This window comes from Rana temporaria, chromosome 11 (assembly GCF_905171775.1).
Source record: "Rana temporaria chromosome 11, aRanTem1.1, whole genome shotgun sequence".
Lineage (NCBI taxonomy): Eukaryota > Metazoa > Chordata > Amphibia > Anura > Ranidae > Rana > Rana temporaria.
Window position 1 is genome coordinate 137,543,067 of NC_053499.1, and position 1,153,433 is coordinate 138,696,499.

Sequence of the window (1,153,433 nt, forward strand, 5' to 3'; positions counted from 1 at the left end):
GTATCGCCATCAAACATACCGCATATTCCTTGACTAAAATTCATGATATTGGAGCTGGCTGCTTAGTTTAAATACAACAGTCTATTTAGCTTGTACAGTAAATGCTACTTACTTTATCTAAAATCTGGTATATTTCGTTTTTTTTTTTAGAAAACTAAAATCAAACTGGTTATGGAATGTGCTTAACATAGCATCCTTTATAATGCTCTTGCTCAATTTAACAATCTTTGGACACTCCAAGTGGTGATATTAGGTACTGCATGAAAAAAATCTGAAAACTATGGTGTGTAAATCGGTGAATACAGTAGGTAAATTTAAATTGCAAATCCAGCAAATAGTTTTTTTCTTTTTAGTGCATAGAGTAGGGAAAGGTTAAAACTTTTGTCAAGTTTTAATATCTGTCCTTGCCTCAGCAGTGGATTTTTCCTCTTATTACCTGTCTGTGTGAGAGTAGAACAAGAAATTAGAGCAAAAAAAGTGTCATTAGAACAGGAAGGAACAGACAGCAATAAATCCTGAGATCCCAAGTCTTGTTTAAAGTATTGTGGCCTGAACTTCTACTTTTGCTCCTTCTGCAACATACTTACAGCTTATTTGCAGGAGCTGTCAGTGATGAAATATAACAGTCCCATGCTAAAAAGTAATAGTGTTTATATCCCAACACTGAGAGCTGATGATCTGATAGGGGTATAGGAGATGTGGTGTAAAAAACAGATGAAATTTGGATCAATTTTATATCAGTTTTTTTTTTTTTTTTTTACATTTTAAGCTCTTGCTTTATATCAATTTTTTTTTCACAGTCTACATATAATCTTTGTTTTACATATAAACATATTAAATTGATTTTAAAGGCTAAAGATTTTGTTACCTTCTTGCATTCAATGCATGAAGGTAAAAAACCTTTTGCGTGCAGCAGTCCCCCCCCCAGCCCTTGTAATACTTACCTGTGCTCCCTTATAATCCAGCTATGTGCACAGGAGTGTCAGCTCTCTAGAGGTTCTCCCTCCCTCTTCATTGGCTGAGACAGCAACAGGAGCCATTGACTCCCACTGTTGTCAATTACAGCCAGAAAGACAATTAGGAGAGAGAAGGGATTGGGCTGAGCCATGGCTCCATGTCTGAATGGACATGCAGAGCAGCAGCTCGGGAGTGCGCCTACTTGGGTGCTCCCATTGCAAGCTGCTTACCCTGGGGGCACTTGACAGGAGGGAGGAACCAGGAGCACTGGCGGGGACCCAAGAAGATGAGGATCAGGGCTGCTCTGTACAAATCCGCTGCACAGAGCAGGTAAGTAAAACATGAGAAAAAAAAAAGGTTTGTTGTCCCCAGTAGTCCACCTTCATCCCTAAAATATAGCGAAAACAGGACAATAGCCCTGGGACTTTAAATGAAGTGGGTACTGTTCCACCAGTGAGCATGACAATGGAAAATACAATATGATTTTAGTAAAATAAAATGATTTTGTACAGAATTAACACCAACAGTGGCCAATTAAAAAAAAGAATACATCAATTAATAGTACATGGTTATAATAACAAAAATAACAATCAAAGATACTCAATTGCCATAGGAGAATATAAAAGAGGTAAGTAACATGGTTGTGGTCACAATCATTATGCAGCGGCATCAAAAATAGCTGACGCGTTTCGCGAGGTTAACTCGCTGATCAGGGGTGGATGCACGTGAAAATATCCCTAGAATAAAAATGATAAAGAATGTATAAATTGGCAATACAACATGGTGTTGGTTTATAGAAGTAACAGGGTGAGAGGGGTCTCAAATGAAGGACCCCATACTTACCACTGAACTTGGCCATGGCAGTGAATGTAGAAAGTATGGGGTCCTTCATTTGAGACCCCTTTCACCCTGTTACATCTATAAACCAACACCATGTTGTATTGCCAATTTATACATTCTTTATCATTTTTACTCTAGGGGTATTGTCACGTGCATCCACCCCTGATGAGTAAGTACATGTTTTTTTTTTTAATCTTTGCCTTTAACCACTTAAGCCCCGGACCATATTGCTGCCTAAAGACACAAGGGGTTTTTACAGTTCGGGACTGCGTCGCTTTAACAGACAATTGCGCGGTCGTGCGACGTGGCTCCCAAACAAAATTGGCGTCCTTTTTTCCCCACAAATAGAGCTTTCTTTTGGTGGTATTTGATCACCTCTGCGGTTTTAATTTTTTGCGCTATAAACAAAAATAGAGCGACAATTTTGAAAAAAAATCAATATTTTTTACTTTTTGCTGTAATAAATATCCCCAAAAACATATATAATTTTTTTTTTCCTCAGTTTAGGCCGATACGTATTCTTCTACCTATTTTTGGTAAAAAAAAAACGCAATCATCGTTTATCGGTTGGTTTGCGCAAAATTTATAGCGTTTACAAAATAGGGGATAGTTTTTTTGCATTTTTATTTTTTTGATTTTTTTTTACTACTAATGGCGGCGATCAGCGATTTTTTTCGTGACTGCGACATTATGGTGGACACTTCGGACAATTTTGACACATTTTTGGGACCATTGTCATTTTCACAGCAAAAAATGCATTTAAATTGCATTCTTTATTGTGAAAATGACAGTTGCAGTTTGGGAGTTAAACACAGGGGGCGCTGTAACATTTAGGGATCACTGTGTGTGTGTTTACTAGTGTAGGGGGGTGTGGCTGTAGGAATGACATCATCGATCGGATCTCCCCTATAAAGGGGTTCACCCGATCGATGCGCCGCCACAGTGAAGCACGGGGAAGCCGTGTTTACACACGGCTCTCCCCGTTCTTCAGCTCCGGGGAGCGATCGTGACGGAGCGGCTAAAAACAAATAGCCGCGCCGTCGTCCCGGATCGCTCCCCGAGCGGACCCGACCTCCGCATGTACCGGGGGGGGGGGTCCCGATCGGACCCCCCACCCACGTCTAGCAGAGGACGTACAGGTACATACATGTGCCTGTCCGTGCCATTCTGCTGACGTATATGTACATGAGGAGGTCGGGAAGTGGTTAATATCACCTTAATACATGAAAGTGTATCCCCAGAACAACTTGCTTTGCAGCTTCCTATCTCTGATTGAAACCCCTGCTCGTCTGTTTGATAAGGGAAAAACCACAAGCTTCTTTGCAGCACAGATGAAAAGTAATCATGCTAACAATGTGAAAAGAAAACTAGAGCTCCACCTGCAGGCTAAATAGTAGTCTGTACAAAAATATTATGCAACATTGATCTCTAAAATGCAACATTTTTAAACAGTGATTTTTTTTTTGACCTACGAATAGTAAACAGAAAAGGTTATATATACAAAACCACTATAGAGTACATTCTATTTATATACCTTTAAATTAAGGAAATGTGTCACCAGTTGTACATTCTCCACATTTTTAGAAAATCTTTTTTTGCAAAGAGTGATTGAAACTGTAAATAACCAAGTATTGCAGCAAAATGAACAATAAACACTGCAAGCTGAATTTTCGAAGTTCATTTTTTTCCCTTTTCATATAAAATGTTCTAAATGGAAACACCTCGTCTTTCTGTAGCTATAGCCTTTAAGAGGTCATTTTCAGACATATACAGCTATAAGAGTTTGAAGGTCAAACAGCCTAAAACATGTAGCAGCTACAGGACATTATGATTAAGTATAACACTTGAGCAAAATAGTTCTCTTTTAAAAAATATGCTGTTTAATGGAAACACATGATAAGAAATCTTCTGTTAGGAGTACACTTTCGTGCAGTTGATGTAATAACTGAACGGAGGAAAAACTGACATTATAAGTGTAGTATACTGGTCAAGAAACACTTGTAAATATTTGGTCTGGATGACTTTATAGACCAAGAAAAAAACATTAAAATTGTACGTATTATTCTGAGTGTATAGATAAGAAAAATGTCTTTTATACAAAAAAAATAACCACTTAATCTCTGGACAATTTGGCTGGCCAAAGACCAGGCCACTTTTTGTGATTTGGCACTGTGTCGCTTAAACTGAAAATTGCGCGGTTTGTGCGATGTGGCTCCCAATAAAAATTGACGTCCTTTTTTTCACACAAATAGAGCTTTCTTTTGGTGGTATTTGATCATCTCTGCGTTTTTTTTTTTTTTTTGCGTTATAAACAATAAATAGAGTGACAGTTTTGAAAAAAATCAATATTTTGTACTTTTTGCTATAATAAATATCCCCAATTATGCCAATTTTTTTAAAAAAAAGCTATTTTAGGCCAATATGTATCCTTCTACATATTTTTGGTAACAACAATCACAATAAGCGTATATTGATTGGTTTGCGCAAAAGGTATAGGGCCAGATTCACATAGAATTGCGGCGGCGTAACGTATCACATTTACGTTACACCGCCGTAAGTTTTACTGGCAAGTGCCTGATTCACAAAGCACTTGCCTGTAAACTTGCGGCGGCGTATCGTAAATCCGTCCGGCGCAAGCCCGCCTAATTCAAATGGGGCTTGTATCATTTAAATTAGGCGCGTTCCCGCGCCGAACGTACTGCGCATGCTCCGTTTTGAAATTTCCCGCCGTGCTTTGCGCGAAATGACGTCGCACCGACGTAACTTTTTGAACGGTGACGTGCGTTACGTCCTTTCCTATTCACGGACGACTTACGCAAAATAAATAAATAAAAATTTGTAGCGGGGACGACGGCCATACTTTAACTCCGGCGTATTTCTTCTGTGAATCTGGCCCATAGAGTCTACAAAATAGGTGATAGTTTTATGGCATTTTTATTATTATTATTTTTTACTAGTAATGGCAGCGATCTGCAATTTTTATTGTGACTGCAACTATATGGCGGACACTTTTGACACATTTTTGGGACCATTGTCATTTTTACAGCGATCAGTGCTATAAAAATTCACTGATTACTGTGAAAATGACACTGGCAGTGAATGGGTTAACCACTAGGTGGCGGTGAAGGGGTTACGTGTGTCCTAGGGAGTGATTCTAACTGTTAGGGGGAGGAGCTACCAGTGACATGTCACTTATCACTGTTCCCGATCACAATGAACATTCGATCAGTGACATGTCACTAGGCAGAACAGGGGGATGCCTTGTTTACAAAGGCATCCCCCTGTTCTGCCTTTGCCGACCACAGCTCCTTTCTCTATCTGCAATGTAGCGAGCGTCCTGACTCTCCTGTAGTCCAAGGGAGGGGGCGAGCACGATACTCCACACCAGGGAGAAAGCCTTGCATTACGGTGTGGAGTTACAGACAGAAGAACATGAAGTGAGGATTTCTCAGAAGAAATAAGGACATTTAACCACTTCCTTTTTTCCCCACAAATAGAGCTTTCTTTTGGTGGTATTTGATCACCTCTGCGGTTTTTATTTTTTGCGCTATAAACAAAAATAGAGCGTCAATTTTGAAAAAAATGCAATATTTTTTACTTTTTGCTATAATAAATATCCCCCAAAAACATATATAACATTTTTTTTCCTCAGTTTAGGCCGATACGTATTCTTCTACCTATTTTTGGTAAAAAATCGCAATAATCGTTTATCGATTGGTTTGCACAAAATGTATAGCGTTTACAAAATAGGGATAGTTTTATTGCATTTTTATTATTATTATTTTTTTTACTACTAATGGCGGTGATCAGCGATTTTTTTCATGACTGCGACATTATGGCGGACACTTCGGACAATTTTGACAAATTTTTGGGACCATTGTCATTTTCACACCAAAAAATGCATTTAAATAGCATTGTTTATTGTGAAAATGACAGTTGCAGTTTGGGAGTTAACCACAGGGGGCGCTGAAGGAGTTATGTTTCACCTAGTGTGTGTTTACAACTGTAGGGGGGTGTGGCTGTAGGTGTGACGTCATCGATCGTGTCTCCCTATAAAAGGGATCACACGATCGATGCAGCCGCCACAGTGAAGCACGGGGAAGCCGTGTTTACATACGGCTCTCCCCGTTCTTCAGCTCCAGAGAGCAATCGCGAGGGGCGGCTAGAAACGAATAGCCGCGCCCTCATCCCAGATCGCTCCCTGAGGCTTACCGACCGCCGCAAGTACCGGGGGGGGTCCCGATCGGACCCCCGATCCGCGGAAAAGCAGCAACGTGCAGGCACGTCGTTCTGCCTGTCCGTGCCATTTTGCCGACGTATATGTACATGCGGTGGTCGTTAAGCCTTTAAAAGCAAAATCGAAGGATGATGTAAGTGAAGGAGGACTGCACTAATGTAAAGAAAGCTATTTAGGAAAAAAAAAATTGTACCTTTACGAACCCTTTAAGCCCCATACCAGGACAAAACACACAGGGCGGAGTCTGTGTCCTTTGGGATGTTGATGCTCTTAAAGTGTTACGGAAGAAAGTAAGTAAAAGAAGTGCTGCCTCAAAGTTTAGTCTTCGGTGTCCCACACCCTTTTACCCCTCTCCAGCATTGAACCCCCCCCCCCCTTATTTAACTTATAAAAACAAGTTAAACATGCCTGTTTTCGGTCTGGTCACATTACAACAGGGGTCCTTCCATGGTGGACAGATCGTAAAGTCCACGGTGGGCGGTGTAGCATTGCCACCCTGGGCTCGCAGAAGGTGGATTCAATGAGGATGAGCACTATTTCATCTGTTTGAGGACCAGCGCTGAATCAATGGGTGAGTCTCGGGGGTAAGTATTGCAGCTAGTTATTATGTTTTATTTTGACCTGCTGGGGATACCATTATTTATTTTTGTTCAAGATGGATTTGGGCTTTGAATACTGGCTGATTACCACTGAATTATTTTGACTTTCCACTGGCTGTGAATTATTGTCTATATAGGAGAACATTCTATAACTCAATGAGGATGTCTTTTTAACATAACTGAAACGTGTTGTTTATTTATTTTATAATACATATTTAGATATTTAAGAAGCACAGTGGAACATTCTCAAAACAGTAATGCCTCCTTTCCACTGAGCGGATCGGTTCGGCTCGGTACAGTTTGGGGCGCTTCCGTTGTTGTCGGCGTAGAATATGCTAATTTCCTAGATACGCCGATTCACAAACGTACGTGCGGCCGTCGTTCGTTTTTTACGTCGTTTGCGTAAAGGCTTTTTCTGCGTAAGACTGCTCCTGCTATTAGGAGGCGCAGCCAATGTTAAGTATGGACGTCGTTCCCGCTTCGAAATTTGAATTATTTACGTTGTTTGCGTAAGTCGTTCGCGAATAGGGCTGGACGTAATTTACGTTTACGTCGAAACCAATATGTTGTTACGCCGTACTTGGAAGCAATGCACACTGGGATATGTACACGGACGGCGCACGCACCGTTCGTAAATCACGTCAATCACGTCAGGTCATCACATATTACCATAAAAAAAAGCCCCCCTTCCCCATTTGTATTCCACGTGCTTACGCCGGCCCCATTTATGCTACGCAGCCGCGACTTACGGAGCAAGTGCTTTGTGAATACTGCACTTGCTCCTGTAAGTTGCGGAGGCGTAGCGTGAATACACTACGCTGCGCCGCCGTAAATTATAGCGTAGCTACCTGAATCTACCCCAGTGTTGCATTACCATGCAATTGTCATTCAAAGTGGGACAGCGCTAAAAGCTGAAAATTGTCCTGTGCAGGAAGGGGCCTTAGTGGCCAGTATTGAAGTGGTTAAAGTCTCAAATCCTATGGGGGTTTTTGTCTTGTTTACAATATTATGGGATATTGGCAACTGGTACCTGACTGTGCAATAGGGGAATTGATGTCAGATACAATTACATAAGAAAAAGTAAGGTTTTTCAAATATTGCAATACGATCAAATACTCATTTACATTAAGCTAATCATGTTCTGATATATATTTAAACTGTAAAAATGATTTTATCTGCATTTTTAAGATGGTGACAGAGTCTCTTTAGTCAGTTTGGGTAGTCTTTATTAGCATTCTCATTTGCAGTGGCAGTTCACTAAATTCATTTTTTTTTTATTAGCTTTTTTTTCATTGAACATGTACCATGAAAACAATTTAATTTGCTAGCTGTTTCCTTAAATGTAGGACTCTACAGCACAATCTCCTCTTTAAACATATTTTAATTTCCATTCATTGCACAATTATTGCTTCTTACTCCTTTGTAAGGTAAAGCATATTCTCATAACCACACAACAGTTTCTTATTAACACATACAGTCTCTCTGCGAGCTCCATAATTGTTTTGTTCGTTAATGCTGTGCATGGCTCTCATGGCAATCGCCTGCCGAGAACCTGTGTCAAATATTCCGGTAGATTTCCCTGTGGCCTCTGCACTTTTTGACAGTTTCAACCTATAGCGCCAGTATCAAGGAAATTTCCCAAACACTTTCAGCCCCTGAAGCAGTCAGAATTCATTCCTGCATTACAATGTGCTAATCTGCCAGAGGTGACACAGTGCTACTGCAAATTTAAGCATGATATCTGAAAACAATACAAGATTATTTTTTTATTGTACGCTGCTAAAAATATATGTACAGTGAAAAAAAAAAAAAAAAAAAAAAAATATATATATATATATATATATATATATATATATATATATATATATATACACACACAGTATATATATAGAGTGATCTGAGGTAGCTCGGGAATGACAGACAGTTGGTCTAGTAAAAGCAACCAGTTTGTTTATAAAAAAAAAAGAAAGAAAAGATAAACAAAAATTGCTTTCTTTCAGTGACCGCTGGTGCTAAACTCTTTAAACTCTTTAAGGGGGCAGCAAACAACCCCCCCCCAAGTTCACACTCACCCTTCCATAGTCCCCCCGCACTCACTCCTCTACAGCACAGTCCTCCCGCACTCACCTCTCCATGGTACGGTCCTTCTGTACTCACCCCTCCATGGCACAGTCTTCCTGCGCTCACCCCTACACAACACGGTCCTCCCGCACTCACCCCTTTACTGCATGGTCCTCCCGCACTCACTTCTCCATGGTACGGTCCTCCTGTACTCACCCCTCCATGGCACAGTCTTCCTGCGCTCACCCCTACACAACACGGTCCTCCCGCACTCACCCCTTTACTGCATGGTCCTCCCGCACTCACTTCTCCATGGTACGGTCCTCCTGTACTCACCCCTCCATGGCACAGTCTTCCTGCGCTCACCCCTACACAGCACGGTCCTCCCCCACTCACCCCTCCACGGCATGGTCCTCCCGCACTCACCCCTCCATGGTACGGTCCTCCTGTACTCATCCCTCCCTGGCACAGTCTTCCTGCACTCACCCCTCCATGGCACAGTCTTCCTGCACTCACCCCTACATCGCATGGTCCTTCCGCACTCACCCCTCCATGGCATGGTCCTCCTACACTCACCCCTTCATGGCCTGGTGCCCCCGCACTCACCCCTCCTCGGCACAGTCCTTCAGGACTCACCCCTCCATGGCACATTCTTCCTAAAATCACCCCTCCATGGCACAGTCTTCCTACACTCACCCCTCCATGGCAAGGTCCCCTGCACTCACCCCTCTTCGGCACAGTCCTCCGGCACTCACCCCTCCATGGCACGGTCTTCCTACACTCACCTCTCCACGGCACAGTCCCCCCCTGCACTCACCCCTCCATGGCACGGTCTCCCTGCACTTAACGTTCCATCACACTGCTCCCCCCCCTGTACTCAGCCCCTTCATTGCTCTGCCCGATTCACCTCCTGTTCTGACTGGCCGGGAGGAGAAGCCGGAAGACAATAGCGAAAGTTGATTCACTATTCTCACAAGTGGGTGATCTGTGCCCCAGGCCCAACTTTTTTCAAAAAAAAGTCTGGAGCCCTACATGTATCCCAGCATGCAAACTAGGCTGCTCCTGCTTTTTTTTAGAAACAAGTTAAAAGTCAATGTCCTGGTTCAACAAAACTATATAACAGGCTCATTGCCAATCTTTTGGTCCCACAATGGGATTGGGGCTTCTCTGTGGTAAGGGTGCCAGATAGGCCACAGGGGGGTTAGCAGACCATATATATATATATATATATCAATTTATGCAATTGAGTATTTGGTTTTTACAGACCTCTGCAAACAGCCTGTAATGTAATGTAATATTTTGCATCTTAGTAGTCTTTGGATTAGGGGTGCATTTGTTTTTAGTATTTCTTTACACTGTAAACTGTATCTATGGCCATGGTTTCTACCCTAGCTGACTATCATCTCTGCCTTTATTCATCTATATTTCATGTGAGATAGGAAGATTAGTAGCTTACAAAAGAAAGATAAGGTTGTTTGAGCTTTCTATTCAGCCCACAGGAAGTGTCAAGGACACCACATTTTTTGGCAAAATGGAATTTCTGTACTTGACAAAAATGTTTTAGCGTGAAAAAAGAAAATAAATGCAGCCACCACATCCAAGGACTAGCACGCTGCAATATATTGATATTTGTTTTTTTGGGTTTAGATTTGCTTTAGGGTAGATATCTATGCATCCCCAGAACTGTACTTGCCCTTTACCTTTGGATGATGGGAAGGCTTTGTTTCCTACCTTCCTTTCCCCCAAGTAATTCCATCTCATGCCCCGTACACACAGCCAGGATTTCCGACGGGAAAAAGTCAGTCGGTAATCCCGATGAGAAAAAAGAGACCCAGTTCTCTTTTTTTTTGCTGCCCATTTTTGGCAGTTTTCCTATTGGAAAAACTCAGATGGTCAGGATTTCTGGCCAAAAGCTCTCATCGCAGTTTTCCAGTCGGAAATCCCAGGCATCAGACTATGTCATGTGACTTTCCATGTATGTCCACCTGCTAGGTAGTGTTGCTCACGAATATTCGCATTGCGAATATTCGTTACGAATATGGCATATTCGAATATTCGCGAATAACTCGAATTTCGCGGCCAATATTCGCTATTCCGAATATTCGTATTTTTTCAATGTTATTTTTAAAACAGATCACATCCTAGTTATCTCCATCGACGTCTAAAAGCATTGCTGGTATGATTAGAGACCCTGGGCCGAGTAGCTAAGCTGAGGCGATCCTTTTATGTTGCCGAATATTCGCAATCGCGAATATTCGATTTCCGAATATTCGCGAATACTTTCTCCGTCCTTCTTTTGCATCAGAGCCAATCAGAGTTCTCCTACCACAGTTGTCATAGGAGAGAGTGGAGTGTTTATGTGCTTTTTTCCAGTGTATCACATCTTCAAAGAATTTTCCATCTTTTGTCCCGTGTCATCATCATTTGCATTTCACCTCTTTAATGAGAATAATAACTGTTTAACATAAAGACATTTAAGAGATGTCAACGTAAACGGTTTACTTGTATTTTCCAAATCTATGGTTATTCAATATTTATTAAACTAATCAATATACAAATTGGTCAAAGTAAACCCTCAAATCTATATAATAATGTATTTATTTTATTAATACCTTGTTAGTTGCAGGGTCCATTACGTAAAACCACACTTTTTCCAAAGGGCAGGTGAAATTGAATGTTTCAAAATTTCGCAATCAATTTCGCATTCGCAAATTTTCGCAATCAGTTTCGCATTCGCATTAGCGAAATTTTGCAAAAAATTTTTTTTGATAAAATATCACGAATATTCGATTTTAGCGAATATTTCACGAATATTCGGCTATATATTCGTGATATATCGCGAAATCGAATATGGCGTATTCCGCTCAACACTACTGCTAGGTACACACTATTATTTTTTTACATACAACCCAGTGGGATGAATGGGAAAAAAAACTGAGGAGCTTGCAGTACCAACTATCTGATGTTAGTACAATGATCTCCTTGCTGAGCTATTGTGTTCTGACAGGGGGAATGCTCCCCCGTCAGAAACTATCGCTCAGCGCTTTCAGCCATTGGCTGAGAGCGCTAATCGGATGCCGATTGGCAGATCTTTTTTTGGTAACAGCCCTTCAACAGAAGCCGTCTTCTGTTGTGTAGGCTGCCATACACATGAGACAAATATCGTCCAGTTTTTGTTGTACGGGGCTTTAGGCCATGACATGGTACAAATCACATTTTCACACATTGCCCTACACTTTATAGTAGTCTTATTATTTTCTCATACAGAATCATAAATTGAATATTTATGCCAAGGCTTGTGTTCTGGCAAAAATGAAAGGATATCTTAGGATAAATTTGCAAGGCAAAATCCTGGATCGTATAAATAATTGACAATTTCTTATCACAGATAAAAAAAGTCCTACGGAGCCTGTTAACATCCAGTAGAAACGGTTAAAAACATAATGTGGACACTTTCTTCTTACTTATAAAACGTCAGCAAGTTTTCAGCTGTAAGTATTTGACTTTCAAATGATACGTAAAATTGTAGTACAAGTCCAGGATACATAAAAAATGATTAAAGATTGCACTCCAGGAATATTTAATAACTGCATATTTTATAATTTGATTTACGCAACACAATTTATTACACAAATCTAATTTATATTGTATTATATCTTACAAAAAAAAATCAGGCCGCTTATATTTATGAGTGGCAGAAAGAATATTATTTTCTTTATTTAATTTAAAAAATGCAGCAATAGGCCTAAGAATATAGCACACTAGTTTAGCATTTTTACCATATGCATGGAGTGACTTTTTTTCTATAGAACTTTTTCTTAAGTTTAAGCAGAAGTTATACATAACAACACATTTGTGGTATTGTCAGATGCCGGCAGTTGCCTATACACACCTTTAGGCAGATTCATAAACACTTACGACGGCGTATAGATACGCCGTCGTAAGTCCGAATCCGCGCCGTCGTATCTTTAAGTGTATTCTCAAATTGAGATACGCTTCTCTGTTGCTAAGATACGACCGGCATAAGTGTACGAGGCCTAACAGGTCATGTTTTCAGGCTTTCCGTTATTTTGAACAGGTGATTTGATTAGTTTCACGGCCTTACTAACTACCACAGCCGGTTCATCTTAGGGAAATCTTGAAAACATGACTGTTGGGGGTACTTAAAGGGGTTGTAAAGGTACAATTTTTTTTCCTAAATAGCTTCCTTTACCTTAGTGCAGTCCTCCTTCACTTACCTCATCCTTCCATTTTGTTTTTAAATGTCCTTCTTTCTTCTGAGAAATCCTCACTTCCTGTTCTTCTGTCTGTAACTCCACACAGTAAAGCAAGGCTTTCTCTCTGGTGTGGAGTGTCGTGCTCGCCCCCTCCCTTGGACTACAGGAGAGTCAGGAAACCCACTAACACACAGCTCCTTTCTCTATCTGCAATGTAGAGAGTGTCCTGACTCTCCTATAGTCCAAGGGAGGGGGCGAGCACAACACTCCACACCAGGGAGAAAGCCTTGCATTACTGTGTGGAGTTACAGACAGAAGAACAGGAAGTGAGGATTTCTCAGAAGAAATAAGGACATTTAAAAGCAAAATGGAAGGATGAGGTAAGTGAAGAAGGACTGCACTAAGGTAAAGGAAGCTATTTAGGAAAAAAAATGTACCTTTACAACCCCTTTAAGGACTGGAGCTGAGAAACATTGGTCTATATCACATATGTTATTTTATAGTTTGACCATGGTTTTTCCTTGAGGGCTCTGCTACTAAGTCAATTACTTGTGAGTCAGTGCTTTGCAGGTCTTCTCCCATCCCATCATCTTATGAGTGACCATGGTTCTACTTTAAGGGCTCCATTACTGGGTTAATTCCTTTGAGGTGAGTGCTTTCCAGGTCTTCTACCATTCCATAATCTTGTGACGATAGATTCTACTTCAAGAGCTTCACTACTGGGTCAATTCCTTTGGAGCCAGGGCTTTGCAAGTCTTGTCCCTATTGTTCTATTTTAAAACTGTAGCAAACTGCCAGGCTTTTTTTTTTTTTAAAGCTGCAAGGAAAAAGTTATAATGTGCTAGTATACTTTTTTAACTGAACTTAAAACAAAGCCCTCCAGTCACCACTGACAGGGCTTTCATCTTCACCCTGTCTTCCTTCCAGGTTGGCAGGCTCCAGTCATTTGATTGCAGGAGCCACTGTTCATGGCACAGGGTTCTGAAGGAACAGCATTGCTGTGAGGTCACTGGTGGCTTCACAAATAAATATCTCCTAAATGGTGCACGTTTAGTAGATATTTACTGTACCTATAGACAGGGCTTTTTTTTCAGAGGGAACGTGGGGGAACGCAGTTCCAGCACCTCTCCCACTGAATGTATGTAATGTCAAGTGGTGCTTGGGTGTGTTGCAGGGTCTGTTGATCTTAGCTGTTGGGGGATCTATTGTCGGAGGTACACCTACTACTGAAGATGATCTATTTTTTGCAGGTGGGTATATTATTGCTGGGAAAGTCTGTTGTTGCTGGTGGGGAATCTATTGTTGCTTGGGGTGGATATTATGTTGCTGGTGGTCCATTTAATGCTGGGGGAGATCTAGTGTTTCTGGGGGGGGGATCTATTGTTGCTGGCTGCCGGGGATCTATTTTACTGCTTATCTTGTTATTATTAACAAATTCCATACAAATTACTTAGCACCACAAATGATATTTGGTTATGTATTCCCCTAAAAAGGGTAGTACTGGGAGGTGGGTAGGTGGTGGAAGTAAGGAAAGGTGCACACAGCTCAGTAGAGGCAAAGACAAGGGGTGACTTGGGGAGGGGGGGTTCCTGTACCTATTCTCTGAGAAAAAAAGCCCTGCCTATAGGTAAGCCTTACTATAGGCTTACTATAGGTAAAAATTGTTCATGGGAGTTTATTCCCACTTTTAGGCCTTCAGAACCAGTGCTTTGCATCATCCCATCATCTTGAGAAGTTTAGTGAATGCAACAAATTGCATTTTTTCTAAAGCCTCGTACACACGATCGGATATCTGATGGAATCTAGTCCGATGGATTTTTTCATCGGATATCCGATGAAGCGGACTTTCATCAGTCTTGCCTACACACCATCAGTCAAAAATCCAGCCGTGCCAAAACACAGTGACGTAAAACACTACGACGTGCTGAAAAAAATGAAGTTCAATGCTTCCGAGCATGCGTCAACTTAATTCTGAGCATGCATGGATTTTTGACCGATGGAGTTCCACACAGACGATCAGTTTTTTATATCGTTTTTTTTATCTATAGGAAAAATGTTAAACATGTTCTATTTTTTTTCACTAAAGGAAAACAAACAGATGGGGCCCACACACAATCGGTTTGTCCGATGAAAACAGTCTATCGGTCTGTTTTCACCGGAAAAACCGATTGTGTGTACAGGGCTTAATATTTTCTACCCTATATATCCTGCATCAACCAAAACAGTAAATTTGTGGATTGCCAACACAGAACAGTCCAAACTGAATCTTTTTTTAGGTGATAGAGTACAAATATGCCACAAAGTAAAGCAGGTCAATCTAAAATAAAGGTTAGAACAAATCTTCTTGCAAGTTTCAATAAAAAAACACTTTTATACGTCAATGGTTTACATGTACGGTGAAAACAAAATGCAAAAATAAAATAAAAAGCAATTAAATTCTTTATCTTTTTGTAGGTGATAAAAAGATCAAGCAAAATCTTTCAAGGCCTGATATATACTTAAAAAAAGTAATAAATATGAAATATAAATTGTAAAATGTGTTCTTTAAAAAAAAACATTAATGACAAAAGGTATATATAACTCTTAGTTCACACAAGTTGACAGATCAAATATAATTGAGCTACTAGCAAGTGTGAAAAAATAAAAAAAAAACTCTATGGATTGTATAGAGAGGCTGCAAAAGTCATATAGTAATTGTGACAGAAGCACCGGGAAACTCAGTATGGATACCAAAGGATGCTGTCTGTACCTGAGAAAATAGATTAATTAAGGGCAATTATGCCATTTTTGTATAAGCTCTCGACAAAGGTGTTTTCCTGACTGACTCCATGGCAGCCTACGTGTGGGTTAATCCCGCCTCCTCTCCAATGTGATAGGACCCCATACCCATAAAAGTTAACTCACCAATAGACTCAGTGTTCCTTTTTTTTCCTCCTCCATGGATCAAAATCGTTTTCTTCAAGGAATGGAAAAGAGCACACTTTAAGCGGTGCAGCTCGGATCCCAGCCATGGGCGGGTGGTGAGCTTCCCAGCACACTTGGTTGTGGCTGTGGCATGTGCTGAAGACTTCTAGGATCGGCTGGCAAGGTCCCTTTCTATATATATTTCCTCCATGGCAGTCGCTTATTTGTGCCTCTGTGTTGTTTGTTTTGTGTGTGTATGGCGGCTGGAGCGCCTCTGCGTTCCAGCACGCCTGTGACTTCCTGATTCCCCATCGTTAGTGCCCCGCGCATGCGCCGTATCCATCCTCAGAGCGAGGCTTGGTCGCGCATGCGCAGTCCGTCGATTCCCGCGGCGGCCGCGCAGGCGCCGTGGGATTGCGTTCCACTGCGCAGGCGCGTTCGTGGAGGACGCGTGACGTCACCGGCGGGTGATTTAAAATCAGCTGCTCGCCTATGATCATTGGGTCTCCCTTCAGGCGAGCAGCTGAGTGTCTGGGTGTTTCCCTTCTGGTTGCCAGGTCAGTGAGTGTTGCTTCTGGCTTTATTGATTTTACCATGCTCCTATTTTTTTTTGCTTATGTTTATCTGCATGTATTTAATTATTTAATTATTTAAATCACTATGTAAACTTAATTGATTTGTCTTAATGAATTTTATTTAGTTGTTTATATATTTATTTATTTATTTAAAAAAAAAAAAAAAAAAAAAACAGCAGCAGAGAATTTCTTCTTAAAGGGACAGCACACTTTTATTTAATGTATTTTTATTCAGCACCATAGGTTTCTTGTTGATCCTGAATTGCCATCCACTGTACGCAGGTCCAGACTAATTATGGACCAGTCACCGTCCACAGGCGGCCAGCCCTCACGCACAAGGTATGTGCGGGAAAGGGTTCGGGTTTGGGGCTGCTAGTCACATTTTCATGTGTATTGACAGTTTCCTCCCTAAATGTTTTTTATTTAGCCCTTCCAATCCAGAACCGGAAGACCTTGCCAGTCCGCAACGCACTTCTTCTTCCTCAAAGTCGAGGTCCAAGCGTAGATCTCCATCTACTTCTTCCCACCGGAGGAGAAGATCACATTCCTCCTCAAGACACCGCTCCCACCGCCATGAAAGTCGCTCTGATCGCAGAGCCTGCTGGGGATGTGACACTCGTGTCCCTGAGGGCAAATCATTATGCGACCGATGCTACGCCCATGCGGTTAGGGAAAAAGAGACTGAAGGTCATCGCATCGAGTCTCTGGTGGAACGTGTGGTTCAACGAACTCTAAGAGAGAACATGCCCCACACGCAGATTCAGACCAACACTGACGGGTCTGCTTCTCCAAACTTGGAGATCCTAGAGGATCCAGGTCCTTCCCGGCCTCAAGCCTCCACTCCGGCTTTTCCTGAGGGTGACCTAGAGAGTGATGAAGAAGGCTTAGAATTTGACTTCGCGCAGGTGACGCCACTCGTCAAAGCGATTAAGGAGGCTCTCTTATGGGAGGAACAACCTGCTTCTCCAGCCAAGCAGAAAAAATACTTTAAGCGCTTGGGAAAAGAACGCCCTACGTTCCCGTTTCTATCCGAACTGAAGGGTATCTTTGAAGAGGAATGGAGCAAGGTGGACAAAAAATCTTCCATGGCTAACAAAGCCTCAAGGCTCTATCCCTTCAAGCAGGAGGAGGTCAAACATTTGGAAAATGTTCCTCTGGTAGATGCGGCAGTAACGAGACTGGCTAAACATGTCACTTTACCTATTGCTGACTCCGTCTCTTTCAAAGATGGCCTGGACAGAAGAATGGACCAGGACCTCAGAAGAATTTATGGCCTTGCGGGCACAGCGTGCAAACCGGCTCTAGCTTTAGCGGCATTATCAAAGGCCATGGAAGCCTGGACGGAAAATGTCGATTCTTTCCTCAAAGGCGTCTCTGAAGAACTAGCCAAGAACTCAGCCACGGCAGAGTTAAAACTGGCGGTCGCATTCCTGGGCGAAGCCTCCGTTGACTTAATCCGCCTGTTAGCCAGGATTATGCTTTCTTCTGTGACCGCGAAACGGGCCCTCTGGCTACGCCCCTGGGTTGCTGACCCATCTTCGAAGCAGAACTGGTGCAAGATTCCCTTTGAAGGATCAACCCTGTTTGGCAACAAGCTAGATGATGCCATTTCCAAAGTCACGGGGGGCAAGTCTGGTTTCCTTCCTCAGGACAAGCGCCAGACAGGAAGAAAAACACCCCAATTTCGGCGATACAGCCCGGATCGCGCTAGGGAAGCTCGCGCTTACAGACCTGGCGGAAACTACAGAAGGAATTGGAGCAGAGGTAGAGGCTCCTACCGCAAACCTACTCCAACTACTCAAGCGTCAACTGGACGCGACAAAGGGAAATCTTTTTGAGACAACGCCCGCCCAAGCGGATCGTGTTGGAGCTCGTCTACTCCTTTATCGGCACGTCTGGGCGGCCTCAATCAAGGACTTTTGGGTCATCAAGACCGTGACCTCAGGACACACATGGTCCTTTTCCAGTCCTCCCTGTCCAAAGTTCATCTCCACCCTTCTTCCAGGGTCACTGGAACAGAGACAGGTCCTTCTAGATTACATTCACCTCCTGAAAATTCAAGGGGCAGTGGTACACGTCCCAAAAGACGAACAGTTTCTTGGGGTGTACTCCCCTCTCTTCTTAGTACAGAAGAAGAACGGTACCTGGCGTCCAGTCATAGACTTAACATACCTGAACAAATTTATAACACACAAAAAGTTCAAGATGGAAACTTTATCAACCATCCAACAAGCAATACAACCGGGCGACTGGATGATTTCTGTGGACCTAAAAGATGCCTATTTCCACGTCCCAGTAGCAGCAGAGCTGCACAAGTTCCTCAGGTTCTATGTCAACCAGGAACATCTTCAGTTCATATGTTTACCCTTTGGCCTAACAACATCCCCACGGGTCTTCACCAAAGTTCTTTTGGCACTGGTAGCCCTCATCAGGCTGAAGAAGATTCGTTTGTACCATTATCTGGACGATCTCCTGGTCTTGTCCCAAGACAAAACCCTTCTCCTGGCACAGAGAGATCAGGTCATCTCGACCTTGTCCGAATTCGGGTGGCTCCTGAACCTGGCAAAAAGCCACCTAGAGCCAACTCAATGTCTAACCTATCTGGGAGCTCAATTCGACACGGTAAGGAAGACCATCTCCCTACCAGTAGAGAAGATTCCGGTAATTCAGGGGAGGATTTCCCGGGCCTTGAGTACTCGCCACCTAAGAGCTCATCAATGCTTGAAGATCATTGGGACAATGGTATCCACAACACCAATGGTGAAATGGGCGCTTTGGAGGCTACGTCCCTTCCAATCCGGCTTTCTCAGGCAGTGGAAATCAGGGAGCATGAGTCAACGGATCCACATTTCAACGTCAATGAGGGGCAGCCTCTTCTGGTGGCTTCAACCGAAGAATCTGCTGAATTGTCACTCCATCGCTCCAGTTTCGTGGGTCACAGTGACAACAGATGCCAGTGGCTCCGGTTGGGGGGCCTTATGCGGCACAAGCATGGCGCAAGGCAGGTGGGACGCTCGCCTCCACAATCCAGGCTCGAACACCCTGGAGCTTCGAGCGGCCTGGTGTGCCCTACAGTCCTTTTCACAACTGCTGAAGGGAAAGTCAGTAATTCTAAGGATGGACAACACCACAGCAGTATCATATGTCAAGAGACAAGGCGGGACTCGGAGCTCATCCCTTCTCCAGGAAGTAGAGCCCATTATGAAATGGGCCCAAGTGAACCTGGTCAACCTGACGGCTGTTTTCATTCCAGGCATTCAGAACTCCCAGGCGGATTTCCTGTCACGAACTCAGGTGGACGTCAACGAATGGTCTCTCCACGATCAGTCCTTCCGTTGGATATTATCCCTGGGAGTCAATCCCCAAGTGGATCTCTTTGCTTCCCCGAACAATGCCAAATTGAAGAAATTCTACACGAGGGGTTACTACAGCCAGGCAATCGGGACAGATGCCCTAACGGATTGGTGGCGGTTTCAGAGGGCGTATGCCTTTCCCCCGATCCCAATAATTCTAAAATTCCTGAAGAGACTTCTAGCGGAAGAAGTGGAAATCACAATGGTGGCTCCATACTGGCCGAACAGGCCATGGTTCCCTCTTCTGGTTCAGCTGAGTCTTCAGGACCCAATTCCAATACCATGCAGACCAGACCTTCTCTCCCAGGGGACACTCCTCCATCCCTGTCCGGCTCAAATGAAACTAGCGGTCTGGTTCTTGAAAGGGAAAGGCTAGAATCCCTTGGCTGCGCCTCTCGGGTGATCTCTACCCTTATGAGCTCAAGGAAAGGAAGCACAAATAAAGTGTACGGTAGAATATGGTCTAAGTTTGTGGAATTTTCTTTAACCGCGGGCAGTTCCTTCAAGAACCCAGAAATCCAAAACATCCTAAGCTTTCTTCAATCAGGGCTAGACCTACCCCTGTCTGTAAGCTCACTAAGAGTTCAAATCTCAGCACTTTCAGCCTTTTCTGGAATTCCTTGGGCAACCCATCCACTAATCAAACAGTTTTTTCGTGGAGCTTCAAGATTGAGACCTCTGAGGAAGCCAAGATTCCCCAAATGGGATCTCCCGTTAGTTCTTGACTTTTTGAATGGACTTAGTATGTCGGGGCCCTCCCCGTCCTCGTTGAAGAACTTTTCAGCCAAAGTAGCCTTTTTGGTAGCCATCACCTCGGCCAAGAGAGTGTCCGAGATCGGTTTTCTGGGTCACAAAGAGCCATTTCTCACCTTTTTTCCAGACAGAGTGGTTCTGATACCTATGCTGGGCTCCAAACCAAAGGTCTCGTCGGTTTTCCATGAGAATCAGGAAGTAGTTCTCCCTACCTTTAAAAACCCAGATTCTGATGAGACTCACCCTCTGGATATGGGCAAGATACTCACTGAATATCTTCAAGTTACATCTACATTCAGACGTTCTGATCACCTGTTCATCCTGCATTCAGGCAAGAACAAAGGGAAAAAGGCATCTTCAAGAACAATCGCATCCTGGATCGTCCAAACAATACAACAGGCTTATTGTGCAAAGGGCTTGGCTCCTCCGCAGGCGGTAACAGCTCACTCCACGAGAGGGATGGCAGCTTCCTGGGCAGCAGCCCGTCATGTGGCGCCAGATGTTATTTGTAGAGCGGCCTCTTGGTCTTCTATAAACACCTTTATGTCCCATTACTGTATTGAACCTGCAGCACTGTCTTCTGTAAATTTTGGTTTATCAGTCTTGTCGGCTGACGGGACAAATTAAATATATTTCTGTTCAGCATACCCACCCGTGTGTTTGGCTAGTTATTTCCCACACGTAGGCTGCCATGGAGTCAGTCAGGAAAAAGGAAAATTTATTATCATACTTACCGTAATTTTCCTTTCCTGATGGACTCCATGGCAGACGGAGTTCCCACCCTGAAATTATGGAGTCGGGATAGTTACGGAACACTGAGTCTATTGGTGAGTTAACTTTTATGGGTATGGGGTCCTATCACATTGGAGAGGAGGCGGGATTAACCCACACGTAGGCTGCCATGGAGTCCATCAGGAAAGGAAAATTACGGTAAGTATGATAATAAATTTTCCTTTATCTACCTTCAGGGGTTCCACACTAGACTGGCCATGTTACTGAAACCAACAAATAGAACTTCTGAGTTGTGCTTTTTATATATATATCCAAGTTGGGAAAAAACTTTCTGTAAAGCCGCATACACACGATCAGTCCATCCAATGAGAACGGTCTGATGGACCGTTTTCATCGGTTAACCGATGACAGTGACTGATGGTTTGTCGCGCCTACACACCATCGGTTAAAAAAACGATTGTGTCAGAACGCGGTGAAGTAAAATACAACGACGTGCTGAAAAAAAATAAGTTCAATGCTTCCAAGCATGCGTCGACTTGATTCTGAGCATGTGTGGATTTTTAACCTATGGTTGTGCCTACTAACGATCGGTTTTGACCTATCGGTTAGGAATCCATTGGTTAAATTTAAAGCAAGTTGGCTTTTTTTTAACCGATGGTTAAATAACCTATGGGGCCTACACACGATCGGTTTTGACCGATGAAAACGGTCCATCAGACCGCTGTTCTCTGTTTAACCACTTAAGCCCCGGACCTTTAGGCAGCTAAATGCCCAGGCCAGGTTTTGCGATTCGACACTGCATCGCTTTAACAGACAATTGCGCGGTCGTGCGACGTGGCTCCCAAACAAAATTGGCGTCCTTTTTTCCCCACAAATAGAGCTTTCTTTTGGTGGTATTTGATCACCTCTGCGGTTTTTATTTTTTGCGCTATAAACAAAAATAGAGCGACAATTTTGAAAAAAATTCAATATTTTTTACTTTTTGCTATAATAAATATCCCCCAAAAACATATATAAACAATTTGTTTTCCCTCAGTTTAGGCCGATACGTATTCTTCTACCTATTTTTGGTAAAAAAAATCGCAATAAGCGTTTATCGATTGGTTTGCACAAAATTTATAGCATTTACAAAATAGGGGATAGTTTTATTGCATTTTTATTAATTATTTTTTTCATTCTTCAGCTCCGGGGAGCGATCGCGACGGAGCGGCTATAAACGAATACGATAATAAAAATTGCGCTTATCCAGCTAAATGATTAATGTAAATAAGTTAATATATCACAAAAAAAATTCAAAATTGGGAAGGCAGCAGTTCTGGTGCCGAAGCACAAATATAAAGAACAAGGGAAAAAAGTAATGGAAAAAGGGAAAAAACGTAATGACGTCACCGCACGTGCGGTGACGTCATTACGTTTGGAGGAAGGGCTCCGCTCTGTATACATGCCGGCCGGCAATTTTAAATGCTCGTTTGACTTTCATATCATGTGAGTAACCCCTTTATATTGTTTTTAATAAACTTCTTAACCCACGGAGTTACGCTATGTCTGCCGTTTTCTTTTTTGTACGGTGACGTCTTTGGTAACTATCGAGGGTGCAAGTGGTGATTCCCACCAGGGAGTGGAATCTCCCCAAAGGCCGCGGCTGGGTCACAGCCGACTGCTGTTTGAGATTGGTGTTCTGGTAATCTGCTTCTAATACCGGTGGTGGGATCTCACTCATAGTGTGCTGTGAATCACGGTGGACCTTCTCTTGCATATTCTGCGGTTCTGTGGTAATCCCTGGGGAGTGAGTGTCATATCCAGTTATCCCCCCCCTCTCCTTAAAGGCCGCGGCTGGGTCACAGTCGACTGTCGTTTTAAATCAATTATCTGGTAAGCTGCTCATGACTCTGGCAGTTGAGTTTCACATGTAATAGAGTGTGGACCATCACGGTGGAATCCATCATTCCGTATATTAGGATCGTGGAACTCCTGGATAATATATTGACTTTTCTTCCATTTAACCCTTTGAGGTTTATTCTATTAAATTGACTTTATAACACACAAAGTCTGGGTGCCATGGCGCAGTTCTAACCCCCCTTTTTTCCCTGGCTATAAACGAATAGCCGCGCCGTTGTCCCGGATCGCTCCCCGAGGGAACCCGACCGCCGCATGTAGCAGGGGGGGTCCCGATCGGACCCCCGACCCGCGGAAAGGCAAGGACGTACATGTACGCCCATTTGCCTGTACGTGCCATTCTGTGGACGTACATATACATACGGCGGTCGGGAAGTGGTTAACCTGTCGTGTGTACGCGGCCTAAGTCTAGATTCACACCTCTGCCTTTTTGACGATGTGGTTTCCCTTGAAATCAATTAACACGGTTGCTGTGCATTTCTACATGTTTTGCAATACACTTTATATTGTACATTAATATATTGTAATATAACGTGTTGCCATGCCATTCATTTTACATTTCACCCTAACACACTGTTACAGTAGGGAGCAGTGCACCTAGACTGCAGCCCGGTGTGCTGTATTGCTATAAAGGATCATGCTTGATTTTCTGTGTGTTAAAGGGGTTGTAAACTCTCATACCGCGTACACACAATCATTTTTCGGCATTTAAAAAACCATGTTTAAAAAAAATGTAATTTAAAACGATCGTGTGTGTCACATAATTTTTCGGGTTCTGAAAAGCGTCAAAATAAATTTCGAACATGCTGTGTTTTTCGGGTTTTAAAAAATGATCGCGTGTGGGCTCAAACAACGTGAAGAAACAAGTTATGAGACGGGAGCGCTCGTTCTGGTAAAACTACCGTTCGTAATGGAGTAAGCACATTCATCACGCTGTAACAGACAGAAAAGCGCAAATCGTCCTTTACTAACAGGAAATCAGCTAAAGCAGCCCAAAGGGTGACACCACTTGAATGGAACTTCCCCTTTATAGTGCCGTCGTACATGTTGTACGTCACCGCGCTTTGCTAGAGCATTTTTTTTAACGATCGTGTTTGGGCAACGTCGTTTTAATGATGAAGTTGGAATTTTTTTTTTCTAGAGGCTGAAAAACTCAGTTTTTTACAAGCCGAAAAATTATTGTGTGTACGCGGCATCAGGGTTTATCACCTTCATGCATTCTATGCATGAAGCTGAAAAACCTCCAGAGCTGTTTTACTTACAGTACCTGAACCTGGTCTTGACAAAGCTTGACAAAGGAGCGCCCAGGTGTGCCCTCTCATTAAGACAGCCCTGCCTCAGCCCTTGGGAGTAAGGCTTGTAACTGTCAGCCTTGCAATGCCTCAAGGGTCTTGGATATCTGTAACAGCTGGAGGCCCACAGATTGAGCGCCCATGCCTTAGACCTTGCACCAATTTGGTTGACCATCTATCACGTATCAGATAAGACCAGAACTGTGTGGACTGCAACAGAGGAAACCCAGACGTGTGTAAGTGAAATATAATGATTTATAAGGATAAGTGAAATAATATAAATACAACCACCTCCAATACCACACAGTACACAACAACCAATACCAAACAAAACCCACAGTAACAGACAAATATATACAAGTAATGGGGAAAACCAGATTAATAAACAGGGCCAGGCCAGGGTCGTCAACAGGAGGTGAGCAGCTGGGGAAAGGGAGAACAAACAGGACAAGGAGAGGATGGATGAATCACAGGAGGGACGGGTACAGGAACAAGGTTCAGGGTTCAGGTAACAGACAGGAACAGGTACAGATACAGAGCTTCTCAGGTTCAGGGCATAAGGAAAGATACCAAAGCCAAGTATGAGTGTGTCTGCCGGGTATTTATACACATCTCCTGCAATCAGACTTAGGTGATACCTGACTGCAGGAGATTATGATGGCCCCACACTGCCAGGAACCACCCGTTGGTGTACGCCAGTACTGCGGCCCAAAAATCACATAATACCACCACCAGGGGAAAGCTCTCCTGGCAATTCCAGACTGCCAGGAGACACCTGCTGGTGGACCACAGTACTGCATGCCAAATATCAGGCAGTGTCATCAGCAGATGGAACCTTCTCTGGAATCTCTTTATCTTGTCAATGTAAGTACGTTTTTATTTTTATAACATAAATAATTGTGTTTTATCTTTGATTTTCAAAATGGAGCCCCGACGTAGATTATTGGCAAATATGGACTAGCCTGGGATCAGAATCTAAATGCTTCCTTCCTACTTCAAGGTTCTTGAGCGCATCATGCCACTTCCTGTTGTTGCTTTATAAAAATAAGGCTGGAAGACAGTGTGATAGAACAACGTTGAAGTTATCTGAGCATGCTGGCTCTGAAGTTCACCAGCAAGCAGTTCCGGCCATTCATCATTAAATGTGTTTAGCATACATGAGATGTATGGGATAAATGATAAACCGTAATTTAGACAAATACATTGTGGGACTTTGGTAATATCATAAACCAAGTGTCGCCCGAGAAAGTCATTAGATTTATCTCGGTGTCATCTTCAGCTCATCTGTTATGCTACGTGTCTCTGAACTGTTAAGAGGCAATACATCGGTAATTGTGTTTTCTATCAGAAGCTTTCAAAAGCCTTGCAGATTACTTAGGAAATCAGCATCAATCATATTCCCTAGCAGAATTAGTTATTTTCATTCTTGTGTTTGCTTACGTCTAAACCCAGTGCCATAAAATGTAATAACGCGGAGGTGTGTAAATTAAAGAAAGTAATGGGATATCATTTGACCTTTGCATATTTCTGAATATAATGATGTTCAACAGAAGGAAATGATAAAGGTCTGTCAACAACCACAGCATAGAAATGATCAGCCATATTCAAAAACAATTTGCAAAGTGGTAAATCAGTCTTAAGTGTACGTCAAATCAAAAACATAATGTTTTTTAGTTTGGAATAGCATAGGAAAGGATTAGAACTTCTATTGGATCTATTCTATTGGATTCAAACAGGATTCGCTGACCACTCAAGAAAATTAACCTAAGCAGATGTGTTCATACCTAAAGCTTGGTTAACACCTATGCATTTATTAGTGCATTTTCAGTTTTTCAGAAACACACTATAGTCCATTTAACCTGGTTTCCTATGGATGTAGTTCACATCTGTGAATTTTATGGTAAGGGCCACATTTTTTTTCTTCTGGTTTTTTGTTCCATAGACTTCAAAGATTTAAAGATTTGTATTGAAAAAAGCTAAATTCACCTGTAATATGCAAATTGCAGCCTGCACAAGTGTAAATCGGGCCTATTAGCTAATAACTTCATCACTTCTCACAAAATATAAACCAAGCAAAGTTAGAATCTAGACCAGGGGTGGCCAACCAGCCCGAAACCTCCTGCTCTGGAATGGCGGGTTGGCAAGCCCAGATCGCAGGTTGCCGACCCGCCATACCACAGCATCAGTGTTGTGAATGAAGCTGGTGGTAGGAAGAAAGCAGAGCCCCATAAGCCAATGCTTCCTCTACAGCGCTGGATTTTGCCACAGCCGGAGTCTATGGCAAAGTTCAGCTAACCCACAGGATAGACACAGGTGCACTACGCTGCAGTGTGGGTAAACCGCAGCACATCAGTGTGAAATCATTCCTAGGCCCTTTTCACATGACCAGCCCGACCAAATGGGACCCTTAATTCACCTCTAAAGAACGACTGATGTTTGTTTACGCCCACCTATCTCCAATCCGAAATACAGAAGGGAATTCGTCCCCTTCCATCAGGGTGGATCAGAGGGCCGTGACCAGTCACTCTTCCCGCTCTGCGCATTGTGTCCCACGACTGGTTACCAAGTTGCTTAAGTGGCCCTCACTCTTCAGAAGGTTGGGCACCCCTGATCTAGACGGTGGTAATGTGTGGAAATTTTGTTTTGGGGGGCGGCAAACAGTATGCTACACCCCCTTCCCTGGTCGGTCGGTCAGTAGCACTTAACCAATCACTGAAGCATTCTCCTGCTCGGCGGTGGCAGCTTCCCGTTCTACTCTCCACGGGTCATCATGGCGACAGCGGTGGTGGTTTCCATTTCCTCCCTCCTCCTTGGTGTCCAATTGGGAGTCTTCTGTTTTTGTCTGATTGCAAAAAGGGTCTCACACCCGCTTCTGATTGGCTGGATTGAGGATCAGTGTTTAAACAGAGAATATTCATTCACTGTTGTAACACACCTGGGTGGACCCCATTTTCATTCTCTGTGACCCGAGCCCACCCTATTTTGAAGCCTATTAGAGCCCCTGGCTCTTATTAGGTGCTTAAAAAAAACTGGCCTCTGTAATTCATGCGCCCGGTGCCCTGATAGGGCGCATGAATCTATTCATTGCATATAGAGGGTGGCCTGGAGAGAGCGGGTGGTGCCCTGGCGCCCCTAATGGACAGGCTGCCACTGCATGTACAAATGGGTTTGTGATTATTTACTCTATACTGATGTCAAGGCTCAATTCACAGAAGCATAACCCTGGCAGTATTTTCATTCTTTTGTGCTATTTCCTTTTTTATGAACTGATAATTGCCGTATTTATCGCCATATAACACAAACTTTTTCCCCTCTGAAAATAGAGGGCAAATCGTGTGTGCGTGTCATACACCCATGTTGTACCTGGCTGCCTCGAGGGAAAGGGGTGGGCAAGCGTCGCCAAATTACACAAAGCCGGGATCTCCTGTTTACTTGCTGCTCGCAGTCACACACAGTCCCGCCTCCTCGTCTGCCTCTTAGGATAGACGTCACATGTCCCGGAATTTGAACCAGTGTTCTGTCTATCATAAAAAACAGCCAAAAAGACGGGACTGTGTGTAACTGCAAGAGCCTAGTATACAGGAGATCCCTCTGTGTAATCAGGCACAGATCAGCGGTAGCCGTCCCCACCGGGAGAAGACAGTGATTATCGCTAGTGGCTATAGCAGCCGATAGCGCTAATTGTCAGAAAAACTGGCAGTCTGGTTGTTCCCAGGTTGATTGATCGATCAACTTGATACATTTAGCCTGCCTAATAACGGCTCAAATCTCACCCGGGTTCTGCTGCCTAAAATGGGATTTGCTCACATTTGGGAGATTTCCTCTTTTTTGTTTTTTTCTGAACAGAAAATGTATTGAAATTTTCCTACTTAATCCAAAACTAACATAAAAAGTTTGGGCTTTAACTGCTTAAAATAAAAACACACATTTTAAGGCACGTTATAACTGAGTTTTAATACAGATTAAGAGAAGGAGCCATTTCAACAGCTGTTAAGATAACGCTTTTTATCTTTTTACAAGAAAAAAAATAGTGGTTTATGAGACAATAAGGTTTAACAGTTAGTTGTTCCTTTAATAAGGGGTAATAATGATTTCACACCTAACAGATACCTATGTTTAGAGAAAATTGTCATGAGATAAAATAATGAGCAGTATTAACATAACTCATCCATCTTGCTGAACTAAACCTTATGTGCAATAGGTCCTTTTGACCTAAACTTATGGCTGTCTTAATTTGAACAATTTTCAGCCTCTCTAGGGATGATATGCAGTAATCTAGGCATGTAGGGGTTAACACACAAATTAAGAATGTGCTGGTTAACACTTGTGGAGGTTATCTGATACATTATGAAAACCTTGAGATCATTGATGGATTGGATTTTGTCACAAAAGAAAGGGAAGATATCAGCAGACTTAGCAGTGTATCAACTATAACAATGAATGGTACTGTATATGTCTAATTTTCGTTTGTTGCTGGGGAGAGACCTGGTCACCTTTGGTAAGGGACTCTATCACAAAGCCCTATGCCTGCTTGGGAAGCCGAAGATGGAAACTACCTTATACCACCTTTCAGTTGGAAAACTAATATTGGGGTAACCACATGATTTGTAATGCAACTATTTGGGTTCAGTTTCAGTTCCTTGGAACAGAGAATACAAACTTCAGTCTGAGGTTTCTTGCTTGGGTGTGATAGATTCCTTTTAAAGAGACACCTCAATATAGAGCAGGGGTGTCAAACTCATTTCATCGTGGGCCTGATACGCCATCGTAAGTCCGAATGTGAGGCGTCGCATCTATGCGCCTGATTCATTATAATCACATACTCCTCACTGTTGCCAAGATACGACTGATGTAAGTCTCTTACGCCATCGTATCTTTGGGTGCATATTTATTTATTTCTTCCGTATATTCCCGCGTTGAATATGCAAATGAGCTAGATACGCCGATTCACGAACGTACTTGCGCCCGGCGTATTAAAATACGCTGTTTACGTAAGGCGTACATAAAGCAGGGGTAAGTCATGTTAAGGTATGGACGTCGGAAACTTTGGAACAGCGTCGTATTTTACTTTGTTTGCGTAAGTCATCCGTGAATGGGGATGGGCGTAGGTTACATTTACGTCAACTAAACATTGAGCCGGCGTAAGTTAGGGATAAAATTTGACGTGATACTGAGCATGCGCACGCATGCGTCGTTCGTAAGGTGCGTCATTTACGTGGGGTCACGATTAATTTCCATACAACACGCCCCCTACCAGCCAACTTTGAATTACGCGGGCTTACGCTGGCCCATTTACGTTACGCCGCCGCAACTTACGGAGCTAGTACTTTGTGAATACTGCACTTGCCTGTCTAAGTTGTGGCGGCGTAGTGTAAATAGGATACGCTACGCCCGCACAAAGATACACCCTCCTACGTGAATCTGGCCCTAGATGTCCAGCGCATCCCCTCCCCTTACAGTAGATGTCAAGGGAGCCATCCCACCATCAGAAGTTGAGTCCCCCGCCCTCACTTACATTACAGTGCACCCCCTTACCTTATGCTGGTGCTGGGAAGAAGATGGATGCATTGCTTGAAAGCAGAAATTACAGGGTCTAGATAAGGACCAGAGGAGGGATGGAGCTCCAGGAGCTGCATTAGAGATGCAAGGGCCACATGAAATGGGCTGGAGGGAGAAATTTGGCCCGCGGGCCTTGTGTTTGATACCTGTGATATAGAGGATCACAGCCTGACTACCTACTGTATAATTTTAGCTTTGCTAAAATAGACAAAACCAGACCTTCTAAAATTTCCTGGTTAACAACAACCTGTTGTTTTACAGACAATAAATTCTGTAATTATCCAGGCCAGGGATTAATTACTCTGCAGTAAGCCAAGTGAAATCTCATACCGTTGTACCATGTTGTCTCCTTATATTCCTGTACCATCACATGCTATGGTCTTTATTTGGAAATGCCTTCAAATACATTTCTCAGTAAAATGTTGCTTCCTGCCTTTTTGTTCCAGTGCTCTGTGCTTGCATAGCTGAGTAACAGCCACACCCCCATCCTAAGTGTTCTAACACAGACTTGCATTGCAGAAGAAGTGAGGGGATGTGTCGGACCAGGTCTGTTAGGGTTCTTTCACAAGAGTGGCCAGTAAAAACAGAGGGTTGAACTGTGGTTTTCCCGCCCCCCCCCTCCTCCCGGGATTCTCCCCTTGATTGTACATTCCAGCCAAACAGGGCTGTACACATCTGCAGTGGCCACAAAATGAAGCATTGTGTACAGCATTTTTAACTCAGCTTGCAAAGTTTAAAAGACTTGCCCATTGAAGTCAAAGGGGGTGACCAGAATTTGAAAGTTTTTTTAGTAAAATAAATCTCCCTTGGGATTAAAAAAAAAATACCGACATTCAGAAATTGTCAGGATAACCTCCTGAATGCCTGGCAGGCCTTGCTATACCACCCTATAAAAAGCTATCCACCATGGACAGTAGGCAGTGTCACCCATGTGAAAGAGCCTTTACTGAGTTCTAATTACTGATGGCACTACTAGGCTTAACTATGTTGACTATTGAACTGCACACTTATATTTTAAAAAACCCCATAAAACTGTTATAACGAAAAAGTGAAGGCGATGCTATGAAAATAGAATCCATGTGACTGCATATCTCTTCTTTGACCTCAATTTGTATGATGAGTCATGAGTGGAGGTCATCCACGAAACGCGTTGAGCTATGCTGATGCCACTATTATGTTTACAGTTAGGGTCATTCAACCATTTTAATTTTTTTTATTGCAATATGTTTTAACAATCATGCAATTTTATATATGTATTGTGTGATACATACCATATTTTCCGGCGTATAAGACAACCTTTTGGATGCAAAAAAATGCATCCAAAGTCGGGAGTTGTCTTATACGCCGATGACACTCTCCGTCAGGCTGCGGGAATCCTTGATTTAAAAGCCGCGCCTCTTCCTCCGACTGTTCCGTGATAGGCGGAACACAAATTTTCCCAGCAGGGCCTCTGTTTAGTGTTCCGCCTATCACGGATGCCTTCTCATCCTCGGACGAGAGGACATCCGTGATAGGCGGAACACTGAACAGTCTGAGGAGGAGGCGCGGCTTTTAAATCATGGTTGCCCGCAGCCTGGAAGCTAGAATATTCCAGGCCCGTCTTGGCCGGCACAGTGGGGGCAAGTGATGGCACAGTGGGGGCAAGTGTAGGCACAGTGGGGGCAAGTGATGGCACAGTGGGGGCAAGTGATGGCACAGTGGAGGCAAGTGATGGCACAGTGGAGGCATGTAATGTAATGTAATGGTACAGTGAGGCCTGTAATGTAATGTAATGTAATGGCACAGTGAGGCATGTAATGGCACAGTGAGATTTGAAAAAAGCCTGTTTCTGTCAGCGGTTGTTCCTGTCAGCGGTTGTTCTCGGCTACCCCTCAGCTTCCAGAAAGACTATTAGGAAGAGGGTAGTCTTATATGGCGAGTATATCCCAAAACCAAAAAAATTTCTGGAAAAATAGGGGGTCGTCTTATACGCCCAGTCGTCTTATACGCCGGCAAATACGTTAGGTTATTTGTCTGATGTTATTATTATTATTGTGGATTATTATGCTATATTACTATGATGTTTTGGTTGTACACATCATATATGGAATACACTTTTATTCTATTATTCTCTTTTGTGCATTGTATTGAAATTTTGTAATTACAGTTATATAACGAACTAGTGAGACTCAATTTTTCTCATGGTACCCCGCCCAGCTGTATGCTTCATACAAAGTCCCAAACCTCCTTCTTCAATGAATTCAATTAGTCTACATCATTTTTAGGGTATGGCAATCATGAACCACATCCAAAAAAAAATATTATTACCTCTGAGCAAGCCATGCAAATGTAAAGTCCATGAAGATTGGGGGCTCTGTAGGGATTAAGTTGTTTGCAGACATTGAAAAACTTATGTGTGATCCAGCTATTTATGGTTGGAATGGGAATAGCCCTTCCCTATAGCTCTTGATCATGCCTAATAAGGGGAAGAATCAATTGGATAAAAGGGATTAAGCACCAGAATGCTCCCATTTTGTAGCCCAAAAGCCACAAATATACATCCTCAAAAGATGTCTTTCTGCATGTTTGTGCAAAGGCCATTTATAAGATCAATCGATTGCTGGCCACATTATGCATACATGACCATTTGCTATCTACTGCTTGTAATCACCTTTAGCATTCACTGTTTACAGTATGATTGAGTTACCTATACAATGCATAGAAAATAAATGTCTCCCCAGAGACACTGTAGCTTTAACCCCTCTTGATCCCTACACAGCAATTACATGTATACCCAGGGGGCAGCAGGTAGCAACAAGACTTACATTCGGATATAATTATCCTTCTTTAGTCCCATTTGATACATGAAGGGCATTGTGTCGACATGAATGCAGTTCTAGCTTTTCAAGCCATCTTTTCTATTAATCTGCGCAAAAGGCCAAGAGCCAGACATGAGTACGCTCCCTTACATAACCCAATCTGCATATTTATAAGCTCAAAAAGTAAGCACTAAAATAAAAATGTTATTAAGTGCATTCAAACACCAGCAGTCAGGATGTGCATTTTGGTAATGCAGGTAAATTAGCAAAAATTGCCCGCGCAACACATTTAGATGTTGAGCGGCTAAGCATGAGATCAAGTGGTTCCAGGAAGAACACAAACACAGCGTTCCGATACAACATAAACAATAAAAGCTTCAACTTTCCATGATGACAACTGTCACTTAGGAAATGCTATTCAGATGGCAAAGTGCTTGTCAAGATTAAAATGGTAATCATTCTTAGCTTAAAAAAAAGCACACCCCCCTTCCACCTCGTTTTCAACTGCAGCAGTAATGACGGAATGCACTAAGTAGCAGCTGTGCCATGTTATTGCTCTTCTGCAGCCGTATAAGTGTTTTTAATCAGTTTTTTTTTTTTTTTTCAGGACAAATTTATAGACCATGCAACAATATTTCCCATAACGCGAGGAAACTGTAAATGGCCGACAATAGGTCGTTTATATCTAAATTAGTAGACATCTCGTTCCTGCTGGTAACTGCCAAATGTCTTCTTTGGGATACTCCTTATTTATTTTTCCAATCAAACATTGGCTTGTCTCGTGTATGACACATAAAGATGATGAAACATAATTTGCTTGCAGTGGTTGGTTGAATAAGGGAGCGTTGTATTAGATATTCCACATCATATTCTTTCAGCGTGATTAAATCATCCGTTCGAAGATGTGATTAGATATCAGCAAAGTAAATGTTTCATGTAATTCACACCGTGTATAAATGAAGTGAAAGAAACATGACAGCGTATAGCAGATGCATATTTCCTGCTATGTCAGGAAGGCTAACAGGCATTAATTATACATCGCATTATTAGGTGGGTTACTGAACAGACAAAGTGGATATAGATGTCCCATATGTATTTAAAAATACACTGCAGCTGAACATTAAACTTTTTTTTTTTTTAAGAAATTAACAGTCTTCATGTGCACCTGGCTTAGCTTGCTAAGATCCTTTTGCTCCCAGTGTCTTTATCTTCTAAAGCCTCGTACACACGATCAGTTGATCCGATGAAAACGGTCTGAAGGACAGTTGTCTTAGGTTAACCGATGAAGCTGACTGATGGTCCATCGCACCTACACACCATCAGTTAAAAAAACGATCATGTCAGAACGCGGTGACGTGAAACACAACGACGTTCTGAAAAAAAACGAAGTTCAATGCTTCCAAGCATGCGTCGACTTGATTCTGAGCATGCGCATGTTTTTAACTGATGGTTTTGCATACTAACGATCGGTTTTGACCTATCGGTTAGCAATCCATTGGTTAAATTTTAAAGCAAGTTTGCTTTTTTTTAACCAAAGGTTAAATAACCTATGGGGCCCACACACGATCGGTTTGGACCGATGAAAACGGTCCATCAGACCGTTTTCATCGGTTTAACCTATCGTGTGTACGAGCCTGAAATGGTGCTGAGCCTGTAAAATTCAGGTCAGTGTGTGTGCTCCATGATTCAGGCATTGCCTTCAATGGATACCCAGTGCACCCCAGCCCACGCACTGGTGAGGGTGGTTGCCAGTGGCGGTGCGTCCATAAGGATGCACGTGCGCCGCCCCCTCTCTCCAGCCACCCCCTTTATCACCAATAGGAAGATTCATGCAGTGCGCCAATCTATCTATGGCCGCCGTTGCCACCCCCTATTCAGGCGCCTGGCCCCTTTTTGGGCACCGGGCGCCTGAATACAGCGACGGGGGGTGTTTTGGAAGTTCCTTATTAGAGCCTTAGAGCCTAACACTGAACTGCCTCTCAGCCAATTAGGTGTTCCTGTCTGTTACCCATGACCTGATAATTTTTTTGTTGTGCACATATCTACTGTCCAACACTTTGAAATTTCATAAAACAGTGCTGGAGAATGTATAGCATCACGGTCCACATTGGCCACTTGACCTCCCTGACTAGTGGGAATCTCTGCTTTGTTTGGGGTCGTCAATCCAGAAAAATGGAGACAAATGGAGCCTCATTCGTCAGTGCAGCCATGTGGCCAGCGCTGACCAATGAACTTTCACCAATGCATACCCAACATAGCCTCTAGTGCTGTGTAGTGATGTTATTAAGTACTGTACTGTTATACCAGATAGAGAGGGTGGCATAATATGGGGAACTTATGAGATACATGCAGCAGTGACCAGAGAGGTTGGGATATTGTTGTGAAATTTTTAACTTTTTTATTCAAAGGTAAACCAATCTTTTAAACCATATCTAAATTTCCTGTATCTCTCTGGGACTTTTTTGGTAAAATATCTGTATTCGAGAGAAATCCTGGGTCTTCGTTTTTGTCTGTGGCCATTATGAGGGGTTGCCAATCTCTGTGCTGGATTTTATTTTATGTTATGGAAAAATCAACAGTTGGGCAGGAACACCCAAACCCCCTAATGTTGACAGGACCAGAGTCAGGAATTATAGAAGAGAGATATGGCTTTTTAGCACAACCTACAAATATCAGAAGCTAGAGGGTAACTCATTTCACCAGGCTGCAACTATATCTTAAATTTCACTTTTTGGGTGGACTGACCCAAACACAAACAAAAACATACAAAATGTTCATAACATTACATAAACATCCGCTATCTCATTTTCTACGCAGCTATAGATAAATGCAGACGTTGTATCAATAGATCTTTATTCGTGACATAAAAAATGGAACAACATTAATCCATGGAATCTACATTACTCCATATGTAGATTTTCAAAGGGCAGCCATGTTGGTTTAAAATGACTAAAACTGGCTCCCAACAGGAGAACCCAAACCTGTTATGTAAGAAAGAATATCTCTAAGAGCCGGTTCACACTGCGGCGGCACAACTTCGGGGGCGACTCTGCAAGTCGTCCTGAAGATGACTTCAGAGGCTATTAGCAAAATGACTTCTGTATAGAAGTCAATGCAAATCGCCCCGAGCCGCCCCCGAAGTCGTACAATAACCTTTTTTTTAGGTCGGAGCGACTTGCGTCGCTCCTATTAGAACGGTTCTATTGCATAGAATGGGACGCGACACGTCAGGCGGCTGAGCCGCCTGACGAGTCGCCCCAGTGTGAACCGGCTCTTAGGGCATCAGCATGTATTCACTTGTCACTTACTCTTTAAATATTGCTTTAAAAAGGTCTCCTGATAAATTTTATTAGAAAGTAGACAGGTCATAGCTGTGATCCAAGGATCAAGCAATAATAAATTCATAGAGGCCCTCAGGCCTCTGCAGTAAAAAGAGTCACCTTTCCACACTCGATAATGAAGGAGAGACAAAGAAAATAAGGTCGATGGCAATTACTGTAGCTGCAATAAATAGTCATCCTTAATTAAGACATTTTTTGAAATCTCATTGACTTTGAAAAAGCCTCAATTTATCAAAAGGGAATCATACATTGCAGCAGCCATATTGGATTGGTGATTACTAGTTCTCTTCGCCTCAAAGCCATTGCCACAAATTTCACACTGAAGCAATCAGCAGCGGCAATGTGATTTCCCTTCTCATTGTCTATCCTAATCATATATTCGTTATTTATGACACATCGCGGTGAGCGTGTTGTTATGCATGCATAGAGAAACGGTGGCAGTTACCTGCAAAGGTTTAGAATAAATTAGATTCAGCGGTGCATGACAAAGAAAACCAAACTGTCAATCTTTTCAAAATAATTACATATATACAATATCTATTGATGCAGAGCTATGTAATCTGGCCACCTTTCTGGTCATTGTGATATTGGAAAACGGGTCAGTGAAAAAAAATTAAATCTCTAAATAGTTTGTATTACCTTAGCTTGGCTTATTTACTAGTAACTAATGCAGCAGTTTTTGTTTTTCTGAGTTTTTCCATATTGGTCCTCACCCACTGGTCTGTTTAATTCCACTTCCTCTAACAGGGTGACTAAACTGTTTACGAGTGGCGTTGCTATGGCGGTATGGACCGCACCTGGGTAACACCCACCAGAGGGGTGACACTATCAAGTAGAAAGTGATATCATACCACAATGGTGTCACCCCCATCTGTGACAGTGCACGGATTGGCGTGCCGGCACCGACGCGTCATTTACAGAAGCCAGTTTGGGATGCACACCATGACCATGTGCTGCCATCCCCAAACTAGCCTACCCAGTGCCCAGCAGGCTAGACAGGAGAGAGGCCGATGCACTAGCCTGCCCAGTGTCTACTAGACATGTGCACACTGAAATGTTTTTGTTTCGGAATTTCGTTTTCGTTTAGTTACTCCCGAAATTCGTTTTTATTTATTTTATTTAGTTAAAAAATGCATTAGTCTGAAAACCAAATTAATTCAGGTTGAATCTGTCATTGAAGGCTTATGGTGTCCATCAAATGTTCTAAGAATATTCGACGGAGCAGCTAAACTGTACGACGCCGCAATCGTACATTTCCGGTCGAATGTTCCGCCTACAAGCTATAGAAGAATTCTAATGTTGTATGACTATACATTATATTATATAATTATAAATTATTATTACTAGTCAACCAACATTCAAATTCTTCTAAAGCCTATGGGCCGAGCATTTAACCGGAAATGTACGATTGCGGCATCGTTCAGTTTAGCTGCTCCTTCGAATCTTCTTAGAACTTTCGACAGACACCATAAGCCTTCAATGACAGATTCGAAATGTGTATGTTTTTTCGCTGCTTCATCGAATCTTCATCGTTCATATCGAATGGTTTACCCCAACACTGTCTCTATAATGTTGAATCTTTTCTCTCTATGTCGAATCTTTCCTCTCTATGTAGAGTTATCTTGGACTAATAATTAAGGTTAGGCACATTCGACCGCAGATTCGATAGACACAGATTGCTATTGTCAGCGTCATGTCGAATCTCCTATCTATATCGAACTGTTGTAGCAACGAAAATGAAAATAAAGCATTTTTTTATGTGGGATCTTTCGGATATTGGATTCTGCGTGTTTGTTTTTGTTTGTTAAAACGATAATGAAAATACCCAAAATTCGGACGAAAATGCATTCGGATGAAAATGAATGCACATATCTAGTGTTTACTGCTCTGTCCTGCTCCTGCTGTCACTTCACAGCGGCAGGACAAAGCACTGAGGAAGGCTGGGGGGGGGGGGGGGAGAGCTGCGCCCGGGGGGTGACACCATGTTTTACCGCACCAGGAAATAATAACCCTAGTGATGCTACTGCTGTTGATTTTTCAAACAAATCAGCCAGTGATGTTGTCACACTGTGAGCAGTGCTGAAATTATTATATTGTGTATTTAATTGATAGGGTTTTTTTTGGTTTTCTGAGTCACCACTGTAACAATTATTATCTACTGTTCCTGCCAGTAGATCTGTTATTTTCTATTTATTTAAACATACAGCCAACACTATTCATTAGGGAGTAAAATCTCAGTAAAATTAAAGTGTATTTCTAGTTTGGAAGTCAAAGAGAACCCCACTATGTGTTTGTTATATACTACCATTCACATGGCATACTGTACCTATACCTTACCTTTTAGATGTTTTTGATGAGTATCATGGCTAACTACAAGATTTCTCAACTAGCTCATCATGATCTGTCACAATAGCTGGGCTAAAGATTGGCTATGAGCGGTTCTCATTAACCTACAATGGAGAGGCCAAGCTCCTAAACCTTTAATCCCTTGTTTAAAACAGACATGGTCACATTAAGTTTAAGTTATGTAAATGTAATTAATATAAAGTAGGTATTATCCTAATGTGGCTGATAAAATCAAAGTACACTTTAACCACTTGCCTACTGGGCACTTTCGCCCCCTTCCTGACGACCGGGCCAATTTTCAGCTTTTAGCGCTTTCACACTTTGAATGACAACGCTGTACCCAAACTAGATCTCTCAGTTTATCATTCCAGTTTCTCATCTAAACACTTACCAGCATTATTAGACCTTGTGAAGGGGGGACATGTTTTACCACTGAAATATACTGATGTTTTAATGTTGATTGGACCCTGGGCAAAACATTTCTTGGGGCCCCCCCATGAAATGTTGCTCTTCACCTGCTTTGAGACATACAATAAATATCAGCTAGACTTAAAAGGAGTACTGTATCAGATCAGGCAGTGATTGTGATTGCAGTGATTGTGATTGGTTGCCAGAGGTTACAGCATATCATTACCACTTACTAACTGGTTGCTAGAGGTTACAGCTCACTGATTAGTTGCTAGAGGTTACAGCACATGATTTCTTCTTGTTGATTGGTTGCTAGAGGTTACAGCACATCATCTCTTCACTGCAGACGGGCATGATATACATATGAATGCCAGCTTTATTTACATATGAATGCCACCGCCTCAGCGATTTACATATAAATGCTGCCACTATTTACATATGAATGCTCCCATGATTTACATATGAATGATGGTTATTTACATGTAAACACAGGGGGGCAGATCCACATACATTTGCGTGGGTGCAGCGTATGTGAGATACGCTACACCGCTGTAACTTACTTTGCAAATCTTTGAATCCTGAAAGAATTTGCGCCGTAAGTTACGGCGGCGTAGTGTATCTCTCGCGGCGAGTAGGGGGCGTGTTTCATTTAAATGAAGCACGTCCCCGCGCCGAACGAACTGCGCATGCCCCATCTGTCAAAACTCCCATGGTGCATTGCTCCAAATGACGTCGCAAGGACGTCGTTGTTTTCGACGTGAACGTAAATGGAGTCCAGCCCCATTCACGGACGACTTACGCAAACAACGTAAAATTTTCCAAATTATACGCGGGAACGACGGCCATACTTAACATTGAGTACGCCACCAGATAGCAGCTTTAACTATACGCTGGAAAAAGCAGAACGGAAATGACGTAAAAGAATGCGACGGCCGCTCGTACGTTCGTGGATCGTCATAAAAAGCTAATTTGCATACTCGACGTGGATTACGACGTGAACGCTACCACCCAGTGGCCACCGTAAAATTGCATCTTAGATCCGACGGCGTACTAAGGCGTACGCCTGTCGGATCTAACACAGATGGCGTCGTATCTTGTTTGGTGGATACCAAAACAAAGATACGACGCGCAAAATTTGAAATTACGCGGCGTATCAACAGATAAGCCGGCAAAATTTCTTTGAGGATCTGCCCCAGGGTCTGCAGGTGGGTCATCTGTACACAACAATAGGGCAGAGCTGGGCAGCATTAGTAGCAGCACTTTACACTGAGATATCAGGACACAGCAAAGGACTAAAACTTCAAGGGACAAGGGAATTTAAACTGGGATAGTTGGCAAGTATGAGGCAGCTGCTTTGGGCCCCACAAAAATGACAGGGACCAGGGCAGCTTACCCTTTTGCTCTGCCTTAAAGATGGCCCTGGTTTTGTGAATCATTAAAGCTGTTTTTGGACAACTTTATACATTTGGTCTGGTATTCCTTCTGCTGGGTTAAGTTCTGTGTACCCATTGTAGAGTTGACCTAAATTGCATGGAGCCGGTGAGCGTTTTCAATTCCAGTCTATTTTTCTTTACTACTCTGGATTGCTAAGCATTGAAATCCCAGTGCCTCGTGGATGTATCCCATAATGAACCTTTGTGCAATGCGTGATGCCTTTAAACTTCACTGGAAGAGTTTGACAAGGCACAGTTGATAGACAAGGGCAGAACATTTTCACCCATAACAGTTGCTTTGACAAGCACATGTCAGGATCACCAGACATTATTCTATTGAAATCTAAAAATCAAAACATGTTGAAAATTACTTTTTTAAAGTGGACCTTTAATGATAATTAAAGATCCACTTCGATGACAGCCCTACACAGACTGTGTCAACAAATACAGTTGCATTAAAATAGCGTTTTAAGAAAAAAAACGAGAATCCAGCTCCCAGGTCTTTCTGGAGGTGTGGGTGACATTTCCATGCCTCACTACTTTATTCTGGGAAAGCTGGGTGTTCAAAATCTTGCAAGAATGCTCTTTTCACTGTGCTGTAGTGTACAGGGTCCTCTTTCTCTTTTTCATTACTCCAGTGGTAAGGGGTCCTAAATTCTGCTGAAAGCAGTGCTAGTGTAGTGTAGCATTTGCTATTGAGCCCAGGCTGGCAGGATTAGGGGCCCCAATGCACCATGCCCATGTTACCCTGAACTCACAATAGGTGGGTTGAATGAGACTGGTGGTACAGGACAACGTGGGGGCAATGCTGGAGCATTGAGAGAGTGAGTAATACTTGGCAAACTTTTTTAGTTATTTAAAAAAAAATAGCTGGAAATGGGCATTTTAAGGGTATGCACACTAAAAATTTCACTTGCCCCTTTTAACTCCTTAAGTAGGGCACAGGGTGAACTTTTCGATTAACTTGGTCTTTAGGTTTAAGTAAGTAGTGATTATTCATTACATTTAACCCCAATGACAGGCAGCAAAAAATGAACTCTGAAAATAGCTAAAAAAGATATATTCTGAAAATAGACTTATTCCATCCTGAGGCGAAAAACCATAATGATTAACCCCTGTTTGACATACAAGTCTACTGAATTGTTCCAGGAGAAATGATTTCTGACACTATATGGATAATTTCGACTTTTTCACACTTCTTGCCTTAATAAGTACATACACGTATCGCTCCTTCAATGTTTGTGACTGCTGCTGCATTTTTTTTCTGTTCGTCCCTCACCATGTCTATGCTAGCCATTAGAGTGAGGTAGCAGTGATATGCTGGATGGATGGATAAGGACAAGGCTCAGTGTGTTTCTCCCAAATGCAAGTTAGGCCTCGTACACACGACCGAACATGTCTGCTGAAACTTGCTAGCGGACCAGTTTCCGCGGACATGTTCGGTCGTGTGTAGGGCCGACCGGACCGGATTCCCGGCCTAGTGGACAGGTTTCCAGCGGACAAATGTTTCTTAGCATGCTAAGAAACATGTCCGCTGGAACCATGTCTGTCGGACATGTCCGATGGTCAGTACGACTCATCGGACATGTCCGCTCGGCCGAAATCCCTTGCATGCGTCGAAGTGATTCGACGCATGCGTCGAAGCATTGAACTTCCGGGGTCGCGTACGTCGGCGCGTCATCGTCGCCGCCACGTCACCGCGTATCCTGTCCGCCGGGAATTTGGTCTGATGGTGTGTAGAGCCATCAGACCAAATGATCCCAGCGGAAATTTCCGATGAAAACGGTCCGCGGACCGTTTTCATCGGACAGGTCCGGTCGTCTGTACGAGGCCTAAACAGTCCCCGTGACAATGGTATTCATTGTCACGGGAACCCTTGGAGAACAGTTCTGGTGCAAGTGTACCCTGTGTACATTAATCGCTAAAAGAGGCATGCCTTAAGGTCAAGTATTCCTCCAAGGCACCCTCAGCCTTATCCCAGGGCATGATGGAAACGGCACAGTAAAGGTACCCCAAGTTTAGTAAAGTGATCCAATTACAGGTGCCTAGCATAGCCCAGAACAACCTACCTCGGGGTAGGCCTCTCATGTTACCCTTGCTTGACCCCCCATGAAGAGGGAAACATAAAGGATGTGATGACCACCACAGCTACCTACCCAACACCCCCTTCCTACACATTTGCCTGTACCCCTTTTCTCTAGTACATTTTGTCCATTCCCCCTTCATTAAAAATAGCCTGCTGCTGCTGTATCATCTCTGGTCTCAAAATTACAAATGTGATTTAGATTGAGGTGCTACTGCTGTATGTAGACTAAGCTAATATTAAAATAAAAATAAACAAAGTATATGCTGTCACGTGAAACTAGATGACCAATCAATTTACTTGACAACACTTTTGACTCTATTTGTATGTTGTAGATGGTTTGGGCTTACAGTAAGACTCCTATGGGAACAAGTCCTGCTTCAGAAAGTATTTATAAAAAGCCAAATCAAGTCCTAGAGGAATAAAAACAATAACAGACTATACAGGTATACTGATTATTAGGAAAGGTGATAACATGGAATCTGCAACAAAAGATCATGATCAGAAAATGATAATACACAAATGGGACACATTATAGTATTTATATATTCAATGTAGTGATGTTATGTGGAATAGGATGATTTTGTTGTAAGTTCCATCAGCAAAGAGGGAGATTTATTGTCATATAACTTTAATTTTGCTTCAAACATTTTTTTTGGAAGCATTTCTAGCTGGGAAGAGATTTGGCTACCAGATGGCTAAGCCTTTAATTAGCATTGACTTGTGCTTCCCTGCTTTGTCTTGGTCTTTAAATTTGCTTTACTTATTGTTGCTAAGGTCTGCGGATATTAATTTCGGATCTAATGGTTATTTCTCCATCAAGCTGTTCGCTAATATTTTCTAACCTCTCTGACTTTATACAAATGTGAAAAGTCTTGAATACTAATGGACAAGCAGAAGGAAGGTTCCTGCTCAATGACTCTGAAAAACCATTATGTCTTATACGTTTTCAGACTGTGCCTGGCAACTGCCAGCAAACGTAAAAAAAAAAATAATAGTAAAAAGATTTAAATTGCAGAGTAGGTTGCAAAAAATTGCTTTATTGGTTTTTAAAGACATACTGTCATGATTGGCGTTGCAGGGCAAAGTGACAAAGGGTTCCCCTCCCGATCCTCTTATACTCACCTTGCCTGCACTTTCAGTGGTGTTGGTGAGAAAAGAGAGCAGTGACATTACTACACTGAGTTATGTGACAGTGCTTATGCAGAACTTACTTCTAGAACATTGTCACATATTCCCCTATACCCAGAAGTACCAAGTAGTGTCTCTGACTGCAACGGAGGAATAAATTGTAAGGTAGCTCTAGTAAAGTGAGTATAAGGCTCCATGTACACTAGCAGCTCCTAAACTTGAGTTGTATTGCCAAAGCAGCTAAACTCAGTTCCAAAAAAGCCTATGTATCCATGAACACATATAGCCAGATTCAGAGAGGTTTACGCCGGCGTATCAGTAGATATGCCGTCGTAACTCTGAATCTGCTCCGTCGTAAATTTAAGTGTATTCTCAAATTGAGATACACTTAAATCTAGCTAAGATACAACAGCGGGCGCCGTCGTATCTTAGCTGTCTATATAGACCGGCCACTAGGGGTGTGTACGCTGATTTACGTCTAGAATGCGTAAATCAGCGAGATATGCATATTCACAAACGTACGCTTGCCCGTCGCAGTAAAGATACGCCGTTTATGTAAGGTGTTTTCAGGCGTAAAGTTAGTCCACCAAAAAGCTGGCCCAGCCAATGTTAAGTATGGACGTCGGTCCCGCATCAAATTTTTAAATTTTTACGTTGTTTGCGTAAGTCGTCCATGAATGGGGCTGGGCGTAATTTACGTTCACGTCGAAACCAATGAGTCTTTGCGGCGTAATTTGGAGCATGCGCACTATGATACCTCCACGGACGGCGCATGCGCCGTTCGATTAAAACTTAATTTACGTGGGGTCATGCTTTATTTACATAAAACATGCCCACCTCTTCACAATTTGAATTCATTTAATCTACGCTGCCGTAACTTAGGACGCAAGTGCTTTGTGAATACAGCACTTGCCTCTCTAACTTACGGCGGCGTAGCGTATATGAGATATGCTACGCCTGCCTAACGTTAGGCGCGTCTTTTTGAATCCAGCTAATAGACTTTTAGGATCGCTAAGGAGCTGCTGCAGTTAGGGGACGTTTAACCTCCCCTAACCTCCCTCTCCTGAGCACGGAAGAATCGCATTCAGGATAGGAACTATTTGACCGCCACCGCAAAACCTACCTTTTCATTTTCCTGTGGCCATGGTCAAAGTACTTCAAGTGTACATAAAGCATAAGGGGGTCATGAGCACCCTTTTCAGTGACACTGTGGGGGTTATTTACAGAAGGCAAATCCACTTTGCACTACAAGTGAAAACTACAAGTGCAAATTGTAGTATAAATCAAAATAGGAGACTCCTACAGTTATGAAGGTTGATATATTCTGCTAACTTGGTTAAGATGGAGTTCTTGCTTGGTCAGGGAGCACAGACATGGCTGTTTTGTCTTACAGCTCTTTCAGGCCTTTTCATACACATATGGTTGTATGATATCACTTCCTGTCTCCCTATAGTTCATGCCAACATCACTTCCACTTTACCAAAAGTAGCTAAGCAAGTTAGTTAGCTTTAAAATTGAGTAAGCCCAGGAACTAAATAAAACTCATTGGAAACTGAATAGTCTCCCTTAAAAGGTAGCTAAAAATGATATTCCATAATGTATATATATAAAAAAAAAATCACGATAATGGTAATAGCAACATTTATAGCACATTATATGCATGCATTACACTGCTTTAAAAGCTATATGCTTTTTTCAGGGTTGTGCCTTCTATACTTGCAATTCAATACAATAACTCTATAACCCACTTGCCTGTATTTTTTTTTACATCCACTTTTTAGGAACATAAAGGGCTTTATTGAGAATACTGTTTTAATTGGTACCCCGTTTATGTTCTTTATTATAGTCTTCCAAAGGGACAAAAACAGCAAAAAATTGTGCTGGTCTACCAACGCCATGTTTGGGGATGGCCAAACATGATTGTAGGAAGAAGGGACAAGAAGCGCCAATCTAAGTGCAATAAGCCCAAATTTAATGAAGGATATAAATAAAATAAGTATACATATAAAATGCCTACTCGCAAACAGAAGTAGACAGTAGGCATAAGACCGGAATGGAGGGATGCAGATAATCGGTGGTCAGATGCGTGCCTGGAGTCATTCGGTGGTCTCAACTAGCGGGTGTCCAAATTGCGGGCAGCAGCAGACTAATGATGTTCAATGTCCGGGGATAGGAACACCAGAAAGGCCACGGAGATTCGGTGTGCGCTTCACCGTGGAGCGCAGCGTCCCGCCGTCGCACCGGAAGTGACGTGGGAGTCCAGGCCAAGTTTGCTCTATTGGATCATGCGCCACATATCCTCTCCAAACATGATTGTACACCAGTGCACAAAACAAGATCCATAAAGACATGGATAAGCGCTTTTGGAGTGGAGGAACTTGACTGGCCTGCACAGAGTCCTCACCTTTGGGTTAAATTAGAGTGGAAACTGTGAGCCAGGCCTTTTTACTAAACATCAGTGCCTGACCTCACAAATGCACTTCTGGAAGAATGGTCAAACATTACCATAGACACACTCCTAAACCTTGTGGACGGCCTTCCCAGAAGAGTTGAAGCTGTTATAGCTGCAAAGGGTGGGCCAACTCAATATTGAACCCTACTGGCTAAGACTGGGGTGCCAAAAAACTTTATGTGCGTGTAAAGGTAGGTGCCCCAATACTTTTGGTAATATAGGGCCATATCCTCAAAAGGGATACGCCGGCGTAAGCCGTCGTATCCCTGGTTCTAACTTTGGAACTGATCCACAGAATCAGTTTTCCAAAGTTAGGCAGAAGATCCGACATGTGTAAGGGACTTACACTGTCAGATCTTAGGATGCAGTACCGCATCCGCCGCTGGGGGCATTTCGAGTCGAAATGCCGCTTCGGGTATGCAAATTAGCACTTAGGGCGATCCACAAAGCTTTTCAGCTTCGTTTTTTCGCCGTAAGTTTTAGTTTGCAAGTGTAAAATTAGGGCTGCTTTTACAAAGTGTAAAGTTAGTAACACCATGTAAAAGCACATTCAAGCGACGGCATTTGGTATGCATTCCTGAGGGAGAACTCCACGGCAATTTGTAAAATCAAAACCGGCATGGGTTCCCCCCCAGGAGCATACCAGGCCCTTAGGTCTGGTATGGGTTGTAAGGAGACCCCCCCTACGCCGAAAAATCGATGTAGGGGGTCCCCCTACAATCCATACCAGACCCGTATCCAAAGCACGCTACCCGGCCGGCCAGGAATGGGAGTGGGGACGAGCGAGCGCCCCCCCCCCCTCCTGAGCCGTACCAGGCCGCATGCCCTCAACATGGGGGGGTTGGGTGCTCTGGGGCAGGGGGGCGCACTGCGGGCCCCCCCACCCCAGAGCACCCTGTCCCCATGTTGATGAGGACAGGACCTCTTCCCGACAACCCTGGCCGTTGGTTGTCTGGGTCTGCGGGCGGGGGCTTATCGGAATCTGGGAGTCCCCTCAAATAAGGGGGCCCCCAGATACCGGCCCCCCACCCTAAGTGAATGGATATGGGGTACATCGTACCCCTACCCATTCACCTGGAGGCAAAGTGATAGTTATTAAACACACAACACAAGGGTTTTTAAAATCATGTATTAGTCTGCTCCGGAGGCCCCCCTGTCTTCTTTAGCTCTAATACCAGGGGGGGCTTCTTCTTCCGCTCTCCGGGGGTCTTCTCCGCTCTCCGGGGGGGGGGGTTCTTCTTCCGCTCTCCGGGGGGGTCTTCTCCGCTCTCCGGGGGGGTCTTCTCCGCTCTCCGGGGGTCTTCTATCTTCGCCGCTCTCCGCTGTTGACTCGGCGCACCCCGGTTCTTCTCCAGCTGTCCGGTGCCTTCTCCTTCAGCGCTGGCTGCCTGCTATCTTCGTGTGTTAGCTTAATTACTAGCAGGCAGCCAGCGCGGTCTTCTGTGACGTCATCTTCTTCTCTTCTCTTCTTCTCCCTTCTTCCGATGTTGACCCGACGCCTCTTCTCGCTGCAATGATGGAAGCGCGCCTTGCATCCCATTTATATAGGCCTCACCGTCCCATCATGCTCCGGTAGGTACCCACGTGGTGGGTGCCTACCCACGTGGGTACCTACCGGAGCATGATGGGACGGTGAGGCCTATATAAATGGGATGCAAGGCGCGCTTCCATCATTGCAGCGAGAAGAGGCGTCGGGTCAACATCGGAAGAAGGGAGGAGAAGAGAAGAAGATGACGTCACAGAAGACTGCGCTGGCTGCCTGCTAGTAATTGAGCTAACACACGAAGATAGCAGGCAGCCAGCGCTGAAGGAGAAGGCACCGGACAGCTGGAGAAGAACCGGGGTGCGCTGAGTCAACAGCGGAGAGCGGCGAAGATAGAAGACCCCCGGAGAGCAGAGAAGACCCCCCCAGAGAGCGGAGAAGACCCCCCCGAGAGCGGAAGAAAACCCCCCCCCTGGAGAGCGGAGAAGACCCCCGGAGAGCGGAAGAAGAAGCCCCCCTGGTATTAGAGCTAAAGAAGACAGGGGGGCCTCCGGAGCAGACTAATAAATGATTTTAAAAACCCTTGTGTTGTGTGTTTAATAACTATCACTTTGCCTCCAGGTGAATGGGTAGGGGTACGATGTACCCCATATCCATTCACTTAGGGTGGGGGCCGGTATCTGGGGGCCCCCTTATTTGAGGGGACTCCCAGATTCCGATAAGCCCCCGCCCGCAGACCCCGACAACCAACGGCCAGGGTTGTCGGGAAGAGGTCCTGTCCTCATCGACATGGGGACAGGGTGCTCTGGGGTGGGGGGGCCCGCAGTGCGCCCCCCTGCCCCAGAGCACCCAACCCCCCCATGTTGAGGGCATGCGGCCTGGTACGGCTCAGAAGGGGGGGGGGCGCTCGCTCGTCACCACTCCCATTCCTGGCCGGCCGGGTAGCGTGCTTTGGATACGGGTCTGGTATGGATTGTAGGGGGACCCCCTACGTCGATTTTTCGGCGTAGGGGGGCTCTCCTTACAACCCATACCAGACCTAAGGGCCTGGTATGCTCCTGGTGGGGGAACCCATGCCGGTTTTTTATTTGAAAATTGGCATGGAGTTCTCCCTCTCAGGAATGCATGCCGAGCGACGCTGTCAAATTTTTTTTAAATTATTTTTTTCCCGACGCAACTTTTTTTACCCGGCGCGATCCACAAAACTCGGCGTAACGTAACTTCGCGCATGCGCAGTACGGCCGGCGCGGGAGCGCGCCTCATTTAAATGGGACTCGCCCCATTTGAATAGGAACGCCTTGCGCCGGCCGGATTTAAGTTACACAGCCTGAAATTTCTAGGTAAGTGCTTTGTGGATCGGGCACTTAGGTAGAAATTTTAAGGCAGTGTAACTTAAATGGGATTTTTTAAGTTGCGCCAGGTTTTTGTGGATATGCCATATAGTGTATATTAAACAAAAACAAAAAGTGACTTTCATTGTGTTAGTTCAAATTACAAATATTTGTTACGTTTGATTCAGTGGTCACGTGACTCCTTAATTATTATCTTTAGGTATACAGGACCAAGGCCGTGAACAGGGGGAAACCCTTACTGGCTTGGGAGCAACGTGTGGAAGCCACATTGTCAGGATGTTAGGAAGTCTCCGGCTCTCTTATATGTTCCAAAATAGAAAATATTTCAGCCCACAAGAGCCTTAATCACAGTTAAGCCCTGTACACATGACCGGGAATCCCACCGGAAAAAAAAATGTCGGTATTCCAGACGGGATTCCTGGTAAGCTTGACTTGAAAAGCTGTGTATACACACGGCCACACAAAATCCCAGCCTTCTTTTGAATGGCAAGAACGTGGTGACGTCATTGACTATGACGAGCCGGTGTCTCGTCACATTCAATGCCGTCGCCGCCATCTTGCTACACCCCACACTAACCTTGTATGCTTCTGCGCATGCGTCGAAGTGTTATCGAGCAAGTGCGTTTTTTCACCCGTACAGACGACTGGTTTTCTCGGCAGGAAACACTCTGCCGGGAAACCCGACGAGAAAATAGAGAGCAGAGGGCCAGATTCACAGAAAAAGTATGCCGGAGTATCTGCTGATACTCCGGCGTACTTTCAAATTTGCCGCGTCGTATCTTTATTTGTTATTCACAAACAAAGATACGACGGCTTTTGGTTAAGATCCGACAGGCGTACGGCTTCGTACGCCTTCGGATCTTAGGTGTAATTTTCCGGCGGCCGCTGGGTGGAGTCGCGTCGTTTTCCAGCGTCGGGTATGCAAATTAGCTGATTACGGCGATCCACGAAGATACGCGCGTTCGTCGCAAATCTCTTACGTCGTCGCTAGTCGGTTTTTCCCGTCGCAAACATAAGCCTGCTTTTTCATGGCTTATATTTAGAACAGCCATGTTAAAGTATGGCCGTCGTTCCCGCGTCGAATTTAATTTTTTATTTTTTTTTGCGTAAGACGTCCGGGAATACGAAACGACGTAACGCACGTCGCCGTTCAAAAAATACGTCAGGGCGTCGTAATTTCACGCAGAGCACGTTGGGAAATTTTCACACGGAGCATGCGCAGAACGTTCGGCGCGGGAACGCGCCTAATTTAAATGGTACACGCCCCATTTGAATTAGGCAGGCTTGCGCCGGACGGCTTTACGTTACACCGCCGTAAGTTTACACGCAAGTGCTTGGTGAATCAGGCACTTGCGCTGAAAACTTGCGGCGGTGTAACGTAAAGACGATACGTTACGCCGCCGCAGATATCTGTGAATCTGGCCCAGGGTTCTCTATTTTCCCGTCTGGATTCTCGTCTGTTTTCCTCACGGCAAAACTGCTAGGGAGCATACACACGGCCTGGGATTCCCAGCCAAAAGCTCTCCTGGCAGTTTTCCTGCCACGAAAACTGGTCGTGTGTACGAGGCTTTAGCCTGACATACCTTACAAGTAAAATATATAGCCAGCCCATCTCCCAGCTGCAGCAATAACCTAACATTTTAAAACCACCAGCAGTTATTGAGCACAAAATATATTTATTACTATTACAATTATTATATATTTTTTTCTTTTATTTAGTTTTTTATTGACATTATTTAACTGACACCTGCAGAAAATGTGGCAGACAACACATTGCAAACCGTAATTTTCTTCTGTAACCAACCACCGCCATCACTCTAAGAAAAGTAAACATACTTTATTCCTTCTACTTGTGTGTATATTATTATTGACTAACAGAACAGTGAAAGGCTGAAACTGAATCTACATAAATTACATACTGATGTCGGGCACAGTCAGATTTAACCCCCTTCACTACAGGCCGACAGCCTTCCTTCATTGTTACAATTGGTAAAAATAGATCAGAATAACATGCAATTGTATGTCTTGTTATGGTTAATCTGTTTCTTCCACCATACTACAAAAAGAAGCCTATAATTGGGACTGATCAGCTCCGGGGAGCACTGCAAATATAATTATACATTTTATTATGGAAAATGTAATAAGCAAATATACCGTCAAACCAATAACATTGTGTGACTCAAGCTTTTGCATAATTGTATGTTGGACAGGGATTAAAATGTATGTATCAACAATAATGACAATTTTAGTGGAGGTTCACCCTAAAAGAATTATATACCATCCCGTCCAGCATACTTGCGTCAGCAACAGTATGCTTTTTTTTTGCGCTGTATTTACTCCCTCAGTTTAATCCCTCAGTTTCTTTTCAGACTCCCGCGGGAAGTAGGCGTTCCTATGAAGAGGGGGACATGATTGACGTCCGGCTATGGCGCGTCACACGTTCCGAAAATAGCCGAAATAGGACTCGGCTGTATACGGCTCCTGCGCAGTCAGCTCCTAGTTTGTGCGCAGGCGCCGTATAGAGCTGTGAAGAGCCGAGACCTAGTCCGGCTATTTTCGGAACGCGTGACGCGCCATAGCCGGACGTCAATCATGTTCCCCTCTTCATAGGAACGCCTACTAGTCTGAAACGAAACTGAAGGATTAAACGGTAAGTACAGCGCAAAAAAAACTGTAGCTGACGCAAGTATGCTGGATGAGATGGTACATAGATGTTTTTTAGGGTGAACCCCCGCTTTAATGATTACTGAGGAGTTTTGGCTATACAACTGTTATGGCAAAAGAAGCTCCTTGGTTCTAGTTAGGGGATACACTTTAACAGCTTCCCGACTGCCACACGTCGATATACGTTCGACACAATGGCACGGGCTGGCAAATGGGCGTACCTGTACGTCCCTTTGAATTTTTCGCCTAGCGGGCACGCACCTCGGAAGTGTGCCCACAGGTCCCGCAAACTCAATTGCGGTGAGGAGAGGCAGAACAGGGAAATGCCTAGTGACAAGACAGGGATCTTACTGCTCCCTGTCATCGGAAGCAATGATCGCTGTCATGTCATTGGTAGCACCCCCCCCCCACACACAGTTAGAATCACTCCCTAGGACACACTTAACCCTTTGATCGCCCACTAGTGTTTAACCCCTTCCCTGCCAGTGTTTACACAGTAATCAGTGCATTTTTTTTTAGCACTGATCGCTGTATAAATGACAATGGTCACCAAATAGTGTCAAAAGTGTCCGATGTGTCCACCATAATGTCGCAGTCATGATAAAAATCGCAGATCACCACCATTACTTGAATAAAAATATGAACAAAAATGCCATAAATCTATCCCCTATTTTATAGATGCTATAACTTTTGCGCAAACCAATCAATATACGCTTATTGGGATTTTTTTTTTTTTTAATTCAATAGTGTTTATTGAAGTTTTTTTTTTTTAGCATAAGTACAGAAAGAAGAAACGTTGTTAACGGTACAATGCAAACTCAATTGCGTACATACAATTCACATATATTTCCGTGACAGCCCATCAAAACAGGCAAACTTTTCAAGTTTAGTTACATTCTGCATAAAAGTGCTATACTGAACTGAGATAAAATTAAAACGCTTAGCATGTTTTTAGATCCAAGGGTATAATCTACATGACATACTGTTAGTTACGGACTGATTACAGATAAGCCTCTGCCCTGAACCTATGTGTCCAGGGTTCCCATATTTCCTGCGTCCGTTGAATGCGGCCTTCGCTGGATGCCAACATGAGCTCGTAATTGTGGTGCGTGTTGACCATGTCTATTGTTTGAGCGATGGACGGAACTTGTGGGGATTTCCATAATCTCGTAATGGACAATCTGGCCGCCAAAAGTATGTTAGTCACTACCACTCTATGTGAGTAATGGACTGCGTCTATCGTCAGATTTAGTACTGCCAAAGCAGGTGTGGGAGGTATCCGAGTTTTAGTTATGTCTGAAAGGATACTGAAAATCGTCGCCCAGTATTGCTGGATGAGAGGGCATTTCCAGAGGATGTGCAGGAGGTCACCTCTCTCTTTTTCGCATCTCCAGCAGGTGTCTGGCGACGAGGAACTAAATTTCGCTATTCTCGTCGGGGTAAGGTACCATCTAAGTGAAATTTTTTGTGTTAATTCCCAGAAGGCTGAATTTTTGGTGGATTTGTATATGGAGCGGAGAGCTGACTGCCACTGAGGTACGGAAAAGGTTTGCCCTAGATCCGCGTCCCAGTGGAAGTGAGGTTTGACTTTGGTGAAGGTTCTCTTCTGTTGGAAGATGTTGTAAAACAGGGAAATTCCTTTCACCTGTGGTTTAGGATTGGTCAGGAATAACCACACTTCCGAAGGAAGAGTGTAGAGCCAGTTTGACATCTGAGCAAAACAGTGTTTTATCCTAAGGTAATTGAATAGTTCTGTGCATTTGAGGTTGAACTTCTCTTGCAGCTGCTGAAACGATAGCAAAGACCCATCTTGAAGAATGTCTCCTAGGAGCTTTATTCCCTGAGAGTGCCAATTAATGAGAGAGAGATCTGAAGTAAAGTGTTGCAGCACCTCTATCGGAATAGGTGGAGAAATCATGAAGTTGTAAGTGTGGCCCAGGTTTGCTAATTTTTGCCACGCTGTGGCAGCCGTCTTCAATGTAGGGGGCAGCGATTTGGAGACTGGGACACCAATGGGGATCCCCAGTATCCAGCTCTTCAGGTCATGATGTTGGATTTTGGATGCCTCCAACTCCCCCCAAAGGGAGTCTAGGGGGATCCGAAACCAGCCCTGAAGCTGAGCCAGTATAGACGCCCAATAATAGTCTACGAACTCGATTGAGCCTACTCCTCCCGCCAATTTATGTTTGATGAGCATGTGTTTGGCGCAACGGGGCGTCTTGCCTTGCCACAGAAGTCTATTGAGTAGCGTTTGGAGGGATCTAAAATACGAAGTGGGTATAGTAATGGGAATTGTGTGAAAGAGATAAAGTATTTGGGGTAAGTACATCATCTTGAAAGCCGCTAATCTCCCTGTCCAGGATAATTCGTGTTTAGCTATGTTTTGCACTTCGCCTTGTAGCTTGGCGAGGAGGGGTTTAAAGTTGCTAGCATATAGGGTGTTTGTTGATCTTGTCAATTTGATGCCTAAATATGATAGTTCGTAGTCTGCCCAGGTGAAGGGACACTGATTCTGGAGAAGATTTTTGGATGTGGCATCCAGTACCAAGTCTAATACATAAGACTTGCTGGTATTTACTTTGTAGTAGGAGACTTGACTAAACCATTGAAGAGTCTCGTGCGCTGCTATTAGGGAGGATGTGGGATTCGTTAGCATGAGGATGACATCGTCTGCAAACAGACTAATTTTGTGAGTGTGGGGACCTATCTTAAAGCCTGAAATTTTAGGGTTCTGTCGAATGTGTTCTGCTAAGGGTTCGATCAATAAGTTGAAGATTAGTGGGGAGAGCGGGCAACCCTGCCTCGTTCCGTTAGTTATTTTAAATGGGCAGGAGAGCATTTCCGCCGAGTACACTCTGGCGGAGGGGGTAGAGTAAAGGGCTAGCAAAGCATTCAATATTCGTCCCTGAAAACCAAATTTCTCCAGCACCTTTCTAAGGTATCCCCAGTGTACTCTATCGAACGCCTTCTCTGCGTCCAGTGATAGGAGCAGAGAAGGCGTTCCCGTAGATTCAGCATGGTGAATGATGTCAATAAGTCTCCTGGTGGCGTCTGATGTTTGTCTACCTGATGTGAATCCAGATTGATCCCTATGTATCAAAGTAGGCATGACGTCAATCAGACGAGTGGCGAGTGTTTTGGCATAGATTTTTAAATCTAAATTTAAGAGCGAAATGGGGCGAAAATTTTGAGGGCAATTCGGGTCTTTCCCTGGTTTAGGGAGGGTAATAATTACTGCTTGTAGGATTTCACTCGGGAAAGAGGAGGAAGAAACAATAGAGTTGAAGAGGGAAGTCATGTGCGGGGCTAGCTGGTGGCCAAATTGTTTATAATACTCACCCGTCAGTCCATCGGGACCCGGTGATTTACCCAGTGGAAGTGAAGTTATGGTCGCTAAGACTTCGTCGGTTGTGAAGGGGTCGTTTAAACGGGACAACTGTTCATGCGTCAATTCCGGTAGTGCAACCTGTTTAAGAAAGTCATTGATTCCGTCAGGAGTAGGTTGATATGTGTCTGGGTCCTGCTGTAAGTTGTAAAGGTCGCTGTAATAGTCACTGAAGGCGTCTGCTATTTTTTGAGGGTCCCTAAGCTCTGCCTTAGTGTGTGGGTGGTATAGTCTCTCTATCTTGTTTTTTATCCTGCGTCCCTTGATTCGATGGGCAAGAGCCTTGCCCGCTTTGTTCGATGTAGAGTATGAGACTGCCTTAAGCTTCCTCTGTGTCTGTTCAAATGAGTGCAGGAGGAGTAACCTCAGTTCTTGCCTCAGGGATAAGATTTGCGCCGAGCGTAGTGGCAATGTGTGTTGTTTATTTTGTCTTTCTAGATCGTCAATCTGTGAGATAAGTGTGTCCATACGTTTTAGTCTGTTTTTTTTATGTTGGGAACTAATCTTAATCAGTACACCCCTAACAAAAGCTTTGTGAGCGGTCCACACCACGCCCGGGTCAGACACCGAGCCAACATTGTTAACAAAGTATTCCGTCAAGCTATTCTTAATTTCTGGCGTGTAAGAAGGGTGTTGTAGGACAAAATTGTTCGCTCTCCACAAGTGAGAGGGCTTCGGTTTAGGGAGCTCCCTTAGGGAGATCATGACAGGGGCATGGTCCGACCAGGATGCGGTGTGGATTTCTGCTGCACTTACTTCCTGGAGTAACCACTTGTCAGCCAGAAATAAATCAATACGTGAGTACGTTCCATGGACGGGAGAGAAATAGGAATAGTCCCTCTCCGATCCATGCAAGCATCTCCAAATATCCAACAAATCGTGTCTGCTCATGAATGGTCTCAGAGGGGATTCTCTTCTTTTCGCAGCTGAGGTAGAGTCAAGATGTACCTCCGGCACAAGATTGAAGTCGCCACATAAAAGTAGGCGACCTTGCCTCAAAGGCTTTATAATTTTCATCAGTTTGTTGAAAAATCCCATCTGTTTCACATTCGGAGCATACACGTTGACCAGGGTAAATACTACATTGTTAATGGTACAGATAAGAATTATATATCGACCCTCCGGGTCCAGTATCTCCTGCTTCAGTTGAAACGGGAGCGAGTCCTTAATAGCGATCAAAACACCTCTTTTTTTTGAGGTGAAAGGTGCAGAGAAGACCTGGTTGAAGTGTCTATGCCCGCATGTAGGAGCCGCTGTAGAGATAAAGTGGGTCTCCTGTACACACAGGATGTCGCATTTTAGGTCCATGGCCGTCTTCCATAGCGAGTGTCTCTTAGCTGGGTGGTTGAGCCCATTCGCATTTATAGAAAGTACGTTAAGTGGCATCGTGGTGTAAGTGTATCCTTAGCGAGCTATGCACTTACGTTTGTATGAAGTTCTGTATGCGTGCGTTTCGGGATTCGGAAGACGCTGGCGTGTGGCGCTTCTGGCAGATCCTGAGCGATAACAGGTAGTTGGCGCTTGCGAGGAGGTATCTGTGAAAAGCCAAGATTATACTATAGAATAAATTTGAGCTGCAGCAAGTCTTAGTACGCAGCTTAAACGAACTAGGTGGAGTACCCACCAACAGGAGCTACCGGTGGGATAGAGGGCCAACAGAACCCTACTAAACCACTGTGGGGGAAACAAAGTCAAGTTAAGTGAAACAGTGGCAACTTGCGTCAAAAAAAGGCAAAAACAGAAACAAAAATCGGTAAAGAAATCAGTGAAGGTGAATGGCTAACAGCCGAGGAGGACAACTGTCCTGTCGCTTTGCAGGCCCGGTGCTTGAAAGATCTGAGCATTCGGTCAGATGGGCTTCTTATGCTGGGAGCTCCTCGGTGGGCGAGGGCCCCTTTGTGCCAGAGGGGCTTCTGGATGGTGTGGCGGGTCCGGGATGATCCCCCAGGAATGCAGAAGTTGGAGTCCCTTGTCTAGAGTATGTATCACATGTGAAGCACCATTTTTAGTGATAAGCAAGGATGCCGGGTATCTCCATTTGAATTGGATGTTGTGGTTATGCAGCCCCTTGGTAACCGGATTAAGCTGCCTCCTCATTTGCAGGGTGTATTTAGACAGATCTGCATACAGTGATACCCCTACGTAGGGCTCAGGGAATGCTGGGTTATTTCTGGCGGACATGAGAAGTCTTTCCTTTACATGGAAAAAATGGATCCTCATCAGGACGTCTCTGGGGACTGAGGCAGCAAGGTGCGAGGGCTTAGCGATTCTGTGGATGCGGTCCACAATCAGGTCCCTGGGAGACGCGTCAGGGATAAGTGCATGCAGTAGCTCCTTAGCGTATCTGGGGAGGTCGATAGGGAGGATAGATTCAGGAATTCCTCTCACTTTCACGTTATTTCTCCTGGACCTATCCTCCAAATCTGCTAACTTACTCCTCATCCATGCTTGGTCGTCTTTCACCTCATGAAGTGAATCAATAAGATCATTTACAGTCGATGTGCATTCTTCCATACTGTCTTCTAGGTGTGTCACTCTATTATCAATAGCTTTCATGTCAGCCGACATTTTGGTGAATAAAGAGGACAAGTCAGTCATCAGGGATCCCTGCAGTGAAAGAAGCATGTCTTTTAACGTTGTGTCCAGGACCGGCTGTCCTGATGTGGGGAATGATGCCATGGATGATTGTAGGGCCTGGTTGGATTTTAGTGCACTGAAGGCCTGGGGCTCGATTAGATCCTGGGACGCCTGGGGAGGTTCCAGCCGTATGCGGGCTTTAGCCGGACTGCCTGTAATGGGGTTTTCCCTTATCCTGGCTGTGGGTGATAGCGGCGGGCATTGAGGCACAGATTCGTCCTGGATCTCATCAGGGAGATCCGTGTAAGCCTCCGGAGCTGCCGCCGCGCCGGCGCCATCTTGTGCCTGACTGACCTTGTGCTGCGGTGCTGTGAAGAAAGCCGTCAGCTTTTGCGGCTTGAATTCGGTCATCCTCTTCCGCGACATGGTCCTCCACGATGTCGGGGCTGTGAGGAGAGAGGATGGCGGTCGATTTCAGTGTGCAACGGGCCTGATGTTGCTCTTTTGTCCTCCTCGAGCTAGCGAGCACTCGGTCTAGGCGTCCATCTTCGGCGCTGGCAGACCACGCCCCCCCTATTGGGATTTTTTTTACCAAAAATATGTAGAACAATACATATCGGCCTAAACTGAGGAAAATATTTTTTTTTTATATATATTTTTTGAGATATTTATTATAGCAAAAAGTAAAAAAATAATTATTTTTTTCAAAATTGTACTATTTTTTTGTTTATAGGGCAAAAAATAAATACCACAGAGGTTATCAAATACCTCCAAAAGAAAGCTCTATTTGTGGGAAAAAAAGGTCGTCAATTTTGTTAGGGTGCCAAGTCGCACGAAGACGCAATTATCAATTAAAACAGCGCAGTGCCGTATAGCAAATAGTGCTCTGGTCAGGAAGGGGGTAAATTCTTCCGGGGGTGAAGTTGTTAATTATAATTTTATTTTTTTATTATTTATTCTGGATCACTAATATAAACAAAACAATTTTGCATCTGGCATCCTGAAAATGTTGTTTAGCCGTGCATAGAAAGTGAATGGGGTTTTGTTAATCTATCTGTAAATTCTATCCATCAATTGTTCCATCAAATGCATAGCATTCCTCAGAGCCATCGTAAATTAACATTTTCAATTTCCAATAGACGTACTCCTGTACCTTTGTTTCAGTTCTTATATATTGTTATAATTAGTCTTTTATTGAGATAGAATATGTGGTGAAGACCTTGGTTAATAAAATCATTGTTCATCTATAAATGGGTATTTAGTGGTGCAGATAACGTGAAGGAGTCTTACTGCTGAACCTCCGCATTGCACAAGCTATGCATTAAAAGCCTATTCATTTCCCATCTCAGAGGTACAGATACTGTATGTATCCCTATATATAAAGATTTCCACTAGGCAAATCCCCTCTGTAGCTTCCAATTTCCTCTAGAAGGGAACTCAAAATATTCCATTTATCATATAAATCCTTCAAATGATGTTGCTTCTTTTTGAATGTCAGTAATTTTTTTTTTAAATGGATAGCCTGCACCTACGTTTCTATACTCATCATAAAATGGGAATCCAAACCCCACTAACATCCTATGTGGCACTTTATAGTTTTTTGTAATGCTGAAAATATTACCTTGTATTTTTGATTGGTTTAACCACTTAACCCCCGGACCATATTGCTGGTCAAAGACCAGAGCACTTTTTGCGATTCGGCACTGCGTCGCTTTAACTGAAAATTGCGCCGCCATGCGACGTGGCTCCCAAACAAAATTGGCGTCCTTTTTCCCCACAAATAGAGCTTTCTTTTGGTGGTATTTGATCACCTCTGCGGTCTTTAGTTTTTGCGCTATAAACAAAAATAGAGCAACAATTTTGAAAAAAAATTATATTTTTTACTTTTTGCTATAATACCGTATTTATCGGCGTATACCGGACACTTTTTTGCCCTGAAGATCAGGGCAAAATCGTGGGTGCGCGGTATACGCCGATACCCGCTTTCCCGTGCTGAGTTTTGAATACTGCGCCGACATATACCGAGCGCAGTACACTCGGGTATAGTCGGGCAGTCTCGGCTCCTTCCGCGCTCACGTCCTGGACGTACAGGACGTCAGCTCGAGAGTTGCCGAGCATTGCCGACAATACACGAGTGTACTGCGCTCTGTATATGTCGGCGCAGTATTCAAACTCGGCGCGGGAAACGAGCGGGGAGGACGCGAGGACGCCGCAGAAGGACGCCGGAACCGACTAAGAGGACACCCGAAGCCGCAGACGAACGCCGGACCCGACGAGGCCGCCGATGGACGCCGCGCAAGACACCAAAACTGTAAGTACAAAAAAAACTTTTTTTCCACAGGATTGGGGGCAACTTTAGGGGTGCGTGGTATACGCGGGAGCACTTTATACCGCGATAAATACGGTAAATATCCCCAAACAATATATATATATAAAAAATTTTGTTCCTCAGTTTAGGCCGATATGTATTCTTCTACATATTTTTCGCCCCAAAAAAAATCGCAACAAGCATTTATTGATTGGTTTGCGCAAAAGTTATAGCGTTAACAAAATAGGGGGTATTTTTATGGCATTTTTATTAGTATTTTTTTTTACTAGTAATGGCGGCGATCAGCGATTTTTTTTCGGTACTGCGACATTATGGCGGACACTTCGGACAATTTTGACACATTTTTGGAACCATTGTCATTTTTATAGCGATCAGTGCTATAAACATGCATTGGATTACTATAGAAATGCCACTGGCAGTGAATGGGGCTAACACTAGGGGGCGGGGAAGGGGTTAAGTATGTTCCCTGGGTGTGTTCTAACTGTATGGGAGGGGGTGGACTCACATGGGGAAATGACTGATCTTCTGTTCATACATTGTATGAACAGAAGATCAGCATTTCTCTCCCTGACAGGATCGGGAGCTGTGTGTTTACACACACAGCTCCCGGTCCTCGCTCTGTAACGAGCGATCGCGTGTGCCCGACGGCGATCGCGCCTGCCAGGCATGTGCACGGAAGTCGGGGGCGAGCTGGGGAGCGCATGTGCCCCTAGTGGCCTGCGCGAGAGCCGACGTATAGCTATGGGCTCTCGCGCAGGGGAGCCGACCTGCCGCCGTAAAACGACGGCAGCTGGTCGGCAACCAGTTAAGGATCTGAGATTGCTAAAAAAAAAAAAATAACATTAGATTGATGCTAATTGTGGGAAGCAGAATCGGGTGTTTTTTTTTTTAAATAAATGCAGTACTTACCGTTTTAGAGATAGATGTTCTCCGCCGCTTCCGGGTATGGTCTTCGGGACTGGGCGTTCCTATTTGATTGACAGCCTTCCGACCGTCGCATACAGCGCATCACGAGTTGCCGAAAGAAGCGGAACGTCGGTGCGGCTCTATACAGCGCCTGCGCACCGACGTTCCTGCCTGGGCCAATTTTCAGCTTGCAGCGCTGTCACATTTTGAATGACAACACTGTACTTTTATGACATTTTTATAATTTTTTTTTACAGAAATCAAGCTTTCTTTTGCTGGTATTTATTAACCACTGGGTTTTTTTTGCAAGAAGAAAAATGGTTTAAAAAATGTGAAATAAAAATATGTTTTTCTTAGTTTCTGGAAGAAATTTTTGTAAATAAGCAATTTTTCTCCTTTGCTAATGTGGGCTGATGAGGCTACACTGATGAGGCTACACTGATGGGCACTGATGAGCCGGCACTGGTGACAGGGCACTGATGAGCACTGATGAAGAGGGAGTAATATGCAGCACTGATGGGCAGTGATATGTGACACTGATTGGCACTCATAGGTGGCACTGATGGGCACTGATAGGTGGCACTGATGGGCAACGATAGGCAGCATGGATAGGTGGCACTGATAGACAGCACTGATGAGCAAGCACTGATGGGCAATGAAAGGCAGCACTGACTGGCATTACTGATGGGCACAGATTTACCCCACGGATGGGCACAAATAGGCATCACTGATGGTCACAGATTGGCATCACTGATGGGCACTGGCTGGTATCCCTGTTGGGCACTGTTGGGGCTGCACTGATAAGAGTATGACACCTGATTATATGTGCAGCTCTCCCCTGTGAGGAGATGACGCTGATCGGCTCTCCTCAGCTCATACTCTGTCAGTATGAGGCGAGGAGAGCCGATAAACAGCATTTTCATGTTTACAGCTGTGATTGGAGCCTCGTTTATCGAGATCGGTATTGCTCGGTGTCCTGGCCATCTGTGCGGTCGTGCAAGGGTGGTGAGTAGTGTTGCTCACGAATATTCGCATTGCGAATATTCGACTCGAATATAGCATATTCGAGAAATCGCGCTATATTTCGAATTTCGCGGTGAATATTCGCAATTCCGAATATTCGCATTTTTTCAATTTGATTTTTAAAACAGATCACATCCTATCGACGTCTAAAAGCATTGCTGGTATGATTAGAGACCCTGGGCCGAGTAGCTAAGCTGAGGCGATCCTATTATGTTGCCAAATTGAAAAAAAAAAAAAATTGCGATTTTTCGCTATTGCGAATGCGAAAATGATTGCGAATTTTCGATAACTGTGGTAGGAGAACTCTGATTGTCTCTGATGCAAAAGGGGGGGGCTTTGTGTATGTGTATGTTATGAATATTTGTATGTTTGATATTATTATTTTTTGTAAGAAGGAAAAAATTGCGCATACCTTAAAAAAGGGGAGAATACAGCAACAACTCAAAAATGTTATACAACATAAATTAATACAAGACAGAAAATGGAGTCGCTCTACAAGAATAAAAAATATGTCTAGTGACAAGACATGTGGGCAAATTATAAAATAAGCAAGCGCAAATAACTTGTGAAATACACAGTGAAACAAATATATAAAGAAATATAGTCCCAATAATAGAAAAATAATCTTTCATAAAAATGTCTTTGATATGTGAAGTGAAAAAAAGTCCAAAGCATGCAGCATGAACGTGTTCAATCTTCAAGGTGTTTGATTGACAAACGGCTGTGACAGATGGATAGAGTAAAGAATCACCACCAATGCAAAACACTTTTTATTTTCTATTGTAAAATATCAAGAATATTCTGAGCCAATCAGAGTGCTCCTTCTGCATTTGCCGAATATTCGCAATTATTTTGTATTGTAAAATATCAAGAATATTCTGAGCCAATCAGAGTGCTCCTTCTGCATTTGCCGAATATTCGCAATTATTTTGTATTGTAAAATATCAAGAATATTCTGAGCCAATCAGAGTGCTCCTTCCGCATTTGCCGAATATTCGCAATTATTTTGTATTGTAAAATATCACGAATATTCTGAGCCAATCAGAGTGCTCCTACAGCATTTCTCGAAATTGCGCAATAAATATCGCATTCGCATGTTGCGATATTTCGATAAAATATCACAAATATTCTGAGCCAATCAGAGCGCTCCTCCAGCATTTCTCGAAATTGCGCAATAAATATCGCATTCGCATGTTGCGATATTTCGATAAAATATCACGAATATTCTGAGCCAATCAGAGTGCTCCTACCGCAGTTATCAAAAAATCGCAATTATTTTCGCATTCGCAATAGCGAAAAATCGCAATCATTTACTTTCGATAAAATATCACGAATATTCGAATTTAGCGAATATATCTCGAATATTCGAATATATATTCGAGATATATCGCGAAATCGAATATGGCATATTCTGCTCAACACTAGTGGTGAGAATAGGGCGACGTCATATGATGTCATCCCAGAACGAGAGGATCCCGCCTGTCGTGATTTGTCTATACTCCGGGCAGGAAGTAGTTAATATAAATAAATAAATAAATAATGCCTTTATTCATTTGTGAATAACATTACCATTTGAGATGAGAAAGAAATGAATGGAAGATTGCAGATTGCAATCCATTTCTTGTTCTGCCAGGCCAATATTTAATTAATCTACCATATTAGAAAATTGGCATTATAAAGAATAATGCTCAGACTACTGAATAAGCAGAATTGTGATTGGTTCTCTTTAAAGCATGTATGGCTACTTCCAGCTTCACAAAAGTCAGACAAATACTTTCCACATTTTCTTTAACTTTTCTTTTCATCTAAATTTGTCTTGTTCACTCAAAACCTTTATTTCAAGTCAATCCAGCAAAGCTTTGACATTGCTTTGTGTTTCAAGCTATTTCAAGCTAAAATGTAACTTCCACAGTACAAGACAAAAGAGTCTAAAGAAGAGTTACCGTTAAAGTTACCAACTTGTAGTAATGCCATCACTAAGCCATAAATTGACTCAATTCCAGCCAGGAACTACTACAGACTTAGGGCCAGATACACCGCGTAATTTCTAAGATCCCCCGTCGTATCTTTGTTTTGTATCTACAAAACAAGATACGACTGAATCAGGGCTCGATCCCACTCGCGTACGTCTTAGTACGCCGTCGGATCTTAGGTGCATATTTACACTGGCCGCTAGGTGGACGCTTCCGTTGATTTCCGCGTAGAAAATATGCAAATGAGCTAGATACGGCAATCCACAAACGTATGTCTGGCTGGCGCATTTTTTTTTTACGTCGTCTCCGTAAGGCTTTTTTCGGTGTAATGTTACTCCTGCTATATGAGGTGTAGCCAATGTTAAGTATGGACGTCGGGCCAGCGTCAAATTTTCCGTCATGTACGTCATTTGCGTTAAAACGTTCGCAAATAGGGCTTTGCGTAGAATGACGTTCATGTCGAAGGCATTGGCTTGTTGTGGGTTAATATGGAGCATGCACACTGGGATACCCCCACGGACGGCGCATGCGCCATTCAGAAAAAAAATCATTTACGTCGGGTCAAGACGTATTAACATAAAGCACGCCCACAACTTAGCCATTTGAATTGCGCGCCCTTACGCCGACACAGTTACACTACGCCGCCGTAACTTTCGGCACAAATTCTTTCAGGATACGGAAAATACGCTGAAAGTTATGGCGGCGTAGTGTATCTGAGATACGCTACGCCGGACGGAAAATTGCACAGAGGTACGTGGATCTGGCCCTTAGGCTTCATTTCCATGGACGTTTTTGGACGTTTTTACAGCCACTTTTATGAGCTTTTTTTGCAGCTTAAAAACGGCTCTCTATGTTAGTCTATGGCCTCATGCCCACCATGACGTTTTTGAGCTGTAGATGGCTGAGCCGTTTTTAAGCTGCAAAAAAAAAAACAGGAACAGTGCGTTCTGAAGCTCCAGCCTTAGAGCTGTAAAACGCCAGACGTTAAAAAAACGCTCAAAAATGCGTAAAAACGCTAAAAAACGCTAAAAAACTATACCGCTGCGTTTTTGAGCTCCGGCTAAAAAAAAAAACAAAAAAAAAACATGGACAAGCGTTTTTAAGCTGTAAAAAAGGCTAAAAAAAGTGGCTGTAAAAACGTCCATGGAAATGAAGCCTAATTGTTAAATCTGAGCTCTTACCTGAAGTTGAAGGCTTCATGTACACGGGACATTTTTACAACTGCTCTTGAATGATTAAACTTGACACATAGTAACCCACATTTAAAACGTCTGTTTTGCCGCGTTTAAATTGCGCGTTTTAAATTTTTTTAAATAGCCAAAAACTAAAAACGCCTATAAACGAAACGCTGCTAAACGGGGGTTGTGAGGTGGAACTCACAACGCCCAAATCAAGTTCCCCACCAGATCCCGCTGAACTGCCTGAAGTCAGAAGATCCACTCGGACTACAAAGTGGACACCACCCCGCAAGCTGTCATACACTGTCAAAACACACAGAATACTTGAACCAACATCATGGGAAGACAGAGAAAAACTGCCGAAATGTGAAGCCAATAAATGGAGAAAGACAGCAGAAGAAGAATTAAAGTCACTTCAAGAAAATAAAACCTGGACACTCACAGAGCTCCCTTTAACCGTAAAACTAAAGGAGGTAAGTGGAATTTCAAAGTAAAGTCAGATGCATAAGGGAATATCCACAGATACAAAGCCTGACTAGTTGCCATGGGTTACTCCCAGAAATTCGTTAAAGATTACTATGAAACATTCGCTCCCATCATAAAACACTCCACCATTAGAGCGCTTCTTAGGCCTCGTACACACGGCCGAGTTTCTCGGCAAAAACCAGCAAGAAGCTTGCTGGTTTTTTTTTTTTTTGCCGAGGAAACCGGTCGTGTGTACACTTTTCGACGAGGAAATCGACTAGGATCTCGTCGGGCCAAAAAGAAAGCATGTCTTCTTTTTCCCCGACGGGAATGGGAAACTCGACAAGCAAAACGATGTGTTTTGCCCGTCGAGTTTCTCGGCCGTGTGTACGAGGCATTAGAGTTGCAGCTGGCAAGGTCATGCAAGTGAAACCCCTATATGTTAAAACTGCTTTCCTATATGGAGCCTATATGGAGCCTCTACATCAGGGATCCTCAAACTATGGCCCTCCAGCTGTTGCGGAACTACACATCCCATGAGGCATTGTAAAACTCTGACATTCACAGACATGACTAGGCATGATGGGAATTGTAGTTCCTGAACAACTGGAGGGCCATAGTTTGAAGACCCATGCTCTACATGGAGCAACCACCAGGGTTTAAGCAAGGAGACAACCTTGTGTGCAAACTTCAGAAGAGCATCTACCGTCTTAAGCAATCTGCAAGGATGTGGAATGAGAAAGTGAACAAAGTACCGTATTTATCGGCGTATACCGCGCACTTTTTTCCCTTTAAAATCAGGGGAAAATCATGGGTGCGCGTTATACGCCGATACCCGCTTCCCGAACTGTGTTTGAACGCCGCCTCCGACATATACCGAGCGCAGTACACTCGGGTACACTCGGCCAGGCTCGGCTCCGCTCGCGGTCACGCCCTGTGCCGCCTCCTAGCCTTTATGCGAGAGGAGCCGAGCGTGGCCGAGCGTGCCTTAGTGTACTGCGCTGGGTATATGTCGGCGGTGGCGTTCAAACACAGTGCGGGAAGCGGGGATCGGCTCATAAACAGCGCGGGAGAATCGGGGAGGACACCACCAAGGCCGCAGACGTACGACAAGGCCGCCGATGGTCGCCGATGGACGCCGGGCAAGACACCGACGAGGGGCATTCAAACCGTAAGTATTTTCTTTTTTTCCTGAAATTTTCCTTCTAGGTTGTGGTGCGCGATTTACCCCGATAAATACGGTACTTCCCAGAAAGGGATTCTCAAGAAGTAAAGCAGAACCCGGTCTCTACTCCTGAAATCAAGGAGACCGATGGATATACATCCTCATCTATGTTGATGACATTATAGCCTGTTTTGAACAAAAAGGGAATACAATCAGGTAGTTCACAAGCTGAAAGAAAACTTTGAAATCAAAGAGCTTGGGAACATTAGCTACTATCTAGGAATCCAAATAAAGAGAGAGAGAGAGAGAGAGAGAGAGAGAAGAAGATGGAAGTTATCTTCTCAACCAATCTCAGAAAATCTCAGAAATCTTGGAACAATTCCATATGCAAGATGCAAAGGAAGTGAAAACTCCTATGAAACCTAAAGAGCAATGAAGCAGAAAACTTGCTTCCCAACAGTGACATGTATCTCAGAGCAATTGGTAAGCTTCTATATGTTGCCACTGTGACAAAACCAGACATAACTGCAGCAGTGGGCATACTATGCAGGAGATTTCCAGCTCCCTGCCAGCGTGACTGGAACGCAGTGATACAATACCTCAAAGGAACAATGCAGATGAAGCTACAGTTACATCTTCATGGCTGCAAAAAGTCTGTGTTATACTATGTGAGTGTTTTTTTTTTATGGGGATATGATTGCTGGTTTCCTGTATCGCCTGGCGCATTGAGTCCTATCCAGTCTGGTTTCTGTCCACCGCTGTGAGTTGGAGTTCGCTGCAGTCCTGGAGTTAGATCATTATACAGGCGTTACATAGCTTGCCTTCCTGTAAGCAGGAAATCTGGCGTTGGCACATGCATTATTGTGGTGTTATCCTTGAGGTTCACTCTTCTATCTGCTACTCTGCTTAGTGGTTGACCACATCCAGCTTCTATATTCAATCTATGGACTCTGAGATCATCTTATACAATTGTGTTTGAATTAATTTTTAATTATCACTGTCACTGTTTTATTGAGCACAGCTCTCTTTCTTTTCTGTTCTTACAGTTACCAGTAACATCATATCCATCACTGGTCGAATATGTAGATGCTGATTGGACTGGTGACTGCAGAGATCGCAAATCTACAAGTATATTAATCTTCCAGTATGGGGAAGGGACCATAAGTTGGTCTAGTCGAAAGCAAGTAACTGTCACTCTATCTTCAACTGAAGCAGAGTACATTGCAACAGCACACGCATGTCAAGGGTCAATCCTAAGATTAAACACATTGATGTCAAATCTCACCTACTGAGGGACAATTAAGAGCATGGTGTTATTGACATTTAATACTGCCCATCAGAGAAGATGACTGCTGATGCATTCACCAAGCCTTTATTGAAGGAACATCATAGTTATTTCCAGAAGAAGCTGAATATAATTTGACAAAGCTCATGCTGTTGAGAAGGGGTGTTGGTCGGAAAAGAACGACAGCATGTAATGTAAAGTTGTTAATAAACTGACAATTCTGTGTAAAGAAAAACAAAAAACTGCGCTACAACACAATAAACCCCAAGGCAGCAGCTATCGTGCGAAGTACACAAATAGACATAAAAAAACTGGCGCAGCTTTTTGTTTTTTTATGACAATTCTGTGTGCATTATACCTATCTATGCAGCAGGTCTCACTGTAGTATTATAGTGTACAGTTCATGTTTTCTATGATATAACAGGATGTATTGTCTCAGTGCATGTACTTGTATATTCATGCTTCCTGTTCATATTTCTCCATGCATATTTCTCCACGCAAGACATACAATATATTTTTCCATGAAAGTAAAGCCATATTATTGCATCCAAGAAGCTTCCAGCGCTTATTGCAATAGTCTGCACAATAGTTAGGTCTGCTCAGTGTGTTCATCTGCTGCCAGTCTGGCCTGCTCCCTCTGTATCTAAGAAACTTGAGAAGCTTTGGGATAGTAGGTGTGAGCTACAGTATGCAGGTGGCAGAATGAATATTGATACAGACATGGCCTATCCCAGAAAAGCAGGCTCTGAAAGCAGGCTGGGAAGACTGTATTTATTCAGTGAGCACACTGAGCTCTGGGTCCAGTCCCAGAGGGAAGCAGTCCAGCCTTAAGGGCCATGCTGCCATATGGAGGCCTCAGGTGGGCCACCAGAGAGATGAAAGAAGAGAGAGGGATGAACGAAGAGACTTAGGTGCTTAGAAGAAGCTGACCGAAGGGTGCTGTCGGCCACAGATCTGTCTAGTATTACTGGAGGGCATTGCTGGGAGGATTAATAGGTGGCATCTGTCTGTCCTTGGGCCTTGTGAATACAGACATTACTGGATCTTGGAGACCTTCTGCTCTAGCTACCCTTCTGGTGCCCAGTTACTGTATAGTCAGCTGCAGGTCTGTTAAATGGGACATGGGCTTGTGTCCTGAAGAGCTCTGTCCAGATATTGTCCACTAAAGGGAAGGGACTTTGCTCTACTTGTTCTACTACTACTGGAAGGAAGACTAAGTGCTCAATGAACATAGTTCTTATTCTTAGGCCTCGTACAGACGATCGGATCTATCCGCTGGGATTGATCCGCGGATCAGTTCCAGTGGACAAATCCGGTCGTCTGCACGGCCTAGCGGATATTTATCCGCGGAGATTCGTCGGGCCGATCGATTTCAAGCGGATAGAAATTTCTTAGCATGCTAAGAAATCTATCCGCTTGAATCGTTTCCAGCGGATTGATCCGGTCGTCTGTACAGACTCACCGGATCAATCTGTCCGCTCCCCTCCCTCGCATGCGTCGTAATGATTCGATGCATGCGTGGAAGTACTTACCTTCCAGCGTCGCGCACGTCGCCGTGCCATCGTCGCGGCGACAGCGCGACACGTCACGGCGGATGTATTCCGCGCGGATTTTGATCCGATGGTGTGTACAAGCCATCGGATCAAAATCCGGAGGAGTAAAATCCGCTGGAAACGGTCCGGCGGACCGTTTCCAGCGGAGATCCCCTCATCTGTACGAGGCCTTAGAGTATCCTACCTTATCCCTCATCCCTATCCAAGTTCTCCAAACAGAAAAACAACATCCTCCAGACTTTTTGGAGAAAGAATGAATGAGCCTGCTGTGTGCCCGGCTGTGGGGCTGAAGTTGGGAAGACCTGGACAAGTAATTCCAGCGGCTCCTATGGGAGTAGCGCTACAGAAGGATATGCTGTGTTAATTTTTCATTTCAGAAATTTACAAACACTTTAACTATCCAAACTACTGTATTTGTATCCAGTCAAGCAGGCCTTTGTAGCACACAGTTCTTTGTAGAACTAAATTGTAGAGTCAGATAGTAACCTATGCTGAGCTTAAAGGGGGGCGTAAAAAGATTGTATATTCAGATTGTAACATGTATGGCCAGGATTAAAAGAAACTCTGTAATGGCAGCCACCATATTTTTGTTGAGTACAGGTTCCCTTTAAAAATTAAATTCCAAACTTCTGATAATGAACAACTGATTTTTGCTTAACTCTAGACCAGTGCGGAGAGTATATTTCCAGCAGCAGAGAGGAAAAGATTGCTGTGTATTCCTGCTCTTATTAGACGGCCATCTGTGTACTTTACTTACATGTGGCCTTCTTGCCGCATCAAAAGTCCCTTTCCTCTATTTCATCCAGACCACTTTAATTAGACAGAAACATGTGTTCGATTGCAAAGCAACTACCGGTCTCCAAAGAATTCCGGTGGAATTTTGTGATACCTCTAATCATTTGTGTTCCCTTTTGGTCTTTTTATTTAAGAAAAATCATTCATGTAGCAGATTGCACATGCCAGTCTATGAAAGCCTCAGGAGTTCTCAGCCCGTTCCAGACTCTCGTCCAGCACTCGCCCCAACACTCCTCAGCACTTTGTCTGCAAAACTGTTACAAGCTAAAGGGTTTAAAGGAACATTTCAGTCAAAACGAAGAGAAAGATCTGTTCTCCAGACAAACAACTAAATATATAGATTCAGTTTGTATAAGTTTATTGTTTCACCTGCAAAAAGGTTTGAATTTCTGTCAATGCTGTATGGAGCAAAAACCCCAAATTGTATAAAAATAAATAATATCTGTGCTAGGTCAAAATACTATTAAAGAAAAAAGCAGCCACTTTCAGCCGTCACATCAGTCAACTAAAAAGTGTACATAAAAAGCAGCGCCAAGTCAAGCATAATACTTAACATGTGATAAGTGTCTAGGTGTGTGAACCATTGGGAAATGGGCCAAAAATGTATTAATTAATTCAAAATAGGGTGGGCTTGGGGCGCAGAGAGGGTGGCAGGGGGACAGGTGCTGCAGGCCGCTCAAGGGGGGTAGTTGTTTCCCACTCCCCCAAAAAAAAAACAGCTGCCATTGTCTTGCTCACATGGGTGATAATGTGGAGCCCGTTGAAGTCTGTTAGGATGCAGGGGCTTCATGGATGCAGCTGCTGGTCTTAATATAACACAAATACAAACTAAAGCTATGAGGTCCAGATACAACTTTATTCCAAAAACAATAAGGCAGACAATCCAAAAAGATAGAATGCGTGCTGGAGGTCCAAGAATGCCGCCTTCACCAGGGCTTGATTGAACGCATTGTGAATAGACTAAAAGTGAATTGAACCCCTGAAACAGGCTGAAAACCTCTTGGATTGTGATGTGGCACCTCAATGTCTATTTTTGTTACTCTACGCCACAAGCCATAGAGATCCTCTGGGGTGTAGAAGCCGCCTGCCGGGAACCAGATTATTTACATCAACATCAAGATAGCAATACCAGTGAGATAACATTTTTCCACTTTTCTCAGCTGGTCCGAATGTGAAAGGTGTGCAAGGGTGGGTGAGGGGTCCTGAGTGCACGTATAGGACCAGTGGCTATGTTCATGCAGCCTCCGAATCCTAAACGACTTCAATGGGCTGCCTGCACATAGGGCCAGATCCACAACCAGCGGGCGCAACATAACTTTTGTGATTTAAGTTACACCGCCGCAAATTGCCCAAGTTAGTGCCCGATCCACAAAGCACTTACCTGGAATTTTTTTGCGGCGGTGTATCCTAAATCAGTCCGGCGCAAGGCGGGCCAATTCAAATGGGGCGAGTCCCATTTAAATTAGGCGCGCTCCCGCGCCGGACGTACTGCGCATGCTCCCGACGCTATTTTCCCGACGTGCTTTGCGTTACGTTACGTTGCGCCGAGTTTTGTGAATCGCGACGTGTAAAAAAGAGATGCGGCGGGAAAAAAAAAATGTAAAAAAAAATTTGACAGCGACGCGGGAAAGACGGGTATACTTTTACATGGTGTACTAACTTTACACTTTGTAAAAGTAGCCCTATCTTTGCGACGGCAAACTAACACTTACGGCGACTTAACGAAGGGAAAAAGCTTTGTGGATCTCCGTAAGTGCTAATTTGCATACCCGACGCTGGATTACGACGAGAAATGCCCCCAGCGGCGGCCGCGGTACTGCATCCTAAGATCCGACAGTGTAAGTCCATTACACCTGTCGGATCTTAGGACTAGCTATGCGTAACTGATTCTATGAATCAGCCGCATAGTTAGAAACAGGGATACGACGGCGTATCAGTAGATACGCCGTCGTATCCCTTTTGTGGATCTGGCCCATAGTACCTGGAAGTTAGGATGCTGCAAAAAAAGTCATATTCATGTCATATGGGCATCAGTGCCCATGTGAACATGGCCATCTACTTCAATCATTTATTAATGAATACAAAGCTTTATTACTTTCACATCTGCCCTTAGTTTAGCTTTAAGCAGTGAGATTTATAGAGGGAGCAGCTCAGTTTTTCATCCATGATTTGCTGTAATGTGCAAGTCCATCCTACACTGCGACTCCACCACAGGGCACTGCCCATTCGACAAAATATCATGGCATTGCTACACATAATCCCAAAACTCATGATAATTAAAGTGAAAAGAAATGAAAGACAAATGATTTATGTAAGTTTCCTGGCATTTTTCACCCTAATTGGCATTGTTCTTTGATACATTACAGTAAGAAGGATTTTCATAATAAAGGAACATTACCGAATGCTCTCATTTCAGCAGAGACTTAATAATACATGTGCTTCTATTTTACCTGAGATAGTAATATTATTGATCTCACACCATTAAGGTATTTTTTTCAGATCCATTATTTTCCTCTTGTACATCTCCCTGAAAATGTATCTCACTTTCCACGTTAGATTTTGGCAGCCGTCAATGGACAGCAAGATATATTCTAACTATTGTAGTCACCCAGACTCCTCCGTAATGTCAATCAATAGGCAAACCGTTTCCCTTTTGAGCTAGCTGGATGCATGGTTTGAGCACCTGAGTGAAACTTGCTACATATCATCATTTATGACATTTAGATGCCTAAGATCCAGATGAATTATTTACTAAATTTGCATTGGTAGCCTATAGAAGAATAATTTTCATTAGCCATTAGGACCCAGTCCTCTTAAACCATTAGGATATATAATGACTTCTATGCAGAGGAGAGAATACTGATTGTGATATAAGCCATCTCTATTGGGAAAACATTATGTCCATTACTAGTAATATACTGAGCCAATATGTGGGATGGGAAATAGAGATGTATTATGAGTAGAGTGGATGTTGAGGTCATTTCAAGGCTATTGGATAAACACACAAAGGATGTTACATACTGTGAAGGGTTAATCACCAAGGCTGCGCAAAAAAGCTTGGCATGCATTTGCAATATGCATTTTGCCATTGTCAATAACAGACCCTTTAAACCCAGCAATTTTTTTAAAATATTCCTCAGGCAGTGTTTAAAAAAAAACAGCTCAGAATGTAATACATATCTTCATTCGGTCCCCTGCAGTACCTCTTCTCCACAACTAGATGTCCTCATTCTCCTGGATTGAACAATGCCTAGCATCACTCAACTGGAAATATTGAGGCCATACTGTAAGTGCAGGGACTCATTGAACCTTCCACTTTTAGGGGCCATAATAATGGCACCCTATATTCACTCTATAATAGTGCAGAGCACATCACATCAGTGCCAATGTGCATCAGTGAAGACTGCCCAGTCTGGAGAAGATCAACAGAGATCCCTTCTCCACCCATCACATGACCAGTTAGAAGACAGCTGAAAACGGTAAGTATAAAAAAAGATTTTTTTTTTAAAAAACTACAGCTGGGTGGGCTGTACTGTCACAATTTGAATGACAATTGCGCGGTCATGCTACACTGTAACCATGTGAATTTCAGCTTTCTTTTGATGGTATTTAATCACTGCTGGGATTTTTATTTTTTTCATAAAAAAAAATGAAAAAAAAAATGTTTTCTTAGTTTCTGTCAGTAAATTTTGTAAATAAGTATTTTTTCTCTTTTCACTGATATGCGCTGATGAATCAGCACTGATGGGCACTAATAGGCTGCACTCATGATGTGGTACTTTTGGGCACTGATTAGGTGGCACTGATTAGGTGGCACTGATGAGGAGGCACTAATATTCTGCCCTTATGGGCACTGATATGTGGCACTGATGAGCACTGATAGGCGGCACTGATGGGCCCTGATACATCTGATACCTCTAATGTAATCAAGGCACTGATTATCAGTGCCCTGATTACATCTCTCACTGTACCCTGTGAGGAGATCCTGCTGATTGGCTCTCCTCGTCATACACTCTGTCAGTGCAAGACGAGGAGCGGCGATTTCCAGCACTTCCTTGTTTACATGTGACCGGCTGTAAATTGGACACAGCTGATCACATGATAATACAGAGATTTTACAGTGATCAGGGTCGCTCCGTGTCCCAGCAACATGGCGTGACTGCGATCGCCATGCTGCACGCCCCTGCGGGTGAACGTCCATCCAGAACGAGAGCGGCACCATCCTGCTGTCTTTTGACGGTGGGCGGACAGCAAGTGGTTAAGGAATATTTGTTATATTTTTGTTATTATTTTAATAAAGGGCCGAGACGGACAATTTCTACTCCAACAATTGTGTCGTGGTTTTTGCAATTTTAATTGGGGTAAAAGGATGGGGGTTGGTTAGCAGTTAATGGTACAAGGGGTTACAATTACGTCTGAGGTACCTTAGGCAAGCATTTGAAGTCTGTTGTATGTTTCTAATATGACAGGTTTTATAAAGATGAGTTGCCAATGATACATATACAGTACTGCAGAACGTTTTAAAAATAAGTTTGCATTTAACCTCTGCTTGAGGCTGTTCTTACAGCAATTTCAAGGCATATCAAATTCTTTCAAAGTAACAGAACTTTTTTACATCTATTTCTGTATATGTTTGTTAACAGCTTGTTATGTAGGTCAGTGCGTGTTTTAGGTTTTAGTACAGTCTTAAAGGGAAAATATCCTATTTTTCAGCAAGTAGACGTGAGCTTTTCTTGTAAAAATAATCCAGATGTGTTTCCGAATGCAAGTAACATACATAATGTTGATCCAGGGAGTATCAGGTTGTCTTTGGGGGTCAGGAAATATTTTTCTTATGAATTGGAACACCTATGCAATATAACATGCTAATGCTTTTAATGGTGCTAGCTCCCTAATATGCCGTGAATTCGCCAAATAAGGTCATGTCCATTTTTTTTATCTGTTAATACTCTTATAAGAGCTAGGGATAGCAATGTATATTAACACATAATTAGGTATATAAAAAAAATCTTCCCCCAAAAAAGCAGAAACGCAGGAGCTCATGTGTGAATCCAGCCTAAGGGCTCATTCACACCAGCAGCGGTGGAATACCATGGCCTCTAATGTATGCTGTGAAGGGAGCAGTGCCAATGCATCAATGATCATTGTTTACTTTTTCTTTTTTTTTCAACTTTATTAAAATGTCAAAACATGTCATTCTTCTTTAATGGCCACAGCTGGTTGTGGTGCATCACACTTCACTGAGCTGTGAAATATAGGCATGCTAGAAAAAAATCAACGCAGAACTGAATTTATAGGGTTCGAGGTACATTGGGACTGAGTTGGGCAAAGAACAAGGGCCCAGATTCACTAAAGAGATACGACGGAGTATCTCAGATACTCCGTCGTATCTCTCAGAGTATCTATGCGACTGATTCATAGAATCAGTTACGCATAGATAGCCCCTAGATCCGACAGGTGTAATTGTTTTACACTGTCGGATCTTAGGATGCAATACCGCGGCCGCCGCTGGGGGGAGTTTGCGTTGTAAACCAGCGTCGGGTATGCAAATTAGGAGTTACGGCGATCCACGACGGTTTTTCGCGTTCGCTACGTCGCTGCTAGTCTAGTTTCCCGTCGCAAAGTTAGTCGTCGTTTTTGGTGCCTTAACTTTACACAGCACACGTATGTGCTGTATAAAGTATGGCCGTCATTCCCGCGTCGAAATTTTAAAATTTTTGCTTCTTGTGTAAGACGTCCGGGAATACGGAAGTACGCTACGCACGTCGCGTTAGAAAAAATGACGTCACTTCGCGCAAAGCACGGCGGGAAATTCAAAAGGGAGCATGCGCAGTAGGTCCGGCGTGGGAGCGCGCCTAATTTAAATGGCACACGCCCCTTTGAATTACGCGGGCTTACACCGGAGGCCACCGGCGGAAGTTTTCTCGCAAGTGCTTTGTGAATCAGGCACTATCTACGATACGTTACGCCGCCGCACTTCTACGTGAATCTGGGCCAAGGTTTTTTGCCTTCCTCTGGATCAACTGAAAGTTCAGGACTCGGTCTGAAGGACCGTTGTCATCGATTAACCGATGAAGCTGACTAATGGTCCGTCGAGCCCACATACCATCAGTTAAAAAAACGATCGTGTCAGAACGCGGTGACGTAAAACACAACAACGTGCTGAACAAAATGAAGTTCAATGCTTCCAAGCATGCGTCGACTTGGTTCTGAGCATGCGTGGATTTTTAACAGATGGTCGTGCCTACTAACGATTGGTTTTGACCTATCGGTTAGGAATCCATCTGTTAAATTTAAAGCAAGTTGGCTTTTTTTTAACCGATGGTTAAATAACCTATGGGGCCCACACACGATCGGTTTTGACCGATGAAACCGGTCCATCAGACCGTTGTCCTCTGGTTAACCTATCGTGTGTACGAGGCCTAATAGGCATGGGCTCCTGGTTCAGTTCAGTTTTTTTACTGCTGCTATATATGACAGATTTCTTCTTCCCCTATCAATGGTTAAGGAAACACTTGATTCTGGCAGCCCTAAGGTTCTCATATAGAAGATTCAGAATTGCAGGCAGAATTACAGCAATTCTGCCGGCAACTCTAAATTACTGCAAAATGCATAAGTCACGTTTAGTTGCCACTGCCATTTATCTTGAATGGCACCCCAAATATGGTGCAATTTTGCCATGATTGTCGCTCTACAAAATTTGGTTCCTGAGCTTCTTTGGAGTGACAATCGCTCATAGATCAGCCATTCAATGAAATGGGCTGCCCTATGCGCAACGCACATTTCTAGTTGAGAATTGAGATAACAAAATCACGAGAAGGACTGCAAGCTCCTGCTACTCATAGAGATTCCCCACGCCCTTTTTTTCAATAAAATATGAAGCCCACTGTGAAATCAACTATAACAATTTAAATGTTTTTTTTTTTTTTCCAAATGTACATTTTAATGCAGTACCTCATACATATTGTACAGATTTGCCCTTAAGCATAGGCAGGTTTACTGCACCAAAAGGCATGTTATTTAAAGGAATTGTGAAGTTTTAATGTTGTTCTGTAAGCATTATTGTAAACACTGCACCCCATTGAACTGCATTTAAAAAAGAGTGTTGGTTCATGTTCCTGAGTAGTTGCCAGCTACCCATGCACTTTATTGACAATCCTTTGCCCATTAGCCCTTAAATTTTAACTATTTGACACCCATTGACTTTAATGGGGTTCTGATTTAGCATTCGAACTTCAACTATATTCGACTAACCTCCCCTAAAACAAATCCAGGATGTTTAGATCATCGCTAGCTCTAAAGGTTGAAAGACAAAAATGTGCCTAAGCCCTATTTAAATTTAAATTTTCTTGGTTGAGCCTGATGGGCATCTATCATTTTTTTTAACTACTATATAAGTATTACTATACTACTAAACAGAGCTTTTTTTCTCAGAAAATAGGTGCAGGAACTCAACCACGGCTTTGTTCAGATTTCACAGTAGAAGGGTCTTAAAGGGGCATTAAATACTAGGATTGCATTACATACAGAATGCAGAGTTCAGGGGGTTACACACAGAGGGCAGAGCTGTGACTTGTAAACACAGAGACCAGACTTCTGTGTTTACAAGTGATTGTGGTGAGCAGGCACCAAAGGGTCTGAGCCAGAGGTGGTGGAACTGAGTTCCCCCAAGTTCCCCCTGAAAAAAAGCCCTGCTACTAAATACTACTGAACTACTGTATAATTAATTTACTGTTATATAAAATTTGCAGTGATAACTGATAAAGGTTAGCTAGAAATACTTCTAGTTAATACTGTAAAATCATAACTGTGCAAGCTGAAGTTAGAAGCCGATTGGCTCTCATGCACAGCTGCACCAGATTAGGCACTCTCCAGTTTTAATAAATCTCAGCACTATCTTATTTTTATGGCTCTTATGGTTGAGAACCCTTAGGCCTCGTACACACGACTGAGTTTCTCGGCAAAAACCAGCAAGAAACTTGCTGGGAGATATTTTTTTGCAGAGGAAACCGGTCGTGTGTACATTTTCGTCGAGGAAACTGTCGAGAAACTCGACGAGTCAAAAAGAGAGCATGTTCTCTATTTCCTCGACGGGAATGGAGAAAATTGGCTTGTCGAGTTTCTCGACAGCCTGACAAGGAACTCGACGAGGAAAACGATGTGTTTCGCCCGTCGAGTTTCTCGGTCGTATGTAGGAGGCCTGACCCTATGCAGAGGTTAACATTTTTTTTCCTCAGTCGTAAAGGGGGCCAGTGTGTCCTGTTTTTGATGACCTTAAAGAGGACATTTGTCCTTTGAGTTGGCTATAAGGGCCACTTATGTATTTATACATGGTGATCATATCTCTTTAATTGCATTTTTGCAAGGGTGAGTACATTTATTTAGCTAATCTTCCTTAGCTAAGGTCTTCCTTGCTCCTTATTCATTTATTTGTCCTTATCTTCTCGCCTTCCAATTCTCATGTGCTATTTGGAATTTTACTTCTCCTCTGTTGCATTTTCTTAAATATGTGATTTATATGCTCTCCCTGTAATGTTTGCCTGATGCTAGACATTCATTATTGGCTATATGAGAGCTGTGAGAAAGGTGTAGATAGCTGACACCATAATACAGTAAAGGCCTGAGTGATATCTAAGTAATTAGTGACCCTTTAGCTCTCAGCATAGCCCTCATGAGATACAATTAAAAAAATCACAGTGCAACATCCTGAAGTGGTATTGAGTCAACAGACAACAAGGCTAGGTTGCAAAACCATGTGCATTGCTACACTGGAGGAAAAAACAAGTATTCCTCCTGCAGGCACACGGCGGTGCCACTAATTCATAAAGGCACCTCAATGCACCTTGCTAATACACAAACAAAATCATATGACTAAAGGCATGGTAACCATAGGTGTGTACAGTCAATTGCATTAGGGTGTGCACCCCAAGGCTTAAACACACACCCCCCCCCCCGTCGCTCCAGCCCGCTACCACACACCATACCCACGAACACCCCCGTGTACCCGTCCAATGGGGTCTCAGGACCCTCTTCCTGATTGGCCAAGAAGAGAAACAGGAAGACATTAGCAAATATTAATTCGCTATTGTGACACAACAAGGTGGGCTCAGGGCACAGTGCTCTGCGCCTGAGCCCACCCTTTTTTGAAGCAAATTAGAGCCTTTAGCTCTAATCATGTACTTAAAAAAAATTGGGGGAGCGGAGCCCCTGCACCCCTAATGAGTGGCCGCCACTGATATATACCTTTATAAATAAATGTTATTAAACAGTCTTAACTGTAAAAATGTATTTAAACATGAATGGTGTCAATAGAGCAGTGGATGGTGTCGGTAGGGCAGTTGGACAGTGGATGGTGTGAGTTAGTAGAGTGGAGTGTGTCAGTAGGGCAGTGGAAGGTGTAAGTAGTTTTTACTTGTATTACTTTATTTTTTGATATTTTCTACAATATTTAAAACATTTTTTTTAGGTGCTCCGTTTCGGGGCTTTGGTGAAATAGCAGTGGCCTAAACAGACCCCCGATGTCTCACTTTTGAGATAGAGAAAGGGACAGAGGACAGAGATTCCCCAATCACTTTCTCTGCTCTGTGCTAAGCGGCTGCTTGTTCATTCACAAATTGAAGGATAGTTAAACACAGTTAATAAGGAGCACAGTGAGTGGTCAGCACTGATCACTTACTATGCTTGTTTAGAAAAAGAAGGGGCAGTAAATGACACCCAGCCCCTTCCCCTGCTCTCTCCATCTTGAAACACCCCCCCCCCCTATGTGCCTGCAGCAATAGCTGGCAGAAGGAAAAAGGAAGGAAGCCAGAAGCACTGCAGGGAGGGGGACAAAGAGTGGGAATCTGTCCTGCACAGGATGATTAGGGTGTGCCCAGGCACACCCAGCACGCCCTGTACGCATCTCTATGATGGTAACAAAACAAAGGTGCTTGATTTTTTTTGTGCTAGCACTTTACCGTGTAGGGTAGCCCATTAAAATTAGTGGGAAGCCCAAAACAGGACGTGCCAAACCACACAAAAACACGCCTTGTGAACTGTAGCCAAACATTTTCAGTTTGCTTGGAATAGCATGGGAAAGGTTAACACTTCAGTCAGATTTTTATTGGTAACTGCAACTACACTAGGGAGATTTCCCATGTGTACCCTTATCACAGGAAATAAGGTAGAAATTCTTCAAAAGACACTTAAAAAAAAAAAAAAATAAGGGAAAGGCAGTAATTTACCACCACTTTTTGTCCTGGCAACTAACTGTACATATGGGGCATCACTAGGACATAAAGGTTGGAGGACATGCACAGCAGTAAAAAAAAAAAATCATTAGGGCTGGATAGATCAATGGAATCTCAACACAAGGGCAATGCGTTTACCCCAAAAATGTCTGGAGCAGCATGCATTTTTTACACAGCTCAACACACTGTGCCAAATGTCAACATACCGCTGTGTGCCACATTGTGCAATTATGCAAATGAAATTGAATAATGTTATTTTGTGATGTTTCAATAAAGTTAAAAAAATTAAAAAAAGTAAGTGCAATGTGTTGCAGCAATGCATCACATCACCCTTCACAACCAGTCAGGATAGTGTGAATGAACCCCCAAGGGAAAAATACAAATTGTCTGTTTTTTGGGGAAATGTATTGTCACTTCCTGTCCTGGTAACGCCCTGTATTTTAGGGCATTGTTGGGACAGGAAGTGAGAGGAAAACTCCCCAGGGGACATGCACACATAAAAAAACAAACAAACACAAGGTCCACTCTATCCAAAACTAAGGGCCAGATTCTCATAGTTTGGCGTAACTTTGTGTGTGCGTAACGTATCCTATTTACGTTACGCCTCCGCAACTTAGACGGGCAAGTGCTGTATTCTCAAAGCACTTGCTCCGTAAATTGCGGCGGCGTAGCGTAAATAGGCTGGCGTAAGCCCGCCTAATTCAAATTTGAAACAGGGGGCGTGTTTTATGTAAATATTCTGTGACCCGACGTGATTGCCGTTTTTCACGAACGGCGCATGCGCCGTCCGTGGAAATCTCCCAGTGTGCATTGCTCCTAATACGCATTGGTTTTGACGCAAACGTAAATTACGTCCAGCCCCATTCACGGACGAGTTATGCAAACATAAAGTTTTCAAATTTTGTCGCGGGAACGATGGCCATACTTAACATTGGTACGCCGCACTTACGCCACCATATAGCAGGGGTAACTTTACGCTGGGAAAAGCCTAACGTAAATGGCGTATCTGTACTGCGTCGGCCGGGTGTACATTCGTGAATTTGCGTATCTAGCTGATTTACATATTTCGACGCCTAAATCAGCGTACACGCCCCTAGCGGCCAGCGTAAATATGCAGTTACGATCCGACGGCGTAAGAGACTTACGCCGGTCGGATCTAATAGAAATCTATGCGTACTGTAACTGATTCTCAGAGATACGACGGCGTATCTGGAGATACGCCGTCGTATCTCTTTTGAGAATCTGCTGCTGAAAAAAAAGTGAGGGGAAAATCCCAAATTGTAGAGTTGTCCCCAGAATAAGGGGAACGGGAAAATCTTCCTATAGGGACACATTTTCTATGGAATTCCCCTCAACTTTGGATATTTCCTGTAACTTTATTTTGTGTCTCTGTAATAGGAAATGAAGAGAAATTTCCCCACTGGTACACACACCACAAAACACAAACAGACAACGATTTAAACCCTTCCCTACTGTATACAAAAAATTGGCTATAAATACACGTTTATGCAAAAAAAAGGATAATGAAAAGTAACCAGTAACAACCATTAATATAGTGAGTAATGCCCTGTACACACGATCGGTCCTTTGTCCGACCAAATTCACATCGAAATTCCGACGGAATTCCATCGGAGGAAAAAAGAACATGTAAACTCTGATGGAATTCATCAGAATTTCCGATGGGGCATACACACGGTCGGAATTTTCGATGGAAAGAGTCAGTCGGACTTTTTCCATCAGAAATTCCGATCGTGTGTAAGGGGCATAATAATTACTAAAACCATAGCACTTTATACCTTTTATTTTTTTTATAAATCTCTTTATTAATTTATTTTTTATTTTTTCCATACAAAAAGTAAAATCATACATATACATTACATTCATATTCCAATTACATTCCAATAACATTCCCCTGCTTCTTCGAAGCACCCATACAATATCCTTCCACCCAATACAATACATTCCTCTTTCCCCTTTTCCAAGCACTTTATACCTTTTGTGGTATTAAAAGTAAAAGTGAGTTAATATCACAGCAATTTTATCATTTTATCATGTTATCATTTCATCAGTAGTAGACACATACCAGCTACTGAATAGTTTACTCAATACAGAGTCTACTGTAGCAATTTTGTAACAATATCAATTGATTCTTTATATTTTAAAGTATATGTCAACCCTCGCCTTGTTAAACAACTCATTCGGTTTAACTGGTTCTGGACCAAGCCTATTTCTGACACTGACACTATTTTTTGCTAGAAAATTACTTAGAACCCACAAACTTATATAAACAGTTGAACCTCGGATAACTCGCATAATCCATTCCAGGCGTATGCTCGTAATCCAAAGTACTCGCATATCAAAGCAAGTTTTCCCATTGAAGTCAATAGAAATGAAAATAATTTGTTCTTTAACCTCCTTGGCGGTATACCCGAGCATGACTCGGGGTGGTTTTTCCATGCTATTATCGGTATCTCCGAGTCACGCTCGGGTAGATGTGCAGAGCATGCAGCGGCGCGGCTTACCTTCTCGCTGAATCCACAGGCTTGGTTTACTTACCTTGTCCCTGAATCCAGCGATGCCACCGCGCTGTGTGAGCGAGCGGGTCCTCGCTCGATTCACAGTGTCCCCATGTGCCGCCGATCTCCGTTCCCTGCGACGTTACGATGCATGGGGGCGGAGAACTGCGCCAAATCAAAGTAAACAAACACATTACATACAGTATACTGTAATCTTATAGATTACAGTACTGTATGTAAAAAATACACACCCCCTTTGTCCCTAGTGATCTGCCCAGTGTCCTGCATGTACTTTTATATAATAAAAACTGTTCTTTCTGCCTGCAAACTGGAGATTGTCCATAGCAACCAAAAGTGTCCCTTTATGTCAAAAGTGATTTTAGATCAGCTAGAAAACAGCGATAATAAATTATAATCACTTGCAGAATTGTGCGATAGCGATTTGTGGGGAAATTCGTCATAAAAAAAATAAAAGTAATGACAGCGACAATTCTGCAACTGAGCAAATTTCAGTGATTTTGATTACATTATTGAATAATTTTTATCATAATTATATTATTATTTGTTATAATTATTTATAATTATTTATTATATTATAATTTATAATTTTTTTTTAAAAAAAAATTCATACCTGGGATGCCTACTAGACTTGTTTGGTCAGATTTAAATGAGTTATTTCTAAGAATTGCAGGCCTACAGTATAAAACCCCAAATTTCCTTGCAAATAATTGTAACGCTTTTGGTACGTAATTCCAGACAGAATCATACCGCCAGGGAGGTTAATGGGATGCAATACCGAATGCGGCCAGAGAGCGCTGAAAACGTCCGAAAAGGCCAGAGGGCACTTCAGCTTGTTTCCTGCGCCCCCCTACTAAGGTACTGCGGGCCAATGTTCGGCTTTTCTTGGCTCCTGCGCCCCCGTACCTCAGGCCAAATGAGGTACTGCAGGCCCGGGTCACATTTCTTTTTTTTTTTTTAAAGTTGTTTGCAAATCAAAACACTCTCAAACCAAGTTACTCTTAAACTGAGGTTCCACTGTGTGTATAAATAAATATATATATATATATATATATATATATATATATATATATATATATATATATATTAGCAAAGACTCTGGAGAACATTACCTGTTGCCTGTTGTTGCAATATTTTATTTTACGCTGTATTTGCGCAGTGGTCTTTCAAACAAATTTTTTTGGGGAATTTTTTTTTTTTTTAATTAAAACATAAGAAGACAGTAAAGATAGCCCAATTTTTTGTATATTGTGGAAGATGATGTTACATCAAGTAAATAGATACCTAACATCTTACGGTTTAAGGACAGCATAGGCCTGCACACTTAAATTAATCATGTAATCATTGTAAAATTAAATCTTTTAAAAATGGCATCTGCTCAATATCCACAGAACAGAATTAGGTAAGTATATCCCAAAAAAAATATTATAATTGTTGCAATGTACCGAATTAAACCTAAAAAGCATTTTTTTCAGCAAAACTTTCATAATAACTAAGCTAAAACTTGTTATCTGCAGTGATTACATTTAGATTTGCATATGCATAGACACATTCATCCTCTTATATTATTTATTGTGTCATTGTTTATAAAAAATAAATCCTCTCTCCATGACATCTCACGTGTTTATCTACACAAAAAGGGTTTAATTATGCGCTAATTCAATGCATTAATATGGCCGTCTCTTAGAAATCTGTGCTGTTAGCGTGCGGATACATTAAAGCGCATTGTAATTGGAGGAGTGCATAGAGCGAGAGTGTAAGATTATTTCAATGCACAGCATTTCCTGTTTGCAAACAGTGAACCAACTGTGGCTATTATTATTTATTCATAAAGACCCAATACATCCTGTAGCATTGCATGAAGGTAATTGTCTGAGGCTGCTTTTTAACACCAAGGTATAGAACAGTGTGAGTGTTTACTTTGTCAGAGAAATGCTAACACTATAATTTGTCTAGGTGTTTAAATGTGTCTTAGGTGATTTAACTTAATACTTTGAAAAAAAAATGTGCTGAGGTTTTTTTTTTTTTTTTTTTTTAAGGAAACACATTAACATTAAAATATACGATGTCTTTCTGCAAATGAAAAATAAGTGCAGGTGCAATTCAAAGACAGACATAAATGTATCTTTCCGTTAATGGACAGCCTCAATCTTGGAAGCACTGGATCCAACTCAATTTAAGTTGGTGATCTGGCCAGTAGTGCATGAGTATTGAAGTACCTTCTTCATCTTTTAAAAAAGAAGAGGCATGGAACACCCATAGTACAAAGACCAAAGAAAACCCATAGTACAATGACCAAGGAACACCCATATTACAAAGACCAAGGCACACCCATAGTACGAAGACCAAGGAACACCCATAGTACGAAGACCAAGGAACACCCATAGTATGAAGACCAAGGAACACCCATAGTACGAAGACCAAGGAACACCCATAGTATGAAGACCAAGGAACACCCATAGTACAAAGAGCAAGTAACACCCATAGTACAAAGACCAAGGAACACCCATAGTACAAAGAACAAGGAGCACCCATAGTACAAAGACCAAGGAACACCTGTAGTACAAAGACCAAGGAACACCCATAATACAAAGACCAAGGGACACCCATAGTACAAAGACCAAGAACACCAATAGTACAAAGACCAAGGAACACCCATAGTACAAAGACCAAGGAACGCCCATAGCACAAAGCCCAAGGAACACCCATAGTACAAAGACCAAGGATCACCCATAGTACAAAGACCAAGGAACACCCATAGTACAAAGACCAAGGAACACCTGTAGTACAAAGACCAAGGAACACCTGTAGTACAAAGACCAAGGAACACCCATAGTACAAAGACCAAGGAACACCTGTAGTACAAAGACCAAGGAACACCTGTAGTACAAAGACCAAGGAACACCCATAGTACAAAGACCAAGTAACACCGATAGTACAAAGACCAAGGAACACCCATAGCACAAAGACCAAGGAACACCCATAATACAAAGACCAAGGAACACCCAAAGTACAAAGACCAAGGAACACCCATAGTACAAAGTCAAAGGAACACCCATAGTACGAAGACCAAGGAACACCCATAGTACAAAGACCGGCACACAAATTGGAAAAAATCTTTGTGTGTGACAACATGAAAATGTAACTAGCACCTTTGAAAAAGTCACATGTCCAGTAATGTAACACGTAAGGAGAAGCCATCAGCCTCAGTGCTGTGTGAGCACGGACAGCTAAGTGAGGAGCTCTGTTAGCGCAACTGACCTTCCCTAAATGCGATCATATTGCGGGGCATGTGTGAGTGCAACTGTGTTTCTATTACACATATGTTGTTCCCAGTTCATTTATTTGTGCAATGAGTTTTGTCACTCTTTTCTTTTTGAGCAACACGGGTCTATGAAGGATTTTTATTTTGTATACATATGTGTGACACATGGATATGCGATATTATGGCATAAAGAATTTTTGAAATAAATGCCTTAAAAATGATGGTGGTATGCGTTCCCTTATATAAGTGCACGCGCAGTGCTTGTAAATATATGTGTAAGGTTCACAAGTGCATAAATAAATATAATTCAAAAACTTGACATTATAGAATTATAGATAAAAAAAAAATAGATACAAAAAAATGTAAATAATTAGTCCATGTAAATTAGATTTGAATACTTCATGCTGCAATCCAAAAAAGTGCTGTATGTTCCATGCAAGGTGCTACGTGCCACTCCTAATGCTCTTATTAGTGTGATCCACTCAGTGACCCCGTCCTCTGTGCTCTGATGTAGCCCGCACTCACCAGAACATGGCCCCCTCCTGGGGTAGAAAAAGACTCCACAGTGTATGCCCTGTGTTGCACTCTGGCAAGAGTTTCTGTCCCCCTGTATGCCTCTATCCAGTTATTAGGCTCGAAGAGAAGAGAAATGCCCAAAATAGTGTGATACCGTAATAAAATAGCGTTTTTTTTATTGATTTATAAAATCAGGGTACTCACATTTTTCAATGTCAAAACCAAGCATGTAATATAATCCACGGAAGTGGGTGTTGACAGTGTGCGTCCGCTCGACCGGTTTCGTCGTGATGACGTCGTCTGGACTATATATGACTTTACATGCACATGTACTTTAATGGCATCCCAGTGTTAGTCCGTAGGGTTCATAGACACACTCCTAAACCTTGTGGACAGCCTTCCCAGCAGAGTTGAAGCTGTTATTGCTGCAAAGGGTGGGCCAACTCAATATTAAACCCTACGGACTAAGACTGGGATGCCATTAAAGTTCATGTGCGTGTTAAGGCAGACGTCCCAATACTTTTGGTAATATAGTGTATATACACTGTTACAGAAATACTAAGGGCTGATTGTCAGAGAGAATTTAGAAACCAGTCCAGCAAAATACCGCTGCAGAATACCGCTGGAGCATTGTCAGATAGAAGAAAAATGTCAAGTCTGTTGATAATAAGGCATCTGAAAAATACATTTATATTTTAAGCCAAAAGTGATCTTTTGCAAAGAGAAATGTTTGCTTTACGTTAAAGTTTTTTTTCAGCAAGTTATCAGCCTTTCTGCAAACAAACTGTTTTCCTGGATAAAGTTTGTTGTTGTATTGCTAAACTGAGCTTAAATTTGACACCCTTTAGATTTAAGGAGTGAAATAAAAACCGTTCCGCAATTGACAAGCTAAGAGCTGCTAATAAAGTCAACTAAGGATGATGGTCTCCTGGTTAGTGCTGTTTCTGCTTCTTACAAGCTTCAATCTTATATTGATTTTTGGAGATATAACTGTCTGGCAGCATGATTCCTGCTTCTCCACCACTGTGTAGTCTGCTTCACTTCTCGGTGTTATAGAGTGTAGTGCAGCTTCTGGATACCTGAAGTTCCCTGATAGTGTAATAGAGAGGGAGGCTGAATTCACACATTATATTGGGAAGGATATAAGTGAGCCTTCTTAACCACTTCAGCCCCGGAAGATTTGGTTGCTCAATGACCAGGCCATTTTTTGCGATGCGGCACTGTGTCGCTTTTACTGACAATTGCGCGGTCGCGCGTTGTTGTACCCAAACATAATTGACGTCCTTTTCCCACACATAGCGCTTTCTTTTGGTGTTATTTGATCATCTCTGCAGTTTTTATTTTTTGTGCTATAAACAAAAAAAGAGTGACTATTTTGAAAAAAACACAATATTTTGTACTTTTTGCTGTAATAAATATCCCCAATGTTTTTTTAACCACTTAAGGACTGAGCCTGTTTATCAGACTCAGTGTTTACAAGTTTAAAACAGGTTTTTTTTTGCTAGAAAATTACCGTATTTATCGGCGTATATCGCGCACTTTTTTCCCCTTAAAATAAGGGGGAAATCGTGGGTGCGCGATATACGCCAATAGCTGCTTCCCGCGCTCAGTTTGAATTCCTGCGCCGACATATACCGAGTGCAGTACACTCGGGTACATTCGGCTAGGCTCGGCTTCGCTCGTGCTCACGCATAAACGTCACAGAGCGTGAGCGTGAGCGAAGCCAAGCCTTGTCGAATGTACCCGAGTGTACTGCACTCGGTATATGTCGGCGGAGGCGTTCGAACTGAGCGTGGGAAGCGGGGACTCGACTTGAGGCACGCGCTGGAGAAGCCGGGAGGACACCACCGAGGCCGCAGACGGACGCCGGACCGGACGATGGACGCTGGGAAGACACCAAAACTGTAAGTAATAAAATCATATAACATTTTTTTTTACAGGAATTTCGGGGGCAACTTTAGGGGTGCGCGGTATACGCGGGAGCGCGCTATATCGCGATAAATACGGTACTTAGAACCCCCAAACATTATACATTTTTTTCTAACACCCTAGAGAATAAAATGGCGGTCATTGCAATACTTTTTGTCACACTGTATTTGCGCAGCGGCCTTACAAGCGCACTTTTTTGGGAAAAAATATCACTTTTTTTAATTAAAACATAAGACAACAGTTAAGTTAGCCCAATTTTTTTATATTGTGAATAATGTTATGCAGAGTAAAATGATACCCAACATGTCACGCTTCAAAATTGCGCCCGCTCGTGGAATGGCGTCAAACTTTTACCCTTAAAAATCTCCATAGGCGACATTTAAAAAATTCTATAGGTTGCATCTTTTGCGTTACAGAGGTGGTCTGGGGGCTAGAATTATTGCTCTCGCTCTAACGATTTCAGTGATACATTACTTGTGCGGTTTGAACACCATTTTCATATGCGGGCGCTACTCACGTATGCGTTCGCTTCTGCACGCAAGCTCGTCGGGACGGGGCACTTCACATTTTTTTGGGGGTTTTCTTATTTTTTTTATTGATTTTATTTATTTTTACACTGTTTAAAAAAAAAAATGGGTCACTTTTATTCCTAATACAAGGGATGCAGGGCTCAAGTCCTGCGGGAACGCGTGGGAACGGAGTTCCTGCACTTTTTTCACAGCAGGAATTTAGTTCCCTTTGCAGGACTAGAGCAGCCGAGAGCAGCCGAGCCGCCCGAGCCAATCCTTCACTAAGCGGTGATGCCCAGCTCGAGTCACTGTCAGGGGCAGGCGAACCTTAGTAATCCTTTATGTTACTGGCCGCTTCCTGTATATGGATTCATTGGGAAGTGTGCGGGTATTCCGTCACTTCCTCGATGCCGCAATGTCTCCTGGGAGCTTTTGTCATTGTTCCCAGGAGACATTGCGGTCTGCCGCGAGTTATCGCGGGATTTAGTAAGAATTTACTTACAGTGGTACAGTGGATCGGAAAAAAAAAACATGCGGTTTAGTAATTATGCATATGAGCGTATAATTTTTTTTTGGTGGGGGAGTGGATCTTGAGTGGGAGTTCCCACACTTTTTTCCCCAGGACTTGACCCCTGAAGGGATGTAATAGAAAAAAGCATGACAGGTCCTCTTAAATATGAGATCTGGGGTCAAAAAGACCTCAGATCTCATATTTAGACTAAAATGCAATAAAAAATAAATAAAAAAATGTAATTTGAAAAAATTACAACAAAAAAATGTGCCTTTAGACGCATGGACTGAAGTCGTCTTAAGGTCGCCTTGCCGAGTCGCCCCCCAAAGTCGTGCCGCCCCTGTGTAAATGGGCTCTTATCCTGGTGTTTTGGCTTTGCGAATTGAGCCTATTGAGTGAAAACAAGGAGGTATATTTTTCACGTTCCTCTTGATTCAAATGGGTTGGTTTAATAAAGACAAATAGGCTTTTTCATTTGCAATGGAACTTTCACATAGCATAGTGAAGAAGATGAAGCTCTGCTGACTTCCATTACCCAATCATGTGCAAGAAAATACTGTACTGGTACATTTGGTATTTTTTGTAATGTGAATTTTTATCACATTTACTAAGATAAGGGAGCATCCCCTTGCAAAGGAAAGGATAACTTCAATAACTAGTAAACATAAATGTAAATTTCCATCCTGCAGTGCATTCATGTAATCAGTGAAGATCACAACTGCTAGAAGCAGTCAGTCTCTGCATGAGTTTACTTAGGTCATGTCCATCAATAGCCAATTGATTGAGGAAAACAGAATGCACATCTAGAGGGATCATTAACCACTTAACGACCACCGCATGTATATGTACTTCCACAGAATGGCACGTACAGGCAGATGGGCGTACATGTACGTCCCCGCCTTTCCGCGGGTCGGGGGTCCTATCGGGACCCCGCGCCCGGTACATGCGGCGGTCGAAAATCATTGTTTTGTTTGGGAGCCACGTTGCACGACCGCGCAATTGTCTGTTAAAGCGACGCAGTGCCGAATCGCAAAACCTGGCCTGGGCCTTTAGCTGCATTTTGGTCCGGGGCTTAAGTGGTTAATGCAGTTTTGTTCTTAGTCTTCTTCTGAAAACATATGTTCGATACACTGTAACTAATTTCCATCAAGGTTTTTTTTTCTTCTGGTAGCTTGTGATTTCTAATGACTGATGCTAATATGCAGATGCAGACAAGTTGACTGTCAACTGAAAAACATCTGCATAGACTTGAGCTAGGGATAACAAGGTACAATCCAAAGGGGAAAAGGCAGCGGTAAGAGAATACATCTGCAAATTGCTTGGTATCTTTTGATATATTGAAAGAGCTAATTTTTATCAAAGTTCACTAATTCTTTACAACACTTTTGATACTTAAGGCCCTTTTTGAGTTGTTACAGAACTTCAACAATTAACACATAGTTTCAGTGTTTGGAACGTATATTCAATTACCATCATAGTAAGAAAAGCTACAAGTACAGTTTGCCATGCTTTTTTGGTTCCTACATTGTATAATTAGAGTAATCTCTTAAGCTCCTAACCAAGACAGTGAATTACAGCTTTGCTAATTGTGTCTCCGACAAATATAAAAGATCTCTTTCCTCCAGATTATAAATATATTCCCATTAGACTGAAGGAGTAACCCATATTATTAACGGGAAGCTGACAGGATGCTTTAAATTAATGAAACACATGGCAGTTAATTTCTGTGACAATTGTAGTCTTTTGCGGTTTTCAATTATCTCCTTGTTTGCTGCCTATATGGATAATTAATGAGGATTTGTCTTTTATAAACAATTTATTTTATTTAGGACAAGTTTAGATGTAAGAATGGACAAAACTCTTGAGCTTCATATAAATGTATCAATATTAGTTGAGTTACACTACAAATTGTACCCGTTATTGTCAATTTATGCAGTACCTAGATAAAGGTCTACTATCCCGGGGTCATGTGAGATGACTCCTGTGACAGACTTAACCGGGAAAGGGGCTTTTGGAGGGGACTGCATGGTAGCCTCTTGCCAACTGACTATGGGCCCTGGCATTTGAGGGAGCTACGAGCATGAAAGGATTTCCTGTTATATAATGCAAGGTGACATGTTATTACCACATTTAACAGTCAAGGAAGCCATTTTGGTCTCTGCCAACATGAGAAGCTAAATGTGGAAAAAAAGCTGTTTAATGAGATCTGTTGTCGGACTCTCTGGGGTGATCACTCTGACTAATCAAGGCTTATCAAGGGGTCTATCTGTTAATTAGCTTACTTAGTAATTTAGCTGTTTATTGGAATGCCTTTTTCGATTAGATCACTGTTAGCTGCTAGCTGTTCATTAGATGTACTGTTAGATGTACTGATGATATTACTGTTTACATTTTGCATTGTTTAGGCTCATGTGATCAAGCTCTTAGCTGATTCTGTGTGGTATAAATTCTGTGTGAATTTTCAATAACGAGTTCCAGTTTGCACCCAAGCTAGTGTTGTCTTGTTCTTGGGTGTAATTCACATCTATAATACCTGGTTCCTGGGTCCAGAGTGGAGGAAGCTGTGTATTGGCGGTCACCCCCAAGTGACCTAATAGGTGTAAATGTTTCTACAGTCCACCCCAAGATGGGTAAAACACAAGATCAGCACCAGTCTGTTTAGTAGAATATTAAGGCCCTCAGCATAGAGTAGGTAAAGAAAAAGGATACCTCAAACAGCTATAAATTCTTATAAAGAACTTCTGTGCTTTGAGGCAGTGTAGCAATGTTTTTTTTTTTCTAGGGCTCTATGCACAGTTGCACACCTAACGTGGCTGGGCAGGTCAGGATCTCCAAAACCAAAGTTATTGTCTTTTCTTGATCACTCTGTCTACAGCTGTAGGTCATACAGAATGTTTCTAGTGTATTCTCCCTCCTGTCTGGCAGATTATTCTATGTGGGAAAGTGCAGGTGCTTCCCTCTTTAGCTGCAGTGTATCTCAATGTTCAAATCACAATGCTTTGTGACAGCTCCTTCAACTGGTGAGGTTCCCAGGCAGAACATCTCTAATTTGCACCAGAAGAGGAAAAAATGTTAACAGTGCCCAGAGAAGACCCAAGTTCTTTAAAACATTCAGATATCAAAACAACATCGCTTACTCCAGCTCTCACCACTAGATTGGCTGACTAGGATAAATATAAAAAAACTCAATGTATGACCCTTCTCATGAAGACTTCTGGAACCTACTCAACAGTAGTTGGCAGAATGAATCGATAACCTGAACTTGGGAAATTCAGAAATGTAAACAAAGCTGAGGCTGGCAACAACCTAGCTGATGCAAACAGACATGGCACTAAACAAGGAGCACTACTGCTTAAAGGGATTGTAAAGGTACATTCTTTTTCCTAAATATCTTCCTTTACCTCAGTCCAGTCCTCCTTCAGTTACCTCATCCTTCGATTTTGCTTTTAAATGTTCTTATTTCTTCTGAGAAATCCTCACTTCCTGTTCTTCTGTCTGTAACTCCACGCAGTAATGCAAGACTTTCTCCCTGGTGTGGAGTGATGTGCTCGCCCCCTCCCTTGGACTACAGGAGAGTCAGGATGCCCAGTAACACACAGCTCCTTTCTCTATCTGCATCGTAGAGAGCGTCCTGACTTTCCAGTAGTCCAAGGAAGGGGGCGAGCACGGCACTCCACACCAGGGAGAAAGCCTTGCATTACTGTGTGGAGTTACAGACAGAAGAACAGGAAGTGAGTATTTCTCAGAAGAAATAAGGACATTTAAAAGCAAAATGGAAAGATGAGGTAAGTGAAGGAGGACTGCACTAAGGGAAAGGAAGCTATTTAGGAAAGAAAAATTGTACCTTTACAACCCCTTTAAGGCAGGGTAACCTACAAATGATTAGAAGTTCTAAACATTTGTTTAAATTATTTATATATGGTTCTTTAGGGTCCTTCTTTGATGCATTAAGATTCATGAACAGTGTAAATGGTGGTCAAAAATTCTTACAGCTGATAATTCCCTGATGGAATCAGTAGACCAGTGACTAAGTACGGTAAGTGGGTTTGGGCAGCAGCACCAAGCTTCAAAAAGAACCAATTATTTCTAAACATGGCCCTGAGAATGTTGTCATTACCAATCCCGAGTAAGGTTGATATCCTGCAATAGTAACATATTAGAACAAGACACACATGACAAAATGTGGCTATCTAGCTTTAGTCATTTCAGCAGTAACTTGTGGCTTCAGTTCTCAGGGGAGGTTTTTAATCAGGTCTCTTTCTTTCCAGCTATGTCCTGGAAAGGGGCCAAGGTCATGCCACCGCACCTGACAGGAGAACTCTGAGGAGCTTCATTAATAGCAAACTTATATGCCAAAGTTTCTCGGGCATGTGTGTTATGGCTCAGATCATCCAAAGCTAATATATCACTTTTTTAACGGATGCTTGAGAGGTAAACTACTTGATGTTTATTCGAATATAACTCAGAACCTATATTAGTTAGATTACTGTGGTTTAGTTCTTGGATTTACACAACTGCTGTGGCCATTGTTAGGGAATTCCTCTTTCCTTACTGAATTAAATTATTGAATTACCATATTATATATTTTTGTGAAGGCAACAGAAAGTGCCGAAACATGCAAATGTATGTGGAAACATTCAAATCTCCAGGATAGTCAATGGCAGAGCTGGGAAGTATGGTAGGGAGATCTTCCTGTCGGAGTATCCAACATAGATATGGACTCAGGGGCAAACTCAATTCCACCTATAACTAAAATGTATTTTTTTAATGGACTGATGTCACAGAAGACCTGTGTTGACCCCTCAGCAATGCCGGAAACAAGACATAATGGGCCAGATCCACAAAGAAGTTACGCTGGCGTATCTATTGATACGCCGCGTAACTTCTAGGATGCTCCGGCGTATCTTTTTTCTGTATTCAGAAAACAAGATACGCCGGAATTTTGCTAAGATCCGACTGGCGTAAGCCTCTTACGCCGTCGTATCTTAGTTGCATATTTACGCTGGCCGCTAGGTGGCGCTTCCGTAGATTTATGCGAGTAATATGCAAATTAGGTAGATACGCCGATTCACAAACGTACGTCCGCCTGGCGCATTTTTTTACGTTGTTTAAGTAAGGCTTTTTACGGCGTAAAGTTACCCCTGCTATATGAATCGGACGCAATGTTAAGTATGGACTTCGGGCCACCGTCAAATTTTTTACGTTTTACGTCATTTGCGTAAGTCGTTCGCGAATAGGGCTGTGCGTAAGTTACGTTCACGTCTAAAGCATTGACGATTTGCAGCGTAATTTGGAGCATGCGCACTGGGATTCTTTCACGGCCGGTGCATGCGCCGTTCGTAAAAAAAGTCAAATACGTGGGGTCTCGATTAGTTCGCATAGAACACGCCCCCAACCAGCCTCTTTTGAATTAGGCGGGCTTACGCCGCCCGATATACGCTACGCCGCCGTAACTAAAGGCGTAACTTCTTTGTGAATACAGTACTTGCCTTTCTAAGTTACGGCGGCATAACGTTTCTGAGATACGCTACGCCCGCCTAAAGATAGGTGCATGTACGTGGATCTGGCCCAATGAAACTACATTTCCATTCCGACATGCAGCCAAAGCTTAAAACTGGACATACATGGTTATATTTTTGTTTGAACCTTTGTATGGAAATTCAGGAAAGTCATTCCTCAGGATATTTTTTCTTGCCATCACTGAGTCAACAAATTTTAATCCAAAACCCTTTAAATCTCATTCAGACCTGCTATTTGAATGGAATTACAAACATATTAAACCAATTTCATTACAATATGTTTGATTTCTCCCAAAGAAAAATGACATTAGCGGGCAGAACATTTTCAAAAATAAATTTCCATCCTGCTCTTTCAAACTTTTTTGTTCACTATGGTTGTAGACAAAAGTCAGTTTGATCCCACTAACTATTATAAAAATAAATGAACTTTCCAAAACTAACATTTTTAACTTGAGTATGGCCAGCTAAATAGGTCACAGTCACAAAGAAAAATAAATACTAAACAGACTAAATGTGTTTCTAAGCATAATTAAATTTAAGGCTGTATTTCAGAGCAATTGTTAAAGTGAAAACAACCCTCATCTTCCTCTTTACACAATTTATGGGAAAATACAGCTCATATCAGTAATCCAAAATTGACAGTGATTGGTGATTGGAAGCATGATTTGGGCATTCACTATTGCTCTATATTTGAAGAATGGCCTTTATTGGAGCACTGATATCACATGATGGACACTTTATATGTTGCAACTAGATTTAGTTTTAAAAAGTTATACAATTCATTATACAACATAAACAAACTGGATATTGTAGGCTGAGGCCTCGTACACACGACCGAGAAACTCGATGGGCGAAACACATCGTTTTGCTCGTCGAGTTCCTTGTGAAGCCGTCGAGAAACTCGACAAGGCAATTTTCTCCATTCCCGTCAAGGAAATAGAGAACTTGCTTTCTTTTTGGCTCGTCAACTTTCTCGACAGTTTCCTCGACGAAAATGTACACACGACCGGTTTCCTCGGCAAAAAAATATCTCCCAGCAAACTCGTGTGTACGAGGCCTCAGAATGTTACAGTTTTGCCTCAGGAATTTTTACAGGTCTGTGAGAGAGCTCAGACCTGAAACTAGACAAAACAATATAAGGATAACTGGTGTATGTAATATGCCAAGGTTAAAGTGATACTAAAGTCTTGTTTTTTTTTATTAAAAATAACAAACATGTCATACTTACGTGCCCTGTGTGGTGGTTTTGCACAGAGCAGCCCAGATAGTGCTTTTCTCGGGTCCCTCTTTGATGCTCCTTGCCCCTCCATCCTTTTGAGTTCCCCCACAGCAAGAAGCTTGCTATGGGGTCACTCGACCCAAGGCAAGTCTTCTTGTGTCTGACTGACTTTGATTGACAGCAGTGAGAGCCAATGGTACCACACTGCTTTCTCAGCCAATGAGGAGGTGAGTCCCAGGCAGCCAAGACATTCCTATAACAACGCTGGATCTAGATGGACCTCAGGTAACTATTGGGGGGGGGGGCTGAGGGGGACTGCTGCACACAGAAAGCTTTTTATCTTAAAGTATAGTTCCACCCAACAATGGAACTTCCGCCTTTCGGAACCCTACCCCCTCCGGTGTCACATTTGGCACGTTTCAGGGGGGAGGGGGGAGCAGATACCTGTGGAATACAGGTATTTTGCTCCCACTTCAAGGCATAGATACCCAAGTCATCTGTGGGTATCTACGCCACTTCCAGCACCTTCTCCATCCTCCCACTGTCTTCTGGAAGACACACAGAAGACAGCAGGGACCAGGGGATCAGGGCGCAAGGCTTCACTTCCTAATTCCCTTACCGAAGATGGCGGCGACTCCATGGTTTGAACATTATTCTGTACTATATGGGTGACCATATGAAAAACAAAAATAAAAAAGTTGTGCTAAAGGCACCTCTTAATGATGACCACAAGGTCAACTGAATACAAAGTCCCAATATGTGTACACATGTAACAAGGTTAAAACAAATGTGTATTAATCCAAAAAGAATAAATGAGTTCAATTCTGTGGAAAATGACTGTGCTGACGTCACCGCGTACTGAGGACGTGCCTCGTTTGTTTGCCGGCCGGCTATTATATACTTGCTGTTTTAACACGTCTTAATTGTAAGTGTTCTACTTACTTTATTTTATTAAAAATCCTGGCGGTACTTCACTATGAGAGTCTGTATATTTTTTATGTGACCTGGCTACCCGATCCCTGGATTTAAAGGACCTTTTGAGAACGCTTCCCTGCTGATTACCGTTAACATACTACTATGCAATATTGATCCCTAGAGGGTCGCCTAGTTCCGGTAAGGGTCAGTGTGTTCTCTCTGGTGGTGGTGCTCCCTCTTCCCTTCACAGTGTCTGTTAATATTAGTCACTGGGAGTTAGCCAGAGTGTCTGTTCACCATACGTTTTTGTACTATTGTTTTCTTTGTTTTTCTTTTTTACTGGGTCGAGTCCTTTGAAGTTGGAGTTTCTGCACCAATCTAGATTGGATCTTTCATTGGTTACATCGTGGATGGCTTATTTTGATCCTTGGGATCTATACTTCTGGTAAGGGTCAGCTTGAATGTGTTTACCCGGATACAGATCCAGCATTATCCACAAGAATTGATCCAGCATTATCCACAGAATTGAACTCATTTATTCTTTTTGGATTAATACACATTTGTTTCACCCTTGTTACATGTGTACACATATTGGGACTTTGTATTCAGTTGACCTTGTGGTCATCATTAAGAGGTGCCTTTAGCACAACTTTTTTATTTTTGTTTTTCATTTGGTCACCCATATATTCCTTTTTTTAGCGCAACTCCCATTCATTATTATCCGTTTTTATGTTGTATAACATTTTTGAGTTTGCTGCTGTTCTAGAACCTGTTTTTTTTGGTATGCGCATTTTTTCACTTTCTATTATTCTGTACTGCCTGTCTTTCTTTGTAACTTTTATATATTTTTTTTCAATAAAATAACATTCTGTTCATGTTAAAAAGAAGATGGCGGCGACAGCACCCAAGAGCCAAAAGATAGTTCCGCTTCGGGTGCCCACATCGCGGGCGCCCTGGACAGGTAAGTGTCCTTATTTTAAAAGTCAGCAGCTGCAGTATTTGTAGCTGCTGACTTAAAAGAAAAAAAAAGTGGTACTCCATTATAATTTATAAAATGCATTAAGATAAAAATCCTTCTGCCTTTACAATTACTTTAATTTAATCTCGCACCACTAAAGTTAACTAAAAAAGATATTCAGGTTGAAATAAAGCAGCAATACTGTATCTCCTTACCTGCTAACTACCAAGTAGGAAGTAAAGTAGAAATGCCTCTATCTATAAGCAATCTCCTGAGGTAGTTCCTATGTTGTGTCTTTACAATTTCCACTCCTTTGATCGTTTAGATTGTATCATATGTGTTTCCACTACAAGTGAAATTGTCAAATTTTATACTACAGAAGCCAGTGACTTTTCTGACCCTTTTTAGAGCAAGTCTATTTAAGGATCTATGTTGAAACAAATTGAGAATATCAAAATTACCAAGTGTATAAGAACATGTACAGTATCTGATTTAAATGTACTTTCTATTGCCAGAAGACATGAAATACATTGCAGTCTTCACCACTGAAAAAGATTCATATATCAAATTCACATTTTTGTGATTTCTTTTTTTATTAATTTAATTTTGCCAGCTGAAAGTTAAATTAGTTTCTGGTTCTGAATCCTGACGGACAGTTCCTACTTTTATTTTGAAAAATTGTCTAAAATCATGCTGGCAATTTTGGAGACTGGGAGGAATGAAAATTATATTTTACAAATGCTGATGCACTTTCATATTTCAAATAAAATTAAGAACCGTTCTGAGATAAAACAGAAAATTATATTAGTAGTTTTGAATATGATCAACTTGTACTAACTTTTCTTTTGTGATACCTATGTTCAGGAACAATATGTCCATTCTTCCCTTAAGTCATTTATGTTTATAGCTTAAAGTAGATATAAACCCAACCACTAAAATCTCATATACGCTTAACCATGGTAATGTAATTTCATAAGTTGGTTTCTACCTTTTTTTATTTGGTTGCTTTCTTTAAAGGGGTTGTTAATGTATTTTTTTCCCCCTAAATAGCTTCCTTTACCTTAGTGCAGTCCTCCTTCACTTACCTCATCCTTCCATTTTGCTTTTAAATGTCCTTATTTCTTCTGAGAAATCCTCACTTCCTGTTCTTCTGTCTCTAATTCCACACAGTAATGCGAGCAGGCAAGGGGCAAGCAGGCGAGCAGGCAAGTCAGGACACTCTCTACTTTGCAGATAGAGAAAAGAGATGTGTGTCCTGACACTCCTGCTCGCCCCAGTCAAGAGGCTTTCTCCACACCAGGAAGAAAGTCTTGCATTACGGTGTTGAGTTACAGACAGAAGAACAGGAAGTGAGGATTTCTCAGAAGAAATAAGGACATTTAAAAGCAAAATGGAAGGATGAGGTAAGTGAATGAGGACTGCACTAAGGTAAAGGAAGCTATCCAGGGAATTTTTTTTTTACCTTTACAACCCCTTTAACCACTTCAATACCAGGCACTTTGACTACCTTCCTGCCCAAGCCATTTTTCAGTTTTGAGTGCTGTCACACTTTGAATGACAATTGAGCAGTCATGCAACACTGTACCCAAATGAAATTGTAATAATTCCCCCCCCACAAATAGAGCTTTCTTTTGGTGGTATTTGATCACCTCTGCGCTATAAACAAAAGAAGAGCAACAATTTTGAAAAAAAAAGCAATATTTTTTACTATAATAAATATCCCCCAAAAATATATATATAAAAAAAAAAATTCCTCCGTTTTGGCTGATACGCATTCTTCTACATATTTTTGGTAAAAAAAAATCGCAATAAGTGTAAATTCATTGGTTTATGCAAAAGTTATAGGGGCTACAAAATAGGGGATAGTTTTATAGCATTTTTATTTTTTTTACTAGTAATGGCGGCGATCTGCGATTTTTATCGTGACTGCAACATTATGGCCGACGCATCGGACACTTTATTAAATAATACAAAATAATTAAAATTAAAATAATAAAATATTTTCTTTCCCCAGATTATGCCCCAGGTCCCAATGATGATTCTCTGGATGACATTTGCATTCACTGCACATGCTTCATGCTCACGTAAGTGAACGCAAGGTCATTCAAATTTTTAGCGATTGCAAACCGATTGCAAAATAAGTCACTGTCGTGCTAATTTGTGCCCACGTCAACCCAACCTAATCTCATCTTAATGTTATGCTAACAATTTATGCAAATGTATGCAAACTATTTTTTTGTCACAATGTAGCAGCACCAAGTAAGACACGTATATTCAGTTCAGGCTTTACTGTTCTGGTAAATCATGTAAAATTTGACCAAATGTGATATAATTTTAATCAGCATACTTATTATATTTTGTGGTAAATATATAGGGCTGTGCAAATTGCTTAAACATTGCATTAGAAAAAATCACAGAAACATGCATTTCTTTTTCCTTTTTTTTATATATATTCCTAGTAAAAGCCAAGAAAATAATAATATATGTGTACAAATTTGCTACAAAATAAAAGGGATAGTAAAGTCTTGATTTTTTTTTCTTTAAAATAACAAACATGTTATACTTACCTGCTCTGTGCAGTGATTTTGCATAGAGCAGCCTGTATCCTCCTCTTTTAGGGTCCCACACTGGCGCTCCAGACCCCTCCCTCCTGCCAGGTGCCCCCACAGCAAGCAGCTGATTGGCTTACTGGTTGCGATTGACAGCCAATGGCTTCCTCTGTTGCCAAAAGCCAATCAGGTGTGTGAGTCCCCGGAGAGCCGAGGCTCCATGCACACCACTGGATCGAGAGGGGGCTCAGCTAAGTATGGGGGGGGGGCTGCTGTACACAGAAGGTTTTTCACCTTTGTGCATAGAATGCATGATGATAAAAAAAAAAACCTTGTGACTTTACAACCACTTTAAAGCCCTCTCTCCCAAAAAAATGCTGTATAATACATTTTGGTAGACTACAAAATCTAAAGTGCATAATGTGTGGAACTGACAAATCACCAAAAACAATCACTTATTGTACAATTGTACTTAGTCTTTTGTACCTAATAAAGTTGGCCAAGTTTAACGATTTGTATTTTTTTTTTGCCAACGGTGGCGTTAACCTTTACGATAGAAAACAGAGAACAGTAAGACGCATTTTTGAGCTACTTTTGCAGCTTTTGCAGCTTGGGGGGTGGTTGGAGGACAGTAGAAACATGGCTTATTTGCCTGTTGCTACCTCCCTTCAAGCTAAAGTCAAAACAAAGCCTTGTTTTGTACAAGCATTCCCGTTCGGGAAAGGGGAAGCAGATTTTTTTTGTTTGTACCGTGAACTTGTTGAAAATATTCTGGTTCTCTGGGTACATGCCAGCCATGGATTCAGAATTTTTTACCATGTAGTTTTTCTATAAGTTGCACAGCAAGATGCTGCTACTCAAACCATGGACATGTTTAGCGCTTACTCCTGAAGGAGCCGCTGATGTTTGGGTCCCCTGATTCCAGGTACTGCCACACCCTCTAACGCACCACGGCTGAAACCACTTTAATGCCGGGCACTTTCATCCCTTCCTGACCAGGCCAATTTTCAGCTTTCAGCGTTGTCACACTTTGAATGACAATTGCGCGGTCATGCAACGTTGTACCCAAATTTAATGTTTGCTATTTTTTTAAAGACAGATAGAGCTTTCTTTTGGTTGTATTTAATCACCACTGTTTTTTTTTTTTTGCTAAACACATGAAAATAGACTGAACATTTTGAAAGAAAAAAGTTTCTTTGTTTCTGTTATAAAATGTTGTAATTAAGTATGTTTTCTCCTTCACTGAGTGGCACTAATGAGATGGCACTGATAAGACAGCACTGATGAGGTGATACTGATGAGGTGGTGCTAATATGCAGTACTAATGTGCACTGATATGCAGGAATCACTGATGTGCACTGATAGGTTGCACTGATTGGCAGCGATAGGTGGAACTGATGGGCGGCCTTTATGAGCACTGATAGGCGGCAATGATGTGCACTGATAGGCACTGATGAGGAGGCAATGACAGGCATCACCGATGGACACTGAAAAGCATCACTGATGGGTACTGATTGCCATTACTGGTGGGCATCACGGGTGGGCATCGCTGATGGGGCTGCACTGATAATCACTAAACTGTCTATCTGTGCCGGTCCCCCCTGTCAGGAGAGACCTTTATCGGCTCTCCTCTACTCTACTATATCAGAGTGAAAAGAGGAATGCCGGAAGGTCTCTTCTCTGGCTTACAACAGCTACAGTACAGTCCTACAAAGTTTCCTGTGCCAACTCTCTCTCTCTTCCTCTGCTCTCAGGCTGTCACATTACTTGTAGCTGAGCCTGATGTGCAGAAAAAGACCTCTCATACAGCCCCAGCTCGGGGACCACTGATGTTGTGACAGTGGTTGCAAGAGCGCAGCAAGGTATGGGTGCTTGTGTATTCTTCCGCTGTATGTCATGATGCTTAGCAAGTGCATCACCAGAGTCTGCCGGATAGCTAGAACAGTAGACGACAGCGGGAACAGCAGACCTTGGGCTAGCAAACAGCAAGCATCTGTAGGCAGCGGCTGGTAGCTGATGCAGGCAAGGTAGATAAACAACTGGATGCAAGGTCAGACAAGCCAGGTCGGCAATAGATGGTCATATGCAGGCATAGACGGCAGGCAAGGAATCGTCAGGGGACAGGCAGATCAGATACATAAGCTGAAGGCAGAGCAAAGTCCAGAGACAGGCCAAAGTCAGAGCAGGTAACATTCAAGCAAAGTCAGGAGCAAATTAGTTCAAACACAGAAGTCATCAGAATCAGATACAGGAACACAGGTACAGCTGCAGATCAGACAGCAATGGACTAGTGCAGCTGCTACACTTATATAGGTCACTTGGCACCAGTGTCAATGGTAATGCTCTTGCGCGTGCCCATATTAAGTCACCTAAGCACAGTAAGACGGGCACCAATAGGCCAAAGCTTGCGCATTTGCATGCGCCTCAGAGCTTCAGCTGCGCTATGGCCGGAACATTCCTGACACTGGCAGCCAAGAAGGGAAAACAGCTACACCACTGGTTGTGTGAAAGCAGCTGTGGCATTTGTGATGCCGACTGCCCAGTCCATGCAATGGCGGGCGGAAACTCAGAGAACCAGGCTACAGGTTTATTTGATCATTTGTTTTATCTGGCTGTATTGGAATTTATACTGCTTTGGTCAAAAGAAATTACATGTATTAGCTTCTGCCTTTAGTGCAGTTTAAGGGGTTGATTTACTAAAGGCAAATAGAATGTGCATTTTGCAAAGTGCAATTTCTCCAGAGCTTAGTAAATGAGGTAAAGCTTCACTTTACAAAAAATACCCAATCATGTACAAGAAAAAAAAAAAAACAGCATTTTTGCTTGCACATGATTGGACGATGGAAGTCAGCAGAGCTTCTGCCCTTTTAATAAGATCTGGAGCAACTGCACTTGCAGAGGGTAATTTTTCAAAGTGCACAGTCTATTTGCCTTTAGTAAATCAACCCCTAAGGCCTCGTACACACGGTCGAGAATCTCGTCGTAAAAGAAACGTTGTTTTCCTTGACGAGGTTCTTGTCAAGCTTTCTTTGCATACACACTGTCAAGACAAAATCTCATCGTTCTCAAACGCGGTGACGTACAACACGTACGACGACACTATAAAGGGGAAGTTCGATTTCACTGGCACAACCCTTGGGGCTGCTTTTTCTAATCTCATGTTACCGCGTGTTAGTAAAAGTTTGGTGAGAGACGATTTGTGCTTCTCAATCTGTTACAGCGTGACAAATGTGCTATCTCCATTACGAAAACTACTTTTACCAAAGGTGCGCTCCCGTCTCATACTTTATTCTGAGCATGCGCGGGTTTCTAAGCATACACACGAACGTGTTTCTCGTTGTAAACCAGCCCGACGAGAAACACGACAAGGAAATTGAGACTCGCAACGAGAAAAAAAGAGAACAGTTTTCTCGACGAAAAACATACACACGACCGTTTTCCTCGGCAAAAATGCTCTGCCAGCATTTTTCTTGATGGATTTTGTCGAGGAAAACGGTCGTGTGTACGAGGCCTGAGTGGTTCCTAGTTGAGCATTTATAATGCAAGCACTAAGTGATAACTCTAAAACAAGCAACTTATCTCATCTCTCAGTCCTTTACTCGCGGCATGCTTTTTTCCTGATCTATCCGGATCTTCGCCGTGAGGCTCTGCTGTCAATTCCCATAATGCGTGCAAACATGTTGCAAACTGTCTTGATGATCACAGGTGTGTGGGCTGCGTCACTCGGTGCTGGAGGAAGTGACAGCTCAGCCATTGTCTGAATGAGAGATAAGTGAGGGTAATTACTCTATTGTCTGCAGAGTCTTCATATTCTTGACTTTAAATCTTTTCACATTATGTGGGGCCAGGAAACTGTTTAGAAGAAAGTATGGACATGCATCATCCTAATGTAGGTAGATATCTATGTGAAACTTGTTCACCCACCAGGCTGCAAATTGCATATATGATCATAATAGGTTTAAGATGAAGAAATTTTTATTATTATGATCAACACACAGCTTTGAAATTACAGCAGCTGCAGTATACTTTCCATGTGCACCCTTGTCTATTTTAAAGTAAACCTAAAAAATATCCAGATAGTTTTCCAAAGCACCATTTGTCTCAGGTTGTAGCCAGACCGCTATTCAAAATCTTCATGGACAGCATACTGATAGGATTGGTACCAATTGATTGGCAAAAAGCCAACGTGGTACCAATATTGAAAAGAGCACTGGGAACTATAGGCTTGTCAGTCTAACGTTGGTAGTTTGTAAACTATTTGAGGGGATGAAAAGGGACCATATCCAAGAATTTGCTGATGAAAACAGTGGGGTAGATTCACATAGACTTACGACGGGCGTATCAGTAGATACGCCGTCCTAAGTTCGAATCCCCGCCGTCGCAACTTTAGGCATATGCTCAAACTGAGATACGCTTAAATGTTGCTAAGATATGACCGGCGTAAGTCTCCTATGCCGTCATATCTTAAACTGCATATTTACGCTGGCCGCTAGGGGCGTGTATGCTGATTTACGCCTAGAACACGTAAATCAGCTAGATACGCCGATTCACGAACGTACGCCCGGCCGTCGCAGTAAAGATACGCCGTTTACGTAAGAGGTTTTCAGCCGTAAAGTTATTCCACCAAATACATGGCGCAGCCAATGTTAAGTATGACCGTCGTTCCCGCATCGAAATTTGAAAATTTTACGTCGTTTGCGTAACTCGTCTGTGAATGGGGCTGGCCGTAATTTACGTTCACGTCGAAAGCATGACGATTTGCCGACGTCATTTGGAGCATGCGCACTGGGATAGCCCATCCCTTTAAGATGCTCGTGACCGGCGGTCGCGATGACCACCGGCCATAAGCGATCGTGGGCATGAGAGGCAGAACAGTGACGTGTGTGTGTAAACACACAAATCCCTGTTCTGTTCTGTGAGCTATGACTAAGCGCTGATACCCGGGTGCGAAACGTGTCAGCTATCCACCCCACTGTCTGCTGTGACTTGTAGTGCTGTTTCCATTTTTTTCTATTAAAAACAACATTTTAAGAATTTTGTGGAAGTGCGGCTGTCCAGTCTTTTTCTCCAGTCTTCCCTTGGGAAATTAGCCTTTGGAACCTTAAAGCTCAACCGATTTGTAAGTATGGTGTTCCTTTATAAAAGGTCCCCTACCTTTTGTCAAACCATATCTACTATTGTGATATATAATCTAAATTGAAATTTATTTTTTAGATACACTGCATATACATCTAGGGGCAGATCCACATACCTTCGCGTAATCTTCCGCCGGGCGCAGCGTATCTAAAATACACTAGGCCGCCGTAACTTTTTTTTCCGAATCCTCAAAGAATTTGCGCCGTAAGTTACGGCGGCGTAGTGTATCTTTGGCGGCGTAATGGCGCACCATTCAAATCTCTGTGATGGGGGCGTGTTTTATGTAAATACGTTGTGACCCGACGTAAACAATGTTTTTTTGCATGCGCCGTCCGTGGGGGTATCCCAGTGCGCATGCTCGAAATTAACCCGGAACAAGCTAATGTTTCCGACGGTGATGTCATTCTATGCAAAGCCCTATTCGCGAACGACTTCCGCAAACAACGTAGACATTTCAAATTTCTTACGCGGGAACAACGGCCATACTTAACATTGAGTACGCCTCATAACATCAGCTTTAACTATACGCCGGAAAAAGCCGAACGCAAACAACGTAAAAAAATGCGCCGGCCGGACGTACGTTCGTGGAAATGCGTTGAGTTTCAAGATATTTGTGTATTTTTTCATATTCCTCATTGTTACATACAGTATGTGAATGGTTTTAAGCATTTTCGTATTGTGTTGATACCAAATCGTTTTTTATATATGATGATTGTGATACATCTTCTTTAAATCCAGAAACAAAGTTTACTCTATATATTTGTTTGGCCTTTTGTGCTCACCTCATTTAAAGTCCCATGGGCAATATTTTGTTCTGTTGTATACATGAATATATATATAGCTAAATATTTTTTAATGTAAGCAGTATTTTTTAATATGATAAAATAAATTGATACAGTTTTTTTTATTAAGTAGATTATATTTTTAAAACAATAAATACAAACAATAATAAAAAAAACACTTATATTATGCTCCAGCAATAAAGGAATTGATGAGTAACTCAGTAAAAAAAAAAAAACACAAAAGCCGACAGTCCTAGTAACGGCACTTTACATTAAGTTTCTATTTTTGAATATATTAAAAAGTTCAGACTCTTCTGTTAGGATTAATTATATTGGTGGTCCACGGATGTGCACTTGAGAGAAAAATAGAAAATATTAAATGTCGTACCACTGTGCCTTGTTGGTGGTAATCGTGAAATCTATTTCCAGCACGGCATTGAAATAATATTACGCCATTACTCTTCCTGAATGACATTAAAAATATGGCATTTCCATTAGTGCATTAATACTACATGAATCCATTATGTTTCCACCTAATTACTAACCTAATTGGGGATGGTATGGAAATATTCAATGAATTTAAAATCCATAAAGATATCATGTCATGGCTTCTGGAAATATTTTGCACAATAACCTAACAAATTATCATTCCAGTGTCGGTAAATCTATTTTATGAAGGATGTACATTTACATGTGCTGCTAGGAAACAGGCTATCTGCTAAGAAAATATGGGTTTATTTAAAGTGAACTAATACTTTGACTAAGAAAGGCACAGCAACAGGTTCACTCAACCTTCACCCTTCCCAGCAGCACATACCTTCTACGGTCAATGCTTGCTGTTCAGCCATTTTTTTATTTGAAGTATATTATTAAAACATATTCATTATCGTCACCAATTGTGTTTGTCTAATCCAGGGGTCTCCAAACTGAGCCCCAAGGGCCAGATGTGACCTTTTGCATGCCTTTATCTGGCCCTTTGGTCAACGCTGTTTCCAGGCCTAGGCCAACAAGGCCCAGGCCTAGGGCAGGACTTTGCAGGGGGGCAGCACGGAAAGAGTTCCCGCCGGCTTTCGCCAGTCTTATGGGGCGGACTGGGCTGAGAGGCAATTTAGTCTCGCGCTGCTTCTAATTTTGACTGTCTTGTCATCCTGGACTACAAACCTTCCTCACTGTGCTATACGTTTTCTGCTGTACCATTGGCATCTTCTTATGCCGCGTACACACGATCATTTTTCGGCATGAAAAAAACATCATTTAAAATGATCGTGTGTGGGCTACACATAATTTTTCAGGTTCTGAAAAACGACCAATTTTTTTTTCGAACATGCTGCATTTTTTAACGGCGTTTTGAACAATGTCGTTTTTCGGGTTGTAAAAAATGATCGTGTGTGGGCTAAAATGACGTTAAAAACCTGCACATGCTCAGAAGCAAGTTATGAGACGGGAGCGCTCGTCCTGGTAAAACTACCATTCGTAATGGAGTAAGCACATTCATCACGCTGTAACAGACAGAAAAGCGCGAATCGTCTTTTACTAACACGGAATCAGCTAAAGAAGCCCCAAGGGTGGCGTCATCCGCATGGAACGTCCCCTTTATAGTGCCGTCGTACGTGTTGTACGTCACCACGCTTTGCTAGAGCATTTTTTAAAAACGATGGTGTGTGGGCAACGTCGTTTTAATGATGAAGTTGGAAAAACTTCGTTTTTTTTCATGCCGAAAAATTATCGTGTGTACGCGGCATAAGTCCTCTCCAAAAAATTATCAGAACTTTTTGCTTAGAGTAGAACTATAGGCAACACTTTTTTTTTTCATTTTGGACAGAGTAAGACAGGGTTATAGCCCCTGTCAGTTTATTTTTTACCATCCCCGTCCCATTGCAGAGATTTCCCTTCACTTCCTGCCCCATAGCCAAATAACAAGGGAGAGGAAATCTATACAAATTAAGGGAATACATTGCCCTCCCTCCCCCAGGCCCTCAAAACTAGTGTCCCCAACCTTACATTTAAGGGCGGATCTTAAACAGAAAGGGGTGTGACCTATTTAAATTAGGGCATGTACAAGTTTAGTCAGGCCTAGGGCAGCACAAAACCTAAATACACCACTGCCTTTGGTCACTATTCCTTGATTGATACAAGGCAATATTCCTCCCACTGACACCAATGATGCAGCACTATCTGTAGATCTTTTATTGAAAAGAATCAAGCAACCAATTTCATACAAAAGTAAAAAAAAAAAACATAGACTGATGCGGCACTATTCCACTGACACCAATAACGAGGAACTATTCCTCCCACTGACACCAATAATGGTGCACTACTCCTCCAACTGACACCAATATTCGGTCACTAATCCTCCCACTGACACCAATAATGGGACACTATTCCTTCCATTGACACCAATGATGGGGCACTAATTCCTTCATTGACACCTGTTATGGGGCACTATCCCCCCCACTGATACCAATGATGTATTTATTTATTTTTATAACCACTGACCACCAAACCTATGGCATTGTTTACGCCCACCAATGTCAATGCATTTTCTACTATCACTGGCCACAGTCCGGTGCACTATTTCTCTCATTGACACCAATAATGGTGCACTGCTCCTCCCACTGACACCAATGATGGGGCACTATTTCTCCCACTGACAGCAAAGATGGGGCAATATTCCTCCCACTGACACCAATGACATGACACTAATTCTTTCATTGACACCTGTTATGGAGCACTATTCCCCCCACTGATACCAATGATGTATTTTTTTTTTACGACCACTGACCACCAAACCTATGGCATTGTTTACACCCACCAATGTCAATGCATTTTCTACTACCACTGGCCGCAGTCCGGTGCACTACTCCACTCACTGACACAAATAATGGTGCACTACTCCTCCCTCTGACACCAATATCGGGCCACTACTCCTCCCACTGACACCAATATCGGGCCACTATTCCTCCCACTGACACCAATATCGGGCCACTATTCCTCCCACTGACACCAATATCGGGCCACTATTCCTCCTACTGACACCAATAATGGTGCACTACTCTTCCCACTGACACCACTGATAGGGCCACTACTCCTCCCACTGACACCAATATCGGGCCACTATTCCTCCTACTGACACCAATAATGGTGCACTACTCTTCCCACTGACACCACTGACAGGGCACTATTCCTCCCACTGACACCACTATTGGGGCACTATTCCCTCTATTGACACCAATGATGGGACACTAATTCTTCCATTGACACCTGTTATGGGGCACTATTCACTTCCACTGATACCAATGATGTATTTTCTTATTTTTTTTACGACCACTGACCACCAAACCTATGGCATAGTTTACGCCCACCAATGACCACCAATGGCCACCGCCGTAAAGCGATTTCTCCTGCGCATGCGCCGGAGTTAGAAAGGGCACGCTGTGCCATTTCCATTTCGGGTCTTGACGTTAAAGGTGGCTCCCACGCACATGCGCAGAAGTGATGTCACGCGACTCCGGACAGTCACAGTGCCGAAGTGGCCCCGGAAGCAAGAGGGGTGAAGAATGGCCGCTAGCTACTAGCGAGGAAGACGGGGACATCGCAGGCTTCTCCTGCAGGTAGCCCATTATGCTTTACCTTCATAGGGAAACAAAGAGGAAGTAACACCCATCAGGGTTTAAACTACATGTCATTTAGTTGGTAGCTGTGTAGAACTGTGTATTCTGTGAACACTACATAAAAATGGGAACTGATAAAATAGGTAAGATAAGATTTTCATTTTAATGTTATTCCAATCACACCCTCAAATTTGCTTTATGCATTAGAAATAATAAGACCGTCTTGTAGATCTGCTTCCCTGAGCTTCGTTTGCATTGGCATTTAGCGTTTGATCTTTTTACAAGTTATTTACAAATATTTTCCGCCAGCAACTGAGATGTTTGCTTCATTGTCAGATGTAAAGTAATTGTTTGCCTTTTTCATCATTAATTGGATTAGATGGCACATCTTGAGCAAAACACAAGATCCATATTTTACTTTAATGAGACGACATGCTTGAAATAGGTCATGCCATTTAGTAAAAGATGGAGATTGTGTGTCCTGTTGACCAGTTTGTCTTCAGTAAATTATGGGAGAAATTAAAATGCGGCATACTACCAGTAGAACACCCAAGATGGTGACTGTTTTTGTTTTTTATAAACAGAGCTTTATCACGTTACAAAGAGAGGTAGCGGGTGGTCTTTAATACCTGCGTGATCTTTTTCCAGTAATCTGTACACTGGAGTGATCCACAGTGGAAAGTTGTTGGGAGTGGAGATGGCATTGGCAGGAGACACACAGATTACCTACAGTCTGGGCAATACCTGCATAACTTACTAACTGACATATCAGCATGGATGTCATACCACTTTCTTAACCACTTAAGACCCCGGACCTTTAGGCAGCTAAAGGACCAGGCCACTTTTTGGGATTCGGCACTGCGTTGCTTTAACTGACAATTGCGCGGTCGTGCGACGTGGCTCCCAAACAAAATTGGCATCCTTTTTCCCCACAAATAGAGCTTTCTTTTGGTGGTATTTGATCACCTCTGCAGTTTTTATTTTTTGCGCTATAAACAAAAATAGAGCGACAATTTTGAAAGAAATGCAATATTTTTTACTTGTTGCTATAATAAATATCCCCCAAAAATATATATAAAAACATTTTTTTCCTCAGTTTAGGCCGATACGTATTCTTCTACCTATTTTTGGTAAAAAAAATCGCAATAAGCGTTTATCGATTGGTTTACGCAAAATGTATAGCTTTTTCAAAAATAGGGGATAGTTTTATTGCATTTTTATAAATATTATTTTTTTTTTTACTACTAATGGCGGCGATCAGCATACCCGACGCGGAAAACGAGGCAAACTCCACCCAGCGGGCGCCGAAGTATGTCGTACGCCTGTCGGATCGAAGCCAGAAGCCGTTGTATCTTGGTTTGAGGATTCAAACTAAAGATACGACGCCTCAAATTTTAAAGTACGCCAGAGTATCAGCAGATACTCCGGCGTACTTCTTCTGTGAATCTGGCCCTGTGATGCTACATTTGTATTAACCCCCTTAGCGGTAAACCCGAGCGTGACTCTGAGTGGGTTTTCAATGTTAGGATCGGTATCCCCGAGTCACGCTCGGGGTGGACGTGCAGAGTGTGCAGCGGCGCAGCTTACCTTCTCGCTGAATCCACAGGCATGTTACTTACCTTGTCCCTGGATCCAGCGATGCCACCCCGCTGTGTGAGCGAGCGGGACCTCCTCGCTCGATTCACAGTGTCCCCGTGTGCCGCCGATCTCCGTTCCCTGCGACGTTACGACGCACGGGGGCGGAGAACGGCTCCAAATTCAAAAAAGTAAACAAACACCTTACATACAGTATACTGTAATCTTATAGATTACAGTATTGTATGTAAAAAATACACACCCCCCTTGTCCCTAGTGGTCTGTCCAGTGCCCTACATGTACTTTTATATAATAAAAACTGTTCTTTCTGCCTGCAAACTGTAGATTGTCCAAAAGTGTCCCTTTATGTCAAAAATGGTTTTAGATCAGCTAGAAAACAGTGATAATAAATTATAATCACTTGCAGAATTGAGCGATATCGATTTGTGGGGAAATTCGTCATAAAAAAAAAAAAAAAATGACAGCAACAATTCTGCAACTGAGAAAATTTCAGTGATTTTGAGTTGATTACATTATTGAATAATTTTTATTATAATTATATTATTATTTGTTATAATTATTTATAATTATTTATTATTTTATAATTTATAATTTTGTTTTTTAAAAAAATGCCATACCCGGGATCCCTACAAGACTCTTGTTTGGACAGATGTAAGTGAGTTATTCCTAAGAATTACAGGCCTACAGTATAAAACGCCAAATTTCCATGCAAAATAATTGTACCGCTTTTGGTACGTAATTCCAGACAGAATCATACCGCCAGGGAGGTTAATCAAGGCATTTGTATTTTATTTCACAATGGTATTAGGCATACTATATGGAACCCAATTCTGTAAATATTTTTTTTTTTTTTTTTTATAAAATTAATCTGATGTATTGATATCAATATTTAAAAAAAATAAAAATAAATATATATATATATATATATATATATATATATATATATATATAATGTGTGTGTTGTCCCATCCGGTACTGTTATGCCGTGTACACACGATCGGTTCGTCTGATGAAAACGGTCCGATGGACCGTTTTCATCGGACGAACCGATCGTGTGTGGGCCCCATAGTTTTTTTTCCCATCGGTGAAAAAACTTAGAACCTGTTTTAAAATAATCTAATGGTTAGAAAAAACTATTGGAAAAAAAAACGATCGTCTGTGGGCAAGTCCATTGGTTAAAAATAGACGCATGCTCAGAATCAAGTCGACGCATGCTCGGAAGCATTGAACTTAATTTTTCTCAGCACGTCGTAGTGTTTTACACCACTGCGTTCTGACACAAACAGATTTTTAACTGATGGTGTGTAGGCACGACTGATGAAAGTCAGCTTCATCGGATATCTGATGAAAAAATCCATCGGTCCGTTTTCATCGGATGAACCGATCGTGTGTGTACGTGGCATTAAAGTCACTTTCAGTTGTATCTTGGATGTGGTACTATATGGATCATTATTTGGTATGAATTAAATAAGCACTTTGGGGTAGATTCAGATAGATTAGCGGATCTTTAGATCTGCGTAATCTATCTGATTTACGATCCGCCGGCGCAAGTTTTTGAGGCTAGTGCTTAATTCAGAAAGCACTTACCTCAAAACTTGTGGCAGCGTATCGTAAATCCCCCGGCGGAATTCAAATTCCGTGGCTAGGGGGCGTCTACAATTTAAATCAGGCGCGTCCCCGCGCCGATCCAACAGCGCATGCGCCTTCCGCGATTTTTCCCAGCGTGCATTGCTCCAAATGACGTCGATAGGACGTCATTGGTTTCGGCGTGAGTGTAACTTGCGTCCGGCCGTATTCTGAATCGACTTACGCAAACAACGTAAAAATTCAAAACTCGGCGCGGGAACGACGGCCATACTTAACATAGGATACCCCTCACATAGCAGGGGTAACTATATGCCGGAAAAAGCCGAATGCAAGCGACATAAAAAAAAAGCGACGGGCGGGCGTTCGTTTCTGAATCGGCGGAACTCCTCATTTGCATATTCGTCGCGTACAAAAAATGAAACGCCACCTAGCGGCCAGCGGGAGATTGCAGCCTAAGATCCGACAGTGTAAGTCACTTACACCTGTCGGATCTTAGGGAGATCTATGCGGAACCTGATTCTATAAATCAGCCGCATAGATCCGACCCTCGGAACTCAGGAGATACGCCGTCGCATCTCTATCTGAATCCGGGCCTTTATCTTTAAATAGACTTATCTTGTAAGACAGTTTAACTCTTTTAAATTTGGTGATAATATCGATCTCATTAGCTGGTAGTATGGAAAACGATGATAAAGGATTTATAGCTCTTTTTAACTACAGCAATGAATATACATTTTCTGGAAAAGGATAGAAATATATATTTCTGTAGGCATTCACCCGGAATCAGATTAATGGAGATGTGACAACATACCTGCGTTTGTTATCTCAATTCATCACTTAGTGTTTTTAAGTCATTGTGTGTTAAAAGTTCCCACTGGCTTGACATTTTCAAAATCTGTATTCTAGAAGGAAACTGCTCAGGGCTTGATTTCCAGTGTGATTGAAGAGCAAAAAAGGCATTTATTTTCTGGCCTGTTATTACTTATTATAATGCGTGCTAACTTGATAAATTAACCAGCCTTAGATGAGCAACAAGGCCATGTTTTTGTTTTAAATCTGTTTCAGAATAAATTAAATTAAAATGTATTTATACGGTTCAGCATCGTGTCTTTATTCTCAGTTTACCTTCTAACCAGTATTTAAATAATGTTTAAAGGAAAACTGTATCATTCATTAACCAGAACTTTCAGAAGTTACAACAAAACCTTAAAGTGGATGTAAACCCAGTTATTTACATATCTCGTGCACTAGCTTGCAGACATGCACAGCTTCTGTTAAGTGCACAATTCACATCCCCCTCCCCTCTCCTCTCCCGTCCAGCTCTCCCAGGATTGTCTGTCTTTCCTGTGTTTTGATTAAATGTTTTCAAAATATGGGGTGATCCACAGTTCAGTGTAAACAGCCATCAGAATATACATAGACAAGAAGCTGTGCATGTCTGCAAGCTAGTGCGCGAGATATGTAAATAACCTGTCACTCAAGCAAGGACTTTTTTTATCTCACTGAACAATAAAAAGAGGATTGCTCAGCGCTGGATTAACTCTGTGTGGCAAGACTGGGCACAGATGATAGGAAATCGTATTCTCTACATTGTGACATAAAAAAAATTGGGTTTACATCCACTTTAAAGGGGTTGTAAAGATAAAAAAAAATCCTAAATATCTTCCTTTACCTTAGTGCAGTCCTCCTTCACTTACCTCATCCTTCCATTTTGCTTTTAAATGTCCTTATTTCTTCTGAGAAATCCTCACTTCCTGTTCTTCTGTCTGTAACTACACACAGTAATGCAAGGCTTCTCCCTGGTGTGGAGTGTCGTGCTCGCCCCCTCCCTTGGACTACAGGAGAGTCAGGACGCCCACTAACACACAGCTCCTTTCTCTATCTGCAACGTAGAGAGCGTCCTGACTCTCCTGTAGTCCAAGGGAGGCGGCAAGCACGACACGGGTATTTACGCTGACCGTTAGGGGGCGCTTCCCTAGACTTCCGCGTCGAATATGCAAATTAGGTAGATACGCCGATTCAGAAACGTACGTCCGTCCGGCGCATTTTTTTACGTCTTTTGCGTAACGCTTTTTCCGGCGTAAAGTTACCCCTCATAAAGCAGGGGTAAGTCATGTTAAGTATGGACGTCGGAAACGACCGAACAGCGTCGTATTTTACGTTGTTTATTTAAGTCGTTCGCGAATACGGCTGTACGTAAGTTACGTTCACATCGAAAGCATTGACAGTTTGCGGTGTAATTTGGAGCATGCGCACTTGGAAACGTTCAAGCGCCGTTCGTAAAAAACTTCAAATACGTGGGGTCACAATAAATTTATATAAAACACGCCCACATCATCCACATTTAAATTAGGCGGGCTTACGCTGGACCACATACGTTATGCCGCCGTAACTTAGGGCGCAAGTTCTTTATGAATACGGAACTTGCGCCCTAAGTTACGGCGGCGTAACGTAACTAAGATACGTTACGCCCGCGGATAGATACACAATTGTATCTGAATCCGGGCCTCTGTCTTCTATCAGAAACACTGGAGAGTTCCACCTACGTATGTTTCCTGAGTAAATGGAACTGGAATCTGTTGTTTTTCATTCCTATCTACTTCATTATGCAGAAAACTAAAAACAACACACTATCTTCTATGCAGTTAAGTGGTAATTCAGTTTGTACTATTACGCGTATGTAGTGTTGTAAAAAAAATAGAAAAAAAAAAAAGAAAGAACAAAAAAAAAATCACAAGTACTGGAAAAATAAACATAAATAAAATGAAAAATGAAAGAAGATAGGTATTGTCTTTAACATTTTATTTCATGATTTCATGACGGTGCCAGAGCATTAATAATTGCTCATCATGTCTTTAATATTCATTTTCTATACATGAAATATATATGCATATGCCAAGCATTGGGGAGGTGGAATGTTCCATTGACAGGTCGGTATTCTGAATACATTTTATTTAATAAGGCAATTACATCCTGTGACTGCACCACATGATCTCTTTCAAGTATAAAGATTTGAACGAACCTCTATTGTTCCCCTTTGGTTTGAGAGCGAATGTTGCTAATTATTGATTAGGTGATCCTTGTAAGGAAGACTGTTCAGCTACAGAGTGCGGAATATCATTTATAGGAAAACTGCAAAAGAAAAAGGTAAAAAAAGAATATTGTGATGTGATATGTTTGTATTTCAATGTATTTATGTACAAGTATAACATTATATACCAGGGGCGGACGACAACTCATGGGGCCCCCGGGCAATAGGAGATTATGGGGCCCCCGGGCAATAGGAGATTATGGGGCCTCCAGGCAATAGTTTATGTGGCCACACAGTATACACACACACACATCCACACAGTATACACACACACAGTATACACACACACATACAGTATACATACACAGTATACACACACACATAAAGTAGACATAATGGGCCAGATCCACACAGAAATGCATAGGCGCAGCGTATCAGAGATACGCTACGCCGCCGTACCTTACCTGGCGGAATTTCGAATTCTCAACCATTTTGCGCCGTAAGTTGCGGCGGCGTAGTGTATTTCTGGCGGCGGAATTCAAATTGGTGATTAGGGGGCGGGTTTCATTTAAATGAAGCGCGTCCCCGCGCCGAATGAATTGCGCATGCGTCGTCCCGAAATTTCCCGACGTGAATTGCGCTAAATGACGTCGCTAGGGTGTAATTTATTTAACTTAGATGTGAGTTACGTCCATCCCGATTCACGGACGACTTACACAAAAAATAAAAAAAAATCAAATTTCGACGCGGGAACAACGGCCATACTTAACATGGCAAATCTAACTATACGCCGCAAAATAGCAGCTTTAACTATACGCCAGAAAAAGCAGACTAGAGACGATGTAAGAGAATGCGACGGCCGCGCGTACGTTCGTGGATCGTCGGAAATAGCTCATTTGCATACCCGACGCGGAAAACGACGCGAACTCCACCCACCATTGCATCTACAACCTGAAGGCATACAAAGCCGTACGCCTGTCGGATCTAACCCAGATGCTGTCGTATCTTGGTTTGAGGATTCAGATACGCCGGCGTACTCTCACTGTGGATCTGGCCCAAACAGTGTACACACATACAGTATACATACACAGTATACACACACAGACACACAATATACAGTAGGTACCTCCGATTTTGTATATCCAGCATGATAGGATCGCGCTGGATATCGGCGCTGGAGGCTGTGCTTCTCGCGCTCGTTGCCCCCACGAGATGCCGCACATCCATAGGAATCCATTGGGGGCGGCAAGCGGGAGGATCGACATAGCTTGGCGCTGGCTCCTGCGACGGGGATCGCGGGTGGTCAATCTCGCCGCTAGCAGAGGGGAGATTGACGCAAAATCGACGGCACCTACAGTACACACACAATATACACACACAGTATACATGCACACAGAATACACATACACACACTGAAAGGGTACTGGAGAGGCGGGGCAGCTATAATCTTGAGATTTAAAAAAATATATTTTTTTACATACTGTTCCTGGTTTTACTGAGGCTGGCAACTCTGATTGGGCCCCTAGTAGCATGGGGCCCACGGGCCGTGCCCCGAGTGCCAGAATGGTCAGTCCGCCCCTGTTAGGCCTAGTACACACGAGAGGATTTATCCGCGGATACGGTCCAACGGACCGTATCCGCTGATAAATCCTCTCAAGGATTTCCACGGATTTGGATCCGATGGAGTGTACTCACCATCGGATCGAAATCCGCGCCGAAATCCCCTCGTGATGACGTGTCGCGCCGTCGCCGCGATGATGACGCGGCGACGTGCGCGACGCTGTCATAAAAGGAATTCCACGCATGCGTCGAATCATTACGACGCATGCGGGGGATCCCTTCGGACGGATCAATCCGGTGAGTCTGTACAGACCACCGGATCGATCCGCTGGTTCCGATTCCTGCGGATAGATTTGTAGACATGTCTACAAATTTTTATCTGCTGGAATTCGGAAATATCCGCAGGTAAATATCCGCTGGAATGTACACACCATAGAATGTATCCGCTGAAACCGATCCGCTGAGATTTTTCAGCGGATGGATTCTATCGTGTGTACGGGGCCTGATATACAGAAGTATCTTTTTGACATAGCTGAGTAGGTTTCAGAAAAGTTCTTTCAGCCAGTTGTGTTGTGCAACTGCAGAGAGAACTAAAGCCTCATACACACGGTACGATTCTTAGCCAACCAAACGTCTGATTTTTGTCAAAAGGGCGTGTGCCAGGATCTTGTCTTGCATACTAAGGTTACACAATTGTCGTGCCACAAACACGAACGTAGCGACGTACTACAAGGAATTTCAGCTCTTGATCGCCACCTTTTGGGCCCCTCCTGCTAATTTCGTGTTTGGTGAGCATTGATTCCGAGCATGCGTGTTTGTATTTTTGACTTTTGTGTGATGGATTTGTGTACTGACCATCAGCAAATCTGACAACAAATGCTGCATACAGACGATCGGACATTCCGACAACAAAACTGTGGATTTTTTTCTGACGGATGTTGGCTCAAACTTGTCTTGCATACACATGGTCACAGAAATGTTGTTGGAAATACCAAACGTCAAGAACGCGGTGATGTACAACACATACAACGGCACTATTAAAGCGAAGTTCAATACCAGTCTTGTTAGTAAAAGTTTGGTGAGAGACGATTCGCGCTTTTCAGCCTTGTGCTTTTCAGTCCGTTACAGCGTGACGAATGTGCTATCTCCATTACGAACGCTAGTTTTACCAGACCGAGTGCTTCCGTCTCATACTTGATTCAGAGCTTGCGTGGAATTTTGTACGTACGAATTGTCTATACGCGATTGGAATTTATGTTGGCTTGTGTAAAACTAGCATAACTCTAAGGCCCCGTACACACGAGGAGACATGTCCGATGAAAACGGTCCACGGACTGTTTTCATCGGACATGTCTGCTGGGAGCTTTTGGTCTGATGTGTGTACACACTCCCCGCAGACAGAGAACGCGGTGACGTAGAAGATACCGACGTTCTCTAACACGGAAGTTCAAGTTCACTGCTTCCACGCATGCGTCAAATCAATTTGACGCATGCGCGGGATTTCGGGCCGCTGGTTAGGAGTCATACTAACCATCGGACATGTCCAACAGACATGTTTCCAGCGGACAAGTTTCTTAGCTTGCTAAGAAACTTTTGTCCGCTGGAAACCTGTCCCCTAGGCCGTACACACGGTCGGACATGTCTGCGGAAACGGGTCCGCGGACCCGTTTCAGCGGACATGTTCGGTCGTGTGTACGAGGCCAAAGAGAAAAGAATTTAAAGGGGTTGTAAACCCTCCTGTTTTTTCAACTTAATGCATAGGATGCAAAAACATCTGACTATTTCCAGCCCCCCAGTCCCCTCGTTTTACATACCTGAGCCCTGGAAAGTCTCACATCAAGAACGCGCTGGATCTTTGCCCAGGGTTCTTGGCTCTTCATTGGATAGATTCAAAGCAGCGCAGCCATTGGCTCCCGCTGCTGTCAATAAAATCCAATGACGCAGGCACCAGGGGGCAGGGCCGAGTCCTGCATTCGGCAGCTATGGACTCAGAACCGCGCCCGCAAGGTACCACCCTTGGAAGAGTGCTTCCCAGAGGGGGTTATCTGATGCGGAGAGGAGCCGAGAGAGCCGCTGGGGGACCCCAGAAGTGGAGGATCGGGGCCACATTATGCAAAACAAGCTACACAGTGGAGGTAAGTATGACATGTTTGTTATTAAAAAATATATATATATCAAACATATAGTGTCATTTTAAAGCATATTGCAACAACACAGCTACAATGGTAAACGTTATCACTGGTGGGTTTGTAGCTGGCAGTTTTATATATTGTTTTACCAGTTAGGGGTTACAAAGTATTGAGAAACAGAGAATAAATTATAGGGTCACCTCTAAAAGCAAGGATCACATATATGAAAAAAAGAAGAAAAAAAAAAGTCATAAGGCACCGACCTTTTCTCGGATCGATTATGACAACAGGGCAGATCATTACTACTGGTGTGAAAATATGAGTTTCCAAAGCCCTTGATGTCAGGTGTTTTTGGAGACTCTAGAGAGCAATGCTGAAATAATCAGGGACCTTACAAAATGAATGTGAAGGTTTAAGTCAAAGTGACAGGTGATATGGAGGCATGTGTGTCTCACAGTCCATCATCGTTGGGCCGCATAAGAAGGCGCATTTCTCAAAAGCATGTCCAAAAATCTCATACAGTACTGGTTCATCTCGAAAAACACAACTTCATTTAAAGGAATTCTGTGTTTTTTTTAAACTATGTTTTATTTGATATGACTGGACTAAAGATTTATTCATTCAGGTTTTATATACGTTTTTCATATTTACCACATGCAGCCAGCAAGGGGAGCCCTAGAATCTACTGATATGTTTTCTGTAGTTCATTATTTCTAAGCTGAAAAGATAACATAATTGGATTCTCTGTTTTTCGGATCTATTCAGAGCACACATTCTACCCCCATTTTTTTGATTTTTTTTTAAGTTGGTTGGAGATGCATTTTAATAGTTTTCTTAATCTGATGTTTTAAAATGTTAACTGCTTGACCTCCTGAAGATTTAAGCCCCTTCATGACCAGGCCATCTTCTGCGAAAACGACACTGTGTTACGGGGTCCCGGCTCTTGATTGGATAGATTGATAGCAGCACAGCCATTGGCTCCTGCTGCTGTCAATCAAATCCAATGACGCGGGTGCCTGGGGGCGGGACCGAGTCCGGCATTCGTGTCTATGGATGCAAATGCTGGACTCGCGAGCGCACCCGCAAGGTGCGCCCCTGGTGCCACCTCATCAGTGTCACCTCATTGGTGCCACCTCATCGGTGCCGCCTTATCAGTGCCCGTCAGTGCAGCCATATCAGTGCCCGTCATTGAAGAAGAAAACTTTATAGAAACAAAGAAAAACATTTTTTTCTAAATTTCTGTCTTTTTTATTTGTTGCGCAAAAAAAAAATTGCAGAGGTGATCAAATACCACAAAAAGAAAGCTCTATTTGTGGGAACAAAATGATAAAAAAATAATTTGAGTTCAGTGTAGTATGACCGCGCAATTGTCATTCAAATTGCGACAGCGCTGAAAGATTGAAAATTGGCTTGGGCAGGAAGGTGTATAAGCAGGCCCGTCGCTACAGGACAGGCAAAGCAAACAATTGCTTGGGGCCCCCGAGCTGGCCTGGGGTCCCCAACTTCCCCTTTCCAGGCTGTAGCGTGGCCGAGCTCCTCTTCTTTCCTCCTGTCAGTCCGTCCAAGTACCGCGCGGTACAGGAGATTCAGTGTCCTGTTCCTGGGTGGACTGACAGGAAGGGCACACTGAGTGCTCACTCAGTGTGCAGCAGCAGCAGCAGCAGAGAGAGCAGCACTCACCGCTGACTCTGAGTCCTCCCTCCGACCTCCAGTCCAGTCAGTGACCTTTCGGCGGAGTCAGCGCGGTGGGCGGCGGAATTCTGCCATGCCAGACCAGTGCCTTAGATCCACGGCTCAACTCAGCCAGCTGTTCCCTTCCTGAGGACCTCCGCTGCATCCCAGGGCCGCAAATCTCTGACGCAACCTTCTCCAGGCTCCTCATCCTCCCGCCCGAGCGGCCCGGCCGTCTGCCTGCCTGGACCAGGGAACCAGGAAGAGAAGACCGGTGCTGAAGTTTGCCCCAACAGACCAGACTGAGTGACAGAGAGTCCAGATAAAAAGGTGAGCAAAGCAAATGAAAAACAGTAGCGGCAATTGATGGGCACACTGGCAGCATTTGATGGGGCACAGTAGCGACAATTGATGGGCACACTAGCAGCATTTGATGGGGCACAGTACCGAGAATTGATTGGCACACTGGTAGCATCTGATGGGGCACAGTAGCGACAATTGATGGGCACACTGGCAGCATTTGATGGGGCACAGTAGCGAGAATTGATTGGCACACTGGTAGCATCTGATGGGGCACAGTAGCGACAATTGATGGGCACACTGGCAGCATTTGATGGGGCACAGTAGCGAGAAATGATTGGCACACTGGCAGCATCTGATGGGGCACAGTAGCAAGAATTGATGGGCACACTGGCAGCATTTGATGGGGCACAGTAGCGACAATTAATGGGCACACTGGCAGCATCTGATGGGACACAGTAGTGGCAATTGATGGGCACACTGGCAGCATCTGATGGGGCACCGAAGCGACAACTGATGGGCACACTTGCAGCATCTGATGGGGCACAATAGTGACAATTGATGGGCACACTGACAGTATTTGATGGGGCACAGTAGCGACAATTGATGGGCACACTGGCACACTAGGGGGGGGGCTCCATGTTCATTTTGCTTGGGGCCCCCTAATTCCTTCAAACGGCCCTGTGTATAAGTGCCCGGTATTGAAGTGGTTAAGCAGGTTTGTATCTACCTTAATTTTCACATGTGGAATCCTTAAATTGCAGTTAAATTCCACATTACAACATGTGAAAGAATCCATTTTGCTACGATAACATCCTATTTCCCTCAGATTTATTAAGTGCAGTTAGATATGTTTATATCCCTGATAAGCTGAGCTATGGAGTGGCAACATAATGAATCTCTTGTAGCTGAATCAAGAATAGCTGTATATTTATCGAGTACATCAATTATTCCGTGCTCTGGTGCTAAAATCTAGATGTTTTCAGCAGAAATATCTCCCCTTGCCATGTTTTTCTATTTGCAATGTAAAAATATCATATTGAGAGATAGAAGCTGCTCTGCTCCGGCGGTAGATGATCTCAGAAAAGAAATGGAATCTCATGGTTTTATAAAGGCCTAATCATCCATAACACCAGGCCTGTCTGTAACTGACGGTTATAAAAAAAAAAAAAAATAAAGTTGAAAGGGAGATCTCGTTGGTAACACTGAGCCGCATTAAGCTACCAATGAGTCCCTATGGGGTTAATTAGGTTTGAAAGTGTAATAATCTAATATAATGTAACAGCCTTTTTCTCTCACCAGGCAGTACTCTTCAGTGCTTGGATTCTGGGAAATAGGGATATTCAGTGTCAATAATCAATTGACCTAGATAAGGGATTATTTTACTGAAAAAAAAGGCTGAGCGAGGTTTCAAGAATTCAGATAACATTTGATCAAAGACTCTTCAAGCTGATACTTTTCACATCACTGTATGAATTTATTGAGCCTTGATTACTTCCCAGGGCATTTTCTTTCCTTTGCTAAATCATACTTTTTTTATTTTTTTTAAGGAAGTGTAAGCACAAAAGGACAGCTTTTTAGCTTTTTATGGTGTTTACATAAATTAGATATTCCATAAATTCAAATATATGGAACTAGGGATAAAGTTTTTGTACTAATGTGGCCTAAAACAAAGCTTTTGTGAAACTTAGAGTAAAAAGATTGCAACACATAAAGGGCCAGATTCACATAGAATTACGTTACGCTGCGGCAGCGTAACGTATCCCATTTACGTTACACCGCCGCAGGTTTACAGCGTAAGTGCCTGATTCACAAAGCACTTACCTGTAAACTTGCGGCGGCATAGCGTAAATCCGCTTGGCGCAAGCCCGCCTAATTCAAATGGGGCAGGCACCATTTAAATTAGGCGCGTTTCCACGCCGAGCGTACTGCGCATGCTCCGTCCGTAAAATTACCCAACGTGCATTGCGCTAAATTACGTCGCAAGGACGTCATTGGTTTCGACGTTAACGTAAATGGCGTCCAGCGCCATTCACGGATGACTTACGCAAACGACGTGAAATTAAAAATTTTGACGCGGGAATGACGCCCATACTTAACATGGGTTAGGCCACCTAGAGGGCATGCTTAGTTTTACGCGATGCATCTCTACGGAAACAACGTAAATTTAGATCGACGGGCAAAGCGGACGTTCGTGAATCGCCGTAACTAGTCATTTGCATATTCTACGCCGACCGCAATGGAATCGCCACCTAGCGGCCGGCCTAGAATTGCAGCCTAAGATCCGACGGTGTAACACAGTTACACCTGTCGGATCTTAGGGCTATCTATGCGTAACTGATTCTATGAATCAGCCGCATAGATACGACAAGCGAATCTCAGAGATACGACCGCGTATCAGGAGATACGCCGTCGTATCTCTTTTGTGAATCTGGCCCTATATATATATATATTTATATATATACATAAGGTAATATGGCATGTTGTAATTCGATAGTATTAAAAATTACCTTTCCATTTTAATCATCAGCCGGTGTAATTTTCTGTAAAATAATTGCAGTTTGGCAACCTGGAAGTGCTATGTGGATCGTCGGTATACAGAATGCCCCCAGAAATGTCCCTTGCATACAGTCTGCGTCCATTCGTAGGCAGAGGCGGCTCTTTAATTAGGCAAATTAGATGGTCGCCTTAGGCCTTGCCCTCAGAAGGGCCTCGCGCGCCCGTCTAATTTGCCTTTCAGGTCAGTGTGTGGGACTCGGGAGTGGACTGTGGAACTAGGAAATTTCCCCGGTCAGTGTGTGTGCCTAAGCAAGCCGGCTGGGTGAGCGGGTGGTGGACACTGCACACAGCAGACTCGTAGGTAATCGCTGCATGAGAAACTGCATTTGGTCGGCTGCAAAATGCTTTCAATGGGGCTTTCCACAGCAAATCGCAAAAGGACACATTCACAAGAATGAGCGGGGAATTAATGTTTATCATAAATAATCAGGCTGGCAGATCTTGCTATCAGTTGCAAATTCGATTTGAACACTGTCTGCCCTAACAAAAGGTTAAAGATCTTGAACCTGGGTTTCTGCATTATTTATTATTAAAGCAAAGGCAAGAGGAATGCACAGGCTTGAGCTAACTTAAATTCACTCAAGTTCAGGACACAAGGTGGTAATTGCCCAGAGTACTTGTTGCTGTACAAGAACAGGGAGAAGGAGATTTAAATATTGAATAAAGTTATTTTTACAATGTTTTAATCAAATGTTCATTTGGGATTTTTTCCTAATTACTGTAATATTTTTTTTTTACGGTTTACAAATGTGCCATTGCACTTGGTTAAAAAAAAAAAAAAGTAAATATCTGCATTTCATATTTTCTTTTAATTACCCATGTTCTTGCTCTACTTGTACACCAATTAACTATAGTTTTAGAATTTTTGAAATGTTGTTTATGATGATCAAAATGTGGTGTATATGTGGTTAAATACACTTGAAGATCGGCTCTGAAAAATATACGGGTTCAATATACAGTATTTAAAGAGATTGTAAAGGCAAAGTAAAAAAAAAAAAAAAGCTATACTTACTCTGCTCTTACCTTCCTCTTCTCGATATCTATTTATCTATCTATCTATCTATCTATCTATCTATCTATCTATCTATCTATCTATCTATCTATCTATCTATCTATCTATCTATCTATACATATATATATATATATATATATATATATATATATATATATATATATATATATATACTGTATATATATATATAGTTAGATATGTATATATGTTTTTATATATATATATATATATATATATATATATATATATATATATATATATATATATGTGTGTGTGTATATATTGCAGTTAGAACTAAAGTAGTAGTTTAGACGCTACAGAATTTTTTTTTTGTTTAGCTCAGAGTTTTTTTTAATGCTCCACAATGCCAGGCTTACTAGCATATATATATATATATATATATATATACCGTATTTTCCGGCGTATAAGACGACTTTCTAACCCCTTAAAATCTTCTTAAAAGTCAGGGGTCGTCTTATACGCCGGTAACCTAACCTTAAGACATGCAGAATCGCAGCCGTACGTTTTTTTCAAAAGCCGCGCCTCCTACGTCTTCTGTTCCGAGATAGGCGGAACACTCAGCTTCCCAGGAGGCACTGTGTTTAGTGTCCGCCTATCACGGAGGCCCTCTCGTCCTGTGTTTAGTGTCCGCCTATCACGGAGTCCCTCTCGTCCTGTGTTTAGTGTCCGCCTATCCTCGGACGAGAGGGCCTCCGTGATAGGCGAACACTGAACACAGTGCCTCCTGGGAAGCTGCGTGTTCCGCCTATCACGGAACAGAAGACGTAGGAGGCGCGGCTTTTGAAAAAACGTATGGCCGCAATTCTGCATGTCTGCATGTCTTAGGATAAGGTAAGGGCTTTAGATATACTTTACCGAACAGTGGAATAACTGATTTCCAAGGGCAGAAAACCCCCCAGGTCTGCTCAGCGAGTCTGGCATGTAATGGGGCACAGTCTGGCATGTAATGGGGCACAGTCTTCCATGTAATGGGGCACAGTCTGGCATGTAATGGGGCATGGTCTGGCATGTAATGGGGCACAGTCTGGCATGTAGTGGCACAGCCTGGCATGTAATGGTGGCACCGTGAGGCGAGGCATGACTAGTAGGAAGGGGGTAGTCTTATACGGCAAGTATATCCCAAAACCAACATTTTGGCTGGAAAATTAGGGGGTCGTCTTATACGCCGGCAAATACGGGATATATATATCTTTATACTGTATTTGAAGAACTGGTAGAACAAGGTGATGTGCATAACATAAAATATTAATTACATAAAGGATGTTTCTTTCTGTTATATTCTAGTGGGTTATGAAAACTTTGTCAAAACTCTGACAAGGTACAGAACACTTTGCAAAATGTGCAAGCTACTGATTTTCCTCCCTGTCTTTTTTTTCTGCTAAGAGTTCTTTGGTCTTGCCGTAACCTGCTATAAATTACACTGGCAGAAAGAAAAGCAGGTGATTGAAAGTGGAAACAAGGCGCCTTCATAAATTTCAGATGAGGTCCATAGGTTTCTTGCTGGGCTGGATCAATTGTGAAAATATGGGTGCATAAGGAATCCTTAGGAAGGCACTTCGCCAGGTGGGTAATGGAGAGAAATAAAGGCATTCAGGTGATGTATATACAGTTGAAGTCTTAAAGAAGAACTCGGGCTTGCTAGAAAAAGGATAATGGTTTAAAATGTGTTTATTTATACAAATTTGCACACAAGATTCCCATTTTACTTGTTATGCTTTGCCACCAGATTTAAACATTTTTTTTAAATTGAATTCTTGGTGAAAATTGCATGAATTGTGGGTGAAAAAAATTGATCCCCACCCACTATGACAAATTATAATTTTACTTACTTGCTTTAAATTTGTGGAATTCATTAATCGAGGATGTCATGTTCTTGCATCCTCTAGTGCAGTGGTTCTCAACCTGGGGTTGGGACCCCCTCGGGGGTCTAATGACGATTTGCCAGGGGTCACCGAATCCTGGGCTGTTTCTGGTGCCCGCGGCCGCCCACTCAGCCCCTTTGGAATCGCACTTTTAGTTCACTGGGGGGCAGAGACTAGAGGTCAGCTGACTGGTGAGGAATGTGAAGGGGGAGGGGCCATAAGAGACACTATCTTCTGATTTTGGCAAAGGTGTTGAGACACCACAAAGGAAAAACATTGAAGCCGGAGACAAAGTGAGTAACACTTCATGTGATTATAGTTGCCATTACAGTTCTAAGATCAGCAGATGGCCTTGATCAAGAGCACCTAAGTTGGCTGATCAGAACTCCCCCCACCACTGCCACTCATTCCATTTCCCCCCACAAAGAAGTAAGAGGAGTAAAAATAGAGAATACATGGAAGGAAGAGGAAAGATAGGGAGAAACAAATGAGAGAAAGAATAAGCACAAGAACAAGAAATACGGCTAGAGAAAGGGATGGGGGGGGGAAAAACAATAAATTAGGATAGAGAGAGATAAAAGAAGAACAAAGAGAAAGAGTGGTACATCCTAAAATGTACCAGAAGGGGTTTTAATACTGTTCGAGTGGAAGGGACTCAGGAAGCGCTAAATGTCCATGGGTTAGGGGCGCAAATTACTTGCCATTTAGGAACACATCTCGATGGAGTGGAATGGTCGTCATGCCCGTATTTGATCAAAGACGTCACCCAGGATCCAGCCCCTTTATTTACATTCAACTATCAGGCCAAAAAAATGTAATTTAACTTGAGGGTATATTAGGCATGCATCATGTCGATTGTAAGCCTGTCTTGTTTTGACAAGCATCATTCATCTTGATTCACATGGATCTACAGCGTTGGATAATGTGATTGACGATGCATTTACATCACATGACTTTTTTTTAAATAAAGAGCTTTGTGTTTATTTACTACTCTTTTTTTTTTTTTTATATATAATAAGTAACCTCATATCTTTTTTTTTTAAAGGGGACTTCCAGATTCCCCAAGGTATCTTAAAAAGGGGGGAAAACAATAAGTGACCTTTATTTAATTAGTAAAATGTGATACTCAGTTAAAAATGTTTTTGTCTGTTTTCTAAACTTAGTGTCAGGACCTGGATTTGAACCAGGAACCACTGAATGCTGGACAGTTTCCTAGACAATTTCTTGATCACGTTTTGAACCTTGTTTGTACTGAACCCTGAACTATTTGCTCTACACTTCCTGTTTGCCAGATTATTGTGCTCTCTCAGCCAGTATCTCACTCTTGTCTTCCCTGCTGCTGTCCATATTTTGCTTCCACTCATTAACGACCCTTGGCTTGTTCCTCGACTATGCTTCTGCCTGATCCCAACCTGCAACTACTCATTACTGACATTTGGTTTGTGTACTGACTATGCTTCTGTTTGATCCTTACCTGCTTACATTTCTACTGGATCCCGGCCTGCTCACCTCCTGGTGGGGTGATCCTGAGGACCGTGACCTGGTGCTAACATGCAGCAAAATCCATCTCCACCAATACTTAGACTCCGCACCTCATGTTAGCCCACATTGTCCGCCAGGGTGACCTGACTATGTACCTATCCTGATGGTTTCTGTGTGAGATTCCCACTGCTATAGCAACTGGTCTTTGAGCCTGACCCCTGATTGTACCACTTAGCTTACGGGATATGTGTTTCTATGTATTATTATTATACAGGATTTATATAATTCCAACAATTTGTACAGTGCTTTACAAAATGAGGGCAGACATTACAGTTACAATTAAATTCAAAACAAGAAGAATCAGAAGACCTTGCTTGTCAGAGATTACAATCTAAAAGGACGAAACAAGTAATACAAAGGTATTAACTGTGGGGGATAAGTACATTTGTTAGATCGAGGCAGGATAGGCTTTTCTGAAAAGAAGGGATCCCAAAATAGTGGACAGATTAGGAGATACCCGGACAGATTGGGATGGGGAGTTCCCGAGGATAAGGGAGGCTGGGTAGAAATCTTGGAGGAGAGCTTGGGAGGAGGTGACAGGGGAGCTAGAGAGCAGGAGGCTTTGGGATGGACTAGAGATTGTTTTGGTTGGTATTTTGAGACTAGGTTAGTAATGTAGATGGGGGCCGAGTTGTGGATGGCTTTGTAAGTTATCATTAGCATTTTGAATTGAATTCATTGGGTGAGCTGAAGCCAGTGGAGGGAATGGCAGAGAGGGGTAACAGATATTGAACAGTTGTTGAGGTGGATGAGTTTGGAATCAGCATTCATTCATGATGGACTAAACTGAAGGGCCTATTTAAAGGTAATCCAATGAGGAGGGAGTTGCAATAGTCGAGGCAAGAGATGAGTGTGTTAGAAGTTTTGTGCTGTCAATGGTTAGGAAGTGGCGTATTTATGAGATTCTGTAGAGGTTGAGGTGGCAGTGATTGGATGTGGGATCCAAAAGACAGTTCAGAGTCCAAAATTATGCCTAGCACCCTGGCATGCGGGCAGGGGTTTACAGTTGTTCCATTAATCTTGACAAAGAAGTTAAGGGAAAAGGCATGTTGGAGGAGGAAATATTATGAGCTTAGTTTTGGATAGATTGAGTTTGAGGAAGTGGTGTCATGTTCAGGCTGATATGTCTGTTAGTAGATTAGTGATATGTGAGGAGACTGAGAGAGTGATCCCTCCAATGGTATTGCATGTATGTACAAATGGATTGCATATATGTGAGTCCTATTCTATTTACCTGTCTCTATCTATCTATCTATCTATCTATCTATCTATCTATCTATCTATCTATCTATCTATCTATCTATCTATCTATCTATCTATATATCTATCTATCTATCTATCTATCTATCTATCTATCTATCTATCTATCTATCTATCTCCGTGTTTCTTAACTCCAGTCCTCAAGGCGCCCCAACAGGTCATGTTTTCAGGTTTTCCATTATTTTGCACAGGGGATTTGATCCATTTCTCTGCCTTGGTAATTACCACAGCAGTTTCATCTGAGGGAAATCCTGAAACCATGACCTGTTGGGGCGCCTTGAGGACTGGAGTTGAGAAACACTGATCTATCTACATATCATTCACATTTTTTCTGTCTCTCTTTGTTAAAAATGTTTCCAATTCCTCCAACTTATGCTTTTATTAGATTTAAAATGCCCCCTTTTTCCACTTCAAGTAGTGTCAGGGAACAGACAATAGCCTTTGTTTTATGGATATGATCCGTCATAAATCTGTAAAATTCATTTTCTCTATCACTGTCTCAAATTATTTCTGCTAGATCAATCACACCAATGTGAGAACATAAAAAGGCATACATTTTATTACTGGAAATACTCTAATTATTCAATGTTTGATAAATGAACAAAAGTGGACATCACCCAGGGATTGAAATCTGAATGTGTTTAATGTAGAATGGAAGACTTGTTCCATCAAATGAGATTCTGCTGGCCATGATAATGATCCACCTCAATATAGTATTCCTGCTCACTGCTCTACTGGTGACTGTATAATGGGATATGATTTACAGAAGGATTGACCCCAGTCCTTTGGGGTGGCCATCAGTCAATGAGAGTATATAAAAATCCTCTGTGTTTATATTTTATAGATTTTTGAAATTCTTCAAATGATTGTTTTTAGAGGAAACCTTTTTTTGTGCCCTATGGAGCGGACGCCCATGCAAATAGGCATTGTTGACCCTCTTTTCCACTTACAGTAGCTGCAGCATTTCTCACCCTAGGCTTATACTCGAGTCAATACATTTTCCCATTTTTTTGTGGTAAAATTAGGTGCCTCGACTTATATTCGGGTCGGCTTATACTCGAGTATATACAGTAATACAATTTTAATGCTAGTGTCCTGCTCTTTCCCCAATATTCATTGCATTTTCTGCGTATGAGAGTATTCTGGAGCTGCTATAGTTAAGTAACTTAAGAATACAACGGCATTATTCTGGTTTCATTATTCTAATTGATCCCTCCAACGTCTTATAAGGGCTCGTACAGACGACCGAACATGTCTGCTGAAACTGGTCTGCGGACCAGTTTCAGCAGACATGTTCAGTCGTCTGTACGGCCGAGCGGACAGGTTTCCAGCGGACATTTGTCCAGCCGACCGTTTTGCGGTGGACAAATGTTTCTTAGCATGCTAAGAAACATGTCCGCTGGAATCCTGTCCGTCGGACATGTTCGGTCGTCTGTACAGACTCACCGTACATGTCCGAGCAGCCGCCATCCCTCGCATGTGTCGAATCACTTCGACGCATGCGTGGAAGCATTGAACTTCCAGGGCCGCGCACGTCACCGCGTCATCGTCGCGACGATGGCGCGGCCACGTCACCGCGGATGGTGTACACGCGGATTTCTCCGGGCGGACATGTCCGCTGAAAACGGTCCGGCGGACTGTTTTCAGCGAACAGTCCGCCCGTCTGTACGAGGCCTAAGATTTAAAGGGGTTTTATTTTTTAAATAGGTTCCTTTAAGCTAATACATTGTTGGTTCACTTACCTTTTCCTTCGATTTCCCTTCTAAATGTTTTTTTTCTTTGTTTTCTTTGTCTGAATTTCTCACTTCCTGTTCCTCCTCAGTAAGCTGTTCAGTAAGCTGTTCTGGCTGACTAACCACCGCTCAGATGATAGTGTCAAGTTTACTGAGGAGAAACAGGAAAAGAAAAAAAAAATTAGAAGGGAAATTGAAGGAAAAGGTAAGTGAACCAACAATGCACTAGCTTAAAGAAACATATTTAGAAAATAAAAAACAAACCTTTACAACCCCTTTAAACTGAATAGCTAAATCAACCAACATAGGTTGGTTTGGCCAAGTCAGGGTTACTAGAAGTTAAGTGTAGAGGAATGTAGAGGGTTTTTCTTGCATATAGATTCAAAGTTGGGTCAAGGGAGTGTCTATATTTGTAAAAGGTGTAAAACTGTTTTTATTCGAGGTACCTGAATAGTTCTGAGTTTGGTATGTCATATTTCTCACAGAGAGTTGGGAAGGGAAGAATGGACTGTGGAGTGTCAAATTCATGAAGCCTCAGTATTTCCGAGGATGTCCAAACCTTAAATGATTTGGGGGAGATCCATGAAAGAAAAAAAGCAGGGTTTTTTAAGGAAGGAAAGGAGAGGGTTGTGTGGTGACTGTAAGGCCTCGCACACACGACCAAGTTTCTCGGCAAAAACCAGCAAAAACCTTGCTGGGAGATATTTTTTTGTCGAGGAAACCGATCGTGTGTACATTTTCGTCGAGGAAACTGTCGAGAATCTCGTCGAGCCAAAAAGAGAGCATGTTCTCTATTTCCTCGACGGGAGTCTGATTTGGCTCGTCAAGATCCTCGACGGGCTGGTTTTCGACGAGAAACTCGAACGTCTGAATGCTAAGAAACCCGCGCTTGCTCAGATTAAAGTATGAGACGGGAGTAAAAGTAGCATTTGTAATGGAGATAACACATTTTTAAAGCTGTAACAGACTGAAAAGTGCAAATCGTCTCTCACCAAACTTTTATTTAACACACAAACACATGAAATTAGCAAAAGCAGCCCCAAGAGTTTAGCCAGTGGAATCGAACTTCCCCTGCCGTTGTATGTGTTGTATGTCACCGCGTTTGAGAACGAGGAGATTTTGGCTTGACTGTGTGTACGCAAAGCAAGCTTGTCGAGTTCCTCGACAAGCATAACAAGGAACTCGACGAGGAAACCGATGTGTTTCGCCCGTCGAGTTTCTCGGTCGTGTGTACAAGGCCTTAGTGATATTTAAATTTAAGTTTGTTCCAAAGGGATTTAAAATGCTTAGTGATGGGGTTACGTAAACCCCGTTGGTCTTTGGGTTGAAGCCATAGTAAGTTAGAAATCGATAGAGGGTCACATTCTGCTGCTTCTATGATTACTCATAAAGGGATTTTCTGTGTTGCGTGGTACTTGGAAAGACTAGCAATATGTTTTATAGTAAATAGCGAAATTGGGAAAACCGAGGCCTCCGTTTTAGGGAGATGTAACATGTGTAAAGGTATGCGTAGTTTGGAGGAACCCCAAACAAATGTTGTGGCTCTTTTTTGCACTAGTCTAAGGCCCCGTACACACGTCCGAGAAACTCAACGGGCAAAACACATCGTTTTGCTCATCGAGTTCCTTGTGAAGCCGCCGAGGATCTCGGCGAGCCAAATTTTCCCATTGCCCAACGAGGAAATAGAGAACATGTTCTCTTTTTGGCACAACGAGATCCTCGTCGGTTTCCTCTGCGAAAATTGTACACAAGACCGTTTTTCTCGGCAGAATACGTCTCCCATCGAGTTTCTTGCTGAATTCTGCCGAGAAAACCGGTCATGTGTACGGGGCCTCATATAATAGGAAGGAATTGGGATCGGTAGGACTCTGAACAAATATAATCATTTGGGCAGAATTGTCATTTTTATTGCATTAATCTTGCCTATCCAAGATAATGGGAGGTATGATCATTGTTTTAACAGGTTTGTAATCTGTTTTAATAGTGGAGGATAATTGGCTGCGTAAAGGTCAGCAATAGAGGCTGTCAGGTGTATACCTAAATATGGAATTGATTTTTCCACGAAGGTAAATGGGAGATCAACTTTAGAAGAATCTAGTTCCATATTAGAGAGTTTTTTTTTATTTTTTTGTTTTTTTCAAGCATATTGCTAAAGGAGCTCCATTTGGGGTTTTCAGCATTTACTTGTCCTTATAATGGACAACAAAGGATTACCGGATGTAGAAAGTGCTCTGTGTTCTTTTAAATATATTCTCAGACAAGAGTTCATCCGAACTAGTTCACAAAAACCAATCTTTAGATTAACAAATCAATGGTGCATGCAAGCTATTAAATTAAATCACTTAAGTCTTTTAAATCAGTGATGTAGAGTATTTCTAAATGGTGAAGTGTATCTTAAAAAGAGCTGCTAAGCCTTTTATGATGTGCGGCTCGGCTTTGCATGTTTTATGGCAAATGAAATAGTGATATTTGAAAGATCGGAACGCCATTCTATGCAAGGATGTGACGTTAACCTGAACCCCCCATAAAGAGGTGCTCATGAAAAATGGGCTTTATCTTTTCATTTGCACATAAGGACCGGTAATGATGTTGTCAGAAAGAAATGAGAACGCTTGATCTTAATTCATTTTTATCTCTTAAAAATGTATAGTTTAGCCAATGGTTTTTAGCAACGAAAGAGAGATAAAACAGTGGCTTGGTCGGGCATATTAAAGGATCCTTTTTTTAAATGGATGCCATATATTTCCTTTTTTATCTGAGTAAACCATATAGTGTAAACTCCTGTAGAGGTTTTCCCTCCGGGGACACTATGTTGACTTTTATTGTATGGTATATGCTGTAGTATAGTTTCACAAGACTGAAAAAAATAATAATTCAAACCATTCAAAATGCACCAAGCTAATGTACCTGTGCTGCGATGTTCTACAACAATGGGATGCCACTCATAATGGCCCAAAGCGCTAAGGCAATGCACCTTCACTGCAGTGTGCCACAATGCATGGCAATGGGTTACCAAGAATTGCATTCCTGAAAAGGGGTCAGGTGAAATTTTTTCCATAATTAGGTGGATTGCAAATTAATTCAAATTTAATAGGCTGCCTTAAAGTGGAGGTTCACCCGGAAATAAAAAATGTTAACCTTAGATTCCTGCTCATTTTGTCTAGGGGAATCGGCTAGTTTTTTTTTTAAATCGAAGCAGTACTTACCGTTTTAGAGATGCATCTTCTCCGCCACTTCCGGGTATGGGCTGCGGGACTGGGCGTTCCTATTTTGATTGACAGTCTTCCGAAAGGCTTCCGATGGTCGCATCCATCCCGTCACGATTTTCCGAAAGTAGCCGAACGTCGGTGCGCAGGCGCCATATAGAGCCGCACCGATGTTCGGCTTCTTTCGGCTACTCGTGACGCGATGGAATGTGACCGTCGGAAGCCTTTCGGAAGACTGTCAATCAAAATAGGAACGCCCAGTCCCGAAGACCATACCCGGAAGCGGCGGAGAAGATCGCTCTTTAAAACTGTAAGTACAGGTTCGATTTTAAAAAAAAATTGCCGATTCCCCTAGACAAAATGAGCATCCATCTAAGGTTAAAAAATGTTTTATGGTGAACTCCTGCTTTAACACAATGCGTTACAGTGTGACATAACGCATGTTACCATTACATAACAGTGCATTACAGCACTACTGTTAGCCTGGTCTCAGACAGGGGCGGACTGACCATTGGGGCTCTCGGGCACTGCCCGAGGGCCCCATGCCACTAGGGGGCCCCATCAGGGTTGCCAGGCTCAATAAAACCAGGGACAGTATGTAAAACTCTGTGTTTTTTTTACATCTGTCCCTGATATGTCTGAAACCAACATGCTTTTGATGTGAAAATCCAGAGATTTTAACTGCCCTGCCTCTGCACTGCCTCCTGGCATGGTGGCCATCTGTAAGCCCGGGGGCCCCATAGTCTTCTATTGCCCGGGGGCCCCATGAGTTGTCAGTCTGCCCTGGTCTCAGACTGTCTCTCCCTAACTGAAACACCATGGGGTAGATTTACTAAGACGGAATCTGGTGCAGATGTGCATGGTAGCCAATCAGCTCCTAACCCCAGCTGGTTCAGTTAGGGTTTGGCAATAAAACCTGGAAGCTGATTGGTTTCTATGAAGAAGTGAGCTTGATTTTACACCAACAAAAAAGACCAATAACACGCACTGGAAAACTGCCTCTCATTGATTGACGATTGGATGACGGAGAGCTCCTTCAAACTTAATGGATACAAAACAGAACTTCTCTTTCTCCAAGCAAACAGAAAGAAAAACCCTAGCACAACATGCACACCACCCACCATCCTTGGACAAACCATCACCCCCAGCACCAAAGTCAAAAGCCTCGGAGTCATCTTTGACTAAGACATGACTATGGAAGCACAAATAGGATCAGTAGTCAGTGAATCTCACCACCTTCTTCGCCTGTTGTGTAGACTCATCCCCTTCATCCCGGAAGGAGACACAGTAGTAGTAGTTGGGACAATCATCAATTCATGACTCGACTACGCAAATTCCCTTTACCTCTGACTTTCCAAATACCAAATTTAACATCTACAAGTCATCCAGAACACAGCAGCCAGACTGGTAATGGGAAAAAAAAACCTGGGAATCAATCACCCCGTCCCTGAGGACCATCCATTGGCTAGCCGTGAAGGATTAGGTTACATTCAAGACCCTCTGCCTCACTCACAAATGCATACAAGGGAACGCTCCGCAATACCTATGTGAGAAAATAAAGCACTACACCCCTAGTCGCCCCCTCCGGTCAACTAACCAAAACCTCCTCCACATCCCCAAGACCCGCTACAAATCAAAAGTAGAACAAAGATTCGCAGTCCAAGGACCCCCGGCTATGGAACGCTCTACCCACGGACATCCGCATGGAAGAAAATCATCTTCCTTCAGGAAGAAGCTTAAGATCCACCTCTTCTGAAGACACAGATGGACACTGGCTGCAAAAAGCGCCTTGAAGCGATTTAGTTCACATTTGTAGCGCTATACAAGTTACTCACTCACTCACTCTCCAGCTTTAGTAAATAAACCCCTTGTGGCTTATGGACAGAGCAAACAAAAAAGGTGAGCATGGTTTACTCATCTAACTTATTTGACAGTGTGTGTAAATCTTAGCTTGAGCTATTGAGCCCTGCATCAAGCAGCCTTTTTCAACAAAGAAGTTAGGGGAAAGATATTTAGAGCTCTGTTTGGTGGCTCTAAATGCAAACATGAGTTACTCATATGCAATATATCCAAGAAACATATTAGAAATGTATACAGTGTGTGTGTGTGTGTATATATATATATATATATATATATACACATACACACACACACACAGTAGTACCTAAGATTACGAGCATAATTCATTCCAGAAGCATGCTTGAAATCCAAAGCACTGGTATATAAAAGCGAGTTTCCCCATAAGGATCAAAGGATACTCAGATAATCTGTTCCAGTGTTACTGCTGGTGTATGCAGTACCACATCTGGCCAGAGGTGGGGGGTGCTGGAAACACTCGGAGATGCTAAGAGACCACTCAGAGACACTCGGAGACACTTGGAGACACATGAAGACACTCGGGAACCAAGTGTCTCCGAGTGCCTCTGAGCCTCTCAGAGTGTCTCCAAGCGTCTCCTAGTGTCTCTGGCGCCCCCACCACCTCTAGCTACATGTGGTACTGCACACCGCGGAGGCTTGAATTCTGCTTGTCTTGCGAGACAACACTCGCAAATCAAGTCAGGATTTTTTTTTAAAACAGCTCGTATTGCAAAATGCTCGTAAACCTATCAGTGCCCTTCAGTGCCCATCTGTGCCACCCTTCAGAGCCACTTATCAGAGCCCATCAGTGCCGCCTTACCTGTGCATATCAGTGCAGCCCAGCAGTTTATCCTATCGGTGCCCATCAGTGCCCATCAGTGTAGCCTCATCAACGCATATCAATGAAGGAGAACATTTACCTTTTTGCTAAATTTTATAACAAATTATGAAACATGTTATTTTTTCACAATTGTTTTTCTTTTTTTGTTTGTTTAGCAAAAAAAAAAAAAAAACAGTGGTGATCAAATCCCACCAAAAGAAAGCTCTATTTGTGTGAAATTCTTTACCTGGGCAGGCTTTGGTGAACTATTAGGCCGCGTACACACGGTCGATCCATCCGATGAGAATGGTCCGACGGACCGTTTTCATCGGTTCACCCCTGAAGCAGACCGATGGTCTGATGTGCTTACACACCATCAGTTCAAAACCCGATCGGGTCAGAACGCGTTGACGTAAAACACACGACGTGCTGAAAAAAACGAAGTTCAATGCTTCCAAGCATGCGTCGACTTGATTCTGAGCATGCGCAGGTTTTGAACCAATGCTTTTGTGTACTAACCATCGGTTTTGACCGATGGTCAGCTGTCTATCGGTTCGATTTTAAAGCAAGTTCTATCATTTTTGTCCGAAGGACAACAGACCGATGGGCCGTACACACGGTCGGTTTGGACCGATGAAACTGGACTTCAGGCCGTTTTCATCGGTTTGGATCGACTGTGTGTACGCAGCCTCAGGGGTCTTAACAGGTGGAATCTGCGCCGCACAGGATGATTAGGGTGTGCCCAGTCACATCTGGCATACCTTATGGTCACGCCTATGTCTACTACAGTGATTTCCAGCTTCCACAAGGATCCCACCGGTATGGCACATACATATATACATTGATCCAAGCTGGATAAGTGCTACAATGTAAAAAAACTGCCGTACCTGGGATTAATTTGTCATTTTTTGCTAAACTGTATTGCACTGTAGTTTGCTTTGACCATTTTTTTTCAAACTATTTCTGAACTCTGCGCACATTAGTTACTGCATGTGTGCCGTTCAATCATCTCATGTGAAGTCTGAGAAATGTTATTTTAAAGTTACTTCCACAAATGTCCTTTCAGCACACATCCTTCCATACTGACTCGCATTTGTCTCCAGTGGCAGTTTTCTACACAATGAAAACAGATTGCATAGTCCTTTGGATTCAAAGAACAACAAATCCCACACCAAATATGTTGTTTTTCTGCTCAAACTGCTTCGCCCCGATGCAGATGGGAATTCACATTTATTCCTTTCTCTTATTGCTGCCGACTTCTTTCAAATCTGTTCCCAATATATTTTTCATCATACATTTCACTTTGCTATAGTGCAACTTTTTTTGTAATAGATTGAAATGTCTTTTTGCCTTTGAATTTGATTGAAGCTATCATAATCCTTTTATTGTGAATGTAAATGGATGTGGTTCTTTAACCCCTTATTGACCAAATATATTCTAGAGATTTTTTATACTTAAAACCCTCAGAACATTGAGGAGAAAGTTATTTGTTTTTAAATTTTTGTCAATTAAATTTTTTTTTTTAATGAACTATAACTTAACCACTTCCCGACGGCCGTACAACTATATACGGCCGCAGGGTGGTTCTACTTCTCTGGGGCGCCGTCATTTGACGTCCGCCCCTTTCCGCGTTCCCCGCGCGTGCTCCCGAGCGCGCAGCGGAGAACTTCTGTGCTGGCCGTGTCCCTTGGACACAGCCAATCACAGATCGCCGTGAACGGCCAATCGGAGTGGCCGTTTCCTAGGCGATCTGTGCGGCCAATGAGAGATGATCTCATATGTTTACATATGAGATCATTTCTCATTGCCGGCTCTCACAGACAGCGGTGCTGTCAGGGAGAGAGGAGACCGATCTGTGTCTCTTGTACATAGGGTCACAGATCGGTCACCTCCCCCAGTCACCCCCCTTCCCCCACACAGTTAGAACACTATATAGGGAATACATTTAACCCCTTCCTCACCCCCTAGTGTTAACCCCTTCCCTGCCAGTCACATTTATACAGTAATCAGTGCATATTTATAGCACTGTTTGCAGTATAAATGTGAATGGTGCCAAAAATGTGTCAAAAGTGTCCGATGTGTCCGCCATAATGTCGCAGTCGCAATAAAAATCGCATATCGCCGCCATTACTAGTGTAAAAAAAAATAATAATTCTGTCCCTTATTTTGTAGGCGCTATAACTTTTGCGCAAACCAGTTGCTTATTGCGATTTTTTTTTTTTTTTTTTTTACTAAAAATATGTAGAATACGTATCGGCCTAGACTGAGGATAAAAAAAAAATTGAGCTATTTATTATAGCAACAAGTAAAACATTTTTATTTTTTTTCAAAATTGTCGCTCTATTTTTGTTTATAGCGCAAAAAATAAAAACCGCAGAGGTGATCAAATACCACCAAAAGAAAGCTCTATTTGTGGGGAAAAAAGGACGTCAATTTTGTTTGGGAGCCACGTCGCACGACCGCGCAATTGTCAGTTAAAGTGACGGGGGGGGGGGTAAGTCATTAGTGGTTTTATGGCCTTTTAGAGGCCTCAGATTTCAAACGCTTGGTAAAAGTGTTTTTAGGGGATGGGTTAACAAGGAATAATAAGGAATAATGAGCGATAAGTTATAGAATGGCTTTTTAGAAGCCTCATATCTAAGGAGTCACAATTTTATTTTATTTTTTTGTGTTTGGAGGGGGGGGGGGAGAGAGAGCCGCTGGGAATAAGTGAGGGTGGGGGGGGGATAATTTTTCTCCCTTTTTTTCCTTTTTTTTTTTTTTTCTCTCTTTATTTCCCGGGGGAGGGGGGGTACGGGATATAGATAAAGATGTTTATTGTATAATGGTGTGATATAATGTAACATATTGTTAAATGTAAATGTTGAAAAATTTATAAAAATTTTGATAATAAAAAAAGAAAGCGACGCAGTGCCGAATCGCAAAAAGTCCTCTGGGCAGGAAGGGGGTTTAAGTGCCCAGTAAGGAAGTGGTTAAAGACCTTGGGCCAGATTCACGTATCCTGGCATACCTTTGTGCGGGCGTAGCATATCCTATTTACGCTACGCCTCCGCAACTTAGACGGGCAAGTGCAGTATTCACAAAGCACTTTCTCCGTAAGTTGCCGCGGCGTAGCGTAAATGGGCCGGCGTAAGCCCGCCTAATTCAAATGTGTTTTATGGAAATGAATCGTGACCCCACGTAAATGACGCGCTTAACGAATGGTGCATGCACGCGCATGCTCAGTATCACGTCGAATTTACTCCGTTATTTACGCTGGCTCAATGCTTAGTCATCGTGAACGTAACCTACGCCCATCCCCATTCACGTATGACTTACGTAAACTACGTAAAAAGATACGCTTGCCGATGTCCATACTTTGCATTGGCTGTGCCTCATAATAGCAGGGGTAACTTTACGCCGGACGTAAGCCTAACATAAACGGCGTAGTGGGCGCAAGTACGTTCGTGAATCAGCGTATCTACCTAATTTACATATTCGACGTGTAAATCTACGGAAGCGCCCCTAGCGGCCAGCGTAAATATGCACCCCAAGATACGACGGCGTAGGAGACTTACGCCGCTCGTATCTAGGCAACAGTGAGGCGTATCTGATTCTATGAATCAGGCGCAGAGATGCGACGCCTCACATTCGGACTTACAACGACGTATCAGGAGATATGTGAATCTGGCCCATATAGTTTGCTAAAGCAATGTGTGTTACTAACAATTGCAAATTTTGTATTACATTTTTTTCTTCATACAGGTACTTGCATTTCAGAAAGGCACGGAGCAATGCCACAGGCGTCAGTGGAGGGCCGGCATGACAGGGGTTAACGGGACGGAGCCTCAGGGACATGTGGTCAGCGTGGGGTTGGGAGAGAAAAGGGGGAGGAGGAGGCTTAGCTGTGTTAGAGGAAAGGGAAGGGGAGGGGACAGTCACCACGAGGAGCACAGGGTAAGAAGCTTCCCACCCTCCTGCCCTGTTTGTAGGGATCTTTATTTACAGGTATGGGAGTTTTAGAGGGCCGCGAGCGGTGGACGTGGTGGCGGGGTGCAAGGTCCTTACTAGGTCAGATGGGCACCTAGAAGGCATCGTTACGGACCCGTCTAAGGTACATTCTCCCAGTTAGTATATGGGTACCTGCTAGTTGTCTCCGAGTCTGAGGTTTTTAGCGACTGGAGGCCTAGAAGTGACTAACAGGTACAGTGATGGGTTATGCTAATTGGACCTTGTGCCCCAGGGTGGTGAAAATACTGGAAGTTGATAAATACAAGATTAATGTGTTATTATGTTTATTATTGATATATATATATTTTGGTTAATAAAATGGCTGTTTTTGCAAATTTACTCCATCCAAGTCTTCTGTGGTTTTTAGGGGAAGGGATGGGGTTATGGTTTACTGCTTAAGCCGTAGTTAATACTATAGTCAAGTGCTACTGATCTCCTGCAGACTCTTCCTGCCTACATGTTCTCCAGCAATGGCATGCTATATTTCTCAGAGCACCAGTCACAAGTCACATGTCCCCTTAAAGGCAAATTCACCCCGAGCCACACTCGGGAATACCGCTAAGGAGGTTAAAAGGACACTCAGTAGTGTATTTAGGTTTTGTGCTGCCCTATTCCTGACTTAACTCGTACACCCCCTAATTTAAATATGACCCACCCCTTCCTGTCAAGGCCACACTCCTTTCTGCTTAAGACCTGCCCTGAAATTGGGGACACTAGTTCTTAGGGCCTGGGGCATTAGATTCCTTTAATTTGCATTGATTTTCTCGCATTTCCTGTTTGGCTATGGGGCAGGAAGTGAAGGGAAATCTCTGCAATGGGACAGGGATGGTAAAAAAATAAACTGACAGGGGCTATAACCCTCCCTTACTCTATCCAAAATGAAAAAAAAAATGTTGCCTATAGTTCTACTTTAAGCACAAATTTCTGATAATTTTATGAAGAGAACTAAGAAGATATAACATGCCAATGGTGAAGCAGAAAACATAGAGCACAGTGAGGAAGGTTTGTGGTCCAGGATGATAGGACAGTCAAAATTAGAAGCAGCTTGCGTTACACTAACAGTGTAGCGCAAGATGGCGGGGACTCTTTCCGTGCTGCCCCCCTGCAAAGTGCTGCCCTAGACCTGGGCCTTGTTGACCTAGGCCAGGATACAGCGTTGGGGACACTGGACATCTAGCACAGAGCACAGAGCAAAGGAGTCCAGTGCGTCCCCTCACCAATATTACATCAGTAACAAACAACTGGCCACTACCCCCACCTATAACTGGCCTTTACAGCAAGAAGCACATGGAAGAGCAACTCATGAAAAACAAAACCAAATAAAGCCCCCAGCTTAATGCCATAAAGACATGAATGACCGAGTTTGGGGTGGAGGAACTTGACTTGCACAGAGTCCTGACCTCAACTTGATAGAACACCTTTGGGATGAGTTAGACTGTGAGCCAGGCCTTCTCCTCCAACATCAGTGCCTGACCTCACAAATGCGCTTCTGGAAGAATGATCAAACATTCCCATAGACACACTCCTAAACCTTGTGGACAGCCTTCCCAGAGGTGTTGAAGCTGTTATAGCTGCAAAGGGTGGGCCAACTCAATATTAAACCCTACAGGCTAAGACTGGGATGCTGTTAAAGTTCATGTGCGTGTAAAGGCAGGCGTCCCAATACTTTTGGTAATATAGTGTATGTATGTATGTACTGTATGTGTTTTTACGTCTGTATGCAGGTACATTACTTTTAATCATGACCCCTAATCCTGTATGACCAGAACTTCTTTTTAGGGCTCATTTATAATGCCTGCAATGATTGCACGGCATCCTTGTGTACAACATCCTGGTGGCTCCCACAGGCCATGATCTGCTTACATGGCATAGGACAGCATAGAGACACAGTGATGACAACACTGCATGTAAATCAAGGTATGTAAAGAAAATGGAAAGGTATTGTAATACTATTTTATTCTGTAATAATGTCATTAGCATGTTGATGAGCAGGGAAAGAGAAACCAGGGAAGGCAAAATATAAGCAGATTAAACTTCAGCTTTAAACCAAAAAATCAAGAGTAAGAGAGAAAGTACATCTTAATAAAAGCACTTCCTTTATATAGACGACACATACTTGGTGTGCATGTACTCAGGAGAATCAGACAAATAATTGTTGGAGTCATTTCCTCAGGCTGTTCTCATTAGGATAGAATAGCTACAGGAAATATGGAAAAAAACACATTTTTATTCCTGATTTAAACTGTCTTTTGCATTTAAAATAAAAAGATATTGACTTTATCATTCTACCAAATAAAAGTCCTACCCGTCCTGAAAAAAATACATTGATACACAAGTCTATTAAAAATTATTGTCTATTAAATAGCTTAAGGGGAAAATTCTAAACAAGTTTTTGTTAGGAATGTATAAATTACCCCCCGAATAAAAGGAATTAAAGGATACGTGCACTTCCAGATAAAGGTAACTTATTATTACCCCCCAGAATGCTAATCATACCCCCCAGCTGCTCTCTGCCCCCCCCCCCCCCCACAAGCCTTGATGCACACTTATCTCATATTAAAGTGGTTGTAAACCCACTTTTTTTACTTTTACCTACAGGTAAGCCTATAATAAGGCTTACCTGTAGGTAAGGAGAATATCTCCTAAACCTGCACGGTTTAGGAGATATTCCCCTCGCAATGCGCCGCAGCGCATGCGCAGGGGGGATCTACGGCGAAAGGACCGGCAGCCGCCGGACCTTGCCGAATTTAAATCTACCGCACGCACGCGCGAGAGTGACGTCATCGCCGCTCCAGACAATCACAGCGCTGGAGCGGCGATACCCGGAAGACACGCCAGGCAAGAGGACATCGCGCTCGGTGTGGGCCAGGTAAGTTCTACACACCTCGGTCCGAGGCAAGTATTTCATAATGAGCTAATATGCGGTGCATATTAGCTCATTATGACTTTTGCCTTGCAGGAGAAAAAAAAAAAAATTTTGATGCGGGTTTACAACCGCTTTAATGTCCTGTATCTCCCCTGGGAGAGCTCCACTGCACTGTCCAACATTGCTCAGTAGCTTCTCATAAGGTTCTATAGAGCTGTCTGCCAAGTATATCCCACCTTTCTTTAAAGACAATTTTTGAGTATAGCCTCAAAATACCAAAGCATAGACCTAGACGTAAAATAGTACCATCATCCAAAAATGATATAGGAGAAAAGGGAGAGGGGTAAGAGCGTGAGGACAATTGCTGAGACTGGCCAAACATGTACCCTAACCCACAGTGTTTGTGGAGGACTGATAAACAGTACGGAGATAGTCCACCACAAACACTGTGTGTGAGGCCGCGTACACACGACCGGTCCATCCGATGAGAATGGTCCGACGGACCATTTTCATTGGTTCACCGCTGAAGCAGACTGATGATCTGATGTCCGTACACACCATCAGTTCAAAAACCGATCGGGTCAGAACGCGGTGGCGTAAAACACACGCTGAAAAAAACGAAGTTCAATGCTTCCAAGCATGCGTCGACTTGATTCTGAGCATGCGCGGGTATTGAACTGATGCTTTTGTGTACTAACCATCAGTTTTGACTGATGGTCCGCCGTCCATCGGTTCAAATTTAAAGCAAGTTCTCTCATTTTTGTTCAAAGGACAACAGACCGATGGGCCGTACACACGGTCAGTTTGGACCGATGAAACTGAACTTCAGTCCGTTTCCATTGGTTTGGACCAGTCGTGTGTACGCGGCCTTACAGTACATGTCTGGCCAGTCTCAGCAATTGTCCTCATGCTCTTACCCCTTCCCCTTTTCACCCCCTTTGAAGGTGAACATATTCTTTAACCGTTTTCCATCTGACCCAGCATCTTATTCACGTTTCTGAATGCCTGCAGGGGCTGGCAGGATTGGAGATCATGTGACCACCGTGATTGGCTATCACAGTGGTCTCATGATTGGGACCTGGTCCTGCTAGCTATCAATCATACATTTTTTTTCATTTATAAATACTGTAAAGAATTGTAAATACATTAAAATCGGAAAAAAAATTAGGTTGGGAAATACCTTATTTATCTTCTTTAGTATATCTTCACTCCGGGTATTGGCTGCACCGTTATCTCTGTTGTTTCTTGAATCTCTTATGGACGTCATTTCCGCCCTTACTATGTTTCCCTTTGCAAATATCGCGCATGCGCCGTAGCACCGAAAACCAAGCCTCTAGATAACAGAGATAAACCATAGCTGAAGCTAAATCACTTGCAAGGCAGCATCGCGAGATTTCCCTCTGTGCCGTTCTGAGAGGAAGTTGGTGAATACTAATGTCCCGGCATGCAGGGGAGATAGAAACGGCACACATAATGAATATACCTAGTGCGCAATTGCGCCTGACGTCACCTAAGATTGCAAGACGATTGCTATGGAAACGAACACAGTGAGTATACTTTCACAGGCAGTGATTAGCTGCCTGTGCTATCTAGATTTCAATGATCTAAAGTTGTATTGGAAGGTTTACAACCACTTTAAAGCCCACCTTTTGCTGCCACTCATACTATATGTGTTCTGCAAGCATCAACAGGTTAAATGACCACAAAAAATATGTAATCCTATAAACAGACACCGTGGAACCCCAGGACAGGAGGATAGGGGCAAAATGAAGTGCACAGTGGGGGTAAGTATGATATGTTTGTTATTTTCTTTTTAATCAAACCCATACAGCCCCTTTAAGTATTATGCTTCGAGGAGGCCCTAATCCTACACGTATAATGTAGCACCTGTAGCACTTGCACTTAGTGACACCACTTGGGATGTCCACCCTTTTCTGGGCAGCCAGAAGCTTTACTTAGTAATGACTATTCATGTGTATTGGTTGCAGCAGCCGGAGTTTGGGCACATCGGTGAAGTGGCCAAAAAAGATTAATTTAGCTGGACAGTTTGCAGAAATTCAAACAGCTTGGGTTCAGGTCTGATTTATGGTGGACCCAAACCTGAAGCTCACCCCAATTGGAATGGGTTAAAAAAAGCGTTCTGCTGGTTGCCCTGTAGGATCAAATAAGGTTATGACAGCAGAAATAACAAACCCACCAAACCCAAGTAATGAGCCATTAAAATTGATCTCTAGAGAAGAGCAAATTACCAAAAGGGAACTTATTTAATATTTTAAGGTGTTAAATTATATAAATGTAGATATTTAAAACTTGCTTATGTCCCTAACTGACAAACAGACTGTTCAGTTTTAAATAAGCATAAATGCCTAATGCATTTGAAAATTGAATGCTGTCAATTTTGTTAGGGCTAATTGCACTGTTTTACTAAATCTCAAATGGAACAAATTCTTGAAACATTAGTGCATCGTTTAAAAAAATCTTTAAAATGTCACTAGCCACAAAATATTTTTCATCAGAGAAAAATGAATTAGCATCTGTTTAATATTTTTTGGGTAAGCAGTTATTAAGCATTAACAAGTTTTTGGAATGAAATAAAAACTTTTCTTGTATGAATAAAGTCAGAAGTAAGAGTGTTTAAATTATATACAAAAGAGATGAGAAAATCAATTAACTGAGAATAAAACCTGTGGTTGAGCGGGCCTGTTTGCCCCCAGGGAGTATTTGTGAATATGACCAAATTCACCAGCCAATCCTCAATATATGTTTAAATTTATTTTTGTGTATATGTTTTTTAAATCATTTAAAGAAAATCATATTAAAATGAATAAAATTGTGTGTCAAATCATTATCAGTCCAACATGCTAGGTGTATAAGGTGGTGATGGTACACAATAATTACCCCTTTGCTGTACTGATACCAGTCCATCAACCATTCAGCATCAGTAAAGGTGAACCTTTCACTGTATATTAGGGATGAGCTGAACACCTTCCACCCCCCCCCCGTTCGGTTCGCACCAGAACCTTTGAACGAACCGAACGTTCGCCCAAACATTTAGAACCCCATTGACGTCTATGGGACTCTAACTTTCAAATTCAAAAGTGCTAATTTTAAAGCCTAATATGCAAGTTATTGTCGTAAAACGTCTTTGAGAACTCGGGTCTTGCCCCAGGGAACATGTATCAATAGAAAAAAAAGTTTTAAAAACTGTAGTTTTTTCAGGAGCAGTGGTTTTAATGATGCTTAAATTAAAAAAAAAAAGAAAAATAAAAATTCCTTTAAATATTGTACCTGCTGGGTGTCTATAGTATGCCTGTGAAAACGTCTTTGAGAACCCGGGTCATGCCCCAGGGAACATGAATCAATGGAAAAAAAGGTTTTAAAAACGGTCGTTTTTTTCAGGACTCTCACAGAGATCATGGCACTCCCTATGACAACGTTTTTATTTGCTTTTATTTCCAGAAGGATGGTGACATCTTTGTCGAGACACAATCCAGGTTTTGTATTGAAGTCCTATGGTGTCCGTCGAATGTTCTAAGAAGATTCACCAAAGCAGCTAAACTGTACAACGCCGCAATCATACATTTCCAGTTGAATGATCCGCCCACAAGCTATAGTAGAATTCCAATGTTGTATGACTAGTATTAATTATATTTATTAATTATTATTACTAGTCAACCAACATTAGAATTATTCTATAGCCTATGCTATGGGCCGAGCATTTGAACATAAATGTCCATTTGTGGCGATCGTATGTTTTTAGCTGCTTCGTCGAATCTTCATGTCTCTATAATGTCGAATCTTTTCTTTCTATGTTGAATAATCTTGGACTAATAGTATTAGGTTAGGCACATTCAGCCGCAGGTTTAATAGACACAGATCACTATTGTCACTGTCATGTCGAATCTTCTATCTATATCGAACTGTTGTCGCAACTAAACGAAAATAAAGCTATTTTTATGTTGGATCTTTCTGATTTTGGATTCATGCACGTTCGTTATCGTTTGCTAAAACAAATGCAAAAATCCCAGAAGTTCGTACAAAAACGAATGCACATGTCTAGTACTTCTTGGACTGAAATGCAGGCTCCAATATCCAATAATATGAATCCTGGTACCTGTGCAGTTCTTGGTTATGTTCAGAAATAGGGAGTAGTTTGGTCCGGATCCAAGTTCAGCTGAACCCAGGAGGAAGCTGTCAGTGCTGGCCCAATTAGCTATGTTTGAGGCATTCTCTGCCCTGCAGTTGAATGCATACAAATGGGCAGGGATGCTTATGGCATCATTGACCCAATATGATCACATGGCCATATATATGGCCATATTAGGTCAATGATGTCACAAGCAACCATGCCCCTGTGTGTACGTGCAGCTCTGGGACTGGGAATGCTTAAGCCATATCTGATTAGACCAGCACTGATAGCTTCCTCCTGGGTTCAGGATCTCAACCCAAGCCCAACCCAAGCTCATCCCTATTTACAAATATATGATGCAGGCAGGTAACCCTCGTGAATGCAGCCTCTTATCTTGTGACTACCTACAAAGTAAAATTTTTTAAATCTGATCACTGGAGGGAGTGAGACCGAGTAAATGCTTTCTCCTGCCTGCAATAGACTGATGGCATCATCTTTGCCTAGGCAAAATCCATCTTTTTTGACACACTATTTTACATTTTGGCAAATCAGGAACTGATCCATGCAGACTTGTTACTAAAATTATGACTGTAAGCTTGAAATCTCATTTTTTATATTGGTCAATAATATGGCACCATAAATGGGTCAAGAAGTTATTTGATATATTATGTACTATTCTGGATGAATTTTTTAGCAATTATATAGTTCCAGGGTGACCTTACCCAATCCCAAAAATAATTCAGGGCCAAACCAAAGAAAAGCCTATTATTGCTTTTTAAATATTATGGATACTACTCAAAAGTATTGCCCACCCTCATTGGCACTAGGAATGAGCCGAACACTCCCCCCGGTTCGGTTTGCAGCAGAACATGCAAACAGGCAAAACATTTAGTGTCATAAAAAGTGTTTGGGGACCTGGGTCCTGCCCCATGGGGACATGTATGAAGGGTCTGGTATGGATTTTGAGGGGGACCCCTATGCCATTTTGTTTTTAAAATTTGGTGCAGGGCTCCCTTTAATATCCATACCAGACCTAAAAGACCGATGTGTGTTCCCAGTACAGATGTGTGTTCCCTTGTGAGTCCCCTCCTCCTACAGTTAGAATCACTCCCTAGGAAACAGATTTAACCCCTTCAGCACCCCTTAGTGTTAACCCCTTCCCTTCCAGTCACATTTGCACAGTAATCAGTGCATTTATATCGCTGTATAAATGTGAATGGTCCCAAAAATGTGTCAAAAGTGTCCAATATGTCCGTCGCAATGTCACGGTCACAATAAAAATCGCAGATCGCCGCCATTACTAGTAAAAAAATAAAGAAAAAAGAAAAATGCAATAAATCTATCCCCTATTTTGTAGATGCTATAACTTTTGCGCAAACCAATCAACATACACTTATTGTGATTTTTGTTACCAAAAACATGTAGAAGAATACATATCGGCCTAAACTGAGGAAAAAATATGTTTTTTTTTTTTTAAAAAAAATTGGATATTTATTAAATCAAAAAGTAAAAAATATTGTGTTTTTTTCTTCAAAATTGTCGCTCTTCTTTTGTTTATAGCGCAAAAAATAAAAACCACAGAGGCGATTAAATACCACCAAACGTAAGCTCTATTTGTGGGAAAAAATGGACGTCAATTTTGTTTGGGAGCCAAGTCGCATGACCGCTCAATTGTCATTCAAGGTGTGACAGCGCTGAAAACTAAAAATTGTTCTGGACAGCAAGGGGGTATTGTATTGAAGTGGTTAAATACAAGATGCCTGTATATTCTTACTTGAATTGTGGTGTGCTTTGTCTATTTCTATAAGATCTGTGCAGTAATCCAGTGTGAAATGTTGCCTCTGTGCAGGAGCTCCCTGTAATAAAAACTGGTCACTGCTGCTCTCGCTCCATGTGCATGGTGGCTGGTCTTGTCTCCGCCCTTGCTGTAGTTTTCTACAGGTATTTTGTAGTGGGTGGTGCTACTAGGTCCCTCCCACAGCTCTGCTTTCTGCACAGGATATGTGCAACACAGTGATGATGCAGCTGCTACTTCTATACGGTAAAAATGTACTTTGCAAAGGCATTTGGTGCACACAAAGGGGTTGATTTACTAGGCAAATATGCTGTGCACTTTTAAAATGCAGTTACACTCTGCAAGAGCATTTGCTCCAGTCCAGAGCTTAGTACATGAGCAGAAGCTCTGCTGACTTCCATTATGCAATCATGTGCAAAAAAAAACGCAGTTTTTGTTTTAATTTTCCTTGCACGTGATTGGGTATTCTTTTCAAAGAGACACTTTCCTCATTTGCTAAGCTCTGGAGCAACTGCACCTGCAGAGTGCCATTGAAATTGCACTTTGCAAAGTGCACAGTCTATTTGACTTTAGTAAATCAACCCCATATTGTATTTATATTCTTTGTGGTGATTGGGAAATAGATTTAAATTAATGCTTTTGTGACTAGAGTTCAGCTCTAACACATTTAGGACTATTTGATGAACAGTTCAAAAAGTCAGACTTTACTGGAGAGAAGGGGAAACTGTAACTATTTCGGATTAGAACTCCCACTAAGAAAGAAATAAGAGGAAATGTTTCTTCAGAGCTCCAAACTTGGAAGGCTGCCCAGAACTGCTGCCTTAATGATTATCTCTATGTAAGCTTGCTTTCAAATTGCCAGGTAAAGGTAGAACAGAATACAAGTTCAGAACATATACAGTAGGTGGCTGGTATGTGGCATCCTTAAGATCCTGGAGAGGAGTTGTAGAGGAGCTTACCCTTCACATTCTGAAGCTGAGAAAGTAAGGTGCTCATAGTAAAGATACAGCAAGAGGTACACAAAAAAAACCAGGAGCACCAAACCAAATGCTAAAAAAAAACTTGAAGAGTTTATTTTATCATAAATTGTCAAAAGGGACAAGCCAACATATTTTGAGGGTTTTAAAAGGCCTCTTTTATCAGTATTAGGCAGAGGCTCCAGCTAAAGCTTACTTTAATTCCGTGAATGTAATATTTATAATTTAACCCATTTAGGTTTATGGCCATATAGATACTTTCAGCTTCTAAAACCTGATACAAGGGCTCATTATAAGCACCAAAAGCATTATCTTGCCTTTCTGATGTTTTATGAAAAAAAAACTCTTTATAGTGTTTCTACCAGTGGTGGCCCATCCATACTAAATGCAGGGCGCCAAACGCATGGATTTCAACCGGGTTATTTTTTTTAAGCACATGATTAGACCCCGAGGCTCTAATTGGCTAAAAAAAAAGGGTGGGCTCAGGGGAGCAGAGCACTGCACCCCGAGCCTACCCACTTGTGTGACAATAGGTAAATAATAGTCACTACTTTCTTCCTGATTCTCCCCCCGGCCAATCAGGAAGCGGGTCCACTCAGGTCTTCTCAGGACACACTTCCTGTTTAGGAGGGGAAGTAACAGCCCAACTCTTCCTTTCCCTTGCCTCCTAACTTAAGGTCAGTCTTCATTGTCCGTCTACCACCGGGGGGGGGGGGTGCTTGTGGTGATTGCTACCTTCCCGTCTGCTGTACGTCTCCCAGGGGGGGAAGGGGGTGCTTGCGGCGGCCTTCCTGTCTGTCTCCCCAGGGGGTTAGTTTGCCGCCTGCCCCCCAAAAAAATTAGCACCAGCCACCTCTGGTCTCTACATTTGATCTGGTGCTCCTGTTTTTTCTGTACTTCTCATCTTTACCCAGGAGTGCCCCTAGAAAACTGTTTATGGACATGAGATGCTAACCAGAGCCCCTGTATCCTTCAATATGTTTTATATTTTGCCTGTGAGATCAATCTATATTTAGATTCAATGGGTTGGATTTACTAAAAACAAATAGATTGTTCAATTTGCAAGGGAAGTTGTATAGGATTTTTCCCTAAAGCTTTGTGAATTAGGTGAAGCTCCATTGACTTCCATCATCCAATCATGTTTAAACACAAATGCTGTTTATTTTCTTTAAACATGATTGGGTATTTTTTGCAGAGTATATTTCAGAGAAGATAAACATCACAGTAAGTGCCGGTTCACACTACAGCGACATGAAAGTCGTCACGACTTTGCGAGGCAACTTGAGGCAACTTTGAGGCAACTTCAATGCATTTTTGAGGCAACTTCAAGTGGCCTCCAGGACAGGCAACTTTGCCAGTGGCCAATCAAACAATTATCAGCTCTGTGGGAGGCAGGGGTTTGCCTGAGAAAACTATTTTCTCTTCCTATAAAGTTGCTTCAGTTAAGACACTGATCCAACTTTGGAGGCGACTTCCATTGAAATCAATGGGTACAAGTTGCCTAGAAGTCTCCTTGAAGTAGTACAGGAATCTTTTCTGAAGTCGGAGCGACTTCAGTAGTGTGCATTAAGACGGCTCTCATTCACTTTAATGTAATTTCTCATGTCGCACGACTTTGCGATGACTTGGGGCGGCACAAGTCAGATCCCAAGTCGTGGTAGTGTGAACGGGCACTCAAGATGAAGCAGGCAGTAGTAGATAAAAACAAACAAATGCACTGAGCATCATATATTAATACTCATTGGTAGCCATTGTCCAATGACAATGGGGGGGGGCACTTATCTGTTTCTGACTTCAGAGATGGGACAGCTTGTACCACCCCCAATTCCCCCAGAAGATCCTGTATGTACTTTGTCACTTAAGCGACAATGAGCAACAAATTGAAATTCTAGCTCTCAGCCGCATCAAAACAAATTCCAATTTTGTTTTATTAAACTGACAAGTGTATATGTATCAGCAATCAAACCTAGCCTTACCAATCAGTGATAAGAAAATAAACTTTGTTTGAACAATCGCAAATTTAACATTCTCTGCTGCACACTCAGAAAAACACTCGTCCCATTCTAATGATTTTTGTAGATGAGATAGCGATAATGGTTCATTAAAGGAGATGGTGATAGGAGATGACAACTAAATATGATTAGACTGTGAAGAAGAGTATTGATTGTATACAAACTTTGGTAATAGGGTGTGATAGTGTATGCCGCCTCAGAATATGCAGAATCATTTAGAATTAAATATTTGGAAAGTCGTATTATGTGAAGAATGAAACACTTCATAATACTCTTTGCCTTAATAAAGAGTTCCATTTAAAGCAAAACAAATGTTTCTATAGTGTCTAATGGCACAGTTCTTAAGATTTGTAGGTATAACCCATTAACACTTTTTTTCATTTTCTGAAACTAGGGGGGCTGGTAGTATGAAATTCCGACTAAGTACTTATCTCTGCACTCTACTTTAAAGAGACCCCCCCCCTTTGTCCATACAGGGAAAATTGACAAAATCTCCTACTAGTTCATCACTTTACATACTTGTATTTCCCTTACCAGTAATTCCCGCCAATCAATTTCTAGGGGAGTTAAAGCAACCATGTCACCAGGAGATCACATTTACAAAAAAATAGTGTACCTGTAAAATAAGTGTTTAGTTATTGTACAGTATTCCAAGGGTGGGTTGTGGATGGGTGCCATGTCATGCCGATATTTGTGTTGTGGCTCCTTTAGGTGGGATAGGTTGGTGTGCTCAGGGGTCTCACTTGTGTAGGGTGGGTAGTCCACCCACCAACACAAGGAGTTTCCTGTGTTGAGAGGAGACCTGGCTCTGTGTTGCATGTGTGCTACAGAACGTCTGAAAATAGACGCTGCTAACCCTGGAGTAAAGCCAGTGGTGGCGGCCCCTCTAATCCATGCACCTGGCCCCTAATCTCCATCTTTTTTATGCATGTAGTTAGAGCCTAAGGCTCGAATTGACTTAAAAAAGGGTGGCCCCAAGCTCACCCAATTGTGTGACATTAGCGAATTAATATTCGCTAATGTCTTCCTGCTTCTCCTCCTGGCAAATTAGGAAGTGGTCCTGAGACTCGATTGCCTGGAAGTCCTAAGACCTGATTGGCCAGGAGGAGAAGCGACCACCGAAACTTGGGAGGAGATGCAGGGGGGAAGCAGCCAAAGCCGCGACCTAAATGGGGTAAGTGCAGGTCTGGTGGGCGGGAAAAAATTGTCTGTGCGACAGGGGGAGTGAGAGAGCCAGGTTTTTGCTTGCACATGATTGGATGATGGAAGTCAGCAGACTTTCTGCTCATTTACTAAGTTCTTTGCGAAGGGCACAGCCTTTTTTCATTTAGTAAATCAACTCCACTGTGCCTGTGCTCAATGAAGCTGAGTTTGCACTGTTAATTAGCTCCTCCAGCTGACTGAAGAAACTTGACTGCTGGGCCTTCCTGTGCGACACATAGTAGTTGAGCAGGGTGCTCGGTAATGCTGAACCTGTGATTTTTTTCAGGATCATCGTTAATGAGCTGCACTGCCTATGAGTATCCAGCATGGATACTCTGGCCTCAGTGCCACCTCTACTGCCTCTATGAATGCTGTCTTAGATGGCACCTCAATTGGCTTCATTGGTGGTATGGCCCTGTAGAAGGGTAGCAATAGTTGTTCTGCCCCAAGCCTCTTGCCTACACAGCTAGCATTATCAGAAGGAGAAAAGCAATGCTTCTCTCAAGACTGATGTACTTTAATACCACTTACAGATTACACTGCTATAGTCAATGAATCATTCAGCTCAGGGACCATCCTGCTGTGCCTTATTTGTGACTGCGAGTTGGTGTAGATGAACTGCCTACGTAGGTATGTGCCTTCGATCATCCTTTATGTTTCTATGTGTTTCATCTATTAGTTGTTATTGTTTTCTTTGTAGCTGAATGATCAGACAAACAACTTCCATCCTTTGCTTATACTGCCATCATTAAGTCTGTGCAAAAACTGTTGATGATATTTTAGATCCCAGTTGTATGTTTACCCTGACACATAGGCATCTCAATCCTTTTCAGCCTTCCTAATTGCCAATAAATCCCAGTTCAAGCGCCCCGTGAATGTATATGTTAAAGTATCCATTTGAATATGATATGGATGCTTCTGGTATGGTTTGAGCAACACAAATAAAGCATCTGTTTTCGCAATAACATAATTATATTCTTCATTAGTATTCTTCCATATAGGTTATCATGTAGCATGTATAGGTATCAGAATGAGCTTTCCAGTGTTCCTTAAAGGCAGTTGTGACATTTATGACATTTAGAAAGATCTGCATTTGCATGCCTTTAGGGCCAATTTTCTCATCAAGATATCTGCCAAAATATACCACATTCCACCACCGGCAGGACTTACATGCCATCAAATGCATTTTCTTAATTAATTCATGTTCTATTTGTTTAGTTTCTATTTTGTTCTTGTTCTCATTGGTATTGATTTACTAAAGGGGCAGATACTATTATGCTGTTCACATAAATAAATAAAGTAAAACTGCGTTCTCTTCAATCATTCAGTCAAACAATGTTTTTTTTCTAAAATTTCTTTTGCACATTATCATTCAGTTTGCTAAGTCAACAGACTCTAACAACTAGTGCTCCACTGCTCTTTATTTTATTACTAAAGTGACTATTGCTTTGATTTAAAACAGGGGGCAGAGGACCAGTGTGACCCACTATTGCTTAGCCAAAGTGTAACCAGTTAACAGAGTTCTATAATATAATGGCAGAAGCTCAACCGTTCCTGTGAGCCAGATAAGAAGGCCCTGAAATGAAGGGCAAATTGGTTGATGAAGCCATCAAGGTAGACATTTGTGGAATGAGCAAAGTGCAGTATCCCTAAACATCACTGAAGAACCTTGACTACATTGTAGACACTGGGTCAGATTCACAGCAGAGATACGACGGAGTATCTCAGATACTCTGTCGTATCTCTCAGAGTATCTATGCGACTGATTCATAGAATCAGTTACGCATAGATAGCCCTAAGATCCGACAGGTGTAATTGTTTTACACTGTCGGATCTTAGGATGCAATACCGCGGCCGCCGCTGGGTGGAGTTTGCGTCGTATTCCAGCGTCGGGTATGCAAATGAGGTTTTACGGCGATCCACAACGGTTTTTCGCGTTCGGTACGTCGTCGCTAGTCTAGTTTCCCGTCGCAATTTTAGTCGTCGTTTTACCTGCCCTAACTTTACACAGCCCATGTATGTGCTTTTTTTCTTGCGTAAGACGTCCGGGAATACGAAAGTACGCTACGCACGTCGCCGTTCGAAAAAAATACGTCACTTCGCGCAAAGCACGGCGGGAATTTCAAAACGGAGCATGCGCAGTAGGTCCGGCGCGGGAGCGCGCCTAATTTAAACGGCACATGCCCCTTTGAATTACGCGGGCTTACGCCGGAGGCCGCCGGCGTAAGTTTTCATGCAAGTGCTTGGTGAATCAGGCACTTGCGATGAAAACTTGCGGCGGTGTAACGTATCTACGATACGTTACGCCGCCACAGTTCTATGTGAATCTGGCCCATGATTCACAATGTACTTGCCTGCTAAGTTACGGCGGCGTAGCCTAAAGCGGGCGGGCGTAAGGGCGCCTAATTCAAATTTGTCTAAGGGGGCGTGTTTTATGCTAATGAGGCTTGACCCGACTTGATTGACATTTTTTTTCAACTGCGCATGCGCCGTGCGCCTACATTTCCCAGTGTGCATTGCGGCTACGTCCGCCGCACGGGCCTATTAATTTCGACGTGGACGTAAACTACGTAAATCCCTATTCACGGACGACTTACGCAAACGACGTAAAAATTTTGAATTTCGACGTGGGAACGGTGGCCATACTTAACATTACTATTCCATCTATTTGATGGAATAACTTTAGGCCTGTAATGCATTACGTAAACGGCGTAAATGTACTGTGGCAGCCGGGCGTACGTTTGTGAATAGGCGTATCTACTGATTTACATATTCTACGCCGACCGCAATGGAAGCACCACCTAGCGGCCAGCCTCAATATTGCAACCTAAGATAGGACGGCGCAAGCCGTCGTATCTTAGACATGTTTAAGCGTATCTCTGTTTGAGAATACACTTAAACATAGGTCGGCGCAGATTCTGAGTTAGGTCGGCGTATCTACTGATACGCCGACCTAACTCTTACTGAATCTAGCTAACTGAGTTCAGCAGTTAGGGTTAAGGATTCTGAGAGATTGGTTGCTGCAAGTGACAATCCTGCCGAGATCTCTGTGGCCTGCTGGTGGGGTTTGTGGCGGCCATGATTGTTGAAAGGTTAAAGGCCAACCAGTTTGGGGGAGGCACTGGATCCATTTCCAGAGAGTAGAAAAAATCTGGTAGCTCAGATGGATAGATGGATGTCATAAAGAGTAGGAGCGATTACCCTTACTGGCTTCATGCAGCATCACATCTTAAGGGTCCTCCAAGAAACATCCGTCAGGAGAAGGATCTGGGCTCTATCAAATTCTATTGAACTCCCATTGCCAGGCTCTTTGGAGGATGTCTTTTTTAACCACTTGCCAACCGGCTAACACTGATATACATCAGCAGAATGGCACGGGTAGGCAAAGCAACGTACCTGTACATTGCTTTGAAGCTGCTGCCTAGCGCGCACATGCCCGCCACACGCCTCGGCACTGTGTCCGCGGGTCCCGCAAACTTGATGTTCGCTGGAGACCCGCGATTGCCATGTGGAGAGGCAGAACGAGGAGATGCTTATGTAAACAAAGCATTTCTCTGTTCTGCCTAGTGACAGGACAGTGATCTACTGCTCCTTGTCATCGGGAGCAGTGATCACTGTCGTGTCACTTGTAGCCCAGCTCCCCACAGTTAGAATCAATCCCTAGGACACACTTAACCCCATTCATGACCCCCTAGTGTTTAATCCCTTCCCTGCCAGTGTCATTTACACAGTACAGTAATCAGTGCATTTTTATAGCACTAATTGCTGTATAAATTACAATGGTCCCAAAATAGTGTCAAAAGTGTCTGATGTGTCTGCCACAATATCGCAGTCAGGATAAAAATCGCAGATCGCTGCCATTACTAGTAAAAAAAATAACAATAATAAAAATGCCATAAATGTATCCCCTATTTTGTGGATGTTATAACTTTTGCACAAACCAATAAATATACACTTATTGCAATTTTTTTTTACCAAAAATATGTAGAGGAATACATATAGGCCTAAACTGAGGGAAAAAAACAAGTTTTTTTTAAAATGTGGGATATTTATTATAGCAAAAAATAAAAGATATTGGGGGTTATTAACGAAAGGACAGTCCACTTTGCACTACAAGTGCGTTGCAAGTGGACTATAAAGTGCAATTGCAGTGCACTTGGAAGTGCAGTCGCTGTAAATCTGAGAGGGACAAGCAAGGATAATAAAAAACTGAATTTTAGCTTGCAGATGATGGGATAATAAAATCAGCAGAGCTTCCCAAATTTCAGATCTTCCCCTCAGATCTACAGCAACTGTGTTTACAAGTGCACTTTCATTGCACTGACAAGTGCACTTGCAGTGCAAAGTGGATTTGCCTTTCGTAAATAACCCTAATTGTGTTTTTTTCAAAATTGACGCTCTTTTTTTGTTTATAGCGCAAAAAATAAAAACCGCAGGTGATCAAATACCACCAAAAGAAAGCTCTATTTGTGGGGAAAAAAAGGACGTCAATTTAGTTTGAATACAGCAATTGTCAGTTAAAGCGATGCTGTACCGAATCGCAAAAAAAAGTCCCAGTTATTGGGCAGTCAATTCTTCTGGGGCTGAAGTGGTTAAGAGAGTAGTTGCATAGACAGCAGAGAACATCCCTAGGACAGTTTCCGCATAATTTCTGGGACCCAAGGTCCTGGTTTACGTTAAATATGGCAAACACTGTAGCTTTAAGATCTGCCATCAGTGTGGCTTCTGGAAGACCCCTTATTCTGATGTTGTGTCTGCGATTACAGTTCTCCAAATCTTCCAGATGCAGGAGTAACTGTCAGATTTCAAAAAACACATAGACACATACAAACAATAAATAAACAATAAACATAAAATGGCACGGAAGCCTAAATAGTGAAACATGCAGGATTGTCCGGCAGTAATTACTCCGCTAGTATCATTTAAACAATTTTACACTGAATATGGGAAATCTATGCATTTATTGTTTGTATTTGTTTGTGTTTTTTGTTAGTGGACCTTATGTTCATTTTGTTTTAACGGTGCCACACTGATTGATAATAAGCAAGACTAGCTTTTCATAGCTCTTTCAACGAGAGCAATACTTTTATCATGTAACATTACTTTTTGATATAACAATCAAATTAATATTTGTATATATGATCCATTATTGTCCGTTATAGCCAACAGTAGCCCCCTATTTTTTCTTTGAGGACTCCTGTTCTTTCAGGTTCTCCCAAGAAAATAATCCTTTTTCATATACAGTATATTAGCTACGGCAGAAACCTCCATACAGGGGAGTGGCAGTGGATCGGAGGTCTGTTTTACAGTAGCAGTTATACAGGGAAGGTTTGGTCTTCCGTTTAGTTTTTTTACTCACCTACTAGGTACCCGATCCTATGCAGGAGAGCCGCCTTGCCAGGTATATATGCAATATATGGTTGGCAAGCAATTAAACCTTAGATTGTAAGCCTGAGGGCAGGAACTGCTGTGAATGTACAATATGTAAAGCACTGCTCAAATTGTCTATGCAAAATAAATACCTGTAATAAATGAAATTAAATAACATAAAATAAACACTGGCATACCTCTGTCAGGTAAACAATAAAAATGATTTTTCATAGTTAATAATTTATTTGTAAGAAAATAACTTAGCGATAGCAAATACGAGTCATAATGGTCAACTTACCAATGTTGTTACCCAAGAATCATTCACCATTTACAAATGAGCCACACATTTTTTGAATAAATGTATTTAATTAAAAAAAAATTAATCTTTGTTGAGAATATTGATAAATAGACCTCATAATGTGAAAACTAATTTGAAAATGCAAGGAGAAGCAGATAAAACAGAAATATAAGATAAAAACTAGAAGTAATGCTAAGGGCAATTTCTTCTCATCTGCAGCTACTGTAGTGAACAGACAAAGGTGACAATGCTGCATTGATCCAAATACAACTGTAGAAATCCATGGACCTTAAAAAATATATATATATATATATGATTATCAGGAAGACATTTAGCTCTTTGCAATATGTATGTATTACAGAGAAAGTATAGTACAATTCTATTCTATGTCCTTTATTTGCAGGTTTTTCCTTAAAAGAAATATAGGGGTTGATTTACCAAAGGCAAAAAGACTCTGCACTCTGCAAATGAGCTTAGTAAATGAGTAGAAGCTCTGCTGATTTCCATCTACCAATCGTGTACAAGCAAAACATTTTTTTTTATTTATTTTTTTATTTCCCTTGAACGTGATTGGCTGCTCTTAGCAAAGCGAAGCCTTACCTCATTTACTAAATTCTAAAGCAACTGCACTCGCCAAGTCCATTTGTCTTTAGTAAATTAACCCCATAGTATCGCATTTTAATTGCTTGTTCTTCCATATTTTGTATATTAAACTGTTACTAAACCCAGGACCCTGCATTCGCTATATCTGATCTCCCACAGTACACCGAACATGGAAATGCAATTATTTTAGTAAATATAAACTGCTAAATACCCTTTTTCATCAGCAGTTAGAGCCATCTTGTGACTTCTATCAGTGTCTGGTTAAAACTTAGAAGACATTTTCATTCTGCTCTGACTGTCTTATAAGGCTGCAGGACCCCTGACCTTCTGTCTGGACAGTGCTGATTGGCCCTGTGCTGATCACATGCACTCTACCAAGAAAAAAAAGCAATAGCAATAAACACCAAACTGAGCATGTGCAGCTTGTCCCCTAGCCTCTGTTCTATCGGGCTTCCTCCATCGTCGTCTTCTTTCCTCTTCTCTTCTTCCGATGTTGCCACGACGCTCCCTCCCACTGTAATGCCAGGTGTGCAGTGCGCAACGATTTATATAGGCCTCTTATGATGCCACAGTCCCAGCATGCTCCGGGTGGTGATGACATAATTACCTTGCCCCTTATGTCGTCACCACCAGGAGAATGCTGGGACTGTGACGTCATAAGAGGCCTATATAAATTGTTGCGCACAGCGGGAGGGAGCGTTTTGGCAACATCGGAAGAGGGAAGAAGACGACGGAGGAAGCCCGGGCCGCCGCTAGTAAAAGAGCTGCAAGTTGATAGCGGAGCAGCCCAGCAGAAGGAAGAAGGCACCGGAGTGCGGGAGAAGAACCAGGGAGCGCAGAGACGACAATGGAGAGCAGAAGAAGAGAGCGGAGAAGACGAAAGAAGACCCCCGAAGTCCTAAGAAGACCCTTTAGCTCTTTAGCATGGGGATGCCACTAATTCCTTATGGCACCCCCAATGCACGCCAAACCACAATGTGCCACAGCACTATGCAATTCATTGAGGCATGCTTTTACAAAAGGGTCAGGGATTTATTTCCCTGCTTTTCCCTTGTGGGCAGGTCAGGCCATTGAAATGTATTGGCTGCCCTACACGCAGCACACAGCACACATGGATGCAAATTAAGGCTTATACTGCTTGCATTCAAAAAATACATTTAATGATGTATTAAAGAGGAAGTAAACCCACTTTTTTGGAAAACACCACCTGCAAGACAAAGGCATAATGAGCTTGTATGCATAGCATACTAGCACATTATGTAATACTCACCTCTGATCGAAGCCCCCGCAGCCGTACTTGTACTCCGCTCGGGTGTCCGACATCTCTCCTGGGGGCTACTTCTGGGTATGCACGTGGGAGCCGCCAGTCACAGCACGATCGCTGTTGCTAAAGTGCGCCTGCGCCATAGACATCGGCGCCCGTCATTTCTGTAAATATCTCCTAAACCATGAAGGTTTAGGAGATATTTCGAGCACCTACAGGTAAGCCTTAATCTAGGCTTACTTGTAGGTAAAAGTGGTTGTAAAGGGTTTACAACCACTTTAATGAATACAGAACTGCATTTATGTACAGGTATGTCTTTGCTGCCTGGAGATGAACTTTAAGTTGGGCTTATGAAATGTATTTACTTATTTTTTAATATACAATTATCCTTTAAATACAGGATTTTATATATCATTATATTCAAAGTGAAAAAATACAGTGAGAATACTGTAGAAATCACAAATTTAGACAAAAAATAAAGTTTTTTTTATATTAACTGTAAAGGAGCAATCAGTCCTATCATACAGCATTTAAAAAAAAAATATATATTTTATTTGCATTTGCAACGCTGGGTACAAATGAATAAATAAAAGCCATGTTTCTATTTATGGAATTCATAATGTGAGTAAAAATAATTAGGCTTAAAAGCATTCATTAAATCTGTTCTGGAGACTGAGACATAGCTGCACAGGGACTACAAGTGCTTTAAAAACATACAACATGCGTTCCAATAATTGATGCTGCATACATAACACAATATTCCAGTTACTGTATATAAAGGGAAATGATGGTGTATTTATAGCAAAGAAACATTTCGGTTATAATTGTACAGAGCATATGAAACTATATTTTGATACGCCTCACGTTTAAACTTGTTTGCAGTGCGGTTATTATAGTTATATTTTGTGTAAACTTTTTCTAATTTCCCAGTGACTATTTGAATGTCAGGCAATGTAGCCAGCCTCATTACAAAGTGGCTTTTGAAGATTAGAGGATCTGGCCCATAGAGCTTAGGGATGAGAGAAAATTTGAATTTTATTTTGTAAACATTTCTGCAAAAACTGGGAGTTTTTGGGGGAAAAAAAAACATACTTAGAAGTCAGCAAGTTTTTATGGGAGCATTGTAGGCCCATTTCAACTACTACAAATACTTTTGTATGCTTTCTTTGTCACAGAAATAAAAAAAGTGCTTGGCTAAGAGTGAGAATAAGGTAAACACTGGCTGCAGCTGCTCTCTGTAGCTGCTGTCCTGCAGTGCTGAACTGGTTACCAGTTATTTCAGCAAAATAGAGGGGGCTGCTGAGTTCAATAGACTGAGCCAGACAGCACTGCACTGTGGGAACTGTAGTCTTGAGGGAACTTGCCAGGTAGAGCGTAAAGAGATGCATTTTCCCAGGGTGCGCATGATACAACTTCCTTTTGCCATGAGGGAGACTGGAGAGTGCACATTGCTGTCCAGTGTGCACTATCACTATGCTGCATATCAGTGGTCTGAGTGGAATCTGAAGTGCTGAGTTAAAGGGTGCCAACAGCCAGAGTCACTTGGGTGCAGAGCAGAGAGTGGACCAGATGGGGAGCTGCAAAATCACTTGGACTGGTGGGCTGCTGCTGTGGGGATTTACTATCTGCTGCTAGAAAAAGAGACTGAACCCTTTAGGAACTGACCATACAGAAATCTAGTAGATGTATTGCTGCCTGCAGGCTTGACTGGGATTATTCTCATGTGCGCAAATGGTACAACTGGACCCCAGTACTAACCGGCTAAAGAGTTAGGACTAAATACTGATGTTCAGCAGCTACATTGCTTATGCTAATAGCTACCTCTCAGAGGATGGTTAGCTATATTCTATTCATTCTCCTAGAGTGAACTCTAGACTAGTTATTTTGGCATAGTGATTATACTGTTCTGTGTCTGAACCTATCATCTGTAAACTCATTTATGCTCAAACCACCATACTGGTGTTCTTATGTTAAGTGCTTGAAGCAGTTTTTCATTCATCCAGGTGTGTCAGAGGGGCTGAGGTTGTTCTTGGAGTCAAGTTGCAGAACAGAGAACCCAAATTACCAAACGGCTTCTTCAGGGGTAGTTCTACACAGGCAGTGTAAACAAAAGTAAAATAATAAATTGACAGCACACAGTTAATGATCAATTACACAAAAAAGTAAAACAAACACTAAATTAATCAAATTTCACCTAAGCTGCTCAGTGAGTTAAAATCTCATCAATAGCAAAATTGTTAATTTTGTGACAAAATTCATTTTAGCAGTTCTTCATTCCTACTGCGAAGCTGTTTTTAGTCAGTCTGGTAATACCTACATAAAGTGTTTCACAGATTAAGACACTTTAAAATAGATACCTTGCACCTGTTGGGTAACTGAGTATAGGACTATTATGGCTTGTAAATGAGATCGCTAATTGGGTGACATACAACTTTTCCCAAGACAGTCTCACTTATTACTTTTAAATCCTGATTAGTGGCAACCCAGTCCTTGGACGTCTTTTTTTATATTATACCAGAAAATTTTAAGAAAGGGGGGGTAGAATACCTAAAGTATTAGATGCTTAGACCTCCTACACGTCTTCACCCAGAGCAAGCTAAATTTCCAGGAACAAAAGATCAGTGAAAATGTAAAGTGATATTAAAAACTGAGATTTTTTTTCTTTTAAAATAAAATAATTAAAATAACAAACATGTGTAGCGCTACCCCCGAAGGAGCCGCTGATTTGTTATTGGGATCGGCATATTGAGTTACCTTAGTGTGGCGTATGGGTGCAGTTGGAGAACAAAGCAGTGAGCGAAGGTCCAGACAGTGAATAAAGGGTTTTCCAATGCTTTATTCCAGGCCAAACACGGCCAACATCAACATTAAATGGGAAGAGCAGGTTGATGAAGAAAAGGGAGAACCTTGCACTGTCAGGCACGGATATTAATTGAGCAGTCCTAGCTCAATAGAGTACCAAATTATTATTCGTCGCCACTCTAGTTGGAGTGGGTAAAGTGCCTCCGGATAGACCCCTCTCACAAGCCTGGCAGCTGAAGTGTCACTTAGGATTTGCTGGGAGGAACAGATCTCTCTCACAGACCTGGCTATAGGGGCTCTGCCACAGGCCAATTACTTTAGGTGAGCTCGATGGATAAATGGAGCGAATCCTCCCAGTAGATTTTAGCATAGGTCACTAGATGACAGCAAAACGTACATGTCAACATTCCGGTCACCAGATCCCTGATTGGTTTGTTCAAGCCCTGTTGGACAACCTGCCTCCGGGTTCCCCTCAAGCTGACCCCCCAATCGAACGGCACTTCTGGCCTGGTGGGCCGCGCTGGCGGGGTCCATGGATGCGCGCACCCTGAAGGTGGATGCCGCACCTGGAACCGGGACCCGGCGAAAACTTGCCTAGCACATGACACCTGTCACAGATATACCATCCCCCAGCATGCCCCGTGAGGGAGAAGCTCCTCTAATTGACTGCTGGGGAAAGTTGCTCTGCCAGAACCCCTCTGGTGCCAACTGCTGGCCAGGGACGTTTCTGAAGTGACAGAAGTCCCAATTTTAGCAAATTGTGAATGGGAGCAAAGTAACTCTCCCATTCCCCACTAACTTTAGCGTAGTGCCCATAGTAGTGCCCATACTGAAAGTAAGGGGGCGCTACACATGTTATACTTACCGGCTCTGTGCAGTGGTTTTGCCCGATCCTCCTCTTCACAGGTCCCCTGCCGGTGTTCTTGGCCCCTCCCTCCTTTTCACCATAGCAAGCAGCTTGCAGACTCGCTCCTGAGCTGCTCCTCTATCTGTCCATTCAGACACAGAGCATGGCTCAGCCCTGCACTCACTCACTCCTCATTGGCTCAATGGCTGTGATTGACAGTAGCAGGAGCCAATGGCTCCTCCTGCTTTCGCGGACAATGAGGAGGCAGGGACCCCAGAGAGCTGCTGCACATCACTGGCTCAAGATGAGGCTCAGGTATGTATTGGGTAAGCATTTTTTCTCTAAAGTATTGAGGAGGGCTGGGGGTTTTCTGCACACAGAAGTTTTTTTTTACCTTCATGCAATCTATAGAATGCATTAAGGTGATAAAACTTGAGCCTTTACAGCCACTTTAAGTGTTATTATATTGTCCCTTATTATAGTGTTCTTATTTCCACAACCGATGAACCACTGGCCTTGATAGCAGCAATATCTTTAGTAGTTCTCTACCCATTTATGAGGGCAGAGCTAACAAGTCCTTAGAACCAGAATGGGCTCCCAATAGGGACACCAAAACTTCAACTATCTGCCCAGAAGTTTGTTCCAGATATTTAACAGTTTTTCCAACCCAACCAACTGGGCATAAATACCTCTAATCATACTTCTGGCACAACACTCTTGATAACTCAACAACTGACATTTTAAAGTAAACCTGTCACCCTTAATAGCTCACCCTTCTCCCACTGAAACCTTCATTGCACTCCACTGCCACCCCGTTTCCCTATTGGAGCTCTTGGTAATAGTTTGTCCTTCCAGGTATGGAGGAGCATGTGATCTTCTCTTTCCTTCCACTTTGCAGTGGTCAATAACTTAGATGCAGTATAATGCAGACCAACATGGAGCTTGCACTGGGATTTTTACTCATAACTCCAGCAGGTAAACAGGGTGATAGAGGAGATTGGGGGAGAAGGCTGCTTGATAACCGGCAGCTTGAAAACCAGCACCAATCACTTTTCCAGGACAAGAGGTGGCAAGAGGAATGCAGAAGAAAAGAGGGCTGGCATGCCCCTCCTTCCTTTGCATTTCTCTTGCTGCCACTTCTCATGGAGAATAGGGACATTGGTTAACCCCTGACTGTTACAATTGGTGGCAGCAGTGGGATCACCAATTGTAACGATCAGGGGTTAACACTGTTTACGATATTCCATTCCACCAACCCACGACAGCTTATCGACACTCCACAATCCGGCGACACGACCCATACAGATTTCCCCCAGAGAAACGAGACACGGCTCTGTTCTCTGGTTTCAAGCGGATAGATACTTTAATGGTAAACTCAGGCTTTTATACAGTAGAAAGCATGCTGCAGTAATCAAAGGGACAATGACACACTTCACCCACAACATCATACAATGGTACTAACGAGCCTCCAATACACATTATCTTGGGTAGACTTCCTGGCACCGGATCTGACACAATCCACATGAGCTAATTAGCTACAGCTGGCAAATCAGACATCAAGACTCCAGCTTTTCTCACCTTCTATACAATCCACATTCCTTTAGTAAACATAAGTCAGACATCTGACCTTTTAGATTGTGCTAACTCACAACACACATTATCATCAATAGAACTTTCACACAATACAGTGTTAATTAGCATCACACAATGAAAAGGTCTTTGGAAGCCAGGCTAAGGCTTGTTTACATGACAGTAGCATACTTAATTACCCCCTTAACAGTCTGTGTTCCCACATGAATGAGACACTCTCCTATTGTCCTGTTGGGTTCAGAATTAACCACCTGTAATATTTCAAGATATCCTGCAATACATTGTGAATTATCATTACTGTCCCATTTCATGTAATCCAAGATATCATTTCTCAGTCATCCTATGCCCCTAGTGTACATAGGATGACCCTAGACAACAAGAGTCATTGGTGAAGCTGAAACAGGAGTACCCCACACCCTTCAGGAGCCTCTGGGTCCCACGGGCTATACCGTTACAAGGGGGACAGAGATAAAAGTGAGAGTTCTTCTTTAACCCTCGCTGTGCTGGGGGGACAGCTACTGTACGTGAATTTTTTTTCTTGCTGACTGGAGTTTTTCGCTATATTTTAAAATTAAAAAATATGCTTTTATTTAATGACATTTGCATCTATTGTATATCTGGTAAAGTTATCAATAGCTTCATTTTGCAAGTTGATTTCAGTTTTACCTTTTAAGTCCCTTAAAGGCACATTCATTTTATGGAAGTTTTTCTTTACACTCCACTTACACATGAAAAGAGTTTCGGGAGATTTTTCTGATTTTAACCATTATCATAAAACAACACATCCCTTAAAAAATATGCATATATATGTATATATAGCCAGGGGCTACTTAACAATCAGTGTCTTTGGCAAGGGCTGGCAGATAATTAAATTGACTGTTTTTGCTTTATTATCATGTAACATTGTTTTCCTTGGACAGCATGACTTGTCTGCTAATTAGAATCCTGACCCCAAAGGTTACATTAGTGTATGGTTGATTGTTTGCTCAAGGCTATCATCTGCATTATAAATCTAAGTTGGGTGACAGTTGACATGCAAGAAACATTTTTCTCCAACTATTTTCCTGTCATTAGTATAACATATCTCAGAGGATTACATCTCAAGCAGTTGAGACCTTAAATCTACTGACATCACAAGTGCTACATGGAGTTTCAGTCATTTCTCGGGTGCAAAAAGCTGGTAAAGACTGAGAATTATATTAAAGCATTGTGGTAACTTTTGCGTTATTGCGTATGTTACAGCGACATGCAGTACCATTTGTAACATGCATTACTGTCACACTTAGAAGTGGTTTAGGGTGATTTGTGTGCTGCCAGAGAAGCCTGTTTATTTTTGTGCCTTTGTAATGTTCCCCTGTCAGTGGTGGCTCTAGACTTTGTGAGGCCTTAGGCAAAACTGAAGCCTTGTACACACGACCGAGGAACTCGACGGGCGAAACACATTGTTTTCCTCGTCGAGTTCCTTGTTAGGCTGTCGAGGAACTCGACAAGGCAAGTTTCTCCATTCCCGTCGAGGAAATAGAGAACTTGCTCTCTTTTTGGCTCGTCGAGTTTCTCGACAGTTTCCTCGACGAAAATGTACACACGACCAGTTTCCTCGGCAAAAAAATATCTCCCAGCAAGTTTCTTGCTGGTTTTTGCCGAAAAACTTGGTCGTGTGTACGAGGCCTTAGACATGAGACCCCACTCATGTCCATAATGGAAAAAATAATTCTCATTCCACCTCTATAATCTGTCTGCATGTGGCGCTACCTGGAGGACACAGAGGGGCACTGGAGAGAGCCAAGAGTGGCAGAGGGAAGACTCTTCAGGTCGGCGCGGCGCTGATGATATAGCAGCGCCGCAGCTGCATATTAGGAAATACCCTCACTCATCCATCTGGATCACTCAGTGGGGACACTGGCAGGGTCACCAGGGGACATTCCCACCCACTCCTACACACACTTCAGGCGTGCGAGGCCTAAGGCGACCACCTAATTTGCCTAATTAAAGAGCCGCCTCTGTCCCCCGTTTCCTCTCCTGTTTGGTGCTAGAGGGTACAGTATTTGACTAGACATTCCCTGCCTCATTCTACTCTACCCTCACATATTTGAAAATATTTTATTATATCTTTTCATGTGACAACACTGAAGAAATGACACTTTGCTACAATGTAAAGTAGTGAGTGTACAGCTTGTATAAACGTGTCAATTTGCTGTCCCCTCAAAATAACTCAAAACACAGCCATTGTGACACCATGCTTGACTGTAGGCAAGACACACTTGTCTTTGTACTCCTCACCTGGTTGCCGCCACACATGCTTGACACCATCTGAACCAAATAAGTTTATCTTGAACTCATCAGAACACAGGACATGATTCCAGTAATCCATGTTTTTAGTCTGTCTGTCTTCAGCAATGAGAGGTTCTGTTGAAACCAAACCACGGTCAGGTAGACCAACTAAAATTTCAGCCACAACTGCCAGGAAAATTGTTTGGAATGAAAAGAAAAACCCACAAATAACTTGAGGTGAAATATAGGACTCTCTGAAAACATGTGGTGTGGCTGTTTCAAGATGTACAATAAGGAGGCACTTGAAAAAATATGGGCTGCACGGTCGAGTCGCCAGAAAAAAGCCATTACTACACAAACCACAAAGTATCTCGCTTACAATACGCCAAATAGCACAAAGACAAGCCTCAAACCTTTTGTCACAAAGTCATTTGCAGTGATGAGACCAACATTTTGATTTTTGGCCACAACCATAAACACTACATTTGGAGAGGAGTCAACATGGCCTATGATGAAAGGTACACCATTCCTACTGTGAAACATGGAGGTGGATCGCTGATGTTTTGGGTGTGTGAGCTACAAAGGCACAGGAAATTAGTTCAAAATTTATGGCAAGATGAATGCAGTATATTATCAAAAAATACTGGAGGAACATTTGCATTCATCAGTCAGGAAGCTGCGCATGGGACGTACTTGGACATTACAACATGGCAATGATCCAAAACACTAGGCCAAGTTGAACTGTCATTGGCTACAGCAGAATAAAGTGACGGTTCTGGAGTGGCCATCTCAGTCTCCTGACCGCAGCTCCCAATTCTACACAGTGGGTCCCACGGACCTGATGTCCGCCGGAACCTGTTGATCGTTCGATACACTGACATAATGGCAGTTTGCCTATGTAAACAAGGCAGATTGCCATTCTGTCAGTACAAAAGGCATGGATCATGGATATTAGTGTCACTGATCTCCAAAAAAGTGTCAAAAGTGTCATGTTAGGTGACTGATTTGTGATATCGCAGCCACACTATAAGTCACTGATCGTCGCTATTACTAGTAAAACATAATAAACAGGTAAATAGATCTGGGAAATGCACTCTGTGTGGAGGCGCACTGAGGCTGGAGTATCCATATGTGAATGGCAGCAGTCAGTGGGTTGATCCTTAGCCAATTTGGTGGTATTTGATCACCTCTGCGGTTTTTATTTTTCGCACTATAAACAAAAGAAGAGCAACAATTGTGAAAAAAAACAATATTTTTTTACTTTTTGCTATAATAAATATCCCCCAAAAAACATAAAAAAAAAAGTTTTCCTCAGTTTAGGCCGATATGTATTCTTCTACATATTTTTGGTAAAAAGAAAATCACAATCAGCATTTATTGATTGGTTTGCGCAAAAGTTATAGCATCTACGAAATAGGGGATAATTTTATGGAATTTTTATTAATATTTTTTTTTTACTAGTACTGGCGATGATCAGCGATTTTTTACTGTGACATTATGGTGGACACATCGGACACTTTGGGCGCTATTTTGGGACCATTGTCATTTATACAGCGATCAGTGCTATAAATATGCACTTATTACTGTGTAAATGTGACTGGCACTGAAGGGGTTAAAGGGGTTGTAAAGGTACACATTTTTTTCCCTAAATAGCTTCCTTTACCTTAGTACAGTCCTCCTTCACTTACCTCATCCTTCCATTTTGCTTTTAAATGTCCTTATTTCTTCTGAGAATTCCTCACTTCCTGTTCTTCTGTCTGTAACTCCACACAGTAATGCAAGGCTTTCTCCCTGGTGTGGAGTTTCGTGCTCGCCCCCTCCCTTGGACTACAGGAGAGTCAGGACACTATCTACATTGCAGATGGAGAAAGGAGCTGTGTGTTAGTGGGCGTCCTGACTCTCCTGTATGGGGATAGTGCAGGAAAGTGACCAAGGAGAGAAATTGATAATGAAACATGGGGAAACAAGTTAAAGCGGAGGTTCACCCTCAAAATGAACTTTCCAGCATCCTTAAAGCGGAAGTAAACCCATCAATTTAACAGTTTGAAAAAGCTGGTACATTCCTGGCATGCCGGGAATGCTAACTGTCACATTGGTTGTGCTCTCAACCAAACTGTCAAACCATCCAATGGCTGGTGTCATAACTGATCACATGTGCAGCATCATGGCAGTTGAAGATTAAACAAAAGCCAAGACGCGCCTTAGCAGCCGTCAATCAACTCCTCTTCGCTTAGAAACGCCCATTCCCCGCAGGATTCCCCGCTCGGAGCCGGAAAACAGGGGCTCATATAACGATAAGTACAAGTAAAAAAAAAAAAAAACAGCATACTGCAGATGTTAGCAGTATGCTACAGCTAATGTCAAAAAGTGGATTTTTGGGTGAAGCTCCGCTTTAAGTGAATAAAGATGAGTGTGAAGCAAATGGAAGACATGCCTCGAATAAGGTATGTAAAGTGAAGAAAGACAGTCGTGAAGGCTGCAAAGGAGTGGTGGAATAAGCGCAGGGGTAAGGGTAAGGGAAAGAAAGGGGGGGGGGGAGAGGAAAGGAAAAAAAAGAGAGGGTATGGAAAAGGAGGGGTAAGGAAAAGAGAGAAAGGAGAAACAGAAAGTGCGAAGGCCAGAAAGAGGGGGAAGGACAGGTGAATAGGAGACGAAACAGAGGGAGAAACAAAGGGGGGGTGGGAAGAAGGAAGGAAGGACAAAACGAGAAGGAGGAGAGATAAGAAGGAAACAATGAAGAAAGGGAACGTGCAAACAGGGGTTAAGAAAGGGAAGTGATGGGTTAGTGAAAAAAGGAAGAAGAGGAAGGAAACAGGAGTGAAGATAATGGAATTACATGGGGGAAAGGGAAAGGAAGTAGGGAGTGGGAGGAGGAGGGGGGAGGGGAAGAGGGGGTTGGGAAGGAGGGAAAGGGGAAGGTGAAGTGAATAGGGAAGCCTGAGGGATGGTGGGGGAAAGAGGAAAAGGGGGGGGGAGAGAAAGAGAGCAGGGGAGGGGGGTTGTTTTGTGAATTGGGAAAAATTAACAATACAAACGTGTTATACCTGCAGTGTGCATGATCGGACCCAGGGAAAGATACCAATAATAAATAAATAGAAAGCATAATTACAAGGGCACTGTGGAATAAACAGCGAGTTGCAGAGCATGGGTAATGCACTGCAATTGATCCCAGCGAGGTGGGGACCAACGTTCAGATGTCTCTATACTAAATTCTCTGGATGATGGTACGACCAACTTTATCATAAATTATTTATTTATCTCTTAAAGGGACACTAAAGGCAGATTTTTTTTTTGTTTAAATAACAAACATGTTATACTTACCTCCGCTGTGCAGCTCGTTTTGCACAGAGTGACCCGGATCCATGTCTTCTGGGTTCCCTTGGCGGCTGTCTCGGCTCCTCCTCGCAAAAGCTTTCCACGTTCATGCGAGCTCCCTCGCATAGTGGAAAGCTTTTGCGAGCGCGCTACCGTGATACATCGGCGGCCATAGCCGCCGACTGTATCACTCAGCCCCGCCCCCTGGCGCGCCGAATCATCCGCTGTGATTGACAGCAGCGCCAGCCAATGGCTGCGCTGCTATCAATCCACCAAGCCTAGCCAATTATCGGCCAGGCCGGTGCTGTCAGATGTTTTTTTACCTTAATGCATAGGATGCATTAAGGTAAAAATAACTTTTACCTTTACAACCCCTTTAAGAGGCTTCCTTTTGACAATATAGTGTATGCGATTTTCAGTAGTTAAATTGCATCACACAAAATATGATATGATTGATATTTTTGTTTGTATCACATTATTTTTTTTTAATGTGAGCTTCTGCATAAAAGAATATTCAGTAGTGTGATTGAGGGATTTATCTCTTACAACGGCACAATGCTGCAATTTAATCTTGTATAACAAATTATTAATGATTAATCTCCCCTTTTCTATTCCATGGACCTGAATGGGAGCAGGAGATTAATCACACCAAATCATTTATTAGAGAGATTTAGGTTTGTCATTTAGTATATATTCGGGAGATTAATCTCATGAGACTAATCTCCTAACAATCCCCAACAATCTTCTGCAGGAGCACTAAATATCGGAGCATTACTTATGGAAAACACCAGGGATTCCGGATCAATAAATCCATCAATGTATTACAATGTGGACAAGACCGGCATCAATACATTCATATCATTTTTTTCGATTTACAGTAAAAGTATTTTTTTTTTGTATTATTAATTTTCAATTAAGGGCAAGATATGGGGAAATAAACAGAGATTAAACAAATACATTTCTTCATTGTAATAGGTTCATTGATTGCAAATGTCTTTAACCACTTGCTTACTGGGCACTTTCACCCCCCTCCTGCCCAGGGCAATTTTCAGCTTTTAACGCTGTGGCACTTTAAATGACAATTGCGCGGTCATGCAACACTGTACCCAAATTACATTTGTATCATTCTTTCCCCACAAATAGAGAAAGGGGGTGTGTCAGAGATGACATCTTACATTAAAGTGAGAAGCGGGGGGTGCTGACTTCTTAGTCATTTGGGGGGCCCTCCGCAACTTTGCGGGGCCCTAAGCGGCTTGCATGGTGAGCCTATAGGGTGGATCGGCCCTGCTTGTGGGCATTGATAGGTGGCACTGTGGGCATTGATAGGTGGCACTGCGGGCATTGATGAGTGGCACTGCAGGCATTGATAAGTGAGGTATGGGCACAGTGAGCTATGCAATGGGCACAGTGAGGCATGCAATGAGCATAGAGAGGTATGCCATTAACACAGTGAGGTATGCAATGGGCACAGCGAGGTATGCACTGAGCACAGTGATGTATGCAATGGGCACAGTGAGGTATGCAATGAGCACAGTGAGGTATGCAATGAGCACACTGAGGTATGCAATGGGCACAGTATGGTATGCAATGAGCACAATGAGGTATACAATGGGCACAGTGAGGTATGCAATGAGCACAGTGAGGTATGCAATAGGCACAGTGAGGTATGCAATGAGCACAGTGCCGTATGCAATGAGCACAGTGAGGTATGCAATAGGCACAGTGAGGTATGCAATGAGCACAGAGAGGTATGCAATGGGCACAGCGAGGTATGCAATGAGCACAGTGCGGTATGCAATGAGCACAGTGAGGTATGCAATAGGCACAGTGAGGTATGCAATGAGCACAGAGAGGTATGCAATGGGCACAGCGAGGTATGCAATGAGCACAGTGAGGTATGCAGTGAGCACAGGGAGGTATGCAATGAGCACAGCGAGGTATGCAATGAGCACAGTGAGGTATGCAGTGAGCACGGGGAGGTATGCAATGAGCACAGTGAGGTATGCAATGGGCACAGTGAGGTATGCAATGGGCACAGTGAGATATGCAATGGGCACAGTGAGGTATGCAATGAGCACAGTGAGGTGAGTTGGAAGGGGGTCATCTTATACTGCGAGTGTATGCCAAAACCAAATTTTTAGCTGGAAAATTAGGGGGTCGTCTTATACGCCGGCAAATACGGTATGTATTTGTAAAAAAAAAATGAAAGCACTTATAATTTTTCTTCCACTTCATAATTATGTGTCACTTCGTGTTGGTCTATAACATAACATCCAGTTTTTGGTTGTAACATGACAAAATGTGAAAAGTTTCCATGGGTATGAATACTTTTTCAAGGCACTGTGTATGTAAATATTGTCAGTTGCAATCCGTTCTCTGAATGTACTAATCCTTCACAGTCAATCCAAACAATCCGAACATAAATCCAAACTCCTCATATATATAAATGCCCCTTTGCGCTTACATAAATTTACATAAACCCCCAAGCCATCCGACTTTTTTCTTTTGCCAGCTATAAAGATAACTAAACAATGTAACTGCATTGTGCTATTTGCACTGTAAAGCACAGCGAGCACCTGAAGTGTATCCAAATTAATCAGAAATCACGCCGCAATGCCCCGAACCGACTGGAGTCCCGTGCCAAGTGCAAGAGGCTCCGAATGAATTATGTATGTTTCAAAATTTTCTGAGACAAAATGTGTTTCTATCTGCAGAAGATCAATATTATATCAATTTCACAGTGTTATGCAGAAGGCGGCTAAATAATTTAGAGGTAATGTGAGCGTTTCATTGGTGAGGATATTATAAATAAGCCACAGTGTGAAATATAGAACATATTCAACACCTGAGGTCTGTTTATAATATAAAGGAGGGAATTACCATATTGGCTTTGAAAAGCATTACCCCATGCACAGATTCTAGTTGCTGGTTACCATCGGGGTTCTAATGTTTGAGAAAAATTGAAGTTTATCAGTTTCATCCATTCCCTTTGTGAACAAATAATTGTAACAACGCTCAGAAAGCAAGGCGCACTAGCTAATAGTTATTCTTATCTTCTAAAATGCAGGCAACGAAAAAGGCACTAGTGGCAAGAGGGAGAAAAATGCATAAAAACAATCGATACCATCCGATATAACCCAAACACGGCTCTTCTGTGACGACTTGCCCGGAAAATATGTTTACCATTTGACCACAGTGGGGAAAGTGATAGAAACGAAAAGGTTTGAAACAAAAGATTTTTTTTGTTAAGCTGTTTTTATTATTTTTTTAGTACAGGCGCATAGGCTGTTGTAGCGGCAATTATAATGGAACATTTGAGAATATAACATTTGTATAAATCTGATATTGTGCAGAAAAAGGAAAAAAAATAAAACATTCAGGGGTATAGAGTCAAGCCCGTTGCTACAGGACAGGCAAAACAAACAATTGCTTGGGGCCCCGAGCTGGCATGGGGCCCCCAACTTCCCCTTCCTAGGCTGTAGCGTGGCCGAGCGCCTCTTCCTTCCTCCTGGAGTCCTGTCAGTCCGGTAGGGTACCGCGCGTGGTACAGGAGATTCAGTTTCCTGTTCCCGGCCGGACTGACACACTGAGTGCTCACTTCCTTTCAGTCCGGCCGAGAACACAGGAAACTGAATCTCCTGTACCGCGCGGTACCCAGCCCAGCCCGGGCACTATCTGTTAGGGGACCCATAATGATAGAACACCGGACTGACAGAAGGAAGAGGAGCTCGGCCACGCTACAGTGGCAGCCTACAGGGAAGAAGGGGAGGTGAGAATAGAAAAACATAGGGACTAGGGAGGAGGGGTGTAAAAAATTAGTGTAGCACTAACGTAGGCTTTGGGTGCGGGGGGAGGGGGTGCTTGGGGGCCCCCATGAAAATTCCTTTAAACGGCCCTGTATAGAGTCAATGTAGGATTGGATACACTTATTTAGCAAAGTAAAAAAAAAAACAAGCAAATACATTATATTGTCAAAAGTATTGAGACACTTGCCATTACATGCACATGAACTTTAACGTGGTTGTAAACCCTTAAGCCTCGTACACACGACCGAGGAACTCGACGGGCGAAACACATCGTTTTCCTCGTCGAGTTCCTTGTTAGGCTTGTTAGGAACTCGACAAGCTTGCTTTGCGTACACACTGTCAAGACAAAATCTCCTTGTTCTCAAACGCGGTGACATACAACACATACAACGGCAGGGGAAGTTCGATTCCACTGGCTAAACTCTTGGGGCTGGTTTTACTAATCTCATGTGTTTGCGTGTTAAGTAAAAGTTTGTTAAGAGATGATTTGCACTTTTCAGTCTGTTACAGCTTGAAAAATGTGTTATCTCCATTACAAATGCTACTTTTACTCCCGTCTCATACTTTATTCTGAGCAAGCGCGGGTTTCTTAGCATACACACGCTCGAGTTTCTCGTCCGAAACCAGCCCGACCAGGAACTCGATGTACACACGACCAGTTTCCTCGGCAAAAAAATATCTCCCAGCAAGTTTCTTGCTGGTTTTTGCCGAGAAACTCGGTCGTGTGTACGAGGCTTTACAGACCACTTTTACCTACAGGTAAGCCTAGATTAAAGTGGATGCAAACCCGAAAAAAATAAATATTCTTTGCTTTCACAATGTACAGTATAAGATTTCCTATACACACAGTGGACTGGCAGCAGTCGAATACAGGATCGGATCAAATCAGGCCACTCCGGAAACTGTGTATGCGCAGTTCCTAGCCGACCCAGTCACAGCAATTTTTTACTGGTGCTTTTGCCCTATTACGAGCATTTACGGGCAGGTAGAAAAGTGCCTTGTTTTTACGGGCTGCCCGTAAAAATACGGGTGGTTGGCAACGCTGATTTGTAGACACATCTATTTTGTTTTTTCTACAGAGTTGGCTAGAACTAGCTCCTGTGGAAGTCTATTCCATTTTTTTTTAGCTCTTATGCCGCGTACACACGACCGTTTTTCATGACAAGAAAAATGAATTTTTTTTTAATTAGTCGTGAAAAACGGTTGTGTGTAGGCTCCAGAGAATTTTTCTCGACGGTAAAAATGGGCGTTAAACATTTAGAACTCTCTGGAGCAGGCTGAAGCATTTAGCGTGGAGGAATCCAGCAGCGGAGCAGTGGAAACTAATCAGATAGAGAGACACATGCGATTTCGATCTGTTTGTCTGTGTGGAGGAATCCAGCAGCGGAGCAGTGGAGACTAATCTGATAGAGAGATGCATGCGATTTTGATCTGTTTATCTGGTAAGCAGATTATTTACCTGAGGTGGAGGTGCAGCTATCTTGACACCATTATCTTGGATTTTTTCAACACAAATACGGGTGCTTCTGTGAAGATTTTAGAATTATCTATAGAAATCACAGCTGATTGCGGCTATATGGACTATCATTTCTTCTGTGCACTTGTTTTTAGTTTGTAATAATTGCACGTTGAGCACTTTATTATTGTTTGTGTCTATATATGCATATTATGGTATTTGGTGGGTGCCATTTAGACATGTTGACACTGATATAGACACATATATCTACTAGCAGCGCAGCTTTCACATTTATTGTTAAACATTTAGAACCTGCTCTATTTTTTCTGCACGTCGTTCTATTTCACGGCGTGAAAAACGATTGTGTGTACGCTTTAACGAGGGGGGGAAAAGCGCGCATGCTCAGAAGTGAGTTATGAGACGGGAGCGCTCGTTCTGGTAAAACTAGCGGTCGTGATGGAGATAGCACATTCGTCACGCTGTAACAGACTGAAAAGCATGAAGACTGAAAAGCGCGAATCGTCTCTCATCAAACTTTTTACTAACACGCGGTAACACAAAATCAGCAAAAGCAGCTCAAAGGGTGGTGCCATTCGAATGGAACTTCCCCTTTATAGTGCCGTCGTACACGCTGTACGTCACCGCGCTTTGCTCGACTTCTTTTTTTTTTCATGATCGTGTGTATGCAAGGCTGGCTTGAGAGGAATCACGTCGAGAAAACGCATTTTTTTTCAATGACATGAATAACGGTTGTGTGTGCGCGGTATCACTATAAATACAACTTTTGTGCAGATGCAGAGAATAAAACATTGTACATGACCACATACATGGGTTTATGTTTGTATTGAAGCTATTTTCCTTCACATACAGTATAAGTCAATGCAAACATAACTTAAAGCAGTTTGAAGCAACTCAAAAGAAGTTCAGAGTAACTCCTTGAGCAACTTAAAAGCAAATCCAAGTGACCCAGGAACACGTCAAAGCAATTCAGAAGCACCGGAAAGCAAACTACAACTGACTTCCGAGTCTGTTCCTTATACATGAGCCCCAAGTAAGGTTTTATTTCAAATAGAAACCAATGTAGGAGAATTCGGAAGGCAAAAGTGCTTCATTTGATGTATTTCTTAGCTGCTTTCCAAGGAAATGCTTGACAGTAAAAATACATTTGATAGTTGCAGAATGCATTCGCAGGTACTTAGAGCTGATCAGGTTTTTCAAGAATGGACAGAGAGTGACATGAAATACAAAGAGAGAAGGTCCAACCACTTACAAATCATTGAGATTTTACCGATCAGAAACGAACAATGGCCCAGATTCACGTACGACTTACGCCGACGTATCTTCTGATACGCCGCGTAAGTTCTCGGATGCACCGTCGTATCTATGCGACTAATTCTTGAAAGAAGATACGCCTGAATTTTGGCTAGATACGACCGACGTAAGTCTCCTACGCCGTCGTATCTTGGGCGCATATTTACGCTGGCCGCAAGGGGCGCTTCCATTGATTTACACGTCGAATATGTAAATGACCTCGATACGCCGATTCACAAACGTACTTGCACCCGTCGCAGTAAGCTACGCCGTTTACGTAAGGCGTATGTCCGGCGTAAAGTTATCCCACCTAAAGCAGGGGTAAGTCATGTTAGGGTATGGACGTCGGAACAGCCGTGGTATTTTACGTTGTTTACGTAAGTCGTACGTGAATGGGGCAGGGCGTATCTTAGGGAGTATATGCGACGTGATTGTTAGCATGCGCGCGCATGCGCCGTTCATTCGGCCATTCATTTACATGGGGTCACAGTTAATTTTAATACAACACGCCCACTACCTTCCAAATTTGAATTAGGCGGGCTTACGCTGGCCCATTTACACTACGCCGCCGTAACTTAGGGAGCAAGTGCTTTGTGAATACTGGTCTTGCCTCTCTATGTTACGTCGGTGTAGCGCATATGAGATGCGCTACGCCCGCTCAAAGATACGCCGCTGTCTGTGAATTTGGCCCAATGTTTGCAAATTTTAAAAACCGAAACCCCAAAAAAAGTACATTGTTGGGAAAAAAAACATTCACTGTGTCAAGACTATAATGCCCTGTACACACGATCGGTTCGTCTGATGAAAACGGACCAATGGATTGTTTTCATCGGACGAACCGATCGTGTGTGGGCCCCAACAGTTTTTTTCCCATCGGTGAAAATAAAATAGAACCTGTTTTACAATTTTCGAATGGTTAAAAAACCGATAGAAAAAAACGATCGTCTGTGGGGAAATCCATCGGTCAAAAATCCATGCATGCTCAGAATCAAGTCGACGCATGCTCGGAAGCATTGAACTTCATTTTTCTCTGCACGTCGTTGTGTTTTACGTTACCGCGTTGGACACGATCGGATTTTTAACCGATGGTGTGTAGGCAAGACTGATGAAAGTCAGCTTCATCGGATATCTGATGAAAAAATCCATCGGTTCGTTTTCATCAGACGAACCGATCGTGTGTACAGGGCATAAGGCTGTTTTCACTGGGCAGAACATAATTAGTAATGTGTCTGATTGGCACACAAAATGTGATTGAAAACCGATGGGTCACTCTGAGTGGCTCTGCACTGCAGATTCATTTTCCTAAATAGAACATGTGTAAATCTAAAATGCCTCCAGTTCTACGGGAAGATAGGTCACCTTTTGTGACCAAAGATAATTGAATCTCAGAGTCCCAGGCCATATTACTCACTTTCAGTATGCCTTAGTTAGAGTGTACTGTATAAATAGGAAGAAATAGCCTGACCGCCGCACAACTCATCGGCCCGAGTGGTTAGCAGGTAAAAGCACTGTCACGTACCTGGTGGAGATCGAGCTGTAGAGGGGGCTTCTCTGTACCTCCTGTCCATTACCCCTGGTAGTGGTGACAGGAAGTGGAGGACACAGAGTGGCACGAGGGCCGCTGTAGCAGATGGCTCTGGCTGGGTCTTGACAGAAACCAGGTGACTGGAGAGTGCTGGGCTGGAACTGAGAACAGGAGCCCCGCGTTGCTGGATCAGCAGCTGGAAGTGTAGCCAGGACGTGAGCCAGGGGGTCATCAACAGCCGGACAGAGCAGGTACCTAGACGTGAGGCAGAGACAAAGACTGGACACAGGCCAGGTTCGGTAGACAGTCGGGAAAGGAGGCACAGGAACATCAGGCAGAAGCAGAGTCAAGCACAAGCCGGGGTCACAAGTAGGCAAGTAGAGGTCAACAGGAAGGTTCAGGCAAGCTGGGTCAAGATACAGGAAACAGATTAAGTAAACAGGAACTAGCTGAAAAGACCACTCAGCAAAGTATGCATGTCACTGGCAGGTTTAAATAGGCGGACTGGCGCCCGCGCACGCTCACGCATGCACCAGTACATGTCTTTTATTGTGTATCTCTGAAAATGTCCACGCCTGCGCACCACTGCGCGCTTGTTACCCGGGGTTCTCTTACAAGCACCCTCAGCTCGATTCATCAAGATCACGACTCCAACCTGTTTCGTCCAGCCCTCAGGGCTTAATCATGGAAGGTAGAGTGGAACATGTTGTAGTTGGTGCCTATCCAGTGCCACCTATCAGTGCCCATCAATGCCACCTATCAGTTTTTTCAAAATTGTCGCTCTTTTTTTATTTAGAGTGCAAAAATTAAAGACCGCAGAGGTGATCAAATACCACCAAGAGAAAGCTCTATTTGTGGGAAGAAAATTATAAAAAAAAATCATCTGGGTACAGTGTAGCACGACCGCAGAATTGTCATTCAAAGTGTGAAAGCGCTGAAAGATAAAAATTGTCTTGGGCAGGAAGGGGGGAAAGTGTAAGTGGTTAGTGTCCCAGCTGTGGCATAGCTGGAGGGCCAACTTCTAAAATCCTTCTTTGAAACTAATCAAGGTAATTCCACCTAGGGACCTGGTCTGGAGAGCTCACAGAAGTGTGCCTGGTGGAAGTTGGAAAGGGTCTGACTGCCCTGTGGAATTGTTAGCATTAACCTAAACCTCTCTGAAGAGTGTCTGGTGGATACTGCAAGGAAGCATTCGGTCATCCTGTGACATTGTGAGTGCTGACCTGATCTCAGGGTCCTAGGTGGTAGTTCTCTCTAGAGTAGTTTCTAAAAAGGGACTGGCGTAGAGGTCATTCAGAGAGGCTAAGGCTGCATTCACACCTAGGCGTATTGTCGCCTGTAGCGCGACGCTATTGCAGCCTGCAATACGCTGGAGGGGTGATTTTACATTGTCGGCTATGGAGATGGTTCACATCTCCACGCCGAACGCCGAAACGCCTGAAGCTCAAAACAAGTCCCAGACCTTTTTTTCAGGCGGCTTTCGGCGTTCGGCCATAGCCGACAATGTTGATCACCCCTCCTGTGTATGTAACCGTGGCGTATTTTACCGTGTTTTGTCGCGGCAAATCGCGGGACAAAATGCCGCAATTTGACGCGACAAATCGCGGTAAAATATGCCGCGTTCAGGTGTGAATGCAGCCTTAGCAAAGTGAAGTGACCTCCTGAAAATATTCAGTAAATCTGGAGTATCCCATATCTCCCTACACCCCATCCAAGTTCTTCAGCAATAAAAAAAACAAAACTACAAAGACATCCCCTGCATTGATTACTGAGGCAGAGTGAGTGAACTGTTGCTGTGTGCCTCTACACTAATCTTGGGAAAGAACCGGTTAAATTACAGCCGCTCATTTGGGGCATCGCTACAACTAAAAACCTGATCGTTTCTTGCTATTCCCAACTGTTTCTAAACCTAAAATGAAATTGCTGCTCAGCCTAATCATATTATGCGGAGTCATACATGAAGTAGTGATTATTTAAAATAATAGTAATACTAAAATATAAATTTAAACATTTTCTTATATTGAGTCTTGCCAGCTCTGCGTCCATGTGAAAAACACTGCTTGCAAGTAGAATTTGCATAAACTGCAATAATAATGATCACTATCATTTAAACATATATTCATGTTTGGGTAATAAAACACCAATATATGGGATCATTTTCCAGCCAAACATATTTAAACATAACATGGTGCAAGAAGCCAGGAAAGTCTAAATGGATTTTATTTTTATCTTCTCTAAAACACAGCATCAGAAAAAAAGAAAGCTTTAAACTCTAAACTGACTTTAATATGGTATCAAGGTTAAAAAGTGGAAAAATAAACCGAGGCAGATCTGTATATTATTTTTCTTAAATAGAAACAAAATATTATACAAAAAAGGGAAAAGGAAGAAAAAAACATACAACATAAAGCATAGTAGCAGTAGTGATAATAATAGTAATAAAAATAATTTTAAATACAAATTCAATTAAATGAATGTGACTATTGGAGTCTTTAATATGCTCTGAGAGGAAAAAAACAATAACAACACTAATTTTAATTTTAATTTTCCCTTGTACTGATGCTGGCTGTCCAAAAGTTAAAATCTGCAGTCCTCTGCCCCACTTTACCCCATACCCTGCAGTAGTAATCTTCCAGTGTTGTGAGGCTTAAATAAGAAGTATGGTGTTGGGGACAAAAAAATTATACTCACCTAGGTACAGGGCCAGTGCTACCACAAGGCGAAAAAGGCAGCTGCCTAGGGCACAGGCAGGATTAGTTGTTGCTGGGTCCAGCCCCCCCCCCCCGATCATCCTCTCAAAATACCCAGTCAGTGTCCCTGCTGCCACAGCCATGCCACTCAGGAACAGCACAGGCTGTGCAGCAATCAGAGCTATTCCGGAATGTACAGTGGCTGGTGGCTTCCACCGCTGCCGCCTGCTCTCCACAGCACTAGGGTTTGGTGGCTAGGACCGCCCATGTCCTAGAAACCAATCACATGCTTGCTCCTCCCCCAGTCCCCGGAATTCAGAGGAGGGGCAGAAAGTTCCTCCTCCAAACCTATACAGCCTATCCATTTCAGTGCCAGATACCCAGCCTGACATCCCAGTGCCAGATACCCAGCCTGACGTCCCAGTGCCAGCTACCCAGCCAATCCCTGGAGATAGTTGCTCAGAAAGTGGCTGGAGAGCCTATAAATTCCTGGCAGCAGGATGCAGAGTTCCATTGTCCGGCCTCCTCAAGGAGGCCCCTGGGCTGGGGGCTGTGCTCCTGTGGCAGAGATACAGAGAGGAGAAGTGCCAGCTACCCAGCCAATCCCTGGAGATGGTTGCTCAGAAAGTGGCTGGAGAGCCTATAAATTCCTGGCAGCAGGATGCAGAGTTCCATTGTCCGGCCTCCTCAAGGAGGCCCCTGGGCTGGGGGCTGTGCTCCTGTGGCAGAGATACAGAGAGGAGAAGTCTGCAGATGATTCCTTTTGGGGACCTAAAGAGAGCCTGGATGGGAGTCTGGATAGAGCCAGGAAAACAGGTGTGAGAAAGCACCACTCTTCTGGGACTGACAAAGTACTTGATCCTGCTACACAATGTAGAAATGACTGTGGGGTGCTTTAAGCCACGTACACACGATCAGTCCATCCGATGAGAACGGACCGATGGACCGTTTTCATCGGTTAGCTGATGAAACTGACTGATGGTCCGTCGCGCCTACACACCATTGGTTAAAAAAACGATCGTGTCAGAACGCGGTGACGTAAAACACAACGACGTGCTGAAAAAAACGAAGTTCAATGCTTCCAAGCATGCGTCAACTTGATTCTGAGCATGCGTGGATTTTTAACTGATGGTTGTGCCTACTAACGATCGTTTTTTTTTCCATCGGTTAGGAATCCATAGGTTAAATTTAAAGCAAGTTGGCTTTTTTTTAACCGATGGTTAAATAACCCATGGGGCCCACACACGATCGGTTTTGACCGATGAAAACGGTCCATCAGACCGTTGTCCTCTGTTTAACCTATCGTGTGTACGAGGCCTTACCTTACAACTTAATGCAGTGAAGCAAGAGACGTTCAAGACAGCCAGGAGTTGTACAAGTACAGCCAAGAGACAGTACAGCACAGTCAAAGGTTGTGCAATACAACCAGTATTATGTATAGAGCAGTTAGAAGCCTAGCAGTCCTCAAGTTCTACAGTTCCATAGTTCAGATTATCCCATGCTCCCCATCCCTATCCAAGTTCCTGTTCTATAGAAACCCTAAAAAGAAACCCCTAGACCAAGGGTGTCAAACTCAATTTCATTGTGGGCCGCATCAGCATTATGATTGCCCTCAAAAGAGCCGGTTGTATCTGTAAGATTAGATGTCCAGCACACCCCCTCCCCCCCCCCTTTACATTAGATGTCAAGAGCCACCCCACCATCAGAAGTTGAGTCCCCCACTCTCCCTTACATCACAGTGCACCCCCCTTTCCTTATGCTGCTGCTGGGAAGAAGCTGGATGCATTGCTTGAAAGCAGAAAGTAAGGGTCTGGAGGTGGGCCAGAGGAGGGCTGGAGCTCTCCAGCAGCTGCAGGAGAGGTGCGAGGGGCCAGGAGGGCCATATTCGGCCCGCGGGTCTTGTGTTTGACACCTGTGCCCTAGACTGATTCTTAACCCAGTGGAAGAATCCTGAAAATGCCATGTGCCTGGCTGTGCATGCTTTCAGTGGGGGAAATAGTCCCGAATATCAGCAGCTCCTGCTGGGATATCGCTACACTACTTTATAGTAATAAGGCACATTTGTAGTTCTTTTCTTTATTTTGAGATTATACATTCCCGGAAATAAAGATTTGCTTTTGAAACAAAACTCCAAGGGCTGTCATTGGCACTGTGACTGCCAAGTGTGTTGGAATGACAATTTCACTGACTTCATATTCCCACTATATTAATTAAGTCATATGCAACATTAGTTGTGGAGAACGCTCAAAAACAAACAACAGTTATGAGAGTTTTAACGCTCATCGATGACTGTGGTTTCAGCACAAAGCAGTCTAATTTCCATCAGCTATGTTGGTTTGATATCTGCAGTTTACTGATTGTATCTGATACTTTATTGTCAGTAGGAATGCCATGGTCCAGAAGAGGAGAAATGCCATGGTTGTTAACTACACAACATTGCTAAAGATTTTATACCACTGCTGGGTTTGACTGTTGGATTTCTAATGCTCTGTTGTCATGAGAAAGATAGAATCCACTTAAGGAACACTCAGACAGTCTGTAGAAAAAGTATTTTGCAGCATTCGTATACCGTATTTCTATACTATGGGTTATTTTCCCATCATTGTAATGTTTTTTATATTATTCATCTACTAGGACTCTTCTTTTTACCGATATGAATGCAGCCCACTGCTGTGTGTAAGTATCCTTAAAAATCGGAAAATTAGCGCAGTAAAAATTTGTAAAAAATACTAAAATCTGCCTAATTGTTTAGTATTTTACTAGGGCTGTGCAAATTAACTTTTAATTAATCGATTAATCTTTAATTTTTTTGATCGATCAAAATCTTTTTGATCGATTAAAATTCTTTTGATTGGTACTCACCTCTCCGCCAGCTTCTGGGCCTTCAGGGAGTTCCGTCGGAGATCCAGTAACGTCACGGACACCGGCGGGGCATGCCGTGTCCATCTGAAGGGCTCCTTTGCTGTGCCTTCATATCTGTATGCCGGCGGGACCTTACTATCTGCCACACGCAAGGGCTGTTACACTTCCCTCTATCACTTCCCTCTATCAACCTGGGATTCTACAACCATCCACTGGGAGTTGTTATGGTTGCCTTCATGGGACATCTACATGCCGACGGACTGATGTTAACCACTCCTCATCTGGATTCAGCAGTGGTATCATTGTACACATTTTTATACCAGTATCATACTTAGCTACATGTTTTTATGACTGCTTTTGGTACCGTTTGGTATTACTCGCACCATTTTTACAGTTTATGTAGCTACATCGATTTTATCTCCAAGGAGATCAGCTAAAAGTAGTTGGATCTGTATGTGCGTTATAATTAATTGAAATTAGTCGATTAATCGATAAAAAAAAAAAAAAACGATTAATCAAACAGAAAATTTTTGATCAGTAACAGCCCTATATTTTACGTATCTACATGCAAATACTCTCATATGTGAGCAAATACTCATGTAGCGCTACCCCCGCAGGATTTGTTATTGGAATCGCCATATTGAGTTACCTTAATGTGGCGTATGGGTGCAGTTGGAGAACGAAGGTCCATACAGTGAATAAAGGGTTTCCAATGCTTTATTTCCAGGCCAAACACAGCCAACATCAACATCAAATGGGAAGAGCAGGTTGATGAAGAAAAGGGGAGAACCTTGCAGTGTCAGGCAGGGATATTAATTGAGCAGTCCTTGCTCAACAGAGTACCAAATTATCATTCGTCGACACTCCAGTTGGAGTGGGTAAAGTGCCTCCGGAAAGACCCCTCTCACAAGCCTGGCTTTAGGGCCTCTGCAACAGGCCAATTACTTTAGATGAGCTAGATGAATAAATGGAGCGAATCCTCCCAGTAGGATTTAGCATAGGTCACCGGATGACAGCAAGATGTACCTGTCAACATTCCGGTCACCAGATCCCTGATTGGTTCGTTCAAGCCCTGTTGGACAACCTGCCTCCGGGTTCCCCTCAAGCCGACCCCCCAATCGAACGGCACCCAGCCTGGGATCCTCTCAATAGAACTGGGGACCCAGTAAGTCACTGGAGTCCCCTTTTACCTCCGGATGAGGGTTTGTGTTTGTTGCAATATTATTTATGACATATCTGCTCTTTTGACAGGAATACTATTTTTGTAGCTGGTCCTTTCATGCCTCCTATGATTGCCTGCAGTCCAGTGTTTGGTTTGATGGTGTCTGTTTGACCCCACCTGAACCATTATCAATTGCAATATAATTTGGGAAGGCTCTGATATTCATTAGGACAGTGACCCCTGAGGAAGTTTCATTTTAGGGGGAAACATGTTAGGAACCACACCATTGTGCTGTACCTTTAAGGACTGTATTGCATGAGTCTTTTTCAATGCAACTGCGTTGTATTTATGTGTTAATAAAATGTATAATTTTAAATATTTATTTTTTCCCATTGATTTAATATGCATCCAAAAAATCCCACAAATCTCCAATATACAAATTGCACTGACACCCACTGAGGATTGTACAGGCAGTGCGTTTGAAATAGGTAAATAGGCACAGGTTGTGAGTTTCCTGTACCACATTCTAGTGTGAACCAGGGCTCAGGGTCTGTTTATTCCAGAACGTGGGGTAGAAAACCTGCGTTCTGTGCGCATTTCCAGCACCATGTTCAAAACACACTGCACTTGCGATCTGCAGTGTTAACTTAACGACACCCCAAATGCAGGTTGCAAACACAGTGGAGAGCAATATTCTCATTCTTGTATCTTCCCTTAACCCTTCTAGGATCGTTTGCCTGCAATGGATTGCATGATAAAGAAGTATCATGCGATCTGGTTGCTGTGCATTTCTTTAAGTAGTGCATGCACTGCGTTTTGGTGCAGTCCGAAGCAATTTCAGCCCATTCATTTGAACGCACTGCTCCCGGATAGCATGAAGAAAAATTAACCTTTTGTATTACTTTATGGAAAGCAGTCATTCGATCCTAGAAGGGTTAAGGGAAGATACAAGAATGAGAATCTTTCTCTCCACTGCATTATCTTCTTTCACGAGGTCCAATTCAAGACATCTGGAGGAGTTCACAGCATATTTTCCATTTAATAACAGCCCAGAGATTGATTTTGTTCCCTGCTATTTGAAAACAAAATGACGGGCGATGAATGGTGCAGTTGATATTGCTTTCCAGAGCTATGTATGGCATGTATGATATTTCCAGGCACATTACCATATAGAAAAGATGTATGTGAAAGGTCTTCACCTGAAGCATTATAAAATTTAATGTATCAGTGTCATTATAAGTAAGAGCCTTCTACTGATCTGATCTGACCGCCCTGGTGGCAGGCAGGAGATTTGACATTGCAGCTTTCTAGATTTCCATCATTACTATAGTGCCCAGAGGTGACGGATTACAACCTAAATATCCAACAATATGATGTTACAGTGGATGTGAACCCAAATTGAACCCTATCTGTATGACATTTGGTATGATAAAATATTGTGTATCATGAACAATCAGCATTTTTTATATAAATAAAATACATTTTTATAATTTTTTTATCCTTTGTTGTATCTTAGTGCAGCTAATCACCCGCAGCCTCTTTTTGTCAACTTGTTCTCTTGCAATAGCTGCTTGGTATTTCTCAATGGCAAAAACAGTGGCCCCCAGGTATTTCCTAACTCTTTGCAGCCTGTAGAAGGGTGCAGTCTGCTTCCTCCACTGTAGGTGGTGCCTGACCGGGGAGGCATTACAGCCTGGAGAGGAAGTCAGAGGAAACTTAGTTGTGGTTTCCGGTTTCCTGGAGGCAGCATTTTGGTTGGCTGTTTTGCATTTAGGTGACTATTGGTGGCCATTTTGGGTCAGCAAAGTTCCTGTCCGAAGGTTTTGGCATGCATTTGTGAGTGGGCAGTGTAGGAACAGGTTACCCGTCTGTCAGGGACAGTACTAGTGGTAGGGAAAGGTTCCAGATGAGGAGGGAAAAAGCTTGGTTCGCAAACTTCTCTGAACATCTTCCTATTTGGGCATGAGACAGCCAGGCCACATTTTGCCTCTCCTTACAGGCACTGTCAGTTCTGCTGAAACTTGCTTTTCTACGTGCTGTTGGAATTCAAGAGTGCTCCATGTTGGACCTTTGTTTACTTTTTATTGAATTTCCTTTCATTGCACTCAGACTGTATGTGTTATTGTGGCCACACCATGCTGCACCTCACTTACAAGCCAGTGAGAGCTCGCTCTTTAATAGTTTGTTGGGCCACAAACATCATGAAATGGCTCCATGGGATTGCAAGCCCTGGCACCCCTCGTGAAAGCTAAATTAAAGCTTGTTTAGTTGCTAGGGTCTTTTGGTAACAGTCAGTTTCTTGGCTCTTTTTTGTCTGTTTCAGGTTCCCCCTTTACTGTACCAAGGAAGATTCCCAGCTTTCTGCTGTTGCTAAGCAGACCAGCTAGTTGCTCATCACTCTCAGATTGACTAGGGAGTGTTGGAGGGAAAACCTGCACCCAACTGGGACTCTCATCCACCTTTAAATATCTTTCTAGGGAGGTGACTTTCAGCAGTTAGATCTTCATTCAAGACCAGCTGTATCGTACCATTTCCTTAGTCACGGCTATTCTTTGGTGGTGGTATTGTCGCCCATTAATGTGGGTGAACAGTGTGATTCAGGACTTTGATGCACTATGAAGTTCAGTTTGAGTCTTGGTGACTGAGCTTTGGTGTTTATTATTTATTTAAAATATTCTTAGTTTGTTTATGGCTATAAAAATGTTGAGGGGAAGTTTATTTAAAAAAGAAAAAAAAAATTCACGTGCTTTTAGCCCCAATAAAAGGCTGTGGACTAATATTTTCCAAAGATGGCTTTGTGTTTGTTATTTCATTTAATTAACCTTTTTATTTCAGGAGGTTTTATTATCTGATGAAAAGAGTGCTAATGGGCTTCAATAATCCTATGTAACACCTTAGGCCGAGTACACACGGTTAATCCATCCGATGAGAATGGTCCGACGGACCGTTTTCATCGGTTCACTGCTGAAGTAGACTGATGGTCTGATGTCCATTGTTCCAAAAACCGATCGGGTCAGAACGTGGTGACGTAAAACACACAACGTGCTGAAAAAAACGAAGTTCAATGCTTCCAAGCATGCGTCGACTTGATTCTGAGCATGCGCGGGTTTTGAACCAATGCTTTTGTGTACTAACCATCGGTTTGGACCTATCGGTCAGTGGTCCATCGGTTCGATTTTAAAGCAAGTTCTCTAACTTTTGCTTGAAGGACAAAAGACCGATGGGGTGTACACACGGACCGTTTGGACCGATGAAACTGAACTTCGGTCCGTTTTCATCGGTTTGGACCGATGGTGTGTACGCGGCCTAAGGCTTTCCATCCATGTGAACATGGTGTCACAATAATCACATGAAACAGTTGGTGGAGGCCCCTGGGACATACGAGGCAACTCTTGTGGGTACCATATTAGGGCCGAAACAACTAATTGATTAATCGACAACTAATCGATTATGAAAATAGTTGTCAACTATTTTCATAATCGATTAATCGGCCAGTTGATTAGTTGGCCTGCATATAGTATGCATTATTTGTTTACATATCAGGAAATACAGTGCAGCACACATACAGCTCAGTACACCATCCATACATGTCACCAAGTGCCTGAGAATTTGTGAATGTGAAAGTGTGAGAAGCAATGCCTCATGGGACATGTAGTCCTGGGCAGGAAGTGAGTGGTTCTAAAGGCAGAAGTATTTTTACCTTGCTATAGCGGGCGCTCTATACTATACTTTGTAGCTTGCTATTGAGGCACTCTGAAGGCAGGAGGAGCCAGAAGCATCGGTGAGGGACCCCAGAAGTGGAGGATCTGGGCTGCTTTGTGCAAAACCATTACACAAAGCAGGTAAGTATAACAAGTATGTTTAAAAAAAAAATCACTTTAAAGGCTCTGTGCAGGGAAGATCAGCAGAGAAAGTGGAGGTAATAAAAGGCATTACAATTACTGTAGTTGGTTATTTATATTTACCACTGCGTATGGATATTTAAGAATAAATTGCCTTTTTTTTAATTTACATATTAACTAAATTGTACACCACACTTTTTTTTAAGATTATCCGATTAGTCGATTAATCAAAACAATAATCAGCTAACTAATCGATTATGAAAATAATCGTTAGTTGCAGCCCTATACCATATACCAATGTAATAATGCTTTGTAATTTGTTTTTATAATATAAGCATTTTTAAAAGACTTTGAGGCTTAGAGAGCTAATTTATGACATTCAGCAAGATTCAGATCCTCGGTGAAGTCCCCGTTCCCATTTACACATATAGACATTAACATTTTCAAGCTTATATGAGATTTTAGCAATTGAGTGCATATAATGCAAAACACCCCAGTCAAACCCATGCCAATATTACTTTCATCATACTTTTTTGCAAGAGTCCCCAAAAATGACTTGATACCTTCAGTAAATGGCTATCTTTTCAATTCTTAAACGGCATAGCACTAGTTAATAGCGACTTCAAGAAGGATTATGAATTTTAATATAGAGATTACAATATACTCAACTCAATATATTAAATTTATTCTGGATGTCCAGCCACGTAAAGCTTACAATCTAATTTGTCAGCCCGAAGCAACAAAACAAATAAGTTGACAAAGTTTGCGAGTAATTTTACATCAAGGCCCTAAAGCTAAGTTCTATCTCATCAAACTCATATGCGTGTTGTGTATTACAGGAAGGTTTCCTCTTGCAGCATGTGGCAGCTTACAGATTTAAACAGCATCTCAGGAATAGAGCGGCCTCTCTATAGCTTTTATTGAAACAATATATCTGAGTAGTGATTTACTAGTTAATAAACATTTGGCTTATTTTCATCACAGATAAGTGTTTTTTTGTTTTTTTTTTACTTTTTCGCAAAAGCAGGCAAGGTAAAGGCAGTGTTTCCCCTGGTTAAGTGAATTAACAGAAACACAAAGCAACATTTCGTCTTTGCAAATTAAATTAAACCAACTTCTCATTACTTAGAGCTTAGATGTGTATTTAAAGATTTAGATGTTCTTGGGCCTTAATAACAGGAGAGCATTGCCAATTAAGGAGAAAAAAAAGAATGAATAATTATATGTGACCTTATGATTGTCAACAGAAGGGGGTTAACTAATTACAGGAGGTCAATATTTGGCTGGAGTAGATAGGTGGCTATAACCTCCAGATTTGGCAAAATGTTGCGGCACACAAAAACAATCTTAATAGACCACTCATCAGCAGCTTGGTGCACCATTACTGGGTTATTTGTAAAGATAAGAGCAATCTGCTTACCTGGCATTTTATTCAATTTAAATTGAGTTTAATAAAGTTATAAGTATCTTTCTTGTACTGTTTAAAGTACCCTTCAACTTCCAGCCAGGAGAGCATAATGTTTTTGTAAAGCCTCACAATGATTTCTGTAATTTGCTCTTTTTGGTCTGTTAAAAATACCACCTAAGCGTTTTGTTATAGTTTCAGTTATCATTGTTCCCAGCAATCTCTGTGGACTGCAGATCACCTGCCCACATTCTGTCAATTAGCAGAGGAAGAGGTTGTGGGCAAGGCCTACTAGCCCTGTAGATGGGGACCATGCCAGGTTGCATAACTAGGGCCAAACTGCCCTGCTAATGATGAACACTCTGTGGACGCGGTCACTAGTGCCTCAGGCCAGATGGGGGGCGCGGTCGTGCGAAGATCAGCATTAAGGCGGCACCCCGTACTTAAAAGTGAGCTGTTCACCTTGCACAGTTACCACATTAAACTTGAGGCTCTTCACTGTGAGACACTCTTTCTATGACACTGTACACCATCTCTTTCAAATGTAGCATTTTAATGGGGACACCAAGGAGTCGGTGTCCCACTTCACCAGCTAAGCTACTCTGCCAACTCACCCCTACACGTGCACAAGTTAACTCCTTCACCCTCCATGGGGTCTCCATGCTGCAGGTTAGGTCCCAAATGCTTAGGAGCACCTACCACTAGGGAGGGAGTAAGAGCAATGACCCCCTTGCTTACCAGGGGACCTGTCACACATGCCCTGTACCACCTTTCCACTTGACAGCTATAGCATTCCAAACAGTCCTAGTTACCCATAGCGACTGCATGTTAGGCATGACTTCCCTCCAACACCTTCATATAGTTAACCCTTCCTAGGTGAAACTCTTGCTTATCCTCTTCATCTCCAATAATGTTACAGGCCCTGTTCTATTGATGTGCCGTGTACCCTAATGCATCCTTTTTAACCACTTGCCGTCGCCGCACCGTCGAAATACGTCCACAAGGTGGCTCTCCTAGGCGAGATCACGTTATATGACGTCCTGCCTATTAGCCACCACTAGGGGCGCACGCGCGCCGCCGGAGGCGCGCGCGCGCGCCCCCCGCTCGCCCCCGACTCCCGTGCGTGTGCCCGGCGGGCGCGATCGCCGCCGGGCACACGCGATCGCTCGGTACAGAGCGGGGAACGGGAGCTGTGTGTGTAAACACACAGCTCTCGTTCCTGTCAGCAGGGGAAATGCTGATTTTCTGTTCATACAATGTATGAACAGAAGATCAGTGTTTCCCCTAGTGAGGCCACCCCCCCCCCCACAGTAAGAACACACCCAGGCATACTTAACCCCTTCCCCGCCCCCTAGTGTTAACCCCTTCACTGCCAGTGGCATTTTTATAGTAATCTAATGCATTTTTATAGCACTGATCGCTATAAAAATGCCAATGGTCCCAAAAATGTGTCAAAAATGTCCGAAGTGTCCGCCATAATGTCGCAATACCGAAAAAAAAATCGCTGATCGCCGCCATTACTAGTAAAAAAAAATATTAATAAAAATGCCGTAAAAATACCCCCTATTTTGTAAACGCTATAACTTTTGCGCAAACCAATCAATAAACGCTTATTGCGATTTTTTTTTTACGAAAAATATGTAGAAGAATACGTATCGGCCTAAACTGAGGAAAAAAAATGTTTTTTTATATATTTTTGGGGGATATTTATTACAGCAAAAAGTAAAAAATATTCATTTTTTTCAAAATTGTCGTTCTATTTTTGTTTATAGCGCAAAAAATAAAAAACGCAGAGGTGATCAAATACCACCAAGAGAAAGCTCTATTTGTGGGAAAAAAAGGACGCCAATTTTGTTTGGGAGCCACGTCGCACGACCGCGCAATTGTCTGTTAAAGCGACGCAGTCCCGAATCGCAAAAAGTACTCTGGTCTTTGGGCAGCAATATGGTCCGGGGGGTAAGTGGTTAATGACTTCAGACCAGGCACTCAACTTTACTAAACATTACAGTAGAACAGTCTATCGCACATCACATATTAGACACAGTTCATCCATCACTACCTAATTAGGCCACCCAGTTCATACCTTGCCCAAAGATAGCAAGTCATTCAGTGTAAGTCCAATTACTGGTGGTTTCCTGGCTTCAGGTGAGATCCCAAGTGGATGACCCGATAGCGGGGACCCTGGACTCTGATGGGACTATATTGCTCAGCAGACCCTTCTCAGCACTATGTTGACCTCTCCCTTCCCTAGTCCTCCCCTCCTTGTAAATATATTGACCTACTCCAAGGGGCAGGTCCCAAGAAAACCCAGGAAAGAGTCCAAATATTGTTAACCCATTCCCATCCTGGACAGCCCAGATGAACCTCAAAGCTACATAGTGAAATTAATTCAACAGCAAAAATACATTCAATGGTACCCCTTAAGCACCTGCTTACAATGTGCTCTTTAGTCCTGCCCTAGAGTGACAACTCTGCTGCTTCATAGTTACATAGTATGTTAAATAAAAGTTGTCACCCTAGTACAGGAATTTATTTTTTCTTTGCCATCTCCCTCTCACTGCCATACTGCTCTAGTCCAGAATGTAATGTATCTGGCTTTGCAACCTCTTAGGATATATTTAAATATGACTTTAAAGATTTGTAACTTACAATATATTATGTTCTTGCTCTTGGTTTTAGACGCACTACAGATTTTACTAGTCCCTTTAAAAAAAAGCTTTTAGCGAGATTCAACAGGCATTAGCACTTATATAAAATATACATTTAGAAGCAGTGTAGTTTCTTTGGCATTATTTTATTTAGAATGTTGAAATACTGTCACATTTGCAACACTATTAGTATTGGTGAAAATATATATTTTTTCATCATAATGCAGAGGCTCTACACTTGTTTTGTGTCCCCACATCTGCACAGTTCCTGCCAATTCGAACCCACACATCCTTCATATAAACGTGTATGGTCCCTGAAGGCCAGACCTTTCACATACATCTTTTCTATATGCTAATGAGCCGGAAATTTCATACATGCCATACACAACACTGGAAAGCAATATCATTCATCGCCCATCATTTTGTTTTCAAATAGCAGGGAACAAAATCAATCTCTGGGCTGTTATTAAATGGAAAATATGCTGTGAACTCTTCCAAATGTCTTGAATTGGACCTCGTGAAAGACAATATTGCTGTGGAGAGCAAGATGCTCATTGCTGTATCTTCCCTTAATCTTTCTTAGACTAAATTACTGTTTGCTCTTTAAAAGGACCAGTAAATCTAAAAAAAATATAAGAACAGCAGTTTAAAACTTTGCAGATGGGGATTGTCAATTCTGCCAGAAAAATTGTAAGGAGGTGCCTTATGGAGGGAGCCCTACTTTATTGTACTTTGTTGTATAAATATACTGACATTGGTGTCAGTGGTTGAAGAGGTACTTTGGTCGGAGCACACATGCTCTTTTTATACAGGTACAGGGTCGATTGACATGATGCAGTAATGTCATCAGCACTTCTGTTCGTAATGAAGGTTTGCATGAAACAGCATCATTTGCCCTGCACAGAGTGGAGAGAGATGAGCTCTGGGAGCAGTGGTTGTTGATTAATAAGTGGTATGTGGGGCAGCTCTTGGAACAACACTGAGAAGCCTTGTTAGATTCTCAATATAGGTAGAGTGGGGTTAAAGCCTTTTATGTGGAGCACTTAGTGGTAACATACAGATAGAGAGTGCTCAACTGTGGACTTTTCCAAGTCACCTGTAAGTTCTGAGGCCTCATGCCGCATACACACGATAATTTTTCGGCATGAAAATAACGTAGTTTTTAAAAAATCTCATTTAAAATGATTGTGTGTGGGCTTCACATCATTTTACGGGTTCTGAAAAACGACAATTTTTTTTTCGAACATGCTGCATTTTTTTACGACATTTTAAACACTATAGTTTTTCGGGCTGTAATAAATTATCGCGTGTGGGCTAAAATGACGTTAAAAACCAGCGCGTGCCCAGAAGCAAGTTATGAGACAGGAGCGCTCGTTCTGGTAAAACTACCGTTCATAATGGAGTAAGCACATTCATCACGCTGTAACAGACAGAAAAGCGTGAATCGTCTTTTACTAACACAGAATTAGCTAAAGCAGCCCAAAGGGTGGCGTCATCCGCATGGAACTTCCCCTTTATAGTGCCATCGTACGTGTTGTACGTCACCACGCTTTGCTAGAGCATTTTTTTTAAACGATGGTGTGTGGGCAACGTCGTTTTAATGATGAAGTTGGAAAAACGTTGTTTTTTCTAAATGCCGAAAAACGTTGTTTGTTTTCATGCCGAAACATGATCGTGTGTACGCGGCATCAGTCTTGTGCAAGAGTCCCTGTTACCTCAGGTTCCTTGCAGTGAATTATGGGCCGTGACACGCCACTCGAATTTGGCGCGAACGGCCCATAACGTTCGTAATTCGACCAACGGTCGAACATACGATGTTCGAGTGGAACATGAGTTGACTCGAACACGAATTTCATGCCTATTGGAAAGTTCCTCTCACTTCCAGTTTACTGAAATAATTGTCAGCAGGATAGGAAGTGAGGCGAGATATCTCTATTAAAGCCCTTGATAACTGTAAAAACCCAAAGGGGGTCATACGCTTTACCCAGTGTTTCCAAAATGAAACATTTTATCTTGATATACACTTTATAAAAACAGAACAACTCATAGCAGGATACACATACAGACTCGCATTTGCGAGATTTGGTTACTTTAGCAAGACTCACACAGTCATGTACTTCTATACAGCATGAAGCAAATTCTGACACTTGCTTGATTTACTCACAAATTTTTATGCTAAATATTCCTGTGTACTGAATGTATTAAACGTTCTTATAAGCACTAATTACATTTATTGAAATTTAAAGTTCTCATAGCTGAACTCTACGATGGAGATTTGTTTTTTTTTCAATTAAAAAGGCAAAAAGTCCAGTGCATTTACTGCGCAGTGGCTGCATAAGTTTTGCAGTTGCAATTACATTCAATTTCTTCCATGTCAAAGAAAGCTCACACACATTCAAGCAATGTGTAAAGTGTATGCACAACCTATTTTTCAACCTTTGTTTGCCATCATGCTTCTCTGTATACAGACAGTCTTATCAGGAAGATCGTGTTTTGTGAATCAATTGCAACGTTTCTTAGTTGGAAATTCTGCCAGTAACAGCCCTTTCTGTTGTAGGCTCGACAGTGTTAAGCCACTGTCTCACAGTTAGGATCAACATTATCAGCTTGCTATGGACGCTGCTATAAGGTCTGCAGGAATCATATAGTCTTCTGGCAAAGCTTTTGACCATTTCCTGCTCCATCAGGACATAGGTTTAAAAGCCTGTTCCATTGTATTTAGTACATAGTGTATACATTTTTAAAATAATGAAATTGTTCTAAAAAAAAAGAAATTCTATGCTTTTGTAGGTTGCCTGATAGATGGGTGGTTCACAATAAGGATGGAGTTACAAACATGAAGACCAAAAACGACTCTGGACCCAATGGCAGGAATTCCCGGTGGATATGTAAAACTGAGAGATGATACCGCTCTAAAAACTGCTGATCCCTTGGCTTTGCTTCCGTCCCACTAAACCAAAAGGGTGATGGCTATGCACAGGTGCATTGGATAGAAAAAGATCCTGGACTGCCGCACTATGTAAGACTATAATTAAAGTCTTGGTCAAGGCTGTGAGGAATCAAGTTCTTGGTTCTGTACCCTAAGCCAGATCTCAAAGTTAACCGAGAGCTTATCAAGTGCAACTAGTGCTTTGAGACCTGCAGACAGGATTTCCCTAAGAAGTATGGTTCACAGTGACCTCGGGATTACAAATATTAAATTAAAGGGGTTGTAAAGGTTTGTTTTTTATTTTCTAAATAGGTTCCTTTAAGCTAGTGCATTGTTGGTTGACTTACCTTTTCCTTTCGATTTCCCTTCTAAATGTTTTTTTTTCTGTGTCTGAATTTATCACTTCCTGTTTCTCCTCAGTAAGCTTGCCCCCATCATCAGGCTGGGGGTTAGTCAGCCAGAACAGCTTACTGAGGAGGAACGATGTCTGCAGCCGAAGCCAATCAGTCCCTCGGCTCTCGGCTGCCCCCACCACCATCCTCGGTGAGGGAATCAGGAAGTGAAGCTTTTCGACTTCACTTCCTGGTTCTCTACTGCGCATGCACGAGTCATGCTGTGCATCCTCACTGGTCCCTGCTGTCTTCTGGGAGCTGTGTGTCTCTCAGAAGACAGTGGGGGAGCAAAATGTAGGCACAAGAAGTGGCGTAGGTCACCTCGATCACCGCAGTGGTCTATGCCAGGAACTGGGAGCAAATACCTGTATTACACAGGTATCTGCTCCCTCCTCCCCCCTGAAATGTGACACCGGAGGGGGGAGGATTCCAAAAAGTGGAAGTTACATTTTTGGGTGGAGCTCCACTTTAAGTATCTGAATATTCTTCAGTAACATTACATTTGCATTTGCTTTTTCCTTTTTGTATAGCACCTTTAAAACTGAACTTCTGGCAAACAGTTGAACACACAGTTGAAATATATACAGTACTGTATATGGAATGATTTTGTCTGAAAAAAAGCATTTGTAATTCTATATTTCTAGTTGTGTAATCTAGGCACCCTGCAAGGCAGCACAGCCAGATCTAGGACCTGCTACATCAGAAGCACAGTTTGGTCAACAACAACATAGAAACTCAGCCAGCTGATTGAACAATGAAAGAGTAAAAGATCACTCATAAGTCATCTCTCAAATGAATCTGGTTTCTCTTTCTGTTAGCATGTCACTGTCAGCAAATGCACATCCATCAAAGCCTGGTTGGTTCCTAGTACTACCCCTCACTCTTTCAGTCTGAGGCCTCGCACACACGACCATTTTCCTTGGCAAAATCCATCAAGAAAAATGCTGGCAGGGCATTTTTTCAGAGAAAAACGGTCTTGTGTATGTTTTTCGTCGAGAAAACTGTCGTGGATCTCGATGAGAAAAAAAGAGAACATTTCTCGTCGGGCTGGTTTACGACGAGAAACACATTCGTGTGTATGCTTAGAAACCCACACAGGATCAGAATAAAGTATGAGACGGGAGCGCACCTTCGGTAAAAGTAGCATTCGTAATGGAGATAGCACATTCGTCACGCTGTAACCGACTGAAAAGCGCGAATCGTCTCTCACCAAACTTTTACTAACACGCGGTAACACGAGATTAGCAAAAGCAGCCCCAAGGGTGGAGCCAATGGAATGGAACTTCCCCTTTATAGTGCCGTCGTACGTGTTGTACGTCACCGGGTTTGAGAACGACGAGATTTTGTCTTGACAGTGTGTATGCAAACGATTCTCGACAAGCCTGACAAGAAACTCGTTGAGGAAAACGTTTCATTTACGACGACATTCTCGGTCGTGTGTGCGAGGCCTGAGTGATGTTGTCTGAAAAAGACAAATTCAGGTATTTACATTACTGAACCTAAAATATAATAATATGTATAATATATAATATAATATTTTTAATTAAAACTTATTTCTATTCATAATTTTTTCATATACTCTTGAAGTTCCACTTTAACCATACTGCTCCTGAGATTATTGTAACTCAGCTATCACAGTTGTCCCTATTTCCTTCTCCCTTCTACCTCTCTATCATCTTCACCTCCTCTAAATCTTGCTGTCAGGTTTGCTCAGCGCTCCTCTGTGAACTGCACCGTCAGCCTCCCTGAATACGGAGACGAGTGCTCTAATCTCTTCTCCCTGGCAGTTTTTCTCAGCAGTTGGGAAGTCTGTACTGCGTCGCTAAACTGCATGCTAGTATGATTCCACAAGGTGAACACAAGCAGAACTTCTGCAGAATAAAGAAATAAACACACATTCAAAGCTGAGCAGGATATCATCTGTTACGATAAACCTGAAGGGTTTTGCACAATATGTTAATTAATTTAGTTTAAACTGGATGCAGTAAACTGATCATACGGCCAACTTCAAACCTCGTAGTATCCTCTTTACAAAACATATTGACTGCAAACTCCCTTTTTAATAATCTCCCACCCCCCATCAGCGTGCCACTCTTCTACATTAATAACTGTTGAAGGCCGTCGGTGAAAGCCAGCTAAACATTTGTGAAATAAGATCAATCCTGTCCGCCATTTTTATTGAATTTTTTTCCCTTTCTACACGCGAAGATGACATGAAATATATTGGGCACTTTAAATGTTATATTTTTTTGAAGCTCTGACAGCCGGCTGTGTTGAGTACATAGCGTTAGGGTATTAAAATGCATTATAGATCGTGTCCAGTCTGAACTCGAACAGACACGTTTTTTAGGGTCGTAGATGTTCAGTGATATTCAGATAGTGTTGTTTAAAAAAAAAAATTGCATAATGTCCTTTGGCTAATGTAGATCAAGGGGATTTTCACAAGCCTAGTTATAGTCATGAAAGCATTCAAATAATATGGCATATGTGAACAATATAGAGTATTTCCTATGCCTCGTACACAGGGTTTGGACTTTTGACCGTGCAAAAGTCTGCCGTGACCCCGTCGGAAGTCTGATGGACAAAAAGAGAACAGGTTCTCTATCTAAGGTCCGTCGGACTTCGGCAAAAAAAGTCAGATGGAGGCTACACACGACCGATTTTTTTTCTTGTAAAGTCCGGCCATATGTATGAGGCATTTGAGTTATTTTAGTTCTCAGAATTCATTAGCTTTCTCAGTTTAGGTAGTTCAAGAATAGTTTTACTTTTAACCTATCAGGTATATTCATGGAAGATTAATTGCTTTACTTAATAACCCTGGAACAGGGCCGCATTTAGAGATCATTGTGCTTTAGGTAGCAATAATTGATGATGCCATTATATAAAGGCTTCATCCCATTTTTTATATGATTATTGTCATAAAACCAGAATGTGCTGTTGGAGGTACTGAAGGTTCTGGCTTATATGCCAAACTTCCTGCAGAATGTTGTAGTCCACCATTTCAAAGCTTATGGAAAGAGAAGAGAATGCTGAGCTACAGAGAGTCTGATATATCTGCGATCCTCCTCACTAGTCCTTAAAGCTGGATGTACTAGTAGATTCTCAAAAGTGTCCACGGTAGGCAAATATAAATGAAAAAGGGGTAATGCAAGGAAGCTTATATGAGGCCTGTCATGTTACCGTCATGCAGTGGCAGTAAACACACATAGCTAGATTCAGGTAGAGTTAGGTCGGCGTATCAGTAGATACGCCGACCTAACTCAGAATCTGCGCCGACCTATGTTTAAGTGTATTCTCAAACAGAGATACGCTTAAACATATCTAAGATACGATGGCTTGCGCCGTCCTATCTTAGGATGCAAAATTTCTGTTGGCCGCTAGGTGGCGCTTCCATTGCGGTCAGCGTACAATATGCAAATCAGTAGATACGCCTATTCACGAACGTACGCCCGGCCGCCGCAGTACATTTACGCCGTTTACGTAAGAGATAGGCCGCCTAAAGTTATCCCATAAAATAGATGGAATAGTAATGTTAAGTATGGCCGCCGTTCCTAGCGTCGAAATTCGAAAATGTTACGTCGTTTGCGTAAGTCCTCTGTGAATAGGGATTTACGTTGTTTACGTCCACGTTGAAATCAATAGGCCCGTGTGGTGGACATAGCCGCAATGCACACTGGGAAATGTAGGCGCACGGCGCATGCGCAGTTAAAAAAAAACGTCAAAAACGTCAGGTCAAGCTCCATTAACATAAAACACGCCCCCTTAGCTAAATTTGAATTAGGCGCCATTACGCCCGCCCGCTTTAGGCTACGCCGCCGTAACTTAGCAGGCAAGTACATTGTGAATCATGTACTTGCCTCGCTAACTTATGGCGGCGTAGCTTAAATGCCTTAAGCTACGCCGCCTTAAAGTTGCGGCTAACAGACTCTGGTTGCAGAACCCAAAATTAGTATCAATGTAGAATTCAGTCATATACAACAAACCTGGCGGGAAGGCATCCAACCAGGAACACCCACGGCATATAACACCAATGTATAGTGGAGCAGGCCTCAGCTGAGCTTACAGCATCTGTCTTGAGGGGCAGAATGTGGCCTGGCTGGTCCAAACCCAACTGGGGAGGTCTCCAGAAGGACGGCGTGCCTCTATCCTTTCGCTACTCATGTGCAACCTCTCTCTGCTGCAAATCATTGTCCCTGTCAGAGAGGTGATTTTTCCCTACCCACACACAAAATGTGCATTAAGCCTGGGAGCCAGGCCCTTAAAGGGGTTGTAAAGGTAACATTTTTTAAATGTCCTTATTTCTTCTGAGAAATCCTCACTTCCTGTTCTTCTGTCTGTAACTCCACACAGTAATGCAAGGCTTTCTCCCTGGTGTGGAGAAAGCCTCTTGAGGGGGGAGGGGGAGAGCAGGAGGGTCAGGACGCCCACTAACACACAGCTCATTTTTCCATCTGCCTCCCCCCTCACAAGGCTTTCTCCACACCAGGGAGAAAGCCTTGCTTTACTGTGTGGAGTTACAGACAGAAGAACAGGAAGTGAGGATTTCTCAGAAGAAATAGGGATTATTTAAAAGCAAAATCGAAGGATGAGGTAAGTGAAGGAGGACTGCACTAAGGTAAAGGAAGCTATTTAGGGAAACTTTTTTTTTACCTTTACAACCTCTTTAAATAGGCTTTGCTTGACCCACGATGGCTGCTAGAGTCACATGGGGTGGCAGCAACCAAATTGAATAGCTTCCTTATTGACCCTGAAAACCATAGAGAAACCAATGTTACGTACCTGGTATAAAGAGCCCAATAGTATAAAGAGACCTCTCTTACAGCCCTGGCTCGGTGACCACTGGGGTTGCAACAGTGGTTACGAGAGCCCAGTGAGGTAGGAGTACCTGTAAGATCCATAGTAGCTGACACCAATGAGTAGAGATGATCCACCAAAAGAACTGGACTGTAGAAGCAGTTGGAGGCGGTGGTTCCAGGTGTGGGTCAGCGACCCCTGGATACTGGCAGGGACAGGATCAGGAACAGGCTGGAGCAGAGTGAGACAAGCTGGGTCAGCACGGGTAGCAGGGTAGTTAATAAAGCAGGCAGAGAGTAGTCAGCAGACAGGCAGAGGTTTGGCAACAGGAGGTCAACATGTGCAAGTATAGCAGGGTCAAGGCAAGCCGAGTCAGAATAGGAGAAAGCAGCAGTAGTCAAACAGAGCTGGGATGGTAATTGCAAGCAGGTACAGGATCAGACTCAGGTAAAGCTGCAGATCAGACAGCACTGCACTAGAGCAGCTGCTGTCCTTTTAAAGGGTCACTTAACCACTTACCCCCCGGACCATATTGCTGCCCAAAGACCAGAGTACTTTTTGCGATTCGGGACTGCGTCGCTTTAACAGACAATTGCGCGGTCGTGCGACGTGGCTCCCAAACAAAATTGGCGTCCTTTTTTTCCCACAAATAGAGCTTTCTTTTGGTGGTATTTGATCACCTCTGCGTTTTTTATTTTTTGCGCTATAAACAAAAATAGAACGACAATTTTGAAAAAAATGAATATTGTTTACTTTTTGCTGTAATAAATATCCCCCAAAAATATATAAAAAAACATTTTTTTTCCTCAGTTTAGGCCGATACGTATTCTTCTACATATTTTTCGTAAAAAAAAATCGCAATAAGCGTTTATTGATTGGTTTGCGCAAAAGTTATAGCGTTTACAAAATAGGGGGTATTTTTATGGCATTTTTATTAATATTTTTTTTTACTAGTAATGGCGGCGATCAGCGATTTTTTTTTTCGGTATTGCGACATTATGGCGGACACTTCGGACATTTTTGACACATTTTTGGCACCATTGGCATTTTTATAGCGATCAGTGCTATAAAAATGCATTAGATTACTATAAAAATGCCACTGGCAGTGAAGGGGTTAACACTAGGGGGCGGGGAAGGGGTTAAGTATGCCTGGGTGTGTTCTTACTGTGGGGGGGGGGGTGGCCTCACTAGGGGAAACACTGATCTTCTGTTCATACATTGTATGAACAGAAAATCAGCATTTCCCCCGCTGACAGGACCGGGAGCTGTGTGTTTACACACACAGCTCCCGTTCCCCGCTCTGTACCGAGCGATCGCGTGTGCCCGGCGGCGATCGCGCCCGCCGGGCACACGCACGGGAGTCGGGGGCGAGCGGGGGGCGCGCGCGCGCGCCTCCGGCGGCGCACGTGCGCCCCTAGTGGCGGCTAAAAGGCAGGACGTCCATTTACGTGGTCTCGCCTAGGAGAGCCACCTTGTGGACGTATAATGACGGTGCGGCGACGGCAAGTGGTTAAGTTAGCGCACCCAGACACGCGCCTGCCACATGTTTCTGTGTGCGTACACGCACCGCTGCTCGGTCCGGTGTGTCCTCGTAGGAACATATGTGCGCACGCCTGAGCATATTACTTGCCACAGGGCATCCCTGACAACCATGTTCCTCTTGACTTCCTCTCCCCCTGCAATGCTGCAGAAAGTTGACAGCATCTGCCTACAAGTGAGATGAACTTTTGTAACAGGTACTCTTCCATACACATCCAAGAATGTTGAGTTGTCACCTCAGCCACTTTAGTTACATAGTTACATAATTACTCTGGTTAAAAAAAGACACAGGTCCACCCAGTTAAACCAATGAACTTTAGTAGGGGAGCACTGCCTGTTTCACCTTTTTACATGAAAAGGATGCTCTTGGAGCATTGTGTTTTTTCTATGATGTTTTGATCTAACGTGAATGGCTAGATCAGTGTTGCCAACCAACCAGATTGAAATTTACTGACACAACACCCAAAACTTACTGGCACAGCCAAGTTTTTACTGGCATTTCCAAAAGTTACAAAATTACAGTTTTATGAGTAAATAAGAGTATTTTGGCTACAGACAAATACAATATGCAATTAGCAATATGATTTAAGGGAGATAAGGCAAAAAACATATTTCTTATTTTATTTTTGATATAGTAAGTAAGTAGTTCAGGGACTGGCCTCAGGAGGGCAATAAATTAGAATGGGTGACACACAAACATAAAATTTACTCTCACAGTGACACTGACAGCAGTGTGCAGCAGCACAGATGATGAGACCTCACAGACACGACACGTCTCCTCCTAAGTCACAGTGACAGTCGCTCCCAAGCCAAGTGGTCTCTCCAGTCTAAACAGCACTGACGGTCCTGGTCCCAGCCTGCCTTGCTCCCATACCGTCGACCTGCACACAAGGCTCTGGCCGCTATGCTTGGCTCCATTACACTTTGACATCACAAGACCTGCTCAGGCACCGCCTCTGCCAGAGCTGCCCGATCACATTGTAGCAAGAACTCGGCTGGTCCCAGCCGGCTTCGGACCAAGCCGAGCGTCACAGCCATATTTTTTACCGGCAACCTTTTAGTTTCAAGCCCTGTACACACAGGCGAGAATCCCGTCAGGAAAAAAACGTTGGTTTTCCTGACGGGATTCTTGGCAAGCTTGGCTTGGCAAGCCGTGCATACAGATGACCATTCAAAAGAACCACCGTTCTTTTGAATGGCAAGAACTCAGTGACATCATCGACTATGACGAGCCGGCGCTCTTCACATTCGATGCCGTCGCCGCCATCTTGCTTCACCCCACACTATCGTTGTATGTTACCGCGCATGTGTCGAAGTCGTATTCAGCATGTGCAGGTTTATCATGGACAGGTAAACATACAGATGGCCGTTTTTCTTGGCAGGAAACACTCTGCTGGGAATCCCAACGAGAAAATAGAGAGCCAGGTTCTCTTTTTTCCCGTCGGAATTCCCGGCTGTTTTCCTGACGGGAAAACTGCTAGGGAGCAAACATATGGCCGGGATTCCCGGCCAAATGCTCTCCTGGCAGTTTTCCTGCTGGGAAAACTGATCGTGTGTACGAGGCTTCACTGGCATTTACTGGCAGGAGAAAATTTCCTGTTTTTTACTGGCTGCCGGTAGAAATACTGGCGGTTGGCAACACTGGGCTAGATCCAGATTTTAGAAAATAACAAAAGATATGCAAATATTGTTTTTCCCAGGAAGAGATGAATATAAAAGAAGGGCAATTTTTTTTCTAAATCAAACATTTATCCTGATAAAATATTTCAGTTTCCATTATAAATGTCAGATGCATCAGTCTCCGACTATTGATGCCCACCTTTATTTTTTACCTCGCCGTGTTATAAAAGTCTGCCTTTTTGTTTTTCAAAATGTTTGGACAATGCAACCTGACAAAAATTGTAATCAGAAATCAGATATTGTTCAAAGAACAATGTGTGTCTCATACTTGTAATGCATTCAAGAAAAATGTTTTTACTTGATGTAAGGCAAAAGTGAAAACTGAAATACCTGCCGTTTGACAGGAGCTGTCATATGCTAACAGACATGTGATTTAAATGTAAAACTCACGCATGGTTTAACTTGGGAGGCCCCCTGTCTGAGTGTCATTCTTTTCATCCTTCGTTCCCTGGGGGGAAAGGCTTGATAGGATTAAACATAGGTTGTGTGCAAGGTACAAGGGATCACGGGTAAAACCAGATAGAGCATGGTAGCTAAGTGGATAAAATGGAAGACGTAATGGAAGAAGAGTGTTCTTGTCATAACCTAAAACTGACATTTCATGGAAAATATTAGGCAAACCAAGTTACAATATTTATGAATTATAAAGAGCACTTAACATTCAATCCACCTTACATTTTTTAGGCTATCCAAGTTTGAAAATATAACCTTCCACCTTTTTTCTTCCTTCTTCTGTCCCCTGGGAGCTTATCTGGGATCCTCTGAGCTTAATAGCTACATAAGCCATCTGAAATATTCTGGGGATATTTTGTTATAAAAAAGGCATGAGTTTATGTTCACATCGTCAGAGCCGTCTTTAAGACAGGGCAAAAGGGACAGCTGCCCTGGGCCCTGTCATTGTTGTGGGGCCCAAAGCAGCTGCCTCACACTTGCCAACTATGCCAGTTTAAATTAATTTGTCTCTTGAAGTTTTAGTCCTGTGCTGTGACCTGATATCTCAGTGTGAAGTGCTGCTACTAATGCTTGCCAGCTCTGCCCTATTGTTGTGTATAGATGACTCACCTGCAGACCCTGGCCCGGATTCACAAAGCACTTACGCCGACGTATCTCGTAAGTGTAACTATGCGCCGTCGTATCTGTGCGCCGTGCCCACAATCTGAGATACACCTAAAATAGGCTTCCTACGACCGACATAACTTGCCTACGCCGTCGTATCGTGGGCGCATATTTACGCTGGGCGCATTTTCCGCTCCCATTGATTTTCTATGCACCTATGCAAATGAGGGAGATATGCCGATTCACGAATGTAGTTGCGCCGGCGCATAATATACGCGGTTTGCGTAAGTCGTACGTCCGGCGTAAAGTTATTCCCCATATAGGAGGCGAAACTCATGCAAAGGTATGGACCAGGGAACACAAGCCGTCATATCTTTTGTCATTTACGTTGTACGTGAATATGACTAGGCGTAGGTTACGTTCACGTCGTAGGCAGTGATTCGACGTATCTTAGGCAGTTGTTTCGACCTGATTCTGAGCATGCGCACTGGGATTCATCCACGGGACGGCGCATGCGCCGTTCATTTTAAGTACTTCTATGGCGCTTGGCCCATCATTTGCATGGGGTCACGCCTCATTAGCATGGCTCACGCCCACTTCCACCTACGCTGGCTTATGCCGAGGAAACCCAGAGTATCTTTAAGAGCGAGTGGAAGCAAGTGCTTTGTGAATCCAGTGCTTGCCTCTGTGCGCTGCGCCAGCGTAGCGTAAAAGAGATACGCTACGGCGGCATAAATATGCGCCGATGTATGTGAATTCGTTTACATACATCTGTTTACATGTAAATAACCGTCATTCATATGTAAATAGCTAAGGCTGGCAGCATTCATATGTAAATAACGGCAGCATTCATATGTAAATAAAGGCGGCAGTCATATGTATATCATGCCCCTCTGAAGTGGAGAGATGATGTGTTGTAACCTCTAGCAACTAATCAGTAAGTGGTAATGATATGCTGTAACCTCTAGCAACCAATCACTGACTGATCTGATACAGTAAACTGATTTTAAGTCTAGCTGATATTTAGTGTATGTGTCAGAGCAGGTTCAGAGCAAAATTGCATGGGAGGGGGCCCCAATACATTTTTTTTGCCCAAGGTCCAGTCAGCATTAAAGACGGCCCTGAACATTGTAGTCCAGTAATCTATAGTAATAAGAATGTGCAGCTACAGGTATACTTTTTAGATGTAATTTGCATAGAACAGAAAAGCCTCACATCCATGCTTCCCCTCAGGATCTCATTTGCTTAAAGTGAAATTCCACCCAAAAATGGAACTTCCGCTTTTTGGAACCCCCCTCCGGTGTCACATTTGGCACATTTCAGGGGGGTGCAGATATCTGTCTAATACAGGTATTTTTCTCCCACTTCAGGGCATAGATACCCGAGACACCCACGGGTATCTACGCAATTTCCGGCGACGCCCCACCCCCCGCTGTTTTCTGTGAGACACACAGGTCCCAGAAGACAGCAGGGACCAGTCAGAACGCGCAACGAGAGTCACGCATGCCACTTTCTGACCACTGAACATAATATATATATATATATTTATACAGTTTCATATATACACTATATTTCCAAAAGTATTGGGACACCTGCCTTTACACACACATGAACTTTAATGGCATCCCAGTCTTAGTCTGTAGGTTCAATTGAGTTGGCAAACCCTTTGCAGGTGGCCTCCCTCTAATATTTTTTTACTTTTTGCTATAATAAATATCCCATTTTTTTTTTTTTTAAAGCTATTATTTTCCTCATTTAAGGCCGATACGTATTCTTCTACATATTTTTGGTAAAACAAAAAAAAAACAATAAGCGACTGGTTTGCGCAAAAGCTATAGCGCTTAAAAAATAGGGGACTGAATTATAATTTATTTTTTATTTTTATTTTTTTACTAGTAATGGCGGTGATCTTTTTATTGGGACTGCGACATCATGGCGGACACATCGGACACTTTTGACACATTTTTGGGACCATTCACATTTATACAGCGATCAGTGCTATAAATATTCACTAATTACTGTATATATGTGACTGGGAGGGAAGGGGTTAACACTAGGGGGCGAGGAAGGGGTTAAATGTGTTCCCTGCATAGTGTTTCTAACTGTGGGGGAAGGGGACTGACTGGGGGAGGTGACTATGTACACAGGGACACAGCATCGGTCTCCTCTCCCTGACAGGACGTGGATCTGTGTGTTTACACACACAGATCCACGTCCCTGTCTGTGTAACGGCCGATTGCGGGTGCCTGGCGGACATCGCGGCCGCCAGGCACGCGCATCGGCACTGCCACCCAGTGGCCGGAGGAGCCGAGGACGTCTATAGAGCCACCTTGTGGCCGTCTTTTGCCTATAGGCAGGATACCAAGTGGTTAAAGCGCAAGTTCCGCTTTAATTACAAAATATGTGTATAGTTTATACCATAAAAAGATTGCTAAAGTGTTCGGGTTTGACTTGAAGAAAAGGTGGCAACCCTAAGGCCTCGTACACACGACGGGATGTCCGATGAAAACGGTCCGCGGAACGTTTTCATCGGAACATGTCCGCTGGCGGATTTTGGTCTGATGGCTGTACACACCATCAGACGAAATTTCCCGCGGACAGCGAACGCGGTGACGTGGCCGCGCCGTCACCGCGCCATTGTGCGCGACCCTGGAAGGTCAATGCCTCCACACATGCGTCAAATCACTTTGACGCATGCGAGGGCTTTCGGCCAAGCAGACATGTCCGTTGAGTCATAAAGACGACCGAACATGTCCGACCGACAGGCTTCCAGCGGACATGTTTCTTAGCATGCTAAGAAACATTTGTCCGCTGGAAACCTGTCCGATCCGCCGGAAAATTGTCCGGTCGGACGTACAGACGACCGAACATGTCCGCGGAAACTGGTCCGACGGACCAGTTTCAGCAGACATCTTCGGTCGTGTGTACGAGGCCTAAGATGCACCCATGCTTTTGGTCATTTCATTAGTTGCCAGGCACCCATAGTAGACCCACTTTTTTCTACCTACAGTATATTTTACGATTGTGAAATGACTTGGACAAGTCGTCTCTATCATGCAACAACATCGGTTCCTGTATGGTCTTTAACAGGTCACCTGCCATGACGTTATCTCTTTCCATCCGGCTCTGAACCCTGATCCTTGGAACAGAGCTAATTAACAAGCTGCACAGGTTTCGAGTGATGAAATGACATTTACCCCGAAGCCAGGTTATCTCATCCACACACCACTGGGCAGCGAAATAACAGCTGAATAGGGATTGTTTAAGGATGAATCTGTCTCTTTCTGTGTGGCAAACAGCAACATTTCATTCTGAACGCGATATTAAGGGTCGCTCGGGTCACGTTTCCCTTCTTCTTATATACCTTAAATGAAAAAAACTGGGGATCCACTTTCCATCAGCCTCTCCTTTATTGTGATTATTTTTTTTTTGTGTGTGTTTAAAAGCTCCATAAATGCACAATTTAGAATGACACTGGCTTGTAGTGGTTACCTTATCCTTTTGACTAACAATGATGGGATTCCTGTCATGCTTTGCCTCCCCTACAGAGCCACTGATGGGATTTTTTGAAATCCTATTATTGGTTGCACTGTCGTGGTCTCAGATGGGACTTTCAATCAAAAAGGCAATCAGAAGGTTATGCATCTGTAAGCTCAACTGCAAAAAGAATGTGTACAGCTTCAAGACACCTGAAATTACTCATAGTAACACCTGCTGGACCGAGGAAAAATGTGCAGCTTTAATTTATTCCGTTGGATTAAATGATAATATAATAAGATTGATAAGAGCTTGGAAACAAATGCCAAGCACGTCTATTTAAAGCTGACCTGTTACATAATTTTACCATTCAAACTGATACTAGAACTGTAACCCCAGAAATAAGTTATTAAGTGATCAGATTGATCTTGTAACTTACAGGGGCATTCTTCATCTTTTCAAAATCCTGGGCTTTGCTTCTATATTGGTATTGTTATTTATTCCGCTGGTGATGTTCTTCTGCACTGCTGCTTTCAATAACAGCATTTTCTGAGATGCTGCATTGAGGATTTGGGTATGCTTGTTATGTAGGGTATTAAGAGGTTAGCCTTCTGCAGAAGTTAACACATGGCACACCGCACACCCGTACTCTTCAATTCAGAACTGTCTTATGCCTCGTACACAGTGGCGGCTGGTGCTCAAAATTTTTGGGGGGCGCAAACAAATGAAAAAAAAAACAAACAATTGCAGCCTCACTGTGCCCATCAAACACAGCTACTGTGTCCATCAATTGCCGCCACTGTGCCCATCAATTGCAGCTACTGTACCCATCAAACGCAGCTACTGTGTCCATCAATTGCCGCCACTGTGCCCATCAATTGCAGCCACTGTACCCATCAAACGCAGCTATTGTGTCCATCAATTGCCGCCACTGTGCCCATCAATTGCAGCCCATTGTGCCCATAAAACGCAGCCACTGTTCCCATAAATTGTCACCACTGTGCCATCAAATGCAGCCACTGTGCCCATCAATTGTCACTACTGTGCCATGCCATCAATTGTCGCCACTGTGCCATCAATTGTCGCCACTGTGCCATGCCATCAAATGCAGCCACTGTGCCATGCCTTCAAACGCAGCCACTGTGCCATCATTTATCGCCTCTGTGCCCATCAATTGTCACCACTGTGCCATGCCATCAAACGCAGCCACTGTGCCATCAATTGTCCCATTGTGCCCATCAATTGTCACCACTGTGCCATGCCATCAAACGCAGCCACTGTGTCATCAATTGTCACCACTGTGCCATCAATTGTCGCCACTGTGCCATGCCATCAAACGCAGCCACTGTGCCATGCCATCAACCACAGCCACTGTGCCATGCCATCAAACGCAGCCACTGTGCTATCAATTGTCACCACTGTCCCCATCAATTGTCACCACTGTGCCCATTAATTGTCACCACTGTGCCATGCCAAACGCAGCCACTGTACCCATCAATTGTCGCCACTGTGCCATGCCATCAATTGTCGCCACTGTGCCATCAATTGTCACCACTGTGCCATCATTTGTCGCCACTGTGCCATGCCATTAAACGCAGGCACTGTGCCATCAATTGTGGCCACTTTGCCCATCAATTGACGCCACTGTGCCCATCAATTGTCGCTACTGTGCCATCCCGTCAATTGTCGCCACTGTGCCCTGTAAAATGCTGCTGATGGACTTTTTTGATCAGAAATTCCGATTGTGTGTGGGCCCTATCAGACTTTTTTCCATCTGTGTTTAGAAATAGAACCATGCATTCCCTGTACCCTTGTCAGTACGTTGTATATTGTTGTACTTAGTAAGTAGTTTAGTTATTTAACTATTTTTTTAATGGGTTTTGGTTCTGATCGCTGGGGTTGTATATGTTCACTGTTTGCTGTGTTTGCCTATTGCTGTGTTCACTGTTAATAAATCTCACTTTTAAGGATATATACATTGTTTGGTCACAGTTTCTATGTGTAGCTACATGTCTGGTGTCCTTGCTGCAGAAACCTGATACTGCCTTGCTAAAGAATCTGAGGGTAAAGGTGATGGACTGGCCAAGCATGTCTCCAGACCTAAACCCTATTGAGCATTTGTGGGGCATGCTTACATGGAAGGTGGAGGAGCACAAGGTCTCTAACATCCGCCAGCTCTGTGATGTCATCATGGAGGAGTGGAAGAGGACTCCAGTGGCAACCTGTGAATCTATGGTGACCTCCATACCCATGTGGGTTAAGGCAGTGCTGGAAACTAATGGCGGCCACGCAAAATATTGACACTTTGGGCCCAATTTGAACATTTTCACTTAGGGGTGTATTCACTTTTGTTGCCAGCGGTTTAGACATTAATGGCTGTGTGTTGAATTATTTTTTGAGGGGACAGAAAATGTACACTGTAATACAAGCTGTATACTCACTACTTTACATCGTAGCAAAGTGTAATTTCTTCAGTGTTGTCACATGAAAAGGTATAATAAAATATTTACTAAAATGTAAGGGGTGTACTCACTTTTGTGTGTGTGTGTATAAATAAATGAATATATATATATATATATATATATATATATATATATATATATATATATATACATAAATGTTTTGATGTGCATTTCTATTTTAAACTGGACATGTTGTTTTACAAGGTCAGGTTTACATATGGTATACTTTAATTGGGAAAAATGTATTTCAAGTATAAAGCCATTAAATTAATTAGAAATAAATACATTTCCCAACATAAATAAGCATTAGAAATATAAATATAACTCTATTAGGTTGGTTACAGATCAGCTATAAATTGCTCGAAAAGCATCCTCAGTGCAACATAGAATCCCTTAAAGCCCAACTCCGACAACATTTTAAATGATCTCTTGCTTTCTTGTCTTGTAGCTTGTTTTGTACTTGGAAGATGGCGCTCCCGTACTTTCCGGCAGTGGATTTTGTCTCCATGACTCAAGCCTCGTACACACGACCGAGGAACTCGACGGGCGAAACAAATCGTTTTCCTCATCGAGTTCCTTGTTAGGCTGTCGAGGAACTCGACAAGGCAAGTTTCTCCATTCCCGTCGAGGAAAAAGAAGACATGCTCTCTTTTTGGCTCGACGGGATCCTCGACAGTTTCCTCGTCGAAAAATGTACACACGACCGGTTTCCTCGGCAAAAAAAAAATCACAGCAAGTTTCTTGCTGGTTTTTGCCGAGAAACTCGGTCGTGTGTACGAGGCCTAACCCTGCTTTGGTCTTGATGATGTCAGGACCATAGACTGCTGGAACATAGAGGAGAAGTAAATGCAGGAAAGTGCTATTTTACCTGCCGATTCTCGCGACGTAAAATCTTTCACATTATACCAAAAAAAATTGGGCTAACTTTACTGTTTTTTTTTTTTTCATTTGAAAGACCACTGAGCAAATACAGTGTGACATAAATAATTGCAACAACCACCATTTTATTCTCTAGGGGCTCTACTAATATATATATATATATATATATATATATATATATATATATATATATATATATATATATATATAATGTTTGGGGGTTCTAAGTAATTTTCTAGGAAAAAAAAATATATATTTTAACTTGAAAACAACAAATGTCAGAAAAAGGTTTAGGCCCCTTTCACACGGGGTGGATCAGTAATGATCCCCGCTGAGCCAGCGGATGACAGGGTGGTCCCCGCACACTGTGCAGGGACCGCCCTGTCTTTTCTCCACTCTCCCCTATAGGGAGATCGGATGAACACGGTTCGTCTATCCATGTTCATCTGATCCGATCCGCAGACGGAAGGAAAAATAGGGTTTTTCTCCGTCTGCAGAATCGGAGGAATGCAGAAGCGGGACAAGATCGGGTGTCAGCGGATGTTCATCCGCTGACACCCGCAATCTCATAGGATCTCATAGGAACCAATGTATGTCCCTTTTTCATCCGTAGACGGATGAATGAAAAAGCGGACATACGGTCCGCCCGTGTGAAAGGGGCCTCAGGCCTCGTACACAAGGACGGATTGTCTGATGAAAACGGTCCGTCCGTTGAGGTTTTGAAAGGATTGGAACGCCACACCAGCTTATACTGATTTTTTTTAAAGATTTTTACTTTGTAACAAAAAATTCTGCATATGCTGGTGTGCCATTCTCATGCTTTCAAAACCTTCAGGTTCAGTGCTCCTACATACCAACAGGGCTGGACTGGGACAGAAATTTGCCCCTGGACTTCATCCAGACTGGCCCACTTTGACAGGTCTCTCCCATGGCACCCGGACAACTCCCGCACCCCCCTCCTCCCGGCCACTCAAGCCCCCTCTCCCCCTTCACTAGCCACTAGCCGTTCTACTTTATTAGAGTAGAACGGCTGGTACTGGTACTCTTATAGGCAGTACCAGTGGGGAAGCTAAACATTATTTCTCCCGGGGCAAAGAATCAGTTTGGTGCCCCCCCCTTATGGGACAAGATTAGGCAGAAGGGAGAAACTCCCAGGCCATAGCTGTTGAGTCAGCTGTCTGTCCCCTCCCCCATGCTCCTCTGTCGTCGTCCCTGCTCCTCCCCCTGCATCTTTGTTCCCCCCCAGGTAAGCACTGCGGGAAGGGAGAGTCAGAGGAGCAGAGGGGGGGCGGCGGTCCACTGTCACTGAAGCCGGCTCACTGAGCCATTGGCCCACCGGGAAACTCCCTGTAGTCCAAATGGCCAGTCCATCCCTGGATACCAATGATCACCCATCTGACAGCCTTTACTTAACCACTTAAGGACCGCCTCATGTACATATACGTCAGCAGAATGGCACAGGCAGGCACATCAACGTATATATACGTGCCCTGCTTGACGTGGGTCGGGGGTCCGATCGGGACCCCCCCCCGGTACATGCGGCGGTCCCCGTGGCTTCAGGAGCGATCCGGGACGACGGTGCGGCTATTCGTTTATAGCCGCTCCGTCGCGATCGCTCCCCGGAGCTGAAGAACGGGGAGAGCCGTGTGTAAACACGGCTTCCCCGTGCTTCACTGTGTCGGCGCATCGATCGCGTCATCCCATTTATAGGGAAGACACGATCGATGACGTCATTCCTACAGCCACACCCCCCTACACTAGTAAACACATACACAGTGATCCCTAAATGTTACAGCGCCCCCTGTGTTTAACTCCCAAACTGCAACTGTCATTTTCACAATAAAGAATGCAATTTAAATGCATTTTTTGCTGTGAAAATGACAATTGTCCCAAAAATGTGTCAAAATTGTCCGAAGTGTCCGCCATAATGTCGCAGTCACGAAAAAAATCGCTGATCGCCGCCATTAGTAGTAAAAAAAAAAAAAAAATGCAAAAAAACTATCCCCTATTTTGTAAACACTATACATTTTGCGCAAACCAACCGATAAACGATTATTGCGATTTTTTTTACCAAAAATAGGTAGAAGAATACGTATCGGCCTAAACTGAGGAAAAAAAAAATGTTATATATGTTTTTGGGGGATATTTATTACAGCAAAAAGTAAAAAATATTGCATTTTTTTCAAAATTGTCGCTCTATTTTTGTTTATAGCGCAAAAAATAAAAACCGCAGAGGTGATCAAATACCACCAAAAGAAAGCTCTATTTGTGGGGAAAAAAAGACGCAAATTTTGTTTGGGAGCCACGTCGCACGACCGCGCAATTGTCTGTTAAAGCGACACAGTCCCGAACTGTAAAAACCCCTTGGGTCTTTAGGCAGCATTTTGGTCCGGGGCTTAAGTGGTTAAAGGGGTTGTAAAGCTTCACGTTTTTCACCTTAATGTATCCTATGCGATGCTTACAGGCCCTTTGTGCCCCCCCGTTTACTTACCTAAGCCTCTGAAAGTTGTGAATGAGCCAACTTCTCGGCCCAGGCTTCTCGGCTCTTCATTGGATGATTGATAGCAGCACAGCCATTGGCTCCCGCTGCTGTCACTCAAATCAATGATGCGGCGCACAGAAGGACGGGGCCAAGTGATACAGTCAGTGGCTATGGCCGCCGACTGTATCATGGGAGCGTGCCTGAAAGCTAACCCCCTTGGGAGAGCGCTTCCCAGAGGGCGGTTAGCTCTTGCGGGAAGGAGCCGAGACAGCGGCCGAGGGACCCCAGAAGATAAGGATCGGGGCCACTCTGTGCAAAACGAGCTGCACAGTGGAGGTAAGTAAAACATGTTTGTTATTTTAATTTTTTTTAATAAACCTTTACAACCCCTTTAATCTGAAGCAGAATTTCTGGGAATTTCGACTCAAACCAATAATAAAGAGGAACACCAAATATATAAAGTATATATATATATATAAAATATATATATATATATATATATATATATATATATATATATATATATACACACATACACACACACATCATTGATTGCAAAGCATAACTGAAGACTTGGAAAACAGCCAAAGAATTTGACCTCCTGTCCTGGTAACATCCGATTCTTCCAGTCACTATGGAAGCATTGGAAGGTTAAACTAGTCAGCAGGATATATTACTTTCATTCATTTTGTCAATGTACTGATTGATGTATGTGCCCTTCTGAAGGGCACACTGGTTGGAAATAACATGGGAATGTAGGGTCAACATATAAGTTCCAAAACTTTTCTGAAACTGTATTCTTTACAATACTACACACATCTAAAGCCGTCATAATTATAGTTTGTCATCTAAGCCAATGCACTCCCCCAGCCATTGTTCATTTGGAATTTCTCTTTCTTAAAACTCATTGTGGTGTATGACCATTGCATTGGGCTTATTTTTAAACAAACACAGCACAGGCCTAGGCAGGGCACAGACATATATAGCTAGATTCAGGATGGCGAGCGCATAGTTGCGACGGCGTAGCGTATGGCATTACACTACACCGCCGTAAGTTAGCGAGGCAAGTACATGATTCAAATAGTACTTGCCTGCTAAGTTACGGTGGCATATCGTAAATGCGGCGGGCGCAAGCGCGCCTAATTCAAAATAGGCTGAGGGGGCGTGTTTTATGTTAATTTGGGTTGACCTGACGTGATTTACGTTTTTTTGGAACGGCGCATGCGCCGTCCGTGTACATATCCCAGTGTGCATTGCGGCTAAGTACGCCGCACGATCCTATTGGTTTCGACGTGGACGTAAATGACGTAAATCCCTATTCACGGACGACTTACGCAAACGACGTAAAATTTTCGAATTTCGGCGCCGGAACGACGGCCATACTTAACATTACTATTCCATCTATTTGATGGAATAACTTTAGGCCTGATAATGTGTTACGTAAATGGCGTATCTGTACTGCGTCGGCCGGGCGTACGTTCGTGAATAGGCGTATCTAGTGATTTACATATTCTACGCCGACCGCAATGGAAGCGCCACCTAGCGGTCAGCCTAAAAATTACACTTTAGGATACGACGGTGTAAGACACTTACGCCGCTCGTATCTGAGCCTAATTTAAGCGTATCTGGTTACCAGAATACGCTTAAATTTGCATTGGCGTAGATTCCGAGTTAGGTCGGCGTATCTACTGATACGCCGGCCTAACTCTCTGTGAATCACCCCCATAATTCCCATTGTATTAATCTTTCTACATTGAAAGATTGATTTACTAAAGGCAAATAGGCTGTGCACTTTGTAAATGCAGTTGCACTTATTTTCTCCAGAGCTTTGTAAATGTGGTGATGCATTACTTTGTAAAGAATACTCAATCTTGTGCAAGGGGGAAACAAATGGTTGCATATTATTTGATGATGGATATCAGCAGAGCTTAAAAGCAGAGTTCCGGACACATTTTTTTTTTAAATTGATCAGCATTTTTGCGATTCGTCACTGCGACGTTTTAACTGACAATTGTGCGGTCGTGCGACGTGGCTCCCAAACAAAATTGACGTCCTTTTTTTCCCACATATAGAGCTTTCTTTTGGTGGTATTTGATCACCTCTGTGGTTTTTATTTTTTTACGCTATAAACAAAAATAGAGCGACAATTTTGAAAAAAAAACAATATTTTTTACTTTTTGCTATAATAAATATCCCCCAAAAATATATAAAAAAAATATTTTTTCCTCAGATTAGGCCGATACGTATTTTTCTACATATTTTTGGTAAAAAATAAATCGCAATAAGCGTTTATTGATTGGTTTGTGCAAAAGTTATAGCGTCTACAAAATAGGGGATCGTTTTATGGCATTTTTATGATTTTTTTTTACTAGTAATGGCGGCGATCAGCCATTTTTATCGTGACTGCGACATTATGGCGGACACATCGGACACTTTTGACACCATTTTGGGACAACTGTCATTTTTACAACGATCAGTGCTATAAAAATGCACTGATTACTGTAAAAATGACACTGGCAGTGAAGGGGTTAACCACTAGGGGGCGCTGAAGGGGTTAAGTGTGCTCTAGAAAGTGATTCTTACTGTTAGGGGTCGTGGCTTGCCGTGACACGTCACTGATCGCTGTTCCCGATGAGAGGGAACAGACGATCAGTGTCAGGGGAAGGACAGGGAGATGTTGTGTTTACACTGACATCTCCCCATTCTTCAGGTCTGTGATCCGATAGTGGGACACCGGAGGCGATCGGGTCCGTGGGTACCGCAGGCGCAGTCACGGACAGACAGGGTCCCTCCTGTTGTGGCCGTTTCCATCATGATTGTGGGCATGTGAAGCCCAGTCGATAACTCTTCCGGGATAAGCGTTGGAGAGGTGCATGCTGGGTTATCAGTATGCACCTCTTGATCTCTTGCATGCTCGATTCGCCAACGGCCATATCGCCAATTGTTTCTAAAGTAGGCAAAAACAACGGGCGGCGACGGAAGAAGGTCCCGCCCCGTATACAGTATATATATATGTCATGGACCTTGGAATGCAGAAGTGTTCCTCCTTGAAAGCTGTTACACAGTGGGGGGTCTTCTTCCCTGTTTTAAAGCTCCAGACGGCTCCATTGTTCTGTGTCTGGCTATTGTGTATTAACCTTGTTGGGGCTTCTGTCTCATTACTCATAACAGTCCCTCCATTCAAGCTATCGGACCAATCCCTGCTGACTCATTTTCAAGTCCTCATTTGCATGGCTAAGGAGGACCTGAAGGAGGACTACGTGTACTTTACAATTGACCAATAGGAAAGCGATTGTTGGGGGTGGGATGTTCCAAATTCTGTATAAAAGTGTGTTGTGTACTTCCAATAAAGGTTTTCCTGTTTGAACTTACATACAGCCTGCCTGGTGTTTGTTCTAATGGATCCCGAACGACACATAGCTGTAGTTCGGATCCCGGAGCCTTGGATGACCGAACCATCAGACGTTGTGATCTGCAAGCTGACTCAATAGTAGCAGAGGAGTGTCGGGAGAGCGGAAGCGAGCGGGCAAGGGTCTTGTTACAATATATATATATATATATATATATATATATATATATATATATAAATACATACTATACTACTGTATACTCTTCAATGCCAGGATCCTGCAGACTCGTAGTACTGTACCTCCAATATGGACAAGCAGTTACTGAATGGCAGGAAGAATCAATGGACTATGAGAGTACTCACCAGCATCTTAAGCCTCGTACACACCACCGAGAATCTCGTCAGGAAAAAGCTGTTGTTTTCCCTGACAAGATTCTTGGCAAGAAACTCTTGCCGCCCGAGTGTACAGACTTTTGTTTCAAAAGAACCGCAGTTCTCTTGAAAGAAAAGAACGCGGTGACATCATCACGTACGACAAGCATGCGCTCGTCACATTCGATGCAGTCGCCGCCATCTTGCTTCACCCTTCCTATGCCGTGGAAGCTACCGCCCATGTGTCAAAGTCATTTCGAGCATGCGCGGGTTTCTACGGCGACAGGTAAGTATATACACTCTCGGGTTTCTCGTCGGGAAACAGGCCGACAGAATCTCGACGAGAAAAAAGAGAGCAGGTTCTCTTTTTTTCTCATCGAGATTCTGGCCAGATTTCCAGACGAGTAACCTAAAATCCTCGTACACACTAACGGGAATCTCGGCAAGAAGCAGTTTTCTTGCTGGTTTTTGCTGAGAAAACCGGTCGCGTGTACGAGGCTTCAGAAGTTAATTGAGAACTACAAGCCGTCAGCCGCGACGACCAAAAGGCAGGAGCTAGAATGCGTTTCATGTGCCACGGTAATTAAGGGTGGAAACATGTAACATGTTCCAAAGGTAAAGTTATCCTTTAAGGATTTGTGGTTTATTCCACCAGGACATCAACTATTTCTTTTGATGGACTTTGTTTCTGATGGACATTTCTTACTTTCCACAAGTTCTTTTATTATACAGGTGGTTCTCAAAAAATTAGCATATTGTGATAAAGTTCATTATTTTCTGTAATGTACTGATAAACATTAGACTTTTATATATTTTAGATTCATTACACACAACTGAAGTAGTTCAAGCCTTTTTATTGTTTTAATATTGATGATTTTGGCATACAGCTCATGAAAACCCAAAATTCCTATCTCAAAAAATTAGCATATTTCATCCGACCAATAAAAGATAAGTGTTTTTAATAAAAAAAAAGTCAACCTTCAAATAATTCTGTTCAGTTATGCACTCAATACTTGGTCGGGAATCCTTTTGCAGAAATGACTGCTTCAATGCGGCATGGCATGGAGGCAATCAGCCTGTGGCACTGTTGAGGTGTTATGGAGGCCCAGGATGCTTCGGTAGCGGCCTTAAGCTCATCCAGAGTGCATCTCTCAACTTTCTCTTCCCAATATCCCACAGATTCTCTATGGGGTTCAGGTCAGGAGAGTTGGCAGGCCAATTGAGCACAGTAATACCATGGTCAGTAAACCATTTATCAGTGGTTTTGGCACTGTGAGCAGGTGCCAGGTCGTGCTGAAAAATGAAATCTTCATCTCCATAAAGCTTTTCAGCAGATGGAAGCATGAAGTGCTCCAAAATCTCCTGATAGCTAGCTGTATTCACCCTGCCCTTGATAAAACACAGTGGACCAACACCAGCAGCTGACATGGCACCCCAGACCATCACTGACTGTGGGTACTTGACACTGGACTTCAGGCATTTCCCTCTCCCCAGTCTTCCTCCAGACTCTGGCACCTTGATTACCGAATAATATGCAAAATTAGCTTTCATCCGAAAAAAGTACTTTGGACCACTGAGCAACAGTCCAGTGTTGCTTCTCTGTAGCCCAGGTCAGGCGCTTCTGCCGCTGTTTCTGGTTCAAAAGTGGCTTGACCTGGGGAATGCGGCACCTGTAGCCCATTTCCTGCACACGCCTGTACACGGTGGCTCTGGATGTTTCTACTCCAGACTCAGTCCACTGCTTCCGCAGGTCCCCCAAGGTCTGGAATCGGTCCTTCTCCACAATCTTCCTCAGGGTCCAGTCACCTCTTCTCGTTGTGCAGCGTTTTCTGCCACACTTTTTCCTTCCCACAGACTTCCCACTGAGGTGCCTTGATACAGCACTCTGGGAACAGCCTATTCGTTCAGAACTTTATTTCTGTGTCTTACCCTCTTGCTTGAGGGTGTCAATGATGGCCTTCTGGACAGCAGTCAGGTCGGCAGTCTTACCCATGATTGCGGTTTGGAGTAATGAACCAGGCTGGGAGTTTTTAAACGCCTCAGGAATCTTTTGCAGGTGTTTAGAGTTAATTAGTTGATTCAGATGATTAGGTTAAGAGCTTGTTTAGAGAACCTTTTTATGATATGCTATTTTTTTGAGATAGGAATTTTGGGTTTTCATGAGCTGTATGCCAAAATCATCAATATTAAAACAATAAAAAGGCTTGAACTACTTCAGTTGTGTGTAATGCATCTAAAATATATGAAAGTCTAATGTTTATCAGTACATTACAGAAAATAATGAACTTTATCACAATATGCTAATTTTTTGAGAACCACCTGTATATATTTCTATAGTCACAAGTATCTTGGGAGAGCATTAAAACATTTTTTTTTTTCTCTCTCAGTCTAATCTCTGCTATATAGGGGACTACAAGAGAACATTTCCAGATAAGATGTAGGTACTTACACTGTTTGTATTAAAAATACACCTATTTAATGATTTATTAATGATAGCAGAGCTAAATTCATTTGTGTCTACATTATGTTCATCTGGAGTTCAGCTATTAATGGCTTTCATTTTTAATTTCAGCATTTTATTAAACACATTTTAATTAAGCCTAAATGACACACAATTAAACAGATGTAGAATATTCTCCCACCATCCATAACATTACATGTACTATTAAAGTGTATAAAAGTGGCTTTGTCATATCCAAGGCCTCATGCACACTGGATGTTTTTTTCTGCTGATTCTGGGGGCATTCTTCGTTATGGCACTCTATACCTACGGAGACAATCTTCAAATTAACACTATATTATCAAAAGTATTGGGACACCTGCCTTTACACGCACATGACTTTGAATTAGCGTCCCAGTCTTAGTCCATAGGGTTCAATGTTGAGTTGGCCCACTCTTTGCAGCTATAACAGCTTCAACTCTTCTGTGAAGGCCGTCCACAAGGTTTAGGAGTGTGTCTATGGGAATGTTTGACCATTCTTCCAGAAGTGCATTTGTGAGGTCAGGCACTGATGTTGGACGAGAGGGCCTGGCTCGCAGTCTCTGCTCTAATTCATTCCAAATCCTTTTATTTTATTGTTCTTATGTAATATTCTAATTTTCGGAGATACTGAATTTTGGGTTTTCACTGGCTGTAAGCCATATTTATCCAAATTAAAAAAAAAATAATAGCTTGAAATATATCACTCTGTGTGTAACAAATCTACAAGGTGGGCCATTTATATGGATACACCTTAATAAAATGGGAATGGTTGGTGATATTAACTTCCTGTTTGTGGCACATTAGTATATGTGAGGGGGGAAGCTTTTCAAGATGGATGGTGACCATGGCGGCCATTTTGAAGTCGGCCATTTTGAATCCAACTTTTGTTTTTTCAATAGGAAGAGGGTCATGTGACACATCAAACTTATTGGGAATTTCAGAAGAAAGACAGGGGTGTGCTTGGTTTTAACATAACTTTATTCTTTCATGAGTTATTTACAAGTTTCTAACCACTTATAAAATGTGTTCAATGTGCTCTCCAGTGACATGTGGTGAGTGCTACGCTGTGGGCTCTTGCTGAATGAAGCTAGGACAGCCACTGATGTTTCTTCATTAGACCCCTTTCACACTGGATACGCCTATAGCGGAGCCTTTAAATCGCGGTAAAATTGCGGTGTTTTTCCGCGATTTTAACGCTCCGCTATTGAACACATTTTATAAGTGGTCAGAAACTTGTAAATAACTCATGAAAGAATAAAGTTACGTTAAAACCAAGTACACCATTGTTTTTCTTCTGAAATTCCCAATAAGTTTGATATGTCACATGACCCTCTTCCTATTGAAAAAACAAAAGTTGGATTCAAAATGGCCGACTTCAAAATGGCCACCATGGTCACCACCCATCTTGAAAAGTTTCCCCCCTCACATATACTAATGTGCCACAAACAGGAAGTTAATATCACCAACCATTCCCATTTTATTAAGGTGTATCCATATAAATGGCCCACCCTGTATATAAAATATATTTGAATTGAATTACTAAAATAAATTAACTTTTTTTATGATTTTCCAATGTTTTAAGATGCACCTGTATTTCAAAGGGGTTCAAGGGGGAGCAAAACTGTTAACAAACTTTACTCAGGCAGATTCACTCATTCTTGTTAAAAACCAAAGATGGAAGATAGTAAAGTCAACCAACAGCAATGCCTTGAGTGTCACTGAGTACAAAGTGGGGGGAAATGTTCCCATCATGTATACCAGGGATAAGCAATTAGAGGACCTCCAGCTGTTGCAAAACTACAAGTCCCATCATGCCTCTGGATGTCATGCTTGTGGCTGTCAGGCCCCGTACACACGACCGAGTTTCTCGGCAGAATTCAGCCAGAAACTCGATCGGAGCTGAATTCTGCCGAGAAACCCGGCTGTGTGTACACTTTCGGCCGAGGAAGCCGACGATTTCCTCGTCGAGCCAAATAGAGAACATGTTCTCTATTTCCTTGTTGTTCAATGAGGAAAGTTGGCTCGCCGAGATCCTCGGCGGCTTCACACAGAACTTGACGAGCAAAACGATGAGTTTTGCCCGTCGAGTTCCTCGGACATGTGTACGGGGCCTCAGAGTCTTGCTATGCCTCATGGGACCTGAAGTTCTGCAACAGATGGAGGTCTACTAATTGCATATCCCTGATGTATTCAACATTAAAAACCCAACAGAAGACCCAACACAATTTAGCACTTTACCTATAACTAAAAGAAAATGAATCTATCTCATTTGATACATAATTGTTTTATTTATGCAAACCCTTATATAATAAGTGTAAATGTTAATTCCCCAAGGAAGAGACCAACAACATATTTATAAAAATATATTTCAACAAGTAGTAAACAATACAGGAATTTTTCAATACATGAAGTAAATAAACAAATGATCATATAGCTTCAGAGCAAAGTAGAAAATTAAAATGATCTGCATGTGATACTTCAATTTATTATACAATCTCTACTTATAATTGCAAATTTAATATGAGAGCAGCGGATGGAGCTGCCAATTTTTCATGTGGTCGTGTCCCTGTGCATAACTAGAGAATATCATAAAAAGGAAATGCTGACTTAAGCACTGAAATTATACATACACTGATTTTCGCTCTAGAACACTGGATCACTACAAGCGTGTGTCTGTCACTGTACAGTGTAATGTGTAAAACTCTAAAGTTCTAAATGTCTGAAATATTCACATGAACCTGCTTTTTTCCAGATGTTTGTGCTTGTAATAAAAAACACCATTGATCATTTTCATAATGCTTGACAAAATATAAAAACTCACAAAGTCTTTCAGAAAAAAAGTTTTTGCTCCTATTGATCTTTTCTTCGAAGTTCAACTACCGCAAATATACATTGCCCCATTTTATTAAATAACCTTTTGCGGAATTAAAAAAAAAAAATCCGCATCAGTTTTTAAAATGTATATGATTTTGTTTTTAAACTTTTAATATGTGCATACAAAAAATAAATGGCCCATTAATGGATAGAAGTTATTTATATAATATATATTTTAAACATATATTTTATGCAAATAATTTAAGACACAAAATAAAGGCAATAAAATAACAATATGAGAAAATAGCAAATAAATTATATTTAGAACAACATGAAACAATAAAATCTCTTTGAAAATATTCAAATTTATTTTTGACCTTTTGCGGAGGCTTGCGCATTCTTGGCATGAAAAGCTCAGGAAATGCATGTCTCCTTTCGAGGGGCGATGTCTATTGATCAACGCACAACGTTTTTAGAGTTAAATTTGTAATAGGACATGTGAATATTTTAAGGCTCAAAAACATGTAATCATGATGAAGTGGTGGTTTTGATGGCCACCAAGTATGTACAATGTAAAGTCATTACACAGTGGAAGCCAGCTGGGTATTGATAAGTTATCAAAATTCATCAGAAGACCAAATATTGCTTTAGTAAAAAGTGGTTGATTCCTTGTTTTCAAAACTTTGCAGTAGACTTTACTGGTAGAAGACATTACCACAGAGCAACCATTCACTTGTCCAAAGTTCCAATGTCTTTTGCCTTATTTGCTCTGTTAGCTGGACATCTCAGATGCCAAATTTCCATATTCCAAGGTGGTGCAAGTGAATACTGAACATCCAATGACTTCTAGATACTTCACAAACTTTACTCCACAAGACTGACCCCCTAACGTACACAATTTTTGGTTCAACATTACAATGTAGTTGATTTGTTTTCTTATTGATGACTGACTGGTGCTAATCTGTCTCTAGAACAAGTTGGCCACTTTTAGTCTTTTACTAACAATGACCCTAAAATATTACAGAGTTGTCAAGTTCAGAATGCAAAAAAAGGGGTTGGTTTATTGTCAAGTTTCTCTGTCACTTTCTCCAACTGAGTAAAGTTCTCCCAGTCTTTTAAAGCGAGGACCCCAATCACTGAGGTAGTCAAAATTTTGATCGGAGTCCGAAGTTGAGGATTCTAAGGAGCTCAGGGAACCAGCCACTGATCCTCGTCCTTCATAACCATAAATCTGGATTGAGTCATATGGTGGAGCAGTAGGATCATTGTCAGCTTCGTGGAGCCTTACGTTAATAAATTCATCAACGTCAACGCCATTGGGAGTAGAGGTATGACCTTGTCTGGGCATGAACTGAAAATCAGGCTTGATGTCCTTGCGTGGTAAATATCCATTTATACCATCTGGATTTTGCAAGGTAGCAATATCAAAGGCCTCTGTGTCTTCTTCTCCCCCACCTTCATCATCATAGCGGATGATATTTTCACGGACATCTTCATCATCCTTAATTATGAGAGGCTCGTTTTTGTGTCTTCGGAGGGTGACAAAGAGCACAACAATGACTGGAAAAGAACAAGATGGAAAACAAATGAATATTGATATTGAAATATAGTATGTGACTTTTAAAAGCTGAATTTTTAAATACACTATTTACATTTTAAAAACACATTTCTAGCTAGTCACAGTGGCATTGTGTTTTTTTAACCCCTTCCCACCCAGCCCAGGCATCCTGTTAACAGGGTCTTAATGCCACCTTCACATCACCACTGTGATTGGCTGTCACAGTGGTCACATGATCAGGAAACGGTCCCAGCAGCTCTTGATTATTACTACAGAAAGGGGGCTTGGTCACTGTGTGATCACCCCCCACAGCTACTACCCTTGTTCCACTTGACCATCCCTTCTAGATTGTACGCTCTAATGAGCAGGGCCCTCTGATCCCTCCTGTATTGAATTGTATTGTGACTGTACTGTCTTCCCTGATGTAAAGCACTACCCAAACTGTTGACGCTATATAAATCCTGTATAATAATAATAATGAAGGTGCTCTGAGCACAGAAACCTTCTCAGCACAGAAACCTTGGCTTCCCCTGGATGCATATATGCCCTCTTTGCTATTGCACAAATGTAGAGGCAACGAGTTAACAGAATTAAACTGTTTTTCAGACCGATTTATCATTCAGTAAGTCACGGCACAATGTGTAGAGTACAGTATCCCACATAAACAAACATTTTCTTTGCTCTTACTTTTCTACACTTACAGTATATTATATCTACAGAATAAACTTTTTTGAGATAGGAGAGATTGTGGGAAAGCTAAAAATCACAGCAGGGATGTCAGTCTTTGTTTTACAAATACATGAAAAAAAGGATTTATAAAGCACCACAAATTATCAAAAGCACTGTAAAGAAACTTGTTTTGCAGCTACCTTCAGGGGCATAACTAGAAATCACAGGGCCCCATAGCAAAATGTTGTATGGGGCCCCCCAGAGCCGCCCTAGTGTCAATGCAGCGTGACCTGTGCCCCATACAGAGTGACCGGTTCCCCATACAGCGTGACCTGTGCCCCATACAGCGTGACCTGTGCACCATACAGCGTGACCTGTGCCCCATACAACGTGACCTGTGCCCTATACAGCATGACCTGTGCCCCATGCAGCGTGACCTGCGCCCAATGCAGCATGACCTGTGCCCCATACAGCGTGACCTGTGCACCATACAGCGTGACCTGTGCCCCATACAGCGTGACCTGTGCCCTATACAGCATGACCTGTGCCCTATACAGCATGACCTGTGCCCCATGCAGCATGACCTGTGCCCAATGCAGCGTGACCTGTGCCCCATACAGCGTTGCCCGTGCCCAATACAGCCTGGCCTGCCTGTGCCCAATACAGCCTGGCCTGCCTGTGCCCAATACAGCCTGGCCTGCCTGTGCCCAATACAGCCTGGCCTGTGCCCAATACAGCATTGCCTGTGCCCAATGCAGCATGACCTGTGCCCAATATAGTGTTGCCTGTGCCCAATACAGCCTGGCCTGCCTGTGCCCAATACAGTCTAAACTGCCTGTGCCCCATACAGTGTGACCTGTGCCCAATACAGCATTGCTTGTGCCAAATACAGCCTGGCCTGCCTGTGCCCAATACAGCCTCACCTGTGCAGAGGAAGAGGCAAGCCGGCCAGATCAGCAGAGAGCGGGATTGCCCGCTGTAATAGCTTTCATTTGAATTTCCCGTCTTCCCGGGGCTCATCGTCACATAGCCCCACCTCTTAGCCTAGTGCCTTTGATGACATCACATGTCCGACACTGGACCGGCGTTCTGTCGATCAAAGGTGCCGGACCAAGAGGTGGAGCTGTGTAACATGAGCCCCGGGAACACTGGAAGTTCTAATGAAAGCTATTACAGCGGGCAATTCCGCTCTCTGCTGATACGGACAGCTCGCCTCTTCCTCTCCTCTCTCTTCCCCTGGCTGGGAGACCATGCCGGCGATGCTCTTATCCTCACCGGGCCCCCCTGATCATCACTCAGCTGCGGGCCCCATAGCGCCCGCGTGGGTCGCTATGGCGGTAGTTCCGCCACTGGCTACCTTTGTCTGATAGTAAACTCATACTGAGCAGAAAATACATTTACTTTATTAGACCTGTTTAGGGAAAACATAGCAAATGCCTCTTAAAGAATTGGAGTAACTTAGTAGCACATTGGTCATCAAATTGGTCATCAAGTCTAGGGACACATACAGTATCTTGCTTGCTTTAATGGCCAAATCTGACAGTCCCTTTTCTGTTTTCTAAAAATGCTGCTTATATTCTGTCTGCATTCTGTACTTACGCTTCAAGACAATTTTAAGACACAACTGAGGCCCAATCTGAAAAACTGTCAGATCGGTTCGTCTGATGAAAACGAACCAATGGATTTTTTCATCAGATATCCGATGAAGCTGACTTTCATCAGTCTTGCCTACACACCATCGGTTAAAGATCCGATCGTGTCCAACGCGGTGACGTAAAACACAACGACGTGCAGAGAAAAATTAATTTTAATGCTTCCGAGCATGCGTCGACTTGATTCTGAGCATGCGTGGATTTTTCACCGATGGATTTCCCCACAGACGATTGTTTTTTTCTATCAGTTTTTTTAACCATATGAAAATTTTATTGCATAATCTGCTCTCATTCCTGCCCGAAGACACAACAGGAAGTGAGAGGAAATCTCTCTAAAGGAAAAAATAAACCTCTTTTCATTTTCTCATTGGCAGATTTCCCTCTGGTGAGAACTCAAAATGCAGGATTTCCCCTCACATTCCGAAAAGAGCAAGTTGCACCAGCAGGGACATATATGGCAATAAAAATATGACATGAGTTCTAATCTCTCACAGCTCTATCCAAAACAAAACAGAAATAAGATATTAGATGGCTTTAGATACACATTTATTTCCTCTCTCTCTCTTTATATTTTTATTTCTGTACAAATAAATTTAGAATCCATTGTCTATTGGCCAACCTTCATTCTCATACAAGGACTTTCCAGCAAGTTGTATTAGTGATCTTAGCAGTTCTCCTAAATCTCTCTTGAGAGTCTACAAGTCTATGTAGATCTTCTGCCTCTTGGAAGATTGACAGTAGAGACATCAGACATCACCACTGTTAACAGCAGCTACTTCGCTTCATGAAAAATACATTTATGGAGAAATCTAGCTGTCGCTGCCTCTCTGGCTTCACAGTTCAAAATCACAATACATTTCCAGCCTAGCACTTAATCTAACAAAACTCTACCACTACCCATACTCTGAAAAAAAAGACAGAAGTCCATAATTACAAAAGAACCGATTCTGGTCTCCTAAAACTCTGAACATTTAGAAGTTAAGTTAATCTACTTATCAATCCAATCTGACCGATATGTTTAAAGGAGTTGTAAAGAAAAAAAATGTTTTGCCTAAAATTAATGTCTGCAAGGTAGACAGACAGAATAGTGTAATGATTCTGTTAAAAAACGAGTAAATACCTATTAAATTCCTTCATCTATATCACCTCCGACGTTCTAGTTTCTGTTCCCTCATTCACTTCCTGAATATACTCCACTGCTTTATTACAGAAACCCTGTCATAAGACTATTAGTTTCAACAAAAATCTTTGTATAAGATTATATGTGCATTTAATTTGATTGTTAAGGGTATTTTTTTTTTTTTTAATAAACACGTTTTACTTACTTGCTCTGTCCAATGCACTTACATCACTGTATAGATTTACCTTTTGTACACATTTTACATTTATTTATTATTAAAGGGGTTGTAAAGGTAAAAAACCCCAGTGCAGTCCTCCTTCACTTACCTCATCCTTCGATTTTGCTTTTAAATGTCCTTATTTCTTCTGAGAAATCCTCACTTCCTGTTCTTCTGTTTGTAACTCCACACAGTAATGCAAGGCTTTCTCCCTGGTGTGGAGTGTCGTGCACACCCCCCCTTAACTACAGGAGAGTCAGGACGTTCTCTACGTTGCTAGAGAAAGGAGCTGTGTGTTAGTGGGCGCCCTGACTCTCCTGCTTGCCCCCTCCCCCCTCAAGGGAGGGGGCAAGCACGACACTCCACACCAGGGAGAAAGCCTCACATTACGGTGTGGAGTTACAGACAGAAGAACAGGAAGTAAGGATTTCTCAGAAGTAATAAGGACATTTAAAAGCAAAATGGAAGCATGAGGAAAGTGAAGGAGGACTGCACTAAGGTAAAGGAAGCTATTTAGGGATTATTTTTTTTTTTACCTTTACAACCCCTTTAATGTTTGCATTGTAATCAATATCTTAACAGGAAGCACACTATAGGATGTATATATAATTATGAATTTCTGATTGGAAATGCCCCAGTTTAAATTCTACCCTTGCTGGAACCTGCCCTCATTGTTACATTCTTCCCTTCAATACTGATTCCTACTTATAAACACAAACAAACCAGGCCACAGTGGAGAAATATCTTGATATAGGGTACCACTCCATCCAGAGCATGGTCCCTATTACTACTGTTACTACTGGGAGATAAAGGGTCCAGTTATTTCAGCCTGGGTCCACTGGGACAGATCCCCGATCAAAGCATGTTGCTGCACCCCTAGCGATTATCAATAGTAACTCTTTTCCATTAAACATTCATTTTCACAGTTTAGTAAACACTCCATAGTATGCAGATGGCGTTTGAATAATGGCTTTCAAATGCTACATTAACATGATGTTAAAAACATTTAATTGTTATTTTCTTCCCAAGGCCGTTTTTGTTTTGTTATTGTGTATATCAACACTTCAGCATGCTTCAATGGTTATGCTTACCTAAAAGCAGAACAATACATGCCAAGATTGCTATTAGTGCTCCCATGCTGAGACCAATTGGCAGAACATAAGCTTCGGCATTGCACGACTGGACCACGCCATCGCTGCTACAACCACAGACCCGTATTGTCAGGGTGCTGGTACTGCTCATCGGAGGATTACCACTGTCACTTATTACGATCGGTAGAAGGTACACTTCCTGCTTCAAGCGGTTAAATCCATTATGTCTTGCCAAGATACTGAGAGAATTATCTGAAACAGTAGAGCAATAATGCAATCATTAAATACAGCCATGTACATGTTATCTACGTACTTTGTAGAAAAAAGTTGAGTGTTTCAATAAACAGAGTTATAAATGTACTTGGAGATATGAGAAAAGCCTATAGTACCTTCTTTTCTCCTACCAATGACTATAGCATAATTGATTTAACCTTGGGTGGATAAATGAAGCAAATACAAGGGAGAACATTAACTCAAGTGCCATTATTGTGAAAATAACAGATCTGTAAATTACATACATTTGCTATATATAAAACTACAGCCCATCAGGTAAAATTGTCAACCATTTAAAACTAACAGAAACGTAATATTATGCTATTATTTACAATAATACAAATACTATGCCAGTATTTGAAACCTTGGTGAAACAGATGTCTCCAAAGAAATGTAGAAAATGGAGCATGTTGACTTTTTCTTTTAGAAGTTCTGTCAAGTGCTCATTTTTCTTGCCTGTTGACCCATCGATGGTCCATATCTGGTAATGCTGAATCAATGGCTTTGTTGTGGATAGACAAGCCTTAAAGTAACTCATGGCCTGTTTCTATCCTATCTAGTCCAATGCATAGAAACTGTTTGAAAACGTTTTATTGCTCCCTATCTCATGTCATGGTGCTCTAGCAGTTCCTAAATTGCAGCTGTGAACCTCTGTCTAAAAACTCACCCAGTCATATCTTGGGTAAAAAATTAACCACATCCCAAAAACAATCAATACAAATAAGGATGTGAACCAGACAGAGATACACAGTATAATTAAAAGAGAAGCATCAGTGGATGGAACATCAGACCAATTCTCTGTCTGTCCTATGCTGAAACCGAGCCACTGACCATCGCCAATGGCTCGGTTCTCACAGATCCCCGAGAGGAAAGCTGCTGACTGTAAGTCAGCAGCTTTCCTCTCTGCTTCTCCACGCTCATTGGAGCGCTGAGCCGTGGAGGGTTGGGGAGAGGCTGTCTCAGTGGCTCACTGAGATGTTGAGACTGTCATCAATCAGGGTAGCTGGCGGATCCAGGCTTGGAAGTTGTGATGATGCGCTGCCCCGACTAATGGCAGTGGCGTCAGTGGAGAGTGGACTTCAGACCGCTCTCCACTGAAAACGGGTCACAGGAGTGCAAAATTAATTGCACTCCTGTGACCCTTGTAAAAAGCACAGCCTTAAAAGCTCAGGCTGGACTTTAATCCTCATAGTGGCACCACCCCATTCAAATACATGTCAGACCACACCATAACCCATGTAAGAGGGAGGACCACATCCTAAAAAGGAGAGGAGGGCCTCACCAACCACAGGGGAAGGGACTTTGAATGTGCCAACAAATTAGGAAAGACAAAAACATCAATTATATAAAATCATTGTTTTAATTATATCACATTAAAATATGAAGTGCCCTAAACTTCTCAGCATATTTAACAATGTGGTACCAAGCATCACACCTCCCCTTGAAAGTTTCTAAGTGCCTATCACACTGAGAAACAGCACAAAAACGACTCCACCAATGGTGCCAAACACCGGCTAAACTAGCCCGTTTTTCACCATCCCAATCACCTGTTTGCTGGAAGAAATGCGGCAATATCGGATCGCATATCCACATCTGGTGGTCCTGCCCCAAACTCTCCCCTTTATGGCACTTTGTTTAAACCCTCTTCACCTACCTTACTGGCAACTCCACAACTATCATACCCCAACTGGCTTTCCTAGGCCTGGGGCTGGAAGCTTGGGACATTCAATTCCATGTCATCCTCATCCACATTCTAATCGCAGCTAAACTTTCGATATTGAAAAACTGGAACAGCGACTCTTTACCCTCTCATCAACTCATTCTTCAGACCCTTCATCAACACCTACAATTTTGCCAAAGCAAACCTTAAAATAACTAGATTCCAAAAGGGCTGACCTCGCTGGCTCAAGTACATTCAACTGGATATTACCTCCTTACTCTATTAACTTCATACCATCTTACTAACACAGATTACTCCACACTCCTATGCTCATTCTGTATATCTTCCTCACCTGTACCAACGTGACCCACTTTCATCTCATAGTACCATTAACTCCTCCCCACCTAGAACGGACTTACAATTGGCTACACGTAGATCTATGTAACTTTTCTTTTATTCAATAAGGCATATTTGACTTCATGTCATCATTGTTCTTTTTCTTATGTAACACAATCATACAGTTCTACAACTATACTGTATGTATACTTTGATTTTCTTAAATAATAAAAATTCTAAGTTTAAAAAAATAAATAAAAAAAAATATAAAGTGCCATCCATATTAAACTATATCATATAAAACAACACAGTGTTGGACAGTCAATATTGAATGTTATAAGCGTGTGGAATCAACGGGTTTGACTATAATAGTTTCTTCAGGTTTCCCGCTTAGTGATGGACATCACAAAGATCAGACGGTTACAGACTTTCAAAGAGGTCCGAACGGGGCTAACATAGAACCCACGCTGTTAGACTTGAGCTTAGGTTAGACTTACGCTTCCAAAATATCGGATAAAGGTAGTATAAATACCACTAATAAAATTATATCAATTATAATTTTATTAATAAAACACAATCAAAGTGACAAACTCTGATAGAAAGGGGGGTTCCTCAAGTCAAATGCAGAGGGATATAAAAGATGAGTGAGTCCATGGTATGCGGTGACTCCACACCTTATACTCAGTTCTCAATGCATCCACCAGCACATTTGTCTGTCTCACCAAATATTGGCACATTCAATGTCCCTGTGGATTGTGAGGCCCCCTTTTCCTTTTTAGAATGTGGTCCTCCCTCTTACAAGAGTTATGGTGTGGTCTCACATTCCAAAAACAGCTATCCAAAACACACATTGAAACTAACCAGTTCCACCAATGAGGGACTTTAAAGGCTCTGTACGAAAGGCAAAAAATAGCACAATTAAAAAATATAAAAGTATAAAAAAAATTGATCCCAGTCTATTAATAAAATCATAACCAGTTATAATAATATATTTACACATCTTCACCACTATCATAAAAATAGTGCAGCATTCAGTGCTAAAAAGACCTATAGATAGGCCATATAATAATTTTGGTGCATTCTTCAAGTTCCAAGTCCAACAATTTTAAAGCTTGGACCGTTGCTTCTTCAGGGACCAAATGCAACATGTTACACCTTTCAACAGCAAGAGGACATCAGGTATGATTGATGCCCCATACCACCATCAGGCAACCAATGGCAGGGACAACCCAACCTTTCCCCCAGCCAAAAGAGGCAGGGGATGGGTTCAAAGCACTGGACCACATAGAGAAGAAACTGAGGCCGCAACAAATTAGACATCAACCAGAAACATAAACATTCTCTATCAATGTTTTTTTTTCTTACAGAGCTCCATAGATTAAAGTGTATACTTTTTTTCTCTTACTAGTTTTGCACAGAGTGAGAAACGGTTATAATATGCATTGGGTTTTATGGTTATCCGAGGCTATGTTAGAGTATTCTCATTTTCTGTCCTAAAACTCTTCAGCAGCAACTTAGACAGAAATAAAAACATGTTTTAGTAGAGGGGGAAGGCTAGAACCCTTGTTAAATTTGTAATACAAATTGTATCCCTGTTTAATAAAACAATTGCAAGTGGGATAGAAAGTGAGAGAAAGTCTCCCACAGGAAATAAAACTGAAAGAGGTTCTAATCCTTGCCCACCGTGTCAAAAACACGGGTAGGCTTGGTATACAATTCAAATTGAAATAAAGCACAGCAGAAACTCGTCTTCTTCTCCTCCTTCCCTTTTCACGAATGGGAAGGGAGGGATATCTGACTGGATGTGACACCACTTCCTCAATCTATTAAAAACCTAGCTCATTATTTTTCCTCCCCCACATGCCTCTTCTATAGATTTCTCTGTCAAGATTTATAGCGCTAATATCAGCCCCTCCCTACATGCTAAGGTGTAATCCTGGACTCTGAACTATCCTTTCGGCCCCACGTCCAATCCCTCATAAAATATTGCTACCTCAACCTCTGAAACATCTCCAGAATACGCCCCTTCCTAACCAATGAAACGACAACCCTCCTAGTTCCCTTCCTGATCATTTCCTGCCTCGACTATTGGCAACTCCCTCCTTACAGGATTAACTTTACATTGGCTATCCCCCCTTCAGTCCATCCATCATAAATGCTGTTGCCAGGCTCATCCACCTAACCAATCAATGTCTGCTACTCCTCTCTGTCAGACCCTCCACTGGCTTCCACTCACCCAGCAAATGAAATTCAAAATCCTAACAACAACTTACAAAGCCATCAACAACTCTGCCCGCGGCTACATGTCTAACCCAGTCTCAAAGTACCAACCTACTCTTCAATCATCTCAAGACCTCCTGCTCTCTAGCTTTCTTGTCACCTTCTCCCATCCTCCAGGACTTTTGCTGAGCCTCTGACTGACTATCTCCTACTCTGTTTGCTTTTAGACGATCCCTGAAATCCCATCTCTTCAGAGAAGCCTATTCTGCCCTTACCTAACAACTGTACTTTTATTTTTCTCCATCAGATCATCCCCCACAGCTATTACCTTTTTTGTTACTTTCTTCCTTTTTGATACCTACCTTTTGTAACACCCTCCCTCCTAGATTGTAAGCTATAATGAGCAGAGCCCTCTGATTCCTTCTGTATTGAATTGTATTATATCTGTACTGTCTGCCCTCTTGTTGTAAAACGCTGCAAACTGTTGGCTCTATATAAATCCTGTATAATAATAATAATAATAATATTTAAAACAAAATATGAATTCTTAAGTTTTTCTTTAATATCTGAGTCCAGGTTAGCTTTAGATTATTTTTCAACTAACATAATGTTTTTTATCATACATAAGGTAGATAAGCAAAAGCCATATTGAAACTGTTAAAGAGCAGGTAAAATATGTATTTTTTTTAACATGTTCTTAAGACACTCAGCTGTAGCCTCGGTAATGTCATTCAGCTATGGAACTATCAGCCCCAGACATAAAGAATTATGATTCAGCCTGGAGCTTTTTAATGAGAGAGTAAAAACATTTCTAATAAAATTTCAAATTGAGATAGTTCATGCTAATGCAGCAAAGGTTATGTTGCCAGCTTCTCGACAATACACAAGGAGAATGTAATATCATTAAATTGATATACACTAGCCTGGTTTTAATATTAAGTACAGTTTAAACATATCACTGTACTGTCTATGGCTGCTCACTGAACATTCCGTATGTTCTGTCAGTATGTTTAGCATCAGTACTCAAAGCTTCAGTTAAGCTTAAAAAAGACACTTGAAGATCTCTCTTATAAATCTTTGACTTTGCAGCTTAACATAATACTAGAGGACTTAAGTTCCAGTATTTGGAGACTTTTATGGGGATTTTTGCTAACTCTACCTTAAATAACTACTGAGCGCTTTTTTTTTTGTGTGTGATAAGTATCAAATGGATTCAATGTTTTTTTTTTTTTTTTTCGTATGCTGTACATTTTTCTCTCTTTTTTTCTTTTTATAGTTCTTTAATTAATGGGTGTGCATCACAACAGACACATACATGAAGATTCCCTGTAATGAGGAATCCATAGTCATTATTAACAGTGTCATCCAACATCCAAACAATCATAAGTTGACAAACATCATACATATATAAAGTGCCTGAATAGGTAAGCCATACAACCAAACGTAAAATTATAATAATATACTATCTGTATTATTATGATACAAACCAGCTTTTCAGATTTTTAACCATAGGGGTGTTTAATGCCGCACACACACGATCGGAATAAAAAAAAAATTTCCATCGGAAATTCCGATCGTGTGTGGGCCCCATCAGACTTTTTTCCATCAGTGTTTAGAAATAGAACATGTTTTATTTTTTTTCCGATGGAAAAAAAAACGATAGGAAATTCCTATCGCCTGTGTGCAACTCCGACGGAGAAAAAACCCACGCATGCTCAGAATTAAGTTGAGCTATGATTAAGCACTGTAGGACAGTGTGAAACGCGTCAGTTGTTTTTCCTAATTTCTGCTGTGACATGTCAGTTTTGTGACAAATTTTTATTAAAAAAAGAACGTTTTTCTGGAGTGCGGCTGTCCTAGTCTTCCTCATCAATTTTTGCATGCTCAGAATTAAGTCGACGCATGCTTGGAAGCATTGAACTTTATTTTTCTCGTCTCGTCGTAGTGTTTTACGTCAACGCGTTTTGCACGGTCAGAATTTGGTCAAGACAGCTTGAAACGGAATTCCGACAAAAATTCCATCGGATTTTAGGCCATCGGAAATTCCGATCGTGTGTACGGGGCATAAGGGGCTACTTTGAAGAAAAGAAAGATAGGACCAAAAAAGCAACATGGCTTTTTGCCCAAGGAAAATCTGCAGAGATTGTAGGAGGTGATAAAAAAAGGGGGAGGGAAATAGGGTTAAACCACAGATTTCCTGTGTCTGTAACAAACCCCAGGTTACCAAGGCAGCCCAATCCTGGCTTTTTACTAGACAAAGGATGAGGCTAGCAAACTGCTGTCTACCACCAGGCTTAGCCAAGCAATTGTTGGTATCTAAGGAAGAATTTAAAATAGTTCCAATAGTACTATTTTTTGTTGTCTTTAATTGCTGCTGTAAGTTCCTCTATCTCTTGAATATTGTTCACTCTGGCAAACCATTGTTTCAGCCAAGACATACCTCATGACTTGGCGGATGACTTCAAAAACTGGATGCCAAAAAGATTGGACACTCCCAGAACACATGCAAGAGAGTTCCTCTGTGAGCACCACAATACCAGAAAATGTCTCTCCTTTGTAGAAAGATATTTCTTAGTATTTGCAACTGATTGAGGCATTTTACGTGAAACTGAGGATTCTAGCCCATTGCCACTCTGAGAGGGGGCCCAGGTCTGAGAGGGTGGGAGAGGGTGCCCAGGTCTTTGGCTGTGGAACTGCAACCTAGTACAGCTCTTAGGGGTGCCTCGTTGGTGACAACAGCACAAACAGGAAATAAATTAATGTATGCATGTGAAGAGGAACAGAAAGGGGTGGAAAATAGAGTTCTGTAGTCCAGCAGGCAGGACTGACAACACTGGGTGGAATTTCTAGGCAATAAAGGCAATGTGTTATTAGCCCAAACAGTGAGGCTGGGTTTACACCTATGCAAATTGAATACACTTTTCTCAGCATTCGATTCGCATAGCAGGAGAATGTGACTGGCTCTCTATGGAGACGGTTCACATATCTCCGCAGCGGGTCCGGTGCTGTGTGCCTTTTTTGGAGCGTTTCAGGTTTGATTTCAGCCTAAAATTCGGGCTGAAATCAGACCTGAACCGGTGAACCAGCACGCACCAGACCCCCGCTGTGCGCCACATGCGGCGGCAGTGTGAACCCAGCCTCAGGCACATACTGTATTTCTGGCAGATTATCAGGCAATTTTCTGTATTTTTAAAGGGATAACACTTAGGCCGGGTTCACATACTGTATGTGCGTCCACAGTTCCCAGCATGGGGTCTGGTGCATCCCTGTTTACTGGATTAGGTGCGAATCAGGTCTGAATTTTTGCCTGCAATTCGCACCTGAACCAAACCCAAGGACGCACAGGACCCTTTTGGAATGCGGACCATGGCCGCCCCGGACCTGTGTGAACTGGCTCCATTGCGAGCCGGGCACACTCGCATGTCATGTGAATTGGATGCTGGGAAACCCACATCCAATTCGTACATATGTGAACTCAGCCGCAGGGAAATGTGCATGTACTGTAGAGACATACTAAATTTGTTTTATCATGAAATAAACCTTAAGCAATCTACATCTGTTAATATATTGTCAGTATATTTTCTGATAATAGCAATGCAGCAGATTTAAGCCATACTAGGAACAATTGGTTAATGCAGATGTTAGGAAACAAACAGTAATGAGTGCGAGCAACAGAAGATTGCAGCAGCTCTTGCAAATATTCAATAATATACTGTGGAGCTTTTAAAGAACATTTACTTTTGCCCATGGGACCCGCACATTCTACTCCATAGGTGCACACGGTGTCCCCTTAGTACAATCTAATGGACCCTCAATAAATTAATATTATCATTATTACCCCATCAGACTTTTACCTACTTTTGTTCCCCCTTGTTCGGTACGGTGGACCTTGGTCAGTGAAACTTGCACTGCGGTCCCTGACTCCGGGTAAGCGGCCCTGTGGTTTAATGTGTCACTTTTTGATTTCCCTAATGTTTTAACTGTTCCGATGTTTTATGTGTTGCTAGTTTTGACAAATGTATTGTTTATTGCACAGACTATACCTCCTGAAGAAGCGGTTCGCCGCGAAACCGGTAGAGGTTCTTCTAGGACTCCCCTACACAACTGCTGATACCTCACGGCTTCTTCCGTTTGAAAAAACATCTTTGTATCTCTATGTGGGGTTGTTAGTCCTAGCCTTGTTTTATATATGGAACATTGTATGTTTTTATGTATAATAAATGTAATTTTTTACTATACCGACTCATGTTATCAGTACCGAGAAAGTCCATTGATACACATCCTTACTAGGTAATAGTTTGTGTGAGTCTGTGGTACTAGCAGCCACTACCCCTCTATTTCTGGTGTCCCTTTATTTCCTAATTAATTTACGGATGATGGTACATTTTAATTTTTCCCATTAAATCAATCTGAGGCTATACTCAAACTGTTTGCAAGGTCCATAAAGACATGGATAAGCGAGTTTTGGGTGGAGGAACTTGACTGGCCTTCACAGAGTCCTGACCTCAACCAGATAGAATGCCTTTGGGATGATTTAGAGCAGAGACTGCAAGCCAGGCTTTTTTGTCCACATCAGTGTCTGACCTCACAAAATGCGCTTCTGGAAGAATGGTCAAATATTCCCATAGACACACTGCTAAACCTTGTGGACAGCCTTCCCATTAGGCCTCGTACACACGACCAAGTTTCTCGGCAAAAAACAGCAAGAAACTTGCTGGGATTTTTTTTTGCAGAGGAAACCGGTCGTGTGTACATTTTTCGGCGAGGAAACTGTCGAGGATCCCATCAAGCCAAAAAGAGAGCATGTCTTCTTTTTCCTCGATGGGAATGGAGAAACTTGCCTTGTCGAGTTCCTTGACAGCCTAACAAGGAACTCTACGAGGAAAACGATGTGTTTCGCCCATCAAGTTCCTCGGTCGTGTGTACGAGGCTTTAGAGTTGAAGCTGTTATAGCTGCAAAGGGTGGGCCAACTCAACATTGAACCCTACAGACTAAGACTGGGATAACATTAAAGTTTGTGTACGTGTAAAGGCAGGTGTCCCAATACTTTTGGTAATTTAGTGTATTTTATTTTGCTTCTCAAGGGGAGAAAAAAAGAGAATTAGGTGGACATCTCTTCAAATGTCATTGGCATTCTTCAGATTTAATTAGCTCATTTGTATGTGAAAGTGTGTCAGTTAGTGAAAATGTGTTTGTTTTATGTGTTATTTTGATGGTCTACGCTATAGCTGGAATGCGGATTTAACTGCATTTTCTATTGATTTAACCCAGTCATTTGTCAAATCCGAACCCTGATGAAGAGGACATTTCAAGTCACATAAAGCTGTCAGAATGATAACCTATATTCAAAATATTGTTCAAGTAACTTACTGGCTTGTATTACTATCAATGAAAAGAGCCTGAGGGAAATTTTCTAGGAAAAATATATATTCAGCATAATAAAAATAACACATACACACTCACATGTCACTGTATATATCACATTTGCAGTAAAAGATTGTTCAATTCAAATCTATGCAGTCCAATCACATCACAAAATACGACTTAATAGAATTTACTACTTATTCAATTATAAATATTTTGTAAAGGAATTTTCTTTACTGAATGTTCTAAAAGTCAACCCACGTAGTTGTACTTATACATAGCATTACCGGAAATTGAAGAGAGTGTTTTTTACAACAGCCAGTAACAGATCTGAGCACTACAGTATTAAAAGTAATAAAGTGTTATAGCTAAAGCATCCCTCTTATGCCTATGTATGAGCAGGTTTGGAAATAGAGTAACATTTTCATATTAGTGGCAAGTTTCAGATTAACCACTGAAGAAACGTAAGGATTTGCCCCATTTTTTGCGATACGGCTCTGCACCGCTTTAACTGACAATTGCAAGGTCGTGCGACTTTGTACCCAAACAAAATGTATGGGCTAGATTCACGTACCTGGGCGCATCTTTTGGCCGGCGTAGCGCATCCCATTTGCACTACGCCGACGTAACATAGTGAGGCAAGGCCAGTATTCACAAAGCACTTTCTCCATAAGTTACGTCGGCGTAGCGAAAATGGGCCGACGTAAGCCCGCCTAATTCAAATTAGGCAGGTAGTGGGCGTACTACATGTAAATTAACCATGACCCCATGTAAATGAAGGGCCGTTGGTATGGCGCATGTGCGCGCATGCTCAGAATCACGTTGCAAATACTCCCTACGATACGAGGGCTCAATGCGTACGGCGTGAACCTAACTTACGCCCAGCCCCATTCACGTACGACTTACGTAAATAACGTAAAAGCCAACGGCAGTTCCGATGTCCATACCTTGCATGGGCTGCGCCACCTATAGAGGTGTTTTATATTTACGCCAGCGTATGTCTTATGTAAACGGCGTGGCTTACTGCGACGGGCGTACGTACGTTCGTGAATCGGCGTATCTAGCTCATTTACATATTCAACGCGTAAATCAACGGAAGCGTCCCTAGCGGCCAGCGTAAATATGCACCCAATATACGACGGCGTAGGAGAGAGACTTACGTCGGTCGTATCTTGGCAACATTCAGGCATAGCTCATTTTAAGAATGAGCGCATAGATACGACGGCACATTTTCAGACTTACGATGGCGTATCTACTGGTAAGTAAGTGTAAGTAAGCGTAAGTCTCTGTGAATCTGGGCCAATGTCTTTTCCCCCCCACAAATAGAGCTTTTTTTTGTGGTATTTGATCACCTCTGTGGTTTTTATATTTTATGCTATGAACAAAAAAAGAGCGACAATCTTGAAATAAAAAAAACAATATTTTTTACATTTTGCTATAATAATCCACAAAAAAATTAAAATAAACATTTCTTCCTCAGTCTAGGCCTATACATATTCTTCTACATATTCTTGGTAAAAGAAAAACGCAATAATCGTAAAAATTACAAAAAAAGGGATGGATTTATGGAATTTTTATAATTTATAATTTATATATTTTTTTTTACTAGTAATGACAGCGATCTGCGGTTTTTAGCGGGACTGCGACATTGCGGCAGACAGTTCGGACACTTTTGACACTTTTTTGGACTAGTGACATTTATACAGCGATTAGAGCTAACAATAGCCACTGATTACTGTATAAATGTCACTGGCAGGGAAGAGGTTAACACTAGGGGACAATCAAGGGGTTAAGTGTTCCTAATGGAGGGATTTCTAACTGTGGGGGGAGTGTACTGATTGGAGGAGGAGATAGATCGCTGTTCCTAATCACTAGGAACAGCAGATCTCTCTCCACTCCCCTGTCAGAACGGAGATCTGTTTGTGTACATACACAGATCTCCGTTCTGGCTCTCTGTGGAGCGATCGTGGGTGGCCATCAGACATCACATGCATTGGCTCTGGCATCCCCCTATTGCTCTTAAAGTGGGCAACGTACACCTACAGCGATTTGCGCAGCCGTACCAACCTGCCACCAGTAAATCAGAACTGTTGGGAATTCTGGTGGCAGAGAGGATGTGACATTTCCCCAGAATGGATAAAGTTAGACATTTTCTTCATGGAACTTACCAATGGCAAAATTTGATTTCAAAACATCAGCCACCGTAAAACAATGTAAGCTCACCTTCAGCAATGTTTTCCCCAAATTCCCTAATTCAGTTCCATATTGTCTCAATAGTACATACTAGGGCTCTCAGCAAAAACTGCTGGCCCCTCAATCCCCCTACATGTTTTGCTAGCGGCAACTTCAGGCCATTCAAATTGCACATATGTGCAGTGTGGTCTTACCCTCTCTATCTGAGCTCAGTCACTAAAGCTAGAGAAGCATCCCGGGGTGGCATCTAGGGGGCACACAATTGCAGTGTCCGTAGGGTTGCCACTTTTTCTTCAAGCCAAACCCAAACACTTTAGCGGCACACAGCAATTTTATTTTATTTTTTCCTATACATTATAGGATTGTAATAGACCTAGAAGATCTTAAATCACTCCAAAGAGAATAGTAATGTGGCACGGATAGTGCCCCCTCACCATCCTGTCAGGTCCTGTTCTGAGCCACATTCCTGTCTGAATTTTGTGTCTGGTTTTCAGGCGGACTGAAATCCGGACAAGATTCAAAACCCGAACTGTCTGGGTTAATCCCTGACATGTGGCAACCCTAAGTGTCCAGCCTGTATTGGAAATGACAGAATGGAAGAGGATCGAGGGGCAGCAGTGTTTGCAGAGAAGGCCCTGTCACAGCTGTATGTGCAATGGGAGGAGGTGCATCGTTTCAAAAAGGAGAAGTGTTGGTATGTAATATCCAGGAATTTTTCTGACAATCTTTGCTTACAAGTAAAAATCTGGATTTTTTACTATATTTAGCAGAGGCCCTAGAGCAGCATTTCTCAACCTTTTCAACACAGAGGAACCCTTGAAATAACTTTACATGCTCAGGGAACCCCTGCTGAAAATTACTATATCTACAACTCATGGTATATTGGTATGATGGTTACTTGGAAGAATGCTCCTTACATTTGTGGTTTTCAAGAATTTTTGAGTATAGCCTCACATAGAAACAATATATAATAAACCATAATAAAGTACCATCATCCAGATTAATATAGGAGAACAAAGAAGGGTGGGAGTGTGAGGGCAGTTGCTGAAGCTGACCATATACACATACCCACCCAATGGGTTATAATGGACTATCTTGGTACTGATACACAAAAACATAATTTTAAACTATTTAATACATATAAAATAACATACAAAATTCATTAACATATCAACCACAGACAAGTACTAATGGGTTCCCCTGAGAGATATATGTTGATGTAGTATATAGACTGGTCTTTCCTCAACTGGTTTTGTGGTATATGACGGCTTCTTCAGGAGGAGAGAAAAATAACCCCCTTACAAATAGCTAAAAGGTTCAATGGTGTCAGTGGGAACTTATCTAATACACACAACCGTTATTCATGTCATGAAAAAAAACAAAGTTTTTCTCAACGTGATTCCTCTCAAGCCTGCCTTGCATACACACGTTGTAAAAAAAAATGCTCGAGCAAAGCTCAGTGACGTACAACACGTATGACGGCACTATAAAGCGGAAGTTCCATTCAAATGGCACCACCCTTTGGGCTGCTTGTGCTAATTTCCCCGTCTCATAACTTTCTTCTGAGCATGCAAATTTTTTTCCCCCTCGTTAAAGCGTACACACGACCGTTTTTCCAGACGTGAAAAACCACGAGAAAAATTAGAACAGGTTCCAAATTTTTAATGGCCATTTTTATCATCAAGAAAAATGCTCTGGAGCCTACACACGACCAATTTAAAAATGGCATTTTTTTTATCATGAAAAGCGGTCGTGTATACGCGGCAAAAGAGGCAGAAATTTCTCATTCCTCAAGGAACCCCAAGCAACCTTTGGAGGAACCCTAGGTTTTCATGGAACCCTGGTTGAGAAACCCTGCCCTAGAGAATAAGATGACTGTTGTTCCAATTTTCTATGTCACACGGTTTTTGCGCAGCGGTTTTTCAAATGTAATTCTTTTGATAAAAAAACATATGGCATTGCATTTAGGTAAGTATATCATGGAGGAGTACTTTAGAAAAATACAGCTCCAAGAGGTCTGTTAGTTTGCACTGGTTGTCTTAATGGGCCCAAGAATTATTCTTTCCTGTATAATTTATGAGAACATATTAAAAGCCGCATGAGAAAATGTAGCAGACTAAGCAATATCATGAAATATGACAAAACGATTCAGTTTCCAGTAGCAGTGAATAAGGCATAGAACATGTGCTCTCAGTGTACAGACATCAACACCAAAGTGTCCTTTGTTACCTTCAATTACCTTCAAAATCTAGAACACCTCTATTGACCGTGGAGCACGGAAGCAACAGAGCTGCTCAGGTATTAGTCTCACGTCTGAAAAAAATGAATAAGCTCTAAGTTGACATTCACCCACTGTGCAATTGACTGACCCTCTCGCATTAATGCCAGCTTGGCTTTGTTCCTATGTGAAGGTAAATGAACGCACAAAATGTCAGGCTATGAGACATGAGAAATCCTTCTCTTCTGCATCTCGTTTACCTTGGGGAGCCGCCAACAGAACAACTGGCATGTGAGCCTGCTGCTAAACTGTATTACATAACTTCTGCATGTGTCTGGTGTCATTCTAAGCCCTACGCGACGCACGCAACTAGATCAGAGATATGTGAATCTACTGATCTCTATTATCTTGGCATGTGATATATTACTATTATTATTAGTAGTGGTGCCACTACCACATATACTGTAAAAAACTGTATTTAATATTTTATAGCTAGATTCATATAGATTTACGCCGGCGTATCAGTAGATACGCCAACGTAACTCGGAATCTGCGCCGTCGTAAGTTTAAGTGTATTCTCAAACTGAGATACACTTAAACCTATCTAAGATACGACGGCCTGCGCCGTCGTATCTTAGGGTGCAATATTTAGGCTGGCCGCTAGGTGGCGCTTCCGTTGAGTTCGGCGTAGAATATGTAAATGCACGTACGTGCGCCCGTTGCAGTAAAGATACGCCGTTTCCGTAAGAGATACGCCGCGTAAAGATAAAGCTGCCCCCTAGGAGGCGTAGCCAATGTTAAGTATCGCCGTCGTTCCCGTGTCGAAATTTGAGAATTTTACGTAAGTCGTCCGTGAATGGGGCTGGACGTAATTTACGTTCACGTCGAAACCAATACGTCCTTGCGGCGTACTTTGGAGCAATGCACACTGAGATATGTACACCGACGGCTCATGCGCCATTCATAAAAAAAAAGTCAATCACGTCTGGTCACAGTTAATATACATAAAACACGCCCCCCACATCCTCATTTGAATTAGGTGCGCTTACGCCGGCCAATTTACGCTACGGTGCCGTAACTTAGGAGGCAAGTGCTTTGTGAATACAGTACTTGCCTATCTAACTTACGGCGGCATAGTGTAAATGCCATACGCTACGTCTGCCTAACGTTGCGCGCCCCTACCTGAATCTAGCTATCAGTCTCTTCACGATAAGGAGTCATTTATACCATCAAATAGGAATGTTTATTATCAGAACACTTTAAAGTGAACCTGTGCTTTAGTCAGACTTAAAGAGAAGGTCCGGGAAAAAAAATATATTAAAAGCCAGCAGCTACACATACTGCAGCTGCTGGCTTTTAATAAATGGACACTTACCTGTCCTGCTGTCCCTCGATGTCGGCATTAGGGTTCCCGGCGTGAAGCCGAAAGGCTACACTGCCGCCGCCATTGCGGGTAAGGGAATCCGGCATGCGCGAGGCCCAGCTCCTCTCTCCTATTAGCCCGGCGGCCAGGGGAGGAGGAGGAGGGAGCCATGCAGTGATGTCACTGCTGCGTCATGGCCGCTGCTGGACTCCCGGAAGTGGGAAAGGATACCTGTCAAAGATAGGTATCCTGTCCCCCCTCCCAAAAGGTGCCAATTGTGGCACCAGAGGGGGGGAAATCCGATGAGCGGAAGTTCCACTTTAGGGTGGAGCTCTGCTTTAAAAACACATAGGAGTTGAAGAAGAACAGGTAATACGACCACCCAGGTAATGCAGGAAGGCCTTCAGTGACCCACGGATCCGTGAGAGACCAAATGAGACACGGAAAACAGGCTTGAGTGTGTTTATAAGATCTCTGAGTTTTACTGAGTACAACAGTGGCTTATATGCAGAAGAAAGAAGGGAGGGGCAGTGTTTTAATGCATATGTTTCTAAAAGTTATACAAACTCAGCACTTCCTTATCATGATTTAAACTTGCTGACTTAGTTAACAAGAACTAGCTGATGACTTTGCTGATACAACAGGCTGCTCCGGGAATCTGCTTATCCACAGTGACTCACAGGGTGTGTTTCTATGCAAACTGTTAGTTAAGCTAGTTATGTCAAAACACATACATTCAAAAGTTATTTTATACTCAGAAGAAAATAGAGAGGAATCTAAAATGGAGTCAGTTATTTACACATTCTATTACTGGAGTGCGCACAGGATGTGCCAGGTGTGCCATGAGGTCATTGGTGTGTGCAGCCTATTGCATTAAGGTGTGCACCCCAGAGCACAAACACATATGCAGATATCAGCAGTAAGGATGAGCCGAACACCCCCCTGTTCGGTTCGCATCAAAACTTGCGAACACACCAAATGTTCGTGTAAACTTTAGAACCCCATTAAAGTCTATGGGACTCGAACATATGAAATCTAAAGTGTTAATTTTAAAGGCTAATATGCAAGTTATTGTCCTAAAAAGTGTTTGGGGACCTGGGTCCTGTCCCAGGGGACATGTATCAATGCAAAAAAAAGTTTTAAAAACGGCTGTTTTTTCAGGAGCAGTGAATTTAATAATGTTAAAATGAAACAATAAAAGTGTAATATTACTTAAAATTTCGTAGAGCCACAAAGCCGGTTTTAAATGCCTTTTTTTCTTTCAGAAATGACACTTTGTGCAGAGACAGTTCTATGTACGGGAAACATGCGCTTTTTCACATGCTGACTTTACACCCCCCCCCTAGGTACGAAATTTAAAGTAATATTACACTTTTATTGTTTCACTTTTAGCATTATTAAATTCACTGCTCCTGAAAAAACTTCAGTTTTTAAAACTTTTTTTTGCATTGATACATGTCCCCTGGGACAGGACCCAGGTCCCCAAACACTTTTTAGGACAATAACTTGCATATTAGCCTTTAAAATTAACACTTTAGATTTCTCCCATAGACTTTAACAGGGTGTTCCGCAGCTTTTCGAATTTGCCGCGAACACCCCTAATTGTTCGTTGTTCGCCGGACAGGCGAACAGGAAATGTTCGAGTCGAACTTGAGTTCGACTCGAACTCGAAGCTCATCCCTAATCAGCAGAGCAGTGTCAGTAGAGCAGAGATTGGTGTCAGTAGGGCAGTGGATGGTGTCAGTAGTTTTTATTTTTATATATTTTTTTTTCAATCTTTTTTATTTATTATTTTTTACAGTATTATTATTATGTTTTTTACAATCTTTTTAGGGGTGCCGTTGGGGTGGCTTTTTTGAAATATCAAGGATCTAAACACAGAGCTTCTCCAGTCCCATTCTCTGCAGCCTCAGCTGCACTGGACAGTGAATGAATGGAAAGTGCACTGTGCTGAGTGGCTTCCTGTTCATTCACAAACTGAAGCATAGTGAAAATATGAAGCATAGTAAGCACTCACATGTACTATGCTTCACTTAAGAATGAATACAGGAGCGATCAGTACAGATCACTCGCTGTGCTCATTCATTCATCCATCCTGAAACATTCCCTGCAACAGCTGGTGCGAGAGGAGAAGAGAGGAGCTGGCAGAACTGCAAGGGGGAGACAGGGGGCAAAAGGAAGCAGGGGGAATCGGCACCAAACAGGATGATTAGGGTGTGCCCATGAACAACCGGCACACCCTGGTTGCACACCTAAACATGAAGTGCATATTCCCCCTGTTTAGACCCCTGATGTTTTACCAAATAAATAAAAACTTCTTTTTTATTTTTTGTCAAAAAAAAATGTCAAAAAAATAATAAAAAAAATTATTGTAAATAATACCCCGCTGACACCAATCTCTGCCCTAATGACACCATCCACTGCTGTGCTGACACCATCAGTATATATACACACATGCATACACACATACAGTGCCAAGCTTGGGCTCCTCGTATGTGGATGTAAACAGGGGGAGGCGGCTTCGGTCCTCTCTGCTGAGATACACAGCCAAGAGGCACAGATCATCAGAGCAGCGGTCGGTGCTAGTGGTGCCGCTACCCATGGGTGTTACCCCTCTTGCAGGTGTCATTTGGGTGTAGTCCGCCCACCCCCATGGCGATACCACTGAGCTAGCCAATCAGGAGAGAGATGGGGGGTACGGCTTTGTGACTAAATGAACACAGGAAGCCGTGAATAGGCTCAAGTGCCCCATAACAAGCTGCTTGCTGTGGGGACACTCGACAGGAGGGAGGGGCCTGGAGCACAGAAGAGGGACCCAAGAAGAGGAGGATCTGGGCTACTCTGTGCAAATCCACTGCAACAAAGGAGTTAAGTATAACATGTTTGTTTTTTTTATAGAAAAAAAAAGAGACTTTACAATCACATTAAGGTAAAAAAGCTTTAGCCTTAGAGCCACTTTAATTCAAACCTATTGTGCTTGTTGTAAAAAGCAGATATATACATTTTGTAATGAATCCTATTAGGCCCCGTACACACGACCAGTTTCCTCGGCAGAATTCAGCTTTCGACCGAGTTTCTGGCTGAATTCTGCCGAGAAACCCGGCCGTGTGTACACTTTCGGCCGAGGAAGCCGACGAGGACCTCGGCGAGGAAATAGAGAACATGTTCTCTATTTCCTCGTTGTTCTATGGGAGAACTCGGCCCGCCAAGGTCCTCGGCGGCTCCAGGACTGAACTGGCCGAGGAACTCGATGTGTTTGGCACGTCGAGTTCCTCGGCCGTGTGTACGGGGCCTGACACGTGCCTTTTTAAAAAATTTTTTTTTTTTTATTCGATAATCTGAAATGATAACATAAATGAGAAAAACATGAAAGGTTGAACAGAGAAAGCACTGAATGTCAGCTTTGCAAATGGAGCAAAAAAAAGCAGGAAACTTAGAATAAGTAGATATAACAAAAGATCTTGCAGCAGGACGCCGGCAAACAGCAGGTGAGCCATTGTAATGTACAATTCAACTTTTGCATTTCTGAAATGCTGCATATCGGGTCTTTGTATTTTAAAAAAAGTACTAAAGTTCAGAAAATGTGTCCATTGTAACAAACACTAAGTGGGGCTGAAACGATAAAAACAATTATACACTGTGTACACGCAAAGCGTCTTTCAAGGTCTTTGCCGTCAATAGCTCGACGCGCTTTAGAAAAAGCAGTCACTTGACGTGGGGCTGAAGTGGAGGACGCTTGGCTGATCTGACCACCCACCAAAGGGACAAATCCTTTTCACTGAAGTCCCTGCCCCGGATTCCACTTTTCAGATCTCAGTGCGGACGGACTACCGGGTGACAATTACATTGACATGTCACAGAGAGCAGCCCCCCTTTTATCTCCCCTCCAGTGCCATCCTTTATGGCCGGTAATAGAGAAAGTAGGGCAGATAGCGATCTTGCTGTTTTTATCCGGCTCCTTACAATATTAGTGTTTCCAGATGGTATTTTATGCTACTTTCTTCTTTTTATTCAACTGTAGTTAAAGATTTAATTAGGTAATCTTCCCAAATATTAACCACTTCAATACTTTCACCCCCTTCCTTCCCAGGCCAATTTTCAGCTTTCAGCGCTCTCGCACTTTCAATGATAATTGTCATGCAATGCTGTACCCAAATTACATTTTTATCATTTTGTTCGCACACATAGAGCTTTCTTTTGGTGGCATTTATTCACGAGTCCGTTTTTTTTTTTTTTGCGATATAAGCGAAAAAAAGTTCGGAAATTTGAAAAAAAAACAACAATGGGCCAGATTCACGTAGAATCGCCCTACGCTGCGACGGCGTAACGTATTACATTTACGTTACACCACCGCAAGTTTTCAGCGTAAGTGCTTGATTCACAAAGCACTTGCCTGTAAACTTGCGGAGGCAAGCCTGCCTAATTCAAATGGGGCGGGGACCATTTAAATTAGGCGCGTTCCCGCGCCGAACGTACTGCGCATGCTCCGTCCCTAAAATTTTCCAACGTGCATTGCGCTAAATGATGTCGCAAGGACGTCATTGGTTTCGACGTTAACATAAATGGCGTCCAGCGCCATTCACGGACGACTTACGCAAACGACGTGAAATTTCAAATTTCGACGCGGGAACGACGGCCATACTTAACATTGGCTAGACCACCTAGAGGGCAGCTTTAGTTTTACGCGGCGTATCTCTACGGAAACGTAAATTTACAGCGACGGGCAAAGCGGACGTTCGTGAATCGGCGTAACTAGTCATTTGCATATTCTACGCTGACCGCAATGGAATCGCCACCTAGCGGCCGGCCTAGAATTGCAGCCTAAGATCCGACGGTGTAAATCACTTACACCTGTCGGATCTTAGGGCTATCTATGCGTAACCTGAATCAGGCGCATAGATACGACAATCGTATCTCAGAGATACAACGACGTATCAGGGGATACGCCGTTGTATCTCTTTTGTGAATCTGGCCCAATATTTTCTTCTTTCTGTTTTAAAAGAAATCCAATAAAATCAAATGTTGTCATAAATTTAAGCCAAAATGTATTCTGCTACATGTGTTTGGTAAAAAAATCCCATCAATGCCCCGTACACATGATCGGATTTCCCGTCAGAATAAACTCAGACTGGTTTTTCCCACGGAATTCCGCTCAAGCTATCTTGCATACACACGGACACACCAAATTACGACCGTCGAAAACGCGATGATGTACAACACAACACTACAACGAGCCTAGAATAATGAAGTTCAATGCTTCCGAGCATGCATCAAATTATTTCCGAGCATGCATGTTTTTTTCTCCGTCGGAATTCCATACAGACGAACGGAATTTCAGAAAAAAGAGAACATGTTCTCTTTCTAAGTTCATCAGAATTTCTGCAAAGTCCGAAAGTCCGATGGGGCATACACACGGTCGGGATATCCGATGAAAACATTCCGTTTGACTTTTTCCATCGGAAATGCCGACCGTGTGTACGGGGCGTAAGTGTATAATAATTGGTTTGTGTGATCACGGATAGATGTACGCAGATGATCATTGGGACATATGATTTTACTGTTACATATGTGGGGGACAGGTGTTTTTACTGTATGGGGACATGTGTGGGGACATGTGTGTGGGGACAGTGTTTTGGGGACACTATTTTGGGGACTTTGTGTGTTTACATTGTGTTGGGACATGTGTGGGGACACTGGGCCCCATCCTTAATGACTAAGGCTGAGCTCCGGCGTGTTCGCATAGAACACGTGCAGAGCCCGCCAGGAAGTCGGCACCCGCGCTGCGCTAATCACAGCCAGGCAGACATTTCCCGATCTCTTCAGCTGAGTATCGGACAATGTCTCCCTGACTGTGATTAGAGCAGCGTCGGTGCCGACTTCCTGGCGGGCTCTGCACGTGTTCTATGCGAACACGCCGGAGCTCATCCTTATTCATGACCAGGACATTTTTTGCAATATGGCACAACTGACAATTGCACGGTCGTGCGACGTTGCACCCAAATAAAGTTGATGCACTTTTTTTACTACAATTAGATCTTTCTTTTGGGGGTATTTGATCACCTCTGCAGTTTTTATTTAAGACTGTACATTTTGAATAAAAAACCCCAATATTTTTAACTTTTTTGCTTTAAAACATATTCAATAAAAAATTTAAAATATCAAATTTTTTCATCATTTTAGGCCGATATGTATTCTGCTAAATTTTTTGTGTAAAAAAATCCCAATAAGCGTACAGGCATACCCCACTTTTAAGTACACAATAAGACCAGAGCATGTATGTAAAACGAAAATGTACTTAAAGTGAAGCAATACTTTTTTCACTTTTGGGGGGTCAGGGGCTGTACTGGGGATGTCAGGGGCTGTAGAGGGGGGATCAGGGCCTATAGTGGAAGGTCATGGGCTTTAGTGTGGGGGGGGGGGGTCAGTGAGTGAAGTTTATAGTACTGTCCAGTAATCCACTTACAATTAGGCAGCAACTCTGGGCTGACTGGTGGGCAACTGTGGGCTGGCTGGAGGGCATGGCTGGTGGGCAACTCTGGGCTGGCTGGAGGGCATGACTGGTGGGGAACTCTGGGCTGACTGGTGGGCAACTGTGGGCTGGCTGGAGGGCATGACTGGTGGGGAACTCTGGGCTGACTGGTGGGAACTTTGCCTCTTCACTTTTGGCCATTTCACTGGTGACAACTCCGGGCTGCAGCTCCGCCTCTTCCACGCCATACTGAGGCTGCATGGTGAGGGATGTCTGTGCTGGCGAGGTACTTTACTTACTCGTAAGTGTATGTAAAGTGAGTGTACTTAAAGTGGGCTATTCCTCTATATTGATTGGTTTGCACAAAAGTTATAGCATCTACAAACTATAGGATAGATTTATGGACATTTTTTTTTATTAATAATAATGCCGGTGGTCAGTGATTTTTAGCAGTGATTAGCAAGGTAGTGTGAATCCGCGCTACGGAATATAGTTTAGAAAATATATGGTGCAAGAAGTAGATGCTGGAAGTATAAAACGATATTCAAACAGTGGCTGCCCCTACATATGTACCCCACCTGGATGGAGTGTGAAAATACATAAGAAATGGTAGTAAGTGGTGCCGCCTACTGGTGGAGTATGAGAATATATGTGCAAAATGTTAGATGTATGTGAATATTGTGCTATACTTTCCCTACTGACTGCCGTTCTGCCTCTCTCGGGAATGATCGCGGGGTGCCGATGAACATCAGCACTAGAAATCATATAAAGGTACGTGATTTCGCGCAAGAGGGCCACCCTGTCGCAGTGTATATTCGTGGGGTGGTTCAGAAGAGGTTAAAGAAAAAAAAGAGATGTATAAAATATCCAACATTGGGAATAAAGAGATAAAATCTAATTATAGTGTTGCCCAGCATTGCAAACAAATAACGCCTTTGACAATTTACTCCCCTGGACACTTATTTGTAAGACCCTGTTATTTGTAAAGATACAGGTAAGCATTTATTTTCTCATATGGCGTGCAAAAGGTCACAGCATTGCCCCGCTAGAAATGTTCATATCAGATATTTTTCCTCATTGTGTGGCACTTCAGTAACTGTCAGTTTTTTGCCCCCTCAGTGACAGTTAGCAGACAAGACTGACTGTATGAAAGTATGGGTGCTGCAGGAGGAAGCTAAGAAAAATTGGAGCAGCAGAAGGCGCATGTTTTCAATATTTTACAAATACAAAAGCTATTGGTGGAAAATATACCTTGTAGTTTATCTAAAGTGTTTGTAAAGCTTTGATTTAAATATGTTATACTTACCCTCTCTGTGCAATAGTTTTTTTTTGCACAGAGCATCCTAGAGCCTCTTCTTCTGGGTACCACCGCTGGTGCTTCAGGCTCCTCCTCTTCATCACGTACCCCCAAGGAAAGCCGCTTACCATTGGGGCACCTGTGCAGGCTCGCTCCTGAGTCCCGCTGCTTTGTCCATTGACACAGGTTGCCCCATCCCCCACTCCCATGTCACAGCCTTTTAGTTGACAGCAGCGGGAGCCAATGATCTCAGTGTCAGCGAAACACATTTTGCATATGGTTGCCATTCTTTCCTACCCCTTGTACATTCAGAACCTTTTAAGAATAACATGGAAAAATGTAATTATTCTCATATTGGAAGAATGACGCAGTTCAAAAGGGGGGAGCAGATCCCTGTTGAAGTTAATGGGAATTGCATGTTAACAGACCATACACTACAGTCTATTCTTGTTCTGCCATGCAGTAAAAAAAGGCAGCAAAGGGCTGATTAGATACAGTTCTGCAACACTGTGATACAACACTTCAAAGGAGCAGGAGATATTTCTAAATTTTATAGTTACATACTTTGACTACTGTTAAAAGCAATTTTCCATTTTTGCAAATGAAAAAAAAAAAACAGTGCCTTGTCATACACACTCCCCTTAGTTAGATGTTACTGACCTATATCCATAACCATTTAAAGGCAAAACCCAGTCCAAACGGATCAACTGATTTTAGTTTACCACGGGGCTAAGCATGCGTCATAACGCTGTTTATGCAAAGCAGTTTCTTTGGGTGATCATATATCAGGGGCAAAATATTTTAGAAGAATAGCAGTTAAAGCAGTACTGTAGTGGCAAACTGATCTGCCGTTGTTCCCTTCCCCAGTGATGAGCATTGTCACTTCCTGCTTTGTCCACCGATGCTGTCCACCGATGCTGTCCACCGGTGCGGTCATCTTTCCTTCTTCTTTCAGGTTCCCAGGTCTCTATGGCCATTTGGCAATTTTTTGAAACAAAAAGGGCTGGCAACTCGGAAGCTCTTGAATAAAAGTACTTTATTGGTTACATAGGTACAGGCTATACATTGACGCGTTTCAGCTAAGAAGCCTTCATTTTGCCATGTTTTGGCTCTTATGAAAAGGGGTTGTTCTGCTCCATATCAACAAAGCAAAAGTGGTTATCCAATAATTGAACAAATCACCTAGTTAATTGGCAATGAAAACAAATAAGTGTAGGCTCATAAAGATCCATGTGTCTGTGTTTGCTAAACTTGACCATTATGAGAAAAATCCTTTATCTGCTATGAGCAAGTAAGATCAGCAGATGCATTAACTATCAGGCCTTAAAGCGGAGTACCACCCATATAAAAGTCAGCAGCTACAAAAAGTGTAGCTGCCGACTTATACTAATCGGACACTCCACTGTCCCAGGTTCCAGCGATGCGGGCGTACGAAGCCCTGCTTGTCTTCCCCTCCTCTCTGCGGGAGCCAGCATTGTCAGCGTGGGCTGCCCAGCTGTGGCTTCTCAGCCGGGCACGCACTGGGCATGCGCTAGCCACGGTGCGCACCGTTACTGGCCGGGCGATCATCTGGGACTTGTGACATGTCCCAGAAAATTGCAGGGAGGGAAGGGGGGTGAACTTCTTTCCGGCTCCGCTGTGCCCCGGGAGGAAGTGGGAGCTGCAACCCTCTAAAATAGGGTATCTGCTCCCCCCCCAAAAAAATTACATGCTAAATGTGGCATGTCAGGGGGTCACCTACATTTAAGCGGAAGTTCCATTTTTGGGTGGAACTCTGCTTTAAAGTGGTTCTAAAGGCAGAAGTTTTTTTTTTATCTTAAAGCGGAGTTCCACCCAAAAATGGAACTTCCACTTTTCGGATTCCTCTCCCCCTCTGGTGTCACATTTGGCACCTTTCAGAGGGGAGGGGGGAACAGATACCTGTGTAATCCAGGTATTTGCTCCCATTTCCGGGCATAGATAGCCGCAGTATCCGTGGATATCTACGCCATTTCCGGCCCTTCCTTAGTCCCCCCCGCTGTTTTCTGGGAGACACACAGGTCCCAGAAGATAGCAAGGACCAGTGAGATCACGCAGAGCGACTCGTGCATGCATAGAAGGAACCAGGAAGTGAAGCCGCAAGGGTTCACTTCCTGATTCCCTTAACGAAGATGGCCGCGCCTCCACCCGAGAGCTGAGGGACAGATTGGCTTCGGGTGAGGACATCATTAGGTGTCCATATTTTAAAAGTCAGCAGCTGCAGACTGAAAAAAAAAATTCGAGCAGGACACAGCTTTAATGCAGTCTGTGCATTAAGATAAAAAAAAACTGTGTGCAGCAGCCCGCCCCCCAGCCTCCCCATTGACTATAATTTTTAACAGTTTTTTGGGAAAAATGGCCTTGAGCACAATGTAAGACACAGTCTTAGTCTTTTCATGTGATTGATATATATATATATATATATATATATATATATATATATATATATATATATATATATATATATATATATATATTTGTACAGATTAATGCTCTTTTGTTCAGTAAAATAAAAGTCCCCAACTCTCCTAGACTCATTGAAAACAGTATTATACTTATCTTTTAGACCAGTGGTTCTCAACCTGGGGGTCAAATGATGGTTTGCCAGGGGTCACCAAATCCTGGGCTGTTCCTGGCTCTCCCTTGCCCACTCGGCCTCTACAAAGTCACCCATTGAGTTCATGGCAAGGCTGGGGGGGGGGGGGATTTGAGGTCAGCTGACTGGTGAGGAATGTGAAGTGGGAGGGGCTGGAGGAAACTCTATCTTCCACATAGGTGTCACCACTACGAGACACCTCAAAGTCAGAGACACAGTGAAGCTGGAGACACAGTGAACAACACTACCTGTGATTATAGTTGCCAATAAAAGTCCCCACTACAGTTCTCAGATCAGCAGATCACCCTAATCAAGAGCACCTAAGTTGGCTGATCAGAACTCCCATCAGCATTGCCACTCATTCCAACTCCCCACCCCTTCACCAAGGAGTAAGAGATGGAAAAAATAGAGAATACATGGAAAGGAGCGGAAAAGAGGGGGAGGAACAAAGATAAAGGTAGAGAAAAAATAAGAGAAAGAACAAGAAACACGGCTAGAGAGAGGGATGAGGGGAAACAAAAAATGAACATAGAGAGAGAGATAAAAGGGAAAGAAAGAAGAACAAAGAGAAAGAGTGGTTTTAATATTGTACAAGTGGAAAGGGACACAGGAAGCTCTAAATACCTATGGGTTAGGGGCGCAAATTACTTGTCTTGCCTTGGGTGCTGACAACCCACGCTACAAAAATAATTTTACTGTTAGGGGTCCCCACAACTTGGGAAATTCTATCAAGGGGTCACAGCACTAGCAAGGTTGAGAACCACTGTTTTAGACTGAAGTCTAGTTAGTAAAATACTCTAGTTCCCCTAGGGCATTATTGTATTTAAAGTACATTATATCAAAAGCTAAAAGCATTTTGGGTAGAGTAAGAGAGGGTTTAAATTGCCTCAATAGAGAGATTGCCCTTGACTTCCTGTCCTGTTATATCAACAGGAAGTGAGAGGATAACTTTTCAATGTGAGGAAAATCTCCTTTCAGACAATTTTCATGGGAACCAGTGTCACCATTGGTGGACTTCTCCTCTATTCCTTATCTGGTAACAACTCAAAATGCTGGATTTATTTTCACTTTGGTGATTATGTCATTTAGAGCAGTGATTCTCAACCCTGTCTCCAAGTACCCCCAACAGGCCATGTTTTGAGAATTTCCCTTAGATGAAATAGCTGTCCAAAATACTAACCATTGACTCTTATTTAAAGCACCTGTGCTAGATAAGGGAAAACCTGCAAACATGGCCTGTTGGGGGGTACTTGAGGGTTGAAAACCACTGAATTAGAGAAAATTAATCTTCTAAACAATACACATTGTTAACCCCTCACCACTTCATCCAAATCTAACAAAAAATTGGTTTTGCTTATACTTTAATAATGATGTCACAGTAACACCAGATAGTGGAGTGGGGACCACTCTATGATTGATAGTGGTTAAATTTTTATTTTCCGATTAAAATCCCCCTTAACAGATTTTGTACAGTGTTTTGCGAAAGGAACAATTTATAGCCCTGACTATCCTGTAGGAAGATACCTCAGACAAACTACCATCATGCATTCCTTCCTGCAATCCCTGCGCCTTTAATAATACTGGTGTATCATAAACAGAGTCACTTTGACAAAACTGATTTCCTTGTAAAATTATAAATTTTACTGTGGCGAAACTTTACCCAAGCAGAATCTGTCGAAAAACAATCTACTATTTTTGTCTTATGTAGAGGGTGTGTTTTTATTTTATTTTTTTACAGTTGGGTGTATATACAGTATATAGTTTATCTAATTTAGCGCTATTTGTATTTTGTTTTTTTCTTCCTATTGTTTTGTATTTTTTATTGTTATTTTATGATTTTTTTAGCTTCTCCTTTTAAATTCGAAAACACATCCAGGATAACTAGATTTTCTGAAACCTCAAAAACCATTTAATGTCCATGGCACAACCTTTAATACCTTAATTTTCGGCTCTGTATTTTGTGCAATGCATTTTATCAAAAGGGCAAAATTTCTTCCAATTTCCGCTGATATTTCCATGACGTGAAAACTCTCAATTTTGCTACTCTTCAAATCATAAAACTTCCCATTTAGATTACAATAGAATACTGATTAGAACACTGTTTTCAATGTTTAAATTCTTGTCCTACTAGGTGAGAATCAAAAAAGCTGAAAAGCTAAAGACTATTTGTAAGAGACAATAAACCTACAAGAAAAGTACACTGAAAAAATCTATTTAAAAGCAAATGTATATAACCCATGATATAGAAGATACAAGGTGAATGTATTTTGATAAAACAGCACTATATCAACCATGAAGATGAAATGCGGGAATGGTCTATATACAGTAGCAATATTACTGAGACGATAGAGATGTAACTTTCCTTTATGACCTTGCTCTTGTCCTTTCCCTTGATCTTTTCAGTATAATTAAAGGTCCAAAGATGAGCAGCTACTCTTTCTATTTTATTGAAAGATCAGATCAAATGGGTAAGAGAACACTGGCTGTAAAATCTTAACACTGGAGAAACTAAAAAAATTGGAAACCCTTTAAATAGTCTATAAATATAGAGGAAAACATTGCAAATCCGATATGGAATTGCTATAGAAATTAACAATATATTGAAACAATCTGGATGTGGTAGATCTTGAATTAGGACGAGAAGCTTTCATTAATGTTGAAACAGGACCCCCAGTCCCTCTGGCATTCAGTAAAGGTATGTACTGTACAGGCCTGCAGCGATCATTTACCTTCTTGGTAAGTTTTGTTCATGTTGAGGAGCAGGGTCTATTGCCATGGTTAGGATTATGAGGTTAAGTTTTAGATAAAGGATTAATTTAATGATTAACCATAAGTGTTTATATAAAAGCCAAACCCATAGATTTTGTAAACTACTGCTCAGGACTTTTTATAAAAAAAAAGGGCGGGGGTGGGGACTGTTCCTATTGTAAAACTCACGTTCTCTATGGTTATCCAGCAACTACTCCAGATTGATTGACACCCAGTAACATTCAACTAGTGATTGGTAAATCTGCTCAGCCAAGATTTTCAGCACATTTTTTGGTGCTGAAAATGCCCCCCTCTGCTTATACTCGAGTCACCTATTTGTGCCTAATTTCCCAGGCTGTGGGGACCCGGTACGGGCCGGCCGTAGGTTCCCTGGACCCCAAACTTGGCACGCATGTAGCCCCAGTTCTCTCTACAAGTGTGCAAAGTTTGTTGTCTGGGGAGCCTACGGCTGGGAGCACCGATTTTTCAAAGGCTGGCACCCCTTCTATATACTCCCATGTCAAACGTAAGTCTAGTCATGGACACAGTGAGGCATGGGCACAGTGAGGCATGGGCACAGTGAGGCATGGGCACAGTGAGGCATGGACACAGTGAGGCATGCATATAGACACAGTGAGGCAAAGTGAGGCACAGTGAGGCATGCTGATGGACACCCTAGGCTTATACTCGAGTCAATACCTTTTCCCAGTTTTTGTGGTAAAATAAGGTGCCTCTGCGTAAATTTGGGTTGGCTTATACTCAAGTATATACTGTAAATATTGTATATATATATATATATATATATATATATATATATATATATAAAGATTACGATATCCAGACATAAATAAGAACATCATATTGGATGTTCAAGACATGAAAATATAAAAATACAAGGGTGTCTGTACAAATGTATTGCTGATACCTAGTGTGCTCCAGGAGTGCAGACAAAGATATGGTAGGTCCTCATGGGACATTTGGTTCTCTACATGTTTTATCCTGATGCAGCATGTGCATATATAGACACTTTTACCCATTCCTTCTACTCCCTCCTGCCCCAAGATTGACAGTAGTCAGAATCAATGGCTCCAGCTACTATCAGTGCGGCCTGTGAAAGACTAAAAACTAATACAAGCCTCCATTAGTTGCCAAGTCCATGAATTAGTACCCTGTACCTGGTGATGGGCATCAAAACAAGGAATCATGGCCAAAAAGAATCACAAAACTGAATTACAACTCATTTTCTAGATAAGCCAGCCCCCCTATACAGTATGTACTTCAACTGTGTATTTGCTGTAGCTGTTTGCTTGGAGCTCAGCTTAACCACCTGCCGACCAGATAACATATGAGTACACCAGCAGAGTGGCTCTCCTGTGCCAGATCATGTACCTAGTATGTGATCCAGCACTTCTGGAAGCTTGGGGCCTGCACACACCACCAGTCCCACCCGCTGTGCTGTGATTAGAGCACAAGCCGATCAGCAGTTGCCAGCCAATGGATGACCACGACACCCGTTGATCGGTGAGGAGCAAGACAGAGCAGAGCTCTGTCAGTGTAAACAATACAGAGCTCTGTCCTGTTAGCAGTAAAAGCACCTCACAGTAAGCACAGCAAGCACTGATAGGCATGCAATTTAACATTTTGATCGCCCTAGATGTTAATCTCTTCCCAGCCAGTGTCATTAGTACAGTGACAGTGCATATTTTTAGCACTGATCACTGTATTAGTGTCACTGGTTCCCACAAAGTGTTTTTTACTGAAAATATGTAGCAGAATACATATTGGCTTAAATTTATGAAGAATTCGATTTTTGATTTATTTTTATTGGATATGTTTTATAGAAGAAAGTAAAAAATATATTATTTTCTTTAAAATTGTCAGTCTTTTTTCATTTATAGCACAAAAAAAGAAAACACCCAAAAGTCTGATGAAGCCACGTGATGGGGCGTAACTAGTAAGGGCCTGATGCACCAGGAAACACTAGAAGAACTGATCAATTTAATTTGTTTACACTGTTGCATGCAATTGTCAGTTATAGTAAAGCAGTGCCAAAAGGCAAAAAATGGCCTTGTTATTAAGGGGGGAAAAATCTTCTGGAGGGCAAGTGGTTAAACAAAAGGATATGTTTTTGGATATTAAATTTGATGTGTTAATATGTTTTTACTAATAGACTTTTGCACATTTATTTAGGTTATTTAGATTTTATACTTTAGGGTCAGTTTAGAAGCATGCATTGACCCAGGTTCTCACTCGACTGACATTCCCCGACTTGTTCATTCCCTTTGACCTCTGGGAACCCGCCTTCTGACCTTTGACCTTTGACCTATGGAGGAGGTCCCTGTTCTAATTTCTGAGTCCTAGCCTTATCCTTCAATGGGAAACCCTAACCCTGACCCTGACCCTGACCCTAACCCTAACCCCTAACCCATTTTTTTTTTCAATGTAAGCTTAAAACAAAAAAAAAATTAAAATAAGCAAAGCAAAACTAAAATTGAAATATATATATATATATATATATATATTAAAAAGAAAAGTCAAAAATAAAGCCTCACTTTTCTTAGGTAGATTTTCATCTCAGCATCTCTAGTGTTTGCTGCAGAAATGTAGAAATGTAACAAAATTGATTCATCATTTTTAAATATCCTGCTGTCTCTTCTTTCCTAAACAAAGCCAACTGAAATAATAATAAACAAAATCTTGCGTTTTCCATAGTGATGCTCTCATTTTATTGTAAAAACAAAAGGTCATCTCTCCATTGAATTACTTCTTGACCTTTTGGAGGATACTGAACCTTTCACACTTCTGTCTTATATTGGGATATACAATTGTAAGCTCTAGTTGGACATGAACGAATGCAATTTTTTTAACCACTTAAGCCCCGGACCATTATGCAGCTAAAGGACCAGGCCCCTTTTTGCAATTCGGCACTGCGTCGCTTTAACTGACAATTGCGCGGTCGTACGACGTGGCTCCCAAACAAAATTGACGTCCCTTTTTCCCCCACAAAAAGTATTCTTTTGGTGGTATTTTATTTTTTGCGTTATATACAAAAATAGAGTGACAATTTTGAAAAAAATTCAATATTTTTTACTTTTTGCTATAATAAATATCCCCCAAAAATATATATATATAAAAAAACGTTTTTTTCCCCCTCAGTTTAGGCCGATATGTATTCTTCTACATATTTTGCGGCTGGGCTTCTTAAAGAGGACGTATCTGCATATCCATATGGCCAGCCGTGCCATTCTGCCAACGTATTTAGTTGTGTGGTGGTCCTTAACTGGTTAAAGAGAAGCAGTTGCCAATGGACAACTTATATGAATTCCCATTCTATTTTACCACTTGTTTTATCATTATTTGATTTTTCATTTTTTACAGTTATTCTCTCCCTGTCAATATAGAAGTGTCAGGATAAGTGTCAGTCTTTAAGGCTGTCCTATCTCCTGTTGGGCTCAATGTGAAAACAAACACTCAAAAACTATTAGAGAACAAAGGGGCTGTCAGAAATGCATACAAGAAAATTCAAGACTTTGTTAATGGACAGTTTTACCTTCCTCTAGACACATTGACAAAGCATACATTGTCAGTCCTAAGCTCAGTCTGTGCCAATGAGATCTTAAAATGTTTTTTGCTCTCTCACTACTTTTATGAACTCACATCAAAGTCCTAGCACCTCTTCGATGCTTTTCTCTTCAAGTTTTTTTACCTTAATGCATTCTATGCACAGACAGATGGAAATGTGGTGATTCACCCCCACCCTGCGGGAGACGGAGGGGAATGCATCATCAATCAGAGGCCTCCCTACCTTAGGAAGGAGGCATATCAGGCAGACGCTGATCTGGCTGCAGCTTCTCGCTCCCGGGCCACTGATTCTCCTCCAGGCCAAGCAGGAATTGGGTCCTGACTGAGACCTGATTTGGCTGGGAGTTCTAAAACTCCCTGGCCAATCAGGTCTCAGGAACTGCTTCCTGATTGGCTGGGAGGAGAATCAGGAAGACAATAGCGAATAATTATTTGCGATTTCACACAAGTGGGTGGGCTCGGGGCGTAGAGCCCACCCTTTTTTGAAGCCAATTAGAGCCCCAGGCTCTAAACATGTGCTTCAAAATAAAATCCCCAAAAAATCCATGCATCCAGCGCCCCACATGTAGATTAGGAAGCATGGATGGGGGGCGCCACTGGGTAAAAACCTTCTGGATGTAGTTTCCGCCCCCTTACTTGAGCCACATCTTGTTTTAGTGATGTGCATGGCAGGAACGGCTCTCCCGGATCTCCGGGATCTCTCTCTCCTCATTGGCTCACACAGCAGCAGAAGCCATTGTCAATCACAGACAGTGAGCAAATCAGGACAGAATGGAGGGCGGGAACAAGCCCCTAAATGTGTGTGAATGGACACATAGAGCGTGGCTCAGGGGCAAGCAGGCTTGCTATTGGGGGCACTTGGCAGAGGGGGAACAGCCAGGGCTGCCAGTAGGGGACCCAAAAAGAAGAGCATTAAAAAGGAAGTATAATATTGCAATGGGTAACAGCGCTCAGGGTTTCTGCATAGGAAATCACTAGGAGGGTATATATAAAGATAACAGCAAACACAAAAATTGTGTATACAGCAAGTAGTCAGTCCAAAAGACAAAGGCCCGGATTCACATACATCGGCGCATAGTTATGCCGGCGTAGCGTATCTAATATACGCTACGCCGACGTAGCGCAGAGAGGCAAGCAATGGATTCACAAAGCCAGTGCTGCCAAATCTGCGCTGGGTTTCCTAGGCATAAGCTGGCGTATGTGGAAGTGGGCGTGAGCCATGCAAATGTGGCGTGACCCCATGCAAATGATGGGCTGAGTCTCAGACAGATACGTATAATGAACGGCGCATGCGCCGTCCCGTGGACGCATCCCAGTGCGCATGCTCAGAATCAGGTCGGAACTACTCCCTAAGAAACGCCGGATCACTGCCTACGGCGTGAACGTAACCTACGCCTAGTCATATTGACGTCCTATGTAAACTACGTAAAATAAGTTGGCTGGTGCAGCCATTTGCATTCATGCTGCTGACTTACACCTGCTTTATGGGGCATAACTTTACGCCGGATGTAGGACTTTACGCGCACTGCGTCGGACGGACGGACATTCGTGAATCGGCGTATCTCCCTCATTTGCATATATCAATAGAAAATCAACGGGTGCACCAAATACGTCCAGCGTAAATATGCGCCCACTCTACCCCGGTGTAGGAAAGTTACATCGGTCGGATGAAGCCTATTTTCAGGCGTATCTTGGTTTCAGAGTCCGGCGCATAGATACGACGGCGCATATTTACACTTACGCGGCGTATCTCGAGATACGTCGGCGTAAGTGCTTTGTGAATCCGGGCCAAAGAGTCCAAAGACAAATTTTCCAGTCCATAAATAGTACTATAATGTTAGTTTGAATGGCTCTTCAAAGCCAGTAGGGATAGCTGACAGGTACTCAGGGCAGCTCTTCTCAGAATCAAAGCCAGCTCAGGATACACATGAAGAGAAAACAAACAGAAAAAGCGCCTCTGAGTGATCTGTTTAATGTAGTAACAACAAAAGTATATACAACAGTTACATAGATGTAAATGAAGCGATGCTCAGGACGGGACAGTAGCAATGTCCTAGCTGGTATAGGGTCCAGAGCCAAAAGGTGCATCCAGAAGTGCCCTCAAATCCAGGCTGCGATAGCCGCATGGGGTCGGGGGTCGGACTCAGCCGTCTTTTCCTCTGCCCCATGCAGTCTTTTCTGCAAATATCTCCTTAACCGTGTAGGTTAAGGAGATATTTCTTGCACCCAAATCTAGGCTTACCTGTAGGGCCAAGTGGTCTGTAAGGGTTTACAACAACCACTTTAAGGCTTCTCTGTGCAAAACCATTGCACAGAGCAAGTAAGTATAGCATGTTTGTTATGTAAAGGTTTTATTTTAGGTTGATTTGCTAAAACTGGAGAATGCAAATTCTAAAGCAGCTGTACGTGGTAACCAATCAGCTTCTAACTTCAGCGTGTTCAATTAAGCCTTGACAGAGAAACCTGGAAGCTGATTGCACTAGATTTTGCACTCTTCAGTTTTATTTTAGTCAATCAACCCCATTGTGTGGCATCACATATTTAGACCTATATGTTTTATAAAAACAGGCCTGCGGATATGGTAAAACAATGTTTAAACTATGTATAATTCACAGATTTTATTTGGATAATAGCATCTTTTTAATCTAGGCTAAGCCACTTGGGAACCATTTCCAATAACCGAGCTGGTACTTAGGGTCCAATTACTACAAGTAAAAATGTGCTTTCTCCAAAACAACACAAAATAAAAAATAAAACCAGAGGAGTTTCTGTCATCAGACCATCATTTGAATGCATTGCCGATTTAGGGAATGTTTTACGCCATAAATTTCTGCTGCATCTCACTCTGTAGATTTACTGCTGCTGTTTTGCTTCACTTCTCTCTAGCAGTTTTACTGTCCGTTGATTGCTGAGGATACAGCGATCCTGTGAGACAAATCACTGTTTCATAAACAGGCTGATTATAGTATCCTTACGATGCAATGGTTTAAGAGGAAAAAAATGTTTATATATTTAATGGCCTAGTGGAATATATTAATTTATGTTTTTTGGCTGACTGGAGCCTTTGCTGTTGGACGCGACCTTCACTTTTGGTAGAGTCCTATTTTACAGCAGTTTCCGAGTGGTATCTAGTTAGATCAAAAGAGATTCAACAGGCCCAGTATTTTTTTAAAGCCCCCGGAGGATTCAGCCTAGGGTAGGAAAGGTTGAGAATGAGCAGCCAGCTGCTGCTGTCTATTTAACGATTCAGCGCTAGACAACACATAAAAATGTACTCAACGAATTGCTATTAGTATCTGGAAAAAATACAACCAGGGCTGTCACTAGGCCTCTGGGCTCTAGGCACAAGGAGATGATGACCATTTTGCAACTGTTCGCCTTCAATTGCAGACAGTGTCACCTGGTTTGTCCCTTCCTGTGAGCCACAATGGTTAGTATCCACCTGCATTATTCTGTGCCTTGCTCAGCATGTGCCATAGTGGCATTACATTGTGCTGCTCCTGCCCCAGCACTGTGCGTAGGGACAATATTCAAATGACACTAATCTCTGGTTTAGAAAGAAAGAACTCTATTCAAGTATAACAAAAAAAAATATTAAAACACTCATGGAAACATATATAAAAAACATTTGGATAAAAAAAAAATACTTACCAGAAACGCCCTGTTGCTATGCAGTCATCCTAATCTGCCACTTTCTATACCGCGGAGCTCCTAGGTTAATTCCTCCCTCACCTGTGTCTTCTGGAACCTGTGTGTGTCCCAGGAGATAAGCTGGCCATTCACAAAGCGCAGTGTGACATACGCATGCATAGTAGGAAACGGGCAGTAAAGCTGAAAGTCTCCACTGCCGGTTTCCCTTAGTTAAAAATGGTGGCGTCACACCCGATCCGATGGACAGATGGGCCTCGGGGGCTGACATCGCGGGCACCCTGGACAGGTAAGTGTCCTTATTAAAAGTCAGCAGCTACAGTATTTGTAGCTGCTGACTTTTAAAAAAAAAATGTGTGAGTGGAACTCCGCTTTAATTCAAAAAAGCTCCTTCTATTGCTCTCAGCCTCCTCCAAATACTGTAATTTCTTTGTTTTTGCTGCTGTGATCTGATTTCCTGTTTGAGGGTGGCTACATCAGTTCTCCATGGTTCCACTGTATGTAGGAATGTAGACACCCTCTCTTGCTTGTTTCTGAAATTAGATTTGTAGTGTGCATAGAGCAGTGCACGGTATTATTATTATTATTATACAGGATTTCTAAAGTGTCAGTTTGCTTAGCGCTTTACAAAATGGAAAGACATTACAAATACACTACGATTTAGTAAAAGAGGAATCAGAGGGATTCTGCTCATTAGAGCTTACAATCTAAGAGGGAGGGTCAAGTGATACAAAGATAATAACTGTGTATTAGTTAAAAGTAGATAGGCTTCTTTAAAAAAGTGTTTTCTGGGAACATCTAAAGATGGATAGATTAGGAGATAGTCAGACAGATGGGGAATGGAGTTCCAAAGGATGGGAGAGGCTCATAAGAAGTCCTGGAGGCGAGCATGGGAGAAGATGACAAGGGGACCAGAGGAGCACAGAGGACATGGGGGGGACCAGAGGAGCGTGGAGGACATGGAGGGGGACTAAAGGAGCACAGAGGACTTGGAGGGGGTCTGGAGGAGCATGGAGGACACAGAGAGGGACTGGAGGAGCACACAGAGGAGGACACGGAGAAGGACACAGGGGACAGCCAGGGGTGATCGGTGCGGTGGTGGGGGTGTTAAAAGCACTAATTTCCTTGTATAGATTTCAATAAAGCAGCTGAAAGCCGCAGGGGGGGGGAGCAGATGTCAGATGCTTTATTGAAATCTATACAGGAAGATTGCTGCTTGTAACTCCCCTCACCGCTGCACCGATCACCCCTGACTGTCCAGTATCAGGTCAAGCATCGGAGCATTTGCACGAATACAAGTACTGCCTGCTTTAGGCTTAAACAAAGGTAAAATGACAAGCACAAACTTGACACTGTTTCATAGTTCATCTGCCTGGCAATTCAAGGACATCCAGAATCCATATTTCGAAATTCACTGATAAGTAAATTGCTTACAGTGTAAGTTGCAAGTTCTAACATTTGTGTTCTATTATGAAAAGCATATTAAGTGCTGTAATGCAGTTTTAAGACCATTAAGTTTTAACAAGAATAACTCTGGTAGAGAAAGAAAGTAATCAGATGTAAAGTACTTTTCAGCCTCTTCCTATGTAAATGTTAATATGTCGAATGTAAATTATATATATACAGCAGATGGATTTTTATTTCATATGCTTTAATCCCATTCACAGAAATACTGGCATTGTGCTAACGTTGCTATTAAGGCAATTAGCATGGCAGTGCATTATTAAAGCTAATTGTTTAAAGCTTAATGTTAGGGGGAAAGCCACTCTTTGACTTTTTGTCTTTAAATATCTGAACTTTAGATAATTGTCTATATAATTACCAACCTATTTCTTTTGAAGAATCAAGAATTAAATGAACTTTTAGACAATACTTCGAGCCCTCTAAAACTTTGAAATGACCTTTCAGAATATACAGTAGCTACCCAAGCTTTTCTGGCAGATCTGATCACTAAACTTCTAGAAATTCAATTGTGGATTTGCAAATCAAAGAAAAGTTGTGATGTGGAAAGATATTTTTTGAGGAGCTAATGGATTCTATTTCATAACTTATTATAATGTTTTTGCATCCATTTTCTTTTTTAATGTATACCTTTTTGAAAAGTGTTGAACTAATATGAGTACAATATACACTATATTGTCAAAAGTATTGAGATACTTGCCTTTACACGCACATGAACTTTAATGGCATCCCAGTCTTAGTCCATAGCCCGTAGGGTTCCATATTGGGTTGGCCCACCCTTTGCAGCTATAACATCTTGAACTCTTCAGAGAAGGCTGTCCACAAGGTTTAGGAGTGCGTCTATGGGAATGTTTGACCATTCTTCCAAAAGCACATTTGTGAGTTCAGGCACTGATTTTAGAAGAGAAATCCTGGCTCGCAGCCTCTGCTCTAATTCATTCCAAAGGTTGAGGTCAGAACTCTGTGCAGGACAGTCAAGTTCCTTCACCTCAAACTCGCTCATCTATGTCTTCATGGACCTTGCTTTGTGCACTGGTTCAAATCATTTGGTGGAGTGGGGAAATGGTGTGGGGTTGTTTTTCAGGGGTTGGGCTTGGCCCCTTAAGTTTCAGTGAATGGAACTCTTAAGGCGTCAGCATACCAAGACATTTTGGACAATTTCATACTCCCAACTTTGTAGGAACAGTTTGGGGATGGTCCCTTCCTGTTCCAACATGACTGTGCACCAGTACACAAAACAAGGTCCACGAAGACATGGATGAGCAAGTTTGGGGTAGAGGAAGTTGACTGGCCTGCACAATTCTGACCTCAACCTGACACCTTTGAGATGAATTAACGCAAAGCTGTTATAGCTGCAAAGGGTGGTCCAACTCAATATTGAACCCTACGGACAGAAGACTGGGATGCCATTAAAGTTCATGTGCATGTAAGGGCAGGCATCCCAATACTTTTGACAATATAGTGTATATATTCCTTAAATCTTCATCTGACAAAAAATAATGAATACAGGATTTACCTAGACATAGGATTTGAAAAGAATTGTGGATTTCCAAAAACAGAGCACAGCAGTAGATGTTTTGATTCAGACTGTCTCTCTAAGTCTAGCTAGAAATGGTAAATGTTACATTCTAGGCTATTCTAGTGCTAGTGTTCACAAAACACCCTAAATCCCAGGTCCAGTTTTTTATTTTCTTTATCAGCACAGGGAAGGGATGCATAAAGTTTCAGAACTAAAGAAAAAGTAATACATTTCACATATCTGGTGCATTAAACATACTTTATTAAAGTTTAGAAGCACAGTAGTATTGTATTCACTTGACATTACAGGAAGGAGCACTGGTAAGAGGACAGTATACAGGGAAGGAAAAGCAATCACTGCTGCCAGCAGATTATGCAAGATGTCACAGTCCTCTCCTCTGACCAACTATTAGACCAAAAACAGAAGGATGATACACACCAACATCTGTGCTGCATTCCAAACCAGGGCTCACCACAAACAGCGGTAAGAGCCTGGCTTAGAGTAATTTCTGCTTTCTTCCTGTGCAATGTGTTATCTACAGTATGAATGAAAAGCAATCCATGAATGGAGGACAGTGGACATCTGCCACCTCCATTCATAGATCACCTTTCATTTATGAAAGCTATAGTACAGTTTCTATGAATGGAGGAGTGGAGGAGTGGGGTAGAAAGGACAAAAATAATTTTCACCCTTGATGAGTTCTTGCCACCGGTCCAGCGCTGGTATTAACCTCTGCAGCACTCGAAGAATACTACGACAGGGTATGGGAGGAAGGCAGAAGACCTTCAAAACCTTCAAATTTCTACAGTGACAATTATCACCAGTTGAAGTCAGGAAGTGACGAAACGCATCAGTGGAGTCGGCCGCCACATACACTAGCGCTCCCCGCGAAGTGATTGCGGTGTCTGCAAGGAGCGATTCCTCTCGGACGGCTGATACTAGTGATAGCGCCCTCTTGGGTCACAATTTTATGCTTGTTGTTATTCATCAAATGTAAGCAGTTATTTTTAAGGGGTCTTCTGTTGTATGGGGAGTTTTGACATATTAAACAGGATTACTTTGTGTGCAACCCATTCTTGTGTTTTATGACTCACATTAGAGACCCTGTACCAATGGATCTTAGTTGATGGTGAGGACCCAGTGCAAAGTGGCTGACGATCACATTACTTAAGGCTTCCTCATTAGAGGTTTCTGGTGAGTTTGACCCCCTGTGGGAGTGTGCTTCACGAGGTGGAATACAGATACTGTTTTTTGGTGGAAGGTGCACCCCTGGACAAATTGTTTACTAACGCCTATTGACGCTCTAAACTGTTCTCATATCATATGCTGCACAAAAACATTTATCAGTGGTGCTGACCACGAGTTTTATTATTACCAGAATTATCCTAATTTTTAGCGTTGTTTTAGTATTTCCATAATCCAGGGACTGGACTGTTTTATTTTTATGCTACTGTTTTGATGTTCTATATTTTTTAACAGCTGCTTAGTACTTTTAAATATTCTTCTCATTTTATTTAAAGTATTTGTATCTCTGTATGCACTGCTAAGAGAGCTGTGGGATAGATTTGGAGCTGAGCAAGTGTATTGTAGACCTGTTATGCACTTTTTCTCCAGTAAAATCAATCTATATATGCAGTAAAGCATTCTTGTTATACTCACTATGGAACCTAAGGGGTTAATACTCTGCACTGTGTAAAAAGGCTGTCTGCTCTGATCCTCCCCTACTTCCAGAGTCCCCAACTCATCTCCAGATAGTACAGAGGCTAGGGGACAAGCTGCGCATGCTCAGTTTGGTGTGTATTGCTAGAGAGTCTTTTTTTTTCTTGGGATAGTGCATGTGATCAGCACAGGGCCAATCAGCACTGTCCAGACAAAGGGTTACGGGCCCTGCAGCCTCATAGGACAGTAAGAGGAGAATGAAACTCCTCCCACAAGCTTTAACCAGACACTGATATAAGTCATAAGACTACTCTAACTGCTGATGAGAAAAGATATTTAGCAGTTTCTATTTACTAAAATGATTGCATATCACTAAATTAACATTTATAGGTGATGACGCTGAAAACTCATATAGCAACAATAACAAGTCAAAATGATATGATTTCTTCCTGATACAACCTCTCTAACAAAATGTCAAACAGAATTGAAACTCTGTATCAACAGTCGTCATCATATAAATATACTGTATGTATAATAAATATAGAAACAGTGGCATTTACACCTCTCAAAAACTCTTGACAGCAGCTTATCCAAGGTTAAAAAGTTTTCTAGCACATTGCGGAAACACACACATGAAATATATAAGTGACAAACTGTATTGTCTGGTGTTATCTATAGTAACCTTCAATGTTTTCTTGGTAGAGGGTGAACACTTGCACCTGCTAAAGCCAAAGAACCACACAACTTTGGAAATATTCAATATCAAATTTTTTTATACATTTTTTGCAATCTCTGCTTATACACTTAAGGCCGGGTTCACACTATTGCAAAATGGATGCCGGTTCACCGCATCCAATTCGCAATAGCAGGAGATTTTAACTGGCTCTCTATGGGGCCGATTTACATATCTCCACTGTAGCGTCTTTTGGTTTGTTTCAGGTTTTAATTCAGACAAGAATTCTGTCTGAAATTGGACCTAAAACGGTGAACGGGGACGCACCAGACCCCTGCTGTGAGCCAAAGATTGTGTGAACCCAGCCTTACACACTTAAAAAGAAACATTAGCATCATATGCATTACACATTTCTTATATTTCTCTTTACACAAGGAAATTACCTTCATTGTTTTTGATGGTAAAATTTGGGTTATTGGCCATTTCTGGGAGAAGGCTGTAGAAAAAGTAGTGTCCATTTCTTGGATCATCCTTGTCTATAGCACTGACCGTTTGAATAATCTGCAAGAAAACATGACAACCATAAGTTCAGCAAGTGGATTTTGAAAACACATCACAAATTTCCTTAGTAAATAAAGGTTTATAATTTTGTTTAGTACATACCCATTCACAAAATTACCTGTTCACCATGTGCTTTTGATATGCATCATGAAATCTCAGATATCTCTTTTATATAACTCTATTTTTGGTCAGTGTATATATGATTTCTAAAAAAAATCCCTTATCTTTTAAATGAAACAAAAATATAATTAAAAAATACTAGGGCTGTGCATGCACTTTTGTATAATAAAAACATTTTTTTCTGCCTGGAAACTGGAGATTGTCCATAGCAACCAAAAAGTGTCCCTTTACGTCAAAAGTGGTTTTGGATCAGATAGAAAACATCGATAATAAATTAGAATCACTTGCCGAATTGAGCGATAACGATTTGTGGGGAAATTCGTCATCAAACACTGAAAGTAATAATTTTTTTTATTATTATATTATTATTTGTTATAATTATTTATAGTTATTTATTATAATTTATGATTTTGTGTTTCAAACTTTATCATACCCGGATGTCTACTCTAGACTCTTGTTTGGACAGATTTAAGTGAGTTATTCCTAAGAATTACAGGCCTACAATATAATACAATTTCCATGCAAAACAATTGTACCGTTTTCAGCATCAAAAATCTGACAGAATCATACCGCCAGGGAGGTTAAGAGGTTGTGGCAGGGGGCGTGTCATATGCCAACATACATTTGCAAGTAGGTGTCCCTCATTCCCATCTCAAAATGTTGGGAGGTGTGCACAGGACACCACCAGGACCGGGAATGAAAAGAAATCTCCCCAATGGTGGCGAAGATAGCTAAAATTGACATGGGTTCCAAACCTATCTCTTTCAATTACTAAAAATAATACGCTGAGCTGATTTTTAAAATAAACAGTTGTTCAGGGATAAAAATGTAGACTTTATAAATTTTCTTCTATTTGCTGAGAGGTACACTTTAAATTTTTACTTTGCACAATAAGATGAGTAGATGCATTCAAGCACCAGCTGTTACCTACCAGACTGATGTGTATAAACTTCTAGGATAGCAAGATTTTTAAGAGCACATATAGCATTTCCATGTGGATCCTTGCAGCGGTCAAGCACGTACCTCTTAACGGATGTGCATTAGCCCTCTGTCAGTGAATTACAACCCTTTCAAACTCCCATAGGTTCACTCTTTTGTGTTCTAGGTAGACCACATGCAGTAGAAGCCTAGGGGTATTTTGAAAGCTCCGTAACTCAACAATAAAACACCATTACATCAGTATACTAAAAGGCACTACAACCAACATTATTCATAAAAAATGTATCATCTCTCAAAATTAGTTCACTGATGGAGGATTTTGCCATCTTCAATTTTAAAGGATGTTAACCACAGGGAGCAGAAAAGTGAATGGAAGCATAAGCCAGATAAAAAAAAAATATATGAAAAACATGGTATAATAAATTGTTATTTTTCTCTCTGCTTGTGATGTCTTCTGATAATTGGCTAATAATTATTACAGTCACATAGAGTGTGTTCCCAGGACGCCCACTGTTGATGATGTATGAAAGGAATGTAAATGGACAGAACAAGACGTATGGATCTGTTAAATAAAAATGCATGAGCTGAATCAAGGCTGTACCAATTATTGGCGGGGTAATTGATACTCTGCCTTTTTTGCTGCAATATGCCACCCATGCACAGATATGATGTTATGACTGACCTGAGAGAAGCAGACAGCTTTGGCCAGATCAGGACTATGATTGACCATGATTGAGGAAACAGACAAATGTTTAAATGTAACTCGCTTACTGTATTTTGACAGAATAGCAGAATGGTGTCACTCAGATATTATAAAATATCTTAAATTATAAAAGTATGATGTCAGTCCTTAGCTTTGGTGACGCCATTTAATTTTTGTGTTTAGGCTTTTGTACTTTTTATTTTAACCTGGTGATCCTGCCAGTAAAACACTTCCTGTGTGAAGGTGACAATGATAGCTCACTCTACTGTATCCATGAAGGAGCAGTGTTGTCATATTTGAATGGAAGTTGTTAAAATTACAGAACACCCCAGATATTACACTGACAGGGGTTAGCCTGTCAGTTCTCAGACCATACACCGCACACTGTTTCAAATTGGTCTGCATGGCTGTTGTCCCAGAAGGAAGAGTCTTCTAAAGACGATGCACAAGAAAGCCCGCAAATAGTTTGCTGAAGACAAGCAGACTAAGGACATGGATTACTGAAACCATGCCCTGTGGTTTGATGAGACCAGTGTGTGTGGCGACAACCAGGTGAGGAGTACGAATACAAGTGTGTCTTGCCTACAGTCAAGTATGTTGGTGGGAGTGTCATGGTCTGGGGCTGCATTAATGTTGCCGACACTGGGGAGCTACAGTTCATTGAGGGAACCACGAATGCCAACATGTATTGTGACATACTGAAGCAGAGCATGATCCCCTCCCTTCAGAGACTGGGCCGCAGCATGATAATGACTCCAAACACACCTCCCTGATGACCACTGCTTGCTAAAGAAGCTGAGGGTAAAGGTGATGGACTGGCCAAACATGTCTCCAGACCTAAACCCTATTGAGCATCTGTGAATCATCCTCAAATGGAAGATGGAGGAGTGCAATGTCTCTAACATCCACCAGCTCCGTAATGTTATCATGGAGGAGTGGAAGAGGACTCCAGTACTAGCCTGTGAAGCTCTGGTGAACTCCATGCCCAAGAGGGTTAAAGTGGTTGTAAACCCTTACAGACCACTTTGACCTACAGGTAAGCCTAGATTAAGGCTTACCTGTAGGTCCAAGATATATCTCCTTAACCTACACGGTTAAGGAGATATTTCCAAGAAAGACAGCACTGATGTCTACGGCGCATGCTACTAAAGGCATCATGCCGTTAGTGGCGGCTCCTGCGTGCATGTGTGAGAGTGACATCATCGCTGCTCCAGCCAGTCACAGCGCCCGCAGCAGCGATACCTGGAAGTCACTCTGGGTATCATGGACGGCGACGGAGGACGTGTCCGAGAACCAGTGCGGGGGCTTCGTAAACAGGTAAGTATGCTATGCATACTAGCTCATTATGCCTTTGTCTTGCAGGTTTTTTTTTTTTTTAAGAGAGGGTTTACTTCCTATTTAACCACTTACGGACCATTATGCAGGTAAAGGACCTGGCCAGTTTTTGCGATTCGGCACTGCATCGCTTTAACTGACAATTGCGCGGTCGTGCGATGTGGCTTCCAAACAAAATTGGCGTCCTTTTTTTCCCACAAATAGAGCTTTCTTTTGGTGGTATTTGATCACCTCTGCGGTTTTTATTTTTTTGCGCTATAAACAAAAATAGAGCGAAAATTTGGAAAAAAAATCTATATTTTTTACTTTTTTCTATAATAAATACCCCCCCCCAAAAAAAAAAAAATATATATATATATATATATATATATATATATAAAAAATGTTCTCAGTTTAGGCCGATACATATTCTTCTACCTATTTTTGGTAAAACAAATTGCAATAAGTGTTTATCGATTGGTTTGCGCAAAATGTATAGCGTTTACAAAATAGGGGATAGTTTTAGGGCATTTTTATTAATATTTTTTTTTTTTACTACTAATGGTGGCGATCAGCGATTTTTTTCATGACTGCGGCATTATGGCGGACACATCAGACAATTTTGATACATTTTTGGGACCATTGTCATTTTCACAGCAAAAAGTGCTATAAAAATGCATTGTTTACTGTGAAAATGACAATTGCAGTTTAGGAGTTAACCACTAGGGGGCGCTGTAGGGGTTATGTGTGACCTCATATGTGTTTCTAATTGTAAGGGGGCCGGGCTGGACGTGTGACGTCACTAATCACCTTTCCCTATATCAGGGAACAGACGATCAGTGACATTGCCACTATGCAGATTTTGAAAGGTATATTTAACACACCAGTGGGTGTAAAAACACTTTAAACCTCACCACATACAAACGTTACCTCTATGCAAAATATGGCAAGGTCTAAATAAAATACAGCAAAATGGGACCTCACTTTTAGATCACCTTTTCCCATCAATAAAGTGACATAAATCATCACCCAAGGACTTCTGCCTAGTTCTTACATATGAATTATATGCTCCATAGCTGCAAACAACTCAAATATCACAGTACATGAATGGGGAATAATAGTCCGCAGTAGAGTACCATTAAATTAATCACAATAGACTTCAGTATCTTTGTAGGTCATATGACCTCCCAATTTACTAAATTAGTCACCTGGCAGTCAAAGCAAAGGGTCTTATCACAGCAAGTCTTTGATTCCCCCGTCTCACATTAACTAACTGCCGTAACTAGAAACAAGTACTGCAAGGAACCTTTCACATAGATACCACTTTAGCTTTTAGCAACACAAAGAAATTGCATACATCACTGAAATAATGTACCTATTTTTTATCTTGACTGGTTTTATCCCTTTAAGGGAAGAAATTACCTTATCCAGAACTAAAAATAAACATATAGGGAGGGGGAATCACTTAGGCCCCTTTCACATTGAGGCGTTTTTCATGCGGTACAGCGCTAAAAATAGCGCTGCTATACCGCATGAAAAAAAATCATGCCCTGCAGGCTTCAATGTGAAAGCCTGAAGGCTTTCACACTGAAGCAGTGCGCTAGCAGGGCCGCTCCAAAAGTCCTGCTAGCCGCATCTTTGGAGCGGTATAGAAGGGGGGTGTTTACCGCTCCTATACCGCGCCTTCCCATTGAAATCAATGGGAAACTGCGGTAATACCGCCCACAATGCGCCTCTGCAGAGGCGCATTGCGGGCGGTATTAACCCTTTTTCGGCCGCTAGTGGAGGTTAAAACTGCACCACTAGCGCCCGAATATCTCGGTAAATACGACGGTATAGCGGCGCTAAAAAAAAGCGCTGCTATACCGCCACCGCACCTCCACTACCCAATGTGAAAGGGGCCTAAAACTCGAGCACACAGAATTTGGTGCAGCTGTGCATAGTAACCAATCAGCTTTCAGTTTTTATTGTCAACGCTTAATTTAATTTAGTTTAATTTAGAAGCTGATTGGTTACTATGTGCAGCTGCACCAGATTCCATGTGCAGTTTTAGTAAATCTCTGCCATACTGTGTATCAGCCAGGTATCATATTTAAAGTGGTTGTAAAGTCACTACTAAGAAATCCTGTAATCTCCTCTCTTACAGCAAGATATAATGTGCAGGTCTCTAGGTGGCGCAGCCCATGCAAGGTATGGACGTCGGAAAAAGCAAATCTTTTTACGTCATTTACGTAAGTCGTACGTGAATAGGGCTGTGCGTAGGTTACGTTCACGTCACAGGCATTGAGCCGGCGTATCTTTGGGCGCAAATACGACGTGATACTGAGCATGCGCGCGCATGTGCCGTTCGTTCGGCCATGCATCTACATGGGGTCACACTTAATTTAACCACTTACCCCCCGGACCATATTGCTGCCCAAAGACCAGAGACCTTTTTGCGATTCGGGACTGCGTCGCTTTAACAGACAATTGCGCGGTCGTGCGACGTGGCTCCCAAACAAAATTGGCGTCCTTTTTTTCCCACAAATAGAGCTTTCTTTTGGTGGTATTTGATCACCTCTGCGGTTTTTATTTTTTGCGCTATAAACAAAAATATAGCGACAATTTTGAAAAAAATTAATATTTTTTACTTTTTGCCATAATAAATATCCCCCAAAAATATATAAAAAAACATTTTTTTTCCTCAGTTTAGGCCGATACGTATTCTTCTATATATTTTTCGTAAAAAAAAAACGCAATAAGCGTTAATTGATTGGTTTGCGCAAAAGTTATAGCGTTTACAAAATAGGGGGTATTTTTATGGCATGTTTATTAATATTTTTTTTTACTAGTAATGGCGGCGATCAGCGATTTTTTTTCGGTACTGCGACATTATGGCGGACACTTCGGACACTTTTGACACATTTTTGGGACCATTGGCATTTTTATAGCGATCAGTGCTATAAAAATGCATTGGATTACTATAAAAATGCCACTGGCAGTGAAGGGGTTAACACTAGGGGGTGGGGAAGGGGTTAAGTATGCCTGGGTGTGTTCTTACTGTGGGGGGGGGAGGTGTGGCCTCACTAGGGGAAACACTGATCCTCTGTTCATACATTGTATGAACAGAAGATCAGCATTTCCCCCGCTGACAGGACCCGAGAGCTGTGTGTTTACACACACAGCTCCCGGTCCCCGCTCTGTAACGAGAGATCGCACGGGAGTCGGGGGCGAGCGGAGGGCGCGCGCGCGCCCCTAGTGGCGGCTCGAAGAGCCGCCGTATAGCTACGGGCTCTCGCCTAGCAGAGCCGACCTGCCGCCGTAGAATGACGGCGGCTGGTCGGCAAGAAGTTAAAAACAACACGCCCACGACCTGCCTACTTTGAATTTTGCGCGCTTACGCCGGCCGATTTACGCTACGCCGCCATAACTTAGGGCGCGAGTGCTTTGTGAATACAGCACTTGCCTCTCTAAGTAGCGGCGTTGTAGCGTAAATAAGATACGCTACGCCCGCACAACGTAATGCCGCCCTACGTGAATCTAGGCCATACTCTCCTATAGTAGCATTTTGTAATTGGTTTCTGTGGATGTACAAAGCAGCTATGGCTCCCGGGAAGACTGTACGGAGGCTCTATACACTCTTCCATACTGTACGGCCTCCTTATAGTCCTAAAAGTTACAAAAAATAGATAACAGTGGAAAGATACAGCCGTTTCCCTTTAAATTATTTATGATAGATCACTATGAGTTACTGCCTTTTGCACATAACCATTCCTCTTTGTGCTCTTTTCTCGAATAAACCTAATGGATAAACACTTTTAATGTGACTGTCAGTGAACAGGTTAAATAAGCTATTAGGAGCACTTGTGTGCTCTATGTGGTGCAGGTAAACTGAAAGCTCATATATGAAACATTCTATGGCCTTTAAAAGCATCATCTTTACCTAAGAATACATTGATTTTTCTCTGGGCAAATTCTATGCGATACTAGTTAACATGGAATGTTTCTCTCCTGAGTTGAATTTCAATGAGGACCTCTGAATGGAGGAAATAAATGGCAGAAGCCATTCATGGCTCCCTAAATGTCATTTGTAGCTTAGCTAGATATGTAAAAGAAGAAGTCAAGAGACTCTCTAGGATGCCTGAACGCATTTGTCTGTGTCTGCAGTGCAGCGTCTCTTGGTTATGTTTTTAAAAGTTTAATGAATTTTGTGATACAGCTAAAAAGGTCAAGTCTGAAATCATATGTCATCCAACCATTTATTTATATCTATGGCCAAGAGCAGTAATGTATTTAGGTTTCGTGCTGCCTTAGGCCTGACTAATTTCGTGCACCCCCTAATTTATATATGCCCCACCCCTTCTTGTCAAGACCACACCCCTTTCTGTTTAAGACCCGCCCTGAAACTTTTGAGTGGACACTAGTTCTGAAGGCCTGGGGGATGGCAATGGATTCCCTTAAAGCAGAGGTTCCGCCAATTATTTTTTTTTAAAAAGACAGTAGCTACAAATACTGCAGCTGCTGACTTTTAAAATATGGACACTTACCTGTCCAGTGCGCCCACGATGTTGGCAGCCGAGGTCGAGCAATCCTTCGTCCCGTGGCTGCACCCGCCGCTTCACTGCCCGGTTCCCTACTGCGGAAGCGCGAATAGCGCGGCATGCCGTCACTGGTTCCCGCTCTCTCCTGGGAACAGTGCGTTTCCCAGAAGACAGCGGGGGGTGCGGGTAGGGGCGGGACTTCTGCACAAGAGTATTCCCATAAGTGAGTGTAAATACCTGTCTTAGAAGGGTATCTGCACCCCCCTCCCCCTGAAATGTGCCAAATGTGACACCAGAGGGGGGAGGGTTCTGAAAAGCGGAAGTTTCATTTTTGGGTGAAACTCTGCTTTAATTTGCATAGATTTCCTCTCACTTCCTGTTTGGCTATGGGGCAGGAAGTGAAGGGAAATCTCTGCAATGGGACAGGGATGGTAAAAAATAAACGGACAGGGGCTATACCCCTACCTTACTCTATCCAAAATTAAAACAAAAGTATCTCCTATAGTTCTACTTCAAGCATACATTTCTGATAATTTTATGGAGAGGACTAGGAAAATATAACCAAGCCAATGGTGCAGCAGAAAACATATAGCACAGTGAGGAAGGCTTGTGGTCCAGGATGATAGGAAAGTCAAAATTAGAAGCGGTGCCCCCTCCCCCCCCCCCACAGTTGTGGAATGCCGACCGACCACATACCAGAAGCAGTGAGACCGCTTTATGGGGGCTGATTTGACTCTCAGCCCAGTCTAACAGTGTATCGCAAGCCAGCAGGGACTCTTTATGTGCTGCCCCCCTGCAAAATGCTGCCCTAGGCCTGGGCCTTGTCGGCCTAGGCCAGAATACAGCGTTGGCCAAGAGTACAGTATGTGAACACCCCAAAACTGAACTCAAGAACTTCCAGTTCCTCTAATTCTGCAACATATGAAGACATTTTGTGTTAGTCAGTGTTATCTATCTATCTATCTATCTATCTATCTATCTATCTATCTATCTATCTATCTATCTATCTATCTATCTATCTATCTATCTATCTATCTATCTATCTATATATCTGTATATACCCCTGGTTGATTAGTATTATGCACAACAACACACCTAAATCTGGACTAGTACAATTTTGAAATGCACCACACCACAATGTATAGATGACATCTGTGTTCCATAGTGCACTGTAACAAATGTGCCCTGGCGTGCCATTCACAATTATCATGAATTACCATGTGGATCAGTTGTGCATGTTAAGTTGTGTTACCACAATGCAAAGATGGGAGGCTAGCCTAAAGGCTGAAGAATTTCACGAGTATTGTCTATATTATGTTTACGTTTTATATGTATGGCTTCCATTACAGCCTGTGTCTCTGTAAAGTCACTACAGCATGCACGCTGCCTCCCTGGGACTATATTCTTGCATACACACTGATGTACTACACTCTAGACATGTGCATTCGTTTTCGTCCAAATTTCAGGTATTTTCGCTATCGTTTTAACAAAACAGAAAACGTTGCGGTCGAATGTGCCTAACCTTAACTCTATTGGTCCAATATTATTCTACATAAAGAGAAAAGATTTGACATAGAGAGAAAAGATTCGACATTATAGAGACATGAAGAAGAGTCGACATAGAGAGAGAAGATTCAACATAGAGAGACATTAAGATTCGATAAAGAGACATGAAGAGTCTAACTTTTTTATTTTTTTTAAAGATTCTGTCGAATCTTCTTTTTTTTTTCTTCTTAGAACATTCGACAGACACCATAAGCCTTCAATGACAGATTCGACCTTAATTTCGATTTTCAGACGAATGCATTTTTTTTACGAAAAACAAAATAAATAAAAACGAATTTCGGGAGTAACTAAATACATTTATTTTTTGGACGAAAACGAAATTACGTGTCTACTACACTCTAGTTTGGGAGAAAACTCATGTATGCACATTAAAATATCTTGCACATTACAACATGGGGCAAGTATTCCTGGTATTGCAAATGGGGAGATAGTCTATGAGCACATCCTGAATAGAGACGAAGAGGACAGCACAAGTCCTGAGGGGATAGTAGTGCCTACCAAAGATAACTTGAATAATGGCTTCCAAAATGTATATTTTAAAACTCAAGTGTGTAATAATTCTATATATGATATTCAGATAAGGTACATAGGTTGTTTTTGCAACATACTGTATTATTGACATTGCTCTCAGCAAATTTTTCTTCTGTGTACATAAACAAGACTGTCCAGTATTCTACTCTACCTCACGTAACATATGGCAATCCACTCTTTTTTCCTATATTTCTACATAGAAAATTGGACTGTTTAACTACTTTAAAAACGTCAAAACTACATATGCACAGTCATACAAAAACAAACAGCTAATTTTAATATACTGTTCACAAAAATTAAAGCTAAACTGCAAGCATAGATAAAAGACAAAATATCAAAAATAATCCTTGACTCCTGAATCCTTGACGCCTGAATTTTTCATTTCACCCTCTGGCTGCAGTTACCATGCTCCAGGCTCTTTTGAAACCACCAGATTTCTTAATCTTAACTGTGCCTTTATCAGTTTCTCTAATGCCCATCAGAAAATACACCTACTGGGACTAATAGAGGGGTCAAATGATGCAATCTGAACTACTGTACCTCTGTATTGGCCACAGCTGTCCAGTGAGTAAATTGCCTGATAACAGTGAAAAAGTAAAAAATTGCGAGCAGACAGGATCTTTATTGCAGAAGAGACATGCTATGCCTCTTCTGCAATAAATCAAATTATTGTATCTGCTTATTTCAAGAACATACGCAGACACATGACTCAGCTCCCGACTTGCTTGTTTCATCACGCATGGACATCTCGGTTGCTGGCCATCACAGCCCATCTCCACTTTCAGTCAAAAGTATAAGAAATATCAAATTCTGGAACTAAGTTCTCCTTTCTGTATTTAATTTATCAAAAAAACCAATTACAACCTTCCTTTGATGAACTTCATCACTGCTGGCTTGCTGAATAAGGGGTACAATAAGGGGTATAATAAACACTCTATTAAATTACAGAATGGAGAGCTAAATTCTGGAGTGTGGATTATATTTTTTATACTTTTTTTCTGATTATTTGCAACTTTTTAACCTCCCTGGCGGTATGATTCCTTCTGGTTTTAGGTGCTGAAAGCGGTATAATTATTTTGCATGGAAATTTGGCGTTTTATTATGTAGGCCTGTAATTTTTAGGAATAAATCACTTAAATCTGTCCAAACAAAAGTCTTGTAATCATAAATTATAATATAATAAATAACTATAAATAATTATAACAAATAATAATGTAATTATAATAAAAATGATTCAATAATGTAATCAAGTCAAAAACACTGAAATTTGTCAGTTGCAGAAATGTCGCTGTCATTATTTTTATTGTTTGATGACGAATTTCCCCACAAATCGCTATCGCTCAATTCTGCAAGTGATTCTAATTTATTATCATTGTTTTCTAGCTGGTCTAAGTCCTGGTTCACACTGGGCTGCGGGAGTGAAGCCGTGCGAGTTCAGCTGAACTTGCACGATTTTACTCCCGCTGGCAGTCTCGATTTCGGCTGCAATTTAAGAGACATCTGTGCAGGTTTCTGCACAGATGTCAATGTAAATCGTGGCCCGAAATCGCAAAAAGTAGTACAGGAACTACTTTTTGAAATCGGTGCAGCGCCGCAGATGCGGCGTCGCACCGATTAGGACAGTGTCATTGCCACCAATTGCCGGCAAATGCCGCCAATTTGAGATGCGATTTCACATGTGAAATCGCATCTCAAATCGAAGCAAATCGTACCCAGTGTGAACCTGGGCTCAAAGCACTTTTGACGGACACTTTTTGGTTGCTATGGACAATCTACAGTTTCCAGGCAGAAAGAACAGTTTTTATTATATAAAAGTGCATGTAGGACACTGGACAGACCACTAGGGACAAGGGGGGTGTGTATTTTTTTGATACAGTACTGTATGTGTATTGTGTGTTTCACTTTTTGAATTTGGCGCTGAACTCCGTCCCTGTGCGTCGTAACGGCGCAGGGAACGGAGCTTGGCACTCGGCACTGTGAATCGAGCGAGGAGACACAGAGGAGGAGCCCTCACACACAGCGGGGACACATCGCAGGATCCAGGGACATGGTAAGTAACTTCCCCCTATATCCTGCAATGCGATCCCGCTTGAGGATACCGCTTTTGGTATGAAAAATTCACCCCGAGCCAGACTCGGGAATACCGCTAAGGAGGTTAATAGAATGTACACTTAAGCCTAGTACACAGGGGCTGAATGTCAGCTGGCATTGGCCGGTTCAATAGAAACCGGCCGACATTTGGCCCATATGTATGGCAGCCAGTCCAACAGAAGTCAACCATATGGCCAGCTACTGTCGAAACTCCATGATCGTAAGCAGTCGCCTGACTAAATTGGTCAGCTAATGGCTCAGAGGGTTGACAGGAGTATTCTGGTGGGGGGCCCTCCCCCTGTCAGAACACAATAGAACAGCAGGGGAAATCGCTGTACTAAGATCGGATTGTTAGCACAGTGACTCTGACCTGAGGTGTCACTTTTTTTTTCATTCAAACCCACTGGGTTGAAAGAAAAAAAAATAGTGGTGTGTACTAGACTTTAGCTGAGGAAGAGGGCTTATCCCTTTGGAACACTGCCCTTTGTTGTGGTGATCTGAACCTTTTCTACTAATCATCCAGGTCACAGAAGTGAGAAGAGACCCTGTTTAAGTTTTTGATACATTGCTAATGACTTTAACATTTTTGTGAGTTATGCCTTTCTTTTTCGATTATACAACATGTCTTGTGTTGCAATTTTTTATGCTATATCATTTTTTTTTTTAAAGAATATGAAATTCTCTTTAAAAACTGTTTATCTGGATTTCAGGTTTATAACTTTTACAAAAGGGAAGAAGCCTTACCAAAAGGCCCAATCATTCACACGTACATTATGAAGAAATGCTCCATACTTTATTGAAAGAAACAGAGTGGACTCTGCAGAGCTCCTGTCAATCTTACCTGTCCAGGTTTTCCATTCTCACAAAGAAATGCTTCGTAGTCTGTTGCAAACTCCGGGGCATTGTCGTTAACATCAAGAACCTTAATTGAAACGGGCACTCTGGAGATCTGACTGTGGTTTCCTAAAGTCAAAAGAAGACCAGAAGAAAAAGTTAAGCCATTTGCTCGGCGCCGGCACTGCATACATTTGAATAAAACAAGGCCTGTTTTATCCCTTTTAACTTGCTAATAGAATTGTATTAGCCGCTAAGTATCTAGAGTTAAACCGAAGGGAAAAAAAGAGCCAACATTTCACATCTTCTGCATAAATCTTCAGAGCGAGCGGCATTCATTTGGGATGGAGCTGATAAAGACCTTCGAGGAATAAATAAGACCATTTTGTAGCGATAATATTTAGGCTTTTTTTATTGACACAATTCATTATGCATCCATGATTGTTTTTTTAACGAAGTGTGTATTTTATTTGTTTTTGGCACTAAGCGCAAAATTTGGTTTGATTAGTTGTTTTGGCTTAAGATCTATTATATTAGCATAGCAAATGTCATTACGGGTTGCTATTTACAAAATATATCATTGATTCCTGACATATGCTTATTTTTATTTAAAATGCGATAATGTAATACAAAGTGAAGACTCGGCTGCCAGTTTAAAGACATTTTTCCTTCAAACAGTCCTCAAGATAGTCATATATAGAATAGCTTAGATGTATAATTCATAGGATCATGATTTTTTTTTTCATGTACACATCAGCTACCAAATATCAAGAAGCACTCTTTGTCTGCTGAATTACAGAAATTAGATTAAACATTACTTTGTTGGGTGATCATTGCTCACTGACAGTGATTACTGGTGGTTAATATTAATAGATGTGCTCAGCTTCTATAGCTTAAAGTGACACCAATCTATTTCCTTATTTTCCAATAATAGTCCATACACATCTACTATTTAATGGCCTTGTAATCTTTTTTTTTAGGAAATTGTTTCTCAGGCTTCATGTACAGAGTTCAGGAGAGGGAGGTCGAAGCTTACCTAACCGCAGCAGCTCCTAAACTTTGTTAAAAGCCTTTGTGTACATCGACACATAGACTTTTATTGAATTGAGTTCAGGAACTTTGGCAAAAAATGACAAAAGCTCCTAAACTCAAGTTTAGAAACTGCTAGTGCACATGAAGCCTGATGCCTAGTACACACTATCGGTTTTCCCGACGGTCAAAAGACTGCCGGGAAAACCGAAAGGAAAACCGGGAACCGGCTTGGTCCCTTTTCCCTTGTACACACGGCCGGTTTTCCCGACAGGAAAACTGCCAGGAGAACTTTGGTTGGGAAAACCGGTCGTGTGTATGCTCCCTCGCAGTATTTCCTATAGGAAAACTGCGGGAAAAAAACTGCCGCAATACACAGTGAGAAAAAAGAGAACTGCTAAGGAGCATACACACGTCTGGTTTTCCCGGCCAAAGGAAAACACAGCAGTTTTCCAGACGGGAAAAAAAACGATCGCGTGTACTAGGCATTACTGAGTTTTTCTGCCTCTTTGTAATATCCTCCGCGAGCTTCCAAACCTCTCCTCCCCACATCCATTTGATGGTATCAAACTATAAAGCTTTGATTTAAATTTGATTGTAGCCACACTCCCTTACTCACTCCCAAGATGCACTACATACTAAGGGATTTGTAGTGTGCATAGAGCAGTGCACATTAGTTATTACTGTTATACAGGATTTATATAGTGCCAACTTAACAAAATGAAGGCAGACATTACATTAATATTACAATTTGGTACGAGAGGAATCAGAGGGCCCTGCTTATCAATTGATACAAAGGGTAATAGCTGTGGTGGATGAGCTGATGAAGAAAGCAACATGGTATATTAGAACCAGGATAGGCTTCTTTAAAGAGAAGGGTTTTTTAGGGATCGTCTAAAGATGGATAGATTAGAGGACAGTCGGACAGATTGGGGTAGGGAGTTCCAAAGGATGGGTTAAGCTGTGGAGAAATCCTGGAGGTGAGCATGTGAGGAGGTGAAAAGGAAGCAGGAGGCCTTAGGAGGACCAAAGACAGCGGATTGGTTTGTATTTTGAGACTAGGTTAGCGATGTAGCTGGGGCAGAGTTATTGATGGCTTTGTAAATTATTGTTAGTAATTTGCATTTTATTTGTTGGGTGAGTGGAAGCCAGTGGAGGGATTTGCAGAGAGGGGTGGAGGACATTGAATGGTTGGTAGGGTGAATGAGTCTTGCATTCATTATGGACTGAAGGGGGGATAGTCTATGTAAAGGTAATACAATGAGGAGGGAGTAGCAGTAGTTGAGGTGAGAGATAACCAGGAAGTGAATTAGAAGCTTGGTGGTGTCATTAGTTGAAAAGGGGCATATTCCAAGGAAAGGTCCAAGAGTAAGAGTAAAGCCTCGTACACACGACCGGGTTTCTCGGTAAAAAACAGCAAGAAACTTGCTGTTTTTGCTTGTTGTTTTCTGTGAAGTGCTGTGGGCAAAATCCAGACTGAAGGGGATCAAGAATGTTATTCACAATGAGGTGGTCGCTCATCTGTTGTAGGAGTTCAAGGAGTTTGGAGGCAAAGGGAAGAAATTAGGGTCTAGTGAGGCCTTTTTTGGTATGGGAGTGACTAGCACATGTTTTAGAGGGTTGGGAAGATGCCAGTAGAGAGGGAGAGGTTGCAGATATAAGTTAAAGAATGTAGTATAGAGCCAGAGGATGACTGTAGTATTTGAGAAGGAATAAGGTTCAGGGGGCAGGATGTTAGGTGGGCATTAGAAAAAAGTTTAGTAACTTCCTCTATAGTAGCTAGGTTAAAAGAGGGAAGTATTATTTGTGCAGGAGGACAAGAAGTGTAAAGTGAGGGAGATATCTGTAGAGTGGAGATCTCGAGATAAACTGCCTTATTTTTGAAGTTATAGGCAATCTCCTGGGCAGTTGTGGTCATGTTCACTGCACTATGCACACTACAAATCCTATAGCCCCCAGTGCATCTTGGGAGTGAGCAAGACAGGGTGGCTACATTTCCACATAGAGTGGGACTATGGAAAAAGATTGTAGAGTCAGATCACAACAGCAAAAATAAAGGAATTTAGAGTTATGGAGGAGGCTTGAGATCAATAGAAGGGACTTTTACATACTTGAATAAAGTGATCAACCAGAATTTAGTGCCACTTTTATTATTATTGAAAGTAGTGGTCTAGCACTATCCTTTATTTAGCACAATTATAAGGTAAAAGAGAGCATTTGGGAAGATCTCTGCACTCAAGTTGTAGATTGCGGCAGTGCCAAAACATTTATCACCTGGCAATCAAGGGAAAGATGCCAATGTAACCACTCCTAGGTTTGCCATATTGTAGTCCATGGAAACTAAATCGTATGGGGGTGGTGGTGTTGGGGTAGGCTGCTCCAAAACAGCCTTAACATTTGTAACATTTGCAAACCAACAAAAATGTAACATATTTAAAAAAAATTGCTAAAGTGTAGTACAAATATCTGAACCAGTCGCAAGCTAGTTTAAATGCTCTTGCGTAGGAATTGCAAGAGGCTAATACCAAGTCAAATTCAAGTACTTACACTGCTTACATGAAATAAATACATTTACATGAATACATAAATAAATTACATAAATAAATCCAATTAATTTATGTATTTTACATCTTCCTGGAGTCCAGCTTTAAATTCATCACAAGTATATAAGATGCTCCTTGCCATTTTTAATATTTAGCCTCAGAAGCAAACAGCATGGTATCCTGGCTGAGATTAATTCCCCAAAGTCTATTTTATCAATCAAATTCATCCGCTGAATGCAATTTCCTCTGACAACCGCTACGAAAATAGAGAAGAGTGACTGGGATCATTTTTGATCTGCTCGTGATTCATTCAATGATTAGATCCAAGGTCTGCTCTTTAAATGAATAGTGTCTAGGCACAAAATATGTTAGAGACTTTCCTCTCCATAATAAAAGACACAGGATGTCAATAGTACCGGCAAAAAACATATTTCACCTTTGATTTATGGAGTGTAAACTAAGTTTGATTAATGTGCCCTCCTAATTCTGTCTATTATGCTATCAGATTTTCCCCTAGGCATTTACGGCGCTCCTCAGTCTCGCTTTATTGATAAGTTAGTTGTCTCTGAGCATTGTTTTGAACATGACACGCCAATCTTTCTACAGATCTACAAACATATACTTTTGTTAAAAACATTTTTTTTTAAATTGGTCAGTCCCCAAAATACTGTAGCTACTGCGTTCTTTTTCAAAAAAAAAATAAAGATAAAAAAAGATTTTAAAATTGGTCCAATTCTTGGGTAAGGACTTCTTAAAGAGTCAGATTCACATAGACGCCAAAGTTGAATCATCCAACATCATTTTTTTCTAGTTGTTAAATCTCTCAAATCTCTTGAATTAGTTCCCAAGACCATACACCTGCTGAGGCCATTCTATATACCTTATTTATCTTGCTATAACGCGCCCCGGCGTATAGCGCGCACCCCCGAACTTGAAGGAAAATTCCTGGAAAAAAAAAATTCTTACAGTTTGGATGCCCCTCGTCGGTGTCTTGCCCGTCGTCCATCGCATCCTGCCCGTCGTCCATTGGCGGCCTCGTCCGGTCCAGCGTCCTTCTGCGGCCATCGTGGTGTCCTCCCCGATTGATCCCCGCTTCTCACGCTGTGTTTGAACCACTGCGCCGACATATACCGAGCTCAGTACACTCGGGTATAGTCGGGCAGGCTCGGCTCCTCTCGCGTAAAGTACGTACAGGACGCACAGGACGTGACCGAGAGAGGAGCTGAGTGTACTGCGCTCGGTATATGTTGGCGCAGTGGTTCAAACACAGCGCGGAAAGCGGGTATCGGCGTATATCACGCACGCACGATTTTGCCCTGATTTTCAGGGCAAAAAGTGCGCGGTATACGCCGATAAATACGATATATACGTTGCTTTGAACCTGCCCCCCCAGTTGGCGCGCGCGCTGCTGCGGTCTCTCTCTCTCTCTCTCTATATATATATATATATATATATATATATATATATATATATATAGATGCACATTTTGGATATTTTCATTTAATCTCTATTCAGTGTCTGAAAGGCCCCAGAAACTCAATCGGAGCCGTATTCTACCAAGAAACCTGGTCGTGTGTACACTTTTGGCCGAGGAAGCCGACGAGGATCTCGTCGGGCCAAATAGAGAACATGTTCTCTATTTCCTCGTTGTTCAATGGGAAATTTCGGCTCGCCGAGATCCTCGTTGGCTTCACAAGGAACTCGACGAGCAAAACGATGTGTTTTGCCCGTCGAGTTTCTCGACGTGTGTACGGGGCCATAGGGTTCTTTCACCACATATTTGCATCTTTTATTAGGTGGCTTATTAACCAATCAACCAAGGCAATTTTTATTCGGAGTGCGGCTGTCCAGAAGAATCCGTTTTGTTTTGCTTGCATACACACTGTCAGACTAAATTCTGACCATCCAAAACGCAGTGACGTAAAACACTACGACGAGCCGAGAAAAATGAAGTTCAAAGCTTCCGAGCATGCGTCGACTTGATTCTGAGCATGCATGGATTTTTCTTCGATAGAAATCGGAATTTCCCATCGGATTTTTTTTCCTTCGAAATAATTTAAAACATGTTCCATTTTTTTACTCCGATGGAAAAAAGTCCGATGGGGCCCACACACGATCAGAATTTCCGATGAAAGAAGTCCATTGGAAAATCCGATCGTGTGTGCGCGGCATTACAGTGAATTTCCCTATCTGTTGTCTCCCCCCGTTTGTAAGTAGGAGTCATTTGTAAGTCAGATGTTTGTAACCCAGGGACCGCTGTACAGAGTTCCTCCTCTAAAATAAATCTTGTATTGCAATAAGCCGGCTTAAACTCTTGACACCGACTGTTTCAATAGCCGGTAGCTAGCCACTAGAGAACAAAAAACAAAGTAACTAGCAACCAGAGTATTCCAAGGTCATGAGTTCTCGTTCATGATAACATCCACCAATCATGGAGACCTTCATAGGTCAATAAAACCATCCCCAGGCTTCTGTTATTGCAACTATTTTTATTAATTATATGCTTATCTGAAAGCAACACCTATGATAACTTCTCAGCTGTGATATTGTGCATTTTATCATGGTTGTATTACTGCTCTGGCATCAAAATGATGAACTTGGCAAGGCTGACTTTCATATAATGCAAAAAATAAAGATGCTATTGGAATAATATTATGGCTTAAACAAATGTCTTACAGCACAATGGCTTGTGCTGTAGGACGCATACGATCTAATATGAATCATTTTGACTGCTCTGTTAAGGGCTGCACAATTCAGCTGGTTGTTACAATTTCAGTGACTGTTTAACCTTCGAAAAGACAAAAGATGAGTCAAAACTTTCGTAGAGCAAGGAAATTTTAAGTCCATGAAAGATTATGTTGAGCATTCAAATAAAGGCTTTCGTGTGGTGAAAATGGCTTTATAGAATTGTTATGGATTACTGTACTGCCCGGACAAGGGGTCTTATTTCTCAATAAAAGATAAATACAGTTTGACATCTGCTTATGGTAGGTCCATAATAATCCAGTCCATCAGAGTCAAGTGCAGTTCCAGGCTTATTCCCAGCCTTTAAAAAGAGCTTGTCATCAACCTAAATAATTATAAGTAAAGGCCCATAAAAAAACAAGTACCGAATATACTTGAGTATTAGCCGACGTTTTCAGCAAATTTTTTATGTTGAAAAAGCCCCCCTCGGCTTATACTCGAGTGAGGGTCTCCCGCTGTGTCATGCAGTCTTAACTGTTCATCGGCTGTCCACTGTAACAAAGCCCCACCTCCTCCTCGTCTGTGATAGACGGAACACTGAACACTGATAACAATGCTGGGAAACTGAATCAGTGTTCCGTCTATCACGGACGAAGAGGAAGCGGGGCTTTCTTACAGTGGACGGCTGCTGACTGCAGTTCATTGACACAGTGGGAGATCAAAGGTACATGAGGCTGCAAATGGGAAAAGTGAGGCTGCAGATGGGCACAGTGAGGCTGCAAATGGGCACAGCTGCAGATGGGCACAGTGGGGCTAAAAATGGGTGCATCAAGGCTGCAGATGGGCACATTGAGGCTGCATATGGGCACAGTGAGGCTGCAAAAGGGCACAGTGAGGCTACAGATGGGCACAGTGAGGCTACAGATGGGCACAGTGAGGCTGAGATGGGCATCGTTGACCCTTTTTCTCACTTACCGTAGCTGCTTCATTTCTCACTCTAGACTTATACTCGAGTCAATAAGTTTACCCAGTTTTTGTGGTAAAATTAGGTGCCTCGGCTTATATTCGGTTGGCTTATACTCGAGTATATACAGTAATACCCATGATTAAGTCACGTGAAGAGTGACGATAATCATGGGGGAGGAGCCTACAGTGACGGACCATCGGATGTCTATCCCGAGTGAGGAGTCCACTTAAACTGAGCGGCAACATACCCTGTCTATAATATAAGCGAGGATACATGAGTGCACTAAGCCTTTATCTACATCTATATGGTACAATATTGCGCTATGTTTCCTTTCCTCCTCTTTTGCATGTGACTGAATGAAACTGGAAACATCTCATCGCTGCTGGAGGTTGTTGTTACCTGATCATATTGAAGTGAGAGCTTGGCAATTAGGGAAGGATCACTGCAGACTGACTGATTCAATCATCGGGACTTTTTCATGATCTACTCACATATATTAAGAGTTTCTTCACCAGGTTTTTTTGCTTGATTGTATATGTACGATTCACATTGCACATGAGTTAATACGAGCGCATCAGTATTTATTAATTTATCATTTGGTTTAGTTCACCGTTTTTTGATTGCTGCTGTATTATTTAATTATTTTTTGTGTGGTTTCTTTGAAATTATTTGTTAGTAGCGCTGTAGTCCTTTTCACTATACAGTATTTTAAACATTTACCTACCACCTATAATATTTTTTGTTCACTTGCAAAGCACTTTTGAACTTGCTAGAACATTTGACTTTTCCAGAAGTAACATTTGCGTGACACATTCTCCTTGAATGCCATAGGCCTTACCCCTTTTAATGACTTCAATTATGTGCTGCTCCAGCTCCTCCACCCCCCAACTCTGTACATAACCTTTTATGTAGCTTCCAGTGGGGAATAAATGGGGATGCCATCGAGCAGCCCTTCTCAACCAGTGTTGTGTGGATATCTAAGGTTCCACCAGAGGTTGCTCGGGATTCCTTGAACAGTGGCTCCCACCTACAATGACCACCAAATTAAGGTAATTTAACACTGACAATTAATGTAAAGGGTTATTCTCCACTGACAGCAAATGTGAGGGGTCACTTCTTCACTGAATGCAAGTATATCTCTCTACTGACCACCATATAGGGTAACACTATTCAGTTGGGGTTGCTTTTCTAAAACTAGAGTGCGAAATCTGGTGCGAAATGGAAGCTGCAGATTTTTCACTCTCCGGTTTTAGTAAATCAACCTCTACGTGTCTTTTATGGCCATCATCATTATTATTTTTCATTTTAAGATTAGAATTATATTATATAGCAGGATAATGATGTAAAATTATCCAGTCTATTTCTTTCTATCTACAACTTACTAATCATGTTCATGTACCGTGAGTTGTAGATATAATAATTTGTTAGCAAGAGTGATATATAAAGATTATTAAAAGGGTTCCTCTAGAGTAAAAAGGTTGCGACAGGCTGCTATAGAATGTCACTCGAGTGAAAACTCTGAGCTTGATGGGGCTGATTACATTATATCCAAGATGGTGGCATCCAGCAGCAGTCAAAAGCCTTTTGGATGCTTATCCAAGGGAAACGTTTACAGGTAAATAATGAGCATAAAATACATTACATGCACACATATAGCTAGATTCAGAAAGACTTAGGCTGGCGTATCAGTAGATACACCCGCCTAAGTCTGAATCTGCGCCGACGCTAATTTAAGAGTATTCTGGTAACCAGATACGCTTAAATTAGGCTCAGATACGAGCGGCGTAAGTGTCTTACACCGTCGTATCCTAAAGTGTAATTTTTAGGCTGACCGCTAGGTGGCGCTTCCATTGCGGTCGGCGTAGAATATGTAAATCACTAGATACGCCTATTCACGAACGTACGCCCGGCCGACGCAGTACAGATGCGCCGTTTACGTAACGCATTATCAGGCCTAAAGCTATTCCATCAAATAGCTGGAATAGTAATGTTAAGTATGGCCGTCGTTCCCGCATCGAAATTCGAAAATTTTACGTCGTTTGCGTAAGTCGTCCGTGAATAGGGATTTACGTCATTTACGTCCACGTCGAAACCAATAGGACCGTGAGGCGTACTTTGCCGCAATGCACACTGGGATATGTAGGCGGACGGCGCATGCGCCGTTCCAAAAAAACGTCAATCACATCAGGCCAACCCAAATTAACATAAAACACGCCCCCTCAGCCTATTTTGAATTAGGCGCACTTGCGCCCGCCGCATTTACGCTACGCCACCGTAACTTAGCAGGCAAGTACTTTGTGAATCATGTACTTGCCTCGCTAACTTACGGCGGCGTAGTGTAAACACGATACACTACGCCGCCGCAAAGTTAGGGCGGGCTTTCTGAATCCATCTAATAATCTTGGGTAAGATAATTTTTTTAATAAATGGTCCCTTTAACAACATCCATATTATTTCTCAATATGGCTGAGAAAATATCTGCCTTAACCACTTGACCTGCGGAAGATTTTCACCCTTCATGACCAGGCCATTTTTTGTGATACGGCACTGTGATAATTTAAATGACAATTGCCCGGTCATGCAACACTGTACCTAAATACAATTTGTGTCCTTTTTTTCCTAGAAACAGAGCTTTCTTTTGATGGAATTTGGCTTTATAAATGCAATTATTGCTGCAGCAGCGTACAGAGTACAGATGTGCCACTTTACAGGTAGACTAAGGGGACCCCTCATGCACTATATTGAAAGGAATTTTTCATTTTTATGTTTTTACTTTAATCACTTCAGCCCAGAAGAATTTACCCCCTTAATGAACAGGCCATTTACCCCCTTAATGAACAGGCCATTTTTTGCAATACGAAACTGACAATTGCGCAGTCGTGCGATTCTGTACCCCAAAAAAATGTATGTCCTTTTTTCCCCACAAATCAAGCTTTCTTTTGGTGGTATTTGATCACCTTTGCATTTTTTTTTTGCGCTATAAACAAAAAAAGGCTGTCAATATTTTTTAATTTCTGCTATAAAACACACCCCCCCAAAAATGTAAAAAATCTAATTTCTTAATCAATTTAGGCCAATATGTATTCTGCTACATATATTTTGTAAAAAAAAATCCCAATAAGCATATATTGATTGGTTGGCGTGAAAGTTATAGCTTCTACATACATTTTTTTTTTACTAGTAATGGCATCAATAAGCAACTTATAGCAGCATGGCAATATTGCCGCAGACAAATCTGACACTGGTTTCTGTGAAAGTAGGGTCTACAAACTATGATATATACACTGGAATTTATACTAGTAATATCAGCAATCAGTGACTAATGACTAGTAATGTCGGCAAGCGGGACTGTGATAATATAGCTGTCAGTCTGACACTTTTTACACTTTTTGGGGACCAGTGACACTAATAAAGTAATCAATGCTAAAAAATATGCATTGTCACTGTACTTGGAAGGGTCCTTGAAGGCGGTTAAAATTAGAGGTGATCAAAGGGTTAACTATGCGCCTAGGTTGTGCTTACTCACTGTGTGGGAGGTGCTTTGACTAGGGGAAGGCATTGATCCTGGTTCCATGCTTTGCAGGAATACAGGATCAATACCTTCCCTTCTGACAGAACGGCAATTTGCCTTGTATACATAGGCAGATTGCCGTTCTGCCTGTGTGCTGTCTACTTGGTGGGTACTGGTGGATAACGTGTCTGCAGTACCTACCGCTCGGCTCCTGCTGTGTGTGATCACAATGGGAGTGGGTCGACGGCATCGCGCATGCATGTGCCCCAGACCCAGAAGATCAGATCACGTACTAGGTTATGTGATCTGGCACAGAGCGAACGCCCTGCCACAGTATTTGTACGGTGTTTCTACAAGTGGTTAAAGTATAACTAAAGGCAAAATGTTCTTTCTTTTTTTGTTTTAGTAGAGAGGGATTTTAAACACCTGTTATGTTTTTATTGCTGTATGTGCCCCCTTTAGGGAGATTGAGGCTCTCTAATTATAAAATTAGAGAGTGAAAATGAAAGAAAACCCAAATGTTTGGTTGTCACCATAAAAAAAGAGGGATAATCTTTCTATGGGGACACTAGTTTTAGTGATCCTGGTAATTGCTTTGAAGGCATTTCCTCTCACTTACTGTGTTGGCTATGGGACCGAAAGTGAAGGGAAATCTCTTCAATGGGACACAGATGCCAAACCGACCACAACTAGCCCTCCCTTACTCTATTCATAATTTAAAAAGTTTTGCCTTTAGTGCAACTTTAGAGTGTAACTATGGGCCAATTTAAAACAGACACATACAATATAGTCTTCCTCTAGAACAGCAGTATTGTTTTTCTGAGTCCCCTTGTAACACAGATTTATTATCTGTTGATCCTACCAGTAGACTCATTATTTTTCCACATCAGTTCCCTGAAAGAAGGAAAACTGCAATAAAGTTTGCTAAAACATTTGTAATAAATATAGATCACCTAAAGGGGATTGCCTTTTCCTAACATTCGCTTCAAATTACACTAAATTGGCCGTGTATGTTTGTCTTTGTCAGCATGGCAGCGGGAGCTGTATTTACTGCAGGCTTTATGTCAGGCAAGGCACATCGGCAGCATTACATTCACTAAACACGCTATTTTAATGCATGAAACATCGGCCATAAGCTCTTATTTATGTTGATCCAGTCTTGCAATCAGGGAACCCCTCCATGGCCAGTATGACCAAGTCCCCGATCTACAGCACAGTAAAGCAGCGGGGCTTAGTCACAGACACACCTCTATCTTTCTGACTTGGCAACGGGACTGCGACAGCATGTAAACCCTGTCGCGCCTAAAGCATCGTACACACGCTCGGTTTTCTCGGCAAGAACCAGCAAGAAAACTGCTGGCAGAGCTTTCTTGCCGAGTAAACCGAGCGTGTGTACGAGGCTTTCAGGTTTCTCGTCAAGAAAACTGCCCAAAATCTCAATGAGAAAAATAGAGAACCTGCTCTCTATTTTTCTCGTTGGGATTCTCGGCAGTGTGAAACCCGTGAGTGTGTATACTTATGCCTTGTACATACGACCGAGAAACTCGACGGGCGAAACACATAGATTTTCCTCGTCGAGTTCCTTGTTAGGCTTGTCGAGGAAATAGAGAACTTGCTTTCTTTTTGGCTCGACGAGGTTCTCGACAGTTTCCTCAATGAAAATGTACACATGAAAAAATATCTCCCAGCAAGGTTCTTGCTGGTTTTTGCCGAGAAACTCGGTCGTGTGTACGAGGCCTTACCTGTCGCCGTGAAAACCCGCGCATGCTCGAAATGACTTTGATGCATGCGCGGTAGCTTCCTAGGCATAGGTAGGGTGTAGCATGATGGTGGCGACGGCATTGAATGTGACGAGTGCATGCTCGTCGTAGTCGATGACGTCACCGCTCTCCCTCCATTCAAAAGAATGGCGGTTCTTTTGAATGGAGTGTCTGTACACTCGGCCAGCAAGAGATTCTTGCCAAGAATCTCGTCAGGAAAAACGTTTTTTTCCTGACGAGATTCTGGCCCGTGTGTACAGGGCTTTAGGGTAAAATAAATCTTAAAGCCTGAGCACACTTTTGCAACTTTGACATGTGTTAATAAAACTGTACATGTTATCACTACTATTTTGTGCATTCGGGGTGCATTATACCTTGTTTTTTTTAAGGACAGATTGGGCTTTAATTTGGTTGCAAAAGGTAATAAATACCTCTTGATTTTTTTATTATCTGAAGAAAATGGGCCCAAAATTGTTAAAAAAAAGTTTTTTTAAATGTACAGTAAAACCTTGGTTTGAGAGCGTTTTACAAGACAAGCAAAATGTTTTTATAAATATTGACTTGATATACAAGCGATGTCTTGATATACATATATAAGTAGCGTCATGTCACAACTGAGTATAAAACAGAAGAGAGGCATCCTCCACACCACCATCAATGTCATCCCTTCCACGCTGTGCTTCCTCGCTTTCAGATCTCTCTACTGCAGGGAATTCTTCCTGGTCACGATTGCAGACTGACAGCGGTGAGAGCTGGCGATGCAGAGGGCGGTCTATGTGGACAGCTTTACCCCCGAATGTCTGCATACTTAGATGTGCCTCTTTTAATCATAAACCATGTGAGTTGCTAAATGTTGTACCTTCATTTACCGCTTGCCGACCGCCGCACGTAGATGTACATCGACAGAATGGCACGGGCAGGCAGATTGACGTATAGGTACGTCCCTTTAAATTTGCCGCCCAGCTGGCACACCCGCCGCATGCCTCGTGAGCGTGTTCACAGGTTCTGGGAGCTTGATGTTCCTGGGTGGTCCGCGATTGTGCTCAGCAAAGGCAGAACAGGGGGATGCCTTTGTAAACAAGGCATTCCCCCTATGTTGCCTAGTGACACTGTCACTGATGGCTGTTCCCCGTGATCGATCATCAGTGATGTGTCACGTGTAACCACGCACCCTAACAGTAAGAGTTACTCCCTAGGGAACACTTAACCCCTTCAGCGTCACCTAGCACTGATCACTCTAAAAATCACAATGGTCCCAAAAATGTGTCAAAAGAGTTCGATGTGTCTGCCATAATGTCGCAGTCACGATAAAAATTGCAGATCACCTCCATTACCAGTAAAAAAAAATATTAATAAAAATGCCATAAAACTATCTCCTATTTTGTAGAGGTTATAACTTTTGCGCAAACCGATCAATAAATGTTAATTTTTTGTTTTTTTTTACCAAAAAAATTTAGAAGAATACATATCGGCCTAAACTGAAAAAAAAAATGTATAGCTTTTTTGGGGATATTTATTATAGCAAAAAGTTAAAAATATTGAATTTCTTTCAAAATTGTCGCTCTATTTTTGTTTATAACGCAAACAAATTAAATCGCAGGGGTGATCAAATACCACCAAAAGAAAACTCTATTTGTGGGAAAAAGGGACGTCAATTTTGTTTGGGAGCCACGTCGCACGACCGTGTCGACTCTCCCTCCTGATTGGTTGAGACACAGTAGCGGCGCCATTGACTCCCGCTGCTGTCAATCAAAGTCAGTTTACCAATCAGGAGACAATTGGGGGAGGGCCAAACCATGGCTTCATGTCGGAATGGACATAGGGAACTGCGGCTCGGGTGCCCCCACAGCAGGCTGCTCTGTGCCAAACCATTACAAAGAGCAAGTATAATTTAGGATGGAAAAGGACCTAAGGATCCTAGTAGATGGTAAGCTCAGCAATGGCATGCAATGCCAAGCTGCTGCTAACAAAGCAAACAGAATATTGGCATGCATTAAAAAGGGGATTAACTCCAGAGATAAAATGATAATGCTCTACAAGACTCTGGTCCGGCGGCACATGGAGTATGCTGTCCAGTTCTGGGCACCAGTCCTCAGGGAGGATGTACTAGAAATGGAGTGAGTAAAAAGAAGGGCAACACAGCTAATAAAGGGTCTGGAGGATGTTAGTTATAATGAAAGGTTGCGAGCACTGAACGTATTCTCTCTGGAGAAGAGACGCTTGAGAGGGGATATGATTTCAATTTACAAATACCGTACTGGTGACCCCACAATAGGGATAAAACCTTTTTCGGAAGGGAGTTTAATAAGACACGTGGCCACTCATAAAAATTTGAAGAAAAGAAGTTTAACCTTAAACTGCGTATAGGGGTTCTTTACTGTAAAGTGGCAATGATGTGGAATTCCCTTCCACAGGCGGTGGTCTCAGCAGGAAGCATCAATGGTTTAAAAAAACTATTAGATAAGCACCTGAACGATCGCAACATACACGGATATACAGTGTAATACTGACATATAATCACACACATAGGTTGTGACTATGTTGGACTGTTAATTTTGTCTACTAAAATGATTAAACATTTTAGTCGACTAAATGAATACTGTTTTAGTCTACTAAAATACGACTAAAACTAAAACAATTGAGATGACTAAAATATGACTGAAACTAAAATGGCATTTTAGTCAAAAGACTAAAATGGGATTAAACTAAAATGCAATTTTAGTCAAAAGACTATGACTAAAACAAAATTGAAATTTGACTTCAAAATCTGTAGTGCATGTTTATACCTCAATACCATAAATAATAACATATTAGATTTTTCACCCCAGCAGTATATAATGAGTTTGGAAATTGTAGAGAAAAGTTACAATTTAATTACACCCATTCGATTTCAGATGACTAAAATTAGTTTTAGTCGACTAAAATGTACTTGAGATTTAGTTGACTAAATACGACTAAAACTAAAACAATTGCAGAAGACTAAAATGAGACTAACTAAAATGGCATTTTAGTCCTAAGACTAATGCCGCGTACACATGACCGTTTTTTGGGTTGTAAAAAATTACGTTTTTTTTATGTCATTAAAAACTATGGTGTGTGGGCTCCAGAGCATTTTTCAAAATGTAAAAAATGTCCATTAAAAACTTCGAACATGCTCTAATTTTTCACAACTTTTTTAACGTTGTCTTTTTTAACGTCGTAAAAAAATGATCGTGTGTGGGCTTAAACGAAGTGAAAAAAACGTGCATGCTCAGAAGCAAGTTATGAGACAGGAGCGCTCATTCTGGTAAAACTACCATTCATAATGGAGTAAGCACATTCATCATGTAACAGACAGAAAAGTGCGAATCGTCTATCACCAAACTTTTACTAACACAAAATCAGCAAAAGCAGCCCCAAGGGTGGCGCCATCCGAATGGAACTTCCCCTTTATAGTGCCGTCGTACGTGTTGTACGTCACCGCGCTTTGCTAGAGCATTTTTTTTTCATGATCGTGTGTAGGCAAGGCCGTTTTAATGATCAGGTTGAAAAAAACGTTGTTTTTTCTAGACCATTAAAAACTTCATTTATTACATCCCGAAAAACGGTCGTGTGTACGCGACATCAGACTAAAACTAAATCAAAATTTGCTGCCAAAATTATCACTGGTTGGACTTGAAGGACTTGTGTCTTTTTTCAACCTCACCTACTATGTAACCATGTTTGTTATTGTTAACCTCCTTGGCGGTATCCCCGAGCGTGACTCGGGGTGGTTTTCCCATGCCAGGATATAATTTTTATTATAATTATATTATTATTTGTTATAATTATTTATAATTATGTATTATATTATAATTTATAATTTAGTTTTTTTAAAAATGTCATACACGGGATGCCTACTAGACTCTTGTTTGGTCAGATTTAAATGAGTTATTCCTAAGAATTGCAGGCCTACAGTATAAAACGCCAAATTTCCTTGCAAATAATTGTACCGCTTTTGGTACGTAATTCCAGACAGAATCATATCGCCAGGGAGGTTAAAGAAAAAAAACTTTAATATCACTTTAATGTTTTATAATTAATCAATCAGTGTATTAAAGGGTCACTAAAGGAAAAAATTTTTTTTGCTGAAATGACTGTTTACAGGGCATAGAGACATAATAGTTAACTGATTCCTTTTAAAAATGATTAAAAATAGATAAAAAAACAATCATATAATGTGCCTGCAGTGTAGTTTCGTTTTTGCTGTTGTTTCCTGGTTCTCTGATGTACAGAGAGCCACTAGAGGGCAGTCAGCCAATAGAGAGCAGTGATACTTTGTCTAAAACTCCTCAGCACCAATCCAGTTTCGTTTTACTCACACCTCCTTGATTAGTGACCACCGTGAGAAATCTCCCAGCACTGTGGTCATCAGGAAACAGGCAGCCAGGAAGTGTCCAGAACAGAGAGGATTTACAGCAACATGAAAGCAAAAACGAACAATGAGGACATGAAACCAGGACTGCAGCAAGGTAAAGGAAGCTATTTAGCTAAAAAAAAAAATTCCTTTAGTGACCCTTTAAATTATATTTTTGTTAATGTAATTATACATTCATATTTTCCTGTTTATTTAAAAACTGTAAAAAAAAAAAAAAAAACGCATACAGTTTTTAATCTAGACAGAATTTAATTGGGTACTTTGTGGAATAAACTCATTAATATACTATATATAAATATATATATCATGAAATCAAAGCCAGCCTTTCACAGCACTATCAATCTGCTTCTTATCCATACATTTGTGCGCAGTCAATATGTGCAGTAGTTATTAAGTGTTTTTTGAGGATGTGGAAACGTATTTAACTCTATACTCGCCAGGACAGCGCTTGCCTAAACCCTCCAGCGACAAATGGATTGCCTCCAGTCTAGATCTTTTCAGATGAGTCAGTGGAGCGTGGAAGGCTGCAGCCCTCTTCCCTACTATGGGCAAGTTGATGAGTCCCTAAGAAGGATCAGGCTGAAGGTTTATTATAAATGACTACAATCCTCTGGTTTTGAATGCATTCGCTTTATGTGTCAGCAGTGCAGTCAGGCAGCAAATAGCTCTTCAGATTGAAAGTACAGAAAGTTGATGTGTTACTTAGTGTATTCTCAGAGACTGCTGGCTTTCCAACGTGAAGAGGCTGTGGTCTGGAAGCTTGTCGTACCTATCAATTTTGAACCATGTCTCAAGGGCAAATTGATCGTCCAGATAGAAGAACAGAGTGAACAGCATGTAAAGCCTTATATAACACATTAACTATGTGTGCAGTGAAAGATGCAGACGATGCCTTTACCATTTATAATTGCATTGTACTGACAAATATGTTTGGTGCTTTGCCATGTCTCCCTTTTTTGTTTTTTGCTTGTAGAGTCTGGTAGAAAAATTTATAATCTGTATCATTTCAGCCTACTATAGCAGGAAAGGCCTGAATAAACGATAAGCATACTTGTATACAATTCCTTTGGGCAGAAATGAGCCTTTAAATTTATATATAGCAATACAACTGTTTTTTTTTGGTATATTGATTTATTTATATTATATTATTATATATCATACAGTTGCTATGGCTGCTGCTTGTGTATATTTATAATTTTAGTCGTTGTGTATTTATACCCGGTGTGGTTAGCGCATCAGTAACTCCCATTACAAAATATTATTATATATCATACAGTTTATTATTTAATATAGTTTATTTATTTCTTGCTTTTATTTATGGCCAAGAAATTATGCAGCACTTTTCATAGAACCATTCAATTCCTTAACCCCCTGGCGGTATTCCCGAGTCTGGCTCAGGGTGGAATTTCAAAAGCGGTAAACCCGAGCCAGACTCGGGATCACCTCGCAGCATCCACAGGCAGGGTTTACTTATCTTGTCCCTGGATCCTGCGATGCCTCCCCGCTGTGTGATCGAGCAGTGTCCTTGCTCGATTCACACAGTGCCTGTGTGCCGCCAAACTTTGTTCCCTGCTACGTTACGACGCACGGGCGCGGAGAACAGCGCTAAATTCAAAAAAGTAAATAAACACAATACATACAGTATACTGTAATTTTATAGATTACAGTACTGTATGTAATAAATACACACCCCCCTTGTCCCTAGTGGTCTGCCCAGTGTCCTGCATGCACTTTTATTTAATAAATACTGTTCTTTCTGCCTGGAAAAGGTAGATTGTCCATAGCAACCAAAAAGTGTCCCTTTATGTCAAAAGTGGTTTTAGACCAGCTAGAAAACAGCCATAATAAATTATAATCACTTGCAGAATTAAGCGATAGCGATTTGTGGGGAAATTCGTCATAAAAAAGTAAAAGTAATGACAGCGACAATTCTGCAACTGAGCAAATGTCAGTGTTTTTGATTTGATTACATTATTGAATATTTTTTATTATAATTATATTATTATTTGTTATAATTATTTATAGTTATTTATTATATTATAATTTATGATTTTGTTTTTCAAACTTTATCATACCCGAGATGTCTACTAGACTCTTGTTTGGACAGATTTAAGTGAATTATTCTTAAGAATTACAGGCCTACAATGTAAAACGCCAACTCCTTGCAAAATAATGGTACCGCTTTCAGCACCTAAAATCTGAAATATTCATACCGCTAGGGAGGTTAAAAGATAGGATATGTACAGTACTGCACAGGTGCATCTCTTAAAATTAAAATATTATCAAAAAGTTAATTTATTCCAGTAATTCAATTAAAAAATTTCAAGCATTTCTTTTTCTTTTTATTTCAATGATTGTGGCTTACCGCTAGTGAAAACCCACATTCTATCTCAGAAAATTAGAATATTACAAAAAATAAAATAAGTATTTTTAACTTCCTTATCGGTAATCCCGAGTGTGGCTCGGGGTGAATTTTCAGTAGCAAAAGTGATAATCCCGAGCCACACTCGGGATCGCATTGCAGGATCCATGTACAGCTCTTACTTACCTTGTCCCCAGGATCCTGTGATGTCTCCCCGCTGTGTGTCCCAGCAGTGTCCTCCATTCGATTCACAGTCTCGAGCTCCGTTCCCTGCGAGCGTTGCAATGCAAGGGGATGAAGGTCGGCGCCAAATTCAAAAAGTGAAAAACACAGTATGGGTACAGTACACTGTAATCTTACAGATTACAGTACTGTATTAAATAATTACACACACCCTTTTGTCCCTAGTGGTCTGTCCAGTGTCCTGCATGTAGTTTTTTATTATAAATACTGTTCTTTATGTCTGTAAACTGGAGATTGTCCATAGCAACCAAAAAGTGTCCCTTTACATCAAAAGTGGTTTTAGACTAGCTAGAAAACAGCAATAATAAATCAGAATCACTTGCAGAATTTTGCGATAGCGATTTGTGGGGAAATTCATCAACAAACACTGAAAGTAATGACAGCGACAATACTGAGCAAATTTCTGTGTTTTTGATTTGATTACATTATGGAAATTGTATTATTATTATTAATATTATTATTTGTTATAATTATAGTTATTTATTATATTATAATTAATGAGTTGTATATCAAACTTTATCATACCCGGGATGTCTTGTTTGGACAGATTTAAGTGAGTTATTCCTAAGAATTACAGGCCTACAATATAAAATGTCAAATTTCCATGCAAAACATTTAATACAGAGATGTTGGCTTACTGAAAAGTATGTCCATGTACAGTATAGTATGCACTCAATACTTGGTTGAGGCTTCTTTTGCATGAATTACTGCATCAATGTGGTGTGTCATGGAGGTGATCAGCCTGTGGTAATGCTGAGGTGTTATGGAAGCCATGGTTGCTTTGATAGCGGCCTTTAGCTCATCTGCATTGTTGGGTCTGGTGTCTCTCATCTTCCTCTTGACAACACCACACAGATTCTCAATGGGGTTTAGGTCAGGCGAGTTTGCTGGCCAATCAAGCACAGTGATACCATAATCAATAAACTAGGTATTGGTACTTTTGGCAGTGTTGGCAGGTGCCAAGTCCTGCCGGACAATTAAATCGGCATCTCCATACAACTGGTCAGCAGAGGGAAGCATAAAGTGCTCTAGAATTTCCTGGCAGAGGTCTGGGCTGACTTTGGACTTGATAAAACACAGTGTATCAACATCAGCAGGTGACATGGCTCCTCAAATCATCACTGACTGTGGAAAATTTACACTGGACCTCATACAACTTGGATTCTGTGCCTCTCCACTCTTCCTCCAGACTCAGGGACCTTGCTTTCCAGATTCCAAATTAAATGCAACATTTTCCACAGTCTGTGATGATTTTGTTATCTGCTGGACAATTTTTTTTCCCTTTGGCCTGCACCAAAATTAAATAAATCTACCATATGACTCCATTCACACTAAACAGAAGTGCAAGTGCTATTCAGCAGACAATTTTCCATATATTAGCAACTGGCTTAACTTTGGTCAATATATGACCAACTTTAGCCTAATCGGTGCTCTCCTTTAAAGTTGACCTCTGTGGGTCACAGTAGAGTGAAGGTGATTTTAAAGAGATACTTTCTCTGCAACTCTATCTTTACTTAGACTGCCCTCTCCCAGCACCCTGGCAAGAAACCCAACTACTTTTGAACCTTATTTTGCCACATTGCTTCCTGGAGAATGCCAACCATCTTTCCTGCGGAAATAATGGCTTTCTGAAAGCTGGAATTTGCAAAGCTCTAGGCACATTCACCAAAAGAGACCAGACCTGCCAATTGGTTGCATAGTGTCTTGCCTTGTGGGAAGTGGACACACACATTTTAACCTACACCCATAATTTGGGGTTTTGTGAATCTTATGCCCCGTACACACCATCACTTTATGTGATGAAAAAAAACAACGTTTTTAAAAACGTCACTTTAATTGACCGTGTGTGGGGGGAAAACGTCATTTTATGTCTTGTAAAAAACGACCAAAAAAAATTGAAGCATGCTTCAATTTTATGTGTCGTTTTTCAAAACGTCATTTTTTACTTCACAGAAATTGACCGTGTGTAGTAAAAAATGTTGTTTAAAACGATGTTTTTTCACCCGCGCATGCCCAGAAGCTACTTATGAAGCAAGCTTCAATGGAAAAAGTGGTGAGAACGTAACCTCGCTTTGCTAGAACATTGTGAGAAAACGATGGTGTGTAGGCAACTTCATCTTTGAAAACTAAAGTTTCAAAAACGTAATTTTTTACTTCACAGAAAATGTCGTTTTTTTTCATCACATAAAGTGATGGTGTGTACGGGGCATTAGACGATATACTGCAAAAGGGCAACGCAAATCATGCCTTCAACACTATGGTTAATTTGTATTTTCTATGTCCATTACAAATGTGCTAAAATGAATACCAGCAATATGTTCTGGTAGTGGACATGACTTTCAGTATTTGTTCCCATTTCACGTACCTCTCTAGGAATGTTATTATTGCTTTCCCCAACCAACACATGCAAACAATATTCTTTGTTTTTTCATGCTTATTTTTCTATTGAACCATATAGTCTGTCATGCATAACATATTATTTATGTGAAGTGTTTTCTTTCAAGTGTCAAAAGCCAGCACTTATTTGAAATTATGTTAATGTCACCAATGCTTGACAACTAAAGAAAAGAATACATTATAAACGACTTGGCTGCTCGAAAAAAATATATATATATTTTTTTACTTGTTGATGTTATGTTTACTGTTTATTTGCAAAGGCCTACATACATCATATGATACATGTTCTGCTACTGGAGTGTATAAAATTAAATAATTTGATTTTTATAGAGCAATTTAAAGTGGTTGTAAACCTGGATATCTCCTAAACCTGCACGGTTTAGGAGATATCCCCCTGTATCTGCATGTGCCAAAGTCATTGGCACATGTGCACTGAAGCAATGGCACATCGTGATGTCATGCGGCTTCGGCCAATCACAGAGTCGGAGTCCGCAAAAGGAAGAGGGGCGAGAAGATGTCAATATTGCACAATTGCTTTTATTCATAGCCATTCATTGTGTACAATTGAGATTTCTCTGATGGCTCACAGTGATCACACCATACAGGGGCCAATCACAGCTATCACAATTGTACACAACATGATTGAATGTCATTCAAAAAATTATTGCCTATAACAGTGATCAGATCTTCACTGTAATAAGCAATAACAAAAAAATCCTTCCATGTTTAGTGGGAATGTCCAAAACTAAGAGGGTTCTGGAGCAGGATCTTTGCAATCATCAGAAAGACGACGGGTTTGTCCATCCCTATGTCCCCCCACATAGCACTGCTGAACTTCTCAATAGAAAAGGCCTCTAAAAGTAAAAGGAGTCTTGTTCACTTTATCCTTCTAGGAGCTAAAATTACAATAGCGAAAGCATGGAAGCAGCCCATGGTTTCCAGTGACCAGGCCAAGCGAAAAATATCTTGGATCATGGCTCAGGAAAAAATGATTAGTATCCTACAAGATACTGTTCAAAAATTTGAGGTCACTTGGGAACCTTGGGCAGATTACATGCACATACCCTTGACATCCTCGTAGGAATTGGATGAAACGATTTTGGTATAACATTCCGGAAGGACATCTTATTCTTCTTTTTATACTTCTTCTTTCTTTTCTATCCTTTTCTTTCTTTCTTTTTCACTTTCTCTTTATTCTTACTCCTTACTACCACCTTTGCCAAAATATTACCTGGTTAGGTGGGTAGCAGACTTTAAAAGGACACATCCCCGCCAGTTCCAATAGCATTTGATCTGTGGGTTGGATGTGCCGCTCTCCTTCCCATGACACAGCTTGTACCCATTTGGGGTGTCCGGAGAGGAGCGGCTCTTCCCCTCCTTCTATTTGATTGCTGTACCTGCACCCACTATCCAAAGTTGTTTTTATATATATCTATTTGAAACTTGTTCTCTTATACGTTATATTACTATGGATTTATTGTTCCACTATGTAAAAGAATGTATCAATGACTCTATTTTGTCTGAAAAAAAATAAATAAAAACTATTGAAAGAAAAAAAAATCCTGATCACCTTCCTAGAGTAGTACAATGTCACTATGGTTATACTGTACTGATCTGGTCACAGTATGTAAAATAAATTAATAGTTAAAAAAAAGAAAATAAACTGCTTACTTTTTTTTTTTAATTATTAAAACGTTTTGTGTTTCTAATCAAAGCACATGTTTATATGGTGCTGATGCTGTGCTGCACTGGTGACAGTATATCAAAAATTGAGAATTTTTTTTTACCTAATTTCTTAATTTTCCAAAAAATTGTGACAAAAAATTACAACTTAAAAAAAAAAAAACACCATGCCTCTTAATAAATACATTGGACTGTCTACTTTCCAAAAATAGGTTATATTTGTACTTTCCTGGCATTTTAGGGCCTTAAGAAATTAGATAGGCCATTAGTACATCAGGATTGATTAATTTTAAACTATATGTACCATACAGACTTAATAATATACATTAATTTCGGTTATTTTTACTAAAGAAATATAGCAAAATACATATTGGTCTAAATTTATGAAGACAGGATTATTTAGTTGCAAATTTTTGTAACATAAATTACGTTTTTTCTTTTCAAAATTTTCTGTATTTTTTTATTTACATAGCAAACATGAGTACAAAACCCAGTAGTTATTCAATAACCCCCCAAAAAATCTTGAACTGTCTAAAAAATTAAAAATTTTAAATTTGGGTAACATGTTGCATGACTGAGTACTTGCCATTCATAAGGCCAGTACACACGATCGGATTTTCCGACGGTATTGTGTGATGGCAGGCTGTTGACGGAAAATCCGGCCATTTGTATGCTCCATTGAACAATTGTTGTCAGAATTTCCGCCAACAAATGTAGGATAGCATGCTTTAAAATTTTCCGACAACAAATGTGTGTCGTCGGATTATCCAATCGAAAAAAAAATCCAAAATACAAACACGCATGCTCAGAAGCAATGCTAACCATAACACAACATTAGCAAAAGTTGCCGAAAGGGTGGCGCTAAATTGATGAAAAACTATGTAGTTTTGTGTTTGTTCGCCAACAATTCTTTGCCGTTTGTATGCAATACAAGTTCCTGGCCAATGCCCTTCGGGCAAAAATCCGAGGCTTTGTCCATGGAAAATCCGATCCTGTGTGACAGCTCTGAAAGCTGAAAATGTGTCTGAACAGGCAGGGGGTGAAAGCATCTGGTATTGAAGTGGTTACGTAAAAAAGTAAAAATTTCAGAGCACTGCACACGAACAATCAGCATTGCCAGATGATTTCTATCTTTTTTTGGAGTTCAGGTCCACTTTAAATTCAGCACAAATAGATTTTTATAAAATGCTAGTCAGTCAGTTGATCAGACACACCCTTAAGTGCTCTGAGCTTAAAAGTGTTTTTCAGATCTATCATAGTAGTATTTGGATTTAGACCCGTACTCTTCCCAGGAAGGTAATGGAGTTCAGTGGAGTGTAATCAGGGACTACGAATAAAAGCTAGTTCAAGGATACATCATGGTTTGTTCTTTATACCAAGGAAATGATACATAAATATTCTAGGAGAATTTCAAGATCTGGATCTGAGTAGTAACTGAATATAGTTATTTTTGTTCTGTCTTTTTGTGATGTCTTATTTATTTGATAAGAAAATTATCTTGTCTGCTCCTTGTCTATGGATGTATACAAGTAGCAACCCCTAGGAAGTAATAAAATCCCAAGTCATTATATTGTACATTATGGAGTAAAAAAAGGAAGAAGATAGATTTCATCATCTGGTCTTGTATTGGCCTGGGAAGGATATTTCACTAGTTGATTCCCCCAAAATATTGAGCATCCATTTTCAGCAAATGCAATTCTATGCTTGTTACACAGACACTTTTTCCAAATTTATTCAGGTCCGTTGGTTCAAACTTGATTCAGGTCTGTTCCTCAACAGAGAAATGCTTTGCAATGATTTTTTTTTTAAGATTATATGCTGTTCTTTGAGTGTGCTGACCTGCAGTTTTCCAATCAAGTCGATAAAATTAGGAGATTTGTAATGCACCTGGTAGGATAGGGTCACAAACTAATAAAAGGGATAGTAAAACGGACCCCATTGTACTGTTGCTCACAGCTTGCCTCATTTATTCTTTAACCACTTCAGCCCCAGACCATTTTGCTGGTCAAAGACCAGGCCACTTTTTGCGATTCGGCACTGAGTCGCTTTAACTGACAATTGCATGGTCGTGCGACGTGGCTCCCAAACAATATTGACGTCCTTTTTTTCCCACAAATAGAGCTTTCTTTTGGTGGTATTTGATTACCTCTGTGGTTTTTATTGTTTACGTTATTATCAAAAATAGAGCGACAATTTTGAAAAAAAAACAATATTTTTTACTTTTTGCTATAATAAATATCCCACAAAAATATATATATAAAAAAACATAATTTTTTCCTCAGTTTAGGCCCATACGCATTCTTCTACATATTATTGGTAAACAAATCTCAATAAGCGTTTATTGATCGGTTTGCGCAAAAGTTGGACAAGAAGACCTGACTTGCAGTCTCCGCTCTAATTCGTCCCAAAGGTGTTCTATCGGGTTGAGGTCAGGACTCTGTGTAGGCCAGTCGATTTCCTCCAGCCCAAACTCGCTCATCCATGTCTTTATGGACCTTGCTTTGTGCACTATGTGGAGCATTCTTTGTCTTTGAGCCTAACATCAAGGATCCCCCAGCGGGATGATTCCTTCTATGGCCCTCTGAGACCTCGTACACACGACTGAGGAACTCGACGGGCGAAACACATTGTTTTCCTCGTCGAGTTCCTTGTTAGGCTGTCGAGGAACTCGACAAGGCAAGTTTCTCCGTCAAGGAAAAAGAAGACATGCTCTCTTTTTGGCTCCTCAACAGTTTCCTCGTCTAAAAATGTACACACGACCGGTTTCCTCGGCAAAAAAAAAATCCCAGCAAGTTTCTTGCTGTTTTTTGCAGAGAATCTCGGTCGTGTGTATGAGGCCTGAGGCCCCGTACATACGACCGAGTTTCTCGGCAGAATTCACCCAGAAACTCGGTTCAGAGCTGAATTCTGCCGAGAAACCCGGCTGTGTGTACACTTTCGGCCGAGGAAGCCGACGAGGTTGTTCTATGGGAGAACTCGGCCCGCCAAGCTCCTCGGCGGCTCCAGGACTGAACACGCCGAGGAACTCGATGTGTTTGGCACGTCGAGTTCCTCGGCCGTGTGTACGGGGCCTGAGAGTCTGCAGGATCACTGGTTAAAGGTCCTGGCAGGGTAATCAGCCAAAAACATCACTGGTCTTTTATAAAAAGAGGTCCAATACTGCTGGTAAGCAAGCATTTGTGTCATATAAGGTAGCGGTGTCTTTGGTGGTCAGCTGCACATGGAACTATACTTTGACTGTGTGTTACTCTGACTGGGATTCACATGTAAATTAGTGTCTGCGAGCTCAACTGACAACTTTTTTGGTATCACCTATTGGGAATTCTCCTTCTATGTTGGACTAGCCATTACTAGTAAAAAAAAATAATATGCCATAAATCTATTTCCTATTTTTTTTACCAAAAATATGTAGAAGAATACATATTAGCCTAAACTGATGAAGATTTTTTTTTTACATTTTTTGTGGGATATTAATTATAGCAAAAATAAAAAAATATACTGTATTTTTTGGCGTATAACACTCACTTTTTTACCCTGAAAATAGAGGGTAAACTGTTCCTGCGTGTTATGCCCAGTGGGCCGTGGAAAGTTTTTTTCCTGAAACTTCTCTCTTAAAGTAAGGATGCTTGTTATACTCCTGTGCATGTTATACGCCAATAAATACGGTAGTTGTTTTTTTTTTAAATTGTCGCTCTTTTTTATTTATAGTGCAAAAAATAGAAACTACAGAGGTGATCAAATACCACCAAAAGAAAGCTCTATTTGTGGGAAAAAAAATGTCAATTTTGTTTGGGTACAACTTCACACGACCGCGCAATTGTCAGTTAAAGTGACCCAGTGCCGAATCGCAAATGATGGCCTGGTCATTAAGGGGGGAAATCTTCTGGTCCTTAAGTGGTTAATAACTCATAAACCATAATTATTGAACTGTATGTCAAGCCAAAAGCTTTTTTTTCTAATAGCACGAAAATGAGTATATAAGTTGTATAAAATAATCAAATTATTATTATTATTATATATCTTAAAACCACTTTGTAACAAAATCATTAAAAGCATTAACAAAACTAGTTGAATGGTGCAAAGAGATCAGTCCTTCTGTTATTACATAAAGTCAGGGGCGGACTGACCATTGAGTCACTCGGGCACTGCCCAAGGGCCCCATGGCACTAGGGGACCCCATCAGGGTTGCCAAGCTCAGCAAAACCAGGGACAGTATGTAAAAATCTATGTTTTTTTTTTTACATCTGTCCCTGATATGTCCGAAACCGACATGCTTTTGGTGTGAAAATCCCAAGATTTTAGCTGCACTGCCTCCTGGCGTGGTGGCCATCTGTAAGTCCAGGGGCCCCATAATCTTCTATTGCCCAGGGGCCCCATGAGTTGTCAGTCCGCCCCTGCATAAAGTCAAATATGACTAATATCCTTGCTCCATGCAACTGGGTTGTTGTTTAAATGCTTTTAACGATTTTGTTGAGTAAAATAATAAAAAAAATGATTTTATGAACTAATAACTGATTGGATTTTTTGTACAAATTAGATGGCATAAAATGTCCAACTCCCAATCTACGAGAAAAATACATTTTTACAAATTGTCAATTTAGGGATGTGAGTATCGTACTTATAAACACATGGAGCCAGATTCACAACCAGCGGGCGCAACTTAACTTTTCCGATTTAAGTTACACCGCCTAAGTGCCCGATCCACAAAGCACTTACCTGGAAATTTGCAGCGGTGTAACTTAAATCCGTCCGGCGCAAGGCGGGCCCAATCGAATGGGGCGAGTCCCATTTAGATTAGGCGCGCTCCCGCGCCGGACGTACTGGGCATGCTCCGTCGGGTAAATTACCCGACGTGCATTGCGCTAATTGACGTCGCACCGACGTCATTTGCTTAGACGTTAACGTAAATGGCGTCCAGCGCCATTCACGGACGTCTTACGCAAACGACGTTGATGTTTAAATTTTGACGCGGGAACAACGGCCATACTTGCCATGGCTTAAGAGAACTAGGGCTCAGCCCTAGTTTTACGCGGCGTAACTCAATGGAAACTACGTAGATTTAGATCGACGGGCCGTTCGGGACGTTCGGGGATCGCCGTAAGTCTTCATTTGCATATTCTACGCCGGCCGCAATGGCCTCTCCACCTAGCGGCCGGCCTAGAATTGCATCCTTAAGATCCGACAGTGTAATTCAATTACACCTGTCGGATCTTAGGGCTAGCTATGCGTAACTGATTCTATGAATCAGTCGCATAGTTAGAAACAGAGATACGACGGCGTATCAGTAGATACGCCGTCGTATCTCGTTTGTGAATCTGGCCCATGGTGACCATTTTTTTTTATATATATCTCAATTTAATAGGAAGCCAGTATAAATTTCAACTTTCAGTATCCTTAAAAAATTAAATCTCAATTTCACTGAAGTATTTTTGAGCATTCATGCCAAAATCTCTGTAACTGCTCAATGATTAATTTTTTTTTTTTTTCTATAGAAAAGGGAAAAAGTAATTTCCACAGTCAAACTTTACCTAGTAGAGCAAAAAGTTACTAGACACACAGCGAGTCAGCACTTGTGTCATTTTCCACTTCTAAGGAAACCTTGACAATATTGGTCAGGACTTTTCTTATTATGTTCCATTTAATTTTCTATTATAAAAAAAAAAAGGAATTCAGAATTGGTTTCACTAGGGCTGCCTCGCTCCCTTTGGAGGACTGTCATAAACACGTCTGCCAATTCATTTCCCCTGCTACAACATTAAAAACATTACAAATCCTAGAGCATGTCAGAAATCCTTCAAAATTATTAGAAATGGTAATCGTCTGAAAATAATACATAATTGTTGGAACACTTTAGTTAATTGATACGCTTCCCAGGCCAGGAAAATGGGATAGTGGGACTATTTTTCTACATCACTGAAACCTGTCCTAGAAGCACTAGAGTGCCCAAAATAATTAAGTATTTTAGCTAGAAGATTAACTTAATGCATAGCTTGGTACATGAGCTCTGGAAAGCACTGACGGATATACTGAGAGAAAATCTCTACTCCCCTGGTGATTTCCATTATAGTCTGTCTTGGGTAACCCCACTTTCATCTGTTTTTGCTTTCACTAAAACCTGAGTGATTTAGAGAATGGTTATGAGTTTTAAAAGGTTTTGTGACAACAGAAATTTCATAATACCTTGATGGTGTCGATCTTTACATTATACAACAGTTGCATTTATAGATGAGATGATTGTGAAGAAACTGGTATTAAAAGCAGAACACCAAGCAAACAACTACCGTATATACTCGAGTATAAGCCGACCCGAATATAAGCCGAGGCACCTCATTTTACCATAAAAAAATGGGAAAACGTATTGACTTGAGTATAAACCTAGGGTGTCCGTCTGCATGCCTCACTGTGCCTCACTTTGCCTCACTGTGTCCATGTGCATGCCTCACTGTGCCCATGCCTCACTGTGCCCATGTCTAGACTGATGTTTAGCATGGGAGTCTATGGAAGGGGCGCCCGGCTTTGAAAAATCGGTGCTCCCCAGCTGTAGGTTCCCCAGACAACAAACTTTGCACACTTGTAGAGGAAGAGTGGGGCTACATGTGTGCCAAAATAGAGTCCAGGGGACCTACGGCCGGCCAGTACCGGGTCCCCAAAGTCCGGGAGATCAGGCACAAAAAGGTGACTCGAGTATAAGCCGAGGGGGGCATTTTCAGCACAAAAAAATGTGCTGAAAAACTCGGCCTATACTCGAGTATATACGGTAAGTACTTGATTGAAATATGTACAGGCATACCCCACTTTTAAGTACACAATGGGGTTTATTTACTATCGCTGGAGAGTGCAAAATCAGGCTCACTTCTGCATAGAAACCAATGAGCTTGCAGGTTTTATTATTGGGCTGAAGAAGTTGGGGTTAGACGCTCATTGGTTTCAATGCAGAAATGAGCCTGATTTTGCACTTTCCAGCGATAGTAAATAGACCCCATTGTGTGCTTAAAAGTGGGGTATGCCTGTACAAGTTATAATACAGATATACCCAAAACCTTTTTTTTAAGAATTTTAGATGGAGCTAAAGAGTAAGAAAAACGCTGGTGGGTTTTACTTCCTCTTTATTCCCCTGCAAAGTAAAAGCATAATGGGCTAGTATCAGTGGTGTATTTAGGTTTTGTGCTGCCCTAGGCCTGACTAAACTCATGCACCCTCTCATTTAAATATGACACACCCCTTCCTGTCAAGGTCACACCCCTTCCTGTTTAACCACTTTAGCCCCGGAAGAATTTACCCCTTTCCTGACCAGAGCACTTTTTGCAATTCGGCACTGCATCACTTTAACTGACAATTGCGTGGTCGTGCGACATTGTACCCAAACAAAATTGATGTCCTTTTTTCCCCTCAAATATAGCTTTCTTTTGGTGGTATTTGATGACCTCTGTTTTTTCTATTTTTTGCACTATAAACAAAAAAATAAGTTGGCAATTTTGAAAAGAAAAAGCAATTATTTTTACTTTTTGCTATAATAAATATCCCCCGAAAATATATATAAAAAATAAATAAAAAATTATTTCTCAGGTTAGGCCGATATGTATTCTTCTACATATTTTTGGTAAAACAATCACAATGAATCAGTAACAGCCCTAATATAAATATATCTCATACAGTAAGTTCTGCCCATTGTAAAGAAAAGAGAAAACCATTACACATGCAGATGACATTGGAAGCTATGACCTTGATGCTCTAATAGTAAGTGTCCATTTTGTGGAGTCATCCCAAGCTTTACTGATATACTAGTATGAACCTTATTACTGTTTACAGAAAGTCAATTTAAACTGAAAAACATTCCAGTACACGTAGAATTGGCTTCTATTATCAAAAATGCACCAAGGCAGAGCTCCAGACATAAAACAACTGAAGACTTCTAAATTGCATCTTTGTTGCACAAAACACCAAGGGTAAATCGGACTCCCCAGTGGTACTCCTGGAGCAATCATACCACTACTGCCATCTATGGTTTTATTAATGGGCACATTCCTGTCTTCTCAACCACTGCGCTAAACATCTAAGAGCTCTCTGGTTGGTTTGTGGTGGAGTGTTCTCCGTTATCAGAAAAGGTAAATGGGTTTTAGCCAAAATGGGAATTAACAATTAATGGATTCTCATATTTTCACACCTCTCTATCTCTCTTATATTGCACAAGCCTGACTGTAAAATTGAAATTGGTTTCCCAGGGACTATTTTCATGCTGAATCCTATTTTTCAAATGTCAGAAAGGTAAGTAGATAGCAGGGATTTCAGCACAGCATCACCTATCATAGAAAACCCTGGAATAAAGTTTCAATTACATTTGGCCTGTGTGGATGGATAGAGTGTGAAGTCCATTTTACAGAGAAGTATTACACTATATTTAGAGGTTGAATCTCTTTGTTACCCTCCAGCTTGTCTTTTATTTTCATTAAACAGAATAAAGATATCATACAGCAGGTTCAGCAGCATGCAGTCTGTCGATCCATTTAATACCAGGGGATAAAAAATGAAATATGAAAGCTGAAATTTCACTTGTTGAGCTAATTACTGAGGAAATTAAGATTACCTTCAAGGTATAACATATGACACCTTTTAAGTAAGGTCATGTTTAACATTTTGATGCCCAGCTATGTTGTGTATCACATTAAATATCTGTGAGTTCCAAGGCTTTGCATTTGAAAATACTTGTAGTTTACTCTATTGACAGCCCATGCCGGTCCATAGAGTTTACTTTATTGACAGCCCATGCCGGTCCATAGAGTTTACTCTATTGACAGCCCATGCCAGTCCATAGGCCCCATACACACGAGAGAATTTATCCACGAATACGGTCCAGCGGACCGTTTCCACGGATAAATCCTCTCGAGGATTTCCACGGATTTCTATGCGATAGAGTGTACACACCATCGCATTGAAATCCGCTCCGAAATCCTCTGGTGATGACGTGTCGCGCCGTCGCCGCGATTATGACGCGGCGACGTGCGCGACGCTGTCATATAAGGAATTCCACGCATGCGTCGAATCATTACAACGCATGCGGGGGATCCCTTCGGACGGATGGATCCGGTGAGTCTATACAGACCAGCGGATCCATCCGTTGGGATGGATTCCAGCAGATGAATATGTTTGGCATGTCAGCAAATATTCGATCTGCTGGAATCCATCCCAGGGGAGATATATCCGCGGAAACAGATCCGCTGGCGTGTACACACCATAGGATCTATCCGCTGAAACCCATCTGCTGGGATTTTTCAGCGGATGGATTCTATGGTGTGTACGGGGCCATAGAGTTTACTCTATTGACAGCCCATGCCGGTCCATAGAGTTTACTCTATTGACAGCCCATGCTGGCCCATAGAGTTTACTCTATTGACAGCCCATGCCTGTCTGTGACTACTCATTGCATAAACCCTGTGAGATAGAAGAGTGTAGTCACTCCCCACTCTCCAGCAGCATTTACTTGCACACCTCCCAACTTTTTGAGATGGGAATGAGGAACGCCTATCAGGAAAAGTATGCAGGGATAGGACACACCCCCTTAAAGGAGACTTGTACAAAAAACAAGATTAGTTAAGCCCACAAGTGCCCTTTTTACCACTACTATTTCTTTATATTAGCTTTTGGAATTTACAAATGCAGCAATTTAGAAATCAGATGAAAGGTTTAGCTCTGAGAAACACTTTTTGATAGATAAAATATGCATGTTATACACATCTATATAGATCAGGCCAAAATGAGGGACACATGAAGAGAAATGAGGGACAGATGGACATTTCTCCAAATCAGGGACAGTCCCTCGAAATCAGGGACAGTTGGTAGCTATGTTTACGTGCTTTCCGTTTGCTCCTGCACATCCCTGTTTGACCGCTAAGAGTGAAGAGAAGAAGTCCTAATAAGCATGTTTGGTAAATTGGAACTTGAATTGAGTTAAAGTGGGAGTGAACTCCCATGTATGATGTTTACCTATAGGCAGGCCTATAATAAGGCTTACCTATAGATACAGTGCATATCTCCTGTGCATCGTTCAGGAGATATTTACTTTAGATACAGCCGCTGACATCACCGGCGCACGCACTCTGGAGGAACGGCATACCTGTGTCGTTCCTTCAGACCTGTGACAAAATAGCGACTATGCTTTAGAGTGACGTCATCGCCGACTCTGCCATTCATATCGCCGAAGCCCACAAACCCAGAAAGAAGGCCAGGTGAAGATGGAAGTGCCTTCAGCAGCAACAGCACGTCACTGGAGAGCTTTGTTTTCAGGTAAGTCTGTCATAATGTGCTAGTTATGCAATAGATGACTTAAACTGCCCGTAGCACTTTTTTTTTATGCGGTTTTCCAGTCCCCATGTGACATAACTGAGCCAATCACCAACACTATTGCTGCCACATGGGAAGAAGGAGTGAGTCACATGCTACCCAAGCACAGAGAATTTCTCTTCAATTCCAGCAACTAAGGCCTCGTACACACGACCGTTTTCCTCGACAGACTCCATCAAGAAACTTGGTGGGAGAGCTTTTTTTGCCGAGGAAAACGGTCGTGTGTATGTTTTTCATCGAGGAAACTGTCGAGGAACTTGACGAGAAAAAAAGAGAACAAGTTCTCTTTCTCCTCAACGGAAGTCTCAATTTCCTCATCGTGTTCCTCGTTGGGCTGGTTTTCGACGAGAAACACATTTTTGTGTATGCTAAGAAACCCGCGCATGCTCAGAATAAAGTATGAGACGGGAGCGCACCTTCGGTAAAAGTAGCGTTTGTAATGGAGATAGCACATTTGTCACACTGTAACAGTCTGAAAAGTGCAAATTGTCTCTTACGAAACTTTTACTTAACACGCAGTAACATGGGATTAGCAAAAGCAGCCCCAAGGGTTGTGCCAGTGGAATCGAACTTCCCCTGCTGTTGTATGTGTTCTACGTCACCGCGTTTGAGAACGAGGAGATTTGATCTTGACAGTGTGTACGAAAAGAAAGCTTGTCAAGTTTCTCCACAAGCCTGACAAGGAACTCGTCAAGGAAAACAATGTTTAATTTACGACAAGTTCCTCGGTCGTGTGTACAAGGCCTTATCATAGCAGCAGAAAAGACATTGGGGTTGATTTACTAAAACTGGAGAGTGCAAAATCTGGCGCAGCTGTGCATTAGAGCCAATCAGCTTCTAACTTCAGCTTGTTCAATTAGGCTTTGACAAAAAAAAAGTCAGCTGATTGCTTTCTCTGGAGAGCTGCACCAGATTTTGCGCTCTCCAGTTTTAGTAAATCAAACCCCATATAATATTAGTGGGTAATAGTGAGGTTAAAGCCAGTACTTTTGTTTCTAGTTTTAGGATGTGTAAAGTTTAGAACCTCATCTGCTTTTTTTTTTCTTAATTATTGTTGTCTGTCTTTTTTTTCTGGGGAATTTGCCCTCTCTATTTTTCCTTGTGGCCATTTTTAACAGAACAGAAAGGGATGGAAAACCCTCAATTGCACAGTTATTATCATAGAAGGTTACAAGGAGTTTTTCAGCTAGGAAATTTCTTCTGATTTCCAATGTCACTTTGAATTTCATGAGACTAAGCACTCATTCACATCTATGCATTGTTCTGCTTGTTCAACATACTTAACCACATTCCTTCTGATTGTCTCTGTTCACATTTGTAAGCGCATTTACCTAACACTCTATGCCTGATGCTCAAAAAAGTACATCAACTTTTTTTGAGTGTATTCAGGTGTTCTGCGTTGCATAGACATCAAAGGGAGTGCATTTTAACGCGGGATATGTGCTTTTTGCACCCATTTTTATGCCTGGAGAAATACTCTTGTCTTATAGAGCTGTTCTCTTGCCCAGCCAAGGAAGCAAATGGCTGAAGCTTGATACACATATGCAAAATTGTCCGGAAAAAAAAAGATTACAACTCATAAAAAAGATTAACTTAAATTCGTGAACAATATAGAGGATGGTATAAGCAGCTCAATTTCAATATTTGCGGATGATACAAAGCTAAGCAGGGCAATAACGTCTGTGCAGGATGCAAAAACCTTACAAGAAGACCTAAATAAAATAATGGGTTGGGCAACTATATGGCAAATGAGGTTTAATGTTGAAAAATGTAAGGTAATGCATTCAGGGGCTAAACAATCCGAATACATGCTACTCACTAGGGGGGAACCTCTGGGGCAATCCAGGATGGAAAGGGATCTGGGGGTCTAAGTAGATGACAGGTTCAGCAATAGCATGCAATGCCAAGCTGCTGCAAGCAAAGCCAGCAAAATATTAGCATGCATTAAAAAGGGAATTTGCTCCAGAGACAAAACAATAATTCTCCCACTCTTTAAGACTCTGGTCAGGCCACATCTTGAGTATTCCATCCAGTTCTGGGCACCAGTCCTCAAAAAGGATGTGCTGGAACTGGAGGGGACTAGGGGATCTCAGCAATAGGGAACTGAGGCTACAAGCTTTGAACATATTCTCTTTGGAGAAGAGATGCTTGAGAGGGGATATGATAGCAATATACAAATACCTCAATGGTGACTCTAGCATTGGGAAAAATACTTTTTAGTGAAAAGGGAGTTTAAAAAGACAGATGGCCATTCACAGAAATTGAAATATAAGCAGTTTAACTGGAATCTAAGTATAGAGGGTTCTTTACTGTCAGAGTGCTTCCACAAGTACAAGCTGTGGTATCAGCAGGGAGTGCCGATCATTAAAAAAAAAAAAAAAAAAAACATTAGATGGGCATCTTAATGATCACAACATACAGGGATATAGAATGTACTATTGACATAAACACATACACACACACACCACAGGCTGAACTGAATGGACTGGTGTTTTTTTTCAATCTTTTTTCAACCTTGCCGACTATGTAACTAAGTACTCTAAATCATTTAACACTGTATATATGCAGGTTGAAGCCCCAGGAGTACCTAGGCACAGGAACTGCAATTCTATTTTTCAGGATGAACTAAAGAAAAAAAAAAAGGAATATTTTTTTGGGTAATGCTTAGGCACAATTAAAGCTGAACTAAACTCCCCAATATACTCCCCTCTGCATTCCAGTGATGCAACTGTGCCAGGTTTTCGGCATCTTAATTATCTGGTGGGGGAATGCATGCTGAGCTGGGCATGTGCGGCTCAGTGTACATTCAATAGAAAACTTCAAGCAGACAAGTTAGGTTCGTATTGCATAGCATGTCTCTTCTGCAATAAAGAGTTGCCAACTCAAAAAGTTACCTTCAGTTGTATTTACCATTTCTAACTTGATGTTCCCTATAAGATAAAAACTGTTCACTTGTTGACCATATACTGTATGTTAATGCAATATACAGTAGTTACATGGTTGATAATATTATACAAGGCACATCTAGTTTAAACCACATGTGTATGTATGCATTTAAGTCTCTTTTTCGCGAAACCCCTGTATATTATGGTACCTTAGTTTAGTGTTTTTTTTTTAGTTTATTTTCATTTTAGTTTAAATTACCCTTTACATACCGTATTTATCCGCGTATAACACACACAGGCATATAACACACGCCCTAACTTTAAGATTGAAGTATCAGGAAAAAAAACTTTCCACAGCCCCCTGCGTATATCACGCAGGCACAGTTTACCCTCTATTTTCAGGGTAAAAAAGTGAGTGTTATAAGAAATACAGTAATTTAAAATTAAACCTTGTTTCATTCAATACCAAATTGAGGTTGTGGGGTTGGTTTTCTAAAGGCAAATAGATGGTGCACTTTGTAAAGCAAGGGCAGTTGCTCCAGAGCTTAGTAAATGAGCAAAGGCTACACAATCATGTGCAAGGAACATAAAAAAAAAGCATTTTTGCTTGCACATGATTGGATGATGGAAGTCAGCAGAGTTTCTTCTCATTTACTAAGCTCTGGAGCAACTGGCACAGTCATTTTTCTTTTAGTAAATCAACCCCTGTGTGTCATCGGCAGGAACCTTAGAGTAAATAGTTTATTACAGTTACTATAGGCCCATTTGCACATTTGATCATATCCCCTCTTAAAGTGGAGGTTCACCCGGAAATAACATTTTTTACCCTTAGATTCCTGCTCATTTTGTCTAGGGGAATCGGCTAGTTGTTTTAAAATCGAAGCTGTACTTACCGTTGTAGAGAGCGATCTTCTCCGCCGCTTCCGGGTATGGGTCTTCGGGAGCGGGCGTTCCTTTTTTGATTGACAGTCTTCCGACAGGCTTCCGACGGTCGCATCCATCGCGTCGCGATTTTCCGAAAGTAGCCGAATGTCGGTGCCGCATAGAGCCGCACCGACGTTCGGCTTCTTTCAGCTACTCGTGACGCGATGGATGCGACCGTCGGAAGCCTGTCGGAAGACTGTCAATCAAGAAGGAACGCCCGCTCCCGAAGACCCATACCCGGAAGCGGCGGAGAAGATCGCTCTCTACAACGGTAAGTACTGCTCGGATTTTAAAACAACTAGCCGATTCCCCTAGACGAAATGAGCATCAATCTACGGGTAAAAAAATTTTTATGGGTGAACTCCCGCTTTAAGTGCCTCTTCTCCAGTGTGAATAAATAAAAATTTTGTAACTGCCCCTCCCCCCCTCCTCCTTATTAATTGTGTTACCCTTCTCTAAACTCTTTCTAATTCAATGACATCCTTTCTGTAGGTCGGTGTCCAAAAATAATCTAGATATTGAAGATGAGGCCAAACCAGTGCTTTATCTCTTGAATATATGCTTTTTTTTTTTTAATACATGAGAGCAATATGCTATTTTTTGGGGATGCATCTTGGCATTGCATGCTCTTGTGTTGACTGTGACCTACAAGGACCCCCAAATATTTTCCCATGACTGATTTTCCTACAGTATTCCCGCCTAATTAATATTTTGCATGTGTATTTTTAGCACCCAAGTGCATAACTTTACATTTTCAGTGCTGAACCGCATCTGCCATGTAGCTGTCTATCCCCCTATTCTATCAGGGCCCTTGTATAACGCTGCTTTATCCAGGACAACATTTATTTATTTATATAAGTTGGTATAATTAGCAAAAACTGAAATTTAACTCATAATTACAACTTCAGTTTCAATAATAAACACATTCAACAACAAGACATAGCCCTGTAGCACACCACTCACAACTAGGGGTGCAACGGATCGTCATTGATCCGTGATCCGCACGGATCAATGACTTCGGATCGGCACACACGTGATCCGTGGCGTGCCGCGGGACTGCAGAGCAAAGTGGTAAAAAAACACATTGAAATTGTCTCCGCTGTTTGCACACAGCCCCGCCTGCTCCTAACCACGCTGTGATAGACAGAATGCGTGTCCAATGCGCTGATGTGTTTTGTCTATTACAACGTGGGCTTAGGAGGAGGTGGGGCTGTGTACGAGCAGGAGTGGAGACGTTTAAACATACGGGCGGTGAGTTCAGTTAGTTCCTAGCAGAGACAATGTGCTGCTGCTGTCCATCCGTTCCCCCCACACTTCTCCCTGCTGGCTCTGATAACCCCCCCCCCTCCCGTCCGTCCGTTCCCCCCCCTCCAGCTGCAGTCCGTTCCCCCCCTCCCTCCCCCCAGCTGCCATCCGTCCGTCCGTTCCCCCCCCCCCCTCCAGCTGCCTTCCATCCGTTCGTTCCTCCTCCCCCAGCTGACGAGTCTCCTGTCCTTGCTGCAAATAGCACACAGTGAGATGGGTAAGCTATGCTCTTCCCATCTCAACTGTGAGGACTGTTTTTGGAGCTGACAGGGTTAACAAAGAGAACCTGTCACCTTCAATTGCTATGACACAGGGAATTGTTTTCTCTTGTGTAATAGCAATAAAGTTAAATGTAAAAAAAAAAAGAAATAATTCAATTAATAAAAAAATAAGTAATTAAAAAGTAAAGAAGAAGAAAAATATTAAAAATAAGAAACGACAAGCTACAAAAAAAAAAAAAAAAAGTGATAATGTAATAAAAAAAAAAGAAGAAACAAAAAATATTTGAACTAACCGTGCCGCCCCTGCCATCCAACTGCTATTCTCCGGGGGGTGGTTCGGTTGGTGGGGAGGGGGTGCATTGCAAAACCTGGCCTTGGGGTGGCAGGGAAAGGAAATCCAGCCCTGCTGGCTGCCCTCTCACTTCTTCCACCCTGGCGAGGCGGCAATTTGGGGCACAGGGAGGCGGCAATTTGGGGCACAGGGAGGCGGCAATTTGGGGCACAGGGAGGCGGCAATTTGAGGCACAGGGAGGCGGCAATTTGAGGCACAGGGAGGCTGCAAATTTTTTTTTTGCTGAAAAATGATCCGATCCGTGACTCCTGATCCGAGGAACGATCCGAACCGTGAGTTTTTTGATCCGTTGCACCCCTACTCACAACCTTGGACCATTAGGAGAATGAGTCATTTATCATTGTTCTCTGGTCCCGTTTATGTAACCAGTTTCCTATCCATGTACATACAATTTCTTTCACACCGATAGACCTTAATTTGCAAATTAAACATTCATGAGATACAGTATTGAACGCTTTAGCAAAATCCAGATATACTATATCCACTGGTCTTCCTGTCTAAATGTCTACTTGCTTCCTAATATAATGATACCAGGTTGGTCTGATGAGAACGGTCTTTCATGAATCCATGCTGGTTGTAACTTATGATACCTCTTTTGCAGACAAATTCTTGTATATATTCTCTTACCATTCCCTCTATTACTTTAAATACTATTGACCCTGGGCTGACTTGTTTGTAGTTTATGGGTATACATCTCAAACCTTTTTTAAATATTGATACCACATTTGATTTTTACCAATCAATTGGGACCATTCCAGTCAGTAAAATGCTTGATAGCCTTATTCTTTTAATGTTAGCTCTTAGGCCGCGTATACACGGTCGTTCCAAACCTCTGAGAATGGACCGAAGTTCAGTTTCATCAGTCCAAACCGACCGTGTGTATGGCCCATCGGTCTGTTGTCCTTCGGTCCAAAATTTTAAAACATGCTTTAAAATCTAACCGATGGACCGCTGACCGATCGGTCCAAACCGATGGTTAGTACAGAAAAGCATCGGTTTAAAACCCGCGCATGCTCAGAATCAAGTCGACACATGCTCGTAAGCATTGAACTTCGTTTTTTTCAGCACGTCGTGTGTTTTACGTCACCGCGTTCTGACCCGATCGGTTTTTGGAATGATGGTGTGTACACACATCAGACCGTCAGGCCACTTCAGCGGTGAACCGATGGAAATGGCCCGTCGGACCATTCTCATCGGTTTGGATCGACCGTGTGTACGTGGCCTTATGTTTTAACCTCCCTGGCGGTAAACCCGAGCGTGACTCGGGGTTGGTTTTCAATGATAGGATCGGTATCCCCGAGTCACGCTCGGGGTGGACGTGCAGAGTGTGCAGCGGCGCGGCTTACCTTCTCGCTGGATCCACAGGCAAGTTGCTTACCTTGTCCCTGGATCCAGCGATGCCACCCCGCTGTGTGAGCGAGCGGGACCTCGCTCGATTCACAGTCTCCCTGTGTGCCGCCGATCTCCGTTCCCTGCGACGTTACGACGCACGGGAGCGGAGAACGGCGCCAAATTCAAAAAAGTAAACAAACACTTTACATACAGTATACTGTAATCTTATAGATTACAGTACTGTATGTAAAAAATACACACACCCCTTGTCCCTAGTGGTCTGCCCAGTACCCTACATGTACTTTTATATAATAAAAAATGTTCTTTCTGCCTAAAAACTGTAGATTGTCCAAAAGTGTCCCTTTATGTCAAAAATGGTTTTAGATCAGCTAGAAAGAAGCGATAATAAATTACAATCACTTGCAGAAATGTGCGATAGCGATTTGTGGGGAAATTCGTCATAAAAATAAATAAATAATGACAGCGACAATTCTGCAACTGAGCAAATTTCAGTGATTTTGAGTTGATTACATTATTGAATAATTTTTATTATAATTATATTATTATTTGTTATAATTATTTATAATTATTTATTATATTATAATTTTTAATTTTGTTTAAAAAAAAAAAATCATACCCGGGATGCCTACAAGACTCTTGCTTGGTCAGATTTAAGTGAGTTATTTCTAAAAATTACAGGCCTACAGTATAAAACGCCAAATTTCCTTGCAAAATAATTGTACCACTTTTGGTACATAATTCCAGACAGAATCATACCACCAGGGAGGTTAAAGTCAGTTGGGACTGAATCCCAATCAGCTGCAGCCGTGGAATTCCCTGCCCATGGCCATGTGGCCAAATTAGATCAATGATGTCACCAACATCCCCGTTCTTTTGTTACACAAAGATGTGTGGTGAGGAATTCCACTGCCGCAGTTGATTGGGATGGTAGACTGCTGCCACAGTTTCAAGCCAAGCACAGAACCTTAGCTTATTTTATGGGGTTAATTTACTAGTGCAGTTGCCCTCTGCAAGTGCAATTGCTCCAGAGCTTAGTAAAGGAGGTAAAACTTCACTTTGCAAAGAATAGCCAATCACATGCAAAAAAAAAACATTTTTAATTGCACATGATTGGATGATGTAAGTCAAAAGAGCTTCTGCTTGTTTACTAAGCTGTAGAGAAACTGCTCTTGCAAAGTGCACAGTTAATTTTCCTTTAAATCAACCCCTTAGTACTAAAAAAAAAGTAATGGCTGTGTGGGGTGATCTGGTTGAGGTGGCTCAGGTATAGTTCTTAGGTGGAGGTGGGGTAGGCTTCTCTGAATAAATTAGTTTTCTGGGATCACCTGAAAGTGCACAGAGTAAGGGCTGACCAGACATACTAGGGTAGTGAGCATGGGAGGAGGTAACAAGGGAGGTAGAGAGCAGGAGGTCCTGGGAGGAGCGAAGAGGATGACTTGGGTGACTGATAACTGCAGATGAGGTTGGTGATGTAGCTGGGGACGATGTTGTGGATGGTCTTGTATGTTGTGGATATTATTTTGAGTTTTATATGATGGGGTAGTAAAATCCAGTGAAGGAATTGGCAGAGAGGAGAAGCAGTCACAGATCGTTAGAAGGTGTATGAGTCTAGCATATAAAGAACAAAAAGGGGCAAGCTTAACACTAGTTATTGGCCAGATACATTAAATGGCCAGCCATGGATCATTCCCTGTACGTTGTTGTGTAATGTTATATGTTGTGTCATGTTTGTGTGTTCTTGTATGTGGTATTTAATCCATTGCTAAAATTGACACTAGTCACTTTTTAGTGTAACTGCACTTTTCTATTCATGGTTCCCTGACTTTGTTCAGAAATCTTTTGGATTTATTAATAAAACTTTGATATTTTTAATAAGATTCGATTGATCTATTTACTGTTGCCACTGGTAACCCTTTCCTTGTGTTCTATGCTCATTGTTCTTTCTGTATGAGTCTAGCAGCAGCAGTCATAATAGACCACCAGGAGACATGTTGTGCTAGCAGGACCAGCGTGGAATGCAGGACCCGTGAGTGATGTCAACAAAAAGCAGGCCAGCAAACACCGCAGGTATCCGTAAACGAAGAAAAAGGGGACGCATTTCGGAGCATGCAATTGGTTTCTTGTTCGTGCCAATTGGCGAATGACAAAAAAAGGGGTGAGACACATTTCAGAGCATGCAATTGGCTCCTTCTTTATGCCATGAAGAAGGAGCCAATTCCATGCTTTGAAACGCATCCTGTCCCTTTTTGGCAATAAGAAATCTTGGGATTTCTGTACTTAGAAGCACCTTCTGCTTGTTTTTTATTTGCCAGAGAATTTCTTCACATCCTTGGAGTGCTGCACAAGTGTTATCCAAGCCATCTGTTTGCCTGATCTACACTACCACATGCAGACTATTATCTCTGCTTAGTCCTGTTATCCAGACTGCCCTTCTACCCATCCATTTAGCCATAATAGACTGAAAGGGGGATAGCCCGTTTAAAGGAAGGTCAGTAAGGAGGGAGTTGCAGTAGTCCAGATGGGAAATGAACAAGGAGGGAATACGTTGCTTTGTGGTGTCGTTAAGAAGGGGCGAATTCTGGAAATGTTGCGGAGGTTGACAGAGCAATACGTGGCCAGTGATTGGATGTGGGAGCTAAAGGAGAGGTCAGAGTCTAGAATTACACCCAGAACCTTGGCATGTGTGGAGGGACCAATGGTTGAGCCATTGATCCTAATGGTAAAGTCATAGGGAGGGGATCGGGGAGGAGGAAATATTAAAGCTCCGTTTTGTAAAGATTGAGTTTGAATTGAATTGATTGAGTTAGTATTAGAATTACAATGCTGACTATCAATTCTTTTTTTTTTTGTATAAACTGCAAAAAAAATGTCTTCATTACATTTGCTTGTATACTGTATAATCACAACTGATGCATCGTTGATATATTTTTTTGCCCCAGGGATAAAGTAATACCGTTGCTGGCATTCCGTAAAGCAGACTTTCTCTATTGCACATCCAGTGGTTGAAGGTAATTTAGGCAAGCAGCATTACCCTTTAAACAAAACATTCCCTTTAGTATCTTTAACGAAGGCGCATATCTTTGATGTATAGACTGAATGCTTGTACATTATAGGTTTGTTCCAGGCAGTCTACAGCTACTGTACCTCATTACAGTCAAGTTTTACATTTCAGCATTATCAAATTTTTACTCTTCCCAATCACCTCGATTTTTTATTCTTCCAGAGTTCACAAAAAGACTGCTGAGCAAAATAACAATTTTTTTTTTTTTGCTACTTGAGGACAGTGTAATGAGTGTAATCTCCTCTTACTTTACATCTATCCTGGCAGAATTTCAAGTAGGCTCTCCTGTTATTATCATAATATATTTTTTTTCCTTCCTCTGTCTCTCTTTTTTTTTTACTTTCCGTGCTATCATCGTGTAGTTGTAATTCCTAGATGATGGCATTGCGTCCCTTGACTAATTGGCTTGCGGGGAAATTTAAACGTACGGAGCAAGCAAAGAAATGCACACAAACATAGCCGGAGAATAAAAAGAGCACCAAAAACAGCCTTCTATTTATTGCGTGCAATCTTTTTTTTTTTCATACCTTAACAACAGATAGGCAGCACAGATTGCGGCGTGTGAGAAAGCAGACATTACGAATGAATGATCAGCCTAGGCTAGAAAATGATGTGCTTAGTGAGTAGAGAATTTAACAGAAGGTGCGATTATCAATTTGTGCTTTAAACCTAGCAAAGCTATAGGGAAAGATGAGGCATTCCACTGTATGTTGGCACTTTCAGGATTGCATTGGTTAAGACGTAAAAAGAAGTTGGGAGTTGAAAAAAAAAAAGAACAGTCTAATTAGGTGGGCACCCCGGTATCTATACTAAACCATACTTTAAAATAAGCTTCAGGTGCGGGATGCCGCGTTCATTGTCCTATACAGGCAACAAGAATTAGCAGTGCCCAGCATGATATTAAGTTGATAGATAGGGCTGGAGAGGAACTATACATTTTCAAGGCAATTTACAATAATTATATAGCTTGAGAGAGTGTAATTCATTTTAAAGATTACCACTGCGTTTGAGAAAAGAAAAGCACTTTCGGAATGTGTATTCTCTCACACGGATAGCAGAAGGTCTAACTGACATTTTAGGGGAGAGATGTGAGGAGTAGCATTTTCTGACATTTTCCATGAAGAGAAAGGAAAGAGCGGCTTTTTTTTTTTTCTTTCATTCGGCAGATGGATGAAGCAACGAGAGATCAGAAAACAAAGTTTGTTGGGGATTTTTTAATTACATTTTTGTTATTTTTTTTCTAATCTGGTAAAACTTTAAAGAGATTCTTTGATAAGATTTAATAATGTTCCTGCTAGTGGTTATTTAGTTTCATATAACTGGAATTTTTGAATTACATGGAGGAAGCTACTTGAATGAGTGGAGTAACGTGACAAATTACTACTAGGTCATCCAACTGCTTGTTACAGTAAGTAACTGTTATAAGCAGGATATTGGCTAAAAAGGTTAAAGTGGTTGTAAAGTCATATTTTTGTTTATCTTAAAGTGGTTGTAAACCCCATTCATGAAATTTGATCTAGGTACATATATCTGTGTTTACTTATTTCTCTTCAAAGCTCTAAGTGACATTTCTTGCTAGTGCTCCATTCCTCTGTTATCAGCAGATTCACTTCTAACAATTTCTCTGACACATGAGACAGCAGCTGAAAATTTGTTTTGGGAGGGAGCTTAGACGGAGATTCAGACTAAAGCTCTACATGTTCCACTGTTCCTCTGCCTATGTGAAGGGGGGGGGGTGTACCTTTTCTCCCACACAGTGTAAGCCTAGACTCCCCTCCCACTGCTGAAAGAGTGTATTGCACTTTTCAAAGAGTGTAGAAAAGAGAAGACAGCATATAAAAAGTAACATTTATGTAGGGAGATTTTTTTTATCTCTATCATCTGAGGCAATTTAATTCACTGGGTATAGGAGAAGTTTTACAACCACTTTAACGCATTCTATGCATTAAGATAAAAAACATTCTGTGTGCAGCAGCCTCCCTCAGCCCCCCTAATACTTACCTGAGTCCCATCTCTGTCCAGCGATGTCCATGAGTGCCTCGGCTGTCCGGGACACTCCTTCTGATTGGCTGAGACATAGCAGCGGCGCCATTGGCTCCCGCTGCTGTCAATTAAAGTCAGTTAGCCTATCAGGAGACAGAGAGTGTGGGACACAGGGAGTTGTGACTTGGCTCCGGTGCCCCCATAGCAAGCTGCTTACTGTAGGGGGACTCAACAGGAGGGAGGGGCCAGGAGAGGGACCCGAGAAGAGGAGAATCTGGGCTGCTCCGTGTAAAACCACTGCATCAGAGCAGGTAAGTATAACATATTTGCTATTTTTAGAGATAAAAAAACAAGACTTTACAACCACTTTAAGCCCCATACACACTAGCGGTTTTCTTTATTTTCTTTCAACCCAGCAGGGCTGAATGAAAAAAAAAAGGACTGATCCGGAGTAGCCACTATACTAGCTACGCAATGTTAGTACAGTTTATGTATTCTGACAGGGGGAAGCAACCCCCCCTGCCAGAACACTCCGTTTAGCGCTCTCAGCCATTGGCTAAGTGTGGTAATCTGGAGCCAATCGGCAGTCCTTTTTTAGTCATGACCCTTCGACAGAAGTCGGCCGAATGGACCGACTTCAGTACACACGTGCTGAATGTCGAACAGTTTATATTGAACCAGCCAATGCCACCCGACATTCAGCCGTGTGTACTAGGCTTTAGTCCTATTGTCTTAAAGAAAGTCAAAGAAGTTGATATACTGAAGGCAAGGGATGCTGCACCTTGGAAGTGAAGATGTCTCAGAACTTTGTGAATGAGGAGAAGAGTGGCTGAATTTCATCATCCAATCATGTTTTAGCAAAATGTTACTTATTTAAAAAATAGGGACACACATGGGGGACTAGGGAGGCTGTAATCGTACCTCTCCCAAACACCCTACATATGGTTCCTTGCAAGCCATGTATGTTGAGTCCTGTCATGTGCATGGTTAGAATGTTTTTAGAATGATTTTGGTTATCATTGAATTCTCTGGTTTCAAAACTCTGTCTCCCTTTCATTGGAGGTAATTATACATTGTGTGGGTCCATATTGACCATACCCCTGTGATAACATTTATGTATTTGTTTCTAATCATTTGTTTTTGAATGTAGACAACACAGTCCCCCTGAAGAAGACCATGGCTATTTTGGTTGAAAGGAGTTGGGGCAGCTTCCATGGCAGGATCAATACTTTGAAGAGGAATACTATTGTTATGGTAGCAGGGTAGCAGCTAGCTACCATAACCCTGGTACCCTGGAAAGAGCAGGAGGTCCTCTTTCAGATAAAAGTGGTCTCTGTGGCGGGTGCGCCGCAAGATCACTTTTATCGGCGGCGGGAGAAAAATAGATAGATAGATAGATAGATAGATGTCACTTATCACTTATCACGTATCATTGGATGGATACTAAACCTTGGTAAACATTGCCCTGTCCCAACTTTTATGAGATGTGTTGCTGCCATCATTTTTTAAATTACCTTATTTTTTCTTAAAATGGGATTTTTTTCAGTTAAACCAGTCAATCCTTTTGGGTGGATGTTATATGACTTCCACCTAGTCACATGGCACGTGTGCATCCCTCACAGACAGCGCATCACGATCAGGCTAAAGAGCCAATTGCATTGGCTCTTTACCATGTGATCAGCTGCGTCCAATCACAGCTGATCACATGTAAACAAATGCCGGTTATCGGCAGATCCACAAAAGAATTACGCCGGTGCATCTATTGATACTCCGCATAATTTTCAATTTCCTGCGTCGTATCTACAAAACAAGATACGACTGCATCTCGGATCGATCCGACGGGCGTACATCTTAGTACGCCGTCGGATCGTAGATGCATTTTTTCCGCTGGCCGCTAGGTGTCATTTCCGTCGAATTCCGCGTCGAGTATGCAAATTAGCTAGTTACAGCGATCCACGAATGTACGTCCGGCCGGCGATTTTTTTTTTTTACGTCGTTTGCGTTTGGCTGTTTCTGGCGTATAGTTACCCCTGCTATTACGAGGCGTACTCAATGTTAAGTATGGCTGTCGTTCCCGCGTCGAATTTTGAATTTGTTACGTCGTTTGCGTAATTCGTTCGCGAATAGGGATTTGCGTAGAATGGCGTCACCGTCGGAAAGCATTGGCTTGTTCCGATTTATTTTCGAGCATGCGCATTGGGATACCCCCACGGACGGCGCATGCGCCGTTAAAAAAAAAACGTTGTTTACGTCGGGTCACAACGTATTTACATAAAACACTCCCCCATCACATCCATTTGAATTCCTTACGCCGCCAAAGATACACTACGCCGCCGTAACTTACGGCGCAAATTCTTTGAGGATTCGAAAAAAAAAAAAGTTACGGCGGCGTAGTGTATCTTAGATACGGTACGCCCGGCGGATTAATGCGTCGATCTATGTGGATCTGCCCCTTTGTTTTGATATGTGATACAGTGCAGTGCATGTCCTTTAAATGCCCTGACACATTTTGTGAAGCCTACAATACCGGCAGTACAGATTTATTCTGCAATCCGGTTATTCTTTGACATGATGTGAATCTGAAAAGTTTGTTCTATAAAACTTTAAAATAAGAACCATTAGATTGCGACAATGTATTTTCCTGCTCTCCATTTCTCCTAACCTGATGTGAGTTTCCACTTTACATAAACGAAGTATCTCCATCGCACTTCTTCAAAGCAGCGTTACTTGTACAAATGTGCATGATACCGAAATTAAAATTCAAAGCATTCTGCTCCTTCCACTAAATAAAACAGCCTTTTTTTTTAAACCGTTGTATTGACATGCAGAGTTGTTCTCCATTACACTGTAAGGTGAACTGAATTGTAAATCAAGCATGCTCAATCATGAATCGTGATTCATCTATATAGCCTACTGCGCTGGATCTTCTCTACATACAGGCTCACTCGCTGATAAAGTTTTATTTCCTTTTTCCTCTTTCAAATTTGAGTCAAACTTTGAAGCATACTTTTGACCCTACTAATTAATCATGACTTACATCAACCCTCTAATGCAGAACAAACGATGAAAATATTCCTTACCCAGTCCGCAGAACATCCTAAAATACTCTACGTACAGATAACTAGCCTCGGGCACCCCCCTGGTAACTGTCCGCTTAAACACTAAGAGCATTTCAAATTGTATGCTACAGATAAGATTTTAACCTTTTAGACGGAAAGAGATTATTGCAGTGTCTGTGTGTATGTGATACATACTGTATTACATAACTGTTGTTAAAACTCATACTGAATAACTGTAATGTTGAATACGTTTAAACCGCTACTCTAGACAGACATTTAAAATTAAATGATGCTTAACCACTTCAGCCCCCGGAAAGATTTACCCCCTTAATGACCAGGCCATTTTTTGTGTCTCTTTAACTGACAATTTGTGAGAAAAATAGTATGCGCTGAAAATTAACTCAAGTGGTGTGAAACTTTAAGCAACAGTACAAATGGTAGTGCAATTGTGTTTAAACAAAACCATAACATTAGTCCCAATTAGTGGCTGGGTGTGTGCTCATTCACTACACTCCCTGTGTAGGAAAAAAGGCACAATACTGTTGTAATGACTTGAACAGTGTTGGGTGGGATCAGCCTCCCTGGTTTCAGTTAGCTGCCTCACATCCAGGTGTAAAATCTTCCACACTAGCACAGCTCATGCAAGACAAGGAGAGAAAGAAATCCTCATAGCGCAATCACGTGAAACACCAATAGGAGACAAATGACAGTCTTGTGACAAAGGCACACTCACGGATCCCCTTGACACAACAGGCACCAACAATCCTCCTTTAGCCGCTCAGGTTAGATGTTCTCCTCATTCGGATGTACGATCCGTCATTCCCGTTCGCAGCTCCTCCCCCACGCGTTACATCACTAGACACGTGACTTGAGTTACCCATGACTAAGTCACGTGTCTAGTGACGTAACAAGTGGGGGAGGAGTTACAAACGGCAATGACGGATCGTACATCCGAATGAGGAGAACATCTAACCTGAGCAGCTAAAGGAGGATTGTTGGTGCCTGTTGTGTCCAGGGGATCCGTGAGTGCGCCTTTGTCACAAGCCTGTCATTTGTCTCCTATTGGTGTTACACGTGATTGCGCTATGAGGATTTCTTTCTCTCCTTGTCTTGCATGAGCTGTGCTAGTGTGGAAGATCTTACACCTGGATGTGAGGCAGCTAACTGAAACCAGGGAGGCTGATCCCACCTAAAACTGTTCAAGTCATTATAACAGGATTGTGCCTTTTTTCCTACACAGGGAGTGTAGTGAATAAGCACACACCCAGCCACTAATTGGGACTATTGTTATGGTTTTGTTTAAACACAATTGCACTACCATTCGTACTGTTGCTTAAAGTTTCACACCACTTGAGTTAATTTTCAGCGCATACTATTTTTCTCACATATATTTTTTTGGTTGGTTACCTTTATTATATGCAATCTGAGCATTAAGGTGAAAAAACATCTGATACTGCCGGCCCCCCCAAGCCCCCTTTTACTTACCTGACCCCTCAAAAGTTCCGCGATCCTCTTCCCTGCTCAGCCTGGCCGCTGATTGGCTAGAGCAGATGGATTGAGAGCAGTGCAGCCATTGGCTGGCGCTGCTGTCAATCACATCCAGTGACGTGGTGCGCCGAGGGCCGGGGCCGAGTGATACAGTGAGCGGCTATGGCCGCTCCCTGTATCACGGGAGCGCGCCCGCAATTAGTGACAACCATGCGAGCTCTCGCATGACTGTGGTGACTAATTGCGGGGAGGACCAGAGACAGCCGCCCGAGGGACCCCAGAAGACGTGGATCGGGGCCACTCTGTGCAAATCGAACTGCACAGTGGAGGTAAGTATAACATGTTTGTTATTTAAAAAAAAAAAAACTTTAGTAACGCTTTAAAGCGGCTTCTCTACATCTACGGCGATTCACGCAGGGGAGTCAAACTGCTGCCATATAACTACGACAGCTGGTAAGCAAGTAGTTAAAGGAAAGTTAAAAACCCTATAGACAATTAAAATATTTAACAAAATCCACAAATCAAACCACAACCAAAAATTCTGTCAATCTTAAGAAAATTCAACATAAAACTTGGTTGCATTTCCCTGCCAGGGAGCAACAGATGCTATGTACAGCCACGTATAAAAAACAATGTCTGCACATAGGTATATGATGGTATGTGCGTAAACACATGCATGTGTACCAAATTATGCCCGTGTACACAGACAATCTGCTTCCAGGTTTAAATAACCTTACAAAAGAATGTACTTACACAAGTACCAGAATATACCCACGTGCAGCCATGAATTTCAATGGTTGGCTGTATGCACCACATGTGGCTCCTGGGTGAGGAAATACATCTAAAGTTTGCATTGTAAAAGGCTCCCATGTGCATGAGGCCCTAAACAGCCAAATGTAATCTACATCGGAAGCCCATGTAGTAGGGTGAAAACACAGATTCACAACTGGGATACAGGGGCAGAGCATTGTTTTCCCATAACAGGATGCTCCTTAACCACTTCAGCCCCAGTAGGATTTCCCCATATAATGACCAGGCCATTATTTGTGATATTGCACTGCGTTACTTCAGCTGACAATTGCGTGGCCGTGCGACACTTTACCCTAAAAATCCTTCTTCCTGGCTACCGATCTCGCTCATGTGCAGTGCGGTGCAATCTTGGTCAGCTTGCCATGACAAGCTGACCAAGATTTTCCATAGACGCCAATGTTAAATGTTACAAGAGCAGTGCCATGCCAAGCTGACCACAATTTCTATAGATGCCAATGTTTAATGTTACGGGAGCAATGCCATGCCATGCTGACTAAGAATTTCCATAGACACCAATGTTAAATGTTATGGGAGCAGTGTCATGCCAAGCTGACCAAGATCTCCCAGGAGCCAATGCAAAACCGGAAATGACGTACAACGCCGTGCCCGCTAAAGGGCAAGGTGGAATTAGATATAGACATAAATCAGGCAAGTGAACAGAAATAATAAATAAATAAATAAATTGCCGATTCATTTTAAGGATGCACATTTTTTTTCCTCCACTTCAGACTCCACCAAAAAGGACAACGAGACTTGCTCACGGTTCATTTGCCCATAACGTCTCTTCTATGGTTTCGCATCATATGTGTTTTTTCCCTCTTTTTTTTTTCTCTTTCTCTTTCCTTATTGTTTCTTATTTCTTTTCATTTTATTTCTTCCTCTTTTTTTTTTTTTACTTCAAAACAGGGGTTATTAATATATCTGTGTCTCCGTGAAGATTAATTCTCTTCCCCCCTCCCCATCTCCCCTTCCCATCCCCTCCCCTTCCGACCTCTCTCACTTGGCTCTTCCCCGCTAACACCTGCTTTCCAGCTTCTCTATCCCGCCACAATGTTACCTCATACCATTAAATTGTATAGCTTTAGGCTTTAGGCGCCCATCGCTTCTGCGTATCCCATTGTGTGCTTAAACCCTTTCCAGATCTCCCACTTCTCTTCGAACTCCTCCCATTTCTCTTCATCTCTAAATCTTAGATATTCCAAATGATACATTTCCTAAACTCTGTTACACCACACTCTCAATGATGGACTCTCCAGTTCTTGCCATTTATGGGCTTTTTGGTTCTTTGCCGTGTTCAGAAGTTGTGGAGTTAGTGTCTTCAGGTACTGTTTAGTTGGGATTCGGGACCCGTGTAATACACATACCCAAGGGTCATCCGGGAGTTCTTGGTTTGATATTTCTCTAATTTAAGGATGCACTATTAGTACTGAATGGTGAGGAGTGGAAAATGTGGATGGAATTCCGCTTTAATGTGGACCATCATGGCAGGAATAAACACTTATTATTTTAATCAAAACTGAAGATCTACAGAGATTGAAAATTAATTAACATGTTAAAACCCATATGAAGTTTTAGTGATTGGGTTTGCTAATACTTTAATTTCAAACTCCAGTTATAAATATTGTTTTGATCTTAACAGGCAACAAAATCAATGAAAAAGCAGCTGTTCCTTATAAACACGAATACAAACATGGGCTAATTTATCCGACCATCGCCAGAGGTGACTCTCCTAATGACTTCAATAGTCCTTTACATAATTGGATTGTATTGATTTTTTTAAGTTGAATTACAGAATTGAAGGAATCACCAGCTTGTCTTAATTTTCGATGAAAAGCAAATGCATAGGACATTGTAAATACAATGCAAAAATGTAAACACACAAATGCAGAATGCTGTTTTTCGTTACAAATCTGACATGAATAAAATTTCCCACCTTTACAGAATGAAATGTAGATTATTTGTAACTACATGATCCTCCATAATTAGGGTTTTAATTGGACACCTTCTAATTGAAAAGTAAAGGAAAGTGTATAAACAACCTGCTTGGCACACATTTTTTAAATGATCATATATGTATGCAGGAAGTTTTCTTTTGGTGCCAATTAAAATCATATGGTAGAACGTGATCTGGAGCTTAATTAACTCATCTTTTTTTCACCTTCAACAACGGCATGCCAACAGAAAAGGAATTTAACTCAACCATCACCCATATGTTTTGGCAAAGTTGGGCAGTTTTACAAAGTGAGAACACACACATTATGTTCTGCTGTTCCTTACCAAATGGTCCCGTAAAATAAACAATGAACAATAATAAAAACATGTATTTGTATTTTTTAATAGAGTGGGGAAGAGTTGGAGCCAATATCAGGCTTTGATCGCTATCTGTGTCTGCACAGATACAGATTTATTTGTCCAGAGGACCATAGTCACCAAGACAGAGAGTGATGGGAAATCCAGGATGTTACAGTTGTCACCAGTACAAAAGGTATGGGGGAACTTTTTAATGGGACCTCCTGTTCCTGTTAAGTGACAACCGTCAGAGAATCCCCCACCAGAAGTGGCGTAGATACCCGCAGATGGCTCGGGTATCTATGCTCGGAAGTGGGAGCAAAATACCTGTATTACACAGGTATCTGCTCCCCCCTAAAAGGTGCCAAAGTGACACCGGAGGGGGGGAGGGTTTCCAAAAAGCGGAAGTTCATATTTTGGTTTGAACTCCTCTTTAAAAGGCTGTTCAAAGTTACAGACCCTCTAAGAAGTTATTTCCAGATGATACAATGACCACCAAAGATCTTCTGCAGAGGTGCTAAAAAGATACCTTTTTTATGGAGACCTGCAAAAACCTCTTTACCACTTAAGGACCGCCTCCTGCCCATATACACTGTACGTCGGCAGAATGGCACGGCTGGGCGCAAGCACGTACAGGTACGTCCTCTTTAAGTTACCAGCCGCTGGAGTCCCGCGATCGGTCCCCGGAGCTGAAGAACGGGGAAAGCTGTGTGTAAACACACCTTCCCCTTTCTTCACTGTGGCGCCGTCATTGATCGTGTGTTCCCTTTTATAGGGAAACACAATAAATAATGTCACACCTACAGCCACGCCCCCCCTACAATTAGAAACACAAATGAGGTCACACTTAACCCCTTCAGTGCCCCCTTGTGGTTAGCTCCCAAACTGCAATTGTAATTTTCACAGTAAACAATGCATTTTAATGCATTTTTTGCTGTGAAAATGACAATGGTCCCAAAAATGTGTCAAAATTGTCCGAAGTGTCTGCCATAATGTTGCAGTTATGAAAAAAATCGCTGATCGCCACCATTAGTAGTAAAAAAAAAATTTATAAAAATGCAATAAAACTATCCCCTATTTTGTAAATGCTATGAATTTTGCGCAAACCAATCGAAAAACGCTTATTGTGATTTTTTTACCAAAAATAGGTAGAAGAATACGTCCTAAACTGAGGAAAAAAAATAATTTATTATATATTTTTGGGGGATATTTATTATAGCAAGAAGTAAAAAATATAGAATTTTTTTCAAAATTGTCGCTCTATTTTTGTTTATAGCGCAAAAAATAAAAACTGCAGAGGTGATCAAATACCACCAAAAGAAATCTCTATTTGTGGGGAAAAAAGGACGCCAATTTTGTTTGGGAACCACGTCGCATGACCGCGCAATTGTCAGTTAAAGTGCCGAATCGCAAAAACTGGCCAGGTCCTTTAGCTGCCTAAAGGTCCGGGTCTATAGTGGTTAAAGGGTAACTTCACCCTTTGAAAAACATAGCAAATAAAAAATATATATAGCGTATACAATTGTGACACATTGTAATGGAATGTTAGTAAAAATTCCCTTTCCCTTTCAATCTGTAGCTGTGTCATTTTCTGTACAATGCAATATGGCTACCTGGAGGTGTTCTGTACACAGATGGAGTACTGAACCCCCCCCCCCCCAGAAATGTAATTTCCTGCTTGTGTGATTGGCTGACTGATTTTCCCAGAAGTCTGCACTAAGATACAAATCAGGTTTTCCCCTTCCCCTGCAACAAAAAAGTATTTGGGATGCAGACCTTGCCAATTCCCTCATTAGAGCCCTGCAGGTGAAGCAGCTCACTGATAATCATTAAATTCCTTAAACCACTCTCATACAGGTTCACACACAGCTATATCTTAAGATTAACAAAAGGAATCATCAACATAGTTTGTTAAAATCACTGCAATGTACATAGATCACCCAGAGGGGAATGTTTTTTTATTTTCAACAAAAGTGGAGTCACTCTTTAATGCAAATGCAATCTATGATTTAATGTTCCACTGCACAAAAAAAAAAAAAACATGCTGAGAGAGTATATTGTGGACTGAGAGGTGATTTAACACTAGCGATTAAAAGCCATTCTGATTGGCCATCAATGTGATTTGCACAAGACAATTGAGGGGGGGGGGGATTACATTTTCTATGGCGGATAGTCAAACCTATGCTGCAAACGTTGATATGGACATCAAGGCTTCAATGACGTCTGGTCATCAAAGTAATCAGAAAAGTTTTGAGAAACCAAGTCCTAGGGGGTCAATGCACACATTGAAAAAGGCATGTTTAGACTGGTCTGGATCAGTGGCGGATGGTGCTTAACTTTTTAGGGGGGTGGTAAACAAACCCCGCCCAGGTCCCCTCTATGATCCACCCCGTACTTACCCCTCCAAGGACCCCCCCACACTCAGCCCCTCCCTGGCTTCCTCAGCTTCATCTACCGGCCAACCCCTGCCCTGGTTGGCCGGGAAGAGAAGCCGGAAGACAATAGCGAATATTGATTAGCTAATGTCACAAGCCCAACCTTTTTCAAGCCAATTGGAGCCTCCGGTTCTAATCATGTGGCTTGAAAAAAAAAAGTAACTCATATAAACCTATAAATTCGGAACCCCGTATGCATCCCCACATGCAAACTAGAGGGGCGGCGCCCCTGCACCTCTTATGGACCGGCTGCTCCTGGTCTGGATACGTTGGGGCAGATTCAGAAAGAGATACGACGGCGTATCTCCTGATACGCCGTCGTATCTCTGAGTTCCGTCGGTCGTATCTATACGCCTGATTCATAGAATCAGGTTCCGCATAGATATCCCTAAGATCCGACAGGTGTAAGTGACTTACACCATCGGATCCTAGGCTGCAATTGCAGGCCGTCCGCTAGGTGGCGTTTTTTGTTTTTTTTACGCAACAAATATGCAAATGAGGATTTAAGCCAATTCAGAAACGAACGACCGCCCGGCGCATTTTTTTTACGTCGTTTGCGTTCGGCTTTTTCCGGCGTATAGTTACCCCTGCTATGTGAGGGGTATCCTATGTTAAGTATGGCCGTCGTTCCCGCGCTGAGTTTTGAAATTTTACGCCGTTTGCGTAAGTCGATTCAGAAAAGAGCTGGACGTAAGTTACGCTCACGTCGAAATCCTTGCGACGTCATTTGGAGTAATGCACGCTGGGAAAGTTTACGAACGGCGCATGCACAGTTCGTTCGGCACGGGGGACACGCCTGATTTAAATTTTAAATTCCCCCTACCCGGCAAATTTGAATTCCCCTGGGGGATTTACGATATGCCACCGCAACTTTACAGGCAAGTGCTTTTTGAATAAAGCACTTGCCTGAAAAACTTGCGGCGGTGTAACGTAAATCAGATAGGTTACGCGGATCTAAAGATCTGCTGACCTATCTGAATCTGCCCCAGTGTCTTTATCTTTAGAAGTGGTATTAACTTTTTAATTCAATAAGTTTGGGATTTATACAACCAAGCTAGTTCAATATTGTAGTCATTTGGTTACTTACTGGTTTCTGTAGCTACCACGGTGATGTTATGCCACATGCTTATCTCCCGATCCAGTGCAGTGGCCAGTGTTATCTTGCCATCATCTGCATTGATGTTGAATTGTCGATCAAGATCCGTATGGCGATCAATAGAAAACCTGCAACATATATATTTTTTTCTCCATCAGTAACATGAAAATTTCAGAAATAGCATAATCTATTTACCCAGTAGTACCATATGTTACTCAGTAGTAAATCAACTGCAATGTGATAAATAGATGTACTCAGTAAGGAAATTATGATCTTACTTCAAGTTCAGCTGATGACATGTTTAAAACCCACTATTAATCACGCTATAAATATGCAATCTCCGACATTTATCGTGATATAATATATCAAGTCAGCACCATGCCATGCAAACAAATTACACTTATGTCTCCATGGTATTGTATTTAAAGCCATGATTTATTTGTAGATTTAGATTAATTCATATTATAATGCAGACAAACATCTTAGTGTGCTTGCATCTAAAGCCAAGGATTCTGATTACAGGGACTCATTATTTTGGATATGAGTCCAACTAAATAAAAAAAAAAAAGGAAAAGGTTCAGAGAGCTCACCAAGTTTAAAGGGACTTTAAAACTCTAAAACAGGGCTATCCAACCTTTTGACCTTTCTGGGCCACATTGGAAGAAGAGGAATTGTCTTGGGCCACATTTTCTCGGGCACGGGAGCCCATTCAGTTGAATGGGCTGCTGTGCCTCTGTTTCATGCAGGAAAAAGTTTCCTGCACCATTTTTGAACCACAGTGGCCGGAAAATCGCATGGGGGTTATATTAAGAATGACTGGCACAGTCACACAGTAATGCGAGGCTTTCTCCCTGGTGTGGAGTGTTGTTCTCGCCCCCTCCCTTGGACTACGGGAGAGTCAGGACGCTCTCTACATTGCAGATAGAGAAAGGAGCTGTGTGTTAGTGGGTGTCCTGACTCTCCTGTAGTCCAAGGGATGGGGCGAGCATGACACTCCACACCAGGGAGAAAGCATTGCATTACTGTGTGGAGTTACAGACAGAAGAACAGGAAGTGAGGATTTCTCAGAAGAAATAAGGACATTTAAAAGCAAAATGGAAGGATGAGCTAAGTGAAGGAGGACTGCACTAAGGTAAAGGAAGCTATTTAGGAAAAAAAATTGTACCTTTACAACCCCTTTAACTTTTTTCACAGAAAGAAAAGACAGCCAGTAAAAAAAGTTAAAAATTTAAAGTAACAGTACACAAATAAAAATTAAAAACACGCACACCCACCATAAATACAAAAGAATATTTAAACAAACCCTGTCATAGATTAAATCAAACTCTGTAAGCGTTTTATTCTTTACAGAAAAATATTTTCAGTACCCAAGCAATAAACATCCACAAACTCCCACACAAAAGCAAAATGTAGAGAACACCAAGCAGTAAGACTAATCTGCGCCTAGATACCACTCGTAGCTGAGCAGTCTTCACAGATGTCCTTCACTCTCAGTTGTGTGTAGCCAACAATCAAAGTGAGATCAAACACCTTTTTGAGGACCAGGTCAGTGCTCTAGTTTTCCTTGATTAAGACACTTGAGAAGGCACCAACAGCCTCGGGTGTAGATTTAACAAGGCAGACCAATGGGACTAGCTGAAAACTACCTAGGACACAATTCATTGAACTGGAAACTCACCGTTGTAAGGCGAGCCCTAATACTTTAATGAATTCCACTATATCATTCAATAGCTTTATGCTCTTGCGGGATAAAAATAATAATAATAAAGAAAAGGAATTTCTAAGAAGCCGGATGAGTGAACTGTCTTTCTTTGAAACATTCACTCTAGATAAAATAATTAAAAATATATAGATAGATAGATATATCTATCTATATATGTATATCTATATAGATATAGAAATAGATATATATACAGTGGAACCTCGGATGTTAGTAATGCGGTTGAGGAGCGTTTTGCAATATGAGCACTGTATTTTTAAAAATCCTAACTCGGTTTGCGAGTGTTGTCTCGCAAAACTTGCAGGATTTAGGCCAAAGCAGTGTGCAGTACCGTGTTTGGCCTGAGGTGGGGGGTGCCGGAGCCGAGTGGCGCCTATCACTGCCGATCGGTGCCATTCAGAGCCGTTCGGAAATGCTTGTAAAGACAGGGAAATACTCAGTTCCGGAGCCTTTCCGAGGTTTGCCGAGGTCAGCCGAGCTGGTCGCGGGCCTTTCTGGCTGTTTCCGAGGCTCTCCGGTGCCCCCCACCTCTGGCCTCATATGGTATTGCATGCCACTGAAGTCAATGCGAAACAAATTATTTTAGTTTCCATTGACTTCAATGGGGAAACTTGCTTTGATAGGCGAGGACTTTGAATTACGAGCATTCTCCTGGAATGGATTATGCTCGTAATCCGAGGATTCACTGTATATGTATATCTGCTGCCTACTCTGAGGCCTCGTACACACGACCGAACATGTCTGCTGAAACTGGTCCGCGGACCAGTTTCCGCGGACATGTTCGACCGTGTGTAGGGCCTAGCGGACCGTATTCCTGGCCGAGCGGACAGGTTTCCAGCGGACAAAAGTTTCTTAGCATGCTAAGAAACATGTCCGCTGGAAAGCTGTCCGTCGGACATGTCCGATGGTCAGTACGACTCATCGGACATGTCCGCTGGCCCGAAATCCCGTGCATGCGTCAAGGTGATTCGACGCATGCGTGGAAGCATTGAACTTCCGGGTTCGCGCACGTCGCCGCATCATCGTCGCTGCTACGTCGCCGCCACGTCACCGCGTTTTCTGTCCGCGGGGAATTTGGTCTGATGGTGTGTACACACATCAGACCAAATTCTACCAGCAGACATGTCCGATGAAAACGGTCCACGGATGTGTTAAAAGCCATATGGCAGAAAAAGCTGCAAAACTAAAAATGGAATAGGATCCCCTCCTGGTAATGCAGAACATTAGAGGTGTATAAATCAGACTGGCTAAACAGCATTACAAATATTTTTGTCAAATCTAATAATTCACATATACACATTGAAAGTATACCCCTGGCCATGCTATGGGCTTTTACATATTTACAAATTTTTAACAAGCAAATAATCTCTCTAGCTGCAAGCACAGTAAAGTAATTCATCCTCACAGTTCACAGAACAGAAAATCAAGTCTATAAAGTGCCCCTGCTCTGCTCTTACACAAAACATTAAACAAGTCTGTAAGACTGCTGAATGCAGTGGCAGGTGGTGTTCATTTTTTTTAGGGGGTCAGCAAACAACCACCCCCCCCCAGTCAGCCGCACCAAATCATCTCCCATGTTGTCGGTTGGGTCACCCACACCCCCCTTGCGGGCAGGCGGTTGGTCATCCAGCCCCACACTTACCCCATCTAGGTCGCGGGTGGGCAGCACTCCTAATGGCGGCGGCTTGCATTGCATCCCCTCCTCCTCTGCATTATGGCGGCTTTCACTGTGCATCTCCTCCCTCCTCCTCCAATAGTTTTGCCTGTCCTTTCAGCCAATTGGGTGGCCGGGAGGAGGATCAGTGTGACAATAGCAAATATTTATTCTCTATTGTGACACAACTGGGTAGGGTTAGGGCGCAGTGCTCTGTGTCCCAAGCCCACCCTTTTTTAAGCCTATTAGAGCCATTTGGCGCCCTGCATGTAGATTAGGGGGCTGGACGCATTGATGGGGGTTGGTGCCCGTGCGCCCCCTAATGCATGGGCTGAATTACTTGAATAACTCCTTCTGTAAACATTGAGGATGGGTTTCACAGGGTCTTCAGATCTGAGGGTTTGTTTTTAGACCTCAATTACTGTTTGATGAGAAAATATAAATGATTGAATATGCAACCTTTGGCCACGGGTTGACTTTTAGCTTTATTTAGGTTTTTGCCTTGAGTTCTGCTGAAATAAATACTGTCCTCTAATGTTACTCAGGTGTTCCTGTGGTCACATCTCAGCTTGTGGTGACGGTGAGGGACTTCATGATGAGAATAAGTAGACCTGGAAATTCAGGTCCTGTGAGATAAAAGACACTGCCAAGTTATTCAACCCATTGGCGGTCACTCAAACTAAAATATCAGATTTTATTAAACTATTGTTTAGTTCTCTAAATAGTCAGTAACTAAGAGACCTACGTTTCCATCCCAAAACTTGAAAAGAGGTGCTTGACAGACGTGTTTAGTGTCTGCTAAATCCTTTTTACATGTTGGGTAGAAAAGGCCATCCTATTTTTAATGCTTCATTATGTGCTGCCACATTGGTGGGGCATTATGTCACAGTGCACCAATTTAAACATCAGAGAATTCACCTCAATTACCCCACCAGGGGTGCCATAGTAATAGGACCTGAATGCTGGTTGAAATGTCATAAGTTGCTGAATGATATTTATTAACATAGCTTAAATGTCAACTTCAATGGTAGTGGTGAATTAAATAACTGCAGATCCTAAAGCTCCCAGGGGCTTTACTTCTGTCACTTCATGGCCTGTGTCACTTCTAATAAGGCCATACGAAAGGTAAAGTTATAGATAGATTCACAATTTCTTGGTATATGCTACATTCCTCTACAGTCCTCCGCTCTACCAGCTGAGCTATCGAATGAGCTAATGGTCATAATCTGTGAATTCTGGAAAGGAAACTTACAATATGACATCTCTCTGGAAGTACCCTGACTTTAAAAATAAATTTGCCATAGACACCTGTTCCTGGTGGCAAATCCACTACCGACGCCCCCCCCCTGCGTTTCGCCAGGTGACGAGGCTCTTTTCCCCTATTCTCTGTTGCACTCTGGCCATGCAGGGCTCTTCCCACCTGCTGATTGCAAATGCAATGCTTTCCAGCCTACCAATAAAATATATTTAATGCACATTTTTTTTTACCTGTACAAAGATGCATTTATTTATTACTATATAATTGATTATAATTGTTATTATTTTAACCTCTTGGTGCTGAGAGCATGCACATATATGACCTCCCTGAGGCCAGGCCTTGGTGCCAATCTGCCACATATTTGCGTGCAAGAGCGCCGACAGTGATGTGCTGAGAGCATGCTCCTTGCATTCTGGCACAGTGACCGGCGGCTCATGGAAAGTACCCGATCGCTGTTTGCGATCAGGACTTTTCCAATCATGCAACCGCCATGACAGCCATATACGGCAGTCACTTGGCCATAAGCATCCCGGCATAGCAAACCCCTAAAGGGCAAGCAGCACCCGCTGTCATGGGGATAAAAAAAGGTGGACTTACTGTATCCTTTCAACTTGAATGGCTTTTAGAATAGGGCTTAGAATGAACATAGACTGCAGAAAAAGTTGAATTCTTTTTTTTGGGGATGCTCTATAAGGCTCCATTCACACCTAGGCATGTTGGGATCCTGGCAGAATCACAGAGATTCTGCCCACAATCTCGAAATGCACTACACTCACAAAACAAGGGTTCAGGTGCCATTATTTTCAATGGCACCTAAAACACTTCGCATTTTTGCACGACTGTTGTGTGATTTATCACACAGTAATTGCAGCAAATAACATTGCATGAAGTTTGTCATACCAAAGGGAGCTGGGGCTTCTTTTGGGCGAAAAGCTTCACGTGCAATTGCAGCCGGTGGTCTTTTTTTGGGGGGGAGGGACCACAAACAAACATCCCCCCTCTGAGCGGCCCACAGCACCTTTCTCCCCAGTATTTGCCGGTCGATTCGGCACTTACACTATCTAGGCGGGTATCGTGCAGTAGCTCTGTGTCCTCTCCTTCATCGATGGCTTCCAGCGTGCAGCTCCTCCCCTCCTCCTATGTGTCCAATAGGATCACCTGTCTGTTTAACAAATCAGGTGACAGGACACTTCCTGATTGGCCCGGGAGTAGGATCAGTGCTAGTATAGCCAATATTTATTCTCTGTTATATCACACCTGGGTGGGCTGTGAGTGCCCCCCGAGCCCACTCTAGTTTGAAGCCTATTGGAGTCTCTGGCTCTAATCAGTGCTTCAAAAAAGCAGCCCCTCTGCATTGGAATCCATGCACCCAGCATGCTGAAAGGGGCCGGATGCATGGATAGGGGGTGGCGGTGATGGATAGGGTGGGCGGCGCCCATGCACCCTTAATGGACGGGCCACCACCTGTTCGCACAATGTGTTTTTATGCATTTCTGCATGACAATTGTGGCAAAACCACACTCCATTTTAGGTGCCATTGAAAACAATGTCACCTGAACCTGCGTTTTGCGATTGAAGTGCATTCCATAGGTGTGAATGGAGCCTAACCTGCTCGGTTTCTCGCAGATTCCTGCACATCATTGTGCTATTATGTTGTTACTGAACAAAGGTCAAAATAACAGTTGAATAAATATAATATGACCTCCACCAAGGGCAAGTTTTGATGATGATGAGAAGTAGTTACTGAGTGTGCACATTAGGGGTGATTTACTACTGCTAATAGGTTGTTCATTTTGCAAGGAATGTTGCACTTAACAAGGGAATTTGCCCCAAAGCTTAGGGAATGTGGTAAGGTTTTCAAAGAATACCCAATCGTGTTCAGGGAAATAATAAAAAAAACAGAAAACAGCAATTTTGTTTGCACTTGATTGGATAATAGAAGTCAGCAGAGTTTTATTAAACTCTTGAATAGTGCCTATTTGCCTTTTGTAAATCAACCCCATGATCTAAAGCTTGTTTACTACAGTGTGTCCATTCTGTGAAAACATCTATAAAAATCTAAATGATAATATGAAAGGAGAAACAAGCATACGTGCATGTCAGATCCATGCTGATTATATATACTCAATCATTGGGACTATCAAGTGAAATATATTAAGCATATGCCGTGTTTCACACTCTCTAATGCAGATTAACTGATAGCATATGTTTTGGGAAAGTACTGTGAAAAATCACCAGTTTTTCAGCTTTAATATTAAACCAATGAGTATATGTTTAGCCATCAACATGCATGCCTTCAAAACAAGCATAAGGTTTCTATTTTGATGCTGTCTGTGTTTTGGACCAAAAGTTAGTACAGCTTTTTTGATGAGCCAAAATCTAGAAAAATGCTTATGCGTGCAAACAACCTTGTGCACCTGTAATTCAAAAAAATTTATATTATTTGGAGTATTACAATTGGGCATTAGTCTTGTTCTTGAAAGTCCTAGTCTAAAGCCTAGTACACACGCTCCAATGCTGGCAGGGCATTGTCTGTTGACAGACTGTTGTCCTAAAATCTCTTCTGGCAATTGTTGTTTAATTTTCGGCCAACAAATGTTGGATGACATGATAGTAAATTTTTGGTGGACAATGGTCTGTTTGATTTTCGTATTGTCAGTACACACATCGTCACACAAAAGTCAAAAGTACAAACACGCACGCTCAAAATCAATGGTCACCAAACACAAAATTAGCTGAAGGGGCCCAAAGGGTGGTGCACAAGAGCTGAAATTCCTCGTAGTACGTTACTACATTTGTGTTTGCTAGTAAACAAATTGTGTACCGTTAGTATGCTAGACAACATCCAGGCACACGCCCTGAAGACAAAAATCAGACGATTGGTTGGCCAACAATCGGATCGTGTGTACGATGTTGTAGGGTTGCTCTTGCAAGCTTGAATGAGTTTCCTTTGGACTTAGCTTGTCTATGATCATAGCTTCACTTACAATGTAAAGTATATCTAAAGTCAAAACGTGTTGTATAGTTTTGGATAGAATGAGGAAAGAGTTAAAACCCCTGAAGCTTTTTATTGCTTAATAATTCTTCAATGATGAGATTAAAGGAGTTCTCTGACCTAAAACTTTTAACCCGCGCTGTGCCCGGGCTGTAAAAAAATTGAAAATAAACTGTCACTTACCTGCCTACGATCCCCCGTTGTTCCGATATCGCCGTCCCGTTCTCCGGTCCCGGTCTCTTCCGCTTCCTGTGTGTCGGTGACTCATAGTGCGCTCAGCCTATCAGTGGCCGCGACGGGACATTGCTGCGGCCGCTGATAGGCTGAGCGCACTATGAGTCACCGACACACAGGAAGCGGAAGGGGCCCGGGACCGGAGAACGGGACAGCGATATCGGAACAACGGGGGATCGTAGGCAGGTAAGTGACAGTTTATTTTCTATTTTTTTACAGCCCGGGCACAGCGCGGGTTAAAAGTTTTAGGTCAGAGAACTCCTTTAGAGATTTCCAAAATACGCCCTTTTCTAACCATTGACACCGATAAGCAACTCATTCACTCCCGTGTTATCTCTCGCCTTCAAAACACTAACAATAACATACAAAGCCATTTTGCCCCGAGCTACATCACCAAACTTATTTCCAAATATCACTCAAACCGTCCTCTCCGCTCCTCCCAAGACCTTCTGCTCTCTAGCTCCCTTGTCTTCTCCTCCCATGCTCATCTCTAGGACTTCTCCAGAGCCTTTCCCATCCTCTGGAACTCACTTCCCCAATCTGTCCGGCTATCTACTACTCTGTCCACTTTTAGGCGATCCTAGAAAACTCATCTCTTCAAGGAGGCCTATCCTCCAGCTGACAATCAAATCTTCCACTACCCTCATCAATTCATTCCTCACAGTCCCTACCTTGTGTTTCACTAACCCCTCCACCTTACATTGTAAGTTCGCAGGAGCAGGGCTCCTCTAACCCTTTTGTTTTGAATTGTACTGTTGGTGTTGTTTCTGCCTATACATTGTAAAGCGATAAACAAACTGTTGGCACTATATAAATGCTGTATAATAATAATAATAGTAATAATAATAATAATAGTAGTAAAAATAATATGATTTACACACTGTATATAAATACATAATTGGTCCATATTGTGAACTTGGTCATATTTACTTTAAGGTCATCACAGAGGATACTCTTTATGTCTGGTTTCAGGAAATAAATTTGCACGGTATATAGTCGGCCTTAGTCCCCAGAAAAATGGGGTAAGACAAAAAACACTGCATGTAGAAAATTCAGGACATGGAAGGATTACTACATCCAAACACCTTCAGGATTCATAGTTTTCATTATGATAAACTAAAAACATCTGGCAATAAGGAGTTGTCTGTTACAATATTTATCCTCCCACACATACACTCTGCATGTGTCATTATCTCAATGTTCTAAGTTTGTTCAAGTTTGTGAATATTCTTTTGCATTATTATGCTTTTAACACAATTTTTTACTTGATGATTTTTTCTGTCCTCTCCTGCAGTGGGCTATATTTGTCTTGGTCCTGCCTTGCTTTAGGGACCTTTTGTGCAATCCTGCCAACTTCCGACAGCAGCAGTGTAGTATTATATTTCCACATTCATTTACACCAATCCATTTACAACTACTTTGGGGCGACTTGCATTGACTTCAATACAGAAGTAATTTTGCAAGTCGCCTCTGAAGTCGTGGACAGATTGCCTTGCCGAGTCGCTCAGCAAGTCGTGCTGCCCCAGTATGAACCGGCTCTCATATATATTATGCAGGCATCTCCTGTGTCCTGTTTACGTGGTAGCTTACTTGTAGTAGCTTACCCTATGTTACTGGAGACACACTACCTGTGATTATAGTTGCCATTTAGAGTCCCCACTACAGTTCTCAGATCAGCGGATGATCTTGATCAAGAACACCCAAGTTGGCTGATCAGAACTCCCCCCCCCCCACAGCACTGCCCCTCACTCCCCCAAAAGGAGTAAGAGAATAAATAAAAATAGAGAATACATGGAAGGGAGAGGAAGAGAAAGAACAGGAAAAATGGCTAAAGAGAGGGATGTTGGGGAAAAAAAACAAGAAATTAAGATAGAGAGATAAAAGGGAAAGAAAGGAAAACATAGAGGTGAACATAGGGAGAGGGGAACATCCTAAAAGGTACCAGAAGGGGTTTTAATACTGTCCGTGGGTTAGGGGCAAATTACTTATCTTGCCTTGGGTGCTGACAACCTACGCTACGAAAATTCTACTGTTAGGGGTCCCCACAACTTGGGAAATTTTATCAAGGGGTCACGACACTATCAAGGTTGAGAACCACTGACCTAAAGCCAGAGATCCATACCTCTTGGTGCACCTAGAAGAAAAATGCTATACATAACATTAATACCTGTTAAAAGGTCCACAATCTCATTAGACACCATACCTTATAGCACTTGCTGATGAATCAGGGTCTCTTGCTGTCACTTGGCCAATGACACCATTTATGGCCGCGTTCTCATGTACCTCCAGCAGATAACTAGGCGATGAGAAGACAGGGGGCTCATCGGAATCCTCCACCGTTATTTTTAGCGTTGCAGTGTCTTTGAAGGGTACCCCGCTGATGAAATGCGGATCAATATTAACATTGACTGCCTCTACCTTCAGCGTATAGGATTTTTTGCTCTCGAAGTCCAGAGGCTGTTAAGAATGACAAAGACGAATGCTTTTCACTAATGACCACAGAAGCAAGAACAAATGAATTTAATGCTGATGGATGAAAGTTATGTTCATTTAAGCACATTGACTGAGCTTTAATGCAACCACAGTGTAAGCCATCCACTCGCTCAGACCGAGCCTGTAAATTGTGTGGGCATTTATTGATATCTGTTTATTATGTTACCCCAGTGAAGTCAATCTTTTTGTTCCCTGTCCTTTTTACCTTTCTCTTTTAATTCGACAGTCACAAAATGTTCTTTTTCTGAGGCTTGATCACCAGGATTTCACATGAGATACATCATAAAGCCTGCTCAGTGATTACAATACTGCAGCAAAGTCGAGCATTGCTTCCTTGAAATAGAATCCAGAGTGTATTTTTCACTAGCATGCATTTTGAGATATTATTTGAAAGTTTTCTTGAAAGTAAGTTTTCATATGGCTCTCACATTTTACTTTCTTGCTGTAACATATTTCAAGGTGGCATTTCATATACCGTTTTTTAGAGTCTCTGTCTCTAGTGACCATCTATCAAATATTGCAATCAGCATCCTTATAGAACTTTTTTAGATAAAACTGTCCACAAGACAAGCCATCTGGAGATTGTATTTATGGTCAATGAACCATTATGGGTCTGTGCTGACCCACAGACTTATATGGAGCTATGAAGAGCAGTAAAGTGCAATCACTATTTAACCACTTAAGGACCGGGACAATTTTTTACACTGCGGGCCAGATTCACAGAAGAAGTACGCCGGAGTATCTACTGATACTCCGGCGTACTTTCAAATTTGCCACGTCGTATCTTTAGTTTGAATCCTCAAACCAAGATACAACGGCTTTTGGCTTCGATCCGACAGGCGTGCGGCTTCGTACGCCTTCGGATCGTAGGTGTAATACTTCGGCGCCCGCTGGGTGGAGTTTGCGTCGTTTTCCGCGTCGGGTATGCTAATTAGCTTTTTCCGGCGATTCACAAAGGTACGCGCGGCCGTCGCATTCTCGCTAGTTGGCTTTTCCCGGCGTATAGTTAAAGCTGCTGTTTGGTGGCGTATAGATAGACGTGCCATGTAAAAGTATGGCCATCGTTCCCACTTCGAATTTTGATTTTTTTTTTGTGTAAGTCGTCCGTGAATAGGAAAGGACGTAACTCACGTCGACGTTCAAAAAATTATGTCGGTGCGACGTCATTTCGCGCAAAGCACGGTGGGAAATTTCAAAACGGAGTATGCGCAGTACATTCGGCGCGGGAACGTGCCTAATTTAAATGATCTACGCCCCCTACCCGGATCATTTGAATTAAGCGGGCTTGCGCTGGAGGGATTTACGCTACGCCGCCGCAACTTTACAGGCAAGTGCTTTGTGAATCAAGCACTTGCCCGTAAAACTTGCAGTGGTGTAACGTAAATGCGATACGTTACGCCGCTGTAAATGTACCAGAATCTGGCCCTTGGTGTTTATAAGTTAAAATCATTTTTTTTGCTAGAAAATTACTTAGAACCCCCAAACATTATATATAATTTTCAGAAACCCCAGAGAATAAAATGGCAGTCGTTGCAATATTTTATGTCACACCGTATTTGCGCAGCGCTCTTACAAACGCAATTGTTTGGCAATTATTATTTTTTTAATTGAAAAATAAGAAATCAGTAAAGTTAGCTCAATTTTTTTCTATATTGTAAAAGATAACATGATGCCAAGTAGATTGATACCCAACATGTCACGCTTCAAAATTGCGCCTGCTTGTGGAATGGCGACAAACTTTGACCCTTAAAAATCTTCATAGGCGATGTTTAAACATTTCTACAGGTAACCAGTTTTGAGCTAAAGAGTAGGTCCAGGGCTAGAATTATTGCTCTTGCTCTAATGATCGGGGCGATACCTCACATGTGTGGTTTGAACACTGTTTACATATGTGGGCGCAAATTACATATGCATTTGCTTTTGCACGCGTGCACAGAGGGACGGGGCTCTTTGAAAAAAAAAACTCTGATTTTCTTTAATTTATTGTTTATTTTTATACTGTCCCTTTTCTAAAAAAAATGTTGTCACTTTTATTCCTATTACAAGCAATGTAAACATCCCTTGTAATAGAAAAAATACATGACATGACCTCTTTAATGGGGTCAAAAAGACTACAGATCTCGCAAAAAAAAGTCGGGTGGGGGCCATTGATCCCTCATTCGACTTCCTATCCATCAGGGAAAAGCATTGGATCATCTCCGCCATTACCAGCAGCTCCGGTAAGCAGCAGAGACGACTAGGACACGTCATGGTGGCGGCGAGGTCACCACTTCTGTTGCTGATAAAAGTGATTTTGTGGTGAATCTGACACAGAGACCACTTTTATCTTAAAGCGGACCGCCGGCCGTTGAAAAAAAATTCAGGGTTTTTTACTCATTTAAAAATGACTTTGAGGTATGAATTTTATTACATAGTTACACTGGACCAATGGGATTGCTTTACTAAAACTGGAGAGTGCATATTCTGGTGCAGCTCTGCATAGAAACCAATCAGCGTTCAGTTTTTTTTTGTCAAAGCTTAATTGTACCAGCTGAAGTTAGAAGCTGATTGGCTATCATGCACAGCTTCACCAGACTTTGTACTCTTCAGTTTTGGTAAATCAACCCCAATGTGTTTTACATAAATGTGAGATGCTGGAAATCACTTTATGAGTCGCTGCCACTACAGTGATCACTGCTGTATTCCGGATCCCATGCTGCATAGGTAGCACCCACTCTACATGGGCACCATTCACATAATACCTTGCATTTTTCTCCATGAACACAAGTTCTCTGATTGGAAGAGGTTCAGGGCCTTGGAGGTGGCACCTTGCATTCATTGAGAAATATGCAAGGCATTCTGTATATGGCACCCATGCCAAGTGATCAACCCCCTGCGGTAGCAGGGCAGTTACTTGGCACAAGACCTGGAAGACAGTGGTGATCACAATAGTAACGGTGACTACTACAGTGATTTCCAGCTTCCACAAGGATCCTTCAGGTATGGATTATCCAAATGGTCTATGCTAGACCAACGTAATTATGCAATAAAATCTATACCTATAGATTTAAAAATCATAAATTAATTAATATAAAGAAATAGTACCCAATCTTGATATTAGTCACCTATACAGAAGCAATACGCAGGCAGAAAAGGGAAATGTAAGCCCTCTGAACCAGTGAAAGCCCAGTTGCTCATCACGATCAGCCCTACAGTACGGTGATGGCAACATATGTGTTCTTCTTTGGGGGATACAAAGACTAGCAAGATAACTAGGGTAGAAGTGAGGCAGCACAATTCTTGGGTTGATAAGAAGTGTATTTCTGACTCTGCTTATGCCCCCATTGACAGACTATGAGTCCAGACTGCAGAAATACTGGCTTCTTGCAACTTGCAAGGATAAATCCTAGCTCTCCATACAAACATACTGCAATCAACAGGTTCAGCTCCATTACAGAAGGCAGATCAGAAGCTGCCTACCCATAATTCAAAAGCTACCTAACAATGAGATGTGCCTGAGGCATGCACTATAGTGAATCACTTCTATGAATGTGGTCAATTAGGGTTAACACCTGTGGTCACAGGAGACATCAATATATTCTAGCCATGACTCAAAGGCAGTCCTCAATCAGATGAGTAAAACAAAGCCCCCCGACAGACATAAATATGTCTACTGCAAATGGTCCGTATTTACTATTAATTAATTGATTTACCAATTATTTATTGTCTTGCATATGGTTATTGTACACTTGTTACTATCAGTGCAAAACAAAGGGGAATATGGCTTCTACAGCTCAAAGCACAATGGACACAGGGTCATAAAAGAATATTCTTCATGTTTCCGTTTACAATTTTGGGAGTATTCTTTACCTTGCTAAGAAGTAATGAGACATAAATACATTTTATAATATTTTAAAGTAGATCTAAACCCTCCTTAAATTATTGAATATACAACTAGGTCTAAAGAAGTCCCCTTGCTAGGTCTTTTTGTTTCCCTTGTTTGTTAGCTAGAAACGAATGTGCCTCCCTGAAATGCTGCAGTGAATTTGTGGTTAGGTGAAGCGTGGGGTGGTGGGCAAAAAACACTATGAGTCCAGGTGCAAAAACAGGAATATATTGTAACAGAAGTCTAGCAATGCACAACAAACCTGGCAGAAAGGAAGCCCAACCAGGAACAGCCACAGGACATAACAGCAAAGTGTCAGTAGCTAGAAGTCTCACGGAAGTTGGCAGTGCCTGTCTCGAGGAGCGGAATGTGGCCTGGCCAGTTCATACCCAAATGGGGAGGTTTCCAGGAAGGGTGGCATGTCCCTGCACATTCCCTACACCTCCAGAACATTTCCCTGGTGCTAATCACTGTCCCTGACAGGTGGGTATCCTGTCCCTACACTGGCCACCTGCAAAATGCACGCCAAACCTCGAAGGCAGGATCTAAAATAGGCTCTGAGGAAGAGGTTTGAAACATGTTAGCTTATTGGGTCTTCACCTCCTGCCCGAGATGTTGATGCACTATAGACTGATTGATGTCATACCATGCAATCAACTTTGATGCTGTACCATGTGATGAGCTTTAACTCAGTTGTAATATTGTGTGTATAATACTTACCACTTTTTTACAATACAAATATGGATTGCCTTTGCAACTGGGGGGGGGGGTGTTGAGGGGTGCTAAAATGTGTCTAAACCTTGTGTTTTTAACACTCTACAACCACAAGTCTAAAGAGCCCTTAAAGTAGCACTTTTCATTTTTGCAAATACATACTCTTTGGTGTCTATTATTTAGTCTTCACCCAAGATTTACACAACTCACGTCCAAGATTTACATATTTTTTTCAAATTCTATGTGGAAATGTGTGAATTTCGAGTGAAAGTTGTGTGTCTCTTGGGTGAAAACGTTGACTAATGGACCCCCTTAAGATGACAGCACTCTTTTTCACAGTTCATGGGTTTCTTGGTTCCATTGTCCCACCTCACTATAACCTTAATGGCTGTTTCTTCCTACCTTAGGTGTGCACACAGGGTGTGCTGGATGTGCAAGGGCACACTCTAATCCAGTGTTTCCCAACTCCAGTCCTCAAGGCACACCAACAGGTCATGTTTTCAGGATTTCCCTCAGATGAAACGGCTGTGGTAATTACTAAGGCATTGAAACTGATCAAATCACCTGTGCAAAATAATGGAAAGCCTGAAAACATGACCTGTTGGTGTGCCTTGAGGACTGGAGTTGGGAAACACTGCTCTAATCAACCAGTGCTACCCATATTTCTCCTACTGTGTTTCCTATGCATCAGTTTGTGAATAAACAGGAAGCCGCTCAGCACAGAGCACTTCCCATTCATTCACTGTCCAGTGCAGCTGAGGCTGCAGAGAAAGGGATTGGAGAATCTCTGTCCTCTGTCCCTTTCTCTGACTCAAAAGTAAGACAGGTGTGCGTTTAGGCTGGGTTTACACTTATGCAAATTGGATGTGGGTTTCCTCACATTCAATTTGCATGACAGGAGAATCTTGGGCTCTGTTTCAGGTCTGAATTCAGGCAAAGATTAGGACTTGATTCGCCCCTGAAAGGTGAACAGGGATGCACTGGCCCCCCATGCTGTGAGCCGCTTCGCAAACAGTGTAGACTTCTGATAGTTCACCAAAGCCCCCCAATGGAACACTAAAAAAAGAAATAAAAGATATTGTAAATGTAGCTGCTGGTTTAGATTTGGGTTTTGTACGTTACCTATAAGTTCGTTGTCCAGGGAAGAAAATCTGTAGAAATTGCAATGTCCACACAATATGTAAAACTTTCAACTGTTAGGTTTTATTTTTGCTGCAGTAAAACTTGTGAAGAAAGTGAAGAGTATAGAGAGAAGGGCAAGGTTCAGGTACGCGGTAGAGAATGCACGAAACGTGTCTAAATTTCAATATTCACTACTCACTCCTGAGTGGGTATTGCTCACCCGGATAGACCCCTCTCACATGGCCTAGCAGCCGGAATGATGCACGGAACAGTATGAGAACAGTCTCTGCCACAGACCGTCTGAGAACAATACATGGATAGTCAGGGATCCTTTGCCACAGGATTAAAGCAGGAGTTCACCCATTTAAAAAAAAAAAAAAAATCTCCCCTTAGCTTCCTGCTCGTTCGGTCTAGGGGAATCGGCTATTTATATTAAAATATGTGCAGTACTTACCCGTTTTCGAGCTGCATCTTCTTCCGTTGCTTCCGGGTATGGGTCTTCGGGAGCGGGCGTTCCTTCTTGATTGACATTCTTCCGAGAGGCTTCCGACGGTCGCATCCATCGCGTCACTCGTAGCCGAAAGAAGCCAAACGTCGGTGCGGCTCTATACTGCGCCTGCGCACCGACGTTCGGCTTCTTTCGGAAAATCGTGACGCGATGGATGCGACCGTCGGAAGCCTCTCGGAAACCTGTCAATCAAGAAGGAACGCCCATTCCCGAAGCCCATACCCGGAAGCGACGGAGAGGATGCGTCTCGTAAACGGGTAAGTACTGCACATATTTTAAAATAAATAGCCGATTCCCCTAGTAATAACGAGCAGGAATCTAAGGGAGAAAAGTGCCCTCTAAGGGTGAACCCCCGCTTTAAGTCCCAAACTTCCTGCCTTACAGCAAAAGAGCCTTTAAGCCAAACCGGTGGACTGTAAGACAAATTGAATAGTGGATCCCTTTCAACGAAGTGACCAGGCCTTTCCCGAGACATCAGCTTGCCTTGCTTGGTCTCCTCCTGGGCAGGTCCTCCCCAGGTTCCCTTCATTAAGCAGCTTCCTCCACTTGGATGGACAGCTTGGGATCCCTTTTAGAATCATAGGTCCCAGCCAGCATAGCTGGGCCTAATTCATAGAGATGCAACCTCGGACCAACATGGTCCCGGGGCTGGAATCTCACACGCTTGTGCCTCGCGCCAGGAGGGCCACGAGGCGAAGGAACACGAAAAACGGCATCTATCCTTAAGTACCCCCTCCCAGCATGCACAACGGGGCACTACTCTCACTGGGCTGCTACAGAGAAGGGTCACTTAACACACCATGGTTCGCTTAAGTTCCAACATGGGCCTGAGGTGGTAATGCCACCTACAGGCAACAGGGGAAAACTTCTATCAAGCACAACCATAGCTAGAACAGAGGCTAATTTCAATAGAATTAGTAAAGTCTGAGCCCAACTATTGGCTCAGACACCCCCTAAATTTATGATAGCGCCCCAGTCATTGAAAGCAGGGCGCTACATAAAAAAAATAATAGTACAACATTATATTGTAAAAGATAAAAAAATAATAATAACACTGCCCTATTGACACCATTTTCTTCCCTACAGACACCGGCCACTGCTTTACAGACACTGTCCATGTTTTAATACATTTTAAAATGTTTGTAGTATATACTGTATATATATATATATATATATATATATATATATATATATATATATATATATATATATATATATATATAGTTTTGGGATGCACGCCTATGCTTCCTACTATAAACACACATTTTAACATCTAATCAGTATGTTGCAGATAAAAGAAAAAGAAAAGGTGATTTCCAATATAGCCTCCAGGTATGATAAATAATTTAGCATTTCTTCGACAAGGCATAAAATACAAGGGGATATGTGCTGCTAAGTTAGTATTACGCATAACAATAAAATTGTATTTATTAGCACTTTAGTTTTTAATGGCATAGTACTTTCTTTTTTGTTTCTTGAGGATTTAAAACAAATTCTAATGATGACCTTTCTTAAGATTTTATTGCCTCTACAGTTTTACAGGCCATTTTAGAAACATATCTTGTTAGTATATCATAAACAGATAATGTAACATACTCCCACACAATTTAGTTTTAGCATGCTAAGAATATTTGTATTTTAAATCTTTGTTTTATTTATTTTTTTATTTTTATGTTAATGTAACAAGAATCTATTTTTTTTAACCTCTTGTATTTCCATATTTTGTTGTGCTCATTTTACTTGTTGTTATTTTAATTACTTTTTTTTTTTAAATGTAGGAATTTAATGTTGGTCTTAGTAGATTAAATTTACTCTAAGCCGGAAAAAGACGGAAGACAGAAAAAGTGCACATATTTGACACATTTATACGGCTGCCAGGAAAGGCTTTTTTGGACAAACAGTTTAAATTGCAGATAATCAGCGGATATCAGGAGATCATTTGGCCCAGCTGAATGTTGGTTAATGTCCCATGATCTTTTTCCTGTGCATGGTTTCTGGGGAGAAGAGAATGAAAAATGGTTGGAAAAAATATATTTTTTTTTTCTGAAGGAACATTGTAATCTGGCATAAGCAATCATTTGCACAGGCATCAGCAAGTGAGCAATTTGTGAAATTTGCAATGGGATGTTTGTAAGTATTATAATTGTTCCAGATGGAAACAACATTTTACTCATAAGCCAATCAATACAGTCCAATGATTGTCAGGGTGCCATGTGCGGACTGACCATTCGGGCTCTCGGACACTGCCTGAGGGCCCCATGCCACTAGGGGGCCCCATCAGGGTTGCCAGCCTCAGTAAAAGCAGGGACAGTATGTAAAAATCTGTGTTTTTTTTACATCTGTTCCTGAAATGTCCCTTACCAACATCCTTTTGGTCTAAAATTCCCAAGATTATAGCTGCCCTGTCTCTCCAGTACCTTTTCAGTTTGTGTATGTGTATTCTGTGTGTATGTATACTGTGTATGCATACTGTATGTGTGTGTGTGTATACTGTGTGGCCCCATAATCTCCTATTGCCCGGGGGCCCCATGAGTTGTCAGTCCGCCCCTGCAGGGTGCCATAACCCTAAATGTTTATACTCAAGAAATTATAAAATATGGACCAGTATTTTATTAGGTACAGTACTAATAACATACTAGTTAAAGTTGTATACATATTTTATTGAAATATAATTTAAATCTATAATGTTTAACTATTATTTATTTGTGTATTAGATAATTTAATACATTTTTTTATCAAGTTTTTTTTTATTAATTTTCAATGATTTTTTATTAAATTTTTTACTTAAAGTTTGATTGTGAATTCTACAGAACACGAACGAAGGAACTGTGAAACAATAACCTTGCAGTTACAAATCAATGTAAGCAATATCATAAACATCAAGAACATCAAGAACATCAAGAAAGTATACGTTAATCTTGATAATAATTCCACTTGTGGCAGTCCGGGTATCTAGTGATGGGGGGATTTACCATAATCCAAGATAACTTGGACTGTAGTAGGTTGAAGGTAACCATATAGGATTTCTAAGACCTGGTAATGGAAATTCTGGCTGCTACAAATATAAAAGTTATGAGCCACTTTGTGTGCCTCGATGTCCCCTCCACCGGGCATCCCAACAGTGCCTGCAGTGTCGATTCAATTAGGTTCACTTGAGTGAGTGAGTAAATGAAATTGTAAGTACGAATCCAGAACCTCCTCACTTTTTTCGGCAAGTCCACCAAACCTGGAACATAGATTTTAATCATGTTTCAATTACAGCGACAACTTTATCTCTTAGTTATGTAGATAGCACAGGCAGCTAATCACTGCCTGTGAAACTTTACTCACTGTTTTCATGGAAATGGTCCTGCAATCAAAAGTGACGTAATGCGCAATTGCGCAGTAGGTATTTTCATTAACAGCACATAAAGTGTGCCTTTTCTATGTCCCCTGCATGCTAAGACATTTGTATGACAAGCTTCCCCTCAGAACGGCACAGAGGGAAGTCTCGCCATGCTGCTCTGATCATCTCCTTCCTGCTACTCCCCCTTGTGACAGAATAAGACGTCACACAGGGGAGTGAATAAGAGCAGCATAAAGAATTTTCCGCAGTAACGGCAATCGAGGTAGAGGCTTGGTTACGGCGCTATGGCACATGCGCGAGATTTCCAAAGGGAAACAGACTAAGGGCGGAAGTGACGTCCAGAAAGGATTCACAAAACAGTAGAAGCAATGGCGTGGCCAATACCCGGAAATTGAGATATTATAAAGACAATAAATAATTTGTTTCCATGCCTCATTTGATGCCGATTTTAACGTATTATCCTTTGTAATTAGCTATGGTTTTTGGAAATTGAAAAAAAAGAAAAAATTGTCTGGGTTTACTTCCTCTTTAAAGGGGTTGTAAAGGTTTATTTTTTTATTTTCTAAATGGGTTACTTTAGGCTAGTGCAGGGATATGCAATTAGCGGACCTCCAGCTGTTGCCAAACTACAAGTCCCATGAGGCATAGCGAGACTCTGACAGCATCAAGTATGACACCCAGAGGCAGAGGCATGATGGGACTTGTAGTTTGGAAACAGCTGGAGGTCCGCTAATTGCTTATCCCTGGGCTAGTGCATTGTTGGTTCACTTAACTTTTCCTTCAATTTCCCTTCTAAATGTTTTCTTTGTCTGAATTTCTCACTTCCTGTTCCACCTCAGTAAGCTATTCAGTAAGCTGTTCTAAATGACTTTCCACGGCTCGGATGATGGTGGAAAGCTTACTGAGGAGAAACAGGAAGTGAGAAATTCAAACAAAGAAAAAAAAACATTTAGAAGGGAAATTGAAGGAAAAGGTAGGTGAACCAACAATGCACAAGCTTAAAGGAACCAATTTAAAAAATAAAAGACGAACCTTTACAACCCCTTTAAATATGTATATATATATATATATATATATATATATATATATATATATATATATATATATTCTTTTTTTATGTTGTCGGTGCCTAAAATACTCTGGTCCATCGTTTATCATTTCTTGAGTATACTTATAAGCCAAGTCGTGGATGTCAAGGCCATTTTTTTTCTAAAGATTCTTGGAGAGTGGGTCTAACCCATGCCAATCCCTGCCTTAGGCCTTGTACACACGATCAGTCTAAACAGATGAAAATGGACTGAAGGACCATTTCATCGGTCCAAACCGACCGTGTGTGGGCCCCATCGGTCATTTATCCTTCGGTCCAAAAATGTAGAACTTGCTTTAAAATTCAACTGATGGACGCCTAACCGATAGGTCAAAACCGATGGTTAGTATGCAAAGCATCGGTTAAAAACCCGCGCATGCTCAGAAGAATCAAGTCAACGCATGCTTGGAAGCATTGAACTTAATTTTTCTCTGCACGTCGTTGTGTTTTACGTCACCGCGTTGGACTCGATCGTTTTTTTAACTGATGGTGTGTAGGCACATCAGACCATCAGTCAGCTTCATCGGTTAACCGATGAGAACGGTCCTTTGGACCGTTCTCATCGGAAGGACTGATCGTGTGTACAGGGCTAAACACTTCAAGTTTTGGGGTCTTAAAAATTGAACGGAAGCACACAGCTCAGCACACATGACCATGGTTTGTTGAGGGTAACTCTGCATATTAAATGCTATATGCATTGCCTATGTGACCCATGATCACTAATTTAGGTTACTTCTTTCAGTGAAAGAGTATTTGCAGAACCACTGAATACGGAGTTCAGACCTGAATTCTCTTCTGTAAGACCCATTACACTATAAAACATTTTTTGCATCTGATCACAAAAGAATCATGCATGCATTATGGAGACTGGAAAAACCCAACACAAATCCCGTCTTTGAACACTCTGTAAATAGTATATGATTAATTTTTTTGATCATTTTAGAAAAATGCATCAGATCCATTTTTTTGAAAGCTGTTTTATATTCACATTTTTATACTCACAACAATTTGCTAATCTGCAAGGAACAGATGACACGAGAAACAAGGGGAATTAAATGGAATTTAATAGCATGTGCATATTTTAATGAGAAATGTCAATCACCCATCACCTGTCAAAAAATTCTTCAAATTGTCTAATATAGGAGGACGTCTCTGGCTGTCAAGAAACTTTATTTCATATATTGAAACATAGTTGTTATATTTGACAAAGACATAGAGGACATCTTATCAATCACCGTTCCCTACAGTGTGGCGCCACTAATATTGCTTCTGAATGGCTTGTAAAATATGACATCAAACATTCAGTAAGTGAAATTTAATGTGGACTGAAAGAACATTTCATGGTAATGATGAGGTTGCGTCAGTTTTTAAAAATATGATTAAAGGACACTTGGAGTTTTTTTTTATTTTTTTAGCTGAATGCAACAACGTTCATGATGTGAAGGCTGATGAAGGAAAGGTACTCCCATTGATGAAGGGTAACAAGGGCCCAGTTGAGCAAATCAGGGAGGCTGTCAACTCGGATGCTCTTATGTAAATAAAAGTACTTTATTTGTTACATGGGTACACAGGTACAGGCTATATACTGACACATTTTGGCTATGGAACCTTCATCAAAGACAAGTAAAGGCTCCAAAGCCGAAAAGTGTTAGGATATAGCCTGTACCTGTGTACCCATGTGACAAATAAAATACTTTAACTTAAGAGCATCCAAGTTGCCAGCCTTCCTGATTCAATAATATTAGCTATGGGACCTGAATGCCCTGGTTAGAGCACCGGATCGCAGTTCATGGACTTCCACATTAGCAGTAGAGCTGAGGTAATTTATTTTTTCTTACTACAATGTGTGGCAATGCCTGCAATGGTGCTTTTTTTTTAAGGGGCACCTCAAGTACTAAACAACCCACAATGCACGTATGCTGCAGCGCTGGGCTGCCTTTAAGCAGCCCCTGTGCATAAAAATCAAGGTACACTTTTTAAATGTGGCCTCCCCCTTCTCCTTGCTGGGTCTCTAATTAAAACAAAAACAAAATAGAATACAAAAATGTGGCGTTACGGCAAGATCTCTTGGGAGTGGGGACAGATACCTGTCAAAAAACAGGTACCAGCTCCTCCCCATGGAAAGGTGACACATGTGGCATCGGAGGGGGGAGGAGGCAGATAAGTGGAACTTCCAGTTTTCTGTTGAACTCCGCTTTAACTTTACATTTTCTCCTCTCTCTCCTTAAATAACTATACATTTCTAGGTAATAACACCAGGAGTAGTTGATACAGGGAATATCTGATTGCCTTCTGGGGGATCATGAAGGATTGTTTCCCCCCCACCTGAGCAAATTGGACCATCCTTTATTATTTGTTTTTTTTATCCCTCTGGATCAACTATGGGTATAGGATTGTGTATATTGAGGTTTTCTTCTTGTTTTTTTTTTATTGGTTGAACTAGATGGACTTGTGTCTTATTTCAGCCTAATAAACTAGGTAACTATGTACTAATGTCTGCTTATTTATAACACCCTCCTACGCACAGCTCCAGGATTTTTCTCAGGCAGCCCTCATTCCTCAATAAATATCTTCATCTGCCCACCATTATCCTGGATAAACAGATCTTCATAAATTACTACTTCAAAATAGACTATCCGTCCTTCTTACCCGACTTATTCATTACCAAGTAACCTACACCCATCACTTGCAGACGTTGCTTGTTCCCTCATCCTACTGTAGCTAATATTCCCCTTCCTCGGAATCTAATAAGGATAGAATCTGTATATAATTGTGACATGTCAGTAATTAAAGGGTTGGGGCGGAATCCATGCTGAGCCTTAGCAGCAGGGAAAGTCCTGCTATCCAAACCCTTCGATGGATCTTGTTATTTAAAGTGAACCTGTGGGTAAAATAACATTAGAAAACGAACAACAGCATCAGTTATCTGATGGCATAGCACTTCCAGCAGAATCCCTCGTTCCAGCACCACCGCAAACAGGCAGACCCCCCCACAGCCACAAAACATTATGCGGGGCTGTGGAGTCGTCATCATACTGTTGTGTAGGGGTGAAGGGCATGCCTGATCTCCGCTATGTGGAAGTGAAGAATCAGTGGGGAGCTCTGGGTGGTGCTAGACTGAGATATCCTGCAGACAAAAAGCACATGCTGATATCTCATGCTACCAGCTGCTGTTATAAGCTGAGAAATTTTACTTTACCCATAGGCTGCTTAAAGGAGTTAGTTATCTCAATAGCGCTATGTAAGGTTTTGGTAGATTAAAGTGAGTTGGATTTTGCATTGTTGTCTTAGGCCTCGTACACACGGCCAAGTTTCTCGGCAAAAACCAGCAAGAAACTTGCTGGGATTTTTTTTTTGCCAAGGAAACCGGTCGTGTGTACATTTTTTGATGAGGAAACTGTCGAGAAACTCGACGAGCCAAAAAGAGAGCAAGGTCACTATTTTCTCGACGGGAATGGAGAAACGTGCCTTGTCGAGTTCCTCGACAGCCTAACAAGGAACTCGACGAGGAAAACTATGTGTTTCGCCCGTGGAGTTCCTCGGTCGTGTGTATGAGGCTTGACAGTTTTCTAAAATTGAGTGGTAACCATTTCTTGTCTGCAGTCAGAAAAAAAAGGAGACCATTTCTTTTTAAATGTGGAACATTTTGCAGCAAGAGTGAAACCACATCATGACCTTTCTGGATTTTGCGAAAAAATAGGGAACCAAGATGCAGGGACCTTTGTCTTGGAGTATTAATCCGACTTTAATTCAAAATACTAACAACTACTTACAAAGCCATCCACAACTTAGCCCCCAGCTACATCACTAGCCTAGTCTCTAATAGGGATGAGCCGAACTTTAGAACCCCATTAAAGTCTATGGGACTCAAACATTTGAAATCTAAAGTGTTTTTGCATTGATAAATGTCCCCTGGGGCAGGACCCAGGTCCCCAAACACTTTTTAGGACAATAACTTGCATATTAGCCTTTAAAATTAGCACTTTAGATTTCTCCCATAGACTTTTCCAGGGTGTTCTGCGGCTTTTCGAATTTGCCACGAACACCTCAAATTGGTATGCCCCAGTTGAAGTGTTATCACACAAAACCGGTCGGGCACATACATTGGCCTCAGCCATTCCACACTGTGCTATTTTTGTTATTTACAGGAATTTATAAATTGTATACATTTTTTGCTTTTTCCTTTTTTGTGGTGATTTTACACATTTTTACTGTGTGTGTTCATGTTGGTTTGCACCTTTTGAACAATACATTTTGTATCAACATTTTTTACACTATGAGGAGGCGTGCTCTTTTGTTTTTTCCTTTTCTATGGTGAGTCCATCCCAAGCCTTTAAGGAACTAGTGATTTATCACTTCCGACGTCCAGAGTCAGTTCGGATTACAACTCTGTGGAGAACTACAGTCCTGAGCTACTGAGAGGAGCTGATCCCCATTCATTGGGTTGACCAAGCGCACTTGACCAACCACTGTACGGTGTTCCCGGGTCCATCAGATCCAGTAAGAGTATTCAATCTATTCTTGCCTTGTGAATTGGGAATACTTTGGATTTTGTTTCCAGATACAGTGATTTTGGGAAGATAACAGTCATCATCTCTCTTATATGCTCTGACGGCTTGATTACATATGGATGGACACTATATAAATATATGCACTCTCACATGCACTTTTTATGGTGTTCTCACGATTTTTATTATTTGACTACACAGTGGACTTTATTATATTTATTATTAATATCAGTTTTTGCAATCATACATGTTTAATGCATGTTTATGTTTCCTGCATTAACCTTCCTATTTTATTCCTAATTTTTCAAAATTGTCTGTGTTTTTCTGTTTCTAGCACAAAAAATTAAAACCGCAGAGGTGGCCAAATACCGCCAAAAGAAAGCTCTATTTGTGGGAAAAAAGGATACAACTTCGCAACAATCGCGCAAATGTCATGCCGCGTACACACGATCGTTTTTCGGGTTGTAAAAAATTATGTTTAAAAACTATCGTGTGTGGGCTTCAGAGCATTTTTCGGGTTCTAATAAATGGCAATTTTTTTTTTCGAACATCCTCTTTTTTTTCACTACGTTTTTAACGTTGTCATTTTTAAGGTTGTAAAAAATGGTTGTGTGTGGGCTTTAACGACATGAAAGACCCACGCATGCTCAGAAGCAAATTATGAGACGGGTAAAACTAGCGTTCGTAATAGAGTAAGCATATTCATCACGCAGTAACAGACTGAAAAGCGCAAATCGTCTTTTACTAACACAATATCAACAAAAGCAGCCCCAAGGGTGGCGCCATCTGCATGGAACATCTCCTTTATAGTGCCGTCATACGTGTTGTACATCACCGCGCTTTGCTAGAGCATTTTTTTTCACGATCGTGTGTAGGCAAGGCCGTTTTAATGATCGGGTTGAAAAAACTTTGTTTTTTCTAGAGCCTGAAAAACTTAATTTTTTACAACCCGAAAAACGAACGTGTGTACGCGGCATGTGTTAAGGTAATGCACAAAAAATTGCCAGGTCATGAAGGGGGTGAAACCTTCCGGAGGTCAAGTGATTTAGAGGATAAGCCAATGCACAGATCTTGGGAGCAGCATAAAGTCTGGGACTGAATGAGTGCACAAAATTGTCCCCTAAAGGGTATGAGAAGCTAAATTGTATTCTCATTTGAAATGACTGATTGGGCATTCATATAAAAAATGCATTAGAGAAATAAATCGTTCAATTAGTATTACGGCTTAAAAGTGGAGAAAATTGCAGCTTGATGGACATCCCCATAGGAGAACTAGGTTCCTTCAAATATTTTCGAAAATCGTCTTTTGTGTTTTATTGTTCTCTCAAGTTAAAAGTCACCGGTCATGCCATTACATTTTAAAAACAACAACGGTTTTATTTCCTAGAGATGGTACGGCGGTTGCTTATTTTTTATCTCCAGCCTCTTGGCACTAATGATGACCTAGAGTAGTGTCAAGTCATTAAAATCTCACTACTCCGAGGGACACTTATTCTCTCATAGGAGGCAAGTGTGCCAAAGCCATTATTTTGGTAATATTTTGTTATAATTTTGTTGTCTTTAAGAGCTGCCTGGATGATTCAAAGCACGTTTGTGTTCCACTAAACACATTCCATTCTGTGCCAGCAACTGACAAATGAAATGAGAGAAAAAACTGGCAGGAGTCCCCACGTCTCTATAAAGAGTATTATTTCCTATTTACCATTACAATTGATTAAAAATGTCAAGAGTCAGTGCCTTCCTGGCTTCCTTGTAGGGCCTCGGGCATACACTACTCATCTCTGTTCAGGATTATAGAATGCCCTTTTCAGTCCGAGAAATTGCCTTTCCAATCAGAGACTACTGTAGTCACATATACTACTATAATAGGTTCTTATTCATTTTTTTTGAATGAGGGCGGAGTTATGCAAATTGCTTGTTATATATTATTGTAGAACAACTTTAAATCTAGGATGATTGATTTATAGAATGGTTCTATAAACTAGGGAGCAGTAATCAGTGTTCTGTCACAAGGCAGAACAGGGAAATGCTTTACACAGGCATCTCCCTGTTCTGCAGCTACGTGACATGATTGTGGGACACCGGCGGACATAGAGTCCGCGGGTCCCACAGGCACGGTCACGGAGCTTACAGCAGGGGTGCGCTGACGGCAGCAGCAAATTCAAAGCAACGTACCTATATGTTGCTTTGCGCAGCTGTGCCATTCTGCCAACGTATATATACAAGAGGCAGTTGGTAAGCGGTTGAAGTGTTACTAAACCCACAACAGTAAAATCAGTGTGTATATGCAGTAAAGCATGCTTGTTATACTCACTGTGGAGCCTAAGGGGTTAATCCTCTGCATTGTGTAAAAAGACTTCTTGATCCTGTATGTACAGATCTTCCTCTCCCTGCACTGTCCCCCTGGACAAGTCTGGATAAGACAGTGCATTTAAAATGCCATCAATAAAATGCACCTGTGTTAAAGAAGAAACAATATCAAGCAAGTGGACATTGATGGTCAGACTTTAAGGCCAAGGAAGTATAGTTTTGTAAAAATATATAATTTAATAGCGTATAAATAAATTGAACAGGATATACATAAAATAAATAAGTTCAAGAAAAATTATCACAAATTCATCAACAGTAAATGACCACTGTACATTCCTCCGAAGTCGCCAACGCACGTTTCGCCGTGGGGCTTCTTCAGGGCGAAGATGAGGAATATATAGTTAGCAGAGAGATAGAAACTTATATGGCTGGTGGTCCCTCGATGGGTGCGTCCACGGGGCATATAAGATGGAAATATACCAAGTCGGAAGGTAAGCTTTAGGCACAAGTTTCCATATATCGAAAATCTTAGGTGAGTCGAAAGAGTCAAGACTGCAAGTCCAAAAGGTGGAAGATATGTACCACAGGAAGAGTTAATACTCGGACTATTTTTATGAAGTCCTGAGCACACTGGGACAACAGATGGCAGTATAACAGCAATGTGGAGGGGCTTACATAGAGAAACCCTTTCTGTAGCAGCCTTTGTATGGGGCTTTTGTACAGGCCCTATAACTGATTGCAGCAGCAATGCGTCTGTGTCCCAGGGTGTACACCCTGGGACACAGACGCATTGCTGCTGCAATCAGTTATAGGGCCTGTACAAAAGCCCCATACAAAGGCTGCTACAGAAAGGGTTTCTCTATGTAAGCCCCTCCACATTGCTGTTATACTGCCATCTGTTGTCCCAGTGTGCTCAGGACTTCATAAAAATAGTCCGAGTATTAACTCTTCCTGTGGTACATATCTTCCACCTTTTGGACTTGCAGTCTTGACTCTTTCGACTCACCTAAGATTTTCGATATATGGAAACTTGTGCCTAAAGCTTACCTTCCGACTTGGTATATTTCCATCTTATATGCCCCGTGGACGCACCCATCGAGGGACCACCAGCCATATAAGTTTCTATCTCTCTGCTAACTATATATTCCTCATCTTCGCCCTGAAGAAGCCCCACGGCGAAACGTGCGTTGGCGACTTCGGAGGAATGTACAGTGGTCATTTACTGTTGATGAATTTGTGATAATTTTTCTTGAACTTATTTATTTTATGTATATCCTGTTCAATTTATTTATACGCTATTAAATTATATATTTTTACAAAACTATACTTCCTTGGCCTTAAAGTCTGACCATCAATGTCCACTTGCTTGATATTGTTTCTTCTTTAATATTATTACAGATGTGGCCCATGTGAGTGCTATCCTTGTGTTTCCAACTTAATTTTCTCTTTTCTCTCCCTACGCCCTTTTCTCTCCTCCTCTCCCCTTCTTTTCTTCTTTCTTATTTCTCTTTTCTTCCCCCCCCTTTTTTTTCTCTTCTCTCAACTTTTTCCCCAGGTTCTTTAACCAACCCCTCTCCTCCTTCAATCATTAAAAATGCACCTGTGTTCGTTGCCCAGAGCATACGTCTGTCCATACCATAACCCCACCGCCACCATGGGCCACTCGATCCACAACGTTGACATCAGCAAACCGCTCACCCACTCAATGCCATGCACGTTGTCTGCCATCTGCCCTGTATTGTGAAAAACAGGATTCATCCGTGAAGAGAACACCTCGACAAAGTGCCAGATGCCATTGAATGTGAGCATTTGTCCACTCAAGTTGGTTACAACGATGAAGTGCAGTCAGGTCGAGACCCCGATGAGGATGACGAGCATGCAGATGAGCTTCCCTGAGACGGTTTCTGACAGTTTGTGCAGAAATCCTTTGGTTATGCAAAGCGATTGTTGCAGCAGTTGTCCGGGTGGTTGGTCTCCGACGATCTTGAAGGTGAAGATGCTGGATGCGGAAGTCCTGGACTGGTGTGGTTACACGTGGTCTGCGGTTGTGAGGCCGGTTGGATGTACTGTCAAATTTTCTGAAACGTATTTGGAGACGGCTTATGGTAGAAAAATTAACATTCAATTCAAGGGCAACAGCTCTGGTGGACATTCCTGCAGTCAGCATGCCAATTGCACACTCCCTCAAAACTTGCAACATCTGTGGCATTGTGCTGTGTGATAAAACTGCCCATTTTGGAGTGGCCTTTTATTGTGGCCAGCCTAAGGCACACCTGTGCAACATTCATGCTGTCTAATCAGCATCTTGATATGCCGCACATGTGAGGTGGATGGATTATCTTGGCAAAGGAGAAGTGCTCACTAACACAGATTTAGACCAATTTGTGAGCAATATTTTAGAGAAATAGGCCTTTCGTGTACATAGAAAAATTTGTAGATCTTATGCTGCGTACACACGATCATTTTTCGGCATGAAAAAAACAAAGTTTTTCAGCATGTAGAAAAAACAAAGTTTTTCCAACTTCATCATTAAAACGACGTTGCCCACACACCATCGTTTTAAAAAAATGCTCTAGCAAAGCGCAGTGACGTACAACGCACTATAAAGGGGAAGTTCCATGCGGATGACGCCACCCTTGGGGCTGCTCTAGCTGATTCCGTGTTAGTAAAAGACGATTCACGCTTTTCTGTCTGTTACAGCGTGATGAATGTGCTTACTCCTTTATGAACGGTAGTTTTACCAGAACGAGCGCTCCCGTCTCATAACTTGCTTCTGAGCATGTGCAGGTTTTTAACGTTGTTTTAGCCCACACACGATCATTTTTTACAACCCGAAAAACGACATTGTTTAAAACGTCGTTAAAAAATGCAGCATGTTCGAAAAAAAATAATTGCCGTTTTTCAGAACCCGACAGAAGCTCACACACGATCATTTTAAATGAATTTTTTTAAAACAATGTTTTTTAATGCCGAAAAATGATCATGTGTACGCGGCATTAGAGTCCAGCTCATGATAAATTGGGGTAAACACAAAAGTGTTGCGTCTATAATTTTACTCAGTATATATATATATATATATATATATATATATATATATATGTTTTTTTTTTTTTTACAACATTCTTAAATACCTTTTTACGATATAGCTCCCTTATACTTTTTAATGGAGCTTAGACTGCACTTTATATGCAAATACTTTACACAGCCTAGGTCTGAGGCTTTTGCAGTATTGTATGTATGTTCATATGGATATAGCATTGATAGGTCTTGAATTTGAATAGGAATAAGGGCACTGGTTTTATACTGTTTTAACCATTGTTTACAGATTTTATAATAAGGAATGGCTTGTGCCGGGAACATGGCTTGTGTACAATGTTCATATTATGTGCAGCAGGTGGGTAAGCCGCACGTGTGTTGGTTTCAATCCTTGGCATTCAGAAGGCAGGCAGGCTCAACCTTCATCCACCATCAAAAATCTTTGAGATGCAGCACATAGCAGAACAGTTGAGAGACTCTGACCTCTTGAAGCTGCATGGGTATCATTTATTGGTGGAGTGACTCAGCAATATAAACAGAGGGGTTGATCATGCAGAAACAAAACATTTTGTTCCTCATATAACCCTAATTTCCAGTCCTGCTGACTCTTTATATTACTAGGATAATTACTTGAATAATAACAAAAAAACTAATTGGCATCTATGTTTAAAGCTTTAAAATGTTCAATACACAGTTGAGTAAATATAATGGAACTGTTTTACCCACCAAAGAATTTCTGTTTCTATTTATCCAGTCCTTAAATGTGGCAGCAAGAAAGGTGGGTTTTAAATGCCCAGCTGTCATACATATGTGTCTACAGGGACATGAGTTTGTGATCAGGAGCCAGCCAGATGGGATCTAGATCATGTGACCATTGCGGGAGCCAGCCGCAGCGATCACATAATAGAAAAGCCTTGCAGCATCTATTGATACACAGCGTAAGTTAGAAGATGCGCCGTCGTATCTATGTGTGCTATTCACGGAGCTAGATACGCCTGATTTTCAGCTTGCTCCGACCGACGTAAGTGTTAGTACACCGTCGTATCTAGGGTGCATATTTACGCTGGCCGCTAGGGGCGCTCCTGTAGATTTACGCGTAGAATATGTAAATGACCTAGATACGCCGATTCACAAACGTACTTGCGCCCGCTACTCTCCTGTAGTCCAAAGGAGGGGGCGAGCATGACACTCCACACCAGGAAGAAAGCCTCGCATTACTGTGTGGAGTTACAGACAGAACAGGAAGTGAGGATTTCTCAGAAGAAATAAGGACATTTAAAAGCAAAATGGAAGGATGAGGTAAGTGAAGGAGGACTGCACTAAGGTAAGGGAAGCTATTTAGGAAAAACAAATTGTACCTTTACAACCCTTTTAACATAAATTTTCCAAGCCCTGAAAAAGGGGCAGGATTTTTTCTTGAAGCACGTTGACTGTATTTGATGCTCTTAAAAATTAAATGTTTCAAAGTGTCCTTCAATTGAGATGAGCTTTTAAACCAGGCACTTATTGGTACATAGTCAAGAATTTACAGTCTGGCAAACACTTCTTTTGCCACTGTCATGATTTTATTTACATTGACTTTTCAAGCCCTGAACAAGGTTGAGGCTTATTCCATTGAAACTCATTGACTGTATTTGATGACCTTTACAACCCCTTCAAGCTTGGTACACACTAGGTCAGAGCCATTGTACTAACGATCTGACATTAGTACAGAAATCTTCCCTGTTGTTCTTTTGTGTTTTGACAGGGAGGTGGCCCCCACGCCAGAACACTCTGGTCAGCGCTCTCACCCATTGGCTGAGAGCGCTGATCGGGAGCCGGACAGCTGCTGTTTTTCCAGCATGCTCGTCTGACAGAAGCCAGACATTCGGCCCATGTGTACTAGGCTAAAGGCTTGAGGAAGACTAGGGTCTCCTGATGGCGCTAAAGGCAGCCTACCTCCTCTAGCGCCTTTGTACAACAGAATGCAGGAGGTTTCTATATAGGCAAATTCAGTTACTTACATTAGTTTAATTAATATTGTATTCTTCATGAACAAAACTTCATTATTTGGTGTTTTTTTTTCAATATGCCTGGAGATCACCTTTAAAATATGTTTAAATGCTCTAACATATTGTAAGACATCATTGATCATCCCGAGAAATGAGGGAAATGGTTCTTTCCTGCATGAAGGGGCACAGACGATGTGTATCAAGGTTCTAAGAAAACGGGAGCAGAAAAATACAACCATATAAATCCCTGTTGGGACTCACATAAGAGAGTAAGTTAATGTGCTTTAATCCACCAAATTTTCGGGATATTGCAGACTAGAGACAATGAGCTGTAAAAATGCCAGAACTAATGAATATGCAAATATCGGGCTTACATGGAACATATTGCAGAATATTAAGATATTAACTGTCTTGCATGTCTGTTTACTGGAAACGTCTACACCTGCTATATAATGAGGTAATGCAATTCCCATTTCTTTTCTTTTCCTTCCTTTCTTCCTTTGGCGCTAGCACTTTTTCGCACAGATAAAACTCCACTTCTTAAAAAAAATAAAAAAAATAACAATAATAATAATAATAACAATAATCATAATAATATAATGTTTATAACTAGCTTTCCATTTCAATCTGCAGTCAGGTAACATTTTCTAAAACTGGCAAAAAATAGAATCGTTGCATCCTGGTAACCACGGCAACAGATTTTAATTTGTATAAAGTATGCCCCAAGAATTATTTTCTGCTCATAAATATTATTTTCTGCTCATAAAAGATCACTCTTCCTAAACGTGCACAAAGCTTGACATAAAATCCCAGGCATCCCTGGCTCGAGAGAACCTTTCATCTTTGGTGATAACTTAGCTATACGTGTTCTCTTCTTGTTACTGAAAATAAAAATAGGTGTGAATGGGAACACATACCATACATATAGTGGGGTTTTCTCAAAATTCGCAACAGTGGAAATACACTTTAAAGTGGATGTAAACCCACTCTCATCCTTTCTAAACTACTGCCATAGTGCTGATCTATAAGGATATATATGCCTCCTGCATGTATCCTTACCTGTCATATGTCTCCCCTCTGTCTGTTATAAAAACTGAAAAACCGCAGATTCTGTGGGTGGGTCTATTGTCTGGAGCTCGGTGGGTAGAGTCGTAATGTCAGTAGACTACCCGCCCTCCTCTACACTCCCCTTGTCAACATGCACTAAACACAACACTAAATTCTGCTATAATCACTAACTTCCAGTCAAAATACAGAAAAGTAACCACATGACGTCAGAAAAGGAGTGGGGGTGGGAATTAAAAAAATAATGCCTGTCTCCAGGCTAGTGCATGAGATATGTAAATAACCTGTCACTCACAGCAAGGGGGTGGAACGGACTAAGGTTTTTCTCTGTAAGTCCGTTTTATTTCACTGAACAATAAAAGAGGATTGCTCAGAGCTGGATTAACTGTGTGGCAAGACCGGGCACAGATGATAGGAAATCTTATACTGTACATTGGGACATCAAAAATAAATAAATAATAATTTCGGGTTTACATCCACTTTAAGGAGGTTATTAAAGTGACCTGTCTCTCCAGAAAATGAAATATGTAAGAACCTGAAAAGAAGTTTGCTAAACTACTTGCAATACAAACAGCTAAGAAAAAAAAAAACCTAAGTAAAAGAGCATCTAACCACAAACTAGTATAAATAGTCCAATCTTTATTACAAAAAATAAAATCCCAGCTACAAATCACAAATCTCAGTAGGGTTTACAGTTTGGAAAAGAAAAACCAGCACCACAGGTACTAATTGGGAAATAGAACGTAATGTATCACAATGAGGAAACAGACAGCAGCCACTAAAGATTTTGGTGGACCAAAAAAATTATAGGAGAGAAAAGCAGCAGCGGCCCAAAATCCCTGTAAATTAAACCCCCAATTCAGACTACTAAGGCCCCGTACACACGGTCGGACCAAACCGATGAGAATGGTCCGACGGACCGTTTTCATCGGTTCACCGAAGAAGTGGCCTGATGGTCTGATGTGCGTACACACCATCAGTTCAAAATCCAATCGAGTCAAATTGTGAGTATATATATATATATATATATATATATATATATATATATATATATATATATATATATATATATGAACACAGCAAACAATAGGATAACTTTTTTGGAAGCTAGTGTTCCGGAAAGTTATCGTCTAGCCTAGTGTCTACTCTTCAGACTACTAAGGCCCCGTACACACGGTCGGACCAAACCGATGAGAATGGTCCGACGGACCGTTTTCATCGGTTCACCGAAGAAGTGGCCTGATGGTCTGATGTGCGTACACACCATCAGTTCAAAATCCGATCGGGTCAGAACGTGGTGATGTAAAACACACGACGTGCTAAAAAAAACGAAGTTCAATGCTTCCAAGCATGAGTCGACTTGATTCTGAGCATGCACGGGTTTTGAACCGATGCTTTTCTGTACTAACCATCGGTTTGGTCCGATCGGGCAGCGGTCCATCGGTTCGGTTTTGAAGCATGTTTTAAAATTTTGAACCGAAGGAAAACAGACCGATGGCCTATACACACGGTCGGTTTGGTCCGATGAAACTGAACTTCGGTTCATTCTCATCGGTTCGGTCCGACCGTGTGTACGGGGCCTAAGAAACATTTACACCATGGTGATGACCTTGGTGACCCCTCTCCCTCCAGTAAATCCAGCTAGTGGTCTCCCTCTCTATCCCATCAGTTTACAAAGCAGGCATCCCAGGTACAAACCTGCTACAGGTATCTGCATGTAGCACCTCAGTTTTTATTGATCTCTAAAAATAATGTTAATCACTTCTTCATTTGTGTTCCAGATTTAGAGTTTTTTTTTTAGAGATACCCGTATTTATCGGCATATAACATGCACAGGTGTATAACACACACACTCTAACTTTAAGAGGAACGTTTCAGGAAAAAAACTTTCCACAGCCCCCTGTGTATAACACGCAGGCACAGTTTATCCTCTATTTTCAGGGTAAAAAAGTGAGTGTTATACCTCAATAAATACAGTAATTGGTATGGAATAGCATAAGATGATGTAGGTACTGCTCAGCAGTTTGCCAACGGTACATGTGTCATGTTGCTCTGTGTATTGATCACTTGTTATGATTTCTGTTAGCAAACATTGTGTGAAGTGTATGAGCCACATCCTTGGTGAATATTTACTTCTCACATACAAAAAAACAAACATAAACCCAACAACAATGAAGCGTAGGACAAAAAAAAAAGTTGTTTCTGCATGGTAAATGTATAATTGTATTCTATTTCTTACATTAGTGCAATTAAAAATAATGGAATAGGGGCTCTTGAAAATATGGAAATGCTGGACGTGGGGGATGTATGGGGTTTTACAATTGGTAGGGTGTTGGAAGAAGGGGTGCTGGGGAAGCCCGAGGACCCCTATTGCATTTCTTGCACTAACATTCAGAACCTTCAGATTACACATATTCTTGATTATATGGCACTAGCAGGATTTTTGTAGCTGAGAGAGGTCTAACTAGGGAAGATTAATTCCAGATTGATTACATAAAACTCCAGATTTCAATAATACTGTATTCTGTATTCTAACAGCCTGAAAATAAAATGAACTGGAGAAGGTCATTGTTAATGAGGTTCATTTCATTATACATCTCATGTCAAGATGCATAAATTAATGGTGTTTTCTTCCTTTATTGGTGTGTATTTCTCAGTTACACTACAAAGTCGCAATCTCAGGAAAATATCTGCTTCCTGGCTAAACATCTATGCTTACAGTATGTCTTGTATTACAACACAGTCTGGTGAAAATAAGGGCTGGGACAAAGTTGAGAGATTCAAATAGTTTTGTTTTTGCTGTTGTTAAAGTCCCTTGGTTGTTTTTTACCTACAGATAAGCCTATAATAAGGCTTACCTATAGGTACAGTAAATAACTCCCAAACATGCACTGTTTAGGCAATACTTACTTGAGAAGTCACCGTTGACTTTACTGACGCCTGCGCTCCGGAAACAGGAACAGCATACCCGTGTAGCCTCTTCAATACATTGATTTTAGTTCAGACAGTTTTAAACAAGGTGTTAAATCTCATGTTAACAGGAAATACAAGACATTGTGCCATAAAACACATACGGTATCATCTCGGTGGTTGAAGGAGTAAGCAAAAAGGGCCCTTAGGTAATTCGATTAGCAGAGGCGCTCAATGTGGTTTTTCTAAGGATAGCACAAATCATCTGTTTTAGTAAAACCTCCAATTACTAAATTTCACTAAATTAAACACAATTTGGGGCTTTAAATTCCCACTTCCTCAGTTTAAGGTGATACAATTGGCGTCTAGTATCAGTTGGTAGTGAGCTCCACTTGGGGAAATATTGTTTATTGGCCACTAGGTGGAATGTAGTTTGTGGCAGTGATGTCATCTAGGTGGATCACATGTACATCTACTTGTAACCTACCTAGGTGACATCACTTCCACCATCTCTACTATTCCATCTAAGTGGAGATTCTGAATAAATAAAATAATTTCATCAATGTGGAAGATCTCAATTGCCCAGTTAACCCCCCAACTGGATCCCTAGGAGCATCAGCTTACTTAAAGAGATTGGAGCTCCAAGCCATAGGGATTGGTTCATATATCATTTTTTGTTTTTTTAAATAGTTGTCAGTTAACATGTTTACAGGGGGCTTAAATGCACCATCATGATGGCTTCGATTTTTCACAAGAGGAATTAGGGTGGTTGGTTAATCCTGAGTTTTAATTCTTCTAATTACAAACTCACCCTGTTTTGTTTGTCTGGCCCCAGACAATGTTCATAATAGTCTATATGGTTTGATATAAAATAGTAAGGCTGACCATTTCTTGACATCCATAGCTATGCCTTTTACAAAACGTACTGAATGTAGATATCATTTCCTCTTGGTGGAAAAATATAAAGGCTGAACAGGATCTAGGATTTTACAGCGAAATAGTAATTATTTATTCACCTAATTATAGAAGAACCTCTGTTAAACCTTTGTGAAGCGAGCAAAAACACAAGAAATAATTTATTGAGCTTGATAGATTGCAGGCTACCCAGGATTCCGACTGAATATCAACCACTGGAGTTTCTTTCTTATTTATTTATATCCTTTTTTTTTCTTAGCTGTGTAATGATCCTTCGGAAGTGATTTAAGGAATGTCTATGCTTACTAACCTTCTGTAGCCTACAGCTCCATTCTTGGAATTGTAGATTTATTTTGTTGCTTTTAATTCTCCCCAGCTATATACTGCCATGTATCTGTGATAACTTTATACTTTTAAAAATTGCAAGATTATGTTTTAAAAAAATCAATGGCTGATACTGATAATAAAGGGACTATAATATCAATACATGAGTTTTATTATATTAAATAAAACTGGAATATGGATTTCATGAAATATTACAGGTTTATGTTTTTTTATATGCGTAAATATTTTATGTACCTTTATTTTATTTTAGTTGTTGTTTACTGCAGCTTGACTTTGGAGTTTTAACATTTGTTAAGCCATAAAATTTAAAGGGTATGTATAATGATTTTTAAACACTTTATTTTGTGAAAGTTGTGACTAAAGAAAAAGAACATTTAAAAATACTTTCTTTTTTCAGTCTGGTAATTATAAGGCCTCGTACACACGATAGGTTAACCAGAGGACAACGGTCTGATGGACCGTTTTCATCGGTCAAAACCGATCGTGTGTGGGCCCCATAGGTTATTTAACCATCGGTTAAAAAAAAGCCAACTTGCTTTAAATTTAACCGATGGATTCCTAACCGATATGTCAAAACCGATCGTTAGTAGGCACAACCATCAGTTAAAAATCCACGCATGCTCAGAATCAAGTCGACGCATGCTTGGAAGCATTGAACTTAGTTTTTTTCAGCACCTTGTTGTGTTTTACGTCACCGTATTCTGACACGATCGTTTTTTTAACCGATGGTGTGTGGGTGCGACGGACCATCAGTCAGTTTCATCGGTTAACCGATGAGAACGGTCCTTCAGACCGTTCTCATCGGATGGACTGATCGTGTGTACGAGGCTTTAAAGTCTATCTATACCCAAAAACCAAAAGTGTATATGTTACAGCTGAACAATCCTTATTTTTCTGTTATTTTTCTTTATTTTCACTTGATCCTACTTCCTTTGAAATACTTTGATTTAACATGATCCTCCTATCAACACCCTTCCTTCCTAGGGTGACAATGCTCAATTTAACTAAGATCAAAATTGTTACCCTAAGACAGAAAATTTGTTAAGAATAAGCTATAGAGCATTTCTCCTCCTTGTCTCAATAACATGGAGGGGCTTTCTGTAGCCCACCAAGAGAGCGTTAGGAAGAATGCAAATTAATACGAGTGTAGCACTGGCAAAAAGCACAGGAAGTTACAAGTTCAAAATATTTAACTAACAGATATAACAAAACATTGTCAGCTATATATTTAGAAGACCAGAAGGAGGCAAATAGGAAAAGTTCATTGTAATGCCTTGTACACACGTTTGGAATTTCTGTTGGGATAAACTCCGATGGATTTTTCAGACGGAATTTCATTCAAGCTGTCTTGCATACAACCGGTCACACCAAATTCCGACGTCAAAACTATGACGAGCCGAGAAAAATAAAGTTCAAGGCTTCCGAGCATGTGTCAACTTGATTCTGAGCATGCGTGTTTTTTTCTGAGTTCCATACAGACCAACGGGATTTCCGATAGAATTTGTTTCATCGGAAAAAAAGAGAACATGTTCTCTTTCTAAGTCTGTAGGGATTTCTGAAGGAAAAACTCAGATGGAGCACACACACGATCAGAATATTAGATGAAAAAATTCCGTCAGACTTTTTTCATCGGAAATTCCGATCATGTGTACAAGACATTAGGGTTTACATAGACTTTAAATTTATCATATGATTATTTTAGGGCAGGAGGAGCTTTAGGATTTTTTTCACATTTCAAGTATATTCTAAACATGCGTTGCTAAAAAATTGTTTACAGAACTCAAAAGCTCAAGCCAATCTAAAATTGGCACACTAAGTAAATGGTTCAGGGGAGTGACTCCTCTCTTCTCCTTTTTTTTTTAGAGGTGCTGCTTAGAGCACAGGAAGATTTTACAGCTTGCTGCTAAATGTGGTCCCAATCTCTTTATGGGGAAGAGAAATCATGTTCTTCCTGACCAATGTTGTCACTGTTAGTTGAGAGTAGTAAAGGCCCCAGCAACTCACTGGAGGGAGGTACAGTATTTCCTTTCTATCTAAAAAATTGATGTTGGTACAGTATAAGCATTCTAGTCCCCAGGCAAGTGGCTTATACACCTCGGAGGATTTCCACAGCCTTTCGGCTTGTGGTATAGTATAAAAAATGTCAACTGAAGCAACACACCACTGCTAAAAGGTCCAGATAGGACTTTCTTCGAATAAAAGTCAGCAAAACAATCCAAAGAGTATCCAACGCATTTCTGGGGTCCGAATATGCCCCTTCATTAGGGCTTGATTGAAAAACAATGTGAATGAACTAAAAGTTAACTAGATCTTTATTGGTATTTCTTCCAGTGACATTGCAAGCAGAGGTCTTGTAAGCAGCTACTCTTTGGATTGTCAACCTGAATTTTATTGGAATAATGTCATATGTGGACCTTTTAGTAGTGGTGTGGGGTTTCACTTCACCATCCTATTGTCCTGGTGACCAATGGAATTGAGAATAAAATTGAGGAGAAATACAACATTTGTTGCATTATACTTATATAGGTGAGGAAAATCGTCTAATAAAAAAACTATAATGTTTTAGACAGTTTTCTAAAAGTGGAATTTGGGGGAGATTTGGAAAGGGAAATCTCCTTGGACACCAGACAGTAAAAAATAAACTGGCAGGGATTTAAAGCCCCATAGACACTGGTTGAATGTCAGGAGACATAGGCCGCTTCAATAAAAAAAACGTCCGACATTCGGCTCGTCGTGTATGTCCACTGGGGGAATCTAGGATGGAAAAGGACCTGGGGTCTTACTAGATGACAGGCTCAGCAATGACATGCAATGACAAGCTGTGGCAAGCAAAGCCAACATAATATTGGCATGCATTAAAAAGGGTATTCACTCCAGAGATAAAATGATAATTCTCCCACTCTGGTCCGGCCGCACCTGGAGTATGCTGTCCAGTTCTGGGAACTAGTCCTCAGAAGGGATGTGCTGGAGCTGGAGAGGGTCCAGAGAAGGGCAGCAAAGCTAATAAAGGGACTGGAGGATCTCAGCAACTGGAAAAAACTGCAAGCACTGAACTTATTCTCTCTGGAGAAGAGACGCTTGAGAGGGGATATGATTTCAATGTACAAATACCTTACTTGTGGTGACCCCACAATAAGCATATAACTTTTCCATGCAAAGGGATTTAAAAAGACACACGGCCATTCACAAAAATTAGAAGAGAAGTGGTTTAATCTTAAACTGTGTAGAGGGTTCTTTACTGTAAGAGCGGTAATGATGTGGAATTCTCTTCCACAGGCAGTGGTTTCTGCGGGGAGCATCAATAATTTCAAAAAATGATCAAATAGGCACCTTAACGACCACAACATACAGGGGAATACAATGTAATATAAACATAAAGCACACACACAGGTTGGACTTGATGGACTATGGAACTATGTGAGTCGGTCTGACGGAAGCTGGCAGTTTGGCCGGCTTCTTTTGGATGAGCATGCTGGAAAACCAGCAGCCAACCGACTCCCGATCAGCGCTCTCAATCAATGGCTGAGAGTGTTGATTGGAGTGTTTTGGAGGAAGGCTGTCCCCCTGTCAGAACACAACAGCTCAGCGGAGGAGATTGCTGTACTAATGTTGGATCGTTAGTACAGCAGCTCCAATCAGAGCTGTCAGTTTTTTTTGTTCAACCCGCTCGGTTTATATTTAAAAAGCTGTGGCTATACACACCTTGTAACCTATTAATGAAAACCTTCAATATGCAGCTACATTTATCCACTGCTCCTGACTACCAAAGACAAGAATATTGCCTTATCCCAATCCAGTGGTTATTGCTTATAAGTAGTTATAGATTTTACCAAAAACGTTGTACTTATATAACACACCACTCTCATTCTCACTTATTCTATGATAAATACAGTTTAGCATAACATTTGAGGCTTTAATGGCACCCATCTATAATTTCAAGAGGTATAAAGAGAAGATGATGAAGGACCGTGTACACAGCCAACAGTGTACAAAGTCGTGCTCACAAATCACAAATGAGACAGCCTATAGTGCAGATTAATGGAATGTATGTACTGTTTAAGAACTTGGCAGCTTATTTAATGTGAGCAGTTACCTTTCTTAGTCGAATGACTCCATCCTGTGTCTGGGAATCTGTAACAATTTCAAACATGTCCTTCCCATCACCGTCAATGATATCGAAGGATGATTTAGCGTTTTCTCCGATGTCGCGGTCATTCGCCTTCACTCGTCCAACTGAGTCACCAATAGCGATGTCCTCTGGCACTACAAACTGATACTGACCTTACAAATAAGGGAGAGAAATATTACAACTAAAGTTAATGCAGTTACCACCAAATCTGACTTAATTCTACCAAGAATTTTCCACAGTTTTCAAAGTAATCTAAAATTTACTTTTTGTCATATACAAGTATTATGTTAAAATATAATACTACCAATCTCATACCATACAAAAATATTTATATTGACAGTGAAGATTCACCACAACTTTCTCAACCAGGGCAATTTGCAGATACTAATGGGTCAATGGCAAACATCTCATGTGGACCTCATGCAACATTTCCTTTCTCTCAAAACAAAAACAATTGTTCCAATAGCAAATACTACAGGTTTATTTCAGAAAGCATAATAAAGGTTAATCTTAAAAAAATAAATAAAGGTTATTTTCATTTAAAGTGTAAGTAAAACCCCCTATCATTTTCAGCCAAGGAAGCTGCCATCCTTTCCTCTGTTTACTCTACAACTGTCATGATGCTGCACATGTGATCAGTTATGACCTCAGCCATTGGATGGTTTGACAGTTTGGTTGAGAGCACAACCAATGGAAGTGTAATGCCCCGTACACACGATCTGAATTTTCTATGGAAAAAGTCAGACGGACTGTTTCCATCGGAAATTCCGACCGTGTGTATGCCCCATCGGATTATTTTCATTGGAAATTTCGAGGAATTCCGTCAGAGTTTAGATAGAGAAAATGTCTCTTTTACTTAATTCCTATGTGATTTTGGTCCGACCATGTGTACGGTCCTTTACATTTCCTGCACGTATCGGAAATTAAACTGTTTTTATGGATGGGTTTACTTCCCGTTTAAGTCAAGTTAATTAAAAATTACAGTCACATGACTAAAATAAAGTAATGTATTCTCATGTGAAAGTGGCTCTAAAGTAAAAAAACATCTCTGATTCTTACTTGAGCCCAATTTACTCTCGCCACTGTCTCCCTTCTCACTTTCAATGTTTTTTTTTTTTTTTTTTAACCTTGTAATTAGAACCTCTGATAGGCTTTCAAAAAAGGGTGGGCTCAGATCACTGCTCCCCTGAGGCCACCCAGTTGTGTGACAATAGGGAATTAATGTTCGCTATTGTCACACTGATTATCCCTCCAGCCAATCAGAAATACGCGATCCTAATGGCTTAAGAGAAGGCAGGAGGAGACGCAGGGGAAGCCCGACAGACCGACCCACCAGCCACTACTGTCTCCACAGATGGCTCATCCGCAGAGGCCCAGCCACATCCAGCACTCCCCAGCTCAGACAGGGGAGGGAGGGGAAGGGGAGATCAGAATGTCATCCCAGGCTGGACATCTGCCTCCTAAAATAAGAAGCCCTTTCGTCCATCTCCCAAGCAGGGGAGGGGGGTGGTAGCATTGGTTTGCCCCCACCCCCACCAAATTATTGCTCACCAGCCGCCACTGATTTTGTCAATATAGTAATAATAATGCTGCTCCATACCAAAATGTTGAGGTATTTGCTAACAGTCCAGGCACCGTCTTTTGATTATGAAACACGTTGGATGGAGTCATAGCATGTGAAATCACCACGCAACAGAGTGCAGCGGAGCACGGCCATCTTTTTGGTTGGTAACATATGCATTCTCATTACCACACTATATGAACTTGGAAACCATGTGAGTAGATTATTTTAACTACAATAAATAATTTTTTTAATGACATACTACACCATAAGAGCGTTCTTTCTCTAGAGCTGTGTATATGTGAAGACTTGGTGAGACCAATCTTGCTGGGAGGAGGTCTGGCCGAGCCTGATAATCGACCAATAAAAGTCCCTTGTTACCTGGGCTATTATCTGCATTTTTTAACCACCTGTAATAGGGGTCAACCCTATCCGGTAAGAGGCTGTGTGTGTCACTGTGGGTGCTGGAGGAGGTCTATCCGAGCCTGTCATTGGACCAATCTAAGTCCTTTCTTACCTGGGCTATCATTGGCATTGTTTGATCACCTGTAATAGGGGTCAACCATATCTGGTAAGAGGCTCTTCGTGTCACTGTGGGTGTTGGAAGAGGTCTATCTGAGCCTGTCATTTGACCAGACTTAGTCCTTTCTTACCTTGGCTATCATCTGTGTTGTTTGATCACCTATAACATGGGTCAACCATATCTGGTTAGAGGCTGTGTGTGTCACTGGGGGTGGCAGGGGGATCTCTCTCTTGGTCACAGCTGTCAAATTGGTGGCAATTGCCGGAAATGGCACCGCCCTAATTGGTTTGACGCCGCGTCTGTGGTGCTGCACCGATTTCAAAAAGCAATTTTGTACTACTTGTTGCGATTTTGCACAGATGTCTCTATAATCGAGGCCGAAACCGGGACTGAACTCGGAACTCTGAGCTGAACTTGCATGGCTTCGTTCCCGCAGCCCAGTGTGAACCTGGGCTTACACTCACTTGGGTGCAATTTGCATATATCAAGTGGTACACTTACTTGTTCTTTTGTATTTGTGTTTGCAGCCAGCAAAATTGTGTTAGCAGCTATTTTCTTTTGGGCTGTTTCTTTAGTACGGGTTATTCTATAATTTTTATCTATTTGCAATGTTTTCAATAGAACAGCGAAAGATTGCCATGTATATAAATATAAGTGGGTAAAGGAGGTGGGCTGGTAAGAGACAAAATGACAGATTCTCTTTAATTGATCTGGCTTCAGCATATTGGCTGCTATGGATTAATACACTTTGCACATCAGCACTACTGCCTGCATTGTCTTACTGAAAAATCCCAACTAATACATAAAACATTATTTTTTTTCATCTTGCTCTAAATAAAGCCTGCAGTACCACTTCTCCAGCCATCTAAATCATGAATTAAGCTATACTACAATTGATAACGCACGTACCACTCGTCAGATGATACAGATGTATTCTGACCCAGCCCAGCTTCCCCGGAGCCTGATGCCAGCTAGAACAGCAGCATGTTAATTAAGCAGCTGCTGACTACAAGCCACTTGCAGCTGGCATCCTCGGCATGAACATAACGATAGCTATATGTTGTATTCTATACAATAAAAACAAGCAATAAGGCATAAAGTATTTTCTAAACAGTCGCAGATTTTACCAGACCTCATTATGTAATTACCGCATTACGTCTTTTAGTTGTATTAAATGGAAATTGCACCACTCTTACTTCTTAGCTTATTTCTTCCTTTTTTCACAGTCTACAATCACTCTGACTTATTTAATAGAATATCTGTCATTCTGCGTTGGATAATGTGCCATAAAAGAGAAGGTATTGGTTGTCAGCACTGCCTTTACCTTCCCAGCTAAAGGTTTTAGCGCAGGTTTACACTAGGTGCGTTGGAACAGCCCTGGGCCTTGCCTTGCCCAGTGCAGTCTTAACACGAGACGAGGCAAAGAAGCCTTACCTATCATGCCAGTTCATGCCAAAGCACAGTGGTGGTGTGCACTGAAAATAAATATGGCATGCAGTCCCTTTTTCAGCACAGAATGGTATGGCTCAATCTACCCCATCGCACTGCTCTTCGATGAAAGTGAAACAAAATCTCCATAAGAGTACACAGACTCCAAAAATAACCCGATGGAGGTCTTAACCCTTTCCCACTCGGTGGAAAACTGAAAAAAAAATGGGTATGCATACAACTTAACCAGTTGCCGACCAGCCCCCGTCATTATACTGCGGCAGGCCGGATTGTTTCCGCAAATCGCGGTAGGTGTACGTCGGCACCTTTAAGGCCAATAGCACACGCACTTTTCCCGCCAGAGGCATGTGCGTGTCGGCTGCACAACGGGGGAAATGATGCGCATGCCCTGCGGCCACGATGTCCGCCAGCCACCTGTGATCATGGGCACAAGAGCAAGAACGGGGGTCTGCATATGTAAACAGACAGATCCCTGTTCTGACAGGGGAGGAGAGACAGATGTGCTGTTCCTAGTGATTAGGAACAGCGATATGTGTCCTCCTCCACTCCAGTTACTACACCCCCCACAGTTAGAAACACTGATGATGGAACATTTAACCCCTTGATCGCCCCCTAGTGCTAACCCCTTCCCTGTCAGTGACATTTAGACAGTAATCAGTGCATTTTTATAGCTCTGATCACTGTGTAAATGTCAATGGTCCCAAAAAAGTGTCAAAAGTGTACGATCTGTCCGCTGCAAAGTCGCAGTCCCCCTAAAAATCACAGATTTGGGATATTTATTATAGCAAATATAGTAAATAGTTTCAAAATCGTCACTCTTTTTTGTTTATAGCGCAAAAATAAAAAACGCAGAGGTGATTAAATACCACCAAAAGAAAGCTCTATTTGTGGGAAAAATAGGACGTCAATTTTGTTTGGGTACAACGTCACACGACCGCACAATTGTCAGTTAAAGCGACGCAGTGCCATTTCGCAAAAAATGGCCTGGTCATTAAGGGGGGAAATCTTCCGGTCTGTAAGTGGTTAAAGTGTTACTAAACCCACAACAATAAAATCCGTCTGTATATGCAGTAAATCATGCAGGTTAATCCTCTGCATTATGTAGAAAGGATGTTTGATCCTGTCTTCTCTGATACTCCCCTTCTTTTACTGTCCCCAACCCACCTACTGGTAGAACAGAGCCTTGGGGACAAGCTGCACATGTTTAGTTTGGTGTATATTGCTAATGAGTTTTTATTGTCTTAGGAGGGTGCATGCGATCAGAACAGAGCCAATCAGCACTATCCAGACAGAGGGTCAGGGGTCCTGCAGCCTCATAGGACAGTCAGCGTAGAATGAAAGCTCCTCCTACAAGCTTTAACCAGACACTGATAGAAGTCACACGACTGCTCTAACTGCTGATGAAAAAAGATATTTAGCAGTTTATATTTACTAAAATAATTGCATGTACTGTGAGAGGCCAGATATAGTGAATGCAGGCTCCTGGGTTTAGTAACACTTTAAGATGTAAGTAGATGACTCAGAATATCCGATTCCCACCTGTATGTGAGATGTCAAGTTTTGGAGGATGTAAATGAGTTACAGGGGTTCTTCTAATAAATAAAAAACAATGATGGCAAGTTGCTTACCAAACCTAATTTTAAGTTTCATAAAAACAATAAAAAATCCTTGTTGATTTCTGCTATTAGTAAAAAAGCCTGGAGATCATTTCTCAATACTTTGCATTTCAGATATTTTCTTTTTTTGTTTCTCTTCTGTATTTACAGACACGCTGTCTCGTCCAAAAAAAAAATCCAATTAGAAAACATGCACCAGTGCCCTTTAGCCAGCTCCTCGTGTGACTGAATAATGGCCCTTGTTCCTAAATCCCATAATGCACTGATGAGCAATTCCCTACTCACTCTCTTAAATCTCCTGGTGGAACCTAATTAAAGACTGTGTGTATATTCTGGTGTGAAATATTGCACTGTCCAATTAAAGAAGATTTAATGTAGCATTTCAGAGAGACAGCTATGGCCATGTCCTGTTGTAATATCAAGATGCAAAAATTGCAAATAAGCTGCTTAAAAGTAGGCTGAAAAGTTGCGCAAATGCTCTGACTGCAATTAAAGAGCTCCAATTGTTAAAAGTAATACTTAAAGGAAATGTATGTTTTTAAGATTAATATTTATCAGGTTGAAGCAGCATTGGTCCGATGCTACATCTGTCCCCTGGCACCTTTAACACTGAGAACCAAGTGATCAAACAGTGCTGATCGCTCAGGTTCTCACAGCTTCCTGAGCAGGTGACTGTCAGTCTGCAGATGTCTGCTCTGCCCCCCCCCCCCACAATCACTGGAGTGCTGCGCTGTGGAGGGGGTGGGAGTGGCCGGCTCAGTCTCTTAGTGGCTTGCTGAGAGGCAGAGCCAGGTGCAAGTTTAGGCATGTGGGCAGATCCCGACTCCATTGTCAAAATCTTTCCCAAGCCTGGCCCGCTGTCTGCTGAAAATGGGTCACAGGAGTGCAGAATGAACAGCCCTTCTGTGATCCACAGGAGAAGTACAGCCAAACAAGCTGTACTTTTAATAAAGTAAGTGATACAAAAGCTAAATACTCTGTGGGGATAAGTTGATGGGAAAAGTAAACTTTTAGCGGCTCGTTGAGAGGCTGACCCGGGTACAGGTCCAGGCATGTGAGCAGATCCTGACTCCATTGTCAAAATCTTGCCCGAGCCTGGACCGGCTCTGTGACATCAGCCGATAGCATGCTTCAGCCCGCTGTCTGATGAAAACGGGTTGCAGGAGTGCAGAACAAACTGCACTCCTGTGATTCACGGGAGAAGTACAGCCAAATGAGCTTTGGCTGTACTTCTCCTTTAAAGGAGAACTCTGTTCAGCTAAGAAAATATCATCCCCATATACCACATATATTCAATATACAGTATATTGCTTGTTTAGACTAGGGGGGATGAATTTCAGAGCAACACTTACCATATTTCTTGGTCATGTGGCAGCCAGTGTTCCAATCCTCTTTGTTCCTACCCCTGAAATTGGGTTGGAGGATGTCAGCATGTACATGCACTGATATCACCAAGCTGAGAGAAGATCCAACTGGAGATGAGGAGTGAGTTTTTGGGACCAGTTGCCACTACTGGAATAGGAGGCGTAGAAGCCTGCAGGATCATAAAGTGGGAGTAAACTCCAATGCATGATTTTTACCTATAGGTAAGCCTATAATAAGGCTTACCTATAGGTACTGTAAATATGTCTTATATGTGCGCCATTTAAGAGATACTTAATTTAGATGCAGCCAGTCACTGGTGTATGCACTTTGAAGGACCGGCCACCCGTGACATTCCTTCAGAGTCATGTGCCGTAAACGGTAGCTCCCGGGCGGATGCATGGAAGTGACATCATTGCTGTTCTGGCCAGTCACAAAACCCGGAAGGGAGAATGGGTAAAGATGGAAGAACCATCGACGGTAACAGAGCGCTGCTGGAAGGCTTTGTTCTAAGGTAATGCTGCGTACACACAATCAGTCCATCCGATGAGAATGGACCGATGGACCGTTTTCATCGGTTAACCGATGAAGCTGACTGATTGTCCGTTGCGCCTTCACACCATCGGTTAAAAAAACGATCGTGTCAGAACGCGGTGACATAAAACACAACGACATGCTGAAAAAAAAGAAGCTCAATGCTTCCAAGCATGCGTCGACTTGATTCTGAGCATGCATGGATTTTTAACCGATGGTTGTGCCTACCAACGATCGGTTTTGTCCTATCGGTTAGGAATCCATCGGTTAATTTGAAAACAAGTTGCCTTTTTTTTAACCTATGGTTAACTAACCGATGGCGCCCACACACGATCGGTTTTGACCAATGAAAACTGTCCATCAGACTATTCTCATCGGTTTAACCGATCGTGTGTACGCGGCATAAGTTTCACATAATGTGCTAGTATGCAATGCATACTAGCACCTTATGACATATATTCACAGGTTTACTACTACTTTAAGTAACATGCCTGAGGGATGCCACAATCCTGCTGATGAAGGACCACATCTCTTTGAGGTACAGAAAGTGATGTTGCAGCAATGAAAATTACAAAAGTATACATGTTTTAAATTGCTGGCACATTACATTTCACTGCTGGCTTCTTTTTTTAAACAACTGGCACACAGACGTAATATCTGCTATGTATTTTAGAGGATATTTGGAGGGGTCTAGGTGTTGCGGGAAATGCTATTTTATTTTCTGGCTATTAAAAATGTATATATATATATATATATATATATATATATATATATATATATATATATATATATATATATATATTTTACTTTGTATACAGTATTTCACTTTTGCTACAGTGCATCCTACAGCATGAATGATCTAAAATACATTTTAAGGGCGATCCCCCCAAAAAATGCAAAAAAAAATACATGTGTGGGAATCGCCCTAAAAATCCATACCACCAGACCCTTAATCCAAGCAAACAACCTGGCTGGCCAGGAAAGGCGGGAGGGGTGAGCATGCCCCTTGTACCCCCTGGCAAAATAACTTGCTCCCAAATTGGTAAGAACAAGAGCCTCTTCCACATAACCTTGGCCCGGTGGTTGTGAGGGTCTGCGGGCAGGGGAACTCTTTGGAATCAGGAAGCCCTATTTGAAAAAATAGGGGGCTCCCAGATACTCCCCCCAGCCACATAAATAAGAGTAACATTGTACTCCTACTCTTTCACAAAAACAAGACCTATAAATAAAACTTCCAAATGTTAGACAAGTCCTTTATTTAAAAAAAAACAAAAATCCCCAAAAATTCCATTGTTGTAAATCCATTGTGAATCACGAACATTATATAAATTGTTTATGGAAAAAAATACTGTGAAGAACAGCCCTGGGGTGAAGGTGAACATTGTAGCTTGAAGCTGCTTTAAATAAATGCTTGGAAGTGGGTTTTAAGTGAAATATACTATCTGGGTAATACAGTATATATAATAATGGTATATCAGATATTAAATTCACACTTAAATTGTACCAAAACAGTATCACGTGATGAAAGTTTTAGTACTTGCTGTATATAAAATAAGCCAGATTATCAGCACTGAATTAAATACAACATTATATATACTGTATATATATATATATATATATATATATATATATATATATATATATATATATATATATATATATACATATATATATATATATATATATATATATATATATATATATATATACATATATATATATATATATATATATATATATATATATATATATATATATAATTTATATATTTATGTGTGTGTATATATATATATATATATATATATATATATATATATAATTTATATATTTATGTGTGTGTATATATATATATATATATATATATATATATCTTTAATTCTGGAAGGAAAATTCCTCTCCCACTGACTAAGGCTAAACTCAGCGTGAAGATCATTGATGCCTAATATTAAAAAACCTCTGAGATAATTAGAGATTTGGGAACTTTAATTTAGTGCCATTAGACACCAGTAATACATTGGATAATGACTAGAAATTGTGCTAATTTGCATATTCCTCAGCTCCTCCACAAAGGAGTGTTGCAAAATAAAGTGAAGCATTAATTCCCATTTACTGGTGTATTATTTTATTATTTTGCTGATGCATAAAAGTGCCAGGTAAAAGATGGAGGTGGCAGAACAGGGCAAGGCTTTCCAGAAGAAATTCTTAGAAGAAATGCCTATGAGACACAGGGGGTCGTATTTACTAAAGTGAAACTACTTTACTAAAATGAACCTGGAACACACCATATTGAGAAGCAGATCTATATTTTTCTACTAATAGAGCAGATGTTTTTATTATTTGCTCATCTTCAAATATCTCAGTGTGCCATGTGTTGTTTTCTTTAAAGTATATCAAAAGCCCCAAAAAATGATTGTTATTGTTTTATTTTTATTTTATTATTATTTTCAGCATTTCAGAAAATTTCCAAAATTATCTTGATACATACAATGTAATTTATCTTATTAGTTTCCGTCTTCTTCCCTCCAAAAGTAAACTAGAGGGAGGGGGGCGGAAACAACATAAAAAGAAAAAACAAAAACATAGAAGAACAAACAAAGGAAAAAATAAAGGAAAGAGAAAGAAGGGGGAGGTTGGGGGAGAACCTACAATAAATATAGATATAAAACTATCGGGATGGTACAAACACAATACGATTAATCAATATTAATTAATAAATCATATTCTGACTTACTATCAGAGTCTAAAATAATTTCATAATATAACTTAGTTTTCTTAAATTCAAACCATTTTGCCCATGTCTTAAGATATTTCCTGGTCAGCCCTTAATTTCTACAGGTTATTTTTATTTTAAGTCTTAGATGGCGTAGGGAGGATTTAAAATTCCATTAAGGTTATTTTTGCCAAATATTTTATGTTTCGCCCGAGGCAAGATCAGACTCCACAATAACATCATCTCATGAGCTGGCTCAGCTTGTCTCCACCAAAGCAATTAACTGTACCTGCAATCCCCAGGGATACCACGGACCACGGTTCAAAGAAATATTAAATTAGCCAACAAGTTCTATTGTGACAAGTTTCCCACTAGGCACAGAGTCTTCTGTGCACCATTAGGGAGATTTCCCTCCATTTCCTGTTCTCTAAACACAACAGAAAGACAGAGGTAATTTCTATCTTAGGCAGTTGTCACTGCAACAAGTGTGCCTACTGTAGGACTTTTCCTTTATATGGGCTCTTTCAGAAAGACAGCCAGGGGGCGGGGTAGTTGGCAGTAAAAACAGGTGCAGTTTTAATGACCCTCACCCTGGCTGCCCACCCAGTTTGTAATTGTACAGCCAGATATGCCGGGTACACACGAGAGGATTTATCCACGGATACGGTCCTCCGGACCATTTCCGCGGATAAATCCTCTGAGGATTTCGATCCGCTGGAGTGTACTCACCATCGGATCGAAATCCGCGCCGAATTCACACCGCGGTGACGTGTCGCGCCGTCGCCGCGATGATGACGCGGCGATGTGCGCGACGCTGTCATATAAGGATATCCACGCATGCGTCGAATCATTACGACGCATGCGAGGGATGGGTTCGGACGGATCGATCCGGTGAGTCTGTACAGACCACCGGATCAATCCGCTGGAGCCGATTCCAGCGGATAGATTTCTTAGCATGCTAAGAAATTTTTATCCGCTGGAAATCGGTCGGCCCGAAATATATCCGCGGTTAAATGTCCGCTGGATCGTACACACCAGCGGATCTATCCGCTGAAACCGATCCACGGATCAATTTCAGCGGATCGATCCTCTCGTGTGTACGGGGCCATAGGGTTTCCCCTTTACCCAGGCTCCTTCAGACAGGTGGCTGGGGGTGCCCACATTAGGGTGCTTTATTCTCTCCATTGTTTTCCTATTTACCATTGCCACTGATAGTAAAAGAAAGAGAAGATCCCAAACATAGTGGCTATGTGGTTGGCATTTCTGCATGGCAGTGCAATGGTCGTCGGTTCAAATCCTAACCATGACACTACTTGCATGGAGTTTGCAAGTTCTCCCTATGCCTGCATGTTTTTTTTTTTGGTGGAGGATGCGGGCAATGATCCTGCTACCTCTCACAAGCCAAACCTGCATGAGATTTATACCACATACTAAAGGCATACTAGTGAGTCAATTGGCTCCTGTCAATATTAGGGACCTTAGATTGTAAGTTCCTTGACGGTGGAGAATGAGGTGAATGCATAATGTATACAGTATGTAAATTGCTGGCTCTATAAAAATATCTGTTATAAATAAACTTTTGGTAATTATTATGCCATCAATAGAAGGGAAGTCTTCCAATAGGAACAGTAGTTCTGGAGACAACTAGGAATTCCCTCACTTTGGAGGGATTCCTTTTCACTTCCTGTTTTGGCTATGGGACAGGAAGTTAAGGGACATCTCTCTAATGAGACACAGACAGACTCGTCCTGAAAAAAAAGAAAAATTGTCTTTAGATCTACTTTAAAGCCCTGTACACATGCTCGGTTTTCTCTGCGGTAAAAAGTCCACCCAGAAAACCGAGGGGAAAGCCGAGAACCCGTCAGGAAAACTGCCATGAAGCTTTGTGTATGCTCCATCTGCACTGCCTGGCAGTGTTTCCCATAGGAAAGTAGTAGATCTGGCGGAAAAAAAAACGCTGGGAATTCCGACAGGAAAAAAGAGAGCAGGTTCTCTATTTTCCCGACGGGATTCCAGGCTTTTTTCCTGTCTGGAAAACTGCGAGGAAGCATACACACGTCCAGTTTTCCAGGCCAAAAGCTCTCTTGGCAGTTTTCCTGGCAGGAAAATTGGTCGTGTGTACGGGCTTAAGACTCAAAAAAATCTAATCAGGAAGTAAAGCTCTAAAATGTAGCCATGCTCTTAGAAAATCATGGAGAGCTTATGCTGTAGCTAAGCTTGATAGTATCACCCAACCTTTCCCAAATGCAAGGTTGTAGAACAGACAATGTTGCTGCTAGCTGTGCTCCAATCATATGTGCCAAACTACATTATCCTGTTCAGACAATGACTTAGCACACATCAAGCCTGCTTTTATGACCTTGTTTATTATTTCTGACCAATCAATAAAGAACACAGCTGCCAGGCGCCACTCACCTAATTCACCTTTCCTTATTTAACACTTAGATATGCAAATCTCTTCCAGTTTATATTGGGAATCAAATAAAAGCACTTGCATAGGTCTTGAAAGCTGAACCATGTTTTACTGTACCTTCAGCTGTATCTATAAAAGCTGCTTTATAGAGGAGAATGTAATAGCAATTTCTCATTATGGTTTCTGGGTGTCCTCAACATTCCCATTTTCTTGATAGTTAATTTTATTTTTATATTGCTTTTTCACCCTTGAAGTATATGTAAACCCAGTCATCAAAATGTAATGTAAGATTGTATATGTTAATGCAATTTTCTAAATCCTTTTTAACATATTTAATTCTTCAGCTTTCATTAAAACATAATGTTGATTATGTCATGAAGGTCCTTTCATGAAGGTCCAACAGGAGTTGGTAATTGGCACAAAAATTAGGGCAGCCACAAATTGTCCCCAGGGATGATGGGGGGAAAAAATGTATACACAAACAAACCAAAGCCAGGCGTTAATGCACCAGAATATAAATCGTCTATAGGCCATATGTGTAGGGCAATTGATAATTAGAAGTCCAGAGCCCAATATCATCAGTAGCCAGAAGTCAGATAAAAACACAGTTAATTTCAACAAAAAAGCAGCAATAAAAGCAGTAAGTAGCCAAAGCTGAATGTGGAACAGCATTACCACAGGTGTATCTGATCCTGAGCTGCAGCATGAGAGGTTTGCCAGAGGTCCCTGATAACCTGCCTATACTGGGAGATCTGGATGGAGGGCAGATCCTGTGTAAGAAAGCTGCCCGCCGTGACCGAACAGCGGGGAAGCACAAATTACCGGAAGTGCCATGGCTGGAACACAGGGATCAACTAATCCACTGACAGGAAGCTGGACCAACAGGAAGTGAAGCCAGTTGACAGGAGTACATGTTTCAGGGCACGTCCCTTTGTCAAATCTAGGCTTGGCAACTGGCAGAGGCATTATATAGGCATGTTAATAAAAGGCTTGTTAATTTTTTTTTTTAAAAGGCATGTTGAAAAAAGGAAAAAGGTGGGTTCCCCCCGAAAAATTTAGTCCTGGCTTCTCTTCCTGTTGGTCCAGCTTCCTGTTGGTGGATCAGCTGATGCCTATGTTCCAGCCACACCACTTCCGGCAACTTGTGCTTCCCTGCTGTTTGGGTTGGCTTTCTCACATAGGATCTGTCCTCCATCTAGATCTCCCGGTATATGCAGATTTCCCCTCCTTATCAGGGACCTCCGGAAAACCTCTCCGGCTGCAGGTTGGGACCAGATCCACCTCTGGTAATTATGTTCCACAGTCATCTTTGGGTTCTTACAACTTTTATTGCTGCTTTATTGTTGGAATAAGCCATGTTTTTATATGACTTCTGGGCTCTGGACTTCTGATTGTCATAAGCCCTACCCATATGGCCCATGGACATTTCATATTCGGGTGCATTATCGCATGCGCACCTGGAGGTGATTTGCTTGTGCATAATCTACTGTTGTCACCATTATGCCCATTATGAGTAACGGCAAGCAACCATCACTGGATTTCATCCATGTAGACAGAGCGTGGCTTCAAACAGAATGTGAGAGATCAGAAGCACTGAGATATAACAAAGCATTAAGAAAGATTATACGTCTATTTTATGTCTTCTGGCTTCCGAACGGCCGAGGAAGGAGGTGTGATTAGCCTCTGAAACGAGTTTGGATTGGTCTGTTCTCCTCGTGGTTAGACAGATGTTGACCAGCCTATGACTGCTCGTGTTCACAGTGTCTTTTCTTCTGGTTCACAGAGCCGCCTGCTTTGGGAAGGACTAATCCACCATCCCATGTGGGATCTTTACCATAGCCCATCAGGGCATAGACTGTCACCTCTGCCATTCTGTGAGCTGAACCTGTCTTTGATTTTACATATTATATACTCATTAAACTGTACTATACTATTGGTCGCCTGGCGCCTCTCTCCCCTTCCCTTCTTAGATACACATTTAACCCTTTGATCGCCCTAGATCTTTAACGCCTTCCCAGCCAGTGTCATAAGAATGGTGACAGTGCATATTTTTAGCACTGATCACTGTATCAGTTTCACTGGTTCCCAGAAAGTGTTGGTTATTGTCAGGCTGTCTGCCGCAATATCGCAGCCCTGTTATAAGTCACTGATCACCACCATTTCTAGTATAAAAAAGAAAAAGACAATTGCAGTATATATCCCATAGTTTGTAGATGCTATAACTTTTGTGCAAACCAATCAATATAGGCTTATTGGAATTTTTTTTAACAAAAATATCTAGCAAAATGCATAATGGTCTAAACCAGGGATATGCAATTAGCGGACCTCCAGCTGTTGTAAAACTACAAGTCCCATCATGCCTCTGCCTCTGGGTGTCATGCTTGTGGCTGTCAGAGTCTTGCTATGCCTCATGGGACTCGTAGTTCTGCAACAGCTGGAGGTCCGCTAATTGCATATTCCTGGTCTAAACCTATGAAAAAATTTGTTTCTCTTCATTTTTTTTTTCAAAATTGTCAGTCTTTTTTTGTTTATAGCGCAACAAATAAAAAACCCAGTGCTGATTAAATACCACCAAAAAAAGCTCTATTTGTACATAAATGTAATTTAGGTACAGTGTTGTATGACTGCACAAATGTCAGTTAAAGTAATGCAGTGCGAGTGCTGTGTTGCAAAAAGTGGCCTGGTCATGAAGGTGGAGGAAATATTCCGGAGGTCAAGTGGTTATTATTATTATTTGAATAATAATAATAATAATAATAATAATAATAATAATAATAATAATACAAATAATTATAATAATAACAACAATTACTATTACTATCACTAATTAAAATGGTAATGTTATTAAATGTAGTCATATCAGTTATTGTTATCCTTTAGCTGAATGGTGAATGGTTTATATTATAATAACGATGTTGTTATTGTTAAGGTTTTTATCATTCTTATATTTATTATTATTATAAATAAAATAGGTAATACTAATAATGATTATAATAAAATGGTATTAATAATAATAATAATAATAATAATAATAATAATAATAATAATAATAATAATAATAATAATAATAATAATAATAATAAAAATAATTATAACAATACTACCAATAATAATAATAATAATAATAATTGAAAAAATACAACCACTTTTACCATCAATAGTAACTGTATTATTATTATTATTATTATTATTATTATTATTATTATTAATAATAATAATAATAATAATAATAATAATAGCTGATATAAAACTAATACAACTCCAAGACTCATTTGCAAATCTGCCCGATCTCTCTGTCTTGTCATATGTTCATGCTCATTTTCTTCTGGGATAAGCTGATTTAAAACCATACAAGGGTTTACACATTTTCTGAAGATAGTTTAGGATTTGCTTCACAGAACTATCTGTGTAATGTATCTTGCAAACTAATGGATTAAAATGGCCCCAGTGGATCTCAGCTACTTAATAGGAATGTTCAATGTGCTTTTAGGTAAACACTTCATTTTTTTTGTCTGTGTGTGAAATGGCTATAAAGCAATTTTCCTGGGAGCCTGTAAGAATAGAAGTTCATCTTTTTTATTTTTTTTTAAAACCCAGGAGGCCGGTGAGCGCTTGAAATTTAATCAGGAATTCACATTTCTGTCCAGCAAAGAATCAACAAGCTGATGAATTCCGCTAGTTTGCTTACGATCACAAATTTGTTTGGAGAGGTCGGAGTAATCCCAGCTGTGTTTCCCTGATCAATTCTGTGTATATATTGCGTTATTTCTATTTAAAAAGGACTTCCTATTCAAAACAACGGGAGGCCATTGCATGCGAAAAAGAAACATGTTACACTTAAAGTGAACCAACCTGGCCTAAAAATGAACAGAAATAGAGTGCATGCACCTTGCGTTGTGTTTAAGTTGATGCCAGTGCCCATGTAAAGCCCTATGGATCCTAGACCCAGACTGTACAAAGACCTTGACTCTTTCCAGAGTAAATATTAGAACAAACAAGTGTTCAGTCCAGTCAATCTTGTAATACAGGCATTTAGACAGAACAGCTAGAGCACCACTTCCCCAGTCCAATGATTGGACAACACTGGAGCATCACCCAACTGTTAAGGGCATCACTCTTTTTTTCTGTTGGCAAGCACCTAGTGTTTGGATGACACCATTATGCCTTTATTCTACCTGAGTTTACCACTTGCTGACCGGCTTACGCACATATATAAGTGGTTAGTTCCCTTTAATCAACGTACCCGTACGTTGGCTCCTTTGAGAGCCGTAGCAGGTGCATTCCTGCTGCACGACGGGGGACCCGATGCGCATGTCTGGTGGGCGCGATCGCAGGCACGAGAACCAGAATGGGGATTTATGTATGTAAACACACAAATCCTCATTCTGACAGGAGCAAAGAGACAGATCTGCTGTTCATAGTATATCGATATGTCTCCGCCTCCAGTCAGTCCCACCCCCCACAGTTATAAACACCCACAAAGGAACACATTTAACCCCTTGATTGCCCCCTAGTGTTAACACCTTCCTGCCAGTGACATTTACACAGTGATCTGTGCATTTTTATAGCTTTGATCTCTAAATAAATATCAATTGTCCCCAAAAATTTGAAACATGTCCGATCTGTCTGCCGCAATTTCGCAGTCCTGCTAAAAATCGCAGATAACTGCCATTACTAGTAAAAAAAAAAGTACCATAAAAATGCCACAAATCTATCCCCTATTTTGTAGACGCTAACGTTTGCCCAAACCAATCAATATTCTCTTTGATGGTATGAAAGAAAGGGGAAGGGGTGAAAAGGGGTTGCCTGGAGATGGGCTTTAAGGATAAATATGAGGCAATACGTTTACAAATATGTTTTTTTTTTTCAAATGGGTCTACATAGTTGACCATCTCGTATGCTAATAAATACAGTAGGTGATGCCGATATCTTATCAATCTCACCACTGTAAGCGGCGAGATTGACACCCGCGAGCCCCGACGCAGGAGCCAGCACCAAGCTCTGTCGCTCCTCCAGCTTGCCGCCCCCAATGGATTCCTATGGATGCGCAGCATCTCGTGGGGGTTGGGGGGGGGGGGGCGAGAAGCACAACCTCGCAACACAAAATCGGAGAACGGTACTGTAACATAACCAAAGAAATTCCCAGCTGAACTTACCGACTGGCCTGCAACCAACCGGACACCTTTGCTGCCATAGTGCTATGTGTTGGTTGTCCAGTGCCTGTGCCTTTAAGGAGGGGTGGGCTCACCTCCCCTCTAACTATTCATTATAATGCATCTGCTTCCACTGTGGAGGCTCTCAAAATTTAGAGTTAGGACTACAGAAAATACTGGGGTGCCTTGATAGGGCTCTGTAGCTTATGCATGTATTTGCAAATGTGTAAAAATACGAAACCCCTGTTTTTAACGCATACTATTTGTTAACACAGACAGAAAAGTTTGGTTGGTTGCAGGGTGGCCGGTATGTTGAGCTGGGAATTTCTTTGTTTTTTGTTTTGCATGAGTTGCCCTTCCATGCGCTCCTTGCTGCAAAGGCCAGTTATAGGTGAGGGCAGCGGCCATTTGTTTGTACTGCCAATAATTAAGCAAAATACTGAAAAAGACACATCTATATATAAAAAAAAACTATGCACACTAAAACGTTACAAATAAGTTATTTTTAGTCAGTTATTTTAAGGCTAAATAGTGTATCCTGGTGTTTTCAAACAATCTCTTCGGGGCCGGAGACTCCACTGCCAGAATACAAAAAGCAATATTCATGTGAAAAGAATTTATGTTGCTTAAAGGCATGCATCGCATTAGAATATGCATTCGCCTCTCCAAAATCAATCCTCATTATTTTCTTTTGCGCACTGAATGTAAGTGCAAAATATTGAAGATATTCCCGGCTGGAAGTACAACCATTTTAACCTGGCCCAGCAAGACAGAGATTGGAGTCCTGGCGAGTAGAATAGATTTTGAACTAGAGATCATTAGTTTACAAGATAGAAACTTGTTTTGGTTTTTTTCCCCCCTCATTTGTATATAATCCGTTATTTACCTATTATAAAAAATTATTCTGATATATACTGTATGTGAAGCGTACACAATGTACTTTTTATTTAATCCCCTCGCTCCTCCTTCCCTTGATATCAAATTATCTACATACTTTATACTTCTCTGACAAGAGATAATGTGAACTGGAAATTCACAGATAGCTTGGCCTAAAATGACAATGATTAGCTCTCATGGGTCTTTACAGAGTAAACCAGCAAGTTCACATGATGTATGTCAATACAAGTCAACGTAATTTCAAAAGAATATTCACACTTTCTATCTTCATTATTATCTACTGTATGTCTTCATGTTAATGCACAATACCTAACACTGATGATGGGGATGGCAAATGTATTATGATCATGAATGATGACCATTGATGATGATGATTACTGTTATTATTATTATAATTTAATTCAGGCATCAAATATATTTGTTCACGATGCAGCATTAATTATTTAATTCGTTATTAATTATTTAGGTAATGCAGGTGTTTATTACCTCTCACAGAGCTCACAATGTTTCCCCCTGACAATGATTTTTGTGACCTTTCCTTCAAGAAGAATGAAGCCATCGGCACCAAGGTCGGCATCAAGGTCAGCATTGACAGTGTTTCCTAGATGAAGATGTTGCCACAGACATGACTCAATCATGTGATCCTGGTGTCTATGCAATTCTTGATTGTTTGCAAACATGTCTGACACAGATCAGCTCTTGTGGTAGCCCAGACAGCAACTAGCCACACATTTGTGGCAGTGTTGAATTGTAAGACTTGCTGCACATTTCACTGGCAAGTTGTACACTTGCAGAGCGCTTAAAGCATAAGTTCTAGTTAACACTTTTGCAATTTGTAGCAACTTTGGCTGGCAAGTCTCTAGAAAGAGCAAAGTTGCAGTGGTGAGTCTACAGCAAGATCTCTGCAAGTCTACAGTATGACAATTCAGCCACAGTGACCCCTGTGGTGGGATGACTATTGCACAACATAACTGAACCAGAACTTGCAGCAGACTTGCAAAGAAAGTTCATCTGGAGTCATGCAATGCAGACTTGCTGCAATTGTGCAACAAACTTGTGAAGCCTGGCAAGTCTAGCAATAGCTTAGCAAGTCATTTTCAAACTTGTAGCTCAATTTCTTGCTATCTGGGAGCCTCTTAAGGTGGCCAAACACTGAGCTAATTTTGGAGGTGACCCTGTAGGCTCCCACCTGGCATTCTTCAACTGCAAAATTCAAGGAGCTATGCACAAAATCGTCAGCCAAGAATCTACTGCATACATTTAGATGCAGCTGCTGTTTGGGTGTTCTGACTGCCACTGTCGGTCAAGTACCAGGCCAACGACTGTTGTGTGCAGTGCTACGGATCATTCCCCTGCCTCAGCTTTAATACCAGTCAAACACCAAAGTAGCATTCCAGTCAAATTCTAACAATACCTATACCTGCTCCCACCCCCATTCTAAGCCTTTTTTTTTTTAAAGTTCAACAAGGGAAGGGCTGTTATGGTACACAGATCAGGCAGGTTAAAAAAAGTTTGATGAAATTATCACTTTATTAAGAAAGTTTATTGCCATAAAACAATATCAGTAGCCCTTGCAGGAGAATGAAATTGAGAGAGTTACGGAAATTTGTTCTGTCCTTTTCCCACACATCACAGCCTTGCCCTGTTGGCACAAGATCGACTCCAGGCCACCTGGCGTTCTATTGCTGGATGCCCATGTGCAGTCTCTGCAGTGGAGCAGGATCCTCCTTCTGGCGACTCCCTCCCATCGGCGGTGACCAGCCCTGCCTAGCCCCATCAAGGTCCAGGAATGAGGCCAGCATCCATTGGGCTCTCCACCCGCCACCAGGAGCTCCAAAGTCTGAGGCAGTCATCCATCCCATCTGGCAAAGCAGAGGCTTCCACTAAAGGTGTGAGTTTTAGTGTCTTATGGGCACAAGTTCATCCTTTTGTGAGGGCTACTGATATTATGTTTATATTGATAATTTCTTCAAACTCTTTTTAACCTGTATACTGGAACAGAGCTTCCCTTATTGAACTTTTTTTGCCGTTTTCTGTGAGCAGCGGCTGGGTTTTACCTCTTGACACCCACATGGTACTTTGTACACATCCATGCATCTGGCTCCTTTGCTTTGCTTTTCTAAGCCTTTTTTTTAACAACATTGTAAAGGAAATATGTGTATACTTACCTATTCTGAGGGCGCTCTGGTCCTAATCTCTCCAGTGCTGGCTTCAGTGAAGAGGAGAGATCACCGACAACGGCTACAGATCCTGGGTGATGACGTCATAAGTAAGTAAGAATAAGTAAGAATAGACATATTTCCTTTAGAATGTAGTTTGAATAGGCTTAGAATGGAGGTGGGAGTAGATTTAGGTATAGTTAGGATTTGATTGAAATTCTAATTTAACCGTCTATTATAATAATACGGCCGGGTACAGGGTGGACGTCCTGTGACATCCTTCCATGAACATCCCTTCTGAGTGCCCTAGGGGTCATGCAGTGGTGTAGTCTGTGACCTGTTGTGTCCACCGGACACAGCAGAAGACAGATCGATGTACTATGCCAGCATTTTTTTTTTTAATTTGGGGTATTTTTTAATTTGTATAGCAAAAAATAAAAATAAAAAACCCAGTGGTGGTTAAATACCACCAAAACAATTCTGTCTGTCAAAAAAATATATAAAAATGTAATTTGGGTATAGTTTTGCATGAGTATTTGCTATTCAAAGTGTGACAGCACTGAAGTCTGATATTTGGCTTGAGCAGGAAGGGGGTGAAAGTGTCCAGTATTGAAGTGGGTGAGCTGGCCATACATGACTCAAATTTGAGCTGGTTCCTACTGAAACAAATTTGATCTGCAGAGGCTTCTGTTGGCACCATCCAGCTCAACAAAAATCTGTTATTTGACTAACCAGGTAGAAAATAATGGGCCAATCCTATCAGATGCAATCGCTGTTCAGGTATTCAGCAAGCCAATGGTGCTGCAACTGCATAAATAGATTAGCCGGCAGCAAAGGTTCCTCCATCAGCGGCGTTTAGTGTGGATGGGAAAATTTACTGATTTTGTCTCATTCAGTCTACATTATATAGGCAGGGAAGCTGCAGGAGGGAAGAAGTAAGGCAGCACGGCTGCTTATGTGTAGAAGTGTTGGCCATGGTTGGTGAAGTGTAGGCTATGTGTAGACACTTGACTGGACAAAGCCAGGGCTCATTTACAAAAACATTGCCCTCCTCACCGCCTGTTTCAAACCCTAAAAGTCCCCAACACCACATTACACACAGTTGTGGGGTGGTTGAGGCTAGACCCCATTCTCTTGAATGGGATGCTTTAAGGAAGCGGTACAGTTGTGTTGTGCCGTAATGCAATGCATAGTGGTCATGGCATTTTTATATCCTTTTACATTTGTATTTGCAGCTTAGGGGATGGTAGTTTGGTGGAGCAGTAAAAAAAAATGTGACCTGTTTTTAACACCCCAACTGCAAGTGTAAACTAGGCCTAACAGTGTCTCTTTAGGGTTTATCTAATCAGCATGTGGAAGAAGAAAGCAAATGCAACATAAACACATAGAGAATACTGTACATACATGATATTTTTATTTTTTTATGTGGAGTCTTTATTAGCCGAGCATAACTGCCAGCAATCGGCAGGGAGGAAATCTCTGTAGTGTTTCATCATATACCATTTTTCAGAATACAAGGGGACCTTTAGGTGTGAACCTGTGTGGTTGCCCAGTACTCACGTACAGTGAGTTTTAACATTTTCCTAGGCAATAAATCTGTAGCATCTGATTTTGATGCAGTAAAGCAAAACTCTTTGAATTATCAACAAATAAGTCTTAGAAAAGGAAAACAACTGATCAACCTCAAACACTCTTCCGAACATACCAAATTCCGCTTGAACCAAGAGTTGAAAATGTTTTTTGATATCTAGTGTTTTTTGTTATTCAGTGTAAAAAAAAGAAATCCACCTCTTTGAATTAGATGGTAAAAGGCCTGAACGCTTCAGATATGGTAATGATTTTCTTCTCGAGTATGTTAATATTTGTTGTACAAGGGATTATTTGCACAGACCCTGCAGCTCTTATCTTACCCCAAAGTAACATTTAAAATGACTATATCCTTTGTTTTCCAAGATAATGCATATTTAAAATGGATCTGAAGTGGAAATATCAAAGACGTAATATGACTACGGAACTCTAGATCTAGTGGCTAAATTGTGTGTTCCCAATAAATGAATGTTGTTAAAGGAAAAAATGTTGTGCACTTACACAGTTTTCTAAAATTGCATGACCAAAATAAATAAAAAATCACAGTATATACAAGTGCATCTCAAAATATTAGAATATCATCAAAAAGTTTATTTATTTCTGTAATTCAATTCAAAAAGTAAAACTCATATATTTTATATAGATGTGTTACACCCAGAGTGATATGTTTCAAGCATTTTTTTTTTTTTTACTTTGATGATTATGGCTTGCAGATAAAGAAAACCCCAAATTCAGTATCTCAGAAAATTAGAATATCACCCTATTTTCCGGCGTATAAGACGACTTTCTGGATGCAAAAACATGCATCCAAAGTCGGGGGTCGTCTTATACGCCGGGTACGGTCTCCGTGCTCACTTTTTTTGCCGGTGGTGACAGTCTCCGTGCTGCAAGCTCGAGCGTCAATGATTTAAAAGATGCTCCTTCTCCTCAGAGTGTTCTGTGATAGGAGGAACACAAATCTTCCCAGCAGCGCCTCTGTTCTGTGTTCCTCCTATCACAGATGCCTTCTCATCCTCGGACGAGATAAGTGAGTGTTTGCGGTGATTGCACTGGGGGGCAACAAGTTCAGGCACAGTGAGGGGCAAGTTCAGGCATAGTGAGGGGCAAGTTCAGGCACAGTGAGGGGCAAGTTTAGGCACAGTGAGGGGCAAGTGATTGTACAGTGAGGGGCAAGTGATGGTACAGTGAGGGGCAAGTGATTGTACAGTGAGGGGCAAGTGATGGTACAGTGAGGGGCAAGTGATGGCACAGTGGGGGCATGTAATGTAATGGCACAGTGAGGAATGTAATGTAATGGCACAGTGCAGTGAGATTTGAAAAGGCCTGTTTCTGTCAGCGGTTCTGGCTACCCCTCAGCTTCCAGAAAGACTAGTAAGAAGAGGGTAGTCTTATACAGTGAGTATATCCCAAAACCAAAATTTTTCCTGGAAAATTAGGGGGTCGTCTTATACGCCCAGTCGTCTTATACGCCAGAAAATACGGTACAAAAATTGTATAAGGGATTATTTGCACAAATCCTGCAGCTGTTAGCTTACCCTTAAGTAACTTTCAAAATGACTGTATCCTTTGTTTTCCAAGATGATGCTTTTTTTAAATTGATCTGAAGTGAAAATGTCAAAGACGTACAGTAATATGACCACAGAACTCTGGATCTGCTTATCTATAATATTGGAGTGGCTAATTTGTTTGTTCTTATTAAATTAATGTAGTTAAAGGAAAAAATGTGTTCTGCACTTTTCTCACATTGAATGACAAAAAAAATATAAATAAATCACAGTGTATACAGGTGCATCTCAAAAAATGAGAATATCATCAAAAAGTTAATTTATTTCAGTAATTCAATTCAAAAAGTGAAACTCATATATTTTATATAGATGCGTTACACCCAGAGATATATATTACAAGCATTTCTTTCTTTTTTTTTTCATTTTGATGATTATAGCTTACAGCTAGTGAAAACCCAAAAATCAGTATCTCAGAAAATATGAATATTACATAAGATATACATAAAATACAAATAAAAAAAGGATTTTTAATACAGAAATGTTGGCTTACTAAAAAGAATGCTTGTGTACAGTATAGTAAAAACGTACTGTACACTATACTTGGTAATAAAAAAAATCACAGTATATACAGCTGCATCTCAAAAAAATTGAATATCATCAAAAATGTAATTTATTTCGGTAATTCAATTTGAAAAGTGAAACTCATATATTTTATAGATATAACATAGATATATTTTAAGCATTTATTTTTCTTTTAATTGTGATGATTATGGCTTACAGCTAGTAAAAACTAAAAATTCAGTATCTCGGAAAATTTGAATATTACATAAGATATACCAATAAAAAAAATGGATTTTTAATACAGAAATGTTGGCTCACTGAAAAGTATGTCCATGTACAGTGTAGTATGCACTATACGAATACGTGGTTGGGGCTCCTTTTTTATGAATTACTGTGTGTTCCCAATAAATGAATGCAGTTAAAGGAAAAAATGTGTTGTGCACTTACACAGTGCGCTATAATTTCCTGGTAGAGGGCTGCACTGACTTTGGACTTGATAAAACACAGTGGACCAAGACCAGCAGATGACATAGCTCCAGAAATCATCAAATGGAAAATTTTGCATTTCGTTTGGAAATCAAGGTAAAAAGAATAAAAAGAAAGAAATGCTTGAAATATATCACTATATACGAGTTTCACTTTTTGAATTGAATTACTGAAATAAATAAACTTTTTTAAAGATGTTAACATTTTCAGAGATGCAGATGTATGTACCAGGAACTGTTCCAATGTGGAGAGCAGTTTTTGAAGAAGTGCCCATTTTCAAAAACAAGCAATTGTGGGCAACGTTACACCGATTTATAGGCGTAACCATGCAGATAAGAGGTGTGGTCAAAAATGTGGTTCCTGCAGCAGTTATAGCTGGGTGCTAAGGCCTTGGCCTCCACTGTAGTCCACCATCAAAATATTGGGCTGCACACCAAAGATTTTTAACTCCAGCCAAGGTTTATTGCAATGAGGGCACATCGTTTACGTCCACCCAAAACCATACCCTCAGCATGTTTCACACACAACGTGGATTAATTATGGGGTGCAACACCTTCAGCGTGCCACCTGTTATTTGGATGATAAACCTAATTCTGGCCACACACAACAGTTTTGAAGCATGTTCAGCCACATTCAACTAGATTTAATTTACCAAAATAGGGTGCGGCCTGAACACAGTGACATTATCGCACACGGCGGACTTTGCTGATCTATACTGGATGCTGTCTGGAATATTGAAAAGAACTATATTTATTGATTTTATGTGAGTGGTTTTAATGATTTAAAAAAAAAAAAAAATTAAATGGTTTTACACTATTGTGGGCATATTTGCTTTATACATACATCCTGATTACATCTTGGAGCGTGGCTGGTTAACATACTGAGTGTGCAAAAAACGACAAGGATATGGACAGCCGCACTCCAGTAACTTGAAAAAGACGTGCCCTTTATTGGGTACAGGAAAAAATACACTACAGGTATCAGCACACAGTGGGATAAACAGCTGGCGCGTTTCGCATTGAGTGTCAATGCTTAATCATAGCTATAACACCTGTCTTACCTGTTAACATACTGAGTGCTGGAGAGGAGCTGAGCTAGTTTGTTTACATGCACATGCTTACCATGATCATTCTTTTTTTTGGGGGTAATGGGGCTTTGGTAAGTTGTTTTTACAATAATTCACACAAATATGCAGCTGCTCGGTGCCATGGCTTACTTGCATATTTGCTGCCCATTGACCGGTACCAAGGGGTTAATCTGTAGGGTTTAGCTGCATCCGCAGTTAGGCTGTATTTTACACTGTATACATGTAAATGATTGTGCAAATGCTTACATGTGCATTGTATAAATGAACATAGCCATATGCGTCTCTAAAACTGCCTAGTAAATTTGGGGCCAGGGGAGATTGGGGGAGATGTAAACATCAACAATGTGGGCACTGGCAGCGGCGAAAGCCCAGGATCCAGAATGGCCTTGTAAATAGATTACTGAAGTCTGAGATTATTCTGCACCTACGCCATTGCCTACACATTGTTGATGTTTACATTTCCCCCAGCCCTATATGACTCAAATAATTTGTTTACTAGACAGCAGCAGAGACGCAGGTACAAAATAAGGTATTTATGACTGCAGGAGGTCATCCCTTGGCCATGCCACCGCTACTGCCTAGTGCCTGACTCATTCAAGTCATTCAGAGCTGGGGGAGATGTAATAAACTAAGTGAGCCGATGCAATCTACTTGTACACATCACAGCTCATAACAAGTTGAGATGTACTATAAATCACTACCTTTCTGGCCAGCTGTTTACTAAATTAAATTGTCTACAAAGTTATAAGATGCAAACAACAAACTACAGAGCCATATAACCTTGTACATTTAGATGATCACTGGACTGCTTGGGGAGGCCAATATCATTTTATTTTCCTCCATTTTCATAGTTTTACTTTGATGTTTGTATTTCAACCATTGTGCAGAGTGTCTAAATATTGCTGCTCAGCCCAATGGGTAACCACGTTAATCCCATTGCTCTTAAGCAGCCCTTTTATTATGTAATTCCTTTCCTTCCACAATTGGTGGAAGGAAAGAATATAGCTTGATTCCCCCATCAACACAGTTAGTATTGATGGGGGAATCCCTCCCGCTATCCTATTGTGTTTACAATAATCAATGCTATGGCTATAGCCACCAGCAGTGATCACATGAAAAAAATATAACAGGCTAATTGTACTGAAGTTGATTGATTGTTTGGCTTCAGTTCAACCAGCCCGCCTATAGATGCATCAAATCTCAGCTGGTCCCTACTGAACCAGCCAATATTTGATCAATCTATGGCCAGCTTTAGTAATCAGCATTCAGTAACACTCCTGGCCTGACATGCTCCTTTCTTCCTCTACAATTCAAACTGTATGAGGACACATGATTATGGGTGTGACTGTTACTCTGCCACCATAGAACACCGGAGAAATCATTCATAACTCAACAACTCATATCATTATTTTGTTGAAATTACATGTGCAAAACACTGCATTTGGGACTTTTAATCATCAATCTTCTGTTGTGTTTTTTCTTGTAAACAGAAATTTTGTTTTTCCTTGGAAAGCTCCAGTGGCCACACCAACCAGCCTTAGGTCCTGCCTCTGTTCCTGCCTCTTCCTGTTATTGGTACCCCTGTTAGTGATCCGCTATGGCTATCTAGGATCATGCACCTGGCCCCATCTTGTAAGTGTTACATCTTTATTATTAGTATTGTAGTTTGTTTTGTAAGAACTCCCACTTCGGTAAGAGGAGTCTCTACGACCCCTGGGAGGTCCTCCATTGCCTGCTCTGTGGTACACATGCATGTGTATATGTGCGTATATTTAAAGGGATTTCTTAAGGGTAGTACACTGCTGGGCTCTGATGAAGAAGCATTGGGCTTTGAAATGTGTCAGCCGGCAGTGATCCTCATCACATCCTCCATGACCATTCGGAGTGTTGTTTGGGTTCTACATGCTGTAGCCATTTATGAAATTACTTTTTTATTGCGTATATTTCCACTACAATTGTGAGTAGTTTTTATATTGTATTTTAATAAAATGTATCCAAACGGTAATACACTAGGCTGGTGCGCCCTTGTTTTCTTTTTGTTTTCTTTTTTTATTTTATTTGTTCCTGCCTGTCTTGGAGTTCCTGCTGACATGTTACAACTCCTCCTGTTGCATTAATCAGACAATCAAAGTTGGAACTTATATTTTCCAATTCAGATGTACATGCATTGTGTTAAATATCTGATGTGTGAGTATGAAGGCACTGGACCAATTGAGGTGAGGCTTGCACTGGTGAATACACAATAGTGTGAGTCCTTCTTTATAGGGAATAATGCATAATGTGGGTGTATTGCAGATGTTGCTCCGGTCCTGGGCTGCTGCCTCTCTAATAGTGACAAAAGGAATGCTCAGCATTTGGCAAGCTACGTGGTGTTTATTAAGGAGCACCCAGTAAGATTCAAGGGTCTATTTGAAATGTTTATTGGTTAAGAGCATCAAGTAAAACCCACGTGTTTTGGGGGAAAACTCTGCCTTTCTCACGGCTGGAGCAGATGATTAGAATTTAGTTGAGATGCAATGGAAGACATATAATAGGGCTTGATAAAGACCATCAAATCGTATCACATCATCAACTACCAGCATGAAACCATCGAACCCTGTCCATGATTATAATCTCACCTACTGCTCCAGGTTTTTCCCCTAAATGCATTGGCTTTACTTGATGCCGACTTTATTGCCATTAGGGCAGCCCATTCACCTTTAAAGGGTGACTAATGCACAGGAACGAAAAAAAAACAGAAATGCAGCATTTTCTTCAGATGCAGAGCACCTTAACACACAGTTACCTCCATTCAATTTTCATACATAATGAGAGTATATTGTACAAGGACCTTGTTCAGGTCCTGGGCTGCTTCCTCTCTGATAGTGACATAAAGAATGTTCAGAACTTGACAAACTCTGTGGTGGGTATTGAGGAGCACCCAGTACAAAAGTTCAAATCACTCAAGGGTCTATTTGAAATGTTTATTGGTTAAGATCATCAAGTAAAACCAACGTGTTTCAGGGGAAAAACTCCCCCTTCTTCAGGGTTGGAGCAGTACAGTAGATGTAATTAGAATTGAGATGAGATGCAATGGAAGACATGTAATAGGGCTTGATAAAGACCATCAAATCTTATCACATTACCAACTATCAACATGAAACCATGTGACCCTGTTCATGAGTCTAATCTCATCTACTGCTCCAGCCCTCCGAAAGCAAGAGGCTTTTCCCCCTAAATGTGTTGGGCTTACTTGATGCTGACTTTATTGCCATTGGGGTAGCCCATTCTCCTTGCAATGGGAAACATATAATAGAGCGTGATAAAGACCATCAACTCTTATCACATTAAAAACTACCAGTATGAAACCATGGAACCCAATTCATGATTTTAAAGCCCTGATGAAGCAAGAGGCTTTTCCCCCTGAATGTGTTGGGCTTACTTGATGCTGACTTTATTGCCATTGGGGTAGCCCATTCTCCTTGCAATGGGAAACATATAATAGAGCGTGATAAAGACCATCAACTCTTATCACATTAAAAACTACCAGTATGAAACCATGGAACCCAATTCATGATTTTAAATCCCTGATGAAGCAAGAGGCTTTTCCCCCTGAATGTGTTGGCTTTACTTGATGCTGAGTCTATTGCAATTAGGGCAGCCTGTTTACCTTTAAAGTGAAACTAATGCACAGGAATGGATCAAAAAACAGAAATGCAGCACTTTTCCCCAATGCAGAGCACAACAACACAATTACTGTCATTAGAGTATCTGGGAACCTATACCCTGTAAAACAACCTATTTACTCTAAACTAGAAATGCAAGGCAAATTATTTGTTTATATACGGTATATATCACAAACGTTATAAATACCTTTAGAACCTCTGTTCTCAGCTGCATACAGGGCTTAGAGAGGTGGAGGATGCAGACAGCAGGGAAGGGGGGGGGGTAGTGTAAGCAGGAGGCAGAGCAACAGCAACACACTGATCTTCCCAGTGAAGAGCTTTGCAGAGGGGTGTGGCCATTGGAGGTGAGGCAGGTTGTGCTCCCAGCGCAGCTATAAAACTGACCACACTGGGATGGATGAGGAAACAGACACTTTTTGACACAAGAACAACATACAAATATCAGGAGCATGAAATGTTGGGGTAACATACACTTGAATTTTCTTGTTCAGTCACTTGCTTGTATAGGGTGTCTCACAACTGCATTGTCACACCCTTTGGCGGGTGAGACTACAAGCAGCTAGGCCACTTCTTACACTAGGCAGGGATCACTGCATTCCTACTGCATAAATGTTTTTACACAAATCATAATGTACTTACTCATTGCAAACTTTGGGGGATTGTCATTGACATCAGTGAGGGTGACAGTAACTGTTGTGGTTCCCGAGAGGCCGCCCATATGACCTCCCATGTCCTTGGCTTGGATGACCACAAGATATTCCTCTCTGGCTTCTCGGTCCATGTTGGGTAGTGCTGTTTTAATGATTGCTGGAAAAGGATGGAGATTCTTTAGGAACAGTAACAGGAACAGAAGATAAGAAAACACAAGACTTATTTAAAAAGCAAACCTTTAAAATGTTACTAAACCCACAATAGTAAAATCAGCCTGAGTATGTAGTAAAGCATGTCTGTTATTCTCACTGTGGGACATAAAAGGTTAATCCTCTATAGTGTGTAAAAAGGCTGTCTGATCCTGTCTTCTCAGATCCTCCCCTTCTTTTACAGTCCCCAATCAATCTGCTGATAGAACAGAGTCTTAGGAGGCACTCCACACATGCTCAGTTTAATGTGTATAGCTAGAGAGTTGAGTTTTTGTTTTTTTCTTAGGAAGGTTTATTTGATTGGCACAGGGCCAATCAGCACTGTCCAGACAGAGGGTCAGGGGTCATAGAGCCTCATAGGACAGTCAGAGAAGAATGAAAACTCCTCCTGCAAGCTTTGATCAGTGCTCGACTGGACACTGATAAAAGTCACAAGACTGCTATATACGGCTGATCAGAAAATGTATTTAGCAGTTTATATTTACTAAAATAATTAAATTTTCATGTTCTGTGTACTGTGGGAGACCAGATATAGTGAATGCAGGGTGCTGGGTTTAGTAGCACTTTAAGAACAGTTAAAAAGCAGCCAGTCAAATATCAAAACAAATCAATTATATGATCCAGCCTACATATATATTCAACACATTATAAATCCATCCCTCATTAAGAAAAACATGCAGAGCCAACTTGTAAAACCAACTGATCTGAAAATACTTGCACAATTAAAGTTAATTAATATCAAATTTCCCACTGTCACTGTAAACAGAGTGTGTTAGATGTTCTATGAAACTCAGACATTAGAGTATGTGTAATCATTTACCTTGTAAAAAAAAAAAAGAAAAGAATCTGTTAAAAAATAAAAAATGATGGCCCGGATTCTCGTACCTCGGCGCATAGTTATGCCGGCGTAGCGTATCGAATATACGCTACACCGACGTAGTGCAGAGCGGCGAGCACAGTATTCACAAAGCACTTGCTCCCTACGTTGCGCCAGCGTAACGTAAATTCTTCGGCGTAAGCCGGCCTAATTCAAAGTAGGTGGAAGTGGGCGTGTTTCATTTTAATGAAGTGTGACCCCATGCAAATGATGGGCCGAACGAACAGCACATGCGCCGTCCCATGGAAACATCCCAGTGCGCATGTTAAGAATCACGTCGGAAATACTCCCTAAGATACGTCAAATCACTGCCTAAGACGTGAACGTAACCTACGCCCAGCCCTATTCACGTACTACTACGTAAACTACGTAAAATACGACGGTCCATACCTTAACATGACTTACACCTGCTTTATGAGGCTTAACTTTACGCCGGACGTACGACTTACGTAAATGGCGTATCTGAATGCACCGGGCGCAAGTACGTTCGTAAAACGGCGTATCTCACTCATTTACATATTTGCAATGAGGCGGCCAGCGTAAATATGCGCCCAAGATATGCCGGTGTAGGAAAGTTACGTCGGTCGGAGGAAGCCTATTTTCAGGCGTATCTAGGTCTATGGGCACGGCGCATAGATACGATGGCGCACATTTACACTTACGCAGCGTATCTGTAGATACGTCGGCGTAAGTGCTACGAGAATCTGGGCCGATATCGCCTTGGCGATTGAACCACTGGCTCGCTCCATGACCTCCAATCCCAATATCAAAGGATACATTAAAAATGGCCATCAGGGGTGTACTCACTTTTGTGAGATACTGAAACTGTAACCCCTCACTTTTTTGTAAATATTTTATTATTTTCATGTGACATCACTGAAGAAATTACACTTTGCTACAATGTAAAGTAGTGAGTGTACAGCTTGTATAACAGTGTAAATTTACTGCCCCTACGAAATAACTCAACATACAGCAAATAAAGTCTAAAACGCTGGCAACAAAAGTAAGTACACCCATACGTCCACAATGTCCAAATTGGGCCCAAATAGCCATTTTCCTTCCCTGGTGTCGTTAGTGTTACAAGATCTCAGGTGTGAATGGGGAGCAGGTGTGTTAAATTTGTGTGTTAAGTTTGGTGTTATCGCTCCCACTCTCTCGTACTGGTCACTGGACATTCAACATGGAACCTTATGGCAAAAAAATCTCTGAAAAAAATTATTGTTGCTCTACATAAAGATGAAGATGAGTGCACGTGCTCAGCATCATATCCAGAGGTTGTCTTTGGAAAATAGACTTATAAGTGTGCCAGCATTGCTCCAGAGGTTAAAGGGGTGGGGGTCAGCCTGTCAGTGCTCAGACCATACGCCGCACACTGCATCAAATTGGTCTGCATGGCTGTCGTATAATATATGGTACAAAAGACACATGTCATGAATATGAAATGCTGGGGTAACATATTCTTTTAGCAGCTTTTTTGCTGCCAGGAGTAAAAGGCGTTCAGGTGAGAAAATCAAATGCCCTCAGTCCCCTTTTACATTGAGGCACTTTGCAGGTACTATACCGCTAAAAATAGCACCTGCAAAGCACCCTGAAAGAGCGGATCCATTCATTCCAGTGTGAAAGCTTGAGGGCTTTCACACTGGAGCGGTGTGCTGGCAGGACGGTAAAAAAAGTCCTGCTACTCGCATCTTTGAGGCACTGTAGGAGCGGTGAATACACTGCTCTTAAAGCGCCCCTGCCCAGAAATCAATGGGCAGCACCGGTGTACCGCTTTGCTGGCGGTTTTAACCCTTTTTTAGCTGCCAGCCGATCCCCCCCCCCGCCCCAGTGTGAAAGGGGTCTTAGGAAGCCATGCATAGAGAACAGGATACTTTTTGACATAGGTAAATACTGTAGTACAACATACACATATCAGGAATACGAAATGTTGGGATAACATATTTTTTAAATATGTTTCACAGTCACAAAACATGCTTCAAAAAGTTCAAAAATAGTAAACTGGTGCTCCAGGTTTAAAGAGCTCCTGCCACAGAAAGTTTTTGCAACTCCTTAAAGTGAACCTATACTTTGCTCATGAAGACCAAAACAACAGGTTTGCTTTATTCCCCCCTCCCCAATAAACACATGCTCCTCCTTTATTTGCTCCCCAGTATTTTCTCTATAGCCACTTAGAGAAAGAACAGAAGTCCTATATATGCTCTAATGCCCTGTACACACGATCGGTTTATCCAATAAAAACCATCCGACAAACCGATCATGTGTGGGCCCCATCGGTTAGTTTTCCATCGGTGAAAAAAAAATAGAACATGTTTAAATGTTTTCCTATGGATAAAAAAACGATAGAAAAATCCGATCGTCTGTATGGAACTCCATCGGTCAAAAATCCAGGCATGCTCAGAATCAAGTCGACGCATGCTTGGAAGAATTGAACTTCATTTTTTTCAGCTCGTCGTAAAGTTGTTCGTCACCACGTTTGGACACGATCGGATTTTTGACTGATGGTGTGTAGGCAAGTCAGCTTCATCAGATATCCGATGAAAAAAATCCATCGGATTAGATTCCATCAGATATCCGACCGTGTGTACAGGGCTTCAGTCTTTCTAGTCAAAGCTTACACAGGTAATGTCTCCCCATTCCCAATCTGACAGTGAATCCCAATCTGACAGTGCTGTGCCAATCACCAAGAACTAGGGCTGTTGCATGGGAGAAAAGAGAGTCAAATGCTCCTCCATATCTGAGAATACCAGATATTTCTCGTTGTTCCTGATAGCAACAGAATAAATCAAAATGCCATTATTTTTATTTGTGGTAGTGATCCCTTTATATCAAAAATGACACATGATACAAGTACAGTACCCGAGAGAGACATGAAGACACCATAAACAGTATATTGCATTGGGAATATGGTGTGCGGTCATTTTAGAAACAAGATGAGAGGAGTGAGATAATGTGTTACACTGGGTGAATCTGCTGAGTCAAAGATTTCTAGCACAGAGGCAGATTTGACATATGCTTATACGAGGCAAAGGGAGCATCTCTACAGTGCACTATATCAATAAGTTGGATAAAAACACTTACAAAACCCTGGATGGGCAGCTGTCATGGTGGACTTAGTAATTATGCATGATAGAAGGGGTGCCATTATGTGACTAATGCCATATAAAGCAGCCATAAACACATGGGGGCAGATCCACAAAGAGAGTACGCCGGCGTATCTACTGATACGCCGGCGTACTTTCAAATTTCCCGCGTCGTATCTTGGTTTTGAATCCTCAAAACAAGATACGACGGCATCTGGGTTAGATGCAATTCTTCGGCGTCCGCTGGGTGGCATTCCCGTTGTTTTCCGCGTCGAGTATGCAAATTAGCTATTTCCGACAATCCACGAATGTACGAGTGGCATTCTTTTACGTCGTCTCTAGATTACTTTTTTCGGCGTATAGTTAAAGCAGCTATCTGGTGGCATACGCAATGTTAAGTATGGCCGTCGTTCCCACGTATAATTTAAAAATGTTCATTTTGTTTGCGTAAGTCATCCGTGAATCGGGCTGGATGTAATTTACGTCCACGTCAAAACAATGACGTCCTTGTAACGTCATTTAGCGCAATGCACGGCGGGAAATTTAGGGACGGAGCATGTGTAGTTCGTTCGGCACGGGGACGCGCTTCATTTAAATGAAACACGCCCCCTACTCGTCGCATTTGAATTGTGCGCCATTACGCCGCGAGAGATAGATTACGCCACCGTAACTTACGGCCTGAATTCTTTGTGGATTCGAAGCTTCAAAAAGTAAGTTACAGCGGCGTAGCGTATCTCCCATACGCAGCGCCAATGCAATTCTACGAGGATCTGCCCCATGGTTTGTAAATGCCAAGGTAGCTTTCACTTGGGGGGGGGGGTGTTATGGAAATAATTCCAGGTGTTTTTTGGAGTTGCACCAGTACCCCACTTCTCTTTGTATACCTTCGAAGCTAGTACTTCTGAAATTTATTCTTTTACATACTACCTACTGCTATTGTACTGTACTTCCTGGTGGTTCATACTATACAAGAATTCTCCTATCCACTACCTTCTGGGGGTGTACTTCCTAATGTTTTGTGCTACACCAGAATTCACTTATCCATTTAATTCTGGGGTAGTACATCCTGAAGTGTTTGAAAATTCCATCCAGAATCAGTCTTGTATTTACTCACTTCTGCAGATAGTCCTCCCTTGTGTATTTTGAAGCTACATCTTGGTCATCCTTCTCTTCACTCATTTTGGGGTTTGGCGCTCCAGCAAGATCTTTCTCCTATGATTCTGCATGCAGTGGTAGTAGTTTCTAATTTATTTTGGAGCTATGCCAGGATCATCTTTATATCCACCCACTTCCAGAGACATTACTTCCTGATGTGTTTTTTACCCCCTTTGCGATCTTTCTCCTATCACTTCTAGGAATATATCCTAATGCGTTTGGGCACTCCACCAGGATTTTCTCCTACTATACATCCTATACATCCAGATGTTCCACTGGGAAATGTTCTTCTATTGGTAGCACTTCCTGCTTTACTTTTGAGCTCTGCTGGGATCCTCCTTCTATTCATTCCCTTCCATCCTCACTTCTGGTGGTGGTACATCCTGATGTGTTTTATAGACATGTGCATTCGTTTTCGTCCGAATGCTTTTTCGTCCAAATTTCTGAGATTTTCACGTTTGTTTTAACAAACGATAACGAATCTGCAGAGTCCGAAATCCAAAAGATCCGACATAAAAAATGCTTTATTTTCATTTCGTTGTGACAACAGTTCGATATAGATAGAAGATTCGACATGACGGTGACAATAGTCATCTGTGTCTATCGAACTTGCAGTTGAATGTGCCTAACCTAACTCTATTAGTCCAAGACATAGAGAGAAAAGATTGGACATTATAGAGATGTGAAAATTCGACGAAGCAGCTAAAAACATACGATCTCCACCAGCAGATATTTATGGTCAAAGGCTCTGCCCATAGGCTATAGTTGACTAGTACACAAGTAGGTAATTGAAAAGGCCATCAAATAATTACCACCATTGCGCTCTACTGGAAAAAGGATGAAACTAAACTAGCTGCTGCTATTATAAAAGACAAAATGTGTCAAAATAAATATAACAGTGCACTATTACCTATTTCAAGGAAAATGTGTGACTCAATATATTAAGCAGCGCTTAAATAACTAAAGTGCATAACAAATAAATACATAAATATAAAGGTGTAGTGATGATCACAACACTCTTAAGTGTAAAACAAACATATACAAATAATCGGACGGATGAAAAATCAATGTACGATTGCGGCGTCGTACAGTTTAGCTGCTTGTCAAATCTTCTTAGAACATTCGACAGACACCATAAGCCTTCAATGACAGATTCGACCTTAATTAATTCGGATTTTTGGATGACTGCATTTGTAATGAATCAAAATAAATAAAAACACATTTTGGAATTAACTAAATATTTTTTTTTCGGAAGAAAACGGAATTCCGAAATTAAATATTTCAGTGTGCACATGTCTAGTGTTTTACAACTCCTCTGCCATCCTCCTATCACTTGACTTCTAGGGATAGTAATTCCTAATGTGTTTGGATGCTCAACCAGGATTTGCCTCCTATGCACTAACTAGCTCGGGGCTATATCCTCATGTGCTTTGGAGTTCCACTGGGATACTCCTGCTATCCAGGGCCTTCCATTCATAGTAGTTCCTTCTGTGATTTTGAGCTGTGCTGTGATCCTCTTTCTATCCACCATCTCCCATCAGTAGTACTTGCTCACTTCCAGGGCTCCTATGCACTCCCTTACGCTTCTAGTACTTCGTGATATGCTTCAAAGCTCCTCTGGGATCCTCTTTCTATCCACTACATTCTATTGGTAGTACTTCCTGATATGTTATAGAGTTCCATTTGGCTTCACTTCTAGGAATAGTGCTTCCTAATGTGTTTTGGGGCTCTGCTGGGATCTGCTTCTTCTGAGCTCACTTACACGGTTGGTATCTCCTGATGTGCTTCGGAGCTCCGTTGGAATCTTCCTTCAATCCACCCTCTTCTATTGGCAGTACTTCCTGTTTTTTTATCCTAGCTTCTCTGCAATCATCCTCCATGCACTCCCTTATAGGGGTAGCACAGCCTACTTATGGGTCTCAAAACACCTCTGGGATTCTCCAATCCTCCCATTTCTGGTGATTATATTTCCTTTCAGCCTTGCTGCCCTGATTGCCTTGATTTTTGATTTGCGTAGATCTCCACGGACCGGTCAGCATATGTATATTTATATATGCAAGAGAATATACAGCCTTCAATTCTTTGGAAAATTTGCTCACAAATCGATTTGTTCATATCTAGTACTTAATGAAGTTTTTTTTAAATGAAAGTTTTTTAAAGTATCTCCTCATGATGGAGTTAAATTATTCCACTACTTTCTGTACAGTATGTGCTTTACTTTGGGTACATTGTTTAACCTGAATTTTCTGCATCTAAGTACACTTCTTTAGAAACTGTCATTTACACCTTGAAATATTAAAGTTCTAACAGCATTAAGTGCAAGAGTTTCAAACTTGTAAGAAGACAAATATACATTTTACACAAAGACTTTCTTCTGTTGCATTAGTTGTGTGAAAAGCTTTTGTCGGATTGATGTCAAAATGTATTTTCTTTATTTTAAATTTTAAATAATTTAACACCAAACTCTATGCAGATATAAAAAAAAAGACACAAATGAATGCAGCTCTGTAACTATTAAATTAGGACATCATAAAATGTATGTTCTAAATGTGAGCAGTGTAAGTACCTAAATTTGAGCTGGTATTGGCCTCTTGCAGTCCTTGTACAGCAGGGTTGAAGTGTAAGGCCTCGTACACACGACCGAACATGTCCGCTGAAACTGGTCCATCGGACCAGTTTCAGCAGACATGTTCGGTCGTGTGTAGGGCCGACCGGACAATTTTCCGGCCGAGCGGACAGGTTTCCAGCGGACAAATGTTTCTTAGCATGCTAAGAAACATGTCCCCTGGAAGCCTGTCCGCCGGACATGTCCGATGGTCAGTACGACTTATCGGACATGTCCGCTGGCCTGAGAACCCGCGCATGACGTCGAAGTGATTCGACGCATGCGTGGAAGCATTGAACTTCCGGGTTCGCGCACGTCGCTGCATCATCGTCACCGTCACGTCACCACTACGTCACCGCGTATTCTGTCCACGGGGATTTTGGTTTGATGGTGTGTACAACCATCAGACCAAAATCTGCTAGCAGACATGTCTGATGAAAACGGTCCGCAGACCGTTTTCATCGGACAGGTCCGCTCGTCTGTACGAGGCCTAAGAGGAGTCAATTGGACCATTAGCTGACAAGTCATCAGCTGTGCTCTGGGCTTTAAAGCGGAGGTTTACACAAAAAATGAACTTCCGCTTTTTGGATCCCTCCCCCCTCCGGTGTCACATTTGGCACCTTTCAGGGGGGAGGGGGTGCAGATACCTGTCTAAGACAGGTATTTGCACCACTTCCGGGTTCTGACTCCCGCGGGGAATCCAGCCTTGTTACGTCACCCCCCCCCCCCTGCTGTCTTCTGGGAAACACTGTTACCAGGAGAGAGCGGGGACCAGTGATGGCACGTCGTGATCTGCAAGGCTTCACTTCCTGATTTCCTCACCGAGGATGGCAGCGGAAGCAGCCAAGGACCGAACGATTGCTCAGCCTCGGCTGCTGACATCGCGGACGTGCTGGACAGGTAAGTGTCCATTTTTTAAGAGTCAGCAGCTGCCGTATTTGTAGCTGCTGGCTTTTAAAAAAAAATCTGCGGAACCTCCTCCTTAAGTAATGACCAGACCAAGGTTCTGAGCTCCACCCCGGCAGATAGGAAATCTGGCCCAGGAGTCAGGAGGGCTCCACCTAGACGAGAGGCAGGAGCTAGTGTAGCACGAGGTTGCTAGCGATAAACATGGAGTTGTTGAGAGTCCGGTCTGTGGTAGACAGACCAAGGCCTAAAGCGTAAAGGCCTAAGAAAAAGAGCTGCGTTTATTAGCCAAGCGGGTTGCATGTTGTTTATTTCTGAAGCAGAACTGGAATGCTGAATATGCCTGCGAGGGAATCTACTGTATTCGTGGAACTTTCTTTTGAATAAAAATGGGCAAAACCAGCCCTTAAACAAAGGAAAGGTGAGTGGTGATGTCTTTAAAGCTCTAAACGTGGCGTGAACTTGTTGACGTGTTTCACGCTGTGATTAGCATGATCAAATTTTACTGTATTTCGGACTGTCTGTGATGACTTTTATATAAAGGATCAATAAAGGTGAAGTTTTGCAGCAAATTCCGGAGTTTTTTTGATTATGTGTATGATACAGTGCCTTAAAAAAGTATTCATACCCTTTGAAATTTTCCACATTTTGTCATGTTACAACCAAAAATGTAAATGTATTTTATTGGGATTGTATGCGATAGACCAACACAAAGTGGCAGGTAATTGTGAGGTGGAAGGTAAATGATAAACGGTTTTAAGTTTTTTTTTTTACAAGTAAATATGTGAAAAGTGTGGCGTGCATTTGTATTCAGCCCCCCCCTGAGTCAATAATTTGTAGAACCACCTTTCTCTGCAATTACAGCTGCAAGTCTTTTTGGGGATGTCTCTACCAGCTTTGCACATCTAGAGAGTGACATTTTTGCCCATTCTTTTTTTCAAAATAGCTGAAGCTCTGTCAGATTGGATGGAGAGAGTCTGTGAACAGCAATTTTCAAGTCTTGCCACAGATTCTCAATTGAATTTAGGTCTGGACTTTTAATGGGACATCCTAACTAATGAATATGCTTTGATCTAAAACATTCCATTGTAGCTTTTCTTCCAAGATTGCCCTGTATTTGGCTCCATCCATCTTCCCATCAACTCTGACCAGCTTCCTTGTTCCTGCAGAAAAAAAGTATCCCTACAACATGATGCTTTCACCACCATGTTTCACAGTGGGGGTGGTGTGTTTAGGATGATGCGCAGTTTTGGTTTTCTGCCACACATAGCCTTTTGCTTTTAGGGAAAAAATAAAAATTTTGGTCTCATCTGACCAGAGCACCTTTACCTGCTGTGTCCCCCACATGGCTTCTCGCAAACTGCAAACAGGACTACTTATGGCTTTCTTTCAACAATTGTTTTCTTCTTGCCACTCTTCTATAAAGGCCAGATTTGTGGAGAGCACGACTAATAGTTGTCCTGTGGACAGATTCTTCCATCTAAACTGTGGATCTTTGCAGCTCCACCAGAATTACCATGGGCCTCTTGGCGTTTTTTTTTTTTATTAATGCTCTCCTTGCCCGGTCTGTCAGTTTAGGTGGACGGCCATGTCGGTGTAGGTTTGCAGTTGTGCCATACTCTTTCCATTTTTGGATGATGGATTGAACTGTGCTCTGTGAGATGTTCAAAGCTTGGGATATTTTTTTTATAACATAACCCTGCTTTAAATGTCTCCACAACATTATCCCTGACCTGTCTGGTGTTTTCCTTGGCCTTCATGATGCTGTTTGTTCACTAAGGTTCTCTAACAAACTTCTGAGGGCTTCACAGAGCAGCTGAGATTAAATTACACACAGGTGGACTCTATTTACTAATTAGGGGACTTCTGAAGGCACTTGGTTCCACTTAATTTTTGATTAGGGGTAGCAGAGTAAAGAGGGCTGAATACAAATGCACGCCACACTTTTCAGATATTAATTTGTAAAAAAAATTGAAAACCATTTATCATTTTACTTCAACTTCACACTACGTAGGAGTGCAACTGCTGGGTGAAAGGACTGGAAGTACGTGGAAATCCTTGGAGTAGTGGTGTCTACTATAGTGATTTTCAGCTTTCAGGGGAATCAGTAAGGTATAGTACATACTGTACATAGTTACATTGGTCCACGCTGGACCAATGTATCTATATATAATATAGCAATGCCTGGAATTATTCTTTAAGACAGGAGACTGACTTTAGCTAAAGCAGCCTACACAACTGCGGTCAAGCCCCTATGCAGGAGGACCTCAAATGCCTATTATTGAGCACAGTGAGTTATGGATTGCCTTTTCCATCTCCTGGGATGTCGTTGCCCTAATGAGAAAATATTACATTCCCTTATTGAAACAGCATCTAAAAAGTAAAGATATAGGGAGTCTGTTCTCTGGAATGCAGCAGGGGCTCCTTTAGATCTCTTTATTAGTTTACTACATGCCGGGCAGACTAAGAATATCCATGGAGCAAAGCAAATGTCAGCTTCACTTCCACTGAATCATCGATGGAGCTGATCTGCTAACACTTATCACGAAACATTACATGGTGTTATAGTGGAACGGAACCTCTTTTGTGGTGGAAGACAAAAGATTATCTTTAAAGTCACACTACATTGACTTTTGCGCACTCTTCCAAATAGCTAATGTGGTAATTAGGATCTAGAGATCAGAATATTTCAAGCACATAGAAAAATTACACAATACAGTTACTCCTTGCAGCTGATTATCTGTCATCTTTCCTAATTTTGTTAAAGTAGCTGGCCGTCTTTGATGGTCTTTCTGTAAGCTCAGCAGTTTGCAGCGATGATGAAAATGAACGTGCGGTAAATGGAAGTGAGAGATGATGGATTTTTACAGGCTAGAAACTTCCATGTGATGTTGGGAGCTGGCCTGTTATCGAAAAATAAGTTGTACTGATGTTCTATAAACGAATACTGTACATATAAAAAAGTAAATGCTGAAATCTAGGCAGATGTAAATTAATGCAGCTCTGTGTTTATCAATGTGGCTTTAACTATTTAACCCCTGGAGGATTTGGCTGCCCAATGACCAGGCCATTTTTTGCAATTTGTCACTGCGTTGCTTTAACTGACGTTGCACCAAAACAAAATTGACGTCCTTTTTTCCCCACAAATAGAGCTTTCTTTGGGTGGTATTTGATCACCAACTGCGGTTTTAATTGTTTGCGCTATAAACAAAAAAAGAGCGCAATTTATTTTTTAAAAAAGCAATATTTTTTGCTTTAATAATTATCCCCCAAAAATATATAAAATAACATATTATTTCTCAGTTTAGGCTGATACGTATTCTTTTACATATTTTTGGTAAAAAATAGCAATAAGCGTATATTGATTGGTTTGCGCAAAAGTTATAACGTCTACAAAATGGGGGGTAGTTTAATGGCATTTTTATTTTTATTTATTTTTTACTAGTTATGACGGCGATCTGCAATTTTTTATTGTGACTGTGACATTATGGCGGACACATCAGACACTTTTGACACTATTTTCGGACCATTGTCATTTATACAGCGGTCATTGCTATAAAAATGCACTGATTACTGTGTAAATGACACTGGTATTGAAGGGGTTAATCACTAGGGGGCAAGGAAGGGGTAAAGTGTGTCCCAGGGAGTGATTCTAACTGTGTGGGGGCTGGGCTTACTGTGACACAACACTGATCGCTACTTCCGATGACAGGGAGCAGACAATCAGTGTCCCGTCACTAGGCAGAACAGGGAGATGCCTTGTTTACACAGGCATCTCCCATTCTGCCTCTCCATGACACGATCGTGGGCCGCCGGCGAACATTAAGTCCTTGGGGCTCGTGGGCAAGGTCACGGAGAGTGCAGCGGGCACGTGTGCCAGCCGCACGGCTTTTTAAAGGGGACGTACCTGTACACCAATTTGCCTACTGCTGCCATTCTGCCGAAGTAGATAGGCATGCAGCGCTTGGCAAGTGGTTAAAGGTTTAGTTCAGCTGTACCAACAAACTGCCTATGCAGGTAAGGGACACCTGAAAATAAAAACAAACTTCTTAGTTTTTACTAAAGTTGAATAATGTCATTGCTATAGGTAATTTACATACCTACCGAAGCTTGAACAAAACCACCCAGAGGTGGTATGATCCCATCCTGCCATGTTGCTAGATCATTGCTAAAACACTCCTAGCCATTACTGATCACCCCCATCATTACAGGAGCAAATCCCCAAATCACATGTGTGGTCCACTATCTCCTCCATCAAAGCATTTAAAGTAGAACTATTGACTCCCATTAAAAAGCACCGGCCTTTACATGCACATGATCTTTAATGGTATCCCAGTATTAGTCGGTAGAGTTCAATATTAAGTTGGCCCACCCTTTACAGCTATAACAGCTTCAGCTCTTCTGGGAAGGCTGTCCACAAGGTTTAGGAGTGTGTCCATAGGTATGTTTGACCATTCTTCCAAAAGCACATTTGTGAGGTCAGGCACTGATGTGGACGAAAAGGCCTGTCTCGCAGCTTAATTCATCCCATCGGGTTGAGGTCAGGACTTGTCCAAATCATTTGGTGGAGTGGGGATTATGTTGTGGGGTTGTTTTTCAGGGGTTTGGCTTGGCCCCTTAGTTCCAGAGAAGAGAACTCTTAAGATGTCAGCATACCAAGTCATTTTGGACAATTTCATGCTCCCAACTTTGTGGGAACAGTTTGAGGATGGCCCCTTCCTGTTTCAACATGACTGTGCACCAGTGCACAAAGCAAGGTTCATAAAGACATGGATGAGCGAATTTGGGGTGGAGGAACTTGACTGGCCTCAACCTGATAGAACACCTTTTGGATAATTTATAGAGGAGAGTGCGAGTCAGGCCTTCTTGTCCACATCAGCATGGGAAGTTGTAAATACAGGGACGCATATATGCAGCCGCTCTTTGTTAAGGCTCTCCCACTGAGAGGCTACATATATGCATTCAGCCAGCGCCAAGAGGTTAAAGGGATTTTTAGTTGTTTTAATGTTTTATAAATAACATTAAAATATGTAATCTTGATATAAATTATCTTATCAGTAGGGGAGATTTACTGAAACTGTTGCACACAGAATCTGGTGCAGCTGTGCATAGTAACTAATCAGATTCCAACTTCAACTTGTTCAATTAAACTTTGACAATAAAACTACCCAGATAGCAAGGATAACGTGTCATAAAATGTGTGGCAGTGTTGAGTTGTAAGTCTGTTAACTTGCTGCACATTTTCACTGCAAGTTGTACTCTTGCAGAGCACTTGAAGCACAAGTTCTAGTTGACACTTTTTATAATATGTAGACAATTTGCATGGCAAGTCTCTAGCAAAAGCAAAGTTGCAGTGGTGAGTCTTTAGCAAAAGCTCTGCAAGTCTACAGCATGAAAATTCAGCTACAGTGACCCCTGTGGTGGGAGGACTATCGCACAACATAACTGAACCAGAACTTGCAGCAGACTTGCAGAATGTTTGCAAAGAAAGTTGATCTGAAGTCATGCAATGTGGACTTTCTGCAATTGTGCAACAAACTTGTGAAGCCTGGCAAGTCTAGTAATAGATTAGCAAGTAATTTTCAAACTTTCAGAACAATTGCTTGCTATCTGGGTAGAAGTTTATTGGTTACTTTTCCCAGTTGCACCATATTCTGTGTGCATCAGTTTTAGTAAATGTATGTCAGTTATGTGCAAATTACATACTTCTGCTCATTTGCAGTGTTGCGCAATGGTTGTGTGTAGTTCTTTTGGGCGGCTTACTCACACGCTCTAATGTAAATAACAAACTCTCTATGTGACCAATATCTCAGCAGTTGTTGAGGAACTTTAATTAAATGGGGATCTTTGAGTTTGCTAATGTAGAAATTGTGGTTTTATATAAAAATAAAGTACAATCCTGTAGAAATGTCAAAGTGACCCAACAAGAAGAGCAAAGAGAGGGTGCACAGACCTTGTGTATTACAACAGACACAAGCAATATAATAAAAAAACAATATTGCACTAACAAGGATAGCAAGAGGAAGCAATTTCAGAATAGCCTTAAAGTCCGGCAGTACAAGCCCACTCTTCATGGCCAGCGGCCGGAGCGGAGGATTTGATCTTTCTGTAAGCTGTGTGCAATATCGGTTTTCTATTATAGTCAGTGTGTCTGTTGTAATACTCAAGTTCTATGGGTCCTCTTACTCTTTCCATTGTGACAGTTATTGATTTTTCTCTACTAATAGGAGCTTCAAGACTCAAATAGTTTTTTGAAATCACCTCCTTGTTTTTTTTAATTTTTTGTTTATATCCGAATCTCCGAATATCAAAAATGTTGTCCTAGTTTTGATTCGTTATGAAACAAACCGCACAAGTCTAGATACAACCAATACAAAAACATGTAGTGTGATCCTGAATGCATAACATTGTGATAATAGATCTAGTAAAGGTGGTAATTGTACCTGAAGTTGATATCAGTCCAAGCTAAAAACAAGGTGATTGGAAAAAACGATTTGAGTTTTGCAGCTCCTAACAGCAGAGAAAAACCCATAACTGTCACAATGGGAAGAGTAGAAGGACCCATAGAACTTGCGTATTACAACAGACACATTGACTATAATAGAAAACCAATATTGCACACAGCTTACAGAAAGATCAAATCCTCTGCCCTGCCGCTGGTCATGAAGAGTGGGCTTGTACTGCTGGACTTTAAGGCTATACTGAAATTGCTTCCTCTTGCTATCATTGTGAGTGCAATATTGTTTTTTATTATATTACTTGTGTCTGTTGTAATACGCAAGGTCTGTACACCCTCTCTGTGCTCTTCTTGTTGGGTCACTTTGATATGTCTAAAATTTTTACAGGCTTGTCCTTAGAAACTGAGGGCCAAATCCACAGCCAGCGGCGCAAAATAAGTTTTTACTAACTTATGTCATTTAAGTTACGGCGCCCTAAGTTGGTGTCGTAATTGCCGTATCCACAGCGCATTTGCGCCCAAAAGTGCGCCTGCCGTAACGTAAATACAGAGGCGTAAGGCGGGGTTATGGCAAGTGGGAAGGAAGTGGGCGTGCTTCATTGTAATGAGCCGTGACCCCATGCAAATGAAGGTCCGGCCGTACTGCGCATGCGCGCACGAATCTGCTGCTCACTGCGCATGTGCAGAACTTTGCTTGGCGCAATCAGTGAGATAGGTAAAAGGCCAAGTGTACTTAGTTTGAGGATCGCACTGTGCTTAACTAGCTCCAGTCAAACACACTTCATTTGCAAAAGTATTTCCCTGTGTTCCCTTCCATGAGCAATTTGCTTCTGCTCTTAGTTTGTCAGTGTTTGTTGGTAAGTTGTGTTTGATAGAGAAGTGTTGGAGGAGTAGTAGATAGTAGTTGTTGTTTGTTTGTGATAAGTGTAATTTTTGTTTGATTGTTTTAGGTAATTTTTTTTTGTTCTGCTTGGATTTTGTGTTTGGTTTTTGTGTGTTTGTATTTGACTTTGTAGTAGCTGTCTGCTTGTGTGTGTATTTTTGTGTGTTTGTCCTGTTTGGCTTCTTGTTGCTGGGTGGTGTCTGTGATGGCCCCCAAACGCAGGAAGCTGAATTTTTCACATGTTGAAAAGCAAATCCTAGCCAGGTATGTCATACAATATGGAAGATATCTACATGGGCCTGATAGCCGGAACACCTCCCCGGCCCAAAGGAAGAGGATATATGCCAAAATCACAGATCACATAAATGCGGCGGGGGGAGGGGAGACGAGGACCCCCGCTGGCATTAAGAAAAAGATCAATGATCTGAGGAGCGTGGTCCGCAATAAGGTGGCCAAGCTCACTGCGCATAGGAGGGGCACTGGAGGAGGGGGACCATGCCCCATCCGGCTGACTGAGGAGGAATGGGCAGTGGCCCGGTGTTTCGAGCCAGAGCAGGTGGTGGGCCTGCCTGGTTATCAGTCTGATGTTCCTGTGAGGCCAGGTAAGGTTTTTTTTTTTTTTTTTTTTGGTGATTAGCATGTGTGGGTGGGGGAAGGGAACATGTGGCAAGTGTGTGGATCCTCAAACCTGTGATTGTTTGGTGTCTTCCACAGATGACCAGGAGATTGCTGGGCCATCAGGCCAGGCTGCTGCACCACCCCAAAGACAGGAGGCTGCTGAGGAGTCCCCAGGGGAGGGGAGTGGCCAAACCTCCCCTCATGAGGAGGCTGAGGGGGAGGAGGATGAGGGGGAGGAGGATGAGGGGGAGGAGGAAGAAGATCTCCAGATTGGCCGGGAAATCATTATTGCCACTGATCTGATGACCTTTGATGATACCCTTGAGGCTCCCCTTGAGGCTACCCCAGAGGCTCCCCTTGAGGCTCCCCTTGAGGCTACCCCAGAGGATCCCCCAGAGGCTGGCACCAGTCAGGCCACCATCAGGGGTAGCCCCTCCCACTCCTCCCACAACATGCCGCAACCCACAAGGGTCACTCTATCCCCTCCTACCTGGCCACAAGCCTCAGGGGCAGGCAGGATGGCGACCCAGGACACCAGGGTGGGGTCTGAGCATATGCCGGCCAGTCTGCTGAGGGACAATGCCAAGCAGACCCGCAGTCTGGGTGACATCCAAAAAACTATGGCCAAGATGGAGCACAGCCTGGATGTAATGAGGGAGTCACTCAGTGATGTGGCCACCAATTCATTGGGTGTCATCACCTGTTTGTGGTCCCTGCATACCGCCACAACAGGCGTGGGCCAGGAGGTGACTGCCCTCACCCGGGCTGTGCAGGACAACACCCGGGCTGTGCAGAAGAACACCCGGGCTGGCCAGGCCAATACGGCTGCCATCACTGCCTGCCTGACCAGGATAGCAGTGGCCTTGGAGGGCAGGCCAGCCGGAGGTCAGACACCAGGGGAGGCTCCTCCCTCCCCTGTTCCCCCCCCCAATGAAGATACTCCCTCCCCTGTTCCCCCCCCCAATGAAGATACTCCCTCCCCTGCTCCCCCCCCCAATGAAGATACTCCCTCCCCTGCTCCCCCCCCCCGTGAAGATCCTCCAGGTGGCCGTGCCCGTGGCCGTGCCCGTGCCCGTGCCCCTGCCCGTGGGCAGCCTAGACGGAGCACTCGCCGCCGGACTTAAATACCAGGGGTACTTTTTTTTTTTGATTTTTTGATTTAAAACTTTTGGTTATTATACTGTACTTATGATTTGCTTTATGTGTGTGAATGATGTGTGAATGTGGGGGGGTGGCATTCCTGACAAAATAAGGGTGTCCCCCTCAGTTTTGGTGGAGAAGGGATCCCCAGGACCAGGGAAAAGTCATCCTAGGTTCCTGAATGGTGTATGAATGCACAGTGACATAATTGGAGCCGTGGCGGGGCGTTACTGCTCCCAAGTACCAAAGGGGGGGGGGGGTACTTGGATCTAATCCAATTCGATGTGCATGTGATGTGTTTGTGCTAGGGACCACAGTGGTGTGCATTCATGCATTCTCATTGTGACATAAATCATGTGCGTTTCCAGAGACAAAAACATTCTCAATGTGTCATTAAACATGTGCGTTTACTGTGCAAAGCAACATTCTCATTGTCACATAATTCATGTGCGTTTGCAGTGAAAACAAATAATAACATTGTCACATAATTCATGTGCGTTTGCATCGGAAAAAAAAAAAACATTGTGACATTTTTTCTGCCCATTTACTGAGAAAATATGCCTTCTGCCAGGCGTCTCCTGGCTACTGTGCCCTCAGTAGACCGGGTAGAGTGGGCTAGGGGGGGATTGCCTGGGTGGGGGGTCAGGTCAGCACGCAAGTTAATCTCCAGTCCCCTTCTCGTTGCAAAGTTATGAAGAATGCAACAAGCCCCTATTATTTGGCACACAAAGTCGGGGGAATACAGCAGTGTACCCCCTGTCTTGTCCAGGCATCTGAAGCGGGACTTCAGCAGGCCAAAAGTACGCTCCACTACTGCCCGGGTGCGAATATGAGCCTCGTTGTAGCGTTGCTCTCCTGGGGTTTGGGGGTTCCGGAATGGGGTCATCATGTGAGGGCCCAGGGCATATCCAGAGTCACCTGGAAGGCAAAAGACAGGAGGATATTAGTCATGCATGTGCCCCATGTGATGTCTGCATCATGGGGGGGGACATACCTGACACACATGTCACTCACCAACCAGCCAGCTGTCTCCATACACGTTCTGCTCCAATTCACGTGCTATGTTGGTCTGCCTAAAGATGTAGCTGTCATGGCACGAACCTGGAAATTTGGCACAGACATGCCAGATGAGGCCATGGGCATCCACGATTACCTGGACATTGATTGAATGCCAGTTTTTTCGATTCCTGAACAGGTGCTCTGTTTCATGGGGGGGCTGTAGTGCCACATGGGTACAGTCAATGGCCCCGATGGTCCGTGGGAATCCAGCAATCTGATAGAAATCAGCCATGCTCTTCATTCGCTGGTCCTCCTGGGTGGGCTTTTCAAATTGACTGCCCATGCGTCTCAGTATTGCAGGGACAACCTGGTGCACACACCTGCTCATCGAGGACTGTACCATCCCAGCCAGACCTCCACATGTTCTCTGAAAAGACCCAGTGGCCAGAAAATGCAGGGTGGCCATAACTTTAATATGAGCTGGCAGGGCATGGGATCGTTGGGTTGGGGTGTTCAGATCATCCTGCAGGATCCTGGTTAAGTCCAGGATGGCTTCCTGGTTTAATCTGAAGTGGCCAATGACCTCAGACGCAGTCATGCCAAAGAGATCTTGGCGTGGCCGGTAGATCCTCTCCTGTGCCCTCCTCCTCCTCCTCTGTGCCCTCCTCCTTCTCTGCGCCTGTAAAGTGGCGAGTGCCGTTATTATCATTGATGGCCCAGGCATTTTGGCAGTCTCAATGAAGTGTTGGCAGCTCTTCAGAAATCGTGTTGCTTCAACAGACCTTTACAGGGCTGGTGTAAAATTAGGGCTGCTTTTATAAAGTCTAATTTTGCTCCAGAAAACTAACAGGTGCGCACAGGGCGTTATCTACGGCGCACTGGGCGTAATCTACGGCGCACACACTTAATTTTGAGGATCGCCCTATCTCCCTCATTTGCATCTTTGCCTATCAAATAAAGCGGCGTGACTAGCGTAATTTGCGTCAGAGGATGCGCCAGAGTAATTATTTTAAGTAGGACGTAAAAACCGGATTTTTCGTTTTGAGGATCGGGCGCAAAGATACGCACGGAGTAAAATTAGAAATCTCGAGTTAAGTCGGCGCATCTGCTTTGTGGATTTGCCCCTGAATTTCTAAATTAGCGACTAGAAAGATCTCCATTTAATTAAAGTTCTTCTTTAACATCTGCTGAGATATTGGTCACATAGAGAGTGTGTTATTTACATGAGAGCTTCGGAATTACGATAGTACCCATATTAAATGGATCTGAAATAACATGACAACATTTAAAGGGAATATACTAGTGTCGGTATTGGTGCAACCCTGAATATAACCCCTTTCGGGATTTTTCTGCCTCCTGTGTCCCCTTGAGGAGATTTCCCTTCACTTCTTGTCCAATAGCTAAAACCAGAAGTGAGAAATCCCAAGGTCACCAGAACTAGTTTCCCCACTGGAAGATTTCCCCTCTATTCCTACAGTATTTGATGGATTTACTAACAGGGTTACTTAAAATAAAATGCTAACAATAAACTACTCTCATTTGCTTCCTTTTGGACTTATACTCTTGAAAGCATTTTGTTATATCTGTTCAATAACAATAACTGTTGACCATGGTCTAAATCTGGTAAGCCAATAACTTTTTGTTATTGGTAGAATCACCAGGTAAGAATAACAAAAAGCCTATGAAAAGGAAACTACTATAGCCATAAGATTGAAGGGCTAGTAAGCTATAATATATAAAATTTTTGTTCTTGTGCTTTTAAGGTAAATAACGTAATAGTTACTCAACACATGTGTTTTAAGGAAAATACACAATTGTTTCCTTTCAAATCCCAAAACATGCAATGTACCACTTGAATTAAGGACATGTATCACTAGCAGTGTTTTCAGTTCTCCAACAAAGAAATCCGCACTGGGAACTTCAATCAAGTCCTTTTTAAAAAAATAGCTCTTTTATTAAATCAATATAATGGTAGTGCAGCATATAAAATACTCCATAAATTGGGAACAGCATTTTTTTCTTAAGCCTGGAATAGACAAAAAATATAAACCTATGCTTCCCTTAAAGGAGAACTAAACTTTGTTTTAAAAAAAGTCAATAGGCTCCTGTCAGACTAAAGAAATGGCACAGTGCCACCTTCATGATGTAGGAAATACTGAAGGGGGTAAAAGTGCCCAGTAGGGAAGTGGTTAAAGAGGAGTTGTTATTGCTTGTTGACTGAACATAATAACACTTTCACCAGGGCGTCAATTTAAATTCAGCTTAAAGGGAAATAATAGTTTACAGTAATATTAACGAGCGTTTCAAATAAGTGAAAAAAGCAGCCAGCACAGAATAAGATAATTGGCCTACCTTATATACAAATATGGAAAGTTACAGTGCAGCACTTGTACATTCTACACACACACAGTAACGTGCATAAATAAAGTGCTAGAATTATTAATAATCAAAATAAAAATAACACATCAAAATAAATATATATACAGTGCACCTGGAAAGTTACAGCCTTATTTCATAATGGATTAAATTCATTATTTTCCAAAATTCGGCAAAAAATTCCCCATAATGACAACGTGAAGGAAGTTATTTTGAAATCTTTGCAAATTTATTTAAATTAAAAACCGTAAAAAAAAATCCCATGTGCATAAGTTGTCACAGCCTTTGCTCAATACTTTGTTGAAGCACAAATTACAACCTCAAGTCTTTTTGAGTATGATGTTACAGGGTTGGCACACTTATTTTTGGGCAGTTTCTCCCATTTTTCTTTGCAGGACCTCTCAAGCTCCATCGGGTTGGATGGGGAGCATCAGTACACAGCCATTTTCAGGTCTCTCCAGAAATTTTTATTAGGGTTTAAGTCTGAGCTCTGGCTGGGCCACTCAAGGACATTCAAAGAGTTGTCCTGTAGCAACTCCTTTGTTATCTTGGCTGTGTGCATAGGGTTGTTGTCCTGTTAGAAGATGAACCTCCATCCAAGTCTGAGGTCCAGAGCGCTCTGCAGCAGGTTTTCATCAAGGATATCTCAGTTCATTTCTGCATTAATCTCTCCCTCGATCCTGACTCGTCTTCCAGTTCCTGCTACTAAAAAACATCCCAACGGCATGATGCTGCCACCACCATGCTTCACTGTAGGGATGCATTGGCCAGTTAAATAGCAGTGACTGGTTTCCTCCAGACTTGACACTTGCCATTCAGGCAAAGAGTTCAATCTTTGTTTCATCAGACCAGATAATTTTGTTTCTCATGGCCTGAGAGTCCTTCAGGTGCCTTTTGGCAAACTCCAGGTGGGCTGTCACATGCCTTTTACTGAGGAATGGCTTCCGTCTGGCCAATCTATCATTCAGGCCTAAATGATGGAGTGCTGCAGATTCTAGTTCTTCTGGAAGTTTCTCCTCTCTCCACAGAGAAATGCTGGAGCTCTGTCAAAGTGACCATCAAGTTCTTTGTCTCCTCCCTGACTAAAGCCCTTCTCCCCCGATTGCTCAGTTTGGCTGGGTGGCCCGCTCTAGGAAGAGTCCTGGTGGTTCCAAACTCCTTCCGTTTACGGATGATGGAGGTCATTGTGCTCATTGGGACCGCAAATGCTGCAGACATTTTTCTGTACCCTTCCACAAGATTTGTGCCTTGATACAATCCTATGTTGGAGGTCTACAGTCAATGCTCTGACATGCACTGTTAACTATGGGACATTATATAGACAGGCATGTGCCTTTCCAAATAGTGTCCAATCAACTGAATTTGTTTTCCAATCAATTTGTAGAAACATCGTAAGGATGATCAGTGGAAACATAATGTACCTGATCTCAATTTTGAGTGTTGTGGCAAAGGCTGTGAATACTTTTTCACATGTCATTTTTTTTTTATTTCTTATTTTTAATTAATTTCAAACAAACTTCTTTCAAGTTGTCATTATGGGGTATTTTTTGTAGAATTTAGAGGAAAATAATGAATTAAATCCATTTTGGAATAAGGCTGTAGCATAACAAAATGTGGAAAAAGTGAAGCGCTGTAAATATTTTCCGGATGCACTGTATAAACAATTCCAATAATAAGGGATTGTTACCCCTAAATGGCATTAACCCATAAAAAGTGCTTGTAGTGCAAACAAGGTCCCAAAATTAGTGCAACGATGAACATCAATCTTCTTCCTCAGTAAATCCATACAAAAAGTGTAGAAGAAATCCACGTTATCACCAGCAGTGCACCATATCACCGCCTCTAGAATGCACTCGCCAGATAGATGAGATGTAGAGGCAAATACTTACAGTATACACTATATTACCAAAGTATTGGGACCTAATACTAATATTTAAGCCCAGTGTGCATGACGCCTTAAAGCGCCAGCATACCAAGACATTTTAGACAATTTCATGCTCCCAGCTTTGTGTGAACAGTTTGGGGATGGCCCCTTCATGCTCCAACATGACTGCGCACCAGTGCACAAAGCAAGGTCCATAAAGACAAGGATGAACGAGTTTGGGGTGGAAGAATTTGACTGGCTTGACCCAACAGAACACCTTTGGGATTGGGGAGACTGCGAGCCAGGACTTCTTGTCCAACATCAGTGCTTGACCTTATAAATGCGCTTCTGGAAGATTGGTCAAACATAGACACAATCCTAAACCTTGTGGACAGCCTTCCCAGAAGAGTTGAAGCTGTTATAGCAGCAAAGGGTGGGCCAACTCAATATTGAACCCTACTAAGACTGCAATGCCTTTCAAGTTCTTGTGCATGTAAAGGCAGACATACCAATACTTTTGGTAATATAATGTACTAGTAATGGCGGGGATCAGTGATTTTTAGTGGGACTGCGATATTGCGGTGGACACATCAGACACCTAACTGACATGTTTTACACTTTTTTGGAACCAGTGACATTATTTCAGTAATCAGTGCTAAAAATAAGCACTGTTATTGTACTAATGAAAGTGGCAGGGAAGGGTGTTAACATCAGGGGCAATTAAGGGGTTAAATGTGTTCGCTGTTTGTGTTATCTGTCACTGTGGGGAACGATCGCGGGTGGCCGGTGGACATTGAGTCTGCCGGACCCGCTGACTGGCTCCGCCGCTGGCCAATGGGAGTGCCCACAAAAGCGAGTTCATGAGCCAGCTACGACGATTTGTGGGATCGGGCCACATTGCCACAGTATAATGACGGCGGCTGGTCGGCAAGCCAGTAAGGTATTTTGTAATAATTGTGTGCCTTTGTTGAACTGTGCTTATTATATTTGCCTAAAGTTCAACTTAAAATTTTAAGCGAGTTCACGAGCCGACGTACAGCTACGAGTTCACGAGCCGACGTACAGCTACAAAAGCGAGTTTACGAGCCGACGTACAGCTACAACGATTTGCGGGATTGTGCCACAGTATAATGACGGCGGGTGGTCGGCAAGCCAGTAAGGTCTTTTGTAATCATTTTGTGCCTTTATTAATCTGTGCTTATTATACTTGCCTAAAGTTCAACTTTAATTTTTAAAATCATACATTATTTGAAGGCATAATGGATTTAAGACCATCATAATGCTTGAAAACGGGCAATTTGTTATGATTTTATCCTCAGCCTGTACATTTCCATCCATCAAAGCTCTCTTGATAAGGGCAGACAGTGTATTTATGAACTTAGTTTGGCTTAAGGTAAATGGCATTAAACTTTAAACAGAGTAGCGGATTAAATGAAATATATAGATCACGTTGCCCCCACCTACAGAGATCTTCTTTGTTATGACATCCGGTGATACAGTAATAAATGTGCCAGTGAACATTGTACTCGCATTGTTCCTATCTTGGAAGTGAAACAATGTTCCGTACTGCGATAATACGCCACTTTGTATTGCAAAACTATTTTTCAGATGACAACTTGGTAATCTCTACCTAAAGTGTACATGTTTGATATACACAAAGGGAACATTAGTTTACATTATGTACTGTATGTGCTACCTGGTGTTGTCACCAATTATGAATTTCAAAGGAGAGCTGATAGTGTAGGGGATATCTATTGTAATCATTCACCCAAACATCTCATATTTCATTTTAATAAGCTGATGTGAACTACGATGCCAAGACTATTTTGATTATTTTTAAGCCAGAGTTTAACAAAAAAGAGAGTATTTGGCTTTGCCATGATCTAATTGGCAGAGTTGATAATGAGCTCAAACCCTGAACCACAACCCTGAACCATAAGCTCATTTCCCAGACCCACAAAACCCACAACCCCTGAAAAGTGAACAAAGCATATCGTTCTATACTGCGTACTAGCTTCAATCCAAAGCATCTAGTGTGATTCCTGTTTTCTCTTCCCTCATCTGCATTAATCTGTCTATGCCAGGGGTCTCACACTGGAGGCCCTTCAGCTGTTGCGAATCTACAAGTCCCATTATGCCTCTCCCTTTGGGAGTCATGCTTGTTACTGTCAGCCTTGCAATGCCTCATGAGACTTGTAGTTTCACAACAGCTGGAAGGCCACCAGTTTGAGACCCCTGGTCTATGCTGGCATGAAACAAGTCCTGACACCCCCATGTAGAGGCTGCAGAGGAGAGAGGATTCCACATAAACAGATATAACATAGGAAGCCCACTGAAAGAGGAATCCCTCCCGCTGAGCCATTGTAGACAGTGATTATTGCTAGTGGCTATACTAGCCACTAGCGATAATTGTATGCCAAATCCAGCAGGCTGTTTGTACCCAAGTTGATTAATCTACTTGATACAATCAGCCTGCCCATAAATGGCTGGAATCTCAGCCAGTCCCTGCTGAACCAGCCAAGATTCGAACCGTCTATGGCCAGCCTTATGTAAGAGGATACGTTTTATCTCTGCGTATCACCTGAGGCTAGTCACTCCAGTGGGAATATGTAAGAGTTTACAACCACTTTAAATCTGAACTCCAGGCAAACAGGTAAACACAGAGATTAAATACTTATATGGGAGCTGTTTTACCTGCCCAAGGTTTTTTTTTTCTGTTTATCCAGTCTTAAGATTTATACAGCTCTGGCACAACTGCTGTCTAGCAGAACAGATCTGTTTTTTTTTTCTGCAGTTCAGTACAATTTACATATAGTTACATAGTGACATAGTTAGTCTGGTTGAAAAAAGTCCATCTCGCTCAACCAGTAAAAGGGAAAACAAATATATACAATCCTGTATACACAATCCTATACCCACAGTTGATCCAGAGGAAGGCAAAAAAAAACAGCAAAACATGATCTAATCCAGCAGGGGAAAAAAATCCTTCCTGATCCCACAAGAGACAATTAGATAATACCTGGATCAACTTTACCTATAAATGTTAGAGTCCAGTTATATTATGTACTATTATGTACTATTAGGAAACAATCCAGGCATTTTTTAAAGCAATCTACTGAGCTGGCCAGAACCACCTCTGGAGGGAGTCTATTCCCCATTTTCACAGTTCTTACTGTGAGGAAACCTTTCTGTATTTGGAGATTAAAACTCTTTTCCTCTAGATGTAAAGAGTGCCCCCTTGTCCTCTCTGATGACCTTAAAGTGAATAACTCAACACCAAGTTCACTATATGGACCCCTTATATATTTGTACATGTTGATAATATCCCCCCTTAATCTCCTCTTCTCAAGAGAGAATACATTCAGTGTCTCTAATCCTTCCTCATAGATGAGCTCCTCCATGCCTCTTATCAGTTTGGTTGCCCTTCTCTGCACTTTCTCCAGTTCCCCGATATCCTTTTTGTGAACTGGTGCCCAAAACGGAACTGCATATTCCAGATGAGGTCTTACTAATGATTTGAACAGGGGCAAAATTATATCTCTCTCTCTCTCTCTCTGAAGTCCATACCTCTCTTAATACAAGAAAGGAGTTTGCTCTCTTTGGAAACTGCTTCTTGGTGTTGTATGCTATTATTACGATTATAATCTACCAAAACTCCCAGATCCTTCTCCACCATGGATTCCCTCAGTTGTACTCCCCCTAGTATGTATGATCCATGCATATTGTTTTCTCCCAAGTGCATAACTTTACATTTTTCAACATTAAACCTCATTTGCCATATTGTTGCCCAAAGAGTGCATTGAGGTTGACTTGTAAGTTGGAGACATCCTGTAAGGACATTATTCCACTGCATAGCTTGGTGTCATCTGCAAAGACTGAAATGTTACTTTTAATCCCAGACTTAATATAATTTATAAATATATTAAAAAGTAAGGGTCCCAACACTGAACCTTGTGGTACACCACTGATAACCTTCGACCATTCAGAGTAAGAATCATTAACCACTACTCTCTGAATTCCGTCTTTTAGCCAGTTCTCTATCCATTTACAAACTGATTTTTTTCCAGGCCTATAGACTTTACACATTAGTCGTGTGGGGAACTGTGTCAAACGCTTTTGCAAAATCCAAGAATACCACGTCCACAGCCACGCTTCTGTCCAAAGTTTTACTTACCTCCTCATAAAAAGAAATCAGGTTTGTTTGACAACTTCTGTCTTCCATGAATCCATGCTGTCTGTCGCTTAAAATATTTTCTTTTCAGAAATAACTCATCTATGTGGTCTTTTAGTAAACTCTCCAGTATCTTCCCAACTATAGAAGTTTAACTAACAGGTTTATAGTTACTTGGTAAAGATTTTGATCACTTTTTAAATATAGGCACCACACTGGCCCTGTGCCAATCCAGTGATACTGGGCCATATTCTGAGTAAATCTCCGCCTGCTGCGCTTAGGGCACTTACACTCCGCTGTCCCAACTTACTGGAGCAGGTGTTGTATTCCCCAACCACTTGCTCCATAAGTTGGGACAGCGGAGTGTAAGTGTCCCGGCGTAGCCTGGCGGATCTCCAAGGGGGCGGCTTCTATTCAAATGAAGCGCGCCCCCGATACAAAAGAACTGGGCATGCGCCGGGCTGCAAAAAGCCCAGTGCGCATGCTCCAGTTCTCGGCGGAAAACGTCAATGACGCCGACGTGTGCGTCATTGACGTAAAGTCGTATGCAAGAACGACTTACGTAAACGACGTATCCGACGAAAAAACACGACGGGGACCCGACGCCATCCGTAACATGGCCTACGCGAGACTTGCGGAAACTTACCCCTCATATAGCAGGGGTAAGTTTCCGCTTACGCAAACGACGTTAGCGACGGTTACGCGACGCAAACTCGTTCGTGAATCGGCGTAGAAGGATCATTTGCATATGCAAATGACTCCTTCATGTAAATGCCATCTAGCGGCGGCCGGCGTCATTGCATTTAAGATCCGCCAGTGTAAGTGACTTACAGATGGCGGATCTTAAGTGTATCTATGCAAAAATGATTCTAAGAATCAGGAGCATAGATACACGGGTCAAAAAAGGGAGTTACGATGGAGTATCCTGAGTTACTCCATCGTAACTTTACTCAGAATATGGCCCACTGTTCCAGTCTTTAAAGAGTCCCTAAAAATTTAAACAATGGCATTTACAAATCTTATCCTAAACTCCCATCCCATGACTGGGCTTACTGTGCTTGCTGGAGCACTGGGCTGTGGTGGGGCGGAAGCTGTTGACTCAGGCTTTTAGCGGCTTGCAGATAATTTTCAGCCAACAAAAGCCCGCCATAAGCTGATGTCACAGAGCTGGTCCAGGCATGTAAGCAGATCCCACCCTTATATGGTCGCGATCTTGCACAAGCCTGTAATATCAGCTGACAGTGGGCTTCAGCCCGCGGCTGGCTAAAAACGGGTCACAGAAGTGCAGAACGATCTGCACTCCTGTGATCCACAGGAGAAGTACAACCAAACAAGCATTTTTTTCCAGCAAATCATTATATAGCGAGGGCGGGGCCACCCGGTGACGTAAATGGGTGACACCACCCCCCTCTGACACCAAGTGACGTCAGAGGTGGGACCGGGATCTGGGGATCCCCTTGTTAAAGGGAGATTCCAGATTCCGATAAGCCCTCCGCCTGCAGAACCACCAACCACCGGCCAAGGGTTGTAGGGATGAGGACCTTGTTCTCATCAACATAGGGGCAAGGTGCTTTGGTGTTGGGGGCGCAGAGAATCCCTGCCCAAAAGCACCCATCCCCCCATTTTGAGAACGTGTGGCCTGGTACTGTTCAGGAGGGGGAAACGCTCTCATGCCCCCTCTTTTCCTGTGGCCTGCTAGAGTGCATACTCGGATAAGGATCTGGTATGGATTTTAGGCAGGACCCCTATGCCATTTAAAAAAAAGATGGTGAAGTGTTCCCTTTAATATCCATACCAGACCTGAAGGGCCTGGTATGAAATTTGGGGCGGCCCCCACACAATTTTTTTTGTTACATCTTGGTTTGGAGGTCCCCTTAATATTCCTACCAGACCCAAAGGGCCTGGTAATGGACTGGGGGGGCAGTTAGAGTTGTATCTATATTGCAGAGAAGACATTATATATATATATATATATATATATATATATATATATATATATATATATATATATATATATATATATATATATATATATATATATTTATTTATTATAGCAGAAAGTAAAAGAAAATTGTTATTTTTTTTTAAATATGTCAGACTTTTTTTTTAGCGCAAAAAATAAAGACCACAGAGGTGATCAAATACAACCAAAAGAAAGCTCTATTTGTGGGTAAAAAAGGAAATCAATTTTGTTTTGGTACAGCGTCGCATGTCAGTTGCAATTGTCAGTTAAAGCGACGCTGTGCCGTATAGCAAAAGATAGCCTGGTCATTAAGGGAGCAAATCCTCTCCGAGGGCTGAAGTGGTTAAAAAAAATTGTAAGCACGAAAGTAAAGAAGTGTAAAATACACTGAACTAAGGTTTGTGATTTTGCAGCCTGCAAATGTGACATTCAGTTAGACTTAATAGATAAATATATTCCTTTGAAGAGAGAGGAATAAATAGAGAGGATTGCTTTCTATTTGCCATGGAAGAAAATTTTTGAAAAATCTACTTTAAGAGGGCAGCAAACAGAACGCTGAAATTCCTCTCCAAGTAGCTGCCAATGAAATCCGGGAACACATTATTCATTACTGTGGTTAAATCTATTTCACCTAAATAATAAGCAAAGCGAGCCCTTGAGCGAGACTGTTGCAAGCATATCATAATCTTAAATTCTTTCAAATATTACTAAAGGAGATCAGCAATCATAGTTCAGATGTCATCTAAGTGAGACTGCATCTTGGAAAATAGAACAAGTAATACCACAAGATAACATATCTTTACGCTGCAGTAATGGTATCTTTTTTTGTTCACTGGAAAGCTCGACAGTAAGACAGAAAAAAAAAAATCTTGAAATTACGAAAGTCAGTATCAAAGAAAAACTATTTTATTTTAATCACACGGAATATAGATGTTTTGTCTCTTTATACCAAGATACTGATAATATATAAAAGCACAGAAATGAAAGGGGTAGGTAATTCTGAAGTGTAACTGAAGTTTTTTTTTTCTTTTGTATTATTCCACTTATTAATTTTCGGGCAGACATAAAGCGTTTTATATATTATTCACTGTATTGGAGTTCTAGTAACTCAACTGAAGAGAGGACTGGAGCCTGAAGGTAAAGTAGAGAGCGTGATGGAGTATCTGCCGACAAACTGCAATAAGCATTATGGATAACAGACTTGCTTAGACAACATTTAAGTTCTTGGTGAATAGAGGAATCCATAGCTATGTGTGTGGTTTACTGTAATATAAGCATTATTGCTGTTTTGAAAGATATACGCTAGAGATTCTATAGGAACATGTAGCGCAAATGTGCTCTTGGCCACTGGAAAAAAAAAGAATGTGTAGTAGCTCTAAACACTTAAGCCCTGTACACACGATCGGTTTGTCCAACGAAAACAGACCGATGGACTGTTTTCATCGGACAAACCAATCGTGTATGGGCCCCATCGGTTTGTTTTTCATTGGTGAAAAAAAATAGAACATGTTTTAAATTTTTCCTATGGATAAAAAACCGATAGAAAAAAACGATCGTCTGTGTGAAAGTCCATTGGTTAAAAAATCCAGGCATGCTCAGAATCAAGTCGACGCATGCTTGGAAGCATTGAACTACATTTTTCTCAGCACGTCGTAGTGTTTTACGTCACCGCGTTTTGGCAATTTTGACTGATGGTGTGTAGGCAAGACTGCTGAAAGTCAGCTTCATCCAATATCTGACGAAAAAATTCATCGGATTAGATTCCATCAGATATGCGATCGTGTGTACAGGGTTTTAGGCCTCGTACACATGACCGGTTTTCTCAGCAAGAAACCAGCAAGAAAACTGCTGGCAGAGCTTTTTGCTGAGAAAATGAAGATAGCACATTCGTCACGCTGTAACGGACTGAAAAGCACAAGGCTGAAAAGCGTGAATCATCTCTCACCAAACATTAACTAACCCGCAGTAACACGAGATTAGCAAAAGCAGCCACAAGGGTGGCGCCAGTGGAATCGAACTTCCCCTTTATACTGCCGTCGTACGTGTTGTTCGTCACCGCGTTTTAGAACGATGAGATTTTGGATTGACAGTGTGTATGCAAGGAAAGCTAGACAAGAATTCCGTCCAGCTTGACAAGAATCCCATCGAGAAAAACTACATTTTTGTCCTGACAAGATTCCCGGTAGGGTGTACGAGGCTTTACAGTATCTCAGAAAAGTGAGTACACCCCCTCACATTTTTGTAAATATTTTATTCTATCTTTTCATCTGACAACATTGAAGAAATTACACTTTGCTACAATCTAAAGCAGTGAGTGTCCAGCTTGTATAACAGTGTAAATTTGCTGTCCCCTCAAAATAACTCAACACACAGCCATTAATGTCTAAACCGCTGGCAACAAAAATGTGTACACATTGGGCCTGATTAGTCTTTTTCCCTCCCCGGTGTCATGTAACTCGTTAGTGTTACAAGGGAGCAGGTGTGTTAAATTTGGTGTTATCGCTCCCAGGCCTCGTACACACGACCAAGGAACTCGTCGGAAAAGACACATCGTTTTCCTCGAGTTCCTTGTTAGGCTTGTCGAGAAACTCGACAAGCTTGCTTTGCGAACACGATGTCAAGACAAAATCTCCTCATTCTCAAACGCGGTGACATACAATGGCAGGGGAAGTTTGATTCCACTGGCACAACTCTTGGGGCTGGTTTTGCTAATCTCATGTGTTTGCGTGTTAAGTAAAAGTTTGGTAAGAGACGATTTGCACTTTTCAGTCTGTTACAGCTTGAAAAATGTGTTATCCCCATTACAAATGCTACTTTTACTCCCGTCTCATACTTTATTCTGAGCAAGCGCGGGTTTATTAGCATACACATGCTCGAGTTTCTCATCGAAAACCAGCACGACGAGGAACACGACGAGCAAATTCAGACTCCCGTCGAGGAAAAAGAGAACTTGCTCACTTTTTTGCTCGTCGAGTTCCTCAACAGTTTCCTCGATGAAAAACGTACACACGACCAAGTTTCTTGATGTATTCTGACGAGGAAACCAGTCGTGTGTACGAGGCCTCACTCTCTCATTCTGGTCCCTGGAAGTTCAACATGGCACCTCATGGCAAAGAACTCTATGAGGATCTGAAAAAAAGAATTGTTGCTCTACATAAAGATGGCCTAGGCTATAAGAAGATTGCCAAGACTCTGAAACTGAGCTGCAGCACAGTGGCCAAGACCATACAGGGGTTTTAACAGGACAGGTTCCACTCATAACAGGCCTTGTCATGGTCAAACAAAGGAGTTGAGTGCACATGCTCAGTGTCACATCCAGAGGTTGTCTTTGGGAAATAGATGTATGAGTGCTGCCTTAGCATTAGGTTATTATTCAGGGACAGATGAATAGCAGCAACATACTGAGGCAAATTCAGGACTTTAATGCATATATGTGTATGCAGAAAGTGCTAATCCTAGGACAATACATACTTTACAAAAGTTAGTCTTTAGCTCCTGATACACAACCCTCACAGCTCTGCAACAAAGTTTTACTTATTACAGCAGAATTCTGAATGGCTGTCTGTCTTAGAGATCAGATGTAATTAGGCTTATTTACTAAAAAGGTTGTGAATCTTCACTCAAAGCATTGTGTGAATATTAACTTCAATTATCCAATCACGTGAAAATCAAATTCCTCTTCACTTTGATTGCCCAATCATGTGCAGATGCTTTTCAAATGATTGGATAATTGAAATGCACATTTACACAATTTTGTGAGTAAAGATTTCCATCTATTTTAGTAAATCAACCCAACTATCTTCGATGTAATATGCAGCTCCCTTAAGATCCCTCACATCTATTCCTAGTCTGGTAAATGATTTATTGAATAAGATATACAGGTAAGTATCCAACCCATTTTGGTGGCTCAAAACTGTCCCCTTGTGTGGCATCCCGTGTTTGATGATAAGCCCCCTTCAAAAATTTCTAGCTATTTGCATCATTAACCACTTGCCGACCGCATCATGTAAATATACATTGGCAGAATGGCACGGCTGCCCAAAGCAACGTATATATATATGCCTGCGGAAAAAAAATGTTATATATATTTTTGGGGGATATTTATTATAGCAAAAAGTAAAAAAAAAATTTTTTTCAAAATTGATGCTCTTTTTTTGTTTATAGTGCAAAAAAATTAAAACTGCAGAGGTGATCAACTACCACCAAAAGAAAGCTCTATTTGTGGGAAAAAAAGGATGCAAATGTTATTTGGGAGCCACGTCGCACTACTGCACAATTTTCAGTTAACCACTTGCCGACCAGCTCACGCCGATATATGTCGGCAGAATGGCACTCCTGCGCAAACTGTTCGTACCTGTACGTCAGTTCGTAAAAGCAAGAGAGTGGGCGCACGCACACCTGCCGCGCGTGAGTGGGATTGTACCCGTGGGTCCCGTAGACTCGATGTTCGCCGGCGGCAAATGATTATGGTTTTGTTTGGGAGCCAGGTTGCATGGTTGTCAGTTAAAGCAACGCAGTGCCAAATCACAAAAAGTGGCCCGGGTCATATGGCAGTCAAATCCTCTGGGGCTAAAGTGATTAATAATCCAATCACTTCAAAGTCCAGCTCTCTTACAGCACACATCACATCTAGCCCTGTGATGTATTTTGCATGGTGGATTATGCAGTCATTTATGGATTAGTAAAGTGAGAGTGGACTTTTCTACAACAAAAGTAAACTAAAAGGAGTATAAAAGGCCCTCCCCAGCTTATTTCTATGAGCAGATCAAATAGCCCAATGGATCTGTAGCAAGCATTGAAAAATGCTAAATCCTAAAACTTAAATGTAATATATTGCAACTTACAAATCCTTAAAGTGTTACTACACCCAGGACCCCTCATTCACTATATCTGGTCTCCCACAGTAAAGGATTAACCCATTCCACAGTGAGTATAACAAGCATTCTGTGTGTTATACATGTCAACATGTTATACTTCCCTGATTTGTGAATTGGTTTTGCACCGACCCTCCTCTTTTCAAGTCCCCTGCCAGCGCTCTAGGCCCCTCCCCCCTGCCGAGTGCCCCCATAGCAAGCCATTTTCTATGACATTTTTCTAAACACAGACAACGGGACTCAGCCTCACTCCCTCCTTATTGACTGTGATTGACAGCAGCAGCAATCCAATGATGTGTTTAAGCCAATGAGGAGAGAGAGAGACACTGCTCTAATGTACATCGGTGGATCGAGGTCGGGCTAAGGTAAGTATTTTTGGGGGCTGGAGGGGGGGAGTTGCTTGCAGAAGGTTTTTTTACTACCTTAGAATGCATTAAGGTAAAACAAACCTTCAAACTTTGGAACCACTTTAATTTTGTTTTATCTTACTACATTAATCTGATCTCTGAAGTGTTAACTTAAACTGGTTCTAAAGGCAGAAGTTTTTTCATTTTAATTCATTTTATGCATCAAGATAAAAAACCTTCAGTGTGCAGCAGCCCCCCTCAGCCCCCCTAACACTTATCTGAGCCCCATCTTGATCCAGCAATATTGAACAAGACGAAGGGAAGGGAGTAACTGCTCCAGGTGGGTGTGTGGTGACAATCTGCACCGGTTCAGGAAATCAAGGGGCTGGCAATGCATGAAGCAATTGATATAAGGAAAGACGGGATGGACAGCCGCACTTCAAAAAAAAAAACATAAGGTTGTCTTTATTGTAAAAAATGGATAAAAAAATGCACTACAAAACAAGCAGAACACAGGGAAAACAGCCTACGTGTTTCATAGTCATGGCTGGAGCCATGACTAAGCACTAATCGGAGTGTGAAATGCGTAGGCTGTTTCCCCTGTGTTCTGCTTGTTTTGTAGTGCATTTTTTATAAATTTTTTACAATAAAGACAACCTTATGTTTTTTTTGGAGTGCGGCTGTCCATCTCGTCTTTCCTTATACAGTAATGTGCTGTCACTATTCCAGTGAGTGCGAGATGTCGGCGAGATCTCGGCACCACATCGCCGAGAATCAGCGCGATGCTGTCGTGCTAAAAACACAATATCACAAACACCTACTGTATCAATATTGAACGAGAGCTTCGGCTGTCCGGGACTCTCCCTCTTGATTGGCTGAGACACACAGTGGGCACCATTGACTCCCACTGCTGTCAATCAAAGTCAGTGAGCCAATGAGGCGAGAGAGGGGGCAGGGCTGTGCCACGACTTTGAATGAACACACAGAGCAGTGGCTCAGCTCGTGTGCCCCCATAGCAAGTTGCTTGTTATGGGGTAACTCTGCGGGAGAGAGGGGCCAGGAGTGCATGCGAGGGACCTGAAAAATGCTGATCTGTGCAAAACCACTGCACAGAGCAGGTAAGTATAACATGTTTGTTAATTTTTACATTAAAAAATACAAGACTTTAATATCACTCAATAAATTGTGTAAATATTCACTTTAATTACCCAATCAAGTGCAGAGAAAATAAGCAAACAGGAATTAGCTTTTTAAGCCCCATACACACTATCAGTTTTCCTGCTGGTTTTCTCTTCAGGTTTACCAAAACCATGTAGTACAAGGACCTGCCTGATTGCATTCAAATTGAAACGCTTAAGGTTTGACCTCCTATTAGATGGTTTTGGTAAACCTGAAGAGAAAACCATCAGGAAAACTGATAGTGTGTATGGGGCTTTACATGATGGGATAATTGAAGTGAATATTCACACAATTTATTGTATGAAGACTCTAAACTCCTTGAGGCTGCCCCAGAGCACCTACCTCCTCATGTTGAGGGCATGCTGCCTGGCACGGTTAAGGAGGGGGGGGGGCGCTCGCTCGTCCCCACTCCCTTTCCTGACCGGCCGGGCTGCTGCTCGGATACGGGTCTGGTATGGATCTTGGGGGGACCCCACGCAGCAAGTCGGACCAAAGTAGTACAGGGAGCATCTGCAAAGTTGCTCCTGACATGTTTCGGACCAGTTAAGACGGCTCCCATAGGGAAACATTCATTTTCACACGTCATGCGACATGAACTCCCAATGTCGGAGCATTTGTCGGACTAGTGTGAACCCGGCCTTAGTAAATCAGCCTCTTTATATCATGTAGGACTGATTCAAAAGAGATGAAGAAAATAAAAAAAATAAAACACAAAAGGAACCAACAACCTTCACCTTTCATATTTTAGAAAATAAAACTAAACTTTAATGGCTGATATTCACAACATTTTATGCATTTTGTTCCTGTTTTTTTTTGTTTGCTCTTGTTTTTATATATCAGCATATTACCTCAAGGATTGAAGGCTTTCCCTCTTGTTATTCATATTTTTATGTTTATTTTTTTTGTATCTTTTTTTTTGTAGCTGGCCTTTTGACTATCATCTTGGCATTTCTTTAGATTCCTGAGCACAATGGTATACAAGGTACACCTCCAGTTAATGCTGTTAGCGGAGGCATTTCATAGATTTTAACAACAAATGTATATTCGTGTTCCCCTGTGTTTACTAGGTTTAGCTAAAGATCACTGACCTTTCAATAATTGTGTTTTTCTACCTCTTTCAATGCATCAGTGATTCAGCATCGGAGAAAAAAAATAAAATTATATCAAAAAGAAAAAATGTACCATTACTTCTATTATACTTCTCTTTTGGTTACTTCTCCTGTCAAGATATATTATATTACCTAACAAAATAGCTATGTGTTAAAATTTTCCTAAGGCCAAGTGCACATTTGGGCTGATAACTTAACCAAGGAAAGAATGTCCACTTAATAAAATAAAGACAAATTCAATTTAAACACTCAACTGCCTGCAGAGGAACTTACAAAAAATAAAAATAAATAAATAAAATAAATAGATAACATTATTTTGTTCTCTGTACTCCAGGCGAATAGCTAAACAAGCGAACAAAATAATTATATGGGATCTGTTTTACCTGCCAAAGGGTTCTTATCTCTGTCCATCCAGTCCTGAGACTTAAAGGGGTTGTAAAGGAATTTTTTTTTCTTCCCTAAATAGCTTCCTTTGATATGTGATTCTGCTCTTCCAGGTAGGGGGCACATGTGTGCACCACTTCTGCTGTGATTAGACACAGCAGAAGCTGATCAAAGGGTTCCGGCCAATGGGTGTCTGCCGACCCCTGCTTATCGTCAAGAAGAATAGTTGGGTGGAGTTCTGCCTATGTAGCAAGGCAGAGCTCCACCCTGACAGGGATTTTCTTTCCCTGCAATGGAGTACTCCATTCTCCATGGGTACTGCATTGTATGCACCCCTGGATTACATTTGTTTGTAATTTTAAAAAAATATGTTTTTTAATTCATAGAAAGTATCAAAAAAATCTAAAACACTTTCTAGGAAGTAAGGTGTATATTAAAAGTGAAGGAGTGGATATTACTGCGCCACCATGAAATGGGGGGGGGGGGGGGATACAGCTGTGGCACTAAAAGGTGTATCACACCATAAGATAACGACAAAAAAGGAAGTAGTGCTGCGCTGTGAATGGGGGATGGGAAAGGCGTGTGGAGGAAGTAAAAGGTGGTCTATCTGTGGTTAAACCAATATAAACAAAATTTTCATCAAAAAAGGATCAGTGAACTGGCTGACAACGGTGTATCAATTCTAAGCATAAGTGCCAATAAAATAACTTCATTAACTCTTCTCAGTAGAGTGAAATAAGTAATAAAATGATGCAAATAAAGATGTACAATGTGCATAACATAAGTGGCTGGGGTAAGCTAAGCTAAAAAGTCCATGCAGCAGAGCTTAATGTTGTGATAAAAACGGAAAATTGAATGCTAATGAAAAAGTCCAAAATAAAATAAAGGTGCTGGTGTAGATCCCAAACATATAGCGTGAAAAAAAGGATGGATATCCAATGATCCCTTTAAGGTGAGTGAGGATGTCCCCTTACCTTACTGCTGTAAGGTAACAGCATATAGATCCAAACCCACTTTCTGATCGTGTCTGTATGGGTTGTTATCCGAATGGACTGTAATCCAAAGAACAGCAGGTCCCTCTTGGTAGTCCAGTATCAGGATAGCCAATAACTCGCACCCAGAGGCATAAAACACCAATAGTGTGATACCGTTTAAAAAGTTTATTCAACAGAAAGATTATATACGGGTACTCACATAGCTTAGGATAAAATCAGGCATATAAAAAAGGGGGAAGTAGTTCGCCAACGTCACCTCCGGTACCTCTCGATGGACTCAAAAATTGAGTCCATCGAGAGGTACCGGAGGTGACGTTGGCGAACTACTTCCCCCTTTTTTATATGCCTGATTTTATCCTAAGCTATGTGAGTACCCGTATATAATCTTTCTGTTGAATAAACTTTTTAAACGGTATCACACTATTGGTGTTTTATGCCTCTGGGTGCGAGTTATTGGCAAGCAGTACAAGCAGTACATCTCTAGTTGCATGTACTATGAAGTAACTATTATCAAATACCCCCAAAATAACAATAAGTCCAACTTCAGTTGTTTTCTAAACTCTTCCCAAAGGATGGCTACAGCGCAGTTCTCCAGTTCTGGGAGGGCGTCCATGGACATTCTCCCAAAACCGCTCTCACTCACTGCATGCCCCCTGAGGCAAGCACCCAGTGCGCTCTGCGATTGATGTGTCCTGTCACAGCATGGCTACCCATCACATTTGGCTACCCGCTGGAGTGCGAATGCGCGATGCCACCATACTGTATGCATTCCAACACTTTTACAAATGTGATATCAGTGTCTTGATTATCAGTGAAGCCCCATCAGTGTTGTCTTGCAGTGCTTCCTATAAGTGCCTATCAATGCCATCTATCAGTGGCCATCAGTGCCACCTATCAATGCTGTCTATCAGTGGCCATAAGTGCCACCTAGCAATGCTGTCTATCAGTGGCCATCAGTGCCACCTATCAATGCTGTCTATCAGTGGCCATCATTGTTACCTATTAGTGCCCATCAGTGCCGCATTTCAGTGCTGACTCATCAGTGCCCATAAGTGCAGCCTATCAGTGCCCGATAGTAATCGACAAAAACATTTAATAAGCAAGCGGCTAACTAATCCTATGTCCAGGTACCTGTAAATGCCTGCTATGGACACCATGAGTAGTCCACACCACACCAGATAGTTCCCTACAGTTTACAACATTATTTTGGTTATCAAAGACCAATAAGAAACAAAAAAAGTAACCTTTTCCTTATCTAGTAAGACTATCATTTTGTTTATTTCCACATTGAGCCTTAACAGAAACATGAAAAAACAATTGAGAAGTTACCAATTCTCTTCAGTATGTGACAATTATGCTTCTGTCAGACAAATGACACAGGGGCAGATCCACATAGCGCGGCGCATTCTTCCGTCCGGCGTAGCGTATCTCTGATACGCTACGGCGCCGTAACTTACAGGTTTTTTTTTGTATCCTGAAAGAATTTCCGCCGTAAGTTACGGCGGCGTAGTGTAACTTAGTCGGTGTAAGAGCGCGCAATTCAAATGTATGTGATGGGGGCGTGTTTTATGTTAATACGTCTTGACCCGACGTAAATGACGTTTGATACGACGAGGCATTTTAAAAATTACGCGGCGTATCCATAGATACGCCGGCGTAATTCGTTTGTGGATCTGGCCCACAGTGTGTAATTCATTAGGTCTGCAGCCTCTTGTTACATGAGGCTGTGCCATGAAACCTCTCTGTTACACCCTTGTGTATATATGTCTACAAAGTTGATGAGGGCTCAGCGAGGTGATAAAATTACATACAATAATAATAATAATAGTTATATTTTCATATTAGTTTTTGCTTACCTGTATGAGGATCTATAGAAAAATAAGGCTGCCCTTCCAAAATGCTGTAAACCAGTTTAGCGCTGTTTCCATACACTGGGTCATCGGAGTCAGTGGCTGTTACCTTAGTGACAAATGTCCCTGGTAAGAAAAAGAAAGATAAAATGTTCAAATTCTTACATTACAACATATAGATGGCATGCATATATAGCTGTATTGATTGTCCATTACCAATGATATGCCATTGCACACAGCACACTGTAAGTTATAGTTGCATGGGGTTGAAATAGGATAAATCCATAATATTCACCATTAGTCAAGGTAAAAAAAAAATGCTGTAATAAACAAAATACTTATAGTATGAGTGCTAAAGTACCTGTTATACCTGTTATATTTAATACATACATAGTAATCCATTTATAAAAATGTTCTCCATTTTTATTTATACCAGAACTAAAGTTTTTAATTTCAAGATAAAAATGGTACATGCACATACACTTGCAAAACAATATGTCTTATGTGGCGTTTTATCTACTGTATAACTACTTGGTTTCAGATTTTCTGGCTGAACAGTCCTAAGAGCCGATTCACACTGGGGCGACTTGGGATCCGACTTGAAGTCGCCTCAAGTCGTCCCAAGTTGCGCTGTCGAGAAAAACAATGCAAGTGAATGGGAGCGGTGTTAATACACACGACTCGAGTCGCTCCGACTTCAAAAGAAGCTCCTGTACTACTTCAATCCGACTTGTAGGTGATTTGTACCCATTGATTTCAATGGAAGTCGCCTCCAAGTCTGATCACTGTCTTAACTGAAGCGACTTTCCAGGAAGATAACATACATTTCTCAGGCAAACCTCTCCCTTCCCCTCCCTCCCCTAGAGCTGATTGTAGTTTGATTGGCCACTGGAAAGTCTCCTGTCACGGAGACGACTTCAAGTCGTGTTGTAAATCACCCCAGATCGCCCTGTGGTTCATGCTCAAGTCATGTTGGAGTCGCCTCTGAAAGTCGCGCTGGAAGTCGTGTCGCCCTAGTGTGAACCGACTCTAAAGGTCTTAGGCCAGTGATGGTGAACCTTGGCACCCAAGATGTTTTGGAACTACATTTCCCATGATGCTCAAGGACACTGCAGAGTGGATGAACATCATGGGAAATGTAGTTCAAAAACATCTGGGGTGCCAAGGTTCGCCATCACTTTCCTAGGCTTTCCAAACCTCCCTCTAAAGTGGGTCGAAGATAGGTCCTTTTTGTTGATCAGCCAGCTGAATTTATTCCCCCACACAAGCGAGGTGGATGGAGGAAACCTCCCTGCTGCACTATTTTATTCTGACAGCAGGACTTCCCTAATATGCACTTGATCAACAAAAAAAATTAGCAACATCCTACTTGACAAAGGTTGATCGTTAGATCGACTTCTGTTGAGTGGAAGCAGCAATAGATGGATCAAAACTCAGCTGATCCCTGTTAAACCAGCTGAATTTTGATCATCAATGGGCAGTTTTAGTATGTTATAATGCTCCTATATTTGTGTAAGGGGCAATGACCATCACTGCACAGAACAATGTGGCTGGCAAGTGGTAACTCCAGTGAACCCATTTCACTTTTTGATCTGGCGAAACAGCTACGTATGACATTACTGCCATAACAGGGGGGTGTTGTCCTTTCTTATTAAGGTAGCACCTTTTACAGAAGTAGGCCAGTCCTTTATAAGACCATAATGAACTATAACCCTCAACTCTCCCGAGTCTCCTCTGAAGTTGATTTCAGGTGCCTACTTCATCTCAGCTTGTCCCAAGTCTCAGCAGCACACCAAACAAATGAAGGAATGCAATTCCATAATCAACTTTATTGAGCAAAAAGTTCATACTAATGCTGCGTGTAGACGGTCGGAATTTCCAACAACAAATGTGAACCGATGAAAACGGTCCGTCGGACCATTCTCATCGGATGGATCGACCGTGTGTACGCGGCCTAAGACTTTGTGTGTATTCCTTACTGCCCTTAATGATATAATAAAGATGGACTTAGAAAGTTTTACCTAGTGCACAGCGCTATATATCCGTATTGTGGTAGAGATAGGCCTGGAAGTGCACAAGTTAATTGCCAAGCTTTTCATACCTAGGATACGGTACTTAAAGCGGTTCTCCACCCTAAAGTGGAGTCCCGCTGATCGGAACCCTCCCCCCCTTCGGTGTCACATTTGACACCTTTCAGGGGGGAGGGGGGTGCAGATACCTGTCTAAAGACAGGTATTTGCACCCACTTCCGGCCCGGCATTCACGGGCAAAAGACAGGCATTCCGTCACATCCCGTCACCCCCCCCCCCCCGTTGTGTGCTGGGAACACTCGGCTCCCAGCACACAGTGGGAGCCAATCGGCTGGCGCGACTCGCGCATGCGCCGTAGGGAACCGGGCAGTGAAGCCGCAGCGCTTCACTTCCTGGTTCCCTCAGCGTGGATGGCGGGGGGAGCAGTAGAGAGACGAGCGATCGCTCGTCCTCTGCTGCGATCGGCGCTGGACTCCAGGACAGGTAAGTGTCCTAATATTAAAAGTCAGCAGCTGCAGTATTTGTAGCTGCTGGCTTTTAATATTTTTTTCCCATGGCACATCCGCTTTAAGGTGCCTAATGAGGATATGTGCTTATCTTATGTATTGTATGCCTCTAAAAGTCACAGAAACACAAACAGTACTAGAGTCAGTCTAAACATAAAAACTAGACATGTGCACACTGAAATATTTTGTTTCGGAATTTCAATTTCATCAGAAAAATAAATATATTTTGTTACTCCCGAAATGAGTTTTTATTTATTTTGTTTCATTATAAAATGCATTTTTTTGTTCATAGGGCAAAAAATAATAACCACAGATACCAAATACCACCAAAAGAAAGCTCTATTTGTGGGTAAAAAAAGATATCAATTTTGTTAGGGTACAATGTCTCACAACCGCACAATTGTGAGTTAAAGCGACGCAGTGCGGCAAAAAATGGCCTGGTCATTAAGGGAGAAAATCCTTCCGGGGCTGAAGTGATTAGATTGTATGCAATCAGGCAGGCCCTTGCTCTGTATAGTTAAAGGTTAATATAAACAAAATGAATAAGAAATGTGTATAATGTACTGTATGGCCAGCTTTACAGTATATTTTACATTGTTGGAAGAAGACCTTATAAACCCCAATGTAGATAGTTCCCTGGAAACGGAAAACGAGCTTTGCAACAGTTGAAATCACTTCTGTCCAAGTAAGTATAGCAAATTACATCATGGAATACTTGCTTACCACCACAATATAAGATATATTTTTAAAGGTGTAACATTACTATGTTGCAAATATAATTAGCAATACCACGTGTTAAGGGAGATCTGGTGTTATATTCTCTTTTAATGCCAGGAATTAATCTATTTCCTTTACTGACAAGTCTACTTAACTACTTTAGACCCGGGCCATAGTCAAAAGACGGCCTCCAGGTGACTCTATAAATCCGGGAGGCCGTCTTTTGATGTCCTTGCGTCCTCCGGCCACCCGGCGCGTCCCCGAGATGCCGAGATGTCTGCCGGGTACCCGTGATCGGCAATGACAGACCAGGTACGTGGAGCTCTGTGTGTAAACACAGAACTCCACGTCCTGTCAGGGAGAGGAAACAGATGCTGTGTCCCTTGTACATAGGGACATAGGGACACAGCATCGGTCACCTCCCCTCGCAGTAAGAATCACTCCCAGGATACACATTTAACACCTTCCTCGCCCCCTAGTGTTAACCCCTTCCCTGCCAGTCACAGTTATACAGTAATCAATGCATTTTTATAGCACTGTTCGCTGTATTAATGTGAATGGTCCCAAAAATGTGTCAAAAGTGTCCGCCGCAATATCGCAGTCCTGCCAAAATTCGTAGATCGCCGTATTACTAGTAAAAAAATAAAATAAAATAAAATGTCAGAATTCTAACCCCTATTTTGCGCACTATAACTTTTGTGCAAACCAAATGGGGCGTGTACCATTTAAATTAGGCGCACTCCCACGCCGGACGTACTGCGCATGCTCCGTTTTGAAATTCCCGATGTGCTTTGCGCGAAGTGACGTAATTTTTTTGAATGGCGACGTGCGTAACGTACTTTTGTATTCCCCGACGTCTTACGCAAAAAAAAAATTTAAATTCGACACGGGAACGACGGCCATACTTTAACATGGCTTGTCTAAAGTTATACCATGTAAAAACAGGCTGAACTTTGCGACAGGAAAAAATGACTAGCGACGACGTAACGAACACGAAAACCTTCGTGGATCGCCGTAAAAGCTCATTTGCATACCCGACGCAGGAAAACTACGCGAACTCCACCCAGCGGCGGCCGAAGTATTGCAGCCTAAGATCCGAAGGCGTACGAAGCCGTAAGCCTTTTGGATCTTAGCCAAAAGATGTTGTATCTTGTTTGTGAATCACAAATTAAGATACGACGCAGCAAATTTGAAAATACGCCGGAGTATCAGTAGATACTCCGGTGTATCTCGTCTATGAATCTGGCCCATAGTTATTTGGATGTATCATGTATCATATATCATATTCTCATGTGAATATTAATATTATATTAAAAACAACAACCAAACACTCAACATTTTTGCAATCACCTCTCGGTCATTCTACAATTTAATTTTTAAGTCTTCAATTATATATGAATCTTTTTCACCATCATACCAAAATAAGAAATGCAGTAAATAGAGTGATTGGTACCTATATTGACATAAATCAATAAATTGTAATAATATAGAATATTTTTTTTTATGGCATTTCAAGCAACTAATTACACTCAGGACATAAAAAAAATCCAATAATAATAACTTGTTATTAAAGTATATATTGACTTGAGTAAACCTGGCCCTTCAAAAGGGAGTATTCATCTTAACTGCTACCATGGGTAAAGGTTTATCAATTTTTTGAAAGATGTAAGGACTATTTTATTACAATTATTGATCATGAATAAACCTTTCCATAGATGTAAAGGCAAGGTTTTATTAAGCTTTTATTGATTGGACTAAGGAGCACCGCTTTTCTTTAAATGATTATTAACATTAAGCAGATCAACAGATGTCAGATGTATGTTATGTTTTGAAATACATGCTGTGAACGTTTTTTATCTTGGAAATCTCAAATGACAGTTTACCAGGTAGTATTGCTTTATAAAAGCATCAGATATGGTCCTTTCAACTTAAGTAGATCAGTAAGTAAAAGGGAAAATCTAAAGGTAAATCATAAGCATTTGATGTCACTTGTATTTTGTATTGATTCAAGTTTAGAATATATATATATACAGTATATATGGCAAAAAATTGATCTTCATTTTGAAAATCCATCTTCATGTACAAGTAATAGATCCAACAAGCAACTGTACAATTTCACGCAAAACTCTGCTCTTTCTCAAGCCATGGCTTCCAACTCACTTTTTGACTATGGGGCAGTAAGTAAGGGTAAATCTCCCCAATGGGACACATATGGCAAAAAAAAGAATAACAAGAGTTATAACCTTCCCTTACTCTATTCAGAATGAAAAAAGTTTTGCCCTTACTTTATGCAAACTTTTTATTAAAGTGGAATTCCAGGCAAAAATGATAAGATCCCTTCTATTTCTATTATTAGTGACACAACATTTTGCACTGTCCACATTTTAGTTTTTTAAATGGCTTATTATTATTATTATTATTATCTCTCCAGCCATTCGGAAGCCCTCCTTTTTCAGACTGTCAATGATTGATTAGTGCAGCCAAATGTGGCTACTCGCTGATATTGTTATTCTTAGATATACTGTAATTTAATGATAAATGTAACTTCTAATTTAAAAAAAAATAACAATGTTGCTGTATTTTATACCATATCAGAAATGTATACTTGTAAAGTTATCAATAGATCTTCTCCACTCCTCCTTCTCCTCATCCTCCTCTCCTCTCCTCCTCCTCTCCTGTCCCTCTCCTCTCTTCTCCTCATCCTCTTTTCCTTTCCTCTCCTTTCTTACAATTTACAAATTTATGTGTGCAGTCTAGGGTGACCACGTGTCCCGGATTGCCCGGGACAGTCCCGCATTTTGCGGGTCTGTCCCGGGTGCCTTTATTCCAGGACAATACAGTGTCCCGGAATTAAACTGACACAGCCACCTCCCTGGGCCGATCTGATGCCCCCTAAAAAGGCCACCACATCACCACTTTACTTACTGACAGTACTTCTCCTGGCTGGGAATGTCTGGAGGAGCACAATGCCCGCTCCCTGCTTGTGATTAGAGAAATCATAAATCCTGCCTCTTGTGTCCAATCACTATGCTGTGATTCGTTGGAGCACAAGCTGATTTTTGGGAAGGAGGGTGTCCCTGAATGGTAGTTTGGAAATGTGGTCACCCTAGTGCAGTCAGAACATCATACTGTGAAACATTCATATTGTGGCACCATCCCAAAAATGTATGGAAAGACAGGTGAAGCAGGGAAAAGGGAGAAGGGTGGAACCCCAACACGGGGAGTGGAAAACAGCGACTCCCCTCTCTACCGCCAAAAAATTAAGGGATTTAAATGTGCAAAACAATGGGGAGGCAAAACCGCAAAAAAAAAAAAAACTTAATACAAACTGATTTTATTATTAAATTACTGAAAATGATCGTATCATCATTAGAAAATCAGCAAGATAAACTGGTAGCATTAAATAGGTAGCATTAGTGAAACACCAAGCACTGTACAAAATAAGCGCATCGAACCGACAAGATTCGCAACAAATTGCTTTCTCATGGTTCACGCGTGATGATGGCCAACTGAAATATATGAAAGACACTAAACACACATAAACATATTAAATACATACATCACACAATATATACAAACAATTCTCACCCTTTTTCCTTTTTTCAATACGCTAATTTGTACAGTGCTTGGTGTTTTACTAATGCTACCTATTTGATGTTTTTCAGTTTATCTTTATTTATTATTAATTTTTTATTATTATTATTATTATTATTATTATTATTATTATTATTATTATTAATGTATTATTATTATTTATTATTCATTTATTATTATTAATATTATTATTAGTTTACTGTTATTTTTTGCTGTTTTGTCTCCCCATTGTTTTGGCACATTTAAAGTCCCTTAATTTTTTGACGGGAGAGAGGGGAGTCACTGTTTTCCCCTCCTATTGTTGTGTTGGGGTTACATCCTCCTTGCCTCCCTTTTCCCTCCTTCCACTGTCTTTCTTTCTAATAAATTGTATAACAAATATCTCCATAGAAAATAAGGGGCCTGATCCTCAAAAGGGATACGCCGGTGTATCTACTGATACGCCGTCGTATCCCTGTTTCCACAGAATCAGTTTCACATAGATAGGCAGAAGATCCGACATGTGTAAGGGACTTACACTGTTGGATCTTAGGATGCAGTACCACAGCCGCCGATGGGGGCATTTCTCGTCGAAATGCCGCTTTGGGTATGCAAATTAGCACTTACGGAGATCCACAAAGCTTTTACGCTTCGTTTTTTCTCCGTAAGTATTAGTTTGCTGTCGCAAAATTAGGGCTACTTTTACAAGGCCTAAACTGTTTATACCTTGTAAAAGTAGACCCTTCTACCCCACGTCGCTTTAATTTTTTTTTTTTCCCGCCGCAACTCGTTTTTTTTTTTTACGCCCGTCGCGATTCTCAAAACCTGGCGCAACGTAAAACCGCGCAAAGCACGTCTGGAAAATGACGTCGGGAGCATGCGCAGTACGTCCGGCGCGGGAGCGCACCTAATTTAAATGGGACTCGCCCCATTAAATTAGGAACGCCTTGTGCCGGACGGATTTAAGTTACACCGCTCAAAATTTCTAGGTAAGTGCTTTGTGGATTGGGCACTTAGGTAGAGATTTTGCGGCGGTGTAACTTAAATAGGAAAAATTACGTTCCGCTGGGTTTATGTGGATCAGGCCCAAGGTGCCTAGAAAGAATTTTACCTGTAAAAGTAATTTGAACCATTGTAAATTAACCGCTCTTATAAGGTTGACCCTTACGGACATTTGTCTTTTTTTTAAAGAGGGCCATTTAGCGACTTGCGTTTCAAAGTTTGGCACCTCTTTAAATTATATTTGCAGGTACACACAAATCACCAACATCTTGCTGAATTGATTTTTTTTTTTACATTCTACAAAATACTGTAAGACTTTAACAAATTAACAGTTTTTCTTTGCTCTACAGCGTCCTTTACAAGGCACTATCCCTCCTGGCTTCTGAATGCAACTCTTTACTTTGCCCGTGACCTCTGTTATTGCTTTTCAGCAGAATGTCATGAGCAATTATCTAGTAGAAGAGGTGTCAACCACAGGGACTATTGCATAATTACAGCCGTGGTATCAGGCCTTACAAAAACCAGTGTATGTATAATTATCCATCAGTAGAACCTAGAAATAACATTTGCACTAACATGGTACTTATAATGCATGGAATTTCCATGTATGACTGCAAAAAGATGCTGAGTGGGTATTTTTAGACACTGGTTATTGCAGAAGATTTATATACTTTTTTTTTTCAGTTCATTAAATGTATAGAAAAAGTCGTGTACAAATGCTCTTGAGGGTTATGTGGCAAACCAGTTATTCATTTTGCAGCTGATGGAGGGAGAAACTCAAAGTATGTAATGTGGAAAATTAAATTAGGTAACCAATTTAAAAATGGGGTTTAAAGAAAAAATACTACATGTTTAAATTGGCTGATTGTGCTAAAACAAGATAGACTAATAAAATTAAAGTGTAACTCCAACTGTTAAACGTGCCTAGAATTATATTTATCATCTAAATCAATTGTTTCTTTCTGCTGTTCTAAGGCCCAACGGTAGATGTTCATTTATCAGATATAATTTACCAACACCTAGCAAGCTAGCAAGCAAGGTAAAGGATTACCTGATAAGATATAATGTGAAAAAAATTGTTTAAGCATCAAAATTGTTCAACCACTTGCTTACTGGGCACATATACCCCCTTCCTGCCCTGGCGAAATTTCAGCTTTCAGCACTGCGTCGCTTTAAATTAAAATTGCGCGGTCGTGCGACGTGCCTCCCAAACAAAATTTACGTCCTTTTTTCCCACAAATAGAGCTTTCTTTTGGCGGTATATGATCACCTCTGCGGTTTTTATTTTTTGCGGTATAAACAAAAAAAGAGCGACAGTTTTGAAAAAAAAACCACAATATTTTTTACTTTTTGCTATAATAAATATCCAATTTAAAAAAAAAAAAAAAATTTTTTTTCTCAGTTTAGGCCGATACGTATTCTACATTTTTTACTAGTAATACGGCGATCTGCGAATTTTGTCAGGACTGCGATATTGCGGTGGACACATCGGACACTTTTGACACATTTTTGGGACCATTCACATTAATACAGCGAACAGTGCTATAAAAATGCATTGATTACTGTATAACTGTGAATGGCAGGGAAGGGGTTAACACTAGGGGGCGAGGAAGGTGTTAAATGTGTGTCCTGGGAGTGATTCTTACTGTGGGGAGGGGGACTGACTGGGGGAGGTGACCGATGCTGTGTCCCTATGTACAAGGGACACAGCATCTGTTTCCTTTCCCTGACAGGACGTGGAGCTCTGTGTTTACACACAGAGCTCCACGTCCCTGATCTGTCATTGCCGATCGCGGGTACCTGGCGGACATCACGGCTGCCAGGCACGCGCATCGGCATCTCAGGGACACGCCGGGTGCGCGCGTGCTCCGACGCCGGCGTGCGCCCCCCAGTGGCCGGAGGACGCGAGGACGTCAAAAGATGGCCTCCCGGATTTATAGAGCCACCTGGAGGCCGTCTTTTGACTATGGCCCGGGTCTAAAGTAGTTAAGCGTCACAATGAAAAATACTGTATATAACTTAAAAATAAATAAAAAGTGAATCTAAAGACTAAAATTAAAACAAGTACCTATTTTAGAGATACATTTCCTTTGGCAGGGATTCTAAAGGCCCGTACACACGATACGTAAATCGGAAGTCAAATTTTGTCCAACTAACGATCTGTCGATGTTCGGATCGTTAGTATGGTGCTTTTGACAGCCGATGGTAAATTTTCATCCAACGAACGATCTGCCGACTTTCGGATCGTTAGTATGGTGCTTTCGACAGTCGATTCCAATTTTTCGTCCGACAGAAGCTGGATGTGCAAACTATAAATGTTTTAAAAACTCAAGAACTAATTTTTGTTTAATGAGTATGTTTTTTTGTCCAAAAAAAATCATAAGAGCAAGACTACACATGCTCAGAAGCGAAAGAATACATACAAAACTATTCAACACATGACGTCATTTCTGAATTTGTTTTCTGTCTTAGGAGAATTTTTGTATAGTGAGTAACCTCTTCAGTTTTGACATGAGACTAGCATGCAACAAAAAACAAACAAACGGTTAACCCGAAAATCTGATTGTGTGTACGAGGCTTAACTCTCTTGAAACTTTATTTTTATAAATGTTTAACAGATCTGTCATTCATCAAACTGAGATCAACTTTACATGGACTATGGGGTTGATTTTCTAAAGCTGGAGAGTGCACACTCTGGTGTAGCTGTGCATGGTAGCCAATCAGCTTCTAACTTCAGCTTGTTGAATTAAACTTTGTCAATAATACTTCAAAATTCTGATTGGTTTCTATGCAGAGCTGCACCCAATTTTGCACTCTTCAGTTTTAGTAAATGTATCAAGTAATTGAAAGCTTGGATACCACTAGACACCAATTGTACGAAAGATCGTGACAGACTCTTTTAAATACAATTGAAGAATTGTCAATGTAAACTGGTTAGTTTTGATGTAAAGTAACACTTGATTGTAATATTTTAAACTAAATTTATAGGCAATCATTGACTAAATCTTTATAAACGGAAGAATTATTCATGGATGTATTCTTCTGCCATAAAGTGCAGCAATACATTCCAAAATTCATATTCTTTTAATTCCTTTATGTATTTGCCAGTTCATGCTCTACTCCTAAAAGGTATTTTTAAAATTAGACTCAATTATTTTGTCTTTGCCCTGGGGTTTTTCCACTGCTGTGATTATCCCAAATTTCCCTGCGGGCTCCCACTGGCTCAAATTTATGTCTATACTATTAAACATCACAACTTACTTATGCTCATTGGCTGACAGGTCCCCAAAAAAGGACAATGCCTTAAGAACTGTAACTTTACTTTTAAAAGAGTTTTAAACATAATCACCACATTTATGGAGCTATTCTAAAATGCAATTCCGTGTTAGAAATTAAAGCGGGGGATCACCCAAAAAAAAAAAAATTAACATGACATTCAGCCGAGTTGTCAGAATGACAATCGCCTGTTTTTTTTTTTTTTCAGTGCAGTACATACCGTATTTTCACCTCCACTTCCGGGTATGTAACGTGCGGGGCTGGGTGTTTCTAATTGATTGACATCCTTCCGACCGGCGCATACAGCGCGTCATGAGTTGCCGAAAGAAGCCGAATGTCGGTGCGCAGGCGCCGTATAGAGCCGTCTCGCAGTCCGAAATTTTTCGGTCATGCCTCTTTGACAGAAGCCAGCTGAATGTTGGCCTGGTTTCTATTGAACCGGTCGATGCCGGTTTGTTTTCAAAATTCCAACTTTGTCTTGGCTATATTGTTATTACTATTATTTTGGATTTATATAGTGCCAACAGTTTGCACAGTGCTTTCCAATATAAAGGGAGACAATACAGATGCAATACAAGAGGGTTATGAGGACCCTGCTCCTGAGAGCTTACAATCTACTAGGGAGGGACAAGTGGAACAATAGATAATAATTGCGAGGAAACAATTGATGGGAGAAATAAAATATTCAGTTGTTAGTCGAGGGCAGAATAGACTTCCCTAAAGGGATACGTTTTCAGGGATCGCCTAAGTGGACAGATTAGGAGCTAGCTGGGGTAGAGAGATCAAGAGGATGGGAGAAGCTCTAGAGAAGTCTTGGAGGTGAGCATGGGAGGAGAAGACAAGAAAGCTAGAAAGGGAGTAAAATGTAGACGATCTTGGGAGGAGCGGAGAAGACTGTTTGGGTGTTATATTGAGACAAAATTGGTGATGTATATATTCCATTGTACTGTATATTCTCCATTTTCACTCATTTGTATTATTCAAAAAACAAAATGCAGATCTTCTTCAGGGACAGAGGGCTTGCAAGTTCCAAATCTGTAGCCTAAATCCCAAGTGTTAGTGCTCCACCCAGACAAAAAGAGATCATAACTCAGTGATGGAAAAAGAGATTTGTCCGTCAAAGCCACGCACAGGCATCAGAACAGGAAGTTAGCGACAACCAGTGATCCACATAGGACAGAATAGTCCCACTGAGGAAGGGCCGATTCACAGAATCTCTAGAGGAGATATAAAATATTTATATGACAAAAGCAGGTCAGGTCAGTATAGAGTGGAATCTGTGTCTTGGATACGGGCATCCTATCCTTGTAATAGGAATAAAAGTGCCCCATTTCTTTTTTTTTTTTTGTGTGTAAAAATTAATAAAAAAATAAAAAATAAATAAGAATACTATTTTTTTTTAAAGAGCCCCGTCCCGACGAGCTCGCGCACAGAAGCAAATGCATACGTGAGTAGCGCCCACATATGAAAATGGTGTTCAAACCACACAAGTGAGGTTTTACCACAATCGTTAGAGCGAGAGCAATAATTCTAGCCCTAGACCTCCTCTGTAACTCAAAAGATGCAACCTATAGAATTTTTTAAACGTCGCCTATGGAGATTTTAAAGGGTAAAAGTTTGACGCCATTCCACGAGCGGGCGCAAATTTGAAGCGTGACATGTTGGGTATAATTTTACTCGGCGTAACATTATCTTTCACAATATAAAAAAAATGGGCTAACTTTACTGTTGTCTTATTTTTTCATTCAAAAAAGTGATTTTTTTTATGAAAAAAGTGCGCTTGTAAGACCGCTGCGCAAATACGGTGTGACAAAAAGTATTGCAATGACAGCCATTTTATTCTCTAGGGTGTTATATAATATATATATAATGTTTGGGGGTTTTAAGTAATTTTCTAGGAAAAACTATTTTGTTGTTCCCTCTAAAAGTGAATCACTGGTGCAAGAATAGATTCTGTGTACGCTAGCAGGTTAAGTCGTGACTCTTGCACCCAGTTCCGCATTCCAATCCTTGATTAAAATAGGCAAAAAGCTTACAAACGTCACATGTCATTTGTGAGCTCTTTGCCTATTCTAATAAAGGCTTGGAACCCAGATCTGAGTAAAAAATGTACTATGTATGTTGATCTGACTAACACGGGAACTTGGTACATTCCTAAGCTCAGAAATATTTCAGATTAGGCCAAGTCCACTCAAGAGATATTACTCTTTTGGCATTTTGGCCCTATCTTCCACACCTTGGAAATGGATATCTCCATCCAAGACAGAATAACAACCATAATGGATGACATAGATAGGCAGTGTAGAACAGATGCATCAACAAGATCATTTTGTTTAAAACAAAAAAAATCCATCGCTCCAAAATAAATATGTGTACAATATATATATATATATATATATATATATATATATATATATATATATATATATATATATATATATATATATATATATATATATATATATATATATATATATATATATGTAAGCGTTAAACAGGAGCATGTCATTATAATATGTCTGCTTGTCTCTAACAGAGAGACTCAATGAAATGAGCAGTAATGGGAAAATATTCCACAATAACAAGTGCAGTTAAATATTAATTTATCTTTCTATAAATATTTGCATGAAACATATGGCATATTTCATTTTGCCCAGAAAACTGCCATTTTGCTTTTCCTGCCAGCCTATATCAAACTCATCTATAAATTTCCAACAAAATTGTACTCTCAGTGGTCACATCGTCATATATAATAAGAGATGAATACACAGCTGGTATTATCGAGAAAATAACTTGTATTTATGTGTTAGGATTGCTGCCATACAAATCATAAACTCCACTCAGTGTAAGTTATTTTCTATTACATTGTATGTCTTCAGATTGAAGAAGTAATTGTATTATCACTTGTACATTCCAGCAGTTGATGTCCATTGATAAAAGTATCCAGTTATTTTCACATTATTTTGAAGAGTATGGGGAGATAAAATTCTCCATGTGTTTCAGAGTTATTTTAATATCACACAGTATTTTTATCTACTGACATCGAACAGGAACAGACTGACTTCCAAATGTAGCCTGAATTTTGCAATATGTGAAGTATGTTCACAGAAAAATATTAGTGGCTATGGCTTTAGGGCCCATTCATAACATATGTATTGGACTGCATTAGACTGTGTGGCCCAACACAGATCCAATGCAATAATAACCTAAAATCCATTGCTTCCAATATGCTCAGTTTACATCAATGTGTTGTGAAAAAATGGACCATGTTGTATTCAAACGCAGCACAGCATGCTGCAATACACATTAAGGAAAGAAAATCCATTTATTTTGATGAACAGACACCCTTCCTGTAAGGCCCCGTACACACGACCGAACATGTCTGTTGAAAATGGTCTGCAGACCAGTTTCCGCGGACATGTTCGGTCGTCTGTACGGCCGACCGGACAATTTTCCGGCGGATCGGACAGGTTTCCAGCGGACAAATGTTTCTTAGCATGCTAAGAAACATGTCCGCTGGAAGCCTGTACGCGCACGCGTACGCCAGGGTCGCGCACGTCGCCGCGTCATCGTCGCGGCGATGGCGCGGCCACGTCACCGAGTTCGCTGTCCGCGGGAAATTTGGTCTGATGGTGTGTAAAGCCATCAGATCAAAATCCGCCAGCGGACATGTCCGATGAAAACAGTCCGCGGACCGTTTTCATCGGACATGTCCCGTCGTGTGTACGAGGCCTAAGTTGTGTGGTGTGGCCTCCATGGATCTAACTTTTTTTCCCAGCATATCCCATAGATACACAATTGGATTGGAGGCAAATTTAACACCTTCTAACTCGTTGTTGTGTTTATCATTCATTGAATTTATCAGACAATGCCACCATCTTCCCTTGCTTTGTAGTCAAGTTCTGATGCTAAAGTGCCCATTGTAGGCTCTTTTGACTGTGGATCCCTGGTTGGTTTGCAGCGATGTAGCTTCATATGCAACACACTTCAATGCACTGCGTTTTATTACACCTTCCTAATCTGACATAACATGACCTTTTTCAGCAATTTGAGCTGCAGTAGCTCTTCTATTGTATTGTACTACAAAGGCCAGAATAGGCTCCCCACATGCTTCAATATGTCTTGTCCGCCCATGACCCTGTTGCCAATTTGCTAGTTTTCCTTCTTTGAACCATTTATGTCAAGTCCCGACTACTGCTCACCATTAAAATGTGGTCCTTGTCAAAGTGGTTCAAATCCTTATGCTTTATATTATCAAAGGTATTGGGATACCTGTCTTTAAACACACATGAACTTTAACCACTTAAGACCCGGACCATTATGCAGGTTAAGGACCTTGCCCCTTTTTGCGATTCGGCACTACGTCGCTTTAACTGACAATTGCACGGTGGTGCGACGTGGCTCCCAAACAAAGTTAGCGTCCTTTTTTTCCCACAAATAGAGCTTTCTTTTGATGGTATTTTATTACCTCTGCGTTTTTTATTTTTTGCGCTATAAACAAAAATAGAGCGACAATTTTGAAAAAAATTCTATATTTTTTACTTATTTCCTCAGTTTAGGCCGATACTTATTCTTCTACCTATTTTTGGTAAAAAATCGCAATAAGCGTTTATCGACTGGTTTGTGCAAAATTCATAGCGTTTAAAAAACAGGGGATCGTTTTATGGCATTTTTATTAATAATTTTGACACATTTTTGGAACCATTGTCATTTTCACAGCGAAAAGTGCTATAAAAATGCACTGATTACTGTGAAAATTACAATGCAGTGAAGGATTTAACCACTAGGGGGCACTGTAGGGGTTAAGTGTGACCTCATGTGTGCTTCTAACTGTAGGGGGGCCGGGCTGGACGTGTGATGTCAGTGATCGTCGTTCCCTATATCAGGGAACAGACGATCACTGACATTGCCACAGTGAAGAACGGGGAAGGTGTGTTTACACACACCTCTCCCAGTTCTTCAGCTCCTGTGACCGATCGCGGGACACCGGCGGCGATCCGGTCCGCGAGGTCTCGCAGGCGTTGTCATGGAGCTTTGGACTGGGTCACGGGCGCGCGCCGGCAGCGTAAAGGCGTGACCTATGGCTGGGTTTTTAAAGGGGACGTATATATACGTCCATGTGCCCAGCCGTGCCATTCTGCCAATGCATATCGGCGTGCGGCGGTCTTTAAGTGGTTAATGGCATCCTATTCTTAGTCTGTAGAGTTCAATATTGAGTTGGCCCACCCTTTGCAGCTATAACAGTTTTAACTCTTCTGGGAAGGCTGTTTACAAGGCTTAGGAGTGTGTCTATGGGAATGTTTTCCAGTGCAGGCCAGTGAAGTTCCTCCATCCCAAACTTGCTCATCCATGTCTTTATAGACCTTGCTTTGTGCACTGGTCCAAATCATTTAATGGAGGGGAGATTATGGTGTGGGGTTGTTTTCCTCTTTGGTGATATACTAGTCAAGGGTGTTACTGTATATCTCAAGAGTGGTGCTAACAATCAAAGGTTTCTCTTACCACACCAAGTAATCTAGTGATTATAGTAAACAGATCCTCCCACATATCAGTTCATTCAGGAGCTTGCTGGAATTTATTTCCTTGTTGAATATAGAACAGTGTCAATTATGGATCTACACAATAGCTTGCAGTCTATATAAATAACCTGATAAGTATGTTTTCCTACAACACTAGACTTTTATTTTTAAAAAATCCTTGCCCTAGTAAAGAGCATATTGTTTTGAAAATCAACCATTATGACTCTGAATCCTGATCTGTCCAACATGTAAAGAATTGTGCAATTTCATGATTATGTGTATTCCTGAATTTTGTGACTCTCAAAAGTTAAGATCTGCATGCAATTAATCAGGCAGCTCAAAAAAAATTAAAGTCTCTTGGTTGTCAATTTTGGACAAATATACTATTTTGATGAAAGAGAGTGAAAAAATACATTCTGCAGATAGTATTCATTGCCTATTTTATTGCTGTTAAATCTGTAAAGACTTTTGAAGTGGCCATTGTGTTCATAGAAAAACCTTGTAATCTGGTTTGTTGCTAAGGTGGGCTATCTATAGTTATTTGTTGTCTACTATTATCTACAATTGTCAAAGAAATGTTACTAAAGAGGCAGTGTTGAAAATTGCTTCAGTTACCACTACACAGCAGGTGACATATGAATTCTGTGCTCCTGTGGCTAATGTATTTATTAAGGTATGTGACAGTGCAAGGCCCCACCACTGTGTAATAGTAGGCAAAAGTGACACAGGGTTTGCAAAAATGCACAGTGCAGGGCTCTGGATTATCAATTGTCAGCAGAGAAAACTGTTTTTTTTTTCATTTTTTTGTAATTCCTGGATTGGGTTCTAGAGTTTAGAGGATTCAAAGAGCTACAAGAGGAAAGAAACCTCCAACTCTGTGTCCTGGGGACTGGAAAGGTGTGTGTTCAGGTGTGCACATGCTTTATAATAACAGGCTTGGCCATGTCTCAGGACTCCAACCAGGAGATAGTTATGCTACACTGAGGAGAAAGGTGTACTCAACCCAAAAGTCAGGAGAGCTTTATATTGGCATGGGCCCATGCAGCAGGGAGCTACATCTAAAGAGCAATGAGAAAGCTGCAATAGTCTGGCAGCTTACCTGTTTCCATCTGTTCATTAGAGGCCTGGACCCTGTTCTGGTTCCCTTTTTATCACTTCCTCTTCCTGTATGGCCCCACCCAGACCATCCCAGGAAGTCTATATTTACTGTTGCACTACAGGTCTGCAGTGCTGTTCAACAGTGTTGTTTGTTTAAGTTCCTGTACATGAGCACATGTGTGCTGTTAGTCGGTCGGGAGGACCAAGGCAAAGGGACTGAGCAGTGAATGGTTTCTGTGAAGACAAGGAACCAGGAGGCTTGGTATTATTTTGTTCTTTTCTTGTTTTGGTTTTGAATGCTGTATGAGACTCAAACCCCTGTGTGGGAATCCCAATATAAGTAACTTTATTTTAAGGGCTACTTATTTTAAGGGCTACTTTTTTCTACTTCTAAATTCCAGCTTGGATGTTTCAAAACACTGCTTCATTACTTCTGCCCCACTTCCTGGTCAGACTTGAGGTCATGGCACAGAAGGGAGTTGACCAGCTAGCAACACCCTGCATCATCTACCTTCAGCTGGTAAACTCCTTCTTGTGTCATGACTTAAAGTCTGTCCAGGAAGTTATGCAGAAATAATGGAGCAGTGTTTTGAAACAGCCAATAAGATTGTGCAAAATAAGTGCATTAATGTTATATTGGTACATAGGGGAGCTGGAATTTAGAGGGGAAAAAAAGGTGAACAAAGGTGACCTTAGCCTTAAAACAAAATGGTCCAAAAACCCCTGAAATACAGTTCTGACGATTGTGGACTCATTGGAAACTGCTACTACCACTGAGTTAGGTTCCCAATATAAAAGGTATCACAATGAAGCAGAATGGGAGGTGGACAGAATATTGATCGTGGTCTACTCCTTTCCCTAGTGGCTTCCTCCTGCATTCTTATATAAGGGGCAGAACAGCTTCCCATACCACTGACTGATATCATTAGTTGCACACGGGCATGTTAAAGCTGGCCATACACTAGTGGAATTGTGTTCACAATTTTTAATTTTAAGAATATTTTTTTCCCTTTTCTAATCATTAGTCAAATTGACATTATATTTAGACCATGAGAATATGTGTCAGCTGTACTTAAAGTATGTACATAATGGTACTAGTATCTAAATGAAAGTGACTGTAAAGCTTCATTTACCTGCTCTATGCAATTGTTTTACATAGAGCAGCTCCTATCCTCCTCTTATCCACTGGCACACCTGGCACCATTACCTGCAGAGTGCCCCCATAGCATGTGTTATTCTGATAAAATCTGTTGGACTTGGAGCTGACTAAGGAACTGTCTTTTGAGGACCTGTAAGAAGGTGTTTGAAAGATATTGGGAGGAGGCATCCAATTATCCAAGGACATTAGTGAGTACTGGTGTGATAGATCCCAGAAAATGTGTCCTGCTGATATCCCTCTTGTGCTAGAGTCAGCATTGCTTAAAGAGGACATTGTTGGTGGTGTCTTGGTATAGCTTAGCCCAATATTTGCTGCAAGCAATGACTGTGCTCAGATTCTTAAGGAAGTTTACCAGTTACCAGTTACCCTACTCCCATCCAAGTTCAAGTTCTGCAATAAAGCATCAGAAAAGCATACCCCTAGACTGATTACTAAGCCAAGTGTCATGGATATGCAATAGTCTGGCAGCTTACCTGTTTCCATCTGTTCATTAGAGGCCTGGACCCTGTTCTGGTTCCCTTTTTATCACTTCCTCTTCCTGTATGGCCCCACCCAGACCATCCCAGGAAGTCTATATTTACTGTTTAACTACAGGTCTGCAGTGCTGTTCAACAGTGTTGTTTGTTTAAGTTTCTGTCTTCAGTGTGCCATGATTGTCTTCCTGTGTACCGTTTTTGGCTTGTCCCTGACTTCTCCTGTTTGCCTGTGCCCCTGACCTTTTGCCTGTCTCTCGGTTACCCTTGTCTGCCTGTTGCCCTGACCTTGGCCTACCCATCACTACCGTTTGTCCTGCCTGCTGCTTCCCCTCTCTCCCTGCGGAGTGTGACCTAGGGGATCCCAGGGGTCGCGACCTGGATCCAGCTGTGGCAAAGGCCATCCTCACCACTAGAGGCTCTGGTGAACACAACGCTGGGTCTTAGACTCCGCACCCTGGGTGATCTTGGGTTTGCGCTTCCTCCCTGATTGCAGCAGTCGGCTATAGGGTTAACTACCCTGAGGTGCATCCCTGACCCCAACGGGATGCACTTGTCACCTGGCTACAGGTGACCTGACACCAAGAGAGTGACTGTGATTGGTGTGCATGGCGGTGGGTGCAATTGCTGGGAAATAGCCCTGGGACCTAAACAACAGGGCTCCTGCGGGAGTGATTGCTACACAATTATATTTTATGAATATATAACTGGATTAATGGATGTTATTTTTCATTTCTGCCTGTAACCCAGTTTTAAAACCCATTACCGTCATAAACCTTTTGCCAAAATGCCAACACAGTAGTGCTGCCAAATGGTCCCGAGGGTTGCTACAACGGAGAACCTTGGTGTATAGTTCCTGTTACAGCAATCCTTTTTTTATAATTAAATACAATCGGAAGAAACAAAAAACAAATATGAAGCTTATTACTCTCTTTCAAATAGCAAGCCTGGAATATGGACTATTAATATTTTATGAGCGGAATGGAAACTGTTTGCATAGCATGCTGCAATGGGAAAAATCCTGTGTTCCAGAGTGACATCATTTAACACCTCCATCCTATAAAAAAAAAAAAAAAAAAAAAAAAAAAAGTGCTGCGCACGTGGAGAAAATATTTTACTTATAAAATATTAACCAAGCATCCTCCTTCGGAGCTGGTTTACTCAGTATGAGATAAGGAGAGTTTGTTTGTTAGTCTGCATATTCCATCAATTTGTGAGGTGACCTAAGACACAGCTCGCTTCAGCGTTGTGATATATTGTGGGATAATGAAGCGTAATTATTGAATGTTATGGAAAGTCTAGGATGTTCTGCAATGCATCATGTTTTGCTGAAGCTGGCCACAGTCGTAACCTAAATGAAGCCCTTTGCCCCGATGCCGACAGCAATTCTATAGGGGTCCACAGTACTTACCAGTGACTATAAACAAAGATTTGTTTAGGACATCAAAGCTTCATCTTAACGGAGTGTTTGAAACAAAGTAATATTAAAAAAAATATTATTAATACAATTCACAGATGGGAATAATGCTACATATCTCCTTATCATGAGAATTTGTTATCTGTGTTGATATTTTTTTAAGCTCTGGGGCGTTGGTCCCGATCTTGGGTATGTCACTGCTTCATTCAATACATTTGGGAAAGAACAAGAATGGCCATTTATTGTGACAGAATATTCTCAAGCAGTGTTCAGACAGGAAGTATATGAAAAGCTTCCTGTCTGATGCTAAAAGCTAACCAGCAGGCAGCCAGTCTGACTTACAAGGAAGATAGACCCCATGCTGGCGGATCCCTCTAGAAATCAGAATTACTTAAAGTAATTGTTGAAGAGGAGTGCGAAAGAGAAGACTAGGAAAAAGATGAAAAAGATGGAAAGGAGAATGCTAACAGTGTGAACTAGAGGGGAGATAAAAGAGTTGTGATGGGGAAGAGAAGGGGCCATGCCTAATCACAACATCTGGATCCTGGAGGCAACGACTGTAAATGCCCTTTCGTTTTTTAGACTCCTAGCACCCCTGCCTCACCAGTTCTGTTACCCTTAGTACAGTGAAAAAGACACATCAGGGTTGCTTTACTAAATGAGTAGATCACATTCACTTTGCAAAGTGAATTTGTAGCTTAGTGATTGAGGTGAAGCTGTGCTGACTTCAATCATTAAGCTGTGAGTTCACAAAAATTCCCCTTGTAATTGCTTGAGCATTCTTACCAATGTGAATTTCCACTAAGCGTCACCTCATTCATTAAAGAAGAACTCTAAGTATGGATATTTTCATGTAGTTACATTGTTCTAGCTTGGGCCAGTGTAGCTATGCATATACTATATACAGTATGCATAACTACACTGGAATCTGGAAATCACTGTATTAGGAACTGCTACTACAGTGATTTACACTAGCTTCCAGATCCCATGCCTTTTGCATTGTTGCCCGCTCGTGGGAGCCATTTGGAGATTGATTCACATGTTTCAATGAATGAAAAGCATTCTCTGATTGGATGAGGCAGAGTGGCCTGGCCGTGGTATTGCATCAAATCAGAGAATTTTTTGCATGTTGCCCTTGCTGAGTGGGGACCTTCTCTGTTCAGTAAGCAACAGGGAAGCTGCCCGCAAGACCCAGAAACAAAAAGAGGTCACTGTAGTACCAGTGCCCACTAATTTCCAGCTTTCAGCCCGGGTTCACACTGAGCTGCAGGAATGAAGCCAAACTCACGATTTCACTCCCGCATGTCAGTCCCGATTTCAGCTGCAATTTCACAGATATCTTTGCAGGTTTCTGCACATATGTCAACGGAAATCGCACTCCAAAATCACAAAAAGTAGTACAGAAACTACTTTTTGAAATCGGTGCTGCGCCGCAAATGCAGCGTCGCACCGATTAGGACGGTGATAATGCCGGAAATTGCCGTTGACTTGACTTGTCAAATCATGTGCCAAAACACACCAATGTGAAACAGGGCTCAGGGGGATAAGCCAGGTATAGTAGTATATGCATAGTTACATATATAAATATGTAAAAATATTACTAATTTTCCTTAATTTATGTTTAAAGCAGAACTTTGTTTAAAAAGTGCTGCTATTTCTCTCTCTTGTCCCATCCTGTAACTGGGTAGCAGTTTTTTTTGGAGATGGGGGAGAGAGTACAGCTTCTGTAGGTACCCGCTCCCATTTCTGCAATTCTTGCCTAGGCAAGGATGACATCACTTATCCCACCCTCCTCTTTGCCCATGTGATCTCCTGCATTCACAGTGGGGAGCCTGCTGTGATTCATCAAGAGTAGCTAGCTCCCTAATCCAAGATGGCACTGCCAGGAACCAGCATCAATGAGAATAATGGGCTGCAGGAAGACATCGCTGGAATCTATGGACTGGTAAGTTCCTGAATTTTGGGGAGAGGTGGAGAGAGTACTGTTTTTGTAGGTACCCGCTCCCACTTCTGTAATACTTGCCTAGGTTTGGATTACAACACTTATCCCACATCCCTCTCTGCCTTTTGAATCTTGTGCAGGCACAGTGGGGAAACAGCTGTGGTTCATTAGGAAGTAACAGCCAGCTTACAAATCCAAGATGGTGGTGTAAAAGCCAGCTCCCAAATTCAAGATGGCAGTGTAAAAACCAGCTCCCAATTTCAAGATGGCGGTGTAAAAGCCAGCTCCCAAAATTCAAGATGGCAGTGTAAAAGCCAGCTCCCAAATCCAAGATGGCAGTGTAAAAGCCAGCTCCCAAATCCAAGATGGCAGTGTAAAAGCCAGCTCCCAAATTCAAAATGGCGGTGTAAAAGCCAGCTCCCAAATCCAAGATGGCGGTGTAAAAGCCAGCTCCCAAATCCAATATGGCATTGCCGGGGGCCTGTATCAATGAGAAGAATTTCCACAGACATCTCTGGAATCTATGGACTGATTTTTGGGGAGGGGGGAGAGATTGCTGTTTTTTTAGGTACCCACCCCCACTTCTATAATTCTTGCCTAGGCAAGGATGACATTACTTATCACACCCTTGTAATATATCTCGTCATCCTTGTGATATTGCACATGCACAGTGGGGAGACAGCTGTGATTCATCAGAAAGTAACAGCCAGCTCAAAAATCCAAGATAGCAGAGCCGGGAACCCACACCAATGAAAATAATCGGCTGCAGGAAGACATTGCAGGTAACTATGGACTTGTAAGTACCTGATTTTTAAAAGGCAGCAGCTACAGCATTTGCAGCTGCTTACTTTTAATTTTTATTCCGCCAACAGTTTGAGCAGTGCTTTACAAAATGAAGGCAGACAGTACAGTTACAATAGGATACAATACAAGAGAAATCAGAGAGCCCTGCACATTAGAGCTCACAATTTAAAAGTATATATCAATTCTAAGCAAGTTGGAAATTACTTTTAAGACAAACTCTTCTTTATTTTTTTAAGCAAAACATAAGGCTATCTTACGTTATTATATGCAAAACTTTAAGAAGAGAGAAACCCCCCTGCTCATTAAAAAAGCCCTGCCATTTAACAGTTTTAGCATTCCTACATTAGCTAATCACCCCTGGTGAGTGGTGGATTCATTAGCCCATCACAATCAGGCTCATTAGTGATGTCACCTGCCAGATGACTCAGCAGCAGGTAAGATCAAATTGAACAAAATCAGCGTAGCAGCATTTATGGAACCACCAGCTTGGAATACACTGCATTCAAATAGGATACATGCTCATTATCATGTGTGTCTTAGCACCTCTGTGAAGCACACACACTGGTCTTCAGTTAATGAATAGAAGGACTCCTGAGTACCTGCAGGGTTTCATGCATTTTATGATTTAAATAAAACAGTAGCTTTTCTTGACTGTTAACGGCAAGACAGAATTATCCAAGCATTCTTAAACCATATTAAAAAGAAGATGAAAAGAAAAACGAATGTATGAAAAGGCTGCCCACTCCAGTTGAAGACTTGGCTCATCAGTGGTTCTCAACTCTATACCCCCAACAGGCCATGTTTGCAGGTTGTTCTCTATCTTGCACAGGTGCCTTAAATCAGAATCAATGGCTTGGTATTTTGGACAGATATTTTATCTAACAGAAATTCCAAAAACATGGCCTGTTGGTGGTACTTGAGGACAGGGTTGAAAACCACTGTTTTAGATCACTTATTGTCCTAGAATATGGTGATCACAACCCTCCCCATAACCCCTTCATAAGCTTTGTTGAGTTTCAGGAGCTATACAATATAATATTATAATGGTACAGTATGTATTATTACTATATAGGTTTATGGGCACCACATTATACCCTTTTGTTTCTCAAGACAGATCATTCTACCCTTGCTTTCAAGGCCTGGATTTGAACCGAGAACCTCTGCTGTGTCAGGCAAAGTCTCTCCTTGCTGAACTACCCGAAATCCTGGGCAGTTCCCTGGACAATTGCTTGAATGATCCAGTCTTGATCTTTGTTTGCCTTGAACCCTCAACTCTGGTTTAAGCCATGTCTCTGGACTTCCTGCTTGCCAGATTAGTGTGCTCTCTCCAGCCAATATCTTTCTCGTGTCTTCCACACTGCTGTCCATATTTTCCTACCACTCATTATTGACCCTTGGCTTGTTCCTTGACTACGCTTCTGTCTGATTCCAACCTGCAACTACTTGTTATCGACATATGGCTTGTTTACTGACTATGCTTCTGTTTGATCCAAACCTGCTTATCTGCCACTGGATTATGGCTTGCTCACCTCCTGGTGGGTCAATCCTGAGGACCGCGACTTGCTCCTAATATACAGAAAAATCCATCTCCACAATCAGGAGCTCTGATGAACACTGGTTAGTACTTAGACTCCGCACCTCAGGTAAGCCTGCGTCATTCACCATCACCAGGGTGACTGCCTGTGTACCTATCTTGTTGGTTGGTGGTAGGTCCACTACTGCTATAGCAATTGGTCTTCGAGCCTGACCCCAAATTGTAACACAATCACTACTAAGTCAGGGGACATCTCTTTCTAGACTGCTACCATGGTGCCTATTAAAAATTGTACTCTCCTGCTTTGCTAACAACTCCAGAATTTTGGGCTTGCCATCCCTGGAGACAATGGTCACCAGGACAGAGACAATGGTCACCAGGACAAACAGATAGAAGCTTTCATGGGGACACATAAATAATTACACTGGCTCAAACTGGAACAATATAACTATGTAAATATTACCTATCCATGGAATTCAACTTTAAAATACTTGATTTGTGCTTTTATCTGATTTTTTTAAGTTAGTGATAGGATCTCCCTATTTTCAGGTAGGTGGACAGAGGGCAAAAGGATACAGGAGCTACAGTATCATGCCTTACAGATACTGAGGCCAAAAATTGATATGGGAAACATGCAGCACTGTCCTTTGATAACTGTCAGGCCGCGTACACACCATCGGTCCAAACCGATGAAAACGGACCGAAGTTCAGTTTCATCGGTCCAAACCGTCCGTGTGTACGCCCCATCGGTCTTTTGTCCTTCGGACAAAAATTAAAGAACTTGCTTTAAAATCGAACCGATGGACCACTGACCGACAGGTCCAAACCGATGGTTAGTACACAAAAGCATTGGTTCACAACCCGCGCATGCTCAGAATCAAGTCGACGCATGCTTGGAAGCATTGAACTTCGTTTTTTTCAGCACGTCGGGTGTTTTACGTCACTGCGTTCTGACCCGATCGGATTTTGAACTGATGGTGTGTACACACATCAGACCATCAGGCCGCTTTAGCGGTGAACCGATGAAAACGGTCCGTTGGACCATTCTCATCGGATGGATCGACTGTGTGTACACGGCCTCACAGATAACCAAGGATCATGAAAGTTGGTTCAGCTTTGGATATAATAGAGAAGGATTACAAATCCTTTTATTTTTTATTTTGTTGTCTGTGTCACGTTGAGGATATTCCTCTGCACTCCCATTCCTAGGGACGAAGTAAAGCCCCGTACACACGGTCAGACCTTTAAATCACATCGGAATTCTGATGGAATTCCATTGGAGTAATAGAGAACATGTTCTCTATCTAAACTCTGATGGAATTCCTCATAATTTCCAATGGAAATAATCAGATGGGGCACATCGGAAATTCCTATAGAGTGTATGGGGCATAAGAAGAAATCTCTTCTGAGTGAGGGGAAATCCCTTCCTAGACTGTTACCATGGGAACATGTGTCCCTACTGAAAGTTTTACTCCCATCTCTTGTTTTTCTAACAACTCCATAATTTTGGGCTTGCCATCCTTTTTTGAACATTCTCTCTTTTATTGTGTAGACAAATATAAACCAATACACATTCCTTTATCTAAGCTCTAGACATGTATTCCCCCTATCCAAAACCCTCCCTCCAAACACCCCACTCAAATGAAAAAAAGGAGAAAAAAACTCCCCTCCTCCCTAAACCTTCATTAGTTCCTCCAGCCTCCAGATCCCCTAAATTCCATCCATTTTCCCCATATATTCCAAAATATCTCCAGTGAGTACTCTTCTATATGGATAGTTTCTTCTATGGCTCTTATCATTTCAACCCTTGCAAACCAATCCTTCATGCTTGGTACTTCTTGAGTCCTCCAAAAACTCTTGGGGCTATTGGACTTGCCATCCCTAGAGACAAAGGTCACCAGGACAAACATATAGAAGCTTCCATGGGGATCATGGCAAATAAATACTTACACTGGCCCAAGCTGGACCAATGTAACTATGTAAAAATTACCAATCCATGGAATTGGTCTTAAATTTACTTGATTTGTGCTTTTCTCTGCATTTCATTAAGTTAGGGATAGGGTCTCCTATATGTGCCTTAAAGGGGTTGTAAAGGTAAATGTTTTTTTACCTTAATGCATCCTATGCATTAAGGTAAAAAAACATCCGACAGCATCCCGCGCGCGTCCTTGTCATCCTGTTTGGTTCACAGCTTGGCCGTTGATTGGCTAGGTTGGACGGATTGATAGCAGCGCAGCCATTGGCTGGCGCTGCTGTCAATCACATCCAATGATGTGGTGCGCCGGGGAGCGGGGCCGAGTGATACAGTCAGCAGCTATGGCCGCCACTGTATCACGGGAGCGCACTCTCAAAAGCTTTCCACCATGCGAGGGAGCTCGCATGAAGGTGGAAAGCTTTTGCGAGGAGGAGCCGAGACAGCCGCCGAGGGACCCCAGAAGGCACTCTGTGCCAAATGAGCTGCACAGTGGAGGTAAGTATAACATTTGTTATTTTACCCCCAAAAAAATCTTGCCTTTAGTGTTCCCCTAAAGTGGATGTAAACCCACTCTCATCCTTTCTAAACTACTGCCATAGTGCTAATCTATAAAGATATAGATGCCCCCAGTATATATCCTTACCTGTCAAATGTCAAATGTCTCCCCTCTGTCTGTTATGAGAACTGAAAAACTGCAGATTCTGTGGGTGGATCTGTTGTCTGGAGCTCGGTGGGTGGAGTCGTGATGTCTACACTCCCCTTGTCAACATGCATTTTTTCCTGTGTATTCCTTACACTAGATTCTGCTATGATCACTAACATCCAGTCAAAATCCAGAAAAATAACCACATGACTTCAAAAAAGGAGTGGGGGTGGGAATTAAAAAATAATGCCGGTCTCCAGGCTAGTGCATGAGATATGTAAATAACCTGTCATTCACAGCAAGGGGGCGGAACGGACTAAGGTTTTTCTCTGTAAGTCCGTTTTATTTCACTGAACAATAAAAGAGGATTGCTCAGCGCTGGATTAACTCTGTGTGGCAAGACTGGGCACAGATGATAGGAAATCGTATACTCTACATTGTGACATCAAAAAAATAAATAAAAAGTTCTAGTTTACATCCACTTTAATAGAGTAGAATTGTATGACACCTAAAAGCCTTGGCACAGCTTGCAGCTGCCATGTAAATCTGCAATGGTATGTAACTGGGATCTCTATTATTAAAGTAAAAACAAAAAAAAAAGTTCCGTTGATGCCTAATTTAGTCGAATGGCTGAGGCGTAAAGATTGTATGGTGAATTATGCCTGCCATTGTACAGCCTATGCTGTTTTTAAATTCACTAACCTGCTACCGTTTTTTGGAGAACTAATTTTTGTACCCAAACCAATTCACCTGGCTGAGGCTGTCATTAATGAAACATTATTTAGATTTATCCCCTGCAATGCAACAGTGTTAAAGGTTAATTACTTTCGTTGGCATGAAAAGCTTGAATAAGGATCGTTTCTTGAAAGCACGCCAGTAAAAGAAACCCTCAAAAAATTCCAGCTCATAGTTACTGTAATTGACAATGATAGATGTCATACAATAGAAAGGTTGTACTGTATGTAAGAATGTAGCATTACAATAATTGCAACTTAAAGCGGTATTAAACCAAAAAAGAAAAATGGATTCTATTGCAGCTTAGCAATCGTTAGATGTGGCGGCTTAATTTGTTTTCTCTAACACACCTTCCTTATGAGAGTGTCTTAACTCTGGATAAAGGAGCAGAGGGGCGGATTTGGACAGCAGCATAGTCAGTCTGGAGGAGAGAGGATTGTTAGATGTACTTGCAGATTTAAATAAACTAACGAGTTGAAGCCAAACTCCAGCGAATGCTTTATAAGTAGTTACAGTAGGTTTTTTTTCCTTTTGGGATAAGGTTTTACATAACTAAAAGCTGATCATTGTAAGCACCCCTGCTAGTGTTAAGTGGTTTGGAAAGCCTGTTCTTTAACCACTTCAGCCCCGGACCATATTGCTGCTCAAAGACCAGAGCACTTTTTGTGATTCGGCACTGCGTCGCTTTAACTGACAATTGCGCGGCCGTGCGACGTGGCTCCCAAACAAAATTGGTGTCCCTTTTTTCCCACAAATAGAGCTTTCTTTTGGTGGTATTTGATCACCTCTGTGGTTTTTAGTTTTTGCGCTATAAACAAAAATATAGCGACAATTTTGAAAAAAATGAATATTTTTTACTTTTTGCTATAATAAATATCCCCCAAAAATATATAAAAAAACATGTTTTTCCTCAGTTTAGGCCGATACGTATTCTTCTACCTATTTTTCGTAAAATAAAATCGCAATAAGCGTTTATTGGTTGGTTTGCGCAAAAGTTATAGCGTTTACAAAATAGGGGGTATTTTTATGGCATTTTTATTAATATTTTTTTTTACTAGTAATGGCGGCGATCAGCGATTTTTTTTTCGGTACTGCGACATTATGGCGGACACTTCGGACACTTTTGACACATTTTTGGAACCATTGTCATTTTTATAGCGATCAGTGCTATACAAATGCATTGGATTACTATAAAAATGCCACTGGCAGTGGACGGGTTAACACTAGGGGGCGGGGAAGGGGTTAAGTATGTTCCCTGGGTGTGTTCTAACTGTAGGGGGTGGCCTCACTAGGGGAAATTACTGATCTTCTGTTCATACATTGTATGAACAGAGCAGCATTTCTCTCCCTGACAGGACCGGGAGCTGTGTGTTTACACACACAGCGCCCGATCCCCGCTCTGTAATGAGTGATTGCGTGTGCCCGGCGGCGATTGTGCCCGCCGGGCACATGCACGGGAGTCGGAGGCGAGCGGGGGCGCGCGCGGCCCTAGTGGCCTGCGCGAGAGACGACATATAGCTATGGCCTCTCGCGCAGGGGAGCCGACCTCCCGCCGTAAAACGACGGCGGTTGGTCAACAACTAGTTAAAAAAAAAAAACATACTTACTGGCTGGATCACCAGATGAAAGTAGAAAAAAGAAAGCATTTGATGCGGTTAAAAATGCAAGCCTAATGCCGCGAACACACGATCATTTTTCGGCATGTAAAAAACAACGTTTTTCAGCATCTTGAAAAAACGTTGTTTTTTCCAACTTCATCATTAAACTGGCCTTGCCTACACACGATCGTTTAAAAAAAATGCTCTAGCAAAGCCCGGTGACGTACAACACGTACAACGGCACTATAAAGGGAAAGTTCCATGCGGATGACGCCACCCTTTGGGCTGCTTTAGCTGATTTTGTGTTAGTAAAAGACGGTTCGCGCCTTTCTGTCTGTTACAGCGTGATGAATGTGCTTACTCCATTATGAACGGTAGTTTTACCAGAACGAACGCTCCCGTCTCATAACTTGCTTCTGAGCATGCACTGGTTTTTAACGTCGTTTTAGTCCACACACGACCATTTTGCGTAGTCAAGGGACAAGGGAACAAGGGACACCTATTAGCAAAAGTAATCAGACATCCAGGAGCAGATGCATTTTGGCAGAAAAAAATGCCTGACGTGCCTAAACTCGCGTAAACATGTCTAAACGCGACTAACGCGTAGACTAACGCGACTATGCACCTTTAGCGCTTAAATGATAATTTTAGTGCCTGGAATAAATTATTATTTTGGCCAATGAAATTAATTAATGCCCAAGCACTTGATTCACCTAAACACGTTTACCGCTTTTTTTCTGCTGCCAGGAGGAAAGAAGTCCAGGAGAGTTACGTCAGGTAGATATAAAAGACACAGATGAAAGCAGTTCCTCTTCAGTAATACATCAATGAACATATTTTTTTTTTTGAGAAAAAGATAAAGCAATGACTTTGACCAAGTTGGTACAAATACAATACGTAGTGAGATTCGCACCCACTTCAAGTGCAACATACACCATAATATAACGGTACATGAATTCATAGCAATAACACAGGAAATTCACTGATAAAAACCAATAAGGGTGAAGAACGGGGCCTCGGGCCCTGCAGACTTAGAACCATATATACTTCTGCACTTCAAAAGCCCTAACTATGGTCAATCCAGAGAATTTGAGGTGCAAAGTAAGCACAAGGAAACCAAGTAACATGCACCAAAGAAGGAGAAAAAGAAAATGGGGAAGAGTTAGAGGAATAGGAAATGGGAGGGGGAAGAGATCTACTGCCCACACCAGGAAGGAGTGTTATCCAGTAGCCCAGTGGCCAACTGGAGAGCCATGGTTCAAGAAGTTAAAAGTCAAAACCTAAAAAAAAATGCAAGCGTTGCCTATGGAGATTTTTAAGTACCGAAGTGTGCAAAATTTTAAAGCTTGACATATTAGGCCTCGTACAGACGACCGAACATGTCTGCTGAAACTGGTCCGCGGACCAGTTTCAGCAGACATGTTCGGTCGTCTGTACGGCCGAGCGGACAGTTTTCCAGCGTACATTTGTCCACCCGACCGTTTTCGAGCGGACAAATGTTTCTTAGCATGCTAAGAAACATGTCTGCTGGAATCCTGTTCGTCGGACATGTTCGGTCGTCTGTACAGACTCACCGTACATGTCCGAGCGGCCGCCATCCCTCGCATGCGTCGAATAACTTTGACGCATGCGTGGAAGCATTGACCTTCCAGCGTCGCGCACGTCACCGCGTCATCGTCGCGGCGACGGCGCGGACACGTCACCGCGCTGTCTGTCCGCGCGGATTTATGTCTGATGGTGTGTACAACCATCAGACAGAAATCTCAGAGGGGACATGTTCGCTGAAAACGGTCCGGCGGACCGTTTTCAGCGGACTGTCCCCTCGTCTGTACGAGGCCTTAGGTATCTATTTACTCGGCATAACATCATCTTTCACATTATACAAAAACATTGGGCTAACTTTACTGTTTTGTTATTTTTTAATTCATGAAACCATTTTTACCCCAAAAAAAGGCGAGATAAAAAGTTGTAATGACCGCCATTTTATTCCCTAGGTTGTCTGCTAAAAAAAAAATATATAACATTTGGATATTCTGATAAATTTTAGAGCAAAAAAATTATGATTTTTACATGAAGTGCCAGAATAGGCCCGGTGGGGAAGTGGTTAAACCTGCTGGTCCCTCTCCCAGGTTGTGCTTCACTGTTCAGGGGACTGCAAGGGGCTTATACCAAACCAAATTTATGTATTTAGGGCCAGATTCACAAAGGAGATACGACGGAGTATCTCTCAGAGTATCTATGCGACTGATTCATAGAATCAGTTACGCATAGATAGCCAGAACATCCGACAGGTGTAATGGACTTACACTGTCGGATCTTAGGATGCAATACCGCGGCGGCCGCTGGGGGGAGTTTGCGTCGTAAACCAGCGTCGGGTATGCAAATTAGGAGTTACGGCGATCCACGGAGATTTTTCCCAACGTTACGTCATCGCAAGTGTTAGATTTCCGTCGCAAAGATAGTGCACCTTTAACATGGTGGAAAATTACTCCACCATGTTAAAGTATGCCCGTCTTTCCCGCGTCGCTTTTGAATTTTGTTTAAATTTTTTCTTTTTCCCGGAGTAAGTGCTTTGTTGACGTCGCGATTCTCAAAACGTTGGCGCGTCGTAATTTTGCGCAAAGCATGTCGGGAAATTTGCGACGGGAGCATGCGCAGTACGTCCGGCGAGGGAGCGCGCCTAATTTAAATGGTACCCGCCCCATTTGAATTGGACCGCCTTGCGCCGGACGTGTTTACGATACACCGCCGCAAATTTCCAGGTAAGTGCTTTGTGGATCGGGCACTTAGACTGAAAACTTGCGGCGGTGTAACGTAAACGGTTTACGTTACGCTGCGCCGTGGGTGTGTGAATCTGGCCCTTACTTCTTGCATTTAAAAAATACATTTAATGATGTATTATTATACACAGAGCATTATCAACTTGTCTTAATATCTGCCTAGATTTCAACTTTAACTGATCTGTATGCATGCCAGTCCCTGTCTGCACGAAGATTTTTTTAAGCTAAAATTTTAGGTACCTGTGTGTCTGCCTTCAGGCAGTAAGCTTAAACCATTGTGACAAGTTCACTTTAAAGCTTTGATGTTTTCCAATCCTTACTTCTAAGCAGAGTGATTATGAACACATTGCACATACTGAATACTATAGGGTAATGTTTCTGCTTGCTGACAAAACAAGATTAAGGAGATCCATAAAAAAATGTGAATGTGGTGCTTGGTGGCGTAGCGTTGGTATATTTTATGTGCATTGCAGGCACTGATTCAGTGTCTGAGCATTATTCAAAAAGAATAATGCAACGGCTGTCATGGGGACTACAGGCAAACAAAGACTTTTCGTCCAGCAGATCTCAAACGTGTGTTGAAAAATTATCTTTCAAGGCCTAGGCTATAAAAATCAGCATAATGGACGTCTCGCAATTCATGATGCTAATTTGTTAGATGTGTGTAGAGCAAGACAATTATATGCCATTAATAACAGTGGTGGTCTATAGCCTTCGGATTCCTACAAACCTTAAAGCAAAATCTAAGAATGCAGTCTGTGGCGTCCCAGAAGGTGGGTCTACCCTAAGGTAATAGGGGCTGAGGAACAGGATCATTTCAAGGGGTTCTCTACTGTTGTTTAACCACTTAAGCCACGGACCTTTACGCTGGTCAAAGACCAGGCCACTTTTTGCGAATTGGGCACTGCGTCGCTTTAACTGACAATTGCGCGGTCGTGTGACGTGGCTCCCAAACAAAATTGACGTCCTTTTTTTTTCCACAAATAGAGCTTTCTTTTGGTGGTATTTGATCACCTCTGCTTTTTTTTTTTTTGCGCTATAAACAGAGTAGAGCGTCAATTTTTGCTATAATAAATATACCCAAAAAATGTATAAAAAAAACTTTTTTTTTTCCTCAGTTTAGGCCGATACGTGTTCTTCTACATATTTTTGGTAAAAAAAATCACAATAAGCGTTTATTGATCGGTTTGCGCAAAAGTTATAGGGGCAGATTTACAGAAGAAGTAGGCCGGCGTATCTACTGATACGCCGGTATACTTTCAAATTACCCACGTCATATCTTTAGTTTGTATTCTCAAACCAAGATACGACGGCATTTGGGTAAGATCCGACAGGCGTACGGCTTCGTACGTTTTTCGGATCTTAGATGCAATACTTCGGCGCCCGCTGGGTGGAATTTGTGCCGTTTTCAGCGTCGGGTATGCAAATTAGCTATTTCCGACGATCCACGAACATACGCGCGCTCGTCGCATTCTCTTACGTCGTCTGTAGTCGCCTTTTTCCGGCGTATAGTTAAACCTCCTATTTTGTGGCGTGTAGATTTTTTTTTTGTGTAAGTCGTCCGTGAATAGGAATGGACGTAAGTCACGTCGAGGTTCTAAAAACGACATCGCTGCGACGTAATTTCGCGCAAAGCACGGCGGGAAATTTCAAGACGGAGCATGCGCAGTACGATCGGCAGGGGAACGCGCCTAATTTAAATGATCCACGCCCCCTACCTGCATCATTTCAATTAGGCTGGCTTGCGCCGGTGGACTTTACGCTACGCCGCCGCAACTTTACAGGCAAGTGCTTTGTGAATCAAGCACTTGCCCGTAAAACTTGCGGCGGTGTAACGTAAATGAGATACGTTACACCACTGGAATTCTATGTGAATCTGCTCCATTTGTCTACAATATAGGGGATAGTTTTATGGCATTTTATGGCATTTATGGCATTTTTATTAATAATTAATTTTTTACTAGTAATGGCGGCAATCTGCGATTTTTATCGTGACTGCGACATTATGGCGGACACATCGGACACTTTTGACACTTTTTTGGGGCCATTGCTATTTTTACAGCAATCAGTGCTATAAAAATGCATTGATTACTTTGAAAATTACACTGGTAGTGAAGGGGTTAACCACTAGGCAGCACTGTAGGGGTTAAGTGTTCCCTAGGGAGTGATTCTTACTGTTGGGGGCATGGCTGCACGTGACACATCACTGATAACCCTTCCTGATCATGGGGAACATGCCATCAGTGACAGTGTCATTAGGCAGAATGTTCTGCCTTTGCCGACCGCAATCACGGGCCGCCCGGGAACATCGAGTTCCCGGGACCCACGAACACGCTCACGAGGCACGCTGGGCGGCAAATTTAAAGGAATGTACCTGTACACCAATCTGCCTGCCCATGCCATTCTGTCGACGTACATCTGCGTGCGGCGGTCGGCAGCGGTTAAATTGAAAAAATTACATTATTTGCATTACAAGTGAGTACACAGTTTTAGTTATTGTTGTAATGTTTGCTTTGAATTAATTTTACATCTGGTTGTTCCAAGTTTCATATTTTAATTATTGTATTTCATGTGCAGATCTGTAAGTTCACTTGCTTGTAGTCCTACACTAAGACTGGGTTCACACCATTGCAAATTGGATGCCTATTCTTCGCATCCAATTCGCAATAGCAGGAGATTTTGACCGGCTCTCTATGGAGCCGGTTCACATATCTCTGCAGCGTGTCCGGTGCGTTTTGCAGAAAATAACTGTACGTCTTTTGGTCCGTTTAAGGTCCAAATTCAGCCCAAAATTCAGACTGAAAACAGACCTAAAACCGTGAATTAGGACGCACCAGGCCTATGCTGTGAGACAGATGCGTGGATGGTGTGAACCCAGCCTAAATGGTTATCTAGTGCAAAAAAAAGTATTAAAGTCCTCTATACAGTCACACAAAAACCTTAAAAAAATGGTATGAAGGGCCCTGGTACAACATTTTTAAAACACACACAAAAACACCTAAAATTCGGCTAAACAAGCCCCCTTAAAGCGGAGTTCAGCCGAAAAAAATTAATAAAAGTCAGCAGCTACAAATACTGCAGCTTCTGACTTTTAATATATGGACACTTACCTGTCCAGGGCCCCTGCGATGTCGATCTATGGGTGTCGGCTCTTGGGCGCTGCCGCCACCATCTTCTGTAATGAAAGCCTCGCGGCTTCACTTCCTGGTTCCCTACTGCGCATACGCGAGTCACGCTGCACTATCCCACTGGTCCCTGCTGCCTGGGACTTGTGTGTCTCCCAGAAGATAGCAGGGGGGGATGGAGTAGGCACCGGACCTGGAGTAGGTCAGAATGCTGCCTGCCTCAGCTATATACATATGAATGACACCGCTATTTACACATGAATGCTCACATCATTTACATATGAATGACAGTTATTTACATGTAAACAAAGGGTCTGCAGGTGAGTCATCTGTACACAACAATAGGGCAGAGCTGGGCAGCATTAGTAGCATCACTTCACACTAAGATATCAGGACACAGCACAGGACTAAAACTTCAAGGGACAAGGGAATTTAAACTAGGATAATTGGCAAGTATGAGGCAGCTGCTTTGGGCCCAGGGCAGCTTCCCCTTTTGCCCTGCCTTAAAGACGTCCCTGGGGCAATGTATTTCTTTCTTCTGGAGGAGAGGCTTTCTTAGCTAAGTGAACTCTCCTTCCTGCATGCCTGAGCTACATGAATCATCTTCCTTTACCAAAGATGGCCATGGCTAAAAATGCTAGTGGGGTGTTTTTCAAGAGTGATTTCCCAACAAAATAAAGCATCAAGACATGGGTGGATTGGTGAGTTTCCTTTGAATAATAAAAATGAATTCAATAGAGTTTTCCGCTTGTGGTGCTCAGCTACAGTTGGGTACCACTTTAAAAAATACAGAATACAGTAAATAATAATGACTTGTGAATTCATCAACAGTTAGTGTATAGAATAAAAATATTACTGACAGAGTACGATAACCATATTTCGGATCCCAAACTTATAATGCTTCTGTTAAATATTACTTGGAGGTTGCCACCAAAATGATATATATTCCCTTCTTTTCACAAGCCACTGTTCTGAATTAATTTAATCCCATGAGCAAAGTTAGATACGCACATGGTTTTAGACTGCACCGCTGGGATTTTTGCGCATTTTAATATATCACAATTGGCTGTTATAGTGAGAGGAATAGAGGTTACCACTGTAATTTCCCCAGAAGTTAGTCACGGGGAAGTTAAGTAAACATTTAGCTTTCTTAATTAAATGTCAAGCTCACTGGTCCATCCCTAAATCCATAATGTCAATTTGCTTTTTCAGCACAGTCTTAAAGAAAAATGTTTATAAAGTATGTTCCTTCAATAGAATGGGAGAAAAGCATACACATTAAATGCCACGGAGAAGAGTAGAGGCAAAATTAACTTTTTAAACCAACAATATATGATAGCATTCAAAAAAAAATGTGACTATTCTTAGCTTAGCTAGTTTATTTCTTAATCTTTTCCATTTTAATTCACCTGTTTTTTGAGTCATATATGTTCTGCGTTTTACTTCATTAGTGTGTTGGTATTGATATCTTGTAAATTGAGAATTTAGACATTGAAATCCAATTTCTTTGTTTAATGGAGCAAACAGTTGTGGAATTGGTAATATAGCACAGCTTGCACTTCTGTCATATATGACTTTTCCTTTATTTAAAGGACTTCCTTTATATAAAATTCCAACCAGGGTCATACGTTTGACCTGTGTAGACTTATTTTATATTTATAGTGTGATATTTAAGCCTATGATATAGTTTTTGTATCTGTGTTTTATTTATTTATTTTTCATCGTTATTCATTTTTTTTTTTTTTGTTCTTATACAAAAAAAAAAATATGACATTGAAATACAGGGAAAATAATACTTTTTTTGAATGCCTGTCCATACCTGTTACAGATTGTACACTGTCTGTGTACTCACTAGTATGGCAAAATAAAACACTTGGGACTATGGAGTTGCCAGCTGTCTTTTCTTGATGACTGTCAAGTCCATGCATATTAGACATGTGCATTCGTTTTTGTCCGAATGCATTTTTGGCCGAATTTCTGGGATTTCCGCGTTTGTCTTAACAAACGATAACGAACGTGCAGAATCCAAAATCCGAAAGCTCCGACATAAAACACACGCTTAATTTTCGTTTTGTTGCAACAACAGTTCGATATAGATAGAAGATTCGACATGACGGTGACAATAGCGATCTGTGTCTATTGAACCTTCGGTCAAATGTGCCTAACCTAACTCTATTAATCTAAGATTATTTGACATAGAGAGAAAAGATTTGAAATTATAGAGACATGAAGATTCGACGAAGCAGCTAAAAACATACGATCACCACAAACGGACACTTATGGTCAAATGCTCGGCCCACAGGCTATAGAATAATTCTAATGTTGGTTGACTAGTAATAATAATTAATAAATATAATTATTACTAGTCATACAACTTTAGAATTCTACTCTAGCTTGTGGGCGGAGCATTCGACCAGAAATATATGATTGTGGCGTCAAACAGTTTAGCTGCTTGGTTGAATCTTCTTAGAACATTCGACAGACACCATAAGCCTTCAATGACAGATTCAACCTTAATTCATTCTGATTTTCGGACGAATTCATTTTTTTACGAAAAAAAAAACAAAAACATTTTTTTGGGAGTAACTTAATACATTTATTTTTCGGATGAAAACGAAATTCCGAAACAAAATATTTCATTGTGCACATGTCTAATGCACATACTTTGCCACACTGATGCAATTTGGGCCTCATTAACACTAACAATTTGGAGGCAGTAAAACAATGCAGTAGGGCAGTTGGATTTACCACTTCCCCATCCCCCCTCTTCAGTTGCAAGGGTGACGAAGAGATGTGTACATATGCTATACAAAACATCATGGTGCAGCAAAAACTATCACTGCTGTTGCGTTTAGTAGACACTACTGCCTACAAACGCAACACAATCAACTAAATGGAGGCACTCCACAACCATCCCACATGCTAGTATTGTTTTTAATATGTTAAAACAAAGAATGAGGAGGCAATACAATGCCCCTCACCATTTTTCAATTGTTTGCTGAAGAGCAATCCAAACAAGGAGCCTAAAATTAAAAAAGATGGAGCGCTAGAAACTCAGCTAGTGCGATATGGAAATAGATCCAAGGTCCAAGTGTGGCAGTAGGCAAAGTTCATTCACTGCTGAGACCAGACCAGGATTTAGGGGTTCTGGTCTGTATCAGTGTGGACAGCCAGCTGTAGAGAGCAGAAGCGACTATGTGGATATCGGTGTGAGAGAGAGGAGGAGCCATAAATGTCTGATGAAGGAGCACGCATGTTTCAAACGCAAGCTCGACCACGCCTCTCGTTCATCACGATGACGTGTTTGTTGTGGGATCGTCTTCAGCCTCAGGAACCACCGGAGCTGCCAGGAACTGCTGACCACCACCGCTGCCCAGCTGGACTATAGGAGCCCAAGCCACTTATGCCATGCACATTATATCTCACCAAAATGTGAGTTGATCTATATTTAATAAACATTGGATTTTAACTGACACACTGCATTTAGAGTGGCGCCGCTCCTTTCTCTCTCTCTTAAACAAGAAGCCTGGAGCCTCTTGGGATATGCATATCACATATAATTTAAGAGGCATCAGCTTAAATTCTTAAGCCTGGGGATAGACCTGGTGGTGTGTTCTCAGGAGGCAGCTGCCTGAACCCAAAAGAGGCAGCCTCCTCCCAACATGGATGAAGATAACAGTGCAAGCAGTGGCAGCCGTGAAGCTGATTGCAGCCGGACAACACTAGAGCCTCTGGAAGGATAAGTAGCTAAATTAAACAACCCAACAGTAGGTATGCAGAGGTTTAAAAAAAGATGATGAGCTCCTCTTTTAGAACTGCTGTTTACTATACAGATAGTGTTATTATACTGTATGTTATGACATATCAGCAATGTATTCATGGACACTTGTAAAGTAAATCCACTTTAATGGGCCTTTACATGTAATGGACACTCATGTGTATTTAAATTTGTGTTAAAAAAGTAATGCATATCTGGGACGCCTAGATTAAATACCTGTCGGAAGCCTTATGAGATGGGATTGTTATGGAGTACTTCTCCCCAAGGATGTGGTGCACTACCTTCTTTCTTGCCCTGTCTTCCCTCCCTCTTTGATCTTTCTCTTTTGACTCTCCTTCTCTATTTATAATTTTTGTCTCTATTGTTTGCCTCCGGATAGGCCTTTGGGCCACTTGAGTTCTACATGACTACAGGAGAATTTAGTTTGAAGGTAGCATTAAGCAGGTGTAGCAGTAGATAACTTAGTATTTTCCCTTAGGCCCCATACACACCATAGAATCTATCCGCAGATAAATCCCATCAAATGGGTTTCTGCGGATAGATCCTATGGTGTGTACACTCCGTCGGATATCTATCCGCAGATAAATCTCCCCTGGAATGGATTTCCAGCAGATAAATATTTGTCGACATGCACAGAATATCTATCTGCTGGAATCCATTCCAACGGATGGATCCGCTCGTCTGTACAGACTTACCGGATCCATCCGTCCAAAGGGATTCCCCGCACGCGCCGTAATGAATAGACGCATGCGTGGAATTCCTTATATGACAGCGTCGCGCCCGTCGCCGCGTCATAATAGCGGCGACGGCGCGACACGTCATCGGCAGAGGATTTCAGCGGGGATTTCAATGCGATGGTGTGTACACGCCATCGCATAGAAATCCTCTGAAATCCTCGAGAGGATTTATCCGCGGATACGGTCCGCTGGACCGTATCTGCGGATAAATCCTCTCGTGTGTATGGGGCCTTATATGCACTATCCTACAACTTAAGAAATTTCAAGTAGAAGATGGGTTTCTCTAATGCCCCGTACACACACTCGGGATTTCCGACGGGAAAAAGTCAGTCGGGAATCCCGACGGGAAAAAAAAGAGCCGTTCTCCTTTTTTTGCCGGCGAGTTTGGCAGTTTTCCAGTTGGAAAAACTGCAAGGGAGCATACACATGGCCGGGATTCCCGGCCAAAAGCTTCCAATCAGAAAACCCAGTCGTGTGTACGGGGAATAACAGGTGTTGTTTGAGTTTCTTCTCCCACACTCAGACCATTTAGTGAGGCGCGATGGAACAAGATGAGTTAGAGGGTTTTATCTCACAGCTTGATGCCTATTCCATTTATCACATTATAATCTGCTTTGTGTTTTTGTTCTAATTTATTTTATTTCATATTTCTGTAATGTGGCTGAAGTTAACCTAGAGTAATTGGCAAAATGTTACATTCTCTGTGATGCATAAGACTTAAAACCTGGTTTGTAGCCAGCAATTTATTATTTGATGCCTTTGGAAACGAAAAGTAATGCATATGCATAGGTTTGAATTAGGCCTTTGGATCATCTTAGGAGGTTTGCCAGTTTTAGGCACCCTGATGGAAAAGCCTTTCTACCGGTAGCAATGCAAACTTTTGACAGTATACCCTTGTATCTTATCAAATCAACAGTTTACAGCTTGCACATTGTAAAGCAGCTCTGCCCTTGGAAATCCAACACTTTTAGTGGGTGGTGAAGGCCAGGGTTGTATTGTACATTAATTAACCTAGCACTTCAGAGGAAAAATCATCTCAGAACTGTTTGTTATGGATGCCATAAGCAGCTGTTGATGCTTTCTTTGTCGGCAGCCAACATTTTCTGGCTGTCCTAAGCCCAAATAAGTGCCAAAAGCTCTCTGTTTTGGGCTAAGATCTACTATGTCTGAAGAAAATGATTTAATAAAATTAAAGTCTATATTATACAGTATTTAAAAACTAGATTTAAAGTGAACTTGTATGGTGTCTAGACAACATCTACAAGCAGTCTACATTCACTGATTCTACAACCTGCTTTAGACCCCCATCTGCCACTACAGCACCTGATACTTGACTTGAAAACTTGAAAATTCCTGTACAATTTTAGTTTTACAAAGTAAAATCTTTGTAAGAGTAATGCATCCCTCCTACCCTCACCACTTGATTTGGATTCAAAGACCGGCTTCTAGGCAGGTTGCAGTGGAGCCAAGTGACATTATAGCTCCATAGTGGATAATTTGCACTAGCATACTTAATTCCAGACAAGATGGGAACTGAAAAATAATGAGACTTTAAAGATGGGTGGCCTCTCAAAGAAGGAAATCATTTGTATGGGCCAGCTTGGCCCAAATAAACTATTTGAAGTGAAAGAGCGAAAGTAAGCATTGAATTGGACTTTAAAGTGTTACTAAACGCACAACGGTAAAATAAGTCTGTATATGCAGTGAAGCATGCTTGTTATACTCACAGTGGAACCTAAGAGTTTAATCCTCTGCATTGTGTATACAGGCTGTTTAATCCTGTCTGCTCTGATCCTCCACTTCTTCCACTGTCCCTAATCCATGCTAGAAAAAGAGCCTTGAGGGCACTCTGAACATGCTCAGTTTGCTGTGTATTGCTAGGAGGGTGCATGTGATCAACACAGGGCCAATCAGCACTGTCCAGACATAGGGTTAAGAGTCGTGCAGCCTCATAGAACAGTCAGAGGAGAATAAAAACAAATTCTACAAGTTTTACCAGACATTGATAGAAGTCACAAGACTGCTATATACTGCTGATGAGAAAAGGTATTTAGCAGTTTATATTTACTAAAATAATTCCCATGATCTGTGTACTGTGGGAGACCAGATATAGTGAATGCAGGGCCCTGTATTTGGTAACACTTTAAAGTGGTTGTAAAGCCTAAAAATGTTTTACCTTAAAGTGGATGTAAGCCCTCCATACACCCAGTGAAGTGAACAGCCTCAGATGATACACAGGGATGAACCAAATCTCCCTACATAGGTTTTACATATATGTGCTGTCGTAACATTTATATACTGTTTAGCAAGTTCAGATTGTGTTAGGAAATTTCCTCTTCCTGGTTAACACAGAGTGTGATGTCTGGGCATACAGCCAAGTTAGCTAACATTGCTGATTGGAGGAAGGGCACATACCCCCTCTCCACATAAGTGGAGACTCTCAGAGGTGTTTTGTAATAGGGCCAGCTCACTGCTAATCTATTTTAGCAACCGCCCCCGACAGAAATGTCAGGCTGCTTTTATCTGATGCATCCGAGTTATCAGGCTGAAAACAGAGGAACGGGTCAGGAGAGAGCTAAGAGAGAGAGATAACAAAATACTGCAGATATATGTGCCAAGCTCAAATTTCATGAATTGGGTTTACATTCACTTTAATGCATTCCCCCCTCACCCCCCCTTTTTTACTTACCTGAGCCCTCATTCAATCCAGTGCCATGCATGTATGTACCTCTTCTCTACCTTTACTTCCAGGCCTTGCTCGCTTTACTGGGACACTGGGAGTCATTGGCTCCAAGTTCTGTCAATCAAAGCCAGTGATGAGGGAGCAGGGGGCAGGGCAGTCCTGCCCCACCCCCCTGCCTGTGTGAATGGACGCAGCAGCAGGGCACGGGTGCAAACACGCACGAGAGCCCCTCATAGGAAGCTGCTTCCCATGGGGGCACTAGACCGAGGGGAGGGGAGGGGCCAGGACGCCAGCGGGGAACCCGAAAAGAGGAGGTTTTTGGCCGCTCTGTGTAATTCCATTGCACAGAGCAGGTAAATATAGACATGTTTGTTATTTTTATTTTTTTAATTACATTGATAATCACTTTAAGGGAAATTGTTGAGTGATGGTAAAACTGCAGCTCAATCACCTATTTTTACCACCATTTGTGTAAACAAGTCCGTTCTGGAAAGCTGTTCTTAGAAGTAAGTAATCATGGATAGTGTTGAGCGGAATACGCCATATTCGATTTCGCGATATATCACGAATATATAGCCGAATATTCGTGAAATATTCGCTAAAATCGAATATTCATGATATTTTATCAAAAAAAAATTTTGCAAAATTTCGCTAATGCGAAACTGATTGCGAAATTTCGCTAATGCGAATGCGAAATTGATTGCGAAATTTTGAAACATTCAATTTCACCTGCCCTTTGGAAAAAGTGTGGTTTTACGTAATGGACCCTTCAACTAACAAGGTATTAATAAAATAAATACATTATTATATAGATTTGAGGGTTTACTTTGACCAATTTGTATATTGATTAGTTTAATAAATATTGAATAACCATAGATTTGGAAAATACAAGGAAACCGTTTACGTTGACATCTCTTAAATGTCTTTATGTTAAACAGTTATTATTCTCATTAAAGAGGTGAAATGCAAATGATGATGACACGGGACAAAAGATGGAAAATTCTTTGAAGATGTGATACACTGAAAAAATGCACAGAAATACTCCACTCTCTCCTATGACAACTGTGGTAGGAGAACTCTGATTGGCTCTGATGCAAAAGAAGGGCGGAGAAAGTATTCGCGAATATTCGGAAATCGAATATTCGCGATTGCGAATATTCGGCAACATAAAAGGATCGCCTCAGCTTAGCTACTCGGCCCAGGGTCTCTAATCATACCAGCAATGCTTTTAGACGTTAATGGAGATCAATAGGATGTGATCTGTTTTAAAAATAGCGAATATTGGCCGCGAAATTTGAGTTATTCGCGAATATTCGAATATGCCATATTCGTGAGCAACACTAATCATGGAGACAATTGCAAGGCCTGTTAATTACAATACAAAAGGAATTTATACTGAACAGTCGTTACCACGTGCCATTATTTTAACATAATATTCTCAACAGCGGTCCTTAGAATAACCCTGAATGTGATCACCAAGGGTTCATTGTCCCCTGGCTGCCCTATGTAAAGTATACAAGCTCCGGTATTTGCCATCGCTCACCTTGCTGCTCTTAGAAATATTTTGCTTCTCTTGCACTAAACAGATCATGAGATTCATTTCCATTTCCAGCCTGATCACATTTCTCTTTCCAAATATAATGCAATAGCCATTTATTTCTTGCTCATTCAACGATCATGACAGACGTGGCAGGGTACATTCTAGTTGTTATGGAAACAAGACACAAAAAAAAACCAACAACAACCTCGAATAACCCAGTGTATGCAAATGAATAAAGCTTATAGGTTTGAAAAAGTACCGTCCTAATTTGATTCTTTATTAGCGATTGTGCCCAAAAGTGAGTTTTGTAAACACATAATCCTTGACTCCAAGGAACCCTCACCACAAACAATCAAGAAAATAATAGATACACAAAACATAAACCTGACATAATCAATAAAGTTGTAAAGAACAATTCATAACAAGGCCTTGCTAAAAGAGAGACACATGGGGCACATTTTACATGGGTAGCGAAAGGCCTCTGTTGTATTCACAGAATAAAAAGCTACACTTCACACAGGCACAATAAAAAAAAAAAATAAGGCAATGATTTTATAGCTCAAGTTTAGTTAAAAAACAAAACAAAAAACAGCACAAGGGACCTTACGTTTAGGCCCCTTTCACACTGGGGCGGGAGGTGCGGTGGCGGTATACCGCCACTATTCTTAGCGGCGTTGTACCGTCGGAATTGCCGTGAAATTGCGGCGGTATCCGGCCGCTAGCGGTGCTATTTTAACGCCCGCTAGCGGCTGAAAAAGGGTTAATACCGTCCGCAATGTGCCTCTGTAGAGGCGCATTGCAGGCGATATAGCCGCGGTGTCCCATTGTTTTCTACGGGAAGGAGCGGGTGGAGGAGCGGCAAACATGCAAAAAAAGGATAGATATCTAGAATCCTGAACTATATAGTGAACAATTTTAGTTCAATAAATATTTATAAATAAAATAATAAATTGTTTTCTTCTTTTCGACTGATTTAACATTTTCATATTCATGACAATTGTTAAACTGAGAGTCTCTTTTTAAAGATTTACTCTACTAATTTCTATTCCCTATTAATTAATCTACAGTCTCTAATAAAAGTAAATTTATGCTGCCAGATTTTAATAACCACCACCCTTAAATAAACTCTTAGATTGTAAATTCTAATGAGCAGGGTCCTATGATTCCTACTGTATTAAATTGTATTAATTATACTGTCTGCCCTTATGTTGTAAAGCACTGCGTAAACTGTGCTATATAAATCCTCTATAATAATAATACAAAGTTAAAGATGGCCAAATACTTTTTATCCTGTGATTTATCAAATTGGAAACTTTTCTTGTTCTGGTCATGTGACATGTTTTATCACTCATCATGTGGTCTCTGCAAAATCGGAGCATTAGTATTTTAGTAAAGTAGTTCTAAAGGCTCAATTTTTTTTACCTTCCTGCATTCTATGAATGACGATAAAAAAACTTTACTTTGCAGCAGCCCCCAACCCCCCCCCCCCCAAAAACTTACCTGAGCCCCAACTCGATCCAGCAATGCATAAAAAAAACAGCTCTCTGGGCACTCTCCCTCTTCATTGACTAAGACAGCAGCGGGAACCATTGGCTCCCGCTGCTGTCAATCACAGCCAGTGAGCCAATTAGGAGAGAGAGGGCTGTGAGGTGGAGCCACAGCTTTGTGTGTGGATGAACACAAAGAGCCATGGCTCGGGAACAAGCCTGCTTGGAAGCCCCCCTGCAAGCTGGTTACTTTGGGGGCACTTGGCAGGAGGGAAGGGCCAACAGTGCCGGTGAGGGACCTGAGAAGATTAGGATCTGTGCTGCTCTGTGAAAAAAACACTGCACGGAGCAGGTAAGTATAACATGTTTGTTTTTGTTTTTTAAATGTAAGTTTTTAATATCACTTTAAGTTTGAAGACCTGTCCATAAATCTCTTTGGCAGAGACAGTGGTTAGGCATTTGACCAGAACCAAATGAGTTCCAGCAATAATGTCGCTATTTGAAATCTACCTTTTACATTTTATAGTTTTCCTAACCAGTTTAGGAAATCTTAATCCTTTTAAAAAACAAGTCATCCTTGACCTTGGTGGCTGCAGGCACTGTGGAGTAATTCATCCTCATAGATCACAACAAAGACTCTAAAGTTGTGTTTCATTTTGTTCCTAACTGTTTACAGCGCCTGGTGTTTGTTTACTTTAGAAGGCTGGCAGGCTTCCAAGTCCCTACAGCCCGAGAAAATAAGAACATTTCAAGATGAATTTCAACACAGAGCCTACAGCTACAGGGGTCAAAGAGGGATTGTTTATATAAAAAATATATTGCTTTGTCATGTATAGGCAAAGCACAGATTCACTCTGATGCCGCGTTTTCATGATGTGAAAAAAGCAATTTTTTTAAAATGGTCATTAAAAACGGTCGTGTGTGGGCTCCAGAGCATTTTTCTCTACATGAAAACGGGCATTAAAAATTTAGAACATGCTCTAAATTTTCACATAGTTTTTCGCGTTGTTGTTTTTCACGTCGTAAAAAATGGTCGTGTGTGGGCTTTAACGACGTGAAAAAAACGAGCATGCTCTGAAGCTAGTTATGAGACGGGAGCACTCGTTCTGGTAAAACTAGCATTTGTAATGGAGATAGCACATTCGTCACGCTGTAACAGACTGAAAAGCACAAGGCTGAAAAGCGCGAATCGTCTCTCACCAAACTTTTACTAACACGAAATCAGCAAAAGCAGCCCAAAGGGTGGCGCCATCCAAATGGAACTTCCCCTTATAGTGCTGTCGTACGTGTTGTACATCACCACGCTTTGCTCAAGTATTTTTTTTCACGATCGTGTGTATGCAAGGCAGGCTTGACAAGAATCACGTTGAAAAAATCTTTGTTTTTTCCAAGGACATTAAAAATGGTCGTGTGTTCGTGGCTTTAGGCTGGTGGATATGATCAGTTATTATTATTATTATTGTTATAAAAATAAGCAACAACAACAACAACTTCTACCACTACTGCTACTACTTCTACCACCACTACTAATAATAATAATAATATTAAAGCGGGGGTTCCGCGGGTTTTCGTTGTTTTTTTTTTTTTGGATCCTTCTGGCGCTCTTACCTTTGGTAATCGGCAACTCGTGTGTCCCAATCGTGTAGCCGCCAGCATTGTTTTTGTCCCGCAAACGATACTTTATAAAATTCAAAGATGGACATTTCCATCTTGATTGTGGGCACTCTGAGGCCCACCAGGATGTCCTTCCGGGATACGGTGAATGCTGACACGGCGAGCGTCCCCGTCAACACTGCACAGTTGCCGAATCAAGTGACCCGCGAGATATCGCGGGATTACAGTACAGCGCGTCTCCTGGGATTCTCATTCACTCCCAGGAGACATAGCGCTTGTCGGGGAAAAGATAATACACGCCCACTCCCGCGGGGAATGGATGACTGACACAACACTAAATGCGGCATTACAAAGGTAAGGAATCAGATAAAAAAAAATAAAAACGGATTGTGCTTAAATGATGGCTAATGGCAAATGGTTAGATTTAGACAAACATGAACTTTAGGGTGAACCTCCGCTTTATTAATAATAATAACAACACTGCTATTTTTTTTTATTATCACATTTATCAATAAAATGAAACACATTTAAATTTAAAGTCAGACAACAAATACTATTTGTATCTGATACTACAGGTGGTCCAGAAGTAAAATATTAACACATTGCAGTTTATTTTATTTTCACAGATACATTTTATTCAAGTCACTTTTATCCTAATCTTGTCTTTTTATTAGGAAAAAATGAACAGTCTGGAAGCAGGAATAAATCTGCCATGGTTTTAGCACTATTTTTCTTGATGAATGGCATGGCCAAAATGCGCATACAACACCCATTTTCAAATTTCACCTTTGATTAATGTAGGCCACTGAGCTTGAAGCGGGGAAGATTAATTACGTTCCCATGTCATATCCTTGTGACCTTAGAAAAGTAATTTTATTTCCCTATGCATTAGACACCAATAATTAAAATATAAGCTCTGCTTGGCAGTGATTTCCCGGCAAAGGAAATTCTGCATATATTGATGGTCACACTGTCAACTATGTATGTTTGCTAGGCTTATATATTTAATAATTCTGTTTTTCGTAAATACATATTAACAGTATAATTTATTGGCCCAAGGTTTTTTGGATGCTTATTTAATCTTCTTCCAATCTTATATTTGTCATACTTACTTATGTATGAGTGTTATCATTTTTAGCAAAGGTTAACTTGTCCTGAGTGGTGATGGAAAAGATTCACACACGTAATTGACCATGTCCTGGGTGGTGCTGGGAGACCCTTTTAAGAACCTGGGAGTTGACAACAGACTTCTTCACACTTTTGTTCTTTAAACTGAGCTGGGGCACCAGCCATGGAGCAGGAATATTATGATGCTCATAACTTACAGCATAACTTTTATGCCGCGAACACACTTTTGGAATTTCCAACAACAAATGTTCAAATGTTTTGGTCGAATATTCAGACTGTGTTAAGGCTCCATCGGACATTTGCTGTGGGAATTTCCAACAACAAATGTTTGAGAGCTGTTTTTTAATTTTTCCGACAACAAAAGTTCTTCACGGAAATTCCGATCGTGTGTATTCAATTCCAACGCACAAAAATCCTATGCATGCTCGGAATCAATTCTACACATGCTCGGAATCATTGAACTTCATTTTTCTCAGCTTGTCGTAGTGTTGTACGTCACCCCGTTCTTGATGGTCCCAATTTCCGACATTTGTGTGACCGTGTGTATGCAACACATGTTGAGCCAAAATTCTGTCGGAAAAAAATCTACGCTTTTGTTGTCGGAATGTCCAATCGTGTGTACGCGGCATTAGAGGGAAATCTACGAAAACTGGTGCACACTGAATCTGGTGAAGCTGTGCATAGTAACCAAAATCAGTTTCTAGGTTTTATTGTCAATGCTTAATTGAACAAGCTGACGATAAAGTGGTATTAAAGTCTTGTTTTTGTTTTGTTTTTTGTTTAAAAATAACAAACATGTTATACTTACCTGCTCTGTGCAGTGGTTTTGCACAGAGCAGCCTAGATCCTAATTTTCTCGGTTCCCTCACTGGCGCTGCTGGCCCCTCCCACCTGCCAAGTGCCCCCACAGCAAGTAGCTTGCTATAGGGTCACCCGAGATGATCTGCTGCTCTGTGTGTCTATTCAAACACAGAGCCATGTTTCGGCCCCGTCCCTCTCCTCATTGGCTCACCGACTGTACATTTATAAATGTTCACAAACACTGGCACAAAAGTCCATGTTTATTTTCTGAAGTCACCCAAGGTGTAAATCAGACAGACCAAAGTTAATAATGATATCCTCCACCGAACATCAACACACCGGGCCTCTTACCCCAAATAGTGGACCACTAGGTTATAGGCGGTTAAGCAGGCATAGTGTATATCCACAGGCCGGTACCGTCTCCACTAACAAAACAAGCAACTGGATCTTGTATAACCTTCACAGGTGGTGGATCCACAGGTTCATGCTTTGAAATAAGAGAAAACAACTCCTCATGGTACAGTATATCAAGCCAGTGTATCATTTATTCCAAAAAATTATTCCAGAGTATTCACACTTAAAATGATAAAAACGAGCATGTCATGAGGTATAAAATGAGCACTGGGCTTCTTACCCCAAATAGTGGACCACTAGGTTATAGGTGGTCAAACAGGCATAGTGTATATCCACAGGCTGGTCCCGTCTCCACTAACACAACAAGCAACTGGATATTGTATAACCCTCACAGTGGATCAACAGGTTCATGCATTGAAAAAAGAGAAAACAACTCCTCATGGTGTAGTATATCAAGCCAGTGTATCATTTATTCCAAAAAGAATTCCAGAGTACTCATACTTAAAATAATAAAAACAAGCATGTCATAAGGTATAAAAGGAGAAGATGTTTCCAACCCATGAGATGGCTGCAGTCAGCGCATATAGGGCTGTGACATCAGATCCCACACTCCACCCTACGCGTTTCATGCAATGAGGAATGTTTAACATTGCTGGATGGAGATGAGCCTCAGGTAAGTATTAAGGGAGCTGAGAGGGGATGCTGCACATAGAAGGTTTTTGATCGTAATGCTTAGAATGCATTAAAGGGGTTGTAAAGACAAAAATATGTTCCTCTTAAATAAAAGTCTGACAGTAGCTGATAAAGTAAAAAGTAATGTTTTGCATTATAACTAGTTTGATACCTGTTGAAATCGAGCTGTTTTATTCACCTCCAGCACTGAATCATTATTCTTCCTGGTTTGCGGTGCGCATTCATTCTTGCTACATCATGGCCTAATGGGAACTACAGTTCCCATTAGGCTTAGCCTCCATGCCTGTGAGGGATAAGAGAGCATCTTCACGCAGGGCTGTAGTCATAGGGAGGGGGTGAGCACATTCTGCTTTCCACCATGCAAAACGGCTCAGATGCTGGTGGAAATCAAGAAGAGGAGTGACAGGAAATGGCATTTTCAAACCTGGATTACTGTATTTTGGAGGTCAAAGGGAAAAACGAGGTAAGTGATATTTAAATGCTCTAGCTTACAGCAATCAATTGATCTAATAAAAAAACAAACCTTTAAGATCAAAAAACCTTCTGTCTTTAGAACCACTTTAAAAGCTAATTGGTCAGTGGTCACTATGCACAGCTGCACCAGATTCTGTATGCACCAGTTTTAGTAAATATCCCCCAAGGTCTTGGATAGAATAGGGAATGGTTAGAACTTGTGGAATGTCATATATACCAAAGTTTAGGGTCCTAAATAACAGCATCAGTCCATGCCAGGGGATCAACAGAAAAGAACAGAGCAAGTGAGACAGGTGCAGCGTCTCCTAATGAGCATCAACAGGTAGTCCGTGGAGGTATTGGTAGGAGTCAGTGTGGATCAAATGTTTTCTGCTTAGTGTTAAGATTCACCAAATGATGAGAGGACAACACTGTATCTCAGAACCTTAATTGGTGTCATCCACCTGTGTTGTCTGGCTGGGCTGAATAACTCACAGAACTAGATGGACAGAAAAACAGATCCTTGGTAGGTTTAAACAGCTCTCTTATAAGTATTTTGTTGGTGTGTACTCGGGTTTCTTGGAGTTCAGCCCAAACCTAAAGACAAATGGTGGATATGCCATATTTAAATAACTGAAAGACTGTATCTTGACCTACATCTATAGAGATTGCATTTTTTATTGGAAGTAGACTTTTTTTCTGTCCTGTTAGATATGCTGATTTGCTGTTACCTGGCAATTTATTCATAAAATTAACATATGTATTATTATTATTATTATTATTATTAATATGAATATTATTATTAGTAGTAGTAGTAGTAGTAGTCAAAGTAGTAGTAGTATTAGTATTAGTAATAATAATAATAATAATAATAATAATAATAATAATAATAATAGTAATTATAAGTATTAAAATAGGATAACAGCATAGAGGAAAGTATGATTAAGGCTGCGATTCACACTGCCGCACAGAGCAGATCACAGCCGGAGTCCGGTGCATCCCTTTTCACCATTTCAGGTCCGATTTCTGTCCGAACATTTAGCTGAATTTGGACCTGAAACAGACCAGAAAACTCACAGGACTCCTAAACAATTTGCTGGGGAGCCGCTCCGGAGATGTGTTAACCGGCTCCATAGAGAGCCGATCACACTCACCTGAATGCGAATTGGATGAGGAGAAAAACCTGCATCCAACTTGCAATAGTGTTAACCCAGCAACAATATAGTGTATACAATTGCTACACACATCATATTGTAATTGAATGTTATTAAAATTACCTTTCCTTTTCAATCTGCAGCTAATTTTCAGAAAACACAATACAATATGGCTACAGAATGTGTACAGAGCCCCCCCCCAGAAACATTGTTTCCTGCCTGTATGATTGGCTCACTGATTTTCCCAGAAGTCTGCACTAAGATACAAGTCAGTTTTTTGGGCATCTCCTGCAACAAAAATTTCATTTTTGGTGAGATAATCCCAATAGCAAATCCCGTCTAAAGGGAGGCAGACCCTGCAATTTTCCTCATTAGAGTCCTGCAGGTGCAGCAGCTGATTGATAATTATGAAACTACTCTCATTAGATACACTTTCACACATGGACACAGACAAACACCCAGGAATTTCTTCAGAATAACAAAAGGTAGGAATCTGCAACTAAGTTTACAATGTTCATAGATCACCCAGAGAGGAACGAGTTACTCTTTAAGTTATCTTCATTAATTATATACTGTAGATATATATATATATTCTGAGGTATTACAATGAATTGCTTTTCACTGAGATTAACAACCAATAAATATATAGATACATATCTATATATATATCTATATCTATATCTATATATATATATATATATTTCTATATATATATATATATATATATTTATATATATATATATATATATATATATATATATATATATATATATATATATATATATATATATATATATATATATATATATATATATATATATATATATATATATATATATATATATATATATATATATATATATATTCGTTGTTAATCTCAGTGAAAAGCAATTAATTGTAATACCTCAGAATATATATATATATATATTTTTTAATTATTTTTTTACTGTCAGTGTTTTTTTTTTTGTTTTAATAGAAGGGAAGTATAATGAAAATACAGTTCATTGTCCTTACCTGCTAGCCACCACGTGCCTATTATACTGAATATCCTTAATCTTTGTTAAAAGTTTTAGCAGCTATGTCCACCAACTGCTAGGCAGCTGTCACAGACAGTTATTTTACTATCTTGAAAGAACGTGGATGTTCATTTCAAGCCTCTACGTCCCCAATTCTTCTTTTTTCTCCCTCCTTTCCCTTTACATAGCATAGAATAAATCCTTAAATACAAAAAGGCTTCTTTGCAGGGTGTCTGCAGTCTTGGCTCCTTCCTATTAGCTAAGCTACATTTACTCCTTTGTACTTTGAACAACAGATTTGGTTGATGATGACCGAACGCAGCAAGGAACTGAGGCTTCACAGATGTTTTTGAATAGAGGAAACATTTTTTAACATCCTTCCTATTCGCTAATACGTAGCACATCAAAACAAATAACTGCATGCAGTCTTCTAGAGCTGCCTGTTGTTTTAGGCTTTGCACTGGAGAGTGATGTGTGACTGCTGACTGTCAGTAACTAACTGACAGCAACTACTGCAAATGATAAAAATGTCTATAGATAGACTTTTTTTTGGGCCGACATGAGGTCAGTTCCAGCATCGCTGGTGAAAGTGATTTCCTTTGAGTAGAGAAGCACTAAAAATGAATGTTTCTGAGTAGTGGAAGTCTGAACAAAATAATCTTCTGGAATTGTTTAAGTATACTGTAGCACTATAAGGCAAGTGAAAGTATTGAGTACCATTAGATAACCCCCTCTGGGAAGTCCTTTCCCCGAGGGGGTTGCCTTGCGGGTGTGCTCCTGAGTCATACATTTGGCGTCCATAGATCCTGAGTGTATGACTCGGCCCCGTCCCTGGCGCCCGCGTCATTGGATTTGATTGACAGCAGTGGGAACCAATGGCTGCGCTGCTATCAATCCATCCAATCAAAGCCGGGACTCCGTGGAGAGGAGGACGGCGGGGATGCGCCGAGGAAATGAAAGGGCTTAGTTGTAGACCAGTATTGAATACCATTAGATAACCCCCTCTGGGAAGTCCTTTCCCGAGGGGGTTGCCTTGTGGGCGTGCTCCTGAGTCATACATTTGGCATCCATAGATCCTGAGTGTATGACTCGGCCCCGTCCCTGGCGCCTGCGTCATTGGATTTGATTGACAAAAGTGGGAGCCAATGGCTGCGCTGCTATCAATCTATCCAATCAAAGCCGGGACTCCGTGGAGAGGAGGATGGCAGGGATGCGCCGAGGAAATGAACGGGCTTAGGTAAGTAAAACGGGGGGCTTGGGGCCGGTTACTTCCAGTTTTTTTTTAAACCTTAAAGCATAGTATTAAAAAACACAAACCTTTATGTGAGGGGAAGGAAAGAGGGATAAAGAGAAGGGCAGAAGAAAATAGGAAAATAAAAATGAGGAGAGAGGAAGGGAAGAGAATGATAGAAGAAAGAAAATGAAGGAAAGGGAAATGGAAAAATAGGAGAACAGATGGGAAAGAAAAAAGGGGGGAGATAAATGGAAAAATAAGGAAATGGAATAGGAGGAAAGGAGAAGGAAAAAGACAACAAGCATATATATATATATATATATATATATATATATATATATATATATATATAAATAAAATAAAAAAGAACTCTTAACATAACTAATTCTTATCTGAGGATATTCAAAAGCCACAAATGAACTTTAAAAGACTCCCAGAGAATTATCAGGGGCACACTGCAATCTGATAAATATCTGTAAAGTGCACAAATTGTACACCCGTGTATGGATGCACTTACATTGGGGAATGCCCTGCTAAAAATTATTATGAAGCAAAGGTGTTGGCGAATGTTTGTGATGAGTTATATACTGTACTACTACTGTAAGGGCCATGGTACTGTTGGGAAGCTCTTCATAACTTCTGTTAGGCCTCGTACACGCGACGGGACTGTCCGATGAAACCGGTCCGCCGGAACGTTTTCATCAGACATGTCCGCTGGAAGAATTTGGTCTGATGGCTGTACACACCATCAGACCAAATTCCGCGCGGACAGAATACGCGGTGACGACGCGGCGACGATGACGCGGCGACGTGCGCGAACCTGGAAGTTCAATGCTTCCACGCATGTGTCGAATCACTTTGACGCGATGCGCGGGTTCCCGGGCCAGCGGACATGTCCGATGAGTCGTACTGACCATCGGACATGTCCGGCGGACAGGCTTCCAGCGGACATGTTTCTTAGCATACTAAGAAACATTTGTCCGCTGGATACCTGTCCGGTCGGCCGGAAAATTGTCTGGTCGGCCCTACACATGACCGAACATGTCTGCTGAAACTGGTCCGACGGACCAGTTTCAGCGGACATGTTCGGTCGTGTGTACGAGGCCTTAAAGGTATTAACTCAAGGCCTCTGATCAACTACAACTACCTTTTACTTACACATGAAGTGTGTCTGGATTATTATCTCTAAAACATGTCAGTTCTCTTGAAATAGGAGCTTGTTGAACCCTTTTTTTCTTACTATTATACTTATACATTTAATATTATTGGGGGATGATTAGGTATAAAAGTTAAGGGAGGGTTTGAAATGGAGAAATAAAGTTTATCATACTTTGCACCCCTTTTTATTTTGCTACTTTACCCTGTTTTTAGCAAAGAAAGACCCGGGTCAAAAACGACAGCACTGGGAACCAATGTACCTGCACATATGACGTTTTTTTTGACGTTTCTATGACGTTTTTCTTTACAACTGTGCTGCATATTTTATGATTTATTAAAATCTTATGTAGCGCCCTGCTCCCAATGACTGGGGCGCTATTCTAAATTTAGAGGGTGTCTGAGCCAATAGTGGGCTCAGACTTTGTTGAATTCCATTGAAATTAGCCTCTGTTCTGGCTATGGTTGTGCTTGATAGGATTTTCCCCTGTTACCTGTAGGTCGCGTTACCACCTCAGGCCCATGTTGGAACACAAGCGAACCATGGTGTGTTGAGTGACCCTTTTCGGCAGCAGCCCAGTGGGAGTGGTGCCCCGCTGTTAATGCGAGGAAGGGATACTTAAGGGGCAGACACCGTTTTTCGGGGTCGTTTGCCTAGTGGCCCTCCTGACGCGAGGCATGTGTGTGTGATCTTCACCTCGGGACCACGTTGGCCCGTGGTCGCATCTCCATGGAGTAGGCCCAGTTATGCTGGCTGGGGCCTACGATTCAAAAGGGGATCCCAAGCTGTCCATCCAAGTGGGGGAAGCTGCTTAATGAAGGAAACCGGGGGAGGACCTGCCCTGTAGGAGACCAGGCAAAGCAAGCTAATGTCTCGGGATAGGCCTGGTGACTTCCTTATAAAGGGATCAAGTACTCTTTTGGTCTTACAGTCCGCCGGGTCAGCTTAAAGGCTCTTTTACTGTAAGGCTGGAAGTTCGGGACTTAAATCCTGTGGCAAAGGATCCCTGACTATCCATCTTTCGTTCTCAGACGGTCTGTGGCAGAGGCTGCTCTCATACAGTTCGTGCATCATCCCGGCTGCTAGGCCATGTGAGAGGGGTCTATTCGGGTGAGCCATACCCCCTCAGAAGAGAGTGGTGAATACTGGAACTTTAGACATTTTTTGTGTGCTTTGTACCACATACCTGAACCTTCCCCCTTCTCTCCTTCTATCTACTCTCTCCACAAGTTTTACTGCAGCAAAAATAAAACCTAACAGTTGAAGGTTTTACATCTTGTGTGGACATTGCAATTTTTTATAGACATTCTTCCCTTGACAACGAACTTAGAGGTAACGTGCAAAACCCAAATCTAAACCAGCAGCTCCTGCAGGGATAGTGCTACACTTAGAAGAAAACCTTGTAGAGCAATGATGTTTATGCCTTTGCAGGCTCCTATGAATTGTATTAAGTAGAAGAACAGAGCACAACTCCAGTCCCTACTTGACAGCTTTGGACTACGTGGGGAAACAATAAACATGGCATTAGATTGTATCGCAAAACTAGACTAGTGGGAATCTTTATGGGAACTTTGAGTTCGGTTGGTAAATAGTTTCAATAAACTGTTCCTCCCCACTTAATAAAGGGCCTACCATCCCCCCTGCATCAATACAACTAAACCTCTCTAATCACAATGTTGGCAAGACAATGAAGGTGTATTACCGTTGAGGCTTTCGACACATAATTTTGCAGTCAGCAATATTAACAATGTTGAAGAGGAGCCCAGAGGAATCATTAATAAAGATATGGTTCAGCCAGACTTGATGGATTTGCATGTGAATTCACTTGGGCAATGGAGAGTATCTGCTGAGCGACTATAATATTCACCCTGACATTTATCTTATGCAGCTTTCTGAACTGCTAGCTAAGTCCCTGTAGATGTTGATTTCTTTATCAATTGAATGTCCCTAAAACTGTACAGGTTTAAATGCAGAACGTATTTGATTCTGGTAGAAAATTTGACAGACTCAACCTCTTAAAAAAAAAAAAAAAAAAAAACCTGATCACTGAGACCTTTCTAACATACTTCTTACTTTCACACCTTGCAAGAAGTTCCCTTTATATTCTTTTCCCTGTCTTCAAAACAGAATTTCTCTAAAAACTTCTGTAAATAACCTGCTATATAAACCTAATTTCTAAGTTGATACTCATCATCTATTGCCCTTGTTCCTAGTTGCAGTGGTTACCTGTTACCATTATCAACATTTGTGTGTTTCCCTGGCTACAATTTCTGTCTGCCATGCTGGTATTTTTTAACTTTCATGTTTCTGGTCAGTCCCCAACGTCAAAAGTTTTATCTGATCTGGTACCTCTGCCTGCAAATTACTAACATGAACTGTCCCAAACTATTACTCTGTTCATTTGATATCTCCTCACTGTTGCTGACCCCAGCTTATTCCTTGACTATGTCTCCATTGGTGGCCTGCACCTTCATGGTGTACCCAGACATTATTCCACACTCATGTAACTTTTGCATACCTGCATTCCCTGTTCTCCAAACCAAGGATGTTAGGACTGGGGTAGTAAGGGAGACCACCTTTGCCATCTAAAGCTCTGTATACAGCAATGTGACAATAGTCCTAACCTAAAATAAACCCAAAAGTGATGGTGTAAAAGATAAGAAAACTACAGCTGTATGGTAAACATTGTACAGTGCCACATCTGACAGACATGAGCCAGCCTTCCCATTGCATTGTTTGAGACCAGCAAAGAGCCTATGCAAATAGCAGCTTAGAGCTTAGATACAGCCATACAGCTAACTGAAGTCAGCTTTAATTAAATTATAGTTTGCATAGAGCACGACATGTATGTGACCATACTCAAGCCTAGAGATAGGTCACTCAGCACTTCATTGTGGAATAGAGGAATAATATATGTATATTTATTATTCAGCTGGCTACAGCACTGCATTGTTTAGGTTGGTAGGCACAGTGCAGCAAAGATATGGAACAGTGGGGTGTTTTCTCTAACCTCCCTGGCGGTATGGTTATTTCAGATTTTAGGTGCTGAATGCGGTACCATTATCTTGCATGGAAATTTGGCGTTTTATATTGTAGGCCTGTAATTCTTAGGAATAACTCACTTAAATCTGTCCAAACAAGAGTCTACTAGACATTTCGGGTATGATAAAGTTTAAAACACAAAATCAAGAATTATAATATAATAAATAATTATAACAAATAATAATATAATTATAGTAAAAATTATTCAATAATGTAATCAAATCAAAAACACTGACATTTGCTCAAATTGCTGTTGCTGTCATTACTTTTAGTGTTTGATGATGAATTTCCCAACAAATCACTATCACTCAATTCTGCAAGTGATTGTAATTTATTATCGCTGTTTTCTAGCTGGTCTAAAACCACTTTTGACATAAAGGGACACTTTTTGGTTGCTATGGATAATCTACGTTTCCCAGGCAGAAAGAACAGTATTTATTAAATAAAAGTGCATGCAGGACACTGGGCAGACCACTAGGGACAAAAGGGGTGTGTAATTATTTATACAGTACTGTAATCTTTTTTATTTGGCGCCGATCTCCTCCCCCGTGCGTCATAATGTCGCAGGGAACGGAGCTCGGTGGCACTCGGGGGACTGTGGTAATCAAGCGAGGAGACGACTCGCACACACAGCGGGGGAGGCATGGCAGACATCCAGGGGACAAGTTAAGTAAACTCTGCCTGGATACTGCAATGCGATCCCTAGTCTGGCTTGGGGATACTGCTAATGGTCCTGGATTTCCACCCTTAGCCAGACTTTGGATTACCACCAGGGAGGTTAAATATGCAGTTTAGTGTAGTTGATTATTTTTTTACTTTAAATCAGGTACTTTGTTTCATACTAATACCTCAATGAAAGCCTACAGGAGTATGAAGACATCAGTTTCCCTGCACAGGTTAAATCCCAATTAAAATCACAGAAACAAAATATGCTGTCAGATAGACTTGTCCTAGAAACCTTCATCGCCATAGTCTTATCTCCACTCTTCTATGCAAAAGTATCTAAAAATTACTGTGTACTTCAGTGGCCACCAGAGTAAGCCCTACTATGCTCAGTATTGCAATAGAACTGGTCAGACACTTCCTGTTTTATGCTAAGGGGTGTGGCTGTTATTCAGCTCTTCTGCTACAGGACACTGCAGTGTGAGGGCTGTATTTAAAGCCATTTATTAGCAAAAATAAATTACACTACATCTCATCTCCTCCACCAAAACCCTCCCCTTACCTCCCGACATAACCTTTTAGAGAGCTTACAGGAAAGAAGTGAAGACCACAGAGTGTAATCTGAGTGACAGCGCTGCATCTACTGTGGCTGTTGACATCTTATCTAAGGTAGTGGATCCCAACAGCAGTTTTAGAGCATAAAATATATTAAGCCTAATGCCGCGTACACACGATCATTTTTCGGCTTGTAAAAAACAAAAATTTTCAGCCTCTAGAAAAAAACAAAGTTTTTTCCAACTTCATCATTAAAACGACATTGCCCACACACGATCGTTCAAAAAAAATGCTCTAGCAAAGTGCAATGACGTACAACACTAACGACGGCACTATAAAGGGGAAGTTCCATGCGGATGGCGCCACCCTTTGGGCTGCTTTAGCTGATTCCGTGTTAGTAAAAGACGATTCACCCTTTTCTGTCTGTTACAGCGTGATGAATGTGCTTACTCCATTACGAACGGTAGTTTTACCAGAACGAGCGCTCCCATTTCCTAACTTGCTTCTGAGCATGCGCGGGTTTTTCACGTCGTTTAAGCCCACACACGATAATTTTTTACAACCCGAAAAACGACATTGTTTAAAACGTCGTTAAAAAATGCAACATGTTCGATTTTTTTTTTTACGTTTTTCTGAAAAATGATGTGAAGCCCACACACGATCGTTTTAAATGATTTTTTTTTTTAAAAAGTCATTTTTTACATGCCGAAAAATGATCGTGTGTACGCGGCTTAAGTGTTGATAAAATAAAAAATTACAAAAATCAGCACAAGCAATTATTAAATTTGTGCCATGTCCCTTGTGCTGCTTTTTTCCTTGACATTTCTATGGATCCCTCCTCCAAACTTCAGGTGTGGTGGGGGTTAGTAGGACTGAGGGAGCTACTATTTGCACTTATCAAGAGTGCTCAACTATGCCCACCTTTTTTTTAGCTGAGCTTTGCCATTATTGGAGATAGTATTACAGCTTTTATGAATGAAACAAGGTGGATGAATGGATGGTCGACTGGTGGATGATTGACTGGTCTGTCCCTTCCATTCACAAATAGTTTTTTATTAATAGAAGCTGTCATACTGGCTTCTATAAAATTAAAATACATGTTGAAATTAATGATTTCTTTAGGTTCTCTTCTGTCAAGTTGTAGCAACACAAAGAGATGTAAGCTCATCTTGGTATGTGTGTCAGCCAGTCTTATTATTTGTGTGCCTATTTGTTAATTTGTGTCGGTGTGTGTTTTATTCAGCAGGGGTTAATCAAATAAAAATACCTTTTGAAGGTAAGAGACATCATTGTTTACCCTGAACAATCCTTAACAACATTTTTTTATAAGTAATCATCAAAAAGTTGCTATGCATTCTGCTTAAATTGTATTTCTAATATACATAAGAAGGGCAACGTCGTTAATTGTCCACAGGGAATTGATTATCACGGTATAGAAGATATTGGTGTCACAACATTACCAGAATCTGCAGCAAAAGATGTCGATGCCATGGGTCCTGTGCCACTGCCCTTGGAGGCTTCTGGGTAATTATGTTCAAAGCTTTTTTTCCCTTCAACACAAGTACATTACATCCTCCGTGAAAATCCAGAGAGCTCTCAAAAAAAATCAGTCTGCAAAGGCTTTTATGCTTTTACCTTCAACAACAGCAGGAAGTCTTTTTACATGAATATTAAGACCCGGTTTTGTCTACCTATTATTTTAAGGAAAAATATGATTTTCTTGTTATCCTCATATGCAAGAACTAAATCACAGCAGGTCAATAAGAATTTAGTTCATGTAATAATGGCAGTGCTGTGATTCTATTGAACTGAAACAAATTTATAGTGCTCTTATGATTCTGTATTTACCCTTTGGCGCAAAACAAAAAAAATGTAATGTTCAAATAGCAGCATAGAGAAAATCTGGACAATGTCCACTTAAAACCAGGTAGAATAATGTGCTTCTTTTGTACAGATGAACAAATCATTCAAAATCCACTCCATGGGCAGTTTCTTGATCTGCTCTAAAATCTCGTTTATCAGGGCCAAAGCTGCATTTTATTTTTTATTTTTCAGAACTTTTTAAAAGTTTTTTTATTGTTTAGAAAAAATTTCCCCATCCCTCTCACAGTAAGTGTGTAATATGACAATGTTTTAGCTGGAAACAAAAAGGCTCCTTTACTATAGACATTCTGGGATAGAAGTTCAAACAAGTATTGGGGTACAAAGCCATGTCGATTTTTTTATTTGAGCATAACAAATTTTAAGTCAATGTGAAACCTGACTGGTAGCCAGTATCAAAACTCAAGGATATAAGTAATATGATCACTTGCAGTAGACCTAATTAGGATTTTGGCTGCTGAATGTTGCACATTTTGTACTCTGTTTAGTGTGGAACTCGACATTCAAGTAGAGCATCAGAGTAGTCAATTCAAGAGAACTCAAATGTATCGACCAGATTTTCAACCACAAGTAGGTGTAAGATAGCATAGGTCATAGATAGTCAAGAAATTTGTTTCTTGAGTGTACAAAGATGTTCTATCCCAGATTTTTCAATTTAAACGGAAGCACAGAACAGGTTAAAGGACTAGCTTTACAAAGTCATTCATGTTTTTATGTCACAAATGCAGTTGAACAGAAGAGAAACAGGCAAGCTTGCCTAGTATGAATGTATGTTGGAGAACCATCAGGATAGAAATGAACTTTGAGGCAATGTGATTCAAACAGCTGGCCAAGTGGAAACATGTAAATGCTAAAAAAGGACCAAAGATAGGGACCTATCTTGGTTGTGATACATGGGCCTGTCTCAGAGGTGATCCAAGGGTCTTTCTCGGTGATGATCCAAGGGCCTGAGTCCATGGTGATACAGGGGCCAGTCTCTGTGTCATCAGGGGCCCTTCTCAGTGTTGTTGTTGAGACCTTTCTCTGTGTCATTGTCCAGGCCCTTCTCAGTATCACTGTTGAAGACCTTCTCAGAAAACAGGAGGGTTAACTGGACCAATTTCAGACTGCAATTCATCAAGAGAGACAACGTGATAGAGATCAGTAAGATAAAACTTGAAATAATATTGTTGGTTTCTAAAACTGTTTTAAAGTAGTTTAAGGCTAAAGAGTAATGCCCTGTACAGACGAGCGGACAGTCCGCTGAAAACGGTCCCCCGAACCGTTTTCAGCGGACATGTCTGCTCGGAGATTTCTGTCTGATGGTTGTACACACCATCAAACAGAAATCCCCTCGGACAGGATAAGCGGTGACGTGCCGCGCCGACGCGGCGACGTGCGTGGCCCTGGAAGGTCAATGTTTCCACGCATGCATCGAATCACTTCGACGCATGCGAGGGCTTTGGGCCGAGTGGACATGTACGGTGAGTCTGTACAGACGACCGAACATGTCCGACGGACAGGCTTCCAGCGGACATGTTTCTTAGCATGCTAAGAAACATTTGTCCGCTGGAAACTGTCCGATCCGCCGGACAATTGTCCGGTCGGCCGTACACACTGAAACTGGTCCGTCAATAAGAATAGAAATAGACAGGAAGCCAGAATAAGAAACTATTAAAAGGTCATTAGTGACTTTGACTGAGACAGTTTCTGTGCTTCTCAAAAAACAGATTGTAGGGGTTGAAACTGGTTATTTATGGTCAGGTGGTTATATAATTGTGGTATAACAGCACATTCTAGAATCGTGTTGCTGTTTAAGTTGCCCGGAACCATGTTGTTTTTTTTGTTGATAGTGAGGTCATAGCAGAGGTCTTGAGAACCATTGTTATAACTCTGGTGCTCAATGGATCATTTATTACAATAAAGGTGTAACAGGAACAATAGAACTAAAGCAAGACTGAAATACATGGGTAAGAATGGTAAAAGATGTCATATTTGAGACCAATTTAATGGGAGATATAGAGTCAAGAGAAGAAAAGTGGGAGAGGGAAGAACCAGTAAAGCAGGGTAAATCAGGAATAGATGCGGGAGAAACTTGTGTTATGGAAAAATTTGATGGTGGTGATGCCGGATGTTGAAAATCTTGGAAATAAAACATGTAGGAGCGTGTTACAGTGCTGTGTTGTGGTAATGTATTGGGACAGTGAGGTTTTAACAATGTGTGGTGCAGAAAACCTGTCTAGGGTAGCTAAGATTTTTATTTAAATGTGGCTATAGTTTAATTATACTTGTATTTCAAATACCTTAACCTGGGGTCCATGGATGGGTTTTAGGGTGTCAACGAGGGTCATACAAAAAAATAAAATTTACATTAACTATACAGCCCTCCCCTTGTCCCAATAAATGGTTTCCCATTGAAAGAAATTAAAGAAGACACCCTGCCACTGTTTATAGCCCGAACTGCTAAGCATCTTTTGACTTGCTGGCCCATGTTTACTAATTACTATTCAAAAAGGTATGATTGTTTTGTGCACAATCTTGTGCCACTACATACTGTAATAGCATGTGCTAAGTCTCATTTTCTAGTAGTAGTAGATTTAAAATTGTTTTGTTTAATTTGTACAAGATGATTGCATTTTATTTTTAGAATAAGTGACCATTACATTTTCCATGAAAAGAAGTGAGTTTTTTGTTAAGATTGTTTAGTTTATTAAAATTTTGTATATTTCATATATGTAAATAAAGTACATACCAGTAAATTAATTGCACGCAAAGTGGTGTTTATGTAAATATTTCTGAGGGATCTATAGTGTTCCTAAATGGGTCAGTGACTCAAAAAATAACTACTGGGGTTGAGGTATGAAAGAAAGTAACTGATTTGTTGGTAAAGGAAATATTCATAGTAAAATATGCGCTCACACTTTGTAGGACATGTCTCACTTGGCTGGTTATATCCAGGTCCACAATGATACATTTCTAAAAGCCAACTCTTTAATCAGAACTCTCTGTTCCATAAACAATGGTTCAGTTCATTTCCATGTTCAATGAGAAATGGAAAATGATAGAGAAGTGGTGGCAATTTAATTCAGGGCTGACTCGCCAAACACAACCAATCATTCATCTTGATTCAAAGGTGGAAACAGCGACTCAGTGATTAGACAGTTGAATAAGCACTGTGATTTAATCAATTGGCAATAGATTGCAAGATAAAGTCACCTCAGATTAAATTAAAAAATGCCAAATGCCTAAAATTAAATTAAAAAATTGTCCTAAATTAAAAGATTTAAAGCCTGAAAGATACTGAATGTTGCCAGGAAAGTCTTAAGAAGGAGATGTCCAACTAAATCAAAAATTTAAAGTGGACTTCCAGAAACGCAACCTTGACTGCAAAGTTTTACAGCTTAATATACACTTGCCAAAAATACATTTGTATATGTATCGCAAAAAAGCTACCCTACCCTTGAATGATCTCCTGTCAATCATATGAGCTGTATGCTGAACTAAGGAGAAACATGAAGCAACACTGCATAAAAGGAAGGTGTCAGGAAAGTTGAAATGCAATTCCAGTCAACAAGTAAAAACAAATCAGCATGGGTAAACCCAACTCTTCTGCTAACTAAGGCAGGCCATGCACAGTACATTTTTTTCCTGCAACCTCAGGTTGCAGAAATTAAATTTGCACAATTCTACCATCAACACAAACAGTACTGACAGGGAAATCCCTAATGCCGAGCAATTGTCTGCTCCCCGGCGGACAAGGGAAGCCATCCCCGCTGGGAAAAGACAGTTATTATGCTATAGCCATTAGCAAAAATTATAAGAGAATCCAACAGGTTGGTTGTACCCAGGTTCCTGCTGTACCGGCTGAGATTCGAACCATGTATGGCCAGCCTAAGGCAAACACCACAATGCCTATCCCCACCTCACCCGGCCCCCTGGAACCCAAAGGAAAAAAACAGTACAAAACTAAACAAACAATATGTACATGGTCACTGAAAGGGTACATCCTAAAGTTTATGCTCTGTGACTTCCTCCTTCTTAGTTTCTTGTATCACCAATCACATTCAGTCCTCTCAGAGAGTTTTGAATCTGATTGGTGGCTGTAAAAATCATCTTAGTACTGACTGACATATTGCTACTAATTTGTATGGACAGTTTACTGACTGGAATAGTACCAGCTGATTGGAGAAAAGCCAATGTGGTATCAATATTTAACCCCTTCCTTACGGGCCATAATAATATGATGCCGGCAGGAACCCTCCCTCCGGGTGGACATCATATTACGTTCTTTCTTCCCGGCCATCTAGGGGGTGTGCGCGCTCGTGACCCGGTGTGCGTGCCCGACGTTTGCGATGTTCGCTGGGCACCCACGATTGTTCATGATCACGGCAAGACATCTGTGCAGACACACAGATCCACCTCCTGTCCGAGGTGAGGAGACCGGTGTGTTCCCAGTACAGAGGAACACAGATCGGTCTCCTCCCCTTGTGAGCCCCCCTCCCCCTACAGTTAGAATCACTCAATAGGGAACATATTAACCCCTTCAGTGCCCCCTAGTGTTAACCTCTTCCCTGCCAGTCACATTTACACAGTGTGTAGTTTTATAGCACTAATCGCTGTATAAATGTGAATGGTCCCTAAAACGTGTTAAACGTGTCCAATATGTCCGCCGCAATGTCACAGTCACAATAAAAATTGCAGATCGCCGCCATTACTAGTAAAAAAATTAAAATAAATAAAAATGACATAAATCTATCCCCTATTTTGTAGATGCTATAACTTTTGCGCAAACCAATCAATATACGCTTATTGCAATTTTTTTCCAAAAATATGTAGAAGAATACATATCGGCCTAAACTGCAGGAAAATTTGTATTTTTATTTTTAAATTTGATATTTATTAAATCAAAAAGTAAAACATATTTATTAAATCAAAAAGAATACATATCGGCCTAAACTGCAGGAAAATTTGTATTTTTATTTTTAAATTTGATATTTATTAAATCAAAAAGTAAAACATAAACTGCCAGGGGTGCTATTTTTTTTTAATGTACAGGGTGGGCCATTTATATGGATACACCAAAAACAAAAGTTGGATTCAAAATGGCCAACTTCAAAATGGCTGCCATGGTCACCACCCATCTTGAAAAGTTTCCCCCCTTACATATACTAATGTGCCACAAACAGGAAGTTAATATCACCAACCATTCCCATTTTATTGAGGTGTATCCATATAAATGGCCCACCCTGTAGTTTACTACCGCTTTAAAGTCAGAAACGGACAGGTAACTCGCATTTTCAAAAAGAACATCAGCAATGGTAGCTGTGATGGCTTTCTTATTACAGAATAACTCTAAAGTTCATAGTAAAAAGCAATGTGGATGTAACGGTGGATGGATGGAAGGAAGGAAGGAAGGAAGAAAGGAAGGAAGGAAGGAAGGAAGGAATGGGTGGATGGATAGGATAGGGTGATAGCTTGTTCCACAAAATGGGTTAACCTTAAACATTTCACACAACCCTGCGCCAGAATAGCTTAACTCCGACTTTAAGATTTGACATAAAAGAGACCTCTTTATTGATGTGTTGGAACTGATGAATTAATCAATAGATAAGCCAGCCTGGATAATGCTGTCCTGAGGGTCAACGTCTAGGTGTTTTATCGCCAAAAAAACATTAACAGCAGTGACCTTTCCACCAAAGGGTCAGGGCAGTTTTGTAAGGGGGAAATCCAAATTGTATTTTGGCCACGGTTCAGTCTGATAATTTCATTATTCTAATCGTCGTGTAGCTCAGAAAAATGCTTAACCTTCACACAACTGCAGCTATTATTCTGAAAGACACGAAGAACTGTACATACACATACTATACAGGAAAAACTAACAGAGAATTTTAAGAGCTGCATTAATATTAAATGTGTCTTTGATTTATTGTCCGAGTAGTTATGAATTTTTGATACACTGATGATTCACCCATTTCTTGCAGAACATTAGGCATCACTTTCATAATACCATATTCAATACATGTCCATTACAGGATGGGGGATTTGCTTCTATATGATCCCTGTATCCTTGATGTCAAAGTGATCAGAGATTTTTGCTCGCCATAAAAAATACGCTGAGCAACAATGCAAAATTACAGTGTACATTTGCAACATCTGCTTCCCAGCAAACATATTTTGCAACATCTGCCATCTTCTTTACCAATGTCTTCACGCTACGCATTTACCCTCTGGGCTAATTTCCTGCTGACCTTGAAAATATGGCCCGTTAATTAAGCAGTTTTGACTTCTAGTAAATGGGAAAACTTAACTCCAAAAATATTAAAGCTTAATTGCATTTAAATAATATGTAGCTTTGTGCACAACTGGACAGGATAAGTGTTGCCTGGAGGTTACCTGCAGTTATAAAAACCTTTAAGGAGTTAAAGGGATCAACAGTTTAGTGTATCATATCCTAAGGTTGCAGCATAAAGGTCAGGGATGGACTGGCCATTGGGACTACAGGGAGTTTTCCGGTGGGCCGATGGCTCAATGGGCCTGCATCAGTGACAGCAGACCGCCGTCCCCCTCCGCTCCTCTGTCTCTCCCTTCCTGCAGCGCTCACCTCCTCTCCCTCCCTGCAGCGCTCACCTGGGAGAAACATAGAAGCAGGGGGAGGACCAGAGGGACCAAAGAGGAGCATGGGGAAGGGGACAGACAGCTGACTCAACAGCATGGCCTGGGAGTTTCTCACTTCTGCCTAATCTTGTCCCATAAGGGGGGGGGCACCAAATTGATTATTTTCCCCGGGTGAAATAATGTCTAGCTTCCTCATTGGTACTGCCTATAAAAGTACCAGTACCAGCTGCTCTACTCTAATTAAGTAGAACGGCTAGTGGCTAGTGAAGGGGGAGAGGGGGCTTGGGTGGCCGGGGGGGTGCGGGAGTTGTCCGGCCGCCATGGGAGAGACCTGTCAAAGTGGGCCAGTCTGGATGAAGTCCAGGGCCAAATTTTTGTTCCAGTCCAGCCCTGATAAAGGTTGCTATAGAACTAGGGGGTTACTCCTGTTAGTACCAACCCTGAATGCATTTAGTTGATCCAGGGAAAATCTGATTGCCTATCTGGGATCAGGAAGGAATTTTTTCCCCATCTGTAGCAAATTGGATTATGCTTTGGTGGGGTTTTTGCCTTCCTCTGGATCAACTGTGGGTATAGGATTGTGTATATGGGATTGTAAGATATTTTTTATTTTATTTTTATGGTTGAACTAGATGAACTTGTGTTTTTTTCCAACCTGACTAACTATGTAACTGGTATGCAGGGAGGGGTCTGTGTCACAATATTTTGAAACCACGGGGTATCCCAAGTGCACACTGGGTGGCAGGTGCAGTGGGAAAAAAAACTGAGCTGTTGTTTCATTTAAAATAGCACAGGATCCTACAAACAGGGGAGGACATTTCTACAGATTGTGCAGCTACACAAGGCCCATCTGGATCAAAGAGATTCATTTATACTAGATATTGATCAGGCATGCTATGTAGATCTGCATAGCTCCCAACTGTCCCTGATTTCGAGAGACTGTCCCTGATTTGAAGAAATGTCAATCTGTCCCTCATTCCTCCTCATTTGTCCCTTATTTTGGTCTGATTTATATAGATGTATGTAAAATGCACTTTTTATCTATCAAAAAGTGTTTTTCCAGCACTAAACCTTTCATCTTATTTCTAAATTGCTGCATTTGTAAATTCAAAAAGCTATTATAAAGAAATAATAGTGGTAAAAAAGCACTTGTAGGTTAAACCAATCTTGTTTTTTTGTACAATTCTCCTTTAAGGGGGTGTGGCAATGGGTGTGTCTTATGCCTGCATACTTTTGCTTATAGGTGTCCCTCATTCCCATCTCAAAAGGTTGGGAGGTGTGGATCTGGACTCAGCTAACTTTTTTTTACGAGGGTCCTTTTGTCCACCACTGGTCACAGGCCTGCCAGTTGTTAACAAGTATCTGAACCACATTTGATGTTTTCCAAGCCTTTGTACTAAAAGCTTTATTCCTCTACCAAAAGGTGTTTTAAAGTCTACTTCAACTTCTACAGTTTTTTCTTAGTATAGTTGATGATAGAGAGTTACAATTAGGCCTCGTACACACGATAGGTTAACCAGAGGACAACGGTCTGAGGGACCGTTTTCATCGATCAAAACCGATCGTGTGTGGGCCCCATAGGTTATTTAGCCAGCGGTTAAAAAAAGCCATTTTGCTTTAAATTTTACCGATGGATTCTTAACCGATGGGAAAAAAACGATCGTTAGTAGGCACAACCATCGGTTAAAAATCCAGGCATGCTCAGAATCAAGTCGACGCATGCTTGGAAGCATTGAACTTCGTTTTTTTCAGCACGTTGTTGTGTTTTACGTCACCACGTTCTGACACGATAGTTTTTTTAACCGATGGTGTGTAGGCATGACGGACCATCAGTCAGCTTCATTGGTTAACCGATGACAACGGTCCTTCAGACCGTTCTCATCGGATGGACTGATCGTGTGTACGAGGCTTAAGTGTGTTTGCCTGAGCACTAATACACTGCCCAACAAGAATTCTCTTGCCTTTGTGGCTCTGTGTGTTGTGAAGAGATTGGTGGTGTTATTTGGATATACCGTATTTATTGGCGTATAACACGCACCTTCACTTTAGGAGGGAAGTTTCAGGAAAAAAAAATGTAAATAAAAAACTGTAAAGCAAAATAAGGGTCATTGCCCGTCAATGCGGCCTAATCAGTGCCCATCTGCAGCCTCGCCATTGCCATGAATGCAGCCTGATCGATGCCCATCTGCAGCCTCGGAGGGGGGGGACGAGCGCCAACAGATTACATACAGAAGAATCTCCTGTTTACACAGCAGCCTCTTTAAAGCGGTGGTTCACCCTCCTTAACAACAGTCTAGCATTAAATTCGGCATAGTAGCGCGAGCTACAGTATGCCTGTCTGTATTTTTTTATCCCCGTACTCACTGTGCAATTGTATATTGAAGATTCCGACTCCCGCGGGGAATGGGCGTGCCTATGGAGAGGGAGGATGATTGACAGCCGGCTCTGGCACGTCACGCTCCCCAAAGACAGCCGGAGTAGGTCTCGGCTCTTCACGGCGCCTGCGCACAGGCTATGCGCAGGCACCGTGAAGAGCCAAGCCTATTTCGGCTATTTCCGGAGAAGCGTGACGTGCCAGGGCCGGCCGTCAATCACCTTCCCTCTCCATAGGAACGCCCATTCCCCGGAATCTTCAATATACAATTGCACAGTGAGTACGGGGATAAAAAAATACAGACAGGCATACTGTAGCTCGCGCTACTATGCTGAATTTAATGCTAGAGGAAAAAAAAAAAAAAATTTATATAGGGTGAACCCCCGCTTTAACCACTTCCAGACCTTAGGTGTTTTTCAGATTCGGTGTTTGCAAGACTAAAACATTTTTTTCTGCTAGAAAATTACTTAAAACCCCCAAACATTATATATTTTTTTTTTCTAACACCCTAGAGAATAAAATAGTGGTCATTATTTGCTATGAGGGCACTCAGTGGGGAGAAGAAGCCAGGAGCGATGGTGGGGTACCCGAGAAGATCCATTGCACAGAGCAGGTAAGTATACAATGTTTATTTTTTTAATTAAAAACATTAACCTTTAATATCCCTTTAACCACCTTTACCTACTTTTTATTAACTAGGCGAGAACATTTTAATTTATACAGAAACTACACAAATATAGGGGTTAAAGCGGAGCTTCAAAGGTTCACTCTTTGCTTCCAGCCTGTAACTGAGGCTCAGGATTTTATTTGTATTTTTATTTTTTTGAGGGGGAAAGGGACTACCAATTTGTATTGGTGCCCACTTCTACATCTGCAATCCTCACCTAGGAGAGGATGACATCTCTTGCTCTGCTCCCTTCCCTCACCATTCACAAACAGATGAGATGAGCTCATGCATGCACAGTGGGGAGCAGCTGTGGTTCTTCAGGAAGCCCCACCTGGCTCCCATATCCAAGATGGTGGTACCAGAGACCTGCAGTGAAGAAGCAAGAAGAACCATCTGCAGGAATACAGCTCTGGACAGGCACTGGTAAGTACCTCATTTTTAAAAGTTAGCAGAAACAAGCTAAAGTTTCTCTTTAACCGCTTAAGGATCGCCTTACACCGATATACGTCGGAAGAGCAGCACGGCTGGGCATAAGCACGTACAGGTTCATTGCCCTTTAAGAGCCCAGCCGTGAGCTGCGCCGCCCTTGTCCTGAGCCCCGTGACCGCGCATGTGGGACCCGCGAATCCGCAGACCCAATCTCCGCCGGTGTCCCACGATCGGTTCATAGAGCTGAAGAACAGGGAGAGGTAACTGTAAACAAACCTCTCCCTGTGCTTCCTAGTGAGCCTGTCACTGATCGTCTGTTCCCGGTCATAGGGAACGACGATCAGTGACATCACATGCCAAGCCACGCCCCCTACAGTAAGCAACACATATTAGGGCATATTTAACCCCTTTAGTGCCCCCTACAGGTTAACCCCTTCACTGCCAGTGTCATTTTCACAGTAACTAGTGCATTTTTATAGCACTGATTGCTGTTAAAAGACAATGGTCCCAAAAATGTGTCAAAAGCGTCCGATGTGTCCGCCATTATGTCGCAGTCACGATAAAAATCGCTGATCGCCGTCATTACTAGTAAAAAAAATATTACTAAAAATGCCATAAAACTATCCCTTATTTTGTGGACGCTATACCTTTTGCGAAAACCGATCAATAAATGCTTATTGCAATTTTTTTTACCAAAAATATGTAGAAGAATACATATCGGCATAAACTGAGGATTTTTTTTTTATATATATTTTTGGGGGATATTTATTATAGCAAAAAGTAAAAAATATTGCATTTTAGGAAATTTTAAGTGCCACTCATCAAATCATTAAATGTACTGATGATAATATTGAATTTGCCCCTTCCTGACTAAGGACGCCCCACCACAATACAACTTATTCCCTCCTTTGTTATTTCCCACCTTGACTACTGCAACTTCCTCATCACTGGTCTACCTATACACAGGCTATCCCCCCTTCAGTCTATTATGAATGTCACTGTTGGACTAATACACCTCACTAACCGATCCATGACTTCTGCTCCTCTCTGTCAATCACTTCACTGACTTCCCCTACCACACAGTGTAAAATTCTAAATACTAACCAAAACATATAAGGTCATCCACAACATTGCCCCCATCTACATCACCAACCTCATTTGCAGATATTGTTCAAAGCATCCTCCCTGCTCCTCCCAAGACCTCCTGATTTGTAGCTCCCATGCTCACCTCCAGGACTTCTCCAGAGTACGAGAGAGGCTCTTCCTGCACCAGTATGTCCGGTCAGCCCCTACCCTTCCCGCCTTTAGGCGATCCCCGAAAACTCACTTATTCAGGGAAGCCTACCCCACCTCCACTCAAGAACTGTACCCGAGACACCTCCATCAGATCATCCCCCGCAGCTATTACCTATTGTACCATCCCCCCCTTTAGATTGTAACCTCTATTAAAAGGGCCCTCTTTTCCTTCGTTATTAAGCTGTATTGTAATTGTACTGTCCTCCCTCTACAATGTAAAGTTCTGCATAAGCTGTTGATGCTATATAAATCCTACATAATAATATTACAAATTTTGGTTGGAAATCTACTAGTGTAGGGACATCTTAATCTGTGCGGAACCTGAGGCCGCGTACACACGGTCATTCCAAACCGATGAGAATGGTACGACAGGCCATTTCTATCGGTTCACCGCTGAAGTGGCCTGATGGTCTGATGTGCGTACACACCATCGTTCCAAAAAAACGATCGGGTGATGTCAAACACACGACGTGCTAAATAAAACGAAGTTCAATGCTTCCAAGCATGCGTCGACTTGATTCTGAGCATGCGCGGATTTTGAAGCGATGCTTTCTGTACTAACCATCGGTTTGGACCGATCGGGCAGCGGTCCATCGGTTCGATTTTAAAGCATGTTTTAAAATTTTGGACCGAAGGACAACAGACCGATGGGCTATACACACGGTCGGTTTGGACCGATGAAACTGAACCTCGGTCCATTCTCATCGGTTTTGTCCGACCGTGTGTACGCGGCCTAAGGCCTCATGTACACTGCTGCTGGTAAACGAACGTTTAGGAGCAGTTGGGAATTTTTTTCAACTGCTCCTGAACTCTCCTCTATGTTATCTTATCTGTACATGCACACAGGGTTGGTTATAGTCATTTCTAGGCAGCTGAGTTCAGAGGCTTTTTTTGGAATGCAAAAAAATGGGTTCACAAGCTGAGTTTAGAGGCATTTCAAGCACCAAACGCTTCTAAACGCGGCTAAACATGGCAACTTGTGTTTAGCCACGATTCGTTTACAGGCGTTTTTCATTTTGGGCTATTTAAAAAAAAAAATATATATTTTTTTAAACGCTTTTAAACGCAAACACGGCAAAACAAGGCATGTAAGTGCGGCAAAATGGACATTTTAAACATGGGTTACTATTTGCCAAGTTAAATCATGCTCAGGAGAGGTTGTAAAAACGCTCCGTGTACGTGAAATTTTAATGCGCTTTAACCAGTATTCCTCTGGTGTGGTCCACACTGTATCTGCTCAGTCTGGGCTGAATCTGGTTTGCATAAAGTGTTTTGCTCATCTCAGTGGTTAGTCTTAGGCCCCGTACACACGACCAAACATGTATGCTGAAACTGGTCCGCGGACCAGTTTCAGCATACATGTTTGGTCATGTGTAGGCGCGAGCGGGCCGAATTCCAGCAAACATTTGCCCGCCGGGCCTTTTCCCAGCGGGCAAATATTCGTGGACGTGTTTTAAAACCGTCCGCTGGAATCCTGCCCGCTCGGACATGTACGGTCGTCAGTACAGACCTACCGTACATGTCCAGGCGCCCGCCGTCCCTCGCATGCGTCGAATGACTTCGACGCATGCGTGGAAGCCTTTAAATGGCAGGCCCGCCCACGTCTCCGCGTCATCGTCGCGGCGACGACGCGGACACGCCCCGCGTATTGTTTACGCGCGGACTTCTGTACGATGGTGTGTACAACCATCGTACAGAAGCCCTCTGGCAGGCATGTACGGTGAAAACGGTCCGACGGACCGCTTTCATCGTACATGTTTGGTCGTGAGTACCCGGCCTTAGGCGACGTACACACGGTCGGTCCAAACCGAGGAAAACGGACTGAAGGAGCTTTTCATCGGTCCAAACCGATCGTGTGTGGGCCCCATCGGTCAGTTATCCTTCGGTCAAAAATTTTAGAACTTGTTTTAAAATTTAACCTATGGACGCCTAACCGATAGGTCAAAACCGATGGTTAGTATGCAAAAGCATCGGTTAAAAACCCGCACATGCTCAGAATCAAGTCGACGCATGCTTGGAAGCATTGAACTTAATTTTTCTCTGCACGTCATTGTGTTTTACGTCACCGCGTTGGACTCAAACGTTTTTTTAACTGATGGTGTGTAGGCAAATCAGACCATCAGTCAGCTTCATCGGTTAACCAATGAGAACGGTCCTTCAGACCGTTCTCATCGGATGAACCGACCGTGTGTACGCGGCCTTAAAGCCACCTCATTCTAGAGAAACACTTGGTCTGATTCTTATCTGGATTTAACCAATAAGTTACTAGACATCCTCTCCACTCATCACCCGACCTACCACTTTGTCTAAACAGGTTTGTTCTCTGTTTTTCTTGGGTACAGAGGGATTGATTTTCTTTGATTTGAACTCTAAGCAGAAAATAAGAGCTGGGAGCTATTTCATCATTATAGACATAAGAGGGTTTTTTAACGCTACTTCACCTTACTCAGCTCTGATGTATGATTTTTCTTTACTTGTTCTGAGTTTTACTGTATAAGATGTATGTTTTTGAAACAAAATATATAGATAGAATGTCCATTAATGGCAAAGACCAATATTCAATAAACCAAAATATGACTATTATATTGACAGGTTTCTATACAGCAGCATTAGTAGACCTTTAAATATTTTAAACATATGTTTTTTTTCCCCCTACGTCAGAATTTAAATACTATACTAATACAATTGTGATACGTATGCATTACTCACAAGAAACTATAGTCTACAGAGGAAATTTTAATAAATTAATTTGGTAGGTATTATTTTTTTTTTCCTTGGCCCTTATTCATATAACTGCAATTATTCTTAAGCCCTGTACACACGATCGAATATCTGATGCAATCTAATCCGATGGATTTTTTCGTCGGATATCTGATGAAGCTGACTTTCATTCGTCTTGCCTACACACCATCAGTCAAAAATCAGACCGTGCCAAAACGCGGTGACGTAAAACACTACAACGTGCTGAGAAAAATGAAGTTTAATGCTTCCGAGCATGCGTCGATTTGATTCTGAGCATGCTTGAATTTTTGCCCGATGGACTTCCACACAGACGATTGTTTTTTTCTATCAGATTTTTATCCATAGGAAACATTTAAAACATGTTTTTTTTTCACCAATGGAAAACAAACCGATGGGGCCCACACACGATCCGTTTGTCCGATAAAAACAGTCGATCTGTCTGTTTTCATCGGACAAACCGATCGTGTGTACAGGGCTTTAAAGTATATTTCCAGACTTTTTTTCTTTTTTTAAGTGTTCATAGCGTTGACTGTACATCAGGTTCTACTGCAACTAGCTTAGATTTCCTCTCCCTTACTGTTTCGGGGGCAACTTCACCAGACAAGTGAAAACAATCTGTAACTAGATGAGCTTGTCGTGACTTCCACCAGAAACTACAGATTCAGATATCCTCTGGAAATATCTTGACTTTAAGTGACAAGGAGAAACCAGGATAAAGAAAGGACATGCCATAGTCAACAAAAGAGTTTATGGAAAATTACCAACAACCTATGTGCCTGGGGTTAGGAGAGATCCTTTCATATTACATGCAATGCAACCTATCAAAATTCATATTTCATGAGGTTGTTAACCTCCCTGTATTTTTTGTGCCTACAGTATAGGTAAGCCTAGAATAAGGCTTACCTATAGGTACTGTAAATATCTCCAAAACGTGCACCATTTAGGAGATATTTACTGTATACTGCACCCATGATGTCATTGGCGCATGCGCTCTAAAGGAACAGCCACAAGTGCCTTTCTTCAAAAGAGTGTGCCGTGACCGACATGCATGGGAGTGGCGTCACGCGGATCCGGCCAGTCACACAGCCGGAGTCTGTGGCCGCGGAAGGAAGATGGGCGAAGATGGATGCGGCCTGCAGCGGGGATAACGCAGGCTTTTTTTTGCAGGTAAGTGTCACATAATGTGCTAGTATGCAAAAAGGAAATAAAACTACAGAGTTTACCACCTCTTTAATACTGCTCATTACACAATGGACTTTGATTGGTTATTCTGGCTTGGTGCTATGTTACTTATACTTTTGTAATAAATAAACCCAAACAGGGTCGGATTTAGGATATGCTGTCTAACATAAGTTTATTTACACAATGTATAATTAGAAACCACATTAGGTCTAAAAAAAAAAAAGAGAAGGTAGAGTGATATGACTGTGGGTGATATAGGTAATGCGCCTACAGTCCCATGTGAATGAAATCTGGCCCTGATTCCAAAGAAGGGTTTTTCCTTTCCCTAACTTCCCGATCGATTACTCTTGCTACAATAGGTGTAAAAATGAAATGACATAGGGTTACATAAGACGATTTCCTTTATTTATGTAGCAGAAGGAAAAGCATGCCTAAATTGTTGTGGGATGAGGCTTAAACTCAGTGGAAAGGGGTTTTAATCCCAGGTGTCATTGGGATCAGTAAATAAGAAGTTAGCACACCTGCCAAGGGTTACTGTTCTGACAGTCCTGGAATATAAATGTGTTACACGTACGTTATTTTTTATTCCATCAACAGAGATACTGATGCTTGAAAAAGCTCAGTAAACTATTCCAATCAGGATCATTGTTCTCAATCCAACAACCTAATCATCAAACAAGAACAGAGATCTGTCTCAGCGTAGGAATGACTCATAGGCTCACAAACATGCCCCTACTGTATCACCGACAGCCTGTTACAGAAACACCAGAATAGATAAGAGAACCACCATAAATATAACTTCTTTTGTTATGGGTTTCATCTGCCCCCCTGCCCCCAGCCATTAGTTTTTCATATATTTAATAATAATTCCCTAGGCAATTTTAAACCATTGTTGAATTGTGAATTTCTGCAAATAGCAAACTGCGGCTAAGAATAAAAGGATTTCATTAAATCTCTAGAAGTCATATTGGTTGTCACTGGTGATTGAACCTAACTTGTTTCCACTTGCTTCCTGTTAACCCTGTTCTACGAAACCCTAGCAATAGTTACAGTAACTAGAGTGAGTGTTAGTTCTCAATTCTAGTTATGGAACTACTGTATGTGCCTCATGTTGCAAACTGTACCTACTACTAAGGAACACTCTAACATTTAACACACCCATGCATGAGCCCTTAGGGTTTAACCCCTTAAAAAAAACCTTACCCCTAACCTCCTCCTGGTCACCCTACCTATACTTTAACAATTAACACACATCTCGTAACCTGACCCTAACAATAACTTTGACCCTAACCTAAAACTTGTCCTTGACACTTAGGCCTCGTACACACGATAGGTTAAACAGAGGACAACGGTCTGATGGACCGTTTTCATCGGTCAAAACCAATCGTGTGTGGGCCCCATAGGTTATTTAACCATTGGTTAAAAAAAAGCCAACTTTCTTTAAATTTAACCGATGGATTCCTAACCGATAGGACAAAATTGATCGTTATTAGGCACGACCATCGATTAAAAATCCACACATGCTCAGAATCAAGTCGACGAATGCTTGGAAGCATTGAACTTAGTTTTTTTCAGCATGTCGTTGTGTTTTACGTCACCGCATTCTGACACGATCGTTTTTTTAACCAATGGTGTGTAGGCGCGACGGACCATCAGTCAGCTTCATCGGTTAACCGATGAAAATGGTCCATCGGTCCGTTCTCATCGGATGGACCGATCGCGTGTACGTGGCATAAGTTGTACACTTATGGTTTGTTGTAGACCCTGTCTTTGTGTCCCTTATATTATGGACTATATTCTCTATTTGTACTTCAATAAAAAAAAAAATTATGAAAAAATAAAAGCAAAGAAATCATATAAAGCTACTGTACTGTATTTGAGGATGAATCTTGTGTATAGACTTGGTGGATAAATGTGCATTTACAATTGACAATGACAAACACAGCACCTAAAATACGACTTGTTTTGTCTTGTTGATGGTTATTAAATATGTGAAAAAATAGATGCACTTTAGCAGATAATGTTACATTGTTAGCATAATACCATAAAGGTCTGCATTTACTTAAAAATGTTGTGTTCATGTTAGATATTGGGACATGGGTACATAGAAACTGATTCTACATACAGATTTCCAATATACTGTATTTTATCAAGGGAATGTGCAATGGTTAGAGGAGATTTACCCTCTCTTTTTATCTTTATAGTCATTTTCATCAGAACTAAAAATGAAGGAAAATCCAAAATTATGCTTTTTTCACCATACCAAGTATACAAGATAATTTTTTTCAATTAGGACACCTGTTAACATTAAAAGCATCTGAAGCCGCATACACATGACCGTTTTACATGATTTAATAAATTGGTCATTAAAACTGGTCGTGTGTAGGCTCCAGAGCATTTTTCTTGATGTGAAAAATGGGCATTAAAAATTTAGAACATGCTCTAATTTTTCTCGTCGTTTTTCACGTCCTGAAAAACGATCGTGTGTACGCGGCATAAGAGATATTCCCTTATTTTACAGAGATATTCTCTATGGGCCAGATTCACAAAAGAGATACGACGGAGTATCTTTCCCGCGTCACCTTTGAATTTTTTTAAAATTTTTTCTTTTTCCCGGCGTAAGTACTTTGATCACGTCGGGATTCTCAAAACGTCGGCACGTCGTAATTTCGCGCAAAGCACGTCGGAAAAATTGGGACAGGAGCATGCGCAGTACGTCCGGCGTGGGAGCGCGCCTAATTTAAATGGTACACGCCCCATTTGAATTGGACCGCCTTGCGCCGGACATGTTTACGATACACCGCCGCAAATTTCCAGGTAAGTGCTTTGTGGATCGGGCACTTAGACTGAAAACTTGCGGCGGTGTAACGTAAACGGTTTACGTTACGCTGCGCCGTGGGTATGTGAATCTGGCCCTAACTTCCTGCAGTGTCCACAGGATAGGAACCTAGGGGATATCTCCCCAATGTGACATAGAATGAAAAATTAAAAAAATCTTAACCTCTCTCTGCTCTATCCAAAATAAAACTTTCCTTTAGATATACTTTAAATTCAGTCTAAACTTTTTTTCCCCATAATTCAATGTACAACATGCTTAGCTTATTGCCTCTCTTGTATGTGACAGGTGCACTTTAATTATTTAATAACTCTTGCAGATGAAGAAAAACTATGGGATTTGTGTTGTGCTGCAAATTATAGCTGGCAATACAGATTACCACGTGTAAGTGGTAATATTTGCATCCCTGCCTGTATAGTTGATTGATAAACATGTAATAATGCACCAGATGTTGCTGTCAAATGCATCAGAAGTCAATTAAATATCGCAAAATAGAACGGTGAATCTGAAGGAGCGCCACCACAACCACCTTACTTACAGATGAAATGCTCGAAAAATAAAGCTCGCTTAATGAAGCATCTCTACACCATTTAAGTAGTGGGAGCACTTATGTTTCAATCACAACAGTTCCTCACTTACTGTTCAATTAAAATGGAGAATGTAAATGAGGTAAATAATTGAAATAACTATCCACAATAAATGACTATTGGTGGAGAAAAAGTGAATTTAAATGGATTTTCAGCTTAGATTAGAGAGTTCGTAAAAGAAAACAAGTGGGGGTGGGGGTTAAATTGAAGGCAAAGCAGAGTTTTGCAAGGCGTCAATCAGTTATGCTAGCACTTTCCTGTCTTTGTACATATTCACATGACATGGTTTACTGAGGGTGCAAATGGTTGTTGCCTGTGTAAACAAAAAACATTTTCTATCTGGTTTCTTAAAGCAGATCTATTTGTTAAATGTAACTGATTAAGCAAGATCAGCGTTGTAACTATAACAGGAATGGAGGGAACAATATTATAAGTTATTCACCTAGAACCCTTACATTCTTGTTCTGCTGCTAGATGCAAGCCAGAGAAATAGTCAAATGACCTCAGCTAGAAGGGTGGCTCCATTTTCAGGTAAAGCCGCTGACTGGCCGACCCTGACTGAACGTCACTTAAGCTAACATCACATGACCAAGATGCAGGTATTTGGCCACATGCCCCAGACCTGAAAGGGCAAGGATTTACTAAAAAAATAAAATATATATATTTTTATCCTCCTTACAGCGGAACTTAACCCATGGATTGAACAGTTTTAAAAAACAGTTGCATTCTAGGAAAGTGTTGGGAATGTATTGGTTGTGCTCTTGACCACATTGTCAAACCATCAAATGGATGGGGTCATAACCAGTGGCGGCCAGTGGAATTTTTTTGGGGGGACGGCAAACAGTATGCCCCTCCCCCTGACGGTCATGCAGTGGGACGGCCAGTCGCACTTACCCCATCGCGGCTTCCCATGCTCGGCGGCGGCCTCCCGTTCCCCTGCTCTCCACAGGTCTCCACGGTGGCGGCGGCTTCTGCTTCTTTCCTTCTTCTCGGTAGCCAATCGGGAGTCTTCACTTTTTGGCCAATCAGAAAACGTGTCTCACACCCACTTCTGATTGGCTGGATTGAGTTTCACTGTTACAAAAGCGAATATTCATTCGCTGTTGTAACACTTGAGTGGGCTCATGGCGCAATGCTCTGTTCCACGAGCCACCCTATTTTGAAGCCTATTAGAGTCTATGGCTCTAATCATGTGCTTTACAAAAACACCCCAGCCGCTGTAATTCAGGCCCCCGGGCGCCTAAATAGGGGGTGACTGCTGGGCAGCCATGGATAATATCATGATATGCATGAATCTATCCATTATTCATATAGAAGATGGCGAGGATAGAGGGGGCGGTGCTGCCACTGGTCATAACTGATCACATGTGCAGGATCATGGAAGTTGAAGGTCAAACAGAGGCCAAGATGGCAGTTTCCTTGGCTGAAAATGATAGGAGGGTTAAGTTTCACTTTAAATCTAACATTAGGCTCAAATCAAAAAGCTTTAACACAAGGATAAAGATCTTTATTTTGGATTATTAGGGCTGGACTTTGGAAATCTATTTAGATTCAACTGAAAATAACTGTCACTTTTGAGGACAATAGAGGTACCTTAGAGCATTGTGAAAGAGAGCCCTGATTGAAGGTTGGTTCACACCAGGATCACACAGGAACATGTGACGTGTCCCCCTGCATGACAATTTTACAGCCCATTCATCTATAATCACCTGCGGTGCAGGAAACAGATATAAAATGTGCCTTTCCTTAACCACTTTCAGGGCTGAACCAGCCCTGAGGAAAGCATGGAATGATTATATGTTTAAACTTTAGCCTGAAAAATACTGTAAAAAATGGGGTTACATACTGGCCCTTTCCTGTCTAAAGGGTGAGGTTTGAAGGACCCTACGTAAAGCAGGTCTGTGGGTGGGGTCTTATCGGATTCTAGAAGACCCCTTTTACAAGGGGCCCTCAGATCCTGCCCCCTCGTGTGAAAGAGTATGGGGTACATAGTCATTCACCAAAGAAAAAAAAGTGTAATGTAAAAAATGGCAGTAGGTAGTTTTTGACAATTCTTTTATTAGAAACCACCGCCGACCGAAAAAAAAGGTCCTCTCTTACGAAGGTTCCCGATGTCTGATGGCTCTGCAGTCTGACAGTTCTTAAATAAGAAAGTAATGGGAGCACCTGGGGATTTAACCCGGTGACCCCACCCTCTTGTTATGTTGTTGGCCAGGAGCATGCTGGGCCAATGATGTCACAAGTTGGGGGTCATGGTGGGAGTGGACTTTTTTTTAACAATAGAATTTACTTCAAGTGACTTAGATTTAGTTTTTTTTATAATACAGGAATTGTCAAAAACTGCCTACAGTCATTTTTACATACTCATTTATATGGGGGTGGGATCTCAGACCCCCCTTGTTAAGGGGGTGCTGGATCTGGGGGCCCTTCCTTTCCTGACCTGCCAAGCTTCATGTTCTGATAAGTGTTTGGTATGGATATGAGGGGGGGGAGGGGCACACTATTGTTTTTTTTTTAGTTTGGCTTGTGTTTTCTCTTAAAATCTATATCAGACCTGAAGGACCTGGTATGGATTTTTTTCAGTTTTTTTCTTTGTCTGCAATTCTTTAGTACATTATTTTTTGTTTATGGCAATGCTTATCAGCAGCCATGACCCTTATCCTGGTGTGTTACCATTATGCCCATTCAAGGCCAAGAAAATCCCCTTCATTCCCAACAACATAATGTATATTCGCACTTCCTTCACTTTATTCAGTACCAGGAGATAACGGTAATGCCAAGGCACAGCACAGGTTCCCTTAAAGTGTATTCATCTTGCTAAATGTCATTCACATTTAATTATAGGTCAGTCTTAAAGAATATTATGCATTTTTGGAGCATGTAAAACCCAAGTCCAGCTTCCAAAAATTAAATACCTATATAATGTCAATGGCTGCAGGCATCTTGGGACACGCACATAATATTCTCTACATTACGTGGGCTTGAGTGAACAGCTCCTTAAAGCTTATATGGATATTTTCATTCTCCTTAGTCACAGTCAACAAACAAAATAGAAAAATGCATTATGAAAAGTAGAGAAATACTACATTTCCGTCTCATAGCAACAAACATTAATTATTTGCTATTGGTGTTTTAGGAGCTTGCATGTTTATTTGCACTGCGGACACCCCTTCCATCACTTTCAAGGAAATAATAAAAAATCCACCTCTGCCTTTTTTCTTCCTATCACCAGTTTGCTGGTAGCATCTCCCATGGTCTGTAAAACATCCAAGATCTGTAATATCCCCATTTCTAAGATACTTTCTTTAGGCATGATTTGCTTTCATCAGGCCACCATTGCAACCACTGGCCTTGGAAGCCACTTTTTAAAGAATATCTAAAGCCATTTTTTTTTTTTTCATTTTTAGAGTAAGGAAGGGTCAAAACTGCCGTTAGTTTTTTGTTTTTTTTTTCATCTGTGTCTCATTAGGGACATTTTCCTTCACATCCTGTTTTGTAGACTAAACAGGAAGTGAAAGAATATCTTTCCAATGTGAGATAAATCCCCTCTTAGTTCATTGCCATTGGGGCAATGTCTCCCAGTTGGAAGATGTCCTCTCTATTCCAGTTCTGGTGGCAATGCAACATCTTGTATTTACCTTCACTTTTATTCCATGGGTAAATAGGTGGCCAGGACAGTTAAAATAAACACATCTCCTTAACAGGGATGCAGAGAACAATACAAACCTGACAGGGGCTTTAACCCTCAGTTTGTTGGTAGCATCTCCCATGGTCTGTGATACACCCAAGGTCTGGTATGTCCCCATTTCTAAAATACTTTCTTTAGGAGGTGTGTTTTGCCTCCATCAGGCCACCATCGCAAACCACTGTCCTTTGAAGCCACTTTTAAAGGAATTTATAAAGCCAAATTTTCTTTTTCTTTTTTTAATATATAGTGTAGAGGAGGGTCAAAACTGCAATTTTTTTTCCATCTGTGTCTCATTGGGGGAAATTTCTCTTCACATCCTGTTCTGTAGACTAAACAGGAAGTGAAAGAATATCTTTCCAATGTGAGGGAAATCCCCTCTTAGTTCATTGCCATGGGCGCAATTTCTCCCAGTTGGAAGCTTTCCTCTCTATTCCAGTTCTGGTGGCAATGCAACATCTTGAATTTACCTTCACTTTTATTCCCTGGGGAAATTGGTGGTCAGGACAGTTAAAGAAGGAAAAGTCTGTCTAAATATACCAGAAATATGGGCCCGGATTCTCAGTGGAGATACGACGGCGTATCTCCAGATACACCGTCGTATCTCTGCGTTGCGCCGTCGTATCTATGCGCCTGATTCTTAGAATCAGTTACGCATAGATATCTGTTAGATCCGACAGACGTCAGTCTCTTACGCCGTCGGATCGTAACTGCATTTTTACGCTGGCCGCTAGGTGGCGCTTCCGTCGAATTCCGCGTTGAGTATGCAAATTAGCTAGATACGCGAATTCCCGAACGTACGCCCGGCCGATGCAGTAAAGTTACGCCGTTTACGTTAGGCTTTTCCCGGCGTATAGTTGCCCCTGCTATATGGTGGCATACGTGCGGCGTAACAATGTTAAGTATGGCCGTCGTTCCCGCGTCGAAATTTGAAAAAGTTATGTCGTTTGCGTAAGTCGTCCGTGAATGGGGCTGGACGTCATTTACGTTCACGTCGAAACCAATGACGTCCTTGCGGCGTACTCTGGAGCAATGCACACTGGGAAATTCCACGGACGGCGCATGTGCCGTTCGGGAAAAACGTCAATCACGTCGGGTCACAGTGCATTTACATAAAACACGCCCCCCTGATCCAAATTTTAATTAGGTGGGCTTACGCCGGCCGATTTGCGTTACGCCGCCGCAACTTACGGAGCAAGTGCTTTGAGAATACAGCACTTGCCCGTCTAAGTTGCGGCGGCGTAACGTAAATCGGATTAGTTACGCCGCCGCAGAGATACGCCGCTGGAAGTGAATCTGGGCCATTGTGTTTGGTAAACTTTAACTATATTGCATGCAAGTGTGACATTTCCAACCTTATACAGAACTACGTGGCAGCCTGAAAGCAATTTGCACAGAAAATAAATGGAGAATATAATTAAACCTCTAAGCACTGTATTACTGGAAGCAGAGATATAAACACATAAGAGCCAAGCATAAAACTACTGGGTGCTGAAGCCAAGCATTTAAATAATTACAACTAATAGTGGAGTATTATAATCAGTGGGCGTACAATAAACATTACCTTTCCACAGGGAAAAAACCTTTACTACATTCTGGAATGGGGGGAGTTATATTAGAGGGCTTTCCTGTGACTACGAAACTTTTGAGAGGGACCCCAATGGAACAGATCCTCCACAGGTAAGTTTGGGTTGCCCCCCCCCCCTTCATGAACGGGCCACTTATTTGTGATATGGCACTGCGTTACTCTAAATTGTACCCAAATAAAATATGTCCTTTTTTTCCCCCACCAATGGAGCTTTCTTTTGGTGGTATTTGATCACCACTGAGGTTTTTTTTTTTTTTTTTTTGCACTATAAACAAAAAAAAGCACCAATTTTGAAAATAATTTAAATAAAAAAAAAAGTTTACTTTCTGCCATAAAACATATCTAATAAAAAAATTTAATTTCTTCATAAAATTAAGTCAATAAGTATTCTGCTACGTGTTTTTGGTAAAAAAAAAAAAAATTCCCAATAAGCGTATATTGATTGGTTTACGTGAACTTATAGCATCTACAAACTATATTTTTTTATACTAGTAATGGTGAAGATTAGAGACTTATAGCGGGACTGCAACATTGCAGTGGACAATCAGACACTAACTGACACTTTTGACACAGTCAGGGAACCAGTGACATTAATACAGTGATCAGTGCTAAAAATACGCACTTTCACTGTACTAATTACTCTTGCTAGAAAGGGGATAAACATCTAGGGTGATCAAAGGGTTACCTGTGTGCCTAGCCAGTGTTTTTGTGTAAAAAGTGTTCGGCTTTTACTAGGGAAATAGATTGATTCTAGTCCCTGCTTTGCAGAGACACATAATACATCCCTTCCCCCCTGTCAAAACTGAGATATGCCTTGTTTACATAGCCATATCTCAGTTCTCTGTGTGTAATTTATTCAGTGTTTTTACATAAAAAGATTTAATAAAATATTTACAAAAATGTGAGGGGTGTACTCACTTTTGTGAGATACTGTATGTATATATATATATATATATATATATATATATATATATATATATATATATATATATATATATTGGAACCTTGGATAAGAGCATATTCCGTTCCAGGAGAATGCTTGTAAACAAGGCATCTCCCTGTTCTGCCTTGTGACAGGACAGTGATCTACTGCTCCCTGTAATCGGGAGCAGTGATTAGTGTAGTTTCACATGTAGTCCAGCCCCACACAGTTAGAATCACTCCCTAGGACACACTAAACCTCTTCCTCGCCCCCTAGTGGTTAATTTCTTCCCTGCCAGTTTCATTTTCTCAGTAATCAGTGCATTTGTATATCACTGATGGCTGTATAAATGACAATAGTCCCAAAATAGCGTCAAAAGTGTCCGATGTGTCCACCATAATGTCGCAGTCATGATAAAAATCGCTGATCGTCGACATTACTAGTAATAAAAAATATATTAATAAAAATCCCATAAAACTATCCCCTATTTTGCAGACGCTATAACTATTGCGCAAACCAATCAATACATGCTTATTGCGCTTTTTTTTACCAAAAATATGTAGAAGAATACGTATCGGCCTTAACTTTGGGGATATTTATTATAACCAAAAGTAAAAAATATTGTTTTTTTTCAAAATTGTCTCTCTATTTTTGTTTATAGTGCAAAAAATAAAAACCGCAAAGGTGATCAAATACCACCAAAAGAAAGCTTTATTTGTGGGAAAAAAGGGTGTCAATTTTGTTTGGAAAGCACGACCGCGCAATTGTGAGTTAAAGCGGCGCAGTGGCGAATCCCAAAAAGTGGCCCGGTCATTTAGCAGCCGGGGCTGAAATGGTTAAGCTTTGACACAAAATGCCTGGAAGCCAATTGGTTTCTATGCAGAGCTGCACCAGATTTTTCACTCTCCAGTTTTAGTACATTGACCCCATAAGTCTTGAACCATTAGAAACTCTCAACGCGTTGCATCTCAAGATCTAAAACCTTCATCTGGAATTTAGGTCTGCTTTAAAAAAAAACAGGTCACCATCAAAATTATAATTTTCACCTGATCCGGCAAGGACAAATGCATAGACCAATGTACAGTCAATATCTATTCCAAGAAACAAAACTATGAATACATCATTGTAGGCTACCTCAACACAAAGACCCCTTTCACACTGGGGCGGTTTGCAGGCGGTATTGCGCTAAAAATAGCGCCTGCAAACCGACCTGAAACAGCGGCTGCTTTTTCTCCAGTGTGAAAGCCCGAGGGAGCGGTGGAGCGGTGCGCTAGCAGGACCACTTTAAAAGTCCTGCTAGCTGCATCTTTGGAGCGGTGAAGGAGCGGTGTGTTTACTGCTCCTCCACTGCTCATTCCCATTGAAAGCATTGGGAAACCTTGGCTATACCGCAGAGGCGCAGAGGCGCATTGCCGGCAGTATTAACCCTTTTTCAGATGCCAGCGGGGGGTGAAACTGCACCGCTATCGGCAAAATACCTTCGCAATACCTTCGGTAAATCGTTGCTAGAAATAGCGGCGCTTTACCGTCACCGCACCTCCCACCCCAGTGTGAAAGGGGACTTAGTGCCGGTTCACACTACAGTGACCTGAAAGTCGGCATGACTTTGCAAGTCAACTTTGAGGCAACTTTAGGGAATTCCTGGGTAATTTCTGGGTAATCTTCCTGTGATATCGGATCCACATCACATCAATTAAGATAAGGATCCAAATTGGAGGCAACTTCCATTGAAATATATGGGTACAAGTCGGCTAGAAGCCACCTTGAAGTAGTAGAGGAACATTTTCTGAAGTCGGAGCGACTTCAGTAGTGTACATTAAGACAGCTCCCATTCACTCCAATGGAATTTCTTATGTCCAGCGACTTTGGGGCGACAAGTCGGATCCCAAGCCGCTGTAGTGTGAATCGGCACTTATACATCAGGGGAGGGCTGTATCCTAGGGCAGCACATTGCAGGGGGGCAGCACGGAAAGAGTCCCCGCCGGCATGCGCTATTGGTGTAGCACTGTTAGTATAGCATCAGTCTTATGGGGAGGACTGGGCAGAGAGGCAAGCATCCTGCAGGGGGGGCGGAGCTTCTAATTTTGACTGTCCTATCATCCTGGACCACAAACCTTCCTCACTGTGCTACATATTTTCTGCTGTACTATTGGCATGGTTATATCTTTTTAGTCCTCTCCATAAAATTATCAGAATTATGGGCTAGATTCACAAAAGAGATACGACGGCGTATCTCCTGATACGCCGTTGTATCTCTGTTTCTATCTATGCGACTGATTCATAGAATCAGTTACGCATAGATATCCCTAAGATCCGACAGGTGTAATTGTTTTACACTGTCGGATCTTAAGATGCAGTACCCCGGCCGCCGCTGGGGGGAGTTCACGTCGTAAACCAGCGTCGGGTATGCAAATTAGGAGTTACGGCGGATCTACGACGGATTTTCGCTAGTTTCCTGTCGCAAAGTTTTTTTTGGTGCCCTAACTTTAGTCAGCAAGCGTATTGCTGTCTAAAGTATGGCCGTCGTTCCCGCGTCGAAATTCAAAATTTAACGTCGTTTGCGTAAGCCGTCCGGGAATACGGAAGTACGCTATGCGCGTCGCCGTTCGAAAAAATTACGTCACTTCGCGCAAAGCACGGCGGGAGTTAGGAAATGGAGCATGCGCAGTAGGTCGGGCGCGCGCCTAATTTAAATGTTAGCCGCCTATTGGATTTGGCCTGCTTTGCGCCGGACGCATTTACGATACACCGCCGCAAGTTTCCAGGTACGTGCTTTGTGGATCGAGCACTAAACCTGAAAACTTACGGCGGTGTAACTTAAATGGCTTAAGTTTCCAAAGGCGCAATTGTACGTGAATCTGGCCCTTTGTGCCTAAAGTAGAACTATAGGAACACTTTTTTTTTTTTCATTTTGGATAGAGTAAGGGTAAGGGAAGGGCAGATCTTTAACAGCAAGGGGTGTGGTCTTGACAGGAAGGGGTGGGTCATATTTAAATTAGGGGTGCATGAGTTTAGTCAGGCCTAGGGCAGCACAAAACCTAAATACATCCCTGCATCAGGGTAAAAATATTAAAAGCATGTGCTTGGATACATACCCACGAGGGACATCTCAGGGACAGTGGCATGGTACGGTCCATTAAGGAATTCCGGTGCGTTGTCGTTGATGTCCTGAACTTTAATGATGAACTCTGAAGGAGGTTCTAAAGGTTTGTTCGTAACGCTATCCACGGCCTGTGCTGTAAGGGTGTACTCAGCCTTCTCCTCCCGATCAAGTCTCTTCATTGCGTGAATATCTCCCGTCTTGTCATTGATCACGAAGATGGTTCCGGCTCCCTCTCCGGAAAGGATGTACTTGATTCTGCTAATCCCGGGATCCAAGTCTGTGTGAAGCTAAAATGACAATTAGCATTCTGTTAGTGCTGCGGCTATCAATAAGATCCATTTGCAACTGTGTTACTTTGCCCTGGAGGATGCAAATCATGAGTATTGTTTAAGTAATTGACACATAACCAAATGAAGCGGCAGTTTATAATAATACTCCCAGTAGCGATGTAGTAACTAATCATAAGAACTGTGACAAGTTTTAAACCTGCTCATAAATAACATCATATCTTAAGCTTTGACATAAATATGTTGATTTCCCCTTTATTTTTACATGTATAAAAAAAAGAGAATTGAAAGGCAGAACTTATTGAAATGTCATTGTAACGTCAAATTATAATGGAGATGAAGTACAAAACGTGACTTTAGTAAGTAATTAAGGCTCGACTCCAGGCAAGCAGCTAAATACATACAGTAGAGGAAATATGCATACCGTATTCCCCGAAAATAAGCCCGGGTCTTATTAATTGTGGCAACAAAAGACACAGTAGGGCTTATTTTCAGGGTAGGTCTTAAATGTAATGTGCCGTCTTCTCTCCCCCTTTCTCTCCCTGCCTGTCAGGAATCCCCAGTATGAACTGAGTTAAAATCCTTGTAAAATCCTATAATCCACTCTATTACAGTATTATATAATTACAATGTGTGTGTTTTTGTAATATAATTGTGCCAAATACCTTTGTTATAGCGCCGCTCTGCGCTTCTTTGACCCTTCCCTTCCCCGCAATTATATTACAATAAACACATACATTGTACATTATATAATACTGTAATAGAGTGGATTATAGGATTTTACAAGCATTTTAAACTAGGGCTTATTTTCGGGGTAGGGCTTATATTGCAGCCCTCCTAGAAAATAAAGCTAGGTATTATTTTCGGGATAGGTCTTATTTCCGGGGAAACACTATAGGAACGGATTCACCTGCCACAAGTTCTGTAAAGCCTTATCATCCAGAAACCCATGCCAAGCAGCGTAGCCAGGTGGTCCCCCTCCAATACAACAGCAGTTTGGTCAAGAAAATTCCTCTAACCTACTGGTTGGACAACAAAGTAGTAACAGCACACATATGAGTCAGCATTCTGAGCACTCCTCCTGTCAGCATGTCCTATGTCAGCATTGGTACACATCAGTATGCACTGATTAGCTTTTAGGGTTTCCCTTAGTCCTTTCCTCTTCTAGTATTACTGCTTAAAGTGTTACTAAGCCCATGAGCCTGAATTCCCTATATCTGGTCTCTCACAGTACACAGGAAACGAAAATGTAATTATTTTAGTAAATATAAACGGCTAAATACCTTTTCTCATCAGCAGAATATGGCAGTCTTGTGACTTCAATCAGTGTCTGGTTAAAGCTTGTAGGAGGAGTTTTCATTCTCCCCTGATTGTCCTATGAGGCTGCAGGACCCCTGACCTTTTTTTAAAAAATACTTACATTTTTTTTATATATATATATATATATATATATATATATATATATATATATATATATATTTTTTTTTTTTTAATATATACACATTTTTTTATTTAAAATACTTAGCCACTTCCCGCCCGGTCAATAGCAGATTGACGTCCGGGAAGTGGTTGCGTTATCCTGACTGGATGTCATATGCCTCCACCGACCGGATGCTCTTTACCAAGTGATCAGCCGTATCCAATAACGGCTGATCACGATGTAAACAGGAAGAGCGGTTGATCGGCTTTTCCTCACTTGCGTCTGACAGAAGCCAGTAGAGGAGAGTCAATTGGCGGCTCTCCTGACAGGGGGGGTTCTAGCTGATTGTTTATCAGCGCAGCCCCCCTGCGGATGCCCACACTGGACCACCAGGGAAGCTGCTAGGACCACCAGGGAAGGGGGCAACATGTGGATAGCCGGGTATGTACCCCATGGCCATCCACATGTTAAAAAATAAGCACAATAGATGCCAATCAGTTCCCACAAATGGGCACTGACTGGCAACATTATGGACAAAAAAAATGTGATGCCCAGCAATGCCACACATCAGTATGATCAGTGCCACCCATCAGTGTTTATAATTGTCCATCAGTGCCACCTCTCAGTGCCCATCCATGCCCATCTGTGCCACCCATAAGTACCCATCAGTGCCACCCATAAGTACCCATAAGTGCCGCCTATGAGTGCCCATCAGTGCCGCCTATGAGTGCCCATTAGTGCCGCCTACGAGTGCCGCATACCAGTGCTACCTATCAGTGACCATCATCAGTACCCATCAGTGCCACCTCATCAGTGCAACCTCATTGGTGCCCATTAGTGCCACCTTATCAGTGTCCATCAATGCCGCCATATCAGTGCCCGTCATTGAAGAAGAACTTACTTATTTACAAAAAAAAAATACAGAAACAAAGAAAAACTTTCATTTTTTTCAAAATTTTCGGTCTTTTTTTATTTGTTGCACAAACAAATAAATCGCAGAGGTAATCAAATATAACCAAAAGAAAGCTCTATTTGTGGGAACAAAATTATCAAAAAAATTGTTTGGGTACAGCGTCGCATGACCGCGCAATTGTCATTCAAATTGCGTCAGCGCTGAAAGCTGAAAATTACCTTGGGCAGGAAGGTGCGCAAGTGCCTGGTATTGAAGTGGTTAAATGTTTCCTTCCCACTCAGATTTCTGTGCAGCCCACAACCTGGCAGTTACAAGGTCTCCATATCTTGGCTAAATGGGAAAATTGTCCTTGTAGTTGTTGTAGGTTAAGATCGGGCTTACGTAGGTCACGGCAAATTCCCTTTATGGATTGTGACTCTGGCCTATATACGAGGTCATTCATAGCCACGGGCTCCTTCATCTGTCTCCAGCAGTGGCAGCAACAACCAGGTGTGATGTTAGGAAAGGGTCTAAAATTATATTTCTTCCGCTGTAGCTACATGACGCCTTCCATGTGTTCACTTTGCTTTTTCCCATACAGTTATTGAGTAAAGCAGGGCAGAGAGCAAAAAAGATGTACAAATATCATTAACCCATTGTGGCCAACAGAAAGGACATTCCTGAAGCCAAAACAATGATCAGTGAATATGGATTTGCAATTTGCATTCTTCCTTGGACCTCTTTCACATTGGGTCGTTAGTGCCAAAGTGCCGCTCCAAACAAATATGGTAAAAAGTCTTGTTTTGTGGCGCTTTCAAATCACTTTTAATCACTTCAGCCCTGGAGGGATTTGCCCCCTTAATGACCAGGCCATTTTTTGCGATACGGCATTGCGTCGTTTTAACCACTTCAGCCCCCAAAAGATTTTCCCCTTTAACCACTTCATTACTGGGCACTTAAACCCAGTGCCGGCCCAAGACATTGTGCTGCCTGGTACCAAGAATGAAATGCTGCCCCCCCCCCAAAAAAAAAAATTACGTTCACCAAAATGCCCCCACATCCATTATTTTATATCATGATAACTAAAGCGGACCTATCATGGCTCTATACATGTATATAGGAGTATAAAGAGGACCTGTTATGGCTCTATTCCTGCAATTAACCCCACAATGGAGTGGAAAGCGGAATGGGAGGAGCGGTCGAGCGGCAATTAGCCCCACAGTGGAGTGGAGAGTGGAGCTGGCGGAATGGGATGGCGTGCAGGCAGGAAATTTTCTGCCCCCCTGAAAGTGCTGCCTGGTACAATGGTACCATTGGGTCCCATGGTAGGGCCGGCCCTGCTTAAACCCCCTTCATGCCCAGACCAATTTTCAGCTTTCAGCGCTGACGCATTTTGAATGACAATTGCGCGGTCATACAACACTGTACCCAAATTATATTTTTATCATTTTTTTCCACAAATAGAGCTTTCTTTTTTTTTTTTTTGTTGCACTATAAACAAAAAAAGACAGAATATTTTGAAAAAAAAAAACACAATATTTTTTACTTTTTGTTATAATAATATCCCATTTTTTTATTTATTTTTTATATTTTTTTCCTCGGTTTAGGCCGATACGTATTCTTCTACATATCTCTTCAGAAACAATACATTTTTTTAGTTGCCCAAAGTTATTTTCTTGACCTTTCCAGAGCCAAAACTCTTGTGCCAAAAAGTTATTTTCTCAAGCTAAAAAATAAATAAAAAAAAGTTTTACCAAGTCATTTATCTTCTTGTACAAATGTTTGGACAAAGAATTCATCTTCTATTTTCTTGTAAAGGACATGGTGATATGAGAATCCTTACTATTTTAAAAAGCCAATGTCATTCCTATTCTCAGAAAAGACAATAAACGCCAGGCTCTGGGTCTGGACTTCGTGAACACTGTCTGAGTATATTTTTATAAACTTGTAACTTTGACTTGTGTTAGCTGAGCACCTGACTGTCCTTATGTAGGAGGAAGAAGGACAAGATTATTAAATGTTGACTTTTCTGGGCCGATTGCCTCACTTAATTAGCCAGGACAGGCGTAGGTGATGTCTGTGTCCATTTTCGTAGGGGAAGAAATTGATATATTTGGGACTGCATTAGGCAAAAAATGACTTATTGCCAGCCACTAGTGAATTACATCTGGGAATAAAATATCTCCCTCGCATATGGCTTCCTCACTGGTCTAAGTTGATAAATGGGCTCTCAGTTTCTAATTGGTTCCATTTTATATTAAAGGGCCACTAAACAGAAATTACCGGCTGGTTTCTGTTTTTTTTTTATAACTAGCCTTCAATATGCAAAAATGTTCTTACAGAAACTGCGTATATTAAAAATGAAGATGGTAATGCAAGGAATATTTCCGGACACCCGGATGATTTCCTAACTACTGTGTTTCCCTGAAAATAAGCCCGGGTCTTATATTAATTTTGGCAACAAAAGACACAGTAGGGCTTATTTTCGGGGTAGATCTTACCATGTAATGTGCCGTGTTCTCTCCCCCTCTCTCTCCCTGTAAAATAGAAAATTCCGCGCCAAATATAAATAAGTACTAGATTAAACTAAATAAGCTGCTCCTCAAAGAACAATACTGAATTGTGATAATGAAAATGGAAGGTCTCCCTGCCTGATAGGAATCCCCAGTGTGAACTGAGTTAAATGCTTGTAAAATCCTATAATCCACTCTATTACAGTATTATATAATGTACAATGTGTTTGTTTCTGTAATTTAATTGTGCCAAATACCTTCGTTATAGCGCCTCTCTGCGCTTCTGTGACCCGCTGGAGCTCTCTTCCCCGCAATTATATTACAGAAACACACACATTGTACATATACTACTGTAATATAGTGTATTATAGTTTTTTAAACTAGGGCTTATTTTCAGGGTAGGGTTTATATTGCAGCCCTTCTGGGAAATAACGCTAGGTCTTATTTTCGGGGAAACACAGTAGCAATTCAATAGAGCTTTAAGCTTTAACCTGTCATCATTAAGATAAACACTATATTGTCAAAAATATTGGGACATCTGTATTTACACGCACATGAACTTTAATGGCATCCCAGTCTTAGTCTGTAGGGTTCAATATTGAGTTGGCCCACCCTTTGCAGCTATAACAGCTTCAACTCTTTTGGGAAGGCTGTCCACAATGTTTAGGAGTGTGTCTATGGGAATGTTTGGCCATTCTTCCAGAAGCGCATTTGTGAGGTCAGGCACTGATGTGGACAAGAAGACCTGTCTCGCAGTCTCCGCTCTATTTCATCTCAAAGGTGTTCTAGCGGGTTGAGGTCAGGACTCTGTGCAGGCCAGTCAAGTTCCTCCACCCCAAATGCGCTCATCTATGTCCTTGTGGCCCTCGATTAACACCGCCTACTGCCCTACTGACACCAACCACTGCCTCTACTGACACCACCCACTGCCCTACTGACACTGTCTACTGCCCTACTGAAACCAACCACTGCCTCTACTGAAACTGTCTACTGCCCTACTGACACCATCCACTGCCCTACTGACACTGTCTACTGCCCTACTGACACAATCCACTGTCCTACCGACACTGTCTACTGCCCTACTCACACCGCCTACTGCCCTACTGACACCATCCACTGCCTCTACTGACACCATCCACTGCCTCTACTGACACCACCTACTGCCCTACTGACACTGTCCACTGCCCTACTGACACTGTCCACTGCCCTACTGACACTGACTACTGCCCTACTGAAACCAACCACTGCCTCTACTGAAACTGTCTACTGCCCTACTGACACCATCCACTGCCCTACTGACACTGTCTACTGCCCTACTGACACCATCCACTTCCCTACTGACACTGTCCTATGCTCTACTGACACCATCCACTGCCCTACTGACACCATCCACTGCCCTACTGACACTGTCCACTGCCCTCTTGACACCCTCCGCTGCCCTACTGACACCATCCACTGCCCTATTGACACCCTCCACTGCCCTACTGACACTGTCCTCTGCTGAACTGACAACACCCACTGTCCTATTGACACCTTATACTGTCCTACTGACACTGTCCACTGCCCTACTGACACCTTCCTCTGCTCTACTGACACCATCCACTTCCCTACTGACACCATCCACTACCCTACTGACACTGCCCTCTGCCCTACTGACACCCTCCACTGCCCTACTGACACCATCCACTGTCCAGTGCTCATGCTTTTTGGTTTATGCTGTGTGTAAAACACTTGCATCCCTCAAGCACAGCACCAGAATGCATGCATTCCTCAAGCGCGTCACCAAGCAGCATGTGGTGATTCAGTCTCAGCCGGAAGCGTGCACATCAGATTGGGTCAGCTACCATATAAGAGACAGTCACACCAGATTTTCAAAAGCTCATTAATTATGCTAGCAAGAGATACAAAAAATTATTCAGAAGATGATGCAATTCTGCTACATTATTTTATTTTTTTAATATAGCTTTTATTAAAACGTTAAATAATCTCATATTGTGGAATGGGAGTACCGGTATGAAAATCTCACCACCAGAGCACCTGCGGGACCTGATCCCATGTCATTTTAAATCTTCTTATTACCAAATAACAACATATTACTGAATACACATATGAGTCATTTTATTTACAGTGTTTGACACTGTGATATGTGTATACAAACTGTGGTAATAGATCTGCAGTTCTGAAATATATCTACAGTATGTTTAGAGGAAATGACTGGAATAGTTGAAAGAGTGGGTGGGTAACATTATATAGGTCAGCAAAAAAGATGAAGGCAAAGTAGCAGCCATTTATTTCAGCATTTAAACTGTATATATAGATGAATATATAAAAAAATATCAAATTTAGACTTCACAAGAAAACCACAGATGCAGAAATCACCCTCATTGTTTAAGCCTCTTAGTTGTTTTTATGCATTATATATAAAAAATAAAATAAAACACATCTGGATGTATTTAATGTCGTTACCAATGCCCACCCATCAGCTGCTCAAGTCTTTCTTTAGATAGGAGATCATTTCTGAATGACCTGTGAAGTCTTTGATTCTGAAGTATATTTTTTTATATGACTTACCGTATATACTCGAGTATAAGCCGACCCGAATATAAGCCGAGGCACCTAATTTTACCACAAAAAATGGGAAAACGTATTGACTCGAGTATAAGCCTAGGGTGTCCATATGCATGCCTCACTGTGCCTCACTTTGCCTCACTGTGTGCATGTGCATGCCTCACTGTGTCAATGCCTCACTGTGCCCATGCCTCACTGTGCCTATGCCTCACTGTGCCCATGCCTCCCTGTGTCCATGCCTCACTGTGTCCATTCCTCCCTGTGTCCATGCCTCACTGTGCCTATGCCTCACTGTGCCCATGCCTCCCTGTGTCCATGCCTCACTGTGCCTACAGTATGCCTCGCTAGGCCCATGCCTCACTGTGTCCATGACTAGACTGTCGTTTAACATGGGAGTCTATAGAAGGGGTGCCCAGGTTTGAAAAATCGGTGCTCCTCAGCCATAGGTCCCCCAGACAACAAATGTTGCACACTTCTAGAGGAGAAATAGGGTTATATGTGTACCAAGTTCCGGTTCCAGGGGGGTCCTACAACCGGCCAGTACCGGGTCCCCAAATTTACCGGAGAAATTACTGTTTAACATGGGAGTCCATGGAAGGGGTGCCCGGCTTTGAAAAATCGGCCGTAGGTCCCACGGACAACACACTTGTAGAGGAAGAGTGGGGCTACATGTGTGCCAAGTACCGGGTCCCCAAAGTCTGTGAGATCAGGCACAAAAAGGTATAAGCCGAGGGGGGCATTTTCAGCACACAAAAAATGTGCTGAAAAACTCGGCTTTACGGTATGTCTTCCACCGTACTGAGCAGAATGATTTATTCAAAGTTAAAGATTCACATGAATGCAGCTATATATTTATTTATAAACCATGACTGCTGGATTTGTGAAATTGTCCTCCCATTGAAACCCAATAAGTACACAGACTGCTATTCATGTAAAAAATCAAAGAAGTGCTGCACTCCCGCCCAGCCAACCTAGTGTAGACTTGAAAACGGCCTCAGCCCATGAGTCTCCAGAGCATATGTTCATTTGAGTTCAAACTATCCGGTAAGCCTTAATTTTCATCGGTGGTGTTTTATCTCACTTTCAACATTTGTTTGTGTTCGCCATCCGGATGTCGTCATGATGTCTTGAAGTTTTCCAATGTTTTTCATAGCTTTTTGGTATAGAGACACAGTGGACTCTCAACTGTTTTCTGTATGGACCAACACTCATATGTTTTGTTTTTGTTTTTCACTATAATATGATACTGTTTTCACATTCATATTGAATATCACCATTCAGGAATTCATAGCCCAACATTCATTCATGCAGTCTGGTCGTCATTGCAATTTTTGACTTGGACATTTAGCACTACACTACACTATAGACATTTAGCGCTACACTATATAATTCAGTCTGTTTATAGCTAGTTGCATAGAGGCAGCCATGGGCGCCCACTGAAATTTTTTCAGGGGGGGGAGCGCTTTCGCAGCGGCGATACACATTTAACCCTTTCTTCAAACGCTAGCAGGGGTTAAAAGCGCCCAGCTAGCGGCTGAATTGCGCAGCTAAAACTTTGGCAAAGCGGCACATTTTAGCAGCGCTTTACCGATAACGTGGCCAGTTGGCAGTGTGAAATAGCTCTTGAGATAATTCAGCTTCACTCCATGCCCATATAAATATAGCCTAGAAAATGTACAGACCTCCCTTTAGCACAGACCCCCCCTTCAGCACAGACCACTTCATTCAGTACAGACCCCCCATTCTGCACAGACCTCTCCATTCAGCACAGATGGACCCCCCTTCAGCACAGCCCCCCATTCCACACAGACCCCTCCATTCAGCACAGACCCCCCCTTCAGCACAGACGGACCTCCCTTCCCCCCATACCATTCAGTACCTCAGATCAGCCATCAGCACGGCCGGGTTACAGCAGGTTCCCTCAGCTCGCTGTGTCTGTGTGACATCCTGCCCGGGACCGCTCAGACAGCCCGTGGCCGCGAGACTCATCAACACCTTCTCGATTTTACAGGGGGGGTCAATTGCTCCCCCCTTGCCCTATGGAGCGGACGCCCATGGAGGCAGCACAGGGTTACGTTTTACTATATATATATATATATATATATATATATATATACTGTTTATTTTTTTAGCTGGTCACACCAGACTTTTGGAGAGACAGGCACACTGATTGCTCAGGTGTGGGCTGGATTCATAATAGACCCGGGGATAGAGTTTAGGGCTCCAGCCAATGGACAGGAAGTCTGTGCATTGGAGTCAGGAGGACTCCCATTCTCTCTAGGAGTCAGAGAAGCTGCATGCAGCAGCCAGAGTCGTATAGTTCATGATAGCGCAGCAAGGAGCTAATCGCGAGTAAGCTATGAGAGAGCTTGACTAGAAGGAAACCTTTGTGTTGGTCTAAAAAGCAGATCTAAGGTCTAAGCTTGAGGCTTGAAGCAGACATCTGGCAAGAGAGTAAGCCAGGAAGCTGAAGAATTGTGCAACTTACAGTAATGGGGGAACATTGCTGACTTTTGTGAAGTCCCCCAAAGTCTGAGGGGAAACAGATACCGTATTTATCGGCATATAACACACACCGGCATATAACACGCACCCCGACTTTAAGAGGAAAGTTTCAGAAAAAAACTTTACACAGGCCCCTGGCATAATACACAATACACGGACCCCCTGCACAGTACACGGACCCCTGTACAACCCACATCCCTCTTTCATTATAAAGATGTGAGGGGTGTACTCACTTTTGTGTAAACTGAGAAAAACAATTAAATAAAACTGACATAAAACCATTTTCAGTTTTTCTTTAAAATAAAAGGAGCAATATGGCCAACTTCTGTCCTTTGATACCACGCAACATAATTACCAGCTGTCTTATTTGTCACCTTTACAGCAGCAAGAACAATAGTCTTCATGGCACAGTAACATAAAGGGACAGCGCTGCCAGCATACTTTAAAGTTGAGACAACTTCACACTTTCAGCCTCAGCCCCTTTTACACCGCTCCTTATATGTCAGTCTCAATGTGTATCAGAGCTTCTGCATACCTCCATTAACGCTGCTCTCTCTTGTGGACCCGGTCATGTGACTGCTCTCCTCTCTTTCATTGATGGCCACGTGACCGCTCTCCTCCTCCAATCAAAAGCTACACATGAGGAGGAGGCAGAGAGGGAGGAGCAGCCACAACGAGCGGCGTTGGTTTGGGGGCTTGTATTTGCATTGAAAGTTACACAGGAGGAGAGGTAATGCTTTCTGGACTTTAGGGTTTACTGCCAGCACTGTCCCACAGCCAGGAGAGGTGGGGCAGCCAGCCTAACACCCTCCAAATGGGTGGCACCCGGGGGCCGACCACTCGATCCCCGCCCCCTGTTGGTAAAAAAAACAGATATTGGCGTATAACACGCAGGCATGGTTTAGCCTCTGGTTTCAGGGTAAAAAAGTGTGTGTTATATGCCGATAAATACGGTACTTCCCGATGTGTCAGTCTTCTGGGTCGCCTGCTGCTCTCAATGGTTCCTCCCGTTTAACTCCTCATTCCTGAAGTACACAGTAGTGATTTAATGTTTCATGTTCTAGTATGACCCTCTGTGCACAAAGTCAGGTCCAAAAATACATAGTTCGACTAGCTGGGTGTGGGAGAATTCCAGTGGCCTGTGCAGAGCTCTGAACTCAACCCTACTGAACACCTTTGAGAAAAATGAGAACACTGATTGTGATCCAGGTCTTCTCATTCAGCATTGATAGCTGACCTCACAAATGCTCTTTTGGGCTGATTAGGCACTAATTCCCACAGACACACTCCAATATCTTGTGTAAAGCCTTCACAGAAGAAGAGATGATGGTGTAACAGCGAAGTGAGGACACATTCATATTAAATGTAATGGTTTAGAATAGGATGCTCAATAAACCCATCTAGGTGTGATGGCCAGGTTTCTACACTCATGAATCAGATTTATCTGCTTCTGATTAGCAATTTTTTATTCAATCCAGAGATTTTTTTTTTTATTTACAGAGATATTTTTCAAAATTTACACTGGATTCATTTATGTAGGCCGTTTAGGTGGAACGAGTGTTTCAGAGTGTTCTATTTTAATTACAGCTTGATTGATATAGAAATACCATTCTAATAATTAGGCAAGATATTTTCCTACGCTTATTACTTTCTGACAGTGATCACATTGTAAGCTGCAACAGTCAGGCTCTCCTTATCCTAAAATCGCTCAATAGAGACAAGAAAACTGTGCCCTTAGTCATCTGGCATATGTAAATACAATATCAAAGGCTCGAAAACAGTTCATGCATATCTGTAATTATTAATTGGTCTTTTATATAATGCAATCATTCATGATTCAGGTTTGCTGTCCCCTTAAAGCTGAACTCCAAGCAAACAACATAATTAACCACTTCAGCCCCCCGAAGGATTTTCCCCCTTAGACCCCTTTCACACTTAGTCCCCGTACACACGTCCGAGAAACTCGACGGGCAAAACACATCGTTTTGCCTGTCTAGTTCCTTGTGAAGCCGCCGGGGATCTCGGCGAGCCAAGTTTCCCCATTGACTAACGAGGAAATAGAGAACATGTTCTCTATTTGGCTCGACGAGTTCCCTGTCGGTTTCCTCGGCCAAAAGTGTACACACGACCGGGTTTCTCGGCAGAATACGGCTCCGATCGAGTTTCTGGCTGAATTCTGCCGAGAAACTCGGTCGTGTGTACGGGGCCTGAGGGCGTATTGCAATCCGCCCTCAAACAACTGCTCCATTGTCTCCAGTGTGAGGCCTAGTACACACGTCCGAGAATCTCGTCAGGAAAAACCCATCGTTTTCTCTGACGAGATTCTTGGCAAGAAACTCTTGCCGCCGGAGTGTACTGACTGTCCTTTCAAAAGAACCGCGGTTCTCTTAAAAAGGAAAGAATGCGGTGACGTCATCGCGTATGACGAGCATGCGCTCGTCACATTCGATGCCGTCGCCGCCATCTTGCTTCACCCTACCTATGCCCTGGAAGCTTCCGCGCATGCGTCAAAGTCATTTCGAGCATGCGCGGGTTTCCACAGCGACAGGTAAGTATACACACGCTCGGGTTTCTCGTCGGGAAACAGGCCGACAAGAATCTTAACGAGAAAAAAAGAGAGCAGGTTCTCTTTTTTTCTCGTCAAGATACTGGCCAGATTTCCTGACGAGAAACCTGAATGCCTCGTACACAAGAACGGGAATCTCGGCAAGAAGTCGTTTTCTTGCAGTTTTTTGCTGAGAAACCTGGCCGTGTGTACGAGGTCTGAAAGCCAAAGGGCTTTCACACTGAATCACTGCGCTAGCAGGACGGTAAAAAAAGTCCTGCTAGCCGCATCTTTGAAATGGTGATGGAGCGGTGTGTTTACCGCTCCTCCACCACTGCTGCCCATTGAAATCAATGGGACAGCGCGGCTATACCGCCCACATTACATTGCTTCAACAACACATTGTGGGAGGTTTTAACCCTTTCTCGGCCGCTAGGGGTTAAAAGCATCCCACTAGCGGCCAAAATGCGCTGCAAATCTGCCGATGGCGTCGGCTGTAAAAATAGCAGCGTTTTACCGCTGACGCTATGGGTGGCTCAGTGTGAAAGGGGTCTTAATGGTCAGGCCATTTTTTGTGATTCGGCACTGCGAATGTATAGTAATTGTTATAGCTTGTACCTACAGGTAAGCCTATAATAAGGCTTACCTGTAGGTAAAGAAAATATCTCCTAATCCTGTACGGTTTAGGAGATATTCCCCTTGCAATGAGCTGCTGATTTCAGCGGCGCATGCACATCGGGAATTCTCAGCTTAAAGCCCGACAGACGGCGGACCTTGCCGGAAAAAAATCTCCCACGCACATGCGCGGGAGTGATGACATCGCGGCTCCAGACATTCACATCGCGATACTCGTGAGACACGCAGAGTCAAAATGTCAGCTGCTTTGGCGTGGACCGGCTGAGATACCGACGCCTCGTTCTAAGGTAAGTATTTCATAATAAGCTAGTATGTGGAGCATACTAGCTCATTATGCCTTTTTCCTTAGGTATACGGGAAAAAAGTACCAGCGGGTAAACAACCGATTTAACCACTTCAGACCCGGAAGGTTTTACCACCTTAATGACCAGAGCATTTTTTGCGATACGGCACTGCGTTGATTTAACTGACAATTGTGCGCTCGTGCGACGCTGTACCCAAAGTAAACTGATGTCCTTTTTTTCCCACAAATAGAGCTTTCTTTTGGTGGTATTTGATCACCTCTATGGTTTTATTTGTATGCGCTATAAACAAAAAAGAAGCGACAATTTCAAAAAATAATAATTTTACTTTCTGCTATAATACATATCCCCCCCCCCAAAAATATAAAAAAAAATGTATTCATCAGTTTAGGCCGATGTACTGTATATTCTTCTACATATGTTTGGTTAAAAAAAAAATTGCAATAGTCCTGTATTGATTGGTTTTCGCGTCCACAAACTACAGGATAGATTTAGGGACTTTTATTTATTTTTTTGTTGTTTTTACCGGTAATGGTGGCGATCTACGATTTTTAGCGGGACTGCGACATTGCGGCAGACAAATCTGACCCTAAAATTCAATTTTTGGGGACCAGTGACATTATTACATTGATCAGTACTATAAAAATTACACTGGCAGGGAAGGGGGGTAACACCAGGAGGCGATCAAGGGGTTAAGTGTGTCCCCTCACCGTGTTCTAACTGTAGGGGGATGGGCTTACTGAAACATAACAGAGATCACTGTTCTCGATCACTGGGAGCAGTAGATCCATGTCTTGTCACTAGGCAGAATGGTGAAATACCTTATTTACATAGGCAGTTCCCCGTTCTGTCTCTCCTCGACGCGATCACGTGCCGCCGGCGGACATCAAGTCTGCGACACCCGCGGGCACTCTCCTGTGGGTTTCTCTCACTGCTGCTGGTCCCTGCCGCTGCCATTTTGGATTTGGGGGCTGGTTTTGACTTCCTCAGGAGTCACAGCTGGCTCCCCACTGTGCATGCATGAGATCACTTGGCACAGGGAGACTAGCCCTGCAGCCTCCTGGGAAATAGGACATATTCCTGGAGGCTGCGGACAGGGAGGGGGCAGGGTGAGTGAAGTAATTCTCGCCCAGGTGACAAATGAGGAAGTGTGAGTGGCTACGCATTAAAGCTGTCCCTTAAAATAAAAAAAAATATATAAAGTTTTAGGGGTCAGGGTCCATTTTAAGGTTATATTATTAAATGCAGAGCTACAATTGTGTCATTTATATCTGTCACTTTAAAATAATTCTTGTATTGTGTCTTTATCAGGAAAAAAAAGGCGATCATGCTGAAAAATTTAGAGGGAAAAAAAAAAACCCAATGGACTGTAAATAGTCTTTAACGCTGACAATCAATTGAAAGTGGTTTACGGCAGGCCTGTATGTGTGTGTCTGTCGATTTAGATAGCATCAAACTCAATAAATATGCTGGTTGTTGAGTCTCTTGTTACGACCAGAGCAGGAATAAGAGTGTAATTGGACAGATTTCATAATCCTGTATGTGACATCTGTTCTGTGGGATGTCCTGTTTCCATGCCAATTCCTCTGCAAACGAGACTATTCCCCAAGTGTTAATATTGAAAATGGAAACAAAGAGATACTTAGAAATGATCTGAAAGGCACGGAAAAGATTAAATGCCCTGGAAAATGCTGCAGATAGTATTGCATATGTTGAACAATAAGCAAAAAGCTAAAATGAATTAAAAATATGAAAGGAATCATTGGGCTCGGTTAAGGATGGCCAGAAAAAATGCCAACAAAAATGAAATTAAAGTGTAAAGAAATATATACTATCCACAAGCTCACAGTTAAGGCTTCATTTCCACTGGCGTTTTTACAGCCACTGTTGTTAGGCTTTTTTACAGCTTAAAAACGCCTGTCCATGTTTATTTTGTAAAAAAAAAAAAAAAGTTTTTTTTTGTGAGCTGCAGCTTTAAAAATGCCGCGGTCGCGTTTTTGAGCGTTTTTGCGCGTTTTTGAGCGTTTTTGAGCGTTTTTTAACGTCTGGCGTTTTTACAGCTCTACTCTGGAGCTTCAGAACGCCCTGGTCCTGCGTTTTTTTACAGCTCAAAAACGCCTATGCCATTTGCAGCTCAAAAACGTCTATGTGGGCATGATGCCATAGAATAACATGGACAGGCGTTTTTAACCACTTAAGCCCCGGACCAATATGCAGCCTAAAGACCCAAGGTGTTTTTACAGTTCGGGACTGCGTCGCTTTAACAGACAATTGCGCGGTCGTGCGACGTGGCTCCCAAACAAAATTGGCGTCCTTTTTTCCCCACAAATAGAGCTTTCTTTTGGTGGTATTTGATCACATCTGCGGTTTTTAGTTTTTGCGCTATAAACAAAAATAGAGCGACAATTTTGAAAAAAATGCAATATTTTTTACTTTTTGCTGTAATAAATATCCCCCAAAAACATATATAAAAACATTTTTTTTCCTCAGTTTAGGCCGATACGTATTCTTCTACCTATTTTTAGTAAAAAAAATCGCAATAAGCGTTTATCGATTGGTTTGCGCAAAATTTATAGTGTTTACAAAATAGGGGATAGTTTTATTGCATTTTTATTAATTTTTTTTTTTTTACTACTAATGGCGGCGATCAGCAATTTTTTTCGTGACTGCGACATTATGGTGGACACTTCGGACAATTTTGACACATTTTTGGGACCATTGTCATTTTCACAGCAAAAAATGCATTTAAATTGCATTCTTTATTGTGAAAATGACAGTTGCAGTTTGGGAGTTAACCACAGGTGGCGCTGTAGGAGTTAGGGTGCACCTAGTATGTGTTTACAACTGTTTGGGGGTGTGGCTGTAGGAATGACGTCATCGATCGTGTCTTCCCTATAAAGGGAATGACACGATCGATGCGCCGCCATAGTGAAGGACGGGGAAGCCGTGTTTACATACGGCTCTCCCCGTTCTTCAGCTCCGGGGAGCGATCGCGACGGAGCGGCTATAAACAAATAGCCGCGCCGTGGTCCCGGATCGCTCCCCGAGCGGACCCGACCTCCGCATGTAGCGGGGGGGGTCCCGATCGGACCCCCCACCCGCTAATAGGCGAGGACGTACGTGTACGCCCATGTGCCTGTACGTGCCATATTGTGGACGTATATGTACATGCGGGATCGGGAACTGGTTAAGCTGTAAAAAACGATCAGAAAAGTGGCTGTAAAAACGCCAGTGGAAATGAAGCCTAAGACCCCATTCACACCTGAGCGACAAAACGCCCGACGCCGGACGCTTCTGTCGCTCGAGGGGAGAATTCCCATTGCTGTCTATGGAGATGGTTCACATCTCATAGACGCCGAACGCCTGTCGCCTGAAAAAAAGTCCCGGACCCTTTTTTTCAGGCGACATAGGCATTTTCCCATTGACAGCAATGGGAAGACTTTGAGAAAAAAAAAAAAAAAAGTGAAAGTTTTGTACTCGCGGCAAAATACGCCGCTACACGCGAACGCGGCTGTCGCTCAGATGTGAATGCAGCCTAAAGGTACAGACCAGGCAATAGTGAGTATTTTGCATTTAGGCCTGATACATACTGGTGTTTTTTTTATTATTGCAGCTTGTAGATGCTAAACCATTCACACAAGCAACTGAGTGCAGGTAGGCTTAAAAACCGATCGTGTGTACACTTTTCGCCGAGAAACCCGTCGGGAAACTCATCGAGCCAAAAAAAAAAGAGCATGTTCTCTATTTCCTCGTTGGGCAATGGGAACATTTGGCTCGATGAGTTTTCTGACAGCCGAACAAGGAACTCGACGAGCAAAACGATGTGTTTTGCCCGTCGAGTTTCTCGGCCGTGTGGAACCTATTCTGTCTCAATGACACCCATTCCTCTAATTTCTTCTTCCTGGTTGAAGCAATAAAAAACCGACCCAATGGGGAAGCAAACAGCAACAAAAATCCAACAGAGGTTTTACCCTTCCCTACTTGCTTGGAATTGGGTTTTTGAGGCCAAGCTACTTGGGTGTCTTGTAGTAGCTCAGCTGCCCTATTAAAGTCATCTATAATTTATTATGAAGAGCAGCATTCAGTTCCTAAATGATGGAAAAAAACATAATCCTAAGCTGTACAGTATGTCACACATTACAACACAATAGTCTGATTACAATACTCCAATATAGTGTGACTCTGCAATTAACCACTTCAGCCCCAGACCATATTGCTGGTCAATGACCGGGGCACTTTTTGCGATGCGGCACTGCGTGGCTCCCAAACAAAATTGGCGTCCTTTTTTCCCCACAAATAGAGCTTTATTTTTGTGGTATTTGATCACCTCTGCAGTTTTTAGTTTTTGCGCTATAAACAAAAATAGAGCGACAATTTAGAAAAAAATGAATATTTTTTTACTTTTTGCTATAATAAATATCCCCCAAAAATATATAAAAAATCATTTTTTTTCCTCAGTTTGGCCCGATGCGTATTCTTCTACATATTTTTCGTAAAAAAAATTAGCAATAAACGTTTATTGATTGGTTTGCGCAAAAGTTATGGCCTTTACAAAATAGGGGATAGTTTTATGGCATTTTTATTAATATTTTTTTTTTTACTAGTAATGGCGCGATCTGCGATTTTTATCGGTACTGCGACATTATGGCAGACACTTCGGATAGTTTTGACAAATTTTTGGGTCCATTGGCATTTTTATAGCGATCAGTGCTATAAAAATGCATTGATTACTATAAAAATGACACTAGCAGTGAAGGGGTTAACACTAGGGGGCGAGGAAGGGGTTAATCATGTTCCCTGGGTGTGTTCTAACTGAAGGGGGGTGGGACTGACATGGGGAAATGACAAATCGCTGTTCATACATTGTATGAACAGACGATAAGTCATTTCCCCCCCTGACAGGACCGGGAGCTGTGTGTTTACACACACAGCTCCCGGTTCTCGCTCTGTAACGAGCGATCGCGGGTGCTCGGCGGTGATCGCACCCCTAGTGGCTGATTGGCGAGGTGACGTAGATCTACGTGACCTCACACGGGGGAGCCGACCTGCCGCCGTATAACTGCCATGGCTGGTTGGCAAGTAGTTAATCATTGTGGTTGATTTACTAAAAGCAGAGAGTGCAACATCTGATGCAGCTGTGCATAGTAGCCAATCAGCTTCTAACTTCAGCTTGTTCAATTTAGCTTTGACACAAAAAAAAAGGAAGCCAGTTGGTTTTATACAGAGCTGTACCAGATTTTGTACTCTCCAGTTTTAGTAAATCAACCCCACTGTGACATGCTACTGTAGAGAACCATCATTTCCATGTCTATGTGTACTGGACCTCTAAGTTTCAACAGCTAATTCTAAAAACCAAATAACCAGCTTAGCAATCAAAAAACCCTTTCCAGACAAGCACAACTTTGTCAAAATCAACTTGCTGATTGGATAGGAAAGGAACAAAAGCACACTGATTAGTTCATTACTCTGCTCATCCTCCTATGCTCAGTCTCAGGTCTACAGAAGACCCTAATCATCTCCAATGCTGATCCTCATGCTCCAGGTCTCAGTCATGCTATGTTGGAGATTTACAAGAGGATCTTTCCAGGGTCAATTCAGGTGCTTATACAAGTTACATTATAAATGCATTTCATTCATTTTTAATTAGTACATCTGGATGGAGTTCAGCTTTAGGATGACATGATTGGGTACCAGCACTGTTTTCCTAAATTTACCTAATAGTTCACTGATTGATCTTTCCTGAAGTTTCCTTTGCCTTAACAAAACAGTAAAGCTTTTTGATTCATGGCGGCCAAGTACAACGTGGGGTTCCTTCCTCTTGCTCCAGTTGGGTTTAGCAGCATCCATTAACAGCGAGAAGTGCCAAAACATCTAGTGAAATATTGACCTATGAGTCAGTACATAGCAAATACATCTGCCCATGCTTGGCATATTTGCTAAGTTACGGTAAATGGTATTGAGTAATGTCTCAGAGAGCTATTATTGAATGCTGATCACTGAAACTTGTGTTCCAACTGGTATTAAAAAGGTTTTATTTAACAAAAAGCTCCAGTTTACAGAGACCCTAGCCCTAGGTACCAAGAAAAAATACATTGGTAACATCCCAAAAGCAAATTAAATGATCATATTTTTTTTTTTTTTGGGGGGGGGGGGAGTGTTGTTATAATTAAATTATGCTTTGCTCAGGGCAAATGAACGGGACCATTTTCTTACCTTTCCCTCACTTTCCCATTGCTTCATTCCGCTGTTGGGAGTAACGAAAATACAATTTTCTTCCAGGCATATGTGCTGACTCCATGTTACAGCAGTGCTGTGTCGTAATTGGCCAAGTGCCATGATATGAGAACAGAAAGACCGGTATAAGCACCAACCCAAGGTCTGGCTAGAGCTTATACAGGTCTTTGAAGCAAAGGAAATAAGAGAATAAATTACTTGGAATGGGGACATTAAAGAAACATTATCATGTACTAATATGTTTTGAGAAAAGGATATACCTCTAATGCCCATGATCGGAAATTCCGACAGCAACAGTCAGATGTGAGCTTTTGAATAGAATTTCCAACCATGTGTATGCTCCATCTGTCTTTTGCTGTTGGAATTTCCGCCAACAAAAGATTGAGAGCTGGTTTCTATCCAATCGTCTGTAGGGATTCCGATGCACAAAATTCCGACACGTGCTCGAAAACAATTTGGCGCATGCTCGGAAGCATTGAATTGAATTTTCTCGGCTCGTCGTAGTGTTGTACGTCACCACATTCTTGACGGACGAAAGTTCCGAGAACTTTTGTGTGACCGTGTGTATGCAAGCCAAGCTTGTGCGGAATTTCCGTCGGAAAAAAACATTCAAGGTTTTTCCAACGGAAAATCCGATCGTGTGTACGCGGCATAAGAGGTTGAATAATGACCTATCCTGTCACCTGCACCACTCAACACTTCTCTATTTTTGAGAAATAGTCTCTAGAAGTTCACTGGGAAACCAACACTTCTGGGAATATCAATCTCCATGGTTCTCCATAATTGTCACCGGCTCCTCCCTATGACCTCATCTATTGTAAGAGAAAATCATAACAAAAAGGTTAGAGGGAGGAACCAGTGAGATTTAGAGGACCAAAATGTTGGTTTTCATAGTGGACTTTAGGGAATTAGGGACACAGTTCTCTGTAATGAAGCAGCAATGGGCAGCACAGACAGCAGAATGTGTAAGTACTCACACTAGTCCATGGTTGACTAGTCCTTTTTGCAACCACCAATAACTAAATGCATTTTACTGGAGTCGTACAAGTGAAAGATGATTGATAAGCAACTGTAAAGAAGCCAAAACAACATTCTCCCAACATAATGACTTCATACTTTCAGAGCAGGGACGTAGTCTGTGAAGTTTTTATCTCCTAAAACATTTACTTTAATAATTTATCATACTGAAACCAATGGACCATGTTGTCTTTTGTATTTGTAAGCTTCATATTAAATTTAATGAGGAGTACCAATTTGAACGGGTGACCCTTTTCTGTATCTCAGATGAAGAAATAAACAATAAAGTAAAAAAGAATAAAAAAGAGAAAGACGAAAGAACTTTAAATTTGGATAGTTCATGCCTTAATTATTTGTTGACAGTGACAGTTATTAATGAAGTAGACTAATAAAATACACCACTGTGAGCTGAACATTTTTACTGTTTTATAAGGCAGCACAGAAAACAAAGATGTCCTTAAGGCAGCGACCCATAGCAACTAGACTTAACTTATTTAACCAATTGAGTTCCCAGGCCCTTTTCTCCCTAAACTACCATGACATTACACTCAGGCCTCGTACACACGACCGAGAAACTCGACGGGCGAAACACATCGAGTTCCTCGTCGAGTTCCTTGTTAGGCTTGTCGAGGAACTCGTCAAGCTTGCTTTGCGTACACACTGTCAAGCCAAAATCTCCTAGTTCTCAAACGCGGTGACATACAACACATACAACGGCAGGGGAAGTTCGATTCCACTGGCTAAACTCTTGGGGCTGCTTTTGCTAATTTAATGTGTTTGCGTGTTAAATAATAGTTTGGTAAGAGACATTTGCACTTTTCAGTCTGTTACAGCGTGAAAAATGTGTTATCTCCATTACAAATGCTACTTTTACTCCCATCTCATACTTTAATCTGAGCAAGCGCGGGTTTCTTAGCATACAGACGTCAGAGTTTCTCGTTGAAAACCAGCCCGACCAGAAACTCGACGAGCCAAATCAGACTCTCGTTGTTGCATCATTTGTACATAAATGGCAGTGGCACTACCTTAACTATACTTAACCCTTGGAAGATCTGCACCCAACTTCTTTGGACCCCTTTACCAGCTCAATTCAACACCAGTAGCTTGGCAAAAAATACACCCCCAATATCGATTGGGCAGATTGTCAGTTGATATATATATATATATATATATATATATATATATATTGTACTGCTTCACAAGGCCTTTACATTTTAGCTATAATGTTGGCTCCAATACAATCTTGAATTATCTCTGGGTAGTTTTCTTTTTCCATATATTACTAACAAGAGTCTTCTGTGCTAACCCTAAGCAAAACACAGTTTCAATGTAAATTTTCACCTGCAAAGTTAATATTCCTTTCATAATGTAACTCCACAGGATAGTCGCAAATCCCACTCCCACACTGGGTGACATCGTGTCTATACTTAATTATTTCAAATATGCTGATATCTTACAAATGCAAACAAATCTGCAGGCTTTTCTTTCAATACATGTGCATATACAAGCTAATCATAGTTATACATGTATATATTAAGCAGCTGACATAGTTCTGTGGTCATTTATCATATTAAACATTAGACTTCATGTACCTGTGACAAGGTAAAATAATAATGAAAAATAAGGCCCTGTCTATTATTATAATGAAATTTTGTGTTTTAACTCCAAGGCAGGAAAAAAAATATGTAAATGTAAAAGCTTACAGCTTTCTAAAATAGTAATAATAATACATATATTAATAATAACAATAATGGTATTAATAATTCTATCTTACAATGTTAAATCTCACAACTACGTAGCATGGCACTCACATGGTACAGCTTGTGTGATGTTCTGCTGACAGTGGAAAACAAACATGGACATCACTTATCTTGTGACTGTATGGCCAATTACTGTAATTAAGGAATGCATGCTTCCATTTTTTAGGCTATTTAAAATAAAAAAGCAAGACTGCTGCTGTCTCTGAGCCTATGAGTAAGGAGAGAGCCGAGAGAGCTTGGCTTTTGTACACATTGCTGGATCGAGATTGTTTAATCGGCGCTTGGGGGGAAAAATGCACTCTAATGCAGAGAATGCATTAAGGTAAGAAAGACCTTCAGCCTTTAGAACTTCTTTAAAAAAAAAGGCCCTGCCACCCGGCCATTCATCTCAACCAGATCTTTAATTTCAACAAAAATCTTCCCATAAGATTATAGGTGCATTTAAAATATTATATGCATGTTGTTTACCTGCAAAAGCCTCCCTTACGTAGACATCAAAAAGTCCAAAAACTGGGTGCTGCCATCTTGAATATGATGTACCAGTAGCCACAGAAGATAATTTGACACTCCTAGAAGGGAAAAGGACTATGATGTGGAAGAAGGAAAGGGACTCTGCCAGAGAATTGACTCCTCCTGGAGTAGTCATTTGTGGAAAGGAAAAGCATTACAAGTAAGCTTTTAAAATAGATTTTTCTGTATATTTAAGTATCTTTAAAGGGACCCTTGGAAGTGTAGGTAGAAAGGTGCACCCGGTATTCAGAAAATACAAGTTGGAAGGTAAGCTTGTAATCATTTATTAAGAGCAGCAACAAGTAAACTTCTTCAGGGCTGTTGCTGCATGCTGCCTCTGCAAACACAGTCGGTACTCAGACATCGATCTGCCTGGTCTTTTTGTTATAGACACACCTGTGTGTGGGATCCTTCCCCATTTATTAGCATGCAACAACAGCAATGAGGAAGCAGTCTTTGTTCCCCCTTCACACGTTAGTTCAATTACTCATTGCTACTCTCGATAAACGATTACAAACTCACCTTCCAACTTGTATTTAATGGATATTGGGTGCTCCTTTATGCTGAAATTACCTTATGGTCGCATCCATTGGCAGCAGCCCAGCCCCCAAAAAGGGCACACTGCCACCTTCTTGCCTTCCTCTGGATCAACTGTGGGTATGGAGTTGGGTGTATGGGATTGTACTGTGTTTTTTATTGTGTTTGTTTATTTTTTTGGGGTTGAACTGGATGAACTTGTGTCTTTTTTCAACCTGACTAACTATGTAACTATGTAAGTTGGTACAGAGATCATTGAAAGGGAATTCTTCCTACCCATTCACATCATCATCCACCCATGACCAGTGACTGAGTCAGTGCAGCGCCCTCTCCAACCTTTAAAGAGACCATGGCACCTTGCCTTAAGGGTCTGTGTAAAACCCCCCTTTACCACATTACACTCCTGTTTGTGTAAAGTGCACTGCAAAATATCCAGTGCTTCTGTAGAGGGGAGCATAAAACCTCCCTCCATGATAAAGTTCTCAGGTCTAGCATTCAATCACTATGCCAAAACACATCACATGACATAGGAGGTAACATGGAGACTTCCCCAGAGCCTATACTGGGTATTTTGGTGGTATTTGTGACCAAGAGAGTAGTGGCAGGAAAGTACTGAAGATGTGAGTATAAGGTGGTTGGATGGGGGTGACCTAAACATTGCCACTTTGTCCGGAAATCCAGAAGAACATACTCAAAGGGGTGCTGAGAAATGCTAGACCTGCAAGTGTCATCATATGAAAATAAAAACTGCAATGCTCATTATCTCTGACGAGGCAGCTCCCACACAGCAATGCTTCCTTTGATGAGCACCCAACAGTAGTTCAAACCATGGAAATACTTAAAGGATCACCAGACCAAAATCAGATAAAAGAGTTCAAGGTAATTCGAAATTTTTGGTAAAACAAAAGTCATTAAGAAAAATCCAATGCGTTTTGTGGGCAACACCACTCCCTCTTCATCATTGCTGAACACAGAAAAATAGTTGGATAGACTTTCACAGATCTATATTAGAACCAATATTTAACTTTCCACATGGAGTACCAACAGTTGTTGAGTAAAGGGCAAGTTAATAGACATGTGCATTCGTTTTCGTCCGAATGCATTTTCGTCCGAATTTCTGGGATTTTTGTGTTCGTTTTAACAAACGATAACGAACGTGCAGAACCAGAAATCCAAAAGATCCGACATAAAAAATGCTTTATTTTTGATTCGTTGTGACAACAGTTTGATATAGATAGAAGATTCGACATGACGAATGTGCCTAACCTAACTCTATTAGTCCAAGATTATTATACATAGAGAGAAAAGATTTGACATAGAGAGAAAAGATTCGACATTATAGAGACATGAAGATTCGACGAAGCAGCTAAAAACATACGATCTCCACAGACGGACATTTATGGTCAAATGCTCCGCCCATAGGCTATAGAAGAATTCTAATGTTAGTTGACTAGTAATATTATCTAATAAATATAATTATTACTAGTCATACAACATTAGAATTCTACTATAGCTTGTGGGCAGAACATTCGACCGGAAATGTACAGTATGATTGCAGCGTTGTACAGTTTAGCTGCTTCGTCGAATCTTCTTAGAACATCCGACAAACACCAAAAGCTTTCAATGACAGATTCAACCTTAATTAATTTGGATTTTCGGAATGAATGCATTTTTTAATGAAGCAAAATTAATAAAAACGAATTTCAGGGAGTAACTAAAAAAATAAATTTTTCGGCCGAAAACGAAATTCCGAAACAAAATATTTCAGTGTGCACATGTCTACAAGCTAATGATGTCTCTTTAAATAAAATTATATTTGAATAATAGCTTAAACTATGTCACAGCTGACAATAGACATAGGTTCTGTTTTCTAAAAAGACATTTTACAAGCACATAACCTTATATTATGTAAATTCCCAGACAACATTTTCCCCCTGACTCCTGTTCTCCCTTAAATAACTCATTCTATTCAATGACATGCTATCACTTCCACCCCTTTCTTTCAGAAAACAATCTCTCTTTTACTTATCGATAAAGCTTACTCAGACCCCAAATTCCACGTACACAAAAGAATGTGTGACTTCCAACTGCGAATGCCATATTTCACATTAAGCTATTTACTGCTGCATTGAACAAGCACAAACACAATCCTCTATATTATGTGTTTTAACAATGAAGGAAAACCGGTGCAGAATGTATTTCGAGCGATTGCAGCAATTCCAGGTTATAGCATACAATGAAGCACCAAGCATGATTTTTAACCATGAAGTGTTTTTAACCATGATGTTTTGAATAAAAGACAAGCCAGCAAAAAAAAAACAGGCACGGTTTTGTCACATCATTTAAATGGCGAGGAATATATGAGAAATATGGTGGAGCCGCTGACATGCCAAATTCTGCTCCCAAGGCTACTGATTTGATAGCGCATGACAGGCCAATACAGAGTGTGGCGGCTTTTGTTGATGAGAAAATAAGGAGGAATTAAGTTTATGGAGTGCCCACAGAAACCTCATTCCCACTTGTGAATATATTTGGCCTTTTGAAGGACTTTGATCAGTGTGTAGAAAAATACAAAATGGAAAAGTAGAGAGACTGCTGCTTCGGAGTCTTTGATCCGTCGCTACCTTGCAGTACTCACTTAATTTCCAAGAAGAAGCAAATGTTTAATCCACTAACGTGTGTTTTATCCTTTTTTTAGAAGGTGCATTATTCAATTCCTTTTATTTATTTATTTATTAATATAAAAAAATTGTGCTTTGCTTTGTCAATGGTTAAAGCTGAACTCTATATAAGAAATCAGTCGTAAAAAAACTCAAAATAATGCAGCTCCCTACAGATTATTATGGGCCAGATTCACAGCGGAGGGCGGCGGCGTAACGTATCGTAGATACGTTACACCGCCGCAATTTTTCATCGCAAGTGCCTGATTCACCAAGCACTTGCGATGAAAACCTACGCCGGCGGCCTCCGGCGCAAGGCGGGCCAATTTAAATGGGCGTGTGCCATTTAAATTAGGCGCGCTCCCACGCCAGACCTGCCGCGCATGCTCCGTTTCCAAACTCCTGTCGTGCATTGCGCGCCATGACGTCATTTTTTCGAACGGCGACGCGCGTAGCGTAATTCTGTATTCCCGGACGGCTTACGCAAACGACGTTGATATTTAAATTTCGACGCGGGAACGACGGCCATACTTTAGACAGCAATACACTTGCTGACTAAAGTTAGGGCAGCTAAAACGACGACTAACTTTGCGACGGGAAACTAGACTAGCGGCGACGTAGCGAATGCGAAAATCCGTCGTGAATGGCTGTAACTTCTAATTTGCATACCTGACGCTGGTTTACGACGCAAACTCCCCCCAGCGGCAGCCGCGGTATTGCATCCTAAGATCCGACAGTGTAAAACAATTACACCTGTCAGATCTTCTGGCTATCTATGCGTAACTGATTCTATGAATCAGTCGCATAGATAGAAACAGAGATACGACGGCGTATCAGCAGATACGCCGTCGTATCTCCACTGTGAATCTGGCCCTATATTCTTTAATGTTTTTTTTTTAATGATATCATTGGTAATGGTTACAGTGTAGCTCTAAGAAAAAAGTTTAATTACCATGCCAGTATATATATATATATATATATATATATATATATATATATATATATATATATATATATACTTAGATTGTGTTTGTGCTTGTTCAATGCAGCAGTAAATAGCTTAATATAAATATATATATATATATATATATATATATATATATATATATATATATATATATATATATATATGTGTGTGTGTGTATATATAATATTTTTTTTCAACAACTTGTAAAGCAATGTTAAGGAAACTTTAAATTCCATCTGTGTCTCTTGCCTTTGTCATTACTGGGTGTGGGGGTACCTGTATTCCAGCACTGCAGATGTGCCCATACCAGCCAGCCACCATTTTTCGAATGTAAGTGCTGAGATTATCCAGCCTCTGGGCAGCCAATGGTTAGTGCAGATAAAGATGTGGACTTTAGAGGAATGACATTTTTCCCCTGAAGAAGTCCAGTGGGACTGGATGTTATGAAACTACAGATTGAGATCGGTCAAATAGGCATTTATCTAGGGTTTTTGCCTTAATTCATTTGGGGGGGGGGCTTGTTTCAAGTCGAAGCCTGGAGAGTACTGTAGCTTTCAGAACAATACAAAACAGCCAACATTTTGTTGATATTAGAAGAAAATATCCTAACTGCAAATATAAGATACCAGGGTAAAGAAAAGCAAGGAGCAAGATCTTAAGAGCTACAAAATTAGGAGTGCAGTCACTTTAATTGTACATTGTTCAGAGCAGAGATTTGTGCTTGCCCCTTTTTTTGACATACTGTCCACCCTTTAGTGACAATGGCAAGCCTTTATGTGTTTTTTTTTTTTTACATTCTCTATTTTTGCTGATATTCTAGCTTTAAATTATATTTCCATTTGTTTATGATGCCAATTTAAAGCTAAGCTGCACCCAAAAGGGGAAGCTCTGCTTGTTTGGACTCTCCCCCCCTCCACTGCCACATTTGGCACTTTTCGTGGGCGAAGGGGGAGCGGGTACCTGGTTTTGACAGGTACCCCCTTCCAAGTTCCAGGTCAGATTGCTGCAGCGATCTACAAGTATGTCCTGCCCTTTCTCCTTCCCTCGGCTGCCTTCTGGGACACACTAAAGTCCTGGAAGACTGCGAGACCATTCACAAAGTGCATGCACAATAGGAAACTTCACTGCCGGTTTCCCTTACCTAAGATGATGACACCTGCACCAAAAGCCGACCGAAGAATCGGCTTGGGTGCTGATATCGTGTGATCTCTGGATGGATACGTGTTCTTATATTAAAAGTCAGCTGCTACAGTATTTGACTTATTTTTTTTTTATTTTTTTTTTGCCCAGACTGGAGGTCCTCTTTAAATTAACACTTCACATTAATCTTATGTAAAATGGTAAATAAAGTGGCAATGTCATGGTGGTAAAATAAAAAAATACAGTATTTTTAACAAAATAATAAGTCCAGCAAAAAGGGTTAATCCGATGACACTAAACAATTACATTTTTCCTGTCTACTTCAGGCCTTTGGGCTCAGCTACATGTGAAATATTTAATTGCTTATGTATTATGTTCTAACACTGCAAGAAAGTTTGTAGCAGCGGATTACTGCTTGTTAGGATAACTTCAAATTTGGATTCTAGTTAGCCAGCAGACACCAGAACTGTGGTTTGAAGATAACTCCTCTACTGAAGACTTCACAGCAAAACAGAGATTAAAGTGTATGCACATAAACAGAGATGACCAAATAATTGAAAATGTGTTCCGCCAGTGATTTAGAGGAGTGGACCCTGTTATTTGCTGAAAATAGGCATCTAACCTGAAACAGCTTTGGCAACTGGGATCTATAGCCATCCCAAGGCTTAAAAAATAAAAATAAAAATGTAATGCTGCTGGATGACTTGGGATCACCCTGTGGGTGGGGAGCATGCTCTGCCTTGAAGACCAGGTTTCCTGTTGAGGGCCTGTTATGTGCTGTATCAGTGCTAGAATTAAATTAAATGGCCCTTTAGGCTTCTTTACCAGTTCACTTTCAAAATCAACATAGGGCAAACACATATCATATATAAAGATAAATGTTTAGCAGATATAAAGATACAATGCTAAATGTGAAAAGGAAATTAGAGCTCCATCTTTTAGCTATAAAGAAAATGCTAAATTCAAATATATATATTTACTTTAAAAAAAAAGAAAAAAGAAAATTAAAGAGATACTGTACATTATTTTTTATTTTAATATTTAAAGTGGTTGTAAACCCACTTTTTTCACTTTTGCCTACAGGTAAGCCTATAATAAGGCTTACCTTTAGGTATAAAGAATATCTCCTAAACCTGTACGGTTTAGGAGATATTCCCCTCGCAATGCGCCGTTGATTGCAGCGGCGCATGCGCAGGGGGGATCCTCGGCTGAAGGGCCGGCCCCGCCGACCCCTGCCGGAAAGGAAATCTCCCGGGAGTGACGTCATCGCCGCTCCAGCCAATCACAGCGCTGGAGTGGCGATACCCGGAAGACACGCCGAGGCTCGGCTCGGCGTGGACCAGGTAAGTTACCTACCTCGTTCCGAGGTAAGTATTTCATAATGAGCTAATATGCGGTGCATATTAGCTCATTATGTCTTTTTCCTTGCAGGTGTAAAAAAATAAAAATAAAATTATATGCAGGTTTACAACCGCTTTAATAATTAATTGTTTACATTTTTTTTTTTTAAACACTTGACCCTGACTATAATAAATGGCACAGAAAACCACTATACATTCCCTTTAATGTGAAAAGATGGGAATGAAGATCAGGCCATCTTAATAAGAGGCTATTGTTCTCTCAGAAAGGAGGGAAGTACCCCCTTTAACTCTTAGGCCCCGTACACACGATAGAATCCATCCGCAGATAAATCCCAGCAAATGGGTTTCTGCGGATAGATCCTATGGTGTGTACACGCCAGCGGATCTGTTTCCGCCGAGAAATCTCCTCTGGGATGGATTCCAGCAGATCGGATATTTGCTGTGTTGCACAACAAATCCATCTGCTGGAATCCATTCCAACGGATGGATCCGCTCGTCTGTACAGACTTACCGGATCCATTCGTCCAAAGGGATTACCCGCACACGTCGTAATGATTTGACGCATGCGTGGAATTCCTTATATGACAGCGTCGCGCCCGTCGCCGCGTCATAATAGCGGCGACGGCGCGACACGTCATCGGCAGAGGATTTCCGCGCGGATTTCAATGCGATGGTGTGTACACTCCATCGCATCGAAATCTGCGGAAATCTTTGAAAGGATTTATCCGTGGAAACGGTCCGCTGGACCGTATCTGCGGATAAATCCTCTCGTGTGTATGGGGCCTTAAGCCTCATACACACGATCTGACTTTGACGTGGATTTTAGTCCGAAGGGGAGTTGGCTGTGAACTTGGAATGCATACACACGGCAGAACTTTTTCAGCCAACATTCACCAAATCACGTGCATTTTCAGCACTTTACCACCACCCTTTGGGCAACTTCTGCTATTGTTGTCTGATCTTTAGCATTGGTTCTGAACATGCGTGTTTGTACTTTAGACTTTAGTCCAATGGACTTGTGTACACACGATCAAATTATCCTCCATTGGATATTTTTTGTCGGAAAGTTTGAGAGCATGCATAGCGAACATTTGCTCGTTGAAAAACCAAAAACAATTGTCCGGTGGAGCGTACAGACAGTCAGATTGTCAGATAAAACACGTCCGTCTGACCGTTGTTGTCGAAAAGTCAGATCGTGTGTATGGGCCTTAAGGAAAACTGACTTTTTGAAGCAGTTTATGTATCTGGGAATCCTGTTTATGATAGATGAAATAGGAGCATACAACCGGAAAATTGAATTGTGCAGAGGCTTTAATGTAAGTTTGACAGACAAAACAAGATTGTGGGACAGCAATGATGTTTCACAAGACTTCTGGGTTTACCTTCCTTACTATAATGAAAAACATTCAATTTTGGGAGAGAAACTGTTCAAAATCAAGAGGTACCAGTGGAAGTGGTTTGGAGATCTTAATCAGAGGTCCCTTATAAGGTCCACTTAAGAACTTTACTAGGGACAACAGTCTAGATAGAAAAAAGCCCTAGCCCCAAATCTACTAAGTAACCAACAACAACTTGGAATCTTCCAGGAACATCAGGAGCCTTTGAAATCTTCCCTTTGCCTCTTTGACCCTAATGCCTCGTACACACGACCGAGTTTCTTGGCAAAAACCAGCAAGAAACTTGCTGGGAGATATTTTTTTGCCGAGGAAACCGGTCGTGTGTACATTTTCGTCGAGGAAACTGTCGAGAAACTCGACGAGCCAAAAAGAGAGCATGTTCTCTATTTCCTCGACGGGAATGGAGAAAATTGCCTTGTCGAGTTCCTCAACAGCCTAACAAGGAACTCGACGAGGAAAACTATGTGTTATACTGCCATCAAATGAAGATCAGGATGATGATGATTCAAAACCATAAAAGACAGTTGATCTCTAGTACGTGTTTGGTATCGTTATCACACATTATTTTTTATGTGCACAGAAGTATAGTTGTAAGCACATTCCCACTTCCCAGAATATAGTCTGCCGAACGTTCGCTATTAATATCTTTACATTGTTCATTTTCTTTATTTTTCTAGTGTTACTTAGCTACAATGGTAGCTCTCTTCAAGAACGAGCCCGTTTAAAATTCAAACACGCTAGCATTGTATATTATTAACTTCCAAACGTCTTTATTCTGTTGTCTGGTGATGACATTTTTTAGCAATTTTACTTGCTTCCTCATTAGTTCATCTGTTAAATGCAAAGAAACTGCCATGTTCTGCTGCGTAATGAAGATAAAGTTCTGTTTCTTCTTTTAAAGAGGAAAAGCATGAGCCTTAATGTGTTTCTTTGTACTTGTGTTTTATTCCCGCAGTTCTTTTTTGGGATATATGGCATACATGACAATGCATTAACAAAACTGGGTTCATTAGGTTGGCTTATTTTGTGATGTAATTGGTGGAAAGTAGCCATGATATAATATGCTTTCTAACAAGAAGAGTTTTATTGCACCTAAATGGTATCCGCTATCAGGTAGAGTGTCCATACACAAGCTGGTGTTCGGCCAAAAAGGGAAATTTTAGACCTAACTTTCTAATAATCAGCCTTAAAGCGGAGGTCCGCCTAAAAAAAAATATATTAAAAGCCAACAGCTACAAATACTGCAGCAGCTGACTTTTAATAAATGGACACTTACCTGTCCAGGGTGCCCGCGATGTCGGCATCCTCGGTGAGGGAATCAGGAAGTAAAGCGTTGTGGCTTCACTTCCCGGTTCCCTACTGCTCATGTGCGAGTTGCTCTGCACATCCTCACTGGTCCCCGCTGTATTCTGGGACCTGTGTGTTTCCCAGAAGACAGCAGGGGGTTGGGAACTGACGTAGACCCCTGCAGATTCTGCGGGGGTCTATGCCCGGAAGTGGGTGCAAATACCAATATTATACTGGTTCCGAAAAACGGAGGTTCCATTTTTGTGTGGACCTCCGCTTTAAACAGTTCCAAGGGTAGCCACGGAATTCTAGGCTTTAAGTAAACAAAAAAAAGCCTTTTGTGTGTAGCAGCCCCCCTAATGCCCCATCTCTATCCAGCGATATCCACGACTGCCTCAGTTGTCCGGGACCCCCCTCCTCATTGGCTGAGATCCAGCAGGGTCTCTCTCTAGTTTTAGTAAATCAACCCCATCATCGCAGCATTTTAATGCTGAATTTTCCAGGTGGTGCCGCTTGTCAAACTCTATCGTGTAAGTGATTGGGGCCGGAAAATGCTTCCCCCTCTTTGCAACTAACGGATTACATCATCTTAGCCTTGGATAATGTACTGTCTGGAGGACAAAGGTGTGCACAGCTTATTGCATTAGGGTGTGCACCCTAAAGCTACAACACATATGCGTGTGTGTGCATATGTACAGTATATATACAGACGGTGTCAGTAGAGCAATGGACGGTGTCACTAGGGCAGAGACTGGTGTCAGTAAGGAAGTGCCAGTGTTTTTTTTTTTTCTATAATTTTATGTCTTTTATATATAAAAAAAAATGCAATTTTTTGAAGCCCTGGTAGGGGGCTTTGGTGGATTATCAGGGGTCTAAACAGGGGAACACTGTGCCACACTGGGCGATTAGGGTGTGCCCAGGCACACAGGCACGCCCTTTGCGCATGCCTATGCTGGAGGACTTATTTTTATTCTCAGTGGATAAGGTAATGACAAACCTATGGGCAAATCATTAGTCCCCAAAGCTGAATCGGGAACACGGTTCTGGTCCACAAGGGGGGAACAATTGCTAGCCCTGAGGAGGGTAAAGAAAATGTACTAGAATTATATTTTTTCTACAACTATGATTAAAAATAAAACATGACCTAAGCTGTCTATTTCACCTGCCTTATCTTCACATAACTGAATAAATACTTGACTGAGATATGGTACCATATTGAAGCATAATTGTGAATATTTCAGGCAGTTTGCATAGATTTCTCCATTCAGTGTCATTCATTAAGGCCTTATTATTCTGTCTCTGCAATGTCACCACAGTAAGCTATTATTTTCAGCTTGAATAAAGGCTTCAGTTCTGTCACCATCAGACAGAAGGCACGATTGTTTGTTCCAAGTGAATCTTTCAATGTTGTCCACTTACTGGGCAAATGGATGTTATGTGGCATTGAACTACATGAAATGTTCCGTGCAAATTATGTTCTTTCCATTAAACAGTGGTGTAAGGAAATAACACATTCTATTGCTGGCCACACTACTCTGACTATATAAATTATACGTTTAAACAAAAAGGTTCTTAATACAACGTCATTGTTGTTCGGTCACTGCATAGGGTTTGCAGATGTCGGATTTTACATCACGTTAAAGCCCTACTCTAAGCAAAACAAAAGTGTGTTTTTTTTTTCGGTTGGTTAGGGTTGAATTTGGTTTAGAACCTCTCTCATGGCACCAGGAAAGGAACTAAAGAGAAATTTCAGCATCAGATCAACAGTGGTCCTCTGCCTGATTGTGCCTCTATAGTCAAGCAACAATGCACCCACGAGAAGAGGCATGGGACATGAAGCCTACAAGGTAAATGCCATTGAAAAGCAATGATGGGCATTACATTCAGCCTGTTAACCACTGAACACCAATGACAGGCATTATAATTCTTCTACTGGTTGCCATTAATAAGGCACCATTTCTCCCACTGAACTCAAATGATGGGCACTATATTCCTTTGAGTGATTACTGGCACCAATGATAGATTATTTATAACTCCAATGGTCATTGATTCTGGGGCATTAGTTACTTTTGTTGGCGACAGACACCAGGGCAGTGGCGGGACAAGGTCATCCAGCGCCCAGGGCAAAGATGCCAAACTGCGCCCCCCTTTCCCTTAGGGTTAGGGAAAGGGGTTCACAAAACACAACTCTCAATTAAGCCAAAAACATCAAACTGTGTATGGACTAGTGTTGCTCACGAATATTCGCATTGCGAATATTCGTTACGAATATGGCATATTCGAATATTCGCGAATAACTCGAATTTCGCGGCCAATATTCGCTATTCTGAATATTCGTATTTTTTCAATTTTATTTTTAAAACAGATCACATCCTAGTGATCTCCATCGACGTCTAAAAGCATTGCTGGTATGATTAGAGACCCTGGGCCGAGTAGCTAAGCTGAGGCGATCCTTTTATGTTGCCGAATATTCGCAATCGCGAATATTCGATTTCCGAATATTCGCGAATACTTTCTCCGCCCTTCTTTTCCATCAGAGCCAATCAGAGTTCTCCTACCACAGTTGTCATAGGAGAGAGTGGAGTGTTTCTGTGCGTTTTTCCAGTGTATCACATCTTCAAAGAATTTTCCATCTTTTGTCCCGTGTCATCATCATTTGCATTTCACCTCTTTAATGAGAATAATAACTGTTTAACATAAAGACATTTAAGAGATGTCAACGTAAACGGTTTACTTTTATTTTCCAAATCTATGGTTATTCAATATTTATTAAACTAATCAATATACAAATTGGTCAAAGTAAACCCTCAAATCTATATAATAATGTATTTATTTTATTAATACCTTGTTAGTTGCAGGGTCCATTACGTAAAACCACACTTTTTCCAAAGGGCAGGTGAAATTGAATGTTTCAAAATTTCGCAATCAATTTTGCATTAGCGAAATTTCGCAATCAGTTTCGCATTAGCGAAATTTCGCAAAAATGTTTTTTTGATAAAATATCACGAATATTCGATTTTACCGAATATTTCACGAATATTCGGCTATATATTCGTGATATATCGCAAAATCGAATATGGCGTATTCTGCTCAACACTAGTATGGACATGTGCAGGGCCATAACAGGGTAGAGCTGACAGGGGGCGCCCCTGAAACGCGTCAGTTCTACCCTGTTATGGTCCTGCACATGTCCATACACTGTGTGATTTTTATGGCTCAATTGAGAGTTGTATTTTGTGAGTACCCTCTTTTTATGGATTTTATTATTCATTAAATTGTCATTGGTAATGCACTAGGTGTGCACGCCTTCCATTTTGTCTTTTTTGTAATGTATTATTCTATCTACTGAGGCAGAAGCATTTACTACATCTACTTATCACTGATGCCTGGGTATTTAGTCTTCTACTGACCATTGATGATGGCATTTATTACTCCAGTTGACCACGGGAGCAGGAACATTTATTGCTTTCCCTTTCCACTGAAACAGGGGTAATAATCGCTTCTCCTGACTACTGTTACCAGGATATTTACTACATCTACTGATCAGATACAGAAGCATTCATTACTTCTACTAACCACTGATTCAGGAGTATTTATTACCCCTACTAACCACCTATTCTGGGACATGTATTATTTCCATGGATCACCGAAGCATTGGCATTTTATTAATCACTGACCACTGATTCTGGAGTTTTTACATCTCCCACTCAGCATTGATACTCTCACTGACCACATACACCTGGACAAGTCTTCTTCTGATTGGCCTTGGACGCCAGGGCATTGTCTTAAGCCGGGTAAACACTATTGCCGCGTACACACGATAGGACATTCCGACAACAAAACCGTTTATTTATTTCCGACGGATGTTGGCTCAAACTTGTCTTGCATACACACAGTCACACAAATGTTGTCAAATTGCGAACGTCAAGAACGTTGTGACGTACAACACGTACTACAAGCCAAGAAAAATTAAGTTCAATAGCCAGTGCGGCTCTTCTGCTATATTCCGAGCATGTGTGGAATTTTGTTGTCGGAAAATTTGAGAACCAGCTCTCAAATTTTTGTTGTCGGAAATTCCGACAGCAAATGTCCGATGGAGCCTACACATGGTTGGAATTTTGGACAACAAGCTCCCATCGAACATTTGTTGTCAGAAATTCCGAGCGTGTGTACGCGGCATTAGAGTTTTTTTCTTTGTTCATCCCCAAAACTGTCAGTTCTGGTTGGAGTCTCTGTACTAATTATGCAAAGTTAGTGCAGCGATCTCCCCCACTGAGTTGTTGTGTTTTGACAGCCCCCCCACCAAAACACTCTGATCTGCGCTTTCTGCTTTGGCTGAGAGCGCTGATCGGGGGGTGGTCAGCTACTGGTTTTCCAGCATACTCGACATACACACGGGCCAAATGTCGGCCATTTTCTTTTAACCGGCCAATGTCTCCTGACATTCTGCACGTGTGTACTCCTCCTTGTCTCAGTTCATCACCCAAACAGTCAGATGGACAGTAACTGGACCTTTTGTTAAGGTTTGTAGACACCCTAGTGCAGAGAAACAAGATCCTGAACAGGTCACATGGCCAGGCACGTGATTTCGATAATAATTGGTCAGTTACTACTTAGAGATTAAAAAAAATGCCCATCAGTTCCTATAATGCTTCGCATTGGAAGTAGTTTTAGATGTTTCATGAGTTCTCTCACCTGTGTAAAAAAGGTGTGTTTTCCCAGTGCTTGTACTCTTGTACTTAGCAGATATCAGTATGGATTAGCAATACTCTATGTATTTAGAGTAGCAGCCCACCTAACAACAGATTAGTCTGTAATTTAGGACTTAATGAGTACTTTAGCTCATACTTGGCATATATTTTAAGTGGGTTTGGCATCTATTTACTCAACACAACCCAAGTTTCTATAATTTATCAAAACTCATTTTAGTGCATTTTATTCCTGAACATATGCATTTGATAATCAGCTGCACAATATTGTACAACATAAACAAAAAAAACCATACAACTGCAACACTTTTTTCTCCAGAGTTTAAAATAGAAAGCCCTGTACACACGATCAGTCCATCTGATGAGAACGGCCCGAAGGACCGTTGTCATCGGTTAACCGATGAAGCTGACTGATGGTCTGATGTGCCTACACACCATAGGTCAGAACGCGGTGACGTAAAACACAACGACGTGCTGAAAAAAACGAAGTTCAATCCTTCCAAGCATGCGTCAACTTGATTCTGAGCATGCGTGGATTTTTAACCAATGCTTTTGCATACTAACCGTCGGTTTTGACCTATCGGTTAGGTGTCCATCGGTTCAATTTTAAAGCAAGTTCTAAATTTTTTGACCGAAGGATAACTGACCGATGGGGCCCACACAAGGTTGGTTTGGTCCGATGAAAAGGTCCTTCAGTCCGTTTTCATTGGTTTTGATCGACCGTGTGTACGCGGCCTAACTGTTTGGAGCTCCAGGGGAAAATGTCGATTTTAAATGTGAAAAAAAATGTAGACCAGTGGTTAATTTAAAAGGTAGACCAGTGGTTAATTTTTTTGGTAGACCAGTGGTTAATTTTTTTTTTTTAAAGCGTAGCTTTATTTTAGCTTACTGATATACATATGCCTTATGGTAGCTAGTTCCAGATATTTACTCTTGTGATATTCCTGGTGTCTCAAATAATGGTCTTTAAAAAAATTACTGACAGCAAAATAAAAAATAAAATAAAAATATCTTTGGTTCAAAATGGACGCTCTGCAGCTTTCCTGCAACATTCCTAAATAAAGGCTGGGCAAGCAAGGGGCAAGCAAGTAAATGCCTGAACGGGATGTGGAATTTCAAGGCAAATACAAAGCATTGTTTACACTTGAGCTCATGCTGCATATTCTTTCCTGTTTAAGAGACGCGCTGAATAAAGTCATTGTGTGTAACAACCAGTGACGCGCAAGAGAATATCATATATCAACCAAATAAGAGCTGATCGCTAAAAAACAAACTGTAATGCATCACTGTGCACTAGAATTGGATTAGTCAAAATACCAGTTGTTATTTGTCTTTTTCTTGAATGCAGGAAAGGAAAAAGATCCATTTTAGCCTGTCGTTCATGGAAGCCTCTCATAATTTGTTGTCACATTTTATTCTTTACATCGTTTGTAAATTTTCACTGTATATTATAGTTAGCAAAATGACTTTTTCTTTCGTGAATTTCTGTCATTTGCTATTGTGCCGATACTTTTGAACTTGGAGATATTCTATAAGACAGCCATTGTGTTTTTTCATTTTTTTTTTATTCTGCCAAGCTTTATTAGGATCTTTAATGGCCAAATAACAAAGCATCAGTGCTTTTTTTCAGCGGGAACGCGGGGGAACGCAGTTCCGGCACCTCCTGGACTGATTGTATGTAATGTCAAGGGGTACTGGGGTGTGCTGCAGGGTATTGATGCTCACTGCTGGCGGATCTATTCTAGCTGGAGGGGATCTATTGTTGCTGAAGAAGATCTACTGCTGGGGGATGGGTCTATTGTTGATGGCTGCCAGAGAGTCTATTAATGCTGGCTGTGCAGAGATCTGTTGATGCTGCCGGGAATCTATTGTTGCTGGGGGGGGATTTTGTTGTGCGTGGTACATTGTTAGGGGGATCTATTGTTGCTGGCTGAAGGGGAAACTAAATTCCATACAAATTACTTAGCACAACAAAATGATACTTGGTTCTGTATTGTCTAAAAGGGCTGTACTGGGAGGTGGGTAGGGGATGTAACCAAGGGACGTTGCTCGGAGGTGGGTAGGGGCGAAGAAAACAAGTGACTCGGAAAAGGGGAGTTCCTGCACCTATTGTCTGAGAAATAAAGCTCTGCATAGCATTATAATGGAACAAAGATGTCAGGCCTTTCTGTAGTTAAAAAGTACTTCCTAAATCGTATCTGCGCCTCTACCAGCCAAGAAACATGTTGATTTTTTTTATTTTTTGTGCATAAGTTGATAAGTAACAATAAAAGTAGCTCAGTACTTCTGGCATTCCTCCCAACTTTTTGAGATGGGAACGAGGGACACCTATTCCCAAAAAGTATGTAGGCATAGGACACACACCCCTGACACGCCCCCCTTAAAGGGGAATTCTACACAAATTGTTAGTTAAAACCACTACCCTACTACTATTCCTTTATATTGTCTTTTTATATTTACAAATGCAGCTACCGTATTTATTGGCGTATATCGCACACTATTTTCCCCTTAAAATAAGGGGAAAATCATGGGTGCGCGATATACGCCGATAGCCGCTTCCCGCGCTCAGTTTGAAATCCTGCGCCCACATATACCGAGTGCAGGACACTCGGGTACATTCGGCTAGTCTCGGCTTCGCTCGTGCCTACGCATAAACGTCACAGAGCGTGAGCGCGAGCGAAGCCGAGCCTTGCCGAATGTACCCGAGTGTACTGCACTCGGTATATGTCGGCGGAGGCATTCGAACTGAGCGCGGGAAGCGGGGACTCGACTTGAGGCGCACGCTGGAGAAGCCGGGAGGACACCATCGAGGCCGCAGATGGACGCCGGACCGGACGATGGACGCTGGGAAGACACCAAAACTGTAAGTAATAAAATCATATAACATTTTTTTTACAGGAATTTCGGGGGCAACTTTAGGGGTGCGCGGTATATGCGGGAGCGCGTTATACCGCGATAAATACGGTATTTAGAAATTGGAAGAAAGGTTTAGCACCGGGAAACACTTTTTGAAAGATAAAAAGTGCATTTTATATACAACTTTAAAGATCAGACCAAAATGAGGGACACATAAGGAGGAGAGCAGGGACGTGCAGTGAGGGTATCAGAGCAAGATACACACAGGTTACATACGCCACTAACATATGCACGAGAACATTAATTCTAGCACTAAACCTCCCCTGTAACGCTAAACATGTAACCTTTAAAAAAATGTAAGCGTCGCCTATAGAGATTTTTAAGTACTGAAGGTTGGCACCATTCCACAAATGTGCGCAATTTTAAAGCGTGACTGTTTGATCCTGACTTCTCTGATCGTCCCCTTCTTTTACTGTCCCCAAACCATCTGACAATAGAACAGAGCCCTAGGAGGCTTATTTTTTCTTGGGAGGATGCATGTGATCATCACAGGCCAAACAGCACTGTCCAGACAGAGGGTCAGGGGTTCTGCAGCCTTATAGGACAATCAGAGTAAATTGAAAACTCCTCCTACAAACTTTAACCACACACTGATAGAAGTCACAAGACTGCTATATACTGCTGATGAGAAAAGATGTTTAGCAGTTTATTTTTACTAAAATATTAGCATTTGAATGTTCTGTGTACTGTGGGAGACCAGATATAGTGAATGTAGAGTCCTGGGTTTATTAACACTTTAAAATGTTACGAAACCCAAAACGGTAAAATCAGTCTGTATAATATGCAGTAAAGCAGGCTTGTTATACTCACTGTGGAACCTAAGAGGTTTATCCTCTGCATTATGTAAAAAGCCTGTTTGATCTTGTTTCCTCTGATCCTTTCCTTCTTCCACTGTAGCCATTATATTTCCTGATAATACAGAGCCAGCAGACAAGCTGCACATGCTCAGTTTGTTGTGTATTGCTAGAGAATTTTTTTTTCTTCTTGAGAGGTTGCATGTGATCAGCATACAGGGCCAATCAGCACTGTCCAGACAGAGGGTCAGGGGTCCTGCATCCTGATAGGACAGTCAGTGCAGAATGAAAACCCCTTCTGCAACTTGAACTAGACATTGATAGAAGTCACACGACTGCTATATACTGCGGATGAGAAAAAGTATTTAGCAGTTTATATTTACAAAATTGCATGCTCTGTGTACTGTGGGAGACCAGATATAGTGAATGCAGGCTCCTGGGTTTAGTAACACATTATTGACAGCTTTCTAGCAGGAATTCCCTTTAGGGCTACATGCATCTAAATCTGGCAAGCATTTGTGTCAGTTTTGGTAACATTACAGATACGGGTAACAAAATCAGGTGGTTCTAACTGCCAGCACTTAAGGAACATGTTGCTATGGCAGTGACAGAAATTACCATCAGTTCACTGATTAGAAAAGTGGTAGTAATTTAAACCCCCAAAAATATACAAAATCCTGTGCTGTGGAAAAATTCAGTGTGCTAGATCTAAATAAATGTGCTTCTAAAAAATGTATACATTTGTGTGTGTTAAATATATGTGCTTTGAATATCACTTTATTGTGATCTGCTGATCTGAGACAAGGCAATCAACTGCCCTAACTGTAAGGAAGAGTTAAGCCGCGTACACACGATCAGTCCATCCGATGAGAACGGTCTGATGGACGGTTGTCATCGGTTAACTGATGAAGCTGACTGATGGTCCGTCGCGCCCACACACCGTCGCTTAAATAACCGATCGTGTCAGAACGCGGTGATGTAAAACACAACGACGTGCTGAAAAAAACAAAGTTCAATGCTTCCAAGCATGCGTCAACTTGATTCTGAGCATGCGTGGATTTTTAACCGATGGTTGTGCCTACTAACGATCGTTTTTGACCTATCGGTTAGGAATCCATCGGTTAAAATTTAAAGCAAGTTGGCTTTTTTTTAACCGATGGTTACAGTAAATAACCTATGGGGCCCACACCCGATCGGTTTTGACCGATAAAAACGGTCCATCAGACCATTGTCCTCTGTTTAACCTATCATGTGTACGAGGCCTTACAGTATAGAAACACCACTAATGGTATATGGACCCAGCCTCTGATGATGCCATGTGGGAGGGGTGAAACATGTTAGGCAGATAACATCGCCAATGTCACATCCAGCCAGTGGAGAGCATGCTTTGGCGTTGCTTCTGGTTTGGCACACATGCCTTTGAAGATCTGTATTTTTAAGTGAGTGTAAACCAAGTAGTAGAGAACTATAAAGCCCAGTAGTTCCAAATTGGTTTCTCTGTGGGGGAAACAAATACCAGTTTTTTCTTTAATTCTATATGCCTGGAGGAGTAAGCTGTAAAAACATCACAGATAAGAGAACTATAATTCCCAGCAAGCCCAGGATGTCTGCAATATAAAGTGCAACTGACTTCTAACATTTATTTGTTGGGGTGAACAACACTTGGTGAGTGTAGGACCATACGAGGGAGTACATTTGATGATTTCAAGTCTGAAGAGTGGAAGAACTCTTATTTATTTCACTGTTTTTTTTTCTTTCAAATTTTAAGTGTTTTAATCTTAACCAATACAAGTTGATTTGACGGACACTTGGTTAAATATAGACTTTTGTTAATATATGTTTTTGTGAATGAGAAGGATTTGAGCAGTGAGCAGCATTGTGTACCGTATTTATCGGCGTATACCGCGCACTTTTTTGCCCTGAAAATCAGGGCAAAATCGTGGGTGTGCGGTATACGCTGATACCCGCTTTCCCGCGCCGAGTTTGAATACTGCGCTGACATATACCGAGCGCAGTACACTCGTGTATTGTCGGGCAGTCTCGGCTCCTCCCGCGCTGACGTCCTGGACGTACAGGACGTCAGCGCGAGAGTAGCCGAGCAATGCCGACAATACACGGGTGTACTGCGCTCTGTATATGTCGGCGCAGTATTGAAACGGGAAACGAGCGGGGAGGACGCGAGGACGCCGCAGAAGGACGCCGGACCCACGAAGAGGACACCCGAAGCCACAGACGGACGCCGGACCCGACGAGGCCGCTGATGGACGCTGCGCAAGACACCAAAACTGTAAGTACAAAAATTCGGGGCAACTTTAGGGGTGCGCGGTATACGCGGGAGCACGCTATACCGCGATAAATACGGTATATATTAACTTCAGTAATTAAAGTCAGCTCTGATCTGGTGTATGGTGGTAGACCAAAGCTTAAGCCCCATACACACGACCGGTTTTCCTGCCAGGAAAACTGCCAAGAGAGCTTTTGTCCTGGAAAACCGGACGTGTGTATGCTTCCTCGCAGTTTTCCCAACAGGAAAACAGCCAGGAATCCCGGCGGGAAAATAGAGAATTTGCTCTTTATTTTCCCGTTGGGATTCCCGGCGTGTTTGTTTCTGCCAGATTTACTAATACTTTCCTATGGGAATCAATGCGAGGCAGTGCCGATGGAGCATACACACAGCCGGGATTCCCGGCCAAAGCTCTCATGGCAGTTTTCCTGCCGGGTTCTTGGCACTCCCCTTGGTTTTCCCGGCGGAATTTTTCCCACCGGGAAAACCGAGCGTGTGTACAGGGCTTCAGAGTTGGACATGACGGTGGCGGGAAATGTCTTTGTAGATACTGAGCCAAGTCATTCCACTAACTTCTCCAGGCTGATAGAAGTCGAAGTGCTAAGTGAGAGGGTTTTCCTGCCATAATCAATTCGATGGTACAGAAATAGCTGTGGTGTACGCTTATCTGTGGTCTCCTATAAATGAAGGCTTGCTACATGCTGCATTACATAGTCATACTCCAAACTGATTGTGTTTCAGAATAATGTGTGGCTTGGTCCCTCATTACTGGAGCTGTATTTGCTGCTGGAAGATAAGCAATGAGTATAATAACCTCTTTATTTCACCCATCATAGCTTGTGGACAATTAGACTTGACTCTCCAGTGGAAGACAATGGACTTGTCCTGGACTGCGGTTATAGTAGACAATAATTTAAATTTATGCCATTTCAACTCTAATGATAAGGCTGCACTGGATAAAGCTCCATTCAGTTTGGGACTGGCAGTAAGAACACTGAGCTGTCTCGTTAGTAATTCTGACCTGTATTTATAATTCCATGCAAATTTAAAAATGTATGGTAGAGTAGGAAGATTAAAGACATTTAATCTTTTATAACATTTTTTTAATATTTTTTAGATGTACAAGTGAAAAATCATTTTAAAGTGGAACTTCAGTAATATTTTCATCTTTGCATCTATTACATCCTCTGCCCTTGTTGTTTTAACTTTGGATAGTAAAACATTTTTCTTATGCCACCTTATACAGACCACTTCCTGTTTCTTGTCTGGTCATTAGCCTAGGCTTATGACATCATGCACAGCTCTCTCTCTCGTGAGAGTTTGCCAGGAAGTGAGGGGGGGTGAGTCATACAAGGGTCAATGAGAGCTGTAGAGCTGGAGGTGTGTCTCTGTGTAAATCCAGGAAGTGAACAGGTAACCACTTCAGCCCGGACCATTTTGCTGGTAAATGACCGGGCCACTTTTTGTGATTCGGCACTGCGCCGCTTTAACTGACAATTGTGCGGTCGTGCGACGTGGCTCCCAAACAAAACTGGCGTCCTTTTTTTCCCACAAATAGAGCTTTATTTTGGTGGTATTTGATCAGCTCTTTGGTTTTTATTTTTTGCGCTATAAACAAAAATAGAGCGACAATTTTGATTTTGTTTTTGCTATAATAAATATCCCCCAAAAATATATAAAAAACAACTGTTTTTCTCCTCAGTTTAGGCCGATACGTATTCTTCTACATATTTTTCGTAAAAAAAAGCCCCTAGTGGCTGAAATGTAAAATCCTGTAATATTACGTGATTTTGCGCAGCCGAGCCGACCTGCCGCCGGCGGCTGGTCGGCAAGCAGTTAAACAAGTTAAAATGGCAGCATCCAGACTCAGTGGAGGGAGATTTCTGCTGCATATTTGGCAAGTACAGAGTCATATTATATATCGGAGGGAAGCTTCAGAATGGCTAATTTCATAGGCGTGCGCAAGGGGTGTGCCAGGTGTGCCTGGGCACTCCCTAAGCCTGGGGTTGGAAAGCTGTCAATGGTGGGCAGGTGACAGGTAAACCACAATCCTAACTTGCCAAACCTCAGAACCTGGACAGGAGAGGTTGCGGGGGTGGAATTTAGTGGAACCGATCTGTCTTTTCCTCCTGCAGCAGCTGAAAGTAGGCTTCTCCTCTTCTTCCTTTTGTCAGCATTCCACAGGAGGAAAATATAGGGGCTTAGTACTAATATATGCCACCCCTCTTTTCCCTGTTCCTTTTCCTTCTGTTGCCCTGGTCCCCCATGGGCTCCCTTGCTCCCTTCTCCTCCCATTGTTTCAGGATGGAGAGCGGGGAAGAGGCTGGTAAATATGTCAAACGCATATGTGTTGGAGCTTTGGGGTGCACACCATAATGCAATAGGCTGCGTACACCTATGGCTAATTTGTTTTTATTACAAATTAGGTGAGCAGACTGCAGTTCCTCTTTACTGTAATTCATAAAATGTGTTACTGTTTAACACACCTTGTTTAAATCTATGTAGTGTATAATTGCCGAAGTATATGCAGAGAGTTATATGTGCTCATTACTGATGGAGACTCTGCTTCCTGCTGATCCTCTTATCTCAATGATAAAATCTGGCTGATTGGAAACAATAGACTATCTACAGCCTCTAATGATGTCAAACACCCACCATGCACATGATATTCGAAGAGTACATATTCTTTGCCTAGACTTAAAGTGATTTTTCTCAGAAAAGGAATCAATCCTCATTTAAAAATGTGTATTTTTAGTAATGCTACATATGCCCTGCTGATTCATTTTAAGACTGGGTTCTTAACGATACTATTTGTTTTAATTTTGTAAGCAATATTCGTAATCCCTTCCTCTCTGCTTTTATAGAAATAAATGGTTACAGGGATCTGGAGGTCTGAGTTGGAATTGCTAAATGCACAAACAGTTGCACCTTGCAGGCAGTGGTGTATTTAGGTTTTGTGCTGCCCTAGGCCTGACTAAACTTGTGCACCCCTGCACCCCCTAATTTAAATATGACCCACCCCTTCCTGTCAAGGCCACATCCCTTTCTGTTTAAGACCCACCCTGAAGTTTTCGAGTGGGGACACTAGTTCTGAGGACCTGGGAGGGCAATGTATTCCCTAATTTGCATAGATTTCCTCTCACTTCCTGTTTGGCTATGGGGCAGGAAATGAAGAGAAATCTCTGCAATGGGACAGGGATGGTAAAAAATAAACTGACCGGGGCTATAACCCTCCCTTACTCTATCCAAAAAAAAAGTGTTGCCTATAGTTCTACTTTAAGCACACATTTCTGATAATTTTATGGAGAGGACTAAGAAGATATAACCATGCCAATGGGGCAGCAGAAAACATATAGCACAGTGAGGAAGGTTTGTGGTCCAGAATGGTAGGACAGTCAAAATTAGAAGCAGTGCCATCCCCCACAAATGTGGAATGCCGACCGCCCGCATTCCGGAAGCAGTGTGGCTCCTTTATGGGGACACTAATAGTGTAGCGCAAGCCAGCGGGGACTCTTTCCGTGCTGCCCTAGGCCTGGGCCTTGTTGGTCTAGGCCAGGATACAGCGTTGCTTCTAGGGCTTATGGTACAGCTGACAATGCACATTGAACATGGAAATTTTGTTGTGTGATCGAACTTTCGTTTGTTTTTTTTTTTTTAATTGGATAGCAATTCCATACATATAATGTTGGTTTCCAATGATCACAAGGAGATGGAATCCCTGCTTCAAGGAAAAATATGATCTTTTTTAATGCAATTACTATAATATATCTCCTTATTGATGATGGATTGAAAATAAATGTGTAAACATTGACTTTGTAGGCACGTATGTAAAATATAACAAATTTTAATGTTTCACAATTGTGACATATTAATGAGCAAATGCATCTAAACATATAATACAAAAAATGGACATTATACAATACAAAAAATGGATCACGTGATTAATCTCAAGGAGAATGACTCAATGGTAATGTTGACAACTTGCTGCGATGGTGTCTATGATATAGATGCCCATGCTGAGTAGAGATATCTCCTTGGTGTGTGATCCACGAGATACATAAAAAGGGATAAAATTAAGCTCTACATGTTTCACAATATGTACATCGCTTCATCAGGAGGGCACCTGTAATCAATGTATTCCTTATTGACAATGTCGATTTATTTGCCTGTCTCCAGAGGCGTATCTCGTGAAAATAGAGCCTATGGCAAGCACTGAAACTGTGCCCCTGTCGAAACATTTGAAACCCATCTTTCAGATAACCTTAACATAAAAAACAGCTAACAAAACTAGTGATATTTATCATCCCTTGTGATGCCTTGGGTAGTGACATATCCTCTTTATGGAGAAATCTAGGGTTTATTAGACGCCTGATCCCTCCTCTGCCCTCCAAGGCCAGGTAAATGCAGAACCAATACTGGAAGTGATGAAATCTTCATCACTTAAGGCCTCAGTTTTCACAGAGGAGAGGGAGAAACTGATGTTCCTCCTTCTTCTTTGTGCGCTGCTAATCCGACCAGATAGAATGGGAGAGCCTGGGAGAACAGGGGAGGGCTGTGGCTGAACGCAGAAGGGATAGCGCTGTCATTGTCCATTAGCAAAGGTGCTGAAAAAGAGATCCTGCCTATGCTCGAGAGGAGGGAACAAGAGACACTCAGACCCTGGTAAGTGTCTTGCTGCCCAGCCACTCAACAACGCCCCCTTCATATGGCGCCCATGGCACTTGCCATGGCTGCCATAACCTAGATACGCCACTGCCTGTCTCACAATCAACAGAATGTTACTGGTCGGACAAAATCCCGGGTGGTGGTTTACTTAGTTTCAGAAACTTAATTTCAATTACATTTGGGATTTCAGGAAGAAAAGTGGTAGAACTTTCCATGTATATGACAAGCTTTAGGGCCTATGTCAATGTCATCAGTTTGAGATGCTTCTTAGGCCCTGTACACACGACCAAGTTTCTCGGCAGAATTCAGCCAGAAACTCGATCGGAGCTGAATTCTGCCGAGAAACCCGGCCGTGTGTACACTTTCGCCGAGGAACATGTTCTCTATTTCCTCGTTGTTCAATGAGGAAAGTTGGCTCGCCGAGATCCTCGGCGGCTTCACACAGAACTCGACGAGCAAAACGATGAGTTTTGCCCGTCGAGTTCCTCGGACGTGTGTACGGGGCCTTAGGCTTATGTGAGGTTAATGTAATATGTAAGTAAGCAATATAGTTACAAAGTTAGTGTCAAGGTAAAGTCCAGTCCTGGAATTGATAGCCCTCCCTCTAGCCCCTTCCTCACAATCTGCTTTTATGCATTCATGTGTTTATAATACTTACCTAAGAGTGTTGTCCACTTCTGACATTGCTTCCAAGGGTCATCAACAGGGATCCAGATCTGCAGTCTATTTCCATTGACTGGATGCTTCTTCCTCGTGTCCTTTTTCCACTGCATCCTGAGAGAACAATGCCACTGTCAGATGTCCACATCACCTATGTGGTGACACTGACACCTGAAGAGAAACCCCTTCTCCTTGTAGTCAGGTACAGTCTATTTTCTCCACCGCAGGTAGCGCTCAACTGAAAGGGGTAGTGCAGAGGAAGTCAAGAGAAGTGTGGCTCCTCTATGGTTTCCTGGGTCACCGGGGGGAGAACTGGTTGGATGCTGAGGGCTATCTTGGATCAGGCAGAGTAAATTTTTCATGAGTTTGGTGCACATTTAGCATGTGGGTAGTGTGGGGGCAGGTCTCCTAAAGGCTCCAGATGAGTAGGGAAAGAATGGGGATCCTCCACTTCTCCTGGAAACCTCCCAACTTGGGCTTGGACTGGCCAGGCCTTAAGACAGATGCTCTCAGTTAAGGTGAGATCTGCTCTGCTACAATCTGCTGTCCACCTGTGTGTGCTCCTAGTTGGGCTGCCTTAACCGGGCTTGTTGTGAATTCTTATATTTTGACTACAATACAAGTTATTTCTGTTTGCAACTGGACTGTGTGTGAGTTACTGCCATTACATCACACTGCACCCTCCCACATCCTCTGCAAAGTAAAAGAGAGTAGATGTTGGACTGGAGCACCATTTAGATTAGCAATTAGGTGGGGGGGGGGCGTACCTAGAGTTTATCTTTGACCAATGCATACTAAAGCTATCACATTTGATCTGGGGAGAATGCCTGGAGTTCATCTTTAACCTATGCATATACTTACCTAAAAAATTCTAATCTGGGTATCTAGGCTTCAATGAAATCTGATCATGAATGAGTTACTGATATCTTACTCCAGCCTCCTTTCTAAAAAAGAAAAATGACAAAAAATAAATAAAAATTCTCTGTGTATGGTAACCATAACTGAAGCTGAGCTAACAACTAATCTGACCGAAACTAATCTAAATGGCAGCTGTAGGAAAATACTGACTATTTTAGACAATCCTATGCACAGACTCTTTGATAAATATGGCTCAATGCTTTTAGAACAGAACACACAGATACTTGATTCATTTACATAGTGCTGACAGTGCGCAGTGTTCCGCAGATATGAAAATGGATAGATTTAAGACGCATGACCAGTAGGTATAAAGGAGACTGACAGAGATGAGAGAGACAGGAATTTGAAAAGACATGTCCAGTCAAATACCCTTGTCATAACACTGATATGACGTGAGCTCCATGCAAATAGGCTTCAAGACTAAAACCTTTTTTGCTTTCTCTTTTGCATAGAGCTATTTCTGCAAAAATGTGTTCTTTCTCATTATGAACCATGATTTACAGCAATGACTATAATTTATTATGCTTTATCATTTTTTTTTATAATCTATTATTTATAATGGAAAACAAATATTACTCTGTTAGCAGAGGATACAGTTCTACTTGTAATACCTTGTACACACGACCGGTTTTCATGACAAGAAAACTGTCATTTTTTATATTGGTCGTGAAAAACGGTTGTGTGTACGCTCCCTAGCAGTTTTCTCGACGAACAAACTGCACCCTAAAAAATTTAAACCAGCTTCCTTTTGTCTCGTCGTGTTTCCCGTCAGTTTTTTTCTCGTCGCCAAAAAACGGTTGTGTGTATGCTTTTCCGAGGGGAAAAAACACGCATGCTCAGAATCAAGTATGCAGCCCAAAAGCAGCCCAAATGGTGGCGCCATTAGACATGTGCAGACTGGAATATTTTGTTTCGTTTTCTCGTTTTCGTTTGGAAAATAAATGTATTTAGTTATTACCAAAAATCGTTTTGATTTATTTCGTTTTTCGTTGGGGAATAGCTTTTGTCCGAAAATCCAATAATACTTGGTTTCTGTCGAACGGTCAAAAGAATATTCGACGGAACGTCGAATATTTTTGGTTTCTATCGAGTGGTCAAACGAATATTCGACGGAACGTCGAATCTTCACGTCGAATCATATATTTCCGTTAGAATATTCCGCCTACAAGAATTCTAATGTATGACTAGTAATAATGTCGAATCTATTCTCTATAATGTCGAATCTATTTTCTCATAAATCGAAATCTATTCTCTGTAATGTCGAATCTATTATTTCTATAGTGTCGAATCTTTTCTCTATAATGTCGGATCTTTTCCCTATAATGACGAATCTCTCCATATCTAATTTTTACCGCAAAGAAAACGAAAATAAAGCATTTTTTATGTCGGATCTTTTGGTTTTCCTTTCTTGCACTTTCGTTATCGTTTGTTAAAACGATAACGAAAAACCCGATTTTCGGACGAAAATGCATTCTAACGAAAACGAATGCACATGTCTAGGCGCCATTTGAAAGGAACTTTCCCTTTATAGTCCCATCGTACGTCTTGTACGTCACTGCGCTTTGGTTGGACGTGTTTTTGCATGAACGTGTGTATGCAAGTCAGGCTGGAGAGGAATTACGTCGGGAAAAACGTCTTTTTTTTTCCTGCCGAGAAAAATATGTGTCCGAGGCATAAGACATTATTCATTTCTATTGCCAAGATCTTGGAGCTGTGTTTGGAAATGTTTGCTAAGCTACTTATGACTCTTTAGAGGTTAACTTAGTGTTAGGGATTATTGTAAGGTTAGGGTTAGCTTTAGGGTCAGGGGATATGGCCATGGCGTTCATATTAGAGACTCATAGTTTAAGTTTTAAGCTATAGGTTCTGTTATGATTACAGTGAGGATTAGGTTTTGGTGACCAGTTTAAGTGTGATGACTAGTTTCAGTGTTGGAGTAAATTCTAAAGTAGAGCTGAAGGCAAAACTTTGTTTTCATCTTGGATAGAGTAAAGCCTCGTACACACGACCGAGGAACTCGACGGGTGAAACACATCGTTTTCCTCGTCGAGTTCCTTGTTAGGCTGTCGAGAAACTCGACAAGCCAATTTTCTCTTTATACTTTTGTACAGTAGGTTCTAAAGCACACCTAGAGCAAGTAATGATTAGTGTTGCTCACGAATATTCGTATTGCGAATATTCGGCTCGAATATGGCATATTCGAGTATTCGCGATATATTTCGAATTTCGCAATGAATATTCGCAATTCCGAATATTCGCATTTTTTCAATTTTATTTTTAAAACAGATCACATCCTATCGACGTCTAAAAGCATTGCTGGTATGATTAGAGACCCTGGGCCGAGTAGCTAAGCTGAGGCGATCCTTTTATGTTGCCGAATATAAAAAAAAAAAATTGCGAATTTTCGCTAATGCGAATGCGAAAATTATTGCAAATTTTCGATAACTGTGGTAGGAGAACTCTGATTGTCTCTGATGCAAAAGGGGGGGGCTTTGTGTATGTTTCTGTTCTGAATATTTGTATGTTTGATATTATTTTTTTTTGTAAGAAGGAAAAAATTGCGCATACCTTAAAAAAAGGGGAGAATACAGCAGCAACTCAAAAATGTTATACAACATAAATTAATACAAGACAGAAAATGGAGTCGCTCTACAAGAATAAAAAATATGTCTAGTGACAAGACATGTGGGCAAATTATAAAATAAGCAAGCGCAAATAACTTGTGAAATACACAGTGAAACAAATATATAAAGAAATATAGTCCCAATAGTAGAAAAATAATCTTTCATAAAAATGTCTTTGATATGTGAAGTGAAAAAAAGTCCAAAGCATGCAGCATGAACGTGTTCAATCTTCAAGGTGTTTGATTGACAAACGGCTGTGACAGATGGATAGAGTAAAGAATCACCACCAATGCAAAACACTTTTTATTTTCTATTGTAAAATATCAAGAATATTCTGAGCCAATCAGAGTGCTCCTTCCGCATTTGCCGAATATTCGCAATTATTTTGTATTGTAAAATATCAAGAATATTCTGAGCCAATCAGAGTGCTCCTTCCGCATTTGCCGAATATTCGCAATTATTTTGTATTGTAAAATATCAAGAATATTCTGAGCCAATCAGAGTGCTCCTTCCGCATTTGCCGAATATTCGCAATTATTTTGTATTGTAAAATATCACGAATATTCTGAGCCAATCAGAGTGCTCCTACCGCAGTTATCGAAAATTCGCAATTATTTTCGCATTCGCAATAGCGAAAATTCGCAATTATTTCATTTCGATAAAATATCACGAATATTCGAATTTAGCGAATATATCTCGAATATTCGACTATATATTCGAGATATATCGCGAAATCGAATATGGCGTATTCTGCTCAACACTAGTAATGATGTGCATTTCTTTATGTATTTTCTAAAACATTGTGAAATATGTGCAGACTCAATGATGAATAAAATTGACCAGAAGCTATCAAACTTATGACCAACCCATTTGTGTGCCACTCTTGTAGAACTTTGGTTTTCATGTGGCCATTGTTGTTTGATATCAGAAATTAACTCCCAGTAAAACCTTATATAAAGAATAATTTTAAATCCTAAGACCCCTCCCTTCTTAAAAAAACACAACAACATCATTTGCTTAATCAAAGGCTATCCATGCAATTTAAAAGGTTTCATCTCTTGTATCTTTTAATGGTTCCCAACCTACATTCTAATGTGTTTCACACAGGTCCATTGCTTTGTGGTTTCTCTCGCTCTGCTATGCTTTAAAAGCTGTGTTCAAAACAGCAGTCATAATGGAAGCCTAAGGGGATCTACATTAAAGTGGATAGAATAAAGGAGAGAGATAAAGTGAAGATTGTCTTTTGCTCTTACCCACCCTCAAGTATTCAGTACAGGAATTATGCTATTTAATCTAGAATTATGCATTCTGTCATGGTGCTTAGTAAGTCAAAAAAACAATAAACAAATTAAAATAACCTATTATAGCTAATAAGGATAATTGTTCATTGTTTTGACAGCACAAAGCTAGACTGGTATTAGGTTTCATGGGTAACTGTCAGAATTAAATGTGCACTCCACTGGTTGGTGAATCCTCCAACACTGGCAGGCAGGAATGGTAAGCTTGGGGACAGTGGATCTTTATAGGGGAGCAGCGACTATTGAAAATCCCCATCGGGAGAAAACAGTGATTATGCTATGGAAAGTGGTAACAGAACACAGAGCTTGGACTTTTTAGGCACACCAGTACACAATGTTAAAATGAAAATATCTTTAATATATAATATTAGGGTTGTTCCGATACCACTTTTTTGAGTACCAAGAACCGATACTGTTTTTAGTGCTCGCCGATACCGATTACCAATACTTTTTATAATGTCATGTGACAGTGGAACATGTGTTAGTATTTTTGTTTACATTTATTTATATTTTTTACAATGCTCTCTTTTTTTTGGTGTGTGTTTTTTATTTTAATAAAAAAAAACAAATTACAATTATTTGTTATTTTATTTATTGCAAATCTTTTTTTTCAGTCCTGTTGGGGGGCTTTGGTGAGATATCTCCCCCTTGAGACAGAGAAAGAGACTGAGGATACATAGATAGATAGATAGATAGATAGATAGATAGATAGATAGATAGATAGATAGATAGATAGATGTGATAGATAGATAGATAGATAGATAGATAGATAGATAGATAGATAGATAGATAGATAGATAGATAGATAGATAGATAGATAGATAGATAGATAGATAGATAGATAGATACAGTAGATACAGTAGATTCCCCAGTTCAGCAGCCTCAGCTGCACTGAAAATGAATGGAAAGGAGAAAGCGTCTCCTCTCCATTTATAAAAGGAGACATTGTAATTACAGATTATGATGTTTCAGTTATGTGTATGGACAAAGTCAATGATCACAGGACAGCAGAACGGAGGGGAACACGGAGGAAGAATGGAGGGGAACACGGAGGAAGAAAGGAGGGGGACAGCAGCAGAACGGAGGGGAACACAGAGAAAGAACAGAGGGGGACACGGAGGAAGAACGTAAGGGAACATGGAGGAAGAACAGAGGGGGGCACGGGGGAAGAACGTAAGGGAACATGGAGGAAGAACAGAGGGGGGCACGGGGGAAGAACGTAACGGGAACACGGAGGAAGAAAAGACAGCAGCAGAACGGATGGGGACAGCAGAACGGAGGGGGACACCATAACCGGGGTGACGACACGGAGCAAGAACGGAGGGGAACACGGAGGAAGAACGGAGGGGGACAGAAGCAGAATGGATGGGGACAATAGAATGGAGGGGGACAGCAGCAGAATGGAGGGGGACAGCAGCAGAATGGAGGGGGACAGCAGAACGGATGGGGACAGCAGAACGGAGGGGCACTGGAGGAGGATGCAGGGACAGTCAGCAGTGATTGGTGCATGGGGGAGATCGGTGCACCAATCACCCTGTATAGATCTCACTAGCTGAAAGAAGCGGGGGGAGAAATGGCTTTATTGAAATCTATACAACAGTGATCAGTGCTTGTAACTCCTCCATGCACCGATCACTGCTTACTGTCCAGGTATCGGGTGAAGCATCAGAGCATGTAGCTAAAAGCTAACTTTGCAGATTTGGCTAGTTTGAAAATGCCCTTGCTATAGGTGTAGGCCACTGACATACCTCCCAAAACCTGCCTGAAAAACCCACAGAGATGGCTTCATCCTATCCTGCCTTGCTCTAAGACACTCCCAGCTATTACTGCTCATTCTCAACATCAAAGGAGCAAGCTCTCAAACCCTCGCACATATGCGGCCCACTATTGCTTCCATTGCAGCATCACTAGCTCAAAGATAAAAACAATAGGGAGAAAGAGCACATTCAACGGGGTTTAAATCTTAATAATGTAAAAGCAGGATGGAGTGACGCCATCTCTAGTAGTTTTTCAGTCAGGCTTCAGGAGGTATGTAAACGGCCTACACTTCCATCAATGGCATTATTCATCTTTACTCAAAGCTGCACAGTTTGGGCCAGATCCAGAGAGAGAGTACGCCGGCGTATCTACTGCGATACTTCGGCGTCTGCTGGGTGGAGTTCGCGTCGTTTTTTCCGTGTCGGGTATGCAAATGAGCTTTTCTCGACGATCCACGAACGTACGCGCGGCCGTCGCATTCTCTTACGTTGTCTCTAGTCGGCATTTTCCGGCGTATAGTTAAAGCTGCTATTTGCGGCGTATAGATAGACTTGCCATGTTAACGTATGTCCGTCTTTCCCGCGTCGAAATTTTAATTTAATTTTTTTTTGCGTAAGTCGTCCGTGAATAGGGATGGACGTAAGCCACGTCTAAGTAAAAAAAATGACGTCGTTGCGACGTCATTTCGCGCAAAGCACGGCGGGAAATTACGAAACGGAGCATGCGCAGTTCAATCGGCGCGGGGACGCGCTTCATTTAAATGAATCACGCCCCCTACCCGCCGATTTGAATTCCGCCGCCAGAAATACACTACGCCATCATAACTTACGGCGCAAAATCTTCCTGGATTTGACTTAAAGACAGGTAAGATATGGCGCCGTAGCGTATCTCTGATACGCTGCGCCTATCCAATTCTATTTGGATCTGGCCCTTTATTTTTATTTGTAGACATTTCTTACTTGCATAGGCTGTTTATTGGTAAAATAACCCTTTAAAGTTTATTATCAATTAGTTATTCTAAAGAATACAGAGTTATATATTATTATAATTATTATTATATAGGAGCGGTAGTAAGATATACAGACTGACAGCAAGAGATAGATGAAGAATGAACCAGGAAGAGGAAAATCATTTATAAAATATACATTATCCCTAAGCAGTATAGTCAGGCTTTTAGCGGGATTAAGAAAAAATATACAGTATGCAAGGAATGTGCCCATCTAATGTAAGTGAGGTAAAATGCAAATTTAATGTTTGCATGTTTTAAAGACCTTACCTTGCACTGCGTCTAAGACTGAAATACCTTTCCTTAATAGAAATGTAAACTCAAAGCAACATACATATGGAATATGCTGAGTTTTAAAGCACTTAATTCCCTATGTGATGGATGCTGACAATTAGTCTAACCTTTTGTGTTGATTTTCTAATCATTGTTCACATACTGCTGATTGATGAATGAGAACAATGTATGTGCTGTTAAATATTAGGAGCCATATTCATTCATTAACTGTTTCCTTGGTCTCTGCTTTTCTGTTTGGATTGACTTTATATAATATATTTGTTCACACTTAGTGTTTCATTATAAAATATCTTCAACCACTGTAGGAAATGTACAGTAGATTTTTAATAGTTCCTGTAGTTGTATATCAGAAACAACATAATTGTAACATATTTAACCTATGATACAAGGAAAAATGACTGAGGTATTGCTAATGTGGCGGCTGCCATGACCTTACCTCTATTATCCATATATCACCCGTCTACCATAATAATGACACAATCACATCATTTGGGTTTAAATGGCCATAGCAGCCTTTTATTAACCCCCTTAGCGGTATCCCCGAGCGTGACTCGGGGTGGTTTTTCCATGCTAGGATCGGTATCCCCGAGTCACGCTCAGGGTAGATGTGCAGAGCGTGCAGCGGCGCGGCTTACCTCGCAGCATCCACAGACAAAGTTACTTACCTTGTCCCTGGATCCAGCGATGCATCCCCGCTGTGTGAGTGAGCGGGACCTCGCTCGATTCACAGAGTCCTCCTGTGCCGCCGATCTCCGTTCCCTGCGACGTTAAGATGCACGGGGGCGGAGAGCGGCACCAAATTCAAAAAGGTAAACAAACACATTACATACAGTATACTGTAATCTTATAGATTACAGTACTGTATGTAAAAAATACACACACCCCTTGTCCCTAGTGGTCTGCCCAGTGTCATGCATGTCATTTTATATAATAAAAACCTTTTTTTCTGCCTGAAAACTGTAGATTGTCCATAGCAACCAAAAGTGTCTTTTTATGTCAAAAATGGTTTTAGATCAGCTAGAAAACAGCGATAATAAATTACAATCACTTGCAGAATTGTGCGATAGCGATTTGTGGGGAAATTCGTCATACAAATATAAAAGTAATGACAGCGACAATTCTGCAACTGAGCAAATTTCAGTGATTTTGAGTTGATTACATTATTGAATAATTTTTATTATAATTATATTATTATTTTTTATAATTATTTATAATTATTTATTATATTATAATTTTGTTTTTAAAACAAAATCATACCCGAGATGCCTACTAGACTCTTGTTTGGTCAGATTTAAATGAGTTATTCCTAAGAATTGCAGGCCTACAGTATAAAACGCCAAATTTGCTTGCAAAATAATTGTACCGCTTTTGGTACGTAATTCCAGACAGAATCATAACGCCAGGAAGGTTAACAACCATAAATAACAAAATAAAGTTTTAATTTCATTCCGGATAAACAGCAACATTTTAAACCTTAATGTACCCAACTGACTTTTTTCTGAGTCCTAGGTTAATCCCTTCACGCCCACGCTATAGTAGAATGATGGCTACAACGCAGGCTTACTTTGCCGGGAGGGTGTCTATTGATGTCCTCCTGCGATTGCGCTCCCTGCGCACCCCCTGCGTTGCGTGGACACTGCGCTCTGTGATGACTGAGTCTCCAATGACAGCTGATCATGATGTACACAGAAACCAGTTATTGGATTTTCTCTACTCGCATTGACAGCATGAGAAGCGCTGAAAAGAGCCGATAACCAGCTTGAGAAAGGGACATTAGCACTGATAATCAGGGCAGTCCCAACAGTGCCCACTAGCACACAAAGCAGTGCCCACCAGTGCTGTCAATCAGCGCCCATCAGGGCCTCTCATCAGTGTCACCTATCAATGCTGCCTATCAGTGCTCATCAGTGCTGCCTATCCGTGCCCATTCATTCCACCTTATAGTGCCCATCAGTGCCACATGTCAGTGCCCATAAGTTCCCCCTATCAGTGCTTCCTATCAGTGACACCTATCAGTGCCCTTCAGTGCTGCTGATCAGTGCCATTTGTCATTGCCCATCAGTGCCATCTATCAGTGCAGTCTCATCAGTGATTCCTCATCACTGCCTACCAGTTCTGACTCATCAGTGCCTATCAGTGCCATCTATTAGTACCTATCAGTGCCACCTGTCAGTGCCCACCAGTGCCATCTATCAGTACCTGTCAGTGCCCATCAGTGCTTAACATGCAGCCTATCAGTCTAAGACTTGATACTTATTACTGTCTCTATAGGTTTACCTTTAATTATCACTAAGTAGCCATCTATCTACCTGACTACATTGCTACATTTTAGATGTCTATGTTTCAGCCTAATGCTAGCCATACACTATACAAAAAAATGTTCAAACCCGTCCTCGAAAAACAAACATTCGGCCATGAGAGCAAACGATAGTGCCATCATGTAATGACCGATAAATCGTTCAATGGACATAAATTAATATTTTTTTTTTTTTCACATATACCTAGTGCAAACAGTTTGGACGGGAAACACATTAACCTTTTAATTTATCGTTCGTTTGGTAGAAAATTTCCAAACTTGTCCTATGTTTTTTTTAGCTCAAAAATGTCCCAACCGATTGCCGATTTGTGCCCATTAACTGGCTGAAAAATGAACAAGCAGTCGAAATGACCAAATTTTGGCTGATTTTTGTATAGTGTATGGCCAGCATAAGGCTAGGTTCACACTTGTGTGGGTGGTTGCCGCTGCGAGACTGCACCTGTTCCCACACCTATCCCTGCACCTGTTCACGTACCTGTTCCCACACCTGTTCCTGCACCTGTTCCTGAACCTGTTCACAGACCTGTTCCTGCACCTGTTCCCACACCTGTTCCTGCACCTTTTCCGTCACCTGTTCACACACCTGTTCACACACCTGTTCCTGCACCTGTTCACGTACCTGTTCCCACACCTGTTCCTGCACCTGTTCCCACACCTGTTCCTGCACCTGTTCCCACACCTTTTCTTGCACCTGTTCCTGCACCTGTTTACGCACCTGTTCCCGCACCTGCAACCACCTGCTGGCAAAAACATGCTGCAGGCATTTTCAGAAGAGGGAAAAGGGACCTTTTCCCTGCATTTTTAGAAGGCACAGCAGGCTGCTCAAAAGAATGAGCTGTCATGGTGGCGCAAAATGTGGCTTGCAAAGCCGCACAAGTGTGAACCTAGCCTAATTCCTTATTCATTTCAGGGATATATATTTTGGAAAAGGAGGAGGCGGGGGGACAAGGCGCTGGAAAGAGCTGGGGGATAGAGAGACAGTTTCCAGGTCAATTTGTGGAATAAAACTATGTGTCTTTGGGCACCTTTATGACTTTTTCTCTGTGGGATATTAGCATAAAATCAAGCGCCTATAACAAATGAGGACGTTTCTTGTCTGGATGATACTTTTAACACAGCAGTCAACAAAACAAATTAGTTTTGTTGACAAAACACTTTTTAAGGAACTATCTTCCCTTCCCAAGGGCTAAAAAAAAACATTAAAATGACATATTGTACATGAGTACAATAACTAGAGCATAAAGGTGTAACCATAGAGATCAAGAAAAAAAAAGGAAAGTAAAAAAAAAAAAAATAATACTAATAGCATTGGGACAGTCCCAAAGCTCTATTGCAATATTTTAAATCTCCGAATTAAGAGATTATTTGGATATGTCTTATTATGCACTGGGGGAGGATTTACCAAAGGAAAATATGCTGCTCACTTTGCAAGGGAATTTTCCTTAGTGAATGTGGTGTAAATTTACTTTGCAAATAATACCTAATCTCATACACAAAATTTTTGCTTGCAAATGATTAGATGATAAAAAGTCAGCAGAGCTTCATCTCAGTCCCTAAACTAAGGGAATATTCCCTTGTAAAGGGAACAGCCTTTATTTGTCTAAAGCCTCGTACACACGACCAAGGAACTCGACGGGCGAAACACATCGTTTTCCTCTTCGAGTTCCTTGTTAGGCTGTCGAGGAACTCGACAAGGCAAGTTTCTCCATTCCCGTCGAGGAAATAGAGAACTTGCTCTCTTTTTGGCTCGTCGAGTTTCTCGACAGTTTCCTCAACGAAAATGTACACACGACCGGTTTCCTCGGCAAAAAAATATCTCCCAGCAAGTTTCTTGCTGGTTTTTGCCGAGAAACTCGGTTGTGTGTACGAGGCTTTAGGCCTCGTACACACGGGAAAAGAATCTCGTTAGGAAAAAAACATAGTTTTTCCTGACGAGATTCTTGGCAAGAATCTCTTGCCGCTCGAGTGTACACACACTCATTTTAAAAGAACCGCAGTTCTTTTGAAAGGCAAGAGCGCGGTGAAGTCATCGCGTACGACGAGCATGTGCTCATCACATTCGATGCCGTCGCTGCCATCTTGCTTCACCCTACCTATACCCTGGAAGCTACCGCGCATGCGTCAAAGTCATTTTGAGCATGCGCAGGTTTCCACGGCAACAGGTAGGTATACAGACGCTCGGGTTTCTCATCAGCTAACAGGCCGACAAGAATCTCGACAGGAAAATAGAGAGCAGGTTCTCTATTTTTCTTGTCGAGATTCTGGCCAGATTTCCAGATGAGAAACCTGAAAGCCTCGTAGACAGCGGGTTTGTACACACGAGTAAACCGAGCGTACAAACCAGCTGTTTTCTTGCTCTTTCCCTATTACAGGGAACAGACGATCAGTGACACTCTCACTAGGAAGAGCGAGGAAAGGTTTGTTTACACTTACCTCTCCCCGGTTCTTCAGCTCTGTGACCCGATTGCAGGACACCGGCGGTGATTGGGTGTGCGGGTCCTGTGGGCACGGTCACGGAGCTCATGACACAGCTGGGCTCTTAAAAGGGACGTACCTGTATGTCCTTTTGTCCAACCGTGCCGCTCTGCCGATGTATATCGTTGTTGGGCGATCTTATAGATATTATACCTCGGCGTAACATATGTGCTCTGGCGTAAGCCCGCCTAATTCAAATTTGGATGATGTGGGCGTGTTTTATTTAAACTAAGTGTGACCCCACGTATTTGACATTTTTTACGAATGCTTTAGACGTGAACGTAACTTACGTACAGTCCTATTCGCGAACGACTTACGCAAACAACGTTAAAATGTAAAAATTTGACGCAGGAACGACGTCCATACTTAACATTGCGTACGCCTCATATAGCAGGAGTAACCTTAGCCGGAAAAAGCCTAACGTAAACGACGTAAAAAAATGCGCCGGGCATACGTACGTTTGTGAATCGGCGTATCTACCTAATTAGCATATTCCTCGCGTAAATCTACGGAAGTGCCACCTAGCGGCCAGCGTAAAATTGCAACTAAGATACGACGGCGTAAGAGACTTACGCCGGTCGGATCTTAGTCAAATCTATGTGTAACTGATTCTAAGAATCAGGCACATAGATACGACGCCGCAACTCAGGCCCCGTACACACGTCCAAGAAACTCGACGGGCAAAACTCATCGTTTTGCTCGTCGAGTTCCTTGTGAAGCCGCCGAGGATCTCGGCGAGCCATGTTTCCCCGTTGACTAACGAGGAAATAGAGAACATGTTCTCTATTTGGCCCGACGAGATCCTCCTCGGTTTCCTCGGCCGAAAGTGTACACACGGCCGGGTTTCTCGGCAGAATACGGCTCCGATCGAGTTTCTGGCTGAATTCTGCCGAGAAACTTGGTCGTGTGTACGGGGCCTCAGAGATACGACGGCGTATCTGGAGATATGCCGTCGTATCTCGTACCTGAATCTAGCCCTCAATGTACAGTAGCCCAAGGCAACCAATGAGAAATCAATCAATCAATCAATCTATCAATCAATCAATCAATCAATCAACCCCTAAACCAAATATGATAACCTGTAATCTGGTTGTTATAGTTAATGTTCTATGCACACTGTTGCTGTCTTTTATGCTGATTTGTAATACTTTTATTATATGTATATTTATGTTTTTATGTTGCTATTAGTCATTCTGTCTAAATGTCCAGTTGCTTGTCTATTCCCTGTTTATTAGCTAGGCAGCAAAAATGGCCGTGCCGCAGTTCATCCCAGGTATCAAACGTTCTTTTTGGCTTTGTGAGATGAAGCTGAGTGCTGTGCCCTTTCCCAGCTGGGTCTATAATTCAGTTTTGATGGTCTCTGCTAGGTCTACATTTCTAAACCTCCACACACAGTTTGACAATATGGTCAGTCCCTGCACAGTCAAGACCAGGCTGCTTGCATGAATACTGAATGATTTCGATCCCCTATAGATCAGAGCTGCAGTTATTCACCAGGCAGAGTGATGGAAACCTGAGGTCTAACTGGTGTGTAAATAAAAGCAAGGGCTTCAATATAACTGGAGACCTGACGGTTACCCTTTTCCGGCAGGAGGGAACAAGCGCCTACAGCTGCAGCCACAGATATCAAGAAATAAAGTAGAAAAAAAAAAAAAAACCCTGCAACAACAATAAAAGTGTGACAGTCCCAGAGCTGCCATTTAATCGCAACAAGGATAACAAAGAAACAGTATGACTGGGAACAAAGGTGAAACGCAATTATAGAGGACACAATAACTTAAAGCTAGTATTACATTTATTTAGAAAACGCCAACATGTGAAGGCTCCCTGAAGATCGGAGCTGGGAGAAAATTGCATCAAAGTAGGAGATCGTTTTAACTTGATTTTATAAAATGGCACACATGACTGCGGCAAGCGAGAGATTATGAGCTAAGGGATCATTCTGAATTTAGACTTTTTTTTCTTCTAAGAGATCACTTTGTAGTAGAAGTTCAGTTTCTATATATTAAAAAAAAGAAATAAATAAGTATACAGTTAATTGTTTTTAATAGAAACTGAACTATATACTTTCTGTCTATCTTCTATCTATCTATCTATCTATCTATCTATCTATCTATCTATCTATCTATCTATCTATCTATCTATCTATCTATCTATCTATCTATCTATCTATCTATCTATCTATCTAGCTGTACTACTACTACTGCTGTAAACCTTAAAGTGATTGTACAGAAAAATATATATATATATATATAAAAAAAATAACATAACATACTTACCTGATTTGTGCAGTGTTTTTTTTTTTTTTACAGTGCAGCCCTCCTCTTCTCGGGTCCCATGCCAGCATTCTGGGCCTCTCCCTCTTGCCAAATGCCCCCATAGCAAGCTGTTTGCTGTGGGGGCACTCATGTTCTCGCTCCCGAGCCATCTTTCTGAGACACGCGCCCACACTGTCTGTTGCATGAAATGACGTACAGGTACGTTGTTTCGTGCAATAGAACCACCCTATTTAACCAATTCCCGCCCGGCTTATAGCAAAATGATGTCCAGGAAGTGGTTCAGTTATCCTGACTGGGCGTCATATGACGTCCAGCAGGATAAGCCGCAATCGGTGGTGTGGTGTGTCAGTGTGACATATCACATCACCGATCTTGGTAAAGAGCCTCTAACAGAGGCGCTTCACCACGTGATCAGTCGTGTCCAATTATGGCTGATCACAATGAAAACAGGAAGAGCCGTTTATCGACTTTTCCTCACTCGCGTCTGATAGGTGGCTCTCCTAAGAGGGGGATTTGTACTGATTGTTTATCAGCGCAGCCCCCCACGGATGCCCACTCAGGACCACCAGGTATGCCTCCAGAACCACCAGGAATGCCCATAAAGGAACCCCAATAGGTATGCCACCCTACACCACTAGGGTTATGCCAAAACGGACACAGCGGTCGCATATAGTAGTGAAGGTAATAATTTGTTTGGACAAGCTTGGTTTAAAGCAGGGGTCTCAAATTGGTGGCCCTCCAGCTGCTGCGAAAAAAAAAGTCCCATGAGGCATTGCAAGGCTGAAGCCCCATACACACTATCAGTTTTCCTGCAGGTTTTCTCTTCAGGTTTACCAAAACCATGTAGTCCAAGGGCCGGCCTGATTGCATACAAATTGAAACTTGAGGTTTTACCTCATATTACATGGTTTTGGTAAACCTGAAGAGAAAACCTGCAGGAAAACTGATAGTGTGTATGGAGCTTTACAGTTACAAGCATGACTTCCTCAGGCAGAGGCATGATGGGACTTGTAGTTTCGCAACAGCTGGAGGGCCACCAGTTTAAGACCCCTGGTTTAAAGGAACCATTTAGCCTTCACTAAAACACAGATATCAGCTTTAATGAAAGCAATGTAGGTACCTAACTTGGTATCAGCCTCATTCAGTCCCTATACAGCAGAGCAGGAGTGTAATGCCGCATACACACAATCGGTCCATCCGATGATAACGAACCGATGGACCGTTTTCATCGGTTAACCGATGAAGCTGACTGATGGTCCTTCGCGCCTACACACCATCGGTTAAAAAAAGATTGTGTCAGAACGCGGTGACGTAAAACACAACGACGTGCTGAAAAAAACGAAGTTCAATGCTTCCAAGCTTGCGTCAACTTGATTCTGAGCATGCGTGGATTTTTAACCGATGGTCCTGCCTACTAACGATCGGTTTTGTCCTATCGGTTAGGAATCCATCGGTTAAATTTAAAGCAAGTTGGCTTTTTTTTAACCGATGGTTAAATAACCTATGGGACCCACACACGATCGGTTTTGACCGATGAAAACAGTCCATCAGACCGTTGTCCTCTGTTTAACCTATCGTGTGTACGAGGGCTTAGAGTTAGGCCTCGTACACATGACCGAGGAACTCGTCGTAAATGAAACATCGCTTTCCTCGACAAGTTCCTTGTTAGGCTTGTCGAGAAACTTGTCAAGCTTTCTTTGCGTGCACACTGTCAAGACAAAATCTCCTCATTCTCAAATGCGGTGACGTACAACACATACAACGGCAGGGGAAGTTCGATTCCACTGGCACAACCCTTGGGGCTGCTTTTGCTAATCTCATGTTACTGCGTGTTAAGTAAAAGTTTGGTAAGAGACGATTTGCACTTTTCAGACTGTTACAGCGTGACAAATGTGCTATCTCCATTACAAACGCTACTTTTACCGAAAGTGCGCTCCCGTCTCATACTTTATTCTGAGCATGCGTGGGTTTTTTAGCATACACACAATCGTGTTTCTCGTCGTAAACCAGCCTGACGGGAAACACGACGAGGAAATTGAGACTCCCGACGAGGAAAAAGAGAACTTTTTTCTCGTCAAGTTCCTCGACAGTTTTCTCGATGAAAAACATACACACGACCGTTTTCCTCGGCAAAAAAGCTCTCCCACCAAGTTTCTTGATGGATTCTGTCGAGGAAAACAGTTGTGTGTACGAGGCCGAAGAAGCAGTACAAGCAACCTATCGGTTCATGTGCTAACAAGAGGCATGTTAACAAGAAGGGACAGCAGAGCAAAGTGATAGAGAGATAAGCTCTGTGCTCCTTCTCCTTTCTCTGTCCAGTCACAAGGCTGTTGCAGGTCCAGAACAATTTGGACTCAGAGGAAGTGGGTTGAATGCTGCTAGCCATCAAACAGAGGACATCTAATGGAATAAAAAAGTACTGCGGGGAGAAATACTGTAAGTGGATTAGAGTTGACTGTTGCAACAAAAGCTGGATTTTTTTATCTTGTAACAATCTTTTTTTTTTTTTCTTGCTGTTTTTTTTTCTGTAAATCGGTTTTAAACATCTTCGTAAATTGTGAATACATGAAATGTTTGCATCCCAGCAAAGTTTCCTCCATAACATTTTGCCACCCTTGCAGACTAATAAGGAACCTCTCTATGCATACAGCCATTTCTTACAACATCTATATTTTTTATCATGTAAGCAGGTTTATTATTTTACAATACAGCTTGTTAGCGCTGTTATCAGTGTATAGATATATCAGCAGGACTCTATGCCTGGAGGAGCTGAGGCAGCAGGGGACGGAAAGAACTTATAATTATATACAGATATATAAAGCGGTGCTCAGAATACTTGCTTATGCTTATCTTTTTTGTTTATTTTGAACTCTATATAGCATATAAGTTTTCTTTTATCTGAACTCTGTCGGCATCTTGTCAGCTTTAATCCACAATGTTTGTCATCTCTTTGATTTGATATGTTCTGCTTATTTCCCTAGATTGGACTGAAGCATAGTACTCCACATTTACTTAACAACAAAGTATAAAACAGCGTTGTAAGTTCTGATAATAGTTAATGGGGGTTGATTTACTAAAACTGGAGATTGCAAAACCCGGTGCAGCCGTGCATGATAGCAAATCAGCTTATAACTTTAGCTTGTTCTGTTAACCACTTCAGCCCTGAAATATTTGGCTGCTTAATGACCAGGCCATTGTTTACGATACAGCATTGAGTCGATTTAACTGACAATTGCGAGGTCATGCAACCGATGTACCCAAACAAAATTGACGTCCTTTTTTTACCACATATAGAGTTTTCGTTTGGTGGTATTTGATAATGTTTGTGGTTTTTATTTTTTTGCGCTATTATCAAAAATAGCGTCCTATGCATTAAGGTGAAACAACACCTTGCTGTCTCCGCCCCCCGAGCCGCCATTTTACTTACTTGAGCCCCTAATCTCCATGGGTTGCGATTCCGCATTGCTTTCCTCAAGCTCCTGTGGGCTCTTCATTGGATGATTGATAGGATTGATAGCAGCGCACCTGACATGGACGACCCCTGACACAACCTCAGGGCTTAACCCCATTCTGCCTCCGATTCAAATCATGAAAGCATACAAAAAACTGAGAGAGAGAGATCTGTTTCTTTCGGTGTCCAGCGTTCAAGAGAAGGCCGAACCCATTTACTGGCTTTTTTAAAGACAGCATGACATCATACACATGAACACAATTGATTGGTCAGTCCATACATGGTGGTTTCTTATTACACGCCCCTGTGACGTCTGTTCTTGGCATACTGCACACATTTCAAAAGTCTTTAATTAGCACAAACAGTCCATGTGTCATTACAGGGCTCTTAAACCCAAGTTTTCAGGGGCTTCATTCTTCAGTCGATAGGATGGGCCGGAAGGAGGGAGTTTAGGAGTGCAGTGGAAGGGGCCAGCTGTCTTCACTTAATCATTTCCTGAAGGGTTGGTTAACTCTATATTGTCTCTTAAGGAAAGTAATTTTCTAATACACTCACATACATATGTATTATATCTTATATTGATCAAGAAATAAAGGAAAAAAAAACAAAAAAATGATATAATGAAAGAAAGGCAACATTTGAGTAGCTCAGGAGAAAAGTAATCATAACACAAAAATATTCATTTTAGTAACTTCCATCACACTCCTGCTGTCAATCAAATCAATGACATAGCACGTCTGGGTTGGGGCTGAGTGATACACTCGGCAGATATGGTAGCCGACGAGAGCGTGCCCGCAAGCTAACCACCTTGGGAGAGCGCTTCCCAGAGGGGGGTTAGCTCTTGCGGGGAGGAGCCAAGACAGCCACCGAGGGATCCTAGAAGACGAGTATTGGGGCCACTCTGTGCAAAACAAACTACACAGTGGAGGTACGTATAACATGTTTGTTTTTAAAAAAATACAAATAAACTGAACCCAGAAACCCCTTTAAGCTGCTTTTTCCATTTTTGGTGATATTGTCTCTTTAACAAATAGTCTTTAATGGACTCATTTACACTTCCTGCCTTGATCACTGTTTCTATACTATAATCCGACCTATTCCTCCTCAGCCTGCCTCCAGATCCAGTCCACATGGGAATTCTTTGACAGGCTCATTCATCTCACTCAACGCACATATTCTTTTGCCTTGCAAGCCAAAGCACAAACTTGACACCGCTTTTACGAGTGACTCTAAACAAATGTTCCCGCACATGCAAATCTAAACAAAACCGTCTATTGTAATATTTCAGCCCTCATGACCAACTTATTGAATTCCTAGCTTAGATATGAGCAAAATTATCTCATCTGAATGAGTAATAGTGTTCAGTGAATACAACTTTTTACCAGCTTGATTGGTTTTTGACAAGAAAATGAGATATGCGATAACTTTCATATAGTGGTTGCTCCGTTAAACAGTGACTCACCTAATCATTTTTCCGATTAGTTCTGCAAGTCTTTTGAGAGCATAGCAAACCAAGCATAACAAATAACCTTGCATGAACTAAGATGAGGCAATCAAAAGGGCACTTACATATTATTGCAGCTTTTCTTCAACTATTTTAGTTTTATTCATATATGTAGTGGAAATAAGGATGGATCACAAGCTGTCACACACATGCACTGCAAATGGCCAAATTAAGTGTTTACCATTGTCTAGAGTGCCACTTAAGATGCTTATAAGAAGAAGAGTGGTTAACAAAAAAGAATGAGGGTGCTTCTTAGGTACATCACTTCCATAAGGCTTGGTGAAAATCACCTTTTATGTAGTTTCAGCTTTTGACTTAAAAAAGGAGGGGTAAAAATGAATGTAGTATTCTGTAGCCAAGAATCCAGCAGCTAGAGACTCTAAATGATTTAATATTGTCAGTGATAAATGTAGAGATAGCTGCAAAAACCAAATCAAAAGCACCATTGGCTAAAAAGCTTGAGTGTCTGGGACTTGTCACACGCTTACAAGACAAGATTCATGCCCGGCTTTGCAGCCTGCCTGTGATATTTCATACACCTTAGGTCTCTGCAGAATGCAAAGAGAAAATAAAGCTTTGCACCAAAGTAATGTTAAGGTGTTGATGGGTGCATCCCTCTGGGTGGCCACATGTAGCCATGGAGCAAGTACTTTAGTACTTTAGTATGACACCTCACCGTCCGCAAATTTCAAGGGTTTTGTTATAATTACCAATAAGAAGTGGTTGCTAGTCTCCCACTCCCATATTTTTACTGTACCCATATGTAATAGGTCAGGGATATGCAATTAGCGGACCTCCAGCTGTTTCAAAACTACAAGTCCCATCATGCCTCTGCCTCTGGATGTCATACTTGTGGCTGTCAGAGTCTTGCTATGCCTCGTGGGAATTGTAGTTCTGCAACAGATGGAGGTCCGCTAATTGCATATCCCTGTAATAGGTGTTTTGTCATGCAAATGTTTTTGGATTCTTAGGCTTTCTTAGGAACAGCCTTATTTATGAATTTTATGTTTTCATTTATTCTTATGTATTTTTCTTAATAAATATCCAATTTTTAACTTATCACGCCTTCAAAGTCCATCATGTGCTCTATATATATATATATATATATATATATATATATATATATATATATATATATATATATATATATATATATGTGTGTATACCATTTTTGACAATCTTAGCTATCGGGGCGTGGCATTGCATTCTTTTTTTCTCATATAGACAGTTCCACTCTGTGATGATCTGATTTGTTATTTCAAGTACATTATTAAAAAACAACCTCTGACCTGTATTGGGTGGCTGAGAGAGGGTACATAATTTATTATAGGAAAACCATTCAGGTGGTGGACAGGAGAGGCAACCCAATGCATGAAAAATTATACATTCTCAGCACTCAGGTGAAGAGTGTATACTAATGAAGCTGCCAGCCCCAAATTGTGATACCCAATATACCAAACCAATAAATCAAAAAGGTGCAGTGCTAAGGAAACTAAATAACAATAACAAAAAAATAAAAAGTCAATGAAATTGTGTAAATCAACAATTTGTGAGTAAAGCCTCATACACACTATTAGGGCTCTTTCACATGGGCGGACCGTATGTCCGCTTTTTCATTCATCTGTTTACGGATGAAAAAGGGACATACATTGATCCCTATGAGATTGTGGGTGTCAGCGGATGAAAATCCGCTGACACCCGATCTCAACTCTATTTTTCCATCTGCCTGTAGATCGGATGGGGTGAACACGGACAGACGGTCCGTGTTCATCCGATCCCCCCATAGGGGAGAGCGGAGATATGACAGGGCGGTCCCTGCACAGCGTGCGGGGACCGCCCTGTGATCCGCCGTCTCAGCGGGGATCAGTGGAGCGATCCCCGCTGAGCAAGAGGAGGTTCACGGGGTGGATCATCACGGATCCGTCCCGTGTGAAAGAGGTCTTTAGATTTTCTTTAGATTTTTGTCTTCATATTTACCAAAACCAAGGGCCTGCCTGACTGCATACAAATTGAAACTCTTAAGGCTTGACTTCATATTATATGGTTTTGGTAAATATGAAGACAAAAATCTAAAGAAAATCTAATAGTGTGTATGGGGTATAAATATAATCTATAATATAGATCCATGCAGGTCAAAGAATCATTGAGTAACAATGACATATCAAACCGCTTACAGGAAATAAATTACCCTCTATTAACGAGTGGCCAAAAAGTGCTCAATGGTAATGTGACAAACTGTGGATATTTCATATAGTCTTCCAAAGGTTCAGCTTTATGTTATCCAACAAAAATCCATAGACCAAGTATCTAATATGTAAAAATTAAACAACTCACATAGTGTAATTTGTAAAACAATTATTGCATATTTCATAAAAAGCGTGCACTCACATGTGAGGAATCCAAAGTGAGCACAAACAAACACAATGCCACAGTGAAATTGCAACTCAGCAGCATATTCAAAAGGATCAGCGCCCATAGGAACTTCAACAGTTAAAGTAAAACTATTGACAAAACACTGTTTTTTTTATTTTGGATAGAGTAAGGGAGGATTATAACCCCTGTCAGATTTTTTTTCAGCATCTGTGTCCCATTGCAGAGATTTCACTTCACTTCCAGTCCCATAGCCCAACAGGAAGTTAGAGGAAATCCCTGCAAATGAAGGGAATTCCTTGGGTACCCCCAGGTCACCAATACTAGTGTCCCCATTGGAAGGTTTCCCTGCTATTACTTTTTTGGGGACAACCCAAAACTTGGGATTTTCTTTTACTTTCACTATCAATTATAATTGTAAACAGGGCTAATAGAAAGGGTGATTATTCTTAATGGGGGCACAGACAGCAATATAAACCTCTCCACTCCATCCAAAACTAAGCCTTTTGTTATACTTTGAGGCCCCGTACACACGTCCGAGGAACTCGACGGGCAAAACTCATCGTTTTGCTCGTCGAGTTCTGTGTGAAGCTGCCGAGGATCTCGGCGAGCCAACTTTCCTCATTGAACAACGAGGAAATAGAGAACATGTTCTCTATTTGGCTTGACAAGGAACTCGTCGGCTTCCTCGGCCCGAAAGTGTACACACGGCCGGGTTTCTCGGCAGAATTCAGCTCTGATCGAGTTTCTGGCTGAATTCTGCCAAGAAACTCGGTCGTGTGTACAGGGCCTCATTGTAGCACCCAGAGAGGTCATCCAAATTGTTTAACAGAGTGTATGTATCAAAATATATGTTGTCTTAGCAGCTCATGGGATGGATGGATCCTACTCCATTCAGCACAGCAGTATACAGCAACAGGGTAATAAATTGAGAAGAAAGAACTCAATGGTGCAATAATATCAAACCACTTTATTAAAATAATTCTATTTATCTATTATAAAAATTCTCAAACAATAGGTGTTGGAACTCTACCACGACCCCCCCCCAAACCTCTCCTCCCACACACACCCTTCAAATCCCATCAAATACTGGGTGTGGTCAGATTTCACAAACAGTAGGAGGGTCTTAAAGGGGCATTAAATACCAGGATTGCATTACAAACAGAGTGCAGCGTTCAGGGGGGGGGGGTAACACACAGAGTGCAGAGCTGTCACTTGTAAACACAGAAACCGGACTTCTGTGTTTACAAGTGATTGCAGTGAGCAGGCACCAACGGGTCTGAGCCAGAGGTGGTGGAACTCAGTTCCACCAAGTTCCACCTGAAAATAAAAGCCCTGTATATATATATATATATATATATATATATATATATATATATATATATATATATATATATATATATATATATATATATATATATATATATATATATATATATATACACACAGTACCTCCAGTGAGACTAAAACAGTCTCTGGGCCCCTGATGCCGTAATTTGCTGAAAAAAAAGGGAGCCTAGGACTTGCTAACGTCATTGTGCAAATGGATCGATCGGTGTGATCTCCTTTCAGAGGCATTTCATTGTACTTATCCAATGGATACATGAAAACACTTTCAATTGTATATTTATTAGACCAAATGTACAAAATAAGAGGGTTCTTTGGTGGGATTTACACACATTTTAAGCAATTACCAAGCAGGTAAAAGGACTGAAAGCTATAACTGAGCATCTTCCTGATCATATTTACTGCATTGAGTGTCAGGACTATAGAAAGGAAGATCGCCAGCATATCCAGTTCTTCAGCGGACCCCAATCCATGCCTGAGCACTGGCCATTCAGCCATGGATGTTTAATTAAACAAGTAGAAGCACTGCAATGTGTTTCTAGTTGTAGGACTAAAGTCCTGAAGCCAAGCACTAGAGCAGGATTATCTGTCACTTATAAAAGATATGGATTCCAACAAGTTATGTATGTTTCATGTTTTACACAGTCATAGTCATAGCCACTGTTCTCTGTCTGAGGCATTGTACAATAACGTTTTTACTTTCCAGCATGTATCTGAAGTAGTTATTCCTAACACTGGATTGCCTCCAATCAAATTGGCAAGGAGCATACATGCATTTGCTTGAATGACTATGATCCTGCTTATTACAGAAACTTATCAGGGAGAACAACCAATTTCCATAATGATTCCCCAATAGGTAGAAAACGAATCTTAAAGCCCTTAAGCATAGCAATCTGCCCCCCGCTGCCATAAGAGATGGAGTTTCCTGTACTCCCCTTACCCAACATACTCACACAGAGGCTGATTATCAAAAATTATTGTAGAACTCAGCAGCCAACAAACACTTAAAGAACATAAACAGCTAAGGCTTCCACTGACATCAAGAAACAGGGCTCCAATAGTCAACATTCACATTTTTGTACCCCCCTACCAAGAAACAGGACAGTTCCCCAAAAAACACTATATGTAAATAAAATAAAATTTACAAGCAAAACAAAGAAAAATACTTATTTTATGAAAAAAAAAAGATAAACCCTTTAGCTGAAATCAGCGGTATTGAGATGGATTAATAGTTAGGAGAGGTTCTATCACCACTATGAATGTGTTGGTGAGTGGTCACTATGATGATGAGATTCTTGAATAATTATAATATAATTCACTTGCTTTGCGTTGCCATTTTTTGGGGAAAAGGATAACACAAATATAGCTAAAGTCAGAACTTTTTTTCATTTTAGATATAGTAGGGAAGGATTAAAACCCCACCCAGGGCTTTTTTGCTTTCTGTATCCCATAGAAGGGATTTACTTTCACTTCCTACCATGTAGACTTCTTAGGAAATAAGAGGAGAGAAAAAGAAAATTCCCTCTTAGAGGGTTGTCACTGGAACAATTCTGACGAACTTGATTACCTCATCGCTTTCAGTCTTGAAGACAATGGAACCTTTGACCCTGGTTATGCCTAATTTGTACACAGCAATTAACTCCTGGTGATTGTGCCAATCCCGAGTCCTTATTATTAATTATTATGCTTAAAGTAGCTGTAAAGGCACAAGGTTTTTTACCTCCATTAATTTCTTTGCATGAAGATCTTCTGTGGGCAGGAACCCCCCTAATACTTACCCGAACCCCTTCTCGAACAAGCAATGTCCATGAGAGCCTTCCCTATCTGGGGACTTGCACTCCTGATGGGTTAATGGTAGCAGTGGGAGCCATTGACTCCTGCTCCTGCCCATCACAACCAGTGAGCCAATCAGGAGACAGAGGGGGTGGGGCTGAACCTCGGCTCCGCCTGTGAATAGACACACAAAGCAGTAGCTTGGGTCCCGCCATAGCAAGCTGATTGCTATAGGGGCATCTGATAAGAGGGAGGAGCCAGGAGCACTGGCGTGGGACCAGAAAAGAGGAGGATCCAGGCCACTTTGCAAAACCACTACACAGAGTAGGTAAGTATAAAATGTTTATTATTTTAATGGAAAAAAAAATCAAAGCTTTACAATCACTTTAAGAGATGACAAAAGTGGAGGTCTTTGAGCCCCCCAAAAAAACATTTTGGGTGTTCTGTTTTTCTTCTTGTGAACCAATATCAATATTAAAAGTTGTTGGGCTCTTAGACCTTTAGTTTGGTGCTCGCATTAGTCTTTGTACACATAGCTCAGAACAAGTAATGGAAAAAGAAAGATCATCTGTAGGGAGCTCACAGACAATACTAATAATTAGTCCTCTGGCTTCTGCTTCCCCTTTTTTACACAACTTTCACAATTCAAGTCCTCTTAAATTTGCTTTGTTAGCTACACTTGCATTCATTACATTGCATTTCTTTGAATTATGTTCAAAGTAATTTACTGAAGGCATTTCTAAATGCATGGCACCTGTAGGTGAAGGGCATGGCTTGCCGATGCATTTTGCAAACACAGAACAAGACATAAAATCCACCCATCAAAGTCTATTTGACAACTCTGGCCATCGGCGGTAGCGGCACATTAGACAAATTGACCACTTACTGAAGTAATAATATCAGGTAGGCCATTTATTTTTTAAGCCTCTAGTAAAGTCCGACTGTGACTACCGGCATTGATGTAAATCATTAGCTCCTCCCGAATAGACTGTTAAACCATAGTTACCTCATTTCCTATCTGACTCCTAATTTTCAGGATGAACAAACACAGTTCTGTTAATCTGTAAGGCCGGGTACACACGGACAAACATGTATGGTGAAAGCGGTCCGTCGGACCGTTTTCACCATACATGTCTGCCAGAGGGCTTCTGTACGATGGTTGTACACACCATCGTACAGAAGTCCGCGCGTAAACAATACGCGGGGCGTGTCCGCGGTGTCGCCGCGTCGATGACGCGGTGTCGCCGCGACAATGACGCGGCGACGTGGGCGGCCCGCCTTTAAAATGCTTCCACGCATGCGTCGAAGTCATTCGACGCATGCGAGGGACGGCGGGCGCCTGGACATGTACGGTAGGTCTGTACTGACGACCGTACATGTCCGAGCGGGCTGAATTCCAGCGGGCTGTTTTAAAACAAGTCCAGGAATATTTGTCTGCTGGGAAAAGGCCCGGCGGGCAAATGTTTGCTGGAATTCGGCCCGCTCGCACCTACACACGACCAAACATGTCTGCTGAAACTGGCCTGCGGGCCAGTTTCAGCAGACATGTTTGGTCGTGAGTATGGGGCCTAAGACATGAGTTCACAGCCTAAAAGAAGCATTAAAACACTTTAAATGTAACAAGGTTAATGGAGGAGGTAATAAATCTGCTTAAATAAACCGTACTATTTAAGGTGGAGAAGTTTTGTAAGAGATGAAATATATCTTTGGCTCAGTTTGGTGTCTCTGTAGCTGTTCGATCATTTACTGTTAATTTGTCATTGACTTTTAGAGCTGGAGAAGGAGCTGGTTTAAATAATTTATCATTTTAACCGAAGGCATGCAAGGTGTAATAAGCATATTAAATTGCATAGTAAAATAAAACAATGTGATACTTCAGAAGGTTAAGAAATTTGGATTGTAAAACAAAAAACTTAATGAAGATGGCATATGGTAACCTCCAGACAAGCTAGCACTTAGTTTATTCATGGATATATGGGTTCTAAAACAAAACCAAGACCGGAATTTATAGAGACGCCTTGGCATGGAGTATGGTTTCCACCAGTGGGGGCTGGTTCACAAGGGGCGCACGATCTCTGATCGTGCACTGTACGGCCGCCAGACCAATACGTTTCTACCAGGTCCGTCACCCCCTTGCAGGCACATGACTACATCCAGAGGCCCCAATTGGCTAGTTTTAGATTATCCTTGAGGTGCAGAGTACTGCACCCCCGAGCCCTCCTAACCTGTGATGCCAGTGAATCAGCCATTCAGAACCCAGAAAGAAGCCTGGGTGAAGACAGAAGCTGTGGTGTCGGATAGTTTAGGGAGCTCTGCCGTAGGGTGAGTGTGGACCTGGAGGGGGCTGCCCATGCCCCCCCCCAAAATCCTCCAGCACCAGCCGTCACTGACTTCCACATATATTTGCAAGCATAGACAACTAAGACCTCTGTTTTTACTTACTGTAAATGGATCTATCATTAAATGTAACATTGTACCTGCATCGAATATCAGAATTATTAAACACCATGATTATTTTGAATTTAAAAATGAATTTTAGTATAAATTCAAAACTAAGTTTGATTCATGTGATCTAAAATCATTGGCACTCTAGATCACCTAGAGTCTAAAATAATCTACTGTTATTGGATGGGCACAAACTGTATGGTAAGACTTGTAGTAAGATAAGAGGACCAACATTACAGGGAAGGAAGCATAGCTTACACAAAAGGAGAGAGAGAGAGGAAGAAATGAGAAATTAAAGAAAAAACATTTTATATAGATATAAAAAAAAACATTATAAATACCTTTTCTCTTTTTTTTTTTTTTATAAATTATCGTATTTCCGCAATTTTCAGCTGAATAAGATCTGGGAGAAGAGAAGCAGCAGAACACTGAGCTTGCCCGTGAATGGCTGTGCAGCGGGGATGTGTCAGGACAAGTCTGATCATTGGAGGAGAGTACACTGAGTTCCCAGCATAGCTAGAGAACTGACCATTATGTTCTCCCCTGCTTAGTCTGGTCAGTTTATAATAGGACAGCAGGGGGACTATCAGGATCACCACGGATTTCACGCAAAGGAAACAATACAAAGAGAACAATATACTTTTCCATACAAGTACATGGTACAAGAAACACATTTTACGAATATGAAGTTTTTGGGTAACAAACACTTTATGAAAGAAAGAAAGAAAGAAAGAAAGAAAGAAAGAAAGAAAGAAAGAAAGAAAGAAAGAAAGAAAGAAAGACAGGGAGAGAGTGGTTTTATTAAATTAATATGTATTTATAAGACTTTCACATAAATTAATCATTAGTGATTTGAACTAAGTACATAAGTGCCATACCTATGGGCCCCCTCTGGAAGGTGGCAATGACTGTAGTAGGCACCGCTACTGCAGCGATTGCTGCTAGCTTCCAGGTTCTGTGCCAAGCAGCTGCCCTGCTACTTACTAAACAAAGAGGGTCACTAGCTTGGCATGGGCGCCACTGAGGTAACATTTAGCATTTTCTCAATGAAAGGGGGGATTTACTAAAACTGGAGCACTCAGAATCAGGTTCAGCTGTGAATGGGAGCCAATCAGCTCCAAAATCCAGCTTGTTCAATTAAGCTTTGACAAAAAAAGCTAGCAGATAATTGGTTTCTATGCAGAGCTAAACCAGATGTGTCATGCTCCAATTTTAGTAAATCCCCCCCAAAGTGGTTAGAATTGGATGATATGGTGATTGTGCCTGGCAGAATCGGAGTGACTCTGCCCTTGATTTCAAATCATAGTAAAACATGTAAAAACGCACCTGGCTCATGGCCAACATTTTCTCCCTGAGCATCTTTAGTGAGACAATCGCACATAGGACAGCCCAGTCAAGTGATTGGACAGCCATATGCACTACACATGAAAATGCATGTGAATCCTGCTTTTAAAATCTTGAGTGGGAACCCATGTTCCACTACAGGATATGTGAAGGGGGTCTAATTTCTACCTTCGACAAGAATTCCACAGGTATGACACATTTATATACTTACATTGGTTAAGCTGGACCAATGAAACTATGTATAAAATGCCAAACCTAAACATTGGCTTTAAAAGTGATTCCTGGTTTTCTATCTACTTTATTTATTTATTTTTTGTCAAAGCTCTTGCTATCTTGTTATACTGTACATAGGAGAGACCCAATTTCTGTCCTGATCATTCTCTAATGGGTAACTACCCTTTTCACACTATACTTAAGTCTCCATTTACAAAGTTGTGTAAACATGTGTTATTTACCATAAGGTCATCATTTTTAGCCATGTGACTGTTATTTTCAATGCGTATTGGCTGTCATTGCTCAAAATAACAGGTATTTTGACAAATAACAATCTTTATGGCTTAGCAATTTTTTTTGAATAAGACCATAAACGCGATCTTTGCACAAGTGGTCTTCGGAAATATGAACGACGCCTGGGAGTAACTGTTAAACTCGCTTCTTGGCGTCTTTATTTCAGTTTGATGCTAGCAACCACACAGCAGCTGTTAATATGAATATAATTAGTATTTGAATTTCAGTCTTTGAAGGTCACAACCTGTTACACTGTTCCATTAATTGTCTTTTATTTTATCCTAAAAAGAGAAATTATTGGGAAGCAGGGAGTGTGGCCATATGTAGCATAATAAGGATGTCTGTGTTTCTAATCATATCCTTGGATCTTGTGCCCAGAATGTATTCCCAATTACAGTGAAATTACACTTACAGGCACAATTTCACAGCAGAAAACAAGAAAATTCATTGAAAGTGATAGTGTTAATGGCTAATGGTGTTTACAGAAAGAGCATAGTCGGGAAGCAGAAAGCCATTTGTCACTCATTCCTTTACAGATGAAAACTGAAAACTGGAATTACAATGTTTCATTAACACGAAGGTCTTGGCACCATGGGCCCGGTGGTGCTATAAAATGACTTCAATTAAAGTGGATCAGGATTAATTGTCCATTTATATTTCTCTGTATTTGAGTGACAAATCAGAATTTTAAAGTGACCTTGCAGGACAAACAATAGGTACTTTTTGTTTCTTCCTTCCACAGTTTTACTCACCCACCTTCTTTTCTCTTCTCCACCATTCCATTTGGCCATCAACACTCTCTGCACACCATGTCTCTATGGAGAGATGGGCCCCTTGGTTCGGTTTGCACCAGAACTCCCAAAAATAGCAAAAGTTCGGACTCAAACTCCGAACCCCCATTAAAGTCTATAGGACCTGGCTGTGGAAAATCAAAAGTCCCCTTTTTGAAGGCTTATATGCAAGTTATTGCCCATTAAAGGGGATGGAGGCCCAGGTACTGTCCTGAGGAACATATATAAATGCATGTTTTTAAAGGAGCAGTGATTTTAATGATGCTTAAAGTTAAACAATAAAAATTATAAAATTCCTTTAAATATGTTGCCGGGGGGGGGGGGGGTCCTCTTAGTCTGCCTGTAAAGTGGTGCATCTGTACCATGTATAGAACCCACTGCAGATAAATTGACATTTCTAAAGAAATTAAAATGACATTACAATACTATTGCCGACAATAAAAAAATCTGAGGTGGCAGCAGCAGCAGCGTGATTGACGATGGATCTACATCGAGGGTCATAGTTTTTTTATTTTTTAATAAAGGAATTGTCAAAAACGGTGTCTGTGTTTTTATTACTTTTTGACACGTTTTTGGTGAATGGGTAGGGCTACAACCTACCCCATACTCATTCACATGGGGGGTAGGATCTGGGGGCCCCCTTTCATTAAGGGGAGCTTCCAGATTCCGATTAGCCCCCACATCAGCAGACCCCCACAACCAGAGTCCAAGGTTGTTAGGAAGAAGCCCCTGTCGCCATCAACATGGGCCCCCCCCATGTTGTGGGCATTTGGCCTGGTATGGTTTAGGTGGGGGCACTTGCTCACCCCTCTCTTTCCTGGCCCACCAGGCTGCATGCTTGGTTCTCCTCCTTCCTGGAAAATCGATCCCAGACAGTGAAATTAGGTCCTTTCACCTCAGAACAACGCACTGTGTCATGCGGAATTCCCCAAGGGTCACCACTGTCGCCTGTACTATTCAATATCTATCTACGCCCACTCCTTAAAATTATCAGTAACCAGGAGTGAGGCCCCGTACACACGGCCGAGGAACTCGACTTGCCAAACACATCGAGTTCCTCAGCCAGTTCAGCCCTGAAGCCACCGAGGAGCTCGGCGGGCCGAGAGCTCCCATAGAACAACGAGGAAATAGAGAACATGTTCTCTATTTCCTCGCCGAGGTCCTTGTCGGCTTCCTCGACGAAATTGTACACACGGCCGGGTTCCTCGGCAGAATTCAGCCAGAAACTCGGTCGGAAGCTGAATTCTGCCGAGGAAACTGGTCGTGTGTACGGGGCCTTACTCTACCATTCCTACGCAGATGACACCCAGCTTTATTTTCGCATCAGCGGTAAAAAGGATCATTATCTCAGACTAGAGGAATGCCTTTTTTTGATAGAAAATTGGATAACGGAGAGTTACCTTAAACTCAATGAAGCAAAAACAGAACTTCTGCTGTTCCATGCTAACCGCAAGAGACCAACGATGGCGTCATGGACGCCCCTGCCCATTTTGGGACAAATAATTACCCCTAGGACCAAAGTCAAAAGCCTGACATGACAATGGATGCACAAATTGGCTCAGTAGTCAGCGGATCTCACCATCTGCTGGGCCTGCTACGTAGACTCATCCCCTTCATCCCAAAAGAGGATACAGCGGTTGTCATGGGAACAATAATCAACTCCAGACTCGACTATGCAAACGCCCTATATCTAGGTCTTTCAAAATACCAAGTTGCTTGTCTACAAATCATCCGGAACACGGCGGCACGACTGATAACAGGGAAAAAACCCTGGGAATCAATCTCTACCTCCCACAGGTCCCTTCACTGGTTGCCCGTGAAGGACCGGATCACATTAGAGGCCCTATGCCTGACGCACAAATGTGTTCAAGGAATCGCTCCCCAATATCTATGTGAGAAAATAAAATACCATAACCCCAATCGTGTTCTCAGGTCAACTAACCAAAATCTACTTCAAATCCCACAGGCCCATTATAAGACATAAGGAGAATGGAGATTTGCAGTCCAAGGACCCCGACTGTGGAACGCATTACCAACCGATATCCGAACGGAAATGAATCACCTGGCCTGGTGATCAAGACCCACCTATTCTGAAGGCCAAAATTAGAAGGAAATGAATACCAAGCGCCTTGAGGCGATTCAGTTCACACATGTAGCGCTATACAAATTTTTCATTCATTCATGTTCGGATAAGGTTCTGGTATGAATTTTGGAGGGACCCAATGCCATTTTTTTGGGGGGGCGGGGTTCCCCTTAAAAGCCATACCAGGCCTGTCATTGACAGCTTGTGTCTCATCTGTTGTTATGGACGATGCGGCCGTCTTCCCGGCCCCTTCTCCTTAGCAACCAGCTTTCACTCTGCCCCGATTAGGAAAAGCAGGGCTTTGAATGCATTGTGCAGCACACAGTGCATTGTGGGGTGCTCTGTGGGAGAACAACATGTTGAGTGCCCCGCAAACTCAGGTGTTCGCTGAACGGGCAAACAGGTGATGTTCGGGCCAAACTTTTGCTCAGCCCAAACCGTTCACCCAACGCTATCTCTAAGCAGACGGCTACCAATCAAACCCATTCCTAGAAATATTGGCTATTTTCCTTCTCTACTAGCAGTTGAATTGAGTTGAAGCAGATAAAAGGTGGGTTATTGCATATGATGTTGGGAAAAGTTGTGCTTAGGCTATAAATCCAGTCAATCTTTTTTTTTTTTTTTTTTTGTGGATAGAATGGAGAAGGATTGCAACTCCACTCTGGTTCTTTGCTGCTATCCAGAGCTCCATTAGAAATATTTACTCTCACTTACTGTCTAGAAAATGGCTTCCCCAGACTGGAAGTTAGGGGAAATCTTGAATGGGGAAACAGACAGCAATGCCAAGCTGATGGGGCTTCTACATTTCCATACTCTTTTATTAAAAAAATAACATAAAAAATGCTGTTGCTACTAAAGTAACATTAAATTAATGGACTGATTGGTGATCCAATAACAACACCTGGTGCGGAAAAACATCAGTAATGGAGCCTGAGATATCAGTAAAAACCCAACAGATGAATCCTTTATCCATCTATCTAAAACTTACAAAATATATATCATTTTTTGGCTGGAGTTACACTTTAACTGCTACCATTCCCAGCTTCACTTGCTATATCTCCTCTTTTCTTCCCTGCAACTCTGTTCAACCATCTGAAGAGAACAAAAATGCTTAGTACCTGATAAGTTTTGAATAGACTTGGTGAATCTGTCCCATTTCTCAGAAGAAAAAGTGGAAAAAAGTTAGACACCAGTGATTTATTTTTGGACAGTTGCCCTTCTGGGATTTGTCCAGCCCTGCTTCACAAAAATTATGTCTTTACGGCTCTTTTATAATGGGCAGAAAACCCTTTTCTTTCATTTCATAACTCTAATAAAGAATAAAATGACTAATGCATCTAGAATTTCCCAGAAGAACTAGGGATAAAATACCATCAAAGAATGCAATGTTTAGAAATGACACTTTAGGACTGTTTTATACTTTTTCATTACTTCCCGTTTTTAGTTCAGATGACATACTCACAAAGCCCCTTCCATTATATCAGCTAAAGAAGCAGAAAGACAAAAAAGCTGCACAGGTAAAAAAGTCATTTTGAATGGAATATGAAATTATTCTCTGAACAAAAAGAAAACTCCTGCAACCGATAAATAATTATCTTGGCAGGTGTGAGGCTGAGTTCTTATTTAATAGCAGGCAAATCAATAGGGGGATCTATTTTTAGGCTGAATTACTGCCCTTCATAATGTACATTGCTGTTTGAGTGTCTGTGGGATGTTATCATTCATTACAAAATGAGGTGTCGCATGTCTCCCAGCTCTTCAGGTAAATTAGATTAATGTACAGAGAATTATTTCTGGAAGGGACAGAAGAGGACTGAGGTCTAGCATGAGTTTAAATGTAAAGCCTTGTCAATGGAGTTCATGCCAATTAACCAGTTCCTTGTGATTCCCTAAAGTCAGCCATACAATGGTCATTCTTAAAGCGGAACCAGCTGGTTGAATAAAAAAGAAAGCTAACCCCCTCAGGAGAGAGCTTCCCAGAGGGGGTTAGCTCTTGCAGGGAGGAGCTGTGAGAGCCGCCGTGGGACCCCAGAACAGCAGGATCGGGGCCACTCTGTGCAAAACAAACTGAACAGTGGAGGATGAGTTTGTTATTAAAAAAAAACTTTTGAACTCCGCCCCTATGTGTCACGCCGCTCGGGAACGGAGCTCGGCTGCACTCGGCAGTCACCAGTGTGTGAATCGAGCGAGATGACAGCTCGCACACACAGTGGGGACACATCGCAGGATTCAGGGACAAGGTAAGTAACTTCCCCTGTATCCTGCAATGCAATCCCGAGTCTGGCTCTGGGTTACCCCTTTTGGTATGTAAAATTCACCCCGAGCCAGACTCGGGAATACCGCTAGGCAGGTTAATAAACCAAACAGCTCATATTTATTGAAAAAAAAAGTTTAAGGCCTCATGTACACTGGTTTATTGTAAATGCTATTTCTCCTGACAGGAGAAAATCAGTGTAAAAAACTCACATAAGCTGCGTTCTTTTCAAACCAGTTTGGATGAGCTTAATAAAGTTTTCATTTATTCTGCCCAATGAAATAAATACATTTTTAAGTGCTTAGGCGAGTTTGGCATTTTTATGATAAAAAGTCCATGATAAATACCAATCTAAAAGGTCCATATAGTTCATAAATATAAAAGATGTTGGTACAGGCACCAGGGCAGCTTATTTGAAGAGCAAAAGTAAGCTCTTTATGGCACACAGGAAAAAGAAGAAGGCTCATTAGTGTTTGTGGTCCAGAATGGGACAGCCTGGGAATTTGTCTACCGAGGGTCAGTCAGGGTCTGTTGTGTAGCCAAGAAGGGAAGGAGGAAGCCGGCCTGGTCCTTCCAAGATGGTGCTGGACTGCAAATGTGACAAATGGTGCCAGCGTGATTACGCCACCAGAGGGGGAGCTGTGACATGTTTTAGAGCATGCACCAAGAGAGTAGAGCCATCGGGCATGCACGCTCTTTCGTCAGGCAGTCAATGTGTGTATGGACACATAGAGGGTTATTTACCGAGGGTCAGTCAGGGTCTGTTGTGTAGCCAAGAAGGGAAGGAGGAAGCCGGCCTGGTCCTTCCAAGATGGTGCTGGACTGCAAATGTGACACATGGTGTCAGCATGATTACACCACCAGGGGGGGATCTGTGACATGTTTTAGAGCATGCACCAAGAGAGTAGAGCCATTGGGCATGCACGCTCTTTCGTCAGGCAGTCAATGTGTGTATAGACACATTGGGGGTTATTTATCGTAAATAACCCCCTTAGGCTTTAATTGAGTTGTGTTCATTGGCTTATGCAAAAAATGCCAAAAGTTTCAAAAACATCAATTTAGGAGCAGCAATGCCTAAGAACTAACTCTATCCACATTTTGATGTTGTGAACATATATTCCCTGATTCTTGCATATATTTCCTCCAAATGCCTACATAAGATTCAATGTATGCTTATTCCTAAAAGTTTAAACTTAGCCTTTCCTTTGGCAGATGGATATACAGCAAGGTAACCATGATCCTTCTAGTTAATTAAGATTTTGCTAATCCCTCATGAAGTCTTTTCCAAGTCCAGTCCTTATCCCCATCTTCCAACAGTGCCAGATTTAATTAACAGTCTCCTCATGTAGACACCTGAGGATCAATCAGAGGATGAGGCCTTCTGTGCTAATGATGGAACCACCTGTGTTCATGCATGAATGTCCTAAAACACGGCTGCTCGAAGTAGTAATGGCTGGCAAAGAACAGTCTTTGCAAACCACCGCTGTTATTACATGCTGATTTCCCATAAGCCATATTTACGTTCTTTTCTTTATCCTAATAATACGTGTTATAATGGCCCATGCATATGTAGCAAGCTTCATAAAATTAGCAGCTTGACAAGAGGTGACCTGTTTATCTTCCTGTTAAGAACTTTTATTAACCTTCCGAGACTTACAGCTTATGGGCAATGAACGATACGCCATTTGTGTACTTCAAGGATAATGTTGCTTCCTTTTCTATTACTTGTTTTACAAATTCATGCTGTGTAAAGCCTGCAGAGTTAGACTGGTCTCTCATGATTTCAGTTAACATGCCAACCACAAACAGCAGGAGAGAACTTTGCCTATGGCTTTTATTTTTTAGGAAACACTGGCCTTCTTCCATCAAATCACATGTAAATCCCTTCATTTTACTATTGTGTCTGGGAGGTATAAATATTCAAATATGGCTATATTTATATATATATATATATATATATATATATATATCCACTTGCCCACCAGGTAAATTCTGGCACTTCTCTCCTTCATGTGAAAATCACAATTTTTTTGCTAGAAAATTTATCAGAACCCCCAAACATTATATATTTTTTTTTAGCAGACATCCTAGGGAATAAAATGGCAGTCATTGCAATACTTTTTGTCACACCGTATTTGCGCAGCGGTCTTACAAGCGCACTTTTTTTGGATAAAAATCACTTTTTTGAATTAAAAAATAAGACAACAATACATTTTGCCCAATTTTTTTATATATTGTGAAAGATAATGTTACGCCGAGTAAAATGATACCCAACATGTCACGCTTAAAAATTGCGCCCGCTCGTGGCATGGCGTCAAACTTTTACCCTTAAAAATCTCGATAGGCGACGTTTAAAAAATTCTACAGGTTGCATTTTTTGAGTTGCAGAGTAGGTCTAGGGCTAGAATTATTGCTCTCGCTCTAACGATCGCGGCGATACCTCACTTGTGTGGTTTGAATACCGTTTTCATATGCGGGCGCTACTCGCGTATGCGTTTACTTCTGCGCGCGAGCTCGTCGGGACGGGGCGCTTTAAAAAATTTTTTTTTGGTTTTCTTATTTATTTTTATTTAGTTTTATAATTTTTTACACTGAAAAAAATAAAATAAAAAAAATTGATCACTTTTATTCCTATTACAAGGAATGTAAACATCCCTTGTAATAGAAAAAAGCATGACAGGTCCTCTTAAATATGAGATCTGGGGTCAAAAAGACCTCAGATCTCATAATTAGACTTAAATGCAAAAAAAAAAATAAAAAATAAAAAATGTCATTTTTTCAAATGACAAAAAAAAAAATGTTTCTTTAAGAGGCTGGGCGGGACTGACGTTTTGACGTCACTTCCGCCCAGCAGAGCTATGAGGACGGGTGAAGGAGATTTCTCCTTCAGTCCCGTCCCCGCTCAGCTGCCGGACACATCGGATCCCCTCCGCCGCTACCGACGGCTCCGGTAAGCGGCGAAGAGCGCGGGAGAGCGGCGGGAGGGGGGGGGGCCCCTCTCCCGCCACCGATAACGGTGATCTCGCGGCGAATCCGCCGCGGAGACCGCCGTTATCGTGTACACCACCGCCCCCTGCAAAGATGAATATCTCGGTTGTGGCAGCAGCTGCTGCCGTTATCGAGATATTCAACTTTAAAAAGGAGGACGTCTTTTTGACATGGGGCGGTGGTCAAGAGGTTAAATATATATATATATATATATATATATATATATATATATATATATACAGTATAATAAAGGATAAATCTAGGAATATATATTTTTTCAAAGCATATGGTTAGAGGGCTACTAGAGGAATTCACGTAATAGTTGTTTCTGACTCCAGCCAATTCTAACAGGATTGGGTGATCATTGTTATGTCTGTAGTTAGGTGTGTTCCTCTTAAATTGGACCTAAAGGGCCCTTTCACACGGGCAGACCGTTTAGGTCCGCCTGACAGTTTTTTTAGGCGGACCTGAACGAGCGATCCGTGCTCCTCTATGGAGCTACGGATGTCAGTGGTGACATGCCCGCTGACATCCAACCCGCTCTGATCCGCCAAAGTGCGATGGAGAAAAACCCTACTTTTCCATCCGTCTGGCGAATCGGATCGGATGACAACGGACTCTAAGGTCCGTCGTCATTTGATCCCCCATAGGGGAAAGCGGCGCTCTGACAGGTCTGTCCCTGTACATTGTGCAGAGACAGACCTGTCATCTGCCTGCTCAGTGGGGATCGACGGAGCGATCCCCGCTGAGCAAAGCAGAGCCCGCACAGGGTCCTAGCTCAACAAGTGAAGAAATGAATATTTGTCTTAAATTCCTCCTATTAAATAGCAGTTCTATAGACTCATACCTGTATATTTGCAGTGTAAGATTGATCATCAAAGGTACTTTGTTAATGTCACTACTCTCCTGCTTACTGTTCTTATTGCTGGAAAGGAAGCTGTACCTGAAGACCACAGCACAAGGATCTCAGTGCTTCCATTATTTTCGGAAATATGAGTTTTTCCACCTGTCCTCCTGCTACTTCACTATTGTCCCACCAATTATCAGATCACCAGTTATGATGGGAGCAGCTATGACATAGGGAAGCAAAGTCCTGCCTCTATTACAATGGCTGTCTCTACACATACACTTTACACAGTGTGGATCAAGGCATGGTAAATCATTAATAGTGAAAAGATTGACAGCAGGAGGAACAAGGGCAATACTGGTGACTAGTCTATTGCCATCTGCTTGCCTTTTTGAGGCACAGCTTCCAGCCTAGGGATGTGGAGGAATTATTGCCGAACCTTATAGGTCAGTGATAATCTGGAAGAAGAGTAATTGAAACTTCAGAATATTAGTATAAGGATGTGTGTGTAGAGAGTAAGCAGCGAGAAAGGCTGCTTTTTCAACGCTTTTCGGCCGCTAGCGGGGAGCTTTTAACCCCAAAGGGTTTAAAAGTGCCTGTGTTGCGGCGCTTTCGAATCGCTTTTCAGGTGCTTTGGAAGTGCTGCTCATTCATTTCGATGGGCAGGGAATTTTGGGAGTGCTAAATACAGCGCTCACAAACCTCCCTAAAGATGCTGCCTGCAGCACTTTTCCTAATGTCCCGCAAGCGCACCGCCCCAGTGTGAAAAGTCACACTAAATGAATGGGAGGTGGTTTTCAGGCGCTTTACTGGTGCTATTTCTTGCACTAAAACACCTGAAAACTGCCTCAGTGTGAAAGTGTGAAAGGATTTTAAGGCCCCTTAAAACAGTGCTAAAGCGCTGGTCGTTTTTGTGGTGCTTTAGCAGTGTTCTAGCAGAGCTTTTGCAGAGCATTTTAGGTATTAGCAGGCCGTTTTTTTTTAAGGTCAGGCGACCTTAAAAAAGAATAAAAAATACACATTTTGCATCGTTTTCAAAGCGCTTTTGCAGCGATTTGAAAGTCCTGCCCAATAATTTCAGTGATCAGGGACATTTTTGGATCGCTACTTATGACTCTCCAAACCCACCCCAAAGGTGCTGCTTGCAGGACTTTTTTTACCGTCCTGCAAGCACACCACCCCAGTGTGAAAGCACACATTGAAGTGAATAGGAACGAGTGAATAGCGCTTTAAAGGTGCTACATATTTCTATTTAATCATCAGTCGCTAGTTTAATGTGGATATTTAATAAAAGATTTTAGTCTTCCAATCCCGGCTGTTCCTCTTTGAAGAATTATTTTTGGAATACTCTTTCCTCCCCTTTTTTTCTTATATGCCTAATCATTCAAAGGATCTTCTAGCTACCCTCCGTGTGACGGTGTAACTGGACCATGAATGGGGGGGCTCATTATTATTATTTAATATATACCCCTATCTGGTTTTGACTAAATTGTTCTCTTTGTGTTTTGCTATATCTAGAAAACTGCCTCAGTGTTAAAGGGGCCTTACAAAACAAAAGCAAGAAGGAGGTTCAAGCACGGAAACCTTGTTTCTCTCATCGCTTTCTTGTTTCTCTGAAATATATAGAACCAGGGTTCCATGGAGCTCTAGGGTTCCTCCAGAGCGTGCTAGGGGTTCCTTGAGCAATGAGCAATTTCTGCCTTTTTAGATAAGTTCCCACTGACACCATTGATCTTTTTAGCTATATGTAAGGGGCTAATTCTTCCCAATGTCCCCAAGTGTAAGGAGCATTCTTCCCACTGACCATCACACTAATGTACCATGAATTGTAGATATAGTCATTTTTAGCAGGGGTTCCCTGAGACCAGAAAGTTATTTCAAGGGTTCCTCTGTGCTGAAAAGGTTGAAAAAGGCGGATACAGTATAGAAGATGAAAACCAGAAAAAGAACCAGCAAGTTCAGTTCATGGCTGAGTGCTTGTGCTCACAGGTGTAATGAAGCAGAGGGAGAACGTAATAAAGATCCATAAGGAGAGCAAACTCAATCTCACTTCACCCAAATCGAAAAAAAAAAAATATTTTGAGCAAGATTCCATTTTTACAACATATACTGTATATTACATTGTGGGAGTCCTGGAATATACACATTACTGAAACACACCATCGTATATTCTAGAACTCTGCCCTAAGACACGCTTCAGAACTGTCCCATTGTTGTTGACAAGCTGTACCTGCGAGTCTATCCACCAAGCAGAGATGACAAATTAGATTGAATCCTGGATAGAGATTAGTTTATTGCTTTGCCCAGAAGCTCAAAGTTGGTCTCTTTATGTCTCTATTAATATACTTACTTTGGATATTTATATTGATATTCCTTGTCCTTCAGGATACGTTCATTGTTCCTTTACATCTAATTGCATATTAAAAAAATATATATATGAATTTGACATCAAGTGAATTTGAAAGGCAACATGAATCTTTGAGAATAAAGGGTTTGGATGGTTATGCTTTTGAGCCCACGAGAAAGCAAAACAACAACAAAAACAAAAGCCCTCGACAAAATTATTTAATGTACATCACATCTTTCCCATTGTTGATACTCATCTTTGAAAAAATTTGCAGATTGATGTGATGAATTCCAGTTCAGTGCAACGCCATCCGCTTTGTATTCTCTGCATGTTGCCTGTTTTCTAAAGAGTATAAGGGTCTGTACTTGCCATTGCGTCTCAGCTGGCTTTCCCTTTATCTACCATACAAACGTTATTGTAAATGGGTATTTTTTAAGGCTAGTCACTGCATGGGTCCAGCCTAGCGATTCTGTTCATGTTATTAAATTTTATTTATAACCCAACAGTCTATTTCTCAGCTCATTATTACAATATAACACACAAAGAAATAATAACCCAAAAAATTGGAATCGATATATAAATTGCAGATGTAGCCGGCGTTATCCACAGTTTTTTTTTTGTTTTTCATCTATGTTGAGAGTAAACACATTCATGACAACTGATGGCAATCACATATTAAATTTACACCTGTTTTGAAGAATATGTAGAAGACAGCAAATGTTTCTGAATTTCAGAGATTGCTTGAAGAGACATTGCGTGATGTACAGTCAACAAGAAACAATAAATGTAAAAAACACAATATAAAACTAGCAATTATCTGACCTAGCATTGTTTAAATGAATAGGAAGATACTCTAGCAGAGAGCAAGGGGTCTAGTACATACAGATATAATATTACTTAGGTGAGCGAATCAAAGCTAACGGTGTCTGGGTAGCAACAAGTAGAACTATAATGTATTCATCAGATATTCAACCAGCACACAATGTATTTTCAAACTACTAAGAAATTAAAAGCTTGACCCCAGCAGGTTTTTTTTTTTTCAGCTGTAACTTGGTGGAACTCAGTTCCACCACCTCTGGCTTAAGCCCTCTGCTCCCTGCTGACCACTATTACTTAAAAATACAAAGTCTGGCTTCTATACTTACAAGTGACAGCTTGTTCCCCAACAGCTCCCACAGATCAGATCTCCTGAGTGGCTCCCACTGAGTGAAGGATGGAGACAAGGGAGATGCAGGTACACGCGGTGCAGTGCAAATGCCAACATCACCACTGGATGATCTCCCCGCACGTGAGAGAAGTGGAGCCAACTACAGTATGCAGGGAGGTACTAGAGCCAGCTCGGTGCTTCAGCTTAATACAGGAATAAAAATAAGACATGTGGAAGACGGTGGAGCTTTTAAGCAGATGGGGAGAAGATGGAGGCAGTAGAGGGGTGTTGCATGCAGAGGTCAGAGCTGAAGAGCGGTAAACATGAGATATGGATGGGGGCTGCAGAGGTAAGCAGCTGTGGAAGAAGTCTAAATTCTGCACTCTGTGTGTAGCGCACCCCAGAACTCTGCACTATTTACATAGTACACCTTGAACTCTGCACTATTTACATAGCACACCCTGAACTCTGCACTATTTACATAGCACACCCTGTACTCTGCACTATTTACATAGCACACCCTGAACTCTGCACTATTTACATAACACACCCCGAACTCTGCACTATTTACGTAGCACACCCTGAACTCAGCAGTCTGTGTGAAACCCCCACTCTGAACACTGCACTTTTTGATGCGGTTTGGAGAGTGTGTGTAAGAGGCGTGGGGGGGGGGGGGAGTCGTGATTGAGTTCCTGTACCTATTTTCTGAGAAAAAAATCCCTGGACTCCAGGCATGCAAATAAATTGCCACTTTGAATGCATATATGGGAGCTGCCCTACCTGCCAAAGGATTTGTAATTTTGTCTAATCAGTTCTGAGTTTCACACACATCCATCACAGACTCAGCAAATCATACGGTTTTTCCCAATTTAGTTAGGCTACACTTTTTAAAACAGTAGTAAACCGCACCATTTTTTTTTTTAACCATGCAAGGTAAAGGCATAATGTGTTAGTATTAGCACAATCATTTTTAATTTATAATTTAATAATTTTTATTATAATTATATTATTATTTGTTATAATTATTTATAATTATTTATTATATTATAATTTATGATTTTGTTTTTCAAACTTTTTCATACCCAAGATGTCTACTAGACTCTTGTTCTGACAGATTTAAATAAATTATTTCCAAGAATTACAGGCCTACAATGTAAAACGCCAAATTTCCTTGCAAAATAATGGTACCGCTTTCAGCACCTAAAATCTGAAATAATCATACAGCCAGGGAGGTTAAAGAAACGAAAGCGACAATTTATATATATATAAAAAAAATGAATTTATTAATCAGTTTAGGCTGATATGTATTCTTCTATATATTTTTGGTAAAAACAATCGCAATAGGTGTAAATTGATTGGTTTGTGCAAAAGTTATCATGTCTTCAAACTATGGGATATATATAGGGACTTTTATTATTTCTACTGGTTATTGCAGTGATCTGCGACATTGCGGCAGACAAATCTGACCCCAAATAACACTTTTTGGGGACCAGTGACATTATTACATTAATCAGTGCTATAAAAATGCAGTGCTCAATGTAAAAATGTCACTGGCAGGGAAGGGGTTAACACTAGGGGGCGATCAAGGAGTTAAATGTGTTCCCTATGTGTGTGGGAGGAGCTACCTGGGACATGACAGAGATCACTGTTCCCGATCACTGGGAACAGTAGATTTCTGTCATGTCCCCTGTCAGAATGGGGATCCGCCTTGTTTACTAAGGCAGATCCCCATTCTGCCTCTGTATTAGGCGATCATGGGCCGCTAGCAGACATAGAGTCTGATCGACCTTCCCGCAGCGTGCATCGAGCGCAAGAGCACGCCGCTGGTAGTGTGAGCCCGCCCGCAACTGCACCTGCATGAGCCGACGTACAATGACGGCGGTTCGTGCAGGAGAACCAACCTGCCGCAGTACAACTGCGATGGGCGGTGGTTAAGTGGTTAAAATCAGAATCAGTTATATCAGAAAATAAGCTTTAAAATCAGTAGCTGTAATAACGGAAACTAGGTTCCCTCCAGCACCTCAGTAGGTGATGTAACTGAAAATCCAACCATAGCAGCTGGAGAATTTCACTTTCAAACTTTTTTCTTCTAAGATCTGTTAAAGCCCAGGGCTAAGTTTCATGGTCAAAATTTCCTCATCCTACTACGTTATTTTGCTGTAGATGTATTTGTCATATTCTTCAGAAAATATTTAACAGTGAGTCAAAAATGTAGTATCCTACCCTTTGTTATATGAACATTTGACTTACACTGTGACTGGAATGACCAGGTTTAGGTGTTTCAAGAGTGAACCGGACCACAAAACGTATTCATGAAATTCCCCTCATCTTTAATTAAACACCATTCTGAAAAGACTAAAAGCAATGGGATAGCAGACTAGACACAAAAAGCATTTTCTTTGAAAGGCTCCTCTTTATATCTGATACCTTTCAAGTTTGAAGTATCTAGAGAGAAAGAGATAAACAGAACCAATTCAAAGCAGCCTGTCGGAGCCTCTCCTGGCTACATCTCCTGTGGATCATTGGGAGTAAGAATCTAGCTGGAGAGGTAGTAGTCATTTCATGTCAAGGGATGAAAGTTTTAACACAAGGGTGAACAAAAACTAGAGACAATGCAGAGTTGATAGCTGTTAGCCTCGAAAAAAAAAAAACAAGTTCATTGTATAAGGGCAGTTGGCTGAGTTTGGTTTTTACTGGCGGATCATCATGAATATGTCACAGTTGGGTCTTGTCTGTTTAGTATATGCATACTTAAAATTGAACTACTGTAAGAAAGGCTTTGTTCAAAATGGGAAGCTATTAGATCATCTGTTCAGTTTGATTTACTCCAAACCTGTCCAATTGATTGTTGGAGTATTACTGTAATGCCGTGTACACACGATTGTATTTTCCGTCGGAAAAACCTTGGATGGTTTTTCTGGCGGAATTCCGCTCAAGCTTGGCTTGCATACACACGGTCACACAAAAGTTCTAGGAACTTTCGACCGTCAAGAACGCGGTGACGTACAACACTACGACGAGCCGAGAAAATTAACCTCCCTGGCGGTATGATTATTTCAGATTTTAGGTGCTGAAAGCGGTACCATTATTTTGCAAGGAAATTTGGCGTTTTACATGTAGGCTTGTAATTCTTAGGAATAACTCGCTTAAATCTGTCCGAACAAGAGTCTAGTAGACATCCCGGGTATGAAAAAGTTTGAAAAACAAAATCATAAATTATAATATAATAAATAATTATAAATAAGTATAACAAATAATAATATAATTATAATAAAAATTATTCAATAATGTAATCAATTCAAAATCACTGAAATTTGCTCAGATGCAGAATTGTCGCTGTCATTACTTTTATTTTATTATGATGAATTTCCCCACAAATCGCTAGTGATTATAATTTATTATCGCTGTTTTCTAGCTGGTCTAAAATCACTTTTGACACGTTTTGGTTGCTATGGACAATCTACAGTTTCCAGGCAGAAAGAACAGTTTTTATTATATAAAAGTGCATGCAGGACACTGGGCAGACCACTAGGGACAAAGGGGGGTGTGTATTTTTTACATACAGTACTGCAATCTATAAGATTACAGTATACTGTATTAAGCAGGTGGGAGAATGGATGGACAGCCGCACTCCAAAAAGTCTTGTTGAAAAAAGATGTGCTCTTTATTGTAAAAAGGAAAAAATGCACAGCAAAAATGCACACATTAACAACACACGCATTAACAACTAATGCTTAGTCATCAGCTATGACTAAGCATTAGTTGTTAATGCGAAACGCGTCAGCTGTCTATCCCACTGTATGCTGTTGTGTGCTGTGCATTTTTTCCTTTTTACAATAAAGAGCACGTCTTTTTTCAACAAGACTTTTTGGAGTGCGGCTGTCCATCCATTCTCCCACCTGCTTAATTCTATGCATTGCCAGCACCCGTGTGATTCCTGAGTGGACATTGATTACCTGCCTGTGCTCACCTGGAGCGGCGGTCTCCCTACCTACAGTATACTGTATGTAGTGTGTTTATTTACTTTTTTGAATTTGGCGCCGTTCTCCGCCCCCGTGCATCGTAACGTCGCAAGGAATGGAGCTTGTGGCACACAGGGACACTGTGAATCGAGCGAGGAGACCCTGCTTGATTCACACAGCGCGGCGGCATCGCAGGATCCAGGGACAAGGTAAGTAAACCCTACTTGCGGCTTCTGCGAGGTGATCCCGAGTCTGGCTCGGGGTTACCGCTTTTGGTAATGAAATTTAACCCCGAGCCAGACTCTGGAATACCGCCAGGGGGGTTAAATTCAATGCTTCCGAGCATACGTCGAATTGTTTCCGAGCATGTGTTGGAATTTTGCGTGTTGGAATTTTTACAGACGATCGCATTTAAGAACCAGCTCTCAATCTTTTGTTGGCGGAAATTCCGTCAGCAAAAGATGGAGCATACATGCGGTTGGAATTTCCATTCAAAAGCTCACATCGGACTTTTGCTGTCGGAATTTCTGATCGTGTGTACGGGGCATGAGCCTAAATTTCTTGTTCCCCTTTCTAGAACACTTTCTCGTTGTATTCCACTAGGGAGCCAATGTCAATGGCTTCAGATCCTAATGGATTTTTCAATAAATGTATCAAATATTTTAATGTTAAAAAATGCATGTTTTTTTCAAAGCACTTTGGCCTTACTGATAAAACATCTCAGCCATAGCTGCCTCCTTGTGAACTGTTCCTCTCTTTCTCATTGGGACTCTGGGGTTCCCTCCCTCCTCTGGATCATTCAGCTTTGTATTCTAAATACAACCAGATAGCAGCAGATCAAATCACACTATTTTATCTCCATAGAAAAAAGGGTACTGCAGAAAACATGTGTGCTGATGAATCTAGAGCTGACTACAGACTATATGGGGTCAAAATAAAATATGCATACTTCTTATTAACCTGACAAACAAAAATAAAAAAAAATTCAATTTTTTAATTCTTATTCTAAACTTATGCAAATTAAAAAAATATGCACTATAATTACTAGGGTTGTCCCGATACCGATACCAGTATCGGTTTAGGGACCGATACTGAGCATTTGCGGGAGTACTTCTACTCCCGCAAATGCCCCTGATGCCAGATCCGATACTACCCCTCGCCACCGCAATGCCGCCGCATACTGCAACGCCCCCGCCGCCTATTTAATCAGCGTGCGTGGAACATTACAGCTTTCATTTGAATAGCTGTCTGTTCCCCACCGCGCTGCATATAGACACTCCCCCTCGCTTGTGATTGGACGGGTGATCTGTCTATCAAAGTGCAGATCACCCGTCCAATCCCGAGCAAGGGGGAGTGTCTATACGCGGCGGGGAACAGACAGCTATTCAAATGAAAGCTGTAATGTTCCCCGCATGCTGATTAACTAGGCGGCGGCATCTAGGTATGGGGAGACATGGCTGCATATGTGGGGAGACATGGCTGCATATGTGGGGGGACATGGCTGCATATGTGGGGGACATGGCTGCATATGTGGGGAGACATGGCTGCATATGTGGGGGGACATGGCTGCATATGTGGGGGGACATGGCTGCATATGTGGGGGGATATGGCTGCATCTATGGGGGACATGGCTGCATATGTGGGGGACATGGCTGCATATGTGGGGGACATGGCTGCATATGTGGGGGACATGGCTGCATATGTGGGGGGACATGGCTGCATATGTGGGGGACATGGCTGCATATGTGGGGGGACATGGCTGCATATGTGGGGGGACATGGCTGCATATTTGGGGGGACATGGCTGCATCTATGGGGGACATGGCTGCATATGTGGGGGACATGGTTGCATATGTGGGGGACATGGCTGCATATGTGGGGGACATGGCTGCATATGTGGGGGGACATGGCTGCATATGTGGGGGACATGGCTGCATATGTGGGGGGACATGGCTGCATATGTGGGGGGGACATGGCTGCATATGTGGGGGGACATGGCTGCATATGTGGGGGACATGGCTGCATATGTGGGGGACATGGCTGCATATGTGGGGGACATGGCTGCATATGTGGGGGGACATGGCTGCATATATGGGGGACATGGCTGCATATATGGGGGACATGGCTGCATATAGGGGGACATGGCTGCATCTATGGAGGACATGGCTGCATCTATGCATCTATGGGGGACATGGCTGCATCTGTGGGGGACATGGCTGCATTTGGGGACACATTTAAAAAAAAGTATCGGTATTCGGTATCGGTGAATACTTGAAAAAAAGTATTGGTACTTGTACTCGGTCCTAAAAAAGTGGTATCGGGACAACCCTAGTAATTATCTTTAAGACTTCAAGCGGAGTTCCTACAAAAAGAAAAAAAAAAACATTAAAAGTCAGCAGCTACAAATACTGCAGCTGCTGACTTTTAATAATCAGACACTTACCTGTCCTGGAGTCCAGTGATGAGAGGGAAGAAATCCCCGTCTGTGTCATTGTCACTGTCACTTATTTGATTTTTTTATACATTTGTATAGAATATTTACTTTGCAATATACATTTAATACAAAGGGATTGATTTACCAAAACTGGAGAGTGCAAAATCTGGTGCAGATGTGCATGGTAACCAAACAGCTTCTAACTTCAGCTTGTTCAATTAAGTTTTAACAAAATAACCCAGAACCCGATTGGTTTCTATGCCGAGCTGAACCAGATTTTGTACTCTCCAGTTTTAGTAAGTTAACCCCACTTTCTATGTCTTTGTATTTGCAAATGATATCAGCCTTTTTTTATGAGAAAATACAACACTGCATGTTGGCTGGAAGCCGGCGTACAACTGATTATGCTGGGCGGTCCTGTTCCTAATGAGAAATCAGGAGTGGATATCACCCTTCTCTGTAATTCTGCAGTCGCGGTGTTCTTCTTGATTTTCAAGTCTATGTCACAAAAAGAGGTTTTGCCTACAGCTCTCCACTAGCTTGCTGCCAGTATTCCATACAAAAATATTCCTATGAATTTTCTTCATATTTACTTTATTTCAAAGAAAAAAAATAAAATAGTAGTATTTAGTCTTGCGCATAATGGCTAAATAACAAAATTTATAATAACACATAAAATAAAGATGCAAATTAAGACAACAATGGGCAACGAACCCCCAGCATACTTTTAGTATATACAGTATATGCTACAGTATCTGGCAAAAGTCAGTACACCCCTCACATTTTTTGTAAACACTGAAAAAATTACACTTTGCTACAATGTAAAGTAGTGAGGCCCCGTACACACGGCCGAGGAACTCGACGTGCCAAACACATCGAGTTCCTCGGCCAGTTCAGTCCTGGAGCCGCCGAGGACCTCGGCGGGCCGAGTTCTCCCATAGAACAACGAGGAAATAGAGAACATGTTCTCTATTTCCTCGCCGAGGTCCTCGTCGGCTTCCTCGGCCGAAAGTGTACACACGGCCGGGTTTCTCGGCAGAATTCAGCCAGAAACTCGGTCGGAAGCTGAATTCTGCCGAGGAAACTGGTCGTGTGTACGGGGCCTGAGTGTACAGCTTGTATAACAGTGTAAGTTTGCTGTCCCCTCAAAATAACTCAACACACAGCCATTAATGTCTAAACCGCTGGCAACAAAAGTGAGTACACCCCTAAGTGAAAATGTCGAAATTGGGCCTAAAGTGTCAACATTTTGTGTGGCCACCATTATTTTCCAGCACTGCCTTAACCCTCTTGGGCATGGAGTTCACCAGAGCTTCACAGGTTGCTAATGGTGTCCTCTTTTACTCCTCCATGACGACATCACGGAGCTGGTGGGTGTTAGAGACCTTGTGTTCCTCCATCTTTTGTTTGAGGATGCCCCACAGATTCTCAAAAGGGTTTAGGTCTGGAGACATGCTTGGTCAGTCCATCACCTTTACCCTCAGATTCTGAGATATAATAAAATATTTACAAAAACGTGAGGGGTGTACTCACTTTTGTGAGATACTGCATATATATATATATATATATATATATATATATATATATATATATATATATATTGCAATTAAATCATGGATGTTCTGTCATCGCAGTTCCTAAGAAGTGGCTACAACTAGCAAAAATATTTCTGCCTTTCCTTCCATTACAGAATATTCAGAACTATCTCAAAAGTCATTTTCTACAACATTGAGTTTCTATTATATTTGCATTCATTTGTACTAATGGGATACAAAAGTGCAATCATTGTTAGTGTAGATTAGATGAATAATCTAAGAAAAAAGAAATTAGAATTATTTTTTCAATTTCCTCTGCATTTGCCCTCAGATAGAGATGTTAAATAATTCTGTTATACATAGCGTAGGAGAGCGCATTAAGTGGCCAAGCACTCATTTTCTAATCAGGAAATGGTGTTTTTAAATTGTACTGTTAGTTGGCTAGATCAGAGGAAAAAAAAAATCACTAGGTAATTTACACACATCACCGTCAGCACCAGAACTGTGTCAACTAAGTTTTCTGGATTAAATGTGTTTTTGAAGATACTAAAGTATTTTTTTTCAACATCATAACATTCAGCAGCTGCTTGGTGATCATAGCAGGGCCATCAACTTATTGAGGATGACAATTCATCCTAACCCAGATCACTGGATGTCCAGGACTTACTGCCATTCCCTCCCCACCATGGCTAATTAAAGTGTGCAGCATTAATGGAGTGAGAGGCCCATTCTCTATCCTACACAGAAATGGAGTGATCTGCAAATATTTGCTGTGTGTTATCAAGTGTCTTCAATGACTAGATAATCTACTTGTTAGCTAGACTCTAGTCAAAGGCAAACTATAATGGTTGGGGGACCATTTTACTTAAAGTGATACTAAAGGATCGTGTTTTTTTTTTCTTAATAATAAACATGTCCTACTTACCTCCACTGTGCAGCTCGTTATGCACAGAGTGGCCCCGAAACGCCATCTTCTGGGGTCCCTCTGTGGCTCTCGCAGCTCCTCCCCGTAGCAGATAGACCCCGTTGAGAGAGGCAGAGTGCATCACCGCCAAGCGAATTCCATGGCTCAGGTAAGTAAAATGGGGGGCTGTGGGGTCGGTGACTGCCAGAAGTGTTTTCACCTTGATGCATAGGATGCATTAAGGTGAATAAAACACCAGAGTTTACAACCCCTAACAATTTTTTGAGAGTTTGTGTTTTATAAACTTGTACTTTTGATATATTATTATGCTTTTTGTTTACATAAACATTTGCAAAAAAGTGTTTAACACAAAGGGGTTTACTAAAATTGGAGAGTGGAAAATCTGGTGCAGCTGTGCATGATAACAAGTCAGCCTCCAGGTTTTATTGTCAAAGCTTAATTGAACAAGCTGAATTTAAGAGATGATTGGCTACCATGCACAGCTCCATCAAAATGTTCACTCTTCAGGTTTAGTAAATAAATGTATATATATATATATATATATATATATATATATATATATATATATATATATATATATATACTAAATATATGTGGTATCACATATATTTAGTTCAGTTTTAAAGAGAGTTAAAAAAAAAAACATTTCTTAAAGTTCCCCGTCCCATGGCTGCTTTGAGGTTGCCCCTCTCTAATTGAAGCTCTGTAGGCTTGTCTAAACAAAGAAGGCACATAGGTAAAGGAAAGAGGGGGGGTTTGTTCTCTAACTCCTTCAGTTGTGTGTATTGGAGCTCTAAAGACAGAAGTTTAAAAAAAAAAAATATTGGGTGCAAAAATGAAATGAGGATTGCTGACATATCGTGAAGGTTTTAGGACTTCATCCTGGCTTCACTACCTAATAAACAGCTCACTTAAAACATACAAGATGGGCAGCAAGATAACTAAACATGAAGTCCTTGATTAGCATCAATGGAGTGCAGGGGAGACCTCCTACTTCCATTTAAGAGGGCTTGTCAGACCCCAAGGAGCAAAACATTTTAGTTAAAAAAATAAATTTAAAAAATGAAATGCTCCCCATCCCATGTAAACTTTATGCATGCAAAAAAAACAAAAAAATATTGCCATATAAGACAAAGTTAGAGCAAAAATTCCAGGGTCACCATTCATCCAAACGGATGACCTGTAAAATCTTTCAAAGTGTTCACATGTCTGGTAGCTATTTACTTGACTCAATCAACTTTTATGTTGTATCAATAAAAATTGGGCAATATATTTATTCACTTAAAATAAAGGTTTGATAATAAGTGGCACTGAAATTGTGTGGTTATACATGTGTGTGTGTGTGTGTGGGGGGGGGGGGGGTTAACTAATCCTTAGGCATACACAATTGCAAAAATTGCATAAACTGCTCTGGGAGCAAAAGTTTAAAGCATTTTTCGGAAGCATCTTGAGTGGTATGTATATATAATTTTTTTTTAATTTTCACTGTTGGCAGTCACATGACTAAATTGTTTATAATCCAACCTATTAGGGGTGGATGGGTGGTCCAGAGGCACGCTAAGCCTGATATAAGGTATAGTCCTTTTTTTTTTACTATTTTCTTTTGTCCTTTATACCTGACATTTGCGTTTTTTCGGTATTTATTTGATAAATATAAACATGCATTTGAGCACCAAACTCTACTGATATTTCAGTCATTATTGTTATGATCTTTATCCCATATTTGCATTCTTTATACTGCATTTGTAACTTGTTTTCCTATGCAAAACTCATTAAAAATATTAAACAAGAAATTGTTTATAATCCTATTGCCATTATGCCGTAGGCCTGGTAACTCCACTTGTTGAATGGGAGGAGTGGGCAGCTATGGGTTGGGGAGGGCAGAAAAGTCTATGGCCCGTACACACGTCCGAGAAACTCGACGGGCAAAACACATCGTTTTGCTCGTCGAGTTCCTTGTGAAGCCGCCGAGGATCTCGGCGAGCCAATTTTTCCCATTGATTAACTAGGAAATAGAGAACATGTTCTCTTTTTGGCCCGACGAGATCCTCGTCGGTTTCCTCGGCGAAAATTGTACACACGACCGTTTTTCTCGGCAGAATACGTCTCCCATCGAGTTTCTGGCTGAATTCTGCCGAGAAAAACGGTCGTGTGTACGGGGCCTATAACTTTCCTGGAAGTGCCAAAGATGGAATAGAACTGCAAAACAAGGGGGCAATAAATCTTCCAGTGTGGTATTAATCCACCCTTTTATTTTTGGGTATTATTTATTTATTTTACCCAAAAACAAAAGAGTGGATTAATATCATACTGGAAGGTTTAGTGCCTACTTTCACAGCATTTGCCCAGCCTGGTATGTATACTGTGGTGACAGGTTCACTTTAAATCCATCATATGGGTTGATTTACTAAAGGCAAAGAGACTATGCACTCTGCAAGTGCATTGGCTCAAGAGCTTAGTAAATGAGCAGAAGCTCTGCTGACTTCCATTATCCAATCATGTGCAAGCAAAAATGCTGTTTTATTTTTCTTGCACGTGATTGGGTATTTTCTACAAAGTAAACTTTTCCCTCATTTACTAAGCTCTGGAGCAACTGCACTTTCAGAATGCACAGTCTATTTTGCCTTAGTAAATCAACCCCGTAGAGTTTTTTTATTATGCAAGGAATGAGGTCCGAACATGGCTTGGCAGACCCCAAGATCAGAAGTTAGTAGTCCCACTCCCTTAGTTGTGAATGAGCTGGGTTTAGTGTGCATGCCACCTTCATTCTCTGTTCAGATTGCTCATGTTCAGATTTATACCGTCTATTTCCGTGAAATGATTTTTATTCTATGAAGCTTAATTCCCCCAGCAATGAATTCTTCTGCCTGACTCTGAATCTTTGGGTGTCTGACATATTTCATAAAACACTTGAAGTAAACTAACAAAAGAAATTTAGTACCCTACAAATTCTACATTGTATCCTCCAAGTGCACTTGGAACATTACCAGCATACATATTCATAAGACTATAGAATATTTCATCTCGCTTGACACAGGCGCCAGCATAACCTTAATTTATAGCCGCATTACTATTTAATTAGTATGTGTAAATAAATGGCACATCTTGATTTTATTCAAACTAATACCATTAAAGTTCTGATATTTCTCAGGAAACTGTCACTGGGAAGGCTGAGTTCTGAAAGTAATTTGATCCACTGCACCCCTAGAAGGGAATGTGTGTTTCATGAAGAGTAATGTCTTAATGAAGCAGAATGTACCAATGTCTAGTGAAGATAGGGGACAGGAGTATTAAAGTGATACAACTACAGGCACTATACTTGTGTCTAGAGGATCTTTTGATAGATTGTATTAAATATAACCAGAAAGGAGGACCCTCACCTTGCCAACGTCCAACTATTAGAGAAAAGGTATGAGAACGTAGAATACACTACTGTATCTAAAAAAAAAAACAGACTTTATGGACACAACATGAGGCAGTACATGTAAAATCAAAATAATATTTATTACAATTATTGTTAAAACCACACACATACTCTAAAATCATTACAACACCCTCTACTTAACAGTAAGTCAACAGGTTCCCAATTACAGATATGGGGGCATGGATCCAATTATATAAGATGTATAAGGTTCCATCAATGTAGAAGACATTATAAGTATATATCAAGAGTCAAGTCCATAACTCCTCCATGCATGCTTGGAGGAGTAATGGATTTGACTCTTGATATCTACTTATACTGTCTTCTACATTGATGGACCCTTATACGTCTTATATGATTGGATCCATGCCCTCATGTCTGTAATTGGGAACCTGTTGACCTACTGTTAAGTAGAGGGTGTTGTAATGATTTTAGAGTATGTGTGTGGTTTTAACAATAATGGTAATAAAGATTATTTTGGTTTTACACATACTGCCTCATGTTGTGCCCATAAAGTCTGTTTTTGTTTTGAGATAGTATATTCTACTTTCTCAATCCTTTTTCTCTTGTATTAAATATACTCAACAGTTAAAATGTATCTAAACTCAAGAACAAAATTTTAATATATTGCAGCTTTTCAGTCCCTAGATGTGATAACTGAATTAGTTTTTTTTCCCCTGGCTAAGGGACTAACAAATAGAAGTTAAAGTGATTGTAAAGTCTCGTTTTTTTTTTGGTCTAAAAATAACAGACTCATCTGCTCAATGCAGTGTTTTTTTCACAGAGCAGCCCATATCCTCCTCTTCTCGTGTCCCTCTTCGGCTCTCCTGGCCCTTCCCTCTTGTTGAGTGCCCCCCATAGCAATCATTCCAAAACCAGCCTCTAGTTCCTGCTTAGCAATACTATCCTTCACTGTTCTTTTCAGTTCAAGTCCTTGGATAAGGGCTGATCTGTGTGAAAACAGAAGGCTTAGGGTAAGGCCACCCATAGACCAATGAAATCCATCGGACATGTGTGCGCAATCCAACTACCTTGAGATAGCAAAATCAGAAGACTTGGGGTAAGGACACCCATAGAACAATGAAAGCCATCGGACATGTGTGCGCAATCCATCTATCCAATCATTCCAAAACCAGCCTCTAGTTCCTGCTTAGCAATACTATCCTTCACTGTTCTTTTCAGTTCAAGTCCTTGGATAAGGGCTGATCTGTGTGAAAACAGAAGGCTTAGGGTAAGGCCACCCATAGACTAATGAAATCCATCGGACATGTGTGCGCAATCCAACTACCTTGAGATAGCAAAATCAGAAGACTTGGGGTAAGGACACCCATAGAACAATGAAAGCCATCGGACATGTGTGCGCAATCCATCTATCCAATCATTCCAAAACCAGCCTCTAGTTCCTGCTTAGCAATACTATCCTTCACTGTTCTTTTCAGTTCAAGTCCTTGGATAAGGGCTGATCTGTGTGAAAACAGAAGGCTTAGGGTAAGGCCACCCATAGACTAATGAAATCCATCGGACATGTGTGCGCAATCCAACTACCTTGAGATAGCAAAATCAGAAGACTTGGGGTAAGGACACCCATAGAACAATGAAAGCCATCGGACATGTGTGCGCAATCCATCTATCCAATCATTCCAAAACCAGCCTCTAGTTCCTGCTTAGCAATACTATCCTTCACTGTTCTTTTCAGTTCAAGTCCTTGGATAAGGGCTGATCTGTGTGAAAACAGAAGGCTTAGGGTAAGGCCACCCATAGACTAATGAAATCCATCGGACATGTGTGCGCAATCCAACTACCTTGAGATAGCAAAATCAGAAGACTTGGGGTAAGGACACCCATAGAACAATGAAAGCCATCGGACATGTGTGCGCAATCCATCTATCCAATCATTCCAAAACCAGCCTCTAGTTCCTGCTTAGCAATACTATCCTTCACTGTTCTTTTCAGTTCAAGTCCTTGGATAAGGGCTGATCTGTGTGAAAACAGAAGGCTTAGGGTAAGGCCACCCATAGACCAATGAAATCCATCGGACATGTGTGCGCAATCCAACTACCTTGAGATAGCAAAATCAGAAGACTTGGGGTAAGGACACCCATAGAACAATGAAAGCCATCGGACATGTGTGCGCAATCCATCTATCCAATCATTCCAAAACCAGCCTCTAGTTCCTGCTTAGCAATACTATCCTTCACTGTTCTTTTCAGTTCAAGTCCTTGGATAAGGGCTGATCTGTGTGAAAACAGAAGGCTTAAGGTAAGGCTACCCATAGACCAATGAAATCCATCGGACATGTGTGCGCAATCCAACTACCTTGAGATAGCAAAATCAGAAGACTTGGGGTAAGGACACCCATAGACCAATGAAAGCCATCGGACATGTGTGCGCAATCCATCTACCCTGAGACAGCAAAATCAGAAGACTTGGAGTAAGGACACCCATAGACCAATGAAAGCCATCAGACATGTGTGCGCAATCCATCTACTCCGAGACAGCAAAATCAAAAGACTTGGGGTAAGGACACCCATAGACCAATGAAAGCTATCGGACATGTGTGCACAATCTATCTACCCTGAGATAGTAAAATCAGAAGACTTGGCATAAGGACACCCATAGACCAATGAAAGCCATCAGACATGTGTGCACAATCCATCTACTCTGAGACAGCAAAATCAGAAGACTTGGGGTAAGGACACCCATAGACCAATGAAAGCCATCAGACATGTGTGCACAATCCAACTACCCTGAGACAGCAAAATCAGATAGACAGTCTACAGGTTGGAGAATGTTACTCTGCACCATCACCCAATCTATAAGAAAATGAATACAGTAATGGTTTATGGATACACTAACTGAGCTTATCAGCGGTGCTAATCACATTTTCTGATATACAGCAGTGGATTAATTGTCTAATGGCCCCTGAGGCTGTTTTTAATTAATGGGCCCCCTGCCAGTTTAACTAAACCATGCATAAGGGTCAATGTACATAAAAATTTGTATGTGCCTCTGATGTGGATTTGTGAAACATTTCAGAAAGATTATGAATTTTGAATTAGATTTTATGCAGCATTCTACGTATTACAAATTACTTGTATGATGGCGGCACATAATTTAAAAATAATGTTTTCAGAGACAAGCAGTATGCAATATGTACTGTGTACGATCATTTGATTATCTTAAAAGAAACCTTTATCGAGAACAATACAAAAAACATTTTGGTATCTCCATGGAACACTGGAATCTGGGGCCTCAGGCAACTACCTGTCCTGACCTTATTATACTCTGCCGTTGCTGATGTATAGAATCAATTCGAAGCAACATTCTTTATATTCAAAATATGAAACGGAGAACAAGTAACACGTTAATGTAATACAATATCTTTCAAGTAAATGTTGCAATATTACTCACTGAAAAAACACTTTTCCTATGGTATGAAATATACTAAAATTTCAATAACATATACTGGCGTCATCAAAGAATCTATAATACCAATCATACACTTATATCAAAATTGCAGTTGTACCAATACAATCAGTAACAGTATAATCTACCAGGTATTAGAATGTTACAAATCCTAGCACAAATCGCCACAGCTCAAGTTAATATTTAATATTAAAAAGCATGTATGATGTTTTGCTTTGTGAAGGAGGAAAGTGTTCCCACTCGATTCATCCAACTTAATTATTTTTACAGAATTGCACTGTTTGAAGTAGAAAAATTAATCCCTCTCAAGTCATATGCGAAACAGTTTTGTGGCTGGTACAAAAGTGTACAAATTAGCTACAGTGCCTATCCACAGATCTTCAAGAAAGACATTTATCCATAGCTGGATATTAAAAAAAATAAAAAAAATAAAACTCTTTTAGGCTGTCTGTATAGTCCAAGTAAAGTAACTTTGAGTCTTCACTAATTAAATTGAACAGTTTGAAAACATACAATAGAGTGGGCGACAATGTGACAATTACAGACTTATTACCCAGGATCCCTTTGACACTGGTGAATACTTATTCTGCAGCTTTTGTATGAGTTTGAATTATTATCATTTTTTTGGGGAGAAAGAGAAAATTGTAGGTACAGAATTATGCTAACACAACATAGTGTTCAATAGATGTGGACGTGCATATAAAGGTTCTCCAGAAATGTGTAACCTTAAAGCAGTCCATACGTGATTTATTTTCTATTGTTCAGCCAGTGATGAGTTAAACTAAAGAAATTAATAGATTCCCCATCTGCACATTTAGGCTAGGTTCACACTGTTGATTTTACCGCGGCCGCAATTTTGCCTTGAATTTGCCGCGATTTTGCCACAATTCGTGGCGGCGATTTCAGGGAATGCCAGTCTATAGAGCTGAATTTGCATCGCACATGGATCAAATCGGCACAGGACCCTTTTTTTCCACAGCTTAGATTCACACTGCACTGGTGTGAACTGCACTGATGTGAACTGCACTAATGGAAAACAATTTTATTTTAATGACTTGCGAATTTGAGCGATCGCAATGGCTCAAATTCGCAAAAGAATTCGCAGCAGTGTGAACCCAGCCTGAATGTGGATGGGAAAATCTTTTCCATTGAGCTATTGCATTCTGACAGCAGGAAGGCTAACTCATCATTGGAAAACACTCATCAACCCTGCCGGCTATAGTCTGCAGCACTGATCGAGCAAAACTTTTCCAACAGGCTGATTGTACAGAAGTCAATTTAGATATTGACTTCTGTACAACAAGCCTGCCCATAGATGGATCCAAACACACCTGGCCCCTGCTGAACTGTCCGAATTACGATCCATCTATGACCGGCTTAAATGACCTCAAAGATAAGTTTGACCACATCCAAGTGCCATCCAACTGAAGGGAAGTATAATTTCCCTTTAAATTGCATTACAACAACATGACAAGTTGATGGTAAAAAAAAACAAAAAAAACCTTAATAACTCTTTAGTCTTATTTTTTTCCTTTTTTAAAGGTAATGAGTGATTTTTATAATTATGTTTAGATATGCACATAGAAATACATTTGTTTCAAATAATATATTATTAAGGTGAGCTTATGCTTTAAAAATCTTGGGGTTGATTTACTAAAGACAAATACACTGTGCACTTTTCAAGTGCAGTTGTACCCTGCAAGGGTGTTTGCTCCAGAGCTTAGTAAATGAGAAGTTCTGCCGACTTCCATCATCCAGTCATGTAAAAGAAAAAATGCAGTTGTTTTTTTTCTCCTTGCATGTGATTGGGTATTCTTTGCAAAGTGAAGCTTCATCTTTTTTACTATGCTCTAGAGCAAATGCCCTTGCAGAGTGCAACTGCACTTACAAAGTACACAGTATATTTGACTTTAGTAGATCAACCCCCTTGCATCTTCATTTAGTTTGTAAAGATATATCTTACAAAAGCCGTTTTCAATCAGAGTTCCTCGGAATCCTAGGATTCTTTCAGAAGTTGCTAAGGGTTTCTTGGGAAATTAGCAATTTCTGACTCTCAGATAAGTAACCACTGACACCAATGATCTTTTTAACTATCTGTGAAGCCTCGTATACACGACCAGTTTTCTTGGCAAAAACCAGCAAGAAAACTGCTTATTGCCGAGATTACCGTTCGTGTGTATGGGGCTTTCAGGTTTCTCATCAGGAAATCTGTCCAGAATCTCAATAAGAAAAAAAGAGAACCTTTTCTCGTCGAGATTCTTGTCGGCCTGTTTCCCGATGAGAAACCTGAGAGTGTGTATACTTACCTGCCGCCGTGGAAACCTGTGCATGCTCAAAATGACTTTAAAACATGCACGGTAGCTTCCACAGCATAGGTAGGGTGAAGAAAGATGGAGGCGACGGCATTGAATGTGATGAGCGCATGCTCGTCTTACGCAATGATGGCACTGCGTTCTTTCCTTTCAAGAGAACCACGGTTCTTTTGAAACAAGAGTCTGTACACTCGGGCGGCAAGAGTTTCTTGCCAAGAATCTCGTTAGGGAAGACAACTTTTTTTTCCTGACGAGATTCTTGCCCGTGTGTACAGGGCCTAAGGGTGGTAACATTTTTGCTGACCACCGGGGATGACCAGTAGGACCCTTCTGTCACTGACCCTCCAAATGTCCATGTAAGGGGCCCTGACTTTTCACCAGTCTCCCCTTCTTCACTGACCACCAATGTCAAGGAGCATTTCACTGACTACCAAAATAAGGTCTGGTATGTATGTAAAGTTCAAGACTGATAGTAGTTGGTTCTCATGGATCTACCGTAAAGTTAATTATTTTTCGAAGTAAAATATCCACTGTTGAAATGTAGTATAGGTAGACCCTGATCTGATCTTGGGCTGCTACCACTGATAGCGTTTAGTGTTATCAAGAAACATTTGTGTTCATCAAGCCTTAACACCGGTCTGCTAGTGCATTCTATCATCATTTTATTAAAATAAAGCCCTGAAGAAGGGAAAGGCCTATTTTGTTGGCTGTATGTATGCTTTTATCTTTAAATATTCCATAAAAATCTTCAAGTGAGATGAACGTTTGTACCAGGTGATCCTTATCATAGTAAGCAGGCATATTTCTACTGGTCACTAATGTGAGGTAATACTTCACTGTCTGTATTTAATTCCTGGCCATTATTATTATTATTTTTTGTTGTTTCATTCCAATATCACTGGAACAAAAATGATCATATAGAATAGCCTTGGGTGTCAAATACACAAAGTATTTTCCATTCCTTATTCTTTTATTTTTTTCTAAATCACAAATAACTATTGAGACTAATGTGCTGTGAGCTATAGATGTAATAGTTATTAGCAGGGGTTCCCTAAGACCTGAACGGTATCTTAAGAGTTTTATGTGTTGAGAAAGGCTGTGCTTTGTAATGGTTGTATTTTACAAGTCTTTTCCACACTGCAAGACAAAGAGACGGATGACTGAATTAAAATAATAATTTTTTTTAGTTAAGGATATTATGAGACATGGTGGAAATCAACATCTTTTTTTGGGGGGATATGTGTTCCCCATCACTTCATATTCCAGAGTGACAACAGGACACACTACACACTACTAGTTATTTTTGTTCAATCCAGTGGGTTGAACAGAAAAAAAAAACTTACAGATCAGGTTGGAAACACTGCTGTGCTGTCCTGACAGGGGGATGGCCCAGAACACTCCGGTCAATGTTCTCACCTACTGGCTGAGGCCTCATACACACGACCGTTTCCCTCGGCAGAATCCATCAAGAAACTGGGTGGGAGAGATTTTTTGCCGAGGAAACCAGTCGTGTGTACATTTTTCATCGAGGAAACTGTCGAGGAACTCGTCGAGCCAAAAAAAGAGCATGTTCTCTTTTTCCTCGACGGGAATGGAGAAAATTGGCTCGTCGAGTTCCTCGACAAGCCTAACAAGAACCCAAAGAGGAAAACTATGTGTTTCGCCCGCCGAGTTCCTCGGTCGTGTGTACGAGGCCTTAGAGCGCCAAAAAGATGCTGGTTGGCAGATCTTTTTTGGCCATGACTCTTCGACAGAAGCCAGCCGAACAGCTGGTTTCTGTCGGACCGACATTCCACCCGACATTCGGCCCATGTGTACTAGGCTTTAGGGGAAGCAATCTCTTAAATAGTTGTCACCAGAACAGATGTCAGCATTTGGGGATCTCCACTCCTTGGGCTTTTCGTCTCACTGACATTGGTCACCAGGACAAGAGAGTAGGCTTCTTCAATGAGGACACAGACATCAATCCCTAAAGAGGTTCTAACAGATTCAAATGCTATCAGTATAGAGTTACCCATGAATGATGCACCCTGAATTATCTTTATCTCTCCAGTGTGCGTGGCAATAACTACTGTGTGTGGCATTTTTGTACATGGGTGCTCATGACATGCATATTTTTGTTTATATGGTGGCAAGGAGCTTTATATATTTTTTTTCTTTTGATTTAGTGCAACTTTAATCCATGTCCTCTATATGATGTACCAGCAGTGTGAAGTAGCTCTGACACCTTTGCAGCCATTGTAGGATTTGCTGGGAGTTCAGTGTGCTCCTGTACCTTTAAGAAGGGGTGGGCTCCCTTCAGTCCACCTGACCTCCACCTATCCATCAGAATGCATGTGCTTCTATTGTGGAGTCTCTCATAATCTAGAGATAGGACCACAGATACCAGGGTGCTGTGACAAGGCTCTGTGTCTTACGCATGTATTTGCAAATGTGTTCAGACTAAACCCCTGTTTTAACGCATACTGTTATATAGGTTGATGCGGCTGTCAACGGGCTGGGCGGTGAGTAAAACTTGGATTTTTCCTTTGTCTTGTTTATATCATATGTTGCCTCCCTATGCTACTTGCTGCAATGACCAGTTATAGGTGGGGGTGGGGGGACACTGTTTTTTGATTTAGTATTACTTTAATAGGTAGCCTGTATGTAAAATATAAATCATATTATTATTCATATTATTATTCTTGCATAAGCCCAGTCGTGACAGGTCCTCTTTAAAATAAAGAATACATCACAGTTGTTGTTTTTTTTTTCTACTCTGTTTTTTTCCTCGGTCTTGCTTATGTTTAGGTGAAATATTTCTATCAGCTTTTTGGTAAGCAAACAAGAAACAGCCTTTTTTATATAAAAATAAAATGGGAGAGATCAAGAGTGATACGAAAACAGCATGAAAACCAGGCAGATGGAACTAGCTCGTTTAAAATTATCAGCAACATTTCATGTGTGAAACAGATCTGTGACCATGCTGAAATTAGGGGAATGGATTAACAAACATTTGGCACAAAATTACAGTCTGAGATAACATTTAAATGGAATGTATTTAATTTCCTTCAGTAATGACCAGAATGAAAATCTAGCCATGGGCATCCTGAGAGCTGAACTGTAAATATATGAAAGATGTACCCTGGGATTCAATCAAATCTTTCCATCCCAGGTTTGTAAACACAAGTATTTAGCAATTACTCTTTAAGACATTTTTCCATTCGAAGATGGAGGAGGCACCACATGGAGTACTAACTAATCAGGCATAAAATACCAGTAGCCTGCCAGTAGTAACTTCAATCCACCAAACCCTTTCCAGATACTCTGTCCAATCCCTTCAGGAAAACCTATGGCACTTTCTGGTAGAAGTGGAACTTGTCCAGTCCATCCTGCCTCCAACACATTCCTATTGGCCGGTGAGTCAGTCCATAGACAGTGGGCAGCCAATATGAATGTGTGGAGGGTAGGAGGAAGTTGGTAAGACCTAACGTTACCATAAAATGTTGGGCCTTTTTTCTAATCAGATTGGCCTAGTATATGGGTAGAGCTGTCAAATTGTTTTCTCTTTGATTTCAGTTAGAGACATTAATCAAGTGTGATTAAATTAATTGTCACATTTTACTTAAAGTGGAACCCATAACAACTTAAAAAACATTCCACATTAAAGTGATTGTAAAGGCTCATTTAAAAAAAATAGCAAACATGTTATTCTTACCTCCTCTGTGCAGTTGGTTTTGCCCATAGCAGCCTGGATCCTCCTCTTCTCGGGTCCCTCTTTGCTGCTCCTAGCCCCTCCTTCCTTTGAGTGCCCCTCAGCCAGTAGCTTGTTACAGGGCGCACCCAAGCCGAGTCAGAGCTCCGTGTATCCGTTCAGACACGATGCCCCGACCTGGCCCCAGCCCCTCTCTCCCATGATTGGCTGACTGACTTTGATTGACAGCCACGGAAGCCAATGGCGCCAGTGCTCTATATCAGACAATCAGGAGGAGTGTTTTGGGTGGCTGAGGATATCGTGGACATCGCTGGAGAGAGAAGGGGCTCAGTTAGGTAATTAAGGGGAGTGCTGGGGGGCTGCTACACACAGAAGGTGTTTCATCTTAATGCGTAGAATGCATTAAGATAAAAAACCTTCTGCCTTTTCAACTCCTTTAATAATTATTCTGCCCAAATTAGTGTGTGCTGTATATTGCCTCCAGCATTGCTCCTGTTTCTTCTTACTGGAGGCTTCCACTTCCATCATCCAATCTTGTGCAAGCACAAATGTTGTTTTTATTTTCCTTGCATGTGATTGGGTACGCTTTACAAAGTGAAGCCTTACCTCATTTACTAAGCTATGGAACAACTGCACTTGCAAAGTGCATTTGCCTTTAGTAAATCAACCCCACTGCGTATTACTGGATTTTAAACAGTCTAGACACTTATTTGTATTATGTTTTACATAGTTATACCTGCAAAAGGGGCAAACCTGAAGTGATCTATCAGGACTTCATGTTCTGACTAAAGTTCCACTTTAAAATAACAATTAAAAAAATGGAATTGGGTTAACTAAAACAGTTTCTGGTTACCTAAGACCCCTTTCACACTGAAGCATTTTTACAGCGTTTTAGCGTTAAAAATAGCACTATTAAAACGCTCATAAAATGCTCTCCATGCATCTCAATGGACCCTTTCACACTGAGTCCTGCAAGCAGCATCTTTGGAGCAGCTTTTAGGCGCTGAAAAAAAACGCTCCAAAAATGCCCCTTTCCATTGAAATGAATTGAAAGCGCTGTAAAAACGCCTTACCCTTTCACACTGAGGCACTGCAAAAACGCCCTGAAACTTTAGGGTCTTAGCAGTGCTTTACCAGCACATTGGTATTGCAGATGGGGCTTTGCTCCAATAACGCTCGAATAACGCTCGAAAAACGCTCGAATAACGCTCGAAAAACACTACAGTGTGAAAGCCCCTTAAAGTGCATGTGAGCCCTAAGTGAAATGAAATGTAGGCCCTGCATCGACAGGCTTTTGTTGTCTTCAGTCACTATGGTGTAATTTACTAAAGGCAAGTTCAGTTGCGCCAGAGATTAGTAGATGAGATAAAGCTTAATTTTGCAAAGAATACTGAATCATGTGCAAGGAAAATTAAAAAAAAAATAAGCATTATTGCTTACACATGATTGGATGATGGAAGTCAGCAGAGCTTCTGGTCATTTATTGAGCTTTGGAGCAACTGCTCTTGCAGAGTGCAACTCCACTTTGCAAAGCACATTCTATTTGTCTTTTGTAAATAAAACCCCAGGGGTCAAGTCCTGGGGAAAAAAGTGTGGGAACTCCCACCCAAGATCTACTCCCCCACCCAAAAAAAAAAAAAATGATACGCGCATATGCATAATTACTAAAGCGCATGTTTTTTTTTAAGCAAGTTCTTTTTAAATCCCGCTATGTCTCCTGGGAACAATGACAAAAGCTCCCAGGAGACAGTGCGGCATCGAGGAAGTGACAGAATACCCGCACACTACCCGATGAATCCATATACAGGAAGCAGTCAGTAACATAAAAGATTACTAAGGTTCGCCTGCCCCTGACAGTGACTCGAGCTGGGCATCGCCGCTCAGTGAAGGTTTGGCTTGGGCGGCTCGGCTGCTCTAGTCCTGCAAAGGGAACTGCGTTCCTGCTGTAAAAAAAGTGCAGGAACTCCGTTCCCACGCGTTCCCACAGGACTTGAGCCCTGTCAAACCCTATCTGTCTACCTGCACTTCAGCAATTCCTGCATGGCATTTCTCAGAGAGGGTTTTACCACTGTGTATACGCCCACATGTGTAACCCTATAGTCACCCTATAGTCACATGGGCTGCTCAGATGTGATAGGGAGGACATGCTGAGGGTATAAAATACACTGAAACCTGAGCATGTGCAGAGCTGCTAACACTGCTCTGACAGAAGGGGGAGATAAAGTACAACAGAATCAATGCAGAATACAGAAAACAAATCCCATAGTGACTGAGTGAGTATGAACGGCATGTAAAACACCATTTATAGCTCATACATAATACGCTGCCTATTTGGTAATCCGGAACTGTTCCTCAAGATTGTCTGTAGTTAAGGCTGGGTTCACACTGCCGCCACATGCGGCGCACAGCAGGGGTCCGATGCGTGCTGGTTCACCGGTTTAGGTCCAATTTCAGCCTGAATTTTGGGCTGAAATCAAACCTGAAACGCACAAAAAAAGGCACGCATTTTTTCAGCACACCGCACCGGAACAAGTGTGGAGATATGTGAACCGGCTCCATAGAGAGCCAGTCACATTCTCCTGCTATGCGAATTGAATGCAGGGAAACGCGCATTCAATTCTCATAGGTGTAAATACGGCCTCAGCGTTTGGAGGATGCAGGTTTTAAATGTATTTATTTTTGTGTGTTAGTTGAACTCAGTTGACACGTGTCTTTCTCTAACCTAGCTATGTAATGAGGTAACATTGATCGGTGAATGGAAGCCTCCATTATGAACTAATCAGTCAGGTGTTTTGCTTCCTGGTGCAGTCCAAATAGTTACCAAAACGAACAACTCCAAAATGTAATTATGACTTCAAAAATGCAAACCATTCTGATTCCAAAATGTCATAAACTACCCAGAAACATATTAGCATAATGTTTTTTGTTCAGTTTCAAAGATTTATCTAATATTTGTTATATCAGCAGTCACACTGTTTACATATATAACAGGATTTTCCAGTGGCTGATTGAAGCAAAACTGCCTCTTTTTCCCAGCAGAAATCAATTAATCTTTATCTTCAACAAAAGGATGCTGTTCAGAGCCAGTGGTAAAGACAATGTTAATAATAAAAAAAAGAGTCCTTATGATTGGACTTCATTGATTTGCACCTTTGTGCCTTTGACGATTTTATAACGTCAACCAGGAAAACCACTCGGCCTCCGGCGACTGGAGCAGGCTCATCTTTTTTTCTTATTTTAATACACTATAACAGTGGTTCTTAACCTGGGTTCGATCGAACCCCAGGGGTTCGGTGAGTGAGTCTCGGGGGTTCGGTGGAGGTCACACAGGGCCGCCGGTACAAGGCAGGGGCGGATGGGTGCCCTGAGCGATACCATTTCGTATAGGAGGGGGGCGCAGCCGCAGGTGAAGCTCTGCCATGGCTGCCAGCGCGGCCAGCGGCACTGTACAAATTGTGTGCCGAGTGCACTCCTGCATCCGGGACCGTCACCTCCCGGCTCCCTTTCCTGTCTGCTGCAGCCTGTTTACTCCCCCTATGAAGGAGTGTCTTGGTCCCTTCCAGTGGCGTGACGTCACTCCTCTCATGGCCGGAAGGGGGAACTCGGAGCGCTGCGCAGAGAGCTGTGTGTCGGCGCTGCCTGTGACGAGCTAGAGAGGCAAGGACTAGTCTCGGGGAGCCTGCCTGACTAGTGGAATTTGAACCTAGCAGACAGTGTGCTAAAAAAGACCACTGAACTTGTTTAAAAGTAAGTAGAACCTGTTAAGAGCATATAATTAAATGGCTGGATTGGGGGGAGGGGAGGAGGCTGACTGAGGTGAGGTGACCAGCACTTAATATAAAATGGCAGATAAAAAAAATGTTTTTGTGTTATTTTAAATGAGCCTTCTCTGACTAGCAAAAAAAAAATATATATATAAATTTCAGCCTCACTATGCCATCACATGCAGCCTCTGTGCCATCAATTGTCGCCACTGTGCCCATCAAACGCAGCCACTGTGCCCATCAAATGCAGCCACTGTGCCCATCAAAGGCAGCCACTGTGCCCATTACACGCAGCCACTGTGCCCATCACACGAAAAATCATATTTTATTTTTCCAATTAAGAAGAGTTCAGTGAATGCGCATATGAAACTGGTGGGGTTCAGTACCTCCAACAAGGTTAAGAACTACTGCACTATAACATATTCTGTGAGCTTCTCACAGTGTACATTAGAAGCTGCAGCAAGTCAAGTAGGGCCCTGCTCATTTCCTCTGAGCACGCCCAACAGTTCACAAAAAGGATATCGGGGAACTGGAGAAAGTGTAAAGAAGGGCAACCAAACTGATAAGATGCATGGAGGAGCTTAGCTATGAGGAAAGCTTTGAGGAACTTAATGTATTCCCTCTTTAGAAGAGGAGATTAGGGGGAATTTATATGATCAACATGTATAAATACATAAGTGGTCCATATAGTGAACTTGGTGAAGAGATAAGTCATTACAGAGGACAAGGGGCCACACTTTACCTTTGTAGGAAAATAGATTTAACCTTCACATTAGGGGCGGCTCATCGGTTAAGGGGTGCACATGTGCCACTACCTCTATCCTAGCCACCCCCTATATGATTAATAGATAGCATGAATCTATCCGTGGCCACCACGGTCACCCCCTATTCATGTGTCCAGACACTTTCAGGATGCCGGGCACATGAATTACAGAGGCGGGGGTGTTTTTTTGAAGCACCTGATTAGAGCCATAGGCTCTATAAGGCTTCAAAACAGGGTGGACTAGTGGCGCAGAGCATTGCACTCAGAGCCCACCCAGGTATGTTAGAAAAGCAAATTAATATTTGCTTTTCTAACACTGAATCACCTCTCCGCCTAAAAGGGAGCGTGGGTCTGATACCCATTTACATTTACAGGGATCTGGGTCAGGCAACCCTTTTGGATGCCTAGGAGGAAGGGGGGTGCATGGCGTAAGCCCCCATGATCCACACCACAGGAGGAGGAGAAAGCCTAAAGACATACTGCCCGCCCGCTTCCTAGATTTGGTAAGTGCAGGACTTTGATGTCCCAACTGTCCTGGGGGGCTGCCACCCCAGCCCGCCCACTGTGGGGATATGGCTGTTTTCAGCCTCCCAAAATAAAAAAACACCAGCCACCACTGCTTCACATACTGTAATGAAAGGCTTCTTCACAGTAAGAACTGTGAAATTGGAATAGACTCCCTCAAGAACTAGTTCTGGCCAGCTCAGTAGATTATTAAGTAGAGCTGGATTCATTCCTTAATCCACAACATATAACTGAACACGTTTTTTTAGAGGTAATAATGCTAGGCAACATTTTATTGCCTTCTGGGGGATCAAGAAGGAAAATTTCCCCCACTGGAGTGAATTTAATCATGCTTTATTGGGTTTGTTTTTTCCTGCATCTGGATCAACTGTGGGTATAGGATAGTGTATATGGAGATTTTATATTTGTATGTAAGTTTCTTCTCATTTTTTTTTTCTTTCTTTCTTCAACCTGACTATGTAATTATGTAGCATTATCAAGACCATGGGTGCTCAACCTGTGGCCCTCCAGCTGTTGCAAAACAACAAGTCCAATCATGCCCCTACCTTTGGGGTCATACTTGTATATCTGTCAGCCTTGCAATGTCTCATGGGACTTGTAGTTCCACAACAGCTGGAGGGCCACAATGTCTCCCCTGCCCTTCACACCATCTAAACAACTACTGATCTGCTTGGTTAGATGTGTACCCTGGTTGTACTGGCCAGGAAAGGGTGCATCTGAAACTGGATAATTGTTTACATGTGAGATGGAAGCATGGATTGGCCTTGGTCTCACAGCGACCCCCTCCCCTAGCCAGTGGTTGTGTGCTCAGGCTCCGATAAGAGCAGGAGAGCCCCAGGAACCACAGGAGGAGGGGGGCACTGGCGGGAGGGGGGAGGCACTGCGCTGCCGACTCTGTGAAAGTGATCAGCAGCTATGGAGCTCGGCATCCCTTTCACTTTAAGGCTGCATTCACACCTAATCGCTGCATTTTGTCCCGCGAATTGCAGCGTCAAATTGCAGCGTTTTGTACCGCGATTTGCGGTGACAAAACGCCGCGATTTTAACCACCATTAACCCCCAGGTCCACATCTCCTATGCCGAACGCCGAAGCCGCCTGACTTGTTTTGAGCTTCAGGCGTTCGGCGTTTCGGCGTGGAGATGTGAACCATCTCCATAGAGGGCAATGGTATTTCTCCCCTTCAGCGTATCGAGCGTCGGGCGTCGGGCGTAAATACGCCTAGGTGTGAATGGAGACTCAAGCCTGGATTCGACTGGACACTGAATCACATATCCGAATCACAAGCTACTGCAGCCATTAGCTTGTGATTAAAGGTTCATTCTTTGAACTTATGTAGTATGCCCAAAGAGCTGAGCTGGTTATAAAGGTATATAATGAAAATGGAAAGGTTTTATTTAAATTGTAATTACCGTACTAATTTGCATGTTGATAAGGGGTAAAGGAGGAACCAGGGGAGATAAAATATAAGCACGGTAACTGTCAGCCTTATTCCAATACTACAACAATATTTATTGCTGTCTGTGTTTGTCCCTTGTAGGACCTGTCCAAGGGGTCACCACAACAGGCAATGAGGTATAGCAGTAAAATTTATTTTAACAAAAGTGGAGTGATCCTTTTAATGTTAATGCAATTAAACATCCTGTTTTCCTGAAAACTTTAATTTAATTTAAATGAGAAAAATGACACTCAAACTGCAGATATAGAAAACAGAAAATAGATAAATAGGAACAGTTAATATCCACCTTGACACAATAGAATACATTAAAGGCATTTCCATTCTTGGCTGGTATTCCCATAACTTGGATACAGTTTAATAATCTAAAAAAGAAGCTTCACCTGAAAATGCACGCCAATCATTTCGTACAGGGCAGGGGATGAGATAGACCCAGGGGTGATACATTCCTTACATTTAAATGTCAAAGAAAATGCAAGAACATTACAACTTTCTCCAAACAAATACAGAGTTGGAAGGCTCACTTGGGGACAAAGGTTTTGGGCTTTTGAAACAAAGACATCTCTTTTTCTCGATGTTCTGTTCCGTACTGAATAATACCTACTCATGTTCAATTAGATGTACTCATAAACCTGCAATGGATGCTGTTATATTTTTGATCACAGGATTGCTTTAAGCTCCATTCATATTGTATTCTTTTGTCGACTGCAATGTAACTGGGATAATCTGTGTGATCTCTACAGATATTTAGGTGGAGGTTAAAAAAAAAATACACAGAGTCTACAAGACAGAATAAAATTGTGCTCTGCCCATCACCAGGTTATTAATGTTGTAAGGTTTACTTGCTATTAGTGCAGAGAACGCTATTTTTGAATGAGCTAAGCATACAGCAGGGTAGAAGTTGGTGTTGGGGTCTAGTTAAGAGGTTAGATTAGTGTTAGGTTCAAACACTAGGTTAGGTTAGGATAGGTGTCAGGGTTAGGGGTTAATAATAAGGGTTTGTTTACAACAAAGAAGTACCCATTTTATTTAGTGACAGGAGCTTTGACTGGGGTCAGAGAGCTTTAACAAAGTGTGGGCAACTAGGCTTTATTATGTACACCTTACATATGCCCATTCCTAAAAAAAGGAGCTACGTTTTCTATGTTTATATAATTTTCCTTGGCCTCTCCACAAGAGTACCCCAAGAAACCCCCTAACTTCCCTTTAGGTTACCAAGCATGCTTTTAGTGACTGATACCATATTTACCGTTAAAATGGGAGCATTTCTTGTTATCTTGCAGCCGAATGCACCTTCCAAAAATAACCTTTTCTATATTGGAAAGAAAATAAGATCTAGATTTAGATCTTTAATGTGAAGTGAAATGTTCATGACTCAAATTGAAAGTGATGTGTCTGCTCCCCGGTTAAGGTAATGAAATGGATTTAACATTGCAATTTCTTTTAATGCATTTTTATTTCTTTTGCTTTTACTTTTTGTAGTGATGGCTAACTCCATTTTAAAATATTTCTCAATTAGATGCCTATTAATTTAAAATACGGCCTAATTAAAACTGCTTACAGGGACACTTTCATCAAGGGCAATAAATGTGATGTGCTAATTATATTTTCTCTCGTCGTCAAATGCCTTAATACAACATGTTGTTTTGTAATTTTACATTTAAATCTCATAGCTTAACTACAATCATTTTTTATTTTTTTATATTTGGTAACGAGTGGGGAGGGATTAAAGCCTTTGTCAGTCTTATATTCAACTTATTATCACCTTTAAGGGTTTTCTCTTTACCTTCTGTGTCACTGAAACAGGAAGTGAGGACAAAGAAAGCATTAAAAACTTGACAATGGTTGTTCTGTTTGTCACATTGAGGGTGATGCTCCTTTAAGTTAAAGAATATTACCGTATCTTTCAAATATCAATTGTATTAAACAGCCATTTTAATTACTAAATGATTGAAAATAAAAGGTCCTGGAGGAAAATCATATTGGGCTAAATGCCTCACCCTGTTTTGAGTTTTGGCCCGGCCTTGTCAACAGACAACCTGAATTTTCTCTGCTCTGCACCCCCAACTTGTGATGGAACAGTAAGAAAGCACCAACAGGTTGATGAAGTCACCCTAAACCTGTCAACATTTTCCTTGTCTGCATCATTTCTTTTCAATTTGGATAGAGTTTGGCTTTAACTGTTCAACCAAGAAATTATTTCCCAATGGGAACAAAGACGCAATCAACACCTGATGGAATAAAGATTTTAATTGATCAAAACTTGCTATTGTTGTGGTAGGTGACAATTGATGCTTATGTCTCACCCAACGTCTTTACTTATTTTTCCTCCAAGTTAGTATCCCAGAGATGTTTTAAAACAACTGTAATAAACTCAAATTAACTGAAGCTAAATTAGCAATGACAAAAAGAAGGCAAAAGGTCAATAATATGACCATGGGTGTCATAGCCTTGGTCATTATGAAGACATACAAAGCCAATTGTAGAGACTCCTAAGACTATCATTTTCTCAAAAAAAAAATGCAATTTCAGTCAGAGCGTATATTCTAAAAAAATTGCTGAATAATGGCTCTGAAAGTACTGAAGCCATTGGATCGGCATGACATGCAAGCAAAAAGTAAAATGTATTCATGGCAGATTGTTTACTATAGGTTCCCTTTAAAATGGAAGCAATTGCATTATATGTACTTATAGCATATTGAAATTAACCAAAATAATTTTACTGTGTTTGCTACAGATAAGAAAGTCCTGGAAAATGTATTCTTTAGGGGTTTAGCAGAATGGAGTCCATTTCTTACTCTGTACATATACAATATGTGCTGACATGAGTACACCGAAAGAAGAGGAGAGTGAGCAAAGAGATGATCTCATTAGCCTGCTGCTTCTTCATTGTTCAGTCACAGTTTAAAGAGAGGTAGGTAACATTGTAGTGCTTGTTTATAGAGAAAATGGACTGCACCAACCTGGCTGTTCTGCCTGCTAGAGTTGTGTAGATCACACCCCACCCCCCTCCCCTTTCTTTTTCCTCTCCTTTCTCCTCTTTCTTGTTTTTCTCCTTCTCAATCTCTCCCCATTATATCCTGTCAATTTATCTTTTTTACTACCTCTTTCTTTTCTACTTTTTTTTTCCTGTTCCCCTCTTTCCATTCCCCTTTTCCTCCTCCCCCCCCATTTTCTTTCCCTGTTTGTGCCCCCCCTTTTCTTACCCTTTCCCCTTCTATCTTCCCCCTCTGACCACCTTCCTATTGTTCCCTTGGGTTCAAAGGTTCCCCCATGTTTTTGCTACCCTTTACACCACAGTTTTTATACATATTTCTATCAAGCAATTGGTTTAGTACTGTTACATTAACATACTTACAAGTTTTGCACCCCGTGTCCACCATGAGGGAGCTCCTGTGGTCTCCCTATCTTGACTGCCACTGAGGCTCTGATCTTTCTTGGGTAAGCAACCAGTGACTCTTTTCCCCTCACTACAATTTATTGATACTTTGGTACAATTTTTGCTTTAATGTAGATAATACTATATATAACACCTCCTGAAGATGCTGCCTCTGATGCAAAACATGCAGAGGATATACAGTACATTGTGAATCATATACCTCGACTACTATGTAACCAGTTAGACATGTTTGTATACCTTACTGTTTGTTGAGGTTATCATTTATTGTTTTTTTATCACACAATGTGCATCTACTGTATATCTTTTTAACAATGTTGTACAAATTAAATTTATATATTTTTTATATTTTTGTTCAATAATTGGGTACAGAGATAGTCCATTACTGTTCCTACTGTGGTTCTGTAGGGGTCACCCCTAGTTACTGTTCCCTAAAGATCCCAGAAGTAGATAGACAGAAATACAAATTCTTTGGCAGGTAAAACAGATCTCACATATAAATTTCAATTGCATTTTTAACTGTTCAGCTTTAAATTTCACTCATCTTCCCTAAATGTTATAGTCAATGATATATATAAATAAATACAGTAAATATACAGAAAATAATGTAAAAAATAAATGCCTTTGGCCGTGTGCTTTTAGTGAGGGCAATGCAACTGCAGAAACTTGTGGGATGATGGGACTGAGGCAGCTAATCAGAGATGAACAATCAGTGGCTTTGCCTGACGTCTGGTCCTCCCTTTTGACTGAGCATGTAACAGCATGCAGTATTTTCTTCAGGTCAGGCAAATAGTAATGTTCTTTTACTAATCATTTACTATAACTAGGAACATTGATGGACACTGTTGGGTAGAGGAGCTATTTTCACAATCAAACATTTCCAACAGCTCCAGCCATTCTTTCCTTATTATAGCTTTAACTTTTATTTTTTGGAGGGTTTTGATTGTTTGTTTAAGTGTTTTCTTGACAGTTTAAAGTAATCAAAGTAAGTTAAAAAGAAAAGTGAATACTTTGAAAACTTAGAAAAAGTTTATTTTTTTGAGTAATTGACCTGTTCTTATACACGAGGCACAAGCAGACAACAATGGAGGTCTACTTTTGACTTTGCTGTAAACAGTAACTAAACGCAGACCTCCCAAAGATTTATAAAAAAATCCAACTAATATTAGCATTTGACTTGGCTATGTGCCAGACCTCTTTTGTGAGGCTATAAAATATGTCCCCGGGACCCTTAAAAAGGATTAAACAAATTGACTTCTCAGCTCAGCAGTACAGCTGGGGGAATGTTAAACACTTTCAAGATAGTCCAAGAATTATTATAGTCTTTCATTGTGTTTTATTTGCCTCAGTAACCTGCAAATAAAATAAGCAACAAATTACATTTTGGCAGCAGGGATTTTAACACTTTCCCAAATGAACTGTCCCCGAAACGTGCCGATGAATGTAAAATAAGCAAACAAAACATTGACCACGCTTAATAAAAAATACCCCTTTATTGAAATAAATCACAAGGTATTTTTGTGCAGCCTTGGTTTGGACCTTGTTGTTCTATTGGGAATACAACAGAATTACCATGAACTAACATTTCTGTTTACATCTATTATTGGAGCTTTAATTGTGTCTTATGTTGCTTTCTTTTGGCTTGTTGTTTTGTTTGAAGTACTACCTCTGAGATTAAGGGAACACATTTTTTTTTTAAGGAACCAGACACCTAGAAAACAACAGCTTCTCTAACCCTTTATGTTAGCTTTAAAGCGGTAGTAACCCACAAAGAAAGAACACAATCTTCTCCCCACAACTTAATGTCATACGAAGACCTCCAGTGGCTGTGGCCTCTGATTAGTCAAACCAGGAACCACGATGTCCTCACTCCCGCATGCATGCTGAGCCACGATGTTATCACTGCATTCCTTAAGGTCCTTAACACCTTGTTTGTATATTAACTTATCCCATACTGACATCCTGGTTTTAAAATCTACTGTTCAGTTCATTTCATTTCACGCTTTACATTATTATTTTTTCATCCTAGTGTAATAATAAGAAACATTACAGTCTCTCTTCCTTTAGCACTTTGCACTCACTAAAGGTAAAACTCACAGTACTTTGGACATGCTTAGAATTTGGCCTTAAGCTCTGGTCATACTCTTGTTGAAAGTAGTGAGCCAATCCCAAAAACACCAGTTTATGAACAACAAGGTGATACATATTCTTATCACTGTCATTCATATCTCATGTGAGCAGGAATAATAAGCCAGTTTCCCCCTTGTATGCAGTGGTTGTATGGTTTTCTGCACTAGCCAAACATACAGTGGGAAGAGTGGGCAGGACTAAGAAGCATAGATCTGATACATACAAAATTGGGCAAAATGTACTACTATAAGACTGCCTCATTATTGATTAGGCTAGATTTAAAACCATAATGCCTCGTACACACGATCGGTCAAACCGATGAGAATGGTCTGATGGACCGTTTTCATCAGACCAAACCGATCATGTGTGGGCCCCATCGGTTATTTATCCATAGGTTAAAAAAAAGCAATCTTGTTTTAAATTTAAAAAAATCCATGCATGCTCAGAATCAAGTCGACGCATGCTTGGAAGCATTGAACATCATTTTTTTCAGCACGTCGCTGTGTTTTACATCACCGCATTCTGACACGATCGTTTTTTTAACCGATAGTGTGTAGGCACGACTGACCATCAGACCGTTCTCATCGGATTGACCGATCGTGTGTACAGGGCATAGGTCTACCACAACTGGGCAATAGTAAGAACCATAGGTCTAGGACATTAAGAAGTGGACAAGAATATATTAATATGTGCAGGGTTTAGAATTATAGAGCTAGTTACATTAATAAGTGGTGGAATTTAAGGCCATAGGTTTGCTGTTTTAAAGATTGGGCTAAATATAGAACCATAGGTCTAGCACAGGTGGGGGAAACTAAGAACCATAGGTCTAAAACATTAATAAGCAAGTAAGAATATGAACCATAAATCTGGCACAATGATAAGTGGAAGGGAATTAGGACCATACAGTATATCCAGGCACTTTAGCGATTGGAAAGAACTTAGAGCCATGAATTTGGCACATTAAAACCCTTCATTTGCACCAAACACTGCTAAAAATTAAAGATTTGTACTACATAATTTATTTTTTTCTGTACGCAAGGGTATGTGTACCCTTCCTTCTGTCAAATTCATGAGTTTTTAATATTTTAAAAATAGCAAATATCATATAATTATATAAATAATGAATCTTAGAACTATGCATGCACATTTAAGAAGTATGTGCCATACATTGGGATACTTTTAAGGGTACTCTAAAAAATGTTGATATACCAGATGCTGTAGAGCAAACAGCTGATGTTACAAAGGGTTCCATCATACAATAATATTGGAAACATTTGTATTATTAGCCTTAAATAACACTGTATTTGAAGGTGCCTGTTCTATAGAAAATATTGGTCAATAATCTGTGTATTTCATACATGAAGGCCTACAGTAAGCTGGTTTTAAGGCCTGAGGGTGGCATGGTACAGTACAGCAAAACTAGACAATGAACAAAAAATCCTTGAGTTTGTTGGCTCTGCCTCCTCTTTTTATTTCAAGGTGAAAGTTGAAGTTACTACACCCTGTTATGACTTGAAGAACATTTTCCCTGAAGACACAGTCAACAATAATAATAAAAAAAAAAGTTTTTTTTGTTCTTTTTTTAATAGAGAGAGTAGAGTACGAATCTCAAATTCTTATTGTTGTCTGTGATCCTGTTGGCAAAATTTTCTCTCACCTTATATCCCAGTAACAGGTTTCACCAGAAGGGACAGAAGGAGAATAAATAAATGAAATGTTTTGGCTGGAAATCCACTTTTTTTAAATTTTACAGAAAAGTTACCTTCAAAGTAAAGGGAATTGGAGGAACATAAATCAGAAACAAGATATTGGAAAAATATTTGTGCAAACCCCTTTTATTCTGTGACTCTTCCTATTGTTTCCCTTGGGTAAATGTATAATACAGCCAGAGTAGAAAATCAACTCTATTTCAGCTCAAAGATATTCTTTCAATTACACTTCACAAGATGCAGAACATATTACTGTAATAGAGGGTTAGGAACTAAATAATTACTTAGGCCTAAAGCACCAAAAAGGTGACCGCAGCAAAAAGTATTTGGTCTTGATTATTTTCTGATTGTGGTCTCAGCTTGCAGTAAACACCAGCTTTGTTTTTTTTTTCTTTCTTTTTCAAATACAGCTCTTGTTTTATTTAGAGATAAAATTTAATTCCTGAAACATATAAAAAAAATAGCAAGGCCTATTTATACAAATAAAAATACATTAGAGGCTCTGTCTCTGTTCTGAACCATGTATGGGAAGCCTATTTAACAGAAGACTACTAAAGGGCATTTGTTTCATGATAAAAAAAAAGTGGCAAGCTGCCAATTGATGGATGTGGTTGTTAAAATGGACTATGGAAACAAAAGTTTTATGTTCGCAAATGGTATTGCACACGGTTGCATGAGTTTGCAGGGCTCTTCATCTGTCTTTATAGAAAAGATAATAGTATTCTTTATATTTCTCATATGTCACACAAGAATATCTGCTAAAAAGTAGATGGCATTGGCAAGCTTGGGGACAGGAAAAATTATGTTTTTAAACATAAATATATGCATTTATATAGATCTACACATAGTGCATTGTTATAATTTCCATCATCATAATATAATATAGACATATATGTATAGCAAGTAGCACTTGAAGTAGCTCATCAATTTATAGCCAACATTAAAGGGGCTGCTTAGAGGGCAATCCATTAACTTCCCAGCACTCGGTATTGTCAGCTGCCAAAATGGACATAATTGAAAACCTTTTGAAACTTACACATAAAAACATTAGCAATAGAAAAATGTATATACATACATATGTGCAACAACAGCAAAGTTCCCTACTCTCATTGTTGTTGATTGAACAGTGAGTGAATGGGCGTATAGGCAAGCATCTCATATAATATAGACATATTATAGTTCCCAGCATGCAGTATTGTCAGCTACCGAAATAACATGGTCTTAATTGACAACTTTTTGTAAATTATACCTAAAATATATATATATATATATATATATATATATATATATATATATATATATATATATATATATATATATATATATATATATATATATATATATATATATATATATATATATATATACAACAGCAACAAAGTTCCATACTCAGTGAATGGATGGGCATATAGGCAAGTATTTCATATAACACAGAAATATTATAGTTCCAAACGTGTGGTTTTGTCAGCTATCAAAATGGCCTTAATTTACAACTTTTTGTAAATTATACAGAAAAAAAAAATAAGTACACAATGGGGTTTATTTCTAAAGCTGGAAAGCACACAATCAGACTCACTTCGACTTGTTCAATTAAGCTTTAGTAATAAAACCTGGAAGCTCATTGGTTTGTATGCAGAAGTGAGCCTGATTTTGCGCTTTCCAGCTTTAGTAAATAAACCCAATTGTGTACTTAAAAGTGGGGAATGCCTGTACTTGTCTATTGGTCTCTTTATTCACTGACTAGAGAATGCGAATGGGAGAGAGTGATCCATTAGAGACCTGGGTTCCTTTGCAAAGTTAATTGAGGGTACTTTCCCAGGTGGCTTGGTAAGGGATGTAAAGGACCCCTTGGCCAGTTCCTGTTGCACAGATTATCTGCAGAAAATAAACTGATTTTCAAAGCAGGCTGTAAATCTGGAATTGGCAGATCACTGTCAGAGAGAACCCAAGTGAACATGCAAAATTCTATTATTCAGCCCAGGTTCACACTGGGTACGATTTCCTTCGATTTGAGATGCGATTTCACATGTGAAATCGCATCTCAAATCGGCGGCATTTGCCGTCAATTGTCGGCAATGACACTGTCCTAATCGGTGCGACGCCACATCTGCGGCGCTGCATCGATTTCAAAAAGTAGTTCCTGTACTACTTTTTTGCGATTTTGGGCCGCGATTTACATAGACATCTGTGCAGAAACCTGCACAGATGTCTCTTAAATCGCGGCCGAAATCTGGACTGCCGGCGGGTGTGAAATCGTGCAAGTTCAGCTGAACTCGCACGGCTTCACTCCCGCAGCCCAGTGTGAACCAGGGCTGAATGTCATTTCAAAACAAATAATGTAAGCAGGGTAGTAATTGCTCAAAGAATCAATATTAAAGCTGATCTCAGCCTGGTAGAGGGATTGGCTTAGACGCTATGCACATGCTAACAATAAACAAGTTAAAGGGAGAGCAGAGTAACCCAACCTAATAACAAAATCACACAACAACCAAGTCAACTGAATACATTTACTTACACTAGTTGCACACTATATGGTGCTGCATATGTAAAATCTGGCTACAGTACTTGCCTTAAATTAGAACTAAAATCAGAGTTAAAACTTTTTTTATAGAGTGTTTAGAAATTGTTTGGATAGATCAAGAGAGGCTTATAACTCTTGCCACTTTTTTGGCCATCTGTGTCATATTGGGGGATTGCCTTTCATTTCCTGTCCCTAATCTAAAACAGGAAGTGAGAAGAAATCCTTCAAAGGTGAATGGATCTCTAGTTGTCACCAGGGTCACCAGAACTACTGTCTCCATTGAATGTTTTCCCCTCTATTATTGTTCTGGGAAAACCCCAAATTTGCGATTTTCTTTCACTTTCGCTCTCAGTGATAACGGTAAACATGACAACGTTTTAGCTTTTAGTTATATTTTAAATGCTTTCTGTAAAATTAGAGAATACACCAAATGTAAACCAATGTAATCTGTAGATTAAAAAATATAAAAATAATTTCAACAGTTGAAAGGCTAAAAGGCACTAACATTTCTAATTCATAATAAATTTCACTAATGGCAGTAAGCAAAAATAAAGGAAAAATCTAGCACAGGATGGGTTCTTAAAGACAAAGTGGCTGGTTAAGACCAAATAACTGTTTTGACTTTATTCATTTCTAAAAAAAAGAAATAAAAAATGATATAAATACAAATATGACATAAATTTATGATATTTTTGATATTTTGTTGGAATGTCATGAAACTGTGTATTTTTCATAGCTAATTTTTGCATATCATCTTTGCATAGATTTAATAGATAAGGCAGTTGCATTTGAAAGATGTGATGTGCATACAAAAACTGAATTCATGTAATTCAAAGAAAAGTGAGGGCAATGTGAACTCCGCTATGAGATCAGTGTCAGTTGTCAGAGTAATTGAAGTCTGCACGGTATAACAAGGCTGGGCACCAGCAGATGCAGACAGGTCAGGATGACCAAAAAAATGAGGACCTTGTCTAAAACTAAATTACAAAAGGCATCTGACCAGCAGTCAAAGAACTTTTAATGTACTGCTGAGCACTGTAATCTTATTCCGGGAAGAAATAACGGGCAGTACACAACTGGAAACTTTGTAAAAAATTTGGAAAACGGAAACAAGACTTCTAGTTCATAGAAACTTCATTTTTGCATCCAAAAGTTCACTAAACATAATTTCCATCTAACCATGATAGATATTTAGGCAAGCTCCAGTCCAGCTTCTGGGGTAAACAATGACTTTTAGAGCTCCCCAATATCTCTAAGTTTCGAGAAAAAAACGTTGAATACGGTATATATATTTTAACAATAATCACAATAAACATAGATTTTTTTTGTGGATATATATATATCCACAAAAAAAATCTAAGTTTATTGTGATTTTATTAAAATTACTAGTTTCCATAGTAGAAGGACAAGGATTTAAAGATTGCATGTAACATCTAATCCTCCATAATGAAGCCCATTGGGTAAATCATGCCAGATGGGGTGGGACTATATGCTAAAATGTATTGGCTGATTAAAGTTTTTGCCTGTGAAGACATCACCAGTGTGCAGCCTTTAATTTGGATTATACCAAGTTATGGGTTTGATTTACTAAAGCTGGAAAATGCTAAATCTGGTGCAGCTGTGAGTGGTAGCCAATCAGCTTCTAACTTAAGCTTGTTCAATTAAAATTTGACATAAAAATAAAAACTGGAAGCTGATTGGTTTCTATCTAGAGCTGCCCAGATTTTGAACTCTCCAGTTTTAGTTATTCAGCCCCTACAGTATTTGTGGATGAGTGATGGACTCAAGCCAGCATCTGATTCAAGCATATGAGGGAATATCTTTGAGGGTCGGAACAATGCATTTTTCTTTGACCCAAATATTATTTTTGTTTATTAAAAATATTGTTCTTTATATATGGTCTACAATATTCTGACCAATTATTGCAATAAAATACTCTAGCAAAATTCATAAAAGTCAAAAAAAAATCTCTTCTTGAAATGCTGAATATATGGTGCATTTCCAGAAACAGTAATCATAATTCATTTATTTTTAAGTTTAGGAATATTAGTTGTAGTCAGTTGTAGTTATTAAATACTGTATCAGAATGATTCTTTTTTTTTTTTTTCTCAGCAACGGTACGCAGTGTTAAGCTAGTCAACAGCATAAGGTGTCTTTCAGCTAAGCGATGTCTCATACATATGTCCCTTGTCTTTATAGGCACAACTGCATCTGCTCTTGTGTTAGTGCCAAAAAATGCCAATCTTCAAGCCTACACTGAAAAATATTAAACAGTCTTGCATATGGAATTCCAGAATGTCATGTTAACTGACCAGTAAGAAATAACAACTATATGATACTACAGTGGGGTTGATTTACTAAAGGTAAATTGGCAGTTTACTTTGCAAGGGAATTTTCACTTTGCACTCATGCTCTGTTGTTTTTTGTTTTGCCTTCCTCTGGATCAACTGTGGGTATAGGATTGTGTATATGGGGTTGTATGATCCCCCCCCCCTTTTATAGGTTGAACTAGATAGACTTGTGTCTTTTTTTCAACCTGACAAACTATGTAACTTTGAAAGGGAATTTTACCCAGAGCTTAGTGAATGAGGTGAAGCTCTGCTGACACCCATCATCAGATTATGTGCAAGAATTTTTTTCCCATGAACATTATTGGGTATTTTTTTCTAAATGAAATTTCATCTCCTTCACTCCTTGCAAAGTGAACAGACTATTTGCCTTTAGTAGATTCACCCCAACCTATACAGCACATCATTAATTACATGTCCACAGTTGTATACAAAACTGTTTATGTGGCTCTGCTTACTGTGCTAATATTAGAAATGAACCCCTTGTTTTCCATTTTTACATTTTACAGTGATGATATGTTAATACTATACCTTAGGCTCCATGCACACTGGGAACAAGAAAAAATGCTCATATAGAGCGTTTTTTTGTACAAAATTTAGACAAGTTTGGGAGACTTTAGCTTTTTTTTCTGCCAGTAAGCTTCAACTAGAAACGCAAACCAGAAGGTTTTTTTTTCTGCCTCTAAATGTTGAGCTCAAAATATGCCTGTAATCATCCTAATGTGCATGGACACATAGGAAAACATTGAGCTGCTTCTACAGGCAGGACACAAAACTCCTGTAGAAACAACGATTTTTAAGCCAGTGTGCATGGAACCTCAGGCCTCGTACACACGACCGAGGAACTCAACGGGCGAAACACATCGTCGAGTTCCTTGTTAGGCTTGTCAAGGAACTCGACAAGCTTGCTTTGCATGCACACTGTCAAGACAAAATCTCCTCGTTCTCAAACGCGGTGACATACAACACATACAACGGCAGGGGAAGTTCGATTCCACTAGCACAACTCTTGGGGCTGGTTTTGCTAATCTCATGTGTTTGCGTGTTAAGTAAAAGTTTGGTAAGAGACGATTTGCACTTTTCAGTCTGTTACAGCTTGAAAAATGTGTTATCTCCATTACAAAAGCTACTTTTACTCCCGTCTCATACTTTATTCTGAGCAAGCGCGGGTTTCTTAGCATACACACGCTCGAGTTTCTCGTTGAAAACCAACCCGTCCAGGAACTTGACGAGCCAATTTGAGACTCCCGTCGAGGAAATAGAGAACTTGCTCTCTTTTTGGCTCGTCGAGTTTCTCGACAGTTTCCTCGACGAAAATGTAAACACGACCGCTTTCCTCGGCAAAAAAATATCTCCCAGCAAGTTTCTTGCTGGTTTTTGCCGAGAAACTCGGTCGTGTGTACGAGGCTTTACATAGAGCGTGGGGCAGCTTTTTGTTTATTTTTTCTCCTACAAGTTTTTTTTATATTAATATGACATATGTTACAGAGAGCAGCTGAAGTTAAATTGATACAAATACTCAATAGGAATGAGTAAAATTGGGAGTTTTCAATGCATTGAAATTTTGGCAAAAAAAAATAAATTTCTGTGAAATTTAAAAGTAAAAATGATGGAAAGTCAAAAAAATCAAAAGTCAAAATGATGAAATTTCAAAAGATTCAAAAGTCAAAATGACGAAAAGTCCAAAAATTCCAAAAATTATAGAAAGTTAATATTATGGTGGTTTTAAGCTTTAAAAAGCTGTCAACTTAACTATTTTAGATTTTTAGTTGCCAAAGTGCTACACATTTGACCATCCACAATACCAGCCATTAAAGGGCTTGAAAGTTTGACTGCAAGCTGACATAAGCACACAAGGAAACACTTCAGAAAACAACATTGGCATGCTTGATTAAGGATTCTAAAAATCTGTATTTCTATTTTCCTTTTTGGAAACAGTTAAATGTGGTTGTTTTATTACATAGTTACATAGTAGGTGAGGTTGAAAAAAGTCCATCAAGTCCAACCTATGTGTGTGATTATATGTCAGTATTACATTGTATATCCCTGTATGTTGTGGTCGTTCAGGTAATCTAATAGTTTCTTGAAACCATCGGTGCTCCCCGCTGAGACCACCGCCTGTGGAAGGGAATTCCACATCCTTGCCACTCTTACAGTAAAGAACCATCTATGTGGTTTAAGGTTAAACCTTTTTTCTTCGAATTTTAAGGAGTGGCCATGTGTCTTGTTAAACTCCCATCCGTGAAAAAGTTTTATCCCTATTGTGGGATCACTAGTATGGTATTTGTAAATTGAAATCATATCTAAGTTCAGTGCTTGCAACCTTTCCTCATAACTAATATCCTCCAGACCCTTTTTTAGCTTTGTTGCCCTTCTTTGTACTCTCTCCATTTCCAGTACATCCTTCCTGAGGACTGGTGCCCAGAACTGGACAGCATACATCAGGTGCAGCCGGACCAGAGTCTTGTAGAGCGGAAGAATTATCATTTTATCTCAGAAGTTAATACCCTTTTTAATTCATGCAAATATTCAGTTTACTTTGTTAGCAGAAGCTTTGCATTGCATGCTTTAATTCTAGGATTGACATAGCACTGGAAGGCCCCATACACACGAGAGAATTTATCCGCGGATACGGTCCAGCGGACCGTTTCCACGGATAAATCCTCTCAAAGATTTCCGCAGATTTCTATGCGATGGAGTGTACACACCATCGCATTGAAATCCACGCGGAAATCCTCTGGCGATGACGTGTCGCGCCGTCGCCGCGATTATGACGCGGCGACGGGCGCGACGCTATCAAGGAATTCCACGCATGCGTCAAATCATTACGACGCGTGCAGGGAATCCCTTTGGACGGATGGATCCGGTGAGTCTGTACAGACAAGCGGATCCATCCGTTGGGATGGATTCCAGCAGATGGATTTGTTGTGCATGTCAGCAAATATCCGATCTGCTGGAATCCATCCCAGGGGAGATTTATCCGCGGAAAAAGATCCGCTGGCGTGTATACACCATAGGATCTATCCGCAGAAACCCATTTGCTGGGATTTATCTGCGGATGGATTCTATCGTGTGTATGGGGCCGAAGACAAATTCTATTTTATGGATTTATTTGGGAAGTATGCCATGTATAGTTTGGATGAACAGTCTGGATCAACTGTTCAACAATGAACTTTCTTGCATTAGAAGCTGTTGAAGTTATATCCTCAAATGATTACTCTGTATACAGATGCTTATCGTACCAAATAGACAAATGTCACTTGTGCGCAGTACAGTGAGTCCCAAGGTGGAGTGCACAAAACAGTGCTTTTGTATTCAATACTTTGGTATCATGCAGCAAGCCCAAAATACATGAAAATAACATCAATATCAAAGCCACATCTAAAATCTTTGTCATTTTGTATAATGTTTATTTTGTAAAGCATGTGTGATAAAAAAAAGGATGATGAACAAGACAAAACAAAACTGTATGTCATTTTTGGTTATTACAGTTGAGAAAAATAAAATCCATTTCTTCGAGCCTTCACCTGAAAAATTATTTACAATCAAAGCTGATTGTAAATGGTCAGAAAGTCATTTTCATAAAAGTCCAATAAACCTATAAAAACAACTTACTAATATAAAAGACCATTAACAGCATTTATAGATAAACATAAATAATTCTAGGAGGCAATAAAAGATGATGATATTTGTGATAAAGAAGAAAGCATAGGCAGAGATACCTTGTTACAGACAACTAAATTCCTTCCTGCTAAAATAATAAAAACCCATTGTAGTCAAGATCTTTTAAAGTGTGTAGCCAAAACTTTTTTTATGTGTTAAATAAAGTAGGGAAGTAGCAGGGTATTTTTTTTTACTGACTGCTGAAGAGTTTTCTCTTCAATTCTGGTGTCTGAAATGCAACAGGAAGTGATAGGAAACCTCTCCAAAATGAGAGGAATTCCCATCTTAGATAGTTGTTAACAAAATATTTTTCTCTGTTGGTAAATTTCCACTTAATTCAAATTGTTTTAACTTATTTTGAACTTATTTTCAGTTTCAGTGACAGTAAGGTTGATGTACAAAACTAGAGAGTGCAAAATCTTGTGCAGCTCTGCATAGAAAGCTTCCAGTTTTAGTAAATCAACCCAAATGGTCACATAGCATTGGTTGTAACTCTCCCCCACCCTATCCAAAAAGAAGTCTTTACACTTACACTTCAATCCTAAATGGCGAGGATGTAAAATACCAGTAAATATAACATTAAACATCAAATGTTAATGAGGAAGTAAACTTCCATGTATTGTTGGCACCTATAGGTATGCCTAGCCTATAATAAGGCTTACCTATAGGTACTGTAAATATCGCCTAAATGTGCTAGGAGTACAAATCAAATTAGCAGAGGGTGCAATCTGAGTGTAGTAAGTAAGGTACATTTATTATTAAACAGCAAATTGGCAACTGACATATAGCCAGGTTCACTTATAATCAAAGTCAGACTGGGATGGTGTAGATCTCAGTGGTTCAGGGCTGTCAGCTGGATATACCTATAAGGCTAAGAGAATGCCAGAGGGCACCAGAATAAGAGTAGCATATAAAGGCATGGTAATTTATTTTTTATCTGTGAGTTGGTAATCAGGCAGGCTTGTTAGTAGCTTTTCAGTGCCGGTTCACACAGGGGCAACCCCAGTTACAGCGTGACTTTGCAAGGCAACTTCCGCACGACTTCAATGCGACTTGGAGCAACCTACAACGCAACTTATACTTGCCTCCAGCACAGGCGACTTTGGCTGTGGCCAATCACAGAATAATCAGCTCTGTGGGAGGGAGGGTTTTGCCTGAGTAAACTTTTTTCTCTTCCTGTAAAGTTTTTTCAGTTAAGACAGAGATCCAGCTTGGAGGCAACTTCCATTGAAATCTATGGGTACAATTTGCCTAGAAGTCACTTTGAAGTAGTACAGGAACCTTTTCTGAAGTCGGAGTGACTGCAGTAGTGCACATTAAGACGGCTCTCATTCACTTCAATTGAATTTCTCATGTCGGGCGACTTGGGGTGACACAAGTCGGATCCCAAGTCACGGTAGTGTGAACCGGCACTTAGGGTATTGTATATTAGGTGGATGGTGGTAATAGCGAAGGATATACAGTATACTGTAAACATATATTGTTTTTCTGTTTGTTTACACTGTCCAATTGTTATAATGTTAGATTATGTTTTCTTAAGACCCCAGAATATTTTTTCTGGATAACCATTGCTTCTATGGATGGAGATAAACTAGTGGAAAGGATCAAATACTATTTAAAAGCTTCTTCAAGAACATCCAAAGACAGAAACATCTGAAATATTGGCATTTGCAACAAACAATCCTCCATGAAAATCTTGAGGCAAAATTAAGAATTATGGGATATCATGCTAATGCAACCATCATGAGGCCTGGCAGAATAGAAATGAAGACGATGCATCAATAATATGGGCTTTATGTTATATATTATTCTTTTAAGGCCTCCTGATATTTCACTTCAATACTATTCCTTCAAACATCTCCTTCTTGAGATATAAAATAGTTCTAAGCATTCCCTATGGTGGTAAGGTCATCCTTCGCTACATGCCTCTGATCCATACATTTGTTTCACACCTACTAAAAAAGCAGAGCCTGAAGACAAGTTGATGCTACCTGGTGCTTCACGGCATCCTGCCGCTTGGTGATATTTACTTTTTGTAGCTTTCACTCTATACTTTCGGAATATGCAGGGAAAAAAGTAAGCCAGACAGACATATTTTTTCATTAAACTTCTAAAAAACAGTCTACCATTTCCCGACTACAATGTCAGCTTCATTTTGAATTCTGTTATTGTCTCCTGCGGAAGAACAGTGACATTTGATTCACCACACATTTCCAAGCACATCTGCCATGAAGTTGTAATGCATGCAGAGGAGGCAAAGAACATACAGAAGCATATATCAAGTAAGAGTTCCATCTAACTAATCAAGTCCATGGGGACACTGTGCTGTGTCATAAGACATATCATTCCACAGTTGAATGAGATTGTCAGTCATAGCAAGCCAGGCTGCTGTAAAGCTATTCGCACCACTCAGCAGTATGGCACTGTTGAAAAGTAGACGGGGGCATACTTTAAAAGCAGCTACACTCACCCTTGAACGTGCCAGTTTTTGCCAGGCACCAACGCTTTTCTTTATTACAATACAATTTGCAAATCAGAGGGAACAGATTGTTGATAGCTTAAAGAACATAAGGACTTTCTTTATTCTGGACAGTTAAGGAATACCCAGAAGCTGAGGAGCCTGAGCAATTTGCTTACAGTGAAATTTTAAATTGTCTTTTCTTAACTCTTGCAAGAAATAAGAGATTATGTTCAAAGTAATCACTGGCTACTTAAAGGAGGTTTCCACTTTCAGAGGGAAAAAAAAACTTAAAACACTGACATTTTTCCCACCCATTTTGGGTTCTCCTGGGCTCAATCTTTTGGCTTTGACATCTGAGAAGTGGGACCCATCCTGCTGGACATGTTTTCACAATAAAAGGGGTACATCCCTGTTGGCAAAATATTACATTATCCATACATGAAGCGTCGTACACACGACTGGTTTTCCCGGCAGGAAAACTGCCAGGAGAGCTTTTGGCCTGGAAAACTGGACGTGTGTATACTTCCTTGCAGTTTTCCCATCAGGAGAACCTGCTCTCTATTTTACCGTGGGGATTCCCGGTGTTTTTTTCTGCCAGATCTACTACTTACCTATGGGAAACACTTCGAGGCAGTGCCGATGGAGCATACACACGGCTGGGATTCCCAGCCAAAGCTCCATGGCAGTTTTTCTGCCAGGTTCTCAGCTTTCCCTTCGGTTTTCTCAGCTGACTTTACCGCTGAGAAAACCGAGCAGGGCAGGGCTTTAAGATTTGTTAGCCCATCAAAAATGCCTGACACTCCTAAAGTCTTTTGACCCAACAGGCTTCTGTAAGTTGTGCGCATTGACACCATCCAATACACAAAAATCCTCCATGTCCAGTCAAATTTGTATAACTTTAATGTACCTACCTAATCAGGTGCAATACTTTAAAGAAAAAACATTTTCTAGGTAAAGAAAATTATTCATTCTGGACGTTGATCAGTTAAATGGTTCACTTAACAATTTAAAAATAATTTAAATCACCACCTTGATGATACTATGCTGAAAAGGGATATTGGAATTAATTTACAAAAAACTAGAGCTAAGAAACTAGAAAAAAGTAAAGAAAGGGATTGGTTACTTAAAGCAGAGATCCACCCTTAAAAAAAAAAATGCCAAAAAGGCAACAAAAAAATTGAAAAAAAAAATGTTTTAGCCCAGGTTCACACTGGGCTGTGGGAGTCCTGATTTTGGCCGCGATATTTAGCGCTCCTTGAGTCCCTTCCACTCGTACAGTATTAAAACTCCTTATGGCATAGCTCCGTGATGTCATCAAGGAGGAGGAGTGGAAGAGGACTCCAGTGGCAACCTGTGAATCTCTGGTGAACTCCATGCCCAAGAGCAGTGGTTCTGAACCTGGGGGTCGGCTGAGAGTTGGGATGAGTGGCAGTGCTGGTGGGGGGTGGGATCAGTGGCAGTGCTGGGGGGAGTTTTGATCAGCCAACTTGGGTGCTCTTGAACAAAGTTGTCTGTTGATCTGAGAACTGTAGTTGGAAATGTTATTGGCAACTATAATCACAGGTAGTGTAATTCACTGTGTCTCTGACTTTGTGGTGTCTCGTAGAAGTGACTTCACATTCCTCACCAGTCAGCTGGCCTCTAGTCTTTGCCCCCCAGCCATGCTGTGAACTGAATGGGTGGCTGCGAAGAGGCTGAGTGGGTGACCACAGGCTCCTGGAACAGCCCAGCTGGGTGGCCACAGGCTTTAGAGACAGCTCTGCTATGCGACTATGAAAAAAGGCTGGGAGCAGTGGTTCAGGAACAGCCCAGGATTTGGTGACCTCTGGCAAATTGTCATTCAACCCCCAGGTTGAGAACCACTGAAATGTGTTTGTTATTCAGGATTTTTCTTCCAACAACAGCTACATAGAGATGTCAGGCTGTGATGTACTGGACAAAGTCAAACTCTGAGGCACAACAACTAGTTAATTACACTTTTTAAACATTGGATCAGTAATAGTAGCCCGCCAGAAGCAGTGTAAGGGAGAATGCAAACTGGTTTCCCCCTACAGGAAATGGGAAAACAGTTGGCAACTATGGCAATAACTACTGTACAGCATGCTGAAGTCCATTATCATAGTACTGGTGAATACATAATTGAGTTGTGCATAAGTAGTTGGGTAATTGTATCTTAATTGTAATTACTCCTGTCTTTAAAGCTTCAAACAATGATCTTAGTAGATTTTCTTTAATGTATCTTGATATAGCCCTGCAGGCCAAGGGTTTACTTAATCATACACCATTGGATTCATGTATATGGTTTGGTGAAAAATTCTTCCACATCTGTATTACAAAATTCCTCAACCTGCCTTGAATATTTGAAACTAAGGTGATAAACTCTAGATTAGAGGTCTACATTGTTTTGTTTGGGGCTTCAGATGTTGAGCCCCTCTATTGTGGGACCCCAAGCATGGATTTCAATGAAACACCCCCCCCCCCCCAATATGTTATGGATATCAGAAGAGAGGGAAGTATTCTGAAGCTCAGGTGAAAATTGGGGCAAGGCTGACAACACATCTTTGGATTTCAGTGCAGCAAAGTCACATCGTCAAAGGGATTAGGGAGCTCAATGGATTTCTGGCAAATTAACAAGTATCTTTCTGTTCTTTAATGAGACAAAACATAGAGAAATGTGCAAGATTACCTGAATACATGTTGATTTTTTTGTTACCTAGGCATACCAATTATTACCTTGCAAAATATTGTTCAAAAGACTGGGAAACATCAGGCTGCTATAGACTTGGCTAGTTCCAATGCAATGTACCCAGACGGCCTCTAGAGAGGTTGTGATTGGTTGCTATGAGTAACACAGCAGTGACATTCTATAACTTAATTTTTTTGCAGTATGTGCAGATTGTGCACTCCTCTTCCTTGTGGTTTAACACATAAAACCCCTATATAAATGTATCCAAGCTTGCCTAAAATCTGACTGTGACAGCATTAAATGTGTGAATTTTAATGGTAGCCCCACTATCACATCTTATAACATTGACAAGAATCATTTTTTTTTTGGTCATGTAAAATCTCCAAAACTACTTAATTTCACTTGGCAGAGCTGTCTTTCTATGGATAAAAATGCTAAAAATAGTAAACACAACAAACCAAGCTAAAATGTTAAAATCTTCACACCCTACAGGCAAAAATCGAGACTCCTCAGCAAAAATCATACAAAATGGCTGTTTTACAGAATGCACAAAATTTTCCTTGCTATATGAATGCATAAGATTGTCTGTCTTATATTATTCTATGCAGTTAACATATATCACAATTTTCTGAAACTTTGCAACTAACAGTAACCTCATTTTAAAACTGGCACACATCGCCAAAGTTTTGTTTTACTGGAAACTATTTGAAACACAATATCTAATATTTACTTAAAGGGGAATATTTATAAAAAAGTGAATCTGACTTTCACCAAACATTCAGTGGTGGGGACTCAATCACTGTCATTCAAGAACCTAAATGATTCACCTGCAGATTTACTGCTTTATTATTTGGCCCTATGTATGTCTGGGCAAAAAAACACAAAAAAAACCTCATATTCTGTAATGCATATTTCCCTATTTATTGTCTCTTTAAAATGCTTCAAGTGCAAAAAAATAACAGTTTATCTGCCTGTAATCCAATGGGCTTCTAAATTCCTGTTGTAAACTGACAAATCTGCCTCTACTGCACTGAAACCCTAAGCCTTGTTGTCAACTTTGACAGAGCTCTCCCCTGCTGGACTACAAAATAAAACTCTATTGCTACACTTATTGAACACAGCCAAGTGTGCTCCACTTTAATGAAAATGAAATACACCTCCAGCAATTGGCCTTTGGTTCTCGAAGGTTAAAGTGGTAAATGCCAAAGGTTTTTTACCTTTATGTATTCTATGAGCTCCCCCTTGATTCAGCAATGTGCACTAGATCATCGGTTCTCTGGAAACGCTCCCTTCTCATTGGCTGAGACAGCAGTGGGAGCCATTAGCTCCCACTGCTGTCAATCACAGCCAGTGAGCCAATAGGGAGAAAGAGGGGACAGGGCCAAGCTATGGCTCAGTGTCTAAATCGACGGGAGCTTTCCTGCTTGGGTGCCCCCATTGTAAGCTACTAGCTCTGGGAGCACTCAAGAGGAGGGAGGGGCAAGGAGTGCCGGTGGGGGACCCAAAAGAGAGGAGGATTGGGGCTGCTCTGTGCAAAACCACAGCACAGAGCAGGTAAGTATGAAATGTTTGTTATTTTTAATAAAAAAAGTTTGCCTTTAATGTTACTTACTAATGAAAATAAATTGATGGGGGAACTATTGGCTGCTGTAAAACCATAGAGAAGACCAGTTTCACAAAATATGGTACTATTGGTTCGATTTTTACCTTCTTAAGGACATATTGGTAATTTTTAAATTCTAGCATTACAGCCCATGAGACCGCTTCACCGGCTGAAACCTTTGAATGCAAATGGGGACCATGCCCCATACGGGTTCACTCAGTGCCAGTTACATCCAGAACCCCTTCTCCCTTCCCTCCCTGACCTATTCACCCCCTCCCCCATTCCTGTAATGCTGTTCTCTCCATTCCTTCCCCATGCTTTCTCATTTCCACAGGTCTTTTTCTCAGTATATATATATATAGGTATATGTTGCCTAATTACACTTTCCTTGTTCCCCCCTCAGCAGTCATAAATCTGATCAACCTTTACCTCCTACAGAGGCAGATGAGGGTGCTACCGAAATGTTCAGGAGAAATATTACTTTAAAATTATATACATAAATGGAATGCTTTCTGTCACTCAATGTTTTTCTCTTTGACAATGTACGCCTCAATGTGAAATGGACTGGAAACACCGCTCTCTGCAGTTTCATAACTAGTGTTGACTGTACAACTGCAAATGCTTTAAAACTAAAAAAAAAAGTTCCATATCTCTTTATCTGTGTAATTTAAGGAGGAGGTGTTCTATTGTGCAGCACAAAAGGTCTTAGGCAGGGTTTATAGTGCTGCTTGGGATCATAGTTCAAACAGAGCAGACTAATCTATAGACTATAAATTCAATGGGTTTGAGGCAGATCAACAGGTATGTTTCTGTAACTGCATGCCACAACTAGGAAAGCTTTTAATTAGTTAAGACCTCTGCTGGCGCAGAGAACTGCTAGGGATGTTCATAGTCTTGGAAGTTTCTTTGCTGAAGTAAAGGTCCACAGCCACCCAGTGAATCTCTAGACAAAAAACTTTGAGATAGATTCACGTAGCTCGGCGTATATTTTGGCCGGCGTAGCGCATCTCATATGCGCTACGCCGGCGTAAAATAGGGCGCCCAGACCAGTATTCACAAAGATCTGGTGCCGACGTTGCGCCGGCGTAGTGTAAATAGGCAGGCGTAAGCCCGCCTAATTTAAATGTGGAAGGTAGTGGGCGTGTTGTATACAAATTAGCCGTGACCCCATGTAAATGTCTTCCCGAACGAACGGCGCATGCGTGTGCATGCTCAGAGTCACGTTGCATATACTCCCTAAGATACGTCGGCTCAATGCTTTCGACGTGAACGTAACCTACACACAGCCCCATTCACGTAACACTTACGTAAACGACGTAAATTTAGACGGCTGTTCCGACGTCCATACCTTAACACTGGCTGCGCCTCATATAGCAGGGGTAACGTTACGCCGGACGTAAGCCTTACGTAAACGGCGTAGCGGGCGCAAGTACGTTCGTGAATCTGACACTAAGTGACCAGTGACACCAATACAATGATCAGTGCTAAAAGAAATGCACTGTTACTGTACTAATGACACTGGCAGTGAAAGGGGTTAACATCAGGGATGATCAAATGGTTAAATGTGTTCCCTGGGAGTGCTTTCTAACTGTGGGGAGGTGCTTTGACTGGGGGCAGACAGCGATCCATGTTCCTGCTTAGCAGAAACACAAGATCTCCATGTTCCACTCTGACAGAACGGCGATCTGCCTTGTTTACATAGGCAGAACTCCGTTCTGCCACTCTTTGTAATGATCGCAGGGTGCCAGCGAACATCGGGTCTGCCGGTCCGCTGACTGGCTTCCGATGTGTCCAATCACTGCGGGAGCGGGTTGCCGGCGGCGCAAGCGCACCCCAGACCCGGAAATTGAAATCATGTGCAGGTAAATGTAGTAAATGTACGGTGGGGCTGTCTGGAAGCCATTAAAGAAGAAGTGGAGTCGAGATGACACTGGAAAACGTGAATAGGAGTAAAGAGTTCAACCAACTTGATGACTATGACCCGTATCATATTCATAGGCAATGTGCCATATAAAAAAAAACAAAAAAAACAAACAAGAATAAAAGAAAATATGCGCACACAACAATACATTCTTTTAAGATGACACTGATGCAATCTCAATTTAACGATCACAAAGAATGCAAGTCTAAATGAGGTTGCATGGCAGCATGGCAGTAATTTACAGGAGCGAAAATAGCTGACATTGGTTTCAGGATCAGAAGGGCAATGTTAGTATTTTTGAGATGTACTGTAGAGCTCCCTCCACTGAAAGCAATGCCATACTCGACCCCCCCCCACCCCCTTTATCCCCTGGGTTGTGTAGAGGTGGACAATAAATAAAGATGAGACAAGGAAGATATGAGTGATATTTTAAGTCAATCTTCACACAAATATTATTTGTTAGTGTTGTTCTTGTTTAAACTCTTCGGCATTGACATAACTTGCATTTAAGGCATACCAACTTTAAAATGGATTGTAATTATGTTGTCACAAGATACTGAAATAATAATTATGCCTGGCATAGCATGGCGCTGGTACAGTGCATCCAAGAGTCTAAAAATATATACTGCACCGTCTGACGAAAGCCCGAGGACTTATTGAGATTAAGAGCAGTTGAGTTATGAATAGTTTGCTAGCTTTCTAGCATCTCCCCAAAGCACAATAGCAAGTTCCCATTCCACACCGTAATCTTGACAGGCAGAATACTTTATGTGAAAGGTGCCTCTGATTGCATATTTGGGAATGTTAAAAAAAGCGAAAAGCACAAAATTAAGGAGCTAGGGGTAACTTTAGCCAAAAAGGGCTCAAGGTTGGCTCTATCGCAAACTGCAGCTCTTTAACCACTTCTGCCCCAAGCCTCATTTTGAGATTTAATGTTTACAGAGGGCGAGTGTTTAATTGCCAATAAATAATCATATACTGTATGCCCACATTTATGGCATCTTATCCCTTTATTAATATGTATTATTATTGTTCAGATTTTTTATGTTGTGGTATGTGTTGGGTGTATTATGGGGTTGTACAATCCCATGAGCGGTAATGTAGCACCTCTGTATGTACGCCATATCTCCGCTTCCATTGCATCTGGTTTCATAGTGCCTTCTGTTCACCCCTAAAACGTCCTTAAATTCTTTTAATGAAAAGCCATTGTTATTTATTCACTTTCAACATAACTCACTTAAAGCACACTTACTTGAATTGCTGTGTCTGTTTTCATTTAATTTAACATCATATTTATCTTAGTGACCCGTGATTGTACAACGGCTTTAGTACAGAAACCTCTATCTGACCCCTAAAATCTAATTACCCAAAGTTCCTGCTGATAATTTCTTAGGCCAGGTTCCAAATTGCTCATCACATCCTTTACCGTTTGATCCTACTTCAATTTACATTAATAAAGCAAACTCTGCAGTAGTTTCATTTGCGACAAAATACCTTTGACTAGGGGGTGCCATGTCACTTTATACAGCACGTATGTCATGTTTACAGCATCGGCTAATTTTGTAAATAAATTGAAGTGGTATAGCTTTTACTTCAGACTATTTTAGAACAAAGGAAAAACATCTATGGATATTTAAAGCAGTGCTCCAGGCAAACAGCTGAATTGGCAAATGAAATACATATTCAAGGTCTGACTTATTTCAAAAGAATTTGTATTTTTGTCCATCCTTTTCTGAGACTTAAGCCTCGTACACAAGGTATGATTGTTGGCCAACCGAGCGTCTGATTTTTGTCAAAAGGGCGTGTGCCAGGATCTTGTCTTGCATACTAACTTTACATAATTCTCATGCCACAAACACGAACGTAGTAACGTACTACCCTTTGGGTCCCTTCTGCTAATTTCATATTTGGTGAGCATTAATTTCCGAGAATGCGTGTTTGTACTTTCGACTTTTGTGTGACAGATTTGTGTACTGACCATACAAAAATCAGACATGGAGCCGTTGTCTCTGACGAAAATCTACTAGCTTGCCATCCAGCATTTGTTGGCCGAAAATTGGAAAACAATTGTCTCAAGGAGCGTACTAATGGTAAAAATTTAGGACAACAGTCTGTCAACAGGCGATCCCCTTCCAACAATCGAACAGTGTGTACAAGGCTTTACACAGCTCTTATATACAGTAAAGCTCTTTCTGGTAAGGCAGGAGATATTATTTTCTATGCTGAAGAAAAACACTTGCAGGTCTTGTCCTTGCCAAAGTTTGACTGGACAGTAAAAAGAGAAGCAGCACTCTGGGGAGAGAGCTTTCTGTTACGTTTCTCTCTCCTCCTAGCAACATGTTTTGTGTTAGAAAATGAGCTCTGTAGCACAACTGACTGGCTCAAAACTGGCCACCTCTCTCAATCTGAGCTCTATGGTACACAGGACTTTAAGAGGCAGATGTCAAGACACATTCAGGTGTCAAAATTAAAAAAATAGGTTTGATGATGTGTTTATGAATAAGGGCTTGTCCACACTTGACTAAATTTCTAGCACCTAAAAAATGCTCCTATAGCGTTAGTATGGGCGTTAGACTCGCATTAATGAGCTTTAGTATGAGCGTTAGACTGGCATTTTACAAGAGTTAATGACAAGTTAAATATGCTCCCCAAATGCCCTATGGGCAGTTTTGAAGCATTTGATGCGCCTTAAGGCATGTTGAAACCGCTCTACAAATGCCTATTCTATTACAGGAAATAAACTAATCTTACCGCCCCACAATCGCACAGCAACTGCCTACTAGAGTGTTTGGGAAGAGTTACCACAGACTTGAATGGAAGGTGTTGAAAGGCTTCAAATGCCTCCTGACTCATCAGGAGGCTTCAATTTTGAAGCAAAACAATGCTAACGCTTCAGGTTTTCATAGTGTGAACAGCACTGGGTGCTGTCTTATTGAATTATTTGCATAGGCATTTAAGGGACACCTCTCAAACACCTGCTTTAAATGCCAGCGTGAACTTAGCCTAAGAGCTGCATTAATGTATTGTCTTTGTCAGTACGTCAGCGGAGAATGCTGGAGAATATCGCGCTTCTAGAAACTGGACTGTGGAGCTTACACTCAAACGGTTTACAAGTACAAGTCCCTCCTCTCCTCCCCAATTGGTTAGACGGCTGCCTCCCTTTCCCCTGTGTTACCTGAGCTGCGTTAAGCAGGTTACTCTCCGCTTGGCCTTGCTTTTTGACCTCTGGTGGATCACTCCACATAGGCATCGACCATCCATCCATTTTGGTTAACATAACTTGTTACGTTAACTAGCAACTCGTTTTTGGAGGTCGTATGAGAGCTGCAGCGATTGATTGGTCCTACAGGATTTACATCATGTCTGATTGACTCTTTTGAACGTATGTTCCTCAGGGTTCAATTCTTCCGGTAAGCCTCTCTCCAGATGATGACGGCTTCTTCTTTCCTTTGTATATTCATTTACATGTTTGGAATAAGGGAGCACCATCACCTTCAATTTCATTGGACTATAATCATTTTTTACATTTTACAGAGACTGTTTTCTGTTTTATGCCTATATAGTTTAACTCAGCGTTTTTATCATTGGTTACACATTAGCACTACATTTATGTGTTTTGTTTGTTTTTCCACTTGTCAATTGGTTTTGTAACTGCTCACCATTTACAGACAGCGCATAATTATTTTGCTTTTTGTTCCCATTGTCTTTGTCAGTAACCAACCAGAATGTCCTATTCACTGATGTGACTAAAGTCCCCTTTCACACCGGGGCGTTTTACCACTGTTATTGTGGCATTTTTCGGCTTTAACCCCAACTAGTGGCCAAAGAAAGGGTTAATAGCGCCCATGCTGCGGCGCTGCCGAAGTACTTTGCAGGTGTTTCGGCAGCACTGCCCATTCATTTCAATGGACAGGGGCGGTTTGGGAGCGCTATATACACCGCCCCCACACTGCCCCAAAGATGCTGCTTGCAGGACTTTTTCCCGTCCTGCAAGCGCACCACTCCGGTGTGAAAGCACTCACACTGGGGTGGCTTGAGGGGCACTTTTCAGGTGCTTTACAGGCAATATGTTTAGCGCTAAACTGCCAGAAAAGCGCCCCAGTGTGAAAGGGGTCTTAGCAAAGCTAAAGCAACCCTGCTGTTCAAAGTTTCTAAACTGCTAACATGGGTTCCTCTGGGCACCTTTACAAATGCCCCACGAAGTTGCAGTAGCTTTTAGTGCAGCAACCAATTCAAATTTACATTTTTTTTAATTACTGCACTATACATAATATCATAATTGCTTTGGTGCTGACTTGACTAAATATGAAAATATTGATTTGCTACTGTTAACTATTTTATTTCTGATGGCTAAAGAATTTTCCAGAGTAAGCTAAACTCATATTAAAATATTCTTTATCATTGTGCACTTATAGACAAGAAAAAAAATGTAGTCATTTGCATGTATCATATTTCAATACAAAGAAGTGGTAGGGCTAATGGGGTTATGGGGGCAACCATGGCTGGTTCCCAGGGGCTGGATGAAGCAGCATGGGTAGGGATAAATCCAAAGGCTCAAGCCAATACTTGATGCTCTTGGCATGAAAGCCAGTAAGCATAATTCCATGGCTGTGAATGCAGTGACCTCATCAAATGCTTAAACTTTTCCTGTCCACTGAAGTTCTGCTATTTAATTGCCAAGCATTGGAACTTGGACAGCCAAAACACCCCCTTAATTTACATTTAATCAGATTTTTATGTAATCTTATGCAACCAGATTCAGAAAGCTTTTCTCAGCATTGCATGTGGATACTAGTCTACAGTACATTGTCTTTTCACATGATTCTGTGTTTTGCAACATCTCTGACACAGAGCACTGCCTAGGCATTTGATACCACATGGGTTCACAATGCGGGGCAACAAGCCACTGAATGCCAAGAAAAAAACGTAGGGGTTGATTTACTATAGGCATATAGGCTGCGCACTTTTCAAGAACAGTTGAATTCTTCTGCAAGGGCATTTGTTTCAGAGCTTAGTAAATAAGGTTAAGTTTAATTTTGCAAAGAGGTTTTCTGTACAACTGCAGAGATTGGCACCACAGAAAAAGGAGAGCTTAGTATTACATTTTTAGGGAACCATTTACACTAAAGATTTAAGCTGGCATTACAACTGCAGATTTTTTTTTTCAAAATTGTTGCAAAACTTTCAATTTTAAAGGAAACATTTAGACAATTGTTTTCAACCAGAGCATGTGAAAAAGTTAAAAGACAAGGATAGAAAGCTTTTAATGAAACTAATGGGGAACAACCACATTTCTCAGGCCCCGTACACACGGCCAAGGAACTCGACGTGCCAAACACATCGAGTTCCTCGGCCAGTTCAGCCCTGAAGCCGCCGAGGAGCTCCCATAGAACAACGAGGAAATAGAGAACATGTTCTCTATTTCCTCGTCGAGCTCCTCGTCTGCTTCCTCGGCGAAATTGTACACACGGCCGGGTTTCTCGGCAGAATTCAGCCAGAGACTCGGTCGGAAGCTGAATTCTGCCGAGGAAACTGGTCGTGTGTACGGGGCTTAAGAGTTGAATTGGCTCCTGGTTGAGAAAAAAATTATTTGGCTTATACACTTGCACATTGACATGGTACTCGAATGCAAAAGTCATTTGAAATTAGTCAAGTCCATGAAGGTTTCATAGAATGGTTGGACGAGCAATTTTTATACTTTCTAATCTGAATTTTCAAGCAACTATAGGAGTAAGGTCAGCTTTACTTTAGATCACTTTAAAGTTTGATTTTAGGAATCTTTAGCTGTATCTTTAGAGAAACCTATAAGCTTTTCATCCTGGGTGATAATGTGGCCATATATCTTCAGGGAGACTGAGGAGGCAATGATTTTATCATTACAATACTGGAACTGATCAAGTGATCAATGAAGGAAGACCTTTCCTTCCAGCAATGCATTTTTGGAAGTGTCTAAAATGAGTTGTCTCAGCATTCACAGAACTAGAGTGGGTAAGAGTCTGCAATGAAGTTTGTTAAAAACTTGAAAAACCTGGAAAGTAAATTGCTAGCCTGGAACAAATTTACCTTGAATCAGCAAAGAAAGAAGGCTCATCTCAAAACCTTTCAGCCCAACTAAGGTTTGAAAATCTATCTACCTGGATTGTTTCAGGATCTTGCGCTATCCATTTGTTGAACGTCAAAATAATTTGGATCGTACTGCAATTTAACTATATTCAAACTTTGAGTTGAAGACTGTTTAATCAGCTAAACATTTCAAAAGTACATTTCATTAGAACATTATCAGTACCGTGTACATACAGCATAACAGCTAATCAAAACAGGATAAACAAATGAAGTAATTACGCCAGGCAAGAACAAAGGAAGGCGGAAGTTATATATGATTGCACAAGGTCATTAGAAGTAAGCTGCTTGGTTAAAAAGAAACATTTATTAAGACACCTTGTTCGATCATTTATTTCAACTCCAAGCTGAGTTTGGAATGGAATCTTCCTATTAGCATGACCTTGAAGGGATCATCATATTTTTTTTAAAAGGCTGGAAGAAATTGTGTTAAATTAGTTTTATGTACATGGAAGCTCATTACAATTATGCAGCCTGTTAAAGACAAGGGGGGAAAAATGGCTTCTTGAAAAGCATTGTAAATTGACTCATTTGCCAACAGTTCAGACTCCTCCTGAATATATGAGCCATTTTTACATTAACGTTTTAAGGACTGTAAGAAGAAATAGTGTTAAGTCCTATATAAATTATATATGTGGTATGATTTGTGTCTAGGGGTAAAGTAAAAATGTTTTTCTCTCCAAAATACAGTCTTTCTCAACTAGGGTTCTTCCCAAGGTTGCTAGTGGTTCCTTCAGCAATGAGAAATTTCGAACTCTCAGATAAGTAACCTCTGACAACAATATTTTTCATTATCTGTAAAGAGGCATACTTACTGCTGACCACAGATGTAAGAAGCATTCTTCCCATTGACAATCATGCTACTGTTTATGAGCTGTAGGATATAGTAATTATTAGCACATTATTGATGTGGCCTGCTCTCTCTGCTCACTCTAGATCAGGGGTGTCAAACTCCATTTCCTTGTGGGCCACATCAGCATTATGTTTGTCCTCAAAGGGCCGGTTGTATCAGCACCCCACCCCCCCTTACATCAGATGTCAAGAGCCCCCACACCATCAGAAGTCGAGCACCCCCCCCCCCACTATCCCTTACATCGGTACACCCCTTTGCCTTGTGCAGCTGCCAGGAGGGCTGGGCAGAGAAGTGCAGGATCTGGTGGAGGAGTCCTGTCCTCTCTGCTGCTGTCTGCTGAGACCAGGTGGGGGTATAAGGGCCACATGAAATGACCTGGAGGGCCGGATTTGGCCCGCGGGCCTTGTGTTTGACACCTGTGCCAAACACAGGTCAATATGCCAAAATTGGCCATGCTCCCTGCAAGATGACTTTTGTCATCTTTTATAGTATTGAGGAGGGAACAGAAAATCTCTAGTTTCCAGTGTGGACTAGGTGGTTTAAAGAGAACATGCTCATGGATGATTTCACAACTGTTGAAAAGACATCAACCGCAATGGAAAAGCATTGTTTGCAATGAGTTTTTTTACTCATAAACTTTGGCTGGCCATACATGAATCTTTTTTTTTTTTTCATTTAAGCAGCGTTGAATCCTGCTTCTGGTACCAGTAAGGCTGGCCTTACATTATACACATTTTCTTGTACAATTTAACTTTAGAGTTACCAAAGCCATATACTAAAAATGTTTAATTTGTATGTACTTGGATGTCAAAGTTGAAGGTAAAGCGCAAGAAAATTGAGAAAGAAGAGTGTATAATGTATGGTCAGACTTTAATCAGTTAATCAGTTTTAGGGTGGGGATAGGAACATTCAATAAGCCTTCTTACAGCCAGTGACTTCTCCTTGACAGAGAACACGGTTTTGTGTTCAAAATATGCCAAATACTGTAGGTCACTGGTGATGTCACCAAAGGCAGAGGAGCCTCACTCCAAGGTTGCATATGCTGCAATATCCACCAGACCTCTACAGCCAGGAGTCTAAGGGATAAGAAGCGATCCTTCCCTCCCTATTCCCACAAGCACACTGACACCATACTTGATTATAGCTTCAGTGGTTCAAAGTGGAACTAAGCAAATACAGCCTAAAGTGAAGCACCCAGACAGACAGCGTTCAAACATTAATTCCTGCAGTACTGACAGATATGATCCAGCACTTAGTGCTTGGGAATTGTTACTACTGTGCTGAGCGATTATATATCTACTTCTGAGGCAGATGACATAAGCCTATTTAAACTATTTATGCTGGCTGGACTGCGGTTGTAAAGTGTGGCACGTTGTGTTCAAATATTCATTTACTATATACAAAATGGTCTGACCTGGGACAAATTGGTATGCTGAAAGGCAGGTACCCTACATGCTATTAATATTATTAGTGCAAAATGTGGTCTAATGTGATTAAATAATTAATTTACATTCGTTCCAGGTGTCCTTATTTGATTATAGTAAATTTCACTATGTTGAATGCTGTAAGGTAGGTACTCCAATTTGTAAAAGTACAAGTATACCCTTATAAAAAAAGTACCCTAAAGGATTTGCTTCATTTACTTGAAGAACAGGCAGAGTTTTATTTCAATGAATATATATATATATATATATATATATATATATATATATATATATATATATATATATATTTTTATATATATATATATATATATATATATATATATATATATATATATATATATATATATATATATATATATATATAGTATTTTTTTCCAACATTACTGACTTTAAAGTTCAATTCTTATATTGACACAGGGTAAAGAAATGTATTTAAGACAATTAAGCGTCTTTATTTTCATGACACAACTGATGCAGCTAAGAGAATATCTCCAGACATTTCGACCAGCCTAAGGGTCAATCACTTGCTATTTCTGACTAGTAGAACTGGGTCAAACCTCCCGTAGCAGTATATATTTATATATTGCAAGAAAAAAACAATAATAGTTAAAAGGCAGATGGTAAATTTGGAACACGGTATGCTTTCAGCTTCAGGACTCAAAATTTAAAAGCCAAACATTTACAGGAAGCAAAATAGCTCATCAGTTGAAACAGTAAATACCCAGCATGATGGTTTTGTGTTACAGTAAGCCACACGACTTATGGCCAGAGTTACAAACTGCTTTACAGAAAAATGTTTGATGAGATTGTTTGAAAATCCATTTTTCTGGATGACATCACAATTTTTTTAGGGTGAGACGTTTAGGGAAGAATAATTCTTTTGTCTTTAAGAGTATCTTTGCTGGTGTAATGGAATCTGTTATGGCCAAGTTGAACCTCAAAACTACTTTGACTATAGAGTATATTTCTCTAGTGGATTTAAAAAAAAATTAGAAATACATTTTTGTCCAAGAGCTTTCTCTTAACCAATGACTAATAGATAACATCATAGCTTCTGGTGATAGCTCGGCAACACAATGTCCAGACCGGCATAACAAACTTCTCAGATTCCCATCAATAGCATTGAAGATAGGGTGAGAAATCTCAATGCAATATTTTTATTAACTGGAAGTAATATGTTAAAAAGTTTAGTGAACACAGATGATTCCTCTCTCTCATAACAATCTGTTGAAATGTTTTAGCCAATTTATTCCAGATTTGATTCCCCCCCCCATTAATCACTTAAGCTGGCCTTACACCTTGCTCATCTGACCATTTGATGATACGTTCATGTATTTGACTAATTTTGAATGGCTTTCTGTTCAAGTACAATATGTCAATATATACTTCTGGATTACCTTTGACAAGTGCATGTTCATAAGACTAATTGCAAGTTTTTGGGGGCTTGGAACAAATTCAACTATTAGAAATAATTTAGTTCTCATTAGATTGATTCAACAGAAACCCACAAGCAACTGTATTGTTCCTTTTGGGTCCTGAAGAAGTGGCGTGACCGCGAAACGCGTAGACCCCAGTTTTCAAGGATATACGCTATTAATGCAGGAACTTATTGTACCACAGAAAAGTATTTTATGATTTGTTTGCAACTATGTATATTTCCAGAATATATTTTTGTCCAATGTTTAATAAAAATGCTATACAAATTGATGTTATTAGTTCATGTGATCGTCAGAAATATATTTAAAGTCCCACCCTACCTATACATTTCCATTTCCAGAACCAAGCCATCTGTGTGCTAGCAATAATAAAAAGATCCTACTTTCTCTTAGATATCTGCATTCTGTTCCGTTAGCCCTGTACTATGAGTGTTTCTCTATGTCCTTGGAGGATTCTTTTTTTACTGTTATTTTTTGTGAATAGTGTGGTTCATTCTGTTTTTTTTCCAGGTCTATGTTATAAAAAGCTATGTCTGTATCTGCACCAAGGGAAACAGCCTTTTGTCTAAGTTCCGACCTTACGAAATACAAAGCACTTTAAATATTTACAATACCCGGCAAACATGCTGGGTTACACTTTCTAGGGTCTCCTACAGTAAATGAAATAAATTATATTATTCACAGGTAAGTGGAAAAGCCTGCTCTCCAAGAGCCTCGTAATTAATAAATGCATTGGCAAAGCCTGTAACAAAATACAACCCTCATATAATTGTCAAGTTTAATGAGCAGTGAGTCCGATGGCTTCAAGATGAAGACCCTAATTTTGAAGATCTAGAACATCTTGTTTTATTATGGGATGTGATTATGCCTTGTTATGTGTATAAAATCATAGGAAGCTTTAATTTTATCCTAGACATATCATTCTTTATTCATTCTGTGGTATCATTAAAATATCTTGGAATTAAGGCTTCCTTCAGAGCACTACAGCGTGAGCTTGGAGATATAGATAGCCAAGTTTTTAACAAGGCTAACCTCATACTGAAGGTCTAATTTCCGGGCTGCTGCTTATTTTTATTTTTTTCAGTGCATTTGATATGTATGATAACATTTTTCATATTGCTTCTTTTTTTTTTGTTGCCTCCTTTAGCGCAGAAGCAGAGATAATTGAATATCAGTAGCTGCTGAAATTATGTTTGTGCATCGGGATGAAAAGACACAGCATATAGATGGCAAGGCCTCCTTCAGTCACATGCATCGTTGATGTAGTCCTTCGAGGTGTGGAAGGAATCCATGAAAAATAAGGCTAATGAATGTCAAAACATTCTTTGTGCATTGTTTACTTTAACTGGCAAAATGTCATTTTGTGTCTGCTAAAAGGGTTTTCTACTGTGCATGTAGATTTATCCAATCCTGACTGGAACCTCTTGATAATTAAAAGATAAAGTTGTCTAGTTGTGCCGAATGCAGCTTATGGCACTATATATTCTTAGCTAAGTGACTAACCCCCTCTATGCTTACATTTCTCCTGAATGTGAGTGGGTAGACACTTCTAAAAAGCAGCCTTTTTTGTTTGTTTTGTTTATTAAAATACTTAACAATAGGCTGTAGTGTTGAGTTCTTGTTTTTAAAGCAGTAAGGCCTCGTACACACGACTGAATTTCTCTGCAAAAACCAGCAAGAAACTTGCTGGGAGATAATTTTTTGCCGAGGAAACCGGTCGGGTGTACATTTTCGTGGAGGAAACTGTCGAGAAACACGACAAGCCAAAAATAAAGCATGTTCTCTATTTCCTTGACGGGAATGGAGAAAATTGGCTTGTCGAGTTTCTCGACGGCTTCACTCGACGAGCAAAACGATGTGTTTTGCCCGTCAAGTTTCTCGGTCGTGTGTACGAGGCCTAAGGGTTGGTTTACATTTAGGGCCAGAAGGCAGTAAAAACTTGAAATTGAGCTGTGTTTTTACTGCTTCCCCTTAAGCTGCAAAAGCAGTAGACGGGAATGTACACATGCAAAAAATGATCCCCCCTCTTGCACTATGTGGGCAGCACCCCTTGTGATAGGTGTGTGTACAGGGAGTGCCAGGTGTGCCTGGGCACACCCTAATAACCTTGTGCGCATTTACCGTTTACCTGCATTTACCTCTTATTGGCTCTGCCATCTTTCACTGTGCCGTCAGGGAAATCAATATGTCGGGTCATATATATGTAGACACATGCATGTGTGTTTGAGCTGCCGGGTGCATACCCTAATGTAATAGGCTGCGCACCCCTGTGTACCTTACCATGACCCATTCGCCTCAATGGGGCTACACCACAACCAGCCTCCAACTGCATTCAATGCACACAGTTGCAGCATGGTGGAGTTTTGTTAAGAGGTTAAAAACAATAATGAGGAGGCAACATAAAGCCTCCTCAGCACCTGTCAAATGCCCACCACTATTTTTGAAAACTGCTTGCTAATCCTTTCTTACCTGTCCTGTGGCTGGGTTGACTTCAAGCAGTTATAGAAAGCTAGAAAAAAATTTATGCCATCCCTAAAGTCCAACTGGCCCCTCTTTCTGCAAGATGGGGGCTTAAAGAGGACCTTCAACCTACTCTCTACCATTTTTTTATACACCCACTTACTGGGTGTTGTTGTGTGCACTGTTTGGATACTCATGACCCAGCGGATCAATAGTTCTTCCATTGACACCCTTCTGTCAATAGACACCCCTCTGTCCTGCGATGCCATCTTACTTGTGACATCATCAAGAGGCCCGCCTTCCTCCTATTTAGTGAATGAAAGGCTAAAGCCCAGTAAGCACTGTGCACGTCATTGACCTAGGCGAATGACGTGCATGGAAGGGTAAAGAAAAAAATCTGTGTAGAGGAAGGGGAGAGAAGGGGTAACTTTATGTAGTGGGTGAAGATCCACTTTTAACTGCAAAGGGCTCGATCTGACTAAGGGGTCTTATTACAAAAACATTCACTTCGGGAATTAAACTGGCCATAGTTGGAGCAATTTTCCTTCCTGCAACCACGGGTTGCAGGACAGAAAATAGCTCAATTCCCCCACCAATACAGTCAGTGTTGATCCTAAGTGGATAAGTGGGGGGGAGCCGTCCTGGCAAGGAGAGCACCCAGTGATTATTGCCAGCAGTAAGTCCAATGATGAGGAAACACTACTCAATGTGTGAGTGCTGCAAGTATTATATTGCAGGCAGAGGTGCCCACCCGGCTCGCCTCCGAGATCAACAGGGAAAAATAGATGAATGGCTTCACATTCCGGAAATATGCCAACATTTTCATCGTAATAATCAACAATTAAAAGTATATACAGCACAGCGATAGGCAATAATCGCATGAAACATTCAACAGGCTAGTTTAATGCCATGTACACACGGTCGGAAAATCCAACCCTGGGTAGGCTCCATGGGACATTTGCTGTCCGAATTTCCTACAACAAATGTTTGAGAGCACAAAACGCACAAAAAACACGCATGCTCGAAAAAAGTTCGACACATGCTCAGAATCATTGAACTTGTTTCTCGGCTCATTGTAGTGTTGTACGTCACCGCGTTCTTGGCATTCGGAATTTCCGACAACATTTGTGTGACTGTGTGTGTATGCAAGACAAGTTTGAGCCAACACCTGTCGGAAAAAAATCTAAGTTTTTTTTGGCGGAATGTCTGATCGTGTGTACGCGGCATTAGGCTCTATTTTTCCTGATTGAGATATGTCAGGAAAATTTTGCATTATGGCCACTAAATGGAGCTGACAATCATAGGAAATAACAATATTCAGTACTTTATGGTAATTATTCATGATGACTGAAAATTTTCTAAAAATGGACCCCATACAGTTCACGGGCGTAGCCCAGTTATGCCACGTACACACGATCGGTTCATCCGATAAAAACAGAGCGATGGATATTTCATCAGATATCCGATGAAGCTGACTTTCATCAGTCTTGCCTACACACCATCAGTTAAAAATTCGTTCATGTCAGAACGCGGTGACGTAAAACACTACGACGTGCTGAGAAAAATGAAGTTCAGTGCTTCCGAGCATGCGTCGACTTGATTCTGAGCATGCATGGATTTTTAACCGATGGACTTGCCCACAGACGATTGTTTTTTTCTATTGTTTTTTTAACCATCAGATAATTTTAAAACAGGTTCTACTTTTTTCACTGATGGTAAAAAAAACGATGGGGCCCACACACAATTGGTTTGTCCGATGAAAACGGTCCTTTGGACAATACCGATCCATCGGACCGTTTTCATCAGACGAACCGATCGTGTGTACGCGGCATTAGAGTAATTATTTATTCAAAAAGCATTGTACACTTTACACACCCAGCTTTGTTTATTTTTTGATATATTTCACTAGTGATGAACCTTTTTCCAGAAAAATAGAATAGAGAATGCAACTTGCATGCATGGGCCCTGCAGAAAAGATTTTGATGAGCGGCCATTTCAGGGACAAGGACAGATAAGTATACAAATGAGGAGGTTCAAATGTAAATGATCAATCCTCCCATCAGGGACACAGAGAGCAGAAAAAGCCCAACAGGGTTTTCTGCATTTTCCCACAATAACCAAAACATGAACTAAAATCCTATTTGGCCTTAGATGTCAGTGAAAAGATCATTATTGGAATGCATAGTAGTACGTGTAATGGTTAATGTGTCTGATATGCACAGAAGCAGGTCATTGTCTGCTAGCTGCACAAAGGTCTTGTACTATTATCTTTCAAATCAGGCAATAATAAAGGGCAAGCCGGTAGGTGCTCATTTTCTTCCTAATGAGGGCATTAAGGTTTTGTTTTTTCTTATTGGCGCTTGTGATTTTTTTTTTTCATTAGCTAAAAAAATAAAAAATGCCACAACATTATATCACATCTGATTATTTACATTGTCTATAGATCGTATGAGAAGATTTTTTTGCAGTTGATGCCTCTAGTGGATGCATTGTGTACGGCATCGGTCTGTGCACTTCAATGACATCTCTGAGGCTTAGTACATTGAACTGACTGCACCCTGAGCTATTTCAGCCATAAACCAAACTTTCAAACTCACTCAGTCAAAGTAAATGTGAAAAAAAAAATGGGTGGAATACAGCAATTTCTCTAATGGAAGAAGGGAAAATGTATTTTATATGTAATTTTCCTGCTGACATGGCTAGAATATGATTATGATGTACTTTGATGCATTAACCACAAATGTACAGGAGGAAATATTGCTCACTTAGGGCCTTATATTATTATGTTTTCAGTGCAAACACACTAGAAAATATTTTATCATTGAGGCATGAACACTTCTAAATTCCGCTATATGCAGGAGGAAGCTCCAGCCACAATTGGTACAAACTATGGGAAAGCTAATAACATGTTTGGCAGCCATTTAATATCACAGTTTATATCCTAAGTGGACATGTCATCATATATACTTTGTCCTGGTAAGTGCATGCATTCTGAGTAATATGTAATTAAAAGATTTACAGACTCAGTACTCTCCCTTACAATGCCTTCATCTACTTTTTAACCCAGAAGGAATTATCCAGAATCATTATCTAGCTGTAGTGCAACCTTGTCGAGGGTTGTTATGCTATTTCCCATGCTGGAGCCTATTGCATTTTTTTCAATCAATGGAGGGTCTACAGCCCATAAAACCTCTATACCCTCCTTGGCCTACAGGTCACAACAGGAAACACACCTTCACTTACTTATGGGGAGCCCCTTAGATCCCAGTGGCCATAGGCCATAGACCATAGACCCGGTCCATTTAGGGTCCCAATGAACACCTGGACACAAAAGTTTCCAGGGTCACTGGTTACAAAGTGCCATTTTTAAGTCTTTCTTTCCAAGGTATGGACTACCCTCTGTTCTATAGGAATAACGTTCTGATGGATATACTGTAAGGCAGCCCTAAAAATTTCAACTCGCCTTCTCACATTAGGTGAGTGGAAATAAACTGAGGGCGAGTGTGGAGCCATATCAAAGGGGAGACAGGAGCTGCCAGCAGGTGGAGTTGAACAGAAGCCGATTCTTCTCCCAGTGTCCACCCCCAGTCATTCTCTTGGCAGGGCCTGGCATATAGTGGGAGTTGGCAAATAACTAGATGAGGTTGGGGCCCAGCGGTGGGTTTGGTTGGAGCTGCCAAAGTTACTTTTCCCATTAACAAGCTGGTGATTGGTTAGTTGTAAGTAGGAAAGGTTAACTTTGGCCACTCCCACTCCCCAGTTTAGTGCTATGTTATGTATGTCTCTATGCATCCTAAATCAATGAAAGTGTTATATATTTATATTTAAAGATTTATTTATTTAATATAGTATTAAAATATGTACTTTAAACTGTACAGTTTTTATCTTACTGAAAAAAGACAAGAGGATTGTTCAGAGCTGCATTAACTGTTTGTGGCCAGACAGGGCACAAATGACATGAACTCCTATACTGTACAAGGTGCAAGCCTTAATTAACTTTAATCAGTCAATGTTAATAAAATCATGACAGAATGCACTAAGGCCTATTGAAGACTAACTTCACCCAACAGACATGAAAGGAGGCCAGCTTTAGTGTTTTTTCATGATTTTAATAATGTAAACTGCTCAAGCCCTGAAGAAGGGGGCGGCTCCTGAAATGCATTGATTATATTTGATGTTCTTAACCATTAAATGTTTTAAAAAGTCCTTCAAGTGAAAGGAACGTTTGTATCAAGTGCTCCTTCCTACACATTCAAGAAAGGGAATAAAGAGGCTCAGTCCACATCCCCATTTAACTCTTCTTTGCAGCATGTAAACTTGCACAACAAGAGTCACTATCTAAACTCCATATTTTAGGCCACATTTCTCACTCACCAAGAAGTGAGTAACTTCCTGCTATCCTGGTGATGTCCACTGATATAGCAGATGGCTTTCCCCCTAAGGGGAAGCCACATATCAAGTACTTTACAACTTCCAAGCTGAGGCCCTAACCCTACCACAAGTACTCAAACTGTTTACTACCTAGATATAGGCACTGTCTATCACTAGCAGGCCTTTAAATACTTCCCTAAACTTGGATACCATTTTAGAGATGACATAGTCATACAATTATTAGTGCCTGTGCAGTTCTTACACAGCTCGGCCTCCTAATACAGCCTCTTAACTTGATACAAAGTAAAAATGTTGCATTGTGATTTCTAGAGAGAGAGACTACAGAAATGCTTCCTCCTATCTGCAGCAGACTGGTGACAACATCTCAGCCTAGGCAAATACACTTGTCTGGAGCTTAAAGCCCTTGGTTTTGTTTTTTGTTTAAATCAGCACAAGGGACAGTGCTTGCATTCAAGGAGTCCCTTGTGCTGGCGCTTGCTTTCTTAGTGGAAGTCTACCATCCTCTGCTCCCTCATACTCCCACATCTTCCAGTACTCTTCCACTGTGAGGATTAATGCAGCTGCTGGAACTGTCATAGGCACTAGTCAGGAGTGCCGACTATGCTCACCCTTTTCGCTCCCTTCTCCATAGCTGTACTATAGCTTCCCACAATGTAAATCACTCTATGAATGAAGAATGGGTGGATGAATGAAAGGTTTTCCTTCTCAATCCATAGAGAATGTTTCATTGAATGGAGGAGGTGGGTAGAAAGGGTGGTCATAGTCATCATTTTTGATGAGTGCCTATTATATCTCCAACAGCTGTAATTAAAGCCAAGCACTGCCCCCCAACACTGGAGTATCAGCACAGTAGGGGTATGGGGAGGGGGTGGGACTAAATATTTTCAACTAAGAGAGTAGTCACCAGCACAAAGAACTCTGCTTATTGAATGTAAGATGATCTGGACAGAAACACTTCCTGTCCTAGGTTGACAATGTCTACTTACTGTTCTGTACCTATATAGAAGCCACATTGTCATCCTAGGACAGGAGGGGGTTCTGTAGTCCTTAGAGATAGCTAGGAACAATGTAACTGATACCAGTCAACACATGTTGTTATCAGCTAACAAGATTTCTGGTAGTATCCACAGGTATGTTTTGCATGAATCAATTCGATATAACAAAATGTTTCTATTATATAATTGCCAAACCAAAAGGGGCTATATGAGAACAGTTTCTTGTGAGGGTCTACGTATCCTTTAATGAGTGCATTTCTTTTGCTTTTTTGCAAAACTGATACTGTTGCTTTAATACATTGTTGCATGCCAAAAAGGTACTGAAGCTGACAAATCCACTTGAACAATTTTATATCTCTGGTTGAATCCCGGGGCAGGAATTGCATGCACACTTTAAACACAAATATATAATAAAACCAAGGCATCATGAGTACAGATTACAAATGATCATGTAATATGGGAAAAAAAAGATTAAATTATGACTACATTAGGGCTTGCATGTGGTTGTCACTCTACCAAGATGTTCCTCCAACAAGATGGAAGCCAAATTGCTCAGTGACTCTGTTATTCTGCAGTCCTGCCAAACTAACATATTGCCGTGTGTGTCAGTTCCATTACTTTTATCTTAGCTGCAGAAATAAGAACATGATGTTCTTTGAATATCCCCTCAGTTGTCTCTATATTTGAACCAATTAAAGTGTACCTGTCCCTCAGACACAGCAGGGGTCACCATTGTGTTTGCGGAACAAATGCACGTCCTTTTAATTCTCCAGGATTGAGTGACATTACCGCTACAGTGATGTCAAAAGTTCCTAATAAATTGTGTTGTACTGCTTCTACAATCCAGGTTATTCGGTAAGGGAATATAAAGAGTAATAAGGATGCAAAGCAACTCATAACAACCTATGCATGAAAGCAATCAGACATTGCCATCAAGTGTAACAAAAATGCAAATACTTGAGTTAACTAAATGGGTAGATATACTAAAACTGGTGCAGCTGTGCATAGTTGCAAATCAGCTTCTAACTTCAGGTCATAGTTACATAGTTAGTCAGTTAGTCAGGTTGAAAAAAGACACAAGTGAGCCCTGGTTCACACTGGGTACGATTTGGAATGACATGTCAAATCGCATCTCAAATTGGCGGCATTTGCCGGCAATTGTCGGCAATGGCACTGTCCTAATCAGTGCGACGCCGCATCTGCGATTTCAAAAAGTAGTTCCTGTACTACTTTTTGCGATTTCGGGCCGCGATTTACATTAAATTGAAGCCGAAATTGCGGCAAAATTGCGGCCGCGAAATTGCGGTAAAATCGCGCATTTTACCGCGATTTTGAATTTGCAGCAGTGTGAACCTAGGCTCCATCCAGTTCAACCAGGTCGTTCAATTAAGCTTTGTCAATGCAATCTGGAAGCTGATTGGTTACAATGCACAGCTGCGCCAGATTCTGCAAAGGAAGTTGCACTTTGCAGGAAAGTTTGCCCCTGAGCTTAGTTAATAACGCTCTCCTGACTTAATTTTTTTTTAATTTTCCTAGTACATGATTGGGTATTGTTTACAAAGTGAAATGTCACTCCATTCACTAAGTCTGGGGCAAATTTCTGTTTAAAGTGCATCTTCCTTTGAAATTTTAACAGCCTTTGCCTTTAGTAAATAAAACATCCAATAGGTATGCACTGACAACATTTCAACGTGTAAATCATGCCTAATTAAAACTTTGGCTGTGACATCGAATAGTGATAAAGTCAACTTGATTTAGCTGACAGTAGGAACTAATAAAAATTCAAAACATACCCTTCCAACTAGTATGGGTTCAGGGCCAGAGAACTCTTCCAGAACAAACATTTGATTCCACACCCAGCCTCTCTTGGATCGGTTCAAAACTTTTTGCTCATCGTTGACTCCAGTAAGTTCCAAGGTGGCATCAGTCGCCAGTACATGGGAATCATCCCTCGGAGCCATATATACATGAGGAAGTACTGCAATCCATAATATGATTAATGGAGTCCAAACATCCATGAATGTTTCCCCCAGTCTTTCTGGCATTTTAACGCAGGTTAAAGGGAGCGTGGACAACATGAAACAAATGTTCTTGCTCACATCCAGATCGCAGCCATCCAATTCATCATGCGGCGAGAGATATTTACTTGCAGCTGATCCGAGGCTTTATTGCTCAATAAACATAAGCATAAATAGTTCACATTTGAAGGACATGACGTGTCTGGAATATCACTCATCGATGTTTCCCTTAAATGGAAAAATGGAGAGAAGAAAAAGTAAGGAATTTGTTCAGCATAACATGGTATGTTATTAACAGTTAATAGGCATTGTAAGCACAAATATTGAAGACGTTCAGAAGACGAGAGAGTGGAAAACAAGAGGTATGAAGAATTATCAGAAATAAGGGCTGAAATGGTACAATTTTTTAAAAGCTAAGATTGAATTAATGTTCAGACTCTGTTAGTCAAAATGTATGCAATTTACTGTGACTTTTGAGAAAACGATTTTTCTTAAGCAATTCCATTTAAAATGCCAAACCAATCACTGAAATCATACAGCTATTCAACAATTGTTACAACTGTGCCAAGGGAAATTGGTTCACCTTATTAAAAGCCCCATTTTGGCCCCCCTTCGTCACTTTCAGTGTTCCTGCCCTACAGTAGGAGTTACTCTGGGCATTAGCTACTGTGATTCAAAAAGTGAAAAAAAAAAAAAAAATTACAAGCTTTTGGCTGAAACCGTAGCAGGTTCACCACCAGGAAAAAAAGGAATGATCTATAAGAGGGTTTCTCAATCAGGTTTTCATAGAACCTTAGGGTTCCTCTAGAGCTTGCTAGGGGTTCCTTGAACAATGACCAATTTCTGCTTCTCACATAAGTTCTCACTGACACCATTGATCTTTTTAGCTATCGGTAAGGGGGTAATTCTTCTCAATGACCACAAGTAAAAGGAACATTTTCCCATTGACCATCACACAAATTTATCATGAGTAGTAGATATCGTAATTTTTACAAGGGGTTCCTTCTGTTTCAAATGTTTTATTGAATTTTGAAAAAAGGTTACAAAGTACAATTAAGTATTGCACGTTGCGCAACAACGTTGTTGAACATAGATTATGATAGTAGCTATATGTAACCACTAACATTTTGCATAATTCAAACAAAAGGTGGAGAACGTAAACTAATGATATACAAATAACGCTCGAGCCCCTCCCCTAGTGTGGCACCCCAAGTGGGATCTGTTTTGTGCCACAGGAGTGGAGAGGCTTCACTGATACGGGGTTCCTTGATACGGAAAAGTTATTTCAAGGGTTCCACTGTGTTCCTACAAGTAGACTGAAAGTTTTAGATATCTCAGCTCACCTAAAAAAAAGGTGAGCTCACAGAGGTCATATTCTCTCATTGGTACATGTCCCCATTGAAAGTGACTGTTTTCTCATGCTTTTTGTTGGACTATAAACAGTTTATTAGCCCTACATAAGGCCAGAATTTAATAGCAAGATTCACCCCCTATAGACGTTAATGGGGTTTATTTCAAAGTTCTTGATTTTCAAGTAAATATTTTGGAAATTTTTCGCAAACCAAACCCACTTCCTACCCCCCAGGTGTTCTGTTATTCAGTTAAAGGCCATCACAAAGGTAAACGTGGCACGCCTTACATCTGGAGAGAAAAAGAGATTTAATCTCCAAATATAGAAAGATTTCTTCACAGTAAAGCCCTGTACACACCATCAGTGCATCCGATTAGAATGCTCAGAAGGATCGTTGTCTAATGTGCCTACACACCATCAGTTAAAAAAATGACCAAGTCCAACGTGGTGACGTAAAACACAACGACAAGCAGAGAAAAATGAAGTTCAAAGCTTCCAAGCTTGATTCTGAGCATGCGTGGGTTTTTAACCGATGCTTTTGCGTACTAACCATCGGTTTTGACCTACCGGTTAGGCGTCCATCGGTTCAATTTTAAAGCAAGTTCTAAAATTTTTGACCGAAGGATAACTGACCGATGGGGCCCACACACTATCGTTTGGACCAATGAAAAGGTCCTTCAGTCCGTTTTCATCGGTTTGGACCGACCGTGTGTACGCGGCCTAAGAGCTGTAAAAAAGTGGAATAGACTCCCTCCAGAGGTGGTTCTGGCCAGCTCAGTAGATTGCTTTTAAAAAAAGGCCTGGATTCTTTCCTAAATGTACAGAATATAACTGAGTACTAATATTTATAGGTAAAGCTGATCCAGGGAATATCCGATTGCCTCTCGGGGGATCAGGAAGGAATTTTTTGACCCGCTGGAGCAAAATGGATCATGCTTTGCTGTAGGTTTTTGCCTTCCTCTGAATCAACTGTGGGTATAGGACTGTGTATATGGGATTTTATATATATATATATATATATATATATATATATATATATTTTTTTTTTTTTTTTTTTTTTTTTCATTTATAGGTTGAACTAGATGGACATGTGTCTTTTTATTATATAGTATATCCTAAAAAAAAAATCACATTGTGTTTCTAATCATCTTTTGGTATTATGGGCGAAATCAGATATGAATTCCAACTGCATAACTATCTTCCCTTTAGTGAGTAGACACCTCTTCATGGGACTTCCAGGTTCTGTCATCTCAGCCATGATGTCTCAGTCTATCTGCTATATTCTCCACAATGTAAAGTATTTAAAAAATCCATAATGGAAAGGGAAACTCTGTCATAATATACATAGCAGATGTTATGAGCTATCCATAGCATGATGTTACTTGAGCTATATTAATTGACCAATGCAGCCATCTACCCAAAAATGTCAACTACAAAATTAAATCACCAGTTGTCAGTATAATATAATTGTACAATATATAAATAATTGAAGAAATACAGCAAAGCTGTTAAAAAGGCCATGATAAAAGAAGAAACTTATGGACTTCAGTTGGCTGCCAAGGCAGATGTGACAGTTAGTTGATAGAAAAAAACTGACCATGCCCCGGTACGTGCTCCTCTCAGATTATTGGAATGGAAAGAGTTTTTGCTATGGTCAACATATATGCCCTATTCCAAGGTTTTGTTCCCACAAAAGGATGATCAAATGACGTCTACGCTCTTCACTGCAAGTGTGTACCTTGTTTTTTTGCTTAGCTCGTATTGTTCCATGATTACAAAGCTGCTTTGTCATTTGAGAAGACACAAAGCTCCCAATTTCTGTTTAGGGAAATCAGGTGGTTATGTGCTTGTGCAAGCATGCTCCAAGCTTACGCATGCATATTTCTGACAAATATAACCTTGCATAGAACATTGGGGAGAAGACAAAGAAGCCAACTACACGTAACAGGCAGGGTTTTATTAAAAGTCATGAAGAACATTGTTGCCTTGCAACGGCACTGACAATATTTGCAAGTTAATGTTCCTTTGGAAACTACTGGTAAGATGTAATTTAAATACGACTTAGAAGGCAACAAGTGCAGCCTGAGAAAATTTTAAAAAAATTGAATTTAATCCACAGATACTTATGTAGACGTGTAAAGATCAGTCAAACACCAATGACTCACTGAGTGTGACACTTGTGTATACTTCTATCTAAGCCTCACAGAGCCGCAAAATTCTCAATGACCCACCTGCCCTAATTACCAAGGTGATAATATATTGTGTATTAATTAACTCATTGCTGATTGTTGCAAGCAGTGGTGCAAATGTTTGGTATTGCTTGCAAATATTTTATTCTTTAGATTATTGAACACAATCCTAGAATATGACATATAATCTGATCTTGTTGGTCCTAATTCATGAAGGTGCAATGACATTTAAGGTGTTCTAAATAGCACCTAATGTTGTGGTAAACCTCTGATATGGTAAGGGAACAAAGCATATCACCCTAAGGTGTGTACTTGCCTCAATCCAAAGCACCTAGTTTGATTTCTAGCTTTTCTTTCCTCCCTCTGCTATCTGCAGTCACTTCTGATAATCTATCCTGACACCAAGCAATTCTGGGAGACAGTCCTGCCATGCCCTCCAGCACAAAGCAGGTCAGTAACAGCCTCAGCTGTGTATGTTTCCCTATGAGCCTGTATCCACTCCCTCCAGTCAGGTCTCAGATGACATTCTGCTCCCTGTGCTGTGCAGTGTGCGTAATCAAATCCCTGACCCTTGCCTCCTTAAAGGGGTTGTAAAGGTAAAAAAAAAAATCCTTAAATAGCTTCCTTTACCTTAGTGCAGTCCTCCTTCACTTACCTCACCCTTCGATTTTGCTTTTAAATGTCCTCATTTCTTCTGAGAAATCCTCACTTCCTGTTCTTCTGTCTGTAACTCCACACAGTAATGGGAGGCTTTCTCCCTGGTGTGGAGAAAGCCTCTTGAAGGGGCGAGCAGGAGTGTCAGGATGCCCACTAACACACAGCTTCTTTCTCTATCTGCAAAGTAGAGAGTGTCCTGACACTCCTGCTTGCCCCCTCAAGTGGCTTTCTCCACACCAGGGAGAAAGCCTTGCATTACTGTGTGAAGTTACAGACAGAAGAACAGGAAGTGAGGATTTCTCAGAAGAAATAAAGACATTTAAAAGCAAAATGGAAGGATGAGGTAAGTGAAGGAGGACTACACTAGGGTAAAGGAAGCTATTTAGGGAACAAAAATGTACCTTTACAACCCCTTTAAGCTCAGAAATGCAGTTTCAACTGTGCACTTTGAATTCCTGTAGAGAAGACAGTGTTGCAGATAAACAGGTAAAACTGATGTTATAGATACCACAGCCTTACAGTGCTGCTGGCTGTGCCATAGCACCAAGACACAGTTAATTGCTTATTCAAAAAAAATCACATAGCGCATATGGTATATAGTATTTCAGGAAACTACCACATTAGATGGAGATACCCACAAGTGGAGTTACCCTTTAGGAATGTTATATATAAATTCAAAATATATTTAGGAGTGTATAGAATTTTTAAAGCTGAGGTTTCAATTTAAAAGACCAGCGTGCTTCTTCACCAAAGCAACTTTGCCAGAAATAAGGAGTTAAGTTTATTAACAGAGGATATGGCACAGTTATTGAGAATTCCATATGAAAGACTTCAACATTTTCATACAATAGTCCTCCGCTATAATGCTATTTTCCCTATACTCCAGTTTAATAACACAGCCATACAGTATAACAGGATTTAGAGCAATTTCCTCCCTTCTCACTTCATTTAATCCTTTTACAAATCTAGTCTGCATCAGTTAGAAAAGACCATTTCCTTCACTCCCTTTTATTCTCCACAAACTGAGAGATATCACATTCAACTGTAAAACAATCAATTCCACAAATGATTTTAATCATTATGTATATCAACAAATATGACTCACAATGGTCCCTAAGCCCTAATGAAACCGGATAATCGTTACACGATACACGCAAAGCTTGCGCATAGCCTTCGTTTAATTATTACACTTTACAAGGTGGTAGAATTTATCATTCCCTTTCTTGTGGCACAAATATATGTATGTAATTAATATGCGGAACACTTTAACAAGGAACCTAATTGCAGCGTTCCGTGTTTAAATAACTCGGTGCTAATATGGTTCATTTTCAAGCCCATTTCAACCGCATGTAACATACATATGGTCCTTTAAGTAAGAAGGCTGCAAGCACTGTGTAAAGTATTGTCACTCATTGAAATCAATAGGAAACCATCTTTTTTTTGGCGTAGACTACTGAGAATGAAAAAAAAGTTTTCTAAGTATAAATGTTTTTTTTTTTTTTTTTTTACAATATGTTAGAATATGTTGCTAAATTTGTCTACAACCTTTCTAGTCAGTATTACCCTAATGACCAAAGTCTAATTAAGCTATTTGAATATTCATTCAATTTTGAAGATGGCGTATCTGAGGGCTGTTGCCTGGGGTAATTGATTTGGCTGTCTTTGGCAGTAATATAACCCGTGTAATCACTGAGATAATCACAAAATATAGATAGATGGATAGATAGATAGATAGATAGATAGATAGATAGATAGATAGATAGATAGATAGATAGATAGATAGATAGATAGATAAATTTTTTTTGCAAATAAAATCTAGTCTTGAGATTGTATAATGCAATATAATACAAATAATACATTTAACTCACAAATATCCACTAAAAAAAGATATGAGAAATATAGAAAAGTTAGAAAGAAAAAGAAAGAAAGAAAGAAAGAAAGAAAGAAAGAAAGAAAGAAAGAAAGAAAGAAAGAAAGAAAGAAAGAAAGAGGAAAAAAAAGAGACAGAAAGAAAGAGAAGGTACGAAAGATACATAGATAGATAGATAGATAGATAGATAGATAGATAGATAGATAAAATCTAGTCTTGAGATTGCATAATGCAATATAATACAAATAATAAATTTAACTCATAAATATCCACTAAAAAAAGATATGAGAAATATAGAAAAGTTAGAAAAGAAAGAAAGAGAACAAAAGAAAGAAAGAAAGAAAGACAGAAAGAGGAAGAAAAAAAGAGAAAGAAAGAAAAAGAAGGTACAAAAGATAGATAGATAGATAGATAGATAGATAGATAGATAGATAGATAGATAGATAGATAGATAGATAGATAGATAATTAGATAGATAGATATATACTTTAAGACAAGGGTCTCAAACTGGTGGCCCTCCAGCTGTTGTAAAACTACAAGTCCCATCATGCCTCTGCCTGTGGGAGTCATGCTGGTAACTGTCATTCTTGCAATACCTCATTGGACTTGTAGTTTTGCAACAGCTGGAGGGCCGCCAGTTTGAGACGCCTGCTTTAAGACATGGGATATATACGATACATAGGAACTGATAATTAGGACAGCATAGACTATAGGACATGGGATTTACAGTATAGGATACATAGAAAGGAATCAACAATAAAGGTAACTAATGCCCTGTACGCACGAGCGGAATTTCCATTGTATAAAGGTTGGATGGTTTTTCCGACTGAATTCCACTCAAGCTTGGCTTGCATACCCACGGTAACACAAAATTTCTCTGAACTTTCTAGCTTTAAGAATGCAGTGACGTACAACACTACGACAAGGCGAAAAAAAGAAGTTCAATGCTTCCGGGCATGCATATTTTTTTTCCCCCGTCAGAATTCCATACAGACGAATGGATTTTCCGATAGGAATTTTTTCCATCGGAAAAATTGAGAACCTGCTCTCAAACTTTTTCTGGCGGAGATTCCACCAGCAAAAGTCTGATGGAGCATACACACGGTCAAAATTTCCGATTATAAGCTCACATCAGACTTTTGCTGGCGGAAATTTCACTTGTGTGTACTGGGCATCTGGCTCCATAGAACCTGGGATAATAAGCTACATAGAAAGGCATTGATAATATAGTATAATCTATAGGACATGGGATAATTTGGGATAATTTGATACATGGAATTGGATACATGGTCATTGAGAATAATAATAACTATGTTTATAGTGCATGGGATACTAAGAAACATGGAAGACACTGATAATATAATGTAGACTATAGTACATGGAATAATATGATACATCTAAAGGCACTGATAATAAACATAACATAGTCTATAAGACATGGATTAAAACAACACATAGAAAGTCACTAATAATAAGGATAAAATACACTAGGACATGGGATAATACAATACATGAAGAGACACTAATAATAAAGGTAACATAGTCTATAGGACATGGGATAATACAACACATAGAAAGGCACTAATACTAAAGATAACATACACTAAAGGATATGTGATAATACAATACATGAAAAAGCACTAATAATTAAGGTAACATAGTCTAGGACATGGGATAATACAACACATAGAAAGGCACTAATACTAAAGATAACATACACTAAAGGATATGTGATAATACAATACATGAAAAAGCACTAATAATTAAGGTAACATAGTCTAGGACATGGGATAATACAACACATAGAAAGGCACTAATACTAAAGATAACATACACTAAAGGATATGTGATAATACAATACATGAAAAAACACTAATAATAAAGGTAACCTAGTCTAGGACATGGGATAATACAACACATAGAAAGGCACTAATACAAAAGATAACATACACTAAAGGACATGTGATAATACAATACATGAAAAGGTGCTGATAATAAAGGTAACATACACTAAAGGACATGGGATAATACAATACATAGAAATACACTGATAATAAAGGTAACAAACACTATAGGACATGTGTGATAATACAACACACAGAAAGTCACTGATAATAAGGGTAACATCAGCTCTAGGACTAGGGATAATAACTTAGGCTATAGGACATGTGATATATAAGATACAAAGACAGACATCAATGCTGATAGTAGTATGGGCTACAGGGCATGAGCTATATAAGATGCATAGACTAACACTGATCAATAAAATACCATAGGCTATAGGACATGAATTACATAAGATAAATGCACAGAAAGACACTGATAATAATAATAATAATAATAATAATAATAATAATAATAACATATACTAAATGCGTCCTTGGATATATAAATTACATAGGATGACACTAATAATTAGGATTGCATAGGGTTAACAATGAGGGGTACATGAAATATACAGACAAACACTGATGGTTATGATGACATAGGCTTTAGAACATGAGATATATAATTTATAGTCTGACATTGATAATTTGGACAGTATAGGTTATAGGAATTGGCATACTGTATGTACAATATAAGATACAAAGACAATCACCAGTGCTTCTTACAATATAGGCTCCAGAACATGAGATATATAATGATACATATTGATCATTGGGAGATTAGAGTCTATAGTGCATTGGATATATACAGTCTTTAAGATATCAAAGCAGACAGATAGAGAAAATTAATGCAAAGTCAACTTTGTTATCATAAAGAGGTGAAACCAAATTTAAAATCTGTGCACTAAAAATAAATACCCTATACCTATACAGAAAGGACTGGATAAAAGACATTAATAAGTAGACAGATGTAGGGGAGAAAACGAATAAGGAGCTAAGACAAGGAGAGTCAAAAACATAGACAGAGAGAAGCAAAACACAAATAAAAAAGGAATGGTGAAAAACAGGAAAAGAGAGATGAAGAAGGAGAGGAAGACAGTGAAATAACAGAGAAATATGGACCAAGATACAGAAGATCAGATAAAAAGCAGAAAAGAAGATAGAGATAAGGAAAGGTAGCGAAAGGCAAACATATGCTTAGAAGATAGAAGGAGATAGAAAAAAAAAAAAAAAAGGAGACGAAGACACAAGAGATGGAGAGATACGCTAGAAGTCCTGTAGATATGAGACAAGAGAGAAGAAAACACACAAGACAGGTGGGACGTAGACGGATCCTGGAGCTCTATTCTTGTAGATTCCTTCTAGCTTTGGAACTACTTCCAGCCTTATGTTTCTGATTTGTATTGGCTGACAGCTCTGCTCGGAAAGCCACCGTTACACATGTTCCATGCTAACCTTTTCCTTTTAAGAGGACTCACTTCTCCCACACAAGATGTTTTCTCAATGAATTAATATGTAGGCAGCAACGTTTCCGTAATAAGCAACTGTAAGAGGACAATCATGTTTATGTATGTTTTGTGCTGGGAGGGCACTACACAATATAGTGTGCCCTTCAGATTCAATAAAACCTGACATCTGACAAATGGAATTGATATATATATATATTATATATACAGTATATGTGCCTGTATTGTGCTACAAGAAATGTAGAAATGTAATGAGCAGAAAAAAAACCCATCTAATATGCAATTATCCACTGAATGAGATTTCCAAGGAAACTGGACATCCCAATGTCTGCTCAAGATGTTACGTTGTAGTAACACAGAGGGGTCAGGGCATTGTACTAAAAGATATCACTACATGCATCGGAAAACTCATTTTCTACATGATCTGTAAATGCAATGGTTTTCTAAGGTGGTCTTTCTCAACCTTTTTACCCCAGAGGAACCCATGAAATAATTTTCAGGTCCCAAGGAAACCCTTTTTAAAACCAATTCCTTGAGGGTGTATGGAAAAATGCCCTTCACATTGGCAGTCAGTAAGAAGATTGCAACCTGTACAGTAGTGGTCAGAATGCCACCATTACAGGCAGCTAAATTGGCCCAAAAACTATGCAGGCACTACCAAATGGCAATCACCATTAAATTAACTACTTCAGGACCACCTACCACACATACTGCAGCGCAGTTCCAGGTAGGGAGCATGCATAAGTGCGCTGCCCCGGCTGTGCTGTCATTCGCTACAGCCCAAGCCAATCAGCTGGTTCCACCCAATGATTTATGACCAGAGTCGGCTGATCATGAGAACATGACAGTAGAGATCTCTGTGTTGGTAAACAACACAGGACTCTTTACAGACAGCAGCAATGTGCTGTTTTTTTCCTCTCTTGGTTTAGTAAAAACAGCACTCAGTAAACATTGTTAAGCACACTGTTAACCCCTTGATTGTACCTAAATATTAACTCTTTCCCAGCCAGTGTCATTAGTACAGTGACAGTTATATTGTTAGCACTGATTACTATATTAGGGTCACTGGTGATGACAGTGTCAGTTAGTCAGTCGTCGTCCCAGAGCATCAGTTAGTGTCAGACTGCCCGCTGCACTATCCCAGTCTCACTATAAGTTGCTTAACACTGCCATTACTAGTATAAAATAATAAATAAATAAATACAAATTCCAGTATATATAGATATAATATATCTATATCTATATCTATATATATATATATATATATATATATATATATATATATATATATATATATATATATATATATATATATATATATATATATATATATATATATATATATATATATATATAGATATATAGATATATATATATATATATAGATAGATATATAGATAGATCTCTATATATATATATATATATATATATATATATATATATATATATATATATATATATATATATATATATATATAGATATATATATATATATATATATAGATATAGATATATATCTATAGATAGATAGATAGATATACTATAGTTTGTAGACACTGCAACTTACAAACCAATAATGAAACAATAAATACACATTTTTGGAGATTTTTTTTTTTACCAAAAACATGTAGCAGAATATATTTTGGCCTAAATGTATGAATTAATTCGATTTTTTTTTAATTGGCTTTAGAACAAATTAAATATATATTTTTTCCCACATTTTCAGTCTTTTTTTGGTTTATAGCGCACAAATAAATAAATAATCACAGAGGTGATCAAGCACTACCAAAAGAAAACTCTATTTGTGTAAAAAAAATGATTTCAATTATGATTTAAATTTAATTTAGGTACAGGGTTGCAATAACCTGTTAAATAAACACAGTGCTAACTAGTAAAAAAAGGCTTATTCATGAAGGGGGTAAAATCTTCTGGAGCTTAAGGGGTTAAGACAATCAACCACAGTTCAAGGAACCTCTGGAGGAATCCTAGTGTTCCTCAGAACCCTGGTTAAAAAAGGGCTGCTCTAAAGCATGAATAAAAATGTGTCTGCTTCAGTAGGGACTGGACTCATTTTGATCCATGTACGGTCAAGCTGGTTGTACAGAAGTCAAGCTACAGATTGACTTCTGTACAACCAGCCTATTGGAAAACCTTCACACAATCCCCAGGGAAACAGAGATTTCTTCGCTGTCAGAACACAATAGCTCATTGGGAGAGATTCCCCCATCCACACACTAGAAGGATCATTTCTTTTCTCTAGTTGAATGAAAAAAATTATTAAGATATGGGCTGCCTTAGGGAACAGTTAGATCCTTGTGACCTTTCATCCATCCAGCACTTCAACAATAAAGGGTTCTTACTGTTGTTTGATAAAACATTTCAAGAGGTGAGGAACCTCCTATTTGGCTTGATGAACAAATCACAACCACCACTGGATTTTATCATTTGGAGGTCGGTCTAATCAAAATGAATATTTCTATTTTCCTAGATGCTGGAGAATGAAACCACTGGACACATTTTTATACCTTCAGCACTATATTTAGTCAGGCTTGAGCTTCGGTCCGAAAACTGCCGCGGACATTATGAGGTGGTCAACTCTCCCTGTTGGATTTCTTACATATTGTAAGTAATGGAGAGTGCAAAACTTTTATCAGAAAAGGAGAAAAAACTATTTTAGTCAACTTGTTAGTCAAGTCCATCTCAATCTGCAAGTGCATCAAACACTACCCTCTCCCCATGCTTCTGTCCAAAGATGTCTCCTTCGTCCTCCATCCAGAGTAGAGACACCCTAGGACAGGAAGTGTGTTACTTGGCGGATCACCAGGTATGGATAAAGGAAAAATAAAATTAATGCTCTGTTCACACTGGATGCTAATGCAGCTCCCAGCAGGGATCCGGTGCGTCCTGGTTCACCGTTTCAGGTCTGATTTCAGTGCGATTTTTAGGCTGAATTTGGACCTGAAACAGACCAAAAGACACACAGGGCTCCTGTGCAAATTCGCAGATATCGGAGATATGTGAACTGGTTCCATAGAGAGCCGGTCACATTCTCCTGCTATTCACGAACTCACATCAAATTCACAATACTGTGAATCCGGCCCCAAGCGTTTGTTACCCTACATATTCCTTAAATGTGCCTGCTGTACCATGTATTCATATGAGAAAGCATCCTATTCTCTTTGCATTGCTTCCTTTGTGTGAAATCCCTGGTGTTCCTGCCAGTTCCCTTGCTTTGCTATTAAAAAATGTACCACATTTAGTGGGAGAGCACACTGTGAACAGTTTTCTAGCTATGCTGGGAACTTAGTGTACGCTCTTCCAATGATCAGCCTATCCTAACACACACCCCCCTGCATAGCCAATCATAGCCAATCACTGGGATGTCTGCTGCTGCTGCTTTCCCTCCCCCAGCTCTTAGGCAGCTAAGAATAGAGGGAATGTGATCACTTTAAAAAAAACAAGGAGAAAGGGTATTTATAATTTATTTCATACATGTTTTGCCTTTCAATTCCATTTCAACCTGAATAGGTTTTTTTACAAGGTGTTTGTTTACAATCACTTTAATGCAGCATATGGTGTCAGGTTGGCTCTCCTGCGCAAATCGCCAGAGCAGGTTGGGTGTACTCGATGTCCACTGGCCACCCACAATCGCATAATATAGAGGCAGAATATGGATCTGCTTTTGTAAACAAGGCAGACCCCCATTCAGACAGGGGATCTACTCTTCCCAGTGATCTCTGTCCTGACTTTGATTCACAGCGGTGGGAACCAATGGCGCTCAATGCTGTCTCAACCAATGAGGAAGGATAGTCCCGGACAGCCAATTCTCTCATGCAACATCCCTGGATCGAGATGGGGCTCAGGTACGTATTAGGGGGGTGAGGGGGGCTGCTGCTTTCAGCAAAAAAGACAAGTTATTACATCAAGCCACTAAGAGCTCCCTCTAGTGACTAGCCTATCAACCTCTATACTTAATACCACAACCAAATTATTAAAAGCAAGCTTGTCAAATATTTAAATTATACAAAAAATTACTTTTAGATATTGCGTCCCAAAACTAAAATATAGATTAGCTGTAAATATTTTCCCTTTATTCAACCAGGGGGCAATATGCAATAACAGCCACATTCTTTTGCTGATCTGACTTTTAAAAAATGATGATAATGCATATCTGTTTTTGCTCCTTGGCACAGTAATATAACAGAGAATTTATACAACAATTTAAATCAACAAATCAAAAATCTGCTTTTACCACCAGATAATTAGCTTTTTATAATAGGCTGTTATGCCTTATTGAACATATTTACATTGCTTATTAAATTAAATCGTAGAAGTTTGTGGATATGAAAAAAAAGAGCAGACAAAGTAACAATTATGCTCTTAGAAAATCATATTTCAGTAAAACTCACATTGTTAAGCTAACCTGCATAGGAAGAAAGCATTAAAAAAAACCTCTGTCATATGTAAGGAAATATCACATAAATGTGGGGGAAATTAAACAATGGAGACATATTGTATATAATAAAAATAATAATTAACATTCCATTGCTTATTAATCAGCAGTGCAAACTCTGATCTGGCTATTCAATTCAAAGAAAATTTGCAACACTATGCAAGGGCACTGATACAAAAGCCTTTACAGGTCCAAGTGATATTTTAAGTAAAAATTAATAAACAATCTAGTTTAGAGTGAATGATCATTATAACATAAAATACAAAATGCACTCACTTACTTACATTTTCAGTTGTGAGTGCATTTCTGTCTGTAAAAAATGAAAAGTGGAACTCCGGTAAAAACGTAGATTTGGATAGAAGGTGGTGGGGCTTGGTACCTCGTCTGTTTTATAGTGCTGCTTTTTAACTCATAGATCACCCTTCATCCAACTTATAGTTTTATTATGACAACCCGAAGTTCTTCTCCAAGTTTAAAACAGAACACCAGCCAAAAATAATAAGATAAAAATAGCCTATCAAAAGATACAATACAAAAAAAATAGTTTTTGCTGTAAGATTTACCTTCAATTTAGAGATTTCCAGGACGGTACTATTTTCTGCCACTAGAGGTCCTCAGTTTGATGGTCAGCATCATTCAATCCCCTTCCTCTGAACCCAACTCCCCCCTAACCTGCCCCTAGTCTGTGACTGGACAAGAAGCTCAGTGGTGAGCCCATCTCTGTGCCACTTTGCTTTCTCCTCCTATCAGCATGTTTCTGATCAGCTAATGATCTGTTTGCCCCCAATGCCTAGACCAGGGATAGGCAACCTAGGCCCTCCAGCTGTGGTGAAACTACAAATCCTACCATGCCTCTGCCTCTAGGAGTCATGCCTGTTATTGTCTGGGTCTTGCAATGTCTCATAGGACTTGTAGTTTCAAAACAGCTGGAGGGCTGAGGTCGTCTACCCCTAGGCTAGACCTTCTGTACAGGGGTGGACACCAGGTCAGATTCAAGTACCTACACTATATTTAATAATGCATTTATGATTACATAGCTGCATTATTTGTGTCTTTTATATATGTCTAAAGTTCAGCTTTGAGTTTCTGGTTCCTTTTTCTGCTGTAGGAATAAGGTTTTGTTTTGCCAATACCATGGGTTTGAGGCAAATCCTGCAGACTCTATATTTCTGAGATTTTTTTTAAATTGTAATGCAATGCATGGCCTTTGAACTATGACCAACAGGCTTACAAGTGCCAACACTGGGGCTTTTGTTTTTAGCAAGCCCCCCTCATTATAAAATGGGGTACAGAGTAGCCATAGTGTCAATGAATTGGAAGCTGTTGACGGAAAAAAGTATTTTTTTTTATCTTTAAAAAAGAGGGCATTTTGTGATTTTCATTTGTTTGAAGCTATATTGTTTTTTTATTTTATGTTGTAGGATGGATGGGGCTTTTATTTTAGGGGAAACATTTATTTTATATTTTTGTTTTCATCTTAATTGTGTTTTTTTTTCATTTTATGTTGATAGGGCTTTTTTTAAAGTTTGGGGAGTTTAGAGTGGAACAGTTCTAGTGGCTGCCTTTTGTTCACAGCATCACTTAAATAAAAGAGCAAAAATAGTGTGCACCTAAACCAACACACCTTATATCACTTAAATTCACCACACATCTTTATCCTCATAGATACATTAAATGTTAGACATACACCACTCTGGCCTATTATCCCTAATTAAAAATGCCCTGCTGATGGCCAATTTTACACTGTTGTAACCTCTGTAGTATCTTAAAATTGTAAAACCTTAGATAAAGTATACCCAGTGAAGTGACCAGACTCAAATGATACACAGAGATGAAAAAAAATCCTCCTACATAAGTTGGAACTGTTTATCTGTGGCCACCTCTTCTCCAGATCTGTTCAAAGTACACAAATCAAAGGACCTTTCTCAGCAATAGAAGGCAGGGGGCAGAAATCTGATTTGACACACATTGAAAAGCTAGAGCACAGAGCTTGGTGAAACCTGAAAGCTGGAGGGAATAGACACAACCCCTTCTACATAGTCTCATGGGAAAATATACAGAGCTGACGCTCTCAGTCAGCTGCTGTGTGCTGGAAGGGTCCCGGGCTATGACCCGGAATTCTGTGGAGTTAGCATGGACTATTATTAGTGACTAATGCAGAGGGAAGAGGCAGCAGAAACAATATTACACAGTGCTTTGGATTATGGCTGTTACACGCCATACAAAGATATACTTTGTACATTTTTCATGCCAGAGGTTTACAACCACCATTCATAATGAGAACTGGATAGACATTGACTGGTGGGCAGGACAACTTTGCATCAGCAAGGACAGTGACAGCCACAGCCACAGCCACAGTAAGCTACTGGCCAATTACTATCTACCCCTCAAAGGAGGTCTGTTAACATTTAATGAAAAAGCATTAGTAGCTTCCAAAACTACCTGAAAAAAAAGGCATTTGATTCAGATTGGGATACTGTTGCTGTATGTAAGCAAAACTAATAAAAAAAAAATCTGTTCCACAATCAAATATGTGCTGCTATTATATGCTGTCACTGAGACTATCTATGATAATTGTATAGTCCTTTACCACCAGGTAAAGCATTAAGGAATTCTCCAAGCATGTTATTTCAAGGATTTGTGTATTTCCAATGCTGCCCTCAAAGCTGCATGAAAAGACCCTCTCGTCTCTATATGGAATTTTTCAAATAAATGTTTTAGAATTGGTCCACGTCAGTGTTCAGCTTCCCCTGCCTTTTTCTTTTGCAGCAGTTTACCTATTAGCCATAAAGGGGCCAGAATTTAACACCAAGGTTCCTATCCCCCTCCCTTCCCATAGACTTTAATTAAATTTGCGTCCTAATGCCGTGTACACACGATTGGTCCATCCGATGAGAACGGTCTGATTGACCGTTTTCATCGGTTAACCGATGAAGCTGACTGATGGTCAGTCGTGCCTACACACCATCTGTTAAAAAAACTATTGTGTCAGAACGCGGTGACGTAAAACACGAAGTGCTGAAAAAAAATAAGTTCAATGCCTCCAAGCATGCGTCGACTTGATTCTGAGCATGCGTGGATTTTTAACCGATGGTCGTGCCTACTAACGATCGTTTTTTTTCCATCGGTTAAATTTAAAACAAGATTGCTTTTTTTAACCTATGAATAAATAACCGATGGGGCCCACACACGATCAGTTTGGTCCGATGAAAACGGTCCATCAGACCGTTCTCATCAGTTTGACCGATCGTGTGTACGCGGCATAAGTTCGAATTTGCCGAAGTCTTATTTGCTGAACCCTAATGAACCGAACCCAAGCAGATTCACCCGTCCCTATCACTATTACCCATGTAATTCTACAATTCCACTAAAAAGATAGTGACACCATAACTCTGGTGTCATTGGCCCCCTAGAGGATACCCCATAGAAATACATATTTGGAAATTGCTTGGCTTTGTATAATTTTTTTTTTTTACATGTTCAAAATAAAATTGTTACTACTACTACTACTACCACTACTACTAAACTTTAGCCTTCTATACAACAACATTAATGCCTTCACTCTTTCTATTATAGATCGAACCTACAACTATATTGAATTGATGTATAGATTGTTTTTATTACACTAGAATACCATTTCAGCATCTTTTATGTTATTCTTCAAATACTGTATAAAGTGTCTCAGTTTCGATGAATCAATTGGTCAATCAATGTTGTAATAGAACTTGACAATTTATTGAAGATTCCCAGTCAGTGATACTTGTGCCTCTAGTGCTCCTGACAGATTCAATGGGTAATTTCACAGCCCAACGCAGCAGTTTGAAGTTTAAAGTACATTTCTGACTGGTATTATTTTGTATTTAAAGGAACTCAGGAAAAAAAAAACATGGGAGCTGCCATTGATGTTGTTTTTTTATGAAGGTACTTTGGAGGTACATCCATGCTTCAGTATATTCATTATTACTTAAATGGAGCAAGCATATCCTTATTGGGTGTGTTGACCTCAATGTAAAAAGTCTATTCCCAGGACCCTGGCTCCCTAAAAGTTAACAGTCCTGGAGTATGTTCCTTAAGCAGCGGACACCATCCTGATAGGCTTGCTTATTTTCAAGACAATGTAAGGAAAAAAGATAATGTTTAAAATGTAGAGTCCACCACATGGGAACTGAACGGTGAGCTAAAAGATGATTGCTGATCCTTTACTATAATGTTGTTTTTGCATTTAAACAGTCATTAAATCCATTGAGGAGTTACTGGTAATAATTGAACATATTTTAGGGGACGTTCAGAAACAATTAAAGGATGTCTTGTAAAAATTTCTAGTAATAACGGGAAACAATATGAACATTTTTAGAAACTAAGCATTAGGGTATTTTTATTTATTTTAGTTTTTTGGTGGAGGATGCAGGCTTTAGGGTATTTATTAGTAGTTTTGTATACTCCAAATTGTCAACTCAACCCATCTCTATATGATGCAATGTGGTATAAAGATGACTTTAGTCCCTCCTTTTTTGTGTGAGATATAAAATGAGTTTCCAGTTCTGTAAATCCATCTCTCTACGTTCAGTTCTCTATTGTCTGCCAGAACTTTTACCTTGCCAACACCAATGCATATCTTGGCTTATTAACAAAGCAGAGCAAAGAGCAACGATAATGTGAAAAGTGCAGTAACCCATAGCAAACTATCAAAATCCATATTTTACTGATATGGATCCAGTAGCTGAAATGTGTTACGGGGCTCTGCACAATGTCCTTTCTCATTGAACGGCCTTATGAAATAAGCCAGCTGCAGTAGTAGACTCACGAGCTGGGCATTCTAAGACTCAATGAACGAAGTTAAGAGAAAATAGGCAGCAAAATCTTTGATCAGGGTAGTCAGTAAAAGCACTTGTGAACAGGATCTTCTTTGGGATTAATAAAGTATTCCAAATCTGAATGTAATGACCATAAATTTTGCATATTTAGGTCAATACAAAAATATATCTTGTAGAAGACATACAATGAGTATAGACTTTATTGTATCCTCTTTTCTTGTTATAGACAACTGACACTAATTACCATTTAAGGGTAAAGGCTCACTATATACACCTTGTTCTTTATTTTAAAGAAGATTGTTTAAATCAAGGACATACATTCATATTACCAGTATAGACATGTGTTGGGTTTGTTTTTAATGGTGTCCAAACTAGAGTAACCTCTCAACCGATCTTCATCCTTCTGGCTGCCCTAAACTGATGGCAGGAGAACTATGGTTTCTTTGGCTCACCACCCATTGGCATTTTTAAATAAACTCTCAAAAACGTTGCATCTTCTGCTTATTCATACTTGGAAAAAGTGGTAGATATTTATTGCTATTACATTGAAAAATGTCTCCTCCTATCTAAATCAATAGGACAACTTTTTAATAGCTTAGATGCCAGTTCAAAAGTAGTATATATAGCTATGTGCTCTTTGTGAAGATCCTTGTATTATATACACTCATCCAATCACAAATTTGGAATTTCATCATTGATAATTTAAGGTAATGCAGTGAGCTGTAATGTACACCGCTGGCTAATCAACCCCAATGTGTCCATGAAGACAATTTACTAGAACAGTATTTGTTGGAATGCTTCCATTCCTACTTTAAGGTACTTGCATTCAAAAGAAGGGGGCCAGTTTTCATCAGAACTTTTAAAGCCATGTATGAAATCGGATTCCTAGCTCATACTATTAAAGAAAAGCTTTCTGTAGCAGGTCCTTATGATTGTCTGAACTTAGTCTATGTTGGACAGCACAGTAGGCAACCTGCTGAAGGGCACGCTGCTGTATTGTCAACAACCAAACTCACAAGTACTTTACTATACTTGTTGTATAGAGTATACAAAATGAACCATTTGATCCATCTGGCCGGTCACCTTTGACAGCAAGTAAAATTTTAGGATCTACTTCCTTGAACATCAACTGTCAAAGACAAAGTAAAGACAAATCGGGAAGCTTTTTATCCAGGCGAGAACACACCGAAACAGGAGAAATGAACAACTTGACATATTAACATTTCAACATTACAAATGGTCTTTCTTTGATTGCCTCTTTCAAGCCAAGAATATACACAGTTTACAGCTAAGCATTTAATCTAGATTGCCAACTAGGATTCATGTGTAATATTTTTTTCCTTCTTCTAGAAGACATTTTATAAGTAATTGCAGTCACTATAACCAGCCTGAAAAGTTCAATCACATCAGCGGTGTAGTAAACATAATGAGAAGAGATTTTACATTTTTCACACGGCTTAATAATAGTCTTTGTTATACCCAGAGCCAGCTGTTATAGAAATTGAATGTACACATAGAACGTTTGAACCCCCTGCCTTTGCTAACAAACTTCAGATCAGTAGCTTTGTTCCATCCACATTCAGAAACCCGTTGAGTTTACTATTTTTTGTTGTCATTTACGTTTGGAGAATTACACTTTAGTTCCTTCCCTACAGGGCCTTAAGAAAAAAAACTTTGAGAAAGTTACAATGAAGATATAATTATGGTATTACAACAAGGTAGGAAAAAGATTGAACAAAATGATCGTCCTTTGAGTGTTTAGGGGCCTTTTGCCAATAAAAGGGTCTTAAAATGTAGGCTGCTCTTCATGGTGAGTGATAATACAAAGTATTAAATATGTTCCAACAAACGTGCTTGAGTAACAAAAGCCATTGATACTGCCTTTCATGAGCTGAGATTGTTCAAGCGTAAACAACAGACGGACCCCAATGGATGGAAAGTTTAATTTCCTACCATCTAAATCAAGACATACAAAATCACTTAGTCAATCATACCTAGGTAAAGAAACCTATCACAAAAAGCTCAACAGATACAACTTGAATTTTCTCAGTTCTCTATGTAAAAAAAAAGAGATATTTTGCAAATTAGAGATGCTCTTTATGTGAAGCTCTATTTCATAACATTATAAATATCCCATGAATTTCACACTGAGTATATAGATGATATATCTTTATCCCCATATGACCCCCATACTACGTACATCCAACTAATCATTTATGTCTGCCATCTGTTCCTTGTTGCCTTCCAAATCAATTATTAATAATTCATCTTAATTTTATTCCAATTTAAATAAAGTAACCTTGACGAAAAATACCAAAAGCTATATCACATAATGCACTGATAGTGTATTTTGTGCCTAATAGGGGTCTTACTTTTTTGAAAATCAGAAAAAGAACCTCTAGACTTTGGACAACCTTAAATTTTGCTTTTATCCAAATATTTTGCACATAGGGCACTAATTGTGTATTTTGTGACTATTAGGGGGTCTTACTTTTTTGAAAATCAGAAAAAGAACCTTTAGACTTTGGACAACCTTAAAATGTACTTGTATCCAAATATTTTGCACATAATGCACTAATAGTGTATTTTGTGACTTTTAGGGGTCTTACTTTTTTGAAATTCAGAAAAAGAACCTGTAGACTTTGGACAACCTTAAAATGTACTTGTATCCAAACATTTTGCACATAATGCACTAATAGTGTATTTTGTGACTATTACGATATTTACTTTTTGTTTTGAAAATCAGAAGAAGAACCTCTAGACTTTGGACAACCTTATAGTTTACTTGTGATTTATTCAAACATTTTATCTGGTAGCCAAAGTCATCTGTGTACATCGAATATGTACGGTGAACTAACTGACCTACAACCCTAGAAAGGACCTACTTGCCCCAGAGATCTCCAAACTATTATTTGCAGACTCATTAAAAAGCCAGTAAACTTGTCAGGCGTCCTGTGAGTATTCCTTGACTGTCGAGCGAAAGCGAAGAATCAATAATTACGAAGCAGATGACAGACAGAAAATGCCATCTTTACAGGTATGACTCAAAGACTGTTGTTTAGGCTGTCACAAGGATCATCCTTTTTCAAAACGTAAGGTAATGGAAGGCAAAGGTACATTTTTTTTTTATTCAAAAAGTCTCCGAAAGCTGGTTACTTAATTTACCAGATTAAAAAAAAAAAAAATTGGCCATTTTCCAATACGGCCAGAAATGTGTTTTTCACAAAGCTGTCACAAGAATCATCCTTTTAACACTTAAGGTAATGAAAGGCAAAGGTAAGGCTTTTTTTTTTACTATTCAAAAAGTCTTACAAAACTGGTTACTTAATTTACTTTTTTTTTTTTTTACTTTAGAAAATCATTTAAAAAATGGGAGTTGATTGGCTGTTTTCCAATACTCCCATAATTGTGTTTTTTTTTTACAAAGCTGTCACAAAAAATCATCCTTTTTGAAAATTTAAGGTAATGGAAGGCAAAAGTAAAGTTTTTTTTTTTAATTCTTTTTACAGGTATGGCTCAAAGACTGTTCTGTCACACGGATCATCCTTTTTGAAAACTTAAGGTAATGGGAGGCACAGGTAAAGCCTATATATATAGTTTCATAAAGTCTCCCAAAACTGGTTACTTAATTTAGTGGACTAAAAAAAAAAAAAAAATAGGTGTTGATTGGCCCTTTCCCAATACTTCCATAAAAGTGTTTTTCACAAAACAGTAAGACCTTTTTTCAATATAAGTCATCATATAATAACATAAAATGTAGCATTTTGGCCCTCAATTGGTTAAAAAAAAAATGACTGTACAGTTGTGTCTATAGGAAGTAAACCACTGAGTTGCTTAATGATGGCACACTTCTATTTGGCTGTATCCAAAATTTGCATAAGATACCAAAAACACCGCGATATGGAAATGAGACAGCGCACGTGCGATCATAAAATATTTATACTTTTTTTTGTCTCTCCTAGTTACACCTGCCCTTCTCTGCCATCTTATCTTTTGAGCATCAATTAAAATGCAGCAACACGTCTCAAATTAAATCTATCTGAGATGTATATATGGAAATACCCACAAACGTCCCACATTTGATATTCATCCGGCGGTGCCGTGCCGCAAAAATAATTAAAGAAAGGACAGACCTCCAGTGGACACATCAAATCCTAGTGCTCATGAAGAAAAAAAAAATCCGGGAGGCAATTTTGGGCTGTAAAATCCCTTATGGATATGAATAGGTATGAATCTATATTTCTATATTTCTTTTTTTCAAAGGTTTCGAAAAAAAAACCCCGAACTGTTATTTGAATGCCAGTTCTGAGGACCTAGTGAGATGTAACCAGCGTGGTGCCGGTGCTAATTTTGTGTAATGTTTTATATATGGCTTCTGTGATATAAAAATGTGATAGACAACTTTTTTTTATTCATAGTCAACCTACCTGAAGCTCAGCTTGAGGTATGAATCGCTGAGTAGATGGATAACTAGGGACAACCGGTAACTCCTTTAAACTGCATGCAAAAAAAAAAAAATGGTTGCAACCCAGAGCTCCAACAGGTTTCAAACAAAATTTTGTAGACACTTCTCATTTCCTCTTAGAACATATTCAAATATTGGCAACTTCACCTGCCCAGAAACAGGTAGGCTGTTCCTCTATTCTGCGAACCTGTTGGATTATACGGTAAGCCTCTCCATGCATCCATGCAAAACCTTTCCATACGATTTGACTGTCCCTCTCGTACTTTAATATTACAGTTTTTGCGTGGCTCTTTCCATCATTTTTCTGTAATTAATTCCGATGCTTATCTATTGCAGTGCTCTCCGGATTTGCATGGTGCTGCAGCGGCTTAACCCTTCGGTGCCAATGGAAAAAGGGAGAATAGACACCGGGCTTCAGCAATACCAGTGGTGGGAATCCAGAATCTGTTCTATTGCACCATCAAGTGTCATCAACGCAAGACGTTTCCGTAGTGCACGGGTCCCTAGATGCAAGAGCCGGAGCAGAGCATTAAGCTCCAGGCACATAAGGCTACGTCTAGCCACCACTTCATATTTTAATGATGTCTCTAACCTGCCAGGGATAAGTTTTTTGGAATTGCTGGGGTTTTGTAGGAAGTCAAAGGAGAGATGAGGAAAGGAGAGGAAGGAAAGTACCTGCCACCTACAGCTAGAATCTGACAAGCAGCTGCAATCAAATTAGAATATCTAAATAGTCGACTCCAAGCAAGTGTCATGCAGTAGGTGTAAATCTTACAGGTCCTCACCCCACCTGTTCCCTCTCGATCTGAAGGACCCCCCCCCCCCTTAGACTGATCTCCATCAATTTACATAGGAGGGTCGCCAATGATATTTATCCTCAGCACGCAAAAAAAAACATTACAGGACATGATGGCAAGCTGACATCTGCTTGAAATGCAAACAGTGATAAAATGTAAAGGGATGGGGGGGAGGGGGGGGGGACTCTGCATCACTATCACACCAAACTCTGATGGACCTTATACTGCAGGATGACCCCAAGCAGTCGCCTTAATCATAAGAAACTCTGAGATTAAATGAGACCCCCCTAAAAAGTGCACCACAAATAAAAGAAAAAGAGGAAGGTAGGTACTTACTGTGCCAGTGATCAGTTTGTTCCTCCGGCCAATAAAAAAAAATATAAAAAAAGAACAATAATGATTGACTTCTAATAGTGCCAAAGCTGGATCCTGGATAAGCCCCTCACTCAGCCAGGCTCCTGATCCTATTCATAGTGATGCACTCTCTTCTCTTCTCCGGCTCTATGGGTCCTGATGAATAAGATGCAGGTCTGTGTCTCCGCACATCAGCAGTGCATTGAGAAAGGGAGAGAGAGAGAGAGCAAAGGAAAAAAGAGAAAAAAAAAAAGAAAAGCACACGCAGACAAAAGAGGCGAGAGGGATATTCCCAGTAAATCCTCGAATTTTATCAGTGAGCTGCTCCAATGTGCCTGGCTGCTGAGCAAAACAGTGAAGGGTTTGAGAAAGTGATCTTACCAAGAGCCTCCCCTGTCAGCTCTTATTGGGCTGCCAGTCTGGGGAGGCTGGTCCGTCGATTGAACATTCATGGACGCTTTTTCTTTTTTTCTTTTTTTTTTCCCTTTCCTTTCCTTTTCTCTCCTTCTTCTTCTTTATTATCATTTCAAGCCAAGTGCCCAACTTTTCTTGTCATTGTTGATTCAATCGTTGTCCTGACGGCAGGCAGGCGACCGTTAACCCCTCGGCTGCCGAGGGATTAGGCTGATCCCCCCCTGGGATTGTAATTAATATCAGGGGGGTGTTTTTAATTGATTGATATAGATAGGATGTTGGAATGATCCAGGGGTCCTCCTGGGGGGTTGTTATTTAAAGGGTCCCAGGGTGATTAACCCTTGCAGCTATGGGAAAGAGTGATGATGGATTGGCAGGGGTGTTGGTGATGATATGGCTCTGTATAAAAATAAATACAAAATATAACAATACATAAAAAACATAGAAATACATTAATATAAAACTAGCTAAAAAATATAAATATAAACAAAATGTAAAATAAATAAAAAATATATATATATAAAAATTAATGACTATACAAAGATACAGGGTGATTAACCCTTGCAGCAATGGGAAAGAGTGATGATGGATTGGCAGGGGTGTTGGTGATGATATGGCTCTGTATAAAAATAAATACAAAATATAAAAATACATAGAAAACATAGAATTAGATAAATATAAAACTAGATAAAAAATATAAATATAAACAAAATTTAAAAAAAAAAAATATATATATATATAAAAAAATTAATGACTATACAAAGATACAGGGTGATTAACCCTTGCAGCAATGGGAAGGAGTGATGATGGATTGGCAGGGGTGTTTGTGATGATATGGCTCTGTATAAATATATATAAAAATACATTAAAAAAAACATAGAAATACATTAATATAAAGCTAGCAAAAAAATATAAATATAAACAAAATTTCAAAGAAAAAAAAATATAAAAAAAAAAATAATATACAAAGAGGGTCCCAGGGTGATTAACCCTTGCAGCTATGGGAAAGAGTGATGATGGATTGGCAGGGGTGTTTGTGATGATATGGCTCTGTATAAATATATATAAAAATACATAAAAAAAACATAGAAATACATTAATATAAAGCTAGCAAAAAAATATAAATATAAACAAAATTTCAAAGAAAAAAAAATATAAAAAAAAAAATAATATACAAAGAGGGTCCCAGGGTGATTAACCCTTGCAGCTATGGGAAAGAGTGATGATGGATTGGCAGGGGTGTTTGTGATGATATGGCTCTGTATAAATATATATAAAAATACATAAAAAAAACATAGAAATACATTAATATAAAGCTAGCAAAAAAATATAAATATAAACAAAATTTCAAAGAAAAAAAAATATAAAAAAATAAATAATATACAAAGAGGGTCCCAGGGTGATTAACCCTTGCAGCTATGGGAAAGAGTGATGATGGATTGGCAGGGGTGTTGATGATGATATGGCTCTGAATAAAAATAAATAAAAATAAATAAATACATAAAACATATAAAAATACATAAAAAACATAGAAATACATTAATATAAAACTATCTAAAAAATATAAATATAAACAAAATACAAAAAAATATATGTATAAAAATAAATGAATATACAAAGAGGGTCCCAGGGTGATTAACCCTTGCAGCTATGGGAAAGAGTGATGGAAAAATAAACAAAATTAAAAAATATATAGAAAAATACATTAATATAAAGGTAAATAAGAAAAAATAAAACATAATCATAAATAAATATAAAAATCGATTAAAAATATACAAATTAATAAACAAATTAAAAATAAATAAATACAAATCTAAATCTAAATTTTCATCTAAATAAAAAACATACATATAAATAAACATGTAAATAAATAATTATAAAATATACATAAAAAAAACGTAAAAACTTAAATCCCGGGACGCTTTTGGGATAGCATTACTCTTTAATGGCACCCCAATCACTGCATCATTTTGCCATGATTGACGCATGATAAATTGCGCTGCAATTGCGGAAAATTGCAATGTGCGACAGTTGCATGTTGCGATTTGCCGCGATTGCAGGGGGGTTTGTTATTTAAAGGGTCCCAGGGTGTTTAACCCTTGCAGCTATAGGAAGGAGTGATGATGGATTGGCAGGGGTGATGGTGATGATATGTTTAAAAAATCAAAATATATAAAAAATACATAAATAAAACTAGATAAAAAATATGAATATAAACAAAATTAAGAAGAATAAAAAGAGGGGAAAAAAATCAAAATAAAAAAATATATAAAAATAAATCAAAATATAAAGGTAAATAAAAAAAAAACATAATCATAAATAAATACAAAGAACTGATTAAAAATGTAAAAATAAATAAACAAAATAAAAATAAATAAATAAAAATCTAAATCTAAATTTAAATCTAAATAAAAAACATAAATATAATTAAAAACATAAATAAATAATTATAAAAAAATACATAAAAAAACGATAAAAATAAATATAAAAAAATAAATAAATAGATAAAAAAAGATGTGAATAGATAATGGATGAGATTTACTAAAACTGGAGCACACAGAACATGCCCATGATTCCACAACATTTGATGCACATTTGGGTACCATTATCCTTTATTTGCTGCGATTGTGCCTGCGCTTTGAAATTGTGGCAAATCACAGGACGCTTGTGCGATGCCATTACCAATTACCGATTTTGCCCCGATTGTCGCTTGATAAATTGCGCTGCAATTGCGGCAAATCTCAAAGTGCTGTTGCTCAAAAAGGAGCAGAAGCTTTTTTTAAGCAACAGCATCGCATGTTGCGATTTGCAGCATGATTTATCACTGCAAAATTGCACCACGATTGGGGTGCCATTGAGAAGTAATGGAATCGCACAAGCGTCCTGTGATTTGCCGCGATTTGGGAATTGCGGGAAAAATCATGGCGATTCCGCCAGCGATTCGGATCGCTCAGGAGTGAACGGAGACTCTGAAGCCCAATCCGCTTTGCAGTACCCCATTGCTTCCTTGTATGCTAGACTCTGTAGTGTTCCATGTGCTTTGCCGTCCGCCAATCACTACTTGTCGGGTGAACTTTGGCGCAGGTGTAAAGCGAAGCATCACAGCTGGGGCATGTAAACCACCCCCATGTATGCTGCCTATTGCAGAGGATATGTCTCAAGCATGCATTTTTTTTTTTTACTGCTATGTCTAAACAAGGCCTGAATGGCACCCCAAACGCGATGCGATTTTGCCATTGTTTCGTTATCGGTGTCAGATCTGACCTGACAATCTGACAGCAATCGTTCAGTTTTTGCAAAGCGTTTCCTTAGACTGTGTGTGCTGCGTAAGGCCCCATTCACACTTGTGTAACCTGAAAGTCGCACAACCTATATGTGATTTTGCTGCGACTTTGACACACTTTGAAGCAATGCCTGTGTATCAAGTCACCTCAAAGTCGGACCAAATTAGTGCAGGGACTACCTTGAAGTTGCACAAATATGAACGGTACTCTTTGGAAATCATGGGGTACAACTTGCCATGAGACTTTGCAGCCGCAAGTCGCATGACAAGTTGCACAAGTGTCAAAGGGGCCTTACATTGTCTGCCAGGTTGGGGGGAAATGGGACCATAAGGCTCGGTTTCCACTTGTGCGACTTGTCATGTTTGGGACTGCAAAGTCGCATGGCAAGTCATACCCCATGATTTCCAATGAGTACTGTTCATATCTGTGCGACGTCAAGTCACAGCGACTTCAAAGTAGTCCCTGTACTACTTTGGTCCGACTTTGATGTGACGTGAGGTCCATAGACCTCGAGATTACACCGGCATTGCTTCAAGTCATCAAAACTGCGGCAAACAACTGCGGCAAATTCGTGCAACTTTCGGGTCGCAATAGAGGAACCCTAGGCTAAGTAATATTGGTCGTATGTGATTATTGTTTATTTTCCGATCGATGTGAGTTTCTATCAAAACAGTCTAAATTGTCAACAACCTAATGGGGACCATACAGGCTTTAATTGTATTATTCGATCGATGTGTGATTCGATCAAAAAGATCAAAGTGGCGAACAATCTATTGGTACCCATACAGGCTTAAATTCAATCATTCAATCAATGTGTGATCAGATAACAACGTTTGAATTGGTGAATGATTGCCATACATGGTTAGTTTTTATTTTTCAATCGATGTGCAATCTGACCAAAATGTTCAAATTGGTAAACAACCTAATGGTGGCCATATACGTTTTGTTTGTATTATTCGATCGACATGTGATTCGGTGAACAATCTAATGAAGGCTATACATGGTTAGCGTTTATTATCAAATATAAATGTTTGAATTGGCAAATAATTATATACACAGTTATACACAGTTTGTTTCTTATCCAATTAATCCAAGCAATCTGATCAAAACGTTCAAATCGGCAAACAACCTAATGGTGACTGTGCACCCTTTGATTGATACTATTTGGTCGATGTGTGATTTGATCAAAGTGATTGAATTGGTAAACAATCGAATGCTGGCCTTACATAGTTAGTGTTTATTATCCAATCAATAAGCAGATCGATCGAAATGTTCAAATTAGAAAACAATCTAATGCTGGTCATTCACACATGTATTAAAATCTGATTGATGATCGATTCAATTGAAGCAATTAAATTGGTGAATCGCACAAGTGTCCTGAAAATATGGGCTTTAAGCGTATCATCCAATCAATGTGGGATCCAATCCAAACGCTTGAATTGGTGAACAATCTAATGATGGCAATACGTGTTTTGATCGTATTATCCAATCAATGTTTAAAAATCTTCAAATTGGCAAACAGTTTGGCCATAAACAGTTAGTGTTCATTATCCAATCAATGTCTTATCCATCAAAACTTTTCAAAAAGGGGAACAATCTAACGGTTGCCGTATATACTTTGATTATATGATCTGTTCGATGTAAGATTCAGTCAAGATAACTGAATTGGCAAACAATCTATTGGTGGCCATATACACTTCAATCTTATTTATCGAGCGATGTGCAATTCAATCAAATTGATGAATTCAGCAAACAATCGAATACACATAACTTCCCATCCAACTGATTCAGACTCAATTTAGATTGGATTTATGCAAATTGAGTTTATCGGCCAAGCCAAAATTTACCGATCGTGTTGTATCAATCGACAGCACTGATGAGGCTGTACTGGTGAACACTGGTGAGGTTTCACTGGTGGATACTGATAGGTAGCAATGAGAGGTAGCATTGATGGGTGGTACTGATGGGTGGCACTAAAGGGCATTGATAGGTGGCATTGAAGGGGACTGATAAGTGGCAATGATGGGTGGCAGCAATGGGCACTGATAAGTGGCAGTGATTGGCACTGGTGGGTCGCAGTGATGGGCACTGGTAGGTGACACTAATAAGGCAGCACTGCTGGGTGGCACTGACAATGAGGCACTGATGGGCACTGATTGGTACCACTGGTGGGCATTGATAGGTGGCACTGATTGCTGGCACTCATATGCACTGCTGGGCACTGATTGTTGGCACTGATATGCACTGGTGGTCACTGGTAGATGGCACAGATGAGGTGGCTGTGCCTCTTTCTCTTCGGGACCAATGTCCCTTCCACAGAAGCCGGTGAAAAACGATTACCAATCTTCTGTTTACATCACATGATCAGCTGTCATTGGCTGACAGCTGATCATGTGGTAAGGGGCCCGGATCAGCCCCTTACGCTGATCTGTGATCAGCCGAGTATCATTGATTTGGTGGTCACAGAGCGCACCGCGTGCGTCCCGGAGGGGACGTTCAAAAGGTCGGACATCATATGACAGCGTCCCAGCAAAGTAGGCCCCTGTTGTAGCCGTCATTCGGTTCTAGCGTGGACAGGAAGGAGTTAAAGTGGTTGTAAACCTCGGACATGAAATAACAAAGTATTTCCCTCTAGTGTGCTCTTGTCTCAATCCGGAAAACTAAGGGTCAATTCAGTCTGCTGCTTCCTTCCTCTGATATCTCCATCAGTCACTTCTGACAAGTTTTCCTGACACCAAGAGAAAAAAGGTGACAGGGGAGGCACCTCCAGCTGATTGACAGCCTCAGCTATGTTCCTGTGTGATGTGTGAAGGGGGGTGTGTCCCCTTCCTCCAATCAGCTGTCAGAGCTCCCCTCACGGAATAATGCTGAGTGTAACTTCAGCCAATCACAATCTCCCGTCATGCCAATTAGATGTGGAGAAAACCACATCCAATTCTCACTAGTGTGAACCCAATCTCACTGATCATGTTTTATCGATCGGCAGCTCTGAGAGGCTTTGCTCATGAATTTAATCATATTTCAGTGTGTGTCACATTGTTCAAACAGGTTGTCGACTATAGATCGAGTATTACTATTGGGAGTGATCGATTGTAAAATAAATCAATATAATACACAATCAATCAATAGATTAAATAATTAATAATGACATAATCAATAAATATAATCAATCATTTATTAAAGTCATCATTTATTCTGCCGTAATAGGCAGAACTTCCCTAACGATCAATTTAGACTCAATTTAGGTTGTATCTGATTAAACTGAGGTGATGGGTCAGGACGGAATTTACCGATCATGTTGTATCGATCGGCGCCATTGAGATGCGTTATTCATTCATTGGATTGTAGCTTAATCGACCAGATCATGAGACTGCGTGGTGGAAACAAATTACTTTTATATTATAGTATATATATTATATTATATATTATAGGGCCATTGATAACTTCTGATTGTATCTTCCAACTATCGATCAAAATCCACTATCCCAATTGTGCCATGTTAAGTGAATGTGCTCATATATATATATTTATATTTATATATATATATATATATATATATATATATATATATATATATATATATATATATATATATATATATATATATATATATATATATATATATATATATATTTAATTATGTATTATTAATATTGTTAGTATTATTATTATTATTATTGTTATTGCTATTATATATATATATATATATATATACAGAGAATATACACAATATATATATATATATAATTGTATTGTTATTTGTATCTTCCAACTATCGATCGAGATCCACTATCCCATGTGTGCCATGTTAAGTGAATGTGTAAATATATACATTATATTATTATAATTATATATAATTGTGTTATTTATTTAATTATTTATTATTATTATTATTATTATTATTATTATTATTATTATTATTATTATTATATATATATATATATATATATATATATATATATATATATATATATATATATATATATATATATATATAATCATCCCTATTATAGGACCATTGATAACTGAGGTATACTTACTGATAGGTATCTTTCAACTATCGTCCAAATTCCACTATCCCACATATGTAATATTACATAATTATTTATATATATATATGTATATATATATATATATATATATATATATATATATATATATATATATATACATAATAATTATGTAATATTACATATGTGGGATAGTGGAATTTGGTCGATAGTTGAAAGATATATATATATATATAAAATATTTAAATAATATTGTTATTAGTATTGTTGTTTTTATTATATGTATTATTATTATTATTATTATTATTATTATTATTATTATTATTATTATTATTATTATTAATAATAATAATCATACAAATTATATATATATATATATATATATATATATATATATATATATATATATATAAATAAAATTAATTGTATTATTTTTTTAATTATTTATTATTATTATTATTATTATTATTATTATTATTATTATTATTATTATTATTATGTATTTAAGCATTATATATTATTGTTATTGCTATTATTATTATTATTATTATTAATAAATATATATTGTATAATCATCCCTATTATAGGACCAATGATAACTTATGATTGTATCTTCCAACTATGGATTGAAATCCACTACCCCACGTGTGCCATGTTAAGTGAATGTTCTATCTATCTATCTATCTATCTATCTATCTATCTATCTATCTATCTATCTATCTATCTATCTATCTATCTATCTATCTATCTATCTATCTATCTATCTATCCATCTTATTCCTATTGGGAATGATTCATCGGATAAGAAATCGATCATCTATCAGGATATCTATGGCCAACATAACAATGAGTTATATACACTGTCGGGATTATCGGTGACAGATCTCCCTGTATATGGCCAGAAACAATCAGATCTTAGATACACATCTGGTTACTGGTGCGATATCATTCACAGCAAACCAGACTCAGCTGCTGCAGAACCTCTTTGGCAGTCCAGCTGTCCATCATTCACCATCAGACAGAAATGGGATCATCGGCTCCGTCTCCCAAGAGGTGTTGCAGCAGCCAATCATTTCCCTGTGACCTCGCTGAACGATTTGACCTCTCATGTGACTGCAATCATTAAAAACCGATCAGCCTATCGGGTGACTGATCCCTCCCGCTATGTCCAACAATCTGTCACTGCTGGGAGAGAAAAAAAAGCGTCACGAGGGAGGTGTGCGTCATTAACCCCCACAAGATAAGATGAGTCTGTTCATCTGTAATCATCTCCATCATAAAGCCTGTAGCAGTATTAAAGGGTTAATGTTCCCTCTCTGAATAAACTCAGCCTAAGGGTCACCATACACATTACAATCTGATTGTCCAATCTGTACAATTTCCTTCAGACTTAACAAAACTCTGTCATATGAGGATCTCCCTAATCTACGTAAATCATTTCTATCAGTATCAAAGTCAGGCATGCCCATTCGCTACACATCTAAAGCTAACCATACACTATACAATCAGATTGTACAATATCTGTATACATTTTGCGTTTTTAAACCTGGGTTTTTTTATGCATTTTTGCATGCAGTTTTCATGCATTTTGCGTTTTACATTTTTTTCCCTCTTTAAACACAAGTTATAAAGCTGGGTGCTAAAGGAGGGGGCTGGGAAGCCGGCCGTTGCGTCCTTAACAACCAAGGAGACATCAGCTGTCAGCAGGGTTCCCTGCTGACAGCTCAATGTAACAAAACAATTCTGGCAAAAAATGGTGTGCCCCCCCCCCCCCAGGTCTATACCAGGACCTTCGAGTCTAGTATGGAATCGGAGGGAACCCCCCCGCCAAATTGTTTTTTCAAATGTGTGGGGTCCCCCCAAAAATCAATAACAGACCCTTATTTGAGCATGCCAGGAAAGGGAGGGGATGAGCGAGTGCCCCACCCCCTCCTGAACCATACCAGGCCACATGCTCTCAACCGGGGGATGCTTTAGGGCAGGGGGGCTCGGTGCCCCCACCCCAAAGCACGTTGCCCCTGTGTTTGGACATGAGGACTAGGGCCTCTTCCCAACAACCCTAGCTGGTGGTTGTCGGGATCGGTGGCATGGGAGCTAATCGGAATCTGGAAGCCCCCCTTTAACAAGGAGGCCCCCAGACCCCCCCCCCATGTCAATTCACCTCAAAAAGCAATGAAATGTAAAAAAAAAAAAAAAAGTTTTTTTGACAAGTCCTTCAATAATAAAATAGCTCTGAGCTGTCTACTCCCGTCACCGTCTTTCCCATTGCTGTTGTCTCCCCGAGCCGTCTTCTCCCACTGCTGTCTCTCTCGCTGCCGTCTTCTCCCACTGCTGTCTCTCTCGCAGCTGTCTTCTCCTGCTGCCTTCTCTCCTTCTGCCCTCATCTCCCTGAGCCATCTTCTCCTGCTGTCGTCTTTTCCCTGAACCATCTTCTCCTGTATGGGTGGATAGAGAGATGAATGGATGGGTGGATGGATGGGTGAATAGAGGGATGGTGGTAAATGGTTGGATGGATGGGTGGATGGATGGATGGGTGGATGGAGGAATAGATGGATAAATGGATGGATGGATGAGTGGATGGATGGGTGAATAGAGGGATGGATAGATAAATGGTTGGATGGATGGGTGGATGCAGAGATGTATCTTGGCCTAGGCCGACAAGGCCTAGGCCTAGGGTGGCACTTTGCCGCCCCCCCGCACGAAAACCCCCCCACCCGTCTTCCCAATTCAGAGGCAGCCACCCGCCCGCTCAGATTGTCAGGCCTAGGGCAGCGCAAATCCTAAATACACCTCTGGGTGGATGGGTGAATAGAGGGAAGGATGGATAAATGGATGGATGGATAAATTAATAGAGGGATGGATGGGTAAATGTTTGGATGGATAAGTGGATGGGTGAAACGAGGACTGGATGGATAAATGGTTGGATGGATGGATGGATAAATGGATGGGTGGATGGATGGATGGATGGATAAATGGGTGGGTGGATGGATGGATGGATGGATAAATGGGTGGGTGGATGGATGGATAAATGGATGGGTGGATGGATGATAAATAGATAAATGGATGGACGGATGGATAAATGGGTGCATGGATGGGTGGATGGATGAATGGAAGGGTGGATGGATGGATGGATAAATGGGTGGATATAGCAGTGGATGGATGGATGGATGGATGGACAGATGGGTGGATATATGGATGGGTGGATAGAGGGATGGATAAATGTATGGATGGATGGATAAATGGGTGGATAAGTGGATGGATGGGTGGATAGATGGATGGATGGATAAATGGCTGGATGGGTGGATGGATAAATGGGTGGATTTTTTTTTTTTTTTTTGTAAAGCACTATGCAAACACATAAGTCAACACTTCACTTACAACACATAAGTCCTAAATAATAATAATATTAATATTATTATTTTAATATTTTATTATATGTATTATTATTACTAAGCCACCCTGCAAATAAATAAAGAACACATTATAACTTATTAATAAAATTATTATTATTATTATTATTATTATTATTATTATTATTATTATTATTATTATTATTATTAGTATTATTATTAATAGGTTTCCTCCTAACACTCCCATATTAAATTGTATTTTAACTGTACCGTCTCATTTTTTTTTCTTTTGTAAATCACTGTGCAACACATAAGTCAACACTGGCAACACATACGTCCTAAATAATAATAATAATAATAATAATAATAATAATAATAATATTATTATTATTATTATTATTATTATTATTATTATTATTATTATTATTGTTTTAATAAACACATAAGTAAGCACTGGCATAAGTCCTGAATAGTAATATTAATAATAATATTAATAATAATAATAATAATAATAATAATAATAATAATAATAGCAATTATTATTATTATTATTATTATTATTATTATTATTATTATTATTATTATTAGTATTAGTAGTATTAATATTATTTTAATATTGTAATTTTGTTATATTATTATTACTAAGCCACCCAGCAAATAAATAAAGGATGTATTATAACTTATTATTATTATTATTATTATTATTATTATTATTATTATTATTATTATTATTATTCGACCACGCAGAAACCTAAAAAGAAACACAATTCGGCACTGGCAACACATAAGTCCTAAATAATAATATTACAATTATTATTATTATTATTATCATTATTAATATTTTAATATGTTATTATTACTACTAAGCCACTCTGCAAATAAAGAACACATTATAAGTTATTATTATTACTAGTATTATTAATAATAGGTTGCAGCCCAACACTCCTGTATTAAATTGCATTTTAACTGTACTGTCTCCCCTTTGCAAACACATAAGTCCTAAATAATAATATTAATTATTATTATTATTATTATTATTATTATTATTATTATTATTATTTTAATAAACATGTAAATCCTGAATATTAATAAGAATAACAATAATAATAATAATAATAATAATAATAACAATAATAACAATAATAACAATAATAACAATAATAATAATAATAATAATAATTATTATTATTATTATTATTATTATTATTGTTACTACTAGTAGTATTAATATTAATATTATTTGAATATTGTATTCTTTGTTTTTATTATTATTATTATTATTATTATTATTATTATTATTATTATTATTAAGTCACCCAGCAAATAAATAAAGGATGCATTATCTTATTATTATTATTGTTATTATTATTATTATTCAACCACACAGAAACCTAAAAAGAAACACAATTTGGCACTGTCCCCATCAATCCCATAATTTTCTCCATGTCTATTTCCCCCTCTTAGCAAATATATGACAATATTAATAGCCCTTCAGTAAATATTTGTTTGCACTAAAATTAGACATGAAATAGAAGTCTGCCCGATCGGCTTACACTAAGAAGCTCTGAAACGATCGCACTATGGTAAATCTATTGATTTTACGCCCCTATCGTCTTTAGGCTTCTCTAGACACCAGGGAGATCTCTCGCTGAGCTCTGTAACATGAGGAAGACTTGAAGCCAGTGCTGGAATCTGGCACCTGACAGAATATGTTATCCACTTAAATGACCTTACTAAATTTCTGCCAGCGGAGAGCAGCGCTGTGCCCACTAGGGGGAGCCAGAAGACACAAGCTTCACACACAGCAGCAGCTAGAATGCCATCTGTCTCATTGCAGAAGTACAGTATCCTTGTGACTGTGAGATCTCACAAACATGCCAACGACAAAGTGGTAAGGGAACATCAGACACTAAAAATAAAACATAAATAAATAATAGTATACATATGGAAGGCATTCATCACTGTGCACTGTGGATGAACTGGTCCGAAGTATGCATCTGTTAGTATTCCAAAAAAAAAAATGTAATTTAAAGATCTATCAATGCAATAAATTGAAGATTTCTGCTTAGTTATAATGTCGATGTGCACTATGCATATATTATGGACTTTGGCGGACACTGTCCTTGTATAAACCATATGAAGATTGCTTGATGCCGCAATTAGGGGCCCAATCTGATGATATTGCAGATTTACTAACATCGGTTGGCCAAAATACCCGCTGGTGCCTATGTCTCCTCCCTAAATGAAGTAATGTCACTCCTAAGCTGGTCATACACACTATACAATCTGGTTGTACAATTTCTGTACAACCTTCTTTATATTCACCAAAGCTTTATGAGGATCAAAACCTAAATAACTAATTTAATTTGTATCTATTCAGACAGGCCCTCCCGCCCTCGTACTACATAGTGATGGTAGATCTAATGGAGATCAGATTGCACCTTGAAGTGGTCTACAAACTGTGAACGGTTGCGGCCCATTGCTTGCCTCTATCTGGGCCTTGGGGCACCATTCCTCTCACTGACACCAACAATGGGACATAATTCCAGGTATAACACAGGTATTTGTACCCACTTCTGGGAATAGACTCCCGTTGGCGTCATGCCCCTGTGCGTAACCCCCCGCTGTCTTCTGGGAAACACACTGGCTCCAGGAGACAGCGGGGACCAGTGAGGGTGCATGCACAGAAGGGAACTGGGCAGCAGTGGCGGTTGGTGCTCCAATTATTTTTTTGGGGGGGGGCACAAAAAACAAAAATCAATGGCAGCCACTGTGCCATGCCATCAATTGTCGCCAATGTGCCATGCTATCAAATGCAGCCACTGTGCCATCAATTGTCACCACTGTGCCATCATTTGTCTCCACTGTGCCATGACATCAAACGTAGACACTGTGTCATCAATTGTCGCCACTGTGCCATCAATTGTCACCACTGTGCCATGCCATCAAATGCAGCCACTGTGCCCATCAATTGTCGCCACTGTGCCATGTCATCAAACGTAGCCACTGTGCCATCAATTGTCGCCACTGTGCCATGCTATCAAATGCAGCCACTGTGCCATCAATTGTCGCCACTGTGCCATCATTTGTCTCCACTGTGCCATGCCATCAAACGTAGCCACTGTGTCATCAATTGTCGCCACTGTGCCATGCCATCAAACGCAGCCACTGTGCCCATCAATTGTCGCTACTGTGCCCATCAATTGTCGCCACTGTGCCATGTCATCAAACGCAGCCACTGTGCCATCAATTGTCGCCACCATGCCCATCAATTGTTGCCACTGTGCCCATCAATTGTCGCCACTGTGCCATGACATCGATTGTCGCCACTGTGCCATCAATTGTCGCCACTGTGCCCATCAATTGCCGCCAATTTGCCCCTCAAAAACCGAGAGTTTGCCCCATAAAATGCCACCAGATTGCCCCCTCAAATACCACCAGATTGGCCCCTCAAATACCACCAGATTGCCCCCCCCGCCTGGCACTTACCTTTCTCGGGTCAGCCATTCTCCCTCCACGCTCCCTCAATGTCTTCTCCCGCCCTCGATGTCGCTTCAGCCAATCAGGTTACCGGTAACCAGACCCGGTGAACCTGATTGGCTGAGACGCATGTCAGTGTTAACCCGGAAACGCACACCCTGTGCGTCCCCTGGTTAACTATTCGGAAGCCGATTAGAGCCAACAGACTGTAATTGCAAAGCCTATCATCGCTGCTGGCTCTGATAGACACTTCCAAAACCAACCAACTGCTGTTATTCAGATGGTCGGCACTCACCAGGGGGCCGGCCATCTGAATAGTGGGCGGCAGCGGTGCTGGCGACAATACCTAGATTCATGCAATAGAAGAAGGAAAATCACCGCTCAAGGTGGGTCTGCTATAGGGTCATACACAGGTGTAAGATTCCAAGGGTGCTGGCAGTGCACTAGGCAAGCATTGGTGTAAAATGAAGGATGGATGGCCGCACTCCAAACCAAACAGGTTGTCTTTATTTAAACGAACAGCAAAAACATACCAGATCACAGCAACAGAAACAGGAGGATAACCGACGTTTCGCACTGACTTAGTGCTTATTCATGGCTGAATAAGCACTAAGTCAGTGCGAAACGTCGGTTATCCTCCTGTTTCTGTTGCTGTGATCTGGTATGTTTTTGCTGCTCGTTTAAATAAAGACAACCTGTTTGGTTTGGAGTGCGGCCATCCATCCTTCATTTTACGCCAATAGATTCATGCAATGCATGAATCTAGGTATTGTTGACTTGAGTGACGGGTGCAGGGGAGAGAGGGGGCGGCGCTCCTGCGCCCACTATGGATGCACCGCCACTGAGTTCCTCTAATGAATATTCACCTACCTGGGCCACAGCTATTAAAACACATTCCCCACCATATGCAATAATTGAAAGAGGTGTAGTTACAGCTATGCTTTCTGTGAACATTTTAACTTTAACAAAGTTCCAACTTTTTCTGAATAGCGTTAGGAACTCAGCGACTATGTGCATTTGGGATGCACTTGGGAGCTTGGCTCTACAATGATTTGAATATCTTATACTGGAACCTACCTCATTATACTGACAAGCATACCTGTGCTACATGGTGCACAATGTTACCTGAAATGTGTCATCTAGAGTTAGAGAAGGATGGATGTTGATACAAATTGGCATGTGAAAGCTGTCATGTATTTTCCCTCCAGGATATCCATTTCTAAAGGTTGTAGATCCTTTTATTGCTCACTAGCTGCAGAACTGTACAGATATGCACACTCAAATCCACAAGAGATTATGCAATGGGCACTTTATAAAATTGCTGTGTTTGACCATGTAAATAACTGATGGAATGAATTATTGATAATTTGTTCTCTCCTTGCTATCCTTTAATGTATACATGCTTATTATCCGCCTTTCTTTGCTGCATTATTGAAGACTTTATGCTCCCGCTACTTCTGATGTGTGTGTGAGTTATGTATTGGGTTGGTTAGCACCCAAGGCACTGCCGGCTAAATGCTCTACCGCTCATGATATATGTGCTATCGGATACCAATGAAGAGTAAAGGTAATGTACGGAACATGAAAAAGAAAAACAAATATGTAGAGGAAAATGTAGAGTGAGAAAGCAAGGGGCTGAGTGACAAGAAATAAATAAAAAGGCCTTAAAGCAGAGTTCCACCCATAAAATTATCTTTGCAGTATTCAGCTCAAATCATTTTTTATCTGTATTGTATAGTTTAAATTCATATTGAAAACACAACGTTACCATAACAACTTAATATGTTTCACCAAGAAAATGGCCACCAACATGCTTGTCTTCAAGAAAATGTCCGCTGTGATTTGATTTCCCCAATTTTTAAATGATTGCCATGAGATTGAATATACTGGCTTCAAGAAAATGGATGTCAAACATATTCTCTTAGGCTTTGACCATCTTGGTTTATCTTAGCTAACCAACAAAATGGCCGCAACCATAGCGGAGACATACACTCAGAGAAAATGGCCGCTGTGCTACTTTCTGATTTAGCCCATAAAAGGAGACACCAGACATCCAATCTGGTTCCTCTGCTGAAGTCACGTGGTGTGAAGTAACATGTAAGGGCCGTGTGCCAAGTGTACTGTGGAAAACGGAAGTGACTACAAATGAACGGTTTGCATTTCTGCCTGTCTTAGTTTTTATGTAAGAGCATTATTGGTTATTTAATAAACGCATATTTTAAAAGTTTTTACGCTATGGGAGGCCTTTTGTTTTTGTTTTAATCCATACTCTGAGAGGCTTATTCACGTTTGAAAACCAGGATATCCATATTACTACTGGAGACATCCAACCGCACCATTGGAAGCACACACACGTGTGGAAACGGCTAGCAGCTGATGCCCCGGACACCCAGGAGATCTATAAGGCTCAGTGCAATCTATCATGGGGTAAGCGCTCTGTGAGCATTAAGGATTATGGAAACCATCTATAGAAGATTTGTTTGACACATTCTGATGCACGGAGATTTACTACACTCAATTTTTATACTTATAAGGACTATATTCATTTGTTCATTATCCCTTTGGGAATTGATCTTATTTATCATTATTTATTTATATCCAGTTTTTAGTGCACTTGTCACACTTTCAGATTGAGCAGTGACCTCCACCATTCACTTATTTATTTATTTATTTATTTATTTCATTCATCTTGTTCATGTGGTGGCGCGAGAGATTCACCTTGCAAATAAACATTTCATTATGGGTGTCGTCTGTTTTCCTAGCCCCCCTCCCCCCTTCTCGCAGGTTCACACCCGAGACTCCCTGCAAGCCTGTGTTTGGTTGACTCCCGCCTGGAGTGATGGGGGACGTTCATCATGGGGATATTGGGATCCTTTGTCTGCACCACGGCCATCATCTCTGGTTACATGTCACCTTCTATATGCTTCGAGCGGTAAATATATCCTCACTATCTGTACTATGGGTGCCAGCATTTTACTTGAATGTTAGTATCCTAACATACTTTTTTTGACATCTTTCCAGAATACAAATCCCCCTGAAGAAGACCAAATTGTGGTTGAAACGCGTCGGGGTATTCTTATGGAAGCTACTTCATCAATGGCACTATATATTATTCCATTGTATCATTTAACATTTAATTGTTGTTGAGATAGGTCTCCAACTGTCTGTAACCTGAATGTATTTTATATTACAACTATCTGCATCTTCATTACTCGTGATACAGAAACCTAGTAAAGATTTTTTTTATATATTTCCATGTCTTTGAATTTAATATACCTTACACAATATGTCGCTTTAAAGCCCCCGGGGGAAATTTCTCCATTTTTGTCTTTGCAAATAAACATAAGCAACAACATTTGGAAATGTTTTTATTTATTTTTTACTTACTCTTTCATGGCTGTTGCTAAGCGGTGCCTTGTAATCTGCCTCTTCCTCTCCCTGGCGCCTGACATAATTTTCCTTGGCGCCCGTGCTCGCTAGTGCTCCTGGGAGATGCGTTTTATCATTTCCCAAGAGTCAGTGGGCAGCACTGAGGGCTTTGTTGCCATCACACCGGGGCGGGTACTACGACGACGGTGCTCGTTGTGATGGCAACGTCAGTAGTGTACGATGCTGCGAGCTGTACATACTGCGCATGCGCAAGAAAGGGCAGTGCATGCTGGTCACTCAGCTGCACCGTATCCCGGAACATATTGCTTGTGGGCTTCACATGCCCACAAGAAATATGGAAAATGCCAGGAGAGAAAAATATAAACTATCTTTCGACCGGATTTCGGATATAGAGCAAAGATCGATACATAAAACGCGATATTAATAAGACTGAAAAAAAAAGATATTAATCAAAAAAATATATTTTAATCAGTGGGAACTCCGCTTTAAGTAAAAAATGCCAACAAACCTTTTTAAGGTCCCGCTAGCTCTACACGGTTTCTAATAACCTGGCTACTACAAAAACTCAATACCCCTATCAGGAGACAAATATGTGGGCAACCATTGTCAAAATTATTTTTCTGGCTGTAATGTTGTTACATTTGCTTCATTATTTCTGAGTCGCTGACCCAGAACCAATAAAAGGATTAGGAACTATAACATTTTCCTCACTCCCAACGCTGAGAACCGACGTGAACACTGCACAGGCTCTGTGTTTTAATTAGACACTTGCCAACTTCTCCCTGTATTTTTACTGAGAGCGGGCGGCAGCTACAGGCCTGGCAACGTACCTGTACTTAGCCTGGCACACGAGCACTGGCGTGCCGCTCCCATGTCCGCAGGACACAACAGATTGCGGCTTCCGGGTATGTGATCACATGATCTTAATGTAAAAACATCTCAATGGGTTTTATTCATAACAGCTGTGTTTAGTATTGTGATAGCTACTCGTGAATGCGCAGTAGGGAACCGGGCAGTGAAGCCGCAATGCTTCACTTCCTGGTTCCCTCACCAAGGAAGGCGGTGGGGGCAACTGAGAGACGAGCGATTGCTCGGCCTCGGCTGCCGGCATTGCAGGCGTGCTGGACAGGTAAGTGTCCATTTTTTAAAAGTCAGCAGCTGCAGTATTTGTAGCTGGTGTCTTTTAAAAAAAAAAATTTGGGTGGACCTCCGCTTTAAGTGGTTAAAGTGTAAGTAAACCCACCTATCATTTTCAGCCAAGGAACCTGCCATCTTGGCCTATGTTTAATCTTCAACTGCCATGGTGCTGCACATGTGATCAGTTATGACACCAGCCATTGGATGGTTTGACAGTTTGGTTGAGAGCACAACCAATGTGACAGTTAGCAATCCCGGCATGCCGGAAATGTAACTGCTTTTTGAAACTGTTAAATCGATGGGTTTACTTCCGCTTTAAGTTAGAAATTGATGTTCTGACAGATCAGTCCATTTTGTCCCCTTTTGCAGATAGAGCTATATTACCCACTAAAAATAAGTGGCTATTCTGTTTAAGTTTCAGATATTCAATTTCTCATCCTACTTTGTGCACAACAGTTGTCTTCTATTTTTGTCACTTAGCCTGTGGCAAGAATTAGAACAATGAGAAGGTCTCGCGAGAGACCAATCTGATGATAACATGAAGACACACTGCTGCCAAGGATGGAGGAACAAGTAGGAAACAGACAGACTGTACCAAGGGAGGACAGATTCGAAAGAGAGGCAAGAAGAGCAAGAGAGTTGATGGGAAAAACTCAGGCACAGCAGCGAGAATTTAAGGGGAAGTCTACCTTTCTGACCATTTTCTATGTTACACACAGTGCATTTCGTTACGATTCTTTTTTTGGACGGAAATTTCATTTTTCAGAGATTAGGATTTATATGATTCTTTGAATAGACACTGTATAGTAATTAATGCCAACAAATCCCCAAAAAAGTAATAACAAAATTAACAAATGCATTTGTTTTATTTGGATGACGTCACATAATGCAATAGTAGTTCGGGGCCATAGAGAAATTAATTCAATTTTCAAATTAATTACATAATTCGTATTCAGATAACAAATCAATCCATATTTCATTCCACTCGGTAACTCTGATGTACATGACTCCAGTCGATATTGTCTAATTAGCTCAAGCCATTTCTTTTGGTGGATAAGAACAGCCGCCAAAAATGTTGTATTCTTCCGATTCTAATCTGTCTGATTCAATCATATAATGAATCTTCGTATTTCCTATGCATGTGATGGAGAACCTTGGCACCCCCGATGTTTTGGAACTACATTTCCCATGATGCTCATGCACTCTACAGTGTACTTGAGCATCATGAGAAATGTAGTTCCAAAACATCTGGGGTGCCAAAGTTCGCCATCACTGGCCTATGCCATCTTTATGTAGAGCAACAATTCTTTTTATCCTCAGGGAGTTCTTTGCCATGAGGTGCCATGTTGAACTTCCAGTGACCAGTATGAGAATGAGAGTGATAACACCAAATTCAACACACGTGCTCCCCGTTTACACCTGAGACCTAACGAGTGACATGACACCGGGGTGGAAAAATGGCTAATTGGGTCCAATTTGGACATTTTCACTTAGGGTTTACTCACTTTTGTTTAGACATTAATGGCTGTGTGTTGAGTTATTTTGAGGGGGCAGTAAATTTACACTGTTATACAAGCTGTACACTCACTACTTTACATTGTAGAAATATGTAATTTCTTCCGTATTGTCACATGAAAAGATATAATAAAATATGTACTAGACATGTGCATTTGTTTTCGTTCAAATGCATTTTTGTCAGAATTTCTGGGATTTTCACATTCGTTTTAACAAACAATAACGGATGCGCAGAATCCGAAATACGAAAGATCCGACATATTAAATGCTTTATTTTTGTTTTGTTTCGACAACAGTTCGATATAGATAGAAGATTCAACATGACGGTGACAAAAGCGATCTGTGTCTATTGAACCTGCGATTGAATGTGCCTAACCTAACTCTATTAGTCCAAGATTATTCAACATAGAGAGAAAAGATTAGACATTATAGAGACATGAAGATTCGACAAAGTAGCTAAAAACATACAAGTGGCAATCCGCCCCTGGTGGCAGGCAATGTGGCATTCCACACCTGGTGGCAGGTGTTGTGGCAATCCACATCTTAAGGCAGATGACGAGGCAATTCCCACCTAGTGGCAGGTGATTGCCACAAACAGACATTTATGGTCAAATGCTATGCCCATAGGCTTTAGAATAATTATAATGTTGGTTGACTAGTAATAATAATTAATAAATATAATTATTACTAGTCATACAAAATTAGAATTCTACTATAGCTTGTAGGCGGAACATTCGACCGGGAATGTACGATTGCGGCGTCATACAGTTTAGCTGCTTCGTCAAATCTTCTTACAGTAGAACATTCGACAGACACCATTTATTAGTTTATTTTGTGTAATACCATTTATTCGTTTATTTTGTGTAATTTTTTATATCTTTACATGTTTTTCCACCTGATTAAGGGAAGATGGATGTGTCTTTCTTGTTGTGGGCAATGTGTCAGCAGGATGGCTCCCAAATTCCCACTTCTGGTGCCTCCTGTTTGCGCTTAGTTCCGCCTTTGGAATTTTACATATTTCTTTTGTTATGTCAGGCCATCATCATTGGTTGCCTGATTGCATCAGCCAGTTTAAGCCGTGATGACGTGGCTGTGGCACCGCCCCATTCTTTGGGGATGTGCAGGTGTTTTCCCCGGAGCCGCGACCATGTGATTGTAGTACTAACCTGGCCATGTGACTGCCTGGTCATGTGGGCGCCTGTGATGCGATTGGTGCTATCCGCGGCATGTGACGTGGGCAGGGCATGCGTGGTTGCGTCACACTTCTATTCCAGGAATGTCTTGTTGCGCTCTGTGCGCCTACATTTGCAGGTTACCATGGTGACCATTTGCTGTATGTGGACCATGTGCTACAGATGGGTCTCCTGATTGAGGGAAAGCCCCAGCCTGTGTGACGCCATCTCGCTCTGTGTCACGTCAGTCCGCTCATTGGCTGGAGGTGTGAGCCATGTGTCTTTCAAGCTATCCAATGGTTTCCCTTTTCATTTGGGGTCCCTGCCCTATGTCAGGTATTTTCCTTGCCTATGATTGTTAACGATAACTTTACACCTGAAAACCCCTTACATAAACGGCGTATCTTTACTGTGACGGCCAGGCGTACGTTCGTGAATCGGCGTATCTAGCTGATTTACATATTCTAGGCATATATCAGCGTTCACCCCCCTAGCGGCCAGCGTAAATATGCAGTTAAGATACGACGGCATAGGAGACTTACGCCGGTCGTATCTTAGCAACATTTAAGCGTATCTCAGTTTGAGCATACGCTTAAAGTTGTGACGGCGGGGATTCGGACTTACGATGGCGTATCTACTGATACGCCCGTCGTAAGTCTATGTGAATCTACCCCTATATATACATATATATTAGTGTCTTTGTTCTCTTTATACATCTACCGGGTGCTGAAGTTATTAGCACTAAAACTATATGGTCTCATGTCAAGAACGAACAACTCTGAGCTCTAGCGATCCATATAAACTTTGTTTTTAAGTAGACTGGAGTTCTTCTTAACAGGAAGATTTTTTTTTTTCATTTTTAGTAATAAATCTTCCTTGAGCATAGCTGTTAAATCAAAACAACTTTTATTGTAGGAACCATTGGCAAGATATTTTCACACCTTACAATAAAGTTTAAGTTGACCCAGCACTCTTCTCTCTTCTCACACCTTTCCGAGCGCTAACCATGGTAACTAAGCATAGTAATCTCATTACGGAGTTAGCTCAAAGAAAATATTTGCAAGTGGACGCCTGTGTTTAATAAAATGCAAAAATGGGCAACAATATAAGTTGCATGTTTCACACCAGTAGCAATACGCTTATAAAAGAGATATGATAGCCACCTAAGGAACGCTGAGTCATAGAGCCTATAGAGACAGTGAGCCCACTTGGTGTCAGTATACCTGAAGATGACTACTGGATATGTTGGGAAAACAGATGCCATACGATAAATAAATTGTAAATTGCAATAAACTATAGGCACCAAGCCACCAACAAAAATGTCAGACCTGCAGCAATAGATGCAGTTGTTTAAAAAGTAATATGGATATTTTACAGATTGATATTTTATAAAAAAGTTACAGTGGACCGGCTTGGGCCAATGTAACTATGTATATTATTATACTTGGCAGATGTCCACGGAAGCAGAAAATCACTGAAGAAGACACCGCTACTCCAGTGGTCTCCACTAGACATGTGCACACTGAAATATTTTGTTTTGGATTTTTTTTTTCGTCCAAAAAATTTATTAATTTAGTTATCCCCGAAATTCGTTTTTATTATTTTGTTTAGTTAAAAAATGTATTTGTCCCAAAATCTTAATTAAGGTCGAATCTGTTAATAAAAGGCTTATGGTGTCTGTCGAATGTTCTAAGAAGATTAGATGGAGCAGCTAAACAGTACAACGCCGCAATCGTACATTTCCGGTCAAATGCTCCACCCACAAGCTATAGAAGAATTCTAATGTTGTATGACTAGTAATAATTATATTTATTAATTATTATCACTAGTCAACCAACATTAGAATTCTTCTAAAGCCTACGGGCCGAGAATTTTTACCATAAATATCTGCTTGTGGCGATCATATGTTTTTAGCTGCTTTGTCAAATCTTCATGTCTCTATAATGTCAAATCTTTTCTCTCCATGCCAAATAATCTTGGACTAATAGAGTTAGGTTAGGCACATTCGACCGCAGGTTTGATAGACACAGATCGCTATTGTCATCATCATGTCGAATCTTCTATTTATATTAAACTGTTGTCACAACGAAGCGAAAAAAATAAAAAAATGATGTCGGATCTTTCAGATTTCGGATTCTGCGCGTTCATTATCGCTTGTTGAAACAAAAGCGAAAATCCCAGAAATTCGGACAAAAATGCATTCTGACGAAAACAAATGCACATGTCTGGTCTCCACTCACTTCTCTAATCTTCTTCCTTTGTGAATGGCCGTGTAATTACAAAATATTTTTGAAGTGGGTTTTATGGATATTTATATGGGATAAAAAACACAAATATGTTTTCTGGATGCCTTTAAAATCCCATTAGAGGTAAAAAAAAATTGCTTTGTTAGATGAAAGCCTAGTACATACGGGCTGAATGTTGGGTGACATCGGCTGGTTCAGTAAGACCCATCTGACATTCATCCTGTGTGTATGGCAGCCGGTCCAAAAGGAAAAGCATGCTGGAAAACCAGCAGCCCACCAGCTTCCAATTAGTGCTCTCAGACAATTCTATTTCTGAAAGCATTCCTAATTTACAGCATTTTTTTTTACACCTGCCTTAAGCTTTTGCACAGTTGTGTGTGTACATATAAATATGTGTGTTCAGGATTCACAAACACAAACACCCCTAAATGGACAAGCTTACCATCAGGTTGAGGTCAGGTCAGTGAAGTTCCGCTACCCCAAACTCGCTTTGTTTTGGTGGGCTCACCTGTTATATAAAGAGGGGGACTGCTAATACCAGGACCATTACAGAGATAAACCAGAAGTCAAAGTGAAGCAGTAGCAGCCCGTAATGCAGGGCGCAAGGGTGCCGCCCTCCCTATCCATGCGTCCGGCCCCCTAATCTACATGTGGGGCACTGTAGACATGGATTTCAATCTGTGTTCTTTTTTTAAGCATGTGATTGGAGCCAGAGGCTCAATAGTCTTCAAAAAAGAGTGGGCTCAGGGTGCAGTGCTCTGCAGTTGTGTGACAAAAGCGAATGAATATTCGCTATTTTTACACTGATTCTCTTGTCTGAGACCCGTTTCCCGATTGGCTGAAAGGAGAAGGGTTCCAATTAGCCTAGGATGACGAGGGAGGAGGCGCATGGTGGAAGCCTCATTGATGCAGAGGAGGAGACACAAGGGGTGGCGCTGCTGGCCCCATAGATGGGGTAAATGTCGGGCTCGACCAACTGACCAGACCGGGGGGTGGTGCTGGTGACCTGACTTGCTAGGGAGGGTGGCTGTGGGTGCACTTTTTACCTCACCCCCCCCCCCCCCCATTTTTTTTTTTACCACTAGCCATCACTGAAGTGGAGTATTGAGAGCCGAGGGTATTGAGACCCACCTGTGAGTGGTAGATACCAGGAGTCAAAGACAGCAATCAAGTCTTGGACAATGCCTGACCCTAAGTTAGAAAGGGGCTGAGTTATTAATATCAAATCAACTGAAACACAAAAGCAAATAGGAGATGTGTAGGTCAGGCAGGAAGTTTAGGTGGTACTCATTGATGAACACAGCCTGGTTATTATAAATCTGGAAAATAGTTGTGAATTGTAAATCATGTATTAGAATGTTTTTCTATGGTCATGCTCTGTAGACAAGAGTTGTGTTTGCTATCTGTACAGAGTATATTAGTAATGTATTATGATAATAATCAAATGGTCAGGTCAGGTTGAGGGCTACATTGTTTTAAATCTGTAGAGATATTAAAATTATATTATGATCATGTTCTGTAAATAGTTTAAACGGTATGAGTTGGATTGTCTATCTGTACAATATAATACAATGCAATATTCATAATAATAGAAAAGTATTACAGTCATATTCAAATAGTCAGGTTTAAGGCTATAGTATTTAATGTCTGTAGAAAATGGATTAGAATTATATTATGGCTGTATTCTGTGGATAGGTCCTACTGTATGTTTTGTTTTCTCTGCCGGTAGGGAGTATGAAAAGAATGTAATGTGATCCTGCTGTGTGATAAGGTATTAGAACTGTATTATGATCATATTAATTGGTCAGGTCAACTTGTGGGTTGCAATGTTATATAATTGTAGACAATGTATTACGATCATGAAGTTAGGTCATACTATAGGTGTTATGTTTTTTCTGCTTAGCATTTCATGGAGCTGTGTTATTACCATATCCAGTGGTCGGGTCAGGTTGGGGGCTGTAGTGTACAATGTCATTACAGACTATAATAAAATTATATTATGGCCATGTGCACTGCTTAGGTCATACTAGGAAATGAAGGGCCAGATTCACAAAAGAGATACGACGGCGTATCTCCTGAGATACGATTGTCGTATCTATGCGCCTAATTCATAGAATCAGGTTACGCATAGATAGCCCTAAGATCCGACAGGTGTAACTATGTTACACTGTCGGATCTTAGGCTGCAATTCTAGGCCGGCCGCTAGGTGGCGATTCCATTGCGGTCAGCGTAGAATATGCAAATGACTAGTTACGCCGATTCACGAACGTCCGCTTTGCCCGTCGATCTAAATTTACGTTGTTACCGTAGAGATGCGTCGCGTAAAACTAAGCATGCCCTCTAGGTGGTGTAACCAATGTTAAGTATGGCCGTCGTTCCCGCGTCAAAATTTTAAATTCCACGTCGTTTGCGTAAGTCGTCCGTGAATGGCGCTGGACGCCGTTAACGTCGAAACCAATGACGTCCTTGCGACGTCATTTAGCGCAATGCACGTCGGGTAATTTTACGGACGGAGCATGCGCAGTACGTTCGGCGCGGGAAAGCACCTAATTTAAATGGTGCCCGCCCCATTTGAATTGGGCGGGCTTGCGCCGAGCGGATTTACGTTACACCGCCGCAAGTTTACAGGTAAGTGCTTTGTGAATCAGGCACTTACGCTGTAAACCTGCGGCGGTGTAACGTAAATGGGATACGTTACGCCGCCGCAGCGTAACGTATTTGTCTGTGAATCTGGCCCTATAACTTTCACAAAGACCAAATAATATGCACCAATTTGTACTTATTTTTACCAAAGATATGTAGCAGTATAAATTTTGGCCAAAATTTCTGAAGAAAAAATACTAATTTGCTAAATTTTATAACAGAAACAAAGAAAAATGTATTTTGTTTTATACAGAATTTTCAGTCTTTTTTCTCTTATAGCGCAAAAAATAAAAAACCCAACGGTGATTAAATATCACCAAAAGAAAGCTCTATTTGTGTGAAAAAAAGGACGGAAATTTAATTTGGGTACAATGTTGTATGACTATGAGTAATTGTCATTCAAATTGTGAGAGCACCGAAAGCTGAAAATTGGTCTGGTAATAAAGGGGGTTTAAGTGCCCAGTGGTCAAATTGTCCTCATACATCTATTCATATTTGGCAGTCTCATTATATATCATTATATTGGTATATACAATGTTCTGCGTCTGTGCAAAGAGTTGTACAGTGATAGCATGACATTGTTTACTGATCTGATCATGTTGGAAGGTCAAGTATCATATACTTGTATAGAGAATGACAGCATTTTGCCTGGTGTTCAGGTCATACTGGAGTGTGTAACTTTTTATGTGTGTACAGAAAGGGTTATGTTCTATTTTATATGTTAATACAGAATATAAGAGAACTGTATTATGCCTGCTGCTCAGGTGGTCAGGTCATACTAGAATAAGTATAATCTTTTGTGAGTATAGATGGTGTTGTATTTTATTTTATATACTAGTACAAAGAGAATTGTATTATGTTTTGTGGCCAGGTCTTATTGTGATATGTCATCTTTTCCACCTGTAAATGTGCAGTGTTCTACGCTATGTAGTAATACAGAATATAACAGAATTGTATTATGACTTCTGGTGGTTGGGTCACATTAGCTGGTATTGTGTTTCCTGTCTGTATAGAATGCGTGGGAGTTTTCAGTGTCTGTATAATATATAATTCAAAATTCTTTACTGATTTTCTCCATTGATAATGTCATTCTAAGAGTTAGTACTCTACATCTGTATGGAATAATTATACACCTACATGTACAGATTCGCAGGAACAACAGAAAATTGAAGTTGTATATAAGAAATATACCATTCCTTCTAACGCTGAATAAATCAACCCACTTATTCATTAATGCAGTTCAACCACAGTAAAGTTCTAGTGATTGTGGGCCAGATTCATAGAGAACTGCGGCGGCGTAACGTATCGTCTTTAAGTTACACCGCCGCAAGTTTTCCTCGTAAGTGCTTGATTCACAAAGCACTTGAGTATAAACTTGCGGCGGAGTAACGTAAAGACGTCCGGCGCAAGCCCGCCTAATTCAAATGGGGCGTGTACCATTTAAATTAGGCGCGTTCCCGCGCCGAACGTTCTGCGCATGCTCCGTTAGGAAATTTCCCGACGTGCATTGCGTGAAACTACGGGGCCCCGACGTGGTTTTTGAATGGCGACGTGCGTAACGTACTTTCGTATTCCCGGACGTCTTACGCAAAAAAAAACAAAAATTGAAATTCGACCTGGGAACGACGGCCATACTTTAACATGGCTCGTCAAAAGTTAAGCCATGAAAAAGCAGGCCTAACTTTGCGACGGGAAAAACCGACTAGCGACGACGTAACGAACGCGCGTACCTTCGTGGATCGCCGTAAAAGCTAATTTGCATACCCGACGCTGGAAAACAATGCGAACTCCACCCAGCGGCGGCCGAAGTATTGCATCCTAAGATCCGACGGTGTAAGTCAATTACACCTGTCGGATCTTAGGGCTATCTATGCGTAACTGATTCTATGAATCAGCCGCATAGATACTCTCAGAGATACAACGGCGTATCAGGAGATACGCCGTCGTATCTCTTTTGTGAATCTGGCCCAGTATAACAAAAACTCAATGGGCTAGATTCATAAAGACTTACGACGGCGTATCAGTAGATACGCTGTCGTAAGTTCGAATGCGCGCCGTCGTATCTGTAAGCGGTATGATCAAATTGAGATACGCTTCTCTGTTGCTAAGATACGACCGGCGTAAGTCTCCTACGCCGTCGTATCTTAGCTGCATATTTACGCTGGCCGCTAGGGGCATGTACGTCGATTTACGCCGAGAATATGCAAATGATCAAGATACGCCTATTCACGAACGTACGCACCGCCGTCGCATGTAAGATAGCGCCGTTTACGTAAGGCGTTTTCAGGCGTAAAGATAAACCACCAAAAAGATGGCGCAGCCAATGTTAAGTTTGGATGTCGGACAGCCGTCAAATTTCATGTTGTTTACGTCGTTTGCATAAGCTGATTCAGAATGGGTCTGGGCGTAGGTTACGTTCACATCGAAAGCAATGAGTATTTGCGACGTGATACTGAGAATGCACGCGCATGTGCCGTACGATCGGCGCTTCATTTACATGTATGGTAATGAATCGTGAATTCATTACCATACAACACGCCCCCTACCTGCCTATTTTGAATTAGGCGGGGTTACGCCGGGCCATTTGCTCTACGCCGACGTAACTTAGGAGGCAAGTGCTTTGTAAATACAGTACTTGCCTCACTATGTTACGTCGGCGTAGTGCAAATGGGATGCGCTACGCCGACCTAAAGATAGGCGGCTGTACGTGAATCTAGCTGAATCTCTCTATTATTAAAATACGGCGCTTTCACCCAGGCATGCTTTTTTTAGTTATACATAAGCATACATTGTACAAATGAAAACAAAATGGAAACACAAGACACACTTTATCGTTCGACCAGTGCGTGTCTACAGTCATTATGGGTTAAAGCCGGTTAATTACTTGAAAATCAAAAGCCTGTAGCATGTTCTTGCAGAAAGAACTCAAGTGATTATGCAGAGAGAGCTATTATTGTTGTGTGAGATTCTCGGGGTAAACTGTCCTCTAGTGTCTCATAGCAATTCTGTTCAGGTCTGCATCTGCTAATAGGAGAAGACTGTACACTTCATACTATGTATACAGCATATCTTGTCCTACAGAACTGCACAAAGGAGGGCAGGAAAGCTAAAGCTTTTAGGCTTATTGCCAGGGACAACTTTATATCCTTGCATTCCTGGGTGCCATCCTAGAAAGTCTCTGGATTTAATTGTAGTCATTTATTAGTTTGGAATGAAGGAGCTCTAGGGCTTTTGCTCGCTGTCACTCTTTGTCTCTTCTCCCTTTTGAATTCACTAGTGACATCTCTGTGTTTTCTGCACCTGCTCAGACAGGTTGCAGTCTCCTCATTAAAGGGGTTGTAAAGCTCTGTGTTTTTTCACCTTAATGTAAGGTGACCAGATTTTTAAAATGAAATCCGGGTACGTATTTTTTGGTACTAGTAATGGCGGCAATCCGCGACTCTCTGCCCATTGCTGCCGCCGGCCGCCTCACAGCCTGTCAAGTCCTACGCTCCAGGCCCCCGACTACTACTGGGTGGGGAGCGGAGAAAGATTACTCCGCCAGGGAAGGCAAGCAGGCAGGCGGCTGGCCGGGACTTGAGCCAAGGCAGAAGAACATGCAAGCGGAGCTGGATGGGCATGCACCCAAAACTGAAGAAATATTCCCTCCGCTTCGACCAGTGCATGATCATCAGAAAGGGGCACAGTTAATGGGAAAAAATAGACCACCCTAAGCTAGTATGAGCGGTGGAGCGGGAATGTGTAATTCAGAATATTTTTTTTAATTCTGCACTGACTGCCTTTGAAATTGCCCCAGCCCCTGTTCAAATCCAATCTGGGGACAAAACCGGGGACAGACTCGGTCACAGTCAGATTAAGAAAGATTTGGGGCAGATTGAGTGTCCTCAATCTGGGGACTTTGCCCAGAAACCGTGGATGTCTGGTCACCCTACCTTAATACAGCCTATGCATTAGGGTGAAAAAACACCTTGCACTCTCCGACCTTCCCAAGCCCCCATTTTACTTACCTAAAACCCCAAATCTCCATGGGCGCGATCCAGTGTTGCTTTCCCCCAGCTTTTGTGGGCTCTTCATTGGATAATTGATAGCAGTGCAGCCATTGGCTCCCACTGCTGTCAATCAAATCAATGATGCGGTGTGCCAGGGGGCAGGGCCGAGTGATACAGTTGACTGCTATGGCTGCATGGGAGCGCGCCCGCAAGCTAACCCCCTTGGAAGAGCGCTTCCCAGAGGGGGGTAAGCTGTTGCGGGAGGAGCCGAGACAGCTGCCGAGGGACCCCAGAAGACGAAGATCCGGGCCACTCTATGCAAAACCACCTGGCACAGTGGAGGTAAGTATGGTATGTTTGTTATTTAAAAAAATAAAATAAACATTTACAACCCCTTTAATGCCCATGAATGTGGTCTTCAGACTTCATTTTGGAAGAGATTGTCTCTACAATTATAGTGGAATTAAGTATACTTGCACATGACCAGCCTAGGTCAGAGGTCACTCCCATATTGACTTTCAGCTGACCTCATACAACTCCTCCTTCCACAAAGAAAACACATTGCTTAAAAGTGGAGTTAAAATTGCCATAGCAGCCTTTTATTAAAAGTAACATGCAAAATGTAAAAAGCAAAAACATGGCAGGCAAAAGCCTTGTGTCTATGGCACCAATTAGCTAAGTTATGTCCCTAACTGTAAAACACTGCCTCAATGACTATTCCAGCTGACCACAGACACGTACTGGTCTTCAACTACCAAATCACCATAAGTTGACCAGACCATACTGAGGCTGAGTCCCCCACCCCTTTCCCAAAACCACAAAATTAACTGTCAGCCAGGCCTTCTCATCCAGATCAGTGCCTAACCTCACGAATTTGCTTCTGGAAGAATGTTCAAATATTCCCATAGACACACTCCTAAACCTTGTGGACAGCCTTCCCAGAAGAGTTGAAGCAGACTGGGATGGCATTAAAAAATTTTTTTTGTACTGTTGACGAGTGGGATAATCCTAGTTTAGCCGCAAGCTTTAGGGGCAACAAAGCTCTGAAAAAGACACCCTGAGGTTGTCTCCACCAGTTTACCATTGGCCTCACAACTCTGGCCTTCCCTACACTACCGTTTCTTGCTGGCCGACCAAAACACGATCATTTGATGTATGATCCACTATGGGGTGACGCCCCTCTCAATTCCTAGCACAGTTTGATTCCGTTAGGGGTCCTGGGATTGGGGAGCTCTCACCTTCCTCTGATATTGGCATAGGCCGCAACGTTTTCAGCCCAAGTCCTCAGGATTTTGTATGCTTTTTATACGTTGCCCATGTTGCATGTAATGATTTTTTCAGTTTTAAATGATTGTTTATGCTGTAACCTGTTAATAAGTTTCCATATAAACTTCAATAAAAATCTATTGAAAGTAAAAAAGTTCATGTGCATGTAAAGGCAGGCGTCCCAATACTTTTGGTAATATAGTATATCTATATAATTCCTGTAGCTGTAAATCTGCTATGGGGCTGTCGGTAACTGGTAATTTATGTGGCACTGTTTGCTATCATTAGGTCATTTATGACATACTGGGGCAGATCTACAGAGCGAGTACGCTGGCGTATCTACTGATACGCCGGCGTACTTTCAAATTACCCGTGTCGTATCTTTGGTTTGAATCCTCAAACCAAGATACAACGGCATCTGGGTTAGATCCGACAGGCGTATGGCTTTGCACGCCTTCGGATCTTAGATGCAATACTTCGGCGTCCACTGGGTAGAGTTCTCATCGTTTTCCGCGTCGAGTATGCAAATTAGCTATTTCCGACGATCCACGAATGTACGCGCAGCCGTCGCATTCTCTTACGTCGTCTCTAGTCGGCTTTTTCCGGCGTATAGTTAAAGCTGCTGTTTTGCGGCGTATAGTTAGACTTGCCATGTTAAGTATGGCTGTCGTTCCCGCGTTTATTTTGATTTTTTTTGCGTAAGTCGTCCGTGAATCGGGATGGACGTAATTCACGTCTATGTTAAAAAATATGACGTCCTTGCGACGTCATTTAGCGCAATGCACGGCGGGAAATTTAGGGACGGCGCATGCGCAGTTCATTTGGCCCGGGGACGCGCTTCATTTAAATGAAACACGTCCCCTAATCGCAGATTTGAATTCCGCGCCGTTACGCCGCTTGAGATACACTATGCCGCCGTAACTTACGGCGTGAATTCTTTATGGATTCGATTTAAAGCCAGGTAAGGTACGGCGGCGTAGCGTATCTCGGATATTTCTTTGTGGATCTGCCCCACTGTATTTTGCTAAGTTCATACATTATTATTGCATACCTACTACTGAACATGTACTACCTTTTTACAATATTTTGTACTGTGCAACCTTTCTAATAAAATACTTTTTTAAATCATACCCCTTCCAACTAAGAGAAAAGTTTTGACTTGAGATACACTTTAACTTTTGTCCTTAAGTATCTCAGCTCAGTTTGCTGACATTTTCACCAAAAGCAATCTCAAGTGTTTTTTATGCTCATAGATATGAACTTGTATGCCTTTTGCCTTGGTTGAGTTTAATTATTGACATTTGTTATTTTTGCCATTATCTTGGCCAATGGAACATTCGGGAACCCTACAAATAAAAAATAATTGGAATAACAACTTCACCAGAGCAACGCAGTAGGCTGTGCTCTGAATTTCTTTTATGTTTCAGATTTTTTTAAACTTTCTTCCTTCTTTTATTTCTTTGGGTTATGCTGTCTCTAATGTACCATTTTTATTTCTATGTCTTGATAAGAAAGAGAGTTTTGGCAGTCTTGAATAATAAGGGTATCAAGTGCCTTACATGGATCAAGCCTGTATGCATAAACAGAATAGCGCAAACTATAAAAGAATCATGCAAATCAGTGTCTTTGGCCCAATCTTGTTTTCCTCGGATAACTTTTTTTTTGGGTGATTGCCTCTTTTTTTGCTGAGATAGGTTTACTCTCTGCATATTGCAAAGTAACATTCATTTTCACTTGGCAGTACAAGAAAACACAATGGCTGTAAAATCTCCTAATTAAAATGTATGATGCTCAAATACTATAAGAGAAGCCACTAAGCTATAAACAAATATTGCCTTTACATCTCTGACAACGTTGCTGCCAGAGGTGTTTTACATGTTTTATAAGCTGTAGAGGTTATGAACGTCAGTGTTTGTATCATGAATATTGTTTGTAACATTCTGTAATTTTTTATACATTTTTTTTTACTATCATTTAAAAAACACAAACATAAATATATGTGAAATGTATGTGAAAATATACAAAAAAAAAAATATATATATATATATATATATATATATTATTTTTCTTTTTTTACCCCAAACTACCCTTTCCCTCTCTGGATCATGTCCTAGCATTTTTACCTTGTTTATGTAAAAAAAAAATATTATTATTATTATTATTATTAGTATTATTATTCCTTTTTACACAGGGGTGTTTTTCAGGCGCTTTAGCGTCAAAAAAAAGTGCCTGAAAGAAGCTGCATCTGCAATCCCAATGTGAAAGCCTAAGACCCCTTTCACACTGGGGCAGGATGTGCTGTGGCGGTATAGCGCCGCTATTTTTAGCAGCGCTATACTGTCGGAATTGCAGCGAAATTGCGGCGGTATTCGGGCACTAGCGGTGCGGTATTAACCCCTGCTAGCGGGCGAAAAAGGGTTAATACCGCCCTCAATGCGCCTCTGCACTGGTCATTTTTGGGACCAGTGACATTTATACAGCGATCAGTGCTATAAAAATGCACCGATTACTGTATAAATGTCACTGGCAGGGCAGGGGTTAACACTAGGGGGCGATGAAGGGGTTAATTGTGTTCCCTGGCTGTGTTCAGACTGTGGGAGGGATGGGACTGACTAGGGGAGGAGAAAGATTGGTGTTCATACTTAGTATGACCACACAATCTTTCTCCTCTTCCCTGAGAGAACCGGGATTAGTGTGTTCACACACACAGATCCTGGTTCTCGCTCTGTCACGAGTGATCGTGGGTGCCCGTCGGGCACTCGCATTGGCTCCAGGGACACGCTTCGGACACGCGCCTCCTGCGGGATGCGCGCGCCGCCAGAGGTGTCTTAACGAGCCGATGTACAGCTACGATGGCTCGCTCAGGGGAGACAACCAGCCGCAGTTTAACTGCTGCGGCTGGTCTGGGAGTGGGTAAAGGGGAAGTAAAACCTGAGGAGGTTTTACTTCCTCTTTTGTTCCCTGCAAAATAAAAGCATAATGGGTTAGTTTGCATCGCATACTAGCCTATTATTTGCCAATTACCTGCAAACTAAGCCCGCAATGTCCCCAATGTCCCCACTGGTGACATTGTCTTCCTTCCGGGGCCATGGACTCCGGCTCTGTGACTGGCCGAAGTCCCTTGACCTCACTAGCAAGCATGCGCGAGGGAGCTGACGGTCACAGCATGGGCCCTGTAGAAACAGCATGATCGTGCCCTATCTTCAGTGTGCATGCGTCGATGCATCTGCACAAGCGTATATGGTAAATATCCCTTAAACCATGCAGGTTTGGGAGATATTTCCAGTACCTACAGGTAAGCCTTATTATAGACTTACCTGTAGGAAAAATGGGTGTGTAAGGGTTTACAACCACTTTAAGATGGCAGATTGATTTTGCTTGGTAAAAAAAAAAAAAAAAAATGTGGATAGGGATATTGATGAGCAGAGATACATAAAGTTCTGTAGTTCAGCAGAAAGTATTGGGACACCTGCCCTTGCATGCACATGAACTTTATTGGCACCCCAGTCTTAGTCTGTAGAGTTCATTATTGAGTTCTCCCACCCTTTGCAGCTATACCAGCTTCAACTCTTCTGGGAAGGCTGTCCACAAGGTTTAGGAGTGTGTCTATGGGAATGTTTGACCATTCTTCCAGAAGCGCATTTGTGAGGTCAGGCACTGATGTTGGACAAGACGTTCTGGCTCACAGTCTCTGCTCTAATTCATCCCATAGGTGTTCTATCAGGTTGAGGTCAGGACTCTGTTTAGGCCAGTCAAGTTCCTCCACCCCAAACTCACTCATTCACACTATATTGCCAAAAGTATTGGGCCACCCCCCAGATCGTTTGGTGAAGGGGGGATTATGGTGTGGGGTTGTTTTTCAGGGGTTGGGCTTGGCCCCTCAGTTCAAGTGAAGGGAACTCTTAAGGCGTCAGCATACTAAGACATTTTGGACAATTTCAGGTTCCCAACTGTGGGAACAGTTTGGGGATGTTTGGTTTCCTGTTCCAACATGACTGCGCATCAGTGCACAAAGCAAGACATGGATGAGCAAGTTTGGGGTTGAGGAACTTGACTGGCCTGCACAGAGTACTGACCTCAACCCAATAGAACACCTTTGGGATGAATTAGAGTGCAGACTGCTAGCTGGACCTTCTCATCCACATCAGTGCCTGACTTCACAAATGCGTTTTTTGGAGAATGGTCAAACATTTCCTCAGACACACTCCTAAACCTTGTGGACAGCCTTCCCAGAAGAGTTGAAGCTGTTATTGCAAAAGGTGGGCCAACTCAATATTGAACCCTACGGACTAAGACTGGGATGCCATTAAAGTTCATGTATGTAAAGACAGGCTTCCCAATACTTTTGGCATCATAGTGTATAAATTGTAGACATACAGACATACACTTTATTTTTCTTTAAATACTATTTATCAATATTTTTATCTTCAAAGAGAAAATATTACAGCATCACTATATACTGTATGTCAGTGGTTCTCAACCTCAGTCCTCAAGTACCCCCAACAGGCCATGTTTTCCTTTATCTTGCACAGGTGCTTTAAATCAGAGTCAATGGCTTGGTATTTTTGAACAGCTATTTTATCTAAGAGAAATTCCCAAAACATAGCCTGTTAGGGGTACTTAAGGACTGGGGTTGAGAATCACTGCTGTATGTGATAGCTACAGAAAACAATTTAAATATAGTAGTGTACAGAGGCGACACTCTTATAAACAATAATGCAGATACAAGCAAGATATACCACTGGGCTAATTTAGAGGCATGAATGGAGGTGGATCTTCCAATGGGCCACCTCATCACAAAATAAAAGGGGGAGAAGTAGCTTCATTATTATTATTATTATTATTATTATAGACAATAACATATAAAGTGCTTCATGGAGCATAGGTTATTTTAAAGTGATAATAAAGCCTTGTTTTTTTTTGTTTAAAAATAACAAACATGTTATACTTACTGCTCTGTGCAGTGGTATTGCACAGAGCAGCTCAGATCCTCCTCTTCTCTGGTCCCCCACCAGCACTCCTGGCCCCTCCCTCCTGCCAAGTGCCTCCACATCAAGTAGATTGCTATGGGGGCACCCGAGCCGAACCACTGATCTGTGTGTTCATTCAGACATGGAGACCTGCCCCCTTTCTCTCTTCATTGGCTCACTGGCTTTCTTTGGCAGCAGTGGGAGCCAATGGCGGCCGCAGCTGTGTCTCAGTCATTGAGGAGGGAGAGTGCCAGCAAGCCAAGGCTCTTGTGCAACATAACTGGGTAGAGATGGACCTTGGTAAGTACAGTATTAGGGGGGCTACTGAAGTTTTTTTTATCTTAATGCATAGAATGTATTAAGATAAAAAAAACCTTCTGCCTTTAGAACCGCTTTAAGTTAGATTCCATTGATTTGTCTCTCATCTACATACTCTTATGATGAGATTTAAATCATAATGAAAATCTACAAACAAAAGCTCACCATCCGGCTATGTAAGTTGCAGAATAAAAGGAATTATACCTGTGTGTGCCATTGGAGTCTTTCTTTTGAAGCTTGAAATTAAACAAGCACTGGGATCTGACAACATGAATGCCTAAATGTGATCTTTGTGTTCCAGACACAGCAGAGTCAGTCTACCCGCCCCTTCCAAAAAACTGGATGCCGCATATGCTAGCATTTGTCTAAAATGGTCCATCATTTTCACCATAGGACAGCCAGTTCTGAAGAACAATGCAGAAATGACACAGGAACAAGTACATTTAGACAGAAAGTGGCAAAAAAAAAAAAAAAAAAGCTGGAGAACATCAGCGCTACTCAGATGCAATTAAAGTGAAGCTAAACAATTTTTTAAAATAGCAATAAACCCAAAAGCAAACATTTATTACATTGCATCTTACTATTTCTTGACGGTAAAAGTAGTTTTTAGGCTTTCTTTCTTCTTTTTTCATCTGGTGATCAAGGATAAGTCTGGTGTTTTTCAAAAGAACAAGCTCTCAAGCATTTGCATTATATTTGCATAAGAATAGGGCTACAGGTAAATTTAGTTATGCTGGGTGGTATCCAGCCTGGCTTATTTGTAGTGTTTAGTGGTCAAGTGGCTTCTGTCCAAATCCTGTTTAGCTGTGGTTTCTCCCTTTTGTCAGTAGGTGGTGCTGTTGCCTTTGACATAAGTGTGATGAGCTACAGTAAGTTCAGGTTATGGATACACATACCTTTCTCAGCCAATCATTTTTTGCTGCAATGCATGCTGGGAAAAGGTATTTTTTTTGGATGAAATCAGGTGATCCCTGCCCCGCCCCGCTGAGGAAGTTGAACAACGCAACGCGTCCGGGGGTTTAGGAGCCTGTTACTACGTCGCTCATCTGCCATCCATGATACACATGATACTTCTGACATGCCGTTTTTTGTCTGGCCAAATGTGAGTAGCCTGACCTTTTAAGCCTGTGAATAAAATTTACCTAGTTTTACAGAGAGCACTTAGTTCTGTGATATCTTTTTCCATGTACCTATCCATGAGTTCTGGTTGCCTCATGAGGATCTGATTCATCAGCCTGGTTTTCCTGGTTATTGTGACACCTGCCTAATTGACCATCTGTTAATTCAGTGGTCCACTTGCGAAGGTGAGAGTACCCATTTCTAGCGGTGGAGGGATCACTTTTAGTTTGGTGTGTAATCACGTGGTGAAGATTCGGCTACATCAGGCACTTCCGGATTCTGTTCCGTTTTGGACTATTAATAATATATAAATGTATGCATATATTTTTGTCACTATATCCATAACATAAGTTTTGCGCTGCACTTTTTTCTATATTTTCTGAGTCAACCAAGCCAATCTTGGGATTTTAACTGGTGACTTCTGAGTTTAAAGGCACATGATGACGTCAAGTACATCAACTCTGTCTTTCGCGTTTCGTCATGACATCCAGGGCATGAACGATATGCAGAGCCTTACGCTTTATATAGTAGACATGGGGGGAAGCCGGAACTTGGTAGGAACTGGGCCTCATTTTGGACACAGCGTAACAGTTCGCTAGAAAGAGGATATTGCTGGTCAGTTCACAGCAGGACTATCTAGACATATAGCAAAAGTTGATGAAGGCCATCAAACATTAAAATAATATTTAAAAAATATAATCTAAATACCATTTGTATTAAAAAATATTATGATAAAAGGTTAAAAAAAGATTGCCCCACATTTGCACCAAACAGATACATAAATGAATAGATCAACAAGCATACCGTATTTGCCGGCGTATAAGACGACCTTTTGGATGCAAAAAAATGCATCCAAAGTCGGGGGTCGTCTTATACGCCGGATCTGTCTCCATCAGGCTGCGGACATCCATGTTTCAGGCTGCGGGCATCCATAATTTAAAAGCCGCGCCTCCTCCTCAGACTGTTCCGTGATAGGCGGAACTCTAATTTTCCCAGCAGGGCCTCTGTTTAGTGTTCCGCCTATCACGGATGCCTTCTCATCCTCGGACGAGAGGACGTCCGTGAAAGGCGGAACACTGAACAGAGGCCCCACTGGGAAAATTAGTGTTCCGCCTATCACGGAACAGTCTGAGGAGGAGGCGCGGCTTTTGAATCATGGATGCCCGCAGCCTGAAACACGGATGTCCGCAGCAAAAAAATAAGATAGGGAGATCGTCTTGGCCGGCACAGTGGAGGCATGTGATGAACAGTGGAGGCATGTGATGGACAGTGGAGGCATGGAATGGCACAGTGGGGGCCTGGAATGGCACAGTGGAGGCATGGAATGGCACAGTGGGGGCATGGAATGGCACAGTGGAGGCATGGAATGGCACAGTGGGGGCATGGAATGGCACAGTGGGGCATGTAATGGCACGGCACAGTGGGGCATGGAATGGAATGGCACAGTGGGGCATGGAATGGAATGGCACAGTGGGGCATGGAATGGAATGGCACAGTGGGGCATGGAATGGAATGGCACAGTGAAGCATGTAATGTAATGTAATGGCACAGTGAGATTTGAAAAATGCCTGTTTCTGTCAGTGGTTGTTCCTGTCAGCGGTTGTTCTGGCTACCCCTCAGCTTCCAGACAGACTAGTAGGAAGGGGGTAGCCTCATACGGCGAGTATATCCCAAAACCAAAATTTTTCTTGGAAAAATAGGGGGTCGTCTTATACGCCCAGTCGTCTTATACGCCAGCAAATACGGTATATATCCTGGCATAAATAGGAATACTCTGAATAAAAACATAAGTACCGTATTTATCGGCGTATACCGCACACTTTTTTGCCCTGAAAATCAGGGCAAAATCGTGGGTGCGCGATATATACGCCGATACCCGCTTTCCCGCGCCGAGTTTTGAATACTGCGCCGACATATACCGAGCGCAGTACACTCGGGTATAGTCGGGCAGTCTCGGCTCCTTCCGCACTCATGTCCTGGACGTACAGGACGTCAGCGCGGGTAGCCGAGCATTGCCGACAATACACGAGTGTACTGCGCTCTGTATATGTCGGCGCAGTATTCAAACTCGGCGCGGGAAACGAGTGGGGAGGACGCGAGGACACCGCAGAAGGACGCCGGACCTGCCGAAGAGGACACCGGACCCACCGAAGAGGACACCGGACCCGCCGCAGAAGGACACCCGAAGCCGCAGAAGGACACCCGAAGCCGCAGAAGGACGCCGGGCCCGACGAGGCCGCCGATGGACGCCGCGCAAGACACCAAAACTGTAAGTACAAAAAAAACTTTTTTCCACAGGATTGGGGGCCACTTTAGGGGTGCGCGGTATACGCGGGAGCGCGTTATACCACGATAAATACGGTAACCACAATATTGAACAAAAGTATTCCTGACACATAATACATTATACATTATTGATAAATGCATTTCTGTCCCACTCAATATTAATACAATGGCAGAGGCATAGTCCAAATGCAAAACAGGGTTGGTACAGGTGGATATCAGGAGTAGACAAGGCGACCCGGGACTATAACAGATAGTCAGATATAATGTCGCAGACAGCACTGGTCATGTGCAGCAGATCAGTTTAAATAGCTTCCATGGTGCCAGCATTAGTGACAGACATGTATGCACATTTTGATGCACAAGATATGTGCACCTCCGCATGTCCATCTATGTCCCGGCCTACACACAGATATTCGTCCTGATGCACCATGCCATCTACCGGCATGCCCTTCCTGACATTCAACATGCAAATTATGATGCTTGCATTTCCTTCCAACCATCTAAAAACATTAATATTGCTAGCAAAATGAGATGTGACAAGCTAGAGATTTTTATTATAACCCCGTTTATTACAGATATTGCACACACATTTATTTATCCAAAAGTAAAATGAATAAAAACATGTCCAATGTTTACCTTATGTATTAAACTTAAAATATACAGCAAAGTAAACAGCATGTTTTCCAGATAAATCAGAGATTTATTCTACTAATTTTATGATAAAGTTTTGTTCTGCACTATGGAGACAGCAAATAATTTGTATTGTGTTGACCTTTACTGGCTGTTTCTAAGCTTTGTTTCTTTCATAACTGGGAGGTTTATATGGCTGCAGTGTCCAGTGTTGTGGATCATGTATAAAATTTACAACTTAGATGACTGTAGAAGTGTAATAAAAGGTAGATTTCCCGCTCAATGCAGCAGACATATGGGACATATGGGAGAAAACAGTGCAATGAAAAGACCACTGTCCTCATTGATATGGGCCCACTTTCTTCGTATGATGTGATTTTTTTAAAGGGCATGACAGATCAGTATGGGCAACAAATGTAATCAATGGCTGAAGTACCAACGCCATTCAGACTATGTTTCTCTCTTCCACACTTTTATGTTGGCACAGTCATATGTTAGCACCTTATTCACTAGTCACGTGCCGGTTGGGTCGTCAGCCTTTGGTTGCCTACCTGTTGGTCGTGCATCAGCTGGGCAGTTGACGTTCAAGACACTTGTCTCTTGACTGTTAACTGGTTGTCTAAATACTGGCTAACTACTGAACCATCATTTGATGGGTGGTCACTCCTTGTTTTTCCAGGTTATGCTCTTGGTCTTTCTGAGTGCTCATAGTGCGTCCTTTAGGGCCTCCTGCACTCCAGTAACTTTTAGACCCCTTTCACACTTGGGCGTTTTTCAGGCGCTTTAGCGCTAAACAAAGTGCCTGTAAAGCATCTGAAAGAAGACACCTCTGCAATCCCAATGTGAAAGCCCGAGTGCTTTGACACTGAGGCCATGCGCTGGCAGGGCATCAAAAAAAGTTCTACAAGCAGCTTCTTTGCAGCGCTTTAGGAGCGGTGAACACACCGCTCCTGAAGCGCCCCTTCCCATTGAAATCAATGGGAAGCACCTGCAAAGCGCCTTGGCAGCAGCAATTTGTGGGTGCTTTTAACCCTTTTTTCAGCCAATAGCGGGGGTTAAAAGCGCCCCGCTAGTGCTTGAAAAATGCCGGTAAAGTGCCGCTAGTTTTAGCGGTGCTTAACCAGCGTTTTTCGGGGGCTGGCAGTGTGAAAGGGCTCGTATTGTTTCCTTTTTTGTACACACTGGGCTAGATTCACATAGATTAGCGGATCTTTAGATCCGCGTAATCTATGTGATTTACGATCCGCCAGTGCAATTTAGCGAGGCTAGTGCAGTATTCACAAAGCACTTACCTCGAAAATTGCACCGTCGGATCGTAACTCCCCTGGCGGAATTCAAATTCCACGGCTAGGGGGAGTGTACAATTTAAATCAGGCGCGTTCCCGCGCCGATTTAACTGCGCATGCACCGCCAGCGAAATTTCCCAGTGCGCATGCTCCAAATGACGTCGCTAGGACGTCATTGTTTTCAGCGGCAACGTCAATTGCGGCCATCCGTATTCCAGACCGACTTACGCAAACGACGTAAAAATTTGAAACTCGGCGTGGGAACGACGGCCATACTTAACATTAGCTACCCCTCATATAGCAGTTGTAGCTATCCGCCGGAAAAAGCCGAACGCAAACGACGTAAAAAAAAGCGACGGGCGGGCGTTTGTTTCTGAATCGGCGGTTCTCCTCATTTGCATATCCGACGCGTAAAAGACCGAGGCGACACCTAGCGGCCGGCGGGAGATTGCAGCCTAAGATCCGACGGTGTAAGTCACTTACACCAGTCGGATCAAAGGGAGATCTATGCGGAACTGATTCTTATGAAATCAGTCGCATAGATCCGACCGTCGGATCTCAGAGATACAACGGCGTATCAGGAGATACGACGGCGTATCAGGAGATACGCCGTTGTATCTTGTTTCTGAATCCGGGCCACTGTCTTTACTTCCTGTCTCAGTGATGTAAGACGGAAAACACCTTAAAATCCACTCTAAATACTTACTGTACTTTCTGAAGATTAGGCATGCTCTCACCCAACATATGACAGTACTTAGGACTAGTGGTAGATTGGAAAGGCACTGCACTGGTGGAGGAGATTTTTGAAGAATCAGTTGCATTCACATTTTTGCATTTTGCAATCTGCTGCCCTCTGCCAGAAAGTTATAAATTGGAAGAAGGTTTACCTTCCAACATGACAATGACTCAGCACACAGCAAAAATGACCACACAGTGGGTGAAGCAGAAAAGGGTGAATGTCCTTAATTGGCCCAATCAGAGCCCAGACTTAAACCCCATTTAAAATACGTGGAATGACTTGAAGAAGGCAGTCTACAAACGGTCACCATTAAATTTAACTGAACTTAAAGGGTTAATAAAGGAAAAAAAATTATTTAAAATAACAAACATGTCATACTTACCTCCACTGTGCAGTTTGTTTTGCACAGAGTGGCCCCGATCCACGTCTTCTGAGGTCCCTCGGCGGCTGTCTCGGGTACTCCCCGCAAGAACTCACCACATTCATGCGAGAGCTTGCATGGTGATGAGTCCTTGCGGGCACGCTCCCGTGATACAGCGAGTGGCCATAGGCTTTGAAAAATCGGTGCTCCCCAGCCGTAGGTCCCCCCGACAACAAACTTTGCAAACTTGTAGAGGAGAGATGGGGCTACATGTATACCAAGGTCCGAGTCCAGGGGACCTACGGCCAGTACAGGGTCCCCAAATTCACCGGAGAAATTACCATTTAACATGGGAGTCTATGGAAGGGGTGCCTGCATTTTAAAAATCGGTTCTCCCTGGCCGTAGGTCCCCCGGACAACAAACTTTGCACACTTGTAGAGAAAGAGTGGGCCTACGTGTGTGCCAAGCTTGGGGTCTAGGGGACCTAGGGCCGGCCAGTAACAGGGTCCCCAAAATCCGGGAGATCAGGCACAAAAAAGTGACTCGAGTATAAGCCGAGGGGGGTATTTTCAGCACAGAAAAGTTCTGAAATCTCGGCTTATACTCGAGTATATACGGTATATATTTTTCCCTTTACAATCACTTTTAGCCAAACAGTTGACTAGCTCTTTATATTGACACTTGAAGTCATGGAAACACTAAATATACTGTACGTTCTGGTTACACAGATGTCGCTAAACTTAGCATTCTTTTCAGGTCTTCGATAACCATCTTAAATAATTTATCTTGTGTTGTTTTTTAACTACTAATCTTTTCACATTTGCCCTCAGCATAGAACTGTCCATTCTTTTCCTAAGAACGTTTGTTAAAATATTTATTATCTTTAGAATGTATAGTCTCTCTAGTGCCACATTTACATGCCTTCAGGTATAGAAAAGTACATCCCCTTAGAGAAATTCTTTATTTCAGTTCTTCCCTGGAGGACCTAAACCTTTATGCTGAGTCTAAGGGAATACAACGTGATCTTCAGAACTAGAACTTCTGAATTAGATAATTATTTTGAGAAAAAAAAAAAAGAAACATGGAGTCAGCAAATAAACATGAAGTTAAGATACAAAAACTTACATACTTTTTGTTCTACTTAGCTCATGTTTATTTTGCACATATATACCTTTTGTGTAGTACTTTTAGCACTCTGTCATTATTGCTAAGACAATTTCATTCTGCGTTCTAAAAAAAGGTTTTGTTAAGCCTCCAGTCACAGTCTACAGCTACAGCAAACCAGCTTGTTTTGTTCAGACGTATTTAAACTCCGAGACCTTTTATTCCAACTTAGTTCGACTTCTCACCACCTACATCTTCCTGGCAGACACGCTCGTGTCTGCAATGCATTGGCTCACTAGTTCATTGAGTAATCTGTTGGTGGAATTCCAAAATCTTTTGAATCCTGGCCATTGAGTTATGAATTAATGATTTTCCTAATGTGCTGTTCTGTATTGACAGACGGAACACTAAGGGGGGAATTTTGAAAAGTACACTTGTTATGCAGTATGGACATGCGAGCATGGCAAATAACGATGTTAATTAAAGAATGCCATTGTTTTAAGTTAACCACTTCCATACCGGGCCTATTCTGGCACTCCTCTCCTACATGTAAAAATCATCATTTATTCCCTAGAAAATTATTCAGAACCCCCAAACATTATATATGTTTTTTTTTTGCAGCCACCCTAGGAAATAAAATGGCGATCGTTGCAACTTTTTATCTCACACAGTATTTGCGCAATCATTTTTCAAACGCCTTTTTTTTCATGAATTAAAAAATAACAAAACAGTAAAGTTAGCCCAATTTTTTTGTATAATGTGAAAAATGATGTTACACCAGGTAGATACCCAACATGTAACGCTTTAAAATTGTGAACACTCATGGAATGGCGCCAAACTTGGGTACTTAAAAATCTCCATAGGCGACGCTTAATTTTTAATTTTTTTTTATAGGTTACCAGTTTAGAGTTACAGAGGAGGTCTAGTGCTAGAATTGTTGCTCACACTCTAACGCACGCGGACACATGATCAGAATTTTGGCTCAACTTGTCTTGCATACACACACACATACACACACAGTCAGAAATTCCGAACGTCAAGAACGCAGTGACGTACAAAGCTACGGCGCGCCAAGAAAAGTTAAGTTCAATGATTCAGAGCATGCGTCCGATTGATTCTGAGCATGCCTAGAATTTTTGTGCGTCGGAATTGCATACAGATAATTGGAATTTCCGACAAAAACTTTTGCTGTCGGAAAAATTGAGAACCAGCTCTCAAATTTTTCTTGTCGGAAATTCCGACAGCAAATGTCAGATGGAGCCTACACATGGTCGGAATTTTCGACAAAAAGCTCACATTGAACATTTGTTGTCGGAATTTCCGATTGTGTGTACGTGGCATTATGCATGCGGTGATACCTCACATGTGTGGTTTGAACAGCGTTTACATATGTGAGCAGGACTTATGTGTCTGTTTGATTCTGAGCGTGACCTACCAGGGACATGGATGTTTAAAAAAATTGTTTTACATTTTTTTTCTTTTACTTTCTTTTTTTTCTTTTTATACTTTCTTTTACATTTTTTGATCACTTTTTATCCTATTACAAGGAATGTAAACAATAGGAATCTATCGTGACAGGTCCTCTTTATGGAGACATGCAGGATCAATAAGACCTCACATCTCTCCTCCAGGCTGGAAAGCATGAAATAAAAAAAAAATTCATGATCTCATGCTTATCAGCCACGATCGCGGCTTTACGTCATAACGATGTGCCTGGGCCTCCAACACCCATAGCGATGACTGGTCACCAGAAATCTCTATGGTCATCATGCGGTTGCGGACGATTCTTTCTCTGGAAGAGCCCGAAAAAGCACCGGATGGCGACAAGAGGGGGGATGTCCCCTCCCGTCGCCTGTAGGAACGATCAAGCGGCGGAACTGCCGGCTATGTTCAAGCAACAGAACTGCCGATATGATCATTCTTATGGTGTATAGAATCACCGGCAAAAAAATAATGATATCCGAATGATGCCTGTAGCTGCAGGCATCATTAAGATATCTACAAAATCAAAAAGAGAAGATCAAACCTTCCCCATAAATCTGCTTGTATAAAGCTGACCTCCGATCCACTGCCACTCCCCAGTGTAGAGGTTATTGCCGTAGCCAAAAAATACCTGTATAAGAAAAATCCTTGGGAGGATCTAAGAGAACAATACTTAGATATCAGATATCCCTTCTGAAATTCAAGGAGGTCATATGATGAGATGAGATTTACTAAACCTGATGCATTCAGAACCTAGTGAAGCTGTGCATGGTAGCCAATCAGCTTCTAATTTCAGCTTGTTCAATTAAGATTTGGCAAAGAATATCTTATTTCACAGGAGGAGCATCAGCAGAAAACATCTGAGACCATCACTGTGTCCATTCTGCAATCTCCTCCTGTCAAAAAGTCGCCAGTATTAGAATGGCAGAACAGTGGAGGGCTATAGTGCCTGCTTGGCTCACAGTGCTAACCCATCCTTTCCAAGTCTGAGACCGGCTGTACAAGGGGTTACATAGACTAATAGAAAGTAGATATGTGCATTCATTTTCGTCTGAATGCATTTTCGTCCGAATTTCGAGTAATTTTGTTATAATTTTAACAAATGAAAATCAACGTGCAGAATACGAAATCCGAAAGATCTGACATAAAAAATGATTTATTTTTGTTTTCATTGTGACAACAGTTCGACATAGATGGGAGATTCGACATGACGCTGACAATAGCAATCTGTGTCTATCGAATCTGTGGTCGAATGTGCCTAACCTAACTCCATTAGTCCAAGATAATTCTACATAGAGAGTAAAGATTCGACATAGAGAGAAAAGATTTGACATTATAGAGACAGTGGCCCGGATTCAGAAAGGAGTTACGACGGCGTATCTCCGGATATGCCGTCGTATCTCTGAGTGTGCGGGGTCGTATCTATGCGACTGATTCATAGAATCAGTTACGCATAGATTTCCCTAAGATCTGACCGGCGTAAGTGTCTTACACCGTCGTATCTTAGGCTGCATATTTAGGCTGGCCGCTAGGTGGCGCTTCCGTATTTACGTGAGTAATATGCAAATTAGGTAGATACGCCGAATCTGAAACTTACGTCCGCCCGGCGCATTTTTTTACATCGTTTACGTTAGGCTTTTTCCGGCATAAAGTTACCCCTGCTATATGAGGGGTATCCTATGTTAAGTATGGACGTCAGTCTCGCGTTGAATTTTGAACATTTTATGTCGTTTGCATAAGTGGTTTGCGAATAGGGCTGTACGTAAGTTACGTTCACGTCTAAAGCATTGACGATTTGCGGCGTAATTTCAAGGAAAGGGCGCACTGGGATTATTTCACGAACGGCGCATGCGCTGTTCGTAAAAAACATCAAATACGTGGGGTCACACTAAATTTGAATAAAACACGCCCACATCATCCACATTTGAATTAGGCGGGCTTACGCCGGACCACATACGCTACGCCACCGTAACTTAGGGCGCAAGTTCTTTCTGAATACAGAACTGGCACCCTAATTAATGGCGGCGTAACGTATCTGAGATACGTTACGCCCGCCGAGAGATAGGCAGATCTCTCTGAATCCGGGCCAGTGTTGGGGTAGACCATTCGACATGAATGACGAAGATTTGACGAAGCAGCGAAAAATAAACAAACGTCGATTCTGTCATTGAAGGCTCATGGTGTCTGTCGAAAGTTCTAAGAAGAATCGACAAGCCGCTAAACTGTTCGACGCCGCAATCGTACATTTCCGGTCAAATGCTCGGCCCATAGGCTATAGAAGAATTTGAATGTTGGTTGACTAGTAATAATAATTTATAAATATAATTATTACTAGTGTCATACAACATTAGAATTCTTCTATAGTTTGTAGGCGGAACATTCGAAATGTACGATTGCGGCATCGTACAGTTTAGCTGCTCCATCGAAACTCCTTAGAACATTCGTCAGACACCATAAGCCTTCAATGACAGATTCAACCTTAATTAATTCAGATTTTTGGACGAATGCATTTTTTAACGAAACTAAATAAATAAATACAAATTTTGGGAGTAACAAAATAAATGTATTTTTTGGACGGAAACAAAATTTCCATGAAACAAAATATTTCAGTGTGCACATGTCTAATAGAAAGGCACACTGTTGTAGGTATTTCATGTCTTTAATGAATACATAACTGAATAAAATGGCAATACTTTATTACCTGCCAGGAATTCTGCTTTATAATACAAAAGGCTTTCATGACAATTACATATGTTAAATCAAATTATAACTACTGTAAAAGGAGTTACAATTTAATAAAAAGAGATGTGTGAGCTTCCTTGAAAAACCATTCATCCTACATCAATTTTTTTTTGTTGTTATGAATGAATAGAACATAATACAATAGGCGTTTGTACATTATACCTTGCCCCTTAAAGTAGAACTTTCTGGTACATTAAATGCCATTACTTCTCCCAGCCTTTCAGTAATATTTATGCATCACTGTAGAGAGACCTGCGTGATAACGCTCAAACAGCATTATTTTTCATTCCGAAGACGCAAGACAAATTAATTCCTTATCTGGGATAACATAATAGGTAAATTGTAGATCTAAGAGCATTTCAATTTTAGTTCCACTCCAGAACATGGGTCTTTAAAACAAATTACCCTGTTTGATGGGGAAAAATTTAAAGCTTTAAAAAAAAAAAGAGAGAGAGATACACATTACGTATTTTTGGTTCATTTTTCAGCTGAATATCAGCATTCAACAAGTCTATCTCTCTTGCGTGGTGGAACAAAGGACGTTAACAGGCTCCCTTTTATATTAAATTAAGTGGCATTGAACACTTCACAAGCTGTTCAGACCAGGGATATTGATGCATGATGTGGGAAGGACAAATATATTGAGAATGATAGAATATTTTAAAGGACATGGAGATGGAGATATGAACTCTCTTCGGGTTTCCAAGTGCAGGACATGAAATTATGTTCATTACTGAATAGAGTCTGGGCAAATGTTGATGAGGACATCTTACAAACAAATTGCATGTTTAAAAAAAAGAAAAAAGAATGGTCTCAGAAAATGATTGTCGAAAGGAATACGATTATGAATATGATTCATGCATGGACATTCCTACTCAGCAGAAGTCACTATCAGGGGCGGACTGACAACTCATGGGGCCCCCGGGCAATAGAAGATCATGGGGCCCCCTGTGTCCCCGCCCACACTCAAGCTACACCTGCACAGGGAGACGTGGGGGGCACACAGGGAGACACTGGGGGGAGCACACAGGGGGACACTGGGGGGGAGAGCACACAGGGAGACACTGGGGGGAGAGCACCCAGGGAGACACTGTGGAAGGGAAGCAAACAGGGGGACATTGGGGGGAGCACACAGGGGGACACTGGGGGAGGAAGAGCACACAGGGGGACACTGGGGGGAGCATACAGGTGGACACTTGGGGAGGGAGAGCACACAGGGGGACACTGGGAGGAGCACACAGGGGGACACTAATACAGGGGGACACTACACTGGTGGGGGGGAGAGCACACAGGGGGCACTTGGGAAATGAGAGCACACAGGGGGACACTGGGGGGAGCACACAGGGGGACACTACACTGTTGGGGGGGAGAGCACACAGGGGGACATTAAGGAAGGGAGAACACACAGGAGGACACTGTGGGAGGGGGACCAGGTGAGTATCATCTATCATGGGCCTTCCTGCGGTCCTGTTGGGGCCCGGCCCCATACCTTTGTACTCGCCCCCCTCCCTCCGATGGCAGTCTTGGTGTCTCAGTCTCTATACTGAGCTTCACTCACCCAATGCCTGTAATAATTCTGCAAACGGCGCACTTCTCCCCGCTGGCCCCTCCTCTCTTCTCGTCTGTCCCAGCCAGGTGATTTTGCGTCTCTTACAGTACAAGCACCTGGGTGGAGTCTGGATGGGAAGCAAAGAGGGGCTGGCAGGGAGCAGCGCCCAAGGGCCCCTAATTGTCTCAGGCTGTACACAAGTGCCTGATGGGTCAGTCCGCCCCTGGTCACTATACTGATTCAATCCTGTTGAATGATAATGTTAGAAGCCTTTTTTTGATCAGCAGAAGTGTCCTGTTGTCAGAATGCAATGTCAATACACAACACCAAAGAGTTACCCTGCTAGGTCCCAATAATATGAGAACTTGGTGAGGGAACCCTCCACAATCAAGCCGTACAGTCCATAGAGTTGGGCTTTATGGCAGAGTGGCCAGAAGAAAGCCATTACTTTCAGCAAAAAACAAAATTGCACATTTTGAGTTTGCGAAAAGGCATGTGGGAGACTCACAAAATGTATGAAGGAAGGTGCTCTGGTCTGATGAGACTAAAATTTAACTTTTTGGCCATCAAAAAAAAATCCTGCCATGTCTGGTGCAAACCCAACACATCACATCACCCAAATAACACCATCCTAGTGAAATATGGTGGTGGCAGCATCATGCTGTGGGGATGTTTTTCAGCAGTCGGGACTAGGAAACTGGTAAGAGTTGAGGGAAAGTTGAATGGTGCTAAATACAGGAATATTCTTCAGCAAAACCTGTAGCACTCTGTGTATGATTTGAGGCTAGGACGGAGGTTCACCTTCCAGCAGGACAATGACCCCAAACACACTGCTAAAGCAACACTTGAGTGGTTTAGGGGAAACATGTAAATGTGTTGGAATGGCCTAGTCAAAGCCCAGACCTCAATCCAATAGAAAATCTGTGGTCAGACTTAAAGATTGCTGTTCACAAGCGCAAACCATCCAACTTGATGGAGCTGGAGCAGTTTTGCAAGAAGGTATGGGTAAAAATCCCAGTGGTAAGATGTGGCAAGCTGATAGAGACTTATCCAAGGCGACATGGAGCTGTGATAACCACAAAAGGTGGCTCTACAAAGTATTGACTTTAGGGGGGTGAATAGTTATGCACATTGACTTTTTATGTTATTTTGTCCTATTTGTTGTTTGCTTCACAATAATAAAAAAAAAAAAAATTCAAAGTTGTGGGCAATGTTCTGTAAATTAAATGATGCAAATCCTCAAACAATTCATGTAATTTCCAGGTTGTGAGGCAACAAAGCATGTAAAATACCAAGGGGGGTGAATTCTTTTGCAAGGCACTATGGCCCAGATTCTGGTAGATCGCCGCATCTCTGCAGCGGCGTAACGTATCTCATTTACGTTTACTCCACGGCAAGTTTTACGGGCAAGTGCTTGATTCACAAAGTACTTGCCTGTAAAGTTGCGGCGGCGTAGCGTAAATCCTCCGGCGCAAGCCCGCCTAATTCAAATGATCTGGGTAGGGGGCGTGGATCATTTAAATTAGGCGCGTCCCTAAAATTTCCCGACGTGTATTGCGCTAAATGATGTCGCAAGGACGTCATTGGTTTCGACGTTAACGTAGATTCACGGATGACTTACGCAAACAACGTACATTTTTACATTTCGACGTGGGAACGACGGCCATACTTAACATTGGCTGCGCCTCATATAGCAGGGGACACTTTACGTGTCGCAAATCTTACATAAACTTCGTAACTTCACTGCGTCGGACGGGCGTACGTTCGGAATTCGCGTATTTTGCTAATTTGCATACTCGATCGGGAAAACGACGTCGGCGACACCTAGTGGCGAAAAAAAAATTGCAATTAAGATTAATAATAGCGTAAATTAGTTAAATACCACATTGTGGCCACTAGAGGGTGCTGATAATCTACTATGGTCATCAGCTCCATCTAGTGGCCATAATGTGTTAATTTCCTGATTTGCTCAATTTGCTCCATGCACCTACAGGCATCATTTTAGTATCATTCTTTTCAGCCGGCAATTCTCTTTCATGCAGAATTGATCCGAATGGCTAACTTCTGTGGGTGGTGGTACTACGCCCCTGCCGCCGCCTTTACCAGGCTCTCCTGTCCCATTGCAGAGGCTGGTAGTGATGCGGCCTGCAGCGATGACTGCCCTGTACAGAGAAATAGGAACTGATGTCATTCCCCTCTCTCTGTAACCCCCTGAGCTGCTGCTAAATCAATGCTGGAGGAGAAAGCAGGGTGAGCTGAGCTGCTGAATCACTTCTGGAAAAGAGAGGCAGGGTGAGCTGAGCTGCTGGAAGTAGGAACATGGTGAGCTGAGCTTTTGCTGAGTCAATGCTGGAGGAGGAAGCAGGGTGAGCTGAGCTGCTGAATCATTTCTGGGAAAGAGGGGCAGGGTGAGCTGAGCTGCTGAGTCAATGCTGGAGGAGGAAGAAGTGTGAGCTGAGCTGCTGAATCATTTCTGGGAAAGAGGGGCAGGGTGAGCTGAGCTGCTGAGTCAATGCTGGAGGAGGAAGCAGGGTGAGCTGAGCTGCTAAATCACTTCTAGAAAGGGGAGGCAGGGTGAGCTGAGCTTCTGGAAGTAGGAACATGGTGAGCTGAGCTGCTGCTGAGTCAATTCTAGGAGGAGGAAGCAGGGCAACCTGAGCTGCTGAGTCAATACTGGGAGGAGGAAGCAGGGTGAGCTGAGCTGCTGAATAACTTCTGGGAATGGGGGCAGGGTGAACTGAGCTGTTAAGAGTAGGAACATGGTGAGATGAGCTGCTAAGCTGTTGCTGAGTCAATGTTGGGAGGAGGAAGCAGGGTGGGCTAAGCTGCTGAGTCCCTACTGGAAGGAGGAAGCAGGGTGACCTGAGCTGCTGAGTCACTGCTGGGAGTGGGAACAGGGTGCACTGATCTGCTGAAATACTTCTGGGAGAGGGGGCAGAGCGAGTTGAGCTGCTGAGATTGGGAACATGATGAGCTGAGCTACTGAGCCACTGCTGAGTCAATGCTGGAGGAGGACGCAGGGTGAGCTGAGCTGCTGAATCACTTCTGGGAGAGGGGGGCAGGGTGAACTTCTGAATTACTGCTGGAGGAGTTAGCTTGTTGAGCTGAGCTGCTGAGCTGCTGCTGAGTCAATGATGGGAAGAGGAAGCAGGGTGAGCTGAGATTCTGAATCACTTCTGGGAGTGTGGAACAGGATGAACTGCTAAATTACTGCTGGAGGAGGTAGCTTGTTGAGCTGAGCTGCTGAGTCACAGTTTAAGGAGGTTGTAGTGTCACCTGAGCTGCCAACTAACTGAGAGAGGGGTTTGACATGCACAGAGAGCAACCTAAAAAACTTCAGTGGTTTTGCTGTGAATTTTGAGAAAGAATTATTCCACAGTGCCTGAAGCTACAGAGGTCAGTGAAGGCTTATTTGAAGTTCATTTACTGCTTGTTAAGAATGTGAAAATACTTGCATATCCATAACCTGATAATCAAATTTTTTTTGTAAGTAACCTTTGCATACAGGCCCAGAAAACAGAAGAGTAGCCAATTTAACTGTAATATTTTACTACTGAGGGTAGCCCAGTATTCTCTGCATCTCAATATTTACACAGAGAAGTAATGGTACAATGTCCCTAGTCCTTTCAGTTTATTGCCTCTCCCTTATGTCCTGCTAAATGGTTAAATGTAAGTAATTGTAATCAGAACAGCTTTAAATTTACTGTGTAACAGTTTGTCAGTGTCACATTTGTGCCTTCAACTAATCACAATTAATCTGAATTGCACATTGATTTTACAGAAATCATTAGAAGCCTCATGCTGGAAGATTCTCCCTTACAGCGACAATTAGTAAAGCCCCAAATGTGAGGATTTCACCGAAGAATTAGATTCTGGTCACATTGCTTTATTATTAAGGAATGAGAATATGATAAAAGCAAGGCTACTTTCATAACTGCTAATTGAATGAAAAAGACAGGCAGGTAGCAGAAATGTATCCAGCGGCTCTGAATAAGAAAAAAAAAACATGTTGTTTTTGCATTGTCTTCATTGAGAAATATAATCTAAAATGATAGAACAGGAGAAAATTCAGCAGGACCTGTATATAAGAATTTGCAGTAATGTAATGCACAGTCCCAGAGTTTGAAGATTTGTCTTTACAGAACAATGAAGACTAAAAGGAACCAAAATATCCACCCATCTAATTAGTTAGAGATATCGTAGAGCTTTCCAAAAACAGAAGAAAGACCTGCAAATAGCTTCCATTATAAGCAGTGGCAGCTGGCGCAGACAAGGCCCCAACCAACCAACAATCACCCCCCCCCCCCCGTCACTTGCCTGCGATAGGGCCTACAGACAGACAGATCGATAGACAAATAGACAGACAGATAGATAGATAGGCAGAAAGATAGGCATATAGATAGATAGGCAGGCAGATAAATAGACAGAGAGATAGATCGACAGACAGACAGGTACATAGATAGATAGATAGATAGATAGATAGATAGATAGATAGATAGATAGATAGATAGATAGATAGATAGATAGATAGATAGATAGATAGATAGATAACATTTCTAAAGGATTTTCTTTTTATTTAAAACTGCTCCCTGTATTGTTGGACCCCGGCAATATACATACAAATAATAAAAAAAAATGGCGTGGATCTCATCCCAGTCCATTACCAAGCCCTTCGGGTCTGAAATGGATTTTAAGGGCAACCCCAGGTCAAAATAAAAAAAAAATGAAGTAGGGGTCCCCCCCAAAACCCATACCAGACCCTTATCTGAGCATGCAACCTGGTAGGTAAATATATATATAAAAAAAAGTCCCGCCAAGTCCATCCATCTATTATCACAGCGCCGGCGGGCCGAAAAAAAACCTGAAAAATTCTGCCTTGTTGGGAGGCTGTCAGAAACCATGAATCAGACCGAGACAGAAGTACAGTTAAATCACACTTGTTTAAAAATAAAAATAAAAAGGTAAACAGAGTAAGCATAGTCAAAATATAGCAATTGTTCAGTAACGGGATCAGGTAGTTAGCCAGGCCAATGTCCAAGAGTCAGCGATAAAGGTAGTAGTACAGCAAGCAGGATCTGTAGCCAGAGGGAACGTCCATCAAGCAGGTCTTCAACAGGAATGCAGGAGAAAGTCTCTTGTGATGTTAACATAGGTGAAGGCAAAGAGCAAATGAACTGGAAGGCTTTAAGTAGGCAGAGCTGACGAACGGATCATCAACAGGTGGATCACTGTGGAGAGATGGGAGCTGGCAATTAGCTGACAGCTGAGCTTCCAGCACAAAGAAGGAAGGACTGAGCCCAGCCCTGACAGAGGCGTCCCCACGACTGCAGCCTTTTCGCACTGACAGCTCTTTTATAGTCAAGGACTGGCCACCCGGTGACATAACCAAGTGACCCTGCCCCCCTCTGCCATCAGGTGGTGTCAGAATGGGCGGGCCACCCAGTTACGTCACCAGGTGGCCCCGTCCTTGGCTCTATAAGAGCTATCAGCGTGAAAAGGCTGCAGTCACAGAACACGTCCCATGAAGGCTGAGTTTTTCCAATTTTATTTTTGGTCCGTCTGCGCTGTGATTGAAGATGGATGGACATTTCAGGACACTTTTTTTTTTCTTTTTTTTATAGAGTTGGAATTGTCAAAAACTGTCTCCTGTCATTTTTACTTTTTGGCACTTTTTAAATGAGTAGGAGCACAATGTACCCGATACCCATTCACATAGGAGGAGGGGCGGGATCTAGAGGCCCCCTTGTTAAAAGTGGATTCCAGATTCTGATAATCCCCCGCCCACAGATCCCCACAACCACCAGGCAAGGGTTGTGGGAATGAGGCCCTTGTCCACATCAAAAAGGTGATGGGGACTTTGAGGACCCCAAAGCATTCTCCCCATGTTGAGGGCACGTGGCCTGGTATGGTTCAGGAGGGGGGGTGCGCTCTCATCCCTCCCTTTTCCTGCGGCCTGCTTGGTTGCATACTCGGATAAGGGTCTGGTATAGATTTTGGAGGGGAACCCTAAGCCATTTTTTTTTATTTTGGCATGGGGTTTCCCTAAATATCCATACCAGACCTTTAGGGCTCATCCCTATTAGCTACAATATGCCACTGCCATTGTACTCCTATATGCCAAGCAAACTTGCCTTGGTTGTAAAACTCAGGCAAAAAACTCAGACAAAATATAACAAAGCATATCCCTCTTTAGTGTGTACTTGTCTCAATTAAAAGCACCAAGTGTAATTACTGTCTGATGCCTCGATCCTCTGCTATAAGAATGAGTCACTTCTGACAAATTTTCATGACACCAAGAGATACATGGTGACAGGGGAGAGCACATCCTGTGATTGACAGCCTGTACCTTTGTGCTATGTGAAGGGGTGTGTGTCCCTTCCCTCCACTCAGCTCTCAGAGCTCCCCTTACTGAGTGTAACTTCAGCTTTGCTTTTCAGAGCTGAGAGATCCTGTGTAAATTCTGCACTTTGAATGGATGTAGGGGGAATATTTTGCAGCAGATAAACAGGTACAACTTGTGTAGGAGAATGTGTTTCATCTCTGTGTATCACCTGAGGCCGGTCACTTCCCTGAGTATATGTGAGGGTTTATAACCACACTAAGGTAACTCTGTTGCATATGTGGTTATCTAGATTGGTGGTGAACTGGATATTTTGCACTCTATGGCCCAGATTCACATATAATTACGTTGCTCCTGGGCAGCGTAACGTATGTGATTTACGTTACACCGCCGCAGGTTTACAGCGTTAGTGCCTGATTCTCAGAACACTTACCTGTAAACTTGCGGCGGTGTATCGTAAAAGCGCTCGGCGCAAGCCCGCCCATTCAAATGGGGCGGGCACCATTTAAATTAGGCGCGTTCCTGCGCCCAGCGTACTGCGCATGCTCCGTTGGGTAAATTACCCGACGTGCATTGCACTAAATGACGTCGCACCGACGTCATTTGCTTAGACGTTAACGTAAATGGCGTCCAGCGCCATTCACGGACATCTTACGCAAACGACGTAGATGTTTTAAATTTCGACGCGGGAACAACGGCTATACTTAACATTGGCTGCGCCTCCATAGACCCAGGGGCAACTTTACGCGTCGCAAAGGCTACGCAAACTACGTAAATTCTCTGCGTCGAGGGCGCGTACGTTCGGGATTCGTCGTAATTTGCTAATTTACATAAGCGACGGGGAAAACGACGTCGGCGACACCTAGCGGCGGGAAAAAAAATGCATTTAAGATCTGACAGCGTAAGAGCCTTACGCCTGTCAGATCTAATGGGTATCTATGCGTAACTGATTCTAAGAATCAGTCGCATAGATACCCGGGGCCAGATTAGGACTTACGACGGCGCAAATGGTGTTGCGCCGTCGTAACGCCTTTGAGAATCTGGCCCTATGTGTATCACATCACTGCAGTGATAAGTGCTGTTTTCACAAATTAATGACTTAAATTAAAGTCAGATGGACTTTTTCCATCGGAAATTCCGACTGTGTGTACTGTATGCCCATCAGAGTTTATCCATCGGAAATTCTGAGGAATTACGTCAGAGTTTACATAGAGAACATGTTCTCTTTTACTCTGATGGTATTCCTTCGGAATTCCGATGTGAGTTTGGTCGGGCTATAAATGACACTGGCAGTGAAGGGGTTAACTAGCAGGGGGCGAGGAAGGGGTTATGTGTGTCCTAGGGAGTGATTCCAACTGTGTGGAGGCTGGGCTACATGTGACACGACACTGATCACTGCTCCCGATGACAAGGATCAGTAGATCACTGTCCTGTCACAAGGCAGAACAGGGAAATGCCTTGTTTACACAGGCATCCCCCTGTTCTGCAGCTCCGTGACACAATCGCGGGACACCGGCGGACATCGAGTCCGCGGGTCCCGCGGGCACAATCACGGAGCTCGCGGCTGCCAGGAATTTCAAAGCAATGTACCTTTGCCCACATAAGCCATTCTGCCGCCGTATATATCTACTGGCAGCGGCCAGCAAGTGGTTAATGAAATTACTTTTGAAATTAACATTTAATGTTTGTATGAAATTTTAGTGATTTGATTTACACAAACTGTGGTCAGTGGTGTTAATTTTTTTTTTTGCTATGTCTGAATGTCTGATTTGTACACATAACAAATAGTGAAATTGTTGCTGAGCATTAATTTATCAAACTGCTAAACATTTTCCCAGCAATGCTATAATATTTTGAGCTGTTTTATATTTCAGGAGCTTTTCACCTTTTACATTCTGCTTGATGAAAGTGTGGTTCTACGTTCAGCATCATAAATTAGAATTATCTTCCAGTTATTTCCATGGTGACATTCAAAGACTTTATAGAGGGTATAACTTTCAGTACAGGTCATAAATACAAGATTTTCACTTACTGCTATTTTGTACTAAGCCAGCAGGAATCCGTATAAAGTCCGCTCTATGTTTGAGTATTTTTCTGCTCACAATCAGGAATATTAATAATATCCATAAATACCATGGTTGTTGATAATTTGAAATGCTAGGCTTTATTTTTATTCCTCTCAGGAGCTCTGTTGGTAAGATATCTGAAGTAGAATTTGTAGTTTCTTCCCATTTCTGTTCCATTATGACATTGTAGTTCCCAATTAGATTCTCCGTAATGGAGAATCAACATATACTGTATGGCTTTCAACTGCGCATGCGCCGGGCGCCTACATTTCCCAGTGTGCATTGCGGCTAAGTCCGCCGCATGGGCCTATTGATTTCGATGTGGACGTAAACGACGTAAATCCCTATTCGCGTACGACTTACGCAAACAACGTAAAAATTTCGAATTTCGAAACGGGAACGGCGGCCATACTTTAACATTACTATTCCATCTATTAGATGGAATAACTTTAGGCCTGATAATGCGTTACGGAAATGGTGTAAATGTACTGCGGCGGCTGGGCGTACGTTCGTGAATAGGCGTATCTACTGATTTACATATTCTACGCCGACCGCAATGGAAGCGCCACCTAGCGGCCAGCCTAAATATTGCAACCTAAGATAGGACGGCGCAAGCCTAAATAGCGGCCAGCCTAAATATTGCAACCTAAGATAGGACGGCGCAAGCCGTCGTATCTTAGATATGTTTAAGCGTATCTCTGTTGAGAATACACTTAAACTTAGGTCGGCGCAGATTCTGACCTAACTCTACCTGAATCTAGCTAATACTGTACTTTGGAAATCCAAAAGTCAAGTTATCCTTTACAGACCTTTATTGCCCCCATTCAGTGTAACCACCAATGTGAAATACGTCAAGGCAATTTTGTAGATCTTCACCATTGGATGCTTGCTTGCAAATTACCATACTCACCCCATGTATTCATATGTATTCATATGGATTGCTTCCATGAGTGCTGCTCCATCTATAGGAATGAATGAGGTAGCAACACAAATGTCACCGGCTGTCGGCACAGGTGAGAGGCACTCCCCTCCGCTCAACAACTTCAAAACCCCCCCAGGAGGAACCGGAGCGGTGTGTGGATGTCTGCTGAAGGGAAGAGAGCTTAATGCGCCCCCCCCCCCCGCTCAACAACTATGACCCCCCCCTCACTCAACATCTTCGACCCCCCCCAATTCTCGGCTCCAGGGGGCCCCTTCAACACTCAAGCCCAGGGGCCCCCACCACCCTAAGTCCTGCCCTGCACATGTGTAATGGACACCACAGTGGCACAAGCTAGAATGAAGTACTGAGCACTGAGTATTGGATGCCTAGTATAGTATATATAACCAGTGGCGGCTGGTGCTCAAAATTTTTGGGGGGGCGCAAACAAACGAAAAGAAAAACATCAATTGCAGCCTCACTGTGCCCATCAAGTGTTGCCACTGTGCCATCAAACTCAGCCACTGTGCCATCAAACGCAGCCACTGTGCCATCAAGTGCTGCCACTCCATCAAACCGTTCTCATCGGTTTGACCGATCGTGTGTACTCTGCATTACCCTGGCACTGACCTAGATCAAACCTTGATCTGGGTATTTTTCCTTTATTTATTTTTTGTTTACAAATGTATTATTGAGGTATTTTTGGCAAGTAAAAAATATATAGGAACATAGAAACCTTTCCTTTATTTTTTTATGAATTTTTTTTGCACAAATTTTTTTTTCTCTCTGCAAGTAAGGCCTTGTACACACGACCGAACATGTCTGCTGAAACTGGTCCGCGGACCAGTTTCCGCGGACATGTCCGACCGTGTGTAGGGCCTACCGGACCGGATTCCTGGCCGAGCAGACAGGTATCCAGCGGACAAAAGTTTCTTAGCATGCTAAGAAACTTGTCCGCTGGAACCATGTCCGTCGGATGGTCAGTATGGTCAGTATGACTCATCGGATATGTCCGCTGGTTATGACATATAACCAGTGGCCCGAAATCCCACGCATGCATCAAATTGATTCGAGACATGCGTGGAAGCATTGAACTTCCGCATCAGAGAACGTCGGTGTCGTATACGTCACCGCATTCTCTGTCCGTGGGGATTTTGGTCTGATGGTGTGTACACACATCAGACCAAAACATCCCAGCAGACATGTCAGATGAAAACGGTCTGCGGACTGTTTTCATCGGACATGTCTGGCCGTGTGTACAAGGCCTCAAGAGAAATATATCTTTCCTCTACATTCACAGATAGAGAAAAACACAGGGTGAGACCCGGGTCTCTGTTCTGGGAGCATGCTGTATGGCGTGCTCCCAGCAGGATATATACGCTTATATGTGGCCCCACGAAAAAAGGCCAGTGCCACGAACACACATACTGCCACATATATGTATTACATCGGCAGGAAAGGGTTCATTCAAAAAGGTTCAGCAAACTAAATGTTATTTAGTTAGGGATTATATCTACTTTAATTCTGAAAAATCTGTATAGATGAATGCAGTTTGCAACACAAGAGGGTTGACGTTTCAAAAAACTGGAGTCTGGTATCAACTTCTTAACAATACATGATCACTAAACTTGATGGAGAATGGTGGAGCTCATAAAGTATCAGCAAAAACTAAAACTTCAGCACATGGCAGTTTATGAACTTTAGTTCTCAGCCTTTACTGGATTACCTGTTATTTGCCTCTGTAGTCATACAGCAGGAAAAGTACAAAATAACACTCCCACATTAGACAAATGCTTTGCAGCAAAGCATCTTTTTACCTATGGCTTACGTTCTAATTATGCCATAGGAAAAGCACTAAAAGCTTGAAAAAGCCTCTAAATACCATATTTAAAATGCTCTTGACTTAAAACATAATACTTACATTACTTGATATGGAATACGATTATATCCCACCTACCTTTGCAGTGCAAAGTACTACACCCCTAAAATTGTTTTAAAGTGTTTACATATCCAAGAATGGATTTTTGTTCCTTCTTTCGAAATGAACTAAGTGATTCAAATCTCCTACTTATGATCAGTTTTAAGTAAGTAAGGTTTAACAATCACAATTGAAGTATAATATATTTCCTCTAATCCACACGTTCCAACTGAAGTTTCAAGAGTTCATTCAAAATCTATCTTGTATTTTATCAGCCAGGACTCCAGCTTTGGGTCTGGGGTCTGAGACCACCCCTTACAGAGTCAATGGTGTTAAAGTATTTGTTATTTAAAAAAATAAAAATAAAAATCCTTTTCCTTCAAAGCATGTTATACAGCATAGTGTTGTGTTATTTGGCTTCCTGTAACACCTAAACTACCTGGTTGATCCTGCCTGGTTCTGTCCTCCCCTTTGTAAACTGACCACGGTTAATCATGGCTGCTGAGCCCTGTCACTGTGGTCAGTTTACATGCTTCCGTCTTCTTCTCTCTCCTCTGTCCTCCTCTGTGCTTTCCCCCGTCCCCCTCTGTTGTCTCCTCCGTTCTCTCCCCATCCCCTCCCTGCCTGTCAGCTCCGTGTCCGTGCCTGCCCCCTCCACTCCTGCTGATTAAATTACTGTACATTGTTTATAGTATCCTCTGTTTATTTATGTAAAGTGCCCCTGTGTCTGTGCCTTATAAGAATAATGCATTATATACCTGTTTACAGAGCGCCGATTGGCACTCACATGACCCTCCACCCCGCTCCTCCTCTCCTCTCCTCCTCCTGACTGACATCAGCTTTAGATCCGTGGCCCTGCCCGCTGCAACTTTCAGGCCGAGCAAGGAGAGAGCCGGTGGGTCATGTGAAAAAAAAATCCAATAGTTCCATTTGACAGAAGTCAATCATTATATTGACTTCTGTCAAACAGGAATGGCCAAAACAGCCAAATATCGATCCACCTATGGGTAGCTTTAGCCATTTGTAGTGAATAGTAGACTAATTATCCCCAATAAAACTGAGAAATTTGGGCACCAGCCTGTTGTATACATACCTCAGAACTTTTAAAGTTGAGAAAAAAGAATGTCTTTTTGAACAAAGTATGCAGGTAAATGACACACCCCTGCTGAACCCCCAGTTACGCAAAGACTAGAAATGCAAAAAAAATGTATAGATAAATCTAAAAGTTCCATCACATTTAAACATTTTAATTAAAAATTTTAAGAGGCTGGATGAACAGTTTGTGTACTAAATTACTTTGGGTAATTAAATAAGACTTCTATATCTACACATCTGTATACCAGACCAAAAAGAGGAATGAAATACTGTAAAAAAAATGTAATGACAGTTAGTTATTTATAATACAGGGTCCTTCAGGAAATTAAATGATACTTAGTTATGGCTTACTACTTTATTTCTTCAGAATCTCTAGAAACTAAAACATAGTTTACAACACAAGAAGATTTGATTCATTTGATACTAGTGTCTACTTCTTGACAATACATAACTGCTGAACTCGTGATCTTAAAAACACTATGGTGAAACTCCCAAAGTATCTTACTTGTTGTATGTAGCTGATTTTATTACTTCAAAAGTTAAAAAGATCGACCTTCAGTGTGCAGCTGCTTATGAACTTTTATTCTCAGCCTTGTCTAATTTGTCTAATATTTGCCTCCGTAATGCATAAAACAAGAAAAGTTCAATATAATATTCCCACGTTAGGAAAATGATTTCAAAGCAAAATACCCTTGTACCTGTAGAAACAATGTTTACATACTAATTATGCTATAGCAAAAAAAAAAAAAAGCTTATGCCCTTGTCTTAAAACATAATACCTGCACTACTAGATATGTAGGTTTAATCCCACCTACCCTTGCAATGGCTACACGCCTTAAATTGTTTAATAGTGTTTACCTATCCAAGGATTGACTTTTTCATCATTTCTAAATGAAGTGATTCATAATGTCCTTCGTATTATCAGTTTTAGGAAGGTAAGTTTGAACAATCAAAACTGAAGTATAATATGTGTGCTCTAATCAGCATTTTTCAACTGATGTTTCAAGAGTCTATTGAACGTCTACATTACAAGCTAGGACTCCAGCTGTGGGCCTGGGATCTAAGATTGCCACCTGCAGTGGCGATGGCATTAACCACTCTTGTTTAAAACAAACCAAAAAAAGAAAAACACTTTGTAAATGAAGTGTGTTAAACTTATTTGTCCCTCTGCCAGTCAGTGCCTTTGATTTATACTATATTTAGAACTCCACAAGGACAAATAAATTACATTAGCTGACATATGTTAGGGTGTGTTGGGTTCAGTCTATAATTTTAATGGTAGGTTTATTTTAACAGTGAGAGACAGAATAACAACTAAAAAATCCAGAAAAACATATTTCAAAGAAATTATAAATTGAATTGTATTTTAATGAGTGAAATAAGTATTTTACCCCTTCGCAAAATATGACTTAGTACTTGGTGGCAAAACCGTTGATGGCAATCACAGATGTCAAACATTTCTTCTAGTTGGCCACCAGGTTTGCACAGATCTCAGGAGGGATTTTTCCCACTCCTCTTTGCAGATCCCTTCCCAGTCATTAAGGTTTTGAGGCTGATGTTTGGTAACTCAAACCTTCAGCTCCCTCCACATATTTTCTATGGCAATAAGGTCTAGAGACTGGCTAGGCCAATCCAGGACCTTAATGTGCTATATCTTATTTCACTCCTTTGTTGCCTTGGCTGTGTGTTTTGGGTCCATGTCATGCTGGATACCCATCCACGACCCATTTTCAATGTTCTGGCTGAGAGAAGGAGGTTCTCATCCAAGGTACTTGACGGTACATGACCCTGTCCATCGTTCCCTTTGATTTGGTGAAGTTGTCCTGTCCCCTTAGCAGAAAAACACCCCCAAAGTTTGACAGTAGGGGTGGTGTTCTTGGGGTCATAGGCAAGCATTCCTCCTTCTCCAAACACAGTAAGTTGATTTGATTGCCCATAGTTTTGTAAGGACAGAAATTGGACAGCATGTGTAGACTCAAAACACAACAAACAGCAGTTAAGATACCAAAACAATGAGTTATGGCCAGGTCAAAAAAGGACCTGAAAAAAAAAAAAAAAACAAGAATGAAACCTGAGAGGCCGAAGCGACTCTATGACCGTGGCCTATGGAGAGGAGAATAGAAACCTCCAATATCTAGGAGGGGTTCCCCACCTTACGTTATGAAGGATAATACAGAATTGAAACTAGTAGAACAAAAAGAGAAAACATATCCCATTGATGTGGTAAGGTATCCTTTCTAGGGAATTACAACACTTTAGTGGCGCAACAGTAGCCAACACAGGGGTGAACCACTGAGCTCAGAGGGTGCAATCAGGTAGGATGTCTTGAAGAAGGACGCTGAGGTGTAGAAGAAGTCTTTTAAGACTTTTTCCTTGCAGTAGTCCAGATCTTGCCAGGAGCAGAAGATGGACGGGGTGTTAAAACAAGAGGCAGGAGATCTTCTTCGGGAAGAGGTGGCAGGAATATTGCACGCATGAAGTATTGCATGCCACCTCTAGAGGCACTCGTCAGTCGTGAGAGGGTCCATGGGCTCTGGAGGGTTGTCCTGTATATTGTACTTAAGACCAGGGATGTAGGCCTAAGAAGGAAATGATCCAGGGTCAGAGAAGGCCGCGACTCTGCGAGAGGAGGAGAGGCTGGCTTGTGGTGCCCAAACCTCCCCATGTTAGAGCTGCAGAGATGCAGAGCGGGAGTCCCAGGAAAGCAGACGGGGACCAATGCCAGCATATTTCACGTCCACCATGATCATGCGCCTCCAAAAAATTCATTTTATTTAGTTAGGACTTGCAAAATGTGTATGGACAAATAAAAAGGTTTACAGCGAAAGAAAAGGTTGAAGATTCGATTCATTTTAGTCTGGTGTCTATTTCTTGACAATACATAACTACTATCCTAACAAAAGTATGGTGGAGCTCATAAAGTATCTTGCTTTTTGTATGTAACAGATTTTTACAGCAAAACTTAAAAAGGTCAAACTTCAGCACGCGGCTGCTTATGATCTTTTGTTCTCAGCCCTGTCTAGATTGCCTGTTATTTGCCTCTGTAGTCATAAAACAAGAAAAGTGCAAAATAATACTCCCACATTAGGAAAATGATTTTACGGCAAAGTACTCTTGTACCTATAGAAACACTATTTACGTACTAATTATGCCATAGCAAGAAGCATTAAAAGCTTGAAAGAGCCTTTAAATACCACTTTTCAAATGCCCTTGACTCAAAACATAATACTTGCACTACTTGATATGGATTTTATCCCACCTACCATTGCACTGAGAAGTGCTACTCCCCTAAAATTGTTTTAAAGTGTTTACATATCCTAGAATGAATTTTTCCTTCTTTCTGCATGAACTTCATATTTCATAATGTTTTTCAGTTATCATCAGTTATAGGAAGGTAAGGTTGAACAATCATAACTCAAGTATAATATGTGTGCTCTAATCAGCATTTTCTAACTGATGTTTCAGGAATTCATTGAACATCGACCTTACATGCCATCAGTCAGAACTCCAGCTGTGGGTCTGGAATCTGAGACTGCACCCTGCAGAGGCAATTGTGCTAACTGCTCTTGATTAAAGCAATTCTGTAGCACACAAAAAAGGTTTGTAAAGAAGAATATTACTACCTACCTGTCCCTCTGTCTGTATCTTTGATCTTTTCTGTCATTCAGAGCTACACTAGACAAAGAAGTTTCATTGACACATTCTAGGGCATTGATGGTGAACCTCAAATGTTTTGGAACTACATGATGCTCAGCTATACTCCAGAGTGAATGAGCATCATGGGAAATGTAATTCCAAACATCTGTAATGCCAAAGTTTGCCATCACTGTTCTAGGGTGTGTTGGATTTCTGTGTCCTCCACTGCATGCGGTTTGATCCACCTGATGGCCACTATGTCACTGCAGCTCTGCAGGAACACGGTAGTGACACAACAGTTGAGACAGGCACTCAACAAACCCAGAAGTGTGTTGGATGCAGAAGATTCTTTGTCTGATGTAGCACTGGGAAGAGCAATTGTGGTGGCGCAATATCATGTCTGGCCACCATCTGCCCGGCGTCCATCGGCGGCCTCGTCCGGTCCGGCATCCGTCTGCGGCCTCGGTGGTGTCCTCCCGGCTTCTCCCGTGCTGTCTTCATGTCGAATCCCCGCTTCCCGCACTCAGTTTGAAGCCTCCACCGACGTATACCGAGCACAGTACACTCGGGTATATTCGGCCAGGCTCGGCTTCTCACGCATAAACGTCACAGAGCGTGACTACGAGCGAATCAGAGCCTGGCCGAATGTACCTGAGCGTACTGCACTCGGTATATGTCGGCGCAGGCATTCAAACAGGGCGCGGGAAGCGGGTATCGGCGTATATCGCGCACCCACGATTTTGCCCTGATTTTCAGGGAAAAAAAGTGTGCGGTATACGCCGATAAATACAGTACATTACAATACAACATTTCTGAAGTTGTATTCTGTCTAATGTTTGTAACTTTAGCAACTTATTTGTTTTCCATATGGGACCAACATGGGGAAAAAATTGTCTAATTTTCTAATTGTGTATATGAGCCTTTTATTCTAGGAGCAGAGGAATAGGATAAAACCACCTAAACCGGCACACATGCATAGTATTTTTTTTCATAAAAAAAACCCAAAAAAACACTAAAGCCCCGTACACACGATCGGATATCTGATGGAATCTAATCCAATGGATTTTTTCGTCGGATAGCTTTCTATTGTTTTTTTATCCGTACGAAAAATGTAAAACAATTTTTTTCACCAATGGAAATTAAACCGATGGGGCCCACACACGATCGGTTTGTCCGATGAAAACAGTCCATCGGTCGGTTTTCATCGGACAAACCGATCGTGTGTACAGGGCTTTAGGCTGGGTTCACACTAGTGAAAATTGTATGTGGGTTTCCCTGCATCCATTTCGCATGTCAGGAGGCTGTGGCCGGCTCTGAAGGGAGCTGGTTCACACAGCGCCGGGATGGCTGCAAAGACCTGGTTTGTTTCAGGTCCGAATTCAGCCCAAAATTTAGACCGAAATCAGACCTGAAACGGTAAACATGGGACGCACCAAACTCCTACTGTGAGCCGCTCCGAATAGCAGTTAGAACCCAGTCTTATGCTGTGTACACATGATTGGAAAACCGTGGATTTTTTTCCGACGGAATTTTGGCTCAAACTTGTGTTGCATACATACACGGTCACACAAAATTCAGACCGTCAAGAACGGGGTGACGTACAACACTACAACGAGCCGAGAAAAATTAAGTTCAATGATTCCGAGCATGCCTCAAAATGAATCTGAGCATGCGTGTTTTTTTGCGCATCGGAATTGCATACAGACAATCGGAAATCTGACAAGAACTTTTCACTTTAGAAAATTTGAGAACCAGCTATCAAATTTTTGCTGTCGTAAATTCCGACAGAAAAAGTCAGATGGAGCCTACACACGGTCGGAATTTCCGACCAAAAGCTCACATCAAACTTTTCTTGTTGGAAATTCCGACCACGTGTACGCGGCATAACAGATTCATCCATCCATCCACAAAAAGAGAGGTGAATGCATAAATCCCCTTAACCGAGACGTATTCTGTCAGTGGGGACACTATAAAAGCCGTCATAGGGGTTGTGTGCATGTGGCCTTAAAGTGTCCTGTTTTTTTGACTGAACATGGTGTACTGGTGATATCTTGAATTGGGATTCATGTATTGGTGGTAGCCTTTTATAATCAAGTCTGCTCACTTCATAAAGTGCGCTTGATTTTTTTGTATTTATGTACAGTATGTAAATTGTAAATATATAAAGTGTAAATTGCTGGCTTTAAATAAAAACCTTTATACATAAAATAACATTAAAAAAAAATAATGAGAGAAATTATATATTTTTTTCTTGAAGTAGAGCATTCATTTTAAAACATGCAATTTATTTTTGAAAGTTTTTTCCCTTAACTTTTATTTCTGCCTTAACACTAACTCTATTACTTTTCAACAACAAATGGCCATTCTTCTGAGTGTTTAAAGAACTTTCAGAAACTATTCTAGAGAGGTAAGCCTAATGTAACCTTGCACAGTAACACTGACAATTTCATTAGTACTTAATAAATTCACTTAAAACATTAGGCTTTTTTCGGTATATTCACAAAGACCGAGCCGGTGCCTTTTGACAACAAAAAAAATCTTTCCGCCGTGTGAATAAGAGTTCAAGGATGAAATGAAGACATAGGTCTCCCCTTTTTTTTTTAGAAATCATTCATTCTGTGTGTATTGCTTAATGGGCTATCCTGAATTAAATTGAACCTACAAGGAATTTTTATACGTGCTTCTTTAGCTCACTAAATGGAGAAGATGTCACTTTCATAAAGAAGAAATGTGGAATCTTTAGCCAATTCTTAATACATTCATGAATATCAGACATTAATAGCAATGAAAATTGCACTCTAGCAAGTTCTGAAATCCTCCATCTGCTTTTATTCACTCATTCATTTAGCTAAAGTTTTACTTTATTTATTTATTTATTTATTTTAAGGTGATGTAATGGTCCATATTGATAGGAGGTTAATATAGCTTGAACAAATCACCACATTTTTTAAAATCTTTTCCATACTTGCTTTTGGATTTATTAAAATGGTTCTAAAGGCTGAAAGTTATTTACCTAATGCATTCTCTGCATTAAAGTAAAAAAAACCTTCTTAGGCCGCGTACACACGGTCGGTCCAAACCGATGAAAACGGACTAAAGGACCTTTTCATCGGTCTAAACCGATCGCGTGTGGGCCCCATCGGTCAGTTATCCTTCGGTCAAAAATTTCAGAACTTGCTTTAAAATTGAACCGATGGACGCCTAACCGATAGGTCAAAACCGATGGTTAGTATGCAAAGGCATCGGTTAAAAACCCGCGCATGCTCAGAATCAAGTCGACGCATGCTTGGAAGCATTGAACTTCATTTTTCTCTGCACGTCGTTGTGTTTTACGTCACCGCGTTGGACTCGATCGTTTTTTTAACTGATGGTGTGTAGGCACATGAGACCATCAGTCAGCTTCATTGGTTAACCGATGACAACGGTCCTTCGGACCGTTCTCATGGGATGGACTGATCGTGTGTAAGCGGCCATATGCTTACCTGAGCCGTTCTCGATCCAGTGATGTGCACAAGGACAATGGCTCTCTCGGCTCTCATAGGCTCCATTGGCTCCCACTGCTGTGAATCACAGCCAGTGAGAAGGAAGTCAGGAGTGGGGCTGAGACACATGAGTGCCACCATAGCAAGTGGCTTGCTATGGTGGTTACTTAGAGGGGGAGGGTTGGCAGGAGCTCCTATTAAGGACCTGAGAAAACCATTGCACAGAGCAGGTGAGTTTGACATGTTTGATTGATTTTTTTTTTTAATAACAACCAATAAATAAGAATTTACGACCACTAGGAGTTGTAAAGTCATTCTATTCATTACGATAAAAAGCCTTCTGTGTGTAGCAGCCCCTCAGTCCCCTTATGACTTATCTGAGCCCAGGGCTTTTTTGTACCCTGGGCAAACATTTTCTTGGGCTCCCTCGAATCTGCTTATCAACATCTTTGTGGGCAGTGCAGGCTTAAGGGAAAGCTGCCTTGGGCCCTACAACAATGACTGGGCCTATGGCAGCTGCCCATGTTGCCTTTGTGTTAAATACAGCCCTGCCTGAGCCCCATCTCTGTCCAGCAATGTCCACGAGTCTCTCAGTCATCCGGGACTCTCCTTCCTGATTGACTGAGACACAACAGCAACGCTACTGGCTACCGCTGCTGTCAATCAAGGTCAGTTAGCCAATCAGAAGAGAGAGGGGAGGAGCTGAATGGCAGCTCCATGTCTGAATGGACAACATGGAGCTACAGCTCGGCTCAGGTGCTCCCATAGCAGATGCTTTCTGTGGAGGCACTTGACAGGAGGGAGGGGTCATGGGGCAGCAATGAGGAATCCGAGAAGAGGAGGATCGGGATGCTCTGTGACAAACCAATTGCACAGAGGAGGTAAGTATAACATGTTTGTTATAAAAGAAAATAGAGTTTACAATCACTTTAAGTTAAAGTGTTAAAAGGCACCCACTGTAGAATAAGCAGGACTGACATTTCGTTTACTTGAAGTATACCTGTATTGAGAGCAGAGTAAGTGATGATTGCTCTACTGCTGACACTAAACAATGCCTACTGTTACATATTCAGTGCTGTCTACTGTCCTGGTCTGCCCCCAAAGCCACAAAAAATACAGTGTGGTTGAAATCCCTATCCCCTCCCATGTGACAGCTGTTATACCTTCTAATAGTTCTAGTGTTGATTTTTCTCATTGACCTCTATGAGTAGGGCTGGATCTGATCAGTGAAAACATGATCAAGACCCCCCTCTTGCAGCTAAGCAGCAACAGATCACTTCTACTAGTCTACAGCCTACAGTAAATGTAGTTTACTATTCTTCAGTTACAAATGAAGACCGGAGAGATCATTGCAGATCAATCACTGTGTTCATTCAGAAAAGGAAGGTCAGTTAATGAAATATTTACCAGCCCCTTCCCTGCTCCTGAGAGGATAGGAGGGAATCTGGCAGCACTGCAGGTGTGAGATGTGAATCAGTGGGTATCAGCACCACATGGGGTGATTAGGGTGTGCCTAGGCAAAACCAGCACACCCTGTGCACATGCCTGTGGTCTAAATATTAGATCAAAATTTATGGCAACTAACAGTCATATTTGGTTCCAAAAATGGACAGAGGGATTTTTTTTTTCAAATGAGGGACAGTCTCTTTAGATGCAGAACAGCTGGGAGCTATACTAGAAAGAACACGGCAAACTTAAAAATCATAAAACAAAGACAAATATAGCTGAATAAATATAACAAGCAAATTAAAGTGATTGGAAAGTCTCCTTGTTTTCCATAAAAATACCTTCCCTGTGCAGGAGTTTTGCACAGAGCAGCCCAGATCCTCCTCTTCTCGGGTCCCTCTTCTGTGTGCCTGGCCCCTCCCTCCTGTTGAGTGCCCCCACTCCAGCCCCGCCCCTTTCTCTCCTTATTGGTTGGCTGACGTTGATTGACAGCAGTAGGTGCCAATGGCGCCTCACTGCTGTCTCAGCCAATGAGGAAGGAGAGTCCCGGCCAGCTGAGTGTCTCGTGCAATATCACTGGATAGAGATGGTCTCAGGTAAGTATTAGAGGATTTTGTTAAGTGTGAAAAATCTGTGCTACCCCCAAATGTATAAAAAGTGCATGTGGTGCAACAAGTTTGCGTGAATGCAAAGAGATGGTGCAAACTGCAATAGAGCAAAAAAAACAAGTGAATTCTTAACAATAATACTAATTGATATTAAAGTGACAGTGCTGCAACTATAAAGATAACTGGAATATTCAGTAATATAAGTATGTAAAAAAGTAAAAATAGATAAAAAAAGATGCGTAACCTAAAATATTGCAAACACAGTGCAAAAAAAGAGCCCCCTTTCCCAGTAGATGCCTCATACAGAGAAACGCAGCGTCGGGCTGAGCCGGAGATCCTGACGTCACCACACCCACAGCTGTGTTAGTCTGAGCCAGGGCTGTATGAATGACTGTTTTTTAAGCTACGCTTTAAAACCTTGTTTGATGTCAGTTGCCCAGCTATTCGATTAAAGGGTACAGTTTTTTTGTCAAAGTACTGCACCATGAAGTGTTTTTTATCTTTCCTCTTCATACATATGGTCCCCTGTATTGCTGCATGAACCACTCCACTTGCACTGAGATGGTAAAGGATTTTTTGCTAAACACACACCCAGCTGACCAGTGGATTCAGTGATGGAAGGCTGACCAGATTGCTGCTGTTACCAGGAGGATATCTTTTGATACTGAGCCCATAAGATCTCCGTTACAGAGATCCAACCTATCTGGTAAGCGGCCACTTTGCACTTTTAGTATCCTGTGTTTGCAGCTTGAAAACAAAGGAGGAAGATTTGTACAGTATCTTTGCTTCCTGGATCACCACCAAACTTTAGGAGCTATTCATAATTTTCATTTTAAAGGGGTTGTAAATGTACAATTTTTTTTCCTAAATAGCTTCCTCTACCTTAGTGCAGTCCTCCTTCACTTACCTCATCCTTCCATTTTGCTTTTAAATGTCCTTATTTCTTCTGAGAAATCCTCACTTCCTACGGGAGAGTCAGGACGCCCACTAACACACAGCTCCTTTCTCTATCTGCAATGTAGAGAGCGTCCTGACTCTCCTGTAGTCCAAGGGAGGGGGCGAGCACGACACTCCGCACCAGGGAGAAAGCCTCGCATTACTGTGTGGAGTTACAGACAGAAGAACAGGAAGTGAGGATTTCTCAGAAGAAATACAGGCATTTAAAAGCAAAATGGAAGGATGAGGTAAGTAAAGGAGGACTGCACTAAGGCAAAGGAAGCTATTTAGGGGAAAAAATTGTACCTTTACAACCCCTTTAGTTGGACTTTGTTGTTCTCTATGGACTTTTTTTCTTATATTTCAGAATATTTTTTACAATTATTTTTTGCACTGTGTTTGCAATATTTTAGGTTGTGCATCTATTTTTACTTTTTTACAAGTATTAGAGGAGGCTGAAGGCGGCTGCTGCACACAGAAGGCTTTTTACCTTAATGCATAGAATGCATTAAGATAAAAAACCTTCTGCCTATACAATAATTTTAAGTATTTAAAAAAAAATGAAAAAGTTTGAGACAAATACTGCAGAGCGTGGCACCACATCCAATATTATATGAACACAGAAAAAAAAGGAAAAATAGAAAATGAACTTTTAAGGTTGCCACTATAATCCCAAGAGGAAAAAAAATTGTCTCACATCATGATAAAATAACAAAATGTATTGAATCACATTAAAACATATGATAAAAAAAGAGTACATAGACATGTCTTATTAGTACACTGTCCCATACAGTATGTATATAGGAAGACTGAACATGGAAAACTGCCTAGATGGCCCATAGAATGGTATCACTGTAGTCCAAGAAGATCCCTTCTGACTGGAGGCCAAACTACCGGAAACACAGTATCAGCGCCAATGGATCACTACTGGATTGGAATTATAGTGGCAACCTTAAAAGTCAATTTTATAATTTTCCTTTTTTCTGTGTTCATTTGAAACAAAGGGCCAGATTCACATAGAACTACGTTACGCTGTGGCGGCGTAACATATCGCATTTACGTTACACCGTCGCAAGTTTACAGCGTAAGTGCCTGATTCACAAAGCACTTACCTGTAAACTTGCGGCGGCGTAGCGTAAATCCACTCGGAGCAAGCCCGCCTAATTCAAATGGGGCGGGCACCATTTAAATTAGGCGCGTTCCCGCGCCGAACGTACTGTGCATGCTTCATCCCTAAAATTTCCCGACGTGCATTGCGCTAAATGACGTCGCAAGGACGTCATTGATTTCGACGTTAACGTAAATGGCGTCCAGCGCCATTCACAGACGACTTACGCAAACGACGTGAAATTTAAAAATTTGATGCGGGAACGACGGCCATACTTAACATTGCTTAGACCACCTAGAGGGCATGCTTAGTTTTACGCGACGCATCTCTCTGGAAACAACGTAAATTTAGATCGACGGGCAAAGCGGACGTTCGTGAATCGGCGTAACTAGTCCTTTGCATATTCTACGCCGACCGCAATGGAATCGCCACCTAGCGGTCGGCCTAGAGTTGCAGCCTAAGATCCGACGGTGTAACACAGTTACACCTGTCGGATCTTAGGGCTATCTATGCGTAACTGATTCTATGAATCAGCCGCATAGATACGACAATCGTATCTCAGAGATACGACGGCGTATCAGGAGATACGCCGTCGTATCTCTTTTGTGAATCTGGTCCAAAGAGATTAACTAGAAAAGAAAATGTCTTTACTCATTCACGCCGGGATTGTGCTACAAAGCTTAGCGATTGGAACCAGCGTACAAGAATTAGGAAGTGTGGGACTTTATTAGTAGAAGGCTCCTTGTAATTAATGAATACACTGTGATGAATTATAATTCCCGTGATTATTGTGCAGTCATTCTGAGTGTATAGAAAGTACTATTATGAAGTCATTCTGTGTGTTTAGAAAGTGCCTATTTTCCTCTTTCCATAAAATTCCTTTGTCCTTCCCTCCCACATAGATCTTATTTTGGGCACGAATTGAATGGATGCCAGCAACTGTAATGCAAGACTTGTCCTAGAAAACAAAACCTGAAGCGACAAAATCCTACACACTGCCCTCAAGAAATGTACTTATATTCAAAATTCACAATGCCCATACAATGAGAAAAGTTAATTTAAGTTATAACAGTGTGCATGAGAAAATAATGAGTTTAAAGCTATTTTAATAATTCTCTTTAACAATGTTTTTGCCTATAGTATAGTTACTATTTAAAATATTCGTTTTCGAAAAGTATATCATGGTTAGATGTATATATCACAATTATGCCACATACACATGATCTGACTGACTTTTTCCATAGGAAATCCCGACCGTGTGTATGCCCCATCGGAGAAATTCCATTGCAAATTCCGATGAATTCCATCGGAGTCTAAATATAGAACATGTTCTATTTTACTCCGATGGAATTCCGCCGGAAATTCCAATGTGCTTTTGGCCGGGCAAAAGCCTGATCGTGTGTACGTGGCATTGGGTTCAGCCTGTGGCTTGTTTTTAAATAAGGGGCTGGGATCTGAGTTGTATGCACAGAAGGTTTTAAATCCTAATGTATTAGGTGAAAAATAGACATGTGCATGATGAATAAATGTATTTTGTTTCATTTAATTTAGATTTGGTAATCTAGTTATTTAGTTTCATTAACCACTTAAGCCATTTGGCTGGCCAGAGACCAGGCCACTTTTTGCAATTTGGCACTGTGTCGCTTTAACTGACAATTGCGCGGTCGTGCGACGTGGCTCCCAAACAAAATTGGCGTCCTTTTTTCCCACAAATAGAGCTTTCTTTTGGTGGTATTTGATCACCTCTGCGGTTTTTATTTTTTGCGCTATAAACAAAAATAGAGCGACAATTTTGAAAAAAATTCAATATTTTTAACTTTTTGCTATAATAAATATCCCCCAAAAATATATAAAAAAAAAGTTTTTTTTCCTCAGTTTAGGCCGATACGTATTCTTCTACCTATTTTTGGTAAAAAAATCGCAATAAGCGTTTATCGATTGGTTTACACACAGCTCTCCTCGTTCTTCAGCTCCGGGGACCGATCGCGGGACTCCAGCGGCGATCGGGTCCGCGGGTTCAGCGGCCGCCGTCACGAAGCTTCGGACCGGGTCACGGGCGCGCACGACTGGGCACTTAAAGAGGACATACAGGTACGTGCTTGTGCCCAGCCGTGCCATTCTGCCGATGTATTTGTGCAGGAGGCGGTCCTTAAGTGGTTAAAGTGATTTTACTCTTCCCTAGACTAAGCAAGTAGTTACCTCTTGCAGTGTGGGTACAGCCCCATGGCAAAGAGAAATTGTTAAAATTTCCCAGAGTTGGCTTTAACTTATATGAAGAATTTGTTGTAAGAAGAAGTACCTTTTAAATCCCTTTAGAAGCACCCCCTAGGGTACATAAACCCCTGGTTGAGAACTAGTGGCTACGATTATTATGCATAGACCTTAATAGTATTTTGTGCTTCAAGTATGTTATGACCTAAAAATATTCCACTCAGGAGAAATTGGGATATTGTTGAAATGCTCAAACTTCCTTGTGACATCTTTCTCCCATGAGGGCAGAGGAGCTGTAGGAGGAAAACTCCAGGGAGCATGTATAGATCTGACATCCTTACTATAGTTATAAATTAACATATAGAACTGCTATTCCCAAAAGATTCCTGTATGATGGGAGCATTTGTATTCTATGATCTTTTTAGGACTAGTGTATGTAGTGCAATCCCATATCATCATTGTAATGGCTAAGTTACTTTGCCTGTTTACGTCAACACTAAAGGGTTACCGACTGTTTCTTCTGTTTCTCTCATAGGACATTTCATAAAAATACTGTCATTTTTTGACTCCTTGCAACTAAATTTGTTGCATCCATCCAAAAAAATTAAAATCCCTTTTGTGTGTAGCGCCTTGCTATTTTCAAAGCCGGTGCTATAAGAAATCTAGGGGAAAGTTTGGAGAAATAGTTGGCCCTGAACTAGTTTAATTGTTTAAATTTGGGGTCTCTGCTCTAGCTTGACTGTGCTGTGTGCTATCCTTTTGTCTGGACACCCCCGGACGGCAGGTGGCAGCAATGGGGTCAAGTGTGTTTGAGTATCGCTCCTCTGCAGCCTATCAGGAGGTTGGGCCACCTCGCTGTGCATGCTGGGGATGGGTATTTAAGAGGCAGATGCCATTTTCTTGAGGTTCTTCTTCCTTGTGTGGTGCCCACCATTGGGGTAGCCATTTCACGACACCCCCGCAAATGTCTCCCTGGCCGGGGTGTGCGTGTGTCGCAGTGTTCCTGATTCCGGGACCACGTTGGCCCGGAGCAATTCATCTGCTGTGCGGACCCAGTGATTGACTGGGTCCCCAATCGGAAGGTGGTCCCGAGCTGTCTGTCCAATTGGAGGAAGCTGACTGATAAGGAGACTGTCCGAAGGATACCAAGCACAAGGCTGGTGTTCCAGGAGGGGCATGTCCATTCATCGGAGGACAACCTTGGTTCTGGGAGGCTGGATGTTGGTCGTCTGTCAGTTGCTAATTTGACTAAAACTACCTGAAGGAGATCCGGGTGCTGAATCTACTGAAAGAGGCCACCGGACCACTATTGTCTCCAACCTTTGGGAGGGTCTGTGGCAGAGACTTAATCCTAAGTTCAAGTGACACTCTGGCTGCCAGACTGGTGAGAGAGGCCTGTCCAGATGCACTATACCCACTCTGGCTAGAGTGGTGATATAAAGTTGTCGTTGGAAGCAGGACTGTTTCCCTATCCAGTTACACCTGAATTTGTAATTTCCTTTTCTTCTATCTCTTCACCCATTTCTACTATTGTCGTTTTTACCCGGATGGGTAATAAAAGCACAGAAAAGATACCTGTTGTGTGGACATTCCCTTTATTACAGCTCTCATCAAGTACCCTGGACGGCGGAGATACAGAGGTAACATGCCACCCAAAACAAACCAGCAGCTCCTTCAGGGGTAGTGCTACACGTGCATGTGTTGTCATACGCCAAGCTTTTACTAAGTCCATGCCCCACACTATATAAGGCTGCTTACATAGCGGCTGTGTATAGTGTGTGACTGTGAATGGAGATAGATTGAGCTAGATTAGGCAGGCAGGCTAGTTAGTTGCAGTGTATTTGATATATATATATATATATATATATATATATATATATATATATTTATACAGTCAGTCTAGTATTATTATTATTAGTAGTATTATACAGGATTTATATAGCGCCAACAGTTTGCACAGCGCTTTACAACATCAGGGAAGACAGTACAGTTACAATACAATTCAATATAGGAGGGATCAGGGGGCCCTGCTCGTCAGAGTTTACAATCTAGAAGGGAGGGTCAAGTGGAACAAAGGGTAGTAGCTGTGGGGGATGATCAGATGGACAAGATGAGAATACAGTTGTTAGGTGTGGGTAGGACAGGCTTCTCTGAAGAGGAGGGTTTTCAGGGATTGTCTACAAGCTAATAGAGTAGGAGATAGACAGACAAATTGGGGTAAGGAATTCCATAGGTTTGGAGAGGCTCTGTAAAAGTCCTGGAGGCAAGCATGGGAGGAGATGATGAGAGAGCTAGAGAGAGAGCAGGAGGTCTTGCGAAGAACGATATATATATATATATATATATATATATATATATATATATATACTGCATTTAGCGTAGACTACATATTCGGTGTATACTCTATATTCAGGCATATTGCCATCAGCTACACCCTGCCCGGGCACCTCCGCCTCATTGATTGGAATCCTGCTATTAAATATACCAAATTTGAACAAGTCTGGGACTTCTATGGTGCTTATACAACTACAAATTTCTTTAAAAAAAATTGTCTTTATTCATTATTTATCAAATCAATACGGTCAGATCATCAAGCCATGTCTACCCAGATAGAGGTTACGTTAAAAATAATTAAATCCCTGCATCTATAAATTAAATAAAGATGTCTGTCAACAATTGATAGGGTGGCCACAGAGGGAGTATATATATATATATATATATATATATATATATATATATATATATATATATATATATATATAAATATAAAGAAAAAGAGCACCATAATACCACAACTAACATTCCCTGCTATTAAATTCCTAAAACACACACCATGTGAGCAAACCCTGAGGCTCCAGCAATCTCACGCAGCACGGGTCCTGTAGGCACTAAGCACTCTTCTATGGAATCAAACCCTTTCCTGTTGTTATTGGCTTGTCAATGCTTATCATCTACAAAAAGGAGGGGAAGGTTGTGTGCGTGCCAGATAGTGTTTTTTAGTGACCTAACTGCACCTCCATGTGTATAGCCATGTGGTGGGAGAGCACATACACTCTTTGATCTACCAATGACCAGCAAAGGATGCCTACCAAAGGGCTATGGACATAGGATCATATATATATATATATATATATATATATATATATATATATATATATATATATATATATATATATATATATATATATATATATATATATATGTGTGTGTGTGTGTGATTGTTATATAATATATTTATACATACAGTATATATAGTTATTTTTTATTTTGAAAGTCAGCAAACTCTATATTTTAAGACAAAATACAACCAACTTTCTGAAAGCCTTTAAAAGCACCCTTCAGCTCCAGTCTGAGAACACTGAATTGTTAATTAACAAGCTTTACCTGGCTTTCAGGAGCTTTGCCACTTCCAAAGCAATGACCCTATTGCACTCCAAAAACAAGGAGTGCTTTAAGGGCTTTGCAGAAATCACTTTGCAAATGCGCACAATATCAAATGTTCATCAGACTAGTGTCTGAAGGTTATTAATAACTATAGCTGCTGATACAATATTAAATATATAGTACAGTGTTATCACCACAAATACTATTGTAAAAATGTAGATTAAAAAAAGTGGGACCGTGCTGAAAAAAATCACTATTGAACAAAACCTAATGCCGCGTACACACGACCGTTTTTCATGACAAGAAAAATTAAATTTTTTAAATTGGTCATTAAAAACGGTCGTGTGTAGGCTCCAGAGCATTTTTTTTCAACAAGAAAAATGGCCATTAAAAATTTAAAACATGCTCTATTTTTTCTCGTCGTTTTTCACGTCATTCTTTTTTCTAGTCGTAAAAAACGGTCGTGTGTAGGCTTTAATGACGGGGAAAAAAACACGCATGCTTAGAAGCAAGTTATGAGAAGTGAAATTTGCATAATCAGCCCAAAGGGTGGCGCCATTCGAATGGATCTTCCCCTTTATAGTGCCATTGTATGTGTTGTACGTCACTGCGCTTGAGCGAGCATTTTTTTTCATGATCGTGTGTATGCAAGGCAGGCTTGACAAGAATCACGTCGAGAAAAACTTTTTTTTTTTCCATGACATGAAAAACGGTCGTGTGTACGCAGCATAAGACGCACCTAAATGTTTTATTTCAAACAAGTGCAAAATAAATTCATACGTAATAAAGTATACTCATCTAGTGAAATTGGTGGGTAATCAAATGCAATATCACATATATAAATATAAAACTTTACAACAATTTGCATAACGTGAATAAATATCCCTTTTTCATGAATGTCTATCAATTCATACAAAATATATAATAAAGTGTCAAAAAATTGACCGTACATATCAAAATCAAAAGTTCATCAAAAGTCCATAGTCTACTCCTCACCTCAAAGTGCATACTCAGATATTCAAAGTGCAAGTGTCCTTCACCTTTAATAAAAAAAACATACTCACCCTACAAAAATAATTAGTTTTTTTTTTTATGTGCAAAGATTTTGGGAGTATTTCACAAAAGTGAGTACACCCCTCACATTTTTGTAAAATTGGCACAGTAAAAGCTTCTTTCTTGCAACTCGACCGGGCAGCTTATGTTTGTTAAAGTATTATGCTGTTTTCTATACTATGTTACTTTGCAACAATGTTAACTGTACCTGTTAATTATTGAATTAAGAAAAACAAATAAAAATGAATGATATAAAAAAAAAAAAAGTATAATGCTCCGTGAAACAACCACACAGTCTTTTTCCAGAGTAGCCTGTATTTCTCCTGAGTTTACCTGTGGGGTTTTCTTTGTATCTCAAACAATTCTTCTGGCCAGTTGAGGCTGCAATCTTTCTTGGTCCTACCTGACCTTGGCCTTGGCAAATGATTCCTGAAATTTCCACTTAAGTGATTGAACAGTACTAACTGGCATATTCAAGGCTTTGGAAATCTTTTTACTTTTACTTTTCAATCTTTATAAAATCCCATTACCTTGTTACGCAGGTCTTTTGACAGTTCTTTTCTGCTCCTCGTGGCTTAGTATATAGCCTGCTCAGTGCATCCATGTGAGAGTTAACAAATTCATATTTATACACAGACACTAATTGCAATTACATATCCACATATGTGGGAAAATAACTTTTAATTGACATTGTCACCTGTGTGAGTCACCTTGTGTGTCAAAACCAAACATTTCAGGCTATGTAATCTTTTGATCAGGGCCATTTGGGTGATTTCTGTTATAATGATTTAAAAATGAGCCAGACAACTATGGGATAAGAAATGGCTTCATATGATCACTGTCCCTAAATAAAAGAAAAAGTGTTGGCATGATGATTTTTACCAGGGTATGCAAACATTTGAGCACAACTATATATATACACATTTATATATATATATATATATATATATATATATATATATATATATATATATATATATATATATATATATATATATATATAATATATATTATAATATTTTTTATTAATATAATGCTATAATGCTGTTTTTAATTTTCTGCTTTAATAGTAATGGTATTTAAACAAAGCAACATAATATAATTATTACAGATTAGTCAGTATGCTTTTCAAATATATGGATGTAAACAAATACCCTAAAATTGGTTTACAAACCTGTATATTTGGGATTTAAAGAGAACACATTTCAAATCTTGCCACCTTCCTCTCGTGATATATCTTATTTCCTGTGGTACACGCATGAAAGATCTGATCATTACCTAACATTATTACATTAAGCATAATATCTTAAAAGCACTATCAGCTGCAATTTGCAAACATGTACCATCTCCAAACAGGAAAAAAAAAAAAAACATGTAAAAGATATGTAATTTAAAGCCAGTGTGAAAAATCTGAAAATCCCTGAAGTCACATGGTGATTTAAACAGCATCCAGGGCCGGACTGGGAGTAAAAACCAGCCCTGGAAAAAATGTCATACCAGCCCCATAGCATTATTATACCAGCCCAACATAATAACGTCATTATTTTCTTGTTCATGAAAGGGAAAACCATAAAGCACATTTGAAGAGTGTATTATATATACTGTATTTATTGGCGTATAACACTCACTTTTTTACCCTGAAAAAAGAGGGTAAACTGTGGCTGCGTGTTATACGCAGGGGGCAGTGAAACTTCCCTCTTAAAGTTAGGGTGCGTGTTATACACCTGTGCGTGTTATACACTGATAAATACGGTAGATAAGACAGATATGAAAGCACATAGGGCTAGGGATAGATAGATAGATAGATAGATAGATAGATAGATAGATAGATAGATAGATAGATAGATAGATAGATAGATAGATAGATAGATCTATCAGAAATTCCAGTTAAGAGTTAAAACCATGCCAGGGGCTGCGGGCATGGTACAGGAGATGCCAGGGGCTGCAGGCATGGTACAGGAGATGCCAGGGGCTGCGGGCATGGTACAGGAGATGCAAGGGGCTGCGGGCATGGTACAGGAGATGCCAGGGGCTGCGGGCATGATACAGGAGATGCCAGGGGCTGCAGGCATGTTACAGGAGATGCCAGGGGCTGCGGGCATGGTACAGGAGATGCCAGGGGCTGCGGGCATGGTACAGGAGATGCCAGGGGCTGCGGGCATGGTACAGGAGATGCAAGGGGCTGCAGGCATGGTACAGGAGATGGTCAGAGAATGCAGACATGGTACAAGAGATCAATGCAGCCTCAACAGTGCCCATCAAATGTAGCCTCACTGTACCCATCATTGCAGCCTCACTGTGCCCATCATTGCAGCCTCACTGTGCCCATCATCGCAGCCTGACCGTGCCCATCATCGCAGCTTCACCGTGCCCATAATGCAGTCTCACAGTTGAACTGATTGGACTACCCATTGTTTTGTATGGGGAGGCGAATGTAAACAGACGTGTCCATTTACACCTTCCTGCATCCGATCTAGCAGATTGGATGACAGTCAGACCGGTCCATAGAGAACCCCACTGAGCAGGTGGATTTGCTTGGCAGAGTCTGCCCATGTGAAAGGGCTCTAAGGGAGAGCTCTGTGGACTGTAATGTAAAGGGAAACTGATGTAAGGGCCAGTTCACACCAGACGCAGTTCCGTACAGTTTTGTGCGTATTTTTTTTGCAGTAAAAATGCATGCACAGTGTTTTCCATGTATTCCAATGGCTCTAGTTCACACCATGCAGTCAGTTTCTGGTGCAGAAACTGACTGCATGGTGTGAACTAGAGCCAACAAAAGCCATTAGAATACATGGAAAAAACTGTGCATGCATTTTGTGCATAAAAAAAGCAAACGGAACTGCGTCTGGAGTCAACTGGCCCAAAGAGGTACTCTTGGAATCCTGACGTAAGGGGGTCTCTGATCAGCAAAGCCCCCACGTACATCAGAGTCCCCCTTTACATCACAGTCCACAGAGGTGTGCTCAGAGGCTGGCGAAATGAGAGGAAGTGGGGGGGGGGGGATTTCCCTTACCATAAATGAAGGCTTGGGCCCTGGATTGGTCAGCAAACAAGGCCTACTAGTCTGTACTATACATATACATAGGCTGGCAGAGCATGCTGGGGCTTGTAGTGCACCACACTAGGGAAACCCTAGTGGGCTGCTGTGTTGGTTGAGGGACTCTGGAGGTGACAACACACTCTGTTCAGCCCCATCAATGACTGAGCCACCTGTGTGCTGCTTTCTTTTCATTCACTGAGAAGTTTCATTAGGAAGCAAGGCGATTGGCTGACCTGGAGAGCTGTGGATCCTCTGCGGAGGGTTGCAGCATCCATATTACAAGCTGTCCTTCCACCACAATCTAACTGCTGCAGGCTGCTGGAGTTTCTCTTTGGGAAGCACAGCCACGGAGGAGCTGCCGAGGATTGGAATGTGGGCGGGGCCACAGGGACACACACGAGGGGGGTGAGAGATTAGAAGATCCTGCTCTCTGTATCCCTTTTTTCTCTCCTGTCTGACGTCCGTGCGAGGAGGGGGGGGGGGGGGGGAGCGTTCTGTCAGTGTGGGGTCCAAGCATAACTGAAGCCAGCAACCCTGAAGCCACATTACTAGCTTTTGCCCCAACCCCCCCACAGCAGACACGAGCTGGTCTAGGAGGGGGGGGGGGGGGACTTTTCAAACAGTACCGCGGCCAAAGTCTTCACACAGCAGACACAGGCAGCTCGCAAACACACAGCGGGGGATGCCCGCTGACTCTATGTGAGTGTGACGTGTAGTGGAGGAGGAGAGAGCGGATCGCTGCGCTGCAGCCACAGCTTAGCCCAAAGCAGCCGCAGGGCAGGCAGCCTACCGGGAGATGTCCCGGGATCCCGGTGGGCCAGTCCGGCCCTGACAGCATCCTCATGTGGTTGGTGTAATAGGAAAGCAGTCATAATTTTAAAGTGTAAATTGGGTGGAAGAAATGTCTATTGTGTGTCAAAATTTATTATTTTTTTTTCCCTAATAAAAGCATGACATAGAAGGATGATTTAAAATGAATGTATTCATATCTGCACTCATTGTAAAAGAGATATCGGGCCAGATTCTCGTAGATCGGCGTTAAACTATGCGGCCGTAACGTATCTCGTTTACGTTACGCGGCCGCAAGTTTTACGGGCAAGTGCTTGATTCACAAAGCACTTGCCTGTAAAGTTGCAGCGGCGTAGCGTAAATTCTCTGGCGCAAGCCTGCCTAATTCAAATGATCCAGGTAGGGGGCGTGGATCATTTAAATTAGGCGCGTTCCCGCGCCGATCGTACTGCGCATGCGATGTCCCTAAAATTTCCCGACGTGCATTGCGCTAAATGACGTCGCAAGGACGTCATTGGTTTCAACGTTAACATAAATGGCGTCCAGCGCCATTCACGGACGACTTACGCAAACGACGTACTTTTTTAAATTTCGACGCGGGAACGACGGCCATACTTAACATTGGTTGCCCCTCATATAGCAGGGACAACTTTAGCAAAAACTACGGAAAAGGCGTAAATTCACTGCGTCGACCGCGCGTACGTTCGGGAATCTCGCATAAATAGCTAATTTGCATAGACGACGGGGAAAACGACGTCGGCGACACCTAGCGGTGGGAAAAAAAATTGCATCTAAGATCTGACAGCGTAAGAGCCTTACGCTTGTCAGATCTAATGGATATCTATGCGTAACTGATTCTAACAATCAGTCGCATAGATACGCCGGGCCAGATTAGGACTTACGACGGCGCAAATAACGGTGCGCCGTCGTAAGCCCTTCGAGAATCTGGCCCTCTGTCACTAGACTGTTTATTGCAACAATAATCTTCCCATATGCTTATGTATGCATTTAATGCATTTTAGGCATGTTATTAACCTGTAAAAACCCTCTTTGTGTTGACATTTAAAGGCTCTGAGACTGCTGCTGGGTGACGCCAACTTGGAAGGAAATAGCCCCAGCAGACTCAAATCTGTGGCTCAAGTGACATTCTTTGGTATTCACCTTTGCCCCAGCCCCACCTGCCTAAAAAAAAAAAGGTTATTTAGGGGTGCGAGTGAAGGGGCAAAGAAGCTTGACCAGCACTGACAGTACTATAACTGTTGGTGCTGGCTCAGCTTCTTCTTTTTTTTTTACAAATAAATATGTGAAAAGTGTGGTGTACATTGTTATTCAGCCTCCTGAGTGTAGAACCTTCTTTTCTCTGCAATTACAGCTGCAAGTCATTTTAGGGATTTCTCTACCAGCTTTGCACATCTAGAAAGTGAAATTTTTGCCCATTCTTCTTTGCAAAATATCTCAAGCTCTGTCAGATTGGATGGAGAGCGTCTGTGAACAGCAATTTTCAAGTCTTGGCACAGATTGTCAATTCGATTTAGGTCTAAACGGGGGGCCTTCTAACACATGAATGTGCTTTGATCTAAACCATTTCATTGTAGCTCCGGCTGTATGCTTAGGGTCGTTGTACTGCTGGCAGGTGAACATCCACCCAGTCTCAGGTCTTTTGCAGACTCTAACAGGTTTTCTCCTAAGATTGTCCTGTATTTGTCTCCATCCATCTTTCCATCAATGCTGATCAGCTTCCCTGTCCTTGATGACGAAAAGCATTCCTACAACATGATGCTGCCACCACCAAGTTTCACGGTGGGGATGGAGTGTGAAGAGTGATGTGCAGTGTTAGTTTTCCGCCACACGTAGCGTTTTACTTTTAGGCGAAACAATTCAATGTTATGTCTGTGGATGCACATAGCCTGGGGCATGATATGAACAAGGCTTTATGGGTGCCCCTAAGCAAAAGGAGGCGCCCAAAAGAAGCCAGAAGCTTGTATCATCGGTCGACATTGCGAGACAAGTAGGACATTTATGTTTTTACACATTATTGTTGCACAGAGCAGGTAAGTATTATTTATTATTTCTCTTTTTGTGGAAAGAATTGACTTTAAAGTCACTTTAAGCAAAGGTTTCCACTTGGAATGCAAAACATGCTTCACACACGTGTGTGTGATACTTGACGGGATGAAGTGTCAAAGATCTTCAACAGAAATCAATGGTGAATCATTGATGAAAAATTAATACATTGTCACTTGAAAATGACTTATTAATATGGTGACTTTGACTGAGATCTGGATTTTCAAAGATAAAATCCAGGGACAGAAAAAAGTGAGCAAATATATGAATATAGTTGTTGGAAAATACTTGTAGTCAAACAAATTATTAAATGATCTTAGAAGTGGTCATTGTCTTTTGCCCCTATTTAAAGCCATTTGCCCTTTTACCAGCAATCAGAAAGTGTCAGTGTTCTATTAAGATCTCTCCAACACTTTTAAAGAGTTATTGAATAAGGCTGATTATGTTCTAAAACATTGCTTCTCATGTGATAGACTGACACCAATAATAACGAGTCATGAAGATCCTTCTTTTTCTTCTCTGAAAATAAGCAATTTTAAACCAAAGGCAAATGTTGTCAGTCGCCTTATCTCAAATCAGAATTATGCTGCCTTGGCTCGAGGTTTAGTGAGTACATTGAATATTGGGTAATTGATCAGATATGCAAAGCGTAAGAAAGAAAACATTGATTGTTCTCCAAAGCACAAATAGTGATTTAAGTCAAGATTATTTGGAGCAAGTAAATCCTAAAAAAATAATACTGGGGCATAATGCATGTCAAGAGGCTATTACCTGCCTGTCTGATCTGTGTGTCAGGGATCTCAAGCTGAGTTCAAAAAACAAAAAATAAAACACAAAATTAATTAAAAAAAAATGTTAAGAGGCTATTTCCTATGTAAGCTTGCTGATCATGAATTGCCTAATCCATATTTGAGAGTTTTAAAGGAGAGTTCCAAGAAAAAATATATATATTCAGCAACAAAAATGTAAAGTGTAAATCATTTTATTGATGTCTACTTTTTATTTTTGGATGCCTATATTGTAAGAAAACAAAATGTACTGCAATTTGGCCATTAGGAAGAATTGTATTATTTTATCTTATTTATCTATAAAACTAATTAGGCAATTGAATTATTAGTATAGGTTTGTGTAGTAGGTTTGTCCCTCTAATGAACCCAAACCTCAGCTATTGCTATATACTATGGGCAAAAAATAAATAAAAATACTCAAATAAATTACTATAGTCTTTGTTTTCCCCCCACCCAGTAAAAATATTGTATTACCTGGTAATCCTGCCACTAAGTCTGTCATTTTTGTACCTTATCTTAAAGGGGTTGTAAAGGTTCAAATAAAAAAAAAATAAAAAAAAAATAACAAACATGTCATACTAAAAAAAAAAACATAACAAACATGTCATACTAAAAAAAAAAAAAAAAAATATTTTAATTTCAATCATTGAAATATTTACTTCCAATTTCCCCACATCAGGGGTATACCTCACTATTTTCCCAACCCACATATATTTTGTATTTCATCTCACCTTATTGTTTTACTATTATAATCTTAACTATATTAATCCTTTACAATTTATTTCACACATTATTTTTACATATGTAAAATTGTTTTATTCCTTCACTCATGTATTATGTCCAATACACTACTGTCCTAAACAACAATTCACACACTTTGTTGTATATGTATATGTATGTGTATATGTATATATGTATATATGTATGTATGTATATATATATATATATATATATATATATATATATATATATATATATATATAAAATACCACTTTATTATTTCACTACCCTTTAGGCCAGAATCACACTAGTGCGTTGCGTTTTGGAGCTCTGTTGTCTTTGCGAATTTCTCTATAAGGTGTTCTGCAGATCAACTGCATTTTAGTTGCAGATCAGGTGCGAATTTGGAGACCTGGGAGAGGGGAGGGGGAGGGGGGAAGTGTATTGAACTGAATGAGACAAATACTGAAGAGAAATGAACAGATCTGCGAATTCAGCTGCGTACCCATAGAAGATAATGGGACTGAATTCGCACCTGAACCGCACCGCAAGACATAAAAACCGCACGCGGTTTGGAGGCAATACGCAGTGCGGATGCATCGCACATATGTGAACCAGCCTCATTGAAAACAATGTATTTTGAAATGTCCTGCGAATTAGATGCGGTTTAAGCCGCACTCAATTCGCATAGGTGTGAACCTGGCCTAAATCACTTCACCTCTCTAACACCCCACCCCAATCAATCAATCCTTTGTTAATTAACATCCATCAACCCTATTATGACAACCCACCACTCTTACTTACCAACCTACTCCTATTGGACTCTATGGATGCCCCTGCTCTTCTCTATAAATGTTGGTTACCAACATTTGCCCTAGCCCATGCTATATTCTACATACCTACTACGATACATACATATGGGCCAGCTGTTACTTAACAGCCCCCTGGAATTCATGCATTCTTCCACATTAATTAATCTAATCATGGTTCATTATGGGTGTTTTCTTGTAGGACTGCTCCTCCGCTGCCCCTGGGGGGCGTTCATCATGCGGCTCCCTGAAAGCTGTTCTTTTCAGGCCGCCCCTTGTTGGAAGGTGGGGGCACCCTGGGCCCCAATGGTCCACCCCATGGTCTTATACATTGCCCAGTGTTTTGCATCAGTGGTAATTATGAAATTATTATGGCTAATTTTTTATGATGTGTGTTGACCTCTCATTCATTTTTGATCATATGTAATTATTATACTCTCTCTATATATATTTTTTAGAAATCCCAGCCCCCTGAAGAGACCCAACTGGTCGAAACGCGTCGGGACTACAGCACCGCTCATGGGGTTTTCATTATTACATATTATTTATTACATATAGCCTCCTACTGTCAAAGTTTTGTTGCAATCATGTTATGCAATCATGTCATGCTCACTGCATCCAGCAATGTCATATGTTTTCAACCTATATATTGTTATCACCTTGTGACCTTCTTTGTACTTTTGTACCTCTGTGATATTCGAAATCCTTGGCAATAAACAATAATTTATACAACAACGTTATTCCCAAAAAAATTCTTGCTGCCTAAAAGCCCCAATGGGGAACTCTCTCTTCCAAACATGTCATAATTACCTCCACTGTGCAGCTTGTTTTGCACAGAGTGGCCCTGATCCTGGTTTTCTGTGGTCCCTCGGTGGCTGTCTCGGCTCCTCCCCACAAGAGCTAACCCCCTTCATGGGAAGCTCTCTCCCAAGGGGGTTAGCTTGCAGGCGTGCTCCCGTGATACAGCCAGCGGCTATAGCCATCGACTGTATCACTCGGTCCCCCGGCGCGCCATATCATTGATTAGATTGACAGTAGTGGGAGCCAATGGCTGCGCTGCTATCAACCTCCAATGAAGAGCTGAGAACAGCCTGAAGACAGGGGCGAGTAGTCAGCACGTTCACGACGCGGGATCGAGGGCTCATATAAGTAAACCGGGGGGGGGGGGGGGCTTGTAAGGTATCGGATGTTTTTTCACCACAATGCATAGGATGCATTAAGGTGAAAAAAACACAAAGCTTTACAACCCCTTTAAGAGACCAAGCAAAAGTGGGATTTAGAAGGTTGAGACAAAGCATTTACCACTTGGGCTCCATTTACAGTTGTGCGGCTTGTCATGCAACTTTACATATCAAAGTTGCATGACGAGTCATTCCCCATGTTGACCAATGATAACCATTCATACAGTATATGTGTGTCTTAAGTTGCAGCAACTTCAAAGTAGTTCCAACACTACTTTGGTCCGACTTTCATGCAACTTCAGGGCCATAGACAATGCAACAGTTGTGCAACAGATGCCCGTTATCACTGGTCAAAGCCAAAGTCGTATCCAAGTTGGACCCATCCAAAGTTGCATCAAAGTGGTATTCCAAAGTTGGTGCAACGTTGGAGTGGTAAAAGTGTGAATAGAGCCTTAGGGGTACTTTAAATGACTGACTTTTATTTAAATGTTATTTTTTTTTTTATCAAAAAAGGAAACAATTTATTTGTGGTATTTACTAAGGGCTCATTCAAAAAGGGGCATATTTCCATGCAATGTTGAAGTGGTTACATGCATACAAGGACAGATGTCCTTCCCTGGATACAAACTGTATGCGCATTCTCACTCAGCCGTCCCTGTGTAGCTGATTTGTTCTGGCTGCTGACTTCTGCTGTTCACAATTACCTGTGACTCCTGGGTACAGGAATTTTCTCTTTCTTGATGGTGATTGCCTTCTGTGCCCGTGTGCATGAGCCCTTAGGCCAGGTTCACATATGTGCAGCCACGGTTCCCCGCATGGGGTCCGGTGCGTCCATGTTCACCGGTTCAGGTTTGAATCAGGTCCGAATTTCTGCCTGAATTCGCACCTGAACTAGACCCAAAGACGCACATGACTCCTTTGGAATGTGGATTGCAACCCCCCCCCCCCCCCGGGGCTGTGTGAACTGGCTCTATTGCGAGCCAGGTACACTTGTATGTCATGCGAATTGGATGCAGGGAAACCTGCATCCAATTTGCACATATGTGAACCTGACCTCAATTTTTTATAGCTGAAGGGAGGTTTTAATTAGTAAAAATGGGCCCCTGGGCAGCTTAAGTCATATTGTGCTAATATGCATCTCATTGCATACTAGCACAATATGACAGCTTCACATGAACACGTATCCCACCAGCGACATGCTGTCATGGGTCATGGCACTTTCATCTTCACCTTCTTACTTCCAGGTCGTGGGCTTCGGCCAAGCCTCGATTACATTACTCCCATGCATTTGTGCGGGAGTCGTGGCCGCAGCACAGAGCTCAGAAGGAACAGCACAGGTTTGCCGTTCCTTCAGAGAATGTGCCCCGGGCTGACTTCATTGGCTGCTGTTACAGTAATTATCTCCTAAACGGTGTGTGAGATATTTACAGTACCTATAGGTAAGCCTTAGTATAGGCTTACCTATAGTAAAAAGGTTTGCAGTAGGTTTGCTTTTACCCAGTGGTGGCCTGTCCATAGGGGGCACACGGGTGCCCCCCCGCCAATCCATGCATCCGGCCCACTGAGCTACATGGACGCATGGAATTTCAAACAGGTATTTTTTAAGCACTTGATTCGAGGCTCTAATCAAGGGTCGGCTCTGCTGCGTGTGAAGCCCGAAGCCCACCCAGTTGTGTGACAAACACAAATGAATATTCGCCATTGTAACACCGATTCTCTTCTCTGCCAATCAAGAAGTGGGGCCTGAGACTCCTTACCCAATTGGCCAAAAGGAGATCCGATCGGATTGACTGCCAGGAGAAGGAGGGAGGAGATACAGGGGAAGCAAGGAAGCAGCTGTATACAACCCGGAGAGAAGCCGCAAGAAGCGCTGCCTGCAAGATAGGGTAAAGGCAGGGCACCGACTACCGACTCACCGACCCGACGGGTGACCCCCACAACCCGGCAGGCCTGCCAACCGACCGACGGGGGTGGGTTGTATGCCGTCTGTGACCTGACCGACTGGGGGCTGGGGGGGGTGGTGTATTTGGCTGGATTGTTTGCCACCTCCACACTCAAAAAAAAAAACACCATCCTCCACTGCTTTTACCAATTAAAAAGTCCATCTAAATCTACTAGTCTATCTAAGGCCGCGTACACACGATCGGTCCATCAGATGAAAACGGTCTGATGGACCGTTTTCATCAGTTAACGATCGTGTCAGAACGCGGTGACATAAAACACAACAAAGTGCTGAAAAAAACAAATTTCATAGCTTCCAAGCATGCGTCGACTTGATTCTGAGCATGCGTGGATTTTTAACCGATGAACGTGCCTCCAAACGATCATTTTTTTTCTATCGGTTAGGTATCCATCGGTTAAATTTAAAACAAGATTTCTTTTTTTTAACCTATGGATAAATAACCGATGGGGCCCACACACGATCGGTTTGGACTGATGAAAACGATCCATCAGCCCGTTCTCATTGGTTTAACCAATCGTGTGTACGCGGTCTAACACTACCTCGTTCACAGGTTGATAGTGCAGCTTTCAAGGGTGTCTATCCTGCTCCTCCATAGATACAGTAGATTGAACGAGAGTTGCCTCCTAAGAAAAGAAAGTGTTTTACTTGTTACAGAAACTAATGCAGCCAATGCATCTAAAAAATAGTAAGCTACAATATATATATATATATATATATATATATATATATATATATATATATATATATATATATATATATATATATATATTTATATAAAGTCTTAGGTTTAGACACTTTAAATGCAATATCTATCAAATGAGATTGTACATACTGTATTTGCCACAATACTATTCTTAGAAAATCAGAGAGATTTCTTTCCTGAAATGAAAAATAATGATTTTATCCTTTGTGGGCCACCTGCTACGGTAACTTGTGTTCAGCAGCTGCCTGGCAAGACATTCGGTGAACATGGGGGGGGGGGGGGCATGAAAAATGCATCAGTGGCATTACCTATTCATTGTATTTCTATTATTGCGTTTGGTCAATATGTCTTACTAGGGTATTACCTAAAATCATGTATGCTAAAATGTGATCTTTTCTTCTGATTTCAGAAAGACGGGAGGTACACTCTCAGTGTGAGCACGGCTTTAGACTTCATTAACCCCTTTTCTGCCAGAGTCGTTTTTGTTCACATTTAAGATTTTTTTTTTTAGGCCAAAACATTTATTTTCTGTATGCAGACACCCTGGAGAATAGTAGGTTAAAGCGGAATTCTGGCCACAATTTCACTTTTTAAATATAAATACCCCTGTAATACACAAGCTTAATGTATTCTAGTAAAGTTAGTCTGTAAACTAAGGTCCGTTTTGTTAGGTTGTTACAGCATTTAGAAAAATAGAAATTTATAAAATAGAAATTGACTGGGGCCATCTTAAGTGTGGGCATCATGAAGCCAGACTGTATGACTTCCTGGATTTCAGCCTTGCAGATCTCGCACATGCTCAGTGCTGCACAAGCAGTGTCAGATCAGGTTTCAGCACCTGTGCTGTCCAAGTCACATGATTCTTTGAGACTGGGGAGTGCACAGACTCCTGGAAAGTTACACCCACTACATTCCCAGGAGTCTGTGCGGTGTAGGTTAGGAAGCATTAAGCACCTAGGTGCAGGAAGTGGGAAGATTAACTATTCTGCCTAGCAACAACACTTTGAAGGCATCTAAAAAAAAAAAAAAAACATTTTCGTAAAGGACTAATGACATTTTTTTAAAACTACTGATGTAATGTTATATTTATGGGTGGAACTCCACTTTAATAGTTCCAATCTTTTATGGCACACAACATTGGTGCAGCGATTTATCAATCACAAAATTTCAGTAGAATATACCCTAAAGTTAATTTTAGGGCACACACGCACAATATCATACAAGTTGTTTGGTAAAATAAAAAAATATATAAAAAAATGTCATGTCAAGAAAAAACGAAAAAAAATATAGAAACTGTGTTATATTTACCTGCTATGTGTAATAACTTTGCACAGAGCAGCTCCGATCCTCTTCTTTTTGGATCCCCCGGTGGCAGTCCTGGCTCCTCCCTCCTGCGGAGCGTCCTCGAAAGTAAGCCTCTTGCTAGGGGGCATTTAAACAGGCACTCTCTCCTCATTGGCTCACTGCCTGTGATTGACAGTACAGTAGCAGGTGCCAATGGCTCCCACTGCTGTGTGAGCCAATGAGAAAAAGAGAGACCTGGAAGAGCCACTGCTCTCAAGTACATTGCTGAATTGAGAAGAGGCTCAGGTAAGTAGAGGGGTGTTGCAACCAGAAAGCTTTATACCTTAAAGGGGTTTTCCACCTTTTTTAAGTTTATTAAAAGTCAGCAGCTACAAAAAGTGTAGCTGCTGGCTTTTAATAAACTGACACTTACCTGCTCCACGGCTCCAGCGATGCACCGGCCGGGCTCCGCTCCACGCCCCCCCTCGCCAGCCGGCGTCTTCATTCTTAGTGTGGGCACCCGGCAGTGACAGTTTTCGGCTTCACGGTCGGGCACCCACTGCGCATGCACGAACGGCAGTGCGCATGCGCGAGCGGCGCGGCGCTGTCCGATTGGACAGGCGCGCGCCTACAGGGAGGGGCTGTGAAAAGGCGATTAAGCTAATCGACCTTTCCAGCCCCTCGGTGGAAGGAGGAAGTGGGACAGGAAGTCCCCTTCTCCTGAAGCCCCCACTCCCCCCCCAAAAAAAATTACATGCCAAATGTGGCATGTAAGGGGGCGAGGAGTGGGTTAAGAGGAAGTTACATTTTTAGGTGGAACTCCTCTTTAATGCATTAAGGTAAAAAACTATGCATTTAGAATCACTTTAATGAAATATTAGGGGTGTTTTAGATCCTTGATGTCTCACCCCCAACTGTCCCATGTAACCTCTCACCCCCCACCCGCCCAATGAAATCATCAAATGAAAGTTCACTGGTCTCCCTCCATTCTACCGGGTGGTACCTGCCATGCTGGTATCAGGTTGGCAGGTGGGACAGTGGAACCTTCGAAACATGGTGGGGGGATTGGGCAGTGGGTGAGAAAATATACTGACAGTCGACTCATCAGATATACACACATTTCTGGCTTCTGTATCAGCCTGGCGTGTATAATACCACCCCACTGCTGCCAATGCTGCCATTAAATGTGATATTTCTTAGGAGGAATACACGAATGGTACTATTTAGCCACTTAACGACCCAGCCCTTTTCTGACATTTGTTGTTTACAAGTAAAAATCAGCATTTTGTGCTAGAAAATACCTTGTAACCCCCAAACATTATAGATTTTTTTAGCAAAGACCCTAGAGAATAAAATGGTGGTCGTTGCAATTTTTTATGTCACACGGTTTTGTACAGCGTTTTTTCAAGCGCAATTTTTTGGGGAAAAATACACTTTAATGAATAAAAAATAAAAACATAATATCAACCCCAATGTTTTTGTATATTATAAAAGATGATGTTACATCGAGTAAAAATATACCTAACATGTCATGCTTTAAAAGCGTTTGCATTCACGAGGGCCCACTTGTGAAATGGCGCCAAACAACAATACTTAAAGGGGTTGTAAAGTATTTTTTTTTAAATAACAAAGTGTCCGCAAACCTTGTCTTCTGGGGTCCCTCGGCTCCTGCCCGCAAGAACTCAACACCTTCATGCGTGCGTGCTCGCATGGTGTTGAGTTCCTGCAGGCACGCTCCAGTGCATACTAGCTCATTATGAAATACTTACCCTGGAACGAGGTGTGGGGAACTTACCTGGTCCACGCTGAGGGAGATGTCACCTTGCCTCGGCGTGTCTTCTGGGTATCGCCGCTCCAGCGCTGTAAACACACAGATACACGTCCTGTTGGGTGAGAGGAGATTGATGGTGTGTTCCCAGTACAGAGGAACACCAATGGCCTCCTCCCCTTGTGAGCCCCCTACAGTTAGAATTACTCCCTAGGACACACAATTGACCCCTTGATCGCCCCCTAGTGTTAACCCCTTCCCTGCCAGTCACATTTACACAGTAATCAGTGCATTTTTATAGCACTGATCGCTGTATAAATGTGAATGGTCTCAAAAATGTGTCAAAAATATGTCCGTTGCAATGTCACAGTCACAATGAAAATCGCAGATCGCTGCCTAGAAAAAAATTAAATAAAAAATGCCATAAATTTATACCCTATTTTGTAGACGCTATGGGCCAGATTCATGTACAAATTCGGCGGCGTAACGTATCCCATTTACATTATACCGCCGCAAGTTTTCAGCGCAAGTGCTTGATTCACAAAGCACTTGCCTGTAAACTTGCGGCGGCGTAGCGTAAATCTGTCCGGCGCAAGCCCGCCTAATTCAAATGGGGCGTGTATCATTTAAATTAGGCGCGTTCCCGCGCCAAACGTACTGCGCATGCTCCGTTTTGTAATTTCCCGCTGTGCTTTGCGCGGAATGACGTCGCACCGGCGTAATTTTTTGAACGGCGACGTGCGTTACGTCCTTTCCTATTCCCGGACGACTTCCGCAAAAAAAATTCAAAATTTGACGCGGGAACGACGGCCATACTTTAACATGGCTAGTCTAAATATAAGCCATTGAAACAGCATCCTTAACCCTACGACGGGAAAAGCCGACGTAAGAGAATGCGACGAGTGCGCGTAGCTTCGTGGATCGCCGTAAACAGCTAATTAGCATACCCGATGCGGAAAACGACGCAAACTCCACCCAGCGGGCGCCGAAGTATTGCATCCTAAGATCCGAAGGCGTACGAAGCCGTACGCCTGTCGGATCTTACCCAAATGCCGTCGTATCTTGGTTTGAGGATTCAAACTAAAGATACGAAGCGGGAAATTTGAAAATACGCTGGCGTATCAGTAGATACGCCGTCGTATTTCATCTGTGAATCTGGCCCTATAACTTTTGCGCAAACCAATCAATATACGATTATTGTGATTTTTTACCAAAATATGTAGAAGAATACATATCAGTTTTTTTTGTCAAAGCTTAATTGAACAAGCTGAAGTTAGAAGCTGATTGGTTACTATGCTTACCTACTGATTCCGTGACCATGAGTATATATCGCCACCTTCACGGACACTACACGCTAGGGAACAACATTGTAAGCCAGTCTCTATATAACCCCTCTTAGATCCAGCATGCTTGAGTTTTAGCTTATCATCCTAGGTGAATGGACGTCTGTTTCCAGCTCTACTGTTTAAGGCTTTATACATTTTTGTTCAATCAACAGCTGTTAGTAGATGCCTGCTGGACCTTTATAGTCCCCGATAGTTTATGCAGTTAGCCATTGATGCATACTTTTAGCAAAGTACATTCCTAAAACATTTTTCATTATGACTTTTCTGTCAGTGTTTTCAGTAAAGAAACATTTTCCGGGTCCCTAATGAAACCTTTTCACACCGTTGTAACAGCTGTTTTTAAGACGTAACATTTTTTGGCAGACTAAACTGAGCTTTTTATTTTTTTTCTCCATATAAATTAAAGGAAGTAAAACATTTACTTTCCAACTAAATGTATTCACCCACAACAATAGATATATTTGATTGGTTTTACATTATGCTAATATCTGTCTGTTAAGGGAAAAAAATGATCTAGTAAAAGAAAAAAATATATATTATTTTTCCATTTTCCTTTTTTTTTTTGTTTATTTTTTATTTTTTTCTGGGCTTTCCCAGTAGAGTAAGTTGGTTTTAGGCATTTTGAAGTATTTACAAATGCTCTGGATGTCTAAGTTGAATGCAAAATGTTTATGCATTCATTATTGGTCCATTTTTTTTTTTTTTTGGTCACGTACAATGGTTTGTGGATGGGGTACCCAAGTTCAGGAAAAATACTCCAGGAAAATGTGGAACAAGGCAAACAACAAACTGCAATTGCTATCACTAGTATTGTGGCTGTAACAACTACAGCTGAACGCTTGAGATAAGTTTCAAAAACTCTTGTATTAAAGGGATATTAAATTGGAGGTTCCATCAAAAAAACAATTTTGCTTTAAACTGTAGCTTACGACTAAAAAAGAAAAAATATATTTTTTTTTTACTCATCTGGAAATGCCTGTTGCTATGCGGTCCCACAAAATCTGCCTTTGAAACCACCTAGGATTCTGACATCATCTCCCTCTAATGCTCCTGGGAAATGTGTGTCATCATTTCCCAGGATGCAGTGCACTGTCCAATTATCACTCCCCATCCAAGACTTCCAGGAAGTAAGGGCCAGATTCAAAAAAGGGATACGACGGCATTTCTCCTGATACGCCGTCGTATCTCTGTTTCTATCTATGCGACTGATTCATAGAATCAGTTATGCATAGATAGCCATAAGATCTGACAGGTGTAATTGTTTTACACTGTCGGATCTTAAGATGCAATACCGCGGCCGCCGCTGGGGGGAGTTTGCGTCGTAAACCAGCGTCGGGTATGCAAATTAGGAGTTACGGCGATTCCCGACGGTTTTTCGCATTCGCTACGTCGCCGCTAGTCTAGTTTCCCATCGCAAAGTTAGTCGTTTTTTTGGTGCCTTAACTTTACACAGCAATCGTTTTGCTGTATAAAGTATGGCCGTCGTTCCCGCGTCGAAATTTAAAAAAATAACGTCGTTTGTGTAAGCCGTCCGGGAATACGGAATTACGCTAGGCGCGTCGCCGTTCGAAAAAATGATGTCACGGCGTGCCAAGAATGGCGGGAGTTCGGAAACGGAGCATGCGCGGTAGGTCCGGCGCGGGAGCACGCCTAATTTAAATGGCACACGCCCATTTAAATTGGCCCGCCTTGCGCCGGAGGCCGTCGGCATAGGTTTTCATCGCAAATGCTTGGTGAATCAGGCACTTGCGATGAAAAATTGCGGCGGTGTAACGTATCTACGATACGTTACGCCGCCGCTCTTCTATGTGAATCTGGCCCTATGTGCCTGTAGGCTTCACAATGCCCACAAGCAAAATGACAACAGTGTATTAGGTGTAGGTGTAGGTGTATTTTATAAACTATCTTTTTTGAATATCTATGCGGATCGGCGGCGGATTGTAAAATAGTAAGTGACCGGATTTATATTATAAAAATGCAGGATGAAAGGACATACATTTAAGAAATGCTAATTGTGGTTGGAACTCCGCTTTAACCATTTTAATATTGGGCACTTACACCCCCTTCTTGCCCAAGACAATTTTCAGCTTTCAGTGCTGTTTAAATGACAATTGCATGCTCATGCTACAATGTACCCAAACAGAATTTTTATCATTTTGTTCCCACAAATAGAGCTTTATTTTGGTGGTACTGTATCACCTCTGCGGTTTTTATTTTTTGCTAAACAAATAAAAAAAGGCAGAAATGTTTTTGTTTCTGTTATAAAATTTGGGAAATAAGTACCCTTTCTCCTTCATTGATGGGCACTGATAAGGTGGCACCAATGAGGTGGCACTGATGGGCACTGATAGACAGCACTGATATGCAGCACTGATGGGCATTGATAGGCTGCACTGATGGGCATGCATGGGTGGCACTGGTGGACACCGATGGGGACTAATAGGCGACACTGATTACAGTAATTCCGATGGTACACTGTATCTCTTCAGCACCACACAATATCACAAAAGCATTGCCTACATTACATGGGCAGCACCTGCAAAAGGGGTTGCTAGCTGGCTGAGAGGCAGTTCTTGAGAAAGCTGGGCAGATCCTGAACAGTAAGTCCAGAGACTGGTGAGTAGCAGAGCACACACCGGTGTCCCAAACCTGTCCCTTCTCAAACAGGAACCTGTCCCTAAAGGCTAATTCCTTGTCCCTGACAAGTGCGGTTCCTTTCCTTACTCTATCCACTCACAAATGCATGCCAACTACAGCAGGGCACTGTGGCCACTAAAGTCACTCAGGATTGCAGTGTCAATCGGACCACCAATTGTAATCACTGCCTGATCTGATACAGTAAATTGATTTTAAATCTAGCTGATATTTATTGTATGTCTCAGAGCAGGTGGAGAGCAAAATTGCATGGGGGGGCCCCCAAGATTTTTTTTGGCCAGGGTCCAATCAACATTAACCACTTAAGGATCGCCTCCTGCACATATACGTCGGCAGAATGGCACGGCTGGGCACAGCCACGTACTTGTACGTTGCCTTTAAGAGCCCAGCCATGGGTCCGAAGCTCTGTGACCACGCCCGCGGGACCCGCTCACCCGGTCGCCACCAGTGTCCCGCGATTGGTCACAGGAGCTGAAGAACGGGGAGAGGTGTGTGTAAACACACCTTCCCCATTCTTCTCTGTGGCAGTGACACTGTTCGTCTGTTCCCTGATATAGGGAACGACGATCAGTGATGTCACGCCTACAGCCACACCCCCCTACAGTAAGAATCACTCCCTTAGGGCACACTTTACCCCTTAGCGCCACCTAGTGGTTAACCCCTTCACTGCCATTGTCATTTTCACAGTATCAGTGCATTTTTATAGCACTTTTCGCTGTGAAAATGACAATGGTCCCACAAATGTGTCAAAAGTGTCCGATGTGTCCGCCATAATGTCGCAGTCATGAAAGAAATCGCTGATCGCCACCATTACTAGTAAAAAAAAAAAATATTAATACAAATGCCATAAAACTATGCCCTATTTTGTAGACGCTATAGCTTTTGCGCAAACCAATCAATAAACGCTTATTGCGAAAAATAAGTAGAATAATACGTATCGGCCTAAATTGAGGATTTTTTTTTAATATATATATATATTTTTTGGGGATATTTATTATAGCAAAAAGTTAAAAATATTGCATGTTTTTCAAAATTGACGCTCTGTTTTTGTTTATAGCGCAAAAAATTAAAACCGCAGAGGTGATCAAATACCACCAAAAGAAAGCTCTATTTGTGGAAAAAAAAGGACGCCAATTTTGTTTGGGAGCCACGTCGCACGACTGCGCAATTGTCAGTTAAAGCGACGCAGTGCGGAATCGCAAGAATAGGCAAGGTCCTTAACCTGCATAATGGTCCGGGTCTTAAGTTGTTAAAAATGGCCCTGGTAGAGTCATCTGCTCAATATATTGGTAGTGCTTCACTCTATTTTTACACAGGTCAGTATATTATTCGTGTGCAAAGCTGATGGTCGTTCACAGTCGCTCCATAATGGATGTTTGAGGTACAGTGGAAGTCAAGTGTTGACGGGAGAGAAGGGAACTTCTGCTCGGGGGCCTCTGCACACCGAGCGGAAGTGGGAGCTGGGTATCTATCAAAACTAGGTACTGCTCCCCCCTAAAAAAAAAATGACATGCCAAATGTGGCATGTCAGGGGGTTAGGAGTACCTAAATAGAAAGTTCCACTTTTGGGTGGAACTCTGCTGTAAAGACCAGCCGTCGCAGTTGTACTGCGGCAGGTTGGCTCTATTACGCAAATCGCTGTCATCGTATGTCGTTTTGTGTAATAGCAGGCGTGGCCCCGGAGCCCGTGCCTATTTACGTTACGCTGGAGTTAATATGGGACCAAGTGCTTTGTGAATACTCAGCTTGCCTCTCAATGTTACGTCGGCGTAGCGCATATGAAATGCGCTACGCCGGCACAAAGATGTGCCGATGTACCTGAATCCCGGCCAATAACTTTTGGGCAAACCAAAAAAAAAATCCACCACAAATGCTCTGAAAACGCACTGCAAACACACTGAAAAGCAGACAAACATGCATGCAAAAATGCACAGTATATGCAGAGATCGCAGTGTAAATGAGCCCTTAAGGCCCCATTAACATATCAGGAGAAAATATCAATTATTCTCTATGGAGATGGTCCTCCACATCTCCACTACGATTTGCCTGAAGCCAAAAACCTGAAGCTGAATAAAAGTTCTGGAGCTTTTTTTGTAGCTCAAATTGGGTAGATTTGCGTGCATTTTTATTCCCCTAGAAATTAATAAAAATTAGCTATTTGCCTATTTTTATGCATGATTTTCTGATAAAAATAAAAAAATTGTTTAAAGATATGAATAAATGAATGTAAAATAAATGCAAAGAACTAAAAATCTTTACAAATAAAAAAATGCAATTAATTATGAATATGTAGTAATACATAAATAAATGTTAAACCTTAAAAAAATGTAATTAAATAAATTATTATTATTAATAATAATAATACAAATAATAATATTAATAATAATAATAATAATAAACACGCAAACTCGACAAAAAATAAATAAAAAAATTATAATATTTTGTGTTAGGTTTAGCGTGTTTAGTTATTTATAAAAAAAATTAAGGGTTAGGGGTTAATTATTTATTTATTTTTACATAGTGTTCATTTATTGTGCTCATTTATTATTTATTTATGATTATTTTAATTTATTTGTGTATTTATTTTACATTTAATTTATTTATTTTTTATCATTATTATTAACACCCTAACAAAAATAAATAAATAAAAATTAGCCCTGACCCCTTATCCTAACCCCAACCTCTAATCCTGACCCTAACCTAACCTTAGCTCTAACCCCTTACACTAACAAAAACAAAATAAACACGTAAACTCGACAAAAAAATTAATACAATAATAATAATATTTTGCGTTAGGTTTAGCATGTTTAGTTATTTATATATTTGTTTTAAGGGTTAGGGTTTAATTATGTATTTACTTTTACATTTATTGTGCTTATTTATTATTTATTTATGATTATTTTTAATAATTTGTGTATTTATTTTACATTTAGTTTATTTATTATCATTATTATTAACACCCTAACAAAAATAAATAAATAAAAATGAACCCTGACCCCTTATCCTAACTCCAACCTCTAATCCTGACCCTAACCTAACCTTAACTCGAACCCTACCCTAACAAAAACAAATAAAAACAAATAAAACAAATAAAAATAATAATAATAAAATAAATAAAAGCTGATGAAAAAGCTAAAAAAACTACCATCAAATGATAGAACAGATGATCGTTTCCTCTATTGGCTAATAAAAAAATGCCAAAGCTCAAAAGATACTGAAAAAAAAAGAACACTAAAAAAATTGTCGGAAAAATGCTCAAAGGCTCAGGTGTAAAAAATTACATTGCTTTGGGATGTCCAGTTTTCCAAAAAAAGGGATACATCTGTCTCTTTTTTTTTTTTGTAACTGACACATTCATGTGTATAGATTTGAATTGTCATATATGAGTATGACAGTTGGTCACATTTCTCTGCTAATAAGGAACTATTTACAATGAATATTATGACCAGGTGGCAGTTGCAGTGAATGGTGGAAGATATCAGATTTTTTTAAAATAATAACTGATCATTTATTTTTATTTTAAATAAGGTTAGAAAATGACATTCATGTGTTTCAAACAAAGCCGCCTCCATAGAAAAGTAATAAGGTGGAACTAAACCCTTCTCTCCTCTCCAGCCAAGGAAGTTGCCATGGTGATTGTTCCGTAGTTGCCATGGTGATTGTTCTGAGAGGAGAAACAAACAACAACAGCCAATCAGCATGCCTCTCTTGGAACTGTGATGTCACAGCAATGCATACAGTAGCTGCCAAATAAAAGCAGAAGGTACCAGTAAGTTGCTCAGTAGATCAGTGGCTTTCGAAGCGAGCAGTACTCAGTACTGTGCTGTCTACTATTCTCTGATTAATTTGCGAAAAATTGCATTTATTGTAATTTTTTACAACTATTAACCAGTGCTACACCGCTCTGCTCATACAGGTAATATTTTTATCTACTTTTGTAAATATTTTTTTACACATTTTGCCTTTTTTAGAATGGAGGTTAAAAGGGAACCTGTTCTCATATTACCCACATCCAGGCATTTCCATATTCTGAACACACAATATAAGAAAACTCCCATTCACCTCTGTAGTTATAAGTGTTATAGAAGAATTATTGACAAGTGAAATATCATCTCCTCCCCCCTTTTCAATGGTGGAATAGCCTAATAGACTATAAAAGGTGGCAGGAGATGCTAATAGAGGTGGTCATCAATATTATTTGATTTCATTCTGTAGTATCAGCAGGGTTTAATTGTCATTGGTGATCTAGGACAGGATCACTTCTGGCTGGTATTCACAACACTTTAATAGGAATAAATGGATCTTTATTGCAGTCATCTGACAGTTATTTTCAAATGTCACCTGGCTGAGCTAAAAATAGCTGTTATGTTTTTCAAAAACAATGCGGGGGAGGGGGAAGACCAGGTTGACATTTAGAAATTCAGTCTGTAAATGACCATTGATCACCATGTTGTGAGAATTTTGGAAGTACCACCAATAATGTGGGATGGGGGGGGGGGGCGGGGGGATTTAAATGCCACTGAAAACCAATGTTGTCAGATTGTATTGGCAGGTTCTAAGGAGGTGGTGACCACAGAGCATGGGAAATGGGGTGGGGGGAGTTTAAAATACCACGATCACCATTAATTATGGGATTATGGGGGGGGGGTTTAAAATACCACGATCACCATTATTATGGGGGGGGGGGGTTAAAATACCACGATCACCATTAATTATGGGATTATGGGGGGTTTAAAATACCACGATCACCATTCATTATGGGGGGGGGTTAAAATACCACGATCACCATTAATTATGGGATTATGGGGGGGGTTTAAAATACCACGATCACCATTAATTATGGGATTATGGGGGGGGGGGGGTTAAAATACCACGATCACCATTAATTATGGGATTATGGGGGGGGGTTAAAATACCACGATCACCATTAATTATGGGATTATGGGGGGGTTTAAAATACCACGATCACCATTAATTATGGTATTATGGGGGGGGGGTTAAAATACCACGATCACCATTAATTATGGGATTGTTGGGGGGGGGTGAAGTACAGCTGACACCCATTAATTATAGGATTGTTTTGGGGTGGATTTAAGTATTTTGGTTTTATCCATAACATCTAGCCATGCACAATGGAATTTGATCCTCCAGGGAACTTTCTTCCACTAATAATAAATTTACACTTTGGCTTCAGTTGGGTGATTTTAGAAGGATCAGCACAGCTTCATTTCTCCCAACCCCCCAACACTGGCAGCTTTCTTCATTTCCAATCAATTGTGCGATAAATGAGATCACCTTGGGGTGTCCACCTTCCAAAAGTTGCACCATTTTGGGGGTGTTGGCACTGCCCTGTCTCTACCCCTGACAAACACAACATACCAGGGTAAAAATTGTCACTTCATGATGCCAAGCATTACAATCGCAGCAATATGAACTCCCCGCCCCCACCCACCGCCATGTAAGTTAGGAGGTGGGCATTTGATGGTAAAAATCTACCACTTGTTTTTTCTGCCCCCTTTACCACCAGTGTGAACCAAGCCTTAGGGTATTAATAAAGAGTTGATAACCAACATATAGTATATATTAGTGCATATTAGTTAATAATTATGAATGTTAATAGTAATATTGTATTATTCTTTATCCAGAGTGAGAAAGCGTCTTATCGAAGAAAGACTTCGTTGGATCAGATCATCATGACAATGCAGAATATCGCCAAGGTTGGAGCTGGTCTCCAAAACTTTGCCAACAACTGCTTTGTCAACTCCGTCTTGCAGTGTCTCACCCACACTGCCCAACTTGCGGATTACCTGCTCACCGGAGAGCATTCCCAGAACTGTAAGCGTTGCTCATCGCAACTTTATATCTCTCATAGGTGTTCGGTATTTGTAGCTCCAAACAGACAACCTGCTGCTGCTCAGTTATTACTATTAATGGTCACTCTGAACTGCTATAGGAGTCCAGGATTCCTAATAGTATAATGAGGATAAATGACTGATCAGCAGAAGGCTGTCACTTCTAGACATGTGCAATTTGTTTAGTTACGAATTCGTTTTTTATCAAATTTTGACAAATTTGTTAATTCCGAAATTTCCAAATTTTTAAATTTCTGAATTTTCGGATTTTTGGATTCCCGAAATTTCGAATTTTGGAGTTTTCGAATTTCGATTTTTTTCGGTGACCCCGCCCATATGATGTCACAGTCCTATCATGCCCCGGGTGACCACGCCCCATGCCTATATAAATGGTTGCGCACCGCTCACACAACATTACAGCGGGAGAGCTCGTTGAGTCAACATCGGGACAGGAGAAAGAGGGAAGAAGATGGCGGTGAAGACCGGGCCCCCCACTAGCAAAAGAGCTGCAAGAAGATAGTGGAGGGGCTCGGCAGAAAGCACCGGAGAGCACGGAGAAGAGAGTCGGAAGAGACCTCCGGAGTCGGAAGAAGACCCCCGAAGTCGGAAGAGACCCCCGAAGTCAGAAGAAGACCTCCGGAGCTGCCTAATAAATTACTTTAAAAAACATGTGTAGTGTTTTTTTTTTCTTGACACTTTTCCCCAAGGTGACTGGGTAGGGGGTACCATGTACCCCATACTCATTCACATAGGGTGGGGGTCGGTATCTGGGGGCCTCCTTGTTAAAGGGGGCTTCCAGATACCGATAAGACCCCCACCTGCAGACCCCGACAACCAACGGCCAGGGTTGTCGGGAAGAGGCCCTGTCCTCATCAACATGGGGACAGGGTGCTTTGGGGTGGGGGGACCGCAGGGCGCCCCCCTGCCCCAAAGCACTCACCCCCCCCTGCTGAGGGCATGCAGCCTGGTACGGCTCAGGAGGGGCGCTCGCTCGTTCCCACTCATTTTCCTGACCGGCCGGGCTGCGTGCTTGGATAAGGGTCTGGTGTGGATTTTGGGGGGACCCAACGCCGTTTTTTTTGGTGTAGGGGGTTTCCATATAAATCCATACCAGACCCAAGGGCCCATGCCGGTTTCTTATTTAAAATTTGGCGTGGAGTTCCCCCTCAAGATCAGCAAAGCACAAATCGCATGCCAAAGTCGGATCATGCAAGACGGCGTTCCGACTTTGATCCGACTTTGATCCGACTTCAATGATATTCAATGGAGTGAAGTTGGATCAATATCGGACCAAAGTAGTACAGGGAGCATTTTCAAAGTCGGTCCGACATGTGTCGGACCAGTTAAGACGGCTCCTATAGGGAAACTTTGATTTTCACATGTCATGCGACATGAGCGCCCAATGTCGAAGCGTTTGTCGGACCAATGTGAACCCAGCCTTAAGGTGAAAAACCCTGAGGGTTTACAACTCCTTTAAAATTTTGTGTGGAACTTGGTGATCTTAAGCACTCAAGAATGCTGGCCACGCAGGTTACAATGTAATTGTATGATCCCCCTTAGATGACAAAGGAGCACAAATAACCTGATTCTGCTTTTCAAACTCATATGTGTATGTTTGTAACTTGTGTCTATTGTTGTTTCTTTTTTCATTTTAGGTCACACAGAAGGATTTTGCATGATGTGTGTGCTGGAGATACACACAAGCGTTGCTTTTGCCGAGTCGGGCCAGGTCATCAGCCCCCAATTAGTGACAGACAACCTAACATGTAAGTACTTTGTCTGAAAAACTGTATACCATGAATGCCTAAGCGTTAGTTTTATTACTATGATCTATTTTCACTGATGATTAGGAGAAAGGCAGTGGTCTCCAAACTGCAGCTTGTGGGCTGATGTGGCTTTCTGTTTGCCTTTATCCAGCCTATCGGGCACCATGCCATCCACTGACACCAATGATGAAGCACCATTCCTCCCACATACACCAATGATGGGACACCATTCCTCCCACATTCACCTATGATGGGACACCATTCTTCCCACATTCACCTATGATGGGGCACCATTCCTCCCACATACACCAAAGATGGGACACCATTCCTCCCACATACACCAATGATGGGACACCATTCCTCCCACATTCACCTATGATGGGGCACCATTCCTCCCACATACACCAATGATGGGACACCATTCCTCCCACATTCACCTATGATGGGGCACCATTCCTCCCACATACACCAATAATGGGACACCATTCCTCCCACATACACCAATGATGGGACACCATTCCTCCCACATACACCAATGATGGGGCACCATTCCTCCTACATACACCAATGATGGGACACCATTCCTCCCACATTCACCTATGATGGGGCACCATTACTCCCACATACACCAATGATGGGACACCATTCCTCCCACATACACCAATGATGGGGCACCATTCCTCACACAAACACCAATGATGGGTGGGGCACCATTCCTCCCACATACACCAATGATGAGGCACCATTCCTCCCACATACACCAATTATGAGGCACCGTTCCTTCCACAGACACCAATTATGGGGCACCATTCCTCCCAAAGACACCAATGATGGGACACCATTCCTCCCACAGTCAATAATGATGGGGCGCCATTACTCACACAAATAGCAATGATGAGGTACCATTCCTCCTACGTACATCAATGATGAGGCACCATTCCTCCCATAGACACCAACAATGGGGCATGATTCCTTTCTTGAATTCTAACAATAGGGCACTATTTCTTCCACTAAAAGCAATGATGGGCCACAGTTTGCTTTGACCGACACCACAGCATTTTCTGATCCCACTGGCCACATTCTGGCCCCTTCATAGCCTAAAGGACAGTAAACTGGCCTTTTCTTCAGAAAGTTTGGAGACCCCCTCTCCAAGGAATTGGCAGAACTTAATGCAATGCATGGCAATGCATGACAAAATGCATATTAACACAATGCAAATAAAAAATTGTTAATGGTTCATAAACGTATCCCTGTTTGCATACTTGTGGGGGGGGGGGTGACATCCCCTTGCCAGGCTCCCAAACACTCCTTTCTTCCATTGTACGCGTGGGTCTAATTATTGTGTAAGTTTTACACCAGACAGTGTTGGAGCTTATACAGGGGCCCGCTCCCTGCCCGTACATGATGGCTTTCTGGCCCGGTGATCGACTGATCAGGCCTGTGCCCAGCATCTTGGAAAGAAGGGAATAAAGACAAAAGCTTCCCCATACTCAGAAGCTCCGGGTATTTCCAGTGGAAAAACAGAGTGGTGGGGTAGAGCAGTGAAAATGGACGATTGAACTATTCTCTTTAAGTGTGCATAGTCATATATGATAATGTGATCGATTTATACATATATTTTTGTTTTCTTTTTCCTTTTAGCTATTGCAGAGCATTTTGAGCTTGGACGCCAAGAAGACGCCAATGAATTTCTGACGTTTCTAATCGCCCAGCTGCGGACTTCATCCATCTACGAGTCTGTATTTCGCTCAAGGTAAGTATTATTGTTCTACACAACATTTGGGCTTCGTTTTATTGCTACCTAGAGGGTGCTTGGGCACATCAGGATGGTTGCACATCAGGATATCAACCAAAAACAGCTCTAAGGAACCTTTCACACGGGGCGGATCGGTAATGATCCGCCCTGTGAACCTCCGCTTGCTCAGTGGGGATCGCTCTGTTGATCCCTGCTGAGCCGGTGGATGACAAGGCGGTCCCCGCACACTGTGCAGGGACCACCCTGTCTTTCTTCTATAGGGGGATCGGATGAACACGGACCGTCTGTCCGTGTTCACCCGATCCGATCCACAGACGGATGGAAAAATAGAGTTTTCCTCCATCTACAGAGCCGGAGGAATGCGGAACCGGGCGAGATCGGTGTCAGCGTATATTTATCCGCTGACATTCGCGATCTCAGAGGGACCAATGTATGTCCCTTTTTCATCCGTACATGGATGGATGAAAAAGCGGACATACGGTCCGCCCATGTATAAGGGCCCTAACAAGCAGGGCCTTCTGATTCCTCCTGTTATGAATTGTATTGTAACTGTACTGTCTGCCCTCATGTTGTAAGCGCTGCACCAACTGTTGGTGCCATATAAATCCTGTATTATAATAATAACCTGGCACCTAGAGCAGTGTTTCTCAGCCAAGGTTCCATGGAACTCTAGGGTTGCTCCTGAGGTTATTGGGAGCATCCTTTGTGTATGTGCAGCTGCCCTGGCCAAGTCCGGCACTGACATATTTCCTCTAGGTTCGGCCTTGACAGCTTTCTACCGAGTTCAGACCGAAGCCATTCTCATCCACACGTCAATATAATATAACAGCAATTTTTAACTGCATGTATTGTGATTATGTCCGCTTCTAAGGCCCCATACACACCATAGAATCTATCCGCAGATAAATCCCATCAAATGGGTTTCTGCGGATAGATCCTATGGTGTGTACACGCCAACGGATATTTATCCGCAAATAAATCTCCCCTGGAATGGATTTCCAGCAGATAAATATTTGTCGACATGCACAGAATATCTATCTGCTGGAATCCATTCCAACGGATGGATCCGCTCGTCTGTACAGACTTACCGGATCCATCCGTCCAAAGGGATTCCCCGCACGCGCCGTAATGAATAGACGCATGCGTGGAATTCCTTATATGACAGCGTCGCGCCCGTCGCCGCGTCATAATAGCGGCGACGGCGCGACACGTCATCGGCAGAGGATTTCAGCGCGGATTTCAATGCGATGGTGTGTACACGCCATCGCATAGAAATCCTCTGAAATCTTAGAGAGGATTTATCCGCGGATACGGTCCGCTGAACCGTATCTGCGGATAAATTCTATCGTGTGTATGGGGCCTAAGAGTTATAGAATCAAATTGACTGTTTTTGTTTTCTGTTTTTTATCTTTTAGCTTTGACCAAACCAAGGACAGAAACATCGGTCTTATTGACCACATATTTTCCGGCACTCTACAAACACAAGGTGAGTTTGTGCATTACTATATCTCTAAGAATTCAAATTTCATTTTTGTCTAAATATATGAACGAAGCTAACTAAAAATGTTCTTCTGTTTCTTTTGCAGTGGTTTGTCAGAGTTGTCATTACGCATCCAACAGATTTGAGGAATTCCTGGACATCCCTCTGGAGATAAATGTAAATATCAGATATACATTATATATTGTTTTATATTAGATTACATTTTATTGTATTATAATTTAGCATTTTTAGATTTTCCTGTACATTGCCAGTCAAGTAACAATTTAGTATAGTTTTATGTATAATAAATAATTTTACTTTTATTTTGCTATTGTTGTTTGTCATCAGTACCGAGAAAGTCCAACCACTTTTCTAGGCAACCATTCATGGGTTAGGCGGTACTAGCAGCCGCCTCCCTTTGCTAGCCTAATCTTTTTCTCTATAACCTTCATGGATGATGGTACTATTTTATTCAATCACTAAATAATATTAATTGAGGCTATACTGATATTTTGGAATTTAGTAACTTCATTGGTCCATGGCACACCTATGAGAGTCCTTCTTCTCCCAGAACCAAACCGGCCATCACACCAAATTGGGCTGGTGGCAACAACAGTGACCCCTGATAGCTACTCACTGCTTACTTACTATGGGGATACCTGGAGTGCCCAGCTGGTTTGTTTGGCAGCAGGGTAGGGAGAAGCTGTATTTTTAATACTAAATTGGAGGACAACATATTATATTATATTATAATAAATTATATTTTGTTTTAAAAGTCATCACTCTTCAGTAGAAATGAAATGATTTTGAAGCTCAGTTAAGTGAATATTAAGACAATGTGCAGAGATGGTGACATTCACTGTTTCCTTACATGGGGTAGATGTTACAGTAAAGATATTTATCTTTATGTCCTGATCCACACTGTGAACCACCTTTGAATTGGACAGGAATGCACACCGCTTTCCTGTGCAATTCACGTGATTCAGTGCGGTGCGATTTGAACCCATTCATTTTGCATGCACTAATTTTGGAAACGCACTGCAATCAGATTGCAAGGTTGTTTTGTACCATGCAATCTGGTGCAGGCAAATGCACTGCGTGTCATTAATGTTGCACTGACACCTGCTGCGCATTGCAAGTGCATTGCGTTCTGAAGGAAATGTGCACTGTTTTCGGGTTTTTCGCACTGTGTTCTAGTGAGACCTGGGGCTTAAAGGCTAAGTTCACCTTTGGAAGATGTTATATGTCCCACTCTTATTTAGGGTGAACACATAACATGTTCCAGCATCTGCATCCCCTCCCCCAATCCCCCCTTCCCTGTGACAGCCGGCAGGGGATCTTCTCCCCGCACTCACTGACACAATGTAAAAATAGCACGGCCATGCGGAGTTCCACCCACATGACCACATTATTCATTCACAGAGTCCTGTAAATGAATGAACTACAAGTACCGCCAGCCACCTCTACCGATGGCTTGTAGTTCTTAATGGACTGTGAGGGGGCTGGTGAGCGCTCCCATACACTGTAGGTCATTAATTCTTCCTGCAGTTCAGTAACTGCCTGTCCATATCGGAGGTACAGGCAGACAGTCTACTGACAGTCTGCAGGATCCTGGCATTGCACCCGCTATCTGCTTATCACGGGTGCAATGCTTTTAAGGCTCCGGTGTAAAAAAATAATAAATGCATATTGGAAAAATATCTGCATTTATTATCTTTATTTCCTTAAAGATGAACTTATCCAAAAGCTGCCAAATGTCAGGGATTGTCATGTTCATTGACCAGATACCCTCTTTTTATGAAAAACAATGTGTTGTTATCACTTATTATAAATATGAATAATGATTTTTTTCCTTTTCTTTTTTTGTTTAGTCCTCAAAAACGATTTTAGAATCTCTGAAGAACTTCACCAGAACAGAGAGACTGGAAGGAGACAACGCATACCGATGCAATGGGTAAGACTCTCTCTGATTATTCAGACTTATACATTACATATATACTGTAACTGTGGCAATGTGGGTAAAGCATTTCATTATGTCCAGAGGCTACTCAAGTCCTGCTAATGACAGGTTGCATCTGAGCAGAACTTTTAATGAAAGACTAAACCCGAGAACTATGCTTACATTTAAATTTCTCGTTTCCTTAGGTGTTACAAGTTAGTGTCGGCTGAAATGAGGAGTTTGATCGACAACACTCCGAACGTCCTGATCCTGACTCTGAAGAGGTTCAACGCGTTCAGTGGACGAAAGCTGAGCAAGGTAAGTCTTGATTAAATTATGGAATTCATGTTGTAAGGTCCCTTGTTGTTTTATATTTGGATGCATTAAAAATATATATTTTTTGTCTTACAGGATATCAAATACCCTGAGACCTTTGACGTCGCTCCTTACACCTCGAGGCCTGATGACCATATCAACTACAATCTGTATGCTGTGATTGTGCACAGAGGATACTTTTCCACAGAAGGACATTATTATGCCTACGTAAAGGTAAGGTACCCCAAATTCCTCCCAATATTATAAAAAAAGATGATTTATTTGTGGTGTGTTTGGTAATCTTATTATCTGTTTTTCAGGCTGGTGACGATCGGTGGTATAAGATGAACGACAGTGAGGTAACCCCATGCAGCATCAGCAATGTCCTACAACAACAGGCCTATCTGCTTTTCTACAAAAAGTAAGTCCTTTCACCTATTTTGTCATGCAACTCACTTTTTTGTATTTCCAAATTTATTGACATTTTTCAATATAACTATCACAGAACATAAGATCTGGCTTGGCTTCTCACAGAGAAATTAGTACACAATACATAGATATCAGCATAGTTTCTCCATGTAATTTGTCTAATATGTGACCTGGTAAAAGTGTGTGGGCCGCTCAGGCTCGACATGGAAGGGTATGTGGACAGTGCATCCGCAGCAGCTGCCATAGTGCTGACAGGGGATGGAACCCTCCAAAAGGTTCAAGAAAGGAAGAGTGACCCCTGGAAGTCGCACATCTATGGTGTCCTACTGCAATGAATGGAGTTTCATCCTCAGCCTGGACTCCGACCAGGCCACACGCTAACGCGTTTCACCCCCCGGAGCTTGGTCAGGGGAATTTATCTAATATGTTTGTTATCAGCTCCATTTAGTAGTCATTCTATGGTATTCTCCTGATTGAGGCATTTTAGGAAAAATGCAACATTTTGTCCATTAGGTGGAGCCGACGATAATAGGAAATAGACATATTGGCATTGATTTACTAAAACTGTAAAAAAAAAATGGGTGTAGCGCTGCATATTAACCAATCGGCTTTGTCAAAGCTTTATTGAACGAATTGAAGATAATTGACTACCATGCACAGCTGCACCAGATTTCCCACTCTGCAATTTTAGTAAATCAACTCCGTTATGTGAATTATTCAGACAAATGCTGAGAAATTCACACATGGAGTGAATTTTTTTTTTATAAACAGACCTCTTATAAATACAACAAATATATATTAGGTCAAATCTTACATCGTAACAATACAAAACGTAAGCAAAACATGCCAAGTTATATTGTATAGATCAAGTACAATAGACTGAGCCCATTTACATCGGTCTCTTAATACCAAAAAAAATAAAAATTAACGTTACCATAACAATTTTTCTTTTTTTATCTATTTCAGAGCACCAACTGAGCCTTGCCCACCAAAAACAGCCGAAAGCACCTCCGAAGCACCTAAAGCTTTGGAAGTGGAAGAAAAAGCAAAGGAACAAACTTTCAAGGACAATGAGAGAGCCATTGTGCCAATACAATCTCTCATCGGGGGCACAACGGAAGCATCTGTTTGTGCCACTCAACAGGTTGATAGTCTACCAGACCCCCTGGGACCTGATAAGCATCTACCTGTGGAAACAGAAGAGAAGAGTCTCCCAAACATAGAGACTGTACAGATGGAGGAGAAGAAAGTCAAGAAGAACCGTCTATATAAATTGTTCTGCATAACGTCCTCCACAAATGATCAGAGGGATGAGAAGAAGAAGAAAAATAAGAAAAAGTGCTGGCTTCTTAGATTGCTGAGCCCAAAGTCATCCACCAATGATAACAGCAAAGAGAACAAGGAAGAGAAGAAGGGCTGGCTTTGTAAACTAGCCAGATGAAATTAATCAACAAATGACAAGGAGGATAAAAAGAAGAGCTAGCTTCAGAAGTTGGCCATCCTGAAGTCACCCACAAAGAACGGTGACACATATAAGAAGACAATGCCCAGGTCTAGTGCCGTGCTTACTCGAGCCATTTTTTTCACTGGTCTTTGGGACCGGGGACTGAAGACCAGTGAAAAAAAAACGGCTCAAGTGAGCACAGCTCTAGATCCTGAGACTGGCGAGTGCCTCTTTATTAAAAGTCAGCAGCTACAAAAAGTACAGGAGAAGGAGAAGAAAGTCAAGAAGAACTGGCTATACAAAGTATTCTGCATAACGTCCTCCACAAATGATCAGAGGGATGAGAAGAAGAAGACAAATAAGAAAAAGTGCTGGCTTCTTAGATTGCTGAGCCCAAAGTCATCCACCAATGAAAACAGCAAAGAGAACAAGGAAGAGAAGAAGGGCTGGCCATTCGTAAACTAGCCAGACGAAATTAATCAACAAATGACAAGGAGGAGAAAAAGAAGAGCTAGCTTCAGAAGTTGGCCATCCTGAAGTCACCCACAAAGAACGGTGACACATATAAGAAGACAATGCCCAGGTCTAGTGCCGTGCTTACTCAAGCCATTTTTTTCACTGGTCTTTGGGACCGGGGACTGAAGAACAGTGAAAAAAAAACGGCTCAAGTGAGCACAGCTCTAGATCCTGAGACTGGCGAGTGCCTCTTTATTACAAGTCAGCAGCTACAAAAAGTACAGGAGAAGGAGAAGAAAGTCAAGAAGAACTGGCTATACAAAGTATTCTGCATAACGTCCTCCACAAATGATCAGAGGGATGAGAAAAATAAGAAAAAGTGATGGCTTCTTAGATTGGTGAGCCCAAAGTCATCCACCAATGATAACAGCCAAGAGAACAAGGAAGAGAAGAAGTGCTGGCTTCGTAAACTAGCCAGACAAAATTGATCAACAAATGACAAGGAGGATAAGAAAAAAATGAACTGGCTTCAGAAGTTGGCCATCCTGAAGTCACCCACAAAGAAAGGTGACGCATATAAGAAGACAATGCACAGTGTGGCATGCACATGCGCTACGGGTATCTGGCTGTGAAACAGACACTCGCCAGTCTCCGGATCTAGTGCCATGCTTACTCGAACCATTTTTTTCACTGGTCTTTGGGACCGGGGACTGAAGACCAGTGAAAAAAGACTGGCGAGTGTCTCTTTTTTAAGAAGTCAGCAGCTACAAAAAGTACAGGAGAAGGAAAAGAAAGTCAAGAAGAACTGTCTATACAAATTGTTCTGCATAACGTCCTCCACAAATGATCAGAGGGATTAGAAGAAGGAGAAAAAGTGCTGGCTTCTTAGATTGGTGAGCCCAAAGTCATCCACCAATGATAACAGCAAAGAAGGAAGAGAAGAATTGCTGACTTTGTAAACTAGCCAGACGAAATTGATCAACAAATGACAAGGAGGAGAAGAAAAAGAAGATGAACTGGCTTCAGAAGTTGGCTATCCTGAAGTCACCCACAAAGAACGGTGACGCAGATAAGAAGACAATGCGCAGTGTGGCATGCACATGCGCTACGGGTATCTGGCTGTGAAACAGACATTCACCAGTCTCCGGATCTATCGCTGTGCTCACTTGAGCCGTTTTTTTCCCACTGGTCTTTGGGACCGGGGACTGAAGACCAGTGAAAAAAAAAACGGCTCAAGTGAGCACAGCTCTAGATCCTGAGATTGGTCGAGAGTCTCTTTATTACAAGTCTGCCGCTACAAAGACTTTTTAGAAATATGACTGGAGCTCTTCTTTAAACACTTATCTGAGTTCTTTCTCAGTCCAGTACTGTCCCATGTGCAGCAGTGCTGTTTCTCCCTTTTTCCCATTCCTTTGGGGGGGCTGGAGGATGCACATAGCCCAGCCATGGAGCGCACCATGTACCAGTGCAAATTTTTGTCTTAACTACTGTTCAACAGGAGAGGGTCTTAAAAGTGGTTTCCCCGTTTCACAATTGACACTTTTTTTTGGTGGGGGGAACGGGTACCTAGTTTTGCCTAGGAGATCCGAATGCAAATCCTCTGCCCCCCTTCTTCATCATAGGTCCCAGAAGACTGTGGGACCACACACAATGTGCAGCGGGTAGAGGGCTGTGAAACAGACACTCGCCAGTCTCTGGATCTAGCGATGTGCTTACTCGAGCCGTTATTTTTTCACTGGTCTTCAGGACCGGGGACTGAAGACCAGTGAAAAAAAGCACACAGCTCTAATGAGCACATCTCTAGATCCTGAGCCTGGCGAGTGTCTGTTTATTACAAGTCAGCAGCTACAAAAACGTTAATTTTTTGAAATATGACTGTGAAACACTTATCTGAGCTCTTTTTCAATCCAGTGCTGTCCCATGTGCAGCAGTGCTGCTCCTCTCTTCCTACATTCCTTTGGGGGAAGGAATGAAGGAAGGGGGACGCACACAGCCCAGCCATGGAGCGCACCTGTAAGAGTGCTTCCTCATTGCAGCCAGCTTGCTGAGGGGTCACTTGGAGAAAGAGCAGAGCCGTGCTGCATGTGTCTACTGGCTCAGGAGTATGAAACTTTTTTCTCCTTTTTTGGTGGGGGGAGCGGGTACCTAGTTTTGCCTAGGAGATCCGAGTGCAAGTTCTCTGCCCCCTCATTCACCACAGGTTCCAGAATACGGCGGTACCACTCACAATGTACAGCGCGGCATGGCACACACATGCGCAGTGGGCTGTGAAACAGACACTCGCCAGTCTCTGGATCTAGCGCTGTGCTCACTTAAGCCATTTTGTTTTTTCCACTGGTCTTCAGGACCGGGGACCGAAGACCAGTGAAAAAAACGTCTCGAGTGAGCACAGCTCTAGAGCTTGAGATTGGCGAGAGTCTGTTTATTACAAGTCTGCAGCTACAAAAACATTCATTTTTAGAAATGTGACTGGAGCTCTTCTTTAAACACTTATCTGAGATCTTTCTCAGTCCAGTGCTGTCCCATGTGCAGCAGTGATGTTCCTCCCTTTTTCCCATTCCTTTGGGGGGGGGGGGCTGGAGGGTGCACATAGCCCAGCCATGGAGCGCACCCTGTACCGGTGCAAATTTTTGTCTTAACTACTGTTCATCGGGAGAGGGTCTTAAAAGTGGTTTCCTCTTTTCACAAATTACACTTTTTTTTTGGTGGGGGGATCGGGTACCTAGTTTTGCCTAGGAGATCCGAGTGCAAGTTCTCTGCCCCCTTCTTCACCTCAGGTCCCAGAAGACTGTGGGACCACTCACAATGCACAGCTGGTAGCGGGCTATGAAACAGACACTCGCCAGTCTCTGGATCTAGCGTTGTTCTCACTTGAGCTGTTTTTTTTTTACTGGTCTTCGGGAGCGGGGACCGAAGACCAGTGAAAAGAAATGGCTCAACTGAGCACAGCTCTAGATCCTAAGACTGGCGAGAGTCTGTTTTATTACAAGTCAGCAGCTACAAAAACTGTACCTTTCATTTTTAGAAATGTGACTGAAGCTCTTCTTTAAACAGTTATCTGAGTTCTTTCTCAATCCAGTGCTGTCCCGTGTGCAGCAGTGCTGCTCCTCTCTTCCTGCATTCCTTTGGGGGAAGGAATGAATGGAGGGGGTTGCACACAGCCCAGCCATGGAACGCACCTGTATGAGTGTCTCCTCATTGAAGCCAGCTTGCTGAGGGGTCACTTGGAGAAGAAGCGGAGCTGTGCTGCATGTGTCTATGGATGCAGACAGGCTGGCTCAGGAGTGTGATCTCACAAGTGCTTCTTGTCACATGAAGTAATTCCAACATTATTCATATTGTCCAGCATGTGTGGGTTTTTTCCGGTTACTCCGGTTTCCCACACAGATGGATTCTCTTGCTATCAGCTTTTGGGCAGCACAGTCGCTTAGTGGCTAACACTTATGCCTTGCAGCACTGGCATCCTTGGTTTCAATATCAACAAGGATGATATCTGCATGGAGTTTGCATGTTCTCCCTGTGCTTGTGTGGGTTTTCTCCGTGTGCTCCGGTTTCCTCCCACACTCCAAAACATGCCAATTGGCCCTAGTATGCATACATATATAGGAAGTCCCTTAGCTCAGTGATTTTCAGATTATGATAAAGCCAATGTTTTCCACGTACCTCCTGCTCCCTATAGCTGCCAAACTTGTGGCAGTTCAGAATAACAGTAATTTGCTCATGTAATCAAACCAGTGCTCACCCAAGGGGGCTGACTGACAATGGCGCTCTCAGTCTCACCCATCGCTATGTCATTTTATGGAAACATGTGTCTGTTAGTAAATGTCTCACTGCCATGCAGATAAAAAATAACAGAGTTTAAAATGCATTGGCATTCTTCAAAGTGGTAGGAATTTAGGAATTATTTAGTTTCTGAATAAAACAATTAGAGCACTGGTGCCCAATCTGCAGAGGGTTGATTCCAATTTGTTGGTATTCACGTGGTCAAACCCCTTTAACACCTCATAAGTTATCTATATACATATTTGTAAAGGATTTAGATTCTAACACTAACACTGTCTTATTTGCCCCATTTGGGCATTATAGCCACTGAAGAATGCTATAAGTAAATTTGCATTTTGTAGAGTAGAGTAGGGACTGGCCAGAGAGGGATTACTTTGACGCAGTTGGCCAGCTTAAGCATGCATTGCAATGTATGTGAACCAAAAATCCCTGTTTTTATGCAAAGTTATATGTGTATAGTAGTGTGTAGAGGGTTGATTCAGGTTTTTTGGTATTTATGTGGCCATAAACGCTTTTTGATAATCATGTGGCCAGAGTCTCATTAGCCCGACGCTCCAGATAGTGCTGGAAGGGCAGAGCTGACAGTCACTGATCTCTGCTCAGAGCGGCAGAGAGAAGTGAGCGATTAGCCTTAGAACCGTCCGGAAACAGATGAAGCATCGAAAATCCCACCGTGCGGGCGCGCAAGCTCCTGACCGTGCCCGTGGGACCCGCAAACTCTATTTTCACCAGTGGCCCACGATCGTGTCACTGAGCTGCAGAACAGGGGGATGACTGTGTAAACAAGGCATTTCCCTGTTCTTCCTTGTGACAGGACACTGATCTTCTGCTCCCTGTCACCAGGAGCAGTGATCAGTGTCGTGTCACAGGTAGCCCAGCCCCCACACAGTTAGAATCACTAACCCTTCCTTGTCCCCTAGTGGTTAACCCCTTCCCTGCCAGTGTCATTTGCAAAGTAATCAGTGCATTTTTATAGCACTGATCGCGCGCACTGACCGCACGTACTGATCACACGCACTGATTGCTTGCCTGCCGCACTCTCTGTGACTGTGCACACAGGCCCTGTGAAATCAATGCTGCATCCACCTAGGTAAGTATGAATTTAAAAAAAAAATCCCAAACTTCTCTGTTAATTAAAAGGGTAGATCAAGGTGTGGATATTCATTGATCTCCCTACCCTCTACCAGGCGGCACCCGCCATGCCGGTCCTGGGTTGGCTGATGGGAGTGCAGAGTCTGGGCAACATGGTGGGGGTTTGTGTGTGGGTGGGGTGTTGGAATCACTGTTTCCGGGTGTGTTACTGAGAAGCTGTCCGATCGCTTCCATCTGACAAACTGTCAAATTTACACACCTCTGCTGCTGCTGACGTGTGACATACATCAGGGGCAGCAAAAGGGTCAAAGATGTGAAACAATGATAAAACGACAATTGCCCAAAACATTTGTATTTTATTATACAGTTCCATATTTAAAAAAGTGGGTTTAAATTTATGAATTGTGCTACGTTTTTTAGTTTCCACAGAGCCCTACTACCTCTTTAGGGCTACTCCTGTTATACCGTCTACACATATATACTTAAAGGAGTTGTAAAGGAAAAAAAAAATTGTCTAAAATTAATGTCTGCAAGGTAGACAGACAGAATAGTGTAATGATTCTGTTAAAAAACAAGTAAATACCTATTAAATTCCTTCATCTATATCACCTCCGGCATTCCAGTTTCTGTTCTCTCATTCACTTCCTGGTTTGCGGCGCTCGTTCATGTAAGAACTACATTTCCCAGTATGAATTGCGGCACGCCCAGTAATTCACACCTCCTAGAGGTCTCTAACACGTAGAGAGCGTCCTGCCGCACAGATGTAGTTCCCAGAAGGGGGTGAGCACGTCACTGACCACCGCAGTAAACCCTCCCATCACGGTGGTCAGTAAAATCAGACAAGCAGGAAGTGAACAGAACAGAGAAGAAATAGAGCAACTTCTGAGCAAAAACGAACAATGAGGAAGTGAAAAGAGGAATGTCTGCAGGTAAAGGATGCTTATTATGAAAACATTTTTTTCCTTTACAACCCCTTTAATACATATTATAAAATCTATCACAGTGACCCTCCTCCTTGGTTCAGTACATTATTGCATGTAGCATGTGTTGGCTTCTAAATATGAAGCCGAGGCAGCCAACTTCGTTTAGTGACGAGGAAGTCAGAAAGGAAAACGTAATCTCCAATGAAAGTGATTGTAAAGTAAGTTTTTTTTTTAAATAAAATTAACAAACATGTCTATACTTACCTGCTCTGTTCAATGGTTTTGCACAGGGCAGCCCAGATCCTCCTCTTCTTGGATCCCTCTTTGGCTCTCCTGGCCCCTCCCTCCTGTAGAGTGTCCCCCCAGCAAGCAGCTTGATATGGGGGCACCCGACCCGAGGCACGGAGCTCTGTGTATCCCTTCAGACACTAAGCCACGCTTCGGCCCCGCCCCCTCTCTCCTCATTGCTTTAATGAACTTTGACTGACAGCAGCCAATGTCACCGCTGCTGTGTCTCAGCCAATCAGGAGGGAGCGTCCCGCCGAAAGGCTGAGGAAATTGTGGACATCACTGGATTGAGATGGGGCTCAGGTTAGTATTAGGGGGGCTGAGGGGAGGTTGCCGCACACAGAAGGCTTTTTATCTTAATGCATAGAATGCATTAAGATAAAAAAAAAACTTCTGCTCTTACAACCACTTTAAATACAAACATGATGAAATTACTTGTCATACAGAAAAAATAATGTACACATTGGAAAACAACTCAAACCAAATGGAAATCAACATACACACGTACCAACCAGAGCCGCAGGTATGATGAATGCCACAAACCAAGCGCTAAAAAATCCCCTCTCCAGTTGGTGACCACAGTAGAAGACGTTAGGGGGACGTTTGGGAACTTGCCACTGAGGTACCGTACATTCCACAAACTCACGGAAGGGGGCAGAATCTACCAACTGAAAAGGCAGCAGTTGAAGTAAAGGCAGCAGGCAGCAGTTGATGTAAGCTAGCATTCAACCGCTGGGCATGTGGATAGCTGGGATAGTACTTCTTTTGGCGCTGCAGCAGCTGGGGCAGGGAAATTTGCCTGGTACAATCTGCCATTGGTGTACCGATAGTAGATTGTCCGCATTTACTACTAGGTTGTGACACACCTAACTCTACACCTTCAGTCCTATCAGTGCAGGCTTCAGAGAGGACTGAGGGTATAGTGGGGTTGGAGATCCCAGCTGATGAGGGGCAAGGGGAGGTCCGCTTTGTTCTTTGGTGTGGGTCTTTGAGGTATGCTTGCCAACAAACTGCATGGCAGGTCGACATATGTCTGGTCAAGCATGTGGTGCCCAAGCGGGTGATGTTTTGGCCACGCGAGATACGCTTGAGACATATGTTGCAAATAGCAACGGTGCGATCTGATGCACATGTCTCAAAAAAGGCCCACACCAAAGAATTTTTGCGCAGTACGTCCGGCGCGGGAGCGCGCCTAATTTAAATGGTACATGCCCCATTTGAATTAGGCGGGCAAGCGCCGGACGCCTTTACGTTACACCACCGTAAGTTTACAGGCAAGTGGTTTGTGAATCAGGCACTTACGCTGAAAACTTGCGGCGGTGTAACGTAAACGGGATACGTTACGCCGCGGCGCAGGTACCTGAATCTGGCCCTTTGTTCTGAATGAGGGACAGTCCCTCCAAATCCTGGACAGTTGGGAGCTATGCAGTGGTGTATTTAGGTTTTGTGCTGCCCTAGGCCTGACTAAACTTGTGCACCCCCTAATTTAAATATGACAAACCCCTTCCTGTCAAGGCCACACCCTTTCTGTTTAAAACCGCCCTGAAATTTTCAAGTTGGGACACTAGTTCTTAGGGTCTAGGGGGGGGCAGTATATTCCCTTAATTTGCATAGCTTTCCTCTCACTTCCTGTTTGGCTATGGGGCAGGAAGTGAAGGGAAATCTCTGCAATGGGACAGGGATGGTAAAAAAAAAACTGTCAGGTCCCCTTTTTACTCTATCCAAAATGAAAAAAAAAAAAAAAAAATGTTGCCTATAGTTCTACTTTAGGCACAAATTTCTGATAATTTTATGGAGAGGACTAAGAAGATATAACCATGCCAATGGTACATCAGAAAACAGCACAGTGAGGAATGTTTGTGGTCCAGGATGATAGGACAGTCAAAATTAGAAGTAGCTTGGTTACACTAACAGTGTAGCACAAGCCGGCGGGGACACTTTCTGTGCTGCCCCCCTGCAAAGTGCTGCCCTAGGCCAGGATACATGGTTGGAGCTATGCGTTTCTGCACTGCAACAGATCTCTTTAGTATAAATGGGCCCTTAAATTTAAATAGTGAAGTTTACTAAACTCGTAGCTCTATGTGGAAATTACAATTCCCTCTCGGTTATACCTTGCTGTAATAATTGGTTCCTTTTCAGCACTACATAATTGTACAAAGAGCCCACTTGGATGATGTCTGAATTTTGGAAGCTGCAAACCATCCATCTTGTTTTTCCTTATCACCACTTACCACAATTAACATGGCTGTAATTATAAAAAAAGGCTTTCATTAAACTTTTGACAGCTGCACTTAGCATTTTTGGAGAGCAGTCATTTTACAAAAGAAAAAAAAAAGAAAGTTTCAGTGAGCTAAACAACATAATAACGGATGGTGAGAAAAGAATGAAAGAAATCCAGCAATTCATTTGCTAACATTAGGCCTATTGCGGTGCATGCAGAGATCTAATTTCAGAAAGAATTACTGGAAAAACTATTGTAAAGAAAAACAGTACTGCTCCAATCTAAATCAGGCAGCGCTCAAGCTGTCCTATACAATTAAACACCTACCTCAATCTGTTAAATTTAAACCTTCTGCTTCTAAGGTCTCATTTTAAATTTCTATAAAAGAATACAATAGACAACAGTTATAACTAAAACAATAAAAATTCATGCTTATTGTTGAAAAGTTTCAACTTTTAAGGTTCAGAAAGCATCTTGAGTATTTAAAAAAAAGGGGCCTGATTGAAAGTGATATTTTGGTGAAAGCAAACGTAGGATATATAATGGAGTCTAACAGACACATTTACAAAGAGTTAGGTAGATTCAATAAGAGTTAGGCCGACTTATCAGTAGATAAGCCGGCCTAACTCAGAATCTACGCCGACGTATGTTTAAGTGTATGCTAAAACAGAGATACGCTTAAACATATCTAAGATACGACGGCTTGCGCCGTCCTATCTTAGATTGCAATTTTTCGGATGGCCGCTAGATGGCGCTTCCATTGCGGTCGGCGTAGAATATGTAAATGAGTTTGTACGCCGATTCACGAACGTACGCCCGGCCGCCGCAGTCGATTTACGCCGTTTCCGTAAGGCCTTAGGAGGCCTAAAGTTATTCCACCTATTAGGTGGAATAACAATGTTAAAGTGTGGCCGCCATTCCCGCCGCGAGGTTCGAATTTTTAACGTCGTTTGCGTAAGTTGTCCGCGAATCGGGATTTACGTTGTTTACGTCCACGTCGAAATCAATAGGCCCGTGCGGCGTACGTAACCGCAATGCACACTGGGAAATGTAGTCGCCCGGCGCATGCACAGTGACAAAAAAACTTCAAAAACGTGAGGTCAAGCCTCATTACCATTAAACACCCCCCCCAACCCATTTGAATTAGGCGCCCTTACGCCCGCCGCATTTACACTACGCTGCCCTAAGTAAGGAGGCAAGTACTTTGTGAATCATGTACTTGCCTCTCTTACTTAAGGCGGCGTAGTGTAATCACGCTAGGCTACGCCGACCTAGATTTGCACGCCCCTACCTGAATGTACCTACTTGTTTTGTGCTTTTCAGCCCACAACTTATGCCGCGTACACACCATCACTTTATGTGATGAAAAAAAACGACATTTTTAAAAACGTCAATTTAAATGACCGTGTGTGGGGGAAAACGTCGTTTTATGTCTTGTGAAAAACGACAAAAAAAAAATTGAAGCATGCTTCAATTTTTTGTGTCGTTTTTCAAAACGTTGTTTTTTGTTTCACAGAAAATTGACCGTGTGTAGCAAAAAACAACGCTTAAAACAACGTTTTTAAACCCGCGCATGCCCAGAAGCTAGTTATGAAGCGAGCTTCATTGGAAAAACGTGGTGAACGTAACCCGCTTTGCTAGAGCATTGTGAAAAAACGATGGTGTGTAGGCAATGTCGTTTTTGAAAATTGAAGTTTCAAAAACGTCATTTTTTACTTCACAGAAAATTTCGTTTTTTCCATCACATAAAGTGATGGTGTGTACGTGGCATTAGTTTTACTATCTGTTGATTCTGCCAGCAGGTCTGTTATTCCTCCAGTTCCTTTAACCACTTCAGCTCCGGAAGATTTGACCCCCTTCCTGACCAGAGCATTTTTTGCAATATGCACTGCGTCGCTTTAAAGGGTCACTAAAGGAAATATTTTTTTTAGCTAAATAGCTTCCTTTACCTAACTGCAGTACTGGTTTCATGTCCTCATTGCTCGTTTTTGCTTTGATGTTGCTGTAAAACTGCTCTGATCTCCACACTTCCTGCTTGTCTGGCTCCTTATAACCATGGTACTGGGAGCTTTTCACGATGGTCTAAGCTGTCATTACTGTGTGTCTAAAACAGAACCAATCAGATTCACTTTAAAAACAAAACACTGCCCTGGATTTGTTTGTTTTTGTTCTGTGGGTCTCTTTACTTCACATAAACATGAAATCAGTTTAAAAACGAAAGTGAAACTGCAGGCACATTATATGATTGAATTTAATCTATGTTTAATAATTTTTAAAAGGAATCAGTTAACTTTTATGTCTCTATACCCTGTAAACAGTCATTTTAGCAAAAAAAAAATGTCCTTTAGTGATCCTCTGACAATTGCGCGGTCGTGCGACGTGGCACCCAAACAAAATTTATGTCCTTTTTTCCCACAAATAGAGCTTTCTTTTGGTGGTATTTGATCACCTCTGCGGTTTTTATTTTTTGAGCTAAAAAAAAGAAAGAGAGACAATTTTGAAAAAAAGCAATATTTTTTACTTTTTCCTGTAATAAATATTCCCCAAAAATATATACCGTATATACTCGAGAATAAGCCAACACAAATATAAGCCGAGGCACCTAATTTTATCACAAAAAAACTGGGAAAGCGTATTGACTCGAGTATCAGCCTAGGGTGTCTATCTGCATGCCTCACTGTACCCATGCCTCACTGTGTCCATGCCTCACTGTGCCCATGCCTCACTGTGTCCCTGCCTTACTGTGAATGAATGAATGAATGAAAAACTTATATAGCGCGGCACATGCGAACTGAATCTCCTCTGGGCGCTTGTTGTTTGTGTCTCATGCCTTTCCGAAAAGCAGGGTTTTGATCTGCCTTCTGAAAGACAGGTGGTCTTGCTCCAACCGAATGCTGGTTGGTAAAGCATTCCAAAGCCTGGGGCCCTGGAAAGCAAACCTTCTTTCTCCTTTGGACTTGCATTTGGTTTTAGGAACCTTGACCAGATTTTGGTCGGTGGATCGCAGCATGCGATTGCAATTGTGCGGTTTGATCTTGTCGCATAGATATCTAGGAGCCTTCCCTTGGATGCACTTATGTGTCAGGCAGAGTGCTTTGAATGCAATTCTGTCTTTCACTGGCAGCCAGTGAAGGGATCTCCGTGAAGGTGAGATTGATTCCCAAGATTTTTTCCCAGTCACCAGTCTAGCGGCCGTATTCTGTACGACTTGAAGACGAGCGATTTGGTACTTGGGTAGCCCGAGGTAAAGGGCATTTGCATAGTCCAGTCTGGAATTCACGATAGTTCCCACCACGACTGCTACGTCTTCTTTGGGGATAAATGGAATTAGTCTGCGTAGAAGGCGCATCAAATGGTGCGCCCCGCTGACTACTGACCCTATTTGTGCGTCCATTGTCATGAAGGTGTCAATCGTGACTCCCAGACTTTTGACTTTGGAGCTAGGGGCGATGATTTGTCCCAGGATGGGAGATGGTGTCCAGTTTGTTGTCGGTGGTTTCTTCCGACTGGCATCGAAGATAAAGAGTTCTGTTTTAGCACTATTGAGTTTGAGATAACTCTTAGTCATCCAGTTTTCTATTGAAGAGAGACATTTCTCTAATCTGAGATGATGATCCTTTTTATGGCAGATGCGAAAATACAACTGCGTGTCGTCTGCATAAGAGTGATAAAGTAGTTCATGGCTACTGATAATATCAAAGAGAGGACGAAGATAGATATTAAACAGCACTGGTGATAGGGGGGATCCTTGGGGGACCCCACATGGCACCGTGCGTTTTTCTGACGTGAAGGATCCCAGTTTCACTGTTTGTGATCGGTTTCCAAGAAAAGAGGAGAACCATGGTAAGGTATCTTCTGAGACTCCGGCGACTTCTGTTAGTCGTCTCAGTAGCAATTTATGGTCTACTGTGTCAAAAGCTGCGCTTAGGTCCAGCAGAACCAGGAGACAGGATTCTCCTTCGTCTGCGGCCTCGAGTGCATCGTCCCATATTTTCAGTAAGGCCGTTTCTGTCCCGTGTCCGGGACGGAACCCGGATTGAAATGGATCGAGTAGGTTGTGGGTGTCCAGATGCTGTTGCAGCTGATTTACCACCACTTTCTCCATTATCTTGGACAGAGCATTTAGACCTGTTATGGGACGGCGGTGAGTTGGGTCCATAGGATCCAAATTAGGTTTTTTCAAGATCGGCAAGATTGTGCCCTCTTTCAACAGGGAAGGCACTATGCCTTCCTTAAATGACTGATTTATAAGCTGCGTGATCGGAGGCGCCAGGATGTCGGCACATTCCTTCAGTAGCTTAGTGGGAATGATGTCATTTGGTGCTGTGCTGTTGCGCAGCACACCAATGAATTTTTTTGTTGTATCAATGGAGATGGGTTCCAAAGTGAACTTAGTTGATTGTAGAGGCGTTCTGTCGTTGTTTTGATTGAAGACGGGGCTGAGTGGAGTATTGTTTTGCCGAATACTTACCCGAATTTTTTCAATTTTGTTGATGAAGAAATCCGATAGTTCGTTGCAGAACTCTTGGGTGTCTGAAGTGGGGACTTCTAGACATCCAGGGTTCATGGTCTGGGTGACCATCCTGAAGAGTTCGCGTGGGCGATTCATTGCGCTGTTAATCACCCTGGAGAAGTGAAGTTTTTTGGTTTTGAAAATTTCCTTGTGGTAACGCGTTGTTACTGCTTTGTAGAAGTTGAGGTGCTCTTCTGACGGACTTCTTTTCCAGGCGGCTTCCGCCCTCCTGCGCTCTTGCTTCAATAGCGACAGCTCGTTATTGAACCAGCTGGACTTTTTTTCCCGGCTGCGGAGTTTGCTCTTTGGTGCTGCTAAGTCGGCTGACTGTAGCAGAGCTGCATTAATGGCATCCAAAGTATCTGAGGCTGCTAGCTGGGGAGGAATAGCCCCAATTCGGTTTCCCAGGGTAGATCTGAAGAGTTCCGAGTGGAGCTTCTTGTGAGATCTAGCCCAGTGTATTGTCACCGGCTTGGGTACTTTCATGACTAAAGGAGTTCTGGGGATTATGAAGCTAATTGCATGGTGGTCTGTCCATGGCAAAGGTTCATTTCCCAAAATGTTTATTTTCAGATTTTGTCTGAAAATTAGGTCGAGTGTGTGACCTGAAGCATGAGTTGGTCCGCGTATAAGTTGTTGAAGTCCTAATCCTTCCAGGTGGTCGATGCAGGCATCCGCGATGGGATCCTGTGAGGAGTTAGCCCACAAATTGAAATCCCCGAGCAGCAAAAGATGATTGCTGCTAAGGGAGTAAGTGGAAATGAACTCCGTTAATGCTGAAATCAACTGCGATTTGGGCCCAGGGGGCCTATAGCAGAGGAGAATGTGAACGGTCTCCTGAGAATGAGCTTGAAGTTGAAGCGTAAGGGTTTCCATAAAAGGTAGAGGATTTTGAAGGACCGGTTTAGTGATTGCAATATGCGACTTATGAATCACCGCCAGGCCTCCTCCCCTTTGCCCTATTCTATTTTCCGTTAAGATACGATAGTTTGCTGGCACCAATTCTCCAAGAATGGTGTTGCAATCGTCCGACAGCCAACTTTCCGTAATAAAGAGGCAGTCTAGATCGTTTTGTAGTAAGAAATCATGGATTTCTGATCGGTGTTTAACTGCTGATCTAGTATTAAGCAAGGCACAAGATATGTGCCTGAGCTGTATTGAATGATTGAAATTTTTGATGATCGATCGATGATCGAACCTCAAAAGTTGATCTGATTTTAAGGCTATTGTGGTGGCGGCAGGTATTGTAGTTGCGAATTGTCTCAGACCCCAAATGGTTTCTGCAGAGTATCGCAACTTAACCATTGTTGCCCGTCACCGAGGGCTGGAGTGCGGGCGTAAGGTGAGAGAGGATTCGAGAATCCTAGCTCAAGGGGAGTTTAGGTTTTTTGGTCCAGAGGAAGGCAAAAAAACCCTTGGCAAGCTGGCCAATGTGCTGCGGCAGGGAAAAAAATTCCTTCCTGATCCCTGAAGGCGATCGGCTCAAAACCCTGGATCAAAAGACAGACGGCTAAGGAGGGGAAAAAAAAGGGGGGGGGATGCTGGGTGTCACTGCTGCTGGGGTAAACCAAAATACTGGCCGCCAGGCAAAGTACAGGACCCGGGCTGGGGGGGGGCTGTCAGCTTGGTAAAAATAATATTTACCGATGAAGTTGCTGAACAGGGGGCCTCTGGGGGTGTGGGGGTTGAAAAACTAGAGCAATCTATACTTAGGAAGTTAATAAAGAGAGAAATGAATGGCGCGCCGGTAGGCCGCGGCTGAAGCCGCGGACTTTCCTAAGGTGCGGCGGCCGCGAGAAGGAGCAGGCTGGCGCGGGGGTGAAAAAGCACCAGAAAACGCCGGAAATACACCCAGGGGGGGTGACTTGGGATCACCACAAGAGCGGGTGGCCGTGCAGGCGATGATGCCGGCGAGAGATTGTATAGAGAGCCGCAGTGTGGGGTCAGAGTGACGGCTGCCCTGATAAGGACGGCCGTCCGTGGATCCCCAGGATGTCGGGCCCTGAGAGACAGGGTCTTACCTGCGGAGGTAAAGAGGAGTCCTTGTGGAGAGCGAGGTGCTGTTTCCTGGTTCCAGGGAGCTGTTTCAAGGAGCGTCTAGCCTAGCAGCTGCCTAGCCTCTGACTGCCAGGTCTGGGTGGAAGCAGGCTCGTATGCGGAAGGTCCGAAGCGCCCTACTCCACCGCTGACACTGACTGAACTGACTGACTGAACTGACTACTGCTCTAGCCTATCTGTGTCCATGCCTCACTGTGCCCATGCCTCACTGTACCCATACCTCACTGTGCCCATGCCTCACTGTGCCCATGCCTCACATGGCCCATGCCTGACTGTGTCCATGCCTCACTGTGTCCATGTCTCACTGTGCCTCACTGTGTACATGCCTCACTGTGCCCATGCCTCACTGTGTCCATGACTAGACTTGTGTTTAACATGGGAGTATATAGAAGGGGTGCCCGGCTTTGAAAAATTGGTGCTCCCCAGCCATAGGTCCCCCGGACAACAAACTTTGCACACTTGTAGAGGAATAGTGGGGCTATATGTGTGCCAAGTTTGGGGCCTAGCCGGTACCAGGTCCCCAAAGTCTGGGTGATCAGGCACAAAAGGATGACTTGAGTATAAGGTGAGGGGGGCATTTTCAGCACAAAAAAATGTGCTGAAAAACTTGACTTCTACTTGAGTATATACGGTATATAAAAAAAAATCTTTCTCAGTTTAGGCCGATATGTATTCCTCTACATATTTTTGATAAAAAAAAAATCTAGCATGTACAAAATAAGGGATAGTTTAATGGCATTCAAGTGGTTGAATTCCTTACTATTGTAAATCGGTAAGGCCCCTTTCACACGGTGATGGATCCGCTTTCATCGGCCCGCCACCTTAGAGGGAAATCTCTCCGCAGATCTCCGCTGAGCCGGCAGATGACGAGTCCCTCTCTGCTCACTGAGCGGGGAGGGGCTAGTCCAGCGCCGCTGTCTCCTATGGAGACAGCTTGTCCGTTTTTATCAGATCTCACCGATCCGATCCGCCATGGACGGATGGCGACGTATCGCCATCCGTCTAATTTTAGCGGATCAGATCAGGTCGGATGTCAGCGGACATATCTCCGCTGACATCCGACGTTCCATAGTAATGTATGGAGCCTTAGGCCTTAGGGCTCTTTCACACGTCCGCTCAGTTTTTTAGATCATTTTTTTTTTCATCAGTTGATCCGTTTTTTCATCCTTTTTTCGTCCGTTTACATCCGTTTCCGATCCGTTTTTCGCCCGTTAACGTCCGTTTTTCGTCCGTTTTTCCATCCGTTTTTTCCATCCGTTTTTTCATCCGTTTTTTCATCCGTTTTTTTAAACGGAGCTTAACGGAGACGGATGTTAACGGACGTTAGCGGATGCTCATCCGCTAACGGACGCTAACCCATAGGAAAGCATTGCAGTCCGTTAACGGACGTCCAAAAAACGGACGAACGGAACGGACGTGTGAAAGAGCCCTAACTTGGATACATCTGAATTTCCGAATAACCAAAAATTTGTCTAAACAAACTGCACATGTCTAGTTTAAACCTACATATGAAATTGATGATCATCAGCCCCAGCTTGGGGTAATTGTACACCTGATTCTAATCTTTTGAGATCTGTGACTTTATGCAAATGTACAAAGTGTACGATTTATGCTGATTTGTAGCCATGGGGTAGTTACACCAAATATTGATTTGATTTCGATTTTTTGCTCATTTTCATTCTTGTAAATTTATAACAATAAACAATGAAATATATATATTTTTTAAAGCATTCTTACAGCATCTCTTCACATCTGCCTAAAACATTTACATAGTAATATATATATATATATATATATATATATATATATATATATATATATATATATATATATTTGGTTTACCCGTGGCAATGTTTGCTATGTCATCTCCACAAACAAAAAACAGAAATTCTGTCTCTGCACCGTTGCCTCCACCTGCATGTATGAAGTACAATTTAAGTTTAATTGAGTGTATCATAAAAAAAGATTAATGTTATGTTGTTGCTTTTCAACTAAATGCCCTTGGGCCTGTGACTGCCTCCTGCAGGCAACTGAAGTGATAATTGTCTTGAAACGTACAGCAGGTCTAGGATAAAATCTGTCATTCCCTCTGTGTGTCTAGACAGAACAGGTAATGCAAAATGTCTATATGCAGGAAAATAATAGTGCAGCTCCATGATCACTTGGTCCGGTCAATTCTGTAATCCTGAAGTCCCCATAAGGGCTTGTGTAGAGCTTGTTGTACTTAAACAAAGCATTTTCCATTCAAACACAGCACTGCTTAGAGGGAATAGGAAAGAGGAGAGGAGAGAGGAAAGAGGGAAGAGAAAAGAGGGGAGGGGAGAGAGAGGAGAGGATAGAGGGAAGAGGAGAGGGGAGAGGAAAGAGGGAAGAGAAAAGAGGGGAGGGCAGAGAGAGGAGAGGCTAGAGGGAAGAGGAGAGGAGAGAGGATAGAGGGAAGAGAAAAGAGGGGAGGGGAGAGAGCAGTGCTGGCCCAAGACATTGTGCTGCCTGGTACCAAGAATGAAATGCTGCCCCCCAAAAAAAATCACGCCCACCAAAATGCCCCCACATCCATTATTTTATATCATGATAACTAAAGTGGACCTATCGTGGCTCTATACATGTATATAGGAGTATAAAGAGGACCTGTTATGGTTGTTTACATGTATAGTAGTATAAAAAGGACCGGTTATGGCTCTATTCATGCAATTAGCCCCACAGTGGAGCGGAGAGCAGAACGGGAGGAGCGGTGGGGCAGCAATTAGCCCCACAGTGGAGTGGAGAGCGGAGCTGGCGGAATGGGATGGCGGGTGGGCAGCAATTTGCTGCCCCCCCTGAAAGTGCCGCCTGGTACAATGGTACCATCGGGTCCCATGGTAAGGCCGGTCCTGGGAGAGAGAGGAGAGGATAGAGGGAAGAGGAGAGGGAAAAAGAGAAGAGAGGGAAAAAGGTTGGGAGTTGTAAAAGGAGAGGGAGGAGCATAGGGAAGAGGAGATGGAAAAGGATAGGGGAAGGAAAAAGGAAAAAAAGGAGGAGGATAGGGAAGAGAGGAGAGGAGATGTGAGGGAAGAAGAGAGGAGAGAGGGAAGATGGAAGAGAAAGGAAGGGAGGGGAGAGTAGAGGGAAAATTATAGGAGCAGGAAAAGGAGAGGGAGGAGGATAGGGAAGACTAGAGGGAAAAGAAAAGGAGAAAGAAAAGGAGAGGGAGGAGGAGAGGAAAGAGAAGAAAGATGAGGACAGGGGAGGGAAGAGGAGAGGAGAGAGGGAAGAGGGAAGAGGAGATGGAAGAGGAGAGGAAAAGGGGATAGGTTTAGGAAAAGGAGAGGGATGACTGGAGGGAAAAGAAGAGGAGAAAGAAAAGGAGGGGGAGGAGGAGAAGAAATAGAAGGGAGATAAGGAGAGGAGATTGGAGGGAAGAGGAGAGGAGAGAGGGAAAAGAGAAGAGGAGAGGGAAGAGGCGAGGAAAAAATGATAGGAGCAGGAAGGGGAGAGGGAAGAGGAGAGGAAAAAAGGATAGGAGCAGGAAAAGGAGAGGGAAAAGGAGAGGGAAAAGGAGAGGGAAGAGAAAAGAGGAGAGGGGAAGGAAGAGGAGAGGTAAAAGCAGAGGGAGGAGGAGAGGGAAAAGAAGAGATGAGAGGAGAGGTAAGGGAAGAGGAGAGGACAGGTAAAAGGAGAGGGAGGAGGAGGGAAGAGACGAGAAGAGAGGATAGGGGAGGGAAAAGGAGAGAGGAGAGGTAAAAAGAGAGGGAGGAGGATAGGGAAGAGAAGAGATGAGAGGGGAGGGAAAAGGAGAGACGAGAGAAAAGGATAGAGAGGAGGAGGAGTTGGAAGATGAGAGGAGATGGAAAAATCAGAGCAGAAGGAAAATGAAAGGAAGGAGGGGAAGAAAGAGGAGAGGCAAAAGGAGAAGGAAGATGAAAGGAAAGATGAGAGAGGAGAGGAGTTGGAAGAGGCGAGGGGAGGAGCTATCTTAGCTAAGTACACCCTGCCTGCATGCCTGAGCTAAGGGCAGATGGATTCCAGGAATTTAATGCTACATGAATCATCCTTACTCAAGATGGCTGAAGTTTGAAGTGCTAGAGGACTGTTTTTCAAAGTAATTTCTCAACAAAATAAAGCCTAGAGACATGGATGGATGGGGGAATTGCTTTGGACATTAAACATGAATTACATTTTCAGTTCGTGGCGCTCAGATACAGTTTAGTTCCACTTTAACTATAAACTGCAATTTAGCTCATGGAAGTTTTGCCTCTATTGCTTCTTATTTTCAATATATTAACTTTATCCACTTAGAACACACAAACCATATAACTTTGAGAATTTGTTTTCAGCCGTTCCTGCTTGAGGATAGTGAAAACCTTGCTCAGTGTTTATGTTTCCAAACAACTGATAAGATGTTTAAATGTCTGGAGAGCATGCCGAAGATCATTATCAGTTAATACACTGACTGTCTACTGTACCTGAAAGCATTATTTGAAGACAAGATAGGACAGCTATATTCACAATACAGGAATCCCCTGGATTTACAACACTTTATTGAGCGCATTTTTTTTTTTTTTCCACACTCTCTATGCCAGATAATTTAAAGTGTCATCCAGTGAATTAGTAAGGACGGTGAATTAATTTCTTTCCATCAGAAAGGCAACTTTCAGTCAGCTATTCCCTAGACATTTGTATCTGGAAACCCTTGAAGAATTGTAAAAGAAGAAAGTCTATTAATTCTCCATGTACTTGTTGACGGAAACTGGAAAAAAAAAAAAAAATACTAGCAGGATTATGTGTTGAATATTTCTGGTGTTGGGGAAAATAAGGGATGCAATTAATCTCTGTGAACTAAAATATACCTCTTTTCATTAATCTTTTATTGTAAATGAGCAAAGTAATTGAACCAGTAGTGCACTGTCAGAATGAATGCGGTGCCTATGGGATATGCATGAGAGAGCACATACTGATTGAGTATTAAATATCTAACGGCAATAATCTCTGGTTCATTACCTCTATTTTGAGATTCTTAGTTGCATAGTGCTTGAATTTTAAACAGTTTGATTTTTTTTCTTTTTTTTTTGAGAAGAGCTACTTTCAAATGCTAAAGGAAAAAAAGCCCTTATATTTATTTGGGTCTTTTTAGACTTAATCCAAAATACTGAAAGAGCCACCAAAGGCAACACAACGTTTTATTCAGTGTATTGCCTATAAATGCGGATACACTGATGCCGCGTACACACGACCGTTTTTCAGGATGAAAAAAATGAAGTTTTTTTTTTTTAACCACTTAAGACCCGGACCTTTAGGCAGCTAAAGGACCTGGCCAGTTTTTGCGATTCGGCACTGCGTCGCTTTAACCTCCCTGGCGGTATGATTCTGTCTGTAATTACGTACCAAAAGCGGTACAATTATTTTGCAAGGAAATTTGGCGTTTTATACTGTAGGCCTGTAATTTTTAGAAATAACTCACTTAAATCTGACCAAGCAAGAGTCTTGTAGGCATCCCGGGTATGATTTTTTTTTTAAAACAAAATTATAAATTATAATATAATAAATAATTATAAATAAGTATAACAAATAATAATATAATTATAATACAAATTATTCAATAATGTAATCAACTCAAAATCACTGAAATTTGCTCAGTTGCAGAATTGTCGCTGTCATTATTTTTTTTTTTTATGACGAATTTCCCCACAAATCGCTATCGCACAATTCTGCAAGTGATTATAATTTATTATCGCTGTTTTCTAGCTGATCTAAAACCATTTTTGACATAAAGGGACACTTTTGGACAATCTACAGTTTTTAGGCAGAAATTACATTTTTTTTTTTTTATAAAAGTACATGTAGGGCACTGGGCAGACCACTAGGGACAAGGGGGGTGTGTAATTTTTACATACAGTACTGTAATCTATAAGATTACAGTATACTGTGTGTATTGTGTTTTTTTACTTTTTTGAATTTGGCGCCGTTCTCCGCTCCCGTGCGTCGTAACGTCGCAGGGAACGGAGATCGGCGGCACACGGGGAGACTGTGAATCGAGCGAGGAGGTCCCGCTCGCTCACACAGCGGGGTGGCATTGCTGGATCCAGGGACAAGGTGAGTAACTTGCCTGTGGATCCAGCAAAAGGTAAGCCGCGCCGCTGCAGTGAGCGTGACTCGGGGATACCGATCCGAACATTGAAAACCAACCCCGAGTCACGCTCGGGTTTACCGCCAGGGAGGTTAACTGACAATTGCGCGGTCGTGCGACGTGGCTCCCAAACAAAATTGGCGTCCTTTTTTTCCCACAAATAGAGCTTTCTTTTGGTGGTGTTTGATCACCTCTGCGGTTTTTATTTTTTGTGCTATAAACAAAAATAGAGCGACAATTTTGAAAAAAATTCTATATTTTTTACTTTTTTCTATAATAAATATCCCCCAAAAATATATAAAACATTATTTTTTTTCCTCAGTTTAGGCCGATACGTATTCTTCTACCTATTTTTGGTTAAAAAAATCGCAATAAGCGTTTTTTCGATTGGTTTGCGCAAAATTTATAGCGTTTACAAAAAAGGGGATAGTTTTATTGCATTTTTATTAATTTTTTTTTTTACTACTAATGGCGGCGATCAGCGATTTTTTTCATGACTGCAACATTATGGCGGACACTTCGGACAATTTTTTAATTTTTTGGGACCATTGTCATTTTCACAGCAAAAAAATGCATTTAAAATGCATTGCTTACTATGAAAATGACAGTTGCAGTTTGGGAGTTAACCACAAGGGGGCGCTGAAGGGGTTATGTATGACCTCATTTGTGTTTCTAACTGTAGGGGGGTGTGGCTGTAGGTGTGACGTCATCGATTGTGGTTCCCTATAAAAGGGAACACACGATCGATCACGGCGCCACAGTGAAGAACGGGGAAGCTGTGTTTACACACAGCTCTCCCCGTTCTTCAGCTCTGGGGACCGATCGCGGGATTCCAGCGGCGATCAGGTTCGCGAGTCCCGCGGCCACGGTCACGGAGCTTCGGACCGGGTCACCAGCACGCACCTGCGGCGCGCGCGACCCCGCGGCTGGGCTTAAAGGGCCACGTACCTGTACGTGGATGTGACCAGCCGTGCCATTCTGCTGACGTATATCGGCGTGAATGGGTCCTTAGGTGGTTAATGTCATTAAAAACGATCATGTGTAGGCTCCAGAGCATTTTTCACGACGTAAAAAATGGGCATTAAAAATGTAGAACATGCTCTAATTTTTCAAGTCATTTTAATGTGTGGGCACACAGCTGGGCACGCTCTAAGCATGTGCTGCGTATACAGAATGGCGGGGCAATCTTCTAGGGCCTGTCCCAGAAGACTATAGGAAGGTAGGGGCCGCCCAGGCAGCCCAAGTGGAAGTGGTAGCTGGGTACCTGTCAAAACTAGGTACCCGCATCCCCCCCCTTCCCCCCAAAAAAATGACATGCCAAATGTGGCATGTTAGAAGGTCAGGAGTCCTTAAAGCAGAAGTTCCACTTTTGGTTGAAGCTCTGCTTTAATGTATACATTTAAACTTTTTGACCAAAAAAACCCACATGGGTATACCCATGACAAAGGATACCCTGAGCACTGCAAGTCACTGAAAACAGTATTATATCTCGTCCCTCACCCTCAGTTAAACATTAGAGGAGGTTCTATAAGGGGAAGGAGAAAGTTACTACTGTCACTCATTCAGCTTCAACTATTGAGCTTTGTGAACACCAATTTTCTTTTAGCAAAGCTAATGATTGCTGTGCACCTAAAAGGGGTGAATTCAGGATGTCCTGCACTCACAGTATGTCCTAAGTCTTCCAAGTCGATCAATGCAATGCATCATTCAAAATGGAAGGTTATGGGTATCTACTGGTAATAAAAATAATTGCTGCAGGGGACAGCACTGGAGAGGAGGTGCTTTTGCTTATTTTACCTACCAAAAAAAATGGACTGGAGATTTACTTTATATAATGAATTTGAAGATGTTTCTTTTAATAGGAACATTTGAAAGAAGTGAGACATGCAGATAGCTTTTGTTTTAAGAAAGCTTTAATGCATTTCACACAAAACAAGAGGAAACTGTGCGCTTAAATAGAATGTTTTAAGGAAATAAAAAAAATAGTAAAAGCAAGATTGATGCTTTGCAAAATCCCATTTTCTAACTTTTTTCTTTTTTGTCTTTGGCTGCGCGGATATTTTATAGTGCCCTATAAAAAGGAAGCTGTGGAAATTATCCATTGGAACCATTAGCTCCCGTTTTCACAGTCGATCTCCAGCTACAGGAAACAATCATTTGACATTAGTATTGCATAAAACGTGAGCCTTTTTAGCTCGGCGGACAAGAACAAGAGTATGAATAAATGGCACATTAATTAGGATGATTGCTTATTCTCTGCCCATCGCATGTGAGAAGCTGCTGGGTAAAGAGTGGTATAAATAACTGTATTTTAGAGTCAATAGGCACGTACTGTGTGCCTGCATGCTACTGTATGGAAGAATTAGAGTCTGAACTGGCATAAAAAGCGTGTAGGCTCTGATGAGAAAGATCAAAAGGCATTCCATTAAAGTAGAACTAGAGTGCATTTTCAATGAATTCATATTTTTTAAAGGGATAGTCCAATATGTGCTGATTTCCTTTAATTTTCAAATTCTATTTCTTGTTTTTTCTACCTTACCGGCCTGTAGTGTGCAAATTTATAACTACTTGGAAAAACGGTCAGAGAATAGACAAAGGTGTGAAACTCATAATTTCTTTATAAAAACACCCAAATGTAATGTGTTACCTCCTCTTTCCATCAGAGTTCCCCCAAGATACTGCCCTAAGTCAACTTCTATTCTCTGTCTATACCTCTTCCCTTTGTCAGCTGATAGCCTCCCATGGATTCCATAATTTGTATTCTGACAACACGCAAATCTATCTTTCTACTTCTCAGCTCCCCCCATTAATCTCTTTGTACATCACTCATTTACTAATGGACATATTAACCTGGATGTCACACCATGTTAGGATTAAGTTCACCTGCTGGTGGCACTATCCTGCTCTGGGACGTTTGCTGCAGCTCCAGTGTCCACCAGCAGGTGTCTCCCAGGAGCCAGCAGCATGCTAATTAAAGTGGATGTAAACCCTCCATATACCCAGTGAAGTGAACAGCCTCAGATGATACACAGAGATTAACCAAATCTCCCTATATAGGTTTTATATGTATATCTGCTGTCTTCACATTTATATACTTTTTAGAAATGTGAGATCCTGTTAGGAGATTTTCTCTTCCTGGTTAACACAGAGTGTGATGTCTGGGCTTACAGTTAAGATAGCTAACATTGCTGATTGGAGGAAAGGCACACACCCCCTCTCCTCAAAGGCAGAGACTCTCAGAGCTATTTTGTAATAGGAGCTGCTCTCTGCTACTCTATTTTAGCAACCTCCTTTGACAAAAGATTCAGACTGCTTTTGTCTAAAAAGTAAAAAAATATGTCAGGAGTTCTCAGGCTGATAACAGAGGAACCGTTCAAAAGAGAGCTATAAGACTTAGCTCATTGAAAAGAGATAACAAAATACTGAAGATATATGTGCCCAGCTCAAATTTCATGAATCGGGTTTACATCCACTTTAATGTTCAGCTGCCTGGGGGCTACTTAAGGCTTCTCCTCCCTTCCCCCGGTGCGTCACAATTTTGGCCCTGCCTTGCTACTTATCCTTATCCTGATCTAGTCTGCACCAGTCTGCACCCCTGTACCTTGCTCCTGCCTTCCTGCCTCCCTCTGTTCTGTACCCAGCCGTGATCCCCCCTTCCTTGCAACACTTGTACCCGTGTCCCTAGCTTGGTCTGTATATATATATATATATATATATATATATATATATATATATATATATATATATATATATATATATATACATATATATATATAAACATGTAGTTGTTCAGGTTCAACAGCTCTTGTTAGTGGGGTTTTTGGTTCTGTTTGGGGTAGTTCATGTTTACTGTGTGCTGTGTTTGCTGTGTTCATTGTTTGTTTGCTATTTTTCACTGTAAATAAACATCACTTTAATATATATATATATATCCTTTGTTTAGTCTCAGTTCCTTTGTGTAGCTATGTATCTGGTCTCCCTAGCCGCTGATCCTGACACACCACTTCCACAAGCTCACTTTTTCCAAAACCAAGCTCCTAATATTTCTTGATACAAGATATACTTTGTATCAGGATATTGTGTTAGCAACTACAGACATTGGATTTTGAGGATGGATCCAAACACAGTTTTTTTACATTATATTGTACATAATATTTTCTGTGTCCCTCCCTTCTTCATTAAGTTCAATGGCACAACTATGAGTCCTTCCCTAAATGTTATGGCACTTGGTGTAATCATGGACTCTGAACTATCCATTTGGCCCCACATCAAATGACTGTCCAACTTTGGCCACCTCAACCTCCATAACATCTCCAAAATAAGCCCTTTCTTAACCAACGGCACAGCAAAGCCGCTAATTAATCTCATGTTTATCTCTTGCCTCAATTATTTCAACTTCTTCCTCGTTGGCCTACCTTTACACAGGCTAGCCCCCATAAAGTCTATCATGAATACTGCTGCCAGATTCATCCACCTTACCAACCATTTGGTGACCACTTCCTCCTTCTGCTAATCCCTCCACTGGCTTCCGCTCACCCAATAAATGAAGTTCAAAATACTAACAACTTACAAAGCCACCCAGCCTGAGCTACATCACTAACTTAATTTCCAAATACCAACCAAACTGTTCTGCTCACTCCTCTCAAGGCCACCTGTTCTTTAGCTCCCTTCTCTCCTCTTTCTATGCTCCTCTTCAGTGCTTGTCAGGGCACTGCCTGCAACAGTGGCTCAGCAAGACCTGGCATTCCTGCCACTACCCCACATGGCTGCAGGAATGCACACAATAGATGTGCAAGAATGCACACGGATGTGCACTGGTGCACGGATGCGTACTGGTGCAGGGGCGCACGGCCGTGCATGCTCCCGGCCTGGACTGGCGCCAAACGGCCTTCAAAAGGGAGTCAGTCACCCTCTGTGATTGCTGGTTGATTTTTGGCCTCTCCAATGCATTTGTTCCTTTGAATGCCCTTGCATCGGTGGATACCGGTTTCTGACTCGACTTGACCTTGGATCTGTCTATTGCCTCCCCCTAATCTGACTTTGGTTTGTTTAAAGGTCTGTCTTATTCTGCTTTCCTGTGTATGACAATGTCTATTCACCTGATTACGCTTGCCCTTGTCCACACCGGTACCTGATCTCGACTTTGTACTGGCTCTTCTCCTGACTTCTGCTCAGCCTGTTACTTTCCACAGGTGCAGACACTATCCGGGTGTCTCATCTGAATACTTACCTGGATGTCTTATCTGACAACTGTCCAGTCTACTGCAAGTAGTTCCAGCATATGACTTGTGCTTCTTTGAGCCTGACTCCTCTTGTTCCACCTTCAGGGAAATCTGAAGCTTAGTTACAAGGGGACTCACCATTGACCTCAGCACCAGGTACGTAGTTATACTTCTCCAGAATTTCTCCCATCCTCTGACATTCACTATCCCAATCTGTATAACTAATTCTCATCCTGTCTACCTTTAGGAAATCCCTAAAAAACATCTTTTAACAGAGGTATGGCCTGCTCTACCTAATAAATTGTACTTTTACTTTATCCATCAGCTCATCCCTTTTAGATTGTAAGCTCTAATGAACAGGGCTCTCTGATCCCTTTTTTTAATTGTATTGTCACTGTGCATTTTCTTCTACTTTAAAGTCAATGTGAAGTCTTGTTTTTTTTTGTTCCCCTAAAAAAATAACAAACATGTTATACTTACCTGCTCTGTTTCAGTGGATTTGCACAGAGCAGCCTGGATCTGCCTCTTCTCAGGTCCCTCTTCTGTGCTCCTGGCCCCACCCTCATGTTGAGTGTACCCACAGCAAGCAGCTATAGGGGCACCTGAGTCGAGTCACAGCTCTCTGTGTCCATTCAGACATTGAGCTTCCAACCCAGCCCTGCCCCCTCTCACCCCTGATTGGCTAGCTGACTTTGATTGACAGCAACTGTAGCCAATGGCACCACTGCTGTGTCTCAGCCAATCAGGAGGGAGAATCTTAGACGGCTGAGATATTCGTGGATGCTGGACAGAGAGAGACCTTAGGTAAGTATTAGGGTGGCTGCTGCACACAGAAGGCTTTTTATCCTAATGCATAGAATGCATTAAGATGAAAACCCTCTACCTTTACAGCCACTTTAAGGTCATGTCCCCAGTAAAGTACAGGATTTCAGTCTTCCAGTAAGAAGGTTCTTCCTAAAGTCTTTTGTTTTAGCCCCCTGCACTATATTTTAAATGATTTGTGATCTTCTTTTAGTGGTAAATATAGAACAGTCGTAAACTATAGTCTTTTGCTCCACATATGTCACTGTAAAACATTGCATAGTTAGTATTATGACATTTTTACTTAGCAAGTGATTTCCCTTGCCTTTGTCCCAGATTTTCTCCAAAAAATACATTGTAGTGAAAACAGTCTCAATATTATACTCCGTAATAAATAGTAAATCAGTTGACCTCAAGTAAGGTCATGCAATTATCGCTTAAAGGGTCACTCATTATACTTGAAATTGATATTCAGGTATGAGAATATCTGTGGACTTAATTATACAATGGTTTATGGTGTATTTCAGCGTAACATAAACAAGTTTAAACTTCATATAATGGAAATTTATTGTACAATACCATATACGCTTACATTTTTTTTTCCTCCACCCCCTTTTTTTTCCTTTCCCCGTATTTTTTTTTCTGGCACAATGTTTTTATTGACATGCAGTGGAAAACCAGAGTAGACACACAGACAGAATTCTCACCGCTCCAGGTGAGCCTCGTGATGATCAGGGGTTGTTGAACCACCAGGGTGCTGGCAATGCGGTAATGGCAAAAAACAAAAGAACAAACGCTGGACAGCCACACTCCAAAATTTTCTTTAAAAGAGATGTCTTTATTTTCAACTGTGCATACAGTCACTGCAAGCCCACAAAAATCAGTATGGCCAACGTTTCGCACTGGCGTCAGTGCTTAGTCATGGCTCTGACTAAGCACTGACGCCAGTGCGAAACGTTGGACATCTCTTTTAAAGAAAATTTTGGAGTGCGGCTGTCCAGCGTTTGTTCTTTTGTTTTTTGCAGTGGAAAACCAGATGCCAAATTTCCACACAGAGGATATAAACATGAAACATAATAAAGAATTTCTCACAAGAACACAAAGAAAAATGTGCTATAGGATATGAACGATAAACTTAAGCCGCGTACACATGATCAGTTTGTCCGCTGAAAACAGACCGATGGACTGTTTTCATCATACAAACCGATCGTGTGTGGGCCCCATCGGTTTTATTTCCATCCGTGTATGTAAAAAAATAGAACATGTTTTACATTTTTCCTATGGATAAAAAAACGATAGAAAATTCCGATCGTCTGTATGGAACTCCATTGGTCAAAAATCCACGCATGCTCAGAATCAAGTCGACGCATGCTTGAAAGCATTGAACTTCATTTTTTTCGGCTCATTGTAGTGTTGTACGTCACTGCGTTTTGGCACGATCGGATTTTTGACTGATGGTGTGTAGGCAAGACTGATGAAAGTCAGCTTCATCGGATATACGACGAAAAAATCTATCGGATTAGATTCCATCAAATATCCGATCATGTGTACAGGGCTTAACAGTGACCCTAAGGCCAGGGCCAGGGGTTAACGTGGGATTCCAGAGCCTGCAGAGGTGGGCAAGGGGAGCAGAGATTTCTGCAATAATGAAGTGAACAAAACCAAACTAAGCACGGCACAAACAGAAAGAAAAAAAAGTGGGAAAACAAAACAACAAGGGGGTTGAGGTATAAGGGGTGGGAAGAACAGAGCGATGGGCAAGATGCCCAGAGATAGAAAGAGTAGGAGGCGAGGCAAAGCTGGGGTAGGGAAAGGAAGTTCCTCCAGGCTGGGGAGCTGGGGATGGGGTCAATTTTGTGTGATCAGGCAGCAGCAGGTATATTGGGCAGCGGCGGGCATCAGGTTGCGGGAGGCATAGGGCAGGGGCTCCTGTGTCTTCTCCTTGCTTCCACAGTGCGTTTCCTCTTCTCCTCCTAGGCGTCCAATAGGATCGCCTGTCCTTTCAGCCAATTGGGTGACAAGTATCAGACACGCTTCCCGGGAGGAATATCAGCGTTGCCACCGTGGCATATTCATTCGCTGTTGTAACACCTAGGTGGGCTCATGGTGCAATGCTCTGCGCCATGAGCCCACCCTATTTTTAAGCCTATTAGAGCCTTTGGCCTTTTGGTCTAATCAGGTGCTTAAACAAAACATGCTTCCAGAATTCTGTAAGGGGCCGGATGCTTGAATAGGGGGTAGCGCCCATGGAACATAGAGCATTAATTAGGATGTGGTGGCCGTGGATAGAGTGGGTGGCACCTCGGCGGTCCTAATGGATGGGTCACCACATATGGAACATTTCTAATTCAACTTTCCTCCCCATACCACCTACTTGCTCACACTCTTTATACCTTTAAATAACTTTTTTCAGGGGGTCTTCCGACAAAGCATAACCCTGACATTATGATGCTACTGTACTCTGAGTCCAGATCAACAATGGGATGTTTCCATAACCACCTAGGCTTACAGGATGTGAGTTGAATGATGATGGCCATTATTCAATGCAGAACAGGACCAATGGGCAGTGACGGGTGGGAATTGTTGTGGGAGATATCACCAATAAAAAGTTGCATGACAGCGAAAATTGCTTTTAATTTTTAACATTCCCAGGTTACTTATCTATTTTTAATTTAGTTTTCGTTTATTTGTAGGTAATTTGCCCCAGCCCAACCTCTTAACCAACCTAAATCTTATAGACCCCAGATACAGACTTACTATCGCCTGAATGGGTCACCCTGTCACTACAATGTTATATCCTTTGCTGTCTCATGCAAGCACCAACATGTGTCACAGAGAAAATTATAATAATAATAATAATAATAATAATAATAATAATAATAATAATCATGATCATCTCTGAATACTCAGTATATTTCCCATTATTCTCATTGGCAGATGATAGAGCTTGGGACTCAAAGCAGATCTGGAGGAATATTTGTCAAGAGAAAAGCAAGGGGGATTGGCAAAAGCAGGTTTTATAAAAAAAAAAAAAAAAAAACACAAATTCTTTAGCAACTCAAATCCAGTAAATTATATGTTCAAATTTTTGGGATAGTTTTTGCAATGATGGCCTTGGAATAATTGCTCATAAAAATATTTTCAAATTTTATTGTAGCCTTGAGCTGCAGCAGCAGCGAAGTGTGCCATTAATAAGCAGATTTTATAGACTATGGATTAACAAGTTTGGGCTTGTTCACTTTATATTATGTATTGAGATAACAGTAAAAATGCAAGGATGGTCTGCTGTAAATGCTTAGTAGTGTTGAGCAGAATATGCCATATTCGATTTCGCGATATATCTCGAATATATATTCGAATATTCGAGATATATTCGCTAAATTCGAATATTCGTGATATTTTATCGAAATTAAATGATTGCGATTTTTCGCTATTGCGAATGCGAAAATAATTGCGATTTTTTGATAACTGCGGTAGGAGCACTCTGATTGGCTCAGAATATTCGTGATATTTTATCGAAATATCGCAACATGCGAATGCGATATTTATTGCGCAATTTCGAGAAATGCTGGAGGAGCGCTCTGATTGGCTCAGAATATTCGTGATATTTTATCGAAATATCGCAACATGCGAATGCGATATTTATTGCGCAATTTCGAGAAATGCTGGAGGAGCGCTCTGATTGGCTCAGAATATTCGTGATATTTTATCGAAATATCGCAACATGCGAATGCGATATTTATTGCGCAATTTCGACAAATGCTGTAGGAGCACTCTGATTGGCTCAGAATATTCGTGATATTTTACAATACAAAATAATTGCGAATATTCGGCAAATGCGGAAGGAGCACTCTGATTGGTTCAGAATATTCTTGATATTTTACAATACAAAATAATTGCGAATATTCGGCAAATGCAGAAGGAGCACTCTGATTGGCTCAGAATATTCTTGATATTTTACAATACAAAATAATTGCGAATATTCGGCAAATGCAGAAGGAGCACTCTGATTGGCTCAGAATATTCGTGATATTTTACAATAGAAAATAAAAAGTGTTTTGCATTGGTGGTGATTCTTTACTCTATCCATCTGTCACAGCCGTTTGTCAATCAAACACCTTGAAGATTGAACACGTTCATGCTGCATGCTTTGGACTTTTTTTCACTTCACATATCAAAGACATTTTTATGAAAGATTATTTTTCTATTATTGGGACTATATTTCTTTATATATTTGTTTCACTGTGTATTTCACAAGTTATTTGCGCTTGCTTATTTTAAAATTTGCCCACATGTCTTGTCACTAGACATATTTTTTATTCTTGTAGAGCGACTCCATTTTCTGTCTTGTATTAAATTATGTTGTATAACATTTTTGAGTTGCTGCTGTATTCTCCCCTTTTTTTAAGGTATGCGCAATTTTTTCCTTCTTACAAAAAAAAATAATATCAAACATACAAATATTCATAACAGAAACATACACAAAGCCCCCCCCCTTTTGCATCAGAGACAATCAGAGTTCTCCTACCACAGTTATCGAAAATTCGCAATCATTTTCGCATTCGCAATAGCGAAAAATCGCAATGTTTTTTTTTATATATTCGGCAACATAAAAGGATCGCCTCAGCTTAGCTACTCGGCCCAGGGTCTCTAATCATACCAGCAATGCTTTTAGACGTCGATAGGATGTGATCTGTTTTAAAAATCAAATTGAAAAAATGCGAATATTCGGAATTGCGAATATTCACCGCGAAATTCGAAATATAGCGCGATTTCTCGAATATGCCATATTCGAGCCGAATATTCGCAATGCGAATATTCGTGAGCAACACTAATGCTTAGATACAATATTTTTCACTCCGTGCTGAATGTTACAATATTTATGATTAACTAAAGGAGTGCCCACACAAACACACACAAAACAGCACCTTTAGTAAAGACACACGGACACAAACAGCAGTAAAAGCCTAAAATAAAAATAAAAAGGGTTAAAGCTGAATTCTAGGTATGGCTATTTTTGCATAGTTACATTGGTCCAGCATGGAGCAATATACAGTGCCTTGAAAACTTATTTATACCAAAATGTTCCACATTTTGTCACGGTACAACCAAAAACTTAAATGTTTTTTATTGGGATTTTATGTTATAGAACAACACAAAGTGGCACGTAATAGTGAAGTGAAAGGAAAATGATAAATGGTTTTCAAGATTTTTTACAAATAAATATGTGGAAAGTGTGGTGTGCATTTGTATTCAGCCCCCCTGAGTCAATACTTTGTAGGACCACCTTTCACTGCAATTACAGCTGCAGGTCTTTTTGATGATGTCTCTACCAGCTTTGCACATCTAGTGCAATTTTTTCCCATTCTTCTTTGCAAAATAGCTCAAGCTCTGTCAGATTGGACGGAAAGCATCTGTGTGTCAGGGCTGAGCTCTCAGCCCTTCATTCTCTGTGCTCAGGTTGCTCAGTCATCGGTTAATTACCAGTACTCATCGTTCCACAGTGGTTCACCTGTTGATCATCTCCTGCTCATCAGTCAAGCCCACAACCAGCCTCTTCTGGCTATTTAAACTGCCTGGTTCTTTTTTTTAATGCCTTTGTCTTGGTCAACATATCTAGAGACTCTCTGCTGTGTTTCTGTTGAAGACTTGACTGGCTGATGTCCCTTCTGGTTCCTGATCCTGTCTGCTGCCTCTGACTATGCTGATCTCTGGCCTCCTAAATTCCTGGCTTTTTCTGACTACCCAATTCGGCTACCGAAAACTGAACAACAATTTTCAAGTCTTGTCACAGATTCTCAAATGGATTTAAGTCTGGACTTTGACTGGGCCATTATAACACATGACTATGCTTTGATCTAAGCCCATTCCATTGGAGCTATGGCTGTATGTTTAGAGTCATTGTCATGCTGTCGCTGATCAGATTGGCGTGAACTACATTCACAAAGAGAAGACTTTGGAGGCACCGAGCAAGTTCAAAAGGTATAAACATAAGAATTTCATAAATCAACAGGGAAAACGAAAATATCTGGGGATGGGGGAATATTAAAGTATAAATTAAACACTGCATCTAGTTACCGTATGTAGTGCTACCCTCCTGTAACAGCACTGGTGAGCAGAGTGAACCACAACTGCGGTTAGCAAGGAATTCAATGCGCTTCTCTATGCGACAACTCAGTATTGGCCCCCAGGCGTCACTCCTCACAAACAGGAGTTTGGGGGATTTCTACATCATCTATCTGTCACATAAAGAAGGGCGTTGAGCTACTAAGGATGGATGCATTACAACATGGAACCAGAGCTTAGTGTTTAAAAAAATATATAATATACTTTAAGGGACAAGATTCCAAAACACCTCTATATGCAAGTGATTATCAGTACGGGACCCCAGGCGTTACTCCACACAAACAGGAGTTTGGTGGTTCTCTACATCATATCATGTTAAGCATATAGGGATGTATTAGGCCACTAAGGGAGATTCTATAAAATAGCATCAACCCCTAGCATAGAAAAGTTAGAGCGAACATGTTCAAACAATTAGGATAAGGCTTTTTAGGGATTTGTACTAGCTCGTAGTAAACATGAGTTGCAGTAACAACTAATAGTTGCGTATGAGATGTAATATAGGTCAGGTACTTTGAGAGTACACATAGTAATACAGAAGTTGTAGTGGTAACTAATAGTTACATATGAGAGGCAATATAGCTCAGGTACTTTGAGAGTACATGTAGTAATTTAAAGTTGTAGCAGCAACTAATAGTTACGTATAAGATGTAATATAGGTCAGGTACTTTGAGAGTACACGTAGTAATACATGAGTTGTAGTGGTTACTAATAGTTACGTATGAGAGGCAATATAGGTCAGGTACCTTGACAGTACATGTAATAATTTGTAGCAGCAACTAATAGTTACATATGAGAGGTGATTATAGCTCAGGGTATTTGAGTATAGAGGTCTCCTTAAGATATTCCAAATAGTACTTTAGTACAACAGTATATCCTAAATATGCTGATAGTCCAAAGTCATGATAAACAATAGCAATTGTATAGATGGAGCATAAGTAGCAGATCTTACTATAACAGGGGGCGCCGGGCGATGACGTCCAGGGCGGAGCGCATTACAAGGAAGTAACAAGCGCGCGGAGCGCTTGTTACACCTCCACATGAGCCACTGTTTTTTTGTCCAGGTCTTCCCCACCTTTACTCCACAGCCAGCCACAAGGTAGCTTCACACAGCCAGGTGCACACACTCCCTTCAGCTTGTTACACCAATGACCAATCTGGGTATTTTGTTTTGTTGTTTTATTGGAGAACTTCCAAATTGAACTATTCACACAAGGACTCTAACTTTCTTTCCTAGTGGGATTTGGCTAAAGTCCTTGCAGAAGGCAGATACAGATTTCTTTACAGCAGCAGCAAACTGATTGCAAAGCTGAGCAATGTCCCTTTGTAGAGCAGTGGACAGGGACAGGAGCACACTGCACACTGAGTACAGTGTGCTCCTGCCCCTTTAATGAGGGCTGGGCTACCTCCAGTCACCTGCCCCTTATCTATCCATCAGCAGTCATGTGCTCCTACTGAGGAGACATAAAATACAATGTTATAGTTAGGACTGCAATATACAGAGCGCCTTGACGGGGCATGCAGCTTACACACGCATTTGCAAATGCATGCAACTAAACCTCTGTTTTTAATGCACACAGTTAGACAGGTGAATTTGGTTGATTGCTGATTGGTCGGTAAGTTTGAGCCTGGATATTCTATGTTTTTGTATGTATATGCGCCCATTCCAGTGCTCCTTATTGTATAGACTTGTCATAGGTAGGGACAGTGACTTTTGTTTGCTGTATTTATCCCCATGTAACTGGTCAGGGCTGTATGAATATTCAAGCTCCCATCTGCATGTTTTCTACCTACTGTCCAGCACTTTCCATAGCTACTAGGACAGTGTGAAACTTCAAGATAGCATGAGCAGCACCAGAGTACACCGAGCAGACTACACAAGCCAATCTCTGCTAAGCAGATCTCTGAAAAGCAGACAGCAAATTCATTTTGCTAGCTGTCTTTGTGTTAAGCAGAACAGCCAAAAACTACAAAACACTAATCCTAGCACCTACCTAAGAGGGTGCTACACATAAAAAAACAGAAACATTTTTTTTTTCATAATGATTTTAATTTATTAAAAGGGTAACAAAAATGTTGTCACTCATTTCATGTCACTCAAAAAACATGTCACTCATTGGAGAAAAAAAGAATAGTTTTGGGAAGCATAGGCTCCTGATCTTTATTTCCTGGTTCACATAGAGAGTGACTGAAGTGACTGAATCCCTAAAGATTCTTTGCAGTTAAGGACACTGTTATATTGTATACTGCCATAAACAGCAGTAGAATTTACTGCATTGCTATAAAGAAAGGTCCAAGTAATTTGACAGATTTTTTTTCCTCTTAATTCTCTTTAATGACTCCCACTGTTATCCTTTTCATTCAGATCCTTTGAGTGAATTAAAAAGACATAGGTTTGCATTAAAAGCTACATGTGAACTTTATGTACAGTGCTGAACTAATTGCTGAACCTAATTATCCAATTTAATAGCTACACATAGATGTTTGTTTTGACCTTTAAAACAACACAGTACTCTTTGGGGAATAGGAAAAGGTCACTACTGCTACTAGCAAATAGTTAAGGTGTCTTTATTTGGAAATAAAAGACTACAAAACATTAAAGGATAAGTGTACTTTAAAGTGCATTTATCCTGTTTGCCCCTTTCTCTGACCTAGATGTAGCATTCCTTAGTAAGGGATACTAGGCAAATTTGTTTTTTGGCTTGCTTTGTAATCTAAGAAGCAGTGATCGTTTGCTTTAGTCTGTTTGTGCTTTCACAGGCTGGAAATGCGATTGTTTCCCCCTGCCTCTGGGAGAAGCTTCCAGAGCTTAGGATGGGAAATTATTTACCTGAATATCTATGATGCGCTGTCCAATCCCTTGGGAGTTGTGCCCAGAAGGTGGTCTGGGAGGTTGGTAAATAGACTGTATTTTCCCCCATGAGGGATAGATAAGTAAGCTTGACCCTGAGACATCCTTGGATTGACTGCCAAGCTTCTCTAACAAGAGATCAAGCCTGTGGAGGCGTCAGCTTTGAGACTTGTGAGAAGAGACTTTCACTGTTCTACAAACCTATCTCATGGTCCTCAGCCATTAAGATTTACCCATCCTGGAGCTATCTCACGGTCCCCAGCTATGAGACATTAACTGCCCTGCAAGGATTCTCATGGTCCCCAGTTGTGAAAGCTCAACTGTGCTATCTATACTGAGACAAGTATGTACTCTGCAAACTGTAAGTATTTTGGAGTATCCCATGCCCCTTGCCTTTCTCCTGTTAAAGTTCTGAAGGCAACAAACATTAAAAAGACATCCCCTAGACTGTTCAATGGAGCTGGAGTGAATGAAATTGTGTCTGTACAAATGGGGGCCTCTGCACTGTTTGGTAAAGAACCAGTTAAATTAGCGGCTCCTACTGGGGTAGTGCTACAAAACCTAATCCTCCCTCCACAAATGCATACTTACCTCAATCCGTCGGTCAGTTCCACTGTTTATATTTAGCAATGAAAGACTTTACTGTCCTAGCCACTTCTGTTCATTAGTGTCCAATAGACTTCTATAGGGCTGTGTCCAGAGGCTTGAGATGTTCATAGTTGGTCTTATAGAAGTTCAATATGTTTCCATTAAAACATTTGTTGTTTGTCTCCCATTGGAATAGTCCCCAAGAAGGAACCTTATACTATTACTTAACTGCTTAAGTATGGCCCCATGTACATTTAGGGCGGTACCTGTACGTGATTCTCGTCATGTGATTCTCCAGAAAGGACAATGGAGATCTCATGTTTCGAATCTCTGTTTTACTTTAGTCAAATCACTCCCCCTACAGTTAGAAAGCACTCCCAGGGAATACAGTTAACCCTTTGATCACTCCTGATGTTAACCCTTTCCCTGCCAGTGTTATTTATACAGTGATCAGTGCATTTTTTTAGTATTGGTGTCACTGGTCCCCAAAAAGTTTCACTTAGTGCCCAATTTGTCTGCCGCAAAATTGCAGTCCCACTAAAAAATCACTGATCGCCGCCATTACTAGTAAAAAAAAGTCCCTTAAAGTCCCTAAATGTATCCCATAGTTTGCAGACGCTATAACCTTTGCAAAAACCAATCAATATTCCCCTTTTGGGATTTTGTACAATTGGGCTACATTTTTGAAGAACTTCGATTTTTTGTAAATGTGTTATAGCAGAAAAAAAAAATATTGTTCTTTTTTTAAAATTGTTGGTCTTTTTTTGTTTATAGCGCAAAAAATAAAAACCACAGAGGTAATCAAATACCACCAAAAGAAAGCTTTAATTGTGGGAATAAAGGGCATTCATTTTATTTGGGTACGGTGTCACAAAAAATAGCCTGGTCAGGAAGGGAGGAGGATTCAGTGTGCAGCCGCCCGGATAGTTGCTTGCTTAGAATGTCACTCTCTGGCCAGTGGGCTTCTGTATTGGAAGTGACAGGAGGCAGTCACAGCAGCAGAGAGAGTGAGACTGAGGAGTATCACTCAGGGCTAGGGCTAGTGTGGTGCTGACACGTTTCGGCCGTAACAAGCCCTGCCTCTAGGACCCAGGACCCTCCGTCGCCCTCGGGATGGTGTCACCCCTCTGCAGGTGTTCCCTGGGTGCAGGCCCCCCTAACGATGCCACTGCATGATATGAGCTCTGCCTGTATGCTGGTCATCTCTTTTCACAATTTTCCGGATTTCATGCATGCTTTGCATACTCTCCTCTGCTTATTCCTTTGGTTTCCAAGGACTTTATATTCCATGGTAGCCTGCTGTCCTGTCTGCAAGGGTTAATTTCTCTTTTAGGTCTAGGGGCACAATAAAATAACATTTACTTACCCAAAACATGCGATTAACCTTTACAGTGTGGGCACAATCCCACTACTACAGTAGGGATCATTTTAAATTTTCCCGGAGGCTATAAGATATTTTACCCATACTGTCACTACACCATACTGTATTCTGCAAACTGACATGTTTCTCCATCAGTGTCCCGGACAAAAAATATCCTGCCCTGATGGCTAGCACCTGCTTTTGTTGTTAGCATGGTCCCAGTTTTCTGGAAATCTCCCCCCAATATATATAAAAAAAGTAATACATTGCTGGAAGTCCATATCCTGAATGGAAAGCATAAAAAAGCAAAAAACACAGAACAGACAATTCTTGCATCTTCCAGATTCAATAACTTCTAATCCCCTGATCCTAAGTTAAGCACTGTGTATGCTTACCTGTATTGCCCATGGGGATAGCGTAAAGCCTTGAGACCAAGTAATACAATGCCTTTATATCTTTTCTGTGTCAGTCTGGTAACCTGTTCTATTACATTTTTCACTGTATTTACAGTTGCAAGAAAGCCACATCTTCAAGAAAAGATTTCCATTTTGGAACTTTAGATTGCTATGATAATAGTCTTTTTCTGCAGCAATTGGTATTCATAAAGAGGATGAAAACTTTAATTTTTTGCTTAAATAAATATGTTAGATGCAAAATATTAATTGGATGGAAATATTATCAATACAATAATATTTTAAAACGATGTTATAAGCCTTATAACATATGTGTAGCCAGGAGCTGGCTATTATGCCTGATGGTCAGAGACATTGTGCAGTGTTATTATTTTGTGGAGTTGTCTCTCTCTAGTGTTGACTGGACTCCATGTGCCATTTCCTTTTTCTTTTGGCAAAACTTAGAGCAAAGCATCGTGGGATGTGTAGTTTCATTGCTCTTGTGCACATTAACCCTGAGGATGTGGGAGGCCTTTCACTTATAATATGTTGTCAGCCAATAAAATTTCAAAAAGTCCTCTGAGTGAACTTTTGTACTAAGAACTCCTCAATACTCACCCCATTGTTGAGCACACTTTTTGCCATGATCAAAAAGGTAGTAGCCTAGAACTAGAACAAGGTCCTCCTACACTGTACCTTTATTACGTTCCTTGAAGGAATATACACTCCATTGAATATCCATCAGAACCAACCCTAAGTTCAATTGGTCCAGTGCTATTACACAAACGTCAGGCTGGCTGTCCTAGGGCTGCCATCAGGCAACAAAATCCTTGACAATCAGTCCATCTTTACAGTACTACAGTCAGGAAACTGCAGGGAGTGGTATGTGCCTCTAATCAATACCAATAAGATTAGTGTAAGTGAAAAAGCTCTATAAAAACAAAAACTACTTGAAATGCATACATTACACTAACAGCAAAGTGGCATTTTATTTGCTTCTCTTCTAAGCTACCCAGAGTGGATTCTAATTCAAATGAAATACTAATGAAGATGAATTTGCCTCTCTTTTACTGAAGATTTTGGACACAGTCCCTGCCTTCACAACTCCAACCACTCGCCAAGATAGACATCCGAGGAGCCGGCACCACGTTTGTTAATTATCTGGATTAATTTAATGAATTTATTCTCATTAGGCTTTACGAATCACACGGCTAGAAAATTGTGAGAAAATGTACATCAACAACATGCTGATATCATTAAACAACTAAGAACGCAAATGATCTGCTTTATTCTTATAGGGCTTGCAACGCGTTGTGTTCTGCATCATTATTAGATGGGCTATAATCCAGATGATTAAATTGAATTTAGTAGCTTCTACTCCGCCCCCACCCATTACTATAAACATCGGTTTTATTAAAGTAAAGTGGCTAAACAATTATCATGATTTTTGGAAAAGCACTAAAAATATGCAAACAGGATATTTTTTTTCAGAAATGAAAACACAGTTTAACATATTATGTCAGACACTTCCAGATACATGTTTGCAGTATATTTTTAAAGAGAGCAAGCAAGGTGCAAACAACCAGTCTCCAGTGTTGATTGTGGTGTCAGTAACATCATGTGAGCCACCTGAGAGATTGTGTGGAACCAGAGTGCTCATGCGTATAAATGTGTGCATGTTTTTGGGCATGGGAGCCTAACAAAGTGGGCAACAATGTCCATGTGCATAGGAGCGCATGCACAACAGCTTGTGGATACACAGATATTGGCACCTAGCATTCTATTTAAACCATGGCCCTGCATGAGATGATTGCTGAATAGTCATTAAAGTGGTTGTATAGTCATTTTTGGAACTTTTACCTACAGGTAAGCCTATAATAAGGCTTACCTGTAGGTAAAAAAAAATATCTCCTAAACCTTTACGGTTCTAAGGTAAGTATTTCATAATGAGCTAGTATGCTGTGTATACCAGCTCCTTATGCCTTTTGCCTTACAGGCGACAACATTTTTTTTTTAAAGGGACTATACAACCGCTTTAAGGTTGAGTTCCTGTTATCCTTGATGTTGAATCTGCTAAAACCTGTTAGTGACCGTGCTTTCATTGGGTTACTGACCTTTGTCTTTATGAAAGGAACTTGAGACAGCTGGGATCTTTGTGAAAAGAAATACGAAGACTGTACCCTTCCATTGCCCTAGAAGACCCTGTTCCAACAGCCAGGGGTGCTCTGACAAGAATTGTGCAAAAGGTCATTCTCATTATTTTGAGCTCCTCTTAGGCCGCGTACACACGATCAGTCCATCCGATGAGAACGGTCCGAAGCTGAAGCTGACTGATGGTCTGATGCGCCTACACACCATCGGTTAATTAACCGATCGTGTCAGAACGCGGTGACATAAAACACAACGACGTGCTGAAAAAAATGAAGTTCAATGCTTCCAAGCATGCGTCGACTTGATTCTGAGCATACGCGGGTTTTTAACCAATGCTTTTGCATACTAACGATCGGTTAGGCGTCCATCGGTTAAATTTTAAAGCAAGTTCTCATTTTTTGACCGAAGGGACTCACACACGATCGGTTTGGACCGATGAAAACGGACCTTCAGCCTTACAGGTACGTAACATGTGGTCAAACTTTTCACTCTTATAGTCTTACCATGCTTTGTTTTCCACTTTGGGGTTGATTTACTAAAGGCAAGTGCACTCTGCAGGTGCAGTTGCTTCATAGCATAGTAAATGAGGTAAAGCTATGCAAGCAATACCCAAGCATGTGCAAGGAAAATAAATATTACAGACTTTTTGCTTCCATGTGATTGGATGATTGAAGTCAGTAGAGCTTCTGTTAATTTACTAAGCTTGTAAAGTGCACAGTCTATTTGCCTTTAGTAAATCAATCCCTTTATCTCTGTGTAGAGATGGCCATCTTGGTAGGGGCAAGGTTTGCCTCCTAATATCAGAGGCTCCAGCAAGAACATTAAGCAACTGTCAGATCTGGGCTCCTGCTACTTAACAAGCAGATCTTTTCTTTTAGTGCTCAGAAACTGCACTGCAGACGTAATTACCAGCCACTCGTTGTTACTACAGTGACTCCTGAACCTGGTTACCATTAACCTGCCTCATTAGACCAGCCTACAGTAAGACCCTTTTTTGCTATCTAAGCAATGTTATAGGGAACAACGATCAGTGACGTCACACGTCCAGCCACGCCCCCCTACAGTAAGAATCACTCCCTTAGGGCACACTTAACCCCTTAGTACCCCCTAGTGGTTAACCCCTTTACTGCCATTGTCATTGTCATCAGTGCATTTTTATAGAATTTAATGACAAATAGGATCAGTAGTCAGTGGATCTCACCATCTTCTCCGCCTGCTACGAAGACTAATCCCCTTCATCCCAGAAGAGGATACAGCAGTAGTAGTTGGAACAATCATCAATTCCAGACTCGACTATGCAAACTCCCTCTACCTCGGACTACCCAAATACCAGATAACTCTACTACAGGTCATCCAGAATACAGCAGCCAGACTGGTAAAGGAGAAAAAAAACTGGGAATCAATCACCCCGTCCCTGAGGACCCTTTGGTAAAGGATCGGGTTACATTCAAGACCCTCTGCCTCACTCACAAATGCACACAAGGAATCGCCCCTCAATATTTATGCGAGAAAATAAAATACTACAACCCCATTTGCGTTCTTCGATCAACCAACCAAAACCTACTCCAAATCCCCAAGTCCAGCTACAAGTCTAAAGGAGAACGATGATTCACAATCCAATGACCATGGCTATGGAACGCTCTACCAACTAACATCCATATGGAAGAAAATCATTGGGCCTTCAGAAAAAAACATAAGACCCACCTACTTCTTTAAAAAAAAAGCCCAATTTCTATTTTAATGTTTTGAAAAAGGCGGAAATCCAAAGAATGAAAGGGACAGGCAAGGAACAGTAAGAGAAGGAAAGGGCAACACCATGCTTGATATCCTTTAGGCTGGGTTCACACTACTACACTACTTTCATCCTACTTTGCTCTGCTACATTGGTCCTACATTTATCCTACATTGGTCCTACATCCATCCTACTTTCATGAACAGGATACTACTTTGGTCCGACTTCAATGATATTCAATGGGCCTGAAGTAGGATCAATGTAGGACCAAAAGTAGTACAGGGAGCATTTTCAAAGTCGGACCGACTTGTGTAGGACGCTACAAGACGCTCTCGTAGGGAAACATTGAACACAGAGCAAAGTAGGATGAAAGTAGTGTAGTAGTGTGAACCCAGCCTAAGGCTGGGTTCACACTTGTCCGACAACGGTCCTACATTGGGAGCTCATGTAGCATGACGTGTGAAAATCAATGTTTCCCTATGAGAGCTGTCTTAACTGGTCCGACTTTGAAAATGCTCCCTGTACTACTTTGGTCCTACATTGATCCTACTTCAGCCCATTGAATATCATTGAAGTCGGACCAAAGTAGGAGCCTTGTCCTAACCATCCGACTTTTAAAATCCGACTTGTGATTACAGCAGCAGTAAAAGGAATTTATCTCACTCTGGGATTGTTTTGATTGGTCAAAGAACAAGTCAGACTATCACAAAGTCGGATCAAAGTAGTATCCTGTTCATGAAAGTAGGATGGATGTAGGACCAATGTAGGATCAATGTAGGACCAATGTAGGACCAATGTAGGATCAGTGTAGGACCAATGTAGCAGAGCAAAGTAGGATGAAAGTAGTGTAGTAGTGTGAACCCAGCCTCAGGCTGGGTTCACACTACTACACTACTTTCATCCTACTTTGCTCTGTGTTCAATGTTTCCCTATGAGAGCGTCTTGTAGCATCCTACACAAGTCGGTCCGACTTTGAAAATGCTCCCTGTACTACTTTTGGTCCTACATTGATCCTACTTCAGGCCCATTGAATATCATTGAAGTCGGACCAAAGTAGTATCCTGTTGATGAAAGTAGGATGGATGTAGGACCAATGTAGGATAAATGTAGGACCAATGTAGCAGAGCAAAGTAGGATGAAAGTAGTGTAGTAGTGTGAACCCAGCCTCAGCCAGGAATCTGACTTGCTCCAACTTCTAATGCACACTGTGCAGTGAAATCAGAATAAACACATTAATGACAGGATAGAAACCTGTATAACTGTGCAAGACAGAAGGTAAGGCTGGAGGTCAGCTTTCACAATAATGCATGAGCCACACAGACATCCTACACAATTGAATGATACTATATTAAGACTATAAAATAGATGTGTCTAATAAGAGAGAGTAGAACCAATTTATGGTGACTGATGACATGGAAATCTGGAGGAATTGGCTTCTTTATTGTATAACAAGATGTGCAAGAAGCTTTGGCTTTATCTCAAGGGAAAGTATAAAACTCTTCTAATACCCGTGATTACTTACGTATGCCTGGATGATGCAGATGTAAAAGTTGAAGTTACGACAAAATTTGGTGCAGAGACAATTATGTAAGTAATCGTTATCTATCAAGGAATATGTGTTTTATTGGAATTATCTAGAGGCTTGTTTTTTTAGTTTGCATCTGTAATCCACAATCTTTCAGCTTCCCGTGGAGTAGCTGAAGAATAGATAAACCAATGACCCAGTTGCTCTTCTATGGAAAATTATTATGTATGTAGTGTTCTAGAAGAATCCCTGAATAAGGCAATTTTTTGTAGGCCATGTGCTTCATCCATGTATATTTTGTTTAAATTTACATGTCTGTCTTGTTTTTACAGAATATAATAATGTATTTTAAAGGGCCACTGCACTTTCACAAAACAAAACAAAAAAATTATAATATAGCATATACAATTGCTACACAAGTCATATTGTAATTGAATGTTATTAAAAATGAACTTCCAATTTGATTTCTGCAGCTCTGTAATTATCTATAACATTTATTGCAATATGGCAACCTGGATGTACAGAACGCACTCAGATATATAATTTCCTTCTGTGTGATTGGCTTACTGATTTTCCCAGAATTCTACACTAAGATACAAGTCATATTTTGGGTAGACGTGTGCAATTTGCTTCGTTCTAAATTAGATTTTAACGAATTTCAACAAATTAGTTAATTTGGAAATATCCAAATTTACGAAAACCCATTTTTTTCTGAATATTCATAAAATATAATATTGGGAAGTTTGAAAATTCGAATTCTATCAAAATCGAAAATTTGGAAATTCAGAAAATTTTAAATTCGGACATTTACCGAAGGGCCTGGGACTCTTGGAGGAGGAACCTATGCCATTTTTTTTTTAAATATGCCGTGGAGTTCCCCTTAAAGATCATCAGCACAAGTCACATGTCAAAGTGGATCAGTTAAGACGGTGAACCGACTTTGTTCCGACTTCAGTGATATTCAATGGGCTGAAGTCGGACCAAAGTAGTGCAGGGACCACTTTGAAGTCAGCACGACTAATATGAATGGTAGTTATTAGAAATCATGGGGAATGACTTGTGATGCGACTTTGCAGTCCCAAATCCTAGGACAAGTCACACACGTGTGAAAGGGGCTTAAAACCGCGGCAAAAATCGATGAAAAAATCTGCCTGAAGACAATACACTCAGGTGTGAACAGAGCATAATGCAGCATACACACGACCGTTATTCATGTCATGGAAAAAAAACGATGTTTTTCTTGACGTGATTCCTCTCAAGCCTGCTTTGCATACACACGATCGTGAAAAAAAATGCTTTAGCAAAGTGCGGTGACGTACAACACGTACAACAACACGTACGACGGCACTATAAAGGGGAAGTTCCATTCGAATGGCGCCACCCTTTGGGCTGCTATTTGATTTTGTGTTACCGTGTGTTAGTAAAAGTTTGGTGAAAGACAATTCGCGCTTTTCAGTCTTCCTGCTTTTCAGTCTGTTACAGCGTGCCGAATGTGCTATCTCCATTACAAATGCTAGTTTTAACAGAACGAGCGCTTCCCGTCTCATAACTTGCTTCTGAGCATGCACGTTTTTTTCCCCCTCTTTAAAGCATAACTATATTTATTAGCAGCCCTGTTTAGGACAAGGGTGCTACAGTCCTCGGACTTTTGTGTTCATCTGGTTTCTCTCTCTGTCACTCCCTCAGGGGTTCTTGGGCTACAAGACAGGCTGTCCTCATCATCTCAGCTTCATGTCATGTACATGATAATGACCCAATAGGAATGTGTGGAGGGTGGAGCTTAGCAGCTGAGCCTTTTAGAACTAGTAGATATTCTGCCGTGGCAAAAAGATTTGGGATGCTGTTGAAATGATCTGCAAGTACATCCAGGTTTCTGCACTTTATACTTTCAGTCTTTTTTTCTTATTAAGATAAGTATTTTCAATGATTTTCTTGTGTTTTTCTTAAGTTAAGCTTTGCTTATACCTTATCCTGCTTACTAAAATCCTGGGAAGCTCTTAGGTAACACGAAGACAAATGTTTTACTGCAACTTTGATGTGAACGCTCACAAAACAGTAATCAATCAATATCCTCACTGGGTAGACTTTTATAGGTTCAGACAATAGCATGGTGTTTGACAGAGGTGGGCAGAGATGAGGAGGTTCATTTTAAATCTACAGATAGCTGTATCACATTGGTCCCTGGTGTGACATTAATTGTAAATCTTGATATAGCTTCACATGGATAATAACATAGGTACTAAAAGACATTATTCATGGTGCTATTTGCTGTTTGAAAATAATGTGTTTTAGCTGGAATTCAATGCTTTAGGGGTTTTCTTTAGAAGCATTACAATGAGCTGACCAAGGTGCTGAAATACAATTTCTGCTGGTACTTGTACCAGCAGAAATTGTATTTCAGCACCTTGGTTAGCTCATTGTAAGGCTTCTAAAGAAAACCCCTAAAGCAGTGGTCATCAACCTTGTCCTGCAGGGCCCACTAACAGGCCATGTTTGCAAGATAACTGAAATACATCACAGCTGATATCATTTGCTCCTCAGTGATTGCAGTATTCTAGACTGCATCTCCCCAAGGTAATACATAAAACCTGGCCTGTTAGGCCGCGTACACACAGTCGAACATGTCCGCTGAAACTGGTCAACGGACCAGTTTCCGCGGATATGTCCGACCGTGTGTATGGCCTAGCAGACAGGTTTCCAGCAGACAAAAGTTTCTTAGCAAGCTAAGAAACTTGTCCGCTGGAAACATGTCCGTCGGACATGTCCGATGGTTAGTACACCTAATCGGACATGTCCGCTGGTTATGACGTGTAACCAGCGTCCCGAAATCCCGCGCATGCATCGAATTGATTCAACGCATGCATGGAAGCATTACACTTCCATGTTTGAGAACATCGATGTCTTCTACGTCACCACGTTCTCTGTCCGCGGGGATTTTGGTCTGATGGTGTGTACACACATCAGACCAAAAGCTCCCAGGAGACATGTCTGATGAAAACGGTCCGTTTTCATCGGACATGTCTCCTCGTGTGTACGGGGCCAGAGTGGACCCTGCAGGACAGGGTTGATGACCACTGCTTTACAGCATTGCTATTTAAAGTCAGTGCACCTTCCAAATGGTGCCTTGGTACCCCATTTTGCATTTAAAGTGGTTGTAAAGGCTGAAGTTTTTTTTTTTACCTTCATGCATGAAGGTAAAAAACAAAACAAAAAAACTTCTGTGTGCTGCTCCACCCCCAGCCCCCCTTTATACTCATCTGAACCCTTGCTGTGCTGTGGGGGCACCCAACAGGAGGGAGGGACCAGGAGCCCCAAAGAGGAGGATCTGGGCTGCTCTGTGCAGAACCACTGCAACAGCGCTGGTAAGTATAACTTGTTTGTTATTTTTAAGAGTTTAGTATCACTTTAAGATAAAAAATTATTAGGATTTAGAACCTATTGAAAAGTGGATAGTCTATTTTCCCAAAATAAATAAACCTATTTGTTTCTCTGGGCAGGGGTTTTAATGATTTACACAACATAAGTATTCAATGTATGCCTCCATTCATCTGTAGCATAGAATGTGTTGCGTTGAGTTTTTTGCACAGGCAGCCAATAGGAAGGAATGGGAGCGGACTGAAGTTCATTGAGTGTGATGCACAATCTGGTCCACTACCTACAGTCAATAACAGGGTAGTTCCAGCCTACCTCTTCAGCTCAGGAAGGTTTTACCCCCTTCATGACCAGATCATTTTTTTGTGATACGGCACTGTGTTGCTTTAACTTACAATTGTGCGGTTGTGCGACACTGCACCCAAATAACATTTATGTCCTTTTTTTCCCATGCAGTTTTTATATTTTTTGTGTGCTATAAACAAAAAAAAGCCAACAATTGAAAAAAAAAAAATTTTTTTTTTTTACTTTCTGCTATAAAACATATTCAATACAAAAATATAAAAAATCGAATGTCTTCATCAATTTAGGCCAATATGTATTCAGCTACATATTTTTGGTAAAAAAAATCCCAGTAAGTGTATATTGATTGTTGTGCGCAAAAGTTATAGCGTCTACAATCTATGGGATATTTTTCTTTATTTTTTTCATTATTTAAAAATTTTACTAGTAATAGCGGCGATCAGTGACTTATAGCAGGACTGGGATATTGCGGTAAACACATCGGACACCCAACTGACACTCTTGACACTTTTTGGGGGCCAGTGACATTATTACAGTGATCAGTACTAAAAAATATGCACTGTTACTGTACCAATGACACTGGCAGGGAAGGGGTTAACATCAGGGGGCCATTGAATGGTTAAATATATTTCCTGAGAGTTATTTCTAACTGGGGGGGCGGGTTTGACTGGGGGGAGACAGAGATCCATGTTCCTGCTTAGCAGAAACACAAGAGCTCCATCTTCCCCTCTCACAGAACGACGACCTGCCTTGTTTTCATAGGCCAGGGGTCTCAAACTGGTGGCCCTTCAGCTGTTGCGAAACTACAAGTTCTACGAGGCATTGCAAGGCAGACAGTTACAAGCATGACTCCTACAGGCAGAGGCATGATGGGACTTGTTGTTTGAGAACCCTGAAATAGGCATATTGCCTTTCTGCCTCTCTTGGGAACGATATCGGGACCGGCTAATTGGCTCACACTGTGTCGAATCACAGTGGGAGCGGGTTGCTGGCACCACACGTGCGGACAACACACCCGGAGATAGAAATCACATACAGGTAAGTGATTTTGCCAAGGAGGGCCGACCCTGCTGCAGTATATCTGCGTGGGGCTGTCCAGAAGAGGTTAAAGACAAATATATTATTGTATCAGATAATCCGCGTCTTATATTATTACTTGACAATTTGATCAATGGGTTTACATCTATATCCAAACTTCACCTTTAATACCAGAGTTCCAGTACCTTGTTTTGATGAAAATTCACATGTCCAATCATCTGGACAAGCCCGAATTATTCTGTCCTATTACAGATGGGGGCGCGGGGGGGCACAATATGGTGATTTATAGTATGTTTTATGATGTTTGGACCCAACAGTACAACTGCGAAAACCAGAATGCATTACAGATACCCAGTTGCTGATGGCTCAGAGCTAGGGATGAGCCGAACACCCCCCAGTTCGGTTCGCACCAGAACATGCGAACAGGCAAAAAATGTGTTCGAACACGCAAACACCATTAAAGTCTATGGAACACGAACATGAAAAATCAAATGTGCTAATTTTAAGGGGTAATATGCAAGTTATTGTCCTAAAAAGTGTTTGGGGACCTGGGTCCTGCCCCAGGGAACATGTATCAATGAAAAAAAAAGTTTTCAAAATACCCGTTTTTTTGGGAGCAGCGATTTTAATAATGTTTAAAGCGGAGGTGCACCCTAAAAACATGTATTTAACATTCCATTCAGCATAATTCCAACATTTACACTATGCCGTTTTTTTTTTTTCTTTTTGTTGCTGTACATACTGTCTTATTGTTATTTTCCACCCGGCTTTCGGGTTCTCACTCCCGCGGGAGTAGGCGTTCTTATGCAGAGGCTAGATGATTGACGCCTTGTGAAAAACTTCCCCCCGGCGCATAAGGCACGTCACCAGTTTTTTTCAGAAAGTAGCCAGCTCTATACGGCGCCTGCGCAGTCAGCTCTACACGGCAGGTACAGGCGCCATATAGCGCCGTATAGAGCCGACTAGCAGTTCGGCTACTTTCGGAAAACTGGTGACGCGCCTTATGCGCCGGGGGGAAGTTTTTCACAAGGCGTCAATCATCTAGCCTCTGCATAAGAATGCCTACTCCCGCGGGAGTGAGAACCCGAAAGCTGGGTGAAAAATAACAATAAGACGGTATGTACAGCAAAAAAAAAAAATTTGGTTGGAATTATACTGAATGGAATGTTAAATACATGTTTTTAGGGTGAACCTCCGCTTTAAAGTGAAACAATAAAAGTAAAATATTTCTTTAAATTTCGTACCTGGGGGGGGGTGTATAGTATGCCTGTAAAGTAGCGAAAAGTAACTGAAAAAAATGACAGGGCCCCCCCAGTCTATTACCAGGCCCTTTGGGTCTGGTATAAATATTAAGAGGAACCCCTGCCATTTTTTTCAATTACTTTTTTCAATGACAGGACCCGACAATTCATTAATAGCGCGAGTAGTTTTAAATTACTTTTTTTTCCTTCAAAAATTACATTTGTGCAGGACCAGTTCTAAGCACGGGAAACATGCGCTACTTTACAGGCACACTTTAGACACCCCCCAGGTATGAAATGTAAAGGAATATTTCACTTTAAGCATTATTAAAAACACTGCTCCCGAAAAAACTGACGTTTTTAAAACTTTTTTTGCATTGATGCATGTCCCCTGGGGCAGGACCTGGGTCCCCAAACACTTTTTAGGACAATAACTTGAAAATTAACCTTTAAAATTAGCACTTTAGTATTCTCCCATAGACTTTTACAGGGTGTTGCGCGGCATTTCGAATTTGCCGTGAACACCCCAAATAGTTCGCTGTTCGCCGAACTGGCGTACAGCCATTGTTCGAGTCGAACTCGAAGCTCATCCCTACTCAGAGCTAATTAGAGAACTATCAGAACTAACTAGATAGATCTTCCCAGTGAGTGGTTGTGATCTATCCCTGAGCTGGTGGGTTCCAGCAAAATAAGTAAACAATATAATGATCTTCAGATTTTATGTCCGTTATAAATGTTTAATTGCCTTTATTTGCTCATTAAAATGCTAGCAGTATTCCCAAATTAGAGCTAAATAAGTAATATTATAAAAAGGAACATCATAAAATGTTCTTTAAATGTATGAAATATGGCTCTATATCTATGTCCCCTTCTCAACAACACTATTCAAAAATAGAGTAGACATTATATAAAACTGTACTCAGTTTCCTTTAGCAGCAGACCCAAATTTCGATTTTGTTTTCTTAATTAACTAAAAATTAGAGTCAGATATTTTAACATTATATTGATCTCAAAAGGTCTTAAAAATAATTATCTTATAAAGCTGAACTATCAGATTATGTAATGAATGGTAAATTAACTGACGAGAAATGGTAACAGCATTCTATTCTATACACTAAATTAAAGGGTAACTCCTCTTTTGTGGGAAAAAAAACTATTTGTAAATACAAAAATAATATTATAGCGTATACAATTGCGACTCAAGTCATATTGTAATTGAATGTTATTAACCACTTGCCGACCAACTGCCGTTGTTATACGGCGGCAGGTCAGCACGATCCCGCAAATCGTCGTAGCTGTACATCCGTCCAATTAGCTGCATCGCGGGGGTGCCAATGCTCATGACTGGCAGTTGTGATGACTGCCGGCCGAGGACGATCGCGGGCGCGAGAGTTAGAACAGAGACGGGTGTGTGTAAACACACACACGTCCCTGTTCTGTTCTGTGAGGAAAGACAGATCCTGAGTTCCTAATAGATAGGAACCACGATCTGTTATTTCCTCTAGGTCAGTCCCCTCTATAGTTAGAAACACACCTAGGAACACAATTAACCCCTTGATCGCCCAATAGTGTTAACACAGCAGGGGTGTGTCAGGGCAAGTCTGATCATTGGAGGAGAGTACACTGAGTTCCCAGCATAGCTAGAGAACTGACCACACTGTGCTCTCCTGCTTAGTGTGGTCAGTTTTTATTAGGAAAGCAAGGGGACTTCGAAGGACCATCAGGGATTTCACATAAAGAAAGCAATACAAAGAGAACAGGATATTTTCAAATACAAGTGCATGGTACAACAAGTATTTATTACGAATATGAAGTGTTGGGGGTAACAAACATTTTAACCTCATTTTAAAACCTTAAAAGACCATTAAAACCTGAAATCCAAAACAAAATACACATTGGGGCTGTGAACCATACCATTCCTCCAGCTATATTGTATAACTATGCCTGTGTATACAGGTTGTCACAAGCTTTTTCTTGCTCCCTCTCTCATGTCATAACTCTCTAGCAATCCTTATTATAGCAGCTGTAAAGACTCTATGTAAAAATCAAAGTTACCTTCAAAAATCTACCCACTGACATCATCCCAGTTACATTGTATTGGCTGACTTTTAACACAGGGGCTATTCCTGGTCCATATTTTGCCTTGGAATTCCAAGGTCCAAAGTTACTATCCAGGAGCAGGTTAATTGTTTTCCTGCCGGAACTGTCCTTTCTGTATGCGTATGACTGTGGTAGGGAGGGGTATCTGCACCCTTAGGTGGTTTTATGTTCTGTATTCGCTCTGCATCAAATGATTACATGCATTTTATTGTCACATCTTCAAATTTCTCCCCTTGTAGAGTATGAAAAACCTGCAGTGATATGGGACACAAAGCGTCAATACCTATTACTGGCAGTCTAGGTTTTGCGATCTGGCCATTGGGTTGCAGCTGATTAAGTCGAATGCTGCAATCACATAAAAAATGTGTTTTCTGAGTTCTCCTCAATTGTTTCCTCTTGGAAAAGCCGCTGAAATAAAGCAGGCTTGCACAATTTATGGCTTGTACCCACTAAATTAATGAGTGGGATTTTAAGTGCCAGGAATTGATCTTTTCTCTCTCTGTATTTCGACTCAAGAAACTAACCCCTGAATTCCCAAACCTGCAAAAAAGAACAAATTGATTTAGGTATTCTAAAGGTTTTTTCTTGCTGTAGACCAGTGGTTTTCAACCTGGCGGTCGAGACCCTCTCGGCGGTCAAATGATGATTTGCCAGGGGTCACCAAATCCTGGGCTGTTCCTGAAGCCCGCGCTGTTCTCCCAGGACGGGAGATAATAAGAGGTGGAGGAACAAAGAAAAAAGGAGAGAAAGGAAAAAAAGAGAGAGCAAGAAAGACAGAGGGAGGGATGGGGAAAAAAACAAGGAATTAGAGAGAGATGAAAGGGAAAGAAAGAGAAAGAGTGGTACATCCTAAAATGTACTATAAGGGGTTTTAATACTGTATGAGTGGAAGGCAATCAGGGAGCGCTAAATGTCCACGGGTTAGGGGCACAAATTACTTGTCTTGCCTTGGGTGCTTTCAACCCATGATATGACATTTTTTTTTACTGTTAGGGGTCTTCACAACTTGGGAAATTTTATCAAGGGGTCACGCCACTAGAAGGTTGAGAACCACTGCTGTAGACAAACTAAACAGAAATTTGGAAAGCGATACAATACATATACCTCTACCACCACATATTGCACAATTGCGCTGTATATGATCACTGTATACCCCAAAATAACTTCTACAGATTTTCCCTTAAAGCCCAAATCTAATCCAAAATTTTCATTAAATTTTGTAAACTTCAATCAAAATGACTTTGACTTTCCAGAGCCTCTTTCCTTTTCTGCCGGTGGCTGAGCAGACCTGTAAAATGGCAGAGGTGAGTATGTACTTCTGGGGAGTCGGACATTAACCGCTTCAGCCTCGGACCATTTCGGTGGTCAATAACCAGGCCACTTTTTGCGATTTGGCATTGCGTCGATTTAACTGACAATTGCGTGGTCGTGTGACGTGGCTCCCAAACAAAATTGACGTCATTTTTTCCCACAAATAGAGCTTTCTTCTGGTGGTATTTGATCACCTCTGCGATTAAATTTTTTTGCGCTAAAAACAAAAAAAGAGCGTAAATTTTTTGAAAAAAATATATATTTTTGCTATAATAAATATCCCCCAAAAATATATATATATAATAAAAAATCACAACATGTAATTATAAATTAAAATTAAATACAAAATAAAACATTTAATTTGTAAACAACTTTTAAATGCTTTTTACAAAAATCATTCTTTAAGTAAAATTTTAAACAATACAAATTCGAACATAATGTATACTTTTTTTCATCCACAGTAAACCTTTTTTGTTTTTATTTTTTATGAACTCTGATCAAAGTAGAAAAGGTGAATTTTAATTTTTTTTTTTATTTATGGTTTTCTTATAAACAAAACAATTTTTTAAGGCAATATCATCAAAAGAAGGCTTTGTTTTGTCTTAAAAAAATGATTTATGTCTTACTTTACTTATTTTATGAAGCTGACTGATGGTCAGTCGCGCCTACACACCATCGGTTAAAAAACCAATCGTGTCAGAACGCGGTGACGTAAAACACAACGACGTGCTGAAAAAAACGAAGTTCAATGCTTCCAAGCATGCGTCGACTTGATTCTGACCATGCGTGGATTTTTAACCGATGGGCGTGCCTACAAACAATCATTTTTTTTCTATCGGTTAGGTATCCATCGGTTAAATTTAAAACAAGATTGATTTTTTTTAACCTATGGATAAATAACCGATGGGGCCCTCACACGATCGGTTAGGTCCGATGAAAACGATCCATCAGACGCGGCATTAGAGGTGAACCAGTTAAATATTTTGCTAAATATGAAGCAGTCTGACTTTTCCCAGATAACTGCCTCATTATATCAGCAAGTTGCTTGATAAATCCCACTCACTGTGTTTCTGATTTGAGAACTTTAGCCTGTCTGGAACAGAGTATTCTGTACATGGAACGTTGACAATCATTTCGGAGACACAACAAAAGATACTTGATTTAAAAAAAAAAAAACAGCTGTTGATTAGAAAACCTTGTTATAAATAATATAGCAAAACAGTATAAATTGTTTAAAGAAAAGCACACGCAACATGACCCCAGTAAAAGGGGGTAATAAAATAGTTTTCAAGGATGTCTAACTTTTCCCTTAGTTGTTGATTTTTCAGATATTCAGTACAGGAGCGATAATGTGATACATTATTATTATTATTATTATGATTAGATGTAATCTAAATGTTTCTCTTGTTATTTATTTTTTCACTTAAATTCAGTAAACTAATTTAATACCCGGTGGACATTTGAAATGCAACTCCTACACATATTGACAGCATAATTGCATATACTTATATTGTCATTTATAACCATATAGCACTTTTATTTGAACCAAGGTCGAATACATATTATTATCAACATGTTAAGAGAGGTACACTATATTGTCAAAAGTATTGTGACACCGGCCTTTACACGCTCATGAACTTAAATGCCATCCCAGTTTTAGTCCGTCGGGTTCAATATTGAGTTGGCTCATACTTTGCAGCTATAACAGCTTCAACTCTTTGGGAAGGCTGTCCACAAGGTTTAGGCAGGGGTCTATAGTATGTTTGACCATTCTTCCAGAAGGGGATTTGTGAGGCCAGGCACCGATGTTGGACGAGAGGGCCTGGCACGCAGTCTCCGCTATAATTCATCCCAAGTGTGTTCTATCGGGTTGAGGTTCAAATCATTTGGTGGAGGGGGGATTATGTGGGGATGCTTTTCAGGGGTTGGGCTTGGCCTCTTCTTAATTCTAGTGAAGGGAATTCTGAAGGTGTCAGCATACTAACACATTTTGGAGAATTTCATGCTCCCAACTTTGTGGGAACAGTTTGGGGATGGCCCCTTCCTGTTCCAATATGAGTGTTCACCAGTGCAGAAAGCAAAGTCTATAAAGACACGGATGAGCGTGTTTGAGATGGAGGAACTTGACTGGCCTGCACAGAGTCTTGACCTCAACCCGATAGAACACCTTTGGCATGAATTAGAGCGGAGACTGCGAGTTAGGCCTTCTCCTAATTTTTGTGGCCAGCCTTCCAAGAAGAGTTGAAGCTGGTATAGCTGCAAAGGGTGGGCCAACTCAAAATGTAACCCTACAGACTTTTGACAATATATTGTATATGTAAGTTGCCATAGCTAACTTATTATGGTAAAAAAAGTTTTGGCTTTAGATATACCTGAATTCTAGGCAAACTGGTAGATACTTAGGTGAAACACATAAGTGTATGGGAGAAGTGGTACACTTTAAAAGTTGTCATATATTGAAGCTGTAGTAATAGTATCTATATAGGATGCTCAGATCCTGCTGAACAGGGGCAAAACTTTGAATGCCTGAACAGCTAAAGTTCAGTCTGAACCTAGTTTAGGGTCGACTTATTGACTCATCCTTAGTGCCTACGCTTTATACCTGACAGCATTTTTTTAATATAACAGGATCCCTTCAAAAAAGTGAAGATGAGTGTCACGTACCTGAGAGAAGACTGAAATGATAAGGTTAGATTATATATATATATACATTACATCCATATTAATGGATGTAATGTTACTGTTTGTAGCAATGGGCATCAAGGAATATACCAGACCTTCAAGGGTCTATAAATATTATATATATATATATATATATATATATATATATATATATATATATATATATATATATATATATATATATATATATATATATATTGATACCATTTTAATAATAATTTTCTCATCACTTTAGCAATCCCATTTATACGGACAGCCATTGTTTTCCTACAATTCTGATTGCTATTAATCCACATTCTTTTGTCACAAAGTCCCATTTTCGATGTGTCAGAGAAGACAAAAAAGAAAACACGGTCCAATCTCCTGCAAGTGATCAATCACTTAGCTGTTCAGTTATATGACTCGACACATCACTTAACCAGGCTTCCACATCTATTCCTCCTTTCCAATTAGGAGCGTGAAAGAGACTAGCTGAATACTGTCTAACAATGCAACACAGATCATTTCAAGGAACAGAGCGGCTTCAGAGCAGTGAAATCTGCTCCAGACAGCTAAAATATACATACACCCCGAATGCATGGGAATCGTTGCAGAAATAAAGAGAGATGTTTAATTGGAATCAAATCCATGATTATTCAAAAACTCAAATGTGATCGTTCAACTTGAAGCGACCCGTCATGCTAAAATGAAGAAACCTGCTGCTTAATTCAACTCCATCTTTTTTGTAAATTTAGCTTTAGCCTTTTTTTTTTCCACACATCGTCTTCTGTTAATAGATGCCCCTTTATTTTCAGTCTCCTGACTTTAAATTAACAGCATGTAGGTGGAGTTTAGTGTGGTGAGGCAGCAATAATACACACAGTCCAAGTGTGACAAAATAACTTGTATTGAAATAATGCAAAGACATTTCACAAATACCTGGTGGGAAGGTAACCCAGCCCAGCCGGGGACACTTATGCCGCGTACACACGGTCATTTTTTGGGTTGTAAAAAACAACCTTTTTCAGACTCTAGAAAAAACAACGCTTTTTTCAACTCGATCATTAAAACGGCTTTGCCCACACACGATCATGAAAAAAAATGCTCTAGCAATGCGCGGTGATGTACAACACGTACGATGGCACTATAAAGGGGAAGTTCGATTCGGATGAAGCCACCCTTTGGGCTGCTTTAGCTGATTTTGTGTTAGTAAAAGACGATTCGCGCTGTTACAGCGTGATGAATGTGCTTACTCCCAGAGGCGTAAGCACAGAGGCGATTCAGTTTGCATGTGTTGCGCTTTACAAGTCTCTCACTCACTCCATTACATACGGTAGTTTTACCAGAACGAGCACTCACTTGTCATAACTTGCTTCTGAGCATGCGCAGATTTTTCACGTCGTTAAAGCCCACACACGACCATTTTTTACAACCTGAAAAACGACAACGTTAAAAACGTGGTTAAAAAATAGAGCATGTTCGAATTGTTTTTTTGCCCGTTTTTCATAACCCGGTCGTTTTTAATGACGTTAAAAAAAACGACATTGTTTACAACCCGAAAAATGGTGTGTACGCGGCATTACAGTTCCAACAGTGTGTAGTAAGCAGATTACAGCTGAACCAACAACGTCTGGAAAGATGGGGTGGAATGCGACCATTGCGAGCACAAGTCAGCAGATTTTCAAAGACGTTACAAACCCTACACTTTCCCTCCTCGTCAGGAAATTTCCTTGATGGTAGTTATGTCCCTGCCAGACAGGGGGGTACCTGTCCCTACTCAAACAACTCAAAATCTGGGAGCCAGGGCCTTAAAAAGGCTTTGTCTGGTCCAAGATGGCCACTAGAGTCACATGGGGTGCAGCATCCGATCAGATCACTTCCCTAGTGACTCAGGAAACCATAGAGGAACCATATACATTATAGTATACAACCAAATGTTAGCTTGTCTGTTAAATATAAGTAACTGAATAGATTACATTTTGGATATGTTTGAACATATAATTTACATTATTTTTTTCAGATGCTTCTAGTATAAACTGGAGGATTTTGCATATTGCTATGAACACAGATCGCTTCCTTACACTAGCAATTAATGGATTCTGGCTATGTGTTTTTACTCATGTGGCCTTCGTTACTGTTTATTGCATTGAAGCTTGGAAACTATTTTGATACAATACTAGACTGATGGCTTCTAAAGAAGTAGAATATGCTATGAAACGCGTCGGTCCACAAGACCAGCATATATGTATCTCACTTTTACAAAAGGTTTTGGTGACATAGATAAATAAAATATTATATTTTATGGAATATTATATGGTATATTAGGATGTTTTTTTATATTTAAAGTGGTCGGTAACTCACTTCTACTAAAATCTCCCATTCTCTCTGTACCATTATAATAAGTGTCCCTCTGCCTGTGTTATGTAAAAAATCTGCCGGATTGCACCTATATGAGCGTGGCTCCCTGAAAATTTAGCTGACTGTCAGCTCTCTTTTCTCTCCAGCTCACAGCTCTAGTGGACGGGGCCGAGCCGTCACACTGACATCAGCCAGGGATGAGGGGAAGAGAGGAGAGAGCGAGGCGACAGTCAGCTGAGCACTAGGGAGCTTCACTCATATAGGTACAATCTGGCAGATTGTTTACATAGAAAAGGCTCAGGGACACTTATTATTATGGTACAGAGGCTCTCAGAGCAGCCCTGATATATCATGCTCAGTTTACAGGGGGGAGGGTATAGCCAGGCAGGATCAGCCAGGTTTTTTAGGTGATACAGGGGGCCAAATGAAACATGTTTTAAGGGAACAGGATCTGTTTTTTTGGGGGGTTAGCAAACACTTTAAAGAAGTTTTAACCATAAAAAAGAGACTCTGTTCCCTTATAGCAGGTTAAACGGCACAGTGCTTGTGCTGTCTAATCTGTCCCTTTCTAAGCTTTAAACAACCTGGTTGATTCTGCCGTCCCCCTTGGTGTACTGACCATGGTGATCATGGCTGCTGATCCATGATTACTGTCAGGTTACATGCCTCCATCATCCCGCTGTTCTTCTCCCTCTCCCCCTTCCTCCCTGCGTGTCAGCTCCTGTATGTGTGAGCTACCCCTCCCTTCCTGCTGCTAATAATAGCTGGCAGCAATTCTGACAGCCAATCTGTTGTATCAAGCCACCCCACACAGTGGAAATGTTTGTATAAAACAAGGCCTCTAAATACCTTATCTCAGACAGTCACATGACCCTCAGCCACACCCCTCCTCTGATCTAAGGGCTACAGTGAATGGGGCTGAGTGGAAAGCTCAGCGATCACATGACCTCCCCAGCTGCCGTTAGAGGGTGATCTGGCCTCCTCCCTCTGTAGCCCTTAGATCAGAGGAGGAGAGAGACTGGAGGTCATGTGACCGACCAGAAAATATCTGAGATAAAGTGTTTAGAGGCATTGTTTTACACAAACATTTACACTGTGTAGGGTGGCTTGATAAAACAAAGGGGCTGGCAGTGCAATTTTGTTTTGATTTTACTACCACCATAATTGAATAAAGAAAGTATATTGTTTTCTATCAGAAGAATGTGACTCAACCACTGTTTTTGTTTGGCCCCTTAACCACCAATGTGAACAAGCCCTATCATTGAGTATTTGCACACCTAACCTGATTTAGGAGGGATATGACTATTCAGTATAGCCATCTGTATACCACCTGGGGAGATGTTCCCCTCGTTTCCTGTACTAGTTATGGCCAGAGCATTGAAATGACATCCCATTTTTTTTCTTTCTTTTCTCTCTTTTCCCTTTAGAGAATCCACCAGGGACTAACAACAATGTCACCATTAAGCTGTGTCCGGAATATTGTGTTCATACAAATACAAGGTCATATTGCCCAAATGTTTATCTTTATGAAGAAACTCTTGGCATTGACCTAATCTCATGGGGACTATAAGGCTGAAAATAAGTCTAGCTAAAAAAAATCTCCTTCCACAATATCAGGATCAGCAGGGTCAGGCAAGAGAATATAAACATCTAATGTTCAAGGACACCTTTATCTATACAGATGATGAGCTAACCCTACTCACTGGCTGAACAGCTATTTCACGAACCGCAACTTTCAAAAGACTTGATTTTGATGAGTCTGTAATCACTGATTAACTTTAAGCATAAAGTGTGATTGGGGACTGAAGGATGGGTTCTTAAAAAGGAAAAAGCTGTGTAACACCAATTACCACCCAAGCAGAGACAACATAAAAGCATATTTTGTCTATGTCAAAGTTTGATATTTAGGCAAAGCCAACAATCCACGACTCTACCCAAAACTGACTTTAAACTCTGTTTTGTTTTTAACAGTTTAGCTACAGATGTACAGTAAATGCTTACATTGGGGGGAATTCAATAAATATGGAGCAGCTGTGCATGCTAACCAATCAGCTTGTTCAGTTAAGTTTTGAAAATGAACAAATGTAAGCTGATTGGTTGGCTCCAGATTCTGTTGGCTCCAGATTTCATGAATTTTCTCCAATGTAAGCATTGGCAATACTAAAAATGTAATATAAGTTTTGGGCAGAGCCATGGATTGTTGGCTTTGGCTAAATATCAAACTTTGACATAGTTCACATATTGCTGCTTCTCCATCTTTGAAAGCTTTAATTTCCTCCAGTTCTAACCAGTAATAGGATCACTGCCCCTTAATCCATTTATTTTTGGATGTCTTCTTTGCCTTTCCGAGTCCTATGGAACCCTACCATAGCTGCCCATTTCTGCAGTCTCCCATTAGAAGAGAACAGCCTGGTGTAAGGGTGCTGCCTTTGCCGACATTCACAGGGAGCCCGAGAGGATACACCTGTGCTCCTCCAGCATGGGAAGTTACTGACAATCACTTCCCTTGGAGGAGGAGCAGAGGCACGTCTTGTGTGTCTGGGGTGCCTGTGAATGCCGGATCAGGCAGCATCCTCACATCAGCCACATTTTTTAAACAAAGGGACATGCATGCTCACTGGTGCTAAGAATTATGGGGCATGCAGTCCTAAGAAGTGTTATCAGGTGACTAGGGATGAGGATATCAGTGCTTGCTCCCGAACTGGAAGTTCTGGCAAGCAGTATAGAGGAAGCACAAAAAGTGGTTAAAAGCTAGAAATGTAAGAAAGAATGAACTTCAAAAGAGGGACAGCCCCTCCAAGTGAGGGACAATTGGGAGCAATTGATGGCACAGTGGCTGCGTTTAATGGCACAGTGGTGACAATTGATGGGTACAGTGGCGACAATTGATGGGCACAGTGAGGCTACAATTGATGTTTTTGTTTTTTTTCCATTTGTTTGCGCCCCCTAAAAATGTTGAGCACCAGCCGCCACTGCTGCAAAGTATTGGCTAAATACGTCACAGACGCGTCACAGGCGCCCACAGTGACAATGCTGGAGCGGCGGAGAGGAGGGGGAGAGGAGCGAGGCTTCGTTTGCCCGCATCGCTGGACCCTGGGACAGGTGAGTGTCCGATTATTAAAAGTCAGCAGCTGCAGTATTTGTAGCTGATGACTTTTAAGATATATATTATTTTTTTGTAGGAACTCTGCTTTAAGTGGTGCATTATCTGGGGGGGGGGGGGTAAGTTAATACATTTTATGATACATTACTATCATTGCTTTATAGAGGAGCCAACTGACCTGCAAGCATGTCTTCAGAGTGTTTGTTGGAAACCCACATAAGCACAAGGAGAACATGCAAACTCCATGCAGGTGGTGTCCTGGCTGGTACTCAAACAGGGGACCCCAGTATTGCAAAGCAGAAATGCTAACCACTAAGCCCCTGTGTAATATGTGTAGGTTTATTGATGCTAGCATTAGCAGTATGCGTTATTATGTATATGGATGTATTTACTGCTTTTGCCTACCATATAAAATGGTATTGTATTGAATACAAACATAATAAAGTATCAAATCTGAATGTAATCTAATGTTTCTAAGGAAGGCTTAGCCACGGAGTATCAGTCAGGGTCATGGAGACGCCTGCAAGCATGTAAACATCCAAATTGGATTCTATATTATGTTTAGGCACAATGACCCTAATATAAAAAAAAAGCTACCCTGGAAGTTTCTTCGAATGACAGTTTTTATGAAATATAATTGACTAATCTCAGTTTGCTATACCCAGATATATTTTTTTATGGTGATGTTTTGTTTATTTTTTTATTTTTTTATTTGTTATTCTTTTGATGTTACTCAAAATGCATACACCAATGTATTTACTTAGAGAAATAGCCGGGTTTAATGTGATTACTGCAGTATCTAGCGCAGGAAATAGAAAAGGATTGTGAAGGGTTTTTACAAGATCCCTTTAATTAGATCTTTGTACAGTTTGCTCAATCTTTTTTTTTTTTTTTTCCTCGAGCTGTCTGTCTTTGTTTAACAAACTCTGACAATGATTTTTTATTGGCTCTCAGAGGTAATTCCATTAATCAAACAGAAATCAATTAAACGCTCTCCTTTTATAATTTTTTTTCCCTAGTCTGTACAGTGATAGGATCTAAATAGTGTGAGAGAAAGTGACAGGATCGAGTGGCAATGCTAATACAAAGGAGTAAAAATGTGTTAAAATCCAACTCTGGGGAAATTACAAAATTCACTCTTGCAGTAGGTCCCTGTATTCAACCCTAGCCGGTATTCCTTTGCACAAGACCATAGCATGTGCTGAGAGAAGCAAGTAATCACACACCTGGAAGTGCAAGGTTGGCTTTAAGACTGCCTAGGAGCTAGCATTTTAAGAAGGCGAGGTCAGAAATGGCGTATTCCCTCCCAGAAAACCTGTATGTATACATAATATTTCCCACGCTCTTTAAAACTTGAGAAACAGAAAGGGTAAATATATTTATTTTAAAGATTATAATCTCTTTATTCTTGCACATTTTCTGAAGTCCTCCATGGATTTTTTTGTCTATGATTTAATGTCATGTTTTATGTATCGTGACATGTTCCAGATGAGTGCAACGCGCCAGCTCTAGAAGCGGCATGTGGTAAAATAAGATAAAAACCGCAATAAGGCTTAAAGGAAATGTCCTTTTAATGGCTTGCTTGTTTTATGTATTTATTCACTGGATATACTATGTTTTTATTGTGATTGTCCATTGGGACACAACAGAGAGAGAGATTTATGCTTCAGGAATCACCGTATAAAAAACGAGCAAAGTGGTGAGAGTGTAAAGTCTGGCAAAACACAAGAATCTCAGTAAAAAAGATAAAAGGTGTTATTTATTGTACACATAACATGTACACATAACCATATGGTACACTTGTAATAAATTGGACCTAGCCTCAAACATAAGTAATGTGCCAATTAATGTGTTAGTGAAACAGGTATTGCTTACATCCCGCAGTGATCATAATACTCCTCTGACAATTATTTAATATGCTTTCTATTTCTATAAGAATGGTACGATCTTTGTTTAGGCATCACCCATGGTCACCATCTACATCTTGAAACAAGATGCCTTCCTAAGCCTCGTACACACGCTCGATTTTCTCTGCAAGAAACAGCAAGAAAACTGCTGGCAGAGCTTTCTTGCCGAGTAAACCGAGCATGTGTACGAGGCTTCTTGTCGAGAAAACTGCCCAGAATCTAGACGAGAAAAATAGAGAACCTGCTCTCTATTTTCTCGTTGTGATTCTCTGCAGTGTTTTCCTGCCGAGAAACCTGATCTTGTGTATACTTACCTGTCTCAATGGAAACCCACGCATGCTCGAAATGACTTTGACGCATGAACGCTAGATTCCAAGGCATAGGTGGGGTGAAGCAAGATGGCGGCGATGGCATTGAATGTGACGAGTGCATGCTCGTCTTAGTCAATGACGTCACCGCGTTCGTGCCTTTCAAAGGAACGGCGGTTCTTTTGAATCGTACGTGTGTACACTCAGTCGGCAAGAGATTCTTGCCAGGAATCTCGTCAGGAAAAACAAAGTTTTTTTCCTGACGAGAATCCGGGCCGTGTGTACACAAACACGACAAACACAATAAACACAATAAGTGCACAAGAATATAAAAGGGGGAATACCCTAATGAAGAGTAATTTTGCTATAATCTATGTGGGGGGAGGGGAGAAGCATTGCTTCCTCCCTTTCCCTTTGTCCCCCACTTTTTTTTTCTTCTTTTTTGTCTTTGTTTTGTTTGTATTTATAAATGTTATGTATTTTGTCCCCGGTGGATTTTCAGTATACATGTATGTGATGTAAAGAAATGTACAGAAAATAAAAAAATTAAGAATTATGCAAAAAAAAAAAATGCCTAATATCGGCACTGATAATGTATCGGTTCAACACTAGTTCACACTATTGCGAATTAGATGAGGGTTACCCGCATCCAATTTGCAATAGCAGGAGACTTTGACCTGCTCTCTATGAAGCTGGTTCACATATCTCCACTGCGGCTCTGGTGCAAATTTGCACAGGAGCCCTGTGCGTCTTTTGGTCCGTTTCAGGTGCGAATTCATCCCAAAATTCGGGCTAAAATCAGACCTGAAACATTGAACCGGACGCACCAGACCCCTGCTGTGAGCCGCATTCGAAGATAATGTGAACCCTGCCTGAAGGTGTGCCAATGAGTGAGTCTAAGCTTTGGGTGTGTCTTTACACCTCTAAAGAGTAAGGGGCTATCTCCAAGGCATACCTGCTCTCAATTTATTTATTAAAAAACAGTACATCCCAAGGTAGAGCTCCGTTAGACTGCAGTTAGGAACCACTACTTTTCAGAGGTGCCTTGGTGAACCATTGTGGCCTTGCATATATTTACAAATATAGGCATCAAATTACTCGTAGAATAGTCATCTTTACTCCCTCCATAGCTATTAGACATGTGCACACTGAAATATTTTGTTTCGGAATTTCGTTTTTGTCTGAAAAATTAATTTAGTTACTCCCGAAAATTCGTTTTCATTTATTTTGTTTTTCGTTACAAAAATGCATTCGTTCGAAAATCCAAATTAGGGTTGAATCTGTCATTGAAGGCTCATGGTGTCTGTCGAATGTTCTAAGAAAAAAAAAAAGAAGATTCGACAGAATCTTTAAAAAAAAAAAAAAAAATTTGACTCTTCATGTCTCTCTATGTCGAATCTTCATGTCGATCTATGTCAAATCTTTTCTCTCTATGTCGAATCTTTTCTCTCTATGTCGAATCTTTTCTCTCTATGTCGACTCTTCTTCATGTCTCTATAATGACAAATCTTTTCTCTCTATGTCAAATTTTTTTCTCTTTATGTAGAATAATATTGGACTAATAAAGTTAAGGTTAGGCACATTCGACCGCAACGAAAATGAAAATAAAGCATTTGTTTATGTCGGATCTTTCGGTTTTCGTTTTCTGTGCTTTCGTTATCGTTTGTTAAAATGATAACAAAAATACCTGAAATTCGGACGAAAATGCATTCGGACAAAAACAAATGCACATGTCTAATAACTATAACCATTTCCCAATTACCTTATGCTCCCAGTGGCGAAGTTAAGAGCTGATTGGCTACCATGCACAGCTGCACCAGATTTTGCACTCTTCGGTTTTAGGAAATCAACCCCTATATGATATCCCTGGCCGATGGTGCTGGGATCTGGAAATCACTAAAGGAGAAACTGGGGGAATTTACTAAGACTGGAACACACAGAATATGGTGCAGCTCTGTATATTAACCAGTCAGCTTTCAGTTTTTATTGTCAAAGTGTAATAGAACAAGCTGAAGTTAGAAGCTGATTAGTTACTACGCATAGCTGCATCAGATTCTATGTGCTCCAGTTTTAGTAAATATCCCCCACTGTTACTTCAGTGATCTCTGAGCTTCTGGTTCCTATGCCAAGCAGCTGCTCTCCTACATTGTGAACACAGGAGGTCAGCCACTCAGCATGCGCTCCATTCAGAAAATGATTTGTACTCTCTGAATGAATGCAACAAGTTCTCTGATTGGACAGAGCAAAGAGGAGGGATGGTGATGTCACACTATCCACCTCATCCAATCAGAGAACATTTTGCTTTCATTCACAAGACATCAGGCCAGCCACTCAGCATGGGACCCAGAAGCAAGTCTAGATTACTGGAGTAGTGGTGTCGACTTCAGTTATTTCTTGTTTCCAGTGGCACCGGCTAGGTATGTCATATATATACGGTATATACCTACATAAGCCCAAGCTAGGTCGTTGTAACAATGTACAGTATAACATGCCAATGTCTGGAATTATTATTTAAAGCACAAGAAAAATATTTTCTTTACCTTGAGCTGCGGCTATTTTTCAAGAGAAATTCAAGACAAAGGGTACATTTTTCACTTTGCTTTTGAGGCACAGTTAACATTTCTTAATGTTACATATCCAGTCCTCATTTTGTGGGTTCAGGTCCACTTTAGTGTGAATGGATGCTACAATTTGCTGGCCCATGGTTTCCGCATTTTCATCTGATAAATTCTTAGCCATGGACAAACCACTACTTTAAGCACCACATCCCTTAATTTGAATAGATACAAGAGGATTTGTGGGATTTTTAAGATGCAAATATGATACAGTGATCCAGAAGAGTAATATAAAATAATTTTATCTAAACAATGATAGAAAAATTCTAAAAACAATTATAGCAAGTACACAAAACATTGTTATTATGGGTACAGCGCTTTCAATGTAATTCCCAACATGTTTCGTCCACATCCTGGGCTTCCTCAGGGGATGCTGTCCACTTGAGGCACAAGCCTTCCCGGTCTTTAGGAACAATGTGTACTACAATCAGTGATAATTCAGGGAGTCTGCAATAGTCACAGAAAACTAAGAACTACAGGGGGCATTCAAGGACCAAAAACAAAGTTTGCAAGAACGCTCAGCGACCAGGGACATAGACTCTCCAAAGCAGGGTAGTTGTGTCTAAAACTGGTATCCTACAATGGCATGTGTGTCCCTGTGGTTTCAGCAACCAACATTTTCATCTGGTCTATCTTAATACTGGCCTCCTATCTGCTTCTAACTCATTTGCCAGCCCAGTAATCTCCTTAATATATATTAGCACTCAATGTGTTGATATTGACACACAACAGCCAATCAAAATTCATCATCACTTACCTCCACAAAGTAATCTAAAATATGATTGGTTGCAATGGGTTTCTACTCAATGCTTTATTGAATCAGGCTGATAATAAAAACTATATGTGGAGCCTCACCCCCTCTCTTACTACATTCATGATGATTAACCTTGAAGCTATAATAATTTATCCTAATTAGCCACTAACGAGGCCTTTTGAAGAGGATCGTGTGTAAACATGCCTACAACCTTCCAGCATGAGATCAGATTCATAAATGCTGAAATTTCATCATCTCACTTTCGCCTGTTTTGATTTTCTCTCTCTAATTTGATAGATGAAATCTACCGGAGCATATAATGCTGTTTAGAAATTTGCCATTCAAAATGGGCTCGGCTATAATTAAGCACGACACTTGTTCCATTTCGGCTATATTTAAATTCTGACATATATAAATGAACCCGTGTGAGTCTGTAAAATGTGTGTACTCAAGCCTGTTATACCCTGGCCCCTTGGATGTTTAGCTTTTGTCTAAATGCCGCACTAATTTGAAGACGTTTATGAAGGATTTAGAGCTGCAGTACACATTGGCGGTGTGCTAGGAGTAAGGAATCAAACTATAAGACAACTTCAGAACTTTAAATGAGCAACTATGAGCAGACTTTAAAGTGGAGGTTCACCCAAAAACTAAATTTTTAACCTTAGATTGGGCCTAATTACGGGAAGCAGAATCGGGTGTTTTGGTTAAAATCAATGCAGTACTTACCTTTTTTGAGATAGATGTTCTCCCGCCGCTTCCGGGTATGGGCTGCGGGACTGGGCGTTCCTACTTGATTGACAGCCTTTCCGACCGTCGCATACAACGCGTCACCAGTTTCCAAAAGTAGCCGAACGTCGGTGCGCAGGCGCCGTATAGCGCCGCACCGACGTTCGGCAACTCGTGAGGCGCTGTATGCGACCGTCGGAAGGCTGTCAATCAAACACCCGATTCTGCTTCCCGTAAATAGGCCCAATCTAATGTTCATTTTTATTTTCCGAGTGAACTCCCGCTTTAAATTAAAGAAAATCTATACAAAGAGAAAAAAATGACTTCTACTGCTGACCTTTCCTTCTGTATATACTTGTACTTATAACCTTCTGCTCACTTCTACTGTATACATCCTTACACCAGGCCCAGATCTAGGGGGTGCTGAGCCCCCAGATTTTAGTTATGTCCCCCCAGGTTTCTTAGGGCTTATTTACACCTGTTTTGGCTTCAACACACATTAATGGCTAGTTTACACTTGCTTCAAAACTTTGGACAGGTTTTGTTAAAGCTCTCTGAACGCTAGTCAAAGCTTCTGTCACTAAATAAAATGGTTAGCTTACAGTCCTGTTTACACCTTGCTTTTTCTTTGCTTTGCTTCGTCTTTGCTTCAAAAATTATACCCCATATCACTTAAGTGGGGCTTCAAAGCGTCTTCAAAGAGAAGAAGTCTATGGCCAAGCTCTCTTGAAGCCCCACTGAAGCCCCACCAAAGCCTTATCAAAGCCCCACCAAAGCCCCATCAAATCCCCTCCGAAGCCTAATCAAAGCCTCATCGAAGCACCAAGCAAAAGCAAGGTGTAAACAAGACTGTAAGCTAACCATTTAATTTAGGGCTCATTTACACTTGATTCAGCTCCAACACACATTAATGGCTAGTTTACACTTGCTTCAAAACATGGCTTCAGACAGGTTTTGTTAAAGATCTCTGAGCGCTAGTCAAAGCTCCTGTCACTAAATAAAATGGGTAGCTTACAGTCCTGTTTACACCTTGCTTTTGCTTTGCTTTGCTTTGTCTTCACTTCAAAAGTTATACCCCATGCCGCTTAAGTGGGGCTTCAAAGCATCATCAAAGCCTCCATAGAAGTCTATGGCTAAGCTCTCTTTAAGCCCCACTGAAGCCCCACCGAAGCCTCATCAAAGCCCTACCGAAGCCTCATCAAAGCCTCATTGAAGCCCCACCAAAGGCTCATTGAAGCCCCATCGAAGCCTCAACAAAGTACCAAGAAAAAGCAAGGTGTAAACAGGACTGTAAGATAACCATTTTATTTCATGACAGAAGCTTTGACTGGTGTTCAGAGAGCCTTAGCAAAGCATGCCCAAAGCCATATTTTGAAGCAAGTGTAAGCTAGCCCTTAGAGTGCATTCACTGATCAATGAGGCAGTCTGATGGGGACAGGAAATGTAAAGGGGAACTTTGATGGGGACAGTTGGTAAATGCAGGTGCTCTGATAGGGGCAATTGATTTTAAGGGGCACTCTGATGGGCACTCTCACGGAGACCCATGATAAAAGGGGGCACTCTGATGGGCACACCTGATGTAAGGGGACACTCTGATGAGGACCCTGATATAAGGGAAGACGCTGCTGGGGAAGCTGATATAACGAAGGACTCTGATGGGGAAGCTAATGTAAAGGGGGACTCTGATGGGAGCACCTGATAAAAGGGGGCACAGGTTCTGTTTATTCATCCTAATCTAATGACAACCTAGACTTCCCTGTTCACTCCTGCACTGCCTCTGCCTCTGTCACACTATTGACATTACGCCACCTCACTCTTTTTATTGCGCCCCCAGATCAAATAGCCTAGATCCAGCCATGCCGTACACATTTCTATTATGCTTACAGTATATAGAAAATCACCTGTAATGAAAATTACAGATTTAACAACTTTTGAAATTATGAGAAAATAAAGGTGCAAAGGCGCTGGTTCAGTAAAAAGTGTCCGAAAATATGCAAACTTACATTTAGGCAAATGGGGAGCAGCACTGAGGTAGAGGATAATAATCAATAAGCTGGATGATGGTGAACCAAGATAGGACCACAAATGGCATCTGTACCGGCTTCCGACGCACACTCAAGACAGCAACTGATGCCTAGAAGGAAGTGGGCGGACATACACGTTTTGAGGCTCCTCTCCTTTCTAAAGACCTTTATCATGCTGAAGCTTACATATGATTTTAGTGGTTGGGTGTAGATCTACTATGAGAATGTTATATTCATGCAAATATTTGGTATTTAGTTGGCATAGTGAGGACTGACTAGGAAAGGATCACATCAATGCAGATGTTAGTTTGGACAACTTTTATAATAAATGCAATCCATTTTTTTTTTTTTTTTTTTAACACAAATGTTTCATACCAGGTGTGTATATCAATGTGCAGTGAAAATACTGAGTATATTATGAGTTAAAGAATGATACTGCCAGTACAGAGATAGTTACCACACTGACAGCAAAGATTTCAGGAGTAATGAAGAGGGTTGTATGATTAAGACCCCTGAAGCATGTAGTACCTGCTGAGCACACTTACCTCATCTTGCTGGACTTCTGAACAGGAGATGAGATTCTCTTCTTTTCAGAAGCTGGATCAATGAGATTAGAGGATTTTCACGTAAAGCCAGCCTGAGGCTCCTTGTCAAGCATGCCTTTCTAGGGTTACGGTTCATCTATTTTACTTCTGTTTATTGTTATCTATTAATTTTCTTACACTTTCATTTTTTTTTCTTTGCACATCACCTTTTATCCTTGCCATATGCACTATCCTACATATTTCTTTTCATCAAAGACATAGTATAGACCAATCAACCATCTGTGGCTTGAACAGTAATAACAGAGAGGGTAATAAAAAAGAAAACCATTTTCAGGCTTTATATAAACAAAAAATCTCAGTTACGATATTTGATATATTCGGTAACATATTGTTATCTCTTGGTTCGTTCGGTAATGATCAGTGAGCCAAGGTCGCTCAGGATAAAGAATCACAAAGTTATAGAGTAATCCAGACAGAGGTTATATGGGATACTTGGTTAATGCAGATGTGCGCTGAAAAAAAAAATAAAAGCCAGCAGCTACAAATAGTGCAGCTGCTGACTTTTAATGTTAGGGCACTTACCGTCCTGGAGTCCAGCGCCATCCGCAGCAGAGGACGAGCGACCGCTCGTCACTCTGCTGCCCCCCGCCATCCTTGGTGAGGGAACCAGGAAGTGAAGAGCTCCGGCTTCACGGCCCGGTTCCCTACGGCACATTCGCGAGTCGCACTGCGCCTGCCGATTGGCTCCCGCTGTGTACTGGGAGCCGAGTGTTCCCAGAACACAACGGGGGGGGGAGGTAACGTCATGCCCGCAGTCTGCCCGAGACTCTGTGGCCGGAAGTGGATGCAAATACCTGTCTTTAGACAGGTATCTGCACCCCCCTCCCCCCCCTGAAAGGTGTCAAATGTGACACCGGAGGGGGGGAGGGTGTGAATTGGCGTATCTAGCTGATTTACATATTTCTAGGCGTAAATAAGCGTACACGCCCCTAGCAGCCAGCGTAAATATGCAGTTAAGATACGACGGCGTAGGAGACTTACGCTGGTCGTATCTTATACAAATTATGGCGTATCTGATTCTTTGAATCAGGCGCCAAGATACGACGGCTCAGACTCAGAGATACGACGGCGTATCTGGAGATACGCCGTCGTATCTTCTTTAAGAATATGGGCCTATAACTTTTGTGCAAGCCAATCAATATACGCTTATTGCGATTTTTTTAACAAAAATATGTAGAAGAATACATATTGCCCTAAATTGATGAAGAAATATGTTTTACAAAAAAAAATAGATATTTATTATAGCAAAAAGTAAAAAATATTGTTTTTGTTTCAAAATTTTCATTCTTTTTTTGTTTATAGCGTAAAAAATAAAAACCACTGAGATTAGCAAATACCACCAAAAGAAAGCTCTATTTGTGGGAAAAAATGGACGTCAATTTTGTTGGGGTACAATGTTGCACGACCGCCCAACTGGCAGTTAAAGCAATGCAGTGCCGTATTGCAAAAAAATGGCCTGGTCATTAAGGGGAAAAATCCTTCAGGGGCTGAAGTTTTAGTGACATAACAAAAACAAGTAATTACATTGTTGTCAGCAATGTGTAGAGCAATAATGTATAGTAAGCATACAGGATATTGTGGTACAGGTCTGTACATAGGCAAAATGTATTAAGAAACTATTGCTATCTTACAGTTAAGATATTGCTTAAAATTATCTATGACCCTCAAAAGGCCGTGTAAGTAGCTTCCAACCAAATACCAAGTGCTGGTGAGTCATAACAAAGTAAAAACATGTTAAACTAAGATAGTAACTTTAATAGTAGTAATAGACAAGTGAGTAATAAGAAGAGAGTGTTGTACTTCCATTACCATTATTCCTGAGGGTTCCTTTGGTAGATTGTCTTTTTAAAACAAAGTTTTTACTAATGCTGTATTATACTAAGCACAGCGGGTTTTCTTCTGTACATTTGGCATTTATATGAAAGCTGTGAAGATCTTTTTTATTTGACTATACATGTAGCACCCTCTAGTGTGTGCTACTAGTAGTGAGAGTAGAAAACACAGCTCTGAGTTAAACCTGAGTCATTAAATCTGAGCCAGGGTTACTATTGGCCAGGGCTGGATGACTCATCCTGGTAGACCTCTGGTGCCTCCCCCTGTTTCTAGAATATTGAATAATTTATGGGACTAGTGGATTGAGCAGAGGAGGAACTACCTTGAATATGTATGGGCCCTTCGCCAATACCCAGGAGTGGGCCTGGAAGGGAACTAAGGAAGCTCAGAAATAGACATGGGCCATGCTAGCAGGGAATTTGGGTGGAAGATGAAGACGCAGTGTTGCGGAGAGACTGTCAGTGGCCCCTAAGGAAGGGTGGGTTTACCTCTGGCTGGAGCACGGGAGGCTGGTGTCAGGCCTGGGCTTAGCCCTTCCGTCTCTGAGCTGGCAGCTCAGCTGTCGGTTAATTGCCAGCTCCTAGCTCTCCACAGTGACTCACCTGTTCATGATTTCCTGCTAGTCAGTCCTGCCTACTTAAGCTGTCCAGCCCCAGATGATCTCTGCCTTCACCTTGGTCAACATCACAGAGACTTTCTCCTGTGTTCCCTTTTAAAGACATTTCTTCTGGCTCCAGATCCTGTTTGCTGTTCCACTATGCTGATCCCTGGCTTCCTGACTTTCTGGCTTGTCTTACTATCCGTTCCGGTTAGATCAGCACAGTGCAGGGACGGACAAGGAGAGAGACTGCCAATGAAAGCAGTGCTCTCTTGAAGACTGTGGTGTGCCAAGTCTTCATCAAACCTTGCCCTGGGGAATCTGTGTGTGTGTGTCAGTCAGGTAGGACTGGTGCAGAGAGTCAGTCAGGAAGGGCTGGGAAGAAAATCAGCCAGATGCAGGTGGTGGCAACCAGGTAGGCTAGAAATCTGCAAGCAAGTGGAACTTGGATCACTGGCCACAGGAAAGCAGAGGGAGATGTGTTATGCCGATTACTCTAACTTTGTACTTTGCCAAAGGGGCTGAGAGTCCCTGCCTGTAATGGCCCATGGGCCTTTGCTGAACTAGTGATACAGTATACTGCTAGTTCCCTCAAGAGTGAGCCAGCAGGAGCTGTACATAGAGTAATCAAGTGTGTGCAGGAGGAAGTAAGAAGAGGAGCCTGTATATAGGGAGGATGTTGTCCCTGAAGTTGTGTTTGTTGTCACACTGGACATCCCATAATCATTAACCCCATCCAAGTTATCATCCCCTAATAAAACAATAAAATAAGCCAAAAACTTTCTATATCTGGACGAAAGAAGGAAATGTGGTGTGACTGGCTGTACAGCAGTAGAACCCTAACTTCAAGCGGTAGTAAACTGCGGCTGTTTCAAAAAAAGTTCACCTGCAAGACAATTGCATAATGTGCTAGTATGCATCGCCCTGGAACGAACCTCCCCAGTGCTGTACTGTCACCGCTGGGAGGGCTGACATCCTCCCCCGGTCTTTCTTCTGGGTTTGCTCCAGGTATGTGATTAGCATTTACATCACTCCCGCACATATGCTCGGGAGACCTCGGTTCCGGTACAAAGCTCTGAGGGTCCGGCAAGGTTATGCCGGACCTTCAGAGAACATGCGCCAGTGATGTAACTGGATGCATGCAGGGTGAATATCTCCTAAATAGTGCACATTTAGGAGATATTAATTTTACCTACATGTAAGCCTTTTTTATAGGCTTACCTGTAGGTAAAAATGTCCAAGCTGGGTTTACTACCGCTTTCAGCAACTCCTGAGGGGGTAGTGCTACATTCAGTATATGGACTTCGATTTGAGAGAGACTTCACGTTTGGCATATTGAACACTGTTTATCGATTTATTTTTTGTATGTTTGAAATGCTCGCTGGCACTGCATCATTTCCCAATATGTTTAGGTTTGGGCATATCAAACTTTGTTTGCTAGCGGCCACAAATATTATCACTGGGGATGGTCCCGATGCTCGACTCAACATAAGTTTGACTCGAACATTGGGGGCCAGATCCACATAGCCTGGCGCATTGTTGCCGTAACTTTCAGCGTATTTTCCTTATCCTCAAAGAATTTGCGCCGTAAGTTAAGGCGGCGTAGTGTAACTTTGGCGGCATAAGGGCGTGCAATTCAAATGGTTGTGATGGGGGCGTGTTTTATGTAAATACGTCTTGACTCGACGTAAATGACTTTTTTTTGAACGGCGCATGCTCGAAATTAACCCGCAACAAGCCAATGCTTACGACGTGAACGTCATTCTACGCAAAGCCCTATTCGCGAACGACTTACGCAAACGACGTAAAAAAATAAAAATTTGACGGGGAACGGCGGCCATACTTAACATTGGATACACCTCATATAGCAGGGGTAACTATACGCCGAAAAAAGCCTTACGGAAACGTACGTTCGTGGATCGCCATAACTAGCTAATTTGCATACTCAACGCGGAAATCAATGGAAACGCCACCTAGCGGCCAGCGGAAATATGCACCTTAGATCCGACGGCTTACTAAGACGTACGCCAGTCGGATCTAGCACAGCTTCAGGCGTATCATGTTTTGTGGATACAAAGATACGCCGGAGCAAACTAGAAGTTATGCGGCGTATCAATAGATACGCCAGCGTAACTTCTTTGTGGATCTGCCCCTGGGTGTTCATTTGTTCGCAAACAAACTGAACATATGGGGCATTCACGGCAAATTTGCATGGAGTTCCCCATAGTACAGGCTGTCCTGTAACACCAATCATACGAACAGGCACATTGCAGTCAATTGATGCTGTATGTAAATAAAATAACTGCAAGTGTATACAAAACTACGCTTATCCTTCAAAGTGACACGTTCAGTAAAAGTTCGCTTTGTTATACTTCACTAAACTTTCCAACTTCTAATCGCTGACAATCATCACATTTGTCTCTTTGAAATTTCTGTCATGAGCTGAAACGGAATGTTAAATTCCCCTATAATATTCTGAGATAATTTCCTTATGTAAAATAGATTAATGACAAGAACTAAGCTATCGAGGTAGGTGAATATTAAAAATGTGTACAGAGGAATTTTAAAGCCTAATTACATTGATATTGTAATCAGTAACAGCAGCTGCTTTTTTCTGAGCATTTCAGAAGCTGAAGATTAGGAAGGAATTCAAAAGGTATTCATAAATTCTTATTATTAGCCAAACTTTGCACACTTCAAAGCTATTATAGTATAAGGTCTGGGATGATTCATGTGTCATTCACCCTGAAGTATCAGATGCGGGATGGAATTTTAAGCAGAAAAAAAAAGAGCTAATTAGGCTATATTATTTGCTTATTGTTGCTTTAATTAGTTTGACAGTATTAATGTTTATCTAGACAGCTAAGTTGCTTTGTTACAATTAGAGTGCTAAAATAGGTGCTCCATGAGTATTTTAGATCAAGTGAGTCTCAGGTGGGTAAACTAAAAAGAGAGGTCTACAGACTTATCGAAACATAAATGTTCTCATTGACCTTTACAGCAGACAGTCGCGTAAAAAGGACACTTTTAAGTACTTGTAAGAAGGCATGCTATGTTATTTGGACTTTTGTGTTCTTATTTTTAGAGAAAATGTTGTATTTGTTGCAGTATTCTTTAAAACTGAGATTCATGCAGATATAAAAGATGCAAATTAATACAGTTCTGTATTATTCAATACTGTACATTATTAACATTTACATCTACCGCTCCATAAAGGTGAATGGAGAGTCCAATTGGGTCAGACCGATCGTGTAAAGCCTCGTACACACGATCGGTCCATCCGATGAGAACGGACCGATTTACCGTTTTCATCTGTTAACCGATGAAGCTGACTGATGGTCCGTCACGCCTACACACCATCGGTTAAAAAACCGATCGTGTCAGAACGCAGTGATGAAAAACACAACAACGTGCTGAAAAAAATGAAGTTCAATGCTTCCAAGCATGGGTTGACTTGATTCTGAGCATGCATGGATTTTTAACCGATGGTTGTGCCTACTAACGATCGTTTTTTTCCTATCGGTTAGGAATCCATCGGTTAAATTTAAAACAAGTTGGCTTTTTTTTAACCGATGGTTAACTAACCTATGGGGCCCACACACAATCGGTTTTGACTGATGAAAACGGTCCATCAGACCATTGTCCTCTGTTTAACCGATCGTGTGTACGAGGCCTAAAAGGGGCCTAAGGCCTCTTTCACACGGACGGACCGTCCAGGTCCGCCTGTCAGATTTTTAATCGGACCTGAACGGGTGCTCCATTGAGGTCTATGGAGCCACGGATGTCAGACGGACACAGACCGTGTGAAGGGGCCTTAAGGCTGCTTTCGCATTGATGCAATGCGGTTTACCCACAACGAGGGTTCAGCGCAGTGCACCTGTGACATTTCTGTGGGTTAGCTGCAATTCTGAAAGTGCACCAAACCCGCAGGTAATAACAGAAATCTATGGCTCAGTGCTGGTAACTCACAAGTGCACTGCGCTGCACCTGAGGATCAGCTTGAAAGCAGCCCCGTAATCACTGCACAACAGTTACTGTATTTATCGGAGTATAGCGTGCACCGCCGTAAAACACGCACCACAAGCTTAGAAGGGAAGTATGGAAAAAAACGTACATTTTGGATGCTCAGCCTTGTCGGTGTCTGTCTGCTGTTGGCGTCCATCGACGGCCTTGTACGGGGTCTGTCCAGCCTTGTCGGTGTCCGTCGCATCCTTCTGCCGGTCCGTCCAGCCTTGTCGATGTCCGTCGCGTCTGTCTGCCGGGGGTTGCAGCGTTGTGTGCTTGAATTTGGCGCCTCGGTCGAGCTGTGCAGAGACGGATTTCCTGTGTCTTTGGCTCCTCTCGGCTCCTCTCGTGTGGCTGCGGGCGTAGCCGAGCGTAGCCGAGTCTAGCCGAGTGCGCAGTACACTCGGCTCAGGTCGGTCCTTGTCGGCGGCGCTCAGAGACAGCGAGGATCGGCGTATAACGCGCACCCATGATTTCCCCCTGATTTAAAGGGGAAAAAAGTGTGCATTATACACCAATAAATACGGTATATCCATATATACACTGTGATTTTAGTAATAAACTTACCTTTAACCAGCCCCGGGAAGTTACCCACTTCTTGACCAGGCCATTTTTTGCAATACGTTGCTGCGTTGCTTTAACTGACAATTGCGCAGTTGTGCGTCACTGTACCCAAACAAAATGTATGCCCTTTTTTCCCACAAATAGAGCTTTCTTTTGGTGGTATTTGATCACCTCAGGAGTTGGCACTATACAGGAAGCATCGGCTTATGCTGCTCTTCTCCGCAGCTGCTTGCTTCCTTTACTGCTGGCTTCATTCACAACACTGATGCTCTGGGATGGCAACTTACAATCCCAGGAGGTCGCGGGCCACATCAGAGGGCTCTGCAGGCCACATGTGGCCCCTGGGCCACTGGTTGGGCACCCATGCTCTAGAAGCTGGAAATCAATGTAGCGGATGCTGCTATTCTGGTGATTTCCATGAGATTCCGGATCCCGTGCTGAGCGGCTGCCCATCTGCATCATGAACAAAGAACCCCAACCTTCATAGTCATTACCCTACACTAAGGTTATATACATCAAGACGATCTGCTATATACATGGTTAGCTAAAACATTCACTGAACTGTACATTCCCTTTAAAGCGGTTGTAAACCGCGGATGTTAAAAAAAAAAAATGCAAGGCTTACCTGTAGGTAAAAATTACCAAGCAGGGTTTAGTACCGCTTTAAACACTTGTTTTGTGTGTGTAATGGGTACTAGATACACCGTAAATCACATAATATTTGGTTTCTCACTCCAGTAAAGTAGGCAAATTGTGTTAATTGTTTATATTTAGTGGTTTTGAAAGAGACTCATTAAGGCCACTCTGTGTTCCTAATTAGACTTGATTTCTTCTTTAAATGAGAAAATATTCAACCAATGCAATCAAACTTGTAATAGAGAGTTGAAATATGGGGTGTTGGAATTTGCATTTCATTATCTGCCTTCCGTGAAAATAAAGTTGTTGGCATTAGTAGACTCAAGTGTTGTAAGAGCTTTCATGCTACTGTTTTTAAAGCAGAACTTTAGATAAGCAGTTAAAGCAGAGTTCTGCCCCCCCCTTTAAAAAATTAAAAGTCAGCAGCTAAACATACTGTAGCTTCTGACTTTTAGTCCAGGTTCACACTGGGCTGCGGGAGTGAAGCCGTGTGAGTTCAGCTGAACTCGCATGATTTCACTCCCGCTGGCAGTCCCGATTTCGGCCGTGATTTCAGAGACGTCTGTGCAGGTTTCTGCACAGATGTCAGTGTAAATCGCGAACTACTTTTTGAAATCGGTGCAGGGCCGCAGATGTGGCGTTGCACCAATTAGGACGGTGCCATTGCCGACAATTGCCGACAAATGCCGCCGCTTTGAGATGCGATTTGACATCTCAAATCGTACCAGTGTGAACCAGGCCTTAGTGTTAGGACACTTACCTGTCCTGGAGTCCAGCGATGTCGGCGCCGCAGCCCATATTTACATCAGCTGTTGAGTGCTGCTGTGCCTTAAGTGAACCTGGCAGTGAAGACTTGTGGCTACTCCCTACTGCTCTTTCTCACCGGCCTGGGGAACAAGGAGGAAGAAAGAGGGGGCCGAACTTGTGACGTACCTTGCCGCGTCAAAAACAGGTACCCGCTACCACCTCCTCCCAAAAGGTGGCAAATGTCACACCGGGGGGGGGGGGATTAAATAAGCAAACGTTACACTTTTGGTCAATGATGAGTTGAAAATGCTCCTCAAACACCCAATGGGCAGTTTTGAAGCGTTTGATGAGCATTAAAACTGCTCCACAAATGCCTATTCCATTACAAGAAATAAAATAATCTTAACGCACAGCAAACACACTGCAACTGCCTGCCAGCACAATTGTAAAGTGTTACCATGGACTTGAATGGGAATCTTTGAAAGGCTTTGAATGCCTCTTGATTTGACACAAGGCTTGAATTTTAAAGCAGCGCAATGCTAATGCTTCATGTTTTGATAGTGAGAACAGCACTGGGTGCTGTCCATTGTATCATTTGCATAGGCATTCGAAGGGCGTTTTTAATGCCTCTCAAATGCCTGCTTTTAATGCCAGTCTTTCTATCCAGCTGCTGTGCTTCGATTTGGGACATTCTCAAAAATATTACACAGGCTAAATTGGGTTTTGTTGCAGGCTAGCTGGTAAGTGAGCTGGGAATTTTTGTTTGCTTGTTTTTTGAGGTGCGTTGCCTTTTCATGTGCTCCTTGCTGCAGAGGCTAGTTATAGGTTGGGGTGGTTGCTTTTTGCTTGGTCATAGATGGTATGTTTTTTGTTTTGTTTGTGTTTTCAGCCTTGATGGTACTTTGAAGTAACAACTGCTTTTGTTTTAGGAATTAAATACACATTTAGGAGGTGATTCTGCTGCCTCCGAACATCTGTTTTGTTTTTTGGTTTTCCATCTCAAGGGGGATTTTATAGTAAAAAAAAACAATGAGCCAAGCATTTGGCTTGTGGTTGCAATGTCCTCCCATTAAACTCAATGGGCGAGTTGGACAGGTGTTGCCACCTGTCCACCAGATTTCACCGCCCACTGGCTGCCCATGTGAAAGAGTCCTTTGTGATTTTAGCATGTTTTAAATCATTCAGGCACAGCTATTTTTACATCTTTAAATATTTAATACATTAAAACTGTATTGCTTTCATTACTGTAGGTGCCGCTAAGAACTGCTCCCTGTTGCATTAAAACGGAGTCCATGATAAACACCAGATCTGATGTTATGCCTCCACCCTCTTTCTCTTCTGTACCCTTCACAAATCACAACTACAACATCATCGTGGTTCTCTGCTTTTTTGGCAAAACAAAAGGTAGAGGAAAAGGGTACAACTCTGGAACTGGTATCAATGATAGGCCCCATTTCAATTCCGACCGTCCAAAACGCAGTGACGTAAAACACTACGACGAGCCAAGAAAAATAAATTTCAATGATTCTGAGCATGCGTTGACTTGATTCTGAGCATGCATGTTTTTTTTCTCCGTCGGAGTTGCACACAGACGATAGGAATTTCCTATGATTTTTTTTCCATCAGAAAAAAATAAAGCATTTTCTATTTCTAAACACTGATGGAACAAAGTCAGATGGGGCCCACACAGGATCGGAATTTCTGATGGACTTTTTACATCGGAAATTCCGATCGCGTGTACGCGGCAAAATCACTAAAATCTCTAAATCTACAAGCATCCACGATCAAAGACTAACCTATCTAACCCTGTAAAAAATAAATCGTTATACATACCTTTTCTGAAGCCGCTCTGGTCCAGTCCTGTCCCATGCAATGTACACAGCATGGGCCACATTGGCTGGGAAGAAGCGCTCTGCCCAATGTGGCAGGCGGTTGGTCTCAGTTAATAACCTCCTGGTTAAAAGCTTCTGGACACTAGTTACCTCACAGTACAGAATATCTTTAGTCAAGACATATTTGCTGTATGGGTATGGGTGGTGCTGCTAAAAAGCAGTGAAGACCAGGAGGTATAAATATATATATATAGAGGTAAATATATAATTAAAAATATGGAGGTATAAATATGTAGAAGTACAGAAAAGAAGGTAAGTGCAGCGGGCACCAGGGGGTTGGGGAGCGTATAGGGCAGGTATGTCCAAAGTCCCGCCTGCGGGCCAATTGCAGCCCCCGTTCCAGTTTAATGTGGCCCCCTGGTAATGTAGATATATATATATATATATATATATATATATATATATATATATATATATAGCTTTTGTGGCCCCCAGGGCCACAAAAGATATATACTGTATTTATCGGCGCTGCCTCGAAGGGGACAGGAAGGGGGGGAACGAGTGTCGTAAAAATTACATACAGTAGAATCTCCTGTTTATTCTGCAGCATCTGTAATAGAAAGTCCCATCTCCTGGGCTGCCATTGGACGACTCCTCTGTCTATAATAGGAGGCGGGACATGGAATTATAGAGGCTGCTGTGTAAACAGGAGATTCTCCTGTATGTAACCTGTTAGTGCACGTTCCGCGCCCACCAGTCCCCTCCGAAGCTGCAGATGGGCATTGATCAGGCTGCACTGATGGCAATGGAGAGGCTGCATTCATGGCAATTGAGACGCTGCATTCATGGCAATGGTGAGGCTGCAGATGGGCAATGATTAGTCTGCATTAATGGGCACTGACCCTTATTTTGCTTCACAGTTCTTTATTTAAAAAAAAAATAAAAATCCTGAAACTTCCTTCCTAAAGTGAAGGTGCGTGTTATACACCGATAAATACGGTATTTCCAGATAACACGCCCAATCTCATCCTTAGTCCTGAGCGGCGCTCAGGGATTTGTTGGGGCCACAAAAGATATATATATATATATATATATATATATATATATATATATATATATATATATATATATACAAATAACACACCCAACCCCATCTCTTCACCACACTCAGCAACAAAGGCGAGAGAATTCTTGTTGGGCAGTGTATTAGTGCTTGGACGAACACACTTAGACCGAATTTTAATGGTTCAAAGAATGTCAGGCAAAATGGTCGGCCCTCACGCATGTTCACTTCATTAAATCTGGCCCTCTTTAAAAAAAAGTTTGGACACCCCTAGTATAGGGTATTAATTCAATTTTTCCTTTTTTTAAGAAATATAAACTTACACTTTAAATGTTACTTTAAAACAAAGAAATACCAAGTAGATATGACCTAATCTTATTTTTTTATAATTTTTTTTGTGATTTTGATGGTAACTGGAACTCTTCTTTGAAATCAGTAAAATATCACTCCCTTGATATAGATCAATGTGCTGAATTTAATAACTCAGTCAGTATTACCTAATGTATTCATGCAGGAATATTAATTCTGTAACTTTTAAAAATTGGAAGAAATAAAAAGTTGTTTTTAGTTTTGTTTTGTTTTTCGGGGTTTTTTGTTGTTGCTTTTTTGCTGTTGATGTCTGTTAAAAAAATATATATTATAACAGAGCATTAGCTTGACATATACATTCTCCTTGCTTAATTGCCTGCTAAAGAACATTTCTTAAAAGCAACTTTTAAAATGCAAAAAAAGCCTAACAAGCATTCTAATAGGGTTTTCGAAAGTATTTGTTGACCTTGGTGCACTGAGATATTTAGAGGCTCTGCTGTTTGTTGGGCTGAGAGCTTTTATTAGGTAATCATTTGAATTAAGATGCTGTTTTTTTTCTGTACCAAATGCAAATCTTTGCTGTCTGTGACCTATGATCACACAACGTTCTCTGGTGGGTCTGCTCTTGAGGCTCTGAGTTATAGAAACATGACAGAGGCAAAGACAATCTTGACCTATATGCTACCACAGTAAATGAACAACAGAACATATAAATACAGTTTAATGAGGCATTTAATAAATAACCATGACAAAGCCCTCAAGTCAAATCCATGATAAACATTTCATGAGAATAAGTTAATGGATTATAGTTGCAGGAACTTTACAAGAGTGTGGCTATATTAGACATGGTTCCTTTAAGTGGGACTAAAATAAACAGAGTCCTGCTGTCACGGTCAGGCTCAAAGACCATTAGCTATAGCAGTTGAGAGGCTCCCACCGACCAGCAGTATAGGAATACAAGCAGGCCACCCTAACCGATGATGCATGCACACCTGAAGTGCAGGGTCTAAGCACTAACCGGTATTCACCAGAGGAGAAGAAGGGTTTCGCTTTGTGTTAGTACCAGGTTTGCTTCACCAGGAGGGGTCCAGTAGCAGATATAGCAGGTAGGGATAAACCAGAAGAATAGTCAAGGAACAAGCCAAAGGTCAATAACTGATGGTTGCAGGTTGAGATAAAGCAGAAGCATAGTCAAGGAACAAGCCAAAGGTCAGTAACGAGTGGTAGTGGCGATAAGGATAGCTGCAGGTATGGAAAGAAGAAAGCTATTGGCTGGAGAGAGCACAATAATCTGACAAACAGGAAGTGCAAAGGCATGGCTTAGGAAGTATGTGGGAGGAGCAAGGGGTTGAAGGATAAAGCAAAACAAGACACAAGGCATAGTTGTCTAAGCAACCAGGCAGCAAACAGCAAAGCTTAGCAAAGCAATCAGGTGTCTCAGTAAGAAGCGCTACTGCTGGGTGCAGCAGTGGTTGTGGGTTCAGATCTTGGTTCTTGACACCAGCAAGGGGCCCAGTGTGAATGAGGCAAAAGGCTCAGATTGGCTGTTTAGGCAGAGACAGTTAAATAGAACCTCCTATTCACACATGTCTTTGCTGATTACAAAAGAAGGTGGGTCCATTTTGAGTTTTTGAGGTTAAAGAGAGTGCTCAGCCAAAACGGTGGAGGTGACGCACCTAGTACAAAAGTTCATATCACTCAGAGATCTTTTTGAAATGCTTATTGTTTAACTCTTTCAGATCCATGCTATAGCCAAATGACGGCTACATTGTGGACCTACTTTGCCAGGAGGCTGTCAAGTCTTGCCACAGATTCTCAATTGGATTTAGGTCTGGACTTTGATTTGGCCATTCTAACACGTGGAAATGCGTTGATCTAAACCATTCCATTGTAGCTCTGGCTGTATGTTTAGGGTTGTTGTACTACTAGAAGGTGAACCTCTGCTCCTGGTCTCAAGTCTTTTGCAGAATCTAACACGTTTTCTTCTAAGATTGCCTTGTATTTGACTCCATCCATCTTCCCATCAACTCTAACCAGCTTCCTTCTCCCTGCTGAAGAAAACCATCCTCACATTATGATGCTGCCACCACCATGTTTTACGGGTGGGATGGTGTGTTCAGGGTGATGTGCAGTGTTTGTTTTCCGCCACACATAGCGTTTTTCTTTTAGGACAAAAAGTTATATTTTGGTCTCATCTGACCAGAACACCTTCTGCCACATGTTTGATGTGTCTCCTACATGGCTTCCCGCAAACTGCAAATGGGACTTCTTATGGCTTTCTTTCAACAATGGCTTTCTTCCTTCCACTGTTCCATAAAGGGCAGATTTGTGGAGAGCACGACTAAGGCCCCGTACACACGACCGGATCTGTCCGCTGTCAGCAGACAAGTTCGGTCGTGTGTACGGCCTATCGGACAGTTTTCCGGCGGACATTTGTCCAGCCGACCGTTTTCCAGTGGACAAAAATTTCTTAGCATGCTAAGAAACCTGTCCACTGGAAACCTGTCCGTCGGACATGTCCGGTCGTCTGTACAGACTCACCGGACATGTCCGAACGACCGCCATCCCTCGCATGTGTCAAAGTGATTCCACGCATGCGTGGAAGTATTAACCTTCCAGGGCCGCGCACGTCGCTGCGTAATCGTCGCGGCGACGGCGCGGCCACATCACCGCGTATCCTGTCCACGGGGATTTTGGTTTGATGGTGTGTACAACCATCAGACAACCAGCAGACCGTTTTCATCGGACAGTCCGTCCGTTTGTACGAGGCCTAATAGTTGTCCGGTGGATAGATTCTCCCACCTGAGCTGTGGGTCTCTGCAGCTCCTCCAGAATTACCATGGGCCTCTTGGCTGCTTCTCCGATGAATGCTCTCCTTGCCTGGCCTGTCAGTTTAGGTGGACGGCCATTTCTTGGTAGGTTTGCAGTTGTGCCATACTCTTTCCATTTTCGGATGATGGATTGAACAGTGCTCCATAAGATGTTCAAAGCTTGAAATATTGTTTTATCTAACCCTGCTTTACACTTCTCCACAACTTTATCCCTGACCTGTCCAGTGTATTCCTTGACCTTTATGATGCTGTTTGTTCATTAAGAGTCTCCAACAAACCTAGGATGGCTTCACAGAACAGCTGTATTCATACTCAGATTAAATAACACACAGGTGGACTCTACTAATTGGAAAACAGAAATAAATAGTTGCGCTAAGTGATACCAAAAAAGTAAATATGTGATAACTAACATTAATACCAATGAGTGAAAAAATGTATAAAACAACTCGACAGCAGATAATATATATCACAAGATATCTGCCGGTGAAAAAAATATCAACAATAGTGCCATTAAACATCCAAGTGAAAAAAATGAACAATATGTGATATAAAGTGTCCTAGGACCAGGCGACCAATGGATACAAAAAATCACATTGCATCCACATGCACGGAGTAATAAAAATCAATGCAATAAAAAAGTCCAATAAAAGGGAGGAAAGACCAAAAAACGTCAAGTATACACTGATAGATGTGTCTGCAGATAAGATGTAAGATTGTCATTCAACACCACAGTGATGAAAGGTTCTCCAGTGCCACACAAAATAGTGAAGGGTGGACCTTTACCAGAATTGTAGGACCTCAGAGTGTAAGGTCTAAACTCGCCTTTGCAGATATAAACCTCTGCAGGGGTTATGGTAGATCCTCCAGCCTCCAGGCTCCTCGGTATCTCCACAAGCAATCTTCCTCTGAGACCAATAGTGGAATGATGGTGATTAATCCACCGAATGCCAGTCCATGGATCATGGGAAATATAAGAAAATAGGCCACATGTGCATTATCTCCTTACAAAAATGGTGGTTTATTCCAAAGCTGATAAACGTTACAGCAATTAAAAAAACGAGCAGGTTCAAAAAACAAGCAAGTTACAAGATAAAAACAAAGCCGGCATAAAGATAAAAACAAAGTATTGCGAAACGCCCGTGCTTCCGGGGTCATGTGGGAGCGTGATGACGTCACTGCGTAGCTCCGCCCTGACCAGTTTCGACACACCTGTCGTTTTCAAAGGGCACCTTTAACTTCTGAAGGCAATTGATTCCCCTAGATTTTAGGTAGGTGTATCAGAGAATACAAATGCATACCACACTTTTCAAATTATTTTTGCAAAAAATGTTGAAAACCATTTATAATTTTCCGTCCTCTTCACAATTATGTGCCACGTTGTGTTGGTTTATCACATGAAATCCCAATAAAATACATTTACGTTTTTGGTTGTAACATGACAAAATGTGGAACATTTCAAGGGGTATGAATACTTTTTCAAGGCACTGTATGAAGGTTTAATAATAGTTTACTTATCGGTGTATTTATATTACCCATCTAAACAATTGATAGCATGCAAAGCCAGCTCACTGCCGACTTTCAGTTCTAGTTCTTAGTTTCCTGGGAACACAATATAATTCCAGGGTTGCTGTACAATAAGAAAATATTATCTTGTTGCTTGAATACATTTTTATAGTCAAAACGTAAAGCCAACAAAAAAAGTAATATAAAATGTATTTACACTTGTATCAGACTGCCCCCAGCCTCTTCTCCCTATCTCTTAAGCTGATGGTACGCTATAAGATTTTCGAATGAACGTTCATACACATATTCCTACATGAGAAAATTCTTAGCACTTTTGATCATTTGACAAATGTTGTACTTCAAAGTATTGTTTTCTTTCAATATTTGATTTTGTAATTAATGTCATTTTTAGAACAAAAAACACATACAGTACACTGTTAGAAATGTGTTCATTAGAGAAAAAATGCTCCCTTTCCTCCTTCAAATTTTCACAACATGGTGGTCAAAAACAAACATTAATTTGTCCCACTAATGATTAGAAAATGGAGAAAAAAAAAAACATTCTTTATACAAAATGTTATTAGTGTATTGGCCAGCTTTACTCAAGAACGAAAAAATGTGTTTAATCTAATTTCAGAAAGATTTGTTATGTTTCTAATTGTGTTACAATGATCGTTTTGGAATTCATTTATTTTAGTTTTGTTTTAGTTTAATTGTGTTTTGTTTATTCATTTTCTAACGTATTCCAAATTTTCAGAACTATTCAAATTCAGATCAGTCGAAAAATTATTTAGAGGGTGGCTACATTCCTACATAAAAAAGACCATGGAGAACAAACGTAGCCATTCTTCAACAGAAAGTAAGATCACAACAGCAAAAACAACAGGATTTGGAGTAGGCAGAGAGCAAAACAAGGGATTTTTTTTTTAACTTTAAATTGGTTGTAAACTTCAATCACTGACTTGTACCTATAGGTAAGCCTATAATAAGGCTTACCTACAGTGCTTTGAAAAAGTATTCATACCCCTTGAACTTTTCTATATTTTTTCATGTTACAATCAAAAATGTAAATGTACAGTGCTTTGAAAAAGTATTCATACCCCTTGAACTTTTCTATATTTTTTCATGTTACAATCAAAAATGTAAATGTATTTTATTGGGATTTTATGTGATAGACCAACACAAAGTGGCACATAAGTGTGAAGTGAAAGGAAAATGATAAATGATTTAGTTAGTTAGTTAGTAAATAAGGGCCTGATCCACAAAGAGCGGCTGTAACTTAAATTTTCCTATTTAAGTTACACCGCCGCAAAATCTCTACCTAAGTGCCCGATCCACAAAGCACTTATCTAGAAATTTTGAGCGGTGTAACTTAAATCCGTCCGGCGCAAGGCGTTCCTAATCTAATGGGGCGAGTCTCATTTAAATTAGGCGCGCTCCCGCGCCGGACGTACTGCGCATGCTCCCGACGCGATTTTCCCGACGTGCATTGCGCGAAATTACGTTACGCCGAGTTTTGTGAATCGCGCCGGGTAAAAAAAGTTGCGTCGGGAAAAAAAAGAGATGCATCGGGAAAAAAAAAATAAAAAATGACAGCGTCGCGGGAAAGAAGGGTCTACTTTTGCATGGTGTACTAACTTTACACTTTGTAAAAGCAGCACTAATTTTGCGACGGCAAACTAATACTTACGGAGAAAAAACGAAGCTTAAAAGCTTCGTGAATCTCTGTAAGTGCTAATTTGCATACCCGACGCTGGATTTCGACGAGAAATGCCCCCAGCGGCGGCTGCGGTACTGCATCCTAAGATCCGACAGTGTAAGTCCCTTACACATGTCGGATCTTCTGCCTATCTATGAGAAACTGATTCTGTGGATCAGTTCCATAGATAGAAACAGGGATACGACGGCGTATCAGTAGATACGCCGGTGTATCCCTTTTGTGGATCAGCCCCTTAGTTTCCATTATTTCCTATGAGAGATTTCGATTACAAGCATCCTTCTGGAACAAATTATGCTCATAATCCTAGGTATTACTGTATGAGATTTTTGTGATTGAATTAAAGTGGAAGTAATCATTCCTGTTATTTACAACCAAGGAAGCATTTTGCTTGTTGCTGCACGTGCGTTTAGTTAATGACACTGATGTATTGATAGTTTGGTTGACAGCAAACTTGGGTGAGATTTCAAATCCAAGTCAGATCATCAACTTAACTGATCCGAGTTGGGACATGCTCAGAGGCAATGTTACCAATGCAAAATTTATTGAGAAAAAAACGGGTCTAATAGCGATTTTAAGTGGAACCCCACGCAAAAAAAAAGGTGTGGAGTCCCTTGAAATACTGTATATACCAGACCCTTATCCGAGCATGCAGCCTGGCAGGCTAGGAAAGGGGGGGGGTGGCGAGTGCCTGAACCATACTGGGGCACATCCCTTCAACATGAGGGTGGCTTTGGGGCACCCCCTATGCACCTTGTCCCCATGTTGATGGAAACAAGGGTCTCTTCCTCATAACCATGGGCTGTGGGGTCTGCAGGAAGGGGGTTTATCGGAAACTGGCAACTCCCATTAAGAAAGGGGCCCCCAGATCCTGGCCCCCTCTATGTGAATGATTATGGGTTACTCCGTACACATTCATAAAATAAAAAAAATAAAAACTGTGTAGTGTAATATAAACATGAGTCCTTTTTTTTAATTACTAATGTACTCCGTGGTAGCTTCAACTTCAATCACAATGTCTTCCTCCACCGCCATTGCTGACCTGCTAAAAAAAAACGCTCCTCCTCGGATGCTGGCTCCCCGCATTTGTGTCAGTTCCGTTGTCTAACAGTTCTAATATAGCTATGGGCTGTGACCATGTGGTGACATAACCTTGGAGACCCCGCCCCTTGTGACATCATGAACCTGGGCTACCACGGAGGGGGGGACTCACTCACCCCCCCCTTTTCCTGGCCTGCCAGGCTGCTTGCTCAGATAAGGGTATGGTATGGATTTTGGGGGGACTTTTTTGGCATGGAATTCCCCCTCAATATTCATACCTGGCCCAACCGGCCCCACACTGTTTCTTTAAATAAAACTGACATCATGTTTCATCCATTCCAGAGCCAAAGGAATTGTTTTGATTAGTCAAAGGATATGTCGCACTCATCTCAAAGTTACTGTAGATAAAAATCAGATCCTGTTCATTAAAGTGATACAGCTTTGTTTAAAAAACAAAAACAAAAAAAGCATGTCATACTTACCTCCACTCTGCAATTCGTTTTGCACAGAGTGGCCCTGATCCTCCTCTTGTGGGGGCCCTCGGCGCCTCCTCCTCATATTAGAAAACCACCTAGGATAAGCCCTCTCTTAAGGGGGTCACCTTGTGGGCGCGCTCCTGAGTCATAGACCCATTAATGCCAAGTGTATGACTCTGCCCCGCCCCCCCCCGGCGCCTGCGTCATTAGATTTGATTGACAGCAGCGGGAGCCAATGGCTACGCTGCTATCAATCTATCCAATCAAAGCCGGCACTCTATGGAGAGAAGGACGGCGGGGACGCGCCCACGGAAATGTGGGGCTCAGGTAAGTAAAGCGGGGGGGCTGGGTGGGGCTGGACACTGCAAGATGTTTTTTCTCCTTAATGCATAGGATGCATTAAGGTGAAAAAGCACAAAGGTTTACAACCCCTTTAAAGTCGCATGGAAGTCAGATCCAAAATTCGCAGGGCAAATCGGATCCGAAGCCGTGCGACTTTCGTGTTGGATCATTATGAACATGACCTCAATCAGTGGCTAACACATCCTGTTGAATGCAGAAGCAAGCAGAATTTCCAAAGCAAATAGTGACGCAGCGAATCAGTAATTACCCTAAGCCTTTTAAAAAATATATTGTATTTGTTTCCCTTTTACAAAGCCTGCCCTTGCAAGACAAAGACTAACACCTTAGAGAACCATTGAACTAAAAACATTTACATGATCATTTATACCCACTTTAAACATGCATTGCACTTGAATGTAATTTGTTCCCTAGAAACCTCTATTTATTGCGTTATCATCCAAAATTACAAATAATGAGCAATATATTAAACATTCTGGTTGAATAGAGCCCACGACCCGCAGTGGAATTCATTTCCATAATAGAGCAGACAAAAGTGTTTTAGAGTCAGAACCTTTTATTACTTCTGCAGTTGTTCAGGTTTTTTTTCTTTAATGTTATCGCATGGTTATTAAGAATGTCTTTAAAAGGAAGTTATTGTGTCTTAAAGACTGCAGGTCTTGTAAGGTGGATATTGGCAATTAAACACCAATTATTATATGGTGAAATGATTATTTTCTTGCAAATTCTCTATTTTTAAAGTGGGAATATTATTTAAGGATATCTGTAAAAATAAGTACAGGCAGTAGCGATTGATGATTTCCTTTTAAAATAGAACTCCAAACAAAAATTTGTAGCACCCTACTAGTTTAGAGTAGGCTGCTATGTAAATTTAGTTTGACTCCTCTGTAAGCAGTAGACATGTGCACACTGAAATATTTTGTTTCAGAATTTCGTTTTCAACTGAAAAATTTATTAATTTAGTTACTCCCGAAATTCGTTTTTATTTTTTTTGTTTTGTTAAAAAATGCATTCGCCTGAAAATCCGAATTAATGAGGTTTGAATCTGTCATTGAAGTCTTATGGTGTCTGTCGAATGTTCTAAGAAGATTAGACGGAGCAGCTAAACTGTACGACGCTGCGATCATACATTTCCAGTCAAATGTTCCGCCTACAAGCTATAGAAGAATTCTAATGTTGTATGACTAGTAATAATTATATTTATAAATTATTATTACTAGTCAACCAACATTCAAATTCTTCTATAGCCTATGGGCGGAGCATTTGACCGGAAATGTACGATTGCGGCGTCGTACAGTTTAGCTGCTTGTCGGATCTTCTTAGAACTTTCAACAGACACCATAAGCCTTCAATGACAGATCCGACTTTTGTGTGTTTTTCACTGCTTCGTCGAATCTTTCGTCGTTCATGTCTACCCCAACACTGTCTCTATAATGTTGAATCGTTTCTCTCTATGTAGAATAATCTTGGACTAATAGAGTTAAGGTTAGGCACATTCGACCGCAGATTCGATAGACACAGATTGCTATTGTCAGCATCATGTCAAATCTTCTATCTATATCGAGCTTTACAGCCAGACACAAAATGCTTTGTGTCTGGCTGTGTGTACTAGAAAGGGGGAAAAAAGACCACATTTTCCAGTGGTTCTTTAGGGGGTGTGCTACAAATTGAAAAAATTGAAGAGCACTTCAGTCCAGAGCTAAAAGTCAGTCATTGTACCACTTGGGATCAGAATATTACTGCACTGTGTGGTGCTCATATTATGTGAATACTGCTTAATGTAGCAGTAAGAAACATTCCCAGCCACCGCTGAAGAAGAGGACAGACTTCTAATGTCATCAGACCATCTGGAGAACCCTTGGAAAATGTATGTGAAGCTTGCAGGTCCTGGTTTTGGCAAAATAACCAGAACCTCTAGGTATGGAGGAAAATGTGACATGCTTCCCTGTGACAGTGCCAGAGATTAGCATCCAAAAGCTAAACTCAACCACTGTCATATAACTGTGGGAGTGGTTTCACCGTTTCCTTGTACTACTGACACAGCTGGTTACCGGGTAGGCTGCAGAGGAGCAAGAAAGTTCAAATACGTGTAGATAGAATGCATATAAGAGGTTACTGTATATTAGACATGTGCACACTGAAAAATGTTGTTTTAGAATTTTGTTTTCATCCAAAAAATACATTTATTTAGTTACTCCCGAAATTCGTTTTTATTTACTTTGTTTTGTTAAAAAAATAAATATGTCTGAAAATACGAATTAATTATGGTTGAATCTGTCATTGAAGGTTTATGGTGTCTGTCGAATGTACTAAGAAGATTCGACGGAGCAGCTTAACTGTACGACGCCGCAATCATACATTTCCGGTCGTATGTTCCACCTACAAGCTATAGAAGAATTCTAATGTTGTATGACACTAGTAATATTATATTTATAAATTATTATTACCAGTCAACCAACAATCTAATTCTTCTATAGCCTGTGGGCCGAGCATTTGACCGGAAATGTACGATTGAGGCGTCATACAGTTTAGCTGCTTGTCGAATCTTCTTAGAACTTTCGACAGACACCATAAGCCTTTTAATGACAGATTCAAACGTTTGTAGGTTTTTTGCTGCTTCATCAAATCTTCGTCGTTCATGTCGAATGGTCTGGTCTACGCCAACACTGTCTCTATAATGTCGAATCTTTTCTCTCTATGTCGAATCTTTCCTTTCTATGTAGAATAATCTTGGACTAATAGAGTTAAGGTTAGGCACATTCGACCACAGGTTCGATAGACACAGATTGCTATTGTTAACGTCATGTCGAATCTCCTATCTATAGCTCAGCTAATAAAAAAGTGAGTGCAGTGTGCACATACGTAGTTTGGACAGCCCAAAATGGCCGCTAATAAGTTCAGCTTGAGAATGAGAGTGCACTAGTCTGCACCGTGCACAGCTTGAATGGCCCAGAGTGACCACTACTGAGTTAAACTAGAAAAGTAGGGAGTGCACTATGCACGTGCACCGGTTGGATGGCCTAGAGTGGCTGCTACTGAGCTCAGCTAGAGAAGGAGAGAGCACACTGTGCGTGCGTGCAGCTTGGATGTCCCGGAGCACCTTCTATTGAACTCAGCTAGAAAATGAGAGAGTACACTGTGAAAATACAAGACAGAGTGCATACATGCAGTTTGGGTGGTCTGTATCAGCTACAGAGAGAGCCCACAGTGTGCATGAGCTGCTTGAAATTGCCAGTAGTGGCCACTAGTGGGCACACAATTGTAGTGTCAGCCCCCTACAGCAGGATGGAGGGGAATTGACAGGCCAGCATTTTTGTAGAAAGCCCCCTCCCACACACACTCACAGCTTTATATGTAATGGAAGGAGGTGCACCACTTGAAACAGAAGGAGCAATAGCATGTACTATTCAGTGGATATGGAATTGCATAGGAGGCTTTTTGAAAAATTGCAAACTTATACTCTAATGCATTATGAACATTAATCTTATATATAGTACAGCTATTTCCATCATTACAATTTATAGTATGGAAGATGGAATTTTTTCCACTGATCAGCTGTCCCTGGGTCAATGCTGAACACTTGACAAGCTAACATGATTGCAACATTTCTTTTCTTTTCAGCATAATCTACTGACTAAGAAAGTGTGTTGTTTAAACACAACTGACACCATCCATCTTGTTAGTGACTGATTGCTCTCCCTGCAGTAAAAGTTATCTGTGAGAAGATAGACATGTCAAAATCTTCCCTGTAGACTTAACGGTAGAACAATTGCTAAATGAAAAGAAGTGGCACTTTTCAGGATTACAATCTTATTCAGCTTCAATGAGACCTGCATTAGTGTGGCTTCTGATTAGGTACAAAGTGAAGATATATTACTTAGGGGCTGAAATCACCTCGCCATGGCTGTATGTCTTCCATGTCTTCTATGGGTTAGATGCCATCTCCTTAAATAGGAATTGTCACACAAATACCTGTAAAACATACAATTGTAAATTGAATAGAGACTTAATTAGATGGACTATTGAAAGTAGAAAGAAATTCAATGAATAATTACAAGAAGAGATTGTTGACAGTTAAGACCAAAGTGATGGCTCTTGTGGTCACAGATTGAGCCGGAGAATTGCATCATGGGAAGAACATGTTTGGCAATATTTTAAAGGAATTTATAGTTATTTTGTATATATATACATATACAGTATATATATATATATATATATATATATATATATATATATATATATATATATATATATTTATAATTTGTTACTGTGGTCAAGAGCTACACGTTTTACATTTTTTTTTAAATAGTCAGGCCAGCCTTTCTTAACCAGGGTTCCATAAATCTCTAGTGCTAGGAGTTCCTTGAGCAATGAACAATTTCAGACACTCGGATGAGTAACGATTGACAACAATTATCTTTCTAGCTATCTGCAAGCTTTAGTTATCTGTAAAAGGGTATTCTTCCCACTGCACTCTATCCACTGGACTCTTCCCATTGGCAATACTTTATGTGGGGTCACACTTCATTTACATAAAACAGGCCCACATCTTCCATATTTGAATTAGGCGGGCTTACGCCGGCCCTTATACGCTCCGCCGCCGTAACTTTGGGCGCATAATCTTTCTGAATACCATACTCGCCTCTCAAAGTTACGGCGGCGTAGCGTATAGGAGATATACGCTACGCCCGCCTAAAGATACACAATTGTATCTGAATCCGGGCCAATATGTTTATTTACATATCATTTTTATATCATCTCGTTTTATTATTAGCGCTGCTTAATTTACTTATGGCTGTTACGAGCTGGGATCACAGTTTGTAATTGGCTGTTTGTTGTTCAGAGGTGGGGGACCTAGTACGGATTTCTGAGGCCGGACACTGCAAGGTGTATTTACACCTTAATGCATAGGACGCATTAAGGTAAAAAAAAAAAAACACATGGGTTTACAACCCCTTTAAGGGAAGAAAATGTTTAGGAGTTAGAACCACTTTAATGTTAAAAATAACTTTGCACCCTTTTTATCATATGAACCATTTTTTTTTTTTTATACAAGCACCTCTTCTCTAGTCTTTTCTCAGCTGATCTCCATGTTTCCTATAACTTTGGTTGCCCTTTTCTACACTTTCTTCTACATCATTCATTTTGTGAATATTTAATTTTTCCCTTCCTATGCCCCGTATATATTTCCCCGGAATTGCCCCTTCTTATGCCCTGGAATATCCGACAAGAAAAGTGAGATTTGAGCTTTTGGTCGGAAATTCCGACCGTGTGTAGGCTCCATCGGAATTTTTCTGTCGGAATTTCCGCCAACAAAAATTTGAGATCTGGTTCTCAAATTTTTAGATGGAAAAAATTCCAATCGTCTGTAGCAATTCTGAAGCGCAAAATTCCGACGCATGCTTGGAAACAATTCTACAGTACTCGGAGGCATTGAACTTAATTTTTTCGGCTTGTCGTAGTGTTGTATGTCACCACGTTCTTGGCGGTCGAAAGTTCAGAGATCTTTTGTGTGACCGTGTGTATGCAAGCCAAGCTTGAGCGGAATGATCGTGTGTGGGCCCCATCGGTTATTTATTAATTGGTTAAAAAAAAGCAATCTTGTTTTAAATTTAACCAATGGATACCTAACCGATAGAAAAAAAAACGATCATTAGTAGGCACGTCCATCGGTTAAAAATCCATGCATGCTCAGAATCAAGTCGACGCATGCTTGGAAGCATTGAACTTCGTTTTTTCCAGCACATCGTTGTGTTTTACTGTACGTCACCGCATTCTGACACAATCGTTTTTTTAACCAATGGTGTGTAGGCACGACTGACCATCAGTCAGCTTCATCGGTTAACCGATGAAAATGGTCCATCAGACCGTTTTCATCGGATGGACCGATCGTGTGTACAGGGCTTAACTCTTTGCCCTTAGTAAAAAAAAGAACAAAAGAACAAAAAAACTAACAAAAAATGACAAACAAACAACATTCTGCTGTTTATAAACCTCAGTAGATCAAACTGAAATGTAATAAAAAAAAGTCTCAATGGGACATCATTTCTAATAATGGCAATTACAGCTTTATTTTTGAATAATTGAAAAGACTTTATATATATATATATATATATATATATATATATATATATATATATATATATATATATATATATATATATATATATATATATATATATATATATATATATATTATTAGAGGGGTTGTATGCCCTCTTTTTTTATTTATTTTTATATATAAACTCAAAATTCCCGGTTTGACGGGAACGCCCCTCGTTATATAAATTATAATAGCGCACTGTGCCATGATCCTACCCAGTTGTGACAGTTTAGTGTTAAATCTACTTTTCTAGTTGTTTACCTGATTTGCACCTAATTGCGTGTTTCAATATCTTTTTTGTTTTGTTCACGGAAATGCAGAAGAAAATTCTCTGTTCTCACATATACTGTATCACTTTTTTTTTTTTTAACCTGAACGCATCTAGAAAAGTGTTGAGATGAAAAAACTGAAAACTGGAAAAGTGAGTTTGGCTAAAGCAATAAATATATAACAGAGGTCCTAGCCTTTCCCCACTATGTTCCAAGCTAGGAAAATATTTTGTCTGGAGTTCATATTTTTTTGGTATGTACCATTCTAACAATTCAGTGATCTTGCTACAAAGAGTACAGAATGTAAAGAATGAGGAATGTTCATAGGTACAATAGCATCCAGGTTATTACAAACAACACAGTTTATTTTTTAAAGCTGAACTCAAGACTAGGGATGGATGAACGGTTCGGCCAGAGCATAAGTACAGGCCAATTTTTGCTGTTCGGAGGTTCGTCGAACAGCCCCTTGAACCGACCACAATGCATTGCAGTGTTGAACAGTGCATTGCAAGCCCTGATAGCTGAAGCAGTGAAAGCTTCAGCCAATCAGGGCACAGAGCACTGTCAGAGTCATGATTGGACACTGTCATCATAACTTTATTCAATCATGGCTCATTCACGCCCCACAGTATAAAATTATTCTTTCAATGGCAGTAATTTTCGGGGTGATTTTGGCGTGGAGAGAGATAGAACTCTGTTCAGTGCTATTAATTAGTTAGTGTGATATACTGTGCTATTTTGCTTCAATTGTAAGTGTAGAATAATAATTTAGTGTCAGTCTAGGGATAGTGTAAGTGTAGTGAGTAGGACCATCACTCAGCTTTGCATAGTGTGCAGCTAGAGTAGGGACAGCTCAGATAGTTTCCGTGTAGTGTAGTGAGACCGTGTCATTTATACATACATTAGTGTAGAGTAGGGACAGCTCAGATAGATTCAGTGCAGTGTAGTGAGACCGTGTCAGTATTCTTGACATTAGTGTATACTATAGCTAGAGTAGGGACAGTTCATATAGTGTCAGTGTAGTGACGGTTGAACACTATCTATTTGATTGCATTACTGCCAGTTTAACGCCATTTACTTCTGTGTGCATTACTGCCAGTTAAAAGCCATTTACTTCTGTGTGCGTTACTGCCAGTTTAACACCATATAGTTTTGCGTGAGTTACTGCCAGTTTAAGGCCATATCATTTTGTGCGTTACTGCCAGTTTAACGCTACTTACTTCTGTGTGTGTCACTGCCAGTTTAAAGCCATATAGTTCTGTGTGCGGTACTGCCAGTTTAACGCCATATCATTTTGCATGTGTTACTGCAAGTTTAAAGCCATATCGTTCTGTGTGCGTTATTGCTAGTTTAAAGCCATATAGTTTTGTGTGTTACTGCCAGTTTAACGCCATATCGTTTTGCGTGCGTTACTGCCAGTTTAATGCAATATCGTTTTGCGTGCATTACTGCCAGTTTAACGCCATATAGTTCTGTGCGTCACTGTACGTTTTGCACATTATATTGCAGTATAATATAGTGTATCCATGGAGTGTGTCTGTGTAGTGTGAGTGTTCAAATTAAAGGGCACCAAACACCTATTTACATTGATTAAAGTGCATCTACGTACAGATTTCAACTTCTTCTTTACATTTGCTTATAAGCACTGTAGGATTACAATGGTAAGGCGCCACCGACACCCAAAGACCAATTTTAACACACCTGTTACTTCTATCCAAAGTCAAAGTGACACCAGAATGTATCCAAAAAATCTCTAAACTTATTCTCAGTGCAACTACATTGTGGCGTAATCGTACACACTGACTCCCCAGCTGTTGCTGAGGAAAATAAATGCAGCTTACAGGAAAAATTACATTGTTTTGGGTTTATAAATTTAATTATTACTGCAGCAGATTCTAGACATGGTTCAGATCTGCCACTTTACAGTTATGCCACGTACACACGATAATTTTTCAGCATGAAAAAAAAGGTTGTTTTCAGCATGTCCAAAAAACAACGTTTTCCCAACGTTATCATTAAAAACGATGTTGCCCACACACCATAGTTTTGAAAAATTGATCTAGCAAAGCACAGTGACGTACAACACGTACAACGGCACTATAAAGGGGAAGTTCCATTTGCCTTTGGGCTGCTTTAGCTGATTCAGTGTTAGTAAAAGACGATTCACGCTTTTCTGTCTGTTACAGCGTGATGAATGTGCTTACTCCATTATGAACGGTAGTTTTACCAGAACGAGCGCTCCCGTCTCATAACTTGCTTCTGAGCATGCGCAGGTTTTTTACGTCGTTTTAGCCCACACACGATCATTTTTTACAACCCGAAAAACGGCGTTAAAAAATGCAGCATGTTCGAATTTTTTTCTTGTCGTTTTTCAGAACCTGAAAAATGATGTGTAGCCCACACACGATCATTTTAAATGGCGTTTTTTTAAAAACAACGTTTTTTTCATGCTGAAAAATGATTGTGTGTACGCGGCAATAGACTAAGGGGACCCCCTAGGCACTATATTGGAAGGAATTTTTCATTTTTAGGCATTCGCTTTAAAAATCAAAAAATCGCTGCTCATTTAAACTTTCACTGCTCACAAACTTTTTTTTTATTGATACATGTCCCCCGGGGCAGGACTCGGACCCCTATAACCATTGTATGCCCAATTACTTGCATTTAAGCACGTTTGGCGGTGTCAGTAGAGTATTGGATGGTGCAGGTGGGAGAATGGATGGACAGCCGCACTCCAAAAAGTCTTGTTAGTCAGCTATGACTAAGCATTAGTTGTTAATGCGAAACGCGTCAGCTGTCTATCCCACTGTATGCTGTTGTGTGCTGTGCATTTTTTCCTTTTTACAATAAAGAGCACGTCTTTTTTCAACAAGACTTTTTGGAGTGCGGCTGTCCATCCATTCTCCCACCTGCTTAATTCTATGCATTGCCAGCACCCGTGTGATTCCTGAGTGGACATTGAATACCTGCCTGTGCTCATCTGGAGCGGCGGTCTCCCTACCTAGAGTAGTGGATGATGTCTTAGGGTAGAGATTGGTTTCCGTAGGGCAGTGGATGGTGCCAGAAGTTTTTATTTTTATTATTTTACTTTTTACAATTGTATGGTTTGAATTATTGTATTACAATTTTATTTTAAAGAGCCCTGTTAGTGGTCTTTGGTGAAATATGGGGAGTCTAAACAGGGGGGAATCTGCACCACGCAGCGTGATAAGGGTGTGCCCAGGCACACCTGGCACACCCTGTGCGCACACCTATGCTGATAGACCTTATAGGCAGCCCAATAGCCAGGTAGCAGATTGAAAATGCTGTTGCTAATTAAGAGACTTGTTTTATGTTTCTATGCTTCTTGGAACCTGAGCATATACTGCTTCAAAGGGACCAGCTTCCAGTGCTACCTGCTGATGATATCTAGTATGACACTTAAAATGTATTGATTTAAAATCAGCACAAGGGACATAAGCTACAGTCAGTGGGATGTGTCCCTTGTGCCAATTCCCCTGCTTTTAGTAGTAATCTTCCTTGGTCCTGCTCCCCTCTATTCCTGTGGCCTTAATCTCTCAGTGCAGCAGGTTTAACAGAACTAAAGAAATATCACAGGCTCTCAACAAGAGGTCCTGACTGTGTCCACCTTTTCTGCCCAGCTCCGCCATTAATGGAAGCCGTACAACAACTTCTATGAATGAAACAGGATCTAACAATGGAGAATGGGTTGAAAACTGACTATTCAGAATCACTTTGATCCCTCCCAACACCCCTAGTTAAAGAAGAGGAAGAACAGTGTGGTTTCCAAACCCCAGGACCATTGCACTGGACTGTGTGGGTGGTGAAACTGTATTACTCATAAAGGTAAGTGCATAGGATGTTAGTTCACCTTTTCATTTTTTTTTTTTTTTTTTAAGTGAACTTACAACTTAAATAAATATTCAATTGCCTCTGTAGCTACATGCACTGTGGAGAAATTCTTCATTAAAATCCAAAGCAGACATGTAGTTGCATGAGCTGCTTATTCATCATTGGCAGTGGGGGGCAGGAGAAGCAGTGCAGCAAAGTCATTGCACGGAAGGGGTGCGGGGGGTTGTAAGTGCTGAGAAAAGGACTTGAACATTGCTTCCTTCTGCTGTGTATTCTGAGAATTAGTTGCTCCACAGTGCCTGCAGCTACAGTGGTCAATGAGGCCACACATTTATTTTAAGCAACAGAAAGACTAGGTTCAGAGAGATGAATGAGAATTCCAAAGCTATAGACAAATTAGAAAGTTAGTTCTCTTTAACTGCAAACAATAATAGTTTTTTTGGTCTTTTTTGGTGTTCAGTAATTTAAATGAAATATATTAGGTTGTGCCTCAGCGCAAAAGGCTTATCTAATTTTAAACACTTTATTTTTCCCAAAGATTGCATTTCCATATAAACAATTGCTCATGAAACACAAAAGTTATTGACACAAGCTCCGACGTTCAGAGTACCAGTCTCAGCATCACCGCACCACACTCTGCTCTGAAGAAGATAAGCTTGGTGCATTATTGTTGGCTTATAAGAGATTTAAACTAGTTGACACTAGATAATAGAGGAGATTTACATTGAAAATCATTTATTTATTCTACTACAAAAAAGAAAAAATAATCACCAGAATATTTATTTGAATTATCGCTGGAACCCCCTAATCTAATTTACAGTCCGTATCCTGAAGATATTTTGCATTTGAACATCTTCAAGGTGAACATTGCAATGGCATTGAGCATTTATCTGAATTACAATTTCCATAATAAGAAAATAAATATCACCTATGCCAGAGGATTATAGAATTATGGGTCATAATAAAGGCAATTTAATAAGCATATATCTAATTTGCTTTAATTAAAAAATTAGTAATAGTAACTGTAATATACTTTGGTTTGCTGAGGTTTACGCAATAAAAGGTGACATGATCTGAATAGTTTGTAGAAGCATAAAATCAGCTTCAGTCTCTAAAACTAAAAAAAAAAAAAGTATAAAACGGAAACGGTAAAGCACTGTATATACAGTGCTTTGAAAAAGTATTCATACCCCTTGAAATGTTCCACATTTTGTCATGTTACAACCAAAAACGTAAATGTATTTTATTGGGATTGTATGTGATAGACCAACACAACGTGGCACATAAGAGCCGGTTCACACAGGGGCGGCACGACTTCGGGGGCGACTCGGCCAGGCGACCTGAAAACGACTTGCAAGGCGATTTGCAAAATGACTTCTGTATAGAAGTCAATGCAAATCGCCCCGAGTCGCCCCCGAAGTAGTACAAGAACCTTTTTCTAAGTCGGAGCGACTTGCGTCGCTCCTATTAGAACGGTTCTATTCACTACAATGGGACGCGACTTGTCAGGCGGCTGTGTCGCCTGACGTGTCGCCCCAGTGTGAACCGGGTCTAATTGTGAAGTGGAAGGAAAATAAATAATGGTTTTCCAAATACATATCTGAAAAGTGTGGCGTACATTTGTATTCATCCCCTCTGAGTCAATACTTTGTAGAATCACCATTCGCTGCAATTACAGCTGCAAGTCTTTTTGGGGATGTCTCTACCAGCTTTGCACATCTGGAGAGGGACATTTTTTTCCCATTCTTCTTTGCAAAATAGCTCAAGATCTTCCAGATTGAGTGGAGAGCGTCTGTGAACAGCAATTTTCAAGTCCTGTCACATATTCTCAATTGGTTGGTTGGTCCAGTTTTGGTCTGGACTTTGACTGGGCCATTCTAACACATGAATATGCTTTGATCTTAACCAATTCATTGTAGCTCTGGCTGTATGTTTAGGGTCGTTGTCCTGCTGGAAGGTGAACCTCCACCCCAGTCTCAAGTCTTTTGTAGACTTTAATGCTGCGTACACATGATCAGATTTTCCGAAGGAGTTCTGCAGAAGATTGGCTTGCATACACACGGTCACACAAAAGTTCTCAGAACTTTCAACCATCAAGAACGCGGTGACGTACAACACTACAATTGTTCATCTATTTTATGAATTTTATTATATGTATTTTATACAATTGTATTCGTCAAGCGTGTGTACATGTATATATTTCTGCTCTGTAGTGCAGGCGTTCTAATTGAGTGCCTGTCCCAGCTATTTGTATGTGTTGGTCCATAATAAAGATGGCCACCGTTAAAAAAAGGACACATGGTGTAATGAACTTCGGAATCATGGCCGCCATCATCTGTTAATATCCTACCAACAAAATGGCCACCACCATGACTAGAGACATGTTCTCTGTCAAAATGGCCGCCGAGACACTTCCGTTTTGAGCACATATAAGAAAAGCTCTAACATCCAATCAGATTCCTCTGATAAAGTCACGTGGAGTAACGCAACGGGTCAGGAACATTGCATGTGACCGAAGTGACGTCATCCTCGCCTGCACACGGTTTTATTTGTATTTTTCCCGTTCTTTCACCCTGCATGTAAGCGCGCATTTGTGCTTTTCATTAAATTCCTAATTTTTACATCTTCACGATGAGAGGCCCTTTTCTTTTCTTTGTCTGCATGAGCCAACTTTGAGTCAACGGAACTTGTTGCTAGCATCTCTCTAGTTGCTGTCCTCGAGAAAACGGTGAAAATGATCGTTTGTGGCACTGCATGCTGGATAATACAGCTATAAGGCTCTTCTTTTCTGGTCAGTGAGGCAAGCGCTCTGTGAGCCCAGATACAAGGAAGATCACTGTTTGGAACATTTAGGATTGTTAAATTCACAAGAGGTTTATTGAATAAGGACCTTTTTAATTTTGTTTTTGGATTTACCTTTATTTGCCTTTAACCACTTAAGGACCGGACCAATATGCTGCTAAATGACCCAAGGGGTTTTTACAATTCGGCACTGCGTCGCTTTAACAGACAATTGCACGGTCGTGCGATGTGGCTCCCAAACAAAATTGGCGTCCTTTTTCCCCCACAAATAGAGCTTTCTTTTGGTGGTATTTGATCACCTCTGCGGTTTTTATTTTTTGCGCTATAAACAAAATAGAGCGACAATTTTGAAAAAAATTCAATATTTTTTACTTTTTTCTATAATAAATATCCCCCAAAAACATATCTAAAAAAAATTTTTTTCCTCAGTTTAGGCCGATACGTATTCTTCTACCTATTTTTGGTAAAAAAAATCGCAATAAGCGTTTATCGATTGGTTTGCGCAAAATTTATAGCGTTTACAAAATAGGGGATAGTTTTATTGCATTTTTATAAAAAAAAAAATTTTTTACTACTAATGGCGGCGATAAGGGATTTTTTTTGTGACTGCGACATTATGGCGGACACTTTGGACAATTTTGACACATTTTTGGGACCATTGTCATTTTCACAGCAAAAAATGCATTTAAATTGCATTCTTTATTGTGAAAATGACAGTTGCAGTTTGGGAGTTAACCACAGGGGGCGCTGTAGGAGTTAGGGTTCACCTAGTGTGTGTTTACAACTGTAGGGGGGTGTGGATGTAGGACTGACGTCATCGATCGAGTCTCCCTATAAAAGGGATCACTCGATCGATACGCCGCCACAGTGAAGCACGGGGAAGCCGTGATTACATAAGGCTCTCCCCGTTCTTCAGCTCCGGGGAGCGATCACGACGGGGCGGCTATAAACGAATAGCCGCGCCGTCGTCCCGGATCGCTCCTGAAGCCACGGGGACCGCCGCAAGTACCGGGGGGGGTCCCGATCGGACCCCCGACCCACGTCTAGGCAGGCACGTACAGGTACGTTGATGTGCCTGTCCGTGCCATTCTGCCGACGTAAATGTACATGCGGCGGTCCGGAAGTGGTTAATTCACTGATATATTTATTTTTATCGTTGTCATCATTTTTTGGTACAGTTATTGGATTTCACATTATCCTTATTGTTATATTTAGGATATATACTCTTTTACAGTTTTACACTTATGCACTTGGTCACTTTTTAAGTGTTTTGTTATTTATTGTGTTAGTTTATTCTTCAGCACAGGCACTTTAGAGGTTGCGCTCATCACCTTTTTCTTTCATTTGTTTATTGTGTATGTTCACTTTATAGATTTGAGCAGCAACTTTGTATTTTCACTCACTTTGGATACACATCCATTTAGTACACACTCCTGGCAAGCGTCGGAGATTTCTTTTACACTAAATGAATATGAACTTTATTTTCTTTGATCTGGCACCCCTTCCATTAAGGAACTTGTTTTGCAGAGATCTGCTTAAACTCTATGGGGAGCTGCCACCAGTATAGTATACCCCTGAAGGACTTTCATTGTATTTTTTATTATGTACTTTTTTTATTAGGGACTTTAGCCTTTTAACCATTTAGTGTCTACTTTTGTTTTCTTGCGCCATTCTCCTCTTTTACGCACCTCCCATTAGTAAAAAATTTTTTTGTTTTCTGGCAGCTTGCTGGAGGGTAGTCATGTATGCTTTAAAGCAGTCTAACCTAAGATAGTGAGTTCTCCAAATGTTTTTGTCCTCTCACTACTTTGTATGAGCTCCCATGAAAGTCCTAGTGCCTCTTGGATGCTTTTTTTTATTTAGTGAAGACTTATTTTAAGGGGTGGTTAAATATACAAATATAGAAGTATTAAGGGTGCTGAAGGTCTCACAGCAAACACTACAGGCAATTGAATAAATAGTGATAAGCGCAACTACCTAAGTGATACTAAAATATAAAGTGCATAATCAAGGTCAAGAGACAAAAGTGCAATAGTCCAAAATGGGGTGTAGTCCCCTAAAATGGTGATAATGTTAAAAAAGTATTTCCAAACAAACAATAAGATGCAAGTGAATCTTCGTGCATTAAAAGTGTTCAATCTTCTGTCAATAATTTCCACGATCCTCAATGCTCACAGAGCGCTTACCTTGCTCCCAATGGGGTTGGATCTTGTAAATCTCTTGGATTTCCCCGTTGTATGCTCCTGGCTGTTTCCACTCTTGTGTTTACTTCCAGTGATGTAACTGGATGTATCAGGTGGCAATCTGGGTATCCGTGAGTATCTGTGGATGGGTCTCTCAGGCTGCGTACACACGATCAGTCCATTCGATGAGAGTGGTCCAAAGGACCGCTTTCATCGGTTAACCGATGAAGCTGACTGATGGTCTGATGTGCCTACACACCATCGGTTAAAAAAACGATTGTGTCAGAACGCGGTGACGTAAAACACACGACGTGCTGAAAAAAATTAACTTCAATGCTTCCAAGCATGCGTCAACTTGATTCTGAGCATGCGCGGCCTTTTGACCGATGCTTTTGCATACTAACGATCGGTTTTGACCCATCAGTTAGGCGTCCATCGGTCAAATTTTAAAGCAAGTTCTCTTTTTTTTTTTGACAGAAAGATAACTGACTGATGGGGCCCACACATGATCGGTTTGGACCGATGAAACGGTCCTTCAGTCCGTTTTCATCGGTTTTGACTGATCGTGTGTTCGCGGCCTCAGTATATGGATAAAAGGCCTCCCATAGTGTAAAATTGTTTAAAAGCAGGGATTTATTAAATAATTTAAATGTTCTTACATCGAAACAAAGGATTACAAGCAAAAGTGCAAACCGTTCACTTCCGTTTTTCCGGCCCTTACATGTTACGTCACACCACGTGACTTCATCAGAGGTCAATTGCTGTATAACAAACCAATAACTTCAAATACTCCTACTAATATCAATACTAATGATCAATATTTCAAGTCAAATTCAATATGAAATGCTCAAAAAATTTCAATAAAAAAAGACAGCAAGTCTTCATCACCAGCAGCAAATAATATCTGCCTACCACACTGAAATGACAAACTTAAAATATAGTAAAATATACTGTATGTATAATAGTGTTTCTTTGTAAGTCGTTGTCTTTAACACATAAGCATTGATGCACCCATGGCTGAGTTTAAAATATCCACTCAAAATCTAATATCACTGAAGGCATGCTTTTGTATTCTGTGTGTTTAGATTCCCTGTAATAAAGTACATAATACTCAATATATATTCTACAGATGTGTCTTTTCACAGGCCCAGTTGCTTGTTTGATGGTGTTTGTAGGAGATGGAAAAGGACACACATGATAATAAAAATAAGACTTTGGGAAATAAAAAGAATTGTTCTTTTATTTCTGGATGAGCAGAAACAACCCATCATTCCCTTCTATGACCTACCCCGGCAGTCTTCGGTGTTCCTCTCTGCACGACAGATATATTGCACATGGAGAACGGGAGCTAAAGATGAGCTGAAAATGAAACTTCATTGGGAATAGGGATCAGAGGAGACGGCGGGTCACGAATGGATCAGATTAATCCTGAGTAAGCCGACATAATGATATAATTTTCAATATTCGCTAACACTTTAAGGAAAGTGTCTCCAGTCTCCTCAAACACTAGTTTTGAGCCACGACTGTATAAATAGTCTGTGCAACACTGAAAGGTTCAGAGGGCTTCATATCCTGATATTGCTCTTATGAATAGAGCCTCAGGAAAATAAATTGTGCTTTTTTTTCCATTAATGTTTATTGGCTTTGTAGCTGGTCATCGTTAAAGTTCTCCAGTACTGCATATCTGCCTACTGCATTTTACATAGCTACATAGGTATTGTTATGGAATGATTAGAAACATAGAAAAGTGATGGCAGAAAAAGACCAAGTAGTTCATCAAGTCTGACCATTTTTCTTTTTCTTTTTTAATTTTGTTTTTACTGTTTTTATTTTTAGTATAGATCATTGGTCTTCAAACTACGGCAATTCAGTTGTTCAGGAACTACAATTCCCATCATGCCTAGCCATGTCTGTGAATGTCAGTGTGTTACTATGCCTCATGGGATGTGTAGTTCTACAACTGCAGCCGGACTGCATTTCTATGGTGTGAACTGGCCTATAGTCAGTGTAACGGAACGTCCCACACTCCGATTGAGTGCTTCCGTCATATACCACTTCCTATCAGTCTGGATATAGATATCACATATTCCAGCTGCCCTCAACACACAACGAGACGAGACTTGTTTGTGTGCTAAACATGGAATGTTTAATAGAACCAAGAATACAATCATATATACAGTTTATATACAGTTTAACCACTTAAACCCCGGACCATATTGCTGCCCAAAGACCAGAGCACTTTTTGCGATTCGGCACTGCGTCGCTTTAACTGACAATTGCGTGGTCGTGCGACGTGGCTTCCAAACAAAATTGTCGTCCTTTTTTCCCCACAAATAGAGCTTTCTTTTGGTGTTTTTTCATCACCTCTGCGTTTTTTTGTTTTTGCGCTATAAACAAAAATAAAGCGACAATTTTGAAAAAAAATAATATTTTTTACTTTTTGCTATAATAAATATCCCCCAAAAATATATAAAAAAACTTTTTTTTACCTCAGTTTCGGCCGATACGTATTCTTCTACATATTTTCCGTAAAAAAAAATCGCAATAAGCGTTTATTGATTGGTTTGCGCAAAAGTTATAGCGTTTACAAAATAGGGGGTATTTTTAAGACATTTTTATTAATATTTTTTTTTACTAGTAATGGCGGAGATCAGCGTATTTTATCGGCACTGCGACATTATGGCAGACACTTCGGACACTTTTGACACATTTTTGGGACCATTGGCATTTTTATAGCGATCAGTGCTATAAAAATGCATTGGCTTACTATAAAAATGCCACTGGCAGTGAAGGGGTTAACACTAGGGGAAGGGGTTAAGTATGTTCCCTGGGTGTGTTCTAACTGTGGGGGGGGTGGCCTCACTAGGGGAAATCACTAATCTTCTGTTCATACATTGTATGAACAGAGGATCAGCATTTCTCCCCCTGACAGGACCGGGAGCTGTGTGTTTACACACACAGCTCCCGATCCCCGCTCTGTAATGAGCAATCGCGTGTGCCCGGCGGCGATCGGGCCCGCCGGGCACGCGCAAGGGAGTCAGGGGCGTGCGGGGGGCTTGTGCGCGCCCCTCCGACGGTGCGCGCGCCCCCAGTGGCCTGCGCGAGAGCCGACGTTATACTACGGGCTCTCGCGCAGGGGAGCCGTCCTGCCGCCGTAAAACGGCGGTGGGCGGTCTGGAAGCAGTTAAAGAGGAGGTAACCAGAACATAAATTAACATGAGCTAATTAACTAATCATTTACCCAGACGCGGTGACTCCGAGACATGACCTTTCAAGGTAGACGTCCCATCTCCGCTCACCTGCTATACAATACACATTATCATAAGTGTAAACACAGGACATCTTCACACAATAGCATGGTCAATTAGCACAGAGAGCAGAGAGATGGCTGGAGGTGATGGCATTAGCATATTACATTATGAATGAGTCACTCTTACAATTAACCAGTTGAGTTCAGAATCAACAACCAGTAAATATATTTACAGATATCCTGGGATATAGTGTGGATAATAATTACATAGTCCAAGATATAATTTCTCAGTCATCCTATGCCCCTAGTGGACATAGGATGATTTTAGACATAAGAGGGTCTGAGTCTGTCACAGTCAGATTTTTACTGTAGCTGTATGTGTCCTATGAACCAGCATTTTTACATTTAGTAAGAAACTTTACTTTATGCGTTTTGCTCAATAGGTTCATCGTGACATTCATCATATTTATGACTCAGTCACCAAGGATAAAAATGTACGCCTGACAAAAGTGAGGATTCTAATTAGATAATATCACAAGTATCATACATAATATGACATTTCAAATATAATGCTCTGTCATTATATGCTCTGTCAGATTATACTGCCTGTTCACTTGGCATGATGATAGGATGCATATCCATACCCAAGCATTTTACCTGCATGGCTATAAATGCTGGGTTATGTTTCTGAAACTCATTAATGAGGGAGCCACCTACACAGTACAACATGGCCAGGAATAAATACACTATATGGGCAGAAGTATGTGGACACCCCTCTAAATTAGATTTTTATTTTTTCTCCAGTGAAGGGTACAGTTAATATTACAACATACAAAGATATTGTGCACCTTCAAGCCCCCAATCAGAAGGGTAGACTCCGCCAGTGGATTTGCCTGCTCAGCGCTAAACCTCCCTGCAGGCAGATGCCAGATCCATGTCTGCAGAGCAGACACGGACACAGCCCAATTTACTCTATGGGTGGTCGGATGGAAAGGGATGGTCGGATGGAAACGGACCACCTGTCCATTTCCATCCAACTGTTACCCGATCCAGTAGACTATTGGGGGAGGGATCCCCTCTCCATCTGTTTTTAGCAACCCGGGATCAGATCGGATGTCGGTGGGAGTGAACAGAAACATGTCCTTGGACATCTGCTGCTCCATAAAGGGGAAAGGATGGTCCGATCTGGTCCACCTGTATAAAATGAGTTTTAACCTTAGCAACAACTTGGAGAAGGCTCTTTTTTGTATTATCATCAATGTGCTCCTGTGCACAAAGCTGGATCCAAAAAGACATGGTTTGATGAGTTTAGTGCAGAGGAAGTGGTCTGCACAGAGGCTAACCTCAACCCCATTGAACACCTTTGAGATGAATTGGGGTGCCAGTTGTGAGCCTGATCTTCTCCTCTAATATCAGCACCTGATCTCACAAAATGGATTTTGGCTGAATGAGTGAAAATTCCCACAAACATATAAAATCTTGTAGAAAGCCTATTAAAGCTTCAACAGAGAGATCAACTCTATATTAATACCCAATGTGATGTGCAAAAAGCTCATATTGGCTTAATGGTAGGTATCAAAACATTTTTGGTCATATAATAAATATTATTGTCATGACCAGGGGCCAAAATTTACTTTCTTCCACAAGACTATGGGCCGGGTACAGCAAGAATTTACGCCGGCGTATCCATAGATACGCCGCGTAAATTCAAAGCTGCGCCGGCGTATCTTCTTTCTGTATTCAGAAAGCAAGATACGTGAAATTAGGCTAAGATCCGACTGGCGTAAGTCTCTAACGCTGTCGTATCTTAGGGTGCATATTTACGCTGGCCACTAGGTGGCGCTTCCATCGTTTTCAGCGTAGAATATGCAAATGACCTAGATACGCCGATTCACAAATGTACGTGCGCCCGGCGGAATTTTTTTTACGTTGTTTGCTTTTCCGGCGTAACGTTGCTCCTGCTTCTATGAGGCGTACGCAATGTTAAGTATGGACGTCGTTCCCGCGTCAAATATTTTTTTTTTTTACGTCGTTTGCCTAAGTCGTTCGCGAATAGGGCTGGACGTAATTTACGTTCACGTCGAAACCAATACGTCCTTGTGGCGTACTTTGGAGCAATGCACACTGGGATATGTATACGGATGGACGTCAATTATGTCGGGTCACAAGTAATTTACATAAAACACGCCCCCCTCATCCTCATTTGAATTAGGCGCGCTTACGCCGGCCCCATTTATGCTACGCCGCCGTAACTTAGGAGGCAAGTGCTTTGTGAATACAGCACTTGCCTCTCTGATTTACGGCGGCGTAGAGTAAATACGATACGCTACGCCGCTGTAACAATGCACCCGGCTATCTGAATCCGGCCCATTCACAAAGCACTCGTGAACGTAAATTACGTCCAGCGGTGCTTAAAAATAGCGGCGCTATACTGTGGGAATTGCCGCGGGATTCATCCGTTATCAGTGCGGTATTAACCCCCGCTAGCGGCTGAAAAAGGGTTCCCATTGTTTTTAATGGGAAGGAGCTTTGAGGGAGCAGTATACACACGGCTCCTCTCACCGCTCCAAAGATGCTGCTTGCAGGAGATTTTTTTCTCTCCTGCCAGTACATCGCCTCAGTGTGAAAGGCCTCGGGCTTTCACATTGAGAATGCTGGGCAGGAGTTTTTCAGGTGGCATTTAGGTGCTATTTTTAGCGCTACACCGCCTGAAAAACTCCTCAGTGTGAAAGGGGCCTAATTTACAGCTGCACCCAGGCCCACCAAATGGTCTTGTTGCCACCCCTTTGTATTGCTTGAATTCTTCAGGAACCTGCAAGCGCTCCACTGATGGGTTCTTCTTGAATAAGAACATATGCATGTAACAGTAAAGAAGAATGAAGATTCAAAACCCAGCCTGTCACATGATGCATTTAGGTAAGGAATAATTAATAATTCATTTTTTTTTATGTAACCTAGCAATTAGTTAGGGCGTGGAGGTAAAGGTGCCTTTTTTTTTTGGGGGGGGGGGGGGTTCCTAAAGGTGAATCAAAAATTCAGGAAGATGAAAACTCTACTATGGTTTCAAAGACTCTTAAAAACTGTGATGATTGTTATGCCCTTAGCTGTAGCTGTACAATATAATATGCATGGGCAATGTATTAGTATATGTTTGCAGTTCTATTTACATCTTCAGCTTTATTGAACAACTAAACTGGAGAAAATGAATGGCAGTTCATACTGTGTTTCCTTTTATTCTGAGGGCTTGTACAAAAAGTTCCTTTAATACATCATTAACTTTTAGATGCAAGTATATAACATAGAGAAAGGGTCGCACACTTCATGAGAACAATTCCGCCTATTTATTAGTTTTGTGATTATTATTTTTATATTGTCTGAGTTCATCTGGTTAGAGGTATTTCAGTGTTCATGGACACAGTTCTCATTCAATGGCACCAGACTTTTATTCCGACATCTAGTCTAAATTAAAATACAGTAAGTACTTTTATTCTATAAAAGTTGATGGACTGGAAATTGTAACTTTTGCTGATGGCTCAGAGGCTGCCATAACACCCTAGTCATTTGGCAAAATAAGAAACGGGGATATACAAATTATTACATGGTTCTGAATGCTGCTCATTGTAGAGGCAAAGTAAAAATATTTCATATTGCACAAAGTAAGCTATGCAAGCATTATGGGAGCAGGAAATAGATAAGTCAGTCCAAGGCCTCGTACACACGACCGAGGAACTCGACGGGCGAAACACATAGTTTTCCTCGTCGAGTTCCTTGTTAGGCTGTCGGAACTCGACAAGGCAAGTTTCTCCATTCCCGTCGAGGAAATAGAGAACTTGCTCTCTTTTTGGCTCGTCGAGTTTCTCGACAGTTTCCTCGACGAAAATGTACACACGACCGGTTTCCTCGGGAAAAAAATATCTCCCAGCAAGTTTCTTGCTGTTTTTTGCCGAGAAACTCGGCCGTGTGTACGAGGCCTAAGTGTTTGAGAAGAAAAAAATAGCCTTAGGGCAAAGAAAGGGGGGTTGTAAAGGTTGCAATAACAGCTGAGCTTGTAGTGTTCTAGGGTATAGCTCAACTCACTCTTAGTAGGTCCCAGATATGGCCAGCTAATACATTCCGCAGCTGCGCAGGCAGACTGTCATGGTTATGCAGTAATGTTTGTCTCTCAGCGTACCTCCCCATGTGCTCAGATTAAGAGGCCAGCCACTCTCACCTGGCTGCATAAGTAATCTCTCCTCAAAGCATGGCTCCACCCAAGGTCCTATCAGGGAACTCTATATTAACATGTGCACTGCAAGACAGTCGTGATGACCCATATTGTGTGTTTTGGCTTTCGTGTGCTCATTGCTCTTTGTCCTACATCTGATCCTGTTTACCGACTTTGGCTTGTTCTTGACTGTCCTTGTCTGCTTCATATGCCGACCCTATCTGCTTGCTGCCCTGACCTTTTGTCTACTCTCCTGACTATCCTTGTTGTTTCAGGTATGCCATGCAGTCATCTGATTGCTCGCAGAGGTGGGAGTGCACAAAGTGGAAGCTGTCATGATGTAATGTGTCATTATCAGCAGTGGTGCTCTTGCTAATGATGGGTACAGTAAATGTGAGTGACATAATGTGAGGTGATTTGGGTGCATGAGTATCAGGGGTGTCACCAGCACTAAAACTGAAGATCATTTGAATGAATAATAGTTAATAATGTTCAGGTATCAAATTTGGACCCTCGCCCCCTTATACTTACCTGAGCCCTCATGCAGCGCTGCGCACCTCTGCAGCTCTTCTCTCCCCTTACTTCCATGTCTTTCTAGCTTTGCTGGGGTATCGTGGCCATTGTCTCAGTGTGCTGTCAATCAAAGCCAGTGATGAGGGAGCAGGGGATGGGACCAGGTCCTGCTGTCTCTGTCAATGGACGCAGCAGCGGGGCTCAGGAGTGTGGACTGAGCCCAGTGCAGCTGAATAATAACCATAACTGGAAATTATGGATGACAACAATACAAGACAAGGGGTGCCAGCACTCAATGGGTCAGAATAAAAAGAAGTCCCTCACTCACAGAAATAAGAAACAGGACCAACCAAATCCGAAATGTCAACATGCAATGGATAAATGGAGATGAGTTTTTCAATAATAGTATTGATCCCTGACTGGGTGTAACCACTCACCCAGGAGGGAAAGATTCAGCAGGCTGAAGAAACCACATGAGTGTGGGGTGAATGACCAAAGCCACTGGATGCAGATGCCGGAAATTGGGAGGCCCGGGGAGGAATCATCGGGATGATGTGTAATGCCAGCCAGAATGGTAACCGGAAGCACGCGTAAGGCACAGGCTGTGAGTTGCCATGACTACACGTTTCACGCGCATGCGCTTTATCAAAGTGCATATTGTTCTTGTACTTACCTTCTCTTTTCTTTCAAACTATGCAGTCACATGATGAGAACAAAAGAACAAAATATCAGATGGTCAGTAAATCAAAAACTCAACCAGCAGGATGTGCCTCATACCCATGGTAGCAGTGAATTCAGACTTAAAGCCCAAAAGTACACCAGGCTAGGTAGGTTAGAGAGGGGTTGGAGATAAGGGTGGGCAAAATAGATTTTGTGTGGAGTTGGGCTTTAGGTACACAAACCCTTCTGTAGCCAAGCATGTTGCTTTCACACATCAATCCAATCAATGATAGACATAGTTACACCATTAGAAATTTGGCAAAATGTATTTTTCTATTTATTTACTCAACTTATTTTTTAGTTTTCACAGTCATCAGATGTTATTAGATGAGCACATGTGTAACCAATGGCACAGTTGCTGAAAGCCAGCCCAGGCCTGGCCCAGGGTATCCAGGTAGATTTTAGTTTAAGCGCACCACCCTATACTCTTCAAGGAGTAAAGCTTGAGGGCACACACATCTACATCAAATATATGGCTATAGTTTTAACATGTTATTTTGCAGAAACAAGAAAAGAAAAAAGGATAACATTTATTGTCTTCAAAGCTCCCTGATCAATCAGAGCTCAAGACAAGTCAAATCCCTTAACTCCACTATGATATGCGGCATTTTCTTTGTGTAAGTGCTAACTCCTGGGAAGATGAATAGCAAGCCAGGCTGGATTTATGCTGCCCATAAGAATAAGCTGAAAGCAAAGGCATTGCAACCGATTGTGGCATTCGGCAAAGAGAGACTGTCAATCCTCCTTGTTCGTTTTTTTATTTTCTAAGAATCTGAAACTAACGTTCTTTCTTTGAGTAGTCTGTAAAATTGAAATATTCCCTTTTCTCATTGTGGTACAGTGACCACAATTACTTTCTCTTTTCTCCCTCCTCCGCCTTTAAAGTCCAGCAAGCAGCACATCTTTCAGTTACTTGTTTTTGTTTCTTTGAAATATTGCGTTTTGTTTTCCCTGACAAAAAAGAAGACGAGCGAGTGGTGCTTTACAAAGCTTTCATGCTGAGGCATTTACATGTTCTCATCTTTTTTATCCAACCCTTTGTCCAGTTTTCCTATTTCTACAGATGTCTGGTCACTCTTAGCAAGTCTTATTTTTGTATAACTTGCTCAGCTTGTTGGACATGGTGTGGTATCAAAGAAAAAGACCTTGGTGCACATTTTGGACTTACTCTACCCACTGTGACATCACTTTTGCAGAATGTGGTATACAGGGGCAGAACTACCACCATAGCAACTCACACGGGCGCTATGGGGCCCACAGCTGAGTGGGGCCCGGTGAGGATGAGAAAAATGTCAACAGCGGGCACCATGCTGGGTGTTCGCTGTTAACTCAGCTGTGTGTTAGCAAAGCGAACACTAAATCCGCCTCTCAGACAATCAGGTAGCCAGGTCTGTTACCAGTCACCTAGTTTGCTGAAACATCAGGCACTGTGATTGGACTCCTGAGATAGGATGGAAGAAGACATGGAGGATGTACAGGAGACCACCGCTGACCCACTGTGAGACAGGTAAGTGTCGGGCAGCATCTGATGGGGCACAGTAGCGGCAATTGATGGGCACACTGGCAGCATCTGATGGGTCACAGTAGCGGAAATTGAGGGGGTCTGTTTGCAGGGGGGCCCATACAACATTTTGCTATGGGGCCCTGTGATTTTTAGTTACGCCCCTGGTGGTATGCCCACATGCACTTTAATGCCCTGCTGTAGACTTGCTAATAAGTGTGTGCTCAAAGAGGTGTTCAAAAGGATCCTTCACATTTCAGAGACTCTTTTTCCTCCCACCCCCTGTTTTTGGCCATGTGACGACAGATCTGAATAAAAAAAGCTCTTAAATTGTATCTAGACATTAGATGTGGCTGAATTTGTTTTCTTTTTTGGGCTCTTTTTTCTCTGCTTTCACCTAGTAATTCTGCCTGTAATACAGTTCCTGTACTAGGGTGAAACATCTACTAACTGTACTATGTTAAGGAGCAACACAATTGAGATGTGAGTTGTTCTGTAATTCATGGATAACACTACTTGAGATAAAAGTGCACAGGATACAGGACAGCTGCAGAGCTCTGGCAGGATCAACATGTATTGTTTTTTGCATTTATCAAGCAGAGATAATAAAATGCATTACATTACATATTTCACAGACCAAAGGATACCAAATAGCAAACAAGTTAATTGGTAGGGTTTACATACACTTAGGCTGCGTACACACGGTCGGACAAAACCGATGAGAATGGACCGAGGTTCAGTTTCATCGGTCCAAACCGACCGTGTGTATAGCCCATCGGTCTGTTGTCCTTCGGTCCAAAATTTTAAAACATGCTTCAAAACCAAAACGATGGACCGCTGCCCCATCGGACCAAACCGATGGTTAGTACAGAAAGCATCGGTTCAAAACCTGCGCATGCTCAGAATCAAGTCAACGCATGCTTGAAAGCATTGAACTTCGTTTTATTCAGCATGTCGTGTGTTTGACGTCACTGCGTTCTGACCCGATCGGTTTTTCACTTCAGCGGTGAACTGATTGAAATGGCCCGTCGGACCATTCTCATCGGTTTGGAACAACCGTGTGTACGCGGCCTTAGGGTAATATATTAGAATACTAACCAGCCAACTGCCATTTTAAGAATGGAAATCAGCAATTATAACCAATGCATTTCTCCCTTCTCTCTTCTGATTGAACTGCATTAAACTATACAAATCAGAAGATTTAACTTCATTCTGATATTCTTGATTACATATTGTTTTGGAAAGTATTCTACCTACTGGATCAGAATGTCAGGAAGGCAAATAATTTTTTTAAGGAGAGTTCATCAGTGACACCCTGTATATTTCCTTGACATCATTTTTTTTTTTTTTTTTTTAAGTGGCTCTATAATGTTACTCGTCATCAACAGGTACTGCATTTGAAATCTGCAGTCTTAGCACTGGTTCTGGTAAAACCAATGTGCTGCGACTTGGGGTAATCCTACCTTTCTCTAACATAGTAATTAGTAGAGATGAGCAAATCTACCTTCAGGTCAGTTTCCAAATCTTGCTCAAAGATTGAAATGTGCACACTTTTTGGCAAACCCCATTGAAGGGTATGGGGAATGAATCTTGTTATTCAATTATGTCCATTTGTAGGACTTATAAGAAAGCTATTGTCAACGAAAGGCCATTGAAAGCCAGGCAATTCAGTGGAGGTCATGTACCAATGCCAACATTTAAATAGATACACTCTCTATGCCTACACAGAGTGGTCAGCTCTCCAACACATACTGGCAGGATGGTTGCTGGGAACACATCATTTTATAGAAACAGGACTGGGTTATCCATTCTTTCAAATTATTACCTCTTAGGACTAACCAGAGCTAGGCTATGCACTGTATTAACCACTTGACCACCAGGCACGTAAACCCATTTAATAACCAGACCAATTTTCAGCTTTCGGTGCTCTCACAATTTGAATGACAATTACTTAGTCATACAACATTGTACCCAAATGAAATTTTCGTCCTTTTTTTCACACAAATAGAGCTTTCTTTTGGTGGTATTTAATCACCGTTGGGTTTTTTATTTTTTGCGCTATAAGAGAAAAATTCTGTAAAAAAAATGAATTTTTCTTTGTTTCTGTTATAAAATTTTGTAAATTTAGTATTTTTTCTTTATTCTTTTGCATAATGTGAAAGATGAAGTTACGCAGAGTAAATAGATACCCAACATGTCACCCTTCAAAATTACACACGCTCGTGGAATGGCGCCAAACTTCGATACTTAAAAATTCCCATAGGCGACGTTGCAGGGTATTGTGGGGTATTGCAGAGTATTGTGGGGTATTGCAGAGTATTGCACAGTAGAGTAGTCTTAGTATGGGGCAGGGATGACTGAGCAGGGATGGATGGCTGGATCTGTGACTGCATTTGTCACAGATCCAGCCCACAGCACTCGTGCTGCATCCGCTCCCTCCCCTCTCCTCACACACTGTACCGTTCGGGGGAGAATCGCGCTCCCGCGATATGTTATATGTGATGATGCCGGTTTGTTTACAAGTGATCGCTTCGTCATTGGACGGAGCGATCACGTGGTAAACCGCCGCTATCAGCGGACCCGGCGGTCACGGACATTACCGTGTGCGCACCCCACGGGGCGCGCACGAGCGCAATTCTGGGAGGACGTCCATGGACGTCCTCCCAGAGTTAAGGAACCGCTCTGTAGACGTATATCGTCTATAGGGCGGTGAGTAAGCGGTTAAAGGGGTTGTAAAGGTTATTTTTTTTTTCTAAATAGGTTCCTTTTAAGCTAGTGTATTATTGGTTTGCTTACCTTTTCCTTTGATTTCCCTTCTAAATGTTTTTTTTTCTTTGTCTGAACTGTCTCACTTTCTGTTTCTCCTCAGTAAGCTTGCCCCCATCATCCGAGCAGTGGTTAGTCAGCCAGAACAGCTTACTGAGGAGGAACAGGAAGTGAGAAATTCAGACAAAGAAAACAAAGAAAAAAAGCATTTAGAAGGGAAATCGAAGGAAAGGGTAAGTGAGCTAACAATGCACTAGCTTAAAGGAACCTATTTAGAAAATGAAAAATTAACTTTTTCAACCCCTTTAAAGATGTTTCTTTTGTCTGGATGGTAATCTGTACATTTTTCATCTAAATGTTGACAGCTCGTTAATCCATAAATCCTAGGGATTTGCAGCAAACCCATGGTAGAGGCAAACCAAAAACGTATGTTTGCTGCAAATCACCTGTCATGGTCTGGATTTGAACCCAGAACTTCTGCTGTTTCAGGCAATGTCGCGTCTGCCTGAGCTACAGTGCTTGGAATGTTGGACAGCTACTGGGACATTCTTGAATAATTCTGTCTTGAACCTTTTTGTCCTGAACCCTGAACTCTTTGCTCCTCCCATGAACTTCCTAAATGTAAGACATGACTCCGCACTTATTGTTTGCCAGATTATTGTGCTCTCTCCAGTCAGTATCCTGCTCCTGCCTTCCCTGCTGCTGTCCATATTTTGCTACCATTCGTTATAGACCCTTGACTTGTTCCTCAACTATGCTTCTGCCTGATCCCAACCAGAAACTACTCATTATCGACCCTTGGCTTGTTCCTCAACTATGCTTCTGCCTGATCCCAACCTGCATCTACTTGTTGTAAACCCTTGGATTGTTCCTCGACTATGCTTCTGTTTGATCCCTACCTGCTTATTCATTACTGGACCCTGGCTTGCTCACCTCCTGGTGGGGGGATCCAGAGGACCGCAACCTAGTACTAATACGGAGCAAAATCTATCTTCCTCTAAAGGAGCTCTGGTAAACACCAGTTAGTACATAGACTCCACACCTCAGGTAAGCTCACGTCTGCCTGTGTACCTATACTGCTGGTCAGTGGTATTTCCGCTACTGCAATAGCAACTGGTCTTTGAGCCTGACCCCTGATCTTGACATTACCTTTTGCATGTTTGCATGAAAAAGTCTCCACCCTTTCAGAGAATCTTCGGCATTTGACACATGGATATGTTGGAATACTGCCTCTCCATTGCTGTGCACTGTGGTTCCATCTGTCAGTTCCTCATCACATAGGAGTTGGAAAAAGGAACTACACTGGACAGGTGGGTACCAGGCATCTAGCAAACTTATCTAAAAGTGAGTGCTCTGTCTCTTTAAATTACAATGTGCATAAATATCAAAAATACATTGATAAATATATGATCAATTTATTAAATAGGTGCAACTTCCAAACTGAGAAAGTGCTACGTGCAAACAATGTACTGTCTCTTTAAATACAAAAATACATACAATATTTGCCTAATTTACCACCAAAAGTAATTAATGTGCTTAATGTGCTCATATAGTACAATAGATAATCATGCAAGATAATGATTAAAGTGCAATGTGCAATAAATACAAGAAAAAAAAATAGGATTAACAATAAAAATAACATTTTAATTTAAAAGTCCAAAGTTCATCAACTTGTTTAACAAAGTCTGTGATAATAAATTCCACTGGGAAAATCTTCTGAACTGTCCCACCTCCTGTAGAGGTTCTCCTTACCAGAATGAGCAGACCTTTAAGTTATATGAGGTCCACCTAGCATGAAGAGGTCCAAAAGACAAACAGCAACAACCTGGAGGCAATCTCACATCAAGTATACACCTCTAGTAGCCAATAGCTGGTCAGCTAATTCGCAAAAACTCCAGTGGACCACCAACAAAATCACCATGTTAGAATAAGTAAAAGAAGAAACACGAAAAAAAACTTCATGGCTCAGTATCACAGATGGCCATGCGCGTCCGCTCCATAGGGCAAGGGGGGGCAATTGACCCCCCCTGGAAAATTGAGAAGGTGTTGAAGAGTCTCGCGGCCGCCGGCTGTCTGAGTGGTCCTGGGCCGGATGTCACACAGACACAGCGAGCAGAGTGAAGCCGGCCCCCCCCCCAGTGTTTATGTTTACACAGGGGGAGGGAACCTGCTGTGAGCCTGTGTCCCAGCCGTGCTAATGGCTGATCTGAGGTACTGAATGGGATGGGGGGGAGGGGAGGACCGTCTGTGCTGAAGGGGGGGTTTGTGCTGAATGGGGGTCCATCTGTGCTGAAGGGGGGTCTGTGCTGAATGGAGGGGTTTGTGCGGAATGGGGGGGCTGTGCTGAAGGGGGGGTCCATCTGTGCTGAATGTAGGGGTCTGTGCAGAATGGGGAATCTGTGCTGAAGGGGTAGGTCCATCTGTGCTGAATGGAGGGCTCTGTGCAGAATGGGGGGTCTGTGCTGAATGAAGGGGTCTGTGCTGAAGGGGGGGGCTGTGCCGATTTACGTTACGCCTCCGCAACTTAGACGGGCAAGTGCTGTATTCTCAAAGCACTTGCTCCGTAAGTTGCGGCGGCGTAGCGTAAATCAGCCGGCGTAAGCCCGTCTAATTAAAATTTGGAACAGGGGGGCGTGTTTTATGTAAATGTTGTGTGACCCGACGTGATTGACATTTTTCACGAACGGCGCATGCGCCGTCCGTGGAAATCTCCCAGTGTGCATTGCTCCTAATATGCCGCAAGGACTTATTGGTTTTGACGTGAATGTAAATTACGTCCAGCCCAATTCACGGACGAGTTGCCCAAACGACGTAAAATTTTCAAATTTTGGCGCGGGAACGACGGCCATACTTAACATTGGTACGCCGCACTTACGCCACCATATAGCAGGGGTAACTATACGCCGGGAAAAGCCTAACGTAAACGGCGTAAATGTACTGCGTTGGCCGGGCGTACGTTCGTGATCGCGTATCTAGCTAATTTGCATACTCGACGCGGAATTTGACGGAAGCGCCACCTAGCGGCCAGCGTAAATATGCATTTACGATACGACGGTGTAACAGTTACGCCTGTCGGATCTAAGGGAAATCTATGCGTAACTGATTCTAAGAATCAGGCGCATAGATACGACAGCGCAACTCAGAGATACGACGGCGTATCTGGAGATACGCCGTCGTATCTCGTTTGTGAATCTGGCCCAGTGACTATTTCCTGGCTGCTTTTCATAAGCTTAAACAGCGGGTGAGTTCCATCTCCACAAAAGCCTTGCAGCTCCTTTGCTGTAATATTCCAGAGAACACAAGTTCAATCTATTTGATTATAAAACACAAAAGGTCATAATGTACATAGAGCTGAATGCCTAGCGCAGATGTATAACATAATTCACAAGTGAGAATAATTTGCCGGCCCATCAATAGTAATAAGACCAAAAAAGAAACGGATTGATCAAACACTGCAGAACCTGAGAATATCCTGGGAAATATGTGTACAAATCCATTTTTAATCTTTTAGATACTGTAATCTATTTTTATATCAGCACAAAACACGAAGTGCTTTATCCCATATCAGCTCACAAAACATTTCTGAAAAATTAGAGGTTTCTGCAAAAAAAATAATTACCCTACTCATTTTGTCTGTGTAAGAAGAAATTGCTCTCACTTTTCAAAGAAAGGTTGTCGGTATCAAACTGCTATATACAAGACCCATTAGCAAATATAGTAATAATGGACCGCTGTAGACTTGAAAATTATATACTGCAGGCAGAGGCTAGATGTTATGTTCTAAATGTGAAGCTTTCTCATTAATGGGTCTAAAACATTAGGGGAAAACAAAGAAGTTTTTTTTTTTTTTATATTGGCAAATTTTTCCCATATTGGCTTGCACACCTTGCAACTAAGATTGAGTGTACTGAAAAAATAGATAACTTATTGTTAACATCAGTGAAAATTGCATGTCAAAATAATTTAATATAGAGTGGGATCTGTGGCACCTCTACGAATGAAACCCAATCAAGGTGAAACGCGTCAGTTGGTGTGACTTAGGGCAGGGAACCTTTTGGAAGCCAACTACTTTGATTCATGGTGAGACTTTATGGAAGTGCAGATTTGTTCTTCAATTTTACTATATGTGCTGGCCTGGATGAGCTCTAAAAGCCAGTATCCAGTGTGGAGGGAGATTGGAGGAACACACCCAGGACCTGGATCAACTACAGTAAAATCTCGTACACACGACCAGTTTTCTCGTCAAAAACCAGCAAGAAAACTGCTTCTTGCCCAGAAAACCATTCGTGTGTAGGAGGCTTTCAGGTTTCTCGTCTGGAAATCTGACCAGAATCTCGTCGAGAAAAAAAAGAGAACCTGCTCTCTTTTTTCTCGTCAAGATTCTTGTCGGCCTGTTTCCTGACGAGAAACCCAAGAGTGTGTATACTTACCTGTAGCAGTGGAAAGCTCAAAATGACTTTGACGCATGTGCAGTAGCTTCCACAGCATAGGTAGGGTGAAGCAAGATGGCGGCAACGGCATCGAATGTGATGAGCGCATGCTCATCAAACGCAATGACGTCACTGCGTTCTTGCCTTTCAAGGGAACCGTGGTTCTTTTGAAAGGTCAGTGTGTACACTCGGGCGGCAAGAGATTCTTGACAAGAATCTCATCAGGGAAAACGACGGGTTTTTCTTGACGAGATTCTTGCCCGTGTGTACGGGGCCTTAGGCCCCGTACACACGGTCGAACGTGTCCGCTGAAACTGGTCCGCGGACCGGTTTCATCAGACATGTTCGGTCCTGTGTACGGCCTATCGGACCGTTTTCCAGCGGACATTTTTCCAGCGGACCGTTTTCCAGCGGACAAAGTTTCTAAGCATGCTTAGAAACTTGTCCGATGGTTAGTACTCCTAATCGGACATGTCCGCTGGTTATTACGTCTAACCAGCGGACCGAAATCCCGCGCATGCGTCGAATTGATGTGGAAGCATTGAACTTCCTGGTTTGCGCACGTCGCCGCGTCACCGTCACCGCCACGTCACCGCGTTCTCTGTCCGCTGGGATTTTGGTCTGATGGTGTGTATACACATCAGACCAAAATATCCCAGGAGACATGTCCGATGAAAACGGTCCGCGGACCGATTTCATCGGACATGTCTCCTCGTGTGTACGGGGCCTCACACTTAAAAGATGCTCTCCAGTAAAGCCATAACCCACCACCCTCCTGTAAGTATTCGCTTTAACGGAATGGGGTCTTGAGTCTTCCGTCTTGCTTTAGAGTGAGATGGTCCTCCTTCTGGTGACCTGGGTAATGTGAGCATTTTAAATTGGCTGTCCAGTGGAAGGGTCCTATTGGGCTCAGGATATATGCAGCAGCAGGCTGATGTCAGGAGGAAGGGTGTGATCAGCAGGTACATATACAGACTGCAACAAAGGCTCATCGGTCTCAACTTGGAGAAGAGATGCTACCAAGGACATGTGACTGAGGACTTAAGTGAGTAGAAAAAGGTGATGAGGGGGTTGTGAATAGGTGAGGGGTAGACATAGGGAGGGGGGCACAACATTTGCCTAGAGATGGGCTTTAACAAGCAAGGTATTAACATGAATGAGGCACTTATTTGGTTCATATTTTGCTACCTATTCAAATAGTATAGGCTTTGCTATGGCTTTGTGTGCATTTGTAACCACTGTGCCTTCCACCTTTGAGGGCCAACTGCAACAGTTTTGAAAACAAATTTCACGTCTAAGTTCTGCCTAGGACTTAAAAAAAAACACATAGTTCAACAGCTTCTCTGAAAGTTAGAAAGGAGCTGACTTTCATCAGTCTTGCCTACACACCATCGGTCAAAAATTTGACGTGTCCAAACGCGGGGACGTAAAACACTATGAATGACGTGCTGAGAAAAATGAAGTTCAATGCTTCCGAGCATGCGTCGACTTGATTCTGAGAATGCATGGATTTTTGACCGATGGACTTCCACACAGACGATCGTTTTTTTTCTATTGTTTTTTTATCCATAGGAATATTTTAAAACATGTTCTATTTTTTTCACCAATGGAAAACAAACCAATGGGGCCCACACGCGATAGGTTTGTTTGATGAAAACGGTCCATTGGTCTGTTTTCATCAGACAAACCGATCGTGTGTACAGGGCTTTAGTCGCGCACTCCACAAATCTGGCCTTTAAAAAAGAGCGACAAGAAGAAAGCCATTGTTGAAAAAAAGTCATAAGAAGTCCTGGTTGCATTTTGCGAAAATCCATGTGGGGGGACACAGAAAACATATAGATGGAGGTGCTTTGATCACATGAGACCAAAATGTAATAGAAATGGTAGAAACACTGCTTCTGTATATTGCATGTTGCATGGCTCTCTCTGAACAAGGGGCTGAATGAGCTAAGGTTCTAGCATTGAACGCCTGAACAGCCAAAGCTTGGTCCGAACCTAGGTTTGGACTGAACACTCGGCTCATCCCTATTTATGATAAATGCAGATCACCTGTTAAAGAGAATCTGTTGGAAACCTAAGGTTCACACAAATCACAGCAGTACTTTTGACAGAGAACACAACTTATAAGTAGGTTACATGTAAATCAGCTTCAACAGTAGGCAAAGTGGCAATTTACTGATCAAACAAAAATTAGAAACAATTTTGTCAGTAGTACAAAATATTTATCAGATGAAAGTGTGAATATTAAAGGGAATCTATGAGGACAGAAATATAGGAGCGATTAGTTGTAAAGGTGCCTTTGCTGCAACTGTCATCACAAATCTTGGCTACTCTTTGTGATGAAAGTATGCTGTTAATTCTCCTTATTTGGAGAGAGTGTTACGGACCCCTGTACTCAAGATGGGTCTGCCCGCCGAGTACCACGAGTACCCAGTCATTAGCCATAACTCAATGTAGGGTGAAAAACCACAAACTCTTTATTCAAACACAGATACACAGGTATACACTCAGGGAACAACCCTCCCTTCTTTTGATTCACAGTGGGCTAAACTATAAAATAAGCAGGGGGAGTTGTTGGAGGAATTTGCCCCTCGCCTCCCCACCCTGCCACCAATCCACATGCCAGGAACACAAATACAAAACATCCATCCCATAATACATTTCTCCTAAGGCAGACAGACACAACAGAACAATGGGACACAGCCACACCCCAAACGATCCCAGCAAACAGTCCACAACAGCATGAGACAACATACAATATTCCATTGTGTGGCTGTACAGCAAGTCCGAATTGCACAGATCTGATCGGGGCTTCTCGGTCATCCTGTGCCCCTAATGAACACAGGGTGATTTACACATAGAAGGGGCCGGGGGAGCTGGACATAGAGTTTCTAGAGCTCTCCAAGGTAAGCTGAATTCCACAAGCCCCAACCCAATGTGACTCCCGTCACATGGTGTCCTTGGCCCGGATTCATATACAGCAGCGCACATTTATGCCGCCGTAGCGTATCTCCTTTACTCTACGCCGACGCAGCGCAGAGAGGCAAGTACTGGATTCACAAAGCCAGTGCTACCAAATCTGCGCTGGATTTCCTAGGCGTAAGCCAGCGTATGTGGAAATGGGCGTGAGCCATGCAAATGAGGCGTGACCCCATGCAAATGATGGGCTGAGTCTCAGACAGATACGTATAATGAACGGCGCATGCGCCGTCCCGTGGACGCATCCCAATGTGCATGCTCAGAATCACGTCGGAACTACTCCCTAAGATACGCCGGATCACTGCCTACGGCGTGAACGTAAACCTACGCCTAGTCATATTCACGTCCTACGTAAACTACTTAAAATACGTCGGCTTGTGTTCCCTGGTGCAGCCCTTTGCATGGATGCTGCTGAGTTACACCTCCTTTATGGGGCATAACTTTACGCCGGACGTATGACTTTACGCGCACTGAATCGCCACTACAGTACATTGTCGCCGAGCAGGGGAAGTCTGACTGACCGGGGGGGGTTTGCATACTGTTTGCCGCCCCCACCCCCCCCCCCAAAAAAAATTCACCGCAACTGATATAGAAGATACCTTATTTGCTAAAATTTCTGTTTTGAATTGCACCATGTGTTGGGGTTCAGTTGCTTCTGGATTAGCTAGGATAGATTTGTAGAATAACAGAAGGTAATGTTCAGGCACTTAAAACCCAGGAGTGCAATCACCCCTATGTGCCTTAATTACTAACATCTCTTGTTTTTAAAACTGCATGAAAGTAAATAAGCATTTAAATCACAGGTAAATATTGAGATTTATAACGATAATTCTGAATTACAGCATCATTTAACAACTGTTTAATTTAATGATGTCTCCAAAGATTTCCTCAGCCAGAACACTCTCAGAAAAACAACAGCAACCTAAACCCCTATGTATTTCTGTGCCGAGGAAGTAAGCCTATCTCAGTATTTTTATTTTACCGCAATTCCAGATTACCTAGCAGAAATAAATAGCGGACCGTAAAATGTCTGAACTGCATTTCCGTGGCTCTCCAAGGATAAGCTCTCCTAAGTCATATTACATTCAAAGATTACATATTGAGTTGAACTAGTTTGCAAATGTTACATTGTGCATTAACTCCAGGGAGTATTTACTACCTAAACACCACAATGAGAGTAGAAAGATTTGCTGACAAAACCGGCCTGCTGTGTGAACAGCAACTTTTTAAGAACTATGATTATTTCAACTCTGGTGCTTTGGGTATATCATTAAGAAACTATTAAACACCATGGCTCTTCACAATTACTAATATTAATATTACTGTATTAAGGAATGGAAAACTGACAAATAAGTACGAGCTGTCTTTACTGGCTGGCTATGTAACGAGCCTTGGATGGCAAGGCGCAGGGAAAGAGCTATTCAGCTCTAGTGCGCTATTCAAACTCAGCTACTAAAGTACAGCATGGTAGCAATAAAGACAGATGACTGTAAATAGCTTGTGCTATTATTACCATTTTGGGAAAAAATACATACTTGAGTGCAATGCAACTGTGCTTGATAAAATACATAAAATGGAAATTCCAGCCCTGATGGAAGTAAGCAAAAAACTTTTAAGTAGTACTTATTTGGGGCCATCATATTAGTAAATAATTCATTAGTGGTTAGGATTCCAATATTTTATCAGTCTTTGGCTATTTCTGCTTTCATGGGTGCATGATTAGTGGTGGTACCACACTCATGTCATAACAGTATTGGACTGTGATTACTTAAAGGTGAACACCATGTAAACAGGTAAATACGCAGTTGAATTTCATATGTGGAGATGTCTTAATGTGATTGTAAAGCTTCAGTTTTTTTTTTTTAACCACTTAAGACCCAGCAGCTAAAGGACCCGGACAGTTTTTGCGATTCGGCACTGCATGCCGGGATCGGTCCCCACACATTTGAGCTCTGAGAGAGAGGGCAAGTCCCTTGAAACGCATCAGTGGTACCTATTGGACTGACACATGTCTGGTGGTACTTTTTTTTAAAAAAAATGGCATAGGAGTCCCTCCCCAAAATCTATGTCAAATATAAAAAAAAGTCCTGCAATGTAAATCCATCTCACACCACCCAATGAACCAATGCTATATCCTGGCCTAGGCCAAAAAGGCCCAGGCCTAGGGCAGCACTTTGAATGGGGGCAGCACGGAAAGAGTCCCCGCCGGCTTGCGTTACACTGTTAGTATAGCGCCAATCTTATGGGGTGGACTAGGCTTAGAGTCTAGAGCCCCCATAAAGCGGCCGCACTACTTCCGATATGCGGATGGCCGGAAACCGCAACAGTGGGGGGGTGTCGCTGCTTCTAATTTTGACTATCCTATCATCCTGGACCACAAACCTTAATCACTGTGTCATATGTTTTCTGCTGCACCATTGGCATGGTTATATCTTCTTAGTCCTCTCCATAAAATTATCAGAAATTTGTTGCCTATAGTTCTACTTTAAGCACACTTTTTTTTCATTTTGAATACAGTAAGGGAGGGTGATAGCCCCTGTCAGTTTATTTTTTACCATCCCTGTCCCACTGCAGATATTTCTATTCACTTCCTGCCCCATAGCTTAACAGGACGTTTGAGGAAATCTATGCAAATTAAGGGAAATTATTACCCCACCCCAGGCCCTCAGAACTAGTATCCCCACTCGAAAATGGCAACTCTTAAACAGCAAGAGGTGTGGCCTTGACAGAAAGGGGTGGGTCATATTTAAATTAGAGGGAGCACACATTTAGTCAGGCCTAGGGCAGCACAAAACATAAATTCACTACTGGCTCCACCTCCATGGGAGGCTCCCGCCGAGTGACGCTTCTTCTCGATGACAGCTTTTATATAGCTGAGAGCAGGGCCACACAGTGATGTAAATGGGTGACCCCGTCCCCCTCTGATGCCACGTGGCATTTTAAAACTTTTTTATGCATTGATACATGGTCCCTGGGGAAGGACCCGGGTCCCAAAACACTTTTTATGGCAATAACTTGCCCATAAGCCTTTAAAATCAGCACTTTTGATTTTTTAATGTTTGTGTCCCATAGACTGTAACGGTGTTTGCGTGTTCGTCCACATTTTTTGCCTGTTCGCAAGTTCTGGTGCGAACTGAACTGGGGGGGGTTTCGGCTCATCCTTAGTTACCAATACCAGTTGTGCTTGTCCTTCTTAAAGCATCTATATCTAGAAGTGCTTGTTATTGCTATTTACTTTTACATGTACTGTATCTGCATTAAGCATTTCACTTAGCTAAACCATTATTAACATTTTGTTAAACTGCAGACAAGAGTTCTTGACACTGAGGAACCAAAGCCAAGAGATAAATCATAGTTACAAGAGCAATATTTATAACCTGCATTTGTTAAGTGTCCAGTGACCTGTAATAGCCTTAGAACCTTAACCACTTCCCGACCGCCGCATGTATATGTACGTCCACAGAATGGCACGTACAGGCAAATGGGCGTACATGTACGTTCTTGCCTTCTAGCGGGTGGGGGGTCCGATCGGGACCCCCCCGCTACATGCGGCGGTCGGATTCCCGCGGGGAGCGATCCGGGACGACGGCGCCGCTATTCGTTTATAGCCGCTCCGCAACACCGCAACAGTGGGGGGGTGTCGCTGCTTCTAATTTTGACTATCCTATCATCCTGGACCACAAACCTTAATCACTGTGTCATATGTTTTCTGCTGCACCATTGGCATGGTTATATCTTCTTAGTCCTCTCCATAAAATTATCAGAAATTTGTTGCCTATAGTTCTACTTTAAGCACACTTTTTTTTCATTTTGAATACAGTAAGGGAGGGTGATAGCCCCTGTCAGTTTATTTTTTACCATCCCTGTCCCACTGCAGATATTTCTATTCACTTCCTGCCCCATAGCTTAACAGGACGTTTGAGGAAATCTATGCAAATTAAGGGAAATTATTACCCCACCCCAGGCCCTCAGAACTAGTATCCCCACTCGAAAATGGCAACTCTTAAACAGCAAGAGGTGTGGCCTTGACAGAAAGGGGTGGGTCATATTTAAATTAGAGGGAGCACACATTTAGTCAGGCCTAGGGCAGCACAAAACATAAATTCACTACTGGCTCCACCTCCATGGGAGGCTCCCGCCGAGTGACGCTTCTTCTCGATGACAGCTTTTATATAGCTGAGAGCAGGGCCACACAGTGATGTAAATGGGTGACCCCGTCCCCCTCTGATGCCACGTGGCATTTTAAAACTTTTTTATGCATTGATACATGGTCCCTGGGGAAGGACCCGGGTCCCAAAACACTTTTTATGGCAATAACTTGCCCATAAGCCTTTAAAATCAGCACTTTTGATTTTTTAATGTTTGTGTCCCATAGACTGTAACGGTGTTTGCGTGTTCGTCCACATTTTTTGCCTGTTCGCAAGTTCTGGTGCGAACTGAACTGGGGGGGGTTTCGGCTCATCCTTAGTTACCAATACCAGTTGTGCTTGTCCTTCTTAAAGCATCTATATCTAGAAGTGCTTGTTATTGCTATTTACTTTTACATGTACTGTATCTGCATTAAGCATTTCACTTAGCTAAACCATTATTAACATTTTGTTAAACTGCAGACAAGAGTTCTTGACACTGAGGAACCAAAGCCAAGAGATAAATCATAGTTACAAGAGCAATATTTATAACCTGCATTTGTTAAGTGTCCAGTGACCTGTAATAGCCTTAGAACCTTAACCACTTCCCGACCGCCGCATGTATATGTACGTCCACAGAATGGCACGTACAGGCAAATGGGCGTACATGTACGTTCTTGCCTTCTAGCGGGTGGGGGGTCCGATCGGGACCCCCCCGCTACATGCGGCGGTCGGATTCCCGCGGGGAGCGATCCGGGACGACGGCGCCGCTATTCGTTTATAGCCGCTCCGTCGCGATCGCTCCCCGAAGCTGGAGAACGGGGAGAGCCGTATGTAAACACGGCTTCCCCATGCTTCACTATGGCGCTGCATTGATCGAGTGATCCCTTATATAGGGAGACTCGATCGATGATGTCAGTCCTACAGCCACACCCCCCTACAGTTGTAAACACACACTAAGTGAACACTAACTCCTACAGCGCCCCAAAACTCCCAAACTGCAACTGTCATTTTCACAATAAACAATGCAATTTAAATGCATTTTTTGCTGTGAAAATGACAATGGTCCCAAAAATGTGTCAAAATTGTCCGAAGTGTCCGCCATAATGTCGCAGTCATGAAAAAAATCGCTGATCACCTCCATTAGTAGTAAAAAAAAAAATAATAAAAATGCAATAAAACTATCCCCTATTTTGTAAACGCTATAAATTTTGCGCAAACCAATCGAAAAACGCCTATTGCGATTTTTTTTTACCAAAAATAGGTAGAAGAATACGTATCGGCCTAAACTGAGGAAACATTTTTTTTTTATATATATATGTTTTTGGGGGATATTTATTATAGCAAAAAGTAAAAAATATTGAATTTTTTTTCAAAATTGTCGCTCTATTTTTGTTTATAGCGCAACAAATAAAACCCGCAGAGGTGATCAAATACCACCAAAAGAAAGCTCTATTTGTGGGGAAAAAAGGACGCCAATTTTGTTTGGGAGCCACGTCGCACGACCGCGCAATTGTCTGTTAAAGCGACGCAGTGCCGAATCGCAAAACCTGGCCTGGGCATTTAGCTGCCCAAAGGTCCGGGACTTAAGTGGTTAATATTGCTATGCATCTGATTGTGATTTGCAGTATAACAACTGTTATTCATGTCATGGAAAAAAAACTTTTTTCTCAACGTGATTCCTCTCAAGCCTGCCTTGCATACACACGATCATGAAAAAAAATGCTCGAGCAAAGCGCGGTGACGTACAACACGCACAACGGCACTATAAAGAAGAAGTTCCATTCGAATGGCGCCACCTATTGGGCTGCTTATGCTAATTTCCCCATCTCATAACTTTCTTCTGAGCTTGCAGGTTTTTTCCCCCCTCATTAAAGCCTACACACGACCGTTTTTCACGACATGAAAAAGAACGACTTGAAAAATTACGAGAAAAAATAGAGCAGGTTCTAAATTTTTAACAAGCATTTTTCTCATCGAGAAAAATGCTCTGGAGCATTCACGACCAATGTAAAAAAAATGTTTTTCTCGTCATGAAAAACGGTTGTGTGTGCGCGACATTAGTCAAAGTTCTGGAGTATCCCCCTCTCCCTGTGCCCTATCTAAGTTATCCAGCAATAAACTTTAAAAAAAAAGCCAATCCCCAGACTGCTCTTTGAGCCAGATGAGTGGATGTGGCAGTGGGCCTTGGTGCTGCTGCACATTTTTGGGAAAAGACCCTGGGACAAAATCAGTGGCTCCTGTGGGGGTAGTGCTGCAAGTAGATAGATAGATAGATAGATAGATAGATAGATAGATAGATAGATAGATAGATAGATAGATAGATAGATAGATAGATAGATATTTGGTTAAATAGATAAATAGGGGGAGCTGCGGTGGCTCAACGCGATTGGCACTGTGCTGACAAGCCATTCACCTCTGCAGCTAGAGGTTCGGATCCCGGTCTCGGCTTCATGTGAATTGAGTTTGGTGGTCTCAGCCCGGCTCCCGGTGGGTGTGCTATGCAAGGTAAGCCTGTGCTTAGTACGCCCACCCCCCTCCCACAAAAACCACCACACCTACACACGCACTCTAAATTGGGTTAACACACACTTTGACCATGCGGTCTCTAAAAGAGAGGCGAAGGACTAATGGGGCTGGTTGAGCGGGCTAATCCTCTCACTCCCTTATAGGGAGTCCCTCTGCCCCGTTGGGCTTCAAAGCGGAGCAGGTAGGGCAGGCTGTGTGGGAGGACCCCCTCACACACCCGCCATTGCCACCCGGGGCATGGAGAAAGATGGCAGATTGCCTCTGGGGGAGGCCTGCCTACTCCCAACTCCTGCAGTCCGGCTCCTCTCTCGAGTTCACGCACAAAATACACTTTAAAAAAAAAAATATATAGATAAATAGGGAAGCATCCACATACTATGCTATGTCCTTGGCACCAAGAAGTTTTCGGTCCCGTTGCAAACACAACGACCATGATCCTAGCTTTCACACTACCTCTTTATGGTCTTTGGCACACCAAGCCTGACTGCCAGTCATTTATTTCTCTGAACTTTTGCAGCTTCACATTCCTTGCTATGGTAAGGTTGTCTCTCCACCTGACAGCTGTACGTAATAAATCCTACATTGTAGGAAATGAAGTTGGTTAGGTACCTGGCAATATATTTTTCTGCCGCTAAAACAAACAAGCAAACAATGTGAGCGATTCTTATACTGGTAAGAAAACTAGAGATCTATTTTTTCTCCACTCGTAAAACGTGCACTGTACCTGTTCAGACGTTTGGGCAGTAAATTCAGCATCCTGTTTCCTCTGCGGTGTCTTAAAGCAAAGGCCATCACTCTTCTTAATTAAGCCTTTTCATAGGGGCTCTGACTAAAATCACCGTAGTTGCCTTTTGCGCCTCTCACCTGATCCTAATTAGGCCCCTTGGAACATTAACTTGCTGCTTTTTTAGTTATGATGCATCTCATTAGAAAAACTGATAAGGGGCTCGCTAATTCATGTTGTGATAAAAACATAAGCGGGACATACAGAACTAAGCAACTTTGTAATGAATATGAATAACTACGTGCATGATTGCAGATTACATAATATTAATGGATGTTGCCCTTAGATAATTAAGCATGTCAGCAGTTTTTTTTTTTCCTTTCTACAATTTAAAGAACACCAGATGCAGTTTGCAAGTTCCAAAGAAAAAAAAAGGGCACCTGCATGTACAATAAAAAGAGCTTCAGGATTGCAATCAGACATTTGACCACCCTAACTGAGCCATAACCTCTAAGTCTCAAAGGACCTTGGCTCCATACAGCATGAAATTGAAAACAGGTATGCGTTGTTGAGTGATGGAATAATGAAATGCTAAAAATTGCACTGTATATCTATGATTGTGGGAAATACATTTATTATAAAGAGATCAAGTAAAGGCTTAGCGTAATGTGTTTAGGCCTGGTAGTCTTGTTGAACCTGAAGAAGAACTCAGGCCTATTGTCTAAAATTGGTTAATTTTAGAATATTGAAACATATTAAAATGTTTCAATATTCTAAAACTAACCATTTTTAGACAATAGGGGGCTGATTTACTAAAAACAATGCAATGCGCCAGTTCATGGCTTAATTGGCACGCCGAATGAATCCTTAATTAGGCGCATAAACCAGCGCAGCACAGGGCACAATGCAATTAATATGTAATGCCGCCGAACTCCCTTTAGAAGTCTATGGGAGAAATCAAAAGTGTTCATTTTAAAGTTTAATATGCAAGTTTTTGTCCTAAAAAGTGTTGGGGACCTGAGTCCTGTCCCAGGGGACATGTATCAATGCTTTTTTTATTTTTTAAAACAGACGTTTTTTCGGGAGCAGTGAATTTAATAATGCTTAAAGTGCAACAATAAAAGTGAAATATTACTTCATTTCATTTCGTACCTAGGGGGTGTAAAGTAAGCATGTGAAATAGCGCATGTTTCCCGTACTTAGAACTGTCTCTGCACAAAATGACATTCTGAAGGAAAAAAAGTCATTTAAAAAATCACTCGTGGCTATAATGAATTGTCGGCTCCCGGCAATTCAGAGAGAATTCATTCATGTAAAAAGAAAAAAAAAAGCGTGGGGTCCCCCCGAATTCAATTACCAGGCCCTTCAGGTCTGGTATGCATATTAAGGGGAACCCCGCCGTCAAATTAAAAAAAAAATGACGTAGGGTTCCCCCCAAATAACCATACCATGCCCTTCAGGTCTGGTATGGATTTTAAGGGGAGCTCCACCCCAAATTAAAAAAAATGGCGTGGAGTTCGCCAAAAAATCCACGCCAGACCCCTTATCCGAGCACGCAACCTGGCCGGCCGCAGAAAAGAGGGGGGACAGAGAGCGCCCCCCCTCTCCTGAACCGTACCAGGCAACATGCCCTCAACATGGGGAGGATGCTTTGGGGTCCCCCCAAAGCACCTTGTCCTCATGTTGATGGGGACAAGGGCCTCATCCCCGCAACCCTGGCTGGTGGTTGTGGGGGTCTGCGTGCGGGGGGCTTATCGGAATCTGGAAGACCCCTTTAACCTCTACCATTTCACCAAAAAAAAGTGTCAAAAATGTAAAAAAAGACAATATCCGGTTTTTGACAATTCCTTTATTAATGTCTTCTTTCCTCGCTTCTTCTTCTTCCATCTTCTTTTCTGCTTTATTCGGGTTTCTTCCTCCATCTTCTTCTTCTTCTTCCTCTGCTTCTTTCTTGGGTCTTCTCATCTGCATCTTGCACCGACTTCTTCCTCCATCTTCTTCTCCTTCCTTCGGTCTTCTCGTCCGCATCTTGCACCGGCTTCTTCCTCCATCTTCTTCTCCTTCCTTCAGTCTCCTCGTCCGCATCTTGCACGGCTTCTTTTTCCCTGGACGATTCGCTTCCAATTGAAGTTCCCGCCGTGTGACGCTCCCATTCCTCTGACAGTACTTTTATAACCGAGGACGCGGCGTCATCTGGTGACCCCACCCCCCCTGACGCCACGGGGAAAGCCATAAGAAAGTTCCCGTGTGGTACATGTGCATCAAAGGGGGGGCGGGGAACCATACGTGTCACCGAAATCCCGGTTTGAGACCCCTCGTATTGTGACCCCTACATCCATCGGGATTTTTGTGACACGTATGGTTGTCACGATATTTGTACTGTTTTTTATTGTTTTTGTTGTGTGATACTATGTTAATAAATGTATCAAATTTTTTATATATTTACTCTTTCTGAGTCTATCTACTTACCTTATACCAGAATAGTCCTTCTTCCGTTTCTTTTTTCTTTTGGGTTCTCTTGGATTTTGGGGTCCCTTGAGCCCCACCTCTATTCAATTAAGTCTAGGATGATGGTACCAATATTAACCCTATAATATATATTGTATTAAAGAGGCTAACAATTAATTATCCTTAATAAATGTGTTACTTCAATTAGTTGTGACTACTTTGACCTCCTGCCTATTTCAAAAGTCAAAGTCCACCTATTGAAAGAAATCTTTTTAATAAACGTTCTGTTCTGCATTTCTTTTTTGGTATTAGTCGCCCTTCCCTTTCTGCAGGTTACTGTCCAGGTTTTGCCATACAGCAAGGGTTTCTTTTTATTCTGCCCTCTTATCAGGTTGGGGAATCTCAGATCTTAAAGAAGTGCTGGCTTCTGGGTTTTCTTTCTGCATGCATTCATGGCTTACAAAATTGTATTAAATAATCATAAAGCGAAGTAAAGAATTATTACTTTGCAAGAAAATGTTGACTCTTTGCTGTGCAGCAGCACTCTGTCGGAAAATATTTTTACAATTCCTATTCCGTTGGTACACTACCAAGTTTGCAATCATAAATTTACACCACAAAGTTCCTCACATTGCTTTTGAAGTTGGGATTGGCTGTAAACATTGCTTCACATACAGTGACAAATCCCAAAAGCTCATACAGTTTGGCAACAAACCTTTCAACAATAGTCCAGCATTTTTTACACAATTTCTCCTGACTCTGTTCTGTCCTACATAATGCTGCCAAATAAAGCTTAAAGTTACTTTGTCATGGGAAATTTGTGGAGGCTGCCATTGCTGATTTGTCCTTTTAATTTTCAGAGGAAGGCCTAACATAGAATACTTCTCTCATGCCAAATTACTTAAAAATATATCTAAAGCCCAAATTATTTTTTTTTTAATTGTGAGTAAAGAGAGAAAAATAATCCTTTTTTTTTTTTTAGCCCTGTGTGTCCCAATTTAGCTTCACTTTCTGCATTGTATCTACAACAGGAAGTTCAAAGTAAACAAAATGCTCTCAGACAGTTGCCATGTAAAAAAAGTGTCCCCATTTGAAGATATACACTCTAACATTGTTGGAGTAACAACTCCAAATCCTGGATTTTCCCCTGCTTTTTGTCCCTGTAAAAATAATCACTAAGACAAATCAAGAGAGTGAATTTCGACTCTTTATGTCTCTCTATGTCGAATCTTCATGTCTCTCTATGTCGAATCTTTTATCTCTATGTCGACTCTTCTTCATGTCTCTATAATGTCGAAACTTTTCTCTCTATGTCAAATCTTTTCTCTTTAGGAGGAATAATATTGGACTAATAGAGTTAAGGTTAGGCACATTCGACCGCAACGAAAATGAAAATAAAGCATTTGTTTATGTCGGATCTTTCGGTTTGTTAAAACGATAACAAAAATACCTGAAATTCGGACGAAAATGCATTTGGACGAAAACGAATGCACATGTCTAGAAATTAGGATGAAAATGCATTCGGACATGTCTAGCCTATACCAATACTTCTGTGCAAAATGCCAAATACTTGCTTATAGAATACTTTGATAGGCACAAAGTGCTGACAAAGTGCAGACTCAGGTCTGGTCACTGTCCTGTCTGTTGTGCTCTTTCCCCCAAAAGTCCATATACAAGCACACATAGGCATGAGATTGACTAATTAGCTTTTTTCATCTCCTGACCCTGTCACTAAACTAATAGCAACCACCAAAAAAAAAGTTGATTAATACTTACATCTTCAGTGATGGTGAGGGCAACTCCAATTTATACTCTTGCAGAACTATGGCTGCTGGTGATATCTGAGATTTCAGGAAGAGTCAGATGTTTGGTCCCCCTACACACTTTGGTTACACTGTAGTGGTAATGTGGGTGGTGGGTTTAACCACAGGGCAACGTAGGGAGAAAAGACATCTGACATACCCAGAATTCCCAGAAGTGTCAATACAACCTGTGGGTGTGCAACCAGTGGTTAGTGTCCTGTTTAGGGTAGTATTCACCCTGTTCTATAGCCAGTGTGTTTTGGCTAGACTTTACTTCCAGGAGAAGTTATAAAACAGGGATTGAGTTAGGGATCTCAGAAGAGAAGCCATAGATTACCCTGTTCAGTGGTGGTAGGATCAGTGATGTATTTAGGTTTTGTGTTTCCCTAGGCCTGACTAAATTCATGCACCCCCTAATTTAAATACGACCAACCTTCCTATTACGGCCACACCCCTTCATATTTACTACCCAACCTACCATCTGTAAACCACACCCATTCAAGACCCCACCCCCTCCATTTCCCCCTAGCAGAAAAAAAAAACGTTCAGTACAAATCCTCACCCTCATATAACCCATTCCAGTACAAATCCCCTTCTCAGCACAAACCCTTGCCTCAACCTTCCCTTTCGCAGCACAATCCCCCCCTCTTAGCACAAATCCTCCCCATCTCTCCCTCCCAGCATGAATCCCCCTCTCAGCACAAATCCTCCCCCATATCCCCCTCCCAGCATAAATCCTATTCCATCTCCCCTTGCCAGCATAAATTCCTCCTATTAGAAAAAATCCTTCCCCATCTCTCCCTCCCAGCATAAATACCCTCTCTTAGAAAAAATCCTCAGGAAGGGCTGGTGCTCACTGAAAGGCTAGGGGAATTCAGTGTTCACTTGAATACAAGCCTCCCAACTGGTAGGAGAGACACTAACCAAAACCCCTACATCAGGAGTCCTCTGGTGGAGTAGGAGGTGTTGCTAGCAGAAGCAGCCATCAGTTGGCTGGAGAAGTCGAGATTGAAATCATGTTCCACCCAATAGAAAACATCTCATCATAAACCCTTTAACTGTTGTTTTTACTTCAGTTAATTATTTTCTTAGCAACTGGGTTGCTTTACTTAATATTTTTCACTTCCATTGAAACAGACATGCAATAATTTCTATATTCTGCTCTTTCAAAAAGGCTATTTTCCCAGTTGGATTGCCATTTTTTGTGTAACACAATGTGGAATGTAATAACTATTAAACATGTTGATATTTTTATATTTTTTGTTGTCATGATATAACATAATGTCATCATTATGTGAAGTTAATTGTAGTTAATGATTTGGTTAATTCATCCTTTGTCATGGCAAGTCAGTTATACATTGAACGTTCCCTATTCACTCATCGCAAACATGTGATTTCCTGTAATATAAATACAAATAACACATTCTCTCACCACCTGTTTTGTATCCAGAGGACCTTGCAATCTTAAAACAATTTGAAGAGCCTGATATTTTTTTTTTTCTTCAGAACTGCCTAGAGATGTAGAGTCAGTGCCCTTACAACACAATAATGAATAATTCATTATAAATACACCTTATTGTAAACACAGTGAGACTCATATTAATTATTCAACAGTTATCACATATTAATGCAACTTGACATTTCTGAAGCAGATCTAGTTACAAGCTAAATACCTTATAAAATCTCCAACCACACACATCCTGAATGGATGATTAACAATAATTGAGGCAATATAAAAAGGGTATTGTGTGTATTGTTTGTGAAGGACTTTAGAAAGTGATCCTGGCAAGTGCACAGAGGAATACTCGCCGTTTATTGAGCCCAGAAGATGTCACCTTTGTGACATTTGTGTGACCTAGGTGAAGCGTGTTAAAGTACACAAGCTGTAAATTCTTTATTTGACCTGCAAATACATATGTCTCACTAAACCTCTTGGCTTCATCCTTTAAATGGCACTCACTGATGTAAAATGGGCAACTAAATGAATGCTGGTCCATTCTAAAAAATATATATTATAAGTAATGTCTAATCAGCTGTTCAAGCAAGTGGAAACCCCACATGGTTATGTTTGTGTTTAAACACAATCTCTATAGAATACTGAAGCTTTGCTTTTGAATTATGACTATAATTTTACATTATATATCAGCTTATGAGTATTTATACTGCTTTTAAAGGGAATGTAGAGTGTTGTATATTTTTTAGTTATTTTTCTTAAGTTTAGCATTAAAAATAAACATCAAGCAAGAGAAATGAGGAGATGAAAAACTTGGTCAGCAGGTAGTGCACTCAAAGCTAATCGCCAACAGTTTAACTGATGTATTTACCACTGTGCTGTGAATCGCCTATAGTTTGATCCCTTGCTATTTAGGCCTCTACACAAAGGCTGAATAAGCCAAAGAGCAGGCAACCCCTTCCTTTCCTAATGTATGGCCTTGTATGGAATTTCAGTTAGCCAGAGGCAAGCAATGTGTAAAAAGGTTGCTCACAACCAGCACTCAGTGCTAAAGGATAAAGTCCTAATGGTAATTCATTATCCAAAGTTCATTCACACGTTCTACTTGGACTGCAGTTAGTAGTGTCTATGACAATCTTAAATAGACATACTGTCAGCGGTCAAGTTCTTAAGGATATAGGAAATGCTCTTGACTTGAAGAATTCATTTCCTACTTTGTTGATGGCTCATTCAGGATTTGGCAGATCTCAGGTAGGGGAAATCTTCAACTCTGAATAATAACAAAAAAGAAAGCAGGTCCCGGCCAATGCTTTATGGCTGAAACACACTGATCAGCTGAGCGAATGATAGAAGAGAGCCCTGTGTTGGTAAACAACACAGGGTTCTCTACAGGCAGAAGTGATGCGCTGTATTGTTTCTCCCTGCAAAGTACCTGGTGCTTTTTAGAAAAAAATAGAAAGCTTTGCAGAGGATTTAATGTGGTGCTACACTGCATCTAAACACCACAAATCAAAAACACTTTTGAATTAATTTTTATTATTTAAAGCAAACTCACCCATCCATTCATGTCCCCGTGCAGGGAGGTGTGCTTACAGTAGCTGAGAAAACCCATCCCTCCCTCCCGAAGACTCCTGGGATGTATTACATAATTTGCCTAGGCATGGAAACCAAGAAGTTACTGAAAAAAAAAGTTAAAAACAAGTAAATATACAGTAATATACTTTCCTATCTATTTACTAATGCTAGCAGCATAATGATTAAAAATAGTCAATGTTGCATGAGAGAGTAAAGTTCCACTTTAATATAGTCCATTAGGAAAAAAGTAATTGGGCAAGGTTTAGGGTTGCCTTCCTCTCAACATATCAGTTGTTTAAAGAACTACATTTCATTCAACTCACACACCCACCCCACTATTGTAGGAACCTGGTTAGACCCCCGATTTTTTGCTATGATAGTACATGCTGCCATCAAACATGATGTAAGAGAGATTTTTTAAATGGATTTAAACAAGTTTCAGGCCTTGTACACACGACCGTTTTCCTCGACAGAATCCATCAAGAAACTTGGTGGCAGAGCTTTTTTGCAGAGGAAAACGGTCGTGTGTATGTTTTTCATCGAGAAAACTGTCGAGGAACTCGACGAAAAAAAAAGAGAACAAGTTCTCTTTTTCCTCGTCGGGAGTCTCAATTTCCTCGCCGCGTTCCTCGTCGGGCTGGTTTTCGACGAGAAACACGTTCGTGTGTATGCTTAGAAACCCGCGCATGCTCAGAATAAAGTATGAGACGGGAGCGCACCTTCGGTAAAAGTAGCGTTTGTAATGGAGATAGCACATTTGTCACGCTGTAACAGACTGAAAAGTGCAAATCGTCTCTTACCAAACCTTTACTGAACACGCAGTAACATGAGATTAGCAAAAGCAGCCCCAAGGGTTGTGCCAGTGGAATCGAACTTCCCCTGCCGTCGTATGTATTGTACGTCACCGCGTTTGAGAACGACGAGATTTGGTCTTGACAGTGTGTACGCAAAGAAAGCTTGTCAAGTTTCTCCACAAGCCTAACAAGGAACTCGTCGAGGAAAACGATGTTTCAAATACAACGAGTTCCTCGGTCATGTGTACGAGGCCTAAGAGGATCCAAAAGAGTAATGCAAGGGTCTTGTGATATATTTGTGTCCATAATTGTGCTATAAATTTGAAAGATTTAAAGAAGCGGGTGAGCATTTGCTCCATATGTAAGTCATTGTGCCACTCTCTTTGAGACATCCATAACATTAGTCTGGGCATGCTGGATCTATGATATGTATGTCTACCTAGATATATTGATAGATACTATAGATGCTATCTAGATATGATCCTGTAGTTTATTTTCCTAAAGTCTGGCAGTTAAAGACATCGTATGATAGTGTAAACACCTTCTTCCAGTCCTCAGGGGGTATGGATTGTCCCAACTCGTTCTCCCATTTAGCTATGAATTATGGTTCTTTAAGGAACATTGCAGATAGGAGAGATGTGTATGTCATAGATACTGCATGGGTTGGTCTCTGTTTCTGAAGAAGATGTTGTTCAAAACTTGTAAGGGGGGTCTAGGTAATGAAGACAGGTAAAGGGAGTTCTGAGAGGGGAGTAAGGTACCTCATACATTTTTTTTATTATTATGAAAGGAAGACTGGCCCCAAAAAATCAATTCCTTCCTTTAACATGACCTACCACCAAAGAAAAACCTAAAACAAACTCTCTTACTCTGGTGATTGCAGTGATACCACATATGTGCATATTATTTGTTGTTTGTACCTGTAGTAGGGCCAAGAAACAATAGTGTGCATTTTTCTTTTTTATCCTACCTAAAACACACTGACACTGATACTAACTGACACTGATACCAAGTAAACACAGCTTTTTTTTCAATCCTGCCTAAACTGCACTGACCTGACCTTTGACCCTGACCTTTGACTCTAACCTTGACCCTAACCCTGAGGCCCCGTACACACGACCAAGTTTCTCAGCAGAATTCAGCCAGAAACTCGATCGGAGCCGTATTCTGCCGAGAAACCCGGTCATGTGTACACTTTCGGCCGAGGAAACCGACAAGGATCTCGTCGGGCCAAATAGAGAACATCTTCTCTATTTCCTCGTTAGTCAATGAGGAAACTTGGCTCGCCGAGATCCTCGGCGGCTTCACAAGGAACTCGACGAGCAAAACGATGTGTTTTGCTCGTCGAGTTTCTCGGACGTGTGTACAGGGCCTGACACTGACCTTGACCAAATCCTGACTCTATTTTATCCATTTTGTTTTGTTTACAAACTTCTCCTCTAACATGGAGAAAAGCCACAATGTATATATTTCTTCATTCAAGAGGAGAGAGAGTACAGGGATGGGCTGTACAGAGGCTAATCACTATGATAATCAATCATAGGCTATCGCAGAGATCCTTTAATCCTGGTCCTTCTAGTTCCCAATAGTTAGTACGAGACCGAGAGCTGTCAGTAAGAGCTTGGTCTACATGCTGGGGGTGCACTCTGCAGCATGCTCTCAGCACAAACACATGTACACACATATGCACTGCCACAGAAGAAAACCCATTTCCATAAGACCACATATATGTACACGCTCAGCAAGAAGGGGTATAGAGCATCTTATCTATGAGCAAAGGATGACTGAGTAAATGTATTCACACTAATGCCACGTACACACGATGGTCAGTCGCGCCTACACACCATCGGTTAAAAAAACGATCGTGTCAGAACGCGGTGACATAAAGCACAACGACGTGCTGAAAAAAACGAAGTTCAATGCTTCCAAGCATGCGTCGACTTAATTCTGAGCATGCCTGGATTTTTAACCGATGGACGTGCCTACAAACGATCGGTTTTGTTCTATCGGTTACATTTTAAACAAGATTGCTTTTTTTTTAACCTATGGATAAATAACTGATGGGGCCCACACACGATTGGTTTTGTCCGATGAAAACGGTCCATCAGACTGTTCTCATCGGTTTGACCGATCGCGTGTATGCAGCATAAGACTATTCAATTAAGGGGGGATATTGTCACCTTGATGTCACCTTGTATAAAAGTGTACATGGTTGATATAGTTAACTGGGTCCAAAGTTGTTCAATTTAAGGTCAAAATAGGATCACAAATGTTTCCCTCGTAAAGCAAATTGGAACATTCTTTATAAGGAATTTTGCCCTTCTTTCGATTAACTGTACAGTTAGGGCTCTGAGGATGTGTGACGTCACAACTCCCGGAGAGGACAGTGACAATGGCCAACTTCCCCGAACCTAAGCAGTGGTGGTTGGTGGTCAAAATTGGGGAGGGGGGCAACAGACCTGGCCCCCTCGTTCGCACTAACCTCTGGCTCTAATCACGTGCTTCAAAAAAAAAAAAAAAACACATTGAAATCCATGCGTCCTATGCCTTGCATGTAAATTAGGGGTGGGAGCATGGATTAAGGAGGACGGCACCCCTGCATTCCTAATGGACGGGCCGCCACTGGTCCTAAGACTTTTTAATGTGACTAAATCTTTTAGACATTGTATGTTAATAAAAATTCAATTTAAAAAAAATATATGGTTTGTGTCTCTTAGGCCCCGTACACACGACAGAGGAACTCGACGTGCATGGCACGTCGAGTTCCTCGTCGAGTTTTGGGATGAAGCCGCCGAGGAGCTTGGCGGGCCGGCTTCTCCCATAGAAGAACGAGGACAACGAGAAAATAGAGAACATGTTCTCTATTTTCTCGTCGAGTTCCTCGGCGGCTCCATCGAGCCAAAACTGTACAGACGACAGAGTTTCTCGGCAGAATCCGGGTTTTGACCGAGTTTCTCGGTGAATTCTGCCGAGAAACTCTGTCGTGTGTACGAGGCCTTAAAGTTCCGTGGGCAATTTTGGACTGTTTTTTAAAGGAGTTGCGAAACATCAACTCAGTAAATTGAGAGACAATTCTCTTTAATTATCAGGTCACGTGAAAATCAGTTTCCTGTTTGTTTGTTTTTTACATCTGCACACGATTGGATATTTAGTGTGAACAAAAGTTTCATTTATACACAGCTATAAATTATAATGATTACAATGAAGTACATTTTCTGTTTCTTTAATTGACTATGCTCTGTGCTTTTTAGAGGATTTGTCACAGTTAGCGGTCTTCTAGAAATTTCTGGTTTGTGTTCTGTGTCTCAAGTTACCGAGATTCAATTTATAGACACATTGTAGAAAACACTGTATGCTGTATCAAGTTTACGTTTATTCAGGGTACTCCCTGTGTGTACATCAATATGATTCATGAAGTACAAATTCAGTGCCTGAAGACGCTAAAGAACTGCTAACATAAAAATGTAACCAGCATTATATACATATCAGCTGATAACATTAATTCTAGCAGTTGAATCTTCATAAATAGCATACAATGCGGAAGGTTGTGATTTAGCGCATTGTATGTGTTTGGAAATAGTCTTTTATTTAATTTTTTATACAAATATAATAGAGGAGCACACGTTCAGCTTTAGAACTATGCATCTTTGCTTACAAATATAAAAAAAATACCATCCATTTATATAAAACGAGTCTTTAGTCCAAAGTAGCAATGAGTAAGAAATCGCAGCAAATCTGGTGATAGAACCACTTACCAGTTCCTTTTTTGGAAGAGTGGCAGTTTTCCCCTCCCTTACTTGGAAGTAAACATCCCACAAGTCACAATTCAATCTGTTTTGATCATCTAATGCCGCGTACACACGATCAGGCTTCTGCCCGACCAAATGCACATCGAAAATTCTAACGGAATTCCATCTGAGTAAAATAGAACGTGTTCTATTTCTAAACTCTGAACGAATTCCTCTGAAAAAAGTCCGATGGGGCACACACACGGTTGGGATTTCCGATGGAAAAAGTCCATCTGACTTTCTTCATCGGAAAAAACTATCGAGTGTACGTGGCATTACTCAATCAGACTCAAAGGCCCGGAATCACAAAGCACTTACGCCGACGTATTTCGATATGTGCCGCGTAAGTATAAATATACGCCGTCATATCTGTGCGCCGTGCCCACAGAACTAGATACGCCTGAAAATAGGCTTCATCCGACCGACGTAACTTTCCTACGCCGGCGTATCGTGGGCGCATATTTACGCTGGCCGCCTCATTGCAAGTATGCAAATGAGGGAGATACGTCGATTTACAGAGGGCGTGGATGCCCTGTCATCTGGCACAGTTTGAACCCATTAGTGGTGCTGGAGGGGGAGGTCCCCCCTACTACTCGTGTCCCTCCCGTGTCGTGGCCTCACTCAAGACTTTGGATCCATTAACCCTGGGTGGCCTCTTTAGCCTGGGGGAGTATAAGCTCAAGACTGTTTTTGCTCTCCAAAGTTTGGTAGTCAATTTTGCTCTTGCTTCGGACTTTTAGGCAAGTCCCATTTCTTTTAAGTCTACCAGTTTAACATGACTTGTATCCCATATATCCCTTTTGCTCATTCATTGTTTCTCTCTGCTATATGAGAGAGTTTCTCTAGTTTGTCTTTTGTGAAAAATAAAATACTTTGAAAGCAAAAGTTCATGTGCGTATAATGTCAGGCATCCCAATACTTTTGGTAATATAGGCCCAGATTCACTGAGAGCAAGGAGCACATTACGCCGCCATAGAGCAAACACTGTACGCCACGCCAACGTAGCGAAGGGTTTCGAAGGCGCACGACGGCGTAGGTGGAAGTGGGTGTGACCCCATGCAAATGATGGGCCGAGCGCCAGACAGGTACGTATCACGAACTGCGCATGCGCCGTGACGTGGACGCATGCACAGCACCCCCTGCGCCTCCTTACAACCACGCCGGCACAACTGCCTAAGCTACGCCGGATCACCGTGTACGCCGTGAACATAACGTACGCCCAGCCAGACACATGTCCAACGCACAATACGCCGGCTTTTGTTTGGACTGTTGGGCTCTGAGGAAGAGGCCCCTGACGCCTCGAAACACGTAAGCCAGCAGTGACGTACCTCGAACCCCCCCTAATTCCAGAGTGTGTTCGAGGGGTATTTTATTTTATCGTTTGTGACAAGCCTTTTATCACCATTTGTTTGTGAGTAGTTTTCAATTTTATTTTTTATTTTAATAAATTGTCAAATGGTAGTACACGAGGCTGGTGCGCCTTTCTTTCTCCCTTCTTGTTTTACGCCGGCTTTTGTTCCCTGGTGCAGACCTGTGCATGTCTGTTGCCGGGTTGCACCACATTTATGGGGAATAACTTCACGCCGGACGTACAACTTACGCGCATCTCGCATAGCATGCGCCGGGCACACGCATGTTCGTGAATCGGCGTATTTCCCTCATTTGCATGTTTGAATGATTAATCAATGGGAGCAGCACCATGCGCCCAGCCCATATGTGCACCCACTCTGCGCCGGCGTATGCAAGCTACGTCGGCGGGGTGTAGCCTGTTTTTAGGCGCATGTTGGTTCGTGGGTCTGCCGCACACATACGCCGGCACACATTTGCACTTACGTCGGCGTAACGTGTTATACGTCAGCGTAAGTGCACTGTGAATCTGGGCCATAGTGTATTAATTCTGAAAAAAAATGACTGGCATCCACCAAAATTTCGCAAGCAGATGTCAGGCTACAAATAGCAGCCATCTTATAGGGGACTGTGGCCCCCTTAAAGTGGAGGTTCATCCGAAAAGTTAATTTTTAACCTTAGATTGAGGCTCATTTTGTCAAGGGGAATCGGGTAGTTTCTTTAAAATCGAAGCCGTACTTACCGTTTTAGAGAGCGATCTTCTCCGCCTCTTCCGGGTATGGGCTGCAGGATTGGGCGTTCCTATTTGATTGACAGGCTTCCGACAGGCTTCTGACGGTCGCATCTATCGCGTCGCGATTTTCCGAAAGTAGCCGAACGTCGGTGCGCAGGCGCCGTATAGAGCCGCACCGACGTTCGGCTTCTTTCGGCTACTCGTGACGCGATGTATGCGACCGTCGGAAGCCTGTCAATCAAATAGGAACGCCCAGTCCCGAAGACCATACCTGGAAGCGGCGGAGAAGATCGCTCTCTAAAACGGTAAGTACGTCTTCGATTTTAAAAAAACTACCCGATTCCCCTTGACAAAATGAGCATCAATCTAAGGTTAAAAAAAAAAATTCGGGTGAACTCCCGCTTTAAATACATGTAACACTTTCTTGCTTGACTGGCATACACCTTTGTTAAAATCCTCGTAACAGACACCTTTTAAAAATGACACAAACTTCATTACACAGAGTACATATCTTTTAGCAAATTGTACTGTAATTTATTACATGGACAATTTTTTGTGTCACCGTTTAGCTCAACCATAAAATCCAAACAACTACTCTAATGTATTGCAATAGAAAATTATGGGCTCGCTCCATTTAAAAATGTGCAGCGTTCAATTTATTGTGCAAAATCAAGGTCGTGGATAATTATAGCTAAAAACAGAACACATTCCCCCGGACACACAGCATAAAAAAAGTATATCAAGAAAATATTTTTTTTATCCCATCCGTATTGTACAATACACAAGCTATCATATTCGGCAAAGTAATTTTTCTTCCACTTGTGCACAGAACAATACTGAATAGCTGCCCAACAAGGTGAGTGCCCTTTGACCAGTAATCTGTATAATCCATCTAGGTGGAAAACTATGAATATCTTTAAGTGTACAGTTCTGTCTTTGACCCCTTTTGGATTCAAAAAAGCTTTGTGCAGCAATTTTGGCGGGGCGTACCATGACATTGTAGAACTGAATAGGAGTACTTGCTGTATTCAGCACAAGTAAATAGCACTGGATTGTGTTTGTGATTATAATTGGATAAAGGATATTGACACTAGGTCATCGCTGAAAAACAGTTTACAGACGAATAAATAAAGATGGATTTTTTTAACAATACAGTTCTATGGGGTTTTTTGGCAGGTTAAAAACTGTACAAAAAAAGGAGAAAATCATTTGACTGGTTAAAAAAATGGAATAAAATCTCAAAATTGTTTGCTTCGTTGACCTTCATATATTTACACATAAATACTGTATATCATTTTATGATCCCTTTTGTTAACCATTTGCCTACTGGGCACGTTTACCCCCTTCCTACCCAGGCCAATTTTCAGTTTTCAGCACTGTTAGGCCCCATACACACGACCGGTTCATCCGATGAGAATGGTCTGACGGACCGTTTTCATCGGTCCACCGCTGAAGTGGCCTGATGGTCTGATGTGTGTACACACCATCAGTTCAAAAACCGATCGGGTCAGAACCCGGTGACGTAAAACACACGACGTGCTGAAAAAAGTTCAATGCTTCCAAGCATGTGTCGACTTGATTCTGAGCATGCGCGGGTTTTGAACCGATGCTTTTGTGTACTAACCATCGGTTTGGCCCGATCGGTTCGCGGTCCATCGGTTCGATTTTAAAGCACGTTTTAAAATTTTGGTCCGAAGGACAAAAGACCGATGGGCCGTACAGTACACACGGTCGGTTTGGACCGATGAAACGAAACCTCGGTCCATTCTCATCGGTTTTGACCGGTCGTGTGTATGCGGCCTTACACATTGAATAACAACTGTGCGGTCACATAAAAAAAACATTATAAAATGTTTTTAATTTTTCTCCTTCACTGTAGTGCGCTGATGAGGCTGCACTGATAGGCACTGTTAGGCTGCACTGATGGGGCGGTACTGATGAGGCAGAACTGATGGGCATCATTGATGGGCACTGATAGGCTGCACTGATGAGGCGGGACTGATAAGGCAGCACTGATGGGCATTGATGGGCACTGATAGGCTGAACTGATGGGCACTGATGAGGTGGCACTGGTGGGCACTGATGAGGAGGCACTGATGAGGCTTCACTTATAAACAGCACTGATGGGCATTGATAGGTGGCACTGATAGGTGACACTGATGGGCCCTGATAGGCAGCACTGATGGGCACTGCTAGTCGGCACTGATAGGTGACATTGTGGGCATTGATGGGCACTAATAGGATGCACTGATGGATACTGATGGGCAATGATGAGAAGGCACTGCTGAGGCTTCACTTATAAGCGGCATTGATGGGCATTGATAGGTGGCACTGATGGGCACTTATGGGCAGCACTGATAGGTGGCACTGGTGGGCACAGATTGGCCACACTGATGGGCACAGATTGGCAGCCCTGGTGGGCACTGTTGGGAAACGAGCGGCGTAAGTGTCTTACACCATCGTATCCTAAAGTGTAATTTTTAAGCTTTGGTGGCGCTTCCATAAGTCACTAGATACGCCTATTCACGAACGTACGCCCGGCCGACGCATTACAGATACGCCGTTTACGTAACGCATTATCAGGCCTAAAGTTATTCCATCAAATAGCTGGAATAGTAATGTTAAGTATGGCCGTCGTTCCCGCGTCGAAATTTGAAAATTTTACGTTGTTTGCGTAAGTCGTCCGTGAATAGGGATTTACGTCATTTATGTCCACGTCAAAACCAATAGGACCATGCGGCGTACTTAGCCGCATTGCACACTGGGATATGTACACGGACGGCGCATGCACCGTTCCAAAAAAACGTCAATCACGTCAGGTCAACCCAAATTACCATAAAACACGCCCCCTCAGCCTATTTTGAATTAGGCGCGCTTACGCCCGCCGCATTTACGCTACGCTGCCGTAACTTAGCAGGCAAGTACTTTGTGAATCATGTACTTGCCTCGCTAACTTACGGCGGCGTAGTGTAAACACGATACACTACGCCACCTCAAGGATAAGCCTGCCTACCTGAATCTAGCTATTAATGTTTTAAACTGTGCTTGGTACTGGATTAGCTATTTTGAAAGATAAGATTCCATTGTATCAAAATGCCTTTTTTAAACTCTGTGTACTAAACTATTATAAACTATTATATGCGTCAGTCCACTTTTTTTTTAATAACAGAAGAAACATAATAATTATACAGCTACAAATAAATTAATTTTGCTTTGCTTTGCCTTTACAGTACAGATTATAATTATCAGTAACACAAAAGAAGGTAATTTAGCATTAGCATCTGTTCTGTAGCTGTTCTCTCTCTCTCTCTCTCTCTCTTGCTCTCGCTCCCTCTCTCACTTTTATGTCTTACTGTAAATATGTCTGATAAAGTTGTAAATGATACCCTATATAGAATATTGTGGTGAGCTGCTTGGGCAGTCTGCAGATTGCAATTTGCAAGGAATGGCGCACAAAGGCAAAATTAGTGTTCAATTATTCAGAAAGGTCATCCCAGATTATTTTGTGCATATTTTAATAAAATGGCACCTGCTAATATTTACATCAAATAAAGGCTTCACCAGAGGAAAAAATGCATAATGCGTTTATTTTTTTTCCTCTTTGCGATATTACAGACCTATACATATTTATGTAAAAGGCTTCATTTGAAAACCTTGCAGCACATTACAACATTTAAAATTCCAGCTCAATTGACATGTTAATTACAAATATGTACGTCTTCTGCATTACCTTTGAGGACGATAGTGCAGAGCAAATCAAATTTCAGGAAGCTTATAGGGGGAGGAATAGAACAGAATAAAATCTAGTGTTTTTTTTCTTCTTTTTATACAATATCTGGTGCAAGCCTTGGGAAAGGGGTAACGGTGGCAGGTAGTTGGGAAGCATTGGACTACAGGATAAGTGCACTTTTAAGACCCGGGCCATTATGCAGGTAAAGGACCTGGCCCCTTTTTGCGATTTGACACTGCGTCGCTTTAACTGACAATTGCGCGGTCGTGCGACGTGGCTCCCAAACAAAATCGGCGTCCTTTTTTCCCACAAATAGAACTTTCTTTGGGTGGTATTTGATCACCTCTGCGGTTTTTATTTTTTGCGCTATAAACAAAAATAGAGTGACAATTTTGAAAAAAAAAAACAATATTTTTTCCTTTTTGCTATAATAAATATCCCCCAAAAATATATAAAAAAAAATAAAACATTTTCCTCAGTTTAGGCCGATACGTATTCTTCTACCTATTTTTGGTTTATCGATTGGTTTGCGCAAAATTTATAGTGTTTACAAAATAGGGGATAGTTTTTGCATTTTTATTAATAATTGTCTTTTTACTACTAATGGCGGTGATCAGCAATTTTTTTCGTGACCGCGACATTATGGCGGACACATCAGACAATTTTGACACATTTTTGGAACAATTGTCATTTTCACAGCAAAAAATGCTATTAAAATACATTGTTTACTATGAAAATGACAATTGCAGTTTGTGAGTTAACCACTAGGGGGCGCTGAAGGGGTTAAGTGTGACCTCATATGTGTTTCTAACTGTAGGGGGGCGGGGCTGGACGTGTGACATCATTGATCGTGTTTTCCTATATCAGGGAACACACGATCAATGACAGCGTCACAGTGAAGAACAGGGAAGCTCTGTTTACACACACCTCTCCTCGTTTTTCAGCTCCGGGGCGATCAGGTCTGCGGGTCCCGGGGCCGCGGTCACGGAGCTTCGGACCGGGTCGCGGGCCCGCGACCCACGGCTGGGCACTTAAAGAGGACGTACAGGTACGTGCTTGTGCCCAGCCGTGCCACTCTGATGACGTATATGTGCAGGAGGCGGTCCTTAAGTGGTTAAGCTGTCAGCATACCAAGACATTTTGGACAATTTCATGCTCCCAACCTTGTGGGAACAATTTGGGGATGGCCCCTTCCTGTTCCAACATGACTGCACACCAGTGCACAAAGCAAGGCCCATAAAGACATGGATGAGCGAGTTTGGGGTGGAGTTTTTGGCTGGTTGAATGTTTGGATAGAATTATAAACTCCCTAGGGGTTTTATTGCTCTCTGGGTCCATACTGGGAAGATTCAAACATTCTATTTGTTCTGGTGACCATTGCCACTGAGACAAAAATTGATGAACCGTGTCATGCGGAGTTCCCCAAGGGTCACCCTTGTCACCAGTACTATTTAATATTTATCTCTGTCCTATCCTTAAAATTATCAGTAACCAGGAGTTACTCTACCACACCTATGCCGACGACACCCAGCTTTATTTTCTCGTCAGCAGTAAAAAGGATCATTCTCTCGGGCTAGAAAAATGCCACACTTTGATAAAGAACTGGATGACGGAGAATTACCTTAAACTTAATGGATCAAAAACAGAACTTATTCTGTTCCACGCCAACCGAAAGAGACTAGCGACGAAAAAACCCTGGGAATCAATCACTCCCTCCCTCAGGTCCCTTTACTGGCTGCCCATGAAGGACCGGATCACATTTAAGGCCCTATGCCTGACGCACAAGTGTGTTCAAGGAATCGCTCCCCAATATTTATGTGAGAAAATAAAATACCACAACCCCAATCGCGTTCCCAGGTCAACCAACCAAAATCTACTTCAAATCGCCAAGGCCCGTTACAAGACAAAGGGGGAACGAAGATTTGCAGTCCAAGGACCCCGACTGACCCCGGCCTTCAGAATAGGTGGGTCTTGAGTTTTTTCCTGAAGGCCTGGTGATTCATTTCCGTTCGGATATTGGTTGGTAATACACCAACCAATATCCGAACGGAAATGAATCACCAGGCCTTCAGGAAAAAACTCAAGACCCACCTATTCTGAAGGCCAAATTAGAAGGAAATGGATACCAAGCGCCTTGAGGCGATTCAGTTCGCATGTGTAGCGCTATACAAGTTTTTCATTCATTCATACAAAAATCCAGAATTTCACAATTGTCACTAGAACAGTATAAAAATGCATGTAATGGCAAAAAGGAACTAGAGCAATGAAAAGGCCATTTCTCAGCACAGTAAAGCCTTTTTGAAACAAACAAAGTATGCACATGTCTTATTCTATCACATACCTCAAAAATAAAATGATTTCATGACAGTGGGTGGAGCCATGCAAATCATTGCTTTACTCCCTTTTGGCCAGATATACATCCAAAACTGTTGGTGTTTAGTGCAAGTATAGCAACATATTAAAGAGCCACTTAATTCAAACTGCAAATAGGACAGTGAAACCATACAGACTATGGTAAGAAGAGACTAAAGCAATCAAAAAGTCTTCGCACAGATCATTAAAGTCTTCTAAAACAGAAGGCATTCACATGTCTCATTTCATCGGCTATCCCAGTGAGACGTGATATGGAAACCTTTACTGATGGCAACTAAGATAAGTAAATTCAACTTATTTTGGACAGATTTTCCTTAAAAGCCGCACACATGGGCGAATATTGGATGGCATTAGCTGGCTCAAGAGAAACCGTCCAACATTCGGCCCCTTTAGTATGGCAGCTGGTCTGACAGAAGCTGGCCGTTCGACTAGCTTCTGTTGATGGGGCATGACTAAAAAAGGTTTGACGAGCGGCATCTGAGCAGTGTGTTCTGATGGGGGTGCCATCCTGCTGTCAGAACATAATAGAACAGTGGGGGAGATCGCTGTACTAGCCTCAGGATTAATACAGCGGTTCCTCCTGAGCTTTTTTTTGGTTCAGCCCACTAGGTTCAGTGAAAAAAAAACTGTCATGCCTTGTGCACACGACCAGTTTTCCCATCGGAATTCCACTTAAGCTGTCTTGTATACACACGGTCACGCCAAATTCTGACCGTCAAGAAGGCGGTGACGTACAACACTACGGCGAGCAAAGAAAATTAAGTTCAATGCTTCCGAGCTTGCGTCAACTTGATTCTGAGCATGCATGGTTTTTAGTCTGTCAGAATCACATCCAGACGAATGCAAATTGCGAAAAAAAAATTCATCTGAAAAATTGAGAACATGGGGCCAGATCCACATACATGTAGAACGGTGCAGCGTATCAGAGATACACTACGCCGCCGTATCTTACCTGGCTCTAAGTCGAATCCAGGAAGAATTTGCGCCGTAAGTTACGGCGGCGTAGTGTATTTCTGGCGGCGGGTTTGGGGGGGTGATTCATTTAAATGAAGCGCGTCCCCGCGCTGATTGAACTGCGCATGCTCCATTTTGAAATTTCCCGCCGTGCTTTGCGCGAAATGACGTCGCAACGACGTAATTTTTTGAACTTCGACGTGACTTACATCCATCCCTATTCACGGACGACTTACGCAAAAAAAAATTCTAATTTCGACGCGGGAACGACGGCCATACTTTAACATGGCAAGTCTATGTATACGCCGCAAAATACCATCTTTAACTATACGCCGGAAAAAGCCGACTACAGACGACGTTAGAAAATGCGACGGCCGCGCGTACGTTCGTGGATCGTCGTAAATCGCTAATTTGCATACCCCACACGGAAAACGATGCAAACTTCACCCACGGGCGCCAAAGTATTGCATCTAAGATCCGAAGGCGTACAAAGCCGTAAGCCTGCCGGGTCGAACCCAGAAGCCGTCGTATCTTGGTTTGAGGATTCAAACTAAAGATACGACACAGGAAATTTGAAAGTACGCCGGTGTATCAGTAGATACGCCGGCGTACTTGCTCTGTGAATCTGGCCCATGTTCTCTATCTAATTCTATCTAATGGGAATTTCCGAAGGAAAAAGTCTGATGGGGCATATACACGGACAGAATATCCGATGAAAAGCTTCCGTCTGACTTTTTCCGTCAGAAATTCCGCTTGTGTGTACAAGGCATTAGTGTGTACTAGGTTTTACATTTTCTGGAACATGCAAAGCACAATCTCATTAAAGTAATTGTACACCCAAATTTGACACTTTTACCTACAGGTAAGCCTATAACAAGGCTTACCTGTAGGTAAAATTAATATCTCCTAAACCTGTACGGTTTAGGAGATATTCCCTTTGCAAACAGCCACTGACATTAGTGGTGCATGCACTTTGAATGCCCGGGTGAAGGTCCGGCAAATGCTTCCTGACCTTGCCACTCACAGCGGCAGAGCCGCGAACCAAAAAGACACGCCGAGGGCAAGATGTCTACTCCCTCAGTGTGGACTGTGCTCCGATACGGGGGCTTCATTCTGAGGTAAGTATTTAATAATGAGCTAGTATGCGCTGCATACTAGCTCATTATACCTTTGTCTTGCAGTTTTTTTTCCTTTTTTTTGTGGGTTTACTATCGCTTTAAAGTATTCAAGAAAAAATAAATACAAATACTGATATTCTTTTACCTCATACACACGACCATTTTTCTCGGCAAGAAAAAAAACAATGTTTTTCCCAACTTGATTCCTCTCCAGACTGACTTGTATACACACATTCATGCAAAAAACATCCGACCAAAGCGAGGTGACGTACAACACATACAACGCGACTATAAAGAGAAAGTTCCTTTCAAATGGCGCCACCGTTTGGGCTGCATACTTGATTCTGAGCATGCACGTTTTTTTTCCCCTCGGAAAAGCATACACATAACCGTTTTTCGCGATGAGAAAAAGACTGGCGGGAAACACGACGAGAAAAAAGAGAGCTGATTTAAAAAAAAAATTTGGCCAGTTTTTTCATTGAGAAAACTGCTAGGGAGTGTAAGGTAGGTGGTTCAACTAGACCTGGGCTTCATAGGACTTCTGGATGTATGGATGCTCTCTGATGCATCGGCAAGTCAATCCACCCACACGGACATATGGTGTGAAATAACTAGACTTTATTTCTCATGCAAACTTGTACATAATCAAATCATACAATAAAGGAAAGAACTTGTCTCAGCCAATCATATTTAAGTAATTAGGTTATACAAGTAATATTCGTCACAATTATACATCGTGTGTAAAATATAACAATCTTTCTTCTGTGTGTCTGACTAAACATTGTTTCTACCGTGCCTTATCTAATGTTATCGTTCTTTGCCCAGTACATAATAACATTTGGCAAGGTTGTTCTTAGCTCAAGGATACATCTTCATACAAGCATTAATTACTATGGGGGAACTCTAGCAAGCCTTATAATGCATTGATATTATGGGGGAACTCTAGCCTTTCAGGGAGCATACACATGACCGGTTTTCACGATCAATATAAAAAATGGCAGTTTTCTCGTCGTGGAAACCAGTCGTGTGTACAAGGCATATTACTTATAGTGCTGTACAAATCTAAGAAACTTTTTAAGAGAGTTAAGTTCTACTTTAACACTTTGGTCTTTGTTTTACATATTTGCCAAGAAAACAACCAATATGCAGCTTTGATTTTGACAGCCTCAACATTTTCTATCTGGTTCCACCACATAAGTACATCCTTTTGAGTGACAATGCAGCTTAGGCAGAACTAATAATATGATAAGCTTATTGCATTTCTCGAGATGAGCTGGTTGATGGACCTCCTCATCTGTGATACAGCCAGGTACAGAAGTAGCTATCCACAGGTTCTACGTTTCAGATTCTCCATATGGAGATAGGGAAAGACCATAAAAGCATTTTGTGACAGTAGTTTTATAAATCTATAGTGAGGTTATGATGTCTCGTTTTTTTATGCAAAATGCGCTTACTAGAGATCTCTAAATAATGCCTTGCATGTAAGTGGCAAGGAGTTGTAAGAAATGCTTGAGGAATTCATTTACTTTGAATGCTGGCAGTATAATATTTTCTCACTGTGGACTGCAATGAAATCTGGATAATCGCACACAATAACAGATTATCCAAATCCTCTACTTATACAAATAAAAGGAAAACGATGAATTTTCAGCGGGATCATTAGTCGCGGACAGACTTAGTGAAGAATATTTTTACGACCGCACTAAATAATTCAAATACTTAAATACTCTCTATCTGTGTATGACATTTGATAAGTTAATGGGGTTTTGGATCATTTGCAAGTACAGTGTTTCTGGACAATGCATTCATTTAATCCCAGGCACTGTGCGCAGTGTTACGTTTGTAAATTCCCCAAACAAATTTGTACTTCTGTTTAGTTCATCTAGTGTATTAATAAAGTGATACAATTTCATTTTGGAATTGCATTATCCAACAGACTCTCCATCATCCATGTATCTCCATCTCGGAATGACTGTCAAGAGTTAGAGCACTCTCGCTAATGTCTTCTATGATCTCAATTACTGGAGTTTCAAAGGAAATGCGTGCACTTAGGATTGATCTTTCCAACTATTAATAGTTGTTGTTTTTTTTTTTTTTTTTTTTGGCTCATATGTTTGAAAACGAAACAAGTTTTAGAACCCAGCTTTTTGTGATTGAATATTAATGAACAGACAGCCATGCAAATTCCATTAATAGTTTGGAAGCTTGAAAAGTTATTTGATGTCATTCTTCTTATTGGCTTTCCTGAAGACATTAATAGCTTTGGCAAGTGGTTGGAAGTTGTATGTCAAATACCTGGCAAAGCCTTGTTTTTCCATGGGGCAGGCTCACTAGACTATGGATGCTGCCAAGTTGTGAGCACTCAAGTGTGTGTACAACACATAAAGTCGTACTGCAAGAGTCATCATTCATTTTTTGCTTTTTTTTTTTTGCATGTAGCCATATTAGTGTACTATCACTATGTGTTTAAGTTCATTCATCATAGCAAGCTTCTGAAAGATCCTTTTTTTTTACAGTCCAAGCAGTGCAAATACATAGAGGTTTAGCAAAATGGCAAAACAAAATCTACAATTAATTTAGCAATGCTAGATGAGGTATACACACGGTCACACAAATGTTGTCTGAAATTCCGAACATCAAAAATGCGGTGACATACAACACTACGACGAGCCAAGAAAAATGAAGTTCAATGACGAGCATGCGTCAAATTGATTCCGAGCATGCGTAGGATTTTGCATACAAACACTCGGAATTTCCAACAGGAACTTTTGCTGTCAGAAAAATAGAGAACCAACTCTCAAACATTTGTTGTCGTAAATTCCGACAGCAAATGTCCGATGGAGTCTACACACGGTCGAAATTTTCGACCAAAAGCTCACATCGAACATTTGATGTCGGAAATTCCAATTGTGTGTACACGATTGGAATCGGCATTAGGATTCTAAATCTGCACAGTGCATGGGCTTATTCTTGTATAATTTGGGACTCTTGTTTCTCAGAAGTCTGCAGTATGTATGTGTGATGTCTGGGGCACACAAATCACACATTTTTTTTAAAAGTGGACTTACCCTTAAAACGACATTGCTTTGCATTTTTCAGGTCCATATTCAGGCTTTTCCAGAGGAGGATTATATTGACAACTATAAGACTTTAACAAACATGATCACCAGCAATGAAAGCGAGTTGTGCAACAGGTAAACTTTTCCATCTTAGTCTGTTGAAACAGACATTTAAAGAGTATCTAAAATCAAAACTTTTGTGCAGGTAGTACTGTGTGGAATTTTGAACATATTGGGATTTGGGTTGTGACAACTGCTTGGATACATCAGCAAATCATCATGGGGTAAAGTTACAGACCATTAATTTCACTGATTCCTCAGCCCAGTCCATTCCTTAACCCTACTGGTGAAAGGAAACCCTTTACGAAGATGAGTTTGGGCGTCCTCCAAACTTATCTCTATCCAAACTTCCATGAGCCAACATTTTTGTGCAGGTAGTACTGTGTGGAATTTTGAACAGTTTAGGATTTGGGTTGTGGCACCTGCTTGGATACATCAGCAAATCATCACGGGGTAAAGTTACAGACCATTAAAGGGGTTGTAAAGGTTCGTTTTTTTATTTTCTAAATAGGTTACTTTAAGCTAGTGCATTGTTTGTTCACTTACCTTTTCCTTCCATTTCCCTTCTAAATGTTGTGTTTTACGTCACCGTGTTCTGACACGATCGTTTTTTTAACCGATGGTGTGTAGGCGTGACGGACCATCAGTCAGCTTCATCGGTTAACCGATGAAACCGGTCCATCAGACCATTCTCATCGGATGGACTGATCGTGTGTACGCGGCTTAATAATGTCAGCTCTATTTTCTGCCCAACTCAGTACTGAAAGCTGACACTCTCTCCTGGGTGTCTTTGACATATTATTTTAAAATATACAATGAAATAAATATTTTTTTTAAACCATAATTTTTATTCATGAATATGTTTTTAAAACATACATCCCATATATTACAATATATTACAATAAAAACAGCACAATTTAATCTGGGAGCACCACAGACGTCTCTAAATTCAATCGAGTTTTTCACTATTCAGCATCAAAAGATGTAATATTTAGGTATTCGATTTCTCTGGAAAGCTACTGAGTTCTGTCAGCATGTTTTAGGGACAACGTTTCACATTTTCATCAGTAAGGTGTATCTTCATTCTTCAACATCTAAATAATCAATGGCATAAGGTTACTTACTGTTCATTTACATGTGTTCCACAAGAATATTATGTAGTTTAACATCTTATGAAGTATCTTACAAATACACTTATGCCATGTACACACGACCGTTTTTCAATTAACGAGAAAAATGCAGTTTTTTTAAAATGATAATTAAAAACGATCGTGTGTAGGCTCCAGAGCATTTTTCTCGACGTGAAAAATGGGCATTAAAAATTTAGAACATTTTTAAAATGTTCTCATTGTTTTTCACGTTGTCGTTTTTTTTTACGTTGTGAAAAACGGTTGTGTGTAGGCTTTAACAACGGGAAACAAACGTGCATGCTCAGAAGCAAGTTATGAGACTGGAGCACTTGTTCTGGTAAAACTAGCGTTTGTAATGGAGATAGCACATTCATCACGCTGTAACAGACTGAAAAGCACAAACACTGAAAAACGCAAATCATTTCTCACCAAACTTTTACTAACACGAAATCAGCAAAAGCAGCCCAAAAGGTGGCGCCATCCGAATGGAACTTCCCCTTTATAGTGCCGTTGTACGTGTTGTACGTCACCGCTCTTTGCTCAAGCTTTTTTTTTCATGATCGGGTGTATGCAAGGCAGGCTTGACTAAAATCACGTCGAGAAAAATGTTGTTTTTCCCATGACATGAAAAAGGGTTGTGTGTATGCGGCTTTAGAGTACTGGGTGCTGTAGCGACAGCCAGATGGATACTGGAACCTATACAATATGTGGATATTCGCGAGCACACAATAAATCATCAATTTTGTCCAAAGTTTTTTTTATTCGAAGAGCGATCACATCACAAAACGGTGTAGTGCAACTTTTTGGAGCCAAGCAGGACCCCTTTGTCAGGCATGTGTTAAGTGCATACTGTTGTGCAGAAATATTTAAGCGAACATTAATATTAACATTAATTGTATTTAAGTGAACATTTAAGTGTATATGCAAGGCAGGCTTGACAAGAATCACGTTGAGAAAAACATATTTTTTTCTAGGACATTAAAAATGGTCGTGTGTACACGGCTTCACACATACATTGACAGATTGTGCATATAGTCTTTGCCCCCTGATTCACTCTACACCCTTGATAAGGCCCTCCGCCATTCCGGAGCAATGTCAGAGCACAGAGACTTTAGAAGGAATCTAAAAGACTTTCCCTTATTGTGTTCCCGTGCATCTCTCCTAACTTGTCCATACAATAAGCACTCTATTGGTATAATTCTATCTTCAAGGTGCTGGTTGAGGTAAAATTGTACCTTAACCAAGCTGTTACTTTTCTTTATGTAATCCTGACAGCACCTTTGCTATATGACAGATTTACAGTATGAATGTCTGCTTCCAGTACTAAGCCGAAGCAGAAGATAAGATAGCCTCTCAGCCCTTCAATGTCAGCTCTCTGAGAGGGAGAGAATGCAGGACAATCTGGGCATACAGGTAGGGGAAGGCAATATTCCAACAATCTTAGAGTAGAGATTAGGATTATTACAAATGCCCACTTTTAACATATATATATATATATATATATATAAAATATATATATATATATATATAAAAGCCCGGATTCACAAAGCACTTACGCCGACATATCTACAGATACACCGCGTAAGTGTAAATATGCACCGTCGTATCTATGCGCCGGACTTTGAAACCAAGATACACCTGAAAATAGGCTTCATCCGACCGACGTAACTTTCCTATACCGGCGTATCGTGGGCGCATATTTACGCTGGACGTAGGTGGCGCTCCCATTGATTTCCTATTCACATATGCAAATGAGAGAGATACCTCGATTCACGAACGTACTTGCGCCCGGCGCATAATATACGCGGTTTGCGTAAGTCGTACGTCCGACGTAAAGTTATTCCCCATATATGAGGCGCAACTCATGCTAAGGTATGGACCAGGGAACACAGCTGTCGTATTTTATGTCATTTACGTAGTACGTGAATAAGGCTGGGCGTAGGTTACGTTAACGTCGTAGGCAGTGATCCTTCGTATCTTAGGGAGTAGTTCCGACGTGATTCTGAGCATGCGCACTGGGTTGCGTCCACGGGACGGCGCATGCGTCGTTCATTATATGTATCTGTCTGAGACTCAACCCATCATTTGCATGGGGTCACGCTTCATTAGCATGGCTCACGCCCACTTCCACTTACGACGAATTACGCCTAAGAAACCCAGCACAGATTTTTCAGCACTGGCTTTGTGAATCCTGTGCTTGCCTCTCTGCCCTACGTCGGCGTAGCGTAAAGAAGATACGCTACGGCGGCATAAATATGTGCCGATGTCTGTGAATCCGGGACATACAGTATAAATATATAGAAAGGGTAAAATGTGACTGTGTATCGCCGCTGCCAAACCGCCCCCCCTCTGAAAAAATTTCAGCGGACACCCATGCCTACCAATCGAAGTTTAGAACCCAGTGCCTTTCACCCATGCCCTCAGAAAAAAAAATGACCGAAATTTTGCTCTTTTTTACTTTATTCCAAATAATAATAAAAAATTCACTACAAGAGGACTCGAAGATACGATTTGCTTAGCTTTGGAGATTTGCAGATTATTAGACATTACTTGAAATAGTATATTTTAGTTCATTTGAATCTATGTGCTCATTTGTAGTTTTGAGAATAAAGAAATATTTTACAAAATATGTGACCTTAGTAAACTCACACACAAACCAATAAGGAGATAAGAGCAAATAAATTAATCATGACCAAGGTTAGGACCTTGAGTGGATATTTGGCCAGTAGCATACCTACCACACAATGCTTCAGTGTCAAAGTGTTTGCATTAGAGATGTATATTGAACTAATTAACTGTTGAAGTAAGTGAAGTCATCCTCTTTAGAGTACTTGAGTGCATTTAAAACATCCAGAGCTAATAAGAAAGTGGGAAAGAAGGTACCATTATAGAGCTACACCAAGTAGCAGCCGTTCGCAAGAAAGAATTCTAATTTTACCTTTGCTTTCTTCTGTTAAACTATAAAACTATTTTGTGTATGTTATGAGAACAATAAAATTAAGCTCGTCAGCCAATAAGAAAAAGTTTATTGCATATTGTAGTATGAACTTTATGCGGTTACTATACTGTAAATGAACTAGGACTAATTTAGAGAAAGGAATAGCAGATGGAAAATATGAAGCTGGTCTGACTACCCCAGATTGAAAAGACCTTTGCTGACCCAACTAGCCAAGGCATGTCATTTTTTTAGCCTTAACATTCCTGTCAAGTTTTTTTCCTTATGCCTCGTACACACGATCGGAATTTCCGATGATAAAAGTCAGACGGACTTTTTCCATCGGAAATTCCAACCGTGTGTATGCCCATCTGAGTTTTTCCATCGGAAATTCCAAGGAATTCCAACGGAGTTTACATAGAGAACATGTTCTCTTTTCCTCCGATGGAATTCCGATGTGAATTTGGTTGGGCAAAAGCCTGATCGTGTGTACGAGGCATTACTGCCTTTTTCCTATGAATACATTTTTCCTTTACTTCCTGTTTCTTGGAGACAGAACAGGAAGTAAAAGTATATCCCTAAAAAATGATGGGAAATGCTCTCTTGGGACAATTGGTACTGGAACCGGTATCCCCATTGGAAAATTTCCCCTTACCTCCTGGTCTGATGACAAAAGCTAATTTTGGGTTCTGCGTAAATTTCCTGCCACATACCTGAGAGGAGACTGAAGCGGTGAGGTCGGCCTCTCTTGTATCTCCTGCCCAGGCCCCACTGGGAGTGAAAAAAAGAGCGCCAAGGGACAGGAGGAACACAAGTGCCTGCAGATTAGGAACACAAGTGCCTAATTTCGATTAGGGTAGAATTGCCTTTTTATTTAAAGGGGTTGTAAAGGTAATTTTTATAAATAACAAACATGTCATACTTACCTCTACTGTGCAGCTCCTTTTTCACAGAGTGGCCCCGAACCTGGTCTTCTGGGGTCCCTTGGCGGCTGTCTCGGCTCCTCCCCGCAAGAACTAACCACCTTCATGCGAGCGAGCGAGCATGGTGGTTAGTTCTCGCGGGTGGGCTCCTGTGATACAGCCGGCGGCTATTGCCGCTCACTGTATCACTCGACCCTGCCCCCCGACATGCTGCATCATTGGATGTGATTGACAGCAGCACAAGCCAATGGCTGCGTAGCTTTCAATCAACCGATGAATGAGCCGAGAAGCCCGGCCGAGAAGCCAGCACGTTCACGGCGCGGTACTTTTGAGGGGTCAGGTAAGTAAACGGGGGGCTGGGGGGGCGCTAATCCTCGGATGTTTTTTCACCTTAATGCATAGAATGCATTAAGGTGCAAAAACATGTACCTTTACAACCCCTTTAAGAGCAATATGTCCGTAAGCATAAATAATTTTAAACAACATACACTCAGGACAAGAACAGAGTATACAGGTCATACCCTTATTAACTTAATTAGATCAGTTTTTAATGTATATGTTCAATCACGTGCAGCTACACTAAGGGTAGGCATACAAAAAACTTGTGAATATACAGGAAAAAATTATGATAATCAATTTCTCTTCAGGTTCTGTTGTCTTGACATGGAGAATTTCGCCTTTTTCACTTACTAGAAGACTCATCTGTGGCTGTAAGAACGCAAAATTATATTATAGGGAATACACAGCAATAATGAATAAAAAATGCAGGATGGAGCTAGGGCACAGTTTACATCATCTTTCCCTTAGCAAAATCTTTGCGGAATATTGATCTTTACATAATACAGGTGTTGTTTTGTTGTACAATAAAGCATGACTTGTTCAAGCGTGTAACGATATAATGCTGGGTTTTCACCTGTATTTTAAGAATTAATTTCTATGCTTAAAGCCAAAAAAAAAATCAGTACAAAGGGACATTACATACCGTCAATGTGATGTGTTCTTTGAACTCCTGGCTGTGGTTTTCGACTAGTTTCACACATGTCCTGTGCAAATTTCCTTTCAATTTTCACTGTGAATTTTCACAGCAGCTGTAGAGCGGATCGGATGCGGTTCAGATGCAAATTTTTCTGGTGGTCACCAGCGCCTTTAATATTAGCTGGTTGTTAAGGAGTGGACTGAGAAGCCGGCCACCACTTCCTCAACACTGGGGTTTACAGCTGACAGCTGAATGAACACAAAAAAACATTGCCAGTGTTCTGCCGCAAAAGGTCCCCCCAGCAGATAATGCCCGCCCTGTACTGCACAGGCGTAAAACAAAGCTGCCGCAAATCGCTAAAGATGGGGAGCTGTGAATCAGCTGTACATGACGCCTGCGCAATGAGCACGACATTGTGACACACACTGCCGCACACTCTCAATTACACAACATAACAGTAATACACCCGCCCCTTGCAGAGTTGCACGAGCATCGGGAGTGAGCGGCAGCGTGAGGCACAGTGTCGTGCTCATTGCGCATGCGCTGTGGACAGCTGATTCACAGCTGTTCGTGTTCGCCGATTTTCGGCGGCTCCGTTGTGCTCCTTACTGCGCAAGCTCTGCGCCTGTGCAGTACAGGGCGGGCATTATGCGCCGTGCGACCTTTCTCGGCAGGACACCAGCATTAAAATAAAAACAAAACTGCCTCAGTTTAGGCCGATATGTATTCTTCTACATATTTTTCATAAAAAAAATCGCAATAAGCCTTTATTGATTGGTTTGCGCAAAAGTTATAGCGTTTACAAAATAGGGGGTATTTTTATGGCATTTTTATTAATATTTTTTTTTTACTAGTAATGGCGGAGATCAGCGATTTTTTTTCGGTACTGCAACATTATGGCGGACACTTCGGACACTTTTGACACATTTTTGTGACCATTGGCATTTTTATAGCGATCAGTGCTAAAAAAAAGGATTGGATTACTATAAAAATGCCACTGGCAGTGAAGGGGTTAACACTAGGGGGCGGGGAAGGGGTTAAGTATGTTCCCTGGGTGTGTTCTAACTGTAGGGGGTGTGGCCTCACAAGGGGAAATGACTGATCTTCTGTTCATATAATGTATCAGCATTCCCCCCCCCCCTGACAGGACCGGGAGCTGTGTGTTTACACACACAGCTCCCGGTCCCCGCTCTGTAACGAGCGATCGCGTGAGCCCGGAGTCGGGGCGCGCCCCTAGAGGCCGGCGCAAAAGCCAATGTATAGCTACGGGCTCTCGCACAGGGGAGCCGACCTGCCGTCGTATAACTGCGGTGGCTGGTCGGCAAGCAGTTAACGAACAGTCTATTTGAATCAGAAAGTAAAAGTGTGTGCGTGTGCTTTTGGGGGGTTATATTGATGTTCCATGGCCGGTTCCTTTTTTAATAGATATTTAGACTTTATAACTAACAAGAATCCCCATAGCATAGCCTGAACCATCTGCAAGAGTAATTTTACCTACAGTAGATGGTGTGGAAGCATTTTGTGATCTTTCACTATTACAATTATGGACATTGAGGCCTAAGCTGCTGCCATCTTCACCTTCTAACTCTTGCAACCCCTTTCTGGAAGTTCAGAATTGGCAAGTTAACTTTTCTAAGAGGATGTTAAGAGAAGTATGAGTATTCAAAGGAAAGACTGGAAACTTAAACCCTTAAACGCTGTGCTCTACTAAATCAAAGTAAAAAATGTAGACACTTGTTGTCTGACTGTTACTCTAGAGCTCAATCAATTAGAGCTCCTGACTTTTAATATACTGCCCATTCTTAGCATATATGTAGAGACAGATTGAAAAGTGCTCTGGGCTTTTCAGTAGAAACATCAGAAGGATTGACAAATATACTCCACGCTTGACATATATATATCCCCCTTGCCTAGGTTCTTGTCTCATTGATCTTTTGCTATTGACTTTGTATAAGGAATGTCATCATGGATCTTAAGATGAGATAACGGCAGAATCATTTTTAGTTTCTAAATTTAAACCTGAAAATGCTGTTCTATTTAAAAGACAGGAAATATCCTTCTGTAATACAGAGGTCTGAGCAACATCCTGTATATCACTGCAAGTAAACAAATCTTTCTTCTGAAAGTGAATGTATAGTATTCTATTATTACACTCAATGGTGTAAATAACCATGCTAATATGTTTTAATGACTTATAAACTTTGTTTCTAAATATTGTTTGTTAGATGTGTCATTGCTTTTTTGCAATACTTAAAGGTTGTAAAGATTGTAAAGGTACAATTTTTTTTCCTAAATAGCTTCCTTTACCTTAGTGCAGTCCTCCTTCACTTACCTCATCCTTCCATTTTGCTTTTAAAAGTCTTTATTTCTTCTGAGAAATCCTCACTTCCTGTTCTTCTGTCTGTAACTCCACACAGTGATGCAAGGCTTTCTCCCTGGTGTGGAGTGTCGTGCTCGCCCCCTCCCTTGGACTACAGGAGAGTCAGGATGCTCTCTACATTGCAGATAGAGAAAGGAGCTGTGTGTTAGTGGGCATCCTGACTCTCCTGTAGTCCAAGGGAGGGGGCGAGCACGACACTCCACACCAGGGAGAAAGCCACGCATTACTGTGTGGAGTCTTTTCTCTCTATGTCAAATCTTTTCTCTCTATGTCGAATCATCTTCATGTCTCTATAATGTTGAATCTTTTCTCTCTATGTCGGCTCTTCATGTCTTTATAATGTCGAATCTTTTCTCCCTATGTCGAATCTTTTCTCTTTATGTAGAATAATATTGGACTAATAGAGTTAAGGTTAGGCACATTCGACCGCAACGAAAACGAAAATAAAGCATTTGTTTGTGTCGGATCTTTCGGTTTTCGTTTTCTGTGCTTTCGTTATCGTTTGTTAAAACGATAACAAAAATACCTGACATTCAGACGAAAATGCATTCAGACGCATTAAAGTGAAAAAACACAAGGCTTTACAACCCCTTAAAGCTATACAATTCTAGGGATCCCTCAAAGGAGTTGGATTAGTGCTCCCTTCTGTCCTTTATCAGTGCAAGACTTAGCAATAATGAAAATCTTTAGTTTCCTTGAGCAGTTTCATCTGACTGGTCAACCAGGAAAGCCAAAATAACTGAGAAGTGCTTCCAAAGAAGCTACTACTTTTGCCCGTTTCCCAGCTTGGCCATGCCCGATATTCATAAGTGAATAAACATTAACCACTTGAGATCCGCGCTATGAACGAAAGACGTCCACAGCGCGGCTCTCAAGTGCCGAGTGGACGTCTTTGGACGTCCTGTTGTTGTCATTCCCCGTGCGTGCCGCTGGGGGCGCGCAGCGGGGAAACAACGTGCCCGGCGCATCGCTCGGGAGCCGATGCGTTTGCCTGGTGGCCGTGATGTCCACCAGGTACCCTTGCGATCGACGGTGACAGCAGGGACGTGGAGCTCTGTGTGTAAACACAGAGCTCCACGTCCTGTCAGGGGGAGAGGAGACCGATCTGTGTCCCTTGTACATAGGGACACAGCATCGGTCACCTCCCCCAGTCAGTCCCCTCCCCCCACACAGTTAGAACACACCCAGGATACACATTTAACCCCTTCCTCACCCCATAGTGTTAACCCCTTCACTGCCAGTCACATTTATATTACATTTAATTAGTGCATTTTTATAGCACTGATCACTGTATAAATGTGAATGGTCCCAAAATTATGTCAAAAGTGTCCGATACGTCCGCCGCAATATCGCAGGCCTGACAAAAAAAATCTCAGATCGCCGCCATTAATAGTAAAAAAAAAAAAAAACATAAATCTATCCCCTATTTTGTAGGCACTATAACTTTTGCGCAAACCAATCAATATACGCTTATTGCAATTTTTTTTAACAAAAATATATAGAAGAATACGTATCGGCCTAAACCGAGGGAAATTTTTATTTAAAAAAAAAAAATTGGGATATTATTATAACAAAAAGTAAAAAATATTGTGTTTTTTTTCAAAATTTTCTGTCGCAAAAAATAAAAATCGCAGAGGTGATCAAATACCACCAAAATAAAGCTCTCTTTGTGGGAAAAAAATTATAAAAATATAATTTGGGTACAGTGTTGTATGATCGCGCAATTGTCATTCAAAATGCGTCAGCGCTGAAAGCTGAAAATTGGTCTGGACACGAAGGGGGCCCAGTAATGAAGTGGTTAATAAATAAGCTTTCCAACTGCATAGAAACAACTTTGCAGAAAAAAAATCATTGCAACAACGTCCCTTCACTTGTATACTTGGCTCTCGCAAATGCAAAACAAAATATCTATTCCAAACACAGTGCTGTCATTTGCCTTTAGACTCTCGCTGTTCAGAGATTCATTTCAACACATGATGTTCTTATGGATAAACGACTGTGGCGTCTTGGGAATGCTATAATAAAAAAAAAAAAAGACCAAAAATTAGTTTCAAATTATTTCTGTAATGCATCAGATATTCATAACCGACAAGAAGAGTGTGCCGTAACAACAATTAAACACAACAGGGGGGCAAACAAATTCTTAACAAAATCTATATTTGCAGGAGCGTTTTACATTCCAAGCAGGCTCCTGAAGTGCGCCAGTTTATCAAATATAATCCTGAGAGAGTAGATTGGAAAATAATTTCTTCTCATTTGCAATTGTTTCAAAGGTGACTCCGCCATCGCTATATGAAAGACGTTCTGCCCCCTTAGTGAGAGATGATTACAAGTAAATGAATCCCAGAGGTTTGCTGCTAATGTAGAACAAAGCCATAAGACTGAGTACTGTGGCTCAAGATCTATTTTTTATACCGGCATCATTTTTTGCTTCACTGATCTATCACTAAACAACAGCTGTTGGACTGAAGACAAGCTGCACTGTAGGAATGCCACTAAAACCCTTAGTGACTGGTCACATGTGACTGCCTCAGGCCTTATTTAAAGCCGCAGAATTAGGCGGCAGGACTGACATGGCCGTGTCAAGCTTACCTCTCCTGAAAGGGTTTTAAGATGACAGATACATCAGAATGACAGACTGTACTCATTCCAACTCCCTGGTGGGCTACCATTTCTACCTTGCCAGATGTTGGTAACCTTTTCGAAGAGCGATAAAATAAACAAATGCATTCTCTTTGCAGCATGTACACACAGCGTCGCTTTTGAAACACCGGTTTGGTTCTGGCCCAAAAAAGTTGTTTCAATTAGAAGTCGCTTTAGCAACTGCACACAGCGATCTGCAGATTATGGTAAATTGTGTTGACGAGCTGTGAGTGTCTTTTAAAAGCATACTAATTAGAAAGCTCTTCTTTTATTAAACAGTTATCCTTCCAAAAGGGGAAGAGAAAAGTGCAATTAGACAAAGCTGAACTATAGAACTTGGTACTTGGATTTAAAGTCAGCTGTTTTGTCAATGAAGGCAATTATAGGAATATATTTGTTTTCCTTATTGCTTTTGTGTTAAAAAAGAAAAAAGAAAGAAAGAAAACTTTTTTAAGCAAACCAGTAAAATGAGGGCTGCCAATATTGGGCCAGATTCTCGTACATTTGCGGCGGCGCAACGTAACCCGTTTACGCTACACCGCCACAATTTTTCAGTGTAAGTGCCCGATCCACAAAGCACTTACCTGGAAACTTGCGGCGGTGTATCGTAAACACGTCCGGCGCAAGCCCGCCCAATTCAAATGGGGCGGGCACCATTTAAATTAGGCGCGCTCCCGCGCCGGACGTACTGCGCATAGTGACGTCATTTTTTTGAACGGCGACCTGCGTAGCGTCCATTCGTATTCCCAGACGTCTTACGCCAAAACAAAAAAAAATTGAAATTCGACCCGGGAACGGCGGCCATACTTTAACTTGGCTCGACTAAAGTTAAGCCATGTTAAAGCAGGTGTAAAATTGCGACGGGAAAAAAATACTAGCGACGACGTAACGACGGGGAAAAAACTTTGTGGATCACCGTAACTGTTTATTTGCATACCCGACGCTGGAATACGACGCGAAATCCCCCCAGCGGCGGCCAAGGTATTGCATCCTAAGATCCGACGGTGTAAGTAAATTACACCTGTCGGATCTTAGGGCTATCTATGCGGAACTGATTCTATGATTCAGCCGCATAGATACGACAGGAGATACGACGGTGTATCAGGAGATACGCCGTCGTATCTCCTCTGTGAATCTGGCCCATTGTTTTTCAATCTGGAAATACTAGTTTTCTGGTTGTCTCTAAAGCAGTGGTTCTCAACCTTTCTAGTGGCGTGACCCCTTAATAAAATTTCCCAAGTTGTGGGGACCCCCAATCAGTAACATTTTCGTAGCGTGGGTTGTCAGCACACAAGGCAAATAATTTGTGCCCCTAACCCACATACTTTTAGCGCGCCCTGAGTCCCTTCCACATGTACAGTATTAAAACCCCTTATGGTACATTTTAGGATGTACTACTCTCTCTTTGTTCTCTTTTCTTTCCTTTTTAAGGCTCTCTAACCTAATTTCTTGCCCCCCCATCCCTCTCTCTAGCCATCTTTCTTGTTCTTTTTCTTTCTCTCCCTTTTTCTTTGTTCCTCCCCCTTATTTCCTCTCCCTTCCATGTATTCTTATCCCCCCCTTCTCTTACTCCTTTCTGGGGGGGGGGGTGGGGGGAATGGGAAACGGATCGTGTTACTCACTGTGTCTCCAGCTCTGTGGCGTCTCGCAGCAGGGACACCTATGATGAAATCAGGAGATGGGGTCTCCTCCAGCCCCTCCCACTTCACATTCCTCACAAGTCAGCTGACCTCTAATCTCTGTCCCCCAGCCATGCTGTGACCTGATTGGGTGGCTGCGAAGAGGCTGAGTGTGTGGCCTTGTGCTCCAGGAACAGCACAGCTGGGCGGCCGCAAAAAGGCTGGGAGAGTGGTGCGTGCTTCAGGAACAGCCCAGGATTCAGTGACCCCTGGAAAATCGTCATTCAACCCCCGAGGGGGTCCCGACTCCCAGGTTGAGAACCACTGCTCTAAAGCCTCGTTCATACAAGCTACAAATAGCTGAAGTCATGTGCAGTATAATAAAATAAGCAATATCACAATAAATTGTGGCGTTCAGATAGATAATAACTTCGAGGTGCGCTGAAATTAACTGGATCTTATAAGTAAGTAAGCATATGCATTTTTTAGCCACTTTATTTTGTAGTAAATGCTTCATAACTCATGTATAAGGATGTTAAAGTGGAGTTCCACCCATAAAAAAGTCAGCAGCTACAAAAAGTGTAATTGCTGACTTTTAATAATCCCATGGTCCAGCAATGCAGGCGTACAAAGCCCCACTCCTCTCCGCGGTGCCGGTACTCTGACTATGGGCGCCTGACTGTGGCTTCACAGCTGGGCACGCACTACGCATGCGCGAGCCGCGCTGTGACTGGCCGGGGCAATGTTCTGGCACCTGAGACATGTCCCAGAAGATTGCACGGAGGGAGTGGGGAGAGGTGAACTTACTTCCGGTGCCGCAGAGCCCTGGGAGGAAGTGGGAGCTGTGTGCCTCTAAAAAGAGAGTATCCCCCCCTAAAAAAAATCACATGCCTTCACTTAAAGTCGAAGTTCAATTTTTTAGTGGAACTCCACTTTAACTAAAATATTGACTGAAAGAAAAAAATGCAAAAAAAAGCTGATCTAAAATTGTATTTAAATTGTCCCATTTTCTTCTTTACTACTAAATTGATTATAAAGTCAAGGGACATTTGTTCATCATTGGCCTAACATGACCACATGGCCATATTTGGTCAATGAGAAAACGCGGGTGCCTCCATCTGAGTGTAAACTGTTGATAGGCATAAATAAACTAAATGCACTTGCAGAATATTGAAAAGAAATCTGCATATCATCAGTAGGAGATTTGACAGCTGAAGAACAGCAGAGATTGACTGGAAAATGGCTGGCAAATGCAGAGTTTAGCTGGGAAGCTGCTGGATGGATGAAGCTTTCCTACTGGTTTGAAAAAAGGGCCAGACCCTAAAACTCTTAACCACACCTCCCTTTATGGTGTGACATCATACCTGAGTAGAACCAACTGTTGCCGAGCGGGCAGAGGAGATCCAAAAGCCACTTTGCGAGCCAAACTGATTGTGTTCCTGCTTCCTGCACTACAGCAGTTCTCCCCTTCATCCATCCAGTAGCTTTCCAGCTGAAAGCTGACATTTTCCAGCCACTTGCCTGCCGATCTCTGCTGCACTCCAGATGACACTCTCCTACCAATGATATGCATATTCCTTCTCAATGCACTGTGGTGCATTTATTTTATTTATGCCTATCAATGGTTTACACTCAGATGAAGGTGCCCTCTCTTGTGTGTTCTTATCTGTGCATTAGGTTGACTCAGGACCTTATCCAGGGAACTGCCACTATCATCATTAGTGACTGTTTTCATAGACTATCACCCTCATTTTGGTACCTATCCTTAGTGTCTAAGTAAGGGGTCACAGCAACACCATAGTTTTTTTGCATTAGCTATCCATACATATTTCTATACATTTTTTTTAGCAACGAAACACATTTAATAAATGTGTTTCGTTGCTAAAAAAAATGTATAGAAATATGTATGGATAGCTTTTTAATATGTTTGCATTTGTTATTTATTTGCAACTAAAGGGAAACAATCGTGGGTTAAGTATGAGTTATTGCCATATTTACCTAAGAGTAACACATTTTGCAAGCATGCTATTTCTCATCTTGTTGATTGTATTTCACAAGCAAATTTGTATGTTTTGCCTCTAGTAGTCATCTTTTCAAGTTATATGATTAGCTTAGTAACTGCTGAAATAGACGTATCTAGCCTTAAAGAGACCCTGGTGACAAAAATCTCCCCATAAGATTGTTTGTGCATTTAGCATATTTTAAGAATGATATTTATCTGTGAAAGCCTCCTTTGTGTAGACATCCCAAAGGCCTGAGGCTACTGCTGGGTGCTGTCACCTTGAATACAATGTCAACAGCTCGGCAGCATCAGACCATTTACCTATAATATTCTTTTTCACTTCTCCCTGATAGATACATAAAAGGTTATGCAGGAAACTTAAGGCAAGGGGAGAGGAGCTAAGCAAGTAGCAGCTAGCACAGACAGTTTTAAGACACTCCCTGAGTGAGCAGAAGGCTATGATATGCAGGTTGAGAGGAGACTTTTCTATGCTATTGACTTTTCCCGGATGGTCACATTTTCTAGCAAGGTTAAAGGAAAACTGCAAGCCAGTAAAAAAAAATTATGAAAAGACCCACTACAAGTAAGCATTTAAAATCTTCCCCGGAAGACGTTACATACGGTGAAACGCATAGGGAGGAGCTACATGCTGATGTCATCACTAAACCAGGAGTCATTTGTTTCTTTGTTTTGCCAGCTGGATTTTTTTTCTAATGGACAATTACTTTTTATCATCTGTAAGTGCAATATACTGTAATTTTAGTATTTTAGTGATCTTTACACTATACAGAGTGTATTCTCTTGCACTTTACGCTGAGCTATTGTTTTTTTAAAAGGAAAAGCTGCGCTGCAAATTAAATCAACATAAATCTTCAATTATGTTATGGGCACACAAAATTAAAACTAAAAAAGAGGTTGTGCAAAAGTCCATATAAGATGTATCTCAGAAGATTGCAGGAAGTGACAGAAAGTTCTCCGAATGGGTGAGACTAAATATCCAGGCAAAATCTTGTGACTCAGATGACAAATTCCTCCACCACTTATGTGCCAACTGCTTACCAGAGCAAGAAATAAATCAGGCATGTATACATATAGGTCAGTAAGGGTCCTGGATAAGCTGCCACTCTCTCTCCTGTTTCACCAATCTTCTATGTCAGACCAACATTCTCCATAGATGTAACCCAGAGGAGAAAAACACTGACATAGTGTGATATGGTTTAAAAATGTTTAATGTAAAAAGGTAATACACTCACATGTATGTCGGTTAAAAAGTGCGATCAATATTAATAGCCGGCCGGCTCTGCTGTCTGCTCGTCCTTCCGGGTAGACAGCGTGGATCGTGATGACGTCAGCACGTCGCTCCTCCCTACGCCGTTTCGTCACACAGATGACTTCTTCCGCGGACCAGTTTCTGCTGAAACTGGTCCGCGGACCAGTTTCAGCAGACATGTTCGGTCGTGTGTACGGGGCCTAAGACAACAAATATAGCATGTTAATACTAAGTTCTAAGACTGTGTAAAATACATTTTTGAGCTTTCGTTTTCACACTTGTTGCATAATCCATAATTGCTTATATTATACTCATATGTGCTTCCCTACCACCCCTGTTGAATACTCAATAATAGGCTTGTTCATATACATATACAGTACTTGAATACAATTTGTTATTATATTTAATTTTTCTTTTAATAAAATATTATATAAAAAAATATGCAGTTTTCATTTAAGGCAGTGGTTCTCAACTCCTGTTCTCAGGACCCACTAAGAGGCCAGGTTTTAAGTATTACCTTGGGGAGATGCAGACTAGAATACGGCAATCACTGTGCAGCAAATTATATCACCTGTGATGTATTTTAGTTATGTTGGAAACTTAGCCTGTTAGTGAGTCCTGAGGACAGGGGTTGAGAACCATAATGCTTGGAAATGGATTTTATAACCACGGGCAAACCACTATTATTAGCACCAGATCCCTTAATTGAATAAAATGGTACAGTGCAAAATAAGGTACAGTGATCTCAAGCGATAATGTAAAATGTTTTATTTAAAGACAGAGTAAAAAATTGTTTAAAAATAATTATGTCAAGTACGTAAGACACAGTTTTATGGATACAGCACTTTTGAATGGAATTCCCAACATGTTTTGCCCATATTCTGGCTTCTTTAGGGGATGCTGTCCATTGAAGGTACTTAAGGTTAATGCTAGAGACAGACTTTAAGCAAGGAGCACAACCTAAATCTGTTTCTATAACAAACTATATAGAGAAATTAATACTAGTACTAATTTCACAAACAAATATATATAATAGAAAATTTAAAAATGTTATGACTTTAAATGTATTAATTTTACTATTTTATTTTTCTTTCATTTCCTGCAATCAATGTTCTTCTCTTAACCCCATTGCTAACCAACCTCAGGACTTTTTATTTGTCAGCTTGTGATGTATCTATATGCATTTATAAGTCACTATTTGTGATTTATGCATAGGTTCTACTGCATACATAACAAAATTAATGATGGTCGCTCTGTGTGACCTCTTAATACCCTTTACTGAATATCTCATCCAAGAAAAAAAAAATATTACTGTGTTCAAAAACAATTCAGAGAAGGACAGAGGATCAGCATAAGACCTTTTTATTAGGGTGGAGAAATAAATATTTAATCTAGTTCAGCTGAATTTATCAGCCATATATTGAATTATAATCAAATATAAATCCATGAATTGAAAGCGTAAGTTAAATGACTTGAGCTAGCAAAAATCATTCAGGCTTGAAAAAAACTTTTGAAATATAAAAAAAGCACTTCAGATGACAATAACACTGGTTAATGAACAATAACGTGGTAATAACAAAAGAGAACATTGAGTCTGGATTTGTCACGATTCATTGATTGACAAACAGCATATTGATTTCAGAAAACTTTTCCAGAAACAGAGAAGGGCAGAAATAGAAACTTGTTAAATAATTGTTAGATATCATTTATATTGTAAATAATATTAATGATTCATATAGAAAATAAAACTGAATTACATACATTTTTATAATTAACAGTATTTTTGTGTATTCAAGATAATGTTGCATTTCTAAGTGGATCGTTTTTTAAAGTGGATTTTTTTTTTCAATTTTGTTAGTATTATTATTGTTAGTTGACATGTTTTAATTGAATCTACTTGTACGCGAGATTGTAGATAAAAACAATAATAGGCTTTGGATCATTAGACTACAGTAAAAGGCTTCTTTTGCATTTATGTGTTGAGAACTTTAAACTAAATTCCAGGCAAGCAGGTAAATGTGTAAATAATAACGTGGTGCTCATAATGGTGAAAATCCTGAAAAACACACATATATATATATATATATATATATATATATATATATATATATATATATATAGATATTTCTATCTATCTATCTATCTATCTATCTATCTATCTATCTATCTATCAGAAAAAATGTATACCAATAAATATAAAAAATATGTGCGCTAAAATAAATGGGAATTACTCAAAGTTTATGAATGAACACCAAATCACAGTCCGTCATAAGGATTGAGTTTCATATAGGAAGAAAGGATCACCCGTGTGTGTTCAAGGTGAATAAAGACTTGATCTTTGAAATGTGCAATCCAAACACCAAATGATAACGTTGGCACGCTTACCAGAAATGGTAGACTCAGGGCCTGTACACACGATCGGACAAAAACGATCAAAACGGACTGAAGTTCTGTTTCATCGGTCCAAACCGACCGTGTGTGGGCCCCATCGGTCAGTTATCCTTCGGTCCAAAACTTTAGAACTCGCTTTAAAATTGAACCGATGGACGCCTAACCGATAGGTCAAAACCGATGGTTAGTACGCAAAAGCATCGGTTCAAAACCCACGCATGCTCAGAAACAAGTCGACGCATGCTTGGAAGCATTGAACTTCATTTTTCTCTGCACGTCGTTGTGTTTTACGTCACCGCGTTGGACTCGATCGTTTTTTTAACTGATGGTGTGTAGGCACATCAGACCATCAGTCTGCTTCATCGGTTAACCGATGAAAACGGTCCTTCGGAACGTTCTCATCGGATGGACCGACTGTGTGTACGCGGCCTTAGATACTGTACAGCATGTGAGTCAAACCGACAGTCATGCAGAATCCAATTTCTATAAAAGGGATACCTTCAAGTGGACCTTCGGTGTCCCGGCAATGTCCGGGGTGGGTGTCGGAGGGTCAGCAGTGCCTGGCTGAGCTCCTCTTTGTCCTTGCGGGGTCGGTATACTCCATCTCTCTGATCCAAGGTGGCTGATACACAGATACACAGAATATCTGCCAAATATTTTAATTTATGAAAATTTGATTTAGATCTCTCACTACAGTTTAGAAATGCAGCTTGGTTACAACCTTACCACCCTCTGTTGACTGGATCTTGTAAGGTGTCTTGATAAGGTAATTTGATTCTTCTCATTCTATAAAAATGTTCAGGAAAGAGGATTGACAAAATTAAAAGTTATGAATTGGTTTCCGATATGAAGATATTGGAATAAAAAGATATTCGATTCTACCTCTTGTAATCTATAACGTAGGAACACTTACATTGGGAAAGCCGGGGGAAATACAGTAAACCAATCAAGGCTATACTGATTTGCACAGTGCTACCCTTGGTTCTCCAATTGGGAATGTTCCTGTGTGGTCAATTACATGAGGTAGAATTGAATATCTTCCTTTTACAATATCCGTGTCTCCTAGAAGCATAAGGCCTCGTACACACGACCGGACATGTCCGCTAAAACTGGTCCGCTGACCAGTTTCAGCGGACAGATCCGATCGTGTGTACAGGCTAGCGGACAGATTTCCAGCGGACAAATGTTTCTTAGCATGCTAAGAAACATGTCCGCTGGAAAGCTGTTCGGCGGACATGTCTGCTGGTTAGTACGTCTAACCAGCGGACCGAAATCCCGCGCATGCGTCGAATTGATTCAATGCATGCGTGGAAGCATTGAACTTGCGCGAGAGAGATTGGTTGGTGTTGTCTACGTCACCGCGTTCTCTGTCCGCGCGGATTTCGGTTTGATGGTGTGTACAACCATCAGACCGAAATCTCTGAGCGGACATGTCCGATGAAAACGGTCCACGGACCGTTTTCATCGGACATGTCCGCTGGTGTGTACGAGGCCTGACTGTTAGTGTTATCTTCCTTCTGTGACCAACTAATACCCCCCCCCCCCCAATTATAATGGAGAAGAATAAAGTCAGACACTTTTAGCAGTTCAGCCATGGTAACAACCATAGCTTTCTTCAGAGACACAGAGCATTGAGTGAGTGTAGCCAACAATACGTATGTCACTGTTGGGACTGCCAGGGAAAAAGTGAAAAAGAAGCCTAGAAACGGAAGACTAATGCAGCCACCACATCTAAGGACTGGTAATCTGTAATATATTAGGTTTTGTTTTGTGGATTAGGTACACTTTAAGTTTTATTTGTTTCTAGAATTTATTTTCAAGTAATGATCAAAGTTAACAACTTCATGTAAGTTTGGGCACTAGCATGAGGGATGATCAGGACTGATCTAGTTAACCCTTTTGCTGAAAGAGCTGTTTTTGCATTTTTTGCACACATGTTTAAAAAATAATTTAGGCCTGAAGATTACACAAAACCCACAAATATTATATATTTTCTGAAAGCAGATACCCTAGAGAATAAAATAGTGGTAGTTCAAATTTTTTATGTTGCATGATATTACAGCAAATGCTACATTTCAGTAAAAAAAACACACTAATGTGAATTTTAGGGCAAACAAATGCAAATTTGGTAAAAAATTAAAGACAAGGTTGCACCGAGTAAATAGATACCCAACATGCCAAACCTTACATTTTTGTGCGCCTGTGAAATGGCGTCAAACTTCAGTACTCTATATTTTCTATAGGCAATGCTTCAAAAGCCCCCTATACGTATCAGTTTAGTGTTACGGAGGAGGTCTTGTGTTAGAATTATTGCTCTCACTCCCGTGTGCACGGCATTATGTAACATGTGTTTTACAATAAACATTTTCACGTGTATGTGTCCCAACACATGCATTTACATTTGTGCGTGTGTATATGTGGGGGTGGGGGGCCTCAAAAGTTTTGGGGGGAATTTTATGTGCTTGCGTGTAACTTTATTTTTTTGCAAAACAAAAAAAATATTTTAAATTAACCTTTTATTTTCATCACATATGGGGGACAAAAAGTCCCCTATGCTATTTTTTTTGGTGACAGTTTCTCTTTATAGAGATATAGACCCTGCATGTCTCCCCTGTGCTCCACTAAATGTTTTCCAATGCACATTGCAAAACATTGTTTCCCGGCTGAGCTAGCCGGGGACACCGAGAGCTTGACCCGGAAGTGACATCAGAGACGTCGCTTTCTGGGTCACAAGAAGAAGGGGAGGAGAGCAGATGTGTGTCCGCTCTTCTCCTTCCCCTCCAGCCGCCGGCACCTGCCATGAAGCTCCCAGGCCTGCCGATGGGCAAGCGGAGCCCAGTAAGCATGGCCGGGCGTGGCAGCGGGGGTTGGCTCTGGTATCAGGGGTGTGTGAGAGCAAAAGGGCGGCAGCACCTCCATATGAATGCTCTCACATGACAGGCAGGAGTCTGCCTGTCAGTTTCACACACAATCCTGGTGGATGCAGCCACTGGATTGTGTGTTATACCCCCCCCCCCTACTGTCAGGTTCGTACAACGCAGGGAGGTGGGAGAGTACTATAAAAAGTGTGATTTCTTCAAATTCTGGTGCATTTTTTTCTTTAAATTTCTGCTAAATGTATTCAAATTAAACAACTTTTGTTGGTTTTGTATTAGGTTTTGTATTTGCTGCTCTCCATTATATTTTTAACAAGTTCTACAACTCTCTTATTGCAACCCTGGTTAAAGCATTCAGTATATGTATAAAATTCCCTATCCCTTCTTTTTCTGTTTTACTCCCTCCTACATAGTATGTACGAAGTTAACCATGCCTTTTTATTAATGGCAATAAAAGTACAAACCTTACAGCCATGCATACAGCTCTTAGTTTCCAACCAGCGTTTGCCAGAATCTTTACGTGTTTGCTCCTGTAATGTACTCACAGGGAGTTGATTTACTAAAGGCAATTAGGTTTTTAACTTGGCAAGGGAATTTTCTCTTTGCTTAGGTAATGTGGTGAAAAAATACTCAATCATGTGCAAGAAAAAAAAAGCTATTTTTGCTTGCACATGAATGGATGATGTAAATCATCAGAGCTTCATCTCATTCCATAAGCCCATCCCTCTCAGAAAGATCATGAAGTCAAATTATAGGTATCCTGTTTCTTAGAGTAAGGCATCACTCGTAGAGTGTCCTTAGGTAAACTACACTGGGGTTTTAATTTTTGGCATGCCTATAAAATGGGTGGGTTTCATTTACTAAAGGTTTATGTTCTTTACTTTGCTCAAGTCAGTTCCTTGTCAGGCTTGTCGAAAATCTTGTCAAGCTTTCTTTGCGTACATACTGTCAATCCAAAATCTTGTTGTTCTCAAACGCGGTGACGTACAACACATACGATAACACTATAAAGGGGAAGTTCCACTGGTGCCACCCTTGGGGCTGCTTTTGCTAATCTCGTGTTACCGCGTGTTAGTAAAAGTTTGGTGAGAGACGATTCGTGCTTTTCAGTCTGTTACAGACTGACGAATGTGCTATCTCCATTACAAACGCTACTTTTAGCGAAGGTGCGCTCCCGTCTCATACTTTATTCTGAGCATGCGCGGGTTTCTAAGCATACACACGAACGTGTTTCTAGTCGTAAACCAGCCGACGAGAAACACGATGGGGAACTTGTTATCTGTTTTTCTCGTCGAGATCCACAACAGTTTTCTCGACGAAAAACATACACTTGAAGGTTTTCCTCGGCAAAAAAGCTCTGAGAATGGCCAAGTTTCTTGATGGATTGTGTCAAGGAAAATGGTCTTGTGTTTGAGGCCAGAGTTTTTGTGTAAGATTGAACATTAATTGCTGTAGGGTTACTGTACTAGCAAAAAGTTGTATTGAAAGATAAATGCATGTCATTCAACGCTTTAAAAATAGTTTAAGAGATAATGATAATAATTATAAAAATATTATTATTATTATTATTATTATTATTATTATTATTATTATTATTATTATTAATAATAATAATAATAATAATAATAATAATAATAATAATAATAATAATAATCATAACTTCAATTTTAATAAAACTTTTTTTTATTTTTATCTTTTTGTCATTTGATACAATAGATTGGAACAGTGCATTTTTAGAAGTATACAGAATCCCAGCGAGACGTCGATGAAAGGAGACAGTTTAATTTACTGAAATAGAAAAGAATATAAAAATAACATTTCCTATGTAATTTCATTCAAAGGGTGACAGCTGCTATTCACAAATGCTGCTGACATGACTCGTATTATATTAAAATTCATATTATCTGCATATTCATCAGTTTATATCTGCAGCTGCTGTTTTCATTTTGTCAGCATCTTACGGCTTAAGAACGACGCAGGTATTGTAATGTTGTACTAAAGGATCATTTTCATAAGCATGTTTACTAATTGTCGTGTCATGATATATTAAAGTGGATACAGCTGTTACATATGCTTTAAATTCCTGCTGTATTGTTTTCCTAATGCAAATCTGACTTTAAGAAAGTTTTCTTTTTTTATGATATAAGTAGCAATGCGTCTGTAATTCTTATTGCAGTGCCGCATTTGCATTTTGTAGATGGTTTTTCTCTGAGTGAAATACCTTGCGGCTATACTTCGGAGACTATAGTTCCTTAAAATTACGTTATCATAATTTATTACTTATTTAAAAGAAGAAGTGGGCAACTTCAAAAGGTACAAATAAACTCTTTCTAGTTCCCGAGGGAGAAAGATCTTTAATGGTTTAAATGCCTTAACCCTTTTTTTTCTAAAAGGGAGAGGCGAGGGCAATGTTCAAATATTAACCTCCTTAGCTTAAAATGAACTCATAAACTGAGCAAACAACACTTATCCGACTCCTAAATTTTAATGCTCAACGTCAGGCAAAACATTGAATTTTGAACGTTGAATTTTGTTTTAGATGGATCTGGGAAGTATTAGACCCCATACACCCCATTTCTTCTACAGACATAGAATATAAGGAGAAATCTTGACAAACTGGTCAGAGAAAGAAAACAAAGAATCTGACAGATTCAAAAAATGTAATGAATACAAATAAAAAAATGATTTTCACCCTGACTAATATTTAAAGGCATGGTCCACCTTTTGAAAAACAATAAAAACAAGTGCACCTACTTTAATAAAAGAAAACCTGTACATTTATTATTTTTTGCATTCAGGCCTGCAGAGACTTTCAACCATGATCAGTGCATCACAGCTAGTATATACAAGCTCCTGCAGACTCCTCTCCTAGCCCCAGGACCATATGGATGTACAGACCTATTGTTATGAGGTTGGAGGAAGTAAAAAATGCTCTACAAGTGTGGTGCGGAACGCTCATTGAGGTCTACAAGTCTCTCTACCCAGTAGTGTATTTAGGTTTTGTGCTGCCCTAGGCCTGACTAATATAGGTGACAAAAGAGTATGGACAGCGTAATAGTCAAAAAAGTGTATAATATTTATTATAAACAAAACTATGTAGTCACCTAAAAAAATATGTATCTAGGGAATTAGAGCCCCCGGATAGGGAAACACACAGTACCACATGAACATTGCATGGCAACCATGCTAACCTGTAACAAGGACACAAACACAAAACACATAACATAGAACAAAATCGTCTGAATGCCATGTGTATTGACCCGCCGCGGTCATTTGCAGTATATCTGTATCAAATGGAGTTTCCTAGGTAATACTCCCATCTGTCAGCCCCTTGGAGGCTCGAGCTAGGGGAGATATTGCCATGGACACGCAGGCAGCTGGAGTGAATGCTGGTATTCCAATATGTGCTGGACTGCAATATTTCCCCCAGCACGAGCCTCCAAGGGCTGACACATGGGAGTACTATCTAGGAAGCTCCATTTGATACAGATACAGTATACAGCAATTGGCCATGGCGGTACCCCATGGTGTCAGAAAAACTTGTCAGAAGTGACTCATGCTGATATCAGATAAATGGGGCAGCAGACAGAAATGACACATAGTGCTCTGGATTGAGACAAGTACACACTATAGAGGGATATGCTTTATTCATATTCCATGTGTGAGGTTTACAACCACTTTAAGTTCTACGTACACTTCAATCAACTTTTTAATGTTGATTAAAAAGTTAATCAAAAATTAATTAAACTCCTCCCAACCCTTAAAGGGTTAACTTACTTTTTCACAAAAACGAAAAGGTTAAATAACTCAAAAAACACTCCCCACCTCTCTCGTCCCTGCTGCATGTAACTTATGTGATTCCCATTTTCCACCACCCTCTGCAGGGTGGTGGATAACAATCCATAATTTTAAAAACATCACTACACAGCGCCTGCAACAGCATAATGTGAGCAATGTGACTGCACTGACCAATAATAATCTTTTTGAAGGCATCCTGGAATAAAGAAGATAATCTCATTGGTCAGCGCAGGCATGTGGTCAACGCTGATAGGCATTGAAAACAAAGTGCCACGCTACGTAGGAATGTTTTATGGTACTAGACTATTTTACCAACTGAAGTCAGAGCTCCATCCTAAAGGGGAAGTTCCACTTTAAGGCCTCCCCCCTGGTCCTGTTTGTGAAATTGAGCTTTTAGGGTGATGGGGGGGGTAGGCACCTGATTTTGACAGGTACCCATTTCCACTTCTGCTCCGCCTTAGGCAATTAAAAGAGGAAGTTATTTTTCCCCACTCCCTCCCAAAGTCATCTGGGACACATGCCAGGTCCCAGAAGACTTCAGGATCAGTCACAGAGCACAGCAGAGCTTGAGCATGTGCAGCATGTGAAGCCACAAGCAGCTACAGCCAGGTGCCCATAGTAAAGATTCTAGCGCCGGCGAGGGAAGACATATGGAAAACACAACTGGGGTGAGAACACTGCTGGATCGTGATGCAGATGAGTGGTTGTTTTTTAAAAGTCAGCAGCTACAGTTTTTTGTAGCTGTTGACTTTTAATTTTCACTTAAGAGACTGGAGCTCCGCCTGAAGATAGGCATCACGTAAAGTACATTCAGTAAGGAATAGAGAGGTGGGGAGGGTGTTGAGGGACAGTTCACCTTTTCATTTTTAGTGAAAAGGCAAGCTAACCTTTTATCCCTACTTCATAGTCTACCCTTAACCTAACTCCTTACCTAATCAATACTACAGCCTAATGCACTTCTGTGGTGTACACACATTATATGGTGCCATAACTGTCAGGCCCCGTACACACGGCCGAGGAACTCGACGTGCCAAACACATCGAGTTCCTCGGCCAGTTCAGCCCTGAAGCCGCCGAGGAGCTCGGCGGGCCGAGAGCTCCCATAGAACAACGAGGAAATAGAGAACATGTTCTCTAGTTCCTTGTCGAGCTCCTCGTCGGCTTCCTCGGCGAAATTGTACACACGGCCGGGTTTCTCGGCAGAATTCAGCCAGAAACTCAGTCGGAAGCTGAATTCTGCCGAGGAAACTGGACGTGTGTACGGGGCTTGAGAGATGAAAGATAACAGGCCTGCAGCAAAAACTACCAATGGCTATATCCTATCAAGTACTGATCTTTAGCAGTGTACCAGGCAACATCAGGGGTCAATTATTACACCTTTCCCCAAGGATACATATTGTGTGCATTCTAAACAAAATGACTTATTCAGTTGCATTTTACAGAATGTACTGACCTATGTACATCAGTTCTTGCACTCTTTCCCTGGCATGGAAAAGTTAATATAATATGAGAAATCCAATGCAGTAGTTGAACACTTTATTGAGTCTTCGGCAATAAGCATGCTCAACAGACACAATGTACTTTTCGATGAAATCAAAGTAATAAATCACTGAATACAATATACCTTTTATACTGCTTTATACAACAGGGTGTCATTTTAGTTAGAACTGTCATAACAAAAAAAAAACATCCTCCGGTAAGATGAAGAATAAGCAGAAACCAATTGAAATACTTGTATTTTTCTGTTGGTTTGTAGATTCTCATAGTAGAATCACTGGAATGATTCAGACACAGAGGGGTTGATTTACTAAAGCCAAAAAGACTGTGCATTCTGCAAGTGCAGTTGCTCCAAAGTTTAGTAAATAAGCAGAAGTTTCGCTGACTTCCATCATCCAATCGTGTGCAAGCTAAAATGCTCCACTGTTGTGTTGAGTCCCTTTTTTTATCTATAGGCTTTATATTCATGTTTATTTGTATGAATACTATAATCTGACAAGAGCTCGGTTGTTACTTTACTCTGTCATTTGTGCCTTGTACAACATTGCTTATTTTCAATAAAAATATTGAAAAGTAAAATGCTCCACTGCTTCTCGGCTCTTCATTGGATAGATTGATAGCAGCACACCCATTGGCTCCTGCTGCTGTCAATCAAATCCAAGGACGCGGCCACCGGGGGTGGGGCCGAGTCATACACTCTATGGGGTAAATCCACGTACATCGGCGCATATATAGACCGGCGTAGCGCATCTCATTTACGTTACCCCAGCTCAACTTAGAGAGGCAAGTACCGTATCCTCATAGTATTCGCGCCCGACGATGCGCTGGCGCAACGTAAATTCCGAGGCATAAGCCGGCGTAATTGAAAGTGGGAAGGAAGTGGGCGTGTTCCATTGAAATGAGCCGTGACCCCATGCAAATGAAGGGCCGACCGCACGTGCGCAATGACGCTGACTATGTTCAGCGCCTCTCTGCGCATGCTCAGAATTCGGCCCGGTGTAATCAGTGAGATAGGAACTAGGCCCGGCGTAATTAGTGAGATACGCCCCGGGCATAAATACGCCCAAACATGCACCCGTCCAGTGCAAAAGTACATCCTCTTGTTTCCCCCCTGAAGCAAGGTGCTTTTGTTCTGTTGTTTGTAAGTGTGTGTTTTAGAGCCATGTCAGCAGCTCGGAAGAAGAGGATGCTTAATTTCTCCCCACGGGAGAGGGTTATCATTATCAGGGCCATGATCCAGTATGATAGGTATCTCCATGGGGAAGAGAGTGCCAACACCACCCAGGCCAGGAGGAGGGAGATCCTGGCAAAGATAGCAGATGATGTGAATGCTTTGGGGAGTGAGGCCAGGACCCCCAATGAGATATTAAAGAAGATCAATAATCTGCGGCACGTGGTTCGAGGTAAGCTGGCTAAGATGACCACTCATGCCAGGGGCACTGGAGGGGGACCAGCAACTACCCTAACGCTCACTGCTGAGGAGCGTGTGGTTGCCCAGTACCTCCACAGGCATCAAGTGGAGGGAGTTCCTGGCTTTGACTATGTTGCGGATGCCTTGAAGACATGTAAGTGTGTTTTATTTCCTATCTGGTGTGTAGCATGTGTGGGGGTGGAAGGGAACATGTGACAAGTGTGTGGATCCTCCAACATGTTTTGTGTCATCCATAGATGTGCAGGAGGGTGCTGGGCCATCTGGCCAGTCCACACCATCCCCTGGACATGAGTCTGAGGCAGACCCCTTGGCAAGCCACGAGTCATCTGTGGAAGGGAGTGGCCACAGCTCTCCTCAGGAGGTGGTTGAGGAGGAGGAGGTGATGAGTGGCAATGAGGTCCTTCTCCATTTGGAGGAGTCTCCCCCTATGGCTGGCACCAGTCAGGCCTCCATCAGGGGTAGCCCCTCTCGCTCCTCCCCCAACAGGGCTTCCCCCCCAAGGGTCTCCCCTTCTCCTAGGCCCCAAGCCACATCAGGACCCAGGAAGGCGACCAGGAAGACAAGGGGGGTGGCAGACGTTCTGCCTGAAAACCTCCGGAGGGACCAGGCCCACCAGACCCGCCATCTGGGTCAGGTTGTGAGGAGTATGGAGCACATGGCAGACAGCATGGCCTCCATAAAGGAGTCTGTGCAGGATGTGGCATGCAACTCCTCAGCTGTGATCACCTGCATGGCTGATCTGCAGACCACCACAGCAGGCGTGGGTCAGGAGGTGCGCGCCCTGACAGAGGCTGTCAGAGCCAACACGGCAGCCATCCAGGCGGGGGTGAGGCTGCAGGAGGACACCAATGTGGTCCTTACCCGCATCGCCCTGGCATTGGAGAGCAGGCCGCCAGGTGTGCAGAGACCAGGGGATGCTCCTCCTCCTCCTGATTTCCCCCCCCCATGAGTCTCCCCTGAGGAGCCAGGGCCGGGGCCGTGGCCGCCGCAGACGTGGGGAACGGCAGCGCCGGTAGTTTTTTTGTTGTTTGATTTTTACTCAGGTTATGAGTGTTTTATGTTTCTTTTTTATTTTAATCAGGTTTAGAGTTGAGCGAACCCGAACTGTAAAGTTCAGGTTCGGTACGGACTTGGAGTTTTTCCTGAACCCGGACCCGAACCCGAATAATTGCTGAAAGTTCGGGTCGGGTTCGGAGTTCGGGAAAAAAAAATGTGCGGCCACTGGCAAGGAAATGGAGTGTTGCCAGTATCTTGACCAGTGGCTCCACTGCATGTGAGCGGTGTGTCTGGCTAGTGATGTCATCTTTCAGGGTTGTGGTTAATTCCAGGATGGCAGCAGGGCTGAATCTGAAGATGCGATACACCTCTGAATCCCCCATGCCAAAGACGTTTATGCGTGGTCGGTATATCCTCTCCCATGCCCTCCTCCTCCGTGCCCTCCTCCTTCTACGCGCATGTAAAGCCAGTAGTATAGCTATGACCATGGATACCCCTTGCATGTTGGCATACAGATTGTTGTCCTGCAAGTGTGGCTGCTCAGCTCGTCCCTAACGGTGCTGCTGAAGCTGACCTGCACATGTCTGGTGCAAAGTTAAAGCTGCTTTTATGAGGGGTAATTTTAGACCGGACATACAGCTTACGCGCACAGCTCGTAGCCTGCGCCGGACAAACGTAATTTCGTGGATTGCCGTATCTCCCTCATTTGCATATTTGCATAGCAAAACAATGGTGCGTCCAGCGTATTTTTGCTCCCACGATGCACCGGTGTCGAAAAATTAAGTCGGTCGGAAAAACCTATTTTTCAGGCGTATCTCGTTTTGGGGATACGGCGCATAGATACGACGGCGCATATTTACACTTACGCTGCGCATCTCGAGATATGCCGGCGTAAGTGCTTTGTGGATCTGCCCCTGTGTCTATGGACACCGAGTGTATGAGACGGGAGCTAGGCCGCAAGGTAACCCCCTCGGGAGAGAGCTTCCCGGAGGGGGTTATCTATTGCGGTGAGGAGCCGCAAGAGCCGCCGTGGGACCCCAGAAGAGGACGATCGGGGGCCACTCTGTGCAAAACAAACTGCACAGTTGAAGTAAGTTAGACACGTTTGTCATTTTTTTTTTCTTTTTTTTTACGTGAACCTTTAGTGTACTTTAAGGTGTATATACTGTAAATCTTACAGAGAGTTTGTTATTTTGCCCCTTTTGGTCTGTCAAAAATACCAATGATTGCATTTATATACCCATTGATGCTGCCAGAAAATAATTGGACTCACAGCGTTTTGTGCTGCACTACTAACAGTTAGCAGTCTTATAAGTTCTCTATATGTGTTCTAGAACACTGTGTCCATTGTTATTGCATTGTATTTTCATTATGTATACAGATATTAATCTCCTGGCTCTGACATCTAGTGGAATTTTAGTGTAACACCAACTTGTTATTTCATTATTTTGTTATTGGTATAATCCAGCTTTTGCCGTATGTTAGTGTTAATTAGTTTAGTCCTTAGATAGATCCCATCCATCTTCTTCATGTTTCCTCAGTGAGCTGGCAGCCTTCATAGCTGGCATAAGGCTTAAGGCTGGATTCACACCTATGCAGTTGTAAAGCTTTTTGCATTTTGCAGATTTGCACTACAGTCCATTTTACATGGTGTCCCATGGAACACAATCTGTAGTGCAAATCTGCAAAATGCAAAAAGCACCAAAAATGCATAGGTGTGAATTCAGCCTAAAAGATTATTGTCAGGTGTTCTATAATTCTAATAGTGTTCCTCTCCTAGGGTGACAACACTACTCCTCCAAAGATAAAGCAGAGTAAGACAGTGTTGTCACACTAGGTTAGAAAATGTCACTGGTAGGATTACCAGTAGAGATGGGCCTAACACCCCTCCCTGTTCGGTTCGTAGCAGAACTCTCTAACGGGAAAGTCTATGGGAGCCGAACAGGAAAATCAATTTGAAGGCTTATATGCAGGTTATTGGCCATAAAAGGGGTATGGGTGTCTATCCCCTTGCAGAAACGGAGCAACGTCAAATGTCACTTTGCAGTGGGGGTAGGAGGGAGGGGCCAAGAGCACCGGTGAGGGACCGGAGAAGAGGAAGATCTGGGCTGCTCTGTGCTAAACCACTGCACAGAGCAGGTAAGTATACCATGTTTGTTATTTTTAAACAAAAAAAATAAACATCAATAGGTAGATTCAGGTACAATGGCCTTAACTTGCGGCGGCGTAGCTTAGCGTGTTTAGGCTACGCCGCCCTAAGTTAGCTAGGTAAGTACATCATTCACAATGTACTTGGCTGCTATGTTACGGCGGCGTAGCCTAAAGCGGGCGGGCGTAAGGGCGCCGAATTCAAATGTGTGTAGGGGAGGCGTGTTTTATGTTAATAAGGCTTGACCTTACGTTTTTGACGTTTTTTTTTACTGCGCATACGCCGGGCACCTACATTTCCCAGTGTGCATTGTGGCTAAGTACGCCGCACGGGCCTATTGATTTTGACGTGGACGTAAACAACGTAAATTCCGATTCACGGACGACTGACGCAAAAAACGTAAAAAAAATCGAATTTCAACGCGGGAACGGTGGCCATACTTGACATTACTATTCCAATAGGGCCTAGCTCTAACTTTACGCGGCCTATCTCTTACGTAAACGGCATAAAAGTACTGCGTCGGCCGGGCGTACGTTCGTGAATCGGTGTATCTCCTCATTTTCATATTCTACGCCGACCGCAATGGAAGCGCCACCTAGCGGCCATCCAAAATATTGCAATCTAAGATAGGACGGCGCAAGCCGTCGTATCTTAGATATGTTTAAGCGTATCTCTGTTTGAACATACGCTTAAACATAAGTCGGCGTAGATTCTGAGTTAGATCGGCTTATCTACTGATAAGCCGGCCTAACTCTTTCTGAATCTACCTACAAGAGTTTAATATCATTTTAATCATGACTACCCCACAAATAAAAGAGACACCTTAAGTAGCAATTGAATGATATTCTGTGAGCTGATGGTTGTAGGGGGTCAGTGAGAGCGTAGGGATGATGGATCCGATAGGTAAGTATTGGTGTGAGGACCCTACATTAAGGAGTATCACCTTAAGAATGAGTGGAGGTAAAACAGGAGAAAATAAGGGGGGGGGTAACGATAGTGGGTGTTGGGGGCTTAAGGGAGGGTTTTTTTATTTCGTTGCCTCACACAGAGGTTGAATAGGAGGCGCTATTTTGGGTGGGGGAGTAAGTGAGCCAAATTAGGTGGGGGGGGATTAGGGGGTGGGTTTATCAAATTACTTGATTCTCTACCACAGCTCTCGGATTGTTTATAATCATCTACCGTGGTAAAGTGTACCCAGCAAGACCAGGATTTACAAAACTTAGAGGGCGTGTCGCGTGCCTGATGTATCAGTTCCTCCATTTCCGTGTTTTTTTGTATGCGTTTGAACCAGTCAGTCTTGGATGGTGGATCCGGGGAGCGCCATTTGGCTGGGATGCACATCTTTGCCGCGTTGGCCATATGCATGGCCAGAGAGCGTAGGTAGTTTAGACACATTTGAAATGCTCCTGGCATGAACTGTCACAGTAATGTTCCCCAACACGGGTTCATAGAGGATGTTGGGGTTAGAAGCTCATTGGCTTTCCAGCTCATTTTGAGCTTTCCAGCTTTAGTAAGTAAACCCCATTGTGTACTTTAAAGTGGGGTATGCCTGTAATCTTTTTATATGGACTATAAACTGAAGGACTTATCAATAAATGGTTGTGGAACGAATCATTTGAGTTTCTATTATTTCTTATGAGGAAATTTGCTTTGATATACAAGTGCTTTGGATTACAAGCATGTTTCTGGAATGAATTATGCTTGCAGTACAAGGTTTTACTGTACTCGAGTTTGTCCTCATATCAAATAGATTTGCTAGATCAAAATAAAATTTCACAGAGATTGCGCAATCTGATTGCATTGCGTACCCTACAGCCAACTATACACACGTTCTGTTTCAGATATTTTTGTCATCTTGAGTTGTTTTCTGCATTTGACACACCAGTAACCCTTCTGTTCTGTTTTATAACAGCGATTTACTTTTGTGTTTGGTAAACAGCTTTAATTAACTTATATGCTTTTTGCAGCAGCAGTTCAGCAGTTTAGCTGCATTAACTAGTACTTAAGATGACTAATGTGTTGGTACTCCACTCTATATAGAGCCTGACAGATCTCCTTCAGTGTCAGCAAAATTAATCTTCATCTACACTCAAAAGTTGCACAGATGTTGCTCTCATCGCTGTTAGCAATTACGCTGTACAAATTAACCTCTAAACATCTAATGGTGCCATCACGTACCAGCCCCCACACCATCAAAAGACTACATATGGATGGAAGCTGCACTGAAAAGACCTTGCAAATAATGTTCAAAGAAAAAAAGTTGGCACTCAAAAGGCCATTTGCGGACCATAAAATTGAAAAATATTCAAGAAATATGAAAAAGGAAGGGCAACATCAAAGTATTCCCATCAAAGGTGAATTTAGCTAACATAATGTTGTCTGACACAAATTACTGTACCTTTATATATATATATATATATATATATATATATATATATATATATATATATATATATATATATATATATATATATATATATATATATATATATATATATATATCTATAAATAACGTTACGGCCTGCAGTACATCCAAATTGGATGTCTCTCCCTCTCTCTCTCTGTCTCTTTCTCTCCCTCTCTCGTAATAGTTTCTCCGGGGGTGAACGCTACAAGTGAGGATTCACATCTGGGATTTCACTATTCTGTGATTGAACGACAGAGACACAGCCAGAGAATCATCATGGATCCTGTTGCCACAACCGAGTGATGTAAGGAGCAAAATGGCCAAAATGGGTGTGTTGCTGTAGGGTGGGAGAAGCCTAATGAAGAGCTCTGAGACTAGTTCCCCATCAGGTCACCCTGCCTAGTGACTGACAGCATAAGGCGGTGGGCAAATTCCAAATATGCTATTGAACTGAATAGTTGCTATGAAATCCACCGATTGCTGTCTACTGTCAATCACAAGGCAGATGGACCTGATGGGGAACTAGTCGCTCAGAATTCCCCATCAGCTCCACCTACCGTCAGTAGACCCCTACTGTACATCATTGGTTGCTAGAATTATGGTGCCCTGCTACCAAGAAAAAACAACATAAAGATAAAGTTTACACCACAACACCTTTGATCTAGGCAACTTTGGTCTACCTTTGGGCCAACTTTGAGTTGGTCTTAATTACCTCCAGTTTCTTTATCTACAAACTGGGGTAATTCTTTTCGACCAGGTTTCTCTGCAAAAACCAGCAAGAAAACTGATTCTTGCTGATATTCCCGTCCATGTGTACAAGGCATTCAGGTTTCTTGTCAGGAAATCTGGCCAGAATCTCGACGAGAAAAAAGAGATCCTGCTCTCTTTTTTCTCGTCGAGATTCTTGTCGGCCTGTTTCCCGACGAGAAACCCGAGCGTGTGTATACTTACCTGTCGCCGTGGAAACCCGCGCATGCTTGAAATGACTTTGACGCATGCAGGGAAGCTTCCACGGCATAGGTAGGGTGAAGCAAGATGGCGGTGATGACGTCATCGCATTTTTTCCTTTCAAGAGAACTGCGGTTCTTTTGAAATGACAGTCAGTACACTGCGGCTGTAAGAGTTTCTTGCCAAGAATCTCGTCAGGGAAAATGACGGGTTTTTCCTGACGAGATTCTCGGCCGTGTTTACTAGGCCTCACACAAATACGAACTACATACATCTGGCACATATGTTGGAACTGTTTCCAAAACTGTTGCAAGACTTTCATGAATTAGGTAAAGAACATATTAAAGGGACCCTAACCAACACAAAAAATGTTGCAAATGGTTTAGTTATATTTTACACTCGTATCCTACAGACCCGTGATACTGTCTTAGGCCTTGTACACACGACAGAGAAACTCGTCGTAAAAGAAACATCATTTTCCTCGATGAGTTCCTTGTCAGGCTTGTCGAGAATCTTGTCAAGCTTTCTTTGCGTACACACTGTCAAGACAAAATCTCGTCGTTCTTAAACGCAGTGACGTACAACACGTATAACGACACTATAAAGGGGAAGTTTGATTCCACTGGCTCCACCCTTGGGGCTGCTTTTGCTAATCTCATGTTACTGCATGTTAAAGTGGGGGGTTCACTCTAAAACTTTTTTTTTATGTACCATCCCATCCAGCATACTTGCGTCAGCTATAGTATGTTTTTTTTTTTTTCGCCGCTGTATTTGCCATTTAATCGCTCGTTTCGTTTCAGACTCCGGCGGGGAAATAGGCGTTCCTTTGAAGAGGGGGAACATGATTGACGTCCGGCTATGGCGCGTCACGCGTTACAAAAATAGCCGAAATAGGACTTGGATATATACGGCGCCTGCGCAGTCAGATCCTAGTCTGTGCGCAGGCGCCGTATAGCGCCGTGAAGAGCCGGGTCCTACTCCGGCTATTTTCAGAAAGGCGTGACGCGCCATAGCCGGACGTCAATCATGTTCCCCTCTTCATAGGAAAGCCTACTCCCCGTGGGAGTCTGAAACGAAACTGAGCGATTAAACGGTAAATACGGCGAAAAAAAAAAAAACATACTATAGCTGACGCAAGTATGCTGGATGGGATGGTACATAGATGTTTTTTAGGGTGAACCTCCGCTTTAAGTAAAAGTTTGGTAAGAGACTATTCGCTTTTCAGTCTGTTACAGCGTGACGAATGTGCTATCTCCATTACGAACGCTACTTTTACCGAAGGTGCGCTCTCGTCTCATACTTTGTTCTGAGCATGCTCGGGTTTCTAAGCATACACACAAACGTGTTTCTCGTTGTAAACCAGCCCGACAAGAAACACGATGAGGAAATTGAGACTCCCGACGAGAAAAAAGAGAACTTGTTCTCTTTTTTTCTCGTCGAGAACCACGACAGTTCTCTCAACGAAAAACATACACACGACCGTTTTCCTCGGCAAAAAAGCTCTGCCACCAAGTTTCTTGATGGATTTTGTTGAGGAAAACAGCCGTGTGTACGAGGCCATAGAATTATGAATTAGACATACAGTATTCTGTTCAACTCTTTATAATTACGTGTGATGAATGGCAATGAACCAAACCAAAACCAAAACAAGAGGAATGCATTTCCTGGATTTGACCCAATCTTTATAAATAAGCTCTAACTATGTATTTTTCATGGAAGAGTTTGGTCTTCCAAAACATCAGAATTCAGTTATTTTTTTAGCTACAATAGACTAGCATGCAATAAACACCATTTATATATAATTCCATATTATGATATCCAATCTAGACATCGCTGACTAATTACAAATATTCTGTTTGTTTTGCATACATGAAAATTTCAGTAGCGACTTATGTAAAGGGCACTTATGACTGTTTTACAAGCAATGTTGATTAAAAGAAGCAAGATCTTCTCCTTCACTGCTACACATCCCCAAAATTATAGTAAAGGGCACTTTGTAGTACATATTTATCCTTCATAGAAAATATTTCATGATAAAAGCTTTGCTAAGATATATAGTACATTGATTACAGTAGCACTGCATAATTTATAAATCCCTTTTTTAAATTTTGACAAAAAATGACAGTTGTGACAAAGTTGTCTCCTGGTCATTGAGGTAAAACCTCTCTTGTAAGTGTTGCAAACCATAATTAAACCTGATTGAGGCTCTAATTATTTTCACAGTCTACTATAAGAGGTGTTTTTATGGCTGGCTATGTCTTTGCTTCAGAGATTTAAAAAAAAAGCTCCCCAGCCAGAACGTAGGAAATGAAAGCACCCTTCTCAGTAGGTACTTACTACATGCTTGTGCTCACTTGCCACATTAGATCTTGCACAGCATATACAGAATAGACCAGGGCAATTGACATGATGGGGTTGATTTACTAAAGGCGAATAGACTATGCACTTTGCAAAGTTCAGTTGCACTCTGCAAGTGCAGTTGCCCCAGAGCTTAGTAAATGAGCAGAAGCTCTGCTGACTTCCATCATCCAATCAAAAACTCAGTTTTTTTTTCCTTGCATATGATTGGGTATTCATTTCAAAGTGAAGCTTCCCCTCATTTACTAAGTTCTGGAGCAACTGCACTTGCAGAGGTCAGTCTATTTGCCTTTAGTTAATTAACCCCACTATTTTTTCCTGGTTCACACCTTCTCCTTTTCTAGGTCAATGTATTTGTATTTTTTTGCAATCAAAAATTATATTTTATTTCAGAAGAGGTTTTATTGCACATGTCCTGTGTACATTTTCATTTTTTATATTATCAGCTTTTGCAGTATTTAGCTTTAAAATGGAACTCTAGCAGAACAGCTAAATACATAGTTGTAATACACTAACTATATGTGATTTGTGCATAGGACACGCTCTACCTTAGGTAAGTAGCTGCTAGAGGAGTGTTTTGTGTTCACTGCCAGTAAAGGTAAATTTAGGCAGGCCTAGCTGTGAGCTAGACCTGTTTGTTTTTAATCTGGGAAGTGGTTTAGTGTAGCAGCAAGTGACTAACATGCTCTTCAGCTCTCTGGCGCCTCCTTTGTTTTCAGTGAGAAGGTTCAGGAAAAGGGGCAGGGCTGAAGGCTGGAGTGACATGTGGTGTATTTAGGAGTCCTGACCAATCACCAACTAGGATTGGCAGGGGGCAGGCCTCCTATATATACCCATGGTCAGCCTGTTGTGGGAGGAGTTTTTGGGTGGAAGAACTGAATGATGGAGTGTTAGACTTTCTTGGCCTTTGAGGGAACCCCCTTTCTGGTGGGGGGGTGAACAGGCCTGGATGTTGGAGCGAGCCTCTCTCTACACGGTCATTGAGAGGTGTCCTGGAACAGGAGCAGAAAGAGGACAGTGGGGAGCACTGCTGGGCAAGTCATTCAGGATGGGTCCATGCCGGGGTCGGTGAGTGAGAAGCACAGTTAGAAGCTCTGAGAGAGACATACCAAGATTGGATGTGGAGCCAGAGGGAGAGACTGTGGTGCTGTTGAAGTCAAGTTGCTGCAGCCAGGAGGGTTGGCAGGATTTTCACCAGGCTTGCTGGGATCAGTAGTTCACCAAGTATCAGTAAGCACAACTATAATTTTCATCTAAAATGGTTGCTACCACAAAGGGGACAGCAGCCCCCTGCTTGCAAATGGCTACTACGAAAATGTTAGGACTTATTCAGGGAGAGACCTAGCCATGTGCTAACGGTGACAGGAATCTAGAATTGGACAGTAGAGGAAAGCAAGTGATCTCAAGTAGTGTGCTGGAGGAGATGTGCAGTAGGGGAGACTGTAAATTTAGATTCAACTACCTTTATTTCAACTAAGAAAGGTTCATCATTTGGGCATCCCATGTCCCTTGTCCCCCATCCAAGTTTAATCCAATAATAAAAACAACAAAAACTAGCAAGAGGCTGTTCATTGACTGGAGAAAGTGTGCCTGAAATGGACGTCTGACTAAGGTGATGTGTGGAGCTGAAACACGCAACAACCCCACGGGGGGCATCGCTACATCTTTCACCCTAAAGAGTAGTTATTCCCTCCAGCCACTTTTGTGACTTAGACCCCATCTACACTTAGCAATTTGAAATGCACATATTTTCCATGCTTTTTTTTACTTTTTTTGAGTGACACGCATAGGACAGCCCATTGATTTCAATGAACCGCACTACCACAAATGCCGCAAAGTAGCCATGGAGATTTTTACCATGTTCCAGTGTGTGCACTTTTTACCACATATTTTCCATGTTTTTGCACGTGGCATGTTTGCTTGACACATTTTGGGGTGCCATTAAAAAATAAGGGCGCCACTAATGCAACAGGCATTTTTTTACTCATTCCTGGAATATACAGATGTGAACAGAGCCTTATATGCCTCTGCCAGACAGTATAGCCAGGAAGAGGACATTTTTTTTACCAAAAAGAATACCTTAGTGTTATCTTGGACAGTGAAGGAGCAGCAGCACTCTAATAAGTCATCAACCCTGTTCACTTTGTTCTCTCCTCCAGTTAACATGTTCCCTGTTAGCACATGTGAACAGTAGAGCAAGATTGGTTATTGTGCAGGGGATGGCAGGCAATACTCTTCTCCCTAAATTCCTATCTTTTAGATTTTGTAGTTTACCTTAAAAGAGAAGTATGGGATTTGCGTTTTTTCTAGAATCATACTTACCTAGGTTGATGCAGCATTGGTTTGATGCTGCAATTGTCCCCTGCCGGCTCTAACACTGAGAACCGAGCGATCAAATACTACTGATCGCTCGGGTTCTCACAGCTCTCTGAGCAGAAAGCCGGTAACTGCCAAGCCTCGTACACACGACCGAGAAACTCGACGGGCGAAACACATCGTTTTGCTCGTCGAGTTCCTTGTTAGGCTGTCGAGGATCTCGGCGAGCCAAATTTCCCCATTCCCGTCGAGGAAAAAGAAGACATGCTCTCTTTTTGGCTCGACGAGATCCTCGACAGTTTTCTTGTCGAAAAGTGTACACATGACCGGTTTCCTCGGCAAAAAAAAACCCCACAAGTTTCTTGCTGTTTTTTGCCGAGAAACTCGGTCTTGTGTACGAGGCCTGAGTCAGGCTTTCTGCTCTGCCCTCCCATGCTCACACAAGTGTTGCGCTGTGGAGCGGATGGGAGTGGCCGGCTCAGGCTCTCAGCGGCTTGCTGAGAGGCTGAGTTGAGTGGCGGTCCAGGCATGTGGGCGGATCCAACCATATGGTCACATTCCTTCTCTAGCCTGGACTGGCTCTGTGATGTCAGCTGTCAGAGGGCTTTAGCTCGCTGTCTTCTGAAACCGGGTCACAGGAGTGCAGAACAAACTACACCCTTGGGATCCACTGGAGAAATACAGCCAAACAAGCTTTGGCTGTACTTCTCCTTTAATATATCAGACATTTTTTTTTGGAAGCATACATTTTTTTATTTTCTTTGTTTTTATTGAGAATAAATAGTAAAAAATAAATAATGCATTTTTTTCTATAATTTCCCCCAAAATAACACATAATCTGCACACGCCCATATATTTACCCCAAAATATAATCAACAAAGTCTGCTGAATAAAATGATATCGCATTAAAGTGACTGTAACAAAGCAGAAAGGATCAAAGTGAACATAGTCTTTTAACTTTAGAGAGCTTTATACCTCAAGGCTACCTTGTGACATTCGCAAAAAAAAAGGTTGCACAAATTGGTACTGTAACATTTTGACAACATAAAATTGGGTAACTTTTTTACAGGTTTTGATTGCAAAAAAATTCTAATGAATAAATTGTTCATTTAGATGTTCTTTTCAATCATTTATTCAGCAAAATATCAATAGATGTAATGGTGTACTGTGGAAAAGGTAAGTACACCACTGGAATCAGAAGCTGATATTGCCTCATTTAGCAGAAATTACTTTTTGTAGATATTTTGTAGAAAAGCCTGACAGTCTCTGACACTGATATTGAATTTTTTTTAAAGATGTTTGTGGATTTCCTTGCATGAACTGCCCATTCCAAAATCCCTTTATGGAATTTAAATGGGTAACAAATCAGAACTTTCTCTAGGGCAGCCAATAGCCCTATTTTATTTATTTTATTATTATTATTATTTTTTTGCCATTCCTGTATGATATTGCTAGTGTACATTGAATCAACATTGTGTTAAAAAACGTATTTCCAGTTCAACTTTACCTTTTGAAAAGATGGCCTCACATGTTCAGCTTTACCTTTTGGAAAGATGACATCACATTGTGATATTATGCAGAATATATAGTTGACTGTTGAGGCAACCCTAAACCATAACTTTTTCACCACCATGCTTCACAGTTTTCATTACGTTATGTTCTTGACATGATGTCTTCAGCTTGTGACAAACATGTGTACTGTTACTGTGTCCAACCAATTCTAAATTGTATTGATCCGTTTTTGGCACCTTGTTCTAGAAGACTTGGCCATTGCCCCTATGGTCAGTGTCAAACTTTAGTCTTGCTAATTTAAATTTTTTTGTCAGCAAATACTTTTTATTTACACACCTCCTGCAGGTAAATTGGTGCCAGTGTCGGGAGTCCATTAGGAGCTAGGGTTGGGGCCCCCAAAGTTCCCAAGGTTGGTTTGCAAATAACTTGCTATTTTTAAATAACTGAAAATATGTCTAACATTTTTAGCATCTTAAAGTAAAAACATGTTAGTCATATTATCATTTATTTAAAAATCAATTGTTCTATGTGTGTGTACTGTGGATTTCTATTAGGTGAGTCATTTTTTTACCAGCATGTTATTAGAGCCCGATGCTCTAATTGGCTTGTTTTTGGTTTTCCTCTGGGAGAAGAGCACTGCGCCTCAAACCCTCCCACTTATAAATTTAACGAATCAATATTCACCATCGTGTCACTTCTGGTTTCTGGCTTCTCATCTCGGAAGGCTGAAGATAGATTTGAAACCCGGAAAGAAGACCCAATTAACACAGAAGCTGCGGGGCTCTCACAACGTCCTCTGCACCCCCATTTTTTTTTAGCACCAGCTGTCACTGATTGGTGCAATAGTTTTTTGATTGTAGATTAGTTCACTTTGACCCCCAACTGTTGCAAGAGTTACATTAACAGCTGGCAATGCAATTTTAGGGTTCTTGGATACTTCCTTTTGCATGAAATCATCAGCTTTTGGGCTGAATTAGCTGGGCCAGCTTTTAGACGTTGTTTACAGTTTAATAAATGCATTCACCTCATGTAGTGAGCTTTTTAAATCCCATGCCAGACTCATAGGTGTCCACAACTTTCTTTATGAAGACCTTAGATAGCTCTATTGATCTTGGCATGATGACACCACACAGGTCAATAGCAAAAGAAAACATAAGACTCCAGATATCTGATGTTTAAATAAAACATGTTCCACCTGCATACTCCCTATGGAGGTTCCAATCATTGACACATAATCTTGAACACTCAAATATAATGTCATGATATTAAAGTGGTAGTAAATGCAGGGACATCCTTACTGTTTCTATAGTTTGAAACATGAAAATAAATATGCTATATCAGTTTGACAATGTTATATGCCTTTTGTTCACCTTTATCGGTAGGCACTATTTGAATCAAGATCTAATGTTCAAATAACAAAGAGGGGGGGTGGGTGCGAAGGGATAATTGCTGAGGCTAAGCCTAAAGCATACCCACCCAATTGGTATATGGACTATCTTGGTACTGATAAAACACAATAAACAGTATTACATAAGAAGTATAAAAAAGGGGTATTTTATTACAATAAAATTTACAAAACAGGACAGTAATGCACATCAGAGATTGATTGGGGTCTCTACTAGTTTCGCAAGATATACCGCTTCTTCAGGAGATCCAATCTACAGAATAAATCAGACAGTAAATACATACCAGTATAATACAATTCAGCAATGTATTAAATGGTATATAGAAATAAGATACCTTACCCGATGAGTAAGGTGGGGGGGATTAGCCTGGGCGGCCTGGCTTCCGCGCCTGGCTTCCGCACCTTTTGCACTACTCATCGGGTAAGGTCTCTTTTTTCTATATACCATTTAATTCATTGCTGAATTGTATTATATGTATTTACTGTCTGATTTATTCTGTAGATTGGTTATCCTGAAGAAGCGGTATTCCCGCAAAACTAGTAGAGACCCCGATCAATCTCTGATGTGCATTACTGTCCAGTTTTGTAAATTTTATTGTAATAAAATACCCCTTTTTTATACTTCTTATGTAACACTGTTTATTGTGTTTTATCAGTACCGAGATAGTCCATATACCAATTGGGTGGGTATGCTTTAGGCTTAGCCTCAGCAACTATCCCTTCGCACCCACTCACCCTCTTTGTTTTTCCAATACAATCGGATGATGGTACGTTTTATTTTATTATGATTTTTTACTTGAGGCTATACTCCCCCTTTTTTTCATAATGTTCAAATAAGTTGAGACATACAGTATTTGAAGTGGAATTTTCCAACATATGGTCATTGGACACTAGACTTGTGCACAATGAAATATTTTGTTTTTGAATTTTGTTTTCGTCCGAAAAATACATTTACAGTATTTAGTTACTCCCGAAATTTGTTTTTATCTATTTCGTTTTCGTTAGAAATTGCATTCGTCTGAAAATCTGAATGAATTTAGGTTGACAGAGCAGTGAAACTGTATGACGCCATAATCGTACATTTCCCATCGAATGTTCCGCCTACAAGCTATAATAGAATTCTAGTGTTGTATGACTAGTAATAATTATATTTATTAATTATTATTACTAGTCAACCAACATTAGAATTTTTCTATAGCTTATGGGCTGAGTATTTGACCGGAAATGTATGATTGCGGCGTGGTACAATTTATCTGCTCCGTCGAATCTTCTTAGAACTTTCAACAGACACCATAAGCCTTCAATGACAGATTCAACATTTTTATGTTTGTATGTTTTTCAATGCTTCGTCGAATCTTCGTCGTTCATGTTGAATTGTCAAGTTCTATTTTACTGCTCCTCCTCTTTGGTTACAATCAGCCAATAACATTCATCATCGTCTTTATTTTTATTTTACTTCCCCCATCCAATTCCAGAAACAATCTTTTCTCTCTATAATGTCAAATCTTTTCTCTCTATAATGTTGAATCTTTTCTCCCTATAATGTTGAATCTTTTCTCTCTATAATGTCAAATCTTTTCTCTCAATAATGTTGAAACTTTTCTCTCTATAATGTTGAATCTTTTCTCTCTATGACAAATCTTTTCTCTCTATAATGTCGAATCTTTTCTCTCTATGTCAAATCTTTTCTCTCTATGTCGAATCTTTTCTCTCTATGTAGAATAATCTTGGACTAATAGAGTTAGAGCCGGTTCACACTGGGGCGGCACGACTTCGGGGGCGACTCGGCCAGGCGACCTGAAGACGACTTCTAAGGCTACTTGCAAAATGACTTCTGTATAGAAGTCAATGCAAATCGCCCCGAGTCGCCCCCGAAGTCGCTCCTATTAGAACGGTTCTATTGACTACAATGGGACGCGACTTGTCAGGCGGCTGTGTCGCCTGACGAGTCACCCCAGTGTGAACCTGGTCTTAAGGTTATGCACATTCGACCAACGAAAAAATAAAGCATTTTTTTATGTCGGATCTTTCGTTTTTCGTATGCTGCGCTTTCGTTTTCTAAAACGATAACTAAAATACCTGAAATTCTGACAAAAATACATTCGGACAAAAACAAATGCACATGTCTATTGGACACCAGAGATCAGATCCAGACCTCCCATACAGGGAGGGTGCAATTAGCATTCGATATATCATATTAGCAAGGACTGAGTGCTGCTGTGCATGGGAGAACAAAATGCTGATACCAAGCCAAATTTATGCACTTATGTCAGCTGCGTTTGCAAAAGCCTTTAATGTGTTTTTATCAATGTAGACCTTTTTTTAATCTTTGCCTGGAGTTCTATTCTCACAGGGAGCTTCACAGCAAACTATACGTGCCTAATAATGTAACTAAAGCAATTTAATAAAAATCTTAGTATACTTTCTTTAGTTTACGGAGATCTGTACCTACCTTATAAAGAAATAGATGGTTAAATCTGCCCCAAAGGTATCCAATATTGTCTTGTTTGATATATACTTTAAAAGAAAAAACAAAGGGAATCTGATTGAGTAGAAAAGAAAACTGACTTCTAACATCTCCTTCAAATAATTGTTATTGCCTACGAATATGACCTAGAGCCCTCTCAGCCCAGACCAACGTTACATCGAGGCCACAGCAGGTAGATCTGTGGCTATTGTACTTCTGTACTTCATATGAATATTTTAGCAGTCATTGTACTGACTCCAATTTAAACGCAGGGAGGAAAAAAAACACATTTTTGACAGTTTAAACAGCAGTGGATTAGAGATGGGAAAGGAATTCAATTAAGTTCTCCAGCGTTTTAGCTGCCAAGAATGAAATTGTTACCGTGTACATGTGTTTGCTTCTCCTACAGGATCATTATTGCTGATGTTTCCCATCTGTTGTTTGAGACAGTCAAAGTTAAAGTGCTGGGAAAGAAAATAAAATACCAACATCACAAAATTGATAATTATTAGACCGCTATGATAAAATCAGAGGTGATAACAATTACCCAGCAACTCATTAAGTATTATGTTTAATTGCCAGTTTTGTTGGCTGACAAAGAATGGGTCTTCACTGAAGAAAGACGTGTGATGACTGTATAGAAGGCAGACAATTTGTTGGGACTGGTGATCACATGATGTTTTCTATAGTTGTGTTACCTCGAGGCATCATTGTAGCTAAGTGTTGAAGCACTGCTTGATAAGAGTTAAAGTACATCATGAATGTTGGCCTGGCAGTGGCAAACAGCTCTCCAAATACCGTCAGCGACGGGGGACAAGCCAGGAAATAGCAACACACACATGGTCAAATACTGTGCTTTCATTAAACTTTATTATCATTACTGTAAGACTGGCAAACTCCTAAAATAGGGGGGAAAAAGTTTTTTTACTTTTTCCTTGAATATAAGTTTCAAGGAGCCTTTGCCGAGGTTTGTTATTGTGGGTGGACTTATTTATTACATGAGCAACTGACCAAAGCTTAAAGGGCCACAGAATCCCTCAGCGAGGGAGTCATGTTTTTTTTTTCAGGAAAAGACTTGTTGGCCAGGCTTGTTGACTCTATGTGATGAGTGGGATGTGGTTGAGGGTACAGCTGGCACACATAAGGTTGTTAAGTGTCAGGGAGTGCAGGCAACACACTGTGAAGGGATGTCATAATGAAACTAGCACACGGTTTTGTTTTTAAATAATTAAACGTATTTGACTTGATTTACTAAAGCTGGAGAGTTCATCTGGTGTAGCTGTGCATGGTAGCCAATCAGCTTCTAACTTCAGCTTGTTCAATTAAAGGGTCACTAAAGGATTTTTTTTTTAGCTAAATAGCTTCCTTTACCTTACTGCAGTCCTGGTTTCATGTCCTCATTGTTCGTTTTTGCTATGATGTTGCTGTAATCCTTCTCTGTTCTGAACACTTCCTGCTTGTCTGTTTCCTGATGAAAAAGGTCATGGGAGCTTTCTCTCTGTGGTCACTAATCAAATAGGTGTGATTACTGTGTGTCTAAAACCCCTCAACACCAATCAGTTTCGTTTTACAAACCATCACTGCCCTGTATTGGCTCTGTGTCTCTGTACATCACAGAAGCAGGAAACAGCATGCAAAAACAAAACTGAAACTGTAGGTAGATTATATAAATGATTTTTATCTATTGTTAATCATTTTTAAAAGGAATCAGTTAACTATTATGTCTCTATACCCTGTAAACAGTAATTTCAGGGAAAAAAATGTTTCCTTTACAACTCCTTTAAAGCGGGAGTTCACCCAAAAATCAACTTTCTGCAGTTAGATCCAGCATACTGCTGACATCTGCAGTATGCTGGTCTTTTTTTTTTTTGGTACTTATCGTTTTAGCAGTATTTCTTCTATGGCTCCGAGCGGGGATTACTTCCTGGTATAGGCGTTCCCGAAGACAAGCAAGTTGATTGACAGCCTTCGATAGCGCGTCACGGCTTCTGAAAATACACACGAGTGACACTCGGCAATTTACGACGCCTGCGCAGTCAGCTCTACACGGCAGGCGCAGGCGCCGTAAACAGCCAAGTGTCACCTCAGCTATTTTCGGAAGCCGTGACACGCTATCGAAGGCCGTCAATCAACTTGCTTGCCTTCGGGAACGCCCATTCCCCGCAGGATTCCCCGCTCGGAGCCATAGAAGAAATACTGCTAAAACGATAAGAAAAAATGCTGGATCTAACTGCAGAAAGTTGATTTTTGGGTGAACTCCCGCTTTAAGCTTTGATTTAAAAAAAATAAAAATAAATTGAAGCTGATTGGTTTCTAAGCAGAGCTGCACCAAATTTTGCACTCTCCAGGTTTAGTAAATCAACCCCCATGAGTTTTTCATCAGAAGCACAGATCAAACATACAGTAGGTCATAATTCTGTACAAATGGTTGGGACACCTTGCAACATACAGGGTCCAAAAAAATAAATAAGGCACTGTGATATTGAGAGTTGCCGAAAGAAGCCGAACGTCGGTGCAGCTCTATACGGCGCCTGCGCACCGACGTTCGGCTTCTTTCGGTCAGTCCCACAGAAGACATACCCGGAAGTGGCGGTGAAAATACGGTATGTACGAAAAAAAAAAACAGCCGATTGTCATTAGGACAACTCGGCTGAATGTAATGTTAAATTTTATTTTTTTGGGTGAACCTCCACTTTAAGCCCCGGACCATTTTGTTGCTAAAGGACTAGGCCCCTTTTTGCGATTCGGCACTGCGTCGCTTTAACTGATAATTGCGCGGTCGTGCGACGTGGCTCCCAAACAAAATTGGCGTCCTTTTTTTTCCACAAACAGAGTTTTCTTTTGTGGTATTTGATCATCTCTGCGGTTTTTATTTTTTTGAGCTATAAACAAAAATAGAGCGACAATTTTGAAAAAAAATAATATTTTTTACTTTTTGCTATAATAAATATCCCCCAAAAATATATTAAAAAACGTTTTTTTTTCCCTCAGTTTAGGCCGATTTGTATTCTTCAACATATTTTTGGTCAAAAAATTGCAATAATTGCAATAAGCGTTTATTAATCGGTTTTCGCAAAAGTTATAGCGTATACAAAATAGGGGCTGATTTTATGGCATTTTTATTAATATTTTTTTTTTTTTACTAGTAATGGCGGTGATCTGCGATTTTTATCATGACAGGTTTGTTATAAAAAAAAAATTGAACATTTACATTCACACCTGCTTTGGGAAATGTGGTTCCTCCCATGGGCTGCTGGGTCACTAACAATAGTAGAATGTTATAATGCAGTAGCCGACAGAAGAACCCAGAATACCCAGCAGGGGGAATACTATCTGACGATTTAACAGACTGCCTATAGCGCGCACCGGCGTATAGTGCGCACCCCAAACCTAGAGGAAAAAATAAATACTGACAATTTAGATGCAGTTACTTACAGTTGCCCGGCGTCCATCGGCGGCCTTGTCCAGACGGCGTCCGTCTGCGGCATTCGTGGTGTCCTCCCTGCTTCTTCCCGCTTCTCCCGCGCTGTTTTTGAACGCCGCCGCTGACATATACCGAGTGCAGTACACTCGGGTATACTCGGCTGGGCTGGGCTGGGCTCGGCTGGGCTCGGCCGAGCCCAGTCGAGTGTACCCGAGTGTACTGCACTCGGTATATGTCGGCGGCGGCGCTCAGAAATCGGGAATCGGCGTATAACGTGCAGCCACGATTTACCCCTGATTTTAAGGGGAAAAAAGTGCACGTTATACGCCGATAAATACGGTATATAATTTCTTCCTTTACTGGGTGCTTTTTATTGTTTTTTTCTTTTTACTGTCATGACAGGGTTGCTTTAAAAACAACTCAGTGCTTGAAGCTGCCTGATGTCTATCATTATCACCATTATTATAAAAAAAAAAAAATTTGGTGTGTTGTTACTCTTTAAAAGAAAACATCTTCTTTAAACTTCACTTTTATCATTTAAAAATCACTTATATGCTAATCTTCTAGTCTTTCACAAACATCTTTTTACCTTGTAGTGTGAAATCTGTCACATCCTGATATTGTCTCTGCCTGTTTGGATTTATGTCTATTGTGCATCATGTAGCATCACATCGCAAAATCTCACTGTGCATTGTGTGCCATTTGTTGTCTGATACACTATATTACCAAAAGTATTGGGACGCCTGCCTTTACACGCACATGAACTTTAATGGCATCCCAGTCTTAGTCCGTAGGGTTCAATATTGAGTCGGCCCACCCTTTGCAGCTATAACAGCTTCAACTCTTCTGGGAGGGCTGTTCACAAGATTTAGGAGTGTGTCTATGGAATGTTTGACCATTCTCTAATTTATCCCAAAGGTGTTGAGTTCAGTTCAGTTCCTCCACCCCAAACTCGCTCATCCATGTCTTTATGGATCTTTCTTTCTGCGCTGGTGTGCAGTTGTGTTGGAACAGGAAGATGCCATCTCCAAACAAAGTTGGTAGCATGAAATTGTCCAAAATGTCTTGGTATGCTGATGCCTTAAAGCGGAGTTCCAATCATTTGTTTGTTTATCAAAAGTCAAAAAGTGTAGCTGCTGACATTTTATAAACAGCCACTCACCTGTCCCACGATCCATCGGTGTACTCAACGCAGCCGCCTTCCCCCCACGTGTCCTCTTTTGGTGGCACTGGCATCTTTACTTTGGGCACCCGGCTGTGACAGCTTGTGGCTTCACAGCTGGGTGCCCACTGTACATTCATGAGCAGTTCTGCGATCTGTGAATGGCCCCAAAGTCTTCTAGGACCTGTCATATGTCCCAGAAGACTTTGGGAGGAAGATCTTTCAGTCGCCTTTGGACCAGTTCAAAAAGCAAGGTCTAAAGACTTCATGCTAAAGACACGGATGAAAAAGTTTGGGGTGGAGGAACCTGCACCTGACCTCAACCCATTAGAACACTTTTGGGATGAATTAGAACAGAGACTGCGAGCCAAGCCTTCTCATCCTACATCAGTCTTTGACCTTTACAAATGGTCAAACATTCCCACAGACACACTCCTAAACCTTGTGGACAGTCTTCCCAGAAGAGTTGAAGCTGTTATAGCTGCAAAGGGTGGGCCAACTCAATATTGAACCCTACAGACTAAGACTGGGATGCCATTAAAGTTCATGTGCATGTAAAGGTAGGCATCCCAATACTTTTGGTAATATAGTTTATCTCTAATTGTAATAAGAGACAAACTATGTTATACCAGTATGAGTGAAACAGTTGAGAAATAAGACCCTTTACATTATCGCCTATATATTAGGAAAATGTATATTACATTTTTGTTCTTGGGTTTAGATACAACTTAAATGATAAGTACACCCAAATCTGGTTTAGCTGTACTTCTTCTATATCCATTTTCAGCAGACAGCAGGCTAAAGCCCTCTGTCGGCTGATGTCACGAGCTGGGGAAAGATTGTGACCATATGGTCGGGATCCGTAACATGCCTGAAGCGGCACCCGGCTCAGCCTGTCAGTGAGCTGCTGAGATCCTGAGCCAGCCACTTCCACCCTCCACAGCCCAGTACTACAATGGGGGGGGGGAGAGCAGAGAGCAGGTGACTGACAGTCACTAGCCCTCTGCTCGGGAGCTCTGATAACTGAGCGATCATTAGTGTTTGATCACTCGATTCTCAGTGTAAACACAACATCTCCCCATCCTTCCCCTGACAAGTCACTGGTCGTCTGTTCCCTGTCATCTGCAACAGTGATCAGTGATGTGTCAGGCAAGCCACGCCCCCTACCAGTTAGAAGCACTCCCTAGGTCACACTTAACCCCTTCAGCGCCCCCTACAGGTTAACCCCTTCACTGTCAGTGTCATTTTTACAGTAACAGTGCATTTTTATAGCACTGATCGCTGTAAAAATGACAATGGTCCCAAAATGGTGTCAAAAGTGTCCGATGTGTCCGCCATAATGTCGCAGTCATGATAAAAATCGCTGATCACTACCATTACTAGTAAAAAAAAAATATTAATAAAAATGCCATAAAACTATCCCCAATTTTTTAGACGCTATAACTTTTGCTCAATAAACCCTTAGGCCCCATACTCACGACCAAACATGTCTGCTGAAACTGGCCCGCAGGCCAGTTTCAGCAGACATGTTTGGTCGTGTGTGGGCGCGAGCGGGCCGAATTCCAGCAAACATTTGCCCGCCGGGCCTTTTCCCAGCAGACAAATATTCCTGGACTTGTTTTAAAACAGCCCGCTGGAATTCAGCCCGCTCGGACATGTACGGTCGTCAGTACAGACCTACCGTACATGTCCAGGCGCCCGCCGTCCCTCGCATGCGTCGAATGACTTCGACGCATGCGTGGAAGCATTTTAAAGGCGGGCCGCCCACGTCGCCGCGTCATTGTCGCGGCGACACCGCGTCATCGACGCGGCGACACCGCGGACACGCCCCGCGTATTGTTTACGCGCGGACTTCTGTACGATGGTGTGTACAACCATCGTACAGAAGCCCTCTGGCAGACATGTATGGTGAAAACGGTCCGACGGACCGCTTTCACCATACATGTTTGTCCGTGTGTACCCGGCCTTATTGTGATTTTTTTTACCAAAAATATGTAGAAGACTACGGGGGTTATTTACGAAAGGCAAATCCACTTTGCACTTCAAGTGCACTAAAAGAGCAGGTGCTGTAGATCTGAGGGGGACATGCAAGGAAAATAAAAAACAGCATTTTAGCTTGCACATGATTAGATGATAAAATCTTCAGAGCTTCCCCTCATTTCAGAGCTTCCCCTCAGATCTACAGCGATCTACATATACTGCACTTTCAAGTGCACTTGTAGTGCAAAGTGGATTTGCCTTTCGTAAATAACCCCCTACGTATCGGCCTAAACTGAGGAAAAAAATATTTTTTTTATATATTTTTTGGGGATATTTATTATAGCAAAAAGTAAAAAATATTGTATTTTTTTCGAAATTGTCGCTCTATCTTTGTTTATAGTGCAAAAATAAAAACAGCAGGGGTGATTAAAGCGGTGGTTCACCCTAAATAACAACTTTCTACCATGCCATTTCGCATACTAGCGCGGCCTTTATTTTATTTTTCTGCGCCGTACTCACAGTTTAATCATGTAGTGAAGTTTCAGACTCCCTGCGGGGAATGGGCGTTCCTATGCAGAGGGGAACATGATTGACGGCCGGCTATGGCGCGTCACGCTTCCCGAAATTAGCCAGAGTAGGACTCGGCTCTTCACAGCGCTATACGGCGCCTGCGCACAGACTAGGAGCTGACTGCGCAGGCGCCGTGAAGAGCCAAGTCCTATTTCGGCTATTTCCGGGAAGCGTGACGCGCCATAGCCGGCCGTCACTCATGTTCCCCTCTGCATAGGAACGCCCATTCCCCTCGGGGAGTCTGAAACTTCACTACGTGATTAAACTGTGAGTATGGCGCAGAAAAATAAAATAAAGGCATACCGTAGGTCTCGCTAGTATGCGGAATGGCATGGTAGAAAAAAATATATTTTTTTTTAAGGTGAACCCCCGCTTTAAATACCACCAAAATAAATCTCTATTTGTGGGACAAAAAGGACGTCAATTTTGTTTGAGAGCCACGTTGCACGACCGCGCAATTGTCAGTTAAATCGATGCAGTGGCGAATCGCAAAAAGTGGCCTGGTCTTTGCCCAGCGAAAATGGTCTGGGGCTTAAGTGGATAGAAACAAAGAACAATTAGGACAGCTGCACTCCAATCCAACGTGCCTTTATTGTAAAAAACTGGAAACAGGCACAGCAAATCACAGCAACGGAACCTAGGACAGCTGACGCGTTTCACACTAACTTTAGTGTTTACTCATGGCTTAAGTGAATAGAATAGGGCTACGGGAGGGATTCTCCAAATAACACAGACTGACTTGAGGAGAGAATCAGGCCCGGATTTCCCACAAGGCCACTGAGGCCAGGCCTTGGGGCGGCAGTGGCATGGATTCATACAGTTAAGGGGGTTAGTTATGGGGGAATCCGCTCGCCAAAATCACTTGTAAAATGTGTGCTCCCATCCGTCGTCCCCTCCCCCCCCACCCCACATACCTCTCTCTGCTGGCTCTGTCTTCGGGACTCCGTCCTTCCCCCGGTCACTGAGTCTGTCTCCTGTCCCTGCTGCCGATGTACACAGTGAGAGGGGTGAGCTGTGCTCTTCCCATCTCAGCTGTGACAGGAGTTCTAGCACAGTGCTAGGATTCCTGTTTTAGAGGTGACAGGATCAATAAAGAGAACCTGTCACCTCCAATTGCTATCACACAGGGAATTGTTTTCTCCTGTATGATGGCAAAAATGTTAAGTGAAAAAAAAATGATAAAAATAATAAGAAATAATAATTAAATTAATAAAATAAAAAAGTAATTAAAAAGTAAAGAATAAGAAAAATAATAAGAAAATTATAAAAAAAAAGTAAGCGACAAGCTACAAAAAAAAAAAAAAAAAAGTGATCAAAAAGTAAAAAAATATTTGAGCTAACCGTGCCGCCCCTGCCATCCGGTTGCCATTCTCCGTTGATTTGGGGGGGGGGGGGTAGTCCGTTTGGCGGGGAGGGGGTGCATTGCGGAACCTGGCCTTGGGGCGGCAGGGAGAGCAAATCCGGGCCTGGAGAGAATCCAGCATTTTTTGGTGAAGGGAAAGAAAATCAGATCACCTATGGCTTGTCTTAGTCTGAAAATTACTACCTACCTGTTTCCTAAAAAGGGACTTTTTTATTCGAAATAAAAAAATACATAAAAAAAGACATACTGTAAGCAAACAGTTTTTTCTTTAATTTTGCATCCTCATTGTTGAATTATTGGCTTTCCCCAGAATTTTCCTTTTAAATGATTTTCCGTCGTGTTCATGTGTTCCGCCTGTGTGCAGTTCATAAACATCTCATATTCTGAATATTTGGCATATCTTTGCCAAGCTTTCTTGGCACTTATTTAGCTGATGGCACAGTTAATATTGAACTACTGCATCCTTTCTCCTCTGTTCTGCCCTACTAACGGGGACTAGACAAGCCTTGTAAACACCCTTAAGTATGTCGTCTTGGATACTTCTTGGATGATTTGCTCAATAATTACCAGAAAACATTATCTTTTCATAAATGTTGTATTTTTCATTTGTAACAAATGATGTGTGACACTCTTCCAGAGAAAACTAATTGTCAATAATAGTACATATAATTATATCTTATGAATCAAGCCTGCGAAACTAATTTAAAGAACAGAAAAATGTATCTGTCTTTATAGCCTTTGCCAGCTTTCCCATTAAAAGAAAAAAAAAACAATATTGGTATGAATAATATGACAGTCAAAAAATAAAATAAAAAATCTAGAATATAGATGTTACATTGGTTTACAACACAAAAAACTGTCCCTAAAGTTTGTTACCCTAACATTTCACATTCCATGTGCCTTTACTTGTGTTAAAAAAAAAAGTGTCCTACTCTCTTGGTATTGAATGATGTGTGGGAAATACCGTATGATCTTGCCAGTTCTTTCAAATTAACCGTACTAGGCATGAGAGCACATCCATCCCACTGCGATTAGCAGGGCTGTCTTTAAGGCAGGGCAAAAGGGGCAGCTGAGTATTTTAAAAACTGCTGATCTACTGGGATTTTCACACACAACCAGGGCTGAACTGGGACAGAAATTTGGCTCTGGACTTCATCCAGACTGGCCCACTTTGACAGGTCTCTCCCATGGCGGCCGGACAACTCCCGCACCCCCCCCCTCCGCCACCCAAGCCCCCTCTCCCCCTTCACTAGCCGTTCTAGTTTATTAGAGTAGAACAACTGGTACTGGTACTCTTATAGGCAGTAACAGTGGGGAAGCTAGAAATGATTTCACCTGGGGCAAAGAATCAGTTTGGTGCCCCCCCCCCTTATGGGACAAGATTAGGCAGAAGTCAGAAACTCCCAGGCCATAGTTGTTGAGTCAGCTGTCTGTCCCCTCTCCCCATGCTCTTCTGTCATCCTCCCAGCTCCTCTGGTCCTCCCCCTGCTTCTCTGTTCCCCCCAGGTGAGCGCTGTGGGGAAGGAGAGACAGAGGAGCGAAGGGGGCGGCAGTCCGCTGTCACTGAAGCCGGCCCACTGAGCCATCGGCCCACCGGGAAACTCCCTGTAGTCCCAATCCATTCCTGCACACAACCATCTCTAGGGTTAACAGACAATGGCCCGGATTCACAAAGCACTTGCACCGACGTATCTCGAGATACGGCGCGTAAGTGCAAATATGCGCCGTCGTATCTGTGCGCCGCGCCCACAAAACTAGATACGCCTGAAAATAGGTCCGATCGGATGGACTGATCGTGTGTACAGGGCTTTAGAGACTCAGATCAGAGTTGACTTACATAACAAAAGAAGAAAGCCTAGAGAACTAAGAAAGTGTCAAAGGGGACATTCTTTGATTTTCTGTAACCGGAAATAAAACCACAGTTTGTTCATTTGCTTATCGTCATTGTGCTTTATGAGTTTATTAGCAATAACCTCTGATCTTTGCCTGCAGCTATATGATAAATGGTGGAATTACTTGCGTTGTGTTTTTTTTTTATTAGCGATTACTCAGGGCCTGGTGGAGGATCACTACAGGTTTCATCATGATGTGATCATAGCTCTCTATATTAAGAATCTTTACATTATTGAGAAACCATAGTTAAGCAGAACTATTGACCTTTTTTTAATAACATTGATTAACAATGACCCATTTTTTTCTGTTTCATACAAAAAAAGAAAAAAGCACAAGTCATTGAGAAAATAATAGTTTACATCAATACCTTAGTGTTCCTGGAGGACAGTGCAACCAGAATAAGTAAAGATATTAATGTCATGCACAAACATTGGTTTTGTCTTTTTCCCAAGGATAAAGAACATTTAGAAACCTTCTGCCCTAGCTGTGGGACCTTGTGGGGTCATCTGGACAGGGGCACCAAAAGCTTCTCATTAATCTTATCATAGGACCTCTGAGCTAAATATTTAAGAATATTTCTTTGTGATGTATTACACAATACAATTTAAGAAAAAAGTCTGCGTGAATAATAATATCTAAGAAATGTAATAATACAGGTATGTATTGATGTATGGCATTATTGATTGGTTTGCGCAAAAGTTTATTGTCTACAAAATAGGGCATAGTTTTATGGCATTTTTAATAATAATTTTTTTACTAGTAATGGCGGCGATCTGCAACTTTTTTTGTGACTGCGACATTATGGCGGACACATCGGACACTTTTGACACCATTTTGGGACCATTGTCATTTTTACAGCAATCAGTGCTATAAAAATGCACTGGTTTTCTGTAAAAATGTCACTGGCAGTGGAGGGGTTAACACTAGGTGGCGCTGTAGGAGTTAAGGTGACCTGGTGAGTGATTCTTACTGTAGGGGGGATGGGCTGTGTGTGACATGACACTGATCTCCGCTCCGATTACACGGAGCGGAGATCAGTGTCGTTGTCACTAGGCAGAGTGGGGAGATGCTTGTTTACATTAGCATCTCCCTGCTCTATCTCTCCGAGACACGATCGCGGGTATCGAGTTTGTGGAACCCACGGTCGGGTTCGCGAAGCTCACAGAAGGTTCGCGAGTGCGCCGGCGGCGACACGCGCGACCACATGGCTGCATCTCAAAGGGGACGTACCTGTATGCCCATATGCCTGTCCGTGCCATTCTGTCGATGTAAATAGTCGTGCGGCAGACCTTAAGCGGTTAAAGACAAAAATTCAAAGTTAGGAATATAGGAAACTGTGACAAACCCAACAGGGGCTTTTGGAGGGGACTGTTAGGTAGCCTCTTGCCTACTGACTATGGGCCCTGGCTTTTGAGGGGGCTCTATTCTTGGGAATAGTAAGCCATGGGGGACTCTTGGAGTGGTCTTGCTTCAGATTTAAGTCAATGTCTCCCCAAAACACACAGACTCTGTCAACTGGAGGACGCAGATACATATTTGAGGCCTATACTGTATGCCCAAATTAGCAATGACTGCATTAGACTGTGAGACTCAGAGCAGTTGCTACTATAATCAGCTCAAAACAACCTGATACTGGGGTCTTCTTCTATAATCTGTTTAAGGTGTTATGTGTGTCTTTGCCCCATTGTGTGCCTCCTAGATGTGAATTCCCATTGTTAATTGAGTGACCTATTGTTTCTGTCTAAAAAAAGGAAAAAAATGGTTCTGCGCTATGGACTTTTAATTATGTAACTTAAAAGCTGTTGCCCCCCCACTGAAACAACTACCGAAGTAGATGTCAAAGGTGAGTAAAGGAAAATTTAGAGGTGACGTGGAGCTGCTAGTAATGTGCAACAACTTATGTAAATGTGCAAGTGCTGTACAATCTCAAAGTGTATTAGCCACGTAAATGTCCGTGGTTGCGGGAATGTTCCAGTAAAAATAGGCTTGGAACTGCTCATGGAGATTGGAGGCAGGGGGTGATTGTGGCTGCGGTGGCACCGCAGAGTGGGATGGAGGCAGGGGGCAATGGAGGCAGGGGGAAATTGAAGGCAGGGGCAGATTGGAGGCAGGCGGTGATTGGAGGCAGGGGGTGGCACCGCAGAGGGGGATGGTGGCACCGCAGAGGGTGGGGGATGGAGACAGGGGTTGTTGGTGGCACCGCAGAGGGGGATGGAGGCAGGGGACGATGGAGGCAGGGGGTGATTGGAGTCAGGGGGCCTGGGGGAGATTGGAGGCAGTGGGGGATTGGAGGCAGAGGGAGATTGGAAGCAGGGGAAAATTGTGGCACTGCAGAGGGGGGTGAAGGCAGGGGGTGATGTGACTAAATAATTTGCCCTTATTATATTGAAAATAAGAAAAATATGTTTTACCTTAATATCTACCTTAAATCACATTGCTATTTGTCCAGCGTACTTGTTTGTAGCCTAAATACTGAAATTTGCACCTAAAAATGGAATTTAGTAACTTTTGTGAAATGCCAGCAAAAAACGTGGCTGCACCAGTAAATTTTGTGTGTCGTGCCAGTAAATTTCAATCTGGTAGGTTGGCAACACTGGTCGGAACACTGCTTGTAAGTGTAACTTCCGCCTGTGCAGGGTTATTTATACATAGGTTAAAAAAAAGCAATCTTGTTTTAAAATCAACCTATGGATTCCTAACCGATAGGACAAAACGGATTGTTAGTAGGCACGACCATCGGTTAAAAATCCACGCATGCTCAGAATCAAGTCGACGCATGCTTGGAAGCATTGAAATTCGTTTTTTTCAGCACGTCGTTGTGTTTTACGTCACCGCGTTCTGACACAATCGTTTTTTTAACCGATGGTGTGTAGGCGTGACAGACCATCAGTCAGCTTCATCGGTTAACCACTTAAGGACCGCCGCATGTACATTTACGTCGGCAGAATGGCACGTACAGGCACATTGGCGTACCTGTACGTCCCTGCCTAGACGTGGGTCGGGGGTCTGATCTGAACCCCCCCGGTACCTGCTGCGGTCTCCGTGGCTGTCCGAGCGATCCGGGATGAGGGGGCGGCTGTTCGTTTTTGTCCGTCCCCTCCGGATCGCTCCCAGCCAATCCGCGCGCTCCCCCGTGTGTCACTTCCTCTGCCTCTCGGCAGTATTTTCAACCGCCGCTGAGGAGAGAAGACATCACACAGTGAGTCTGCACAACACTACACTGACACCAGGACACACAGGCACATTAACCCCTTGCGATCAACCCCCCCACCCCCCTGTCACAGTGTCACTGAATGCAGTGATCATATATGTACTGATCACTGCATTTAGTGTCAGTGTGACAGGCAGTTAGTGTTAGGTTCAGGGTAGCCCCCGTACACCCCCTAATAAAGTTTTAACCCCTTGATCACCGCCCTAGTTAACCCTTTCACTCCCTATTGCCAGTGTCACTAAGCGATCATTTTTCTGATCGCTGTATTAGTGTCGCTGTTCCCGCTAGGTAGCTATTTTTTTTTATTGCGATTTTTTTTTACTAAAGACATGTGGCTGAATACATTTTGGCCTAAATGTTTGACTAAAATTTAGTTTATTTGATTTTTCTGATAACAAAAAGCAAAAAATATTGATTTTTTTCAAAAATGTCGCTCTATTTCTGTATATAGCGCAAAAAATAATCGCAGAGGCGATCAAATACTACCAAAAGAAAGCTCTATTTGCGGGAAAAAAAGGACGCAAATTTTGTTTGGGAGCCACGTCGCACGACCGCGCAATTGTCTGTTAAAGCGACGCAGTGCTGAATTGTAAAAACCCCTTGGGTCATTAAGCAGTAGGGGTGTAACGGATCCGTGATCCGAACGGGCCACCCCGTTCGGATCGGCACACCCCGCGATCCGCGGAGCGCTCCGGAGCCTAGGCCTAGGAAAGTCCCCGGCTTCGGCCTAGCTCCGGAGCGGCGGCCAGTCTGCTTGCCAGAGCCCAGCGTGACACGCCTCCCCGCCTCCCCGGGAGGCGTGTCACGCTGTGCACTGGGCTCTAGCAAGCTGAATGGGAATGTTAGCAGTGAAGCACTGGTGTGAGAGGAGGGGGGGGGAAAGGGGGAAAAAAGAGCACAATAGCAATTCACAGGGGTGGATTAAAGAGGAAGCAGGTGAGGCTGTTTGGGACTTAAAGTACAATCTTGATGTTTTTACAGCAAAAAATAAATAAATAAATATATATATATATATATATATATATATATATATATATATATATATATATTGCTGTAAAAACATCAAGATTGTACTTTAAGTCCCAAACAGCCTCACCTGCTTCCTCTTTAATCCACCCCTGTGAATTGCTATTGTGCTCTTTTTTCGGATCAGCAAAAAAAAAAAAAAAAAAAGGTTCCTTTTTTTAATTGGTCCAAAAAAATATATATATTATTTTATTATATATATATATATATATATATATATATATATATATATATATATATATATATCTAAATTTTTTTTTTTTTGGACCAATGAAAAAACGGACCCTTTTTTTTTGCTGATCCGAAAATGATCCGATCCGTGACTCCTGATCCGAAGATCGATCCGATCCGTGAGTTTTTTGATCCGTTGCACCCCTATTTAGCAGCATATTGGTCCGGTCCTTAAGTGGTTAACCTATGACAACGGTCCTTCAGACCGTTCTCATCAGATAGACTGATCGTGTGTACGAGGCTTCACAGTGTGGAATGTGGCAAGATAGCTGCTCGGAGGTATACAGGACCATCGTGGAGCACAAGCAGCCAGCATTGAGGCCGTTCGTAAGTAGAAGTCGTTCGTAAGTCAGGCGTACGAAGGTCGGGGACTGCCTGTACTCTGAAATCTGAGAATCATCAGCAACGGACAATCTGATCTTTCCTTTCTTGAAGATTCCATCTTCAAGTAGTGGAGTTAGGATGAACATAACAGCCACTGAGTTAGCATCTTAAAAATAATTGATAATGGAAAGATTCCTTCATACAATGTCTTATATGTCTTATAATGTCTTGTATGGCCAATTGAGGGAGTCGATCCCTCCTCCTCTTTCATCCCGTTGACATTTCGAGCATAGGCTACCGCGTTTGGAAACTGTCAGTACTGAACCACTTCTTAAATGTATCCAGAAAATTGGAAAAAGAAATAAACAAACCAAATCCAAGGTAACCGAACAGAAATAATTACTTTTCAGCCTCGATGGAACGTGATTTCAAATAAGTTAATTCATTGTAATGCAGTGCTCCCTTATAATTTGTATTGAAAAACGCAAAGTTTTAACACAAAGTCGTCTATTTGTGTCTACTGAGAGTGATAAACAACAGGTGTTCCCACAACAAGCAGTCTGCATGGTGAGACATCCATCAGAGGAGTGCATAATCTATTTTTCCTCTGCAATTCGCAGCCATTCATATTTTTACAGTCATCCAGATGCTATTGATATAATTATAATGTGTTGGTACCACATACTGTAATGTTTTTGTGCATATTTATGCGGTGGGGTCAGAATATTTTGCTGGTACAACTGAACACTCAGCATGAATTTTTTAGCGGGGAGATTAGAAAGTAGGAAAACTTTGTTGCATACTAATGCATAATTCAGCTGCATACCGAAACAGCAATAATAAAGTAGATACAATGGAAATCTTGATCCTTACATGCGTTAGTTTGATAGCTAAGGACTCACCCATGAGCACGGTGACACAAGAAAGTTTAATATAATGTGCAAACGCTGGAGTTTGTGTTTTTCAAAGGGAACTGTATCATATGCAGAAATTCAGCACTGGATGGGAATATTTGAGAAAAAAAGCACTTATTTGCTTATATCAACTGCTCCAGAGGTTCTTGGTCCTACAGTATTAATATCAGATCTTCAGCTTGCACTGCAAACATTGCAGTTCCTGAAGAACATGTGGAAGATGACTCTATTCATCTACTAATTAAGCAAATAAATAAGGTTAAAGGGGATAACAAAAATAACAAAGACAGTCCGGACGCCTAAATGTCCGCACTTGTTGGGGTCCCGAACGGTAAACCACCGTATAACTGCATTAAATAATAACGATAGATAAATATAGGGGACAAGCCAACAAATGCATCCCCGTGGGGGGTGATAAGGAGATAGCGGTTATGTAATAATGGTATTGTAGCTATGGTTACTGCTTTTATCATCAACATATTTTAAAAACATATAGGAATCCTAAAAACATGGGCACTCAATGAGGCAAATATTGACCTTCCTACGGCCAGTGAGAATAGGGAAAAGGGAGTAGCCGCTCCAGGTGGGAACCCAGATGAATATCCTCCGTTGCAGACAACTTAGGTGCAGGCAATGCACTTAGCAAAGCAGGAACAACAATTGTTTCTGGACAGCCGCACTCTGAAAACATTGTAGCTTTTATTAAAAGGACAGCACTACAAATCACAGCAACATAAAATATAACCTGACTGCTGACGCGTTTCGCACTGAAACTAGTGCTTAGTCATCTAAGCACTAGTTTCAGTGCGAAACGCGTCAGTGTCGGGTTTTATTTTAGGTTGCTGTGATTTGTAGTGCTGTCCTTCTTTTAATAAAGGCTACAATTTTTTCAGAGTGCGGCTGTCCAGAAACAATTTTTGTTCCTGCTTGGCCAGTGAAAATAACCATAGTATTTTGTGGCAAATATGATGTGGTGGGCAGAAGGAAATAGCCAAGACATGAATTTTGGAAGCCATGGTTGACCTTATTTTTTCCCCTCCTTTCCTTTCCTTTGCCTTTCCTTGCCTTGCCTTGCCTTCCCTTCCCTCATTCCTTCCTTCCCTTCTTTCTCCCTCCGTTCCCTTCTTCCTTTCTTTCTTCTGTCCTTAAGCTCTTTCTTTCTTCCAAATTTTTCTTCCTCCCTCCCTTCCTATTACTGCTTTCATCCTTCCTTCTATCTACTGTATTTTCTTCCCTCCCTTACTTCCTTTTCACCTTTCCATGACTTTTAGACCTATCTTCCTTTCCCTCCTTCCCTCCTTTGTATCCACCTTCCCTTTTTCACTTCTTCCATTCTTCATTCCTTTAGTCCTGCCTTTCCACGCTCCCTAATTTCCTCCCTTTTTTTCCCTCTGTTTCATTCTCTTTTCCTTTCCCTTTCTTTCCCCTTCTTTTTTTTTCTTCTTTCCACCCTTGGCCATAAATTAATATTTTTTTGTTCGAAATTGCTCATTTTGAAAAAAAAAAAATGGAAGCTAGAAAATATATTGCGCCTTCAAATATATATATATTTTTTCAAAATTAGCAGATTTTCAAAATTAGACAATTACCTTGAATGAGCAAATTTTTAACGGTATATGTGGTTTTCATTTGGGATTCCAATCATTCCAAAATCAAATGCAAATGAAATTTTGAAGTACTTTCACATGACATTCATCAAGTCATGTAATGTACTGAGAATTTTCATATGAATTGTTGCTTTGAAAATTCATTTAAAAATCCACTAATGAATGGCCAGCTTTTTTTTTTTCTTCTCTTTTCTCTTTTTTTTTTTTTTTTTTTTCTTTTCTTTCTGTTTTGCTGTCCTCGTATAGCAAAGATATATACAGTGAAAAGCACAGGGAGTAGGTTTGAACAAAGTGAATACAACTGTTTTGTTTAATCACATCAAGTCAGGCTTTTGAAGTGGTTTTGCCATCAGATCACTCAGCCGTTCATCATAAGGACTACTATTCTTGTCTACCCATACAACACAGGTATCATATTTGTTACCATTAATATGCAGACAGGGTATGATTAAGTGCAACATTGATAAAAAATGACACTCTATAATAAATGAGAATGTAGAAATGAATTTATAACCATAAATCATTTTATATGTATGTGGCGACATTATGAAAAAAAAAAAATATGAAAGAAATGAGACATAGAGTACTTGTAGTAGTAATAGAAAGGGGGGAAATAAGATATGTCCTACTTTTTAGCATTTCTAAATCACAGTAAGAGGCAAAGTAAAATTACTCATGCAGCAAAAGCTTTAGACAATCTTTTTATTTTTGTCATTATGTACGGAATGTAGGACTTAAATCCACAATACAACCTGCCAAAACGAAGGAATTTATGCTTGTGTCAACACATTTGTATTGTTTAGAACACTAATAATATACTTGTTGCGGTATATGGTATTTGCACTTGGATTGCAGTAAGGATGCTGGAAGAAAAATATAGCTGTGTTCTGAGCAAATGATCATCAAGGGAGTTAACCCGTTCAGTCCTTATGCCGCGTACAGACGGTCGTTTTTTGTGATGAAAAAAAACGACGTTTTAAAAAACGTCATTTAAAATGATAGTGTGTGGGGAAAACGTCGTTTTATGTCTTCAAAAAAACGACAAAAAAAATATTCGAACATGCTTGAATTTTTTGTGTCGTTTTTCAAAACGTTGTTTTTTGCTTCACAGAATTTGACCGTGTGTAGCAAAAAACGACGTTTAAAACTACGTTTTTAAACCCGCGCATGCCCAGAAGCTAGTTATGATGCACGCTTCAATGGAAAAAAGTGGTGAACATAACCTCGCTTTGCTAGAGCATTGTGAAAAAACGATGGTGTGTAGGCAACGTCGTTTTTGAAAATGAAGTTTCAAAAACGTTGTTTTATTTCATGATTTAAAACGTAGTTTTTTCTCATCACAAAAAACGACCGTCTGTACGCGGCATCAGGATAACGAAACCCCAAAAAACAAGAATGCAATGCCAGTCCTTAGATAGGGTGGTTGCATGTATTTTTATTTTATTCAAACCACATTTTAAAGTGGTATTAAAGGGGTTGTAAAGGATTTTTTTTTGTTCCCGTAAATAGCTTCTTTTACCTTAGTGCAGTCCTCCTTTACTTACCTCATCCTTCCATTTTGCTTTTAAATGTCCTTATTTCTTCTGAGAAATCCTCACTTCCTGTTCTTCTGTCTGTAACTCCACACAGTAATAAGAGGCTTTCTCCCTGGTGTGGAGTGTCGTGCTCGCCCCCTCCCTTGGACTACGGGAGAGTCAGAATCTGTGGCCAGACTTGAAAATTGCTGTACACAGACACTCTTCATCCAATCTGACAGAGCTTGAGATATTTTGCAAAGAAGAATGGGCAAAAATGTCACTTTCTAGATGTGCAAAGCTGGTAGAGACATCCCAAAAAGACTTGCAGCTGGAATTGCAACGAAAGATGGTTCTACAAAGTGACTGAATACAAATGCACGCTACACGTTTCAGATATCTATGTAAAAAAAAGAATTTCAAACAAAATGTTTAGTTTTAGAAATGTTTGCTTGACTTTCTGATCCTTATTGAGGTCAAATCAGTGTTCATTTTTTGGCTGCAGTGATGAGAAAATTTGAAGACGGAGGATGGAAATATTTTCTTGGGCAAACACATTTCTAAGGTTTGCCAAATATTTTGTGATTTTCTTTCCTGCAACCACGAGTTGCAGGAAATAAAATTGCTCGATTCCCCCATCAACAGTGAGTGTTGATGGGGGAATCCCTCCTGCTGAGCCATTGTGTTTTCCTGGTGGGGGGACAGGGGAAGGCGTACCCACCAGGAAAACACAGTGATATTTGCACGTAAAATGATTGATCAATTAGGGTACATTGGGTAAATTGATTGATCAATTTGGGTACATTCAGCCAGCCCAAACTTTGTTAAAATTTTGGCTGATTCCCGCTGAACCGGCCAAAATTCAAACCGTCTATGGCCAGCTTTATTGTATGTGGTTTTTCTTTCGGGAGAGTCTATTTTAATTGTTAAGCTGTTGAATATACTGAGAATTTATGTATGCATTTTTCACATGAATATTTGCCAGTTTTACCGTTGTTACTAGAGGTTCACAAGGCGCCCTGCTTGTTTTTCAATATTTGCCTTCACATCTACTTTAACCTCGAGCCGACCAGCCGCCACAGTTATGCTGCGCAAATTGCAGTTGAGTACAAAATTGTCTTTGCATATTTTCGAACCTACATGTTTGATACAAATTAGTACCTACATATAAGGAAAATGTGCTTAGTGTGCTATAAAAAAATTACAAAACAGCAGCACACACCATATAAGCAAAATATATATAAAAAACGTGTTGCACTGTCACATATGTGATAGGATGCTTCCTCATTGTACTGAAAGCAGAAAGAACAAAAAAAGTTCACCAAAATGAAATCAAATATATAAATGAAATATTGTAGTGAATTGGAATAAATGTTCAAAAACGGGTGCAACACCCAGTTCTCCCCCAAAGTATAGACAGGGCAAATATATCCTCTTACCTGATAATTAGACCTCTCAAGGCCTGTATATGCATCAGTGAGTATTTACCCCTCACTTTAGGTATACAGTATGTGTCAGGAACGTTACTTACCGAGGCCGAGATGCCAAGGGCGGCTCACCTTTGCGACTCGATGCGATCCACCCGCTGGAGTTTGAGACAGAGGGAAGGACGCACCAAGAGGCACCGGGTCCAGTGGCAGGAGGGAATCCAAGGTGGACCGGGAACTGGATAGCCGAAGCTCACTGGAGGCTGTTCAGAAGCACACAGGAAATAGTCCAAACAGAAGGTGCTCAAACAGGGACAAGGCTGAAGAATAATCCAGAGAACAAGCCGAGGTCAAGGGGTTGAGAAGTCAGATAGTCCAAAGTTCAAGCCGGGGTCACAGGGTTGAGGAGAGCAGCAATCCAGAGAGCAAGCCAAAGGTCAGGTAAAACAGGATATCCACAGATAAGGTTTCCAGTAGCAAATACTCCAAACACTGACAACGAACCAGCAATTTGCAAGGAGGAAGGGGCTGGCTTAAATAGGCCGCTCAGGCCACTGATTGGTCCAAAGTAGCACAAGTTCAGAACCAGGCTCCGACGGACAGCAGGAAGAATATCACTGAGCAGTGGCTCAGAGGCAAAGACCTGGACCAGCAACGGAGAGGCCCTGGGTTCAATTCCACCCAGAGCCAACTGGGGCGCGACCACGCCTCGCTGTCTGTTTGGCACAGTAACGATCATGACAGTATGAGAGAGTGGGTAACCGCTCAAAGAGAACCAGGTAATCTGATTCCTGTGGTCCGAGCCAAGGGTGCAGGCAGTGCAATCAAAATGCAGGTTAGGATGAAGGAAAAAAGCTGGGACAGCCGCACTCCAAAAAAACTCCTCCTTTAATTAAAAATCACAAAATACATGCCACAGCAAAAAACAGCACAACAAAAGAAAAGCTGACGTTTCACACTATGCCTTAGTGCTTCTTCATACAGTACCTGACAGCGATATTGTACATAATTGCGGTCAGGCAGCGCGACATTGGTGGGAGCCAGCGCCGAGCTCTGTCGCTCCTCCCCCTCGCCACCCGCAATACATTCCAGGAGAAGCACAGCCTCACAGCGGGAATATACAGCCCCGATTCCATCACATACAAAATCGGCGACACCTACTGTAAGCCACCTTTGCTGTTCAGCCTTCTTAATGGACTTCAATTATGCATATATTGGTCTTTAGGGAACCTCAGACCCAATCATATGATATGCCAAATAGAAGAGGAAACAAACTCATTGGGCAGCGTTCATTAAAAGCACAAGAGTTTAATAACAGAGTCGACAGCAGAGACTAATTTTACAGTCATATTGGAAAAAAGCATTCGTCAAACACCTTCCACGAGTGCCACAACGTCATCGCTATTCCTTGCCTTGCCTGACATACGTTTCGTCCAATAGAACATCTTCTGTGAGGCACCGCCACCGGAGCTGCGATCGTGCCATCTAGTGGCTACAGGTACGTAGTTTTGCGCAATAGCCACATAAATACACGGCTGCTGCTTGGCAAGTAGTTAAAACTAAAATATTACATTTGGCTACTAGATGCTGCTAAATATCATAAGACTAGCCTATTGTATGTAGTGCCTTTCAGTGGCCAAATGCTGTATATTCCATTTTCCCAGTTCAGGTAATAGCCCAATAACATTCATGTTTTTACCCCTTAACACAGAATGTATGTACAAGCACTTTCATTGGCAAATTCTTCGCAAATTATTTATAAATTTACCTCTTTGTACAAGTTTGCTTTGAAGGTTAAAGGGCATGAACATCATTTTATTTATAGGCCATGTTGGACTTATTTTGTGCTAAAATAGGATCCCAGAAAACTCATATAAACGGCCATGTATAGGAAGGAGGAGCACACACAACAGGGAAATGCTGAGCCTTGCTTATTTGCTTTTCCTTATTGGAGAGAGGCCAAAGCAAGTGTATTTTTCACGGTGGGTGTATTTGTGCTCTAAATATACATGTACTTCTGTTTGATTATTATTTGAGAAGCTTCTACCTAATATAATCATTTTTGTAAATAAGATGTTTTTAGGAATGTATATAAATCCCCAATGAAGGGGTATGGTGTGGGATTTTATGGATGCATATTGCATAATTAGGATATGTATTTAAATAATAAAATATATCATTAAATTGAGAACCACAGAAATCATTTTAGAAATCCTAGTACTATAAAAATATAAATGTTTAATAATAAATACAATCTATTTGTACAAAAGCACAATTGATAAAAAAGATCACAAAAAGGAGAATAACAACACCGTGCAGGAGCTTTCATATGTGTCTCATGCTAGTAGTCCTACATGTTTCGCCCTACAGAGGGCTTCTTCAGGGACGCACGGACATATAGAGTAATCTAAAATAAATAAAGACTTCATAAGTAAGCATACAAAGATGTGCCATAGTGCAAAATGTCCATGTAGGGTTCTCAGAAGTTCATTACATACACAGAGAAAGAGTAATAAATAAATCAAGAAAAAGAAAACTGGATATATAAACATATGAACATAGAGTATATAGGGTGATCACAAATATCATCAATATAAGAAACTTTGCATAAACATGAATAGGAAGGAGGAGCACACACAACAGGGAAATGCTGAGCCTTGCTTATTTGCTTTTCCTTATTGGAGAGAGGCCAAAGCAAGTGTATTTTTCACAGTGGGTGTATTTATGCTCTAAATATACATGTACTTCTGTTTGATTATTATTTGCAAAGCTTCTACCTAATATAATAATTTTTGTAAATAAGATGTTTTTAGATTCTACCCAAGCAAACTTGGTTACTTGATGATTAAGTCTGACATCTCTTGGTATGCTGAATCGCAAAAAGTGCTCTGGTCAGGAAGGGGGTAAATTCTTTGGGGGCTGAAGTGGTTAAATATAGGCTTTTTTTTCATCTTGGATAGATGACCCCTGTCAAAATAATTTTTCACCATCTGTGTCCCCAATCAGAGATTTCACTTCAATTCCTGTCCCATAACCAAACAGGAAGTGAGAGGAAATCCCTGCAAATGGGAATTCCTTGGGGACCCCCGGGTCACCAGAGCTAGTTTCCCTATTGGAAGATTTCCCCTTTATTACTTTTTTGGGGGTCAACCAAATATGTGAAATTTTCTTTTACTTCCACGTTTAATAATAATGGTAAACAGGGCAAATAGAGAAGGTGAATCTTCCTAACAGGGGCACATACAGCAATAAAAACCTGACACAAGTTTAAATCCCTCTCTACTCTATCCAAAACTAAAAAAAATGTTCCCATTAGTTATACTTTAGGAAACCTGTGCTTATTTTCTATGTATGTTACTAGCACCAGCTGGAGATATGCACCACTCAACTACTCTTTAATATGTAATGGGAAAATAGTGTTGTATCACGAGGCTAGGATTCAACAGTTAAGCTAATCCAGTCAACATACATGCAGCATGCTGCCCAGAAAGGTGTTGTAACACACAGAACCAAAAACTAGACCATTAAAGCAACCCTCATTCCAGAGTTCATTGGATCAATCCATATATAATACTGGGCTCCATCAGCCAAATATCACAGCAATGTAGAATACATCACAGGGCAGAAATCATACATGCATTAATATTTTGTTCAGGGCTGGGATTTTGCATTTTAAATGGTTCAGCCAGTATATATGAAGTATGTTGCCCAACAACGGTGGTGCAACTTATAGAACTAAGTGTAGGGCTAGTAAGACTACCCCTTTATTTCAAAGTTTGTAGGATCAATAATGCATAGTAATGGGGTCCATCAGTCAACTGTTGCAGCAATGTAGTTTTCATCACTGGGAAATGCACATGCATGCATCTATCTTTCTTTTAAAATAGAGGAATTCACTCTTGCATAATGCATAAACAGTGTCAGTCTCAAAGTGCTATTCCCCCTATAGCTACTGGGGATTTAAAGTAAACAATTATAAAAATAATTATTTGCTCCATGCCACTCCTCCTCACTGCCACTTCAAACCCAGATGACGGGGCTTATACGAGCAATCTCTGTTCACAGACCAACTGCTAAGAAAATAGCCACCACACACCGGAGGAATCACTGATGTCCACATTTATTAGGAAGAATATCCACAATCTTGACATTGACAGCTCTTGCCTAGGACCACCCCACTAACGCTTATCATTGCTGCTTTATCATAGGGTGAAACACATTTGAGGGTTGGTTCAAGATACAGTAGGGGCTGCCAATGTTAAGTGTGTGGATATCCTTCTCTTTCAATCATAGGGCACATGCCCACTCACATTTTCTTTAGTGGCAGAGGTTCATCCCGATATTAGTCCTAGTTCAATAATAGAAGACCCCCACGGCTGCATTTGCCTTTGACACACCTGACTGGTTTTGCCGGACCCACTTGTCTGCCTCAGAGGTATATACAACACATGATACAATTTTAGTATATACTTCCAAGAGAAAACAAATCACTTGGCTCACCCTCGTACACGGAATTCCTCCCTAATCTCCCCTGTGCTTATTATTCCAATGGATGCAAAACAATGAAGAACATTTATTATTCAATAGATATTACTCAAATTCAAAACACATTTTTTGAAATTCACAGATTTTCTATTGTAGTTAGAAGCTGGGAGCATGCAGCACGCATTGTATGTTATGAGTACTGCTTCACCCTACAAAAGATGAAGAAGTTTTGACAGAGCTTGTCACTCAACCACTTAGAAAGCTGTAAGACAGCGAGGTAGCTTTTAAAAAGTAAAGAGAGAATAGGAGAAGCAGGTGCTCTAGATGAAAATCACAGCACTTTCCTGAAGGTATGCCGACTGTACATTGTATAATTAACTATAACATCAATCTGAATCAAACTTTCATGGCAGATCTGAATGTGCTTGATGTCTCTGAAATTACTTAGTGCTGGCACTTTGATTCAATAGGTATCTGAAGATATCAGGGAGAAATGGACATCTTTGGGAACAGGACTCCTGAGTTACAAAAAGGTAAAAAAAATGGATTCCCCAATTGCTAAATTTCTCAAAAAAAGGAGCAGGGTATGCTGGAATACTACAGCATTAATATTGTTTTATTATTTGGAACCCCTGGAGCCCTTCATGTTCCTTACATGTATTTCAATACTTAAGGAATACCCCCGGGAAACAGAATCCCTTCCCATGTTTTCAATTGTTTAGTGTCTTGTCTAGTTTAGGAAATGTTCTCAATTTTTTTGTCCTAATCAAAATTCCAGCTGGACAGAAACTGAGGAGGACTTTCTCTAAAAGGGACACAATGGCAAAACGAAGATGAAAGATTGGAACTTCTATTAGCTCTTTTACTGTGGTCTGTCTCCACAAGAGATTTTCTCTCTCCTCTTTTCACAAAGTTAATATTTTCAGCACAGGACATAAATGGAGTCTTCCCAATAGGGACACAACAGCAAAGAAGTCAATCGAAGTCAATCGACTGGAATGTACCTTTATAACGTTGCATATTCTATGTAGATACACACCAGACCAACATAAATGCTACACTACAGCATCCTTACACATGAAATAAACACATATCTTAAGAGTTACACCAACTATACAAAGCCAAAGACAGGGCGTTGTCTGAGCACCAGTACATCTGATAAATCAGTGGAGATATGTATACCATGCAAGGAGACCCAATAAAAAAACTGAGTGATGCTGTATTTTTCAGTTTAAATATTTTTGTTTAAGTAAAATGCATACAAATGTGCCACCGTCAGACCCGGTTCACACAGGGGCGACACGACTCTGGCCGCGACTTTGGGAGGCGACCTGAACACGACCTGAGCGGGCACCACCTAAACGCGACATGGGGCAACTTACAAGGCAACTTCAAGTCACCTCCAGGACAGGAGGCTTTCCAGTGGCCAATAAAACAACAATCAGCTCTGTGGGAGGAAGGGGGAGGGAGGGGTTTGCCTGAGAAAACAATTTTCTCTTTCTGTATTGTTGCTTCAGTTAAGACAGGGGATCCGACTTGGGGGCGACTTCCATTGAAATCAGTGGGTACGAGTTGCCTACAAGTCGCCTAGAGGTCGGATTGAAGTAGTACAGGAACCTTTTCTGAAGTGGGAGCGACTTCAGTAGTGTACATTAAGACGGCTCCATTCACTTACATTGACTTTCTCAACCGCGCGACTTGGGGCGACTTCAAGTCGGATCACAAGTCGCCCCTGTGTGAACCGGCTCTCACAGTTCCATGCATGCTGTAACTACAAGCTCAGTATTGAGGGAATGTCTCTTAAGAATTTATTGTCAAGACAAATGAAACAGGAAAGGAGCTAAGGCTGGGTTCACACCTATGCAGTTTTAGTGCTTTTTGCATTTTGCAGATTTGCACTATAGTCCCTTTACCATGGTTTCCTATGGAACACATTCTGTAGTGTAAATCTGCAAAATGCAAAAAATGCATAGGTGTGAATCCAGCCTAAGACCCCTAAAGCCCTATACTTTTTCCATCAGAAATTCTGACCGTGTATATGCCCCGTTGGAGTTTACATAGAGAATATGTTCTATTTTACTCCGATGGAATTCTGTCGGAATTCCGATGTGAATTTGGTTAGACAAAGATCTGATCGTGTGTACAGGGCATTAAGGTTCCCGTTTAAAAAAAAAATAACAAACATGTTATACTTACCTCCACTGTGCAGCCTGTTTTGCACAGAGTGGCCCCAATCCTGGTCTTCTGGGGTCCCTCGGCGGCTGTCTCGGGTCCTCCCCGCAAGAACTAACCCCCTTCATGGGAGCTCTTTCCCACGGGGGTTAGTTCCTGCGGGCGTGCTCCAGTGAAACAGCCGACGGCTGTATCACTCGGTCCCGCCCCCAGTGCGCCGTGTCATTGGATGTGATTGACAGCAGCGTGAGCCAATGGCTGCGCTTCAAGCAATCCATCCAATCTAGCCAATCAACGGCCAGACTGAGTAGCAAAGAGGACATCGGGGGCGAGCGTAGCAGGTGAACTGGCTCAAATAAGTAAAATGGGGGGGGCTGGGGGGGCCGTCATTGCCAGTTTTTTTCACCTTAATGCATTAAGGTGAACAAAAAAAACCTTTACAACCCCTTTATGTCTCACTGCTGTTAACTTCCAGGCTAAAACCTTGCTAAAATCTTGGAAGGTTTTCGGAAGATGGGCAGAGAGGCTTAACTTGTAATGTGTTCTCACTGCTCACCAAGTCCATTTTCTTAATTATAGAGTTGTTTGTAAATGGGGCACTATTTTTTATTATTGGTACTTATATAGTGCCAATATAATGAGTGGGGGGACAGCAGGCACCCTTGTGATATCTGAAATGAAGCAGAAATAAATTCCAAATATCTGAGACATGCTAACGGAGACAAGTACAAATGGATGGAGTACAGCGCTCAGGGTGTTTGCACACAACAATCAAATAAAGGGTTAAAAATTAATAAAAATAATAAAGATAAAATTGGTTGAGAGAATCGATTAGTTTAAGATAAAAACACATTGGGGATATGTGGTATGGTAGTTCATATCAGAAATCCATGATAGGTTCAGTCCCAGCAAAAAAGCCTAAAAAGGCTGTGGTGGATGAAAATAAAAGTAAGGAACTGATGTGGTTGAAGGCAGTAGTTCAGGGCTGCTATCCGGGAGCGAAGCCAGCTCGGTGTATACAAGAGAAAAACAAAAGAAAGAAGCGCCTCTGAGTATACTGCTTTTAATTTAAAACATAAAAATATATATCCAGCACTTACATCAAAGTAGTATGGTGCAGTCGTGGAGGCTGGCGTGCATCTATGACAGACAGTCCGCAAAGCGTGAGATGTAGGCAGCCGGAGAGAGCCGGGGGGAGGAACGGCTAAGTCCTAGTTGTTATGCCGCTGCTGGGCAATGGAATCATCAGCTGTTGCGTGACGTCAGGTCGGACGGAGGCTGAGGGGGACCACAACGCGTTTCAGAGCCTGCGCACGGAGAAAAACCTGCTGTGCGTTTTATCACCGGTTTCCATGGACAATACAAAAAAATGGAACAAATCCTTTCAAAACATTGGAACATACTTAAACAGGACCCCCACTTAGCTACTACCTTGTGTGATAAACCTAAAGTAACTTACAGAAGAGCCCCTACACTCAAAAATAAGATAGCACCCAGTAGGTTAAAAAGTCTTAAACCGCTAGATTCCACCTGTCTGATCCCACTAAAAGGGATGTACAGGTGCAACAAACCCAGGTGCAAAACCTGTCCATTTGTCACTCATGGCCAAAAAGATTTCTTCCACAGAGGTAAATCATACTCGCTGGACAATTTTCACAATTGTTCCAGCGACTATGTGGTGTACTGTATTACATGCCCCTGTAAACTACTTTATGTTGGTCGCACCATCAACCCTTTGAGACAGCGGTTTGGTGCACACCGACGCTTCGTTGAGGCTGGATGTGACGAACATAGTGTGCCTCGCCATTTCCTGGAGCATCACGACCGGTCTACGGAAGGCCTACGGGTATGGGTCATTGAATCCATACCTAGGGGCCTCTCTGAGGCTGAGCGTTTTTCCAGACTGTGCGAACGCGAGACTTTCTGGATATTTACTCTTGATTGTCTCTCTCCTCTCGGCCTCAACGAAGAACTAGATGTTAACGCCATTCTTTAAATATCCAAAAATATATATATATTCTTTACATTTTAAACTTCACTGTGTTATTACATCTCAACATGTATATGTGGATGCATGCATACATATGTGTGTTTATGTATGCAGCCCCACCTACACGCCTATTTTTCTTTTCTCTTCTTTTTCCCCCCCCCCCTCTTCCCCCCCCTCCCACCCCCTATATCCCCTTATACTTTATCACGTATCAGCTTCCATTTACACTTAGGCCTGATATGCTCAATGATTGTTCCTACTTGTCTTTATATTGTATTTTATTACTTATTATATTTTTTATATGATTAATTCTTATTTATATTTACATTTAATCTCATGTCATTTTTATATTTATATTTGTCTCATCACAGCCTTTCGGGTCTTATTGCCACTACCCGAAGCAACGCCCCTTATAAGCATTCCTATTATAATACAACTTTAAACTGAGGCACTGGCTCTACATATATATTTTTTTCTCTGGCGGCCCTCTAGTGTCCAATGTTTTTAATACGTGGCTTTTATCCTTTAACCTGTCTAAACACGCTTCCCGCACTATATAGCTGCTTTCATTATGCATATATAGATAATCATTTAATCTTCACCTTATTTAGATTATACTTTTCCAGTTTAAGTGTATATATATATAATCTTTGTCCCGCTGTCAGTTTCAACCAAGCAATTCCATTTATTTTAATTGCTCGTTATCCTTGTATGCCGATTGGTCGGCACGAACCACATGACTGTTTAAAATATGAGCTCTGTCTTCCACTCATTACACTTGAAAAAGGAGCGCGCTGGTCTTCTCCGTGCGCAGGCTCTGAAACGCGTTGTGGTCCCCCTCAGCCTCCGTCCGACCTGACGTCACGCAACAGCTGATGATTCCATTGCCCAGCAGCGGCATAACAACTAGGACTTAGCCGTTCCTTCCCCCGGCTCTCTCCGGCTGCCTACATCTCACGCTTTGCGGACTGTCTGTCATAGATGCACGCCAGCCTCCACGACTGCACCATACTACTTTGATGTAAGTGCTGGATATATATTTTTATGTTTTAAATTAAAAGCAGTATACTCAGAGGCGCTTCTTTCTTTTGTTTTTCTCTTGTATACACCGAGCTGGCTTCGCTCCCGGATAGCAGCCCTGAACTACTGCCTTCAACCACATCAGTTCCTTACTTTTATTTTCATCCACCACAGCCTTTTTAGGCTTTTTTGCTGGGACTGAACCTATCATGGATTTCTGATATGAACTACCATACCACATATCCCCAATGTGTTTTTATCTTAAACTAATCGATTCTCTCAACCAATTTTATCTTTATTATTTTTATTAATTTTTAACCCTTTATTTGATTGTTGTGTGCAAACACCCTGAGCGCTGTACTCCATCCATTTGTTTCTGTTTTTCCTTGAAGTCTTGTATAGCAGCTAGGTTTGATTGTCCGACTTTCATCTTATTAGTAATTATTTTCCAGTAATTATCTTCCATTTGTCATGCCCAGTCAATGACTATTTTTTATATATAGATAGAACCTTTCACCTTTTGGTATTTTAGGACATTGCTCATTATTTTAACAGCATCTTTGTGCTTTTGCTGACCAAAAAACTTTCTAGCCACTTCATAATTTTAGACTTATTATCCCAAACTCCAGTCCTCAATATATAAAAAATATATACATTATATTTTGACCAGATGGAACTAATCAATGAAATAGAATACCATAAATATGATGTTTTAGATACCCTATATACTAGTCTGCCCTCTGACCTTTTTTGTGATTCCTCTAAACTTTCTCGCCCCGATAGATACTCTCTCTGTGGCAAATTCAAAAAATTAGAAAGACTCATCAATTCCACCAACACACAATGGTGGGATGAGTTTTTTCTCAAAAAATATCTAGAATATAAAATCTCTCCCAGAGGCTTGAGAATTCTCAAGACCTGTTCCTTCTTAGATGTCTCCCACAATGCAGAGTGGGAAGGAATAGCTGAGTTCTGCACTAATAAATTAATAGGAGTACTCATCAGTCAAAGACACATTAAATATGATGAGTTAGTACATCACACACAGATGGTTTCGTTAGAAATTACATCACTCCAACAAAAACTTCCACCAACTTGGCTAGAGACCCTGAAAAAGAACACCAAAACTCACGAGAATTTTCTCATTAAAACTAAATTGGGTAAATTTCATAGGGATTTAGACGATTATCGTCAAAATAAGATCTTCTCATGGAAGAACAATTCCTCTATACCAGCTCTTATGTCCATCTTACCGTATTCTAAAATAATCCCACGTGTAGCTTTAAAACACACAGATATACCTGTGCACAGTACTTCCACTACACCTTGTAGAGCCCGCCCGTTACCCCAAAGGGCCCAACCTATACATAGACAGAGAAATAGGCCATCAATTCAACCTATAGCATCTCCGTCTACCTCCACTTCTATTCCAATACTTGGTGAAACAGTGTCCTCTGTAATTTTAACATCCAATATCACCTCCACTGATATCGTTGTACCATGCACCACTAATCCTGGCATTGCACTTAGTTCCTCCTCTAATATCACCAATATAGGTACTAATTTTGTTACTCCAGATGTTCCCCCATCCACCTCATTTGACTTAATCTTAGGCGATTTTAATAGAGAGGAAATACCATCATACTCCACCTCGTTGTCATTTTCGCCTTTTTTAGAAAAGGGTCCCCACTCCAAACACCGGCTAAAAAGAAAACACATAGACGAGGATGCAGGGGAGGACGTAGAAAACATCACCCTGAGTGCCAAACAGCAAAAACTATAAAGTTATTTAATTTGTCCTCTCACATATTGTCTCCTGAAGATTCCGCACTATTGAGTAGGGGACTAACTTTCTCCCCCACTATCCAACCCAATCCATTCCAATTATTTAAAGATCTTAATAAATTTATTAGGAATCTTACCCTCAAGAGATTTTATCATATACAATCCCTTAAGGACACCTTGTCATCGAAAGAGTCTTCACCTATCTCCATTTCCAATGAGACTACTATAAACCTCTCTCTTCATGAAACGTCCCACATGAGCCCATTACTCGTAGACGATGGCGAGTTTAACTCTGAGCTTGACTTTCATTTACTCACTCAACACTTGGTTACCTCACCACCCATTATACATACATCCTTCAAACCCAAATCACTATTTTTCCCTACAAAATCGAAGGGACCGTATCTAGAATCATTCTATAGAGTAGTGTTCGCTGAATTCCAAGAGCTATGCCAACAGTCAGCCCTCTTAAATAAACACCACAATTTTAACCTTAAATCAGGAGAGAGAGCGTCCCTCAAACGTTTCCTCAACAATCCTGACCTCATAATCAAACCAGCTGATAAAGGTGGAGGCATCGTAATCCAGGACAGACAGACCTATGTGCTTGAAGCCTTGAGATTACTAGCCGACACTAACACTTATAAAAAACTAACAATTGATCCCCTCCCCCTTTTCCGTGAAGAAGCCGACACTCTTATCTCACAAGCCACAGTTGACCTAGTCATTGACAAGAAAGAAGCAGCTTTTCTACGAAAAGACTTCTATAGCACCCCATATTTTTACCACCTACCAAAGGTTCATAAAGATTCATTACATCCACCCGGTAGGCCTATCGTTGCCTCTATGAACAGTGTAACCAGTGGCTTTTCATTATACATAGATTCTTTCCTGCAGCCCCTAGCACAGAAACTCCCATCGTACATACGTGATTCTATACATCTCATGGAACTCTTGTCCCCGTATGCTTGGCAGGAGAACTACTCCTGGTTGTCTTTGGATGTCAATTCCTTATACACTTCCATTCCCCATAATATTGGCCTTCGTGCGATACAGGAATTCTTATTCTCTGATCCCCTGCTTAATTCAAAACAGATGGCCTTCATTCTAGAGGCTACCTCCTTTTGCCTTAATCATAATTATTTCCATTTTGAAGGCGACTTCTACCTACAGACCCATGGGACAGCTATGGGGGCAAATTTTGCCCCTTCCTATGCCAACCTGACCATGGGTCTTTGGGAGAACCTAGCCATATGGAAAGACAACCCTTTTTCAAGACACATCATTTTTTACGGCCGATACATCGACGACATTGTGATCATCTGGGACGGTCCCCCCAATTTGGTGAATAGTTTTGTCGATCACTGTAATGTCAATCAGTTAGGACTCTCTTTCTCTTTCGTGTGGAATCAGGAATCTCTGGCCTTTCTCGACCTAGAATTATGTCACGAACACAACAATATATTCGTCCGCAACTACACTAAACCCACTGCAGGAAATTCTTACCTGCATTATGATAGTTGTCATCATCCATTATGGGTTAAAAACATACCTAAAGGCCAATTCTGCCGATTACGCCAAAACTGTACCAAAGATAGCGACTATATTCTCCAAAGTGCTCATTTAAAACAAAAATTCCTTGAAAAAGGATATCCCGAATCATTAATAGATCATGCTTACAATATCTTTCTTCCCGGAAAAAAACCCAAAACTGTTAAATCACCAGAAAAACCTGCTGTGCGTTTTATCACCGGTTTCCATGGACAATACAAAAAAATGGAACAAATCCTTTCAAAACATTGGAACATACTTAAACAGGACCCCCACTTAGCTACTACCTTGTGTGATAAACCTAAAGTAACTTACAGAAGAGCCCCTACACTCAAAAATAAGATAGCACCCAGTAGGTTAAAAAGTCTTAAACCGCTAGATTCCACCTGTCTGATCCCACTAAAAGGGATGTACAGGTGCAACAAACCCAGGTGCAAAACCTGTCCATTTGTCACTCATGGCCAAAAAGATTTCTTCCACAGAGGTAAATCATACTCGCTGGACAATTTTCACAATTGTTCCAGCGACTATGTGGTGTACTGTATTACATGCCCCTGTAAACTACTTTATGTTGGTCGCACCATCAACCCTTTGAGACAGCGGTTTGGTGCACACCGACGCTTCGTTGAGGCTGGATGTGACGAACATAGTGTGCCTCGCCATTTCCTGGAGCATCACGACCGGTCTACGGAAGGCCTACGGGTATGGGTCATTGAATCCATACCTAGGGGCCTCTCTGAGGCTGAGCGTTTTTCCAGACTGTGCGAACGCGAGACTTTCTGGATATTTACTCTTGATTGTCTCTCTCCTCTCGGCCTCAACGAAGAACTAGATGTTAACGCCATTCTTTAAATATCCAAAAATATATATATATTCTTTACATTTTAAACTTCACTGTGTTATTACATCTCAACATGTATATGTGGATGCATGCATACATATGTGTGTTTATGTATGCAGCCCCACCTACACGCCTATTTTTCTTTTCTCTTCTTTTCCCCCCCCCCCCCTCTTCCCCCCCCCTCCCACCCCCTATATCCCCTTATACTTTATCACGTATCAGCTTCCATTTACACTTAGGCCTGATATGCTCAATGATTGTTCCTACTTGTCTTTATATTGTATTTTATTACTTATTATATTTTTTATATGATTAATTCTTATTTATATTTACATTTAATCTCATGTCATTTTTATATTTATATTTGTCTCATCACAGCCTTTCGGGTCTTATTGCCACTACCCGAAGCAACGCCCCTTATAAGCATTCCTATTATAATACAACTTTAAACTGAGGCACTGGCTCTACATATATATTTTTTTCTCTGGCGGCCCTCTAGTGTCCAATGTTTTTAATACGTGGCTTTTATCCTTTAACCTGTCTAAACACGCTTCCCGCACTATATAGCTGCTTTCATTATGCATATATAGATAATCATTTAATCTTCACCTTATTTAGATTATACTTTTCCAGTTTAAGTGTATATATATATAATCTTTGTCCCGCTGTCAGTTTCAACCAAGCAATTCCATTTATTTTAATTGCTCGTTATCCTTGTATGCCGATTGGTCGGCACGAACCACATGACTGTTTAAAATATGAGCTCTGTCTTCCACTCATTACACTTGAAAAAGGAGCGCGCTGGTCTTCTCCGTGCGCAGGCTCTGAAACGCGTTGTGGTCCCCCTCAGCCTCCGTCCGACCTGACGTCACGCAACAGCTGATGATTCCATTGCCCAGCAGCGGCATAACAACTAGGACTTAGCCGTTCCTCCCCCCGGCTCTCTCCGGCTGCCTACATCTCACGCTTTGCGGACTGTCTGTCATAGATGCACGCCAGCCTCCACGACTGCACCATACTACTTTGATGTAAGTGCTGGATATATATTTTTATGTTTTAAATTAAAAGCAGTATACTCAGAGGCGCTTCTTTCTTTTGTTTTTAACGGAGACAAGTAGAGGATGGAAATCTTGCTAAAAGTAAGGCCAAAGTAACATTTTCCAAGTGTTGAATTATTTTTGGATGTCCACAAAGTGAAGCATTATGCCTAGTACACACAATCGTTTTTTACCATCGGGAAAACGAACGTGTTTTCCTTTGGCCGGGAAAACTGGCCGTGTGTATGCTCCTTAGCAGTTTTCCCAACAGGAAAACTGCGGTTTAAAAAATAAGAACATGTTCTCTTTTTTCTCGCCGTGAATCGCAGAATTTTTTCCCGCAGTTTTCCTATGGGAAACACTGTTAGGCTGCATTCACATCTCGGAGTATATACACCTGAAGCGCGACGCTCGTGCCGCTGGAGGGGCGAATTTCCATTGAAGTCTATGAGATGGTTCACATCTCACGCCAAACGCCGAAACGCCGTACGCCTGCCGCCTGAAAACAAGTCCCGGACCCTTTTTTTCAGGCGGCATTGGCGTTCGGGCATAGACATCAATGGAAATTATTTGTAAAAAAAAAAAAAAAAGTAAACAAATCGCGGCAAAATACGCTGCGTACGCGGCGTTACAATGTGAATGCAGCATAAGGGAGCATACACACGGCCGGTTTTCCCCACTAAAGTTCTCCTGGCAGTTTTCCTGTCAGGAAAACTGGCCGTGTGTACAGGGAAAAAGGGACTGAGCTGGTTCTTGGTTTTCACAAAGGTCTTTTGACCATCGGGAAAACCTATCATGTGTACTAGGCATTAAGGAAATATCCTTAATCCCAATGGAATTCCACACAGACGATTGGAATTTCCCATCGGATTTTTTTTTCAGAAAAATCTAAAACATGTTCTATCTTTGTACACCGATGGAAAAAAGCCTGATGGGGCCCACACACGATTGTTTTTTACCGATGAAAAAAGTCCATCAGACTTTCAGACTTGTTTCATCAGAAAAAATGATTGTGTGTACGCGGCATTAGTCTCAGCATCAGCAGGCAGCCGCCGCTCCGTTCATACATAGTGTCAGAGGCACACTGTTGGTGGAGGACTGTGTCTGTGTACCAACTCCCAAATGAATGAAAGCAAGCAAACATTCATTGATGGGCTCTGATAGGCTGCATTGATGGGCGCTGGTGAGGCTGCATTTGATGAGCGCTGGTGAGTCTGTATTGATGGGCTCTGGTAGGCTGCATTGATGGGCACTGGTGAGGCTGCATTTTGGGGCCTCTGGTGGGCTTCATTTGATGGGCGCTTCATTAAAAAGGTGGGGTATACATGGGCAGGGCAAAGGGGGTGGGGTCAGGGGCGGAGCCAAGGATGGCTCCAGCAAAATGAGGTTTTCGCCTAGGGTGTCAAAAATCCTTGCACCAGCCCTGATCATAGGGAGGAATAGTACCCCCAATTTTAGTGTCAGTGGGAGAAATGGTGCCCCATTGTGTCAGGTGGCAGAATAGTGTCTCATATCAGTGCCCCAAGGGCCTGGAAAAAGTCAAGCAGAGAGACCACTTCTGTAGATGATAGATGAAAAGTTATCATGCAAGCTTGAAAGACACCTGTGTTGTTATAATGAGCTGATAACATTATTTAATACAGTTATTGTAAAGCACCCTCATACTAAATTCATGACATAGATATTTTATTGTAAACACAAAAAATACTGATATTTATTGAAAGAAATAATGTTTCAGGTGAAAAGGTAAAGAGGTTAAACTGGAAAAATGGTAATAAAAAAAGAAATTTGATGAGAAAAAAAACACACACACACAAAAAGCAACAGAAGGTTAACAATGACAGATCTACAGAAAGGATATGAGAAGAAAAACAGGAAGGAGCCAAATCGTTGGCACATGCAGCACTGAGACAGAAGCCAAAGATACAAACTCACACTACATAGAATCCTGGCATGAAACAAACGATGAATGATAGTTATACAAGGCAACCTGAACCAGCAAAGCATAAACACAAATAATGATTATAAAAAACAAGAAAGAGATAAAGAGCACAAATGAAGTACAATGTTACTTCAAATACACACCCAACTGAAATAAATAATAGGTATTAGCCCAAATAAGATTTGATGGGATTCACCTTATACGGATTTAGTCACCTTATATATAATAGGATGAATGTGCAACAGGTGAATTTAGCTTCTGCTAAACAGCTATTAAGTATCACATGTGCCATACGTATAATGTAGATTCAGATTTAGCTTACAGATGAATGTGCCAGCAATAGCTCTAACGTGTTTATTCACAGTTTCAGCACAAATAGGTGGATTCAGGTACAGTTAGGCCGACTTATCAGTAGATAAGTCGACCTGACTCAGAATCTACGCCGACTTATGTTTAAGCGTATGCTCAAACAGAGATACGCTTAAACATATCTAAGGTAAGACGGCTTGCGCCGTCCTATCTTAGGTTGCAATTTTTCGGATGGCCGCTAGGTGGCGCTTCCATTGCGGTTGGCGTAGAATATGTAAATGAGTTGATACGCCGATTCACGAACGTACGCCCGGCCGCCGCAGTAGTTTTATGCCGCTTCCGTAAGGCATTAGCAGGCCTAAAGTTATTCCACCTATTAGGAGGAATAACAATGTTAAAGTATGGCCGCCGTTCCCGCCGCGAGATTCGAATTTTTTACGTTGTTTGCGTAAGTCGTCCGCGAATCGGGATTTACATAGTTTACGTCCACGTCGAAATCAATAGGCCCGTGCGGCGTACTTAGCCGCAATGCACACTGGGAAATGTAGGCGCCCAGCGCATGCGCATTAAAAAAAATACGTAAAAAACGTGAGGTCAAGCCTCATTACCATCAAACACGCCCCCCTCCAACACATTTGAATTTGGCGCCCTTACGCCCGCCCGCTTTAGGCTATGCCGCCGTATATTAGCAGGCAAGTACATTGAGAATCATGTACTTGCCTAGCTAACTTACGGCGGCGTAGCCTAAACAGGCTAATCTACGCCGCCGCAAGTTTAAGCCTTCGTACCTGAATCTACCTATAAGAGAGTTAAATGTCATATTGTTTCATAGTTACACATTAAAGAAAGTCTGCCCCCCTCCTTCCACTACCCCCGAGAGCTAACCAGCCCAGCATGCCAAGCATTCAAGCTGGTATGCTATAACAATTACTCTACAAGCAATGCTGATTCCAATTATGCATAAACCTATCGGCATATAACGCGCACTTTTTTCCCCTTAAAATCAGGAGAAAATCACGGGTGCGCGTTAAACGCCGATCCCGCTATCTCTGAGCGCCATAGACCGTGCCGAGCCGAGTGTACTGCGCACTCAGCTAGGCTTGGCTACGCCCGCAGTCAAGCCGAGAGGAGCTGAACACACAGGAAATCCGGTTCTGTACAGCTCGGCTGAGGCGCCAAACTCAAAAATACACAATGCTGCAACCTTGGGCAAGGTGCAGATGGACACCTCCAAAACCGCAGATGGACACCCACAAGGCTGACGGACAGACGGACACTGGACAAGGCCGCCGATGGACGCCGGGCAAGACAGCAGACGGACACCGACAAGGCTGCACCGACGAGCATTCAAAATGTAACATTTTTTTCTTAAACTTCCCTTCTAAGCTTGGGGTGAGCATTATACGCCGATAAATACGGTACTTTAGTATTGAGGGAGCGTGGTGCTTTGAAAGTGGTCCCCCTGTCAAAGCATTGTTGCTGAGTAGTACCAGGCTCTTTGGCAATATCCATGCCCAGGAGGTAATGCTGGCACTGGGGGTGGCAGGGGTGTTATGTATCACCTACCTGACCTCCATGGGGAGCAAATACATAACTGCCTTCTTCCTGGTGATCTAGAACTAACATGTGTGCTGGCAAACAAAACTGCACCTACAATATGTCATAACTCTAAATGCATATCCTATTTTTATATACATGTATTTTAGTGCCCATTGTATAATATAAAAAAAATGTAAGAGGCAGGGGAAACATCCAAAGCAGAAGAGACCTACCTGAGCAGAGAAGTTACCTGTTAGAAATGTGTTTAATGTGTTTCAAATTCAGAAAAAGAAAAAATATATAATTATTACTAGTGTCATACAACATTAGAATTCTACTATAGCTTGTGGGCGGAGCATTCGACTGGAAATATACGATTGCGGCGTCGTACAGTTTAGCTGCTTGGTCAAATCTTCTTAGAACATCTGACAGACACCATAAGTCTTCAATTGACAGATTTGACCTTTATTCAGATTTTAGGACAAATGCAGTTTTTTAACGAAACAAAATAAATACAAACAAATTTTTTTTTTGGACAAAACTGAAATCCCGAAATAAAATATTTCAGTGTGCACATGTCTATGCACCAGATAAAAGAAAAAATAATGATCATGAAAACATCATTTTAACTTAGACCAGAAATCAGGAAGCATATGAAGAAATGTTAAAAAAAAAAGTTGTTAACAAGAAAACATACCATATATACTCGAATATAAGCCGAGGACCTAATTTTACCACAAAAAAATGTTAAAACTTATTGACTCGAGTATAAGCCTAGGGTGAGAATGCAGCAGCTACTGTAAGTGGAAATAAGGGTCAACAATGCTCATTTGCAGCCTGACCTCACTGTGCCCATTTGCAGCCTGACCTCACTGTGCCCATTTGCAGCCTGACCTCACTGTGCCCATTGCAGCCTGACCTCACTGTGCCCATTGCAGCCTGACCTCACTGTGCCCTTTGCAGCCTGACCTCACTGTGCCCATTTGCAGCCTGACCTCACTGTGCCCATTGCAGCCTGACCTCACCATGCCCGTTGCAGAATCCGATCAGTGTACCCGAGTCTGTGACATAGACGGCGGCCGTGCAGTTTTAAAAAATCGCGCTCCTCCTTGTGCTGTTCCGTGATAGGCGGAACACTCGGTTTACCAGAAAACACTGTGTTCAGTGTTCCGCCTATCACGATCGCTCTCTCGTTTGTGATAGACGAAAGGACAAGAGGGCGATCATGATAGGCGGAACACTGAACACAGTGTTTGCTGAGAAACCGAGTGTTCCGCCTATCACGGAACAGCACAAGGAGGAGCGCGATTTTTTAAAACTGCACGGCCGCCGTCTATGTCACAGACTCAGGTACACAGATCGGATTCTGCAATGGTGAAGGTACTGACTCGAGTATATGCCGAGGGGGTCATTTTCAGCCCAAAAAAAAGGGCTGAAAAACTCAGCTTATACTCAAGTATATACGGTAATAGATCTTCCTGTGTATTACTAATGCTAGTAGAATAAGGATTAAAAATAGTTAATGTTAATTGAGAGAGTTTATTTCCACTTTAAGTAATCACATGACACAATAACCAGAAATTATTAAAAGGGCATCTCCATTTAAGTAAGCCTCGATCAGCACAGCAACTAAATATGTCCCTGTGCATGCCCTATATTGCCAGAATAATATATAATGCAAAAACCATTAAATAACATTAGGACACTGCAGAGCGCCGAGTGGTATGTTCACATCTAGGGCATCTGAAGGGTACTTCCTCTCTATAGTTGGACGTGTGATTTATAATATGCCATAGAGAAGGATTATACAAATGACCTCTTAATTTGGGTCATTACGTAGCCATGGTGATAGAACCACACAGAATATTTGTAATGTATTTGCTCGACTATCATCTGAAAATGACTTTTGGGAATTTTTTTTTCTTCATTTTTGCAGTTGGAGTGCTGTGTCAGGAGGCAAGTATTTCACAAATCTCCCAGACAGACAGATGCATACACCTGACAAAATTAATTCTCACTTTGTCAGAATGCCTGAATTGACACAATATTCTAACACGCGTGCTGACAAAAAAACTGCACATGTCTGCCATTCCTCTAAATGGATATCGTATTGTTTATGCACAAGAATGTTCAAAACTGAGAGGATTCTCAAAGATGACAGAATCATTTTCTACATTTCTATTTTTCTCTCACCAACAGAAAGTTGAAAAGGGTTCATTCAATTCACGGGCAGGATTGGTTCCAAAAAAGATATGTTGGCAATCACACAAGTGAAAACTTAGTCACTTAAAGTCATTTTGCTGCCAAAGTCGAAGTTTGAGTAAAACCGGGCCCTGCAAAGAACGCTAAAATATTTATCTCCCGCTGCTATGCTACATAACACGGCTCCAATGAAGAGAAATCATCCCCTCTTCAGAAATTGGCATTTGCGGGGGCGTTTATCTATGTGTCTGCCAACTGCACTCAGTGGTTCTTCCCATTGACCCCTACACCATTACTGGATCCTGCAGTGACATCAGGGACAGCAGGGAAACACACAATGCAGCAGGGGACTAATCTACACTACTGGAAGTGTCGATTTCTAAAGAGACTTTGGAAAAATCCTAGAACCTCTCAGGTTAATCTACAAGAAAGATCCAATCCAGTTTCTGGGTTTTTCCTGAGAAGTCACATTCACAAGTGGAATGAGAAGACTTTGGGAGGTAGGCTTTTGAAGATACTTTGGGAGGATTCTAGAATCTCTCAGGTTAATCCATAAGAGAGATCCAATCCAGTGTCTAGGGGCCAGATTCACGTAGAATCGCGGCGGCGTAACGTATCATAGATACGTTACACCGCCGCAAGTTTTCATCGCAAGTGCCTGATTCACAAAGCACTTGCATGAAAACTTACGCCGGCGGCCTCCGGCGTAAGCCCGCGTAATTCAAAGGGGCGTGTGCCATTTAAATTAGGCGCGCTCCCGCGCAGGACCTACTGCGCATGCTCCGTTTTGAAATTCCCACCATGCTTTGCGCGAAGTGACGTAATTTTTTCGAACGGCGACCTGCGTAGAGTGCTTTCGTATTCCCGGACGTCTTACGCAAGAACAAAAAATGTTTAAATTTCGACGCGGGAACGATGGCCATACTTTATACAGCACATACGTGTGCTGTGTAAAGTTAGGGCAGCTAAAACGACGACTAACTTTGCGACGGGAAACTAGACTAGCAGCGACGTAGCGAAAGTGAAAAACCATCGTGGATCGCCGTAACTACTAATTTGCATACCCAACGCTGGTTTACGACGCAAACTCCCCCCAGCGGCGGCCGAGGTATTGCATCCTAAGATCCAACAGTGTAATTCAATTACACCTGTCGGATCTTAGGGCTAACTATGCGTAACTGATTCTATGAATCAGTCGCATAGTTAGGAAGACCCTAAAACAGAGATACGACAGCGTATCAGGAGATACGCCGTCGTATCTCTTCTGTGAATCTGGGCCTAGGTTTTTTCTAGGAAGTCATAAACACAACTGGGGTTCCAAAATCTCTGCAAGAAAGATTCAATCCAGTCGTTGGGTTTTTCCTGTGAAGACATATTATACCCACTATGGCACGCGTATCGTCTGTAGGTAAGGGCTTCCTCAGCGAGAAAGTCCTTATCTACGGACAATACGCATGCGAGGGGCTATATGATGTAAGGACAGCCACCTACCTGGTTCTTATCTGTATACTACATGTTCTTAATCTGTGCACTGGGACACAATGCCTGTTTTGTGAGTAGTTTATCTTTTTAATAAAATAGTGTTTACATATAATGATGAATGATGTCTTTCGCGCTACCAAACAGTGAATAAATATGTAAAGGTCTTCCAAAATAAACAGTGTGAAATTGCAGCAACAACTAGCAGTGTTTACAATAACAGCAATAAGTGAATAAGTGAAATTGAGTTATTTGCGCATAATCTATAAAACACACTAATAATGTGACCCAAAAGGTGCATAAATAGTGAAAAGTGAAAAAGATAACTAGATAAAATTAAAATAAAAATAAACATAAAATAAAACATAAAATATATAGTCCATATGTGAAGTGGCAGTAAATACTGCTAAAGGAGAAGAACTGAATGTCCACAAAACCCAGAGAGGAATAAATAACTGCACCAAAAGCCGTCTGTCTGGTCTCCCAGAACTCTCACCTCACTAATGAATAAAGCCAGCAGTATGGTAAATCTTAGGCCTCATACACACGGGCAAACATGTACGATGAAAACGGTCCGCCGGACCGTTTTCAGCGTACATGCCCGCCCGGAGACACCATCATACAGAAATCCGTGCGTACACGATACGCGGCGACGAGGCCGCGCCATCGCCGCGACGATGACGCGGCGACGTGCGCGGCCCTGGCAGTTCAATGCTTCCACGCAGGCATCGAATCCTGTCTGCTCGGCTGTACAGACGACCGAACATGTCTGCTGAAACTGGTCCGCGGACCAGTTTGAGCAAACATGTTCGGTCGTGTGTATGGGGCCTTAGATGTCTCCACCTGCATAAACCATTCCACACACAGACTCCACTGGTGCCTCTCCGTCCGGATAGCCAAAGCCTTAACCAGTCTCCTCAGGTAATACCTGTATTAAGAGGAAAAAAGAGAGAACCTCCAATGGGGTAGTATTTAAAACTTAGGGGAGCGTTTAATGCGTTTAATGCTTTCACATCAAATAAATAAAACAAGTGCAAGTAAAAAGTAAACAGTGTCGTCCTCTGCGCCGTCTCACGTCACTCCAGGTGTACGTCTGCCCACAGCCAATCCCTACGCGTTACGACACGGTCACAAGTCTTCATCTTTACATGAATGTCAATGAGTGAGTTTGGAGGCCATTAACAGACTGAGATGATAGAGTGAAGGATTATGTATGAAGACAGCTTATCTCTCATCTTCACATTTAGCCTTGATAAGTGAGTGCTTGCATGACCTTCTGTTTGTTCAGAGGTCCATTTGCTAAGGTGAGAGGCTTGCATCTCTGGTGGAGGAGACACAGAAACGGATGCACATTGATTGTTTTCAAGCACCCTTAAGGAGTCTTCTTTCCTGTCTCTGATTGCTCTTCATTGTCATCATCCTCTGACCTCAGCATTCTACACCCTTGGACTTGTGCATGTGTTGTTTGTTTTAGGTTTTTAGCGCTGCACTGCATCTAATAATATTCTCATAATAATTAATCAAAATCCAATACTAGGATCATTCCACGTCTTTATGCTGGTTTTTTGGTGTTTTTATATGTGGCTTATGACGATTAACCAATTGATATTTTTTATCATGCTCAACCAATACCGGTAATTCTTCTGTTTTATTTTCGCCTCTACAAAGCAAAACAATATTTTCCTGCTTGTTTTGTTGTCCTAACGGTATTTGTTAGGCACCTTCTTCTTAAGAAAAACCAAGCTTGCTCTTTTTTTCTATTATTGAACCCCTGATGTAGAGAACATTTAACATCATCACCGGATTTGTCATCATTTTCATTCTGACAGGTACAGGTTGAGTCTAATCCTCTAGACAACGGCAGATCTCTGAGGAATTGTTGAAATGGAATCTGTGCTGTACCTCAGTAATCAATCACAGCTGGAGCAACATATTTGCATCCTGGCATTGCAAACAGAAACTACCCAGATCTGTCCTTCTGCCGTTCCGCAGGAGGAAGCTGCCACTTACTCCACTTTTTCATCATTTATTCTTAAAGAATGGGGCAGAGGACACCTGCTGGAGCACATCTCCTGGCGCTCCAAACTACAAGCAGCATTTTCTCATATTAGATTGAATGGCTTTGACTATGCTAGTATTTCACAGCTGTAGATATTGTTATATGTATAATAACTGCAACAAACAAAATAATTAATGGAAATATGCCTGGGTGCACAAGCATGTTTTCAAGAAATCCAAACTGGAATACAATTGGCAATAACAAATGATATGGCTAAGATTACATCACTTGAATAAAGCAGCACCGTGGCTAAGTGGTTAGCACTTCTATCTGGCAGCACTAGGATTGATGGTTTTAAATCTCAACCACGGAGCTACCTGCCTGGAGTGTGCCTGTTCTCCCTGTGCATAGGCGTGCGCAAGGGGTGTGCCAGGTGTGCCTGGGCACACCCTAATACAGGGGTTGGCAACTGGTCAGTGGTGGGCAGGTAACAGGTAAACTGCAATACTTACTTGCCAACCCTTTAGACCCTGGACAGGAGAGGTTGGGGGGCAGGGCCGCCATCAGAGGGGTACAGGCAGTACACCTGTAAAGGGGCCCAGGGGTCCCCAGGGGCCCAGATGACAACGGCCTATTTTTTTTATTTTTTTCAATTATTTTTTGTTTTTGTTCGTCCGTCAGCACCCCAATCCCCCCAACCTGTAAGAGGCCCCAGGGTGCCGGATGGCAATTTATTTTTTTGTTCAACAGCCTGCTGCCCCGCTTCTCAATTCGGTGCTCCCCGCTTGTCAATTCGCTACACCCCCCCAGCTTCTCAATTTGTGTCACCCCCCCCGGTTCTCAATTTGCGAAAGGCACCCCCCCCTGGTTCTCTGCTCCACCAAAATTTCTGATGGCGGCCCTTTCAGCTGCTGTATTTTCCTCCTGCAGCAGCTGAAAGTAGGCTTCCCCTCCTCTCCCTTTTCAGCTGCCACTGGAGGGAAATATATGCCACCCCTCCTTTCCCTGTTCCTCTTCCTTCTGTTACCCGGGTCCCCCATGTGCTCCCTTGCCCCCCCTTCCTCCCATTGTTTCAGGATGGAGAGCGGGAAAGAGGCCGGTATATATGTCAAATGCATATGTGTTGGAGCTTTAGGGTGCACACCCTAATGCAATAGGCTGCGCACACCAATGTCCCTGTGCTTGTGTAGGTTTGTTCCCACACTCCAAACACATGATGTTAGATTAATTGTCTTCTGTCTAAATTTGCCCCAGTATGTGTGTGTATGTGAGTTAGGGACTTTAGATTGTAAGCTCCTTGAGGGCAGGGACTGATGTACAGTAAATGTACAATGCTGTATATACAGTATGTAAAGCACTGTGTAAATTGTTGGTGCTATATATAAATAACTGTAATAAATTAGGAACCACCTACCCTTTCACTCATATAGCATTATCAGTCCTGCCCAGTTCTTCTCTGTTTGACTACATAACAGAACATCTTCTTTATGTGTTTTGGAGAGAGGAAAGTTGTTCTGTAGTTCACTAGGGAACTATTCAGGAAGGACAGACACCCTTCTTGGGATTCCAGTGCCGCAGAGACAGTCAACTATCTATATGAAAAGCTCACTGAATTTCTAGCAGGATTAACAGGTATTTTTCTTTACTTGCAGCATTTTTAACTACCTCCCACCCCGCTGACTGCACATATATGACTGGGTGGGCGCTTCCTCCTTCTGAGTGGATGTTCAGGAACGTCCCTGAGAAGGAGGGGGATCAAGTGCCAGCACAGCGGCACGATCCCGATGCGCTCGTGTCTCCTGGACACAACACATCTCAGATCGGGAGAGATTTAGGAACAGAACCATTCTTGATAGGAAGGGGCCAAGTCTATAGCTAGGGATAGATTCCTGTTGGGGAACGAAAGCACAGGCTTCAGGCCAGAAAATCCAGGTTGGGACAGCACGGTAGAGAAAAAGTTGCAGCATGGTTAGGAAGTGCCCTCTTCTCTAAAAACTATACCCTAGATATTTCCAGTTGAAAAAATGCTTAGGGAAGCACCTGGAGCCAACTCCTGTATGTAAGCCCTGCAATTATATGTTGTTCTGTTGGCTGTTACTAACAGTACCTTGTCACAAGAAGGTAACACTGCACAGGAGTTTGTTTTGTTGTAGCTAATTAAAGGAAAAATTATGTCACCTGTTCCCTTCCAACTTCTGCCATATTCTAAGTACCCAATACAGACTGAGGCCTCGTACACACGGACGGACTGTCCGCTGAAAACGGTCCGCCGGACCGTTTTCAGCGGACATGTCCGCTCGGAGATTTCTGTCTGATGGTTGTACACACCATCAAACAGAAATCCATGCGGACACGATACGCGGTGACATGGCCGCGCCGTCGCGGCGACGATGACGCGGCGACGTGCGCGGCCCTGGAAGTTCAATGCTTCCACGCATGCGTCGAATCACTTCGACGCATGCGAGGGCTTTCGGCCGAGCGGACATGTCCGGTGAGTCTGTACAGACGACCGAACATGTCTGACGGACAGGCTTCCAGCGGACATGTTTCTTAGCATGTTAAGAAACATTTGTCCGCTGTAAACCTGTCCGATCCGCCGGAAAATTGTCCGGTCGGACGTACAGACGACCGAACATGTCCGCTGAAACTGGTCTGCGGACCAGTTTCAGAAGACATGTTCGGTCGTGTGTACAGGGCCTGACTCATAGGGCTCTTTGACACAGACAGTTATGGGGTGCTAAAAAGAGGTGGCTTAACCACCGCCCCTCCTCAACCCACCCTATTAAATTCGAACATTATAGTCAGACATGCCCCAACCACAATGCTTTGCTCCATGGGTGTGGCAATTTTAACTATGTGAAGTTTGCAAAAATTTCAGCCTGCAAAGTTCGACAGGTGGCACAACCTGTCAAGATTTCCTATTGATGTCAATACGAGCATGTTGCAATGAGTTATGGTACAGTATTTTGTTACAAAATTCCCCTTGGGACTAAAAAATAAAAAAATCCTGGACGCCTGTCAGCTTTTGCTATACCACCCTCTGAAAAAAGACCCACAGTGCTGCCCCTCTGAAAGAACCTACAGACATGCGTAAGAAATGGAGCAGTATATAACTACAAATAGCAATAGGAGGAAGGAGATGGACAGCCGCACTCCAAAATAACTTTTCAAAAAAGTTGTCTTTTATTTTCAAGCAGGAACATGCATAATCACCACAACCATAAACCAGGACAGCCGACTAGTTTCACACTCTTGCTAGTGCTTAATCATGATTAAGCACTAGCAAGAGTGTGAAACTAGTCGGCTGTCCTGGTTTATGGTTGTGGTGATTATGCATGTCCCTGCTTGAAAATAAAAGACAACTTTTTTGAAAAGTTATTTCGGAGTGCGGCTGTCCATCTCCTTCCTCCTATTGCTACTGCTACGTGCATTGCCAGCACCTTGGTAATCCGACCGTCCCTGATTGTCTATAGGGCTCACCTGGAGCGGTGAAAATCTTCGTATATAACTACAAAGAGAGGTAACAAAGACTTATAAAAAACAAATTTACAAATACTGCAAATACCCCCAAAAATCAACAAACTGTCTACTGTATACATTCACTTCAATAGGACAAAGACACACTCCAGCCAATCAGAAAGGGGTTTTCCCTGATCTGAGAGTGAAATGCGATTGGTAGTTATGAGTTGCTGCACCTAACACAACACAACACTGTAGCCCTTTGTATTGCTTTAATAAGCCGGTTTCCCTCTATTCCCCATGGCAGCAGCTGCGTAATGTCGTTTAATATCTTCACCAAGAGCTTTCTCTTTTATCTTGCCATATGTGGTCATAAAACATGTTTACAAACAATATGGGTAGTCTGCATTCCGCTGTTAAGTGTATCCTATTATTCACAACTTTAATGACTATTTAAATCCAATCACAAATATTTGCCACTATTGTTTCCTTTCTATATCCATTCATGAATGTTCATTAGAAAGACGCTCAATTCATATTTTCATAGTTTTTCACTACTTAGCCTAAAGCGGGCCTGAACTTTATAATATAATTCATAATGTTCCATTTCATTTAATTCTTCTCTATGCTCAGCTCCTAATTATCAATTAACCCTGTCCTGACACAAGCATTTTTGATGTTATACTTATGTATAGTATGTAAAAAAACATGGAGGAGGTATCTGAATGACTTTTATGAATAGATTTATTACGGACCTTTGTTTTTACATGTTGTATTGTAATATGGAATTATTTCATAGCTATAGCACAGTAGAGAGCACCCTAAATTCAATGGAAGCCATGTTGAAAAACATCATAAACAGAAGCTATCCTCATTAAAATGTTTAGTAAAGATAAGGTTTAGAATTGCTGAAACCTTGGTTTAGTAATGAATTTGGGGGGCTCAAAAACTACAGTCCCAGCACAATTTTGGCACAATTTGCCCAGACAATGTTTTTAACCAATAATGCTTTGTATGGCCTCTGAATCATGGCTAGTAGATGTAGAATGGCTCTTGGAAATGTCAATGCTATAATTGGGTTGGACCTCAGAAGAGCTATAGTGTCATTGTGTTGGGAGAAGATAGGGAAGCCTGAGAAATTGCATAGGGACAAATGAATGGCTTTACTTTTGTGAAATGCAGTTTGCTCGCCCCTTCCTCAAACAGTTAAAGCAAACATATTACTAAATGAACAAGCTTGATGAACAAGTATGTTTTATTGCTAAAACTACCTAATTTATTGACAATACATTCCAATGCACTAGACCAGCCTTTCTTGACCTTTTTTAACACAGAGGAACCCTTGGAATTACTTTCCGGTCACAGGAAGCCTCTGCTAAAAATGACTATATCCACAACTCTTGATACATTAATGTGATGGTCAGTGGAATGTTCCTTATTCTTTTGGTCATTGGAAAGAATTAACCTTTAGAGTTGTTACACTGTGCATTGTTACTGTAATGCAGAACCTTATTTTGACCACAGGGTGGCAGCATTGAACAACTCTATTTATCATAACCTTCCTTCATAACTAATATCCTCCAGACCCTTTATTAGATGTGTTGTCCGTCTCTGTACTCACTCCATTTCCAGCACATCCTTCCTGAGGACTGGTGCCCAGAACTGGACAGCATACTCCAGGTGAGGCCGGACCAAAGTATTGTAGAGTGGGATAATTACATTTTATCTCTCGAGTTAATCCCCTTTTTAATACATGCCAATATTCTGTTTGCTTTGTTAGCAGCAGCTTGGCATTGCATGTCATTACTGAGCCTATCATCTATTATGACCCCCAGGTCCTTTTCCATCCTAGATTGCCTCAGTGGTTCTCCCCCAAGTGAGTTTGCTGCTCAAGTTACTGAGGGTCTACAAGTGAGTTAGCCTTGTGTTTTTGTTACTCTTTTTTGTTCACTTGGGGAAAATCTCTCAGTCCCAGAGATATTGTTTACATATTTGGTCCTACAGGATGGTTGGGTGTATTTTAAAGGGGTACTGTATTGTGTTGCATTATTCCTTTGCTGTATTACATTTATAAGTTTCAGTTGACTGTATTCTTTGCCTGCCATACTATACTTTGACTTTAATACAACTTATTAATTTATTTTAGAAGTGTGTGCATTTTTTTACTCTTATGTGACAACCAGTAGACTACCTGACCAAGATACTTTGATGGTGTCAGCAGGGGTGGAGAACCCAAATCTTCTAGTGGCTCCTGCAGGGATAGCGCTACACTTATCTGAGAGGTGGAAATTGTTCATTGCTCAAGAGCCCCTAGAAACCACTCTGACATTATTATTTTTTTTGCTCCATCAGCACCACAGACAATAGGCTGCAATGCAGCTCAGTGTATTCTGATGGTGGGGGAGTCTCCCTACTGTCAGAAGTCAATGACACAGAGGGGAGGATTCCGCCATCCACATTAAATGTGTCAATAGGGGAATCAGTTCGTTTTTTTCTTTCAACTCATTGGTTGAACAAAAAAAAAATGACTTGTGTATGGTCAAATGTAGGCTTGACATGCCGCATTTGCCCTTCTATGTCTATCTCTGGCTTGAAAAAAAAGCGTATGCTCGGCAAACACGTTGACATAGCTATGTCCCACGTCACGTACGGTCGTAACTTCACGTCTGTTGGATTGTGCGTTCCACAGACCAGGAAGCATGGAGAGCCACCGGTGCCTCCCCCCCCGAGATTGGCCTTCCCATTTACCTGTACGTTGACCACTTGTGCTTACAAGGACTAGTGTAGTAAGCTTTACATGGCTGTTTGTAATTCCTTTTGTGAGTAAACATCTTATTACTAGAATAAACTACCTTTGGTAACACGTAGTAGGCGCTTGTGTCTCCTTTTCTCTCTTCCATAGAGTTTAATCTTGCTGCCACTGGAGTAAGCTACTTTATCACATATGGACTTTTGTATGGACTTTCTTGTCATATGTATACATTGCTCCTTCATGAACTTTTATTCTCCTGTGTATTTGTTTGTTTGCCTGTTCTTCTATGCCAGGCTATCTGTTTGCTGAGCAGTTATTTTTTCTACAGTGTGCAGGTCTTTGTATTCCTTCAACTCTACCCATCACCAACATTTAATGCTGTTTTAACATCTAAAGCCTGGTACACATGATCAGTCCATCCGATGAGAACGGTCTGAAGGACCGTTGTCATAGGTTAACCGATGAAGCTGACTGATGGTCTATCGCGCCTACACACCATCGGTTAAAAAAACGATCGTGTCAGAACGTGGTGACGTAAAACACAACGACGTGCTGAAAAAAAACGAAGTTCAATGCTTCCAAGCATGCGTCGACTTGATTCTGAGCATGCGTGGATTTTTAACCGATGTTTGTGCCTACTAACAATCGGTTTTGACCTATCGGTTAGGAATCCATAGGTTAAATTTAAAGCAACTTGGCTTTTTGTTAACGTATGGATAAATAACTTATGGGGCCCACACACGATCGGTTTTGACCGATAAAAGTGGTCCATCAGACTCTGGTTAACCTATCGTGTGTACGAGGCCTTAAAGCATTCTGTTCACCACAGAACTGCTTCTCACGTAAACATCTGGGTTAATACAAAAGCATCTTGAAACTGGTCAATTAAGGTCAAAAAGGTCAATTGTGAGTGGGATACACGTGTCAATGAATTCTGAATGATCTCAGAAGAATTTTAAAAAGATGTAAAAATAAAAAGAACAACCTGAGTTTGCCCACTAATGCCATCATTTACCCAAGTGATTTTGCAGCAAGTCGCACCTTTGGCCACTTAACTTAAACTAATGCTAACTATAGTTGAAGCCCAACTCCAGGAAGCTTAAAAATGATCCCTTACAATGGGGCTGCACCTGCACTGCAAGGATTAATTGCTCATTTAGCTCTAGGAGACAAAGAAAATAGGATCTACTTACCTGATTATCCACTTCTCTGAGCTGCTAGACTGGTCCTTGCAGTGTCTTCTCTCAAATGCTTCAGTGGTCAGTGGTCGAAGATGCTTAGCCCTGCTTTAGATGTGATGAAACGAAGGGGCAGGCCATCACCGTAGCATAGGGAAGCCCCATCTACTGAGGGAGTAGAGTGCCAGATAAGTTGCAGTGGTTTTAAACCCTTACATATATCCAGTGAAGTGACTGGCCTCAGGTGACATACAGAGATGCAACAAATTCTTCTATGTAAGTTGTACCTGTTTATTTGCAGTTTTCTCTTCTCTACCTCTGTTCAAAATCCAGAATTAATAAAGCTTGTCTGAGCTGTTAGAAAACAGGGGCTGAAGAGCTGAAATTACACTCTGCAGAGCTCAGTGAGGGGAGCTCCGAGAGCTGATTGGAGGGAAGGTACACGTCTCCTTTACACAACACACAGGAACAGAGCTGCAGCTGTCAACCTCAGGCTGTGTGCTGACCCCCCCCCCCATCACCCTTTTCTCTTGGTGTCAAGAAAACTTGTCAGAAGTGATTCACGCTGATAGCAAAGGAAAGGGTTAGCAGACAGAAATGACACTTAGTGCTCTTGATTGAGACACGTACAAACTATAGAGGGATACGCTTTGTTCATATTTCATGTCTGAGGTTTACAACCACTTTAAAGTACTTTTAAGCCTCGTACACATGATAGGTTAACCAGAGGACAACGGTCTGAAGGACCGTTGTCATACTGTACCCACCGGCGATATTGTGTCAATCTCGCCTCTGCTAGCGGCGAGATTGACACCCGCGATCCCCGTCGCCGGGAGCGTGGGCAGAGCTATGTCGCTCCTCCCGCTCGCCGCCCACAATGGATTCCTATGGATGCGCGGCATCTCGTAGGGGAGGCGAGCGCGAGGAGCACAGCCTCGTATCGCCGGTTTCCAGCGCGATCACATCGCGCTAGAAACACAAAATTGGCGACACCTACTGTAGGTTAACCGATGAAGCTGACTGATGGTCCGTCACGCCTACACACCATAGGTTAAATAACCGATCGTGTCAGAACGCAGTGACGTAAAACACAACGACGTGCTGAAAAAAACGAAGTTCAATGCTTCCAAGCATGCGTCGACTTGAGCATGCGTAAATTTTTAACCGATGGTTGTGCCTACTAACGATCGGTTTTGTCCTATCGGTTAGGAATCCATAGGTTAAGTTTAAAGAAAGTTGGCTTTTTTTAACCTATGGTTAAATAACCTATGGGGCCAACACACGATCGGTTTTGACCGATGAAAACGGTCCTTCAGACTATTGTCCTCTGGTTAACCTATCGTGTGTACGAGGCCTTAGTCCCCCTAGGCATACATGATTAACTTTTTTTTTTTTTTTTTTTTTTTAAAGTGTATTTTGTGCGTGTACTCGAGAGAGGAGCCGGACTGCAGAAATTGGGAGTAGGCAGGCCTCCCCCAGAGGCAATCTGCCATCTTTCTCCATGCCCCGGGTGGCAATGGCGGGTGTGTGAGGGGGTCCTCCCACACAGCCCGCCCTACCTGCTCCGCTTTGAAGCCCAACGGGGCAGAGGGACTCCCTATAAGGGAGTGAGAGGATTAGCCCGCTCAACCAGCCCCATTAGTCCTTCGCCTCTCTTTTAGAGACCGCGTGGTCAAAGTGCGTGTGTTAACCCAATTTAGAGTGCGTGTGTAGGTGTGGTGGTTTTTGTGGGAGGGGGGTGGGCGTACTAAGCACAGGCTTACCTTGCATAGCACACCCACCGGGAGCCGGGCTGAGACCACCAAACTCAATTCACATGAAGCCGAGACCGGGATCCGAACCTCTAGCTGCAGAGGTGAATGGCTTGTCAGCACAGTGCCAATCGCGTTGAGCCACCGCAGCTCTTTGGCATACATGATTAACTAACCCTTGCAATGCTGGTGCAGCCCCACTGCAAGGGATGATTTTTACATTTCTCAGAGTTGGGCTTTATATGGTGTTCTCCTTGCCTTGTAAAAAAAAGATCAAAAACTGATCAACACATATTCAGTTTAGATTAGGAACATAATATTACAGTAACAGCATTACCCAATTAAACAATATCAACCAAAGTCACACATTTCATTACACTGTCCAGATACCAGTGCTAGTGCTCATATGCATATATGTAGATGTGTCCAACAAAGCCTGTAGATGGTGCTGTTGAGGTATTTTGCAGTACCTTCACCCTGCTTCAAAGCCGGAATATTAAAGCTTATAAATCCAAAAGTACAATCATAGCTGTAAAGGAAATTTATTTTCTTTAATACGGCAAACTGACTTATAATTTTGACACGACCAAGAAATATGAGGCAAATAAAGAATTAGTGAAACATATCTAAAGGTGATAAAAGCAATGTAACAAAATGTATTTATTTCCTGCATTTCCGGGAGACATGATAAATGCTGTCAATATGCAGAAACAGTGACAATTCATTCATTATCTGACAATTTATTTCTAATCAATACTTCTCAGACAGATTTATTCACAAACGCTGTTATTACCGAGTCTCTGTAGCTGGATTCCAAGCTTTATACACCTGTGTCTGTCATTATAGCAAATAGCATTGCATACTGTTTTTGGAAATTGTGAAGTGTAATATTGATTATGATTACATTTATTTATGGACTAATGCATTTCCTCATATAAATTATCGAGAAAATAGGTTTCATAGAGTAAAAAGGTGCAAAACCACAAGTCAAATGTATTTATTAAAGTCTCTGATCTGCAAGGAAAAACTCTATATTCCTAAAACTGGCAGGTATAAAAAAAGTCAATAAATGCAGTTTATGTATTCATTAAAAACAAAATTAATAGTATTCAAACCAACTAAAAGACTGTAAGTACATGAGTTGGACCTGATATCAGCATGTTTTAATCCCTTTTACAACAGCTGGGGAGAGGGAGGGCAACTATCTGAACCTGGTGGAACTGTGGCGTAGTGGTTAGCACTCCTACAAAGGGTTTTTGGTTTGAATCCCATACAGGACACTGACTGCATGGAGTTTGCATGTTCTGCCTGTGCTTACCTGGGTTTCCTGCCATGCTCCAAAGACATGCTGGTAGGTTGACTGTCTTATGTCTAAATTGACTCTAGTAAACATTTATGTTACATAGCACTACCTGCGAAAGAGCTGCTGGTTAAAGAGGAAGAATGGATTAAAGATAGATTGAATGGATTACATCGCTGGATTTTTTTTTTCTTTTTAATAAAGGACTTATCTCAAGCTGTGTTCTTATAATTTTTAACACTTGTTTTTGTAAAATGATAGGGGTACAATGTACCCCGTTACCAAGTCACATAGGGGTTGGGCGGGATCTGGGGGTCCCCTTTGTTAAAGGGGGCTTCCAGATTCCGATAAGCCCCCCCGCCCACAGACCCCCACAACCCCCAGGCAAGGGTTGTGGGGATGAGGCTCTTGTCCCCATCAACATGGTGACGTCCTCCCCATGTTGAGGGCATGTGGCCTGGTACGGTTCAGGAGGGGGAGAACTCTCTCGTCCTCCTTCCTCTTTTCCTGTAGCCTGCTAGGTTGCTTGCTCGGATAAGGGTCTGCTATGGATTTTTGGGGGAACCCCACACCATTTTTTTTTAAATTTTGGCACGGGGTTCTCCTTAAAATTCATACCAGACCTGAAGGGCCTGATATGGAATTTGGGGGGGACCCCAACACATATTTTTTTTATTTTGCTTTGGGGTTCCCCTTAATATTCATACCAAACCCAAAAGAGCCTGGTAATGGACTGGGGGAGAACCCATGCCATTTTTTTCAATTACTTTTATCTGTATTACCCGACAATTCATTATAGCCGCGAGTAGTTTTAAATTACTTTTTTTCCTTTAGAAATGTCATTTTGTGCAAGAACTGTTATAAACACAGGAAACATGCGCTACTTTACAGGTGTACTATAGACACCCCCCAGGTACGAAATTTAAATGAATATTTCACTTTTATTGTTTCACTTAAACATTATTAAAATCACTGCTCCTGAAAAAACTGCAGTTTTTGAAACTTTTTGTTGCATTGATACATGTCCCCTGGGGCAGGACCCAGGTCCCCAAACACTTTTTATGACAATAACTTGCATATTAACCTTTAAAATTAGCACTTTTGATCTCTTCCATAGACTGCTAAAGGGTGTTCCGCGGCTTTCGAATTTCCCCCGAACACCTTAAATTGTTCGCTATTCGGTGAACGAGCGAACAGTCAATGTTCAAGTCGAACTCATATTTGACCCGAACATAAAGCTCATCCCTACTCACAATCTGTTGGGACCTGTAGTTTAGAAAGTCCGTTGTTAGTTGTGTCATCACATGGCCACCACCTCAAACTATATTCTAGATGTCTTACATAGAAGTCAGTGGATTCGCATCTACTTAGTGCTTCCCCTGCTGGCCAGAGGAGAATATTACAGCTCAGTATGAACAACCCAGATGAGGGAAATGAAAACAGAACAATGTGTTGGTCTTCATAATGTCGAAACCCAATACCTGGCTACCGCTATATAGGGATCTTTGACTGCAAGCTCCATGATGGCAAGGACTGATGTAAATATATGTATGTAATGTATGGTATTATGTTAGGATCTAGTGTAGTGCAAAAGAGAAAATGCTGGTGAAGGAGAGAACAGAGTGAAGACTCATTAATGTGCTGCTGCTTCATTGTCCAATTAGCAAGCCAGGAGTATGTTGAAGTTGTGCTGCCACAGCAGTGAAGGCCAGGGATTGGACAAAGTACAGTGGGAATGCTGCAGTCATACCAGTTCCAACTGGGCTGTTTTATTGGGCTGGGATGGCTTTGGTCACCCTTTCTTAATGGCTTGTTAATGTGTATGAGCAAAGAGGTGCTAGAACAAATAGCTCAAGTGTAGGGTGATGATGTTTCCACATGCAATCCCTACACTTGGTGATATTATTTTGGTGTCTCTCAATTGCTCTTCTGCATTGTATGCCATGTATGTTTCTGATAAAGACTGCCAGTAGCCATTGCAAGACACATTACCCAGACATAGTCAACAGTTGCCACCATCAGGAAACTGGTCCTAAGAAATGCCATGCAGCCATCATTGGTGCACATATAGCCAGGAAACAACTGGAGGAGATCAGCAGCACTGGGTGAATTTATTTTTTATTTTTAAAGCTGTTTAGGTATGGCGGACTCAGTAGCGAGCCTAGTGTGGAAGAGGCCTTACACTCACAATTACAATGTAGATGAAAGCATGTCACGAGTGGCCAGCTGGGAGAGGACTGGGTCTGAAGTTAGGAGATGGAAGTCCAAAGGCAGGAGAAATTTGTGCCACCAATGTGTGGACCACTGAAGCCACTGGAACTGCCGGGAACCTCTAACAGAAATTAGGGATAGATTGCTAAAGCTGCTGCTGGATGGACTCCGGGACACTGCTAGTAGTTCTGTCGGGAGCACAAAGGCTTATGGAATACGTGTTTCGGGAGCAATGAACTGACCCCTTGCTAGTACTTAGCTATGTCTACTTCAGTGAATTCCAGCTTCCACAAGGATCCCACAAGCATGGCACATATACAAGGCTGGTGCAAGGATGTTCCCCTCGCCACCTACTGTCCTCCTGCCACCCCCCTCCCCTCCACAATGCAAACCCCCACCCCACATGGCACAAGAGATGAGCAGAGACTGCAGGCATGGCACAAGAGAGAGATGGTCAGAGACTGCAGACATGGCACACGAGATGGGAAGAGACTACAGGCATGACACCATAGGTGGACACAGACTGCGGGCATGGCACAAGAGGTGGGCAGAGACTGCGGGCATGGCACAAGAGAGAGACAGTCAGAGACTGCAGATATGGCACAAGAGATGGGCAGCGACTGCGGGCATGGCACAAGAAGTGGGCAGAGACTGTGGGCATGGCACAAGAGAGAGATGGTAAGAGATTGCAGACATTGCACAAGAGGTGGGCTGAGACTGCAGACATGGCAAAAGAGGTGAGCAGAAACTTCAATCATGGCACAAGAGGTAGGCAGAGACTATGGGCATGGCACAAGAGAGTGACAGTCAGAGACTGCAGACATGGCACAAGAGATGAGCAGAGACTGTGGAAATGATACAAGATGTGGGTAGAGACTGCAGGCATGTCACAAGAGTTGGATTGAGACTGCGAGCATGGCACAAGAGGTGGGCAGAGACAGTACACATTCCACAAGTGGTGGGCAGAGACTGGGATCATGAGACATAAGGTGGGCAGAGACTGTGGGCATGGCACAAGAGGTGGGCAGAGACAGTGGGCATTGCACAAGAGATGGACAGAGACTGTGGGCATGGCAAAAGAGGTGAGCAGAGACTGCTGGCATGGCACAAGATGTGGGCAGAGACAGTGGTCATGGCACAAGAGGTGGGCAGAGACTGCAGGCATTGCACAAAAGGTGGGAATAAACTGTGGGCATAGCACAAAGTTTCACCCCCCAGCACTAGTCCTCTCTCCTCTCAAAACGCCCCCTAGGACATACAGTATCCTCTTAGCCCCCTTCCTCCCGCCAAATCACTGGCAGAATTTATTTCCAGCTTGTCTCCCTCACCTCCTGCTGTGTTCCGTCTCCCTCACCCCAGCAAGTGTCATCTGTATTGTGTGTACTCACAGACCTCAGATCAGCGCGGAACATGCTCGGTCTCTCCTCCCCGACTCCTACTCTCTGTGTACAGGAATACATCTCAGCCAAGAAGGAGGAGACTCTGTGAAATGCAGCCAGTGGGCGGGGAGAGATGCCAGGTGCTGCCATATCCACACTAGGGCGCTCCTGCCGGCCAAGCAGAGCCAACATTAGGCTCTGCTCCAGGATTCGCCGGGACTCCAGAATTTACCACCCCAGCCAACCTAGCTGCCTTATGGTAGCGCCGGTCCTGTACATACGTACTTATATTGGTCCTAGCTGGACCAATATGACTATGTAAAAACTGCCATACCTAAACATCATCTTTAAAAATGACAGTTGTCTATCGTTAACAGTATTTTAGCAAACACATTTGCTATGATGCTTTTGCGATGATTTAGTTAGGGTTTAAGCCTACTTTACACAAATACAAACTTTTCAGAATACATTAGCACATGCAGTATTAATAAAAAAACATAAACTGGTATGTTTCTCTTGGGCTATACATATATATCTAAAAAACACAAGAAGACTGACAGAGACTGCAGCACGGAAATGGAGGGGAGGTTAGAAACACATGCCGCTAGAGAGGTGAGTATAATAACTTTTCTCTTTCGCGGTCACTAACAATTGCTTGTATAGGGGATTCTTTTGCTACAGTTGTATGTATTTCTTATTTATTTTTTGTTTGTTTTGTTTTTTGTTTTTTAAGGAAAAGGGAAACTTTTGCAGCACATCTTTCTTTTTTACTTCTATATCTACAAAAAAAATAAAAAATTCTGTTATTTTTTAAGTTTTAAAAATTCAGCATTCAGCTGGTTTGATTATGTGCTCTTTTTTTCTGCTTTTTCACCTTTTCTTTTTTTTCTCTCTCACGTTAACATCATCGTCAATAAAAAGCAAAAGCCTATTTATTTTCTGTCTTTGATTTATTTTAGCCAATCGTACAGATTGTTTAGTGAGATCTCTAAAGTACAATGGGATTCCTGCTGCTGTATTCATTACTGTTTTATTACCATGGGCATGTGCAGAAGTTCTTGTGATTACAACGTATAATGAAGGCTTTTGACCACCATTAAAATGACATCAAGACACTTTACCATAGGCAAAAAGTCAAAGAGCTCAGAACACATGTATTATGACATTCTAACCAGTTTTATCATTTTAAGCTCATAAAACAGTCCCTTTTTTAACTTCAATGATGATATGAGTCATATGCCTGACCATGTTAATTGAGCTCTAATGTCAGAGTTCATTACCAGTAAGCAGAACATGACATGGCAAAAGTCAAGACTTCACTTTTTTCTTGAACTGTACATGCCGGTGACAAAATTGTGACACCAATTATTTTGAAATTTCTGGTACAGAAAGGTAAGGACTTGAAGCTATATCTCTAAGCTATGGTTGGTTACAGTACTATAGAATTATTAAAAAATGTTCTATCTATCTATCTATCTACTGCATGCATGACTCTGAACAGGAGAGTCGCTCATGGCGTGGACGGGAAGTGGTTAATCAAACAGAATTGATCATCTGTTAGGCCCTGTACAGACGGGCAAACAAGTACGATGAAAATGGTCCGCCAGACCGTTTTCAGCGTACATGCCCGCCCGGAGATTTCTGTATTATGGCTGTACACACTATCATACAGAAATCCGCGTGTACACGATACGCGGCGACAAGTCCGCGCTGTCGCCGCGATGATGACGTGGCGACGTGCGCGGCCCTGGCAGCTCAATGCTTCCACGCATTACGCATTCGACGCATGCGAGGGATGGCAGCCGCTCGGACAGGTACGGTAAGTCTGTACAGACGACCGAACATGTCCGACGGACAGGATTCCAGCGGGCATGTTTCTAAAAATGTTTAGAAACATTTGCCCGCTCGAAAACGGTCTGGCGGGCAAATGTACGCTGGAATCCTGTCCGCTCGGCTGTACAGACGACCAAACATGTCTGCTGAAACTGGTCCACGGACCAGTTTCAGCAAACATGTCCGGTCGTCTGTACGGGGCCTAAGACTGTCCATCCAAAAAGTGGACATTATAACCCCCAATAAATATACACCTGGACAGGGTGGGCGGATGTTAAGCTCAAAGCTCGCTATTGTAGATACAACTATCTATTTATCCATTATTTATCTCTGAAGATCAGAGGTTCTCAATTTATTTGAGACCAGAGCCTTGTCATTTTTTTCAAAACCTTCCATGCCCCAACTGTAAAAAAAATTATAAAAATATTAATAATTCTGTCAGTAATATTCTTACTGTTTGTGGAGCTGGTCTGGTTTTTATCATTCTTTCAGGTTGAAGCCTCACTGGCGTAAAGGCAGGTGCAGTCCACTTTCTCCACTGTAGGTGGCGCTAGACCCGAGTAGCACCTCAGCCTGGAGAGGAGGAAACATGATTTCTCTTTAGTTTCCTGGTCCTCAAGGGCAGCGTTCTGATTGACTACACTGCATCCAGGTTGGGTCTCTGCCCCCCGGGCTTTGCCACCCTTGGTAGTAGGGCCATCTTAAAGTGGTGTTCCACCCATTTAAAAGTCAGCACTCACCTGTCCCATGGTCCAGCAATTCGGACATACAAAGCCCCACTCCTCTCCAAGACGCCGCCATTAAAACTATCGGTGTAGTCAAACATTCTCATAGACACAATCCTAAACCTTGTGGACAGCCTTCCCAGAAGAGTTGAAGCTGTTATAGCTGCAAAGGGAGGGCCAACTCATTATGGAAATCTACGGACTAAAGCCTCATACACATGATCGGACTTCCAGTGGACTTTTCTGTGGATTTTGGTCTGAAGGGCGTTGGCCGTGAACCTGGTATGCATACACACGGCAGGACTTTTTCAGCCAATAAACACAAACGTAGTGACGTAATAGATGTACTACGTGGTTTTTCTGCTCTTTACCGCCACCCTTTTGACAACTTCTGCTATTGTTGCCTGATGTTTAGCATTGATTCGGAGTATTTGTGTTTGTACTTTAGATTTTAGTTGTGTACACACGATCGGATTCACCGACGTAACAAATTTAATGCCAGACAGTTGGTGAGCATGAACAGCCAACATTTGTTGTCATTAATTCAGCCAACAATTGTCTGATGGGGCATACACACGGTCGGATTATCCAACACAACACATCCTTCAGACAATTATGGACATAAAATTGGATCGTGTGTACGGGCCTTTAGACTGGAATGCCATTTAAGTTCATGTGTGTGTAAAGGCAGGCGTCCCAATACTTTTGACAATATAGTGTAATCTTTACAAATATGCAACTTTCACTGTTTCCTGCAATTTTCACAAAGTCAAGTTTGTTTGTTGGTTCTCAAGTGCCATAAATTGATTGTTTAAATATGAAATCACCCAAAATCTCTTATCCCCCCACATTCAGTATTTATTTATTTTTTTATTGTCCTGCATTACTGATGGGGTAATTGTAAGGATCTCCAGGATATTGGCTATAAAACAGAGTAACGTCATAAACCAATCACTGTGTAATTGATTTTTATGTAAACGTTTCCTAGCATTATAGAAAAAATACAAAAAAAATTTCACTGCAAACAAAGCCTGACCATTTTCTTTTTTTTTTAGATGCCTCTTTCACAATAAAGTTGAAAACTCGTGAAAGTTTTCAATCCCGGCAAAGCCAGATGAATCTTGACCTTTGTAGGACAGCGAGAATCCACTCCATGCTAATTACACTCCAAACAATCTCTCTTTTTTATTCTCTGTGATTTACTTTAAGTAAAAGGAAAATGGAATGTTTCATCTCACTGCATCTTGTGGCTGTATAAACAAAATTTACATCAACTCCCGTCCGAAGATATGTATGACCAGCAAATTGGACTCTTCTAAATTCATGATCGCGCTTCGGCCTTTTGACTGGCAATCTGCTTTACGATCATTTAACGTCAGTTTCAAGCTCATGCATATGTTGAATTTTTCACATCTATTTTCAGGATATTATGTATAAACATTTATTTTTTTTCTGATATCATTTCCTTAAAATATCACCGCGCCTGAAACATTTATATTTAAATCTGTATTGCAAAATAATAAAAGAGCTTTCATTTTGGGGCAGCTGTTAAGACTGATCTATGTAAATGGGCACCTCTAATTATGTGCATATAATAGTAAATCTTTTCGGTTGTGGTAGATTGCATGGTTGGATGCGGGCACATATTTTATAGTCTATATGACAAATGAAGGTCATCCATGCAAGGTCATTTAGTTGGTCTGACAAGACTTGGACTGAAAACAAAACATTACAACACTAAATCAGCATCCCTGAATGAAATAGCGGTTGAAACGAAACTACAAAGTACTCACTAGATGGTACCTAGTGCCAGTCAGGATTGCGAAATATGTACAAAACTACTTGGACCATTGTTTCAGGGGATGTCCAACTCCAGGGACAAACTTTCACATTTGGTGGTCGTGCCCAAAAGTACAGTCATTTTGGTCGGAAATTTTCCATATAATCAGCATACTCTCAGAAAAGAAAATCCCTTTAGATCCCAAAACGGCATTATTAAATCTAAAACCTGACAATTTGTCACACATGCAATTTAAACTAATTATACAACTTCTTACAGCCGCGAAACAAACACTTGCGAAGGCTTGGAAATCCCCTAATTTATCACTAAATGAAGTGGCAAATAGAATGAACAATGCAATGACTAACTCCAAAATGATGGCAATTGATATGGATACGATCCCCAGATTCGAGAAAATATGGAAGCCTTGGTTCACATACGCAATTCCTAATGCATTTAATAATGATGTTTTACAACCATGGTAGCCCAGCCAATTTAACAACCCAATGCACATATTACTCCGATTACTCCTGCAGACCCCTTTCCTTCAACCCCTCCCTTCTCATCCTCCCCTCTCCCCCCCTCTTTAGAAACTTGGGCCAAATCCACAAATATCGGGCGCAACTTAAATCTTCCGATTTAAGTTACACCGACGCAAAATTTCTCCCTAAGTGCCCGATCCACAAAGCACTTACCTTGAAATTTGCGGCGGTGTAACTTAAATGTGTCCGGCACAAGGCGTGCCGAATCTAATGGGGCGAGTCCCATTTAAATTAGGCGCGCTCCCGCACCGGACGTACTGCGCATGCTCCATCGGGTAACTTACCCGACGTGCATTGCGCTAACTGACGTCGCTCTGACGTCATTTGCTTAGACGTTAGCGTAAATGGCGTCCTAGTTCTCTGGCTTAAGAGAACTAGGGCTCAGCCCTAGTTTTACGCGGCGTAACTCAACGTAAACGACGTAGATTTAGAGCGACGGGCCCGTCGGAACGTTCGTGGATCGCCGTAAGTGTTCATTTGCATATTCTAGGCCGGCCGCAATGGCCTCGCCACCTAGCGGCCGGCCTAGAATTGCATCCTTAAGATCCGACAGTGTAATTCAATTACACATGTCGGATCTTCTGCCTATCTATGGTAAACTGATTCTGTGGATCAGTTCCATAGATAGAAACAGGGATACGACGGCGTATCAGTAGATACGCCGGCGTATCCCTTTTGTGGATTACCCCCCTTGTTCTTAGCTTAATAATTCTTGTTTTCACAAGTACTGTTACAATGTTGAATATCGTTGAAACTCCCAGCGACTGCACAAAAGGACTGTAAACTAAGACATGGCCCTAGATTCAGTTTAGACCACACTGGATAAATGAGGTAACGCAAAGCGAACCTAGGTAGCTAGATAATCAGTCACTACTGTTTCTGTATGCATTGTTAAACTGACTGAAATAAGCTCCTTTCACAATGTACAATAACTATGTTTATTTGTTAAGGAGTTTCTCCTTTTTGTAACTCTTTCATTTTATTGCACCTGTACAGTTCTTTATCAATCAAATAAAGATATTTTGACAAGGAAAACAAAACATTACAATGATTTGTGATCGAATAGCAATGCCTGAAGAGCCAGTGTAGCCAAAACCAAATAGTTCAGGTAAAAGAGTTACTGACACTAAAACCATTCCCAAATATTCATAAAATTTCAGTGTAGAAACAAAATCAAGCCCAATGGTAAGTCGGGCCAGACTTACCATTGGGCTTGACTGGGCTCAAGCCCATGGACCCCCGCCCAATAGGGAGTCCAATCGCGACAACCCCCATTTGCGGCAATCGCGGCAACCCCCTCCCGAAATTTTGCGGCAATCCCCAGCCCCCCCGCTCAAAAACTTCGATGCTCCAGGGGGCCCCTTCCGTCCAACGACTGCCCCCCCGCTCAACAACTTTGATAGGTCGGTCGGCGGATCCAACCTCCCACCCCCCTCCCCTCAACAACTATGATCGGTCGGTGGTAACAACCCACCCCCCACTTCTCTGCTCCAGGGGGCCCCTTAAATTATTCAAGGGCACCCACCACCCTAAGTCCTGCCCTGGTCTGGGCTGTGTGTAAAGGCCCGTACACACGATCAAACTTTATGACAACAAACCTCCGACAGACTTGTTTTTTGCAGACAATACGACCATGTGTACGCTCCATCGGACAAACTTTTTCACTTTTTCATCTGAACAAATGTTCGCTGTGAGAACAGTCAAACTTTCCCGCAACAAATGTCCTACGTCGGCTAATCCGATCGTGTGTACACAAGTCCATCGGACTAAAGTCCAAAGTACAAACACGCATGCTCAGAACTAATGCTAAAGGTCAGACAACAATAGCAGAAGTTGCCCAAAGGGTGGCGGGAAAGAGCAGAAAAACCACGTAGTACGTCTATTACCGTGTGTATGCATACCAAGTTCACAGTCAACGCCCTTCGGAGCAAAATCCACGGAAAAGTCAGTTTGAAGTCCGATCGTGTGTATGAGGCTTAAGGGGTATGCGGTGGTAATTGTTTGTCATGTCCTCCACATTTCCCTTTTCATTGGGTGCCAAGCAAGGGTCACATGAGTGGACCTACACCTGGGTGGGTTCTTCTTGGCTACGCTGGGCACCTTGTACAGGGTTGCTTTACTACACATGGGGCACCTTCGCTTTATACCATTTTCTTTCAATGGTTTATATTGAAATCAAGTTTTGACAGACAACAAGGGTTCTTAATGATACAAGTTTCATGTCAACAACAGTGTTACAATAGTGGGTCTCAGATTAGTGCGAATGGGTCATTTTATAACTATACTAAGACAAAGGTACTAATCCTGTCCATTCCTGTCCCATAAACAAAGTGATGGGTCATGAGATGCCTAGAACACAATGATCGATAAAACTATTCACTGTATACCTAACAATAGTATTATTAACATTTATAACAAGTCAAGGCTATTCTGGTATGATCCGGAAAGCCTTGCAGAAAAAAAAGGGGGGAGATAGAACAGTGAAGTTCCCTGTAGAGGGACTATTGTGTGGTGGAACCAGATTTCCCAGCTTAAAGTCATAGTAGAAAACATAATTATTAAGTATACACTGGGCTTAATGTACTTTAGAGCCCACTCTAAAACAAGTGGGAACCCAACTACGGGGGCAAAGTAAAAGTTTGTATGAAGAAATGAAAGGGTAAGTGTTTAACATGACAGGCTGAACTCTAAAATAGGGATAAGTTAACTAAATATCAACACTCCTTAAAACCTAATCTTAACCTATTCCATAACGTTAACCCTTCACCTATACCTTCAGTTACCCAAAACCCAACTCTTAAAAGAAGCCTAACCACTAATTAGAAGGATCTCTATACCAAGTTTGTGGATCTGCACTCCCTAATTCCCTTTCAGATAGGTTACTATTCTCCTCATTACATTTTTTAAAATCTATTTTATATCAAGGAAAGGGCAACAGAATGGGCTGGAACCCACATAGGTGGGAACACCTTAAGACAGGCGGACCAGAATAGACTTGGGGATTATGGAATAGAAAGCGTGCCATTGGTCCAATAGTAATTTACATCTGACTTGGTTCATCAGGCCTCGCTGACGGCATCATCACACACTATATGCGGGAGGGCATGCAGTGACTGACCTTTGGCTCCATATCACTGGACATCCCAAGAAGTACTGTTTTTGAGGACTGTTCTTAGGCTTTACACCCTAGCATATTTGGAGACCCATGAGGATCCACTTTCACCTATTTGGGTGTTAATACATTTTCAACTGCTATATATATGGAAGGATAATCCTGGGAACCACATATAAATAATTACCCAATAACAAGGCTGCTTTTGGCTCATTGATCCCCATGCTATAGGTTACACCTAAGGAGCAATAACTCCTGTGTCCACTCCACATACATTTGTTGATGCCTCCAATGTTTCGACATATATGCCTCCAATGTTTTCGACATATACAGTATGATACTCAACCTATGGGTCTTGAAGAAGCTATGCAATCCAGCGAAACACGTTGACCCTTAACGGATTGAGTTACCTGTACACCTCAAGCCTATTCAATATAAGTATGATAGGAGATGTTAAAGGCAATTGTATCATATGTCAGCACAAATTCTTTAATGTTATGTTTTTATAACTTTATGGAATTTTTAATTTTTCACAATAAAACTATATTTTTATATTTTAACGGTTTCTGTCTTATGTCATGCCATTAAAGTACAGTATTAGGAGGTTATACCCTTGCAATCCATTTTTCTCGGTTATATTATAATTTGGATGTGGCATGGGTGGAGGTCTTCCTTTTATAAAAAAAAAAGGACATTTTTGGGTTGAGGCTGTTTTTTTAAAGAGTTGTTAAGATATTTATATATACCTTATTATCACTGCAATGGTGAAGCAGTGATCTCATCTGGTGATAAGGCTTTTGCAGGTCCCGAACAGGAAAAGGTCCCATTGCATCATATAAGTTTATGCCCAGCTGTGATGTGCTCAGGAAAAGAAGCAACCAAACATAGGGTATAAAATCTGAATGTGTACGCATGTAACTGTCAGGGAGAGACATGGATATGCTAGAAACTGTTTGGTATTTAGCCACAGAAAGGGTTATCTTTTCTCTAAAACGGCACCGGAGTTGCATTATACGGCTGTTTTAGACACAAATTATGCTTAGCAGAGTCCTTTAAAACTGAATAAAGGCAATTACAGACATTTATGTTATCTATTAACACAATATTCCTAATTCTTCTAAAGTTTAAACTCTATTTTTATGAAACTCGATGATTATATTATTCTAATGCAGAAATACATGTAAATGCCATCTACACTGCTTTTCCATTCCACAGCACTTAGAGCATTTTAAAGCTGAAATTAGCAATGCAAATGATTTAGAAGGGCTTTTAACTTTTTCAAGATTTACGGTATTTAATTTTTCTCCAAATGTGATATAGTGCAACCATATTAGTCAAGACAACTTCAAAGTATGAAAAAGTTAAATCAAACTTTTGTTTTTGTTGTGACCATTGAGATGTAAGATATTCCTAAAGGTAAACCCTAGTCAAATCTAGAAATGTTATATGTAAATGGAGAAAAAAAAAGTGTTAAAGCGTTACTAAACCCACAACAGTAAAATAAGTCTGAATATGCAGTAAAGCAGGCTTGTTATACTCACTGTGAAACCTACGGGGTTAATCCTCTGCACTGTGTAAAAAGGCTGTTTGATCATGTCTTCTCTAAACCTTCCCTTCTTCCACAGTCCCTAATACATCTGCTGATAGAACAGAGCCCTAGAAAGCACTCTGCACATGTTCAGTTTGATGTGTATTGCTAGAAAGTTTTTTTTGGGGGGGAGGATGGAGGTGATCAGCACAGGGCCAATCAACACTGTCCAGACAGAAAGTCAGGGGCCATGCATCCTTATAATGCAGTCAGAGGAGAATGAAAACTTCTCCTATAAGCTTTAATCTGTGCTCGGTTGGACACTGATAGAAGTCATATGACTGCTATATTCCATTTTTTGTGTACTGTGGGAGAGCAGATATAGTGAATGCAGAGTCCTGGGTTTAGTAACATTTTAATATAAATACTGGAAGGTTTACAATTTCCAGAAGCAAAAAGTCAAAAAGAAAAGACTTTTAAAAGGAAGCCAACCCATTATTCAGCCGAAAGCGGGGACTAAAGGCTGCTGTTGGCCAGGGGCGGATCCAGGGGAGGGCAACGGGGGAATTGCCACCTGAGAAATTAGTGGTAGTTGCAGAACTTGCGGCGCCTAGGAGTCTGAGCGGGCAGTAGTTGCGGAACTTGCGGTGCCTGAGAGTCTGAGCAGGCGGTAGTTGCAGAACTTGCGGTGCCTAAGAGTCTGAGCGGGCGGTAGTTGCAGAACTTGCGGTGCCTAAGAGTCTGAGCGGGCGGTAGTTGCAGAACTTGCGGTGCCTAAGAGTCTGAGTGGGCGCTAGTTGCGGAACTTGCGGTGCCTGAGAGTCTGAGCGGGCAGTAGTTGCAGAACTTGCGGTGCTTAAGAGTCTGAGCGGACGGTAGTTGCAGAACTTGCAGCGCCTGAGAGTCTGAGCGCGTGGCTCTGCGGCGAGTGAGGGTCAGCGAGTGGGCGGTCAGCTGGCCGGCTCTGTGGGTGAGCAGGCGGATGGCCAATCAACAAGCCGTGGCCGGGGGAGCAGAGAGATGACATCATCTCTCACTGCCCCGCGCCCGCCCTGCATCCCTGCAGTAACTTCCACCCTCACTGTGCAGGCAGCAGGGAGATTACATCATCTCTCTGCTGCCTGACTCTGACAAGCAAAACACCACCTTAGCAATAATCCTGACACCATAACAACCATGGTGCCGTGATCATTGAACCTCTAACACCAGTAATTTCCCTGATAAATTGCCCCCCAAAATAAATATTTTCTGGCAGTGCCCCTCCCGAGACTAGACTCTGGATCCTCCCCTGCTGCTGGCTGACATCACTCTGGTCCAGGCTCTGGAAATATCCCAACTAAATGTCAGATTCCACCCCGATGCCTGGACTGGCAGCTGGCTCAGCCTCTCAGTGAGCTCTGGAGGGGCAGAGCAGAGAGTTAGTGACTGACAGGCACCGACTCTCTGTTCACGAAGACCGAGAACTGAGTGATCAGTGGTCTGTGATCACTTAGTTCTTGATGCAGAGGTAGCGGGGGAAAGATGCAGCATTGGATCGATGCTGCATTCAGCTAGATGAGTACTTATGTTTTGTTTGTTTTACCCTGCATTTCTCTTTTCAATCTTTTTTTAATCCTATATAAATGTAATTGTCACTATTCCATATATATAGACAAATCAAAAGTTTTGATCTCCTCTTTAAATTCAGGCAATGATGGCAAAAGTTTTTTAAGGAACCTAACTGATTCTCACATTTGTTCTTCTACTTGAAATGTACATACATTTTCCCCTAGTCCTCAGTGTGGAGGATTTATAATGTCCTCACCCACATTCTGCTGCTGGTTTGAGTGTCTAATATGCAATTCCTTTCCAGGTTCACCCTTAACAAGCCAGAAAACAAGAGAACAAAGATGAGACCCAGAAGGTTGAAACAGATGTCACCGAGTGGGCTGGCTGTCTTCATTCTTCTGATCCAGACTGTGCTTCACAGGATTTTAAAATGAGCGTAATTGCAATGGATGACTGAGGAATTAAGGAAAAATGTCAGCGTCTTAAAGCGGACCTGATAGTAATTTGTTGTTCTTATGTTTAGATATACCTAAAGTTCCCAAATTTCTCCACCTGCTGTGTCCATTACCAGAAGATTTCACCTTAATTGTTGAAGTTTTCATTTCCTTTAAGCTACTGTGAATGCAATGAGAAAACTGAGATTTCACCTGTTGCAGCAAGGGATAGGTCTCTATAACAGAGAAAAATGGGCATTACCAGTACAGATATTAGTTGATAAAATTAGCCAGGGGATAGCTTAGCCCCCAACATTTATATACATGAATATTATTTGTGTGTAAACATTCTGTACAAGCTTTGGATATGTTTAGACTGCATAAATAAAATTATGTAGTAATTAGAGATGGGCAGAACATCCCCCTTTTCGGTTTGCACCAAAACTCCCAAACAGAGAAAAAGTTCTGACCTGAATGGCAAACCATAATAAAGTCTAATGCTGCGTACACACGACCGTTTTTTTCCGCCGGAATTCACTCCGACGTGTTTTTTCGACGGAATTCTGCTCAAGCTGTCTTGCCTACACACGGACACACCAAATTCTGACCTTCAAAAACACGGTGACGTACAACACTACGACAAGCCTAGAAAAATTAAGTTCAATGCTTCCGAGCATGTTTCAAATTGTTATTGAGCATGCATGTTTTTTCTCCTTTGGAATTCCATACAAATGAATGGAATTTCCGCTATAATTTTTTTCCGTTGGAAAAAAAGAGAACATGTCTCTTTCTAAGTCCGTCGGAATTTCCAACGGAAAAAGTCAGATGGGGCATACACACGGTCGAAATATCCGATGAAAAAATTCTGTCTGACTTTTTCCATCGGAAATTCCGACCATGTGTACGCGGCATTAGGGATCCGAACTTGAAAAATCAAATGTCTCCATTTTGAAAGCTTATATACAAGTAATTGGCCAAAAAAAGGGCATGGGATCCGAGTATTGCCCTGGGGGACATCTATCAATGCAAAAACAAAGCAAATATAATTTTTACAGGAGCAGTGATTTTAATACTGCTTAAACCTGGTGGCACCGCCCCCTTGTAAAGCCACCGACCCATGCACCGGTCGTCGACGTCTCAAGAAGTGTGGTGCCGCCAGTTGACATTGCCATGTGGCTCCACCCCTTACCTATGTAATAACTGTTAAACGGCAAGCCAGGCATTTGGTGGTTTGCCTTACTGGAAGGCGGAGCGATTTAAAAAATTTTTGGCTCCGGCTGTGCAGCGGGCGTTGTGATTGACGATGGATTTACATCGGGGACACCCGCCAAACAACAGGCAATGTTCGAGCCAAACTTTTTCTCGGCCCGAACCACTCGCCCAACTCTAGTAGTGATCCCATTAAAGGGAATTTTAATCATTTACATTTATTCTGCAATTTTTTTCTAATTAATTACATAATTAATTACATATAAATAAATATTGTGAAAATGCTTTGCTCTATTTTGAGCATTTGTAATAATTAACCACTTCAGCCCTGGAAGAATTTACCCCCTCCTGACCAGGACATTTTTTGGGGTATGGCAAATTTTCTTGTGCCATTCAGATCTATTTTAGCAGTAAAAAAAGACATGACAGAGCATTGAACTGCCATACAGCTCCACCTGCTGTCTACCAGTGGTAAACATATTGACAATTTGCATAGGAGCTGAATGATGAGGAGGTGGATAAAGATTGGCAATTAGAGGCTTTAATGGTAGAGCAAGTTAACTATTGAAATAAGGGAAAGGGGTTAGATAAACAGGATATTTCCTAACTGTCACACTCCAATATATATTGCCCTTTGACTTATATAGGGTTAGCAAGGGGTTCAGATCTCCAACAGGAAATGTCCATTATCAAACAGGAGAATGACTGCTGCAATAAGGATCCATATCCACATAGGATCCTGACAAGACCATGACTCCTTAAGGCCTAATTTATATTGTTTAAGACATTTGAGACACATTTTAATTCCCCTAATGCCCCCACAAGCTGCAAATGGCACCCTCTGAAATGAATCATTCTTCAGAAGGCGGCCACAAGTGTAAACAATACCTAACAATATGTTGTGTCGTAGGTGTGCTTGTTCTACAAAAAAGATGTAGTGATTACTTCTGTAGTTGCCACTGAAAATGTTCCCGGGTTCTTCCCCAGTTGATTGCCCCACAGCCTTGCACACAATCTCAGCCACACTTTTCCTTAATGGAACGATCCGAAATGGTGCAATGCCGACTTTGCAGTGCCACACCGATTGCCAAAAGTAGTTTTTGTACTAATGTTGGCACTTTCAGGTGTGATTTCAATGCAGCAACCCGCACAGATGTCTCTGAAATCATCAGGCTGATACGTGGGAATTAAATTGTGCGAGTACAGATGAACTTGCACGATTTAAATCCCGCAGCAGTGTGAACCTGGGCTTAGAGAGGGTTCAACGGATAGCTGGCCAACAAGTGGTATAGGATGTAGACATGTGCATTTGTTTTAGTCCGAATGCATTTTTGTCCGAATTTTAGGTATTTTCGTTATCGTTTTAACAAACGATAACGAAAGCACAGAAAACGAAAAACGAAAGATCCGACATAAACAAATGCTTTATTTTTATTTTCGTTTTCGTTGCGGTCGAATGTGCCTAACCTTAACTCTATTAGTCCAATATTATTCTACATAAAGGGAAAAGATTGGACATAGAGAGAAAAGATTCGACATTATAGAGACATGAAGAAGAGTCGACATAGAGAGAAAAGATTTGACATAGAGAGAAAAGATTCGAAATTATAGAGACATGAAGAGTCAACATAAGAGACATGAAGATTCGACATAGAGAGACATGAAGATTTGACATAGAGAGACATGAAGATTCGACATAGAGAGACATGAAAATTCGACATAGAAGAGACATGAAGATTCGACATAGAGAGAAAATATTCGACATAGAGAGACATGAAGATTCAACATAGAAGAGACATGAAGATTCGATATAGAGAGACATGAAGATTCGACATAGAGAGACAATTTTTTTTTTTTTTTAAAGATTCTGTCAAATCTTCTTTTTTTTATTTTATTTAGAACATTTGACAGACACCATAAGCCTTCAATGACAGATTCAACCTTCATTTGGATTTTCGGACGAATGCATTTTTTTAACGAAAAACAAAATAAATAAAAACGAATTTCGGGAGTAACTAAATAAATGTATTTTTCGGACAAAAACGGAATTACGAAACAAAATATTTCAGTGTGCACATGTCTAATAGGAGGTGTAATGCCACAGATGCAAAGATGACTAATGCCACACTGAAAAATAATAATAGTAATAATAAATCCAATAATTGAACTCAACTCAATGGAAAGCAAGTTTTGGACGATTTAAATAGATTGCTTGAGTTCAATTATTGGATTTATCATTACTATTATTATTTTTCAGTGTGGCATTAGTCATTGTGGCATCTGTGGCATTAACTATGTAACCCAATGGCTAAAAAAGAGGGAAAAGATTACTCTATGGTCAGCCTCAAACTTTGTGAAGGTTTGCTCCTCAAAGAACTCCTTGAGCAATAGCTTCATTTTCCTCTAAACTAAACAGTGCTGCTGTCTATGACTGCATCCAACACTTGTCTGACTTATACTAAAGAAGGCATTTAATGTGCCAAGATTTTAAATAAAAAGTTAATATACTTAAAATTGCTCTGCATCAAAATGACAACCAATGTCCCTAGAATATGACCTCTATTGCAAGAAACCAGTCAGCATAATAGAAATTACCCATTTTAAATGTGAAAAAAAAAATTACAAGGTATCAGAATAATAATAAAAAAAAAAAAAGAAACAGCTAGTCTTTGTCACATTACTGTCACCTATATTACAATTCTGTAATAATAAATGTACATTTGATTTGTATGCTGCTAGCAATTTTGCTGATTTAATGCGATAAAAGTGGAGAATTAATCTTGCAAGTTGATGAACTGACAAATGATTGGACTTGCTTCTAGCAATGCTGGCGTAGGAGCCTTAAAGTAAAAATCTGATATAGCTGAATCTTGATGTATTACAGTTACGTTCTTTAAAGTTCTTTGTACACTTCATGTATACAAGACATTTTATCAAATGATATTTTTACTAGACATCCCAAATGAATCACTGTAATAACTACAAGACTCTGCCATATTGGTCCCAGCTAGTTTTATAGAACTAAACTGACACCAAAGCTTATTAAAGGATAACACAGAGAACGCACTGCATGCTATAATAAATGTATGAATTGACAAACTCTTATACATATGTTTGCCAAATCCAAAAGCAGATTAACTCAAACTTCTATATCCAGCAGTAGATGGGCCAAACACCCCCCTGTTTGGTTCTCACCAGAACTTCCAAACAGAGAACAAGCTGTGACTCGAATGGTAAACCCTATTAAAGTCTATGGCACTCAAACTTGAAAATGTTATGCAAGTTATTGGCCATAAAGTGGGTATGGGGGGCCTGGGTATCACCCGGGGGGGGGGGGGGGCTGCATGTATCAATGCAAAAAGGTGTATAAAAAGCTGCGCTAGAATACAGTGACTAAAATGTGAAAGCCAAATATGTATTGTTGTTCCCCCCTGTTTACATTGTCTCCACTCTTCAACACTGTGACAAACTATTTGGCTGAAATTGATTAATTCTCTCCGGAGTCAGATGCCATCTTACCATAAATTTATAGTTGGCTTCTATCGTAGTAATGTCAGTAGCATAGCTATAGACTGCTTCTATCATTTGTTTTTCTTCTAACTTTCTCTCTAATTCTTGCTCCCATTTTTCTATGAAGGGTAGCGTCCCCTTTTCCTTCCAGTTCTGTTAAAATGTTGTACATTTGGGAAGTTCCGTGTTTCAGAGGTGTTTTAAGATTGCAAAGTTTTTCAATTGTGTTCAGTTTTTTCTCATCCCTAAAAAAGTTGGGGTATTGTGTCAACTAGGTGTTTAAGTTGTGAAAATTCCCATTAATTTTCTTGCTGCCACCCGTGTGCTGTTATTAAATCTACTCTAGTCCTTATTTTTCCTTGTTTTACTATATCTTTTAAGTGTGCTTCCCCCATTTGCCTTCCCATCCGTGTCCCATCTCCTGGAATAAAGAAACTCGTTCCTGTCAACAGGATAAGGGGAGAATTATATCTACACTTCTCCCGTCGATATAATTTATCCCAGACTTTAAATACAGTTCTAGTTAAACAAAAATACATATTTGGTGGGAGTGCCCGAAAATAAAAGAGTATTGGCACAATATATTAGACTACGTGGAGGAGATAACAGGGGAAAGGATCCCACAAAATGCTTGGAATGTGCTGTTTCATGGGACCAATAAAACAAGATAACAATATAAAGAATCTTTGGTCCCTTACCTGCTCAACGCTGTAAAAGCTTTGATTCCAAAAAAAATGCTCCAAGTAGAGAAGCCAACGGTAAAAGAATGAATACAGAGAGTAGACTATATCTCCAAAATTGAGTATTTATGTAGCAGTGATCAGGGAACAGAGGAAAGATATAGACTAACTTGGAAGAAATGGATAGCTTTTAAACAAACAGAGCACTATGTAGTAGCTAAGACAGAAATGGACCAGGGTTGAGATAACACAAGAGCGCAGAACTGTCAGATCTAAGGAGGGTGGTGGGGGGAAAGTTGGGGTGGGGGTGGGATTGGATAAATTATTATGGATGTTATGTAAAGTATTGTCTTGTATGTATACGCATTTTGTACAGTGGAAATAACTTTTTATAACTCAATAAAATAAATTATAACCAAAAAAACATGAAAGCCAACAGTAATTAAGTGGTTGAAAACTAGCCAATCCATCCACTTGCAATGATGTCAGTGTGTCAACCTCCCGACGCATGTTTCATCTCACATAGACATCGTTCCCAGTGACGACGTCTATGTGAGATGAAACGTGCGTCGGGAGGTTGACGCGCTGACGACATCGCAAGTGGATGGGCGCTCGTATGCCAGCCGGCCTTTTTTCAACAAACGCCCTTGTTATCTATGAATGCTTCTATTTATCTTCATATTGTAAGTGCACACTTGGCTTTTTAACAAACATTTGTGTTTTAACTGTACTAGGCTATGTGAGCTTCCTACATTTTTTGGCATATGGTGGTGATCTTTTATGTCTTTATACGTTTTATCCCATGTTTTAAGCTGCTGCTGATTTATTTATACCAATTTGTGTAATTTAATTTATTTCTATTATTGATTCTTTGTTAGCGCAGTATCACATTTTATTTTTCTATGTATCAATGCAATTTTTTTTTAAAAGACATATATGTATATATTTTTTTGGAGCAGTGATTTTAATGATTCTTAAAAGTGAAACAATAAAAATGAAAAATTCCTTTAAATATAGTTCCTGGGGAGTCCCCTTAGTCTGCCTCTAAATTGGCACCTGTACCATGTATACAACCTGCTGCAACAAATTGACATTTCTAAAGAAAAAACGAATTAACGAAATTAAATAAAAGCCTAATCCATGCCAGGCCCTTGGTCTGGTATAGATTTGAAAGGGAACCCCACGCCAAAATGTTTGGAAAAACGCAGTGGGGTCCCCCCCCCAAAATCCATACTAGACCCTTATATCGGAGCATGCAGCATGGCAGTTCAGGAAAGGCAGGAAACCCCCACCTGCTCCAGAATAATATTGGCTACATGCCCTCAACATGGAGGGGTGCTTTGGAACAGGGGGGCCCCAAAGCACCCCTACACATTCACCAAAAAAGTATCAATCATGATGCCAGCGTCAACCTGAAAAAGAAAAAAAGAAACGCTCTGCCACCAACTAAGGCAAACTGCTGAATGCCTGGCTTGCTGTTTGACAGTTCGTGCTACAAAGACCAGTTATAGGTGGGGATGGGGGTGGAAGCAGTGGCCACCAGTTATAGGAGGGGGCAGTTGTGTACCTTGCATATATTGGTCAGAAAACACACTGACGCCCTTGTTGCCATAGTGCTGGGTTTTCAGTGTGACCCTGTACATTTAAGGTGGGGTGGCTCCTTTGAGGCTCACCGGTTCTTACCTATCCAATATAAATGCATGTGCTTCCAAGATGGAGACTTTCAGTAGTTAGGGACTGCAGGAAACAGGGTGCTTTGGCGGGGGTGAGATGTTTAAACCTTTGAATATCTTCTTATAACCTAACCCTTCTTTAAACTACTCCACGGCTTTATCCCTGACCTGTCTGCTGTGTTCATTGGCTTTCATGATGCTGTTTGTTTACTAAGGTTCTCTAACAAACCTCTGAGGGCTTCACATAACAGCTGGATTAAATTACACACAGGTGGGTTTGTTTTACTAGCTGACTTCTGAAAGCAATTTTTTTCACTCAATTTTAGTTGGGGGTATAAGAGTTAAGGGGGCTGAATACAAATGCACGCCACACATTTTTGAGATATTTATGTGTAAAAAAATAAAATGAAAACCATTTATCATCTTCTTTCCACTTCACATTTATGTGGGGGGTGTATAATAATAAGAGGGCGCTAATAGTAAGTGATAAATAAATTCCAAATTCTAGTTTGAAACAATATATTAACTATAAGGTCAACAATATAATGTGCCACTTTGTGTTGGTCTATTACATAAAATCCAAAAACAATACATTTACGTTTTTTGTTGTAACATGACAAATTGTGGAAATATTCAAGGGGTATAAAAACATTTCAAGGCACTGTATGTATGTATTTATTTATTTATTGCATGAGTTCCTCATTAATATTTATATCTCATTTAGGGTAAGGGTATCTGTATGGCCATGGATTCCTTTCATCTAGGGTTATGGTATAGACGAAAGGAATCCATGGCCATTTGTTTCACTTAAACCACTTCAATACCGAGGACTTTCACCCCCTTCCTGCCCAGGCCAATTTTCAGTGCTGTCGCACTCTGAATGACAATTGCGCGGTTATGCAACACTGTATCCAAATTAAGTTTTTATCATTTGTTTTACACAAATGGAGCTTTCTATTGGTGATATTTAATCAACACCATTTTTTTTTTGCTAAATTAAAAAAAAAACACATTTTTTTTTTAAAAAAACATTGTTTTTCTTCATCCTAACCTTGGTAAAGTTTGCCAAACATACCCTGAACCAAATCCAGGTACAATCAGCTAAGCTCTAATCATGAAAGCTTAACATGGAAACCTCCCAGTACCTTTCAGTTCAGTTATTTTTAAGGAATATCTATAAGAGATGGGAAATCAATTATAAGAATAGCCTGATGAAGGACAAGGATAAAAGACCATCTTGGGTTATTTTTAACACATTTTAATAAACAGTTTTTTTTTTTAAAAAAAGGCTTTTTTTTTTTTTTTAAAGAACCTGGTGTGTTATTTTCAACATTTCATTTTGGCATAAAATTCATAAAATGTACAGCTACACTTAGTTATAAACAAGGTCCCTGCAGGCAGGTAATCAAAAGTAATTGTGTAAATCTTGATTCAGTCATGCTTCCTAACTAAGGGTGGCCATGAATGTTTTCGGGATGTTTTGATGAAAACATAACACAGATGTTTTGAATATTTCAAGTATATTACACAAATATTATTCACTAAATTGCTATAAATAAGATAAAAAAAAAATGAACATATTTTTCAGTTATTTTATGCAACACCTTTGAGCCTGATGTATTAAAGGATATGCACATACACATCAATAGCATACAAGCAAACGCTGAATCAGTGGCATAACAAGAACCTTCAGGGCCCTGGTGCAAGAAACCATAAAGGGCCCCCCTAACCCTTGGCCTGGGGCCCTTCCCTCAAAGCCCAATGGCAGAGTGCCAGGGCCCAGTCGCAAGTGCAACCTTTGTGACCCTAGTAGTTTCACCACTGGTGTAAGGAGTTTTTGTTATTTTATTTGTATTATTATTTTTTACTATTTTCTTACTTTTATGTTTTTTTACTGTTTATTTTCAATTATTGTTTTTTTTTAGGAGACTTTAGGGGCTTTGGTGAAATATTAGGGGTCTAAACAGACCTCTGATGTTCCACCTTTGAGGCAGAGAAAGGACATTGCAGGAGCAGGAATTAAAAAATATTTCCAACCAGCATCTCACAATGCACTAGAATTGTCAGTCTTCCTTAAAACATGCAGATCTCTATCATCTTTTCATCCAAAGACTTGGATGAACTGAAATGCATTAAGATGCTCCCATAGTAGGATTGACTGTCTTGATGGCACAGGAAGTGACCTCAACCTGATGGAATAATGCGGGAAAATGTCCAGGAGGTGCACAGGAAGTGACCTCAAACTTTCCTATGTAAGCCCAGCCCAGACACTGCCAAATTGCCCATTTGACCTCGGATTTGTACCTTGACCATTCTACTTCTTTGCCCCTTTTGTACTCAGCTGCCAGATTGGAACCGACCCCGCCATGGATCTTGACCATTCTTCTTCTGATTAACCCATCTGTACATCGTTGCCAGAGTGGACTTGACCTCGGCTCAGATCTTGGACTAAGGCTTGCCCAGTGCTCCGCACCCCTGGCACCCGTGCCACTCGGTGTCCACCAAATCTCTGTCTCCGTCTCCAGAGGCTTCAAGGACCCGAGGTGCAAGGGAGGCCTCCCCACTACTTCGGTCTCACCTCAGGTACGTGGCCGTCATGATAGTGTCTAGAAAGAGAAAGAGTTGTACTTTAAAGCTTGACATTTAGAAATCTTTAAAAAATGGTCATGGGTTTTAAAAATATTTTGCTTCTGCCTGTTTCATTTTTTTTGTAATGCTATTGAAATTCTTTTAAGCCTTGCTTCCCCCAAAAACTTGGCGGATACAAAATACCACCACTAGTATTGCAGTTAAAGGAATTTTTTTTTTTTAAATAACAAACATGTCATACTTACCTCCACTGTGCAGTTTGTTCTGCACAGAGTGACCCCGATCCACGTCTTCTGGGGTCTCTCGGCAGCTGTCTCTGGTCCTCCCCGCAATTAGTCACCACAGTCATGCGAGAGCTCGCATGGTGGTCACTTGCGGGCGCGCTCCCATGATACAGTGAGCGGCCATAGCCTTCATATGAAAGGAAAAAACATTTTCCTTTACAACTTCTTTAAGCACTGTGTGACAGTTATTGGCTCCTGTACAATGTACAACTTTTATGTTTTAATTTTTAGGTCGATTCTTTCTCTTTTAATGGTCTAATCATAAGTTGTTACTTTCAGCAATTGAAACAGAATAAGCGCCACTGAGCAATTACACAAAAATTATAGCTCAGTATACTTTAACTGCTATCAGGTGCTTACAAAAATAAGTAAGGACACTTTTCTTTTTCAAATATCTTATGGTGGAAATTATCATCCCTGGTGAATGTATTTGTGATTATAATTTTAGCATATATTTCCTGTAAAGAAAGAAACAAGCTGCTTCTTAAGTCAAATGCAACCATTTTCATGATGCATAGATGGAAATTAAAAAAACCTACATTCCTGGCAGGAATATAAAAGATAATTAAAACTAAGTAAAAAACATTCAAATATGAGCACCAGCCCTGGCATAGAATGACTTAAAATTTATATCCTATTATTGCTACAGGACATAATAAAATTGTATCTACTTGTTTATTAAAATAACCAGATCAAAGTTTGTCATATTCTGTTTTAAATGTAATGTAAAAGTAGTTTAAAAACACTCAACAAAGGAAATATTTACCTTAAAAATACAATAGCTGTATAGTGAGATTTAAAGAGTAACTCCTCCTCCACTAACTTGTGGGGGGAAAAAAATTGTAAAACAAATAATAATATAGCGTATACAATTGTGACACAAGTCATATTGTAATTCAAAGTTATTAAAAATGACCTTTTCATTTTCAATCTGCAGCTCTATAATTCTCTGAAAATGCAATACAATATGGCAACCTGGAGGTGTTCTGTACACAGAATATATACAAAACTCCCCCCAGAAACATAATTTCCTGCTTGTGTGATTGGCTCACCTATTTTCCCAGAAGTCTGCACTAAGATACAAGTCGGATTTCAGGCACCCCCTGCAACAAAAATTGAATTTTTGGTGAGATACTCCTACAGTAGGTGTTTGTGATATTGTGTTTTTAGCACGACAGCATCGCGCTGATTCTCGGCGACATGGTGCCGAGATCTCGCACTCACTGGAATAGTGACAGCACATTCCAACGTGCGCGTCATAGAAGCGACGGGAGATCCGACTTGGCTACACGTGTGCGGCGTTTGTTATGAATCCTGAGGGGGAAGTCCCCGCCGGATTTTAAATAAAAATTCGGCATGGGTTCCCCCTCAGGAGCATACCGGGCCCTTAGGTCTGTTATGGGTTGTAAGGAGAGCCCCCCTACGCCGAAAAAACGGCGTAGGGGGTCCCCCTACAATCCATACCAGACCCGTATCCAAAGCACGCTACCCGGCCGGTCAGGAAAGGAGTGGGGACGAGCGAGCGCCCCCCCCCCTCCTGAGCCGTACCGGGCTGCATGCCCTCAACATGGGGGGGTTGGGTGCTCTGGGGCAGGGGGGCCTACTGTAATAGGTAAATCACATCTAAAGAGATGCAGATGCCGAGTCCTGCAGGTGCAGCATCTGTTTGATCATTATGAAACCACTCCCATTAGACTCACTTTCACACATGGACACAGACAAACACACAGAGATTTCTCCAGAATAACAAAAGGTAGGAATCTGCAACAACGTTTGTTAAAATCCCCTTAAAATCCCCTCACATAGATCACCCAGAGGGGAATGTTGTTCTCTCAACAAAAGTAGAGTTACGCTATAAACACACACACATATTCATATATATATATATATATATATATATATATATATATATATATATATATAGTCAAAGTGATCATATTCTAGGATCATATCATATCTATGAACATTTGGTTTAATAAATTTATGTGCAGCAATCCATTCTTTATATATGGACAGTGGGATGACCGGATTGCTTTGCACTGTTTGATATCTGTGTGCTGCCCTATCTGCTGTGGATATATAAATGTGTGTATATATAGAGATAGATATATCTATATATATATATCTATATATATATATATATATATATATATATATATATATCTATATATATATATATATATATATATATATATATATATATATATATAGAGAGAGAGAGAGAGAGAGAGAGAGAGAGAGAGAGAGAGATAGATAGATAGATAGATAAATCTATCTATCTATCTATCTATCTATCTATATATATATATAAATCTATCTATCTGTCTATCTATCTACATACTGTATATAGATATATATCTATATATCTCTATATCTCTCTCTCTATATATATATATATATATATATATATATATATATATATATATATAAATTAGGGGAAGAATATAAATAAAGTAGTATTTTTATGTGTATTTATTGATTTTTGCATAAAAGTTTAAATAAATTATTAATTAAAAAAAAACTGTATCAATATTTATTAATTGTATGTAGTATTGATTTAAAAATAATCAAAATTACTCATTCATTACTTCTTACTTTTTTTTTTTTTTTTTTTAAGGAAAACTAAACGTTGTTATACATATTGCATGTGTTTTAATATATTTAGAGATAAAAAGAAATATATCTGCATATCTTTTATTTTTTCTTATATTCTTTTTTCAAAATGTGTTCTGTTTGAGAAACATTGTTTTAATATATTTCCGTGCTACTTTTTTTGCTAAACTTTATTTATTTCTCGCCATTCAAACGTGGCCATTTTCCAAGCTGTCAAGTGATGAATGGTCTCTGGGGCCAGGTTGTCATGAAAGGTAGGATCAAACCAATAGAAAAAAAAAGAATACAATGAGCCTGTGTAAAAGGCCAGCTCATCCGAGCAGTGATAAAAGCTGGGGCATCTTCTCCAAAAGATAGCTGACAGACTTCATTTGTCTCTGTGCAGCCCTTGCCCTAATGTCACATGTCACGGCTTCCCATCATTCCGCGTTCTGTTCTTCAGCCACTCCTCCAGGTGCTGCCTAGGGAGTGTGCAAAACCGAGAGGCGAAAATGCCAGAAGATTTTTTTTTTTTTTTTTTTACCAAAATGAATTTGACTTCTATGAGACTCTGTAAGTCAGGAACCCAAGAAGGCATCAATTCTATTCCTCCTGCCAAGCAGCTGTCACTTTGTTACAAAGTTGAATTTGTCACACTGAAGGAAAAAAAAAATCACCACAGTCTGTTTAAATAACTTACAGAGCAGAATCTTTTTCCCCGTTGCTTTTGCTGCAGCCAGCAAATGTATCAATCATTTTGTTCTGTGAAATAACTATTTATTATCCATGAGGGAGGCCTTGCGATTCAATCTGCACTGTGTTTGCAATGTCTCATCACAAACCCAACTATGCCATCAGTCTTTATCAATGGAATAATTCTCCCCCCTGTCATCACACCTTATTAATAACACTATTTATTACGCCAGTAATTAATTATGACATGTAATCTGCTATTGGCATGACGGATAAATAGATGATGAATTGCCTACTTTATTGGACGTGTAATAGCTATTTAAGAGTGCAGTGTTCTCTCGATCAGGCCGGGCCGAATAAATGATAAAAAGTTATCACTGTGGATATTTGAGGAATCTGAAAAATAATTTGGGACCGCGTTTTGTTTCAGACGACTCGAGGCACCAAAAGCACCTTTAAAGTTCTGCTGGAATTGGAATGCAAATTTAAGGGGCAGCAGACCATGGATGACCCCCAACTCTTTGCAAAAAATAATTCTGTGGAGATTATGTGAAAGTCACATTTTATTATGATCACACCAAAAAACAAAATGCATGAAAAATGGACTGTTAGCAAGTCAAAAGCTTAAAAAGGAATGCAAACATGATTTTCATTTTTATACCATGATGACGAAATTTACAATGAAGAGGTTGTTTTGGAAAGGAATTTAATGGTTTGATAGCAAAAAGTAAAAGCAAATTTTACTAATTGTGAAGATGCTACATGAGGATTGTTATTGCCACCAAAGAGTCACACATCTTCTGCTGTGGTAGGCAGAACCTTATGCTTTTTAATGTCAAATACATAGTGAAAAAATGTGCTATATACCGCGCTGTCCAACGAAGGTGGGAAGCTGCCAGCACCGCAAATGACAATTACAAAAAATAGAAGTGGAAAAAAAATGATGGTGCAGCGCTAGTGACAATTTACAATTTTAAATGGGTGATCTTAAGTGCATAGAGAACCTGATACACATCTAAATATATCAAGGTTAGAATAATTGTGAAGATAGCAAACTAACAATATACCGTATATACTTGTGTATAAGCCGACCCGAATATAAGCCGAGGCACCTAATTTTACCACAAAAAACTGGGAGAACGTATTGACTCGAGTATAAGCCTAGGGTGTCCATCTGCATGCCTCATTGTGCCTCACTTTGCCTTACTGTGTCCATGCTTCACTGTGTCCATGCCTCACTGTGCCTCACTTTGCCTCACTGTGTCCATGGGCATGCCTCACTGTGTCCATGCCTCACTGTGTCCATGGGCATGCCTCACTGTGTCCATGCCTCACTGTGTCCATGGGCATGCCTCGCTGTGTCCATGCCTCACTGTGCCCACGCCTCACTGTGTCCATGCCTCATTGTGCCCATGCCTCACTGTGTCCATGTCTCACTATGCCCATGCCTCACTGTGCCCATGCCTCACTATGCCCATGCCTCACTGTGTCAATGACTAGACTGACGTTTAACATGAGAGTCTACGGAAGGGGTGCCCAGGTTTGAAAAATCAGTGCTCCCCAGCCATAGGTCCCCCAGACAACAAACTTTGCACACTTGTAGAGGAGAAATTGGGCTATATTTGTGTCCAGGGAACCTACAACCGGTCTGTACTGGGTCCCCAAATTCACCAGAGAAATTAATGTTTAACATGGGAGTCTATGGAAGGGGTTCCCGGGTTTGAAAAATTGGTGCTCCCGGGCCGTAAGTCCCCCGGACAACAAACTGTGCACACTTGTAGAGGAAGAGTGTGTGCCAAGTTTGGGGCCCAGGGGACCTACGACCGGCCGGGACCGGGTCCCCAAAGTCCGGAAGATCATGCGTAAAAAGGTGACTCGAGTATAAGCCATGGGGGGCATTTTCAGCACAAAAAAAATGTGCTGAAAAACTCGACTTATACTCAAGTATATACGGTACATGTGCAGTATTGAAATAATGATAATAGGTTATTAGACCAATGTATACCATACATATAAAATGCAATTAAACCGGGTGATTAAACCAGTGTATGCCATACATATACATTGCAGTGATGTCAGTTGATTAAACCAATGAATACCATACACATACAATGCAGTGAGCAACTTATTATAAACTCAAAAGCAATAATAAAGAAAACAAATAAAGAAAAAGTCCACTGAGTGAGAGAAAGTGTTTGATGACAAGGAAGTGTCCAAAAACATATGTATCTTGACGCCCCAAATGGCAATTTTCAAGCCACTGCTGAACGTGCATGAAAAGGGGGGAGAAGGAGCACCGTCACCAATAACACTGAGGCTTAACGGAAAGTGTGGATTCAGTAGGACATACGCCCTAGGCATCAAACAGACTTGTCAGTGATTCTTCACTAGGGATGAGCCGAACACCCCCCGGAATTCTCCCTCTCAGGAATGCATACCAAATACCGCAGCTAGAATTGGCGGGAATCCAAGTCGGATCTCCCTTCGCTTCTATGACGCGCTCGCTGGAATGTGCTTTGTCTATTCCAGCGAGTGCGAGATGTCGGCACCCTGTCGCTGAGAATCAGCCCGATGCTGTCGTGCTAGAAACACAATATCGCGGTCACCTACTGTACATAGTAGAGCAGCAATTTATTTTTATTTTTTTACATTGGTACATTTTCCCATTAACACCTAATCCAAAATAAATATTTTAGAATGACCAATTCAAGAGCTCATGCAAAGGTGAATATAGAGGAAAGTAAGTATATGCATCTCTACGACTGATGCTCTCTATGCCTGGCCTGTAGGCAGGCAGGTCTGGACTGTATGTGGCTGAAGCTGGCCAAGATTTTGATATTTCAGATTAACAACATATTTACCAAAAATTAAGCAAATTTGTAAGAAAGTCTACCTGATTAGTCAGAATTTCAATGGACTGTTTAGGTAGAATACATTTTGTTAATCTGCCACATCAGAATCTGATTGTGTGTGGTGACCCATTAACTTTATTAAGTCTTCAATTTTTTGGGGGCTTTTTTTTAGCTTTAATTTTTGTTTATTAAAACAATATTTAAAACAGATTTTTGTCATCCATTAAACTGTATGTTACTAACAATTAAAGTCTGACAAATTGTAGGGTATAATATTTTAAATATGCACAGATGTACTTTATTTTATAGGGTAACAATGCTCACTCAGATACCCTCTGTATGACAGATCTGTGTTATCTTTCTTAGTACTGCTCTGGTAGAACAACAGCTGTACATGCCGAGTTGTTATCATTCCAAACTCTGCCCTTTCCATTCCATCTGTCCCCTCAAGGCAGAAAAAAATATTAGTATAAATTCACTCTTCTCTAACCTTGCATTGCCCTAAAGCAGCCATTTATTTTGAATGAGCTGCCGATGCATAGAAATAGACCAAAAAGTGGTGCCATTCAAATTGATTGACACCACAATACGCTAATGCACATTTTGTGTATTAATGTTTGTTGCAGTAATGCATGTTTATTCATGCATTACCAAAAGTATCATAATGCAAAAGTATATTTCAACCCCTCATGTTTTTTCTGCCCCTTGTTCAGTCCTATAGAGCATGACTGATAATTCAGGACATCAGCAGAAATGACCATCCGCTAATTAGGGAAGAGTTTTATGTTTAACTCAAGTCTAGCCTGTTCACAGTTCACAGTTCAGTGAACAGCCAAACAAAGTGGCCAAATTTGCTCAGTTTGACTATTCCAACCCCTGTAAAAAAACATCATCTAGGGATCTGTCATTTAGAGGTAGTATCACTCCTGACTGGCTGGTGATTGTAAATCAACCAGCTAGAGATTCTGTGAGGACATGGATTAAATATAGTCATGACTATATTTGGCAAAGATATCACCCAAGGTCAACAGACCTTTTTGTTTACATACAGCAGCTAAACATTGTCTGGCAGCGGGTCGCCCTGGTTTATGAGGAATTACATTGTTGGTTGACACAATTTGTGTTGATTTATTATAAATAAAGTACTTTTCATGGAGTGGGTATTTTTATATTTAGTAGATATCTGAGAGCCCCTTAATCTAAAGGGGGTTACCATATTCTGAAAAGTGCTGTTCCCCATGATTTCCATATCTGTTTTGAGGCTAGGGTTAGGGCACCATGCAATGGGGGAGGCTTTGCCCCCCACCCCTTTATAAAGTACCCACCCAATGTTGAAGTCAAGTGATGTGGTATGGTTAAGGGGGAGGTGCACATTTGTAACTGTCCTGGACACGCAGGCTGCATGTCCATGTAAGGGTCTTGTTTGAATATTAGGGGGAACCTGTACTTCTTTTTCCCTAACCTTTTGTGTTTGAAATGTCCCACTAATATGGCATAGGGTGTTACTTAAAATGCATGCCAGACTCCCATCCAGACATGCAGCCTGGGTGGCCTGGAAAGGTCTCCTAGACCATAACAGACCACATGTCTTTAACATTAGGATGGTACCAATGGACAAAGGCCTCATCCCCACATCCTATCCCCAAAATGGATTTTGGGTTTGAGTAGAGGGACTTTTTGTAATCTAGAAGCCCCTATAAATAAAGTGGCTGCCAGATATCTACCTCTTCCCTAGGGAATAAATACTGGATACATAGTACTACATGTTACTGTAAAAAGTAAATCAAGACACCCCTATTGTGAAATAGTCCTTTTTTAAAAATAAAAATAAATAAAAAATATACAATGTCACAAAATAATAACAACATCCAGTGATAAACAAAAGATCCTCGTCAATCATGATGCACCACCACAGATGTTCCACTGCTAAAAGAAAAAAATGGGGTTGGGACTTTATATGAGGCATGTGGTTTCCATCACCACAGGCCTCCATCCCTCTAAGGGTTTCAAAATATGGACGGTTGGGACTTTAAATGAGATGCGTATAGCAATATGCGATTAAGTATATATATATGGAAAATAAAAAAATTCTTACCATAAAGACCAGGCTCAAAAATACCAAACCAAAGAAGCACTAAACCAAATTAATCTGTCTAACTGTATGTAATTACAACAGAGGTTTAGTTGCATGTTCCACTGCTGCCCGGCGATATTGATCACTACAAGTTGACAGATCCCCAGCCACTTGCCATTTGTAAACAAAATGGTTTGGGACCTTGCATGAAATAATTGACCAAATATGATCATGATCTTATTTGGTCAATGTCATTGCCCTGGATTCCTGGTTGATTAGTCTACTGACTGATTAGTCTACTGACACCAGCCGGCCAGGGGTCAATTTGTAGCATAGTAAGGGTAACACTAGCGTTAATATAGGTGTATGTCTAAATATGACATATTCCCAACTGTCACGCTAACGCTAATTCTGCCGCCACTACCAATCCAAAGCTCAACCCTACTAGACATTGTGATGATTCAAGTGGAAGATATATTAAAAAAATTAGCAGCACATGCTTGATGTTATCTGATGCTAGATCAAAAAACACAAAACTAAATTGGTTATCGTTGCTCATATTGTACTGAGCCTTGTTGAATACATCACTACAGTATATGAAACACTTATAAAATGGATGAGATACAATATTACTGAATTACAAAAATATATGTTTAATTTGTCTACCTTTAACATATTTTAAGGGGAAATAAGTTAAAATGCATAAACCATAAAAAAGCAAACTTACTGAACCTATTTTTCATCCTACTTATACATTTTTATTCCTATTGTAAAGATGGTTTAGTGTTTAGTGTTATGATTTAGCGGTTCAGGTTTGCACCGGGTTACTAATTACACAAAGAAAATAACCAATGACTTTGAAAATGACTTTAGAATTCTTTTCAGTAGTGTTTAATCAGGCATATTAGCATACCTGGTTAAGACCGGCTTACTCTATTTGGTGTTCATGCAATTGCATATAATTTGTGCATTATTTCAAAAGGGAAGAAAGTATAACAATGAGCAAATGTTATATTTCTGACCTTATTTGTTCCAAGTTTTACATTCTCCCAACTTTGACAAACAGTTTTACCACAACAAATTACAATATGAGCACATCACTTAATGTTCACATGTTACTAATGCATTCAGTAATATCAAAAGGAATGCAGAGTAGTTAAGCACATATTTTCTTTATTTATTGTAGTCAGAAGTAAACATATATTGTTAATTTTGCGCAGGAAAATTTGAAATATTGCTTAGAAATATTTTGTTTACTTATATCCATTAGCAGACAGAGTGCTAGGCTTCTTTTTACATGTTTAGATGTATATTCTTTGCCATGAGGGTAACTTGTCTTTGAATGTTTATTTGTAAAATAAAGTATATAAATATTTTAAACAGTAAAAAATATAAAACGTTTTAAAACGTAGAAACATTCAAAGAATTTAAATAAAATGGATTCCAAACCAATAAAAGTTTGTTACACAAATCTTCTGCCCTTAAAGCGGAGTTTCACCCAAAAGTGGAACTTCCGCTCATCTGATCCCCCCCACCCCCCCGGTGCCACAATTGGCACCTTTCATAACGTGTCAACCGTGGCCATCTTTGTGGTTGGAATCAAGTGCTATTCATGACAGACTGCAGCCTTTGATATGTCTGTTTTTATCTGACAAAATGTGAGTACCCTGGCTGTTCTTTAGAAATACATTTTTCTTGGTTTTATTACTACACCACGAGGAGTTGCCTTTCTTGTATTTTATGTATACACCTATGATCTTCCATTTGGTGAGACTACAAGACCCAGCCACCTATGATCCAATTGAAGTGGTTTTGTGGCACTGTGGACACATCATGCTTGTTTGACCACCTGTAATTCAGTGGTCCGTTTTCTTTGCTAAGAGTTCCAGTTTGTTGATGTTTGGTGGAGGATAATTTCATGCTCACCTGATTGTGTCTTTGTTTACACCGTGGGTGGTTCCAGCTTCCTTTCCTTGACAAGGACTTTACCTTAAACACTATGGACTCTTACCTTAAATTTTATGCTACTAGCGCTGCATACACCCATTTGTTAAAATTACTGTTTTAATAATAAATCAAAGGACCATTTGGAGAAAGTGCAAGTTAGCATTCATTTTAAGGCCCATAAGTTCTTTATAAGTACCGTATCTATCGGCGTATGACACACGCTGGCATACAACACACACTCCAATTTTAAGAGGCAAGTTTTTTTTCAGAAAAAAAAACATATTTTTAAAATAAACAACTTAGAAGCAAATTAAGGGTCAGTGACCATCAATGTTCACCTACAGCCCACATAAAGTCCTCAATGCAGCCTGATCAATGCATTAATGCAGCCCAAATAAAGTCCTCAATGCAGCCCAAATAAAGTCCTCAATGCAGCCTGATTATTGTCATTAATGCCTTTTTTAAACTATCATTATTTGCAGTCTCACCATCTCCTTCACCAGCAGCCTGAATCAGGAAATCACTGAGCCGTCATCTCTTCTGCACTCAGCTCTCACATTACACACACGGTCCCGCCTCCGCCATCGGCATTGGACCAGCTACTGTGAAAGTCCGAAAAGCTGAACAAATTATGGTTGAATGTCATTGAAGGCTTATGGTGCCTGACTGTCTGTCGAATGTTCAAAGAAGATTCAACGGAGCAGCTAAACTGTACGACGCTTCAATAATACTTTTCTGGTCGAATGTTCCGCCTACACGCTAAAGTAGAATTCTAATGTTGTATGACTAGTAATAATTATATTTATTAATTAGTATTACTAGTCAACCAGCAATAGAATTTTTCTATAGCCTATGGGCCGAGCATTTGACCGGAAATATATGATTGTGGCATCTTACAGTTTAGCTGCTCCATCGAATATTCTTAGAACTATCAACAGACACCATAAGCCTTCAATGACAGATTCAACGTTTTTCGATGCTTTGTCGAATATTGGTCATTCATGTTGAATTGTCAAGTTAGTTCTAGATATTTTACTGCTCCTCCTCTTTGGTTACAATCAGCCAATAACATTCTTCATCGTCATTATTTTTATTTTACTTCCCCCACCCAATTCCAGCAGCGATCTTTTCTCTCTATAATGTCAAATCTTTTCTCTCTATAATGTCAAATCTTTTCTCTCTATAATGTTGAATCTTTCCTCTCTATAATGTTGAATCTTTTCTCTCTATAATGTTGAATCTTTTCTCTCTATAATATCAAATCTTTTCTCTCTATAATGTCGAATCTTTTCTCTCTATGTAGAATAATCTTGGACTAATAGAGTTAAGGTTAGGCACATTTGACCAACGAAAATGAAAATAAAGCATTTATTTATGTTGTATCTTTCGGTTTTCTTATTCTGTGTGTTTGTTAAAACGATAACGAAAATACCAGAAATTCGGACGAAAACTAATGCACATGTCTACTGTGCAGTGTGTGACATCAGATCCCCACCCCCTGCCTTCTGGAGATGAGAAATAGCCTTTGTTCTGCATGTTTTAGAAGATTGTTGGAAAGACAGGACTACAGATAAACAGGTACAGCATATGTAGGAGGATTTGGTTTATCCTTGTGTATCACCTGAGACTTGTTGTCACATCAGTGGGTATATGTAGGGCTTTAAAAGTATGCACTAACTTTTAGTAGTGCATTGAAGTTTAAAAGAAAATTATAACAGTCAGATCTGCACATATATCTACCAGGACCGCATATCTCGAACCTGCAGGATTTGTCTCAAACCCATGTTATTACCAAACCTCTTACCTGCTTAGCTACAATATACAAGAGAAGTGTCACAACAGACAGGGAAAAGATCAGCAATATTCCTTCATTTGGACCTGGTAGTGTGCAAGCACTGTAAAAAAAAAAAAAAAACAAGAAAACTTAATTTCTCTTCCCATATGAAAGATTTGTAGTTTTAATAAATCTGCAATGTGACTTGTGAAATGTATGCGAGAACTCAACAGGGAGCAGTGTTTTTTTTTTTACTTTGCCTTTCCCGAAAAACCATAAATTCACCCTATCAAAGCCCACAGTGGGAAAAAAATATGCTAATCCTGGCAAATATTTGTAGAGGTGAGTCAAACCAATTGTTGGCAGAGTGGATTTTGTGAAGTCACTCATCTGTAATGAAAAAGATTAATTATAAGAAGACATATATAGATTTAAAGGCATATAAAATCGCTTTTGTATCTTCTCTTGTTTGTCCTTTGTCTGATGAAATGCGCACATTGTTGATTTAACAGACAACATATGTTTGCGTCTCATCCGTCAGCATTACAAAAAGGTTAAAGGACAGTTCCTGAAGGATCCACAAAGAGCCTTCATTTGTCAGTATGTCGGCCTGAAGAGCGCATCATTAAATGACTTGTGTATTAGTTGCATTACTGCCCCTTCTGGAGGCTTCTGAACAATTACTCCCTCTATTGATTTTAGCTCACTCCCCATTGAGAGTCATGACATAGATTTGAGAGATTAGTAACAGAGTAAGGAGATGACGAGGGCTCTGCTTTAGATTAGCTACTCACAAAGCAGCGAGGTAGACCGATTATTTTATAGAGATTGACAGGACACTCTTACATAGATGTGTGGATTTTGTGTGAGAATGCTGATGGATCCATAGAGGCTCTTTTTTCACATAATTGGTGATTGATTTTAGGTACATGCTTTTGCGCTCCCATTATTTTCTACTTTTGTTTCGAGTTGATTTTTCAAAGACATCTCAATGACTCACATATGATGAAATTAATATTTACATACTGGGCTTAGCATGTCATCAATCAATTTATCAAACTATCTATCTGTCCATCTCGATATGTTGGTTTTTAGCAGAGAAATTCACAGCATGGGGCTTTGGGTACCAAGAGCAAGTAAAAATTGGACACTGACTCCCCTATCTATCCTAATTGTAAAAAAAAAAACCTTACTACTATTTTAACACTTAAAATAAATAATAACTGCAATTCTATCAATTATAGACTAACCATTTACCTATGTTCTATTACCTCTTAAGCCCCATACACACGATCAAAAAGTCTGACTGAATTTTTCCATCAGAAATTCTGACCGTGTGTATGCCCCAATTCCATTGGAAATTCCGACGAAATCCATCGAAGTTTAGATAGCGAACATGTTCTCTTTTACTCCAATGGAATTCCATTGGAATTCCGATGTGATAATGGATGTGATTTCCTGTGGAAAATGGAGAGTCCACCAACTAGAGCACAATAGTTCACTAAAATCGCAGAGATTCAATAAATGGAGAACCTCACGATGTCAATGAAAGATCAAGATGGGAGAAACAGGACGATACGTGCACCCTACTTGAAATATGGGGATGAGCGGAGGGGGGTGGGTAGGGGGCAATCGGGGGGAGGAGAGAGAGGAGGTGGGAGGGTGGGAGAGTGTAATCTCTCCCGCCCTCTTTTTTCCCTTTTTTTTTGTATTTGTTTGTGGGAGGAAGGGGGGGTAACATGGAGAAGAAAGGTAGAGGTTAAAGCAGGCAAGGCTTGCCTTCAAAACGCGTCCCTATTAGCCACTGCGATTGTTGGGCTGAGAACACATCCACGAAGGCTATAGGTATAGGATTGTATATGTAACTCCACACAGTAATGTGAGGCTTTCTCCCTGGTGTGGAGTGTCGTGCTCACCCCCTCCCTTAGACTACAGGAGATTCAGGATGCTCTCTACGTTGCAGATAGAGAAAGAAGCTGTGTGTTAGTGGGCATCCTGACTCTCCTGTAGTCCAAGGGAGGGGGCGAGCACGACACTCCACACGAGGGAGAAAGCCTTGCATTACTGTGTGTAGTTACAGACGGAAGAACAGGAAGTGAGGATTTCTCAGAAGAAATAAGGACATTTAAAATCAAAATCAAAGGATGAGGTAAGTGAAGGATGACTGGTAAAGGAAGCTATTTAGGAAAAAAAATCGTACCTTTACAACCCCTTTAAGTTTATTGAGCTACTCTGGGGAGATCTCAAACGTGCAGTTCATTCAAGACAGCCCAAGAATTTACAGGAACTGGAGGCTTTTGCCAAGAGGAATGGACAGCTTTACCATCTGAGAAGATAAAGAGCCTCATCCACAAATACCACAAAATGTCAATGGGGGCAATACATGGTATTAAGAACTGGGGTATGTCAACTTTTGATCAGGGTCATTTGGGTAGTTTCTGTTGCCATTATGATTTAAAAAGAGTAAACACAGTCGATTGATAATAAATGGCTTCAGCCAAACACTAACCATGAGTGAAATAAAAGTTTTTGTTCTATCATTCATTTTCTCAAAAAAACATCCAAGAAATCATAATTTCTGCCAGGGTATATGAATTTATGAGCACAACTGTATGCATATATATTTGTGTGTGTGTATATATATATATATATATATATATATATATATACAGTGGGGATCAAAACTTTGGGCACCCCAGGTAAAAATTTGTATTAATGCGCATAACGAAGCCAAGGAAAGATGGAAAAATCTCCAAAAGGCATCAAATTACAGATTAGACATTCTTATAATATGTCATAAAAAGTTAGATTTTATTTCTATCATTTACACTTTCAAAATTACAGAAAACAAAAAAATGGCATCTGCAAAAGTTTGGGCACCCTGCAGAGTTAATATCTTGTACTGCCCCCTTTGGCAAGTATCACAGCTTGTAAACGCTTTTTGTAGCCAGCCAAGAGTCTTTCAATTCTTGTTTGAGGTATCTTTGCCCATTCTTCCTTACAAAAGTTTTCCAGTTCTTTGAGATTTCTGGGCTGTCACGCACTGCTTTTTTAAGGTCTATCCATAGATTTTCAATTATGTTGAGGTCAGGAGATTGTGAAGGCCATGGCAAAACCTTCACTTTACGCCTCTTGATGTAATCCCCCGTGGATTTTGAGGTGTGTTTAGGATCATTATCCATTTGTAGAAGCCATCCTCTCTTTAACTTCAGCTTTTTCACAGATAGCATCAAGATACCATCCAAAATTTGCTGAAATGTTATTGAATCCATTTTCCTTCTACTCGTGAAATGTTCCCTGTGCCACTGGCTGCAATACAACCCCAAAGCATGATTGATCCACCCCCATGCTTAACAGTTGGACAGAGGTTCTTTTCATTAAATTCTGTGCCCTTTCTTCTCCAAACGTTCCTTTGCTCATTCCGGCCAAAAAGTTCTATTTTAACCTCATCGGTCCACAGAACTTGTTTCCAAAATGCATCAGGCTTGTCTATATGTTCATTTGCAAAGTTCAAACGCTGATTTTTGTGGTGAGGACGTAGAAGAGTTTTTCTTCTGATGACTCTTCCATGAAGACCATATTTGTACAAGTATCTCCTTATAGTGGAATAGTGTACCCCAACTCCAGTGTCTGCCAGATCTTTCTGGAGGGATCGTGCAGTCAAACGTGGGTTTTGAATTGCTTTTCTCACAATCCTGCGAGCTGTTCTGTCTGATATTTTTCTTGGTCTTCCAGATCTTGCTTTAACTTCCACTGTTCCTGATGACTGCCATTTCTTAATTACATTCCGAACAGAGGATATTGACATCTGAAAACGCTTTGCTATCTTCTTATAGCCTTCTCCAGTTCTTTCTAAATGTGTCTCCCTATATATAAAAATGAAATTAAATTTTGACTCATCCCCCACAAGGGATGTCACTGCGCTGATTGCTCATTGGAGTGCTACAAAGGAAGGTCCTCTTACAGGGCAGCTGAAAGTTAAAGTAGCTAAATATGTAAAAGGAGATTGGAGACGTATCTGCCGGATAAATAGAAGACTGCACAATATTAATATGCAATGTTTCAGATTAAAATGACATATAAAAAAAAATAGTCCTTCCCATTGTAAATAAACAATTAAAATATGTATAAATTCACCAAATATTAACCACTTCCTTACTGGGCACTTAAACCCCCCTCCTGCCCAGACAAATTTTCATCTTTCAGCGCTGATGCACTTTGAATGACAATTCCGCGGTCATACAACACTACCCAAATGACATTTTTATCATTTTATTCACACAAATAGAGCTTTCTTTTGGTGGTAATCACCGCTGAGTTTTTATACAGACAAAAAAAGATGGAAATAAAAAAAAATCACATTTCATACCGTGTTTCCCCGAAAGTAAGACCTACCCCGAAAATAAAACCTACCCCATTTTTCAAGGAGGGCTGCAATATAAACACTACCCAAATATAAGCCCTAGTTTAGGCTGGTTGTGGGCTGCTGGAGTCCTCTCTATTGCTGCTGGAGTCTTCCCCTTCCCCCAGCTGTCAGCAGGGGAATTCAGCCCCCCCCTGCAAGGCTCCGAGCGGGTAGAAGAACTCGGGCAGGTAATGGAAGTGTCGAGCCGCGCTCAGATGATCCCTGCTGCTCTCCTCTCTTGCCAGCTGTCATCGGGGGATCTTGAGCCCCCCTCCCTCTGCAGTGCTTGTGCCATGGACGAACAATCTGGCGGGTCACGGAAGCGCTGAACGGCGCTGTGGGAAGGTATGTGACATGGTTAGAGTGCAGAGACTCATACCCTTTACGCTGTGCACACTGGGGATTAAGTTGCAAGCCCTACCCTGAAAATAAGCCCTAGAGTGTTTTTGGTTGCAAAAAATAATATAAGACCCAGGCTTATTTTCGGGGAAACACAGTAGTGTGCTATAACATTTTGCAAACAGGCAATTTTCCTCCTTCATTGATGTGCGCTGATGAGGCGGCACTAATGGGCGCTGATAGGCTGCACTGGTGGGCACTGCTAGGCTGCACTGATGGGCACTGATAGACGCAGATAAGGCAGCACTGATAAGGCGGCACTGATAGGCACAGATAAGACAGCACTGATGGGGACAGATAAGGCAGTACTGATGGGCACAGATAAGGCATAATTCCATTGCAACATAAAATTTCCCTTGTAACGTAAACAGCCTAATTTTCCTTTACTAAGTCAACATTCAGGAATCCAACCAATCTTCACCGGGACCCGACACTGACTTTTTGACAAAATGACCACGAGTTTGCCAAACATCCACATTGCGTGAATTGGATCAGATCTTTGTTCACACAAACAGATTTGCTGATCTTTACTTTTACATATATTTCCATAGACTTGTCAATGTTTTTAAATTCCATGGTCCTTTATCTCCATCATATACTGTACAGGAATTCTGTATGCACTCTCAGGAGTAGCTTCTATCTCAGCTTCATCCTTCATATTTGTGTCACCAGAAGCCAATATTGTATCTCATCAGTGTGATCTATTGAAGTATTATCGTCGTGTGACACCCAGAGCTAGTGTTGTTGGTAAAACAGATGAGTCAGCCCGATCGATAGCGTGATATGTGGGGCTGGATACATTGTAAACGGACAAGCTTGGCTGACATATTCTCTTTATAAGGTCACAGCCGATCAAAGTCTAGATTTTTTTCATCCCTTTCAATGTGACAGGTTTCTAATTTGGTAATAATAATCCAACCAAGTGTTCATAATCACACTACTTTCTGATAATTCAGTTCTGCGGTGCAAAACGCATTCATGAAGGTGACCGCCAGAGCGTGACAGAGCAGAAGAGGGGGACAATCATCACAAAATATTCCATTTGAATTAATATGTGTTTGATAAGTGTGAGGTGTATTAAAAATCTATTCCAGCGAACAGAAGAAAACAGAGCATATATTAAAGAGGAATTCTGACTTTTTGGTTTTGGAAGTAATATACCGCTATATTTCAAGCTGCAAAACTGTAAAATAAAAATGTGAATTAAAAACAACTATAAAGACATATAAATAAAATAACAAGGCTCTCCCAACTTCCCTTTACAGGGCAGCATTATAAAAAAAAAACTGGTCCTAGTGATTATAGGTCACAGACCACTGGTAGCAAAGACATTAAAATAATGACCATTATCCATGCTGTACCAAGCTGAAGGAAACTCTGGGCCAGATTCAGAGAGAAATATGTTATGCTGCGGCGGCGTAACGTATCCCATTTACGTTACACCGCCGCAAGTTTACAGCGTAAGTGCCTGATTCACAAAGCACTTACCTGTAAACTTGCGGCGGTGTAACGTAAATACGCTCGGCGCAAGCCCACCTAATTCAAATGGGGCGGGCACCATTTAAATTAGGCGCGTTCCCGTGCCGAATGTACTGCAATGCTCCGTCTGGAAAATTTCCCGACGTGCATTGCGCTAAATGACGTCGCAAGGACGTCATTGGTTTCGACGTTAACGTAAATGGCGTCCAGCGCCATTCACGGACGACTTACGCAAACGACGTGATTTTTCAAATGTTGCTGCGGGAACGACGGCCATACTTAACATTGGCTAGTCCACCTAGAGGGCAGCCTTAGTTTTACGCGGTGTATCTCAACGGAAACGATGTAAAGTTAGAGCGACGGGTAAAGCGGACGTTCGTGAATCGCCGTAAGTAGTCATTTGCATATTCTACGCCGACCGCAATGGAATCGCCACCTAGCGGCCGGCCTAGAGCTGCATCCTAAGATGCGACGGTGTAAGTCAATTACACCTGTCGGATCTTAGGGCTATCTATGCGTAACCTGATTCTATGAATCAGGCGCATAGATACGACAAGCGTATCTCAGAGATACGACGGCGTATCAGGAGATACGCCGTCGTATCTCTTCTGTAAATCTGGCCCTCTGTGTGGGCTATAGAATTACATAGAAGATTTTTTATTTATTTTTTAAATTAAGTAGATTTTTCTTTTTTTTTGTTTGTTTTAGAGGTAAACAGAGAATTGAATGAAGACTACTTTATAGCCAAACTCAAGGAAACAAGGTAAATGCAAAATGACAGAATACATTACCCCAACTTTTTATAATCTTGATATGTGCTTATCATACCATGTACCGTATTTATCGGCGTATAACTTTTTTCCCCTAAAAATCAGGGGAACATCGTGGGTGCGCGTCATACGCAGATCGGCGCTGTCTGAGCGCCGCCGACGACATATACCGAGCGCAGTACACTCGGCTAAACTCGGCCATGCTCACCTCTGCTCGCGGTCACGCCCTGTCCCGCCTTAATGCGAGAGGAGCCGAGCGTGGCTGAGCGTGGCCGAGCCTAGCCAAGTGTACCTGAGTGTACTGCGCTCGGTATATGTCGGCGGCGGCGCTCAGAGACAGCGTGGGAGAAGCGGGGAGGACACCACCAAGGCCGCAGACGGACGCCGGACCGCAAAAGGCCGCCGATGGACGCCGGGCAAGACACCGACGAGGGGCATTCAAACTGCAAGTAATGTGTAAAAAACTACCCTGTTCTCTTTGTATTGTTTCCTTTGTATGAAATTCATGGTGTTCCTGCCAATCTCCCTGCTTTCCTATTTCAAAATGATCATGTTTGGTATAAGAGAACATCCTTCCCAGCGTGGTTTTCTGTCTGTGCTGGGCGCACAGCCTGCCTGTCCTCCAATGCCGAAGACTTGTGCTGACACACTCACCCTGCACAGCCATTCACAGGGAAGATGTACCATTCCCTCCATTGGCTGCCACTCAACCCACAAATTACATTTCAGATACTAACTAAGGCCTCGTACACACGACCGAGTTTCTCGGCAAAAACCAGCAAGAAACTTGCTAGGAGATATTTTTTTGCAGAGGAAACCGGTCGTGTGTACATTTTCATCGAGGAAACTGTCGAGAAACTCGACGAGCCAAAAAGAGAGCATGTTCTCTATTTCCTCGACGGGAGTCTCAAATTGGCTCGTCGAGTTCCTGGTCGGGCTGGTTTCCGAAGAGAAACTCGAGCGTGTGTATGCTAAGAAACCCGTGCTTGCTCAGAATAAAGTATGAGACGGGAGTAAAAGTAGCATTTGTAATGGAGATAACACATTTTTCACGCTGTAACAGACTGAAAAGTGCAAATCGTCTCTTAACAAACTTTTACTTAACACGCAAACACATGAGATTAGCAAAACCAGCCTCAAGAGTTTAGCCAGTGAAATTGAACTTCCCCTGCCGTTGTATGTGTTGTATGTCACCGCGTTTGAGAACGGGGAGATTTTGTCTTGACAGTGTGTACGCAAAGCAAGCTTGTCGAGTTCCTTGACAAGCCTAACAAGGAACTCGACGAGGAAAACGATGTGTTTCGCCCGTCAAGTTCCTCGGTCGTGTGTTCGAGGCCTAACTTACAAAGCCATCCACAACCTGGCCCCCAGCTACATCACAAACCTAGGGGGTTATTTACGAAAGGCAAATTCACTTTGCACTACAAGTGCAAAGTGCACTTGAAATTGCACTGAAAGTGCACTTGAAAGTGCAGTCGCTGTAAATCTGAGGGGTAGATCTGAAATGAGGGGAAGCTCTGCTAATTTTCTTATCCAATCATGTGCAAGCTAAAATGCTGTTTTTAATTTTCCTTGCATGTCCCCCTCGCATCTACAGCGACTGCAGTTCGAAATGCACTTTCAGTTCAATTTCAAGTGCACTTTGCACTTGTAGTTTGCACTTGTAGTGCAAAGTGGATTTGCCTTTTCATAAATAACCACCCTAGTCACAAAATACCAACCTAATAGTTCTCTTCACTCCTCCTAAGACCTCCTGCTCTCAAACTCCCTTGTCACCTCATCCCATGCTAGCCTTCAGGACTTCTCTGGAGCCTCTCCCATCCTCTGGAATGCTCTAGCCCAATCTGTCCGATTTTCTCCTACTTTATCCACATTGCAGACGATCCCTGAAAAACTCATTGCTTCAGAGAAGCCTATCTGGCCCCCACCTAGCAACTGTACATGTATCTTCTCCATCAGAACACCCCCCACAGTTATTACCTCTTGTATCTCTTGACCTTCCCTCTTAGATTTTAAGCTGTAAGGAGCAGGGCCCTCTGGTTCCTACTGTATTAAAGTGTATTGTAATTGTACTGTCTACCCTCAAGTTGTAAAGCACTGTGTAAACTGTTGGCGCTTTATAAATCCTGTATAATTCAGTGTTACTTACAACTCTACTTCCTCCTCTCCTCTTCCATTCTCTGTTGGGGTCCCCCAAGGTTCTGTTCTTGGACCTCTCCTATTTTCAATCTACACCTCCTCCCTGGGTCAGCTGATACCACCTTAACGCTGATGAC

General features: G+C 41.5%; 1 protein-coding gene across 2 annotated transcripts; it reads right to left on the reverse strand.

Annotated features, from left to right (window-relative positions):
- Window positions 1–227,073: 227,073 nt before the first annotated feature.
- CDH8 (cadherin 8) lies at window positions 227,074–734,592 on the reverse strand. Of its 2 annotated transcripts, none has more exons than XM_040329195.1 (12): window positions 734,168–734,592; window positions 709,659–710,111; window positions 546,771–547,065; window positions 456,905–457,024; window positions 416,846–417,013; window positions 386,903–387,090; window positions 354,798–355,051; window positions 344,725–344,861; window positions 287,566–287,687; window positions 274,823–274,940; window positions 233,082–233,333; window positions 227,074–228,334 (listed from the first exon to the last, which is right to left on the reverse strand). In XM_040329195.1, exons 2-12 carry the CDS (start codon window positions 709,941–709,943, stop codon window positions 227,841–227,843), a joined length of 2,433 nt encoding a protein of 810 aa, XP_040185129.1. In that variant the 5' UTR covers window positions 709,944–710,111; window positions 734,168–734,592; the 3' UTR covers window positions 227,074–227,840. The 2 variants fall into 2 exon arrangements, with proteins under 2 accessions (XP_040185129.1, XP_040185130.1); XM_040329196.1 differs by lacking the exon at window positions 734,168–734,592 and adding an exon at window positions 732,997–733,659.
- Window positions 734,593–1,153,433: the final 418,841 nt, after the last annotated feature.

Coding starts and splice junctions, on each gene's coding strand:
- CDH8 (XM_040329195.1), bottom strand. CDS start 709,943: ATGTTGTCCACGCTCCCTTTAACCTGCGTTAAAATGCCAGAAAGACTG. Junction 547,066..709,658: donor AACCCATACTAGTTGGAAGG/GTATGTTTTGAA, acceptor TTGTCATTTTAG/CTTCACACAGACTTGGATCC. Junction 287,688..344,724: donor CGTGGTAGCTACAGAAACCA/GTAAGTAACCAA, acceptor TTTTGACTTTAG/GAAACCACAGTCAGATCTCC.